Source organism: Tenrec ecaudatus, chromosome 2, assembly GCF_050624435.1.
Source record: "Tenrec ecaudatus isolate mTenEca1 chromosome 2, mTenEca1.hap1, whole genome shotgun sequence".
NCBI lineage: Eukaryota > Metazoa > Chordata > Mammalia > Afrosoricida > Tenrecidae > Tenrec > Tenrec ecaudatus.
The window spans coordinates 63,327,411-64,480,843 of NC_134531.1; the positions used below are offsets into that span (position 1 = coordinate 63,327,411).

General features: G+C 45.3%; 2 protein-coding genes, 3 non-coding genes and 1 pseudogene across 11 annotated transcripts; 3 read left to right on the forward strand and 3 right to left on the reverse strand.

Annotated features, from left to right (window-relative positions):
• Positions 1–17,531: 17,531 nt before the first annotated feature.
• LOC142440824 (phospholipid hydroperoxide glutathione peroxidase-like) lies at positions 17,532–19,176 on the forward strand (annotated as a pseudogene).
• A 203,433-nt stretch (positions 19,177–222,609) lies between these two features.
• On the forward strand, positions 222,610–962,940 carry MAST4 (microtubule associated serine/threonine kinase family member 4). 7 transcript variants are annotated; one of them, XM_075541112.1, is made up of 30 exons: positions 222,610–223,129; positions 428,497–428,650; positions 462,707–462,831; positions 629,469–629,500; positions 652,530–652,565; positions 842,808–842,896; positions 881,534–881,603; positions 886,063–886,141; positions 892,976–893,133; positions 895,246–895,321; positions 897,311–897,520; positions 904,311–904,412; positions 904,918–905,050; positions 908,855–908,922; positions 912,538–912,623; positions 919,226–919,434; positions 921,227–921,365; positions 923,324–923,456; positions 924,277–924,442; positions 926,281–926,382; positions 935,824–935,946; positions 936,143–936,255; positions 939,268–939,395; positions 939,730–939,965; positions 942,263–942,466; positions 945,178–945,407; positions 946,109–946,231; positions 953,604–953,740; positions 955,792–955,973; positions 956,513–962,940. In XM_075541112.1, the coding sequence occupies exons 1-30, from the start codon at positions 222,800–222,802 to the stop codon at positions 960,400–960,402; spliced, it is 7,863 nt and encodes a 2,620-aa protein (XP_075397227.1). In that variant the 5' UTR covers positions 222,610–222,799; the 3' UTR covers positions 960,403–962,940. The 7 variants fall into 7 exon arrangements, with proteins under 7 accessions (XP_075397227.1, XP_075397228.1, XP_075397229.1 ...); XM_075541113.1 differs by lacking the exon at positions 652,530–652,565; XM_075541114.1 differs by lacking the exon at positions 942,263–942,466 and having other exon boundaries at positions 222,611–223,129.
• LOC142442152 (small nucleolar RNA SNORA13) lies at positions 259,185–259,319 on the reverse strand. The gene has a single exon (XR_012783386.1). It is a non-coding gene; the product is annotated as a small nucleolar RNA SNORA13 (small nucleolar RNA).
• On the forward strand, positions 907,555–907,689 carry LOC142441666 (small Cajal body-specific RNA 14). The gene has a single exon (XR_012783023.1).
• A 24,430-nt stretch (positions 962,941–987,370) lies between the features above and the next one.
• On the reverse strand, positions 987,371–1,013,083 carry CD180 (CD180 molecule). Its single transcript, XM_075542657.1, has 4 exons — positions 1,012,952–1,013,083; positions 1,012,178–1,012,300; positions 996,114–996,280; positions 987,371–989,099 (listed from the first exon to the last, which is right to left on the reverse strand). Exons 1-4 carry the CDS (start codon positions 1,013,081–1,013,083, stop codon positions 987,371–987,373), a joined length of 2,151 nt encoding a protein of 716 aa, XP_075398772.1.
• A 28,102-nt stretch (positions 1,013,084–1,041,185) lies between these two features.
• LOC142441840 (U2 spliceosomal RNA) lies at positions 1,041,186–1,041,376 on the reverse strand. The gene has a single exon (XR_012783158.1). It is a non-coding gene; the product is annotated as a U2 spliceosomal RNA (small nuclear RNA).
• Positions 1,041,377–1,153,433: the final 112,057 nt, after the last annotated feature.

The window sequence follows — 1,153,433 nt, forward strand, 5'->3', positions numbered from 1 at the left end:
ACAGAATAAATCTAAATGCTGTTACAAAGTCAAAGAATTGAGTAAGATAACCAAACAAAGGTCATATGTGGAAATCAATAGCCTTCACATATGCAAATTATAATCAATCAGAAGACCCATGAGAGTAAGGTCAAGATATATGAAATTCTGTGGAATAAACTTAGCAAGACTTGTCATGTACAAGATCTATTAGGGGGGAAAAACCTTAAAATATGAATGTGACAATATAGATGGAGGCTTGGGCAAATACAATATAAGCTGGCTTATAAAATAGAAAACTAACATTACAAATATATTAATTTTTCCTGAGATAAAACTAAAAAAATTTAAATATCAATAAAAGGCAAACAAGACCGTTTGGGGAACTAGAAAAGGTAATTCTAAAATATCCATGGAAAAAGCAACAATCTAGGCAAGCTAGGAAAATTCTGAAAAGGAAAACATAATATTTAAAACAATGTGATACTGGTGCTTAAATAAATAAATAGACAAATGGAAAAAAAGATGTCTAGAAATAGACTCCCAAGCTTGGAGGAATTTGTCGTGTGATAAGCACGGCTTTTCAAATTAGTGGGTGGGCGGATTATTTGTTGGTTCTCAGCCACATTCCCAGTCTTCCATGTTTTCTTCTGTTACGAAGGTGCTGGCTGGAAGCCAAGGTGATACATGTCCAGATTCTCTCCTCAGCTGCCCTGGGTTCGGTCCAAGGAATGGGAGAGAGGGACTGGAGGTTGAGATGCAAGAGATCTGCTGGTACCTCTTTGGGCAGTAGTCGCAACATGAATGGCGGGCACTTTGAACTTTACCAGCATCCGAGTTTCTGCTCCACAGCCACAAGCACAACTTAGTGTCACTGAGTTGATTCTGATTCACAGCCACCCTCCAGGATGCCCTTACTGTTTTCCAGGACTGTAAATCTGTACAGAGGCAGAAAGCCCCATCTTCCTTCCAGGGAGCACCGGTGGGTTCAAACCACTGACCTTTACCACCAGTGTCCCTTCAGCAGCCACATGAGCTTCCAACAAGTAGTAATGACCCTGCTTCCAGTACCTCTGTTGTGGGGTGAACTGTTACGTTTCCAGGGAAACCAGTGACTTCCAACTCCTGAAATCCTATCCCTTCCTTTTACATAGCTACCCTTTCTTTGTGTCTTTGTAACTTATTCTTTGAATAATTCCTTGAACTATCTAGAGTGCTTTTCTGACAGTATAGCAATTGAAACGAGGGTGAACTAACAAGTATTCAATAAATTACATTGGTGAGACTAGCCAGTCAGCCTCTGGAAGAAAATGAGGTTAGATTCCCTACCTCACTCTTTATTGCAAGATATATTTCACAGGCATCAAAGATTTGAATGTGAAAGAAAACATAGAAGAAATATAGATGAGAGCATAGTCAATTTACAAGATGGATCTCAGAGTATAGAAATCTTTTCAGGATACCCTAAAATAGCACGAACATTTGAAAAATTAATGAAAATTTTAACTTTTTAACACATTGGCATGACTAAAAATAGCCAGCCACAAATGTATTTAACAAACTGGGAAAATAATGTGCAATGCAAATCCATATGCACCGTGGGCTCAGACGTCACCATCGCGAGGGTGGCGTAGGAGGGGCTTCAGAGGGTGGATGGGAGTCAGCGGCGACGATGGCACCGAGCACCAACAATCTCCATGTGCAGATTGGAACCCGAGCTCCAATAAAAATATCAACAAAAGCCAATGACACTTCGCAGAAAGGAAATAGATACCATTCTTTTTTTTAAGCTGCTCAGCCTCACTTATAATAAGGAAATATACATTAAACCCACAATAGATGCTAGTTTTCATTGATCAGATTTGCAAAGACAACAGTTTTATTACTCGGTGGGGTGGTTTTAAAAGACATCGTTTATTCTTTGATGAATGCTGGCATCGTGGGCTGACGCAGAGGAACCACTGCGAGGCTGGTGCCCGACTGGATGGTGCTTCTTCTTTTGTACACGGGGGGCCCTACGAGCGGAACGGACTCAATTGCACCTAGCAACAGCAGTTCTTTGATCTCCTTTCTTTTCAAGACGTGGAGATTGGAAGAAGCGCACTAGCCTGCATGATCACGAGATGTCGAGGTGTCGACAGGATCAGATATCAGGCATCAGAATACCCCAAACAATCATATCAATGTGAACTGGGGGGGGTTTGGAATGGAGACCCAAAGCCCATCTGTGGACCCCCTCATCCCACTATCATGACCCCAGTTCTACCTTACAAACCCAGCTAGACCAGAGCATGTACAGTGATACAGAGAGGAGCTCTCGACACATGGAATCCAGGACAGATAAACTCCCTCAGGAACAGTAATGGGTGTAGCAATACCATGAGGGTAGGAGGGAGGTGGGGGGAGAAAAGGGGAACTGATCACAATGATCGACATATAACCCCTTCCCTGGGGGATGGACAACAGAAAAGTGAGTGAAGGGAGACATCAGTCAGTGTAGGACATGAAAAAATAATAATGATTTATAAATTATCAAGGGTTCATGAGGGTGGGAGGGTGGGGTAGGGAGGGAGGGAGGGGAAAAAAGAGGAGCTGATACCAAGGGCTCAAGTAGAAAGAAAATATTTTGAAAAGGATGATGGAAACACATGTACAAATGTGCTTGATACAATTGATGTCTGGATTGTTATAATTGCTGTAAGAGCCCCAATAAGATGATTTATTTAAGAAAAAAAAGACTTGGACATTGATTTTCCTTCCTCTGAGTATAGGCTAGATTTAGTGACTCATTTCTAAATCAAATAAAACAGACGTGATGGTTTGTAACTTTTGAGAGTAGGTCTTTGAAAGGCATGGCTGTTTCCTGTTTGTTCTTTGGCTTAGATCGCTTGTTCTGTTTCATAAGGAAACTCCAGGGCTGCTACAGCGCAGTCCACCTGGCGAGGAACCAAGGTGTCCTGCCACTAAGCAGCCCGAGCTAAGGCTGGCCCGTGTTCAGGTGCGCGCGTCATTGCAGCCGCAGATCCCCGAACTCCAGTGAAGCCTACAGAGGCCCGCAGCCGGACTGCTCCGCCGAGTGCCTCTCAAATGCCGGATTCTCAGACACTGCAAAACAACCAATGCCGTTGTAAACTGCTAAGGGGTTTTTTTGGGTGGTAATTTATTACACAGCAATAGATAACTAATCTCTCTGGAGGGTGGTAATAGCCACCCTCATAAATTGATGTAGGAATATAAATTGGATCGACTATTCATGAGCTATTATACAATAGCTATTACAATTTAAAAAATCTAATTTCACATCTAGAAATAGATCCAGAGATAGATTTCGCATGGGTGTGGAGCATTAATTAAACAATGCTGTTAACTGCATCGTTATTGGTATGTAAAGGCAAAGGCGAGCAACAATCCGGACGTGCGCTCTTACTGGGAGTGTTCTGGTTAGGAGCCGCCGAGGTCATTCTCCCATGTATCAACCTTGGGGATGATAGACAGACCGAACAAACACCGCCTGGTCCTGCGCCACCTTTGTAAGCACGGCGTTGCTTGAGCCCATGGTGGCAGCCAGGGTGGCAGCCCATCGAGTTGAGAGGCCGTCTCTCTCACTGACCAATGCGTCCTTCTCCAGGAGCTGATTCCTCCAGGTAGCGTGGCCACAGCACGTGAGGTGATGCCTCACCGTCCTCCCTGCAAAGGGGCCTTCGGACTGGGCTTCTTGGAAGAAAGGTTTGTTTGTTCTTCCGGCAGCCCGTGGTATAGTCAATACTCTTTGCCAACATTGTCATTTAAAGATATCGCTTCTTCTCCAGTCTCCTTTATTCATTTGCTTATTAAAAACAAACAAACAAAATAAACCCAAACTCACTGTCACCGAGTCGATTCTGATGCATAACTGCACTTTGAGAGAGGGCAGGACTGGCCCCGTGGGTCTCTGAAACCGCCATTTTTTTCACAGGACTTGAAAGCCAGGTCTTTCTCCCGCTCACAGGCATATGTCTTGCATCAGGTGCACCTTAGGCCTCAAAGTGACAGTTTTGCTTTTTGACACTTCAAGATCATTTATGACAGATTTGCCCGATCTGATTTCTTTTTTAAAATAGTTTCATTGGCATGTAATTCACATATCAGACAACTCAGGAATTCAATCATAGCAAAAAGAGGTGTGCAGTCGTCACCTCACTAAAGTTCTGAACACGTCCTTCCTGCTTGTGCACACTGCAGTCGCCCCCTTACTTCCATTCGCCTCTGCCATGCCTCTCCGCAATGGTCACTCCAGTTAGTGTCTCTGTAGACTTACCTGTCTTTGGTTTCATAGACAGAAAATCAAACAAAAACAATCTCAAAAATAAAACTGAAGAGCAACTCAATTGAGAAGAAATCAGAAAATATTAAAAATTGGAACGAATTTGAAATGGTTCAAAAGGTGGATCCCACGATAGGGCATTACGTTTTAACTTAACTGCATCTGCCGTAGCCAACTTTGCCACGTTCTCTGTCTGACAGCAGCTGTGCATGTTGCTGGGTTGTGGTCAGCGGGAGGATGGTCACTAGCAGCTAAATCCATGTGTGGATCCTGCATATGGATCCTGTCACCCGAGCCGTCTGCTAAACAAAGGTTTAGAATTTAATCTCTGATACCATTCCCTCTCTTGGATTTGGATTTTATTCCTGACTGCTGTTTCCACGAGCACTGACCATGGATCCAAGCGAAGTGAAATCCTTGGCAGCTTCAGTCTGTTCTCCATTTCTTATGATGATGTTTATCAGTGAAGTTCTCAGGACTTTTGTCTGCTGGAAATAGTAAATGATGGTGCATACAATGGGATTCAATGCAGTCACTAAAATACTTGTTTACTAACAGGAAGTCAAATATGTGTGGTGTATTAATTAGCACTGAGGTACTGCGAAAAGATTGAATGTGTACACGTTGTCTTTAAAAGCATAAGAGACTGATAACAGCATGCATGAGGCTCAAGAGAATAAAGAAACTTTTTACTACAGATCCTTTTGTTTATTTTTGATACTTTTTTGATCCCCCTTTAAACCAGGAGCATGTATTATTTATTTTAAAACTAAATATTTAGGAAGCTAAAATAGATGAATGCGCACTCAAATTAAGTTAGTTTCTAAATATGCTGCCAATTCTAAATCGGAAAACTTCTCCTGCCCTCATGGTTGCTAGGAGAATATTTTCAGGCTAGAATGTACAAAAAGTTATCATCTAAGCCATTTCAGTTTCTGCTGTCTAGAGAAAGAATACATTTATAGAAGGTGGGTGGTCTGCTTAGCGTCTAGATGAAGGGAAATTAGATAGGAAGTACTTGTCAATGTATCACTTGGGACCACAGGGGCAAGGCAGTAGTTAGAAGACACACGTACTTTGGTACAAAGGAGGTATATACTTTTTATGACTCAAAAAAGTCAATCCCTATGTTTAGATTCTTCGCTTAACCAAACAAGCTTTTAGTTACTAATTAAACTTCCTTAGATTCTCATAACTAGGCAAGAGTCCCTGTACATTAGATACAAGTATTCTAGTCACTGTAAAAATTCAGTTTTCATTAGGAATTTTATTAATTCCTGGAGATTTGTTTGGACTGGATGCAAAAGCCTAACCATTGATGAGTGCTCCACTATGGTAGAGTTTCTTGACATAGAAAATCGAGGGAGTCGAATTCCTCAGGGGCCACTTCTCTATAGAGGCCAAGTGGAGTAGTCAGTCAAACTTTCTCTTGGATGGTTTATTCTCATCTTTTGAAAGGGGATAAAGGAAAAAGGAGAATCCCAAGTAGCAGTTCATATGGAAAGTCCTATGTGATCTGATGGTTCAACGCAACTAAAAGATAAGTAAACTCAGGTGCCACAATTATCCTGAGACCAGATACTGAGAGACAGCATCCCGTGATTCAGTTATTTGTTGGTCCAACTGGAAAATACTTCACCTTCATAACTGGAAAAGAAATGACCCGAGGCTCTTAGAAATCCCCAGATTTCTGGTATATTTTCAATATTGAAAGTACTATGAATGAAGAACACACAAACCTGTCTGGAAAGAAGTACAGACAGAATACTCCTTAGAAGCAAAGATGGCTAGATTTTGTCTCACCTACTTTGGCTGTATTATCAGGAGAGAGCAGTCCTAGGTAAAGAACCTCATGCTTAGTAAAGTTTAGAAATGAGGAACACTGTTAGGGAGTTGGATCGACACAATGACTCAAACAATGGACTCCAACATAACAGTTGTGAAGAGGTGCAGGATCAGCAGTGTTTTGTAGGCTTGCTACAACAACAACACAACAACACAGCCACTACTGTCAATGTGATTCTGACACATAGTCTTTAGGATGGAATAGAACTTCTCTGGAGGGTTTTCAAGGCTGCAATCTTGAACAGCTGCTAAATCTTCCATCTACAGGGTAGCTGGAGGGTTTGAACCACTGGCCCTTTGGGTTAGCTGCCAAGTGCTTTAACCTGAATTCCTTAGAATTTCTGGTGCAATTATAGAGTTTATATTTCAACATAAATTATATGCAAAATGCAAAGCCAAATTGAGATTTGGATATTTGAGGATCAACCAAGCTGACTTATTAGTTAAATGACTTAGCTGTCATAACAGCATGGTGGCATCAACTAAGTTGTTTGTTTTTCTCTTGCAGCCAAATGACAAATTATAAAATGACATGGGACTTGAGAATTACTCATGAATGACTGAAGCAATAAGTGTTAGCTTGGTGATTGTCAAAATTGTCAGATGTCCCAAGTCAACCCCGCATATCTCCTTTAAAGGAGATCAAGACTAGCTTGAGGAGGTGGGAAGGTTCACATCTCTGCTCATACTCCACTCCTCTCTCCACCAACTTATTCATTTCTATAACAGATATTTGTTGACTGTCTCTTAAAGTCAGAGGCTATGATATGTTCTTGAGTAATCTGCTATGAGAAACCATTTCAGATGTACTGCCAAGAAAGAGAGAAGATTTAAAAAATACATGACAGTTGTTTTAAAATATGTAAAGAGGGAGTAGGCTTATCTGTCTTTGTCCAGAGGGCAGGAGGATGGAAATTAGTAGATGATAGGGAGTGTCAAATTTGGCCATAAACTATTGAAGAGCCTTTTGACTTTGAAGCTGACCAACAATGGAATGCATTGCCTTGAAAAATCAGTGATTTTCCAGCTGGTTAAGGAAACTGACAGAGTACCGATAAGGGAGATGGGGTCCAGAAAGATTTATTGATCTGGACAAGGACAAGTTAGTGGAGGACTGGGGTTGGCATCCAGAATGGGAGCCTGTCCAGATCCGTCAATCCTTGGCATCTCATGATTTAACTTTTGCCTATTTAGCCCCAAAGCTCCATAATGTGTTATAATTTTTCATGTGGGTGAAGCACATGCTAATGTGTGGAAGTGAATCCCTGAGCTTTGAGTCCATACTAACATCTCAAACAGATTTGGAAATTCTGTACTTGTGGTATACAATCATCATTCTTGGGGTGCATTAGAATATTTTCTTATTTCATTATTGAAAGTAACTGATGTTTATGGAAATGACCCCCAAAAAAGAGCTGTCTAAGAAAATTGAAGTTATGGTGTAGAACATAAAATTTCCAGTAAATTAGAGTGATGTATGACTGTCAAAGATGACATAGATCTGTGATGTGAAATGTTTAGTGTTTAGCAATTTGCTGTAGAGGTGTTTGGGGGAATGTTCAAGACAAGAGTACTCATTCAACTCTGTCCTATAGTCTTCTTTGGTCTTTGTCCTAAATATTTTGAACAGCATTGGCTATGAGGAAGGAGGACGAATCCCTGGTCACATTTCAGTATTCAGGTAAAAAGGTGGGGCAGGGATTAAACAAAGGTGTCTCATGATGTATGACTTTGCTGCAGGCCTCAGCATCCAATGGGAGAGACTGACTCCATTTGACTTGTCAGATATTCCAGGTTGGTGGGATTCCAATTCTAAAACCATGGAGCAGGCCCTTAATCCATGTTGTTGTTGTTTTTAAAGCATCTGCTTTTTCCTGATGTCCTTAGGTCTAAGGACATTGCTTCAGAGTCAATAATGTTTTCAACTTTCTCCCCTGACTATCAGGGACAGTTTAGACTTAAATATTAAAGTCACACCAGGATTTTCTTTTCTTTTGTTAAAAAAAAACAAACAAACCATCTTATTAGGGCCTCATACAACTCTTATCACAATCCATCCATCCATCCATCCATCCATCCATCCATCCATCCATCCATCCATCCATCCATCCATCATGTCAAGCACATTTGTACTTTTGTTGCCATCATCATTCTTAAAACATTTGCTTTCTGCTTGAGCCCTTGGTATCAGCTCCTCATTTTCCCCCTCCCTCCCTACTCTGCCTCCCTCATGAACATTTAATAATTTAGAAATTATTTTTTTTCATGTCATACACTGTCTGATGTCTCCCTTTAATCACTTTTCTGCTGTCCATCCCCCAGGGAGGGGGTTATATGCAGATCCTTGTAATTGGTTCCCCCTTTCCACCCCACTTTCCCTCCACCCTCCCGGTATTGCCACTCTCACCACTGGTCCTCACACCAGGACTCTCATGGAACTTTCCCATTGCCTCAAGTCTCCTTCTCTTGTTGCTGGGTACTGAGCAGTCAGTGATGCTTCATAGTGACCATGCGACAGTGCAACTGTGCTAGTGTTATTGGATGGGATTTTACAGAAGCACATTGCCAAGTAGAACCACTAGGTGGATTTCCAACTAACCTTTCCTGGTTAGCAGCAGGGGTTTTCTGTTAACCCCCTAGTGAACTAGCAGCACCAGCATTTCTTGTGAGTTCTTGTTGTTGCTGGGTGCTTTTGACACGGTGGTTCCTACTCACGGTGATCCTTTGTACCACATTGTCCAGCCCCATGCCATCTTCACAATTGTTATGCCCAAGCCCATTGTTGCAGCCACCTTGTCAATCCATCTTGTCAGGGGTCTTTCTCTTTTTCACTGCCCTTTACTTAACCAGACACCAGGGACTGGTGTCCCCTAATAACATGTCCAAAGGATAGGACACACAGCTCACGCAGTCCTCTCTTCCAAGGAATATTCCGGCTGTACTTCTTCCGAGAGAGTTTTGTTTTCGTTCTTCTGGAAATGCATGGCACTGTCAGTATTCTCCATCAACACCGTAATTAAAATGCAGCAAGCCTTCCTCTTCACTCACCCTCAGTCAAGGCCCAACTTTCACCCACATGTGAGGCCATTGAAAAGACCATGGCTTTGGGCAGGCCATGCTCTCAAGGTGACACCCCTCCTCTTCAACGCCGTAAAGAAGTCTTCTGCAGCAGAGGTGCTCAATGCAGTGCGCCATTTGATCTCTTGACTGCCGCTTCCATGAGCAGTGCTTGTGGATCCAAGCAAGATAAAATCCTTGACAACATCGATCTTGTCTCTGTTTGTCATCGCGTTGCATGTTGGTCCAGTTGTGAGGATTTTCATTTCTGTACATGGAATTGTGGCATTGGGAATGTCAGAGATGAAAAATGTCAGTCCTCCACCCCTTTATAGAAACACAAAATTGTGAACACCAAAAGTCCCAAGATGTTTCAAATAATTAAGTAGGTCACCTGCTAACTGAGAGGTTAGATGTTTGAGTACATCCAGAGGCACATTGGAAGAAAGGCCTGGTGATCAATTTCTGAAAGATCAGCTGTTGGAAGCTCTGTGGAGCTGAGTCAACTCTAGACACATGGGTGCAGTGAGCCAGAATCTACTCCACAAACACTGGCTGAAAGGGGATGGAAGTCAGCAATTCATGCTTTCAGAAGCCTGTCTAGTGATAGAGACGCAAGTGAGAGTCTGAGAACGACTGCTTGAACATATTCAGAAGCAGGAAGAGTGACTGGGCTCTAAGAGAAGGCTCAATATCCAGCCTCCACCTCCCAGGCTTTCTCCCCCGAAGAGGAGAGCACTAATGGAAGCCAGCAATGCCCAGACCATCTCCATCTGCACAGACATAGACCCAGCTGGTCGGGGCCTTTGTGGACCACAGAGAAGGAAGCTGAAAATGCTGTAGACGTTTCTGTTCGGGTCCCAGTGGCCCTGTCAAGGTTTACGAGGCACCCAGCTATTGCATAAATGGAAATGGAGATGTCAGCACACCCATGATGAACCATGAACAGTGGTTCAGTTCACAGGAACTGTGCTGAGACCCTCAAACCAGCTGCCTTTTGCATATTTCTCCCTGCAAAGCCGTCAACACGGCGCTTTGCCAGCTCCAATTTTACTTGAGAAAGCCAAAGCCCAACCGTTTATATGATTCATATTTTTTATTACTAGAACTTTACCAAGTTGAATGTTTAACAAGTGGAATAGCAAAATCTCTGTGTGTGTGCGTGTGTGTGTGTGTGCGCGCGCTTTTCACCTACTAAATATTTCAATCTCAGCCATCTCCCCCCTCCCTTTGTCACTAGTTTCTCTTCTATATGCCTGGCTGTGCTTACGTGACAGCTGTTTTACACTGATATAAACATGCACCCCACTTCAACTCAATAAATGGCAGGAGAACAGCAGGGAGCCTATTTCTTCCTGTTACATCCAATCCCGCTATCAATGTGTGTGTCCGTTAATGACAAGCAACATTTGCACAAGCAACATCTGCAGGGTCTACACCTGGCCACAAAGAGGCAGCCCACACTCCAAGGCAAGTCCAGGGGTAAGGGGGTGTCGGAACTTTTACCCCAGAGTGGACCTTCCAGGACTGCAATAGAGCCCGGTCCCTTACTGTGACCAGGGTGTTGATAGAAGCTCTTGAGAGGAGCCGGGCTGCTGAGGAATGGTGTGGGACAAGGGTATCAGGAAGCACTCAACTGGGGATTTTGGGGGCAGTCAATAATGCTGTGGACCTCACTTGTTCAAGAGCATATACTATCTTTCAGCTCTGGAAATCTTCCGTTTCCAGGTGGTGGTCTGGTAAACAGATGGTTTAATAAAGCCTGTTTCTCGTTTCCTTGATGGCTGCTAAATTTCAGACCCAAACCCTGGAAGTTCTGGCTCCTTTCCAATGGTGGGAAGGAAGGCCAGAGGCAAGGCAGCCGAAAGGACTGTGAATTCAAGATCATGCTCAGAAATGTGTACCAGGGCATCTGGAATACATGCTCTCATTGGAAAGTTAATTTGAGATTTGAGAAACTTGTGGTGTGAGTCCTTCTGGCTGGCTAGGGGCCAGGGAGACTCGCCTGCATTTGAAGCAGAGAGCCAGATAGGAAGTGGTCTACCCTCCATGACTTAATTGATGCCTGCTGAGAACCTGAATAAAGCTAAGTCTGGATTTATGGATCAAAGCAGGCCTTTTCCTGTAAACCTTTTCCCTGGTAGTTAAAGAAAGGGCAATCTTTTATGAATAGCCCAATCTGGATTGGCCTTTACCTGCTTGGCAGAATTCATTCTAGGAGCAAGCGTGTTTTTATACAAAACCTCTGCGTGCTAAATAAAGGTCAATGAAATAGCAGGCAGCCTACTTCATCCCATTATGCCTCTGTTTGTCACCAACCAGTTTCGCTCCAAAGCTTCCCGACAATACTAGTCTTTGACAGTGGCTCGGCCACAGAGCGCCGGGTGGCAGGGCTATCCCATGGTTTTATTTACAGATACTTTTCTGAGCAGCATCATGGCCTGGTGGGAACTGGTGTGGCTCAGAATATAGCTAAACCAAGGGACAATGGCTGAGTCCAGCTTTGGAGGCTCTTGCGCCCCCACAGTGATCTTTGGGGTGGAAGCTTTGCACAAACAAATTTGGGGGTTGGGAGGTTGGCAGGGGGTTGGTTGACTGGAAAGATCCACAGCAAGGGGTGGGGTATGAAAGAAAGCCCCCTCCCACCCTGAGGAAGTGGGGCCTCAGAGCAAATCAGAGTGCTAGCCTCCAGATACTTTACACTACAATCCATTCGAATGGGCGGCAAGGGGGGATCCGAAAGTAAGGTTCCTGAGCACTTGCTGCATTGGTCTTAATACCCATGTTGGGTGGATTATTTCCCTTTGTCATTAGTAACATGCCTGTGGTTACACAGGGGAGGGGGGGTTACGTCGAGAACCAATGATCTCATGTAGTTGGTTCTAGCAATCCAACTGCTGCCCTGAATTGAATCTGAAACGTTCATAGGCATACAAATCACATGGACATTTTGTTAATAGCAGAGACACTTCTGTAGGTCTGGGAGGGCCCTGGGAGTGTGCTTCTACCAGGTTCGTGGTTGATGTTTGTGGTGCTGGACCGTGGCCTATGCTTTCAGGAGAAAGACCCTGCACTCTAAGCAGGTTAGAGGCCATTCTAGCTCCCTCGCTGCCTCCAGGCAGGAAGTACATGATTAGCTTCATGGGCATGAGCTGGGTCCCCTGTCTCCAGCTGTGAGCGTCTATCTGCACCACCAAACCTTCTTAAGACAGTCGGACCTGTGTACGTTTGCCCTGGTTGCCCTTCCCCAGCGAACCCCAGAAAGAAAGGAAGATATTTCAGGATTTCCACTGCAACATCCACTCCCAGGTTGCAGCTAATGTCTCTCAGAATTTCCAGACATCTCTCAGTGACCTGCGGCCCATCCCCTTCCTGCCTTCAGAACTCTAGGGCCCAGGAGACACAGTGGCAGTGTGACCCAGGGCATTATTTGAGGTGGCTCCTCTAGCCACGGTCTTTGTAACTCCAATCCAATGACCCAGAGAAAACATATAAATAGGGCAGAACTCTAATAAGGGCTTGGTCAATTTAATCATTCTCCTGAGCATCAAAACGAGCCCTCTCAGAAGCAGAGGCGGAGGTAGCACTACCATCCAGAAAGAAGAGCTAGATGGGGGGCATCTTCTGGGCCCCGAGATCCTTGCGTGCTGAACCTCCTTGATCCAGGAGACAGAGCTGCGATGCCACAGGAGTGGTTGGTGAAGCGGTGGCGGCAGAGCAGCGGCAGCAGACACCAAGAGCGGGAGACAAGGGGCAACTTAGAGCCTGCAGAGCAAGTCAAGGTGAGTGCCTTCAGGCAGGAGGCTCCTCAAGGGTAGGATGCTTCCTGGCACTTAATGGGGGCAGACAGGCTTGCTGGTCCACAGGATTAGACCAGAGGGACAACAGAAAAGAGGCACCCCTGACTGATACATTTAACAGTTTACCATTTGATCTCCTTTTTGCTCAATTTTGAATTTGTTCTGGTTTATAAAATGTCCTTCTTTCTTTTTGATTGATGCTTTACTTTGCTTTTGTTTCCTTCGTAATGTCTGCCTGCATCTGACATCCAGGATGGGGAAATCTATAGCGTCGGTAACTGGCTCCGTGGTTCCTTGTGGGTATGGCAGGGGATGGAGAGCTAACAACAGTAACTGCACAAACCAAGACGATGTTCTAAAATGTATGATGGTGATGCCTGTGCTTCTCTTCTTGATGCAAGTGGACTATTGAGTTGAATGACATGTGAATTATATGCCAATAAAAAATTTTAATTTTTTAATGCTAAAAAAAGAAAAGAAATGTTTCCTTAAGCATTTCTTACTGAATTGAAGCCTATTAACTCCTCTCACACTGCAGTCGTAGTACAGCTTCTGGGTTCTGGGTGGCCATTGCAATGAATGACTGCGCCCAACAGTAAAGTTGAGAATCTCGTGGGTTGGGGGTGGTGTGGGTGATGGTTGGTATCAAAACTGGCAAAAGGAAGAAAGAGAGTGGGGGCAGAGAGAGTCCTACCTCTGCCTTGTAGGAATTGGCTTCGGGTTGATGCTGATGTCGATTCTCCACCCCGCTGGTGAGGTCTAAGAAGGTCAGATGCTGCTCCCAGGCCATTCTTCCAAACAGGAGCACCAAGGCCTTGCTGCTCAAAGTTGGTGATGTCACACCCACACTCTTCACCTTCCTCATCTTTTAGATGACATTTTATAGCCACCAGGAGACTTCGGGGTTTCTTTGGTACATCTTGGTGAAAAATGAGGGACCTGGGTTCACTCCTTCAATTGCTCATTCATCAGAAGCTGGGAGTGTCACCTTGCTAGCCCTTCATTTTCTCTCTAAAAAGAGCCCCTAAGGATACTCCCAAGATTAAGGAATTTGCACTTCTAAAACAATGTGAGTTTCCCTTGGAAATAAGTCCCAATAATAGAAATGTGTGATAATCATATGAGGACGGCTGAAGCCTGTGAGTGCGCTCGGGCCATTCAGCAGCTCCTCGGGCTTAATGACCAGCCCTGCCCTTTGGTTTCCAAAACCTCTCCTCAGTAGTATAGCCTTTCACTGAAGTCATCAAAGTCAATGACCTGCTTAAAATGCCGTCAATTTCACTGCCAGTCAAACCCCACTTATGTGCCAAGACCCCGCTGTTTGCACTTCCACAGAGAGAATTCCACATCACTGACCCAGCCAGTAGCCATGTGTGCCTGGGTTTCTGGACAGAAAGTAAAAAACAGCCACTCTGCCCGATACACTAGACCCAGGCTGACTGTAGTCGAAACCGAAATGGCATTTTTGATGACCTAATAACAGGACTGCTTTGGTGAATTCCAGCAGGTTCATATCCCCACTGCCAGTTTGGGGAGTGGGGAGCTGGAGCAGTTGGAACACCAAGAAAGAATTCTCCCAGGGGGAGTCCTGAGCCCAGGAAAGGTGGCAGGCTGGGGCAACTTCGAACAGACACTTCCAATTCCTTATCCAAAGTGCCACTTCTCACTGCCTCTGCAATATACAGGGAAATTGTTCTTGTCTGAGGATGAGATTGGTTTATTCAGAAGAGGAGAGGCTCACCTGGCTGCATTGTCTGTCAGGGAATCAGGCAATCATGTTGTTGAGACGATGATTTATCTTGTACCTGGGATGTCGTAACAATCTTTCAATCACTTCATTACAAGGTTATGTTTCTGCTTCCCCTGTCTCTTGACACACAGCATGGAGTTCTCCTGCCTTTTCCCATTTGATTTTCATTTGTTCCCTTGCTGCATGCATTACATTGTTACGGGTTCACATCACCGGTGACACGGCTGTGGACTCAGAAGTCATTTATAAGCAACTAGCGCAAGGCTACACAAATCCAAATGCACCAAGAGGAGCTTGCTGCTTGTTTCCTGCTTATCTTGCATTTCTGCATAAAGGATGAAACGTCAGGCAGAGTTTGCAGTTCTCCAAAGGCCCTTATGCAATGATTTGCCCCTCACGTAGACCACATATGCATGTTTCTTGGGTCTCATTTATAGTTGGCGTTATACACTCATTCATTAGGTCTCTGATTTTACCCCCTTTCTCCACTTTTTCCTGGGGTCTCTTCTTCCAATGTCTTATGATCACATTTCCTTCAAACAGTCGAGGGAATGGGCAACTTGAGACGCACATCCTATTGCAGCATCAGGGAGAAATCAAGGGGTGTGGAACCCAAACTGCAAAACAGACCAGAACAATTTCGCCTTCCTGCCACTTTCTCTCTTTTTCTTCCAAGTCTCTATTTTATATCTGGGACAATAAATATCCCACTTTCCTTTCTACCTTACTTAACATTTTGATTTCCAAAGTTGTTTTGCTCCAGTTAACCTGACTAAATAAATCTAGATGTAATTCACCATGTGAACTCACTGTAACCACCTCAATTTCCCTCTTCCCATCAGTTTTCAAGTGCTGTTTGTGGTGCCATCAAGTTGATGCCCATTCATAGTGACCTCACTTGCAATAGAATGAAACACTGCCAGGTTCTGAGCCAACCTCCCAATCATTCTGCGTCAGTCCATCTCATTGCTCTTTTTGTGATGGCTTTCCATTCTACCAAAGCATGATGCACGGTCCGTCCTGATGACACACCCCAAATTCCCGAGACAAAGTCTTATATCCTCACTTCTGAGGAGGATTCTGATGGTACTTCTTCCAAGAATGAATATTTGTTCTTCTGGCAGTTCGCGGCGTATTTAATAGTCTTTGCCAACCGCATAGCTAAAAAGCACCAGTTCTCCTGTTCTTCCTATCCACTGTCCAGCTTTTGATATGCATATAAGGTGATAGAAAATACCATGATTTGGCACAGGGAAAAAGCTACTGTATACAAACACCCCAGGGTGAGGTCCAGGTAGTATGGCAGGGGCCAGACAAAATCCAGGGGTACATATGGTAGCTAACTAGAAAGGGGGTAGAGGGAGGAAAGGGGAAAGAAAAAAAAAGATGTGTGATGGGGGAATAGGGCACTGACCCACCCAAGGGGAGGGTATTGTTTGTGTCTCCACAGGGAAAGAAGGTCCGGCTATAAAGCCAGTGCCAGACGAATGCATTGTGCCGGCAAGGAGTAGGGAGCCAGTGGAGGGGCCTGAGGGCTCGGCCCCCATACCAGCTACATGGACAACTGCCCCTCAACCCAGAAGAATTTACCTGAGAGGACAGCAGTGAAGCTGCAGCTAGGGGAGAGGGGCATGTCTGATCAGAGCAAAGGGGAGCAAATGAAGGGGGAAGAAGAGAGAGTGAAGCACATCCTGTCCCACCAAGCCTAGAGGACAATATCCCTGCTCTGAACAGTCAATGGACAGATTGGACAATATGGCTGATCCCACTATGAGACACGCCGTCCCTTGATGGCCCAGGACCCTAAGGGGGGCAACACTAGAAACTTAGTGTCGGGACTTGACCAGACTGACCCTGTGATACCAAGGCAAACCACTAAAAGCGTGCAGCAGAACAACCATGGGAGCAGAGCAGGGAGCCCCTGAGGGAGTACAAAGGACAGACTCTGCGGCCAAAGCATGGTACCCCATTGGACCTGACTGAAGGACATGCCTAGAGATCAAAAAACAGACCTCGATCTATTTACAGGTTTTTCTTTCTTTTTAATTTTTTTCTTTTAATTAATTTATTCTTCTATGGGTAATTAGTTTCCTTTTTTGTTGTCATCTCTGTGTTCTCACCCATCACCTATCTTGCTATGGCTTGATTTTTGGTGCATATTATTATCGCTACAGATCTATCTAGATAAGATAGATGATGAATAGTCTGGAGGAGAAAACAACGGGACTAATGGTTCCAGGGGGACATGGGAGATGGGGAGGGGGTTAAAGAGGGCGTGCTGACCAACCCAGGGACAGGGGAGCAACTAGTGATCCAAAATCAGTGGCAAGGACGGTGTGAGTGGTCTGGTAGGGATTCAGCAAGGGCAATGTAACCAAGAGAAATTACTGAAACCCAAATGAAGGCTGAGCATGAGTGGGACAAGCGGAAAGTACAAAGAAATAGAGGAAAGAACTAGGCTACAAAGGGTATTTACAGAGGTCTAAGGACTGGAAAGTTCATATGTAAATATATTTATATAAGAGTGTGGGGAAACAGATGTATGTGCATATATTTATAGGTTTAGTATTAAGGCAGCAGATGGACATTGGCCCTCCATTAAGCACTTACTCAATGCAAGAACACGTTGTTCTATTAAATTGATATTCCAGGATGCACACCTTCCTGACAGGATAGCTGAAGAAAAATGTGTGCATAAGAAAATGCGGTATTAGGTGCTCCAGTGGCGCAATTGGTTAGCTTGCGGTACTTAGAAAATGCGGTGAAGAAAGCTGATGGTGCCCGGCTAGCAAAAGATATGCATCTGGGGTCTTAAAGGCTTGAAGATAAACAAGTGGCCATCTAGCTCAGAAGCAACAAAGCCCACATGGAAGAAGCACACCAGCCTGTGTGACCATGAGCGGTCGAAGGATCAGGTATCAAGCATCAGGGAACAAAAAATCGTATCATTGTAAATGTGGGTGAGTGCAGAGTGGAGACTCAAAGCTCATTGGTAGCCAACCGGACACCACCTCACTGAAGGGTTGTGGGGAGGAGATGAACCAGGCAGGGTGCAGGGTAGCAACGTTGAAATATATAACTTTCCTCTAATTCTTAAATACTTCCTCCCCCGCACTATCGTGATCTCAATTCTACTTTACAAATCTGGCTAGACCAGAGGATGTACATTGGTAAAGATAGCAACTGGAAACATAGGGAATCCAGGACAAATGACTCCTTCAGGACCAGTGGTGAGAGTAGTGATGCCTGGAGGTTGGAGGGAATGTGGGGTAGGAAGTTGGGAACTGATTACAAGAATCTACGTATAGCCTCCTCCCCAGGGGATGGACAGCAGAGAAGAGGGCAGTGGGTGATGTCAGACAGTGTAACATATAACAAAATAATAATAATTTATGAATGATGAAGGGTTCATGAGGTAGGGGGAGTGGGGAGGGAGGGGGAAAACAAGCAGTTGATATTAAGGGCTCAAGCATAAGGTAAATGTTTTGAGAATGATGATGGCAACAAATGTACATATGCGCTTGACACAATGGATGTATATATGGATAGTGATAAGAATTGTATGAACCCCCAATAAAATGATTTAAAAACAAACAAACAAAAAACCCCAAACAAAAAGAAAATACCATGGTTTGGGTCCAGTGCATCTTAGGTGTGTTAGTTTGGATACTTTAGAGAAACAAATCCACAGAAGCGTATGTATAAGAGAGAGTTTTATATAAAGGGTAAGTGCACATTAAGAAAACATCCCGAGTCGTCTTTGCCGCCTGCTCAAGCTGGCGGCTCTGTGCGGTACCGTGCTTGTGTCCGGCTTGGCCAGCACCATGTGTGCTTCCCGTGACGATTGGCGCTGCGCGCTCCATGCACGAGTTTTCTGCCAAGGACATCGATGGGCGCCTGGTGAACCTGGACAAGTACAGGGGTTTTGTGTGCATCGTAACCAACGTAGCCTCCCAATGAGGCAAAACGGACGTAACTACACTCAGCTCGTCAACCTGCACGCCCGCTATGCTGAGTGCGGTTTGCGGATCCTCGCTTTCCCCTGCAACCAGTTTGGGAGGCAGGAGCCAGGGAGTAACGCCGAGATTAAAGAGTTCGCTGCCGGCTATAATGTCAAATTCGATATGTACAGCAAGGTCTGCGTGAAGGGCGACGACGCTCACCCGCTGTGGAAGTGGATGAAAGTCCAACCCAAGGGGCGGGGCATCCTGGGGAACGCCATCAAGCGGAACTTCAAATTCCTCGTGGACAAGAACGGCTGTGTGGTGAAGCGGTACGGCCCCATGGAGGAGCCCTTGGTGATCGAGAAGGACCTGCCCTGCTACCTCTAGTCCCACAAGCTCTGCCTCAACCCACTGCCCTGCGTTACCTGGACCCTTCCCCCTGGCACCCATGACGGCCTGCCTGCAAACCAGCCCGCTGGTGGGGCAGCCGCGAGAACCCAGCGTGCACCTTTGGCGGAGGAAGTCCCCAGGCGGCGCCAGCCCCTCTGCTTTGTGGGAATAAAACATTCAAATCGGCCTAAAAAAAAAAAAAAGAAAGAAAACATCCCAACCCCGTGCTGCCCAAGCCCATAAATCCAACATTAACCCATTAACCCATATGTCCAAAACCAATCTACAAAATTCTCCTCCATCTCACAAAACACACACTATCATGCTGACAGCAGGAGGAAAGCCGAATCAGTGAATATTTAAGCATCTCAGCGCTGGCAGGGGTCTCCACATGGCTGCTCCAACACCCAGGCTGCATCGGGGTAGGTTCATGTGGCTTCTCCTTGGGGATGTCTTGCAGGAAGTCAGCCTTGCCAGCTGAAGCAGGGAACTTCTAAGACAGCTACACCCTGGTCCAACCATCACAAAACAAGAGATCTGAGAACTCGAAAGGTGAGCTCCGGAGCTATTTATCCCTCCACCCTTCAATTAAATCTACAGATGTTTATCAGCCAGGTTGGCACAACAAGCTAACTCATGTCTTCACAGTGACATCTTTCATTTTTAACACCCATACCTCCTCTTCAGAATCTGGGTTGGTTTTCTGGCACTTCCCTGTCATTGTATTATTGCAACTGTTTTTAAATGATTTTGAACAAAACCTTTACTTATCTATGATATTTATGATATTTTTCAATACTTTCCACATGTCGTATTCCTTTGCTTTGGAATGGGTAAACACAACAGAAGACAACACACCTTCATCACTGTATTCGTTTGTTGAAACATCCCGGTTGTTACACCATGGATTTCTGGATCCTTCTTTTTGGCGAGGGCCTTCAATGCTACTTGCACTTCTTCCATCATTATTATCTGTTCTTCATCTTTTGCTGTCTCTTGAAAAGTTGAACACCAAGATAGCTAACGTTTTTTGTGCCGATATGGTCAATGAACACATGTGAGGTTAATTGAAGGGCAGAGAGATAAATGGCTCGGTGAGCCTCGCCTTTCTGGTCTCTCACTCTTTAATCATCGGACCAGTGTGTGGCTGCCTTGTTTGTTCTGTGCCTCGATTTGCAAGCAACACTACCTGTGGGACACCTAACCCGTGGACTGTGTCGCTGTAATTTGAGGTTACTTCAAGACTTGCTTTGCCACACCATTGGAATTTACATCTCTTGAGCTAGGGACCATCAGACCCTGTCATCTGACTGTTGGTGACCTACCTGTTTGGCTGACTGTTGGTGACCTACCTGTTTGGCTGACTGTTGGTGACCTACCTGCCTTGCTGTTTGCTACCTGTGGCCAGATAGCCTGAATTGCTCTACAGAGGACCACCCAGTGGTTCTCAAAACTTGAAGGACTGCTCATGTCTCAAAGCTGTCTCACAAAAGTGAGTTACACTGAGGTATTTGTTCTGCTTTATAGATTAATTGTTTATTTCTTATGTTATCTGTCTGTATATAAACATATAAAATTATTAGCATCTGGTTTTGTTTCTCTTGAGAACTCTAACATAAACATAGTCCAATTCGTTTTGCTACATTGTCTTTGTGCATCCCTCCCATCTTCTTTTAGGCCTCCTGTGTTCAATACCCATCCTGTAGAATCCTTCGCTATTGGAACTCATGCCTTGAATTTCTTCTTCAGTTCTTTCAGCTTGAGAAATGTCCAGTACGTTCTTACCTTTGGTTTTCTAATGCCAAGTCTTTGTGTATTTCATTAAAATACTTTTCTTTGTGAGCTACCTTTTGAACTCTTTCTTTAGGGTTTTATTTATTTATTTTTAATCATTTTTAGGGGCTCATACAACTCTTATCACAACCCATACATACATCAATTGTGTAAAGCACATTTGTACATTCATTGCCCTCATCATTCTCAAAACATTTGCTCTCCACCTAAGCCCCTGGCATCAGGTCCTCATTTCCCTTCCTTCCCTTCTCCCCACTCCCTCATGAACCCTTGATAATTTATAAATTATTATTTTGTCATATCTTGCCTCTTCTGTTCAATTTTTATCCCACCATTTCTTTCATTGGCTTTCGCTCTACTCCAAGAGCATGTTTCAGAGTTTCTTGTGACATCCATTTGGGTCTTTTTATCTTTTTTATAGATGTTTTTCATGACCTTTTGCTTTCTTCATGCATAATGCCTTGCTTCATACCACAGCCAATCTGATCTTTGGGCATTAGTGGTCATTGCAGCAAATCTATTTTTAAGTCATTTTATTGGAGGCTCATACAACTCTTATCACAATCCATACATCCATCCATTGTGTCAAGCACATTTGTACATTTGTTGCCATGATCATTCTCAAAACATTTGATTTCTACTTGAGCCCTTGGTATCAGCTCATTTTTCCCCTCCCTCCCCACTCCCCCCTCCTTCATGAACCCTTCATAACTCATAATTATTATTTTTTTCCTGTCTTACACTGACCAACATCTCCTTTCACCCACTTTTCTGTTGTCTGTCCCTCAGGAAGGGTGTTATACATAGATCCTTGTAATCAGTTCCTTTCTACACCACTTTCCCTCCACCCTCCCAGTATTGCCACTCTCACCACTGGTCTTGAAGAGTTCATCTGTCCTGGATCCCCTGTGCTTCCATTTCCTATCTGTACCAGTGTATGTCCTCTGGTCTAGCCCGATTTGTAAGGTGGAATTGGGATCATGATAGTGGGGGAGGGCATTAAAGAACTAGAGGAAAGTTGTGTGTTTCATTATTGCTACACTGGACCCTGACTGGCTTGTCTCCTCCCCACAATCCTTCTTTAAGTATATGTCCGGTTGTCTACAGATGGGCTTTGCGTCCCCACTCCATACTGCACATCATTCTCAATGATATAATTTTTGTTCTTTGATGCCTGATTCCTCACTCCATCAACACCTCATGATCACACAGGCTGGTGTACGTCTTCCATGTGGGCTTTGTTGCTTCTGAGCTTGATTGCTGCTTGTTTATTTTCAAGCCTTTAAGATAGATGGGCCCCATCAGGTTTCTTCACCACATTTGCTTATGCAATTGCTTTGTCTTCAGCTATCGTGTCAGGAAGGTGAGCATCGTGGAAGCAGCAAATCTATTTTTTATGATGATCTCTGAACTCAAGGTCATACTTTGGCTCAATTTATTTCAGCTCCAACTTGAACATAAATATGAGCAGCTGATGATCTGTTTCACAGTTGGTGCCTGGCTTTGTTCTGATTTATAATAGTCTCTTTCTATTAATTTAATTACTTATATTCCTGTGTAGTCCATCTCGTGAGGTCCCTGAGCACCATTTCTATTGTTAAAAAAAGTATTTGCAATAAATAAGTCATTGGTCTTGTAAAATTCTATTGTAGTCTCCAACATCATCTCCATCTCCAAGGCTTTATTTTACAGCTGCTGACTCTTCTTCTGTTTACAACTTTCCCACCCCAATGATCAGTACTTATCAATACATTTTGATTGCATATTTGTTCAATTTCAGATTACAGAAGTTGGTAAAAATCTTCAGTTGTCTCACCTTTACCTTTAGTGGTTGTGTATAAATTGAATACTAGTCATTAACTGGACTTTCTTGTATGTGGAAGGTTCTTATCCTATCACTGACAATGTTTTATTTCAGGATGAATCTCGAAATGTTCTTTTAAACAATGATTGAAGCATCATTCCTCTTCAATTTGTCATACCTGTCTGTAGATGTATGACTGTCTGATTAAAAATATTCATCCATTTCAGCTCGATAATGACTAGGAAATCTATCTTTCTTGTGTTCCATTTCATTTTTGATGACTTCTGATTTTATTTTATATCTTATAAGAAATGTTTCTTTCTTTTAAAAAATAATTTTATTGGGGGATCTTACTGCTCTTATAACATTCTATACATCACTTGTATCAAGCATATTTGTACATATGTTGCAATCATCATTTCCAAAACATTTTCTACTTGAGCCTGTAGAAGCTCCTCTTTTTCCCCTCCCTCCCCGACCCTCCTACCCTTGTGAATTCTCGATCAATTATATGTTGTTATTATTATTTCATATCTTACACCATCCATTGTCTCCCTTCACCCACATTCCTGTTATTCATTCCCTTGGGGGTGCTATATATCCAATCCTGTGAAGGGTTCCCCCTTCCTCACCTGATTTTTCTAGATTCATACTTCTTAACATTTCACCTTATTGGAAGTCTTCCTATTGGAAGTTCTCGGCTGTTTCTTCTCAGTTTAAGTCACGCTGCATCAGCAAAAGAACACCTTGGAAGCTCTAGGAAATTCACATCATTAAGGTTGACTCTACTTGAGGAGGAAGCTCTTCCCGTCATATCCTGAGTACCTTCCACGTCGAGGGTCTCATCTTCTGACAGTGTATCTGTCCACGTCGAGGGTCTCATCTTCTGACAGTGTATCTGTCCACGTCGAGGGTCTCATCTTCTGACAGTGTATCTGTCCACGTCGAGGGTCTCATCTTCTGACAGTGTATCTGTCCACGTCGAGGGTCTCATCTTCTGACAGTGTATCTGTCCACGTCGAGGGTCTCATCTTCTGACAGTGTATCTGTCCACGTCGAGGGTCTCATCTTCTGACAGTGTATCTGTCCACGTCAAGGGTCTCATCTTCTGACAGTGTATCTGTCCACGTCGAGGGTCTCATCTTCTGACAGTGTATCTGTCCACGTCGAGGGTCTCATCTTCTGACAGTGTATCTGTCCACCTCGAGGGTCTCATCTTCTGACAGTGTATCTGTCCACGTCGAGGGTCTCATCTTCTGACAGTGTATCTGTCCACGTCGAGGGTCTCATCTTCTGACAGTGTATCTGGCAATGTTCTGGGACTATTCATTAAGTTTTCAATTTAGGGATTAGTGACTGAAAACCTGGTGAATAACCCGATAGAATTTTGTAAGACCAGAACCTTACTCATTGCAAATAGGTTTTCACTCCCAACAATATAAATATTGACTCTACATAGAGAAGGAAGCGTGGTGTAGTGGTTACACGTTGGGCTGCGATCTGTATGGTTGGCAGTTTGAAACCAGCCGCAGCTCTGTGGGAGAAAGACTGGGCTTTCTACTCTCGTGAACAGTTAGTCTCAGAAACCCCCAGCGGTTGCTATGAGTTAGCATTGACTCAAAGGCAGTGAGTAGACATAGGGGGCTCACCTTCCTTTTTTCTACTCTGTCTTAGTCTGGAAGCTCCACTGAAACTTGTCCACCATGTGTGGTGCTGCTGGCATTTGGAATACCAGTGGCGAAGCTTCCAGCCTTCCAGCAATACACAAACCACTCCAGCATGACAAGTGATGGTAGTTTCCAAATGAAAACTGTTTGGAGTTAGAGTTAACAATAATTTCTCTGGGTAGTTTTGAATCCACATAGCAGCTGCTGTCCAGTAGACTCTGATTCCTAACTCGCCCGCATGTTGTAGCGTCGAACCGGACTCCGAAGGGTTTTCAAAGTTGTTGTGTTTCAGAAGCAGATTTTTCCGGTCTTTCTTCTGAGGTACTTCTGAAGGAGTTTGTGCCACCAATCTTTTGATTAGTTGTGTAGCACTTAACCATTCGGGCCACCCAGGGACTCCAGAATCCACTATAATGCACCAAATATGAAAATATGACTTTAGATAATTTGGAAATTCAGCAAACACTTTACTGAGTGCCCAAGATTCACCTACACTCAGACAACATTCTGATTAAACTGGTCAAAATTGACCAATGATGTCCTCTACCCAGGCCTTTGAACCTGCTCTTCTGGTATGACCCCTAATGATAATTTGCACTTTCACTCCAGATATACAGAATCAGAACCTACAGTTGAAAAAGATCCCCTTGTGATTGTCATAAATTCCCCAGGGGATACTTAGATAAGTGTGCATACATAAGGTGATCCTATTGCGGTGCATATTCTGATTCAGCATACCTTGGGTAGAAATACAGATTACCAGCAGGGGGCTGAACTGGAATGGATGAGTCTGAAGCCCGGACTCCTGATCATATTCTCTTCGTGCCCTCTTCAGGGAACAAGGTACTTAAGGCACGACAGGATATTGGTTTACTCTGAAGTTAAGATACGAGGGGGTACCCCCCCAAAAAAACCCTGGATTTTTCAAAGTTATGTATTAATTTCTTTTTTACAAAACAGTATCACCTTCACAGTACTCTCCATTACACTCAATACATTTGTCAAATCTGTGATTCCATTCGAAGAAACATTTTTCAAACTCATCTATTGGGTTGGCTGACAGCACCTCCCTCATTTTTATCTTCACCTTTTCTACATTGTCAAATCACTGTCCTTTCATGTCCCTCTTTATATGTGGAAACAAAAAGAAGTTGTAGGGAGCAAGGTTAGGTGATTATGGTGTGTGGGGCAAGAGAAGTATACTGGTCTTTTTTGGGTCAAAAACTGGCACATTGAGATGGCTGTGTGAGCAGGTGCATTGTCATGGTGGCAAAAACATTACCCATCTGCCACTAATCAGGTCTTTTTTTTGCCACACACTGTTTTGCAATCTTTTTAGAACCTCTACATAGAAAGCTTGATTAACAGTCTGACCTGGTGGAACAAACTCCAAATGCACTACAAGTCAATGTTTCTGTACTCCCAGAAAGTTGACAGATGTCCACAATGAAGTTTGTTATCAATCACCATTTCACCTTTTTAAAAGCTAGACAACTACTGGTACACTTGAGTGTTTCCCATAATGCTATCCTTGTGAGCTGTGTTCAACATCACAACAGTCTCTGCAGCATTTTTCCTTAGCAAGAAACAAAATTTCACAGCTTCATACTGTTCTCTTAAACCAGCCATCACAAAACATGAGGTTTGAGCACAATTGCTTTTACGACAAAATTCACTGTGACCAGAAAGAACATTCTCAGGCAATGCCACTGGGTGCGCTAACCCAGAGCAAGATGCTTGATGCTCGCCTAGTGGGAAAAATGCGTTACTATGAAAGTGCCCCTCCACCCAGGACAATTCCATTTTCTTTTGGTACCCCCTTGTGGTCCGTCCTTTATATGAGACAAGAATCCGACTTTTCCATTCTTGGAAGAACAGCCAGACTGCTCCTTAGGTAAGGATAGGGATACTTTGTTTCACCTCTGTAAACATATTGTCGAGAGACCAGTCTCTGAAATAGGACCTCACGCTTGATAAAGTGAAAGGGCAGCAAAACAGAGGAAGAACTTTGACAAGATGGATTGACACAGTTACATCAAGCATGGCCTCAAGCCTAAGCACACTTGTGGGGCTGGCAGAGGACCGATCAGTGTTTTGTTCTGTTGGATGTACAGTCACTACGGTTGGAGAGCACTCAGTGGCACCCAACAACAATGACAGTCCTATCATTAGCCTTAAAAAAAACCCAAAACAATGACAGTGCATCTGTGTTAATCCTCTTTTCAGTGCACTCTGTCTGAGATTCTAGGCTGCTCACACTCTTGGTTAATGCTCGGACGGTTTCACTGGAAGCTTAATTCACATAGCAGCTCAGCACTTGGATTTGGGGCATTTACCGTCAACTATGGCCTTCTGTGAGCCAGGTGCTCAGAATTTAAGCTCTAATATGATTACCTGCTCTGATCTTGGATTTTACTATATAAAATGACTGTGACACACAGGACAGCATGCTTCTTTCATGTGGACTTAGCTGACACCTCACTTGGATGGCTGCTTGTGTTAAGACGAATCTTTTAGACCTCAGACACTCTTGGAACTGATGGTTGGGCACCATTTGACTTCTTCACTACACTTTGCTACAGTGTCCATGTCCTCAGCGATCTCTTCTTGAAAGCAAGTATTGATTAGGGCCACATCATAAGAACTAATTGTTTTTAGATTAGGGATTCTGATAAAGGACATGGTTATTCATATGTCTAGAGTTTATATATGTCCCTGGTCCCTTTAAAGATAGCATTATCACTTTATTGGAGAATATTATAAATAATTCTCATGGGGCACAAGGTATTTTATTAACAATATCATAAATTTAGTCAATGGTATAAAATTTAAAATTCTACTGAGAAAAGGAAAGTATGTATAAAATAGCTTTTTTAGACTAAACTATATGGATTGATGACTTGTTCAGGTTTCCGATTTGAATGACTGAACACTAAGCAAACAATGAAGTTGGAGATGGGGCAACTTTTTCAGTAATGCTCATTCATTAACAATGCCTGTTGACCTAAGGCATGACAAAAATCAAGGAGATTATGAATAGCATGTCACTTTATCAGAAGAGGCCCCTCCTCAACCAGGGTCTGTTTCTCATGGTGGGGCAGAGGGAGAACACCCATCAGCTCCTGCATATAGTATTGTTCCACACTCACAATAACTCTGAAGATCTCTCATGGGAGAATATGCCGTGTATTATGTTCCTAATCAGGCACTTTTGATTAGTTTATATCCAGCCCTTGGTGGCCCAGGCCATGTTATAGACAATCAGGACTTCAGACTGCCCCTTTGAGGTGCACAACATTCTTCGTAGGTCACACCAGAAGATTCATATTTGGAAACCCCAGACTTTACCTTAAACACACCTGTAATAGATTAAAGGAACTGAAATACTCCCTTGGACTTAAGGCTGAAGCACTCTAGTGTGAGAAGAAGCAGATGGCTACTATCCTAAGGTTGTGATTCAGTAGTCATTTGACTTTGGTTCAAATCTCCTGCTTTGACGGTGTCTAATAATTGGCAAATTAAGACCACCCTATATTTGCTGTTTGCAGTTCTACTCCTTAATGGCTGTTTCATCATCAGCTTCAGCATCTTCTGCTTTCAATATCTATAAAACAGGATAATATCCACCACTTAGGAATGTGGTCAGTGAAGCTAAAAATGAAATAATTTATATAAAATGTCTACCATAGAGCCTGATATGTCTTATAGAAATGGAAATGTCTTAATTCTCTCATCCATCAAATACTTATAAGATATGGAAGAACATTGAATGCATGACAAAACAATACTCCTGTCCACCCTTTCCCTCCCCTACGGCTCTTCATCTCTCTACAGTGAGCGATCTGGACTCAATTCACAAATTAATTCTTGCCACCAGCCCCTGCCTGCCACAACATTTACTTTTGGTCCTGAATGCTGCTATTTTTCAGCATACTCCACAGAACTGGCATTGATTCTATATAAGCTAATCCTTGAAAGGTAGGATTCCAAAAATAAAATTACACCTGTTAGGAACCATATCATCACCAATGTTTTGTGGCCTTGGGGAAGGTTTTTGCTTGCCTTCAGTGACCCTAGATGACAGAAGAGGACTGCTCCATGGGATTTCCATGGCTGTCATCCTTATGGAAGCAGATTGCCTCCATTCTCGCTTATGGCCTCTAACCCACCGACCTTTTGGGAAGCAAGGAAGGAGCGCTTAACTTGAAGGGATTTTTGGTTTGGAATATTCTGTTTTTACATTTATAATAACAGAGGGTTTATCTCAAGCAAATGACACATTTTCTTCACATTAAAAGACCGATTCTTACGTATCATTCTCAGTGCATTTGTTAGAGTGCATTTTGGAGAAAACCTTTTCCAACAATGGAGTCAGTTGCCAGGGTGTTTATATTTCTTCCTAATGAAAACACTCAGGACTTTGCCTTGGCTATTTCGCTCGTATTCTCCTGCCAGGACTATACTTTGGAGAGACCATTTTATTTTCATTTTAAGTGCTTTGTGTTTTAGGGAATTGAGTTTTATTTTGCTCTGATTTGCTTTAAGAGTGGATGCTGGTGGGTATATATTTTACTTTCTACTAACCAATCTGCCTTCTTTCCTCCCACTTCTATTTTTCCTTCCTTATCAATATCTTCTCCAAAGATTCATTTCTCAAATGAATGAATGATGCCAAGATGCTTTTCAAGCACTCAGTAAGAATCAGAACTTCCCAAACTCTAAGTATGTCTCCTGGTATTTAAAGATAGGGGGAAGTCAGGTAGTGGGATCTAGTGCCACAAGTCCTGGTCAAGCTCTCCAGCAGTTGATTGAATGGTCAATACATTGAGACATGCAAGTCAATTGTTTCATAACACCTAAGCCCTTGATTTACTTTGCAGGGGTCTAGATCAACCATTTTGCTTTAATACCTGAATTCTTCTGCAATGCATTGTTTTTCTATTACTAGCTATGACTGTAGATGCAAACAGTAAGAAGAAAAAATTATCTAATAGGTATAACTGTAAGATACTTTAAAATCTCTGTAAAAAGTAGAATCTGTAGTCTAGATGACTAGGCTCTTTGTATGAAAATCTTGGATTGCTCTTTTTTATTGCTTTGACTGATTTATTTGGTCAATTTCCTATCAATTTGATCAGGTGAGCAATTTCTCTCTCTCTCTTTGTATCTATCTATCTACCTATCTATCTACACATCATTGAATTTATCCAAAGGTTTGCTTAGAATGGTCACTATAGTGCTACATTTATTTATTTATTCATTCATCCAACACATGTTAATAGCCCATCCACTATTATAGGTGTTCTCAGAACTGGGGATACAACAGAGAATAGACCAGAACCTTGTCCCTGCCCTCAAGGGGTCACAGTCTAATGGAGAGACAATAAGTAAAAAAAGCAAACAATCTATATGAGGATTCCCAGCAAATAAAAGGACTCTAATGAATAAGAACACCAAAAGTATTGGGTGATGAAGGAGGGCCTGTCTATGGAGGCGCCATTGGAGGCGTGTGTGGCAAACCCCGTATGTTGGTGTCTGCTACCCTGTTTTGAGTGAAGGCCTTGAACTTTTTAAATGAACTTCTCTGCGTTGTGCCTGGCCCAAGCCATGTTATTTTCAATTGCCTCATATACATATGAAAGTTGGATGTAGAATAAAGAAGGCCAAAGAAGAATCGATTCATTTGAGTTGTGGGGCTGGAGAAGAATATTGAAAGTACCATGGACACACCAACGTGCCTTGGAATAAGGAAGGCCAGAGTGCACCTTAGAGGCAAGATGGCAAGACTTTATCTGACATTCTTTGGACATGTAGTCAGGAGAGACCGGTCTCTGGAGAACGACATCATGCTTGGTAAAGTAGAGGGGCGGCGGATCAAAGAAAGGCCCTTGACAAGATGGATTGACACGGTGACTGCAAAGATGAGCTCAAACACAAGCGCATTTGTGAAGGTGGGTCGGGGCTCGGCAGTGTTTCGTTCTGTTTTGTGTGAGGTCACTATGGGTTGGAGCCGACTTGATGGCACCTCTCAACAATCCGAAAGGACCACCTTTACGTTGGCATACTCCTGCTGCTTCTGATAGCTTTCACTTCCATGGGATTTTGACAAAATGAAGTAGCTGGTATAGAGGAAGAGATGCCCCGTGCCCCTAACACCACATAGGACATTTATGACTTCTTCTTTGTTTATTCTAACACGTCTTCTCCAATGTTCTCTGTTAGTGATTTAAGAGCTCGTTTTATTTCTCCACCCAATACTGGCCGTTGTAAACAGAATCTAAGCAAGTGCTCAGATCCCTTTCAGGATGTAGAGATGAAACAATCATATTACAAATAACGTATTTCTTCCTCTCAAATCCACTTCTCAAAAAACAGTTTTGTGAAATCACTGAAACATTGTTCCCCAAAAAGCAAATGTCTTTGAGATTCCTGGGGTTCCAGCCATGACATATGTCTGGGGCGTGTTTTTGGTTTCTTTTCAAAGGATTTTCCCCTCTAACTGAAACCATCTCAATGAAATAATTGAAACAGTTGGGACTTTTCCATGATTTGTTTAGTTGAACGGAAGATGCTAATTGAACTTAGGAGTTTTTCCACGAGAAGATCATGGTTGTATGAGTACATCATTGTCTATGTGTGCAAAGATTCAACATTCCTACAGGAGCAAGACACTGGTCAGAGTGTGTATACCAGAGCAACTTCCCTCCAAATCCCATGCTGTTCATCAGAAACACTAATATTCATTAGGGTTCTGCACGTGCCAAACATTGTTATAAAAAGTTTTCCTTCGTGGGTTGGAAAGGGGGAACTGATTACAAGGATCCACATGTGACCTCCTCCCTGGGAGAGGGACGGTAGAGAAGGGGGTGAAGGGAGACTCCGGAAAGGGCGAGATATGACAAAATAACAATGTATAAATTACCAAGGGCACATGAGGGAGGGGGTAGCGGGGAGGGAGGGGAAAAAAAAAGAGGACCTGATGCAAAGGGCTTAAGTGGAGAGCAAATGCCCTGAGAATGATTGGGGCAGGGAATGTATGGATGTGCTTTATACAATTGATGTATGTATATGTATGGATTGTGATAAGAGTTGTTGTATGAGCCCCTAATAAAATGTAAAAAAAGAAAAGAGGAGAAAAAAAAGAAAATGATTAGGGCAAAGAATGTACAGATGTGCTTTATACAATTGATGTATGTATATGTATGGACTGTGATAAGAGTTGTATGAGCCCCTAATAAAATGTTTTTTAAAATTTTCTTTCTTTTAACTTCCATTTTCTGTTCACAGCATCTCTGTGATTTGCCTTATTGAGAAACAGAGTCACAGAGAAGTTTACCATCTCAAGATGGTTACAGAGAAGCACACATCTCCAGATGACCCAGCTCCAAGGTGGAAGATCCAGTATTGAATCCCAGGCAGACTGGGTGTAGACCCCCCCCCCTCCCTCTTATGCTCTAACTTGTACTGCCCTTCCCTGGCAATCAAGGAGTATCAGCAAGGGGTGGCTTGCCTTCGCCAGCATGTCCAGGTGTGACATCACAGGAAGTTAATGGCCTAGCATCTCTGCTGATGGTTTTGGTGGCCCATTCTGATGGATGGGCACCCAAACTATGCATATTAATTTTTAAGTACGTTGTGTCTGTGGCAGCTTTAATGAATTCCTTTCATCTCCAAGTACTGGATGCAAGTCCTGTATCTCATGTATACTATTTAGCTGCAGCAGATTGTAACGTACAGCAAGCTGTGAGTGCTCTTTGTTTTCTTTAAAGATGAACTATTTCAACCAACTTATCTCCTCGATGAGGAAAACAGATCTCATATATATGAGAAGAGGTCTTCCGACTCGCTTAGCTGGAGCCTTGGTTTGGAACCCGACTTTCCTCTCCAAGAGGCCTCATTTCCGGCCCAATGTGCCCATTGTCTTCCTGTCAATTGCTTACATGGTCTATGGCAGGGGCCAGCCAACTTTCGAGACAGAAGACCAAATTCTCCCTGGCAACAATTAAAAAAATATTCTAGAGACATAAATGTCCTTTTACAAACAAATGAAATCACCTGTATAAGAATAATGTTCTTTAAAATGTCCAGTTTTATTTCAGAGTAACATATATGTACTGAAAGAGTTGCATATGGCTCCTGAGCCAGTTTGTCAACCCCTGGTCTATAGCATCAGGGAAGCCCAGAAGACAGACAAAAGGGGGAGAATTCTATGATATTGTATTTCATCCAAGCATCTTGAGATATTGCCCAAATCATTGATTTCTAGGAAGTTCTCCCTGATCCTAATGATCACCCTTACCCAGTCTCCTGTGAAAACAATATCCTCTTGTATGTGTGTATACATATGTGTACATATAATTGTTGTTGTTAGGTGCTGTTGGGTTGATCCCGATGCATAGTGACTTGATGTACAATCGAACGAAACACTACCCAGTCCTGTTTCAAACTCACAATCGTTAGGTTTGAGCTCACTGTTGCAGCTGCTGTCATCCATCTCGTTGAGGGTCTTCATGTCCAAATTAGATGAGACGAAATCTTGCCATCTTAGTTTCCAAGTAGCATCCTGGCTATACTTCCTCCAAAACAGAGATGTGTTTGCTCTTCCTGCAGCCTGAGGTTCTTTCAGGATTCTTCACCAGCACCGTCATTCAAGTGCATCACATTTTCGTCCATCTTCCTGATTCATTGTCTAACTTTCACATGCTTATGAGATAACTGAAGATGCCATGACTTGGGTCAGGAGCACCTTAATTCATAAAGTTCCATCTTTACTCTGTAACACTTTAAAGAGATCTTGGTAGCAAATTTGCCCAATGCAATACACTTCCTGTTTGTTGGAATACTGCTCCTATGAGCATTGATTGTGAATCCAAGTAAAATGAAATCCTTGCTAAGTTCAGTCTTTGCTCCATTTAGCATGAGAAGGTCTATTAGTCCATATGTAAGGATTTTTATTTTCTTTACATTGAGTTGTAATCTATACTAAAGGCTATGTTTTTAAAAATCTTCATCAGTATTTCAAGTTCGCCTGTATATCCCAAGTTGTTAATGACCTTCTTCCATTCCTGATGTCACATTCTTCTGTATATAGTTCAGCCTTTCAGATTTGCTAAGCATGCATATTGTGTAAGTGTGGTGAAAGGATATAGTTCTGACACACCTTTCTTGATTTGAAACCATACAGTAGCCCCTCGTTCTGTTTCAGTAATTGCCTTTTGAATAGATTCCACATGAGCACTGAGATAGTTAAGGTTTATTGTGCCAACCTGACCGATAAACACACGTGGGGTTAATTGAAGGGAGGAGAGATAAATGGCTCAATGAGCCTCACCTTTCTAGTTCTTGGGTCTCTTGTTCTGATGGTCAGACCAGTGTGCAGCTGCCTTAGCCAGTTCCCTGCTTCAGCTGGCAAGGCTTATTTCCTGTGAGACATCCTTGAGGAGAAGCCACATGGGCCTACCCTGATGTAGCTCTGGGTGCTAGAGCAGCCACGTGGAGACACCTGCCAGCGCTGAGATGCTTACATGCTCACTGATTTGGCTTTCCTCCTGCAGTTGGTGTCATTGCGTGTGTTTTGTGACATTGAGGATGACTTTGTAGATTGGTGTTGGACATATGGGCTAATGTTGGACTTATCGGCTTGGACAACACTGGATTGGGATGCTTTCTTAAAATACACTTACCCTTTATATAAAACTCTCTCGTATATACATGAGTTTTCTGGATTTGTTTCTCTTATGCACCCAGACTAACACAAGAACTATTAAGTATCCTGCAATCCCGATTCTTTGCAATCTTTTTTTAAAAAACATTTTATTAGGGGCTCATACAACTCTTATCACAATCCATACATATATATACATCAATTGTATAAAGCACATCTGTACATTCTTTGCCCTAATCATTTTCAAAGCATTTGCTCTCCACTTAAGTCCTTTGCATCAGGTCCTCTTTTTTCCCCTCCCTCCCCACTCCTCCCTCCCTCATGAGCCCTTGATAATTTATAAATTATTATTTTGTCATATCTTGCCTTATCCAGCATCACCCTTCACCCCCTTTTCTGTTGTCTGTCCCCCAGGGAGGAGGTCACATGTAGATCCTTGTAATAGGTTCCCCCTTTCCAACCCACTCACGCTCTACTCTCCCAGTATCGCCCCTCACATCCCTGGTCCTGAAGGTATCATCCGCCCTGGATTCCCTGTGCCTCCAGCTCCTGTATGCACCAGTGTACAACCTCTGTTCTATCCAGACTTGCAAGATAGAATTCGGATCATGGTAGTTGGGGGGGGGGGGAGATGAGGAAGCATTTAGGAACTGGGGGAAAGCTGTATTCTTCATCAGTGCTACATCACATCTCCTCTCCTAGACCCCTCTGTGAGGAGATCTCCAGTGGCCGACAAATGGGCTTTGGGTCTCCACTCTGCACTTCCCCCTTCATTCAATATGGTAAGATATTTTTTTTTTCTGATGATGCCTTATACCTGATCCCTTCGACACCTCGTGATCGCAGAGGCTGGTGTGCTTCTTCCATGTGGGCTTTGTTGCTTCTGAGGTAGATGGCCGCTTGTTCACCTTCAAGCCTTTAAGACCCCAGACACTATCTCTTTTGATAGCTGAGCACCATCAGCTTTCTTTGCCACATTTGCTTATGTACCCGTTTGTTCTTGGTGATCGTATCATGGAGGTGTGCAGCCAATGATAGGATTTTTGTACTTTGATGCCTGATAACTGATCCCTTCGGGACCACGTGATCACACAGGCTGATGTGTTCTTCCATGTGGGCTTTGTTGCTTCTGAACTAGATGGCCGCTTGTTATCTTCAAGCCTTTAAGACCCCAGACGCTATCTCTTTTGATAGCTGGTAGTTTTCTGTGATTCACATGATTGAATGCCTTAACACAATCAACAAAATACAAGTAAACTTTTGAGGAACACCATAAGATCTCCTATGCAACTTAATTTCTTTCTTCTTTATGTGATATGTTTGTGTTTATAAATATGTGTGTATATACTTACATAGTTATATACCCACATATATACACAGTACACATATTCTTATTTACTCTTGCATTTAAAGAGTCTCTGCTAATTTCTCAAAGAATACCTTCTCCTGGCTAACCTTCAACTAACATCACTTCATTTATTCCAGGGCATCAGTGATCTATATCTATTTAGCCCCGTCTGCTCTTTGAAGATACAAAACACCATTTCAAGCTACCTACGTAGGATCATTATGAGTTAGAATCAACTTGATGACAATAGATATTATATCAAAGGCTCAAGCTCAACATATCCTAAAAGAAAGCCCATTACCTTTCCCCCAAATAGCTACTCTACTGTCAACATCCCTCCTCCATAAGCGTTGTCTTGGTTAATATCATCATTATTAACCTGGCATCCCCAAGACTGATTCTTTTCTATCTGGCTCACATCCCATTAATCATTAAATTCTATTGATTTTACCTCTGACACTGATGAAATCTGATTCATCCATTCTGCCCTGACTTTGATGAAGATTTAGCTCTCTCTTGAATTTTAAAGACATATTTAATTAATCTATAATTAGTATATCATAAAGTGTACAAATCATATATATGCAACTGTACACATCATGTGATCAATTCAGATCAGGAAACACAATATGATTGAATGACATCAAAGTCTTGTCTCCTCCATGGCTGATGTTTGAAATTCCACTGCTGATGTTTATTGACTTTAAGGCTCTATTCCTTAGCATAATCCAAATATCCAAACTTGAGTAGTATCTTAAGCCATTGCCTTCTGTGTAGAATTGAACACGTATGAAGAATTTGAGAACACAGTTTGCCAAAGGTGAGATCAAAGAACACGGGCCATGGAACAACTGAGAGATGAAGATTTATTCAAGTGGTGGGGTGTTCAAGACAATAACCTCAACTACCAAAGACAAGCTACCTGTTTGTTTTGCTGAGGACACTCATTGTACTTAATTTGGGTCATGTCATTCCCTATTTGAATTCAATTATATATATACACAGCACAATGGAATATGACAGCTAATTAGTCCACAAAACAGTAGAGAGGGCTCAGTTCAACTCACTTCCATGGAACAGTGAATGTACTGGAAGTCCTTTAACTCATGAGGGCTGCTTGGTCCAAGGTCAAGGAAGCAGACAGCTGAGTCTTCCCTTGAGCAAGGGAGGCAGTCCAGCCACAGGCAGCAAATAGCAGAGCAGGTCACCATCACTCAGCATCTCAGGAGCTTATTGAAACAGTCGTGGATGGGATATGGAGCACAAGCAATCAAGACGACAGGATCTGACAGCTTCAAGCTCAAACGATGTATTCCAGCAGTGTAGTGAAGCAGGAAGGAACCTCAAGCTGTCCCACAGGTAGTGCACCTCACAGTTGAGGCAGAGAACTAGTTAAAGCAGCAACACTGGTCCGACCACCAGAGAGCAATAGAGCGAGGGGCAGGGCTTGCCGTGGCATTTATCTCTTTGCCCTCCAATCAAACTGCAACCTTATTAATCCCACATGTTCCTATTGGCCAGGTTGACACAATAAACCTACCTATCAACCTAACAAAGCAATCCATGAGGCTTTTGAAATTAGAGTCAGTGAGACAAAAGAATTGGAAATCCACTATGTAAATGTACTCTAATTCATATTAAATCAAACTCCTGTTCAGCCTCTTGGCATATCAGAGTAAAATCCTTTGTATTCAACTGCACTGAGAAGGAACCCTGAGAAACATATTTCATGCCCATGATTTGGTCCACAGGAAGCAGAGCATCACATCAAACATTCAATAAGTTCATTATTTCTCTTTGGGAGAAAATTTTCCATTGCAATTTGTATTCCCAGGCTGTATCTTGTTTCCAGGTACTATTGCTACCAGAAAAACCTGCTGCCATCAATCTGGTTCCAACTCATAGCAACCCTGTGTGTGTCAGAGTAGGATTGCCCTTCAGGGGGTTTTCAGAGGCTGTGATCTTTGAGAAGTTGGATGGCAGGACTATCTTCTGAGTGCCTCTGCATTGATTTGAATCAACAAGTCAAATTCGTTCAGTGGCTGAGTGCCTAACCATTCACATAGCCACACACAACTGCCATAAGCTCGCTTGTTTAAAACACTGTTTGTATAAGGAAATTCTCTCAGGAATTTCTTTATAGCCATAAGAAGAATCTTCCGATTTATTTTGATGCCTAAAAAACAGATTAACATTACCGATTTGAGGATTTTTAAAAGAGCCTCCTTCAGGGTGGCTTTTATGTGGAATAAAATTGGTACATGCCATTGAGTTGTGCCACAATAATTTTTAAGCCCAATTGAACAGTGAGAAGAAATTTTCAAATTCAATTGAGTTGGTTCCAACTCTGTCAGACACTATTCAATTGTCCCTGGAGATGTCAAGAAACAACTCAATTCCATCTGTTTTCTTCAGGAACAATTGGATTGCTCCTGAGTAACTCAGCTGACTCACCTTCTCATGCAAGGCTCAGTTATATGAAGAAAAAAAGGACATGTGTTTAAAGAAATATTCACTGGTTGTCAGCTGAAAATCCATCAGATGCCCTTTTTCTCTGCAAAAATTGCTCTGCTGGAGTAAGTAAAGGAGACTCCGAGGATGCAATTTCACTGCTACGGAGTCAATGTCGATGCAGGGCTACCTTATTCAGCTGCTCCTGGGAATTTTTGAGATGGTAACTCTTTAAAGGAGTGGAAAGCCCTGTCTTTCTGGTGGTTTTGAAATGCCCTTGCCAGTCGCAATGACCAATAATTCACCAGTGCCCCCAGGGTGCAGCAGTGGTCATAGACTTGTACCTTCCATGTGGGAAATGTGGGTTTGATCCCCAGCCAGTGGGATTCATGCACAACTACGACATTTGTCGGTGGAAGCTCACCTGTTGCTCTCATGCTGAACCGGTTTCATCAGAAACTCCTCTGGACTAAGACGGGTTTGGGAGAAGGGGCTGGTGACCTTCTGAAAGTGAGCCACTAGAAGCCCTGTGACCCCAGTGGTTTCATCCCATGGTAGTTGATGTCACTCCAAGTGGGAGCTGCCTTCATGGCAGCTAGACACCACAACCAGGTATCCCTCCAGCAAACCAGCGTCTAATTAATATAGCTAGAGTGGTCTCCGTTTTCTGCCACTGACTAATCATTAACACAATCCCCATGATCTCAAAGCATTACTTAAGAAAAGCCCTCGTTTTAAAAGTGGTGTGGGGGAAGCGTCTGACCTCCTCTGACTTCGTAAGGGGGCAAGAATGAAACTCAACCTCAGCAAATGCCTGATGCCTCGGACAGCGGTCACACATACCAGCGCCCTCCAACTTCTTACCAGTTCCGACACTAGCCATCCCGTTCCGGGCACTCTGCTTTCCTGCAGAGCTTGATCATTCATTGCAAAAACTATTCTGAACTCCCAGACCATGCTAACAAGTGTAGGGTTTATTGGGAAAGTTCACAGGGTACAATTCAGGATCAGAAGTGCTCAGGAGATAATTTAGCAATGCTTCTTCTTGGTTGTGCCTGCAGACTCATTTCTCTCTGGCGCCTCTCAGTCACATGGTCCTTTCTCCTCTGCCCGATCCAGGCAATATTGGGAAGCGTTTTTAGCACAGGTTATAAATTCCCAAAGAGTATCCACTCCTCCATGAGCCTCATCCCAAAGGCGCTCAGCTCTAACTCTGTAGCTTACCTGATTGCATCCCTGAAGACACCTCACTACCTGAAGGCATTCAGCATCACTTACTCTGTGAGCTGGAGGCCAACTGCTCTGTCTTGTGCTCTGGATCTTGATTCTGCTGTGTCACTCGCTGCCCTTCTCCTGGTATCCCAGTTCTGTGACTGCAGGATCAGGAAGTTTAGCATGCAGGGATCCCTGAGTTCAGAGGAGGATGTGCTCTGCTCCTAGCTCTTCTTTCTTGGCCATACTTCATACTTGGCCATCGCCTGCCCTGCTTATTTTGAGTCCAGCAGAATGGCAAAACTGGCCTATCCATAGGTTAGAACTCCATATGATCTTTTTGCATGTTTCTGCCCAAGCAGTTGGTGGGAGTTACAAATACAAAGGCTAGAAGGTGCATTTCGGATAATTCCCTATACCACACTATTTTTGAGCACTCTAAAAAGAGTCTCTCAAAAACTTGGTTCCTTCCTTCGAGGAGCCTACACTTTAAGACCCGTATGTTTCAAGGATGAAGAGTTAGGTTGAAATATTATGAACCAGAAAAGAGGTAGATGTCGGGTGGCAAGTTACTAAGCTTGATGTCCAAACAGAGGAGGGTGAGGAGAAATACTGGACACCAGGAAACATCTAGGAGAGGATTTTCATTTGGAAATGGAAAGAGGGAGACACGTTGATGGAATGTAGAAAAAGGAGAGTTAAGAGACAGAAAACAAAATAGTGGGAGAGATGTTCTTGAGTTGCTCATGAAATTCATTTCATTATTTTAGAGTAGCCTCATTTATGTTAGTATTATCTGTAAATGTTTAGATGAGTAATACATAAACCATACCATTATCATTTATTTGTTTATTTTTAGTGAAATATACATTTGTACATTAATGAGGTGTGTTATACTCGAGACGAAATGCTACATTAACATCTTGGGTTTAATTCCAAAGTAGAGCATTTTCACATATTTTCTAACATAAAATACGAATACCACTAACACTTGAAAAGTGACACCAATCTGTTGTCATTCTTTAACTTTGGAGTTTGCTGTGTATTTATTGGGGGGACCCTCTGCCCTTTGTTCCACATAACGTTCTGTGCTGAGTTCATTTTGTTTATGGGGTTTCTTGTCATTTTCTTCATTGCTGTGGCTTTAGTGTTTATTAAATCATTATACTTTTCCTCTTCTTGATTTCTTTCCAACTTTATGACACTGTTATAGATTGAAATTTACTTCACTTCTTTTCCTTTTAGAAGTTTGGTAACTATACCATTCTCTTTATTTACTGAATAATTGCTTTTATTAAAAATTGATACCTCTGTTTGCCTACTTCCAGTCTTTTACTGTGGTTTTACTTTGGATGCTGGTATATCTGGATTGCCTTCTAGGTCTTCGCATTGTGTATGTTGTCTCGGATTATTGTCTGTTGTTGTCTGTCTTAGTACTTCTTGTTAGGTTGGCCTTGCTTTCACAAATTCTTTTCATTTCTGTTTATCAGAAAATGTCCTAATTTCCCCTTCAAATTTGAGGAATAGTTTTGCTGAGTATGATTGTTGGTTGACTTTTTAAAATTTAGTATTCATACATGTCGTTTCATTGCCTTCTTGTCTATATGACATCTGCTGAGAAAGCAGGGCTTAGTCTTATTGGTTTCCATTGTAGATAATATATATATTTTTGGACTCTTACAACTCTTTTCACAATCCATCCATTGCTTGCATCAGGCAAATTTGTACATATGTTGCCTTCATTCTTTTTTAGAAATTTACTTTCTATTGAGCCCTTTGTATTAGCTCCCCCCCACTCTCATAACCCCTTGATAGATTGTACATTGTTATTTTTTTCATATCTCACACCAACTACTGTCTCCCTTCCCCCATGTTTTCTGTTGAGGTGTATGGCTATGTGTCGATCATTGTGATCTTTCTCCCTTCCTCTCTCCCTCTTACTCCTACCTTTCTGGCATCACTATTCCCACTCCTGTTCCCAGAATATGTATACTTATATTGCTGTTCTGCAATCTAGTCTAAATTGAGGAGCAGCACTGCGATCATTGTACTGGGGAGGTGAGGAAGCCTCAAGGAACCAGAGGATTATAGTGTGTTCCATCGATGCTTTACTGCACCCTGGTTGACTCATCCCTTCCCTGGGGCCCCTCTGTGGGGAGATTGCTCCATTGTCTACAGATAGGCTTTGGATCTCTGCTCCACCCACTCTCATTCTCAAAATATTTTTGTTTGTTTGTTATGTGTCTGCTAATGCCTACTACCCAGTCTCCATGACTCCTCATGATTGAACTGGTGGTGTGCTTCTTCCACGTGGACTTGTTGCTTCTCTGTTGAATGGCAGTTTGTGTAACTTCAAGCCTTTAAGACCCCAGATGCTATCTCTTTTAATAGCCGGGCACCATCTACCTTCTTCACCACACTTGCTTATGCACTCATTTGTCTTCAGCAATTGTGTTAGGAGGGTTGTAGATAATGTTTTGTTTCTCTTGAGAATTCTTTACTTTTCTTTGGTTTTGGAAAGTTTGGCCATTATATCATGATATTTTCTTTTAGAGACTATCCTGTTTGGGGTTCATTCAACTTCTTAAAGGCATATCGTTCCACCCTTCATTATGTTAGGGAAGTTTTATTTCAATAACTCTTCAACAATATTTTCCCATGATTTTTGCTATTTCTATTCTGCATTTCCAATCAAATGGATGTTATTATTCTTGATGGTATCTCTTAGGCTTTTGGGGGCTATTTTTGTTCTTGTTTCTGATTGTTCCTCTATGGGTTTAGTATTGGGAGCTTTGTCTTCAAGGTCACTAATTTCATCTTCCTATGATTCACTTCTACTCCGTTTGCTAGTAAATGGCATGGTGGTGGCCATATCTGACCTCCTCTGGCTTTCCTATTCCCACAATGCAGAGGTTACACAAGCACCATGGACCATCCTTCTTTACCTAACTCTTCGTCCCACACTGCTCTACGTCCATTCTGGATTCATGGATTCATTGCAATGGCCACATACAACTCATGGACAGTACTCAAAATTAAGGGGTTTTATTGCAGAAGTTAATAGGTTGCTACAAGGCAGGATCAGCATACAGTAAGGATACAGTCATTGGTCTCCTCAGCCGGCAGCCAAGTCTCTCTCTAGTTCTCAACCTCTCAGCCATGTGGTAGTCAAGTCTCTCTGTGTTTAGCCTCTATGCCACATGATCCCTTGGCCCTTGCCTCTATGGGAAACCAGTCTGCTGGTCACTCTGTCCCGCAGTTCCATAGTCTCAGGTTAGGTAAGGCAAAGAAACCATAGTCTCAGCACTGATTTTCCAGATTTCTGTGCCACAACCCGTGGGGCATCTGGTCTCATCTTCACGGCCTCTGACACTTCAGAGGGAAATCTTGAATGTGCTCTCCCAAGATCCTTGGGGGTTTTCTCTTCTGTACTATTGCTTCAAAGATGGCTCATCCTTACATCCATGGGGGTGAGCATGAAAACTGATGAATCCCTTCTATTTCAGTTTCACCCACTCTGTTTGCATAGTCCCACTTAATCATTTGGTGGGAATTACAGAGACTTGGATGGAAGAGCCGTATTAAGAAATTTCATTCTCATACACTTTGCCCTTTCAAGGTATTAGCTATGACTGAAATCTTAGTATTACTCTTCTGGATATCTACTGGGTATTTTTTATGATTCCTAAATTTTCATGCACTTTGTACATTTTTCTTGTAGTGTTTTCATGAACTCTTTGGAGGTTTTTTTGATTTTCCCCCTGTTTTCCTTACTTTGTCTGAACATTTATCAATCTTCTCTTAATCCATTTGAGGAATGTGGACACCATTATTTTGAATTCTTTATGAGAGAATTCTAATTCCATTTCTTCCTCAGAAAAGTCTTCTTGCTTTTCATGTTGGTTACTTGCCAGAGCTACTGTATCTTGTTTATCTTGTGAACTGAAATTGTTTGCTTTCTCTAAGATATTTTGGTCTTATATTTATATTTAATTGATGATTGTATGTTGATGTATTTTTAAGGCTCTTATTTGATTTCAACAAGCATACATTCATTTTCTCACAGTTTAGGAGACCAAATTTTAAGAAGTCAAGATGCTGGCTCTAGGGAAAGGCTTTGGAGGAAGGTCCTGATCCCTCCTGAGCTTCTGTTCCTGGGTTAGCCTCATGTGCTCTAGCACGTCCTCTTCCCCCTGTCTCTGCTGCTTGCCTCATCTGCTCCCGGATTAGTCATTGGGCTGCTAACTACAAGATCAGTGGTTCCGGCCCACCAGCTGCTCCAAGGGAAAAGATGAGATCATCTGTTCCTATAAAGATTTTTTTTTACATTCCTTCAATGGATTAAGAGTCCTAGAAACGCTAAGGAGCAGTTCTACTTTACCTTTGGGGTCAGTAAGAGTTGGGATCAACCTGATTACAATTGGTTGGGTTTGGTTCTCCCAACCCCCATTTTTGCTTTTCACCTAATCTGTTCCTTTTACCTATTGTAAGAGATTAGCCCAAGTCCCACCCGATACTGATCCTGCCTAGTAGCATATAGAAAACTCATTCACAAATTATATTTTAACCACAGAGATAGTGGTTAGGATATATATTTACCACGCATATTTTTGGAGGATACAATTCAATTCATACCAATTCAAATCAATTATAGAAAATAATCTGTTGGGAGGATTTACCAATGATTTCTTTAAAAGGGACTGTGAATTCAAGGATACATTGATTCTAAAATAATTAATTCCTAAGGGAACCTTTTTGAGGTGAAACAATGATGTTATTTGGTCATGAGAGCTTTCATAGTCAAGAGGGAAAGAGGAAGCACAATTCTTTTATTAAATTGACACTGCTTCAGGAAAAGAACTGAGAATGATTGATTACACATATAATGGGAAGGATAGAAGCATCTGGCTCAGGAAGAAGCAACCAAAGCTCCTCGGCATATGGCGCTACTTTCCTTTAAGCTTATGTAACCTCACCTTTGCACAGGGCGCAAGATGGGCTGCTCTGGGCCTCAGTGTGGAGCGGACAGCACAGGAGAGAACACGTGTCTTCCCTGGCCAGTTTCTGTAAGAACCGGGCACTCGGGATGAATGCAAGGATTGTGGCAGAAATGTCGCCAGACCCACAAACACAACTGTACACGAGAGAGAGAGATGGCTCTGAGCCAAGTGGTTTTCATTAAATGGGGTTTCACATGTCCAAGCAGAAGTAAATCAATGTTTAATTGAGACCTAAATTCTCCTTATTTCTAATGCCAAGCTGAAGAACCAGCTCAGACTATGCACAAAATGGTGGGGAACTTGTTTTCTTTTCTTTAGGTCTGAATCTCCATCCCAAAGAGATCAGCCTCTCTTTAGCTTAAGCAAAACTGTAGACAGTAAATAACCTCTTCAAGGCTCGTGACATCAAATGAAGGCTCTGTGACAGGGAGATGAGTTGCAGCAGTAATTTTCCTGGTCCTTCTTTACACCTTCTTACCCTGCACCCACACCTTCTCAGCTGCCACCTTACTGCTCCTTCTCCCCACTACTCATTTAAAGGGAAAGGCTTGGACCCTGACCTTCTGTGCCTAACAGCTCCCAGGAGCTAGGAAGAGAAGAAGAGGTGAAGAGAGGATATGGTTCATTTGGATTTAACGATCAGACAATGCCTCCTTCCTCTTTCAAGAAACATCACATCTAGAATGCTCTCAGGATTTTATGGTGCAAGGGTTCTAACTCAAAGCACTGTCCACAGTGCTTCATTTCCCACCTCAGTTTAACTCAAGGCAACTCAGTGACTCAGACCATGACTGGTTGCAGTCATGACCTTGTACACAATTTAGCTTCTGTCCTTGTTGATCTTTGAGAATAACAAATCTTGTTTTTACCAATTGCCATCTTGTCTTCTCCTGGGAGGAATTGCTCAACTCTTCATGACCCTTTCTCACAAATCTAATTTTTAAATAAAATTGTTTCCCTAAAACAAAACAAATCATTCTCTGAGCTGACCAGTTCCTGATCCCTTCTAGGCAGCCACTATTACTCCCTAAAGTCTAACATGAAGTCGCGAGTGTCCGGGATGAAATCCGATGCTTTACTGACTCTATACTAGGTCACGCGTAATACCGCATCTTACAAATGAGGATTCGCCTTCCATTGTTTAACTTCATCGCTGGTAACTCCGAATTTTCCTGACAATGACTCTAAATCTTAACTCTACTAGAACAGGATCTACTTCATGCTTTAATCAATAGAAATATAAACAACTGACTATAGATGTTTTCTACCTTACAGATGGCTTAAGAGAGTGCGTATTTTGAGACTGTGAAAACCCAAACATCAATCGCATTGCCATCAAGTCAGTCCTGATTCCTAGCAAGCCCATAGAGTTTCGAGACTCTTGAGCTGATGGGAGCAGAGAGCCTCATCTATCTCTCAGGGACTTGCTGGTGGGTTTGAATTGCCAACTTTGTGGTTTGCAGCCCACTGACTATCTCCCAGCAGCACTAGCACATGGCAGATAGCTCTTTTACTTTTTTCATACTTGAAAAACATTGTATTGATGTCTAATAAACTTATGATACTGACTTCAGTTCAGAGTTTCAAGCTATAAAGCTCACCTTATAGTCTAAATTTAAGGAACTCCAGTGGCATAGAAGATTACTGGGAGGTCAGCAGTTTGAACCCACCAGTGGCGCCTTGGGTGAAAGATGAGGCTGGAAAGATGTACAGTATTGTAATCCCAAAGGGATAGGTCCTATGAGTGAAATTGACTGGGTGGCAGTGGATTTTGGCTTTATATTATAAATCTGTGCTCCAAAGATTTATAGTTTCCATGAAAACTTGATTAGTGTATTCATTTAGTCAGCCCAATATAGGCAGTGCCTGGATTATGAACATCTGACTCTATGGGCAACACATAATTATGAGCCTATGATATTAAAAATTTGAACTATTTACAATGTTTCTTAATAATAGATACTAATTTGTGACACTACCAGATATTTTAGTGTTTCTTCAATGTTTTTTATGCATAGAACCATACACTATCTACTATATATTAAGACAAGCATTTGCCTAACTGATGCTAGATATGAATGTACATTAGAGTTCTGATTTTCAGACAACATGGGCTTTGTGATAGGTTGAGAAGTGGAACTTTTTTCTAATCCAGGACTGCCTGTAGTAGATACAAACTGAAGTTTGGGGTCCTCAGCAATTCCTACTGCAAAGAATGAAACCGTCAACGAAGCATTAGCAAGCAACATCCTTACGTCAAAGGAAGTTTCCCCCTGGAAATGTGCTGCTTGCGAAAACTCTTTCCTTTGTTCAGGGAGACTGTCCTTCTCCAAAACCTCACCCCAACAGACCGAGGCCAGGGGATAATTCAGAAGACATAAAGTGAATTAAGGAGTATCTGTGCCAGACTTTCTGGGACTGTTCCTATCCTAGAAAGGGAATGATATTTATCCAAATTACACGTGCTGATGGTTTGCACACATTCAGGCAAACTTTTGGCAATGCCAGACTACAGCAGTTAGGACGTCAGACTGCTGCAGGCTGAAAAATGCATGTGGTCAAATGTCCGAGTATTTGGTAAACATTGTGGTTACTTGTTTCCTCCACGGTGGCAAAGGCTCAGGGGAAAACGGCAGGGCTGAGGAGGATGCTCATGGTGCTAGGTGCTTTCCAGCACGGAGTTACGGTCTGTGTAGTTGTTTAGAAAGCCAAAAACAGCTGTCAACTTGAGCTGAGGGGAAGTACATGAACTCATGGGAGTCTGAATTTGTCTCATTACTTTCATCTTTCATGTGAGTGCTAACGTCTTTGCTTAAACGATGTGGAATTCTCTTAAAAAGCAGACCTCCATGTTTTGGCAATAATTGTAAAGGTTGCTAGTGCCAGTGATGGTTATTCATAGATGTATTTTGGGAAATTTTAGATGTTTACTAGGTGAACCAGTAGCAGTTCCTGTCAGGTTGATTCCAATTCATGACAAGCTTATAGCATGAAATTCAATATTTTAATCATTTGGAAGTGTGAGACTCAGTGTTTGGTTTTTTAATGTTTTTTCCCCCATTAGTACATTCATAGTGCTGTTCAACCATTGTCACTACCTGTTGCTATATTACAATAACTATGTGATTTTGTGCTTTATTAATGTTGATGTTGTTGTTAGTTGCCATTGTGTTGATTGGGACTCATAACAACCCTATACACAAAGCACAAAACGCGAAACACTGGCTAGCCTTGTGCCAGCCTCACTCTTGTTCCTGTGCTTGATCTCATTGGTGCAGCCATGGTATCAATCCATCTCATCAAGGGCCTTCTTCCGTGCCGCCCTTCCGCTTTACAGGCCTGCTGTCCTTCTCCAGGGACTGGACTCCCTAAGTGAGTGTCTGCTACATCAAACCAGCTTTGCAGTCACAGAGCACATTTCACTTGGTCCTGATGTGTCATTTTTTATTACGCTGCAGGATTTGGTTCCAGTGTTTTGCTAAAGGTTTTAGTAGCTCTATTCATAAGAGCTAGAAGATCCTTGGTGCCTGACTGGATTATATGGTTGTTTTGCTAACCTCAAGGTTGGCAGAGGGAGAAAAATGAGGCTTTTTATTGCTGTAAAGATTTACAGTCTTGGAAATCCATAGGGGCAGTTCTACAATATCCTGTAGAATCACTAGGAATTAGAACTGACTTGATGGCAGTTTGGTTTAGTTTTTTATTGGTTTTTAATTTTCTTTCTATTTTGTGATATCTTTGTCAGTCTTTGGTATCAGGGTAATAATATTAACCTAGTATGATTTAGCAAGTATTTCTTTTCCTTCTTTTTTAAAAAAAGAGTTTGAGAGGAATTAATTTCAATTCTTCGGATTTTGGTGGAGTTCATCAGTGAAGCTCTCTGCTTCTGAGTTTTCCTTTGGTAGATTTTGATTATTCAGATTTTCTACCTCTTCTTGTGTCAATATTGGTAGTCCATGTGTTTCTGGGAATTTTGCCATTTTGTCTAGTGACAGTAGGAGTTGGGCTGAGAACCCAAATTTGGTAGTTCGAATCCCATAAAGATTTATAGTGTCTGAAACCCACAGGGGCAGGTCTATAGAGTTGCTGTGAGTTGGAATGCATTCAGCGCCAGTGAGTTTTTTGGGTTGTGCATTTATTAAGTTGTTGACATTTAATTGTTAATAGCATTCTTTTATACTCTTTATTATCTCTGTAATATTAGTAGTGAGGCGCCCTGGTGGTGTAGTGATTACATGTTGGGCTTCAAACCATAAGGTGAGCAGTTCAAAACCACCTGTTGCTCAGAGGGAGAAAGATGGGACTTTCTACTCTTGAATCCTCACAGGGATAGTTCTACCCTGTCCTATAGGGTCATTGGGATGGGAATTGACTCAATGCTAGTGAGTTAGGTTAGCGTGCCAGCAGTAAAGTCCTCACTTACTGATTTTGGTAATCTGATTTCTTTTTGTCAGGTCAGCTAAAGATTTTTTCATTTTGTTGACCTTTTCACAGAACCAATTTTTGTATTTGTTAATTTTCTGTTAATTTCTATTTTCAGTTTTATCTCATTTTCTTCGTGTTATGAGGGATTTAGTTTGTCTTTCTTTTCCTGGTTTCCTGTGATGAGTGGTAAGTTGCTGGCTGGAGACTTATTTTACTGCAGATGTTTACAACTTTTACAACTGCAAATTTCTCTATCAGCACTGGTTTGTGTTATACCTTACAAGTTTTGGAGTGTTCTACTTCAGTTCATTATGCTTGAAGTATTTTCTATTTTCTGATTATTTATTTTGTATTCATAAATCATTTAGGGATATATTAATTTTCACTTATCTATTCACCATCCCAGTTTCCTTTTGTTGTTGATTCAAAATTTGATTCTATGTGGGTTATAGAGCATGTTTTATATTTTTGAGAAGTTTTCTCAGAAATATTAATTTCTAACAATGTGGTTAGAATTATCACCAATGTAATTTCAATAGTATACAAAACTTTGCTCCATTTTATAGTGTTATTGTCACAAATTACATCTTTAATGTGTTTCCACCAACATTAATTTGGAATTATTGGTTTATGCAGTGGTCTTGACAGTTAGGTCAAAAAAGCAGAGGAGTTTTTTAAAAAGAGTACATTAATACTTTCACAATTACCTTTGATTTCTTTTGTAGAAAGGTACAGTTGCCTTTGATTTCTTTTATAGATTTGAATTACTATTTAGTGTCCTTTCATCTTAACCTGATGGATTTAGTTTCTTATGGAGATGTGCTAGTGAGGAAGTCTCTCAGTTTTTGTTTACCTGGGCATGTCTTTATTTCTCCATCATTTTTGAAGGATAGTTTTTCCAGAAGTAGAATTCCTGTTTCACAAATGCCTCCCTCTCTCCAGCAATTCGGCTATGCCATCCCACTGTCTTTTAGCCTCTGTGGTTTCTGTTAAGAAATCAGCTGGTCATCGTACTGAGAAGTCCTTGTACCTGATGAGTCCCTTCTGGGTGCTTGCCAAACTTTTTCATTGTCTTGTGTTTTCAACAGTTTGATTATGATGTATCTATGGGTGGATTTCTCTAGTTTGCCTTATTTAGAGTCCATTACTTCTCATGGATGTGGAGATCAATGTGTTTCCTCGATTGTGAAAGTTTAAAAAAAATACATTATATCTTTAGATAATCTTTCTGTCCTTCTTCCCCCCCTCACCCCACCCAGTTCCTCTCCTTTGATTTTTTTTATGCATGCCTTGCTATGTTATCAAAGACATGTTATCAGGAGAGACCAGTCCCTGAGGAAGGACATCCTGGTTGGTGAAGTGGAGGGGCAGTGAAAGAGAGGAAGCCTGTTAACAGTTGGATTAGCGCAATGGCCACCACAGCGGGCTCAAACAGCAGTAATGGTGAGGATGGGGCAGCACCTGGCAACAGCTCATTCTCTTTGACCGTGAGCTGGCACTTACCAAAAAGTCACCATGAGCTGGACCCCACTCCATGGCCCCTGACAACCACAGGAACGTGCCTTGGTATGTCTGAGGACGTGTTAGGCTCTGTTCAATTCTTCCTTCTGTTCCTCAGACAGGAACTCTCAATGGTCTGTCTCCCCGCTTGCTGACTCCTCCTCCTGACTGGAATAAGCTCCTGTTGTAGCGGCTCTTTCACTTTAGTTCAACGTTTCAGCTCCAGAAATGCCATCGGGCTCCCTTTAACTTTTCCTTGGCATTCTCTCCTGGATGCGCTTCTTTAAGTCCTTCAGCAGTCTTGCCTTTGGCTCCTTTAACGCATTTAAAATAGCAACTTTAAAGTTTTTGTTTAGAAAGCTCTGTGTTTGGGCTTCCACAAGGACAGTGTTGCTGGATTTTTTCCTCCCTGTGGGTGTGGTCCATAGTTTCTTGTTTCTTTGTGTGCTTCATAATATTCCGTTGCAAATCAGACGTTTTGAATAATGTGACATGGCGACTTGGGAAGGCAGATTTTTCCGCCTGTACAGGGCTCACGGTTGTTATCATTTATTGTGGTACTTGTTGGTTTACTTGGTGACTTTTCTGAACCAATTCTGTCATGTTTTCTTCACCGTGGGTGACCTCTGAAGTCTCTGTAACTGTGGTTTAAAGTTCAGCTAATAATTGGACAGAAATTTCCTGAAATCAAGCTACCTCCCACCTTTGCCCAGGTGCTCTGCTCGTGTGCTAGGAGAATGCCTGCAGCCCGCTTTCAGGAGGTTGACAAACGTGTCTTGCTTTCTTTCTTGTTTCTTGCTGAGCGAGAGGTGAGAGGCTAGGACTTTAACGGCTCTTTTCTGATTATTCACATAGCCTGGACTATGTGCTGGTATTCACACATTCAATTAGATATGTATATAACCTGCAGACTCCCAGGAAATATCAGAGGCCTGTCAAAGCTCTACTCCCCCTGGGGGACGGACAACAGAAAAGTGGGTGAAGAGAGATGTCAGACAAGGCAAGATATGATGAAATAATAACTTATAAATCATCAAGGGTTCATGAGGAAGGGGGAGTGGGGAGGGAGGGGGAAAATGAGGACCTGATGCCAGGGGCTTAAGTGGAGAACAAATGTTTTGAGAATGATGAGGGCAATGAATGTACAGAGATGCTTTACACAATTGATGTATGTTTGGATTGTGATAAGAGTTGTATGAGCCCCTAATAAAATGCTTATAAAAAAACCCTCTACTCCCTAAATCATCACTCTCTCCAAATGATCCTATCAAGCTTTTGGCCCAAGTAGCACAAGGAATCCCCGCTCAGCTGCTAACTGAAAGGTTAATGGTTAGAACCCGCTCAGCTGCTAAGAGAAAGGTTAATGGTTAGAACCCGCTCAGCTGCTAACTGAAAGGTTAATGGCTAGAACCCACCGACTCATGCAGCTGGCAACACTCTTGTCGGGTAGTGTTTCGAGTTGGGCTGTGACATACGAAAGTTGCCTTCAACTCGAGGGCAGTAAACTGAGAGCTATAGGGTAGTTCTATTCTGGTGCATGGGGTTGCTATGTGTCAACATTGATGCCACGGCACCTAATGAACAATATTGTCCCAGCTGTTATCTAGTACCTCAGGTGGCAGATATTACAACATTTACTTATAAAGACCACTTGAGGATATAAGTTCCATTCGGGTGAGATAAAGTGATGGATGTTCTCCCCCCCCCCTTTTAATCGTTTTATTAGGGGCTCATACTACTCTTATCACAATCCATACATACATCAATTGTGTAAAGCACATTTGTACATTCATTGCCCTTATCATTCTCAAAACATTTGCTCTCCACTTAAGCCCCTGGCATCAGGTCCTCATTTTCCCCCTCCTTTCCCACTCCCCCCTCCCTCATGAACCCTTGATAATTTATAAATTATTGTTTTGTCATATCTTGCTCTGTCCGATGTCTCCCTTCACCCACTTTTCTGTTGTCCGTCCCCCAGGGAGGAGGTCACATGTAGATCCTTGTACTTGGTTCCCTCTTTCCAACCCACCCTCCCTCCATGTTCCCAGTATGGTCACTTACACCTCTGGTCCTGAAGGGATCATCTGCCCTGGATTCCCAGGGTTTCTAGTTCCTATCTGTACCAGTGTATATCCTCTGGTCTAGCCAGACTTGCAAGGTAGCATTCGGATCATGATTGGGTGGTGGTGGTTGGGGCGGCATTTAGGAACTAGAGGAAAGTTGTATTTTTCATCGTTGTTACATCGCACCCTGTCTGGCTCGTCTCCTCCCTGAGACCCCTCTGCAAGGGGATCTCCAGTGGCTGACAAATGGGCTTTGGGTCTCCACTCCACACTCCCCACCTCATTCAACTATGGTAACATTTTTTTGTTCTGATGATGCCTGATACTTGATTCCTTCAACACCTCGTGATCACACAGGCTGGTGTGCTTCTTCCATGTGGGCTTTGTTGCTTCTGAGCTAGATGGTCGCTTGTTTACCTTCAAGTTTTTAAGATCCCAGACACTGGATCTTTTGATAGCTGGGCACCATCAGCTTTCTTTACCACATTTGCTTATGCACCCATTTGTCCTCAGCGATCATATCATGGAAGTGTGCACCCAATGATATGATTTTTTGTTCTTTGATGCCTTTGGCACCTTGTGACCACACAGCTGGTGTGCTTCTTCCATGTGAGCTTTGTTGCTTCTGAGTTAGATGGCCACTTATTTACCCTCAAGTTTTTAAGACCCCAGATGCTATATCTTTTGATAGCCGGGCACCATCAGCTTTCTTCACCACATTTGCTTATTCACCCACTTTGTCTTCAGCGGTTGTGTTGGGAAGGTGAGCATCATAGAATGCCAATTTAATAGAAGAAAGGATTCTTGCATTGAGGGAGTACTTGAGTGGAGGCCCAATGTCCTTCTGCTACCTTAATACTAAACCTATAAATATAAGCACATAGATCTATTTCACCATCTTCATATATAAATATATTTGCATATGTACATGTCTTTAAGTAGACTTCTATAAATGCCCTTTTCCTCCTAGCTCTTTCCTCTATTTCCCTTGACTTTCCTCCTGTCCCACTATCATGCTCAGTCCCCACATGGGTTTCAGCAATTCCTATTGGTTACATCACCCTTGATCATGCCCTACCAGGCCTCCCATACCCACCTCACCACCGATTTGGATCACTTGTTGTTCCTTTGTTCCTGGGTTTGTTAACCACTTCCTTTCCCCCACCTCCCCCTCTCCCATGTCGCCCTGAACCGTCGGTCCCATTGTTTTCTCCTCCAGATTGTTCATCCAGCCTATCTTATTTAGACAGACCTGTGGAGATAATAACATGCACAAAAACAAGACAGAGCAAAACCAAGCAATAATATACAACAAAACAACAACAACCAACCAATGACAAAAACACAACCAGGAAAAAAAGCTTGTAGTTAATTACAGGATTATTTGTTGGCTTTTAGGAGTGTTTTCCAGACCAGTCTGTTGGGGCACCATGCCCTGGCCCCAAAGCCCACCTTCAGCATTCCCTGGGGACCTTGCCACTCCATTCCTTTGCTGTTCTGTTGCACCCCCTTAGTGTTTTGCCTCGGTGTGGTGGCATCAGATCAGGTGTAATTCCCACACTGTGTCTTCGGTGTTGTCCTCTGTAGAGCTATGGGTCAGTGAGGGACATCATGTCTCAGAGTGTCAATGTGGCAATGTGGCATAGTGGCAATGTGGTCCTCTCTGTGGACTGGCTGCTCTAATTGGGGTTATCGTCCTCAAGGCTTGGTGAGCAAAGCTGTGCTCCACTCTCTCCTCCTCCCCCTTCATCAGCCCCGTGTGCTCCGATCAGATATATCCCTCTCCCAGAGCTGCAGATTCAATGTCTTTTGAAAGATGCATGCCCTTTGAGCAGGTTTTCAAGCAAGCAACCAGACTGATCAACAAAGACAATATGGAAGTGAACTTGGTTCTGTTCCTTCCTTCACTACTATGGGAACGCTCACTTTTACTTTGAAGGCTATTGCTCGGAAATGAAACTCCAAACTCCAGCCCAATGCCATTGAGTTGGTGCCCGCTCATAGCGACCCTCTAGGACAGAGTAGAAATGCCCCTGTGTGTTTCTGAGATGGTGACTCTTGATGGGAGCAGAAAGTCTCACCTTTTCCCCATAGTTAGAGGCTGTGGTTTCTAACTGCAGACCTTGCGGCTTGTAGCACCAAACATAACTGCTACACCACCAGGGATCCCAAGAAATGGGAACTAGAGTATGTTAAAATGCTAAAAATCTCATTATGATCAAAATTCATCCTCCCCCCTCCTTGAACTGGTGATACCTGGACTGTTACAAACTTTTGATTCGTTTCCAGATTTTTTTAAGCATTGATTGACTGGTTTTGTCCATTTTTAAAAATTGTTTTCATGGAGGGATGAGTTTTTGGAGTTCCTTAGTCCTCCATTCTCTTTTTAAAAGCATGCATCGAATGAAAAATTAAGAACCGAAGCTCATGTCTCCAGAAATCAATAGTAAATGTGTAATGAGCACAAAATGCCTTTTAATTTTACAGTTTACCAAGGAAGCATTAGTGACATCCTTGACTACTTGAAACTAGGAGACACACTTTCCTGGCAAAGCATCACAATCTACCTTAAAATGAAGAAGTTAGTTTAGAAAGACAGAGGAGCATGGGCTGCTAGAGCAAGGGTGTTGACGCACCGTACAGTTCGACATGATGGTTTTTGCTGCAAATGATTATGGGTCTCCACTAGCGGCACTTCTTTTTAACTGAACTTTCCTTTCCATGTAAGAAAAAAATTAAGTGATAACTGTCAGGTGCTGATGCTGTTACGAGAGGAAGAATTCTGCAAACACATAAATGATGCTTGCTTTCATCTGTGGCAGATGCTTCAGATAGAAAATCAATTGAGATAGCACCAATTGTGGTTCATTTTCCCCCCATCAAATTCATGATGTCAAAGCAAAGATTTTAGAAGTCCATTGTGTTGAATTTGTGCTGAAACAGTGGCTATTCATTGTGAATTCTACTGTAAATACAGCTTAGAAGTTCAATATTGAAGATCAAATGCTTTGGTTTTGCAGTGGCAATACATATTTTGGTGGGCTGTAGCATCATAGCGCAGCTATGCTCTTACTAAATTAGGAATCTATGGAGCAGAGATGTATTTGCATATGTTCACAGATAATACAGAATTGTGTGTTCAATCTGGAATACCCTAACCAATCAAAACAGAAGTTTTAGCTGTTCAGATTTAGAAATATATATGTATATATAATATGTACACATATATTATACATATATACACACACAGAGAGAATAATGAAATTGCAAATACTTCTGTGAAAAAATGATGCTGTATACAAAAAGGTACTTGAGTTTGGTTGTGCATGTTGTCTCTCCTCATTATCCATCATCCACTGGGATTTAGGAAATTTGGGGACTTTGAAGAATTACTTCAAATCCACCAACTTGTCCTAGGATACTGCTATGTCTGTTTACAAATGTGTTCTTTAAGCTGTGGTTGCACTTTGTTCAACATACAGCATTTAATAATAAACACAACATATTTGATGACTTTTTCCCCATAAAAGTGCCCTGAAATAAATGAAAAGATTATTACTTTGAAAATATGTGGATGAAATATTTATGCATTTATTGGAAAGGGAGTATAATTGATAAAATCTTCAATTTAGCAAGATTGTTTGAACATTCCAAGTGTCTCAACCCTGGACAGAGTATATTTTCTTAATTTAAAATATTATCCACAAGGTAAATTAAGTTGAAGGTGTCAACAATTTAAAATTTAATAGCAATAAGGTGCAACTTTAGAGAATATTATAGGAAATTTTTTATAGGAAATTTTATGAGAAAATTAAAACCATGTACACTGAAAAATCTATAGTAACACTCTATTAGAAACATATGACTAAGAAGCTGATTAAAGTACACGGATATGCTCTAAGAATAACTCTGTGTTCTTTTAAAAATGCAGCTGTTCAACTTAAGGGATTTTTAAATCGAATATGTAATAGCGATAGAATAGGTATGCAAGTCTTTTCCTTCAAAGGAAGGATCTAGAACATTGCTCTGTCCAATAGAATTTTCTGTGAGGTTGGGAATGGTCAATGCTATTCAATATCTTAAGCACTATATTTCTACTGATTACATTAAATGTGGTTAGTGAGAATAAGGAATTAAATGTTTCATTTAATTTTTAATTAATTTCATCGGTGCTACATCACACCTTGACTGACTCATCTCCTCCCCTAGACCCCTCTGCAAGGGGATCTCGGAATACAGCTTTCCTCCAGTTCCTAAATGCTCCTCCCCCTCCCCCTCCCCACTATCATGATCCGAATTCTACCTTGCAAGTCTGGATAGACCAGAGGATGTACACTGGTGCAGATAGGAGCTGGAGGCACAGGGAATCCAGGGCGGATGATACCTTCAGGACCAGGGATGTGAGTGGCGATACTGGGAGGGTAGAGGGTGAGTGGGTTTGAAAGGGGGAACCGATTACAAGGATCTACATGTGACCTCCTCCCGGGGGGACGGACAACAGAAAAGGGGGTGAAGGGAGACGTGGGACAGGGCAAGATATGACAAAATAATAATTTATAAATTATCAAGGGCTCATGAGGGAGGGGGACGGGGAGGGAGGGGGATAAAAAGAGGACCTGATGCAAAGGGCTTAAGTGGAGAGCAAATGCTTTGAAAATGATTAGGGCAAAGAATGTACAGATGTGCTTTACACAATTGATATATGTATGGATTGTGATAAGAGTTGTATGTGTCCCTAATAAAATGTTTAAAATTTTTAAAAATTAATTTAAATTTACATTTAAATAATCACACCTGGCTAGTGGTTACCATGCTAGATAATGCAGTGAAGAAGCAGTTGAATTTTTGATTAAATAAGTTGTAGTTCAGGATTTCTTGTACCTGTAATTTTCTCCCCTTTAATAAAGTATGGTCAAAATCATTAAAAACATAAAGTAATAATACTTAAAAAAATAGTTAAAAGCCAAGTCCTTCCCTTAACCTGGCAGTAAGAGACCTTAACATGCATTGATACACCTTTGAACAGTTGAAACAAAACTTGAACTTTAAAGTCTAATTGATTCTTTTAGGGACAATGACAAGAAGGAGAAATAGATTTAGAAAATAAATTAGTATTTAATATTCTAAATAAACAATAAATAAGATTTAGCATTCAAGCAGGGAGTCTGTGGTAGCATCTAGAAATAAGAAAGGCAATTGTACTAACTTCTGTTGAAAGATGAAGAGATTATGAGACAGCAAGTCAGCTCAGAACACGAGCCAACGTGATGACTGAGCCTGGGGACTGTTGGAAGACGTTAGTTCTCGGTCTGCTGCCAGCAGATCATGCTCCAGCCAGCCTGCACTCCAGTCTTCTTATTCCTTCCTCAGAATTTTCCATTATTTTCTCACCTGAATATTTCTGTTTTGCTTTGTTTTCCAAATGAGTTGCTTGAATTCCAGATGGTGCAGAATTCTGGGCATCACAAAGACTGCAGAGCAGTTCTGGCAGGTTCTGGAATAGGTCACCTCACAGCTACGACAGAAATGGCTGAGTGAGAAGAACTAAACATTGTATGATTTTTCTTCTTTGTTACAAAAGTTTTTTCTTAAATGAACATCAGGCTCAAAGACAACACTTCATTCTAACTACAGGTGGCAACAAATGTTCTAGCAGGGAATGCAGATATTTACACAGGAACGGAATCTACGACCATCAATGGCTCGGTCATCAAGAACAGCTGGCTTTTTGCCAGATTTCTTCATTCCACCTGTGCCCAGGGGGCTCTTCTCTGGGGCCTTCACGTTTAGCTCCTCCAGTTTCTTTTGTTCTTCTTTCCTTTTCTGCCTGAAAATCTTCTCTGCCTCGTCCATTTCCATTTCCTTGTTCTGCTTCTAGGGTTGTTTCAGGGGGGTTTTTCTTGCCACCCTGTGCAGCCCGACATGGCCCCTCGGCCCTTCCCCCAGACCTGCCGCTGAAAAGGGCTCATTCAAACATCTCAGTGATCAATAAACCAATCCTACTGCCACTGAGTGCTTTCCTACTTAGAAGGACCTGCTATAGGGTTTCTGAGACTGTGAGTCTCTACAGGAGCAACCAATCTCATCTTTCTCCTATGGGGTAGCTGGTGGGTCTGAATCACCAACCTTGGGGTTAGCCACACAACACCTACTGCTCAGTGCTACCAGGGTCCCTTAACTTACCATGGGTAAATGAAAATGTGTTTCCACTTGGTTAGCCCAACCAAGGTTACCATTCCTTAAAAATTAAACACCAAAACATATACATCAGTGCACATACATGCACACACAGCCACCATTACCTTAAAACTTTTATGACATTTACCTACTCCTACCTTAATTTATCAACTGGAAAAACAACAAATATCTCAAGGAGTTTCCTGTCATTTCTCTAGAATGCATGATATCCTTCGTTTACCTTGGCAGTCAGAGACCCTAACCTGCGTTGATACACCTTCGAACCCTTTGGCCCAGAAAAAGAAATGTTCAGCTTAGTTTATCATAAATCTTTGACTAAATGAGTAGATGATTTGACTTTTCTGGGGCCTCGGTTTCTCTCACCGTAATATAACATTTCTTTGTTATAGATTTGGCTGACTGCCTTTTATCTTCAGAAAAATATCAGTATGCATTCTAAATTATCCCAATCTTTAAATACGGGGCCTGAAACAATACTCCCTTTAGAAAGTCAAAAAGTAGTAAAAAAATTACACAGTTCAAATTTTGACTCAACATTATTACCAAGGCTCATGACCTCGCAGAAACTGTTGCTAGATCGTAGGGAGCTGTGGCAAGAGTTGGTGAAAACTGTGGGTTGATGCAAAGCTGTGCACATAATGGTGCTTGTCTGTAACGACCACCAAATGGCTATCACAGCGCTCAGAGCATCATATTTTATATTTATTTCATATTTAGGACTTTAATTTGGGTTCTGAATCCCTTCTTTCAAAAATCAGAACCAGCTCTACAAGTCTTTATTCAAAAAGCTCAAGCGATTATCAGGCTAGCAAATTTCAGCAGATTAGGCAAAAAGCAAAACAAAACGCCATTCAGAGAAAAAGAAAAGTAGACATTTTGTAGAAAATGTTCTTCAGAGAGGCTTGAAATTTTTATCATCTTTTCTTCCTCGGCTCCTTCATTTCTTACCCCAGAAAATTACAAGGGCACAGCTACATTGCTAGGCACAGACGTTGGCAGGCAGTGATGTGTACGGGGCCTGCGGTGCAGAAATGGGAGCTGGCATGGTGGGGGAGATTCAAGAGAACTGCCAGCCCCAGCTCGGCCTCTCAGGAAACAGAACATGAAAAGCACACTCGCGGAATAATGTAGCCATTGCGTTTGAATTGAACAAAATCTCTCAGCACATAATTAGTGAGAGATCATTGAGAAGAGGAATTAAGAGAATTAGGTCAAATTAATCAAGGGAAGTTCTTCTGGAGTGCTTTTGAGAGACAGGTTTGAAAGGTGGGAGAGCGTTGAATTGGGTGGGCTGGGAGGTTACATCCTTCATCGCTTGCCCATCCTCACTAGGGGACGGGTGTGATTTGTACCTCATACCCCCAATGTTGCATTTCATCTTGGCGAACCGTATGAAGAGCTCATTTGAAGGCAGAAGAAGCATGTCATCTATTCTGAAACCAGAGCATCACAGACGCTGCAAAGAGTGAAGCAGATATTACTAACCAAAAGGTTAGCCATTGAAATCCACGCCCGGGATATCATAGGCACTATATTTCTACTGATTACATGGAATGTACTTTTAATTTAAATATTGACACCAATGAAAGGGGTTGAAGTGAAGACCCAAAGCCCATCTGTAGACAAGTGGACATTCCCTCACAGAAAGGCCACAAGGAAGGGCCGAGGGAGCCAGGCTGCAGCATAGCACTGACGAAACACAACATTTCTCCAGTACTTTAATGCCCCCTCACCTCTATCATGACCCCAGTTCTGCCTTACACATCAGGCTAGACTGGCTCATGTACACCACTACAGAAAAGAGCTCTTGTCACCTGGAATCCAGGACAGATACACCCTTTAGGAACAGTAATTGGCATAGTGGTGCCATGAGGGTAGGGGGAAGGCAGGGGGAGAAACGGGGAACTGACTACAATGATTGATGTGGAACCCCCACCTTCCCTCAGGGGGATGAACAACAGAAACATGGGTGAAGGTAGAGAACCGACAGTGTAAGATTTGAAAATAATAATAATTTATCATTTATCAAGGGTTCATGAGGGTGTGAGGATGGGGGAGGGAGGGGAAAAGAGGAGTTGATACCAAGGGCTCAAGCAGAAAAGAAAATGTTTTGAAAATGATGATGGCAACATATATACAAATGTGTTTGATACAATTGATGTATGGATTGCTATAAGCACTGTAAGAGTCCCAATAAGGTGATTTATTAATAATAAAAATGTTTTAAAATGTGTGGTGTAATGCCTCTTTCTTTGTTTTAAAAAGATGTGCTTTAGTCCATGTTAAAGGAATGCTGTTTCTTTTCCTGTTCAAATTTAACCAAAATCTTCAACCTACATTCCATAACCCATGAAGTGTTTGCTTGTTTGTTTAAACAGGGGTTTGGTGAGGAGGTTGGGAGGGGAGAGTGTGTGGTTCTCCTTCTCTCCCCATGCCCTGCTCATGACTCCCCACTTTCCTTCCACTCATTTCCTCACTGGCCCAGGCCCAGGCCCGCATAGCCGGTGGCTTTTCCTCTGTATTGCTCAACCTGGTATGGGAGCTGGTTCCACTGCTGTAAAAATAACTGACTAAGAACACTTAAACACTTTTTTCATGTTGTTTGTTTGCATTTCAGTTTTATTTTTTAGAACAGTTTTTTTGGCATAAATTTTATGTACACTACAACTCAATGGTTTAAATATGTTTAAAAGCTTTGCAGTCATCACCACAATCAACTTGAGATCATTGTCCTCATTCTTGTTTCCACTGTTATTGCTCCCCTTGCCCCACAACCTCCTCCTTCATAACCCTAAGGGTCTATTAATCTAGTCACTGTCTCCATTGATTTACCCATACTGAGTTTCCTTTCAAGAAAATCACACCAAGAAAAACAAAAAAAACATCAGCAACAAAGAAAACACTGATAAACTTCAATCCCAAAGAAAATAGGAAATAATAAGAGAACAAGTTACAAATGAGTCAAAATGTAAAGCAGATGATAAAATGTTAAATTTTAAGCCAACATCTATCTTGGAAGATACATATGTAGCCAGAATGCTCCTTGAAGGCAAGGATAGGGAGACATTGCCCGTTCCATCCCTGGAATAGGACATCGATCTCGGGAAAGTAGAGGGGCAGCAAAAAAGAGGAAGACCTTTGACTAGACCAGTGGTTCTCAACCATCCTCATCCCGGGACCCTTCCATGCAGTTCTTCATGTGGTGGTAACCCTTCAACCACAAAATGATTTTCATTGCTACTTCATAACTGTCATTTTGCTACTGTTATGAATCGCTCGAACGGCCCCCAAAGGGGTCGCAACCCCCAGGTTGAGAACCGCTAGACTAGCTGCATTGACACTGTAGCCACAATGTGCTCAGCTATGTCAACAATTGTGAGGCTGGTGCAGCTCGGGAGGTGCTTATTTTGTTGCACGTGGGGTCTATGAGTCACAACAGACCCCAGAGCACCTAACGACTTCTCTGCAGCAATACATTCTCCAATGCACTCCTGGGACAAAACTATTCACCTATCTGCTCAGCAGTCGGAAGGAATTCAATGGAGTTGGGGCTTTTTCGTTTTTAGTTGTAAAAGGGAAAACCCAGTTCTTGTGTAAAAAAACATGACTGATCTTAATATGATAATGTAGCCGAAATGGGCAAAGAGCCCCACATGTGTGCTGCTTGAACCCTAGCCTGGTGCAAGCTAGCTCTGGGAAAAGCTGCAGGGGCCAGTCTATGGTACCCAAGGGGTGGGCCTACTAGGTCAAGAGACACTGTTTCTTCACACACTGTGTGTGAGGAATTTCTCACCAGGAAGGCTTCTCCGGCTGAGAGTCAGCCCTCTTAGCTTGGTGCAGTCCTTCTGAAAGATCAGCTGGAAATTGTAGACAAGGCTAAAGCCAGATTAGCCATTTGAAAGCCCAAGCCCAGTAGTCACCTGGTCTTCATCTGAGTGTGTGAGGCAGCAGCACCACCACAGAACCCATTCAACACAGTTTGAACCTTTTCAGACCAGGAACCCATAGGACTTGGCTTTGGACAGCACTGGTCTGGGGGCAAGGTCATGAATGCCCTTAGGCATTCATGGAACAATGACGTTCCTTCTCCTTTTAGAATCAACCTTTGAAGAAATCTGCCTCCACTTGAAACAAACTGAGTTGCATCCTTTCAGTGTGTTTTACATTGCCTTGATGAACTTTAAAAATTGACCTTAGAATCTTTAAAATTAATTGTGGCCCCCAAAATTTTATAGAACAATTCAATTCTGTACATACAGGGTTGCCACTAGATGGAATCAACTCAGTGCAACTAATAACATTAACATGATAGAAGGCCTTCCGGGGGTGTATGTTGACCTCTGGGTGGTATTGGAGTGAAAGGAGTTCAAATGGTCCTGACAAGATGGGTTTGGAAGAGTGTCATACACCTGCCATGGGAGGATAGATGGTTCTGTACAAAGAGTGGAGGTGGGGTGAGCATGGGGAGTGATGGTTATACTGATGAGCTCAGGCATATATGATATGTCAGACAGTGACATTTTGAGCCTGGAGGAGATTTTGACCCTGGGAAGATTTTGATGGATGCCACTTGACTTTTGAATTGGGCCTTGAAAACTTAGTAGTAGTTTTCTAGGTAGCAAACACAAGGAGGGAATTTCAGGAAGACCAAGCTGAAAAGAAATTATAGATTTATAAAACAGGTGATGTATCTAACACACCTGAAGAAAGGTCCCTGCCTTCTGGGCAGGAAAGAGAGAAGGAAGAGTGTCTTATTGCCATCAGACTTGTTGCTTTGTTATTAATTGGAATTGCATAGGCCCTGGCTTTTGGTGACCTTATACAATTAAGCATTGCCTGGTCCTGTACTGTGTTAGTCCTGGTTGAGTATAGAAACAAATCCAGACTCTCATATGTGTGTAACAGAAAGCTTTATATCAAAGAGTAATTGTATATCAAGAAAACATCCCAGCCCAGTCCAGATCAAGTCCATAAGTCTGATATTAACCCAGAAGTCCAATATTAGTCCATAAATTCCTCTTCAGATTCATGTTGCCAATCATAACGATGCTGAATGCAGGAAGATCACAGGCTGGTGGGCGAAAAGTCTTGTGGATCCCGTGGCAGTGGAAACATCACAGGGCTGTCTCCACAGGACTCTACCACATGGCTCACTCAGGTCTCAGCGTAACTACACATGGCTTGCCCACAGAAAGACTAAGGCAGGAAAAGAGAAAGAGGCCCACTTCTTCTGATGGTAGACTCAAGAGAGAGGACGTTCCCAGGATCCTCCTGAGAAGGCCACGCCCATAAGGAAGCAATCAGGCTGTGATGTAATTGATGTAACTGGCTAGCCTCCACCCCTTCACTCATAATATCCTTACATCGACACTAGATTATGTAACTACCTACATGCACCATCTTCATAATTGCTACTATGTTTGTGTCTATCATGGGTATTGTGTGAACCAAACTCAATAAGTTTTACTTGTCTCTGTAGACCTTTACATGCATACGTAAAAGTGATAGGACCTTGGACAAAGAGAAATGGAAGCGTCTTAGACAGGCTCAGGGATACCTTAGTTGCCAATTTATAAAAAATCCCAAGAGCAGAAGAATATGTCGGCCTGCATCCTGGGTGTGTCTTCAAAGAAATCAGATGAGGGCAAATATTGCCGCTCAAATATCTTATGTTCTTCAATAAATAAATATAAGGAAAAGAAAAGGCATGATGGGGTTATCTGTAGGTTAAAAGATACTTAGGTTTAAGACAAAACTCTCGTTCTTATTACTTGGGTGAAAGAAAGAAACCATAAAGAAACGCATGAGAGAGACTTCTGAAAAACAGTCACGGTAGTAATTGCTTTGTAGGAGAGGAGTTTCAACTGGGGACAGGTAGCTGCGGTTTCCAGTACAGTTCTGTTTCTTGATCTGATTGGTGGTTAGAAGGTTGTTTACCTTAATTGCTCATTAAGCTATACACTACCTTCATCAGGTCTTCTTTATTCTCCACAGAAAAAAATTAAAAAGAAATTAGCAAGGGAGGGTAAGTCGCTGGTGAGGAAGATGTTGTTTAGTACCAATGAGTCTGCTCCGACTCGTAGCCACCCCGTGCCCAACAGCGTGAACACCGCCCACAGCCACTGTCCTCACGACGGGAATGCTTGAGCCCATCACTGCGCCGCTGTGCCAGTCCATCTTGCCAAGGGGCTTCCTCTTCTTTGCTGCCCCTCTACTGCATTAAGCCTGATGTCCTTTTCCAGGGATTGGTCTCTCCCGACAACCTGTCCAGATTATGCGAGAAGAAGTCTCAAGAAGGCAGACAAGTACTAACTTGGATGACAGGAAAGGCAACATACAAAGAGTGGAACCTTGACCAGAAAATGAAAACAAAGATGGCGGTGTGGCAGACTCTGGGAAGAGTGAAAGGCGGCAGAGGCAGTGGTGTGTGTGTGCACACGCCTGCAGTAACAGAGAAGTGAGGGTAGAGAGGAAGGTGAAGCGGCATGGGAGGGAGAATGAGACTATGTTCATAAATGCGTGAGTTTGACAGAGGCCGTTTCTACATGCATATTTACCTAGGCTCTAACTATATCCATGAATGTGAGGAAGTAAAGTGAGGTCAAAGTTATGAAAACTTCTTAGACATAACCAAACACCTTAAGGGGATGAGTCACTGGGCCGAGGGGCTCAGGGCCATAGTCTCAGGAAAAATAGAGGTCAATTTGACAGGACATAGTCCATAAAGATAATGTTCCACATCCCACTTTGATGAGTAGCAAATAGAGGTCTGAAAAGCTTTAGAAAAACCATTGAGGTGCAGTGATTGGTCGCTCTCTGTCCACAGGAAAGAAGAATGATGAAAATGGAAGACAATAGAAACAATTAGTCCAATGGACCATGACGATATCGGTCTCACATCCCTAAGTCCAGAAGAACTGGATGGTGCCTGGGTACCACTACAAACTTCTCTGAAAGGAATCACATTAGAAGGTCCTGCATAGAGGGGGATGAGACTCAAAATCATGAAAGAGACCAAGTTGACTCGTTGGATAAAGACTGGGGGAGACCCCTGAGCTTCAATGTCTAAGTCAACCTTCAGATCTGGATTCACCCATGGCTCAATTTTCTCTGTAACAATAAACTCACTACCCTAGAGTCAGGGCGAACTCATAGCAACGCTACAGTGCAGGGCAGCACTGCCCTGTGAGTTTTGAAGACTGTAACTCCTTACTGGAGTAGAAAGGCCCGACTTTCTCCCAAGGAGTGGCAGGTGGCTTCCAACTGCTGACCCTTCAGAACACAGCCCAGTCATAACCCCTTTCCGATACCACCAGGGCTCCATCTCTAACAATAGGCAGGTCTACATAGAGAACAGTAACTCTAAGAAGGAATGAGCGCCTCGGACTGCTCAACCCGTTCAGATCAAAGGGCAACCGCATTCACCCAAGGACAAAGTACAGATGGACTAGAAAAGGAGGAATGGGACCTGGAAACGGGGAGGCAGTGGAACAAGTGATGAATGGTACATTGAGGGATTGCAATCAATGAGATGAAACAAAATATGTGGGACTGTTGAATGTAAAATTGATGGCCTGCTCTATAAACCTTCACCCAATTCACAATTAAAAGTTAAACAAGCAAATAAAATCAGAATACATAAATAAATTAACTAGTAAACCCTTCATGCAGACACAGTTGTTGGATATGGACAGAGAGCAGACTGGAGCCAAACCCAGCACCTTTGTCATGGAGCCAGAGTGACGCTGAGAGGAAGGGCGGAACACACTGACAATGGCAGCGATCATCTCCGAGCCCCAGGGCTGACGACACAGGGAAACCTGTCAAGTGAACTCAGTGTGCACCACTCATCTTTCCAAAAGGAGCAGCTGTTATCAAAACACAAAGGAATAAACCAATCTGACAGTACTCGTTTCCCCAGATTCTCCTTCTAGCAAGCCTGAGGCCTTCGCGTCCGAGTTGGGTTCGCTAACTTTTAATTCTAGGTGCTTTGGAGTTCTGATGGTATCCTGGCTCTACGTAGGACTGCTCACCACAAGGGGTGCAGTTTCATGCCCACCAGCCACTCTGCAAGAGATAGATAATGGTTTCTGCTTCCCCAAAGATTTACAGCCTTGGAAACCCACTGGGAGAAGTTCTACCCTGTCATTCCATAGTCACTAAGAGTTGAAACTGACTCACCGGCATTGAATATGCTGGTTCCTTATTGTTATTAGATGAGGTGGCTTCAAGAAATGGCCAGATGGAATTACAATATAATGGAATTTTCCCATGTGACCTTTTGAAGCCCCCTTGTATCTTCAGGAACTCTTCTGGGAAGTTTGCCTTTTAAGATGAGAGTCGGCGGAGTCCTGGGGGCTGGGGAAGGAAAGGAGCCATGTGTAAGGAGGTTTCTTTCACCAACAATCAATCTCTGCTCCACGCAGAGCAGGCCCTGGTTTTCAGATCACATCTTCCCCTTCCTGAGGCAGAGGCACCCGTTTGTTTCGTAGTACACACGTCAAATTGCAGATTCTAGCCGAGGGTAGTGCAGCCAGGCGTGTAGCAGGAAGAATGATAAAGCGAGAAGGAACAGGGTTCTGGTATTTGCAAGAAGCTAATATATTCCAAATTCCCCTTGCCGTCTTCACACGTCTCACATGGCTATCTCTGTCCTTATTAGCCAAGAGCTTTGTTTCCCAGAAGCAGCGTGGCTGCAAGTGTGGTCCCACAGAGACGGCTGTCAGAGTCTCTTAAATATAAACAAGGCCAAGGACCTAAGGCCTATTTTCTGTGTGTGTGCTTTTGACGTGGGTCCCAGTAGTCATTCTGGCCAGCTTGTTTTCATGAAGAAGGTTTGGACCATATGTACATTCACTCCTCACACAAAGGCAGGGAGGCTCGCGCGTGAATAACAATCAAAGATCTGATGTGTCAGGTCAACAGGGCATTCATACATGGGCATTGTTCAATGTTGTAGCCAAGGTCAATTGAAATTGTAAAACCACTTGGCAGTAGGAGAAGAGGCAGAGAAAGAGCCTTGAAAGGTCAGAGAGGATTAGCCAGCAAGAGTTAAGCAGCATGTGTTAGCTCTTCTTATAAAAGAAAGCTCACTTTGAACTGTTTTCATGCTGAACACTTGCATGGAATTTGTGAGAGAATTGAATCTCAGCTTTCTAGTGCTATTGAGTGGGCATTGAAGATAGCCAAGCATCCTAAATAACCATAAATTCATTTTAACTGCATTCCTAAGCCCCAGGTATTTTAAAAACCATGTTGGTGAAAAACTTTCTGGAAAATGTTTTACAAATCTGCCGAACAGCAAGAATGCAGACTTTGGAGGCCAAGAGCACGGAATGACCCACAGTTGGCGGAGTGTCTTTGGATGAGATAATTATCTTTACACAGCCTTGATTCCATTTCTTTTTCCTTATTTACAAATATTTTGCTTTTTACTTTTCACTGTGAATTGGGTGAAGGTTTACGGTGCAGACAGTAATGTCTTATATTGAATAGTTTCATCTCATTGACTACAATCACCTATTCAAAAGTGTGGATTCCTCACTGTTGTTACTGTTCCCCTGTAGAGGCCCATATATCGTTCGGCTGAAAGTTGAAGCACAGGGGTGGGGTGGGTTCAGTTCCAGGCCTGAAGGGTGACTAAGAACCAGTCTTGGGAGTTCCCCCAGGCTCTATCCAGCCAGCGAGGTTGGGCTCATTTAAAATTTTGAGTTTGGTCTCACATCTCCCCTCACCTCTCCAACCCAATTCTATGCAGGATCTTGTAATGTGTAAGTGGTAGGCAGGGACCATCCAGTTCTTCTGGACCCAGGGGTGTAGAGACTGATGTTTGCATGGTCCATCGGACTAATGGCTTCCGGTGTCTCCCATTTTCACCCTCTTCTTTCCTGTGCACAGACGGAGACTAATCCCTGCATCTTACTTCTCTTTCTCAAGCTTTTCAGAGCCCAGGTGCTACTCATGAGAGTGGGATGTAGCACATTATCTTTGTGGACTATGTCATGCCAAATGGACCCTGGTGTTCCCGGGCATGAGGATCTTGAGCCCCCGGGGTCCAGGGACTTGTTCTCTCAATGTGCTTGATGATGTCTAAGAAGTTTTCATAAATTTGGCCCTTTTGATTCCACCACATTCAGGGATATCTTTGCAGAATGGTAAATATGCCTGTAGAAATAGCGTCTGTGAAATTTATGTCAATCTGTGAGTGCAATCCCTCTCTTTCTCCCAGACCCATTCAGCCCAGCTGTCTATCTGTGCAGCCTCTCTCATTACATGAGTCCATGCACAGCCAACAGGACTCACCTGCTACCTTTTCCTCCTGCACCCCTTCCGGTGTCTTCCCTTCGCTCCATCATTTTTTGCCAACCTCCTTCTTAGTGCATGATACCTTTCCCTTTACCCAAGATAACACTTCTCTATTCTCTGGTCAGTGATTTACTTCTTCCTTCCCCTCCCACTCCTGGTAGAAGAGAGGTCCAGTTGAGAGTGGACAGCGCCTGGCCATTTTGAACATTTCCTTCCCTTGATTCTCTCCACCCCCACATAATATTTCTTGCCTCTGTATTCGCTGCCCAGTAGGGGGATTGCTGGGTCGTACAGTAGCTCAGTTTCCATCTGTTTTAGATACCACTACATCAATTTCCATAATGGCTGCTCATAACTACAGGTCCACCAGCAGTGGATGGGGGTTTCTATCGCCCCACAGCCCCTCCAACACTTGCTGCCTTCTGACTTTTTGAATTGGGCTATCTTTGAGGGTGTTAGGTGGTATCTTGTAGTTGTTTTAACTTGCATTTCTCTTATGGCTAATGATTGGGAACATTTTCTCATATGTTTATTGACCATTCAGATTTCTGCCCTTGTGAAACTTCTGTTCAGGTCCTTTGTCCACCTCCTCAGTGGGCAATTCATTTTTTCGTTTTGGAAGCTAGCAGAGTACTGTAGATTTTAGTAATAAGGCCTTTGTCTGATGTGTCATTGCTAAAGATGTTTTCCCAGTCCATGAGCTCTCTTATTACTCTCGGTGAATTCTTTTGATGTACACAAGTGTTTTATCTTCGTTACATCCCACTTGACCGTTTGTGCTTCATCTGTATTTCTGTCCTTCCCTATTTCTGATAGTCTTTGTATTCCCTGCACCAGAGTTCTTAGGTTTGTCCCAATTACCTCATTGATGTCCCTAATAGTTTGGGGTTTTACCTCAAGGTCTATGATCCACCTTGAGGTTATTCTTGTGTATGGAGTGAGGTAAGGGTCTTGCTTCATTTTTCTGCAGGTATATTTCCAGTTTTTCTAGCACCACTTGTTGAAGAGTGCATCCACTTCCCATTTGATATTTTTGGGGCCCTTATAAAAAATCAGTTGTCTGTATGCTGATTATTTTATTTCTAGGGTTTTAGTTCTTTTTCATTGTTCTGAGTATCTGTCAATATATCAATACCACACTGTTTTGAACACTATGGCTGTATAATAGGTGCTAACGTCAGGTAGAGCAAGCCCTTCCTCTCTGTCCTTCTTGAGGAGATCTCTGCCAATTCTAGGCTTCTTCCCTCTCCATATGAAGTTGGTAATCAGTTGTTCCAATTCTTTGAAGAAAGATGATGGTATTTGTATTAGGATAGCATTAAACTTATATAGTGCCTTGGACAAAACTGACATTTTTGCTATAGAGAGTCATCAAGTCCATGAGCATGGGATAGTCTTCTATTTGTGGAGGTCACTCTTGGTTTCTTGTAATAGTGTTCTGTAATTTTCCTCGTACAAATCTTTGGACTTTTTTTTCAGTCTGGTCTATCCCTAGATATTTCAATTTGTGCTTGGCTATTGTGAAGGGTACTGCCTTTTTGATCCCCTCTTCTGTGGTCTTGTCCGATAGACTTCTGTTTGTTGATCCTGTATCCTGCCACTCTGCCATATTCCTCTATGCTTCCATTACTCCCCCTTGTGGAGCTTTTCAGATTTTTCATATATAAAATCATATCATCTGTGAACAACGATAGCTTCACCTCTTCCTTCCTCAGGTGAATACCTTTGATGTCTTTTCATTGACATATGTTGCTAGCTAAGACCTCCATACGATGCTAAAGAAGAGTGGGGACAAGGGACATCCTTGTCTCAACCCCTTTTTCAGTCAGGTTGTTCTCTTTTCTCCATTGACTACCATGTTGGCTATTGGCTTTCATATATCGCTTGTATTATATTGAGGAATTTTCCTTCCATTCCTATATTCTTGAGTGTCTTAAACAGGAATTGGTGTTGGATGTTGTCAAATGCTTTTTCCGTATCTATCAATATTATCATGTGGTTCTTATAATTTTTTCATGTCAATGTGGCGAATAATACTAATGGTGTTTCTTATGTTGAACCATCCCTGCATCCCTGGTATGAATCCCACTTGGTCATGGTGAATTATTTGTTTTATATATTCTTGTATGCTATTGGCTAATATTTTGTTAAGGATTTTTGCATCAATGTTCATTAAAGATAGTGGTCTTTAGTTCTCGATTCTTGTGGGATCATTGCCCCATTTAGGTAGCATAAAAAGAGTTTTGTAGTTTTCTGTCTTTTTCTATGTTCTAGAAGAGTTTGTGTAGGATTGGTGTCAGTTCTTCCCTGAATGCTTGGTAGATGTTCCTGTGAAGCTATCTGACCCGGGGGATTTTTCTGTTAGTAATCCCTTGGTAACCTTGTTTATTTCTTCTATTGCTATGGGTCTGTTGAGATTCTTGACATTTATCTGGGATAGTCTAGGGAGGGATTGTTTTTCCAAGTATTTGTCCATGTCTTCCAAATTGTTGAAATCATTTGAGTACAGGCCCTCATAGTACTGTGTAATTATCCTTTTGATTCTATTAGGGTTCATTGTAATGTTCCGTTTCATCCTTCATCTATGCTATTGAAATTTGTTCCTCCTTTTCTTTGGTTAGCTTTGCCAGTGGTCTGTCTATTCTGTTAATTCTTTCAAGGAACCAACTTTAAGCTGCATTATTTTTTCCCAAAGTTTTCTTGTTTTCCTTCTCATGAATTTCAGCCCTGGTATTTATTATTACTTTTCACTTGCTATTAGTAGGATTTTCTTGTTGACTCTGCTCTAATTGCTGTAAAGTTTTGTATCACCATATCAATCATAGGTCTCTCTTACTTTTTCATGTGTGCATGCATTGCTATCAGACTTCCTCTGATAATTGTCTTTGCTGTGTCCCAAAGTTTTTGTATGCTGTATTCTCATTCTCATTGATTTCTAGAAACTTCCTAATTTCATGTCTGATCTGAGCCAGTACCCACTCCTTTTGAAATAGAGTTATTCATTGTCCAATTGTTTGCCCTTGTTTTCTTCATTGTCCTTTTTTTGATTTCCAGTCTTATGGCATAGTGGTTGGAGAGAGAAGTCTGTATGAACTCTACGTGCTTGAATTTATACAGGTTGTGTAAATTCCCAGCATGGGGTCTATTTTTGAGTATGTGCTATGTGGACTTGAAAAGATTGATTTTTTTGTTGTTGCATTCAGGTGGAGAGCTCTGAAAATATCTATTAGGTCAATTTGTCTAATCCTAAGGTGTAGATCTGTAGCCTCCTTGTTAAACTTATTTTCCTGTGATCTATCTTTCTTGGAGAGTGGTGCATTAAAGTCACTTACTGTAATTGTTGCGCCTGTAATTTCTTTTTTTATCTTTTGCAGTGTTTGATGAATTTTTCAGGTCTCTTGTTGAGTGTGTATATATTTATTATGCTCACTTATTCTTGGTCTACTTTTTGCTTGAGCATTACATAGTGCCCCTCCTTATCTCTTGTGGTTTGCACCCTGACATCACTTTTGTCCGAAATTAGGATTGCAACTCCTGCTTTTTTTTTAAATTGCCATTTGCTTGGTATATTTTTCCCTAGCCTTTAATTCTCAACATATTTTTGTCTGTAATCTTGGGATGTGTCTCCTCTGGGCAGCAGATTGACACGTCGTGTTTTCTAAGCCAGTCTGCTAGCCTCTGCCTTTTAATGCTTGAGTTCAGTTCATTGATATTCAGGGTTATTGCATCCATATGAGGACTCTGATGTCATCTTTTACCTTTTGTGTTGGGTGTTTTCCTACCTCCCTTTTTATTGAGTGTGTTGTGCATATGTATGTGTGTGTGGTTCATCCTTGCCTTTTTTCCACCTTGAGTCAATGCTATGTTGGGGGCTGTTTGATCTTTGTTGCCCACTGGGTGGGTTGTTCTATGTGGTGGTGTCTTATTTGTGCTTTGTGAGTGCTATTCTTCTGCCCATGCTGGATCGGCAAGGATCTTTTGTAGGGCTGGGTTTCTTTTTATGTATTTTCTGAGTTTTCCCTTGTCTGGGAACACTTTTCCATATATCTTGATAGATAATTTGACTGGATAGAGTATTCTTGGGTTTGCATTCTTTTTATTTAATTTTTGGAATATGTTACTCCACTCTCTCCTCTTCTTCACAGTGTCCACTGATAGTTCTGAGCATATTCTTATTTGGGTACCTTTATGGGTTTCTGCTTGTTTTTCCCAAGCCGTTCTCATGATGTTTTCCTTTTCCTCAAAGTTGGATAGTTTAACTATTATATGCTTTTGTGACTTCTTTGAATCAAGTCTAACTGGTGTTCTTTCAGCTTCCTGAATGGTTGCCTGGATTTCATTCATTAAGCTGGGGAAGTTCTCCTCTAAGAATTACCTTACTGTATTTGCTGTTAACTTATTCATTGTGTCTTGTTCCAGTAGACCAATTATCTAATGTTGTTCTTCTCATTAGCATTAGATTTTCTTCAGCTTCTCTGATTATCTTATTTGACTGCCTTTCCCATTTGTTGAAGTCTGCCTGGTTGTCGTCTTGGTTACTTGTGCAATTCTCTGATTTCTCAAGTCTGTTGGCAAAGTCTATTAATTTGCTACTGGGTTTTGTTATTTCATCCCTTAGGTCTTGCATTTCCCTTTGGTGCATGACCTTCATCTCCTCTATCATTTCATCTTTTTACTGTATTGTTTCCCTCATATCCTGTACGACTACAAGCAGCATTCTAAAGATTTCTTTCTGTGGCAGATCAATATCTGCTTCTTCTATGCACATTGTTAAGTTCAGGACTTCTTCTGACATTGCCTTTTGTTTCTCCTGTTTTTTTGTTGAGGGTGTTGGGGCTGATTGCTGTTTGCATTGTGTTATTTTAGTGGAGCCTGGTGACATTCTCTAGAGAGTTGTAGGGCCCTGGGATCTCTCTTTGGGAGACTCATAGGAGTGCTTCTTTGAACTGCCTGAAGCTAATTGCACTGTGCGGTTGGGCTACCACTTAATTCCCCTGCGTTTCCCTAGTCAACCAGTATTCTGTTACTTAGAGGGCAAGTTGTATGGTCCTTTTAGGGGATTAGCTGGGTGGTTGTAGACTCCTGAGGATGGTGCTACACTGGATGATCTCACAGGAAGCCAAGGTGGTGTGACCCATGGTGGCTTGGGGCACCTTAGAGGGCATTTTCGGGTGCCTGATGCAACTGGAGTGCTGTGGAGGGCGGGTGGATGTGCCTGCTTTGGTGTAGAGTACCACGGATGGTGACGGAATTGCGCTCATTGGCTAGATAGCTGCGTATGTCAGGCAGAGATTCCTGCAGCAGCGTGGGTCCCTGGACAGTGTTGTCAGAGTTGTCTTAGGCTGTGCGAGGCACAACAACAGGTGGGAAGAAGTTCCCCAGCCACGTGGGACCATGGAGGATGGGCAGGAGCTCCCCTAGGCATGTGGAGTGCTGTGGTAAGCAGGTAGAGGTTCCCTCAGCCAAGTGGAGCACCCCAAAGCACAGGCGGGACTTCTCCCAGCTGGTTACAGGTCCTCAGAGGGCAGGCATATGTTCCCCTGAGGCAGAAGGTGGGAAGGATTTCCCCAGCTGCGTACTCTACAGAGGACAGAGCTCCCCAGCTGGGTGGAGTGCAGGCGTATTTGCCCTAGGTGAAGGGGAGTGACCTGGAGGCCAGCAGTGGCATGTGAGAAGAAAGAGAGGCAAAAAGAAAGAAAAATGATGCTACTGAGACTGTGGGGGGAAAGAGAGAAGAATGAGAAACAAAAGTAATGAAATAGCTGAGCCCCGATCACCTGACTGTTGGTCTGGAGGAGTTTAAACCCTGCCCCAAGGTGGTGGCAAGCTGTGGCTGTGTTTACATAAAGCCCTTGGGCCAGCAGAAGGAGCCCAGCTGTAACAGGGCTATGGTTAAGCCTTAACTGGCCTCCACAGTGGTAGTCCAAAAATCCATGGCTTCTTATCTTTATGATGCTCCCCCTATGACCCAGCAGTGTGGAATTTCCCTCTCAGAGACTCTGCTGCTCTCATTTCTGCCGAATCCCTCTGGTGTGGGTCACTCAGATGCCATCTTGCTGTAAGTCTCTCCTTTTGCTTTTTATCTCTGCTTTCTCTACTCTGCTTTTTCAGTTTTCCCTCCCTTCTGGAGAAGTCCTACAGGACGAGTTTCCCAATTAAGCCTGTTAATTGATACCGTGGCTCCATCTCCTTATCCATCAGCAGCCATCAAATAATGCTTACTACGTAAGAAAATACTTCCTTGCTTTGTTACAATAGTGGTCCCATAACAGTATTTGTTCTTTTATGATCTACCTATTTCACTCAGCATGAGGGCCTCCAGGTTTATCCATGTCTCCGGGTGTTTCATGGATCCTTCACTGTTCTTTGACATTCATTTTGCTGTATGTTTGTGCTGCTGCTGTATTTGTGTTTCTTTGTTCCACATAATTTTCTGTGCTGAGTTAATTTTGTTTGAGGGTTTCCTTCCTTTTTAGGGCTTATTAAATCTCTATGATTTTCTTTATTCATTTTCCATGAGCTTATCCTGTAATGTATTCATGTCTTCCCAGGTTTAAAATTGCCTGTTCTATCTTGAAATCAATTTGACTTTGGCTCAGTTTATTAATTTGCACATTGGGCATAAATTCACCAATGATTATTGGTTCATTGTACTTCATGGTAGGTACAACCTAATGCTGGCTTTTCATAGGCCACCAAATTGACTCCAGTTTTTAATCCTAGCTAGATATGATCAGGGTAAAATCAAGAAGGAGGAACAGAGAGGGTGCAAGTATACACTTGAATCAAAGAAGACAAAAAACTGACTAAATTGGAAGGATCCATAGTTTGAGGGGACTAGGTGAGCTATTGTTGTAAATAATTATTGTATTGGTTAGTAACCAGAAATTTGGAAGTTCTAGTCTACCCTGGAAGCACAATGGAAGCACATGACAAGCTCTTTTTAAAGCCTTATGGAGTCCAGTCTACTCTGGCTCACATTGAGTTGTCATGAGTTGGAGCCAACCTGACATTAACTGGTATTTATAGAGGGACTAGGGGTGGCTTTGGGAAAGGCTATCATCTATGCGATATAGTTTGAGAAGAAATGAAAAGTCATATCACCAGCATAATGCTCCCTATGGCAACAGAAAGCAATTTTCTAGAAATTTCTTATTATACAGTATCCCGGAGGGTGTAGTATACTTAGAAAGACACCATTTAGATACTCCTTCAAGAGAGGACTCACTGCCCTGCTAGGAGAAGTGTGATTAACCTGCAGCTTCCAGCTGTTCCTTCAGGAGCTTTTTCTATTTTCCTGCCACAATTCCTTGGGCACCTCACAGTCAATACCTGATTAGGCAAGGGTATGGGAACCGAGGACACACTCTCTGCTGGGTGTTTACCAGCCAATGACTGAGTGGGATAGTGGTACAAGGGACTAGCCATTTTTGCCTAATTTTTGGAATCCTAGCATGGGAATCTTTTTATCTGCATCCACCTTTAGGGATGGCAAAGAGTTTCTCAGGTCTGCTTCACCATTTAAGACTTTCTCCTTCTCTTTCCTATTGTTTCCCTTTTCCCCTCACAGGTGCCAATTAACTTCTCTTACTCTTAACTCTGTCTCAGCAGCTCTCAGTAAGGAGGATGGCGCATTAGCACAGTGTACACTAGCAAGTCGATGACCAAGTATGGAGCAGAGAACTCTGCATCATTTAATGAGGTCGGTTGTAAGGGTTACATTAGGAAGAGAGTCCCAGGCAAATTGGGGACAGTTCCAAGAGTTAGGGTGGGGTAAAGGGGCAGGGCAGATGAGCAGTGTCTCATTCACCATGGGCTGAGAACCAGAGTTGAAGAAGACCCACTCAAGATCACAGTTATCAGACAGGAACAGACAGACAGGTGAGAAGAAGGGTAGTAGCTGAATAGTCCTTTACTTGCATGATCTCCAACCTCACAGCAATTCTGCAAATGAAATACAAAGGAGGAAAAATGAGACCCAAAGGGATTAGATGACTTGCCCAAGCTAGTAAGTGGTGAGAGTCTTAATATAGATATCTTGCATTGAGTAGTCTTTGGAAAAATGAGATGAATATTTATTCCTTCTTTTGGTCTGCTCAGCATCTTTTACCTTATGTCAATGGACTGTCAGTCACCTCTGCCTTTTCCATCATGGGAGCTGAGGTGAAGGGTGAGGGGTAGCCGGACTCAGAATGGCCAATCAAAATATTCAACATCCCTGGACTTAGTGCTTTGTCTAGGAAAAGTGTGTGACCCCAGAGGGTCATTCAAAATACTTTCCAAGGTTGATCTGGAGACTTGGAGAAAAAAGGTTCTCTTTCTTCTTACTCAGATTGGAAGCCAAGAGATGGGATAAACCTACAATGACTGGGGATATCTTTCCCACTATTTGGAGAAAGCCTATCTGATGATGAAGTTATTTTAATAGCATAATTTTAAAATATTTTAGAAAAATGGGAAAGGTTTTTCATTTTGGTTTCCCTGAGGTTTTTTGCCCCCTCCTTTTTAAATTTGGGTTCCTGGTATTTGAGATTGATGTATATTTTGACTACTACAATACTAATGGCCCAAATTTTTTGTGGTTCTGAAAGTTATATAGTCTCTGAAAAGTATTCAGGCATAAGGAAAAACAAAAATTATTATTTTTTTAAATAAAAGATAAATCTCTTTCTTACAAGTATGGTTCCAGGTTTCTTAGCAAGTACCCAATTCTTCTAATCATCTAGGTAAGAAGAAAACAAACAAACTTCTTTTACACAGTTTATGTGCCATAATAGCTTATTCTGACATAAGAGTGTTAGGGCATTATATCAGGGAAATATTTAACTTTTGGAGACTTATGGGAGAATATGGGAGAATTATGGGAAAATAATAGAAATAGCACAATAGGCCCCTGGGGAGTAACACTGAACTGTTTTCTCTGGGTTTGACAAAAGATGAAAATAAACTGTTTTAGGACCTAAGTCTCTAGTACTTGGTAATAAAAAAGTATATATCTCTTTTTGACAAGGTAAACAAAATGACACCCTTGGAATGCTCATTAAAACATCGGAGGAAGTCACACCAGGCGCTATAGCACCTAGGAAGTGATTTGTTAGTTGTTGTGAAGTGAAATTACGTGGTCTGGCTTTTTTACCTCTTGTCTTTGTAACCCCTGCCACATGATTGGGTGGAACCATGTGAATAGTGTGTCTGTAAAACTCCAATAGCGTGTAGGAAACTGAGGACCTGTAAGAGCATGTATGTGGCCAAATTCTATGTGCTCATAATCACGGGGTCTGGAAGGCCAACTCTGGTGGAGGACGGCTTTCACATTTGTGAGGTAGCGTTGACCCCAGTCGCAATCTTCCCCACAGTATCCCCCATGATAGTGCTCCTTTAACGGTGCCTCTTGCAAGCACATGGCTGCTCTCTCTGCGACCAAGGCTACCTGTTTCAGAGAACAAACAAGGCTTATTGTCCTCCCCACTCAAAGGCTCATTGACCACCATCTGATACTCTGCTTCCAGCACTGGTCCTGGAGCTCAGGAACATCTAAGGCTAAGAAACTTCCCTCCTTGCTACGTATGTGATTGATAGGGCTTGCATGCCCCAGGACTATAGAAACCCATCGGAAAATATATTCGCTCTCTTTCTCCTGTCCCCACCATCTGTCATCTTTTTCTTCCCTAATTGCACAGCCGCTCCTTGTGACCTGTTCAACTGTGGGGCTGAGCCCCACCATCGAACAGGTTGATTCGTTTTACCATTCCACTGGGTAGTCAATGAGCCAGCCGAGAGGCACTAACAGGCAAGTCCACAGCCAACAAGAAAGAAGCAGCAGGAAGGAAGTGCCTCCAAGGTCAGACACCTGCTGGAGAGGCAGCAGAGGAGCAATGCCAGGGCCACTGGATTCCCTGCCCACAGGTTCAGCAACACCCAGGGCCTTCCAGCCAAAGGTTGGCTTGCAGCGGTGTTCCCTGGGAACATCGATCAGTACTAGAGGAGCTTTGTAACACTTGCCCTGGCAAAGAGGAGGCAAAGAGAACTCGTGTCGGATAGGCCAAGGATCAAAGAGACATAGGCCAGCCTGCATGGCTGAGAAGAGGCACTATATCCTTACAGTTTGTTCTCTAATAAAACCTATTATGACCATTGTGTGTGAGTGCTGTGTAATCATTGCAGTGGAGAAGTAGAATGCTGGGAGATGGAGGGTTGGGGTCAACATAGGGTAAGGAAGGTCAAAGAGTGGAGCTATGTCTGATAGGAATCTGCCTGATACGCATCATCCTTGAGCTGGTGGGGTGCTACATTCTCATCCCCCCAGTGCAGCCAGAGGAGTGCAGAAGCGGCCTTGGTTCTATTTCCTTATGTGTATATTACTCCTAAGACTTGTGTGCTTCTAATATTCACAAAGAGGTTTTTTTTGGCTCTTTCCTTAAAAGGAAGATATTGACATGAGTATAAAGAAATGCATCTTCACTCTGTCCTCTTGGAAATCTGGAGGTATAATGAAGTCTTAATAATCCAAGTTGCACTACTTAAAAGTGTGGGTTGTTGAGTATCAATCCAGACCTGTCTTCACACACCTCTCCAGGCTTTCCTCCACAGACTCCACTAGCCACTGCTTGTTTTATCGGTTTTACAAAGCACTTTCTTTAGTTGATGACTACAGTTGGTTCAACCTCATGTCAACTATTCCTCCTTTCCCTCAGATTTTAAATTGAGATATCTGAAAGGGTCCTTCAAAGTGCCTATCAGAACCTCCTGTTTCAAAGCTACCACCCTTCCAACTCTACTACCAAATGCCTGATTAACTAGGAGATGCATTTGGTCCTCAGCTCATTTATGAAAAGATGGTTAGTTGTCTTGACCTGCGTGAGTGATTGAACTACATCTCCCTCCAATTGCTGACTTGCTCATTTCTACAAGCTCTCCCCTCTGCTCTGCTGTCAGCTGCTCTGTGGAGAGGTCTCCTGGCACGAAGTTGAGAGCAACCTCCAGCTCACAGCCAGCAAAGAACAGGGCCCTCAGTCCAACATCCACGAGGAACTGAATTCTGCCAACAGCCATGTGGCTTTGGGAGGAGACTCTTCTGGGTGTCACTTTGATTGCAGTCATGTGAGAGATGCAGTGTCCAGCTCAGCCATGCTCAAATTGCTGTCCCATAGAAACTGTGAGAGAAAAATTATGTGTTACTGTAAGGTGCTAATTTGGGATAATTTGTATGCAACGAATACAGACTTAATGTGTGTACGAGGCTTAAAACAGTGCTGGGTCTATGTAAATAAACAACAAATATGTGTTAAAGTAATTGAACTTGACTTTTTAAATCTCTCAGGTGGGGATGGCATGAAAGTAAGCACACCTGTGAAAACCCCAGGACTGCGATTGTCTTGCTTATGCTTTATTTGTTTGTCCATCCATTTCCAAATACCACTTTTTGAACTAAGAGAAAATTAAACTCCTAACAAACAGTTCCTACAAGAGAGTCTATAAAGATATCACCAGCTTGCAAGGTTTTTGTCAAATCGTTCATTCTTCCCACATCGGGGTCATTCTGTCTAATTTGGGGTTGTATATAGTTGGGCTGTGTTGCTAGATGCATAAGTTCAAAATTGGGAAGGAAAAGACAATACACAAAAACCTTTCATTTTCTTTTTAACAGTATATGCTTTTATGGCAAATATTATTGCCTTAAAGTTTATTTCATCTGAAAATGTTGTCACAAATCTTTCAGATTATTGTTTCTTTGTATATCATTTCCACTCTCTTACTTCCAAATCAGCTGTGTTGTTAAGTTTTAGGTGTGACCCAGTGGTATTATTAGGCTATGTCATCCATTATGGTAACTCATGATGTCCCCACCCTGACCTACTGACTCCTACACCCCACCTAGTGGCCCTCCTCCCTTTCTAGACCATAGAGAATCCTTATTATATAGCAAAGATGTGATAAATATAGTTGAAAATTGCTTAAATATAATACCTAAGATTATGTGAACACGAATGATAAAATTTAACGTAATCTTTCTACAATGAAATACGTTATACAGCATTATTAATAACTTACTGGAATCATTTTATTATTTTCTCCCTTTTCCTTTAATTATTCTTCATTCTCAAAAAAGTATTGATATAGGCTCAGAAATACCAATTACCACAATGTTGTAACTAAAACACAGAAATATGTGACAGAAATCAGAGACTGCAGAAACACTGGCTGCAATAAAAACACCGATGGGTGCTTGGAGTAGTGCTGTGGACACAACTGCAGGATTTGAAGCATTTTTGTAGTTGGGTGACAATGACAACTTTGGAGCTCATCCCTACCCACAGTTCTCTACTCTATTCTGACTCACAACTCTCTACCCAGAGTTTCTGATGCTGTAAATCTTTGCAGACATATATAGCCTCATCTTTCTCCTTCAGAGAGGCTGGTGGATTTGAACTGATGAACTTGGTGGTAATAGTCCAACTCTTACCTGACTGCACTACCAGGACCCATGACTGGATGGCATTGGAAGGTTCAAAAAAACTAAATTATCATAGAGTCCTAGCTTCATAAATATAGTGAGCCCCGGAGTTAAGACATCTGATTTACACGTACTAGAGAGCGGGCTGCCATAACGCCTATTAAAATGCTGAGTTGAATACAATGGATCGTAACGGGGAAGGCCAACATTACTCAGTGATGTTCATGAAAACAAACTTGGCTCCCAAGGTTCACCAGCAGGAGGGAGGAGAACGCTGCCCGCCTTTTAAATGGGATGGTGTTGCTGTTTAGCACTGTGTTGATTGTGTAACTGGATTTGGCTGACATTTTCCTTTTGTCTACCCTGTGATCTTGCTTTCAAAGCGTAAATCTGTGCAAGTGCTTGTGATGCACGAAACAAAATAAAATGGCAACGAGAGAGGGGAAAATGGAAACGAGAAAGCAAATGGAAAGAGGAAAAACACTCTCAGCCATTCGAACACGTAGCATTCAGCTACCGTCAGTCAATGATTGGAATGATTTAAAGGATCAAGTGAGAATAATGGGACATTTGAGAGGCCCTGCCTGGACAAGAGCTACAATTGTTACTACACAAGGCAGGGGGTTAATGATTGAAATGGAAAGGCTAGTGATAAATTGATGACACTATCAAAATCGATGTGATGTGTTTATTATCGCCCACTTAAGGAGCCCTGGTGGGTACTGTTTACACACTGGGCTGCTAGCAGTAAGGTTGGTTGCTTGAAACCACCAGGCGCTCTGAGGGAAAAAGGATACGTTCTACTCTTGTGAAGAGTTACAGTCACGGAAAGTCATAGGGACAGTTCTACCTGCGCTGTTGGGTCACTATGAGTTGGCATTGACTTGATGTTGCCATGGGTTGCGACACCCTCGCCCCAGTCCTGCCCCATCCTCACAATTGTTACTGAGCTTGAGCCCATGGTCGTAGCCACAGCGTCAAGCAAGCTGATGGAGGCCTTCTTTTTCACGCTCCCACTATTTTACCAGGATGGTGTCCTTCTCTGGGGACTGGTCTCTCCTGACAACATGTTCAAAGCATGTAAGACAAGGTCTTGCTATCCTTGCCTTTAAGCATCATTGTGGTTGTACTTCTTCCAAGACAGATCAGTTTGTCCTTTGGGCAGTCCATGGTACTTTCCACATGCTTCTCCAGTGCCACAATTCAAACACATCGATTCTTTGGGCTTCCTTACTCAATATCCAATATTCACAACAATTGAAAATACCATGGCTTGCGTCAGGTGTCCTTTAGTCCTCAAAGTAGCATGTTTGCTTTTCAATACTCTAAAGCACTCTTGGGCAGCAGATTTACCCACTGCAATCTACTAGACTCTGGCAGCGAGATGGTTTTTCGTTCAAGGAGCTCTACTGGCACAGCAAGCGCCATACTGAGCTGCAAACTGCATGGTCAGCGATTCAAACCCACCGGCTGGCCTTCAGAAGAAAGATGCGCTGTCTGCACCAGTAAAGATTTAAAGTCTAGGAACTCTAATGAGGTCGTTCTATTCTGTCCTCTATGGTTGCCGTGGGTTGGAATCAACTTGATAACCATGGATATGCTTGTTGGTTGTTTGGTTTTAGCACCTGAAAAGGCTCAATTTCTCTTCAATGATTTAAAAGATACAAGTGGAAACTGTTGTGATGAAGAGTTTGCTGAAGTAGGTGTGGGATCAATTGTTGCAATGTTAGAGTAAGTTTAGGTAATACAGGGGGTCTCGCCTGCTACAAGGCCTTTAATGGCAAGGAAAAGGAAAGTTCTGTACAAATCTCTCTTGAGAACTACTTTAAGAGGATTGACCCAAGTGGTACCCTGTCCTCCCCAGCAGCAGAACCAAGCCCTAACTTTCCAGCACCAGGTCCATCCTCTCCAACACCAGCCTCATCATCTTCGAGAGCAGCCATGTCTCCTTCATGTCCCGCATCATCCAGCTACTAATGTTGTCATAATGTTACTTCACAGATGCCCCTTCTGCTATACAAGACCTCAATAGAACATGAGGGATTTGTTATTACTGTATACTTTCATTTCTGATGCTTTAGTGAATTTGGAAATGTTTCTTGGGTATTTTATGTGTATAACCCATTGTCTTTGAGTCAACTCTGACTCATAGCCACCCTATTTCCTAGGTCGTGAATCTTTACTGGAACAGAAAGCCTCATCTCTGTCTTTCAGTGTGGCTGGTGGGTTTGAACGGCCCACCTTGAAATTGCCCAATGCTTATCTGACATCACCACTAGGGCTCCTTTTGATAGGCAGAGTAAAGTAAAACAGGTACACAGAGTTATTATTTAATGTCAGCTGGTCAAATGTGTGTCTTAGTATCTAGTATGTATATTTTACCTGCCACCACTTGTCTGTCAGTTTTCCATACTGTGGTGGCTCGTGTGTTGCTGTGAAGCTGGAAGCGATGTCACTGGTATCTCAAATGCCAGCAAGGTCACCCAAGTGAGCAGGTTTCAGTGGAGCTCCCAGGCTAAGACGAGACAATGAAAAAGGGCTTGGCTCCCTTTGAAGGAAGGAACCACTGAAAACCTTATCCATAGCTTCAAAACACTGTCAGATACCAAAGGCCCAATGAATAGAAACAGACCACTGTGGGAGACAGTGCTGGAGGATGGGCACCTCAGGTCTGCGGGCACTCCAAGTTTGACTGAGGAGGAGCTGACGTCACGGTGGAGACTCACGGCGACATGGGTGGGTGAAGCCTGTGGAAGTGGAGCCTTCAGGGTTTTCATTAGCGGATGAGGCTCGACTCAAGGCAAGGCAGCTGCAAAAATCTACTGATGATTGCAACTTGGGATGTGCACAGTATGAATCTAAGAAAATTGGAAGTGGTCAAAAACTAAATGGAACCCATAAAGATAGATATACTAGGCATTGGTGAGCTTAAATGGACCGGTAGTAGCCATTTCAAATCAGAAAAAAAATCTCATGATTTACTATGTCAGGAATAACATAACCAAGAGGGATGATGTGACATTCACTGTCAAAAAGGACACTGAAAAATCCATTAAGAAGTACAATGCTGTCTGTGCTAGGATTATATCTCTCTGGCTTCAATGAAATCCAGTCAATACAACTATTAGTCAAATTTATGCACCTACCACAAAGCTAGTGATGAAGAAATCAAAGAATTCTACCAAAACTTCCATTGGAAATTGATTAAACATGTAATCAAGATGTATTGATAGTCGTTGGTGATTGGAATGTAAAATTTGGAAACAGAGAAAGGAAGAGTGCTTGGAAAATATGGAGTTGGTGATAGAAACGAAGCTAGAGACCACATGCTAGGCTTTTGCAAAACCAATGGCTCGTTCATAGCATATACATTTTTAAAAAGAACAAAAGGCAACTGCGCACATGGACTTACCTATGTGGAATACACGGAAATCAAATCGACTACATCTGTGGGAAGACACAATGGAGAAGCTCAATATCAGCAGCTAAAACCAGGCCAGGGGGCCACTGTGGAACAGACCATCAATTGCTCATATGTAAGTTCAGGATAAAACTGAGGAAAATTAAAACAAGTCCACGAGAGCCAAAATAGGACTAATCTCACTGGAATTTCAAGGTCATTTCAAGGACAGATCACAACGAACACTTATGACAGAAGACCTGATGAGCTGTGAGAGGACATCAAAACCATCATTCTTGAAGAAAGCAAAAGCTCATTAAAGATGAGAGAAAAGACCAAAGTGGATACCGGAACAGACTCCAAAACTCGATCTTAATCAAATGTAACTAAAGCAAATGGAAGAAAGGATGAAGTCCAAGGGTTGAATAGAAAATTTCAAAGGGCAACTCGAGAAGACAAAGCCAGCTATACTAATGAAATTTGCAAAGCACTAAAATTAGAAAACCATTAGGGAAGAACACACTCAGTAGATCTGAAACTGAAAGAACTCAAGAAAACAATTCAAGTCTTGTGTTGCAATCTTAAAATAGTCTCTGGCTGAAATGTTGAATGATGCAGGAAGCACAAAGAGAAGATGGATAGACTACAGAGTCACTATGTCAAAGAGAACCAGTCAACATTCCACCATCTCAGCGGGTAGCAAATGAGCAAGAACTAATGGTGCTGAAGACATTAGTTAAAAACAAGCTTCCAGGAACTGATGGAACACCAATTGAGATGTTCAATAAGCCAATAAAACACTGGAAGCACTCACTTGTCTATGCCAGGAAATTGGGAAGACAGCTACTTGGCCAGATAACTGGAAGAGATCCCTATTTGTACCCATGACAAAGAAAGTTGACCCAACTGAATGTGCAAACTACAGAACAGTATCATTGATGTCATACACAAGTAAAATTTTGCTGAAAATCATCCAACAGTGATTTCAGCAATATATTGACAGGGAAATGAAAGAAATTCAGACTGGTTTCAGAAGAGGGATTCAAACAAGGGATATCATTGCTGATGTCAGATGGATCTTGGTTCAAAGCAGAGAACAGCAGACAGATGTTCGCTTGTGTTTCATTGACTATGTTAAACCATTAGACTGTATAGCCATAATAAACTGTGGATGACCTTGAGAAGAATGGGAATTACAGAACACTTCCTTGTGCTCAGGGGGAACTTGTACATGGATCAAGAAGCAGTGTGTAAGCAGAACAGGGGTCTGCTGCCTGGTTTAAAATCAGGAAAAGTGTGTGCCAGGATTGGGTCCTTTCACCATACTTATCACTCTGAATCCTGAGAAAATCCTGAGAGAAGCTGGTTTATATAAAGAAGAGTGTGACATCTGGATTGGAGGAAAACTTATTAGCAACCTGCAGTATGCAGATGACACAACCTTCCTAGTTGAACATGAGAAAGATTTAAAGTACTTGCTGATGAAGATCAAGGATTGCAACTCAAGGTAAGGTAAAGAAGATTAAAAATCTTCACAACTGGACCAATAGGTAATATGATAAATGGAGAAAGGGTTGCTGTTGTCAAGGAGTTTGTCTTACTTGGATCCACAATCAATGTTCATGGAAGCAGCTGTCGAAAGATCAAAGGAACTGTGCGTTAATGTAAATCTGCTGCTCGACACATCCTTGGAGTATTGAAAAACAAGGATGTTACTTTGAGGCAAGGTGCTCCTGACCCAAGCCATGGCATTTTCCATTGCCTCATCAGCATGTGAAAATTGGACATTGAATAAGGAAGACTGAGAAAAGGATTGATGCATTTGAATCATGGGGCCGGAGAAGAATACTGAAAGTACCATGGACTACTAAACGGACAAACCAATTTGTCTCTGAAGAAATAGGGCCAGAGTGCTCCTTAGAGGCAAGGGTGGCAAGTTTTCTAATCTTACATACTTTGGACATCCTGTCAGGAGAGACCAGTCCCTGGAGAGGGACTTCATGCTTGCTAAAGCGGAAGAAGGGTAGGGGGAAAATGGGAAGCCCCCAAGGAGATGGAGTGACACTGTGGCTGCAACAATGACTCAGGCATCGGAACAATCGCACACACGGCCATGCAGTGCTTCGCTCTGTTGTCATCGGGTTGCTATGGGCTCAAACTTGATGGGGCCTAACAATAACAACAGTGTGTACTTGCTCTGACTTACCTACAGACTGGATTGAAAGAAAGGTTCAGGAGAAGACCTTGTTTGTAATCCAGGCACTGCCTGTGTATTGATATACTTGAGTGCTCGCTGGGTTTACCATAAAATATTTTTGTTGATATATCTACCAGGATATATTTACTCAAAAATAATACATTTCTTTTCTAAAACATCACAAAAATATTATTGCTACTTCAAGTGGTCACTTGGTGTGACCCATACCTCCTGCATCCCCCTTTCAATGGCATTATGACTCCTGTAAATAGCTTATAACTAGATTTAGTAGTTTAATTAAATTACATAAAAATATAAAAGTACATAAAATATTATTTAAGAGCTGTTAGGTTTCTTGGGTGGAAATACCTGATCCTTAGCTTCACCCAAGAAAGAATTCACTCCAAAACCTGGTTTGTGATTCAAGTGAGTTTTAAAAAAGACAGAAAAAGTTTCAGATTTTACACCGGCACCTCAGGGCACTTCACCCCCACACACGGAGACCTGAGGCCAGAGAAGACCGCCCTGTCCCACGGCTAGGGAAGAGCAGCTCCCCCCAAAAAAGGAAAAGGGGCGGGGCTTCAGGTTCTGGCTTTTTCAGGCCCTCAACTGGGAGGCGTGGTTCACGGTACCGGTTGACCCCATTGTCTGAATTAAGCTCACCTGGCCAAGATTGGGGCCCATCCAGGTGGATTGCCCACCTAGGTGTACTACCCCTTACTGGCTGGGAGCCTGAATTTTGGAGCATGCCCAGTGGACACCCTGGTCCCTGGTCTGACTACCTAACAGAGAGAGCCTCTGTGTTTTTAAATGGAAGCCCAATATATCTGCATCAGGTACGATTTAAACTTTTATTTCTACCTTTTATGTTTTACTGTCCACATATTATTATTTTACTTCTTTCTTTCTTTTTCTAACTTCTAATGGTTTTAGTGATGTTTTAAAATTAACTTTTAATTTTTCACTGGTTTGGAAATTACAATAGAAGGGGTGAATCTCCTGTTATGACAGAAGCAGACAGAAGTCGCTGCTATTATGATAAAAGTTATGATAGAAGCAGAGTTAGTCTGCTGTTAATCAAATTCCTAGAAATATAACATAATTAAAGGTTTAGTGTGACAAACTAACAATCTGTGGATTATCAAAAGCTCATGAGGGAGAGGGGAGCGGGGAGGGAGGGGAAAAAAAAAGAGGACCTGATGCAGAGGGCTTAAGTGGAGAGCAAATGCTTTGAGAGTGATTAGGGCAAAGAATGTACGGATGTGCTTTATACAACTGATGTATGTGTATGTGTGGATTGTGATAAGAGTTGTATGAGCCCCTAATAAAATGTAAAAAAAGAAAATGATTAGGGCAAAGAATGTACAGATGTGCTTTATACAATTGATGTATGTACATGCATGGATTGTGATAAGAGTTGTATGAGCCCCTAATAATATGTTTAAAAAGAAAAGGTTTAGTGTGTTAGAAACTCAAAATGTAACAGGGCCCTCTCTTGTAGTAAAAATTCCCTTTAAGCTTAATTATTTGAGATTGTTCCAACTCAGGAAGGTGGTAGCAAGTCCATTAAGATAAACAATAGAGTCCGGAGTTCCAGAAGCAGCCTCCACTAGATAAGCAATAGAGTATAGGGCTTCGGGGGTTGGTGGGATGATAATATTAGGAGAAATGTAGGCATAGACAATTGTTTTCTGTGATCATTGCAAAACCTGCTTTTTATCACATAGTTTGTGTATTGCCAATGGTTACTTTTACACAACAATTGCAAAGTTGAGTACTTGTGGCAGATTGTATGGCTTGTAAAGCTAAAAACATTTACTCTGTTATTCTTCATACAATTAATCTCTGCTCTACACTCTCAATTAGAATATCCATTAAATGTAAGTGGACTGTTTATTCCATCCTTTTTTATCTATTGATTTATAGTTCTAATTTCCTATATATTTCTTTATGCTGCTTTCTTAATAAATTTTTTTTCAGGAGTAATTTTTCATTAGTAAATTCTTTCCATGAAGAGAAAATTTCTCTGTTCAGTGTTATGTAATATAGAATCCATTCATAGAATTTTAAATTTAATTTTTAAATAATAAAATTTTAAAATTTCAATTACAGTGTTTAAATTCCTGAAGGAATTTATTTTTAAATCTACTTTTTTCATTATAGCTTCTTGTCTCTATCTCATTAATCATTTCATAATTATCATCAACAAGTTTCATCACCTCAAGTTATTATGGGAACTCCCCTCTTATTTGTGAGTTTGCCTCATTTTGTTATGGGGCGTCATTTCCTTTAGTAATTTGTTCATTTCTTTGCGAGCTCATCTTCAGTTAAGACTGATTTTACTCCCTCTGTACGTGTCCTGGGTTCTGAAAATGCCACAGAAGGAAAGTTTTACGTTTGCTTTTTCCAGTTGCCTTAGCAGTGGTTCTCAGCTTTCCTAATGCCGCGACCCTTTAATATAGTTCCACATGTTGTAGTGAACCCCCAACCACAAAATTATTTTTGTTGCTACTTCATAACTGTAATTTTGCCACTGTTATGAATCAGATGACCCCTGCGAAAGGGTTGTTCGACCCCCAAAGGGGTCACGACCCACAGGTTGAGAACCACTGCCTTGAGGGATTCCCTGTATTGACCTCTTGTTTCAATGATTTCCTCATTGTGTTCTAGACGATCACATTCTTGTTTTCCTGACTCTTTAGTGATTGTGCTTTTTCTATGCCCTCTGCTAATCGTGACTGTTTGGACTGAACTGGCACATGGCATACGTTTGGGCTTTTGATTTGCTTTTCACGATCATTGCTGCGAAGTACCATCTGGTTGGTTCCAGCTTACGACAGCCGTGTGTACAACAGAAGGGAACCCTCCCTGGATGCGCCCCGCTCCACAGTGCTAGTTCTGTTTGAGCGCCCCGTGCATCGGTCTGTAAAACTATTACCAGAAGGACATGATGCAGTTCAATTATCTGAAGGTTGCTCATCGTTTCTTGTAGATGGAGATTCGTTTGCTTTTGTGTCCACCAATGTATCCGCACTGTTTTCTCATACTTTGTGTAGCACCGCCCTCACACTTCCATGTTGCCAGAATTAGAGATTTGCCTAACAGTTTTATGACACCATCCTACCCCAAGCCCCATGACAGTCAACAAGTCATCACATTGTTCCCCCCCGCCCCCACCACATGCACCCAGTCTTTCTTTCTGAAGAGTCCAGTTTTTCTTTCTGAAACTGTATATAAAAGCAAATACAGCGGATTGACTTGTTAAAGGGATCCGAAATAAATAGAACTACAAGGCTCATGAAAGACTTAGCGGTACTTGAAATCCAGGAGAGATTTGAATGAACCTTTTTGTAACGCCACTGAGCCATTATGTAGTTATGGAGATAACTGCATAATGGTTTCTCCTTATACTAGTCATTGTCTCAAAAGAAACACTAGTGGCCATATTTTAAGCTAAAGCACACACTGCTTTTAGCACCAAAAAAGCACAGCCATTTAAAGCAGCTAATTAGAAAGCAATTTAAGCAATTACAAAGTGTAACAAGATCATAAAATCATTAGCAAAGTAGAAGCTTGTCACTAAAGCTTCCATTTGATCTTAAAGACTAGAAGTTGACTGGTCAGGCTTCACAGACATCCGCTAAGTAAAGGAAGGAACCGCCATTAAGTCCTCAAATCTCAATGTTCCAGTTTCACGGTGTTTGTTTTGTGAGCGGCTCTAAAGCAAAAAGGGAGCAGCGGTACAAGAAATACACCATGACCTAAGATACAGATTGGTCTGAAATAGTGTTTCACATCTATATGAGTATATGGCAGCCAGGTCAAGTATCTGCTGAATATTTACATATGCGAGTACATCTCTGGGTTCTCTGGGAAAGGACAAAAAAAAGTATTAAATGCTATGAGATGCTTCAGCCTCCCCCAAAATAAAAGACTGAGATGTCTAACAGGAAAGCTCAAGACAGTGTGTGGCACAGTGCTACGTCATCGGCTACCTACACACTGTGTGGCCTTTATTGCCTCATGTCTCAGTCTTTGCGGTTACCCACTTCTACAATATCTACAAATGGCTAAAATCACAATTTTGTTGAGTCTTTACATAACTGTCACGGTCTCAGTATACAGCCTGTCCTGACCCTCTTTCCGATTGCATATGGCTCTTCCCCTACCTACTGCCTCATTCCCACCGCTCCCCATCACTTTTCTCTAGTCTCCGTACTTTATCTACTTACGTTGTATGCCTGCTGTTTATGGTTAGCCTTCCGTCCTCCATCCTTCACATATGACCAAGGTAAGCTTCGTCAGGACAGAAATAATTGCCTGTTCTGTCCCCCAGCACAATGCCTGGCATGTATTGGATTGCCGTCCATGATCAATTGTTGAATTCATGGGTGGTTAAATGCAGAGTAAACTCTTGAGAGAAGGAGAAGCCAGTTTGACAGCATGTATAAATCCAAACTCCCTGCCACAGACCCAATTCTTACTTATAACAGCCCTCCAGGGCAGGGTGGAACTGTCCCTGTGAGTATGGGAGTAGAAAGTACCATATTGTTCCTGTGGAGTGGCTTCTGGTTTCAAACTGCTGATCTTGCAGTTAGCAGCTCAACACACAACCACTGTGCCACTAGTGCGCCTGTAGCATGGACAGTGACCCATGAGCTTGGAGCTAGACAGAATGGGCTTGGGTGGTAAGTTAGTTTGGAATTTATCTCACAGTGAGGACTGGTATTTAATGTAAGGCTTTGGTATGGCAACAGTAAGCAGAGTGGACCAAAGGGAGGTGACACAGGCTTGTTCTTAGCTTCAGCGATACGGAGCAGTCATAGACTCATTTTGAAAATCTGACAATGTCTTCAGATCTTTCCCTCAGAAGAATATTCACATTCCGAGACTATAACATTTTGAATACAACTTCAGGAAGTTCAGAGAACCTGTAATCACCAGCTAATATTCTTGGAAGCAGACATTAGGACTAGTTAGGGGACAGGACGTGATACTAATGGCGATGAGAAAGGAAAAAGAGGAATAGAAAGGTGGGTGTGGCCACGGTGGAAAGATGAGATAGGAATTGGAGGTGGCTGGAAGAGTCTAAGCTCGGGTAGCCAGACTTCTTACTGTTCACTTTGTCAGAAAAATGGAAAAATGCAAGGGCGAGAGGAAAGATGGTGAGCTTTATCTTAGAGGCATTGGGAGGGAAAACGGCCACGTTAGATATGTAGGAACTAGAGAGCCAAGGGTCATAAAGACAAATAAAGCACAGCAGAAAGAGACATTAGGCCAAGAGATGAAAAATAAGCAGTTGTTGGGTGCCACAAGGCAGTTCGTTCCCACGCACAGGGATCCCATGGACAAGAGAACAAACAGTGTGTGGTCTTGCACTATCCTCATAGCTAACCATCCTCATAGCTAACCATCCTCATAGCTAACCATCCTCATAGCTAACCATGTGTGGGCCCAGCGTCAATCCGTCTATCGAGGCTCTTCCTCTTTCATGCTGCCCATCTTCCGGTACTTTACCAAGCAGGATGTCCTTTTCCAGAGACTGGTCTTTCCTGATAGCGTGTCCAAAGGGTGTGAGATGAGGGCTTGCCATCTTTGCTTTTAAGGAGCATTCTAACACAGTGGATGGGAAACAGAGAGTTTACCTAGCAGCTTCTAAGTTTTCAGTAATAAAAAGAGACATTATCTGGTTCCCCTTTGACAGGGGAATTACTGTTACTGTGTTCCCATGCCTCATGGTTTTCCTATTAACACATTGGTTGTGCGTGATCTGTATCCTTGGTGGGCTCTGCCTATCTTTTAAATGTGGCCATTCTTCAGGGTCCTGTCCTCAGCGAACTTCTCTCTTGACACTCATAAACTATTCCATCACCACAGAGGTTAGCTGGAGAAGAAAATGGATTTCTGAAAGGTATAATGTGATCTCTGGATGGTGCAGATCAGTGTTGCTCTTTGGAAAATCAGTGTTTTTCCCTTCTCCAAGCTGAATTCTCTCCCATAATAGCTTCTTTGAGACACTCAAAGTCTCTAAGGTGGTTTGTTGAAAGTCTCAAATTACTGTTGTTAGGTGCTGTCATGTTGGTTCCAGCTCATGGTGACCCTATGTACAGGGGAACAAAACACGTCCCAGGTCTGTGCCACCTTCATAATTGTGGTGATGTTTGAGCTTGATGTTGCAGTCACTGTAACAATATACTTTATGCAGGGTCTTCCTGCAAGGTAATCAAACCCCACTAGCTGCTGTGCAGGAGATAAACGAGGCTGTCTCCTCTGATAAAGATTTACCATCTCAGACACGTACATAAGGTTGCTATTGGTTAGGTCATCTATGCGTATCTTAGCTGCCAGTGGAGCATGCTGTTGTTGGTAGGTACCGTCAGGTAAGTTCAACCTACGCACAACAGAACAAAACACTGTCCTGGCCTGCAGCATCCTCAAATTGTTCCGATGCCTGAGCCCATTGTTGTAACCACTGTGTCAATCCATCTTGCTGAGACTCTTTTTCTCTTTCTCTGTTCTTCTATTTTACCAAGCATTATGTCCAGGGACTGGTTTCTCCTGACACCATGTCCAAAGTATATAAGCTGAAGTCTCACTGTCCTGACCTCTAAGGAGCACTCTGGATATACTTCTTCCAAGACACATTGGTTTATCCTTTTAGCAGTCCATGGTACTTTCAATATCCTTTGCCAGCACTGTAGCTCAAATGCAAGGCTTTTTCTTCACTCTTCCTTATACAATGGCCAACTTTCACATGCATATGAGGCAATTAAAAATAGCATGGCTTGGGTCAGGCACATCTTAGCCCTCAGTGTAGTATACTTACTTTTCAATACTCTAAAGAGATCTTATGCAGTAGTTACCCAATGCAACACATCCTTTGATCTCTTGATTGCTGCTTCCATGAGCATTGAGTGTGGATTCAAGTAAGACAAAATCCTTCACAACTTCAATCTTCTTTCCATTGATTGGTATGGTACCTATGGTCCTGTTGTGAAGATGTTGGTCCTGTTTGCATTGAACTGTAAGTGGTACTGAAGGCTCGATCTCATCAGGGAGTGCCTTAAGTCTTCCTCACTTATAGCAAGCAAGATTGCGTCATCTGCACATCACAAGTTGTTATAAGCCTTCCTCTAATTCTGATGCCAAATTCTTCTTCATCTAATCATATAATCACCTTCTCTGATAATTTTCTCATCATACCGATTGAATAAGTATGGTGCGATGATACAACCCTGATGCACATCTTTCCTGATTTTAAACCATGCAGTATTCCATTGTTCCATTTGTACAGCTACCTCTTGATCCATGTAGAAGTCCAATGAAGTACAACGAAGTGTTTCGGAGTTCCTGTTCTTCTAAAGGCTACCCAGAGTTTGTTACAGTCCATTCACAGAGCCAAATCCCTTAGCATACTGAATAAAGTACAAGTAAACATCTTTCTGGTATTCTCTGATTTGAGCCAAGATCCATCTGATGTCAGCAATGACATCCCTTGTCCCATGTCCTCTTCTGAATCTGGTAGCTCCCTGTTAAGGTACTGCTGCAACCATTGTTGGATGATCTTTAGGAAAATGTTACTTGGGTGTGATATCAATGATATTGTTCTATAATATGAGCTTTCTGCAGGGTCATCTTTCTTTCGAATGGAAATTGTGGTGGTTACATAATTTCACGTCGCCTTGATAAATAGAGTAAAGCGGTGGAGTTTAGCCTGTCATCAGTTTAGCCTGATGATGCCTCCTGCTGGGCGTGGCCTTCTTATAAAGATGCTGGGAACTTCCTCTCTTTCTACCTGGAGGTAGACCACACACTCTCCCGTCAAGAGCTCTCTCTCTCTCCTTCACCTTCTTGCTGGTAAAACATGCGGCGAGCTAGAGTTGCTACATGGAGACCCGCACCGGTGTTGCGATGCTTCCACCATCACTGGATCCACAAGACTTCTCACCCACAGCCTGTGATCTTTCTGCATTTTGCATCGTTGAATGTGGTGGCATGCCTGAGGCGAAATCTCGGACTTTTGAGCTAATATCAGATATGGACTTGATCTGGACTGGTCTGGGCTGCAATGTTCTCTCAGTATGCAAATGCTCTATGATATAAAGCTCCCGCTTACACATATATGAGTGTCTCTGGATTTGTTTCTCTAGTCAACCCGGACTAACACAGAAATAAAAATGGATCTCTTCTAGACAGTTGTTCAAGTAGCTGTCTTCCACATTTCCTCACCTAGGTGAGTCAGTGTTTCTGGTGCTTCGTCACCCTGCCTGCTGAAACCTTTTGATTGGTATTCCACCAGTTCCTGGAGCCTTGTTTTGGCTAATGCTTTCAGGGCAGCTTGAACTTCTTTCTTCAGCACCATTGGCTCTTGCTCATATGCTACCTCCAGAAATGGTGGAGTGTCGATTTTTCTTTTCTTTTGTACAGCGATTCCATGTATTCTATCCCCTTCTCTCGAAACCTCTTACCCCATTCAATATTTTCCCCATAAACCCTTTCAAGATTTCAACTTGAGGCCACTCCAAGATGAAGATCAAGTTTCAGGGTCTCTCCTGCTATTCACTTTGGTCCTTTCTCCCCTCCTGTCTTTTTAATGACATTTTGCTTTCTTCATGAATGATGCTCTTGATGCCCTCACACAGCTCATCAGGTCCCTGACATTAGTGTCAATGCAGCAACGTTGAGATGTTCTTGAAATTCAGGTGGAATATAGTCAAGGCCACATTTGGGCCTCGTTTTAATTTTTTTTCAGCTTCAACCTGAACTTACTTATGAGCAATGGCTGGTCTCTTCTACAGTCAGCTCCTGTCCTGGTTTTGGCTGCTGGTATGGAGCTTCTCCATCATCGCTTCTCACAGTCTTCTTCTCATTTTGACTTCTGTGTGTTCCCATCTGGGGCAGTCACTGTTTGTGTTCTTGAGAGAAAACATTTGCTATGAACAAGTGACAAAGGGAACTAGGAAAGCAAACAGATGACCTTTAAATATTTTAAAAGTTTTATTGGAATATGATTCATGTATCATATAACTTAATAGTTCTTTCATATTAAGGAGAGTTGTGTATTCATTACTCTAATCAATTCCAGAACATTTTCTTTTGTCTCACACTGTTGTTGGATTCCCCTTCCCCACCATCCCCCCTGTTTCTAGGTAATTATTAATACAGTTACTGTCTGTATAGATTTACCTATCCTGGATGTCGTATGTTAGACAGGGTTCTCTAGAGAGAAAAATCCAGGACACTAATAATTATATATATTTATATAGATCGATAAGATAAAAATAAACAGTTAATTAATCTATCAAGCAGTACAAATGGCTCACTGCAACTCAATCCCATGAGACAGTTGTGAGACACTGGCAGTCCTTCAAATCTTGAGGGCCGCCAGGTAGTCCTTTGTAGAGCAATTCAGGCTATCTGGCCACAGGCAGCAAACAGCAAGGCAGGTCACCAACAGTCAGCCAGATGACAGAGTCCCACAGTCCCCAGCTCAAGAGATATATATTACAATAGTGTGGCGAAAATGGGTCTGGAAGAGGACCATCTTGGAGTAAATGTCATGAAGTTGAATCATTACAATCTCATATGACCACCTCTGCCTTTCCTCACACTGTGATTGTGAATGCTAAGGAGTCAGCACTTCCCTGTAAAACTGGCTCTTAGAGAAGGGTAAGCTGAAATTAAATAAAAGAGTACCTCAATGCCTTTATCGGATCGCGCTGACTTCTTGGTAGTTTGAACATGGCATCGTGTTTATTTTCATAGATGAGTTAAGTGTATGTTATCTAGTCTCCTAAGGTGGCCCATAGTGGCTCCCATATGTGTGTATGTATATACATACATACATACATACAATAACACACAGATGTGTGTGCTGTGCCACACTGAACCTGGACTGGCCCTGAGACTCCCTCTAACCACTAGAATTTGGCAGTAATAGCCCTGTGCTGGATTTAGGACTAATCCCTGAGAAGAGATTAGATGTTTCCTCGTCTTTTGTGCGTTGGGGAATCTGAAATCCCATATAAAAGTGTAGCTATGCTGCTAGAAAGACCACATGGACAGGCATGATAGAGATGCCACATGGAAAGAGAGAGGCTTTGAGCTCACATGGGAGAGAGAGACAGAGATACTCAACCACTCCAGGGACCCAGCAATATCCAAATTTTCCAGCAGTCTCTACCAAAGACATATCACTGAGCCAATTTGAGTGTTCTAGTCTAACCAAGTCTTCAAATGAATGCAACTCCAAATGAAATTTCATAGAAAGAAGAGCTGTCTAGGTGTGCCCATTCAATCCACTGAATCAGAATAATGAAATGGTTGTTGTTTAAAGCCACTAAATCACGAAGATTTTTTTATAACAATTTATTAGGGGCTCATACAACTCTTATCACAATCCATACATATACATACATCAATTATATAAAGCACATCTGTACATTCTTTGCCCAAATCATTTTTTTCTCCTCTTTTCTTTTTTTACATTAAATCACGATGTTTTGAAGTGGTTTGTTGCACAGTAATAGATCACCGAAATAGGCATTATTGATTGTATGTGTCTGTGGTCTTGCTTAGTTATTCATTTAGCTGAGTTCCACTTCCAGGCATGTGGTGTGTGTGTGTGTGTGTGTATTTTTCTACTTTATATTCAATCCGGGACTTTGATTTTTTTTTTTTAAAGAGTGAACTCATTAGCTGGCTCTTGTCAATATTTGAACTCCAGGAAAAGCATCATCTAACAAAACCACAAGCTCCGGGCTATGACTCCAATTAGATTCCTCCTGCTCTTTTCTCTGAAAGACTTATCATAGTACAATTACCTTGACCTATGGAAACAGTTGTTTAGGGCCCTGAAATAGATTGATTAGACCCTTTCTTGGTTAGAAATAGATCCATGTGCTGACATTTACAGGTTTAGTATCAAGGTAGTAGATGAACATTGGGCATCTATCTACTCAAGGACTCCCTCAATGCAAGAACACTTTGTTCTATTAAACTGGCATTCCTTGATGCTCACCTTCCCGACACAATTGCTGAAAACAAAGTGGGTGCATAAGCAAATGTAGTGAAGAAAGCTGATGGTGCCTGGCTATCAAAATATATAGCATCTGGGCTCTCAAAGATTTGAAGATAAACAAGTGGCCACCCAGCTGAGAAGCAACACAGCCTACCTGGGAGAAACACACCAGCCTGTGTGAACATGAGGTGTCAGTAGGATAAGGTATCAGGCATCAAAGACCCAGAACAAAAAAATCATATCATTGTGAATGAGGGGGAGTGTGGAGTGGAGACCCAAAGTCCATCTGTAGACAACTGGACATCCATCCCCTTACAGAAGAGTCTCAGGGAGGAAACAAGCCAGTCAGGGGGCAGTATAGCACCAATGAAACACACAACTTTCCTCTAGTTCTTTAATGCTTCCTCCCCCCACAATCATGATCCCAGTTCTACCTTACAAATCTGGCTAGACCAGAGGATGTACACCGGTACAGATAAGAGCTGGAAACATGGGGAATCCAGGACAGATAAACCCCTCAGGACCAATAATGAGAATAGTGATACCAGGAGGGGAAGGGGAAGGTGTGGGGAGATAAGGGGAACTGATCACAACGATCTACATATAACCCCCTCTCATGGGATGGACAAGAGAAAAGTGGGTGAAGGGAGACATCGGTCAGTGTAAGACATGAAAAAATAAATAAATTATCAAGGGTTCATGAGGGAGGGAGTGGGGGGCATAAAAAATGAGAAAGTGATACCAAGAGCTCAAGTAGAAAAATGTTTTGAAAACGATGATGGCAACAGACATACAGATGTCCTTAACACAATGGATGTATGTATAGATGGTGATAAAGAGCTGTACCCCCAACAAAATGATTTTTTAAAAAAAGACTCTCTTGGCAAGAAATAAGGGGCCTACCTAGGTAGGAGAAGATGAGTGAGAGTCTGATTGGTTGAAATTTTATGATATGAAAAAGAAGACGACAAAATGAAATCATATTGAACACATATTTAAAGGTATTATCTTGTGGCTCACTGGCATCTGCATCACACTGACAGTGCATTGCCTTTTCTATGGAAGAGAGTTGCCATTGGGAAAGCAGCTGTCTGGGGGATGGGCGTTGCCAGCCCTCTCTGGTCCTCAGTCACTCTCATACTCATTTCTATGTGTGAGCCCACTGTCGCAACCACAGTGTCAATCCATCGCCTCGCGGGCCCTCCTCGATTTTGCAGCCCCTCCACTTTACCAGATTTGATGTCCTTCTCCAGGGCTTGGTCTCTCCTGACAATGTCCGAAGTATGTACGCCTATAAGAAGCACTCTGGCTCAGCCCCAAGCAGTGTTCCCTTCGTCCTATTGTGCACATGGTTGCTATGGGTCTGAGCCCACTTGACGGCACCTAACAGCAACAACAGTCATCTCAATAATCTTATGAAGGTAATATCTGTTAGCTCCCCGGTGTCGCAGGAGCCTGAAGCGTAGAGAGATTTAAGTGCTTGTCTCATATTACATATCTAGTCAGGAAAGAGGCAGGATTTAAACTTAGCCAGTTTGACTCCACAGACCACATGCTTGACTCCACAGACACATGCTTGACCACAGTTTGACTCCACAGACCACATGGTCTGCCTTGATTAGAACTATACAGAGCTCTCAATACAGAGCCTCACACATCATGAACATACATGTTATTTCCCCCACTTTGTGGAAAGAAGCAATAAATTTTAGTAGAATGCCATGCCTTTTCCCTAAGTACTTAAAGCACACACATATGAGTGAGTAACCCCCAAACAGGAATTATTATTATTTTTTAATCAAAGCTATATATTTAATTTTTTTTCAAAGCAACCTTATCTCCTTCAAAGTATTCTCCATTATACTTAATACATTTGTCAAATCTGTGATTCCATTCTTGGAAACATTTTTCAAACTCATCTGTTTGGATTGCTGACAGTGCATCTCTCATCTTGTTTCTTCACCTCTTCTACATCATCAGATTGCTGTCCTTTCATGCCCCTCATACCTCGCACAAACACAAAGAAGTTGCACAGAGTGAAGTCAAGTGAGTAAGGTACACGGGGCAAGAGAGGCATGCTGTTTTCACAAGCAGGTGCATTGTTGTGGTGGCAAAGTCAGTTCCCCATCTGGCACAAGTCAGTCCTTTTTATGTGTGCAAAATTACATTTATGAAGTTTTGACCAGAGAGAACCTTCCCAGGCGACGACACTGAGTGCGCTCAGAGCAAGTTGCTCGATGTTCACCTGAGCGTGGGGGGAATGTGTACTGTGAAAGTTCTGCCCAGTGGAGTTTATCCCCCATGTTTTGTGTGTTTATGTGTGTGTGTGTATACCTCTTCCTACACACACATTTTACATCATTTTCCTTTTATTCACATTCCTGCTCAGCTTACAATGCTTGAATTACCAGTGAAGCAGAATTTACTCCTGTCCACTCACCTCAACAGAGCATGGGGTTATTTTGTGCTCATAGCCCAGCTGTGGCCGCATGATCAAAGAAGCAGCAAGAACACTGAAGGAATGGAACTTAAAATGTCTAATGCATTTTAAAGTTGCTGTGAAACATTCATGTTTCATCAACCTGCTGGAGGGATATTGACAGAAAAACCTAGCTTCAGATAGACATTACTATAGGACGTACAGAAATGCTGGGCCCCCCAAAGCCCTCTCATTTCACATACCACATAGTTCTTGAAGCAATTAGTTTAAACACCCAGTTTGAGGCATATCTTAGAAATAGACTGACCTTTTATAGTTTTGGTCACATGGCATTTTATATACCTGAAGCACTTCTTTAAAAAATGACAAAACTATAATGGGCAATACTGGTGCTTTCTTTAACATCATATCAACTATTATTAGCTTGTCTATAGAACCAAGCTCAGAGTGCCTTTTCAAAGAAGGTGCAGCAATTTTCCCCATTCTAATTGCTATACCTGGAGTAATTTGTCTTCTGGGCTGCAGAGCTGCTGAACCACTTACTTCTTTTGCCTGAAGTTTCATCAAGGCAATATGCTTAATCAATGTTTGCTGATGTTTATGGTCTAATGCTTACTGGCAGCAGGTGCACACACAAAAAAAGTCAATCCCTGTTTGCGTAAAAATCTTCCTCCAATTCACCAGCATGCTGTTTTGCTGTAATTTTAGCAGACAGGTGATTTTTCATTGCACCTTCATGAGTTACTTGCCTCCCCATAGCTGGCTCCGTTTGCCTACCTGCTGTTCCTAGAAGCTGTGATCTTATTTACACCACTGCATGGTAGCTCCTTTCAGGCTATCTACTTGGCTCATTGATGAACTCTCTTTAGTGCTTGCTTTTGACATATTGGTCCAGGAAATGGAGTCTATCCCTGAGTAATTTAGAAGCTGTTACCGGTCCATCAGTTAAGCCAAGCCAAAGGTAGGCGATGGGATTGTTCCTTTTGGATAATAGCAATGGCCCTGAAATCACTTCGCTGACCCAAAGGATCTATTTCTCATACCAAACAATGGAAGGGAATTTGACTGTGGGAAGTCTATTAACCTTAATGATAGTCACTGTGCTAATTACCCATTAAGGCCTTAGAAAGGTGCCTCTCATTACAGATTCCTCATCATCATTATTTGTTTATTGAAGCAAAGGAGGTGGTCAGCCTTTCTGTTCCCCATTAAGGGGTAGTTTGTAAATGGAAGACAGTGGACCATGCTTCAGGCAGGTAGTTCTTCACTTTGGCTTCTTCATTTCAGCTGGCCTCAGATTCTTTTAGCCACAGGGAAGAATGTATTGTCCATTTCTGCTGAGGAGGGAGGAAGAGGTGAAAGCCTCCGGAAGGGACCCATATTGACTCTTCTGGGTTATCCGTGCTCTAAAGTAGATCTCAAATTTCAAGTCCTTTGCAAAGTCAAAGCCATAAGCATGCTTTCGCTCAGTAGAGGGCTACTGTCTTAAATGGAGGGCAGCACCGTGCATTGAAAGCAGACTTCTTCAGGATCCAGGTAGTTCTAATCAAGGTAGCAGCAGTAAGCCACATTAAATGACTCTTCAGTTTGCTCCGTCTTAAGATCTGGAAAATCCAGCATGGCCTCAAGTAGAAGCAACCGGAAGGCTCCTTGAGGAAATGCTGCACATTTTAAATTATGACTGGGCTGTGAATATATCATACCTTCTTTACCAGTGCAATTTATCCCTCCACTACACATTATTCCTAAATCACTACATGAAGATGTTGCTAAATTGGTTTTCAGAGACAGGAAAGGTGAGGTGGGGGGAGAAAAAGGAGAATGGAGCTGGAAATTCAGCCCCTCCGAGGGTTCAAAGGATAGACATAAAACGACAAGCATTAAACAAAGCCATGCGAGAGAAATCCCAAAGCAAGATGCATCAGAACCAATAGAAATTCAAGATCAATTGTGTCAGCAGATCAAAGGCAAGACCAAGCCCAGTGGAGAGTGCTAACTATCATCAGGGGAGGCACATCCTGCTCACTGAAGGAAATAGACGGTGCGCTTCTCCATGTTGACAGACTTGCTTTCCAGTAAAGATCCACCAAGCTGAGCAAAGTCATTACATTTACCCAGAATTCCAGGGTTAGGGATTACAGAAAAAGGAATTATCAAAGGTGATCTAGACAGCTTAGCTATTAGACACTTCAGAGATGAGAGTCCAGGTTCCCTGTGAAAGGAACTATTTCACCTAAACATATGCATCCCATTGGCAGGTACAGGCAGTTCCTAGTTTATGAGTGAGATCTGTCCCTAAGTGCGTCTCTAAGTCCAATTTGTAAGTTAAGCCAGAACAGGGCCAGAGAGGCCTTCGTTAACTTTACTTTAAGGCAAGAAAAGGCTTGATGTCATCCGATGATTTAAAAAGCCGCATGTGCAGCCAATGCGGGTGATTGTTCTGAATTTGTTATGAGTAGAGGTTGGTTCAATTATCGCAAAGTTAGGGCAAAATTACATAATATTAAAGGGTAAGGAAGAATTGTCTGTAAATCAGAGGTTTCTAATCAAGGACTTACTTTCTTCTGTAGGAAGATTTTCACTGACTGTGCTGCTTCTGTGAGTGACCCTTGCTGTTTATCTGGAGGATAGGCAAAAACCTGTTCCTCCATTTTAATTCAGCGGACTTAAATGTACTGTTGGCTAAGCATCAGGATCATGGAGTGATGGCAACGTTCGTGGTGGAAAGACTTGGCAGGAGCAACTGAACAGATTTGTCCAGACTCTCTTTAGAGACCTGCATGAGATGGAGAGTAATAGACTGCCCACCCGCTGCTGTTGGTTGATTCTGCCTCCTAGCTACACCACAGGGCAGAGTGGAATTGCTCCCAGAAGATTTTCAAGGCTGTAAATCTTTTGGGAAACAGATTGCCCATACCTTTCTTCTGTGGAGCCACTGGTGGCTTCGAACTGCTGGCTTTTCAAGCAGTTAGCCTACAAGCACTTTAACTACGGCACTACCAGGACTCATGGTTCTGGCGAGAGGAGCTGATACCTCCGGAATAGAAACACTTGGAAAAAAACAATCAAAATGAGTCACACTGCTAAAGCAATAAAAGTGACATGCATAGCTGAAACTATAAAGGTTGCGAAAACAATGGATAGAATGCAGTCCTGCTCCAAATACCGGCATTTTTTAATGAGATGGAGAAACTATTTGCCAACTTGATTGGGAGAGGAAAGCGCCTCCAGAGAAAGTAAAACACTCTGGAGGAAGAACAATCGAAAGGTTTCACACTTTCCAGTGGTGGTCCCTGAATGACTGCACAGCCATGGCAATCCAAGCAGCCTGCTGCTGGTACAGTGACAGTCACTGACCAATGGAACAGAACTGAGAACCAAGGAGTCAACACATCTACTATGAACAGCTGATTTTGACAAAAGGTTGAAGTCCATTAAATCGGGGAGAGTGAAGTGCTGGCAAAACTGGGTGTTGGCTTGCAGAAAAATAAAGCAGAATGCAAATCTCACACCACGCACAAACCCAAACTCAAAATAAATCACATTTGAAACCTAAAACTATGAAGCACATGGAAGAAGATATCGTGAACCTAGGGGCCTTAACTTCCAGCACAATCCAACTATAAAACATAACCCAAATGCCAAACCATATAAGCTACAATAACGGAAACCCCTAAATATCAAACACGTTGGTACTCAATTTGCAGTATACACACAGGAAGCTGCCATAAATACAAGTCGGAGTCAGAAGGGGTCATGAAACCAGAGCTATGATTGCTAGTGTCAGAAAATTATTGGCTGAAAGCAGAATACACCAGAAAAATGCTTACTTGGGTGTGTGTGGTTTTTTTTATTACTGTGCAAAGGCAATACACTGTGTGAATCATAACAAACTATAGATAGCCTTGAGAAGAAGTGGAATTCCAGAACACCTCACTGTGCTTATGCAGAACCTGTACATGGACCAAGGAAATTCTGCATGGCTTAGCATCAAGAAAAGTGTGCATACTTATTCAATTTACATGCTGAACAAACACTCAGAGAAGCTGCACTACATGAAGAAGGACCCGGCATCAGGGTCAGAGGGAGCCTTACTCACAACCTGCGACATGCAGGTGACAGAACCTTGTTTGCTAAAAGTGAAGAGGACTTGAACCTCTTGCTGACGAAGATAAAGGATTGCAGCAGCTATGATAGATTACAACTCAACGGAAAGAAAACGAAATTTTGTACAACTGGACCAATGGGTAACACAATAAATGGAGAAAAGATTGAAGTTGTTAAGGATTTGATTTTGCTTGGCCCCATAATAATGCTCACAAAGCAGCAGTCGAGAGATCCGATAACACATTGCATTGGGCAAGGCCACTGGGGAAGGCTTCTTCAAGGTGATGAAGAGCAAGGATGTCACTTTGGGGACTAAGATGCTCCTAACTCAAGCTGTGGTGTTTTCAATGGACACCGAATAAGGAAGACTGAAGAAGAATCAATGCATTTGAATGATGGTGCTGCTGAAGAGTGCTGAAAATAGCAGGGACCGCCAAAAGAAGAAATAAATTTGTCTTGGAAAAAGACCAGCCAGTGGGGAAGAAGAGAGTGTGAAGCACATCCTGACCCACTAAGTTTTGAGGACGATATCCCTGCTTAGAGCAGCCAATGCACAGAGAGGACCAAATGGCTGGCCCACCTACAAGACATGACATCCCTCACTGACCCATAGCCCTACAGGAGACAACACTGGAGACACAGTGTGGGAATTGTGCCCGATCTGACCCCACCACACCAAGGCAAAACACTAAGGGCGTGCAACAGAACAGCAAGGGGAGCAGAGCAAGGAAGTCCCGAGGGAGTACCAAAAATAGACATTGAGGCCAGGGCGTGACACCCCATCAGATTCAACCAGAAAACACCCCTAAAGGTCAACAAACAGACCTTGAACTATTTACAGACTTGTTTTCGTTGTTGTTTGTTTTCTTTTGTTGATTTGTTTTGCTCTGTCTTGTTTTTGTGCGTATTATGAATATAAGACAGGCTGGATAAGTAATCTGAAAGAGAAAACAGTGGGACTGACGGTTCCAGGGGGACATGGGAGGGGTGGGATGGGGTGAAGGAAATGGTGTTAACAAACAAAGGGACAAGGGAACAACCAGTGATCCAAAATCAGTGGTGAAGAGGGTGTAAGAGACCTGGTAGGGCTTGATCAAGGGCAATGTAACAGAGAGGAATTACTGACACCCAAGTGAAGGCTGAGCATGATTGTGGGATATGAGGAAAGTAAAAGGACATAGAGGAAAGAACTAGGAGGCAAAGGGTATTTATAGAGGTCGAAATACAGGCATGTATTTGAAAGCCTTCCTCTCCGACTGCAGGCTCATCTGTCACTCTTCGATGGTTCATTGACGTGCTTTCAGGTACTGCTGTCCACACTGTAAGATAAGGAGCCCTGGTGCTGAAGTGTTTAGGCACTTGGCTGTGAGCGAAAAGATCAGTGGATCAACCCCACCAGCCACTCTAAGGGAAAAAGATAACAATCTGCTTTTGTAAAGATTACACCCTGAAGCCCCAAAGGGGACTTCTCCTCTGCCCTGTAGACTTGTTATGAGTCAGAATTGGCGTGATGGCAACGGTTTAGGGGTTCTGGTGTATTTTAAGACTATGTTATTATACATAGACAACTTTAAAACAGGTTGTTGGTGTTTTCTCATTTAGGGTGACTTGAACATTTAATCCTTGTAAAATGTCTCTAGTGCCAATAATGCTTTTTGCCTCATATTTTATTTTGATATTAAAACAGTCACATGATTTTTTTCCTAAGCAGTCCTTGCACATCTTTTCCCATTGTTTTGCTTTCCATCTTTTCTATCCTTACTATTTTGGATATATTTATTATAGATTTATAGTTTCATTTGCTTTCTTTTGCATTTTAATTCAGGCTAATGATCTTTTGAGTTGTAACTGAAATATCTGGACCATTTAAAGTAATTGCTGGTATATTGGGGTTTAAATCTACCATGGTGCTATATGTTTTCTATTATTTCTGGCTTGCTTGGCATATTTTGAATTGACCAGGGTTATCTTTATTATTCCATTTCTTACTCTGTCCTCAATATTAACTTGGGTAGTTTGATTTTCTATTCTTGCATAACAAAATACTCTAAAACGTAGTGATTTATAACAACCACAGTTTTTTTCTCATGATTTTGTGAGTCAGGAATGCTGTAGGGAGTTTGGTGGGTTGCTCATTTCTGATCCGTGTGGCATGGCTGCAGGACCAGTTGATAAGACAGCTTCTCTATTCATAAATTTGGGGCCTTGATGAGCGTTGGTTTCTCTCTCCAGGAGGTGTCTCATCATGTAGAGCCTACACCCTTAACCTACCTTCCTCAATTCAAACGACTAGGGAAAGAGTCCATTTCTGGGAAAGGGCAGGCTGTGTTCTCTGAAAACATGTGGGAAGAGATTGTTGTGATCAACTTTGGAAAACAAAGCCTGCCATGGTAGTTATAAACTTATTTACTGCTTTTTTCTTTTAGAATTTCCTCAAAGATGAAAATACCATACTGACATCACGGTTTAATACATTTACCATATATACTCGAGTATAAGTCGACCTGAATATCAGCTGAGGCACCTAAAAACCATAAAACCTGCGTCAAAAATGTGCCGGAAAACTCAGCTTATACACAAGTATATGTGGTATTTCTTCTTGGCCAATGCAAACATCTTTTTTTAAAAAAAATCATTTTATTGGGGACTTGTACAACTCATCATAAATCAAATGTACATCCATTGTATCAAGCACATTTGTACATTTTTTGCCCTCGTCATCCTCAAAACATTTGCTTTCAACTGGAGCCCCTGGTATCAGCTTCTCATTTTTCCCCTCCCTCCTCCAAGCAAAGATCTTAAAATACTTTAATTTCATTCTTTATTCCATTCTCACATATAGTACTAAAATTATGGATTTGATTTGATATCTCATTTAAAATAACATCATACTTATTATTGTTTTTGCATTAATGTTTTGTTTATTTCTTTGTTTTACATATGTACCCTACTATTTAGCTTTCATTTCTTCTTGTATATTTACGTTTCCAACTGGGATAATTTACACTGTGTGTTTTTTTATGATTGGAATCTGTTAGTAGCAAATATTTTTTTCTTGTATTGTTCTTGTCAGGTGCTATCAAGCCAGTTGCAATTCACAGCATACCTATGTGCTATGAATCAAAACACTCCCCGGTCCTGCACCATCCTCACATCATTACTCTGTCTAGGCATTCCAACCACATGTCGATTAGACCTTGTTCACTGGACCCCACGCCTGGCATGCTTCCCTTATATTCCATCCTTTTGTCTTCTTGCATTTCATTTTAGACCTTTTCTTTTTCTAGTGCATTCAGCCTGTCTTCGATTGTTTTTATGCTGCGGTGTGCCGTCAAGGCAGTCCGGATTCCCACAGGCCTTGTGGGATGGAGTCGAGCTGCCCCGGAAGGTTTCTCAGGCTGTGTTCTTTACAGAAGCGTGCTGCCATGTCTTTCTCCGTGGACTCGGTGGGGGTTTCAAGTCACCAACTTCTCAGTTAGCGACCAAGAACTAAACCACTGTGATACCAGGCATCCTCTTTAGACTACTAAATATACATAGTTGAGTTCTTCATTTCAATTATTACGTTTTTTTCACTTTCTAGTCTGGTCTTTGGAAATATAATCCCCCATCCTAAGTGGCATATTAGTATAATGCCAGTTATTTCTCTTGGTTTTAAATTACATTTTCTTGTCTTTCTGTAGGCCTAAATGATTTTTTGTCATTTAATGGCCATTTACTATTAAAAACCTGTAGACATAATTTGAAGCACCAGGCATTTGATCTTTGTTTTGTTGGAGGCGGCGAAGGGCATGGCCAGCCCATTAATCTTCTTCTAAAGATTGAGACTGCTTGAAGTTAGTCTTAAACCCCAGTGAAGGCCAGAGTAGTTCCAAACTGTTTCTAAACCTAGTCAATTCCAACTCATCTTGACCTTATCGGAAAGAGAAGAGATGCTCCATTGGGTTTCCAGGACCATACTTTTCTTTACAGAAGCAGACGATCCCATTTCTCTCCCTCCGAGTGGCTGGTGGCTTCACGTAGTTGACCTTTCAATTAACAGCCGAGGACGTAACCACTGTCCAACGGGGCTACTTCAGTACACTCTTTTGCCCAGAGCATAATCCTTAGGAGTTTCTGCCCAAAGCATGGACTTTTATAAGGGCTTCTCTTCTGGAGGGTGCCTGGGCTCCATCACCTTCCCCTCCGCGGAGCTGACAAAAGTCTCTGTTCAACTTCTCAGCCTCTGGGCCGATTCTTTTTAAATTGTCAGATGTTCATGGGAGAAAAGCACATTTAAATGCTGAACTTACCCTTTTGATCTGCCCTTCTTCTCTTATAGCTTTCCTCATAATTATTTACTGCCCATATGTTTCCAATATTTCCCAAGAAGAGGATTGTTTCACATTATCCAGTCCGCTACTATTAGAAGCAGGAGTCCTACTCTCAAAGTATTTATTTTAATATTTATAAATTTATCTTTGGATCTTATCCTCACTAGAATGAAAATTTATTCATAAAATAATGCTAAAATTAGTGAAGCAGTCGCCAGTTTTAAATTGCTTTTTGAACATGATAGGATGAGTGAGTCATACTTTTAAAAATGTTTAAAATTTTTTTCTAACTATTCAAAGCGATCTGTGATCATCTCAAGAGATAAAGGGAAAAGATGAAAAGTATATCACCTGTTAATGATTGTCTTTTAAAAAACCTTTTTATTTATTTTGATTTAGGCAAAAGTTTACAGAACAAATCGATATTCCATTCATATATATATAATTTCATGACATTTCTGCCCTGTGTTTAACTTCTCTATTCATACTTCTTTCCTACCCTTTACAGCTTTCTGGGAAAATGCTATCCTTTTGATCTGGTTTGGTTGATTAGTCTAGGAGTGCTTGGTTCCTTGTTTGTTTGTTTTTTAAAAGCAGTTTATTGGCATATACTTCATGTGTGATACAATTTAATAATTTAAGTATATTTAAACTGCAATCTAAGTAGCACCCTTGCTTGTCAGCAGCCACTGTATCAGTTGCTCTCTTTGAGGGTCTTCTCTTTTTCCTTGCCCCTTGACTTTAGCAAGCACGATGTCCTCCAGGGACTGGTCCCTCCTGACAACATGGACAAAGCATATCAAAGGAAGTCTCGTAATTCTTGCCTCTAAGGAGCACTCGGGCCATACTTCCTCCAGTCCATGGCACTCTAAACATTCTTCTCCAGCACCGCAGTTGCAATGCACTGATTCCACTTCAATCTACCTCATTCAATGTCTAACTTGCCATTGGGGCAATGGAAAATATCATGGCTTGGGTCTGGCACACCTTAATCCTTAAAGCAACACCCATACTTTCCAATACTCTACCCAATGTACATGTCTTTTGATCTCTTGACCTCTGCTTCCATATGCATTGATTGTGGACCCAAGCAAGAAAAAATCCTTGACAGCTTCAACATTTTCTCCATTGATCACGAAGCTATCTATTGTTCCAGTTGTGAGGATTTTACTTTCTTTACCTTGAGTTGCAATTGACACTGAAGGCTACAATCTTTGTTCTTCATCAGCAAGTACTTCAAGTCCTTCTCACTGTCAGTAAGCAAGGTTGTGCCATCTGAATATTTCCATTTCTTAATAAGTCTTCCTCCAATCCTAATGTTGAATTCTGCTTCCTATAACCCAGCTTGTCTGATGATATGCTCAGCACGCAGCTTTATATTTAAATATATACCTACTATATAATCCAGTATTTCATTCTTATGTGTGTTATGAAGAGAAGTGACAAAAATATTATGTCTACCAAAAACTCAGAAGTAAATTTATCAAATTATGGCCAGCTGATCTCTGACTAGGGCCCCAAGCCCACTAAATGATTGAAGATATTGTTTTTAGCAAATGGTGCTGGCAAACCTGGATACAATGAAGCAACATGCTATCTCTGACCGTAGGTGGGGAAAAGTAACTCTAGATGGATCAAATATAAAACTGAAAAGTATAAAAATCATAAATGAAAAAAGGAGGGACACACTTAGGGGTCCCAAAACATAGCATAAATGAACTATCAAATGTAACTATGTTTGAAAAAAGTAGAAGACAACTAGGTGATTGAGACCTCCTAAAGTTAGAATTGACTTGTATCAGTGTATTAGACTGGGTTGACTAGAGAAACAAATTCATTGCCACTCATATATCTATAATAAAGAGCTTTATATCAAAGAATAAGTGTATGTTAAGAAAACATCTCAGCCCATTCTGGATCAGGTCCATAAGTCTGATGTTAGCCCACATGTCCGATACTAGTCTATAAATTCCTCTTCAGACTCATGCAACACATGCAATGATGCTGAATACAGGAAGATCACAGGCTGGTGGGTGGAAAGTCTTGTGGATCCAGTGGCGATGGGAGCATCCAAAGGCTCTGGCTGCCATCAGCATGGTTCCATTTGATTTGTCAACAGGAAGATGAAGCAGAGTGAGAGAGAGCAAGAGTGGCCTGCCTCTTTAATGGCAGAATCAAGACAGGAAGATCCCAGAATCCTCGTGAGAAGGCCACACCCACAAGGAGGAATCATCAGGCTGTGACCTGATTGACAGGCTAGACTCCACCCCTTCATTCTTTCATCAAGTTGACATGAAATTATGTAACTACCACAATCAATGAGAGTTTTGTTGTTGTTGTTTGAGGGATTGAGGAGGTGGGGGAAGTGTACCAAAAGATTTCACCAAAAGAGTGAAAAAGAGAAACTTCATAATGGGAAAAGAAATTGACAATGACATATCAGACAAGAGACTAATCTCCAAAAAATTTAGAGAATTGCAATACCTCAAGAAGAAAAAAGGCAGTAATATAATTTTAAAATGGGTAGAAGACATGAATAGACATGCAAACCAAGAGGACAGTCAATTGGAACAGTTATGAGAAGAGAGATAAAGGGGTGGGGGTGGGGAAGCAGCCCAGTACTGGCAGTAAGAGAGGGAGGCATTGACTGGCTGCAAGTTGAGTGGCAGTGGAGGACATGCCTCTAGTTACCTGGACTTTGTGCAAGGTAAGAGGGGAGGTCACATATCGCTGATTGCTAACCACTGATAGATGTACTGGTACAATTTTGGTTGAGTGGAATTTAGAGGAGCCCAGCTGGGCAAGTGGTTATGCATTGGGCTGCTAACCACAAGGTCAGTAGTTCAGGACCTCCAGTCCTTCTGCAGGAGAAAGACTAGGCTTTCTACTACCATAAAGAATTACAGTCTGAGAGCCTGCCATGGAGGCAAATGTGATTTCTATCTCTCTTCCTTGGGAGAGTCTTCATAAAATTTCTCTATGTGAACTCCCTCTCCCCTGCCCCCGCCACCTCAAATAAAAAAAAAGAGTTACAGTCTCAGAAGCCCACATGGGCAGTTCTATTCTGTCTATACTCTGTCCAGTAGGGTTGCCGATGGGTCAGATTCAACTTACGGTAGTGAGTAGTGAGTTATACTTGTTTACATAGAAACTCAAAGAAATTAAACTAAAAAAAACCAATAAGAGAATTCAACAAAGGTGTTGAAATTAGCCAAACCATTGGCATTATTCTAAAAGCAATAACAGGTCACTGCCATGAGTCGATTTCAAATCATAACCACCCTAGAGGGCAGATTAGAATTATCCTGGTATGTTTCCAAAGCTGTACATCTTTATGGGATCAGAAAGTTTCACCTTTATCTCTTGGAGCTGCCGGTGGGTTCAAACAGCCAACCTTACTGTGAACAATCCAATGCGTAACCTACTACATCACATCCTCTAGTAGTAATAACCAATTAAAAATACAAGATAAAATGTTCTTAAAAATACCAAAAAAGGAAGAAGAAGGAGTTAATCTAATAAAGAATGCATAAACCATTTTTCAGAGAACAATTTTATATTAAACAACCCAAAAGAAGACTTAGATAATTATATATATATATCATTTTCACAGTGGATAGTTAATAATGTAATATTTAACTTCAGCTAGATTTCAAGCACAATATGAGTAGGATTTTTGAGAGCACACAATGCTCTAATTGTAAACTATAGAGAGAGGTTTACAAATAGCTGAGACAATTTTGAAAGGGAAATGTGCTAGGTAGTTAGGGGGTTGCCTTCTCGGATATCAAGGTACATGTTACAAAGCTGAAGTACAATCCGACAAGACAAAGCATGGTACTTGTCATGAACAGGCAAATGACCCAATAAAACCAAAAGGAAAGTCCATTAGAAGGCTTGTGAATACTGCAAACTCAGTCTATAATTAGGTGACATCCAAATCAATGTAGAAAGAAAGGGATAGTTAATAAATCATGCTGGGACAAATGGCTTCCCATCTAGAAAGTAAAATTGGTCCTCTCTATCAATCAAATGGAGTAAGACCCTAACTGTGCAAGGGAAACCTGTAGTGCTAATGGAAGAGAAAGTTCTTATGACCTTGAATAAGAATTTCCTAAACAAGACTCAAAATAGTATAAAGTATAAATGGAGAAATTGATGGGTTTGAATGTATCAATATTAAAGATTTCTGAATAACAAAGGGAACCATAGATAAAGTTAGCAGATGAGAGACCTGCTAGAAAAATATATTTCCAGTTTCTAAATGAACAGAAGATTAGAACAATGAATAGAAGTCACTCCGCTTTCAGGTCTCTACTCAAATATCATCCATATGGAGTCAAGAAGACCGCAGAGAAGATTTCCCAGACTTTCAAACCCACTACCACTCCCTCTTTACTACCTCTCTTGTCAATTTATTTTTCATCGCACCTCTGGGAGCAATTATATTGAATAATTACTCGTTCATTGTCTTTGCTCACTAAATTATAAGCACTACAAGGGTAATAGTTGTAGTCTGTTTTGTTCATTTTATTGTCTGGCAAGTTCTATAAAAACGTGTTAAATGAATGGATGAATAAAGTCCTAAACAGGAGACATGAAAAATAGAGGAAATCCATGACTATGCAGACAAAGGATATGAATACCGTATACACTCATGTATAAGCCCAGTTCTTTGGCACATTTTTAATGCAGTTTTTGTGGTAAAATTAGGTGCTGATATTCAAGTTGGCTTATACTCAAGTATATACGGCAGGCAGTTTCCATTAGAGGGAACCCTAATGGCAAACAACAACCAGATGAAGAGATGGCTCACATACACTTAACCACGCAAATGAAAAATATCATTCTATGTCGTCATACTGGCAACTAAGTGAGCAGTTAGATCAGTCTCCACCATCATGAGACCAGCAGAAGAAGATGGTACTATGCTACCACTGCCAACTACCTGGAAAGGGATCATATTAGAAGATTCTAGAAAAAGAAAATTATTACACCAAATTCAAAATCTCAAAAATTACCAGGCTTCCTGGCTGGATAGATTTTGACAGAATCCCAGAAGCTATGGCCCTTGGACGTCTTTCAGGTCTGGAAATGAATTCGCCCTGTGGCTAAGCAATAGAGAGGTCTATAACAGAAGCAGCAGCCCTGAGAAGCATGCTCTCCTTAGAAGCATCAACCATTTGTAATCAGCAGGGCAGCGGGTACCCAAAGCCAAAGTTCAGAAGGGGAGGGAAGGAGGAGGATGGAAACAGGAAAACCCCAAGAGGGAGATAAATGACACAGCACTGGAGGGACTGCAATCAATGCCCTGAAACCATTTGTGTATGAATTACAAATTGGTGAATGGGAATCGAATCTGCTCTGCAATCCTTCGCCCAGTTCACAACAGAAATAAAAATAACAAAACAAGAACATCCTCAAGAGCTAGAAAATAAAAAAAGAAATGGAAACTTCCCAGCAGGGCTGGTGGGAGTGTGAATTGGTGTGGTCATTCTGAAGATCTATTGGAAAGTACGAAGGGGTTTCCAAAAAATGTATGAAAAAATGGAATTAAAAGATAGTAGAATGGTTCCACAAAACGTTTGAAGTCCCCCTGTACTCAACTAAATGAAGTGAAGAAGTACAGTGGTCCTGTCCCTGGGTGGGTATCTTGAATGATGTGCCCACAGATCTAAGACGATGCACACACACATATCCAGGGAAGGATTATTTGTGGTAACAAGAGTAGAACACCGAACTGCCCTTTTTACTAGAGAATTAGAGCACCGTATCATGCTGTATGCATACAGTGGAATACTATTAAGCAATCAGAAGAATGAACTAAATTTACTAATAGAAACAAGGAAAGAGCTTTTGATTCTCTTTTACTAGATAAATGAGTACATTTTAAATACAACTCATTGTCTCAGATCAAGTAGGCAAAATCAGTGGTGCTCTGCTGACCTGTCTGATTCCTCTGAGTGTGCAGCTGTTGGTAGGAAAAAGATCCCACGACTTACGAAAAAATGTTCTCTTTAGCAATTTGGGGATTCCAAGATACTTGACCTAATTAGTTTACTTAGATGTTCATTTTATTCTCAGAAGTCTCATCTTCATCATTAATCTACTGTCATTTTTGAAGATTGATTTTTTAAATCTACTTGGGGAATTAAAAGACAACCAGAGTTGTTCCTTGGTCATAGTTTGCATTGCAGCTTCAAAATTGGGTAAGATGTCCTACATCCGGGCTTCTAGCTAACATTTGAATCCAGTAGGAGTGGAAGCACCTCAGACGCTGCATTTTGTATAAGCTCCAAGGGGCGATCAATACTGCCGTCCCTCAGGTTGCATGGAGAAGCAAGGTTCAGACATAGCCCAGTGAGAAGCAGAAGCTGTTTCCCATTGTGAATCCGGTTCTTCAGAAGACCGCAGGCCATCTAATCAGAGTAAGCCTCTGGCAGATCCCTCTAGCCAAAGGCAAAGAACTCAAACAGCTTTACTGTCAAGTTGATTGTGATGCATCAAACCTGGTATCATACGATACTTGGTCAGTTGACCTCTCTCTTGACCCAATCTGAATTTGCTGTAGGCTCAAATATTGCTCACTTGATTCAGGACACATTTATTTTCTGGCTTTTAAAATATTGTGAGCACACAATATGATATTTTCTTCTTTGATACCTAAAACCTGATCCCTTAAACACCTTGTGATCACACAGGCTGGTGTGCTTCTGCCATGTGGGCTTGGTTGCTTCTCAGCTAGATGGCCACTTGTTTACCTTCAAGCCCTTAAATCCCCAGACGCTATATATTTTGATAGCCGGGCACCATCAGCTTTCTTCATCGCATTTGCTTATGCACACATTTGTCGTCAGTGATCGTGTAGGGAAGGTGAGCCTCATGGAATTCTCAAGGGTTCATGAGGGAGGGGGGAGGGGGGAGAATGGGGAGCTGATACCAAGGGCTCAAGTAGAAAACAAATGTTTTGAGAATGATGATGGCAACAAATGTACAAATGTGCTTGACACAATGGATGGATGTATGGATGGTGATAAGTGTTGACTGAACCCCCAATAAAATGATTTTGAAAAATGTTGATACTGGAAAAAATATTCTTGGTGGTCTTTTATTTCTCATTTTAAATTTTTATCTTTATATTATGATAATAATTATTATCATTATTATTATCTTCTTTCTGTTTTATTTTATTGTTTCTGTTAGGTTTCCCAGTGTATGAAGTACGGAAGGAGTGGCTGCATGGAGACAATAACTTGCAGGGGGTGATGGGAGTGGGGGGTGGGGTGAGGAGAATTGGAGAGCAAACAATGAAGGGAGAATTATAACTGATTGTGTTGATGTATATACAACTCTTTTACAAAGCGATTTAACTATGAAAGTGATATGTGAATATTATATAAAGAAAATTACAAGAGAAAAAAAGAAATTAAACTTGATATATGGTTAACATGGATGAAGGAGGAAGAATTTTTGCTAAGGGGGCATTGAGTTTATGTTAATGGTGGTGGAATAATCTGGAAAAGGATATCAATAATGGTTGTACAGCATGAAGAGTGGAATCAATGGCACTGAATTATACATGTTTAAGTTGATGAATTGGAAAATGCTTTGTTATGTATGTCTTTGCCACAATTAAAAAAATAATTACATGAATAACAATGAGCACAGGAAGAAGAAAAATGTTCTAAAATTGATTGTGGTAATTATACAACTCTTCTTGGTAGGCTTGAGTTATTGAATTGTATGATATATGGATGAAGTGCCAATACAACTATTAAACAAAAGAAGGAGACTGAGGTGGCAGCTAAGAGAAGGACACTATATGGTACGACAAGAGCTTTCTACCTCAGTGCCACTAGAGAGAGCTGAACATGTTCCTTCAAAGAACTCCAACACAGGAGAGGTCAGGAGCTGACTCACACCAGAGTCAACTGTTTGCATCTCTCTCCACCTCTGTGATCATTGATCATTGTCGGTAACCTGAAACAGCCATATATCCATGCCATGGAAATAAGCAAATGTTACACATCCGGGCTTCTCCTTAATCCCCAGAAAGTCAGCTGACCAGCAAACCACTTGGACACACTGCCTTGTTGTGACCGCAGAAGCAGAGGCTCCCCCATTATGTGACCACAGTAACAGAAAACTTTCAGTATGATTTCTGGTCAGGACAGGAATCCTATTTTAGAAGAGTCAAACCATAACAGGGTCTAGTAAATGGGTATGACAGAGAGAAGACAGGAACTGGGGTTTAAAAATCAGCTCATTTTCCCTCCATCTCTGTTGCTCACTTCAATCACATATAGCCCAACATTAAAAGACCATTATGCTTCCAGTGAGGGGTCTGTTGCAAGAACTGATGAACTCTTAAGAACAAATAGGTCATTTTAAGTATTTATAAAGATTCACATCTGGGGAAGGAAAACGAGAGAAAGCATAGAGGGCAGGAATTACTTTGCCTCAGGGTGGTATCCTCTCAACATAATTCTTCAATCTGTGTGCCGGGCACTTACTCAGAGAAGCTGGCTGACATGAAGAAGAACGTAGCGCTAGGGTTGGAGGCAAGCCTAACAACCTACGCTGTACAGATGACACAACCTTGCTGCTGGAAAGTGAGGAGGGCTTGAACCTGCTGGTAAAGAACAAGGTTTATAGCCTTCAATATCGATTGCAGCTCAATGTATAAAAAATCAAATTCTTCGCATCTGCACTATAATGATAAATAGAGAAAAGGTTGAAGTTATCAAGCATGTTGTCTTGCTTGGATCCTCAATCAATGCTCATGGAAGCAGTAGACAAAAAAACAAAAATCAAATGACACATGGCATTGCCACATGACCTCTTTAAAATGTTGAGGAACCAAGATGTCACTTTGAGGACTGAGCTGTGCTTGACCCACACCACGGCCTTCTCCAGCACCTCCTCCGCATGTGAAAGCTCCACACTGACTGAGGACACCCACAGAAGAATCAGTGCATTGGAACGATGGTGCTGGGGAAGATGAGTGAAAGTACCATGGGCTGCCAAAAGAACAAACAAATCCTAGAGTGCTCCTTCGAAGCGAGGATGATGGGACTTAGTCTCACATATGTTCGAACCTGGAGATGGAAGGACATCATGCTTGGTAAAGTAAAGACTTAGTAACAAAGAGGCAGACCCCCAAGGAGATGGATTTGCACAGGGGCTACAACAATCGACTCAAACATATCCACAATTGGGAGGATGGCGCAGGACCGGCAGGGTTTCGTTCTGTTGTGCCTCGGGTCCCTGTGAGTTGAAACCAACGCAATGGCACTTAACAACAATAAGATCAGAGAGCGATCAGTGCGACAACTTAGAGCAGCATTCCTATCTAAGTTCCCAATGAAGACTTTATTAGCTTTACCTGAAGGCTCTGGACACATTCTGTCCACGTGTAACATATTTTGCCATATTTCCTTCATTTGTAAATTGAATAAGAAAAACAAATTTTACCTGCCTCATTCACCACAAGTTTCATAGTATGTTGGGATAATAAATTTGTTGTAATAGAAGCTAATACAAGGGGCCCTCAGAAAGTTTCGCAGAAAAATGAAAATTTTAAATGAGCTTTTTTTCCCCCCACCTTGGAACTTTTTGAAGGTCTTCATAGTTTTGTGTGAATTACTTTGCTCAAAAAAGAAATGCCTGTGTAGGATATTGGTATCTGGGTGCAGAGATCTATGTCTTTTTTGTGTGTAGATTTAATTCCAAATAAAGCATGATATGAATGTTTTAAAAGTACATGCCATCGAAAACCTCCTTGAAGCAGCACAGGTGGAATGAGCTGAGGCTGAATGACTCCTGTCAGCCAACAACGGGCTCTCCTCACTGCGCCGCTCCACATTAGCTGGAAATACACCCATCCTCTACCTGCGTAATGTCTCTTCTGTGATCGAATCAGGCTTCCGCTGCTTCTCCTAGGCAATCGGTACAGTAACATTTGAAAACACATCGGAGGACATAGACTTCTGAGCTGCCTTTTCAAAGACCCGATCGCATTGCATCTATTCCGTTTCAAACTGATAAAAAAATAGCCAGTTCCATAGAAACATAACATGTAACCTTACATTTGCTAAAATATATGATGAGCATTTGTGCCTTCCAAATTATGGAAGGCTGTTTATCACATTATTTCTATGATTATCTCAGCGTCACCTGATGATGGGTGATACTAATTTTCTATTAGCTACGTTTTCTCTGCTTGCTGAATTTCTAACAATGAAGATTGATTATTCTCTGGGTGGGCATTTTTCCTTATTTAAACCTGCCACTTTCAACAACACATAGAACCTGCAGTTATACGGCTGCACGTTCAGAAAGAAGAGTTCAGGGTGGAATCGTCGTGTTCAGAGAATTTCCTATCTGAAATGTATTCTGAAGCATGTACTAGAAAGACTCCCTGCAGCCTGAGAAGCAGCTTTCCCTTAGATCACAAGTTGATGTTTTAGGATACGCTGCGGAGTCTGATGAAAGAGGAATTTTCCTGTCTTACTGTCCTCTACTCGCCATCTTCTGGCTCACACTGCTTCGTCCAGTCCTTAAAGCCCTGTAACTTGCACAGACACGGCCTGCCAGCTGGAACGGGAGCGATTGTAAATGAAGTATTGACATCATCGGGCCGAATGCTGAGCCGAGGAAATGAGCATGCCTGAGACATGTGCGTCCCGCTTTACTCTGGAATGCCACCCCACAGCTCACGAAAACGCAGTTGTACTCTTCCACGCTGCTTCCCGAAGCTCACGCGCTGCTGGCTGCAGGTGCGAGTGTTAGAACTACTGGGGTACACCTTGCACTGTCTGCTTAGGGAAAGATATGCATATGGTGTTGTGTTGACAATATCTTAGCTCCCAGATGTTCATCTTAAACCATGTGACTGCATGTGGTTATAATTTGGGGAGAGGTGGGAGAGGCATCTTAGGGAAGAGCAAGTAGAACTTAGACTTCTCTCTGGGGACTCTGACTCAGAAGGGGCTTTACCTTAGAAACACTAGGGTCACAGCATCCCTGCTTGTGATCCATATGGTGATCCATGTACCTTCTGATGGTAGTAGTTATATTCTCTCGTACATATTTCAACATGCATATTTGACTCTCCAGCAAATGTCCCAAAGAATGCATGAGAAAGCTTGAAAAGCTAATAGGAGGATTTATCGAAGTCGAAGGACACAGACCAATAAACCAAAATATGTTTGGTTTCTTACCAGTAATGAGAAATCTGAAATGGAATTCAGAGAAACAATTCTATGTGAAATAGCATCTAATAAACTACCTACCAATAATTCTATCCAAGAAGGAATTATACAATAAAATGACAAGACCCGGCTAAATAAAGAGATTAATCAGAGAGATTAAGTAAGACTTGAATAAATGGAAAGATGTTCTATGATCATGATTGGTGAAACAATATTTTCAAGATGTCAACAATAACCCAAATGATCTATAGATTCAACACAATCCTGATCAAAATCCCAAAAAAGTTCTTTACAAAACTAGAAAAACTAATCCTCAATTTTATATGTAAAGGCAAGAGGTCTCAAATAGCTAAAATGGTGCTGAAAGAAAAATTTTAAAGGTAGCAAAATGCACACTCCCTATTTTAAAAACATACTAAACAGCTACAATAATCAAAACAGCCTGGCACTTGTATAACAATGGATTAAGGAAATAGAATGGAAAGACCAGGAATAAAGCCCCACATCTAATTCAACTGATTTTGGATAAGGGTACTAAGTCCAACTGATGGAGAAAGAAGAGTCTCTTCTGTCAATTGTGCTGGAAAGATCAGATTTCCACACACAGAAAACGAAGCAGGATCTATGCCTCATACAATACACAAAAATAAATTCAAAACAGATTAAGGGCCTGAATGCGCTATATGGAAATAAAAAATTCTTAGAAGAAAAAGCAGGAGCAACACTGTCAAGCCTAGGTTTCAACAATGGATCATCTACTATAGCAACAGGACCCCAAAATGCAAAAGACAAAATAAAGGAGGCTACATAAAAAAATCAAAACTTTTGTGTATCGAAGTGCTTTACAAAAAAGGTGAAAAGGCAAGCAACTAAGTTGGAAAATACCTTTGGGCACTATATAGCCATTAAGAATTGATGCATTTGAATTATGGCACTGGTGAAAGTATTGCAAACACCAGAGACTACCAGAGGAACCAACACATTGGTCCTGCAAGATGTACTGCTAAAATGGCCCTTAGAGACAAGGATAGTGAGGCTTCACCTCAAAGACACCATGCTCGGTGAGGTATGGGAGCAGAGATCTAAAGGAAATTCTCAACAAGATGGATTGACACAATGGCTGAAGCAAAAGGCTCAGATATGAGAACAATTGTGAGGCTGGGGCAGGACTGGGTGGTGTTTTGTTCTGGTCACTGCGAGTTGGAACCGACTCCATGACACCTAACAACCGCCACCAAAAAGTTGTTCAGACAATGTACCAAGAAAAAAGACATACAATCCAATCACAGAATGGTCAAAGGACTTAAATAGAAGACACCACACCAAATTGGTCACCGAACACATGGAAAAATGCTCAATCTTGTTAGGCATCGGAGAGATGCAAATCAAGACAATGAGATAGCATTTCACTCTCAGATGACCAACATGAAAAAAAAAAACAACTAAGCAGAAAAGAACAAACATGAGAATGTGGGGAAACTAGAACTCTTATCATTGTAGAAAATGTGGTGGTGGTTTCTCAAACATCTACAAACTGAACTTCTGTATCAACTTAAATGTCCATCAGCAGATGAATGGATGAACAAATGGTAGCCCATTATATCCAGTGGAATATTACTCAACTGTTAGAATAAATGAAATTCATACAAGTGACAGGATGGACGGAGCTTAAAGACAGTATGCCGAGTGAAATAGGCCAATCCCAAAAGGATGAACATTGTGTGACCTCACTTACTGGCACATGAAAAGACCAGAAAGGGCGATGGTACAGTGGGCAAGGTTTATTAGTAGTTATGGGGGGCAGAGAAGAGATAGCGAAATAAATAAATGATCATAGAAAAATCACATTGATTAAGGGTAGATTTAACAGCTGATTATTCTAATTGCTGTGTGACAGATAGTCACAACAATGACAATGAAAACAAAGTAGTTGCGGAGACTTCTCATGTACAATCAAACACCGCATGAGAGCTGGTTCCTTGGTTTACAAGTGTAGGGTCATGGTTTTATTGGACATCCCAATACATTGACCTAGTTCACTGGGTAGAGTCTGAGATTTCAAAAGCTTGTAAATGGCCATCCAAGGCACAACTGATCTATATTCACCCGGAGCAACAGAGGAAGAAGAGCCCAAAATAGGAGGAAGAGATAGAATGTATGGCAAGTTGTCTCTATGAGCAACTACCTCCTTGCCATGAGACCAGAAGGACCAGATGGTGCCTGGCTACCATTTCTGAGCATTTGATCCAAGATTTCATAGAAGACCAGACTTACTTGTCGGACAGAGGCTAGAGATAGAGACGGAGACTATGGCCCTTCGGCACTCTTCCAAACTGGAACAGAGCCCGCTCTCAAGGATGAACAAAGCAATCGAGTGAGCAACCATCCCCATGAAGGGTATGCTCCCCAGAACAAGCACACAAATGAGACCAAAGGGCTGCACTGACTCAAAAGCGAAGATCAGAAGGCAGGAAGGGACAGGAAAGATGGGCAAATGAAAATAGGGGGCCCAGGGAGGATATTGAAGAGGGTTATATCTTGAAGGGGTTATGACTAATGTTTTGACAGTGGGATCCTGATTCGTTTGTGGAACTACACAGGAAATAAGTCTCCAGAGAACTCCCCCTGACTAAAATCGAGGGATGGGAGGAAAGGGGTCCCTACACAGAGCACTTGGGAGAGAGGAGGATAGAAGGTCAAAGGCACAAATCTGACCTGAACAGTTAAGATTTTGTCAGCAGATCCCCCCCTTCCCCCGCATGATGCCAGCTGGGCTGATCTGGTTTCCAAATTTTTCTGTATTTTTGGTTTGTACTTTTTTTCTTTTTGTTTGCTCATATTAGAGAGTATCTCAGAGGTGTTATGTCAGTGGAGACCACCCTCGTGAAGCTATGTTATATGTTTTTCCATTTTTAGGGATATGAAACCCAAGTTCGATGAACCTCTAGGGGCAGCAAGTACAATAAGGGGTTCTTGGGGAGGAACATGTAGTGGTGGGGGTGGGGTAGTAAAAGGGAGACAAGGTCAGGAGTCCTTGTAGAAAGGAATGTTTGGAAGCTAATTGTGGTCTCAATTGTACATTTCTGCTTGACATGATTGACATATGGAATGATTATATGTATTTAAATCACAACTAATTAAAATGAAAGAAACCTAATTTATTCTATAAACTTTCAATTAAAACACACTAAAATGTTTTTTTTTAAGATTTCATAGAAGTATACTGATCATAAGGGGATAAAAGCAGAAGAGAATTGTCCTTTACCCTGTCTAGACTTTCTAGAGCCCCGGAGGGTGGATGAATCCCTGAACCTATTACCCTGACATAATCTTTATACCTCGAACCAAAAATATCCGCCAAAGCCATCCTCAACTAGAATAGCAGTTTATGCTAAAAGGTAAAAAAAAAAACAACAAAGTCTGCCTTGAGCATTACGCTCTTTTAAGAATGATCTATATGAGATCAAATGGACAATAACTCAAAAAGATGAGACTTATTTGTGTTAATGTGGGAGGAACAGTGCAGAAGAATGTAATCAATGTCACTCTGTTATTCACGTAGAAATTCTTCAATTGCTGTAAATTTTGCTGTCTGTATTTTCACCAGCTACACCAACAACAAAATGAACAAGATTTAGGAAAAAGAAAAGTCTACTGGTGCCTCGTGCCTAGTTTGCTTCCATTTGTCCTCAGAACCAGAAGAGCGTGTTCGTCCTTCGCACAGTGATGGCTCACGTAGCAAGCAGAGCGCCACCTGTACAGCTTCAGGTGGTATCAGCTCAGTTCAGCTTGCACCTTGGTTTGGATAAGTGAGGCAAGCTTTACAGGAAGACAAAGGTGCCTAATTTTACAGAGCACCTGAGCATAAATCATCCTGTTCCAGGAGATCTTCAGAAATGCTGAGCGTCTGGGAGTGCACCGAGAATCACAATGGCAGGGATTTCAGGAGCCTCAGCTTGAGTGATGGCTACTTGGCTGACAGCTTGGTTGCCACCGGTGGACAAAGAGTAATTCAGAAAAATGGTGGGGGCTTTGAATTCAGGACAACCTCTGATCTCTAGGCGGAGTTCATGGAAACCCCTGTCCTCAGGAGGCGTGTCAGACTTCCTCTACCGTGAGGCCGTGCGCTTGGGAAGAACGTGAGGCCAGAGTGCATCTAAGGGGTCGGAAACCAATGGATGGCTCTCTTTCAACGATCTGAACCGAAGCAACATTCTTTATGGTTTCTGTATCATGAACATAGTACGAACTTCGATCACTGGGGTTCATTCAGGAATAGATTACCTAGGAACAGGCCTTTAAGGGAAACAGTAAGTAGTTCACAGTAAGGGATGGCCCCCTATGCTTTAGTCCTTGTGTCTCTTTTTTTGTGTACATTCAATCTTCGTTCCATCCTTTTCTCTTGAAATCCCTTTACTCTCTCTCCTTCCCCACTTCCTTCCTTCCTTCCCCCTTCTTTCCTTCCCTCGTTAGCTTCCTTTCTTCCAGCCTCTCTCTCTAATTTCCCAGCCTGGGCCATTGGTACATTGATTGGCTTACTTCTCTCACTAGCAGGAAACACTGGAGTGTCCCTCCACAGGCATGGTGCTTTTCCCGTCTTCCACGTGCTCATTTCTCTTCACTCCAATAGAGACTACTCAGGGTTCTTGGGTTAACAGTTTCCTATTGCCGCCATGATGGACTCAGTGGCTTGAAATAACACACATTATTTTAAAGTTCTGAAGATTAGCATTCTTTTTTAAAAACAGTTTTATTGGGACATAATCCAAATATGACATAATTCAATAGTTCAATCATATCAAAAAGGGTTGTATAATCAATTTTAAAACAATTTATTTTTTCGTTGTACTCCTTGTTATTAATCCCCCATTTCCCCCCAGCCTCCCCTGCCATGCCCCAAGGGACTGTTAATCCCGTTACAGCCTCTTTAGAATCCTTAAAAGCACACTGCTGGCAGGGCTGCTACCTCCAGGGGAATCTGTTCCCTTCCCTTTGGTCCTGGGTTCTGGCAGCAACTGGCATCCCTTTCTTTGCACCCACTTTCTTCTTTCTTTTTTTAAGTCTTATAATAATATAGATTTTTAAAATCAGGGCAATATTTCCAACTAATCAGTTAAAAGTATTTCAAAGAACAAAAGTCATTTACAAATTTTTATATCCCAGCTTATCCCTAGCATTATACATTGCCATAGAAACAGGGCCAGAAGAGGGTTTACAAAGAGATTTATCGCCATGCAGCATTGTCTTTCTCTCCAGTCCTTCTTTCTTTCTTTCACATTTTCTTGAAAATGACTCAGATAATTACTGATTGACCCTATGACATAAGTCCTAGTCTTGTCATTGTCATTTATGTTGTCAAACTGCATAGATAAATCTTTAAAAAAATCATTTTATTGGGGGCTCATACAACTCTTATCACAATCCATACATATATCCATTGTGTCAAGCACATTTGTACATTTGTTACCCTCATCATTCTCAAAACATTTGCTTTCTACTTGAGCCCTTGGTATCAGCAACTCAGTTTTTCCTCTCCCTGCCCCACCATGAACCTTTGATAATTTATAAATTATTATTTTGTCATATCTTACACTGTCTGATGTCTCCCTTCACCCACTTTTCTGTTGTCCGTCTCCCAGGGAGGGAGTTATATGTAGACCCTTGTAATCGGTTCCCCTTTAACTTTCTTCTTTTTCACAGCCGGAAGCATGACATCTTTGAGTTGCACTGTCTCGGAAATTTACTTCATCTGCACACGTCTCTAACCCTGAGCTGCCTGCTTCCCTCTTATAAGGCCCCTTGCGATTGCATTAGGCTAATCTATCAAATATAGGATGATCGCCCCATCTCCAAATCCTAAATTCATTCACATCTGAAGTCCTTTTGGCATTGCCACATGGACATCTTTGGGGGCCTATTATGTTTTCATAAGGCCGGTGACTGATCTTAGGAGCATGTTACTGGCTTGACCATCTTCACTCCTATGACATCCAAATTTCAGTTCCCTTCTGGGGATCAGTTCACTTTTCAACAACAACACAATAAATCCATGGGCAGAGGGGAGCGTCATGATAGGATTATAGCAGCTTCCGGGAAGATGTACGTCCAGCAATGACTTGGTTTGGTTATAGTAGCTCGACGTCAGGAAGCCCAGGTAGCAGCAGGGACAAGCAGAACTGCAGAAGAAACAGGACTCCAGGTTGACAGCCCAGCGCTGGCACTTGCTATGAGACCCGGGGCACTGATTTACAAGCAAACCCGTTGTTGAACTGTAAAACAGAGATTCTAATTCTTCCCTTCAAGTGTTGTAGGATTGAAGCAGCGTATGTGTATAGTGCGCCTCGTGTGAGAGTATGGTACCAGCATATACGGATGTGCTTTAGTTGTTATTTATTTTTCCTACTTCCTCAGTGACTAGTCTAAAGACCAAGAATGCAATTACAGGTCAGCCAAATGCAATTAGGGGGAGAGTAATCAAATGAATATTGAGCAACGACATCTTAAAATAAACTCAGAGGAGACACCCACACAATCCAATGGGAATTGGCAAACAATTTCTTTTCATCTGGCTGTAGTCTAATGACGTTTTAGCTTTACATTGAACAAGGCTGTGGAAGGAAAGACTTGACCTGCCTGATGCCTGAGAAATTGCAAAAATCAAACGGCAGTTCTTCCATTCACCCAAATCTAGAGAAAGACAGACAGATGCTTACAAGGAGCCTGGGTGGGTGATGCGCTGAGCTGCTCACCACCAACTGCTCTGGGGGAGAAAGAGGAGGCTTCCTGCTCTTGTAAAGACGCATCGTCTTCACCCTGGCAGCAGTTCCACACTGCGCCACAGGGCTCCCGTGGGTCAGAAGGGACTCAGCAGCAGTGAGTTTGGTTTTCGGATGGGTTCTTATGATGCCAAACCCCTCCCAACCAAAGCGCTCTTTTTACTTGGGCTTTGCTCGGACTCTTTCACAAGGAAAAACTCACTACATTTGAAGGAAGGAGTTCCTTGGGCTACTAGGCAGTCCGTTTAAGGCCATTTCTCCTTACATTTAGGGGGGAAAAGGTTTCCTAAAGCATTTCTCTTGAGACCCTAGTTCTGTCCACTACACTTACAAAATCACAATATGTTTTCATACAGCAATCTGACAGATCATCGCTCCCCGTCGCCTTCTCTATGGTAGAATTCTAGAGTTACCTCAATAATTTATCATTTCCTAGTCTTCCTTTTGTTTTCTACTCTTTCGTTATCTTCTGGTTCTTCCAGTTGGCTTTGCTTTCTTCCTGTACTCTCGTTCATGAATGCCCGTATACAATCGAGTCATCCAGAGTCTGAGAGAATGTTCCCAATGAGATTGGATCAGGGTACAGTGCACTGGGCCTGCTAACTGTGCTGGTTGTGGGCACTCTGTTTCCATTGATGAGTGTGATTGAGTTGCTCCCAGAATGCTATAATTAAGAACCCTTGGTGACACAATGGGTAAGTATTTGGTGTTAACTGAAAGGTTGTTAGTTTGAACTCACTTGACAGTTCCACGGATAAAAGACCTAATGATCTCCTTCTGTATGTTGTGTGTGCCAACACGTGGAATCTGCATTTAGAGGATGATCCCATAGGGTTTCCTGCACTATCATCTTCATGGGAGCAGACCTCCTGAGTTTGTTTTTCCCTGCACAGCTACTATCTGTGGGTTGGAACTCCAATTTTTTGGGTCTCCAATTTTTTGGTTAGTCACAGAATGGCTCCTTTTAATAAAGATTGCAGCCTAGAAAATTCTATAGGGTAGTTCTTATTTGTTAGTTGGAGTCACCATGAGCTGAAATCAACTCAATGGCACCTAATCAAAATCCTGTATTTTGACCTTCAAGTCAACCAAATCATAAGGGTCTTCATAAACAAGCATTTTTCTTAAAAAACAAAACAAAACAGTTTTATTGGCACTTTATCCACATATCATACAATTCAGTGTTCAATCATACCAAGATGTGTTGTACAATCTTTACTACAATCAATTTTAGAAGATTTTCTTCTTCCTTATACTCATTGTTATAAATGTAAATTGTTTTTCAATTTTGGCAAAAATATACACAACAAAACATTCTCCAATTTAACAACTTGTACATGTGTAATCCAGTGTCATTAATTATTCCCTTCATGTTGTGTAACCATTATTGATATCCTTTTTCAAATTATTCCACCAACATAAACATGAACTCAATGCCCACATTTTCTGCCTCATTATTAGCAGTCCAACTGATTTAATATAATATGTATTGCCAATACAGTACTGTGAAAAGAGATAGAAATTGCATACCTGGTAAGCGACCCAGAATCTTTTAAATCTGACATCAGCAATTTTTGGTTGTTCACATTCCTTTCTAGTCTTATATAGTTGTCTAAAATGTATGTAGTTTTTGTCATAACCTAGATAACCTTCCGTATCCTGACTATAAAGCTTAATATTTTCCCAATTTACTACATTATTTTTATAATTATCCTTTGTATTTATACAAGTATTCTTTTGAAGATCTACTTTATACAGGCCTGATTTAGAAAAGGACTTGAGACAAAGGATATCATTGCTGATGTCAGATGGACCTTGGCTCAAAGTAGAGACTGCCAGAAAGCTGTTTACTTGTGTTTCATTGACTCTGTATGCTAAGGCACCCAACTGTGTGGGCCATAATAACCTAGAGATAACCTTGAGACTTCCAGAACACTTCATTGTGCTCCTGTGGAACTTGTACATGGATCAAGAAGCAGTTGTGCAAACAGACCGAGGGAATATTGCATAATTTTAAAGCATGCGACAGGTTTATAACAGGGTTGTATTCTCTCATCATACTTACTCAATCTGAATGCTGATCAAATCATCAAAGAAGCTGGATTATATGAAGAAGAATATGGCATCAGGCTCAGAGAAGGCTTTTAAACAAGTTGTTGTCGGTAGATGACACAAATTTGCTTGCTGAAAATGAGATGGACTTGAAGTACTTGCTGATGAAGACGAGGATTATAGCTTTTAGCATGGCTGCACCTCAACGTGGAGGAGACCAGAATCCTCAGAACTACACCAAGAGGTCGCTTCGTGATCAACGAAGAGAAGCGTGGCGTTGGCAAGGGTTTGTCTTGCTTGGATCCACAACCAATGCTCAAGGAAGCGGCAGTGAAGAGATGAAAAGACATCACATTAGGTAAGTCTGCATAAAATGTTTTGCACAAGGCCTCTTTAGTGTATTGAAAAGCAAGGATGTTACTTTGAAGACTAAGGTGGGCCCAAGCCAAGGGCTTTTCCATTCCCGCATCTGCATGGGAGAGCTGGACAGGGAAAATGGAAAACCAGTGAAGAAGCGATGCTTTTGAATTGTGGTGTTGGAGAAGAATATTGAAAGTGCCATGGACTGCTAAAGGGACGAACCAATCTGTCTGGGAAGAACTAAGGCCAGAGTGCTCCTTAGAGGCCAGGATGCAAGACTTCATCGTAGGGAGGGCCTCAAGGAGATGGACTGACGTTGTGGCTGTAATAATAGGTTCAAGCATGGGGAATTTTGGAGGACCGAGCAGTGTTTCGTTCTGCTGTGCATCAAGTCACTATGGGTCGGGACTGACCCAATAGGTCAACTCACCTAACAGCAACAACAACTGTGCACTTTAGACAGATTATCAGGAGAGCTGAGTCCCCAGAGAAGGACACCCTGCTTTGTAAAGTGGCGAGGCATCCCGAAAGAGTGAGAACCCTGACAAGGTGATTGGCCCAGTGGCTGCAACCTGGGCTCAAACATGAGAACCCTTGTGAAGATGGCACAGCATTGCTATGAGTTGGAACTGACTCAGTGGCACCCACCAATGACATACTTTAAACATAACTGCTGTCGGTCAATAGTAAGGCATACCGGATTTGTCTTATTATTCCCATTCTCAGGGGGTGGGGTTGTTAAATTGTTTTTCATAAAATGTTTTTGTTTTCCTTTGGGGGATATTAATATGGCTCTTGAAATCAAATAAATGTTTTAATCCGAATTTAGATTTCACACTTCTCTACTTTAAATTTCTTCGTTTTCAGTTTTATTCCCAGGTCATAATGTTATGGAACCATTTCTAGGATACCCTAGCCATTTTGCTGTTAACATCGTCTCTCAAAGTAGTAATGAAACATAATACAGAATAAATCTTTGAGACTTTAAGCTTTAATATCCATATGGATCCCTACAGATAGTTTATAGCTACTCATCCAATTACAGCAACCTCTTTCAGTGCCAGCCTAAGAATTCCTATTTCAGGGACTGGTAGGTAGGCCAGCCTTACCCTGAATGCTTTTCTTTTGCTAATAGGTGCGTCAAAGAAGCCCTGGTGGTACAGTGCTTAAACATTCCCCTGTTAACTGGAAGGCCAATGGCTTGAATCCACTCAGTGACTCTGTGGGAGAAAGATCTGATGATCTGCTTCCATCAAAATTACAGCCTGGAAAACCTGATGGGACAGTTCTTCCCTGTCACATGGTGTCTCTATGAGTCAGAATTGATTCAACAGCAGCCAACAGGAGCTAATGCCTCACGAGTCAGTGGGTAACCCAAATGATTAAGTGTCAAACCCACCCAGAGTTGCCTCAGAAGATAGACTTTGTTGCTGGTAGGTGCCTTCCAGTTGATTCCAATTCATAGCAACCCTTTGTCCAATAGGACAAAACACTGCCCATCGGTCCTGCGCCATCCTCACAGTCGTTCCTGTTTGAGCCGTTGATGCAGCCACCTGTGCCAATCCATTTGATTGGAAACTGCCTTCTTTTTTTGGTGCCCCACTACTTTAACAAGCATGATGTCTTTCTCCAGGAACTGGTCTCTCTTGACAATATGTCCAAAGTACTTGAACAAAAGTCTCACCGAGACAGAGCTGTTTGATCTATTGGCAGTCCACGGCACTTTGAATATTCTTCACCAGCACCAGAATTTAAAGACACGGATCCCTCTTTGGTCCTTTGTCAATGTCCAGCTTTTACATGCATATGAGACTACTGAAAAATTCCATGGCTTCTCATAGACAGAGCTAACGATCTACTTTCAAACACAAACCAACACACAAAACACCCCAACTCACTTCCACCGAGTTGACGGTGACCCATGGGGAGTTCCCTGTGGGTTTCCAAGACTGTAACCCTTTGCAGGAGTAGAAAGCTTTGGCAGTCTCACAGATCACAGTTCTCCGCAGACACACGTGCAGTCGCACCAGTCAGCGTGAACTCAAGGCAGCTAACAGCAGTTGATGCCTGCCACTGATGCCAATTCCTTGGGGGTAGGCTCTCTGTCACCTTCGCTTACTATATTCCCAACTTAGTAGGTAGAAGGCTCTCCGTGAGCGTTTATTAGTAGACAGAATGAAGAGATATAATTAAGGACAGTACTTAACGATTTAAGTCAGCCCGGAGGAGATACTAGTCCATCCGCACACTAATAAGAAAATGGCTGGTATTGGATAGTTCCCTGAAAACAGGGTTGACTCTGAAGGAAAGGCAGTGAAAAGCATTCCACTCCCGTTTGACAGGACAGAGTGATGGCCTTGGGTTGCCCCAGATAGGTTTGCTGGGAACTGTAATTTTGTACAAGACCAGTGCTGTGTTTTACAAAACCAGGCTATTTGTGACAGCTGACCAGAGACAAGGCTCACAGCTTTTGTACTAAAATGCATGGGACACTTCTTGTGATCTTTGACTAAGAGAAACCCCGGTGGCATAGTAGGGAATACAAGGACAGCAAATGGAAACTACCAGGCAGTCTGTGGGAGAAAGGTTTTCTACTTCTGTAAAGATATACATCTGCAGAAATCCACAGGAGCAGATCTACTCTGTCCTATTGAGTTGCTGTGAGTTGAAATCAACTCGATGGCCCTGAGTTTGGTTTGCTTTTCTTTAACTTGAGTAGACGCTACCAAACAACAGAACTCGCCTTTGAAGTTACAAAACCGTCTAGGGGGAGGGAAGAGGAGGAAACCATCATAAATGATGAGGACTTGATGGAGGAGGAGGTGGAGAGCTAACCTTTGAGTCCATTTGAGTTATGGAGGCCCCATGTGTGCTAGAGTAGAGCTGCGCTCCATGTGGTTTCAATGACTGGGAAGGGCCCGGAGTGACACTGATGGTTTGCCCATGATCACTAACCTAAACGTTGGTGGTTCAAACCCATCCAGCAGCACTACAGAAGAAAGGCCTTGTTGATAGGTAAAAGATTACAGTAACAACAACAATAAAAAACAAAACAAAAACCAAGCCTATGTACACAGAAACAAAACCCTATTGAGAATAATCAACACATGGGTTGATTTTGAATTGGAATGGCTTTGAGGGCTAAGGATCTTTTTTTTGTTTTTGTTTCTCTTAGTTGTATGGAAGGAGATTGGTAGGCCTTTCTTCTGTGGGGCCACTGGGTGGATTTGAACCTCCAACCTTCTGGTTAGTGCTGTTGTTAGGTGCCATTGAGTCAGTTCTGACTCATAGCAACTCCATTTCCAACAGGGTGAGACACGGCCTGTTCCTGCAACATCCTCACAATCGTTTTATGTTTGAGACCACTGTTGCAGCCACTGTGTTGATCCATCCTGTTGAGTGTCTGCCTCTTCTTTGCAACCCTGAGAAATTGCCAAACACGATGTTCTTCTTAGACTGATCTCTCCTCACAACATGACCCGCGTTCTGGCTGTACTTCTTCCAAAACATTCTGATTCGTAGCTGAGCACAAACCATATGTGCCGCTGGGGACCTTAACAACTTTGCGATGCTGTTGTCAGTTATAGCAGCTGGATTCCCTTGGAGTCCAGCATCACTAGCTGTACGGGGTTGGGAGCTTGCAGTCTTACACCTTTACAGCTGCTCTTCCTCTCCTGGTTCACTGTCCACAGACCAGTGAATCCTTCTCTCGCTACGCAAGCTCTTTGTCATTTCCTCCCCTTCTCCCCTTTCCTTTCTAGTTACCTCAGGGGGAAAAAAAACTTCTTTAAAAACGCACCATATTATCCTCTTTCCCTTCCTGCATTCCAATGATGAGTAAATACCTTCATATGTGCACGGGTGCAGATGCAGGAGTGTATGCATTTGAGGGAAAATATGAAATGCAGAGCCTTCAATGACTAGAGTCCTTGAAAGCAGCCAGAAGGTTTCTTTCACACTCTTCACAGAAACTTCCTCTTGATCATCACGAACTTAACCTGCTTCTGCTCAAGCACTGCTTCTAACACAAAGAGGGAAACATCATTTCCTACTTGTCTCTCCTTGTTGCCTTCTCATCGCGGCTGGCAGGGTGGCAGCATCCTTCCTCGCTTTTCCCTGTGAAACACAGGCGTCTGCAGCGATATTGGGGGTTGAATAAGGTTTGGGGGCTAAACGAAAATGGACGCACCAGTTTGCTGGGATGGATTAGACACAGAGCGCAAGCAGGTGGTGAAGTGGTTTACAGAATGGGCTGGAGATTTGGGGTGACAAAAGACTGAGCGGCAAAGCACATCAGGCTGTTGCGGGTCGGCCTTTTATTTGGCAGGAGAGGGGCCTCCAGAGTCTTTGAGAGCCCCAAAGCCTAGCACGTGACTGAACACGGAGCAACATGTTCCAGCAAGTTCTGTTCTGGAGGGCTCTGGTCTGAGCGGATGAGCAAGAAGAAGTCTGAGTTGTGAGCAAGGGCAGTGTCTCGCTGGCTGTAGAGTGGGCTTGTCCTTCTCCCGGGACTTGCTTCTTTGGGGTCTTAACTGGGAAGGTGGGCAGTATGATGGTCAGTCAGCTGACATTTGGACTGCTGACTTGAATAACCCTGGTTTGCTGGATTCATATTTTAGACGGTCTCGTTCGTAAGCCACAGCAAATGTGCAACGCAGAGTTGTTATCGCTCCTGCCTCCAGGCTAAGTAATTTGCCCATGTTCCTGGTATATTGGGCTCTCTCTGTCTGTCTCTGTCTTTGTATGTCTGTCTCTCCTCTGAAGTCCTCCAATCTATTTTCATTCCCATTGTGTGGTTGGTTTTTCATTCTCATTGTTACCGACTCTTTCCCAGGACACAGCATTTCTTTGTTGTTCCCAAACTCACTGCCAGGGAGCCCATTAGCTGTCCTCAAGTGCGTCCCCGCGGAAGGACAGCGGACTTGGTAAGGTAGAGGGGTAGCGACAACGAGGAAAGCCCTCAACAAGACAGATTGACGCAGCGGCTGCAGCAATGGGCTCAGACCTACGAGTAGCTGTGACGAGCGGCATTTCATTCTGTCGTACACAGGATCACTAGGAGTCAGTGCTAACTTAACAGCGACAAGAAGAATGGATGCATTCGATGAGGGTGCTGGTGACCCTGTTGAAAGTACCACGGACTGCCAAAAGAGCAAATAAATCTGTCTTGGAAGAAGTATAGGCAGGATGCTCCGTACAAACAAGGACGATGAGACGGATGTCTCCTCTATCTCGGGCATGTCAGGAGAGACCGGTGCCGGAGATGACATGGTGCTTGGTAAAGTGCAAGGAAGTGAGAAAGAGGAAGACCTTCAACAAGCTGGATTGACACCGTGGCTGTCAATCCTCACGATTGTGAGGATGCCGCAGGACTGGGAGGCGTTTCCTTTCGTTATGCACAGGGCTGCTATGCGGCGGAGCCAACTCGACAATACCTGACAATGGCCACATGGTATTTCCTCAGCCTCCTTTTCTCACTCTTAGTTCCCCTCTTCCTGCAAGACAACCAAACTGTCACCTGGTCTAGTTCTTGGACATCCATGTCCACAGTCTACTTATTTCACCCCCCCCCGGCCCCCTCCCCCCCACACACACACACTGAGCAGTACATGCACGGTCTCTGCCAGTCCTGGTGCAATAATAGAGGCTGGCCCGCTGCAATCTGTCATTTTTCCTTCCTTTCTTTTTTTTAAAACATTTTATTAGGGACTCATATAACTCTTACCACAATCCATGCATGCATCAATTGTGTAAAGCACACCTGTACATTCTTTGTCCTCATCATGTTCAGAGCATTTGCTCTCCACTTAAGCCCTTGGCATCAGGACATCAGGTCCTCTTTTTTTGTCCCCTTCCTCCCCGCTTCCCCCTCCCTCATGAGCCCTTGATAATTTATAAATTATTATTTTGTCATATCTTGCCCTGTCTGACGTCTCCCTTCACCCCCTTTTCTGTTATCCGTCCCCGAGGGAGGAGGTCACATGCAGATCCTTGTAATCGGTTCCCTCTTTCTAACCCACTCACCCTCTACCCTCCCAGTATCGCCCCTCACACCCCTGGTCCTGAAGGTATCATCCGCCCTGGATTCCCTGTGCCTCCAGCTCCTATCTGCACCAGTGTACAACCTCTGCTCTATCCAGACGTGCAAGATAGAATTCGGATCATGGTAGTTGGGGGTGGGGGAGGAGGAAGCATTTAGGAACTGGAGGAAAGCTGTATTCTCCATCAGTGCTACATCGTACTTTGACTGACTCATCTTCTCCCCTAGACCCCTCTGCAAGGGGATCTCCAGTGGCCGACAAATGGGCTTTGGGTCTCCACTCTGCACTTCCCCCTTCATTCACTATGGTAAGATTTTTTTTTCTGATGATGCCTTATACCTGATCCCTTCGACACCTAGTGATCGCACAGGCTGGTGTGCTTCTTCCATGTGAGTTTTGTTGCTTCTGAGCTAGATGGCCATTTGTTTACCTTCAAGCCTTTAAGACCCCAGGCACTATCTCTTTTTATAGCTGGGCACCATCAGCTTTCTTCGCCACATTTGCTTATGCACCCGTTTGTCCTCAGTGATTGTATCATGGAGGTGTTCACCCAATGATATGTTTTTTGTTCTTTGATGCCTGATGACTGATCCCTTCGGAACCATGTGATCACACAGGTTGGTGTGTTCTTCCATGTGGGCTTTGCTGCTTCTGAGCTAGATGGCCACTTGTTTATCTTCAAGCCTTTAAGACCCCAGATGCTATATATTTTGATAGCCGGGCACCATCAACTTTCTTCGCCGCATTTGCTTGTTCACCCACTTTGGCTTCAGCAGTTGTGTTGGGAGGGTGAGCATCACAGAATGCCAATTTAATAGAAGAAAGTATTCATGCATGAAGGAGTGCTTGAGTAGAGGCCCAAGGTCCTTCCACCACCTTAATACTAAACCTATAATTATAGGCACATAGATCTATTTCCCCATCATCATATATGTATTTGCATTTGCATATGTACATTTCTTTGTCTAGATCTCTATAAATGCCCTTTGCCTCCTAGCTCTTTCCTCTATTTCCCTTGACTTTCCTCCTGCCCCACTATCATGCTCCGTCCCCACCTGGATTTCAGCTATACCTCTTTGTTACCTTACCATTGATCATTCCTTACCAGGCCCACCACACCCAACTCACCACCAATTTGGATCCCCTTTTCTTCCCTTCTCCCTGGGTTTGTTAACACCACTTCCTTACCCCCACCTCCCCCTCTCCCATGTCCCTCCGGAACTGTCGGTCCCGTTGTTCCTGGAACCTGTCATTTCTGTTTCATATTGTTCCTTCACTTTTTAGGGGCTATCAACTTTTCATGTGTTTCTACAGCTTTCATCTTTGCTCAGTTATGCAGGCAGCTTGGAGGCAAGAGGCATGTGTTCTACTACGTGGATGTAGCCAGTTAATATCCTCAAATTACACTTTTTATACTTCTGTTCCCCCACCCCATCCTCGTGACTCCTTCCACATCTGATAGAGGCAGTCACATCGCCTTAGGGACAAACATGGGAGCTGGAGAAAAGCCAGATACTGCTGCCCCAGTTGAATTAGTTTTGTTTGGTTCATCTCCAAAACAGGTGTTAGAGACCCTGATAGGAGGGGTCTTGAGGGCAGCCGACTTGGAGTTTATCCCACCACACTGGAACTGGAAGTGCGGCCCACTCAGCCAAAGGCTGCCTGGATCTGCACCGAGCTCACGCCTTTTGGTTTGAGCTCTGTGCCAATTGCTCCCTGTAGACTGAGGCAGAGTAGGAACGAGGTGGATTCTCCCACCCGCAGTGTTCAAGTTCAGATGACTTTGAGGAATTTCCCCAAGTCCTCCCGAGTGGGCTCAATTATACGCCACAACCACTTGACATTTTAACTTGTGGTATCTTACGATAGCCTGTGACATTTTCATTCGCCTTCTCCCCCTGTAAGAATAATATGTTTTTCTCCCCTGTAAGAAGATGATGTTGCAGTGCCACGCCCCTGCTCTGCAGCATGCCCTCATTGGACCAGCTTCAATTAGTCAGGAGCTGGAGCAGTAGAACTCAAGCGCCAAGAACACCTCTGCAGAGGGCTGGAACCTGGGGACTAGACTGTGCTGCCTGGTGCATGTGCACAATCTCATCCTAAGTGATGACATCCTACCCAGAATCCTTGACCTTGGACATCATCTTTGAACACGTGTCATTTTCACACTCAATTACTACAACCCAGACAAACCCACGTGGACCCAATTTCCATAATTCTCCACCTCTGTTCATGAATAAACACAGTGCCTTTCCCCTCTAAACTCCTTTAAAAAACTTCTTCTCCCTTGCTCAGAAAGACCGTGACCTACATTGTCTTAAGCCCCCTCCCCCACCGTGTCTCCCTTTGCAAGGTCAGACCAAAAACTGGTTCATGGCCCTTGAGTCAACTACAACTCAGAGGTTACCCTAGAAGACAGGGTAGAATTGCCTCTGTGGGTTTCCAATACTGTACTCTTTACGGGAGTAGAAAGCCTCATCTTTCCCCTACAGAGCAGTTGATTGTTTTTAACTGCTGACCTATCAGTTGGCAGGCCAACCCATAGCCCACCATGCTGCCAGGGTAGTTCTCTCTAAAAAGCTTTTTGATTATGAGAGAAGCTTGGGTCCCTCCTTGGTTTTTTGTTTGTTTGTTTATTACCCGAGCAAGAGAAAGAATCTCACTGCGGGATGCACCTGCAGTCAGAGAACAGCAGTTCTCACCAAGTTGTTTCTGACTCCTGGTGGCCCCATGTGCTAACAGTGCACAGCTGGGAGGCACGGGGTTTCTTGGTTGCCATCTTGGTGCCCCCTGTGTCACAGTGCACAGCTGGGAGGCACGGGGGTTCTTGGTTGCAACCTTGGAAGCTGGTCATCAGGCCTTTCTTCCATTGGGTGGGTTGGACCAGCCCATCTTCTGAGTAGTAGTCTAATGCAAACTGCTCGTGCTTCTCAGTGAATGTGCTCCCAACGTTACCTCGTGGGCCAGGACTCCTGTAACGATACCAACTACTACCGACAGTGAAAGCCATTGAGACCCAGAGGAGATGATGGGGGAGGGAATGCAAATAGCTCAACACTAACACCTTGACAGGACAAATGATAGGAAATTCGCCTTGGCTGATTAAATCTTTGCATTGGTGCTCTCCAAATTGATAGTCACTAGCTGCTTGTAAAAGAGCCCCAGAGGCATAGTGGGTTATGCCTTGGGGTGGTAACTGCAAGTTCAGCAGTTCAAAACCTCCAGCCACTCTGAGGGAGAAGGGCGAGGGTCACTATTCCCATTAAGATTTATAGCCTGAGAAACTCAAAGGGGCAAATCTACTCTGTCCTATAGGGTCGCTATGAGTCAAAGGTAACTCAATGGTAATGGGTGAGTAAAGCTACCTGGGATGTCTGAACACTTGAAACACAGCCAACCTGACCAATATGAGCACATCTGCTAACTGGAGAGAACTGCTCTAGAGGGCCTGCCTGATTCAATTGAGGCCTCCAATGACTAGCATGATTCTGGAGCATAGTAGGCATTCAATAAACATTCATGGGATGAATAATGATTTAAGCATCATAAAATAACTAAATATATGTTGACCACTGGCTCAAGATAGACCTTCTACTTCTCCGCATCAATGTTCTCTGATCTACTGCTCAGCTTTCTCCATTTAAAAAATCTTTATGGGAATTGATTTTTTTAAGGGCGCATGATTCCTAAACCATCAGTATCAATAGGTAGTTATCGAGTCTGACAATCACTGTACTGGGTTGAAACAGAACGCATAGACCAGACTTGCCAAATCTCTAAGCTCCTCACTCTGTAGCACCCTGAAGGAGAGTCAAGCAATGTGCTCTTTCACTTATCTGGATTTTGTTTCTAAGCTCAAACCAAACTCACTGCCCCAGAGTGGATTCCGATTCAATAGCAGCTCTAAGGACCCAGTAGAAGTGCCCGTGGCAGTGCCAAGGCTGTGGTCTTTGACAGAAGCAGACTGCCACCCCACTCCACCTTGAAGGCGTCGATGGATTCCACAGCTGACCTTTCAGTTCGCAGCAGAGATAAGTGAAATGCTTGACCACTGTGCCGCCAGGGCTGCCTCTCCTTTAACCCCGAGGTTGTCAAACGTTCGTGTGTCTCAGCATCTCCTGGAAGGTTTGTTAAAACAGACACTGGGGAGCCGAGCCGCAGAGAGACTAATTCAGAAGCTCTCGGGTGGAGCCCAGCCCTTTGCCTTCCCAGCAAGTTCCCAGCTGGTCTGGAAGCACAGTGGCAAACCACTCCCTTCTGGGTCCCTGGGTGACTCGCTTTTTGCGAAAACAGCTGATGGATGCGTGCTCCACCTTCACTTTCGTCAGCGTTTTCTCTGCCCTCAAGCATCAGTCAGTGGAGGCCTCTGCATGCCTGACTCCGAAAAGGCAACATGATTGTGTGTGTGTGTGCGTGTGCGTGTGTGTGCGTGTGTGTGTATTTAAGGAAGATCCAAGCTTGAAATAGGATGAAGATTCTCAATTCTTTCATTCTTCGTTCTGAAAAAGTATCAGTTTGTTTACGGTTTTGCTATACTCTTGGGCCACTTGGCTTATAGGTGGTAGAAAGCCGTGATTCATTGGGGATCCAAACTATTGAGTAATTGAGCTGTAAGCTCGCTGTAAAGGCCGGACTAATTAGGTGGAGCTGTCTGGTGTGCGTGCCCATAGGAATGGTTCCACTGGTGAGTGGAGATTGTTATTCTAATTATATAATACAAATTACCCCAGAACAAGGTAAGACAACATGACGCCTTTGTTTTTCATTATTTAGGTGGAATTTCCCAAACGCCACCAAACATTTACTCAGTTCAATTAATTCATTAAAAAACTTCAGTGATCCTACAGATGTCTTATCCGCAGGACTTTTCAGCCATCAGCAGGAAAACACGTTCACTCGCTCGCCAGATGTTTCGCTGTCAACAGCTTCACTGAAAACGTTTTAGGGACCTGGATTTTTCTCTGTGCTTATTCACCCTTCTGATCAATACATTCTACTTGCAGTGTAACCAAACCTCAGTCTTTCAATTTAAGTTCTTTTTTCCCCCTCTCCCTTTCTATCTGGTATAGAAGAAAGGAGCAATACTGTTAATTAACAGTTTGTAATTACTCTTAATTTATTTGAAGACAGCTAGTAACTCTTTATCTTTTCCTGTTTCATGCAAAATTAGCTCCAATCCCTTTAAAAGTTTCTCTCATAGATCCTAATTTCAGTCCTTTTAATTTATTTATAACTGTTCTGAGGCCCCTTTTCTTTCAAAGCCTGGACCGTGACCATGACCCATGGGTCCTGATGAATGTGCACACAGGAACTCTAGTCCTCAGCTTGGAGCAGGGAAGACTACTCCAGGCTCCCTGAGGAGCTCGCGTGGCTCCTGGACCCCCAGCAGGAGCCCGGTGACACACTGGGCTACAAGTTGTACTGCGAATCACCGGCCAGCTGTGGGAAACCGTCCGCTCCTCTGAGGGAGAAAGATGAGGCTGACTGATCCCATAAAGCCTCTGACAGCCTCAGCGCCCACAGTGGGCCGTTCTACTCAATGTACCCCAAGTCTACATCCTGTACAGTAGTGAAACAGCATATCTTCATCTCGGGATTCGTTTGCTATTGCAGGTTGTCTTTTAAATAATTCGTGGTTTAAAATAGACACATTTTTAAAAGCCATTCAATTTATACAAATGGATTCAGTTCCCAGTTAACCAAAAGCCAAACCCAGCCCGATGCTGTCCTGTCCATTTCAATCATATACCCAAAACCGAACTCATGGCCACCGAGTCGATTCTGGCTCACAGGGCCCCTGGAAGAGAGACTAGTACTGCCCCTGTAGGTTTCTGAGACAGCAGTGCTTGATGGGAGTGAAAAGCCTCATCTTTCTCCATTGGAACCATGGGTGGTTTCCAACTGCTGACCTTGTGGCTAGCAGCCCAACCACTATGCCACGGAGGTTCTTTCTCAAGGCCACAGTGACCTGCCAGACAGAGGAGAAAGGGCCCACACGGTCTGGCAGGCTGTCAGTCTTCACAGAAGCAGCTCCCACATCGTTCTCCAAGTCCAAGTGCATTCACCATGTCCATGGGGCAACCAACTGGGCTCAATGTTACACAATATGATCTTTCCGTTCATTCAATGAATGGGAAGCTGTTTGCTTCTTCTGGTTCACCTTGAGTTTTCTTTCAGGGGTGGATTGGAAATAAAAATGACGACAGCTCTCATAAAGATGTGAGAAACTAAGTACGTTTTTAAATGATGAGAAATCTGTTCCTCTGGACTTTAGGCTTGCTCTCTCATTCCCTCTCCCTCGCCTCACCTTTCCTCCCCTGCCCCAGCACCCCTTCCCCCCTTGCTATGGAACCAATTCTGACTCACAGCGACCCTATAGAGTAGAGCTGCCTCTGTGGCTTCTGAGGAGCCAAGCACCTCAGGCCACCCGAGGCTGGTGAAAAACATCCAGGCGTAGATAACAATGACAGCATCTGTCACTCTCATCCTTGCCCTCCTCCTTTACTGACCCTGGGCTCTTCCATCCTCCCTCTTGGCGGTAAGTTCTTTCTCGTCGCTCACCTTCCTCTACCACAGTCACTGTGGTCATCATTCTCCAACTGCGCATAGAACAGGCTGAGAAAGAGCTTTCTTCTCACTAATTACCCATGTTGCTGGTCGGTTCTGACTCATGGCGACACACCTGCCACAGAAGGGAACCCTGCCTCGCCGTGCATCATGCGCATACTCACCAGCACACTCAAGCCCATCTTTACAGCCACCAATTACGCTTGAGCCAGCTATGAGCAACTTCAGCAGTCATGTTGGTAATCTATTGCCACACCGCCTGACTTCAAAACTTAGTTGCTTTGAGGAAGCATTTTATTATCTCAGTGTTTTTTGGGCTAAGAATCCAGGCACGGTTTAGCTGGATCCCCTGCTCTGAGTCTCTCCTAAGGCTGGAGTGGGAAGGATCCATTTTCCAACTCCTTCACATCATTGTTGGCAGAATTCTGCTCCTAAAAGAGCTGTTGGTGTGAGGCCTCAGTTCCTCCAGCCTTCTTCAGGATCCCTTCAGTCCTTACCACACGGGCCTCTCCACAGAGCATCTCACATGCGGACAGCTTGCTTCCAGACTGAGCCAGGGAGAGAGAGAGCAGAAGACGTGTACCAGCCACATGCATAAGAGTTGCAACCCTTTATACAACAGAAAAGTGGGTGAAGGGAGACGTGGGGCAGAGCAAGATATGACAGGATAATAATTTATAGATTATTGGGGGTTCATGAGGGAGAAGGAGTGGGGAGGAAGGGGAAAATTGAGGAGCTGATGCCAGGGGCTTGGGTGGAGAGCAAATGTTTTGAGAATGGTGAGGGCAACGAATGTATAAATGTGCTTTACAGTTGATGTATGTATGGATTATGATAAGAGTTGTATGAGCCCCTAATAAAATGATTTTTAAAATTAAAAAACCAGCAGAAAAAAATCATCATTGAACTGATAGACCATGGAATTTGCTCTTTTTTATTGATGAGAAAGTTTTCACCCGGTCCAGTCCCCACTCCAGGACAGGGGATCCCCACGAGTGAAAACCCAGGCAGGATGCTTCGTCTCCTCAGATGTGCTGAATAGAATTGTGCTCCGAAAGGGTTTCCAGGGCGGTGCCTTTTTCAAAGCACGTTGCCAGGCCTGGTTTCTGAAGTGCCTCTTAGTGGATTCAAACCACCAGCCTTTCAGCTACTAGTCAAGTGCTTAACCATTTGTGTCACCAGGGACTCCTGGGGCGGTTACACTCTCCGTTTCAGGATTAGATTAATAGCTAGATCACAGTCTGCTACTACGCTTTCACATTGCCTCACCTGGGGAACTCTTAAAAACCCCAGTGCCCAGGGTTCTCACCAGAACATTCAAATTAATTTTATCACTTAATGAGGTGTAATTTACATACAATGAAAAAAAATGAACACAGTAGTTTAATTACCACCACAATCATGACCTAGATTATTTTCATCAACTCCAGAAGTTCCCAGGTGCCCTTTGGCAATCAATTCCCTTTTTCCGCTCCAATCTTTAGTAACCACTCTAGCTTTGCCTTTCTAGAAGGCGATATATAGAATCAATCCGTATAGAGGCTTATGTGTATTACTTAAAAATATTTTTGAAATTGTATTGTTCTACAGATCAATAGTTTGCTCCTTTTTAAATTACGGAACACTGCTTTTTTGTGTGAATATACCTCCAGTTATTTATTCATAAATCTGTTGATGGGCATTTGTATTATTTCTCGTTTGGGTCTATTATGAACATATACATACAAGTCTTTGTGTGAATAGATGTTTGTATTTCTCTTGGATGAAAACCTACAGGTGGGCTTACAGGGTCAAAAGCCAAGTGATTATTTGGCTTCCCATTAAAACTACCAAACAGTTTCTATTCTTACTAGCAAGATATGAATTATGGTTACTCCACAACTCTTGTCAGCACTTGGCAGGCTTTTTATATGCTAGCCATTCTGCTGGGTGTGTAATGATATGTCATTGTGGTATTAGCTTGCATTTCCCAGTGACAAATGATGTTGAGTCTCTTTTCCTGTAGGATTTTTTTTTCTTGTATTGTTTTTTTCCCTCCCGTAGTCATTTGGACCTCAACTTGGAGAAATGCATACCCCCAAATTTTATCTGTTCCTAAACATTGCCTATTATTTTGAATTGTAATAGTTCTTTTTTTTATCATTTTATTGGCAGCTCTTACAGCTCTTATCACAATCCATACATCCATCCATGTGTCAAGCCCATTTGTACATGTGTTGCCATCATTTTCTTTCTACTTAAGCCCTGGTATCAGCTCCTCATTTCCCTCCCCCTTCCTCCCCCATTCTCCCTCCCTCATGAACCCTTGATAATTTATAAATTATTAACAGTTCTTTATATATTCTACATGTAAGTACTTAAAAAAATATCATTTTATTGGGGGCTTGTACAGCTCTTATCACAATCCATATATCCATACATTGTGTCAAGCACATTTGTACATGTGTTGCCATCATTTTCTTTCTTGTGAGTTTTGGTATCAGCTCATTTTCCCCCCTCACCCACCCACCCTCTCTCCCTCATGAACCCTTGATAATTTATAAAAAAATGTTTTATGTCTTACACCATATCTCCTTTCACTCATTTTTCTGTTGCCCCCCCCCCCCTGAGAGGGATTTATGTGTAGGTCATTGTGATCAGTTCTCCCTTTCTCCCCTCACCTTCCCTTATCCTTCTGGTATCGCTACTCTCAATATTGGTCCTGAGGGGTTTATCTGTCTTGTATTCCATGTATTTCCAGCTCTTATCTGTAGCAGTGTACATGCTCTGGTCTAACCAGATTTTTAAGGTAGAATTGGATTGATGATAGTGGGGTGGGCGGGGGGGAAGCATTAAAGAACTAAAGGAAAGTTGTATGTTTCATTGGTGCTGTACTGCACCATGACTGACTCATCTCTTCCTTGTGACCCTGCTACAAAGGGATGTCCAATTGTCTACCGGTGGGCTTTGGGTCTCTACTCTACACTCCCCCTCATTCACATTGATAAGTGTTTTGTTCTGGGTCTTTGATGCTTGATACCTGATCCCATCGACACCTCATGATCACACAGGCTGGTGTGCTTCTTCCATGTGGGCTTTGTTGCTTCTCAGCTAGATGGCCGCTAGTTTATCTTAAGACCCCAGACACTATATATTTGATAGCTGAGCACCATTAGTTCTTTCACCACATTTGCTTATGCACCTGCTTTACCTTCAGCGATCATGTTGGGAAGGTGAGAATCACAGAATGCTGGGTTATTAGAAGAAAGTGTTCTTGCACTGAGGGAGTCCTTGAGTGGAGGACCAATGTCCATCTGCTATTTAATATTTAACATATAAATATATGTACATAGATCTATTTACCTATCATTATATATAAATATATTTACATATGTACATGCCTGGATTTATACCTCTTTACTGTCCTTTGCCTGCTCATTCTTTCTTGTATCTGTTTACTTTTCTCTTGTCGCACTATCTACATGTAAATACTTTAACAAACCTTTTTGCATACATTTCTGCAAGTCTTCAGCTTGCCTTTTCATTTACTTAACAATCCTGCGAAGAGCAGTCTTTATTTTAAGGAAGTTTCATTTATCAGGTTTTCGTTCTTTGGTTTTTGTTATGATTCATGCATTGTGTCCCAACAAAGAAATATTTGCCAACCTTAAAGTCATGAATATTTTCTCTTGTGCTTCCTTCTTGAAATTTTATAGCTCATGCTCTTACATTAAGATTTACGATCTGCTTTGATTAATACATGTTCTTATGTATGTATGTGGATAAGGGTCAAAGTTCATCTCTTTGCTTATGGATATCCAATTGATCCAGCACCATTGGTTGAAAAAAAGAAGAAAAGTAACCTTTGCTGAATTACCTTGGTACGTTATTGAAAGCCAGTTGACCATAATGAGTGAGCGCATTAATGGATTCTGGTCTGCTTTATTGATTTGAATGTGCATTTTCACATAACGTACTTTCTTTCTTCATTATTGTAGCATTATATTAAGGCTTGAAATCATGTAATGTAAGCCTTCCAACTTGGCTCTTCTTTTACAAAATGTTTTGACTGTAACAGGGCATTTGCATGTCCTTATACATTTTATAAAGAGCTTGTAAACTCCTACCAAAAAAAGACTACTGAAATATTGATTGGGACTATATCATATCCCTAGAACAATTTGGAGAGAGTTGACAAAAAAATTGTTCCAGTGCATGAACATGGTATTTCTTATATAGCTACTATATGCTAATCCCTTTGCTGTAGGAATGAGACACTCCCCTTGAAACCCGAAGCCATTCTTAATCTAGTGCAAAAACCAGATGTAAGGAAATACATTATCACACAGAGTGATGAGTGCAGAAACAGAAGAGCAGATGAACCACAAACTCTGTTCATGAGTTAGCAGAGACCAGTAGTCAAAAGCAGGAACCCTGGTGGCATATGGCTGCTTACTGCAAGGTCAGCAGTTTAAAACACCAGCCTGCTGTGCACGAGATGAGGCTTTCTACTCCCATAAAGGGTTACAGGCTCAGAAACCCATAGAGGCATTTTGATGTTGTCCTTATGGGGGTCACTGTGAATGGGAATTGATAGTTTGGCTTTGGGGTGCAGTCAGAAAGGCTTCTAGAAGAGGTGACCCGGTGGAGTTAAGTTTAGAGCTCTGTGTGAACTAGAGAGCAGTCTTGTTGAGGGAAAGAACACTGGAATTGACACCTCTGCTGCTTCTCACTGCTGGAGAGCCTTAGCCTCCAGGACTCAGGCCCCAGGCCCTGCTTAATGTGTGCTCTCATGCAAATTGGATTCCTGATGTTCTGCCCTCAACTCTCACAATCCTAAAATAGGTATGCAGATTAGGTCCCTACTGTACCCCTCACTGTCTATCCACTTTGTTTAAGGCAAACACATTTAAGGAATATCTTCTTTCATTTAAACTCAAGAAAAGCTTTAACTGTCGAAAATCGCCAACTTTCTTTTTCATCTCTGCTCAGTTCTCAGAGGGGAAAGGGAGCCGATGGATAATGGCTAGTTTCACAATGTTTAATATGTAGGAAGTTCCTGGTTTTCCCAATTGCAAGTTGTGAGAATTTTTTTTAACCAGCCTTCCAAATGATTTCGATGAACTAATGAACATAACAGATGAACTTAATTATGTAGAAACCGTAGCAGACGTTTCGAAGCTCCTTCTCTGGTGGGAGCATAGCTGAGAAGATTCCATAGAAAGAGCTGGTAGCACAGTATCCAACCGCAGCCAGACCTCACTGTCATCAAGGCAATACCGACTCCGAGTGACTCCATAGGGCAGAGCTTCCCCTGTGACTTTCTGAGGCTAATTCTTTACAGTAGAAAGCCCGACTTTCTCCCTCAGAGGATCTGGCAGTTTTGAACTCCTGACCTTGCAGTTAGCAGCCCACTGGGTAAACAGGTATCCACTACATCACCAGTGTAATTAGGCTTCTCAAAACTCACCGCCATTAAATCGATTCCAACTCTTAGCAACCCTATCAGAGAAGCTAGCGCAGCCCCTTGGGGTTCCTGAGGCTACCTCTATGGGAGCAGAAAGCCTCATCTTTCTCCTGAGGAACAGCTGGTATCTTTGAACTGCTGACCCTGTGGCTAGCAGCCCACCTCAGGACCCACTCCACCACCAGGGCTTCTGAGAATGTTAGTGTTGGGTCAGATACCTGTCGGGGGTCATTAGGAGCAGCCTGCCCTGCCCGCATGGCTAGTTTCAAGGGCTCTAGAACAGTGAGTCATCTCCTCCTCAGAGGCAGACCGATCAAGGCACCACCCACCTTGGAATTTCATGGCTGAAGATGGCGTAAGCCCCTGCAGTTGAAACTTCTACCCTCGACCCCCTCCCCTCACAGCCTCTTTGTTTACTCACCTGCAGCTTCTACCTCCTCCCTTTCTTGGTTACCCTCCAGACCAGCTTAAAAACTTGCTCTCCGCTGTGACTTTTCAGGGCCCCACGTGGGGCCTGTGGAGCTTGTCTGGGAGTTCAGGGCTTCTCTCTCTCTCTCTCTCTCTCTCTCTCTCTCTCTCTCTCTCTCTCTCTCACACACACACACACACACACACACTCACTCTCCTTCCGTCCCCTCTCTTCTCCTCCCCTCCCCAGCAAGTGCGACTTCACTGACTCATTTCTGGAGCCTGTGAATCTCGCCCAGGATTGCAGAATAAACTCCTTTTCCTTCTCTTTGTCCTGGCCTCAGTTTATCTTTCCAGAGAACCTAATAGGTTTCTGGGATGCATTTCCCCTGTTCTTGCTTCTCAGTGCTGAAAGAACGCACGTGGCAGAAGCACTTTTGTAAAGCCAAGTATCTTTCATGAGGAAAAGGAAGTTCCTGGTACCACGGTCTCAGATGGTGCACACGCTCCAGAAAGCGTGCAAGGCCTTGCATAAAAGTTCCCCACTGAAAAGCACACTTCAGGGGAGTGGCTTACCCTCCTCAAGTTTCAGCCAAGAATCCAATCAAGGAATTGCTGTTTGATATTCATGATCCCCTGATCCTGATGAAATGAGTAAATTCTGAAGTGTATCCATTGGCTTTTCCAATATAACAAATCACACCAAAATATAGTGGCCCGACACCATAAACATGTATCATTTCCACACAGTTCTGTGAATTTGAAGGGCCCTGCTGATCTAGGCAAGTTTAGTGTCTTGTGGGATGATTTAGGATGATGTCATTCGATCGCTGGGTGATTCCTAGACCATTCCCAAATGGCTGACCACTCTCCAGAGAGCACTCATTCTCTAGAAAGTTCGCCTGGGCTTGTTCACACGGTGGTGGAAGCGATTCCAGAGTTCAGTAAGAGATGGCAAACCCCAGTGTGTTAGTACTGTCCAAGCTTCCACTTGCACCACATTTGCTAATGTCCCATTGATCGAGCTCCAGGCTCATCCCCACCACTGCGGACTGCATCACCCAGGCTCAGTGATAGCGGGACACCAGTAGGGGCCACCTCTTGTTGGGGAGAGCCTCAACATCGAGATACAAAATGACTTCCACAGAAAGAACTACATTTCCTATGTCGATAGAATTAGCAGCCACGTTGGGTCTCTTTCTGTTTAATACTCAGTTTAAATGATAACATGTGCGTTTTTTCTGGTCTCGCTGACAAAGTGCAGGCTAGTTGCTAACGATCCTTTTCAGAGACGCTTTCTTTCCGCTTCCAACCACATACCCTGAGTTCTCAGTTCCATCTAAATTGTTCTTGTCAGCTACACCTTCTGTATGACCATTTCTTCACACTGAAAGGCCCTTCTGCAGTCTATTGGTCTAAAGAACTCCTACGCATACGCTAATCCCTACTGCTGCGGGCGCCTGTCATAACTGCCTCAGGGGAATCTAGATGAGCTCGCAGGCCTGTGCTCCCAGGCCACTGCATTTCTAATGCGTTACAATCCTCTATCAACCGCTCCCATCCGACTAGAAATCTCTAAGAGCATGCAAGTCATTATTTTTTTATTCATCCTTGTTTTCCTGGTGTGTAGCCCAGCATCTGGTTTACACACAGTAGATGTCCAGGAAGTGTTGATTGTAAGTGAATAAAATGAATATATGGATATTATACATAGATGAATAAGATATAAACAATGCTGTACTCAGGTAGCTTGTGATTCATTTGAAAGGCAATTCTTTTACATGTAAACCTTCTAGAGAACAAAATTAATGATTTGCTATAGAAATGAAGAAAAAGCAATGTTCTCATTGAGACCATAGTATCTTATTGACAACAGATTCCCCCCCTCACCTCCCCCCCACCTTGTCTATCATGTGCCTCCATCCAGATCCAAATCTTATTTATAATCTTTTTTTCAGGCCTCAGGAAACGGAACCTTTGGGATGTAGGCCACTTGCTGATCTAAGAGATCAGTTACTTAGCCTCTGAAAGTCTCCATTTCCTCATCTGTTTTCTGAGGAGTAAACACATCCAGCCATCTAAAAATCTCAACAGTGGTTGAGTCAGAGGAGTGCTCAGGACATGTTATTTCTTGTTGATGGGCATCTCACTTTTGTTATTACAGTTCCACCTCTGCCACAATGTTTGTTCCAGTTCTTGCTATTTCTCAACCATTACAATCATCTCCAACCCCATAGGAAAGCTGAAGAATGAGTGAAGACAAAAGAGGAAGTAAGGCCTTTGAATGACAGTATTGATAATAAATATAGAGTATACCATTCACTCTCAAAAGAATAAACATACCTTGGAAGAAACACAGCCAGAATGATTCTTAGAAGTAAAGATGACAAGACTTCATTCCACATACTTTGAACAATCTATCAGGAAGGACTAATCCTTGGAGGAAAACGTTGTGTTGGTAAAGTAGAGGGTCAGCAAAAAGATGGAGCCCCTTACTAAGAAGGATTGGCAGAGTGGCCGGAACAATGGGCTCAGCCATCTGTGAGTATGGTATAGGCCGAGGCAGCAGTTCTTTCTGTTGTACACAGACACGATTGCTGCGAGTGAGAGCCATCTCAGGGGCATCTCACAACACCTGCTGCAATTCTACCCTAGTGCATTTTTGGAAGGACAACCCTGACTACATCTTTCATCTACCTCAAACTCCCCCACCACTCCCTTTGACTTCTCGATGCCATCCAAGTCAAACTGCGTAGCATACCTCCATCAATACCACACAATTTGTATGAAAATGCCCTCCTATTTTAAACAATCTTGCTACGAAAAGAGGCAAAGTCAAGTCTGCCAAGAGGTGCATCTGAAGAAACAGTTGAGAATCTACTTCCAAACTAGCTGCCATCAAAAACCCTATGGGGCAGACAGTTCTACCCTGACACATATGGGCACGCTGTAAGTCAGAATTGAGTCAACAGGGACTGGTTGGTAGGATGTTTATATGTCAGGGTTCCTTGTTTTCCTGTGCACCTTCTAAGGCTTGGTGTGTTGGACGCAGCAGCTGGGAACTTGAGCCAAGGAGCATGATTGCAAGTTGGTGTAGTCATCCTGAAGCTGTAGGTGGGTCAGCTCTACCTGTACCTCTCCATCTGCCTAGACCTCCTGCCCCGATAACTTCATTGAGACCCTCTCATGGGCTCCTAAGAGCAGACCTGAACTAGAAGCCACCATGACACGGGCTCCAGGGCCACCTGACACCACTAGCGCTCAGAAGGGACCCATCCCCAGGGAATGGAGGCTCCTTGGGTGAGAAGCACTGTCAGAGCAGAATCTGCAGAGGAACTTTCTGGTGAGGCGAGACACACCCAATGACAAAGTGAAGAGCCAGGAAACACTTCCAAATTAATAACATTCATAACACAAAATAGATTCCTTTCACTCACGTCAGAGGAATGACTGAATTGTCTTTCCAGTCTCTCTTCAGACAATGCCATTATGAGAATCATTGTTATATGATAGGCAATCAAAGAAAAGGAGCGTAAAATATAGAAGAAGCCAATGCCATGGAGATGGTTCAGGCAGTGAATTCATTAGTAAGAATAGTAATAATGCTAACAATAAAATGTTACTTTTCTGGAAATTGGGATACTTGCATTGTTTATGGCTTTGAAATTTTATCATTTTTGCCTAACATTATCTACAATGTTGGATTCTTTTCTAATAAGTGACCACACCTGAATCCACCTCTGCCTTACACGTGTACTTTTGTAGGAAACAGGTTGTCTCTGAATACAAGATGCAAACATTGTTTCCTCCTGGGAAGCACCATTTATTGTTCCCACTAGTGGAAGGGGCCAGCATTTGGTGGAGACTATCTGCTGGTAGGAGGTGTTGCAGCTGACCACGACCTTCCTGGCTCCAGTCAAAGAGCACTGCCGAGTGCTCATTTGTCGTGTTTACCGTATCCCAAGAGTCCCTGCGTGGCATGAATTGTTGTGTTCCCCTACTAGCGGAAGGGTTGGCAGTTCACACCCACCCAGAGCCACCTTGGAAGATAAGATTGGATCTGGTAATCTTCCAAAAGGGTTCCAGTCTTGAAAAACCCTATGAAGCACTTCTTTCTACACACAGGGATATCATGAGTGGGAATTGAATGGGCATCGAGTTGGCAGCAATTAGCTACCAACAGCAGCCATATGCCAAGCACCAGGCTAAGCATTTTACTTGTACTCTGCCTTCGTTGATTCTTTCAAAGCCCTCTGATGCAAATACCACTGTTAATAATGAGAAATTATGAAACAATGAGAAATAATGGAAAGCTTAAGTAACTTGCCCAAGGTAGTTCCACTAGTGGGTAGTTAGGAAGAAATGCTGCTGACGTTGGAAACCCTTACACTTGATCAGCACGTCCTATTACATCTCTCTAGTAACCTAAAGCCACTTTTAATTCAACTTATGTTAAGACATCATTAAGGAGAGAATTGATTAAAAACACCTATGATAGTATTTACTACTTAAAAACATCATAGTTTCTAGCAAAGTGCAGGCAGCCATTGGTCACTCTTGCTACTACATTGTATGCCAAGATTTACTTCGTGTCATAAGCTAAGTTTCATTGTCTGCTGTACACATATCAGGGCACATCTTGTATTTGTACCCTTATCAAGCTGCATTTTGGCATTGGGTGAGGCGTTTCCTGAGTACACAGTTGCTTACCATTTAAATTTCAGGAACAGTGATAGGCTCAAGATCCTGAACCCAACATACAGTGAAGCTGCCATTGCGACCCAAGGAGATGATGAGGCTCTCATTGAACATGGACTTGTCTATAATTCACATTCTGTAGAACTGTTGGTGCCTGGCAGATCCTTGTCCCCAGAGATACCTGCGGTTAGTTCTGGGAATGCAGAGTGTGCAGACTTTGTTCAAAATGTGAGCATGTGCCAAACGGTGCTTGTTGTTCTTGTTAGATGCTGTCAGTTGGGTTCAACTCATGGTGACCGTATATGCAACAGAGTGAACCCCTGTCCGGTCCTCTGTTCTCATCACAATTGTTGCCTTCGAGCTCATTGTGGCAGCCACTGGGTCAATCCCTCTCATTGTGGGTCTCCTCTTTCCCACTGACCCTCGGCTTTACCAAGTCTCTCCTGAGAGCGTGTCCACAGTACGTGAGATAAAGCTTCAGCATTCTCACTTCCCAGCACCTGTGCTCTGGCTGTATTTCTTCCCAGGCAGATGGGTTTGCTCTTTTGGCATGTTGACCATGACGATTTTCTTGCGTGGCTTCATTTTTCCAAGTGTGTGCTCTCTGCCCTCACCAAACCCAGTAAACCGCATACACACACATCACCGTTTTCACAAAAATGTACATGGAACCCAGAGAGTCTCAATGTGCTTCTGGTCTTTGGGCTGATCTTTCCGATGTTCCATAAGAGATCAGAGCCAAGGGGTGGGGGCTTGTTCGGGGAGAAAAGGTCTGTTTTGTTGCTTGAAGTGAATCACTTGGAAATGACTAACAGGGGCCACTGGCAGAGAAGCGGGGTATCAGGTGAGTGAGTGTGTGTGTGTGACGTCATGTGGTTTTTCTAACCTGAAAATACTTGCTTTGCACGCACTTAGTGGGATTGTAATTATAAGGTGTTAAACCTTTGGAAGCGTCATGCCTACTCAGCACTCCACTTGATCATTTTTTAAATAATAGCATTATTGAGAGATGCTTCACATGCCTTAAAATCCACCCTTTCAATGTGTACAGCTCTCTGGCTTTTAGTCTATTCATGAAGTTGTGCAACCTGCACCACTACATGACTTCAGAGTATGTCTCACCCTGGGAGGAAACTCTATACAGAATTCCTGTATTTCCTCAACCATCCCCACCCCCCTTCTCCTCTAGCAGCCCCTGATCTATTTTTTTGTTTCTAGGGATTTACCTGTTTGAGACACGTCATGGGAATGGAGTCACGCAACATGGCGCCATTTGCAATGGGCTTCTTCACTTGGCACACATTTTTAAGGTGCATCCCCATTGGAACATGGATCAGTGAGCCATCCCTTGTTAATACTGAATAATGTTTCATTACATGGATTTTCTATATGTAAGGTAATGTCGTAGTGTTAGTCCGGGTAGACTAGAGAAACAAATCCATAGACACTCATAGGTGTATAAGAAAGAGCTTTATATATAAGAGCAGTTGGATATTGAGAAGACATCCCAGCCCAGTTCAGATCAAGTCCATAAGTCCGATATTAGCCCATATGTTTGATATCAATCTTTAAAGTCCTCTTCAGACTCACAAAACACATGCAATGATGCTGTGTGCAGGAAGATCACAGGCCAGTGGGTGGAAGGTGTTGTGGATCCAGTGTTGGCGTAGGCATCTCAGTGCTTGCAGGGGTCTTCACGTGGCTTCTCTGGCTCCAGAGGTCTGACTCCATCAGCCTCTCTCCATGTGTCCTCTCCACAGGGATGTCTCCCAGGGAGTGAGCATGTGTCCCTCCTCCAGTAAGCTATTTGTCTCCTTAGCGCTTCCAAATGCGGTCATCAAGCTACTACCTGATGGACAGGCTAGACTCCACCCCTTCACTCTGAATCCTCAAATTGACACCAGATTATGTAACTACCACAATTGGCTTTCAGTGAAGGTACATTTTCTTCCCCATATCTAGATATCTTCTAGTTATTTCCCTCGCTCAATTGCCCAGCTTGATCAGAATCTAAACACGAGTTAAGGAGAGCCAAGAGTATTTACAATTTCTTTTGTTAAAAGAAGGTGGGGGGGCAGGTTTGGAAATCAAGAAGAGTAAGAGCAAGGACATTTAGAACCCAGCATCTTGCCAAAAGGGAAGAATCTGCTTACTGTTGCTCTTGTTTCCTTAGTCCATGATTATGGGGAGCCCTGGTGGCATTGTCACTACGTCTGAATGACAAAACGATCAGCCAGCCCCGAGGGAGAAAGCTGTTCACAACTATCAGCCAACTCCGAGGGAGAAAGTTGTTCACAACTATCAGCCAACTCTGAGAGGGAAAGTTGTTCACAACTATCAGCCAACTCCGAGAGGGAAAGTTGTTCACAACTATCAGCCAACTCCGAGGGAGTTGTGCAAAATGATCAGCCAACTCCGAGGGAGAAAGTTGGGGCTTTCTACTCCTGTAAGCAGTTAGCCTCAGAAACTCACATTGCAGTTCTACCCTGTCCTATAGTGTCATCAGTGAGTTTGGTTTGGTGATTAAGTTACCTTTCTTTCTCATTCCTTTATTCAGGGGGAACTGTGTGCTCCAAGAAGGGTACTTCCATTTTTTTTTAACAAAGGAAATCTCAGAGTGTGCTGTTGCTAGGCGCCATCCAGTCGGTGCCAACTCATAGCAACCGTCCCTGCACAGAAACAACATAGGCCCGTCCAGTGCCACCCTCACAGTCGTGGTTCGGCTTGAGTCCTTGGTGGCAGCCCCTGTGCCACTCTGTCTCGTCAAAAGCCTTCCACTCTTTTGCTGCCCTTCTGCCTTCCCACACTTGATGGCCTTTCCCGGGCACTAGTCTCTTCTGATAACATGTCCAAAGTACGTGCATAGAGGAAGTCCTACCATCCTCGTGTCTAAGGAATAGTCTGACTGGACTCCGTCCAAGACAGATTTGGGTTCTTGTTGTTGTTGTTGCTCTTTGGGCAGTCCATGACGCTCTCTACATTATTTGAAAGCACCATATTCCAATGCAGGTGTTCCCTTTCAGTCTTCCTTATTCAATGTCTGACTTTCACGTGCATACGAGCCAATTGAACATATCCTGGCTTGGGTCAGGTGCACCTAGCCCTTGAAGTCCTAGGGAACCAGTATTCTAGGGCCTGAAATTCATCCTCCTGTCTTTCACGCTCCATCTCCTGTTTTATATTGTGCGATCATCCTGCATGCAAATCGCAGGAAGATGTGCATTTTAAATAGGAAGTCAACGGATGTTGCTTGTTTCCCACTGGTACACCTGGAGTGCCTTTCCTCAACTACAAGATTCATAGCTATCCATTTTTATTTTTGGTCTCCTCACCTAGGCTCGAGGGATCTGATCTCCTCCCCTCATCCCCCATCCCATGCCTGTGTTAACAAACAAGCTTCCCAACATTGGGGGCCATGAGCATCATCTGGTCTTTGCTGCTCATGTGTTATTCAGCCTCCTTATTACCTGGCCAATGTAGGGAATTTAAAATGTCAACATGAATCTCATTTTACTTTTCTCCCAATAAGGAGTGAAAAACTGGTCTAATTATAAGGGTGCTATAGACTGCACCGGGAGAATATTCAATTCTTGCTAATAATCCTGACAGGGCGGCAATTGTGTATTACTTTTGAAATTACTATAGCACACTTTGAGATGGCAGGGTGATTTTTCTGGAAAGCAGCAGAGAAATAATGGAAAGTGTGATATGCTGTAAGCACGGACTCCGGGTTCTGGTTCTTCTGCAAAGAGGGTGTGTTGCTACCTTCCCTTAGATAAGCGGCCAGAGAGCTCTGGACCTGACGCGAAGGGGGCGGGCTGAGGCGTCTCAGCGAGTTCTCATACATGGTGATCCCGTGAGTCAGACGCGCGTGTCTGCCCGCCATGTCGCCTCGCGGCAGGAAATGCAGCACGTTCCGCTGCGCCATCACACTTGTGAAGCCAGAGTGACAATTCCGTGTCAATCCTTGCCTTGCCTTGTCTTTCCCTGAAAAGACCCCGGAGGGGTAAGGAGTCCCTAGGACAAGACGTGGCAGCAGCGGGGCGTGTTCTAGATGAGGATTGGCTTTTCCAGAGTTTAAGCAGCAATATAAACGCTGTCCCTCAGGACTGCGAATACACAGCCCAGATTTTCCTTGACTATCCTCCTTCCCCATTGAATGAGCACCCTGGAGTAGGAGCCCGCAAATGTGACGCCCTATACCAGGTTGCCCAAGGCACTGCCTGTTTACACGTGTTATCCCACAATAGTCATGAACGCCATTCTTTCCCTCTCTCAAGTCTCCTGGTTTAGATAATAAACTACATGATCACCATAAGAGCACACTTATCCCTGGGTCCATTTACTTAAGTGTTTTTTGAGCAGTAAAATAATTTAAAATGTTCTTCAATTAAATCTCCTTGCCAGTTTCATTTTCTCGTCTTAATAAGCACATTCGCACCAGCTTGCATTTATTTGGTGTCCACTTGCAGCACACTCTGGGCAAAGGTTTTATTCCCGGCTCCTTGGTAAGATGAGTATGTTAGCCCCCTTGCCGGATGAAGAAACTGAGGCTCTCAGAAAGAAAATACAACTTCCGGAATTTGAATTCAGACTTACTGACATGAGGAGCTATTTGTCTCATGCCTCTTCATCCTTAAATACACACACACACACACACACACACACACACACACACACACCCATGCATAGGATGGAGTTTCCAAAAATTCATGGAAAAATGGAATGAAAAGTTAAGGGAACGTTTTCCACTTCTTGAAGCCTCCTTGTATGTACACGTATTTTCAAAACCTGGAGGAAAACTAGAATGGTCTCATTTGCATTTTAGACATGGGCTGATGAGACTGAAATGAATGAAGTACTTCAAATCTTGGCTCCAATACCCATCATGCATTACGTCTCTCTCTCAGTCTCCTCTTCAGGGGAACGGGGCATGACAGTTCCCACCCCACAGTTGTGTGAGGATTAAGAGCTAATATGTGCAAAGTGCTTAAAATAGCACATGCCACAAGGTTAGCACTCACAAAAGGGAAGCTACTGTCATCATCACCAAGGAGCTCTGGTGACGCTATCAGGTAAGCGTGGGACTGTTGTAGTTCAAACCCACCAGCTGCTCTGTGGGAGAAAGGTGAGGCTGTCTGTTCCCAGAAAGATTTTCAGCCTCAGAGACCCTGTGTCGGGCGCCATGAGTTGGAATCTGCGTGACGTCGGTGGTGGGCCATCATTGCCATCATCGGCACCACCATCGTTTATACGGGAATAAAATGCTCGACTGGGCCTGGCTTGCTGATCAAGTGCCTGCTCACTGATCTCTGCCACCATCCGCTCTCCCAGAGCCCCACCTTATGCTGCCTGGCAGCTTCCACTTACCTTGCCATCTGTCCCTGGCTCTGTCAATTGCTCATGAACATCATTTTGTTTTTGCTGTTGTGATTTTACTTAGTATCCAACAGGTAAGAAGTTTCTGTTTTCACTGTAGGAACATAAGTTTTCCCTCTCACAGCCGGCTGATTTATCTTACTTAGCAAACTAAGCAAGTTAAGATTCTGTGGTGACACTTGAAACGTTCTGACTTGAAAAGGCTGGAAGCTCTCAAAGGAATCCGTGACTATTTCCCATGTTTGCAGCGACTCAGTTTCATTCACCTCTCAGATTTTATAAGTCTAAAATAGCAATGTGATTATATGATATATGGCCTATTTGAGAATCTATGTAGTATAATAATGAATTGTAGGATATACATAGGAAAAGTGTAGTCTCCAGGTGGAGTTGGGAATTAGCTAATTAACTTGATTTAGGCAATAATACTTGTGGGAAAATGTTCAGAATCATGTAGAAACACATTTTCAAGTTAAAACTAAGTTTATTCTTATTAGTGCATGTGTGTGTGTGTATTCATTATATGTATATAGGAGATTTCAAAAAGTTCATGGGGAAATTCCATATCTTTCCAATTCCATTTCCTCATGAACTTTTTGAAACCCTGTGTTAGTCTGAGTGGACTAAAGAAACAAGTGCACAGATATATATTATATATATATATATATATATATATATATATATATATATGAGAATTTTATATCAAGAAGTAATTATGCATCGCTAAAACATCCCAGCCCAGTCCAGATCAAGTCCATAAGTTCAATATTAGCCCACAAGTCCAGTGTTACACCATGGATTCCTCTTCAGACTTAGTCAGCACATGCAATGATACTGAATACATGAAGGTCACAGACCAGTGGGTGCAAAGTCCTGTGGATCCAATGGCAGTGGACACATCTCCAGGGCTCTGGCTGCCATCAGCATGGCTCCATGTGACTTGTCAACAGGAATGCAAAGCAGAGACTGTGTCCCACCTCTGGGGAGGAAGACAGGAGTATTATTCAGCATCCTTAGGAGAAAGCCATGCCCACACAGAGGCCTCATTGGCTATGACCTGATTGACAGGCTAGACTTCACTCCTTTGCTCAAGTAGACAGGAGATTATGTTACTTCTACAAACCCCCTCAGATGGACATCCTCCACTCACCTGACAGCTTGTCAAACTGCAGTGACTTGTGTATTGCTTTGGTACTGGAAGCTATGCCGCCGGTATTTCAAACACCACGAGAGTCACCCATCATTTCACTGGAACTTCAAGATTGAGACAGAGCTGGGAGAAGGAAATGGTGAACGTCTTTTAAAAAACTGGCCAGTGAAAGCCTTATGTGTAGCAGCAGAACACTGTCTGATATGATGCCGAATGTGATGGATGGCAAGAAGCCGCCTCCAAGCAGGGTGATCATAGAGGCAGGGATGGAGGGCAGTGGCATTGGATGATGTGGCATGACTCCCAATTAGAAGCTGCACACATCCCTTAGTAATTGAAAGACAGAATGTCTGAAGTGTGAATGTAGACAAATTTGAAGTTGTCAGAAATGAAAGGGGGTGCATACAGAATGCAGAATACTAGGAATTAGTGAGCTGCAAGGAGTGCACTGACCATTCTGAAGTAGGCTATCATATTGTCTACTCTGCCAGGGATGAAAAATTGAAGAACAGTGGCATCATATTCATCATCAAAAAGCACATTTCAAGGTCTGTTCAGAATTACAATGTCACAGATAGGATAATATTCATAGCACTGCAAGGAAGACTAGTTAATCTGCCTTTTATTCAAATTTACACATAAATAACTAATGACAAAGATGGAGAAATTGAATATTTTGCCAACTACTTCAGTCTGAAGTTGATCAGGCATACAATTAAGATACATTGATGATTCCTGGTGATTGGAACACAACCTCTGAAAAAAAAGATATAGGGTTAATAGTTGGAAAATCAGTACTTGGCTTTGGTGATAAAAACACCTGAGATGACATCATTGAAGTTTGCAAGATCAAGAAATTATCCATGGCAAACACCTTCAAAAATTAAATAAACAGCAACTATACATGTGGGCCTCAGTAGATAAGATGCACAGCATGAAATTGACTGTGTCTGTAGGAAGAGTTGGTGGAGAGGTTCAATAGCATCAGTCAGAACAAGGTCAGGTGCTGACTATGGAACAGGCTCATAATCAAGGTCAAGTTGAAGCTAACAACAATTAAAACAAGTCCATGAGAGTCAAAATATGACCACAAGTACAGGCCACTTGAATTTAGAGACCATTTCGTGTATGCATTTGACATATTGAACACTAATGACCAGATGAGTGGTGGGATGACATCAAACTGATTATCACACATGAAGTAAACAGAAAGTCATTAAAAAGACAGGAAATGAAGAAAAGACCAACATGGGTGTCAGAAGAGACACTGAATCTTGGTCTTAAATGTAGAGTAGCAAACACAAGTGGAAGAAATGATGAAGTAAAAGGGCTGAAGAGGAGAATTCAAAGGACAGCGCAGAAGGCAAAGTAATGCGTTATAATAAAATGTACAAAGATCTGGAATTAGAAAATCACAAGGGAAGGGTACTTTTAGCATTTCTCAAGCTGAAAAAATACTAAAGGATAAAGCATACAGTTTGGATAAGTACACTTTCCTGAATTTTAAATCATGCAGTTTATTCCGTTTATACAAGTGCCGCTTGATCCATGTGCCAATTCTGTATGAGCACAATGAGGTGTTTAGGATTCTCGTTCTTCTCAAGGCCATCCATAGTTTGTTATCATCCACACAGTCAAATGCCTTTGTATTCTAACATAGCAAAAATTTTAGAAATTAAAGTTCCTAAGAGTCAAACTGGCACCTAGCAATGCTGGCACTTTAGCACAACACTGCTGCTAAACACAGACACCCCTGCCCTTATAATGTCGCTTCATAAGCAATGCAATGAGGACCACACATTTGGACCTATTAGTTTACTGGTATCACTTCAATGTATGGGAGCATGCTTGAAAAAGCCAAGTAGGAGATCATGGCTACCTAGACAGTTCATGGGAGAAAGATGGGTCTGTCTGCTCTCATAAAAAGTGAGTCTCAGAAACTCTGTGGAGCACTTCTGCTCTGCCTTATAGCACCGCCGTGACTGGGAGAGACATGATGTGTCAGTGAAGAGGGTGTCTTAAGCTGGTTTCTATAGGAAAGCTAAATGAATGAACGTTATATATGTATATATAAAAGAAAATGCTCCTTTGTCAACCACACAAGTTGGAGACCCAGAAATAGGAATGATAGTTAGCAAATCGATAAATGGTTTTAGTTATAAAAACAAGACGAGAAAGCATTAGTCCAGACTAAAGCTCCAGCAGTTGAGGGAAACCTCTTGAAATGTTCAGCAAACAGATGAAGCCCTGGAAGCACCCACTCATCTGTGCCAGGAAAGCTGGTGGGAAGCCGCTTGGCCTCTACCTCTGAAGCAACAAAGCCCTCATGGAAGAAGCACACCAGCCTGTATGATCATGAGGTGTGGATGGGATCAGGTATCAGGCATCAAAGACCCAGAACAAAAAAATCATATCATTGTGAATGAGGGGGAGTGCAGAGTGGAGACCCAAAGCCTATCTGTAGATAATAAGACACCCCCTTACAGAAGGGTCACAGGGAAGAGACGAGTCAGTCAGGGTGCAGTATAGCACCGATGAAACATGCAACTTTCCTCTAGTTTTTTAATGCTTCCTCTCACCACTATCATGGCCCCAATTTTACTGTACAAACACAGCTAGACCAGAGCATGTACACAGGTACAGATAAAAGGTGGAAACACAGGGAATCCAGGACAAATAAACCCCTTAGGACCAATAATGAGCGGTAAGGGGGCACAAGGGAATTGTGAGGGGAGAAAGGGGGAACTGATCACAATGATTTACATATGACCCCCTCTCAGGGGTATGGACAACAGAAAAGTGGGTGAAGGGAGACATTAGTCAGTGTAAGACATGAAAAAAATTATAAATTATCAAAGGCTCATGAAGGAGGGGAGGAGGATGGGGAGGGAGGGACAAAAGAGGAGCTGATACCAAGGGCTCAAGTAGAAAGAAAATGTTTGAAAATGATGATGGCAACATATGTACAAATATGCTCGACACAATGGATGTATGTGTGGATTGTGATGTGTGGATGTATCTGTGGAAGTACCCCCAATAAAATGATTTTAGAAAGGAATTACTTTAAAAAAGATATTAAACAGTATTTTGTATTTAAAAACAAAGCATACTGCCTCGCCAGCTTATTGGAAGAGATTCATATTTGTATCGATTCCAGAGAAAAGTGGCCCAACAGAATGTTCAGATTGTAGAACAATGTCATTGATATCACAAACAAGGAACATTCTGCTGACGATCATCCAACAATGGTTGCAGCAGGACATTGACAGGGAGCTGCCAGAGGATCAGGGTGGATTCAGAAGAGGGCACGGAACAAAGGATATCATTGCTGACATCTGATGGATCTTCATTGAAAGCAGAGAGTACCAGAAATATGTTTGCTGTGTTTTATTGTCTATGCTAAGGCATTCGACTGTGTGGACCATGCCAAACCCCGGATAAGCTTGAGAAGAATGGGAATTCCAGACCCACCTTGTGTTCATGTAGAACCTGTGCATGGATCAAGAGGCAGTTGTGCAGATAGAACAAGGACAAACTGCTTGGAAAAGTGGGTGAGGGGTGACGGAGGATGAAGAAAGATATGGAAAAAATAACCTATAATTTATCAAGGGTTCGTGAAAGAGGGCGGAGGGAAGGGGAAGAATGGGGAGCTGATATCAAGGGCTCAAGTGCAAAGAGAATGCTTTGAAAATGATGATGGCGGCATATATGCTAATGTGCTTAACACATTGGAGGAATGTATGGATTGTGACAGATGTAAGAGCCTCCAATAAAAGTATTTTTAAAATAAAATCAAGAAAATTGTGTCTGAGGATTATATTATCCCACTATACTTATTCAATCTGCACGCTAAGCAAACAGAGAAGCTGGATTACATAAAAAAGAACTTGGCATCAGGATTAGAAGAAGACTTAGTAACAGTGTGCAATATACAGATGACACAAACTTGCTCTCTGCAAGTGAGGAGGACTAGAAAGAAGTCCTTGCTATGAAGACCAAGGATTGCAACTCTCGGTACAGATTACAACTCAATGTAACGAAGAAATTCTTTACCAAATTCTCACAACTTGCCCAGTGGGAATACACCATGGTAACTGGAGAAAAGACAGAAGTTGTCAAAGGTTTCATCCTGCTTGGATCCACAATCAATGCTCATGGAAGCAACGGTCAAGAGAGCAAACGATGCATTGCATTGGGTAGGTCTGCTACACAAGATATCTTTAAAGAATTGAAAATCAAGATTTTTACTTTTAGGACTAAAGTGTTCTTGACTCAAGCCATGGCATTTTCAATCGTCTCATAAGCATCTGAAAGTTTGATATTGACTAAGGAGGACGGATGACGCATTAATGGATTTGAGTTTTTGTGCTGGTGAAGAAAAGTGAAAGTGCCATTGACTAACCAAAGAATTCACAAGGCTGTCTTGGAAGAAGTACAGCCAGAATACACCTTAGAGGCAAGGATGGTGAGACTTCATCTCGTGTACTTTGGACGTGTCAAGAAAGGCCAATCCCTGGAGAAGGAAATCCTGCTTGGTAAAGTAGTAGGACGGAGGAATAGAGGAAGAACTTCAACAAGATGTCTTTTTTTTTTTTAAACATTTTATTAGGGGCTCATACAACTCTTATCACAATCCATACATACATCAATTGTATAAAGCACATCTGTACATTCTTTGCCCTAATCATTTTCAAAGCATTTGCTCTCCACTTAAGCCCTTTGAATCAGGTCCTTTTTCCCCCTCCCTCCCCGCTGCCCCATCCCTCATGAGCCCTTGATAATTTATAAATTATTATTTTGTCATATCTTGCCCTGTCCGGCATCTCCCTTCACCCCCTTTTCTGTCGTCCATCCCCCAGGAAGGAGGTCACATGTAGATCCTTGTAATTGGTTCCCCCTTTCCAACTCACTCACCCTCTACTCTCCCAGTATCGCCCCTCACACCCCGGGTCCTGAAGGTATCATCCACCCTGGATTCCCTGTGTCTCCAGCTCCTGTATGCACCAGTGTACAACCTCTGCTCTATCCAGACTTGCTTCGGATCATGGTAGTTGGGGCGGGGGGGGGGGGGGAGGAAGCATTTAGGAACTGGGGGATATCTGTATTCTTCATTGATGCTACATCGCACCCTGACTGACTCACCTCCTCCCATAGACCCCTCTGTGAGGGGATCTCCAGTGGCCGACAAATGGGCCTTGGGTCTCCACTCTGTACTTCCCCCTTCATTCACTATGGTAATATTTTTTTTATGATGCCTTATACCTGATCCCTTTGACAGCTCGTGATCGCACAAGTTGGTGTGCTTCTTCTATGTGGGCTTTGTTGCTTCTGAGCTAGATGGCCGCTTGTTCACTTTCAAGCCTTTAAGACCCCAGACACTATCTCTTTTGATAGCCGGGCACCATCAGCTTTCTTCACCACATTTGCTTATGCACCAGTTTGTCCTCAGTGATTGTATCATGGAGGTGGGCAGCCAATGATATGATTTTTTTGTTCTTTGATGCCTGATAACTGATCCCTTTGGGACCACGCAATAAGATGTCTTGACACAGTGGCTGCAGCGATGGGATCACACACAAGAAACATCGGGAGGATAGTGCAGGACTCAGCATTGTTTCCTTCTGTTGTACACAGTGTTGCCGTGAGTAGGAAATGTTTCACTAACACCTAACAACAACAACAGTGTATGTAAAGAAATTTATATCAAGGAAATGATTCATGCAGTTGTAAAAGCAAGCAAGTCCAAGTCCAGGCAGGCTCTCAGCCCATGGGTCAGATTTAGGCTAGAGGCTTCTCCTGATTCATAGCTCTGGGAGCTGATGAACCCAAGACTGGCAGGAAGGAGACAGACTTGTGACTGCAGAGTTGAATGAATCCAAGGTTGCTAATCAGATGACACGCTGCTGAAGACTTCCAGCATTGGTAGGCCATCTGGCAGACACCATTGGCTCAAACCCCAAGAATCAGATATTGATCAGCCAGATGGCAAGATTCAGACCCCACAAAGGCAAACTAGCATTCACTAATATCGGGAGTAGTTCTTGTCCCAGAGCAATTCATGCCTCAGGGCTGGTACCCGAATAAGAGTGTTTCATTCCATCCGAATCTTGATTTATTTATTTATTTTAAAATGGTATACTGTCATTTATTAGTTTATTTTTAAGACATTTTATTGGGGCTCGTACAACTCTTATCACAATCCATACATCCCTCCATTGTATCAAGCACATTTATACATTTTTTGCCATCATCATTCTCAAAACATGTGCTTTCTACTTGAATCCTTGGTATTAGCTCCTAATTTTTCCCCGCCTTTTGCCCCCACCCTTCCTCTCTTATGAACCCTTGATAATTTATAAATTATTATCTTTTCATATTTTAAACAGTCTGATGTCTTACTACATCCACTTTTCTGTTGTCCACCACTGAGGGAGGAGGTTATATGTTGATCCTTATCATTGGTTCCTCCTTTCTCACCACCTTCCTCTACTCTCATTACTGATGCTGAGGGGTTTCTCTGTCCTGGGTTCCCTGTGTTTCCATATCTCATCTGTATCAGATACATGCTCTGGTCTAGCTGGATTTTTAAGGTAGAATTGGGATCATGATAGTGGGGGGTGGGGGTGGGAGAGAGGAAGCATTAAAGAACTAGAGGAAAGTTGTATGTTCCATCAGTGTTATACTGCACTCTGACTGGCTCATCCCTTCCTTGTGACCCTTCTGTAAGGGGATGTCCACTTACCTACAACTGAACTCCCCTTCATTCACAATGATATGATTTTTTTTGTTCTGATGATGCCTGATACCTGATCCTTTCGACGCCCCATGATCACACAGGCTGGTGTGCTTCTACCATGTGGGCTTTGTTGCTTCTCAGCTAGATGGCCTCTTGTTTATCTTCAAGCCTTTAAGACCCCAGATGCTATATCTTTTGATAGCTGAGCACCATCAGCTTTCCTCACCACATTTGCTTATGTACCCGCTTTGTCTTCAGCGATCATGTTGGGAAGGTGAGCATCATGGAATGCCAGTTTAATAGAACAAAGTGTTCTTGCATTGAGGGAGTACTTGAGTGGAGGTCCAATGTCCATCTGCTACCTTAATACTAAACCTGTAAATATATGCACATAGACCTGTTTCTCCATTGTCATATATAAATATATTTACATAGGTACATGCCTGTATTTAGACCTCTATAAATGCCCTTTTATAAAATTTCCTTTTACTTTCCTCTTGTCTCACTATCATGTTCAGCCTTCAATTTGGGTTTCTGTAATTCCTCTTGGTTACATTGCCCTTGATCAAGTCCTACCAGGCTGCCTACACCCTCCTTGCCATCGATTTTGGATCACTTGTTGTTCCCTTGTCCCTTGGGTTGTTAACACCCACTTCCTTTCGCCCGCCTCCCCCTCTCCCATATCCTCCTGGAACTGTTGGTCCTGTTATTTTCTCCTCCAGATTGTTTATCCCGCCGATCTTGTCTAGATAGACCTGCAGAGATAATAATATGCACGAAAAACAAAAACAAAGCAACAAAAGAAAACAACAACAAACCAATGACAAAAAGAGAGAGAAAAGCCTGTAAATAATGCTGATTGTTGACCTTTAGGAGTGCTTCCAGTAGAGTCTGACGGGGTGCCACACCCTGGCCCCCTAGTCTATTTTTGTTATTACCTGGAGACTTCGTTGTTCTGTTCCCCCTTGCTGGTCGGTTGCACAGTGTTAGTGTTTCGCCTCCGCATGATGGGGCCAGATCGGATGCAATTCCTGTACTGTGTCTCCAGCACTGTCCCCCATATGTTGTGAGTCAATGAAGGACTTGAGTCTTATAGTAGGGCTGGGCCTATGGTCCTCTCTGTGCTTTGGCGGCTCTGAGCAGAAATACCGTCCTCAGGGCTTGGTGGGCCAGGATGTACTCCATTCTCTTTCCTCCCCTTCATTTGCTCCTGTGTGCTCTGATCAGACATGTCCCTCTCTCTGAGCTGTAGCTTCAGTGATGTCCTCTGAAGTGAATTCTGCAGGGAGTGTGTGTGTGTGTCGGGGGGAGGGGGGACTGTCCACATAGTTGGGATTGGGGCTGCCCTCTCAGACCTCCCTCTTGGTTCCCTGCTTCATGCCTGTAGGTTGCATTCTCATCTTGGATCACTGGGTTGAAGTCTGGTCCCTCTTTCCCTGTGGAGATATAAGCAATACCCTCCCCTTGCCACCCTAATCATATGGAGGCTGACAGCTGATGGGCTATGATTGTATCGTGTATGGTCAGGTCACGAGAGATTAACTGCCAAGTCGCTGAGAATACTAGCTCACTGAATGGACACAAAGTCTTAACTATCACATTTGATTTGGTTTGGTTTACCGTAAGTGTGCTGCAAGTTTCTCTTGTATCAGTCTTCAAGTCCTGCCATGCCCAGGGCTATTTGTCAGATCACCAGCCTTCTGTCCCTGATTGCCAGGGTGTCAATGAAGTCAGGGTGAGGGAGGAACAAATGTGGGTGACACAGCACTACACTGTTACCTCCTTCAAGTGGTAAGATTGTCCTTACCCTTTTTGTTGTTGTTATTGCCTTCATCACCGAGCTCTTAAAGAAAAAAAAAAAAACAACTTCTTTCATTTACTCAAAAGGTTCTTGTGTTTTGTGCATTGGGTACTTTTGCAGTCAATGAGAGACCTATCTATAGAGAGGAACTAACCCGCAATAGGAAACCTGGGGTATATAGAGATGCTTTACTTTTTCAGTTGTTTCTTCTGTTTTAACAGGTCTCTGAGGGACCTGCAAAAGGAACTCTGGAGGTGTAGTATTTACACATTGGACTGCAATCTGTAAAGTTCAGAGTTTGAAACCACTGGTCCCTCTTAGGAAAACAGATAGGGTTTTCTACTCTTTAAACAGTTACCGTCTCAGGTGCTCATAGGGACAGCTCTACCCTTTTGGATAGAGTTGCTATAAATCAGTTCTGACTCAATGGCAGTGAGCTGGGTATTTTTGTAAGGGTCCCTAAGCTGGTAGTGTGCAGAAATTTGAAAGGTATTTTAAATCAAACTAAGTACATTCTTTTTACAGATACTTCTTCACATACAAGTCATCATTCCTCTTCATGTATGTCAGAAGTCATTAGAAACACCCATCTGCAGACCCAATGCTGTCCTTGGGCAAAATTGTACTAACTGCCTTTTTGAAAATCCATTCACACTTTTGATGAGCCTGACTCAGCCTACCCAAGGAGCTGCAACATTAACTGTACATTAGAGTCACTTAGGGGACCTTCAAAAGCAGGTGCCTGATCCTGGACCCAGAGATTCTGGTGGAATTGGTCTGGCTGGAAGTCTGGTACCTGGACCTGTTAATAGCATCCCACGGCATGTCCTTGTGCAGCAAAGGTCAGGAATCATGGCTAAAACCAGTACTTCACTGTTCTGTGTGTGTGTGTGTGTGTGTGTGTGTGTGTGTGTGTGTGTGTGTGTGTGTCTAAAAATCGGATTGAACATAAAATAGTCGCTCTATGGAAATTTGGACAAATAAAGAGCTGGTAAACTAGATATAACCAGAATTAGAACCTGGAGTGATTCCCCCCCACCCCCCTAGAGTTTTATATACCTATATACTCGAGTATGAGCCGAAGCACCTAATTTTACCACAAAAAACTGGGGGACCTTTTCAGCATAAAAATGTGCTGAAAACAACTTGACTTATACTTGAGTTATATACGATACATTGAATCATATACTGTGGCTCTTAAAAATACTGGAGTGGGTCTCTGTTTTTAAATGCCCAATTTATGCTCCTAAATATAAATCCACAATAGGGCAGGACCAGGCCTCCTTTTCATCAGTCACCTGACGGGTGATTGAGGATTGGAATGAGGACTTGGCAGGGTGGGAGGAGACTGTATGAAACTGAGATCATTTTAATGTAAGTAATGCCCTCTTAGAGCTTCATTTCTAAATGGCCAGAATGGTTAAGAGCAAACTTCTTCCGCTAAATCCTTGGCACTTCAAAAGGCCACATTTGTTCCTCTGGATCAAGCACTTAATTACTTAATTTGTCTGGGATCTCATTGTGGAACTCATTACCGAATCCATCAGGACCCAGAGTGGTGTCAGAATGATTTAGCAGTCTTATAAATTTCTCTATATTGTCTAGCAATTCTCATCACCCGTTAAATGCTTCAGAATGACGGGAAGATGTAACTTATCAAAACGGGGATGACTTTGAAAACAACTTTTTTTTTAAGGAGAAAAGAGCAGCTGTGGAAAGAGTGCTGAACTCTCCAAATGAATGTTTAACTAAGTTAGCACTCAACCTGTTCCCATTCAAGCCCTTGATTTCTTTACTAGAAGTAATTGCATATCGCAGTGTAAGGAGATTGGTGAAGACAGGTAACTCATTTTCAAGTCTCATTCCCATAAACTTTATAGGAAGTATTTTAAATGCATTTGTAACTTTTAAAAGTTTTGCAAATTCGGCAGGAGCCTGCAGAAAGGAGAGGTGTGCTCTTTTAACATCAGTACATTACTTCTATTAAAAACATCTTTCCTACTGACGTCAAATGGTCTTTCGGTGCCTAATGATCTTGACAAGGACAAATACAACCTTGTGGATTTGGAACCAGGCGAGAATAGGGCCATTTGTCTGTGGTGCGATGGGAGAGACATTTTCTTTTTCAATTTTGCGCCCCCGTCTTCTTATTACAATCACTGTTGGGGTTCATTATGACGGCTCTCGTCATTATGACTTTTGCAGCTCACAAGCTAGAGAAAGATTGATGGTAGAAGAAAATATAGTTTGGGGCATTAGCGCGACATCTTACTGTTAATATAAGAGAGCAGAGGACAAGAAATCTATTCCTAAGATTTATGCCTTGGTGGAGAAAGTGGTGCAAGGAATAAACATGTTAAGATGTAGCACCTGGAATTTTGGCAGGTGGCAGGTGAACTTTAATTACTCATTCAATCAACAAATCTTGAGCATCGAATACTGAGGTACATGTAAATCCTATTGCCTTAATTCTGAAAGGAGTGTAGAGTGGGGGAGTGAGGGCCTTTACCTGGTTTGGCACTTTCTGGAAGCTAGTATTTTTTCTTCTAAGGAGCTGATCCCAAAACAAACATACTCCTTGTCATTGAGTCAATCTTGACTCACGGTGAGCCTTTAAGACAAGGTAGAGTTGCATCTGTGAGTTTCCAAGCCTGTACCTGTTTCTGGGAGTAGAAAGCCCTGTGTTTCTCCCTCAGAGCGGCTGGTGGTGTCGAACCGCTGACCTTGCAGCTCAATGCATAACCACTACACCAGCAGGGATGCCCTGAATCTAGATGTGTCTAATAACAACAGTTTGAGGTTATTTAATGCAAAGCTTCATTGCGAAGAATACAATCTACAAATGAGAGTGGCCTAGTTGTCAATTCATTAGAAGATAGCTAATCAAAGTGCCGCAGTGATTCTGATACTTGGCTAATTTCTCTTCACCAAGGAATATTATTTATCAAGGTAAATATTCTTGATAGTAACAACAACAACAAAAGCATTCTGGTCCACACTGGGTATCATCTTCCAGTGTAGTTGTGTGCCCAGGATGTGTTTAGAGACGATGCTTCTTGCTGTAGATCTTTTCCTACAGCTTTAGAGAGAAATTAGACTACACTTCTCAACTTTGGAAATAACTTCTGTAGGCGTTGTTCTTCAGAGTTCTCAAAATGCTTTCTGGGGGATTTACCTTCTTAGCCTTAAGGCTTTGTGTGATGCCCTTCAAACGTGCTTTGGAGCAAAAGAGCCGTTTCATGCTCAGAGGTCTGATTATAAAGCCCTTTGTCTGGCTGAGAAACAAGGAGTCCACAACAATTGTGCGATGCTGTTTAACGCCCTCCCAGGTAAACGTACGTTAGCCATATCTCAGGGGTGCTGCTCAGTTTTTCTTTTACAAAAACTAGCAAGATAATTTAGAGACTGTTCTTTACCTTGTGGCATTACGCGTTTGCGTCACTCTGTTTTGTTTTTAAACTCCTCCTGGACAGCATGCCATGTGAATATATGGTGAGTGATTCCTCAATTTTGTACGATTGGGTTTTGTTTTGTTTTGATAGTACACGGTTCTCTATGGCATGAGTGTATCTTGGTTTATTAGACCGGTTTCCTGCTGTGGACAGTTACATTGTTTCCAGGCTTTTGCTATTACGAAAAACATTGCCACAAATAATCTTAGCTACTCGTCTTTCTGAATCTGCGCATGTCACTATAGGAAGGAAATCGATATCTAAGGGGAAAAGCATTTATAAATTTAATACACACCACGTTTTTTCTAAAAAGAAAATTTGTCACTCTAAAGCAGCTTGGAAACTTTCTCCAAAATACTCTTAAAATATACACTGATAATTTCTCATTGTGTTCGCTCTGGTAACATCCCATTATTGGCCAATGTTATTAACCTTTAAAGAGGGACGTGTGGTCTATCCCAGTAGTAAGCTGCTACCTGTAGAATGTTACCCAGAAGGCAACACCGTGACACAGAGCATCATACCGCCAGGGTAGATAGTAAGTAGTCACTGAGCTACTACTTTTCATCAATAAATAAGAAATGTGAGCCATCCTTTTGACATGTAAGTAACCATTTTGACATCATGATAAATAGAGAGGAGATAGAAGTGGTTAGAGATTTCATTTTGCTTGGATCCACAGTCAATGCCCATGGAAGCAGTAGTCACGAAATTAAGCAATGTATTTCATTGGACAAATATACTTCATGAAGACCTTTTTCAAGTGTTAAAGTGTGCCTGACCCAATCCATTGTATTTTCCATCGTCTCAGGTGCATGCGAAAGCTGGACAATGATTAAAAAAGGCTGAAGAATTGGAATTAGGAGGTTGTGAAGAACACTGAGAGTGCTACGGGCTGCCAGAAGAACAAATAAATCCGTCTCAGAGCAAGTCCAGTCCGAATCCTACTTAGAGTTGAATTGGCAAGAGAGGATGGCAAGGATTCTTCTTACATACTTTGGACTTGTTATCAAGAGACTGGCCCCAAAGTTCATCACTCTTGGTAAAATAGAGGCTCCTTTAAAAAGAGGAAAGCCCTCAACAAATGGCCCGAGATAGTGGCTACAACAACGGGATCAAATAAAACAAGTATGAGGATGACACAGTATCAGGCAAGGTGTCACTTGGTTGTACCCAGGCTCGCGATGAGCCGGAACCGACTGGATGACCCCTAACGACAGCAAGCAATCATTGTATGTTTTGCTCCTTCTCTTCCGTGAAATGGCCACCGTTCCAAGATGTCCTGGGTGCTAGCAGGCCATAGGCAGGCAAAATGAGACATGGGTAGTCAATGTAGATATGAGCAATATCTCAATTCTATTTTTTAGTATTCTTTAAATCATATGCTGATGAAATAAATGCAAAGGCAAACTAAAAAAATTTTAAATGCTGCTTTGGATGTGGAATGTTCTATAGTTAAAATGAGTATTAGATAAATGTACCTGATTGTGTAATTTTAAAAACTATTTAAAAATTTTATTGGGGCTCTTACAGCTTTTCTCACAATCCATACATAAACATTCATTGTGTCGAGCACATTTCTACTATGTTGCCATCATTTTCAAAACATTTTCTTTCTACTTGAGTCCTTAGTATCAGCTCATTCCACACACACACCCATGAACCCTTGAGAATTAATAAATTATTATTTTTTCATGTCTCACACCGACCGCTGTCTTTCTTCACCCACTTTTCTGTTGTCCGTCCCCCTGGGGTGTGTGTGTGTGTGTGTGTGTGTGTGTGTGTGTGTGTGTGTGTGTGTGTGTTATATGTTGAACATTGTAATAGGTTCCCCCATTCTCTCCCCAACTTCATATCACTACTTACCCTTGTAAGTAATCTCCCTTACCCTCATATCGCTACTCTCATGATTGGTCCTCAGGGGTTTATCGGTCCTGGATTCCCTGTTTCCAGCTCTTATCTGTACCAGTGTACATGCTCTGGTCTAGCCAGATTGCTAAGGTAGAATTGGGGTCATGATAGCGGGGTAGGGGGAGAGCATTAAAGAACTAGAGGAAAGTTGTGTGTTTCATCGGTGCTATAGATCGCATATTTTTTTGCCTGATAAGTTTTCTGTAGAACCAACACAAGGAGCCCTGATGTTCCTCTTGGGTAAACATTGGGTTGAGAATCTCAAGGTTGGCTGTTTAAGCCTCCCGCTGTTCCTTGGGAGAAAGATGAGGCTGTCTGCTCTTGTATAGATTTACAAAGCCTCTGAAACGCTTTATAGGGCTGCTATGAGTCGGAATCAATTCAATGGCAGTGCATCTGGTTTGGTTTTTAGAGCCAACGTATCATTTTTCCTTTAAATCTTTGCTGCATGAAATCTACTTCCAGCAAATGGCTTGTGACACAAGTCCCACGAGGTATGACTCCAGGGAAGCACAGCTTGTCTTTCACTGGGTGGGGGGTGGGAGCAGTTCTGCTGGTTCACTCGGAGTCAGAACCGACCCACTGACATCGGGTTTTCTTTGTACGTTCCCTTGCTGCCGCAGGTCTACCATCTTCTGACAGCAATTGGCTTTCAGGATGCCACAAATTGCCTCCCTGCCCCTTCCACCACCTGTTTGATCCTAGAATTTATTTTGCCTTTCACCATTGAGTTGTGTCTGCATCCTCTCTCCCCACAAATCTGCTGTTGCATTCGATCCATAATAATCCATAAACCGTGCTTCAGAATCATGGGTGAGTTCATTAAGTTCCTGGGCCACTTCTCCTGTGTTTCTCTCTCAGAAGATCTAGGTCATGGCCTCGGAGTCTACATCTTACCAAGCATGTGCTCCTGTTTCTGACTTGATTGTGACTGGAGCACCCGTCTGTCCAATTCTCTCATTACCAGGTGTAAGGTTTTGGATAAGTCACGTCAACTCTGTAACACATGAAGTCACCATGAGTTAGAACAAACTCAACTGCCATGGGTTTTAACCCACATAAAACCCAAACTCACTGCCATTGAATTGACGCTGACCGATGGAGACCTAGAGGACTGAGTAGGCCGGCTCTGTGGGTTCGAAGACTGTACCTCTCTATGAAAATAGAAAGCCTCCTCTTTCTCCCTTGGTGGTTTCAAACTGCTGACTTGGCACATCAGAGCCCAATGAGTAAACACTACACTACCAGAGCCCCTTTTGTCCACCCACATAGAGAATAGAATTCTGGGTCTATACTTGCCAACTTACCTAAGTTGAAACAGTACATTCCAACATAAGGTCATACTGTTCTTATCATTTTTATTTGGCTTTTTACCCCCACCAACTAATATTCTAGCCAGAGCATCTTCCTGTCATTGAATATTCTTCCAATCTATGATTTTATTAACTCCTTAGTAGTTCATCATCTCAATGAACCACCATTTATTTAACTATTTCTCTATTAATAATTTAGTATAGTTTTTCTATCACAGATAGTGCTGTCATAAACATCTGCGACACTGCCTGGAAATGGATTCCTAGAAAGGGGGTTACTGAGTTAAAGGAAGTGAATTTCTAAAAACACTGACAATTCCTGCCAAACTGTATTCCAGAAATTTCATTCCTATTAACACTGGGCCCCGGCCAGCATTGAATAGTATGTTTTGGAATCTTTCAAGGGGGTATTTCTGAATGATTTCTGATGTCAGCAGCCATTAGTGCTCTCAAAATGGCCGTGAGGTGAGCTGACTACAACATTCACTTTCCTCTGACTGGGACGGTGACACCATTGTCGTTTTAACTCCTAGTGTGTGCGCGTGCTTCAAAAGCTGCATGCGTGGCTTCTCTAGAGAAAAAGAACCTGAACTCTATATGCGGGTAAATGTCTTCTCCTTAGCAGCAAGAGAGGCGAGACTTCATCTTACATACTTTGGACCTATTGTCAGGAGAGGCCAGTTTCTGGAGAAGGACCTCATGTTTGGGAAAGTAGAGGAACAGTGAAGAAGAGGAAGGGCTTCAAGGAAGTGGATTGACAAAGTGGCTGCAGAAATTGGGCTCAAGCATCGGATCAATTGTGGCCAGGCAGTATTTCGGTCTGTTGTGCATAATGTTGCTTTGGGTCAGAACCGACTCAATGGCACCTAAGAACAACAAGAACATCTATGTCTGTTTGTGTCACACACACACACACACACACACACACACACATGTATTCCTCTTAGACACCATTAGGAGCTTGGTGGTACAGTGGTTAAAGGCGTGCTACTGTAGCATCAACTTTTGACTCATAGAGACCCTGTGTTAGATTGCATGCTCGACAGATGCAAAACCAGTCATGCTTATATGTGTCATGTACAGAAAGAGATGTATATCCTGAATAACTTGTACTCTTGGAAGTAGGGATATCTAGTCCAGTTCAAGTCAGGCTTCTCCTGACTCTTGGAAGCTGAAGAGCAAGAAGCAGGGTGACGAAGCAGTGACAGCAGAGGGCACAGGCTGGGGGTGCAGAGATAAGATGAATCTGAAGTTGGCAGAGTGAATCCACTGTTGGTCATCCACTGATGGCCCCTGGGATGGGCAGGCTATGCATCAGGAGGCTGAAGAATCAGACGGTAGAGTCAGCTCTGGCAGAAGGTGAAGGGTCAAAGAGAAATCGACTCGGGTCAGTCTTTCTCTCTTACACAAAGGGCCACATCCAAAGCTGTGTCATCAGGCGACAACCTGATTGGTAGATTGAGCTATGCCCCTCTCTTATGCAGGCCTGTCTGGTTAACATAATCCCTAACCATCCCAGACCTTGTGTGGTAATACAACTGCCCACAGGGGTTTGGAGGTGGCATACTCGACAGAAACACATTGCCAAATCATTCTCCTACGGAGCAGGTAGGTAGGTTTGAACTGCCAACCTTTTGTCTAACAGCCAAGAACTTAGTCAAAATTGAAAGAGAGAAAGAGATCTATTTCAAGAATCGGCTCATGTGATCATGGGAGTTACCAAGTCCAAAATCCATAGGTCAAGTGGCAGACTCCCGTTTGTGCCCCAAGATCCAACAGTCAGGAGGTGAAGAGTTCACAGTGATTTCTGCCAAAATATCCATTTGTAGCACGAAGACAGAACACATCTCAAAGAAGCTCCCTTTTCATGGATTGATCACATTACTGTATGAAACAGCAACTAGACTGGTGTTTGACCACACTACTGGGAACCATAGTCTAGCCAAGTTGACACATCCCACATTCTTGGTGAAAGGGAACAACTTGCTAAGTTATGAGAACCAGAACTTGTGAAGCAATAACATGAGAATTTGTATTATCTAAAATTTAAATATGCAAAAACATTAAAATGAATATGCCCTCAATAAACACTGTTACACAAGGAAAAGGACTACTCTGTTCCACGGCAGACACATTGAGCGGGAGCACGTGCCTCCCCGGTATCATTACCAAGTCCCTGACAGAGGCACACGTAGTATTTACTTTCCTGGAGTTTTCTGTCACGACTTAAGACATTTGGAAACATCTGTTTCATTCCAAAAACTCGATTCTGCACCCAATGGAGAATAGACATAATCTTTGGTTTATTGCTTAAGTGCTGAAGCACATTGCCTGGCTGATCCCCATTGCAAATATTTGAATTAATAAGACTGGCTTTATAGCATCCTGTTTTAAATAATCTTTTGATTCTCAGCTTTACTGCCACAGAGATAAAAGTCAAACTTGACTCGATTGTGTCATGTGTAACGCTGACGTGACCCAAAGAGAAAACCTCTCACATCAGAGAGTCTTGTGCAGGGAGTGATTAAACAGTCTTCACTTGATGTTTTCATAAATTTCTACTTCGGCTGAATTGTAATATAGTGGTTAGATGGATAAGAAGTAATTGGCACATTGAGAAGAGAAATTAATACTGACTTATGTATCTTCTCCTCAAACTACAGAATTTATTTTTATATCAATCTCAGAATGCTAATAAAACTATCTAGCTTTTATTTGTTAACATTGGAGATGACTGGAATTTTAAGTTTTAATTTTTGGATGCCTAATTTAGAGTTAACAAACTGTTAGGGCTTTAGGGAATGACCATATCAAACGAATCAACCAACAAAGGAACATCTGCATCCTCGTACAAAATCATCACTCAGACTGAGTGAGAAGGAACCAGGAAAGGACAATTAGTGATTCCCACTCACTCACTTTTACTGACATCGAGTTAACACCAACTGGCAGTGACCCTAAAGGACAGTGCAGAACTGGCTCTGGGAGTGTCTGAGACTAACTCTAAAAGGAGTAGAAAGCCCCATATCTCTTCCACGGAGCAGCTGGGGATTTTGAACCTTCAACCTTGAAGACTGCAGTTCAACACATAACTACTACATCACCGGGGCTCTTCGGTGACTCCCAGTGTAGTTCATACACCAGCAATATCAGCCTCACCTGGAAACTGGTCACCAAAGCAATTTTTGAAGGTCTATTTCAGACCAACTTGATCAAAACTGTGGCGCCTAGGACCCAACGTGAATGTGTCCATTCCAAAAATACATATTGAAATCCTGGCCACATAATGTTTATGATTGATTTGTGTGGTTTATCCAGTTAACCTTGGGGAGAGCAGATGACCTTCCAGATTGCTTAATTTAGTTAGTTGTCATCATGTTGGTCTGGCTTGTAGAGACCCTGCGGGCCAACCCTATGTGCAACAGGGGCAACCCTGAGCAGACTGGAGCCACGGTCACAACCGTTGCTATGTTTCAGCCCATTGTTGTAACCAGTGGGTCATTTCCCTCCCTTGAGCATCTTCTGTTCCCCTGCCCCTCTTCATGGCCTGATGCTTCCCAGTAACAGAGTCACAGAAGTGAAGACTAAGGTTCTCTCTCCTTGCTTTTAAGGAGTGTTCATTCAGCTGTGTCTCTGCTAAGAGAGGTTTGTTCATTCTTCGGGTAGTCCGGGATGTATCTAATATTCTCCATCAATGCCATGATTCAAAGGCATCAGTTCTTCTTTTGCTTTATTTATTCATCTGCTTTTGCATACAGGTGAGGTGGCTGAAAATACCTGGGCCTGGGTCATATATGTTTTAGTTCTCAAAGTGATATCTTTGCTTTTAACATTTTAAGGTGGACTCCCCTCTCCACTCCTTCCCACTCCTTCCCTCCTTGCTTTTTTCTTATTGTGAATTGGGTGGAGGTTTACAGAGAAAACCAGGTTTCTGTTCAATAATTCATACACTGTCATTGCATGTCATTGATTGTGGTACCCACAATTGAAAGAGGTCTTTTGCTGCAGATTTGCTCACAGTAATACATCATTTGATTTCCTGACTACTAGTTTCTTGGATGTTGGCTGTAGATTCAAGTAAAATGAAATCCTCTACAACTTCAATATTTTCTCCATTTATCCTGAGGCTTCTCATTGGTCTAGTTGTAAATATTCTAATTTTCTTTTATCTTCATCAATAAATACTTCAAGTACTCATTGGATTCAGCAAGGGAGGTTGTGAGTATTCCTCCAATTCTGATGTCTCTCATAACATAATGTAATACATTTGCATAATGCAATATAGTATGTCGTAATCTATCCGTTAAAGTCATGCCAATGTAGTCTGGTGTGTTATGCAGGGTTCTCTAGAGAAACAAAACCAAGATACTTATGATTATGTATACATATAAGAGGATAGGTTTGTACAGTGAGAAGGAGTGTAACAGTTAATTAGTCCACACAGCACTACAGAGGGCTCAGTTCAACTCACTTTTGTGGAACAGTGAAAATACTGGAAGTCCTTCAACGCATGAGGACTGTCAGGTCCAAGGTCAAGGAAGCAAACAGTGGAGTCCTCCCTCAGGAAAAGCAGGCAGAGTCTGCCTGCAGGCAGTAGACAGCAGGGTGGGTCAGCAACAGTCAGTAGCTCGGGAGCTTAGCAAAGCAGACTCTGATGGGATCTTGAACTCCAGCAAGGCACAGGATCCACCAGCCTCAAGCTCAAGCAATGTACACTCCAGCAGGTCTCAAAGAAGCCTCAAGCTCTAACAAAACCCATGGATTGGCTTGGCCCGCAAGTAGTGTAGCACACAGGTTGAGGCAGAGAAATAGCTAACGCAGCAGCACGTTGGTCTGACCACCAGAGAGCAATCGAGAGGTGGCAGGTCTTGTATAGACATTTATCTTGTTGCCCTCCAATCAAACTGTAACCTGATTAATCTCTACCCACATAGTCCTACTGGCCTAGTTGGCACAATAAACCTAACTACCCAGCTGGATTCTAAACCTAATCACTTTCAAAAAGAGCAGATTAGACAAAGAAGCAAGTGTACATTGGAGATTGTCTGTAAACTAAGGGACCAAAGAACACCCATGTTGTTGTTGTTATTGTTGTTGTTGTTAGGTGCTGTCCAGTCAGTTCTGACTCATAGAGACTCTATGTACAAACACCACCTGATCCTGCATCATTTTCAGCGTTGTTCTTAGGTGGGAGTCCATTATTGTAGCCACCGTCCAATCATCTTTCTAAGGGCCTTTCTCTTTTTCATAGCCCTTCCACTTTACCAATCATGATGTCCTGCTCCAGGGACTGGTCTCTCCTGAGAACGTGTTCACAGTATGTGCGATAAAGTCTCACCATCCTTGCCTCTAAGAAGTACTCTGGTTGTACTCCTTCCACAGATCTGTTTGTCCTTTTGGCAGTCTGTGGTGCTTTCCACATTCTCCACCAACACCATTGTTCAAATATATAAATTCCTTTCCGGTCTTTCTTATGCAATGTCCAACTTTCACATGTATATGAGGTGAATGACAATACCGTAGTTGAGGTCAGATGCACCTTAGTCCTTGATCTTCATCAAATGCCTCAAGTCCTCCTCACTTTCATCAAGCAAGGTTGTGTCATCTACATATCACAGGTTGTTAATAAGCCTTCCTCCAATCCTAATGCTGCATTTGTCTTCATCTCTTCCAGCTTCTCTCGTGATTGGCTCAGCATACGATTGAACACCCATGGCTACCAATAATGAAGGAAATGACATGGCAGAGACACTGATTTGGGAACTTTTAGTTTCCCAACTGTGAGAAAGTAAGCTACTTTTCTTCAAAGACTCCAATTTGTGGCACGTGCTACAGCAACACTAGGTGCCAAGCCTACTTCAGGCCACTGAATCCGAAACTCGGGAGTGGCATCCAGCAACCTGTGTTAACACGCCTTCTCGCAGTCTGTTCTTGTCAGTGCCTTCAAGTCAGTTCTGACCCATAGTGACCTATGCACAACAGAAAGAAACACTGCCCTGTCCTAAGCCAACCCAAGAATTGCTCTATTTCCATTCTTTAACCTTCAGTATCTGACAGTGCTTCAAAGCGATGCATCAGGTTTTCAGTGACTACTTCGTCCTAAGTGGAGAACCAAGTCCTTCTTCATGGTCTCTTCTTAGTCCGGAAGCTCTGCTGAAACCTGCTCACTTGGGTGACCCTGCTGGTATTTGAGATACCAGTGACATCGCTTGCAGCAGCACAGCAACGCACAAACCTCCACAGTGTGACACACTGACAGGTGAGCAGTAGTCTGAGGGGAGGATCCTGAGGGAGCTAAAATTCAAGTATTATTTATCTATAATGATAGTTCCCTTCTTTGTATTAGGAAACTGAAGCCCACAGATGTTACAAATACCATGCTTTAAACCACAGTATAAGTTAATTACACAGGATTGTAGCACTGGACCCGCTAGTGTCTAGATAAGTTCAATCATCTTTCTATAGCACCCAGATGCTCTGTGATATACAGTGAAGATGAAAACGTGTTTCGCATCCTTTGAAAATGCTGTCAGGCAGGTTCTGGGGGATATATTCCAGAATGGAAGATTTAGTGCTACAAGAAGAAATCTATACAGAGTTCAGTCACTGAGAATGTTCACCTGTGTGGAACATCCCAGCCATCAATGAGCTGGAAGAATGAACTACTATTAAACCTTTAGATTGTTGGTGTTGTAATCAAAAGCATGAGAGAAAGTTCTATGTTAAGAAGAATAAAGGTTTTTTAACAGTGTTCTGTATGAGACTCTGCCCATTACTGGTCATATAAAATATGTGTAGATCTGCCCAGTTGACGGAATTACCTGGTTCAAATGACCTTATCAGAGGCAAGAGAAAAGAGGGCAAATTTCTTTAGCTTCTTCCCCATAATTTATTTCCATGTTCTCTAACTAAAGTGATTATTTTTTCATTTCTGAAGGAAAATTCTTGCCAGGGTAGAAATTAGAAAAGAACATGATAAAACTGATTTTTGTGTTATATCAAGAACCTCATAGATCATAAGAAATAAAGGCATTTCTGACTCATATTATGACCTTATTAAATAATTAAGTTTCTCTTTATTTAATCAAGTTGTATTTCACCAGATGGAAGAAGAGTTTCATATACTTGAACTTTTTTTTCATAGTCATCAAGGACACTTTGTAAAATGTTACCCTTAACAGGAATATAATACTTCCATTTTAACAATAGTTTCCTGCTTTGGAAAGGATCAAGTGATCCATATGGTGGTATCTGTGTTTAAACGTAAGTCTAACAGCAAAAATAAACACATATAAAAATTCTTAAGATATTGGCAGTTTTCTTCTAAATTGTAGACATAATGTATGCATATTTCTTAAGAAAGTCATAGTAAATATTTGTACAATTATCATACAAATTCAAGTTCCTCTGTAAGGAGTTCTGAATACTCCACAGTGGCATGTCTGGAAAACCAGGCTGAGGGTATGAACAAAATCTAATGGTGTAGACCAGTGCTGTCCTGTAGAATGTGTGAGTCACACAATAGCATGTTCCATTACAAATAGTAGCTCCATTACAAAGAAACAAGTACAATGAATTTTTAAAAATAGTTTTAATTCCATGTATCTGACATATTATTTTAACATACAATGAACATAAACATGACTAATGAGAATTTAGGAGGCCTGGTGGTGTAGTGGTTACATGCTGAACTGCCACGTGCAAGGTTAGCAATTCTACACCACCAACTGCTCCACGGGGGGAAAAGATGAGACTTTCCACTCCATTGAGGGTTTGCAGTCTTAGAACCCCACAGGGCAGTTCTGCTTGCCCGGAGGGTCTCATGAGTTGGAGCTGACTCAATGGCAGTGAGTGAATGAATGAGGTGGTGAGTGAATGAATGAGAATTTGGCATTTTGGGGGTAGTAAGTCTTTGAAACCCAATGGGTTTTTCCTTCTCAAAGGCACATCTCAATTCTGATGAATCATATTTCAAGTGCTTAAATGACATATGTGGCTAATGACTGTGGACTATGGTACTGATCAGCACTGGTATATATGATGAAATGCATTTCTAAATGCTTTTGTTAGCTCATTTTCACCACAACTCTCATTTTCAATTTCTCAATCCTATACTTTGACTCTTAAGGCCTCCAGTATTTCAGTGTCCGGTCTGGTCCCTTTTTCTGCCTCTACATTCCTACCCTGTGTCCTAAGACCTTAAATATCATCCAAAGGATGATGACTTTCAAATTGATATCTTCACCCCAATCGCTCTGCTTAGTTACAGACCCTTATGTCCAACTGCACGTGTACTCAGCATCTCACTTTGGATGTCCGAATGACGTGTTATGTGACCAAAATAGGTAATGATGACCAACCCCAGTATCACCACTACATCTGCTCCTCCACATCATCCCCATCACCATAACAGTCACCACGATCCACTCACTTACACAACTCTCCTTCCCACACACCCTACACCCCACATCCCACATTTAATCCATCAGCCAATTCTCTTGGTTCTAGCTCCATAAAATAATTGCTATTGTAAACTCCTCCTTACCACTTCTAGGGTTATAAACCTAGTTCAACACACCATCACTTCTCACTGAATTATTTACAAAGGTTTTCAAACAAGTCCCTTACTTCCTAAACCATGAGAGAATAAATATCTGTTTGCGGAGCCATTCATTTGTGGTATTTCTGTGATGCCCCAGGAGATAACTAAGCCATCTATGTAGGGTGGCATATAGCTATAGGGTGACATGGTTCTCCCCTCTCCCCCTGCTAGGCTGTTCATTTTCCATTGCAGAAACATTGCTGCATTCTTTCCCGAGCCCAGACAATTAAGTGCTGACACCCAGGAGTTAATCGGTAGAGTTCACTGACGAATTTACGGAATGTTCAATGTTGTTGGACATTTGCTTAATGTGTAAAGCAGTAGATAATAATGGTGCTGGTCCTCCCCTCCTCACAGGTTGTTTGTGAGGTTTGAATGATGTGAAGCACTTGGTATACAAAGTTGTTTTTCTATTCATGAGAGAATTGTCTCATGATTCCTTTAGACCGGGGGTTCTGAAGCTTCCTCCTGCTGTGACCCTTTAATATAGTTCCTCATGTTGTATGACCCCCCCAACCATAGAATTATTTTCGTTTCTACTTCATAACTGTCATTTTGCTACTGTTATGAATTGGCGACCCCTGGGAAAGGGACGTTCGACCCTCAAAGGGGTCACGACCCATAGGTTGAGAGCCGCTGCTTTAGACCATCCTCCTACTCACATCTCGTCAGCTCCAGGAAAGCGCTGTGAATGAGCGACTGAGTTGTGCACTGTGTAGACACTGAGGTCGGGGGGCCACGTATGCAGGCGCCCTGGCTATGTGGGCCCATGCGGAAGCTAGTGCCACATTGCAGTGCAGGGCAAGCTATGCCCGCTCCTGACCCCTCGCTCCTGAGGGGCAAAGGGGACATGGCGGAGCATGTCACATCTTAGCTGACAGTGCAACACTGAAATTCCAAATCAAGTAGATTGTGCTGTAATACTGGTCACCTTCACACAAGTCACTAAGTGGACATTTGAGGGTGAGGATTTTATTTTTAAATCATTTTATTGGGAGCTCTTACAGATAGAATAGCAATACATAATTCAATTAGATCAAGCATAATTGTACAATTGTTGCCCCCATCCGTTTCAAAACATTTTCTTTTTTCTTGAGCTCTTTGATATCAGCTCCCCTTTATCACTTCCTCTCCCCCCTACCCCTGCAGGGACCATTATTATGCTGTTATATATTATTATTTTAATTTTTGGCTGTAGCTTACACAGTATATCCATTCACCTAGAATCCTGTTATCTGTTCCCTTCAAGTGGGGTGAGAGGGTGAGGCCTTTTGATATCACTTAACTGAGCTGCTAAATAAGGACTTGTCCTTCAGGTTTTTGTGATGCATAGATTCAGTGATTTTGCTGAGTGATTTCTTGAAAATTATGTCACAATTAATCAAAATATTTCTTTCTCTCAACTGAAATACAATTTTCCAATAATTCAATATTTTAAAAACTTTAATATCCTTGTGATGTCTTTCATGGAACAAAAAGGTCCTAGCACTTGAAAGTTCATATCCTTTTTACCCTCTGAAATCGAACGTCAGCTTTTCCAAGAATTAAATAGTGTGTTCGGCACCCTTCCCCTCAAAATCTTGAAGAGTTTCTTTAATGTACGCTAGCGTCCGGCATTGGGGATGAGAAGTCTGCTGCGAAATTGACTCTCATTCTTTGTAATTATTTTGTGTCTCCTCTGGAAACTTCCCCTTTCTCTTTGGAGCTCTGAAATTCCATCCAGTTGCAGCTCTTCTAACTTGCTGAGCATTCTAGAATCTTTCAGTCTGAAACTATCTGTCAGTAGTCAGCTATGGGGACACTTATTCTGTTATGTCTTGCAGTTTTTGACTCTGCGGTTTTTAATACTTTCCCATTCTGAAGTTCCCATGTTCACTCTGTTAGTAACATTTTCTTCTACACAATTTGGGATTTGGTTTTCTCTGTCAATATGATCATATCAACTTGTATCTTTCAGAATTTCTTCAAAACTTCAGGTTCGATGATGACCCAGTAACATGGCATTTCTTCTTTTCCTGGGGTGTCTTGCATGCGTGCTCGGGCGCATGTGTTGTTTCTTGGAATTGGAAGCTAGAGGTGAGTGACAAAGTGTGACTGCTCTGTCACACGGATCCGCGTTTTCAAGTGGCCATTTCTATAACTCTGGGCCCTCTTTGTTCCAAATGTGGAATTCCATGTTTGGAATGTCACAATAACTTTTTTTCAGGCAAACTTTGGGAAGAGGTATGATTTCTAAAGAGGTAGCACACAATGATTTTTTTCCCCTTCTTCCTCTAGTTCTCTGAAAGACAATGTTTTTCATTCTCAAAAATCCTTTTGTGGAGTTCTTATTCATCCTTATTGTAGATTAACTTAGCATTCTGTATTTTGCATGGAATGTGGGTGAAGCTAAATATAAATATACCGAATGGGAATAAAGATGATGCAGTTCCAGTTCTCATCCTACAATTCCGGAGGGTCTTGACAAAGTCGGCCCTCTCTTGTAGTTCAGGTTCGGATATGTGGCGTTGCAGGGCAGGATAAAGCAATGCTGCTTGGGCTCCTGAGAGTTAACTTTACGTCAGCAACACCTTTACAGGTTCTGTGGAAGAGACATCATTAAAGAGAGAAAGTGGTTATGCTCCACAGCCCCATCGTCCTGGGAGCCAGTCAAAGGAATAATAATGTTCCAGCCAGAGTAATCAGAGCAGATATGGCTAATAGGTTTCAACTTGAGTTGAAATAAATGATTGATAGGAGCTGCCTGGAGCACAGCTGTGTTGGAAAGAATTTTGAGGTCGCATCTGGGTTCACAGGACAAAGTGTGATTAATGATGCCTGCCATGCTTGTGAGGGGACGTAGGTGGGAGTAACCATGCCATGTATTTTTAATCCCTAAATAAGAATCTTCTGATGAATAGAACTATTCATCTGCGAGGTTGCCAGATTGCAGTCAGATTATGGGCCTATTCTGATAACATGGAGATCAAATGCTAATGCCATTTGAATTGATTTTAATTCAAAATGATTTTCTGACTGGCCAGAGTCAATAAGTTGGGGAGTAAAGTATGTCATATCTGTACTTCTATTGCCAGAGTCAACCCTCAACTCTGAGCCATGATACATCTCAGCACAGACACAAGCAGGCTGTTGCACAAAAAAATTAGATATTAGGCAGTTCAAAATTTTATCATAGTAAAATATACATATGTGCTGGAAGGCAGAGTGGATTAATTTTGATTTGCTTTACTTTATTGCTTATTTAATGTGTAAAGAAAAATACAAAGAAGAGAATGATCTTGATTATCCCCCTACCAGAAGTAATATTGCTGATATTTTAGTGTAGAAACTTCCAGGCTGTTTTGTGTGTATGTATTTAAATTTAATAGGATCATATAATGAATCTATCCTCTTCTTAACCTAAAACAGTAAATAAGATTTAGACTTCTTTCTAAGGTAATAAATATGAATCCACGTTTTAGTACTTAATGAATCAATACTATTTCACTATATCTATCTTTACTGGTTTGGGTTGCTGTGCTCACCGCTCATCTGTTGCTTTGTTGTACTGGAGTGACTGCCTGTTGTTGTGAGGCGGGAAGCAATGCCATTGAAACTTCAGCTACCAGCAAGGTCACCCATGGTGAACAACAGTGTTTCCAGAGCACGAACAGACTGGAAAGAAGGAATGGACTGTCCACTTTGAAAGGATTAAGTACTGAGGCCCTTAGAATGGAGTGAAGCATTATCGGATACAGTGCTGAAAGATGAGCCCCCCAGGTTGGAAGTCCCTCAAAAGAGGACTGAGGAAGAGTTGCCTCCACAGGTTGGCGTCAGCCTCAATGACCAGAATGGAGCCAAGCTTTGGGGAGCTCCGTGTGCTGATGTAGCCAGACTCAAAATGCCAACCAACAGCTGCAAATACCTATTAATAATTAGAGTGTGGGATGTACAGAGTCTGAATCTAGACAAATCAAAGCCCTGAAAATTAAGTGGAACACATAAATATCAATATCCTCAACATTAGTGCCACTACTCTGGAGTCCATTTGTCAGACTGTGGTGGCCTGGGTGTTGCTTTGCTGCTGCAGGCGCTGCCAGCAGGACCGCCCTGGTGCATAGACATCAGTGGAGCGTCCAGATCAAGAACAGACTTGGAAGAAGGGATGGGCTGACTTATTCAGAACAGCGTATGACTAGAGCCGAAACCTTGTCTGATGCCATGTCAGAAGATGAGTGTCAGGATGGGAGGCATTTAAAATATATGATGGGGGAGAGCTGCCTCCTCAAAGTAGAGCTGGGGATAGAGCAACGTTTGGGGACCTTCATTTGCTGATGGGCCAGGACTCAAATGAAAAGAAATATCTGGAAATGTCCATTGATAACCAGAATGTGGAAAGCATAACTTGTGAATGTAGGCAAAGTGGACGCTGTCAACAATGAAATGGAATGCATTACAATTGATAGCCTAGGCATTGCGGAGCTGAAATGGACTGATATCGGTGATTTTCATTTGGACAAGCATATGATTTACTGTGCCAGTGTGACAAATTCAAGGTAAATGTTTCCCATTCATCGTAAAAAAGAACATTTCCAGATTTACCTTCAAGTACAATGATATCTGTGATAGGGTAATACCTATATGTCCACAGGAAGATAGGATAATACAACTATTACTGAAATTTACTAACCACAAAAGCCAGTGCTGAAGATATTGAAAAACCTTACTAACTTCTTCAGTCTGAAATTGAACAAACATATAATCAAACGCAATAATAATTACTGATGATTAGAATGTGAAAGTTGGAAACCAAAGAGGAAGGGTCAGTACTTGGAAAGTAAAACCTTAGGTGTAAAAATGAAGCTAGAGACTGAATAACTGAATTTTGCAAGACCAAACATTTCTTCATTAGACATACCTTTTCTCAACATCATAGATGGCTGTATAATTTGTGGACCTAAGCAAATGGAATATACAGAAATCAAATTGACTATATCAGACAAGACAAAGTAACACATTATAATTAAATGTGCAACAATCTGGAATTAGAAAACAAAAAAAGGAAAACAAGCTGAGTATATCTCAAGCTTAAGGAACTGAAGACAAAATTCAAGTTTCAAGTTGTAATATTGAGGAGTTCTATGGGTAAAATCCTGAGTGACAGAGAAAAAAGCATCAGCAGAAGATGGGAGGAATACACTGCGTCACTGTACCCAAAATTGCGGCATAGAAATTGTCAAGGGCAACTTGAGAAGACAGAGTGTAGTATAGTAATGAAATGGGCAAAGACATGAGTTAGAAAACCAAAGAGAAAGACCACATTCAGTATATTTCAAGTTGAAGGAATTGAAGAAAAAAACTTAAGTCTTGAGTAGAGATATTGCAGTATTAAATGAGCAAACTATTGAATGACGAAGGAAGTTTCCAAAAACAAGGGAAGGAGTACACTCAAACACTGTGAAAACTGACAATCGGCCATCTCAAGAGGTACTGTATGATCAAGAACTGATGGCATTGAAGAAGGAAGTCCAATCTGCACTGAAGCATTAGTGAAAAACAAGATTTCGGCAATGAAAGAAAATCAATGGAAACGTTTCAACAAACTGATGTGGTCCTAGAAGCACTCACTTGTCTCTGTCCAGAAATTTGAAGACAGCTATCTGGACAACAGACTGAAGAGACCCATATTTGTGACCATGGATCTGGTCACCAAAGTGAAACAACAGAACATGCAAATTAATGAACAATATCAAATGCAAGTAAAATGTTGCTGAAAATAATTCAAAAGCACCTGCATCGGTACATTGACGGGGGCTGCCAGAAAGTCTCTCATCTTTAGAAGAGGGGGTAGCATAAAGAATGTCATTGGATGGAACTGATGTCAGATGGAACTTGGCCGAAAGGAGAGACGACCAGAAAGATGTTTATTTCTGTTTTATTGACTATGCGAAGGCATTTGGCCGTGTGGACCATACCAAACTATAGATAGTATTGTGAAGAATGGGAAATTGAGAACACTTAATTGTGCCCTTGTGGAACCTGTACAAGGACCAAGAGGCAGTGGTTGAAACAGAACACGAGGAGAATGTATGGTTAAAAAACCAGGAAAGCTGTGACACCCTCATGGATGCTACAGCAACGTGTAGTTAAAAAACCAGGCTGTGCCTCTCTAACAGAAAGAATAGTGTCTGCGTATTCAAACCATGTCTTCAGCAATAGCCTCTGGGTCTTCAAACCTTGCCTTAAGGAGCCATCTAAGTAAGGTATATCTTCATAGAAGAAGCACACCAGTGTGTGTGATCCAAGAATTGTAAAGAATAAAATCCAAGATCAGAGGAGGAAAATTGTATTAGAGCTTAAATTCTGAACACCTGGTTTGCAGAAGGGTATTGATGACACTGGAAGACCAAAATCCATCTGTAGAGTCCCCAAATGGGTTAAGGCTCCAGAGGCTTCTCTCTGACCTCTGACCTTTGACCAGGAATGTAATTAGCCCTGCCCTCAGACAAGAGTGCAGCAGAAAGTGAATTAAAACAGGTATGGTAGGTTAAGTTTTAACATCTTATCATTTGTTTTTCTTTCTGACCCAATTTAATTTGTTTCAGATTTTACTGTGTTCTGCTTTCTTTTGGATTGAGGTTTTTATGTTTTATTTTGTTATTGTTGCTGCAGGGATAAGGTCGGGGGGTCGGGGCCAGGGGTTGGTATACTGTCTTAAATTGCTTTCTCTGTTTTACCTCTCTGAGTTCTAATATCCATTCCAATGGCTACACAGAATTCACAAATAAAATTCATGATTAAAGGAGTTATTAAGAAAATTAACAAATAGTAATGTCAGTGAGAAATGTTCAGGGTTGCGTTACCAGGACATGTTCAAAGTTCTTCCAGGTCTGCTAATAGATGCTCAAAGGGCAGCCTGAAGGCATTCGGTTTAAACTCTGTGGGTTAGCAAATTCAGTTAAGCGGATTAAGTGCCTAGAGACTTCCCACCCCATAAGCCTTACCCCAAAGGCACTCAGCTCCACTTTTCTGGGCTAACAAGTCCAATTCCCCCATCAAGTGCCCAAAGGCACCCTACTTTGCAAGCTAGCATCCTGCACAAAGCACTCGGCTTTCCTTGTTCTGTAGCTGGGCAAGTCCATCACTCTGTTCCATGTTCTGCCTCCTGGTTCTGCTGCTGCTCCGCCGATGATATAGCTGCCCTCTGGATTCAGGAGGTTCACTGTGCAGGGACCTTGGGTCCAGAGAACACGCTCCACTCCTGGTTCTTCCTGGTAATGAGATCCCTCTCCCTGCTTCCCAGAGGACTCATTTTATCCCTAGCAGATGACACTCCAGAGAATCTTATTTGAAGTTACTTATGGTGAATTCTATCCATAGCTTTCCTCCACCTTCTTAGCAGACCCAAGCAGGGAAAGGTCATTTGGTAAGAGTTAGAGACATTGGCAAAAAAGCCACACTAATTCAGTGTCCCTAAAGTTGGTCTGGTTTTCTTTATATGAAATCCAAGATGGGTCAATCTGTAAAGAACATTCAGTTATAAACTTTTACTTTTAAGGCTTTTAATGTTGTTGATAGGGGGCCTCAAGTCAGTTCCAACTCTGGGTGTGGCAGAATAAAATCCTGCTGGTCCTGTGTGTGATCACAGCTGTTCCTTTGTTAAGGCTTTGGTATCGCATTTCAGAAAAGTATTACCAACATATAAATGACCAAACTTTAAGGAGGAGGTGACCTAGAGCTGCTACAACCAGCACTCGGAATGAAGAGCCTCCCCCACCCCACTCGCACAGTAGCACAGCCTCATCCCTACTTCATAATACTACAGCCCTCAGTAGAGAACCCATTACAATTCAAACTGCATCAGTCAATTCAGAAGCAGGTGTGTACACTTGGGCCTTATGGAGAGGAGCCAGATATGGCCATGAGAAGTGGCTTCATTCTCCACCATTTTACAAGCTAAACGGCTGCACAGTCACCCCAAGACTGCTGAGCTTTAGGAGGGACCAGGTATTGTGTCTCATATGACCTAGGCTGTGCTGGGCTCCAATGGGCCGATTACCCAGATCCCCCTATTCCATCTTAGTGATTTGTCTCTGAAATGACCTGCCTGCTGATGGCGGTTGGGAGTCCCAAGAAGGGAGGGTTGGAGCAACGCAGACAAAGGTTTGAACTGTCCGTGGCCCCAAACCAGTGGCGATCCAGTCACCTCAACTCTGAGTGACCCCATGTGTGGCAGAGTTGCTGCGTCCGAATGGCCTCCACAGCCACTAACGACGTCTCAAAGCAGGATGGTGGTCCACAGTTTTCATGGCTATGGCCTGTCAGAGCAGATACGAAGGCCTTTCTTTCAAGGCGCCCCTGGGCAGGTTTGGTTACTAGGTAAGGGGTTACCCTTTGCACCTCCCAGAGACTGTACCCAGGGCCTGGCGAGTGCTCTGTTATTGAAATGCCCCTTTGTTCCGCGTATCCTGAGACGTGCTTCTCTTCCTCCACTGGGCTGCTTTTTCTGAGGGCTTTTTGTTCCCTCCATCGTTTGTGGCAACAGAACGAGTGTTCAGAGTTGGGTGTAAATAGCAAAACAATAATACACCATAAAAATGCTGTATAAATTACAGTTAATAATGTTTATAAAAGTAGGAGAGTCAACGTTAAATTTCTAAACCTACACAGTTTGGGAGGAGAACATTGTCTTTGTTTCATTTTTCAGAGAATGCTGGTATGAACAATTATTGATTCCAGCTTCGAAGGTTTTATTCTCCCTATAACTTGTTATGTTGGTGCCTTTTTAAAACTGGTAACCAGAGCAACTAGGGTAACTACCTTTGCACGCTGCAATGAACGGGGAGCGAGAGGGGCTCCTGAAAGACCGTCATTCACCTGCTGCAGGGGCAAGCTTCCAAACACCCTCAGCTTGAGCCATGAGCAAGAACCATTATTTCCAGTGATAATTGGAAATCCTATGAAGTAACACACACACACACACACACACACACGACACACACATCTCCAAGGAGTCTGGGAAAACTCTTCAATTTAAAAAATTCCATTTGTGTTTTAAAAACACATTAGTGGTAGAATTTTTCTTTAGTACTAAAATTTTTTTGTAATGACTGGGAACTTTGAAAGGGATGGAAATTTATTTCTTACTGTGTTGACCTTCAGTTTTATACTGAGAATTTCTGGAATAGTTTCTCTGTTTACAAAAGTATGAAAGATCTTTACAAATAGATCAGTTTTCCATTTCTGAGGATGGAGGCAAAGTCGGGGCATAAAGCTCCAGGCCAGGTATGTTGATCTCTCCTGATTATCCTGGAGCCAAAAGTTGAGAAGGCCTCTCAATTAGGAGTGGTTATGAGGTCCAAGAAAGAAGGATAGTTAGAGTCTGTCATCGAGATATAAGGGACAAAACCTGAGGCTAGGACCAGCAGCCTGGCGCGGGAGCTGAGAAGATGGTTGGGAGAATTCTTCATCTACTATAGCTCCCAAGAGGTTTCTCACTTTGAAGCCTGTTCTGAGGGTCTAATTTGATTGGCTTTGTGTGATTTAGAAAAGTACTTAGAAATCACTGAGGTAGCTATAAACTTTTTTTGACTTAACCAAAACCAACTTTAATCCAGATATTTACCTCTGTTTCCACTGTATATCCTATAATTAAATATTTTAATTCTCTTTAATCAAACTCATGACAGCGAGTCTGATGACACTGTTGGGCAAGGATTGGCCTGTTAACCACCAGGTCAGAAGTTCAAAACCACCAGCAACTCCACTGGAGAAAGATGAGACTGTCTACTCCAGTAAAGAAGCAACTGGATGAGACTGGGCGTGATCAAACGCACAACGATTAAAGGGGCAGCTGCTAGCCCAAAGCTGCGCATTTTTAACCTGCCAGTCGCACCAAGGGAGAAAGGTGTGGTCGTCTGCTTCAGTAAAGGTTACAGCCTGGGTAACGCAACTGGGCAGTTCCCCTCTGACCTATAGAGTCAGGATTAGTAGGAATTAACACAGTGGTTTGGGGGTCTTTATTATACTAGACATATTTATTAAATATGCTTCAAAATGTGCTTTTAAATTATTATATTTCACTATCTAGGTATGTCACATTTGTTTAACCAGTTCCCAAGCTACCTACTTTTAAATATAATAAACATTTACATACAGAAATATCCATGTAAATTTCTGATTATTCTTTAGGATAAAAATTCGAATTAGATCAGCTTTTGAAGTTGTTATTCCAATTGTTTATATCTTATTTTTTAAAATAAGATAATTTTGTAAATATGGATTGCCACCTAGATTTTTCACTTAGCAAACTCTGTCTTATTTCTAGTCTTTAAATAGTCCTCAAAATACTTAAAAAAAATAAAACAGCTTTATTGGCACTCCATCCACATATTATACAATTCAATAGTTCAATCATATCAAGAAGCGTTATATAATCTTTACTGCAATCAATTTTAAAACATTTTCTTCCTCCTTGTACTCATTGTTATTCATGTAATTTTTTAAAATTGTGGCAAAAACAACAAAACATTCTCCAATTCAACAACTTCTACATGCATGTATAATTTAGTGTTGTACAACCATTACTGATATCCTTTTCCCAAATTGTTCCATCACCATTAACATAAACTCAATGCCCTCTAAGCAAATACCTCACCCATGGTACCCATAGGTCAAGTTTGGTCTCCCTCTCTCTCTTTTTTTTAAAGCAGTTTTCTTGATATAATATTCACATATCATACACTTCCATAATTAAATCTTTTAAAAAGAGTTGTGTATACATCATCACAGTCAATTCTAATGCTCCCTCCCCACTATCACATCTACTGATGACTCCCCAACCCCCTCGCCCTTCCCACCCCGACTCCTCACCCCATTCCCAATAAACCAGCTACTCCTGTGTTTCATAAACTAGGAAAACTACCAGAAACAGTAAGAACCAAAATGAAATGAAACCAAAAGAATAAAATGATGGTAATAATATTAAGATAAAAATAAATAGCAAGAAAGAAAAGACCGCCAACAATATCTAAAAAGCCAGAGGACAAATTTCTGTCATGGAACAAGCGAGAAATATTTGATCCTAGAACAAATTTAGGTTGGGTCAAGAGGGAGAGCAACTGTTCAAGTATCACATTTTACCTTGGTTTGATCCACCATAATCAAGTTCACAGTCATGTCTGTCTGATAGTAAGGCTGGTCAAGTGCCTCGCTCATAGCTAGAGGGGAAGATACTCTGTAGATGGATCTGAGAAGATACTCTGTAGATGGATTTTGGGCTCCCACTGTCCTCCATAGCCTTCTACAAATTGTGTGTTTCCAATTCAAGGTCGGATACTTTCTCCTCTATCACATTTGCATTCTGTTATCCTTTTTGCATCACACAGGCTAATGTGCTTCCTCTAGGTGGACTTAAGACCTGCCCGAGCCCTGGAGAGGAATCCACTGGCATTGAGTCTATAAGACTTTGAACCCACCAGTGTGTGACCTTCCTGCATTTTGCATCATTGCATGCAGTTGGGTGAGTCTGACGAAGGACTTATGGACTAGCATCACTCTTATGGACTGGGCTGTGACGTTTGCTTGATATATAATTATGTCTTGACCTAAAGCTCTTTCTCGTACATGTATGAGTGCCTCTGGATTTCTCTAGGCAACCCAGCCTAACACAGAGCCACATGACAGCGTTTACCTCTGTTGCCTTTAACTCTTGAGTTATTTTCAGTGTCTACCACTGGCTCCATCATTTCTTGCCAACCACCTTCTTATTGTATTGCTTTGCTTTCACCCAATTTAACTTTTGACTACCATCTAGCCAATTTCTTATCCACCTTTCCCTCCCAGCCCTAGTAACCACCAAAGGATTCTTTTTCTTTTTTTAATTAATAAATCATTTTATTGGGGGCTCTTATAACAATCCATACATCAATTGTATCAAAACACTTGTATATATGTTGCCATTATCATTTTCAAAACAGTTTCTGCTTGAGCCCTCTTCCCCTCACTCCCCTTCTCTCCCTCCCTCATAACACCCAGATAAATCACAAATTATTATTTTCATATCTTACACCCTCCACTGTCTCCCTTTGCCCAGGTTTCTGTTGATCATCCCCCTAGGTTGGAGGTGGTGGTGGTACACATCAATCATTGTAATCAGTTCCCCATTTCTCCCCCTTCTCCCCACACCTTCCCCTACCCTCACAGTATCGCTACTCCCATTACTGTTTCTGAGGGGTTTAGCTGTCCTGGATTCCATGTGTCCGGAGCTCTTACCTGCACCAGTATACATGTTCTGGTCTAGCCGGATTTGTAAGGTAATGATAGTGGGGTCAGGATAGTGGGGTGGGGTGGTGGGGGGAGGAAGCATTAAAGAACAGAAGGAATGCTGTGTGTTGATCGGTGCTATGCTGCACCCTGGCTGCCTCGTCCCTTCCTGGGACCCTTCTATGAGGGAATGTCCATTTGTCTACAGATGGACTTTGGGTCTCCTCTCTGACCCCCATAATTTGCATCAATATATTTGTTTTTTGGGGGTCTTCTGAGTATTAAGATATCAGATGGGCATTGTGTCTCCACTTAAGTACTTCCTCAACACAAGAATACTTTGTTCTAATAACTTGGCATCTGTGATGCTCACATTCCCGACCGGATCGCTGAAGTCAAAATGGGTCCATAACCAAATGTGAAGAAAGCTGATGGTGCTGGGCTATTTAAAAATATAGCTTCTGAGGTTTTAAAGGCTTGAAATTAAACAAGCGGCCATCTACCTGAGAAGCCACAAGCCCACGTGGAAGAAGCATACCAGCCGTGTAATCATGAGGTGTCCATGGGATCAGGCATCAGAAAACCCAAATCAAACAAATATATTGATGGAAGAAGGATTCTTTAAGTGTGAAAACTTTTTGCCTAATGCTTTATAATAATGGCCTCATATATTTGTCCTTTTGTGACTGACTCAGTAGAATGTCTTCCAGTTTCATCCATGTACTGAGGTGTTTTACTATTCGTTAACACTGAGTAGTATTGCATTGCAAACTGTGTATACATCAGTTTACTCACTGTGCATTTAGGTGGTTTCCTCCCCCCCCCTTTTTTTGTTGTTGCAATTTATAGTGCTGTGTTGAATATAGGTGTTCATGTGTACATTGCATTGTGACTCTTTTCTTCTCTGAGCTATATAACAAATCTAGGGGTTGCTGATGTTTGGAGCCTCGTTTTGTAGGAAGTGCTCTAACCGCTTTCCACAGTGGCGGTGCCATTGATAGCGCTGTCAGCCGTGGGTGGGTTTCTAGTCTCTTCATGCCCTCACTAGATTTTGTTATTTTCTGCTTTTTAAACATTTTGTTATTGAAACCAGGGTTAAGTCGTATTTCATTGTTTTGATTTATATCTTCTGTATTTCTGCAGAAGCTCGTTGGGCACTTGAATGTCTTCTTTGGTGAAATGTCTGTCCATTTGCTGAAGTTTTCTAAAATTTAGAGATAATTCTCTTGTTTGACATGTCATTGCCAAAAGTTATTTTCCAGTCTGTGGGTTCTCTTTTCACTCATTTGGTTAAAACTTTTGATGTATATGATGTCTATCTTTTCTCTTCTCGCTCTTAGAAATCATTTTATTGGAGGCTCATACAGCTCTTATCATAATCCATCCACCCATCCATTGTGTCGAGCACATTTGTACATTTGTTGCCATTATCATTTTAAAAACATGTTCTTTCTACTTGAGCCCTTGGTATCAGCCCTTGGTATCAGCTCCTCATTTTCCTCCCTTCATACCTTTCCCACCCTACCTCCCTCATGAACCCTTGATAATTTATCAATTATTATTTTTTCATGTCTTACACTGACCAATATCTCCCATCACCAACTTTTCTGTTGTCCATCCCCCAGGGAGGGGGTTATATGTCCATTGTTGTGATTGGTTCCCCCTTTCTCCACCCACCTTCTCTTGCCCTCCTGGTATCACTACTCTCATTATTGCTCGTGAGGAGTTTACCTGTCCTGGATTCCCTGTTTCCAGCTCATATCTGTACTAGTGTACATCTTCTGGTCTAGCCGGATTTACAAGGTAGAATTGGGATCATGATAGTGGGTGGGAGGAAGCATTAAAGAACTAGAGGAATGTTGTATGTTTCATCAGTGCTATACTGCACCCTGACTGGCTCGTGTCTTCCTTGTGACCCGTCTGCAAGGGGATGTCCAATTGTCTACAGATGGACTTTGGGTCTCCACTGTGCACTCCCCCCCGACCCTTCATATTGATATGATTTTTTGTTCTGTGTCTTTGATACCTGATACCTGATCCCATCGACACCTCATGATCACACAGGCTGGTGTGCTTCTCCCATGTGGACTTTGTTGCTTCTCAACTAGACAGCTGCTTGTTTATCTTCAGGCATTTAAGACCCCAGATGCTATTATCATTAGATAGCTGGGCACCATCAGTTTTCTTCATCACATTTGCTTATGTACCTGCTTTGTCTTCAGTGATTGTGTTGGGAAGGTGAGCATCATGGAAAGCCAGGTTATTAGAACAAAGTGTTCTTGTGTTGAGGGAGTACTTGAGTAGAGGCCCAATGTCTGTTTGCTACCTTGACACTTAATATATAAATATATGTATATGGTGTCTTTTTTAAGACAAGGAGGTTATCTAGTTTGTCTTCTACTTTCTGCATGTTTTCAGTTATGTTTGATATTGTATTTATGCCTTTAAATTTTGGCCCCTAAGTGTTTCTCTATTATTTCACTGATGTTTTTTTGTGCTTATAGGGTTTATATTTAGGTCTTTGAGGCACTTTGAAGTTTTAAAAATTATTTTATTTCACTGGGGCTCTTTTATCTCTTATTATAATCCATGCACATATCCATTGTGTCAAACACATCTGTACACATGTTGTCATCATCTTTTTGAAAGCATTTTCTTTCTACGTGAGTTCCTGGCATCAGCTCCTCATTTTCCCCTCCCTCCCCCATGTCCTCTTGATACTTTATACTCTTTTTTTTTCATGTCCAACACAGAACGCTGTCTCATTTCACCCACTTTTTTGCTGTCCGTCCCCCGTGAGGGGGTCATATGTCAATTATTATGATCAGTTCCACCTTATTTCCTCCCCCGCCCCCGTTACCCTCCTAGTACTGCTGCTCCCTTTATTGGTCCTGAAGGGTTTATCTACTCTGGGTTCCCTGTGTTGCGAGCTCTTATTTGCACCAGTGTACATGTTCGGGTCTAGCCAGACTTGTAAGATAGAATTGGGGTCATGGTAGTGGGGTTGGGGAGAAGAAGCATTAAAGAACTAGAACAAGAGGAAGATTGTGTGTTGCGTTGGTGCTATACTGCACCCTGACCGACTCTTCTCTTCCTTGTGACCCTTCTGACAGAGGGTGTCCAATTGGGTCTCCACTCTGCCCCCCTCCCTCATTCCCACTGATATTATTTTTGTTTGTTTGTTCTTGTTTTGAGTCTTTGATGCCTGATACATGATCCCATCAACACCTCATGACCACATGGGATGGTGTGTTTCTTCCATATGGACTTTGTTGCTTCTCGGCTAGATGGCTGCTTGTTTGATGTAAAGCCTTTAAGACCCCAGTCACTATCTCTTTTGATAGCGGGGTACCATCGCCACATTTCTGTATGTACCCATTTTGTCTTCAGCAATCCTGGCGGGAAGGTGAGCATCACGGAATTCCAGGTTATTAGAACAAAGTGTTCTTGTATTGAGGGAGTACTTGAATAGAGGCCCAATTTTATCTCTTTCCATAATACTTTATAAATAAATATATGTACATAGATCTATTCCCCTGTCATTGTATATAAATGTATTTACATATATACATGCCTGTATTTAGGCTTCTATAAATTTCCATTGCTTCCCATTTCTTTCCTCAATTTCCTTTTACTTTCCTCCTGCCACACTATCATTTGAGTTTTGGTAATTCTTCTTGGCTACATTGCCCTTGATGGAGCCCCCGCCCCGCCCCCCAAGCATCTTATGCCTTCCTCACCATTACTTTTAGATCACTTATTCTTGCCTTGTTCTGGGTTTGCTGGCACCCCCTTCCTTTCCCCCCATTTCCCCCTCTCCCATGTCCCCCCTGGAACTATTGGTCCTATTGTTCTCTCCTCCAGATTGTTCATCCCCCTATCTTGTCCAGATAGACATGCAGAGACAATAATACATGCAAAAACAAAGCAAAGCAAAACGTAACCAAAAAAAGAAGACAAAAATAAATCAACAACAACTAATACAACAAAACAAAAAAATAAAGAAAAACCAACAGAAAAAAACTGAAAAGCCCTCAAACAGTTCCAGGTCTGTCCATTGACCTTTATGAGTGTTTTCCAGCGGAGTCTGCTGGGTCCCATGCCCTGGCCCCACAGTCCACCTTTGGCATTCCTCAGGGACTGCCTTGCTTTGCTCCCCTTGCTGCTCCGCTGTGTTTCAACCTTAGTGTGTCAACCTGGTGCAGTGGGGTTGCTTCGGGCACATCTCCCACACCGTGTCCTCAGTGCTGTCCCCCTTAGCTCTAGGTGTCAGTGAGGGACATCATTGTTGTGTCTCGTGATGGGGTCGTCCCTGTGATCCTCTCTGTGGATTGGCTGCTCTGAGATGGAATCTTGTCCTCAGGGTTTGCTGGGCCAGGATGTGTTCTACTATCTCCTTCCCTCTTCGTTTGCTTCTGTTCAGAAATGCCCCACTTCCTGAGCTGCAATTTCAGTGTTTTCCTCTGAAGTGCATTCCTCTGGGGTGGGGCGTTGGGGGTACCCATGTAGTTGGGATTGGGGGCCACTCCGAAGATTTATTGGTTCTCTGCATCATGGGCCAGGTTGAAGTCTGGTCCTTCTCACCCTCCCCTTGGGTGGGTTAGTACCCTGTTCCCCAGCCACCCCTGTCTCTCCACCCCTCCTGCTTATCAGTGGACTGCCAGGTGTATCCCTGGGCAGGGTCTGGCACCTACCGTAGCACCTGAATCTCACCCAGGGAATGGAGGTATATAGTAGTTTTTCCCATAGGTCCCTTTTGGCATTTTTTTTTTGTGCTTACTTCAGTGGACTCATATTGTGCTTATCCTTTTGTGCCTGGCTTCCTTTGCTTAGCTTAATTTTTTATGGTGTGAGTTATGGATCTTGTTTCATTCTTCTGCAAATGGATATCCATTTTTGCCAAACCACCTGTTAAAGATATTGTTAATTCCCCATTTCATATATTTTGGTCTTTTGTCAAAGATCAGGCATCCATAGGTCGGTGGGTTTGTTTCTGGGATCTCAATTCTGTTCCATTTATATGTCCGTCGGTCATTGTACCAGTACTAAGCATTGGACCAATACTAGCTACTGTGGGTGTGTAGTGAGTTTTGAGATCTGAACGTTACAGGCCTCCTACACTTTTCTTTTTCTTTCGTAGTGCTTTGTTTATCTGGGGCTCTTTGCTTTCCAAATAAAGCTGAGGATTAATTTGTCATCTCTTAAATAATGATGCTACTGAGAAGCATCAAAGCCCACATGGAAGAAGCACACCAGACTGTGTGATCATGAGGTGTCGGTGGGATCAGGTATCAGGCAACAAAGACCCAGAACAAAATCATACCCAATGTGAATTGGCATGTGGAGGTGGGGGTGGGGGTAATGGAGAAGAGATTCAATGCCCAACTGTAGACAATTGGACATCCCCTCACAAAGGAGTCACAGGGAAGAGATTAGGCAGTCAGGGTGCAGTATAGCACCAATGAAGCACACAACTTTCCTCTAGTTCTTTGGTGCTTCCTTCACCCCACTATCATGACCTCAATTCTACCTTACAAGTCAGATTAAACCTGAACATGCACATTGCTACAGATAAAGAACCCACAACACAGGGAATCCAGGATAGATAAATCCCTCAGGGCCAACAAATGTGCTTGACACACTGGATGAATGTGTGGATTGTGATAAGACATGTAAGAGCCTCCAGTAAAAGTATTTAATAAAATACCAATAATGATGATGTTGAAATACGGATTGGGTTTGAATTTCATCCTTAGATTGGCTTTTTTTAAATTTTCATTTTTACAATGATAAATCCTATCCATGAACATGGTATATACTTTCATTTATGTAGGTCTCTTTTGATTTCTTGTAGTACTGTTTTATAATTTTCATTGTACATGAATTTTGTTCCAATGACTAGGTTTAGTCCTAAATAACCAAATGTCACTTTCTTGATCTCCATAATCCATAAAAAATAAAACATCAAAACAACTAGAAGGCATAGTTTATATTTAAATCACGCAAAATAATGTATTCTTTTGGCACTAAAAGCAGAAAGAAAAAACAAGTCGTGAGGAGACACGGTCTTCATTATTATCCCCCTCGAAATGCCAGAACAGAAGTTTTAAAGTGTGATGTGCCACCCACTCTGAGCCTGTGAGCCAGGCCTATAAGCACATCCTCACAACAGTTCAGTGCATCACGGATCAGGTCTAAGTCACTGGCATCCTCTTTGTGATCCGGCTGCATTATCTCTACATGAAGCTCTTCACATTGTCCTCAGCCACAGAGCTAACTTCTCGGCCAGCCCTCCTTTGCTAGCTTTTACTAGTCAGCAAACATTTCTTAATGACTCACGGGGGAACCAGAAAGTTATTATTAAACTTTTAATTCTTTTTGCTTACCATAAATATTACAACCAAATTATTTTCCCCAATCATAACTGTTTTTGAAAAGTATCCATGTGCTTCACTTTTCTTCCCTTGTGGAATTTAAATTACTTCAGCCTCTCTCAGAACAATCAGAAAAATAAATTCTTTTCAGATACTTTATTTTTTCTTACTTAAAAAATATCTTTTAAAAATTAAAAAAAATCATTTTATTGAGGGTTTTTACAGCTCTTATAACATTCCAGATAAATGTATCCAGCATATTTGTACATATGTTGCCATCATCATTTCCAAAACATTTTCTACTTGAGCCCTTAGTAGAAGCTCCTTTATTCCCGTCTCTGCCCCTACCTTCCCACCTTCGTGGATCCCTGGTCAGTTATATATTGTTATTGTTTCATCTTACTTTTTATAAATTCATTTTTCCCACCATTATTTTATCTTACTTTCAACTCTGTCATCTCCTCAATTTGGCTGTATTTTCAGACTGCAATCTAAGAAATTATAGGCACTTGCCTTCTTATCAACTTCACTACCTCATTTCCCATGCTAAAAAAACAAAGCCCAAAGCAAAACATTGTCAAGGCCATGTGTCCACACATGGAATGATTGCCCTGCTTTTCTGCTAGCGAGCAGTTAATCCAACTGTGACATTATTTTACATCTCTTTGCCAAAAACAATGCACTTCTGGTAAGTTTTGCTTTGTATCCCAGACTGTTTTGAAAGCCGTTTGGGATATAAAATGATGGTTCCGGATGAAGTGGTAGAGGATGGGCATCCAGAGTCCTCAAAAGAGAAGGAGGTTGTGAGACAGTCAGTTGGAGAGTTTGTTTCCATTGGGGGGACATTTTCTCAGGGCACTCATGTTAGCCTTGCAGAGGCACGTAAGATTGCAAGAACTTGTGGAGAATTGCTTTTTGGGTCCTTGTTAGACCACTGACTTAGTTCTGATTCATGGTAACTCCATCACGGCATAAAGAAGGATTGCCAGCACCATCTTCAAGATCACCGATATGCTGAAATGCAAACATCTAGCTTTCTAAGAAGTAATCATCATCCAAAAGTAACATCCTACATATATGAGTTGAGAGCTTACGTGCTTAACTAAATATAATTGAACAATATTTTTGAAATCCTGTCTCATATATTATTTTTCCCTAGAAAATTCAAGACCTATTTTCTCCCCATTGTACCAAGGACATTTATTGATCAGGAAACAGGTGAAAACCATCTAGATTAATGCACTTTTCATTCACTTTCAAGAAAACCCTTACCAGGAAGAATATTTTTAAAGCCAAACTTCTGGTTTGTTTGTTTTTTAATTTTCAAGTACCAGGCCCTTAGGAGAGAATACGTTTTATTTTTACTATTATTTTTTGGGGAGTAGCATTGTATTCTATTATGTACATTTTAATATATAAAAACTTGACTTTGTATATAAAATTCTGAGCTCTGGTTTGGTATAAATTTCTAGGATCTCCCCAAGCAATCCTGTGGTGGTAGAGAAACAATGACTGAAGGAGATAGACAGGGTGCCCAAGTCCTGTTCTCCACGGTGGAGGATATGGTGAGGAACTCAAAGAAGGAAGAGAAAGGAGTGACCGGGAGACTTTCAAAAGCACCGGGTTGATGCAGATTGTCTGGCCTTGATGGGGCCTCACACCTCAGGAATGGATTCAGTGCAGATGGAGATTGATATCCAAGCCTTGGAAAGTCAAAACAGAGTCCAGCAAGAAGAGTAGGTGCTGTGAGAGAGAAACCCCAGGTGTATACATCAGTACTCCTAGAACCTGGATCACCTTCAAAGCAGGGAAGACAAAGGGGAATAAGGAAACCCCTGTATATGAGCTTATATTTGGGAGAAACTAGGGGAGAAATAAGAATGTGTGTAAAAATAGACAGAAATGTGATGCTGGGGCTGTAATCATCTCTCTACTGGGCTGATCTTCCAAGGTGGTTCCCTCCTTGACTCGCAGCTGCAGTTTAGTTGATCTGTCAACCAGGTGTCTGCATGTGAGCTCTCCAGCATGGTGGTCTCAGGGTAGTCGGGTCTCTTACATGGTGCCTGACTTCCACCAGAGCAGCCTCCTCCAGAAAAACAGGTAGAATCTATGTAGCCTTTTCTGGTGTAACCTTGGAAGTTATGGGATTTCCCCCCTCCTTTTTTAATTAAATGCTTTTATTGGGGGCTCTTACATCTCTTATCACAATCCAGACATTCATCCATTGTGTCAAGCACATTTGCACATTTGCCGCCATCATCATTTTCAAAGTATTCTCTTCCCACGTGAGTCCCTGATATCAGCTCCCCATTTCTTCCTCCTCCCTCCCCTGCTTCCCTCCCTTATGAACCCTTGATAAGTTATAGATTATTTTCATATCTTACATCACACCCCATTGCCCCTCACCCACTTTTCCATTCTTCATCCCCATGGGTGGGGGTTATGTGTTGATCGCGGTGATCACCCCTTTCTCTCCCCCCTCCCCCCGTATCCTCCTGGTATCTCTACTCCCATTGTTGGCCCTGAGGGGTTTATTATCTATCTTGGATTCCCTGTGTTGTGGGCGCTTTATCTGTAGCTGTGTGCATGTTTAGGTTTAACCCGACTTGTAAGGTAGAATTGAGGTCATGATAGTGGGGTGAAGGAAGTACCAAAGAACTAGGAAAGTTGTGTGTTTCATCGGTGCTATATTGTCCCCTGACTGGCTCATCTCTTCCCTGTGACTCCTCTGTGAGGAGATCTACAATTGTCTATAGATGGGCATTGGGTCTCCACCCCAGGCCCCCCTCTGCCAGTTCACATTGGGTATGATTTTGGTCTGGGTCTTAGATGCCTGATACCAGATCCCATCGACACCTCATGATCACAGAGTCAGGTGTGCTTCCTCCATGTGGGCTTTGTTGCTTCTGAGTTAAATGGCCGCTTGTTAATCTTCAAGCCTTTAAGACCCCAGATGCTATATCTTTTGATAGCCTGGCACCATCAGCTTTCTTCACAACATTTGATTATGCACCCGCTTTGTCTTCAGCAACCGTGTCGGGAAGGTGAGGATCACAGAATATCGGATTATAAGAATAAAGTGTTCTTGTGTTGAGGGAGTCAACTTAATTCTTAACATATAGATATGAGTACATAGTTCTATTCCCCTCTCATTATATATAAATATATTCACATATGTACATGCCTATATTTAAACATCTATAAATGTCCTTTGCCTCCTGGTTCTTTCCTCTATTTCCTTTTATTTTCCTCTTATCCCACCATCATGTTTGGCCTCCATTCAGGTTTAGTAATTCCTTGCTGCTACATTGCCCTTGATTAAGCTCCAGTAGGCATCCTGCACCCTTCTCTCCATTGATTTTAGTTCACTTGTTCCCTTGCCCCTGGGTTGGCTCCCCCCTCCTTCCTTTCTGCCCCCTCCCCTTCTGCTGCATCCCCAATGGAACCATTGGGCCTTTTCTTTTCATCTCTGAATTCCTTATCCCACCTATCTTATCTAGATAGACATGCAGAGACATTGATAAGCACAAAAACCAAGCAAAGCCAAACAAGACAACAAATATAGTCAAGACCAACAAAACAATAACAACAACAAACAAAACAAAACAACAAAAAAAAGAAAGCCACTGACAAAAATGGATAAGCCTATAAATAGTTCTAGGTCTGTTTGTTGGCCTTTAGGAGTGTTTTCCAATTGAATCTGATGGGGTGCCACACTCCAAATTCTCCAAACGTCTCTTTTTGGTATTCCCCGGAGATTTCATCACTTTGCTCCCCTTGCTGCTCTGTTGCATGCCCTTAGTGTTTTGCCCCAGCGTGATGGGGTCAGATTGTGTACAAATCCTGCACTGTGTCTCCAGTGTTGTCCCCCACAGCACTATAGCTTAGTGAGGGATGTCATGTCTCGTGGGGGTGCAGGGCCTATGGTCCTCTTTGTGCATTGTCTGCTCTGAGCAGGAATATCGTCCTCGGGGCTTGGTGGGCCAGGATGTCCTCCCCTCCCTCTCCATCCCTTTTCATTTCTCCCATGTGCACTAATCAGACATGCCCCTCTCCCCAAGCTGTAGCCCCAGTGCTGTTCTCTGAAGTACATTCTTCTGGTGGGGAGGGGTGTTGTCTACATAGTTGGTATAGGGCCAGCCTCGCAGACCTCTCTATTGGTTCCCTGGTACATGCCGGTATGTTGTATTCACATCTTAGCACATCTGGTTGAAGCCTGGTCCCTTTCTCCTTCTCCTGTGGAGATATAAATCATAACCAACTGTCTGGTAGGTTAGTGCCATGCTCCCCCCAACCCGTGTCTTTTCCCCCCCTTTCTTTCCCCCTCTTATTTAGTTGGCTGCCATATGTATCCCTTGATTGGGTTTGGCCCCTCCATAGTAGCTGGCCCTCACCTCAGGAATGTATGTATACAGTAGCTTTTTTTCCCCTAGGCCCCATTTTTTTTTTAAAGATTGCCTCAGTGGACTCATGTTGTACTTATCTTTTTGTGCTTGGCTTACTTCACTTAGCATGATTCCCTCCAGTTCTTCCCATGTGGCAACATGCTTCACGCATCCATCGCTGCTTTTTAGGGATGCGTAGTACTCCATCGTATGTATGTACCACAGTGTTTTGATCCATTCGTCTATTGATGGAAATTTGGGTTGTTCCCAACTCCTTGCAATTGTGAACTGTGCTGCAATGAACATTGGAGCACAGATGTCTGGCCTTGGTTTGTTTCTTGTCTCTTGTATATGCCAGGTTGGGAGATTGCTGGGTCGTATGGTAACTCTATTTCCATCTGTTTGAGAAATCGCCAAATCGATTTCCATAGTGACTGTACATACCTACAGGTCCACCAGCTGTGGAAGAGAGTTCCTATCTCTCCACAGCCCCTCCAACACTTGTTGCTTTCTGATTTTTTGAATTGGGTTATCTTTGAGGGTGTTAGGTGGTATCTCATTGTTGTTTTAATTTGCATTTCTCTTATGGCTAATGATTGGGAAATTTTCTCGTATGTTTATTGGCCATTCCATTTTCTGCCCCTGTGAAACTTCTATTCGGGTTCTTTGCCCACCTCCTCAGTGGGCAGTTGTTTTATTTTTTCTTATTGTAAGCTGGCAGAGTATTGTAGATTTTAGTAATAAGGCCTTTGTCTGATGTGTCATTGCTAAAGCTGTTTTCCCAGTCTGTGGACTCTCTTATTACTCTCTTGGTGAATTCTTAAGATGTTTCATCTTCAGTGGATCCTACTTGTCTACTTGTGACTCCTTTGTATTTGTGTCTTTCCCTATTTCTTCCTGAGAGCCTATGTATTCTCAGGTTTGTGCCAATTCCTACATTAATGGCCCTAATAATGTGGGGTTTTACCTCAAGGTCTGTGATCCACCTTGACTATATTCTTGTGCATGGAGTGAGGTAAGGATCTTGCTTCATTTTTCTGCAGGTAGATATTGATTTTTTTCCAGCACCACTTTTTGTGGCATCTGCTTCCCATTCGATTTTTTTCGGGGGGGAGCCCTTATCAAAAATCAGTTGTCTGTGTGCTGATGTTTTTATTTCTGGGTTTTCAGATCTTTTTCAATGGGCTGAACATCTGTTGTTATACCAGTACCACACTGTTTTGACCACCGTGGCTCTACAATATGTGCTAAAGCCAGGTAGAGCAAGTCCTCCCACTTCACAATTCTGGGTTTCTTCCCCCTCCCTATGAAGTTGGTAATCAGTTTTTCCAGTTCTTTGAAGAAGGATGATGGTGTTCCTATTGGGATGGCATTGAATTTACATAGTGCCTTGGGGAGAGCTGATATCTTTTCTATACTGGTGTCTTCCTTTTGTTTTGTTTTATTAGATGAATGTAAATCCATAAATCCAACCCATATGTAAGGAGAGTGGATCGAGGGCTGTCAAAGAACTAAAGGGTAAAGCTGCCACTGGGGGGACAGGATACATGTGAATTATGGTGTTGGTGAAGAATATTGGAAGTACCGGGCACTGCCAAAGGAACCAGCAAATTTATTTTGCAAGAAATACAGCTAAGGTGCTCCTTAGAAGAAAAGATGGCAAGACTTTATCCCATGTGTTTTGGACATTTTATCAGGATGGAACAGGCCCTGGAAGAGGATACCTTACTTCATAAAGCAGAGGGGCAGTGAAAAGGAGGCCAGCCCTCAGCAAGATGGATTGACCCAGTGGCTGCAGCAATGGGCTCAAACAGAAGAACAATTGTGAGCATGGTGCAGGCCCCAGCAGTGGTTCCTTCTGGTGTGCACACGGTCCATTTGCATCAGAATCAACTCCATGGCACCTCATAACAGCAGGGGGACTGGATTTTAGTTGAGTTTTGACAAACACATAGGATTTGAGTAGCTATCACATTTGAATGGGTGGAGAGGAGGGCAAGACAGGTTTCTAGGGACACAGAAATGTTTGCACGAAAGGGGTGGAATGCAACCTGAGTTAAAATGAAAAGTGTAGTTCAGCAGGTGTGTATGGTTTGTAGGGTGGTCTGGGTATCAGACGTGGGTAGTGGCACCTTGAATGCTAGTGTGAGAATTTTTACCTGTATCTTGTGGGCAGCAGGTAGCATTTTGAAAGCCAGAGAGTGGCAAGATCAAAGCAGGATTTCTGGTAGATTAATCTGCCACAGGGTTCCAAGATCGATAAGGAGGGCTGGCCTGTGAGCAAGGAAATCAGGCGGAGGGCTGTGGCAGTAGTCTTCGAGGTAGTGAAGGTCAGAGCTAGAAAATGGAACTTCCCTTGGAAAAGAAGGGATGAAAGTGAGAGGTATGTCAAGGAAAAGCAAGGCTGACACCTAATTGAAGAAATCCTGCGAGCTGGAGAATTATCTCCCTTCACAAAGTGGCCTGTAGAAGCAAAAAAAAATGTAGTTCGGATCTCCTGGGTTGGCGGCAATCTGAAGAATTCTTCAACCCCTGGGAAAGTAGTGCCCGCTCTTATGTTAGGCATCTAATGGAATAAACACAGTTGATCTTTTTCTAGACCATCTCACCTGTAAGAGTGTGGTTTGAAATAAAGAAGTTTAATAGTTGGGAGACCTTAAGAGAAACCTGCTTTCAAAATTCCTCCTTTTGTCTCCCATCCTTCCAGCACTCAAACGTACTGCCACAGAGTTGATGCTGACTCATGGCAGCCTATAAGACAGTGCGCCTATATTTATGGCGTGGATCACTGCTTCTGCGCATACGCCAGGTGGACGCTCCTCGGCTTCTTTACATGTCTGCTTCACAACAATCCTGACGCTGTTTCTAGGGTGAAACATTTGTGTTCTGTAAAAGAGCATGCAACATTGACAGCAGGAACATGAGCTATCGAAGCAACCCCCCAGCTAGCTAGCACGGGTTGTATACTGGGATTTTAGAAAAACACAGCAAATGAAAAATAAGGAAGAAACTGTTCCCTAGGGATGGACAACTTAGACATACATGAACCTATTGCAAAATATACCCCCACGTAGTCCTGCACAATGTGAGCAAAATCTTTTTGGAGGTGCCTTTTGCTTCCCCCGAAGGAATCATGACAGAAAGACAGACAGATACACGTGCACACACACAAATGGGACTTCTCTAAGTTCGTGGGAAAATTATATTATTTTTTAAATTTCAATTTTCTGTGAATTACTTGAAGCCTCCCTTGTGTGGTGGTGGTGGTATGTGTGTATATATAATCTTTTTTTGGGCCGGGGGTAGATGGGGGTGAAAGTACTTTCAAGCCAATTTCCCAACATTGTGATGGAGGAACTGATGGCAGGTTTTAAATTACCCCATCATGCAGGTGATGGAAACTCTGATGAATGAAGCCAGTGGCAAAGTCACAAACAGATGCCAGGCCTTCTGATGAAAAATATACTTCTGGCTTGCTTAGCCCTTTGTCATCTTGCAGAGAGAACCTTTCTCATGTGTTAACCCTCACGGATTCCTACCTGAACAGGTATTCTCTCTCCAGGAGAGAGGACTCTTGGCTTTGGGTCTGAATTTGAATCGTATATCGCAAAATAATATTATAAACATAAATGCTAAGATGGTAACATCAAAATATTTTCTTGGGTGTACCCTCCCAACAGGAGCTTTATAATCTAAAACCTGTCTATGCTTCTTTATGACCATAAAACATTGGCTCATTATTATTTGGGGGTCACAGACCTCTTTGGAATCCTGAAAAAGGTTGTAGATGATCTCCCCAGAAAGGTGCTGTGGTAGTTACATCATCTGTTGTCAAGTTGAGTATGAAGAGAGAAGGGGTGGAGCTTAGCCTGTCAATCAGGTCCCAACTTGATGACCTCATTTGGAGACGCTAAGGACATAAAAACTCGCTGGAGGCCGGACATAGGGTCAGACCCTCCAAGATATTCTTGTTGACAAGACACATGGAGACAGGCTGATGGCAGCCAGAGCCTTGCAGCTGGAGGAGCCACGTGGAGACCCCTGCCAGCATTGAGATACTTACAACACCACTGGATCCACAAGACTTCCCACCCACTGGCCTGTGATCCTTCTGCATTCGGCATCATTGCATGTGTTTTGGACTTTATGGATTGGTATCAGACATATGGGCTAATATAGGATTTATAGACTTGATCTGCACTGGCCTGGGATGTTTTCTCAATATTCAAGTACTCTTGTATATAAGGCTTTTTCTTATACACATATGAGTGCCTATGAATTTGTTTCTTTAGTCAACCAGGACTAACACAGATGCATACCCCAAACTACATGGGCTTCTGAAACGAGCATTTCCATTAGTGGTTCTAGAAATCCTAAGTTATGAACTCAGCATAGTAGGAAGAGCATGAGCTGGGGAGATAGGCATTGGCTGGAATGCTAACCACATATGAAGAGACGACTTTGAGAAACAACGTTCTTGTCTTGTCATCCTCTAGCTTGCTTTGGTGGCGGGGGTGGTCCCACACAAGTAGCAGCACCAGTGTGACTCCACTCAGAAGTAACCTGAGTGTCGTGGGAACACGTAGTTGGAGCATAAACATCGTGGAACTGATCTTTAAGAATCTGGCTTGTTTTCATTCTGCCTTCTTTCTGTAACAGTATCCCCATTCCCAATAGGCTCCCCCAATGGGCTGCTGACTGCATTGTGGGCAGTTCAAACCCACCAACAACTCCCTCCATGGGAGAAAAAGTTGAGGCTGTCTGCTCCTGTAAAGAGTCACAGTCTCAGAAACACTGCATACGGCCACGGTGAGTCAGAATGAACTCAGTGACAGTGGGTTTGGTTTGGATATCCTTGGACTGAGTCATTCAAGGACAGCAGTGTCTGGGAAGACCCAGTGAACTCCTGTTACCTAGCACGACAGCTGCTATGACCCCTGCACTTTGTAGTTCCAAGTCTTATGCTCCAGATTCCCTTTGAACGTGTGAACTATCAATGAGACATCTTTCTGTTTGAGTTAGTTAAAGTCTGCTGTTGTTTTCCACCAAGGAAGTCTGAGTAATATAGGTGTGCTGACCCGAATCTATTGATCACACAGTCAAGGTCAGAATAAGACGGTAGAAAGCCATCTGAATGCTTTTATTGATGAGAGAGAGAGAGAGAGAGAGAGAGAGAGAAAGAGAGAGAGAGAGAGAGAGAGAGAGAGAGAGAGAGAGAGATTGAGAGAGAGAGAATATTGATGGAAGTAAGAATATTTCTAATGTGGTGGAAAAAGTACCCCTGCATTACAATTTCCTACTAAATTGTGACCAATCTTGAGGGCAAGAGCAAATTGTTTCTTATAAAGCCATAACCTTATTTATGCTAACATTTGGCTGACATATAGTAGTTTATAATAAATCCTTATTAAATGGAGGATTGAGACTATTGTCACCATGCTGTTGAAGCCAGGTATTTTAAAACTCTACATTTATTTAGGGAGGAAAATAAAAAGGTTGCTCAATCTAAAGACCTGTAAATGCTCAAAATAATGGAAAATGTTTCCGGAGAGAAATAAGCCGTTTTCTACAGTAAGGTGGCTTCGTTTCTTCAGTGTCTCCTTAAGAAGACACTTAAATTCTATTTTAATTTATAAAAAGAATCACATACACACTTCTGTTCAAACCACTCTTACTATGTCACGTTCACAGATGTTTCTTCCTAACTATTTCTTTGTTTTATGAAAACAGTCAAATTTGTGAGAACTGCCTGGAATCAGCAAGATGGAAGTGAAGTTGTTTGTTTGCCCCGCGGCCCCACGTTTGATGTGACTAGGGTGAGGATCATTCGAGGAGTTTGGTGCAGTTGGCAATCATTTAGCCCTCGTGTGAGGTGGGCTACCTTTAAGGCGAGGAGTTTGAACTACCAGCTGTTCAGGGAAGAAAGATGAAGATTTCTGCTCTCAAAAAGACTTACAGACCTGGACACCCACAAGGGCAATTCTACTGTGTCCATAGGGTCACGATGGGCAGAGTCCACTCAATGGCAGCAACCTTAATTGCTAATGAAAAGTTGGCGGTTCAAATTCACCTAGCAGCCCTGCCGGTGGAAGTCTTCACTGTCTGTTTCCACAAAGAAAGCCCGACGGAGCCGTGCCCTTCTGTAACCCGTGGGCTCAATGGGAGATGGCCTGGACTCAGTAGCACCATTAGGTTTGGCCTATGGACTTTTACGTGTTGTTTCATTTGAGACTACTGGTTCAGCTTTCTTTGCAAGGCTACGAAGTCCATTGTCAAGTTCAAGAACTTCCCAGCAGTGCTACTTAGGACCTTCGTCAGATAGCAGAGTCAGTGTCCTCCTATAAAGCTCCATTCTTGGGTAAGCTAGGATCTTTACTATTCTTCGGAGCCCCTGGGCAGCAAAGTAGAAGACTGGAGGCCGGCCTGCATCCTCCTGCCAGGGGCACTGTGGAAGAAAGGCCTGAGGATCTATTGCTGAAAGGCTAACTCTTGAAAACCCCGTGGAGCCCAGTTCTCCTCTGACACCACGAGGTCATCATGCAATGACCTCGACACTGTGGCAACTGGGATGGCACTTAGTTGGGCTGCAAAGTTCAAGCACGGCAATTGTTGCAGCCGTGGAGCAGGGATGAAGACTTGTCCACGTGAGGTGTTCCAGCAGGGTACCAGTCAGGGCTCTGAGCTGCCAACCACACAGTCTGCTCTAGCTGGATGAAGGGCTTCATTAAATGATATTTACGGTGCCCGTCGCCTCTGGGGAAAGACGGAAGAAACCGACTCTGGATGAAGCTTGCAGAAACAGTCCCCAGACCTTCAAAGCAGAACCGGCCAGGAAAGAAACTGCGGCTCTTGATGATTCCACAATCACATTCCCTCGCGCACCATCTGTGCCTGCATCCCCACCCAGCCCCTGCTTCCTCACATAAATCACTTCCAGATCTACAGCTCTAATGGGTGCATCTGATTACAAGAACTCGAGTCATGTGACCTGACCCTGGAGGAAAAAGGAAGCTGAGAAATGTTGGGAGCTTTGCAGTGGATCTTGGGAAGATGGGCTTCCCGCCATGGGAGACCATCAGTGTAGAGAAGGTGTCAGACGATGGGGCTATCAATGTGCACCGGGATGATTTCGGTTTTAGAAGGCTTCAGCTCTTGAAGAATAGTGCTAATCTGTCCCTCACATGATGTTTTCAGCCCTCCACTGGATGTGGGTTTGGGCCTCGGCTTCAGGAAGCCTGCTCCAAACCCTAGTCAATTCTCAGTGGCCCAGCTCATAAGGAAAAAGAATGAGCGTGTATGCTCTGTCCGTCAGACCAATGTGCTCTACGCCTGCGTGCATTTCACTCCCCCACTAACAGCAAGGGGATAATTCCCGTTTGAGCACAAATGATGTTACACATCCTATCCAGAATTCAATATATTGCTATGTATTCAAACTAATGATATTTATCTCGATCACTTGGTGAAGATGGCGTCTGTAGGCTGCCCCACCGGCAGGCTACATTCACGTTATCTTGATCAGTGCTCTGAGGAAGTACTCTGAGAATATTCAAATCCCGTTTTCCTCCTTAAACTTTCCCTCAGCAGCGGGACAGACAACAGAAAAGTGGGTGAAGGGAGACATTGGACAGTGTAAGACATAAAAAAAATCTTAATAATTTATAAATTATCAAGGGTTCAGGAGGGAGGGAGAATGGGGGAGAGGGGAAAATGAGGGCTCAAGCAGAAAGAAAATGTTTTGAGAATGATGAGGGCAACAGATGTGCAAATGTGCTCGACACAATGGATGGATGGATGGATTATGATAAGAGTTGTATGAGCCCCCAATAAAATGATTTATTAAAAAAATAACAAACAAGCAAGCAAAAAGCGTTCCCTCAGTACGTTTGGCACATACTGTAGGATCTAGTTCGCAGCAATCGTTACTCCGCCATTTGTCTAATGAAAACTCTCTATTTCTCTCATTCTTCCTACAGTAACCAACTGGACTTGTTTTTGAGGAAGAGGGGATTTTTGTTTCCATTTCCCCTTTTAAATAGACTTGGTTATTTATACCCGTGGGGGCGTCTGAACATTATTGATTGATTGACTGATTTTCTGTGAGCGAAGGTCCAACGCTATTGTTGAGTATGTGGTTCCCGCTTTCGCCTGGGGAGATCCCTTCACGTGGCAGCTCTGTTCGTTTGACAATCCTCTATCGTTTATGGAGCATCTCCTTGCTTTATAGGATTCTACGTTGTTGCTAACTCACCTTGTCTGCCCTCTAGCTCAGCGCTAAAGGCAAACGCGTCTCACCTAGGAATTAAAAAAATCCTCATGTTCAGGACCCACTCTAAATAGATTAAATCAGAAGAGCCTAGGTTGGGACCCAGGTGTCTGTATTTTTTAAAAAGCAACAGCAGGTATTGTGGGGCCATGTTTGAGAACCAATGGGGCTTTTCTAACTTTAATGTGTCTCTGACAAAAACAAACCCACTGTCGCCAGTTGGATTAGATTCGGACTCACAGTGACACTGCAGGACGGAGTCGAACAGCCTTGGAAACCTTTGCAGAGGCAGACTGCCTCATCCCCGTTTCTCGATGGATTTAAACCACCTGTCTTCTCAGTTAGGCGCTGAGCCTACAAACACGGCACCACTAGGGCTCCCGTGACTCTCTGAGCCCCATTGGGGATCTTGCTAAGATTTTGACTGAGCAGATCTGGGACAAGAATGAGATTGCACACTTATAGCAAGCTCCCAGTTTATTAACTGGCAGACCACGCTACAATTTCCTCACATTTAAAAAGCCTTAGGAATTACCCGGCGTCTTGAAACCTGGCCTATGGCTGTGGAACAAGCCCCTCCTATTTGCTAGGTAGCTACTTAGCCTCATTTTTCTTTCTAACTTTGGGGACATTGATAGCAGAAGGAATTATTTACCATGCAGTGTGGGCAGAGTCTAAGGAGATTGCTCTAAGAACCCCAAACGGAAAATGGAATCTTTTGACTCTGAAAGTAAGCCCCTATAATGAATAAAAATGAGTAAATGTGTTTACTTGTCATCTATTTCCTAAATAGACAAAGAGTGCTGAATCAATCTTTTTGAAAAATGAGGAGTGATAATAAAGAAGCATTTCACGCTGAAAGCATAACCAAAAAGAAAAAAAATATTCCAGATGTGAATATCCGTCTTGGAAAGACAAATGCAAACGATGGGAGTCCTCCGTGGAAAAGAGGCCGAGGCAAATCACAGGTATGACAAGTACAGTCTATGCCCTGGGCGTCACTGGAAGGGAGGCGCCAGTGAGATTTTATTGGCCTTCACAGTGTCTCTCTTTAGCTGTGAGTGATCAATCAGCAATCGAAAACTAAACACCATAGGCAACCATCTTCTGTAGATACACCTCTGAAAATATGTTGCTATTTTGAATTTTTGTTGAAACAAAATCTGGCAGGAAATATTTCCCTCAGTCCTCTCAATGTTCTCAGCTCAGTTTCCCAGCATGCACAGTCCTGGCCAACTGCTGAGCTGCCTTGGTGTCCCCAAGAAGCCTGAGAACCCAAAAGAGAGCTGTCAGCATCTGCCCCGTAGGGTGGTTCTTTGATATCCAAGTGAGAATCATTTTCATAATTCTCAAGTTCAACATACTTGGTACTTGCTTCTTGTCATTGTTGGGTGCCCTTTAAGTTGAAAAACTTGATTGCAACTCAGGGTGAATCTACGGGCAACAGAATGAAACATTTCCTACTCCCGGGACCGCCTCGCAAGCTCCCTTCAAGCCCGTTGTGCCGACCCATCTCGTTGCTGAGGTTCGCTCTCATTTTTGCTGACCCTCTTACTTATTGAGAATAATTTGTTTCTTGAGGACATCGTGTCCTTCAACTGACCCTTCCTGATAAGATGTCCAAAGTACATGAGATAAAGTTTCAGCATCCTCACTTTTAAGGAGTGTTCTGGCTGAATTTCTTCCAAGACAGATTTGCTCATTGTCCTGGCAGTCCATGTATTCAGCATTCTTCACCAACACCGCAATTCAAAAGGATCAGTTAGTTACTCTCTGAGTTTTCTTATTCATTGTCTAGCGTTGGTATGCGTATGAAATGATTTAAAATACAATGGCTTGGGTCAGGTGCACCTTAGTCCTGGTGGTATCTTTGTTCTTTAACACTCTAAGTAGGTCATGCCCAGCAAAATTGCCCAATGCAATATATCCTTTGGTTTCTCAACTGCTGATTCCATGAGCACTGATTGTGGATCTAATTTAAATGAAATCCTTTACTACTTCCATTTTTTCTAGGTTCACCATGATGTTTCTATTAGTCAAGTTGTGAGGACTTTTTAAAAAAAAAAAAACATTGAGTTGTACTCCAGACTGAAGGCTGAGGAGTCTTTGATCTTCTCAGCAAGTGCTTCAAGTACTCTCCACTTTGAGCCAGCAAGGTTGTGCCATCTGCATATCACAGGCTGGTAATGAATTTTCCTCCAATCCAGATTCAATTTTCTTCATACAGTCCAGGTTCTCAGAGTACTTGTTCAGCATACAGATTGAATAAAACGATACGACCATGATGCACGCATTTCCTGACTAAGCTTTTTTCTGTTTCTACCTTCTTGGTCTAGGACCAGGTTCTGCAGGAGCACCATGAACTGTTCTGGAATTCCCATTCTTCACACTGTAATATTTTTTATGATCCACACAATCAAATACCATTGTATGATCAGTTTTACTGATCGCTTATTGCATTCACTTTAACTATGTTCACGAGCAAGTTTCCAGTTCTCTTCTGATATCTGTTTTGGTCTTTTCTATCTTTTACACGACCTTTTGGTTTCTTCCTGTATGATGTCATTCCACATCTTGTCTGGTCTTCACTCAGTGTGGCAAATCTGTGCTTGAGATGGTCTTTAAATTCGGGTTTGATAGACTCAAGGTCATACTTTGTCTCTTGTGGACTTGTTTTAATTTTCTTCTGCTTCCACTTGAATTTGCATATGAGCAATTGGTACTCTATTTAGCAGCCAGCCCTGGCCCTGTTCTGCCGGATATTGAGCTTCTCCATCCCCTCTTCCCACAGGTGTAGTTGATTTGATTCCTGTGTAGTCTGTCTGGTGAGGTGTACGTGTACTGTCACGGCTTATATTATTGAAATAAGTATTTGCGATGAATAAGTCATCATCCAGGCCATATTTTCTAGCTACTGATATTTCTTTATTTCCTTTTTTTAAAAAAACTACTTTCTGCATTCTGATCTACCAATGCATCTTGAATGCATGTTTGATCAATTTCAGATTGCAGAAGGTGGTAGAATTCTTCCATTTCCTCATCACTGGCTTTAAGTTTGCACATGTATTTCAATATTATCTGTTTTGACTTGTAGGTATAAAAATATTAGCCCACCATTGCAGAATTGTACTTCAAAATGCCCAATGTCAACTTAGGAGCTCAATCTTGATGCATTCTGCTTCATTTTTGACAACTTCTAATTGTCATAGTTTCATACTCCATACATTCCATGTTTGAATTATTGAAGGATCCTTGCAACTGTGTCTTCTCCTTTTGAGTTGTGCCATGTCAGTAAATGAAGGTTGTGTAAGCTCTATTCCACCCAAGTTATAAAAGCCAACTCTACCTTAAGGAGTCGCGGTGGCGTTATGGGCTAGGTGTTGGTGTTAACCACAAGATTGGCAACTCAAGACTGCTCCATCCATGGGAGGAAGATAAGGCTTTCAGCTCCTGTGAAGATTTACAGTTGTGGGACTACCACATGGGCGTGTTATGACTTGCAATGGACCAAATGGCAGTGGGTTTGAATGTGAGGAGGCAACTCTTTCCCCTGTCATATTTTGCATACCAAGTGCAGGGGCTTATCTTCTGACAGTACTATATCAGATATTCATAAGGCATTTACCAGTGTTTTTTTTTCCCCCCAGAAGTAAATCATCAGGACCTCCTTACTGGTCTTACTTAGCCTAGGAGCTCGGCTGAAACTTGTCCACCATAGGAGATCCTGCTGATACCTGAAATACTCATGGCTTCGCTGCCAGCATGCCTTGTAGCAACAGGGAAATCACCCCACTAACACGCCCTGACCGACAGGGGTGGATACTTGCTTGAACTGGTCCTTCGAAGTGTCGGTTTGTCTCCCTTTGGGGGGGCCAGGGATTTAGCATCCCCTGATCTGATGCCAAGTACTCCACATGCTACACTTGAGACCACTGATTTCTAAACCATCAGAGCGGCCTCCTCCTTTCCTTGTTGCCTTTGTGAACAAAACTTTCTTTAACATTCTCCTTGACTTCTCCATCAGAGACGACAATTCACTCTATTGTCTTTGCTCCATTGTCCTTTGGACTCTTCTTTAAACATTCTTTTGCTTAGTTTCTAGAAACTTGCACTCTACACCTCTATTTCCCAAAGCCTCCAACACAAATGAAAGTTTGAGAGTGTATAAGGGGTTTCCTCCTGGTGGGATGGTCAGAAACAACCATGGTCTGTCTGTGTGATATTACCTGATAGAACCCACTACCTGATAGAACCCACCTGATATCGATTGTCTAGGCCACCTCAACACTCACCTTTTAACAAATCTATTGGATTGTTTCAAAATTGCACTTATTGGTCACTGGGGAAGAGGCAAATAAATCATTAAAAATAAGCTATCAGTGAAGAATATCACTGTCTAAAAATAATCTGATATTTTGAATTCCTTAGCATAACAGGAACATATGTAAATATAATTTTGTGAAAAGATATTCATTGGATGATTGCCCTCCAATTGAATAGTCCTTTAAACTCTACTCTAAATTCTGTCACTATCCATACATATGGCAGCCAAAACTAAGACTGGTAACTTGAGGGCACTTGGTTGTAATAAAATGAAAGTGAAAAAAATGTTCATAATATTCTAATTCCATGTACATAAAATGCAATTGTTGTTAATGTTCTTAAATCCTAAACCTTGTCCTGGTGAGAAAGTTCATGAAAATGACTACGGATGGGAGGGCGTTCACACCTGGCCTCACCTGCTCTCAGAAGCGGAGGGAGCACAGACACTCCCCCAGGCAATGTGCCTCAACGGCAGCTGAGGAGAACTGGCCCCCAAAGAAGGCAAATGCTCCGTTACAAAGCACAATGAATGCCTACTGAGTTCCCGTGGGGGCTGGTGTCTGGATTAGACACTTTGGAGCATGTCCAGGGGAACAAAGGAACAGACTTGGCTTACCATGGAGGAGACTGACCTTGCCCCTCATGGGCCGTCGACTAATCTAGCTCTGTCCTCGGAAGCTGCATCTGGGATTCCACTGTGGGTCAGGTCAAGGCCCCAGGTACTGGGTTCTATGACTGTTATTTTTATTTTTCTCGCTCTTGGTGTTATGATACAGAAGAGAAAAAAGTTGAACCTTCAAATCGATTTCCATTCATGAGCAATTCTCTTGGAAAGGGCTTTTTTCTTTCTTTCTGGACACCAAGAGATATGCTTGTGGTTTAATTAAGAAAGTAGGATTTTAAGATGTCAATAAATCAGAAGTGATTTTAGTCCAGTGGTTTAACTCGATTTGACTGGATGCTGTTGAGTCAATGCTGACTCATAGCACAGCTTATGGGTTTCTGAGACTGTAACTGTTTACAGGAGTAGAAAACCCGGTCTTTCTACCTCAGAAATGCTGGTGGTTTCAAACTGCTGACCATGAGGACTGCAGCCTAATGTGTAATCATGACACTACCAAGGCTTGACTATATCCCCAAATTTGTCCATGGATCTAATTGGGAAATTTGGGGGTGAGGTTGGGATCGGGGGTGGGGGTGGTCCTATCCTGACCTGCTGATCATCTTCTGTTTCAGAGTCCTCCTTGGTGTTTGCTCATTTTTGGTCTGGAAATCCTCAGTCTGAGCCACAAGCACATTTCCTTCATGGGCTGGGTGTGGGGATAATCAAACGTATTGGTTTCAACTGCAGGTTTGAAAATGGATTATTAAATCTATTCCGTAGATCACAAGTCATATCTTTATTTTCAAGAAATGTAAAAATTCTCGACTGCGTTGCTGATGGGAAGGGTGGGTATTTTATGAAACTTTATTTCTATGTGTGTAGATCTGTCATGAGTTGCAATATAAAATGCATTTCTTATTTAGGGGCGAGGTTTTAAAACTGCATGAAACATTGATCTAGCACTTTGATCTGTGGGAGGTCAAAACGTCGTCACTAGGGCAACCCTGCCTGAGTGTGAATACTGATTTCATCACTAGCAGGCTGTGTCGTCTTGGGCAAGTTAGTTAACTTTTCTGTGCCACCATTTCCCCTCATTTCACAGACGTAATATGAGGATTATAATGGTTTCAGCTATCTCACAGAGTTGATGTTTGATCAAATCAGTGCATAAAACTGTGCACTTAGTAAATGTCTTCTAAGCATTTTTGGAAAGAAAACCCAAACCAAAATTTTTCCTCAAGTATATCCTTGTACACGTTGAAGCAAAACAACAAAACCCCTTCCCTCTGGATGTTTCTAATCGAGTCTATACAGCGGGAGCCCTGGTGGTGTGGTGGCTAGACATGGGACTTTGATCTCCAAGGTGGGCAGTTTGCACACACCTGCAGTTGGGTGGGAGGAAGAGCAGCTTTCAACTCCCGTGAAGAGCCACGGTCTTGGAAAACCACAGGACAGTTCTCCCGTGTCCTAGAGGGTTACTGTGAGGCAGCATGGACTGGTGGCACCACAGGCCACAGGGATTTCATTTGTCAGCAGCCGACCACCCCAAAGGCCCGCAGTGGAAGCCCGCCACCTGCTCTGTGGGAGAGGGATATGACAACGTATTCCACCAAGATTTTCAGCCTTGAGAACCCTACACCAGTGGTGGGAATGAGCTCGACAGCAATGGGCGAGGTTTGGCTTCCTAGTTAACCACTTGTCTGTTTGGAGACACTCTATTAGACCGCGTAAGAAAGAAGGTCCTGCAACCAGACTTCCTTCAGACTGCAGCTCCCCACCCACTTACTGGGTGACTTTGGCATGTTATTGGAGCGTTTGGCATGTTATTACCCTCAGTTTCTTATCTGTAAAATGGGGCAGGTTAAAAAAAATCGGGTTCATGATGCTTGGGGCGAACCCAACCCATTGTGTTCCAACTGTTGGTCCTTCAGCCCATGCTGTGGCTTCCAGGACGCAGGACAAAAAACCCCTCCTTCTCCTTCACCAAATGGAATGGCTTGCTCAAGTCCCCATTTCACTGCCACTGTGGGGAATCAGCCACAGAAGGGCCACATAAAGACCAAGGTTCCTGACTAGGAGGTCATTGCGGGAGTCGAACCGCCCCCTTGTGCTCTCGCTGCCCTGCACTTCCCAGCTTAGCTCAGGCACCAGAATTTCCTTTCCTCAGTGGGCGCCCCACATCCCGGGATCTTTCTGAAGTACCACAATGACACCCAGGGTACAGTCTGCTCTGGCTTTGGGATAGCACCATTTTTTCTCTCCGCTTCACCTCGGGGGTGTGGGGGGAGGGGGGAGCGGTGGAGAATCTGATCAGGACAAAGCTTGCTGTCTCATAGGAAGCACTTTGTACGATGCATCCTTTGTACACAGAGTGAGAGCTTAAAAGGCTTCATTAACTGAAGGGGTTCTCACCCAAGCTCCTCAGCTCTTAAGGACCCTTGGCAAAGCTGAACTGACAAGGAGAAATCTAAAATGCTTGGGGACTCCTCAGGTGGAGGGCCTGCTACTCTGATTCTGCACCTCGCTCTTTCCTCTCAGGGCACGTCGTTTCTCGTAGCTCTCGCCACCGCTTTCAAGCATTAATAATGGAGCTACATTATGCAGTATCAATTTCTCAATTGACCATAAGCTCCTCAAGGGCAGGGGGCCTGTCTTATTCATCTTTGTATCAGCCCCTGCAAGCACCTGGCACACATCTCAATCAACATCTGCGGGATTGAATCTGGGTGAATTTATGTCCTAGGCCACCATCACCGAGTGCAGAATGGGGCTGGAGCTGAAGGCAAGTGAATCATTTATTTCCCACTGCCAGCCAAGTGCAGGCTTCCCAGGAAATTCAAGTCACCTCATCACCCAGGACGCTGCTGCCTCCTCCAGTCTACCGGGTAGGGGGCCTTAAGGTGGTTCCGTTTGGATGGCGTTCTTTACTCCAGTTCTGAAAGCTTAGGAAAATGTCGCACTTGCTCCTGCAGCTTGCTGGTTTACAGTTCCCGGCTGGGAGAAAGCAAGCACACAGAAAGGCGAACTGTCTTGATGCTCTGCTTAGAGAGAAAGCTTTGTGCGCTCAGCACCTGGCAATAGTCCTGGGCACAATCTGTGTCCCAGTTAAACACAGGACAATAATTTGTTAATCCAAGTTCCTACCCCATCAACAGTCTCTGACCGAACATTTTAGATCATAAATAGAAATCAAGGCAGAAAATAGTTGTGGAAACTCTTCATATAACCCAGCTAGGCGCTCAAGGGAAGTTTTTGTAGTAGGTTACACATAGGGCTGCTAACCTCAAGGTTGGCCGCTCTGTGGGAGAACTGTGAGGCTTTCTATGCCCATAAAAGGTTATAGTCTGGAAACTCATAGGGGCAGTTCCACTCTGTCCTATTGGGTCACCATGAGTTGGAATCGACGGATGGCAGTAGGTTTGGTTTTTCGTACCCAGGCAAGGTAGGCATTCATTTCTCTGTATACAGTGGAAGAAAACACGATCCAGGGGGTTTATATGGAAAATCAGGGATTTGTAACTGAGCTCCGTTAGGTCCAAGGCACTACGAAGCTTCCCCCTTTCTGCTCCAGCACACTGGTGGCTGCGTGTATTTTTGTCGTCTCCTCACCTCACCCCCAATAAAGTCCAGCCGGTCTCTTTCTGGTCCTTTTGGCTCAGTTTCCTCAATTTCACTTATTTTCCTAGACAAAGTCCAGTTCTTTTCCAAGCTCTCTTGACCCCTCGGGCGCCTCCTCCAGGTCCCCAAGCACAGCCAGCCACTCCCCAGGTAAGTTCGGACTGCAGACCCGAGGCTCTGATCTGGGGTTCCATTCCCACCCCGGAGGGCCGCGTCCCGCCCGCGTCTCCCTGAGGCCCGCGGGACCCAGGCGTGCCTGCCGCGCCCCGCCTCGGCCCCGCCCGCCTACCTGACGCCCGCGCGGCTGGGGAGCCGCAGCCTCCGCCCACCGGCGCTGCCATTGGCTCCCCGGGCTGCCTGTCTTCTCCGCCGGCCCCGCTCCGGCCCGGAGGCAGGTTTTGCGGGAGAAGCCGCAGTCCCGGCGGCTCGGGCGCAGCGCGGAGCGACCGGGGAGCGCTGGGCGCGGACCCAAGCCGGCATGACCCCGCGCACGGGAGTCCCCGCCGCCCGCCGGGACCCCTTGAACTTGGCGGCGCGCGCGTGCGGTCCCGTTGCGGCCATGTAGCCGCCGGCCGGGCTCCCCGCAGCCCGGGAACGAGAGCCAGAGCCCTCCGGAGCAGAGCCGCGCAGCGCTCGGGGCCCGGGAAGGAGATGGGGGAGAAAGTTTCCGAGGCTCCGGAACCGGTGCCCCGCCGCCGCAGCAGCCTCGGCGCGGACACTCCGGCCTCTGCGGCCGCCGCTTCCTCGGCGGAGTCTTCCTCGGGCTCCGAAACTCTGTCGGAGGAAGGAGAGCCCCGCGGCTTCGCCCGCCAGCAGTCGCCACCGCCGCCGGGCGGCGCCCTGGGCTCCCGGCCGCCGGCCGTGTGGGCTCGGGCGCGCGGAGCCCCGGAGCGCGGAGCTGCTGTGCCGCCGCCGCCTCCCGGAACCGCGTCCTCGGCGCTCCGGGGCAGCAGCGCGTCCCAGGAGGAGCAGGGCGAGGAGGTGGGTCCCCTCTCCCCTAACTTTGTGCCCGCAGGTGCCGGCTGCCAGCTCTCCAGCCTGCGCGCTAGCGGTGGGCCAGGGACAGCGACAGGGACAGTTAAGAGCCTCCTCGGGGTCGCAGACTTCTCCACGGCTGTTACCTGTGCGTGTGTAGGCTCTCTTTAAAGTGTCAGAACCCCAAACTCCTCAGGGCTGCCCCGCCTCTCTCGGTCTGTGCATGCATATGGTCTGTCCCCACAACGAAGACCTTATTCTTCTCCGAAGTGGACGCTGCTTCCCACCCAAGCGTGTGGGCCGGGCTGGGGGCAGTGTGTGTTGGAGACGGAGAGCTATCTGCGAAGTTGTGCGGTGGGGCTTCATTCCGTGGCCTGGACCCTGGGATTGCTCCTGGGCTAGGCTCGGCGCGTCCTGGTGGCGTTCACCCCTTTCACTCCCCAGAGGTGGACGCCGCGCCCCCCAGCACTTCTGTGCACAGGCAGCTTCCATTCAGATTTTTTATCCCGGGGTGTTTGGCACCCTTGTCTCCGCCTGGTGTCCTGGAAGGATATTTGATGCAAAAGTATGGGTCCCTCCCGGAGACACTGAACATAAAGCTTTGGTATCTTACCGGTTGCTTTGTGTGGCTCTGCCGCCCCCTCCCCCCCCTGCCCCTGTTCGTGCGCCCTCACCCCTAATCCCAGGACCGTAAGGAAGCTTAAGGTTCTTCATATCTCCAAGACTGTTTACTTTGAACGTTTTATTTGTTTATTTTTATAGGAAGGTCATCTTGATCAGGCAGAGTCATAAATAAACCATCATCCTAACATAATATTGTGAAATTAATTGCTCAGCCCACAATGGGCTACTACTCATCTCTGATGAGGTTAGCCTCAGTAAGTAATTGGCATTGTCCCCCAGCAGAAGCAAGCTGAGACCAGTGACTGGCAGTAGCCGCTGGGACTCCTCCTTGGAGGCCAAGGCTGGATCTGGCGCCAGGTCAGAAGAGGCAAGTCCTAGCCTGGCAGTGCTAGAACAGACCTTAACTGGTGGTGGCCAGGCTTCTGTGCCCAGGCCCCCAGTGCCTTGGAAGTGACAATGCTGGATAGGTGTCTGGACACCTGCTTTCTAGAGTCACCGCTGTTCTTGAGTATGGGTTCTCTCCAAAATTCACTTTGATTAATCTGTAAAATAAGGAGTTTGAACGAATTAACCTCATGGTCAAGTTTTGGTCTGCGTGCCATCTGAGGTTTAGGAGGGAGACAGAGTCCTAGATTGATCCTGGAACTGCCAGCCCAGTGGTGGGGGGCTACGGAGCTGGCAACCCTTCCATCAAACGGTCAAGTGGCCGAGAGAGATGTTTCAGTGTTCCTGGCTGGTTACAGCTCCCTGTGAAGATGTCAGAGGTGTGTAATGTCCTCCTCCACTTCCAGAGTGGAACACACCTTTGTAGGAGCTAGGGGTTTACCCTAACTTTATGGCGACAGCAATTAGGTAGGTCCTAGTTAGTGTTGTCATCAGCAGAGTGCATGGCAGTGTGTTTTTGGCTTAGCTAAAGGGTGCTTGTGGTTGGTGATGTGATGCGGTCTTGCAGTTCCTAGGTGGGAGAAATTGGCATCATCTCACTTTTGGTCCTAGTTCAGTAGCAGATTTTATTGCTCAGTCTTAGGGCAACAACGGCGCTACTTTCTTGAGGGCAGATGTAATAATGAGGGCATTTTTCTCCAGCCAGGTGGTTGGGACTGGTTGATTGAAACACACTTTGGAGAGTGGAGTGACTAAATTATGCAGGTCAGCATTTGTGAAGCTCAGAATTGGCTACCCACTGCTACAGTATTGCAATTTATTGTGTAACTGAACTTGTGACAGGGAGCCTTGGAAATCTGCTGGGACTGAAAATCTTGACTTGCTCAGAGAACCTTAAGGGCACACTAGAAACAAGGAGTTTCCTCCCTCCCTGCTAAGAGGAGAGAAGTGATCATTTGGTGACAGGGGCCTGGAGTGCAGGGCCATTGTCTTTTCTTGCACAGGTGGTGGGATGGCCCAGTGGTTCGTAACCTCCCGGGACACTCTGGATCTCTCTGAGAATCTGATGAAAGCTATAAATCCTCTCCTTAGAAAATACACCCAATTATAAATAGCATTCCAGAAGGTATAGGAACACTTGGTGTGAACTCCTTTTGGTGGAAAGCCCGAGTTTGATTCCTCACTCTGTCACCTACACTCTGTTTGGTGTTGTCGGTCACTCAACTCCCCTAACACTCTGTTTTTTCACCTCTTCGGTGGGAATTATAGCAATAGTATGATTAGGCGTTTTAGGCATACTCTCTAATTCTAACACATATAGCCTTGAGTGCCAAGTAAACATTCATTTGTAGAATAAATATTAATTTGTGAAGTTCAGTGTGATAAAGTTTTGTGGAATGGGGCTACATGGTAGGTTTGGCTTGTTCCTTCATTTATGCAGCATTTATATGCTGCCCTTGTTTCCAGAACCTGAGGTGGGGTCTGGTCCACTTCGACCCACAGTGTTAGAATCAGCTGTTGTGAGGGGTGGTTGAGTTGGCGCTGCCTCCTGAGCAACCACAGAAAACACTGCCTGTGTGGCACAGCCCCCAGGGGTGGTTGATCTGTTTTGGCCCCTCGTCTTACAGCCATGGTGTAGACCCTTCTCACCCTCCTCTTCGCCAGGCACGCGATCTTTCTCCAGCAATGGGTCCCTCCTGAGGACTAAAGTGCGCCAGATAAAGTCTCCTCATCCTCAGTGGTGGGACATTCAGGTTGTACTTCATGCAAGACAGAGTGCTCATCCTTCTGTGGGCCCCGGTATATTCAGGATGCTTCCCCAGCGCTGTAATTCCAAAGAATCCGTTCCTCTCCAGCCTCTCTTCTTCGATGTCTGGCTTTCTCTAGCAGATGAGGTTGTGGAAAATATTATGGCCTGGGTCAGGCACACCTCAGTCCGCATTGTGACATCTTTGCTGGGAGTATCCGCCGGGAGACAGTTTGCATTTGAATCCTGTTGTATTATGACAATGCGCTGTCAGGTTAGTGGCTGCTAGTGTAGTGCTTTTTATCCTCTGGAACAAGACACAGAGTAGAAAGCGTTACAAGCCTTTAGTGCGTCCCATAAAAGGGAAAGAGGTTCATTTAGATTTTAAAACCGTTAGTTCTATCTTGGGAGAGCCCCGCTTTCCAAAGGTCTCCACAGTAACTTACTGACATAATTGTGAAACATAGCACATTTCTGGTTTCTCTGGGCCAGCGGTGTGTTAATGTGAAGATCTTGGTAGCTCAATGCATACGTGCTCAACTATTAGCCCAAAGGTGGGCTTGATCCCATCCACTTGTGCTGTGAGAGTAAGACCTGTGGACCTGCCCCTGGAAATTACCGCCGCAAACTCAGTGGGACCGTTCCCCTCTGTTGCCTGGAGTTTCTGTAAGTCAACACCGACGTGACTTGACCACACCTATATCAGCCAGCACTACCTCCTCCGATGTCTTGAGAACAGTGGTCTAATTTGGCAGTCAATCTAGCTTTTAATGTACTTCATGTCCAACACAACAGAGTTAGAGATGGCTTGTGGCTGTTTAAATAGATCCTAAGTTCCCAAACTGACTTGGCTTACTCCCTGCTTTTTTTTAAAATTAAAACATTTTTTACTCCCTCCTTTTCAAGGTGGGGGTTTGGGGGGAAGGAAATTAGTGCTCCGCTGACAACTAACAACTTTTGTACTATAGCGCATCATCCAGGGCAACTTGTAGCTATCTGCTTTTGCAATACTCCTGGGCTGTTCTAGCGCCGCCCCAGCTCCAGGGAGTGGTATTGCCTACTTTGGGAATCCTTGAGATAGACTTTATCGAACATCTGCCCCGTGTTCCCCAAGCCTGTGGAGTTGAGGTCTAGGCATATTCAAATGCAACAGGCTGCATTGCTAATAGACAGGACGATCCAGGCCAGAGGACTGGCCCTCAGACATTTCTGAGACATGCCTTTAGGTCTTCTGCCATAGTCCCTTCTTGACGCACCTTGCGATGCTCCAGTAAAGCACGCGTGTAACTGTGGTCAGAGTACACGGAATTTGGGGTCCTTTTGCATCTCTCAGTCCCTCAAGTCGATTCATAAGCCTCAGTAAAGATGTTGAACAGATGGGGACAAGTATTGTTTCTGAAAATAACTGTATATTGGATTGTACAGTTCTGTGTGTGTGGATTTATTTTGTCGGGCTGCAATCCACAAGGTCTGAAGTTCGAAACCACCAGCTGCTTCGGGAGAGAAAGCCAGGGCTTTCTACTCTCTTAGAGAGAGTTACAGCCCTGGAAGCTCACAGGGCAGTTCTGCCTTGTCCTATTGGTTCTCTGAATGGGCCCTGACTAGATGGCAGTGAGTTTGTTTACTGTGATTTATCACGCTCGCATCGCTTTCAGCAGCAGGGACACCCTTCTGGTCCATGGTGGAAAATGTTACAGGCAGTCTTTTTATGTAAAATTCGAATGAAATGAAATCATTGAGGAAGCGCTCAGATACATTTGGGAGGGACACGCACATTAGCTGTGCTTTTTCACCTGTGCGCTAGAGCTTGGCACTTGCAAGGCTTCTTACAAGAGTGGCAGGAAGACTCTTACGTCATCCAAAGGATTTTCAACTTGAAATTTTGTCTTGAAGCATGGTGTAGCATGGGTAACAATCTTCATGCTGGGTACTCATAGGTGCGCGTATCAGCACGTGGGCGGACCCGCCTGGAGACAGAGGAGCAGGGTCATGGTTCCTAAGACCAGTGGAAATAGGTATTTTCCAATGGTCTTAGATGTCCCCTGTGAAAGGGTCGTTTGACCCCCAAAGGGGTTGTCACCCACAGGTTAAGAACCACTGGTCTAGTCAGAGGAGCCCTTGTGGTCTTTTCAGGTAAGTATTGGACTGCTAGCCACAAGGTTGGTGGTTCAAACCTACCAGACACACTCATAGCTGTGGGTAAACTCTTCTATTGCATGGTCCCTGAGTCTGAGGACTGCTTTCACTATCATTTCGGGTGGGAGAGGACCCCCCCCCCATGATCGTAGTGCAATACACCCTTTTCTAGTCTCAGCAGGAAGAGAATAAATAGCAAACACCAACCATACATTTAACACAGCTTTTCACTCAATTTATATTTTATATATCACAATAGTTTCATAATTTGAAAAACGGTAGTGAGTGCATAAAGCTCAGCATATATATTATTTAGTCTTCTTTTAGACTCGCTACTTCAATCAATTCTTGAGGAAATACTGCTAGAATGCTCCATAGTATGGAGGCTGGAGAGAGAGCGCTCAGCTTCCTGGCTTCGGGTACATCTTCAGGAAAGATCAATTGCTAGAAAAGGGCATCGTGCTTAGTGGAGGGTCAAGGGCAATGGGGAAAAGAGGAGCCAAGCCAACTGAACCGCAAACAGTAAGATGGATTGATGCACTAGCTGGTTGAAGCTGTGCACACAGACTTACCCACTCTTAGGAAGACGGCACAGGACAGGCAAAGTCTCATCCTGTCACTCACAGGCCACTCTGAGCATAAGCCACCCTGATGGGTTCCAACAACAACACTTCAGTATCATCAAGGAGACCAGGACTGCAGCCACTCAACCAGCATGCCTGTACACTGGGCTTGATTCTGTGCGAGACGTTGACTGGACAATATGAAGGGGGACGAAGCGGAGGTCATTTAACTTTAATGGCACTGATAGTCTAGTCCAGTGGTTCTCAACCTTCCTCATGCCATGACCCTTTCGTACAGTTCCTCATGTTGTGGTGAACCCCAGCCATAAAATTATTTTCATCACTGTGATTTTGCTACTGTTATGAATCATAATGTAAATATCTGATATGCAGGATATATTTTCAGTTACAAATTGAACATAATTAAAGCATAGTGATGAATCACAAAAACAATGTGTTATTATATATTGTGAAATATTTATTTGTAATGACAAATAAATGAAATTTTGTCTTGAAGCATGGTGTAGCATGGGTAACAGTCTTCATGCTGGGTACTCATAGGTGTATGTATCTACAGGTGGGCGGACCCGCCTGGAGAGATAGAGGAGCAAAAATTTTCCAATGGTCTTAGCCCCTGTGAAAGGGTCGTTTGACCCCCAAAGGGGTTGTGACCCACAGGTTAAGAACCACTGGTCTAGTTGGAGGAGCCCTTGTGGTCTTTTCAGGTAAGTGTTGGACTGCTAGCCATAAGGTTGGTGGTTCAAACCTATCAGCTGCTCCGTAGGAGAAAGATGAGGCTTTCTGCCCTGTTAGAGAGTGAGTGAATGAGAGAGGGGGAGAGAGAGGGAGACCGATCCCTGGAAAAGGACATCATGCCTGGTAAACTGGGGTGGAGGGGGGTTCAGCGAAAAGGGGGAAGACCTTTGACCAAGATGGCTTGACACGTTGACTGCAACAATGAGCTGTAACATAACAACAGTTGTAAGGATGGCACAGGACAGTGTGTGTGTGTGTGTGTGTGTGTGTGTGTGTATCTAGATTTCGTCTCATGCACTTTGGCCAGGTGATCTGGAGAGACTGTTCACTGAGGACGTCATGCTTGGTGAAAGAGGTCCGTCAAAAAGAGGAGAGTGTCAACTAGCTAGACTGACCCAGTGGCTGCCACGGCGGGCCCACACGTGTCCGTGGTGGCAATGACGTACCGAACGGTCAGCGTTTCCTTCAGAAGTGAGACGATGGCAAATAGGAACAAGAACAACACCACACCGCACGAAACTTGTGCAGCGTCAAGTGCAGCCTCTTAATAAAATGTCTGTAGGAATCAGCATGGGTGGCGGGGCATTTCTAGAAGTTCAGATACTGCATACTGCAGGTAAATACGTAGGTATGAAGCACAGTAGGGAATGAATGAATGATATCTTGGCATGAATGAAGACTGCATGTTTCACGGTGACATCGTCTTAAGTCTCATTTTCTTGAATGTGCAATATAATGTGAACCTTTATAACGTGAACCCAGTTTGAGAAGAGGGCTCGTGGGTATGCCTTTCTGCACGAACTGCAGGCACATTCTAGAGGGGACTCTGAGGGGAGCCGTCCTGAGGTTGTGCTTCTGCACTTATAGGCAGTGTGGCCTCCGTTTGCCAAAACACAGATGGAAAGTGCCCCTCGTGTGCTTGGGCTTTCTTAGAGAATGAAGGGTCAGGATTAAAACGAAGGCTCTACCCTTTCCACTTCTAGTCAGTGGTTAGTCCACACGTCGCCAAATATTTGTGCTTGACCGATGTGACAAAGGGTACATATTCTCTCAGAATGTAGTGCCTCCATTGCATCTGTCCAGTTTCCTTTCAATTTGTCACATGTAGAACACTTCTGAAAATGCAGAGGGTCCAGTAAGGAGGTGTCCTGGTCTCAGGGAAAGCTGGGTGGGGTGTGTGCATCTATGTGGGTATGTTCGTCTTAGAGTGGGTGATGGTATTTGTAAGACAAAGGATGTGTGTGTCATTTATAAACATCTTATGTTCCACAGTGCGTGCCGGCAAGGACACGGGCCCTTTCTCTTTCACAGCGCCGACTGCTTCCCCACTCCAGCGTCACGTCTTTAGTGCCCACGGGTGCAGACGTCTGCTCCTGGTTCATTTATAGATTGTGGGACTTGGGACAGGTCATTAATGTTGAGCCTGTGTCCCCAAGTATAAAGTACCTGATTTCCCCAGGTTGTCATGAGATGTTGTGAGCGTTTCTGCAGGGTCCCCACCATGATGCTTGTCGCGTAGTAAGCAGCTCGCAGTGGCGTGCGCTACGGACACGGCATTTGAACCCGGTGAAGCGCATCAGTGCTACGTACGGCAGGCACCAATCCAAGTCTTCAGGTCCCTTCCCTGGTGGCCTCTGCCAGCAGCACATTTTACTGCTCCGGGAAGGCCCTTTCATTCATGAGTAGATACATGTGTAACATAGTTATCGCTTTTAATTTCATGGACAGAGCATTTCTTATGCTGTATCAACAGCAGTGCTTTATGGTATGTGGTTCATTAACCTTTCTATTAATATATCACCTCTCTTCTGCTCGTGGATCCTGTTCTTAGCAAACTTATTAAATAATATTCTGAAGGGCTTTCTGAACATGTTTGGAATGACTAGCAGTGTGAAGAGTCTGGTGAGGTGACCACATGGTTCCTTCAAGCTTCTCAGGGGGTGAATTCAGGAGGCCTGGTTGGGCAGTGGGTATGCATCGGGCAGCCTCCCGCAAGCTCAGCAGTTTGAAACCACCAGCTGCTCCACCAGAGAAAGACGGGGCATTCTACTCCCATGAAGAATTACAGTCTCAGAAACCCGCAGGGGCAGTTCTGCCCTGTCTTACAGGCTCACTGTGTTGGACTCGACCAGATGGCAGGGAGTTTGGGTTGGTTGGTGTAGTGCTTAAGTGCTCGGCTTAGCAGCACTGAAAGATGGCAGTTTTTTAAAGTGATGCTGGGAGATATGATAACAGTGGAAAGAGAAAACCAAGTGATTTTCTGCATGCCAACTTGTGATTTAGAGATTTAGGGAAGTGGCCAGGGGCTATCTTGACTTCTCAAAGGGAATGTATTCTCATGGTTTGAAACAGGATGGAACTTTCTAGAAATGTAAGAAGTCATGCAAGTGAGTGATCCAACCAACATTCCGTTTTGAACAGTAGATCCCGTTCGGTGTTTGAGATACAGACACCAGTGACCTGGAAGCACATCTGGGCTACTTCAGTGGTTGCGATAGCAACTGCAATACACCTGCCTTCCACCTCACTGGCGATCTGCCCTCCGCGCCTGTTCGGGTTGACATTTACACACTCTGCATCATCTGGTTCAAAGATTGGTGCTTTTAACGTGGCCCACGCTTGGTCTGTGGTTTCTGGTAATGTTGATTTATGCTGACCCGTGACCTAAAGTCTGACTAAGCAGGTGTTTCTTCAGCAGACACCGGGTTCTTACTGCTTCCTTCCCTCTTTTTGCTCCCCTTTCTTTCCTGGGGTTTCTCATCCAGTTCGGAATTCCTGGGAAGATTGGTGAGGAGTCACCCACGCTTTGAGGATTAGGGGGAAAATCAAGCTCCAGTTGTGAAATAGGATTCCTGGTGGCACAGGTTAAGTTCCCGCTGGGCTGTGACCTGAAAGGTTGGTGTTTGGTTCCCCCCTTCCCTCCCCCCCCCGCTCTGTGGGTGACAGATGAAGCCATCCACCTCTGTACAGAGCTACAGCGTTGGACACCCTGTGGGGCAGCTTTGTTCTGTCTTGTACGGTGACTTTCAGTCAGAATCAGCTTGATGACTATGAGTTTGGTTTTTTGGTGGGGGGGAGGGAAGGAGAGCAGGGGTGTGATCTAACATGTGACATCTAACATGTTCAGCACCGTGGTCAGCGGTTCACATACATTGAAGCCATATTTCAGTATACAGGATGCCCATGAAATTTCTGATGGAGACCCTCCAACTTCTCCCACTGAGGAAGAGTCTCCACTCAATGAATGATTTGAAGCCATAACCAGACCCACGTGTTTCTGTGAGCCAGCTGGGAAGGCTTTGTAATCAGAGCCCGTGCTCTCTTGCTAGTCCATCAATTCCTCTCTCAGACACAGTCGATGTAATTTTCATTATGATACTTAGTTCCACTGAACCTTCCAGCCTAAATGCTCTGTCCTGATACAGGGTGTGTGTGCTGGGGAGGCAGGTAGGAGGGAGAATGGATAGAGGTACTGACAAATTGGTCCTCTTTTTAAAACTAATTTTATAGGCTACCATGTGGAAAATAAAAATTTGATTTTAATGTTCTTGACTCGCCATCTAGATGTGTTTTCAGTGGAAGGCAAGCTCACACATCCACCCACTGTAGTGTGGGTAGATAAGGGGAGAGCCACAAACTAATATCAGGTATGGGCCTTTGTGCCTTTGTTTTAGTCTTTATGAATAAATTGGCACCGTAAAAATACAAGGAGGCTTCAAAAAGTCCATGGGAAAAAATCATCTTTAAAATTCAGTTTTTCCCACAGGCTTTTAGAAACCCCCCACCCCCAACCCAGGATTCCCAACTCCTCCACAGAGATGCACAAGCACCCAACCTCTGCTTGGTTGCTCAAATGTAGCTAGAGTGGCTTCATTGGAATGACTTGAATTTTGACCCAAGGCAACCTTGAGGCAGGGCTTCCAGTGGATTCATTTCATTTTGACCACCTGCCGAGAAACTGTGTGCCCAGCACATGTGCACTGATTCAGACTGCGCAGAGCATCGGAACCAGCCGAAGACCTTGTTACTATGATCAGTGCTGAGTCAGTATATCTAGATCAGCCGTTCTCAACCTGTGGGTCCTGACCCCTTTGGGGGTCAAATGACCCTTTCACAGGGGTCACCTGATTCATAACAGTAGCAAAATGACAGTTATGAAGTAACAACAAAAATAATTTTATGGTAGGGGGGTCACCACCACATGAGGAACTGTATGAAAGGGTCACGGCATTAGGAAGGTGGAGAACCACTGATCTAGATGGAATGGCAGCTTCTCTGCAGGGGGCAGAACCAGAATCAAACCCGTTGGGATCCATATCCTGAGCTTACTGGCTTAGAAAAAGCCAGAGAAGTAGAGTGGAGGGAAAGGGGGTCTCACTTCAGAGAATCGCAGCCACAGATGTTGGATTTGGGAAGAGGAACCATTACAAGGAGCTTCTACATTAGAAGAATCTCAGCCTTCTCCCAATGAGTTGAACCCAAATCAGGAAAACCCAAGAGAACGCTGACCACCTCCTTCTTGGGGCTCTCATAGTAGTAAGCAGAAGCTTCCAGTTAAGCCAGTGTGACATGGGTTTACAAGCTGAATGTGGGGTAAGGTGAGAGATCGGAAGGGGAATGAGAATTGGAGGAAATTACTTGTCAAGCAAGGAAAGATGATCCTTTCTTTGCCTCCCGCACCCCCTGCCCCCAATTTTGGTACTTCAACCACCGATCTATTGCTTAGAATATTACTTTTGTAAACTTTATTTCACGTACCACTGTATTTCCAGGTTATTTGTTCTCGAGGGATTGCAAGGTGCCAGAATAAACGAATGTAGCGTGCGGCTGGGTGAAGAAAGGATTTCATGCAGAAAGTGCCTGTGATGCCTTGTAGGACGCCAGTGCAGGCAGAGCCTGTAAGGTGGTTTAGATATTAACTGTCGGTGATGGGTGGATCTTCGCCAGGATACGCATCCTTATACTAAAGGTCAGAGAACAAGAGAGAAAAGTGGAATCACAACTTGACACCCTGGGATTTTCTTCATAAGACTGCCACAGACGAATTTAGGCTACGATTTAACACTGTACCATTGGATACCCCTTATGATCCAATTAAATTTGTTCTGGTTCTTAAAAATTATCTTCTGCTTTCTTTTGCATTGAGGTTTTTTTAAATCTGTTTTACTCTGTTATTCTTGTGAGATTTTTAAAATGGTTTTTCTGTATACAAACTGCAGGATAGGCAAATCTGTAGCTTCATGGTTGCTTGTGGGTGTGGCAGGGGAGGTGGGGAGCTCATAACGATGAGGACAAGTATGAAGAAAATGCTCTAAAACTGTGATGTGATCGAATCAGTGACTGGGATGATATGCGAACTATGAATGACATACCAGTAAAACTGGTGGGGAACAAGAAAAAGCAGTCAGAAGATAAAATAAAAGTGTCAATATTGCTTTTGTTTTCAAAATGTCCACATTTGAAGGGAAACATTCTACCTGGACAGAACTCGGGTCACCTCTGTGAGCTGCCGGAGAGCAACCGTTTTAAAATGTGTGGACTAACATCAGGTGAGAAGAGTTTCTGGGGTAAATCCACCTGGATTTTGTGACCTTCTGAAACCATCCTGTTCTCACTGCCTTTCGAATTCTTTCTGAATCCATACTTTTTGCATAGTAGGTTACGTGGCATGCCTTTTCTAATTCTTTCTCTTTTTTTCCTCTCCTTATCTGCAGTACGGACATCGGAGTCTTAAAAAGAAGATGGTAGATAAAGCCTTTGTTGAACAGAATGATTGGGGGAGAACAGCCTTTTTTGTTCCCCTGAATGTTAGGGCTCACTACAGATTCATTTGAGACCCCCCATTACTTATCTTCCTGAATGTTAGGTCTCACTGCAGATTCATTTGAGACCCCCCATTACTTATCTTCCTGAATGTTAGGGCTCACTAGATTCATTTGAGACCCCTACCCCCCATTACTTATCTTCTTCCCCCTTTTAATGCCACAGCACATTTTTCTGCGCTGAACAAGCTAGATTATTTGGTTTGTGTGTTTAATGATTAGGCCCCTTGTAGTGCTCTCGGGCTCTCACTGTGGGCATCAGTCATCTTTGAACACCACTGAAGATGTAAACGTGTGAGGGGTCGATTGTCAGGGTCAAACTGTGGGCACGCAATGAATGAAAGTAGTTACCTTGGCTGGGTTTGTTTTGTTTTGTGTTCGCCTTCGAGCTTTATCATGGAAGATCAGAAAACCAGTTCTGTTTGTGCCAGGTGCACTGCGCTTCCGCTCACAGTACTGCCCAGCAAAATACCTTGAGGGTTTGGGATGACTAATGGGAGATGGTCCGGGGTGAAAGCCACCCACAAATCCGCCAAATATATTATATATTGGACTTACGACACCCGAAGTACCAGGTGGCTAAAATCAGTTCTCACAAGAATAGATACATAATCTGCACTGGGTATTTGATATTTTTGTGAAAGATGCAATTATCAAAAACACCATTAAGGGTATTGTTTTATTTGTTTTTAAGGGTATTCATATTTGTAGAAGACGAAATGGTTTACACAGCCCTTTCTCCTAGACTTTCTGCTGGTTTCTCCTGCCCATTTTGCACCTCTGCCTTTTTGTCCTGTACTTTCTTCCTTGCTAGATTGTGTGCTCTCGATAAGGATGTGTCAGCTCCACATCTCTGCTCCCTGGAGAGCCTATGGAAACCGCCACTGTCATTGAGTTGATCCTGACCATGGTGAGACCACAAGACAGAGTAGATTTATTCCTCAGGGTTTCTGAGATTGCAATTCTTAAAAACATTTTTAATAACTTTTTGTTGTTAATAAATCATTTTATTGGGGGCTCTCACAACTCTTGTAACAATCCATACATCCATTGCATCAAACGCGTTTGTACATACGTTTTCAAAACATTTTCTTTATGCCTGAGCCCTTGGTATCGGCTCTTCTTTTTCCCCCCACCCTTGTGGACCCCTGATCAATGATCATTATTTTCATACCTTACTCCATCCTCTGTCTCCCTCCATCCATTTTTCTGTTGTTTGTCCCTGGGGAAGGGGGTTATACGTCTATCATCATAGTCGGTTCCCTGATTGCAATTCTTCATGGAAGCAGTTTCTCATGATGAAGCGACTGGTGGTTTTGAACAGCCGATCTCACCATTAGCGACCCTAGTTGCTTAACCCATGGCAACACTAGGGCTCTTTCTTTCACTCTGCAGTGATAGAACATTGTAGAAGTCGAGGCGCATTGGCTGTTAAGAAGCCATCTGAGTGACAGGTACGTGCGCACTCAATGTAAAAGTCCATTTGAAACGCACTTGGTAATTGGTCCACAGGCCTGTCCTGCAAGGGAGGGGGAGGAGGGGCCCGAGGAAGAGGAGGAGGAGACCAGCAGGTAGACTATAGAGACCATTGTGCTGTGCCCTGTATTCAGCTTCCACCATCTTTCCTCCTCCTCCTCCTCCTCCTCCTCCTCCTCCATTAGACGACAGCCTTGTGCTCATGCCTGTAACCTGGAGACACAAGAAACAGGCACTGAGTGCTTTTGAAGGAACTGAAGGAATGAATGACTGAATACTGAAGGAATGAATGATTGTTGAAAGAATGAACTGCTCAGTTAGTGAAAGGATCCCTATGTCTTTGGCCTGGATGTCAAGATGGAGTGTCCTGTCTGCGTAACTTTAGTTAAGGTGAGTGGTCTGACCTGAAGCTGTGGTTCTAGATTTAGGTCATCAGTTAACGGAATGAGTGGGTTTTCACCAGTGAAAGGATTTGACTATAAACCTGTTGGCTTTGGAAAACTGCTACCAGGATAATTTCTGATTATCCATTACAATCACTTCTGTCCCTCTCCCTTGTAAAAAAAAATCTCATGTTTAAGGGAATTTTTTAACAATTGTGATGACATATTGACGTGTGGTCTTAAGATACAGCGATCCTGGGTAGAACTCTTTAGTTCTTCAGATCTAAAGCTGAGAGTAGAAATGTGCTGCGGACATCTGGCAGTTCTGGGTGTCCTGGGAGAGTGCTGGTGGGAGATGGAAGGACTGGACCGGGCTCCGTGAAAGATGCGTCATTAACCTCCCGCCCTCCTCTTGATGAAGTAAGAGATCCTTTAGAGTGTGACTTTAACAAAGTAAAGTTCTCATCATTGCGTAATTCCTTATGGGACTGCCCTTGGCCCTTTTCTCGGGCCAACTTGGTAATCGATCGTTGTGTTTGGATCCATGGCTAGGCTCATGGTCGCTGCATTCAGATTATGCTGAGTAAAGCATACAGAAAAAAATAGGGTTTCCTACACGATCCACTTGAACTTATCTTTTTAAATTATGATGCGTTTTATTGTCATATACATAGAAGAATAGTATACTTTCTAGCCCCACCCCCTCAAAAAGAAGACCCTCAGCAAGGTGGATTGGCACCAGGGCTGCAATAATTCGCTCAGACATCACAGTGGTGAGGCCAGTGCAGGACTAGACAGTGCTTCATTCCGTCGTACGTGGGTAGCTAAGCGATTTTGAAATGCGTAGTTTCTTTACATAGTGACTTTGAACCAAGTCTTCTAAGAAAAGGCTGGTTTGGTTAGCAGGAGAACTAGGGTGTGAACTCTGGCCCTCTTTATATGGTACCCCCACTCCCAAATCCAAATCAAACCAAGCTTATTGCCATCTAATGAATTCCCACTCATAGTAGCCCTTGAAGACACGCTGCAGCTTCCCCCTCTCCCCCCACCCGGGTTTCCAAAACTGTAAATCTAAACAGGAATGGAAAGTCAGGTCTTTGTGCCATGGTGCAGCTGGGGGATTTGAACTGCTGACCTTTCCATGAGCCGTGCACTGTGCCATCAGGTCTCCCGGTATATGGTACGTTTCCTTGTGTTTCTGACCTATTAGAGTAGGTCAAGTACAGCACATGTTTTAGATAGAAGAGCCAATTCCTGTCCCTCATAACAATTCAAAAATTATTCAAGAGCCATAAATATATTTCGACAGATCAGTCGCCATTATCTGAATAATAGCCTTTACAAATCTTTCAATTTTACTTCAAAGCCACATGTACATACCAAACGAGCGGCATATGGCTCCAGAGCCAGTTACTGACTCTTGGTCTAGTCAGTCCGAGTAGAACCAGGCTCTGCTATTGGGTAGAAATAGACCTCTAGGCCTTTGCCCAGGTGGACTGGCCCTTCACCAATTAGGCTGGGGCTCTGTAGCACCCAGGGAGCTCAGGGTAACATTGGGCCTTGGCTTTGTACTCGAAGGATGCTCTTTGGAAATGGTATGGTACAATGACCCAGTGAGTATTCTTTCAAACAAAGCAGTACGTTCTCACACGAGAAGCGACTCTGCGGTATGGGTTTGGGAAAGAGGCCTCTTGTGTGCTTGTGTGTGCCCAGAGACTCAAGTGCAGACTGGCATCTTTCACTTAGAGGCAGATTGTGAGTCCGTAGACCAGTGGGTGGATCTGCTTTTTAACCCTAAGCCCCCAAACAGAATGGTGTCAGGTTTGGAATGAACTTGCAGCTCCAAATTACTCTCTTTGGGACAGACACGGAGCAAGTCTGCCATAGATCTTAGACTAATAACTTCTGAATCAAATAAAAGCAAAGTAAAGCAAAACAAAACACGCATGCATATATACCAAACATCTCTTTATTTCAAAGATTGGTGTGCTTGCCTCCACCCCCTTCCCCATCCCTCAGTAGCCAAAGCTCTCTCTTAATGGCCTGTATCGTAGACACCCTGCCCTTGAAGTGGACTGAAGTCTGTTGGCAAAGTTAAAACTATACTCTATCAGTAGAATTCCCCCAACCCCAACCCCCTCCTCACCAGTGTGCTCTCAACAGGCAGGAGTCTTTGACTGGTACATGTGGTCCAGGTGTGTGTCTGTTACAACTTCACTGACAGACAAAGGCTCCCCAGCATTAAATTCCTCATGCGCCCTCTTTTAGCTTAACTCAGAAGATAGGCTTGAAGGCTCCCGTCAGTGCGGCCAGAAGGAGGGTGCGCCAACGGTGGATATGTTGTCAGCAGAGACGTGTTCCTGGAAAAGGACCTCGCACGCGGTGAAGCAGAAGGTCCGCGAAAGAGGGGCAGACCCCAGATGGGCAGGTGACGGTGACTGCAGGATGGCGCGGACCGGGCGGTGTTTCCTGCTGGTGCACACGGGTTGCTATGAGTCGGGAACAACTCGATGGCACCTGGGACGAATGACCATATGTCCTTTTTCCTGTCCTATGTGGCGTTAGGAGCATCCTTCTCGTGTGAACCCAACCCAGAGCTTGACGGAAGCTGGTTGTCATCACTACAGTGGTCTTCCCCGCACCGCCCCCCAGCTCTCTGCCTTCTGCTCAGGCAAGGGTTAAAGCTGAGTGGTGGGATTCGTGCAGTTTGCTCTTTTAAAGAGACAGCTTATAGCCCAGTGCTGCCGATGAGGCTGAGTTCACCCCAGCCTCTCCTGATGCCCCTTCAGCGAACGCCTGTGGTAATTAAAAGGAAAGTGAGAGGCGGATTTTAAAAATGATAGGTACAGGTCTACCAAGTGATTTCCTGATGAAGGTGTGAGCCCCGCTGAGAGACCACAGGGGTGCTCACATGGTGCTCCCCCAGAACCTGTAATCAGCTGGGCACCGCCTTCATTTGTGAAGACACTGTTACCCACTGTGTTTAGAGAGTTAATTTGACACTTAAGGACATCGAAGAATGGGAATTTAATTATCGCTGCTGCTTTCTTCATTGGCATAGATGACAAGTGGCAGATTATAGACCCAAACTGCTGCAGATTTTGTTTTTCCTGGTTGGGGTGGGGAAAGCCCAGTTTCACGGTTGTTCACCATTTTGGTTCAAAGCCTGGAGTACAGGTGAGTCAATTTTAATGCTCTGCACCGCGGGCTCAGCATCCCCTCAGTCATGGGACATTCGAAAACGTAGCATCAGTGGGCTGCGTGGTGGCAGCAGCTGCTTTCCAAAGGTAGCCTAGGCAACTAGGGATCCGGTACAGTTCTGGTCTGCGCCTCACTCTAACCCAAACCTGCTAGCAGGAAGTGTGTGTACCATTATTAAAACGCAGGCGTAGGGCCAGCTGGACCAAGCGGCTTTGTTTGGACTTCAATCTGCAGTGCAGACTTCCGGAGGACAGAAAAAGGAGGCAGGGCTGGAGGGTAAGATGATCCCGTCGGTGTCCGGGGTGGTGCACATGGGGAAGCATCCGCTGTCCTGTGTAAAAGGTTGGCGATTTGTGGTCGTTCGGGGTCGCGTCGGAAGAAAGGCCTGGTGATTTACTTCAGCACTTCAGCTCACGGTCCCTGAGTTGATTCCCAGTCCTAGCGGTCCTAGAGAACTGCCTCTGGTGGGGACGGGGGTGGGGGCATGGCAGATGGTATCTCTTCATGGCAGTAGAAAGCCCACTCTCTCTCCTGAAGACTGCCTGGGGTGGTTTTGAGCTGCTCACCTTGAACTTAGCAGCCCAACGAACAACCATGATGTCAGCCAGCTCTTGGGAACCCGATAACGCACACAAGAGTCAGAGTGAAGTTAGTGCCACTGGGTGGCAACCTGTTGTGTGCCAGGAAAGAGCTGTGCACCATGGGGTTTGCATTAGCCAGGCTTTACCAAGAGATTGATGACCTGATCTTTTTTCCCGGGTGCTTCTCAAAAACCAGACAAACTCACTGTCCTTGAGTCAATGCAGACTCATAGAGACCCTGCAGGATAGGGAAGAACGGCCCCTGTGAGTGTCTGAGGCTATCACTCTTTAGTAGGAAGCCCAGTCTTGGAACAGGTGGCAGTTTTGAACTGCTGACCATCGCATGAGCTATCTAGCACATAACCCCTCTGCCACCAGGAGCCCTATAAACTCACTGCCATGGGATCGATGCTGACTCACAGTGACACTATAGGACAGAGTAGAACTGCCCCTGTGGGTTTCTCAGACTGGAAATCTTGCTGAGAGTAAAAAGCCCCCTCTTCTTTGCCTGGGGCAGCTGGGGGTTTTGAAATACTGACCTTGCAGTTAGCAGCCTAATGCATAACCCTTATGCCACCAGGGCACCAGGGCCAGGTGCCTCCAGATGGACTCCAATTTCCACCCTTTTAGTTTGTGCCACCCAGCGACTCCAGAGCGTGACTGTAGGGATCCGAAGACTAAGGTGTGATCTTAGCACCTTGTGTGTCACATCATGGGTGCTCCTGAAGACATCTGCATTGGAGGCGAGGTGTGGGACTGGCTCCTGGTCGCCAGAGCTGTTGCTAAACCTTCCTGTTGTGGGGGCAGAGCTGGTGAGAAAGTGCCTGCTGTTCTTTGTGAAGTCGAGTTATTTATTGAACTTTGCTGCGTGTAAACACCTTACGAGTTAGCAAGTAAGAAGAACAGGGTGAGGTTGAAAAGAACACAACTAGAACACAGGTCTGGTCAATGCCCAAAGCAACAGAGTTGGGTTCGGAGGCCCAGTGTACACAGAGTGCCTTGACCTGACTGAGCACCGGGCACCAGGAACAAGTGGAACCCGTGGTTCAGGGAGAACGCGTTTATGGGAAAGGAGCCCAGGAAAGAACAGCCAACCTGATTGGATTTGCCTGAGAGCAGAGTTTCTGTTGTGCTTGGAAGATTTAAGAATGGAAAGAAGAGGGGGATATACCAGGTCATATTTTATATCATGGGAACCTGTGGGGGGCAAAGTGAACATGAGCTGGGCTGCTAACTTCAAGGTGGGCAGTTTGAAACCACCAGCTGCTGTGCAGAAGAAAGACAGGGCTTTCTACTCCCTTAAAGAATCACAGTCTCAGAAACTCACGGGCAGGTCTACCCTGGCCCACAGGGTTGCTCTGAGTCGGCATCACCTTGATAGCAGTGGCTTTTGGTTTTTGCTATCTGGTGAGATTTAAACATTATAATATTGAGAAGGGACCATAACCAACAGCTTAGTTTTTTCTTATGTTTATAGTTCACTCTGTACTTTAAGATTGTCGGCACCAACTGTTACTGCGGATATAGTACTTTCCTTAATACTAGTTTACTTATGGCTTCATAACTCTCTTATCAAGAGTCTCTCTCTCTTTAAGATGTATATGTCCTGGAGGTGATTAAGCAGTGTTAACACCTGCTACTCTTTTTTGAGTCATTATCTTAAGGAGCTTTTTTTTTTTTTTTTTTTTTTTTTTGGCCCTAGAGATGAGATCCCAGCTCAGAGAGCAAATATGTTGGGTAGGAATTTACCAAGTGATAACCAATTTGCTGTGTAAGGTTTCACGCAAATCACCAAAAGTTGAAAGAAAAAAGGTGACCAGGTGAGCCATGTTTTAGTAATATCTTCCCTTGCTTTCATGCCATCTTCTGGCTGCTCGGTACTGAAAGATTTCCAGATTGGGGGCAATGAGTGTTTTGGGCCCAGTGAGAGCAGCACACACCCTTGAGGTCTCCTTTACCCCCTCCTCAAATTATACTTGAAAAAAATTTGGGTGAAACTCTTATGCCCTGGTTCTGTGGCAGGAATTCCAGCCCATCACAATGGAGCCCCCTGTACCCCCGAGGAGATGCTGCACCTGTAGCCACAGCACCTGCTAACCCTTGGGGCTTTCTGAGACCACCTGAGATCTCTAGGCCATGCACCCTTGCTTGCTGTTCTTAGTGGTTTTATGATTCAGGACTTGCATTTTGTAAGTTCCCAAACTTACAGCCGCCTGGCTACTTTTAGTGTTTTCAATGGGGGAAGAGAAGTTTGCCTATTGAGGATAAATCTAATCTCTAAAAATCTCTTAGACTTTCTCTGTCCCCTTTAAGAGGGGGTAGGGGGACATTCCCCATTCCAGAGTCAGAGGATGCCAGCCATGGGCTGGAGGCAGTGCAACTCTGTCATCCAGGGATCCCGTGAGTCAGGATAGACTTGTAGCAGTGTGTTGGTTGGTCATTATGGTTTACTGGGTTGGGAGCCTGTTTGATGTGATGACTGCTTCTTGAAGTCACAGAAAACCCCAAGACGAGGCCATCAGGGAAACGCGTCTCATCTTTTACCATTTTCTCAGGGACAATAACTAAGCAACCAGTCGGACAGTTTCATGACTTCATAGTTTTTCTGCCTAGCTATTTTTATTATAACTGCAGTGTGGACTTTGGACTTTCTGAAATTGGTAGTTGTCATTGACTTGGCTCCAACCTTGTATAGCCGAAGGAACCGTCATCTGGTTGGGGGCCATCTTCGTGATATTTGGAGTCCATTGTGTGGCTACTGGGTGTGTCCATCTCACGGAGAGTTTACCTGACCTGGGCCGACCCTCTCCTTGGTCACTCACAGTGTCCTTCCCTAGACATTGGTCTTCAGGCACGTGAAACCAAATAATTATTTGGCCTTTACTGAAATGATATTTCAGATCTCTAGAAGTCCTTGACTCTTAATGAAGGCATTGAGTCTAATTTTAGATGAAGCTTGGAACAAACTCTTGCTGGAGGTTTTCACTGCTGCAGAACAGAAGACATTCAGGGCACCCTACCTTTCCACTCTTTGAGCAGTAAGTTCCCTCCTGCCCTTTGCGTATGTCTATGGAGCCCCAAAGACATGGTCCTCCCCCAGCTTCCATCGTGAAGTGGATACGAGGACAGTGGTTCGCTGAGAGGAGGGACCTTGTGGTCTATGCAGAGAGAAAGGTCGTAGGACTCCCCTCATATTCGGAGGTGGCAATTGCCCTTCTTCTGGAGATAGGTTTATTTACAACTAAAGAGACAGATAAAAATCTTCAGAAGTAGGCCAATAAGCAATTTGATGATGAATGGAGATATATTGAAGTTGTCAAGGACTTCCTTTTACTCGGCTCTCCAACCAGGGATCATAGAAGAAGTAGTCATGAACCCAAACCATGTATTGTATTGAGTGGATCGGCCACAAAAGACCTTAAGTGTTAAGAGCAAGGGTAGCACTTTGGAGACTAGGATGTGCCTGACTTAAGTCCTGGTCTTTTCACGCACTTCATAGATTTGGGAATGCTGTACAAAAATCTGATAACGGAGATGTAAATAAAAAGAAATTTAAAATCCAGATAAAATTAAAAAAAAAAAACCCACCAAAGAAGGGCTGATGCATTTGACTTAAGGTTTTGGGCAAAAAAGAAAAAACAAGTAATGTACTGTGTACTTGCGGAAGAAGGGATAAATCTATGGTGAATGAAGTACAGCCAGAATGCTCCTTAGGCGCGAGAATGGCGATGGTTGGTCTCACGCACGCTGATCCTGTAATCAGTCCCTGGAGAAGTATCTTGTTCTTAGAAGAGGGTCAGCCAAAGAGAGGAAGACCCGCAACCATGTGGATTGACCTAGTGGCTTGGGGTGGACACAGCAGCATTAGGTTCAAGGCGCAGGACCGGGCAGTATTTTGTTCCTTGTACATATCATTGTTATAAGTTGGCATCAATTAGCATTTAACAACAACAAGAAGAAAAGGGCATTCTTTCCATAAGAAACAGGTGCTCTTTCTGATATCGGCAGCTGCTCTGTGGGAGAAAGCGAGGGCTTTGTCCTCCTGCAGAGATTTAGTCTTGGAAACCCACAAGTGTCGTTCTGCCTTGTCCTAGAGGGTGGCTGTGAATTGGAATCAGCTTGATGGCAGTGAGTTTGGTTTGGATGAGTTCTGGCGTTTTATTTTGCATGGCACATGTAGCAGAATTTTTTAAAAAGGAAAACATTTAAAATGTATTTGCTAGTGTCTTGCTTTTTATTTCTCTGATATTTTAGGCAGGAACTAGGACCTTTGTGATTCCTTGCCTTGGGGATGCGTGCCGGGCAGAAACCTGAAGCGACATGAAGTGGAGGTTCTTTTTATCTCTTTGTAAAAAGCCTGGAAGAGCGAGCGAGCGTTGGGTGTACTGTGGTTGGGGGCCATTTTCCTTTGAGAGCAGAGCCCCATAGTGACCGAGAGATCAAGGCTGGTGGGTCCTGAGGTATGAGGGCTGGGACATGGAGAACCTTTCTGTGGCCGCAGGAGGCCAGGGAGTGGGAGCGTGCTCCTTGCTGGGCCTGGGTTTTCTGCTTTGGCAAAGATTCCGGTGCCCATGGTGGGACAGAAGCACGGAAGGGATGGACCTAGGAGGCCATATTAGTTGAATCTATGGATTCATTAGTGAGCATAATTGGTGGACGGCCCTTCCTTTTTGCAGGGCGTCCCAGGAATGATTTCCCCACCATGAGCCCCTGGGTGTTAGAATTCCTGTGAGAAGAGTGGGAGCCGTGGGGGCCCAGCGGTAGAAATTCTCCTCCTCCAGGAGCCCTGGTGTGGTAGTGGTTATGCATTGGACTGCTAACTACAAGGTCAACAGTTCAAAACCTAGCCACTCCAAGTGAGAAATACAAAGCTTTCTACTCCCACAAAGAGTTACTGTCTTGAAAACCCACAGGGGCGGTTCTACCCTGTCCTAGAGGGGCATTCTAAGTCAGACTTAACTCATTGGCTGTGGGTTCTTTGTTTTGTAAGCAGGAGACCTGTGTTTGAGTCCAAGCCTGTGCGGCTGTGAGCATAACGGTTGGGGGAGGCTTTTGTGTTGCTAAACAGAGTTCGGTGGAGCTTCTAGAGAAGACAGATGCAGAAGAAAGGCCTGGCCGTCTAATTCTGGACTGTCAGCCAAGGAAAGCCCTGTAGAGCACAGTGGTCTAATCTGCACCGAGTGGTGAGGGATCGGGCAGGGCTTCGTTCCATTGTGCACAGGGCCCCCAGGAGGTGGAGGTGCCCTCATGACAGCCGTTGGCATTATCCGCAGCCGTGATTGTGAGTGGAGGGGTGTAAACCTGCCGTATTCAGGATCAAAACGTAAACCGAAACCAAACTCACTGTCGTGGACCCAGTTGCGACTCACTGTGACCCGGTGGGACAGGAGAGCACTGCCCCTGTGGGTTTTCCGAGGCTGTGACTCTTTAGGGGGCCAGAAACTCTTTAGGGCTGAATTGAAATGCTCAATTATCGTATCCTTCTCTGGTGGAATGGCTAGTGGTTTTGAACTTGTGAACTTGTGTTTAGTCACCCAACTCTTAACCCACTATGCCACGAGGGCTCTTTTGATGAACTCAGGTTCCCAGAAGGCCTAGAGAAGGTTCCATAACCTCATACTTAAAGCTGTGGCCCTGCCGGTAGTGTAATTTTACTGAAAATGAAAAAGGAAGTACCAGGATCCAGACAAATGGGCCTGGGGCATCATAAGCTCAGTTCATCTTGGCTGAAAGAAAGGAGAGGCTTTTTCCATCCTTTCCGTGTGTGGCCTCCCCCCTCCCCTTTCGCCCACCCCCTTGTTACGGACTACCTGCGTGGATTGTTTCCTAGAAGTGCAGCCCTGCGCTTACCTGGTCTGGTTGTGATACCCTCTCTCGCCAGATTGCAAGCCACACAAGGGCAGAGACCTTGTCTTTTCCATCTTTGTGTGCACAGCAGCCGCCGCCCAGGGTGCAATAAATCTTTGCTGAATAAATAAATGCAGAGAGGAAACTTGATTCTGTGGCTTAAGGGATGTGGAAGCCTTGAGATGAATGCTCGCCCCTGAAAGACTGATACAAGAACTGCAGGAGAGAGTCCCTTCCCTTTTCCAGGGGGATCAGGGGCTGCTGCTGGCCATGAATCTTTCACGTTCATTCTCTGTGCCCCTGGCAGGCCGAGCGCACCAGTGCTGGATTTAAAGAAAAGGTGACGATGAATACTTTTTCATATTAAGAGACATATGTTGGAGTTCTATGTAATCATACATTTCTTGGGGTCTGGTGGAGCCCTGGTGGCACACTGGGTTACACATTGAGTTGGTAACCACAAAGTTGGCAGGTTAAAACCACTCGCTGCTCCATGAAAGAAAGACGAGGCTTTCCACTCCCATAAAAGTTAAATAGCCACACCAGACTGCAGGGTTGTGAGTCAGAATCTTCTCAAGGGCAGTGAGTCTGGATTGGAGTCCTGGAGAAGTCTGGGGGAGTTCCTGGGTAGCACACAGATGCTTGGCTGCTGATGGGAAGGTTGGTAGTTCAAATCCCCCCAGAGACACTACAGAAGAAAGATCTGGCTATCGACTTCTGAGAACCCAGCCACCACCTGTGGGGCACGGTCTACCCCGGAGGTTAGAGGTCTGGCTCTGCCGGCTGACCAGTTGCCACCTGATAGGCAGCTCTAGGTGCTTGGGCTTCTTGATCAGATCTCTCTTGGCTCCTGCTTCTTAGCCCCTCACCCTGCCCGAGGGCCCGCTGAGGGTGCTGGTCCAGGAGAGGACGATGAGAATGGCCCCCTGGAATGACGGTCCCGATGACGCTGTGGGTGGTAACCAGGGCTTGTTTCCAAGGCCGAACTGCTGCAGAGGCCTCTGGGAGTGGCCAGCTCAGGACCAGGTGTGGGTGCCCCGTACTCTGCCGCTGAACAAGCAACCATTTATAAATGTTCGCAAAAGCTCATTCTGGATAAGAAGATGATGATTTTTTTGTGCAAACTTGGGAAGGACTGCTCTCCTTCCCCCACTTTTTCCCCCCCTTTTACTAATTAATTTCCCTGACAGTATTGCTGACGGCTTGTCTCCACAGTTGGTTGCTTGCTGAATGGAAACGCTCAATTCTCCGTGTAATAACACACGACAGCATGGTGTTGATGTTGGGTGCTGCTGGGTCGGGTCGCACTCGTGGCCCCCCTGTGCGCAGCAGCAGCCTCCGCTGCTCGCCCGGCTCCAGCCGCACAGTCCTCGCTGGTTTGACTGAGGCCGTTAGCGCAGCCGCACTGCAAATCCCTTTTCGTGAGGGCTTTCCTGTTTTTCTCTGCCCCCTTTGCTTACTAAGCGGGCTGCCCTTCTCCTGAGCGTGGGTTCTCCTGACAGCCCGTCCACGGTAGGTGAGCCGAAGTCTTACCCATGCTCACACTGAGAGCCTTCTGAGTGGACGTGCACGGCAGTTGGGTTTGTTCTCCTGGCAGGGCTTGACGTGTTGAATATTCTTCCTGACACCGTAATTCAAACAGAGCCGTTCCGGGGAGAACTTCCATCCTCACGGTCCAGCTTTGACGTCATAAGTGCTCAGTGACAGTGCTTGGGGTTGGGTCAGGAGCACCTCAGTTCTCACGGTGATATATTTGCTTTTTAACCCTTTGAAGGGGTCTTTGCAGCAGGGGTGCTTAATGCAGTACGTCCTTTAAGTTCAGAGCTGCTGCTTCTGTGGCCATTGGTGATGGATCCAAGAAAAACGAAATCAGTGACAACTTCGGTCTTTGTTGATGATGCACACAGTTGGGCGAGGGTTAGGTTTTGTGTCAACTTGACTGAGCCAGGATTGCCAGGGGGTTGATAATGAAAGCCTTCTGATTCTCCATGACGTTCCTATCACACTGTAATCAACTCCGTGGTGGGATCTGCTGTGAGCTGCCAATCAATTGGCCAATCACAGCCCTGATATAACCAAAAAGAAGTTTGCTCGAAGGTGGGACCTAGTCCCTGTTTGAGCAGACAAGGTAGAGAAGCTACCTTGCTTTTTGCTGGGTCTGAATCTTGCACGTGGCTTATCTACCTCCAGTTCTTTGGATTTGTGCCAATGGCCTGCCATATTGCCTGATGACTCTGGAAACCATCTGATGACCTGTCATTTGATCTGCCGACCTTGGAATCATTGAACTGTGCACCCATCAGCCTCATTCGCTGACCTTAGATTCAACCACCTCTGCATTCACCAACCTGTAATCTTCTGGCTTTCTGGTTGGTCAGCCCTCCACAGCTGTGTGAGTTAGGAGAAGCTTTGAAGCTTTCAGCTATACATCTGACCCATTAACTTGAACTGGACCGGATTTACTCATTCTATAATTATGGGAGCCATTTTATGTAAATTTCTATCTATAGAAACTCATGAGAGAGAGAAACATCACTAGATTTGCTACTCTTGAGAACCCAGCCTCACAAGTTGTGAGCATTTTTGTTTATTTATGCAAAAGAGCAATCCACAGGCTATAGTCTGAGCTTCCTCAGTAAGTGTTTTAAGTCCTCCTTGCTTTCAGCAAGTAAGATTGTGTCTTCTTCATATTGCAGTTCATTGATCCGTCTTCTCTCAATCCTGATGTCATGTTTTTATTTATTTGGTCAGCGTATAGATTGAATAGCGGTGGGGAAAAGATATAACCTTGATGCACATTTGCTCATTGAAACCACCCGGTATCACTTGGTTCTCTTTGAATGACTGCTTCTAAGTGAAATGTTCAATCTTTGCAATATTATTCATAATTTTTTATGATCACAGTTGACTAGCTCTGTATATCAGTAAAATACAGGTAAACCACATCTTTCTGATGTTCTCTGCTTTCAGTCAAGATCCATCTGCCATCAGCAGTGGTACCCCTTTTTCAACATGCTCTTCTGAATCCAATTTGAGTTTCCGACCGTCCTCTGTTGATGTACTATGGAAATTGTTTTTAATTATCATCATCATAATTTTATTGCATATGATATTGGTGATTGATAACTTCTGCCTTCTGTTGGATCATCTTTCTTTGCCGTGGGCTCATATAGGAATTTCTTCCAACCAGTTGGCTAGGTAACTGTCTTCAAGATTTTTTGGCACAGGCTTCCAGTTTTACATCTACATTTTGAAACGTCTCAAGCAGCATTCCTTTGATTCCCAAAGCCTGGTTTTGGCTTATACCTTCACTGCAGCTTGAATTCTGCCTTCAGTACCACCAGTTCTTGATCATCAGCTACCTGTTGAAATAATCGAATGTCAACCAGTTTTTCATCTTTTTGTGTGTGTGTATTTTCCCTCTACCTTCTTATGATGCTTCCTGTACTACTTAATATTTCCCCATAAAATCTGTAACTCTTTTGATTTGAGGCTTGGATTTTTCTTTTGTCTATCCTGAGTGTGTTCTTCCCTTTTCGTTTTCTAACCCCAAGACTTCCCATTCCATTCTGTTTTACTGTTTCTTCTCAACCCACCTTTTGAAATTTTTTTCAGTTATTCATAATTTTCCTTTTTGCTTTAGGTAGCCTACATTCAAGAGTAAGTTTCAGAGCCTCGTCTCATATTCATTTTGGTTTTTTCTTTCTTGTCTGTGTAATGACCTTCTGCTTCCTTTATGTATGATACCCTTGCTGTCAGCATACAACCTGTCTGTTCTTTGATCATTAGTGTTCAATGTGCCAAATCTGTTTTGAGGTACTCTCTCAATTCAGGTGGGCTATATTCAAGGCCATAGTTTGGCTCTGATGGAGTTGTTTTTAATAGTTTCAGTTTCAACTTGAGCTTGACAATGGACAATTGATTGGTTTTACAGATGCTATTGGAATTCTCCATTGTATCTTTCCACAGATGTAGCTGATTTGGTTCTTGTGTATCCTATCCAACAAAGTCCACTGTTGAACCACTGCTTATGCTGTTAAAAAGATATGTACTCTGTTTGTATATATGTACAGTGTACTCTGCAATGAGTACATTGTTTGTCTTGCAGAATTCTATCATGTCATCTTCAGCACTGCTTGACACCTATGCCTACTTCCCAACCGCCAGCCTTCTTTTTTGTTGCCATTTTTCACATTCCTACCACTGCACTTTGATTGTATGTGTGATCAATTTTGGAGTGCAGAAATGGATAAAAGCTTTCATTTCTTTACTTTAATACTAGAGATTTGGTGCCTAAGTTTGAATAGTAGTCATGTACCTGGTCTTCTTTGTGGGTGGATAGCATTTTGTCCAGGGCCCATATTCCAGCATCAGAGGAACATGCAAGCCACATTAGTATGACACATTGACACAGGAGTGATTGCTAAAACCATTCTTTCCTGGCTTTATTTATTTATTTTTAACTAATGCAACCGAGTCTTGAAAATAGATAATTTGCACTTTCACATCTGGTGTGAAAGTGCACCTGAAATGTATTATTGATGAGTTTGCTGATTGGATTTCTTCCCTAAAAGGTACAGGAAAGCAGTAAAATTGAGACACTTGATTTACCTTCAAAAACTACCTGAAGCGGTACGCCATTAAAGTTTTTTGTGTTATTGATACTGTTAATTGCCAGTGATTCTTTTTTTTTTAATTATTTTTTTTCCTGACCCTGACCCTGACCCTGACCCTGACCCTGACCCTAACCCTAACCCTAATTTGCCAGTGATTCTATGTGGCAATTTTACCGTAATTCTCTGTAGCAATTTTACCGTGGAAAGGTTGATAATGCATTTCAACATAGTAAGCAAACAGGAAAAAATTTTTAAAAGCACCCCATGTCCATCGAGTTGATTCTGACTCCTAGCGACCCTCTAGCGGGCTTCCCAGGCTATAAATCGGTATGGCCTCAGGCAGCCTCATCTCCCTTCTTGGGGGTGGTCGGTAGGCTTCCCTCACCAGCCTTGCAGGAAGGAGTTGAGCGCTTCTCTGACTGCCCCATACTACCTACTGTGTATTGAAGGCCTATTGTTTGCCGGTTGCTGTGCTGTTTTTTCTGGGCACATTGCCTTCTTTACTTCTAGTTGCCATCTTGTAAGCAAGGTGGGGACTATCCCATTTCACAGTTAAGACAACCAAAGCTCACAGATGAAATCCCTTGCTCAGGGTTTGTCAGATTTGTAAACCAATGCTTTCCATGGGTGGGGCGGTAAACTTAGTAAGTGACAATTTTTTATGATTATTATTTTAAAAATCATTTTATTGGGGCTCATGCAACTCATCTCAAACCATACATACATCAATTGAGTAAAGCACCCTTATACATTCGTTGCCCTCATCATTCTCAAAATTCGCTTTCTGCTTAGGTTCCTGGAATCAGTTCCTCATTTTTATTCCTCCCCCCCTTCCCCGCTCCCCCTCCCTCATGAATTCTTAATAATTTATAAATTATTATTTTACCTTATCTTACACTGCCCAGCGACTCCCTTCACCCACTTTCCTGTTGCCCATCCCCCAGAGAGGAGGTTATATGGAGATCCCCGAGATCGGTTCCCCCTTTCTACCCTCCTTCCCTCCTGGTATTGCTACGCTCACCGTTGGTCCTGAGGGGTTCATATGTCCTAGATTCCCTGTGTTTCTAGATCCCAACTGTACCGCTATGCATCCTCTGGTCTAACCAGGTTTGCAAGGTAGAATTAGGATCATGATAGTTGGTGGGGAGGAAGCGTTTAAGAACTAGAGGAAGATTGTGAGTTTCATTATTGCTACACTGAACCTTGAGTGACTTATCTCCTCCCCACTCCCCCTCTGCAAGGGATGTCTAGTTGTCTACAGATGGGCATTGGGTCCCCATCACGCACTCCCCTCATTCATAATACGGACCCCATCATGACATGCCAAACCAGGAGGGCAACATAAAGCGCAGAGGAATACACACACAAAAAAACTGGACACAACACCGGCCCCAACTAGAATTAGCTCAACCCCCACCATCGAAGGGAGTACCACAGAAAATGAAAATAGATCACCCGGTGTGGGAAAGGAACTGACCTACCACACCACACCCAGAAGGAAGCTGAAGCAAAGGAAGGAGGAAGAATGGAGTGGAGCACACCTGGGCCCACCAAGCTCAGAGGGTGATAGCCCAACTCGGAGGGCCCAATGTACAGAGAGGACCATATAGCCGCCCCTACAGTGAGATGCGACATCTTGCACTGATCCATGGCCCTACATGGGACAGCACCTGAGACACAGTGGGGGATATGTGACTGAGCTGACCCCCCACACTGAGGCAAAACACTGGGGGTGTGCAATGGAGCGGCGGGGGAAGCAGAGCAAAGAGGTCCCGAGGGAGTGTAAGGATGGGCTCTGGGGCCACGACGTGGCACCCCATCAGACTCGTCTGGAAAACACTCCTAAAGGTCAACAAACAGACCTTGAATTACTAACAGGGTTGTTTTCTTTTGCTGTCTTTTTGTTTTGTTTTTTCTTTTTTTCTCTTCTTTTAAATTTTGTATGTCAGTGGCTTTTTTGTTTGTTAGCATGTCAGTGTAGCTGCTGTCGACACCATGTTCTTATGTGCCACTTTGGTGCTGTAAAAGCCATCCATAATTTTACGCACATATTATTATCTCTGCAGGTCCACCTAGATAAGATAGGCTGGACAAACAATGTGAGAAGAAAATAACGGGACCAAAGGTCCCGGAGGGACATGAGAGTGTGGGAGGTAGGGGAAGGGAAGAGGTTTTGGCCAACCCGGGACAAGGGAACAACTAGTGGTTCAAAACCAGAGGAAGGAGGGGATGGGAGGACTGGTAGGGAGTGACCAAGGGCAAGGTAACTGAGAGGAATTACTGAAACCAGAATGAAGGCTGAACATGGTAGTGGGACAGGAGGAAAGTGTAAGGAAATAGAGGAAAGGAGTAGGAAGCAAAGGGCAAACATAGAAGCCTAAATACAGACATGTACATATGTAAATACATTTATGATTATGGGGGAAATAGACCTATGTGCATATATTTGTAGGTTCAGTAGTAGGGTAGCAGGTGGACATAGGGCTTCCTCGTGCACACTCCCTCAATACAATAGCACCTTGCTCAGCTAAACGGTCATTCCATGATACCCACCTTCCTGACATGATCGCTGAAGACAGACGTGTGCAAAAGCAAACATGGTGAAGAAAGCTGATGGTGCCCGGCTATCAAAAAGATACAGCGTCTGGGGTCTTAAAGGCTTGAAGGCAAACAAGCGACCATTTAGCTCGGAAGAAACAAAGCCCACCGAGAAGAAGCACACAGCCTAAGTGAACATGAGGTGTTGCAGGGATCAGGTAGCAGACACCAAAGAACAAAAACCATCATTGTGTGATTGATCACCTTCCCCACATAAATGCTGAAGACGAATGTGTGCATAAGTAAGTGTGGTGAAGAAGGCTGATGGTGCCTGGCTATTGAAAGATAAAGCGTCTGGGGACTTAAAGGCTTGAAAGTAAACAAGTAGCCATCTAGCTCAGAAACAACAAAGCCCACATGGAAGCAGCACACCAATATGCGTGATCATGAAGGGCCGAAGGGACCACGTTTCAAGCAACAAAGGCAGGGAAAAAGAATTATTATTATTATTAATGTTGCTCATTATTAGATTCATTAGTTTATTGTGACCGGCACTTAAAAAAAATTGTCCAGGAGAAGAACTGCTGTGGTTGTGAGGTGTCATCAAGGCAGTACTGATTCACAGCGACCCTGTGACAGCCGAAGGAAACACCACCCGGTCCTGTGCAGCTGCGGGGCCAATCTGTCGTGTCAGGGCTGTCTTCCATTTCACTGCCCTTCTGTTTCTACCAAGCATGGTGCCTTTCTCCAGGGACTGGTCTTCTGATAACATGTCCAAAGTAGGAGAGACAAAGTCTTGCCGTCCTTCCATTGGCTGTTCTTTCAGCGGTCGATGGTGCTTTGAAGATCCTTCATCAGCACCGTCATTCAAACACATCAGTTCTCTGTGTGCGTCTTCCTTACTCAGGTTTCAATTTTCACATGCATATGAGGCAATGGAAAATCCCGTGGTTGGGTCGGGTACACCGCGATTCTCAATATACCTCCGTGCTTTTCAACACTCTAGGAGGGGTCTTGTGCAGCAGGCTTACCCACGGCAATGACCTTTTTAAATCTCTCGACTGCTGCTTCCATGAGCATTGAATGTGGACCCAAGTAAGACGAAATCCTTGACGTCAACGTGTTCTTCACGATTTTACTTATTGGTCCAGTTGTGAGGATTTTTTGTCTTTGCGTTGATCTCCATCAGCAATTGCGTCATTCTCCCTCACTTTCAGTGAGCAAGGTTGCTAAATTCCTGACACAGACAACTGTGGTGTGTAATAAAATGGTTGTTTTCTGACACTGAGTTTTGGGATGCATTTGGAAACACAGTAGATAACATGGTTCTTTCGGGAGTGTGGAATGCTACTGCTCTCACTGAGTGCTACGTTGACAGAGCAAGCCAGGAGGTCCAGATACAGAAAGGCCAATTGTCGTTCACGACACAGAACGCCAAAGACAAAATAGTAAAGGACAGCCAGAAAGACAATCAGCCAGACGATGGCGCCTGCATGTCTGGCAGCTGGCGTTGCACTGGGGAATGGGTGCTACTCAACCTTGACTACATCCGAGCCACTTCTGGGCCATTGCCCGTGTGTGCACATCAGAGTTTGAGAAATTCTGAATCTCTGAGTGCGTATGACTCTGTGAGTGGCCAGGGTTGTAGATGCCTTGGCCTTACCCCCTTTGGCTCACAGAGAAAGGGATGCTTTCTGCCCAGTGCCATTTACTCAGGGCCTTCTGTGGACGGGAGCTCTGATCAGGGTGTTGTATGCCTTATCCCATGTCATCCTTCTGGAAGTCTGTGGGGTGGATGACCATGAAAAACCCACTGCCATCAAGTCAGGTCTGCGTCATGGGGTCCTCAAAGGACAGAGGAGAGCTACCCCTTTGGATTTCCTTGGCTGTACATCTTTATAGGAGCTACTGGCCTCCTCGCTCCCCCTGTGGAGCAGTCGGTACGTTCTGACTGCTGAACTTGAGGTAAGCAGCCTGATGCCTAACCCACCATGTCACCGGGCTCCTTTGTGTGTGTGTGACAGGGCTTCTAGTTAGCGACAGGGATACGATGATGTAACGTCTTCGGTTTAAATCTCTGGTCTCTGAGTTGCTTCCACTCAGATTTTCCTGGCCTTGATTTTTGACTTGAGGGTTTCAGGGAAAGGGCGCCAACCGGAGTGTTTGGATCAACCTAGGGTTTGGCTTTGCTTTTTGCCCAGTTGGGGAATCTTTGGTAACTTGTAGAAGAGTGTGTGTGTGTGTGTGTGTGTGTGTGTGTGTGTGTTTGAAAGCATTCTTCCACACAATTACGCGTCCTCACCACAAGCTCGCTTTTGGACCTGCATGTCCGTCCCATACAGAGCTGAGCACTTTCCCTCAATGCCCAGGAGCGGCACACACTCTGGATTTTAAAAGGCCTCAGAGTAACTTGGTGCCACTGGCGATGTTTACCCTGCTCGATTTTGAGTGTGTCCTCAAATAGCAAGGCGGCTGTTAGGAACAGCCATCCCCATTAGGAGCCTGGTGCTCGCCGTCTCCTTTTAGTAGTCTCGGAATTGCTTTGACACAGTTTACACAAACAAGGAGGATTGTCTGCTCCCTCCATTTAATTTTGCGGAACGGATGGCGAGGACAGATCGCCGTGTGAGGAGGGGGGAAGCAGAAGGAGAGGTCTCTCTCTCTCTCTCTGTCTTTCTCGCTCTTGGGCCCGGGAGTTGGTGCCTTTCTAGGACCTTTAAGCCAGCAAGAGAATGCTTTCCGACGACAGGACCATTGACAAATGCCACCTGTTCGGCATGCTGGCCTGTGACCCCAGAGTAGGGGGATTCTCCTCGGGAGGGTGATATGGAAGGGAAATCAGTGGCATGCTTTCACAGGTGAAGAGGAGTGTCAGCGGTAACCACCCAAACGGCAGTAGCAGTTTGACACCACCAGCAGCTTCACAAGATGAGATGAGGCTTTCTACTCCTGTACAGTTACCGTCTGAGGAGCCCCGGGGGCGATTCTGCTCCATCCCGCAGGGTCCGTATGAGTTGGGGATTAACTTGAGAGCAGTGCGTTGGATTTCAGGAGTCTTGGGGTGGGGTGCAGTGCTGAAGGTCTCAGCTGCTAGAACATTGGCAGATTGAACCCACCTTAGTTAGCTGCTCCGTGGGAGAAAGATGTGGCAGTCGGCTTCCTTAGAAATGACAGCAGCTCTCCTTTCTGCCCTGTAGGGTCACTAAGAGCTAGAAATGACTCAGTGGCAGTGGGTTTTTAAAATACATTTTGACACTATTTGCCACTGAATTGGTCCTCCAGTCAAAGAATGGCCACACGCGAGAGCGATTTTTACAGGATTCACTCTAGGGGCTGGGTGTACTTTGGGAACCTCGTGGGGCCCTGTTCCCGAGCCATGATGCCCTAAGTGCAGTGGGTCTCACTGGGGGCTGAATTATAGCCGTGCCGCCTGCCACCCAGGACCCGGGAAGCCGGAGCCCCAAGGTATGTGCATTTCGCTTACTCGGAGCTGTCAGGTATTATCAACCTTACGTTAGGAATATTTTTTCTCTCTGCAAACTCATAAAAATTCATGTTGTAATATCAGTGCCTGCAGGATCCTGTAGAATTTTGTTGAGCTGCTTATACCCTTTTCTCCTAATAGAGATATCATTCTCCTCATATACATGGGTACAAATGCGTGCATGGGAGTCTATATTGAGGCTCATGTATAAGCAAAAGTAGGTTTGCGGAGGGAAATGAAATAAGCTAATTTCTCTCCCCACTGGTCCAATGTGACTAAGAGATTTCCGCCCGTGTGCACTTAGAAGACTCCATCACGGGGAGTGTTTCAATTTTCATTAACCTTGTATATATTTTACCAGATGCCTTTTCAGCATTATCTATCTATTTTATTACCACAACAACACTTTGATTACTTCCAGAAAGAAATAAAAGTAATTAGTGGGTTTAATAATTGCATATAGCATGTTTTCAATGAAATAGTTTTAGCCTCATCACCTTCGCTTAGAAATAGCAGATTTGTAAATTCTCACCAGTTCCTTGCTGTTGAGTCAGCTGTGACTCATGGCGACCTTCGGTGTAATTATCTGGCAGTTTGTTGTGTGGTGGTGGCTCGTGGGCTGTCATGAGACTGGCAGCTGTACCACCAACATCTCACATAGCATCAGCGTCATTGATGGTGGATAGCTTTCAGCACAGCTTCCACGATGAGACAGACTAGGAAGAAAGGCCTGACATTCTCAAAAATCCAACAAACAAAAAAGCTAGACATCGGTAACCTATGGTCCCACACAACATTGTCTGACATTCATATATATATGTGATATTTTAAATAAAGCTCTTAAAGTAGGAAACAAAGTGAAGGATTTACTTCCTTGGTGTTTTCCTTTCGTAGAGTGAGGAGAGGGACAATACATCTTTTAAAGCATACCTGTTATCCAATAGAAAGAGCCTTGGTGGCTTAGTGCTTATATATCGGGCTGCTACCCACAAGGTCAGCAGTTTGAAACCACCAGCTGCTCCACAGGAGAAAGACAGAGACTTTCCATTGTTGTAAAGGGTTCAGCCGTAGACACTCACAGGGCAGTTCTGTTCTGTCCTATAGGGTTGCTGTGAGTTGGAATCAACTTGATGGCAGTGAGCTTGGTTTTGGTTTGGTTATCTTTTGTTTTGTCATTTTATTGGGGGCTCATACAGCTCTTACCACAATCCATCCAACCCATCCATCCATCCATCCATCCATCCATCCATCCATCCATCCATCCATCCATCCATCCATCCATTGTGTCAAGCACATTTGTACATTGTTGCCATCATTGATTTGGTTATCTAATACAACACAGGGGGACCCTTACCAAGATGCTCTACTGAGCAAATCCTGTTCATTAAACTTAACTATGTCAGATGGAATCTGAGGATAGTACAAGGGGAGGGGCTTGTGATTTCCTCTAGGGCTTTTTAAATAAAGCGCTCACAGTTTTGTCAGGCGTGTGTTCGTGAATGGGGGACTGTGCAACAATGCCATACTGCTTAAGTCTTTCCTCTCTGCCTTCAGACCCTATGGAAGTATAGGGTTATGCCTGTATGTTTTACAGACTTTTGACGATAGGTATGTAATACTTAACTTTTTTATTATAAACAAAGAGGTTGCCATCGTGTGAAATTAATCTGTGCCAGTCATCCTTATTACTTACTTTCTTGGCACTAAACCCTGATGGCCTTTGAAAATCAAACAAGATCACCGCCGAACAGTATACAGCCACAGTAAAACAAACCAAGATGAAGCATTTCTGCATGTTAAGAAGAATTTGTCTCTGTGAGCAATCGTTTATGGATTTCCATAAAACTGGACGGGACTCTCAATATCTGTAAACAGTGACTTAACATGTCTATGATTTTTTTTTAACTGTTCCTTATGCAGCTCCGATGCCAAAGAAACCGAACTCAGAGGCAGACCGTGGCTGCCAGTGGGTTTAATTTGCGCCTGTTTTGACACCACGTTCACTAGTTTCCGAAAGCGAACGGGCAACACAAAGACTGGGTCTATGATCTTATACGACAATATTTCCCAATATTTGCTGCTTACATCCCCGCGCTGCCGCCCCTCTCTCTGGGGGTGGGTCTGTTTGTACAAGCCCTCGGCTTTCTGCGGCCTCCCAGGGAGTGATAGCTCATTTTGTTAGGATGGCCGTGATCTCCGAAGTGGAGGATGATGACTTCACCTGGAGCTTAATCAGCCGGAGCAGGTGCATTCTAAGTAAGAGAGCCTCTGTTTCAAGGCAAGTGTCCCCCTCATTCAGAGGAGGGCAGACATGGATAGGAAATGACACCGCAGTTAAGTCCAAATTGTGTCTAAATAGATTGTTTTTTCAGAATTCTCAGGGCACCAGCAGCAGCATCTTGTTAATCTATGGGAGAGAGATACATACAAAGAGGAGTTGAGGGTGACTGTCTTAATTTTTTGCTCAGAGGGACCCGTGATGCTTAAGAAAAGCGGAGTCAGAGTCCTACATCCATCCATGGCACCTCAGTAGTCTGCTGTTCACTTTAGAGTGGAATTTGATTCTGAGGACCTCCAGTCGGAGGGGATGGTTATTAAAATGCCCAAGGCTCTGATTGTAAGGCAATGTAATTTCAATGGCACTTGTCTCCACAGGCTGGCTTTCTTGCGAGGCTCTAGAATTTTTCCTGTTCTTGCTTTGTCTGGCAGTGTGCTGATGCATGGGGAGAGGTGAGAACGTGGCCTGGGGTGTGCCCCGGGCACAAGGGGAAAACAGAGCTTTGCTATGGGGGAATCGCATCTTGGCTCTAGGTCTAATTCTTTGCTTTTCGCTAATTTTGGATTTTATAGAAACGCAATATTTTGACTGAAGTTATTCTCTTTCTTGACAGGGTGGTGGTTCTATGAGTGTTTAGAATTATTCCTCACACTGTACTCTGATGTTTCGGGAGGGTTTTAAAAAAATCTGTGTATTTCACAACAAAAGTTGTTAAAAAGTAGAAATGTCACTAATATGCCCTAGATCTTCCAGTCCAACCATACCAGTTTGCTATTTATTCTTCCATTCTTCCATTCAATCAACACATATTTATTGAGCAATAACCATTTGCCAGGCCTTGTATATTATTGAGCAATAACCATGTGCCAGGCCTTGTCTAGGAGCCCTGTGGTATAGTGGGCTACAAGTAGAGCTGTTAATTGCAAGGCCAGCAGTTCAACACCACAAGTTGCTGCCTGTGGGAAAAATGAGGCTTTCTTTTCCTCCAAAAAGTTACAGCTTCAGAAACCCCCTCGGAAACGTACAGGGTCACTAAGAGGTGGCATCGGCTTGTTGGCTCTAGCAATGCAATAGTGAACCCGAGAGGCATACGCTACTGATCTCATGAGGCTTACATGTTCTGGACGGCAAACAGACACTATGGAACAGCAGGAGCCAGGAAGTGTTTTCTGCAAAGAACTGGGTGATGAATGCTTTAGGCTCTGTGAGCCACGTGTCTCTGACTCAGCTCCTCTACTCTACTGTGACAGTGTGAGGAAACTCAGAGACAGCATGCCCATGAAGCTGTGCGACTCTGCTCCAGCCAGACTTTAGTTTCAAAAACAGGTGTCCTGCAGCTCAGTTTGGGCAGCCTCCTGTGGGAGAGAAGGCAAGGAGGGTGGCCGGCACTACTGAGGTAGGGAGGAGGATGGCATAGTTCTTGGTAGGCAGAGAAGGCCTTGCTGGGAAAGGTGCTGTCTGGCAGGACTTGAACAAGCTGATGGGCATGACACATACAGTGGGGACCTAGGATGGATGTGCCCAGGGAATCCAAGGAATGGCTAGGCTGTTGGGCACAGTGAGTGAGGAGGAGAATGGTGGGAGGAGGAGCAGAAGCAAAGGCTGGGCATGGGGTTAAGGTCAGACCACCTTGTCTTTCAAGTCCTTTAACTCTGACCTAAGTCAGATGAGCAGTCACTGGAGCACCCGAGTGGAAGAGTGACATGGTCTAATTTTTAACAGGACCGTGGCTTCTGGGTGGGTACTTGACAGTAATACAACAGCTGGGAGAACTAGTGAGGAGGTTATTCTGTTGATTGAGTGCGAACAAATGGGTCTTGGGCCAGTCTGGTAGTGGAGGTGGACGTGGTGAGAGGTGATCAGGCTCTGGGTGTGTACGGAATGGAGACTCGACAACGTTAGCCTTCAGAGTGAAGTGCTTTATGAGGGTCAGAGAATCAAAGATGATTCCAAGCGTTTGGCCAGATCGACTGGAGAGGAGGTGGTGGAGCTATTGGGTGGGGAGTACATTGGGAATGACTATCTGGTGCTCTGTGCTGACATGTTAAGATAGGGAGTCCTGGTCTTTAGGGATGATGAGCTTAAAAGGACTTCAGCATATGCTGCTGGCAGGCCAGCCTGCCACTGAACTACTGAGTCCCCTGCCCTGCTCTGCTCACTAAATCAGTCTGACTGACACTAACAGAGCATGGCCACATCATCTCCTGGACTGTGGGTGCCCTGATTGGCCGTAGTGTCTGTTTCCTAACACTAGTATTCTGGCAAACCTGAGCATGTTGGAGTTCTTTCCCAACTGCTGTCTGATGTGGAGCCGGGACCCACCTTGTGCTACTCTGGGTCCCTGAGAGTCTGGAGCTGGTGAAGATTCTATGGAAAGGTTCTTTAAATCAGTCCTGTTTGATTCAGTCCATAGAGTTCTCAACCTGTGGGGTGTGACCCCTTTGGGGGCGTTGAATAACCCTTTCACAGGATTTGCCTGATTCAGAACAGTAGCGCGGGGGATTCGACCAGCTCTCCCGCATCAAGCTGCATCTGAAATGAGGTGTGCGGATGGAAGGAAAAGAGACATGTACAAAGCATGGGATTGGGAGGACAGCAGTCCGATGGACTGAAGTATATTCAAAGCTTGGTTTTTATACTCTTCTTACAAGGGAATGGTTACAAAGTAAACATTAAAGCACTTATTTTAAAAAAAACATTCTGAACTTCTTATCTATGTAAACATTGCTTAACTAGTGACACTGTCTAAACACTTGACTAATAACAGCACTATATTCTAGGAGAAGCACAATGATGTGCAGGGTTCCAGAGAATCTTAAAGGGGTCATAAACAACTGAGTTATCTCGCAGTGCTTTTAGCTGCAAGGTAAACAGAGGCACAGGGGACTAATTAGTCAACCAACAATTAACACCATGACCAGCCAACCTCCTACACAGTAGCAAAAGTACAGTTATGAAATAGCAATGAAACTAACTTTACGGTTTGGGGGACACCAGAGCATGAGGAACTGTATTAACGGGTCACAGAATTAGGAAGGTTGAGAACCATTGCCATAGAGTTATCACAGGAGATCGTGATGCTCAGTGGGTCAACAGGTGAGGCCCCAAACACAGAAAGGTGTGTGGACTGACATCTGGTGGCTGTGGAGCCTGGTCCTTTGAAGAATCACAGATGCCATGCACTGTTGATGGGGCGAGCCTCACCGCTCTGCTCTTCCCGTGCCTGACGCAGACAATTCAGCTTCGGTCTCCTTACCTCTCCTTCAGGTCTTCTGTAAATTGTCTGCCAGAACACCAGCCGATGGTTTCACAAATGCTTTCCCAAATTTCAGGTAGCTCAAACACAATGATTTGAAGACTCTAAGTTTCTTGCCCCTAATAAGGAAAATCCTTTGATTTTAGCTTTATGCTGTTAATGGGTCACGTGTCAGTGCTTAAAATTCCATGCTGCATGGAATATGGAGTATTGTTTTTAGGTGCCATCAGGTCAGTTACAACTTATAGCAACCCTGTGAAAAAGAGAATAAAACACTGCCCGGTCCCCGTGTGCCGTCCTCACAATTGTCCTATGTGTGAGCCCATTGTTGCAGCCGCTGTGGCAGTCCTCATTGAGGACCTTCCTCATTGGTGATGCCCCTCTGCTTCACCAAGCATGATGGTCTTTCCCAGAGACTAGTTTCGCCTCATAACGTGCCCAAGGCACGTGGGACGGGGTTGCACCATCCTTGCGTCTAAGCAGCATTCTGGCTGTACTTCTTCCAAGACAGATTTGTTTGTTCTTTGGGCAGTTCTTGGTGCTTTCAGTATTCTTTGCCAGCACCATAATTTAAGAAGGAGTCCTGAGTTGCCTGCAGGGTTAGCAATTTAAAGCCCAGCTACTCCTGGAGAGAAAGATGGGGCATACTACTCCCGTAAGCAGTTATACTCCTGGAAACTCACGGGGACAGTCTGCCCTGCCCTAGAGGGGCACAGAGTAGGCATTGTCTCTGTGACACTGAGATTTTTAGTACCAGCAGTCATGCACCAATGCTGCTTCTGTCTTTTAAAATCAATATCCAACTTTCACATGCCTATGAGGCATTTGGAAATATCATGATTTGGGTCAGGTGCTCTTTAGCCCACACAGTAATATCCTTGCATTTCAACACTCTAAAGAGGTCTGTTTACTCAATACAGTGCTTCCTTTGACCTTTTGACTGCTGCTGCTTCTCTGAGCATGGATTGTGGATGCAAGCAAGATGAAATCCTTGACAACACCATCTGTTCTCCTTTTTCACGATGATATGCCTATTGGTCCAGTTGTGAGGATTAGGATTGCAATCCATATTTAAGAGTGCAGCCCTCGATCTTCACCCGCAAGCGCATTGAGCCCTCCTCACTTCACAAGGAAGCTCATGCAGTGTGCATTTCACATCACAGGTATGCCTTCCTCCAACCCTGATGCTCCATTCTGCTCCATGTAGTCCAGCTTCTCTGATGTGCTCGGCATACTGAGTGAGTACATGTGGTGAGAGGATACAGCCCTGCCGCACACCTTTCTTGATTCAGCTCAGGGATGAGTAGCAACTAGCAAAGGAGACTAGGGTTAATGGCCAAAGATAAAAGATTCAAGAGGAAAGCCAGATCATGTCTTGGAAGACAAGTCAAGATGGCATTTCAAGTAAGTCATTCAGTCAGCCACGTCCAATGCTGCTGAAGGGTCAAGGGAGCGGAGGCAGGGAATTGAGACTTTTTTTTTTTTTTTAGCAAAGTCTTTGATGGTGCTAGTTAGAGCAGTGTGAATAGAGAGATGTGTATAAAAGAGAAACTGTATAGATCAATGCCTGCAAGTAATTAAACTCAGCATATAAAATTTGAGCCGTTGCAACCTATTAATCACTGCCATCTTTTTTCTATTCTAGCCATTTATCATCATCATCTTTTTTATTTTAGTATTACTAACGAAAGAAAAAGTACTTTCCTACAGTAAAAGTTAGGGAGCTGGGTGCCCCAAGGAGGCAGTGATTGGCTGCAAATCGAGAGGTTGGTGGTGTGACCCCACCTAGGTGCTTTGCTGTGGAACGGACCTGGCCACCTGGCCCAGGAAACCCTGGGGAGCTGTTCTACTCTGTAACACCTGGGGTCACCGTGGGTCAACGGCAGTGACAGGAAAGTTCAGAGCTTTAAAAAGCTAAGCGAGCCAGACGCAAACTTCTTCCCTAGCTAGTTCCAGCCATCTGGCATGGGGGTCTTGCTGGTTGCTACCAGTCTCAGATTTCCCCGCTCATATGGAGCCGTGGCTTAAATACTTACATCCTTTAAAAACTTTTCAGAGTATAGCTTTCTTATGCTCACTCGTGTCCAGTGAGTCAGTTCTGACCCATCGCGACCCACAGGATAGGGTAGAAGTGCCCCTTTGAGTTCCCAAGGCCGGGGGTCTTTAGAGAAGCAGGAAATCTCATCCGTTCCCCTAGGGAGCAGCTGGTAGGTTTCAACTCTGACCTTGTGGTTCACAGCCCAACATGAGTAACCCTCTGGGCCACCGGGGCTCCTTAGATTTGGGCTATTAAAGGAGGAGGGTCTTTGTTAACAGCCGTTGTCCATCTGTTTCTCCAAAATGAGTCATACGGGGCTTATGTGTAATTATTTCACCTGACATAGCCAGGTTGACTGACTTCCTCTGAGTCACAGAGGGATGAGCTTAGTAGATCGGAAACTGAAGCAAAGGGAAAATGAAACGTCCAGAGGGGCGAAGGGGAGGACTGGAAAGGCCATGTTGAGTTTGGTGGTGGTAAGGATCATGCGAACAGGTCCTGTGTAGCTCTAGGCGGAGGCCAACACTTGATTCTGAAATTCATGCAGCTTTAACTTAGAAGGAAATATAATTATTATGGGATTCAGTGTTCTGAGGGCAACAAAATGAGCTAGTTATTGAAGAGAAATGGACTTTTAAAAAATATTGAGGTCTAAGAAATTTCTCCCAATATAGAAAATGTTGTATGATGATTACACAGTGGTCACACACATGTTTAATGTTTGGAAATTGCTCTCAGCTTGTCATTACAACAGCTAGTCCAGAGCCTCTTTTAACTGTCTTTAGCTTTGAGAGACTATGCTAAGGCCTGGTTATACTAGAGACCCCCACTAGGCATCTGTTTTTGGTGGGGGGAGGGAGAAGCCTGTCCTACATATACTTGGTGTTGTCAATTTAAGCCCATATTATCTGTGTGACAATTGAGTGAGTAGAGGGTAGATTGTGGACTATGGGGTTTTGGAAATTAAGAAGCCTACCCACCAGCTGTTCTTTGGGTGGAAGATGAGGCTGCGCCCCTATACAGATGCACTATCTCAGAGACACTACGGAAGGTTGCTGAGTCTCAATCAACTTGAAGGCAGTGGGTCTGGGGTTTTTTGTTTGTTTGTTTTGGTATTTAGGGGGGCGGGGTGAAGCCAGCAGTGGCTCAGTGGTTGAAGTTTTCACCTCTCATGCTGGAGAGCCAGGTTCCATCCCTGGACAGTGTAATTATACACATCTCCACCTGTCTGACTGTGGAAGGCTTGTGTGGCTGATGGTGAATGGACCAGGAAGGAAGACCTAGTTCTCTCCTTCTGTATACCAGCCAGGGAACAGCATAGGGCTCATGATGAGCCTCCACCCAATGATCAGTCCTGGGAATGGTGTCGGATGAAGACAGTGTCTTATTCTCAGGCTTAGACTTGCCGGGTGTCAGGGGCCGACTCAATGGCAGTGGGTTGTGTTTTTAAACAGACGACCACGTACCATCACGAGGGGACTTAAGGGAAGGCGGGCCTTCTTTCTGACTGGGATCCGTGTGGTTAAAGGAAAGTACACTCTCCCTGTCCCAGTATTCCCAAGGAAGCCCTGCTGTGTGTGCTGGTTTTGACGCTTGGAGGTGTTACTAAAGGGGAGGCACGGGAACTACGTTAGAAACCCATTTCCAGCTTGGCCCTGAATCCAGGGACTGCTTGGTGGGGCCTGGGGGAGTGCAGGCTCACCCACTGACCTGTGGATTGGCCTCTCCCTTTGTCTGCCCACCCCCAGCTGTCTCATTTTGCTCAAGTTTTCTAGCACATGGCTCAGGGCATTTCATATTTAATAGTATAAGCCATTTCCACCTGGGCCCTTCACTATCTCCATTTATCTCAGTGAAGGAATTTCAAATAGAGCCTCAATCCGTTTTACGGTTTCTGTAGCAGCTGCCGTCTGCCTGTCTCCCCTTCTTTTCCCTTTGGTGATACCCAGTAGAGCGTGGGGCACTTCGAGAATGCGTCCGACCGCAAGAAGTGGCCCTGCTTGCCCTGCCTGCCCGGGACTGGTGCAGGAAGGCCTGCACATGTGGGGACAGGCGTTAAAGGAACTTCTTAAAAAAAGCTTAGTGCTTAAACATTTTAATCAAGTGTAAAGCTTGGCTATGAGTCATTCATATTTAATTGTGAATGCTATTTTATTTTGTCACTTGCCACGTGTGAGTTAACTATTATGTGTGAAGGAAAGGGGCAGCTGGTGGGCTTTGTCAGCATGAGGTAGAGGGCCTAGCACACTCTTAGCTCCTCCAGTCTGATCGTTATTTCGAGAACGGTAGAGAACCACGGTTGTCACTCAGACCAGCAGAATGGAGTGTTGGTTCCCATGGGTTGGGGAGAGGTGAGCCTGTGACGTCTGATCACCTTTATTCCTCCACCATGATCGTCTAAAGGCTGCATCTTGCTTTCATTGTGATAAAGTATAGGATATGCCTAGGAAAATTAGAACCAACTGCACTGCCGTGTACTATTTGCACTGAGGTTTAGTTTGTAGACCGTCATTTGATAACATGATTTGATAAAATGAAACAGCCACGCTCAGACTTTCCAGGCTAGATTGGTAAAACCCTTGTAGACATTCATTACCGACTGGCTTGGTGGGTAATAGGTTCGGTGGGTTGCCTAAAAGGCCTGCAGTTTGAACCCACTAGCCTCTTGGAGGGAGAAAGAGGGGGCTGTCTACTTCTGTAAAGATTCACAGCACGGAAAACCCTATGGGGGCTGTTCTGTTCTGTCCTGTAGGGTCATGATGAATGGGGTGACGTGGGTCAATAAGAATAGACTATCAGTAAAGGGCTCAGCCTTTCTATTCCTAAACTACGGGTATGCAGTTGCAGTGAATGGACTTAACTGACTTTTTGGTTCGTTTCACCTCTGGCTCTTTAGCCGTGTTATAGACAGGGAAGCTTGGGGACGCATTTCCAGATCAAGTGTAAGGAGCTAATGTATAAATGAAGTGCATTGGGGTTGCCCGGTACCCACTCGTTGGTTCTGACTCCTAGTACCCTCGTATAGAACAGAGTGAAACACAGCCGAGCCCTGTGCCGTCCTCACAGCTGTTGCTAGGCTTAACCCCGTTGGTGCAGCCCGTGTGTCCGTCTATCTTGCGGAGGACCTTCCGTTTGTTTACTGACCTTCTGCTGTATCAAACATGACGACCTTTAGGGACGGGACCCTCCTGACAATGTGTCTAAAGTAGGTGCCAAGTCTCACCATCCTTGCTTCTCAGGAACATTCTGGCTGTCCTTCTTCCAGGACAGATTTATTCACAGTGGCTCTTAAATGAAAAGCATTCTGTAATTTAGAGTTTCTCATGCTTTATGTAAGCTTTTATATGTAAATGTGAATTCCTGAATTCCATGTCTCAATCTGTGATCTTGCTGAGGAGCAAGCATTCCTGTGGTTCTGACACATGTTGCTAAAGTGATGGTCTCCCAGGGCTCCACTGCTCTCCCCAGCACCGGTCACGCCCAGCTGTTTCCCCGCAGTCAAGGCAAGGAGTAAGGCAGTGCGAAACCTCGCTGATCACTTAAAATGTAAAATAAAGGGGATTATTTCAGTGCATATTTCTCTTACTGCAAGAACTTGGGACTTTTTTTCTTTCTGTGTGCTAACCAATAACTCCTATTAATATTCTTTGTAGCCTATTAGTGATTTATCTTTTAATAGCTTGATATTCATCTTGAAAAATGTGGGATTTAGAAGATCCACAGAATCACCTTCCTGAGGCAGTAATTCATCTTTTCTGCTCAGAAGATTTGTGTACTTTCTGCATGTCTTATATGAGGAATTGCGTGTGTGTGTGTGTGTGTGTGTGTGTGTGTGTATTCCGTTCCTGTAACCAGAGGGGTTGGAGCAGACAAGGCCAGTGGTATGCCACAAGTCAGGAACAAGAGTGGGAGGCAGGTGACAGCTGGCGGGAGACTGCCCCCCAGCCCCTTGGCCATCCCTTAGGAGTGGCTGGTGATTTTTAATCTTCCATTGGACACCCCCCATCCCACCAACTGACAAACAAACCCCAAGTCACTGCCATCTAGTCAACGCCGACTGACAGCAGCCCTAGAGCCCAAGGTAGGACTGTGTGGGCTTCCGAGACTGTAACTGTTCACGGGAGTAAAAAGCCCCATCTTCCTGGGAGCCTCTGGTCGTTTAGAACTGCTGACCTTGCAGATCTCAGCCTTCACATCATCACTACACCAGCGGTGGGGGCGTTTTCCCAGGGAACATCCTCTACAATTTTCCTCCCAGCCTCCAGCCCGGGGAACCAGCCTTGGGTACAGGCATTTTCCAGAGCAGCTCTGATCCGTCTGGGAGGGCTGAGAGGGACCCCTCAGTGTCTGTGTGGATGGGGCTCCTGGTTGCATTTCTGTGTTCCTTATGCAGGGCCCACACTGAATCTGAAAGGACAGCAGGCTCATTGTCACCTCCACCCCAGGGAGACCTACTGCCCTGTTCTCACACAATTAGAGTTCTGTTACTTTGCCATCTGGTATGTATGTCAGGTGCCATATTATTTATTTAAATTTTTTATTGGGGGCACTTACAGCTCTTAGCACAATCCATACATATATCTGTTGTGTCAAACACATCTGTACATATATTCTCATCATCTTTTTCTAAACATTTTCTTTCTATTTGAGCCCTTGATATCAGCTCATTTCCCCCCTCTCCTTCCCTCTCTGACTCTCCCTCCCCCATGTCCCCTTGACAATTTATAAATTATTATCATTTTTTTCATGTCATACACAGACCGCTGTCTCTCTTCATCCAATTTTTTTGCTGTCCGCCCCCCTGGGAGGGGGCCATGCATAGATTATTAGGATCGGTTCCTCCTTACTACCCTCCCTTTCCTTACCCTCCTAGTATCACTGCTCCCCTTATTGGTCCTGAGGGGTTTATCTGTCCTGGATTCCCTGTGTTGCGAGCTCTTCTCTGTACCAGTGTACATGTTCTGGTCTAGCCAGATTTGTAACGTAGAATAGGGGTCATGATAGTTGGGGGTGGGGTGGGTGGAGGACGCATTAAAGAAGTAGAGGAAGGTTGTGTGTTTCATTGGTGCTATACTGCACCCTGATTGGCTTATCTCTTCCTTGTGGCCCATCTGACAGGGGGTGTCCAATTGACTACTGATGGGCTTTGGGTCTCCACTCTGCCCTCCCTACCATTCCCACTGATAAGCTTTTTTGTTTGTTTGTTTGTTTTGTTCTGGGTCTTTGATTCCTGATACCTGATCCCATCGACACCTCATGATCACACAGGCTGGTGTGCTTCTTCCATGTGGACTTTGTTGCTTCTCAGCTAGATGGCTGCTTGTTTCTCTTCAAGCCTTTAAGACCCCAGATGCTCGCTCCTTCCTTCCTTCCTTCCTTCCTTCCTTCCTTCCTTCCTTCCTTCCTTCCTTCCTTCCTTCTTTCCGTCCTTCCTCTTTCCATGGTATATCTTTTGATAGCTGGGCCAGGTGCCTTATTTTTAAGTGTCGCTCATGAGCTTCTTGGACTCATGTGAAAGAGGAGGTAGGTTTGTGGCACAGCCAGGCGGCCATCAATGGCCTTACTCTTGGTGCTCTTCCAAGGAGGCTATTGGGGTCACAGAATCATGTGCTTGGTGCCGTGTGTTTATTCTGTTGTCAAGGAGGTCTGCTGTGATGGTAGACATGTGGAAGTGGTTCTTAAATACCAGTCCCAGTGCTGCCATTCATCTTCTTTGTACTAATGATGGGAACATTATTGGGGCCATGTGGTGGTTGAGCAAAGGCTCTGGAGCAGGCAGACCTGGGCTAAAATCCTCACCTGTGAGATGCGGATGGTAATGCCTGTCCCATGTGGTGACTGTGATTGCTTACTAGATGGAAGCTGTGAGCCATTGCACAACCCTCCATTTTTCCGGCTAATACTTAGCAGCCTTGTGCCCTTCGTTTGCAGCCTAAGGAACTAGTTTCCAAATAATTATCTATGTGGTTCATTAAAAAAAAAAGTTCTACTGCTTAGCTTGTTGTGGTAAAGTGATGTGTGTGTGTGTGAGAGAGAGAGAGAGATGAATGAGATAGGTACTTTACAATACAGAGTGTCGTATATTTTCCAGGCTGAAAATTACTCTGGCCTTGATCTGTGGAAGTGTTTCTTATATGATGGTACATTTTTAAGGAGCCTTCATGGTGATGTGGGTTAGGCATTGGACTGCTAACTGCAAGGTCTGTAGTTCAAACCCACCAGCTACTGCACACGAGAACACTAAGACCGTTTGTTCTTGAATAGATTTATAGTCTCTGCAATAGGGTTCCTATGAGTGGGGATAAACTCACTGGCAGTAGATATTTGGTACACACACACACGCAAACACACACACATGCACACACGCACACACATGGGGGTTACAACAAGTTCGTAGAAAGATAGCATGATCTTGTAGTTCTATTTTCCCATGAACTTGTGTGTGTGTGTTTTTGTGTGTATGTGCAAGAGATATTTTTTTATTTGTTCAATAATAGTTGATACTAATTTTCTGGTACTGTACTCAAGGGTCCGGAATCATATTTATATAAATGCTAATCTTTGGGGTTGGGGAACATAACACTAAGCAGATTTGCCTTTGTATGCGTCTGTTTTTATTTTAAGATGTACGTACATTTTATAGGCTATCATAGGCATTTACATTTTTTGTATTTACATTTTTAATGAGTTCTTACCATTGCCCAAGGGATGCTTTAGAGAGAGATGCCATGCATACCCTGTGCTCTGTACATATGAGGGTTAAGAAGTATTTGTCCCGAATTTTAGAAATCTTTATTAAACAAAGATAACAGCATGTGAAGCTATTGTTTCTCAACGTACCCTATCTGTAGGTCCATTTCTGAAGGCAGTACTTCCCTCTCTCCCCTGGAGAATTCTGCCTTCTGGTTTCCACCACGCCGAAAGGGCAGTTTATGCCTCTTTGAGGGATACAGAATCATGCTCCTTGAGTTTGGGGATCCGAAAGGTGAAGGGGCAAGAGCAGGCTGCGGGTGGATGTTGTAAGCATCCTCAGGGAAGGTCCTGCCGCACAGGCCGCCCTTGCCTCCCTCCAACGAGGACCAGGTGTGTTGTGATTGCGGAGATGGGACAGAAACATTCCTTGGGTCAATTCCTGACCTTTTCCTCACAAAAGCCATGTTCAGGTTTCTTAGACTTTCTTACTAATAATCTCCCACAATTGTCCCGTGTCCTTTGAGAAAATCTGTCAAGACCACCCCCGTGGAATAATACTCACCGTCATCTCCTGAGCTGTCTTGAATCGAGTAGTTCCAGGGAATCCTCCCAGAAGATTGGATCTTCTCTTTTATTTTCTAAGGTTCCCTAATGAAACCTGGAGAAGTATATTTCTGAGAAAATCAGCTCTTCCCTGCTTACAGAGACCTGTTGAAAACCTAGGCAGGAGTACCCAGTGCAGGCAGGGACTGACACCCAAGTAGCACCACTTTTTGACTTACCCTCCTGTAACGCCTCTGGAGAAGAATCCTTTGGGATACAAGTGCCTGCGTTGAGAGGCCTGATTCTGGGACCTGGTGGAAACCCATCTCCTTGCTCTACAAATCTGGTCATGCTTGGCAGTTTTCCTTCCTTGGTTCCTCTGCAAAGGTGAGACTACCTCCTGTCCAGGAATAGGGACTTCAGGGCGCAACTGAAGTGTTGGCGCTCAGCTAGGTCCTTCATGAAAGGGCCGTCAGGAATTTGGGCCACTTACTGATCTGACTCTAGATTCCGAGCATACTATTATGGAGAATTGCCTGAAGGATAGACAGCTAAGTCAGCTTTTAAAAATTAAATATATATATATTAGTTTGTTTTTTAGCAGTATGCCTTCTTTGCAAACCTTACATCCAATTTGTTACATCCCCACTTGTAGTTTGTTTTTTCCAATGTTCTTAGCAGCATTCTGTTGGAATCGTTGCTGAGAATGGTCATCTTTTGAGTTGTGAAAAAGCAGTAAATGGAGTTTCACAGAATTCAGGCACTTTCTTACAATGTTTATTGGGAGACAAGGTGATCCCTCCCCTTCCCTAACCATGTTGTCAGAGTTTGATATGTGTAGCATATGTATATTACTTAATTATTTTGGAGATTCTAAATCTCCTTGCTGCATTGGGTCAGCCCCGCCTCCCTACTGGCCAGAGGGCCACGTTCCTGAAAACCTTGTTTGAGACCTAGAACCGGTTCTTCCTTTGGATCGAGGTTGTCAGCTCACACAGGACACGTTCCTGAGAAAAATCCCCATGAAGTCCTTACATTTAAGGATCGTATTACTTCGGCACCTCCTTATGAGGCCACAGGGGAGACGTTCTCCTGGTCTCAGTACTGGGAGGGATTGTCCTTCTCCAGGGTGACTGCTTTTTCCTTAGGAGCATTGTTTTTCTGGTAACTGATCCCATTTCCGCCTTTGTGCTGCGTACTCAAACAGTTCAAAGCCAAATGTGCACACACACGCCTATCTGCAGCCAGGGTATGCAACCTCCAACCGTGCATCTGGATCATTAAACTCACTCTTGGCCTCATCTTTCAAAATTAAAAATATATGTATGTGTCTTTCTATTCCCACCCTCCCCCCTTAACTTTGATGTCTTTGCATTTGGAAGAAAAAACTGTATACCATTGAGTGGGCTGCTTTAAATGCTTCTGTGGAGCACAACAAGGAAACATACTCAGCATGGACTCTCGTCACGTGCTGAAGCCATTGAAATGTGGTCTTCCCAGCAGGGACTGAGGGACAGTGCTTCCCTTTGGATGCAGACCCCAGGAGCCAGACACATTAGAGCTGCTTCCAGGAAGGGCCTGAGTGATGATACCATGCCCTACGGGGTGTATTAGCCTGGATTCTCCAGAGGAGCAAAGCCAGAGCATGTGTGTAAATTTATATGTACATATACATATATGTGTGTGTGTGTATTTTCAAGTGGTTTACCCACACATAATGTAAGAGTGGTTTACACAATTGTAGAAGTGGGTAGGTTCAGTCTCTTTCAAGTACATGGGTCAGATGTTAAGCTGGGGGCTTTTCCTGACTTGTGTAGCTGTGAGGCTAATAAACTTGGAAATAGGAAAGTGTAGCAGGAAGACCACAACCTGGGAGATGCAGAGTTGAACTAATCCAAAGTCAGCAGGCTGCTGACAGCTCCTGAGACCATTGGCTCAAGTCCAAAGAACTAGAGATCAGTGAATCAGATTCAGGATCCCAACCCAGCAGAAGTGAGGTTGCTTCCCCACAGCATCATCTTATATAGGAGTAGGCCACACCCCTGATGAAACTTCCATTTGCATCAAGGCTGTGGCTTGATCGAGGGCACAGTCAACCCTAATCTTCTCACAGCTGCTTGCCTCCTCACAGCAGAGCTGATCACATTAGTATATCAGGTCACATACTGGGTGTGGGTGGGGGTGGGGTACCTCAACTGCCAAACTACTGAGGCTGGTGGCACAGCCAACTTGACCCACGACCGATCACAGCAGGTTTTCTCATTCATTCTGCCTTCCCGAAGCCTGTTGTGAGCTTCTGCTTACCTTTCTTTGGATAATATCCTTTAGTGTTTCCTGGCTGCACAACCCTAATGGTCCTGTCACATCTGTCCTGCACGTGTGACTAAAAGTGCCACACGTTCTTGGAATCATTCCACCTACTTGCCAGCTGTATATTTGGCAGAGCAGTTTTATGTTGAGACTCAAGAGTGAGGGCTGTCCTTACTTTATAGCTAATGTACACCAGATCCATTAGTTCATTCAGCTATGTGCAGCTCCAAACACAAACACCACCAAACCTTCCTGGCTTCAAACCGCATCACACTGCCTGTCCACCACAATGCCCTTGTGGCCACTTGGAAACCCAGACTCTGAAAAGCCACCATTTCTAACCTAGCTGGGAAGGGCTGCGGTGAAAAGAGTTTCAGGGTGTCCGTGCTGTGATTTCCATCAGGAGTGGAATGCACTGGTTTAGAAGTCACACACAGCCCTTCTCATAATCGATTGGCTCAAGCTTGTGATGTGGACTTTCATCCTGGTACGTGCCTGGGGAACCAGAAATAACCTGCTCAGGGACACGAATGACCGTTACACTAGATTGGGAATTGGCATTATGTGTTCATGCATGGTTTATACCCATCTTTCTACCTTTGCTCCAGAACATTTGGACTTCTAATGTATATATGAAGTTCTACCCCAAAAAAAACATTTAAAAATTGAGGGGGCGGTAGACATTAGGTCAGAGATATGAAATGAAAATAGATTTTCTAAGGGAGAAAAGAGATCCCACCTCTCAAATGTAACTTCTGGAGAAAATTAATTAGGTCTCAAACTAGACAGGAAGTTCATCAGGATGAGGAGGGGTATCTTTGGCATGAGGACATAATGACACCCAAGGGTTTACAGAGAAGTGGCCACTTAGGGTGTGAGTACAAAGGAAATTGTCACTGTCCCAAAAGTTGCAGGCTGGAGCGCAGTAGCAGGAGTGAGCCTGGTTGGGACAGGTTCATTAGGCTAGATAGAACACCTCATAAGATTGATTCATGGACTCCCTAGTCCGGGCAGCCAGGATATGACTCCTCGATCTATGAGACTCTCCCCAAATTCCAAATCCACTGTCATAAAGTCAATTCCGACTCACAGTGACACAGCTGGTGATTGCCAATTGCTGACCTTGTGGTTAGCAGTCCAGCGGATAACCCATTGATGCCACCAGGCCTTCTCATGCCCAGTACCCCGGTTTCTCTTCGGGGCATACTCAGGCACGTCTGCTTGGGCTAGCCGGCCCCTCCCTGCACTACCTAGGGGTGTGGTCGTCAAGTGCTTTCTCATGCTGTCTGCCTGAGGGCAAGGCTGTACACCCGGGAGTGATGGTAAGAAATCATTCAGTGGAGGCTGAATATATGTGAGACTCAAAAGTGGGAAAACATGTACTCATCCCTTCTTTTGCTTCTATCTACTGCAAAGACAGTACATTTCCTAAGTTCTCAGCAAAAAGCACTGTGACTTCCAAAAAACTTTTTACTACAATGTGCTACAGTTTCCTCTTTTAAAAAAAAAAGGATTTAGGGCTATCAAAGTTAATGTTTAGAATTTAAGCTTTCCTATAATATGCAAGGATAGCAAATTTCATACCCAGTAAATGGTGTGCTTGTTCAGGTGGGTATCCAGTTGGAAGCTAATTTTCTAGCAGTCCATGTGACACAGAAACTTGACCCACCTGCTGGGGCTGCTTACCCTTCAGTCTGTGTGTGCCTTCGAGAGCAGGGCTGTCTGAATCCTCCGAGGCTGGATGCAAAGGAAATGTGAGAGAAAGAGAAGAGTCCCAGCTTTTATTAGGGTTTGAGTTGCATCTGTCACCATACTACCCAGCAAAGCCGAAAAGTCACTGTCACCAGATAGTACACTCTTAGGTCCCAAGTGTCACCAGAAACTTTTGATGCCATCGATTTGTAAGTACTCCATATGATTTTACAATATTGATCCATTTTGTAAATTTTAATGATTTGAGGGGTGTCTAATTTTATTGTGGCTCGAAAGGTTTATTTTTCATAACCTTGAATATATATATCTTCTTGAGTTGTGATTTTCTTTTTTCCACAACAGTTTTATTGGCATATAATTCACATATCATATAAATCAATAGCTGAGTCACACCAAGAAGAGTTGCACAATCATCACCACATGAGTTTTAGAACATTTTTTTCATTCTTGTGCCCATTGTTGTTTATGCCCTCCTGTCCCCTCACCATGCCCCAAGGAACCATGAATCCAGTTACTGTCTCTATAGATTTACTAACTCGGAATTTCATGTTCAAAGTAAACACACACAAAAATTACAAATAAGCAAAGCCAAGTAAAGGTGATAAAAAGTTCACTCAAAAAGAAGGCAGGAAATATTAAAAACGAGAACAAATGTAAATGGATCGTTAAGGGAGATCAAACAATAGGGTGTTAAGTTTTAACTGCAACAATGCACTTTGTCGATTTACTTTTGTATTTTCTGAATTTAATTTCCTTGTGGAGCATTCACAGACAAACCTACTCCAGCTCACCAGTTGCTGCCTGCGTGGTTCAGCGGTGGTCTCTGACTTGTGCAGCACTCTGGTGCTTCCCCGTTGTTCCTCCCCCTGGACGTAGACTCACGCCTTCTAAGTTTCCTGCCTTACGTTTTGTGTTGCTGGCGTCACTTTAATCTGAAAACAGCGCAATAGTCCAGGAATACAGCTTGTACTAGTTTTACTAGTTCGTCTCAATTGCTGTTGGTTCGAAGAGGAGTTGAGAGGATAATTTGGGCACAGTATTTCAAATATTATCTCAGTGGTGTTAAGGAACTCAAGAAGAAATAGAATGTTTTGGAACTGATTATGAAAGCGATGGTACGATTTCAATTGATGAGATCGAACAATGCAATGACAAGATATTTGGATTAATTCCCAAGTAAGAATCAATTGAAAGACCAAACAAACAAGCACGCATAGATCCAGGAATGGTTTTGGGGATCACACTAAATCCCAGCTCCAAATTGATCATGGCCCTGCTTGATACTTGCCTCCAGGAAGGGAACACGGAGGAGACGGGTGCTCTAGCAAAATGTGCTGAAGAAATGAGATGGTGCCCGGCTATCAGATAAAATAGCATCTGGGGTCTGAACAAGCAGCCATCTAAGTGAGAGGGGAACTAAGTCCCCATGGAAGAAGCACCCCATCATGAGTCCCTGAACAATCATGAAGCATATGATCTGAAGTTGAAGGGAGAGATGAGTTCCAGTGCCTGAAGTCGAGAATCTGGTTTTGCAGAAGGCTGTGGATGACAGTGGAGCTCAAAGTTCATTGCTGGAACTAGACAGGAAATAAAACCCTGGTGAACTCCCTCTGTCCACACTTGAGGGAGAGGAGCAAAATGGTCACTGGACAGAGCGCATTGGTGAGTTGAGTAGAGAAGGTCAAAGGCAGAGGCCTGACTTGAACAGTTAAGACTTGTCAGCCGATTCCCCCTATGATGCATGCTGGACTTCATCTGGCTTCCAAAATCTTAGGTATTTTGGGTTGTATTGTTTGTTTGGTTTTTGATTGTACATATTGTGGGGTATCTCTGGAGTATTATGTCAATGTGGGTTTCCCTCTTGAAGTTGAGGTATAGGGTTTTTTTTTTTTCTGGGTATGAAAACCAGAGGGGGGACACGGAGTAGGTAAAGAGTGATGACATCCAGGGATCCATATAGAAAAAGAATGTTGGAGGCTACGGTAGCAAATGTACAGTTTTGTTGGACGTGACTAAATTATGGAATGATTGGATATATATATTAATCCCAATCAATCAATCAAAATAAAATATTCTCTCAGGGTAATTGTTTCATGGTTCATTAAAGTCTGGAGTCCAGGAGAGTTTTGAAATTGTGTTTAGCGTGCCCTCCCTTTGACCAGTATTCTTCAATAGAAGGTTTGATCAAAATGTTCAGTAGCTGGCCACCATCCAATTCTTATGGTTTCATGGCAAAAGAGGCAGTGGGGTAGTTCATAGATTCCTAGGTTGTATGGATTAAAGTTTGATGAATTTACCTTTAAAAAATGTCAGACTTTATAATCAGCTCTCTAAACATCCAGAGTCACTGTGGGTCAGAATGGCCTGGAAGGTGGTGAGAATGACTGTGGTAAGTCTTATACTAAGCAGACGTGCCTTCTCAAAGGTCCGTTGCATGAAACCACATGGCTGTGTGGAGAGGTCTGTGCCAGCAGTGTTCCGTAGAAGGAGGCGATGGGAGCAGTCCCCTCTGGGTGAAGGCAAAAGAGGTTGTATGGCCTGGAGAGATTTTAAAACCAGTACTCAAGTGGATGCTGTACATAAGCGTAAACCAAAAAGAGATTATATCCTGAAGTATCAAAAGCAAAATGAAATTTATGCACAGTTCTCTTTCGCAAGAGAGTAGCACGATCCTATTGAGCAGAGCCACTGTGTCACACTGACTCCCAGCACAGTGGCTTGCTTGGGTCCGTGTGACGCTGTTGAGACTGTTATGCAGCGTTGTCCTCCCCAGACAAGCTAAACCCATTGCCATCGAGTCAGTGAGAACCTGCCTGGAGCTCCTGAGGCTGTAAATCTTAATGGGAGCAGATTGCTTCATCTCTGTTCCGTGGAGCTGCTGGTAGCTTGGAATTGCAGCTAGGAGTCCAGTGCTTGATGGGTAAAGTAAGTGAGTCTCTTAATATCATTGAGAATTAGCATTTTAAGGTATGCTTGTGGAAGGAGATACAAATAGAAGCTTGGGAAAATTTAGGTAAAAGTCTTTTAGTATTAAATATGAATCAGAACTATAAATTTGAATTCTCTAAGTATTTTTCCCTTATACTAAAAAGGTAAGTTTTGATCTAATCCACAGGATTTTCAGTGGACAGCCAATTCCTTTTTAAAGTCTGTTCTTAGTCTGGAAACTGTGGAAACCTGTTCCCTTTGGGTGATCCTGCTGGTATTTGAAAGACCAATGACCTAGCTTCCAGCATCACAGCCACACACTAACCTCCACAGTGTGACAAACTAATAAATAGTGGCTTGTGTGTTGAACAGCAACCATATTACTTTGAGGACTAGTGGTGTTTTCACCCCTGCCTATAAAGTTTGGACTCAGAATCAGGAAGACTGTGCATTGGAACGGTGGTGCTGGTGAAGAAGACGGAAAGTACCATGGACCGGACCACCAAATGAACTCACCTGTCTGTGTTGGAGGACGTCACAGCCAGAATGCTCCTTAGAGGCAAGGATGCTGAGACTTCATATTTGGGCATGTCAGGAGAGACAAGGCCCTAGAGACGAGGATATCATGCTGGGTAAAGAGCAGGGGCAGTGAAAAAAATGAAGACCTCTGATAACATGGGTTTGGCACAAAAGCTGAAACAATAGGCTCTAAATATGAGATCAAATGTGAGGACTGCGCATGAGCCAGTGGGGAATCAGTCTCTTAGGCATAGAATCATTATGCGTTAGAACCAACTTGATGGCTTCCAAAAATACCAACACTAACAAGGTAGAGAAACAGTGACCAAGCCTGTGGCCATAGTGTTCAGGATTAGATTCCGGGGAGAAAGAGCTGATTCCAGGTGTGAAACAGGAAATGTATAAGACGATCTGAAACATCCTGTCACTCCAGAAAACAAGGAAGCCACCGAACACTCTGTGGGCTGGTAGCCCAAGGACTCAGGGACAAACATATTGATCCTCCCACTGGACACACTTGTGGTGGCCTGAAAAGTTTCATGGAGGAAACGTTTTTCCATATCCTGCCTTCCCGATCACAGCTGCACCAGGGGCTAACCGAATAATTCATGATGCGTTTCTCTTTATAAGAGCGTTTGAGCTAATAAATATACAGGAAACGGTAACTTAGAAACTCTAAGGACACTTCCTCATAAAATCGATCAAGCAAGCTAATGGCTGGCTGCTCAGACGGCACAAAAGGAGGCAGGTAGACCTTCTGTTCCTCCTGACGGCAGAAGTACCACTTAGGAAATGTTCTTATCAAAAATTTTTTTTGAATCTGCATCTTCTGAGTCTCTGGATTTGTCAGTTTGAGGGGAATATGGGGAAAAGAGGAACTTGTTAAATGACATAATGGGGATGCTGTCAGGAAGATCTGATCTGTGGGCAGCTGTATGTAGGACAACCCACTTAGTTTCTTCAACAAATAAATGGCGAGGAACATGGAAGTTGAACCCACAGATTAAAAGAGACTCAGAAATGTATCAATAGATTACAACTATACTCTTTATTTGCATATTGATTAAAATATACTAAAGAACCATTGAGACAGAGGAATGGAATAGCTGATATTTGGTCTTAACCCCCTTTTCTTGTCCAGGTGTGATAATGATAGTGCAGTTGTGTTTAAAATAGGACTATCATTTAGAGAAAGATGTAGAAGCTTTGATAGATCCCATGCAGTGATCTGGGAAGGTGGGGAAGCGGGCAGGGACAGACGCACCAGGAGTGAGCACATGTTGGTAACAGACTCGTCCGGATGATGGCTAGGTGGGGGTTGGGCCATTATACTCTTCTCTCTCTCTTTGTCTAAGTTTGAAACTTTCCATTTCTTTTTAAAAGGACTCTAATCCTTACCATCATCAGGAATCACCAGATATAATTATAGTGTTATTACCCATAATTATACATGCTGAGAATACAGTACTCCATTCTGAGAATATTCAAACAAAACCAAGGGCTGAGTAGTTTGTCAAACATTGGTTCGGAATGTATTCTCTCTCTGTTTTCCTTCTGGAGGCCTGGGATGGGGCTGGCATTAATGATACCTTAGCGGATCATTGACTGTAGCATCGTGTTGTTGTTGTTCGCGTCCCTGGAAAACTGCAAAAAGGAGTACCGTGCCCTTAACTTAAATTGAACCCTTAATTTGGGGGCATAAACTGTCATGCAAACGTGAATTTTAGGAGCAGTGCATTTGTTAATATACTGGATAATTATTTGTTTTCTTTTTAAAGACACTGGAGAGCGAATAAAAAAATCCGTCTGATCGGGTTTATGCTCAGATCTGTCTTCTAGGACAGAGTAATTTTGGGTTGGATCAGTTGACATCTGACATTATTGAATTACAATGAAAAGTGCTAGCAGGATAGATATGGAAAAATCCATTTGAGATGTTTTGTTTGTTTCCTATAAAATGCGAGGAGGTGAGAAGCTCACGTAAAGAAGCCTCCGTGAACTTGCCCCTCCTATGGAGGAAGGGAGTACAGGCACTGTTGATGTGCCTCTTTGTAAGTGGGTGTGTGGGTTCACTTAAAAACATTTCTTTGACTAGTAACTTGTCAGACAGCTGGGGGAAATAAAAGGAGTTGGGAACGTACAGTCAAGATGCAATAGCCGGACAGTTGCAGGGCTGTAATGTGTGATGGCCCCGGGTAGTTAGTATCTCCCGGAGACAATTGTTCTTGTCAGTTGTTGCCCAGCTCATCGCAAACTCAGGCACAGCAAGGGAAGCAAAACCTGATGGCCTCCAGCATCTCTCCTGCTGGGTGGTGGAGGAGCCTGCCTCAGTCTGGAAGCTCCTCTGAAACATGCTCCCCTGAAGGGTGGTAACAAACACCAATCCAAACTCGCTGCCATCTAGCCAACTTCTGATGAACCTATCGGACAGGGTAGAACTGCCCCATGGGTGTAACCGCATCTTTCCCATCGATAACACAAACTCCTCCAAAAATCCTCCCCCAAACCATTTGCTGTCAAGTCAATGGCAACTCCTAGCAACCCCAGGTGTGTCAGAGTAGAACTGAGCTCAATCAGGTTTTTTAATTTTGTTTTACTATGATTTTAGTTATCCAGAGAGTTTTAAAAATTATTTAATTGGGGGCTCATACAACTCTTATCACAATCCATACATCCACCCATTGTGTCAAGCACATTTGTACATTTGTTGCTCTCATCATTCTCAAAACATTTGCTTTCAAATAGAGCTCCTGGTATCAGCTCCTCATTTTCCCCTTCCCTCCCCCGCCCCCCAAAAATTTATATATAATTATTTTTTCATGTCTTACACTAACCGATGTCTCCCCTCACCCACTTTTCTGTTGTCCGCCCCCCAGGGATGAGGTTATATGTAGATCCTTGTAATCAGTTCCCCTTTGCCACCCCACCTTCCCTCCACCCGCCACTCACACCACTGGTCCTGAAGGGATCATCTGTCCTGGATTCCCTGTGTTTCCAGTTTCTATCTGTAGCAATGTACATCCTCTGGTCTAGACAGATTTGTAAGGTAGAATTGGGATCATGATAGTCGGTGGTGGGGAGGGGGAGGAAGCATTGAAGAACATTTCTATACTGGCTCATTTCCTCCCTGTGACCCTTCTGTAAAGGGATGTTCAGTTGCCTATAGATGGACTTTGGGTTTCCACCATGCACTTCCGTCATTCACAATGATATGATTTTTTGTTCTTTGATGCCTGATACTGTTAGATCTCTCTGGAACTAGATCTATACCTCAGTCCTTGGCTCCACACGAGAAAGAATTCATGCTGAAGCCTGGTTTGTGATCCAAGTGAGTTTTATGAGAGTTAGAAGTTTCAGGTTTACACGGTACCCATAGGACTCCTCCCAAACATGCAGCTTGGCTGGAAGCTGCTGGTGTCATGCAAAAAGTAGTAGTCTCTGGACTCTGGGCTCCTACCTTTTCAAGGATTCCACGGGGAGGCATGGTGGACGACCCCTAATCGATCCCATTGGCTGAATTGAATTCACCTGGCCTAGGTGGGCCAATCCAGGTTCAGGGTCCACCTGTGCCTACTGGCGGGAAACCTGAACCTCTGAGCATGTACAGTGTACCACTCCTTTGTTTCTGTAGCTTGGCCCTCTGGACATGCATTAATGGACATTCCCCAGCCCTATGCTAGCCTACCTAACAATACCTGAAACCATCAACACCTCGTGATCACACAGGCTGGTGTGCTTCTTCCATGTGGGCTTTGTTGCTTCTGAGCTAGATGGCCGCTTGTTTACCTTCAAGCTTTTAAGACCCCAGAAGCTATATCTTTTGATAGCCGGGCACCATCAGCTTTCTTCACATTTGCTTATGCACTCCTTTGTCTTCAGCGATCTTGTTGGGAAGGTGAGCATCATGGAATGCCAGTTTAATAGCACACAGTGTTTTGCATTGAGGAAGTACTTGAGTGGAGGCCCAATGTCCATCTGCTACCTTAATACTAAACCTATAAATACATGCATATAGATTTATTTCCCCATCATCCTATATAAATATTTTTACATAGGTACATGCCTGTATTTAGACCTCTATAAATGCCCTTTGCCTCCTAGTTCTTTCCTGTTTCCTTTTACTTTCCTCTTGTTCCACTATCATGCTCAGCCTTCATTTGGGTTTCAGTAATTCCTCTGGCTTACAGTGCCCTTGATCAAGCCCTACGAGGCCTCTTACACCCTCCTTGCCATTGATTTTGGATCACTGTTCCCTTGTCCCTGGGGTGGTTAACACTACTTCCTTTCCCCACCTCCCCCTCTCCCATATTCCCTGGAACAGTGGTCCGTTGTTTTCTCCTCCAGATTGTTTATCTAGCCTATCTTATCTAGCTAGGCCTGCAGAGATAATACTATGCACACAAGAACAAGAAAGAGCAAAACAAAGCAACACAAGAAAGCAAAACAAAAAAACCAATGACCAAAAAAAGGAAAAGCCTGTAAATAGTTCAAGGTCTGTTTGTTGACCTTTAGGAGTGTTTTCTGGTTGAATTTGATGGGGTGCCCCGCCCTGGCCCCAAAGTCTCATTGCTCTGCTCCCCTTGCTGTTCTGTTGCACGCCCTTAGTGTTTTGCCTCGGTGTGGTGGGGTCAGATCGGGTGCAATTCCCACACTATGTCTCCAGTGTTGTCCCCTGTAGGGCTGTGGGTCCGTGAGTATCCATGGAGTTTATGTTGACTGTTTTTTTCAGGGTAGATTGCCAAGCTTTCTCCCAAGGTACCTTCAGTGGACTTGAACCAGCAACCTTTTGTTCAGCTGCTGATTTGTTAACTGTTTGTATACCCAGTGAATGGCACGACTTGCTCCATGGCCCTCAGACTGGGCTTCAGGCTGTGTTTTCAAATTTCTCTTTGGCTTCAGCTGCTTTTTCTACTTATTTGTTTGAGTAGGTGAAATGAGGTTGTTCTCTCCTTTTTAAACAACCTATTCCTCTGTGTTCAGTCTTCTTCCAAAAACATTCAGCTGTGCTCCTTCTGTTCAAGCCATCCTCAAGAATAGAGGCAAATGCAAAACCTATTTCCTAAATTGTTGCTGCTTTTTTGGATTTGAAGGGATATATTGAGAAGGGGAGAAGAGGGTTTGGTTTTTATCATATTGCAGTGACCCAAATAACTTCCAGGAGTAAAATATGAATCTTCACAGTGTCGAAATACTCACTTTTTGTGTATATGTGGCTATGTTCTATCTTGTTGAGTTCTATGAATAAATAAAGTGTTCAGTTTTGATTTTTTTAAACTCAATGCCATTTGATTTTTGGTACCCACCAATTTTTGGTAGTTAATACATTGTTGGAGGAAATTTCAGTTGCTCTAGCAATTTATCTGTCTACCTTCTAGTTATAAAAGGAAGTATTAACTTTGGCTGTGATGGTGGTGTGGGTTACTTGTTGCTAAGCACAGTTCCAACCCGCAGCCTCTCTGGGGGAAGGTGAGGTTGTTTGCTCCAGTAAATGTTTTCAGCCTTGGAAACCTTATAGAAGGCCACTAAGCATTGGAATTGACTCAAAAGCCATGGGTATGGTTGGCCTTTTTATACTTACTCCCCCCACCTACCATTATGGAGTTTATTAATGCAGTTAACAAGTTACAAGTCAGAATCAGAAATATTAAGGATGCAGTTTTTTGGTTCACAACATCTCTTCTCAACCATGCTTATGTCTTGTCCTGGGCTTTTCAGCTATATTGCCCATTGGCCTCTACCCTGATTGTACAAGATTATATTTCCATTAATACGTATGAACAACATTGATTGCTTATCAACACTTAAATCTTTGGGATAGTTTTGAACAGCATTATGTAATCTTGGTCTACTGATTAGACCAAGGAAGGTTAGAATAGTTATTATAAAACATTATTATACCAACAAAGTGTAGGCATTCTCCCCATCATACAATCAATCCTTTGTTTCTTAATTTGAGAGGGAAAGATCATTGGCAGCTCATTTTTGGATTAGACTTCTTTGAGACAGGTACACCTGGTGTAGTTACCAGAGCTGCAGTGTTTATAGAGGCTAGAACCCAAACCAATACTCGGTAGTCCCCTAAGCAGGGTTGTGTAGGAGATGACCACCAGGACATGTCAGTTGTGATGCTCTTGTTGTTTATGAAAATTATATTTGAAGAAGTTAAATCTTACTTTAAATTAGATACCATGTTTTGTACAAGATTTAGCTTTTTGGAATAGGCTTGTTCATCGCCAAGTGAGTGTGGGAGGTAATTGATCAAGACATTTGGGGACACAGTCAGAGTATTGGTGTCGCTCTGAGGTGCAATTGAGTCAGTTAGGGCTCGTGGAAACCTAGGTGCAACAGAGGCAAACATCTCCCAGCCCTGCGCCCTTCTCAAAATTGTTCTTATCTTTACCCACTGTGTCAGTCGATTTTGTTGAGAGTCTTCCTCTTTTTGTTGCCCCTCTACTTTATCAAGCTTGATGTCTTTCTCTGAGGACTGGTCTCTCCTGCATCATGCCAGAGGATCCGGCAAATTGTTGAGAGGTTGTTCTCATGGCTGTGCTTCAGGGAGAAGGGGTCGTGGTCTGCCTCCCTCCTCATACTCAAAACCCAACAAAACCACCAAACCCACTGTCATTGAGTCAATTTGGTTGATAGGAACACTATCTATAGGGTTTCCAAGGTTTTGTAAATCTTTAAGGGAGCTGAAAGCCTCATTTTTCCTCAGCAGTGGCTGGTGGGTTTGAACTACCAACTTTGAGGTTAGCAGCCTGACATTTAGGCTCGTATAAAGCACTGACAGTGTCTCTTGTTGTTGTTTTGACAGGGATTGGTGGGTGTCGGGATGGGTGGTGGGAGAGCCTGAATGCTACAGGGCCTTCAAACCCTCATATCCAGGGAAGACTACAGCTGCGGCGAAGCCAGCTCTTTGATTGCATAGTGTCTGTGACTGAGGCCCAGAGGAACGAAGAGCTCAACGGTCAGTACATATTTTTCTCTGAGTCATCAGGAAAAAGTCTGGATTTGGTTTTCAGTGTTAGCCCTTGTCCACTGTTTTTATAAGTACATTGATTTTATAGGCCATTATCTAAAATGTTGCATCCAAAATCTACTTCTTTCAGACTGTGGAGTGGAAGGGAAAACATGTTATTCCAATTTATGCCTTAGAAGTACAAGCAAGGACTATGCCATGGCCATTGTTGTTTTAAAAATATGGTAAAATCTCAGCCTAGCACTGTGAGGACCTAGTGGCCATATGGGGGGGGGGGTGCACAGTTGCAAGGTATTTGTTTCAGTCTCCTTACCAACCAATAGAACGTGCCCGAGAAGCAGTTTGCGTGCTATAATTAACTTAGGAAGTGTTTGTACACAAAAGGAGACTTTAAAGTATTATTCCCTTCAAGATTCCTTACCCTTCGGAGCTAAATGTTGGTCTGAGTGGCTAACAAAGAAGGCAAAGCAGGACTCTCGTGGACTTGGGGTCTTCAGTGACATACAAGTCCATTTCAAACGTTAAACAACAAACCAAGCGTCTTGTTTTCTGCTTCCAACTAGCTTGTGTTAGACCAGGTTGCCTAGAGAAACAAATCCAGAGATACTCATACATGTATATAACAAAGGACTTTAGATCAGAGAGTAATTGTATATTAAGTAAGCTTCTCAGTCCAGATCAAGTTCATAAGTCTAACATTAGCCCATATGCTCAATACTAGTCCATAAATGGCTCTTCAGACTCATGCAGCACATGCAATGATGTTGCTGCAGGAAGATCACAGGCCTGTGGGTGAAAAGTCTTATGGATCCAGGCTTGGTGGAAGCATCTTAGTGTTGGTACAGGTTGCCACTTGGCTCTTCCAGCTCGCTGAGTGTGACTCCTCAACAGGAAGATGAAGAGAGAGAGAGAGAGAGTGGCCCACCTCCAGGGAGAAAGAGAGGAAGTTTCCAGAATCCTCATGAGAAGGCCACACCACAAGAAGGCATCATCAGGCTGTTACCTGATTGACAGGCTAGATTTCACCCCTGTACTTATTTATCAAGTTGAAATCAAATTATGAAGTCATAAATAGAAGAATATCACTCAGCTGGCAACAACAGCACAAACTGCATTTATACATATAAACTCGCTACATTGAGTCAATTCTGATGCATAAAAGGACGAGTCTAAAGGGAGAGCAGAACTCTCTATGGGAGTACAAAGTCTCAGTTTTCTCTGCTCTCTCTCTCTCTCTCTCTCTCTCTCTCTCTCTCTCTCTCTCTCTCTCTCACACACACACACACACACACACACACACACACACACACACACACTCACGTACCCCTGCATACATAAGTGTGTGTGTATTTAAGATATTCTGACAGGTTAAAATTCAAGCGCACCCCCCCACCTGGCTTTATAGTCGTTCTTTCTGCAGTGTACAGTGGGTAAATGCTATAAACCCTTCTTTTTGCCATGTAATCAGATATCTGGATGGGGGACTCTCTAGTCATTAATCATTGGTAAAGGGTATACTTTAAAATATGTTTTATGATAAATCATTTGAGTATTTTCAGAGCCCAGCATTTATAAGGGATGCCACTAGTTATAGATACATCAAAAATGGAGTTGTGACAGCACCATGTATTTTAAATCCCAATTATAGACTCTGATTTTAATCCTTTACTTCTTGCTGAAACCTTGAGCTTCTCCAAATGCTAAAAATTCCCTCCAATTGCTACCTTCAAAAGTATGACATTCTATTACTACTTAACCTGTCAGTTTAGCCTATGTAGAAATAACAAAACCACAGTGATAAAATATAAATCTGGTACCATTGTGTCCCCCCCCACCCGCCTCCAGCGTTCTAGTGGTATTATTTTAGGGAAGATGGTGGCCTATATTCACAGGAGCTAGTATTAATTTCTTTAGTAATCTGTTTTAACATCAAATCCTTGGAAATCATTGTACCCTTTATTTTTCATTTAACTCTAATTCATGTGTCACGTATTCCTGAGCTCCAGTGGATGATGTCAGATGTGTCACGGGCACTTTATGAAACCATTTATCATGGCTGTGATAACTGGCCAAATAACTCGGGAAGGCTATAGCCCCAAGCAGCCACCCTAGCTGACAGAATCAAATGTCAGCTTCAAGATTGGCTTCGCGGCCCTCGGTAATGCCCAGCCCTAAAGACTAGCTCTGAAAGGCTTATTGTCAGCCACTGTGATTGAAAAATTTAAATGACTTGTAAAATAACCTTTAAATAAGGTGCCCCACTTAGTGATTTATCTATGCCATTCCGGTTCATTTCAGACCTGGAGATGGGCCCTCTGGTTCCCAGTGTGGCACGGCAGGGTCCAGAGTTTCCAACCCTTGTCACGGGCACCCCAGGAAGGAGGCCCGAAAGAGGGACTGTCAGACTTCTTTGGTAAACACATTTCTAAATGACCTTCCTATGCAGAGTCCTTGGCCAAGTCAGCTGCCTGTTCATAACCTGTGTCCCCATTCTCTTTGGATGTTTCCCAAACATTTGGTTACAGGCTCACTGATTGGGACATCGTTGAAATACATGTATGCTTTGTTGGTCTCTCTCTAACGTGCCAGTCTGGTTTGAGTCAGGGTTTTCAGTTGGGTTTAAACTGGTTCAGTCATGAACAACCAAACGCAACTCAAGCAGACATGAGTTTGTAAAGTGTGAGTGGGCCTGAAAGCTAACCCAGAACAGGATTGAAGGCCGGAATAGGACACTTGGGAATGAGATGTGGTAAGCCTTTTCCGGATCCTGATCCATGGCATCCATTGACTGACAGAGCTGGGGCGGGTGGCACATAACCCCGTGTTGTTGGCCGCCACCGAGGCGGGCACCGCTGTCTTAGACTGTGCCAATCAAGAGGTTTTGTTGCCATATAACATACACACTGCCCTTGATTTCTGAGGGAGATCAATTTACTAGGAGAGCTTAGGCCTCTAATTTTTCCCACTCTGGTCAGCATTCAGCTCACCTACAGTTTAATGTTTTGGCTCCGGTTCAGGGGCCCTTTGTGGGCTGTGGCTGAACTCCTGGGGAACAGCTTGAAGCCCTGGCTTGACCGCTCTAGCTCTGCAAAGAACAATGAGTTGGGATGAGCATCTCCAAAAGCAGTTCATAAGATCTCTGATTCCCCCCCACCCCCCGCTCCCCAGTGACTGCCCAGGGCCCTTGAACATAGCTTTTAAACAGGTCTGCTGTTCATCTGAAAATACCTAAGGGGCTGTTTGCAAATGACGTGGGGTACTGAGTTAAATAAAAAAATCAATAGGAACAAACATTTTGGGTGATTTTTGTATATTGAAGGGAGAAAGTTATATAGGAAAACCACTCCTAAAAATATTACCTCGAATTATTTGCATATTTTAAATGCAGTTTCAAGGTTGTAAATAATCTACGCTACCTATGGCCTAACTGGTTTGTAGAGTTATTGAAGGCTTAGTGTCCATACGACCAAACACAATTGCTGTGACCTAGGAGTGGCATGGGTTATGGGTTCCCTGAATGAATGCACTACAGGAAGGAAAGGCCTAATAGCATCACACCATCCTTTGCCACTGGTGGGCCATCATTGCTTCTTGAGAATTACTGGAACATTCCATCTTCATGCCTCTACCTTTGCATCCTTAAACAAAGGTAAAAAGACTGAGTTTGAAGAGAACTTAAGCATGTAGGGATCAAGGTACCTAACCCTAATATCCTGTTCTTTACACACATTAATATATTACTGTTCTATACTGGAAGGCAATCCCTGCTTCATTAAAGTGGGGTGTGTGTGTGTGTGTTGCATGTTGTGTTTCCACATGGTTTCAGATTTTGTGGCAAGGTTGTCATTTTGGCCGTGGTGTAAAAACAGCAACATTGACAACAATAACATCATCATCATCAACAACAATGACAGTAGCAGCAGCAAGTCAGTCCCGAACCTGCTCTTTGCCTCAGACCCCCGTCATTTTAAGGACGCTTTACATGATTATTTCTGCAGGGGTTCACTGTGCTATGATTAGAACAAGAAGATTTGGGAAAGTTTAACTTGGCCTGGTAGACATGCAACTGAGCAGGGGAAAAAAAAATTTGGCAAAAAAGAACCCAATGTATGGGATGCTCATGAATAAGGCCCCACAGAAGGCAGAGCATGAAACAGGCTGTCTGTGTTATGTCTCCTCCACAGTTTAAATTTAGGTGTTTATACCAGAAATGCTTCCGTGTGTCCTTTAATGAACAGTAAGGATGTGGCGTTGCAACATGTTTTCTTCTTTCTTTGTTAAAGTATCCATCTCATCTCTGTGATACCCATTGAGGGTTGGGTTTTAACCCATGTCTCTGAAGAAAATGGCCTGATTCAGTTTAATATTTTATTATAGGCTCAGAAGAATAGATTGGTGCCCAATTGAACTGTATCCTGAGATGTTTCTAAATGAAAGCCTTGTCAAATATTTTCTTTCTGTGTTTCAATATTTGAATTGTCATCTGGTAGAATGGCTTTCGTATGCTTGATTTACTAGTGTGGCTAAAATGAATTTAGTTTTTACATCACTTGCAAGGCAGTGGTACACACAGAACACTCAGTGAACAAAACCCGTACGATGAAGTGTGTGTGTGTGTGTGTGTGTGTGTGTGTGTGTGATTATGGTCATCCACTAGGAATTGGGACTGACTAAATAAAACGGTTAATTTGAAAACTAATCATCTAAATTTCATTTGTGTGCTTACGTTGTTGGCTTCATCCGGATAGTTTGCACAGACCTTTACTGGTCAAAGTGTTGGGCTTATGTTGCGGACCTGCAGAATTCTATAAAGAACTTGACGCTCTCCTAATATCCGTGTCCTCTGTCTTGGCTGGGAGGACAGGGCCTTCCTGTTTGGGATGCAGTGTGTTCTTGGAACCCTGTGGAGGTCTTCCCCCTCAGACGCAGTACTCATGCAGGAGTGCTCTCATGCGATGCTGATGAAACTTGAGCTTTTGAGTTTTGTTTCTGGATCACATTCAGGGTTGTGGGGGAAAGTAAATGGATAAAGGAGCCCATGAAAGGTAAGAACAATTGTAGGAAAGATAGAGGAGCTTATGGCAATGGCTCCAGTAGAAAATGTTTTGGAAATGATGATGGCAACATATGTACAAATTTGCCTGATAACAACTGGTGTATGGAATGTTATAAGAGCTGTAAGGGCACCCAATAAAATGAGTTTTAAAAAATTTGTAGGCATCGGTGTCTGAGAACCTTCTTCACACCAGGCTGTGTGCTTCTTCCCCGGTGCACACCGATCAAGAGGAGTTCTTCCTGTGAGCGGCCCTCACCCAACCCAGAGCTGTGCCTGCACAGGTGCATAGCCCATTTGTTCTCCACACTTGTCAAATTCCCACCCATTTCTGCGACAGAAGTTCCGATTTCTCTTTTATTCTCACAGCCTTCTTCATTAGCCAGCCACTAATCAGCTCTCACTGAAAGACTGGAATAGTCGTAGCTCTGTGTGATGTCGGAGACAAAACTTCCTGGTGCTTCTGTGAGCATCCCACACTGTCCCTTGTCCCTGGGTTCCAGTCGGCCTGTGCTTCGCTGGTTCGCTCAGTGGTCTTTCTGCTCTCTCTTTTCCACGGTGGATTCTGTAGTGCCCGGTTTTGTGTCTGGCCCAGAGTAGGGTCCGATAAATCTTACTCCATTCCTTTCGCTGACCATCTTCTTTTAAAATTAGGGTTAATTCCACTTCTTGACACACTGAGCTATTTGGAGCATGGCATTCTCATTAGTCTCTCAGTGGCTCCCCGTCAACTTCATAGATCTACTCCAGTCCAGCTGTCTTTTATTAAGTTCCAGTCTCACTTCTTCAGTAGACGGAGGAAGCCCATCGTGGCAGCCGTTGTGGCAGTCTTTCTCATGGCGACCATACTGTTTTGTTTTTAGCTTTTCTGGTGTTTGTTCTTTTCTGACTATGTGTCCAGAGTCAGGAACTAGAGACTTGAACCATGATCTCTGAGACACCACCTGTTCGCATTTCTTCTAAGACTGCTTAGCTTATTCTGCTGGCGGCCCCTGGTGTATGTGGTGATCACAGCACCACAGTTTAAGTGCATCGTTCTTCGTTCTTCCTTTTCCATCACCAGCTTTCATCTGCCCGTGAGGACACCGCAAAGCCCGTGGCATGGGTGAGGTGCCTGGTAGACATCGAGGGGCCCCTCTGCTTTCAGGAACAAATGCTAGCAGCATATGCACAAGTGTGCTTGAAACAGTTGCTGTATGAATTGTTATAAGAGCTATTAGAGCCCCAATAAAATGATATTTTAATAATAGTGATAGTAATAATATAATAATAAAACTTTAAAGGGATCAATTGCAACAGATTTACCCAGTTATCTTTTGATTTTTTAATTGCTACTTCTGTGAATATTGAATATTTGATGCAAGTAGAATTAAATTATTGGCAACGTCAGTTTCTTCTGAAAAAAAATGAAAGTCTCTGAAAACCATATACAATCTTTTATGTGATATACTTTGATTTTACATTATTACATCAATGGCAATGCTATCTACCAGATCATTTCCCAAGTCTTACAGTTGAAACAGTAGACCGCGATTTTCCAATTTCTCAGCTGGTCAGTAATCTGCACGTTGGATGTGCTGGTAGCAAGATCTTTCAGTATGGAGGCAGTGGAGGGGTCGAGCTAGGTGTGCAGTTTCATCTGAAGGCCCCACTTGGGGAGCATTCCTTTTTAGCACATAGTTGCCAGCAAAATTCCTTTTAGTTGCTGGGTCTAAGGTCTAGGCTCTTCACTGGCTGTTGGCTGGAGGCCTCCCTTAATTCTTTGCCACATGGACCCCTCCACAGGGCAAGCAAAATACTAGCCCCTTCATGTTAGAAGTGACCTCTCTTAGCTATGCCATGTCCTGCTTATTAGAAATGAATCATTAGGTCTGATTATACAGGTGCATGAGTGCCAGGGGCACCCTGGCGGCATAGTGGTTATGCATTGGGCTGCTAACCACTGCTGCCCCTTGGGAGAAGACAAGGCTTTCTGTTCCTGACAAGAGTCAAGTCTCAGAAACCCACAGGGGACGTTTTGTCCTGTCCTGTAGGGTCACTATGAGCTGGAATCTACTCCATGGCAGTGAGTGTGTTTGGGAGCATTAATATCAGGAGGGTATGCAATATTGTGTGTATTTTAGAGGCTGCCTACCACAGCTATATTGTTACATACTGACTCCTCATAGATGCTGCCTACCAGAATTATATTGTTACATACCGACTCCTCATAGAAGCTGCCTACCACAGCTATATTGTTACATCCTTAGTCCTGTTTTACAGGCTAGCCTAGAGTTGTTATTCATTTTGTAGGATGAGGCATGTCTATGTGATACAATTGGCTCCTCAGTTTGGAGTCATCTTTGTCCCAGAAGGCCCTGTGATAAAATGCTGAGATCAAAGCAAACTCAAGGATGCAAGTTCCACGAAGGAGCTTTTCAGTGTGGCCATCGCCCTGCCCAGGGCCAGGCAGGCACAATAGATATTTCATAAAACAGGACAGTGTAACTTAACTGTTGCTATTTATCTCGTTGTCTTTCTATTTCTTTGATTACAGATATAATAAGTACATTTAAATAGTTTTCAAGCCTGAAATATATATATTTTGTGTCAGCTTGCATTATTTGTATTTCCCAACCTGCTTAAGACTGTTCATTCCACACTGACTGAGCAATGTAACAATTCTGTTGACAAGGAAGGTATAGTTAGAATTTTGTTTTAATTTCTGAATATGGCATAGAGAACATGACAAGTATCCATTTATTTTCCTAAATATCCACGTTGCCCAAGAAGTAGAATTCTATCTTTAAGCTGGGAGATAATAGCAAAAATTTCCTATTTTTGGATTGAGGATTTTTTGTTAGCAAGTCCTTAAGAATCCAGTTGCTTAAGTAATTTTCTTTTAATAATATGTTTGGTTGTGGGGATTGCAGGAGCCCTGCTGGCATACTGGTTACAAGTTGGGCTGCCAGCTGCAAGGTAAGCAGTTCAAAACCACCAGCCGCTCCATGGAGGAAAGACAAGTCTTCCTGCTCTCATAAAGACTTATGGTCTCAGAAATTCACCAGGGCAGTTCCACCCTGTTCTGTAACGTCCCTGTAAGTTGGCATAGACTTGATGGCAGTGAGTTTGTTTTTTGATGGGTGTGCACTGCAGTGGAATTTGGGAATAAACTAATTGTCTAATGCAATTTATGAGGAAACAGTTATATTTTTATGTGAATTCATTGCTTCCTTTAATTGGTCATGGCCTTGAGCATTTGAGGTGAAGGGATTGTGAGCTTTCCTTGCCACTGTAGATCCATGACCAGCCATATGGCTCTATTCTTGAGCAGTATTTTTCTAATTTGTATGCTTTGTTTCTCCTGAAAATGCTAAGTCTTGTAGAAGCAGACTACCTATCACTTCTTTTCTTATCGAGCCAAGGCAGTCCTGAGCCATGTAAGTGTACCAGATTTCATTGAGGTATTCAGCAGATACTTCTGGGATACTAGCTTTTTGATTTATGAGATGATGTACTAGATGCTTAGCCTCCATTGATGGATGAATCAGCTATAATTCCTGTCCTCGTGGGGTTTGCAGACTGGTGAAGGAGACAGAGGAAAATAAATGCATGCTGTGGGAAGTGTTACCAAGGATACATGGGCTGTGATAAAGAAGAACAGGGAACTTCAGATGGGATAGTCAGAGAAGATCATTCTAGGTGTTATTGAAAAACTATTGATATTCATGAAAGGTTTATGTCTGGGGGGAAAATAGAGCGTAATTTTCCACTCAAAACTCAAACTCACTGCCATCACATTGACTCTGACTCATAGTGACCCTATAGGACAGGGTAGAACTGCCCCTGTGGATTTCTGAGACTAACTCTTCACGGGAGTAGAAAGCCTCATCTTTCTCCCCTAGGCGTCCAGAAAGAGAGCGGTCCTCATCAGACCTCCCATGCCCTTACCCTCTCCCATAGGGCAACCAGACGCGTGCAGTCCTGAAGCATGGTGGTTGCTATGGAGTGGATCGAGCTCTCAGGAAGCTTTATGAAGGGCCTAGGCGCCCAGAAGAAAGGTGGACAGGGCAGATAGTGCCATTGAACTTCCTACCTTGGAATTCATAATGCATCGAAGAGATGAAGGGGTAGCGAAAAGTTTCAAGTGGACAGGGTAGCTAGGGGAAAATGGAAGATTTCATGGTTGCTCGTCCTTTTTTTTTTAAGTACAAATTAAGCAGGGTAGGTGCAAGAGGTTTAGACCAATGAATACTGTAAGCACTACATCCCAAACCCATTTTAATTGAGCCGTTGAACAGTTTTTCACTATTGGTGGGTCGTGTAGCACAGAATGATGTTCTGACTGCTTTTAAGCACGAGACAAACAAGCATCCAGGCAAAATTAAACGTGGGAATCCAGGCTGGCTGGAATGTGCTTTCTCTGATTGTAGGATTGATCAGTGGCCCAAAAGTTTATGCATCCTACTTTTTTCTGCTCAGGGAATTTCCAAACAGAGTTGACTTTCACCTTCACAGCCATTGAAAGTGTGGGTTTTGATGAAAGCCTACAGAACTTGTTCTGATTATGCTTGCTTCCACATTAATAAACTCACAGCAAAGCTGCTGATGGCCAGGTGATTGCAAAGTAAAACTACTCCTTAAGGTTTTCCAGAGGCAGATCCATGAGCCTTCCTTCCACAGCCCCGCTTAGCTGAGAAACTACAAACAAAGAAACAAAGCAAAATGCACAGCCGCCGAGTCAATTCCCACTCCTAGTGACCCTACAGGACAGAGTAGAACTGTCCCTTTGCATTTCTGAGACTAGATGTTCACAGGAGTAGAAAGCCTCATCTTTCTCTGATGGAGCAGGTTGGTGGTTTTGAACCGCTGACCTCAAGGTTAGCAGTCCATCATAGTACACTGTGCCAGGAGGGCTCCTGCTAGGTTGAGCAGTTGTGCTACCCAGGGACGACGGATACTTACTCAATGCTGTACCTACGGTAGGCCTTGTGGAGCCGTGCAGCGCCACCTGCGACTCCAAGCGAAAAAGTCGCGGCTTGTGCTCCCATGAAGATTTGCCATCTAGGAAACAGAGGGGCAGTTCTCCCCTGTCCTGTAGGTCTGCTATGTGACAGTCCACTCAGTCAGCGGCATACTAAATGCCAGGCACTGAACTAAATGAATTTTCCTCTAGATTTAATGCTCATCTGAAGGCCAATATTGTGAGGTGGGCCTGTCCTTAGCCCATTTAATCAGCCCAGATGTCGTAGAACTTTGGTGTTACATATTTTATGACAGTTTTCAGTATGATGGTATTGGTGCTTTCATGATCTAAGGTTGCTAGTCATTAAAAATAATAATTGGGTCAGAATCATAGCATTTCCATAGGAGAGTAGACTTCAGCGTTTTGTATCTGAAGGAATTAAAGCACAGAGAAGTAAAAGCCATTGACTCAAATACCTGGTGATTGGTGGCCAAAGTGGAACTGGATCCTGGATCCTGATTAACCACTTCCCACTCAACAGTAAAAAAGGAGACAGAGGCCCCCAATTTTAGAATCGGGAGTTACCAGGAAAAGCAGTGCTCACAATGTTGGGAGATTTCAGTTGAACAAATGAGTTTCCCAGAGACTGGTGATCTCGGTGCACGGGCCGGGCAGTCTTCGTTCTCAGGGTGGGTGCCGCCTGCAGGGCGCACACACGTACCCTAGTCAGCTCTGGGGAGACAACACAAAGTCCACATGGGCTTCTGCTCTCACACCATCTGCTGCAGCCTGGGAACCACGATCCATCACTTTGCCACGACTCTCGGCTCACTCCCACCTCATAGTATAATGCGAGGTGCTTGTGTGTCAACTTCCATGCCGTGGGGACTGACTCATTCATACACCGGCAAACCTAGTGACAGTGTGGGAGGGGGAGCTCTTCTGAACGCAGAGTGGCACCGGTCACAGGTTTTAAGGTGGCTTAAAAAAAATCTACCGACGGTTAGCAAGGTTTCCCATGCCTCCTTTCCCTGAGCGTTGGGAATATTGTGGAAAACACAAGCCCTGGGGAACTTGTTGTTGTTGTTAGGTGCGGTGGAGTGGTTCTGATTCGTGGGGGTACTGTGCACAAAGAGGAGCACGGCCCATCCTGTCCATCCTCACAGTTGTTCCCGTGAAGCCCCCGTGCTGACCCATCTCATTGAGGGCCTTCTGCCAAGCACAATGTCCTTCTCCAGGGACTGCTCCTTTGTGACAACATGGCCAATGTATCCGGTCATGGCTTATCTGCACAACTTAATCTCGGTGGATTCTGAAATGACTTGAAGGGTGGAATCTGGACACTGCTGGCTGGGTGGGTGGGGCATGCTCCCACTGCACACCAGCCCAGGGCGGATGCTGCAAGGCAGCCCTCAGCCATGCGTCCACTCTCCAGCCTTTGTTTACCATATTCTGACACCAACTCTCCCTCCCAGAGCACTCTGCTTTGCTGCTGCTGTGGCAATCCTTTGGAATATCCACACGGAACTCAGGTAAAACTAATGATATGGAGGTTTCTTATACTAATGCTGATGGAGGTGCATTAGGGAAGGTAACAGGTTACTGGAAGTCAATATCAGAACACATGGAACTATAGGCGTTTAGGCCATGCTGACAGGCATGGTCTTTGGTCTCTCGGCCACATGGTTCCTTGGCCTTCATCCTGCTTGGGCAAGTGTTATAACGCTCGTTTAGTGCAGATAAGTGTCCAAAGGACACCTCACTCAGCGAGCCAGCCTCCTGCTCAAAGGCACTCAGTTTGACGCAACCCCTGGACAGAGAAGACTACCACCCTGCTCCACAGTCTCGGCACTGCTCCTCTGCTCTGCCTCATGGAGCTGGGCTCCTCTGCTTTGGCCTCTGGTCCCTCTGCTGCCTTCTATATGAGGATGTAGCCCCCCCCCAAAAAAAAAACCCAGATTTTTTTCAAAGCTATATATTTAATTTTTTTTTTCAAAATATTTATCACCTTCAAAGTACTCTCCATTACACTTAATACATTTGTCAAAGCTGCAAATCCATTCTTGGGAACATTTTTCAAACTCATCTGTGTGGATGGCTGATAGCACCTCCCTCGTTTTATTCTTGTCCCCTTCTATGTTGTCAAATTGCTGTCCTTTCATGTCCCTCTCCATTCACAGAAACAAAAATAAGTCACACGGAGCGAGGTCAGGTGAGTAAAGTGCATGGGGCAAGAGAGGCATGCTGTTTTTTGACAAAAACTAGTGCACTGAGATGGCTGCATGAGCAGGTGCATTGGTGGTAAACCAGTCCCCCTTCTGCCACAAAACAGGTCTTTAAAAAATCATTTTATTATTTATTAGGGGCTCATACAACTCTTATCACAATCCATACATACATCAATTGTGTAAAGTGCATTTGTACATTCATTACCTTCATAATTCTCAAAACATTTGCTCTCCACTTAAGCCCCTGGCATAAAACAGATCTTTTTTTTGGTCACACATTATTACATATCTGTTCAGAACCTCTAAATAGAAAGCTTTTTTAACAGTCTGACCTGGTGGAATGAGCTCCAACTGCATTAGGAGTCGACCATTTTGTCTGTTAAAAGTTGTCGGACGTCCAGAACGAGGTTTGTCTTTAGTCAACATTTCACCTTTTTTGAAATGAGAAAACCACTCATACACTTGAATTTTCCCTCCAGTAGTGTCATTGTAAACTGTGATTAACATCACAACAGTTTCCATGGCATTTTTCCAGAGCAGGAAACAAAATGTCATAGCCGCATACTGTTCTGTTAAATCAGCCATCACAAAAAACAAGGTTTGAGTGAAACTGCTGTTATGAAAACATTCACTGTGACCACAGAGCACCTTCCGAGGTGATGCCACTGGGTGCACTAACTCAGAGGGAGTTGCTTGATGCTCTTCTAGTGGGAAAAATGGGTACCATGAAAGTTCTGCTTTGCCTAGCACAATTGTTTTTTTGGCGGGTGGTACCCCTTCGTGCTTCTGGCAGAGATCTCTCACGTGCTTGTGTGGCTTGTGACTCCACCTTCTCCATGCTCGTGGAAGTCTTCTCTTCCTGCTTCTGAGGTGGCTCAGTTCTAGGTTAGTGACAGAAGCAAGAAACAAAACAAACCTGACCAATCCCCAAGCTGGAATTCTCTCTCCTTATTTGCATGCTCCCATCCTGTCACTGGAGTTACTTTGTCGTGTATAGCTGGAAGAGCCATAGTGATTTCATGTCGCTGTAGGAAACATTGAGCCAGGATGGTCCTTATGGGCAAGGATGGCGACACTTGATCTTGATCACTTTGCACATGTCGTTAGGAAAGGGCAATCGGTAGAACAGGACATCATGTTAGGTAAGGTGGAGGGAGGGTCGGGAATGATAAGGAACTTTCCATGATGGCTGCCATGTGGGGCTCAAATAGACCAACATTTGTGAGGATGCAGCAGGGCTGGGCAAAGTTTGGTTGTGTTATGCCTAAGGTTGCCCTGGGCTGGGGTTGACTTGGTGGCAGCTAACAACAACAGGAACAGTTTAGAAAGGTTAGAAATCTAACTGGAAGGAGAGGTGCCGAGAACCTGGCACCACAGAAAGTGACAGCAGTCTTGACGGAGGCAGCAGCAGGTGAGGGGCCAATGGTACGGGGGCGAGGACATTGAAGCAGAGGCGCTCTGGGAGGATAAAGCCCTTTCAGGTCCTCTGCTTGGCATAGTCATGGATGCTGGATACCAGGTACCACTCTGTTTTGTTCTGAGCACATCCCTGAAATTCGAATGCTGCCTCTACCACGCCCCTCCTTGCACGACATTCGTCTTTCTTAGCATATTTTTTTCTCAGAAATTGCCAGTTTGCCTGCTGATGAGGTTGGGACCATGGTTAGATCCTGTTCCATTAAATTTACGTTTAACCCTTTCCCATTTATTCAGTAATTGAAATAGCTTCCCTTGCTCTGCTAACTCCATTTAACAGTGGAAAATCAGCTCCCCTGTATCTCCCACCAGTCACAGCGTTATCTGGCCTCTTGTAATTGGGGAAGAGGAAGCCTTGAGGAATATTGATGAGAAGACAATGTGGGTGGGACTCTAGATTCGATTAGAGAAACTCTGATAACCTCACCTGATTAGGTTCACTGGTTTTCCATATGATGGAGAGGGAGTTCTCAGGTAGGTTTGTGCTTTATTAGCTTGAAGAATGCTCATTTGCATTGCAAGTGCACCCGTCTTCCTTACGTGACTTGATTTTATGAAATCGGAATGCCGCCCACTTTTGCAGGGCTCTAAAGTATTAGGCTCACATATTTTATAAATTACTCACTGAAATGTTTTCTTTTTTCTGCTAGTGCCTTTGAAGGGGGAAAATGCTTTTGTTTATATCTCTGAGACATAATTCTTGGGCATGTAAGTTCAAATATTGGGAATATTGGCTTCATTTTTTCCAAGCAAAATTGTGTTTGGAGAACCTATATGTCTCACTTTGCTGAATAATAGGAAATCTTTCTGCTTATTTGTTTGTTTGAAGATATAGAATAAATATTCACCATAGGGTTTTGTTTTATTTTGTTATTTTAAGTTCGGTAAAGGGGACAAAGTGAAAAGGAAACAGAGGTTTTATAAATTCTACTTGAAGGATGGATTGTTGACCAGATGTAGAGTGTGTCTGTCATGACTTTCTATTAAGGATTGATTCTTCTCTCCATTTATTGTTGTGTGGGCATTTGGACGTCCAGCCTAAATCAATAGCCTGTCTGGTTTACAGGGGGCAACAAGCAGAGATAAAAATTATCATTGTTTCAACAGAGGACACAGCCTTATCACCAAGGAGAATATCTTCCTTCAGTGACTCTTAATAGCTTCACAATCTGCAAACCTATCACAGTTGGACAATGCCCAGAGTCCCCTTACTATTCTAATTGTAACTTCATAACACAAATATAATGCTGTCTTAATATTGCTTGGAGAAGAAATTACATATTCCTTATTAATGTGCTAATATTTCACTCCCGATCTTGCACCCCCTCAACCCAATACAGTAGCAATATTTTTTTATTTTAGCATTTTACAGCTGAAAGTGAAATCGGTATTTGTAGTATAATTCCCAGTATTCATTTCCAGTTAATCGAATTTTGCTTTTGTAAATGGACGGCCGGGGATGAAAGATGCATGTGTGAGTGCGTTCAGCAAGGGAAGTTTAATTTCCATTCTGCTTGAGCTCTGCTTATTTCTATATGCTCTTGTTTTTTCTTCTGTCATTTTCCTTGTTAACCATGAAGATGACTGGAAGATGTGCCCGGGTTACTGATGGGGATTCAGGTTCCCCCCTGTCCACACAGAGGCAAGTCACGTCAAACAGGTGCAGGAACAGCGGTGAACCGCCCTTCCCTGAAGCCTTCCCTTGTGCTCCTGTGTGTGGAGATCGCTTTGCTTGAAGCGAGACCAAGAGGGGCTGAACACAAGTGCACATCCGTGTGCCATGGATGGCCAGGGTCCATTTCCAGGATGAAGTGACGGTCAGTTTAGGCGCTTCAGAAGTGCGTGGGCACCTCTGATTGGCTGTGGTCATTTGTCATCGGATTGCTCAGTCCTGTACCCTCTTCTTTTTTTAAAAATCATTTTATCGGGGGCTCATACAACTCTTACCACAATCAATGCATACTTCCATGTCTCAAGCACATTTGTGCATTCATTGCCCTCATCATTCTCAAAACATTTGCTTTCTACTTGAACCCTTGGCATCAGCTCCTCATTATTTCCCCTCCCTCCACTCCCCCCGTCCCCCCGCCCTCATGAACCCTTACACTATCTGACGTCTCCCTTCACCCACTTTTCTGTTGTCCACCCTCCAGGGAGGAGGTTATATGTAGATCCTTGTAACCACTTTCCTCTTCAACCCAACCCTCCCTCTACCCTCCCATTATCGCCACTCTCACCACTGGTCCTGAGAGGTTCATCTGTCCTGGAATCCCTGTGTGTCCAGTTCTTATCTGTACCAGTGTACTTCCTCTTGTCTAGCTGGATTTGAAAGGTAGAATTGGGATCATGATAGTCCAGTGGAGAGGAAGTATTAAAGAACTAGAGGAAAGTTGTATGTCTTATTGTTGCTACACTGCACCCTACCTGACTCGTCTCCTTCCCTCAACCCTTCTGGAAGAGGATGTTCAGTTGCCTACAGATGGGCTTTGGGTCCCCACTCTGTACTCCCCTCATTCACAATGATATGATTTTTTTGTCTTTTGATGCCTGATACCAGATCCCTTCGACACCTTGTGGTCACACAGGCTGGTGTGAATCTTCCATGCGCACTTTGTTGCTTCTGAGCTAGTTGACCACTTCTTTACCCTCAAGTCTTTAAGACCCCAGATGCTATAGCTGGGCACCATCAGCTTTCTTCACCACATTTGCTTATGCACACGTTTGTCTTCGGTGATTGTGTCGGGAAGATGAGCATCATGGAATGCCAGTTTAATAGAACAAAATATTCTGGCATTGAGGGAGTACTTGAGTGGAGGCCAAATGTCCACCTGCTACCTTAATACTAAACCTATAAATATATGCACATAGATCTATTTCCCCATCATCACATATAAGTATATTTACATATGTACATGCCTGTATTTAGACCTCTATAAATGCCCTTTGCTTCCTAGTTCTTTCCTCTATTTCCTTTTACTTTCATCTTGTCCCACCAACATGCTCAGCCTTCATATGGACTTCAGTAATTCCCCTCGGTTACATTGCTCTTGATCAAGCCCTACCAGGCCTCTTGCACCCTCCTTGCCACTGATTTTGGACCACTTGGTCCCTTGTCCCTGGGTTTGTTAACAGCACCTCCTTTCCCTGCCTCCTCTCCCATGTCCCCCTGGAATAGTCGGTCCCATTGTTTTCTCCTCCAGATTGTTTATCCAGCCTGTCTTATCTAGACAGACCTGCAGAGATAAAATATGCACAAAAGAATAAGACACAGCAAAACAAAGCAACGAAACAATGACAAGAACAACAGAAAAATGACAAAAAAAGAGAAATAGTTCAAGGTCTGTTTATTGACCTTTAGGAGTATTTTCTGGTCGAATCTGATGGGGTGCCAAGATCTGGCCCCAAAGTCTACTTTGGTACTCTCTCAGAACTTCCTTGCTCTGCTCCCCATGCTCTTCTGTTGCACGCCCTTAGAGTTTTGCCTCGGGGTGGTGGGGTCAGATCGGGCACAATTCCCACACTGTGTCTCCAGTGTTGTCTCCTGTAGGGCTATGGGTCAGTGAGGGATGTCGTGTCTCACAGTGAGGCCGGCCATATGGTCCTCTTTGTGCTGTGGCTGCTCTGAGAGAGAATATCGTCCTCAAGGCTTGGTGGGCCAGGATATGCTCCACTCTCTCTTCCTCCCCCTTCATTTGCTCCCGAGTGCTCTGATCAGACATGTCCCTCATCCTGAAGCTGTAGCTTCAGTGCTATCTTCTGAAGTAAATTCATCTGGTGAGACGGGCAGTTGTCCATGTAGTTGGGGTTAGGGCTAGCCCGTCCGATATTTTTACTGGTTCCCTGCTTCATGTTGGTATGTTGTATTCACATCTTGGAGTACTGTGTTGAAGTCTGGTCCATCTTTCCCCATGGAGATATAAACAATACCCTCCCCTTGGGTGGCTTAGTGCCCTATTCCCCCACTACCCATTTCTCCCCCCTACTTTTTAGTGGTCTAACATATGTACCCCTAAATTTTGTCTGGCCCCTGCCATACTACCTGAACCTCACCCCAGGAATGTTTGTATACAGAAGCTTTTTCCATGTGCTCATTTTGCATTTTTTTAAGCTTACCTCAGCGGACTCATGTTGTACTTGTCCTTTTGTGCTTATCTTACTTCACTTAGCATGATTTCCTCCAGTTCTTCCCATGTGGCGATATGCTTCATGCGTTCATCACTGCTTTTGAGCTATGCGTAGTACTCCATTGTATGTATGTACCACAGTTTTTAATCCCTTCATCTGTTGATGGAAATTTGGGTTGTTTCCAATTCCTTGCAATTGTGAACTGTGCCGCGATGAACATTGGAGCACAGATGTCTGGCCTTGGTTTGTTTCTTGCCTCTTCTAGGTATACGCCCGGTAGGGGGATTGCTGGGTCATATGGTAGCTCGATTTCCATCTGTTTTAGATATCGCCAGATTGATTTCCATAGTGGCTGCTGTACCCTCTTCTTTTTGGTATGTTTGTCCTATTTTTCCTTCCATTCTTGGAAGAGAAAACACTAACTGGAATGTGTTCTGTGGGTAAAGAGAGCCAAGCAAGATGGCGGAATAAGTACAAGCTCTATTGTAGTTCGTTTGGTTTTTACCTCATGAAACTACATAGGTCAGAGAGTGGGTTTTCCTGAATTTGGGGGTACATGCCCTTTGCATTTCTGATAAACCATTTAGGCTGGCCTGTGTGGTATAGAGGCCCATTGTAGAGAAAGCAGATTGTGACTGGGATTGGTTTATTTCTCCCCAAGCTTCATGCAAGCATAACTTTTCATTGGGGTTAACTACAGAAGTGTAGACTTTGTTATGGGGACCCCGTCCTTTTCTGTTAAATCAATATCAAATTAAACCTAAGGCAGTAGAGTGGTCAAGGCTTAGTCTTTCATTGCAGTGAGAACAGAGCTAGTGTCCGTGAGTGTTAAATTGAACTTGGTGAAGAATACACAGCATTTGGCCCTGCAGTCGTGATGAGGCTGCAGGGTGGGGTGGGAGAGGCCTGGTCTTTGAGTCCTAGCGCTGGGGCTCCCCAGCGACTCATTCATTCAGGGCCTTTGGGTGCCTCCGAGGGCCAGGCCCTGTGCTCTGGCTCAGGGCTGGGGAGGAGATTGTATCCTCACACCAGGCTGCTAGAGAGGTGCTGAGGCCGTATCAATGCAATGGTGGCCCTGTGTGTCACGGAGCAGAACAGCTCCGTATGGAGGATCCTTGATGGCCTGCTGCTGAAAGGGTTTGACTGTTAGCTGGCAGGTTGGTGGAGAAAGACCTGACCATCTGCTTTGGTAAAGAGGTCACTCTGGGGCCGTTCTGCACCCTCACATGGGGTGGCTCGGAGTCAAAAATCCACTTGACGGCACCCTTACCACGTATCACCAGGCCTTTCTTCCATGGGGCTGCTGGGTGGGCCCAGGCCTTTAAGGTGATCAGTGAGGGCTCAAAAAGTTGACGACACTCAGGCACTTAGAGGTATGGATAAGAATAATCAATGTACTAAGGGGCAACCTTTACAAAGGGGGTGAGGTGCTGCTTCTGGAGTTTGTAGGACAGTGGTTCTCAGCCCTCCTAGTGCCGTGACCCTTTACCTATGGTTCCTCATGTGGTGGTGACCCCCAACCATAATATTATTTTTGTTGCTACTTCATAACTAATTTTGCTACTGTTATGAATCATAATGTAAATATCTGATATGAGGATATATTTTCATTGTTAGAATTGAGCATAATTAAACATAATTAAAGTATAGTGATTCATCACAAAACAATATATAATTATATACTGTGAAATATTTGTGTTTTCCGATGGTCTTAGGTGACCCCTGTGAATGGGCTGTTCGACACCCAAAGGGATCGCGACCCACAGGTTGAGAACCACTGTTGTAGCCTGTGCCAGTTTCCAGTCAGGACAGTGTTTGTGAAGACAGAGATGGTGCTGCACTGCGCATGGTACTCAGGGTTTGGGAATCAGTGACGCACGTGCGGTGCAACATGAGAAGGAACTGCTCTGTTTTTCAAAAGCAAAAACCTAAAGTCACTGCCATCAAGTTGACGACAACTCGTGGTGGTCCTGTATGACTGGTAGACCTGTCCCTGTGCGTTTCTGGAACTCTATGGTAATAGTAGTTAAAGGTATGTGGAGGGAGCCCTGGGAGCCTCCTGGGTTGCACATTGTGCTGTTGGCTGCAAGGTCAGCAGTTCAAAGTCATCAGTTGCATTGCTGGAGAAGATGAGGCTTTCTATTCCCATAAAGAGTTACAGTTGTGGAAACCCACAGACACTGTTCTACCCTGTCCTTTAGGGTCGTTCTGTGTTAGTATCAACTCGTTAGCAAAAAGATTGTTTGTTGGCTTGCCTGTTTGTTTTGAAAGATATATCGCTGAAAAACAAACTCACGACATTTGAATCAATTCTGACTCATAGTGACTCTATGTGATAGAGTTGAATTACCGCTTAGGTTCAAAGCGCAGACTAACATGCAGCCGTCTGCATTACTTGTAGAACTGTGAACGCCAAGTGTGTTAGTCTGGGTGCATTAGAGAAACAAATCCACAGGAATCCATGTATAAAACAGAGTGTTATAGAAAGGTTGAGTGCACATCAGGAAAACACCCCAACCCAGTGCTGCCCGAGCCCACAAGTCCAACATTGACCCATATGTCCGACACCAATCCACAAGGTCCTCCTCCATCTCACAAAGCACACACTATGATGCTGACCACAGGAGGAAAGCCCAATCAGTGAACATGTAAGCATCTCAGTGCTGGCAGGGGTCTCCACACAGGTGCTCCAGAACCCAGGGCTGTATCGGGGTAGGTCCATATGGCTTCTCCTCAGGGATGTCTTGCAAGAAGTGAGCCTTGCCAGCTGAAGCAGACAACTGGCTAAGGCAGCTGCACCCTAGTCCCACCATCACAAAGCAAGAGACCCGAGTGCTAGGAAGGTGAGGCTCATGGAGTCATTTATCACCCCGCCCTTCAATGAACCCCACGTGTGTTTATTGGCCAGGTTGGCACAATCAACTACTGCAGCCAAGCCTCGCATAATTTTCAACTTGACAAAGACCAGGGATTACGTAAGAAACACCTGTTACTAGTTAGTAAAACTTTACCATGTTGTCTGCCGGAACTTGAAATTTGTGACAAACACATAAAGGCTGGTGTGACATACCTGAGCAAGGAGGAGATGCTGCTTGCATTGGATATGTCCCTCCCAGCAACCACCTCCCACCCCCAAGTTTTGGGAAGGATTTTAATTTTGGAGCTGAAACTATTTTCCAATGTTGGAGAATACTCTAGAAACATTTATATACAGAAAATCATCTTGCTAATTGCTAAGATGAAAGTAATATAATTAAATTCTATAATTCAGACCTTTCTTTAATAGTGTTTGGATTTCTCTTCCCTTGAATGAATTCTTTTAGTTTAATTCTATTTAATAAAAGTGAATGTGGCTTCTTAAAAGCTTAATCTCTTTTAGTGCCAGATAACTAAAATCAGACTCTCAGCACTATTGCCTTGTAAAAATGTAGCTATCTGTTTATTAGCACGTGGTCTGTCTTTACTTTTATAAATAGGCTAAGTTAATGCATTTCACGAAAGCAGTTCTCAAAGCGATTCATTTCTCTGCCCACTCCTCCAGCCATCACCGATATCTGGATCCGTAAGGACTGCATTCAGCTGCAGGAAGCCCAGCCTGCCTACATGGGTAGGGACTGTGTGTTTCCCTGTGACTGAGCCATCTGGAACTAGGTGGTGCTTCCCCGGACACCCAGGCCCCTAACTCCTTACATTCTACCTTCCTTGGCATGAGCTTGTTGCCTCCTGGTTCTAGGATGACCACTCTATTTCTACTATGGCATCTGCCTTCCCCCTTGGGTGAAGGGGACAGGCAAAACACATGCTCCTATGGCTTGCCTGCCAACCTGCTACCTGGCGACTACTGGCCCAAACGATTGTGTGGCCATTCTTAAGTGCAACGGGACCCAACAACAGAGTTTTCTTTTGGTTGGTGTTTGTTTTGTTTTGTCTGTCACCTGAGCATACTGCTGTTCAACAATCCATCTGGGAGCTCTGGCCTGGGTACCAAAAAGCAAGTCACAGCACCTCCCCCCCCCCCCCCACCGCCCCATGTACCAAACTCCTGGCTTTCCAGCTGATTCCACCTCTTGGAGAGCTATGTAGCACTCCATTGAGTTTTCTGGTCTGTGATCTTTATGGAAGCTGGTTGCCCCGCCTCTCTTTCATGGTGCCACGGGATCATTCTGAACTATCCATCTTTAGGCTAGTAATCATGTGTAAGTAGATAGATAGATATATATAGAGAGAGAGATAGAGAGAGATAGATAGAGATAGATAGATAGAAATAAAAATTTTCAGGACTACCCTTAACGTAAGCTCACTCACTGCCATCAAGTCAATGCCAACTCTAGCGACTATAGGAGAGGGTAGAACTGCTCCCGTGAGTTTCCAAGACTGTAACACTTTATGGGAGCAGATGCCTCATCTTTCTTCCTCAGAGCAGCTGGTGATATCGAACTGCCGACCTTGCTGTTAACAGCCCCACACATACCCACTTCACCACCAGGGCTCCTGGGGTTGAAAATTTCCTAGACAGCCTTACAGGTAGAGGTAACCATGGAACCCAATACTGACCAATGAAAGGTTTGCAGAAAGTGGTAGGTAACTCTTCAGGGAAATTTCAACAAGAGGACACATTCAGCTGGCAGGATTCCTTTTGCTACTGGGCTTCTCCTGCCTTCCACTGGAATGTAGTTAGGATCCTGTGGGAGTGGCGCAGGATGAAGACATAGCCCAGCGAGGGGAAGTCGGCTGGCGAGAAAGAAGGAGCAGAGGGATGCTTGGTGGACAACTGTAGTGACCGGAAGTACCACGTGTAAAGGCCTTCACCTGTTTTTGTTTAGAACTTGGATTTTTTGTGAATTTGCTGCTTTGCCTCTTGGGGGTGGGATATTAGCAACGAGATGACTGAAAAGGAAATCTCAAACAATCGTGATGTAAGCTTCTGTATTTGCCCTTAACAAACTGGGGCAAATAGGCAACACAATAATTTCAAGGTACTTTTAACTGAAGGTAGCTATTGGAGACTAGTTCCTTCAATGAAAAGTACGGGTTACACACTGGGCTGTTAGACACAAGGTTAGCAGTTCGAAACTACCAGCTGTTCCAAAGGACAAAGATGAGGCTTCCTAGTCCCACAAAGAGCTACAGTCTTGGAAACCCAGAGGGACAGTTCTGCCCGGATCTGTAGGGTCATAAGGATCTATAGGAGTCAGTGACTCGATGGCAGTGAATTTGAGTGTGGGTCTCCAAGAGTGATGGTCAACTTTGCCCACTCACATTTTTATCATGAAAGAAAAAGCACGATGTATGGAAATTTAGTTAAAAACTTACTAGGTTTTTTTTCTTCTTTTCTCTCTTTCTTAAAATATGCTTTGGGGATGCTAACCAACCCAAAAGAAGCCATGTAATATAGGTGGTATTTCTTTTAGGTTCCTGGGATCTAGCAGCAAAGTAAACAGACCCACGTCACTTCCCTTCTAGAACTTAGCATCTAGCATGTTAAATGAATTCTTTCATAAAGTCTTCATAATCGAATAGTTGTGGTCTTTTAAAAATAAATTACTTTTTGATTCTTAGTATTGCCCTCCTAGTTTGCTCGCTGATCTTTGAAACTTTTGTTGCCTCCGTGTGAGGCATGCTGGTGAATGAAGCCTGTCGTCTTCCATTTCCGAACGGCTAGACACAGACAATCAAAAGTCATGAGTAGGAAGACTTCTCTTCAGAGCCTGTCAAATTATTTCATGTTAAGCTCTTCATTTCACATTTCCATGATGTAAAGTACCTTAATTACGGCGTCCTTTTCTTTTCCTAATTAAATATTGTAATGCAGTCAAGGATTGTAGTTCTTTAGGCACTTTCTAATGGATTCCAGAGCCCTTAATACCCTGAACTCTGGGCGTGTAAACAGCTTAAAGTGAAAGGGGCAGTGGTCTTTTCAAAGAGCGATCGCCTGGTAATTAGAACGCTGAGCATGCTGGATTCCCTTTATTGCTTCCATCTGTTTAAAGATAATGGAAAGAAGAAATTGGGGGTGGGGTGGGGGAGGCAGAATCCTCTAGGACACTGGAGATTGTTCACTGCCGAGCGTGCCTTTCTCAAAAAGAATGGTTTGGTGCTCTCGGAAACACATTAATTCAGTTATGGATTCTCTGATAACTTTGATCTGGCATTGCCGGGCCCCCAGTATTTTGTGTCTTGTACTCGAGGCCGCTTCGGGAGAAGGAGGTTGTATGTGGCTTCGTGTCTTACACATCAATTATAAATCTAACACATTTGATCAGGTAAGTTAGGCACAGCTGAATCAGTGAGGTCGGCCCTTCATCATCCCTCATGCCTTTCTTCCTTTGACAGTGGTTTGAGTGCCAACCATGTACCAAGGAGCCCCAGTGGTGTAGTGGCCCCGCGTTGGGCTGCCAGCTGCATGGTCAGCAGTTTGAAACCACCAGCCGCTCCAAAGCAGGAAGAGTTCCAGTCTTGGAAACCTACAGTGGCGGTTCTACCCGCTCCACGGGCTCACTGTGAGTCACCACGGACTGTAAGGTAGTGAGGTGGGTTTTTGGACCTAGTACCAGGAGCTGGTTTTTCAGCAGTCCACAGAAGAGACAAAACCCCAGTCCTCTCGGGGCTTGAGACCGAAGGGGGAGAGACAGTTAGGCACACATGATAAAGCAGCTAGCTGATGTCAAATGGTGCTATCTGCATTGGACACAAAGAAAGCAGATAGGAAGTGATGGAGGAGTTACATTGTTTTATTGGTCAGTGGGGGGACACCTCCTGGAGAAAGTCAGACATGAGTGAAGACGCCATGGAAGTGAGGGAGCCGGTCCCATGGCTGGGTGGGGAAAGGCAAGGGGAACGGAACACGCAAAGCGCTGAATGCAGCCTGCGTGCCGTTGTTCGGAGAGAAACCAGGAGGTCGGCAGCAAGTGGAGCCAGCAAAGGGACAAGAAAACAGCAGAGCTCTGTGAGAGGACAGGGGGCAGGGTCGGGAGGCCCCCTGGGTCACTAGAAAGACTTTACTTTGCTGTTGGGTAAGAAGCAAACTTCAAAGCACAGGAGCGAATGCTATTTTTTAGGTTGTGACAGCTTTTTTGGGGGTACACACTTTACATGCGCCTTGACAGTAAACTGAAAGGCTCGAGGCGGTGTTCTACCCAGAGGTTCATCAGAAGAATGGCCTGTCAGCCTGCTGTGGGAATGTCAGCCATAGAAATCCGGCAGCCCCCAGTTACTGCTCAGATGGACATGTGGTCACCGTGAATCAGAAGCAACGTCCATGGCAGCTGGTTTTGAGTTAATAAGATCTTTTTTTTTAAGCTTAAAAAGTATCATCAATCCTTTTTTTTAAAAACTAAACACAGCTCTACATTTGGAAGGAAGTGACATAATTTTCAATCAGAACTTCTAGCCCCAAAGTGCAATATGAACCTAGCATTGATTCAACACACAGCTTTCTACGAAAATAAAATATACCCCTTGGTGGGGGAATGAAATGCACAGGGCATTTATCAGCAGGAGCACTCTGGCTCCGCTGGGGGGATGAAGATTGCAGGCCAAGGCTGGGAGCAGGAGAGGACCCGCTGTGAAGATCCTGCCGTAACCCAAGCAAGGGCTGTGCTGGAGGACCAGGGGTGGGAGCAGAGGCGCTCAGCGTTTTCTGGGTACATTTTGAACCCAGAGCAAGCCCACTGCCGTTGAGTTGAGTCTGACTCACTGCAAAGCATAGGGCTGAGCAGAACGACTCCGTGTGGCTTCTAGGGACACCGACGCATACAGCTTCATCTTTCTCCTGCAGATGGACTGCAGGTGGGTTCAAACTGCTGACCTTTCCATTAGCGGCCTAACACTTAACCGGGTGCACACCAGAGCTTCTGTGTTTTGAAGATAGATAAACACAAACGTGCTGATGGACAGAAGCGACAACGGTGACTTCAAAGTGGTTGCCTGAGTATGGTGAACAATATGCAACATCTTCAAAAAGTTTCTGGAAAATGCATATTATGGGGGGGAAACCCCCATGATGCATGCATTTTAAAACAGGTTTTTCACCCAAATGCAATCATTAGACATCCTCTTACAGACCCCTGAGTGCTTTTGTGTGTGTGTGTGTATACATATATATATATATATCCACTAAATCCTTCCAGGGCATTTGTTTTCTTCAGTTAATAATATAAAGCACGTTGCATTGACATGGTTAAGTTCTCAGTCTTTGGGACAGATTCAATGGCTGGTGTTCCCACTTCGGGTCGCTACAAAGTGGCAATGACTCAATGGAACTAAAGTAGTTTTGTTTTTTCTTCTCTCACTTACAAAAGCATTGTAACCTTGAGGGAGCTAGTTGGGAACTGGTTTGCATTTTCCAAGCTTGTATTTTTCCCCAAGATAGGGAAGATTGTCGGAGGACAAGGTGATGGGAATCAGGAGTGTGATGTTTAGACAGGCCAAGTTGGATGATAGACTTTTGAAAGAGCCAAGCGTCTATTGTCTAGTAAGCCTGGAGTTGGGGGGCGAGGTCGTGGGTGGAACTCCTCACTGGGGCATCAGTAGTGGCTATGGTGGGTACAGCCAGGAGAATGGATGGGGTCACTACAGGCAGGCATGTCAGCGGGGGAGGAGGAGGAAGAACCAGGTGCTTCCGAGCTGGGTTGTCCGGGAGGTGATGAAGAATCAGCGGAGACTGAGGAGGACTGGCTGAGAGGTTGAAGGAAGAATGTGTTCGTTTTGAGGATGTGGGCACAGTCAGCTTGGTGAATTGGTGCTGAGTTCCAGGAAGATACAGACTGAGACTTGCTAGTGAATGTAGCATTCTGAGGCTCTCAATGACTTTAAGCAGTGGTTCCTTATTGCATGGTGGTCATGTGAGATGGACGAGGCAATGGTGGACGGTTCTGTTCCCTTCAGTTCAGCTATTGAGAGCCACTAGAAAGTAGGACAAATTCTTCAAAAGATGAATGCAGCAACGAGAGATAAATAATGGCGAGGAATTACCAGGCTGGGGATCTTAAAGAAGAGGAATCCCACAAAGGTGAGCTTGGAATCTGGGGCTGTCCTTGCCCTCTCTTTAGTGGTTCAGTGGGTTAAGCAGCAGCTGGCCAACCCCAAATCCGTGGTTCTAACCCACTCCCACTCCATGGGAGAAACGTGAGGTGTGTGATGGTGTTTCACTGCTGGTTCGGAAAGCAGCTCGGGACATGGCCCTCCAGCAGGCTCTCAGTCTGGTGTCGATGGTGGAGCTGGTGCGGGAGGACTAGGTGCTCTATGGAGCTCCACTGCTGGCACAGGACCTGAAACGACATCAGCCAGTGGTCCCTGAATGAGTTCTGGAGGCAGCTTAAGAAGACTATATAGCCCTCCAGCAGGCTATTCTGGTTCCAGTGGAGAATGCCCTCTGTAAGCAGCTCTAGTGCTGGTTAAAAGTGCTGCATAGACATCAGCTGCTGATCGATGAGCCAGTTCTTCAGGCGACCCCTTCGTCTGGTGGGGCAGATGGAGCTGCTGGTGAAGGGCCTGGTGACCTGTATACCTCCAGTGTCGTTCCAAGAGCAGGATTGATATTATTCCGTTTTCTGGGAGCTGATACAAGATACAGCTGATATAAGATAAGGCTCTGCCTTCTGAGAGTGTCTTCCTTTGCTTCAGGTGCTGGGGCTAGTGGGGGATCCTTGATGGCTCCCTCTACAATGTGTTGTTGGATCCCCAGGCCCAGGTGGCCCCAGATATGGTTCTGAACCGTGTACTCGATATTCACCTTTTCCACAACAGGTGCCAGGCCTGGGTTTTGGATCCCCAAGTTCTATATTGATGGTCTGCCCCATGAGAGGCTTATTTTTATCCTGCTTGTACCCACAGGAACACCAGAGGCTTCGCCAAGCCTTCCTGGCCCCTTCTGGGGAGGAGGGTGTGGGCGTGATTCTGCCTTCTCTGCTGGAGAATCTCCTACTGGGAACTCTGGATCCTTTCTTGGCAGATGGCCAGCATCGTTGGCAGTGGAAGTTGAGACCATGTCTCAGCCTTCCTAGAAGGATAGGTAGTCTCGATTTCTCAGCATCTGATACACAAGGGCCCAGGAAACAATGAGAAATCATGTCTCCATCTCGTGTCTCAAACCAAGTGAGCTGCTCGGCCTGGCTCTAGAAGGTGGGCACCTGTTTACCACCATTCCAAGTTTGACGTGTTCCCTCACCAAGGAAGTGAGATTATATCCTGGGTCCCCTGACCTATGCTCAAACCTCAGATAATACCTCCCTAAGAACCCCTCTGGGCTGCTTAATGCTTGTCCCATGACCTCTCCATAACTGTACATAGTGACACCAACACAGTTCCCCGCAGACCCGGGGAAGGCCTCAATGCAGAGAGGTGGTAGAGCCGACTTCAGAGGTAGCCCTTCTCTCTCTCCCAGTCCGGGAACCCTGAACAAGTCTTTGTGCTTTTCAGAGCCTCCCCAAACACTCCCACCCACACAGTGAGGATCATCCCAGTACTCGTGTCAGCAGGTGTATGAGAGAGAACCCCTGTGCACCCATGGGCTGGTGTCAAGCGAAGCTAGTGCAGAAACTCAGAAGATGGGAATTTCAAGCAGGAGTGGGAAGCAGCATGAAGCACGCCTCAACCGAGGGCTGTGTTTGGGGGTGTGACTTCCTCTCCTGGCCACCTTCCTGGTCTGGAATTAACATCACAGATGGACACCTTCTGGCCTCCAGCCCTGAATCATTTCCATTATGTGTAGACTCAGCTCTAAGGTCTCCTCTTGATGAGAGGAAAGGCAGCCAGCCAATGGCTCTATCAATCCCACATCCTGGTCTCTGTATCCTATGTGACCCCAACCTGTAAATGGGACTGGATTCAGGGCTGGGCTTCTTAAAAATGTTACTCTTGTTGTGAGATGATTTTGAGTCACAATGAGCCTTGGGGGACAGTGTGTCTTGGCTCTCTCTTATGTACATACTTCTTTCACCTTCCATAAGTCTCTGTAGATCGTCTCTCTTCTGTCCCTCCCAGGAAGCAGCCACGAGTAAGACTTACCCTATGGAGAGATCCACTGGCAAAAGCCCCAAAGGAGGGCCCAGGAGGAAACTTGAGATAAACACGTTGCGTTGCTGCTGTGGTCCTTAGGTGTCACCACATTGCGCCTAACTCACGGCGACCCTGCTACATACAACAACCGAACCCTGCTGGGCCTTGTGCCACTGAACAGCCCTTCCTGTGTTTGCACCTGTTGTTGCGGCCATGGTGTCCGCCTGTCTCCTGTCGCATCTTCTTTGTTGTTGAGCTGCTGCCTTCAAAAACATGAGACTCTTCTCCAGGGAGTGTCCCGCTTAATAATATGTCCCAAAGCAAGGAAGGTGACATCCTGAATTCTGGCTAGACATATTCCAAGTTAGACGTGTTAGCTCTGGAAGTCTGGTTCATATTTGCCGGCACCACAATCCATCAGGATCAGAAGAAGGCTTGTAAACAACCTTTGGTAGGCAAATGACACAAATTTGTTTGCCAAAAGTAAGGAGGACTTGAAGCCCTTACTCTTGAAGGTCAACAAGTACAGCCATCTCTATGGATTACAACTCAATATACCGTAGACCAATAGGTAACATCACGATAAATGGAGACAAAGGTAGAAGTTGTCAAGGGTTTTGTCTTGCTTGGATCTGCCATCACGACTCATGGAAGCAGTAGTCACGAGATCACTAGACGAGCTGCACTTGGTAACTTTGTGGCACAAGACCTCTTTAGAGTATTGGAAAGCAAGGGTACTCCTTTGAGGACGACGGGGCACCTGACCCAAGCTATGGTGTTTTCAGTTGCCCGTATACATATGAAATTTGGACATTGAATAAGGAAGAATGAAGAATTTATGCTTTTGAATTACGGTATGGAGAAGAATATTGGAAGTACCATGGAATGCTAAAAGGACAAACCGATCTGTCTTGGAAGAAGGGTGGCCAGAGTACTTCTTGGTGGCAAAGATAGAAAGGCTTTGTCTTACTTTGGACTTGTCGTTGGGGGAGGTCAATCCCTGGAGAAGGACATCATGCTTGGTCAAGTGAAGGGGGAGTGAAAAGAGGAAGGCCTTCAACCAGATGTCGATCCACAGTGGCTTTAACACTGGTCCCAGGCCTAAGAACAGTTGTGAGGATGGCGTAGGGCCACGCAAGGTTTCGTGCAGTTGGGCGTAGGGTTGCTATGGGTTTTAACCAACTTGATGGCACCTAACAACCACAACCACATAACCCCAAGACTTCGGTCTTCTTAGATCTTCCTATTTTTCTTGAGCATTTGGAAGCCTTTGAGGTTATTGGAAATACGTTGGGTCAAGTGCACCTTTGTCCCCAAGGTGACATTTTTGCACTTCAGCATATAGATTGAGTAGGTATGGTGAAAGGATAGCATCTTGGTGCATATCTTTCCTTATTGTACACCACTTGGTGTCAACTCATGATGTCTCTTGGTCTACGCACAGGCTGCACATGAACACAATGAAATATACTAGAATTCATATGCTTTGCAGTTGTATCCATAGTTTGTTATGATCCACACAGTCAAATGCCTTTGCACAGCCCATGAAACCACAGTAAAATCAGTCTGGTATTCTATCCTTTCAGCCAATATCCATCTGATATCATCAGTGACGTCTCTTGTTTCATGTATGGTTCACAATCCAACTAGAGTTTCGGGCAGTTCCCTAAGTACTGCTGCAACTATTTTGTAATTATCTTCAGCAAAATTTTACTTGTATGTGATATTAATTCTGTTGATTCATTTTCCTTTGGAATCTATTCCATTTGGTTGCCCAGGTAGCTTTTCCACATTTCTTGGCATAGATGAGTGAACACCTTTACCCCTGCATCAATTTGTTGAAATATTTCGATTGTTTCAATTGGTAGTTCATTAATTCCTGGAGTATATATATATGCCTTTAGGGCCAACCTGGGCTTTTTTCCCCGCAGTAACATCAATTCTTGATTAAAGTTTACCTCTTGAAATAGTTGATTATTAGCTGTTTTTTGGGAGAGTGTGCATATTCCTTCCTTCTTTTGATGCTTCCTACGTTGTTCAATATTCTGCCCATTGTCAATATACACCCATAAGCATCTTTCTTGTATTTTCTATTTTATTCATAATCCATTTGACATTAGCAATGATATTCCTTGTTCCATCTCCTCTGTTGAATCTTGCTTGAATTTCTGTCAGTTCTCCAGGTCTAGAATAAGTGGCCAGTGAAAACTTTATGAATAGAATAGTGCCTAGCCCTGGCAAAACAACACTAATGATGCTTCTTGTTTCTTACGGATTCCGAGAAGTCCTATGGAAAATAAGTTAGAGTCTTGTGGGCATTTAGAAAGTAGCTATTTCTGTACTCTACTCCTTAAGATTCTTATTCAATAAGTATAAGGCCAAATCAACAAGTCTGGGTGGCTCAGTGGTTAAGTGACCCTTTGTTAATCTGATGATGTCCCCTTTGAGTCCCCTAGTGACTGAGGGAGAAGAGAATGAGTGATCTACTCCAGTACAATTACAGCCTAGGAAATACTATGGGACAGTTCTAATCTGTCATGAGGGGATAAACTTAGTGGCATTCAACAAAACAACAACTGGGTCAAGTCCAGCCAATAGCATTTTATCGAAAACAAAAATGCCAGTACACTGGCCCCAAATCATGTAGTCATTCAGCATAATTCTGCCCTCATGAAGCCTAACGTTTTGGAGGCTCTGTTTACAAAGATATTCTATTGCCTCTGTGAAACTTGGGTCATCTTTTTATTCCAGGTGGCTTTGAAGTGTGTGTGATGGGTTTGATATTTCTCTCCACCAGCCCCTACACCAGCTGGGAAACAATGGCCATTCTTGTTTCCGGTGTACCTGGTCATCTAGATGCTCTTTTCTGGAACCTTGTAGTTTGGGAGCCGGTGCACAGATCATGCCAAATGAATTGTGCAGCATGCCAAAAATAAAATGGAATATTTTTCCCTGCACTTTGCTTTTTATATGCCTTAAAATGCACGGCCTTTGGGACAGTCGTTACCAGATTCACTCCATTATGGCCAGGAAAGCTAATTTAGGGGAGCAACTGGCTGGAGTGTCTCGTCTAATAGAAATAAACATGAAACCACTTTAGTGTCTCTCCTTGTCAAGGACTGCTGTTCCTTTCATGAAATTTACAAGCCTTCAGATTGATGCCTGAACCCCTGTAACTCAGGAGACTGTGACTTTATAATTTTGAACATTCTCCTGTAAATTAATAGTACTGAGAAACGCGAGGCCATTTTAAAATCATGGCATGCAAATGAAATTTAGGAGTAAACTTTCGGCATTACTGGTGAAGGGGACAGTTGAGTAAATAGACATGTCTAATGCAGTGCACCACGTGCTGGAGTAAGCCGAAGAATTTGGTGGACAGAAAGCATGCTTTAAGGTATCTCAGCCCGTCGCGCGGGCAGCTCGGGGAAGGAGGCGCTCGCTGCACTGGCAGCTGGAGGAAGAGTAGAGGTAGACAGATACAATTGGGGAGGCGAGGAGGAGGAAGCGAACACACAGCACAGGGCTTTGGGGTAAGGAGAGGGCATAGCTAGAGCATCAATCGGTATGTCCCATGGAAGTTGACCCTTACTCTCATTCTGTGTAATGCCCAGGGCCCCTTTTGGCTGTCCGAAGTATAGGCAGTACGTTACGTATCTGGGTCCCCTATCCATGATCAGTACTTGTTCAAAGGAATAATGTAAGACAGTGTGTAAGGGTTTGATTCATTAGGCATTCTCCTTCCAGAGAGCTTCTCATTCCCATCTAGCAGGTGCATGTTAGCCCACGTAGAAATAGCGGGTAGCATGGAAAACTCTCCTTCAGCATTACTGTGAGTGCTTCCCTTGGGAAACTTTCGTTTTGCTTTGTTTTCCATGAAATCCAGTTCTGTCTTAGGCGAGATGGTCATCTTTGTCTTTTCTGTTTCTATGGGCCTCGCTGGCGCTTGTCCTCGCCGTGTTCCTCTCATCTTCTCACATGGCCTGTTCTTGACCTTCAAAGGCTGCTGGTAGTGTTGGCCAACGCAGTAATTTCCTATATGAAAGCACAAATCCATGCTTTATCTCAAGTTCCCAGTTACTCTCTTTCCTTCATGGAAATTCCCACCACACTCATTACTCATCAGTGGCTTTTCCGTTTTTCTTCATTGGGTGGTTCACAGATAGAAAGAACTCTTTTCCTGGTATTTCAGTGTGTGGAATGAAGCTGCTGCTGCTGCTAGTCACAGCTCCACACAATGATCACTGAGCCTTTGCTCTCCAGTAAATACTGATGGAATTTAATGGTCTCCTTGTCAAATCGCAGTTCCTACTCACCTCACAAAAACCCAACTCACTGCCACGGAGTCACTTCTGACTCTGAGTGACTCTCACAAAACTCACTGCTTTTGAGTAGATGCCAACTCTGCGTGACCCCACAGGACAGGGTATTGCTGCCCCTGTGGGTTTCCGAGACTGGAAGCCTTTTTTTTTTTTTTAATCATTTTATTGGGGGCTTGTAAAAGTCTTAACACCATCCACCCACCCATCCATCCATCCATCCATCCATCCATCCATCCATCCATCCATCCATCCATCCATTGTATCAAACACATTTGTACATTTGGGGCCATCATCATTCTCAAAACATTTGCTTTCTACTTGAGCTTTGGTATCAGCTCCTTATCCCCCCCCCCAACGAACCCTTGATAATTTATAATTTTTTTTCATGTCTTACACTGTCAGATATTTCCTTTCACCCACTTTTCTGTTGTCCATCTCCTAGGAAGGGGGTTATATGTAGATTATTGTGACCCGCTCCCCCTTTTTACCCCACCTTCCCCTTACCCTACTGGTATCACTATTCTCATTATTGGTCCTGAGGGGTTTATCTGTCCTGGATTCCCTGTGTTTCCAGTTCTTATCTGTACCAGTGTACATCCTCTGGTCTAGCCAGATTTGTAAGGTAGAATTGGGATCATGGTAGTTGGGGGAAGGAAACATTAAAGAACTAGAAGAAAGTTGTATGTTTCATTGTTGCTATACTGCACCCTGACTGGCTCATCTCCTCCCTATGACCATTCCATAAGGGGATGTCCAGTTGCCTACAGATGGCTTTAGGATCTCCACTCCGCACTGCCCCTCATTCACAATAATATGATTTTTTGTTCTTTGATACCTGATCTTTTGGACACCTTGTGATCGCACAGGCTGGTATGCTTCTTCCATGTGGGCTTTGTTCCTTCTCAGTTAGATGGCCGCTTGTTTATCTTCAAGCCTTTAACACCCCCGATGCTATATTTTTTTATAGCCAGGCACTATCATCTTTCTTCCTTATTTGCTTATGCACCAATTTTGTCTTCAGTGATCGTGTCGGGAAGGTGAGCATCCTGGAATGCCAGTTTAATAGAACAAAGTGTTCTTGCATTGAAGAGTACTTGACTAAAGGCCCTTTGTCCATCTGCTACCTCAATACTAACCCTATAAATATATGTACATAGATCTATTTCCCCCTCATGATATATAAATATATCTCCATATACATATGTACATTCCTATATTTAGACCTCTATGAATGCCCTTTGCAAGACTAACTCTTTGCAGGATTAGAAAGCCTCTTTTTCCCATTGAGCTGCTGGTGGTTTTGAACTGCCAACTTTGAGGTTAGCTCCTCAACACATAACCACTACACCACCACTGCTCCCTAGTTACCTTAGTGCATTGTAAATGAAGAGTGTTAGGGGCTGCTCCATTATTTATGAACAATGAGTTTCCAAAGAACTGCATTTCGGTATTGCCTTCAACGGTAGATCACTTATTTTTTCTGCATGCATTGAACTTTGCATTACCCTAGTTTATCGAATCACTTCCTGTTTTGTGTACTTTAGGAACAAATTCCCATCGAACCACTTCCTGTTCACTATACTTTAGGAACAACTTCCCATATGAATTCTCCCAAGGAGGAAGCGAAGTCATGGAATCAGTGAGTTGGCCTTTGGCTTTTGCACCAAATGGTGGGTGAGTCAGTGCAAAGCTGTGCTAATTAGGAACAGTTTTATTTGATGTCACTCACAATGTGAAATGCAGAGAAAGAATCAGACCTGTAGTCTTTCTCTTTCACTTTACATTCTGTAATTAGACATCAATACTCAAAGTCGGGAAATGTAGTATAGTTACCTTTGTTTTGAGTGGATGTTATACAACGTGTGTGTGTGTGTGTGTGTGTGTGTTCAAACCTTAGAAAGTCTTCCTTTCCACCCTTCTGAGTGTTTGCATCTCCTCTGCTTAATTACTTGCTTGGACATTTTTGTTCCCTTGCTTGGTAGTAAGTATGGAACTCTGTCTCCAAGCTTTTCCTTCCCCATTTATAGGAGTTAGAGGCTTGGCTTTTCTGCTGAGGTTGGTGATTTTCACCAATTTAAGACAAGATTTGAGTGGAGGTGGGGGTGGGGAGATGCTGAGCCAGGGCATCTCTTGGGGAAACGAAGCAGCCTTCCCACTCCTACACATAGGTTCCCAAGAGGAAGAGCTTTTTTATTTTTAAAATGGGGGAGATAATAGGACCTACCCCTGCAGGTGGTTGTGAGGTCCAAATGTTAATTCAATAAAGGGCTTCAAACAGTGCCAGACTCATCTTGAGTGCTGACGTGCATGTTAACTCTTACCGGGCTCGGTATGTTTTTGCTAAAGACAATCCTCAGGACATCTGAATTATTGTCTCAGGAGGATGCTCCATGCTTGTAAAATGTGACTTGTTTAGTCATCAGAGGTCATCGAACAAAAAACCCGGGGATGGGAGGAAAGTTAGCTGAATCTGGTTGCCAGCTGTTGGTTGCACAAGGACAAGGAACGGTTGTTTAGCAGAACTGTGGTCCCTGGCTGGCACAAATGGCTAAAAGTTTGGCAGATTGAGTCCACCCAGCAACCCCTCAGAATAAAGGCCCGATGACCTGCTTCTGAGAGATCACAGCTATTGGAAGGTCCATGGAGCACAGGTGCACCATGATCTGAAGCACCTGGAGTCGCCCCGGGTTGGGATCGACTCCATGGTCACTGGCAGTAGTAGTTGTGGAGGAGAGTGGAGGAAGGCAAGGAAGAAATGCTAAACCATTCGAGATTTGCTGAGGAGAAAAAGAATTCAGGAGGCAGTAAGACTAGGGAGCTTTGTGCATCTAGAGTATGAACACGGCATTCATAGGTTCCTTTCCTAAGCCCTCTCACAGCAAAGAGTGCAAGAAAGAGGAAGATGCTCCAGCATTGACTGTGGTGATGGTTATGCACTCTTCTTAATATGACTGAAGTGTTGAACTGTATCATATGTGGATTAGCTGGCAATAAAACTATTTAAAAAAAAGACTTAATAAACGTTCTCCTGCCCAGCATGTAGGAGGCTATGGAGGGCATTGTGAGCCCCAAGCCATCTGCAGAGAATCTAGTCCAATTAAGCCTCAGGCAGATTCCTTCTGGCCATAGGAGAGGCACTCACGCAGTCTTACTATCGGACAGAGATTACTGTAAACTTGATTATGGTGGATCAAACCCCGGCATGGTACTTGGTCACTTGACCTCCCTCTTGACCCAAACTGAATTTTCTCTAGGCTTAAATATTTCTCCCTTGTTCCACAGCAGAAATTTATTCTTTGGCTTTTTAAATATCATTGATGGTCTTTTCTTTCTTCCTCCTTATTTTTGTATTATTATTATTTTCTTATTTTTGTTTCATTTTGGTTTTGTTTTTTATTGTTTATGAAGTAGGAGTGTATGTGTAGAACCAAAAACAGATGAATGGTTTGGGGACAGGGGATGGGTAGGGGGAGGGGAATTTGGGAGCAAACAATGAATGTGGGATTGGGAGGGAGCACTAGAACTGATTGGGATGATGTATCTATAAATCTTTTAAAAAGTGACTCAGCTATGGAAGTATATGACATATGATTTTTATATCAAGAAAACTAAAAATAAACCAAAGTTGACCAATGGTTGCTATGGATGAAGGAGGAGGAATTTTTGCTTAGGGGGCATTGAGTTTATGTTAATGATTGTGGAGTAGTTTGGAAAAGGATATCAATAATGTTTGAACAACATGAAGGTATAATCAATGGTCCTGAATTATGCATGCGGTTGTTGAATTGGAGAATGTTGTGTATATTTTTGCCCCAACTAAAACAATAATAATCACTCTAATAACTGAGTACAAGGAAGAAGAAAATGTTCTAAGATTGATTGTACAACTCTTTTTGTTATGGTTGGACTTCTGAATTGTGTATTGTCTGGAATAAGTGCCCCAAACTGTTAAATAAGAAGCTCTCCTTAAATTACAAGAAAAGAAAAAAACAATTCAGTTAGAAGAAAACTAAAACCACCAGGAGAGAATTATCCGCTCAGCCAGCATCTCCCACAGCTCTGGTGTCGCTTTCAGGATGGCTAATCCTAAAGGGCTGCGAAGGTGCTGCCCTCCAGCTGGATGTGCTCTGGGGCGGGCACACTGCCCAAATTCTCGCAATGACTTCATACGGTGTAGTGTCTGCAGGGAGTAGGCCATACCAATTCTTTATGGGATTACTTATATAAAATTATTTATGTAAGATGATAAGAAATCAGTGCAAGTGAAGTTTTTATGTTGCTCTTTTTGCTTTGTAAGACTATGGCGGAAGGGCCTCTGGGGCTCTTGGGCGTGAGGTTGGGGTTGAGACTGACCGCTGGAGGAGAGAGCTGGCCATTCAAAGGACTGTCACGTGTTGGGGAGGTTTGGAGATTCTCTCAGCTATGGTGGAGGTGGTCCAAGACCAGGAAGCATGTGACAGCCTCTGCTGGCGGCTCCTGGATTCGGTGGTCAGGAAAGTGAGGAAGCTTTAGTGAAGAACAAATGTTTTGAGAATGTTGAAGGCCACAAAAGTGCAAATGCGCTTTTACGCAATTGATGTATGTATGGACTGTGGTAAGAGTTGCATGAGCCCCAGTAAAATGATTTTTTAACAAAGAACCAACCACCCTGCCGTTTACTGACTGAAGAGGGTGTTTGAAGCGATTCTCCCCCATGTCCACACTGGAGAAAAGGCGAGGGTTGAGGGTCTGGAACGCTCTACAAAGGGCAAAGGGAACTCTCCAGTGAGAGTGCTTGGCGTGCTGGCCTCTGCTCAGCGGAAGGAGCTATGCTTTGGGCCTGGACCACAGCTCTGTAGCCTTTGCAAGGAGATGGCGTTTGAGTTGAGCCTTTCAGGAACAGAGGTCGACCTGGAGACAAACGCTTATCTCCAAAGTACCGACTTGAATGCCTGTCTAGCCTTTAGGGAGGAGGGAAAAGTTGCCCAAGAGACACCTGAGGACGGAGTTAATGATGGGATGTGCAGGGATTTGCCATGCCCCGCTGGAGATTTGCCAGTTGACTCTAGGATCACAGTGATTCCCAGTGAAGGCGTGGCCATTAAATTTATGCATGACTCGGGTATAATTTCCCTAAGGCTGTTTCAGAAAGTGACAGTCCGATGTGTGCTCATTTTATTCAAACAAGAATGTAAGAACAAATGCTTCACCATCAAATATAAATGGCTCTTAAGAGCTGCAGTTCTGTGGGATTAGTCATAGCTCTCTAGACCCTTCTCCAGTGGTAGAAACAATCGCAGCTTGGCTGTGTGGTGTTTCAGTTACGAACCAACCCACTCCAGCCCCAAACCAAACCACTCAACTCACTGAACACCCCCAGATCATTCACAGATTCCAGGTTTTGTTTTTTTTTTAAACACACTCAATCTAAGTTGTAATACTCCACCAACTCAGAACATTGGCATTTTCTCTTGTGCGGATCAGCTCTTTCTAAGACTCTGGAAACCCTTTGGAAATTATGCTACCTGATGAACGTGTCGTGAGTGGGTTATTAAATTTTGGGGGGTGGGGGCAGAGGAATGTGCTAGTTTCCCAGGAACCTTTGGCTGGAGAAACTTTCCGGACATTCTTAATTGGAATAGATAAAAGTATTAAACGGATTTTCTTTCCAGTGAAGATTCTGAGCAGTGTATTTTCCTAGAACTCTTTTGCACTGAATTCCTTTTAAGAGCTAGGATTGAGAGGTCTGAGAAGTAAGCATGCATCTTCCTCCCTCTTTTGTAATTGAAAAGGTGAGATAAAGATGTTAACTTGAACAGTTTTGAACACACTAAACACATTACTCACTGGTGGCAGCCTGCCTGGGACCGTCCCCATCCACACTTGTCTCAGCGTAATTATTAATAGCACCCCCTTCCCTCTCTGAAGGGTGCCGGTTTGAAAAGAGAAATTATTTTGTCACTTTACCCAGACACACAGCCCTCCCTCTCTAGCACAGATATTTTTACTTTGCGTGTTGCTCTCTAATCTGGGCCAGAAGCATCAGGTCTTGCTTTACATCGTTGCTATAATAGTGCCCATGTCATTGTGCAGTCCTTTCACTTCATATTTCTAATAAATACCTCTGCTGCTGCAGAGTTGTTTTGTTTTTAAAGTTGCCGCTGTATCAAATTAGGAGTGTAGTTGGCTAAAACCCTATCAACAGTGGCTTAAACAGGTTTATATATATATATATTTAAACAGAAACTCACCAGGTACACGGTCCGTCGTGTGACTGCTCCAGGCTGCCATCCAGAGTCTAGATCCTGCCTTTTCTCCTCCTGCCTCTCGGTGATGGTGGTTGTGGTGGTGGTGAGGGGGGGTGGGTTTCACCCCCCTGCTGCCCTTCCAAGCACCGCATCCACAACAGAACAGTGGAGGAAGGGCTAAGAGCAAAAATGCGTTCTGTCTCTCTGTAGAATGTGTTTTCCCTCTAAGACCCATCTAGCCACTTCTACAAATGTCTCGTTGGCCAGAGTTGGATCTCGTTGCAAGAGTATGGGTACAAGTCTCTGGGACATTTGAGCTGCTAACTCAGGACCCGGTGGGACCGTCACACACGTTCTCGAGAGAGACCAGTCTCTGGAGGAGGGCATGATGCTTGGTGAAGTAGAGGGTCGGTGAAAAAGTTACAAATTCCTGTTCTCTTGACACGAGGGTGCTAGGTCTGGGAGCTGCCAGGGTGGCTCCTCCTACAGCAGCAGCACCTCAGAGGGAAGTCGTGGGGGTCTTCCCAACAGCCACACCCTGAGAGCTCTGTGGATACAGTTCTACCCGGCATACCTGGATTCCTGTGTATGTCCGAATTGACTGGATGGCTGTGGGTTTGCCTGCGTTTTATGTTGCACTATCACAAGGAAAAGGTGCTGTGAGCGGCTTTGTAGTCGCCAATTCAGAGTCAGTCCTAGCTCTTAAGTGATCTTTCGTTTGATGTCAGAAATAATGGCTTAGGAACTTGAGGGGATGAATAAATTTCTCCGTGAGAGCGCACCGCTACCCCCATCACCACAAGACCTTATGCTGTCCATGACGGAGCAAGCGGTAGGAGCGCTTCCGGTGAGCAACGTCCAGTGAGGAGCAGTGGACCTTCCATAACTTCCACATTCCTTTTTGGACTCAGTGAGTTTTATGCCATAAAGCGACTGATACAGCAAGGTTTCAGGAGGGTGCATTTCATCTGTCTAGAAGAAGCACAGCCGACTCAACCAGGTAGTTTCATGTCATTAAAAGTTTGGGGGTCAGAGGTGGGCAATGCAGTGTAATTTTAAAGTCACGTTGTGATGCCGGCTACCTTACAGGGGCAAACGGCTTTATCGTCTCCCATTGGGCTGAAGTAGGGACACCAAAGGTGTGTCTGGATATTCTGGCTGTCCTCCCAAAGCTGTCAAGTGCTTTCCTCTTGTTCTCTTGGAAATGCAGTGCCTGTTTGTGCAGCTGTGAACGCCCATCGTGCGCAGTCAGCGTTGGCTGGTGGTGATGGACTGTAATTGACTTCTATGCATATGCATGCTTTGAGCCTGCTAGACCCACAGTCGTGTATGCATATGTGCCTAACCCTTCCATTCCTGTCTCCTGCTCCACACATCTTTTCATTTGAGTCAGCCATTGGAAGTGAAGTATCGGTCTATTTGAATAGGTTATATTTCACTAATAAATGCATTTGTATTATTTGCATTTTAAGATGCAAGATGGTGGCAGGAAGAAGAAAAAGAGAATAAGTGCATGATATTTACAAATGCACACAGCACCTGTCCTTCCTGCTCTTTTGTGCTCCATACCCGGGTTCTGGAATCCAGTGCAGTTTGCCTTGTGTATCTTTGGGCGCTGTGCCTCTCTTGCCTGGTGTGCAGCGACTGTGTTTCACTTACCCATAGTCTCATGCTGCACACTTCACTTGTCCCTAACTTCTGCTAGAGGTGTGCCACGTGTCGTATGCCCCTGGCTCTCATTGCTGCCTGCGACGGCCGTCCCAGGTATGTCCCCACTGTGCTTCAGGATGGTTGCTCCGTCCTCATTTGGGCCAGCACTTGCTATCTTCCAGCTTCCGACTAATTGCCAATCTGATTTGTGTACAGTGACAACTCCTCGTCTTCAGTGGCTTTCCTGTGACTGCCAATGTCTTTGATCCTGTCACTGATGCCTGGTGATGTTTGGGTGTATGTCTGTACTTTTCTCCTCCTTGGTTACCTGTGTCCACCCTTTACTCGTTTCGCGGTGGAAATAGTCATCTCTTCTCTCCATTTGTGGGAGGTGTCTTGTGGCTTTCTCCTCCCTCGAGCAGTGACAGCCTGGGAAACTCCCGGGGCATTTCAGTCTTGCCCTAGAGGGTCGCTATGAGACAGAATGGATCCATCGGCAGAGTTTGGTTCCTTCTCTGTGTTCTCCAGAAGGTTACCCTTTGCCAGCTTTGCATCTGGTAAAGACCTGATTATGTTTTCTCAGCTACGTTGTTTAGATTTTTATTATTGGTGTGGCATATTTACAAGCTGTTAACCTGACTTTTTGCCCCCTCTTTTTGGTGTTGGATTTTCTAAGAGTCTGTGTTCTTAATCTTAAAGGAACTTCAGCTGGCTTTTCTGAAACAGGCTTTTACCCGCTGGCATTGCAGCCATCTCCTTTGAGCAGCACCTGGAGGCAGTCATAGTATAACTGTTATTGTGGAGACTTTGTCGACTCCTGGGGGCCTCCTGTATGTCCCAGCAGGTCTGTGCTCTGCAGGGCTTTTAGTGGCTGGTTTTTTGGAATGAGATCAGCAGGGCTTTCTTTTGAGGCATCTCTGGGTGGACTTGAACTTTCACCTTTTTAGTTAGTAGCTAAGTGTCTTCACTGGGAGCACTGTCCCAGTTAGAGAAATAGAAGGGCCTGACCCTTTCATCATTGTTAACACAACAAAATAAACACCTGCTTAAAAATTGACCTTGTCTTTGTGCTCACTTAAATCTCTCTCTCTCTCTCTCTCTCTCTCTCTCTCTCTCTCTCTCTCTCTCTCTCAACCAAATAAACACCCCAAACAGCCCATTCAATATGAGATGGAAGAAAGCCTGGGTAGCCAGCTTTGTTTCCCCAGAAAAGACCATCACGCCTTGGCAACCCTGTGGCTAATTGTTGAGGCAGAGAAGCGGATGTTCCCTTCAGAAGCAGGCTGTGTGGGGAAGCTAAGAGGCTAGGCTTGGCAAGGCGCACTTGGGAAGTCAGTGTCTGCCTGACCTTGCTACATCCCAGTTTAATGGTGGTTGTGTTTGTGTTTTTTTTTTTAAGCTCAGGGGGAGGTAGTGGCTCTTCTTCTTCTACATGCTGATATCCAGAGGCCACCTGTCTGCTAAGTTTGCTCTGAGAGAATCCTAGCCTTTGTGGCAAAAGAGACCACGTTAATTATGCAGAGGAAAAAAAATAAAGAGCTACCAGATTATTTCTTGGAGTGTCTGGGTAGATTACCAAGAAGCAAAACTTGGACATTTCCGTTGTATGTTTGCTTCCTTGTTAAAGAGAATGATAAAGCGGCTGGATGGTGAGCGCAAACCCTCGTTTGAAGGATTAGAATGCAGGACAGGTGAAAAGCGAGAACGAAAGACGCCTTTTGATCAAAATGAGTTCAGGATCTCTTGAATGAACTACATCCCAGCATCCAGAGATAAAGGAGCTTGCTGCCTGACCAAAAGGTGAGGAGCAAGTCCCCCAGGGGTTTCTTGGGAGAAAGATGTGTCAGTGTGCTTTCATGAAGGTTGATAACCTGGGAGACGGTGCGGGGTACTTCTACCCTGTCTTCTGGGGCCGCTGTGAGTCAGAACCGACTCGGTGGCAGGTGGTTTGGTTTGATTTGGCCTCAAGGAAACGTGGACGGGAACGGTTGAGCTTTGGGTTGACTTCTCTCTCTGAACTCATGGGTGCAAGGACAGTGCCAGGACGGAGAGGGTTGTGACTGGCTTTCAAAGGAGATGAGAGGTGGGTCCCATCAATATGGGCTCTAAACAGAATCTTAGAGTGATTAATCAACAGGATGGGAGGCCGTGGACAAAAGAAACCAACCCTAAAAAACTTAAAGGCAAGAAGGATCTTTGGAAGACTACACTCAAGTCTCAGAAAATGGCAGGCACCAGGAGGGGGCGGACGACCAAGAGCACAGCCAGGAAGTACTGAGGGAGGGGACTGTCAAGCCGCCTCGGGGCCGTGCCGTTAATGGATATCCGTGTCATGACTGTGCCATTCTCTGCTTTCAGAGCTGACCAGCTTTTGAATTCCCTTTGCTCAGGCATGAAGTCCTAGCAGCTACAGCTGTTCTGGGAGAGCGAAGTGCGTGGCTGTTAACCAGAAGTTCTGGAAGCTTCAGTCTACCCAGAGCCCCTTGGAAGAAAGGCCTGAGCCCTCCTCCTGAAAAGCCAGCTCTTGGCAGCGGTACAGAGCACGGTTCTGCGTGGACGCCCACGCGGTCGCTGTGGGTCGGAGGCAATGGGCTCTGGACACAGCTTCCTTCCTAGAAGGTGAAGTTTCCCTGGCACACACCCTCTCGGGCTCCCTCATTGGCACTCTCCAACACAGGAAGGGGGCTCAGACATTGGGAAAGATGGGTGCACTCAAGCAGCCCGAGGAGGGGAAAGGAAAGCAGTTTCTCAATGGGGCTTTCCTATCAGATTAGACGCCTCATTTTTTGATGGACCTCCTCGATTGGAAGAGTTCAGGAGCGCTTTCTCTGAGGCTTAGAGAGAGGTCTTTGCTAAGCGCCTCACCCCTCCCGCGCCCTCCCCTCTCCCCCACCAAAGTACAATCTGGCGTCCTAACCGAACCCAAAGAGTGTTGGGTAATGTGATTGGCGCCTTCAGGCTTCTCCAGGGCGATGTGCCCACGCTCCTTAATGACTTGGTCCAGACCATGGAGGGTGGGGGTGGGGGGGTGTCATACAGGAAGGGCGCTCATCAATTGGCTTTTGAAGTTACACTTGAAGGGAGAGGGAGTGCGCTGATGAACAGAATTAAGATCCTAAAATATCCCTGGGAGCTGGACTCTCAGGATGAAATTTAATAGGGAATAAATACTACCTCTTGTTCCAATGTTCACAAAACCAGCTGCATGCATGTAATGAATGTAGAAGTTGCTTGTGTATAGCCTCACATGGAAAATGCTTTTCACGGGCAGCTCCACGGGAAGACAGTGTGAGTCACTTGGGGGATGTCCTTAAAACCCAACCTAAACCTCCCAAACCCCAAAACTTCTAAGGTGGTAGCACTTACTGTGTGCTGGCAGACATGCAGTGCCCACCACAAGGAAGAGGTGTGCCTGTCCTGTCCTGAGTGGATCAAATCATAGATGAGGTATGGACGAGTTCCGGACACAACTCCACCTGCAAGGGGATGTAAAGTCCTTGTGGTCCAGGGCGGCTCCTGATTCAGCCCTGACACTTGGTGACCCATGTACAATGGAAAGAAATCCCGCACTGTCTCCAGAGCATTGTGACCCAGGAAGCTTATATTGACTGATGGCAGAAGTAGATCACCAGGCCTTTCTTTCTAGTGTTGGTCTAGAAGCTCTGCCGAAATCTGTTCAGCATCACAGCAACACATAAGCCTCCCCTGACAGCTAGGAGCCCTGGTAGTGTAATGGGTTATGTGTTGGACTGCTAATTGCAACTTTAGCAGTTCGAAACCAAGAGTTGCTCCGTGGAAGAAAGACGAGGTTTTCTACTTCCCTAAAGATTTACAGTCTCAGAAACCCACAGAGACACCCCATCTTATAGGATCCGTGTGAGCCAGAATCGACTCCAGGGTAGGGAGGTCTTTTGGTGACAGGCGGATGGTTGCTTCTCTGAAGTCCCTTGGCTCGGAATCAAACCGGTATCCATATGAAATGTGACAATTCTACCAAAGATCTCACTTGTAGGTAGCCCTCTCTAAATAGCGTCAGATTTCTGGACGCACAATTCACAGGTGACTATAGGGCTAGACGCAATGGATTTCCTGTATGAAGAGGCAGCTGTCCAAACACAAGAGCTGCCTCTACCTCATGATGGCTGTTCGTTGTAACAAACAGAGCAGTTGGAGAGGAGATCAAACACGTTTCAAGTGTTTCTGACCACCTTGTGGGAAAAGGCCGAGGCTTTCTACTCCCGGAAAGACTGGGAAACCCACAAGGGGCATTCTGCTCTGTCCTGCGGGGGTCCCTAGGAGTCAGCATCAACTCCAGGGCAGTGAGTTTGATAGGGGGGTGGGGGGGGGGAGATGAAGCTCTGGCCATTTATTTCATATGGGCCTGAGAGTTTCCTAATTGCTGAAGTTCCCCAACACCCTGTTCCTCACCAGGCCGTTGAAGATTTAATATCTGCAAGAGACTCGTGAGAGACTCGGAATCGCTTGCAGACCTGGGAATATTAATTCGTCATAAAGCTGGAAGGGAAGGCCTTCATAAAGAGCAACATGAGACGATAAATATTTGATTTGCAAAGATGGGATCATAAAACCAATCAGCAGAGCACTTGCTGAGAAGGAAGTTTTTTCCCTAATTGGCACTGGGCTGCCATTGCACAAGCAGCCTCTGTGTTGCCTGGCTTTGTAGTTTTGCATTAAGGGGATTTCGTTTTTCACGAATTTCCCTCCTTCAGCTAGCAGCGTGTTAGCATTGCCTGGCAGATCATACTTCCAGTAATGGTGGTGGGAGTTTAACCTAGAGAGATCGTTTTCATACTTTAAAAATATATATATAAACAAAGTTGCAAAATAATGGTTCTGTCATGAAAATTCTATATTGATCCATCATCTGGTATAAGGGGAGTCGGGCTAAACTTTGTGCATGCAACGGCTCCTTGTTTTGAAGGTCATCTGGAGGAGGGGCGGCTTGGAGGGAGTTGTATACTTTTAGGGCCTTGGAGCCCATCATCCATCACCACCGTCCTCCATAGGCATTTCTCGGGGGTGACAGGGGAGGGAAGTTCTGATAGGAATACCTAGATGGAAGTGACGAGTGTTAAAAAGTGGCGATCTCAGGGTGTTTCGTGTTTATGTTACAAAGTCCGGGTGTCTCCCCTAGCCGTGATATTTGCCGAGCGAGATTAGCATGAAAGTGGTTAGCCTGCAGCTTGATTGGAAAACGACTGCCTGGAATAGGATTCCCAGCGCTCGGGCTGGCGGCTGCATGGTAAAGTCTGTGCTGGTCCCCGCCCGCCCTCCACTCCTTGGGCAGTTTTCCTCCCTCCCTCCCACAGCCGCCTCTTGTAGTTTATTGTTCTGAGATAATGAAACAGCCATTTATTTTGAATTTATCCAAAGTTTATGTGAAAGGGCAGGTGTCTACATGTTTGTGCGGGGAGAAAAGCAACGAAGAGATAAGGGAAGTTTTCCACGGACATTTTAAAGCCCCCTCATATTTGTTTACTTACTCGACCAGCAGCTCTGATGGAGTGCCTGCTCTGTGCCAATCGAGCTCTGGTGCCATGGTGGGTTTCGGGTGGGGCTGCCTGGTGCAAGGTCAGCAGGTCAAATCCACCACCAACTTCCAGGGAGGAAGACGAGGCTCTCTACTCCCTACTCTATTCCCATAAAAAGACGAGGCTCTCTACTCCCAGAAACCCACACAGGCAGGTTTACTCTGTCCTGTTGGGCATCTGTGGGTTGGCATTGATGCAGTGGGAGTGGGTTTGGAGCTTCCCAGGGGCTGAGGACACCCTGATGGTGCATTTGGTTCAACACTCGACCAGAGACGGAAAGAGGGGAAGCTTGGCACTGCGGAAGAGAAGCCGAGTGGCTAGCTCTGGAAAGCTCAGAGGCAGGAGAGCCTCTGGAGCAGCTTTCATCTGTCCGCACGGAGACGGCCTTGCCAGGCGGCGATCAGTGGCTGCCTCTTGTGAACCAGGGTGAGTGTTCTGTTCTGTCCCACTGAGGGTCACTGGGGGTCAGAGCTGACTCGATGGCACCCGACACCAACAGCAATATCGGCCACGCAAGGAGACGCTGGGGGGAAGGCGGTGTCTCTCAAGGGATGCTCCTGGGGTCTGGGAAGGTGCCGAGGGAAGGATGGTGAGGATGGAGGAATTAGAATAGCATCCTCAGAGAGTATTGAGGAGAGAGGGCAGCCTGGGGATGCTGCCGGCAAGGCTGGGGTTAAGACTGTCAGATAGGATTCCTTGTGATGGGGTCCTGTTAGAATCATCTGGCAGGGCGATGTGTTAAGATGCAGATTCCTGGGCACAAGTCAGCCCAGGAGCCCATTGCGAGTCCTTGGGTGGCACTGACAGGTAAGCCCTTGATCACTAGCTGGGAGATTGAGGCTTTGCCCCTGCTCGGCGGCACCACTGAAGACAGCTCTTCTCCCAGAAAGTGCCACCGAAGAGCTCCCTGTGGAGCACCATTTCTTGCACACGTGGGGCTGCCAGTGATTGGGCGACACCTCGCAACAACAACAAATAACAACAGCAGCCACCCAGCCCCCTTCCAGCTCTGAAAGTTGAGTGCAAATGGTGTATGCTCCCGATGAAGTTACCTTTGATAGGACCAACACGTACAGATACTTTATGACATAAAGAGAACAGCTCTGCTGGCAGTGGGTTTGGTTTGATTTGGGGTGTAATTCAGTTCCTCACTTCTTTGGCTAAAGAGACAGTATGTTGTCCTGGAGGAAGGACGGAGACTATTATGTGTTCACAGAGGATGTAGCTTTGCTGATTTGGATTGAGTCCCTGGAGGCCGCGGCGGCAGTGGTTGTGGTAGGTCCCAGAGAGTTGGTTTGAACCCATAGCAGCCCTATGTACCACAGAACAGACCATCACCGGCCTGTGCTATCCACACGGTTGCTTTCTTTGAGCCCGTGGTTGCAGCCACGGGGTCAGTCTCTCTGGTGGAGGGCCACCCTACTTACCGACCACGATGTCCTTCTTCAGGGACTGGTCTCTCCCGATCCCATGTCCAGACTACATGAGATGAAGTGTGGCCATCGCCATTTCTCAGGAGCACTCTGACGGGGCTGCTGCCAAGATGGATTTGTCTGTCCCTCTGGCACTCCCTGGTGCTTTCAGGACTCTTCTCCAGCACCATCATTCAAACACATTGATTCTTCTTCAGTCTTCCTTATTCAGTGCCCAACTCTCACCTGCACATGAGGGGACTGAAAATAAGATGGCCTGGCTCAGGATGCACCATAGTGCTCCAGGTTCTGGTAGCAATCTGAAGTGCTTCCACTGAATTGGAGGGCAAGCAGGGGAGAGGCGGGAGACACATGCTCTGTGCCAACCCTGGGCCCCTCGCCATGTCACCTCAGACTGGAAAGGAGCACTGAATCGAGGCAGGGCTCCATTGACTTTTTCCTTGATAAGATTCACTGCTCCGTAATCTAATTTATTTAGTTGTCTTAGAAGAGCCGAGCCACAGCCGCTGCACCTGTGTCTGGGCTGTCACTCACCATCCCGCTCTGACTCCTTTGTCCTCCGGGGTACCTCCTAGCCTCATTGACAGTCCCCTCCGCGCCTGCCTCCGGCGTCCCTCCCTCAATAATTAAAGAGGGAATGAGAGCGCAAGTGGACTTCTCGCTGAGAGTGGGTGTGAGCCACAGATCTTATTTTAGGGCAGGGCTTTCCCCCTTTTGCTTCTTTAAATCCCCTATTAATTCAGGTGCTTTATTTACTGAACCCGTAGGCTGCGATTTCACAGGGCACAGAGCTCAAGTGCGATGCTTCTGGGAAATAGAGTTCTTTGTGCTGCGACGTGCACGCTAACGCTCGAGAAAGGTGTTCCTTCCTTAGGGGTGTCGTGCGCCCAGGCAAACCTGCTTCCCACTGGGAAGACCCTCTGGAAGCTTCTCCAGAGGAAGAGTCCCTGTGACTGGAAGCCAGTGCTTCTAAAAGTGAGGAGACCCAGGACACGGGCCACTTTGCCACCTGAGCCACGTTCCGCCCTCCTGTGTCTCTCTGGCCACCCAAGTACTGTGGCATGTTCGATTGACCACGGAAGACTAGTGAAGGGTGTGTTTTTGAGTCCTCGAAGTATCACCAAAGTGATGATAATGCTAGTATCACTTGTGGTCTTGTCAGCCAGCCCTTGGCCCATGGTGGCAGCCACGCACCGGGGCATCAGATTATTGTGAACTTAATAGGGTTTTGAGTGGCTGCTTTGGGGGGAAGTAGATGGGCCTTCTGCCAACATGGTCCACCAGGTGCTGGCTGGCTGATTTTGACTCACAGCGACACCGTGTGCTTCATCGTGGAACTGTGCCCCGTGGTGTGTTCGGGGGCTGGCTTTTTGGAATGAAATTGGCAGAACTTTCTTGTGTCATCCCTACTGGTGGACTTGGACCGCCAACCTTTTGGGGACAGCAGAGCAGCTTAACTGTTTACACCACCCAGGGACTCCCCACCATGTGGTGAGGTTGCTGCTGTTAGGGGATGGTGACCTGGTCCTGACTCCTACTGACCCCTGTCCCACAGACTGCAACCCTGCCCAGGCCTGTCCCGTCTCTACTCGGACTGTTCGTGGGTTGGAGCCGACTGTTGCCACCACCGGGGTCAGTCCTTCTTGTCGCGGGCCTTCTCTTCTGCTGCCCTCTCCTTTACCAGGCCAGAGGCCCTTTTGCAGAGGCTGGTTCCTCCTGACAGCACACCCCAAGTTCGAGGGCAGAAGAAACATATCCAGCTTCATTCTACTTCCCATACCTGGATCCATGAGCATGTGTGCCACAGGTGCTAGTTTTGAAAATTCATTAAGCAAAAATGCAGTAGCCCGGGAAGTTCATTATCAAGAGCACACTTTACAGGGATGATGTTTGAGAGCTAGAAGGGACTCCGATTTAAAAACAAACAAACAAAAGAAGGGACTCCTCAAGGTCACGTCCAGTGTCTCTGCTTAGCAGAAAAAGGAACCGACCCAAAGTGTTTAAACAATTTCCCGGGACCTGCTGGACCTGTTGACCAACAGAATCAGAATTTGAACCCAGGTCTCCCAAACTCCAAATCAAGACTTGTTCCTCCAGCTGCCAGGCAGGCATGATTTAAGTCGCCGTCATTTGGCCCAGTGCTGGCCGATCCGCCGGCCTCCAAATGCTCTCTCACCTCGAGCCTGTTGGGAATGCATCTCCCTGGGCCCCCCTGCGGGATTTCTCAATGGGCGTGCAGAGGACTGTGCAGCCCGGAGCTGCACTTGAAACAATCTTCCACGTGACTCTCAACCGACAGCCTGTGTGGTTTAAACACTGCCAACAGAACTCAGCATTTAATTTTGGCACTGCGTGCCTTCAACCACCAGCTTCATCCCGAACGAGCTGCCTTGATGCGCGCACACACACACACACACACACACACACACACATACACACACACTTTGTATCTGTGCTGCTCCTGACAAAGGCCCGGAGCGGCAGATCAGTGGGAATTCCTGGGATATCCTGGGCTCCTCAGCGCTGCCATCTCCTCTGTTGTCTCACACTGTCTCTTCAGGAAACCACAGCCCAAAGGACCCGGTTTCCAATGGGTGCTGTTCCCCCAGACATTTCTGTTCACACTCCCCTTGCCCTGAATACCTACCTGCTTCAGTACCACCATACCAACTTTCCAATTCAAGGTCCTCTCGGGCAGGTGCAGATGGCTGGAGCATTAGTTCAGATGACTGGTTCCTCCGGTTCAGTCAGGACTGGCCAATCTGTGTGTGTGATGTGTATGTGTTTCAGTGCCTCCATGTTTAGACAGGTGTCCAGGCTTGATTTCAGGTCACAAACTTCCTTGTTCTCTGACCTGTGTGAGGGCGGGTTGGATGGGCAAACTGCCACCCACGGTGACGAAACTTCCTCACGGACACCACTTACAAGGCTGCCCCTTAAGTCGAGGTCTAGAGCTTTTCTGGGAGGATTCCGTCCCAGAGAAGGGTTAGAATGTGTCAGCACATGCCTGGCCTTCAGGGCTTGCTGTCCATTGGTGGGGACACCAAGGTTAAGTTCATCGGCAACTTCATTAATCCCACTTACAGCTTCTGAGGCTTTCTTATCCTTGTGAGTTCCTGGGGGTGAGTGTGAGGAAGCACCTTGACTTTAAATGTTTCACACATGAACGATGTATGTTGGGGGAGTGGCAGTGTGCGGGGTCGCACAGTAAGCTAGGGAGGAAGGGAGGGCAGCGCCTCCTGAGGCCTTGGAGGCAGACCTGGTTCGACTGTTGTACCTGCCATTCGGCTAGACTAAGAACTGGGGCAGCAGGACAATTGCAGGCTCTGTCTCTTAGAACTGTTCCATTGGAGCACGAAAGCATTTAGGACCGTGCCTGGCAGAGTGACCAGGGAAGTGACGTTATGTTTTCTTGTTATGCCCAAGAGGGAGTGCCGTTGGGAGCACCATAGTCATCTGAAGAGGTGGTGGGTCCAGGCTGCTAAGTGAAGAAAATCATCTGGCTTATATTCCACCCAGGTGGACCTTTGGAAAGGTGCTTTGCTATCGTTCGGGAGGGTTTTGGGTCTGGAAGGAATGGTATCAGTGGAAATGGCTGCGGGGACAGTAAAGCAAGCGAGGTCCCTTAGAGGACTCCCGGCAATCCAGAAACGAGTTCCTGGGTCAGAGTGAGGGGCGCTCTCTTCTCTGGCTAGTGAGCGGTGACATCATTGTCCCTAGCCGTAATCCCTTCTTGCTCCAAGGCCTGCCAGCATCCTATTGGCTGTTCTTTAAACCACGAAGCCATGTTAAACTCCTTTCTTTACCTTCATGAGGACATTGGTAGTTCAGTGATGAACTTCTCCCCTTCGGTGAAATTCGGTGAAATTCTCCCCTTCTATCGTTCCCAGCCAAGGGAACCACAGGGAGTGCTGGCAGCCGAGAGGATATGACGGGGGCTGTGAGCTGTAAAGTCCGTAGTTCCAAATGACCAGCTCATCGGAGGGAGAAAGATAGGGTTTCTACTTCTGTCAAGAGCTAGGGCCTCAGAAATTCACTGGGGGCAGTTCTTTCCTGTCCTGCGGGGTCAGGGGGCATCATCAGCTCGATCACTGGCAGCGAGTTTGAGGTTTGGGGTGATGGTTCCTGCCTAGGGTACCCGTGTGCAGCGAAGACTGTTACAAGGCAGACCTTCCAGACAAAGGTAAGCTGGCAAGAAAGGCCTGGTGATCTGCTTCTGAACCTCAGGTGGTGGAAACCCTGTAGATTAGTGGCCAGAGCCACCCCCATTTAGAGGATGGCACAGGACGGGCCAACCCTTATCCTGTCGGTCTTGGCCAGCCTGAGTCAGCAACCGCCTCAATGGCAGCTAGCAACAGCAACCCGTGCCTAATTCTAGACACGTAAGTTAGCAGTCTGGCACCATGTAGGTTGTGTGTTCCCATGTGGCCGTCTGGGAGTGTGTGGGGGGCGGTGGAGGGGGGGGAACTGCACCCCTGAGACACTCCTTCTTGAGTCCCTTCCTAGCTCTGAGGCAAGCAGTGGGACAGGGTGGCCTGACTCCACTTCCCATGGTGCTGTGCAGCCGGCTGACATCATTGTCAAAACCGGTGTTCCCATCCACCCTGTGCAATCGTGCTGTTGCCAAGAGGCAAACACCCTGGAGCGGAGGGCCTGGTTTGCAGTGGGAAGGCCAGTGGTTTCCAAGTGCTGACCTTGCGGTTAGCAGCTCCACGCGCATCGGAGCCTGAGACCTATTTATTCCCCCCCCCCCACCACAATCTCTTTGATTTGCTCCTTGGAGGACTAGGGTGGCAGCCAGTTTTAAAACGTTAAAGGTCACCGGCTTTCATTCTGGTGGAAGCAGAGGCAGGGCCTGCTCTGCAGAGTGGTTTCCACATCTTCCCCTGTCCAACTAGAGGGACGCCCAAGTGGCACCTGCCTGCCTGGCCGCCAGCCAGACCTGCCAGCAGGACCTGAAGGCTAGCAGACCCCGGAGGCGGGGAGGGAGTCGAGGGTGTCCGCTGCACAACCACAGGGGCGTAGCAGCTAAGTTCTTATCTTTCAGCTAGACCAGGAGCTTCTCTTGCTGTCTTTGTCAATGTTCTGATCTCCAAGAGCACCAGTTAATAATTCACATGCGGTTACCAATTAAGGAGAGATTTCATTTGAAGCGACAATTAAATGTGTTTGTAAATCAGGTGCATGAATTGCTGGGGGAAGCAATTTGAATATTTATATCTGTGCGCGTGAACAGGGGGTGGAGGTGCCGGTCTCGGTTTGAGACGCCTGCGTTTGGCTAAAAGTCAGGGTTGAAAATGTGCCCAAAGGGCTAGGTGCCAGTGGCAGGTCTAATTAGTCACGCATATGAAATGCGACAATTGCTTTGTTGGTTCTAAGCAGAAGGGACTGTCAGCTCATCCCTGTGCAGCGGGCTGGTGATCTGTGGGGGGTTCAGGTAGAAGAGTGGGAGCAAATATTAGGAAGCAGGGTCATTTCCTCGACGATTTGACATGCTGCCGGGCGCCAGCAGCCCACGGCAGTCTGCACCTGCTGCTCGAAGGCCATCCCGGGCACCTGTGGGTCCTGACTCCTAGCCAAGAGAGAAGGTTTCCGAGGCTGTCAATCTCTTCTGGAAGAGACAGCCTCATCTTTCTCCCACAGACCAGCAGGTGGGTTTGAACTGCTCACTTTGCAGTTAGCTGTCAAATGCTTACCAGGCATTGCTACCCGGACTCCCTGTGGGAGGTACCGAAACCCAAACTCACTGCCATCAGAGCATCTGCTGGATTTGAACCACAGACCTTGTGGTTAGCAGCCCGATGTGTAACGCCCTGCCCCCAAGGGCTCCTGTGGGAATAAGAAGGACATAATCTCACGTGTCTTGGGTGGTACAGAGGCTTAATGTGCTTGGCTGATATGAGGTTCTCGTTCAACCGGAGGCCTCTCTGAAGCCCTGACTGGTGGTTTGTGTCTGGGTCCTCCAGCCCCTGCGAACTCCTTGAAGCTGCCTGCTATCTTGCCGCGTGCCACAGGCCACTCAAGGGCAGCTGTTGAGTTCTTGTTCTGTAACACGGAAGGCATTTATGTGGAATGAAAATGTACACAGATAGCCGTCGTGTCTTAGCCTTAGGTAGGTCCACTTCCTCCTCTATTTCGAAGAAGTTTGACCCGGGAGGGGGGGGGGGGTTGTAAGGCTGAAAGCCAAGCTGTCAAAGAGTGCTTTTTCTAACTAACAAAATTGGTTTTGCTAGTTGTTCGTGGGCGAGTAGGCAGTGGCCTGCTGGGTGGGTTGCACATTGCTCGTTTCTAGGAACTCCTCTTTGGGAAAGGATGGTGCTGACTTTTCGGGAGACACCCCTTCAGTTCTTGCGCGTGCTCCCTGCCCTGCTGGAAGATGATACAGCAGTTTGCCAGATGTGCCCGGGTGTGGCGCAGAGCGTTGGCTCATGAGCGCACCACCTGAGTGTGGCTGGACGGTCTCTCCGTATCCCTGAGAACCGTCACATTTTCTCTGGTGGGCAAACCTTTGCTTGGCTTGGTGGATGAGATGGCGTGACCCATTCCATAGACGGTCACTCTGGCTTTTAGATTTGTTATGTAGTGCCCTTTCCTCTAGCTCCAGGGCCTCGGTCCACCATCCGTCAGTCCGTGAGTGCCATGTAGACCAAAGTGGATGACCTATTTTCCAACCCTGCTCGACTCCTTTGGCTAGATCAGCACCGAGGCAAAGGTGCCTGCAGTTCTGACACGCCGGCTCAAAGGCTGAGAAGTCTCCTTAGTAATGTTCTGGCACACATGCCTCCTGAAGTGCTACCTGGACCCGACTCTCTATGTGGTTTCTGGCTAGGTTTGGGTGAGCTGAGCCTTGCTGGCTGGCTCCCACCAATGTCGTTCTGGTGGGCTGGATTCCCAGCAGGGATGGCGGCCCGTGCACTGTAAGGAGAGGGTAAGTGTGTAGGAAGGCGTGGCTGTGCCTTTGTACCTCTTGCTCATGTTTCCTCAGACAAGGAAAGTACCCACCTTTCCAAAGAAGTCTTTAGAAGCTGGTGAGTGTTTTTTCTCGGCCTTCCGGAAGGAGACTGCTATCGCAGTGTAACTGTGGGCCTGCACAGCGGTTATTTATATATAGTGGAGTCATTTCCGGTCTAGTTGAGTGATCTCTAGGTCTGAGAATTTAGACTGATCCTGGGCTCCCACCCAGCTCTGGGAGAGGTGAGAAAGGACCTCCCTTTGACCCCAGCTGGTCCCCAAGGCCAGCAACACTGATCCAGTGGGGCTCTTTCCTGACAGGCCTTGCAGTTTATGGGGATGAGGGATGCAGCTAATGGCACAAAAATATTTTTAAAAAGTTTGTCTCACGGTCCCTGCATTTAAAGTTATGTCCCTAAACTATCCCTCCCCAGCAGAACAGAACCACAAAAGGGCCTCTTTCAGGCATCTCAATGTTTATCCTGCCTGTCTGGTGGGGCGGGAGGAGGGATCTGAGGGTGTCTTAATAACAGCGTCTCTACAAGTCAGTAACTGTTCTGCTTAAGCCATTTCTCTTATTGCAATTAAACTGTAGTGAAAACGAAGGCAGCTGGTTACTTTGATCTTTGTAAAAACCCTTCATATTTGTGAAGACATTAATTGAGACACAGGATTCTTTCCCTGAGGCTGTGGGATCACATGCTGCTTTATCATTTATCTTTGGTCCTCCCCTGAAATTATCCTAGGTTTCAGGAGCTTTCAGAAGTGTGGCCGGGCCCCATCTGCACGGCACTCTATTAGGACTTCGCCAGTCCCTGGAAGAAAAGAAGGGGGCCTGGTGTCATCGTGGTGCAAGGGCTTAGTTGCTAACTGAAAAGTCAGCAGTTCGAACTCACCAACTACCCCGTGGGGCAAAGGTGGGAGAGAGCGCTTCCATCAAAATGTACATCCTGAGCACCTTCTTGATCCAGCGTATCGTCTCTGATTTTAGTTTTTACCCAATGTAGAGTTGCTACAAGTGTTAATGTTTCCTGTTGAGGTTTTTCCTCTGTTTAATTGTGTTGTTGTTGTTGTCTTTTGCCTTGACTTTGTTTATTTCCATCTATGAAACCCAGATTAGGCAAAGTTAAAGAGTCAACAACTGGGCTAATTGATTCAAAGGGTCAGGGCAGTGGAGGCTGGTGGGAAATGGGGAGCCGACAAGAAGGAGCCGCAGGGAAGAAGAAATGGCTTGGAATTGAATGTGATCGAACTTTGCAATGCATACCATGTGACTGTGTGTTGGTGAATACTGTTAAAGATGAAGCGATTTAAAAAATAGTCAGCTTTGGAAACCCCATGGGGCCAGTGCTCCAGGGTCACCATGAATCGGGATGCACGCGACAGCAAAGGGTTGTCAGGGAGAGAAGCTCCTGGTCCCGGGAGCCCTCCCTTCAGCGGGACCTGGGGAAGGCTGTCTTGGTCTGCTCTTGTCTCTCTTCTCTCCGGCCTCGGCGCAGTCTTTTCAGTTGGGCTGTTCTCTTAGCACATGCTGCCCTTTCTCCGGCTTCCATGTTGCACGTTCCTTCCTGAACCCACCGCGGTGCCGCCTTCTGTTAAACTTCAGCCCGGGCCGTACTGCTGACCTGACCTGCCTTGATCTTAAACAGCCAGTGGCTTCAAGGTCGCTGGGCTTCTGAGCCTGCGCTGGCCCAGCGTGTTGTGTTGGTTTCCTTCCCGTGTTTGTCCCTGAAGTTGATGAGTAACATCTCCGGTGACTGTAACCTTACCTCCATGTTTGTGACTAAACAATTCTCTGGTCATCCCGATAACCATTAAAAAATGCGCATGGCCTGGGATCCACGGTTGTGGAAAGTTCGACCACTGCGCGATGGTTGTGAATCTGAAGGAAAGTCTGTTTTCTAGACCCTTCTGTCGTCATGTTGCTCTCTCAGGCATTTTCTGTAGTTGAGTATGTCCACCATGGGCCTCCTCTCCCGGAACACTTTCAGTGTGTTATAGACATGTGATGTGGAAACTTGGGGGAATAATTAGATGTCTTGTGACTACATTAATCATAAGTAATAATTAATCTGTGTGGGGTGATGGAAAAGGCTCTGAGGACTTAGGAAAATTCTGTTTCTGCTTCACCACCCGGCGGGCATATGACTTTGGTCGTAGGTTCTTGGGTGTCTTCGTTTGTAAAATAGGGACCACAGCACCTGCCTGGTCTGTTTTACCAGGTGATAAAGCTGAAGATGAGGCATTGAGCATGAAAGCAGTGGGAGGACGTGGGCATATTTGCTGCCATCAGATATTTAGTGCCACTATAAGGTATTATTTTACAGGGAATTTGAAATCGGCAGAGGAGCTTCATTTTTCTCTTAGGATTTTTCTTTTGATCGCCTCATCCTTGAGCATCCATAAAAATCTGTGTTCACTTTTGTGGTCCGGAATGACAAAGTATTGAATGCATGTTCCTGCCAGTTATTGCTTCTCTACCTGCAGCTGAAGGTTCATAGACCAGACGACCCACTCTCGAATTTCAGAGGCGTTCCAGCCTCAGTGGTCAGGTGCCGTCGCCATTGGTTCCATCGCCGCAATCTGTGCACAGCAGAAGGAAACACCACCCGATCCTGCACCAGCCTCCCAGTGGTGCTGATGTTTGAGCCTGCAGTGCCAGCCAGTGTCGACCCCAATAGTCAAGGGTCTTCCTCTTTTTCTCTTGCCCTTCACTTCACGGAGCATGATACCCTTCTCCAGGAACTGGACTCTGGTGATGACATTTCCATAGTATGCGAGATGAAGTCTGGCCATCCTGCTTCCAGGGAGCATTCCAACTCTATTTCAAATATTATAGTATTTCAATTGCCTCCTCCTTTACCTTGGTTATTGAGTGAGTCTGGGTAGATAAGAGAGACAAAAGTCATAGACAATCATATTTTATAAGAGGGAGTTTTTATAAAGGGTAAGCGTACATTAAGAAAGCATCCCAACCCAGTGCTGTCCAAGCCCATAAGTTTGACCTTAGTCCCTATGTCCAACACCCATCTACAAAGTCCTCCCCCATCTAACAAAACACACACAATGGCGTTGAATGCAAGGAGAAAGCCAAATGAGTGAGCGTGTCAGCATCTCAGTGCTGGCAGGGGTCTCCACAGGGCTGCTCCAGCACCGAGAGCTGCATCAGGGTAGGTCCATGTGGCTTCACCTCAGGGATGTCTCGCAGGAAGTGAGCCTTGCCAGCTGAGGCAGAGAACTAGCTAAGGCAGCCGCACACTGATCCACCATCAGAGAACAAGAGACAAGAAAGGCAAGGCTCGCCAAGTCATTTTTATCTCCACGCCTTTCGATGAATCCCACATGTGTTCATCAGCGAGGCTGGCACAATAAACATTAACTGTCACCACTCTGATCACACCACCCAGGCAGGGGGCCTTGTGCTTGCTGGGGTTCTGAAAGAAGGACAAGTCATAACATCATTTCCTGACTACTTGTTACTTGGAGAACTTCTGACGTAGGCCCATTGAAAGTGTGAGGAGGTGTCTGAAAGAGCCAGAGCAGGGTGACTTTGGGTGAGGCTCTCTCTCCTTTCTTCATCTTACTGCAATTCCAGAACAATGATTGTGTCCACTGGTGGGGTTGCGGCTGATGTTCGTATTCAGGAAGCTGCTCTTGCTCTGGCAATGGGAGGTCTCCCCGGCATCAAAGACAGATTCATAGCTGCTCTCATGTTAAATAAGAACTGGGTATTTCAAGTCTCAGGCCAAACCAAATTAATAGACATACCTTCAATAGTGTTCCTTGATTATCAATGGAGATTCCTGATCAGAGGAAGGGGGAAATATGTCTGTCTCTGAAGATGATTTTACTTCTGTAGGTGGGTAAACCAAGCAGGCAGCCTGCCATTGAGAAAGATGCGTATTATTATAGTGAGTCTTGGTGGGAGAGTGCAGTCACTATTAGGTTGCTAATCGTGCATTTTTGACAAGTTTCTGTTCCACCCTGGGTGAGCCAGGCCTCATGCTATAGGCGACCTGGACTTTAGGCTTTGACTTTCTGAAGTGTACAGCACTCTTCCCAGGCCTTCGTACCCACGATGAAATTCACTGCGACTGAGTCCATTCTGACTCAGCAACTCCACCGGACAGGGTAGAACTGCCCCTGTGGGTTTCGGAGACTGTAACTTTACGGGAGTACATAAAGTATTCCCCATCACCCTCCCATATTGCTGCTGTGGCTTTGAACTGCTGACCTTGATCCACTATGCTTCCAGAGCTCCTACATCAGAAGGATCCCATTTGGAAACCCCATTAGTATGATATGAACGGGACTATATCCAAAACACACTTGTTGCAGATTAAAGAAGCATTTCTGAAATATTCTGCGGACGTCATGCTGAAACATCCTAGGGCAGATTCTCAACCTGTGGGTCCCTACCCCTTTGGGGATCAAACGACCCTTTTACAGAGGTTGCCCGATTCACACCAGTAACAAAATAACAGTTACGAAGTAGCAATGAATATAATTTTATGGTTAGGGGGTCACCACCACATGAGGAACTGTAGGAAAGGGTCGGGGCACGAGGAAGGTTGAGAACCACTGCCCTGGGGTGAGAAGAAGCGGATGGCTGCCATCCCAAAGTTGTGGGTTTGCAAGTCAGTGGATTCTGGTTCCCAATCTTTTGCTTTTGAGCCTTGCCCCATACTTGGCAATTTAAGATTACCATATATTTTCTGTTTTCATACTTCTTTGCATTTGGCGTGAGAAGTCTTAATCCCGTGGTCATAGTTTTGCTTTGTGTCTTGCCCTCGTTTTCTTAAATAGTGCTCAGTCACTTAGGTTTTTGATCTGTATAAGTGAGCCTTCCACTGTTTTCATCCAAAGAAAAATGGAAAATGTGAGCATTTTAATTCAGATGCTCTGTGACATAATCGTGTGCGCTGTGCGCAGTGACTTACAGAACATAACCTCGTTGAACTTGATTCTGTCCTCTCAAATAATTCATTTACAAGGAAAGCACTTCAGAAAGTCACTTAGGTTAGCAACCAGCCTCCGGATACAAAGCCAGGTAAACGACGGAGCCACGATGACCGCGGCTGTTTGTTGTTAAGCACTATTTTTGGATCAATTTCCTCTTATCACACATTCTGTGTAAGAAATTTTGAAGAAATAAGGTTTATTGGGAAAGCAGGGACTTTTGGGTCCCTTGCTGGAGATGGTTTATTAAGGATTCAGTACCTTCTTGTGCCATTATTTATGATGACTTAATTTAAAATATTGCATTTTCAAGTGTGGCCAAGTCCCAAGGGTTCTTGCTAACTCCAAAGAAATATTTCAATGCTATATCAAGGCCATTTTTAATGTGCAAAGATTAAATTGAGTAGAAAAAGGTGTTTAGAATCGGTGGGTTATAGTAAATACAATCAAAAGGCCACAGAGAAAATTAACTTGGTAACAGCCAGCTTTGTTGTTTTTGGTAGTGGTTGTGAGTTTCAAAGACTGTAGGCATCTTAATAATATATCATAAATGGCAGCCACTCTTATTTGAACTCACATCCCAAGAGGACTTTGTGTGTGTGTGTAATGATAAATTATAAGAACCCAAGTGTGTTCTCTGGAGAGACAAAACCAGATTGCTAGTAATTATATATATATTTATAAATATAGGTAAATATATAACACAAGAAATGAACTGTTATATACAGATAGATATATAATACAAGAAATGAGCAGTTAAATTATAAAGCAGTTGGCTCAGTGCAACTCACTCCCATGAAACAGTTGTGAGACACTGGCAGTCCTTCAAGTCTTGAGGGCCGTCAGGTAGTCCTCTGTAGAGAGAGCTAGGCTATCCCAGCACAGGCAGCAAACAGCAAGGCAGGTCACCAATTGTCAGCCAGGTCACCCACCATCAGTCCCCAGCTCCAGAGATGTACATTCCAATCGTGTGGTCTTAAAGGGACCTCAAATTACAGTGACACAGTCCACGGGTTAGGTGTTCAACAGGTAGTGTAGCCTGTAAATTGAGGCACAGAACAATCAAGGCAGCCGCACACTGGTCCGATGATCAAAGAGCGAGAGACAAGAAAGGTGAGGCTCACCGAGCCATTTATTTCGCCACCCTATAATTAATCCCACTTTTGTTTATTGGTCAGGCTGGCACACTATATCTATAGAATATGCCTTGTAAAAATATCGTTTCATTTTTATTTAGCCTTGTAGATACGGAACGTGATGATCCACCCTTGTTGTCAGGCGCGGGCAAGCTGGTTCTGACTCATAACAACCCTATGAAAGACAGAAGGAAACACCACCCTCTCCTGCACCGTCCCGTCCTCACTGCTATTGTTGTGGTTGAGCCCATTGTCACAGCCACTGTGTCGGTTCTTACCTTGGGCCTTCCTCTTTTTCCCTGCCTTTACTAAGCACGATGCCCTTTCCCAGCGACTGACCTCTTCTGATAACATGTGATCTGAAGTCTGGCTTCTAAGGAACATTCTGACTATACTTCTTCCAAGATAGATTTGTTTGTTCTTTTGGCAGGCCATGGGCCTTTCTGTATTCTTCACCTGCACTGTGGTTCAAATGCACCAATTCTTCTTCAGTCTTACTTACTCACTGTCCAATTTTCACAGCCTAGGGGGCCATTGAAAATACCCTGGCTTTGGTCCGGCACTTCTCCTGTATGTGCAAAAAGTCTCTCTAACTCTATTTCTCTCTGTCTCTGTCTCTCTGCTAAGAACTTTCTCACGAGAGAGAAATTTCCTAAAGCCTTACAAGAAAATTTAACCTTAATTCTAACTTAACTGTAACTTGGACCCGAAACGTAGAACACACTTCTCTTTGCTTTCCATATGCTCTATCTTCCTACAGAAACTCTTCTGTATTTATAGTCAGCTTTTAATGGGCCCCCTTTTTTGGTTCTGATTTGAGTGCTTCAATAAGCTAGGACTCCTGGTGGCTTAGTGGTTATGAGTTGATCTGTGATCTGCATGGTTGGCCGTTTGAAACCACCAGCCACTCCTTAGGAGAAAGAATGGGCTTTCTAGTCCTGAAAATACTTACAGTCTTGGAAACTCACAGGGACAGCTGTGCCCTGGCCTAGAGGGCTGCTGTGAGTCGGCATCGACTCGATGGCAGTGAGTTTGGTCTTGGTTTTAGGCCCGACTGGCAGACTAGCACCCATTCACGTCCCACCACCAGTGTTCCTATTTGTACTAGAGGCCGCTGCTATTCCATCAGAACACTGCAGCAGGCCTTTTATAGACTCTGTCTAGGTAGTGGACCACACAGAACCTTTTCCTAGGGGTTTTAATATGGGGGGCGGGGGACATCAGAAAATTCATGAAAAAGTGGAGTGAAAAGATAATGGATTTTTCCATGAACTTTTTGAGGCCAACTCTGCATATAAAGCTCCTTTGAATTTCATCCATCGCCTTTGGATTCCATTACTATTTCACAGTGTGCTTGGGAGCAGGCCTGTGGGAGCTGCCAGCTAATAAAGACAAAAAAGAAGGGGTGTGATCAGAATCTCTTGCCTCTAAACTGTATGCTGGAAAGTAACCTAACATTTGAAGGCTTTTCTGGCATGTCAGTTTTTAGGAGCTCTCGATAGCCAACAGTTTCCAAGTGACCGATATGCATATGATGTTATAAAACCATACATGGATGCCGGATCTGTTCTCACTGGTAGACTTTAATGTTACAGAGTACAGAAAGCTAATTGATATCATTGTAAATTTCTTTTTGAAAGTAACCTTTAAGAACTTTGCACTTGTTGAGTTTTAATGTAATCTAAAAGAATTCACCATTACCTGAAAGCAACAAACTCCCCAACGCCCAACAAACCAAACAACAAAAACAATAGCAAAACCCCACTGCTATTGAGTCACTTCAGATTCTCGGTGACCATTATAGAACATGCTAGAACTGTTCTATAAGGTTTCTGAAACTGTAGTAGATCTTTGTAGGTGCAGACAGTTGGATCTTTTGCCCATAGAGTGAGTGGGCAGTTTGAATCACCCATCTTGTGGTTCGCAGGCCATTGCTTAACCCAGTATACCACATCTGTAGGAGTGAGGTCAAATTTCCTTTACATGCATAGCTTAAAGCTATATATTGTAATGTAGAAGGAAAGATGAAAATGTGCAGTTGTCTTCTTTGATACCAGCGGTAAAGAGAGATGCGAAAGTTTAAAACAATGCCACTCTTTTCACCATTATATTTTATTTATATTAACATGCGGTGGATTGATTACTGCTATTTTTAAGAGGATTAGCTAGTAAGCAGTTTCAGATGTCTGCTTCACATCCAGCACGATACATGTCAACAGATCTATCCATACATATTTCTATTACATAGAATCCTCAATAATTTTTGTTTTAAGACTGAAATACCCAAGAATTGCAATAAAGACCAGGTCAACACCATAACAGTAGCACCTTCAGAATCTCAATTTTAAATGTCTCGGCCTATGACCCCCACTTCCCACCTCCCATCCTTCACTCATGCACATGCACATTCTCCCAGAGACCCTTCCACAGGCCACTCGCTCTCGGTCTATTTTAACCACCCACCGCCCTCTCAGAGCCTGGGTTCTCTCTTGCAGGGCATGTTTGAGCCCCAGCCATTCCCTTGCTTCTCTTCCTGTCCCAACAGACTGGTGTGAACATGGCTCCCGTGGAGTCCATCCAAGCACCCATGATCTCAACACTTGTAACTGAATGTTCTTTTGGCATTCATACAACCTAGCTTCCTTGTCTCATTGTTCACCTCCAACTGGCAGCTGGCTCTACTAGGCCGTCCCTGCCAGTTCTCTTCCTTGAGATAACGTGACCTCACCTCTCCTCTAGTTAAACCTTTCACCTTCTACCTTCCTGTCCACTCTTTCCCTGTCATTTGTTTCCTTCAGCTACTGTGGAGAGAAAGACAAGGCTCTCTACTACTATAAAAATGTAGCCTTGGTGTGGTAGTTATATCACTGTCTGTCAGGTTGAGAGGATTAAGAGTGAAGGAGTGGAAGCTAGCCTGTCAATCAAGTCACAGCCAATGAGACCTCTGTGAGGGCATGGCCTTCTCCTGAGGATTCTGGGAACGCCTGTATTCTTCCTTGGAGGTGGGAGACACTCTCTCTCTCTCTGCTCAGTCCCTGGGAGACATCGCAGCTGACAAGACACATGGAACTAGCCAGAGCCTCGGAGCTGGCGTAGCCAAGTGGAGACCCCTGCCAGTGGTAAGAAGCTTATAACGCCACTGGACCCACAACACATCTCACCCACCGGCTTGTATTCGGCATCATTGCATGTACTTTACGAGTCTGAAGAGGACTTTATAGATTGGTATCGGACATATGGGCTAATATCAGACTTATGGACTTGATCTGGACTGGGCTGGCATATTTTCTCAATATTCAATTGCTCTTGTATATAAACCTATTTCTTATCCACAGCAGTGCTTTTGAATTTGTTTCTCTAGTCTACCCAGACTAACACACTTGGAAACCCACCGGAGCTGTTCTACTCTCTGCTATAGGGTCCTTGTGAGCCAGCATCGACTTGATGGCAGTGAGTTGCTGTGAGTTGGCATTGACTCCATGTCTGAGGTTTGTTTATTTGGCTACTGTGACCCTACCCACTCATCATTTTCCTCCTCACTAGCTGCTCTGTCTGTCTCTTTTATTTTCTTCTATTTGCTCTTTAGGAGCCTGGTGGTACAGTGATAACCACAAGGTTGGCAGTTCAGAATCTACCAGCTGTTCTGTAAGGGAACGATGGAGATTTTTACTCCTGTGTAATTACCATCTTGGAAACTCCCAAGGGGAAGTGCTACCCCATTCTGTATGGTCACCATGAGTCAGCCTTGACTTGATGGCAGTGAGAGTGAAACTCCATCTTTAATTCTTCATGTCGTGTTAGGGTTTTGTCCTTGTTTCCTTTGTTCATCTCCACATTTGCTTTAAGAAACCCAGCTGATCCATCAGTGCAACACCACTTTACAGTAGGCACTTTCTGATCACGAATTCTAGGCTGATCTCTCCTTTGAGCTGCCTGTTCCTAGTTGATCCTCTGCCTGGCATCTGCACACAGATAATTATGGCCCATCTCATAAATGGAACCACCATGCATCCTCGGGACCCCAGTAAAGAGAATCCATCTGGATTCCCCTTGTTTCCTTTACAGACCCATCCATACTATGTACATCCTATAGTGTCTGCCTTCAAGTGGTCCTCTTGGCCCCACCTCCAGGATGCTGTCTTTCTCACCTGGACTCTGGCACCAGCCACCTTTGTTGGTGTGCGAGCTTTCCCCTCCCTCTAGGCTGTTCTCGATTCATTAGCTGTGTCTTGTGTAAAGGCTGTATTAGGTTATGTCACTCCCCGGCTTTCCAAAGCCATTGAAATGCAACCGCAATTCTTTTCACCACCCCAGGCCCTGCTTCATCTGAGTGCCTTCTTCCACTCTGTTCATACCCCAGACGGGTTTCCCCCAGCCACACAAACAATCATTTCCCCTTGTGGTAATCCGTTTTCATCTCAGAAATTGCTGTCCTGTCTTCCTAAACACCTCTGCCTTAGATCCAGTGGTTGTACCTTATCATAGCTAAGGTTTTGTGACAACTTGACTGGGCCAGGATTTGAAATAGGTTGGCAGTTAAATGTGTCTTCTCTAACATTCTGAGTAGTAGAGGGTGGGAATTATTTAAGACTATAATGATCAATTATGTGTTTGATCTTTTCTGTGGCCTAGTACTGCTGTTTATATTTATTTTTAATAGGCTAAAGAATACTTTCCATCTTAATCATTAATAAAATGATTACTGTAGTCAAGAAATACTAAAATAATCATTGATTTTTATTTTAGGTTGGGTTTTCTAGAGAAGCAAAACCAGTGAAGGTTATACATGTACAGATATAAAGAGAAATTTATATTAAGAAAACCACGCACACAGTTGTAGAAAGGAGCAATTTCAAGTGCAGGCAAGTCCCCAGTGCATGGGTCAGATGTTAGGTTGGAGGCTTCTCCTTAAGGAGCCATGGGGGCTGGGGAACCTGGGTTGGCAGCATCTGCTGAGGGCACTTCCTTTCAGTGCACTGCATTAGAGTTGTGGTCATCTCACCCTCGTCTTCTGACAACAGATGGGCTGCTCATTGTTATTGCTGTCCGTAGGTACCATCAGTTGGTTCTGACTCATAGCAACCTTCTATCCAACAGAAGGAAATGCCGCCTGGTCATGAGCTATTCCACCATTGTTCTTATGTTTGAGCCATTGTGAAAGCCAGGTGTCATTCCATTGTGTCACATGCCTTCCTCTCCTCACTGCCCCTCTACTTCACCAAGCATGATGTCCTTCTCCAGGTACTGGCCTCTCCTGACAACATGTCCAAAGTACATGAGACAAAGTCTCACCATCCTTGCCTCTGAGGAGCATTCTGAGTCTACTTCTTCCAAAACCAGATTTGTTTATTCTTTTGGCAGTCTGTTATAAGGTTGATTACATTGTTCTAGGGCACATCATGAGGAATTACTCAATTTAACTTAAGAATTTTGGCCTTGTCAAGTTGAACAAATCCTAACCGTCACAGTTATAATGAATAATGGTTGATGTTATTTTCCCGCAAATCATTTTATTAGGATATAATCCAGGCAGCATATCATTTAGTAGTTCAATCATATCAAGCAGTGTTGTGTAATTGATACCACAATCATTTTCACAACACTTTCTTCCTTCTTGTACTCCTTGATACCGGCTCCCCATCGCCAACCCCTCCCCTGCCATATCCTTATTCTAGTTACTGTGTCTACAGATTCTCCAAACCTGGGTTTCATATGGCTGAAAAACAGAAAGATATATAACAGAGAGTCAAGAATGCTACCACCAACAACAAAATGCAGCAGGAATAAGCCCCAATTTGCCAAAACAACATAAAAAACCCAAAATATTAAAAACCAGATCAACCTCAAAAATGTATCCAAAGGGAAATCAAATGACAAGGTTTTAACCATTCAAGTCACATTTATTTGACTCTATTGTAATCATCTTTCCGATTCTCTCTTTCTTATAACCAGATTGTTATTGTCTCTCGCTTTTATGGTCAGAGAGGAATCGCCAGAGGCTGCTCCCTGTGCAGATCCTGCGAATGTATCATGGGCTCTCACTGTCCTCCACAGCCGTCTGCACACCAGGTTTTCACAACTAAATCTCTGATACCATTCCTTCCTTTGGATTTAGATTATATCTCGTACACTCCTTGAATCACAGATGTTGATGTGCTACTTTCATGTGAGCCGACACTTAGATGGTTGGTTGGTGGAGAAAAAAATCCCATAAGACCCTAGTTGCTATTCATTCTGATAGCCAGGCAGTAACCAAATTTTTCACCAACCTTTGCTAGAGCACCTATCTATTTCTTCTATGTTTCCTTCATGAAGGTGCATATCTAGCAGGGCTGTCATAAGAAATAATTGTTCTTAAGATTGGAACTAGGATTAAGTGAAAGCCCAAAATCCATTCATAAATCTATATTTTCTATCTGCCTCGGGTTCACCTATGAGACATCTTTGTTAGTTTGTGGTAGAGGATCGAATTAATCCCTTCCCTGGAACATAAGGCCCTTCTGTTGATATTGTCATTGATTTAACCCATGGTAATGAATCTAAAACATAATTGAGAAAGGGAGATTAAATGAGTGTAGGCTAGACTACAAATCACAATTCATGGATTATTAACTTGCACAATTAAGTCCTGATGTGACCGGACACTATTTACACAAATTATGGGAGTTGGTGACCAAGCAAAGCTTATAGTAATCTCCACTGACCATGTCAGACACAGGTCTGCCAGAATACTACATACCTTAATAAATCATGAAGGACATTGAAGTAGTAAGTAAATGTTAGTCTGCCTGCCACCAGAGCTATACTTTTGGATAGCTACCTTCTTCTTTACCCTCTTTGTAATTTCAGCCATATGTTCTCAGATCACATGTGTGTTTGAGATTGAGCCCAGTTTACCTAATTGGGTTTCCACATCACCTCCCTGTGGTTTGGATTTTGGAGTATATTGTGTACCTTGAAGATCCAAGGCTCAGGGTCCCAGTTTTCTGTGGCTTCTGGCCTGGTTCCCCAGGAGGTGTACAGAGACTCAGGCCAATGTGTCCTATTAGGAGCCTGGTACCAGGCATAATTTCCCCTTGGGAGATATTATAGTAGATTTTGTTATATTAAAGTTACTGCTAATGCATAATGTGAATGTATTTGCTTCAACCAGTAATGCTGAATGAAGCCTTGGATTTCAGTACCTTAAGCAAAACTAGCTGCTTGAGGTTGGGTTGTATGTGTGTATAATGAATCTTAATAACTTTGCCAGGAGTCATAAAAGCTGTTTTCTATTAACGTACCTTGAAAGTGTCCGTAAGAGCTATGACACTGATGTGTGACGACTTGTACTACTTGGCTCTGCTTTCCATGGTTACTCTGACTCTTACCTCCTGCCATTCATCAATTGCATCGCAGATCTCTCCTTGCCAAGTTCTGAAGCTTGTGTATCTACTGTGTGATTTTTCTGTAACTGAGGCTAGAGAAGAAAACATGTAGGTCTGGTTTTCTAACCTAGTGCCTTTAATTTTATAAGGTCTCAAGGCCATTGCTATTTGCAGTGAGATATTTGGCCCTAATTTCAAAGAAGGTCTATTTATTTATTTCATTCTCTCTTTCTCATAGGACGTAGTTTTCCACAACACAGCATCAATAATGGAAAACTACTGCATCTGAAATAGAAAGTATAAGGTCAAGCCCAGATGCTGGAATTCGTGACCTGTTGCAGGTCCTTTAATTTTTCGAAGCCTTTGCTTGTGCTCTCACTAGGCCATAGGTTCCCAAACTCATTTGGCCTACTGCCCTGTTTAAAAAAATAGAATAGAATAAAATCACTCACTCTTCCTGACAATTAAAAATGTGTGTATTATAGCTCATCATCCAGGATAAAGTGTAGCTACCTGGTTTTGTAGCCCTCCTGCGTCGCCAGCCACTTTGGGGAATGTGGCTTTCAGTGATCACACCTATTTCATAGAATTGTTCTTAAAAAAAAAAAAGACAAGGAAAAACCTTCTTAGATTATGTGTTTATCATACACTTTGAATATGCTAGCTGAAAGGATACAACCCCGACACCATTCCTTAGTTAAAAGCACACCAGATCTCTTATCCTTTTCTGTTCAAATGGCTGCCTCCTGGTCGATGTAAAGGTTCTGCATGAGCATGATTAAGTGTTGTGGAATTCCCATTCTTCGTAATGGTATTCATAATTTGTTAGAATTTCCCCAGTTGGCAGCCTTTGAATCGTGTTAGAGCGCAGATGGTCATCTTTCTGACACTTTCTGCATTCAACCAACATTCTGTCGCCATCAGCTATGACAGCCTCCTTCCAACACCTCTTCTGACCCTGGGTTGGCTGACTGGCAGTCTCCTGTTGACGTGCTGCTGTAGATGTTTTTGAATTAACTTGCTTGTGATATTAATGATATTGTTTTGTAATGTCTGTATCACCTTTCTTTACAGGGGCATAAATAAGGATCTCTTTCAATTGGCTACCAGGGGTAGCTAGTCTCTAAAGTCTTTGATGTAGGTGAATGAGCACTGTCGCTTTTGCATCTGTTTGCTGAAATATCTAACTGGCATCCGGTCATTTCCTGGAGCCTTGTCTGTCTGTTTGAACCAGTACCTTGAGTGTATTTGAACTTCATTTAATACCATCAGTTCTTGATCATCTCCTACCCCTTGAAATGGTTGAATGTTAGCAGTTCTTTCCGATGCTGGGACTGGGTTTTCCTCTCCTCTTCTTGCGGTGCGTCCTGCATCATTCGCTGCTTTGCCCACAGTGCCCTTCAGTGTTTCAACTTACGGATTGATTGTGTTCCTTCAGTACTTTCAAGTTGAGCTAGGCCGAATGGGTTCTGCTGGTTTCTTTTTCTAACAAATCGTTGCATAATTTATTATATTACTTTACGTTGTCTTCTTCATAAGTGTTTTGAAACTTCCTGTTCAGCTATTTCATTATTTTTTTCCCTTTTGCTTGAGCTATTTCATGTTCAAAAGCAAGAAAGAAAAAAAAAGCTGCATGTGCCGCTCCTGGGAAGATCGAAGCGCAGAGACCTTAGGGTTAGGGGGCTGAATGGATGCCAGGAGCAGACTTTGAACTTTTAGGATTGAAAATAAATTGGCTCCCGCTGATTTTCACCTTGGCCTTTTTTTGCTTTCTCCCATAAGGAGGTGGGGCGCGCATGTTCCTGCTCTTGTGCAATAGGTAGCATTCTTGCCCGAATGTTCTCTCATCTTTCTAGCTTTGGTTTCACACTTTATTTTTAGCCATTCAGCACCAGCAAGTGTTTATGAAGAACTTTCTCGGGGCCAAGCCCCAGCCCAGGCCCTAGGGGTAGTCTTCCACATACAGTACACTGATACTGTATGCCAGGGTGCAGGGTAGCAAGCGACCTCGAAAAACAAAGCCAGGCAGGAGAAGTGGAAAGAGGCCGCGTGTGAGTGCCTGTGGGGTGATTGTTTGGAGAAGTGGGTTAGGAAAGGCCTTTCCTGGAGATGGCCTGTGAATGGAGACCAGGATGAAGGGAGGGGTCCTTTAGCACGACCAGGCCGCTGTCCAGGCAGAGGAACAGCAAGTGCCAAAAGCTCAAGATAGGATTCTGCTTGATGTGCTTGAGGAAAATGCTTCATGTGGGTGGAACGAGTGAGCATAGAAGGAGGGAGAAGACGGTAGGGGAGGAGAGGACTGTCAGGGATCAAAGGAGATAGGACTCCAAGGGCTTTCTCAGGACCTGTGCTTTTGAATTGGCTGGGTGGGCTGGGCAGCCACGGGAGGGTCTGGGCTGTGCAGCCACGGGCGGGTCTGGGCTGTGCAGCCACGGGAGGGTCTGAGCTGTGCAGCCACGGGAGGGTCTGAGCTGGACAGCCATGGGAGGGTCTGAGCTGAGGAATGGCATGAGTTGGTTTAGGGATGAGGATTATCACTCTAGCTGGTTTGTGGAAAATTTGTTGTGGCTGTGAGATTGTCTCAAGCTGGTTCTGACTCATAGTCGCCCTCTGTGCAATAGGACAAAACACTGCCAGCCTCACAGTTGTTCCCTGCATGTTGGCCCATTTATACAGCCCCTGTGGCAACCTGTGTCCTTGACGACCTTCTCCTTTTCACCTGACTCTCTGCTTTACCAAGGAGTATCTCCGGGAACTGGTCTCTCCTGATAACAGAAGAGATGAAGTCTTGCTCTCTTTGCTCTTAAGGGTAGTGTTCTGGCAGTCCGCGGTGTACCAATCATCTTCATCAACACCATAATTAAGGAATCAATGATTCTTCGGACTTTCATATTCACTGCCTAGCTTTTGCATGCCTACAGGCCATTGGAAATGCTATAGCACGGGTCAGGTGCACCTTATTCTTGAACATAGTTTCGTGTTGAAAATAGACTTCAGAAAAGATTGGTGGAAGCAGGGAGGGCCGTAGAAGCTGGTGCAACATTTCACAAGGGTGACGGACCGTGGCTTCAGTCACAAGCAGAGAGTTGTGTTCAGACTGTGGGTTTTTCTTGAGGGCAGATCTGCCAGATGCTGTGGACCAGATGCGTGCTCTTGTAGCTCCCCACTCCATGACCACTGCCAGGGCTCCTGATGGTTAGGAAGTGGGGTTGGTTCTCAGTTTATCTGAAATTCTGTTGGTGCTTTGAGGAAGGCTCGATTCCCAGCAACCCTTTGGCAGGCTAGGATGCTGGTAGCATGACAAAGCCCCTCATTTTTAACATTACTTTGGCCAGAATTTATGGCATAAGCAACCTTAAGAAAGCCCATCTTACCCGCCAGATCTGCACACACAGGACCTCTTTCGAGTATTAAAAAACAAATGTCTTTATTTGAGTAAGCAGGGTGCCCTTGACCTGAGCCATGGTATGTTCAGTTGCCTCAGCTGCGTGTGAAAGTTGGCCCCTGAGTCAGGAAGAATGGACGCACAGGAACGGTGCTGCTGGTTCCGACTGCTGAGAGCACCAAGGACTGATAGAGGATAGATAAACCAGTCTTGGAAGAAGTACAGCCACGGGGCTCCCTAAGAGGCGAGGAAGACCAAACTTTGTCTCACACACTCTGGCCATGTTGTCAGGAGAGACTAGTCCCTGGAGAAGGACGTCGTACCTGGTAAGGTAGCGGGGCAGCAAAAGGGAGGAAGTCCCCAAGGAGCTGGAGTGCCACAGTGGCTGCAGCGATGGGCTCGGTCAATGGAACCATTGGGAGGATGGCGCCCACACGTGCAGTGACTTGTTCTGTTGGGCACAGGGTCCCCAGGGGTCAGAACCGACTCAGTGGCATCTAAGAACAATAATCTTCCCCCAAAAAAAGATTATAAAACTTTGTGATCATATCGAAAAGTTGTACGTGATATCTGAAAGGATGATCTTTCTCAGGAAATTCCTTTATAGGTTGAGTGAAAGGTACATTCATTGGTTGGAGAAAGATATGACAAAATAACGATGTATAAATTAGCAAGGGCACATGAGGGAGGGGAGAGAGGGGAGGGAGGGGGAAAAAAAAAGAGGACCTGATGCGAGGGGCTTAAGTGGAGATCAAATGCTTTGAGAATGATTGGGGCAGAGAATGTATGGATGTGCTTTATACAATTGATGTATGTATATGTATGAACTGTGATAAGAGTTGTATGAGTCCCTAATAAAATGTAAAAAAAGAAAAGAGGAGAAAAAAATGATCAGGGCAAAGACTGTACAGATATCCTTTATACAATTGATGTATGCATATGTATGAACTGTGATAAGAATTGTATGAGCCCCAATAAATTGTTAAAAAAAATTAAATTAAAAAAAAAGATATAAAGAAATCAAAATACAAAGATCAGGACTTTTTTCCCCCTCTAGCAACAATGTTGCTTCCTCGGGGTGAAATTTATAGCTGTTCAGCAGTGGAGTCCCCTCCCACCCCTCCATTTTCAACAGCTTTATTGAGGAGTAATTTATGTCTCATAAAATTCGCCCCCTTTAAAATGTACATTTCCATTATTTTTACTAAATACAATCCCCCCACAATGTGATTTATAAATTTTTCATCACCTAAAACGATACTTTATGGTCATCTGCCATCACTCCCTAGTTTCTGGAGTTATTATTAGGAATGCCCAGAGTTCAGAAGTTGCCATTCAATTTACATCCAAAAGACCAAATCATAAAAGAAAGAAAACAGTGTGTTTATCCACATGGTACTTTGAACTTGCTAGGTGGTTGGAAAATAGAAATGGTTCTGAAAACACAAAGATCATAATATTTTGATTCATAAACTTTTACAGGAGTTTGAAGCATGAACACATGCCAGCACCTTCCGTGTGGTCATAATTCATAGAGACGTTCAGGAATCTCACAGACCGATGAGACGAATGGGCGTGTTTTTCATGAGCTCTGGAGTAGCTGGGAACCGCACGTGCTCAAAACCAGTAACTTCTTCCACAATATAATTTGCTTCTTGGGCTAATGTAGCCCAGCATCTTAAAATTCAGACACGGCCTTCTGGATTACCTAATTTTACTTTCTATTCGGATCTTTGTTGTTTCTTATGCGTATTTGCTTGGAATAAGGCCATTCTCCTAAAGCTTTAGTTGACTTCTTTTTCAATCAGAGAAACAGAAAGAGCAATGTGGATGGAGTTCTCACTACATGCTCCCGCTTGACTCGAGTTTTCTCATCTATGGAATTTCCTAATGCACACCTCTTGGGTTGATAGAAAAACTATATCAGATAATGAACAGGAAGCACTTCATAGAACTTCAATAAGGAAATAACTATTCAGTAATATATGCCAGCTATTTATCATTTATAGTCCCAGGATGGGCCAGATAGATACTGTGCCTGCCAGCTAACAGAAAGGTAGGTGACTCAAGCCCAGTGAAAGGCATCTGGGCCCAAAGCCCTGACCATATACCATAGACAAAGCAGCCATCAGAGACCCCGGGCAGCATGTGTGCTCATTATGAGTTGCTTCATTTCTGTATAGTTTTGGGTCCAAGGTTTGAGCTATGGATCAGACCTGATGATCCCGGAGTTGCTATTCCCGCCGTCATCTCTGTTGAAAGTGTCTTTTCTCCATCTCACCTGATGTTTACTGTTCTACTTTTAAATGCCAGTTGGAGTTTGCTGAAGGGGTGGCCCCTGCCCCTTTACTTGTCTTCTTTGTCTTTTGTAACCTTTCTTCTATACACAAGAATCCCAAGCCCATCGTCTCCCAGGCAGCAGTCAGATGTTTGAAAAATGAGGACATGCCCTGGTCCACTGGTCCTGGATGCTGGGGAGGAGGGGTCACCACTCAGCACCAGGGTTCCAGTGCTTCCTTGTCTGGGCTCACCCTAAGAATGCCCAGTGCCCACCAAGCACAGAGATTTCTGCTCTGTAGTCACCTATGGTTCTTCCAGGATCTTAGTCTTAGAAGGGACCCATTCCAGAAGCCAGATCCCTGAGAGCAGAGATTCAGGGTGAAGTTTCCCTGCTTTTCATTTCCGCGCCATGATTTGGAATTCTGCTTGCACAAATTCATTTGAGATCATCTCAAGATTAAACGTGCTGTGTGCTGTCTGCATGTCCCTGCAGTTTCCTTTTCTCTGTTTTTAATAGGTTTAGCATGAGCATGCTCAGAATGCTAATGCCAGAAACCTCCCCATAATTAAATACATGTGCTGCTTCACGTCTGCCAAAATCCCAGGTGGGTTTCTAATCTCTGCTTGACTAGTACAGAGGGATTTTTTTAAAAGGATAAAAACAAAAGACATAAATGATAAAAACAAAAAAAATGGAGCCAAATACCAAGTTATAGTGACAAACGCAGTGGTGTTACAGCGGACAGCAAAGTCAGATGATGTTTTACAGGAACGATTGGAGGCTCCCCCTCAACGGCTCTGACATGCTGTTTAAGATGCCGGGAAAGGACCAGTTGAGGATCGAGCTGCATCTGCAGCATGCGCTCTGGGTGCCGTACGCCTGGTGATTGCCGTCAGGTATTACTGAAACTTGGAGCCCTCGAGGCTTCCTGAGGTTTAATCAGACGACACGTTTTCATGGTTCCTTAGAATGGATTCCTTTTTGCTAGGATGAAGAGTGACCCATAGCAGGTCCCCGTGGGTCAGCGTGGACTTGATGGCAGTCAGTTTGCTTGAGTTTTATAATGAAGAACTAATCCGTCACTCAACCCAAATTAACCACTACATGTGATAGTTGCTGTGTGTTGGGCAGTGTGTGGGACGAAGGCTTGGTGTACATTATTTTGTGTCATCCCCCCAATCCCTTCTGGGGGTGCAGGGACTATTCTCTAACGTGTCCAGGAAGTAGGGACTGGAGGGGCTTTGCCAGGTGAAGTAACTTTCGCACACGCTCCAAATGTTAGCATCCGAGTCCAAAGCACGAGCCCAAGACGGCGCTGGGCCTCTTAGCTGTGCTCACTATGAGAGGGCTTCAGGGAGTTGGTGAAAGAATGGAATGAAAAGCGAGGGAATCTCTCCATAAACTCCGGGAAGGTGCCTTCAGCATAATCGAGGGACTTTGATTAACATGAAGACCCTTGAGCCCCACCTTGAAATCAGATGGCTAAAGCTAGGACCGCTACAGGAATCTGTATTTGTAACCCCATTCCCACCCCCATCCCGCCCCACTCCACCCCACCCCAGCTGGTTCTAGTTAAATTCATCCAGGACTTATCTGCGAGAAATACTGTCCTAGTGCACGCAGGGGCTCTTTCATCCTCAACAGCACAAAGGGCTTTAGGGAAAACAGTCCTGGGATGGTCTAATTCATGTCTGTGATGATGACTGATCCCCGCCTGGGGCATGAGGGCTCAGTAGCCCTGACAAGGTGAGTTGGAGGACAGAGCCACGTCCAAGCCCGCCCCTTCCCCATAGCCATGTGAAATGGAGGAGGGGCTTGATGACTTGAAATTTAATTTAAATTCATGGGAAATGAGAATACCACTTGAGTCTACCAGGGTAGGTTATGCTATATTGTTTTGTGAGGAATGTATATTCATGGATATAATGAATGTACTTCATAATTTCCTGTAGCCCAATGCTACTCCACAAAAATGTATATAATTTTTCCTGGAAAATTTGTGCTCCATCTGATAAATGGTGGGAGAGAGCCATAGTAATTTTCCTCGCTCGTTAGAATGATCAGATAAACCCTCAAAGTAGCGATTCATAAACATTCTCCATCCTCAGTTAGTCCGTTTCATTCTTCAGTCTTGGCATTTTTGAATAATTGCCATTATGGAAAAAGGGATTTAGCGCTCCGGTGACAGTCGAGCCAGGGTTTGACTTAGATTTATAAATAGTCATAGCTGAATTACTCATTGCCTGACTATTAGATGTTTTGACTGTAAGAATCTTTGCTTTTGGGCCTCACCAGAGTGTATAATAATTGTAAATATGTATTAGCTATAGATATACATTCATATAGACATCGTACTAGCTTTTCAGAATTTCGATCATTGTGACTAGTAATTTTTTTCCACAGTAACTCTGAAAACTTTGTGGTGCTCACGGACATACAGATAGTGAGTTCTATTTTCTGCACCATTAACTTGCTTCCCAGTCGGGAGGCCCTTCGAGTGAAGAGAGCCCTGTCTGTGTTAATAAGATGCCAGGAAGAGACTGGTTTTCCTGCCCTGGACTCCAGACTCTCCTGTGGACTCCCATGGACTAGCCACTAGCCATAGGGCTGTTATGAGTTGGCACTGACTCGATGGCAGTGAGTTTTGGTTTCAGTAGGGAGCCCTGGTGTCATAGTGGGTTGAATTGGGCTGATAGATACAAGGCGAATAGTTTGAAACCACCAGCAGCTCCATGGGAGAAAGGTCAGGCTATCCAATCCTGTAAAGAGTGACAGCCACTGAAACCCACAGGGGCAGTTCCATGCTCCAGGTGACTAGGGACCAATGACTGTGCCCAGGATGTCTGCCTGGACACACTTTGAAGGCCAACCCCAGGCCCTACATAGCCAACTTTGGAGTACAACAAAAGCACTAGACACCTGCTTAGGCCAAGTAATTGAAATGTCCCGTGAAATCATGATCCAACCCCTAAATCAAGAAAGCAAATCCAGTTAGGTATATTTGCTTGCACACAAGCAGTCCCCCCTACACACACACACATACACACACACACAATATATCTATCATACAAGTTTTGCCAATTCAACATTTTTTACAAGCCTTAGAGTAAACACATGTGATACGTGTGCTAGGATGGGAGGATTTACTTGCCATTTCAAGCTCTGGACTTCCGCAGCGAGCACTCCAGCTCCGGGAACGCTGGCCACACTGGCCTGGCCTCGAACCCGCACAAGCGCGAAGCTGCCCTGCTGGAGCTGCTCCTCCAAGAGGCTGCTGGCGTTTGCATTCTTTTTCCCTTTCGTTGTATTTTTTTTCTGAATTTTACTCGATCGCTTTTTATTTCATCTCTTTTCTCCTTCGAGAGTCGGTGTAGCCCCCTTTTCATGGCCCAAGTGCAGTGCATAGTGGGGTTCATACCCTTGGTGGTCCCGAGTATGAGCACGAAGCCGTGCTTCAGGGGCTTGGTCCGGACCAGCTCACTGTTGGATGCCTTGTAGACAACACCGGCGATTCTTGTTTTTGGAGCACAACACTGGGAGCCCGGGAGAAACCCCCTGCATCCAGCCTTCAGGCCCTGTGCTTCCTGTTGCCTCCTTTTATACAAACGCTGTGGATGTGGCAGGGCCAACCTTAGACTTGGCAGCTGGGCATCCCAGGTCAGGCTCCCACTTTTGTGGTAGGGATTTCTCTTGTCCGCTGTCTTGCGGAGCTTATGTCAAATGTCCTGGGAGATGCCCCTCGCTGTCTGGAAAGAGAACACAGAAGGCTCACAGTCCAGTTTGTAAAGTGAAGCCCACCTCCTTCCAGGTCAACTGTTTTTAGGTGTGCAACTTACAGCAGTCAGTTGTGCAGCCTTTCCCTTAACAGCACGGTTACCTGTCACCACCTGTCCCCCTCTTCCCCTTTCAGCCGCGAATCCACTCTGGTCTCTCTACATTGGCTTTTTCTATGTGTGCTTATATTGTATTTGTCTTGTTTTACTCAGCATAACAACTTCCAGCTCATCTCTGTTGTTTCATGTCATAAGACTGCATGTCCCCCACCAGCTGAGTCATACCCCACTGTACGTGTGCACCACATTTTGTCCATTCAGCTGCTCTGGGCATTGAGGTAGCATCCACCTTTTGGCGATTGTGAATAGTGCTCTAAAGAATGCTGGTTTTCAAGTCTCTACTTTGAAGTCCTTTGTGTGAGTAACTAGGGCTGACATTGCTGCCTCATATGGTAGTTCTGGTTTCAGTTTTTGTTTTTTTCAAGAACCACCCCCCCACTTTTTTTACACAATACCTGTACCATTTTGTATACAAGTATTTTTAAGTCAATGGTCTTTTATTGGTAAAAAGTGTGTGTGTGTGTGTGTGTGTTTATATGAGACAGACAGAGAGAGAGAGAGAGAGAGAGAGAGAGAGAGAGAGAGAGAGAGAGAGAGAGAGAGAGAGAGAGAGACTAGGATTTCTAAATTAGAATGGACGTCAATGGTAATTTCTTGAACAGAAATGTGAATGGTTGTGCTGGCATTCACGGCAGAGCCTACTCTGTCGGCTCCAAGTCACAGTTCAGAGGGGGTTCCCTTTTATCTGCTTGACAGCAGCACATCCCCCCAAACCCCAAAGAACTCAATGCCACCCAGTTGATTCTGACTCAGAGAGACCCTTAGGACAGAGTAGAACTGCCCTTGTGAGTTTCCAAGACGGTAACTTTCTGGGAGTAGAAAGCCTCATCTTTTTCTTGTGGAGCTACTGGTGGTTTCAAACTGCTGACCTGGAAATTAGCAGCCCAATGTGTAACGGAGGGTTCCAATTTCCAGACAGCCTCACCACCATTTGTTGTTGTTGTTGTTGTGTGTTTTAGTCATCCTAGAGGGAATGAAGTTATGTCTTCATGTGGTTTGGATGCTCATTTCTGACTGCTAAGATAAGGAGTCCTAGTGGTGATTCGGGTAAGCCTTGGACTGCTAACCATAGGTTGGTGGTTCAAACCCACTCGCTATTCTTTGGGAGTAAGATGAGACTGTTCCAATCGAGAGTTACGATCTCAGAACCCCATCTAGGGTCTGTATGCATTGGAAGGACTTGATAGCAGTCGGTTTTCTTTGGTTGGATGGCTAATGGTACGGAACACCCTTTCATGTGTATGGTGGCCACTTGCCAGTTTGCTTTGGTGAAAGATATTCATCCTTTTGTAGAAATATTTGAATGACCAGGACAGGGCAGACTCCAGATAGCCAATTATTTGTGAACATTTGACTCATAACCCACTTTTCTGGCACCAGGACGCGGAAGAAACGCCTGGTGACTTACTTCTTTGCGATGACAGCCAAGAAAACCCTAAGAAGCAGTTTTTTCTGCAGCGCATGGGCTTGCCATGCGTTAGAATCGGCTCCCTGGGAGAGGGGTTCCGCTTTTTGGATTTACCATCGGAGTACTCCTTTGCACAGTGGCTCTGGTCCTTATAGGAAGTGGTTGTGATGATAGGTCTATTTTACAGATGGGAAAACGAAAATGCAAAGAAATGAAATACCAAGTAAGATTCAAACCCAGCTCTGTGCAGTCAGCCCAGTTTTATAACCCCATGTGCCCTGGATAGTGTGCTTGCTTTTACTGTTTGTGGACATTTTAGGGCTTGAGGTTTCATGTCTTGGCGTTGCCACTATGGTTTGAATTGTTGCTTGCCTTGGAGTCAGTTCTGACACACAACCCCCACCACCCCCGTTTGTGCAGAGGAAGACTGCTTCATAGGGTTTCAAACCTGTCTGTAGAAGCTCCAGTCCTTGGATCGGTTCTGTGGTGTTGGTGGCAATATGTCTAGCACCAGATAGAGGCTGGAAGGATTAAATAGACATGTAAATGCTGTCGTGGTTAGTTGCCATCAGGTTGGTGTAGTTGTTAGGGGCCATCAGGTTCCACCCACGCTGCCCTCTATACCTCACAGGGAAACAGTTTGGTCCTCCACCATCCTCACAACTGTTGCAACTACCGTATGAATCCATCTCATTGAATGTACTCTTTTCACTGACCTTATTCCTTATCAAGCATGCGGTCCTTTTCTAGGGACTGGGCTCTCTTAATTACAAGTCCGAAGCCCACCAGACAGGTCTTGCCACTCGCCTTTCTAAGGAGCACTCTGGCTGGACTTCTTCCGAGACAGATTTGTTGGTTCTTCTGGTAGCCCCGGGGTCTCTCAGAGTCTCAGCAAACACTCAACCACGTTGAGTTTGATCATGGTGACAGAATCATGCTATTATGCAGACAACCTGCACCTTGCACCTAGCAGATTTTGGATGAGCCCCTTTACCCGTGAGGCTTTACTTGGATTTTCTAAAAGGGAAAGCAGCGGGGGGGGGGGGGGGCGCTGGCATGAAATAGCCAGTGTCAACAGTTCTGACCTCCTTATCAGGACTGTTTGCTCTTGGCTGTCTGCTTGGTCTAAACTTGGCTTTCTATTTTCTGTTATTATGGATGTGAACCATTCATTTTCCCCTGGTGATAGTGAGCTGTACATTTGGCCGTTCTTAGGCTTTCAGATAGACAGTCTGTTGCAAACCCATTTGTTGGCCATTAATCATATAAAACAACAACATAATAGCCAAAAAAATTGAGTTAGGCTTTCCCATGCATTTCTATTGACCATAAGCTAATTTATTTCCTGAGGTGGTGGCTGTGTTTCAGAAAGCAAAAATCATCAGGGACAAGACACAGCTATTAGAACAGTGAAATTCCACAGTAATTAGAACACAGGATATTAATAAAAATGTACAGTGTGGGCTAATTCGGGCTGTGGAGTGCCAACATCGTATACATGTATGTATAGCTCATTTTATTGTGCGTTGCTTTACTGCACTTCACAGATACTATTGTGTGGTTTGTTTGGTTTTTTTTGCAAGAAGGCTCGAAGCAACTCTGTATCCAGCAAGTTAGTCAGCGCCATTTTCCCCAAAGCATGTGCTCTCGCTTCATGTCTCTGTGTCACACTGTGCTAATTTTCACAGTACTCCCAACTTGGTCTCAGTGCTATTGTCACTCAATGGGCGACAGTAGAATGTAAGCATAACCTTTATATGCACTGGGAAACCAGAATAATTGTGTGACTTGCTTTATTGTGATGCTGGCTTGACTGTGGCGCTCTGGAACCGAACATGCACTATCTCTGAGGTCCGCCTGCATCATTCCTGTTACTGAGACGTCACTTGTTTGTCCAACATAGGTTCCTCCTTCTATGTCCGTCGCTTCATTACCCAAAGGCTCCCCGAACAGTCAGACAGGTGGCAGCTGCACGGAACTTTTCTGTCCTGTTCTTTACATCGTCTTCCTTCTCTTGGGAGTAGGAAACACTCCGTGTTTCCAGAGTGGCGCTCGGACACTGCCTAGATTTAGCGATTGTTGACATTGTGCTTTGCTTGCATGTCCCCCCCCCTTAGTTCCTAGTTTGTGGTGGTTGCTTTAGTTTTCCTTATTTTTGAGCTCCAAACGCCTTCACCGTTCTACCCTACAGATAGCAGGGCATAGTTGAGAGTGAGTCACAAAGTACTGCTACTGGGCTTCCAGTTCAGCAGACATGGCTTTATTCCAAACAGAATGCCTTAGTCTAAGACTCACAAAACGTGTCTTACTCTCATTAGGATGTTTTAGCAAAAGCAGATCCAAGCCAAGCAGTGCCCTCCAAGGGGGTGGGCTGGTCCAGTTATGTTCCAGGCAGGAGGATGTGGTGCCTGCTATTTCGGATCCCTAAAGGGTCATCTTGAAGGACACGAGAAATCCGGAGGGTGTTTTAGGAAGATGTTTTAAGGAGAGGAAAGACTGCGCTGAGGAGCAAGAGAACAGGGAGGCTGCAGTGAGGGGCGGTTTCACAGCGCCACCCTGTACCTGGCTCCTCCGGACAGCAGCATGGACAGAGAACCTTACTCCACCCGCCACCGGCCCTGGTTTTGCCCCTTCAGACTTCTTTTTGTTCCTAAACTGAAAAAAAAAAAAAAACCCACCAAAATCCAACTTTAAAAAGACCCGCGGTTTGCATCCTACTGTGCTGTTTTAATGTGGCGGGTAAGCCAGAGAGCGTCGCATTCTGGAGGGAAGATGGGCATGCGGATAGAACAGACCTAGATGGAGGCTTTTGTGAGCAACAGCAGCTTCCCATGCTTATATTTTTGTTTAATGGAGACTTTTGTGATTTTGTGAAGGAGTCCTGGGGCGTCATGGACTTTGCCCAGGGCTGCTCCCCACAAGGTCAGCAGTTGAAACCACCAGCCACTCCTTGGGAGAGAGGTGAGATGCTCTACCGCGGTAAAGAGTTAGTCTCAGTACCCCATGGGGCAGGCGCCCTTTCCCTGCAGGTTGTGATGAGTTGGATTGACTCACTGGTAGTGATTGAGAGGATTTTTATGGCAATACTTTTTGGGTCAGCTTTGTATATCTTGGGCTTAACTGAATTTTTAATGCCAGAAAAGACTCTTGGCCTAGCTATCTTTCTACTTCTTTTTATTATTATAATAAAATTTTACATTCGCTCACTTTTGTGCATTCAATGAATCCTAATTTTCAAAAGTTTATTTTATGTCTGACGGTGCTGTCTGACTGCAATATGAAGTCCAGGCTGAGATTTACATATTCACCTTGGTGCTGTGTCACCAGAGGCCACGCGTAGAAGAAAGAATCACAGATAGTTTCCATCCCTATGTTAGGACTTAGCTTTGCGATCGATTTCTAACCTCTCTGCCGCCTTGGGCACCTGTGGGATTTTAAGGTTGCAGGAAAAGGGGGGCACCCAAACCAGGTGCCAAGCTAGCAGGTGGGCTGTGAATGCTTCCACCCCTGCGACTGTTTCCTTTTCACCTTGGCTTTTCCTGTTGACCACCAATAGCTTGAGCCCTTTGGGTGGTTTCATGAAAGGGACGGCGAATGCTCCTCTGGCCGTCTCCCTCCGGCCTCGCCACGCGTGGCGCGTTCCACTCTGCTTTGGTCCTGCTGGCAGTGCTTCATGCTGAGGGAGAGACTCCTTTTTCCCCTGGAGTGACTCATTTTTTCAATGATAGAATGGCAGAAACTTCTGATTTTCTTGGTCGGGAGCTATTGGTTTATGTACCTAGGTTTCTTTTAAACTCTGCCCATGTCAAATCTGGCATTAGGTGCTATGACGCATGCCAGGTAAAGATCAAAGCACCTGTGCGCTGTCTGCAGGAGAAAGCCAACGTGGCTGCAGCCGCATCTTGCCAGTGTTCTCCCGGGTCATTGTCCTTCCCTGTATCTCCCTCCTTCCGTGTGGAGGTGCAGGCGCCAGGGGTCCATCCGCAGAGCCATACAATCCCTGTGCTGCCTCTACCAAGTTCTGACTCTCTTCATGTTAGGATGAAGTTCTAAGTTGAGGGTGATTTTTAAAAATGAAAAACCAGTGATAGGTTATGGATGATTGGTTATGGATTTTTTGGGGGGGTGGGGGTACACGCATCTGTGAGAAGCATCATGTAGTTTTGCTTGTCAGGGATCAAATCCTTCTGCTTTCCTTATCGACAGCTGCCTGGTCCACCCTGTGGCTTGTCACTCTTTCTTTCCCCTCCGTGTGTCAGGACAGCCAGGGCCGGGGGCTGCTCCCTGGCATTGCTTCCCCTAGAGGGATTCACTGTATGATTCATTCGAGTTTGATGATAACACAAAGAACTCTACAATGTCATTTTAAAAATAAGATAAAGCCTCTTATTGATGCCTAGTCCAGATGGAGACAAAGGCAGGCATGATGCATATACAATTGGATGGACTTGCTGGCCGTGGCTGTGTGCACGTTCCGTGACTTGTAGTCAGAAAGAGAAGGGCATTCTGGGATTCCCTTCACTCCGTCGAAGACGTTCCTGTTCCCAGAGGTGACCCTCCACTGCCCCTCCCTCTAGCCCTGTGCATTTCTGAACTTTATATACATGTCAGCCTAGGGTAGCATGATGGCACTTTGCCTCATTTACTAAGCACTGAGTCTGCGCGACCCGTCCTCTGAATTTGCCCTTTCTCGTTTCTGTGGAGTCTCGTCACGTAAGGTGTCTCTTGGTGCTACAACCAATTACCATGTACCCACTGCCTTAAAAGTATGCTTGTGAATTCGGTCACAGTTCTGGGCCTCAGCAGACCAACCACACTGTCACTAGGTCAAAGTTAGGGCACTGGTAAGCTGCTTCCTCCCGAAGGGTTGAAAGTATGACAGCCTTCATGTTACTTGCATTCCATCCCAGCAGACTAAGCAACTTCCCACAGACCATAATTTAACCGGGTCTCCTGTCTGGTTTCCCTCAGCTGGATCACAATGAAAAGTATAGCCTTGCTGGTTTTGTCTTAAGACACTTAACCTGGGGCAAGTAACTGGTATGTACCATCTATCCATTCATATATATAGACCCATCAAATATACATATATATCTATATATATTGACATTGTAGATGGTGAGGATAGTTCATTCGAACCTGTGTAGTTCTTGGTTATGAATAGCTCACGTTCTGGGCAGGGATGAGGGAGCAGGAGTGGTAGTAGGGAAATAGCCATTAGAAGATAAAGTGAAATACAATGAAGTAAGTGCTATTGGAAGTCCGGTGGGATTGGTTTTGACTTCGTGACCCTGCGTGCAACTGAACAGACACCCTCCGGTCTGCGCCCTGCTTGGGACTATTGTTATATTTCAGTCCACTGTTGAGGCCACTGTGTCCGTCCATCCTGTCGAGAGCCACCTTCTTTGTCACAGCTCCTCTACTGTACCAAGCATGCTGTCCCTCTCCAGGGACTGGTTTCTCCTGACAGCACGTTCCTGGGATGCAGGACGGAGTCTCAGCATCCTTGCCTCTAAGAAGCACTCTGGTCGTACGTCTTCCAAGGCAGATGGGTTTGTTCTCTGGGAAGGTCTTGGTCCTGTCACGATTCTTTGCTAGCAGCATCACTCAACTGTATCAATTCTTCTTCTGTAGAGATGTGCTTATGAAGGAAACCCGTGAGGGGGGCAATGTAGCGTAGTCTGTTGAAGATCAGGCGTCGTCATGTAGAATAGACAAGGAGACATTTAAATGAAAGGCATCGAGGGAGTTTTATGGAAACAATGGTAGACATGTCTGAAGCATCTGCTGTGCACCAAGTTTGTTTTAATTTCCATAGTCTTCACCAGACCCCCCTGTGCGGGTGGGACCCCACATCATCCGTATCTTTCTGATAATAAATCCAGCTTTGGGTTTTTACCCAAATTGTCTGGCTCAGACCAATGCACTTAATCTGCAGTTTATCCTGGTTTGCTATGGATATAGCATTTGTTGTGATGTATAGAAAATAAAATTTTCATCTCCGAAATCTGTAACTTTGGGGACGGGGGAGGGGATCTTCCTCAGAGATAGAGCATAGTTTGGGTAATGACACTTCCTGATGGCTTCCATGTGAGGTTCTTTGTATACAATCCAGCCCTTTCCCAAGTGTGTTTATGTGAAGAGTTGAGAGAGAGACTATTGGACCGGAAACCTCTCATCAAATGAACTACGGCTCCTGCTTAGAGAGTCACTTGCAGATAATGATGGGAAAGGTTTGGGATCTGCTTAGCTTTGGCTTTGTTTGACAAGCGTGTCCCATGTGGATTTATCTCTGACTTTTCTCATCACACTGTGGATGGACGTCTGTATTGTTTTCAGTTCGGAGCTGCTATGAGTCAGGATGGCACAAGCATTCTGGTGTCTATCTTTTCGTGTCTGGTGGACACACCATATGCACAGATTTCCATTGGATGCCCACTTAGAACTTCTGCCTTCTGGACATCTCATGGAAGGAGCCCTGGTGGTCTGAGTGCTTGAGGACTTTGGGTGCGAACCATCAGTAGTTTGAACCTGCCAATCCCTCTGTTAGGGAAAGGTGTGGAGTCTGCTTCCAGAACCTTAAAAAGCCCAGGGGCCAATTTTACTCTCTTACCTGTCAGGTCACTGTGAGAATCAATGGAACAGCACGTGAAAGTGACAGAGTCCCATGGAATGGACTGGACAGTCTGGAACTAAGGGTAATTTTTATGTTGGGAAGGTAAGGGAAAGTCATTACTTTGAGTTCCATATGGTTTGTTACTCTTTACTTTAGGACTGTGTCTCTGAATATCCTCTCCATAATGAAAAAGCCTGTCCATAGAGGTGAAAAACAGAAAAATGGGCTGGATTTGCCTTCTTTAAGCCTTCCTTTCAATGAGGCCTATTTTTTAAATATATGTTGCCACTTGATCGATTGCCATTCATAGTGACCCTGTTGGACAGCCTTTAGGTTTCTGAGACAAACTCTTTAAAGGATAGGCAGCCTCATCTTTCTCCCAAGGAGCAGGTGGTAGTTTTGAACTGTTGACGCGTGTTGAGCAGCCCAGTGTGTAACCACTGTGCCCTCCAGGGCTCCTCCGTGATGCTGATACTTTTGGGGAAATCGGTGTGCATTACTGGCGATCTTACAACTGCCCCTAAGAAGCTGGGTCAGAAAAGCAATTTCTACTCCCTGGAAACCGTACTGACGGGGTTCGTCCAAAAGCCTGTGCCCTACTGAACCTGTTCCTTCATCCAAGGTTTCTTAACACACTCCCCTGCCCTCGGTTTTGGCTCTCCACACCAGCCTGGAAAAGAGGGTACTTTCTATTTCCTCTTTGCTCTTGCTCTGTTTTTCCCCATCTTGTGTTGTTTGTATCACCAGATGACACCATCCCTAAGACTGGACTCCTGCTCTGGGCACATGAACCAGCCAGAAGCGTCCAGCACAGCTCTTCTGCCTCAAGCAGCCATTGCCCTTTCCTGACGTGAATCTGCTGGTGCAGGCTTGATGGGAAGCGGGGGAGTTGTCCGTGCTGGGAATGGTGGGGGCCAGGGAATATGAGTAGGAGAAGCCCCCACAGAGGCTCAGGTTTGACTTGGAAGTGGAAATAAACAGCGTGGAACCCTGGAGTGCTCGCTCCCTGATTCCTTCCTTCCCCTGCCTGGGGAGATACCTAGTATCAAAATAGACATCATTTGGAATATATTATGCCAATAATTTTCTATTAAATTTGGAGTTCATTGCTTACCATTTCCCCCTTTCTTTGCATTTCTTTTTCAGTTGGATCGAGATCCTTAAAAGAATATTGTTTGTTGTAGCCTTTGCTTTACTAGTAATACACTTTCATGTTCCTCGGCTATATGGCCGTCGTGGAGATATGCTCTGATACTTCTTATAGAGAATTGTTGTCTGTTAGGTGCCATTGCTATAAAATAAAGAAAAAACTAAAGTAAACTCAGCCAACTTCCATTCTCATCAACCTAGTTACATCAAAGAAGGTTTTTAGCTTACATTTTATTTTTTAATATAATAGTTTTGTTGACATGTCTTACACAACCCAATATATATATATATTCACAGACGGTTCTCAGTTCTGTTGTTCAGTCCCCTCGAGAGGAGTTATACAATCATTAATGCTATCAGCTCCCTATAGCCCCCCCTTCCTCACCCTCTTTCTTGTACCCTCAGGGAGCCGTTACTCCTGTTACTTTTTCTGAAGGGTTATCTATCTTAATTTTCCTATACCAAACAATCTTACATATCCAAATAAGATTAATGAGATAAAACAAATAAATACCTTAATAGTAAGGGGAGGAATACTGAGTAACTAGAGGATCTTTGTATACTTCTCATTGGGGCCCTACTGCACCCTGGATTATCATGTTCCATGGGGCCCTGCTGAGCGGGACCTTCCAATTACTTTGTAGATGAGCTTTGGGTCTGTATTGCTTCCATGCCCCTTCACATTGAGTTGCTTGCGTGTTTTTCAACGTCAGAAACCTCTTCCTGTTGACATGTCACGATCACATTTTAATGCAAAAAAAGTGGAGTAGAATTACTATTTAAGCATTTTTTATCTGTCAATAAAAATATTCATCCTTGCGCACGTGGTGCACTCAGAAAAAAAATACACCTTCCTAATCCATCACATTGAAATATGCACGTCTAATTAAAACAGTTATTCATAAGTTATTGTGTCTCTAATTGTTATAAAATGAGAGGTTTGATTTGTTCGGTTGTTATGAGTAGTCATTATGATAATTGGGGCGAAGTACCAAGGACTGTCAGAGAACAAACAGCTCGGTCTTGGAGGAAGTGCCGATGGTGAGGCTTCATCTCCTGTACTTTGGAAATGTCATTAGGAGAGGTCAGTCCCTGGAGAAGGACATCGTGCTTGGTCAAGTCAAGGGGTGTGACGAAGAGGAAGACCCTGACTGAGATGGACTGCCATGGGGACTGCCACAGTGGACTCGAGCTTACGAACAAGTGTGAGGCTGGCGCAGGACTGGGCGGGGTCTCATTCTGTAGTACAGAGTTTGAGGGCATCTAACAATAACAACAACAGCAACAATGATAACTGAATCCAGATTACGTTTTTCAACAATTAGCACCATTTGGTCAGAGGAAACAGCAACAAAAACATTTATAACTTTTTGTTATGGAGCAATATGATAAATGATAGCTATAAATACAAATATTACATTGGGATGGAATTCTGTGAGCAAAATGGATTCAGGGTATCAGCATAAAAGGGACTACAAATATGAAAATATGAGTAGGCAAAAGCAAAGGTCCATGTATTTTTTAATATGGATTTTGGATATCAAATCACTGACATAGAGATTACGGTGGGTACATTTAGAACCTTGAATAAAAGCAATTTCATTTTGATTTATTTCAATTTATGATTACTTGGGAGTTAATTAATATATCATATCATTCCATAGTTCAATCACATCAAGCAGCATTGTCCAACTGCTACCACAATCAGTTTCCATTCATTTTCTTCGTGGACTCCTTGACATCAGCTCCCTTGTACCCACTCCACCACCCATTTTCACCCCCCCCCCAAAAAAAACCTTATTCTATTTGCTGTCCCAATAGGTAAAATTTCATTTTAAAGTGCCAATATTGACAATATGCCAGACACCATTTATTGTAACTATTTAAACACATGTTGAACAACTTTAGAGGTCAACTTTAAAATATGTTCGGGACATGTATTTATTTGTTCAGAATTCTTCTCAGGCATTTGGAAGCAAAAATATCTTTTGGCCCCATTTCCAAGGAATTTGACCTTGGTAGTTTAGGTTGATACTACTCCTTAATCATACGAATCAATATAGTGGGGGCCATGACCAGATGACACTTTGATGGGTAGAAGTTTTGCTTTTTTGGGGGATAACTCAATGCCCATTCAGTCAGCATTCATTCACCAAACATGTCTCCGAGTGTTTTCAGCATCATCTCCCAGGGGGATGGGTGGATTTCATCCGCAGGGAGCTCAGTCAGTTGGAGAAGACAAGGCATTCCGGTGGCAGGTGACAAGCACTAAGGAAGAGGGAAACTAACGTTTCCATGACAGCCTTGCCTGCTGAAGGAGGCGGGCTTCCTGGAGGAGGTTGGCTTGTGCCTGAGTTGAGGCCTAGGGCTGAGGCCCAAGGTGGCTGTCAGGTGAGGTCAGAGGCTTCTCTGTGTGGTATGGTTTGGGGAAGAAAGAAGGATGTGCTGGTGGGCTCTTAAGATAGGGAGGCCGTCACTCGTTTCCTCCTCCCTCCCCCTAAGAAAGCCAAACACCCATTAGATAGCTCTTTCGATGGTCCTTAAGTAATTTTCTGATATAGGCATAGTGCAGAATAGATGGTTTTACTATTTTAAAGTTGGAGCTTAGGTTCCTACCCATAAGAAAATGACAGAGAAAAACAAAAAAACCCTCCTTTAGGACTTCTAGTTTTGACTCTTTTCTTGCAAATTGTGGGTGAGTAGCATATCCGATGTATTCATTCTGACATGCGGTTACACCCAGCGCAGCCTCAGCCAAGCAGTCTCTTGGGATTACAAAGGCATAGAGTTAAATTTCCCAAGTTGGAAGAGAGGCTTTCAGAAATGAATTTCTTTCTCCACTCTGAGTGACTCTGCTACTATTTCCCTGGGGAGATCGCTAGGCATTTAACAGATCTCCATGTTAGGAAAATTCTTTCTAACATTTCTGCGAAAGGTGTTCCCCCACCCTCCCTTGGCCTCAGTTTTGTGCTGGAAAGGGTGCTCCGAACCGCCTCTGGGTTCCTGTTTGTCAAATGTGACCAGAGGACGTGATGCTTATTGGAATGGAGTCCACGGGGGCCAGGCCCATGGTCTCTGGATGGTCCTCCTGCGTTAGATGTCCTGGTCACCCCCAGGGAGGCAGAGCCTTGTGAACCACTGGGAGACAGTGGCAGCTGCATGACCTCTGGGTTTGGGTCCGGTTCCCACCAACGCGGCACAGCTGCTGACCTTCCTCCGTCCCAGAGCTCTAGCATCAGGGACTTCATTTCTGCTGCGGACAAGGTTTTGTTGCTGTTGGCCACTGACAGAAGCTCACATCCTGTGTGCTTCTACTAGCAGCCTGCTTTCAAGCCTCTTCCGTGTCCGCAGGGACACATTTGTTTTCGATTTTATATATACTCTCTTTTCTAAGCTTTCCTAAGGGAATACAATATAAGCCAATGAAAAGGCCATATTTGAAGATAGAATTTTTAACACGTTTGTTAAAAACCTTTTTCTAGCCACTTCTTAGCACTAAGTCAGACGGGAGGCCTCTTCTGTTCATTTCGTAGGGGATTTTGTGGATGTGCATACCTTCATGACTGAGGACGCAGATGACTGCAAACTGAATGTGGATTTCATCCCCCTGTCCCACCTCTCAAAGAACCCTGGTGTGTAGAGGTCACAGGTCTGGCTGCTGGCTGCAGGGGTGGCAGTTTGAACCCCCCAGCCGGGAATTCTGTGGAAGAAAGGCAGGGCTTTCTGCTCCCGTAAAGCCTCAGGAACTCACAGAGGCACTTGCACCCTGCCTGTGTAGCTACAGCGTGTGGGCATCGACTCCCGGGCAGTTTGGTTCTCTGGGAGTATTCCTATGTCTCTCTGCTTGGCTGTTCACCCCCGAGCCAGCACTTGTGGCCGCACGGTGCTCTGTGGCCGAAAGATGAGGCCCTGCTGCCTCAGAAACCCCCACGCTACGTTTCTACCCCGCCCTTGAGGCTCATTTGAAGTTGGGATCGACTCAGTGGCAGGGAGTGTGGTTTGCGGTCCTGCTTGTCAATCATTTCGGAGGCCCATTGCCTGTGTGGCACATGCTTCCTGATCCTCGCCACCAGAACTAGTTCAAAAGGACATGGCCAGCTGCAATTTTGAGAGGCCACGTGACTCTTCCCCTTTGGATTGGATAATTCCCCGAAACCACTCACAGAGGAGACATGGAGCATGATATGTAGGAATCAGAGATTCGCTGTTAAAATAGGTTGTAAGTCAGCGTTGTCATAAGGACAGGGAGAGTGGAGAAAGGTCTGGAAGGGTCCCCATGGTGGAACTGGCATATCCCGAGGAGAAACACGCTACTCTCTTCCCTGCACCGAGGGCTTTCACCAATGAGGAAGCTCTCAGAGCCTCCACGTCCAAGGCTAGTCTCAGCCCGACACAGTTGAGTGCCCGCTGTGTGTTCATGATGGTCTAGACCGGGCCTCCAGAGGTTAGGATGCCCGCCCACCTGCCCGTGTGCTTTCTCTGGCATCAGGACAGTGGCTAGAACACGGTGGGCAACCTTACCAGTAGCTACTGTGGAGCTTTTTGCTGATTGTGAACACAATACAATTTAACTCTTTCAATAAATGCCAACCTTTGAATTTTTCACCAATTCACAACCTCAGCAAGTTTAACTGGATTATGCCAGGTTGCTGTAATGTTTCCTGAACCGGATTCAATCTTTCAACACATTTGTATCCTGCAGTTCAGGTCCTTTTCCCTCTAAACTAATATATTTACTAGTCAGCTTTTCTCTGCCCCCTTTACTTTGCCTTCCAGGCAGGCTCTTCAATGCATTTTTGCATGTTTATTAAGGACCTGCGCTCCTTCTTTATCATTGTCTTACATATTCACTCGTTTACCAGCCTAGATCCTGAAACACTCGCCCACCCACCTTGTGTTTCTTCTTGGTCTTTAATATCATGTTGATACTCTAGAATTTACCACGAAACAGCGGAGGTTCTGAATTCTCTGGACGAGAGGTAGGAGATCTGAAAGGTAGAATGAGTCGAAGGGCCCAAGGACAGTCATCGACATCCCACTTTGGTGAGTGGTGTCTGGAGTCTTCAATGCAGGTGAGAGGTGATCTAAGACACCAGGGCTGACCACTGCCATAAAAACCCTACCTTGAAAACCAAAACCTATCCCAGACGATTCCCAAGGCTGCAGTCTCTAGGGAGGCAGACAGCTGCGTCTTTCTTCCTACAGAGTGGCTGGTGGGTCTCAGGTGCCAACCTTGGGGCTAGCAGCTGAGCACTCCAACCGCTTTGCCGTGAGGGCGCCTACAGATTTCATGCTGAAAATAAAACATCATCTAGCATCGATAGATGTTGCTCAGTAAAACAAAAACAAACAAAAGCACTGCCTTGGATACATCCCTTAGATTGGGGATTTTATAAGCTTTCTGAAACCAAAGGAGTTGCAAGGAAAGGTATAATAAGTTGTTTTGTTTTTTGTCTTACAGAGCTTTATCTTATAATTAAGTTTCTTTTAAAAAAACATTTTATTAGGGACTCATACAACTCTTATCACAATCAATTGTGTAAAGCACATCTGTACATTCTTTGCCCTCATCATTTTCAAAGCATTTTTTCTGCACTTATCCTCTTTTTCCCCTCCCTCACTGCTCCCCCCTCCCTCATGAGCCCTTGATAATTTATAAATTATTATTTTGTCATATCTTGCCCTGTCCGGCGTCTCCCTTCACCCACTTTTCTGTTGTCTGTCCCCCAGGGAGGAGGTCACATGTAAATCCTTGTAATCGGTTCCCTCTTTCCAACCCCCTCTCCCTCTACGCTCCCAGTATCGCCCCTCACACCCCTGGTCCTGAAGGGATCATCCGCCCTGGGTTCCTCCATCTGCCATCTGCACCAGTGTACATCCTCTGCTCGATTCAGACTTGCAAGGTAGAATTCGGATCATGATAGTGGAGGGGGGAGGGGAAAGGAAGCATATAGGAACTGAAGGAAAGCTGTATTCTCAGGTATAATAAGTTCTTGTTGGAGGAAATAGACACCTGTTAATTTGACTCCTAATGGGCCTTCTTCACAATAGGAAATGACCGTGAAATCAGGAGCAAGAGAGTTTTTCAAGTTCCTATTACTTTTAAGCTGAAGGATTTCCTATGCTGTAAACATCAGTTGAGCAAACGTTAAGACCAAATGTTGAATGGGCCGTACATTATCCAAAATGAGATGAAATGAAATCTTCTAGCCTCGCTGCTTGGTGCTTTGCTAATTGGCTTTCCTTGACTCATTGAAATTTGGGCAAACACCAAGATCCACTAGAATATGACAATTCAGGTGTGCCCCCTACCCCATCCCTCCCACACACACGTTGAATATTTGTATTACATTTCAGAAATGTTGGAGGTCAGCATTTCTGAATTTATGCCCAGGTATTTTCAAATATTGACTCAAAACATTGGACCGTAGAACCAGGAAGAGGTACCTTTACAGAGATGCTGGACGCCAGTAGGTGAGGCAGACTCCTTGTTTCAATGTCATAGAGCTGTAGCGGCGGAGCAGCTAACCTTGACTGAGTTTGTGTCTTGTGTTTCCACTATTCACTGTGATCCAGGATCTCAGAGTTTGGTCAGGAAGAGATATTGTGAATGTGTACTTACTAAAATTTCTATCAGGCATGCCTTTTGGTGTATATTTTTCAAATTCAGTTTGGGCATCCAACAGGATAAGCACCTTGTAGGTGGTTTTGGTTGGGTAATATGTTTAGAGTTTTTTGCATCAATATTTATTAATGAGATGGATTTCTCTTTCTTGTGCTATCTTTTGAAATTTTGATATCAAGGTTATTTATACTCTAAAATTAAGTAGCATGCTTTCTTTTACTTTATAGGCAATGTAATACTTTTTAAAAACCTTTAAAGTTTTGATAGTGCTCCCCTGTAAGTTCATTGTTTCTCAGTTTCCATGTCGTTATGAATTGTTCAGAGAGCCGACTTCTTGAGTCAGTTTTCCTCATTTGTATCTGCCTAGGAACCATCTCTTTCATCTGCTGCTTCAGAGTTTTCAGCATGAAATTGTGCATCTCCCCTGGCACTTGCAGGACATTTCCTTTGTCTCCTTAACTGTACCCATTGTCTTATTTCCGATGTTGTGTAATTGTATTTTCACTCTTTCTTGATGAGCTTTGTGAGAGGCTTATATATTTTATTGATCTTTTCAAAGAACCAGCTGTTCTACTGTTTATATTCTAATCCTTTAATATCTACTTTTATCTTTTTAATGATTTTTTTGCTTTTGCTTCCCTTAGGTTTATTTGGTGTGTTTTTTTAGCTTGTTGAGTTGAATAATCTAATATTCTATTTTCTTGTTTAAAAATGAAAGCTCTTGTTTTGGATTACTTTGTTTCTCACCTTCACCTCTGCCCTTAAACTTGAAACATTCCTCCCTCCTTCCTTGCTCCTAGCTGATTTCCTTGATTCCTATCTTAGTGAGAATATGAAAATAAACAGAAGAGAGCTTCCAGAGACTCCCCCCAGCTCATCTCTCCATTGTCAGCATCTCTCCTTGTATCCCTCCCCCACAGCCTGCTTGTTGCCATCGGTAACTATTTGTGCTCCAAGCCAAAGCCAGCCCTACGCATGTGCCTCGAGCCTCTCTCCTCTCACCTAGTCAGAAGAAACCAGTGCTTCCGCCTCTCTTAATACATTAGTTTTTTTTCCTCTGAGTTCATTCCTTCGCAGGAAAAACAATGCTGTTATGGCTCCATCTTCTATAACCCTTCTCTTGCCTCCAGGCCTTCACTAGAAGTTTTCTTTCAACCCTCTGCTCTGTAGTTAAATTCCTCGAAAGAGTTATTTCTCCTCAGTCTCAAAATCACTTCCCTGAAGTCGCTCTTGAATCAAGTTTATAAGACTTCCATCCCCTTATGCCGACGAGGCGACATTCGTGCAGGCCACGAGTTACATCCTTGGGTCTTGGAGCCCCCGAGTGGCCGAGTCTTGTGCGATGTGCTTAGTTCTTTCTGCACAGATGGGCTTTCCTTGGCGTCAGGAACCTCAAACTCGTGGCTGTTTTTCCATTTCACCGGGGTTTCCTCCTCACTCTCGTTCGCTGGGTCCTCCTGGCCTACCTGATCTCTTCGTTTTTGTTCATTTTTGTTGTTTCCTTCCCTTTTGGGATCTTACTACCATAGCTTTCCATGTCATGAATGTTCTCATAGCACCCACATTGGGGTCTCTAGCTCAGATTCCACCCCCCCCCCCATCGCGCTCTCCCAATCTAGACTAGTCTCTCCGATTCAGGGTTGCCACGATTGCTTGTCTGACAGGCATTCCGACATCAGCCGCAATTCTCATCTGTGTGCCAGCAGTCCCCCCTCATCTAGTGACTGGCTGCTTCATCCCTCCAGCGTTGTAATCATTGGACAATTCTCTTGGCTCTTCCTTCAAACACTACCTAAAATCAGGGCACTTCTCACCTTCTTCAGTGGAAGGACCAGGTCTGAATCACCACCATCCAGAATGAAGTACCATTGGTCTTCTGAGTTGCCTCCGTCACTGGGCACCTCTTTGAAGTGACTCAAATGATGGAGGAGCTGGAGGCTGACTTCCACAGTGAGAAATACTGGCTGCGGCTTATTAATTTTATACGTCACATTCTTAATTGTCCTCAGTGTTTGGCCGATTCTTGAGGTTTGTGATCTCTTCTGTATGAAGAGAAGAAAGACCAGACTTTCTACTCTTGTAAAAGAGTCAGTCTGCAAAACCCACAGGGATAATTGTTCTGTGTCTCGTAAGGCCGCCATGAGTTGGAATCGACTTCTTGACAGTGAACTTGGTGTGGGAGTTTTCTGCGTGAAGAGTGATGCCATTTTAGGGAGTAGTCGGTTGTGGCTATACAAGGACCGGGGCTGGGGGGGGACTCGATATCCCAGATCAGTGTCTGAGGTGGGAAATGAGACTCTTGCTAAGGCAGGAAAGGTAATGGAAGAATTGTGAAGCCATTTTCCCACTTCGTAAAATAAAATCTATTAATGAAGTGAAGTGAGAGTCTGCTATCAGCAGTAGCTTTGGTGTATTTCCACTGTATGAGTTCATTCTTTCTGGAATCTGGCATAAGTTAATGTTTTGGGCAGACATGGGTTTTTTTGGTGGTGGTAATTTGAATATTCACTCCTTTCTACATCTTCAGGAATATTTTAGTGAAAAGTTGAGAGACTCAGCACCAGGAATTTCTAGGTGGATGCCATTTTAAATCAGAAATCTGCTGTTTTCAGATGTGAGTTTTTAGAAGCCATATTTGTCTCCCACACTGGTTAAAATATTTTGGAGTTCTAAAAGTTTTTCTGTTGTTTATTGAATTGATTCTCCTTAGATAGGGTAATATGTATTTTAGAATTCTCTCCTCTGTCTTGCCTCTGAATGCTGACTTAGTGAGTGGCTTGAGAAATAGCCCAGAACCTGGTTTGTCCCAAGGCTGTAGAAATGACGGTGCCTCCCACTGGAATGGCCAAAAGGAGGATTGGCTGTGCTGCTGCTGCCTTAACTTTCCATGGAATTGACTCCTAGACTTTTAAAAATGTAATGATAGAGAACTTTAATCATAGAAAAAAATATTGTTCATGTTTGGTGTTGCAAAGAGATATAAAGAATTAAGAGAAATGGAGGAAACGTGGTTGCCCCCTCTGAACAAGGTGCACTCTCTGGCTTTGTGAATCCAACACCGTGGAAATCTCTGAATGTGATACTTGGATGCTTTTGCAAGAATGGTCGTAAATTGCATCCTTTTTATTTTAATCAGTGAGTATTACCTAATACTTTCCTCACTTAACCAGTCATTAAAGGAAAAAGACTAAATTAGTTGAAAGCAAATCGCATTTTTATGAAAACATTATGCCTTGTGAAGCTGACTTAGTTTGTCTTATCTTTTTTTAAAGCAAAACAATACTTCTGAAAGAATAGTGAGTCGCAGTCAGATTTGCCACAGGACCGTTCTCCTTAAGGATCACTGGAATAACTCATCTTGTTCACTTTCCCAAATTCCTGGCCAGAATATTTCTGGGAATGCTGGGCTGCAGGGAAGGAGAGAAGATAGTTCAAAGCTTTGATTCAAGGATATAAAATAGAAAAGTGTCACTTTGAAGAAAGAAATGATAATTGTTTTAGTGGAACACTATGCACCATTTAAGGAATAACAACCGACCTGCAAAACACCTCCTCCCATGGATGACCCTGAGGGACATAATGCTGAGCGAAATCAGCATTAAGCTGTATGTGACCGTTACTACAAAGAGCCAAGGAAAAGTTTACACACAGGGATTTCAAGTTCTTTGCAGGTTACGAGAGTGGGGAGGCAAATCACTAAAGGGTGATTCACTGAAATACTGGAGTCGAATCAATTCTAACTCTAGCGACCCTACAGAACTGCCCCTGTGGGTTTCCCAGACGGTGACTCTTTACCGGAGTAGGAAGCCCTGTCTTTCTCCCGAGGAACTGGCTGGTGGCTTCGAGTTGCTGATCTTGCAGCATAACCATCGCATAACCAGGGCACCTCCCACGTTAACTTCGGTGAAGGGCAGTGTGCAGTAGGAAGGTCAGAACAAAATGATCTAGGCACGCAGAGACACTCGGAGGAAGACGGTAGTTAAAGGCGATCACGGTACATATTGTTACATACACAATCTTATGATAGCAGTACTAGGAATTCGTGTGACTGGATGTATCGATATTCAGGCCAAACAGGTGTGGGACGGTGAGTGGGACTTCCCTGCATCCTCCGATCTCCGTTTGGCAGAGGCTGTCTGTATTGGTAAGCGCTGTCAATCCATGAATGAATATAGAAATGCCTACAGAGGGCAGAGCTATGTCTATTTCTGAGCCATAACCACCCTAGAGGGAATGAGTCTCTGGACCTGGGGGCTCAGGCGTATACCCTCACGGAACTTCAAGGTCAACTGGCATAACCTAGCCCCCAAAGACAGTGTTCTACACCCTGCCATTGTGAATAGTGGCTGGGGTGTTGCACACACGAAAGTGGCCTTTTCAGGTTGTGCTGTTGGTTTCTCCCAGGGGGGGAGGAGAAAAGGATAGTGGAGAAAATCAAAGCTGCCAGGGGAGACTTTGTCCACCGGACCCATGGACCGTGCGAACCGCAGCTTCCTCAGGCCGGAGACCAGAAGGAATGCGCGATGCCACTGCTGGCTGCTCTAAACGGGGTCACAGAAGGAAGTCCTCGGTCGGACAGGAGGGAACTGTGGGACAAAACTTCAAATCATAAAAAAGATTAGGCTGGCTGGTCTGATAGAGACTGGTGGTACCCCAACCCCATGGCCATTGTCATTGGGAAATAAATTAAAAAGCCCCCACCCCGCCCCCAACCCTCAACCCATGGCTCAACTTTCAGTCGAACAATAGGACTGTAAGGAGAACCCGGGAGAGATGGACCCGTTAGAACAGCCAACCATAGACCATCAAAAGGCAGCATGCCGAGGGGAACAAGGCAGACGACAGGAACGAGAAACGCTAAGCACAGGTCAGTGGGAAGTGTGCTCCGTTGTGGAAAGTTTAAGTACTGTTACATAATGCAGTCCTGCTGTTACCAGAATTAGGTTTTCGTCTTTAGCAAGAGGAACATTTTACTCTGGTTAAAGACAGAGGCAAAGCTGGAGAATTTTGTTTGAGGCTCCCAGGAGGAGAGAAGCCAGTCCCATGCTTTCCATTGGCTTCCTCGCCTGTGCATGTTTGCTGCAGGTTCCCACAGGCAAAATTCCTGGAACTTCAGTCTAGACATCTTCTGTTCCCACGAGGTGATGTCAGGTAGTAAGGGATCCTGGAGAACACCAGAAGGCTAGGTGTAGTCCACAATATAGTTCCCATTCTATTTAGAATACATTGAAAGTTTTGTTCTGAGAGAGGGTCTGGCTCTTCTGGAATTTCTCTAAGCTCTCGTTTCATCAATTATACAAGGGAACCATTCTTGCCTGTCTCTGGTCCAGGTCTCCACTTTTGTTCCCCTTTCCAATCTTGTTACAATAACAGTTACAGTAATAAGCTTTGAGTGGACCTGCAGATCTGCAGGCTGAATGGGGTGGGAAGGCAATTGCTATATAGCAAAACCTGTACGAGCCATTGAAACGCACTGTGTAAACTTTAGCTCCTCACAATGAACAGGAGTTTTCTTTTTGGTTTTTTAAAGGATCCCTTTAGTGGAATTGTTTGAATTCACTTCCAAATAGTGCGTAGATTCCATGTTGTTGGTCTGTTTTACTCAGCAAAGTATTAATTTTCATCCCATCAGTCGTTAAGATATCCATTCTGGTTCACTCCTTCATCTTCCCCTTATAGCACTTAATCCTCTTTGATTTTTGGCAATTTGGTGTTGGACTTTAAAGCACACTTATAGGATGGGAGCTTAGAGAAATTCAGGGCAGGGTGTCATGGTTAGATCAAGCTGTAGACGGAAACAGGAAGTCAGATGGTGGGATTCTAGCTGTGGGTAAGTAGTTATGAATTTGGGACATTGTTTCCCTGACCTCGCTATTGGACAGTGTATTATAAAGTGTGAACACATTATAATGTGAAGTTATTTATAAGGGTGAGTCTTCAGAAGTTTGCGATAGAATTTTGCTTGTTCATATCTTCAAATCGTAGCTGCCCTCTTTAGACGTTCAGCATCATCTGCGCCTCCTTAACCGTTCTTCGCCCTCCCCACCCACCCCCATCGCTTTTATGAGAACAATGCAAAAAGCTGTGTTCTTATTTTCCAACTAAGTCTGTCTGGCTCTGAATGAAATATGGACTCTTTTTAAAAAAATAAGTATGTCCATTTTTCTCATTGTATGACTTTTCTTTATGAGTTTCTCCTCATTTTGTTTAATTTATATCTTCACGACAAGACAGCATCTTTCTGCTTAGAACAACTTTATTAATCATTTATTTGATCAGAAGGAACATTTAAAAATGGCCTCACATTCTCTTCCAGTTTCAAGAACTGTTCATGAATTTGTTTTAATAGAAATTGCTAAAGTACATGTGTGAGGTTTAGTCTTAAGCTTCAAGAACATATGTATATTTTATCATGCTCCTTACACTCCAAATCTGATTTGTAAAATGATTATAAATATTAGATGTGTCCATGACTTATTACCAAGTATCAGCCTCTTTCTTCCACAAGAATTAGATGCCTGGTGGTTCATTTGCCTCAACAGTCCCAGAGCTTTAACGGTTTTATTATCAACAAACACGAATGCCCAAAATGTGGAAATGAAGAGCTTTTCACCTGTGTATTTTCATGTCAAGAGAGGTGATCTTTGTTTCTAGCAATGAATTCCGAAAGGCTCCAGATGCCTAAGCATTTCCTAGAAGTTCTGCCTGACCCTGAGCTGCAGTGATCTCCCATATTTCTCCATCCTCATGGGCCAGAACTGGCCTGCCCGCCCTCATGCTTCTCTCTGTTTTGGGTTCCTGTGTTAACAGAAAGGACAGCAGTACGGGGCAAACACTAAGCTATGTTTTAGGTGACTGCCTGTTTCCAAAACACAATAGTTGCTTGCATTCCAACTCTGCGGCCAATGATCTAACACCTGCTGGAGAATCACAGTTAAATGAGTTGCAGTCTCTGATCTCAGTGGTATTCACGCATTCATTCATTGAGCAGATGTTTATTGAATGCTTCTTATGGGCCAATTGCCGTAAAGGCAGACAACAAATAAGATAAACTGTAAAATATATTGACCTCTGTAACTGAACACTTTATGAATATGTGCACATACATATGTTAGATTGTTCAATATAAAGGAAAATAAATAGGCAGAAGGTCCTGAGAAGGTAGACAGTGACCCCAGTGGAAATTTTAGATAGGGCGGCCAGGGGAAGGCAGGAAAATCCCACTGAAAAGGTGACACCAGATGGAAACCTGGAGGAAAGAAGTAAAAACGATGCCATGCAGGAGGTGGGCACACAGATGGAGTCCACTCCGGGACGAAGTGTGGCGTTGGTTCCAGATCTGCACCAGAGAGCAACCAGCATTTTAAAGTTGGTCACACAATTGTGTTGGGGTTTGTTTCCCTGTGCGTCTTAAAGTGTACGTGTACATCGTATACTGTATGTCTACTGAAAAGCATTGCGTTTGGCTTGGGTTTGGTGGTTTATTAAATGTGCTATAACATAAGAAAAAGTTTGAAATATAGTGAGAATTACCAGAAGACATGTCACACAGAGACATGCAATGAGCGCTCACTATTGGAACAATGGTGCCTGTAGACTTGCTCCATGCAGGGTGGCCACACAGATTCCACTTGTCAAATGAAGCCGCATTGGTGAGGTGGTATAGTGGCTTACTGCAAGGTCGGCAGTTCTAGACCAACAGCCGCTCCTAGAAGAAAGATGGAGCTTGCAGCACCCATAAAGAGTGACAGTCTTGGAACCCACAGGGCAGTGCTGCCCTGTCATAGAGGGTCTCTATGCCCAGCATTGACTTGGTGGCAGTAAGGTTTTGGTGGTTGGTTTTTAATCTTTGTAGTATAGTTTGCCGGGGGACAGACTCACTTAGCTCCATTCAGAGTTCCGGGGAACCTTTCTGTAGCAAAGGGGTCCCGTGTGGGATCTCCAAGGAAGAGCAGGAGGAGCCGGGCAGCAGAGGGGTGGAGGTGAGAAGCAGGTTCCTCTGCGACTGTGCAGCACACGGTGACCTCCGGGTTGGCAAGTAGAGATGAGCTGGTGTGGTGGGAGATGAACTTGGAAGGGATTTGGGCTTCGTTGGTGGAGGGCCTATCGTCCCTGCCAAGGGAGACACTAAAGTGTCATAAATTGGGGATAGACAGGCTCAGATGTGCATTTTGAATAGGTCATGCTGGCAGAGAGGTGAGCGTTGATTTAAGGGGGTCAGGACACTCTAGCAGAACTGTGTGGAGACTGTTTTAATGCCCCCACGAGAGCTGCTGACCTGAAGTAGGGAAGGGGTGAGCGCAGGTGTCAGAATCTGCATGGGAAGTACTGAATTCAGCAGCATTGTGTTTGTGTGCTACAGCTGAAGATATGGAAGGGAAGTAACTTTTTAAACTTGCAGTAAAAAAATACATTGGGGATCACTGCAAAAAGACATCTGATAGCACTGTACCCAAATTCCACACACTCATATAACTGATTATAGGATGTTACTGAAATCGGTTGCCTAAACACATAGCTTACTGTGTGTAAGGCGAGGGTGGTGAGGCTTCATCTCACATGTTTGGAGAGATCACTCCCTGGAGAAGGACCCCTGCTTGGTGTCAAGTAGCCAGGCAGCAGAAGAGAAGGGAGACCTTGGACAAGCTGGGTCACCCCTGTGGCTTCAACGATGCGCTCAAACAGAACAAGCCTGGGATGGCGCAGGACCAGACGGTGTTTGGTTGTATTGTTCATGGGCTTGCTATGAGTCTGAACTGACAACAACAATGTGTGATACCCTGACCGTTTTCTAGTCCATATTTCATGGGCCACTCTTAAATTCTTAGTACTCAAGTAGATAGGGGGTCAGGACTGCTCATCGAGTCGCCTCTGGGAAGATCCCCGATAGCCTGCGGTGATCGGCTGTGTGATTCTGAGGGGGGCCTCTGTGGGAAACCAGTGTTGGTTTTCTCTGACCAGATACCGCAGGTTTTTCAGATATAAAACAGGAATGAGATCCCCAACCTGGTGCAGTTGTTCTGTGACGATTAAATGAGACGTGTTGAAAGTACAGTATGTGACACCCTAAGTGTAGGAAACATTTCAATAAAGGACCACGGGCGGTTTCTTTATGCAAGTAGACGGTTACTGAAGTCAGACTTGCTCATTTGAATGATAACTCCGAGGAGGGCGGAGTCTTCCTGAGTCTCTTATATAGAATGCATCAAAAAGAAATTTCTTCTCTTGGTGTGTGCTCTAAATTTTAACAGGATCTAGAAGGTTCTATTCAAAAGATCCATGTGAATTTTGGAAGGCAGAATGTTGAGATTCCTCCAAGTTAAGTTGCTTTACTGGGTGATTTCTGAAAGACCATTCCTTGGACAAGCATGCTCAGCATTTGTTTAGGATGAACAAAGTTGTTAGTCAATGTAAGCTCGATGTATACGTCCAATGTTAAGTATTTGGATTTCCTTTGCGATGGCGCTTTGCAAAGGGCCTCAGAGGCCTAGCCCGCGGCAGCTTGGGCAGCCACCTGAAAGGTCAGCCCCAGGTGCTCCTTGGGAGAAAGCTAAGGCATTCAGCTGCTGTGAAGATGACAGCTTCCGAAACCACGGGCCTCAGTTCTACCCTGTCTGGGGGCAGCTGTGAGTTGGCATTGACTTCAATGGCTGTGGGCTTGGGCAGTGATTTTGCTTGGATGGTTATTACATGCTCCCTGTGAGTCAGAATTGACCTGTGGCTGTTGTTGGGTGCCATTGGGTTGGTTCTGGCTCACAGGGACCCTGTGTACAACAGCAGGAAACGCTGCTTGCTCTGACACCACACTTACCATTGTTCTTCGATTTTAGCCTCGTTTTGTAGCCTCTGTGTTGATCCATCTTGTCTGGGGCCTTCCTCATTTTCACCGCCCCTCTACTTTACTGAACTTGGTGCCCTGCTCCATGGGCTGGTCTCTCCTGACCACATGTCCAAAGTACCCTAGATGAAGTCTCCCCATTTTTGTCACTAAGGGTCATTCTGGTTGTACAGATCTGTTTGTTCTTTTGACAATCCATGGTACCTTCAATATTCTTTGCCAGCACCGTAATTCAATCTCATCGATTCTGCTTCAGCCGTTCTTATCCAACGGCCAATGTTTCATGTGCATTGGAGGCAATGGAAAATACCATGGCTTGGGTCAGGCACAACTTAGTCCTCAAAGTAACACCCTTGATTTTCAATCCTCTAAAGAAGTCTTGTGCAGCAGATTTACCTCGTGCAATCCGTCTTTTGACCTTATGGCTGCTGCTTCCGTCAGCACTGTTGTGGATCCAAGGAAGATGAAGTCTTTGACAACTTCACTCTTTTCTCCATTTATCATGATGTTGTTACCTTTTGGTCCAATTGTGAGGATTTTGGTCGCCTTGACATTGAGTTGCAATCCCTACTGAAGTCTGTAGCCCTTGATCTTCATCAGCAAGTGTTTCAAGTCCTCCTCACTTTCAGCAAGCAAGGCTGCATCAACTGTATATCACAGGTTGTTAATAAGCCTTCTTTCCACTCTGCTGCCACATTGTTCTTAATATAATCCAGCTTGTGTAATTATTGAATCAATGGTAGAGAGTCTAAAATTTATATGATAGATTTCTAGTGCATTTTAGATGGTTGAGCATAATTATTTTCAACTATGAGATATTTTATAATGCTGAGAATTCGTGGCTATAAGTGATTAATTTCTGTTGAACAGTGAAGGTTATATTTTAGCTCAAAAAAGATATCCATACAAAACTCCAATTCACTGCCATTAAGTCCTTTCAGACTCACCGTGACTGTATAGTCCAGGAGAATGAATAACAAGCAAAAGATGCTTTCATAAGAAGAATTTTTATGGAGGGCAAATTTCATATAATGCTTAGCAAAAGGAGACTTGGGTAATGCACATGGCTACTGGTCTGCTAACGGAGGAAAGATGACCTCTTCAAGTCCATCCAGAAGCACCTAAGAAGAAAGGACTGGCGGCCTGCTCTAAAAATCAAACCAGCCATTGAACACCCCAGGGAGCACGGTTCGCCTTGGACACACTCAGTGTTGCCTGTGTGAGTGGCGCTGTCTGCTGCCAGGATTGCCTTGGCAGCAGCTATGTTTTGATGAAGAGGACTGTGGGAAACAGGATGAAGGCTCCTCATTCTCATTCAAAAGAGGGTGCTGCAGCCTTCCTTCAGAAAGGTAATGCGGTTTCCTTCACCCCTCGGGTGCAGGTCCTCAGTCTAACCCTGAGAGTAGCCCAGGAGCCCAGTGAGTGAGAGGCCCAGTGGTGAAGCCCTTGGCGCCGTCCCCACACCGATGGTTCCAACATGTCGAGCTTTCAGCCTGGAAAGCCCTGGGGGTGGGTGGACTCTCCATCGTGTAGAGTGGACGCGACTTCCGACATCCACCAACTACAGACAAGCAGTAGCTGGAGAGCAATCTTTTGTTCGTGCAGTGTTTGCTTCTGATGAGTTGGCTGACTTGGCCTTGCTGGGCACTGCTCCCAGCTTTTTGGTAGTTTCCTCAAACATGATGTGGTATTTTCCTTAAAGTTAATTGAAGCATAACCAAGTAATATTAACCGAGAAGATGATCTTTTGGGTTAAGGGAAGGGGAATAGAGCAGCACAAGATCAATGTGTGTTCTTAGTCCGCTGAGTACAATGATCATACAATTAGAGACACTTAGTTTTGGGTTTTGTGCTGTAGTCTGAGCGGAGTAATACAGTTTTCTTGATATCGGGCTTTGGAGGTGGGGGTGGGGCTGTCTGTTAAGTAACAGGGCCCATTAGAAATTTGATGTGCATGTGTACTTTAACGAGGACATTTTAATTGCACACACACGTAAGTCTCTGAAGGAGCTTTGTTTGAGTGGAATGAAATAGATGGTGCCGATTAGCTCTGTTCCGTGGAATTCCGTACATGCAAACCGCGTGCTAGTTTCCCTTCTGTTCTACTTGTGCACACATGCATTTGGTTGACGACAGCATTCTTTTCTCGTAATGAAATGTATATTAACTATGCAGGCCTTTCATAGAGCAGTGTTTTAATCATTCGCTATTGATTTATGCATCACTCTGATGCCGCATATTGAGGCTCTCTCATTCTAAGTCTGCTGTACTGCGGGATTCTCCTTTCTACCTGACTTGCATAATGTTCTGAGACTCTCTTTAAAGAAACGAAAAGCGGGTGAGGGTGGGGGTGTCATGGGGTGGGGAGAACACCCCTCTGGGACGCAGTCATGATTAGCAAGCCACCAAAGGTCAGCTGTGATGCTGTTTCTCCCAGCTTTCTGGGGTGCAGAGAACAAACAATGGGCCTGCAGAAATAGTGTCATTGTCCATAACGGATAATGGGTATCAGAACTTATTTAAAATTAATCAATGCTGGGTTTGGAGCTTTGGCACGAGCCTGAATGATTTATTGCAAGCTGACGATGCCAAGAGAATGTTTTGCATTTAGCGAAGGGGTGGCGTAATGAAGAGAGGGCCCTGTCCGTCAGAGCAGGGTTTCCAGTGGAGCACTCGAAGGGGGAGCGCTAGGTGCAGTGGTTGTTCTCTGGCCCTCAGGTCGTTGCGACGAGCCGGCTGATACAAATGGGGGTATTCTGTCATTCTTTCTTCCTCCTTTTGTCCTAGTGTTAATTGAGTGAGAGGCAGTGTGGGTCTGGCTCCCGCGGATGAAGCACACGCGCTGGAATAAATAAATGGAGCCCCTGACCTCCACCTGCAACGCAGAATCTCATTTGGAGCGAAAGGCTAGATGCTGGGTTTTACATATGAAGCAAACTCTGCTCGCTTCATTACCATGCCTGGTGAAATCCCCAAATCTCCTCCCGGAAGAGATGTATTCTTCCCAGCAAATTAAAACATCCTTTGTTTTTAGAGGCCAAATGATGATGGTGTCACCTATTGATGAAGATGAATAGGTAATTCTTCTCTCGATTTATACATCCCTAACCGACCCCCTACTGCTCGGGATGGAGTTTGCTCATTTTGAGCCAAGAGCCAATATTTCCCTTCCTCTCCTCTCTGTAGGTTGTACATGTTGTGTAAATCTCCTGGTTAGGTCATGGAGGAAAATGTATGAAAATGTGATAGCTCATTATAAGGGCATTTGACATAAGCATATTTGCCGATGACGGATTGCCGATCGGTGGTAATTTAAAGGGATTTGGAGCAGTAGTCACGGCAGTCCATTTTCCTCTCATTAATCAGTTAAGGTCAGACTAGCCCACATTGCAACTCACTTCTTCCAAAGTCTGGAAGTCAAATGGTAGACTGGAGAAGCTGGTCAGCATGGGCGTGTGCTTGCCCTGCAGGCTTCTCTCCTGCGGTGCTACCCCTCTGTGTTGGACTCATCATTGGTCAACAGTGTGCCCACCTCCTCAAACAAAGGGGGCACGGATCCTTTTAAAAAGTAACCACGAGGCATCGAAGAACAAAACATCATATCATTGTGAATGAGGGGAGTGCGGAGTGGAGACCCGAAGCCCATCTGTAGGCCACTGGATATCCCCTTACTGAAGGGTCGAGGGGAGGAGACGAGCCAGTCAGGGTTCAGGGTAGCAATGATGAAGCATAATACTTTCCTCTAGTTCTTTAATGCTTCCTTCTCTCACCCCCACTCTCATGATCCCAATTCTACCTTACAAATCGTGCTAGACCAGAGGATACACACTGGTACAGCTAGGAACTGGAAACACAGGGAATCCAGGACAGATGAACCCTTCAGGACCAGTGGTAAGAGTGGCAATACCTGAAGGGTGGAGGGAAGGTGGGGTGGAAAGGGGGAACTGATTACAAGGATCTACATATAACCTCCTCCCTGGGGGATGGACAACAGAAAAGTAGGTGAAGGGAGACATCGGACAGTGTTAGATATGAGATATGAGAAAATAATAATAATTTATAAATTATCAAGGGTTCATGAGGGAAGAGGGAACAGAGAGGGAGGGGGGAAATGAGGAGCTGATATTAAGGGCTCAAGTAGAAAGCAAATGTTTTGATAATGATAATGGCAACAAATGTGCAAATGTGCTTGACACATGGATATATGTATGGATTGTGTAAGAATTGTATGATCCAATAAAATTATTTTTAAAAAATAGACTTTAATAAAAAGGAAAACTGGGAATAGAGCAGGATGTGGATTTTCAAAATTTCCTTGATACTGGCGATAAAAAAATGACTATCTAAGAGGTAGGCAAACTTTTACTTAAGTGTATCCTGAGCACTGTTCAAAGGAGGCCTGGTGGCACAGAGGTTCAGGCTCGACGGCTAATCGAAACAAAATGTGTTGTTGTTAAGGTGCCTTCAGGTCAGTGCTAGCAAAAGGCAACACTGCCCGGTCCTGCGCCATCCCCACAGGTGTTCCTGTGCGTCAGCCCGCTGTTGCCACCACAGCATGTCAGTCCACTTCCTGGAGGGCAGTCGGAATCTACCTGCTGCTCCATGGAAGAAAGATGTGACACACTGCTTCCTGAGAGTTTCCAGCCTTGAAACCCCCGCAGGGCAGCTCTGCCTTATCCGAGAGTCTCTCTCTGTCCGAATCCATGGTGTAGCAGCAGGTTTGGCTCAGAACACACGAACTAGTGAAGACAAGCATTAGCTCAGCTCTGAAACTGATCGGAGCGGTTATGTTTTCATAATGGAACCACATCGTGGATAATCCACAGGTGAGTCATTATTGTTTAGAGGGATTTTGGAGCTCCCAAACACACCCACAGTTGCATAATCACACCACCGTGTCATCGAGACATGCTTTCTGCCAAGGCGGCGTTGGGTGCAGCTTAGCAATGTCCCAGATCGGAGCAGCTGCTGTCGCAGAGGCACAGGGTCTAGCTGCCAGGCGTTTGTGTACGGAGCAAGGTGCTTCCATTACCGTATCATGATAGTTTACTTACGTCATGATTCTTGGGAGTTTGCTGGAATTCTGGTTTAGGAACATCCATTGAGACGAGTTTACCCTTTTTTTTTCTTTGAACAGCCTTCATTTCTGTTATCGTTTGCTTATATTTATTCATTTCTGAGACTGGCATACACTTAGCTTCCTTGTAGCAGTTAACTTTATTCTTGAAAAGCAATCTATCCCCATTTCTCTCCCAACTTCTTAATAAAAGGCAGTCTTTTGCTCTGGTTTTCAGTCTTCTAGAAAGCTTCCCTCCTCTTCTAGCCTGGTAGCCTCTTAGAGCTTATACTCTGATTGTATTTGTTATTTCTGCATTCCTGAATCTACTCAGAGGGACTCTGGGGGCGCTAAGTATAAGATGGCTGAGGCAGTCTGTTTCTATCAACATTTATAACCTTATAACCCAGCAGGGAAGCCTTCCTCTGTCCTATAGGGGTTGACAGGAGTCAGAATCAACTCGCTGATAGATGATTTCATTTTGAGGTGAGTCTTTAACTGATTGCTTGTTCCTGCTTTATCTCTTACAACTGAGCTTTCACCTCCTATTTTGACATCGTCACCGGGGTGTTCCAGAGATATCTGAACTCCTTTTGTTTATGGGAAATTTTTTAATCCCCACACCTGCCCTACAAAGCCACACTGCTTTTAAACTATTGACAAATCTACGTCTCTCCCTTTCTGATGCCACGACCTGCATGCAGGCCCTTATTTCTCAGCAAACTTCTTACCTCTCCTGCTATTCTGGCATCTCTGCTGTCCAGTCTGCCTCCCACACTACTGCTGATGTTGTCTTTCTGAGCGCCGTGACTGTTGTTGTTAGATACCATGTGAATATCCCGTGCACATCACAGGGAACTGTTTCCCAGCTCTGTGCCATATTTCAAACGATCATTGCCTTTATGTTCATGGGCTCATCTTTCATTACGATGCCTAAAAGAACAAAACAAAACAAAACCCAAGACCTCACTGCCATCAAGTCGATGCCAACTCATAATGACCCTTTAGGACGAAGTAGACTTGCCCTGTGAAATGTCTAGATTGTAACCTTTGCAGGATTAGAAAGCCGCATTGTGATGCCCAGGAGCTTTTAAGTTATTAATTTAAAAAAACTTGTTATAATAATGACCTCATAGTATATTTATCTTTTTGTGACTGACATTTCACTCAGCCCCATGTCCTCTAGGTTCATCTGTGTTACGAGGCCTCTCACAGCTCCATTGTTACTCTGTGGTGCTGTGTAGTATTCCATGTAGGTTGTTTTCATCATTTTGCTATAGGAATAGGGTTTTGATGAATAATATTAGCATGTGTCTCAAGTTTCTTCCTAGTGGGAGAATTGCTGGACCATATATAAGTTTCAATTTGATTTTTTTCTCTCCTTTGTTAGTGCTTTGCATATCCATGGTCTCCTTCCTTTCCATAAAAAGTTGGTGTTTAGTTTAACATCTTTTTAAAGACTGGTGCCGAAATCTCAATTGGGATTTCACTATATCTACAGCTTGCTTTAGGTAGTAATGACATTCTCTCAATATTAAGTCTTCCTATCCATGATCATGGTATATTTTTCCATGTACGTATATCTCTTTTGATTTCTTATAGTAGTGTTTTGTCGTTTTCTTTGTATAGTCTTTCATTTCTCTTGTTATATTTATTCCAAAATATTTTCTCTCTAGGTGGTTCTTGTAAATGGTATTGATTTCCTGATTTCTTTTCCAGAGTTCTCTTTGTTAGGGTGAAAGAATCACTAAGCTAAATTTTGTGTGTTGATCGTGTACCCTGCCACTGTGCTTTATCTTTCAATTAGATCGAGGAATTTTCTTGCCCAGCCTTCGGGAGTTTTCGATGTAGTTTTCCTTTCTTGTGTGATAGCTTTGACTAAGTCTTCTAGCACAATATAGAAAAGGATTGGTGATAAAGAACATTTTAAATGATCTGTAGGTTTGTTACTGGATCATTTTGGGAAGTAATTGACTAGTTTTCACCTGACCGTTCTTTCTAGTCTGTAAGCTTCCTTGTACCCTGTTCATTATGAGTGACTGTTAGTTTGGGGAATACTGGGAGCATATCTTATAACGCCATGGTAATATACAAACCACCACTGTTAAAAAAAACTGCCAGAGAAGTGGTAGAAAGTATCTAATTTATGCTGTTTCTCTGCTTAAAAATATCTGGTTTCCAAGTATCTTCAAAGCTTGGCCTTGTAAGCAGTGCCTGAAGACTCCTCCCAAATTGATCCCAGTCTTTTCCAGCAGGATCTTCCCTCCATTGCTTTCTCCACCTTCTGCATGTTTTCTCTCACACCCATTCTCCGGCTTCACCACATTCCTCTTGCACGTTCAGCTTACCTCTTTTGCTTACTCTTTTGCCTCCGATAGAAAAGCCTTTTCTGTCTTGCATCTTCCTCCTTGAAGGATTTGCTGACCTGACAGAACCAATCACTGTGTCTTTTGTTTTCTATAGCACCTAGGCCACATCTCTATTCCAAGCCTTACTACTCTGTGCTGTGGTTATTTGTTTAGGAAGTGGATTTTAGACTGTAGTTTCCTGCAGTCTAAAGTAACAGGGATTTGTTTGAGGAACATTGAGCACCTGATGCCCACCTCATGGCAGGTAGTCAATGTGGGCATCATTGAGTCAGTGAATGTAAAACTGGATGTCTACATTCTTAATCTCATTTTCAGTGGCTTGATGTGTTTGGACAGTTGGGAAGGGACTGTCCCTTTCTCATTTAGATGGCTGGCCACAGTCCATTCTAGCTCCTTCGGAAAGGAAGTGGATCAGATGGCCAGAGCAGTGTCATTTGTGAAGTGGTTGATTCGCTTTCATTTGTCTCCTCCCTAGCTCTATCTTTTATTTTCTCCCTTTAGTATTTACAGCATTTGGGATTCTAAAGCTCTTCTTGTGTTTGAACTTTAAATGATACTTTCAATTTCTTTGAATTATTGAGACATATCATTTTTGTTTTCTTGGTTTTAGTGCTTATCATTTCAGAAGTTGTGAGAATCTTTTTTCTTTTTTCCCCCGTTTTCACTGGGAAGGCCTCCCCAACTCGGTTGCCCTCCATTTTCTCACACTGTCACAATTCTAGTTTTCACTTCTTTTTGGGGTGTGTGTGTGTGTGGTGGGGGGGTTTCCACTTCATTATGCTCATTGTTGTTTATCTTTTAAGAAATATGACCATTGTGGGGATTACAGCCATTTTTATGAAACAAAGTGTGTATGAATTATTGAATGGAAAACCGATGTATTCTATATTCTACCCAATTCACATAAAAAAATTTTTTTAAAGAACAATGGGGAAAAAAAGGAATCAGTTCTTCACATACACACAAAAGGAACATGACCAGTCTTCCAGGACTTATTGGCAATGCTGCCAGTCTGCATGTGTGCAAACTCACGTGCAAACACATCACAGCTATACCTTCCTCCATCCCCCTCTGTCTCTTCTACCCTCCCTCTCGCTCTTCTTTCCTCATCTGCTGACTTCCTAGGGGTGAAATCAAATCTTACTGTGTCAGACCTCGTTCTCTACAAACTAGTCTCTATAGTTAGGGACTCAGTAACTGTTGTGATGACTGGCAGGGAGGGAATCTTGAACCACTTGCATGTCAAATGGTGTTCAAGGTGTCAGGGGCGAGTCTCTGTCACGTGGGGCTGGTTCTCCATTGCACTCAGCTTTTTTCGTCTCAACTGTCTTCCCCCTCTTTTTAGAATTAAATTGTGACCCCTTATAAATAGAAGCCTTTATTGTAAGGGGTTTGCCTCTGAAATCTGCATACTTTTTGTTTAGGTGTAAGTCGATTTGCAGTGCTTTGTGGGTCCAGGCTTTGTGGAGCAGTAATATTAACAGAGCTCTATGAGACGATGAAAGTGCTTTCTTCTGCATTGTGTAGTGTGTAGCCAGTGACCACAGGTGGCTATTGAGCTCTAAAATGAAGAACTGGATTTTTAATTAAATTAGCTTTGAATGGCCACATGTGGCTACTGGCAACTGTATTGAACAGCACAGTCTTAGAAACATGAAAACACATCACGTTTTTGTCTCTTATCATTCCTTCCTCTAGGATCCCCTGTGGCATAATGTTATATGAGTTGGGCTATGATCCAGAAGGTCAGCAGTTTGAAACCACCAGCCACTCCCCAGGTGAAAGACAGAGCTGTCTATTGTCATTAACAGTTACAGTTTGGAAACTCACAGGGGCAGTTCTACCTTGTCCTATAGGGTCCCTATGAATTGGCATCAACTTGATGGCAGTGAGTTAGGTTTTTCAATCATTCCTTCTAGTAGCTGTGTCCCAACTCCCCGCCCTCTTACTGTATTATTCTTTCTCTCTCTCCTAGTTAGTCCCAATTCTTCCCATTGGTATCAATTTCATGCCCATCCTTAGGAATATCCTATGTACTATAGCTTAGAGCCTGTCTCTGGAAGGCACTGTAGCAATTATGGGAGAGGATTTTTAAAAAATCCCTAGCTTTCTATTCACTTTCCAGTCATATCTTCTTTTTGATAGCATAAATACAGTTTACATAGAGAATGTGAGCTTTTTTAAAAACTGATAAACTTCAACTAACTAAATTTTATACTGATATTATAACCCAAAATTATTTAAACAATTTACATTAATGAGAAGTGCTCAGCAGGTTATCTTGGAACCTCAAAAAATGTTTTATATTCAGAATTAATCATAGCAGAAAACCCACTACATGCTTGATGGAAAGATGAAACTTAAAAATGAAGCTCCTACATGTTTAAGCTCTGGGTGACTTTCACTTAAGTCCATTTAAGATTCCCTGCAAAAGGAGATATTCAGAAATATTGGAGATATTCAGAAATTACTTATGTGTGTGTATTCTGTCCTATGTAAGATATATGGTATTAGATAAGATTGATGGTGGTTGTTTCAGCTTCGGGTACTGGAGGCCGAGCCACTATCTTGCGTTACATATTATCTATTACTAGGTTGTGCCATTAAATTAATTCTGACTCAAGTGACCCTCTAGGACAGAGACGAACTCCCCTGTGGGACTTCCGAGATAGCAGTCCTCCTAGGAGGAGCTCGCTAGGGCTTTTGCTCGCCCAGAGTGGTGATTGCTGGTTTCTTTATCACTGAGCCATTTGAGCACCTGTATCCTGTATGTCTTTTATTTTTAAAAATCTGCATATAATTTTCTCCTACGAAGCATATATATTATGGATCTTGAGACTCTACCAATAGCCTGAGATATTTGCAAAGTTCTGTGCTTATCTCGACGTGTATTTTTCTGGGAAAGATCTCTACTTTTTTTAATGATTCACAAAAGGATCTGAGACCCTCAAAATCTCATAGTCACCTATTGGACTGTGTCCTTCCTGATCCCAGAGACCGCGTGCGTCTTTCTAGCCCCCATTCCTAATACTGTGCCTGAACACAGAGTTAGCACTGAGTGAAGGTGTTTGAAATTGAGTTGGTAACACACTGCCTTTCTTTTTATCTAGGCAAAATAAAACACGGCCTTTTTTTTTCTTTTCCGTGCTTCTGATGTTTGCTCTCCGTCATCGCTCCGCGGTGTAGAGGGAATGGCCCTGGGGTTCAGCAGACCGCAAAGAGTTGGTTGCCTTTGTCCTCTCCACTCCTTGGTTTCCAATGTTCTGCTCTCTGCTCCACTGTAAACCACATCACCTTCTTGATTTTAAGCCTACATGGCTCTCAGACGCCTTTCTTTTCCTTTCGTGTCTTTATTCAGGACACATTGTTAGCCATCAACGTTCTGGCGACGGAAGTTCGACTTCCAACTGTTCTGCCATCATCTTCCTGTTCTCACTCTTACCCCGGCCGGAAGAGAACCTCTCCATCCTCGAGATATGTCCAGGTCTAGAGGGCCTAATACTGTGGCAACCCTGTGGAACGGCTCTGTTCTTTCTGTGTGTGTGCTTTTCCGCCTGCTGGATTTGGGGGAGTGTTTCTTTCGTTGCTTGATACAATCCTACGCTGTCAGTCATTGTGTTTTTATTGTTTCACACGGCCATTGAATTGGCTCCAACTCCCACAAACCTCAGGTGCAACAGAACAGAACGTTGCCCGGCCTCAATGGGGGATATGATCGGCTTGTTGCTGCTATTGTGTCCGTCCATCTCCTGGAGGGTCTCCTTTGTTGTTGCCTTATTGTTGACCAAGATAGTAAAGGAACCCAGAGAATCAGAGATAAAATTTGAGGAGGGTAGCTGCCGACCATAGGAATGAGTCAGGGTCAAAGGACAGTGATTCCTTCCAGGGTTCATCTAATTGGGTCTGTAACTAGATAGCGATAGAAGTCTTCATCCACGACCTTGCGTTCTAACCCTGTCAGCAGTGGCTGCTCCTGGGTTTGCTGCTTGGCCTTCTGCGTTGCACCGAAGGGAAAGACTTATAAGATGTGATGTGATGTAAAGAAATGAAATTGATTTTCACTTATAATACACAGGAGGCTGTTCCCCAAAGATCAAGGCAGCCGTGAAAGGGACTACTACTCTACACATAAGTAGGACAGACGAATTCCAGGAGGCTGTCTAAGAGAATGCAGTCTTTGGTCAAGCATGGTTGTGTCCTCTGAGTTCTCTCTGGGACACCAGAAAAACATTTTCTAGAGTCACTGAACCCATCCCTTGTATGACACATGCATCACTAGAGGAATATGCAAGTAAGCTCCCAAAGTATTGCTTCTAGAGTTCAAGTCATACATAAGCAGCTTTATTCAAAATGCACCGTGTTTAGACATGTCTTTGTGACCAGTACATGGCTGTAGACACGTTTTCTCAGCAACATCCTTGTCATAGTCTCACTAACCCAAGAGTGCAAACTGACTGCCATTGATCGACTCTGACTCAGCCACCTTGTAGGAAGGGGTCGAACTACTCTCTATGGGAATAAAAAGCCTCATGTTTCTCCTGTGAAGTGGCTGGCGGTTTTGAGCTGCTGACCTTGTAGTTAGCAGCCCAATGCATAACTACAAAGCCACCTAGGTGCCTTTAAAGACTTTCCATCAAAACATTGACTTCTGAGGGGCTTGCGGAATAGTTCCATTCAAGGCATAGCAGCCCACTCTGAAGGTTTTGGTGACTGGGTTGGGGATTCCAAAGAGGTAATCTTGATAGATTTTCTTGAAATACACAAGGTGATCACAGGGCTTATTATGAAGAAATTTTAAGCAAATTGAAAACTGTCTTGGTGAGTTGAAGGTCAGGAAAGTTGTTTGGGGGATATTTTAACCCCATGATGGCAATGCAGCTGTTCTTCCTGTCAGGGTAGCAAGGGCTATGCAAGGAGAATTTTGTTGGGAAACATTATCCGTCCATACTACGCCTTGTCCCCAGCCATGCCCCTTCAGATTTCTTTTTGTTCTCCAAACTCAAAGACCATTTAATGGACATGGCTTGAGGCCCTGGAAAATACCAAAACTACCATTTTGAGGTGAGCGAGTGCAGAAACACCACCTTTAGAAGAATCTGTACCTAGGGAGGGAAAGATTTCAAGAAATAATAGCTTTGTATTTTGATATTTTTGTTTACTTAAAGGTTCCTATGATTTAAAGCCATGCGTTTGACATATCCTCATATTAATGATCTTTCGCTGCATAAGAAATGATATGTATAGCAGTATATAGCAGCTTTAAACAAATTAATTTAAATAAAATATTGAATTCCCTCATGTTTTCGGAATCAAGAATTCAGGCACAGCTTAGCTAGCTGGCTCAGGTCTAGAGTTTTTCATGTGAATGCAGCTGGGATTACGGTCTTCTGAACACGTGGCCAGGACTGGGGGAGCCAGGTCCAAAATTGCTTATTCACAGGGCTGATGTGTGGGTGCTGGTGGCTGATAAAATGCCCAGTTTTCCCTTTCCCTGGGAATACTTGAGTCTTTGTGACATGGCAGCTGGCTTCTGCCAGGTGGGGTTACCTCAGGGAGAAGCTGCAGTCTGCCTATGCCCCAACCTTTAAAAAAGTTTTAAGGACAAATATTAGCATTTATGCACCACCATTTTTCTGTGTTCTCCTTAAAAGTAAATCTTTTAAGTAAAGCACAAACTCCACATACCCACCAAATCTGAGCCATAGCGACCTTCCAGGGCAGAGTAGCGTTTCTGAGGCTAGAAATCTTTACAGAAGGAGCTGCCCAATCTTTCTTGCACAGATGGCTGAGTGTTCACACCACTGACTTTTCAGTTAATGCTCCAGTGCTTAACCCACTGTGCCACCAGGGCTCGTTTGCCCACCCTTAGGGCACACGGAAGGGCTGGAGGAATAAGTTCTGCCTTTTTCAGAGAAGAATGACGGTTCTGCATCAGTAAGAGAAACATGCCTGATGGGGTCGTCTGTTACCCATGGGGCTACCAGCCTACGACATCAGTTCAAACCCACCAGCAGCTGCGCGATAGAAAGATGGGACTTGCTGCCCTTGAAGAGACTGACAGCCTTGGACACCCACAGAAGGCAGCGCTCTATAGGTCAGAATTGACTTGGTAGTGGGATTTTGGGGGAAAGGTTTGGCTCTGTAACAGAGGAACCATGGTGGGGTAGTGGCACCTTGGGCCACTAACAGCAAGGTCCTAGGTTCGAAACCACCAGCAGCTCCAAAGGAGAAAGAAAGGGTGTCTGCTCCTGTTGGATTACCATCTTGGAAACCCACCCGAACAGTTTCACCTGCCCTACAAGGGTCGCTATGAATCCGCATCGACTCGATGGCAGTGGGTTTGGTTTTCTGTCACTGAGAAGTGTAAGAGTATCAAACATAAAATGACCACACAGAGGCCTGGGCATCTGTATGCCTCTCTTCATCTGTTTTTTACTCCTCCTTCCTGATCCCTTAGATCAGCAGTTCTCAACCTGTGGGTCACGACCCTTTTGGGGGGCAAACGACCCTTTCACAGGGTCGCCCAATTTATAACAGTAGCAAAATGACAGGTATGATGTAGCAACGGAAATAAATTGATGGTTGGAGCTCACCACAACCTGAGGACCACTGCCTTAGATCTTGTTCTTCTGTGCCCTCCCTCCTCCAGGGGCGGTTTTATTCTTGAGGCCCTGCGCTCTGTTTGAAGAGCCGTTCTTCGGCTTCCAGAAGCTTCCGAGTAGAGCACATTTAAAACACTGTTCTCTTGCTCCATTTTCCCTGCTCTCGGTGCCTCACGCTTCATCTGGGTTAAAGAACTCTTTCCAGCATTGCTGGAGGCTGGCGAGCAAAGAAGGGGAGGAGGCTGCTAGAAACCTGTCCTCCCGGGCAGACAGAGCACAGGCTTTGCCGTAATGCGAGACAAGCCCTGTGAATTGGTGCGAAGTAGAGTGAGTTGGGTAAATGGACAGTCCTCAGAAACCATCAGATTGTGTGAGCGCTGTGAGAGGACTGGGCTTGCTCAACCACAGATCCCTACTGAGTCCCTACTCTGTCAGTTAGGGAGCCTTGGGGTTAACAATGTTTGAGTGTTCCCTTGCTGGCGGAAAGGTTGGCCCTGGGCACCCCCACTAGCACAGCAGGAGAAGACCTGGTGGGGGGCTTCTGGGAAGACGGCAGCCTAAGAACCCCCAGACGGTCAGTTCTGCTCCGAAATATTGGATGACGGTGAGTCCGAGTCAACATGAAGGCCTCAGCAACATGAAGTCTCTTTATGGCAAGGGGAGACACTTGTTGACACCTGTCCAACCTCCAAAGCTTAAAAGCCAACTTTTCATTACTTGGTCTCCATCGGGCCTAGGCTAGGGATGTGGCTAGGCTTCATCTTCCCTCTGGGACAGACTGAGAAAGCAAGTGACCTGGGGCTCTGGGGTGCAGTACTTTTGCGTGGATGTGACCCACCCCAGTTTGCCTTAGAATGTGTGCCTTGGAGCTATTGGACCACAGCGGAGCCAGAAATGCCTGGCAGGTGGAGGACCCCCCAGGGCTCTTAAACCCAAACCCACCTACTGCTGGCGAGGAGATCGCAACTCACAGAAACCATCCTAGACAGACTAGAAATGCTCTGTAGGGATTCGGAGACAGTCAATGTTCACAGAGGCAGACGGTCTCATCCTTCTTCATTGAAGCTCCTGGTGGGTTTCCACTAATGACCTTGCTGTCAGCAGCCAAGTCTTAATCTAGTTACTCCCCCTAAACCGAAATCTCAAACCTACTGCCATTCAGTCCATGCCGGCTCCTCGTGGATTTGGATCACCAACCTTGTATTCAGCCCAATGCTTGGGTGACAGTGCCACAAGGGCTCCTTAAATACACTTTAGACTGCTCATAAACATGTATATTGTAATGAATTTTCTTAATCTGGCTCCTCTCTCCTTGTCTCTATACTCCCACCAAAAGATTGAGTGGGTCTATGCAAATGAAGTGTAGAGGACTCTGACTTGAGGATTGGTCCGTTCACCACTCCTCTGTGTATAAGAGCCATCCCAGAAGCTGAGAGAATCCCAGAAGAAGAGAGGACCCTAGGACCATCAGGGAAGCGCTACCACCAGGAGAGGCCCCCTGTCTAAAGTGGCAGAGGCCACCAGCGTTGCAGTGCTGAAACCGACAACCTTGAGACTGTGTCAGAGTAGCAGGCAAGGTTCCCCACCCATGGGACCAGGCAGAGGCCAATGGACCTTGGAGCCGAGAGGCTGAGGACCAGAGAGATACTTGACTGAGGAGAGGTGATACCATAGATCAGTGACTTTATCCTTAATGTTTTCTGATCTTGTCTTAGGGTAACACGTTAAGTTCCCTAATAACCCCCCATAATTGTGAGTATTATCTGTGAGTTCCGTGTGACCACTGCAGTGGATCATGGAACCTCAAAAGAGAAGTTGAGTGTTGTGGGGGAGGAATGGTTGGTGCCAGAATGCAGTGAAGGAGGATGGAGGGTGGGGGCCTGTCTTCCCTCTGCCTCGTGGCCGGAGGCCTGGGGATGGCATGGAGGGGTATGCTCCTTCTCCCCGATGAAACCGGAGGGGGCCATTTTCTCATCCATAAAGGCGTGGGGTTAATTTCCCAGGTCTTTTCTTTCTACCTTGATTACGCCCCAGTGTGGCTGATGATGGCCTTGGTTATAAGGTATTGGGGCTGCCTGAGGTTGTCAAGGGAACGCTTTCTACATGCAGTCATTGATCATGAATTACTGATATTTTAATCGTCCTTCTCGTGTAGAATGTTTCTTTTGCTTTAATTAGCCACCATGGCAAAGGTGCCTTATTATCGAGGAGGAGGGAACATGGGCAGCCACTCAATGAAGCTTGCTGCTCTGCTCAAGTCATGGCTGAGTTTTCCAAAATAATTCTCCCGCTTGACTTTCCTGCGTTTTCCTTTATTCCGAGTCCGTCCTAAACCGGGAAATGGAATATAGTTCCTGTGTAAGTGGAGTACCTTTCCTGTACCATCAAAGCTAAATCATTTTACCCTGCCAAGTAATCTCACTGTGGCCCTCCCGTCTCCCCACAGACAGTATCCAGAGATTTAGTACCATGTTTATTTTCTTTGACCTTTGTACTTCCTGCAGCGGGACTCCTTGGGAGAGAAAGAGATGGGTAAAACTGGCCCACCTCAGTTAATCGTACAGGAAATATGAACGTGGGATAACTGTGCCTCCTCTCTACCCCGGCCCCAAGAAATTATTATTTTTAGTAGCTAATCCATCTCTCGTTTTACTTCTGTAAACACTTTCCACTATGCTAGTCTCTCTTCACTCCGCCAGAGATGCTTCTCTCCATTCTTTGGGGGTCACCCTCCAGTGCCATCCTCGAGTGTGAGTCGTCTTTGAATGGCACAGTGCATGATGCCAGCCTCTCTTGTGGGCCCTAAAGAATGAGGTGATCGTCTTGCTCTGAGGAGATTAGGATTCAGCTGGGGCCATGGACATACTAACCGAGAACCAGGGAATTATGATTTCCCATGGCAAAGGCAAAAATAGAGCAACGAGCAAAGCATTTTTAGAGTTTTAGTTTCCACTGAGCAAAGTTCTTTTCTATCACTTTTTCCATTCCCTTTTTCTTTTTTCCCTTGAGCTAACATTTACTGAGGTCTACTCCATGCTCTCCAGTGCCTATTCAAAATTTTTTTTATTAGTTGAGATTTAATACATACATCATTCTATATTTCAATTACGTCAAATAGAATCTCCCAATTGCTACCACGATCGGTTTCCAAGCCTTCTTTTTCTACATGGACTCCTTGACATCGTCTTTCTTTTAGCCCCTCCACCACTGTACCTTCCCCCACAAAGCCCTTCGTCTACGTGCTGTGCCCACAGGTTCATCAGTCCTGGGTTTCCTCTACCGAAAAGCCCATAACACAGCTTCAAGAGGGTGACCTCTGCTGACATAGCACCTCTGAGAGACAGTGCCTCTTGGTGTAGACCTTGGTTGTGAACGATAGTCAAGTTTCTTAGCATTGCTATGGAAAGCAAGGGCTACAGAACCAAAGCCGACCCCAAGCGTGTAAAGTCAGTCTGACTCATGATCAGCCCAGGTCAGATAGAGTAGAACTGTTCCCCAGGGGGCATGGTGCTGGTGGTTGTCCAAGTTGCATGTTATAGGTTCCGTTCATTGTATTACTTCATCTTAGGAAGGCCTTACCTATTAAATAATATACTTTAGCATGCATGAAATAGTTTGTAAAATTAAAGAGCTAATGTATTCAAGAGTGACTTGAATTTGCGTTGTACATGGATTTTCACAATATTAGCACAACTTAAAATACTGTTTTAGGCATTCTTTACCCTTCAAATATCCCCAAATAAATGATCATAGCATCCTAGCAGATGATATCTACATGAAGTTGAAGAGTAAACTCTGTGGGATTCTGCAATCTTTACAGAAGCAATTTGTCAGCCGGGCCTTTCTTCCCTTGTTTGAATGAGTAGGTGTGAATTACGAGTCTTTGGGGTAGCAGCCAATGGCAAACCTAATCCATACCCCTGCCTTGAGACCTGCCAGAGTGTGGTGAGCCACCAGGACTCATACTTACCTGATTGCTTCTCAGGCCCCAAACCCAAACCCGTTGCTGTGAGTAAATTCTGACCCGTTTGATCCTATAGGACAGAGTAGAATTGCTCTGCCGAGTTTCCCCAGCAGAAGCAGACTGCCAGCTCTTCCTCTTGTGGAGTGGTTGGTGGGTTTGAACCAGTGCCCTTTCAGTTAGTGACAGCATGCTTAGCTTACTGTGCCACCTGGGTGTCTCCTCCAACTAAGCCAGAAATCACTGCCATACAGACCATTTTAAGTTACAACGGCCCCACAGGACAAGGTAGAACTGCCCCAGTGGGGTTCCATGACTGTAAGTCTTTGCGGGAGTAGAAAGCCTTGTCTTTTCCCCACTGAGCAGCTAGTGGTTTTGAACTGCTGATCATGTGATTAGCAGCCCACCACCCACCATACCACCAGGGCTCCTGGGGGGGGGGTGGGGGGTCTCCTAGGGCTATGAATGAACGAGTGTGTATGTGAGCATGTGGCTGGTTGAGAACTAGTCAGTCATCACGGGACACCCTGTCCACGTGAGCAGGGCCTTCGAGGCTGCTCTCCGGGGCAGGGGCAGAGGGTACCGAGCACGGTCCGAGGGAGGAAGGAGTAAAGAGGGTGCTATGTCCTAACTGCAGCGCAGCCCTCTGCCAGCACGCTCTGCATCGGGAAGTGCAGAAATCGAAATGTCACAATTTTTGGCTTTGATCTTCTCAGGACGCAACACCTTCTAGAAATATAGTGTGGAGGGCGCTTGGCACACGGGAGCCTTCTGGAAATGCTCATTTCCGTCTCCGTGCCTGTGTCTGTGTACCTGTGAGTGGCGGAGGCGGTTTCCTGAGGCTCACACACGCGTCGGGGCTGGAGGCAGTAGAGGCGTGCGGGGAGAGCAGCATCTCAGCACAGCGCGTGGAAAAGGCGGTGAAGCAGATGCCCGCTCCACCCGCCCAGCTGAGATGCCCTCTCCATCCACCCAGCGGGCCCAAGGCAGTGTGGACCAGGGACCTCAGCAGTGTCCGCTGTTTTCTGTAGCGGGGACAGACAGTGCGAAGCTGCCAACAGGAAGATGAAACGGGCACCCTGTGGGCAAGAGCGTGGTCTGAGGACAGTGAGCCGTGGGTCTCAGCCATTACCTCCGCTAGCTCAGGCACCTTGGCACTCCCTTAAGGTCCCTTCGCCTCAACTTCTTTATTTGGCCAATGGAGCTGACGTTACCACTTCAAAGGGCTGCTGAAAGACTAAATGAGATCATGTGCTTAGAGCCCTTGGGAAGGTGTTTGGTGCCCCCGCAGAGGGGAAAAGGGTTGGGAGACTGCTGCTGGGCTCAGGGGGGCACTGCCCGGCCCCCTGGCTTTGTCTCAAGCACATAGAGCCCACTTTTGCGCAGGGCCTGGCACAGGGTCCTTCCCTGTGCTAGAATGGACACAACCTCGCCTGTGTTAGAATGGACACACTTGCCTGTGTTAGAATGGACACAACCTCATCTGTGTTAGAATGGACACACTTGCCTGTGCTAGAATGGACACACTTGCCTATGTTAGAATGGACACACTTGCCTGTGTTAGAATGGACACACTTGCCTGTGTTAGAATGGACACACTTCCCTGTGTTAGAATGGACACACTTCCCTGTGTTAGAATGGACACACTTCCCTTTGTTAGAATGGACACACTTGCCTGTGTTAGAATGGACACACTTGCCTGTGCTAGAATGGACACACTTGCCTGTGCTAGAATGGCCATGAGCAGAACTGAGTTCTGCTAATCTTTAATTCATATGTACCTGGTGGAAGAGACTCTGTTTAGGGGAAGAAATCTGACTGGTCTGCCTGTGGTTCAAGCTTTGATGGACTTCAGCCCTCAGTTGCTTCCTAGGAGGGCCTTCTGTACCCAGAGGGTGGAGGCTCTATCCTCAGGAGAGTCCCCGTGAAGAATCGACATTTTCCCTCTCACTGTGTCACTGAATGCCAGCCGTCCTCTCCGGTGCTTGCAGCCTAGCCCTTTCCCCAGGGTGGGAAAAGGAAGGCCCGGGGCGTGGGAGACGGGGCTGGGCCACACGCAGGCTCTGACGATGCTCTCACGTCCTTCGGCCGAAGTCCATGTTCAGCTGCCATCTGCTGTCAGTGGACTCGCTCTTTCTGGCACTGGCCGTGTTGTCTTGCGAAGTTCCTGTGGATGAGTTAGGTGTCTGTGTTTGCTTCTAGGGGGCAAAGGAACCAATGACTGACTCGCATTAGCTAGTCTGAGTGCAATGTGAAGAAGTGTCTTACATGGTTGTCTACAGACACGCTGCAGAAGGAACATGATAACACTCTTAGGCCTCTTCTCTCTTCACCGCTTGCTGCGGTGCTTTGACGGACGCAGCTCTACGTCAGTCCCGGGGAGTGCCCTTCTGCTTCACAGCCCTGTGGTCTCCAGGGCCCTGGGGTGTGGTGGGCTAGCGGGCTGCTAACCACAAGATCAGTCGTTCAAACCCACCAGTGGCTCGAAGGGAGGAAGATGAGGCTTTCTGCTCCCGTCAAGATTTACAGCCTCAGAAACCCACAGCGAGGGTTCCACCCTGGCCTGTCAGGTGGCTATGCGTCAGGCTCGACCTGGCGGCCGTGAGTTTGGCTGGAATCGGTGATTTCTGGGGAGCACTTCTTTGAGTTTGGAGTTATGACCCGGACTCTAAGTCTTCTGCCTCAAGGACTCATTTGGTTGCAGGGGACATCTTGGTTGGTCCTTTGCTGTGTGGACCTGGAGAATTACTGTCTTCCTGCACGGAGACGAGGTATCCAACTTGCGTGGCGCCAGGTCATTTTCTGAGGAAAACCCGGGGAAAGCGAGGCATCACGGGAGGCAGCTAACGGCTTCAGAGGACCTTAGTGTCGCCAAGATGCAGGTTCATAACGCACGTGAATAGCGGGGAATGCCGGGGAAATTTCGGTGGATTCATTTTCTGTAGAATCTACCAAACTGTTTAATTGCTTTCATTGTCTCCAGCCTTCCTCTTTGCAAGACACACCTACCCCCTCGACACCCATTTCTTTTGCTAATACAGGCGGGCTCCCTAATATTTGTGGGAAAATTCCATTCTTTGTTCACACCATCTCCATGAACCTTTTTGAAGCCCCTTTTTATGTCTTTCTGCCATTTTCTCCTTCCCTGGTTTCTCATCTCTTCATATTCCGTGGGAGGAACTGGCAGGGACCGGCAGCTCCACCAGGGTAGTACAGGGCTGCTTGGGATTCATCCCAGGGATTGTGTGAACTCAAAAAAATAGAAAAGAAACTCAATGCTGTTCCTCAGCGTCCGAAAACCAAACAACCAAGCGTAACTGCTATGGAGTCAGTTGTGACTCATAGCAACCCTATCTTCGCTCCAGGACAGGACTGAACTGCCCCTGTGGGTTTCCAACATGGCAAATCTGTACTGTCTGGTTGCCACCTGCTGATGTTGTCCTTAGCTGGCCGCCACATGGCCCGCCACTCCACCAAGGCTCCTCAGTTCCAAAGCAACTAGACCCTGCCTTCCCACAGTTTCCCTCTGTTGCAGTGTGGACAGGCAGGTGGCATAGAAGCCCAGCAGCCATGCCAGGGTCTGGGTCGGATCCCCAGGAGACTAAGTTTCAGAGACTGGAGACCAGTTGGTGCAAAACCCTGGAATACAGGCTTTGAGATCTGGGACAATGGGGCAAAGAGACTGACTGAGGTAGTGTATTGTGCCACTCTGGCCAGTAAACACATGTGGGGTTAATTGAAAGGCAGAGGGATAAATGGCTCAGTGAGCCTCGCTTTTCTAGTTCTCAGATCTCTTGCTTTCTGATGGTCGGACCAGAGCGAAGCTGCCTTAGCCAGTTCCCTGCTTCAGCTGGCAAGGCTCACTTCCTGCATGATATCCCCGAGAGAAACCTCATGGACCTACCCCCATGCAGCCCTGGGTGCTGGAGCACCATGTGGAGACCCCTGCCAGGGCTGAGATGCTTACACGTTCACTGATTCTGCTTTCCTCCTGCAGGCAGCTTCATAGTGTGTGTTTTGTGAGATGGAGGAGGACTTTGTGGATTGTTGTTGCACATATGGGTTAATAAAGTTGGACTTGTGGGCTTGGGCAGCACTGGGTTGGCATGTGTTTTTGTTGTGCACTTAACCTTTATATAAAACTCTCTCTTATACATTAATTTCTGTGAATTTGTTTCTCTAAAGTGCCCTGACTAACACATTGACAAACAGGGCCCATTCCAAGGGAGCAGGGTGGCCAAGTGGACAGGACCCTGGCTGGGCAGTGCCAAGAACAGGGGGAAATCAGGAATATGATGGATTTGGTACTAACCCATGGAGCTATGGAGTTAAAGTCTTGGAATGTATTGATTTATTTATTATCATGGGGCTTATTTTAAAGTAATTATTTATAAAGGTCTCTTAATATCTTAACTGGAGTCCCTGGGTGCTACAAGGAGCCATGGTAGCATATTGAGTTATGGGTTGGACTGCTAATCTCAAGTTCAGTGGTTCAAAACCAGCAACCACTCTGTTGAAGAAAGTTTACTTTTTACTCCTGTAAAGAGTTACAGTCTCAGAAACCCACAGGAGCAGTTTTATTCTGTCCTATAGGATTGCTGTAGAGTTGGAATCTATTCAGTAACATGGAGTTTTGTTTTGGTTCTGGGGTTTCAAGGGGTTAATGTACTTGACTGCTAATCCAAAGGTTGTCAGTTCAGGTCCACCCAGAGACAGCTCCCGAAGACAAACCCTGTAGAACACTCAACACACACAGTTATCAGCTCAATGACAAGTATTTGTTTTTATTTTTGCCTTTAGTGGCTATTGTGCATATTTGTTATTCTTATGAGGGGAGGTTGGTCTTCAGTTCTGTGGTGGGGCGCAGCCTGCAGTGGAGGGATGCAGTGCTTTGGGTGTTGAGCAGGACATTTTATTTTCTGATTATCTCCTACTCCATTCCTTTCCCTGTGATTCATGGGTATTCTTTCTCTTTAATAAGAGCTAAAACTGATGAAAAATATTATGCATGGCCCTGCTTCACCCTTCCCACCCCCCAAATCCATTTCACCCCTCCTTTCCAGCTCTTTCTGGGTGTTGTCAACTCTATTCCAACTCCTAGCCACCCCCAGGGACAGAGTAGGGCTGCCCCGAATCTACAGGAACAGATTGTCTGGGTAATGAATGAATATGGAAGACTGGAGAAGAATTGGTGCATTTGAATATTGTGTCTCAGAAGTAAGAGCATGGTCTCCAAGGACTTCTCTGCATATTTCTCTGAGAGCAGAAGGAAGAATGTATCTCCGGGCTCGCTCTTCACTTTGGAAGGCTGAGCGTTTCTGAGTCCACTTGTCTGTTGGTAAAATGGGGATACTTGTACTGAACTAGGGGGGACTCTGTTTGCTAAGCGGGGATGGTCACATAATGCCACATATTGTGCTGTCGCGGACAGATTTTCCTGTCGGACTTTCAAAGACAGAAAGATGACTGGCAGGAGTATTGATACTTCCTGCTGGTTAACCATGGTTAGAATCCTTTAGGTAGATAGCTGGTGGGACGTGATGGTGTCAGGGGAATTTAATGACTTCAGATAAGTCACCAACTCCAGGCATAGATTAGAGCCCGAAATAAAGGTCAGCGAACATCTAGGATATTCAAGTGACAGGAAAGCAGGTGACACATATGCAAAGTCAAATTGCTAATCCCCGATGGCTTTCTCCAGCGCCATGATTCCTTAAACTGCTCTTGGAGGAGGGGGTCGCAGTCTGATAACTATATACACACATGCTTGTTTTTAAAAAATTGTAATACAAGATTGGGGTTTTTCTCTTTCTTTTTTCAGACATCTTAAGGCTGTTGGATTCACTGTGTGGTATCCACAGCACTGTCAGTTTCCACTGACTGTCAGCTTCGTAGTACTTTGCCTTTGGTCCTGTGAGGATATGGAGTGGCTGGTGGTGGCAGCACACATGCGTGGCCTGTGTGTGCGCACATGTGTGGTGGAGATACTCATAAACTAGGGAGTTGACTTTCTTGAAGTTGACAGACAAAAGTGAGAGAGTGATATCAAAGTCCTGATTTACATGTTTCTCTCAGAAGGGAAGAAAGAACATCAATTTCCCTAAGGGATGAAACCCGGGGTGAGCTCGGTTTGGTTGAGTACCATTATAGTTGGATCAAATCATGTATTGTAGGATATTTCTGAAGCACTTTCTACTCCTAACTGGAGTTTTTAGTGCAAGCAGTCAGTTAGTAAACCAAGCAGAGAAAGTGATACATTGATATCTACCCCAGCTTCCAGCTTATGGGATTTTTGTTTTTAATTTGGCTGTTCTCTGAGAACTTGAATTGCATTCAGCAGCTTAACCGTTTGAGTAAGTGAATGTTGCCTGGAAATGCACTTGCTTACCCAGTCGTGTTGACAGAAACTGTTCTGCTAACAGACTGTCTATGCTTGCCCTCCTTGTTCTCAAATGATATGAAGGTGACCTATGATAATATGCATAACACAGCAAGCTACATAACTTGGAGATTGTTGAAGAAGGACAAAAGGAAGGGAGCAGAGAGGGGGGTCCTCCCCAGTGGCATTGTGGATGTTGTGGACCAGCTGAGACTTCGCTGCCGTGTATTATAGGGTGTTCAGTAGCATCTTCCTGGATCACATCAGCAGCACTGTTACACTCCCCTCACCCCCCTCAAGTTGTAACAGCCAATAGTGTCTCTAAACCCAAACCAATTGCTGTCAAGTCCATTCTGGCTTCTCGCAACTGTGGAAGGACCAAGTAAAACCGCCTCGTGGGGTTTCCGGGGCTGTAAATCCTTGGAAAGATGACTACATCATTCTCCTGAGGGGCAACTGGCAGGTCCCAACTACTGACCACAGGTGCTTTACGCTCAGCACCCCTGGGCTCTCAAACATATGTCTGCTCCCTGGGAGCAAAGTCACCCGCGCTGAGAAGCACCCATGGGAAGGATCAGTGGACCTCCACTCCATTGTGACTCCTGGCGACCTCGTGATAGCCTCTGAGTACCACGGTGCTGCTTGGGACTTGGAAGTTCTCTTTCTTCGGCAGCCCACTGCCACACCTGCCGCTGGGTGCTGCTGGTGTACTGGGACTGCCAAGTGTCCCGTTAGCATCTGAGCACATTAAGTACTGGTGGACACAGGTATCCCGCTAAGAGAGAGGGTCAGGGGAAATGGAGTTAGTTCACCAGGCGCATCCAGGGACTCACAATGGAGACTTGACCACCGTTGTTGGTGATGGAGCAAGACGTTGTACTGTGGCTTCAAGGGGCGGAGAGAGAGAAACTCAAGTTAGTTAGTTAGTTAGATGACTCCCAAGGTTTCCGGGAGAACAACCCTCAGCCCAACACAGCACAGCTCGCTTTCTAGTGTGGAGGATTGAGAGGATTTCCTCCAGGTGCATCCTTCCTCTGGAGCAAAGTTCCCAAACCCCAGGGATGGCTGTGTGTGTGTGGTTTTGTGGGTTTTTTTCCATGGTTATTTCATCCACTGCTGGCCCTGAGCACTACCTGGCACCCCCTAGTAGCTGCTCAATACATATCTTCCAAGCAGGATGGATCTTGACAAACTGAACATGGTATTCTGCAAGCCCTTTGGCACATTTAGAGAACAGCCGTTTCCTACTGTGTCGTTAGATGTAGGCATGTGCTCTAGGTGGCAAACTCCATGAAGTGGCCACCTGTCCAGATGTGGTCCCAGACTGAAACTCTCTCAGTGGTCTGACTCAAGTCATGGTTTGATGTGAGGATGCTGGCGAGGGAGCCGCCTATTCTTTGGGCAGTGCTGAGCATATTCAAGGTTTTCTCTTTCCCATGTTCTTTGACTAGTGGTGAATTAAGAGTTAAAACAGAGTCACATGTCTTGCCATCAAAAAAGCGAAGGGAAAGGGCCGCCTGGAGTTGACTGTAGGGTAAGTGTGGTAAGTCACTGCCAATGTCATTCTTGAGTCAGTGCTTCTACACGCTGAGCACCACGTGCGTGCGCACAGCCCTCCTCCTGCATCGGTGCCTCTGCCCGCCCGCCCGCCCGCCTACAGCCTCTGAAGCCCGTCCTTGAGGGAATTTAGCAGGTTCCCTGAGACATGGAGCTGGATCTCTGTCCCTGATCCTTTGGGTCTAGAACCTGGGTTCATGCCCCCCCCCCCCCCCACAACTGTTCTACTTCATGTACCCTGACAACACTCAACATGTAGGCGCTCAGTCTCAAGAGTTCCCTGTTTCAGGACAAGGGTGGGGAGCATCCAGCCCACGGGCCACGTAAGGCTCACAAAATTATCACTACCAGTTAATGTCCCGCACCTCCCCAAATTGGGTAAAGCAGGTCCAGCCGTCACATTTAAAACCACAGCAACTCACTGCCATCGAGTTGATAATGACCTTCTAGGACAGGGTAGAGCGGCCCTGATGGATTTCTAAGACTGCAACTTTTGATGGGAGTCAAAAGTCTCATCTTTCGCTGGTGGTTTGAGACTAGGGACTTTTGGTTAGCAGAGCAGTGCTTGACTGCTCCCCATAGTTAATGAAATGTTTGGCCAGTGTGGCCTGCAGATGGTGTTCTAAATACCCAGATGACCTTTGGCAGAAACAAAGATCCCCCACCCCAGTTCTAGAGTTCTAATTATCATCTGAAATATATTTTCAAGCACTTTTTAGAAAACTCTCACTTTAGCTGTAAAATCAAATTAAAAAACAAAACAAAACCAAAGTGGCACAATGGTAACCAGTTTCATTTCCTTGGAAACCTGAGGTAGATTTAGAGAATGTTTGCTTAGATCACAAAGGAGCCAACCTCCTCTTGAGGGATATTGTAATAGCCGTACACCCCGTTGCCCTCCAAATGGTTCTGAGTGGGGCGGCGCTATGGGTAAGCTCAGGGCTGCTAGGCCAGCAGCGATTATGGCCTGATCCCACCTGGAGGTCCATCAGGCAAGAAGGCCCACTGCGCTGCTTCTGCTTCTGCTTCTGCAGGGTCACAGGCTGGAAACCCATACTAGCTGAGCTCTGCACGGTGGCCCAGAGGAGATTCAGGAGGACTAGTCACAGCCAGCTCACGCCCATCGTGCGCGTACAGGATTATTTCCAGTCCCTCCTCCTGAGATGTCTTCAGGTCTTTACATGAATGAGTCCGTTGAATCTACACAACAGCCTCACATGCAGACACTATTGCAACTAAGAAAACTAAGACCCAGACATACTGTATATACTCGAGTATAAGCCGAGTTTTTTAAAGTACTTTTTAATTAGAAAAAATTTTTAAAATCATTTTCATGGGGACTCATACAACTCTTATCATAATCCATACATACATCCATTGTACATTTGTTGCCGTCATCATTCTCAAAACATTTGCTTTCTACTTGAGTCCTTGGTAGCAGCTCTTCAGTTTTCCCCCTCCTGCTCCCTCTCCCTCGTGAATCCTTAATAATTTATAAATTATTATTTTGTTATGTCTTGCCCTGTCCAACATCTCCCTTCACCCACTTTACTGTTGTCCATCCCCCCGGGAAGGAGGTTATATGTAGATCCTTGTAATCGATCCTGCCTTTCTACCCCACATTCCCTCCACCTTCCTGGTATCGTCACTCACGACCTCTGGTCCTGATTAGTTCACCTGTCCTGGATTCCCTGTGTTTCCTGTTCCTATCTGTACCAGTGTCTACCCTCTGGTCTAGCCGGATTTGTAAGGTAGAATAGGGATCATGATAGTGGGTGGGGGGAGAAATCATGCAAGAAATAGAGGAAAGTTTTATATTTCATCATTGCTACACTGTACCCTGATTGGCTCGTCTCCTCCCCAAGACCATTCAGTAAGGGGATGTCCAATTGCCTATAGATAAGCTTTGGGTCCCCACTCCATACTCCCCCCTCATTCACAATGATATAATTTTTTGTTCTTTGATGCCTGATACCTGATCCTTCGAAAACCTCATAATCACACAGGCTAGTGTACTTCTTCCATGTGGGCTTTGTTGCTTCTGAGCTAAATGGCTGCTTGTTTATCTTCAAGCCTGAAGACCCCAGATGCTCTTTCTTTTGATAGCCAGGCTCCATTAGCTTTCTTCATCACATTTTCTTGTGCACCTGCTTTGTCTTCAGTGATCAAGTCGGGAAGGTGAGCATCATGGAATGCCAGTTTATTAGAACAAAGTGTTCTTGCATTGAGGGAGTGCTTGAGTGGAGCCCCAATGTCCACCTGCAACCTTAATACTAAAGCTGTAAGTATATGCACACAGATCTACTTCCTCATCATCATATAGAAATATATTTACATATGTACATGCCTGTATTTCGACCTCTATAAATGCCCTTTGTCTCCTAGTTCCTTTCTCTGTTTCCTTTTACTTTCATTTTGTCCCACTATCATGTTCAGCCTTCACTTGGGTTTCAGTCATTCCTCTAGGTTACATTGCCCTTGATCAAGCCCTATCAGGCCTCTTATACCCTCCTCATCACTAATTTTGGATCACTTGTTCCTTTGTCCCTGGGTTTGTTAACACCACTTCCTTTACCCCACTTCCCCCTCTCCCATGTCTCCCTGAAACCATCTTTGTTTTCTCATCCAGATTGTTTATCCAGTCTATCTTATCTAAATAGATCTACAGAGATAATTATATGCATAAAACCAAGGCAGAGCAAAACAAAGCAACAAAAAAAATGAAAAAAAATAGAAAATCCTGTAAATAGTCCAAGGTCTGTTTGTTGACCTTTAGGGGTGTTTTCTGGTCGAGTCTGATAGGGTGCCATGCCCTGACCCCAAAGTGTGTTTTTGGTACTCCCTCAGGACTTCCTTACTCTGCTCCCCTTATTGTTCTGTAGCACACTCCCATCGCTTTGCCTCGGTGTGTGGGGTCAGAGCGGGCACAATTCCCACACTGTGTCTCCAGTTCTGTTCCCTGCAGGGCCATGGATCAGTGAAGGGTGTTGTGTCTCACAGTGGGTTTGACCATATGGTCTTCTCTGGATTGGCTGCTCTGAGAGGCAATATCGTCCTCCAGGCTTGGTGGGCCAGGCTGTGCTCCACTCTCTCTTCCTCCCCCTTCATTTGCTCCTGTGTGCTCTGATCAGACATGTCCCTCTCCCTGAGCTGTAGCTTCAGTGCTGTCCTCTGAAGTAAATTCTTCTGGGGGGAGGGGAAGCTGCCCATGTATCTGGCACCAGTAAAGAGACCTCTTTACTGGTCCCCTGCTTCGTGCTGGTATGTCAGCACATTTTTTATGCTGTAAAAGCCCCTCCAGATTTTTTGTGGTAGAACTAGGTGCCCTGGCTTATACTCGAGGATATACGGTAGTTAAATTTCGTAATCAGCGTGACAGAGATGGTAAGGACTAGAGCTTGTCGGAGCTCTTAACAGTCCAGAGTTCGTGTACACCCAGTGGCCTTGAGAGGGTTCTGGGATGGTCTTCCCCGGGGCTTGCTTCTCAACGCTGAAAGAATTCACACTTTGCTAAATCCAAGTAACTGTTATGAGGGAAAAGGAAGTTTCGAGTCATGCAGCCTCAGTACAAGCCATCAAGGCTGCGTGGCAGGGGCCATGGGAAAGTTCACAACTGAAAATGGCCACTATGGGGGAGCCCATGAACCACGTGGCACGCGCAGAATTGTAAGAGGAGTCCGAAGCCAAAAAAAAGAAGAGAGAATGGAAGTCCTGAGAGGGCAAGTGTGCCTGGGCTGCATGCAAGCTAGAGACCCCCCTCTGCCCTCCTCCGCCCACTTGTGGGGCGAGGGGCTTGGTTGAGGGTAGTGGTTTATCTTAGTGCAGTGGTTCTCAATGTTCCTAATGCCAAGACCCTTTCATATATACAGGTCCTCATGTTGTGGTGACTCCCCAACCATAACATTATTTTCGCTGCTACTTCATAACTGTTATTTTGTTACTGTTATGAATCAGGTGAAAGGGTCGTTTGACCCCCAAAGGGGTCACTATCCACAGGTTGAGAACCACTGTCTTAGTGGCTGATTTTACGCACATTTGTGACCCAGTGTTGCTGGTGCCTTGGTGTGCATGCCTTGGTTGACCTTCACCTGTGCCTGCGTGACCTTGGCCTGTGCCTACCCAGCTTTGGATTGTCCCCATGGGTGTGTAGTGTGTGCCAGACTTCTTTCATGACTCTCTTATTTTGGCTTGGCCAGCTAATGTTCATTTAGCAGAGGCATTAGGTAGCGATAACCCCCTTTAGCCCTAATCTTCCGACCTCCAGCTTAAATGTACGCCTCTCAAAACTCAGTTCTGTCACATTTTAAAATACTGAATGTAGGCTTTGTGGTAAAAGAAATAAAACCTAATATTGAGAGCCAATTACATCATTTAGGTTATCAATTTGATTCATTTGAGAGGGATAGAGCTGTTAATTTGGATTAAAAACCAAACCAAAGCTATTTTATAATTATTCATACACACTTGTCTCCTTACTTATCAACATGGTTGGCTTCCAAAGACCAGTTCATTGTGCTAAAATTGATATTATCTGAAAATAGAAGCTGACCATGTCAGACACAAAACGATGTAAATGGAGAACAGCATCCTTAATTGACTGCCAAACTACTGAGGCTCAGGGTCTGGCCAGCTCGATGCAAACTTTACCCTTTCTGAATATGAAACATTGGAAATGAGATCGCTGTAAGTGAGGAATAAGAGTAATTTTATGTGTCCAGTTTCATAGAATGTTTACTGCTTACCGGCAGATCAACAGAACACTGCTTTCACAACCTATTCTGCTAGTCTCTTTTGTTAGAGTGGGAAAGCTCCTATTATGTATGCAGGCGACATTGGTGATCCCTTTGAACTGATGAACTTTGGCCCTAGGGCACATGCATTCTGCATGTGTGTTTAAAATGCACGCACCACCTTTGGGGAATGCATGAGGAATTACAGAAATAAGAAGTGGAAATGGGGAAGCCGTGGATTGATGGAAGGCAAGTGAATATGCCAGTTTGGATCGAAATAAATTATCATTTAGGAATCACCTTTAGAGGTAGCTCCATGCAAATATTGGCATGTTCACTTGGCATGTTGAAAAGATCCTTGGAAAAGGTGCTGTCGGCTACAATGTAAGGATCTTTTTCATACCGAAATTTATGAAGTCTGCCCAAATGCTAGAGACTTCTGTTAGTATTTAGACATTTGAATGAACATTTAATATACTTTTATTTTAATAATAAAATTCCATCATTGTTTGTTTTCTAAAAATTTTTGTGATGTTATATTTTTTATTAAAATTTAACCAAAAACACCACCACCACCCCCAAAACCTTTTGTTGCCATCAAATTGACTCCAACTCATAGCAATCCTGTAGGACAGAATTGAACCAATGATACATAGTGTTTCCAAGACTGCAAATTTTAAGGATGCTGACTGCCACATCTTTTCCCGATGGACCAGCTGGTGAATTAGAACCACCAACCTTCTGATTAACAGCTGAGCATGTAACATCTGTGCCCCCAGGGCTCCTGAATGAAATACTAGAAGTTTACAATTAATTTATTCTTTCACTATATATTTACTGGGGTCCTTATATGTGGTAGCTACTGTGCTAGAGTTGGAGCTGTGAGAAAAAAAATAGATTACTAGAAAATGTTATAAAATTTAGATTTTATGCTTGTGTTAGGCTAGGTTCTCTAGTGAAGCAAAGCCAGTGAGGCTTAGGTGCGTATGTATGTTGAGAGATATTTTTATTTTAAAATGCCTTTCGCAGCTGTAGTAATGAGTACATCCAGTCCAGGTCAAGTGTGTAGACCAGATGGTGAGCTGGAGGCCTCTCCCAGTCCATGTAGGTACAGGGGCCGACAAACCAGGAAGCGAGAAGATAAAATAGGAAGACAGATGATAGTGAATGCAAAGCTGAATGAATCTAAGGTCGACAGTCTGTTGAAGGCTACTGGGATTGGAAGGTGAAGTGACAGGAGGTTGATGAACCAGATGCGGGGTCTAGAGCCAGCAGAATAAGTGAGGTGGGATCTGCACAGTCTGTCTATACTAAGAGTAGGTCACACCTCAAATGACCCCTACCTCAAATGTCTGAAAACTGTGATCCGATGAACTGCTTGACTGCTTCACAGAAGATCCCATCACAGAGTTGACCACATTTTGTTAGATCATATGGAGGAGAATCCTGGCCCATGCAAGTTGACATAGAGCTTGACTATCACAGTCTACCCCTTATCAACTTGGCATGTGCACACATCTTCTTAACTCATACAGTCTCTAAATAAAAAAGTAATAAAGTTTTATGTGTGCCTAACATGATACAGCTAATATACATACAACCAAAAAATATCCTCCAAAACTCTCATTGCCACCAAGTTGATGCCAACTCATATCAATCCTATAAGAGGACAGGGTGGAACTGCTTCTTAAGTTTCTCAGACTGTAATTGTTTACAGGAATAGAAAGCCCCATCTTTCTCCCTTGGAGCAGCTGGTGGTTTCAAACTGTTGACCTTTCAGATCACAGCCCAGTGAGTGCATAACCACTCCATCACCAGGGCTGCTGAAACCATCGAACTTCATTTATGTTTTATGTTTTATAAGTGAACAAAACAGGTGATGCATACATACAAAGAGGAAGCCTAACAAATGCAGTCCTCGTTTCTGCAGTTGTCGTGCGGCTGGAGCTGGTGTTTACCTTCCATTCATTCCGTGTTCCCTTTGCCCTCAGCACGGACCTAGGCTGGTCACGGCGCTTTGCACGGTGGGGGACCCAAACCTTCATTCTGGAGAATGTGGGCCATTGATTGTCATGTCAGAATTGAATTGCTATAGTTCACGATTGACTTTAGTCACAGGAATGGGTATACTAAGACCACCTTAGGAACCTCCTGAGTTCCAGACATAATCTTCTTTACCTCCGTTGTTGCTAGGAACCATACCTACCCTATATTCACAACAGAACGAAACAGTGCACGGTCCTGCACCGTCCTCACAATTGGTACTATGCCTGAGCCCATTGCTATAGCTACAGTGTCTATCTCATTGCGGGCCTTCCTCTTTTGCACTATCCTTCTACTTTACCAAGCGTGTAGTTCTTCTCCAGGGGCTGGTCTCTCCAGACATTGTGTCCAAAGTATGTAAGACAAAGTCTTGCCATCCCTTCCACTAAGGGCAACTCTGGCCTTACTTCTTCCAGGACAGATCCGTTTGTCCTTTGAACAGTCCATGGCACTTTCAATAGTCTTCTTCACCACCACATTTCAAAGGCAACAGTTCTTCTGTCTTCCTTATTCAGTGTCCAATTGCACATGCATAGGAGGCAATGGAGAATGCCAGGGCTTGGGTCAGGCACAACTTAGTCCTTGGAGAGGACTAAGCAATTGATGGTCTGTTCCACAATCAGCTCCTCATCTGGTTTAACTGCTGATATGTCTTTCCACACATAGTCAATTTGATTTCTCTGTGTTCCATCTGGGAAAGTCCATGTGCATGTCGCCTTTTTTGTCACTGTTGAAAAGTGACAACGCTGGCATGTGAAATACCAGTGATGTAACTTCCAGTGTCAGAGCAATGCGCAAGTCACCACGGTATGACAGACTGACCGACAAGTGGCAGGACATAAACCTAGTTATCACAAAATGTCCTTCATAATCCACAAAAGGTCCCTCATACTCGTCTTGATGATCTGCTTTGGGCAGGTCAGAGCCGTTCGAGTCCGCAGCCATCATGCATTGGAATCGGCTTGGCAGCAACTCGCATCAACAATGACTGCAGGAACGCAGACATCAGGTGCATGTCTTCAAGCCCTCTCCCCACCGTGCTGCTTTTCTAGGGCTCTTAACAGTCAGGAGGGTGTAGAAACTAGTACATTAACATCATGTGTTTTGAGCCCCTCTGATTCAACATAGATCAGCATTTGCTGTTGGTAAATGTCTTGAGCCGTGGTTTGGAGAAGGCCTTCAGGTAGGATCCTTCTTGGCTAGCAGAGTGCCACAAAGGGCAGGCGTGGCAAGGGCATCGGGTCTGGGTCTCTCGGCAGCCACTCCTGTTAGAAGCCATATGTACTGAGCACAGGCTTCGAGGCCCTGAAACATCAGTGACAGTCTAAAAATAATCTGCGTCTCTTGAACTCCTTGTAGGATGAAGACGTTGGGAATTTAAAAACTTGAAAACCATTAAATGGGAATCATTCACAAGGCAACGTCCAAAGTGGCAGGTTTGATGTCGGTGATAGGCTCTGGGGTGTGATGGAATGCTTTTAAAGGTTCCGAGGGTGTCTGAATTTGGACAACAAATGAAAACTAAATCTCCCCACTGCAGTGAACCATTTTGAGACCCTGTGACTAATTGCAGAAAGACTCTTCGAGCCACTGACAACATGGCAAATTTGGAAAAATGATCTCTTTAGAGGGAGCCCTGTTGGGAGCTGACTTGATGGGAAGAAGGAAATAGGATCCAGGAACATGGCACTCGGCTCATAGGCTTTTTCACTTCCATTATGTCTGCAACATTCGCAGCCTCAGTTTTCCCAGTTTTCAAATCCCACTTCCCTCATGGGGCTGCGATTCTGATTAAACACTGGAGCTCATGAATTAATAGCTGTGGCTAGAGATAGGTGATGGGATAGAGTCGTCCCCCCCCACACACACACACAATGCGTGCATACACACACGCACACGCATGCTTTCCCCCTTGATTTTCATCTTTTACTTCCCTGTTTGTCTCATATCCTTTATGACTTTGTTGGGCATCTGCAGGAAATCACATAATTTCTATTTAGGAGTTATCTTCTATCCTCTGCTAAATTATCCACCCTCTGTTAATTTGTAATATTAACAATCTTCCCCACAGTAATTCCTTGTAAATCCACCCACCGAAACATTGAACTTGGGGTGATGAGGAAGTACCAGTAACTGATGAACCTTAACCAGTAAATATTTGTGCTCTATGCAGCTGCCACTAGTAATTAAGAGAAAGGAGCTGTAAGTAGGATGGGCCTCTCTTGCTTGCAGCGCTGAGGGAGGTCACCCATCCTTGGTGCCCTTACAAAGATGCCTAGCTTTGAAGGAGGGTTTTGTTCAATGTCTGTGCCACATCGCCACCTTGTGGCTGCAGCTTTTTCTTTGCATGCTGAAGCGCTCGTGTTAATACTAACTCTACACCATGCAATTAGTCAGATTTCTTCTAATATTTATACTTGACCTTACTTGCGGAGGATTTGAGTCATTTTATAAGGTTATATAGAAAATAATGAGGATTTCAGAGAATTCCCTTGCTCTTTTCAGAGAATTCCCTGAGCTCTTTTGTGCTAAGGTATTTAAGGATGAAGATATATAACATCTGCAAATAACTTTCACTCGTGTGTGTGCGTGCGTGCGTGCGTGTGTGCGTGCGTGTGAGAGAGAGAGAGAGAGAGAGAGAGAGAGAGAGAGAAGTGGGGAGAGCAGAGAGACAGCAAAAGCATTGTAGCAAAAGATAAGTCAATTGGTAAAAGGAATCTGCGTATTTATTTGACTGTTCTATTGTGGGACTTTCCTGGAGCCCTGGTGATGTGTAGTGAGTTTCGCATTGGGCTACTGACCACAAGGTCAGCAGTTCAAAACCACTGGCTCCCTCCAAGGGAGAAATAGGAGGTTTACTCCTCCTGTGAAGAGTTACCATCTTGGAAACCCACAGGGAGAGACAGTTCTGTAACCTAAAGGGTTGCTATGAGTTGGAATCAACTCACTGACAGTGAGTTTGTTGTTCCTTCTAAAATTTATATATATATCCCGATTGGACTGCTGATTTGATTCCTCATTTTCTGGTAGCTGATGTGTAACTGCCCAGATATCCCTTGTTACAATGTATTGTCCATAGATTGAAGGACAAGCTCTCTAAGACTAGAAAGAGATTGCTCTGGAGATGCTCCACAGTAGGACACTGATGTAATCAACAGGAGGCCATCAGGTAATTTGACAATAAGTACGACTCCTTGTTCGAAGAAGCGGTTTCTTTAAGTAGCACAACCTGGGATCCCTTGTTCCTGCTTATCTGGCGTGATCCAGGATGGAGGGACTGCTAGTTCTTCCAGGACCTCGCCCGGAATGAAGAGAATAATACTGCTACGGAATCACAGAAAGCTTTATTCCATACAAAAGTGCTGAAGCTGTGACATCTCAACGTATCTTCCAGCTGCTACAGACATCGGAAGGTGGCCATGTTCCCATCCAGCTAACTTTTCCCCAAGTAATTTGGGGGTCTTCAATTTACATCATGCCAGAACGTCAGTGTTGGCATTCTTGAGCAACTCAGATCCTGTTCCTTGTCAATGCTTTGTGAGTCTGGGGAGTGAAAAGAAGCCTGGCAGGTCAAGATAAGGATTAGGGTGGATGGAGTTAAGGTGTCTGAGGGAATTCTAATAGGGCAGTCCTTGCTACCCTTGAAGATAGAGAAAAACAACCACACTATTGTGATAGAGAAAAACAACCACAATAAAATATTGTGATTATTGTGATAGAGAAAAACACTACTGTGATAGAGAAAAACAACCACAATAAAATAAAATCCTTTTCATTGGCACAACGTACGTATCTTTCTTCTCACCAGTGCAGTTTTCCAATTTTTCAAATGTCTTCCTCATAAAACCTCATGGCTTTCCTTTGAGAAAATCTATTGAGTATGCCTTTGCAACCGCACACAAAATATGACCCTCGGACTAGACTTCTCTGCTTTGGATTTAACTGGCTCCGCAGATCCAGTTAAATTTTATTTATGTTTTATTTGGACCTTACTCACTGGATAAATTTGTTCTTGGTTCTGATTCATTCCATAAAACCATCTTCAATACAGCCAATTTTCCTTACGAGACTGATGGAAGATCAGCCCTTGGGCTAGCTAATCTCTAGGCAGTGATTTTTTTTTTTTGGTAAGGCACCCTTATGAGACTAAGACAGGTGTGTCTCCAAGACAGCTTGTCTTCAGCCAGCCACTGATCTCAGAGCTGTGTTGATACGTTGGGAATAAACCTGCGCACGTCTGAACTGGTGCTCAAGTGGCAATATGGATGGACCGTTGCTCAGATAATAGATGCTACCTGGCAACGGATTTGGGATGGTCCTTCTTGACAAGGGCTTGAATGACAGCTGGATGGCTTTAGCAATGCCTACAGTTGAGCTTAGTGGGTGATTGACATCCTCAGGAAGCTAAGCCTGGGATGCCAGCTCTAGTCACCGGGGGAAGCTATCAAGAGGTAGGGTCAAATGTCATTTGGGGCCACTGGTTTTGAATATGTCCCAGTATGTAAACAGATAGATCAATAGTCTAACATTCTACATTTCTTCTTTTATAGTCACATTCTTTAAGAAGATGTATATATATATATATATATATATATATATAGCTTAAGCTAAGTGAGTTCTTCTCTACCACAAAAGCAACACAAAGAAAAAACTCAATTCATCTTCCTTAAAAGATGTCTGCCTTTGGGCAGTGTTATCCAAGTCTTTTAACATGACTACAAAGTGGGCCATCCTTCCTGGCATTTGGACTTTTCTGGAATGTTTGAAGATGTCTCTGGTTCCTTTGGGTCCGGAATATGTCTCCGGGGAAACGTGCAGTGGATGCGTGTGTACATTTTGCCCTGAACAACTCTGCAGCCGTGAGAGCTGCCGGCAGTCTTGGTTTGGGGGCGAGCGTTTGAGAAAAACTGGCCCTATTCTAGTGGCAAAGGGCTTCTTCTGAAGGAAGGGCAGATCTCGAAATAAGTGTTGAGACGCCAGGGATTCTCTTTGTAGAATTCTGTCTCTTCAAGTGGCATTGGTCTCTCTGATGCTTGCGACAGGCTTTTTTAAAAGCCGTGCTGTGATGTAGCAATGTATTGATCCCCAGGAAGGTCTGTGGAGCTTAGAAATTTCCCACCCTGACGCACACATGTGTGAGCGCAGAAGGCTGGCGGGTTTTCCTTTGTGGACAACTGAAGAAGATGTAACCACTTGCTTCTCTGTGGAGTCGGGTCTTTACAATTGGGGGATTGTGGCCCTAGAAAGATTCATGTGTTGTTCTTGGGCTACATGCACATCCATGTATAAACTGAATAGAAATATTCATCAAACACGACTGGCCCTTCACTGGGCACTGAAAATGGTTACCGTGTTGTGTTCAAGATTCCTGGACGCCATCTCCTATGGGGTGATTTCAGGACTCACGGACGGGTGACTACCGGCTGCTTGACACACTGGCTGTTGAGATTTTGCCACAAGCCAGATGGAAGACACACGTGGCAATCCGAGACCCACTGCCCACTCTTCTACCCTAAAGACAGGGCTATAGAGAAGGGAGAGCCAAGAAGGGAGAGTGACTGACTGGGGTTGGTTGGTTCATTCGTTCTGGGTCGTGTTGAGGAAGAGACCTTAACAAGTGATGTCCCTCTCCTTCTCTCTGCAGCTTGATCACATTTTATCCCCTCCACCCATGCCCTTTCGGAAATGCAGCAACCCGGAGGTGGCTTCGGGCCTCAGCAAGTCACTGAAGTTTAAAAGACCGCTCACTGAGGATGGACGACAGCTGCGGCGAGGGAGCCTGGGAGGAGCACTCACTGGTGAGTCCAGAAAGGCTTTCTGCCAGGGAAGGAGTCTGGAACTTTCAGAGGCTTAGAGATGGCTGGGACTTGGAGGGTTTAGGGGGCCCATTTGCAGGCTGGGCGAGTGGTGGGAGTCACCGCGTCACTGCTGCCAACTCCGAATGACCCCACGGTGTGCCCAGGAGAACTGCCCACGAAGTTGCCAGGGCTATCTATATGCTTTTGGAGCAAGATCACCACGTCTGTCTTCCCAGGAGCTTTGGGGTAGGTTTGAATTGCCAGGCTTTCCACCACACTTGGGACCTTAACAATTTGTAGTCCCAGGGCCTCCACCTGCAGAAGGGTTGGCTCAGTCTCTTGCTCAAGGCAGGGAGGGCTCCTTGGTTTGTTTTGGTTTGTTTGGGGGAGGGGCGATCTTTACTCACTCCCATGCAGTTGACACACAGTCACATACATTTTAAACATGGCCATTGATGGGTTCTGGTACCGTCACCTGCCAGGGCCCCCACTGAAAAGCACGCTCACTGCGTTGGGCTTGTATAGCCTCAGAGAGAACCTGTAGGGCCGAGTAGAACGGCCTGTGTGACTGTCTAAAACTGGAACTCTTTATCAGAGTAGAAAGCCGCATCTTGTTCTCGAAGAGTGGCTCTTGGCCTCGAACTGCTGACCTTAAGGTTCGCAGCCCAATGCACATAACTCACTATGCCAGTACAGACACTGCTTGTTTTTCTAATAAGAGAGGTAAAGATTATTTAGTGTATCACTTATAAGTGGGAAAATTAATATTTAAAAGTTAAAATCTCACCCCGTTGCTTTCTAATTTTACTTAGGAAATGTACTTGCTCTGATAAAACTGTTTTTTGACTGGGGGGTGGGCTGGGGGACAGTGCTGGTTCTCACCATTTCTGTAAAAGTGATTTAAAATGTTAAAGCATTAAATTCCCAAACTTACTTGGTTTACTGCGCCCTATTCAGAAAGAAAAAAAGTACTCAACACCCCCTGGCAATGAGCACTTTTATACTATGGCCCATAATCCAAGATCAAGTGTAGGTCCCTGCTTTTGCAGAGACCCCTTCCCCTCACCCCGCCCCCCACTGGAGCCCAGGATCACCCACTTGGGAGCATGCTGCAATGTGAACCTCTGGTTCTTGCTGCAAGCAAGTGACTTGAAACGTGACATTTAGCCATTGGCAAAAAGAAAAAATAATTGATACCCATTTCTTTATCTTAACAGCTCCAGCAATTTGATCCTTGTGCAATTAGCTTGCTGAACAATTATTTGAAGTGATTAAAATCCTCAGTCAGATAATTTTTTAATGGTTTAATAGTTTGTAGAAGATCTTTACACATCTCGTGAATTAACAGCCTGTTTTTAAAAATAGTTTCTTGAATTTTTCATTGGAGAATGAAGAAAACATTCTAAATTGGTCCTTTGAATAATGTTGCTGAGGATTAAATGAAATAATGTATGTAAAATAACTTAGCCCCATAATGGGTGGCTGCTGGCATTATAAATTCATTGCCGTTGAGTCAATTCAGCCCTGGTGGTGTCTTGGGTTACACATTGGGCTGCAAATGTAAAGGTCAGTAGTTCTAAACACCAGGTGCCCCATTGGGAAAAAGATGAGGCTTCTACTCCTGTCATAAGTTACAGTCTTGGAAGCCCACAGGGGCAGTTCTAATCTGTCTAATAGGGTTGATAAGAGTGAGAATGAACTTGATGGCAGTGAGTTTAGACATTTTATCCACCGTGATTATAGGATTCCTGGTGGTGCTGGCTGGGAACTCACAGTTCAAACCCATCAGCTGCTCTGAGGGAGAAAGATGAGGCTGTGGGATCCCATAAAAATCTACAAATCCCTGGAAACCCTGAGACGGACACGATGAGCTGTAATTGACTGAGTAGCAGTGGGTTGGTTTGTTAGGATTGTGCCATAAACTGACTCCATTTTGGGGATTTGGAGTAGGCGGCAGGCTTGGGATTGCCGGATTGAGTTTGGTCCCCTTGCCTGTGGAGGTCCTTCTGTGCATTAGGCACCAGTGGGCAGCTATACCCTCCAAATACCCATGACCACAGTGCTCTCACTTTGGGGAAGGCCTGCTGTTGTCATTCACTGCCATTAAGTTGGCTTCCCACTTAAGACAGCCCCAGTCACCATGGAACAAACGGCTTCCCAAGTCCTGGACCAGCCGGTTGTCATCCATTGGTTTTCACTGGCTGCTTGGCAGGAGGACAGTGTCTGACCGACCGTTCTTCCTAGCCTGCCACAGTCTGGAAGGAAGCTCCGCAGAAACCTGTTTAGCATCGCAGCCACATGCAGAGCACCACAGACGGATGCTGGTGGCTGCATGTGAAGGGCACCGCCTGGGGATCCAACATGGGGCTCCCGCATGGAAGACCAGCATCCGGCATGGAACCACACCCTGTCTCTAACCCTACCAAGCTGGCTGTGCCCTCAGTGGTCTGTGCCTGGTAGACGTCCGTTACTGAAAAGAGCAGCCGTCTTGCCACTGCCTGTACGTTAGCCTGAGGGTCTGTTCGTCTGCTCTCCATGAGACTGAGAATCTCTGAAGACCTACTTTATCATTTGGAAATGTTGCCACCCACTCATCTTGAACTATTTTCACTAACCTCCAGGTTCCGGGGCGGGGTATGTATCATCTCACCATGTAGGGCATGTTAAGAGCAGTCAACCGTCAGCGCATACTGTGGTGGGCACTCTTTATAGGGAATTGTGTTCTTTGACATACTTAATCCTGTGTGCCTGGCTAGGAGGCATTCTCATCCCCATTTGACAGATGAGGACCCCGAGACCCAGGCGGGGTGAGGAATGTGCTCCAAATGGGAGTGGTAGGAAGTGGTCGAGTCACGTATTAAACGCAAGCAGTGTGGCAGCAGAAGCCATCCGTGTGACTCCCAGGCTGGCCCTTGCCCTCACCCCCAAGCAGAAGTCAGAGAAGCTCCACGTCCCACAAGGATTAATGGGGGTGAATTCGAGGTGGGGGGAATAATCTTTGCTCAGTTGAAATTTCTAGAGCTGACTCAATCTGTGAGGTTGTTAGTCCCTTAATTACCAGAGTAAATTAGAACGTGGCAATTAATGCATATTTAAAACCTTAACATCTATACATTGGTTAACCCGGCATTTCTATTTCTCAAAATTCATCACAAGAAACTAATCATGAATATGTACAGAGAATTAGCTCTAGTTATATTTAGAGCAGCACATTTATAAGAGTTAAAATTGCCTATCATCTAAATATCTGGCAGAAGAATATTTATTCAACATATCACAGTATACACATAAAAAGAAAAAAATGACAGAAACATTAAACATCATGTTATGAAATCATATGTTTTAATGGAAAGGAGCTCACAGTGTACTCTTAATGTGATGTCCTGATGATGGTAGCCTGTCGATTTTCGTGATGTCCTGATGATGGTAGCCTGTCGATTTTCGTGATGTCCTGATGATGGTAGCCTGTCGATTTTCACAGGACTTAATATGTTCATAGTTGAATAATAGCACATCTAGCTGCCAAGGGCTTTTGTCAGACGGGGATGAAGGCTGACTGGAGTTACATGAATGGGATACGAGGGAAGCCTTGCACTTTTGATACACCCTGCAATTCAATCTTTAAGATATTTTTTACCTCGTGTCTTCTGTGACATTTGGCGGTATAGCTATCAGTGACACTAGTGCTGCATAGTCACAAAGTCTAACCCATGGACCATTATCGGTGTTTCCTGCTCACATGGCTGCAGGTCAGCTGGGGTGTGCAGGCCCCGGTGTGCATGGTGCTGGGCATCCTACCAGTGAGCAGCGTGAGTCCAGGTAAACTCCATGTGTCCGTGCTATGCTTTGGACCAGTTGCTATGGAAGGTTTCATCTCCCAGTAAAAGATAAAAGCTATTTACAGAGGTAAAGCTATAACCATGAATATATGTAGATATATTAATTTGTAATGAAAGTGATAGAGGCCAATCTACATATGTTTATGTGGTAGGTATTACGATAGCAGATGGACTTTGAACCTATACTCAAGGCCTCCCTAGCACAGAACACTTTGTTCTAATAACCTGGCACTCTTTGATACTCACCTTCCTGACACGATTGCTGAAGACAAAATGGGTGCATAAGCAAATGTGGTGAAGAGAGCAGATGGTGCTCGACTAACAAAAGATACAGCATCTGGGGTCTTAAGGGCTTGAAGTTAAACAAACAGCCATTCAACAGGGAAGTAAATAAGCCCACATGGAAAAAGGACACCAGCCTGTGTGATCATGCGTTGTCGATGGGATCAGGTATCAGGTATCAAAAGATCCAAAACAGATAACTATATTGATGTGAACAAGGGGGTTTGGAGCAGAGACCCAAAGCCCATGTGTAGACAATTGGATATGCTCCTACAGAAGGGTTATCAGGAAGTGATGATTCGACCAAGGTAGCACCGTTGAAACACGCATCATTACTCCAGTTCCTGAATGCTTCCATCCCCTCCCACCCCCCCTACCATGACCAAGTTCTACCATAGACTAGACTGGAGAATTCACATTGGTACAGATAAGAGCTCTCAGCACATGGAAGTCAGGACAGATACACCCCTCAGGAATCAGTAGTGGGAGTATCAATATCATGAGCATAGGTGGATGGCTAGGAAGGGGGAAGAAGGGGAAACCATCCCAAGGTTGGATGTAGCCCACTCCCCAGAAGGGAATGAATGACAGAAATGTGAGTGAAGGGAGACAATGGACAGTGTAAGACACAAAATACAACAATATATAATTGATCAAGGATTCACAAGAGTGAAAGGGTCGGGGAGGGAGGGGAAAAAAGAGGAGCGTATTCCAAGGTCTCCAAGGGCTCATGTTTTGGAAATGATGTTGGCAACATACGTACAAATACGCTTGATACAATTGATGTATGGAATGTTATAAGAGGTGCAAGAGCCCGCAATAAATTGATTAAAAAAAAGACAAGCTCATGAGAGGGAAAGTCTGCACAGGCGCAGTCTAAACCTCTGCTAGTGGCAGGCCTGCTGGCTCTCTACTGGTCAAAGCAAGTCACTGGTCAAGCCAAGTGTCCGGTGAGAGGTGCGTTCCATCCCACATGGCACCTGGTCAGGGGTGTCGGTTTATAACACTACTACCGCAGGAGGATGGAGCTAGTGGGATCAACAAGTCAGTCTCTTAGAGTAGCTTCCCCCTCTCTCTTCCTCCCTGGCTCTTTATTTTTATTCTTTTGCACCAAAAGATTTACATTTACCTTTTTTAAAAAACTACAGAAGTAAGTAAAAATTATGTGTTCAGTGTAGACAATTTGGAGGCTATGGAGAACTAGAAAGAAAACAGAGACCCAAAGCCCATCATTCCACCACTCCTAAATGCCTCGTGTTGATATTTTGATATTTTCTTCCCAACACACCCTTGAAATCACAAAAGGTATTGTATTAAATGAGCCCTGGTGGCATAGTGGTTGTGCATGGGGGCTGCAATCTGCAAGGTCAGCGGTTCAAAACCACCAGTTGCTCTGAGGGAGGAAGAGAAGACTTTTTCTCCTCTAGTCAACCGTCACCGTCTTGGAAATCTACAGGGGTCGTTCTACCCTGCCCTACAGGGAGGGTTCCTGTGGGTTGGAATTGAAGCCATGGCCATGTGTTCAGTGGGGTTTGTAGGGTTTACATGGGTACACACTTAACTATAGACAAAGTTGGGCAGTGCCCCCAGCCTGCCAATCTGCTTCTGAAAGGTGCCCCCTGCTTGGAACACCATGAGCAGCAGGTCCACTCCGCAGCCAGGAGGCAGGGTCACCCGATGCAATAATGACAACAATGACAACAGCAGTTAGATAAAAGGAATCCGGTACGTCTATTTTCATTCCTTTTTTTTCTGAGGGGCTGCCAGGAGCTGCCAGACCTGGAGCTTTTAATGCCCCCAATGGAGTGCATTTTTGTTTGTTTTTGTTTGGGATGCTGAGGTGTCTCCAGCCTCTGTGGCCCGAAGCTTGCTAAATGGGCACCTGCAAGCATTGGGTAAACATGGACTGAGCTAGAGAGCCCCCTCGCAGGAAGATGCATGGTTATTCTAATCATGATACAGACCCTTAAATTAGGCCTGGAGATGTGGTCATGTGCCTGACAGCTCACAGCGAGGGGCTGCAGAATGAGCTGAGAACCTCCAGTCCTGAATCCTGGCTTCTTGAGATGTAAATGAATGCCCCCAGTCCATGTCCAGCATCCACAGCTGGGATGCGTGCTGCATGCAGCCTGACCTTCAGAAAGGGAAGGCTGCTTTTCCTCAGGAAGAGGGTTGTGCACTTTAAAGGGTGTATGGACTGTAGTGTAAAAAAAAAAAGAAAGAAAGGTGGGGTCCATGTAACTGTAAGTGGGTGAAATAATGGGAAGGACGCTTGTAGACAATATAAACGAGGATCTTGGGAACTCAGAATCCTGCGAGTCTGATGTATATTGAAGCCAGTGAGAGGACGTCCTCTTTTGGACTGGAGACCAATTGGAATAACGTCTGGCGATGGCATTTCTGAGTGAGTTTTACGGAACGGAAAAACAAACAAAACGAGCATGGGAAATATTCTTGCTTTTGAAATTAGCAGGGAGGCCAACATTTGAGTGTGTTTGCGCATGTGCGCTCACATTTGAAATAGAGTCTCCTTCTGAGGACTCCTCAGTTTTGTGGGCCAGTCTAAAGAAATTCAGCGTCAAGCACATTTAAATCAGCCATGGCCATTTGCTACAGGTAGCCCTGGCATTTAGCAACTATCGTACCTCGGCACCATCCTCGCTGCCTTTGTTTCCTCAGTATTGCATCTATCCAAAGAAGGCCTATGTGAAAGCGTTGTTAGGGTAAGACTCGATGCTATGATATTCAAACCCAACAAAATATGAATGACTTCATTCGGCAGTGGTTTATTTTTTCCATGTGGAACAGTCCAAAGCGGGTGTTTGGGTTTAAAGCTCAGCTCTCGCTCATACTGATCCAGGGGCGCGCGTTCCTTATTCCATCTGCTGGCTGTGCTGTGTGTTGGGTCTCCAGGCACTCCGCTTCCAGCTGCAAGAAGTGGAAAGAGAGAGGGGGAGTCTTCCTCCTTAAAGGTCCCAGCCTAGCAAAGACACACTTCATTTGCATTCATACATTGTTTGTGGGTGTTGAGATCCTGTCATGTGGTCACAGCTGAGTGCCAACTTAGTGATGGTGTGGAAAGCACTAGCAAATACAGTCCCAAGCCGGGCTTTTGCTTCCAAGTGACAAGCCCACAAGATGGCAGGGGGAGAAGTGTGGCACTACCTTGGCTGGGGGACACTGGGAGAGAAAGAAGACTTCTGATAGCGGCCTAGGATCTGATGAATGTCCTTCTGAATGAGTCAAGGTTGAAGTGCTCACCAGCCATGCTAACTAGAGAGGTCAGGTACGACGGGTGGGCATGGAATCATAGAAATGGAGAGAGCCGTATTTTGAGAGAGAATGGCCCATGAGTAATAGGAGAAGAGACAAGTGCCATCAGATCCAGTAAGCTGGTCTCTGGTCACCTTCTGAGAGAGCTTGAGGTTGGTCCTGAGATGGAGTAGAGGGGGTGGAGGGCCAGTGGTGATGGAAGGAATCAGAGGCAGCTTGTGCTGATAGCTCTTTGGGGAAAATGGGCCCCAGCTGGAAGAGTTGGAGAGGTCCGGGGAGAGCCAGCAGGCGCATGGCCTGCAGGAGAGTCTGCTTGTCCGGGTTGAGGGTGGTGCCTAGGAGGGAGCTGGTAACCCAAACCATGAAGTGCTTGGGAGGAAGGGAGCAACATATCCCAGCAGGGTCCTTGGAAAGGAGTTGGCCTTTTGTAGAAGGAAGGGAGGGGTGTTCCTTTCGCTGGACCAGAGGAGAGGAGGAGACAGATGCAGAGGCAGATCGTTTAACAGAGATGGCGGCTCTATTTTTCTCAATGGACTATGAAGTACCGGGGGGGATGCGGGGGGAGGGGGTTGGGGAAGGTTTGATGAGCGTCGAGGAGAAAAGAATTCATGAAATAATTTTAGTGAATTGGATTTCTTACAAGTGCCTGCAGCCCATTTAAGGTGTGAGATTCTGAATGGAGAGTGAAACCTTCCTTCCCCTTTGGGGAGAAGTTGCAGTAATGAGGACATGCGTGTAATGGGATCGTTGGTTCTACAGAACAAAGCAAAGAAGCTCTCTCCCTGGTGAGCCAAGAGAGGTCTCTGTGTGAGTGTGTTTTGTGGAGGTGACGGGTAGGGCTGTGCTGTTTAGGAATTAGAGGAAGGTTTGGAGCCTAAGGTGGGCATATTAGGGATAGAGTCAAAGCCAGAGGCTGCATGATCAGTGGATCAGAAGCAGGAAAATGAGTGTGTGGTAGGTTGGGGAGTAGTGAGTGAGCAATGCAGGGTCTGTGTGATTTACCAGCTCCTGAATACTGACTGAAAAATCAATTTAAAAAAAAGATTTATTGACATGTAATTTACTTATCATATAATTCAATAGGTCAATCATTATCACACAATTCAATAGTTCAATCATATTAACGAGTTGCACCATCATCACCACAATCAATTTTGGAACATTTTCTCCTTTCTTGTACTCAGTGTTATTAGCTCCCCATTCCCCCCCACCCTAACTTCTCCTGCCACGCCCCCAAGAAACCATGAATCCAGTTACTGTCTCTATAGATTTACCTTATACCGATAAAAGCCTTCTTATATCGAACATCTTACACAACAAAGGAGAAACTAGGAAAAATAGCAAAGTGAACAGAGAAAAACCTCAATTGAAAAGGGACCAGATAATATTAAAAACTAGACATTTTAAAGGAGACAAAGGGAGATGCAGTGATAAGGTGTTGATCCTCACCTACCTACACCTGCACGGAGCCAGCCTCCATCGCGCTGTGCCTTACAGCAAGGCCGCGCACATCCTTCATCTACGGGCAGAAGGGCTTCGCCGGGGGCTGTATTTCTCTTCACATAGAAAATCCAAAACAAAAAACTGAAACAGCTTTAAAATTTGTCCAGAGGGAGATCTAATGATAAGCTATTACATGTTATCCTACCACACTCTGCCATACTCCATTGTGCAATACTAGCTGTCTGATAACAAGGTTATTCCTGTCCCTGAGCTTATGGTCAGAGGGGATTCACCGGAGGCTTAGTTCATGTGTGGACCCTGCAAATGGGTTTGGGGGCTTACACTGTCATCCAGAGCCTTCTGCGTTCCAGGTAGTTCCTAATTTAAGCTCTGATACCATTCCGTCCTTCAGATTTGAACTTTCTTTATACTGGGATCACATGGGCCGGTGTACTCTCTCCATGTGGACTCCGTTGACACCTCACTTAGATGGCCGCTTGTTTGAAGACAAGCCTTTAAGGCTCTCGACACTATTCTTTCTGTGAGCTGGGCACCATCTAGTTCTTCACCACACCCACATACTCATACTCTTCATGAGGGTGAGCAGCATATCATATGAACGAACTGTTCTTAGGTCTAGGGCTAGAATTGAGTACAAACGCCAATTTTCAAAGCCACGAAAGTGCTGACATCTTTGCCGTTCTTTTCAATGGTGCTGCTCTCTTGGGTTCTTGCCTCTTGGACAGTACAGTAGGAAGCAAACAAAACCTCAGATACTTCATCATAAGGTTTTACCAACGTAACAATCCAGCTTCTGTTTGTTTTACAAGTTCTCAAACAGGAGCCCTAATGGTGCCCTTGGGTAATCATTGGACTCCTAACCAGAAGGTCAGTGGTTCCAGTACAGCAGCAGTCTTTGGGAGAAAAGATGCGGCTATCGCTGCAACCCTAATGGCTTGTAAGGGTCATTATGTGTCAGAATCAATGTGTGGGTTTGGGGGGGTTGAATAAAAGTTTTACACTGAAGGCACCTAATTAGGGTGGGAATTCTTTTAAATTAGTTTAGTGTTCTGTTGTAAAGCTTGTAAAGTAGTGTCATTCATTTAAAAAATGGGTTCTGTCTCCACCTCTTTCTCTGAGTCATCTGATCATGAAGCGGCCATGCCCTTCGCATCTTCTTCCCAGTGAGGGCATGTGATTTTGAGATGCCAGTTAAAACCATCTATTGTACTTCCAGCTCTTTCGCCAGTTTATGCATGGACATTTTGAGTGCTATCGAGATGTCCTAATTAGAAGATGAATATTTTGATGTATTTTAGTGAGTGTCTGCACTTTTTCCTTGTCTCCATAGAAGGCTCTCAGGAGACCAAGCCTTAATAGGACGGGCAGCTGTTAGCTGCCTCCTTTGGCAGATGCTGCCTCCCAGCGGCTTTCCATCGGGGAGCCTTCTGCTGTAGCTCATCTCCCTTGCAGATGGTCCACGAGTGAGTCATTCTTCCTCTTACGGACTCATATGGGGGCGTCCAGGCTGCGTAGGAACTGCCAAGGGGCCACTCTGTCCCGGCCCAAGTTGTAGTACACTCTCTGAACCCCGGATCACTCCTTCAGGCACGTGCACCAGGGAAGCTACCCCAAGATGCAGTGGTGTCAGGTGTGATGAAGAGTTAACCGAGGAGAGAGGCTGGATGTGGATGTGAAGCACTACATGGTTTTCCCTGACCCAGGGAGGGAGATGAGAGACTGAGCGGCTGCCTTTGATGTGGGCACGGGCTCCCTAGAGCAGTAGGAGCCTTGCTGGATCAGCAAATCGAAGTCTTCAGTCCTCTGTTTGACAATTCTGCACCAGTAAGGGCTTGGGGAATTTAAACAGTAGTCCCCACATGTTAATTCGGAGAAGGCTTCTTTGGTAGGAGAACTCGTTTCTTGAAGTGCCATCTGCAGAGCAAAAAGTAACATGGCCTGTACCTAACTTCAGATGAAAAAGTGCAAGGTCTAGGAATGGAAAGCCGGTCGCCTAGCCAGACAGCACCTAAATACCACGGAGCCTCTTTCGCATGAGTTGGCCTGCTTGACATTGGATGTGGGAGGTGGCACGCCAAATCCAGGACCTAAAATTCTTCCCAGGAGACCCTGAGAGAGAGGCTGGAGGCCAGTGAACATCTCCATTGACGTTACTTAAAAAGTGGTCTGTGTCTCATTATATAAGGGGGTGTGTGTATCTCTGTGTTCAGTTCCATTAATTGTAAGTCACTGGACAAGAATAAAAACCAGCAGGATCCAGGCAAAACCAAATTCACAGAGACCCTAGAGAGCAACAAAGAACCGGCCCTGTGGGTATCCTCTTGTCTTTTCCCTTAGTTTACACTGTAGGCCTCCAGTTTTCCTGCCTTGCGCTCTCTCTCTCTCTCTCTCTCTCTCTCTCTCTCTCTCTCACCTTCATTCCCCCACATCATCGTGGCCTGACATGGGGTTTTAGAGACGGCAAACCTTCACTGGAGCACTGGAAGGGCTTCCTCTTCCTGCTGCCGAGCACCTCTCAGTTAGCAGTGTAACACGGAGCCCACCCTGCCCTGCACCCCCCGCTCCCCCTCCTCTGCCATCTCCCCGTCTTTCTTGCCCCCCTGCCTATTTCTTCCCCTTTTGTGTGCTTCTGTAATAGACCTCAGTGCCCACTGAGAGAAAATGAAGGTTTGAATCCACATATAAAAAATTCAAGCCGTTTGTCCTGAAAATTCTCTTTAGAATGGGAACCTGGACAGAGATCTAAAAGAAGTTGCCTGGCCTTTTGATTTCATCTTTGGATTTTGATTTTTTTTTTAGCATTTTATCAAGGAGTTGAATTAAAAAATATTTTTTTCTGTGAAGGGGGCATAATCATATTCCGTTTTGTTTTCTCTCTGATGGTGATTTTTGTAAGAATCTCCCTGAAAACCTGTGTCATTGTGATGGGGCACATGGAGGTCTGGGCCCGACTGGGGCGGCTTCCTTATACTTTGGGCATGGCCCACTGGCAGGGTGGTCCGAGCAGGCAGCCGTCTTTCCAGCCCCACCTGTGTGTAGCCTACATGCGACGCAGTCATTTTCACTCCCCGTGGGTCTTTAATATATCGGAGACAGCCACAACGTAGAATTGATGATATTAAAATGAAGAGCATGAAGCATGAATTGAGTAACAGAGCATCGGTGGATTGCCTGTTGACTCCCTGCTACACTCATGGAGTTGTTGAGGAGGAGGCAGGTGTAATTGGGAGAGGAAGATGTGGGGAATGCCATTTTATGCTTTCCCGAAACCTGGGTGCACAGGTGGACGTGAGAACACTGAATCACCAGGTGCCACTTTTCCCCTGATGTCCTGGCTTCACATATAAGGAGCAAACTGTTCACACGCTGGAATTGGTCTATCTGATCGCATGGGCCCGTCCTCCAGACAACAGCAGCAGGAGGTAGGGACGATGCAGTCCCGGTGGGAGGGGTGGGGGGGTGAGCAGTAGAGGGAGACGAGAACCCCTGAGTTAAACGGAATGGAGTGTAAAGGTGAGATCCGGAAACCTGAGTGGGTGGCGATGGCATGGCGAGGCCTCCAGCCCCACTATTTCGGTGTGTAATGGGGAGAACAAGAACTGAAACTAGAGGCTCCATTCGAGCCTCAAGCCAACTTCTGATGATCCTGCCTTCAGATCCAACCGGGAGTTCAGGTTCCTCATCTGCAAAATGGGTGGACTGAACTGAGCTTGAGCAATAAGTTCTTTTAGCTACAAGTTCAAGGAAGCACTGGGCAGGTCAAAAAATGGTTAATGCCCTCAGCTGCTCCCTGAAAGGTGGAGGTTCAAATCCACCTAGAGTTACTCTGGAAGAGAGGTCCAGAGATATACTTCAAAACAAACAAACTGACCCTAAAAACAACCATTGCAAAGCCTCTGGTGGAAAGTTCTCTCCTAGCATACACTGGCTCACCAGGAGCCAGGGTCAACATGGAGATGGGGGTCATCATTTCTTTCAGAAGAATTAATTGTGCACTAGTCCCATGGAGTTGGAGATTGAAGAGGTCCCAAATGTCCACATTTCCCGAGATGTTATTCCATCCCATTTCCCCCCTTCTCCTCTCTTAGCACGTTCCCTCATGCGCCTGGGTTCTGGAGTTCACTGCAGCATCCAACAGAAACTCAAAAACCTTGAAGGAAGTGTCTCACATGGTGGTGCGTGCAGTTCAGTCCCATATCTGAAGGTCAGGCAGAGACAAGGCAAACGCAAGATCCAGAGCCAACAGCCAAAGAAAGGAGTCCCAACTTTAAAGTACGCCTTCCTGCTTTTACCAATGAAGCAAACAAACTCGCTGCTCTCTAATCAGTGGTGACTCACAGCGACCCCTGTGGGTTCCAGAGACTGGAACTGTTGACAGGAGTAGAAAACCCAGCCTTTCTCCCGAGGAGGTGCTGGTGGTTTCGAACTGCTGACCATGAGAAATGTGGCCCAATGTGTAACCACTAAGCCACCGGGACTCCCTACCAAGGTGGTTTTTCTCTTTCAGCTGACCATACTCCAGGGAAAGCAAAGGATTGTGACTTAAGTCACACCCGCTAGTAAAACAAAACAAAACAAAAAAACCCTCTAAACTCATTGCCACTGAGTTGATTCCGATTCACGGCGACACCATAGGACAGGGTAGAACTGTCCCTGTGGGTTTCCGAAACTGTCACTCTTAATGGGAGTAGAAATTCTCGTCTTTCTCCCTCAGAGCAGCTGGTGGTTTTGAACTGCAGACCTGGTGGTCATTAGCCTGAAGAGTGACCATGATGGTACCTGGACTCCTTCCCTCCAGTAAAGTAGGGTCCAAAGATATAGATTCCACTTTCATCCTCTAACAGTTGACCCCCCCTCCCTCCCCCCCCACACACCCTATGGGACTATAATCGTATGCAACAGAAGCGAGAGTTTGCAGCACATCACAGACGGGATGATTGCAAATGAGATTGCCATCCAAACCAAACTCACAGCCGTGGACTCGATTCTGACGCACAGTGACCCTTAGGGCAGGTCCAAGATGGTAACTCTTTACAGGAGGAGAAAGCGTGGGGTTCCTCCCACAGGTGGGTGACAGGCCGGTGGGTTCCAACTGCTCCCCTTCATAACCTGCTACCGCACCAGGACTCCAGAGTTGATGGCTAGAAGGGCCTTACTAAGTCATTGACAACATCTCAGAAGATGACTGAGGTGACATCCAGGTGAGAAGGCTTTCCTCGTTCAAATTTTAAAATACTTTAATCCCTGCCTGCCCCAGCACACACATATACTCTCTGCATTGTTACATGAGGAAGCCCCCCTCCCCCTGACTTCCTAGAGGAGCTGGCGCCTGGGGATCATGTCAGCCTCCTCTGAAGCCCAGCCCGCCAGGCCATCCATCTCTGGCATGAAGCTCATTTTCAGTGGCTAATCAGCGATCGGGAAAGTGCAAGTTTTTTTAACTTCCTGGATGGAAACTGCAAATGAAGCTGACTGGATGCCAGCGCCACAGGAGGGAAGGGGGGAAAAAACGTGCACAGAAATGCAAATGCCACCAACCGGGAAGTTTAAAGATTTATAAAAATTAGTGTTTCTGATATATTAATGACTCTGGTGGTGGTAGCCTGCATTTGTCATTGTCATGTTCCATTGTCATTCAAGCACTTAATCAACGCATATTGTCAGGGCGAAATTTATTTTCCCGTGTCTGCCGAGCCAGAGACTCTCTGTTGGTTGACAGGAGCGTGGTGGTTTGCAGGCCTGCAGGGCCTGCAGGGACGCTCCGGAGATGTCCTCTTCCTGGGCTTTAACTCCTTGCTGGCGCACGTCCTGGGAGCAGATTGTAAAAGAGAGTGGAGGGTCTTAGTGAAAGGTCTGTTTTCCTCTTTCTGCTGAGAGCGGTGGGATGGCAGTCCCTGTACCCTGATACACAGCCCTATGGAGGGACTCTGCATAAAGTGGCAAAGCTCCCCACTGCTCCCCAGTCGCTGTGCAGGGGAAGGGCAGCACATGTGCGTGCGCACGGGGCGATCGCGGGCCTTCTTTACCTGCGTACGGGAGCGCGCACGCCGTGCGGCGCCCTTGGTTGTTGGACATTAACTTTTGAGTAAAACCTCCCAGGGAGAACTCCCTGAGCTCAAAAAACGGGAAAAGGAAGCTGGCTGGATTGATTCAGTAGTCAAAACCAGAACAAAACTCTTGCCCTCGAGCGCGTTCTGACTCCGAGTGGCCCAGTGGACAGAGAATACGTGCCCCTGTGTTCTCCAAGGCTGAGAATCGTTATGGGCTCAAAAAGCCTTCGCTTTCTCCCTTGTAGGGAATGGGGGGGGGGGGGGGAATTGAACGGCTTACCCTGTGGTTGGCAGCTTAAGGAGTCGCCCACCAGGCCACCTCTGATGCAGTAGTAGTCATTCTTGTCTTTCTATTTTGTCCTTGGTCGCCAGAAATCTCAGTGTAAAGGGTTTCCTTGTCTTCATTTCAGTAGTTTTGGGCTGCTATGTTATCCATAAATAACCTTTTATCAAAAACTTGGGGGAAAAATAAGTCATGTACCTACACACCCCTCTGGTGGTGAGACACCCCTCTCCCTCCCCCGCCCCAGTCTCAGGTGTAGAGAACAGAGCATAAAGTCTTTGTTCAAAGGCCCTTCCTTGGGTTCAAAGCCAGTTTGAACACCTCAAGTTCCTCTTGCCGGTTCTCCCACATCCAGGCTTCCCTCGTTCCTTGTGAATGCCATCTGCTTTTCTCTTATAGATCATGTCTACTCCCTATTATTTGCATACCCATCACCCTGTTTGCTAGCTCATGAATCCTTTGAAGATTTACCCTCAAAACAAAGCTTCACATATTGCATCGTTTGCCACATAGAAAACAAAGATTGCCATTAAGTTTGGCTTCCAGAAAAGCACCCTTGTGCATGCGTGAGTGTATTCCATGCAACACTTGGCATATACTCAGACTTATCTGAGTATCAAGTGCATGTGGGCACCCTGTATTGTATTTGCTACCCCTGTCAGCCCTGTCAGGCAGGATCGGGATGGCCTGTAGCTAGGGGTTATGTCCAGATCTGCCTCAGGTTTTCCCATGGCATGAGAACACTAGGTGAGAGCCTTCCACAGAGACCTGAAAACATTCACCTTTTAAGACAGTTCATTTCCCCCCCTCTCGCTGTGGGTTCACGTTGGATGTAGGACCATCTCTGTGGCTAACCCCAGACAGGTCTGAAACTGACATGTGAGAACCTGTGTGTGCCTCAGTGCCATGCGGTTTCTTCTGTAACCACAGTGCTCCCTGTGGATTAAAGCCATGCAGGAACCACTCAGGGTGCAGTACAGCACCGATGAAACAGACAGCTTTCCCCTAGTGTCATGGCTCTCAACCTTCCTAACGCCGCCACCCTTTCATACAGTTCCTCATGTTGAAGTGACCCCCAACCATGAAATTATTTTCGTTACTACTTCTTAGCTGTAATTTTGCTACTGTTATGAATCATAATGTAAATATCTGATATACAGGATGTATTAGGTGACCCCTGTGAAAGGGTTCTTTGACCTTACAGAGGAGTTGAGACCCACAGCTTGAGAGTCGCTGCTCTAGTTCTTTAATGCTTCCCCCCCCACCCCCAACTATCATGATCCCAATTCTACCTTACAAATCTGGCTAGACCAGAGGATGTACACGCGTACAGATAAGAGCTGGAAACACAGGGAATCCAGGACAGATAAATAGCCCCTCAGGACCAATAAGGAGAGTAGCAATGCCAGGAGGGGAAGGGGAAGGTGGGGGAAAAAGAGGGAACCAATCACAATGATCTACATATAGCCCCTCCCTGGGGGATGGACAACAGAAAAGTGAGTGAAGGGAGAGATCAGACAGTGTAAGACATGAACAAATAATAAAACTTTATAGATTATCAAGGGTTCATGGGGGCGGGGGATGAGCTGATACCAAGGGCTCAAGTAGAAAGCAAATGTTTTGAGAATGATGATGGCAACAAACGTACAAATGTGCTTGGCACAATGGATGGATGTATCGATTGTGTAAGAGTTGCAAAAGCCCACAATAAAATGATTTAAGCAAAAAGTCATGTGGAAAGGAATGGATTTCATGGAATTTCTAGAAGAAAATGAGTAGGCCTTCAGTCTTGATGGATGGTTGCTTGGAAGGCAATTGGAATAACCAAATAGCACCCCAAATTCCCCATCAGCTTGTTTTGGTTTCCTAGAGAGGAGTGTCAAGTCTCCTGGAAAAACAGTTCCTTCAGACATGAGCCCCTGACCCTGAGCTCCACCACTCGTGTTGGCTGGACTTTGAGCAGTCAGCAGCTGAAACTGTCCGCCAGAAAGAGCCTGACTGCCCCTCACTGGCCACCAAGCTCCAGGCAGTGCTGTGATCACCGTGATGCTAATCTTGGTTTTGATTTTTCTCTTAAAAACAAGGGTAATGTTACAGGATTTCTCCCTCTTAAGCATTTATCCATTTGTTAAGGGTTTAATTCAGGGCAGAGGGTTGCAATCTATCTAACAGTGAGTCAGTGATCCTGTGGCTTTTAGGGGGCCAGATCTTTGGTACGGGAGAGGAAGAACAACTGATGTTGGCCTTGACTGAGATCTCGCAATGCAGAGACAGCGGCCTTGGACACCTTGCCATTTGAAGGTGCTGAGGAGATGACTGGTATTTTTGATGAATTATTTTATGGTTATATTCTAGATGTCTTCTTTATTAATCAACATCAACAAACATTTCTTAAAGCAAAAAATATTGGATTCTTTAGGGAGCATCCATAGACATGGTTATTGAGGAGGAAAAATTTGAAATTCATTTGGAATAAAAGTAAAACTCAACATGGGACTAGAAATTATTCATGTGCTTACATGTGTAAATATACTATTATGTAGATTAGGTCATAAATATTATAAAACTAGAGAATTTTAAAAAGAAATTTGAATTTTTCGGAAAAATTTCTACGTATATTTGCATAAGGAGCTAGTGAGTACACATTTAGCTGCTAACCACAAGGTCAGCAGTTTGAAACCACCAAAAAATCTTTAGGAGAAAGATGAGACTTTCTCTTCCTGTGACAAGTTACAGTCTCGGAAACCTACAGGGGCAGTTCTACCCTGTCCTCCAGGGTCGCTGTGAGTCAGAGTCAACTCAGTGACAGTGAGTGAGTATGGTTGCTATAGGAACCCTGGTGGCACAGAGATTAAAGTGCTCAGCTGCTAAGTAAGAGGTGAGGTCTTTGGTTGGAACAGACCAGTCCTTCCTCAGGAGCAAAGGCTGGCTCCCTGCTTCTTTGAAGACTCACAGCCTTGGAAAATGTAGGGGACAGATCTACTCTACCTTACTGCGTTGCTATGAGTTGGAATCGATTCAAGGCAGTGCTTTTCTGTTTTTTTAATGGCTAGTCTAGGAACGCTGGTGGTGCTGTCAGGAAGCATTAGACTGTTAGCCTCAAGGTAAGTAGTTCAAAGCTACCATCCACTCCGACAGAGAAAGAGGAAGCTAATTGCTCCCATAAAGATTTGCAGGCTCGATGATTTACAGACCTGATATGGGGTTGCTCTGAGTCAGATTAGACTCAGTGACAGTGGCTTTATTTGGGGATTTGTGCCCTCCCCTCCCCCCATGGCACAGATGGATAAAAATGCTGGGCTGTGGATTCAAAGGGTTTCAGTTCGAAGCCACTCAGAGGCTCCTTAGCAGAAAGCCCTGGTGATCTCTGGGTGAACGGAGGGTGAACCCTCAGTTCTACTCCAGTCTGTGTGGGCCTGCCCTGGGGCGTAATCCACTGGGTGGCAACTCCAGTCGAATTTTTCTTGCTTTCTTTGTTTCTTTAGTTATATGGCTGGTGGGGTAAACGGTTAAATGTTCAGTTACTAGCCTCAAGCATTGAGGTTCAACTCCATCTGGAGGCACCATAAGAAAAGAGGCCTGTAGAGCCACTTCCAAGGTCCACGGCCATTGAAACAGAGCAAGGGCAGTGCTCCTCTGACAGGCCGAGGAGGGTCCTGCATTGGAATCCATTGGATGGTAACTTGTTTGGTTTTGAAGAGCTCTGGTGACATAGTGGTTACGTGTTGGGGTGCTACCCACAGGTTAAGTAGTTCGAAACCACCAGCCCAATTACTCTGAGGGAGAAAGATAAGGATTTCTATTTTCATCAAGAATTAAAATATTGGAGACACACAGGGACAGTTCTACCCTGCCCTATAGGGTGGCTATGTGGGGGCACTGACTCAATGGCAGTGAGTTTTGGTTTTGTTGGTTTTGGGGTTCATTTCTGATCTGGGTTTCTGAATGCCCCCTACTTTTTAAATTTAATAAATATTTTATTGGGGCTCATACAACTCTTATCACAATCCATACATACATCAATTGAGCAAAGCACCCTTATACATTCATTGCACTTGTCATTCTCAAAATTCGCTTTCCACTTGGGTTCCTGGAATCAGCTTGGTTTCTTTTTTCCCCCTCCCCCTCCCTCCCCTCTTCCCCCTTCCCCCTGCTCCCTTAATAGTTTATAAATAATTATTTTATCTTATCTTACACTGCCCGGCATCTCCCCTCACCCACCTTCCCATTGCCCATCTCCCAGAGAGGAGGTTACACATAGATCTCCAAGATCGTTCTCCCTTTCTACACCCCCTTCCCTCCCGGTGTCGCCACTCCCACCGCTGGTCCTGGGGGGTTCATCCATCCTAGATTCCCCATGTTTCAGATCCCTACTGCACCGCTGTGCATCCTCTGGTCTAACCAGGTCCGCAAGGTAGAATTGGGATCATGATAATTGGAAGGGGAGGAAGCGTTCAAGAACTAGAGGCAGGTTTTGAGTTTCATTGTTGCTACACTGAACCCTGAGTGACTCATCTCCTCCCCACTACCCCTCTGCAAGGGATGTCCAGCTGTCTACAGATGGGCATTGGGTCCCCATCATGCACTCCCCCCATTCACGGTGATGTGGCAAACGCTCCCTACTTTTCACCCAACCCCCAACCCCCAAAATACTCCTCACCTGACCTCTGTCAGAAAGGTGTAGCATCTCAGGGCTGCCAGAGACACTTGGATGCTTTGATCAAGTGTGAGCCCATGCTATTGGTAGGGATCTTAGTCCACCCTCCCACTCCCGTAAGGGCAATGCCAAGTATACATTGTCCAGTGGTGTAGTTTCTCTTTCTCTCACTCTCTCTGTCACACACACACACACACACACACACACACACACACACACAGCTGATGCCGACTCACAGCGACCCTATAGGTCAGAGTAGAACTGCTCCTGCCCTTCGGAGACTGAAACCCCGTAAGGGAGCAGAAAGCCCAGCCTTCTCCCTCAGAGCAGCTGCGGTTTTGAGCTGTTGTTAGTTATGCTATCTCCGGGTTTGAATTTGGGACTTGAGCCTCCTGAATGGGGTCCACGAGCAATGACGTTCAATGCTAGAGCTGAGATGTCATGAAAACTCATGAAGTGGAGGTGATGTCTCAGATCTAGAGAGGATGGAGTGAACTTTGGGGTTGGTTAATTGGTTTGCGTAGAGGCTGAATAGACTGTGGCAGAGGGAGCAGGAGGAGGAGGAAGAGATAACAGCCCTTATTTATTTGATTATTATTTTAAAGAGGGCAGAAAGCTGGTCCTTGGGGAGGTCTGGAAGTGTAGGCAGGCGAGGCAGCTGGGAAGAGGAAAGAGAAGACAGAATGGGGAGCTGACAAGTCGTTTAACAGCTTTTCCACACATCCTCAAACTGACTCTGAGAAAAAATGGTTCTATTTATTTGCCGTTTCCTTCCATATATCTTGCCAGCAGCATTCATCAATATCTGTCATTTCCCAGGGGGTTTAGACATGTCTAGCAATTCATTCTCCTGAATTATATTTCAATCCAGGGGAGCAGGGAGGCCAGATTGCAGATGTTGACTCTGACCTGTGGCCCAGCGGCATTTAGACGCCTGCTCCAGCGCGCTCCTTCGTGCCCTCACGCCAACAGCACACCAAGCAATGCCGCTTGGCGTCAGAGCCTCATTGCCAGGTGGGACTTAGAGTCGGTTCCCTGTAATACTCCTTTCCAATCACTTTTAAGTAGTCACATTAGCCTTTGGCCTATGCAGCAAGGGCTTAGGGCCCGACCAGCGATTGTTTTTTTTGTTTGTTTTGTTTCTTTTTGAGAAGGATGGGAAACCCTGGTAACACCTCCTTCAGGGATAGGGCTTTGGTGGTCTTGTTGCCTGAGGTGGTCAAGGTGGTCTTACTGCCCAGAAGGGGGGTAATAACCATGGTTCATTGAAACCAGAGATATGAGTCTTTGCAACAATAGGAACCCACATCCACCTGTCACTCTGCTATACCATGGTGGCTGTGCTTTGCTGTGATGCTGGAAGGTATGCCACCTGAGGTTCCAATACTAGCAGAGCCATCCATGGTGGTCAGGTTGCAACGGAGCTTCTAGATGACTATAGACTAGGAAGAAAGGCCTGGCGATCTACTTCTAAAAGTTAACTAATAAAAATTCTCTTGGTCACAGTAGAATTTGGTGTGCTATCATACTAGAGAAAGGGTCCCTGGTGGGGTAGTGGATTCCGTGTTGGGCTCCTAACCGCCAGGTCAGCAGTTTGAAACCACCAGGTGCTCCATCGGCGAAAGATGAGACTTCCTACTTTCTTAAAGATGTACAGTCTTGGAAACCCATGGGGGGTGTGTCGAGGGGTTAGCTCTACTGTGTTCTTTGGGTTGCTGTGAGCTGGAATATGCCCAGTGGTCATGAGTGAGTTGAGTACAATGGTGGCCCTGAGTCCCCGGGGTAGAGAAGCTTTCAAAGGTGAGAAATGACAGCAGAGACAGACTTCCGAATACCGGGGGCCATCCAGACAGCATTTGTTCTTTTGAATATGGGGTTGCCCTGAGTTGAAACAAGCTGGAGAACAGCTTACGACTCAAATGTAACAGCAGAGCTTCCCACAGTCTGGCTCGGCCTCCTTTATTCTTTCTTTCAGTCCTAGTGCCTGCTTCATGAATATTCGACTGGGAACGATAATCCTGAGAGATGAGAAGTCAGACTGATTCGAGAACACGTAAAGGGAAAGCAGAAGAAAGGAAAGGCCAGTGCACGCGTCTGTGTCTGTGACTCTGAGGGGTTCCCATGCTTAGGCAGTCTCTGTGCTGGCTCTGCTGTTTTAGCATACAGTGGCCAGAGCAGTCTTCAGTGCTTGAACAGAGTCATCTCGCCTTACCAGACACACCAAAACTTAGTTGATCTAAAACTGCAGCTATTGCTTAGGGTGTCATAGACAGCTTCAAATTCTACTCCAACTCCAACCCGAAAAATGAAAACAAAAACCAACCAAACTCATTGCTATTGCATCAACTCTGACCTTATAGGACGGGGCATAACTGCCCATTTGGGTTTCCGAGACTGTAACTCTTTAGAGGAGTAGAAAGCCCTACCTTCCTCCCTTAGGATTAGCTGTTGGGTTTGAACTGCTAAGCTTACGGTTAGCAGCCCAGTGCATAACCGCAATGCCAGCACCTATTTTTCCAAAGGCTGTGATTTTGGTGATAGAGACATGCGGATTCTCCTGGTATTTTTTTGATGGTGCATTACTCACCCACAGAATGGACTTATGACTCTGACAATACCCTGGCATGCCCAGGTGGGTGGAGTTGCCCTGAGGGAGCCGTTGCCTTCTGATGCGCGGCCCCCATGTCACAAGTTTCCCTTTGAAGGCATTCCCCTAACTGCCCAGCGCCTAGCCTTGGTAGTTAGCCATCGGCTCTCTCCAATGTTCAGTGCTGGTGCTAAGGCTCCAAGAAAGGGCCTTTGTGCATCTCCAGAAAATCTGAGTCTTGAAATAAAAAGTAGTTTAGAATCAGCTGTGTTGGGGTGTTTGATTCAAGGCCTTAGTGCCTCCTGGAGTGTCCAGCCTCTGACTACTGTTCTCCCAAAGAAAGTGTGCACCCTGATTCAGCTCCCAGCTGCTTGGCCAACTGCCTTCACTGACTAGTAGGCAGGACGTGAGCCTGTGCTTTGGACTTGTCTTCTGTGAGCGAGCAAGACTGCTTTTGCTCTGATGTTGGAAGGCTGGGCCTGCGCTCGGTAGAGTCGTCCGTGACCTCCAGCACTTTCTGGTCACAGGCCTCTTGGTTCTCCACATTATATTTATTTACGCCATTAGGAGGGATGACTGGGCAGTGTGGTTGGCTGTTGGGGTTCAGTCAGCCTTTTGCGGTGGGGACAAGACGTTGGAAGTCACTCACCCATGCGAGAGGGAAGACGAAAGGACGGGGCCTCCACGCTCCCTCACGGCTGAGCACGAAGGAAGGGAGGCTGTGCTCGCCTGGGAGCACGGGCGTGCGTCCGTGTGGAGGGTTGCTCAGTAGGCCCCAGGAGAAGACTGTCTTGGGGCTGGAGTGCGTTACAGGGTAGATGCTGCTGCTGACTTGTGCACTCAGCCTCCTCGGTTCAGCCAGTGATGTGCCCGGCTTCTCGCCTCCCATTCACTCCCGATGTCTGATGCGTTCTTGTTCAATGCAGTTGGATTTCCCCAGCTGAACAACCCTGAGCATAATTCACAACGAGTTGCTTTCATGTGACTCCCTCCTTTGGGGCAAGAAAATGACAAGCAAACAAGTTCGTCCATAAAGGCCTCCAAAACACTTGCCATCAAGCTGATTCTGAGTCCCGGGGTGTCAGAGAACTGGGCTCCATTGGGTTTTCCATGGCAGGTTTTTGGAGGTCGATCAAACAAGCTTTTCGTCTGAGTGGACTTGAATCTCCAGCCTTTCAGTTATCAACCAAGCACGTCGACTGTTTGTGCCACCCAGGGACGCCGGGCAGCAACAAACACAAACCAGAGCGCCTCCCGCCGTGTCCATTCTAACTCCGTGTGGGGCTGCAGGACAGAGTCGAGCTGCCCCTGTGGGTTCCTGAGGCTGCGACTCTAGGGAGTCAGGGCCCTCCTCTCTCCCTTGTGGTCAGCAGCTGAACTAGTAACCCACCCCTGCCTCCTCCCGGGCTCCAAGCCAACAGAGAAGGAAGGCCCCTGTCATTGTCCCTCTCGATGGCAGGGCAAGTTGGACGGAGACAGAGAGCCTTTGGTGGTGCCAGTGGGGGAGTGAAGAGATGCCCCTCTTCTCACTAGAGAGGTGGGGGAGCTCCAGCCAATGCTGGGGTGGGGGTGGGGTGGGGGGTGGGCAGCAGGCTAGGAGCCAAACTGGGACTGACACTGGATGAAACAACAAAGGCTTCCCACTGAGTTGTGCTCCCTGTCTGGGCATGGTGCTTGCTCAGGGTCAGCTTCGGTGCGCTGCTACCCCCACTCTGCCTTTGAAGGGAGCCCCTCATGCTGCGCCCCACTCCGTGGAAACCCTGTGAGCAATGGCTGGCTGCTGCAGCCCCCCTGTGGCCCGGTTAGTACCTTTCGGGGGGGGGGGGGGGTAGCTCTGTGAGTTGTTCTTGTTGTTGATGGGCGTCCTTGAGTTGACCACATGTGGCAGAGTACATCTGTCCCCTGTCCCCTAGATCTTTCTAGGCTGTCATCTTGATGGAAGGAAGCATCTCACCAGGTCTTTCTTCCTGGGGTGCCATGGGGTGGGCTCGACCCAACAACTTCTTGGTGAGCAGCTGAGCTCCAAACACACAGTTCACCATCAGAACACTAGAGCTCCAGCCTGAATCCTGTGTCTAGCCAAGCATGACTGGTTACATAGTTACAATTACAGAGCTGTCATTTTTCCTTTGATGCCTTGTTTGTGGTCTGAGAGAAAGAACCTGAAAGGTCAGGCGGTGGGCGTGCAGGGAAACTATGTTTCACTTCAGGTAATAGGGGCTTCCGTGCTGGAAGCTTTTAAATCTCCTTCAGCACCTTTCTTCCCCGAGGACAGAGTGGGTCTCCACAGGCGATCTTTCATGTTTTATATAGCCATTTGGTGAAAATGACTGCCGACCGGCATTTCCCTACTCCAGAGGAGACCACAAGCTTTGGAGTTCCTTGAAAATACACTTCTCCTTGGCCGGAAGGCAGAAAGGGCCGGAAGGAAAATGAGCCAAGACAGGGGACCCTGGAGAGGAAGCGGAAAGGGCCGCTGTGACACTGAGAGCATCGCAACCCATGCGGTGAAGCTAAACGTGCGTCGACTGCTGAGTGCAAATAGAATGGTGGCACAGCGGTAAATAGATATGTAAACAAACAAGTAAATAAATGAAATGAAGACAAAAAGTAACTCATGTGACACATGAATTTATTAAATTCTTGCCTCTGGAATCTTGGCATTCAGGAGACAAACAGAGGGCGGCGTTAGGGAGCCCAGGAAAGACACCTTTCATAGCCCGAGAGCCCCGGGCACAGATCTGGGTCTAGGCTCCTTAATGAACCCTATTCTACAGCTCACACCAAATTTACTGGCACCGAGTCAGTTCTGACCCATGGTGACCCTATAGGACAGGGAAGAACTGCCCCTGGAGGTTTCCGAGGCTGCAAATCGTTACTGGAACAGAAAGCTTCATCTTTCTCTCAAGGAGGGGCTGGTGGGTTGGAAATACTGCCCTTGTGCTTAGCAGCCCAGTGTGTAACCCCTGACACCAGCAGGGCTCCTCTTGTACACGTTCTTAAAAGGCTGCGGATCATCTCTGCCCCTCTGTTATGGAGAGACGCTGTGGCCCAAACAGTGACAGTCACCAGTGAAAACACGCAAACCTAAAAGAACAACCCAGTCAAGCAACCCATGCCTATGGGGTGGAAGCCCCTCAGGTCCTCAGCCATCCGGCCAACAGACCCTTCATTATGGCTTCTAACGTTCTCGTTGTGTCAGGAGCAAACAGACTAATCCAGGTGTTCAGAAAGCACATTCGAGGCTTACAAATAAGTGTCCAAGGAGCACAGCGCCGATCAAAGTTCCAGTGGTAACAAGAGCAATTGAGTAGAACAATCTAACAGCCAGATTGCTAGGCCAGCTCACCTCTCATACAATGAATTAAGAGTGGTATTATCCATTAATTTCCACCCCGTGCAGCTGAATAATGCAGTTGACAGATGCTAATTTTCTTAAATCGTAGGCAGCAAATGATGCATAAATACAACAGCAACACACTTTTTAGAGGCTCTTGGTAGTCATCAGAAAGGAAATTTATATAAAGTTTGATGTAATCACTCCCAACTCTGGTGGTACCACGTTAGTGCTTGCTAATGACGGCCTTAAATCCATCTGCTGTCCTCGCTCCCCTATTAGCACTAATGGGGACTTTGCCAGGAATGAAATAGCGCATGTGCTGTGTTAACAGACCCTACAATTTGTAACATTCATACTGTTCCTCGGATAACACTGATGTAAAAATATTGAAATCAAAAATCCTGTCAAAGGTTTATAAACATTGCATGGTATATGTGTATAAGTATTTCCTGATTTATTATTTTCGAGGAGCTCGGCACAATTTTGTTTCTTGAGTACTTTAGGGGTGTCTGGTGATAGCCTTTCATAGTTTTTCTTCTTCTTCTTCTTTAAACATGTTTGTATTGATTGAGAGTTCATTTTATATTTCCTGTTTTACATTTTGTCATCATCCACTGCACCTGCCTCTGTATTACAACAGAAATTCAGAGACTACATGATGGAACCCATTTCGAATCAGCCAAGTGCTTCTAAAGTGAACCACAACTAAAGCAGTTGAGCTTCACCTTGACTCGGGGCAAGGGAGAAAGACATTGGCAAAGAGAGACCGTCCATGAGATAGACTGACTGCCACCGTTGGCTCGGACACCCAACCATCATGAGAAGGGTGCAGTGCTGGGCAGTGCTTGGTTCTGTTGTACACGGGGGCAGTGGGGGGCAGACCTCACTGGCAGACGCCTGACAACAGCAGAGCATCCCTGGTGGCATGCCGTCGGGTACCGGTGAGGTGGTTCTGACCCACAGTGATCGTATGCACGGTAGAAGGCCACACTGCACAGTCCTGCAGCAGCCTCACAATTGCTCCTAAGGGCTGCTAGCTGAAAGGTCAGCTAGACACCCCCAGCCGCTCCGGGAGACAAAGATGAGGGCGTCTACTCCCATAGAGAGTTACAGCCTTGGAAATGCACCGGGCAGTTCTATTCTGAAGTTTACCATTACTGTGAATTGCAATGGACTCGATGGCAGTGTGTTTGGTTTTGACTGGACAAGAACCGTTTAGCGTATTGGGTTTGAAGAGAGTCTAGCATGCATCTGTGGGCTCAGGCCAAACCAGCTATTGAGTATCAGCTTGCCTGCCTTCTTCTGTTGTAGTCCTTAGTAATGAACAGAAGGCACACTTTTGGTCTGGTTTCCAAGATTGGGTTTACACATGGGGCAGCCTAAATATATGTTGGAACTGCCAGTCAGGTGACTCCAACTCACAGCAGCCCTCCGGGCTTGCCAAGGCCAGAAGGCATCTTTACAGGAACAGCCAGCCTCAGCTTTCTGCTTGGAGTGGCTGATGGGTTTTAAACCCATGACCTTGCTGTGAGGGCTGTATAAAAGAATGCCAAATCTAAGGAAGCTCAATGCCATTGAGTCAATGCTGATTCATAGTGACCCTGAAAGACAGGGTAGAGCTGGCCCCCTGTGAATTTCCAAGATCATAACTCTTTATGGGAGTACAAAACTCCATCTTCTTTTCCAATAGTTTTACTGATTTAGAATTTCATATATTAAAAGTAACACCCATAGGTAAGTTACTTTTTAAAAGAGTTGTATACACATCATCAAAATAAGTGTTGGTGTACCCTCCTGCCTCCTGTATTCATTATTTGGTCCTCAATTCCCTTTTAACCACACCCCCATCCCATCCCCGATAATCTATTGCATCAGTCATTGTCTCTACGCCAGTGCTCTTTCTGTGTTCATAAGCTGGGAAACTGAACAGAAACAATACAAAACAAAAGGGAAAAAAGTGTGGGAGGTAGATGGGGGCAGACGTAGAGGCCATCAGCAATACTGAAATAAACCAGAAGGAAACTTTCTCTCTTGGAATAAGTGAGAAATGTTTAAACCTAGAGCAAATTCAGGATGAGTCAAGAGGAAGGTCACTTGACCAGGTATCATATTATACCATAGCTCTATCTACCACAATCAAGTTTACAAACATCTTTGTCTGATATTAAAGCTGTTCTCTTCCCTCACCTGAGGCCAGAGGGGATCCAAATAGATACATTTGGATCAAGACAGATTTGAGCTCCCACTGCCCTCCGTAGCCTTCTACAAGTTGGGTGTTCATATTTTAATCTCTGATGCCTTTCTCTTGATCATATTTTCATTTTGTTATTATCATCATTGGATCACACAAGCTGGTGTGCTTCTTCCATGTGGACTTAGTTGATGCCTCACTTACGTGATTTGTTAGGATGCAAGCCTTGTAGTCCCCAAGCTCAATTCCACTTGATAGCCAGGCACCACCTGCTTTCCTTACCACACTTTGCTGTAACATCCAGGTCTTCAGTGATCACCTCATGAAGGCAAGTATCAGGCAGGCATTGAGCAGGGACGGGTCATAAGAACTACTGGTAACTGTTCTTGGATTGGGGCTGGAATTAAGTGGGAATCCAGAGTCCATCTGCTTGCCCTTGGATTACGCATGACACAGGGAAAACTCCAGTTTTCTCCCGAGGAAGGGCAGGTCGTTTTGAGCTGCTGACCTTGTGGCTAGCAGCACAACTACTAGGTTATCAAGGGTCCTCAGAACAGGTATGTAGTGGTATTACACTGAGTGCTTTCAGAGAAGGACAGCACGGTGCCCATGTCCTGCTAGCAGTGATGTCTGCTGGCTTTGAAGTACCCTGGGGAACCTAGTCAAACTGGAGGCACCCAAAGGTGGTCAGAATACTCAAGAGAAGGGCCATGACTCCTGTCTCTTTGCTTCCTCAGCCCTGCTTCTCAGTTTGGTTGAAAATCTAACTTTCGTTGAATCCATACTCCATCTCTTTGACACTGAGCGTTTATCCTGAACTGAGCGTTTATCCTGAACTGAGCGTTTATCCAGGTTCTGTGGGGGAGTGGTTTGCTACCTGGGTTGAACTGCAAGGTCTCTGCGGGAGAAAGGTGATACTTTCTGTTCCTGTGTATAGCTGTTAAGTCTCAGAAGCCCCCAGGGCCAGTTCTGCGCTGTCCTACAGGGTCACCGCGAGTTGGAGTGGACTCGATGGCAGTCATTTTGTTTGGACCCATGCCGCTACCCCGCCCACCCCGTGTCAGAAAGGGAGGTTTATACAGGTGCAGCTGCTGTGTGATGTGACCGTAAGACTCTGGTGATGTTGCCATGCTTCCCCTTTGCTCTTGTTCCCATTGAGCCCCTCCCCAGCCCCTTGTCCCCCACCATCACCCTGACCCCTCCCTGACACACTGCTGTTTGGAGGGATGGGAGGAATGAACTTCTGCTTAGTTTGCCATGTTAGAATATGAAATATATTTTCTGTAGGATCATTGAAAGCCACATCATAAAATGATCATTTGTAGGAATTGATAGAGGATAATTTAATGCAGCCAGTTCTATAACTGATTACAAGGATCTACATATAGCCTCCTCCCTGGGGGATGGACAACAGAAAAGTGGGTGAAGGGAGATGTCGGACAGTGTAAGATATGACAAAATAATAATAATTTATGAATTATCAAGGATTCATGAGGGAGGAGAGAGCAGAGGTTGAGGGGGGAATGAGGAGCTGATACCAGGAGCTTAAGTGGAGAGCAAATGTTTTGAAAATGATGAGGGCAACGAATGTGCAAATGTGCTTGACACAATGGACTTATGTATGGATTGTGATAAGAGTTGTATGAGCCCCCAATAAAATGATTTTTAAAAGCTTAATATTTGCACTGTTTGCAGCTACTAGAAGAGTTTTAACACGAACTCTATTAAAGCCACAAATCAAGGCTGGAATTCTTTATTTACACTTCTTAAGTTCGGCGAACAGACCCTCATTATTCTCTGCAAATATTTTTGACAATTAAAAAACATAGATCTGAGTGTCCCTCCTGGACTCCGTGTCCCCAGCCTCTGCCCGGAGAGTGCGACAGTGCCCAGTGTGCTGTTTCGTCAGCTCCACGGAGAACAGCCATTCTCTCTTTCCGGACTTCTCAGTGTTCTACCGTGTTTCCTTCGTGCTCTGGCTGAGAAACCTAACTGCCATGTTTTATTTTGTGGCTGTGGTGGTGGGGCTTGTGTCCAAGGAGTTAGAGAGTTCGTGGGAAAATCTTAAGAGCGGTAATATATTGTCCTGCTTGCAGTGTCTCAAGAGGGACTTGGTGCATCGTCTCATTTGACCCTGTCTGTGTGCTCACAGCAGCCTTCTAGGCCTGAGCAGAACTGCCCCTTTCAGTTGCTGAGGCTGCAAATCTCTGTGGGTGTAGAAAGCTTCGTCTTGCTCCTGAGAAGCAGCTGGTAGTTTTGAACAGCTGACCTTGGGATTAGCAGTTCAACTCGTAATCCATGGCTGTTAAGAGTCAGAATCGATTCAAAGGCAGGAAGTTATTTTTTGTTTTGTGCCACTCTGCAAGGGCTTTTCCCATTTTGGAGATGAACTTTTGAGGCTCGGAGGTTACATACAGTCTCCGTTACTACAGATGGCAGTAAGAACCCAGTTCCACACCAGTGCTCATTTGATTCCTCTCGTTCCAGACTATTTTCTCTGCGGGAAACATACAGCCTATAGAGAGATGTGGCGAGAGAGAGAATGATCTTAGCTTAATACTTATTTTTCCCCTAAGCGTGTGGGAGAAATAAATATTTTCCTTTGGTACAGTTGGAGCCCACGTCCTTCTTTTGTCTAACCTGTTAGCTGATGCCCTGGCCGAGTTACGGAACCACCCGATGGTGAGGTGGTGATTCTAATTCCTGCCCCTTAAGAGTTTGCAGGGCCCAATGCATAAAGCTCGATATATTTTAGGTACTCCGCTATGCCCACACATCAAATGCAAGAAATTATCTCATTCGCTTGTATCCTTTTGACTTAGAATGAATATTGTTCAAATTGTATGGTTTAACTTCATTTTATTCAACAAATATTTATTGAGTAATTACTCAGTGCTAGTTGTTGCCAGGTTCTGTGCTATAGAATTGAATAGACCCGTCTACTCTTCATCTCAGGAGGATCGCAAAGGTTGTAAATTAAGAAAAGCAAAAAGGAAGGAGAGAGACCTGTAGTCACCCGAACTGTTAGGCCTTCACCTTCCTCTATGTCCTTAATATTCAGGAGTCCTAGAGGCACAGTGGGTTTTGCATTGCTCAAACCCAGCAGGCCCTCTGTGCTTGGAAAATGAGGCTCACCTCTCCTGTAAAGAGCCTTGGGAACCCAGGGACATCGTTTCTACTCTGTACTGGAGGATCCCTAAGAGTCAGAATCAACTTGATAACAGTGAACGCGCCCATTAAATTTCCTAAGTGTTTTTGTATCTACTTGTAGTTTTCTGTAAAACAAAGCATCAGAGGCAGGAAGGCCAGAGTGTGGGGTCTTTCGATCTTATCAACACCTGACAGCATGCAGCTTTTCCACCTCCCATCATGCCTCTCTTCTAAGATGTGAAGAAAGAAAAATGTGGAATATAAGATATGGGGAAAGACACAGGAGTAGTAAAACAAAATCCATGGGTTCAGAATTCTAGCAGTTAGCAGATTTTCAGTAAGTGGAATCCTTCTGAAGAAATCATTTATTTATGTGATTAACGCTGACTTCCCTAAGTGTAGTCTATCTTTTCCTGTCCTTCCTTGTTTATGTTTTGCCTTTGGGAGATCTGGAGGAGCGATAGTTAAAGGCTCTACAGCTCACTAAAGGGTTGGAGGTTCAACCCCACCAGCTGCTCCTGGGAAGATAGAGTTGGCAGTTGGTTTCCTTAAAGACTTATGGCCTTGGAGCCCCTGAGCAGTTTGGGGTCAACTCCAAGGTGGGTTGGGTTTTGAAGATGTTCCAAAGGCCTAAAGGGCCAGATTTCCCAAAGTCCCTCTTAATCCAGCTTGTAGTTCATGCGTCAAAATAAAGCATGAGTGGAAAAAACAGAAGCCAGGACTTTCAGTGTAACATGCTCTGCACAAACATATGGTTGAGTGTTTGTGAGGTGGTGACAGGCCCAAATGGGTAATTATATATGAATTTTTAGTCATTGTGTTTATGCTTCAATTGATTGACATTTAATAGATTTATTTGCTTGGAAAGGGTAATAATCTAGAATATGTGGTGATGGTGGGGAGCAAGTGACAAAAGTCAGTCCATTTTCATAGGAAACCTAAGTTATAGTAACAATTCTGGAGAAAAAAACCACTGCAGTATTGATAGTGGTTATCTCTGGTGTAATTACTGTGTGATTAAAATTTTTTTTCTATGTATAAGAGGGGACTCTACAAAGTCCTTGGAAAAAATGGAATTTTTATAGGAACATTTTGAAGTCCCTTTCTATGCTTGGGTTTTAAACCTCAGGAAACTGCTCCCCACCCCCACCCACACACAAGATAATTTTAATTTTTCTCATTCACATTTATTGAATGCTACTGTATTGTAGCACCTCTACTGAATGCTCCCCTTATAAAATCCTTTAATCTCCTCAGTAGCGGAATATGGTAGATCCTCCTGTCTCCATTTTAGAAGTGGAAAAAACTAAAGCCCAGGGGGATTAATTTCTTCCTTCCCAAAGGCCATTCAGTTATAGGTCAGGCTATCAAAAAGATCTCAAGCTCAGATCTAGTTTTTCTCCAGAGCCTGAAAGAGCAATTTTGGCAAAATAAGCAAAATAAGAAGCCATTCATCCTCTGCCACAAAACTATAGATTTTTGAAAGCACTTGGATTATAGTGTTTGACCCCTTATCGTGGAAAATGGATGGGGAGGGAATGGCGAAGTCCCCATTCTTTGATGGTTGGGGTAGTTCACACATGCGGAAATGGAGGACACCACAGATCCTTGCTAGTGAGCAGCTGGTGTGGTGTGGTTGTGAGGGAAAGCAGGGAGCACCTTCTCCACAGACTGACCTGCGGGGGAAACCAACTGGAGCCCAGGTGTTCCCTCTTCTACATCGGCAGGTATGCTGCAAGTTCAGGGGCTTCTCGAAGGGTATGAAGCTGGAGGCCCCATGTGTGGCCCTCCACTGAGGGCCTCTGGTTTGCCTGACATCTGTGTGCTTTCACTCTGTGTTTTCTGAGATGGAAATGTCACTCATCCTTTCATTCACTCGGTAATTATTATGCGCCCACTGTGGTCATTCACTGGCGCCCCAGTGGTGGTATTGTGGGTAGGGATGAGCTGCTAACTGCAGGCTCAGCAGTTGGAACCCCCCAGCTGTTCTATGAGAGAACAATAAGCCTTTCTGCTCCTGTGAAGATGGTCAGGGGCAGTTCTGCTCTGTCCTCTGGGGTCACTGTGAGTCAGGATCCACTCAGGGCGCTGGGCTTGGTTTTGAGTTTATGGGTAGTTGCAGTGCTAGTATTGAGGGAAGCAGTTAAGCATAAAGGCCCCTGCTTCCCATGAGCTTCGTTGTTATGCGAATCTCCAAGTCCATCTGAACTCTTCGGAAGCCCCAAAGCCTGATGTCTTTTGTGGTAATGCATGTACTTACTCAGGAAAGAGGATAATGTGAATTGGTTTGGCTGTTTGACTTTTAAAACATCCGCATTTATTTTAGAGTTCAAGGTTGATGGCAATTGCTCTTGAACCTCGACTGACATTGATGTCCTGATTTATGCAAATGAAAACCGTTATGTTTCCCTCAGACATAGTTGGCTAGCCACCTGTGGTGGGAGACAAAGAAACCAGCCCCTTTGACCTTGAAAGCATCCCACCTCATTGTGTCGTTGGTCACCCCCGCCACTGTGCAGGTCCCGTGTTCCTTGATTCCGAGATTGCCCTCCGTAGTAGGTATGCGGTAGGTTTGGAAAAGTATGTTTATGCCTATGAGCACTTGGCCTGTGAGGCTGAGGATGTTTGGGTATTTTAATACACATCTGTCTAGATCTTTACTTGTATTCTTCCTGGCCCAAAGCTAGAAAGGAGGGAGTTGGGTTTTTATGGGAGCCAGGGTCAGAACCCATGACTAGATCTTTTGACTTAATTAAAACAGTTTGCTTTTTCTGGCGGGTGGGGCGAGGAGATGGAGAAGGTGGTGTATTGCTTAGAATAAATATTAGTACCAAGTATGGCAGCGGTCATTTAGAAGAATGGCCAGGGAGAGATCCGCCCTTGCCACAGACTACTGCTGTCTGCCTGCCACTTACGCTGTCTTCTCTTTAACCCCAACAGGGAGGTACCTGCTTGCAAACCCCGTGGCCGGGCAGGCCTGGCCACCCTCGACGGAGACATCCAACCTCGTGCGCATGCGCAGTCAGGCCCAGGGCCAGTCTGCGCCCTCGCTCACAGCCAGCCTGGTGAGTGACTGTGGGCAAGCACCAGGGGTGCACCCGCAAGAGGGTTGGGTTGACCCCCATCTGGGCATCTCCCTTGCAACCAATTTACATTCACTGGGTTGACCTCGAGGTAAACACGTGAATTTAGCAATGAGAACATCCTGATGTCCAGATGCTAATTCCACCCCCCCTACAGGTTTCCACCCCCGCCCCACCCGCCCCCACCCCTCCCGACTTGGGAGTGTTTGTGCGAACTAGGCTCTGGGCGGTTCATTTCACATGTTTTCTCCTTTACATGGGCCTCCGTCCTTGCCCCTACAGATAAGGTAATGCCTTGAGGCTTCTATTTTATTTTCTCGACTTGCCTTGGAAGATCATTGGGAAGCCACAGGAAAAGTACATGAATAAGAAAAGTGCCCAGAGTTACTGAATATTTCTCGCTTTCGCTCTCACTGGGAGTGTGTGTATGTGTAATTTTACAAACTTTTCAGAGTAAAACTGCTGTTTGTGTGTGTGTGTGTGTTTTTTTTTAATGGAGTTGCTTTTTCAACCTTGCACTTTGACTCTTCGGGTGTAAATACTACTCCTGTGTGTCTGTTCCCGCCAGTACCCTTCCACTAACGACAGCACTGTTACCAAGAGTTGGATGGCATTGACTAAGACTCTTACATACTCAGACATAGAAATGATGAGTTTATTGACCGAATGAATGCCCACCTGGTGACAAAAATGCATTTGGGAACACCAAACACGGAATCCAGAACCATCAAGCAGATTCTTGACTCAGGAAATTTGCTTAGGGTTTCTGGGGCTGAACAACTTAACGGGAGCAGATAGCCTCCTTTTGCCCCTGTGGAGCAGTTGGTGGGTTCACACTGCTGGCCTTAGGATTAGTGACCCACTATATCATCAGGCATTTGGAAACAGGATTAAAAAAATTTAAAAACACCACAAAGCAAAACCAGGAGAAGTAACAATAGAAAATATGAGAAGCATGCTTTGCAAGATGTGTCAGATGTCATGCTTTCTAAAGGGTCACTTACATGATGAGCTTAATGACCAGAACATTTTTATGCTTGTGCACTTTGATATCAGTGAACTGGATACAATTCTGAAATGCCACGTAGAGCAAACTTGGAACAGTACCTACCACCTATGCTAGCTCAGTAAATGTTAACAATGTGACCACTACTGTTCAGATTCACAGGACTTAAACCGTTACAGTCTTGGAAAACCACAGGGGTCACTGTGAGTCAGCATTGCCTTGAAGGCAGTGGGTTTGGTTTGGTTTGGTTGTTATGATCATCATACCCTGGGTAAGCTTAGATACAACCTCTGGGTCGTACAGAGAGTTAACGTGCTGGCTGCTGACCGAAAGGTTAGAAGTTTGAGCCCACCTACATGCACCTCACAATCAAGGCCTGGCAACCTGCTTCTGAAAACCAGCCATTGGAAACCCTATGGAGCATCTTTCTATCTGACCCATATGGGGTTGCTATGAGTCAGATTCGGCTTCATGGCAACTGGTTACGGATTAAGCATGAGTATGAAAGTCAGAATGTGCATAACTGTTCACCGCAGAGAAGGCCAGTGTGACCCTCATCATCTCTGTCCCTCCAGAGGTTCCCTATATTGTGTAGTCTAAGGAAAACCCATGCCTTCTGCTGTTTGACGTGCAGAAGCACTCGGAGGGGGCTCCGGGAACACTGCTTCCATTCCTGTTTTGTTCTGCCTCTGCTGAGATTTCTAAGCCCTGGCATTCATTCCAGTCTATCGCACAAAACTCAAACTGTCGTCAAGTTGATTCTGCCTCATAGCGACCCTACAGGCTAGGGAGAAACCCCACCCCCACCCCCCACCCCCGTGGGTTTCTGAGACTCTAACCCTTGACAGGAGTAGAACCCCTTGTCTTTCTCCCTCTGAGTGGGTGGCGGTTTCCAACTGCAGACCAGTGTGCCACCAGTGCACCCAACGGATCACCAGTGTGGGTCCTAGACGTCACTCAAGGGCCTGCTAAGGGCACCTCTGGCTTTGGGTGCCCATGGCAGAAACACACAGCTCCAGGGACATCACCTTTTGTCCATGTGACCATCTTACCTTGGGATTGGAAAGATCCAAGTTAGCCTTCCTGATTACAGCTCCACGGTGTACAAGAACTAGCAGAGTTGACAGACCCACTGCCATTGAGTCTATGCCGACTCGTAGCGACCCTGTAGAACAGGGCAGAACTGCCACGCGAGCTTCCAAGACTGCAACTGTTCCCGGGAGTAGAAAGCCCAGTGTGTCTCACTAGGAGCTGCCGGTGGTTTACAACTGCCGACCTTGCGGATTGCAGCCTCACCCGCCACTCCTATAGCACTGGGGCTCACGGTAGACAGCGGTGCTGAAAGGGTGGAAATCGACCCTATAAGAAGTTTCTTCTTTCCATTTTTTTTCTTTTTGCTTTTCTTTGTCTTCCAAACAAGTGGGTACTTCTGGGAGTGCTTGGTACCCGAGAACATGCCTCATTTTGACCTCTTCTTACCCCCTGCTCCCTGCGCCCACCTGCCATCACTCCTGGCCTCAGAGCTGTAAATCGGTCTCGTCCTGACTGCCGAGCACTTGCACATGCACTCTGGCATTCTTGTTTAGGGTCTGTGCCCAGGACTTCTCTGCTAGACAGCAAGCACCTCTCGGGCAGAACACCTGTTTGCCTTGACCGCCTGGTCCTCATCGCTCCCATCCCAGCGCCTTGCATATTCAAGAAATAAGTTGAAGGAATGAATCATCATTCATGTCAAAACTGACATATTTCTTTAGATGCAAGGCAAGAGTGATGGGATAATTCTGTATTCTGTACTGAGTGGCCTATTAAGATCATCCATCCATCTACAGCCTCTCTGGCTTGGCCTTTCAGGGAATATCTTACCATTGTGAAGATCCATGTACTAGGCTGACTCCTGTTTATGTCCACGTCAGCAGTTCAAACATGTGACAGATGGGGACGAGGTGATCAAGATCCACATTGAAGGGTATTTCGTGCATCTGCTTTTGCACAGATAAGACAGTGTTGTCAGCTCATGAAGAACTGGGCTGTAGCGATAGGGGAGGGTGGGCTGCGGTCTGGAAGAACTGAAAACTGAGGACTAGGAGAGACTTAGGCCCACATCCCAGCACTGTGCTTGAGCTAACAGACCTTCCTGCCCAGTGCCGATGCTGTGTGCATTCCAGAGAAGTCGAGACCCTCAACTGAGAGGTAGTAATATGCTGGGGATTCATAGGAGCTGGAAATGGAGGCCTCACTCTGGTGGGTGTGGGTTTCAGTAAATGAATCTCCTATAGTGATTTCACCGCCACCGGCAGGCTGGAAGGTAACACTAGCCACCTTCTCAAGGAGGAGATTAATTCCTAGCCCGGAGTCTCTGGTTTTCCGTGGCAATGCTAAATGTAGCTGTGTTCCCTCTCTCAGACATGTTGGGCATTTCAGATAAATGGCGTGTTGCCAATTCATCCTAAGTAGCCTGGTAGCTGGCAGAATACAGGCTCAGGCCGGGTCTGCCTGCTGGGACACCAGCCGGGAGTGCTGATGAAGTGTCAGATGTATACTTCATATACATTAATCTGAAGAGGGGAAAACTCATTTTCCCATTTGCTTCCTCCGTCTTTCTGTCCCTCCCCACACACATGGGTAGTTTATCAAAGGCGTCATAGTCGTCAAAAGCAGGGGGATTTATACGGATACTGCTTTCTGGTAAGAAAGATGGAGATTTCAGGAGGCAAAGGCACGACTCAGGGTGACTTGTTTTTTGTAGGAAAATAAGGCCGCGAGGCTTGATGACTAAAGTTTAGACCTGGGCTCTGGGACCCTCATAAGATACATTCATTGTGGGTTGTTTTTTGGTTTGGGTCTTTGGTTTTTACGTCGTAGTGATAGATGGGTGGCAGAAATCCAGTGGAAATTAGTTTCCAGTGTTTCCCTCCTTCTCGTTTGTGGGTTTGCAGTTGCCATTCACAGTCTTCTCTAACCTTCCGTTCACTGATATTCCCCACCTTGCCTCCCTGCCTCGATTCATGTGTCACCGTAACTTTATCACTTCCAATGCACCATGCAATGCAATTGTTTTGTATCTGTTAGATATCGCATTACTTTCTTACGGTTGTTTTGAGAACAGAAATTCCACCCCCACTTCCATCCCCCAACTAACGCCTCAGCACCTAGTGTGGTAGCATGCGCTGTGTACTGTGGCTATTCTACCCAAGTCTGTCACTCCCCCGCTCTCCCAGGGATTGGTGGCACTCTGCAAACAGGGCATGTGTTGTAACACTGAGAGGGGGTGACTCCATTTCTGTTACCACTGAGTCTTGGCTGTGAGGGGGCTGAGCCACCTTGGACGGGCCAGCTTTGAAGCAGCAGTGGAGAAGAGAGAAATCCGACGGCCTTGAAAGAGCATGCTCAAAATCTCTGCAGTGGTGGGCGCTCCTGAGACCAGCCGCGTCACTGTGGCACAGAGACCCCGAGGAGCAGCACCGAGACTGGGCTGCTTTCTCCTTTCCCGACCTTCAGCTACGGGACAGGGACAGAGTGACAGGCAGGCTGGCTTCCTGGCCTGTGGGGGCAAAGGCCAAGGAACCACATGGCTGAGAGACTAATACAGGAGAGAGACTTGGCTACCATGTGGTTGAGAGCCTGTGAACTAAAAAGAGACTTAGCGGCTTGCTGAAGAGACTAATGGCTATATCAGTACTGTTTGCTAATCCCGACTTATGATAAACTATTAACTTCCCTAATAAACCCCCTTTGTTTAAGTGTTGTCCGTGAGTTTTGTGTGCCCAGTGCAGTGAATTATAAAACCCAGCATAGATGTAGAGTGACGTGGAAGGAGTGGTTGGTGTCATAATAGGAGGGAGCGTGGAGGGGTGCCTGACCTTTGCCTTGTGGCAATAGAGAAGCCAGAAAAGATCAGTGAGGGCCCCCCCATTGTCATTGATTCCACCTGGAGGAGCAAGCACAGAGAACCCAACTCACCTGCCGTCAACTCAATCCCAATTCTCGGCAACAGAATGGGATTCGAAGAACAGTCTAGAACTGCCCCTGTGGGCTTCTGAGGCTCAGTCTGCAGGAGTGGAAGCTCTCACCTTTCTGCCTCAGAGAAGCTGGTGGTTTCGAACAGCTGATCTGCCAGTGAGCAGCCCAGTGCTTAATTCACTGTGCCACTAGGGCTCCTAGCACACAGTAGGCATTCAATAAATGGGTAGATTTCCTTTCTTCCTATTTTACTACCATTGAACTGATTCTTGCTTATTTTTTGCTAGGTTTTAATCTGCGATTATTTTTTTTAGCTCTGTGTGATTTAACCCAATTAAGAAGCTACTCATCAATGCAGAGATAAGTGAATGATGGAAACTGTTTGGGAATTACACTACAATTGTTGAGTTGGAAAATGGGAATGCAGGGGCAAAACTGAGTGGTTGAAAGCTTGGGCTTCCTGAGGTCAAACCAGTTTCTACCTGATTGTGAGATGGGACTAACCTGATGTGGTGACATGTCTTCTATAAGAAATGATACCAAAGTAGTCGCAAGAAGTTGGAGATTGAAAAAGTCCCCAAAGTTCAACTCTTGCAAGATCCTAGTCTGCTTCATCTCCAGTCCCCTGCTTTTAGGTAGCCCCTCCTGTCTTTGGGTTCTGCGAGTCACAACAGTGTCCCACGGAACTGATTCTAGGAAAGGTCTCACGTGATGTTGAGGGCAGTTTAGTCCAAAGCCCTACGGTCAGGCAGGGGTACGCCAGACACAGCACTCCTGGCTCTTGCTGGTAATGAGATCACAACTCCTGCTTCGAAGTGGACTCATTTGACAAGCAGCAGGATGGTAAAGCAGGGAATCCTGTTCATAATTATTCACCGGTGAATCCTATGACCCTCTCCCCCCACCCTCTTACCAGACCATGCAGGGAAAGGTCATTTGGTGGGAGTCACATGCTAAAATCACGTTTCACCCAAATGTCATACTTTCTTCTCTCCTCCTGAATTGATTCTTATTTAGCATTTATGACCTGGGACCCATGGCCAGATATTTCCAGTAGCATCGGCCTCCTACTAATCTTAACCAGCCAGAGCCTTTCCCAGGCCACTCCAGAAACAGCTTCCTTGCTCCTCTCCGTGGTAATATATGCTTCCTTGCGTCCATCGTAAGCCATAATAACTAGGATAACCACTAACAAAGAATGCGTCTGATTCACACCATCGGCGAAGGTCAGAATTCAGTGGTAGCAGACAACGCTCTCCAAAACGGAGCCGCAGCCACAGGCATCTAAAGTGCAGAATTACTTATGTATCACATAAGGGAGTCTGGGCAGAGGGCCATCGTGACTGAGGATCACTCACCTGATAAGGTTATCGTGGGAAGTATCACCGGAGGAGGTGATCCCACAGGGCTTGCCTCTCAAGAAGTGCTGGCATAGTGTGTTGGGGGTACAAGGAAGGGTGTGCCATGGTGATGGTCACGGGGAGCCAGGCTGATGTTATCAGAAGGGAGGGAAAGAACCATTTTCTCCTGTGATCATTTGATGGTGTTTTTCATCATGATCCTTCCGTCACATGACGGTGGGGCAACTTGTTCATCCTTCCTCATTTTCACTCAACATTGGCCAACCAGATAAACAGGAAGCTGGTTGACATCTTTGTACCACCTCACACTCTGGGGGCGGTATTGCTGGTGTCAGGTGCCCTCCAGCTGGCTCTGGCTCACAGGGATCCTGTGTTCCACAGAAGGAAAGAAACACTGCCCGATTCCTCCCTCTCCTCCACTTGGTGTTGCAGCCACCGTGTCAGTCCATCTGCTTGAAAGGCTCCCTCTTTTTCACGGACCCTCTACTTTACCAATTGCGATATCCTCCCCCCAAGTCTGGTGCATCCTGCTAATAGGCGTGAAGAACACGAGACCACGTCTGCCATTCTCACGTCTAAGGCACATCCTGGCTGCATTTGGGCGCTGCTGTGTTTCTGCTTCTGCATGCCCGTGGTAGATTGAATATCCACCAACATCATCACTCAGAAGCACTCATTCTCCCTCGGGCTTTGTTATGTGTTGTCCAGCTTTGCAGGAGAACAGAGTGATGGAAAAGTAACTGGGCTTGAGCCAAGCAAACCTTGGTCTTCAAAGTGACATCTTTGCTTTTAACACTGTAAATATAACGTTTGTAGCAGATTTGGAGAAATCCTTTCAAGTATTGTTTTCTGATGTCTAATGTTAGGTTAAGTGGCATAATTTTATGTTTCTAGGGTGATACTCATTTGACATTGTATCCATTTCTTTTAATGGAAAAATTATATTTCATGATGCTCTATAAATATTAAAACAAAACTATTTAAACAGTAATATATTCAAAGGGACTCAATGAATATTCATCTTTCCATTTGCAAAAAATGTATCATGAGGAACTAGGGAAAATTCAATAAATGTATGCAAAAGTGCATTTTTCCTTTTTAATTCATTCAGAATGTACCAACATAATACCATCATTTATTTAGGGCATAGATTTTATTTGAAGTTGTTTAACATTTATGACAATATTTCATTAGTGGTATAGTTGAAAGACAAAAACTTGATCGGAAGTCCACTTAGTGAACTCTAAAAGAGTATCTGCTAGATACTGATGGGTGAACAACTTGACTGCCCTTGAATACATTGCTGAACAATGTTGTAGAAGAGGGCTGTGAATGAGCACTTCTTCACAATGGCTAAGGCACATTTTAAAGACTGTGTAATATTCCAATATATGGATTTCTTATAATCTCTTGCAGCCTTGGTGGTAAGTGGGTTGGTTGCACATTGGGCTACTGAGCGAGCGGTCAGCAGTTCAAACTAGCAGTTATTCCGCAGAAGAAAGATGAGAATTTCTATCTGTAGCAAGAATCACAGACTTATAAACCTACAAGAGCAATTCTACTCTGCCCTCCAAGGGTCATTGCCATACCTGGGGATCAGTGTCATGGCAGTGACTGCCTGGATTTTCCTTTACAGTTTGTTGCTGTTGGGTGCCACGGAGTCAGTTCCAGCTCACGGTGACCCCGTGGACAACAGAACGAAATACCACCAGGGCCGTCCACACAATTGCTCTTAGGCTTGAGCACATTCATCTCACATACTTTGGACATGTTACCAGCAGAGACCAGGCCCTGGAAAAGGACATCATGCTTGATACAGTAGAAGGACAGGGAAAAAGAAGAAGGCCCTCGGCCAGATGGATTGACCCAGTGGCTTCAACAGTGGGCCCCCTTATAGGTTAATGCTAAGTTTGCCCTGTTACTTGTGAAGCTATAAGGCACATGCTTGGAATAAACCCTTGCTGGCTCCTAATTATTTCTTCAGGGGGGATTCTTAGAGTGGAGTTCCTGCGGCAAAGGATATGCGCATGATTGAGGTTCTCAGTGTTCTCAGTGTCAAAGTGTTTCCAGGCATGCCACGGAATTTTATACTTTCATCAGAAAGAGTCCTGATAGTGTAGTGGTTATGCGTTGGGCTGCTAGCAAAACACCAGTCACGCCATGGAACAAAGGGCCACTCCTATAAGAGTTCCAGTCTCTGCAACTCACAGGGGCAGTGCGACCCTGCTCTTGATGGCAGTGAGTTTGGTTTGTTGAATTGTTCCATTTCGAGAAAAGACTATTGTCTCGTTTCATGGTGGAAAATGAGCCCCTTAGGTTGAAAGAGACTACAGCATGAAGCATACCAGTGATCCTGAAGCCGGCTTACAACATCTTGTTCTGTTCTCCATGAGGCTGTATGAGTCGGAACCCAGTTGGTGCTGGCTGACAAACAAGCATCCCAGGACACCCTGTCTAGTGCTCAGTAGTCTCCGAAACCAACCAACCCACATTAACTAAAACCAACAACAACAACACACCCCTGGTACCATGCCAAATTGTGAAAACAGCTGTTTTACATTTATATTTGAATATCTGTGAAGGTGTGTGGTTATTGGGCACTTGGAGATCACAGGCAAAAGCATCCATGTGAAATTTGTGTTATTCACCCAAGGACTTTCTCCCGAACCCTCTCCCTCCCTGGCCCTCAAATCAGCTTGCCATACCAACCCTTGGTAACCTGTATTGCTCTTGGGATACAAGGCTGCTGAGTGTGATTACAATGTATGTAGCTGACGGCATTCTTCCACAGTTGAGACTTTTTTCATCTGGAAAGTCGTCCTCTCAATTGAGAAACAGTGCCGTCAGCTGTGGACATTATAATCAGAGTCTCAGGAGTGCCTGCATTCCAGGAGCCGTACATTGCAGAGTTATTACCCTCTGAGCTGGGTTCTGTTTAGAGTGGAGGGGTGGATTTTCATAACTCAGTGCTGAAATAGCAGTAGGGAGCCCTGAGCAGATTATTATAGGTCAGGCTTAATCCACGAAGATAAATCTCATTACAGGCTCACCTGGGCCCATCCACAGAGTAGCTGGCATAACGCGAGTTCGTAAATCAAAGAACAGCTTAAAAACAAACTGTAAAAGCCTTGCTCTAATCCGACTACTGCCTCAGTGAGGAGATACGGCAAACGCAGGTCCCGCCAGGAAACACTCTTGGGTGCCCTGAGGATAATGAGCCGGCCCCGTGTGAGTGGCACTGAACTTCATCCCGTGACTGAATGGATGGAGAGCCATATACTTGGGGAGAAACGGATTTCTTTCTTTCTTTCTTCATAATTTTATTAGGGGCTCATACACCTCCTATCACAATCCACACATACATCAATTGTGTAAAGCACATTTGTACATTCATTGCCCTCATCATTCTCAACACATTTGCTCTCCACCCAAGCCCCTGGCATCAGCTCCTCATTTTTTCCCCTCCGTCCCCATTCCCCCCTCCCTCATGAACCCTTGATCATTTATAAATTATTATTTTTGTCATAGCTTGCACTGAGAGATGGGTTTCTTTCTATTTTTTTCTCTAAAATGAAATTTCACTGGAAGTCGTCACTGAAAACTCCTCCTGCCTTGTTTTCTCTTCCTTACATTGTACAAAGCTTTAAGCATGTTCCTTACCATAAGTATGCACTGCTGTCCTTCCTGGTCAAGGACGTGCCACCTGCGGGAGCAGTGCTCCGCGTGGGTGTGCCTGGATGGTCAGTCAAGTGAGGACTTAGAGTGATTAAAGGTGTTTGAGATCTGAAGATAGAGGTGCACGCCCTCCTTTAATTGCTTCCCATCCCCAAAGGGAGCCAAGCAGATTGATAGCAGCAAATATGTTATTGGATTGACCCAGAGGCTTCCTCGAGAGGGTCACACATAGCAGTGAGGTGAGGGTGACCAAGGACCAGGCGCGGTCTGTTTAGGGGTACACAGGGTTGACCTGAGTCAGTGCTGCCTCGACACCACCTAAGGACAGTAGACGCACGTATGTCCACACAAGTATGTTAGCGCGTCCACCTCACCTGTTACCCACTTGCTCCATTGGAATGTTTATGAACTGGCCAACTTGATCAGCAGACATACAAGGTGACCCTTTGGGGAAGGGGGGGTCATACGTGTGCAAGTGAAGGTTGCTCAGTTGTTTTACCTTTCCCTGGATCTGTAGCACCCAGGACAGTGCCTGGTTTATCTGTGGGGGCTTCCCAACGATGGTGGGAAATGGAATTTAAAAATAATGTACCCTTTCCATGAACTTTCTAAAGCTCTTCATGCGTACCTCACTACATGGCGTCGGCGCTGACCCATGGTGACCCTGAACGTGTCAATGGAGAACAGGGCTCCGCGGCATTTGCAGTGGCTGAGTTTGGGGAATTCAAATGCCCGATTGCCAGCCCTTTCTTCCAAAGCACTCTAGATGGGCTTTCTATTAGCGTCCGTGTGTGTGTGTGTGTGTGTGTGTACTATTCCCGCTCCCCCACCCCCCGGGTGGGCCTCTGGTAGGTGTGTGCTATTTAGTAACTGACCATTTATTAAGGATTGGTGGGGAAGTCTGAAGTCTGACGTTTCAGTGGTTTGCGAAGGCTTCTTTCTGCTGCCAGTCCTTGGTGCTCGGTGCATGACTGGGCTCCAAGAGCTCTTCTTGGCTTCTTTATCTGAGGAGGTGAGGAAGATACAGTTGACAAAACCACCGCAGGTGCCACCGTCCATGTGGTAGCTGGCTCCTGTGGAAGCGTGTATCTCCGGTGGATACTGGTGGAGTGCGATTCGGTGTTGTGGCTCCGCTGTCCTCATGGTAAAATGATGGCGAGGCAGATGCCTGGTTATCGTCTGATGGTCAATAGAATTCGCAGGAGAAAGGAGAAAAGCCACAGTCATCAGACAGTGGGCTGGGGAGGGCAGGGAGCGGGATTTAGCATGTTATGAAAAATGAAAAAATTACCATGGAGATTCAGAGGCTTTCTAAGAAACTTGTCATGCTTCAAGAGCTTTCCTGCCTATCTCTAGCCACGCTGTGGTGGTTAGGATAATGAGGAGCGTGGTAAGTGTGCTCATCCCTGGCTCTACGGCACCAGAAATGCCCTGAAGCAGTGAATTCCCCTATCTGCTCATTTAATGATGAACGAGGCCCTTGATACCAAGCCCCCAACCCATTTCCTTCTAATCCACTCCACCTTGCAGGGATCTGCAGGACAAGGCAGAGCTGTCCCGTAAGACCTTTATGGCTGCAGATCTTTAGCCAAGCCGACTGCCACACCATTTTCCCATGGAGCAGATGGTGAGTCTGAACCACCCACCTTTCTGTTAACAGCTGAATGCTGATCCACCGGCTCCTTCCTTTTTATACAGCGCAGAGAGGCACCTGAATGGGAAAGCTGTGACAGTCGGTCTTGCATCCAACGAGCTTACAAGCGAGTGGAAATAGGTGACGGCTCCAAAGCCAGAGCCAGCCTGGAAGCCGGTCACATGCTGAAGAGTTTGCAGCTGAGCAGATTCAGAGTAGCAGACGAATGACATGAACTGCGGCTTTCTGGAAAAGCGTTGTGGCGGAGAGTTGGAGAGGTTGCATGCGTTTGGTCAGCCAGCTTCCCACGCCCTTCTCAACAGCACACATCCTGGGAGGGGGTCGTGGTAGAAACATGAACAGGAAGGCAGGCAGTGATGCTCTTTCCTGACATGATGTTTCTAGAAGAGTCAGGGAGGCCAAGGGCCACATGGGAGCCTGGAGTCTCATGACGACCAAGCACAGAATGATTTCTCACTTGAAAAGACCCGTAGAAGACTACCACCACCCACTTATCTCCAACGTCCTTTAGAAAGAGAGCTGCCTGCACGAGGTGGCTAGGAAACCCGACAGCCACTCAGCAACTGCTTTCTCTGTTCCTCAGGGCAACTCGAAGGTCAGGGGGCGGAAAGCTTGGGTGCGAAGAATAGTCCCTTCAGCCATCTTAACCAGAAGGAAATAAGTTTATTTTCTACAGACGTCGTGACTAGATGTCAGTGACCCCCTTGGGTTTTTATATCATCTGTCTTTGAAATCTGTCGCCATGTTTCATTTGTTTTCCGGTGGGAGATGGAGCCCTGTGCCAACATCAGACGTGGCTACGTGTGACATAGAATTAGGTGCCAGGCAGTCTGTGTTAACTCAAAGAAACTCTGTGCACCACCAGGCGAAACACTGCTCGGTCCTGTGCATCCTCAAGGTTGTTCCTAGGCCTGGGCCCATTGGTGCAGCCACTGTGTCAGTCTGTCTCTCTGAGGGCCTTTGTCTCTTTGCTGTCCCTTACGACACGTCCACTGAGCTGTTTGTTTATTCTTCAGGTAGCAGCAGGTGTTAAGCTAAAGGGGAAACCGCGGACTACTAGCATGCACAGACAAAGCCATTCAAGTGTGGGTCATTCTGGCCAAATGCCGGGCCTGGTCATCTTTCTGAGCCTGGGCATTTCTGCACCTTTGTTCTCTCATAGCCCGGACTTCGGTCTGCCATCCCCCTCACCTTTATCACTTCATTTTTTTTCAAATATGATCTAGCATTAAGCTCTTATTTGTACTCCAGATGCTGTTCAGTTGGCTTTTGAATACTGTAAGGTCTAGGGTCACTGACCCCTCACAACACAGCCAGAAATCCTCTGTAGCATCTGATTCGCCCTCGTGTTGGATTACTAGCAATAGCATAAACACTCGATTAACACATATGTTGCTTGTTCCGGTATTTATATTATTTACTGCCCCCATACAAAAGCCACTTTTTCAGTATGAGGTTAGAAAGGTAGCTTGTAAAAAGTCCCAGGTTTGGGGACTTCTAAATGTGAGGTCTGCCGTTTGAAACCACCAGCCACTCCTTGGGAGAAAGATGAGGCTTTGTGTTCCCATAAGGCATTACAGTCTCTGAAATTCTTGGGGTGGCGGGGGGTGGTCTACCTGTCCCACAGGGTCGCTATGCATCAGATGACTGGATGGCAGTGAGTCTAACTGTGGGAATCTGCCGCAGCTGTAGCAATGGTTTCGGGCATTTCTGTTTTGTCTTCTCACAATGTTTTTTTTTTAATGTTGGGTTCCTTTATCTGAAAACAGCAGCCATCAGTAACAGCTACAGACCTCCAGCTATGGGGCATCCCAAGCAATGCAACTCTTTCTTTTACTGTATCGGCTTTTCTCTGCTTCTTGGGAGCCCGTTCAGCACCACCAGTGACACCTCCTATCAGTCCCATAGCATTAGGCAGGCTATACAGTACTGCACTGGATACAAGGACAAGAGATCACGGCTTATGGGGCTGCACAATTTATGGAGAAAAAGCCAGCTCAGGTGCAGACAGACTCTGGAGAGAGAAGGCGGGGCAATCTTGTTCAGAAAATTAGCCAATGGAAACCTAGTGGGCCACAACACGGGTGACTTTCTTGTTTGAGACAAGTCGCCAGGATCATTCCCTGTGGGGGGACATCACGCTGGGTGGAGTAGCAGGCCTGCGAGGGCATGGCTGGACGCCTGAATTGATGGTCTTGTACGTGCAGGTGGTTGGGAGTTCTTGTAGAACCAGGCAGCATTTCCTCCTGTTGTTTCTATGGTTCCTGTGAGTTGAAGTCAACTTGAGGGCAGCTAATAAACTGGTAGATTTATATAGACCCAAGAAAACACGATATATTTAGAACTACCCCCACCCCCACTGTACCACCATGCCAGAATCCCTAATTGTGAAACATGTGTTCATTACATTAAACACGTTTGATTTTTCCTTCGTTGTAGATGCCTACGTGCTCAGCTTTCTTTCCTCGTTGGTTTATGTAAGTGCCACTTAGTTACATGTGTGTGTAGTTGACCTGAGATACCTGTGACAGTGTTGTTTTACCCTGATACATGAGATGGATCAGGAATGTAATTTTGCCCCCATTTTATATATCTCTGATTAAAAGACATTAATAAAACTTCAAAGACTATCATTTTGCCCCACTTTCTGGAAGACAAAGGAGCCCCAGTGACATAGTGGGTTAGACGTTTGGCTGCTAGCCGCTATGTGAGTGGTTCAAAACCACCGGCAGTTCCTCGGGAGAACGATGAGGCTCTCTGTTCCCGTACAGAGTCACAGCCTCTGAAACCCACAGGGCCCGTTCTCCTCTGTCCTGCAGGGTCTCTATGAGTAGGACTTGCCTTGATGGCAGCAAGTTTGGTTTTTGACTTTTCTGGACAACATCCTTTCACAGATCCAACGAATGGAGGGTCCAAGTTTGTCGTTTTTTAGTGTTTGGGAAGTTTAAGTTCCTTTGGTCATAGGAAGCTCTCTGCTACTCCAGGGCATCAAACTCCTCTTCCCGTGCCTTCCTTTCTTCTGGAAGCAAACTCTTCATAACCAACTCCTCTCACCTACCCATCCTCAGTTTGTTTTTTTGGGACTGATGACATTTGGACTTTAACATTGAGTTCATGCACTGCTTCTTCTGAAGCTTGACGCCAAGTCCCGTCCTCTTTGTTGTTGAAAGAATTGGGTCCTCCAAATTAGGTGTTGGACCCCTGGCGCCTAGCCAGTGGGCTCAGGCATGGGGACAATTGTGAGAGCGACACAGGACTATGCAGTGTTTCCCTCTGCTCTGCATACCATCCATACCAGGTCAAAGCCGACCCTAACACCACCACCACCCAGAAGATGTAAGTCTAAGCTGGAATCAGGGCTTCTTTGTTATGCTCATAAGGGATAGCAGGGTAAGGTGTGTCCACCACTTTGGGGATGTCAAAGAGCAGATTGAGCACAAAAGTAAGGATGTACAAATGAATTGGGAGATACCAGCCATGTAGCGACCATCCAGAAACCAAAGACCAGAAGCTGAAAAGAGACAAGACCATCCCCCAGAGCCAACCCACAGACATGGGCCTTTCTCTGAGCCAGTGTCCTGAATTCAGCCTCTGAAACTGTGAGGAAATAAAATAGCCATTCCGTCAGATGCGACTCATCGTGACCCTACCAGACAGGGTAGATGTGCCCCTGTGATTTTCTGAGACTGTAACTCCACATGGAGTCTGCCCCCCAACCCCCAGGAGCCACCGGCGATTTCAAACTGCTGACCTTGTGGTTAGCTGCCCAACTGATCACCAATATGCCAACAGGGAGCCCTTGAGACATAAACCCCCCCCCCCCCCACATACCTGTGCAGCTTCTCTGTGGAAGCTGGGACAAACTAAGAGCCTGGTACCAGAAGCACCTCTGATGGGAGGCATTTAGCCAATCCCACTGTAAGGATCTCTCTCCTTGTGGCCTTCTCCCCCTCTCCTTAAGACCAAAAGAGTGAGTCCCGAAGGAGCCCAGTAGGCATATGGGCTGGAGTTGATGGAGATAGATAGGCGTCTACACTGCTTCCTTGACAAGACTATCAGAAATTACCCTAGGTGAAGTTGTTTTAGATTTAAATTAGGTTACACCCCTAGCATATCTGTCCACATTTAAAATGACAGGTGAGTCTTGCTTTGTGGAACACGGATCCTGGTGCCGGAGAACTTTATGGTTGGAACTGATCTTGAATTCCGAATCTCCTTCTGCCCAAAGATCATGTTCTGCACTGATCCTTATCTAACTGTTGATTGTTTTTACGAGCCCTTGATTTAGAGTTTAATTACCGCAGGTAGTTTAATGTTTTAAGAGTGTGACTGAAGATATTTTACTTAATGTGGTCTTACAAAATCCTCCTTACTAAATGCAGTTAACCTCAGGTACTTCCCCTAATGCAGTCTCTATGGAAATTTTGTAAGTTGCTCCAAGACAAACAGGCTGGATGTCACCTAGAGGGGCCAGATACCTCTGAGATTCTTACTTATCTGCTGCTGATTCCCAGCTGGGCTGCTTGCACATCTATTTTTAGTATGCTTAAACCATGGGGTTGTATGGTACATTAAGTATATGTCAATAAAATTGTGAGATGTACATAGGTAAGTAGGTAGGTAAGTAGTTAAGTAGGTAGATGAACGTGAGGCCCTGCTACCTAGTCGGTTAATAAAGACCTCCTGAAAGTGGTGCAGGACTTAAAGGACCTTATGGCTCTGCTTACTCATGGTCAGCAGTTGTGTCCTATGGTTACTGTGAAACCTACATGACTAGAACACATCTATATGTGACTCCCAAAGTGTCAATGCCCAAGTAAAAGGTCCATGCTTTCTATGTGTTCTGATTTCAAGTGGGACACCGCACAGGTCTGCTCTGCTGTCACCTCCTCACTGGCGTACCCCTCCCAATAAAGACGGCCACTTCCCCCCTCTCTTGGAGTGGACACATTGGCTGTGCTGCTCCAGGGTGAAACACTTGCATTTCAGGCAACAAGAACATAGACTTTTGTGTCAGCTTGGGATACTGACTGTACCACTTACAAAGTCTGTGACCTTGGCCGAGGAAGGTGACAGTCCTGTGGTTTGTCACAGTAGGCCTATTCATAGTTCCTGTCTCACAGGGTTGTTACTGGTGCCCCGTCGAACATGTAAGGTGCTTGGAACACATAGGAAGAGAGCAATACATATTGTCTATTATATCAAAGAGAAGGGAACTTAGGTGCCAATTTATTAAATAAGACAAGGAATTTAATTTTTAGTAAGGGAATTTCTGAAGTTTTCAGTTTAGCATTTTACACAACCAAGCTGATTTTGTATCCTTAAACTGGCCATAGATTATTCCCAGAAGACTACAGGTTCACTGCGTTGCCTGAGTCATTTAAAAGGAATGCGTGAAGCAGGTTAGAAAGGAGAGGTGATCAAGGAAAAGACAGTGGGACATTTTCGATATGAAATAAATTGTAAGGGATGATGTCAGGGCCAGCTGCAATGTGCACTGTGTTGACTCCTCCCTAGAAGAATGTACTAGAGAGCACAGCACTGAAGAGATGGGCGGGGGGGTGGGGGTGGGGCCCAATTTGTCCTGAGCACACGGGAGCAAACTGAGAGGGAAGGGGAGAGAGAACATGAACATCCTCCTGGTGCACTAAGCCTCAAGGACAGCATTCCTGCTCGGAGAAGCCAATGCACAGAGAGGGCCATAGGACCAGCCCCATTAGGAGGCATGCTGTTCCCTCACCAGCCAACAGTGCTATGGCTCAAACACTGGAGACACAGGGCAGGAAGTGTGTCTGATCTGGACACATACCCACCCCAACCCCCTCAGTGGGTGTAACCACAAAGGGAACACAACAGAGCAGCAAGGGGAGCAAAGTCCCGACGTCCCTGAGGAATCCCCAAAATAGGTTTCTGACTCAGTACCTGGCACCTCATCAGATCTACTTAGAAGAAATTCATAAACGTCAGCTGATAGGACTGGAATTATTTATAGGCTTTAAATTTTTTCCCTTATTACTTGTTAATTTTTTACTTCAGTTTTTCAAAATTAATTTTTGTATGCCTATATAAAATAGGCAGGATAAATAATCCCAAAGAGAAAGCAATGGGACCTTCAGGGGTGGGGGCACATGGGAGAAGAGGAGAAGGGGACAGAGGGAGCAGAGGATCAACAAACTCGGGACAAGGGAACAACAAGGATCTAAAATCGACAGCTAAGTGGGTATAGAATGCCTGGTGGGGTTTGATCAATTGTAATGGAACCAAGAGGAATTACTGAAAGCTGAATAAAGGGTGACCATGATAGTGGGGCAGGAGGAAAGTAAAAGGAAACAGAGGAAAGAACTTGGAGGCCAAAGCTATGTAGAAAGGTATAAATGTAAGCATGTACGTAAGTAACTATATTAATATATAAGGATAGGGGTATTCTATGTACATTTATTTATATGTTAAAGTATTAAGGTAGGAGATGGATATTGGGCCTCTACTTAAGTCGTCCCTCAACACAAGAACACTTTGTTTTAATAACCTGGCACCGTGGGATACTCACCTTCCTGATATGATCACTGAAGACAAAATAGGTACATAAGCACATGTGGTAAAGAAAGCTAATGGTGCCTGGCTATTAAAAATATAGTGCCTGGGGTCTTAAAGGCTTGAAGTTTAAATAAACAGCCATCTAGCAGGGAAACAATAAAGCCCACATGGAAAAAGCACACCAGCCCGTGTGATCATGAGGTATTGATGGGATCAGATATCAGAAGACCATAAACAAACAATTATATTGATGTAAAGGAGAGGGTCAGAGTGGAGACCCAAAGCCCACCTGTGGACAAACGGACATCCCCTCACAGAAGGGTCACATGGAAGGGATGATTCGCCCAGTGTGCAGTCTAGCACCCAGGAAACACACATCCCCTGGTTCTTTAATGCTTCCTCCTCCCAACTATCATGATCTCAGTTCTACCTCACAAATCCTGCTAGTTGGAGTAAGTACATTGGTCCAGATAAGAGCTTTTGACACACAGAAGTCAGGACAGACAAACCTCCCAGAAACAGTAATGGGAACAGCAATACCACGAGGGGAAGCGGGGAGAGATAGGAGAGTAAGGAGGAACCAATAGCATTGATGGATGTATCGCCCCACCCCCTGGCCCTGAGGGGGACAAACCACAGAAACGTGGGTGAAGGGAGACAGCATACAGTGTGAGATATGATAATAATAATTTATAGTTTATCAAGGGTTCACAGGGTTGGAGGGTAAAAAGAGGAGCTGATACGAAGGGCTCAAGTATAAAGATGATGCTTTGAAATGACGATGGCAACATAGGTACAAGTTTGCTCGATCTAATTGATTTATGGATTGCCATAATAGCTGTAAGAGCCCCAATAAAATGTCTTAAATAAAAAAGGAAAAGATGACCTGAAGAAAGTCCTTTATCTTCTCGCTCATCGGATTAAAGCAAACATGATATTGGTCTTTCTTCATGTGTCTTCTTTTGTGTCATAAACAGATAGCTCTCCCAGAAGTCCTGCTTTCTGTGGAGTGGACGTTTTGCGAATTGCTTACTTACTGTAGTTCGTGCGTAGGTGGGCTTTTGGAATATTAAGCGCTTTTCACTGGGCATGTCATTAACATTGCCATCCGTTTGTCCATGCCGGGTTTTCTGTGGTAGTCCAGGTGTCAGGAAGCTAGCTGATGATGTCATCGGACTGGTGTTTTTGTTGGCCTACCCTATGAGTACAACATTTCGGAATCTGTAGCCCTTCTAGATGAATTGATTTTAAGCAATTTGCATGTATTCAGGGGTGCTATTCAAAATACCTCTAGTAAGAAACCCTTACTCCTCACGCTTTTGCTACCTGGTGTTAACCATGTAGTTGCCACATCATGAGAGTTTGGGGGGTTGGATGGGAGGGGGTTGAGAGAAAACGGGCTGTACTCGGAGCAATCTGACTGTTCACTCTTTCAATATCCTTGCCCCCAGGACCAGTGCCTATCAGCTATCATAGGTACAAAAACAGAGCAGATTTAAAGATGAAAGCTGAAGTTTGAATTTTTGTGTGTGCTAAACCCCAATTGATTATGTTGTCCCCCTTGGCTATCCCTCTTCCGATTGTGGGCCTCTAGACCACAGGGTCTGACTTCCAAACCCCAGAGTGGAACTGTATTGATTCAAAAGACTTTTGAATATTCAGCGAGGCTGCCTGTCAGCCATTCTTCTCGGGAAGGTTTATGGTTTCGTTTAAGAAAGTCGAAGGAATAGCTGATCCTCACTACCCATGTCATTCACCGTCAGCCACTACATGGACACAAATGTTGACAGTTACTGTGAGAGAGGTTTCAAAGCTAATTATGTTAATTAGGATGTAACATACCAGTAATTGCATGTATCCAAACACCATACCATCACTTCTTGTGTTTTCTTCTCAGATGTAAGACATTCATTTGTTGCTTGAAGAGCTGCCGAATTATAGCTAAGATAACAAATAATTGCCAGCAAATAAAATTGCTTCTTTAGAAATACACTCTTAATTGGTTAGCCCTGTGAAAGGCAGAAACAAATGCTAGCATGGTAAGCATATAAATTAGGAGCGTTGCTTATGAAATCCTTAGTTTGGGGCTTTTCATTTAAATAAGGCTTCTTATTGCAATTAATAATATCATTTGGTTTATGACCCTTAAAAATATATTCCCTTTCAGCATTTCTTGGAGTTCTAATTTAACTTTCTTACACATATTAGATGATTTGCAATTTAGATTTTCATTTGATTTCCATTCTTTAAAATGGCACATTTTCTTGTATTTCATTTTTATTTAAAGCATGATTCTCTCTGTATTCATGGAAGCGAGGCATAAACAAACTGGTAGAAAAATCAAGCTATTAAGTGAGCTGAGAACATAAAACACTTTAATAGGAATCTCACATAACTAAACTAAGTATTTGAGAGCCTACCCAGCGAATTATAGCTCTTTGGATACAAACTTTATGGGACGCGGTGTTCCTAATTTACCCTCTGTTACAGTTCTTTAAAAAAAAATAGCATATCTGTGGCAGACTGTAAATCATCCAATGCCCTTGTTGCATATGTGCTGTGTTAAATATGCCTTTGCCTGGTGGTTTGGGAGGTCTGTCTTTGGGGATGAAAGTTTGGCCTACATAGTTCTTAGAGGTGACTGTCCTTCCCCTTATGGGCAGTTGGGACGTTCCATTCCTCTAGTTTTACTGCTCTCTCCGCCTCAGTGCACTGTGACTCAGAAGACTTTGGGAGCAGGGACCGTAGTTCTCTAAGACTTGGGAATACCTTTATCTCTTTAAGAAGTTTACCGTTACTTGTCTCATTGTAAATAGGTGGGAGCTTATTGCTCTTCTCCCTCTGTGGGAGTCCGTCTCACCCAAGTCAACGCCCATCAGCTATCTAGCCCATGGCTGTCCCTGCCTGCCCTGGTGCCCTCCCAATGTTTGCCCACTAAGATTTGTATGCCGTGGCCATGGTGCTCTTGTCAGCCCGAGCTGTGTTAGGCTGGATCCTCTGGAGACGCCACACTAGTGAGTCTTGTATGGGTGTGTGTAGAGAAAGAGATTTACATATCCAGAAAAAACTCACAGAACCATAGAAGCAGCATTGGGTCAGATGTAAGCCGAAGGAAGAGGAAGCAGGAAGACCACAGGTTTGTGGATGCAAAGCTGAATGAGTCTGAGGTCGGCACTCTGCTGATACCTGCTGGGAGTGGCAGCCGATATAACAGGAGGTCCAAGAACCAGACGCAGGGTCCAGATCCAGCAGTCGAAATAAGCCAGCTTCTGCACACTGTCAGTTTACACTCAGTCGGCCACACCCTGAATGAACCTCTCTCAATTCTATCAAGACTGTGACCAGATTAACTACCTACTTGGCTGCTTCACAAAGGATCCCATCATGGAGTTGACTACACGATATTAGATTGTCTCCTGGGAGAATCCGAGCGCACCAGCGTTGGCTTAAAGCCTAACTATCAAATTAGTACTTTATCTATTAACTGTTTTTTCAAAACTTGGCAGATGATGGGGAAAAAACCTGGTATATCTGGGCTTAGATAATATAGGACCAAATTGACGTTTCATGGTTCTTAATTTGGGCCAATTACCATTCAACCTCCTGGAACTTTATTATTAAGGTGAGAATGATGAATCCTGACAATGTTCCTAGAGGCATGATGCGTGTCCTTTGTGTATGCCGCCATATATGTAAGTCCATTTGGGCATTAACCTGTAATTAGTGGGACCCCTGGTGGCTTGGTGGTTAAAGTGCTCAGCTGGCAGCCACAAGGTAGTCAGTGGGAACCTACCAAAGTCCTCCATGGAAGAAAGATGTAGCAGTTGGATTTCAGAAAGATTACTGCCTGGGCTATCCAATGGGGCAATTCTACTCTATCCTGCGTGGCTTCCGTGAGTCGGAATTGAGTGGACAACAGCAGATTTGGATTGGTTGTCTTGCAGTTGGTCAGTTTGTCTATCGTTGTACTACTGCCACACAGTCTTACTTGCTCTAACTTTATAGCAAATTTGAATGTCTGGTCAAGAAGAGTTCCATCTGTAACTGACCTTCAGGAGTACTGGCCGTTTTTGACACTTTGATCTGCCATATAAATGGGCTTGTGAAGTTCCCCAAGCTGATTACGGCTTTTGATTAGAATTACATTAAATCTGTAGATCAATGTGGCAGTTTTAGGATGTTGAGTTTCACTGTCCTAGAACATTGTCTCTTGCTCCACTCTTTAGGACTTCCTGAATGTTTTCCAATAAGGTGGTTTGATTTTCTGCGGAAAGGTCGTACCCATCTTTCACTAGGCTTATTCTTAGGAACTGTGGGTGGCAGCCTTTAAAAATTAACCTTTTAACCATTTGCTGCTGGTTAAAAATTCAACTGGCTTTTATATATTAATTTTTCAATGATCCAATCTTGTTAGCTATTACTTGTGAGTAGGTTTGGAGGAGAGGGGTTCTTTGTAGACAAAGATGATCTGTGAATAATAACGGCTTTGTTTCTTCCTTCTCGATCTGTATGCTTTTTATTTCTTTTTAATGTTCTTACTTCACTGATAGCATTATGTTAAATGAAAGTAGTGATATCCTAAATTCTTGTCTTGTTCTTTATCATAAAGGATGTGGTTTCAACATTTCACTACTAAGTATGATAAATGCTATGTGGGTTTGTTTGTTTTTCTTTTTCTTCCTCAGGTGAAGAAATATCCCTTGTTTACTTAGATCCTTTTTTAAAAAGCAAACGCTTTTTCCACATCTGTTGTTGATCATGAGTCTTACATGATTTTTTAAAAAAAGAACAAACCTTAAAACCTATTTCTGTATTCAATGTGCTGGTATTTGGTTTATAATGTTGCCACCCTGCTTACATGTGTATTTGTGTCTTTCCTTTCTTGTATCATCTTAGTCTGGTGCAGTATCACAGTGAGGTTAGCTGAGCAGCAGGGACAGGAGTAATCTGTCAGCTGCTGTACAGATGATCCTGAGTAATAAGCCACTCTTTCTCAATGGCAAACAACAGTAAACATTTCCTTCTTTAAAAAAAATATTAATTGGGAGTTGATACCTGTATCATTCCATAGTTCAATCACGTCAAGCAGGATTGTACAATTGCTTCCACAGTCAGTTTTCAAATATGCTTTTTCTTTCTGGACTCCTTGACATCATCTCCCTTTTACTCTCCCCCCCCCCCCCACACCACCAGCACTGTACTCCCCACCCTGAATTCCTTATTCCACTGTTCTCCTTATAGTTTCATCAAGCCTGGGCTTCCTTTACTGAAAAACGTGTAGCACAACTTCAAGAGGTGACCTCAAAGACATGATACCTCTGAGAGACACCCTAATATGAGCACATAGTTCTTCGTTGTTGGGGGGGGGTTGTCCGAGGTGGTTTTGCTGTGGCCTGTGCTTCTGGGGGCTGCTTGGCCTGCATCTAGACTACAGATCAGCTCTGTGTCTGTGCTGCACGCCTTCCTCCAGTACACACATTGACATGGAAGGAAAAACACTTATTTGTGGTTGACTGGAAGTTGGAAATTCCTGAAGGGCTAAGCAGAAGCCATTTTAAGGTCTAGGCTTAGAAATACACCTTACTTATTCTGCCCATTAGCTAAAGTAAGTCATATTGTTAAGTGTGAAATCGGTGAGATAGGAAATATACGCCACCACCTCCACTACCCCCCGCCCTCCCCCCACTACCACCACCCCGTGCAGGTGGCGAATGAGAGGGAGTGATGGGCATAACCACAGCGTAGTAAAGAAAGCCAGGCTCCTGACTGGGGCAGTAAGGAACAACATCATAAAGAGAGAAGATATGAAAGTGGTCGAGGATCTCATTTTATTTGGCTCCACAGTAATGCTTATGGAACCAACAGTCAAGGAACCAAATGGTACATTTCATTGGGGAAATCTCTTACAGTATTTTTGCTTTGTTTAAAAAGATGTCACCTTGACCACTCAGGTGCCCCTGACATAGCCATGGTCTGTTCAGCTGCCTCGTGTGCACACGGAAGCCGCACGATGAATAAGAGACACGCAGAGAATTTGATGGCTTTGCACGATGCAGTTGGTGAAGAATATTAAAAATAGTACGGACTGTCAGGAGGAAGAATACGTCTTTCTGGGGAAAAGTACAGTCAGATTGCTCCTTAGAAGCGAGACTGTGAGACCTGTTATCGGGGGAGCACCCGGACCTGGAGAAGACATCGCATTTGGTGAAATGGAAGGTCAGTGGGGAAAACAAGCCCGCAAGGAGCTGGGCGGACATCGCCGCTGCAGCCATGGCCAGCCTGGTGCGGGACCGGGCAGCGCGAGCCGGACTCTGGAGCAGCATGGAGCTCTGTTGTGCATGGGGTGAGAAGGTCACAATGTCAGAATCACTCTCTGACTTCCAACAGCAATATCTTAGGGGGTTTAGGACTATGTGGGGCTTTGTTTCATGAAGCAGGGTTTTTATGGATAGTTTTGTGTGATTCCTTAAGTGGAGTTAAAGTTTGGATACTTTGTTTAAAACTGCGCACAGTCTTCTTGGAGTCCTTTAGTTGTGTCTTCTCTCTTTTTTCCTTTTTCTTGATAAGAAGGGGCTTTAGATTTTGTTACTTTTAAGTAGCATATGTTTCATGTCATGCTTAGGAAAGTGTTTTTCACCCCCACCTCAGATTCTAACAACATTGTCTTATTTTTCCTGCATATCTTATATGTTTAAATCTTTAAGAGGGACCTGAATTTTGTATAAAGAATAAAAGAGCAACCAGCTTATTATCTTTCCTCAAGTATCTAGCCAGCTAAGCTCTCTCTTTGTCCCCCAAACGAAGCTCACTGCTACCCAGTCGATGCTAACTCATAGTGGCCCCAGGTAGGGTTTCCGAGACTGTATATCTTTATCAGAACAGACAGCCTCATCTATCTTCTGGGCAGCTAATGGTGAGTTTGAACTGCTGACCATGCAGTTAACAGGCCAGCACCCCTCTTTTTCCTATACTGACTCATGTATAATACTATCGTTAAGTATATAATAAATTATAAATATATTATGGGTCTATTTTCTGCTGCTCTTCTGTTCTTTAATTTTATTATCATCTTGCATTTATGTCATGTTCTGATTACTAATGTTTTATAGTGTGTTTAACATTTACTAGCCGGGAAACCTCTAACTCTTATAGTGAAATATTTATTTTCAGTTATGCTGAAAACACTTTTTCATTTAAACAATTGTCTATCTCTGACCATCATCTCTTTATTGTCCCTAAGAATGACCAAAGAAATATTTTCTAAAGTAGTTATACGTCACAAACCCATCATCATTGAGTGGAATCTGACCCATCACAACCTTACAGGACAGAATAGAGCTGCTCCTTTAGGAGTCCAGGCTGTGAATCTTTACAGCTCATCTTTCTGCCTCAGAGTTGCTGGTGCCCTTGAACTGCTGTCCTTGCTACTCGCAGCCCAGTGTGCCCTGATTCCAACAGTACCTGTCCCCGGTTGCCAGGTGTGTTCTACAGATGTTCTCTGTAAGAGAAGCTTTCTTTTGCCAGCAAAGTCACAAAGCCAACAAAAGAAGTGAAAAGCCAAGAACCACATCGCTTTGCGAAGCACTGGCGTTTTCCCAAAGCGTCTTTCCTGGGATGCTTGTGCTGGTGGGGAGGATGCGCTGACAGGGGATGGGAGCTGACAGCACACAAGGCGTAATTCCCCTCATCCATCAAGCCTGACACCCCCTCAGATCCCTCCGAGAGGCTGGAGCTGGACTGAATGTGCCCGACTTGTCTAGCATGTTAAACAAAGCTGATATTTTTGGTAAGAAATTAACTCACTCCAGCTGAACTTGCTGGTGCTAACAGTTCTCCCTAAATCACGAGCCTCTAGATTGGCCCCCAGGCAGAAGAACCTCCCAAACTGGCCTCTGAATTGTAATATGGGTCCAAGCCCCATCCATGCTGATTGATCTCCAGGGAAGGATGCAGGTCCAGTGTCCGGGCAAACATGACTACTTCTTGGACCAGGGGAGAATTTTATTTCAGGAATCTTGCGTCCACTCGATCGGTTGGGAAATTCAGGATTAGGTCATTTGGAGTGGGGTCCAAATCACATTTAAAAAGGTAAAATCATCTCTTGCTGTGAAGATGATAAATCTGCATTAGAGGATTGTGTGTGTGTGTGTGTGTGTGTGTGTGTGTGTGTGTGTGTGTGTGTACGGGTCAGAATAAGAACCAGGCATAACAATTCAGTCATTCTTAACATCGTTCTCTTGAAGAGAGACTTTCTTTGCCTCTTCTTGCATCCTACTACCGTGTGATCCCAAGTTCCACCTGCTCAGTGTTACACAACTTTGGGTTTCCCCGAGATGTCAGTCTTGCCCAAGCGGAGCTTCCTGCTGTCATCTCCGGTTTTTTCTCTGATTCTGCTTTCTCCCGTCCTCTAACTCTAAGCGTGTCCTGAAGCTCATCCCTCGGGAGGGACTCAGCACTTGCGAGCCCTTTGGGCATCCAAGCTGCTGTAATCATAACTGCCTGCCTGTACTCTCGTCTTGTTTTATTATTTTTTTAAAATATCTTTGTTTCTAAAAGAATTTGTCAATTCCTCCTGCTCATTCCTCTCTTGCCTCCTGCCCACACCCCCTCGCACAGTTCAGCTGCCCCTGCTCCCAGGGTCTAGGGAACTGGCAGCCCTCTGGCTCCGGCTGGCTGGCTATGGATTTCCTCCTTGCACACCCCTCCGCTCCAACAGGCCAGACACCAGAATCTTGAAAGAATGTGTCCCCCTGCAGCTGCTTCCGGACAGCCTTACAGTTTCTCACTTCCACCCATCCCAGGCCTTTTGTGCAGGCCGCATTCCTATCAAAGCCCATATCCCCAGACAGCTCTAGATGGCAGCAGCCGCCTCTCTCTGCCTCCAGGCGACAGAACAGAACAGTTGCCAGCCGCCCCAAGGAAGATGTTTAGTGTGGCGCTCTCTTCTTTAGGATGGTGCCTCCTCTATCCGGCTAGACCAGAGGATGGACGCTGGTACAGATAGGAACTGGAAACACAGGGAATCCAGCATGGATGATCCCTCCAGACCAGGGGTGAGAGTGAAAATACTGGGAGGGTGTAGGGAGGGTGGAGTAGAGAGGGGGAACTGGTTATAAGGATCTACATATAACCTCCTCGGTGGACGGACAATAGAAAAGTGGGTGAAGGGAGATGTCAGACAGTATAAGATATGACAAAATGATAATTCATAATTATCAAGACCTCATAAGCGGGGATGGATGGGGAGAAATGAGTTACTGATGCCAGGGGCTTACGTGGAGAGCAAATGTTTTGAGAATGATGAGGGTAACGAATGTACGAGTGTGCTTTATACAATTGATGTATGTATGGACTATGATAAGAGTTGTATGAGGCCCCAATAAAATGATTTTTAAAAAATCAACAAGTTTCACACAAAAACTTAGAGAAGCTTAAAAAAAAAGTTGGAAGAAAAAAAAGCATGGGCCTCCTCTTCTCTCCTCTCCTTCCCAGAATGTTTTCAGCTTTGCAGAGTCACGCGGTGAGAGTGGCCAAGACCACCCTTGGGTGGGCTCCTTGTCACAGTGGTCGCCTTGCCAAGGGCCCGGTTTAAACCTAGTCATGTTCGCTCCAGCGGGAATTTGTGCAGACACTTCATTGCCTTGAAAGGCAGCCTGGGGATTGCCCGACTCTTTAATGTATTTAAGCCATTGAATGCTACAGTTTGTGAATTACATGCCAATAAAACTGCTTAAAAACACAGCGTAGCCTGAGGCCTGTGGTTGGTGGTTCTTTCGTTATCCTGGTCCTTTTTTAAGGGCTGTTCCCACGAGCACATGGCAATGCTGGGGGCCCCACTTAGGAATGGACGTTCTGACCCGTAGCCCTTGGTCTCCTAGTTATGGTGGTCCCCTGTTAGTGACTCTCTGTTTTATGTGTTGTGCAAATCGTTTGACTGCTGATAACAAATTAAAAACCCCCAATCAAAGTCACTGTATTGATTTTTGAGTCAAAACACTGTGTAGGGGAAAAGGATAGAGTTGAAAACATATGCAGAAGAGTGTTCAGCCTCAAATATACATTTGCTATAATAGGAACTCTGGTGGCATCTGATTATGCATTGGGCTGCTAACCACAAGGTATATAGTTCGAAACCACCAGCAGCTTCTTGGGAGAACAACGGGGCTTCCTACTTCCATGAAGTTAGTCTCAGACACTCACGGGGGCAGTGCTACCCCGTCCTATGGGGTCATTATGAGTCCGCACGGCTGTGATGGCAGTGAGTTTGGTTTCGGTTGGTTTGGTATACTATGGAAGAAAGGTATATAATCTATCCGTGCGGACTTATATAAGTATATAGTTATCTATGGCCTAATACAGTGGCTGCACCAACGGCCTTGAACGTCAGCACAATTAAGAGACTAACGCAGGTCCGGAAAGTGTTTCCTTCTATGGTGCATGGTGTCGCCCGGAGTCAGCACCGAACAATCACACGATTCCATGTATATAACAAACTCGCTGCTGTCAAGCCCATGCCAACTCACTGTGACCCAGTGGGACAGGGTAGAACTGCCCCTGCGGATGTCTGGGATTGTAACGCTTTATAGAACAAGAAAGCTCCGTCTTTCTTCCCTGTAGCAGCTGGTGGTTTTGAACTGCTGATATGAGATGGCAGATCACAGCCCAAAGTATAACCACTACCCACTGCGCCACCAAGCCCACCCTAACCAAACCCACTGCCATCAAGTCCATGGTGACTCATAGTGACCCTTTAGGACGGGGTAGACCTGCCCCTGTGAGCTTCCGAGACTAACTCCTTAAGGGAGCTGAAAGCCTCGTTCCGCATCCCCTCGCCCAGAGCGGTGGTTTGGAACTGCTGACTTTGCAGTTAGCTGCCTAACACATACCCAAGACACCACTAGGGCTCCTTCTTTGGGCACAGGGGTACTGAACTCTATGTAGCTATTGAGGGCTTCAGGCGGCCAGAAATTCTATTAGCTTGTGAGTTCCAAGGCCACCCTGGGCATCCACACCCTGCCGTGGCACAGAGAGGCGGGGAGGAATGCAGCGTCACTTGCCGCTGGGTCTGGTCCCAAGAACTCTACTGGCTCACATCTGACCCACAGCCGGGCTGGCCCGCTAACAGCCCTGGTGACGCATTGGACTCCTCACCACAAGGTCAACAGTTTGAAACCACCAGGCGCTCCATGGGAGAAACGGGGGGCTTTCAACTCCTGGAAAGAGTGGTGGGCTCGGAAACTCACAGAGACAGTTCTGTCCTGCCCTACAGGGTCACTGTGAGTCGGAATCGGCTCGATGGCCGTGAGTCTGTATCCTCAGAAGCCAAGGTGAGTGGGTTTGGTGGCCAAAAGCGTAGCCAGCCTTTGCCAGAGACCTGAACGAGAGCACCACCAGCAGATCCGTCATTGGGGTGGGAGCGCCGGCTGCAGAGATGCTCCTGGTGCTGCTCCTGGTGCTGCGTCCACTGCCATGCCCCTTGCCTACAGGTCTTCCTGCCTTTCCACGCAAACCCTGCCCTACAGTCTTTAATGACCATCATAGGGCCTTGGCTACGTGCAAGGAGTTTAAGGCAGATGTGTGGCTGAACGTGAGTCGAAGGGTCAACGTCGGGTGGGACGGTGTCTGCCGAGTCCCCCCAGGCATTTGCTCGCAGAAGCCCAGCCTGTGGGAATGCTGCACTTCCTTTTCAGACCAGTCCCTATCCCTTCCCTCTAAGGCTGTAGCAATTTTCAGGCAAAACCCACTGGGGATTCTCCAGGTACTGACTGAATGTACCTGGGAGGTGGGCCATAATGGAGAGGCTGGAGGTGGGTGCTGGCAGAGGCCCGGGGAATCTGTTGGGCAGATGCGGCAAGCTCTGGCCTCTCCTGCTGCCACCTGGGCTCCCTCCCAAATGGTCCCTGGGCGCTGGAAAGAGATAGCAGCCACGCTCTGCTGCCCCTTGGCTCTGCTGCTGGGGCCTCAGGCCCAGCTGTGGCAAAGACTAGACCGTCCAGGGCCACGTGCAGCCCAGGCCTCAGAGAGCTAGTGGTGCTAACAGCCTGCCCGCTGTCAGTGCTCTTTGCCTTCCTCCTTCAAACGGCAGCGGTTCAGGACGGACGCGAAGAATCAAACGCAGCTGCGATTTTGGTGTGTGGCTACGTCTTTAGTGTGAGAAACACACTCTTCAAGACAGACACATCTGAACATACTGTAACGTTCACTGATCACTGAATCTGGGAAACACGTGAACCTTGTTCCTGAACAATCCGCCTCCCTTCATGTGACTCTTCCCCTCCTCGCCCCCCCTTAGTGTTTATTCCAATAAGTTGGCTGCATATGAGAAGCTGGGCAAGCCCCTGAGTAGTTCTGATGTCTTGATAGAACATGCACTACCTCGAGGGTGGTCAGCGTCTGTGACGTGAAGCAGTTGCCTCGTCCGTCGTGTCGAGCACGTGTGACTGGAGACATGGCGCGGCAGTTTGGAGAGGAGGCAAATGGCCGCGTGTCGAATCCAACGGCCTGTTGGGCTGCTCCCGGTGTCTGCTCTCTAAGTAATGGGACCTGTCAGCAGTTTGGACATTTTTCTCAGAAAGGAGAAAAGATATTAAAGAGATAGCTGCGAATGCAACAAGGACTGACGGAGACTTGGTGACTCCAGCAATCAATACAGTAATTGTATACTCGGGCTATAATTCACCGGGGCAGCGCCAGGGACAGACAGCCCCTGGGGTCTAACCATGTAAACATCCGGCTTAGAGCCGGCCTGTACTTGCCCTTTAAGGTTATGGAAATTTGCCCTCATGCGAAATGATTGCACGAACCTGTGCACACGCGCGTGCGCACACACACATGCAATGAACTTCATCACAGCCATCTCCACTTGCTGCCGGCACAGCTGTGAAATCACTGAAAAGGCTACGAGCGACTTGCCCCACTAGCTCACTGCCACGCAGTCCCAGAACCACCCCTGTGGGCTTCCGAGCCTGTAGATTTGTATGGAATCAGAGCGCCTCATCTTTCTCCCTTAGCCTGACTGGGAGGATCAAACTGCTGATGTGGCAGTTGGCAGTCTGTTGCATAGGCTGCCTTGCCAGCGGGGCTCTTTCCTGCACTAACTCACTTCCCTGCGCTCGCTCGCTCACTCACTCACTCACTCACTCACTCACTCACTCACTCACTCACTCACTCACTCACTCACTCACTAAAGTTCGTGGAGACCCTCCTGACTCACAGCAACCACAGGACAGAATGGAGCTGCCCCTGTGGCTTCCCGAGACTGCAGCTCTTTATCGGCGTAGTTTCAAACTGCTGTCCCTTTGGCTAGTTCAACACAAAACCCACCACAACCCCAGGGCTACTTTCTGCCACTAAAAACAGAAAAACAGACTCACTCCTGTGTTACACCCGGTTGGCTAGAGAAACTAATCCAGGGACACTCACATTGTATAAAAAAGAGCTTTATCTTAAAGGGTAATTATGTATCAAGAAAACATCCCAGCCCAGCCTTGATCAAGTCCATAAATCTGGTATTAGCCCATAGGTCTGATACTAGTCCACAGATGTCTCTTCAGACGCATGCAGCACGTGCAAGAATGCAGAGTGCAGGACGATCACAGGCCAGTGGGTGCAGGATTGTGTGGATCTAATGGCGGTGGAAGCATCACAGAGCCGGCACAGGTCTCCACGTGCCTTATCAACCGGAAGGTGAAACAGCGAGAGAGGAAGTACCCAGAATGCTCCTCATGAGAAGTCGCGCTCACAAGGAGGCAGCATCAAGCTGTGAACTGATTGACAGGCTAAACCCCAGCCCTTCCTTCCCTCCATGCCTTAAAGTTGATGCGAGATTATGTAACTACCACACTGCCATTAAGCCACTACCAACTTTGAGCGCCCCTCTAGGTCAGGGAACAGCTAACTACCCCTGTGAGTTTCTGAGATTGTTCATTCTTTTTTACAATAGTTGATTAAGTAATCACCCTTTTAAAAAAAGCCATTTGATTGGCATATGATTGACATGTCATGCAGTGCATTCAGTCGTATCAAGAGGAGTTGTCCAGTCATCCCCACATCAGTTTTAGAACATTTTAAAATTCTTCTACTCATTATTATTGCCTCCCCATTTCCCCCTCACCACCACCCCGCCGCCCCAAGGAGCCATTTATCCAGTTTCTGGTTCCATAGGTTTTCTTGACTTTCAAATACAGAAAAACAGAGACTGCTAACTGGTTACGGGAGTAGAAAGCCCCGTCTTTCTCCCATGGAGCAGCTGGTGGTTTCTGAAGGCTGACCTTGCCATACACAGTAAGGCTACATGAGGACTGCCCTACCTACAAATCCAACTTCACGACTCCCTTGGGAACGGATCTCCATGCCACCTCAGACTGCTTTATTTGCCAGAGGGGGTCCCAAGGGCTCTGGTTTGACAAAGGACACAATGGATGGCGGCCTTTTTAGGGCTTCTCACCACATTCTTTCTCTCGGTGAGCAACAAGACAGAAGGCTGGAGCAGGCTGGTTGGCTGCCCTGCATTAGAACACTGCCCATAAGTATCATTACAGAAAAGCAAGTGGGTGCAGAGCTGATTGCTAAGACACACACCCCAACTCAGGAAGTCTGCCAACGGAGCAATCAATAAGAGATGTATTACTGAAAATTAATATGCTGCCACGAAAATTATTTTTATCGATTCCAGGATTCTGAAAGCGGCCTTAGACAATCTCTATGAACAAAAGTGTTTGTATTCCTTGAGCCAGAGACCAGGCTAACAGAGGAAATCCCATCTCTAATACAAACCTTGAAACGGGGCTGTGGAAACCAAAGACGCGTCTGCTGATTGCTCCGGAGGCGTCCTGGCTGTGTTTGCGTAGTGAGTGATTCTCTGGCAAAGCCCCATGCTGGGCAGCTGCGTTCATGGGGTCAGCTCTTGGCTCAGATAGAGCCTGTGTTAAATAATAATACAGAAGAAGCACTCGTAGAATCATCCACAAAGAGGAAAACTGGGAATGCTGGCCCTGGGGGGACTTGAGGCTGCGGAGAGGAAAGGGGTGTTCTGAGCACAGAGGATCCCGGCTTCCTGTGAAGGGCAGTGCTCCCATCCTGTCCTTGGAGCTCAGCAATGCCAGGTCACGGCAGGCAATGTCAGTGGGTCTGGGGAGCTGCTGCCATTGGCCATGCTTGGCTACCTCCTCATCCTCCCTTCCGTCCCCACCTTCCGTGTTCTTTCCAAGTCCCATCGCTATCATGCTGCATAAGTACAATATTTATGGCAGACAAGAAAGGGACACATCTTGCATGAGCCTCATTTATAAGGAAACAAGTCCTCAGAGACCAATGTTTATTGGGGGCTATCAAAAAGAGTCAGGAGGGGGCTGACACTTTATACTGTAGAGACAAATTATATTTGGTAACAGGAAAAGTGACACTGATTATAGCGGTGTTGTCAGCAAGGTCAGCAGTTCGAAACCGCTAGCTGCTCCTCCGGAGAAAGATGAGACGTGGTCGGCTCCCAGAGAGAGTTACAGTCCTTGCCGTCTTGTGTTGCTCTGAGTTGGAATCCACTTGATGGCAGGGAGGTTCTCTAATTCCAAGACACTCTTCCTAGGGAACCTTGTCCACTCTATGTTCAGGGCCCGTGCCCAACCTTCTGGTGGGGGCTCTGCATCTTAGGCCATTTTTAATGTTGAAAAAATGTGTGTGTGTGCCATGGTATTTTCACAAGTACTTATTACAACAGTAAAGAGTGTGGCGAAGTGTTGGCAGTTGGGGAATGTAGGGCGAAGGGCGTAAGGATCGTTATTACTCTGTTCCGCCAGCGTTCTGTAGGTTTGGGGATTTTTCACAATTGTGGAGTGAATGCATCCTGGAGGAAGCAGAGGCTCCTCAGGGCTTGTGATAGTAAATGGTGGGGGACAGGGGATGGGGTGTGGGGTGGTGGTGAGCCCTCCATGGCAAGGTGAAACTGCAAGCTTGATCTCCACCCTGCAGAGGTAGCCATTTCTCCAGGTATTGCTTCCAAGCCTAAGGCCTCTAAGCCAATCACATTCCTGCTAATACACTAAGTGGGAAAGGTGGGCATTGGTAGCTAGCCACCTGTCAGTCAGTTGCACACCAGTTGCCATTGGAATGGCAAGAGGAGACGGTTCATCCACGATGACTACATGGACGGCTCTGCTTCTGAAGGTAGACTTTCGTTTTACCTTTCTGTAAGACCAGAAAAGGACTCATGGGAAGCAGCATTTGGTAGTGAAAGAAGGCCGTGGGCTCTACATGTGAGCCTCTGCGGGGAAGACCGCGTTAGACATGCTGGCCTGGCTCTCGGCATTGAGGGCTTGTTGAGAAGGGCATCTCAAGACAGTGGGTTGAGTTGGAGAAGGGCTTCCTGGCCCCCTGTGTAATGAACCCAGTGCAGTGGGAACCTCTCTGCCCACCACGTGATCCTGGTGAAGAGGGAAGGTGGGTCCCTGGGAGCGTATCACCTGCACAGACAGAGGTGTCTGCTGGGAACCTTTCCCACTCGCTTCTCTCTCCTTCAGGAACTTGAGGGAAGGTGGGAACTCCAATAGGTTTGCAGAGGTTGGCGATGTTACTTGGTCTGGTAAAGGAAATATGAAGTCAGTATGCCTGTGTGCATCTCGGCTGTGATCCTGCAGCAGTGATGTTTGTGAACAACCGGATGCTGTCACCGTCCCGAGGCAGCGAGCTCTCTGTGGACAAGCAGCTTGGAAGAAGGACGGTCCCTTATGTCCTGGCCACAAGCAGCAGTGCACTGATGGGGGTCTTATGGGAATGACTATCCTTGCTTCAAACGAGCCGCACGCTCATCGAGGTCATGCAGAGCATCACATTCTGGAGGACCTGGACAGGATGGACTGTGTCTGATAGATTAGCTTCCTACAAAAAATTTAGTTTGACGCAGATAATCAAGAATGGGAAAGGCTGGGCGCAGGGAGAGTGAACTCCAACACAGTGGTATTTTGTCCACTAGGTGGCGCCTTGGCAAATCTAAAACACCGCCTTCTTCATTGATGGAGGACTCCTATGCAGGCAGTACATTGAGGGGTTTATTAAGAAGGTGCACACAGGGAGCCGGAGGGAGCATTAGAACAGGTTGTGATGAACTGTATAAAGCTCTTTTAAGAGTGATTGAACTATGAAAGTGTATGATACGTGAATAGTATATCAAGAAAACTACTTAAAAACCAAAAAAAAAAAAAAGAGAAACCAAATTTGGGTGAAGGAGGAAGCGTTTTCGTTTAGGGGACCTTGAGTTTATGTGAATGGCGGTGGAATATTTTGGAAATGGATATCAATAATAGTTGTACAACACTAAGAAAATAATAAGTGACACTGAATGACACATGTAGAGGTCGTTGAATCTGGGAATGTTTTGTTGTGTGTATTTTGGCCACAATTAAAAGAAATAATAATGGCATGGGGGAAAAAAACTGGTTGCCAACCTCTGTTTGTAAGAAAAAGGTATATGGGGTGTGCAAGGTGACTCCTTAAGTCAGCTGGGGAAAGAGCCGTTAGACCAGTTAGAGTAACTCTCTCCTTATAAGCAAGCTGCCAGGAGGGATGTTTTAAAGGCTAGTGGGAGGTGCCTCAGTCGACTTTCAGCACACAGTGACCCTAGGTGAAAGGACAGTCCTGCCCCGATACGGTTTTCAAGGCTGCCTGTTGGAAGAAGATCTGCAGGCCTTTCTTCCGCGGAGCTGATGGGGGGGCTGGGGGGGTGGCGGGCAACCTCCGGCCTTACCTTTAGCAGCTGAGTACTTAGCCGAAGATCCCCCGGGTGTCTTTGAAAAAGAGAATGGTCATGATGTTCGGTGTCATCGAGTTAGTGCTGACCCCTGCTGACCTCCACACAGCAGAACCAAACACCACCCCGTCCCTCGGCCGTGGAGACTTGGGGGCATTGGTGTAACCATGGTGTCAGTGCATCTGCTACAGGGCCTTCCTTCTTTCCGCTGCCCCTCGCCTTTCCCAAGCACGATGGCCTTCTCTAAGAACTGGTGTGGTTGAAAGAGAAATGCTTTATGCTGCCACATGGAAAAATTTCTTTCGAACACTCTTGGGCTGTAGATAAGAGGGTGCGGTTCAACATGCGGGCACTGGGGAACACTGGAGCAGAGCCGTCGTAGATTCTACATGCATGTATTAGAGTCATGTTCAGAAAGGGCTGAATTCTTGAGCTGGAGAAATTCCTTCAAATAACCTTAAAAAAAGAGAAACATATTAGCTATGACTTCTTCTTGAAGGAGGAAGCATTGCAACCCTGGTCTGCCTTATCAGTGAATCTTATTGCACGGACAATCCAATATCACATCTAAAGGCCCAGCTCCATGCTGCCAGTGTATTTGTTATGGTTTTTATCATCAACGATGAGAAAGAAGCAGGTGAAGGGACCACCCCCTGCCCCCATCATACTTTTGTGTAAGTTACCCCACTGAAAACGGACCAGAAAAATGGGGCCAAATCCTTGCAAGTATGCACTTCAGAAAGTGAACAAGGATTGAAAACAGAGAAGGCACTCACTTCTGTGAAATACACATGGTTTCTGTTTGTTTCTGAAAGAAATCTATAGTTTTGCTGATGGTTTTTAGAGTATGGAATCTCTTCTTACAGTTTTACCAAAGGGAAGCAAATCCAATCTATTACGTTTGTCTATGGACTGAATGATAAATCAACACACATTCTATTGCACCTCGTTTTCTGTAGAGGTCCATGGAATTCAATGATCAGCCTCCTTGCCAGTGTCCCTTCCACTGTCTGTGACTGAAGTGGTGACAGGCATTCAAGGTTGCTAAGACAAAAACCAAACCCGTGGCTGTCAAGTGGAATTCCCACTCCTATTGAGCCTATAGGACAGTAGAATTGCTGTACAGAATTCCCAAGGCTGTGAATCTTTATGGCAGCCGACTGCCATGTCTTTCTCCTCCTGAGCACTTGGTGGATTTGAACTGCAGACCTTGAGTGTTGTGGCTAAGCGTTTAACCACTGCTCCACCAGACCTGCTCAGGGTCATCAGATAAGGGAGAAATCGTAACCAGAGCGCTGGTCCCGTGGCAGAAACTGCAAGAAAGAAAAGACAAGAATCCCATGGGAGCCTTGTAAGCTGTTTGGTAGGAACTTTTTAGTACACATAATTTCTGTTTTAGAGGACGCCAGTATAAAAAGTGCCCTTTCCATGAGAACGCTTTATCTTTATGAAAAGAGATTGAAGTGAAATGATTTTATAGACATCCTCTTCCGTTCTAGTCCCGTTCCTTTTTCGTTGTCCCTGTTTACAATCACTGCTTGGGAAGGTTGTTGGTGCGTCGCAGTACAAGATGCTCGAATATAAATCTTCTGGTTACTTGCATTGACAGCAAGGAGGAGCTGAAGGAAGCTCTTCCTGATGAAGATCAAAGGCTACTGACTTCCTGATGGGTTACAGCTCAGCATAAAGACCACAGAGATGCCCACAACAGAGATGCCTTCAACAGCATCAGGCCACATGGAGAAAAGGGTGGAGTAGCCAAAGGTTCCACAAACCAATGCCCATGGAAGCAGCAGTGAAGCTATGGAGCAGCGTATCGTGTTGGGTCAGTCTTCTGCCACAGACCTCTGAAAGTGTTCAAAAACCAAAGACGGCCCTTTGGGCCTGAGAAGTGGTTGCCCCACGCCTTGTTTATCTCAGTCACCTCACAGTGCGTGCAAATGCCGGGCAATGAATAAAGAAGACAGGAGAATGAGTGACCTGCAATGAGGGCATTGGTGAAGAATGTTGCATCTACCATGGACGGCCAGACCAATCCGTCTGTCATGGAAGATACCTGCTCAGAATGTTCCTTAGAGTGAGGATGGCTAAATTTGGTCTCACAAACGATGGCCATGCCTTGTTGAGAGACCAGTCTTTGGAGAAGGGCATCATGCTTGGTAAAGTGGAGGGAGGCACTAAGAACGAGCAGCATGGTGTCTGCAACAATGGGCTCAGGCACCGGAATGATGGGAGGACCTTGCAGGACCAGGCAGTGTTGTCTTCTGCTGTACATGAGGTCGCTGTGAGTCACGACCAACTCGGTGGCACCTACAATCAACAATGTATAAGACTGGTAGATGCATGTTGCCCTCTGAGAATTTGGGAAGAGGTCAGGCGACAGAATTGTGGGGCTGGATAAGCCCTGGTGGTGGCATGAGTGACACGTTGCCTTTTCAGTGCCAGGTCAGCAGTTCAAAGCATCTCCGAGGGGGACAGATGAAGCCTTCTGCAGCCTCGGAGACCCACAGAGGCAGTTCTACATCGTGAGTCGGATTCGACGTGATCGTGTTACAGATCAGTGTGGGTGTGGAAGTCCAAGATGATGAGACCCTCAAGACGGCGACTGCTTTTAGGAGCCAAACACACTGCCCTGGATGCCGCCGCACCACACCATTGTCATGTTCCTCTGTCCAGTCACACTCTGTTCTACTTAGAATTCCTACTCCTTCTAGTCCAAGCCCTGTGGCCATCAAGTCAGCTCCTACTCACAGTGACTCCAGTGTTTGAGGGTAGAACTGCACCCCCTAGGATGTTCAATGGGTGTGATCTTTGGGAATTCGATTTCCAGGCTTTTCACCTGAGATACCTCTGGGTAGGTTTGAACTGCCATGCTTTGGGTTAGCAGACAAAGGAAGAATCATTGGTGGCACCCCGGCGAGCTCTCCTGTAGACCGGTGGCTCCCAGACATCTCTGCTTATTGGAATCACCGGTCATGTTAGGCGCCTCGAAGTTGGCTTTGACTCAGAGTGATTGTATGTCCACAGAGAGGAATGCTGCCTGACCCTGGGCTGTCCTCCCTTGTCACGTGTGAGCCCATTGACACAGCCTCGGTGTCAGTCCATCTCCTTGAGGGCCTCTCTCTCTGTAGCTGCCCCTCTGCTTCACCCAGCATGCTGGCCTTCTGCAGCTACCATCTCTCCTGATAAATGTCCGAAGTGCATGAGACAGAGCGTCACCAACCTCTCTGCGAAGCAGGGTCAGAAGTATGGGTGTTCGCTGTCTGGGTCTCACGTCCAGGGAGTGTGTTTTCAATGGCCTGGGTGTGGCCTGCACCATGTCCTGTGATTATAGCATGCATATTAACTTGGGACAGATCTCTTTATCCCTTAAGGAAACCCTTCCTTATTCTCCACCCACTCCTCCAACTTAATCTTCCCTCCCAGCTTCTGGTTTGTACCCAGTTTGCTTTGTTTTGTCTATTTATTCCTGGGTTCTAGGACGACCCTGGGCCATGCATGGCGGAGTAAACGGCTTCCTCTCCCTCTCTTCCACGTCCATCCCCATTCCTACTAACTGCTCAGTGCTGACACGGAAAATGCATCTCCGGTACTGCAGTGCTTCAGAGCAGACGCTCTGCGCGTCCGACGCGGGCCATTCTCGTGGCCCCGTAGCTGTCGCTGTTCTTCCTTTAGTTGGAGAATATAGATTTGGTAATCTCCTGTCTTTCCTTAGAGCGACGATAAGTATATAAAATTAAAGAGGAGTACGTCTTCTTGTATGGTATTAGCTGGAGTCACCAAAGCCAGCTTTAGATAAGGGCGCAAAGGAGGCTCAGCCTGCCTTCAGTGAAGCTCGGGCAAGTGAGTGGAAGTGGTGTCGATCGCCAACAACAGCATTCCCCAGCGCCACACTTAAGGAATATTAACTTATCTAATTGGCAATAATGTGGTCAATTTATTGTAGCATTAAGAATGCAAAGTAGTTACCATACCAACATGTTCACCAACGTGCTTGAGCTTTTTAAACTTTTATTTTATTTTATTACGTGATAATGGCAGGCATAATTGTTAATGTTTGATTCTGAAAAAATACAATTAGTTTCTGCGAAACACATTGTCCATTAATGATATCATTAAGATTAATGAATATTAATGAATGAGCTGGGGATTTTAAACAACATAGTGAGTTTATATCAGTCAGTAAAACTTGAGATAGATTTCCTTGATTTTTTTTCCTTTTAAGAATAATATAAAGGGGCCCCTGCTGAATTCCGATATAGACTAAAAGAAAAAGTGCATATAAGAAATTAAATCAGCAATCAGACGGATCTGGAGGAGCCTTGTGGCGTAGTGGGTTACACATTGGACTGCTAACTGCAAGATCAGTAGTTCAAAACCACCCTGATGGAGAAAGATGAGGTTTTCTACTTCCATAAAGTGTAATCATCTCAGAAACCCACAGGGACAGCTTACCTTGTCCTATAGGGGCTCTCTGAGTCGAAAGTGCCCAACAGCAGTGAGTTTGGTTCAAAGGATCAGGTGGAGCCAGTTTCTCACGCTGGTGGCATCGTGAGCTGCACTCTGAGCCTGAGCACAGGGTTGGCGCTGCTAGCTCACCAGCTGCTCCAAAAGAGAAAAGATGATGCTCTCTACTCCCCGAAAGATTTGCCGTCTCCAAAACCCGCAGGGGCAGATCTGTCCTGCCCTCCACGGTCACTATGAGTCGAAATCAACTCGATGGCAGTGAGGTAGTTGTTGTTTGAGTCATTTGCCAGGGAAGATTGTTCTGTATTGATTTCAGTTTAATAAGAACCACCTATTAGTTTTACTTTCAGCGCTAAAGACGACTTCTAGAAATCGCCACGTGTCTGGCACCTTGGTTATACCTTGGGCAGTCTTCAGCAAGCGGGTTGAAACTGCCAGCTGCTCTGCAGGGGCAGATGGGGCTTTCTAGTCCTGTGAAGAGTCAGTCTCAGAAACCCACAGGAGCAATTATATCCTGTCCTGCAGGGTCACGATGCGTTGGCAATGAATTTAGTTTTTTGGCTTTCGGTTTTAGTATGTGCAAAATTGCGCGAGCATGTGTGTGTGTGTGTGTGTGTGTGTGTGTGTGTGTGTGTGTGTGTGTGTGTGTTTAGGGGATACATCATTGCTCATGAAATCTAAATATGACATTACAGTGTTCTCGTAGATTCCAGTTGTTTGGCAGTAGACAACGATTTGCTTAGAATTAGAAAATGTTATTACAAAAACTAGACAAGTGATTATTGGTCTTGAACTCAGAGGTGGTGTGTGTGTGTGTGTGTGTGTGTGTGTGTGTGTGTGTGTGTGTGTAAAAGAGCCTACTCATCGAAGTCTTAGGGAAGATTCATGGGTGAAATGGAAAGTGCCATCCCCGGCATCGTGTGGTATTTTGAATATTGGTGCAGATGTGTGTGTGCTTCATAGTGTAGAGAGAGAGACCTTGCCAACAATAAAAAAGGAAGAACCGAGACAGAGTTATCTGCGGTCTGTGATTTGAACACGGTGCCCCCTCCCCCTGCTCCACCAGACTGCTAACTAGCACTGTCTTCACGGGCCGTGCTTCGTGGGGTGTCTTCATCAGCATCTGTCCTTGGTCTGACTTTCATGTCACACTTCTCTCCATCCCTCTACACGCGGGGGCGTATGTGCACATGCCTTTGGGGTGTGTGTGTGTGTGTGTGTGTGTGTGTGTGTGTGTGTGTTCATGAAGTTAGAGAGACATGGGACCAGCAGCGTGTTGTAAAGCAGCCGTGGCCTGTGACTGACTCTGGTGTTGGTGGCGGGTGAGCTGTGGAAGTGTGTCGGGAAAGGGAAGCATTTGGAAGATGGCTGCTGTCTGGGCTGCAGGACCGGGGTCTGAGGAGCCTGCCTTGCAGCCAGCTCTGCCGGTTAACTGTTTTCATGACCTTGGACTCTTCCGTTCACCTCCGCGCCTCACTTTCCTCTTGGGAAAATTGGACCAGTCTCTTGCTTTGCTACTTCCCAACAGCCTGATGAGGATTAATGAGATCTTATCAGGAGCACATGTTGTGTTGCTCTGGAGTCCCTGGAGGGAGCTGGAAGGCAGAGTGACTATCCAGGCGGCGTGGGGCCCACAGTGCGGCCGAGCTCCGTGGGGCTCTGGGCAGCAGTCCCCAATCTGTTCCCTTTTGAGCGGGATGACATTATGGGAGAGAACGCCAGCGCGCACACAGGATGCTGCAAACCAAACAGAATGCAGGCAACCCCCCAACTTGTTTCAGTCATCTTGCTTGGAAAAAAAGCTGGTGACGGAACATTTCACTCGGTGATTTTGGTGCTCCGTTTGTTTGCGGAGGGGTGGGGGGTGGGGGGGGAAGATGGGGCTTTCGTGTAAGGAGTTGCACTCTCAGGCGCCCACAGGAGCGGCTCTGCCCCGTCCAGTAGGCTTGCTCTGAATTGGCATGGGCTCCGTGACAGGGCGTGGGTTTTGGGGGGCTTGGGGCTGCAGGAGTGGGCCTGAGGAGGAAAGGACCAGGCCAAGGCGTAAAGCTCAGAGCTCAGCATGAAGTCCCCCCAGCGTCTCCAGTAGACTCAAGCTTAAGGGACGGTCTTAGACTGGGGGTTCAGAGCGTCAGCTTGCAAAGGCTACTTTGGTCTCTGTTGTCAGGTGGATGTCAGCGATCCTAAGAAAGACCGTTTGATTAATTCATGTACGAATCACAAGCTAATTTCCTTTGCAGGCTGTCTCTGGTCTCGGGCTGATCGATTGGGTTTTCCATTCCAAGGTGACTGGTTTTGTTTTTCTGTTTAAGAGATTTTCCAGGCCCCTCTCTAGCCCCATGGTAATTTTTCTTGATCAGGTTAGCTAGAGAACCAGTCCCTTTCACTAGAACTGAGCTTCACCTCCCTGTAAGGGGTGGCGGGGATTCATAGGTGTAGGCGACAACAGGCTGATCTGAAACCCATCATGGTGATGCGGAGAATGAGGCAGCATTCCGTGGTAGTCCAGAGTCGTCGGCCATAGCAGCAAGAGCACAACAGCCTGAGTATACTCCTGTTTGTGGGTCCATAGCTAGCCTTGGAATAGAGGACCGAGTTAAAAAACATTTCTTAATAATATGGTTCTTGAATTTTTGGAGTCCTGCTGATGTAGTGGGCTAAGCATTGGGCTGTTCGCCACAACGTCATGGCCTCAAACCCACCAGCCACTCTAGAGAAGGAAAAGGAGGCTAACTGTCTGCTCCAAGAAAGGTTTACAGCCTTAGAAACCCTAGGGCGGGCGTCCAGAAACTGCGGCCCGCGGGCCACATGCAGCCCGCCGAGGACATCTATCCGGCCCGCCGGGGTTTTTTTGCCCCATTTTGTTTTTTACTTCAAAATAAGATATGTACATTGTTCTTAGGAATTTGTTCATAGTTTCTTTTTTAACTATAGTCCGGCCCTCCACCGGGTCTGAGGGACAGTGAACTGGCCCCTGTTTAACAAGTTTGAGGACCCCTGCCCTAGGGAGAATTCCACACTGTCTTGTCAGGCTGTGGCGAGTCGGAATTGACTCGATGGCAGTGAGTTTCTTTTTCGCTTCTTGCATCTTTATCTTCCAGGCATATCTAGTCACTTTCGGGAGTACTTCAGGAATAGCTCTTTCAGAAGCTTATAAAGTGCGAAGTTGATGCTAGTAATATTTTCACCATGCTCATTCTGAAGTATGTGGATTGACAGCCTGTAGCAGCAATGCCGCGTGCATCACACCGCTCATCTGCGCTTGTCTTAATCTATATATTGATGGGAAATACCATTTTGCTAAATATTCATTTATGGGGCCAGTGTGCGCTGTGTGCCGTCTGGAGACGAAGGGATATGATTGATAAAAGAATGCTAGCGCTATTTCCAATTGCCAGAGCTTCATAAATGCTGTCGCATGAAGAAAAAAGTTAAGTTGTATTATCCAGTTTTATTACAAATGCTAGGTTTTGTTGGATCCTTTGGTAGCCTAGTAGAGACTCCCCCCCACCCCCCGACCCTTGTGATGGATGTTGGGGCATTTATGAGGATAGACTGCATATTTCATATGTATATGAGGGTGTCATTGTTAAAATGTTCAAAAGAAAATTATGTCTGTGATTTATATTTTATTATTTCTTCCTGGGATGTAATTTTTTCAGTACCATGATTCCTGTCATATTGTCAGTAGTGATTTGATGGCTAATATGCCAGAAATAATTAGATCAAGAAGGTGATGCAAGCGCAGGGACAACATAGCTTTCTTGCGGAAAAACCCTCCGTGAAGCCAGGCATGATGTGTGGTCAACATCGCCGACTGTGCAGGCTTGAAAGCCCGGGACTGCGGGCAGGATGGGAAACGGAGCTAAGCTAAGGTGGTATGGAATGCAGTGTGCTTTGCAGACTGTTTGTGCCTGACCCCGCCTGCCATTGTCGCTAACTGAACCGTGTTTTAGAAAATTCGCCTCTTTGGATCCATTCAGGCCATGGCGGATTGTGGGGAGGGGTGAGAGCCTCTTTTCCTATGAAGGGGGAAATGTCCCTGCCTCCGGGAAGGCAAGGGGGCCTTTGCTTCAGTCTCTCCCTGGCTGGCAGGGTTTCAATTCCCCTCCCCTCCCTCTGGGGAGGAAGAGGCCCTGTTGACTTCTGTGTCTTTCCCCTGGCTAATCCTCCAGGTGAGAACTTTATTTGACACATTCCAATGCTTCCCTGAAGAAAACAGGAAAGGGGAATTGGTGGCTTCAGAGCTTGTTCCTGGAGGTCCCATCTCCTGGTGTGTTGAATGGCATGGAGCCTATTTCCAGGTGTTCTTTTACTTTGGAACTTTGGTGACAATGGCTCACAGGTGAGTTACTTTCATTACTCACTCACTCGCTCGCTCACTCACTCTCTCACTCACTCACTCACTCACTCACTCACTCACTCACTCTGCCATCAATTCGATTCCACCTCACAGTGACCCCATAGGACAGACTAGACCTGCCCCTGTGATTTACAGTGGCCGTAACTCTTGATGGGGGTAGAGAGTCTCATCTTGGTCCTGAGGAGTGGCTGGTGGTTTCGAACTGCTGACCTTGAGGTTAGCAGCACAATGTGTTTTCCACTACACCACGAAGGCTCCTTTACTTCAGCAAACAGGAAACATGTATGGTGCGAGCCTGTGAGAACAATAGGCAGTACTAGTCTGATGAGCTATGGTGTTCTATTAGACAGTACTAAGTATCAGGCAGTAGCATCCTTGCCGATGGGGGCCGCCCATGCTCAGAGTCAGTGTCAAGGCAGGGGCTCTGAGTCTTTCCACACAGTACCCATGCTTCAGTGCGGCCAGTTTCAGGACTCTGCCCTCTGACTTAGGAGCGTGGGGATCAGGAGGGGCTGATGGGGAACTCCGCTCCATCGTCATCTTCTGGGCATCTTCCTGGGCAGGACAAAAGGTGCCTGGGAGCCAGGCTGGTAACTGAGTGGCTGTGGGAAGCAGAGGCACTGGGAAATGATAGCAACTGCCTGGAAGGAGGAAGGAGAGTTTGCAGCCGGTTATGGGGCCACCTGGGAAAGCCAAGGGTTTGGGCTGCTCTTACCTTGAGGACACTGGGACCCATTTCCTACTTTCTGATCAGGCCTTTGCCTACTTCCTTCTTCAGCTTCTGGTTCATCATCTCGCAATAGAATTGTCATTTCACAGAGGAGAAATTGGAGTGCCCGGGAGTTACCTGCTGTGCCAGTTCCCCAGGTGTCTTATTGGAAAAGCCGGATGAGTTTTTTTCCTGTATGTGCCCAGGAATCCTGCCTCGTGGTCCATGCGGGGAAGTGTTCAGGCTGGGGTTTCCCCGTCCTCTCTCCTCCCAGGACTACTGGGAACCAGCTGAGCAGCCAGGCTGGCTCAAGGCCATCCAGGGTCAAAGTGGCAGCAGGCAGGCCCTGTGTCATGTCACCCGAAAGGAAACGTGAGATAAGGAGAGGACAGCAGTGATAAGCTCCAGAAGGGTTCAGACGATCAGGCTAAACGATGAAGTGCTGCCCACAGCCCCCCAGCTCAGTGGGTATGACTGCTGAAAGGGTGTCTTTGATGGTTGTGGGGTTCACAGGATTGTAGTGAACATCTTAGCTCACCACGTGGTTTGTGGTTTAGTGTCGTTTCCATAGCCAAGGTTTCAGTTACCCACGGCCAACCCAAGTCTGGAACTCTTACACTGGGGGCTCTTCTGAGTGGCTTGACGTAATCTCACCTATCACCCCCTGCTGCGGGCCTTTTTCTCCTCCACTGGCGTGAGCCCGGGAACCACAGTCCCAAGATGAGTACTCTGGGTGCTTATCAGATATATGCCTAGGGGAAAACATTGTGCATACATGCTCTCAGAATTTCAACCCCAGTGCCATCGAGTCAATGCTGACTCATAACAATGTGGGACAAGGCAGAGCTGCCCTTGTGGGTGTCCGAGACTGTAACTCTTTACACGATGGACAGCCTCATTGTTCTCCCGTGGAGTGGCTGGTGGTTTTGAAGTGCTGACCTTGTGGTTAGCAGCCCAACTCAGATTCTCTGTGGTTCCCAGCATTATTCACTGGGAGTCTTGGAACCTGCTCTCGGTGGGTTCGGGACAGCTGTATGTGTCCCATTTAGAGCAGAGTGGAGCCCTGGAGGCTCAGAGACCTGCAGGAGAGACTCGAGGCCACCCCTCTACGTGCCCAGCGTGCTTCCTCCTGAGGGCCCGGATGACTCCCTTCGGAAGCAGCTGAAAGCCCGCTCCTTTGCTCCTTTGGAGGTGCATGGTCACATGGAATCTGGATTCCCGATGCCCTGCCTCTGAGACCTTAGAATCAGATGGTGTTCACATGCTGTTTCACTTTGAAATCCTAGGCTACCTCCTTTTTTCATCTCTAAGGAGCCCTGGTGGTACTGTTGGGGAAGCAAGGTCACCAGTTCAAACCCACTAGCCACTCCTTGTGAGAAAGTAGGCCACGCAATCCGGTAAAGAGGTGTAGCCTTGAAAACCCTATGTGTGGGGTCATTGTGCATCTGAACCGACTTGATGACAGTAAGACCCGTTTTTGCGTTTCTTTTTCTTAAGGGATTGTATGAACCCAGACTCCGGGGTCGGGCTGGCAGTGTTGGCCTCCCGGCTCTGCCTTTCTTTGGTGGCGTAGTCATAGGAAGTTATTACCTTCTCTGGGTCTTGGTTTCCTCCTGTGCAGAGCAGAGATGACTATAGTACCTGCTTTGTAGGGCAATTGTAAGGCTTAAATGAGATGCTTCCTGTCAAGTATGCAGAACAGTGATTGGCTTATGTATGTGATCCGTAAATGTTGGCCAGCTGTGATATTTAACCCCTAGTGAGAAAAACAGGGCTTTCTAGTCTCATAAAAAGTCAGTCTTAGAAAATCACAGTTCTACCCTGTCCTGTAGGGTCGCTGTGAGTCTGCATCAACTCGGTGTGCTGAACTTCCTTTTGTTTTGGGTGGCATAATGGGTTACTCTGCTAAATTGATCACAAGTCACCAAGTCGAATCCACCAGCCGCTCCTTGGAAGAAAGATGAGGCTCTCTGCCCCTGCAAAGATTTTCAGCCTCAGGAACACAAAGGGCCAGTTCTACTCTGTCCAGTGAGGTTTGTTTGTTTTGCATGATTGATATTAAAAGTCAGGCAGGAAAGAAAATAGAGTGTAACAAGAGAAAATTTAAATGTGGAAATATAAGCACTGAAAAGTATATTTGAAAAATCTCAGCTTCACACTAGTTCCCGGGGTTCAAGGTTCTCTTTACCGTTTATACTGACACGAAAGCAGCAACAGTGTTACCATCATCATGGATACTTGTATGTATTCTCATGAGCAGGTTGTGTCTCCTTTGCAGCTTTTTGACCTTTGTGTTACTCCCTGTCTATCCCCCCTCACCTGCCAATTACATAGTCATTGCCCACCAAGATCAGAAAAGTGATGAATGACCGAACGAAGGGCTTGTCTCGGTGACTATATGCACTAACTGTGCCTGAGCATACATGAGACATGGGGTCCTCAGCCCGGTGCCTGAAAACAGCTGATGTGACAGTAAATGGCACATCGACTACAGGTTGTGGGGCTGGTGTTAGCGATCCATTTCCAGCATGAGAGGCGGACCTGACTGAGAGGCAGAGGTACCATGGAGACATAAGGATGCAGTTGTGCAGCGCCTCAGCCTTTCCAAGCTCTGGCATGGGTCGGTGGTCGAGGGAGAAGGGACCCTTCAGTTGCCCTCACACTTCAGCTCCTGTGGCTGCTGGATGGGCAGGTAAGAGCTGAAGGCTGAGAGCTGCTGGACCGGGGTGGGGTTAAGCCCAGCCGGCTGGTCTACCAGGCAAAGGTGGGCCAGGGGACTCCCTACTTCTGGTTTGTTTTGTTTTAAACTGTGCGATATTGCTCACAGTCTATCCCCATTGCACTTTTAGTTACTGATGAGTGAGTAACATCATAAGACAAACTTACTTTTGGGTTAACAACATAGAACTAGTGAAGAGAGGTAGTAACTTGTTTCTAAATTTGTTAAGAAATGGGTGGCAAGCCTGTATTTCCTTCTGCCAAGAGACATTTTCATGGACAGCACTTGCGAGCATTTCTTCTATGATCGAACCTTTTATGGGAACCCTGGTGGGGTCTTGGTGATGAGTTGGGCTGCCATCGATACTCATGGTTGGCAGTTTGAAACCACCAGCAGCTCTCAGGGGGGAAGACTGGACTTTATCTCTAATAATTGCAGTCTGGGAAACCCACAGCGGGTCCCGATGAATCGACATTGACTCTAAGGCAGTGAGTGAGTGAAGCGATCGTGTGAGATTGTGTGCACCTGACTTCCCTCCTCCAGATCTATGCCCTACTCTCACCCCCAAATTTTCTTAGTTAGGACTTAGAAATTAAAATGTTTTTTTTTCTGTGAGCCATTATTGTAATAATTATTATTAAAATTCAAATTTGACTCAAATGAGAGCTGCATGGATTTTGAGTGTGCCATGCAAGAATTATGCGTACTGTAGAAGAGGCATGTTGTATCTGTACAAATAATTAAAAATATCAAACCACCGCCACGAAGCCCCTGGCTTTAAATTACAATTAATGACAAAGCCGACTAGATTGTATTATTTGAATACACATGTAAACGCAATGTGTATGGAGGTTGGTACTTAGCAAATTAACTCACAATATTGTGAATAGATTCGGTATAGGTATAAAATTGCAGGAGAAAGATGAGTTTATTAATGGAAATTAAGCTAGATGCTAATTATTACCTGTGAATAGTGTCATCATTGGAAGTCTTTATTGCATTTTGACACATGGCTTCTCTTGATGAGAAAATATAGAGCAAAGGGTATATGTAGCAATTTTCCTTTTACTATTCCCTCTGCGGAGCCATTATTACTTGATGTTAGTTTTCTGCGGCCTTTCATTTTTTTGGTCCCAAATGTTTTCGCCTCTGGCTGATTTTATTTCTTAGGAATGTATGTGTATCACTTCTCAAAGTGATACATTTGGACAGGTAATCGATACTTTCTCATACTGGATTTGATGCTACGATCGCCTTCATCCTCATCTCAGACTTAGTTAAGGGGTGACTACCAGCCTAGATTTTTATCTCAAAATATCCTTTTGTTAAGAAACATACTTCCCATTCCCAGTCTGAATCCTTTTATCACCATCCTCCCCGCCCCCACGGGCCCCAAACAGCTCTACACCTGCAGAGGACCTGAGACCAGGGAGTTTACTAATCTGGGAGACACAGCACTTGACTTTGTGACAGGCTACCCTCAAAATACCTTCTGATAATGCTTCCAACTAGCCGCCTGGATTGGTCACAGAAAGGATACTTAGCTGGCCTTTCTCCTCCCCTCTATTGTCTTCACTGCAAGAGGACCTGCTCTCTCCCTGGGGAGACCTTGGGGACCCTTTCTAAGAGAAGCAGCGCAATCAAGACCTGTGTCCTCAACCAGCTGCCTGCAAGTCGATTTCCACTCATGGGGACCCTGGGTGTGTCAGAGTAAAGCCAGCTTCCCTACGATGTGCAGCTCTGTATTTGGGGGGAGTAGATTTCCAGGCTTTTCTTTCAAGTGCTTTTGGATGGACCAGGTTAGCAACCAAGGGCTCTGCTTACCCAACACCCCAGGGACTCTCCGCAGGCCTCAGAGCCATGGTGGAGAACAAGGATACCCTACTTGGCTTTGGTTTTAAGGAGCTGCTCCTCCGTGAGTGAATTTAAAATCAAGTAGCCCTTTCTCGAGCCTTGGAGGGAAAGTGACTTTAGGACTGCCCGTGAGGAAATGTATCCTGACCTGAGGCCAAGGTTCAGTCCAAGACAACACTTCACGTTCCCAGAACGTGTTCTTCTAGAACTCAGGTTCTCTGGGGAGCCTCTGGGCAGTCTGATGGTTAATGCACTCGGCTGTCCATTTCCAGGGGGGTAGTCCACTCAAGGGCAGCCAAAAGAACAGCCCGGCGATGGATGCGCTTCCCAGAACTCAGCCACTGACAGGCTGCTGGAGCATTGTTCTGTCCTGATCACTGGGTCACTCTGGGTGTGCTGGAGTCAACAGTGAAAGCCACTGGCTCCCATCAGAGCGTGGCCTGAGGGGGTTATTGGTGTCCACTATTAGTCTAGTGCGTGGCCAGTTGTGCCACCCGGGACTCTGACTGAGTGGGGGCAACCCTGGCCATTCTTGCCATTTTTACTGAAGAGTGAGGTGTGTCCTTCCAGGAACAGATGACAGCCCAGGTGGCCCTGGGTGAGGCGGGGTTCTTAGCAGTGCTGCTGCAGGAGGGCAGAGACAGTTAGAAAGCTGATTTCGCTCCCTCCCACCTCCTCCACTCCCCCAGCCCTAGCCCTTCGGTTCATATGTAATCTTTTTGAAACCTAGTTTTTCAAGATCTGGAGCTGGCATTTGTTAGTGCATTTGGTTCTGCTTGCTGACCAGTTTGGGGCATCGCTTTCCTTTTAAAGATGACCTTACCCCACTTAGGAGTGTGAGCTAAGAATTCTCTGGACCCGGTGGCATAGTGGTTACGTGGTGGGCTGCGACCTGCAAGGTCAGCAGTTTGAAACTACCAGCTGCTCCTTGGGGGAGAGATAGGGGTTTCCACTCCCTTAAATAGTCTCAGAATCTCCCAGCAGCAGTGCTTCCCTGTCCTTTAGTGTGGCTAGGAGTCAATATTGACTTTGATAGCATTTGATAGTTCGGGTTCTTTTTTTCCCTTGGTATCCAGTGACTACTTCAAGACAGAAACAACAACAACAAACCCCCTGTCACTCTTCTCTGCTGATGCCAGGGTGGCATTTCTTGACCAGGCCTGGAGGTGCATGCAAAAGACCATTTGGGAGCTTGGAACACAATCCATTTTCCTCAGGGGTTAGGTTTGTAAATCCCTGAGCTATTTTTAATGACACAATCTAATCAATTGATAGGCAGCCTAATAGTGTGTTGACAGCTAGCCAGAGACAGAAAACTGGCCAAACAATGGGTAGATGTTATAAGTGAAGGTTCTCACCCCACCCCCACAATTAGAAATCATTAAGTAAGATCCAGGCAGGGGTCCGTCCTGCTTCGGAATCTGATGTCTGCCTGCCTGCTACCTGCCTTTCTTGGAAGAGCCGCGCTTGGCTTGGTGCAGCATGACGGAGGAGCCACACACTGCAGGTCCTGTGTGGCTTTCCCTCAGGACAAAGTTAGCCTCTCCATTTCAGTGTGCATTTAAATGTCTGTAGACTAGAAACCAAGGGGGAATAATCCGTTAGAAATTGGTAGTATCTTATATTGTCACTCAGTGCCACGCCAGTAATGAAAACTTAATATTCATCTCTTGGTTGCTTTGAATTGAAATAAGATGAGGGTGAGCGAAGTAAACAAGCTGAAACAGACTGTGAAATTGCACATGATGGGAATCTTTTTTTCGTCGGCGTCTCCCTCTCTTTTTGGCTGCTTATGGACTGTAAGTAGGTTATTATTTCAACTAATGTTGGCTCGTAGATGTTCTCTCTCCCTTTCTCAAACCGGGCTGGTAAACCACGGAAGTAAGTTATTGTCAGGAGGGCAATTTAAATCTCAAATGCTTCTCTCTGGGTTGGGGATCTGCTAGCCAGGTGTTTATGCAAATGAATTGGCCTTCCAGCTGGGAGGTGTAGCTAGCTGTTCCCAGGGTTAAGGGTGGCTGCCTTAGCCTTCTCTTCCTGTTCGCCGAGCTGGCGGTTCTGCTCCCTTTCCTTGTCTTTGGTGCCATCCAAAGGGCGAGGGGCAGGCTTGGTGGTCCTGCTCCACCGGCCAGCTGTGCCCTGGTTCTTCCCGGTCTCTCTCAGTGGCTGCCGCTTCCAGAGGTGTCTCTCACCTGATTGACTTAGCCACTCTGACCTTCTACTTCCTTCAGATCCACTGAAGCAAGCCATTCGGAGCCTGCATTTTGTAGAGGGGGTGGGGTGGGGTGGAGGTGTGTGGAAGGGGGCGGGGAGGGTGGGCAACAAGAAACCCACACCCGGGTCCAAGGACTGCGCTGTGATAGCTTCCAGCCGATGAAGGCATTAGGAGGCTGGCTCCCACTTGCTGCTCGCTCCCTGCAAACTGCCAGCATCCCCAGCTCCGAAGTTGCTGGAGTGAATAACTAAGCGGGACCAGCTGACTCCGGGCTCCAATCAGCGCGCGCGTGATGTAAGTGTTTAGCAGCTGCCGGGCTCGGGGTGCGCGCCCCAGCCGGGCCAGTACGGCATGGGTAGGCTGTGGTGAGCGGCTCACGGAAAGCGGGGGGTAAGATGGATGAGTCCAGCATTCTGAGAAGAAGAGGGCTCCAGGTAGGCGATCGTTCCCTTCTTGAAACGTAGCCTGCTCAGGGGGCAGCCTCTGAGGATTTCAAAGTTGCCCCTGGTCCTCCTGCCTGGCCGGCCCAGGGGTCCCGGCGCCCAGTTTTCAGTTAGGGGGCTGGCAAAGGTGACCAGTACCAGGTACCCAGGGCGCCCCTGGAGGAGTTGCTCTTTGGTGGGAGACAATGGCTAGGACTTGGACTTGGGGAGTCTGGTGGGCGCTTAGTTCTTTTTCTGGCCGGTTATTCAAGAATAGTTAAACCATGGAAGTCAGTGACAGCTGATGAGCCGAGTGGGCGTGCGTCCAGGAGTCTGCAAGTCGGGTGACTGTGGCAACTCCATTCAGTGCGACCGCCCAGGACGGCGTTTGGTGTCAGGATGGAGCTCTGCTGGCTGCCCGGCAGCATCTTTCTGTCCTCGGGGCAGATGTGTGCAGATGCGGAGCGTTCTCCCCGCCACGAAAAGGAAAGTTTCTGTTGGCGGCTCCATCTAAGTTCCCTGCCATTGGTTTGCTTGGAGAAGAGGAAAGATCATGTAGCTCACTAGCTGCCTGGCTTTTGGTGCCCAAGTAGCACTAAGTAAATTACTCCGGGTCTCGTGCACACATGTATTCCAAGTTAAAAACTTGGCAAATCAGAACTTGAAAAAGAAAGGGTTGGGGGAGGCGGGGACAACAAGAACAGCCCAAAAGCATCTGCCTGGCAGTTTGTAAGTTTAAGGGAGCCAGAAACATCAGTATGTTCAACATGAGTGTGTTTTCCTCATCAAGAACTCTCCTACCCCCCCACCTCCCCCACCCCCAGTGTCTAGTGGGTATTTGTCTTTGTGAAGAAGATCGAATCATTAGCCAACTCATAGTCATTATTTTTTTTAATGAAAAAACCTTGTGTAAGGGCCCTGGGAGAATGGTCTCTGATCCTCAGTCTGTCAAGGTGGTCTGCCGCCTGCTTTTTCTGTTGTAAGTGTCCATTGCTAATTATACCCACCTCGCGGGCCCCCTTTCCTGGGAAAGGCCAGGGCGAGCTCATTTGCCAGTAAACCAAAAAGGGGGTCAATAAAAGGGGTTCAGTGTCATCCATTGTTCAAGCCTAAGTAAACCCACGGCCCCCTGGGCGGTGTTCGATGTGGTCATTGTGTTTGAATGTACAGCGAGGTTAGTCACTGCTGCGAGTTTCCTTTCCTTTGTCTGCACCACGTCTATAAAGTCCGGGTAATGCACAGCTGCTCTGTGCGTCCACGTCCTCTCTGGGGTCACTGGGCAAATATGGAAACGCTCTTGGTTAAAAAGGCGATATAAAACTCCAGGACACTCCGCCCAGTTCATACGGCTGGCAACTGGCCAGCAGGGCTGCAGAGAGCTTTCTCAATCACCGAATCCACTTTTAATTGTGCTGATAAGTGTTTTCTTGCTTGTTTTTAAAGAAGAAAGTCCCTCTTGTGGGTTGATACCCTTTTCTATGAACACATGTGTACAGTCCCAACTTGAGAAGAGATGGTTGGACCGTCGGGGGCTTACTGTGAGGGGATGGATTTCATGGCTCTTTTAATTTTAGAAAGAAAGGAATGGTCACTGTGGCTGCTTAACGATAACATTGCTATTTTCCAGCCAAAAGATTTCCCACAAAACAAAGGACGTATGACTTGCTAATACAGTACTCAGAGTGCTGGGTCTTTATTGTACTTAACGTATTCTTCCACACCTGCTAGATAATGGATAGAGAATGTCTGCTTTCTATTCTGAGTGAGATAAAAGTCTCCATGCTGTGAGAAATAGCAGTCGGAAAGTGCTTAAAGTTCCGTTACCCGTAGCTACAAAGTTACTTGGGCTTTAAAAAGCCTATTTTAAAAAAAAAAAAAACTCCATTATGTCTAACGTTTAGAGGAGAGGAGGGGGAAAAAGGCATCACGTGTACAGAGTAGCTGTGTTACTCCAGTATACTTCTATTGTAAGAAATTGAACATTTACAAACACCCAAGTTCAGTATTTATGTGTGTGGCCAGAGGCGTCACTGTTCAGTGCGTGAGAACACCACCACCTAGTGAGCTTCAGAATTGAGTTAATGCAGAGATAGACCCTGTGGAGAGCATTAGGAGGCACCCCTGCCCACGGGGCACACCTGTCTTCCAGAGGCTCGTGTGGAACCCACGGGTTTGAAGTGTCGGCTGTTGACCTTGTGTTGCCAGGTAATCCTGAGCATGCCGCATGCTCTCTGTTCCTGCCTATTTTTCTGGCAAAACAAGCCAGCAAGCAAACAAACAAACCCTATAGCATATGATTTTTGAGTCCATTGAATCAGGAAATAGATATAATTGAGTTTTGTCAAAGTCGAAGGCCACACAAGAAACACTAAGTGAGTTATATTTACTCAGTAATGTTTTTAACTTAGTAATTTATATGTGGCAAAGGCAGGGATGGTTTCTCTTCTTTATAATATTCCATACCCATCCTGACTAAATAGAGTATTTTTACTCTTTGAATTTACTTTTAAACTACAGCAATTGGCAGTGAAGATAGTGAACAGAATTGATTTACAAGGATCCTTATGATAGGTGACTGTGCAAGACTAATATTAAAAGAGAGTTTTCTCCCACTGAATAGATACATCAAACTGTTTCTTCAAATCATTTTAAACCTGGAGTCAAATATCTATTGTCCATCAACAGGCTTAATTCTAAAAAAAAAAAGATTTAATTTGATAATAATTTTATGTGTGTTTAGTATGAAATGAGTCTGCTTTTAATAACCTCATGCCTCTCCCTCTTAAAACATACATATACTCATGGTGCTTTTAGTTGTTTTTGCAACATTTCAGACTTTGAAGAGTTCTTTTTCATCAGAACATAAACTGTCTCACGGTGGCTACCTCGTACACTGGCAACACAACTGAATTGTTCATCTGAAGGGACTGCGCTTTTCCATCTTTCCTGTGGACTGTATTAATATTTCCGGTACTACAGATAGCACTTCAATCACTGCCTTTGAAATGAGAATGAGAGAAAGCAGCCCCATTGGTTTCTACTGGGAAAATGTGGAGAACTTTCTAGATTGCATCTCCAAACATGGAGAATTCTGACGGATGGATGGGCTTGGGCAGACCTTGGACTTGGGGCAATTTGAATTTCTAGACAGCTCTAATTTGTCAAAGGATAACTGGTTCCTTTCGGGCTTAATATCCCTTCCTACATGGATCATATTTTTTAACTGTCAGGGAAATTAATTGTTTCGGTGACTTCTGTTATATGCTTCCCATTTATTTGTTTTAATGACAATGTCCCTAACCCTAATATGATAGATTCCAAGGCTGGAGGAAAAAGAACAACAGGTATCATTAGTGCCAGAAGGAGTCACTCTGAGCAGAAGGCCTGTCCTGAGAGAGCTCCCAGAATCCTCTCTTCCCTGCCTCATGTGCGTGGCTGTGCCAGGCATCCACATCTCCTGCAGCTGCTTCTCCTTCTTCTTGAAATAATACCATCTCAGTCCACTTGCAGAGGGTTTTGTGTACCTGGCAATTGAGGAAATCTTTTTCCTAACTTAGCCCCTCATTTGACGCAGTTGCAAACACAAGCCAAACAAGACAAACGAGCACTCAGTTGCAGCAAGTGGACCTGTGCTTGTCCCCCATGGATGTCAGAGTTGAACTGTGCTAAGTCCTTGCCCTTTGACCTTGGAAATGTGGGCTGTGGTCTGGTTCGCTTCTCTCTCCCCTATCCTCGACATCATTTTATTTATAACAGGAAGCAGCAACAAACGAATTTTCTTCCTCTGGCAAACAATGTGAGGTTTCAACTGGCCTCCCTCCGCAATTCAGTGCTGTGCCCTTCTGTGCTGACCAGGCAGCGCCTCCGTCTTTTTCTCGGAGCTGGAATGCAGGTCCTTCAGCTCCTAGTGTCTCCGAGTGTCTTCTGGGTCAACAGAAAGGGGATTATGACGTAGGTACACTTTACCCACAGATGATAGCAGCAGCGTTATGTGGGAGTCTCTCTCTTCCCGAGTCCCTGAAGGCTGAGTCGCTATAAAAAAGAAGTCACGCTAGATGATTGTAACAGAAACACTTAGGGTGACATTGCTTGCTCTTTGGGATGAGAGTCTTCTGTTCTCCAAAAGTTATACAACAGCATAGAGATGATAGGATCGAAAGAATCGAAGTGGTATTTGGACTGTCTGTTCGTGTTGTTTCGTATCCATTAGAGAAGGTAGATTTCTGGGTCGGAGCTTTGCCTGTAGACATTGGCACTGTCACGCCACGTCTCCTGACGGACAGAGTAGAAGGGGCCACATCCCTAACAGTTCGCGCCTCGTTAAATTTCTAACACGTGTTCTCTGGAAATTTTTTTGGGAAAACTTTGTTAACAGAGCAAAATAAACTAATTTGAATGCTAAGCTTTTCCTTCGCGTGCCCTCATCCTCTGGTGTAGTTGTTAATAAAGCAGAAAATTAACATCTGTTCATTTCCGTCCATGAAATAATTCTCCCAAGTCCCCACCTATGGTTTCTCCATCTCTTGCTTGTTGTCACCATGCCTCTGATTCCACCGCCCAAATCGGAGAACTGTCTAGACCTGCTTTCTTTCACACCCGGGTTACCCACAGGTCTGTTGCTACCCTGTGTCCAGGCCTTCTGCCTCTGGTGGACATCCTGCTGGCCGGCTTAAATGCCCATATCACTCTCTCTATTACCAAACAGGGGCTAGAGTGGAAAGGCAGCTTATAGCTCAGAGGGCCCAGTATAACCCCAGTCTACCTTCCTCACATCATCTTCAACTCTCCGCCTTCTATAGCCGTGTCCTGCCACCGCCACACCCAGCATGCTGTGGGATTTCCAGCCGTCAGGCAGGCTCATCACCCAGATTCTGCCTTCTCATTAGCTACCCGTGGGTGTTCTAATTATTTCTGAAGCCTTCTCATAGTTCCAGCATTATTGATCTGACTTATTTGCCCACCTCATCCCATACGGCACAAAGCACTATTTTAAAAACTCTTTTGAGAATCTTACCCTGAAACGGCAAGCCTACTTTAGAGAGTGGTGGGAGATCAGCTAGATGATCAGAGGGTGAATATGTGTCCCTGACATGGACGCGGTGGCTGTAACCAGGGCTCAAACACAGCAACCACGTGAGGATGGTTGATTATTTGTTTTAATGGCAGTGTCCCTCACCCGAATGGGAAAACGAACAACAGGTGTCATTGGGGCCAGCAGAAGGCTCTGCGGAGGGTGCAGGACCAGGTGCTGTTTCCTCCTATGTACAGAGGGGAACCGACTGGGCGGCTCTGTCACCCCCACGGCCACCCCCATCACAGACAGTGCTGTGACTTCAGAACACGGGTGAGAGTCCGCCAGGAGCAACGTGGATAGAAAGGAAACCATCTAAGAGGCGTTTTAAGGATTGAGCCAAGGCCATTGTGGCTGACATGTGGTGGCAGTCCTATGCATGTCAGAGGACCGCTGTCTCCCAGTCCTTGAGTTTTTGGAAGCAGGTCACCAGGTCATTCTGAGTGGGGCACCTTTGGGTAGACTCATTCACCAACCTTCCTGGTAGCAGCTCAGCGCCTTGCTCTACTCCTTCAAAGCTCACGGGGACAAAACTTTCTTTGTGTTCTCTGACTGCGCTGCACACCACCTCCTCAGTGCATCTTACTCCTTTCCCATCCGAGTTGCCGGAGTTTCCCCAAGGACCACTTAAGATCGTGAACGATGGTATCTGGCAGAATCCAGTCCAGTACCATGTGTTGTTGTCATGGTTGTCCAAGTACCTTGGTGACCCACCCTTGGGAAGAAAACACTACCTGGCTCTGAGCCACCCCTCACCGTCACCTCTATGTTGAGTTCATGGTTGCAACCACGGGGACAATCCAGTTCCTAGAGGGTCACCCTCATGTTATTTAGCTGACAAAGCAAAATGGCCTTCTCCAGGACTCTCCCCTCTCGATGACATGTCTACAGTGACACGGCCAAGCCTTGCCATCTCCGTGTCTAGCAGCACTCTGGCCGTACTTCTCCCACAACAGCATTGCTACTGCCTCTGGCCGTGCCAGGTATACCCAGTGCCCTTCAGGAGCACCTCATTGAAAGGATCACTTTGTCTGTGGTCGTCCTTGTTCATGGGGTAGCTCTCACGTGCTTGAGGGGGTGGGGGGGATTGAAAGTCCCGTCACTTCGATCAGCCGCATCTTAGCCCTCAGAGGGACACCGCTGCTCGTGAACACATCCAAAGAGGTCTTTGGGAGCAGATCAGCCCGATGAAGCACATCCTTCAGATTTCTGGTCACCGGTGTTGGCGGCAGATGCAGGTCAAATGCAATCCACGGCAACGTCACACTGTTCTTTGTTCGTCACGAGGTTGCTTCTGGGTCGACTTAGTTTCTCTTTGTTGCGAGGGTGTCCTTCCCGCCGAAGGCCGTAGTCTTTCATTTGCGTTCCTCCCCCTTTACCTTCCTAACCAAAGCCCCAGCCAAACTCACCACCAGAGTCCTTTTTGACTCATAACCGCCCTGTAGGACAGGATGCCCCTGTGGGTTTCCAAGTCTGTAACTCTTCACAGGAGTAGAAAGCCATGACTGTCTCCCTCACAGCGGCCCGTGGTTTTGAACTGCTGACCTCACAGTTAACAGCCCAATTTGTAAGCACTATGCCATCAGGGCCCCTACTCCTATCTAAGCACATGGTTTTTCTCTGAATCCGTGAGGCGGGAAAACCCTACACTTCAGCCCCTGCAAGCAATCTCACTTTGGATCTGCTCTGCTCACCAACTCTGCCCCGAGAGGAGAGGTGAGTTGTGAGAGGAACAATCCACGGAGCATCCTACCATCCACCCCAGCGGTTCCCTGAGGCCCGCCCAGCTGTGGGCGCTCGCCCACCGGACCAGCTCTGTCTGACTCCTCTAGAATTCCTTTTCAGAATCCCAGCTCCACCGCAGGCCCTGGCTCTTTGAGAGGGCTGCTAAAAAAGTGGCCATAAGAGAACATGATGGGGCTTGTTGTCAGGTCCCATCTATTGTGTTTGCATGGTCTCGTGTCTTCAGCCCACATGATACATTCGCCTAGCATTCGTTCAGTGCTAAAAATGTTTCTCTGGCCCGACGTGAACCCTTTCACTTCTTTTAATCAGCTAGCGAGGGCTGTGTGACTTCGCCTATGTCTTTCCATTTTTGCCCGACCCGCTCAGAACGGACTCAGGTTCTCCTGTGGCAGTTCCTAGCTACTTAGCTGCCCGTCTCTGATTTCAAGACTTGTGAGTTTTCATGTACAATGTCTTTTTAAACAGAAAAAGAAAAGAAAGCTTAACTTATCCTAAAAGAGCCCCTAAGTAGAAGGGACCTAGTTAGAACTTCAATAATGTTGAATTAGAAACAGGGAAATTAGTTAAAAGGATGACAGAAGGAGACAAAAGGAGCCTAAAAGGCTAGCTAATCAATAAACCCAATAAACTATAAAAATGGAGAATTACATGAACTTACCAAGATCAATGTGCACACAGTCACCAATCATCTGATGTTTGGCACCAGAGTTAATGAAATCAAAGAAGGCGTGTGCATTTACTTGAAACTTCCATTTCACATAAATCCTGAGTGCAAACCAGAGCTTTCTGCATATGTCTGGGGAAGCACGGATTTTTCTTTGGCAGAAAACAAAGGTTTGGAGATTGGAATATAACGAACACATGCTAGAGGATAAAGGTATTATTAAAATTATATTTTTGTCAGTTATTTAAAGTCAAGGGAGAAAAGGACAGTTATTAAACTACCTACTGAATGCGGGAGCGTAGACCGGTGAGTGTATCTAGTTCTTTAAAAAGGCGGACCCGAGCCAGGTACATGCCCACACGTGCATGATGAGAGAGAGAGAGAGGGAGAGAGAGAGAGAGAGAGCGTTGGTTTGTCTGGTAAGGTGGAAGGAACAATGAATGCACAAACGCCGGAGTGTGACTCAAAGCCATGGCTGCCCCTTGCTCGCTGTGAGAAGTTGGCCAGGCCCCGCCATTCCTCACCAATAGAACACTAACACTTATTTGCAGGCTTGCAGAGGATGACTGAAAATGAGCTACGGAAAGCCTAGAAGCGCTCTGCCAGAGCTCACATTTATTGAGACCCTAGTTTCTTTTCATGTACCATCGCCATCTGCAGGGCCAGGGGAGAAAACAACGCATCTTGCTGGGGGGGTTAAAAGATTTTTTTTTCTTTTTCTCATTGACAGTAAGCATGGGTTACTTTTCTAATTAGTCAAAAGGTAGGTTTGGGGGTAGGGGCTTGAGATATGTGTGTGTGTATGTGTGTATGTATGTATGTATCTCTCTCGATATATATACATAAATATAAATATATATATATATTTATCGAGAGAGAGAGTTTCATGTTTTATTTCTAAATAATTTTATTAGGGGCTCATTAACTCTTATCACAATTCATATATACATCAGTTGTGTCAAGCACATTTGTACATTTGTTGCCCTCATCATTCTCAAAACATTTGCTTTCTACTTGAGCCCTTAGTATCAGCTCCTCATTTTCCCCTCCCTTCCCACTACCACCTCCCTCATGAACTCTTGATAATTTATAAATTATTATTATTTTATCATGTCTACCCTGTCCGACGTCTCCCTTCACCCACTTTTCTGTTGTCTGTCCCCCAGGGAGGAGGTTATATGTAGATCTTTATAATCAGTTCCCCCTTTCTACCCCAACCTTCTCTCCACCCTCCGATATTGCCACTCTCACCACTGGTCCTGAGGGATCTTTTGTCCTGGATTCCCATGTTTCCAGTTCCTATCTGTAAGAGTGTACACCCTCTGGTCTAGCTGGATTTGTAAGTTAGAATTAGGATCATGATGGGGGGAGTGGGGGGAAGTATTTAAGAACTAGAGGAAAGTTGTATGTTTCATCCTTGTTGCACTGCACCCTGACTGGCTTGTCTCCTCCTTGAGACCCTTCTGTAAGGGGTGGTCCTATTACCCACAGATGGGCTTTGGGTCCCCAATCTGTACTCCCCCTCACTTACAATGATGCCTGATACCTGATCCTTTGGACACCTCGTGATCACACAGGCTGGTGTGCTTCTTCCATGTGGGTTTTGTTGCTTCTGAACTAGATGGCCACTTGTTTCCATTCAAACCTTTAAGACCCCAGATGCTATATCTTTGCATAGCCGGACACCATCAGCTTTCTTTACCACATTTGTTTATGCACCCATTTGTCTTCAGCGATCGCATCAGGAAGGTGGGCACACAATGATATGATTTTTTGTTCTTTGATGCCTGATACCTGATTCCTTTGGCACCTCGTGGTCACACAGGCTGGTGTGCTTCTTCCATGTGGGCTTTGTTGCTTCTGAGCTAAGTTCTTAAAGATTGTCTTTCACTTTACATGGCGTTTTGGAGTGAGAAAGGGAAGACAAAGCTTATGTGATAGGTGTCTCCAGACTGCAGGGCAGCAATCCTGCTGAGGCTGCCCTCAGAGCGGATTATGAACCACACGACCTGGTATGCAGTGCAGACAAATAAATCAGCCTCGCTAGAGTAAGGGCACCTGCACTGATACTTTGCTGGACTGTCCAGATCATTTTAGTGTGCAGCCCAGGCTTAGACCTAATGCCCTTAAAGGGATTGAGTGCCCTCATAACCTCAGCATCATGAAGTGCACAGCTTCTAAATCACCAAATGTAAAGTTGGACAGCAACTTTTGAGAAGTAGGATTGAATTTGGCCTTTTTCCCCTGTGAGACCTGCAATGTTTTTCCCCTGAAGAGGGGCAGGTTTCTTTGTGTTCGTTGAGTTTCCAAGTAATGACAAAGGATAATTAATGTGGGAATTCAAACCATTACCCAACTGCCTCATTGGTGGTTGGGGAGTGTGTTAATCCGGGTAGACTAGAGAAACAAGTTCATAGAGATTCATGTGTATAAGAAAGAGCTTTTTATACAAGAGCAGTTGAGTATTGGGAAAATATCCCAGCCCAGTCCAGATCAAGTCCATATGTCCAATGTTAGCTCATATGTCTGATACCAACTACAAAGTCTTTTTCAGACTCACAAAACACATGCAATGACGCTGAATGCAGGAAGATCACAGGCCAGTGGGTGGGAAGCCTTGTGGCTCCGGTGGCATTGTAAGCATCTCAATGCTGGCAGGGGTCTCCCTATATGTGGCTTCTCCAGCTCCCAGGGCTACATCAGGGTAGGTCCATGTGGGTTCTCCTCAGGACTGTCTTGCAGGGAGTAAGGAGAGACATACAGAGAGAGAGTCTCCCACTTTCAAGAAGAAGAAATACAGGAGTTCCCAGAATCCTCACGAGAAGGCCATGCCCACACAGAGGCCTCATTGGCTATGACCCGATTGACAGAGTAGACTCCATCCCTTCACTTTTAATCCTCTCAAGTCCCAGATTGATACCAGATTATGTAGCTACCACAGGGAGCCTCTTGGGGGTGGTGGTGATGGTGACAGCAGGGGGCTAACGATAGCCGGACACAGTTCTCCTGAGCGGGTCCAGGGCAGTGGTGGCTCCCGCTACGTACACTATGAGGAAACCATCCCAAGGGTTTGGCCAGAGAGTTGCTTTGCCCTTTGAACCAAACCCAAACAAAGCAAAACAAAACAAAAAAACGCACTGCCATAGAATCTTTGCTGACTCACAGTGACCCTATAGGACAAGGTAGAGCTGCCCCTGTGAGTTTCCCACACTGTTGCTCTTTATGGGAGTAAAAAGGCCCTATTTTTCCTGCAGAGCAGCTGGGGCTTTTGAACTGCTGACCTGGTGGTTAGCAGGCTAATTCATAACCGCTACGTCACTGGGGCACCTTGGAAGCAGTCTCTTAATGCCCAAGTTATACATACTGAGATCTGGAAGCCTTATCGCAGATACTCTTCAATGTGTGCATGTGTGAGTTCTGCAGACATTCGTTATTTCTGCTTACGTGGTGAAGGCATGTCGTGAAGGACAGCGCCATCCTTGGCCTTGCCCTCACCCAAACCCAGCCCATTGCCACAGAGTCGATTCCAACTCTTAGTGACCCTGTTGGACAGGGTCGAAGTGCCCAGTGAGATTCCAAGGCTGGGATCTTTACAGAAACAGACGGCCAAGCTCTCTTCCATAGAGAAGGTGGTGGGGTCCAACTACACACCGTGCAGGGAGCAGCAGCCAGGAGCTAGCCACGGTGCCACTGGGGCTTCTTTGCCTTTTGAGAAATGCACGAAGGTAATAATAAAAATATTCGTGATAGCATACATGGAGTAGACTTATGCCTAAAGACTATACTTCGTATCTTAAAATTTTAAGAGTGCACTTTCTCCCCAGATGGTAGCAGCACAGCCATGAGTGAGTGGAGTACGGAACGGACCCACGAGGGGTCTGCAGCTGATGGGGGGTGACAGACAGCAATTTCTGCAAAAATATGTGTCACCACTGATGCCAGTCCCACTGCAGGGGATCTGGGACGTGCTCAGCCCTGCCGAAGGAGGTCAGGGATGGCTTTGTGGAGCGTTCCGCTGCGTTGTCAGGGATGGCCAGGAGGGGATGAAGGAAGACGGCACCCCAGGTAGGGAAAGCAGTGTGTGCAAAGGTGAGCTCTTTTCAAGGTGGTGCATGTGAGAGGCCGCAGGTAATGAGCAGAGTCCACGTGGAGAAATGTGGACGCTGTCGTCTTGGATGTAGAAAGCTATAAAGGATTGTAAGCAGAGCCAAGATAATTATTTTGGCAATCGACAATTAAAGAGAATAACTGGGAGGCCAAGAAAAAAAACAGGGTAAATGGCTGGAAGTTAGAAAGAAGAGGTCAGAGGTGATACTGATGTTCACGGTGTGTGTAAGTAAAGACAGCGGAAGGTGGCAGTGACAAGCCTAGGTTAGGTCCCTTGGTGGCACAAATTGTTGACACATGGCTACTAACCCAAAGGTTGGCAGTTTGAGTCTACCCAGCAGCCCTGTGGAAGAGGGGCCTGGCAATCTTCTCTAAAGAATGCAGCCATGGAAACCCTGGGGCTTGTGGTTCTATTCTGACATATAGGGAGAATTGAAGTCAACTGCTTGACAACAGGATTTTGGTGACCTATTGGTGGGCTATTTTGGTGAAAATCAAGGATTTTCAGCCTTCAGTATGAATTACAACTCACAACTAGACCAGTCGATAACATCATGATAAATGGAGAAAAAATTTAAAGTTGTCAAAGATTCCATCCTACTTGGATCCACAACCAATGCTCCTGGAAGCAGCAGTCAAGAGATCAAAAAGATAAGTTGCATTGGGTGAATCTGCTGCACAGACCTCTGTAGAGTGTTGAAGAACAAGGATGTTACCTTGAGAGCTGACAGATTCCTGAGCCAAGCCTTGATATCTTCTTTTGCCTCATCTGCATGTGAAAGTTGGACATTGACTAATGAAGACTGAAGAAGAATTAATGCATTTGCATTACAGTGCTGGCAAAGGAGATGAGAGCACCATGGACTGCCAAAAGGACAAGCTGTCTTGGGAGAAGTACGCCCATGGGGCTCCTTGGAGGCAAGGGTGATGGGACTTTGTCTTATATACTTAGTGCATGTTGTCACCGAGACTAGTCCCTGGAGAAGGACATCTCGCTTGGTAAAGTGGAGGGGCATCAAAAAAGAGGAAGGTCCTTGACAAGATGGATGTACATGGTGCCTGCAACAGTGTCCTCAAACCTAAGCATAATTGTCAGGATAGCTTAGGAGTAGACAGTGTTTGGTTCTCGTGTACACAGGCTTGCTCTGATTTGGAACCAACTCAGTGGCATCAACAACAACAGTATTGGTTATGATGGTTGCAAGTACCGTATATACTCATGTATAAGCCGAGTTTTTTAAAAAATGTGCTGAAAAACTGGGGTTCTGCTTATACACGGGTCAGTGGTACCCCAGCGAGGTGTAACATCTCGCGGGTGATTGCCATTCCTCCGCTGTTCATTCAAAGCCCTACTGACACTGCAGGGCTTTGGATGTTTGTTTACTCACATCTAACCAATCAGAGCCATCCTATGATGTGGACGACTCCAATTTGCAGAAGCACCCGTAGTGATTCACTTACTGGCAGCTGAACTGGTAAGGATGTGTCTGTGGCTGCACTCCATCTCTCCCCTCTGGTCTCTGTGTTAATTCACATCCTCCATTTCCCACCCTAGGCTTATACTCGAGTCAATCAGTTTTTCTGGTTTCCCAGGTAATAATTAGGTACCTCGGCTTATACTCAGGTCGGCTTATATTCAAGTATGTACGGTAGGCTTCTATGCCCCTAAAGAGTTAAAGTCTTAAAATCCCAGAGGTAGCCCCACTTTGCCCTATAAAGTTACTATGATTCAGAATCAACTCTATGCAGTGAAAATTGTACAAATGGCCTACTAACCAGAAGGCCAGCGATTTGAACCCATCAGATACTCTGAGGGAGACGCATGAGGCTTCTTGTTCCCATAAAGATGCACAGCCTCCGAATCCCCAATGGGCAATTCTATTCTGTCTTATGGAGTTGGTATGAGTCAGAATTGACTTCAGGACAGTGAGGGTTTTTTGAAGATTGGTGGTCAGAGGTTACGAGAAGAAAAATCTAAGGAGCTGGAAACAATTCTCAGTTCATAACTTTAGTGATTAGAAACAAATAAGAGCAGGAAGTGACTGATGGAGTAAAGATCATCCATCGGCGTGTGGGTCTTGGGTTTGAAGTGTCCATTGAAGCTGGCTAGGTGGAGGTGGCCCCTAAGCTTTTATATGGATGGATTTCAACCAGAGGGGTCAAGTCTGGGAAGAGATTCTGAAGTTGATCAGCTTTAAATAGTGGACTATGAATAAGCAAAAATGCAATTTCTCCCAGAGGGATAATTTCCATTACAATAGTTTTCCAAGAATCACCGTAGTGTGTATTTTAACACTTATTTTGTAGGGCTGGTTAAAATCATATGGAAAAAGTACTTGTATGGCTTAGTGTCAGGCCATGAAAATAATGTATCCAATTCCGAAAACCTGTATATGTATATATACTTTTTTTTCTTGCAAATTGCTTCCAACTTTGACAACTTGCCTACAAGTCTCATTCCAATGCAATTTGAAAAGGCCAAATGAAACATCTCAACCTAGGGTCTGTAATGAAAAAAGCAATTCATTCTCAAATGAAGATGATGAGGTTGGTACCATATTGTGTGAAACAGTGAGTGAATTTAAAACCCGAGTGAGATCATATCAAATTCAGGCAAGACTTTTGTCCCATTTGAATGGAAAATCTGTAATTGAAGATAAGGGATCCAACCAGAACAGCTCATGAAAAACACACACTTTTATCCATTTTCTGACAGTTTCCACTTTCTGTGTTTGGGGGTGTGTGTACACAAAGCCATTAAATCATAGTGATAATAAAATGAAATCACCGAGCCTATTTGTTTTTGTAGCTAATGAGAATCCATTCGTATCTTTCACTGTAAGACTTTTCTGCCTTCTTGCCTATCAGCTTCTTAAGAACATGAAATCCCCAGTAAAGAGATGGGCCAATAGGTAGAGTTTGCCACAGTGAGATTCAATTAATTGTGGAAAACAGAACATACATTTTTTTTAGACTTTGGTATTTTCATTGTATTTGAAATGAAATAAAGATAACATATTGGGATAGGCAATATGGAGGGTGTGTTAGGCTGGGTTCTCTGGAGAAGCACACTCAGTGCGCTGGCATGAATATGCAGGTGGCGAGAAACTGATGTCAAGAAATGGCTCACACAGTGGTGGTGGTAGTGGGGCTGTTGTTGAGTGCCTTTGGGTTGGTTTTGACCCATAGCGACCGCATGTACCACAGAAGGAAACACCACCCAGTCCTGAGCCATCCTTACAATTGTTCCTGTGCTTCTGGCCATTGTTGAAGCCATGGTGTCCACCCATCTCCTTGAAGGCCTTCCTCTTTTTGGCTTCCTCTCTACTTTACCAAACATGGTGTCCATCTCCGGGGACTGGTCTCTCCTGACAACATATCCACAGTATGGAAGAAAATGCCTTGCCATCCTGGCCTCCAAGGAGCACTCTGCCCTCACTTATTCCAAGACAGATCGGGTTGTCCTTTAAGCAGTCCATGGTACTTTTAATGATCTTCTCCAGCACCACAATTCAAATGCATCCATTCTTCTTTGGTCTTTATTCATTGTCCAACTTTCACATGCATATGAGGTAATGGAAAATACCATTGGCTTAGATACACCTTAGTTCTCAAAATAACATCCTTGCTCTTCAACACTCTACAGAAGTCTTGTGCAGCACATTTACCCAATGTGACACATATTTTGATGTTTTGTCTCTTGCTTCCATGAGATCCAAGCAAGTCAAAATCCTCGACAACTTCAACCTTTTCTCCATTTCTCATGATGTTATCTGGTGGCCGATTTATGAGTATTTTGGTCTTCTTTATGTTGACTTGTCATTCCTTTGAATGCTGCAGTCGTTGGTCTTCATTAGCAAGCAAGGTCATATCATCTGCATGTTGAAGGTTGTTAATAAACCTTCTTCCAATCTTGATGCTGTAGTCTTCTTATATAATCCAGCATCTCTGATAATCTGCTCCTCATACAGATTGAACAAATATGGTGAGATAATATAACTCTGATGCTCACCTTTCCTGATTTTAAACCACGCAGTATTCTCTTGTTCTGTTCACACAACTGCCTGTTGATCCACATGCAAGTTCCATATAAACACAATGAAATGTTCTGAAATTCCCATTCTTCTCAATCCTATCTATAATATGTTATCCACACAGTCAAATACTTTGGCATAGTCAATAAAACACAAGTAAACATCTTTCTGGTCTTCCCCTCTTTAAGCGAATATCCATCTGACATCAGTAATGCTATTCCTTGTTCTATGTCCTCTTCTGAATCCAGGCTGAACCTCTGGCAGCTCCCTGTCAATGGGCTATTGTAGAAGTGGGTAAATTCAGACTAATTCAAGCCCATGGGGCAGATTTAAGGTGAAGGCTTCCCCTGACTCCTGTAGCTGCAGTCTAGGGCCATCACTTGTTAACCTCATTGTCTTGGGAAAACTTCATTCTTTCCAGTCAGTGAAATGGGAATGCTTTTCAGCCCCCAGGAATGTTGCAAAGATAAATAAGAGGTATGCATCTTAAAAAAAAAAACTTTAGTTTTTTAAACAGTGAAATCCCACAGCTGCTAACCAAGTTAGAGGTTCAAGTCTAGGCAGAAATACCTCAGAAAAAGGCCTACTGGTCTGCTGTAGAAAAAGCAGCCTTGGGAAATCCTCTGGGGTACAGTTCTTCTGACAGTCATGGGGTCATCACAAATCGGGGTCACCACAAAGCGGGATCGCCTTGATGGCAGCTGGAGATGCTGGAGCAACAGGTAAAAGAACCCTGTCAGACATGGCGGCGTGGTGGCTGCTGATGTGAAGGTATCTGTAGGCTGTGGGGGTTATGAGTTGGGCTGATACCAGGTCAGAAGTTGGAAACCACCGGCTGCTCCCGGCAGAAAGCCAGGGCCTTCGGCTCCCTGTAGTTGTAGTCTTGGAAAGCCCCGGGGCAGTTCTATCCTGCCCCATGGGGTTGCTCTGAATCAGCTTCAACTCCACGACAGTGAGTTGTTGCTGAGTTCTCCTGCCTCTCTCCTGCTTCCTTTGTGCCACGTGGTTTTGCCATATCCTATGTAAGGCGACACTGGAGAAAGTTTAAAATGTACATATGTAAATATATTTATATATAACAATACAGAAATAGATCTATGTACATATATGTGTATATTAAATATTAAGGTAACAGATGGATATTGGGCCTCTACTCAAGTACTCCCTTAGTGCAAGAACACTTTGTTCTAATAACCCAGCATTCTGTGATGGTCACTTTCCCAACACAATCGCTGAAGACAAAGTGGGTGCATAAGCAAATGTGGTGAAGAAAACTGTAGGTGCCTGGCTATATCACAAGATATAGCATCTGGGGTTTTAAAGGCTTGAAGATAAACAAGTGGCCATCTAGCTGAGAAGCAACAAAGCCCACATGGAAGAAGCCCACCAGCCTGTGTGATCATGAGATGTTGATTGGATCAGGTATCAGGCATCAAAGACCCAGAACAAAAAATCATATCAATGTGAATAAGGGGGAGTGTGGAGTGGAGACCCAAAGCCCATCTGTAGGCAACTGGGCATCCCTTTACAGAAGGGTCACAAGGAAGAGATGAGCCAGTCAGGGTGCAGTGTAGCACTGATGAAACACACAACTTTTCTCTAGTTTTTTAATGCTTCCTCCCACCCCCAACAACCACTATCATGACCCCAATTCTACCTTACAAATCCATCTAGACCAGAGCATGTACACGGGTACAGATGAGAGCTAGAAACACAAGGAACCCAGGACAGATAAACCCCTCAGGACCAATATTGAGAATAACAGCTTGGGAAGGGGAAAGTGGATTGGAAAGGGGGAACTGATCACAATGATCTACATATATCCCCCTCCCAGGGGGACAGAAAACAGAAAAGTGGGTGAAGGGAAACATTGGTCAGGGTAAGAAAAATAATTTGTAAATTATCAAGGGGGGGCGGGGGAATAAGCCAATACCAAGGGCTCCAGTAGGAAGAAACTGTTCTGAAAATGATGGTAACAAATGCACAAATGTGTTGACACAATGGATGGATGGATGGATGGATGGATGGATGGATTGTGATAAGAGCTGTATGAGCTCCCAATAAAATGACTTTTAAAAGATGTTTCTGAGACTCAGTTTCCCCTTCTGAAACATGCGACTCCCTACCCTCAGCTGGCAGACTTACTGTAAGCACAACGCTAAAGGCAGGCACGCATCTCGCCCTGGTTGTAACTCACACTGCCACATCTTTCTCCTGCTGGTGGCTGGTAGGTGCACACGCCTCCTGGCCTTTCCGTTAGTCACGGAGCTGTGACTCACTGTGCCACCAGAAACCCGAACCAGACCCACCGCCATCAAGTGGATTCTGACTCATGGTGACTCTACACAGGGTTCCACAGACTATCACTCTTCATGGGAGCAGAAAGTCTCCACTTTCTTTGGTGAAGTAGTTGTGGGCTTGAACCACTGACCAGCGGTTAGCAGCCCTATGCCTAACCCACAGTGCCCCACAGCAGACAAATGTTTGCTCGTTTCTTCATGTGTTCATTTGTTTAAGCTCAGTTTCCCATTTCTAGTTTTTGAGTGTGTCCTGTGGAGCCAAGCCTAAAACCTTGTTCTTTGGGCTTACCTCGGGGGTTCTAGCAGAATCAATTTCCATTCCAGGAAGAGAAGAATGATGGGATAAGGCAGGAAATGACCAGATTGATAGACGAGGTACTAGTTTTTTCCTGAAGTGGGGCCAAACCACGCTCTGTAAGACCCCTGCCATTTTTTAAAAAAAATCACACTCAGGGCAAAAATGCCATGACTGACTGCAAAGATATGATAGATTGATCATTTCACTGTGTAATATTTGAATATGAACTATACTTTTTCCTCCCTGGGCATTGCAATAAAAAGTTGTAAATCCTTTTGCTATAAGAAGATTGATAGAGGGCAAGGAATACCTGATAGGGAGATAGGGAAGGCTTTTGATCTGGGGATTAGCAATTGGGATCTCAGGGGAGGGAATGGTGATCGCATGGGGGCAAGGTGGGGGAGTAAGGTCATAAGGACCCTGTATTTGTAGTATGTCCATATTAATCAATAGAGAAAGACTAGCCTCTTTAAAGTTCTTTGTTCTAAATAGATAAAAATTGTCACACTCATCTTTTTTACCTCCTGGAGAAAACAATGCAGTACGTTAATTTTCCATTTAGTGATTTTTATGTGTGTCCTCTTTGTACACACATTGGGCAACTGCCTTGTCTATTTCCATGTGTGTGATTGCTGACCACATTGGCTAATAGTCCCTGGGATTGAATACTTACTCTCTAGAATTCGTTCCATTAAGACACACACACACACACACACACACACACACACACACACAGCTGTGTCCTCAGCATCCTGGCTTTGAAATGATTTTGATCTGTATCAACTGGAATAGATTTTGAGACGCTGGATATTAACTTCTGCCTGCCACTCTCTCTGGAAGCTAATTGACTGATTTGGGGTGGAGGCGAGAGGAGAGTCTATACATTTGACCAATTTCACAGAGCTTACCTTGCAAGGCTATTGAAATGCAAATACAGCATACACATAGAGACTCCAAGAATTCACACAGTCGGTTCTTTGTTTTCTTCCGGAAAAATAAGCATTCAAAATTCATGCACATTCTATTATTCATGGGCTTTATATTTAGGTTCTGCTTGTGCGTCTCGATAAATCTTATCACCATTATTTAAATTTTCATGAATGAAACTTTGCATCTCTAATGTCACACTAGCCTAGACAACTCGAACTCATCAAAATAATTTGGAATGCCTCGCTTAAATGCATTCCTGTGGGTGTCTGTGCGCCTCTGTGCACATACCTGTGCGTGGCTTATAGCTACAGCTATTTTGTGTAAATCCACTCTTTGTTAAAGGGCTGTGGGTCAAAAGCCTCCTTACTTTGTTTTGTCGCAGAACAACCTGAATCTTTAGTTTGTGGCACGTGGAAGGTTTCCCCGAGCTGGAGCCGTGATGCCAAAGCACTTTCTCTGTGTGCCACAGTTGCCATTTCAGTGGGCCTACAGCAAGCCACCTCCTCCTTCAGTCTCCAGTGCCCTGTGGCTCCCAGGCTGTCATCCAGCCCTTTTCACTTGGCAGGTGCTTTCAAAGACTATTCTGTGTCATCAGGTTAGCCCCCTTTGACCTCCACTTCTTTAAGAGGAGCCCTGGTGGTGTATTGGTTAGTGGTGAGCATTGGGCTGCCACCCTCATGGTCCGCAGTTGGAAACCAACGGTGCTCTGCAGGGGAAAGCCTGGGCTGGGCTGTTGGAAACCCACAGGGGGTCGCTAGGAGTCACCATTGACTCGATGGCAGTGAGATTTCTCTGAGAGTCTTGTCTTGTTCTAAGCCTTGTTCACCGCCTCAGTAACATTTTCTTAGGCAGCTTCTGGCCCTCCATGTGCAATGAGGCTGACCCTGATATTCCCCTTCAGAAGAAGCGGAGAGTCCGAATGTCAGTGAGCTAGGAGGTTCTGTCCAGGCCTGTGGGAAAATGTGTGACTTGCTTCTCTGTGCCTGATTAGCACCGAGTGGAATTACACCCATGCTGTGATAGAACCTACCTTGCTAGTGTCACGAGCTCTCTTCGCTTGCAGACTTCTTAGCAGTCCTTCAGAAGGGCGAGCGTGGGTCTCCTGGGTGGACGGCGGCCCTGTAATTTCCTGCTTCCGCACTGAGCGGGGTGTCCTTCATTGTAACAGTCCTTCCTGTCATTGTCGGACGTTTTCCTCAAGTTGTTCTGAATTGGAAACTGGTGTGAAGGCTGGTGTGCATCTTTGAAACTGGTTCCAATCCTTGGGGAGCCAGGGGCGGGGGGAGACTTGTTGGCTATTGGGTTTCACTTTTCCCCAACCTCGCCACCCCACCTACCTTCTCAGCTTCTCTCAGCAGTGAATTTTTCTGACTTTTCTTTTTTAAGGTCATTGCATTGGGGGCTCTTATAACAATCCATATATCAATTATATTAAGCATATTTGTACATATATTGCCATCATTATTTTCTAAACATTTACTTTCTATTTGAGGCTTTGGTATCAGTTCCTCTTTTTTCCCTCCCTCTCTGTGTCATGACCCTTTGATAAATTAGAAATCATTATTATCTTCATATCTTACATCGGCCTCTGTCTCCCTTCATCCATGTTTCTGTTGGGTGTGTATATATATGTTATGTGTCGATCATAAAGCTCTGCTGGTTTTTGCAAGGCGAGGCTTTGAGAGGACCTCAGTTCTGGTTTCTTCTCCTTGAGAGGCACGGGGATGTTATCCAAGTTTCTGAGAAGCAGGCTGTCCTGTTGAATGGACTTGCTGCTTGTTTGTAGCTAATTCTCCAGCAATTCCTGTAAATTATTACCTGAGCGCTTACAGCAGAAGAGGGATACTAGGATATAGAAGTCCCAAAGCCTGGAGATGTCTCATAAGCCAGTTGGCACATGGAAACACATGCTAGTAAACAGAGGAACATGTGGATAAGGACCCAAGATGGAAGGCTCTTCAATTGACGTGGCTATTTAAGGCCATGTTCGTAAAAGGCACACCAAGGGGGCTTATGGAGACAACTGACAGTGTCCCCTAAGTTAATTTTGTGAGGAAAAATAACTGAGCTGAGCCTATAACTTAGCACCATCTAACTACTGACTAAAAAGAAGTAGTCCCCCAATGCTCAGTGCCTCCCAGGCCCCTGGCTTCTTAGCAGCATCTGATTTCCACTCGGGGAACCATGTGCCTTTTGAGCAGTTGACACAGTTAGGACAGCCTGGACTACACTGATTGCTGGGGTGGATAGGACGGGCTCGGAGCCCAGCCGAGGGAATGCCTTTCCCGCACTGCTAAGGCCAAGCCACTCTGCTTGCTGGACACTCACTAGGGGCTAAGGCTCCTCAAGAGCATCTGGAAGTGATCTTGGGTCTCTGGTGAGAGCACAGGAAGCCACTGTTAAAAGGAGGGCCACGGGTTGGAAGTAAACCTGATCTTGGAGGACGGTGTGAGAGTGCTGAAGCAAGCCAATGCCACACCTTTGTTTCACCAGTGGGTGACTCTTCTCTGTTGTGTAAGCCCCTGTCGGGTTTTGTTGCTGTTGTTACTTGGAGCAAACAGCTTCCTTGCTGTCTTGGGCTTTATTTAGCTACGACTTGAATAAGGCAGATGGTTTTCTTTTAAAAATGTAGAAATTTCTATTTTGCCTTTTGGGTGAATATAACTGGTTCTTCCCCTGCCATCTTTTTTCCCCCCTCTACAGGGTTTTATTGTACAATGGAAATATATTTTGCCACAAATGCTTCATTGATGAAGAGGTTGGAAAAACCAAAAGAGAAGAATGTGACTCTTGGGGAGTGTGCATTTATTTCAGTAACATTTGTCATAAAAGATCAGAAGAATCTCTTTCTGCTTTGAGGGACTGGGCTGTGTGTGTGTGTATGTGTGTGTGTGTGTGTGTGTGTGTGTGTGTGCATGTGCGCACTTCTGCTTATCTGTTCAAGGAAGGTGGACGTTCTTGTTCAGCCCCTTGTCTGTTTTGTAAGCATTGGTTTCACCAGTGATCAGTTAGCCTGGACTATTGTCATTTTCTTCCCAAGTGATTGGACAGTGATAAATAGCTGAGGTGACAAGTCAGTGTACGGCTTTATGTGGTCACTACCTTTCATGGCTTCTGTCTCCATAATGCTTCATCTCCGCCTCTGGTATGGTGCGGTTTCGTGAGACCGAGGGTGTGTGGACTAGGAAATTCTGGTTGAGTTTTTTGTTTGTTGGCTTCTCCTCCATTTCTTTTTCTTGTTTCCTTCCCAGCTCTCCTCTTGCACTCAGTTCTCTTCCACGATGGGATGGTCTCAGATTTGGGGTCTGTTGCGATCCTGGTTAGTGCCAGTTCCTCAGGCGCCATTGCCAAACCACAGGCACGAGCGTGTGTGTGGCGCCGCCCTGTTCATACGTGTGTACAGCTTGGGGGGCTGGTGTGGCCCTGTCAGAAAGCTGGAGGTGGAATGCCTGGCGGTGCTATTCTGCTGCCCCCTGCCCCCCCCCAGCTTCCTGCTCTCCTCACAGCGTCACCATCGGTAGCCAGTGGCTTTAGGGGAAAGTCAGAGCCTCTTCCCAACAGGCCACCTGTTGGATCCCATGAAGATAATGGAGGTGAATGGGGGAGTATCCATGTTTGGGGTTCCCTTGACCTTGGTGGGTATTTGTGAACTGTGATGCAGGTACCCCAAGCCATATTGCCGTCGGATCGCTAGAGGCTGTGCCGTGAGCCTTTCTGCATAGTTAGTGGAGATTTGAAGTTTCTGCCCAACCACGGCCGTTGGGGCCATTCTGGCTCATAGCGCCCCTTGCAGGGTGTGTTTGCAGCTGTGTGTTTATTTCCTTACAGGAACAGAGAGCCTCCTCCATTGGGGCAGCTTGTGGGGGTGAACCACTGACCTTGTGGATAGCGGACACTTATCCGACAGCTCCACCCAGTTTGTCTCGCTTGGCTGCGTCTCTTGGTGCCCCGTGGGAGCGGGAGGGAGCATCAGCAATCAGAATCTGTGCGGAGCCTCAGCCTGGAGGGCCTGTGCGCCCCTGGCTGGCCAGTTCGGTGGCCCCCTTTCTCCTGCTTCCCCCTGCCTGCTCGCTCGCGCCGCCTCCTCCCTTCCCTCTGTCCTCTCTCCTGCCCTCTCTTCCTCTCCTTCTCCTTCTCCCCTCCTCTTTCATCTGCTCTGCCTCCTCTTTCCAGCATTTATTTCGGATTTTTTTACATTCAGAGGCATTCTTTACGCAGCGGTTTTCCACTCTACTCCTCCAGCGCGGGCGAGGCGGGCCTTCGTCTGGTCCCCACCAGCCACCCCAGCTCCTCCTGCTTGTGCCCTTGTTGTTCTCGCTCATTAATCTCGTCGCTTCTCGACACCCCCAGCAGCGCCCTGTGACCTCTCATATCCAGCCTTCAAAAAGCCAACGGCATGAGGTAAACGCTGAGCAAACGCGCTGCTGATTGTAATTCTCTTTGGGTGTCTTAGGGCTGTTCTGTCATGAATGTGTATTTTATATACCGAACAAGACATTTCAAGAGAAACGTAATTGGACCAAAGCTACGTGCGAACTAAAGGAGAAACTCTCGAATTAATGGGGTCTTTGGCAAAAAGCGTATTACCTCACAGGCTTGAGGCAATTATTTATAGTGGTTACATCAGCCTGCATACGGATGATGGATGCAAGATTCCTGTCCCTGCACATCCCGTGACTCACCGTAGGCTTCCAGGTGAAGCACTTGTCTCTCCGGCTCTGCTACCGCCGTCACTCCGCCGGCGTCCAGGCTTAGAGGTTGCAGATAGGAAGATGTCCTTTTTTTTTTTTCTATAACCAGTAAACTCTGAGGTGCTTAGAATCAGAGACTCATGGGATTTTAAATCTAGTAGAAAAACCTTAGGTTTGATAGCCCTCCATCCCTTCATTTTTAAGCTACACAACCCTTGGTGTCAGAAAATAAAGTTATTCAACCAACATTACCTGGAGGGTGACATCAGATCAAGGCTCTGTCACGCCGGGCTGCCGGACTCCGGCTGCTCGGCAGATGCTTCTAGTCTGTTGTCCACGGTGAACTTTATTTGAAAATCATTTTATTAGGGGCTCTGACAGCTCTTATAACATTCTAGACATCAATTGCATCAAGCGTATTAGTACATTTTCTAAACAGTTACTTTCTATTTGACCCTTGGTCTCAGCTCTTCTTCTCCCTCTCCCTTTGCCCTCCCACCCTCGTGACCCCTCGATAAATTATAAATTATGATTGTTTTCATCTCTTCCACCGGTCGCTGTCTCCCTTCATCCACATTTCTGTTGTTCATCCTCTGAAGGGGGCTGGGGTAATTGTGCACTTGGTCCTTGTGATCTGTTCCTTTTTGTTGTTAAGAGAGACTAGTCCTTGCCCAGCAGACATGCACTGTGTCCCGAGAGGCTGAGACAGCCCTCAGGGGGGGCTTCGGGTGCGCTTGGTGAATCGCAAGAGCCGGTCCCCCTGCACAGCCGTTTTCTAGAACGTGGGGGTCCCTGGATTGTGGAGCAGTTCAGTGTTTTGTGTTTCAGGAGATTGTGTTACTGTGAGGTGGGCACACTGCCCGCTCCCGTGCCGGCCTCCCAGTGGCAGTGTGGACACAGTGGCGGTGTGGACGCAGTGGCGGTTTGGACCTAGTGGCAGTGTGTTCACAGTGACGGTGTTGTGGACGCAGTGGCGGCGTGGACGCAGTGGCGGTGTGGACACAGTGGCGGTGTTGTGGACGCAGTGGTGGTGTGTTCACAGTGGCGGTGTTGTGGACGCAGTGGCGGTGTGTTCACAGTGGCGGTGTTGTGGACGCAGTGGCGGCGTGGACGCAGTGGCGGCGTGTTCACAGTGGCAGTGTGTTCACAGTGGCGGTGTTGTGTTCACAGTGGTGGTGTGGACACAGTGGCGGTGTGGACACAGTGGCGGTGTGGGCACAGTGGCGGTGTGGGCACAGTGGCGGTGTTGTGTTCACAGTGGCGGTGTTGTGTTCACAGTGGCGGTGTGGACACAGTGGCGGCGTGGACGCAGTGGCAGTGTTGTGTTCACAGTGGCGGTGTTGTGGACACAGTGGCAGTGTGGACACAGTGGCGGTGTTGTGTTCACAGTGGTGGTGTTGTGGACACAGTGGCGGTGTGGACACAGTGGCGGTGTTGTGTTCACAGTGGCGGTGTTGTGGACACAGTGGCGGTGTGGACGCAGTGGCGGTGTGGACGCAGTGGCGGTGTGGACACAGTGGCGGTGTTGTGGGCACAGTGGCGGTGTTGTGGACACAGTGGCGGTGTGGGCACAGTGGCGGTGTTGTGTTCACAGTGGCGGTGTGGACACAGTGGCGGTGTTGTGTTCACAGTGGTGGTGTGGACGCAGTGGCGGCGTGTTCACAGTGGCGGTGTGGATGCAGTGGTGGTGTTTGAGCCCATGGTCGCCGGCACTGTGGCAGGTGTAGCTCGTGGAGGGTCTTGCTCTTTTGACTGACCCTCTGCTGGATCCAGCTCGATGACCTTTGCCAGGCACTGGTGCCTTCTGATCGGGGCACGCAGGCGAACTAAGATGTCCTCCGGGGCTGCATGGCTACAGCCCGTGTCTGAGACCCGCCTGGTGGGCAGTAAGAGGCTGGGGGACTCAAGCAGCTTGTGTTTCACTGATAACTGAAGGTTGGCCAGTGAAACCCACCTGCTTGCGCTGCCCATGAACATCTCCGAGACCGGTGTCCAGACAGGTGACGACGTCCCGGTGATCCTGCGGAGCAGTTCCGTCCTCGCGGGGCTTGCCGTGCAGGAGGGGGACTTCCCTTGGAAACCCTCCGCTCCACCCTCCACGTAGCCGGAGGCTAGAACTACCCTGCCCACTTGAGTTGTCATTCTCATCAAATCTAGGCCCTCGTGTATGTGTGTGCTGGAGCACCGGCGGGGCAGTGATTACTCACCGAGCTGCTAGCCACAAGGTCAGCAGTTCAAAACCACCGCAAGCCGGAATCGACTTAATGGCAGTGAGGTTTTGTGGGGGTGGAGAGGGCTTGACTGGGCAACGAGGCCAACAATGGGACATTCACAAAAGAACCTGGTTCCACTTTTTTTAAAGAAAAGGAATTGCAGCCAAGGGTGAAGACTCTCTGCCTGGTCTGGTGAGAGGGTTTCTCCTGCCAGGAGAGACGGCTGTTAGACAGTGCCTGCCCGGATGGTGCCATGCTTAGAGCGTTCACCTGCAAACCCAGCAGATGCACCCTCGGGCCCACCAGCACCCCCGGCTGCTCTGTGGGAGAAAGAGTGACCCTCTCTTTGCACCATGTTCACAGCCTTGGAAACACTGCGGTGGCTGTCGCCAGGCTTGACTGTCTGCCAGGGCTGGTGGTAGATTTCATTTGAGGTTTTGCTTGTATATGCTGAACCACGCTTCCACACGGATGGGCCTCTCGGTCTATGATCAAGTAGTGAATTTAGACTTGTGTGAAATCTTTCCAAAAACAAATCGCGTACCACTCAGCCAATGCTATCAGGTAGATTGTGGCCCACTGAGACCCTCCCTGCACTGGGTTTCCCAGATTGTCAGTCTCGCTGGGAGCAGCTAGCCTTTCTCACATGGGGAGTCTGGTGGGCTTAAGGGGCTCGGGGGCAGAGTGGGCTATGCGTTGGGCTGCTAACCCCAGGGTGGGCAGTTTGAAACCGTTACCTGCTCTTTGGGAGAAAGAGGAGGCTTCCTGGTTACAGCCTGAGGAACCCAAAGGGGCAGCTCCACTCTCTCCTACAGGGTTACTGCGATTCAGAATCTATTCTGTGTCCATGCGTTGGTTTGCTTTTGTTGGCGATGATATAAGGTAAGCATTGGACTGCTCACCGCAGCGTTGGAGGTTCAGACCCACCAGCAGCTCAGGGGAGGAAGATGAGGCTGTCGGCTTTCCTACAGATTGACAGCATGAACCCTATCTAGGGCCTTGTGATGCCACAGCAATGGTTTAATGTAAGATAAAGGACCCCCCCCCATGGTGTTGTTGGGTTAACTCTGCTAAGTGAGCGTTCAGTGGCTCAGACTTATCCCAGAGGAGGCAGAGGCTATGTGTTCCTGTAAACAGCCCCAAAGCCTTGGTAGCTCCATATAGGGCCACTGAATCAGAACTGACGGGATGAGTGTGGAAAAACAAATTAGGTTAGAGCAAAGCCTCATTCCATTATTGGCCTTGTTTGTGTGTGTGCGCGTATAAGAAATACACCCATATTTATCTGGGCAGCTCTCGTGTGCGCAAAGAGTCCATAGAAGACTTGGTGACGGGAAACAGAATCCTTTAAAGCAGCCACTTAACTAGAGTTTAGTAGAAGAGTGGGCGCAGGCAGCAGCTTCATGGATTAGGCTGCCAGGCAGTCGGAGCCAACCCTTTAGTTACAAATTTGTGGTACGCAAAATTTAACAGCCCTGGCAGGAACCATGGGGAGGGCGCAAGTGGCCCGGGCTGCATTCCTTTGGCACTGGCCGTTGCTCTTACTGGACAGTTTAATTCGTGTGAGATACTGGCCCAGCTGGCTGTCTCTCCCATTCCTTGGGAAATGACTCTTTCGAGTCACCATTTTCTTAATGTGTTAAAAACCTGTGCTACACATCTAAAACCCCTCTTATTTTATTGGTGCCACACATCACCGTGTTATTACTGTGTGTGTGTGTGTGTGTGTGTGCGTGTGCGCCCCTGAGCACACACTTTTTCTCTCTGCCGAATTTCCCTTATTATCAGCATCGACTCAGAGCAAATTTCCTGCTGACGGTGAGTAGGAACTAACTGTGGGTTATGTTCTGTTTTCCAAAGAACAGTGTTCTCCAAACTCCTTTGGTTGCTTTCAGACTTGGGAAATGGTATCTTACATTATCTTGGAGAGCCCTGATGGATTACTGGATTATTTGTTCGTGGGGCTGCTAACCGTACAGTCAGCCGTTCAAACCTACTAGTTGCTGTGGGAGAAAAAAATGAGGCGATCTCTTACAAAAATCCACAGCCACAGAAACCCTAGGGCAGTGTTCTACCCTGGCCGATCAGGTTGCTCTGAGTCACAGTGGGTGTCATGGCGTTTGGGTCTGGTCGCCCCAGGACTAGCAGTAGCACTGGCACTGGCAGGAGTTGTGGGGACCTTAGAACTAGAGGGGTTCTGAAGGGTCATCTGATTGTCAGTAAGGTTATCCAACACTAGCCAAACTCCCATTGCTTCAAAGAAATGCTACTTTCCATGAACAGGTCTAGAACTGGGATCCCCCTGTTAACATCTTTCAGGAATACATCATAATAACCACCCATACTCTCACGGAAGGAGGCCGGTGCCTCGCTATCAAGTGCTCGGCAGCTAACTGTATTACTGATGGTTCACCAGGCCAAGCGCAGCTGTGTTGAACGTAATACAGAGGACAGCACTGAGATATAGCCCTCAGGGAGAAGTGGGTCTGTCCAGGTCACACAGGTGCGACCTTAGAGGGAGGGAGAGAGGGAAGGAGGGAGAAAGAGAACCTCACCAAGGCCCACCAAGCCCCGGGGACAACATCCCTGCTCGAAGCAGCCAATGCACAGAGAGAGGACCCTAGGACTGGCCCCACCATGTGACACGACAGTCCCTCACTGACCCATAACACTACAGGGGACAGCACTGGAGATAATGTACAGAAAGTGTGCCCGGTCTGCCCAGGCACAGTGGGGTGAAACTCAAAGGGAGTGCAACAGGGCAGCAAGGGGAACAAAGTAACCAAGTCTCAAGGAATCCAGAAAATAGACTTCTGACTCAGGGGACAGGGCTTGGCACCTCATCAGACATGATTGGAAAACACTCCTAAAGGTCAGCAGACAGACCTAAACCTATCTATTGTTTGTTTCCTTTTTTTCCTTTCATGCTATGTCTGTCTATATAAGATAGGCAGGACAAACAAGGAGCAAACAACGGTACCAGCCATCACTGGGGGACATGGGAGAGGACAAAGTGGGGAGGGGGAGCGGGAAGCCAACAAACTCAGGGATAAAGGAACAACAACACGAGATCTAAAATTGATGGTGAGGAGGGAATATAGTGCCTGGTGGGGTTTGATCAAGTGCAATGCATCCAAGAGGAATTACCAAGAGCCAAATGGAGGGTGAGCATGATAGTGGGACAGGAGGAAGGTGAAAGGACAGGGGAAAGAAGTAGGAAGCAAAAGCTATTTATAGAGGTATAGCTATAGGCTTGTGTATATGTAAATATATTAATTTATAATGTTAAGTATTAAGATAGCATACGGACTTTGGCCCTCTACTCAAGACCTCCCTAAACACAAGAACACTTTGTTCTAATAACCTGGCACTCTTTGATACTCACCTTCTCGATGTGGTCACTGAAGACAAAATGGGTGCATAAGCAATTGTAGTAAAGAAAATGGATGATGCCTGGCTATCAAGTGATATAGCATCTGGGGTCTTAAAGGCTTGAAGTTAAATAAGCAGGGAAGCAAAGAAGCCCTCATGGAAGAAGCACACCAGCCTGTGTGGTCATGAAGTGTCAACAGAATCAGATATCAAAAGATCCAAGACAAACAATTATATCAATGTGAATGAGGGGAGGTTGGAGTGGAGGCCCAAAGCCCATCTGTAGACAATTGGACATTCTCCCCCTCCCCGCACTTAAGGGTTGCAAGGAAGGGACAATTCAGCCAGGGTGCACTATAGCATCGATGAAACACCCTATCATTCCTGTAGTTCCTGAATGCACCCTCTCCGCCCCACCCCATTACCATGACCCAGTTCTACCTTAAAAATTCAGCTAGACCATAGTACACACATTGGTTCAGATAAGAGCTCTCAACACATGGAATTCAGGACAGATAAAATCCTCAAGAACAGCAGTGACAGTAGGATATCATGAGGGTAGGGGGCTGAGGAGGGGCAGAGGAGGAACCCATCACAAGGTTGAATATAGGGCCCATCCTCCAGAGGACGAATAATAGAAATGTGGGTGAAAGGAGCCAACAGACAGTATAAGGCCTGAAATAACAATAATATATAATGGATCAAGGATTCACAAAGGCGGGAGGGTCTGGGAGGGAGGAGAGGGTGGGAAGGAAGGAGAGGGCGGGGAGGGAGGGGAAAAAAGAGAAGCTGATACCCAGGACTCAAGTAGAAAGAAAATGTTGATGACAACATATATACAATTGTGCTTCATACAATTGAATGATGGATTGTCATAAGATTTGTAACAGCCCCCAGTAAAATGATTAATAATACCAATAAAAAAAAGACTGATGATCTTCTCCTATAAGGATCACAGCCAAGAAAATGTCATGGGACAGTTCTCCTCTTGTCACCTGGGCTGCTCTGAGTCAGAGTCACCTGGACTGGACAGCAGCCAGCAACAGTGTAGTTTAGCAAAGACCTGCTGAATGCTAGCTCCCGTGCTGGAGACTTGGCACCTATTAGAGCTCAATCTTCTGAGTTGCTGGTTAGGTATTATTAGCCCCGATTTACAGATGAGGAGACTGAAGTTCAGAAATGGTCAATATATTGCCTGGACTTTGTGACTTGGGCTTATCCACCATGCCATGGTCCGGCCAGTTCTGATTTCCAGGGAGGACTTGGGCTGATTGCATTGATAGTGTCACTTGGGTTGCAGCTCCCCCTACAAATCAGAAGCACAGGTAAAGAATTCATATAAATGCTGTCATTGCTGGGCAAGTTTGCAAGTTCATTTGTATACAATGGGTTGACATAAGTTGCTGGTGTGTGTGTGTGTGTGTGTGTGTGTGTGTGTGTGTGTAATCTTCAAGAATCTCAACAACAACAGAAAAAACAAACCAACAAACCCGATACCCTTGAGTCAACTCCAATGCATGGGACAGAGCAGGGCTGCCGCAGAAGGTGGCCCAGGCTGGAACCTTGGCGGAAGCGGGTGGCCACACCTCTCTCCAGTGGAGCAGCTGATTGTCACTTGGTTTCTAACCAAGTTTTAACAGTGCTTCCAAGACATTTCTGCCTTAAAAAGACACCTGAATAAAAGCTAAATTATCATCCCTGCCAACATAGAATTTCTGTGGTACCCATTTTAATGAGCGAGGAGAGGGGGTTGCAGAAACTATGAGGAGATGAATAGGAAGTATGCAGGATCAGCCCACCTGAAATTAGGAAACAGCCGTGAATGCCGCACTATTCTATACGGTGTGTATACGGTACACGCGGGGGCATCCTCTGGCTGAAAAGAGGGTGTAAAAGAGGGTGGGTGAGCAATCTCAGATACTTTTGAGATTTGTTTTTAAGTCCGCTTTTGGTATTCCTTAGCTCACGGCCAGGAATGGGGGCGAGTGAAGGAACTGCTTCTCATAGGTGCTAAATAACATGGTTAGAGCGGAGTATACTCAAGGCAGGTTAACCCATGTTTGAGTCCCACTGGCTCTCCCACCTAAGTGGCGATGTAGCTCAGTTTGTAGTAGAGCTAAATAAGTTCCATTATTCTAGGAGTAGGAACATGTATGCTGAGGTGAAGTGCACCTCCCATCAAATGGCTGGATGGGAGCATGCAAGTAGGTGGAGAGGACCCCAACCCTGGAACCAGTCAGTCTTGCCATTCCATTGGGTGCAAGCGTGCGCCAGCTCAGAAGCAGGAGCAGGCATCTGTGACCCTCCAGAAAGAAGAGTTGTCAGTAGAGCATGTGCGGCGAGATCACTGCCTGAAGGGGCAGAGGCGCAGCCCCAAGACCATGAGATGGCATAGAGGAACTGTGCCAAGACCGTGACACACACGGGTGGGCTCCCTGGTCCACCGAAAGAGGCAGAGGCCAAGGGGTCTCTTGGCTGTGAGCCTGAGGACCAGAAAGAGATGTGGCTGCTGGCGTGGCTGAGGACAGTGCTACTGTGAAAAACGGACTCACTGCTGTTGGTTTCTGAGACCGAAACTGTTTATGGGAGTTGAAGAAGCCCAGGTTTTCTCCTGAGGAGCAGCTGGTAGTTTCGAACTGCCAACCACGAGGATTGCAGCCCAACGTGTAGCCACTGCCCCACTGACAAACAGAATCTTTATAATGCTGTCCGATCCTAACTTGTGGGAACCTGTTAGTTTCCCTAATAACCCCCCATAATTCTGAATACAGTCCATGTTCTATGGGCCACTGCAATGAATTATTGAACCCAGCAAATCAGTAGCGTGCCTTGTAGGGAGAGGAGCCCTGATGGCTTAGTGCAGTGGTTCTCAACCTGTGGGTCACGACCCCTTTGGGGGCTCAAATGACCCTTTCACGGGGGTCGCCCAATTCATAGCAGTAGCAAAATACAGTTATGAAGTAGCAACGAAAATAATGTTATGGTTGGGGGTCACCACCACATGAGGAAGGGTGGCGGCATTAGGAAGGTGGAGAACTACTGCTTTAGCGCTTACTGGTTGGGCTGCGATCTGCAAGGTCAGCAGTTCGAAACCACCAGCTGCTCCATGGGAGAAAGGCAGGGCTTTCTATTCCCGGAAGGAGTTGCAGCCTCAGAAACCCACAGGGGCAGTTCTGTCCCATCCGATCAGGCCGCTGTGAGTCGGCATGGACCCAATGGCAGTGAGTGTTTGTGTGTTTGAAATTCCGGAGAGTTTGTGGATAACAATAGGATAAGGAAGTTGGTCGGTGGGAGCTTGTCTGCCCTCAGCCTCTCGGGAATCATCCTTGGGCACATGTGGAGTTCGAGCACCTTTGTCCCTTGTGTAGCCAGAGGAGCGCAGAGTGGCCTTCATTCATGGCATTTCCTCAGGGTGGTGTGTGTGTGTGTGTGTGTGTGTGTGTGTGTGTGTGTGTTTGCATTCTTTACTGAAAAATGATTTCCTCTGATCTTCCTTTTTCTTTTTTCACAAGTGGTCATATTTGTTTAAGTAAGGGTCCTCAAACTTTTAAAAAATGGGGGCCAGTTCACTGTCCCTCAGACCCGTTGGAGGGCCGGACTATATTTTAAAAAAACTATGAACAAATTCCTATGCACACTGCATATATCTGATTTTGAAGTAAAAAACAAATGGGGCAAAAACACCCAGCGGGCTGGATAAATGTCCTCGGTGGGCTGCATGTGGCCCGCGGGCCATAGTTTGAGGACGCCTGGTTTAAGTAATCACCGAATTGTTCGTGATGTTGTGGGAACACAGATGCCATTTTATCATCTATGAGGTAAAAGAAAGAGTTTACAAATCAGTAACAATTCTCCTTATCAGCTGTCCTTCCTAGTTAGCATCCTGTGATCGGAAAAAGTGCCCTCACACAGAGCCAAGTCCCACTTAAGTAACATTGTTTATGTTTAAAAGTTTATCCTGAGTTTGTACAGTGGTGACCCAGTCTCATCTGAGAATATAGACATGCAAGTCGTTGGAAACATTACAGACTCTTTGGACATAAAGTTTTCCAACTCACCACTTCGTGGTTTTCTGCCTGTGGGAATAGTATATATATTTAATGAATGAATGGAAGGAAAAGGGCTAATTCCTGTAAGAATTTTTGCAGAGTGGAAAATTATATTCTTGTCTAAAAATATAACTTATGTCTTGAGCAGATGGAATAAGCCTTTAGGTATCTTGCATCGAACATAAAGTGCATTAATATAGCAAAGACGCTTTAATTACATCTTTAATAAATTACTTGTAGCGTCAGCAGAATTTAAGCATTTATTACACACCATGGTTTAAAATAGACTAGTCAAGTTGTATAAGTATGTTTGCCACAAATTTTGATAGCTTGCATTTGTTCAAGGAAAAAGGCGCTGGGTCTTTGGGAAGCGTTTCGTGTTCACACCGCCTAGCTGGCGGTGGTAGTTGGCCTCCAGGCGGCTCTGACTCATGGTGACCTGGTGTATAGCAATCAAAGTTATAGCTCTTGTTGAATGCTATCAAGTGGGTACACCGAGGAACAAGACTTCAGCATCAGACATTCTGTGGATGGTGAATTTGATTCTTGGCTAGTCCATGTATCTATTTATCTATGGGTGCATAACAAATTTTCCCCAAACACTGTAGTTACAAACTCTCAACAGTTTCTGTGGGTCAAGAATTGGGGTGCTGCTTAGCTGGGTTTTTCATAGGACGCAGTCAAGGTGTTGGAGGAAGCTGCAGTTACCGCAAGCTTGGCCTGGGAGGAACTGCTGCCAAATTCAGTCAAATGACTGTTGCCTGCTTATGGCTGGTCGGCCCAAAGCACTCAGCTTTTTGCTGGCCATTGTCTGGAGCCTGCCTTGCTTCCGTGTCAGCTCGGCTTCGGAATCGGGAAGCTCACACACAACGGGGCAACTGGCTTCCCTCGACGCCAACAGTGGGTGCAAGGAAGGAAGGGCAGTAAGACATACCTAAGTCACAGATGTAGCCCAGTCTCAGAAGTGACACCTTATCACGTCTTGTGCGGAGCAAGTCACGAATCCCAGTATCAATTCAACAACAACAGCACAGAAGAAATCCCATGGCCATTGAGTGGATCGTATCTCACTGCGACCCTAGAGGCCAGAGAAGGACGTCCCCAGAGCATTTCCTAGGTTTCTTTTTGTGATGGAAGCAGATGGCTGCTTCTTTCTCCATTGGAGCAGCTGGTGGGTCTGAAGACTGACCTTTTCATTAGCAGCCAAAGACGCTTTCGTATATGCTCAAGTCCTGGATGCTGACGAGGAATATCGAAAGTGCCACTGACTGCCGAAAGGACAAACAAATCTGCCTTGGAAGAAGTAAGGCCAGAGTGCTCCTGAGCGGTAAGGATGGCAAGACTTCACTCTCCATACTTTGGACATGTAGTCGGGAAAGAGGAGCCCCTGGAGTAGGACAGCATGCGTGGTAAAGTCGAGGGACAGTGAACGAGAAGAAGGATTTCAACGAGACAGATGGATGGATCGGTGCACTGGCTTCAGCAACGGGCCCAAGCATAGCAGCAGTGGTGAGGGTGGCGCTGGACCTGGCAGTGTTTCCTTGTGTAGGAGTAAGTCAGTTTGGAACCGGCTCAATGGCATTTAACAACAAGGAGAGGGAGTTACACAAGCGTGTATGGACCCCAGGGGCTGAGGGTCACTGGGTGCCGTTATGGGTGCTGCTTACCAAGTTAGCAAAGGGAGCGGATTGTGATCTGGGCACACCTCCACATATGGATGACCGCCCTCCACTTCATGACAACTATGAACTTCTCGATGACAGGGGCTTGTCCCATTTACATTGGTGCTTGCAGTACACGTAGCCCTCAGATATTCAATCGATGGCAGAATCCGTGGGCCCTGGTGGCATGGTCGGCGATGCACCAGACTGCTAACAAGGTCAGAAGCATGCACTCCTTGGGAGGCAGCGAGGGCTGTCTAATTCCATGGAGATTTACAGCCTTGGAAACCATAGAGAACAGTTCTACTCTGCCCTGTGGGTCGCAGAGCCAGAATTGACTCAATGGCAGTGCATTACAGGTGGACTAGACGGTGTTGGTCTTTTAACCTAAATTCTTCTGAAAGCAGAGCTGGAGAAGAGGATTTGAGGGTAAGTAGCTTGGGAAGCGATCTTAGGAATCAGAAAGGGGGGCGCAGGAAGGAAAGGGAGTCTGAGATTGCTCTACAGAGACCATGAGCATGGCCTTGGGGGCATAATTCTACCAGGCCCCCCTGAGACACACACAGAAAGAAACCCTCCCAGAACCTTCCATTTGAAGAACTCCCTCCCACTGGAAGGCTTGGAGCCCTGGTGTTGCTGTTGTAAGCATTAGATGGCTAGCCACAACACCAGCAGTTCAAACCCACCATACTCTCCCTGGGAGAGAGATGAGACTGTCTACTCCTGGGAAGAAATCCTGCTCAGGGTCTCTATGACCCTAAATCAACTCTTAGGCAGAGGTTTGGGTTTATGGGAAACTTGAACTTTTATTCACCGCTAGTTCTCAAAAGTTTTATCTGGTGAATTAATTTCTGGGTCTAGGAGGCTCCCATGGTCTTGGAGAAGGTCCAAGAACAGAAGCAGAAACATGTATGTTGTGTGTGTTTCATGCAGGACACTATTAGTACTCAGTGAGTCTGAGCTTGCATGGACTGCCCCCCCACAGATGAGGCTAGTGCCTGAGGGAGGAGCTGGAGAGGGCTGCTATGAGGGCCTGCCTGTGGTGTCTCGACATTTGCAGGGGGCTGGGGACAGTTTCCCAAATGGGGCCTTAGACCTTGATGCCCAGGATGAGCGAGAGAGAGAGAGGATCAAAGACTTGTTTAGGCCTCATGTATGTATTGCTCAAGTTGATCCATCCTTTTGCATATTAATTACTAAACATTCTAGGCTATCTTACTCTATTTTTACTATTTCCACTTGCACAAAAGGAAAAGGAAGATATGGATCTTGGTTTGGAAGAATTATTAATTGTCCTCAGTGCCAGTCAATGTCATTGCTATCTAAGGGAGAAGATTAGAAACTCCTTCGTGTTGCCTTTATCAGGAAGACACGTACAGACTGATTGCCCTCCTGATTTTAACTCTATTTTATTTATATCTGATTTTGACTCAAACACACTGTGCGTTTTGTACAAAGATAACCCTTTTGTGTGTCTTCAGTAGGGTGATCTTTTGATTGTGATTTTTATGAATTTGGAATGTCCTTATTTTAAATAGTGACCTTTATAAGAGTTATGGTTGCATTGTTACATACCAGCTGTTAAATATGGTCTATTAAATAAACTGGCGATTTGAACTACAGACGTAACAAAGACTCCTGCGGCGGCTCAAACTTGGGGCACAGCCCACGACACCACCAGGCCCAGCCTTTCTACCCGAATCAGACTCTGCCTTCAAGTTGATGGGACACATTGCTGCTCTGCATGAGGTTTCCAAGACTGCAAATCTTCACAGGAGCAGAAAACCTCGTGTTTCTCTCCTGGAGTGGTTGGTGGGTTTGAACATTTGACTTTGCAGCTAGCTAGCAGTCTAATATAGACTCCAGTTTGTCACTTACAGGAATGATTTCTTTTTTTTTAAATCTTTTTATTGGGGCTCATAAGGCTCTTATCACAATCTGTGCATACATCAAATGAGCAAAGCACCCTTATACATTCGTTGCACTCGTCACTCTCATAATTCACCTTCCACTTGGGTTCCTGGAATCAGCTCGGTTTCCCTTTATTCCCCCCCCATCCCCCTCCCTCCCCGATCCCACCCCTGGTCCCTTGATAGTTTATAAATAATTATTATATCTTATCTTACACTCCCCGGCGTCTCCCCTCACCCGCCTCCCCCTTGACAATCTCCCAGAGAGGAGGTTACACATAGATCTCCGAGATCGGTTCTCCCTGTCTACATGCCCTTCCCTCCTGGTGTCGCCTCTCCCAACGCTGGTGTTGAAGGGTTCGTCTGTCCTAGATTCCCTGTGCCTCCAGATCCCCACTGCACCGCTGTACATCCTCTGGTACAACCAAGGAATTATTTCTTAGGGTGGTTCAAGCATTGTTTTCTGTGGCCAGCAGATTTCTGCTTTCTCTCATGGTCACCGATAACCTTGTAATTTGAGACTGGAAACAGAAATTGCTCCTGTTGGCTGTGAGATGACCGTTTAGTTGTAAAATGGTTATCTTGGTCCTATTTTACTGTTATACTAATACGTTGTGTATCTTTTCATGTGTCTACTGACAATTTGGTTTTCATCTTCTCTAATTTATTTGATTTTATCTCCTGCCTGTTTTTGTTGTTCATACATCCTGTCCCCCTCTCTAGTATCTATCCTGCAGATCTATTGATGCCTTATTTCAGTTTGGCCCATTCTGTGGACCTTACAGACGAGGCTCTGGGCGGCTTACATTTGCCCTTTATAGGAAGACAGATGCACCAGTCCATTTTCCTGAGTTGTGCTTTTGGAACCTGTTTAAGAAAACGTTTTCTATTCATTGTTCATGAAAACCACGAATCGTTTCTATTTCTTGTTAGAAGTCTTAAAGTTGATCCGAGAGGGTTTTTGACGCCCCTCTGTGTTTCTTTGTTGTTGTTTAAGAACGGTGCCTGCTGGGAATCAAGGTTATTTCTTTTTCCAGGTGGAAAGTTGACATTTCGTGATATAATGTACCCAACTAGGGGCTTTCATTTTTTTCCTCCTTTGTAATGTCATCTCTGCTTTTTTGGGCATTTCCACCTGTGTAGCGGTCTGTTTTGGATTTCTGTAATTGCTCCAATTTATTTGTGTGATTCCTGAATGAACACAGCATAATTTAATTACCGTCCGTCTCCCTGGCTTGTGAACGAGACCCATTTCTAGCGGTGTCTTTCAGAATCTGTCGGCCGGTTGGTAGGAACAGGTGCATCTAGTTCTTTCTTCAGCTTAACTTTAGTGCAAGACACAAAGCCTTTTCAACGACGCACACGTTGTACGTGTAGCCAGGGGAAGTGGGCTGTGAAGAATACATTCTGAGTAAGGGGCTGGTTCCCTTGTTTCTCAGCAAGGAGGGCCCACACACGCAGCCAACGCACGCAGCGTGGAAGCAGGGTTTGGACCCGGTGGACGGGGTCAGTGAGGGCCTGCTGCTCCGTGTACCAGGCGGCTGTGCAGCGCTGCGTGTGTGGCTCCCGGCAGCCCGTGCATCTGTCCGTCTACTCTCGTGCGTCAGGCTCCCGAAAGGGCATGCGCTGCCTTTTCCAGTCTCCCAGTCCACAGTCAAAGGGGCTGTGTCTCCTCACTGTTCCTGGCCCAGTTACCCTGAGGAATCTCACAAATTGTGAAAAATTCTGGTCTGTTTGTGTTTCACTTCCTTGCCCTTCAAAGACTTACTCAGAGCCCTGCCGAAAGGGCAAGTCGAGGTGTTCTCTGTACATTGCCTGTAACTCAGAGCCTGCCTGGACGGTGGCTTTATCAGTGATTTTGGTTTATGTAGCCCCAGCCTCACGTGCTTGCTCTAATACTCAGAATTGAGTGTGGGTGTGTTTAGTCATTTAGGTTTTGAAATTTTAGATATTTACAAAATGCTCATTTCCCCCCAGCCCCCCTTATTTTCGATTTTGGTTGGAAGGACAGTGTTCTTCAAATGAAAATGGAGGCTGTGTCTCCATTAATTATGGGTTTCTTTTATGCCCGTTAAAATGTTTCACCAGTTTTACTATGTGATTCTTAGTTATTCTTTAATAGATGTATACTAGATGGCTTAAAAATTTTTTTAAATTGTTGTTGGTAATTTGAACGATCTCTTTTCACCTGTTGCATTTTCTAATTCATTGTTGCTAATATTGTGGGGCACAGGAATTGCATATGACTTCTTTCCAATATTTTCTTTTCCCCTGTCATCCCTGTTAGACATTTAAATTCTCATTCTGACTTTGATATTGGCAATTACTGTTTTACTTCTGACTCAGAACAACCCTATATCCTGTGCCATAAGTTTAAGTGCACCCCCAAAAAATGCATAGAAGTCCTAGTATTAGGTTCCTATACATGTGATCTTGCTTGGAAATGAGGTCTTTAAAGATGCTCTTTAAGTTAAATAATGAGGTAGGCCCTGATGCAGTTCGAATGGTGTCATTTTAAAAGAGAAGAGTCAGGAAGGACAGGTGGCGGCCAGTTGGTTCTCTGACTCACAGGGACCCCGCTGTACAACAGAACAACACTGCCCGTCCTCACAATTGTCCTTATGTTTGAGCCCCTGTTGCACCCACCATGTCAGCCCATCTTGCCAAGGGCCTTCCTCTTATTCGCTGCTCTTCTGCTTTACCAAGCACGATGTCCTCTCCCAGAGACAGGCCTCTCCGGACAAGAGGGCAGCCATATGAAGATGCATTTTACAAGCTAAGGACGCACTGAGTTTCCAGAAGGGATCTTTTCCTAACAACTCTGGAAGGAGCATGGCCTAGCTGGCTCATTGCTCTGTATATCTGGCCTCCAGAATTACAAGACCATAAAGAAATATCTGTTCTTACAAGCTACTTAATTTGTGGTATCTTGTTATAGCAACTGTCGAGGACAAATACAGTATACATCAGTTCCTCGCTTAATGACTGTTTCATTATCCAATATTTTACATTTACAACTGTCCTGAAGAATCTACTGCCTGGCTCTTATGCACATTAGCAACGTGCATCTGGCAGTGACAAATACCGAGGTGTGAGATGAGAGTCATGACGACTGTGTTGCTTAAGACCACCTGTCAGCTTGGCAGGACCATGAGTCTCAGGTGTCTAGTAATTATACAATTGGCAATTATGTAACAGCATAAGTTAGCACTTATGCAATGATGAAATTTGGAAGTGATGCTGTGATATAATCTGGAAATTACAAAATGATATAGTCATCCTCTGTTGTGTGACATGAAATGGTTATCCTCTATTTTTTGTGTAGTGTCAATTTTAAAATAAAGACTTGGTTCCTGGAAACTTAGCCTGTGGATGAGTAAGGAGTGGGTTTGATACCTTTGACACATAGGATAGTGACTTTATTAATCCTGAATTTTCTCTCTAAGCTCAAACCCCTTGCCTTTCCCTGCTTCCTCATTTTCCCAGTGTAATACCCTTCCCACAAACCTTCCCACTTCACTTTATCATTTAGCTCCAGGTCGCTCTGGTAATACCCTGCCAAGTAGAGCCTTCTGAATCTGGCACTTTTCTCTGCTGGGGAAAGAGAGGAGCTGAAACCTAGGTCAATGCTAACCCTACTGGTTTGTGGGGAGAAGAAATGACCATTTCTGCTGCTTGAAGTTAAACGCAGGAGTCAGTGACATAGTGCGTTATTGTTGGGCTGCTTACCATAAGGTCAGTGGTTCAAAACCATCATCTGTTCTAAGGGATAAACATGAGACTTTCTACTCCTATCAAGACTTATAATCTCAGAAGTTCACAGGAGTAGTTCTACCCTGTCCTGTAGGGTCATTATGAGTTGGAATTGACTCAATGGCAGTGAGTGTGGGTTTTGGGCTTTGACTCCTGCTGCTACTCAGTTTTGGTTTGTGAAATTGAAGGCCAGCGTCAAGGAGGTCCCTGGAGTGGTGAGCCTGTCCAGGAAGCTGGACGGTGCATAGTGGTACTGCTGCCGCCTAGACCAACCCCAGTAAGGAGGGCACTTCCGATGGAGGCCGGAGGCAGGAGATAGTGAAGTCAAACAGAGCCTTTAGTCATTTACCCTAGGATACTGATGGTGTATGGCTGTGAAGATTAATTTTTTTGGTTAAATCAGTATTTAATACAAAATTTCTGATACTGAGAAGGAAAGAGGGGCTATTACCACCAGTGCCAAAGGGCAATAAAATAGTGATATGAAAACAGCAATGTTCACGTACATTTGATCATTTTGTTGAAATGCTTAGTCCTCAGAAATCACAACTTGGCAAAGTTGATGAGCAATGAAATAGAACAACTGCATAGCCCTATATTGTTTTAAAAATGAGTATATAGCTAAACATTTCTCATAATGAATCTTTGGAATCTCAGAGTTTCACAGGTGATTTATGCTAACCATGTAAGGAAGAAATAGCACCTATTCAAAGTATTTTAGAAACTCAATGGAATTCTCAAATTATATATGAGGCTAAGTTAACCCTGATACCAAAACTAGAAACATTACAAAATCCCTCTGCCATAGAGTCAATTCGAACTCACAGTTGAGCCTACATAGGGTTTCCAAGACTGTACATCTTTATGGGAACAGACAGCATAATCTTTCCCCCATGGAGTGAGTGTGTGGTAGATTTGAACTGCCTACCTTGCAGTACCAAAAGAACTAGTCGACATTCCACAGTGCCAAAAAGAATTAGTTGACATTCTACCATTTTAGGAAGTAGCGTATGAGCAAGAATCAATGATGCTGAAGGAATAAGTTAAAGTTGCAGTGAATGCAGTCAGCAAAAACAAGGCTCCAGGAATTGATAAAATAGCAACTGAAATGTTTCAACAAGCTGATGAAGCCCTGGAAGCACTCGCTCAGCTATTCCAGGAAACATGGAAGACAGTTCCTTGGCCAGCTGTCCAAAAGAGATCCATATTTGTGCCTTTTCCAAATAAAGGTGAGCCAGCAGAATTCTCCACCTATAGAACAATATCACTACTATCTCATGCAAGTGAAATTTTGCTGAGGATCATCCAAAAATGGTTGCAGTAGCACGTTGATAAGGAACTGCCAGAGATGCCGGCTGGATTCAGAAGAGGACATGGAGCAAGGGATATCATTGCTAATCTCAGGTGGACATTGGCTCAAAGCAATGTCAGATGGACATTGGATCATTGCTAATGTCAGATGGACAATGGCTCAACACACCAGAAAGGTGTTTGCTTATGTTTTATTGGTTATACCATGACATTTGACTGTGTACCATGCATAACAAAATGTGGGTAATCTTGAGAAGAATGAGAATTTCAGAATACTTGATTGTTCTCCTGCAGAATGTATACGTAGACCTAGAGGCAGTTTTATAAATGGAAGTAGGGAATATTGCATGGTTTAAACTCTGGAAAGGTGTGCATTAGGGTTATACCTCTCACCATACCTGCTCAATCTCTGTGCTGAGAAAATCCTGAAGACCAAAATCCTCACAACTGGACCAATAGGGGACAGCATGATAAATGGAAGAAAGTTTGCAGTTGTCCAGTATTTTGCCTTGCTTGGATCCACAATCAATGCTCATGAAAGCAGCAATCAAGAGATCAAAAGACACATTGCATTGGGGAAATCTTCTGCACAAGACCTCTTTAGAGTATTGAAAAGTCACTTTGATACTCCCTGAATGCAAGAAGACTTTATTATTTTAAATTGGCATTCCACGATGCTCACTTCCCGACACAATCACAGAAGACAAATCAGGTGCATAAACAAATATGATGAAGAAAGCTGATGGTGCCTGGCTATCAAAAAAGATAGCATCTGGGGACTTAACAGCTTGAAGATAACCAAGCAGCCATCTAGCTGAGAAGCAACAAAGCCCACATGGAAGAAGCACACCAGTCTGTGTGATCACAAGGTATCGATGGGATCAGATATCAGGCATCAAAGAACAAAAAAAATCTTATTGTTGTGAATTAGGTGGATTGCCGAGTAGGGACTCAAAGCCCATCTGTAGTCAGCAGGACATCCCCTTATGGAAGGGTTGGGGGGGTGGGGGGGCAGCGGCGGGGGAGATGAGCAGGCAGGGTGCAGTGTAGCAACAATGAAACATACAAGTTTCCTCTAGTTCCTAAATGCTTCCTCCCTCTGCCCCAATCTGTCATGATCCCAATTCCACCTTACAAATTCGGCTAGACCAGAGGATATACACTGGTACTGATAGGAACTGGAAACACAGGGACTCCAGGGCAGATGAACCTCTCAGGACCAGTGATGAGAGTAGCAGTACTGGAAGGGTGGAAGGAAGATGGGGTAGAAAGGGGGAACCAATTACAATAATCTCCATACCCCCTCTCTGGGGGATGGACAACAGAAAAGGGGGTGAAGGGGGGGGGATGTTGGACAGTGTAAAACATGACAAAAGAATAATAATTTGTAAATTATCAAGGGCTCATGAGGGAGGGGGGAGCAGGGAAGGAGAGGAAAAATGAGGAACTGAACTGAAACCAAGGGCTCAAGTAGAAAGCAAATGTTTTGAGAATGATGATGGCAACAAACGTACAAATGTGCTTGACACAATGGATGTATGGATTGTGATGAGTTGTATGAGCCCCCAATAAAATGATTCAGAAAAAAAGAAAGAGAGAAAAAGAACAAAAGAAACTAAAAGGGGAAAAAAAAGAATAAATAAAACTAAAAGGGGAAAAAAGTCACTCTGAGGGCTAAAGTGTGACTACCCCAGGGCACGGTGCTCCCTGTTGCATCTCCTGCATGTGAGTGTTGGACAATGCGCAGGAGGACTGGAGAAGAATCGGTGCATTCGAACGGTGGCGCTGTCCAAGAATACTGACAGTGCCATGGGCTACACAAAGCACACACAAATCTGTCTTGGAAGAAGTGCTGTCACTGCGCCCCTTCAGGGCGAAGATGGCAAGACTTTGGACATGCTTTGGACATGTTGTCAGGAGAGACCAGTCTCTGGAGAAGGACATCGTGACTGGTAAAGTGGAAGGGCGGCGGCGAAGAGGAAGGCCCTCAATGATGGAATGACATGTGGCTGTACGGTGGTCGCGGGCATAGGCACACGGTGAGGCTGGTGCCGCACCAGGCAGTGATTGTGCAGAGGGCCATGAGGGGTCATAAGTGACTCGATGGCTCCCAACAACTAAAGCACCGTGCGGTTAGCAGCCCACGCTTAGCCAAAGAAACATTTCAAGGAAAGAATGGTCTTTTTAGATCATGGATGAAAAACAAACTTTACTGGCATGTTATCAAATTGAATGTAGTAGTGTCGAATAAAAGATACAATATTCTAAACAGTGTTTAGTTTGGGATGGAAAAAGATGGCTTGGCATTTACAAACCAACCAGTGTGATCCTTTATAGAGACAGGACAAGCGGGGAGTAGCATCCTGATCATGCCATCATTGCAGATCAAGCAGCTGGCAGTCCAGCAACTGTGGAGGATAAGCACCTCCGCCATACTACACAACAGGGCCATTCTTCAGCCTGAGCAGCGGCATCTACAAACAAACCGACAGTTCACATTATACTCGACAGTGGAAGGCTTAATGCTTTCCCTCCAGGTTTGGGCATCTCCTCCAAGTACTGTCAAAACATTTCTCTAAGGTTTTGCCTATGAAATGAGCAAATACTGACAACCCCACGCACCCAAACTCATGCTACAAAGTGGAGGCCGACTCATGGTAACACTCTAGGACATGGTAGAACTGTCCTGTGGGTTTCCAGTACTGCAACTCTTCATGAAAGGAGAAGCTCCCTCTTCAGGGTGGCTCATGGTTTTGAACTTCTGATCTTGCAGGTAGCAGTCCTTTTCATAAACACGACATTACCTGAGCTTCTAGGATACTGGTAACCACGGTGGATTAATCTCCAAAGATATAATATTGTGCAAAAGAAGCAGTTCACCAAAGATGTTGTATAGTCAAGCATAGAAGCAAAATAATCTGAAGTAAAAACTGACAGAGAAGTGGTTGTCTCTTGGATAAGACACACAGAGAGATCAATGGAAAGGTTCTGGTGTTTGGGAAATGGTCTACATTGCAATAAAGTCTGTGTTGTTGTGATTAAAGGAAGAAGCCCTGGGGCACGATGGGTTAGGGGTTAGAGCGCTAACCACACATGGTTGGGAGTTCACTCCCACCAGCCCCACCACAAGAGATAGATGAGGCTGCACCCACAAACATATGGGATCACTTTGAACCAGTTAGGATGGACTTGAAATCAATTTGCTGTCACCTTAGTTTGGTGTTGGTTTGCTCTTGTGCCCCGTCTGCCATGTTGATCAGCATTCTCCAATCAACTCTCTTTCTCTGCCTGTATTGCCTCTGAGATCCCCTAAGTAACCGGTCAGGATGCTTTCTTCGTGATCGTGTCTTCTGGCCCTCAGTGTATTCTCCTAACTAGAGCAATATTAGACAGAGACCTCTCTGGCATATATCCACTCACAACTTGAATTCGGGGCTTGTAGATCTCTTCTGTGGAAGAGCCCTCTTTTCTCGCTGCTCTGCAAAATGTATTCACTTACCAGACCCTAAATCAGCTCTCTATAGTCCTGAAACTGAGCGAGAAGCTGAGGGATCCCATTTACATTCTTGAGGACTTTCAGAAAACCACCTCTGACATCGATGGGCAAAGTGCCGACCTTGGAACCAAACTCCCAGACCTTGTTTATGACGTGGCTGTAATGTATGCTTCGTAAGGAGAAAATACATGCCTACCTCTGAAGTCATATAAGATGCTGGGTTTTGTTTTTCTGTTGTTAAATATTTGTTTTAATGATTCTATTGGGAGGCATTGTCAGAATTGGTAACCCAGGTCTTTTTGAATCCTTGGTCCCGGTAGACTCAGTGTGAGGACAGGCAGCCATACTTGCCCACTCTGTGATGGAGTTGGCTCAGTATTCAGCAGCATTCACTAGATCTGGGGGTAGTAAGTTGACCAGACGTCCCACTTTGGGCAGGACAGTCCCAATTTTTAGAAAGAATGCATGACCAGCTAGGGTATATGATTTCGGCTGCCATGTGGCTATTTCGCCAGGATATGAGTTTTATCAATGGTGTCCCGCTTTACCAATGGTAAAATCTGGTCACCTTACTTAATGGTCACATCAACTTTCTGGTGCTGTGCACCCTCAGTTTGAACGTAAGAACAGAATTGTGGTCAGATAATGAATGTCCACAGAAAAAGATTCGTCATAGCCTCTTGTCTATGTTCCCTCCACATGGCTTAGGTCCTCCTTTCTGTTGGCTACTTAGGTGCATCTTAGCTCTGTAATCGATCATCAGTTCCTTGCAGATGAAGCCACTCATGTGTCCAGCTCATGTGTAAGTGTAGCAGTGAGGAAGGTGAATCAGCATGAACCCTGCTCTTGGTGACTCCCAGTATAAAACAGAGAGCCAGAGATAAGAAGGACCTGTCATCGAATATAGTTCATGCCTCACTGTGAGTTTGCACACGGTGCCCTGGGAGGATGGGCTCACTGCTTCGATGGGGAGGGAATCTGGGAAAGAGGAATTGATTGAGTTGCACCTAGAAGAGTGGGTATTAGTTAATCAGGCAGAGGAAGAAGATGCCAAGTCAGGTAGACATGGAAGAAGTCGGGGGGCGGGGGAGGCGGCATGGTAGACAGTGTGATGCACATGAAGGTGGCACTTGTCTATGATGGCAAACCCAACCCCACCCACTGCTGTGTAATCTGTTTCAATGAGCACGAACCCCACATAGTGTTTCTGAGACAGTGCATCATCACAGGGGCAGACGATCTCACCTCTCCCACAGAGGGACTGGCTATTTCGAACCCTTGACCTTGCAGTCAGCAGCCCAGCCGAGTGGACAAAGTACAGGAAAAATGACGAGAAATGAGATTTTGCATTTCATCCTCTGCAGTACAGACTATTCTCTGTGGCCCGTGTCAAAGGAAAAGGAGTGATGCAGCCGGCCAGCCCTGGTATTTTAGGAAGTCGGTGTGGTGGTGGCAGCAGGGAAGGTGGGTTTAAAGGCAAGACCGGCTGGGCAGGAAATCCTGTTTTGGAAGTGAGTGTATCAGTCCTGGTGAGAAACAGGGAAGCCTCAAGCGTGTCCTGTGGTGTGGTCATTGGGAGCAGAGCGAGCCCGGGGAAGTCTTGGAAAAGGCTGCTTCATTCTCGATGGCCGACAGTGGCACACAGGATCCATGGCTGCTGCCCTGTGTGAAGGGCACCAGCAGCGCCGCCAGCACAGGGTGCGAGAGGAGAGGCCAGCCCGAGGGGGAGAGAGGTGCCCAGAAAACACAGAGGTCAATATCCAGAAGCCATTGGAAAATGTGGATTTGGAATGAGGGAGGGAGGGGGGGAGAACACAAAGAGAGAGAGGGAGAGAGAGAGAGAGAGAGATTGATTCTGGGAAAGGGACTATTTACCATTGCTCCGCGGAACTCACCCTTAACTTGATGGCAGTGAGTTTTAGGGGGTTTATTTTCAGTTCTGCCAGGCTTTAAAAAATTTCCTTCCTTCCTTCCTTCCTTCCTTCCTTCCTTCCTTCCTTCCTTCCTTCCTTCCTTCTTCCCTCCCTCCCTCCCTCCCTCCCTCCCTCCCTCCCTCTCTCTCTCTCTCTCTCTCTCTCTCTCTCTCTCTCTCTCTCTCCTTGTCTCTTTGAGATATAATTATATGGCCTGTTCTTAAGTTCTTTTCTTCCAGGACCCATGATAACACCTGGCTGTGAGAACTTTCTCTTGGTTAGCTCTTGAATTCGTTGACCTACTTTAGACTATGTCAGTTTTCCAAGGGGGCAGCTTTACCTTGTCACCCAGTTGAATCAAATTCAAGCATAATTGGAAAGCAATGGTATTGAGGAAGAAATTAACATGTGGCATTGGTTTTGAAGAAGCGGGGTGACGGCTTGTCACTGAGTGTAATGTCACATTAAGTGAGTGATTAGAGGACAGGGAGAATAATTGGATGGGGACAGCAGGTCCTTGAGCAGCTCACCTCCCTTAGCAGGAGAGCGAGGGAGGGGCGACGGGAGCATGCCCAGCTATGAGAGGCTCTCTCTCCTGGGAGCGAGCATGCTTTACTGCTCTCGGAGAAGTGATCTTGGGCTCAGTGAACAATACAGTTTGGGGTTCACAGTTACATGGGCATTCTTTATAAAGCATGCTCATGAGGGCGGAGTGGTTCTGCATTGGGCTGCTGGCCACAAGGTCAGTAGTTTGAAAGCAGCCACTCTAAGGGAGAAAGACAGCTTTCTACTTCTGTTCCGAGTTAGTCTTGGAAACTCACAGGGGCAGTTCTACCTTGTCCTAAAGGGTCCAGATGATCCTCATCAACTCAGTGGCAGTGAGGTGGTTTTATTTTTTAATATAAGTAAGATCACTGAACTTAAATAAAAAACCAAACAATGATTGATACTTTGTTGTCATTAGCTGCCACCAAGTCGACCCTCGGTTGGTGAGGACTCTACGTGACAGAACATAGAACTTCTCTGTAGGGGTTAGAGAAGCTGGTTGCCAGACCTTTCTTCTGTGTAGCTGCAGAGTGAGTTTGAACCACCAGCCTTTGTGGTAGCTGCCAGATGCGAGCCACTGGTGCCACGTGGGCTTTTAAATGGGTACGTTTGTGGCTCTTGAAGCACTTCGTTCAGTGTTTCTTCTACAACAGCAAATCATTTCCCCACCACCATGATTCTGACTCAGAGGGACCACATAGGCCAGAATTGACCTGCCCCGGAGGGTTTCCAAGACTGTAAATCTTTACAGGAAGAGACAACTTCATCTTTTTCCTGCAGAGAGGCTGGTGGTTTTGAACTGCTGACCTCGCCGTTCAGTAGCCACCAGAGCTCTTCAGTACTTTATAGTATTCATTACTTATGACTGTTGGGTGACTGCCTGTTTGATGGTTAATTGCAGTCTCTGAGGCCACTCAGCCTGGACTGGAGTCTCAGCTCTGCTCCCCACCAGCCAGGTGTCCAACCCCTTCTCTCTCTCTTTTCTCATCCACCTCATAGCATTGTTCTAAGGATTCAATTAGCCAATACATGTGAGAGGTGACAGAATCCAGCAGGTAACAACGTTTGTGTATGAGTTACAAAGTAATATAAAATATAATTCCATAAATAATATAAAATATTAAAAGTCTTTCTAAGACACTGGCATTATGCAAGGCACAAGGAGACAGAACGGGAGCACCAAACAGGTGACTAGGCCAATTAACAGGAAAACTGGGAGGTGTCATGAAAACAGAACAGGAAACCCCCTAAAACAGAGAGCCACATCCCACGAGGTTGCACCGTGCCTGAGGTCTTAAGACCGTATCAGTGGCATCCAAGGCCCAGCAGTCGGTCTCTCTTCACCTGCAGCACCAGAGGAAGGAGGAGAACAGGTGTAGGATCAGGATGTACACTGTGCGGCTAACTGCATCCAGAAACAACTACAGAAGAATTGGACAGTCCCGTCCCCTGCTCCCACCATTGCTGAATATTTTAAAAACATATTACGTAGAGGAACTCTGATCAAAAGAGGATGGGGTAATACGGAACCAAATCGCCAAGTCTTTGTTTTTCTAATCATTTTATTGGGGGCTCGTACAATTCGTATCACAATCCATATATCCATCCATTGTGCCAAGCACATTTGTACACTTGTTGCCATCATCATTCTCAAAACATTTACTTTCTAGTTGAGCCCTGGGTATCAGCGCCTCATTTTTCTCCTCCCTCCCCACCCCACCTCCCTCATGAGCCCTTGATAATTTATAAATTATTACTTTGTCATGTCTTACACTGTCCAATATCTCCCTTCATCCATTTTTATATTGTTCATTCCCCAGGGAGGGGGTTATATGGAGATCCTTGAGATCGGTTCCCCTTTTCTACCCCACGTCCCCTCCACCTTCCCAATATTGCCACTCTGAGAACTGGTCTTGAAGAGTTCATCTGTCCTGGATTCCCTGTTTCCAGTTCCTATCTGTACCAGTGTACATTCTCCGGTTTAGCCGGATTTGTAAGGTAGAATTGGGATCATGATAGTGGGGGAGGGGAGCATTAAAGAACTAGAGGGAAGTTATATGTTTCATTGTTGCTATACCGCACCCTGACTGGCTCATCCCCTCCCTGTGACCTTTCTGTAAGGGGATGTCCTGCTGCCTACAGATGGGCTTTGAGTCCCCACTCTGCACCCTCCCTTATTCACAATGATATAATTTTTTGTTCTTTGATGCCTGATCCAATTGATACCTTGTGATCACTCAGGCTGGTGTGCTTCTTCTATGTGGGCTTTGTTGCTTCTCAGCTAGATGGCTGCTTGTTTATGTTGAAGCCCTTAAGACCCCAGATTCTATCTCTCTCTTTTTTTAAAAAAATCATTTCATTGGGGGCTCTTACAACTCTTTTTTTATTAAATCATTTCATTGGGGGCTCACACAACTCCCATCACAATCTATTCATACATAAATTAATGCTATCTCTTTTGATAGCCAGGCTCCCTCAGCTTTCTTCACCACATTTGCTTTTGCACCTGTTTTTGTCTTCATGTGTAGGGAAGGTGAGCATCATGTAATGCTAGGTTAATAGAACAAAGTGTTCTTGCATTGAGGGAGTACTTGAGTAAAGGCCCAATGTCCATCTGCTACCTTAATACTAACCCTATAAATATATGCACATACATCTATTTCCCCATCATCATATATAAATATATTTACATATATACATGCCTGTATTTAGGCCTCTATAAATGCCCTTTGCCTCCTAGCTCTTTCCTCTATTTCCTTTTACTTTCCTCTTGTCCCACTATCATGCTCAGCCTTCATTTGGGTTTCAGTAATTCCCATGGGTTACATTGCCCTTGGTAAAACCTTACCAGGCTTCCTACACCCTCCTCACCATCGATTTTAGATCAGTTGTTGCTCCCTTGTCCTTGGGTTTGTTAACACCCACTTCCTTTTCCCCCATCTCCCCCTCTCCCATGTCCTCCTGGACCGTGGGTTCCATTATTTTCTCCTCCAGATTGTTTATCCCACCTATCTTATCTAGATAGACCTGTAGAGATAATAATATGCAAAATAACAAGACAGAGCAAAAAAAAAGCAACAAAATAAAACAACAACAACAAACCAATAACAAAAATAAAACAAGAAAGAAAGAAAAGCCTGTAAATAGTTCAAGGTCTGTTTGTTGACCTATAGGAGTGCTTTCCAGTTGAGTCTTATGGAGTGCCATGCCCTGGCCCCAAAGTCTACTTTTAATATTCACTCGGGACTTCCTTGCTCTGCTCCCCTTGCTGTTCTGTTGCATGCCCTTCATGTTTTGCCTCCGTGTGGTGGGGTCAGCAAATGCCCAATTCTTATGGATTCCAGACTTTCTGGAGCCATGGAGGGTGGATGGACACCTGAGATTATTGCCTGGTAATACTCTTTAAACTTTACATGTGCCTAAATTATTTTTTAAGAAAACAAACAGTAGTTTAGGCAGCAATCAAAAATGTCTGTTTGGAGTACTGTGTGTGCTGTTTTAATATATGTTCTCTATGTTACCTGTCTGGGTTCTATGAACTGCTGTCATGGCAATACAGAACTCACAGACAACAACATGATTGAGGGGTTTCTTAGAGAAGTTAACAGCTTGTAAGGCCGATAAAGAATGCTCGGGGGTTGCTGTTCATCAGGACATGTTACAAAGTTCTATGGTGTCTGCTCTTAAATGCCCAAAGATTCATACAGCTCAATCCTAAGGCATTCACCTCAAGCCCACAGGTCAGCAAATCCAACTCCCTGAAGTAAGTGTCCAGAGGCACTTTGCTCCAAGAGTCCTCTGCTCGAAGGCACTCAGCTCCACTTTCATGGGTCAGCAAGCCCATCTTCCCCAATTAAGTGCCAGGGGCGCCTCACTCCACTAGCCAGCCTCCCGCAAAGAAACACTCAGCTAGACTTGCTCCTTGGGTCGGAAACTCCATCACCCTTCTGTGCTCTGGCTCCTGGTTCTGCTGCTGCTCCTCTGATGGGACTGCTGTCGCCTGGATCCAGGAAGTTCACTGCACAAGGCCCTCAAGTCAGAGGACGCGCTGCCCTCCTGGCTCTTGCTGGTCATGAGCTTCCCTGTGTCTCCTTCTCCGGGGGCTCATTTTATACACAGCAGGGTGGGACTCCAGGGAATCCTGTCCACAATTACTCACTGATGAGTCCTATCAGTATCTCCCGCACCTTCTCACCAGACTCCTGCAGGAGAAGTTCATTTGGTGGGAGTTAGAGACGTTGGCTAGAAGAGGCACATTAAACCATCCATTCCCCATGCATTGTGCTCCTGGACCATAAACTATCTGTGACTAAGATGACAGCGGCACCTGTCAAGGTTAGAGAGGCGCCTCAGGGCCAGTGAGCAGCAACTCACAAGGGGAAGGTGAGTGTAGTTACACAACGTGAAGGTGCAGCCAGTGTCACGGCTAAAAGCTGCCATCTGGGTATATGTGTTGCTGTGTATATTCTCAGAAGCAACCCAATAAAATTTAGGAGAAAGAAGTATTAAAAACCCAATATCCACTAGACATGTTGGTGTTCTTTAGGCTCCTACAACTAGAGCAGTGGTTCCCAACCTTCCTCATCCTGCGACACTTTAATACACTTCCTCATGTTGTGGTGACTCCCCCAACCATAAAATTATTTTCATTGCTACTTTAAAACTATAATTTTGCCACTGTTATGAATCAACATGTAAAAATCTGATAGGCAGGATGTATTTTCATTGTTACAAATTGAACAGAATTAAAGCATAGTGATGAACCACAAAAACAATATGTAATTATATATTGTGAAATATTTATTTCTAATCACAAATAAATGAAATTTTGTCTTGAAGCATGGGGTAGCATGGGTAACTGTCTTAATATAACAACAGTGAACTACATTGCTACATTTTGTGACAGTATGCATATATGGGACCTGGAGACACAGGGAATCCAGGGTGGACGATACCTTCAGGACCAGGGGTGTGAGGGGCGATGCTGGGAGAGTGGAGGGTGAGTGGGTTGGAAACGGGGAACTGATTAAAAGGATGCACATGTGACCTCCTCCCTGGGAGATGGACGGCAGAGAAGTGGGGGAAGGGAGACTCCGGATAGGGCAAGATATGACAAAATAACAATGTATAAATTACCAAGGGCACATGAGGGAGGGGGGAGTGGGGAAGGAGGGGGAAAAAAAGAGGACCCAATGCAAAGGGCTTATGCTTTGAGAATGAGCAAATGCTTTGAGAATGATTGGGGCAAAGAATGTATGGATGTGCTTTATACAATTGATGTATGTATATGTGTGGATTGTGATAAGAGTTGTATGAGCCCCTAATAAAATGTTTAAAAAAAAAAAAAAAGCAGACCCGCCTGGAGACGGATAGAGGAGTTGTGTCTGGGTTCCTAAGACCACTGAAAATCTGTTTTCTGATGGTCTTAGGGCAGCGACCCCTGTGAAATGGTCATTCACTCCCCAAATGGGTCTCGACCCACAAGTTGAGAACCGCTGAGCTAGATGGAGACATTCCCATGCTCTGCTAGCTTTGACCATTGAGAAAGGCGTTTGCCTTGAGATCACTGTTGCCCTTTTCTATTAGGCTCAGGACACCCCTGTTCCTTCAGGACTCATTCTTTGAGGGTCAAGGACTAAGGAGTTACAAACTAAAAGTATTATAATGTTTCCTTAAATATTTGTTCCCATTCTATAGAAGATCAGCACTTTCTTTTTCTTTCTTGGCAAAGAGCACTTTTTCCTTTCTTAAGAAAATTTGCTTTTTTTTTTTTGTCAGCAACCTTTATTGTTTTTCTTCCTCGACATCCCCCTTGCTCTCACGCCATTCTGCAGGCTTCAGCATTTCCGACCCACCACTTGCCAAACATTTAACTTTTTAAATTAAACTTTGCTCTGGATTGTTTAGCATGCTTCCTTCCTGTTGACATTGCACTGGGCATCTGGGACAATCAGTGTGGAAGTGCCCCACTGCCTGGGAAAGGCACGAGGAGGGCGGCATTTCTGAGTACATGTCAAAGCCGAGCGGGGGCCTGGCGCTCTGCAGGCAGGTGAAGCAGCCATCTGCTTCGGGCCCGGAGGCACTGCCCACAGGCTTCCAAAGAGGTTAGCCCAGAATTTGCCCTTTTCATTGGCTGACTGATTAGAATATTTAAAGTGCCCTTCTGCTCCAGGGGATTTATTGTTGCTAAGTCTTAACATGGGGGACCTGAGCCGTCATTGTCCCCACCTGTCTCCCCAAAGCTCCTGGGAAGGCTCAACTGCCGCTGCTACAGAAACCTGGAAATCCCTCATAAATCCCATCTGCTGCCCGATTCGACGGCCCGGCCCTATGGAAGCAGCTGCTAGTATCCCTCTGTACAGGTTAGGGCAGGAGCTTGGGTGGCCCAGTGATCACGCGGCTGACTGCCGATGGCGTGGCACGCCTTTGAAAGCCACCAGCTACTCCACTGGAGAGAGGAAGCTTTCTACTCCCGCAAAGAATGACAGCCTCAGAAGCCCACACGGCAGTTTTACGCTGTCCTGTAGGGTCGCTAGGAGTCAGAATTGGCTCGACGGCAGTGAGTCTGCTTTGGGAGTCACAGGTAGTCTCTGGTAGGCCAGCCGGCCGCAGTGCCCAAACTCAATCATCTACAGTGTTTCCGGAATGCTCTCTGCCCTGGGGGGTGTGCCCCACAGGACCCGCGCAGCAGCTGAGCCCCGTGGAGAAGCAGCGATGCTGTTTGCTTTCATAGTCACCAGGTGAAAGTAGGTTGGGTTAAGGAGTGGGGGGTGATATTAGAACCATCTCACCCAGAAACTAGAAAGATTTCATTTGTACTTGTTTCAACTATGGAAAGTTTATGTCTTTGGGACATCCGGCTTTGTCTTAGGGAAAGAATGACAAGCGGGCTTTTGTTTGTTTTAAATCTCCGAGCTTCAGGGGAGCTTTCTGTATTACAGCAGAGAGCGCTGGTCAGCAGTGGGCTGCAAACCACCAAGTCCACAGTTCAAACCCACCAGCTGCTCTGTTGGAGGAAGGTAAGACTGCTCCGGTCAAGATGGGCAGCCTATAGAAATCCCATGCAGGGATTCTGGGAGTTGGAACCCACTGTGGCAGTAGGGTTGGTTTTGAGGGTGTTTTAATGTAAAACAGCACAAAGGGTTGCCCAATCCTGCTGTGTCACCTCCGTCACTTATTTTTATATTAGTTGGGATGGAATACATATGACCTACCATTCCATAGTTCAATCACATCCAGTAGAATGGTCCGATTGCTAGCACCATCAGTGTGTGTGAGCCCATTGTTGAGAGATCCAGTTAGTTCATCTCACTGACAGTGTTCCTAGTTTCCTGTAACCCTCTGCTTGTACTAAACATGTGTCCTTTTAAAGGATCGAGTATTTCATGATGAGGGAATAAGTGTTTCATGATGACAAGCGTTACAACACTAGTTCAGAAGTTCACTGCTGTAACCAGGATTCAAGAGTGTGGGGCCCTTAAGCTGTAGCAGAAAAGAGTCTGTGTGAGAAGAAATCGCAAGATTGGGGAAGAGCAGGGCTTACCCAACATCCTACCCCCATGGGCAAAGCCAGGCTACTTCTCCTTCCCCAGCACCCTGGCCATTCTGGGCGTGCCTGGCGGCATAGGTGCGGTAAGCTAGCTGGGCTCTGAGGAGGCCGGTATATCCCCTGCGGTGTTGAAACCCCAGCCGAGCCCACTTCCATCCAAACCATATCCTTTGCTGACAGCTTTTCTTTGGGTGCAACTCCAAAATATGTTGAAAATTTTATTTTACCTTCAGAAAATCAGTTTACCTTTTCTTTTACGTTTCCTCGTGAGGAAGTGGTTTTCTTAATTTTCTTATCTTGCCATTTTTATCATTTAAAAAAAAGTGTGGCATGTGATAAATAACATTAGATGTTTCCCCCCCTAAATTGAAGTGGCTTAAGTGGGTTGTCATATGTGCTGTAGTATAATTGTACTGTGTGTGTGTGGTTTTTTTTTTAGCTCCAGTCAGTAATTATATGCATAAACCTACTGTCTATGGTAAAATATGTTAACTGGTCTTGGGCCAAAAAATTCATTACTTGGAATCAATATATAATGTTCTGAAATGCTCTAACAAAGGATCCTTGATGGATGGGTATAATATAGTCTCAGACCATTTCTCTGCGAGCAGCAGGAAACTTAAACATGTTCTAAATAGCATTTCTGTCGTCTGCTGCTCCACACACACACGTGTATGAAGCTGAAAGAAATGGGAATTATGACCTGAGCCCACCCCCTGAATCGACTCAGTTAAAAAAATGGGCTTTCCTGGATTTGCCGGGTCTGGGTCTTGGCATCCATCTCAGGGCATCAGATCCAGCATACCGAGTGATGGATGTGCATGCTGAGCTCAGAAAGGCTGAGGGTCTTGGGCAAGCTCCCACCACCAGTTGGTGGCAGGGATGAGCCCAGTACAGCCCAGAGAGGGCCAGGTCTGTCTGCTGCGGCATGGAGCCCCAGTGGGCTCTGTGCAGACTGGCCTCTCTACTTTCCAAATGTCGCACCACTTTGCAAGGCAAATTGAAGCTGCTTGGGAAGAACATTTGAATTCGAAGTAAGAACCTCCTTAGGAATCCAGTCCCAGAATTTTCTTTTCACTGGAGATCGCCAACCTACCAAGATTACCTTCGTGTGGAACCTTGACCAAAGGGAAGCCTCTGGGATTAGCTACCTGGCCCTTCACAGCTAACATCTGGTTCCCCTTCAGGTCTTGGGAGTGAGAGACAGAGAAGAAGAGCACTGCGTGGTTGCCACGTTCAGATTGTTAGCCTCCCCTTCCAGCAAGCCCACCGCCTATCTGCAGGGCCGGTTTGTTTGGAAACAAAATTATGCAGGCCAACAACAACCCTTTTGAAGTTGGAAATGGCATGAAGCCTTAAGAAATTGGAACATACTGAGGATGGAGACGGCAGCCACACTTTGGGTGATGGTGACTTCTGCTGGATGATGGCAGTGTCTTCTATCTTCTCTGTGAACTCCACGTCCACTGTGTCTCTCCCGCCTCTCCCCTCTGCCCTCTCCGCCCCCCCCCCACAACCCCGACTTCCCGCCACCCCTCATCCCTGCTGACCTGGGTCAAAAGCCTTTGACGTGTGTCAAAGGGTTGTGTATGAACCAGTAGCTGGGCAGGAGTGTGACCTAGAGATAGGCAGGGAGACAAAAGGAGAGAGATGATGGCCAGGGCCTATGTCCCTGGCTCCTGCTCTGTGACATAAGGCTGGACTGGCTGTGAAACTCTACCAAAGAGCAGAGAACCTGTCAGGAGACGCTGCCTACCTCACTCTCTGTTTTAGGCTCTGGAAGCAGCTCTCTTGGCCTCCCCAGGTGTAGGGAGGCTCAAGAAGCCTTGTGCCTTTATCAAATTTGTCTCACCCATCCAGTGGGGGAGAGGGGTGACTTCCGTTTCCTGAAGGAGCCCTCATGGGACCCTGGGTTATGGCTGAGCTGGTCCTGTGTAACTACCCATCACGTGCATTTTCTAATGCATTTTCGGGAGCACTACTGGGCGCCAGGGAAAGGAGAGATGGGTCCAAGTTGCTGGCTTTGCGGAGCCCACAGAAAGCAGACTACTCCTGCAGTTAGAAGAGCGTGCCGGATGGGAGTCGCTGTGATGAACTGAAGGAGGGAGAGGGCTGCGGTGGGTTCTTCTTGGAGAGGTGGTATTTGATCATTCCTGAATGAGGGGTTGAGATGCGCTTTACGGAAACATTCGCAAGGTGAGTTTTCCCGCAAAGGAGAGCACAGGGACCCTGTGGCGAGGAGGCGCCTACAGAGCTCTGGGGAACACAGGCCAGAGCTGGGGATTGGACTGCGTGGAACATGTGAGAGGGCGTCCGGAGTCTGTGGGAAAGTCCCGGTACCGTCCATTTCAGTTTTCCATAAGCTCTCTTTGACGCCCCCACGCGTGTTACCTGATGTTGCCACCGTGCAAGTAGCTGATGCTATCCCTGTTTCATTGTTATCGCGAGCCCTCCGACCGCTGCCGGGCCCATCTTCCCAGTTGTTGTTATGTTTGAGCCCACTGTTGCTGCCGGTACGCCAGTCCATCTTGTTGAGGTTCTGCCTCTTTTATGCTGACCAGCCTCTTAGTCAAACAAGATGTCTTTTTCCAGGGACTGGGCCCTCTTGACCCGATCACTTGTTTGAGGTAGGTGAGATACGCCAGGCAGTCTATCGTAGTTTTATTTTGGATCCGTAACCAATGCTCCATGGAAGCAGCAGGCAAAGATCTCACTGTGAGGACTCGTGTAGGCCTGACCCAAGCCTTGGGCTTTTCCATCACCTCGTACGCATGTGAAAGCTGGCCAGTGAATGAGGAGGACGGGGAGGAATCCATGCCTTTGAATGATGTTGTTGGTGACAGGGAAACGAGGGAGGTGCATGGGAAGTAAATCTACTAATGACTTGGCGGAAAGTGACATGATTTGATGCGTGTCTCATTAGGATGGCCTTAACAGCTGTTAGGAAAATACAGGCTGCAAACGAAGGAGCGGGAGAAAAGGAGGCTGTTTCCAGAAGCCAAAAGAGATGACTTAGTGCTTGAATGAGACTGATAACAGTAAAACATAGTGGGCTATACTATGTTATGTTGTTATATATATGATATGATTATGATATGCTATACATATTATTATGTTATGTTATATATTATATTATTAGTGAGAGCCCAGAGGATTGACTAGATAGAAGCCAGGAGGCACCTAGAGCCTGGGTGGTGCCTGTGGCATACAATTGGTTCTAGTTTAAAGATTGGACTAGCAAGCTGATAGATCAAGTTCGCTTAACAGCTGCATAGATGAAAGGTTTAGGAAGCTCCCCTGCTCTCCTGTAGAGTAGCCATTTGACTTTGTAACACATCAAGTCACCACGGGTTGGGATTGACTTGACAGCAATGGCTTTTTATGTTTGGGTTTTCAGGAGGGTGGTCGGTGAATGGGGCGGTGGGGAGGGCACAGGTCAAAAGGACTGAGATCAAGAATCAGGGTTGGCTCTAAAGTCAGTGTCCAATAACTGGGTGAATGGCGACAGTCTTCTCCAGATGGGGAGCACTGGGGGAGGGCAGATCTTGAGGCACAAAAATCAACGCTTGACTTTTGTAAAGTATGCAGTCCCTATTGGACATCGCCAAGCAAGCACTAGGAGGCAAGGGCTGGCCAGCGCCAGAAATGCACATCCCCACCCGACTCTAGGGCCTGCTGGGTGGCTTACCTTTTTTAACGGTGACACCTGAGAATAGGTTTCACCCAAGGGCCATGGGAGCCCCCAGTTGCACACATGACTTTGGGTAGCACACACATCTTTATTTTCACATGCAATGCATTTACCTTCATGGGCATTGCTAAAGGAATTAGCCTAGCAAAACCACAAGTGAAGGTATATTGCTTGAGGCACCGCTGCCAAAAGAACCAAGAAGAGGTACATCCAGAATGCTCCTTAGAAGCAAGGACGCTTAAGAATTGGACATATTTCATCAGGAAAGCGCAATTCCTAGAGAAAGACTTCCTCATAAAGCGGCAGGGTCAGCAAGCTCGAGGGGAGCTCTGAAGGAGATGCATTCAGGCCCCCGGGAGCGAGATGAGAAGATGGCCCAGGCCCCTGGAAATGGTTAGCTCGGTTGTACGTCAGAGCCTTCTGGGTAGCCACGGAAAACAGCAGGACGTTAGAGACCCACGAAAGATGGCCACCTATGTAAATACAACTTATGAAGAAGACAACAGCCCACAGAGTGGATGGATGTGGGGGGTCAGACAACAGAAATGAATGAGTGATTGAAGTGTAGACTCGCCAGTTCCCTGGGTGATTCCTGTCTCGCCGCTATTCGAGACACGGTGCCATAAAGTGGTATTTTATCGGCGGGTCCAGCCATCAGTGCCCTAGTTAGGGACTGGCATCCCTAAAATGAAGTAGATGACAGCAGGATATGGAGCGCATTGGCGGGGTGTCTGTAATGTGTGGTGATGTAAAGGACACTTGTCCCCAATGTCACCGTGAACAGGCTTGCAATGCTCTGCTGGGCTTTGGTTTTCTCCTCCTTGCCCCATTTTGGTGACTGGAGTTGGGTTGTAAAACCCAGCTCAGAAAAACAGTGAGGGAACGCATGTACTACTTCCATCGCCATGAGACTCTGAGTCCGGGAGGTTGTCATAGAGGTGAGTGATTCCTGGCAAGGGTTTCGAAGCCTGTGACGTCATAAGTGACCCTGGGACTGCTCTGCCTTCCAAACCACTCGTGTCTCCCATCTGTGTTCCTTTGAGTCTCTGATCGCTCCTTAGTTGTCAGCTTATTTGTTACATCTCCCCAGTGAGCGAGTTCTAGTCATTGGTTTATAGTCCTGGGATTTTTACTTGGCCTGGTCCAAGACTGCACTACCTGGCCCCGGGACCCTCGAGCAGTGCTTGTTTGCAATAGTTTTGTGTAAGTGTCCTGTTGCCTGAGAGCATTGGTTCACAAAGGGATAGCTCAGATTTGCATAGAAACCTGGAAAGGCCGGTGATTATTTTCAGAATTTAAAGTGTTTTAAATGGACTTCTGTGACACCTGGGTGCCCTTGAAACATTTACTGAAGGTGTCAAGTGGGTGTTTGTTGTTTTCCAAACTATGATTTTGCTAGATCCCTAGACTCTAACCCTAGCCCATTGTGATGGAGCCAATCCCATTGGAGGAGCTGCTGCTGCCGCCATAAACCTGCATGAAAACAGCCCCAGGCTCCTCCTCCTGCTGCAAAGCCCCCGGTGGTTTAGAAACCCTGACTGACCTTGTGGTTAACAGCCCAGCGTTTACCTGACAGCACCCCCAGGCTCTCTTGACTATAAATGTTTAATTAAAGATTAAAAAAGAAGAAGAAGAATGGGACTAATATAAAAATTATAGATGCACTTAGTGTAAAACTTTCCTTGTGGCTCTAATTTTGAAGAAGAGTAACCTATTCTTGATTTAAGGAATCGGGCCGCTAAATTATCTGATGTCAGCCACTAAATTCACTGGACCCCTATTATTTCATGCTGGCTCTGTTGCTTTCCACAGAGCCTTCTTGCAAATATGTTTATGTGATGCAAATCAGACTAACGGACTAAGCTGTAATGTTTAGGGAACAAACATTTCTTTAAAAACTATGATCAGCAGTGTTCAGGAATGTTTATAATTTCTGAAATGAGTTATTTAACAGGAGAAGGCTGGCAGCAAACATTTAGCCTGGAGATGAAATATGCCTCATTAAGTTTCCGGATTATGCGCGTGGCAACACTTCTTTTGTCATCCTCTAATGGTTTATTTACATAACTGAGCACCGCGGCCTTTATTAGCACGGTGTCGCTCTCTGCTCTCTGCAGAATGATTTGGGCTGCATCTACCTGTGCGGTATATTGTTCCCAACACTGCCACCGCTCCCAGCTCCCCCTTGGCTTTGAGTGTCCCTGATGTGAGAGTTTACGTATGTAAATGAGCCATTAGATGGGGAGTCCTGTGGAGTTTGCCCAGGCCCAATCTGTTCTTTGCCTGATGTTGATGGACTGGAGCCAGGAGGTAAATGGCAGGAGGAAATGGATGTCTCAGTCTGCAATGACAGATCCCACAGTCTGAAGGCTGTCATCTACAGACCGAAAGGCTTCCCGAGGCCTGGAATTTCAGAGGTCAAAGTGCAGTCACAAATGCTGCTTGGAATAGTGGTCTGAGCGGTAGAACCTAACGTTCTTTGTAACCCAGGGAAACTGTGTCCGCACCTTTGTTGTCGTGGGAATGCAGTTTCCTGCGATCCCACCTGGAAGAGCTCCGTTTCTGTTTTTGAAGGTTTTCAATGTTACGTAATTTGGAGCTCCAGGGTGGTGTACATTGGAGCCCTGGTGGCACAGTGGTGACGAGTTAGGCTGAAATCTGCAAGGTCAGCGGTTCGAAACCCCTAGCCGCTCTGAGAGAGAAAGAAGGCTAATTTTTACTCCAGTAAAGAGTTACAGTCTCGGAAATGCAGGGAAACCATTCTCTCCCATCCTTCTAGGGCCGCTAAGAGTGGCCAGTGACTTGATGGCCGTGAGTTTGGTTTGGTTTGGGTGGCATAGAAATTGCTAACGTGCTCAGTTGGTAATCTCAAGGGAGGGTGCTTTGAGTCCACCCAGAGGTGCCCCCAAAGGAAGACCTGGATGTCTCTTTCCAGGGGCAAAGATCAATCACTGGGAACCTCACGGAGCACTGTCCCACCTGGCAGAGGTGGGTTGGGTGTGAGTTGAACTCCCCTCCACAGCTAGGTCTCTCACTGCCTCATTTGATCGATTACAACTGTACTTAGGGAACAAACTCCAAAATGTATTGCTGGCACTGTCCCTGAATGTCCCAGGAACACAACTGAAAAGAAGCACTTCCCCGAGGGTCTCCCTGACCAAAGCAGCTTCTAATGAACTAAGTCCCACCTCTAGGATTTGGCCAGCTCACCTTCCCACAACCCCTAGACTATGTGAGCCGCTAGCCACCTTTCCTTTTTCCCTTTTTTTGATGAGTAGCATACTGGGTGAGCTTTATGGAAAATTAAGACGAGTTTACAAATTGAGTCAGACGGAGAAAAACTTGCTGTGAGCTCATCACGTTTCCTTCATTTCCGCTCCATGCGCAATTCATGAAAATGACACGAATCCTCCTCCGGCGGCGCGGCTCCTCAGTTTCCATTAGGATGTGCGACTGGGATCTCTGTGTAAACACATCGATTATTTCAGAGGCCCATTTGTTAATCACAAGCAGGCCATTGTTCTGGAGTCATTGCACTTGAGACTAAGAGCAGAGGCCCGCTCTCAGGAACCTCTCTCCCTGCCAGGCCTGAAGGATGGGGCTGCTGAGAGCAGGCTTCCACCAACTGGGAGCTTAAGATGGTGAGTCTAGGTTTAATATCAACAGCTGCCCCCTGCTGTGTGCGTGGTGCAATTAGCTAATTAAAACAAAATAACATTTTCACCTTGGAGTCACACGAAGAGCAATAAACCACAGGCCCAGGATTTAGTTAATTTGCACACGGACTGTAATTGTGTATTTAAAGCTGAGATGGATTTCTCGCCCCTCCCACCCCCATCAAATGGGAGTGGGTCCTGTGAGATGGAATTCCTACATGGCTTGTGATCACCCCACAGGGAGGTGAATGGGGCAGCTAGACCTCCACAGGGGGGACTAATGAGGCTGATGACTGAGCTACCTGCAGGAACCTTGTTTATTGTTGGCTGTTTTTAGTGAGGGAAAATCATTGGAGCACCAGCTTTTGGTACAGCAGGAGAAAGACACCGTTTTCTACACCCTTAGAGTTACAGTCTCGGAACCCCACAGGGGCAGGTCTGCCCTGCCCTTGGAGGCTCACTGAGCCAGAATGGACGAGCTGGCGGGAGGCTTGGCTATGTTTGGGTTCTGATAGGTCGTGAAGTTGAAGAGAGGATTTTCCGACCAGACTAAACACATCACCTGGGCAGCATGGTCATTATTGATGACGCTGCTGTCCCTTTGCAAACGTGCCATGAGTCCATGGAAATGAATGCCATGAGCTGTTTGTGTTCTGTGCGGTTTGGGCCAAATGGTCGGTGAAGGCCCGGATATTGGCTCCGCGTGTTAGTCAAGCTTGGGCACGTTTTCTAGGTCAGCTACTAAGAGTTCCAAGGCGCTCTCCTTGCACCTTCAGAACAGGGCGGGGAGAGCGTGCATTGGCAGGGCATCAGCCTGACTTGCCTGCGACCTGCTGCTTGTAGTATTTCCTTTGTCAGCGCTATCTTGTGGACGCCAGGGTGGTGATTGGTGATTGACGTGTGTCTGAAAAGTCAGACCTGTTATCCCTCAAAGTATAATAAGAATTCCTCAGTGTCTGCGATGACACCTTTGCATTTTTACCCCACTAGAAGGCCTTCCTTTCCACCTACCCACCTGTGTCTGCAGCGCGGGGCAGGTGCTCGGACACTCCCGCGGCCTCGGCAGTCCGGGTAGCCACTAGCCCTTTGAGGGGACCCTCAGCACAGGTTGTACTGGGCCGCCAGGTACTCCCAGGTCCTTGTCCCCAGAGCCAGGGCTCATAGCCAAGAATGACTTGCTCCCTGGCTCTCAAAGATGGAGTCCTACAACCCTGCCACTTATGGGGGTCTCTACTCCAAGCCTGCAACCCCTGGGGAGTGCAGACTGGTGTTACAGGTCAGAAGCTGCTACCCAAAAGGTGGGAGGTTGGAGTCCGCCTTGGGGAGCTTCAAAACAAAGCCCCGATGATTTATTTGTGAAGCATCAGCAATGGAAAACCCCGTGGACCACTGTTCCTCCCTGACCCCCAGAGGGTCCTCAAGTATCAGAGTCAACACTCCAGTGATCCTACTCCAGATAAAGGCTCCTTTCAAACGCAGTGGGCGTGCATGTGTGTGTGCACATCTGTCACGAAATAAGTAATGAGGGAGGGTCCTTCTGTGTGTTCCATATGTATTAGGCACCACACACACACGTGTATACACAGCGAGAGCCATGAACAGGTCTAAGCAAAGATTCCCCTTCCATGTCAGAGTAAGTTTTAAATCTAATCTTTACCTCCGTCCAAGTAACAACATGTTGTTGTGTTTCCAGGCGAGCTGTTTTGTTTTGTTTTTTAAGTGGGAGCAGAGGCCAGAAGCTGGGGAGGGGGGCACCTACGTAGGAGGATTTGTGCGTGGTTTGGGGAAAACTGGTTTCATAACAAACTGTAAGCACGCCTAGAATTGCCCGCTATTCTAGGGAACTTGACTTCATCTTTGGGGACCTGGTGTTAGAACCTGCCTGTGTCCCTGGGCACATCAGTGGAAACGCTGCCAGGTAATAGAAAAGTGAAGACTTCATGAAAAATGTCTGAACCCTGAACTGCGCCCGGGACTGCATCACACACGTGCGCAGATGAGACCACCGCCTAGCAAAAGAACCGGCTGTGCTTTTTGTGGGGACAGTGGGTGGGGTGCTTGGGTGTCAATGTTAGCGAAGGCAACGTGCAGTACCCTTAAACGCTGTCCCTTTCCCTTTTCTGACCACTTGCCATCATCCCACCTCACACCGCCCTCCTCCCTGCTTCTCGTTCATTCCCCATCGTCCATTCACTGTCAGGAAGGGCAGCCTCCGAAGAGCCATTTCAACTCAGCCCGGCATCGCCAGAGACTAGTGGACCCCGCGGCTTCAAAAGTGAGTGTGTCCTGCTGCCCTGGGCGGCGGGTGTGCATGGCCCTGCCCTTCTGTGCTCAGCGCGGTTGTGGGGTTCTCATTGACGCTTGCGGATGTGAAAGCATCAGAATATGGACACAGTGAGTTTGCGAGGTCTTCCCAAGGGATATAAAACCCTGCACAGAGGGGGTGGGGTGGCGGGTACCAGCCAGCTCTGAAATCAAGAACACTCCTGATTTATAGTGTCCGCTAGCCTCTGAACCCAGAACTGGGGGAGACGCCCAGTAGCTCATGCTGAGCTGAAGGAGCAGCAAGCAGATACAATGACTAGTCCCCAAGACTGTGCAGATGACACATCAGGGGGCTTCAAAAAGTTGAGGGGAAAAGGTCACCCTCTTTCCCTTCTATCTCTCCCCGAACTTTCTGAAGCCAGCTCGCTGACAGCGTAAGTGGGAAGTGAACTAGTTTTGAATATCTATGGCCTTTGTTTGGAATGTAATCTATTTGATTATCAGTCTGTATTTGTTTTCTTAATTTGAAACAACAGTGGTGTTAACAATTGACTTGGAGACTCCTGAGAATTTAACCAGCCCTGGTGGCTTATTGGGTTACATGTTGGTCTGCTAACCATAAGGCCAGCAGTTTAAAACCACCAGCTGCTCCTTAGGAGAAAGACAAGGTTTTCTAGTCCGGAGAAGAGTTACAGTCTCAGAACCCCTTAGTGGCAGTTCTACCTCCCCCTTCTAAGGTCACCGTGACTCTGAATCAATTTGATGGCAGTGAGTTCCGTTTTTTGGTTTGGGGTCTGCACTTTGAGCTGCTAGCCACAAGGTCAGCTGTTGGAACCCCGCAGCTGCTCAGTCGGAGAAAGATGAGACTGTCGACTCCTGAAATGATTTCTCGTTGCTATCAGTCATAATAGATATGATGGCAGTGAGTTTGGGGTTGAGATGGTATGGGCCGGCTCAAACCACATGGCTTGCTTGAGAGGGTTCCACCAACGTTCAGGGTGAAACTCCTCTTTTTAAGTCTACTTGTTTCCCAACCATTTGAAGCCCGCTGTATAGGTGTTGATAAGTGGCTGGAGCCAGGTTGGTCATGCCCAGTTCTGCTGTTCTTTCTGACACAGAGCAAGTGGCCGAGTCCTTGGGAAGGGCAGTGGGTTGATAATCCTACATAGAACTAGTCTGTATCAGGTCAGTAATTCAAAACCTACACACTTAGATTAAACCAACATTTTTTTTTTAAGCAAGCAAGCACAAAGCAGTTAATACATCCTGCCAGAGCAGCCCAATGAAATCCCAATGCTCTCGCTTTGAAGTGCCCCAGCCAGAGCTTTTTGGAAAATTTCATTCACGGTTAACCTGGCAACTCCCCGGAGGTCCAATTCTCTTCCCTTTCACGTGAGCATCAAGCAACGGGGAGCTTCTGACCCAGTTGCTGGACGTGAGACCAATTAGCACTCCAACCTGAGTTGCTAATCCTAAGACCATCTTAAGATCACCATGGCGGAGGAATCTTACATTCATGCCAATCCCCTGGTCTTCAATACCGCAGGTCTCCCCAATGGCAGGAGCCCTGGTGGGGCCAGGGGTTCAAGTCCTCCCAGAGGTGTCTTGGAAGAACAATGTGAAGATCTACTTCTCATCCACTGGATGTAGACAGGCTTACAAAACACACTTCTACTCTGCCAAGCAAGGGGCCCACAATGAAAGCCCATTTTTATTCATTCATTTTGTTAACAAGTTACATATTTTTAGTTCACCAGGGAAAATCTATCTCCTTATGCTCATGAACACAATCCCTGGTGTTCATTTGTTAGGGACTCCACCGAGTTCATGTATCACAGAGCAGAATGCCTCTCTAGTTAATGACCTGGAATGTGAAGCCTACTGGTTATGTATCGGACACAGTTTGAAACTACAGGTAAAGGAGTTCTAGTGGCACAACTGTTCAGCACGTGGCTGCTAACCAAGAGGTTAGTGGTTCAAATCCATAGGCCATTCAATGGGAGAAGCACATGGCAGTCTGTGTAGATTGACAGTCTTGGCAGCCCTGTGTGGGGCAGTTCTACCCAGTGCTACTGAGTCGTGAGTAGTCAGCAGCAGTTTGACCGCGGGCTTGGGTCTGGGTACCTACTGATGTGTTTGAAAGTGAACCAGGGACATCGTAGCCGACGGTACCATTCATTGAGTGACTTGGGTGCCTCTTTCCCTGAAGTCCCGGACAACTCACTTTGGCATAAAAGCTTTGAAGAAAAGATATTAAACCCCCCCCGCATAATAATGAAGCAGATTTAAAATGCGCAATATGGTGTACATTAGATCATGTTAATTTACAGTGTTCAATTTCCTGATTGTGAACACAGTACCGTGGTTATGTAAGACGGTGCTTTAACTCTTTAATATATGCACTGCATACCAAAGGAGCAGGGTGGCATAATGGGTGAGTCTTATCTCAACTATAGTCCCAGGGGAAAGCTTGAAAGAGACACAAGATGTTTCCAAGGTCAGTGTGGTGAAATCTAGGCAAATGAGGCTCCCTAACACTAGCAGATAAGGCAACAGACTGAGAAAAACTACCTCCCTGCCATTGAGTTGATTGTGACTCATAGTAACACTAGAGGACAGGGTAGAAATATCCCCATGGGTTTCCAAGACCATAACGCTTTAGAGGAGTAGAAAGCCTCATCTTTCTCCCTTGGAGCGGCTGGAGGACTTGAACTGCTGATGTTAAGGTTAACAGCCTAACATAGGGCCCACTATACCACGAAGGCTCTTGCCTGGATAAGGCATAGTTAGTTGTATTAAACTTTCTGCATTCAAGGGGAACTGTTCCTCCTGGAAGAGAGAAAAACTCTTTAGGAATGTGGTGGAGGTAGGGATGATAAACTCAAGCTTTGAATGAATATGATGGTATGATCTTATTTGATGTGAAGTTTGCTAGGTTAGTGAGAAACCAGGTCAGAGTAAAGCAGATGCTCATTGGATGCCCCCCCTAGTAGTTCTATGTTATGGGGCCTGACAGTATCATGTCAACAGAGGCCTGATAGTCCTGTCTGGTAACCATTGGTCTGCTAAGTACAGCATTGTTGGTTCAAATCTACCAGCTGCTCTATGGGAGAAGTAAGAGGCTGTCTCTGCTGGTAATGATTTACAAAGCCTCAAACCCTATGTAGGGTTGCTATGAGTTGGAATTGCCTTAAAGCCTGTGAGTCTGATTGATTTTTCATCGCTATACTCAGCATGTCCCTCTTGGTCTATGGAGTGCTAAGGATTCCGCTTTCTCTTGCGTACCCTTACTTCTTTTTTACCTTGTTATCCATTTCATTCCACCTGTGCAGAAATAATGTCTGTTCTGCTGTTCAATGCTATGTAATGGAATACATAGTTATGACACTATAAAGTCGCTATTTTTCCCTCTTGGTGGTTGAGCATGTCTTTTGTTGTTCTATTTTGGTTTAAGAGAGAATCATGGCTCCTTTTTCCAGATAAACTTTGAGAGGAATTCATTAAAGGGCTATAAAGACGGCAGCAGTGCCTTAATGTGCTGCGTGAATAGATTTTGAAAATATTACCAAATAGGTTTAAAGGTCAGCTCCTTTCCTCCCTAAAATACGGTGGGAGTAGAAATTTGAGAAGGGTCTAAAAATCTCCAACATTAAGAGCCTGGTAGGGGAAGCCATTGTTTGGTGTGGGGATGTTACAAGCACAATAAATACCAAATAGAGGTGTGCATCTCTGTAGCTAGTGACCTTTCGTTATAAGCACACATGGCTTAGAATTCGCACTGTATCATTTTCCACCCAGTAACCTGCATTGTGGCAAAGGAGTCCTGCAAGTCACAGATACCCGTGTTCTGGTGGTCAGTGACAATTGATGGTAAGCCAGGTGCCCAATCTTTTTAAAAACATTGATTTTGTTTCCAGTCTGCATTGTGTAATCTGGGAAGAAGTGTGGCCAGGTGGAAACTTTTAGTTTCCCGGTAGCAGGGTGGTGTGGTGGAAAGAATATATGGGACGCTGTCTATTGTCAGCCAGCTTGGTGGCCTGAATCCTATTGCACTAGAAGACATGAAATGTTCTCTTAACAATTTGTAACTTTGTTTTCTGACCTGTAAAGCTTCTGTATAACTGAAGAGCCCTAACGGCACTGTGGAGTAGGCATTTGACTGCTAACCCTAAGGTTGACAGTTCAAACTCCAACCAGCCCCTCTGCAGGAGAAGGCGAGGCTGTCTGCACCTGTAAAGATTCACGGTGTCAGACACCCTGTATAGGGCTGCTATGGGTTGGAATTGATTGATGGTGGAGTTTGAGTTTGGCAGACTTCTAAATAGATGCTTTACCGTGTAGTCTGAGCTTTGGCATGGCCTTGTTCAATCCTCAAATCCCATTATGAATGATATCATTTCTCATTTGCTAGAGGACTTTCTTAGACTTCCATCTGTGTCTTCGGTGGAAGCTAATTTTTAAAGCAAAATTACTTTAAAGCAATGGAGAAAACCAGGGCCGGGAGAAAGCGAGAGAGAGAGAGAGAGAGAGAGAGAGAGAGAGAGAGAGAGAGACCTCTGCACAAGGAATTGGTTTTATTTTTAGCCTGAATTTTTTCTCAGTATTACGCTTTTTTGCGCTTTGGGTATAAGAAAACAAGCTTTAAAATCATTTTATTTGAATAAGAAGAAAGGGTTAGGCAGAAATCAAAGGTAAGTAATGTATGTCTAGCCAAGAAATCAAACGGCGTGTTGCATTGGGCAATTTTTGCTGCCGAGGACGACCGCCTTTAAAGTGTTCAACAGCCAAGACATCACCTAGTGGACTAAGATGTACCTGACCCAGGTCATGACCTTTTAAAATCACCTCATATGCATCTGAAAGCTGGCCAATGAATAAGGAAGACCAAAGAAGCATTGATGACTTTGAGATAGGGTGTGGGTAAAAATATGGTGAGTACATGATGGCCTGCCAGAAGAATAGGTACTGTGGTGGTGCAGTAGCTGTGCATGTGCGTTGGGCTTCTAGCCACAAGGTCAGTAGTTTGAAACCACCAGCCACTCAGAGAGGCAGGAGTAAGACAAGGCTTTCGAATCCTGGAGGGAGTTACAGTCTTGGAAACCCACAGGGGGCAGTTCCACCATGCCCTACATGGTTGCTAGGTTGCAGAATCCACTCGATGTCAGTGAGGTTTGCAGTTTTTGAACCAAACGAGTGAATACCTTTGCCCTGGAAAAAGTAAAGCCATAATGTTTCTGAAAAGACGCAGTGAGACTGTCTCCCGTGCTTTGAATGTGTTATCCGGAAGGACCGACCAGTCCTTGCAGAAAGACTCATGCTTGGTGGAGGAGAGCAGGGGTCCTCACACTTGTTAAACAGGGAGCCAGCCAGTTCACTGTCCCTCAGAGTCGTTGGAGGGCCGGACTATAGTTTTGAAAAAAACTATGAATAAATTCCTATGCACACTGCACATATCTTATTTTGAAGTAAAAGAACAAATGGGGCAAAAAGTCCCGGCAGACTGGATAAATGTCCTCGGCGGGCCGCGTGTGGCCCGCAGGCCATAGTTTGAGGACCCCTGAGTGGAGGGTTAGTACAAAAGAGGAAGGCTGTTGACAAGATCAAGGGACACAGCAGCTGCGAACAATGGACTCAGACATAATATGCATCGTGATAATGGCACAGGCGAGGAGGTGCTTTGTTCCATCGCATGTGGGGTCATTTATGAGTCAGAATCGACTTGACAGCACCAACAACAACGTGTGTCAGATTTGGCTTGGGCTGTGCACTGGGGTTCTCTAAAGTGTCTTTCACGTCAATAATACACTCACCTGCCTCTCCTGCTGCTCTGAACGCTTTAACACAGTGAACGAACAAGGAATGCAGCAAAACCAGCAATAGAAAGAATGGTTCAAAGACCACAGAGCACTTACTTGTGGAGTTGATAAAGGCCTCTATTAAATGAAAACCCATTCGGTGTGGGAATATTGGGGGCACGATCAGGAGAGACCGGGGGTGGTTGGGGAAGACCATGAGAATGCTCAGGGGATTCGTTTTCAAATCTCCTGGCATTTCCGCACAAGGCGTGATGGAGATTCATCCAAGATGAGCTGTCATTTTACATTGGAAGCTTTCTTGATCCTGGTTAAATAGGTTCATAGAGATTGGATTGTAATTTTGAGTGTGCGAGGGTAGATAGCAGGAGGCATAGCATCTTGCACAGTTCAAGACCAGAAATTGTCACAACATTCTGTCTCCCTCCCTGTAAAAAAACTAACAAAGGAGTGGAGCTCCCTGAATACGTGGATAATCTGAATACTTAAAGCCTGTATTTGTAATTTGAAAGTACTTGGCTCCAATCTAATTTGGTGCTGGAAAATCCTTTAGATGAATTCTCAGCAATACCACTATTTCACACACACACTCCTTAACGAATAGAAGGCTGATAAAAAACAGGGCTCCCTTGCTGGGAAAGTGGGCCCAGAGCTGTCTGAAAGCAGGTGGTCTTCTTTTCTCACATCACCTACTGTAAGCCTTTTAGAATTGATCCTTGTTTGCGGTTTTTTACCTGTCTGGAGAATAAATGTCACTGAGAACTTAGAATCCCATCGTTCAGGGGAGACAGGCAACTGCATTGACAGAGGTCATGGTTGCCTCCGTGACCTAAAATGACAACAGTGGAAACGATAGTGTTTGCTTTTGTCTGTAATATTGGAAGAAAACAAGTGTGATTTTAAGCACTAATGGGAGAGACTTTAATATGTCTTCACTCTTGAGCTTTCTTAGACATTGCAAATCCTGGTGGTAATTAACACCTCCCTCCTTTCAGGACTTTCAAGTGTTAAAGAGTAAGTAAGTCTTTTTTGGTAGGGTGCAATACTTGCTACTCTATTTATGGAAGTAGAAAGAGAGTGGAGGGATAGAGAAGATGGGTACCATAAATATATTGGAAGTATTTTGGTCACAAAAAATATTGTTTGATGTAAACTTTTTAAAGAAACTTTTAAGGGCGATACATTTTTGATCATATATTTTGAGGCAGCTTATTGTTTTGGATTGTTTGTTTTTACCTTAAATCCCAGTATTCCCATTGCCACTGAGTTGATTCCAACTCAAAGATACCCTGGAGAACAACTTAGAGCTGCCTCTAGGTCTCCAAGGCTGGGTCTCCGTGGAAGCAAACTTCTAAACCCTTCCCCCACCGAGCGTCTGGTGGGGACAAAACACCGACTTTTTGCTAACTAGCTAAGAGCATCATGGCATCAGCAAGGCTTCTTGTGTTCAGTAAGTTTCAGAAATGAGCTTCATGTCCATTTTTGTTAGAGTGAAATGCATTTGTAGATGGTTAATGTTAAAAAGGAAAAAATAGACCGTGTACACAGAGCCACTGTACTAAAAAGAACTGGTTGATAGGCGACGATTTCAGAAAGTAGCGTGCAAGGGGGTGGGGTTTACAAAGTCAGTGGAGATACTCCATTATCTTTTGATTCCAGTTTTTCCACAAGCGTTTTGAACCTTACTCGTGTAATCTAAATCCATTGGTATTACAATAAGAAGTCCAAGCTGAAACTGAAGTACTGGTGTTAAACAAGGCCCCAGGAATGTATAGAATACCAATTTAAATGTTTCAACAAACGAATGCAGCGTTTACTCATTTGTGTCAAGAAATTTGAAGGAAGTGATCCGCTGTGTAAGCTTTGCAGTGATAATAGAAACTAGAGACACGAAATAGAGAACACTAATTAAGACAACTCAGAATCGTTGACTTCCAAGAGAGGAACCTGGTTCACTTCCCCGCCAGTGTATACGATGCCAACCTGCCACCTGCCTGACCTGGAGGCTTTCCTGTTACTCAGAGGCCAAACAAGTGTGAGTGGAGTTTCCACACTTACGATAGGCGATGATGAAGGGGCGCCGCAGTCCAGTACTGAACATCAGCCCATGCAAACCCTGCTTGTCACAAAGGTGTGAGTCTGATCGTGCAGATGGCCCGCTATGGGCAATATTTTGTGCCTTGGTGCATGTGGGACGCACGGAAGACTGAAGCTAACAATATGGCCCGATAATCGCAACACTCAGGAGCTAGTGTCTGGATTAGCACATGTACACTTGGTGGGTCAGTGTTCAAGAAGAGAGGTGAACCCAAGAAATTGGCTGAGCAATGAAGGTGGATGCATTCATTGAGGTGCACGAGAGCAATGCAGAGAGTGTCTAGAGCATCCGAGTGAGTGAAACATTTTGAAAAAATTAGTTCTGTAGTAGCCTTTACATGTCCATTAAAAATAGATGCACACTGTCTGGTGAATGCTTTACAAGAGCACTCACCCAAACTTGAACACACGTACTTCGCACACAGTAAACAGGTTGCTTGAATAGCGGGGCAGAAGACTGGGAAGAGGGAATCAAAGTAAATCATCTGGGAGATTGTGCAAATATGCCTCGATCTAAGCAGGGCAGATAACCCTACCTTGGCCTTCAAATCCCTTTAAGCAAAACTAAACAGAAACAAAACTGAGTAAGATGTCAAGGCAACGAGTGGGTCAGCCTGACACTTACTATTTCAGACATCGAAGCCGCTGGCCTTAGTGCCGGTGCTTCTGCTGCTCCGGGGACAGGACAGCCATCGCCCAGGGAGCGCAGACCAGTGCCCCGCATGGTCCCCGGCACTTTACCCACGCACCCACAGCCTCTCTCATCACCGCCTGAGCAGGCAGCTCCTGGTGCCCAAGACGTTTTTCAGGTGAGGAAACTAAAGCACGGTGACATTAACTGCTTCCACAAGGCCGGGTGGCAGAGGAAAGAGAAGTTGAACTTCCCTGCTCTGTGACTCCCTGGACTCCCTGGGCTTACCCAGCATGCCTGGTTGCCTTCTGGTGGACAAAACTCAAAAGAAGTGGTGATGGGAGGGTCACACACCGTCCACAGATGACTGGTGCATTCCTTACAGGCACAACGCCCTGCTCTGTGTGGAGACTGAGAAGTGTGTGTGTGCGTGTGTGCATGTGCATGCGCTCATGCACGCGCACATGCATACCCTTTTATGGAAGTACAATAGATACTCAGAATCATGCAGCTTGATGACTTATCCCACCCTGGCCCATCTGGTGCTGACCCAGACTGAGACCCAGAACACTGTGAGACAGAGGAAAGCAAAAACGTCTGCCTCACCCAGGGGGCACTCCGTGACAATGCTGGGAGGTTTCCATGTGAAAAATCTAACGCCAGAAACAGTAGAAATGCAAGGCATCCTGAAAGTTCCCCAGACATCAGGATATCCTACAGCACGGGCTGCCTCTGCCTCTCTCCATTGCTTTTGCCACAGGTGGGTGCTTCTGTGCTGGCTAGCCGGCGGGCACAGGCAACCAGTTAGGGAAAGCGACAGAGTCCCTGAGGTTTAAAGACAATACCCTGTTATCAAAGGAGAAAACCAGCTGAGCGGCAAGCATTAGTTAGACATAAATAGATAAAAAAAAGATAAATAAACCCTTGCTGTGGTTTGAATTGTAAGGAAGCCCTTGTGGGGGCTGGATAAATGTTATTTTCTCTTTTCTGGTCATTCTTGGAACTCTGCTGGGCAACTCTCTTTGATGTTCGTTCTCTGCACCGTGGGCCACATTGACCAGTTTTCAGGGGAAGCGATGTCATCAGCATGCATCTGCTGAAAGGATCATTGCATCCCACATTCTGCAGGATGGCATGCCCAGGAAGAGTCAGGTGCTGCAGGCGGGGCTCTTGGTATAGTCGTGCAGCCACCTGGCAGACCCACTTGCAGTTTGCTGTTTCGGGGCACCCAGTAGGAGAATGACACTAGCTCATTTACACACGACACCAAACAAAAAACTAAACTCAACTGCTGCTGAATTGATGCCAACTCTTAGTGACCCTGTAGGACAGGGTAGAACAGCCCCTGTGAGTTCTGAGACTGTCCATCTTTATGGGAGCAGAAAGCCCCTCTTCTCTCCCAAGGAGTGGCTGATAGTTTCGAACTGTGGGTATTCAGGATTGCAGCCCAATGTGCAACCAGTACACCACCAGGACTCCTGTATACAGGGGCACAGACATGTAAAAGGTAAAGCTGCGGTTTAGACTCAGTCCCTGACCATGCGACATTCTTTGCTGCCACCACCTTGGAGGAGTGAGGTGTCTTCCCTGATAAGATGAAACCCCAGACAGAACAGTTCTTAGGGTTTCAAAATAAAGTTGCCCCCTAAACTCAAGGAATAGTTGCTTTTATATCAGATGCCAGGGAAGTCTCTTGGCCTAGGTACCACCCTCATCCAATGAGCCCTGGTGGTGTAGTGGTTATGCATTGGACTGCAAGGTCAGGAGTTCAAAGCAACCAGCCGCTCTGTCAGAGTTGGAGAAAGAATAGGCTTTCTACTCCCATAAAATGTTACAATCAGGAAAACCATAGAGGCAGATTTACCTTGTCCTATAAAGTTGCTATAAGTAAAAATCTATGTCAATGAGGTTTTTTTTTTTCACATTGATGTTCCTCTTTATTTTTTTTAATTAAAAAATTTTTACTAGGGGCTCATACAACTCTTATCATACTCCATACATATACATAAATCAATTGTATAAAGCACATCCGTACATTCTTTGTCCTAATCATTTTCAAAGCATTTGCTCTCCACTTAAGCCCTCTGCATCAGGTCCTCTCTTTTTCCCCCCTCCCTCCCCGCTCCCCGCTCCCACATGAGCCCTTGATAATTTATAGGTGGTTATTTTGTCATATCTTGTCCTATCCTGAGTCTCCCTTCCCCCCCTTCTCTGCCGTCCATCTCCCAGGGAGGAGGTCACATGTGGATCCTTGTAATCAGTTCCCCCTTTCCAACCCACTCACCCTCCACTCTCCCAGCATCGCCCCTCATACCCCTGGTCCTGAAGGTATCGTTCACCCTGGATTCCTTGTGCCTCCAGCTCCCGTATGCACCAGTGTACAACCTCTGCCCTATCCAGCCCTGCAAGGTAGAATTCGGATCATGGTACTTGGGGGGAGGAAGCATCCAGGATCTGGGGGAAAGCTGTATTCTTCATCGGTACTACCTCGCACCCTGACTGACCCATCTCCTCTCCTAAACCCCTCTATGAGGGGATCTCCAGTGGTCGACACTTGGGCCTCGGGTCTCCACTCTGCACTTCCCCCTTCATTCACTATCGTACACACACACACACACACACCTATATACATATATATTCTTTTTTTTTTTTTTTGCATGATGCCTTATACCTGGTCCCTTTGGCACCTCGTGATTGCACCGGCTGGTGTGCTTCTTCCATGTGAGCTTTATTGCTTCTGAGCTAGATGGTCACTTGTTCACCTTCAAGCCTTTAAGACCCCAGACACTATCTCTTTTGATAGCCGGGTACCATCAGCTTTCTTCGCCACATTTGCTTATGCACCCGTTTGTCTTCGGCGATCGTATCATGGAGGTGTGCAGCCAGTGATATGATTTTTTGTTCTTTGATGCCTCATAACTGATCCCTTTGGGACCACATGATCACACAGGTTGGTGTGTTCTTCCATGTGGGCTTTGTTGCTTCTGAGCTAGATGGCCGCTTGTTTATCTTCAAGCCTTTAAGACCCCAGTCACTATCTCTTTTGATAGCCGGGCACCATCAGCTTTCTTCACCACATTTACTTGTTCACCCGCTTTGGCTTCAGCAGTTGTGTCGGGACAGTGAGCATCATAGAGTGCAAATTTTAAAAAGAAAGTATTCATGCATTGAGGTCGTGCTTGAGTAGAGGCCCAAGGTCCTTCCGCCATCTTACTACTAAACCTATAAATATAGACACATAGATCTATTTCCCCATCCTCATATATATATTTGCTTGTACATGTCTTTGTCTAGACCTCCATAAATGCCCCTTGACTCCTAGCTCTTTCCTCCATCTCCCTTGACTTTCCTCCTGCCCTACTACCATGCTCGGTCCCCACCTGGGCTACAGCTATACCTCTCCTCAACGCAACCTTACCCTTGATCATTCCCCACCAGGCCTGCCACTCCCCCCTCACTACCATTTTGGGTCCCATGTTGTTCCCTTGTCCCTGTGTTTGTTAACACCACTTCCTTACCCCACTACCCACCCCCACCCCAAGTTCCCCCAGAACTGTCGGTCCCATTGTTTTTCCTCCAGATAGTTCATCCAGCCTGTCCTATTCAGACAGACCTGTGGAGACACTAACATGCACGAAAACAAGACAGAGGAAAACAAAGCAACAGTATACAACCAGACAACAAAACAACAAAAACTAACCACTGACAAAGAACAAAACAAAACACTTCACATAAGAAAAGCTTGTAGTTAGTTGAAGGATGTTTGTTGGCCCTTAGGAGTGTTTTCCAGTCCAGTCTGTTGGGGCATCACTCCCTGGCCCCAAAGTCCACTTTCAGCATTCCCTGGGACCTTGCCACTCCATTCCCTTGCTGTTCCACTGCACTCCCCCAGTGCTTTACCTCGGTGTGGTGGGATCAGGTCAGGTGCAATTCCCACACTGTGTCTCCGGTGCTGTCCCCTGTATCACCCTTGGTCACTGAGGGGCATCATGTCTCATAGTTGGGCCAGCCATGTTGTTCTCTCTGTGGACTGGCTGCTCTACTCAGGGACATCATCCTCACGGCCTGGTGGGCCAGGCTGTGTTCCACTCTCTCCTCCTGCCCCTTCATCTGCTCCCGTGTGCTCTGATCAGATATGTCCATCTCCCGGAGCTGCAGAATCAATGTCGTCCTTTGAAACAAATTCTTTTCGGGGGAGCGGCAGGAAACCACTTAATTTTTGGTGCTGGGGCCAGCCTCCCAGACCTCTCCACTGGTTCCCTACTCCATGCTGGGATATTGCATTCACACCTTGCAGCACTGGGTTGAAGTCTGGTCCTACTTTCCCTGGGGAGATATAAACAATACCCTCCCCTTGGGTGGATTAGTGCCCCATGCCCCCACTCCCCTTTTCTTCTTTATATTCATCCTTTCACTTTTCTTTCCCCATCTCCTCCATCATTGTCTACCATGTGCATCCTGGTTTTGGTCTGGTCTCTGCCATACTACACAGTCTTCACCCCAAAAATGTTTGTATACAGTAGCTTTTTCCCCTATGCCACTTTTGCTTTTTTTTTTTTTTATATTTACCTCAGGGGGCTCATGTTGTACTTGTCCTTTTGTGCCTGACTTCCTTCACTTAGCATGATTTCCTCAAGACATACAAATCCACACTACTGGGGACCGCTGTGGGTTCTAAGTTGGGTTACTAACTTCAGGATCAGCTGTTCGAAATTGCCAACCACTGGGAGAAAGATGAGGCTTTGGCTTCTGGGTTGGGTTGCTGCTGAAAGTTCAGCAGTTTGAAACCACCACTCAGAGGAGAAATGATGAGGCTGGCTCCTCCCATAAAGAGACAGCCTCTGCCCACAGGGCTGGTTCCTGTTGTCCTGCACGGTGACTGTCAATCAGAATGCCTCGTTGGCAATAGGGTGTGGGGTAGGCAAAAACAGTGATGCGAAGGGGGCTGAGACACCACGTCTTCTCGGTACAGTTTCCGCATGTATCTTGCCCAGGTAACAGCTTTCTCCCCGTGTTGGCTTCAACAAAACTGTCAGACCCACACGATTCCAATGAAACAACAGGAGAAGAGGCACAGTTTACAGACAAACATAAATGGCTTCAAAGCCTAGGTAGGACACGCTGCCTGCTGGCCCTCAGAAGAGAAAGCCCACGCCATAAACTGTACTGAGAGATTTTTTCCTTAAGATTCCAAGTTAAGGGAAAAAACATCCTTAGGTCAATGATACTTGGTGGGGAAATTGCTTCCTTCCTTCTGTTGCTGGGGACAAGTGGGAGTTAAGACAGCCCCTGCACAGGGTACACTGGCAGTATTTATCCAAAGTACATACCCATGGCCTTTTGACTCTGCAGCTTCTTCCTTGGGATTCTCACTGGCAGATGAGTCAGCCACATGCAAAATGAGTCACGGAACGGTCACTCATTGAAACCTCATTTTCCAGAGCAAAGGTTTAGAAACAAGCCAAACATCTGGTCATTGTTAACTAGAGAAATAAATTGTGCTACATCCACGCTGTGGAATACTAAGCAGGGGTACAAAAGAATGTGGTGTCATCGTCAAGTAGGTACATTTCAAATAAATACCTCTTTATGCTTTACGGGCTTTGAGCTAGGTTAGTCTGATATCTTTTCACAAATTACTATGTGTATGTATTTACATATATATATATCTGTATCCAAATCATCCTCATGACCATAGAGTCAAATTCGTACTCATAGAAGCGATATAGGACAGAATCAAACTGCCCCTGTGGGTTGCCCAGGGTGTAAATCTTTACAGAGCAGAAAACCTCATCTTTTTCCTGAGGAGCTGCTGGTGGGTTTGAACCACCAACTTTGTAGTTAGCAGCCCCAACACGTAATCCACGAAGGTGTGTGTGTGTGTGTGTGTGTGTGTGTGTTGATTCCAACTCATGGCAGCCCTCTAGGACAGGGTGTGTGTGTTGATTCCCACTCATGGCAGCCCTCTAGGGCAAGGGGTGTGTGTGTGTGTGTGTGTGTGTGTGTGTGTGTGTGTGTGTGTGTGTGTGTTGATTCCCACTCATGGCAGCCCTCTAGGACAGGGCAGAACTGCCCCTGTGGGTTTCCAAGACTGCACACCTTTACAGAGCAGAAAGCCTCGGGTTTCCCTGCAGAGCAGCTAACGGTTTTAAAACGCTGATCTTGTGATTAGTTGCCCAGCTCCTCACCCACTAACTGCTAGGACTCTCTTTCCCTTTAGACAAATGCAGGCGATTCTGAGAGCAGTGGGCACTGCTTACTGGTTTTCTACGATGGTATCTCAGCATGGTATTGGAACACTCAAACTCACAGGGTTCAAAAGTATCCTTGGAATCCTGCGCTGACACTCAGCCACTCCGGGGCCAGGCGCTGCGCACGGTGCTGGGGATACAGGGCTTAGGCTGGAAGGGAGCGTCTCCCCAAGGGCTGAATGAAGACGCCCACCTTCATCTGTTACTGTTCTTCTCGCCATCATCCAAGGGTGACATGTACAGAAAAGTGTAGCTGTCTCCAAGTTCAGTGTTGTCCTTCTCATCTTTGACGCCCCTTTCTTTGTGTGTGCACGTGCGACATGGTCAAAGAACAGTGCATTTGTACAAAGCGACTTCACTTTGTAGGCAGCATCATGCGAGAAACAGCATCCTTCCAGAGCAGAGCTTTACTGGCAGACTCTGGAAAACTCTTAAGTTTCCCTTGCAGCGATTGTGCAAACGTTTCCCGTTTCTGTTGGTTTGGCTCTCAAAGCCTTTGGTATGTTTGTCACGATATTGTGTTCCAGTGCCCCAATCCAGCATCCAGCGCGGTGACGCTTGTTTTGTTTTCTCTTGTTTTTAAGAGTAAGACCAGATTGGGCATTAAAATGAAGGTTAAGGTCAAGAACGTGTTTGCAGATCACATACTGGAATGTCTGTTTAAATTTCACGTCCACATCGTGACCGAGACCAGCGAGGAGACAAAGCGAACTCGGATTAGCTTGTTTCTCTCAGCTGAGCAGGATGGTTTAGAGCAGTTGCTCCTCCCCTGACCCCTGACCCCCGACCCCCGACCCCTCGCCCCTGACCTGGCAAACTGTGCATAGGGGATTATTGCAGCCCAACCACTCTCGCCCAGGGGCATTTTTCCAAGGCCTTTAAGAAGCAGGTGAATTACATTTGTTGACTTTTCTCAGAGTCATCAGTGGTGTGCATGCCAACGATGTGTGTAGTGGGAAACTTGCCCAGATAGGATTAGCTATTTATTTGGAGAAAGGAGATAGGAAATCTTATTAATTTAGAGGGAAAAGATCAGAAGATGGGTTAAGTACAGGTCACCTAGCTGGCCGCATAGATTTATGCAGAATGGCTGAAATGAGTTCTTTGTCTTCAAGGCCTTCTGCATCCCATCACCGCTGTGCTTCTCTCTCCCCAGGGAAAAAGAGCGAAAGAAAAACCACAATGGAGCACTAAGTCCAAAAAGTAACTTAGACCTTTGACCATGACCGGGCCGCTGTGGACCCGGAGCTGGTTTCGGCTGCAGTTTGGTTCCTTGTAGGCTCTTGAGAAGGACCACTTGGCCAGAGCAGACCTGCATGTTGGCTGCTACCCAGAGACCCCGGGATCTCTCTTGTCCTGACTTGTTTTAGTGCCTTGATCGTGACCTTGCTTGTTGTAACGTTTTCCCTCTTATGTTTTGTTTTATTTTGATATTTGCTCTCCCTCACCTTACGTGTGTCTGCTTAGGTGCATGCCGGAAAGGAGATGTGACTGGCATGTGCTCAGGAGTGGTTTTCTTTTTCACTCACTCTGCTCGGGTCCCCTGAGCCTCTTGGGCACGTAGGTGGATGTTTCCCAGCTTTGGGCCCTTGTCTGTCCAGATGTATCTTCTACCCTATTTTCTCCCCCCTCTCACAGTTACACACCTGTGTGGGCAGCTCAGTGTTTACTCCACAGGTTTGAGACCCTCTCTTTGGTTCATGTTGTGATTCCTTTTGGAGAATATCATCCGTCATTTTGACTCAAAACAAAATGTACTGTCTCCTTGCTCTGTTCACTCACCTGATAAGTATATTTCATTGTAATACATATTTTTTTCATTTCTGGATTTTCCCATATCTTTATTCTTGTTGTTGACTTTATCCTTTATCATAATTAGCCCTTGTCTGATAATTCCAAGATCTTGTGTATCTCTGTTTGTTTGCATTGCCTTTTCCCGTTCTTGACCGTGGGTCACAATATTTGCTTCTTTGTATGTGAATGGACACACACATATACAATTTTTTAAATTAGATGTCAAGCATCTTGAAACTGACTGAAGTAATGTTTTGCTGCAGAGAAAAGTACACCTCCTCTGTCACTTGAGTGTGGGTGCAGGCCATTCTGTTCAGCAGCGAGCTGGGTCAGGTTGTTGTTGTTGAAGTTTTGGGTTGAATCCGTTCTTCAGTGTGTGCAGGTGGGATCAGGGCTGTCTTCCAAGCAGAGCTTTGGATCTGCGCTCTGGTAACACTGTGGAGATTTCCTTGTGCTTATCGCAGAATTCCACGTCTTCAAAGTGTGTGAGAACTGTCCCCACCTGCCACTCTGCCCTGACGAGTCTTGGAAGGTATTTCTTCCAACTTTCCTGCCTGCCCATCAGGTCTTCATAGCTGAATACCCAAGTGCCTGGACAAGGTTGATTCCATTCTTCCAGTGCCTGGCTGTGGAGCAAAGTTATTGGATTTGAGTAAGGGGACACATGCCCGCTCCAAGCTTGCAGGGAACCACCCGTTCGCTTGTTGAAGAACTGGATTTTGCACAATCCCTTGCAACATTAATTCAGAATTTGAATTTGTCATACCAGTTCACTTCCAAGCTGTTTATTCCTTTTCCGATCAATATCTGGTAGAAAGACAGGGATTTCTACTCCTGTGAAGAGTTACAATCTTGGAAACTCACAGGGGCAGTTCTACACTGTCCTACACTGGGTATGAATCTGCATCAATTTGATGGCAGTGAGTTCTCACAGGGACAGATCTTCAGAGAGCATGTTACAGCTTGTCTGGAGGTAGAGATTGCTAATGGGCATAAAACAAGCATTTCAGAGGGAGTGTAATATTGAACAGGGTGTGGTTGTGATTTATTTTGCTTTGTGGGTTTCGAGGATCGCATGTATATCAGAACATATTAAATTAGACACTTAAAAAAGAAAGACCACGAGTAAACCTCCTTAAAGAACAGAAATGTGTTTGATCAGTTCAGGAGGCTAGAAGTCTAAATTCATGGGCACTTGCTTTAAGGCTTGGTAGTAGAGGGCAGTGAAAGAGAGACAGCCTTTGAGGAGATGGATTGACACAGCGGCTGCAACTATGGGCTCAAGCATAAGAACAGTTGTGAGGCTGAGGCAGGACTGGGCAGTGTATCACTCCCTTGTGCGTAGGGCTGCTATGCGTCAGAACCAACTTGGTGGACCCAACAACAACAGCCACAGCTGTAAGAGGAGGCTCCGTCATTTTTCAGGGAGCTCTTTGGGTTTCTGTAGCCCTGGCTGTCCTCACTTCCTTGGTGATCCTTAGTTGGCCTACCCCCTACCCCGTCTCTAGCCCTCAACGCTTCCCGATCCGTGTTTGCTTGTTTCGGGGTCCTCAAACTCTACGTCACTGCCATGCAGTCAGTTCTGATTCGTATGGAGCCTGTAGAACAGAGAAGAACTACCCCGGCGGATCCCAGACACTGTAGCTATTTATGGGGGCAGAAAGACTCACCTTTCTCCTGAGAATCGACTGGTGATTCCAAACTGCTGACCTTGGGGGTTAGCAGCCTTTGAAACATCTAGGCAGCCACCAGACCTCCTTTTATAATTCAACAGTGATTGGGTTTAGGACCCACCCTACAATGCATTGGCCTTGTCATCAACTTAGCGAACAAAACTCTATTCCTAAAGGAGATTAAGTCCTGAGGTTTAAAGGTTAAAATTCGAATACATATTTTTGGCCAGAACATAATTGGATCTGTGACTCCACGTGACTCTTTAAGCTTCTCTTTTCAAACAGCATCATTAGCAATCCCCAGAACACACTTGGGAAGTGTGAAGTGGGTCTTGCTGTTCTTTCTTTCCAGGAGCCTGAAAAATTCCTGGTGGCTGTCACGTTGTATACCTGGAGAGCTTCTTCCCTGCTGCTTGCTGACCCAAGGACCCCAGGGGATGGCATTTGGGGAAGAAGGAAAGCTGCCTGGTTACAGGCCTCTGGCTCACCTCCTTAGAGCACGGTTCATGGTATAATGGTGTGCTACGGTAGGGCTAGGGTGGTTAGTCTAGTAGTGTTAGAGTGCCTAACCTGTCCAAGGGCTGTCTTGGTTTGCTAGTCCAAGAAAATCAGCCAGGTCAGCTATATCCCCCCGAATGAAAAAAGACAGCTAATGACCTCAGCTGCGATTGGAAGGAAAGGTCAATCAATGCACGCTGTCTTTCCCTGTGTTCCTTGCCCGCCGGCTGAGTTATGCTCTCTTCCTAGTGGCCGCAATCTCTTTTGCTAAATTTTATTTTAACCTTGCAAATAGGTTAGAGGAAGGGCACTGTTAATAACCGCTTCTCAGATACACCTATGAGCATATTATTTGGCCTGAATCTTGTGGACCCTCCCCCATCCCCACCGCCTCCCACCGCCCACCGATTCCCAGCTCTGCCCCTCAGCCCTGCTTAGGCGGAAAGTTAATGCAGCTTGCTGGTCTCCTTCATTGGGGGGTTGGGGGGGAGGGTTCCTCCTGGAGCCCTGGAACACTCCTGCACAGGCAGAATGCAGGCCTTTTTGGCGATTTTTGACAGTCGCTGGGATGTGGGTGGAATAGGGCTTTCTGAAAACGGTTCTCGTCGATATGTGTACTCTACTCCACCAGCCATGCAGTGTGGTACGAGGCATCACCAATACTTGAAATAGGCTGCATCAGGAGGTCAGAATGGAGCATAGATTTTTCTAACGCAGCATGCTAGATGAAATGATTTTGTGTACTTTGAAGTGGAAAATTCAATCAGAATTTTCCACACTCTTTAGTTAAAGCAACACTGTTATTTATTGATGAAAGGCAGACGAGAAAAACCCAGAATGCAAACCGAGTAGAAAGCAGAGCCAGCATATCAGATGTCTGGTTCCTGGTCGGGTCACTTCACGCCTCTCAGTGAAAGCCACACTCCCGAGCAGGGTCTGGCTGAAACGGTCCAGCTGTAGAGTGCTTGGCACATGTGTCAATATGCTTAGCGGGCATGTGGACAAAAATGGGAGCTGGCTTTTTAAGGAGTGTGGTTTTCATTAAGAGATGGACTTCATGCTTGATTCACGGCAATTACACCTGCCCAGGTAATCCACCTTGGCTTAGTTTTAAAGCGGCAGAGCTCATTTAGGTAACCCTTGAGAGTTTCCATCATCAATTCCAGAAGGCTAGGTTCTGGAAACGTTCGTTGAAGGTAGGCTCAGAGCATCTTCTCATGTATGGCTACTTTGCATCTGCCAGCCAGTACACTGAAGCTGCGTCAGCATAACTACCGATTATCAAGATGAATCTTTCAGACTTTCAGATTACAAAACCTTACGGGCGTGGTGTCAGGTCTGTGCATGAATGTTTAAGATGCCAGTAGTAACCACCAGGGCTTACAGTAGTTGGGGTGGACCCCTTAGTTTTCTAGGAACTCCACCCACATTCACTCCTTCAGTCTTGATGACAACGGTGGTTTCCATTGAGGCTGGAAATCCAGAAAAGGGCATGGCACTTTTCAAAAGCCATGTGGCAATGGAGGGTTGGTTGATCCAGGGAAGGTGTGTGGATCCTGAGCCTGTCCTCGGAGCTACTCTACTTCCCCCTTCCCCCTTCTCCCACCCATCCCCCTCGCCCCCCGCAGTATCTAGTACTTCAGCATATTCATTCTGGTGGTCCTAAGGAGCCCTGGGGACAGAGTGGGTTATGGACTCTGTTATCTACAAAGTCAGCACGAGCTGCCCCACAGGAGAGAGATGAAGGCTTTTCATCCCTGTAAAAAAATCAACGTTTTGGAAACTCACAGGGCCGTTCTATCTTGTCCTGTAGGGTCATAATAAGTTTAAATCAACTCGATATCAGTGAGTTGTCTGTTGTTTTCTTTAAAAGCACATGGGTGAGCAAAGTATGAACATGGGGTTTTAAAAACATTTTCTTTTAGATTTGTTCTCTATGCTGTTATTCACAGGTGCCACTGAGTCCATTCCAACTCCTAGTGACCCTGTGCACAGCAGAACGGACCACTGCCTGGTCCAGCACCTTCTCACAATTGCTCCCCTGAGTCAGCTCCTTATTGCAGCCACTATATCGCCCATCTTGTTGAGGGCCTTCCAGTTCGATGCTGCCGCTCTGCTTTACCAAGCAGGATGTCTTTCTCCAAGGGCAGGTCTTTCTTGACAGTGTAACCAAAGTATGTTAAGACCAAGTCTCGCCATCCTTGCCGCTCAGGCTGTACATCTTCCAAGACGGTTTGGCTTGTCCTTGAGCAGGCCATGGTACTTTCAGTATTCTTCTCCAGAACCACAATTCAAAAGCATCAATTCAATTTCTTCTTTATTTGGTGCCCAACTTTTACCTGTATATAAGGCAATAGGAAAAATATCCTGATTGGGTCAGGTATACCTTAGTCCTCCTCAGAGCAGTGCCCTTGCTTGTCAACAATCTAACAACGTTTAAAAAAAATCATTGCTCATTGTGGTTCCGGTCATCATGGAAGAAGGTGAGTCCTTGATGGTTTATCTTGTCTGATGTCTCTTTACCCCTCAGTTGCAAAACTGCCCCTTGGACCAATGGGGTTGTGAGAAGGCTGGTCCCCCACAGTAGAGCATCTTAAAATTTGAGGATGAAGTCAGCATTTTAAGAGGCAGCTTGGGTCTTCAATGACTTCTTTCTTTTAAAACATTTTTTTAAATTGTAAATTAAGTGGGGTTGGGTGGGTGGGTTACATTTCTGATCGTCATCATTCTGTAGTCCAAACCATGAATCCAACCCTCCAGTTGTCCCAACCCCTTCTTTCCCATGGCCTGGGCCATTTCACCCAAGCCCTGGCCCATGGACAGTCCAGCCTGCTGTCCTCCTGCCCCCCCCCTCACTCCCTTTGGCAACTTTCACAGTCTGTTAACTTTGGTATAAGAGCTTTGATCTTATTTTGTTGTTTTTTTTATAATAGTCACACAATAAATGAAATACTTATGAATAAATCTAACCAGAGAAACAGAAGTATAAAAGAAAACCAGAGTACTACTACAAGGAACCATGAGGTAGCCATGTAATTAAAGAATATTCCATGTTTATGGATTAAACCAAACCAAACTCACAGCTATTGAATCTGTTCTGTACTATAGCGACCTTATAGGACAGGGCAGAGCTGTCCCCATGGCTTTCCAAGACTGAATCTCTTTATGGGAGTAGAAAGCCTTGTCTTTCTCCTGTGGAGTGGCTGGTGGTTTTGAACTGCTGGCCTTGATGTTAGTAGCCCAATGATGACCACTATGCCATGGATTGGTTTCGAACATATGAGCAAATATTTGGCTTATGGACTTGATCTGGACTGGGCTGGGATGTTTTCTTAATATACAATTACTCTTTGATATAAAGTTCTCTATTACACACACACACACACACAAGCATTTTATTGAGGGGCTCTTCCAAATCTTATAGCAACCCATCATTTAGTAGTATTAAGCACACTTGTACATATGTTGCCATGAGCATTTCCAGAACAATTTCTACTTGAGCCCTGGGTATCAGCTCGAATCTAGAGAGGTTTTGTGCCACTCCTCTGTGGATTTCTGGCCTGTTTTGTCCCTGAGCATTGGCCTTGGATACAAGCCAGACAAAATGCTGGACAATTTCCACCTTATCCTGATGTTCCCTATTGGTCCAGTTGTGGGGATTTGGGGGTCTTTGCACTGAGGTGTGGTCCAGACTGAAGGCTGCAACCCTTGCTCTTCATCAACAAGTGCTTCTCAAATCCTCCTCACTTTGGGCAAGCAAGGTGGTGTCCCCTGGATATCTCAAGTTGTCAGCTAGCCTTCCTCCGATCTCGATGCCACCTTTCTCTCATGTAACCCAGCTGCTCCGATGGCTTGCTCAGCACACAGATTGAATAGGTACGGTGAGAGGTAGAACCCTGTCAGACACCTTTCCTGATTTTAAGCCCGGAAGTATTTTTTGTTGTTGTTCTGTTTACACAACTGCCTCCTGATCCATGTACAAGTTCCAAAGGACCTCAATGAAGTGTTCTGGAATTCCCATTCTTCTCAATGTTATCCATCGTTTGTTGTAGCTGACAATATCTTAAAGCAATTTGTAAGGTTTTCAGTGGCTCCTCCCTTCAAAATGGGGAGTGGCGTCCTTCTTCATTGTCTGTTCTTAGTCTGGGAGCTCCACTGAACCCTGTTCCCTCTGCGTGACCCTGCTGGCACTCGAAACACCAGTGACATCGCTCCCAGCATCACAGAAACACGCAAGCCACCACAGTGTGACAAAGTGACAGCCAAGTGGTTATCATTCTTTGTAAGAGGCATATGATTCTTTGAGTCTTTTTTCTAGCCATTGTTTCTTCTTTTTCTTTTTGATGATCAATTTAATTCAGTGTATGTCACTGTAAACTTTCTTTTTCTGTTCTGAGCTAGCATTTAAAGTGACCAAATCAAGAGCATTGCTTAGAGTCAGTTCTGACTCGTCGTGACCCTATGGGATAGGGTAGAACTGCCTCTGAGATTTTCTAAGCCGTAACTCTTCACAGGAATTTTGGAAAGCCTCCCTGGGCTGTCTCCTGTGGAATAGCTGGTAGTTTAGAACAGCCGACTTTAAGGTTAACAGCCCAACGCATAACCACTTTGCCATGACAGGACCAATTAAAAGCTTACATGCTAACTCTTCAGCTTGTCTAAACAGTTACTTTGAATGATAATTTAGGTCATCAGAATTCTCATTTTGTTCCAAGTTCCAGTTCTCTTGTTCGGAGGCTGGCCCCCTTACCTCCCCCTACCACCCCACCTCTGCCCATATTAAGTATCCGTCACTGTTAGCTTGTTCTATTTTTTAAAAGAACATTTGCTCTGTAGAATGTGAGTTCAGTCAATGATCTATTTCAGGTTCCCAGAGAATCTAGTTTAACTTGCACATAATTCAGTATGCATGTTGACACAATATGGTCTGGTGTGCTTTTTATGTTATAAAAGAAGAACCTAATTACTATAATAGAAAGTGCAGTGGGAACCATCTAAACTCACCCCTGAAGAGCAGATGGGGGGCACTCACGTGTGATAAGGGAAGGTCTCCCTGCTGGGAAAGCATTGACATTTTTTAGTCCACACAAGTAAGAGGGTGCTTCATGACACATTTCCTAGTGTAGTCCTGTGATCCACAAACCCCCTGGGATCGTTTGACTTGGAGGGAAGGATGTTGCCTTTGCAGTATGAACGGAGTCTGTCTTTGCGAAGAAGCAATTAATTAAAACCCCAAAGCCATTTATTGCATTTCATGCTTAAAAAAAACAGGCACAAACCTCACTGCACTGAAATATTTCCTGCTAATTAACTGTCACACACGTGATGCTATTAAACTCAGAGTCTCTTTGGTTGACTTCAAACTTATTAACATACACTCTATGCCCTCCCAAATATATTTTAGGGAAAGGCAGCCAATTGACAAATCTGTAATCAATGTCTCCAAAGCTCCACGTTTCTCATAGAATCCAATCCTCATTGAAGGAGCAATTGGTCATTTGGACAGGAGCCTTGATGGCAGGATGATGCTGGGCTACTGCAACATCTGCAGTTCCTAACACGCCGGGCTGCTAACTGCAGGGTCCAGAATTCACAACCACCAGCCATTCCTCAGGAAAAAGACAAGGCTTTATTCGCCCTTAAAAAGGTCCAGTCTTGGATACCCACAGGAGCAGTTCTGCTCTGTCCTATAGGGTCACTGTGAGTCAGCACCGACTCCATACCGGCAAGTTTGGTTTGTGTTGGGTTGGGTTGGTCATTTAGAGCATGTGGAACTTTTGCCTTGGGTGAGTTATACGTGGTGCTATGGCTGGCCGTCTGTCTGCTTTGTGTCCATTTGAGCGCACGGCTCCAAAGCTGACTTACACGGTTTACTGTTGACTGTTTCAGGGACGTTCCAGTTAGGGATGCATTAGGCTGAAAATAACAGAAAACACAACTCATGCAGCATAGATGGAGAATTCCCCTCTCCATACACACTGTAAAAATGTCTGAAGGGATAAACTGCCATGGAGCGGTGAGGTATTGAAACTTGGTCATGAAGGATCAATGTACTTTTTTGTCTTTGCTCTACATGAGGGCTCTGACCTGGGACAGGATCACCATGCAACTTATTTTTTTAAAGAAAAATGATCATTATTCAAAATATGTTTAGCAAAGCATATACCAATTCAACATTTTCTATATGTAAATCCAGCAACAATTCCATTTCGAAGTTGTGCAACCAGGTGTACTCTCCTTTGTCTTACGACTCCCCCATCCCTAGCTCACAATCCCCGTCCCCAGCTTCCACGACAGCTTTCGGTGGCTGATGTCAGTTGGATCCCCTAGAGACAATGCTTTACCATGCGACCTTTTCAAGATCCTAATACCTTGTCTGAGATCTTGGGGATGACCCTGCCGCTCAGTGTAGGGTGGTCCTGAGTCTTGTCTGGAGCAGTGTCTGCCTTCACCAGAGCAAGGAGCAACCACAGACCCCTGACAGCCACGGAAGCCCTAGTTTCCATGGTGGTGATGGAAAGAGAGGTGTAAAGGGGGATTAGGGAAGCCAACTTTAGGTTTTTGTTGTTGTCAGGTGCCATCAAATTGGTTCTGACTCATAGTGACTCTGTACAACAGAACACCCACCACCCAGCCCTGCACCACCCTCAGAATTACTTTTATGTTTTAACCATTGTGTCCCTTCATCTTGTTGGAGGTCTTCCATTTTGTCACTGCCTTGCTACTTTCCCAAGCATGATATCCTTTTCCAGGGACTGGCTTCTCCTGAAGAACCCTCGTGGCATAGTGTGCTTACTCATTAAGCTGCTGGACTCAAGGTCAGCAGTTCAAAACCACCAGCTGTCCCCCAGGAGGAAGATAGGACTTTGTACTCCTATAAAGAATTACAGTCTTGGAAACCCACAGGGTCAGTTCTCCCCTGTCCTGAATGGTGATGGTGAGTTGGCAGGGACTTGCTGACAGCAAGCTTGGCTTTCTATTTGGATACCAAGTCTGAAGTACATGAGACGCGTCTTGCGATCATTACATCGAAGAAGCATTCTGGCGGAACTTCTTCCAAGACAGGTTGGCTTTTCTTTTGACAGTCCACAGCACTTTCAGTATTCTTTGCCAGGGCTATAAATCACACGTATCCCTTCCTTCGTCTTCTGTATTCAGTGTCCAACTTTCGCATGCATGTGAGGTGATGGAGAGCACCATGGCTTGGGGTCAGGTGTCCCTTATTCCTCAAAGTCACTCCTTACTTTTCAGCACTCTAAAGGTGGTGGCAATGGGTAACTCACTGGGCTGGTCAAAGTCAACCCAGAGGCACTGACGGAGGAAGAACGGCCTGAGAATGAACTTCCAACCGTGGAATGAAAATCCAACCGTGGAAACCCCTTTGTGGCATAGTTCTGCACTTCCACCCAGGGTCGCCATGAGTGGATTTCACAGTCACTTGACAGCAGTTGGCTTCCCTTCACTCCTGGTTTAAGGCCCGTGGGCTCTCTGGGGAAAACCACTAAAAGGAAAAAAAGTATCAGCTGCTTTATCCTTGGTCAAATAGGATCTATTGCTCACCAAGTAAAATATATCCTCTGCAAGTCGATTGTTTATTTTATTCCTTGGCCTCCTTACCATAAATTCCAGTACTATTAGAGGCTTAAATTCCACATTATTGATTATTTGAATATATGTGTCATTAATCTCCCTTCGCCCTCAGACATTTTTTATGTACATTTTAAGTGTTGTCTTTTGCATTTAGATGGAGAGGAATGGCCAGAAGAAAGGAGGCTGGTGGGTATTAGCTTCATAGAGCACTTCGAGAACTCCCTGGCGCTGATTTGCCAGTAAATTTCTACACTCAAATAGGCTTTCCGTCTCGTGACGGCAAGATAAACTACAAGGTGTCCTTAGTAAATAAAAATGATTAATATCAGCAGCGGAAAGCTCACTATCACTGGCCAAATAGGCTCATCCAATTCTGCTTCCTCGTTCAAGAAGAGGCCTCCTTCTTTTTCTGTATTGGGACTTTTAAGGGGGCTTCTGAATTATGGTCTGATTTTGAAAACTCTGTCCATAAAACAGACATCGATTCTTGAAATCAGGGGCAATTGAAATGTTGTTTATGGGCAATCTGGTCTCCGTCAGTCAGTTCTGGAAACCGCTGTCAAGACAATGCGTCTTCGATCTGTGTTCAGTTATGCAGTACAGCTGGAGAAACCCCTGACTTGGAATGACCGAGTCTGACTGACTTGACGACTGGCTTGGAATGACCGAGTCTGACTGGGACCCGGAAGTTGGTGTAGAAATGCAGCAAAACCCAAAGGGAGAGAATCAAAGTCTGTGAGCAGAGTGCGTCCTAGTTGCTTAACTTTTTATTCCCTGCCGTTGATACTCATTTCTGTCTGGGAGCATTTTCTTGGGTAACAAGGAGACTGGAAAATCAAATAAGGCGTTGGAACGTTGCAGACTGGTTGCTGTGCTGTTGCAGCGCCTGGCAGATGTGCAGTGATTCCAAAAAGGTGTCTCCTATCCACTATACTAACTAGCTTTGGGGAAGCTTATGAACATTGTGGCTTTTATCGATTCTGGGGAATTGGACCCAACAATAAGCAATAAAAGTCGATGGGTACTTTCTCCCCACAGAAGGGTGTGCGGATCAATATTTTGAATTTACCGTAATTTGCTGGTAATGGATGGAAGCGCTGGAGAAATGGCAGGGCCTTGTGGGCACAGCTGTGCCGTGCTGCCTTTGTATCTGAGCGCACTGTAGGTCGCAGGCTTTGCCGAGTAACAAGAAACATAGTTAAGCGGCAGACTTGATACTCCCATTTATCAAGAGCCTTCATCACGCCTGTTGAAAGACAAGGCAGGGGGTGGGGTGGGAGGGTGGGGAAGATGGGTGGCATGAAAATCACAAAACTTGCCCACAGTGACCTTAATGCTTAGTGCCGGGTAACCTCTGAACTTGCACTGTCTTTAAAGAAGTTAAAATTCTGTCATCTTTCCTTTATCCCTGTGCTTACAGGAGTTTCCCTGGTAATTAATAAGGGGGGTGCTTTCTCTGAAGCCTGATTTTCTTGGAATCTTCAAGTTGATTAATCGAAACGGTGCCTGCTCCAGGGTTCACGGCTCGCTAACCCGGTCCTCACCCCATCGGGCCTATGGTGCCCTGGATGCATCAGCGGCTTTGAAGACGCTTGGGCTGTAGAGGCTGGCATCTAGAATGCTATTCGGGAGGGCTGCTAGCCCTGATACTTAGGCATTGGGCTTCAGGGCTGAGAGTTCAAGCCCACCAGATGATCCTTGGCAGAAAGATGAGGCTGTGTGCTCCTGTCAAGATCGACAGTCTTGGAGACCCTACCTAGGGCGGCTGTGAGTTGGCGTTGGCTCACTGACATGGGGTTTGGTTAGGGCTTTAGGGTGTTCTGAGGTTTGAGGATACTGCTAAGGGTTGGACATGTTAGTCTTCTTAACATTCAGAGATGTAGTTTATTGTTTTCAGTTTACAGTTGAGAAAGCTGAGTCTTACATTTCAAAGCATTTTAAAGGACAGAGCCTACTGTAGCTTGCTTCAGCATGTGGGTGTGTCTTATTCCAGATCTTGTTGACTTACTTACTTATTATGGCATCTACAGGGATACTGGTGGGCCAAGGGTAGAGTCCCCACCTTCTATACTGGAGACCCAGGTTTGAGGCCCAGCCAGAGCGCCTCATGCTTAGACACCACCCATCTGACACTAGTATGTTGCTATGGTGCTGAGCTTCCAGACTGAGACAGGCTATGAAGAAATGCCTGGAGATCTCCTTACAAAAACTAGCCCATGAAAACCCGATATATAGATCACAAGGATCAAGACAGATGTGTTAGACTGCGTGCTCTAGAGAAGTAAAACCAGTGACACTTCTCTGTGTATGTGTGTAGAATTCCTATAGGTACATCAAGGAATGGCTCACACAGTTATAGAAGTAGGTCAGTCCAGTCTGGTCAGATGTAAGCTGAAAGCCTCTTTGAACTCCTGGAGCTTCAGACGCTGATGAACCAGGAGCAGGAAGAGGAAGCAAGATGCCAAGCCAAAGGAATCCAAGGTTAGCAGTCTGGTGGGCCAAGAGGTCAACAAACCAGCTGCAAGAGCCCAGACCAGCAGAAGTGATCTTGCATCCACACTCTTATCACTTGACATACAGCGTAGGCGACACCCTGAACGGAACATCTTTCAATTACATCAAGGCTGTGATCAGATATGAGGTCTGTGTCCCCACAGAGGGGCACTGCAGCTGTAGTGGGTTATGTCCTGGCCTGCTAGCCCATCACCGTCACCAGCTGCTTTTTGGCATAAAGGTGATGGAAGTTGTCTACTCCTCCTGTGAGGATTTGCATTCAGGTGACACCCAGGGGCAGCTCGACTCTGTCCTGGAGGGTTGCTATGGGTTAGAATGGCCTGGAAGGCAGTGAGTTAGTTAATTACCCCCACAACCCCTTGACTACTCCAGAGAAGATCCCATCCTGGAGTGGACCACACTCTGGTAGATGGTCTCATGGGAGAGTCCTGGCCCGCCCAAACCTGACTTTCACAACGAGGCGGCAGTTCTTTCCCTGGGGGGGGGGGGGGGGGAGTCTCCATGAACGAAGACTGACTTTGTAGCGGCTAGCCACAATGATATCAAAATATGACTTAAACAAGAATTTTTTTAAGTTCTCTGATCTAATTCTTTTCCTTGTTGAAGCCCCTTTCTTGTGAGGGACTGTGGCTTTTCTGGTTTGCTCAGACTCGTTTCCTTCGTTTACAAAAACGACACAAACACCCAAGCCCTTAAATAAGACACGACCTTTGTTCTTGAAGAAGAAACGAGCATGTAAAATATGGACCGATTGTGGGTTGGAAGCTATTAACCTGATTTTAATTAAAGCACTTAGCTTACTGTAAACACTCAATAATCTGGAACTAGCATGAACTGCATACTAGTTGATGAGGGTCTCATTCAGCAGAACCCTGCTGCGAAGCGGGTGCTGCTGGCCCGAGTAGGCAGATTTTCATCGGGAGGATCCTGAATAGAGAGGTGTAGTTTGTACACACCTGATTCCCAGAATCCTGAATAGGGAGGTGTAGTTTGTACACACCTGATTCCCAGGCCGGGATTGGATTCCAGATGTGTTCAGACACATCAGAAACATTAGTCATTGACTGGAACGGAAGCTTGTTTCTTTGACTCATTTACTTGGGGGTAGCTGATTGTTTGACGTGCTCATGCTTTTTCGCCTTGGAAGGTCTGTGTGAAAAGTAGCATATTTGCAGGACTCCGCTTCAAATCAAATCAGACTCCATAAAATAATGTACGTATGAAATTTGTTTAAAAGGAGCGCCGGCCAAGAGAGGTTGCTGCAGCTTGCCTTTCTGAGAGTAGCTGTCACTGTATTAACAGCACAGGTGCAGTTTGCGAGCTTCCGTGAAAGGCCCAGATACAAAGGCTGCCTCTTGGACAAGTCAAGGAACGCAGCCTTTATGTGGACGAACCTCACGTTAAAACCCACAGCAACAATCCCTCTCACTGGACCAGCACGCAACTCCACGGTAGACCAAGAAAAGAATGAAGTCGCCAAAGCCTTCTGTGACTTGCGTTCACAATCAGCGCCCATGGCAGATGTTGTCAATGGCCTTCTTCCATTGGGCAGATCTTGAAATCAAGCAGGTCATTTTGAATAAGGAAGGCGGGACGCAAATTGATCCTTCAGAATCGGGACTAGAATGTGGACTGCCAGCGGATTGACCGAGCCTGTCTTAGAGGAAGTGTAGCCAGAATGCTCCTTAGCAGCAGGAATGGTAGATACGTTATCAGGATATGACCCCAAGGAAGGCCGTTGTGCTTGGTAAAGCAGCGGAGCATCAAAAGTGAGGGAGACCATCAACGAAATGGATAGACAGTGACTCCAACAATAGGCTCACATATACCAGTCACTGAGCGTGGCATGGGACCAGGCCGTGTGTTGTTCTATTTACGTAAGGACTCTAGGAGGTGGAGCTGACACTCACATCTTAACACAACACACTCGTGCTCACTTGTGATTTAAAAAAAGACTAATTGAAAGTTATAATTGAAACAGTTTATTTAATCCCAGCCCTTGACCAATCTGGTGACCTCTGGTAAATGATTGAATCTGCCTTTTCTGTTCTTTCATCTGTCAAATAGGAATAAGACTAGCATCCTATTGGTGGTGTGGTAGTTAACACATTGGGCTGCTAACTGCAAGGTCAGTAGTTCAAAACCACCAGCCGCTCTGAGAGATGAAGATGAGACTTTCTAATTCCGTCAAGAGTTACAGTCCCGGACGCACGCCCACAGGGGCAGTTCTAGTCTGTGCTCTACGGTTGCCATAAATCAGAATGGACTTGTTGGCCATGAGTTTGGTTGTGGTGTGGTGTTCATGCACACTGCTGAGGATGGAGGTCATGTTTGCCAGCTCCCAGTCGATGGTAGATGCTTCTAGAAGTTTATGGAGACAAGTGAGCACAGTGGAAGCAACAAATAGTTCCCATCACCTACATAAAACTTTGAAAGTGGAAAGGGGCTTGTGGTGATTGGCGTTTAATTTCCAAAGTCCTTGCAAGCACTACCTGGAATCCTACATCTTATTTCATAACCTTATCATATCTCCTCATGTGTTACAAATTCATCTTCCATTTCTGCCTATCATGGCCCCTGGACTGGCTAACGTGATTTTGCCCTTTCCACAACTGCTTTCCTGTTCTCCTTATTTTCCGAATGGTCCTAAGGATTTTGCAGTCCCTTCCCTGTGATCTCTCGACCCCCTGTCCTTACCGCTTCCCCAGCCCCTCTGAACCTTCCAGGGCTGAAACATCCTCCTCACCTGCTCTAGGTCCTGTCAACATTTGCTTTCTTGAGGTTGCTCCTCTTCTGCCTCCCATTGGTCCAGACATGAAGCCTTTGCTTGCATGGACCACTGGTACAACTTCCTGTCTCCTCTCCCAAGTTACGTTTCACCATAAACTGTCTGACATCTTGATGCTAGCTTGTGGTTTTCTGGTTCTTGATGGAGTTTTTTTGGTAGCAGATTGATGTGCACCCATGCATGGGCACTTAGCTCGTACCCAAAGCCTGGCCATGTTAATGCACTCAGAGAGACCTCAGAAGGCAAGCCTGATCACACATGTGGTCACCATGTGGCCGCATTGACTCCCTGAGGCCTAACAGTGAGAATAGTCTCCTGTTCAGCATGTTCCTAGAGCTCTCTGCCAGTTATCTTCAGAGCTGCCTCTTCCTCCATCCTCCTGTCCCCCTTTTTGGTTTGTTTGTTAGTTATTTCTAGTCTGAATGCCAGCCAGGCCCAGTTTACAGAGCTGAGAGTTTTGTATTGCTCTACTCTGCCTCCTGTCGTGTGTTTTTGCCACCTCCTGGAATGCCCCTTTCATCACTGCCCCCCACTCCCCCCAAAAAAGGCTCCAGGGCCAAATCCCAGATATTGCCAAGGGAAGACCAGTATCAAGTATTATGTCACTTAGGAATTTTTTAATTCCATGGGACAGAAAGCACAAGTTAGACTGGTCTGCACCAGGCATTTGTTTCTTAGGACTGCCCTGATACAGCACTAAAACTGGGTGACTTACGACACACCTTTGTTGTCTCAATTCTGGAGGCTGGAAGACTTGATTCCAGCTTTCCACATGGCCATGCTAAGGAGACTGTAGGATCGTGTTTCTCAAAAGGGGCAAGAGCGCCTCCTGGGGGCACTGGGGTGACCCAGGGGGGCCGCAGAAGCACGTGCCTGCATGTCATTTGCACCGGGAGCTGTAGTGCAGTGCAAAGGCTTTCCATTGCCAGGGAGACACTTAATAGCTTTTTGTTTTGTTTCTGAAAAGGAGGTAGTAGGGCAAATAAGCTTTGAGAATCTCTAGTCTGGAACAGGTGTTGGGCATACTTTTGAGATGGAAGAGCCACTCCTGTGCCTCACAACAATTTAAAATTGTTTGAGAGCCAGACATATATTTTTACAAACAAATGCAATCACTGGTATCTCAATAATATCCTGTGAGTTTACCCAGTTGTACCTCAGAGCGGCCTGTGCGCACGGTCCAGAAGAGCTTGGCCATTGCCTAGCTCCTGTGATGTTGGGCAGTCCCCAGCATTTCTGCTTCAAGATGCATCCCTCAGACCTCTGCATCTGTCTCCACGTGTCTGTCTGCCCTGTGCTGCTGCCTTTTCTGTGTTTCTAAGTCTCTACCTGTGTGGGTAGGGAGCTAACTGCAAGTTGGGTGGCTCACGAGTTAAGCGAGGCAGCCTGCACCCATCAAGATAGAAAGTTTTGGAAACCCTATCTAGATCACGCTGAGTTGGCATCAACTCCTCGTCAGTGGGTTTGGGTATTCCAGTACGACCTTATATTATCTTAATAACCTCTTAAGATATTTTATTGTTAAGGTCACAGTCATAGATACCAGGGGTTACAATTTCATCCTTGTTTTTTGAGTGGCATGATTCAACCCTAACAAACAAGCAAACAAACAATTTGGAGACATGAGTGGCTCATTCAACTGAGAAGTTCACAAGTAGGTCAGGCTGGGTCCAACAATTTAAAAGATACCATCCAAGACCTCATTTCTTTTTTTTTAAATTGGAATAAATCATTTCACTGGGGGCTCTTATACCAATCCATATATCCATTGTGTCAGGCTCATTTGTACATATAGTGCCCTTATCCTTTAAAAAACATTTACTTTCTACTTGAGCTCTTGGTATCAGCTCCTCATTCTTTTTCCTCCCCCCACCCTCATGAACTCTTGATAAATTATAAATTATTATTATTTGCATGTCTTACACCGACTGCTGTCTCCCTTCACCCATGTTTCTGTTGTTCATCACCCTGGGTGGGGTTGTGGGGGGGGGGATGTTTTACATCAGTCAATGTGATCAGTTCCTTAACATCTTTCTTCGCTGTCCATCCTTTGGATGGGGGAATGTTTTACAACGATCAATGTGATCAATTCCTTAACATCTTTCTTCGCTGTCCATCCTTTGGGTGGGGGAATGTTTTACATCGATCAATGTGATCAGTTCCTTAACATCTTTCTTCGCTGTCCATCCTTTGGGTGGGGGAATGTTTTACATCGATCAATGTGATCAGTTCCTTAACATCTTTCTTCGCTGTCCATCCTTTGGATGGGGGAATGTTTTACATCGATCAATGTGATCAATTCCTTAACATCTTTCTTCGCTGTCCATCCTTTGGGTGGGGGGGATGTTTTACATCAATCAATGTGATCAGTTCCTTAACATCTTTCTTCGCTGTCCATCCTTTGGTGTTTGGTCTGTATCTTTGGCGTCTGTTCTGTGGCTGCTGTCGCTTCCTTGAGTCATATGTTTCCTCTTTCCTGTTATTTCCCTTGTTCAAGGAAGGGAGTTCTTGCCCAGGAGCCTGAATAAGCATTGTTTTGTGTCTCATTTGACTGATTTGGGTCACATGCCATCTTTGAACTAATCACTTTGGCTAAAGCAAGGAGCACTGTCATTAGCTTAACTTAGAACTTCGGCAGGATCATGTCCCCTTCCAGGATCTGGTTATTATTAGTAATAGAGACAGCCCTGACTTCCCTCAGTGAAAACTCCTTCCTCCCTGTCATCGTCTCGGTGACTACGAAGAGACCTCTCTTCTGGGGCTTTTCACACCGTATTTCACAGCAAATGAGGTCCTTTCTCCTCAGTTCTGGGCATAGTCCCGGTCAGATAGGGTTTTACTACAAAGAGGTGTGCTTGAGTAAAGGTAACCCATTTTGCTTGCCTCGGTCACCAGAGGTGCACTGTCCCCTCTTCCTTGGCCTTCTGCATTACCCGGTTGCAGAACTCCAGGTGTGTGGCTTCAGACTTACTTGCCTCTACAAGGGGCTTCAAAAAATTGTGGGCAAACTAGAATTAAATGATTATAGGCTTTCCCCACAACTTTTCTGAATCCCCTTTACACTTGAAAAGTACTGGTTTATGCCCACATACTTTTTCACATGTAGAGGATTCGCTCCCCCCCCCATTGTCAATGCTAACCCTCCCCACTGGTCTGTTCATTCACATCACTTCTCACAGTCCCTCTCACCCCCGCTCGTTCTCTGGCATTGCCACAGTAGGTGATCAGGGTGGAAACTGGCACTGGGGGATCTAGGAGTAAAATGTTGATTCTGACATCTCAGGGCTTTATGACTTTTTTTCAGTTGCCGCTAAGTCCTCTCGCTGTTCTCCAGTTGGAGAGTTGAGCTCCTGCCCAGGCAGCTAGTTGATCTTATTATGAAACTCATAGACTGCTTAGGACGAGGTTTTACAAACCCAGAATAGTGTCGGTTATGTTTGCGTGCTATCGTGATGTCATGAACTATTTAATATGGCCCTTCTGGTCCTAGCATTTGTCGAACCTAGCAAGCAAATATCATTTTCCTGATGAGTTTGGGTAAGAAAGGGATCAGAAGATAGTGGTAGGACCCTAGGATTCCGCTGCGAGTGATTGCTAACAGGGTTCATTGTGGTTATACCCTCGGGCTGGGTATAAAATCAGCCATCTCAGAAGCGGAAGGGGTGGGGGTAGGGATGACACTTCCAGCAAAAGAGAGAGCCCGATGTGGAGCGTGTCTTTTGGATTCTGAGATCGGTGCACATTGAAACGCCATGGTGCAGTCAATGGCTGGGACACCAGAGGGGCGGCAGCCGCAGGGCTGGGAGCAAGAGTGTGCGAAGAGCAGTGGACTTCCCAGGCCCCGAGCAGGTGAAGCTGAGCATTCTGGGGCAGGAGACTGGGGGATACAGGAAGTGTCTGGGCCCATCACTGGGGGAGTTGAACTTGCTGACTCGTGGAGCTGGCGTTGCATGCCATCAGGTTGAGACTGCACAGCAGAGTGGCATGTCCTTGGGACATTTATTGGCAGCCCTAAAAGAGCTTTATAACATTGCCCAAGCAGGGCAGAGTCCAGGTGGCTGAGGGCCAGAAAGCTGCCTGCTTGAGGGCACAGCAGAGAAGGAAGTGTCCTGACTGACCAACTGTCGCCTGAGTGTGCTAGTCTGGGTACTTTAGAGAAACGAATCCCCAGAAACTCATGTATAAGAGAGACTTTTATAGAAAGGGTAAGTGCGTATCCAGAAAACATCCCAACCCAGTGCTGCCCAAGCCCACAAGTCCAACATTAACCCATATGTCCAACACCAATGCACAAAGTCCTCCTCCATCTCACAAAACAGATGCAACGATGCTGACTACAGGAGGAAAGCCAAGTCAGTGAATGTGTAAGCATCTCAGCGCTGGCAGGGGTCTCCACATGGCTGCTCCAGCACCCGGGGTTGCATTGGGGAAGGTCTATATGCCTTCTCCGCAGGGATGTCTTGCAGGAAGTGAGCCTTGCCAGCTAAAGCAGGAAACTGGCTAAGGCAGCTGCACCCTGGCCCGACCATCAGAAAGCAAGAGACCCAAGAACTAGAAAGGTGAGGCTCACCAAGCCATTGATCCCTCTGCCCTTCAATTAACCCCACCTGTGTTTATCGGCCAGGTTGGCACAATAAACTGCCTCACTGAGTATATCTTGCCTGACTACTATGCCGTTACCTTCCCTATTAAACCTGAGCACCCTCTGTGAGCTGTCTGTCGCCAGTGCACTGAATGATCGGATTCAGCCACTGAAGAATCGAGTGCCATGGATGAGACCGTTGGTGTTAGAATAGGGTCAAAATGGAGGAAGGGTGGGTGGGTGATGATTGCCTTGTGCCAATCAGCTTTGGGAGCCAAAAAAGGTCAGATGTGCCCAGCATCATTTCCACAGTGGTCAAATTAATTTGGACTCACAGTGATCCTATCAGACAGAGTAGAAGTGCCCCCATAGGGCATGAGGTTTATGGGGCTTTAATCTTACAAGAGGAGATGGTTAGGGGTTTCCCCCCTGCCATCCATGTGAGCCTCTGGTAGATTTGAAATGCCTATCAGCTACCTGAGCTCTTAACTGTGTGCTACCAGGGCCCCCTCAAGCCAATGCAGCCACCAGTGTTGTGACTCAGAAACTGTCTCCTGAGAGACCGATGGCCAAAAGTTTGGGGATGATAGCTACTCACTTGGTTTTACAGCTCGGGACATCCACTTGGGAAGAAAGCAGTTACTTTCTTTTCTACTTTCAAAGCAAGTGTATATGTGGTTCTGGAATGCAGTTTACACAAAGACTCGCCAGGGTTTCTGTGTGTACTTTTTATGGCTTATTTTGTTTAACTTTGTTATTATAATCAACATCAAGGTACACTGATATATATAGATAGATAGATAGATAGAGAGAGAGAGAGATAGATAGAGAGAGAGATATAGTGTGTGTGTGTGTGTGTGTGTGTGTGTAACGAAAAATACCTATAAGGACAGGAGACTAGAGAAGTCTCCACCCATCTCACCTCCCCCATTAGGGATTTTACTGGTATATTAGAGGCTGTGGGGATTGAATATTCAGGCATCTCTGTGGAGATCCATCTACCTGCTTCACAGGGTTTTATGGAGAAAACTGTGCCCTTTGTGGGAAGTTCTAACCCCCTAGCCTCTCTGCAGGAGGAAGAAGAGGCAGCCTGCCCCCTTAAAGACCTACAGTTTTGGAGACCCTATGGGGCCAGTTCTATGAAGTCTAAGTGAAGTCAGTGTAAGTTGACATCAATTAAATGGCAATCGGACTATGGGATATTAAGTTGAATTTTTTAAGGGTTGTATGAATATAAGCTATTTTCACCTTTTGCAAGATGACTCAGAACCGAGCCTTCATGCAAGATCTGATTCCCTGGTGTGAGTTGTTCTGCCTATAGATGGTGTCTTCACAAGTGATTCAGAATTGGATGCCAGACATCAGGACCATAAGCATTGCTCTAGGAGAATCTATCCTGGGATGAGTCTATACCCCTAACCTATTTTATACCCCTCAGGTAGGGAGTATTCCATTTCGAGTTCCCTTCATTGTGACTTATGTGTTAGGGCCACCAGGTCAGCAGTTCAAATCCACCAGCTGCCCCATGGGAGAAAGCTATAGCTTTCTACTCCCATAAAGAGTTCGTCTTGGAAGCCACAGGCACAGTACTGTCTTGTCCTATAGGGTCATGATGAGTTGGAATTGACTTGATGTCAGTGAATTTTGTTTGAGTGTTTCTTTGCTTTACAAGATGTCCTGGGAGGGCCGTGGTGGAGCCTCTCAGCTGCTACCCAAATAAAAGGTCAGCAGTTCAAACCCACCAGCCCCTTGGTGGTAAAATGTGTGGCAGTGTGCCTTTGTAAAGATTTGCACCTGAGGCAACCGTATGGGGCAGTTCTAGTCTGTCATTCGGAGTCAGGAACAACTTAGCAGCAATTTGAGTTTCCTTGACTTATTGACTTATACACTTCCCAATTTCAAAGGCAATGACTGAAAACACAAACCTTCTCTGCTGTAATGACAGACTAAACAATTAACCATAAAGAAACAAGGTAAAAGCACATTGTTTGTGGAAGCTAGTACTTCGTAAGGGGACTTGAAAGTGCCAACCTCTAATAAGCAGTTTATGCAAACAACGTGCTCTCTCCGTCTCTAGGGCTGGTCTGCAGGCAATGTTATTTTCACAAGCTCACCGGTGTCTGTCAAGGTGCAGGCTGGGCTCCCAACCACTGCTTGTGGTAAATTATCTCATCCTTTCATTTTCTGAGGAGCCCTGCTGGCATAGTGGATACTCGTGCTGCTAACGTCAGCAGTTCAAATCCACCAGCCACTCTGTAGGACAAAGATGAGACTTTGTACCCCCATAAAGAGTTTCAGTCTCAGACGCTCACAGGGGCAGTTTGCCCCGTCCTACAGGGTCTCTGTGAGTCAGCAGTGACTTTGTGTTGTCTCTTCTTCCTCCTTTCTCTGTCTCCTGTTTGGTGGACCCCTGGTAGCATTGTGGTTAAGTGCTGGGCCATTAACTGCAAGGTCAGCAGTTTGACTCCACCAGCTACTCCTTGGGAAAAAGATGAGACTTTCTACTCTCCTAAAGATTTACAGAAGAAGCACACCAGCCAGTGCGATCATGAGATGTCATCTGGACTGGGTAACAGGCACCAGAAGGTTAATGACAAACAAACAAACACAAGCAGGGTGTTGAGAACGAGCAGCATCGGAGCAGGGACCCAAAGCCTGTCTGTAGACAATGAAACATCCTCCCCCACAGAGGGGTCTCAGGGAAGAGCACCCATGAAAGACACAATATCCATCTGGTTCCTTGAGGCTGCCTCACCCCCAGCCCCCACCCCACTATCATGACCCCAGTGTGCCGTTTCTCCCTCTGGACTTGACTGGAACATGAACACAGGTATAGATAAGAGATAAACACTCACAACACACATGACCTAGGAACAGGAATGGGAATAGCAATCCTAAAAGGGTAGGGGCAAGGGGAGAGAGGAAGGGAGGAAGGGCGACCCAATCTCTATGATTGGCAATAACCACACCCTCCCCTCCAAGGGGAAGAACAACAGAAACCATGGAGGAAAGGAGACAGCAGTTATTGTGAGATATGAAAATAACAATAATTTATCATCAAGAGGCCACGATGAGGAGGGAGCTGATACTAAGGGCTCAATAGAGAGTAAATGTCTAGAAAAGAACATAGGCAACATATGATAAATATGCCTAATCCAACTGATGCATGGATTGTAATAAGAGTTGTGAGAGGCCTCAATAAAATGATCTTTTAATAAAAGAAAGAAAAATAAAGATTTAGACCATCACAAACTCTCAGGGGGAGTTCTACCTTGCCATATAGGGTCCTTTGAGTTTTTGAGTTGCTCTCCCGTTTGCATAGACACATTCAAGTTGCACTCCAGAATCTTGCACCTGGTGGTGGTGGAAGTGGTGGTGGTGGTGGTGGTGGTGGTGGTGGTGGTGGAGGAGGAGGAGGAGGTGGTGGTGGTGGTGGAGGTGGTGGTGGTGTGTGTTTTAGGAAGTGGGGAATAGGACAAGGAGGTATGTGTGCAACTGAGAGAAAGAGTGTGGCAGTGTCTGTGTTTCCCCGACAAAGTGTTGACTGTATTTCACATCTCACACTGGGGCTTCCTTGTGTGTCACGGACAGCGCTGCTCCACATCCAGGCTCTCCCAACATGCCCTTTGACCTCTCTCTATAACTGAACGGCCCGGCCCCTCTGTCAGTGCGGAGGGGTTGCAGCAACCTTAGTGATGGGGTGAGGCCACCAATGGCTAATTAAGGAAGGATGGAAACAGGGAAGTTGCACACTTTTTGAATCGACTGCTTTCGGGAAAGGGGTGAGGAAATGGTGTGGCATTGCCGTCTGTCTGTTGGTGTGGCTCTTCTGAGGGCAATGTGAGCAGGTGGCCTGGCTTCCAAGCCCTCTTCCTGTTTCAGCAGGGGAGTCCTGGGAGAGGCAGACGCCCTTCCTGCTGTTAGGTTAGGGAGGCCAGTATCGCCTTTTCCTGCCCCATTGGTAGCTGGGCCTGAGCCAGAGGTGTGATTAAGCAGACACTGACGGGAGTGGACCTTGGCTGCGAGGGAAGACAGAAGGTGTGGGGCCATTAGAGAACCTTCCTGGAAGTTCAGCTCCTGGAGTGTCCTAACAGGGCTGTTTCCCAGGTGTGATGGCCTTTTTCTCTGGCCTCTCATTCCCTAGGATCAATTTTCTGGTGTTGACTGCCCAAGCACCCTGCTGTCCCGAGTCTATCCTGTCCCCCTTTAATTCCACTTGTTAGCCTTATTCCGTGTCTAGAGTCGGTGTAGTGGTACAGGCTTTGTGAATGAACATGTGTACTGTGGTCTCCACGTGCAGAGCTTGAGTGCTGAAGTGGATTCTGGGACCCTTCTCATTTTCCTATCTATCCTCACCTCTTGTAGCCCATCCAGTCTCAGGGTTCATGTGCCATCTGCATGGGCCCTGGGTGCTTCCAATAGTTAACACACTCAACTGCTGACCCAGTTTTGGGAGGTTGAGTTCTGCTCAAAAGCAGCTTGTAAGAAAAACCTGGCTATCTACTTAAAAAAAAAAGTCAACCACTGCAAACCCTATGGAGCCCAGTTCTACTATAACACACATGGTCACCATAAGACAGAATCATGTCGATGACAGCTGCTGTCTACACAGATGACTCCAAAGTGTGTCTCCAGCTCAGAGCTCTTCTCCTAGACCAAGAGTCACGTGTCCAAATGCCGATTTGGGATTTGGATATTCTACTTGGATTCCAATAGACATCTTGGACATGTCTGAACAAAATGGTTCTTTCAGCATGTCTGCTTCTCTCGAAATGAATTCTCCGTGTACTCAGCCAAAAACATTTGAGTGTGTTCCCCTTCCCACTCCACATCCAGGTAGGTTTTCCATTCTGTAGAAAGAAACCTCAAATCCAGCTCATTGTCACCATCTCCACGATCGTTTCTTACCTATTTAGAAAAGAAAACAAAGCCTCGCTGTTGTACAGTCAATGCCAACTCAGGTTGACCCTGTGGGGCAGGGGAGAGCTGCCCCTAGGAGTTTTCAGAACGGCAACTGTCTTTTTGTTTGTTTGTTTTATTTTATTTTTTATTTAATCATTTTATTAGGGGCTCATACAACTCTTAGCACAATCCATACATACATCAATTGTGTAAAGCACATGTGTACATTCTTTGCCCTCATCATTCTCAAAACATTTGCTCTCCATTTAAGCCCCTGGCATCAGGTCCTCATTTTCCCCCTCCCTCTCCACTCCCCACTCCCTCATGAACCCTTGATAATTTATAAATTATTATTTTGTCATATCTTATGCGGTCTGACATCTCCTTTCACCCACTTTTATGTTCTCCATCTCCCAGGGAGGAGGTTATATGTAGATTATTGTAATCAGTTCCCTTTCTACCCCACCCCCACTCCACCCTCCACTCACACCACTGGCCCTGAAGGGATCATCCGCCCTGGATTACCTGTATTTACAGTTCCTATCTGTACCAGTGTACATCCTCTGGTCTAGCCAGATTTGTAAGGTAGAATTGAGATCATGATAGTGGGTGGGGAGGAAGCATTTAGAAAATAGAGGAAAGCTGTATGTTTCATTGTTGTTACACTGCACCCTGACTGGCTCATCTCCTCCCCGTGACCCTTCTATAAGGGTGTGTCCAGTTGCCTACAGATGGGCTTTGAGTCCCCACTCTGTACTCCCCCTCATTCTCAGTGATATGATTTTTTTTGTTCTTTGATGCCTGAAAACCTCATCCCATCCCTTTTATACCTCGTGATCACACAGGCTGGTTTGCTTCTTCCATGTGGACTTTGTTGCTTCTGAGCTAGATGGCTGCTTGTTTACCCTCATGCCTTTAAGACCCCAGATGCTATACTTTTTGATAGCTGGGCATCATCAACTTTTTTTGGTCACATTTGCTTATGCACTGCTTTATCTTCAGTGATCATATTAGGGAGGTGAGCTCACAATGATATGATTTTTTGTTCTTTGATGCCTGATAACTGATCCCTTTGGCACCTCATGATCACCCAGTCTGGTGTGCTTCTTCTATGTGAGCTTTGTTGTTTCTGAGCTAGATGGCCGCTTGTTTATCTTCAAGTCTTTAAGACCCTAGACACTATATCTTTGATAGCCGGGGTCCATCAGCTTTCTCCACCACATTTGTTTATTCACCCGCTTCTTCTTCAGTGATTGTGTCAGGAAGGAGAGCGTCATGGAATGCCAGTTTAATAGAACAAAATATTCTTGCATTCAGGGAGTACTTGAGTAGAGGCCCAATGTCTCTCTGCTTCCAGTAGCTTTTTATAAAATAAGATTAAATATTGCCTTATAGGATGTTTGGAACATGTAGGTTTTTATCCAGATCCTATCCAGTCTCCTGGCCTCTCCACTCAGCAGCCTTCCATCCCCCTCCCACTCTCAGTACTGAAAATTTGGAAGTGTTAAGATGGACAGAAATGTTGCAAGATCGTTTATAGACTCCCCATATGCTTTTCACCCTGTTTTCATAAGGTTAATAGCTTATATTTCCTTAGTACAGGAGCGACAAACTTTTGAGATGGAGGGGCCAATCCTGTCCCTCACAACCATTTAAAAAGTATTCAAGAGCCATACAGGTATTTTTATAAACAAACGAACTCATCATGATCTGAATAATACCTTTTACAATGGTCAGTTTTACTCGGGAGCCTATGTACACGCTGAAAGAGCCGTAGAGGGCTCCCGAGCTGTGGTTTGCAGCATGGCCCCTGCCTGAGTACACTGGTCGAGGCTGTGACATGGATGCATTCCCGTCAACTCACTCATGTGCTTGATTGGGCGGTCCCAGTTTTCCTGCTCTGTTCTTTTTCTGACCTGGGATCCAATCTAGGATCTCCCTGTGCATCTAGATGTCCTTTTGTCTTCATTCTCTTTGATCTGTGACAGTGTTTTCTTGATTTTCACAACCTTGATGGAAATTTGAGAGAGTCCAAGTCAGAGATTTTATTTTTTAAAATCCCCGCGAATTGGTGTTAGCTGGTCTTTGCATCAGAGCCCTGGTGGCATCGTGGTTACACATTGGGTTGTGATCCTCAAGGTCTGCAGTTCAAAGCCAACAGCCGCTCCGAGGGAGCTCCATGGGGTTTTCTGCTCCTGTAGAGTTCCCGTCTCGTGAACTCACAGGAGCAGTGAGTTTGTTTTTCTGGGCTTTGCACAATGAATCTGGAGTTAGGGGGTTAAGCATTTGACAACAGCCGTTTTATGTATGTTCTTGTTATTGAGAATACACGCAGCAGAATGTACACTGACGTACCATTCTCTCCGTGTACACGAGCATGACAACCCTGGTGAGGGTGGTGGAGGACCGGTAGTGTTCCAATGTGCTGAGCCCGCAGTCGCTTTCAGTCAGCACCACCTGGAAGACACCTGAGAACAACAAGAGTTCAGGGAGACTGTTTACATTCTTCAAGTTGTGCAAACAGCCTTCCCCTCATATTCTGAGTCATTCCTCCCTCCTGTGAACGTTAACGAACTGCTTCTTCCCCTTCCTCTCGGGTCTCTCAGATCGCTGCAGTCGACTTGGACCCCTATGGACAGTCCTTAAAGGAGGATGAGGCTCAAGGCAGACATCAAACCGACAGACAGACAGAAACGCTTGTTAAGTTCAACTGTTGCTTGGTGTTAAGAGAACTTCAGGGATTAGTTTGTATTCAAGACTTAAAGTTAACCAAAGGACAGTGGAGTCCGCTCAGCTTCCGTGACTCCCAAAAGGCAGGTGTCCATGAGAATAGGACATTTTTTTCTGCATTCCTGTGTTTGGTCAGGATCCCTCAATAGCAGCGGTTCTCAACATGTGGGTCGTGACCCCTATGGGGGTTGCATGCCCCTTTCTCAGGGGCTGCCCCATTCATAACAGCAGCAAAATTGCAGTTATGAAGTAGCAACAAAAATCATTTTATGGTTGGGGAGTCACCACAACATGAGGAACTTCAGTAAAGGGTGGCGGCATGAGGAAGGTTGAGAACCACTGCTCTGTAGAATCCTTCGTGCACATGCTCAGCCCCAGTTGCCAGAGTCCATCCAGGTCTTGCGGTCTTCTGGGGAAAAGATGAGCCAGGTGAAGTGTCCCAGCATCAGTTACATCAAGGGATCCGTGAGAGCTGCGTTAGTCATCACTGATGACGGGAACCATGATCACTCGGTGAAGGCAATGCCATTATAAAATTTCCCTTGCTCAAGCTCTGTTCTTCGAAGTGAGTCACCAAGTCCCAGCGATGCGTACACACACACACACACTGTTTGGAAATCTCCCGTAAATCCCCTTTGTCTTTTAAATCATAAACTCACTCCGCAGTTACCAAAAATGACTCCCAAACTATCAAATGCATGTGGCATGTAAAGCCCTGTGTTTTTGTGTGTGTCTGCATAGTTGTTACATACTTATAGAGCGCTGTATCTTTTTTTAATTGCCATTGTGGAAATTGCTTGTATGTATGCAACATTGTCATTTACTCTACATCATCGTCGTGATTGAAACACGTTCTCGTCTCCTTGTATGTCCAAGCAAGCTTGACCTAGAGGATTATGTCCCTCTTGTCCCCCCGTCCCTTCCATGAATTCTCTTCCTGGATTTGAGGAACTTTTGAGTATCCCCAGTCTAATCAAGGGATCTCAGGAAGAGTGTTTTCAAACGAAATTAGTATTTTTATTTCATATTGATTTTCAATGTAAACATTTGCTAGTTCGCCCTTTAAGAAAGAGGAAAGAACCTTAGAAATACGCAGCTAGTAATGAAAGACAACTCTAAAAGTAGATGAAGCTCCTGAATAAACGATATCAGTGAAAAATAGTTTTTTTTCCTGATTTTAATCTTCTCAGGTGTCTTCTTATGAATGTCTTTAATCGTTCAATGGCGACGAATTCATGCATTCTTTTGTTCAGGGGATGCTTCTGCCTTCTTTCCTCCTCTCTTCCCTGTCTCCAATTTGTATGTGGCAACTGTGTTTTTAACACGAGATGGTTCCGCCTAGCACTCCATCTATGAACTATGTAAGCATGTGTGTGCACGACCTTATCCTGACATTACGGAGATGACACGAACCAGCACGGGGGCTGGGGCAGGGAGATGCCCTGATGCTGGTCAGCAACGTGTGATGGGCGCCAATCGCGGGGTGGGGTGGGCCCCCACTCCCCACCCGAGGGCCGGGCTGCTCCTTGCTCAGTGGTCTCTGATTGCTTCCCCCCCTTGCTGCTGGCAGGCTTTTGCAGCCCCTGTTCACAAGGTCTTGCCCACCGCACATGCGTGTCTCTCACTTTATTACCATCGCATCTGATTCCAATTTGCGACCAAATTGAGTTTCCAGCCTGAGCCTGACATTCAAGCCGTCAGGTGGATTAGCCCGGCGCCTTGCTTAGCGTGCTGGCCTCAGGTCCGTTGACAGTGCCTGTTAAATGGCCTCCCCGCCTGATCCTGGGCATCTCCGCAGCCGGCCCGGGGAGCAGCGGGGCTGGGTAGCCCACTCTGACCTTTCTCCTTGTTTAAAACTCATAATTCTGGGCCCACTGTATAGGCTTTTGATTAAGCAACAGAGTGTTTATCCCTTATCTCGCTGGTTCAGCAGCTTTTCTCTGAGAGCAGAGCAGCCGGCTTACGGCCCGGGCAGCTAATGGAGTGTTCTCGAGGGGGCGATTTGGGGCCATTCTGTGGCCCTTTCTCTCGTCTCTTTTGAGCGATCTCTTTGCACGAAGAGGCGGTTTGTTCCTTCGTGGTGTTGTTGACACCGCCGCCGTCGTGCTTTCTCTGTCTGCTCGTGCTGAGTCCAAGTTTGGGGCAGAGCCGTTATTGGCCCACGTAGAGCGTGTCCCTTTTGCTAGACAGCAGCAGTCTCCCTGCGTTCTTTGTAAAAGAAACAATCTGATGAGCGCTTACATCTAAGGAGTTCTTCCCCTCCCCCTTCTTTTAACCTGAAGAGAAAGCTGATTTCGCCGTGCTTGTCACATCACCAGCGCTACACAGAGAGAAAATGGCTTGGCTCTCCATTTCCATTGTTGTTCCCAAGGAAAACTATTTGGGTCCGAGACCGCACCCTGGCCATTGGCGCGTTAGCACACGAAGGTGCATACTGATGCTGCAGAATCAGAGGGAAGTTTGGCAAACACTGTCATTTCTTCGGGAGCTTAGTCAAAGATTAAAGGGGGGAAAGCAGTTAGCCACTGAATCCCACAGATCCCGAAAAGGATGCTGTTAGTTATTGTCAGGAGAGGACAGAGGCTCCATCCCTACCGTGGCTGATTGTCCATCTTGCTGCTGTTACTGTTAGGAGCCGTGGAGTCGATTCCCACCCCTAGCGACCCTGTGCACGACAGAACAGAGCCCGCCCCGCCCTGGGCCATCCTCACAGCTGTCCGTTTACTGACCCTCCAGTCACGTTATCCATCCATCTCTTAGAGGGGCTTGCTCTTGCCACTGCCCTGCCACTCTACCACACACGGTGTCCTTCTCCAAGCGCTGCCTCTCCTGAGCACACGCCCAACGTACCTGAGATGAAGTCTCACCATCCTCGCCTCAAAGGAGCACGCTGCCTTCAACTTTTTCAAAGACAGCCCATCTTGCTAATCGGCGTCGTGATTTTTGTGACTCTGTATCAAAATTTGCTTGCAGCGAATAAGCCCCGAGTCTCAGGGCCAAAGTAGGTATATCTCCCAAAATGGGATTTGCACAAGGAGTCAGAAACCAGCACCAAGAGAAAAATGAACCGTATTGACTTTTATTGGGCCACACAGTTCTGTCCCCTGGAACTTTGTATTGGGAACTTGTCAGGTGCTGTGAAGTGGTTGGGGGGTGGGGGATGCCACGCATCCTGTGTTCAAGTGGGTAGCCCAACCCTTGCCTCCCCACTAGGATCATGCGCTCCAGGCTGCTTTCTGTAAGCCGGGCTGCAGTCAAGTGCACTGGTTCCAAGGAGACCAGAGACGACTGTTCCCAGCAATGGCCTAAGGAGCAAATACAACTGAGGGACAAGGGAGGTGACTGTGACCCTGAGGGGGCCACCCCTTTCGCAAGCTACAGCGTGACCTCCTGGAAGGTCAGGAAGGCATGAGGACAGGAGCTGAAGCACCAGCTTCACCGAATCTTTCTGAATTTGCGAGGTGCTCGTGTTTGAATGGGCGCAATGACTCACCGTGTCCCATTCTCGAATTATTGTTATTAAATAATCCTCCTGGGGACTCCAATCCTGGAAAACTCAGTGCGTGGCGGTATTTCTGAATTCGTTTTTGTGTATTTATATGGTTATCTTGTTTGCTTGGCTGGCTGAAGTTTTGTTTTTGTTTTTGCATGGCGTCTCTACTGTCAGGTGGATAATCATCTTAATTTGCCATAAGCAGGAGAGCTCTCTTCTAAAACGGTGATTGCCACTTGCTCTTCAATCAGATCAATCATGTGTCCAGCAGAGTGCGCCTGGCCTGGTCCTTCACCTCCCCTGCATCAGTCCATCTGGTGCCGGGGTCCTTTCTTTGCCCTAATCCTCCATGCTGCTAGAGCGCACTCCCGGTGCTGGTACTGAGGTCTCCGTGCCTTTATTGGGCCCATCATCCTACTTGTAAAGACCCTAAGTTAATAAATCACACTCTTGTGGAAAAACTGCACCACAATATTACCTTTGGTATTATCTCTTCCCAAATAATAAAAATACAGTTTTGGATATCCGTGGGGTTTGGCATTAATGTCGTTGTTGAGGGTCAAAGCACACTAACCACACCTACTACCGTCAAGTCCATTGGACCGTCTAGATCAGAGCATTTGCTGCACAGGGTTGTCCACGCCGTAAATCCTACTAGAAGCACACAGCCTCATCTCCCTTCCACAGAGTGGCTAGGATATTCAAACCATGGACCTTGATGTTCAAACCAGTTCCATGCTCAGACCACAGTGCCTGAGGGGTAAAGAGTGTGGCTAAATGACCCTTTCCATCACACCATTTATTTAATTGTATGTGTAAGCCTCCAAACACTCTCCTCCTTCTTACACACAGTTCCATTTTGGATACATCCTGTCCTTCCTCGGGTTCCTGTATCCTCAACTTGGGCCTTCAGTTTGCTTTGAGGGAGGACCGTGCAAAGTCAGCAGTTCGAATCCACCAGCCACTCTGCAGGAAACAGATCAGTCACCCACAGGGGCAGTTCTGCTCTGACCTACAGGGTTGCTATGAGTTGGCATCAGTTCTGCTCTGACCCGTGGGCTTGCGATCAGTAGGCATCAATTCCATGGCAGTGTAATTGGAGCTTGCGTGTGGGAGGGGTGGGTGGTGTTTCTGCTCTGGACTCCAGATACACAGTGTCCCTACCTTAAACACAATTGATAAAGGGAACCAGAAGACATCCAGTAGAAGAAGACAGTGGTGCAGCCTTCTCAGTACAGGGATTCCCAATTCCAGCGTCATGGAGGCTGCTTACCTCTAAGGCTATCCCTGTGGTGAACTAGAACACTGCAGTTGGTCTTGCATCTTATTTACTTATGTTTTTTTTTAATATTTTGCAGAAGGAGCTGAGTCTTCCCAGAAGAGGAAGTTTGTAAGTAACAGTGTTTTGTTTTCTTGTTTGTACAATCTGTAAAATTATTATTCTCTAACTTGTTAGGCTTTAGTGGCAAGAAGATTAATAATAAGCAACTGAACTTGGAAAATAAAATATGTGGATCTCATTTATAGAAGTCCTATTTTATTGATTTGAAAATAATTTTCAGGGTGTTTTCCTTATGAGTAATATAAACCAAAATTCACATTTATTCCTAGAATGTTTTATGGGTTATTTTAAAAACAAACTGTTTTGTATAGTGGGATAAAAATATTTCTTGGTCTGCAGCTAGTATAAATTGATCTGAATAAGGAAGTATTGTTTTTATATAGATTCTGTAAATTCATGATTGTTCTTCATATTACAGATGTTACACAGTATTAATTATCTACTCTAGCATTCGATTTGATGAAGTTGAATTGGTGTCAGCTGAACTTTCTGCTATTAGGTCCAGCTCTTAATTAAATGATTTGCGACTTGCTCTTAGATGATTACAATAGCGTATTTATGAGCCTTGACTCGATCAGATAGTGCATTTCAACCTTTTGTTGTTAAACACAGTACTAACAAAGAGGCTTCAAAAAGTTTGTGGACAAGTTTTATGAAAAGATAATGGAATTTTTCCCATGGACTTTTCGATGCCTCTTTGTATCTATTTCACATACTATAGCTTCATCCATTAATAAATTCTTTCCAGATTGAAATTAGCTGCCCCTGCTCTGCCTTTAAAGAGCCCCGATGGCATTGTCTGTTAGGAATTGTACTGATAATCTAAAGATTGGTCATTTCAACCCACCCAGCACTCCTGGAGGGAAAAACGAGCCTGTCTTCAACCCGTGGAAACCCAGTGTCGGGTTGCTAGGAGGCAGAAAGGACCTGCTTTGGGGTGAACCCTGTCCTTACGAATGAAGAGTAGATCCATCAGCAACTCTCACTGTGTTCCGGCGTCTTAGAAATATTTGGATTTGTGTCTGACGTATGTTAAAGCTAATGACTGGAACAATCTTCTTTTACTTAACAAGTATTGTACTTACAATCGGTTGAGGTACATTTCAAGTTGGAAGGGCAGAAATGTAGGCAGCAACAGTTGACAGATCGATTTCTCCTGTTGTCTAAATTTGGGGTAACTTCAGCCTTTGCATTTAGGAAGCAAAACTGCATTGTCTTGAATATTGCAAGACTGTCCATCTTGCCTTCTACTTCATTGTTCTAGAAAAATTGCCCTTAGCTGAAAGCTTCTATCTCTGAATGCGAAAGGTTAATGAATGGCCCAGTCGTTTGAAATAGGAAATATAATTTGGCCTGCAGGTAGTATAAAATAGATCTGAATCAGGAAGGAGTGTTTTTCCAGATATTCTGTAAATTCTATATACTGTAATCTCTATGCAGAGTAAGTGATAGACTTGTCCAAGTGAATGGGTATGAGAGGCCCTTAGAATTGGAATTTTCCCTACTTCTGAATCTTGATTGGGGCCGTCTTGCCTAGCCTTGGAAAAGTCTAAACTGCTTCATATTGCTCATCAGAATGACAAATAAGAAGAGCAAGCAAAGTTACACGAGATACTTTTAAAGAAGAACAAGCAAACACGTGACTGACTTCCTGTCTCTTTTTAAGGCTTAGAAACACGGCAGGCTTTTCTTCCATACTTTATTTGAAAACCTTACAATTGAAGGCATTTCTTTCTATCAGCTTTTATAACGAGTTGTACTGTTTTCTTTCTAGTTCTGAGTTATGGCGACCCTAGTACTCTTCTAGGAGCCATCAAGAGCCAGTACTTTTCTGGTGGCATCATGGTTATAAGTTGGGCGGCCATGCACAAGGTTCCCAGTTCAAGACCACCCATCACTCCATGGGAGGAAGACGGGCGCTCTACATCCATAAACAGGAACAGTCTCAGAAACTCACAGAGGCAGGTCTTCCCTGCCTTGGGCTGCTATGAGTTGGCACTGACTTAATTTTGATGACAGTGAGGGAGTGAGCGGGTGAGCTCTTCCTGCACATTATTGTTAGCTCAGGTTGATAAGCAGAAGTCCCCATTCCACTGCTGTGATAGATCACTTTTAGCTGTTCAAGGGCTGTTTCTCCTTATTCCTATGAGTAATTCTCACTCTTTTCCATGTTATCTGACAGCCACTAGTGGATGAGGGAAAATGTCTAATGAAGTTACCTGTACTTTTCTCCTTGAGAGAATGAAATCCTTGCTGAGAAAGGGTTGGTCTAAGTTGGTTGGGAACTCACACTTTGAATGCTCAGCCAGAGAAAAAGAATAATGAGGAAGCTATTGAAAAGCCCCTCCCTAGTGCTTGCTTCAGCAGCTCATATACTAAAAACTGGAAAAGCCCTCCTTAATAAAAATCTGTTGGCTCATCAGTCACATGATAGGAATAAAGTGTAGTGTACGTGTCACATAAATCTAACCCCCCCCCTTTTCAGTGACTTCTGAAGAAATTAATACCTTCCAGTGAAGCAAACTGGAAATAAACAGTATACTTTGTCTTAAATACAAATATCCCCCAAAGAATTAATGATGTCCGAGGTGGATATTCACTAACGACCGCACAGAAATCAGGTCAGTTAATTACTCTCCTCATGCAAGAGTTTTTTTAATGACTTTGAAAAAATATACACGTAGATATTTTTTTAATGCCAGAGTGATTTTAATAACAAGGCAATGAAGAGGGTCACAAGTGTGTCTGATTAGTTTTGGTTAGCAACATTATGGTACCTAACTATTAGAAGCTGTTACCGCTTCTTGGGGTTGTTTACTGCCCCAGTGCCTCATGTAGTGTAAGCTTTCAAATTGTCTTCTGTACCGGATGAGGGAGGATTTGGTCGCGCTGTTCTGTGGAGTGCTTATCCCCATGCGGTCAGTGAGCCAGGGCTAAAAGTGGGCTGCCTCCTTCACGGTCTTGGCTTCTACAGCCACGTGACGTGACTGAGCCGGCAGGGTCGGGAGGGGTACCTGCAGGAAGGCCTGGATTTTAGAAGAAGACACATAATTTTCTTACCTCTGCTGCTGCATAATGTGTGTGCCTTGAAGGATCATGTTCAGAAGATGCATGAACACCATTCTGAATCGTATGGATTTGGCAGGTGAAAAACCAGACAAGGAAGCAGACAAACTGGAGTGGTGTTCCAGATAAACTTCAAAGTGCCTTCAGATCTGGAGTCCTACATCAAAATTGCAAGAGCTAAGCAAGTTTGCCCAAACAAAAGAGCACAGCAAGCCTGCTCTTCTGGTTAACGAGTAATGAGAGGGAGGGAAAAGAAAACTCAATTCTAGCCCCCCCCCCAAAAAAAATAAGTTAGCTCCCACTAGTTGGTAAATCACACTAATTTGACAAGCTTGTTTGTGTTGCAAAAGGTTGCAGGGGCGGTATGAGCTAACACAGTCATCTTAATTTTTTTTTGATTGTGCAAAGGGCCACAGAGAGAGAAGCTGTGGAAAATGCTTTCCAGACAAGATGTTACTAAACCATCAAATGACCCCAGATCAATTTCTAGAGCTTTCCCAGCCTTTGGCTTTTTGCCATAGGCCTCGCTTCTCCACCGGGAGCCCAGCACACCTGCAGTTTCCCTGTTCTCTCCTTCTTCCCAGCAATTCTGTCTCCGATGGAAGAACATAGCTCCTCTTCCCAGGTCTTCTAGCATTTGCCCTTTCTCACATTCACAGCCACCTCTTACCACCTGTCCAGCCTTGAAATCAATGACGAGAGAGGGCCGCACGTGACCTGGCACTATGCGCACCAACAGGCAGCATCAGAAGAAGGCATACTGTTAAGCAAAAGCAATTTCCAGACCCCCCAAAATGTATAGATATTTTCAAAACACATTATATTAGTTGTTTCTATATACAAACTAAACTACAGCTAAAATATGCAAGCATACCTGAGGAGCAAGGTTAGGATCCAGGTTACTTATCCACAAAGAGTGTTCCAGAATTGAGGTAGGGGAGGATTCAGAGGGCATTTCACAGCTCTCGTTAATGCGAACGTGGGTATTTATGCATTCCCTGTGCGTTTCGTGGACTGTTCTATTTAAAATGTCAGGATGGTAGACGGGTAAAGTGCAAACGGCTTTGACCAAATTGTTTGGTGTACTTAAGAAGCTTAATGAGGGAAATTGAAAAATGCTCACCTACTTTGAATGAGAGACGACGCCACACCAATATTTTTCCTTGATACTGTGGCGAAGAGTCCTATGATTACCAGAGGATCTTCTGTGACAGGTTAAGAAACAGAAGGAAAACAGAACAAAACCTATCGCCACTGCATTGATTCTGACTCAGTGACCTTATCCGATAGGGTCGCAGTGCTCCGTAGGGCTTCCTAGTCTGCAGATCTTTATAGAAACAGACTCCCTTGGCTTTCTTCTGTAGAATCGCTGGTAGATTTGAAAGGCTGACCTTTTGGTAACCAGCTGAATGCTTAACCCTTGGTACTACCAGGACTCCTTGTGTGACGGGTCCCTACGGTATTTGTTAATTCAGAAGTGTCCTAGAGAATTTTCCGGACGTTCCCTTTGGTACTCTTGAAATTCTTCAGGATATAATGACGTAGGGCTGGGAGGCAAATGTGATGTTAGCATCGATGGGCGTAAGGAAAAAAGTGTCGGCGCAGAATTACAGAAACCTTCTTTAAACAAAAATAAGGCGAAGTCACTGTTTCTCCGTGTGTTTCCATCTGTGTCTGATGGTGATAGTTCCGTCTCGCTGCCTTCCCTGGAGAAGTCGGCACTCCGTGTTTTACACTGGGTCCAAATAGCTGCTTGGGCATCTTTGAGGGACTTTAATCCTGTTCCTTGTAAATGTTCTCCGAGTTTCAGAAACAAAAAGAAATCTGAAGAAGCAAGAGCATTGGGCTCTTGGATATAAAGTTTCCCAACAAAATGCTTATAGAACAGCCCCTGTTCCTCTCAAAGGCTGTGCAGGCATATTGTCAGGATGTGGTGAAAATATTGGGTACAACTTGGCCCTTTTATCACCCAGTCATCCTTCCATTTTCTTAAAACTTCTTCCTAATAAGCCCCCGTGTTCATTTGATGTCCTTCAAGAGACTGTATCAAGGCTACCCCTTTGGCATCCTCCAAAACATTTGCTATAACTTTCGAGCTGAACTCTGTGCCTTGAATTTATCTCTGATGTCTTTCTGACCTTCCCCAATGTTTGATCCACTCAGCAGCAAAGCCAGAACAGCAACCAGCTGTGGTACTATGTAGGGCTACATTCCTGTAAACGTGACAAAATGCTTTAGTGACTGGGATGATGTTCATTCCAGGTTTGTTTAAAATTTTCTATTACTATTATTATCCATGCATGTCTACCTAGATAAGATAGGCGGGATAAACAATCTGGAGGAGAAAACAACAGGACCAACGGTTCTGGGGGAGGATATGGGAGAGGGGGAGGCAGAGGAAAGGAAGTGGGTGTTAACAAACCGAAGGACAAGGGAAGAAAAAGTGATCTAAAATCTATGGTGAGGAGGATATAGGAGGCCTGGTAGCGTTTGATCAAGGGTACTGTAACCGAGAGGAATTAATGAAACCCACATGAAGGCTGAACATGATATTGGGACAAGAGGAAAGTAAAAAGAAATAGAGGAAAGAACTAGGAGGTAAAGATCATTTATAGAGGTCTAAATACAGGCATGTACATATGTAAATATATTTATATGATGATGGGGAAATATATCTGTGCACATATAATATAGGTTTAGTATTAAGGTAGCAGATGGACATTGGGCCACTACTTAAGTTCTCCCTCAACGCAAGAACACTTTGTTCTATTAACCTGGCATTCCAAGATGCTCACCTTCCCCATACGATCTCTGAAGACAAAGTGGGTACATAAGAAAATATGGTGAGGAAAGCTGATGGTGCAGCTCTCAAAAGATATAGCATCTGGGGTCTTAAAGGCTTGAAGATAAACAAGCGGCCATTTAGCTGAGAAGCAACAAATCCCACATGGAACCTGTGTGATCATGAGGTATCGATGGGATCAGGTATCAGTCATCAAAGACCCAGAACAAAAAAAAATCATATCACTGTTAATGAGGGGGAATGCAGAGTTGAAAGCCAAAGCTCATCTGTAGGCAATTGGCCATCCCCTTACAGAAGGGTCTCAGGGAGGAGACAAGCCAGTCAGGGTGCAGTATAGCACCGATGAAACATACAACTTTTCTCTAGTCCTTTAATGATTCCTCTCCCCCCTGGCTATCTTGGCCCCAATTCTACCTTACAAATCTAGCTAGACCAGAGCATGTACACGGGTACGGATAAGAACTGGAAACAGGGAATCCAGGACAGATAAATCCCTCAGGACCAATAATGAGAATAGCCACACCAGGAGGATAAGGGGAAGGTGGGGTCAAATAGGGGCAATCAATCACAATGATCTACATATAACTCCCTCCCAGGGACAACAGAAAAGTGGGTGAAGGGAGATATTGGACAGTGTAAGACATGAAATAAATAATAATAATTTATTAATTATCAAGGGTTCATGAGGGAGGAGAAAAAATAGGAAACTCACACTAAGGGCTCAAGTAGAGAGCAAATGTTTTGAGAATGATGATGACAACAAAAGTACAAATGTGTTTAACCCAATGGATGGATGTAGGGATTGTGATACGAGTTGTACAAGCCCCCAGTAAAATGATTTTTAATTGCTATTAGCCCTGACTTCTCATTTTCTCTGTGTGTGGTATAAAATGTGTCCATTCTTGTTTTATTCTTTAACCCTAGCAAGACTAAGAGAAATGTGTACCCGAGAAAACTTGTCAGAAGCCATCCATCCATTGGCATGTTTAAATATGCTACGCTTGGGATAAACCTGTGTGTGTATGCATTGGAACTCCAGTAGTGATACTTTTTACTTCATCCGCATGCCACTGAGTCTAAGCTGACTCTTAAGGACCCAATAGGACCGGGTAGAACTGCCCATGTGGGTTTCTGAGTCAGTAACTTTTGCAGCAGCACAAAACTCCAACTCTCTCCCACAGAGAAGTTGGTGGCTTTGACTGCTGACCTTGGCAGTCACAGCCCAGCACATGCCCACTACATAGCCAGGCTTCCTGCTTTTTGATTACCCGCATATAATGGGACCTCATGGTGGCTCAGTGATAGAATTCTTGCCTTCCATGCAGGAGACCTGGGTTTGATTCCCAGCCAGTGACCCTTAACCATTTCTGTGTTGCTATAATGCTGAACAGGTTTCAGCAGATTCTAGATTAAGGCAGACTGGGAAGAAAGGCCTGGCATTCTTCTGAGAAATCAGCCAGTGAAAACCCTGTGACTCCACAAAGACTGTGCTCTGTTACGATACAGTACTGATGCAAAAGCACCCAACAACAGAACAGCGACGGCATGGAAGAACTAGATTTGTTGTATTGGATTTATATATATATATATATATATGGCATTTGGGGTGAAAGTTTGCATAGCCAGTTGGTTCCCATTTAATGACTTTATACAAATGATTCCATGGTGATGGTTCACCTTGTTTGCAATATGTCAACATTCTCTTTGTTTCTATTCTCCGTTTGCATTAATCTAGTTTCCTGCCCCTCCTTAGCTTTTCATCTTTGTTGTAGGGTAGATATCGACCATGTGGTCTCCTAGGGTGATAGTCCAGGGGCGTCTCCTCTGGTCTGTATCAGTTCAGTTAAGTCTGCCCACCACCTTATATTTTTTAGAAATTTAAAATTTGTACCACATTTTCCCCTCCCCTTTTATCTGCGACTTTCTGCTTTGTCTGGTCTGAATGATCTTGATTAGATTTACAACCCTTTAAGAGAACTGACTTTTGATTCTTCTTTGTCTTCAGCAAGGTGTCCAGTACGATAACTTGCACAATAGATGTTTGTGGCCTGTCTGCGTGTTTGTCTGGTTCTGCAAGCAGGGTGACTGCATCCTGCGAAGGAAGGATGACTCACGTCAAAATCCTTCCTGCTAAACATTTAGTGTGGGACAAATGACATTTTGTTTCGCTTTATTGTTTTTCTTGGTCCCCTGAGAACACTCTGAGCTGTCTATATTGAGAGACGTGCCCGTGGTTTTGTGTGTCCCTTGCTTTGTGTTCAGAAGTCCTGGTGGCACTGGGGATTCGACGCTGCGTTGCTAACCTCAAGGTGGACAGTTCAAACACATGCCACTGGCGCCATGGGAGAAAGATGAGACTATATGCTATAGTCTCAGAAACCCAACAAGGCAGGTCTACTGTCTAGAGCAGCAGTTCTCAACCTGTGGGTTGCGACTCCTCTGCGAGTGGGATGACCCTTTCACAGGGGTCGCCCAATTCATAACAGTAGCAAATTACAGCGATGAAGTAGCAACAGCAGTTATGTCATGGCTGGGGATCACCACCATGCGAGGAAGTGTATGGGAGGGTCACAGCCTTAGGAAGGTGGAGAACCACTGGTCTAGTGTGTTGCTTTGGGTCAGCATTCACTCCACGGAGGGGGCTGGCCTCATCTTCACCTGGATTGAGAACAGAAATCCTGAAGTGACATGACTAAGTAAACTCCGGAAAACTCTGGACAGTGTAGATTTTCAGGCAAGAGAAGGAGGCAGGGGGAGGTAGAAGTTCAAGATGTGACCTTGGGTTTTTGAGCTGATGGCTGGGTAGGAACAGAGCGCAGGCAGGGCCCCTTTGTGCTTTGTTAATTGGGAGAATAAAGCGCCCTCCAGGACACAGAGCTCCTGTTCCCGGGGCTCCTCTGCATTGGCACAGCCGTGTTTATATCCTGGAGAGAGCAGTAGGAAGCCGGGGCGACATCCCTGCCATGTCCCTCTTGTTTTGACATCTGTCTGTGTAGAGAAAAAGGAAACAGCATTATCTATTGTTAACAGACAGCTACTGCTGGCCTTTCCTTTAACTCTTGTAATTGGGTCAGTGTCCTGTTTCATGAAACACTGCAGGCATGGAGTCCATGACAGTCTCTAAATTATCACTGAATTGTAGCAGAAAAGAGCCCGACACTCGGGCAGTTGCTTCGCTCTGTGTTCTTTGGCCACACAGCTTTCTAAATGTTTTCCAAATGGTCTCCAGCAGTAGGAAGGAAACCTCGGGCAGGAGCAGGGTCTGGCGCCAGCCCTGGAAACAGAACTCTGTATGTGGAAGGATCGTGTTCCTGTTAGCAGCGTCGGGTCCGCCCCTGACACGTGTCAACCTCGTGCACAGTGAAGGCCTTGCTGTGTGGTCCTGTGCCATCCCTGCCATCGGCTGGCTGGCTGACCCCGTGAAGGAAGGCATCGTGTTCGCAGTGGCTGGCGGTTGGAAGTTGATCAACAGGATTTCGTTAGTTTGTCCTAGTCTTAAGTCTAGAAGTGCCCCTGCCAAGGAGTCGATGCTGACTCAGAGAGCCTGCAAGACGGGCTAGAACTGCCCTGGGTTCAGCCTCCTGGCAGCATGCAAATCTTCGCCGACAGATAGCTGTGGCTGGGCAGGAAGCCATTTGCCATGAATCAAATTCACGTAACCGAAATCCACGGCTGTTTCGAATCCTAATTCATATCAGGTATCTAATCAGGTCAATTCTAATTCATAGTGATCCTATAGAGGATGTCCAGGACTGTAAATCTTTATGGGAACAGATGGTCTCACCCTTTTCCTGCAGAGCTGCTCGTGGGTGTGAACCTCTGCTCTGTGGTTACCAGTCCAGTACTACCAAAGGATGCCACCGGGGCACGAATCCCCAGCCACTGCCACGGAGTCCGTTCTGACTCAGGGTGAACCAGTGGGGTTCAGTGGAACTGCGCCTATGTGGGAACCGAAGGCTTCCTCTTACCCTGAGGAGAGGCTGGTGGGTGGGAACTGCTGACCTTAGAGCTAGCAGCCCAACCTACAAACCGAGATACCATCTGGGTTCTTTCTAATCTACCTGGAAGGTACAAATTATGCCTTGGAGCCAACCACTGTCCCCAAGGGATCGCTCTGAATATTGACAAGCCTGAGCCAAGCGGCGGGCAATGCAAGTACTGTGTGAGCTTATTTCAATACTGGTGTAGAGTCCCTGCGTCCTTCTCTGTGGTTTTTGTTTTGTTTTAATGTCCCCCCCCCCATTTATCCTGTTCTTGCATCATTTTTCCGAAAGTGGCTGGGACTTAGCACAGGTTGAGCGTCTCCGGGCCTGAGGTTGTGTCCAGTTTCCCAGGAAGCATGCTGCCCCATCCACCAAGAAGCTGTTTGTTTCCGTCACCCCTGCCATGGCGCTGGCCATCTCAGTATTAGAAGTTGCTTAGCTGGGTCTCAAAAGACACGCTTTCTTCTAGGCCTCCGTGAAACGACCAGGGAATTCCTGGGGTTCGTTTAGCCCTGCAGACACAGATTCACCCATGGACTTTCTCTGGGGGGCTGGCTGGGTAGGAGTGCAGGAATTGAGAATCATTACTATCATGATTTAAGCTGCATGCATAAGTGAATCTGCACAACACAACTTCAAACTCATGGCCATCGAGTCCGTTCCAACGCAGCCACCCTGTAGAACAGCGCAGAACGGCTCCCGGGAGTGTCACTGAGTGTGGACGTTGAAAGCCCAGTCTTTCCGTGTGGTCAGCGCAACGTGCATCCACTACGCAGCCACGACTCCTCAGTGCCCAGCAAGGGTGGGGGAAATGTGCTAAAATCGTTCCACCGCTTTCTGATGGGGCACCTCTTAGGTCTGAGCCAGAGCACTGGCGGCATTGTGGTTATGCAGTGAGATGTGATACAAGAGTTTAGCGGTTTGAAGCCCCTGGGACCCCTAAGGGAGAAAGACCGGGCTTTCTGCTCCTATAAAGAGTTACAGGCTCAGAAACTTGAAGGAGGAGCTCCATCCTGTCCTGTGGTGTCGCTGTAGGTTGGCATCGACTGGACAGCAATGAGTTTGGAGGTTTAATTTTGGGTAGGAACAGGGAAGGGTCCCCAAGTGTGGGCTAGAAGGTGAAAGTGGGCCAGCCACGGGGGAAAGATTGCCGAAGACTTCTAAGACTCTTAGAAGCCAGGAAGCTTCTGGGTGTGCCAGAGGCCCGCTAGGAGGCAGTGGAAAGGTGTCTTACTATAGATACAGCGAACTAAATACATCGCATTAGGGCATTTCTAAACTCAGACGCCCTCATTTTGAGATGAGCTAGACTGTGACCTTGGCGTAATGCAATCGGCTGGGTCCCTGTAATTGGTGTATGTAGTTCTGTGGTTTTGTTTTGCTTTGCGAGATGACGTCCATTCTGGCCGTATGTCCTACGCTGCCTTAACTGGCTGTTTTGAAAAGTAGTTTGAGTATAATTGAGGTGATTTCTAGAATAGCAGGAGAAAGAAGCACCTTTGTTTTACAACTGATCTGAATTAGATTCATGAGCGACTTCCCACCAGGTGGAGGTAACGTTTCCTAACAGAGGGAGGGGCTTGGCACAAGCAAGCTGAAAGCGCATGCAGGGCTTATTTGGGTCCGCTCCCTAATACATGTACTCCTTGTCTTAGTGCTTCGAGACACCCCCACCCCGCGAAGATTGAGACAAGAATTGGAAATAGCTCTGGGTGAAGCTAAAATGGAAGTCCAGTGTCATTTTGACTCTTAGAAAACAACAAAACAAAACCTTCACAAAAAAAAAAAAGAAGAAATTGAGTGTTGCATCTGAATTAGCATTTAAAGTGGCATGTTTATATAAAAAGAGACTGGTGTAATCTATCATGAGAGAAAAGAGAGGATTTCAGACTGTGAAGGAATGTCAATTGCATTTATATATTCATTGAATAGGCACTTTGGTATTTTGTATGTATTTGCAGTCGTCCTTATCCCCCTGCATTGGTCTTTTGTGAAGTGAGTAGGGGCGGAGGTCTGGGGGATGGAAGCCATGCTGGATTGATCTTGCCTGGGAGAATTATGGGAAGACCTCTATTTTCTCCCAGGAGAGACCATGAGTTCTCCTGCATGCATTCCCTAATATCCTCTAGTGCACATCAGAATCTGTGTGTGTGTGTGTGTGTGTGTGCGTGCATCGTGCATGTGCCCCTGTCCCCCGTGGGAGCCGGGGGTGGCTGATGCTGTGCGCTTGTCACTGATTCTCAAGGTGACCTTAAATGCCACCCTCGCTGTTGGAGCTGCTTCGGGATGTGTATGCAGTGCAAGAGTAGATTGTTGGACCCGTTCACGACAGACAGCTGGGTGAGGCGCTTGCTTCATGTCGCCCAGGATAAAAGTTTTCTACTTTGGAATCAAACAGAATTGGGGGTGGCTTCTCAGTGGCCCGTCTTTTCATGGAGACCCTTGGAGGCAGAGGGGGGCTGCGATTTCTCATGAAATCGATCACTCCAGGGAGCGTGTCAGAGCACAGGCTTGGGTTGAACCTGGAGAGTTGTGTCGTCTTCAGAAAGCCCCTTAAGCAAGTCCGTGTCTTCGCTTGCTGGTCAGTAAAGCGGGGCTGCTGGCCGCTGCGTGCTGACGTGGCTTTGAGGAGTCAATTAGCTGGCGTGTGTACAGCATCTACCCGTGCCCAGCACACAGGCGGCACCATTGAAGCGTTTTGTTGGAATGAACCTTAACAAAGATCTGACTTTATTAAATAAATGAAGGGCTTGCAACTCAGAGGGGCTGGAACTAGCTGGTGGTTATGGAGTTCACGGACTGAAAGCCATGCCAGCATCAATCCATCCTAACCTCCGGGGAGGGTACCCTGATGGTATGGTGGGTGAAGCATCAGACCGCTCAAGGTCTGGTTCACACCTATGAGGCATTCTGTGGAAGAAAGATGAGGTTTTCTGCTCCCAAAGAGATTTATGGTCTCAGAAACCCCAAAGATCAATTTCACTCTATACTAGAGGGCCACTGAGACTCACAATCCACTCAATGGCCTTGGATTTTTTTCTTTTTAAATAAACCTTTCAATCACCCAGCAGAAACTCTGCCAGTGGAGTGGTTAAATGCCCGACTGCTAACTGAAGGGTCAGCACTTCAAAGCCATCAGCTGCTGCACGCGAGAAGGCTGTGGCCAGTTTCTGGACGATGACGCAGTCCGGCTCTCTCCTTCAGGACTGCGCTCTGAATCAGAACCGACGTGCTGGCCGTGGGCTTGGTTGGTTCGGTGACCCCCAGGGGCTGGACTCAAACTGTCCTTTCCAAGCTCGGCATGCTAGAGTTGGACGCACAGATGTTAGCAAGGGCGCAGGCCCATTCCGTTCCGTTCTGCACAGACGTGATTCTCACTAGGGCTCCCACAGAGTGGATCTAACCAAGGCTGACCTTGTCGCGTCTATGCCTTTGTCACCGTGTCCTGGAAACTTTGGAAAGAAAGATCGCAAACTCTTCTCCTGTAAAAATTTAATTTTTCACTCGGTGAAAGTATAACCTGCTCCCATGCCACTACATCTCACAACCACATCTTTGAAACGTATACCTAAAACTCCCTCATAGGGGAAAACCCAACTCCAGTCTCACACCCAGCACTGCCAGGGTACTGAGTTTACCTCAGACCATTACAGAGACCAGTGACAGGGACAGTTTGGGCGTGGGGTGGGGCGGCGACTGCCCCAGCTGCAGGAACTGGCAATCCCCAAATATATCCATTGTCCAATTAGACATGTGAGCGGAGCGGCTGACTGGTGTATTGTTCTGTCGTTACCCACATTGTGCTGTAGCAGGATTGGTGCCCGTGTCCCTGCTCGGGAGCAGTAGAGAGGCGGGTGCAAACCAGGGCTTGACTGGTTTCCTTTGTTTCTCCTATTACCTGTGGTAGTCATCCAGTGTTGCTGAAACAGAACACCAAAAGTGGATGGCTTCAACAAGCAGAAGTTTATTCTTTCACAGTTTAGGAAGCTAGAAATGAGAAACCAGGGAGCCAGCTCTGGAGCAAAGTTTCCTCTGCGGGCTCTGGGGGAAGCTCCTGGTCTTCTTTCAAAGGAATGGGCATAGCGTTCTTTGAAGATGTCTGTGTATCGTGGCATCAATCTTTCCCAAGGTAGGAGGTTCTAGGTGCAGGGACACCAGGTCCAAAGGACATGCTTTACTCCTGGCTCATCTGTTTTGGTGGTATTCAGGATCTCCTTATCTTATTCCCTCCTTTTCTGTCTTATAAAAGGTGGTGTGACCTGCGCCCCAGGAATACTCTCCTGTATCAAGTCAGAGCTGTCACCTGAATAAAGGTGTCGCGTCCCACCGGACTCCCCTTACAACTGATTGGCTGCTCACAGTAACTCACCTCACGTGGCACCATCACATCATCGTTACGTAATTTCCGAGTCACTGCATCACAGAGCACCCAAGCTGACGCCCATCGGGAGTGGAGGCGGGGGCACACACAATTGAATCCACAGGGAGTGCCCGTGCTTCCTCCCCTGCCATCCTGCCTCCTGAGAGTTGAGCCCCCATCCTCTGCTCCTTCTGGCAGCAGATTTTCAACAGCTGGGGACACACCATGGCTCTTAGGGTCTCCCTCACTGGTGCTGTACTGTAGCAGCCTCTCACTACCCTCGTGTCCATGCCAACCCTTTAGAAGGGGCTAGCGCTTCCCATATGAGTTTCCAAGATGAACAGAGAGCTTTGTCTTTCTCCCTTGGAGCAGCTGATGGTTTTGAACTGTTGGCCCTGTGGTTAGCAGCCCCACACGTAATTACTATGCCTCCAGGGCGCCTTCTAGAGACCTCGCCCTCTGGGACTTGGAGGTGGATATTTCTTTCAACGGAATGAACGGTTTTGCTTTATTTTTAACAGACTGTTGAAGTTTTTATTTTTAATTTTGCAGACACCCGCACTCCCAGAGCGTTCCTTCTCCCTGTGTGTTTCTTGTACAAATTTCGCCTATTCACATTCTACATTTCTGTGAGAGTTCGCTGTAACTGATGGACCCATATGCACACATTTTATCCACGAAAGCACATAGTCTGCATTCAGGCTCACTTTTGTATCACATAGTTCTAGGGATTTGGACCAATACACAACATAATACGTGGGGGTACGCCCCCCAAAATGGAATGACGCTGGGCAGAGTAGAGCTTTCGGTGCTAAGTGCGCATCGATCAACTCCCTTTGAGTTAGTGCACCCAGTGATGTCTCCTGCAAAGGTTTTCTTGGTCATAGTTAATTTTATTTATAAAAGTAGTTTTGCTCGAATCTCGTTTTTTTGGATGGCCAATTTAAGAGACTACTATGCGGCTGTGAATTTTGTTTCCTGCTCAGGAAAAATGCTGCAGATACTTTTGTGATGTTGAACACAGTTTACAAGAGAGCACTGTGGGAAAACCTCAAGTGTATGAGTGATTTTCCTGTTTCAAAGAAGGTGAAGTGTTGATTGATGACAGACCTCATTCTGGACGTGCGTCAGCTTCCTGAATGGACTAAAATGTCGACAAAATTCATGCACTTGTGCGAAGGGCTCAGTTATCAGGCATCAAAGAACAAAAAATCATATCACCGTGTGCTCACTTTCCCGATAAGATCACTCAAGACAAATGGGTACATATTAGCAGACGTGGTGAAGAAAGCTGATGGTGCCTGGCTATCAAAACATATAGCGTCTGGGGTCCTAAAGACTTGAAGGTAAACAAGCAGCCATTTAGCTGAAGCAACAAAGCCCACATGGAAGAAGCACACCAGCCTGTGTGATCACAAGGTGTCCATGGGATCAGGTATCAGGCATCAAAGAATAAAAAATCAAATCATTGTGAATAAGGGGGAGAACAGATTGGGGACCCAAGACCCATCTGTAAACAACTGGACATTCCCTTACAGAAGGGTTACACGGAGTACATGAGCCAGTCAGGGTGCAGTGTAGCAATGATGAAACACAACTTTCCTGTAGTTCCTAAATGCTTCCTCCCTCCCACCTCTCTCCCCCCCGCACTATCATGATCCCAATTCTACCTTACAAATCTGGCTAGACCAGAGGATGTACACTGGTACAGATAGGAACTGGAAACACAGGGAATCCAGGACAGATGATCCCTTCAGGACCAGTGGTGAGAGTGGTGATACTGGAAGGGTAGAGGGAGGGTGGAGTGGAAAGGAGAAATCGATTACAAGGATCTACATGTGACCTCCTTCCTCCCTGGGGGAGAGATAACAGAAAATTGCATGACGGGAGACTTCAGACAGTGTAAGACAGTGGTCCTCAAACTTTTCAAGCAGTGAGCCAGTTCACTGTCCCTCAGACCCATTGGAGGGCTGGACTATATTTTTTAAAAAAACAAAACAAACTATGAACAAATTCCTATGCACACTGCACATATCTTCTTTTGAAGTAAAAAACATAATGGGGCAAAAACACCTGGAGGGCCAGATAAATGTCCTCGGTGGGCCGCATGTGGCCCGCAGGCGGTAGTTTGAGAACCCCTGGTGTAAGATATGACAAAATAATAATTTACAAATTATCAGTTTTTCCCGAGGGGAGGGGGAATAGAAAGGGAGGGGGCAAATGAGGAACTGATACCCAGGGCTCAAGTAGAAAGCAAATGTTTTGAGAATGGTGATGGCAAGAAATATACAAATGTGCTTAACACAATGGATGGATGGATGGATGGATGGATGGATGGATGGATGGATGGATGGATGGATGGATTGTGGTAAGAGTTGTATGAGCCCCCAATAAAATGATTTTTAAAAATTCATGCAATTGTGTACAAAGACCAAAGACAGACATTGGAGAGATGGGGAAGTTATCTGGACTATCTTGGCGTATCGGTTTAGCAAATTTTAATTGAATAATTGGGAATGAGAAGGGTCGCTGCGAAATTTTTGCCTCACATTCTGACCGGCCAACAAAAACAGCATCGACTGGAAACATGCCACACTTTGAAAGAACAGCTCCAAAGCAACCCAGACTTTTTGTCCAAGGTCATTACTGGTGACAAGACATGGCGCTATTCTGATGACCCCAAAACAAACATCAATCAAGCCAGTGGAAGATGCCACGGTCACCTCGTCAAGTGAAATCAAAGATCAAGATGATGCTCATTTGTTTTTTTTATGTGAGGGGGATTGTGTATTTGGAGTTCATTCCACCAGATCATACTGTTAATCAAGCTTTCTATTTAGAGCAGTGATTCTCAACCTTCCTAATGCTGTGACCCTTTAATTCAGTTGTGGTGACCCCCCAACCATAACATTATTTTCATTGCTACTTCATGACTGTAATTTTGCTACTGTTACGAATCAGGCGACTCCTGTGAAAAGGTTGTTCAGCCTCAAAGGGGTCGTGACCCACAGGCTGAGAACTGCTGACTTAGTGGTTCTGAAAAGATTATGTAACAGTGTGCAACAAAAAAGGCCTGATTGTGGCAGACGGGGCACTGATTTTGCCTCCATGACAATGTACCTGCTCACACAGCCATCTCTGTGCCAGTTGGGGACAAAAACAACATGCTTCTCTTGCCCCATGCACCTGATTCACCTGCCCTTGCTCTGTGAGACTTCTTTTTGTTTGCGAGAATGAAGAGGGACAGGAAAGGACAGCGATTGGAGGACTTAGAAGAGGGGAAGAAAAAAACGAGGGAGGAGCTGTCAGCCATCCAAACAGATGAGTTTGAAAAATGTTTCCAAGAAAGGAATCACAGATTTGACAAATGAATGAAGTGTAAAGGAGAGTCCTTTGAAGGTGATGGGGTTCTTTTGTAAAAAATAAATACACAGCTTTGGGGGGAGCTCTGTTTTTGGGGGAATACACCCTCATATATCTATCATTGCAGTGTCATAAAAAAAGTTCTTCTGCCCTCATCTGTGACATTTTCCTTTCACATTTAATTTTCATGAAGTGCCCTCTTCCAGAGATTGAGGATTCCTTGTGTTTTTTGCATTACAATTTAAAGCATGCCCAAGGAACAGGGATTCATTCCACACATCTCTTCCCAGCAGCCATGTGGCCTCTGCTTCACTTCGTACTTTAGCCAGACTACTTTTGACTGGTGCCTTGAAGGATTGTGTGCAGTATATTCAGGAAACACAACTGCATGCAAGAGAAGTTTCATTGCACATATCCTATGAATATGATTTGTGTAAAGAAGTGATAGTCATATATTTGACCCATCATGGAAGGATACATTGTTTTTATTATGATGATTGGAATGGATATCCTTAACAATAATTCAAATATGTATGTCATATTAAGGGATTTTTAAATGATGATATATTTTATAAGTGGAAGCTAATATTGAAGAGATGTTTGCACATTTGTAGATGCTTATATGAAGGTAGAAAACATTCAGTTGGCATGCGCATTGGCTTGTTACTGTTCACAGAGAAAAGGAGCACTGCATTGGGTTGGTCATGGAGGTCCAGGGCCCTCGCCTTGGTGGGGCTTTAGCACTTCATTCCTGACCACCAGGAACCCTGATTGTCCACTTCAGTTTTTCCCCATTGTTGTAATTGGTCAGCTTTGAGGCGAAGGCCACCTTTTGGATTTATTTTGGTAAGTGGCATTCACTTTCTGAAGTTGGCCCCACGCGGCATCCCATGTGTAGCTGCTGTGGGTTTACTCTAGGGGTGTGGGGACGCCCCACTGGGCCGGCAGCAGGAAAGCAGAGTTGTGCTCCGTGTCTCAGTTGCCTTGGCCTCTCTGCCCGGGGAATAGACACTCGTGTTCGCTCTTCATGGACACATGAGTGAATTCACGAGGGGTTTTGTATTTCCAAATATAACTCATGGTGTTTAGCACCTTAACAAATCAAGACTCAATTACCTGCAAGGATAAACAGAAGGTTGGGTGGTGGTGGTGGTAGTTATTTTAATGTCTAGCATAAATCGGTTTAAATGCTAACACCCCTCCTTGTAGATTAAAGAAGCAGAAGTGACAGAGTATATTTTAAAAATCACTTATCATATTCTGAGCGTTCACACTGGAACTTCAAATGAGGCTCTCCCTCACCACAGCACGCACCTAATATCTACCCTTTGACATCACCTACGTTGTGGTACCCAGTCAGCCCCTGAGGCTCCTTTCCTGCACTAACAAGTTTCTATTTCCTAAAATTTTATGTACCTGAGTCCATTCTGTGTATGTGTACACTGAGGCCAGACAGGGCTGATGAAAACTTTTCAGTCTGGTTTATTTCACCCAGCATAACCATATTGAGGGTCATCCTTAATTAATAGTTCATTATTTTTACCCTTTTGATGAAGTCTTTTAATGAATGTAAAGTGTCTTATTAGGTCCCAGTTAACTATTTTTTTAACTGCTAGATATTTCTTTCATTGTGTTTGATAGTGTGTCAATGTCCTGCAGTAGGATCCCTAATTCTGTCCCTGATTTCTTTGTCTTTATAAGAACACCAACAAAAAGTCAAAGTCACTGTCATCAAGTCAATGCCAAGCCATAGCGACCCTATAGGAAAAGAGGGATCAGCCTGTGGGTTCCGCCACTGTTTATACAACCGTAGAAAACCTGTCTTTCTCCTAAGGAGTGGCTGGTAGTTTTGAACTGCTATCCTTGTGGGTTGCAGCCCAGTGAGTAATCACTGTGCCACCAAGAATTACCTTTATAGCGCTGGGTATTTACAGTTAGATCGATGGTGCATTTGGAGCTAAGTTTGGCCTATGGGCTATGGCTTAGCTCACGGGTCTTTGTGTTTGCACATAGATAGTTCTCTGTGGTAGCACCATTTGTTCCACAGACCATCCTTCTCTACTGAATTGACTTTTCCAATTTGTCCAAAAGAAGTTGCCCATATAGATGTAGGCCGATATATGGACTTTCTTTTCTGTCTCATTGACGTGTTTGTCTATCTTTATATTAATACCACATTGTCTTGATTCTATTACAAGTACATTCTAAGTCTTGAGATCAGATCGTTGTCAGTCCTACAACTTTGTTCTTCCTGCTCAAGTTACTTGGCCACCTTGGAACTTGTGCACATTGGTATGAATTTTAGAGTTAGTCAGCTGCTACAGCAAGTCCTGTTGAAAAATTTTTTAATTGAATTGAACATTGGACCTCTATAGCGTAATCTGGGGAGCAGGTCAGAGTGGACTAGCTAATATAATGAACCTCTTAGAGACGGATTTGAGAGAATCTTGTGTGGGTGCATACAGTGTGGAGAGGCCAAGCTGAAATTGTCTTCCAAGATATACTGATGGGGGAGATGGGAAGACTGAGTTAAAGAATAAGTGACCCCAAATGAACAGAGACTCTTCTGAAAACCCCCTCCGGGAAGCCCACGGGAAATGGATGGTTGGGTAAAGCTGGGGTAGCCCAAGGGATAAGTTGAAGTCAGGGAGACATAGTTTCAGTTTTGCCAGCCCCCTCCTCTGCCCGGGCCCAGTAAAGGACTGCAGAGGAAGTTCAGTCCCAGTGTAAAGCAAGGAGAAAGAACGTGGCCAAAGAGATCTGCCAACGTGGACGAGAAGTAACTCAGGCAGCGTCTAGAGAGGTTTGCATCATGCTTTAGTGCTTGCTGGCATAAACAGAAGGTTTATTTGTACATTAAAGCTGATAGTTGATCTATATAATACAGGTTCCTAATCAGGGGTGATCTTGTGCCCATCACCCATTCCCACAAAGGAGACATTTAATAATGTGTAGGGCCAGGATGTTACTTTGAGGACCAAGGTACACCTGACCCAAGCCATGGTATTTCCACTTGCTTCTTTTGCATGTGAAAGTTGGACATTGAATGAGGAAGACATGAGAATAGATGAGTTTGAATTATGGTGCTGGAAAAGACCATTGAACGTACCATGGACAGCTAAAAGGACCAACTGCTCTGGCGTGGGAGAAATAGGGCCAGAATGCTCCTTAGAGGCAAGTCTGGCAAGAATTTGTCTCACAGACTTTGGGCATCTTGTCGGGAGAGACTAGTCCCTGGAGAGGAACATCATGCTTGGCAAAGTAGAGGGGCAACAGAAAAAGGGCAAGACCCTCCACAAGATGGATTCACTCCCAGACTCCAAAAATGGGCACAGGCATTGGAGCTCTGTGAGGACAGCTCGGGACCAGGCAGGGTTTTGTTCTGTTGTGCGTGGGGTCGCTATTAGTCAGAACCGACTCGATGGCCCCTCGGGCAACAGCAGAGAAATATTGGGTTTTCATAATAAGGAGCATGCTCTTAGAATAGAATAGATAGGCATGGAATGTGCTGCTAAGCATCTGACAGTGCTCAGGACAGCTGTCCTCCACAAAGAGTTGTATGGTCCCAAATGCCCAAAGTACCAGGATGTAGCAGCTGTCATCTCCAGAGATGACGAGAGAGGAGGATGGAATGAGAATGGCCCTTGATTGGTGGCTCTGCGACCCTAGGCATGCCTTGTCTTGTGGATGCATGTGGGAAGCGTGGTGACAGTGGAAAGGGATCCTGGGCGACCAGGAATCAGTCTATAGGTGTCTTTGGGTGATCTCCAGAGGATGCATTAAACAAATAAAGCTACTTTAAGACAAAGCATATCTTGACTGCAAATAAGTGGAAGCCATATTGAGCCTTTGTGCTAACTCGCTTGGGAACATGATTCTAATTGGACATGGCATAGTCTGGAGGTGAAGACATCACTCACGTTACGTTCTACTACAAATAATAGAGACTGTAGCCCAAGGGGACTGAAAAAGGAAACTTACCAGCTCATGTAACTCAAGTCATTCAAGGATTGATCCACAGGTTTACGGTAATCACCAAAGCTTCAGCTCCTACTTCAACCTGTATCAGGCTCCAGTCTGGGTTCTTAGATGGCTGCTAGCAGTTGCCAGTGGTCGTTCGTTTGTTGTCTTGTCACCCCTCAGCAAGAGGAACCTTTGGCCCCGCACACTATGAGCTTCTCTTTGTTTAAGCCAGCTTCACTGCGTGTCCACCGGGAACATGGTTACAGCATCGCTCTCCTGAGCTTCGACTCTGCTGTTCCGTGTGGTAACCACTAGCCATAGATGACTGCTGCACTATTGAAATGTGGCTGGTCCAGCTGACATTAAGAAGGAAAAAGCAATGTTGAATATCTCACTAATATTTTATATGAGTTATGAGATGCTGAAGAGGTGGTATGTTGGATACAGTTGGTTCAATAAAACATATTATTGAAATGACTTTCATGTTTATTTTTTAAATTGTTTTAAATATGGCCCCTCCTCCCCCCCAAAAAAACCAAACTCCCTGTCATCCAGTTGGTTCCAACTCATGGCGACCCTAGAAGAGCTGTTTGTTTAAATTACACAAGTGCTTTAGACAATTTGGATGTGCCTCGGGAAATAAGGGTACAGTCAATCTTACTCGAACTACGTGGCTGACACAAACATGGAGGCGAGATAACAACAGGTGCTGGGGAGGCACCCAGAAATGCATCCTGTGGTGAGACTATGTAAACAGGAATAAAGGTGTTTGTTCACCTGTTACCATGTGGCCAGATATGAATGCTGGAAAATGCAATAATCTTAATAACACTAAGAAACCTTGTGGTGTGTCAGGTCAGCTTTGGACTGCTACACTCGAGATGGGCAGTTCAAACCCACTGGGTGCTTCAAAGGAGAAGGATGAGACTACTTGTTCCTAGAAAGATTCAGAAACTCTATGTAAGATCACTATGAGCCGGAAACAGCTCAATCACAGTGGATTTGGGTTCTAATAACACTAATAAAATCTAGCACTTTTTCCTTAAATATAATTTCTGAAAATTATAAAATTAATATGGCTCTCAGAGTAACTAATAATGCAGCACAAAAATGTGTGATGAGAAAATAAATAATCCCTGTCCCCTCCACATCTCTGTCCCCTCTGACAACACCAGGTACCACTGCTAGACTGGTGCGTGCCTTACTTAATGCAGGTCCCAAGCGGTCTTATATACTGTTTTGCTAGAGTTTATTGCCACTGCCAATCTTAACAACAGCTGGACAATAACACCTACCACTTCGTTTCCCACCTAAACAAGCTTCGTGTTGAGTAGACATTTGAATACCTGATTGTTTTAAATAAATAAGCTATCCCATGCCTTTGCATAAGCCATGTTGCATTCCTCAAGGTTGTCCCCATTGGTGGACATTCATATTCTAGTGCCCAACCGTTCTGCCCTCCACCCCAGCTAGCAGTACTGCATTAACGCGTCTTTGTGCCTTGATCCTTACGTACTGGTCCTTTTTTTTCCCCTATAGGATAGATTCCCAGAAGTGGAATTGCTTGGTCAAACGGTATGTGCATTTTTAATTTTTATAGCTATGTTAAATAAATGTTGCTGGACTACTTGCCCCTGAGGCTAAGCAAATCACCTCTTCACCTCCGGTGTACGGAGGGTCCATCTGCTACATCCTCACCCGGGTCAGATGCCACTGTTCTTGTGACTTTCTGCCGACGTTTTTCTCTCTAGTCACTTGTTTCCATTTCCTCCATTACTCCTGATGTTGTGCATGTTTTCATGAGTTTGTTCTTCATGTGAATTTCTCCTGTCCTTCATCGTACGTTCATTTCCATGGCCCATTTACATATGCATACATTTAGTGGTATTTTGCTTCTTCGGCTTTTAGGAGCTTCTGCTTTGTAGAACTAACACTATTAATTCGGTGTTAGATGTAACGAAAATGTATGTTTACAACTGTTGTCTCTGTTGAGGGTGTCTTTTGCCTAAAGAAATTGTTAAATATTATGTGGCCAAATGTGTCAGTCTTTGTTGTTCTTGTTTAATTATTATTATTTTTTCCAAGTCAACTGTTCTGTCAGGCTGGTGTCTCCCCTCTCAAGGTCATGCAAGTATTCTCTTACCAATCTGGGGTTAACATTGAAATCTTAGTCTCTGTAAATTTTGTACCTGATATGAGGTAGGACCTCCTCTCTCTCTCTCTCTCTCTCTCTCTCTCTCTCTCTCTCTCTCTCTCTCTCTCTCTCTCTCTCTCTCTCTCTTTTTATTCCCTCTAGATGGATAACCAGTTACTTAAGTCCTAGTTATTATGAGAACATTTCTTTTCCATGGAGTTGAAAGGTTACCCTTGTCACGTTTAAAGATGCCCTAAATGTTTGGATCTTTTTCTGGACTTTTTATTCAGACACCTATCTATCTATTTCTGTACCTGCACCCTTCTTTCTAGTGAGTTGTAATGTCTGGTAAGTTGTTCCTCTCAAGCCTTCTTTCCATACTATTCATGTCTGTTTTTAGCTATTTATATTTTCCTATTCTGCTTCAATTAACTTAAAAAAATTAATAATTGGGATGGTTTTTTTTCAATAGTTTTAAAATGAAAGGTACTATGACATTACAGGATAAACAGAACAAAAGATTAATATTTCTCAGTGTGGGGTCTCTTTACCTTCTGCTGCAAATTGGAAAAACGCTTAATAATGCAGTAAGCATTCTCTCTTCCTCTAATGCTTTACATGTGATTTTATTTTATCCCTGGGATAAGTGTACAATTACTACCACGACGATGCTGGCCTGGCACTTTCTACTCTGTCTGAAAATTAGATGATTGAATTAAAGCTAAAGGTAGCTAAAGCTTCCAAGGATGGTCATCTTATAAATCCCGTGTGCTCATTCATGTTTGCTTTGCAGTGGTTAAAGCACCACCGATAGACCCTTGTTTCTAAGGCAGCCGGAGCTTGTGGAAGGAACGTGCGAGTCTCTGCTTCTGCAGAGGCGGCAGCATTGGGAGCCTCGGGGGCAGATTCACTCTGTCCTGCTAGGAGGTGATCAGTTGGAGCTGACTCCAAGGCAACCTCTAACGTCCACCCGCCCTTCCATGGATTGGCTGGGATGTTGGGAGATGTAGACATGTGGGAAACAACAACAAAAACAAACAATTGAAACCAAAAAGGATATTCTACAATCAATATGTTAGGTTGTTTCACAGTTTTTATAATGAATAGTATTGAGTATTAGTTGGACTAACAAATCGTCCTATTTGAAATTTTGAGTAACATCATCTAATATTTGATAGATTTCTGTTGATAGATTTCTCTTGATGCTTAATATTAATCTAGGGTTACTTTTTATGGCCAATGACATTCTCAATGTTTTTTAGGAGACTTCCACCAGCATATTATTACATTCATAAATATTTTAATTTTTTAAGGATGTTTGTAAGATTAAAGCACTAAAACGGTCAAGCCCATAAAGCCAATAAGCGTTGGACCTGTATCTTGTTTATGGAAATAAGACATTCCTATATAGATGCTACCTGCATTTACTTGATTAAGGAGGGGAATGATTAGTTTGTTTGACAACCAAAATTAAAGTGATGAAATAATGAAACTAATTGTGGTTACAATTGAATGGTATACTTGGAAAAAGGGTAACTGTGCTTTATCCATATAACTATTTGATCCAGTTTTTCTGTTCTGTCCTTGAGAAGGTAATAGGAAGAGGCTTCTTATTTCTCTTCCAGTGTGTTTATGAAACTGTGTATTAGATATCCCAGGTGAACTCATCCTGGTCTCCATGTTATTTTCCACCAAAAGGAGTCAGGATTTTATAAGGGTCAGTGCTCCGAGGAGGGACTGAGATAGGGAAAATTTTTGTTGGTCCTGATATATATATATATATATTTGCTCTATGGCCAGGTTGCTTTCAACAATACATGAGATTTGGGCTAAAAAGAAGCTCAACTCACAGGCCTTTTGATGGTCAGTGGTGAACATGTATGAAGCCAAGAGGAAATGGTTGTATTGGCATCAGTCAAGTGTGGGAAAGTCGAACTGTGAGATATGCAAGGTGACCAATGATTCAAACAGCTCGAAAAAGAAAAGGCGTGTCATGTTTCCCAAGTTTCCAAACAAGCTGTGTCCCAGTCATCCCCAATGGATGTTCTGTTCTTCAAGGATAATCATCGCCAAAATTGACAGAGCTGATAGACAGAAATATCAAAAGATAACGAGCATGTGTGTTTGATTCTGAAAATTAAACTTTTAATATATATGTTCCCTATCCCAGCAACAGAAAACCACAGTCAAAGTTCATTTAAAATAGTCAGATGTGTAAAATGAGGGGGGGGAAAGTGTCATGGAATGAACACCAATGTATATGTATGTTGAATATTGAATATTGAAGCCTTTGATTTACTCCAAGGCAGCCTAATTCCTAGGGAAGAGAGAATTGTGTAAAAGAGGATTGGGGACATCTCTGTTTTCACGACAAACAAACAAGTAAATATGCATCTGTGACCAGGACTTGGAGTGACTCTAGGGATCTGTGAATGAAGGTATAGCTGAGGGGGTGTATTGTTCTTGCAGCCAGAAAGGTCCTGGTTACTGCGGTGCATTGAGGTGTCCAAAGAGCCACTTATGAGCAGAGCAGAGCTTCCAGCTGGGCCGGCCAAATGCGGTCATGGCCACTGAAGCAGCTCTGGAACGGAACCTACTTTGTACAATATGGGCGAGCCTGAATGCTAATTGGAACGGGAAGAATGATGGGCTGAAGCCCTGAAAGCAAGGGAGTGTGTGCATCGCACAGCAACGGAACCTCTTGACCAGCTGAGTGGGAAAAGACTGTGCCCTGCTCAAAGATGGTGACCACGATACCTCTTCCCATGTGGGGCACTCTCTGCGGTCCTGGCAATAATCCAGTCTCCCATATCCGGCTCCTGAAAGACCTCTCGGCGCCTCTGCAGGGCCATGACCTGTGGCTTTTCCTGTTTCCGAGTAGCATTCTGGGTCATCTAAATTGTAAGGCATAGGGACTATTCCAATGCACGTAATCAGTTCGGACTGGGGCGAGTGTGGGCCCTTTCAAAGATCGGGATCAGAAGACTTGAAGCTGTCACTGGGACAGCAGAGCTGAAAGCCACTATAATGATACAGCTCCTGCTCACAGAACAGGGTATGGGTGCAAACTCCCCCAAATGTAAGGGTAGGTCAAAAGTATCAAACATTCAGGGAGTCGATGAATCTCACGTTAGGGCCTCGGCCGGCCTACTGCATCTGACACAAGATACCAAGCAAATAACATTCCTGGGTGGGCAAACGCAGTGACCCCTCCCCAGAAAACCTCGGGCTTCATGGTAAAGCTCCCCTCTTCCAGGGCAGGGAGATCATTCCTGTCCCAAATCAGAGGGCGTGCACTGCAGGACACCTCCCTCCATGGTTGTTGTTGACAGTTGCCCAATACGCCTGCGTGTCATGACGGACCTCAAGCACAATGGACTCCCTGGCCTTTTCTCCTCGTGTGTCTTAGTCTCTACAGATGAGAGCTGACTGCTGTTCCCGGGCCACATACTGCCGCCACCCCATCTGCCAGGCTTGTGGGGTGCAGTGGTGCTGAGCAGGTTTCAGGGAGCTCCTAGACCTTTGGCCAGAGATACCCCTAATCTAGTTTGAACTGAAATAAAGGCACCCTGTGTGGCATTGTACTGTGAAACCTTGGGGGGGGGGGATCATTGTACAAATCAGAGCAAACACAAACCAACCGTGTAAATATGTGGTGCCCATTAATCATTGATTGAAGACGTGGGTGAGGTCACTGAAAAATGGCGAGGTAACATTTCACTTCATTTAACAAAATGCTAATGAAATACTTTTAATTCACGTTAATTAATCAATACCACCTTCTTAACAAACTACCTGTGTTCAATATTATCTTTGCATGCTCGATGCCAAAATCCCATCAGCCTTCCGACTTTGTTTTATGTCCATCCCCCACAGAATGGGTTAAACCTCCAACAGGTCCGAGGTAGAGTGAAAGTTCTCCCTGTTGTGTCCATGTCTGTTAATACCACCGATCCAAGCCGTGTGAGGGTGAACAGCCATCCGTGGTGAGTGTGGCTGCCAGCAGAGAAGGTGTGGCCCTTGGAGAGCTAGAACCCACGCTGCCCTTGGGCACCTGGGAGAAATGGTAAATCAGCTATAATCTTGACCTGAGTGCCTGTCTTTTCTGCTGTCAGGTCTCCTGGCCACTCAGAAATGAATGGAGACTGCTCCACTTATTCCAGCAGCGCCACTGGATCAGTTCTCAGTGACCCTGATTCTCTGTGCCTTAATGAGGAATCACTCTATCTTTCTTTCAGGAAGCCAGCGGGGAGCCAATAATATGTCCCATCAGCTGCATATCACGTCCAGGTTAGGTTATGTCAAAGGACGACCTTTTAAAAACGACAGTTCACATCTGGCCTTCCTTAGTAATCACCCCGATATTTTCATACACGTCACTGTTTCACTAGCAGTCTCCTCGGGTCTTTCCCGCTGTCGTTTCTGCTAACATCCAACTTACAGGGAAAGAAATCACTGTCCGCCTTGGTCTTGTCTCCTCGCTCTGGGTTGGTGGCTTTCAGAACGAGAAGAGGATTATTGAAATGTATGATTAGAAAACTTCAAAAGTGAGCCTGTCAAAGCAAGTGAAACTAAAGACATTTTAAATATCATTGCAGTTGTATTCAAGGGTGGGAGGGGTGTGGAGTGAGGGGTATGGGATATTAAGCTTTCTGCTTAATGCCGCCCTGAGGTGTGAAACAAGAATGAAGAGAAGAGAATATTCGCGGGGAGGAAGGCCCTTCAGCCTTCTCCAATTTAGGCAGCATGTGTTCCCCCACCTCCCATTTATCTGACCAGGTCTCCCCTAGTTCTGTAAGGGTCCCTGTGTTTTCATCTTGTACGGCACCCAGCCGTGGAGCCGACGATCCCATTTGCAGGGATGCTGCGACAGAAGAAATCCATTCTTTCACATGACACTTTCAGAAGCATCCTTTTATCTCCTGGATGGCCAGGTTCCTTGGATTCCTGAACAATGAAGAATTGGAGTGAGCTATTTCTGCACCAGAACCCAGAGAGCTTAATCGACTTTGAAGTGGCTTGCTTCCCATTGTGGCGCTACAAGAAAGGGGGGGTGGAGTTCCATAGCCCTTGCTCTGATGTCCACAAAGCCAAATGGCTTTGTGAAATGAGCCCCCGAAATGGTATAACTGATTAAAAGCACGGTGAAGGCTTTCATGCGCGATGTGGGCCTGGCAGAAAGCATTGTTCTCTTGGGGGTACCTTCATGCTGGAGAATTTCACTATCACGCTCATGGGTCAACCAGAGATGACCAGCACAGGTGGAGAGAGCCGGAGCTGGCAAAAAGAAGGCTGAAATGTCTCTGAGCAGCCAGTGGGAGAACTAGCAAGGTAGTATCCTTTCTCCAGTGGTGGGTCGTGGGGTTCAGCTGCCCTCTCCCTGTGGCACTCTGCTCTGAGAGCTGCATTCTTAAGTTCCATTTCCTTACATGTAGATGGACCATCATATTGGCCGAAATAATGAACTAAACCATACTGATGATCGGGATGAGGTCAAGGCTGAATGGCACTTTGTTCTGTTTGAAGGCAGGTGACTGTGCGTCAGAACCAGCGGATAGCAGCAAGCAGAAACTACAGTGGTCACCCCTCTCTCCTGCATTTCTCTGTCCAGTAGAAATGAGTTCCCTGTGGACTGAGGGGCTCTTGCTTTTATGTTGCTGGAACAGAAATCATTCTGCCTTTGTCTGTAACCTTGAACATTGACCTCGGCCAGAGAGCACAGTCATAGATTTCTAGTTGTTTTGGAAGGCACTGATGAAACTTGGCCTTGTAAGTGGAGGGATTCATAGATGTGACAGCCTGCCCTCTGGCTTCATAAACTACCGTTAGCGTATTGGGAGATGAGGTGAGAAAAGGCTCTTCTTAAAGTGAGCTTCTGAAAGAGTTCGCTGGGCATTGAATCCTCATTGTTTTTCCGAAGTCAGGGACCCTTCCGTCCTGTCATGGGCAGCATATGACAGGGATTTAAAAGCTATTCCCGTTGTTCCCCTCTGCCATCTCCTCTCCTCACTTGTCAGGTTTGCTGCTGATTTGCCTGCAGAAAAAGAGGTGATGGCAGCCCAGTGACCTGTGTATCCCTTGAAATAGCTAATTTCAGAAGAGTTTGTACATTGCGACCTCTTTGAACTTCTATAGATCCTTTCTGAGGGGGAGGTAATTCAAACCTGGAGGCCTTTCCAAGAATTGTTTTGGAGAATAAACGGATATTGTACATTCTCATCATTGTTTCCCCCTTTTAAGTAGCAATATAGAATTTATGGGATTTTTCTAAGTTGGGGCTAATTGGTCTATTTAAATATCTATTTTAAAAAATCGTTTTATTGGGGGCTCGTACAACTCTTCTCACAATCAATATATCATTTGAATCAGGCATGTTTATACATATGTCGGCCTCATTCTCTTCCAGACATCTTTTTTTCTCCCCCCTCGTCGCCCCCTGATAGATTGCACATTGTGATTATTTTCATCTCTCACACTGGCCGCTGTCTCCCTCTCCCCATGGTTTCTGTTGTTCTTCCCCTGTAGAGGGTGTATGGCTATGTGTCCATCATTGCGATCAGTTCCCCCTTTCTCCCTTCCTCAGTCCTTCTTCCTCCTACCCTTCCAGCATCATCATTTAATTGGTCTTTGTAGGCAGTAATAAAGCAATACTTCTATATTAATCATACAGGTAACAATGAGCATGCCAGAAAGCTAGAAAGCACAGATAGGAAAAAGCATTCAAAATTATCCCCAGCTGTTCGTCTGAGGAAAAGGTGGTTGAAAAGGGGTGGGGGGATTTAACTTTCACTGGTATCTTTTGATGCATTAAATAATTGTTCCTTTTGGCATCTTCAGCACTAAAATTTCTCATCATTTAAGAAATGGGGTGGCATTTTATTTTGCTATAAGAATTCTTAGGTCATAAAGCATTCACCACTTTTAATTATTCCACAGTAGAAAAATATGAAAAATTTAAAATAAAACTCACCACCCATAATCTCACCGTGCACAAACGCCACCACTAGCATCTTAGTGCATTTCTTTCAAGACTTTCTTTTTCCTGAAAATTCTCATCATGTTATCATGATGCATTCCTGGAATACTGGGAAATTCCTTCCCAGCTCCTTTCTGGAGTTTTCACTACCATCAAGCGATTCCGATGGATCGCAGCCCCATCGGGCCAAGTAGAAAGGTTTTTTGAGTCTATAAATTAAAGGAGTAGAGAGCCTTATCTTTCTCCACCAGAGCTGCTGGTGGTCTCGAACTGCAGACATTGAGGTCAGCAGCCAAACATATAACCACTATGCCACGGCTCTTCTGGTGCTACCCAATCATGTGTAAGCTGAGTATGTCCCGCCTGCCCACACAGTTTGCTCCATCTTCAAGCGGAAACAGTGAGCAGAGTGTTGTATTGTTTCGTAATAGCTTCATACAGTTGTTTAGGCTACTGAGACAATTCTTTCTTTTCTGTCATTTATTTTATGCTTCCAAATGTTAACCTTTCTTCTTTTCGCTGGAGTTCCTGCTGATATCTGTTCAGATTCATGGAAGCATTTACTTTTTATGTGTAGGAAGTCATTCTGAACGACACATTTTAATAGGTTCCAGGCGTCAACAAAGAGATGCTAAATCTGCTGAGGGAACACAGCAGATTTTCTTTGTTTTGCTGTAACAATTGGGCTTTCGAAGATTTCCCCAGAAACCGGCACTGTGGCTGTTCTCAGCCAAGTTGTGATTTATCGATCATGGAGGCTTTCCCAGAATTCCTCAGCACATGTCGAATGGGTGGTGCTGTAGTGGAGGTTCCCTAGAGACAGTCTGTTTTGTCCCCGCCCCATCCCCCTACACACACACACACACACACACACCACCCCCCACCCCCCTCAGTGCTTCCAGCATGCCTGGCCTGAACAGGTGCTGCATAAAGAGTGGTAGAGTATGACTTTGTGTATTTTAAAGTCACCTGGCTTCCTCGTTGCTCAGTGCTGTCACAGACTAAATATATTACTAATTTGCAACCAATTATTGACTTCCTCCTGCATTAATCCTCACCTGTACTAAGAACTTGACACACTCCAATATCAGCATCCATGTCGGGTCCTCCCTTCAGGAGTTTGCAGTCTAGGGCAACTGTGTTAAAAGATATGGCTGTTCTTGTTGGGGGCCACCAAGTGGCTTCGGATGCCTGGCGACATCTTGTACAACAGAACACACCACTACCTAGCTCTGCTCCATTTGGGTCTGAGCATTGATGCAGCCACTGTGTCAGTCCATCTCCTTGCAAGCAGCCTCTTCTTCACTGCCCCTCCACTTTCCCAAGCTCCATATCCTTCTCCAGGGTCTGGTCTCTCCTGACAACCTGTCCAAAGTATGTCAGCCAAGGGCTTCCCCTCCCGCTGGTCCCCAAGACTGTGGCAGCCCAGACTGCTGTCAGTCGTCTCTTCCAATATCACAGTTCAAACGCATCGGTTCTTCTTGTTGAAGATGCCATCGTGTAAATTAGGTGTGGTTGATCTGGAGGAGGGTGGGTCCCGTCCCAATATGAGTGGTGCCCCTGTCAAAGGGGGGAAGGGGTGCACACAGCAACAGAGATGGGAGTTGAGCGGCAGCTGCGAACAAACAGCACCTGGGGCGACCAGAGTCGGAAGAGACGAGGAAAGATCTTCCCCCAGAGCCTTCCGAGAGAACACAGCGCTGCTAACACTCGGAGTTGGGCTTCTAGCTCAGAACTGTGAGTCATGTTTGTATTTTTCCGAGAGCCCCGGTTTGCGATGCTTTGTGAAGGCAGCCCCAGGGAAGTCACGCAGCTTCCCTTGGGGACGTGAACGCAGCGAGAAAGAGATGCCCCCATCTGAGCCGGAGGGTAAGTGGGGACGCTGCCTCCCGCAGGCGTCTGTCTCCCCTCAGAGCCAGGCTGGGCGGCTGATGTCACCTCCCAGTTGGCCTTGCCCAGTCCAAGCCTGGGGTGGTCCTGTTCCAAAGTTGGAGGGCCACACTTTCTCCCACTAGCTACCTCTCTTGGACTCCCTGGCCCATCTGATAAAGTGGGGGAAGACTCTGGGAGACTATTGGGATCCGTCCAGACAAGTTACACGTCAGGGAGAGAGCACGTTTTCAAGCGCACGGGACAGAGGCCAAAACCAGGACGAAGTCACGGCTGCTCGGTGCTGTTTTCCTATCCCTGCTATCCCAGCTCTTCGCCGCACCTCATTAGAGCAAGGATTAATCTATTGAAATCGGATCAATTCCACTTTAGATGATGGCAAATGAATGCTCTTTCTACTACATTACCTGTTAAATAAGGCTTTGTGGGTAAACCTAGAAGCCTCCCCCCTCTTTAGAACGTACTTACTTCTCTGCGAATGGAGTCTTGCGTCTTTAAAGTGGCGAATTCATCTTCAGGGCACAGCCCGGGACAATGGTTGAGATGAACTGGGAAAGGCTTTGGCCGGGACTGGGGGTTCTGGACAAGTAGACTGCTTCCACCTTAGGGTGGTTCGGGCATGACGCAGAGCGAGCACTGAGCCAGTGGTCACCTCTCCTTCAGGAGGCTCTTGCCTCCCCTGCGGTGGTGTCTGCTCAGGAACGAGGCTGACTCTTCAGCCACCTGAAGGAACCATTCCTCTCAGGCAGCCGACATAACGTGGAACCTTCAAAAACTTTATGGAAAAATTCCATTTATCTCTTCTTTGCAATTTCCCGTGGATTTTTTGAGGCACCCCTCATGTACTTTAAGGAAGGTTTCCATTCCTGGATTTTTAAAAGTGCAACATTTCTCGTTTTTCCTCAGACAGGGCTCATGGAGACACTTCCAATCGGCCCACATCCTTGAACTGTGTTCTTTGCATTTCCAGGTACACGTCCCCTGGCCTACGGGCAGTGAAAGTCTGGGTGAACAGAGATTGCACTCCTGTCCCCAAACCACCTAATTTCCCTGTGGCGGGAGTGGCTTCGGGTTTCGGAGAACGCCCTCTTTTCATCTGCACTAATAACTACTAGTGTATTCTGCTCTTGTTCTGTGTTTCCAACTCTTCTCTTCAGAGCAGGGGAAAACGCATGTAAATGCTCAAACCAATGTTTTATGGCTTCCGGAGTGGGGCGGCTGATGCTCGCTGGAGACAATGGCAGCCGTGAAAACCACCGATGCTCTTAGGACGCAGCGTTTCTGAGGAAATAAGGAAGCCATTAAAGAAGCCATGAGTCGTCGTCTTTTCTTCCATCCCGCCGCCAAGAGGCCTGTGGGAAAAGTCGCTCCGAACACCGGCCCTTCCGTAGGTTTGGGCTGGACGCCTCTCTTCTTTCTTCCCCTCGGACGTCTCCCTGCCCCATGTGCTCTAACCTCTCCCGGGCGTGGGCAGAGTCCCGGGGGAGAAAGCAAAGCGTCTTCTCAGGATTGCGTTCGCCTCGGTGTAATATAAAACCAAACCTGTGGCTTTTTCAGGGAAAGCTATTCCTCTCTGAGGCGCGAGAGAGTCAGAACCAGGCAGTCTGAGGCCGCAGCTCCTGCGTACAGCGCCATGGCCAGAGCGAATGGCGAGCTGCCGGGGAGCACACTCCAGCATAGTCTCATTCGTGCACCAAGTACGGCTAATGGGTGTACAACCGAAGGGCTCTTTCTGTCTCTCTCAGTCAGAACCCCACTGCCATCGCATCTGTGCCAACCCACAGCGACCCTATGGGCTAGGGACGAACTGCCCCTGAGCGTCTGTTCTCCCTGTGGGAAAGAAGAGGAAGCCTCGTCTTTCTCCCATGGAGGGGCTGATGGGATCCAACTTCCAACCTTGCGGATCACAGCCCAGCACGTAACCACTAGGCCACCAGTGTTCCCCTAGACAGACTGTAATTTGATTTGTGAAGAAGAAAAAAAAGAGAGAGAATTTGACCCAAAAACCTAAAACTGAGTTGGTTTGCTGGGCTCCGTGGCATCTTTTCCCTAAGGCATCTTGTCAGTGGGACGGAAGAACAGACCATGAATTGGTAGCTTCTCGAGCTGCTGCCTTATGTCCTGAAGGGAGAAAGACAAGGCTTTCTGCTCTGAAAACAGTTGCAGTCTCAGAAAGTCACGGGGCAGTTCTGTCCTGACCTCTACGGCAGGTAGCTATGAGGCGGCCTCAGCTCGATGGCAGTGAGTTTAGTTTTTGTTTGTTGGGTTCATTAGAGCTCTGTGTCCTGACTATTGATGTTTTCTGCCGGCTAAGATTTCGTAACAGCCACGCTACTGTCTTAGCCATAAAATACTGTTCAGAGTACGTCCCTGCACTATACCTCTGTTCTAAAAAGAGGGTGGGAAACACAAAGGAAAAACTCACTAATCCTCGTGATGAGAAAGTGGAGTTGCCTAAACTTAGTGCCACTGACCCCAGTAGGACATCGTTGGTTTGGGAAAGGACGACATACCTCTCTTCTCCCACACGTGAGCTGGTGTACTTAGGCTAGTGTCTGTGTAGCTACAAGTGAAGAGAGCCAAATTGAAGGATGTGGCAGATTAGAAGTGTCTCAATGAGGAGTGTATGAGGGAAATGAGAAATGCTGAACTTTTCGAAATCCAGGAATGAAAACCTCTTATACTACAAACAGGGGGCCTCAAAGGTCCCTGACAAACGGAATAAAAAGATCACGAAGTTTCCCCTGCGATGTTTGAAGGCTCCGTGTATTTGGCCCTTGCACGGGTGTTCAGGGATGTGTGAAGCAGGCAAAGAAAGCAGACTGTATTCAAGAAGGGTTCATTGTGTGTCGTGTGAGCAGTTGCACTATTCCCTGGTTAATGAGGTGAATTGGAAGAAGCCTAAGGATGAGTGAGTGACTTTGAGGTGCTGCAGTGGAGGCTCCTGTAGGGAAAGAGGGGCAAAGAGGTATAACATCGCCATGGCCAGGCTAAAGGTCCCCCCTCTGGATAGTGTGGTAACGTTTACCCCCTAGCTTTCTCTATCCGCCTTGAATTAGTCTGCTTTCTCTGCGTCTCTGCATCTGCAGCGAGCCCCCAGGGTGACCATTTCCCTGGAGGTCCTGGTCTGTAGGAAGCATAGATACTCAGATACTTATTTGGTCCGTAACCAGACAGCGGCAGTTTCCAAGTGCCTCGTTTGAAATCATAATCATGGCGGCGCCTAAAAATTACCAGGCACTTGAGAAGCATATGAAACTATTAATGATCCCCATTTTTGCTTAATGAGAGTTCAGGTAGCCCCAGCTTGCAACTGAGTTCTCTTCCAATCACTCCTCTAGAAGTCGGTTGTGATTTCAGTCTAATGGTACATTTCTTTTTCATTCTCCACATGATTGCTTTTTGTTACCATAATCGTTATGTTTTTGTCTTCAAGGGGTGGCAGGTGGGTGGTAAGAAGTGCAAATGACGCACTGCCACAATGTACAGACTGCTCGTGACTAACAGTAAGGTACACAAGAAGGGGAGGGTAGACGGTCACTGGAATAGCTCTTGTGGGGACACACTGTCCATTAAAAGTCATAGGGTGGAACCTCTGAAGCCGGAAGTCAATGGGGCGGCCTTGTTTCTCCGGGTCGTGTTAGTTTTCTCCCGCTGACAAGATCCTATCTGCTTTTCTTTTCTTTTTTTAAATCATTTTATTGGGTGCTCATACAACTCTTATCACAATCCATACATACATCAATTGTATAAAGCACATTTGTTCATTTGTTACCCTTATCATTCTCAAAATATTTGCTCTCCATGTAAGCCCTTGGCTTCAGCTCCTCATTTTCCCCCTCCCTCCCCACTCCCCCTCCCTCATGAACCCTTGATAATTTATAAAATTTTTTTTGTCATATCTTATACTGTCTAACGTCTCCCTTCACTCACTTTTCTGTTGTCAGTCCCCCAGGGAGGAGGTTATATGTAGATCCCTGTAGTTGGTTCCCCCTTTCTATCCCACCCTCCCTCCCTCCGCCCAATATCACCACTCTCCCCACTGGTCCTGAAGGGATCATCCACCCTGGATTCCCTGTGTTTCCAGTTCCTGTGGGAGGCCTGGTAGGTCGTGATCAAGGGCAATGTAACCAAGAGGAATTACTGAAACCCACATGAAGGCTGAGCATGATAGTGGGACAAGAGGAAAGTCAAAGGAAACAGAGAAAGGAACTAGCAGACAAAGGGCATTTATAGAGGTCTAAAAGGCATGTACATATTTAAACATATTTATATATGATGATGGGGAAATAGATTTATGTGCATATATTTATAGGTTTAGTATCAAGGTAGCAGATGGACATTGGGCCTCCACTCAAGTACTCCCTCAATGCAAGAAACCTTTCTTCTATTAAATTGGCATTCTTTGATGCTCACCAACACAACCACTGAAGACAAAGCGGGTGAGTAAGCAAATGTGGTGAAAAAAGCTGATGGTGCCCAGCTATCAAAAGGTATAGTGTCTGGGGTCTTAAAGACTTGAAGGTAAATAAGCGGCCATCTAGCTCAGAAGCAACAAAGCCCACATGGAAGAAACACACCAACCTGTGTGATCATGAGGTGCTGAAGGGATCAGGGATCAGGCATCAAAGAACAAAAAATCATACCATTGTGTGCTCACCTCCCTGATATGATCATCTCTGGGGACAAACGTGTGTATAAGCAAATGTGAAGAAAGCTGATGGTGACTGGCTATCAAAAGATATAGCGCCTGGCGTCTTAAAGGCTTGAACGTAAACAAGCGGCCATTTAGCTCAGAAGCAACAAAGCCCACATGGAAGAAGCACACCAGCATGTGCGATCACAGGGTGTTGAAGGGATCAGGTATAAGGCATCAGTAACAAAAAATCATAACATTGTGAACGAGGGGGAGTGCAGAATGGGGACCCAAAGCCCATCTGTAGGCTATTGGGCATCCCCTTACAGAAGGGTCGAGGGGAAGAGATGAGCCAGTCAGGGTAGCAACGATGAAACATACAACTTTCCTCGAGTTCCTAAATGCTTCCCCTTCCCAGCCCCTGCTATCATGATCCCGATTCTACCTTACAAATCTGGCTAGACCAGAGGATGGACACTGGTACATATCTGCTTTTCTATCAGTCATTTAAGTGGAAAATATTTGAGTTTTCCTTCTCTGACAGGCTTCTTCCTTATACAGATTCTAATTTTATCAAATTATAAATATATACAGAGAAATATAATTATTTCCTTTTAATCTTAGCCAATATTATCCTCTATTCTCCCCTAGGATACTGATAATTATCCTTTGTGAATTCACCCTCCTTGGTCCTGATCAGCAACCCAGTCCTTTGTGGTGGGGAGGATTTTGTGTATTGATTTTGGATAAATATCTTTATTTTAATCTCAGGGATGGTGGGTGGGTGAGGTGCTCATCTAACTCAGATTCAATGTTTTCTTAACCGATAGATGATGAAGTTATTATAGATATAATTTTAAGGTTAAACCAGATGTGGGCATGACATTACCTTAGATTTCATTCACTCATTTCTATTTGCTGTTCTGCAACTAATAAGGAAGCTTGAATATTATTTGGGTTGATTTATCCAACGTAATTTGGGGAGTAGGGTGAATAGGTAAAGAATTTCCTCAAATGAAAACCTTTTAGGAAACTGCTATTGAGTTGCCTCCACTTGGTGGTGACTGGTTTTTAAGAGTACAACTGTGGTTATCATAGAAGATAGGGTTCTTCCAAAGGGCCTCTCAGTGGACTTGAACCTTGAGCCGTCAAGGAATGAAATTATGCTTTGCATTGAGCACATCTACAGCACAAGACCTGTCTAACACACTGAACAAGGATGTCGCTTTGAGGACTAAGTTGCGTCTAACACAAGCCATGGTATTTCCATTCACTGTTACGTGCGTGTGAATGTTGGACATTGAGCAGGAAGACCACAGAGGGGAGCTAGCCACGCCACAGAGTTTGTAGTTCCAGAAACAACACAGTTTTCTTTCTTATGAAAATAAAAGGGGAAAGGGGAGTAAAAAAGAAATGTACTGGTGTTGAAATTGTGCTTGCACTTTGAATTAAATTCCCTGCATGGCTGGTTCTTATTTAAGACCAGAAATGATGCAACCTGGGTCTGAAAGCTGCAGTCTAAGCTGAGTAAGTGGAGAAGGTTCTCTCCATACGGGGCAGGTAATTAGCCACGCGTGGCTCAGGGGTTGACGATTAGCTCTGTTCCTCAGAGCATGTCCGCAATCTCTGATACCTACTTAAGCTATGTAAATAATTTGCACTGTTTTTATTATGATTTTTCCTATTAATCTTTGATAGAGTAAAGTCTGATATTTTCGCTGTGACAAACCATGAAATTTAGCAATTAAATCCTTTCACGTATTCCAAGTCTGCACTTCATTAAAATAAACCTCAACAAAATGTTGTGTTGGGCTTTCCAAATATGACTTAGTGGCTCTTTGGCTGCCAGCAGACATTATTTTTCATAATTATTTCTAGTCTCCTGATAGTTATGTCCTGTAAGTCTCATCTAAATAGAAATCACATTTCGATAGTGGGGCTTGAGGTATTTCATTGGCTTTTGCATGTCCAATATAACTGGCCCTTTGCATATCTTAAGTTTATTAGCACCTTTTAGTACATTGCAACACTCATTGATCTTGACCATATTCTTGTTAATTGGAGTAAATGAAGTACTCATATTTCTGATACCTTGTAGGCTCTTATGTAGAAACGTTTTTGATGATTTAAATCTTTTACGGATGATGAGATGCCTTATTCATGTAGAGCTTTGAAAACAAGATCATGAAATTTACAGTCGGGTGTGCACCCACGTACATTTTATCCTTGGCTGCTGTGCAGTTGATCTAACTCATGCCTGTGTCTCCTTGAAGTGACTTGCTGTGCAATTGATTCTGACTCGTGGCGACCCCATGAGCGCAGAGGAGGCCTCCTTCCTTCGAACTTCCAAAGCTGTGGCCTTTCAGAAGCTCATCGTCAGCCTTGTCTGCCAAGATTATCTGCTGATGTGAGGGTCCGAACCGGCCTTTCAGAGATCAGTCGAGTGAGTGACCATTTGCACTAGTCTGGGTCAGCGCGAGACTAACATTTGTTGCAAAGCATCTGAGACTGTTACTGAATAAGCACAAGTGAGCCCCCTTTCACCTTGTTTATAGGACCGCAGTGGCCAGTATCTGAAAGACTGGTGGCATAGCTCTCAGTATCACAGCAACATATATGCCACCACAGTAAGACAAACTGACAGATGGGTGTACTACTATTACAGTAGTACTGACAGATGGATGTACAACTATTATATACGCACAGTGGTGTACAGTATTAACGCAACCTTATAGGACAAGGTAGAACTGCCCCGTGAGTTTCCTAGACTGTAACTGTTGACGGGAGTAGAAAGTCTCATTCCCCCACCCCACCCCTACCACCTGAGCAGCAACTGGTAGATTTGAATTACTGACCTTTTGGATTCCAACCCAACTTGTAAGCCCTGCACCACAGGGCTCTTCGCCAATGGGTAGTGGACCCACAGCCATCAAGTCGATTCCGAATCACAGCGAACATATAGAGGACTCCAAAGCTGTCATTCTGTCTGGGAGCCTCATCTCTCACCCTCAAAGCCAGCAGTGAATTGGAATTGCTAACCTTTTGGTTGAAAGTCCTACACTTACTGGAGAGCCTGACCAGGCTGACCTATCATGAGGTGTAAACCCACAGCCATGAAATTTTTAGTCCATTGCTCTATTGATTGAATTTGTAATTATTTCATTGATCGAGCATGTTATTTTCAGATATTATTTCCCTGTATATTTCTTCTTTAATTACATGTCATCTCCTCATTTCTCCTTAACAATTAAATGTAATAACTCATCTCAGAAACCGTAATTATTCTCTCTTGAAACAGACCTTCTTCTCCTTGACTTTGATGGGCAGATTTCTGGTGCAGACTAAAAAACAAACCAAAACCTTTGCCATTGAGGCAGTTCCTACTACAGGGTTGAGTGGGGCTGATCCATAGTTTCCAAGGCTCCAAAGAAGTCTGGCCAGAGTGCTCCTTAGAGGTAAGGAGGGTGAGACTTGGTGGTACAGACTTTGGACATGTTGTCAGGAGAGACCAGGCCTTGAAGAAGGACATCACACTAGGTAAGGGGAGGGCCAGCAAAGGAGAGGAAGGTCCCTGGAGGAAATGGATTGACACCATGGCTGCAACAATGGGCTCAGGCATAGGAACAAATGTGCGACTGGTGCAGGACCGGGCAGTGTTTCCTTCTGCTGTGCATAAGGTTGGAACCAACTGGATAGCACTTAACAATGATTTTTTTCTGGAAGCAGAAAGCCTCATCTTCTCCCCTGGAGCAGTCGATAGGTTTGAACCACCAACTGTATGGCTAACAGCCAAATGCTTGACCACTATGCATTGCTTCTGCAGTTTGTGATTCCTTGAAATTGGGTGTAGACATACCTGTGTATGTCCTGTGGCTTGTACCGGAATCTCAAAGTTCCTTTTGACTGCCAGAAGTGGACAAGACAGCATTTTGTTTCTCTAGAACAGTGGCTCTCAACCTTAATGCCAAGACCCTTTAATACAATTCCTCGTGTTGTGGTGACTCCCCAACCATAAAATTATTTTCATTGCTACTTCATCACTGTGATTTTGCTACTGACATGAATTGGGCGACCTCTGTGGAAAGGTCGTTCAACTCCCAAAGGGGTCGTGACCCACAGTTTGAGAACTGCTGCTCTAGAAGTTCCTTTTTCTCTACCTAGATGCCTTCCCAGCATTCTGTGTTGTGGACATCCCCACGGAGGGCTGCAGCTGGAGCCTGCTGTGTGAGTTCAGGGTCACCCACACCAATGAAGGCTGAGACCTTACCGTTAGACATGTGCCCAACATTTAAATAGTGCAGAAACTTCGTTAAAGGGATAGGAATTTTATGCATACCCACTGAAATACTTTGTCCTCCTCAAGACTACCTATTTGTATACAAGGAAAAACTGCAGGCCCTCCTGGCATGGCTACTCTCATGATTGGTCCTGAGGGGTGTATCTGTCTTGGATTCCCTGTGTGTCCAGCTCTCATCTGTACCAGTGTACATGTTGTAGTCTAGCCAGATTTGTAAGGTAGAATTGGGTCATGATAGTGGGAGGGGGAGGAAGCATTCAAGAACTAGAGGAAAGTAGTATGTTTCATCAGTGCTCTACTGCACCCTGACTGGCTAGTCTGTGGGGGGATGTCCAATTGTCTGCAGGTGGGCTTTGGGTATCCACTCCCCCCTCCCGCTCATTCACATCGATATGATATTTTGTTCTGGGTCTTTCGTGCCTGATACTTGATCCCATTGATACCTCAAGATCTTATAGGCTGGTGTGCTTCTTCCATGTGGGCTTTGTTGCTTCTCAGCCAGACAGCTGCTTGCTTGTTTATCTTCAAGCCTTTAAGATCCCAGATACTATATCTTTTGATAGCCAGGCACCATCAGCTTTTTAGATGTTAATGATAATCTTCTGAAATTCAATCACCTTTTACTTACATATGCCATTGACAACAATGAATGAGACCCTCTTCTTGTGTGTTTTTGTGTTGTCCTGGTTTTCATATACAACCAAGAGCTCAATTATCCTCCGGCTTTTCTGGTAAGATGTCTTTGTGATGGCTGCTCAGTGCTCTGTGGTGTTAGCTGGCCCTCACTTCATGTGCACAGAAGGCCTCAGAACTTTGCATGTTAGCTCCAGGCACTTGGAAGTTGGAAAAGCTGGTCCATGTGATCATTAGCACAGATACAAACATGGCACCCAAAGGCTGTCATGGGACAGCATCAATTAAAAGGCCAACTTCACACAGTTCCTGTCGTTGAAGAGACTCAATGAAATGACAACAATTACATATATATATAATGTGTCTAGCCTTCAGAATTTCTTCTTAAATTCCCACTGTTCCCTTGGGTTTCTGAGGCTGCCGTCTTGACGTGAGTGGAAAGCATCATCGTTCTCCTGTGGAGCAGCTGGTGGATTTTAACTGCTGACCTTGTGGCTAGCAGCCCAACGCATGGCCCACTACTCCACCAGGGGACCTCTAGCCTATAAGTAAGGTGGGTTAGTACTTAGACAAAATAGGTGAGCTGTTGCTTAATACATTCTTAGCATCCATGATCTTTTCTGAACTAAACATGCCTAAGCTTTCTTTACTGTAGACACATCATTAGAAAAGTCAAGCATCCACCGCAGAGGAGTTACAAGGAAGGGATGAGTCAACCAGGGCGCAGTAAAGCACCAAGGAAACACACAATATTTCTCTGGTCCTTTGAGGCTTCCTCACTCCCACCACCATGACCCCAGTGATGCCTCTCACTTTGGACTAGACCAGAGCATGTCCACAGCCGTAGATAAGAGATAAGAGCTCACGACACACACAACCCAGGAGCAGGAATGGGAAGAGAGATGCCAGATGGGAAGGGTGAAGGGAGGGGAGGAACGGAAGAAGGGGCAACTGATGGACACACAACCACACACACCCCTCCAGGGGAAATAACAATGGAAAACATGGGGGAAGGGAGACAGTGGTCAGTGTGAGACATGGAAATAATTTATAATATATCAAGGGGTAACGAAGTGGAGTAGGAGAAGAGGGGCTGATACCAATGGCTCAAATAGAAAGCAAATGTTTTGGAAAGGATGATGACAACATATGTACAAATGTGCTTGACACAATGGATGGATGTATGGATTGTTATAAGAGCTTTTTTTAAAAAAAGAAGAAAGGTTCCGTCAATAGAAAAGAACACTGTTAGGGAGAGGATTGATGGAAAATAGGGAAACCCTGATGGAGGTAGCTTGATGAGAGCTGCAACGCTGGACTCAAACCGACCATTGGCCGTGAAGATGCTGCGGGAACCGGCAGCACTTATTTCTGTTATCGGGAACAGACAACAGTGCCGACCTAAGCTTTGTCATTCTTGATGTTTGGTTTGTTGGTGCCCAAACCCTGTCGTACTGTTAGCTCCCTCACCTACTTCAAATAGCACAGATGTGGCAGCCATGACGGAGTAGAGACTGCCAGTAAACAAAGGAGGCACTGGGTGAGTGGACCAGGGTCCTTTTACCCTAGGGATTGCATGCTGTCCTTACCATATTTCCCAGAGATGGCTGTGGCTGCAAGAATAATGTGTTATGATACTATGCTTTAAAAAAATAATAACAGTAAAGCCATCTTCCAATCTAGTTTTTCTACTTAATAGTTATGTGACTTTGCTGAAAAGGGAATGATGGAAATAGGCCCATTATGAAGATTCAGTAAGATGATGCATTTAAAGTGCTTTGAACAGTGCTTGGCATTTGCAAAACATCAATGTATATTGACATCTAAAAGTGCTATCAGAAAAATGTTCAAAGTAACTGTTTTTTTTAAACGTTTTATTAGGGGCTCATACAACTCTTATCACAATCCATACATATACATATGTCAATTGTATAAAGCACGTCAATACATTCTTTGCCTTCACAATTTTCAAAGCATTTGCTCTCCACTTAAGCCTTTTGCATCAGGTCATCTTTTTTTCCCCTCCCTCCCCGCTCTCCCAAGTAACTGGGTTTTAATTCATTTTATGCACAGAGGGGACGAGTTAATGTCTCAAATGAAGAATCCTCAGTTTTCAACTTGCCATTAATCACCTGATTTTGATACGATGTGGTATGATGTTCCAGCATAGAAAGGGATGGCTTGTCGTCTTCTCTTTCATAAGAGCAGTTGCTATCTTCCAAGGTGCCCGTGGAAGCCAATTACACTGGAACCACACAGCCTTCTTGTGACGACTGAATCTACCGCTTTGCCCTTTTCCAGCCTAGGTGTCCCTCAGTCCCTTTACATTTTCTGAACCACCGTCCAGCTCTCTCTTTTCTTCTCTTCCAGTCCCCTGGGACCCGGGTCCGCCATTGCTTGCACTCAGATGCTTTTTCACTTCAGTGCGTCTCTCACCGCCTTTGCTCAAGCTTTATGCTCCTCACCGCCAGGTGTGGTCCATGTGCATTTTTCTCTTCAATCTGTAACTCTGAGGTTAGGTAACCTTAGCTCAATTTAGCCAAAGTTCAGAAAAGTTTTTTTAGCTTGCCCTGATGGAATTGGGATGATTTGATAGACAGGTGCAAAGTATAGATTTAAAGCTGGGGTTTTTTGTTTTTAACATTCATTCACTCTCTTTATTCTTTTGCCTTTCTACTAGATTCTCTTTTTTATTAGAAGAAAGTGCTAGTTTGAGGAGTCATGTATTTGGGTTGTATTAAATCAGTGGGAAAACTTTTATGTCGACTTAAGTGTAAATTTTAAAAATCATTTTATTGGGGGCTCTTACCGCTCTCATAGCATTGCATACATCAATTGTATCAAGCATATTTATCCATATGTTGCCTTAACATTTTCTAAACATTTACCTTCGAATTGATCCCTTGGTATCAGTTCCTCATTTTTCCCTCCATCCCCCTTGGGTGTATGTCTTGACTTTGCCTCTTAAAATGCTCTACAACCCGGACACGTCACTCAGCATCTCGGTTCTTCCGTTTGCTCATCTGTACAAGGGCGACCGCACCTGTAGGGACTCCTTTACACAGGTGTGCGTTGCAGGCACTTGGCTTTACAGATATAAAGTTAAATCATGTAGGATAGTGATTACCTTTGTTCCTTGTTTCCAGTTTTTCTGTCATATCACATTGAGCTCCCGTCTCAGATCAGCATTTCACAGTGAAGGCGTCAGGCACTTTGTTCCTGGAAGGTTTCTAGGGCCTTCCTGAGATAAATGGAGACTATTCGTATGAACTAGACTCCCTACAGAAAAGATACTATAATTAAAAAGGACCACATAACTGAATTTTTAAAAAGTCACATAGTAATTTTGTCACATTGTGTCTTGTTCATATTTAATTAAGAGTTGTTTGCTATCCAGAAAGAGAAAATGGCTTCAAGATATGAATCTATTGTCTGAATTAAATAGACGCATCCTTTTAATCAAAAGAACATGGTCTTGGTTAGTTCTACAATGGAAATGCTAATTACTATGTTCTGGTCTTGGCTTTAGAGAATTGGGCCCATCTTGCTGCCAGCTGAAAGCTTAAAAGGGCCTAAATCATAGAAACAGGGACAAACAAGAGGCATGCTAAATTACACCAAAACTGTAGCCCATGCTTGAAGTGGCTGAGGCCACAATTGGATTACGGTGAGTCATTCTCAGCTGGGATGATCCCACTCTCAAGAGGGTGAAAAATAAGTTTTGAGGGTCAAAGTGTTTGTTAGTGGTTATATTGAGTTGTGCTTTTTAAAGGCCCATCCTGCAAACGCAGATGCATGCTTTATCTCTGTTGTTAAGTCTTATTGAGGAGAGGGGTTTGGTTAAGGAAAAGGCTTGAAAGGGATCTATGGAGACAATAATGGAGAGAAAAATAGTAAAACACTAACTGAGACCCTCTTCAATTTTTTTTAAGATACAATACATAATAATCCGGTGTGATAAGAATACTAAGAGACAGGACCATATGGCCAAAAGACAAAATTGAAAATAAAAAGCATCCCTTCTTTTGTTACAGTGATGAGGGCTGGTGGACAAGAACTTAAAATCCATAGTATCAGTATGTTAAAGGTGGTTTTAAAATGGTTGCCGTGATGTGTCAGCAGTGAATGTCCACCAGTTCTTGCAGCGTCAGAAAGCTGAAGAGTTTCATTGCTGATGTCAGATGGACAGAGCCTGAAAATACCAAACACATGCTTGCTTCTGTTTTGTAGACTGTGCACCAGCAATGGACTGTGCGGCTCATCCAAAAACCAAACCAAATAGAAACTATGGATCACAGTGCTAGGAATGGTAATTACAAAGCACTTCTTTGTGCTCCTGTGGACTCTGTCATTAGGCCAAGGGCATACTGTGTGATTTAAAACTGGGAAACGCGTGTGTGTGATGGTTGTATTGGGTACATAGATTTTGTATGGTTGTATGGTGTGTAAATATAATCATATTTATTAAATGTGTATGCTCAGCAAATAATCTGAGGACGTAGACTGTGTGAGAAAGACCAGTAGCAGGATGGAGAGACTCATTAACAACCTGCTATACACAGATGACACAAGCTTGCTTTCAAGAATGCTTGACACACTTCCTGGTGAAGATTAAAGACTACAGTCTCCAGGATGTATTGTTCTTCAAAGACTACAGCCTCCAGGATGTATTGTTCTTCAAAGACTACAGTCTCCAGGATGTATTGTTCTTCAAAGACTACAGTCTCCAGGATGTATTGTTCTTCAAAGACTACAGTCTCCAGGATGTATTGTTCTTCAGTAACCAATAGCAGATGGACAAATCCTCACAACTGGGCCAGTAAGCAATATCATGATAAACAGAGAAAGGATCAACATTGGCAGGAATTTCCTTTTTCATATCCCCAGTAACTCCCATGGAACCATAGTAATCAAGAAATAAAATGATGTATTACATTGGGAAAATATGCAAAATACCTCAACGTTTTCAAAATCAAAGATAGCACATTGAAGACTAAGGTGCACCTGACCCGAGCCATGGTCATTTCAGTCGCCTCGTATGCAGATGAAAGCTGGATGGAGACGCTTGTGTTTGAGTTGTGGTGTGGGTGAATAATATTAAATACATGCTGGACTGAAAGACGAACAGACAGGTCTATTTTGGGAGAAGAATAACCAAAATACTCCTTACACGCCACGATGGTGATTCTTTGTGTCACAGGCTGTGGGGATGAAAAGCCCTCAATGAGCTGTTTTTCCTGTAACAACACAGTCAGACACAGCAGTAGTCATGAGGGTGGTTCAAGGCTGGACAGGTTTTCATTCATGTGAACACAGGGCTTCTGTGAGCTGGAACTGACTCGATGGGACCTAAAAATTAGATCCACACTCTGTTAAAGCAAAATATGAGAAGAAGTAGAAAATGTCACCAGAAAATTGGACTCGTGAAGGAAAAATAAATAGAAAAGCTTACAACGAAAAATACATTATCTGATATTTAGAGATCTATGGTTTGGTTTGATAACTGATTCGATGCAAAAGAAGGCAGGATTTGTGAACAGGAAGGCAAATTAATAGACAATGGTTTAATGGGAATAGAAAAAGTAAGATTGTAAAATAATATTCTCATATACAAGGGGGCTTCAAAAGTTTATGGAGAAGAAGAATTAAGAGATAATGGAGTTTTCTCACTAGCTTTTTAAAGCCCCCTCTTCCCATGAGCTATCTGAAAAATACTACATTTCCCCCAAGCTCCTGTCAGCAATAGCTCTTACTACGCCAGCCTTTGCACCTCACTCAAACTTTATGTTGTCTTTTCCGAGTTTTTACTATTTACAGTTTCTCTTCTGAGCTATAGCTCTTAATATCTTTGCCATTACGTCTTTGGTTGTTTGTATTTTTGTTATTATATGTTATTATATATGAGATCATAATATTTAGTTGGATGCATTGCTAACATGTCATCCTGATATATAGTGTATTGATTAAGTGTCTAAGAGATGTCATGGGAAAGAGACAAGGCTGTATACGCCTGTAAAGTGTTACAATCTCAGAAGCCCACAAGGGACGATTCTAACTTGTACTGTGGGGTTGCTGTGAGTTGGGATCAACTCAGTAGCATTGAGTTTGTTTGTTGCTGGGGATGGTGTGTGTGTGTGTGTGTGTGTGTGTTTTGAATTTGGAGTCAGGGTCAAAGATTTAGGTGAAATTTTGAGGTCATTATTTTTTCAAGGCCAGTAAGAAGCCTTATCTAATATAGTCTAATAACCTAATATCATAACCAAGTCCTGAGATAAAAACGGCTTAGGGCTCATACATTAAACTACAAATACCTGTTTTAAAGCAGTTGGTATTTAAGAGCCTTTATCAGATTAGTGCTTATATATCAGTGCCCTGCACAAGTTATGTTGTTGTTGTTAATATATTTAAGAATCTTTTGTTTGCACAGAAATCCTTTGTACCTACCAATCAGTAAAACTGTGGTCGTCTATGTAAATACTATTTGTGACTAATATATTTGTGTTAGGCAGGATTCTCTAGAGAAACAAAACCAGGACACTTAAGATATTATATATATATAAGTATGTTAATATAATATATGGTGATATTACTATAATATCAATGTTAATCTATAATATTAAACATACACATTTAATATAGTGAAATAGTGAAAAGTAATATAACAGCTAATTAGTCCACACAGCAGGTACAGAGGCCTCAGTTTAACTCATTTTGTGGAACAGTTAATATACTGAAGGTCCTTCAACTTACGCAGCTGCTTGTCCAAGGTCAAGGAAGCAGAAGAGGGAATCTGCCCTCAGGTAAAGTGAGTAGAGTCAGCCGCAGGGTGAGACAGCAATAGCCAGTAGCCCTGGAGTGTAGAGAAGCAGGCCCCAATGGAGTCTCAAGCTTTAGTGATGTCACAGGATGCACCAGCAGCATGGCGAAGCCGGACTGGAAGCTCTAGTGATGTATGGCAAGGGAACACAGTCAAGGGTTGGCTCGGCCCATGGGTAGTGTAGCACACAGTTGAAGGGCTAGCTCTACCAGCAGCAAGCTGATCACCAGGGGGAAAGAGAGACGAGGAAAGCATTTATCTCGCTCTCCAATCAGGCTGCAACCTGATTAAACTCTTCCCACGTGTTCCTATGGAAGCTTAGTGGACACACTAAACCAATTACAGTATTGTTTATTTTGCAGTCAAGAAATCTAGCTCTAATTGCACACTGCACATTACACAGGAAATCTTCATAAGATGATAAGAGAGTAACTTTGATAACATGACTCAACTGTCCACAGGACTGTAATCATTCATTTCTATAATCCAGCTGCTGTACACACATGGGTATGCATGTAGCTTATATTTTTCTTTGGTAATTTAGCTTATATGGCAAACACTGTGAGCTGCTGCTTTAAGATTTCAATTAAGTTTCTTAATGCTCTTCCTCTTTGTGCTGCATTAATTATATCAGATTATTTTGTGGTTGTTACTGTTGTTTTGTCTAATTTGCCAATTAGACCTGTTGTTTAGGTACATGAAGTAATTCATGACTGAGTTAGTTAGTTGATTGTGCCAACCTGACCGATAAACACAAGTGGGGTTAATTGGAGGGTGGAGGGATCAATGGCTCAGAGAGCCTCACTTTTCTAGTTCTCGGATCTCTTGCTTTGTGATGGTCGGACCAGGGTGCAGCTGTCTTAGCAGTTCCCTGCTTTATCTGACAAGGCTGACTTCCTGCAAATGACCCCCAAGGAGAAGCCACATGGACCTACCCCGATGCAGTCCTGGGTGCTGGAGCAGCCGTGTGGAGACCCCTGCCAGCGCTGAGATGCTTACATATCCACTGACTCTACTTTCCTTCTGCAGTTGGCATCATTGCCTCTGTTTTGTGAGATGGAGGAGGACTTTGTAGATTGGTGTCAGACATAAGGTTTAATGTTGGACTTGTGGGCTTGGGTAACACTGGGTTGGGGTGTTTTCTTGCTGTGCACTTATCCTTTCTCTAAAACTCTCTCTTATACATGAGTTTCTGTGGATTTGTTTCTCTAAAGTACCCAGACTAATACAATGTATTTGACGGTATCACTCTATCATGAGTAGTATGAGTGTGTGCATGCATACACTCTCCCTTGCTGATATAAAAGAGTTTGATTATGAGATTTACACATATCTATGAAAATTTTCCGAGGATTTCAACCCATCATGGTAAAGAAGCTGTGATCGATTTGTGTCTAGTGTTTCATTAAAGTTATTTTTGTTAGGAACTATAGTGATGGTTGCATTGGCGTGGGTATGAGGGGGCATCTAGTGTCTTTCCCCTAACTTCAACGCTCTGTACAACGGAAGGAAACACCGCCCAATCCGGCGCCATCCTCATAATCATTGCTGGGTTGGAGCCTGTTGCTGCAGCTGTTGTGTCAGGCCGTCTCCATCAATCAAGAAATCTTGTAGGACTTACGTTAATATGTTTAACTTAGTTTAATTCTACCACTTACCACCGGTTAACCTTTGACAAGTTAAGAAATGTATTTAGGTCTTCATCTCATTACTAGGGACATGAAGTCACAATGGGATCCATCTCAAGGATTAAATAAGTTCTTATCCACAGAATGCTAGTCCAGAGCCAGCACCCCTAAATGTAAGCCTTAGTACAGATTTTTATCTATTCACATTGTGGTTAACATACATAATTCTGTGTGTGTGTATATGTGTGTGTGTGTGTGTGTGTGTGTGTGTATTCCATAGACCAGATTCTAAGAGTAAAAAAACAAAAACAAAAACCCAAACTCACTGTTAGGGTGTCAATTTCAACTCATGGCAAACATCCTTTAGGACAGTGGGTAGAACTGCCCCGGTAGGTTTCTGAGATTGTTATTCCTTACAGAAGTACAAAGCCTCTTCCTTCTCTTGCAGAGTGGCTGGTGGTTTTGAACTGCCAGCCTTGCAGTTGGCAGCCCAATGCGTAACTACTGTGCGCAGAGCTCCTTCCTTACCCTCCCAGTAAGAGATCTGCCTTGTTTCTCTAAAGCTGTGGATGCTTTAAGTGGTGACTGCGGGGAAGATTCATCCCCTAAATAAAGGTGGAATGGGAACAAAAACAGACAGGTGGCTGTCTTTACAGATTTCCTGGCACGGATAAGTGAGTGCTTCCTGTGTTTCCTCAACTTTTAGCAAAGTTCAGTTGGGATCCCATGGATTCTGGGTGCTTTGCTTTGGGGCGCTGCCTTCAGCAGCTCAAACTTTCTCCCTCGGTACCATTGGGTCTCGATCATGTGCTACTTGAAGTGGGTGAATATTGACCCCTTCTTTTTGGTACGGTGGTGAGTACATGTTCTTTCTATCTTCTCTTGATGATCCCTGTATCATTCAATATTTTGTCCATAGAATATTTCAATATTTCAACTTGAGGCCTGTGATTTTTTTTTTAACTTCTTTCAGTTTAAGATCAGGCTGAGAGCCAGAAAACCTTTTTGGTGTTTCTAACTCTAGGATAATATTTTAATTTATGTTCTGGATCTGTCCTTTGAAATTTCCTGTTCAGCTATTTTACTTTGTCATGGTGGGGGTGGGGGAGGAAAGAAACTTGAGTTTTTCTGAAAACCGTAATCAATTTACCAAAGACTAGTGAAGGCAAGGAATATGTTTGCAACTTTAGAAATATTTTGAAATGAGGAAGGGTAGATATTTTGAAATAATTCTCAAGTTGCAGAGGCAGCCTTTGAATTCACTTATCTTTGCTAATTAATGCCTATATTCAGAAAAACTCGTTTGTTTGCATTGTTAACGCTATATGTGGTCAAGAGCGCAAGACATTTGAAAATCCAAGTCTCCTTGTCGCCACCTTCAGATATAGTGACTTGTAAGAGTTGCCGTTTTAAACGTTGGGAAGGTATTTTCTGAATGTGGAGGCTGCCCCTCACCTTTTCCCCCCAAGTAATCATAATTCACATATTCTTCTGAATGCGTTTGGTGCATCTGACGGTAATTCCTTGCTGCTTCGCCATATGGCTTATGTGGCATCCGTCGCTGAAAGACAGTGTTTCTCTGCCCACCATGAGAGAAAAATTGGTCCTGAAAGGCCTGTATGTCTAACAAATGACTCGGTGTAAGATTTTCAAACTCATAGTCATCTCCCCTTCAGAGGCTTTTCTGCGTGTTATTAAAATACAACCGTTCAAATCCATCTTCTACTAGTCTATTTTGCTGGTTAAAAAAAGTTTTTGTTTTTCTCTTACCATCAAGTTAAGTCTTTTGTGAAGTTAGTGGTCATGTGACTTTAAATTGAAACTCTGTATTACAGTAGTACAATAAGCTGGACCTTTTCCTCAATAGCCATTGCTTTGCAAGATGTCACACGGTTACAGCACCTACCAGAGCTGCTGGCCTAATAAAGGCTCAGGTCTCCCTTCTGCTTCCTTTCTGTCTCACAGTATACATATATATATATGTATAGATATATATAGTGTTCTTTCGGATGCCTCTTTTTCTCAATCGTTATGGAAACATAGACGTATGGTTATCTTCGGTATCAGTTTTCTATTGTTGGTGACAGATTGCCATAAACTCAATGGAATAAAGCAACATTTATTATGTCACGCTTCTGTGGAGCAGAAGTCTGGACAAGGCTAAGCTGGGATGTCTTCCAACTTCCCACTGTTGTTGGCAGAATTCAGTTCTTTGTAACTAGTGCCCCCCTGGCAGCTTCCGTCTTCCCTGAGGCTAGCGGGAAATGCATCTTCCTGACATTGCTTCACCTTCTGTTAAAGGGCTCACTGATTAGGTCAGGCCCACCTAGAACAAGCTCTTGATTAACTTGCAGTCCGCTGATAGGTAGCCTAATCATGGGAGGTGTGGTGTTAATGGTGGTTACAGGTTCCTTGATGCTCACCGGGAAGAGTTTGGTTAAGTAAGCGTTCTCCTTAGCATCTGCCTACTGCATCTGCTGCTTTTGTAACTGGCCCCTGTGCAAAGCCATTGAAGGAAGTAAATAACTATACACCTTCTGGATGCTTCCAGTTGGTGATGCACTGCCCCCAGGCCCATGTCTCATTAGCGTATTCTCACAATTGCCTTCTGATCGAGGTGCTGTCACCAGCATGACACTAGTAAGTCAAACTGACTCGCTCCAGATCTCACGGACTGAAAGGAGAAAAGAAAATCTTGAAGGCTACATCTCCACTGGAGTGATAGCCTCTTGTTTAGCGGTTTGTCTGGAAAGAATCCCGTGTTCGAATGGCCTCTGTTTTAACAGTTGGTACAAAGGGGGTTGGTTTCAAAACCACGAACCATTTTCCCAGAGAAACTGTTGGATAAACAGTGCCACGGAACACAGTTCAGCAGGGAAATTGCCCTCAGGGCCCCTCAGAACCTCTGACCCTGACCCTGCACCCCACAGAGGCAGTCAGGGTCCCCAGGGATGAGAGGCACTGGGGCCCAGGACACACACAGAGAGGGGGGGACAGGTGCTGCCCCTGAGGCTGCTGGGAGATGGAGTCAGGCACTGTTTAGACAGCCTCTCGTTGGGTCGGGAAAGCATCCAACTTTGGGCATTGGGATCCTATTTAGATTTTCAATTGGATATTATTTTTTCTCGATACAAACTTGGGATCTTTTTTCTGTAGAATCAGTTAGATAGTTACTTAGTGATGTCAGGTTTGTAAATGGTGCCCATTAAACTAGTCTAGTTCAACCATTTTTAATCTTTCAGCTAGTTGCCTTTAACCATGTTCTTTTAAAGAGGTGTAAAGAGATGGCGGATAAGGCTTCCATCAAACTAATACCCAGGCCCATTATAGGCACTCCCGGGGTTATGCATGTCAGACTTACATACAACCCTTGATTATGAGCCAATACCCGGAAGGCGTCCATTGGCAATTCCTGGCTCAGGAAATGGACTAGTACCAAAGTTCGTTTAAGAACAAGATAGATCCCCACATCTGTCAGTTTCTACCTCCTCATTCAAATTCTTTCCCCTCAAGCGGCACTCCCTTGTGAAAGCGAGAAGACGAGGGGATGGAAAGTGGCATATTCCCTGAGCAGCAGCCCTGCAGACACAGCACAAAGGAAGACAAGGAGCCGGGGAGGCAGCGAGGCAGTCAGAGGCAGAACGAATTCCAGCCTAGCCCCACGCTGCAAGCCAGCCTTGTTCCAGAGTGTCTGGGAGCAAGTCCCTATAGAAGGTCTTCCTGTCGTGGCCCGTGGGCAGCCCTGCCCTGCTGTACATCTGGTCTTGCTGCAGACCATCGGGGAATGCCCCAGTGTATCACAGGTCCCCTGGCCTCAGGCCACACCGCTCGCCATCCTCACCCATCTTGTCCGGCTCCCAGAGGCACCCACATCCTACCAGCCCAAGATACTTAAAGGCTTCTAGTAACAGAGCACATCAAAGCATTATCTTTACCGTATTTGTAAGTTAAAGTTGTTTTCTGTATCTGGAAGCATGCCTTTAATTTGTTTTGTTTTCAATGCAAGGAAGACAAACATTTGACTGACTGACAAGAGTCCTGGTGGCAAGCAGCGTGCATTTGGAGGTGGGTTGCTAACCTCAAAGCCCAGCCGTTCAAAACCAGCAGCCACTCCATAGGAGAAAAATGAGACTTTCCATTTCCGTAAAGAGTTCTCTCCTCGGAAGCCCACAGGGGCAGTTCTACTCTGTCTTACAGGGTCGGAGGAATCAGCTCGATGGCAGTGAGTTATTACTCTGATATATAGAAATGTGACTGACAGGTAGGTTAAGGAGCTGAACTCATTTGTAATCCAGGGCCTGCCTGTCATCGGAATAATTTCAAAACAATGCACAGGCTATTTTTTTGGCTCCCTATGCCATCTCGAGTTCCATCACTTTCTTCCCGTTTTAAAAAGTGCTCCAGTGAACAGAGGGGCCCGGGACTGGAAAGCAGGAAACGTGTGTGAGGGAAGGTCAGCTGGCGGGGGGAGAAGCTCCAGGAAGGGGTCCCTGCTTGCTGCTTGATTTCTCTTTAACTCTTTTTTTGGGGGTGGGAGTGGTGGGGGGAGGAACCACACAATTTCACACCTAAGAGTTAAGCATTGGTACTTGCATTGAAATAACTGAACTTCTTTATGGACCTTAGCAAAAAGGTGCCAATCTGATGTCTGGTTCCATGTAAATACCACCTCACCACTGCAGCCACCACCACCACTGCCACCCCTTTTTCTCCTCTCTGAAATCTTACTTTCTTTGTATTCAGTGCCTCAGGTGAAATAAATTAATAAATGAATTCAATTCCTTTTTGATGTTCATTTCAGCTTATTCAAAATGAGTGGCTGGCAGACTTCAAACGGTCCCTGCCAGCATCGGATGTTTTATTCACTGCACTGCTGCTCTGCCCTTGTGAGGAGCCGTTCAGGTTGACACGGGAGCGCCTGAAAGGTTGTCATGGGTTTTCCCAACAGGAAATGACAAGTGATCCTATAGATCAGGCGGAAGTTCTTGGTGCGTCCCCAACGACTACTGCAGCCTCTGTTTCACGGACATTGGTTTGTTTCCCACAAACTGCGACAGGTTCCGTACAAATTCTTTGGCCAGGTAGAAGAATCAGGTTCTTTGGGCACATGTACTGTGTGGAGTCAAAATAATTTAGAATGCAATTTCAAGTGGGCGACTCATAAAAGCAGAGAGTAACTTTTAAAACAGATTGTTTTTAATAATTCTGTGCCTTTGGGACAAACGTGGTACACTTTTCAATGGCCTCCCCTTTAAGAGGTCCACTTCCTTCTTCACTGGCTGCGGGGGAAATCGCTCGCAGATCATTACCTTAGTGCCCCCTAATGAAATGTAAATAAAAGGAATGATCACAGCTTGATTACGGGCCCAGTATTTATGGGACCCCGGGTAACTTGCTGCATAAATTTGAGTATGTGAGTAAATTCTCTTAGGGACAGTCACTGGGAAAGTATTTTATTTTTCTTTGCTGTTTTTTATGATGCACTAATTCTTCTCACCTCTGAATTCTTTATTGTTCTTTCTGCCCCAGAAGAAGTAGGACCCAGAAAATGGATATTTTTTTTTTCTGGGTGAGTTTTACGGTCCCCTGTAGGGTCTGGACCAGACCTGAGTTGTGGCCTTATCTTGACTTCTCAGGGGAATCGTGAGGAGGAGAGGGAAGGAATGGTGCTTTTCTCTTTGTAGACCAGGGATGGGGAAGCTCTCATTTTGACAAGGGCCATTTGGATCATCATGTGTGGACTATACTGGTAAGCATTTCATGACCTCACTGCTGATGGCTGCACCTGCTTTTCTTTGGTGAGGCCTGCGATGTTAGCAGGTAGGGATGAGTTTGTGGGCTTTATACAGCCAGCAAGGAGCCCTGGTGGTATAGTGGTTATGTGTTGGGCTGCAATCCACATGGTTGGCAGTTCAAAACCACCAACAGCGACTCGGGAGAAAGACTAAGCTTTACTATCTCGGATACTCACAGAGGGTCACTGTGAGTCAGCTTGGACTCAAGGGCCGGGAGTTGGGGTTATATGGCCATCAGACTGCAGTTCCCCACTCTTGTCCCAGACCAGGGGTCGTCAAACTGCAATTCATGAGCCATGTTCGGCTTTGTCAGTACACACATGTGCCTCTGCAGTAAAATGGAAACATGTTAAGGGGTATTAACCAGATAATGATGATTTCATTTGTTTACAGAAACCTATGTATGGCTCTTGAATAATTTTCAACTTCTTGTGAGGGACAGGTTTGGCTCTTCCATCTCAAAAGTTTACCAACCCCTGTTCTAGACCAAGCCCATTTCTCCACAAAGAAAGATGTACGGATGTTTCGCTCTTCTGCATGTTCTTATCAAGCTAGATAGATTTCAAGCCCACACTTGGAGGTAAATCACAAAGTAAGGGGTTAATGCTATTCTCTGATTACTTAAAGATTTCAAGTAAGAATTTTCACACCAAAAAAATAAAACATACATAAAATTTTAAAACGATTTTTTTTTCAGTTTCCTACTTTATTGTCTAGATAGTGGAAGCAAGCCTCCCACTCACTTTACGACTCAACACGATTTTCCCCTGTGGTCTCTTCTTTCTAGAGGGGTATTAGAGTGACATTTCCATCGCTACAAACTCTTTGCGAAGATCATCCTTGCCCAATCCTTGCAGACTCTTTTCTGTGGCAAGAGACAGAATAACCTATTAAAACCAAACCTGGCTGGGTAGTATGCCCTGAGCCATGCGAGGCAGGACTATTGAATTTGGGTTCAGATTTGAGACTGTGGGTACTTAGAGCTGGCTATGAAAAGGCAGCACAGGATTGAAACTGGTAAAGACACGTTGTTGTTGTTGTTGTTGTTGTTGTTGTTGTTGTGGTTGTTGTTAGGTGCCCTCAAGTCCGTTCCAACTCATCACGACCCTGCCTACCACAGAATGGACCACTGCCATTCTCACAATTGTTCCTATGTTTGAGCCCATCGATGCAGCCACTGTGCGAATCCATCTTGTCCTGTGTCTTCCTCTGTTCACTGGTTTGCTACTTTGCCAAGCGTGATGTCTCTAGGGACTGGTCTCTCCTGACAACATGTCCAACGAAAGTTAGATGAAATCTTGCCATCTTTGCCTCTAAGGAGCATTCTGGAAACACCACCGAATGACACCACAGAATGACAAATGGACAAATGGTGGAAAGATACATTTACATCTCTGTAATGATCTCTTGTGGCCTGTGGACATCTAAACAATAACAATTTGTCTTCCCTGAAAGATAGGAAGAGGAATGGAGTGTCTATATGGCCGGCTTCTCAGGTGGATTGACTGTCCCTCTTCTGCATAAGCCAGGTATCACAGCTTTCCTAGCGCGAGTGCTATGTTTGTACAGAAGGCTGTAGAGGAGGAGGAAGAAGCCTTTGTTTACTAGGCTCTAATATACTCAGATGACTCGGTTAATTGAGGAAATGGAGAAAGAAAGGGACGTGGGGGACCCATGATATGTTCTCAGTTGGCTTATCTGCTGTGGAACCACACACTGAATGTTTTTGGAGTATATGTGTGCCCTCTTAGTTCCGGTTTTAGATTACCTGGGAAGTGGGTCAAGTGTTACTGGTATTCACAACTGAACTCTGTCTTTGAGACTTAATGTGCTTGGCATGATTATAAAGCTGTCAGAATTTATATCGTGACACTTTTACTGTACCACGGAACGAAACAGCAATCTGGTCCTGCACCATCCTTCCAAGTGTTCTTGGTACTAATGTGTATTATTTAAAATTTATCCTAATTGGCATTGGTACTCCCAAGGACCATAATAGGGTGATGCAGGTGAGAATAATTGTAAGCTAATTTAGACAAGGAAATGAAGAGAGACATCTGAACAAGTAATAGTGAAGCTGGACACACGTTTTAATTAGGTAGAGTAGAAGAAAACCTCCCCCCACCCCCACGCGCAAGATAGAAATAGAAGAACTTCAAGCAGGTAAACCATAGATCCTCTTTATATGTTTCAATATTAGAGTTCTTGCCAACCAATCAAACTTACGCTTAAGCCCACTGGAATAAAATAAGATACAGACTGTTTATAAACAATCTGGGTTTGTTTTTTTTTTAGTGGTAGAAAAATGTCATTCGGACTGAGGTTTTTTTTTTTTTTTTAAACATTTTATTAGGGGCTCATACAACTCTTATCACAATCCATACATATACATACATCAATTGTGTAAAGCACATCTGTACATTCTTTGCCCTAATCATTTTCTTCTTTTTTTTTCTCCTCTTTTCTTTTTTTACATTTTATTAGGGACTCATACAACTCTTACCACAATCCATACATATACATACATCAATTGTATAAAGCACATCCATACATTCCCTGCCCCAATCATTCTCAAAGCATTTGCTCTCCACTTAAGCCCTTTGCATCAGGTCCTCTTTTTTTCCCCCTCCCTCCCCGCTCCCCCCAACAATCTGTTTTAAAGAGAAGGATGTCGGGGAAATCCACACGTATTGTCGTGACATGACTACCTATGAAAAGAGTGGGAGTTAGGAAGCGAGGCCAGAGTTGAGAGCAATAGACATTGAATAAGCGCAGCGTCACAGAGCTGGCACGGTTCTGTTTGTGGGCGTCAGGCTGACCCTGACTCCTAGAGAGGCCGGAGGGCAGAGTAGAGCTGCCCCGTAGAGTCTGCTCAGCTGAACATTGGTGGGAGTAGAGGGACAGGCCTCTTCCCTGAAGAGCCTCGAGTGGGTCAGAACCAATGGGCTTGTGCAAGTGTGCCACAGGCGCCCCTTAGAGACCGTATCAGGGGAGGAAGAAGGCCTGGCTTCAACCTGCTATGGGTCTACAGCTTAGCTCAGAAACACACGTGATGTCTTCCAACAATCTTAAAACCTTAAGATTCTAACCGAACAGAATCGTCGATCTCAGAGAGCTGCCAGCGTTCTCTTTTAAGAAACATTTGTTTGAGATGCTCCCCGCCCCACATCTCCCCCCGCCCCCCCACCCCCAGTTCAGGGGAGAAGGGAGGTAAGAGACAATGAACCATTTTGATCAGGATTGGGCCAAGTAGATAAAAATAAAGGCAAGGATTGGAACAGGATGAATATCATGTGCTACAAATGTAGCTCACACCCCATTTTCTAATATTAAAGCGTGCTCATCAGATTGATCTTCTATTAGGTTACAGAAAGCCATCGTCAATAAATTGCTCAAAACATACTGTCAAAGATCTGTTTTCTGTCTACTTTGACAGGTTAATTATTACCTCTCTGCCTCCCTTTCCTCCATTGTAAAATGGGGGTAATAGTAATGGATTGAACTATATAAAATGAAGTGTTAAATGTTAGATACTGTAGTACGGTGTTAGGCCTTAATAACGTTGAAAGTGTTTGTGAAACTTTTAGACATGTAATGTGTTTCTTGTGGTGTTATGGGCTAGGTGTTGGGTTTGTAACTATAATGCCAGCAGTTCAAACCCATCTGCTGATCTTCAGGGGAAAGCTGAGGCTGCCTGCTCCTGTAATAATCTTGGAAACAATCTTGGAAAGTTTACAATCTTGGAAACTCCTTGATGGCATAGTGGGGTATGTGTTGGGCTAACAACCACTACGTTTCTGATTCAAACTCACTAGCCACTCCACAGGAGAAAAATGAGGCTTTCTGCTCCCATAAAGACTGGCAGCTTGGAAACCCGTAGAGACAGTTAAAGTTATACTTTTGTTCTAAAGGGTCATGACCAGTCAGCATATTCAGTGGCAAGTCAGAACTGATTCAATGGCAATCGGTTTTTAAAATAATTTTTAAATTTTGGTAAAAGAAACCAAAACTCTAGTGATTCTTTTAAAGGGAATAGTAATGATCACCCCAAATATAGCAGATTTTAAAATTCAGTCCAGTCCTGCTCAAGCAAAAACACCCCGTGCCCTTATTTGCATCTCACAGCCATAGCTCCGTTCCAGCAGATTTCTGCCGAATCCCCTCTGCGTTTTCAGATACTCTCTCCTACCTCAGGGATCACTTGAGATTCTCAGTGTCATTAGCTGCTAATATAGCCTGCAAATTCCATTGGTGTCTACATTTTCTGTTTATTTCAGAAACTCCTAGAGTTCATAATAATAAAAAAGAAACTCCTAGCGTTCATGAAAAAATAGCTACTTTGCATTGAAAACTCATAACTAGTTAGTTCTTTAAAAAGAAAGGGAGAAGCAAAGCAAGTGGTTTTCGGATTACGCAAAACTCATGGTTGTGCTGGACAGCTTCTCTGGTTTTCCTCTGTGGGTTTGATGCCATTCAGCCCCATAGCTCTGTCCCAGGGGAGTCAGTCTTACAAATGGTAAGACACTGTCTTCAACTATAAGTGGAATGAGTCAGATGCTCCTTTTAAAAGCATTTTAAAATACATCACCATTGAGAAAGAGGTTGAGCATGTCGCATTGGCAACACATGTAATAATTCTCACATTCCTTGGCCCATCTAAATATTCAGGGCAAGGCCGCATCTTCTCTTTTGCCCTCATGAAATGCCCCAAGTCCAACTACATATGCCCTGAACTCCAGACAGCATTAAATTCATAGTCTTCTATTTTACTTTTATTTAAAAAAACTTTGAGAATATGATTTTTAAATGAGTGATTTGAATTGTCGCAGGATTAAAATCAATATCAAGATTATTGTGATGGCAAATAAAGTTTGGATTAACCCAACGTCTCCCTCTACTCCCCAGAAATATAAGTATGTCAGATGTCTTTTACATGACATTATTTGTAAGTCAAGAAAAGATTTTGTAACCAAAGTAGGAAATATTGATAAAAAAGACTGTAGTTTTTAGCATATGGTATACCAGAACCCACTACCATTGAGTCAAAACTCTATGTTAGGCTTCCTAGACTGTCTGTCTTTATGGGAGCAGCCAAGTTCATCCTTCTCCTACGGAGCATCTTCTGAACTATTGACCTTGTGACTCACCACCTGTCTGACTCACAGTACCACCAAGGCTCCTTACTCAGTGCCATCAAGTCGATGCCAACTCATAGTGACTCTGTAGGAGAAGGGAGAACTGCCCCTGTGAGTTTCTGAGACTGTAACTCTTTAAGGGAGTAGAAAGCCCTGTCTTTCTCCCGAAGAGCAGCTGGTGGCTCAGAACTACTGACCTTGCAGGGAGTTACCAACCCCTCTCTCAACCACTATACCACCAGGGCCCCTAGGCCATTTTACCATATAAAATATACTCAAGTGATTGTTGAAGGAAGGATCGTTAACAGACATGCATTATAAAGAAAGGATGCTTAATTTTTTCTTTCTTTTATTTTTGAGAAGGAATATTGAATGCTATTTATTTGGTGGGCTTTTGTTTTCCTCCTTCAGAGGCCATTGACTCTTTTCCAAGGCATACACAGGATTTATAGATATTTGGGGCTTATCTGAAGGAGCACGTGGAGGACTTAAAACACTATGGAATAATGGAACTGAAATACAATGGAATTTCCCACAATTTTTTCATAGTCCCCTCATATATTATGGCCTATCCTTTATGGCATCTTTTGTTTTGGAAGCATGGAAGCTAGTTATAAATATTCTTATGTGAATTTTCTTTTTTTTAAAAACATTTTATTAGGGGCTCATGCAACTCTTATCACAATCCATACATACATCAGTTGTATAAAGCACATCTGTACATTCTTTGCCCTCATCATTTTCAAAGCATTTGCTCTCCACTTAAGCCCTTTGCATCAAGTCCTCTTTTTTCCCCTCCCTCCCCGCTCTCTCCTCCCTCATGCACCCTCGATAATTTATAAATTATTATCTTGTCATATCTTGCCCTGTCTGGTGTCTCCCTTCACCCTATTCTGTGGTCCGTCCCCCAGGGAGGAGGTCACATGTAGATCCTTGTAATCGGTTCTTTCCAACCCACTCTCCCTCTACCCTCCCAGTATCGCCCCTCACACTCCTGGTACTGAAGGTATCATCCGCCCTGGATTCCCTGTGCCTCCAGCTCCTCTCTGGATGCTTAATTTTTCATTACTCTGCTAGTCTCCATGGTTTGGGTTACCCCAATCAGACAGATGTGATGTTTTTATTACCATGCCTTTCAAAGACAGAGACTCAATCACACATGGGTGGGCCATTTGTGGGGGCTTGTCCGATCATCATGGCATCCAACTAAAGAGTGTGCTGTGCTATCCTTGGAGGTAGCGAGCTGTGCTCAGCAGGAGGGATTTCAGACAGATGGGCATTGAAAAGCCTGCACAGAACCCCCTGGCGATGATGCCAGTGTGGCGGCCCTCCTTTACACCGGGCTGCTTCCGGGCTCTGCCGCGGGGTGACATCATTTCCCTCCTCGCGCTTAGCGAGGGCTTGGAACCGTGCCTCCGAGGTTCCTTGCTGACACCCACAAGGATATCTCCGTTCAAAGCTATCGGAGAATGACTGGCGCTGAAGAGGGTGCAGAGAGATGGGAGTCCTCGGTGATCACATCATTTGTTTCTTTATTCCGCCCGTTGTTTCATGTTGGCCCTCGCCCTCTTCAGTGAAAAGGAAAGCCTTTTCTGTTATTTCTAATCCTCACAGTGCCTCTTCTGGGTTTTTCTCATGCCAACTCATCTGACCTCTTTTTGGTTTTAAGATTAAGAAAGAAAAGAAATCTGTTACGTATAGTTCTGCACTCTGGATTAAAGAAGGCATCTTTTCCCCTTTGATTCAGAAATTAATTTCTTTCTTTTTTAAGGGAAAATAGGCATCTTTCTTCCCTAAACCCCTTCATCAGTGTCTCTTAAATTAGGGGGTTAGATCAAACCTTCTAATCAGAGAGAACGCTGGCCTGGCCCGTGGCCTCGTGGCTTCAATCTTCCTTTGGGGTCAGCTGTGCAGAACCCAATTGGGCCCAAGCGTGGAGGTTGGCTGTACCGACGTCAGCCTCCCTTCCAGAGTCAACCATAGCCTGGAACTGGGGAGAGTTTGCAGTTCTTACACAATTTCTACTCTTGAGCTATAGCTATGAAAGAAAATAATTTAGTTGTGTAATTAACAATGTCCAAATTAAAAACTTAAAACTCAGGTAGCAGTAGGATAGCCTGCTGAGATAGTCTTTCCTTCTCTCCATCCTTCCTCTCTCCCTCCCTCCTTCCATTCTGCCTGCCTGCATTTCCCTCTGGTAGTGTGAGCTGAGTCCCTGCAAGAAGATGGTGTGGGGTGTGATGGGTTGGCGCTCAGGGAACGAAGCATCGCTAGCAAACGGGAAATGCGAAGTGTCAGTTTGTGGGTTGTCAATGGCTGTAGGAACAGGATTAGTACCTGGGTGGTTACATTTTTATCCGTTGTAACCTCTGTTCCAGTGGTTCTCCACCTTCCTCATGCAGCGACCCTTTCATACAGTTCCTCAGGTTGTGGTGACCCCAACCATAACATTATTTCCATTGCTACTTCTTTACTGTAATTTTGCTACTGTTATGAAGCGTAATGTAACTATTTGATATGCTGGATGTATTTTCCATGTTACACATTGAACATAATTAGAGCATAGTGGTGAATCACAAAACAATATGTAATTAAATATTATAAAATATTTATTTCTAATGATAAAAATGAAATTTTGTCTTGAAGCATAGTGTAGCATGGCTAACAGTCTTAACATAACTACAGTCAACTATGTTGTTACATTTTCGACAGTAGACATAAAAAGCCAACGTCAGGGTGAAGGTTGAGAGAGCTTCTTACTCATCACATCAGCGTATCTGCATGTGGGCGGACCCACCTGGATATGGATAGAGCAGCGGTGTCTCAGTTCCTAAAACCATCAGAAATCTGTGTTTTCCAATGGTCTTAGGGGACCCCTGTGAAAGTGTCTTTGAGAACCGCTGCTCTGGAGCATTCTTTGTCTTTTGTGAAGCCTTCTCACCAGTCTGGTCTCATTTGATTTAATGTTTTTGGCGAGACCATTGTTTGCATTCAAAGTTCTCCAGCTTCCCTTTGGAGTCACATAACCGATAGATAACCAACTTTATGTAAAATAATTTAAAATGTTATTAGCAATCAATATTTTGGTGTGGATAGAATATGTTGAGTATATTACCTAGAAAAAAATCCACTGGGATTGTTTTGTTCAACAGCAATTTGTGCATATTTGATTATCTGAAGTGCTGTCACAGAAGAAATGGAATAGCAGCAGGACAATTGGATTTCTAACCCTAGTTGAATCATTTACAAACAATCTTCTTAATTGTATAGTTATAGATAATTAAGCAGCTAAGTAGTTATTTTTAGCCAGAGACAGTTCAATAAAATATGCCCCTTCAAGAATTTCCATGTATTTTCCCGTCTATTTGTATTTTCCTTGGTTCTGATTTCATTTACTTTCCCTTTTCAACTTGCCTTCATTCATTCATTCAACAAACAGTTACTGAATAGTTACTAATATCTTTATATTTTGTCTCCTGGATGGGATGGTGCAGAGTGTGAACAGTTCTTTTTAAATGAAGGAATATAATTGATAAATGTCCAATAAGCTGTATTTGTAATTGTTTGTGGAATTGTGTCAAATCCAACTCCTAGCAGCCCTGTACACAGAGGAATACCACCACCACCCTGCCCCCCACCTTTTGCGGTCCCTAGGCTGTGCTCTTGACTGGAGTAGATCACTTGGTCTTTTCTCCCGCAGAACTACTACTGTAAGACCCCTTTTAAGAAAACTCTGATTGTTTGAGAGATGCAGCTTAAGAAGTACCCAAACCAAACCAAACTCACTGCAATTGAGTTGATTCCTACTTGTGGTTGACCTACAGGCCAGGTAGAAGTGCCCCGTGGGTGTCCAAGACTGTCCCTCTGTACGGGAATAAGAAACTCTCATCTCTCTTCCATGGAGAGGCTGGTGGATCCAAACTGCTGACCTTGAAGATCACAGTCCAATGGGTAAACACTTTGCTACAAAGACACTCTAGGAATCTCAAAATTCACAAACTTGAGGAATTGGAGTACACTTTGGCATATCAATGTAATCAACCAACCTTTGGATCAAGAAATAGGACAGTTCAAACGCTAAAAGCCCCCTGCACCCATCCTGTCACTCTCATCTCCCCCTCATTGAACCACCGTCCCACCTTTGAATAGCATTGATTGGATTTCCTGATTGTAATCTTGTAAATTGTCAGCATACACACTTTCTTTCATTCAATACTCTATGAGACTCATCTACAAAACTTCAGGTAGTCAAAGGTTGTTCATCCTCATTGCTCCATGACGTTCCATTATTGAACGTGCTAGATTGCATCGATTCATTCTACTGCTGATAGACATCTGGATAAGGCTGAGTGTGAAGCTATTACACACAGTACGAGTATTGCACAGCAGCTTGAGATGAGGTCTTCAGATGCTGTAACTTTCATAGTTGGGGAGTTTATTTCATGGTATTAGAGGATGATGGTGAAGGTGTTCATTTAACCGCAATTCTATTAGGCATAGATATTGTTTGTCACTTATAGAATATTATGTTTAAATGATGATGGCACATATTGAATTGCATGCTTTTCTGTTCTATCCTGTTAGATACACATATGATTTTATTGCTCTGTAAAAAATTATACAAATTGACAAGGGATGATCTATGGTAGTTATATAATCTGGTGTCAACTTGTGAAGGGGTGAAGCCTAGCCTGTCAATCAGGTCTCAACTTGATGACCTCTTTTTGAAGTGCCATGGAGATAAATAGCTCACTGGAGGCCAGCTGCAGAGAGATTCACTGCTTCATCTTCCTACTGACAAGACACATGGAGCTATGCTAGAGCCCTAGAGCTGGAGAAGCCACCTGGAGACCCACACCAGCATTGAGATGCTTCCACTGCCACTGGATCCACAAGACTTTCCACCCACTGGCTTGTGATCTTCCTGCATTCAGTGTCATTGCATGAGTCTGTGGCGATATTTATAGATTGGTTTCAGACATAGGGGCTAATATCAGAATACGTACAATATATATTAATATAATACATATTAGCAAGGGTTTCTGGGGGTAAGGTGGGGGAGGGAGGGGCTAAAGGGGAGTTGATATCAAAGAGTTCAAGAAGAAAGAAAATATTTTGAAAATGATGGTGGCAGCAATTGTACAATTATGCTTGATCTAATGGAATTATGGATTGTTATAATATCTGTAAGGGCTCCCAGTAAAATGATTTTAAAAAACCAATCCACTGGTCACCTCCTTCCCGTCCTGCAAACGGGTGTCTGAGGACAGTCGATGAGAGAAGTGCAGAACATGAGACGATGTTTCAATGAAAGTGGATACAGTAAGTTTCAGCCATACATCAAACAATCACTGGCTGCTATTTTTTTCTTCTGAAAATTCACATTTATTTTAATTTTAAAAAGCATTCTATACCTATAGTCTAAGGAGGTGAATAGCACAATGACTTCCTAATGGTCCCTGGTGGCATAATATTTAAGCATTGAGCTGCTAACCGCAAGGGCAGCAGAGTTAAATAACCAGGCACTGCTCAGGAGAAAGCTAGGGTTTTCCACTCGCTTAGGAGGTACAGTCTCAGAAACTCACAGTTCTGCCCTCTGCCAGAGGGTTGTTTTGCATCAGCATCGGCATGATGGCAATGAGTTTGGGTTTGGGCCTTTGGTTGTGCAATGATTAGGGATGGCTCACTGCTACCCGTGGCTCCACAGGAGGATGGCCAGACAGTCAGCTTCTGTCATGATGATGTGGTCACTATGAACTGCAACCAGCTCTGTGGCATTTAACACACAATGCTTATTCAAAACGGTAGCATCGGCTTCACCCCATTCTACCTGTCAGTTCTGTTTCCCCAAGAGAATCACGTCAGTTCTCCAAGCTATTTCTATTTATGCATGTTCTCCATATCTCACAATAGTGCATAATGTTGCTTTTTCTATTAATTTGCACTTTATAGATTGACTTCCTATTATCCTATGAGAATGCAACTGTAATACTACCTCTTTTTCACATTTATCAATAATAATATTATAACACTGCACTCAAGTCAATTCTGACCAGAGAGAGTTTCCAAAGCTTTATGGGAGCAGCCAGTCAGCTGATGGATTTGAACTGCCCACCTTGTGGTTAGCAATCCCACGCTTACCCAACATCATCACCAAGGTCCCACAAATGGTTTATAAGTGCTGTGAAAATGATTCTTCCTTAAATCTATATTCTTTGTTCATTTTATTCCAAACAGGCATTTATTAATTTCTTGCTGCTCTAAAAACTTACTGCAAATTCAGTGGCTTCCAGCAACAGAATTTATTACCTAACAGTTCTGGAGGTCAGGAATATGTTTCATGGGTTCACATCAAAGACTGCTTTCCTCCCAGAGGCTCCAGGGAAGAAACTGTTGCTAGCCCTTCGTAGTTTCTAGATATTTCCTGCGTTCCTGGATCTGGGGCTGCCTTACTCCTCCCTTGGCATCTCTTTTCATGGCCCTTGTGAGGACAAGGCCCACCCAAATGGCCCAGACCAATCTTTCAATTGAATCATAGCAACAAAGTCCATTTTACTATGAACATGCGCACAGGCTCCAAGAATTCAAACATGCTTGTGGGGTGTATTTGTCTGTGTACAGCCCTATATCTTCTGACAGTTCATGGTGTATTCAATATTCTGTGTAAATAACATAATCCGCATGCACCCGGTCTTCCTTGGTCTTTCTGATTCCTTGTCCAGCGTCAGCATGCATATGAGACCATTGAAGTCACCATGCCTTCCTTGGTTGATGACGTCCTCAAAGTGACCTCGTTGCATTTTACCACTTTCAAGATGTCATGTGCAGCCTATCTGCCCAATGCAAAACCTTGTTGAGCATCTTGACAGCTGCTCCGTGGGCATTGATTGTGGATCCAGGTGAAATGGGAATCTTGATAGTTTCGGTGTATATTCTCTGCTTACCACAGTGCTGCTTACTGGTCCCACTGTGGAGATGTGTGTTTCCTCTGTATTGAAATGTAAGCCATGCTGAAGGTCTTTGCTCATCACCAGTAAGTGCTTCCAGTCCTCTGGCCTTCAGTCAGTAAGGTTGTGTCCCCTGCATATTGCACAGGTTCTTACTGTGAGTCTCCCTCCTGTGGTAATGCCATGGTCTACTTCATATAGATCATCTCCTTGGTTTTTTGCTCAGAGTACACTTTACATATGTGTCATGAAAGGATGTGGTGCTGATGCATGCCTTTCCCGATGTTAAGCCAAACAGGTCCCCCTTGTTCTATTCAAAAAATGACTCAGTCTATGTACACGTTCTACCAGAGCCTAACTACCATATATAATCATGTATGAGCCGAGTTTTTCAGCACATTTTTATGCAGTTTTTGTGGTAAAATTAGGTGACTTGGCTGGTATTTGGGTCGTCTTATACTCAAGTATATATGATGAGTGTTCTGGAATTCCTATTCCTTGCCATAGTTTATCCATAATTTGTTATGATCCACACAGTCAAATGGCTTTGCATAGTCAGCCTTTCTGGTATTCTTTGTTTTTTGCCAAGATATATGTGCTATCAGAAATTAAAATCTTGGTCCATATTCTCTTCTGAATCTGGTTTGAATTTCTGGCAATTCCTTATCAATATATTGCTGCAACTGCACTTGAATTCAGCAAACTTTGAGTCGCATGTAGTATTAATGGCATTTTGATAACTTCCACATTATGTCTGGAATTTCTTTGGAATGGTGCTTTCTATCAGTTGGCCTGGTAGCTATCTTCCAAAGCCCTGACAGAGCTCAGCAAGCACTACCACTACTGCATCTACTTGTTTTGAAACATTTTCGTGTGTATTCTGTCAATCCCTGCAGCCTTCTCTTCACCAATATCTCCAGTGCATCTTGGACTTCTTCCTTCAATTCCCTTAGTTCTTGAATATGCTACCTCCGGATTGCTATATTGACGGATTCTTTTTTGGTACCATAACTCTGTGTATTTCCTCTATCTTCTTTTGATGCTTCTGTATCAATTAATTTTGCCTGTAGAATCCTTCAGCATTGTAACTGGAGGCTTGTTTTTCTTCTTCAATTCTTTAGGTTGAGAAATCTTGAGTGGGATCTTTGCTCAACTTTCTAACTCGAGGTCTGCGTATTTCTATGTGATACTTTACCAGGTGTTCCAGAGCCATCCTTTGAGACCTCTGTTCAGCAATGGATTGTTTCTTCCATTTGTTTTGGCTAATCTACAATCAAATGTCAGTTTCCAAGTCCATTCTAATGTCCATTCTGACGTCCAGTTTGGTCTTTTCTGTCTTGACCTGTTATCCTGGATGTCTTCCTACAGGTAGGTTGGTCTTTGGCTCCATGCATCAAATCTGTTCTTGAGATGACCTCGCACGTTCAGGTGGGATATTTGGGCACTTGTAGTGATGACCTAGAACTGTTTCTCAAGAAGACAGCCTTGGAAGGACCTACAGAGCCTTTCACGCTGTCTCAGAAACTCACTGTGAGTGAGAGTTGACTGTGAGTGAGTGAGAACAGTGGATTTATCAGATTCATCTCCCAAACCCCCGTCATGTTCCGTCACCAAATACGCAAGAACATTCTCACGTTGCTTCATTCTATTTGCTTTTCCTTGGAGCCTCTTAAGGTCCTCCTCGTCTCGCTCGAAATGGGGGTGCTGTATTCTTCAGGTCTGCTGCATGGCTCTTTTCTTAGGATTCCTCTCATGAATGTATCATAAATGTTTTGTTTACTTCGTTGTTTTGTGGAAGCATTTCCACCAGTGTTACTTGAGAAAATGTGCAAAAGTGGTAACTTTCAAACTTTACCTATCTTAAAATATCTTTTATAAACGGTATAGAAACCAGTGATAAGCCATGTCTGACTTGAGAGAAAAGGCCTTCCAAGTGAAGCTATTTCTTTAGTCTCGTGTTGTCGGGAAACAAGAGGAGCAGAGGTTGTAGTGGAGGAGGGGATAAACAGTGCCTTGATGCTCCGTTATACCCCTGTAGGATAGGACGATCTCCTGGGACTTCTTCTTCTTCTTCTTTTTTTTTTTTTTTGCCTTAATGCCTTGCCCTCTAATAATACTTAATCTATGTTACTTGATGAATAAAAAATGCTACTTCATTCACCTTTTAACCTGCTATGAAATGATGGGCATTTACCTAGCTGTTTATAAAGGTCAACTTAAAAAGGATGACTCCAGTTACTAAAAGATGCTACCAAAGTCAAAAGCTGTCTTTTTATCACATTAGCGTATAGAACAGAAATCGGGTCCCTCGCTTGACTTTTATTCTGTTTCTCTTCTGCTTAGCCAAATGATACAATCCTTACTTAACCCACACCTGCGTTTTGGTTATCTCTGTGTCATTTGTAATAACATGCTTTATCTAAAAGCTTAGGAACTATATGTTGATTTCCTACCTGTCAGACCCTTGATCTTGATGATCCAACCTTGTCCCAGAAATATTGCGATTTCTGTTCCTTTTCCCTGAGACACTCTTTCTTTTCTTTTCATGACTCCAAAAACTCACTGCCATCTGGTCAATCCCAACCCATAGCGACCCTAGAGAACAGGGTGGAACTGCCCCTGCGGGTTTTCAAGCCACTGAGCCATTTGTACTGCTTTATAATTTAACTGTTTATTTCTTGTATTATATATCTATCTGTTTATAATTCAACAGTTCATTTCTTGTGTTATATATACCTATCTTTACAAATATACATATAAAATTATCAGCAATGTAGTTTTATCTCTCTAGAGAACCCTGTCTAATACATTTTGGTACCAGGAGTGCTTCTAGAGAAATAAAATCATTAATATGGGCTTCTTAAATTGGCTCTCCAGCCCTGATTAGTCTTAATACTAGTGATGCTACTTCAACATAGCAAAGCATGGAGAAGTCTGCTACTCTTCCTAATCCATGGTGTGAAATAGCAAAAATAATACCTAAAGGAAATAATCTAATTTTGGGGGGATTACTGTACACAGGCTTGTAACTGACACAAGTTCCAGGAGACCCAAATTGTTTCTAAGGCCCACCAGTCAGAGTGGGGGCTTATGGAGGTCAAGTTATCAATGGCGTTTTAGCTCATGTATGCCTCACTGTGGATCCAGTGGGCCACTGGACCCATCCTGTTGTTATTTCCCGAGTTACAGAATGCATCATTGGAATAGACATACTTAGTAACTGGCAGAACCCCCATATTGGATCCCCAAAATGTGGAATAAGGGCTATCATGGTAGGAAGGGCCAAGTGGACACTATTAGAACTGCCACTACCTAGGAAAATAGTAAACCAAAAGCAGTACTGCATTCCTGGAGGGATTGCAGATCAGTGCCACCATCAAAGACTTGAAAGATGCAGGGTTGGTGATTCCTACTACATCCCCGTTTAACTCACCTATTTGGCCTGTGAAGAAGACAGATGGATCCTGGAGAATGACACTGGATTATCAGGTGGTGACTCCAATTACAGCTGCCGTTCCAGATGTGATTTCATTGTTTGAGCAAATTAATACTTCTCCTAGTACTTGGTATGTAGCTATTGATCTGGCTAATGCCTTCTTCTCAATACCAATCTCCAAGGACCACCAGAAGCAGTTGGCCTTCACCTGACAGGGGCAACAATATACTTTCACAACTCTCCCCCAGGGGTATATCAACTCTTCTGCCCTGTGCCATAATTTAGTCCGAAGGGACCTTGACCACCTGTCTATTCCACAAAATGTCACACTGGTCCATTATATTGATGACATTATGCTGATTGGACTCACTAAGGAGGATGTATCAAAGACTCTAGATTCATTGGTACAATATCTGTGTACAAGGGGTTGGGAAATTAACCCAGCAAAGATTCAGGTACCCTCCACATCAGTAAAATTTCTAGGAGTCCAGTGGTGTGGAGCATGTCGAGATATTCCTACTAAAGTGAAGGATAAGCTATTACATTTAGCTCCCCCAATGACTAAAAAAGAGGCACAACGCCTAGTGGGCCTCTTCGGATTTTGGAGGCAACATATTCCTCACTTGGGTGTTCTACTTCGATCTATTTATCAAGTGACACGAAAAGCCTCCATTTTTGAGTGGGGCCCAGAACAAGAAAAGGCTCTTCAACAGGTTCAGGCTGTCGTGCAAGCTGCTTTGCCACTGGGACCATATGACCCAGCTGACCCGATGGTGATAGAGGTGTCAGTTATAGATAAAGATGCAGTGTGGAGTCTTTGGCAGACCCCTATTGGTGAATCACAGCGTAGACCATTGGGATTTTGGAGTAAAGTCTTGCCATCCTCTGCAGACAACTACCCCCCCTTTGAAAAACAGCTGTTGACCTGTTACTGGGCCTTGGTGGAGACTGAACACCTCACCATGGGCCACCAAGTCACCATGAGGCCTGAATTACCTATCATGAGCTGGGTATTGTCTGACGCACAGAATCATAAAGTTGGACGTGCGCAGCAACACTCCATTGTTAAATGGAAGTGGTATATACAAGATTGGGCCAAAGCAGGGCCTGAAGTAACAAGTAAGCTGCATGAAGAAGTGGCCCAAATGCCCACCGTCTCCACTCCTGTCACATTGCCTCCTTTCTCCCAGCCTGCACCTATGGCTTCCTGGGGAGTTCCTTACCATACTTTAACTGAAGACCAAAAAAGTCATGCTTGGTTTATGGATGGCTCTGCACGATATGCAGGTGCCACTCATAAGTGGACAGCAGCAGTGCTACAGCCCCTTTCTGGGATCTCCCTAAAGGAGATCTTCCCAATGGGCAGAACTTCAAGCAGTGCACCTGGCCCCAAAATTGCCGGATGTGATTGTATAATGATTCATGGGTTGTGGCTAATGGCTTGGCTGGATGGTCAGGGAATTGGAAGGACCATGATTGGAAAATTGGTGACAAGGAGGTGTGGGGAAGAAGTATGTGGATAGACCTCTCTGAATGGGCTAAGAAAGTAAAGGTAATTAATTGTATCTCACGTGAACGCTCACCAAAGTGTTACCTCTGAAGAGGAGGACTTTAATAATCAAGTGGATACAATAACACGCGCTGTGGAGACTGGTCCTCTTCTTTCCTCTGCCACTGCTGTTATCGCCCAATGGGCACATGAACAAAGTGGACATGGCGGCAGGGATGGAGGTTATGCATGGGCACAGCAACATGGACTTCCACTCACCAAGGCTGACTTGGTCACTGCCACTGCTGAGTGGCCCATTTGCCAGCAGCAGAAACCAACACTAAGTCCAAGATATGGGACCATTCCTCAGGGAGATCAACTTGGTGGCAGGTTGATTACATAGGACCACTTCCATCGTGGAGGGGACAGCGTTTTGTTCTTACTAGAATAGACACCAATCTGGATATGGATTTGCCTTCCCTGCATGCGATGCTTCTGCCAAAACTACTATTTGTGGACTTACAGAATGCCTCATCTATTGGCATGGTATTCCACATAGCATTGCTTCAGATCAAGGAACTCACTTCACAGCAAATGCAGTGCGGCAGTGGGCTCATTCCCATGGAATCCACTGGTTGCATCATGTTCCTCATCATCCTGAAGCTGCCGGCTTGATAGAACGATGGAATGGGCTCCTAAAGACACAATTACGGCGCCAAATAGGAGGCAACAACTTGCGGGGCCAGGGCAATGTTCTCCAGGAAGCTGTATACGCTCTAAACCAGCGGCCAATATATGGTGCTGTGTCTCCAATAGCCAGAATTCATGGGTCCAGGAACCAAGGGGTGGAAGCTGGAGTGGCACCACTCACTGTTACTCCCAGTGATCCACTTGCAGTATTTTTGCTTCCTGCCCCAGCAACCCTGTGTTCCTCAGGCCTGGAGGTCCTGGTTCCGAAGGAAGGAACTCTCCCTCCTGGAAACACAGCATGGATTCCACTGAACTGGCAGCTGAGAATGCCCCCTGGCCACTTTGGGCTTCTCATGCCTTTGGATCAACAGGTCAGGAAGGGTGTCACTGTACTAAGTGGTGTGATTGAGCCTGATTACCAAGGAGAAATTGGACTGGTGTTACATAATAGAGGTAAAAAAGATTTGTCTGGAATCCAGGAGATCCCATAGGCTGACTCTTAGTGCTACCATGCCCTGTGATTAAAGCAAATGGTAAATTACAGCAACCCAATCCTGACAGGACTTATAATGACCCAGACCCCTCAGGAATGAAGGTCTGGGTCACCCCACCAGGCAAAAAACCACAGCCAGCTGAGGTACTTGCTGAGGGCAAAGGTAATACAGAATGGGTAGCAGTAGAAGGTAGTTCTACCTATCAATTACGACCACGTGATCATTTGCAATAGCCAGGTTTGTAACTGTCAATGTATTTTCTTTTTATGTGCTTATTGCATATCTTTCCTTTGTTCAGGTATGATGTATCAGATACAATTGGACTCAGTGTGTTTTCATTTATATGTATGATAGATGATTGATGATAAGTATAAGTGTGAGTTCATCATTGTCCAGAAATTATATAAGTATATATGGCTAAAGAATTGTGTACAGGTGCCAGGTTGTCAAGATGGTGATTGAGATCGTTTATTGTGCCAGCCTGGCTGATAAACACAAGTGGGATTAATTGAAGGGCAGAGAGATAAATGGTTCGGTGAGCCTTGCCTTTCTTGTCTCTCGCTCTTTGATCATCGTACCAGTGTTTGGCTGCCTTGCTTGTTCTGTGCCTCAATTTACAGGCTCCACTACCTGTGGGATGTCCAGCCTGTGAACTGTGCCGCTGTAAGTTGAGGTCCCTTTAAGACCGCACGATTGAAATTTACATCTCTTGAGCTGGAGACTGACAGTTGGTGACCTGGCTGACAGTTGGTGACCTGGCTGACAGTTGGTGACTTGCCTTGCTGTTTGCTGCCTGTGCTGGGATAGCCTAGCTCTCTCTACAGAGGACTCCCTGGCGGCACTCAAGACTTGAAGGACTGCCAGTGTCTCACAAATCTCTCATGGGAATGAGTTGCACTGAGCCATGTGTACTGCTTTATAATTTAACTGTTCATTTCTTGTATTATATATCTATCTTTGTTTATAATTTAACAGTTCATTTCTTATGTTATATATATATCTTTATAAGTATATATATAAAATTATCAGCAATCTGGTTTTATCTCTCTAGAGAACCCTGTCTAACACACTTCATGACTCCAAAAACTCACTGCCATCTGGCCAATCCCAACCCATAATGACCCTAGAGAACAGGGTGGAATTGCCCCTGTGGGTTTCCAAGCCACTAGAGACTGGAACTGTTTATGGGAGTAGAAAGCTTCCACTGTGCAGCTACTGGTTTGGAACTGTTGACTTCAGAGTTAGGAGCCCAACATGTAACCACTAAATCACCAGGTTTCCGCTTCTTTTCATGAAGTGCTTCATTTTCTTCCCTCAAATACTGCTTGTAGCTCATCAGTGTTTTCCAGGACCAGGTAATCTAAGGGGTCTATCTATCCCCAGGCCACTCACCTCTGAGGACAGCTGCACAGTACCTGTAATTATTGCTTAGCTCCATGCCTTGCCTTATTTGCATTGTCTGATGATGATATGCGCTCCACGAGCTGTCGTCCATCGCGCTCTCTCCTACCTGTAGAGCAGTGACTGCTGAATAAGCCTCTCGCTACCATGCACCATGGTGAGAGTGAAAGTGTTCATGGGCCCGTAGTAAAGGAAACACACACACACACACATACTTTAAGGACATAGAGATAGTTAGCATTCAAAATAATAGTGTTCATTCTCACTCTTGCCTTAGGCTTCTATATATTTCTTGAAACTAGAAAAGAAGAAGAAGGGAGGAAATGTTGACTTGAGGAAATTATTTTCGTGAATTTTACATGAGAAGTAAAAACCCTTATGTTTCAAACCCAGCAGCCTGTGTACCCCAAGTCAACACACCCGGTTGTACTTTTGAGTCAGGACCCTTTCGACAGGGTCTCACATGGAATGGAACCTATTTCATAAGTGATCTTTCTATGCAGACTTTCCTGTTAGGATTGCTATCTCTGTATTTTATAGACATCCTATCCATTGGCTTTCTGTGACTTAGAGACAGTTTGTAGGCTCCTGATGTGTGTGTGTTTTTTAATCCCTCTGAAAACAGGATACTAGCTTATCCATCTAGATTAGTGATAGTGCTGAGTGGGGAAATATGAAATGAGAAATAAAAATGAGAATCTATCAGGATTGGTGTGGTTTTGCTTCAGCTTAGTAGAGTAGAATCAGAACCAAAATATTTCAAATGAGTTCATGACAGTGGTCCTGCAGGATCTGACCCTTGCATCTCGAGCAGGGTTTTTAAACATCAGCACCCTGGTTTGGCTACAGAGACTTCTTCACTGTGGGCTGTGCTGTACCATTTAAGGTGTCCACCAGCATCTCCACCCTCTACCTAATAGAGGCCAGTGAGACCTGCTGATACCAGGAAATGGCTACTGCCCTCACCCTTGGTTCTTGAGACCAGTGTCCACAACAATACCCTGGAGGACAGCTTTACACTATACCCCTGTTTTAATGTGAGACAAATTGCCGCCATCGGTGTGAGGGTGCTGTCCCTTTCCTATAAGAACGGAGGCTATGGGAATTCAGACTGACTATATCGGAGTCCCCTCAGTCAAACATTGTCATCTGCAAAAGAGCCTTCTCAACATCCCCAGTGCCCCAGAGAGTGAGTACATCCCTCGATCCCATGTATGCAGCTAATCCACAAGGAGTGCTTCCTCGCACAACCTGCGCTTCCTGGGTCTCCTCTGGTCTCTGGACACTATCCTGATTCTCCAGTTCCTGGGGGACCACTCTCTGAGATCATTGTTCTGACACTGCTTGGTTCTCTAACACCATGGAGAATTATCCTTGTTACCTGCGCCCAAACACCCAATTCCAACTCAGAGGGACCTTGTGGAGAACAGAATGAAACACTATCCGGTCCGGCACCATCCTCACAATTGTTCTTATGTTTGAGCCCTTCCTTGAAGCCATGTGTTGACCCATCTCGTGGAAAGTCTTCTTTCTTTGCTGCTGCTAGATTTTTACCAAGCATGATGCCCTTCTCCAGGGACTGGTCTCTCCTGACAAGTCCAAAGTATGTGAGACGAAGTCTCGCCATCTTTGCCCGTCGAGAGCCTTCTGGCTGTACTTCTTCCTAGAGAAATCTGATGGCTCTTTTGGCCATCCGCGGAACTTTCTATATTCTTCGCCAGCACCACCGTTCAAATGCATCCATTCTTCTTTGGTCTTTCTTATTCGATGTCTAACTTTCACATGCAAATGAAGTATTTGCTATGAACAAGTGATGTCGGTCTTACGTCATGTGATCTACAGCTTCATTTCTATCACCATGTTTTCCACCTACTCTTCTTCTTTGTCTCCCGCTTTGGCATTCTGATGGCCAATACTTAACCATGCATCTCGATTGCATTGTTGATCCGTTTCAGACTGAAGAGTTTGGTTGAATTCTCCAGTTTCTTCATCACTAGCTTTTGGTGTATGAATATGTATGACAGTTGTATCTCTTGGATTCCCTCGAAGGTGGCTAGATGTAATCCTATCATAGACAACATTGTGCTGTAAGAAAGATCGTGTAGTGTCCTTTTTGACGATGAATGCAGCAACATTCCTCTTGATCGTGTCGTTCCCAGTATAGTAAGCCGTGTGGTTTTCTCATTCAAAACGTCCAACACCAGTCCACTGCAGCTCACCGAGGCACAGGGTAGGGGTATTTATATGTTCCATTTCATTTTTAGCAGCTACAATTTTCATAGATGCGTACTTCATACATTCCAAGTTCTGAGGATTAGTTGATTTGTACGGCTGCTGCCTCTCCTTGGGGACTGTGCGCCATCAGCAACTGAAAGTCCCCAGCCTTGACTTCTGCAGATTTACTCCATTCCCCTCCGCTCCATCACTTCTCCGAAACGCTCTTCTCCGAACCCTCTGTCCCTGGAGTTGGCATGGGCTGGACGGCAGTGAGGGAATGAGGGAGGAAGGTTATAATAGCACTAGGACACATGCCTCCTCTCAAATTTGCAGGTATTACGCGGTGAGAGCCTTACTCTTTCTCTATGTAGTGTGACACCCATTATACCCATTCTAGATCAGGGTTTCCCGGAGAGAGGAGGACACGGCATGGGGTCGGTTGGCACGATCCATTGGACTATAAAAGCAGATACTTACACTTTATCATGGAATATGAGCTATAGTACAATTTTTAAAATTATGCATTGGGTGAAGGGGGTGTGAGTTACAATTCTGACCATCAGTTTGTCTTCGGCGGCTTCAGTTCTTCACCCTCCCAGTCCCCAATTTCCCATCCCAACCACCCCTCTTTTCATTTCTTTTCTCCAACTCGGGTATGACAAGCCCCATCACGGAGTTACTGCCTGTCAACCCTTCCGTCTATTGCCTCAGCTTCCTGCCTTGCCCCTCTGACTTGGTTATCTCCAAAATCGGTTCCCTATGGACTTAAAATCTCTGTCTTAGAATTTCTTCTTTATAACAGTGGTCTCATACACTATTTGCCATCTTGTGCCTGACTGACTCAGTCAGCATGATGGTCTGCAGGTCCGTCCATGCCACGAGATGCTTCACCAGGGTTCTTCCAGCAATGCACAGTATTCCTCTGTGTGTGCATACGGGTTTCTTGGTCCTGTCTTCTTAGGAGCCTTGCGGTTCTTTCCATCTTCTTGCTGCAGTGCTGCGATGAGCAAGGGTCTGCGTGTCTCTCTGTGCTCGGGCTTTTACTCTTTTAGGGCATGTACCCGGCAGAGGGACAGCTGGATTGTATGACATTACCCTTCCCAGTGGTTTGAGGGAGCGCCATCGTGCCTTCCACAGTGGTTCATGGTTACACTTCTCCCTCCAGTATGTGGGGCTGCCAGGCTCCGCCTCTCCAGCATGCATTGTTTGTGGGTGTGCGTTGGTGCTGGGTTTACTTGGCTCGCATTGTCGGTGTGAGGCAGTAGCTCACGTTGCTTTGATCTCATCTCCTAGTTGGCTAATGACCATGAACATTTTTTTCCCCATACGTGTGTTAAGACATTTGGATGTCTTCCTTGTTGAACTATCTGTTCGTGTCCTTTACCTATTTTTTTTTCTAATTGGGTTAGTCGTCTTTTTTCTTATTATTCCTGGATTTTAATTGCCAGGGTAATATTATTTATTTATTTTCAGGAAAAAAGTTCAGTCCATGGTAACCTATGTTGGCTCCATTACGGATGTCTCTCCTTTGCTCCCCGCACTCTGCCTCTGGTACCGTTTGCCCATTAGCCTATGACCTCACTATCATGCAAGTAAACGAAGTGCAAGCGCCCTGTTTGGCCATTCCTATGCAGATCCCCAACGTTGTGGCCACTGGTCGCTCAGGCTCAATGAATGTTTGCTTGAAATGATTTCAAGGTCAGTGAGGGACAAGCAGCACGTTTGAGCGGCCGATGGAAACTTCAGGGAGATCCTGGTTACATCCCTTCTCTAGCAGTCTGATCATTTTCGCTGAAAGCATTGTTATTCTCACTGTAGGACGATAGTGCTGGTGGGGAAGTTAGGAACATGCCAGCATACGCCTGATTGCTGCCCAAACATTTACAGTCTGCGCAACAAAGTTACAGAGCTCCGAGGTCCACCTACGAAAAGGCAAATTGAAGCGTGCATTTCATTACAAGGGGAGGGAGTGCCATGTTCACTGGCGAGAGAATGGTTAGTGAGACACTCACAGTACAGAATAGTCTGCAATCCTCAGGGAAGATGAGGTGGAAAGGGGGAACCAATTACAAGGGCCTACATATAACCTCCTCCCTGGGGGGCGAACAACAGAAAAGTGGGTGAAGGGAGACGTCGGACAGTGTAAGATATGACAAAATAATAATTTATAAATTATCAAGGGTTCATGAGGGAGTGAGGAGCTAGGAGGGAGGGGGAAAATGAGCGGCCGATGCCTGGGGCTTAAGTGGAGAGCAACTGTTTTGAGAATGATGAGGGCAATGAATGTACAAATGTGCTTTACACCATTGATGTATGTATGGATTGTGATGAGTTGTATGAGCCCCTAATAAAATGACTTTAAAAGAAACAAACAAACAAAATCAGACTAATTCATCATTTGCTGAAATGGTAGACTCACTAGGGCATTGTTCCACGAGGAAAGGTAAGTTATGCAGCAATATGTACAGTATAGCTTCTTTATTTCTGCCCCAAGACAAAACACTAATAGGCATACATGAAGCTCTACGTGGAGGAGGCTTCCTGAAAACATGAGAACTTATTGGCAAGTCTTGGAACCTGGATGGAACGTGATAAGGTGGGTGAGAGGAAATGAAGGTGAATCCTTGGTGTTAATTGGTGGTTTGAGCAGATATCTGTTTGGTGCTTGTGTGGGCATTCCTGGCACCCAGGCCACAAAGCTGTGAACAGCACACAGAGGCTTTCCATTTACATTTCACTTACATTAGTATTGGGGAAACGGACAAGAGCAAATACATGTAAAATATGCCTCAAGATGGTCAAGACCGAGGCAAGAAGTGCTTCTCGGTGAGGAGAAAGACACTAGGTGTGTGGATGGCCTCCGGGCTTCGGACTGGGTGATCAGGGAAGATGTAAAGGAAGCTCAGGGGCAAGACATTTTGGACGCCTTGCAAAAAGGGTTGTAGTCCCAGGAAACAGGAAGTAAGTACAGAGGCCTTGCCATACAAACATGCTTGGTGTCTATGAAGAAAGTATGTCTGCAGGGAAGAGAGGGTGAGAGGTTTGTGCAAGAGCGGCTGAGAAAAGCAGGAGCTTTTACATACATAATGTGGAGCTTTGTAGGAATAATAAGAAATAATTTATTTTTCTTTAGACAAGATTTCAAGCACACACTAGAAAGAATTGTATAATGAATTTCCACCTAACCAATGTCCAACTTTAATAAATAGCAATTCGTGCCCAGTATTATCTTTTTATATATCATCTCTTACCTTGCCTCTCCAGATCATTTTGAAGCAATTCCTATTAATAGTATTTGTGATAGTTAGATTTTTTTAAATCATTTTATTAGGGACTTATACAACTCTTATCACAATCCATACATACATCAGTTGTGTAAAGCACAATTGTATATTCATTGCCCTCATCATTCTCAAAACATTGACTCTCCATTTAAGCCCCAGGCATTGGCTCCTCATATTTTCCCCTCCCTCCTTGCTCCCTCATGAACCCTTGATAATTAATAAATTATTATTTTGTCATATCTTGCCCTGTCCAACATCTCCCTTCACCCACTTTTCTGTTGTTCATTCCCCAGGGAGGAGGTTATATGTAGATCCTTGTAATCGGTTCACCCTCTCTAACCCACCCTTCCTCCACCCTCGCAGTATCGCCACTCTCACCAGTGGTCCAGAAGGGATCATCCATCCTGAATTCCCTGTGTTTCCAGGTCCTATCTGTACCAATGTACATCCTCTGGTCTAACCAGATTTGTAAGGTAGAATGGGATCATGATAGTGGAGGGGGAGGAAGCATTTAGAAACTAGAGGAAAGTTGTATGTTTCATCATTGCTGTACTGCACCCAACTGGCTCATCTCTTCCCCACAACCCTTCAGTAAGGGGATGTCCAGTTGCCTACAGATGAGCTTTGGGTCTCCACTGCGCAATCCTCCTCATTCACAATGATATGATTTTTTGTTCTGATGATGCCTGATGCCTGATCCCTTTGACACCTCGTGATCGCACAGGTTGGTGTGCTTCTTCCATGTGGGCTTTGTTGCTTCTGAGCTAGATGGCTGCTTGTTTCCCTTCAAGCCTTTAAGACCCCAGATGCTATATCTTTTGAAAGCCAGGCAGCATCCGCTTTCTTCGTCACATTTGCTTATGCACCCATTTTTCTTCAACGATCATATCAGGGAAGTGAGCACACAATGATATGATTTTTTGTTCTCTGATGCCTGATAACTGATCCCTTCAGCACCTCGTGATCGCACAGGCTGGTGTGCTCCTTCCATGTGGGCTTAGTTGCTTCTGAGCTAGATGGCCGCTTGTTCACCTTCAAGCCTTTAAGATGACAGTTGCTATCTCTTTTGAAAGCCAGGCACCATTAGCTTTCTTCACCACATTTGCTCATGAAGCCGCTTTGTTTTCAGCGATTGTGTAAGGAAGATGAACATCATGGAATGCCAGTTTAATATAGCAAAGTACTCTTGCATTGAGGGAGTACTTGAGTGGAGGCCCAATGTCCATCTGCTACCTTAATACTAAATCTATACATATATGCACATAGATCTATTTCCACATCCTCATATATAAATAGATTTACTTATGCGTATGCCTGTATTTAGACCTCTATAAATGCCCTTACCTCCTCTTTCCTCTATTTCCTTTTACTTTCTTCTTGTCCCACTATCATGCTCAGCCTTCATTGTACCTGTGTGATGTCTCCTTTGAGAAGGGTGGCCTTTTGGTAAGAGAAACACTAAAGAGAACTGGCCTCTCTTTCCTGCGCCACCCCTTCCTGCTCGATTGGGTCCTGGCGCTCACATCTGGGGTCAGTGGCCCATGTGGCCCACAGACCCCAGGAGCTGCTGGTGCTTTGCCATGTTCTTAAGAACCTTGGATCCATACCACTCTGCACCCACAACTTATGATCTCCTGGCTGTCTGTTTTGTCTTCTTGTTCTTCCACCAGTAGTATTGTGCGTCTGGGAGGCTTACAACTAGCATGCGGCCGATGGACTTGACTTGAATGGGCTGGGACACTTTCTTGATGTACGATTTTTTCTAGATATAAATTCTTTTTATACGTAGATGCATGCCACCGGACAACTCAGCCTCAGACAGTATTTCTGAATCTTTAAGAGTCTCTGAAAGGATTTTAAGTGACTCTCATCCTAATTTTACACTTTAAAAAATTAAAACAAATGGGTTTCTCTTATTAGCTAGCTAGGCACTACACGTATGCCATATAAACATTGTTTTCTGAGCATTTGTTTCTTGTTTGGGTTTACAGTTGGTTTGATGTAAGGGCCCACCAATGGTTCATTCGCCACAATTAGTGGATGGTGTCTTGTAAGTTTCATTTAATCTGCGGGTTCCCCCTTCTACTTCTTCTTTCTCTGCTGAAAATTCTTGGTTAACACACCCAGCCATTTGTCATGGGGTCCACAGCCAGAGTTTGCTGATTGCCTCTCCATGATATCATTCAGTAGGGTCCCTTGCTCTTATTATTTCCGGTAAATTGGTATTTTGATGTGAAGGCTTGATTGGAGTCGTCGGGAATTTTTTAGCGTAAGACTCCTTCTCAGGTGGCGCATCAAGAGACACACCATAGCTGGCCCTCTTTCGCTGGTGCCAGCAGTCCTTGGTTGGTGCTGGTTCCTGAGCCACTGAGTCCTGAAAACTTTTAAAGAAGAATGCTATACGTATCCTGCTATTTCTCTGTCACTTTGAATACTGCTGTAAAGACAAAAAAAAAAAACTACCCGACCCCTGAGGAGCAGCTCTAGAGAAAGGAAGACACATGCTTACAGCATCTCCCAGCTTTCTCAACGCAGAAGCTGTTTGGTGTGGTTCCCGCAGGTGGCCCTGGCTGGGCGACCCCTCCCGCTCCGCCAGACCCTACCTCCCTCCTTCCATGTGTGCTTACAATTTTGGATGAAAACTGTGTCCTTATTTGAATAAAATGTTCTCATCCCTGTTGACGTTAATTTCCCTACCTTTGGCTAATTTGTTTAGGGTGTGGGCTTTTACTTTGAGAGGGAAGCCGTCGGAGGGTTTGGATAGAAAAGTCTGACATATTTCCAGGGAGGGGGGGGTGGCAGGGGAGATCATTGTGGAGATTATAGGGCCAAAAATATAGAGAGAGAAGAGAGAGAGAGAGATTCCAGTCATCCAGCCGAGTAACGATATAGATTGAATCGAGGTGGCTTGAGCGGGAAGAATGGTGGGATTTTAGATACTTGACTATGGAAGGGGGCTTTTTCGTGTTCATGGACCACAGGCGATGAATTTGTTGTAGTACAAGTTAAAATTAGGGATGTTAAACAGTCAATCTAGGGTTCTTTGGTTGTCCAATTGGTAAAGTACTCAATTTCTAACTGACCCTTGGCTCCTCCACAGGAGAAGAGACCTAATGACCCCCCTTCAATGACAACCTGGGAAACCCTATGGGGCAGGTCTACTCTCCCTCCCATATAGGGCCGGATGCATCGGAATTAACTTCAAGGCACACAGCAACAATAAAATAGTGAACTAGTGAAAATGTCTTGTAATTCTACTGGCAATAAAAGCTGTAATTTTTAAAAAGAGGGTCTATGTATAAAATCCTTCTGAATAAAATTTTAATGTGTTACCTAAGATGGAATCTACCTTAAAACATTAAAAGCTGTAGATCTAGAGAATTTTGTTGTTGTTTTGGTATAAAGGTAGTAATTAATTCTCTTGTCTTTGCTATAACCACCTACCTGTTTGAACCATCCCTGACATCCCTAAGCAAGGTTTCTCTGGCTGACTTTTTACTCCATTACATCTCTATGCTCTCCTCTTGCACGCTTTGTATATTATATTGCGTCTGTTGGTCGGCACGGTGGTGTGTCTCTGTGATCACTCACAATGATATATTCCCAGTGTGGGTTTAGCTCCAAACACCAGGCAGTTTGGTGACCAGGAACCCACACAGCAGGAGAAGGCGGTGCCTGGTGAACATAAACAAATGGCCCCCATCAAATTGGTTTTCAAGGACTTGGAGCATGGGAGCATCACGCGAACTGGTCCATGTGGCACGTTGGTCAAGTTGCAAACAGGTGACCCTCTAGATGAGTGGTTCTCAACCTTCCTAACGCCAAGACCCTTTAATACAGTTCCTCGTGTTGTGGTGACCCCCCCAACAATAAAATTATCTTCATTGCTACTTCGTCACTGTAATCTTGCTGCTCTTATGAATCGGGCGACCCCTGTGAAAGGGTCGTTCAACCCCCTAAAGGGGTCCCGACCCACAGGTTGAGAACCGCTGCTCTACATCAATGTAGACATGGGGTTGCCTTTGTGGCAATAAAGAAATGGGGTGGAAATCACCCATGGTGGGGGTGGAGGCATGGAGCATTTGAAACTAATTTCAAATGTTCGTCCCTCTCTGCCCAGCTCCCTTGTGTGGGGTACACCTTGACCAACTGTACGTGGCCTTCCTGCGTGGGAGGGGCCCCAGGGTAGCAGTGAGCACACCAAGATCTGATTCCGGCACTGCCACTACATGGCCTCACATGAAGATGCCATTGGACTGGATAGCCGTTTGAAGATCGTCGCCCAAAGCGGCCACCTTTTCCCCACAGTATGGCTGTGTGTATGTGTGGGTGGGTTTGTAATGGTTAAAAATTAGAATGGCGACTTAAGTGCTCACTTTATCGCTTCTTGTTCACAAACCATTGGTTGTCAACTCTTTAAAGTTTTAAAATACAGCAGAGGACATGAGTCACATGTATCCCTCCTGCATGACCATGGAAGTACCCTTGACCCTAAGTGATGAAGACTGGGAAAATGGAGATTTTTTTATTAAGTGCAGGATGATGTGCCCAGGCTGTCAGAATATATGCTCTCCCCTGCCTCCCCTCCCTCCTTCCTTCCTTAATCATATTACACTGATTGTGTACAGTGTGGATCACAAGCCCCCATCCCCCAGGTTCATTCCCAGCTGGTCCTTTCTCACCCAACAGTAGTGCCTGTGGGCACGGGTTTTTGCCTCAAAGCTGAGTTCAACTTCCCCCGAATTAATGCCGTTCGTTTAGTCCTTGTTCCAATGCGGGCCACGTGTAGATAGAGACGTATCTCGATATTTTCATGCAGCATCATTTCCGATTGCTGTCTTGTGACTTATGAATGAGTCTGCCAACTCCCCCAGGGGGAGAGGAAGGGTGACCTCCTCTGGGCGGTCCCATTCCATCTGAGAGCCTCCCCGGGGAGGTGGGAGGCATTGACGTTTGCTTGGGATAAACTCTTTGCTAAGTCTGATACTGTTGCTGTATGATTTTTTGCAGCCAGCGTGGGGAAAAGGATTTTACATTTCACCGAGGTGAAAAGTAGGTCTATGCGTGGAGCGACTTTCTTTAAAAAAAAAAAAAATCAGAAACCAATTACTTGATATGCAGAGCTGAAAGCCTCATTCCCTTAACGAAATCCATGCGGTGTGCACTGCCGTTAACCTGGGGCAGGCAGCTGACAGCTCTTGATGATACAGCGAGGTGGAAGGACCCAAACTTGCAGGATCCCCCTCCCCCTCGAGAGATTGTTAGTCCAGTCCTTTAGAGAGGTTCGTTTTGGCTCTCTGTCATCACCGGGACGCTGGCCGTGAATGTGTGTCATGGTTACAATAGACTAGAGTGTGGTAACATGACAACCATGAAAGCCCAGCGGGAAAGGCTGCAGATTCCGGGGCTGACCTTGGAGTAAGTATTGTCTGCCTTTAATATTTTAATGCTTTCTGCATGGCACTCGGCTTTCCTGCAACCAATAGCTATTTAGCATTTGTGTGTACTGACAGCCTCAGAGCACTGCAGTGAGCTGGAGGAACATGTCTTAGCTGCATGGCTAACCCTGCGTTCTGCATGTTTGCGTGGCAGGCGGAGGGAAAGCCTCGCCGCATATTTAAAGTTACTAAACCTCGGCGCTGGGAGCCTCTGAACAGCTCCTCGTGAAAGAATGGAGCAGCAGGCCGGAGTGGGTCTGTCTTTTTCTCCTTCTCCCGGACTGTTTGTTTACCGCCCACGCTGCCTTCTCTAAAGAAAGGCCCCTGTCTGCATTGAAAAATAGGAGACATCGAGGTGGATTAGGGTGTTGGAGAAGGGTTATTTGTGACATTCACTGGATGTGATCATGTTTCATCTGTGCAGCAGAATATTAATGAACGGTAGTGCATTTTGAATCCTCTCTGCAGAGGCTCCGGCCACTACATGCAGTATGTTTGTTTACCTAGTTCAGCTCCGGGTCTGCTTAGCACGGCCCCCTCCCCCCGCCCCCACCTTTTTAACCTATTAACTCATCTGACTGTCTTCTGACTTGATGTCATGACGTGGAAATGCCCATGGCTAATTTGTGGCGCAGAAGTTAAACCTCTGCGCTGCAGGAAAGTGTCAGCATATTTTTATTTTAAATCTGTTGGTCTGAGATGCAGAATCCATGAGTTTGGCTGGCTGCGGGCACACTGGAAATATAAACTGCATAAGGGGGAGAGATCAGATATCCCTTTCATGTCAACGCCATACAGCTATCCTATGGAGGTTGGAGTTGGAATGTTACAATCCCCATGTTCTTGTCCTGGACCCCCCATCCCCCGTGTTCTTGTCCTGGACCCCCCTACCCACCCTCCCACCCACCCACCCGTGTTCTTGTCTGGACCCTTTCTGGGAAGAGACAGCAGGAGGAGGTTGGCACCCACTTCTGAGTATTAATTATGCCTCTTGAGCTCTGTGGATAGGTCATACAAGAGAAATAATTCCCTTAATTAATGAATAGAAAACATGACTGTTCCGAAGTGATTTGAATACTTTTCCTAATCAGACTTTGCTCAAAAATGATATACTGATTTTATACTAATGAGCTCCTTATTTATAAAAAGTTAGAGGACTCTCAGAACCATCTCTGTAGATGTGACATTTTTTATTAGAGATCTAAAGAGTGTTTTTTTACCCATTGCTGGGGGTAGATGGTCCCCATCTCCGTCCTCGCCTTAACCTCCATGCTCAGCCTTCTGTTAGAAAGAGTTCAATGGCATGCCGTCCTTGTTCTCATGGCTGCCCTCTCTTCCTCCTGGAAATGGCTCGCTGGCTCAGAGGCTCATAGCTCAGGGCCCAAGGTCCCCAGCGCTTGCCCCCAGCTTGGCCTTTTCCTCTGTTTTCAGTTGTGTTTCTTCCTTGACCTTGTTCTTTAGACTTAAAATATATCATTTTACAGTAAGTTGTGTTTTCTTTCATTGTTAGCATCTTGTTTACATTAAAAGGAGACTCTTTTTGAAGTCACTTTTTAAAACATGCAGCCTCAGCTCTACTCAATGCTCTGTTTTATTATTTGAAATGCCACGCTGTCCCCTGAGTCGCATAGTGCGGTCAGTGATGGCACAGGATGTTGGGGTCCACTGAACCTTGGGGGTCCCTGGATTGTTTGGGTACCAGGCCACACCCCTCTAGTAGAGCCTCGGTCATGGTAAATGTCACCATTCCATTTTAAGTAGACAACACTTCTCATTGGGGAGTTTGAAACAGTACATTTGAGAACGGCTCTTAAATGTCAAGGTAGTGTTAGCATGGAATTGACTTTGGACATTTTATTGATCTTGAAATGTGAACTTATGCTCAGGTAGGCTTAGCTGGTTTTGCTCCCATGCTGCATTCTTTGAGATAATCCTGCTTATAAGCAGGCAGAGAAGTGCTATCATGGAAGGTCTTACACCAATTTTGGCAAAAAACGTTCAATAAAGATAATTAGGGGGGCTAAGGTAGATGACAATGGGGTCCGAACTCCAAGACCAAATGAATACATGAACAAGATGGTCTCTCTTGAGATATTGTCTCCCCGCCCGGCCCCCCAGAGAGTTGAGTCCAAAGGCATTACTCTGTGGGCGCAAACCACTTCCTATCAATAACCTGAAGTGGTTCCTGCTTCCTGTTTCAGAAATGGGTATTCTGAATACAAGGCACCAGATATATAACTAGTTCATGAATGAATGCTTATTAATTTATTCAGAATTGTTTCACACTGAGAGAGCCTGCATTTGCCTTTCCGGGTTCTGAGGACAAGGAATGGGTAGCTTGTTTGTTTCTATGACAAGTATAGAATTAGGTTCCGATTTACCTCCTCGTGCACATCCTGTGTTTCCACATGGTGACCGGGAGCAGCAGCCGTGCCTCTGCGTCCTTATTTTAGGACCAGGAATGCTAGATACGACTCTACTGAGGGCAGATGCAGGCTCTATCAGGGGGTGTTCCTGAGAGCTTTCCAATGAGCTGCTACAAGGGAGCGCAGTGTGCTTACGGGCCGATGGAGCGCAGTGTGCTTACGGGCCGCAGCTGTCCAGCACACTCTGTATGTCTCCTAAAGAACCCCAGAACCAAGCACTGACACCACACCAGAGCATGGTTTTACAAGACATAAAACTTTATCCTTCTTAAACCCTTTATCAAGTATTTTTTACATTTCAGTTTAAGACAAATACAGTCCATTTTCTCTGTTGCCCACTTATCGGGAGACAGGGTGGCATAAATACTCAGCAAACCATGATAAGCCTAAATCTAATTGGAGTCAACGTTACCAATTCTGTGTCAATGAAGGGCAAAGATAGATGGAAATGACTCAGATGCAGCGCTAATCCCAGACTTCATTCACTAAGGTAGCAAGACATGATATGAGGGATAGAACCCCAATTCAGTGGAGAGGCAAAAGAATGTGTTAAAGTCCACTGCTCAAGAGCAAGTTTCTACTGTCCCCTTACCCAAGTTTCTGCTGCTCCTTACAACTTGGTACAAGAATATCTACCTAATGCTTCATTTGGTTTTGCCATTGAAATATGTACATCCGTAGTTAGCACTGCATTCTCTGGTGGCGTCAATGGCAAAATCCTTACGGATGCAGGTTTCCCTTCTTCTTTAAAAGAGAAATGACATGAAACCAAAGGGAAAAAATAGTAAATAGCTTGAATATTACCTTCTGTATAATGAATGTTTGAGATTGGCTACTGAATGCTCTCAGCTGATTAGGTTGGTTGGTGGTGATGGTATTTATAATAGCCCCATTGACAGTTGAATTTGAGAAAACCTTTCTGGAAAGTAAAATAATGTATAGTTATTTTTTTAATTATAGTATTTATTATGACTATAGGCATATGAACTCTTTGTATCATTGTCCCCCACCCCCACCCCAAGGAGTAGAGAATTTGCTATGTCTTTGTTACAAGGAAGACTACCTTTTCACGGAGAAGTACCTATAAACTTATCTTCCTACATGGAAATGGTTGTGGGTTTATGTTAAAGGAAAAGAGTAAACTACAATCTTTAATCTGGACTTTCAGGATCACTATCTGCTAGCTACCTTTCTTTAGTTATGCTACAGAGTCATCGCCAGAGTCTTAATTGGGAATGGAATATATTCATTATAAAAGGGCACAAAGGAGTCTTCTTTGATACAAAATTCTCATGTTAACGATATTTGCCAGGTTGGTCTGTGGCAAAGAAAAGGCACAACTGAAACATGGCAGCGGTAGTTTTTTAAATTCCCTTTCAGCAGGAAGCATTTTGCCTGTTGGGTATTTCACAGCTGAAAAGGGCAAGTGACGGAGATGCTTGCTCAGGGGTATTGATAAGCATGCCACGCGTGGGTCTGCCCTGAAGGGAATGCGGCCCGTGAAGTGAGCTGGGCTATTGTGTCTGTACTCATTTCCCCCACTTGGAATGATGTTATTTTGACTTTCAGTCTCACTCCAAGAAGCCTGAGCCCAACCCCGTCGAGCCCGGGCAGTCCTTGTAGTCCACTCTTCGCTTTTCACTTTTGCAGGTAAGGGTTGCTTTGTGTTTTCCCACCATGAGCGTCACCAAGAAGATGCTCAGCTCGGCTCTGTGCAACAAGTGGGGTTTGGTCCTAAGTTGTTAGCCTAGTATTAAAATTGAGAGTGAGGAATCTGGTTGAATTGTTGACTTGATGACTTGCAGAATCACTGAGAAAATACATTATGCTTATTATCCATGCTTCACTTGCCAGCAGTTGATGAGGTGTTTGACATCTGTGTGCATATGACAATTTTTCATATTGCTTTCTTAGGAAATGATCTGCACTGAATTCCATAAAATTTTACCAATCTTTTATAATGATACAATCTGCTACAATTTCTAGTAAGCACTTCCTGATCCGCATTAGCGTTATCATCATATCTGCGGCCACAAATGATCTTATATCTGGTTATTATGTAAGAAAGATTCATACTCTTCTGTTTTAGAACGCCCAGTTATAGTCCCCCACTCCCCGCTCACAAGCTGATTTGAATTAATTTTCTCTGTTCCTTAGAGAAAAATCCCCAAGGAACGCATCTTGCAATTTAGCCTAGTTTGTTACAAGAAGACAAGATAGAAAACACTCGTGATATTATGTGGATAGTAGACATGCCCTAATAGACTTTTCATGGATTTAATATCTACCAGTACAGTGGGTCTCTTCTTGACCGATCAGAATATATATCCCTATAATCATAAATAAGCTAATAAAATAGAACTCTCATTTAATAGAAATTAAGAAAACAAAACACTGTCATTGAGTCCGTTCTGACTCAAACCCTAGATAGGATTTCAGCGGCTCCAATAAATCTGTGTTCAAGCAGGTAGCCTCAACTGTATCAGGTGCAACAGCTGGTAGGTTTGAACCCCTGACCTTGAGATGAGCAGTGAAATACCTGACAACATCATTAAGAGTCTTTAAATTACTGTTTACTCATAAGTATTTTATATGTGCCATTAACACACCTACAAAGGGTGGCTTGTGGCCAGTTCTTTAAAAATGCTGACTTGTAGATGAGACATTTAGTGAATTTGTGTCTGTCATACTTATAAAATAAGACTGAACGACAATCTCAGGAAGATGTGACTGGGGGAGAGGACTTGATGGCTTTGGACTTTGGTTCTAGTTTTATTCTAATGGAATTACATTTATTATCGCAAAAGCAACTTTGAATATAAAAGTTCCATGAAGAGCTCTATAAAGTATCCTCTGACTAATAGATCATAAAGCATTAAGATAATTTTCTGTCTTGTTTAGCTGGAGAATTTCTTTCCTCTTGTATATTGTAATTTGCCTATTGTTGGTACTAGAACCACAAGGAATCATACTATTTCTGAACTTTTTCTTTATTGTAATATGTCTTCATTAACGCTCAGAGCTCCTTCTATTTTCCTCTCTGAAGACAAGACTATTCAAAGGCAATGGGGCCATCACTTGCTCATTCACTCACTCACTCACTGAATCATTCACTCATTCACACACACACACACACACACACACACACACACTTGCTCACTCACTCACTCGCTCACTGACTTCCATTAAGTCAGTTCTGATTCTTCACAACCCGAGAGGACAGTAGTACTACCCCCAATCAATGGGTTTATGAGGCTATAAATCTTTATGGGAGCAGTAAGTTGCATCTTTCTCCCTTGGACAGGCTATTGGTTTTGAACTGCTGACCTCCAGGTTAGCAGCCCAATGCACAACCCACTTTGCCACCAAGATTCCTTGGTGTCATCACTAGTGAAGGAAAAGAAAAGGATCCCACTAGAACAGTACAGATAGGGTGAAGTTCAGAAGAGCATTTTGGAGAAAGGCTTCATGGGATTAGTCATATTTGAGCCAAACCTTGAGAAATCTCTGGGGAGGGATGGAGGTGAAGAACAATGCCAGAGAAAGAAGAAACCAAAGTGAGGAGATGGGAGGGGGTGGTGTGGTGTGTTAGGACGTAGGTCACTGGTTCACAGTGGGGAGAAAGGAAGGGAAACAATGAGTTGTGTAGAAGTTGATAATGGATTTTAAATTCTTGTGGGAGTCATGCTCTGAAGAGCCTTGAACACTGAGCTAAGAAGCTCATATTTCATTTGGTAAGCCATAGGGCGTTCTCAAAAATCACTGTGAATAAGCAAATAACCAACCCGAGCTCTGCCTGAAGAGATTGCTTCTTTGAGAAAGGATCTCTGGTGGCACAATGGTTACACGTTGGGCTGAGATCTGCATGGTCGGCAGTTTGAAACCACCAGCAGCTAAGCGGGAGAAAGACTGGGCTTTCTATTCCTGTAAACCGTTACAGTCTCAGAAACCCACAGTGGGTCATTATTAAACAGCATTGACTCAATGGCAGTGAACGGAGTGTTCAGAGTAAATGGGATTTTTGGCAGAAACGTCAATAAGATTGCTGGTACAATATTTTATGAGTAACAGGGCCCGGATTTGGACACTGACCACGAAATTAAATGAGCATTTGCAGAGGACGTTTTAGTTGGCCATGTGCTTCTACATGCATCATCTCATTCCATTTAATGCTCCTGACACCCCTGCGAGACAGGAAGGAGCATGGCCTCAATTAACAGAAGATGCTAACACCACGGAGCCTACGCAGTTTAACTAGCCTGGGACGTAAATTCAAGCCTTAACTCTTTCTACAGTGAGTAACTTAAGATGAACCGAGCACTGAGCTATCACATGGGTTGGATGCTAATGATCTGACTTAGGTGGATCTTGTGACCTCCAAGAGTCCGTTTGATTCCCCGTGCCTCCCTGGGTGCCTGAGAGAAATGCTAATGAGCGGAGGAATGAATGAATGACTTGGGAGTGGAGCATTAGTTAGGATGAAGAGCGTCTGTGGTGCAGGGGTTGCGTGCTGCTAACAGAAAGGTTGATGGTTCAACCCCACCAGCTTGGGTTTCTCTGAGGGAGAGAGGTGTGACCAGCTGCTTCCATAAAGATTGCGGCCTTGGGAGCTCCTGAGCAGGTGTGCCCGCTCCTCCAGGGACTGTCACTAAGAGCCCAAATCGACTCAGTAGCATTGGGTTTGTTTTGTTTGTTTAGCAAATACTATGCTTGAGCAAATGTGCAGTGACTTAAACACAGTAAAATTGTATTTCTCATTTTCTGACCAAGAGGCTGGATCATACGTTATCACCCAGAGATTCCAGGGGAGTCTTCACACAATGGCCTTCAAGGCGCCCTGTGGATCCACAGCCAGCAGGTGGAAAAGGAAAGACCAGGGTGGACGGCGAATGGCCAAGCCAGCCCGGAAGGCAGCCCACAGCACTTGCATTCACATCCCATGGTCTGGGATTTAGTACATCCATCATGTCACACTCCAGGGGAGGCTGGGAAATGCTCTAGCTGCTCAGTGCCCAGGTAAAGAGTGGGGGAGGGGTTTGTCACAGAGCATGATAAAAGGAGGATGTCCAAAGCAGATGCCCAGCAGGTACTTTTGAATAAAGGATTTCTTACATGGGAGATCTAAGTGGAACTCAAGAAGTGGTTGTATTTGGGGAGGGAGAAAATTGGAGCAGTGATGAACCTGATCTTGAACACATGGCTATCTAGTTAGCAGCTTGGAATCGATGTACTTCTAGCAGAGTGTCTAAAAATGATGGTCTAATATGATAAGTTGTGAAGATTCCAAATATGTTCATTCTGACACCAACAGAAACAAAAACTAAAAGTCTTCCAACACAGAAACCATGGGTTTACACACACACACACACACACACACACACACACACACAGTCACTGGTCAGCTTTCTTCTGTTTTCCGATTTACATGAATGAGGCTGGAAGGTTGGGGAGAGGGAGGGGTGGAGGCAAGCTTGGACAGTGGCTGTGCCCTTTTGAGGTGCTGACTCGCAGGGTTTCTAAATATGGCAGAGGCAGGCCCTATTCCTTTCCTGGTAAAGCCCCGGTGGCGACTGAGCTGAAATATGATTCAGCTCCCTGTCTCCTGTGGAACTCCACAGCCTGGGCTTCCTGAAGCCGCCTCAGAAATGAGAGAGCCGCAGCCTGCAGGGCGGCTGAGGGGGCTCATTGGCATTTTAAGTTTCACTGGCTGTGTCAGAGGGGGTGGAATTTTGAATTCCGGGATGGATGTTACAGTCCGACAGATTTTTGGCCTGCTATGAGGGCCGAACTTTTCTGAGCAGCAGGAAGTGATCTGCCTCATCGAGGCATGGGTTTCACGCCACTGTGAATCTCCCAGGACGCTGAGGTACCCACTTAACCGAAAGCGGTAGCATCTTCCTGCACCAAGCCAACGACTCCACCACACCATTTCCAAAGGCCCTTCATCCTGAAACTCTCGATGTGTTTCTCTTCTTAGCAAGCTGGAGAGAGCGGAAAAATAAGCCATTTGCCCCTGAGCTGGAAAGAGAAAGCAATATCCCCTTTACAGGTAGCGATGTGGAGACCCACCGATCGTCACTTTGTCGCGCACACGACGGTAGCTTGTGTGTTGCTGGAAGCTGTGTCACTGGTATTTCAAAGGCCACCCAAAGTGAACCGGCTTCACAAGCGGAGCTTCTAGACGGAAGCACACCCTACAGAGAAGGAATAGACTGTCCACTTCGGAGGAAACGGCCCTGGACACCTTAAGAACAGCAATGGAACGTTGTCAGAGACGGACGGCCTCGCAAGCAGCAGCGGAGTATCGTCAAGCATAGCAGCGATAGTGAGGTCGGTGCAGGAGCGGCCGAGATTCCCTCTGTCCTACGCGGGCGGGCGCCAATGGGTGGCTTAGACGGAACAGCACCGCGCACGCGCCGCAGTGTGAAGACCATCCTTAGGACTTCAGCAGGGACTCTCCGGCTCTTCCCTTCCCCTCTGATGATGCGACCAGAGCTGCCCAGCGCTTTCCATAGTCCCTACACCTTCATCGATCCACTAAGTAGTCTGTTCCCGTGATGACGACCTCCGTGTCTGACAGGTCACGTAGGTAGGAGCTCTGCTAGCTTGTGATGGGCACTGTGGATCGAGAAGTGGGCAAAGGAAGCCGCCTCGATATACATTCTGACTCTCTTGCGTGACACCTGCTGCATGTATTTCCCTTGATGTAGTAAAACAAACAAACAAATCCATTGTCCAATTCTGGGCAACCCTGTATGTGTCAGCAAGAAACAGTACTTACCCCGCAGGGCTTTCAGTGATTGATTTCACCATGGAAGTAGATCACCCAGTGACTCCATTTCCATTAGCATCAGTGAGTGATGCTCTGTCGTACAGAGTGAGTCTGGAAGTATTGCTAGTAGGCTTCCACTTCATTCCTGCGTGAGTTTCTTCCAAACAAACCATGTTTAAACATGTCTAAACAGTGAGTGACGGAAGATGAGTTCTCTAAGCAATATGCTTACCTTAAGTCTTGCTAGGGTGCCTCGAAAAATAGGAAGTCCAAGGCATCGGCTTCTAAGGGGATCCGCTGGGTCGGGTCAATATAAGGCAGAGAGGTCAATTTAGACGATGGTGGTGGCTGCTTTTTTGAGATTCCAGAGAGGTAATTTTGACGCATCTTCTTGACGGGCACAGGACATATAATAAGTTCAAGGGACAGCCCATGAGGAATTTTAAGAAAATTGAAAAGCACCCTGGTGAGGGAAATGCCAGAAAAGGGGCACTGAGGAATGCTTTTCCATCATGACAGTGCACCTGCTCATCTTCAAGGGCCGCAAGGGCTGTCCCATGTGTTCTCTTGGGAAGTCGTTTCCCATCTACCCTGCAGACCTGACCTTGCCCTTGCCCCGGTGGACTTCCTTTTGTTCTCCAAATCAGAGACTATTGGGCACAAAGGTGATTGGAGTCCCTGAAGGATGTCCAAACTGTTTAACCAGGGGAACGTTGATGAGCCCCGGATCTTTTGGAGGGAAGGTTAGAGAGGTGGAAACACCATCTTCAGAAGCTTAGAAATCTAAAATCAGAGGAGGGAATTGTATTCGAGCTTCATTGATGAGCACCTGGTTTGCAGAGGGCAATGGATGACCATGGAAGCTGAAATCCACTTACAGACTCTCCACATGTATGAAGCCGCCGTTGAATCCCCTCAGACTGTTGCCCAGGGGTGTCATTAGTCTTGTTCTCAGACAGGGGCATTGGACAGTGGATTACTGAAGATATTGCTAAGTTAAAATTTGACACATTATTATTTGTTTTCCCTTTTGATACATTTCTAATTTGTTCTAATTTGTTTTCTAGTGTTTTCTGCCTTCTCTTGGGCTGAAGTTTTTCTGTTTTATGATTCCTTTATATGAAATTCAGTATAGGTAAATCTAGAGAGACTTTAACTGGATCGATAGTTTCTTGGTATTATGGCAGGGGAGGGTGGGGACAACAGGGAGCTAATAATAGTGGATGCAGGAATGAAGAGCATGTCCTACAATTAGTTGTGGTGATGACTACACAATTATTTTAAATCAATTTAAACGAAGACCCAAAACAATCATATCAATGCAAATGAGGGGATGTGGACTGGAGACCCAAAGCCCATCTGTAGACAATAGGATATCCCCTCACAGAAGGGTCACAAGGAAGGGATGAGCCGGCCAGGGTTCAGTGTAGCACTGATGAAACATAACACTTTCTTCTAGTTCTTTAATGCTCCCCCCCACCCCACCCCCACCTATCATGACCCCAGTTCTACCTTACCAATCTGGCTAGACCAGCGCACGTACACAATACAGATAAGAGCTCTCGACACACAGAACCCAGGACAGATAAACCCCTCAGGACAAATAGTGAGAGTAGCAATCAATACCATGAGGGTAGGGGGAAGGTGAGGCGAGAAAAGTGGAACTGATCACAGTGATTGATGTACAGCCCCCACTCCCAGGGGGACAAACAACAGAAACATGGATAAAAGGAGATAGTGGATGATAAAGGGAGATGTGAAAATAATAATAATTTATAATTTATCAAGGGTTCATGAGGGTAGTAGGGGAGGGAAGAAAAAGAAAAGAGCTGATACCAAGGGCCCAAGTAGAAAGACAATGTTTTGGAAAGGAAGATGGTGACATATGCACAAATGTTCTTGATACAATGGATGTATAGATTGTCAGAGAGCTGCAAGAGCACCCAATAATAAAGTGATTTTATATATAAATATATATAATTTAAACAATTGAAGTGTGTGGTAATTGAAGCGTATGGCTATAAAACTGTTAAACAAAGAAGCTTCTAGACCCAGATGAGGGATATCGTGAGAGAGGGTAGTTTCACATCTTGAGATTTGTGTTCAGTAAGGGTTGTCTGTGGTTGTGTCACAATGCACCCTTTCTCCCGCACCCTCGTTTTCCGTTTCTCTGAGTGGGCGGCAAGGATGAGCACATCTGAGACGCTTCCTGGACTCCTCTTTGAGGCCTTCCCTCCTTTTCCTTGTCTTTCCTTTAGTTCCCAGAACGTGGAGGACCGTCAGATAGCGCCGAGGTGGAGGGGAAGTTCCTCCTTTTCTGCCCTCAAAGATCTTTCTCCCGCGTCAGCTTTGACGGAAGCAGATATGCCCGGTTGTGGCAGGCGATGGTGTTCATTTCAAAGAAGGTCCCAGCGACGCTATTACACGCCATGGAAACTCACTTGCGAGCTACTTTTTTTCCTCGCAGATGTATCTCCAAAACCTATAATAGTGCCTGGCGCACTTAGTGAGCGCCCCATAAATCTGCATTGATTGAATGAATAGCAGGCCCGCTACTTTCCGGGACTCAAGTCTGTTCTGATATTTTTACTCAGGCGACATACAGGTGGATAATCGTTGTTTTGTGAGAGTGGCGCTGGCACCTTGCGAGGAAAGGCATGCATTTTGAGTCTTCCATAAATATTAAATTCTAGCAATCACAATGTAGAAACTGACAGGCATCTTCTTGAAACGGCGTGAAGCTCAAGGGCGAGGTAGAAAGACACTGATAGAGAAAAGGCACTTCCTGAGTATTATAGATGATGCCTGGCGCTGGCGAGGGGCAAGAGAAAGTGTCCTAGAAGCCATGGCAGATGAGGCAGTGAAGGAGCAGTTCCTCTCAGGGAAAGGAGGGAGAATAGAAGTTCCATGGCTGGGGGGCTGCTGCACCCCCTCTGGACTGTACCCCCTTGCCCGTAACAGCCCTTGATGTAAAGCCAATCGGCATGGAACCCTTTCCCTGCCGTGGATTTCCAGGTAAGTCAGGAAACCAGGCACTGTAGCATAGGCTTTCCAATGGCTAGCCTTTGGAAGAAGATCACCCGCCCTTTCTTCAGTGGGATCACTCACTGGGCTTGGACCACTTAACCTTTGGCTTAGCAGTAGCGGGTTCATCTTCTGCACACTCAAGGCCCAACCTGGAAAACAGGAGGTGCAGAATATGAGGGCGGCAGGGACACACCTCTAAAGAAAAATTCACCACCAAGAATTGTAAGCTCATTGAAGAGCTGTCATCTTTCAAAAGTCAATTCAGTCTTCATCCTTCTAGAGTTACTCACCCCCCCCCCAAAAAAAAAAAACCAATTCTGCAAGAGGCTTCTCTGTGCTTCACCACTGACTCCGCCCAGCTTTCTGTTTAGTCACGTGACTTCACTGGGGCATTTGAGTCAGATACCACAACTTGGTAGGAGGCATTATGCCTGAGACTTGCTCCCTGTGCCCACTACCTACAAGCTTTGTGACCTTGGACAAGTCACCAACATCTGGAACTTGTATTGTCTTCCTCTCTGCGTCCCCTGCATCACTGACAACATATAAGTAACATATTAACTCAAGGGTATGTTGTGTGATCACAATGTATTAGCAAGAATGGAGCTTCAAAGGATAGTGGGCAGGAAGGTTAGACAATACCTTAGCAAGGGCAGGTGTCACCTAATTCACTTTTGCCCCCAGCTTGTCCATTGTCCTGCTGAGGCTGGAAAGGCTACTGGATATCCATGGCTGCCTTCATTCACATCACTTCTCATGTGGTTGCCATGGTGAGGGGCAGACATAGTAGGAATTTGCTGAATACAAGGCAATATGTTGTTATTTTGTGTCTCCTGTTCAAGGGGAACCTGGCCTGTTTGTGTCTGAAAGTCACCTGGCCTCTAAATCTCCTTCGTTTCGATGTTTTCTGGGGCAAGACGGTCATTTGTCTTCTCCATCCACACACACTCGGCTCCCGTTCTGTTCGTGGGGAATGTGGACAAAGTCTGAACAAGTGCTAGCAGATGGCATTTCTGTTTCAGACTACAGACACAAGTTCCCGTGCTTTTGTGAATGTGATGGTTTAATGAGTTGCCTTATGTGTCCCTGAGTTTTATTTCTGAATCGTTATGTTGGAACAAATCTGGGTTTTCTTGCCCCCTTCAAGGGACGGCTCTGATAAGCAGAGATGTACTTGAACCTGAGTCCTGGGCCAGCTCTGTGGGTGGGGGGCTTGGCAGAGTGGAGCCATGGTGGGCCAGGGTTGTGGCCCAGCCAGTTAGCACTTGTCTCAGCCCCACCCATTCCTCGGATTCTGAAGCTGTCACTGCTTGGATGCGTCTGTTGCATGTGAGTCCAGCGAAGGGAGAAGGAGGGGCTGTGGCGTCGACACGCAACAGGGTGAGGTTCATGGTAACATGGAAGGGTGAGTTTTGCACTGACGTATTTCTTTGCTGAACGTATTGTGAAGCTTACTGTGGCAAGAGCTAGGCTGATCACTGAAGCTGCAGCTGTTTCCTTTGGCTTTCCTGGAACGCACTCCTACTTAAACTGACATCCTAAGCTGGAGCGGTCATGAACATGGCAGAGCCTTCAGCATGATGCCTCGTGAGGTCAGAGGGTCAGCCGAGCTCCTGAGGCTCCTGGGGCCTCTGGAAACAGCAGTCTCTCCGAGCCTCTCCTTGTGTATGTGGACGTGCCTGTAGGCCATGCCTGTGAGTCATCCCAGGGCCCTCTCGGTCACGGTGAGTCTCATCACGTCTGTTAGTGTATCCATCCTTTGACCACAGCGTCTGCTTCAGCTCCTAATTTGGGTCAGTGGTCAAATCAGTAGCCTACATATTTGCACATGTGGTGACTCAGTTTTCTGCCAAGAGCTTGCTCTCTGCCATGTCTACCGTGTCAGCCCTCCAACAGCCAAGCACTTAGCCATCATACCACAAGAGCTTCCTCTCCCCCCTGGTAGCTTAAGGGTACTTACTCAGTACTGCCATGGTGGCCTTCAGTGGGGCATGTGATCACGGCTGGGCTCAGCTGCCTGTTTGAAAGGACTGCGTGGAACCCTGGCAGTGGTCTCTTATGCACGAGTTCTTCTTGGAGCAAGTGAAAAAGTGATTTTGCTCGAAGTGGTAGGGGGAAGGGGTGATACTGCATTGCTTTGTGACTAGAGAGAGGTATTACACATCCTTCTTTAAAAGACCTGTCTCCAGCATTTGAATTTTGGCTGCCATCATTAGCACCTCTCACCTGTTGATGAGAGGGATTAAGGTGTGAGAGATTCTTAGAGAGCATTCCATGATGATGATCCTGTGAAGCACAGAGGTGTCTCTGAGGAGTGAGACAAATGGGGAATTTAAAAAAAAAAAAGGAAAAAAAAAAACCCTCAAGTGTTTTCCACCAGTAACATGGGGATAATCGTGCCTCTCCGCATGGCTGTAAGAAATAATTAGGTAACATTCGTGGAATGCTTTATTTTATTACTACTAACTGTATCCTGTTCTTGGAGGGCAAGCTTTTCCAGTGACACTTAAGACCTTTTCCTTCATAGCAAGGCTGTTGGCTTTGCTTCTGGACTGTGTCCGTAACAGCAGCTGTGCTAATGGTTCTGAGGACAGAGGGGAGGAGCTAAATTATGTGAATTCTTATGTTTTTTCACACACCTCACCCCAGGACCATTTGCTCACCAGCATTTGTATTGGTTCCTTAATAATAAAATATTATGGAGAAGAATATCTATATCTATTTATCTCCTGTGGTATTGGAAATAGTTTTTCCCATTTCTTTGTGTAGAATAAGAATTTAGTTTGATGATAATCAACTTATGAGTCAAAAAGCATCTTTAGCCCTTGTCTCCTCCTCCTGTTCCCCCCTTTTTTCCTCCCTTCCATCATGTCTGTGCATCTCATCAGGAAACCCTATTAATTTAGTGTATTCCTGTCGACTCATATACATTCTTCAAAGAACAAGAACAAGCAAGCAAAAGCAGACGTATGTTGGTGTGCACTAATGCACAACCATCATTCCTCGTTGGTTGCTCAGGTTGGCCCAAAACTGGTCCATGAGAAACACTTCCAGTTGACTACTGCGTTCTTTTCCCATGAACCTCTTTGTCTCTGCATACTTCCTCTTTGGCACAAGACCCTCTCCTAACTGTCCAGGAACACGTCTCTTCCCAATACCTCAAAGTCTTGCCCTTCACTTCTCCAATACATGTTTCCAGATGCTACTGCAAGCGAGGCCCTTGCAGACCCTCGGGGACACCACCCTAACTCTTGGCCTGCTTCCTGGTGTTTCCTCAACCCCCACCTGCTATATGTCACCCCTGTGTCTGCTCCTGGCCCAAAATATTTGCCTGTTTTATTCCCCATTGGATCCCTAGTGTTTGGTGGATATTACAAGATTAAGAAGTGACTTGTTGAAGCCATGAATGGGTGAGCGTACTCCTCTCTTCAGCCCACGTCTGGCTCCTCCACATAAGCAGCGACAGGATCTGTTCTCCTTGTTATCACTGCTATGATTCAGACTGCAGGGGCTCCTAGTCATTCATGAGGAGTTCATTGCGATTTCCTCCTACTTGTTTCCCTGCCTTGGGATTCTGTTGGCTCTTGGAACTGTTACTAATAATGAATCTCTAATAACACTTGCTCTAGGGCGTCTGGCAATGATGTGGGAAGCGTTTGCGATGCTGCTCCACACGGAAGGGATGGCTGTGTAATAGATGACAAGTGAAACGCTTGACTGTGTTCAGCTTCCTTGCATGGACTCTGATACCAGGAACTAAGACAAAGAGTGGAATGAGGGTTTTGTTGTCTCAATGAACGAACAGTCATTTGTTCTGGGCATAATGCTTTAAGAGCCTTCATAGGATTTTTAGAGTATAAGGGCTAGAGCTTTTCCTGGAAAAAAAAAATTCTATTCTACCTGGGATGAAAGCATGAAGGAAAGATTCAGGGTAGGGATCGTATATGGCGTATGTATTCAAGGGTTGACTATTGACCCCAAAGAGCCTCACCTATGGCCATCAAGTCACTGTTGACTCATAGGGTCCCTATAGCACAGGGTCAAACTGCCCCTGTGGGTTTCTGAGGCTGTGACTGCACAGGAGTAGAACGCTTCATCTTGATCATGCTGAGCAGCTGGTAGTTTTGAACTTCTGACCTTGATATTTAACAGTCCAATACATTATCCACTATACCACTATGCTCCAAAGATAAAAAATCTTAATTCCTAGTTCCTATGAATGTGATCTCAGTTTAAAAAAATCCTTGCTGATGTAACAAAATCAAGGATTTTTAAATGAGATTATCCTGGATTATCTGAGCGAACCCTGAATCTAATCTTACATAGTCAAGCATTCTAAAGGGAATTAGACACAGAGAAACTGGCCAAATTAGTGGGCAGATTTTCCCTTAGAGTCTCCTGAGGGAGCTCAGCCCTGCCAGCACCATGCGTGGTTTTCCCAGGAGTATCTGGTTTGGGACTTCTGGACGGCACATACTAAGCTTCTTCTGATGGTCTCTCCACCTTGTCAGTGTTCTGTAGACATTGCTAGAGAAGCTAATTGATTTTTTTAAGGAAACCATAGTTTTAAAGCTCTGTTGGCCCTGTAGTGCACAACTCATTGATGTGTGCCTGTGAGCGTAAGGGTATACACAAAGGGGGCGTGAAAACTTTGTGAGAAAATCCCATGATTTTTCTCTTCCACTTTTCCACAAACATTCTGAAGCCCCAGTGCATACAGACAACTCAGAACTGTTTGCAGATCTTGACTGTCGACTATTTTTATATATCTGATCAAATAGTACAGAATAGTTCTGAATGTTGTCAACTTGAATTTGTCAAGTGAAAATCATTGTAATGCACCATTTATACTGGTAAAATGTTTGTGCGTCTCAGTGGCTTGAGGTGAAATAATGACTTTGTAACATCAAGCTATTTACTGAACACAATTCTATTCGAATGTGAGGAAATGCTTCATCTATTCTGAATGGCCAGGGTCAAATAGCTATCTCTTACAGCACTTCAAATTTCTGGCAGAGGTAAGTGCTTGTGGTAGTTCAGGTTTTGTGTCCACTTGGCTTGACCAAAATTCTCAGTGATTTGGCAATTAAGACCTAGAGATCTCCTTCAAAGTGACCTGCTTGCTTTGGGCCATGTCCGAATCCTGCTGCTGGCTCATCGCCTCTGGTTCTTTGGACTTGAGACAATGATCTACTAACAATACTGCCTGCCAATTCTAGGAGTCATCAGAAGTTTACCATTTCATTCCTCTCTGCAGCCACAAGCCTGACCTTATGACCTTGAACTAATCTGCCTCTGCTGCCAGAAGTGTGTTCATTTTCATGCCAGTTGTGTGCTCATCAACCCCTGCAGTTACATAAGTCAGGGGGAGTCTCCAGCCCAATACTTACCCACAGACTTGGAACTTGCCTGACTCCCTATCTGTGTGAGCCATTTCCTGGACACAAAACCTCATTCAGGACATATATGCACCTCACTGGCTTTGCTTCTTTACTAGAGAATCCAGTGCTCCAAGTGCCAAGGGGTACTTATGTGTATAATAAGCGGTAGCCACAACACCAGTACATGCTATAACCTCACACCTGTCCATTTATTCATAATTCACCCCAGTTTTCTTTGATAAGTGATTGTATGCGGTTCGCAGTACAAATACACTGTGGTATTCAAAGTAGATGAAATAAATATAAGTGAGAGTTCAAACTTTCCCAGTTTTAAACAATTCTGTTTTCCCTTGTTCTGTTCAGCCGGCAGACTGCCTCTTAGTTCAGTTATGGCAGGAGTACACACCTAATTATGATGTTATACAGAATTTGTTATGGAGTCAAGGAAAGTGAGGTCAACTTCTTTCCGTTACCCTTTGCTTTCACCCAAGATCCATGTGACATTAGCAACGATGACCCTCACTCCTTATGCTCTCCTGGATTTGGCTTAAATTTCTAGCTGTTTCCTACCCATTTACTGCTATAACCGTTTTATAATTATCTTCAGCAAAATTTTACTTGCATGTGGTAGTAATGTCATTATTGAATAATTTTCACATTCTGTTGGATTACCTTCCTTTTACATGGGCCAGAATATGCCTAGGTATCCCCTGCAGTCACTTGACCAGCTAGCTGGTTCCCAAATTTCTTGGCACAGATGAGTGAGTCCCCCAGTGTTGTTTCCATTCATGGAAACTCCTCTATGGTCATCCCATCAATTTCTGGAACATTTTTGGTGGCGTAGTGGCTATGCGTTGGGCTTCAAACTACAAGGTCAGCAGTTGAAAACTTCCAACCACTTTGAGGGAGAAAGGCAGAGCTTTCTACTCCCATAAAGAGTTAGTCTTTGCGGGGAGAAGGAGGTGGGTGAAGGGAACGCTGAGCAAATAATGTCAAAGACAGGGGAACAACTAGGGAATTAAAATCAAAAAGGAAGACATAGAGATCCCAGGGGGTGTTGGAGCAACAGCAATCTAGCTGAGAGGAATTACTAAGAGACAGAAGTAGGGAAGGGCAAGTGTGATGGTGGGTCAAGAGGGAGGTAAAAGGAAACTGGAATGATCTAGGAAGCATAGATGTGAACATACGTAAATACATTAGTTCATAAAAATAAAGGTATTGGCCTAGGTACATATATTTATATGGCAATACACTGAGGTAGTGGACAGACTTTGGACCTCTCCTCATGCCCACCCTCAATGAAGAGCACTCTGTTCTAACAACCAGTGATGCCCACTTTCCCAGCACTATTGCTAAAGACAAAAACGAGTACACAAGCAAATATGGTGAAGAAAGCAGATGGTGCCTGGCTATCGAAAGATTTGGCGTCTGGGGTCTTGAAAGCTTGAACTTGAAGTTAAACAAGTAGCCATCTAGCATAAAAGCAAAAATGCCACATGGAAGAAGCGCATCAGCTTGTGAGATCATGAGGTGTCACCAGGACCAGGTAACAGGCATCAGAAAACCCAAAACAAACAAACATATTGTTGAGAAAGAGGAGGGTTAGGACAGAGACCCAAAGCCCATCTGTCAACAATGGGACATCCCCTCACAGGGATGAGTCAATCTGGGTGCAATAAAGCACCAATGAAACAGACATTGTTCCTCTGGTTCCTTGAGGTTTCCCCACCCCCCACTATCATGACCCCAGTCCTACCTTTCACTGTGGGCCAGACCGGAGCATGTGCACAGGTACAGCTAAGAGATAAGAGCCCATGACACATGGAATCCAGGAACAGGAATGGGAGTAGCAATACCAGAAGGGTAGGGGGAAGGTGGGGAGCGGAAGGGTGGAAGGGAGAACTGATCACAATGATTGGCCCATAACTACACACACACACACATGCACACAGAAACCATGGGGTAAAGGACAGTGGTCAGTGTCAGATATGAAAATAATAATAATTTATCAAGGGGTTCTGAGGATGGGGGTGGGGAGGGAGGGAAAAAAGAGCTAATACCAAGGGCTCAATGGAAAGTAAGTTTCTTAGAAAATAATGATGGCAACACATACACAAATATGCTTGATACAATTGGTTTATGGATTATTATAAGAGCTGTAAGAGCTCCCAATAAAATGATTTTTTAATAATAAAAAAAGATAAATACAGGAAGAAATTGGTCACTTTAATTTTAATAAATAGACTAGATATTATCTTTATAATTTTTAAATGGGGAACTTTAGCTGTTCAATGATGGCAAAAGATGGCATGATGTTGAAAATGCATTAGAAATAAAAACGAGGAAAAGATTATGAAGCAAACAAAAAGAGTTAGTCTTGGGAATCCATAAGGATAGTTCTATACGATTACTGTGAGTCTGCATTGAGTCAATGGCAGTGACTTTGGTCTGGGTGAGGGTGAGGGTGTGTGTGTGTGTGTGTGTGTGTGTGTGTGTGTGTGTGTGTGTGTGTGTGTGTTTTTCCAGGGTGCCTTAAATGCTTTGCAACCTGGCTGTCTTTCTTCAATCCCAGCATTTCTTGATGGTTGTAATGGTTGACAAGCCTGATTTTGGACTGCCTCATTTCTCATCAACCCAAATCAACTTATTGGATCATGGAATCAATACTCTCTAGCAATAGCAAATTTAGGAATGCATTTCTATTTTTAGAAGCACCAGAAGCACCCATATTTGGGGGGAATGGGTAGAAGAGGTGGCGTTGCTCAGTGGTGCAATCTCAAACTGGGGGATTTGGGATTTGCCGAGCTTTAATAACTTGCTCCGTGTCTCAACTTTGACATCTGAAATGCCCATTTTCGTGTACCATCACCAACGACATCCCCACCGGAACCACGGGACCACTGTGTATCTATGTATGCAGGTGCACGTTCAACGCCTCCATGCTTGTCTTGGCTGAAGGAGACAAATTGTTTTCATAAGGGTTTGACAGAGATTCCCACTTACAGTGGAGAGCCGTGCAGAGATGTAGTAGAGTGATAGGAACATGTCCGGACATCGTTTTCCTACACGAATAGGGAAAAGTCATCACGAGAGAGTATTTAAGTATGACAGAGAATTTTTATTATTTGTCAACATGTGTATATCAGAAGACATCCTGACACACTGCTGGAATCTCCGGTTGATACTTGGGGAGTGCCATCAAGCTGTAAAAAGAAAACAAATTGACAGCAATAAAAACCACTTAAAGAGCTGACATTAGGCACAAAACTTGTGTTCCCCTTGAGGATGTCATATTGCGGCAAAAGCCCAGACCCAGTGCCGTCTTGGCTTCGTTAAAGCGTCTCGCTCTGACAGGCTCTCTCCTCCCCAGCCGACACTTTGGCGCGGTTCTCAGCCTGGTTAACACGCCTTCCCACTAGCAGGAACTGATCTGACTGAGGTGAGCTTATGCCTGCACCCTCCCTGATGTGGCTTTCTTTCTACGGTTTGTCCCGAGGAGGGCTCATTGTCAACGTAGATTTCATTTCCTGCATCACTGTAAAGGAGGTTCACTTGTGCATCTAGGGCCCAGTCTCCCATTTGTCAAGGAGTTCCAGCTTTTCCTGAGCATCTGGCATTTGTATTGCACGTTCATTGAGGGAATGTGGCTGAGCATCGCTCTGACCACTTAGCGGGCTTCACGCCTTAGGGCCAGATCTGCAACCGGAAGGGCTCTCCTCTTCACTTCCAGCGAAGTGTTGTTCTCTCTCTCTCTCTCTTTATCTATCTATCTATCTATATATATATATGTATGGGCTCATACAACTCTTATCACAATCCATACATACATCAATGTGTAAAGCACATTTGTACATTTGTTACCCTTATCATTCTCAAAACATTTGTGCTCCACATAAGCCCCTGGCATCAGCTCCTCATTTTCTCCTCCCTCCCCACTTCCTCTCCCTCATGAACCCTTGATCATTTATAAATTATTATTTTGTCATGTCTTATACTGTCCGACGTCTCCCTTCACCCTCTTTTCTGTTGTCGGTCCCCCTAGGGAAGAGGTCACAAGTAGGTCCCTGTAATCGGTTCCTTTGTGTGCTTTTTGACACTCCGTGAGGGTTTCTGATTTGGTGGATCTGAAACGGCAGTCGTGGTGACTGTCCACTGCACGGCTGCGTGCCTGGGTGAGATCTGAGGGCAAGCCCATGTGCAGAGCGAGTCTGTTTGAGGTCTTAGTGGGGTTCCTTATCTGTGTGTGGCTGTTTCTTCGTGATATCAGATGGTCCTACGCTAGCTTTGTTCCAGAAAGCCGAAGGCACGACTGATTCTGATTTCTTCCCTGATTGTGACAGGCTGGGCAGAGGGGAGGCTGGTTTAAAGTTCAGACAGCTAGCTATTTGAATCAATAGACCCAGGCTTCCCTCAGAGCATTTTCTGGAGAAAAGCAGGTCATTCACCAGGCCCACAGGACTCAATCACTTGCCTTCGGGAACTCTGGGCCCGTAATCAGAGCTGACTTCAAAATGTTGGTGGGAAATGTTTTACTATCTTTTCACCCAATTTTTAAACAAACTTTTTGAAGCCCTGTCACACCATTTTTCGTAACCCCAGGTTCCTTGTGAACTGAATGGGGAGCCTCCTCCTTCAGCAAGTACCAGGCACATACAAGAGACTTAGTGGATAATAGTGATCCAGTTGATGGCGTGGAGTTATTTCCTTATTTAAAGTGGAGACACATAGACAGTGCATCCCAGCGGCATGGCCTCAAGGTAGAAATCTGGAGAAATGCCAGGACAGATATCCCCTAATGTCTGTTACTGGATACCATTAGGTTGATTCCAACTCATAGCAGCCCACTGGGAACCAAATGAAGCACTGCCTAGTCTTACGGTGACCGTACAATCCGTGTTAAGTTTGAGCCCGTGGTCGCAGGAGCTGTGTCCATCCATCTCCTGGAAGGACTTCCTCTTTTCCCTGAGCCTCAGCGTTCTAGGCCTGAGGTCCTTCTTCAAGGGGTGCTCCCAGCTGAGACAACTCTCAAAGCAAAAGAAACAAAGTCTCAGCATTCTTGCCCCTAAGGATCATTCTGGCTGGCTGTCCTCCAAGACATGGAAGTGGCTGCTGAAGCAGACCATGAAACAGTCAGTATTCTTCACCACAGCCAGAGTTCGCGTCCAGGCACTCTGGGCTAGGAATAAGGGGGGACTTCCAAAAGTTTGTGGAAATTTTTTACTATTCATCCAGTTTTTAGACAAACTTTCTGAAGTTTGCTTCTTCTTCTTCTTCAGGCTTCTTTATTCATTATCCTGCGTTCACATGCATATGAGGCCATTGAAGAGTCATGGTTTAGGTCAGACACACCTTAGTCCTCCAGGTGACATACATTTTTTTGGGGGGGGTATCAAAATCCAGGATCGAACTAGATACATCTTTGATTCTTTAAACCATTTAAAGAGGTCGTGTGCAGCAGATTTGCCCCGTGTGATGCACCACTTGATGTCCTGACTGCTGCTTCCATGGGCATTGACTGTGGGTAAACTACAATGAAACCCTTGACAACTTCAGTCTCCTCTCTGACTCTGCTTATTGGTCTGCGTGTGAGGACTGTGTTTGCCTTAAGTTGAGGTGGATCCGTAAGGTGGGCTAGGATATCAAATAATGGAGTGGAGAGTGTGGAATACGTCAAATATCACGGAGGTGGAGGATACAGAGAACAGTCCTGAGCCTTGCATCTTAACTTCTTTTTGGAGGCTGGGGGAAGTGAGGTATTGGACCTGATGGAGCCCTTGTGGCGCTGTGGGTTAAGGTGACTTCAAGGTTAGCAGTTCAAACTCACCAAGAGGAGGCTGTCTGCTTCTGTAAAGATTTATAGTCAGAATTACCTTGGTGCTAGTATGTTATTTGTTGTTGTTTGGGTTTGGGGTTCGGTCACTTGTACATTTATTTCGTTTTTAGCACCTATGATAGATGCCAGAGTGTATTCTAGGCTCTGGAGATACAAGAAACTGGCTATATCCTAGTGAGTTGAAGAGATAGAGGGAGAGGATCAGGCAAAACAAACTAACCAAACAGAAGAGAACAAAAGCACTTGAACTTGGCCAGTGGTCTATAGAGAGATGATGCGTGGTGCTCAGGTGGAGGTTTTGTCTCTGAAAGCAAGAAATGCACGTTGCAGCTGAATGGCGAGCAGGGCAACAGCAGTGAAGAGGCTGCCAGGACCAAGTGATCTAAAGCTAGAGCAGTGGTGGGGGTGGGGTGGCAGGAGGCCAGGCTCTGGGAGATTGCTAGAATAGAATCATGGTGGCTTGAGGTCCAAGGGCAAATAGTGACTGCTGAGTGGACAGGGGTGGTGCTGATGGAAGCGCTTGGGGCTGCTGGTGGATGCGTTGGAGCGTGTCAAGGAGAAGACCCAAATCAAAGCTGGCTCCCAGCTGGGGGTCCTCCCCACCAAGGTCTGGATGATGTGTGCGGGAACAGGTTTTTGAAAGGAAATCCCAAATTTTGTTCATCCATGGGAAATGTAAGATGCTTAAAGCCACAAAGCCCCTGAGGAGCCCCCCACATAGACTTCAGGCTAGGAGGGGCAGTTCCCAGAAACCCCCAGGACTGGTGGGGAGATCGTCATCAAGGTCAGCGGACAGACCTGGGACGATGTATGCTTTTTCATTTGGGGGGGGGGGGGTGTTTCAGTCTTTTGTTTTCTTTTTTTTGTTTGGTCTTCTTTATTGTTTGTTTACCTACCTATATGATAGGTGTGTGAAGCAAGCCTGAGAAAACAACAGGACCGCCAGTTCCTGAGGGACTCGTGGGACGGAGGAGGTGGGGTAAAGGAGCAGCGAGCAAACAACTCCATAGACAGAGGAACAACTAGGGAATTGAAAGCAACAATGAGGATGTAGAGATCCCAGTGGTGTTGGAGCAACAGCAGTGTAGCTGAGAGGAATTACTAAAAGGCAGAAGAAGGGTGAGTGTGATGGTGGGGCAGAGAAAGGTAAAAGGAAATAGGAAAGATCTAGGAAGCAAAACTATGGATAGAGGTATAAACATAGATGTGAACTTATGTTAACATATTAATTCATAAAAATAGAGATATTGGCCTATGTATGTAAATTTATTTGGCAATACACTGAGCTAGTGGATGAACTTGGGGCCTCTGCTCAAGCCCTGCCTCAACACCGAACACTTTGTTCTAACAACCTGGCATTCTGTGATGCTCACCCCCCAGCACAATTGCCGAAGAAAAAATGGGTGCATAAGCAAATATGGTGAAGAAAGCTGATGGTGCCCAGCTATCAAAAGTGTCTGGAGTCTTAAAGGCTTGAAGTTAAACAAGCAGCCATCTATCATAGAAGTAACAAGCCTACATGGAAAAAGTACACCAGCCTGTGTGATCATGAATTGTCGACAGGGTCAGGTAACAGGCACCAGAAGACCCCAAACAAACAAATAAAAAAACATATCTTTGAGAGCAAGGGAGGCTGGAGCAGAGACCCAAACCCATGTGTAGAGAATGGGACATCCCCTCACAGAAGGGTCACAAGGAAGGGATGAGTCAGCCAGGATGCAGTATAGCACTGACAAAACACACACTATTCCTCTAGTTCCTTGAGGCTTCCTCAGACCCCACTATCATGACCCCAGTCCTGCCTTTCACTTTGGGCTAGACTGGAGCATATGCTCTGATACAGATAAGACCTTATGAGACACAGACTCCAGATCAGATAAACCCCTTAGGAACAGAAATGGGAGTGGCGATACCAGGAGGGTAGGGGCAAAGTAGAGAGAGGAGGGGAGGAAGGGGAACCCATTGCAATGATTGACACGTAACCAGACACCGCCTATGGCGAGGAACTACAGATTCCATGGGGGAAGGGAGACAGTGGTCAGTGTAATATATGAAAATAATAATAATTTATCAAAGGGTCCAAAAGAGGAACTGATACCAAGGGCTCAAATAGAAAGTAAATGTCTAGAAAATAATGATGGCAACATATGTACAAATATCCTTAATATTTGAGAATGGATGGAATCAACTGGTGAGAAATAGTCTCGACAGATCCCTGAGAATAAGCCACGTGATGCCTCTGAGACATTGCTGACTAAGATGCAGGCAAAGGAGCTGGGGGGAAACCAGGAGCTTGGTTTCACAGAAGGAAATGAAGGTGGACTTCCGAGCAGTGGACTAGTGTGCTCTCTAGAGATTCAAAGGTCAGCACTGGTCTGCGCATCAGGCATGCTGTGAAGGAAACTTTATGTTGAGGGCCAGGTAGATGCTTGATAGACAGAATTAATGCAGGTGCTGTAGGAAGTCCTTGGCAACAGACAAAGGTCACTCTGCTACCAACAACTAGAAGGACCCTTTTCCCTCCTGGGAAAATGGGGCCCCTTGGTCATTGCAATAGGGTCCCTGGTGGCATAGTGGTTGCTCATTTGGCTGCTAAGCCCAAGGTCAGTAGTTCGAAAGAGCCAGCCACTCTGTGGGAGAAAGATGAGGCTCTATAGTCCTGTAAAGAATTATGATCTCAGAAACCACATGAGGCAGTTTTACCCTGTCCTTGTAGGGCCATTATGAGTTGAAATCGGCTCAATGGCAGTGAGTTTGGTCTGGTTGATCATTGCAAGGATACCCATCAACGATCCTTTTGGATGCTTTCATCTTCCCCTATACCAAATCAGGCTTCTCTTTGGTTCCAGTTTCATGTGTGCAGTAGGCCTGGTGCGATTTTACACCATCCCCGCCCCTGTCCCTTCCTCCTCAACCTGGCTGTGTGAGCCGGTGCCTTTGCAAGAGGACTTTTGAAGTTGGAGAGATGGGGAGCCAGGCACAGAGGACAGAGGGGAACCAGGCAGGTGGAATCAGGGTGTGTGGGCTGTGGGAGGGGCTAGGAACCAGGCAGAGAGGGAGCGTTGGTTTTAGGTGTGTGGGTCATATGCTGTTGTATTGAGCCCGAGGTGGGAGAAACCCACAGTGCCTTTAACCTTGTAGTCAAGACTCTACTAGGCGGCGCAGCAACAATGGAAACCTCGGCTTCTCTTTATTCATTACTCGTATCCCACCTATTAAAAAAAAACAGATTTAAAGTTGCTTAGGTATAGACCAACATTATAAAGCCACTGTTCATCTGACAAACATGTATTGATTATCTATAATGACCCCAAAGGAGAAGTCAGGGTTCCACGATGAATGACCCGTGACCTTCCCTCAGGGAGGGCAGACAGGAAGGCAGGGAACTGTGAGACAGTGACGGACCAGGGGAGACGGCTCCTGTCTGATTCCCTCTCAATGAGGAGCCCCCGGGACATGCTCTTTGCCTGGAGGGGGAGGGAGGGAAAGACATCCATCAAGAGAAGAAGAACAGCTAGGAGAGAAGCGAGTGTGTGTTACACAAGCAGAAGTAGGACCGTGGGCTCTAAGAGCAGACCAGGGAGGGGCTTCACAAAGTTTATGGGAAAACTTTGGAGTCGGAAGGAAATGGAATTTTTCCATGAACTTTTTGAAGCCCCCTCCTATCTTGTGATTATGGAATCCCCAGTGAACCCAGGTGACCGGCTGCTTCAAGTCCACTCACAGGTGGGCTGGAAGACAGACTGGGTGTTCTCTTCCGAAACATCAGCCATGGAAGTATTAGTAGGGCATAGTTCAAGTTCAACATTCATGGGGCTCTGTAATGGGATTTATTCAACAGCTGGTCTGCGAATGTGTGAAAGGGGAGGGGAAAGTCTACAAACTTGAGGCTGGAGAGGGAGACTGAGAACAAGCTGGCTTCTTTTTTTTTTTTTTGTAATTTTAAAATAATTTTATTGGGGGCTCGTACAGCTCTTATCACAATCCATGCATGCATCCATTGTGCCAAGCACATTTGTACATTTGTTGCCATCATCATTCTCAAAACATTTTCTTTCTACTTGAACTTTTGGTATCTACTCATTTTTTCCCTCACTCCCCCACCCTCTATCCTTCATGAGTCCTTGGTAGTTTATAAAATTTTAGTATTATTTTGTCATGTCCTACATGGTCCAATGTCTCCCTTCACCCAGGAGGAAAATAAAAGGAAATAGAGGCAAGAACTAGGAGGCAAAGGGCATTTATAGAGGTCTAAATATAGGCATGTACACACATAAATATATTTATATATGATGATGGGGAAATAGATCTATGTACATATATTCATAGGTTTTGTATTAAGGTAGCAGATGGACACTGGGCCTCTACTCAAGTACTCCCTCAATGCAAGAACACTTTTTTCTATTAAACTGGCCTTCTGTAACGCTCACCTTCCCAACGCAATCCTGATACTGCTCTAGTTCTTTATTGCTCCCTCCCCAATATCATCCCGATTCTACCTTATAAATCCAGCTAGACCAGAGGATTTACACTGGTACAGATAGGAACTGGAAACACAGGGAATCCAGGACAGATAAACCCCTCAGGACCAATAACGAAAGTAGCAATACCAGGAGGGTAAGGGGAACGTGGGGAGTAAAGGGGGAACCAATCACAATGATCTACATCTAACCCCCTCCCTGGAGGATGGGCAATAGAAAAGTGGATTTTACTTTTATAACTCCTAGAGCAGGGGTTCTCAACCTTCCTAATCCTGTGGACCCTTTCATACAGTTGCTCATGGTGTGGTGACCCCCCAACCATAACATTATCTTCGTTGCTACTTCATCACTATAATTTTGCTACTGTTATGAATTCGGTGACCCTGTGAAAGGGTCTTTCGACCCCCACAGAGAAACAGGAGAAATGTAAGGGCAGCTCAAGACCAGGCGGTGTTCCCTTCTGCTGTGCAGAAGGTCACTCTGGGCCGGCGCGGACGCGATGCCCCTGACACCAGCCTCAGCAAAGCAGCAACAGAATGGTGAGCGTGGCATAGGTCTGGGCGCTGTGTCTGTGGAATGTGGGGCACTAGGAGTCAGCACTGGCGCAGCGACACCTGTCTGCCACAGCGCCCATGGGCTTGAAAAGGCAAGTGCATGATGGATCTGGATTATGAAGAGGGAATTGGCAGGGCGCACGGTCTCAGTCGGTCTTTCCCCTTAGGTCAAGCTGTGTGTCCACATGCTAGCCGAACATCACCCCGTAGGCGAATCGCCACCACATCAAATGAAGTGAACACTCATTTTCTTCCCTCCCCAACGCATCTCTGTCTTGTTTCGCACGCACCTCTCCGTGTCTTGAGTCTGAAACCATGTAGATTTATTCAATTCTTCACGGTACCTTATGTGCCAGAGCGGTTGCTTCTGGAGGCTGGTAGCTTCCCTAGCATGAACAAATAAACAGCACCCTCTCAGGGTCATATTTTTGATCGGAGGTTTTTGAAAGCCGAATGTGTATGCATGTGTGTATAACACATATAGGAAACGAGCAAGCGCACCCTGTGTTGGAAAGATTGCCTGTGTCCCGTCTGTGAGATTTTCAGCATTCTTAAGTGAATTTAAATTTAAATGAAAAACGAGTCACATTTTTACAGATTGGATGTCTCCTCCCCTTGTCAGTATAGGATACATAGTATATGCTGACGAGTCCAGCACGTGCTGTGGCCTTGGCACAGAGCTCTGGGTGGCTCGGTGCCTCGGGTATAAAATAATACTACCATCACTACCATTACTACTACTGTCATTACTGTGACAACTAATACTAATTATTAATTATTATTATTAATTTCAGCACTCTGAAAAGAAGCCAGTTCCTTCTATCCATAGCACATGACCTGTGGAATAAAACTGTAATGAAAAATGTGATATATGTCTATTTTTGACATCTCCCTCGCCTGCCTCTTCTCACCCCCCCCCCAGGAGTTCATGGTTTGAGGAAAGCACTGGGAGCCCCGGAATCATTTCACATATTTGGTTTGGTGGGATTAGTATTACAGTGCAGAGTGACAGTGGGGAGCATCGCCCGCGTTTAGGGGTGATTATGTCAACTAATGAGCCCCATCCATTGAAAAGCTTGGGGAGAGTAAAAGCTATTTGTCACTGACTATCCTTCGAGGACACTGGGGGCGGCCTGAGATAGTTCCAACAGGGCTTCCCTTAATTAAAGTGGCTCTTTCTGGGGTACAGTCAAGCCTGCAAAGCCAGAGCCTGTAGAAAGACCACGCCGCTTTCGTACCCAGTAACAGGAGCAGGGGACACGCAGGCAGACCCCCCCTCTGCCCCCCATCCAAGGTGGAAAGGTTGAGAGGCCCAGAGAAACGAGGGGCAGCCTTTCTGCTCTCACATGTTCTGCTGTGGGTAGGGGCTAAGAGAAGGATTCATAATTGCTTTCTTTAAAAACAAATACCTAAAACAAATTTAAAAATAAAAACAAACACCTAATGGTCTCTTCTTTGCTCTGCTCCCATTGGCCTACCATTTCACTGAAGTTTACCAACCTCTGAACTATTTCTGTGACAGTGGGCCTAGAGAATTACGTCACATCTGACAGGGACCCTGGGGACGCTGGGGTGAAAGCACTCAGCTGCTAACCAGGAGGTTTGAGACCCAACCCCACCACCCCTTCCACGGGCTAAAGAAGTGTGGGTCTGAGTCCTGAAAGATGGCCAGCTTACCAGCCTGATGAGGCAGTTCCAGGTTGTCCTGTAGAGCCTCTATGAATCAGCATCAACTCCACAGCCACAGGTCGGGGCTGAGGCTTGGCAGGGCGGGGCAGGGGAAGGCTGTCATTTCATATTCCAGCCGCTAGAGGGAAGTGGCCTGAGCGCTGTTCTTGGGGAAAGAGAAAGTCCCTTGGTCCCTTGAGAAGAATCCCTGGGAAGAAAAGGGTAGAGTCAAGGCTATTGGCTAAGGAGCTGGAGTGTAAGTCTGCCTGAAATGTGGGGCCCACTTCCTTCCTTCCAAAGAGCTCCCCATGATGACGAGCTTCTCTCCTTTCAGCAATCTGGTTTTATCTCTCTAGAGAACCCTGTCTAATACAAGTGGTGATATGACTAATACTTCTATAATAGCGCACAACCCTAACAACGGCCCTGCAAGGAAGGAGCTACCACCCATGTGACAGAACAGGAAATGATAGAGCATGGAGGTGATGTACTTACCCAAGGCCCCAGGACCAGTAAGCCCCTGGGCGCTGACTCCAGAGCCCTTGTTCGGTGTCCAACGCTGGGAAACCCTGCCTTTCCCTACACCCCCACATGTCCCCAGCAGGATGAGCATTGAGAAACCCTGGAAGTACTTGGCTCTGAAAAGGGCAGAGATATTCTGGCTGATAGACACAAGAGCAGGAAGCTGTAACAAACAGCAGATCCCCCTTAGCCTTGTTAAGGCTCCGAACAGCCCCAAGGGCAGGTTGTGGCTTACAGCCCTTTTTAAAGGGAACTCAGTCATTTGTCTGGAAACATACGGTGAGGTAAACTTCCTCTGAACATTTGCACCAATGCTCTATTGGAAAACAATTCCTGTTTTAGACATTTGCACTTCAGGAGCATTCCTAAGCATGCGTGCTGGCTGCTGAGAAAAGCCAAAATAGAAAAATGCTTAGAGGGACAGAGGGGGGCGCGCACACTGTGGGAGGTGGGTGTATTCTCATGTGTTTGATGGTACGTCAGATGGGGCTCCCAGAAGTAAGATTGTGGGGCCCTTGAAGTGTTCTCAATGGCCCTGTATCCTGGTGCTTCCCTGAAGTCTCAGAAGCGCCTTTGCCCTGTGTCTGTCTGTGTCTCCCCAGGCTGCTGTAACAAATGGCACATGTGGGTGACTTTCAATAAGGTATGGGTTCCCTCACCGTTCTGAAGACGAGAAAGGCCAAAAGCTAGGTGCTCGCAAGGCCAGGCTCCCTCTGTAGGCTCCGGGAACACTGTTCTGGCCTGTTTGCCTGTTCTCCTTGCGTTCCGTGACCGGGGCAGTGTACCCCAGTCTCTACATCCCTCTTCACGTGTGCATCTTCCCTCTGTGTGTACCTGTGTGTTTACATGTCCTCCTTCTTAGGAGGACACTAGTCATTGGATGAAATCCCCCATCCCTTACTCCAGTGCGACTCCTTTTTAACCAATTATATCTACAAAGGTCCCGTTTCCACGTCTTGACTTTCTAAAGTCGACACAACTCCTCTGGAGTATGCTGCTCACCTGTTCAAATTTGCCTTCCAAACTAAGAGTTCCTGCCCTGCTGCTCAGCAGAAGGCTGGTGGTTCGAACCCACGAGCCCTCCCATAGGAGAACAGGCTCAGAAACCTGCTCCCATGAAGATGATGGCCCAGGTTACCCTGTGGAGGAAGTTGCACCCTGCTCTGCAGGCTCACTGAGAGTCCAAGTGGACTTGGCAGTACGGGGCAACAGGGTCTTAAAGTTTATTAAACGACCCTACAGTTGGTCTCCCCTCTGAGACGCTCACAGGCATCGTTACATTGTAGCCTTCTCCTCAGTCCTAGTTCATCCTCTGAGGTTCACTCTTCAATTCTCCTCGAGGGTGTCGCTGATTCTCATGAAGGCTTCGGAATTAGTAACAGAGTTTGGCATCTGGGGAGAGTGATGTGTCTTCATTGGGTCTCGGTCCAGCCATTGAGTAGTTAGAGGCTCACAGTATTGATGGGCAGCCCAGAATTATTCAGGCCAGTCAGGCAGCCTGAGGCATTGGGATTGGAGGCAAGATAGTCATCCCGGTAGGTGGGTTTGGCCAAGACCTGTGCTAGTTAATAAGTTTGACCCTATGAAGATGCTGTGTTCTATGGCAATTCCTCCCCCCTACCCCAAGTGGCTTTTTGAAGCAGGCACGCGTAAGGAAAAATAAAATAAAATTTCAGTAAACTTTAAAGAAATGAGTTCCCAAGAGCCAGCGATCAAAAACCTCATGGCACTCAAAAGAAAACACAAAAACAAACCAACAAAATTCACTGTTTGTTTTCCAAGGAGAAAAGCATGTTGTCTTTTTAGTTATTTCTTCTTCAAATGCTTTGGATCCAAAGGAAAAAAAAGCGGGGGTGGGGGGAGGGTGGGCAAGTTTGAGAATGGCTTCAATGGAGGTGTCTCAGGACACTGAAATGCCGCACTTGGCATTGCTGTTCCACTCCCTGGGGCAGGAACGCCCTGCCCTCCCCGGAGGAGTGCTGTGGGGTGGGGCGAAGGGGTGTGGGAGGAAAAGGCCTGAGGTGGGATAATCTTCTCCTATTTTTGTGGAGTTATAAACAGGGCCTGCCTGGGCTGCTTTGTCTAATCTATTTATCTGCGCATTGTCTCCCACTTGCTCATTCATCGCTTGCCTGGGAGAACCGCCCATTAGAATAAATCCAGGAACACTGGCATGGCCCACATTTGCCACACAACCAGGGAGGATTCTTTCCTTCCCTCCCCAAATTGCGCTTGTTTGGCTATTCGCCTGTTCTTTCCTGGGCTCAGCCTGGCTCCGCGTGTTGGCCAGTGGCCTTTGATCCACACTGCGCTTCCACGACGTGGCTTATGTGTCTAAAGCCCGCGCTAAAATGTCCCTCACAGCCCGGGGAAACTGGGTCCAAGCTCTCCAGTTTGAAGGTGGCACACAGCCAGATTTGGGGTAGGTCATGAAAACCTATCCAAGCCCTTTTCTGGAATGGGATCATTGGATTCTGCAGTGATGATCCTAAAGCGTTGGTCCTTACAGGGGAGCAACACAAGGAATGGCTATTTTTCAAGGGAGAGAGGATTGTACAGGATCAGATACCACCGAAGATGAGAATGATGACCGTGTTTACCTGCTGGCTCTGAAGAATAGAGGCGGTCTCTCCCTGACACCCCACCAGAAAGCCCCCCTGCGCTCTCCCACTGTGTGTGTGTGTGTGTGTGTTGGCGATCAAGGAGTGTCATTTTAGTGCATCCAGAAGTTACTTTAGGCAAGATAAATGACAGCATAAAATATGTAATAAAAACTAATCATGGAAGAAACGCACAGCCTGTCTGACCATGAGGTGTAGAAGGGACCCGTTATCAGATATCAAAGAACTAAAAATTCATATCAGTGGGTGCCCACCTTCCAGATACGATCACTGAAGACAAACATGTGCATAAGCAAATGTGGTGAAAAGGCTAATGGTGCCCAGCTATCAAAAGATATAGCATCTGGGGTCTTAAAGACTTGAAGATAAACAAGTGGCCTTTTAGCTGAGAAGCAGCAAAACCCACATGGAAGAAGCACACCAGCACATCTGACTACGAGGTGTAGAAGGGACCAGTTATCAGACATCAAAGAACTAAAAATCATATCTGTGGGTGCCCACCTTCTTGAAACGATCAATGAAGACAAACGTGTCCATAAGCAAATGTGGTGAAGAAAGCTGATGTTTCCCGGCTTTCAAAAGATATAGCATCTGGGGTCTTGGAGTTCAGAAGCAACAAAACCTACGTGGAAGAAACACACCAGCCTGTGTGACCATGAGATGTTGAAGGGACTAGGTATCAAGCATCAAGGAACAAAAAATCATATTGTAAATGTGAGTGCAGAGTGGAGACTCAAAGCCCATCAGCAGCCAACCAGACACCCCCTTACTGAAGGGTTGTGGGGAGGAGATGAGCCAGTCAGGGTGCAGGGTAGCAACGATGAAACATATAACTTTCCTGTAGTTCTTAAATGCTTCCTACTACTCCCCCCCTCCACCGACTATCATAATCCCAATTCTACCTTACAAATCTGGCTAGACCAGAGGATGTACATTGATACAGACAGCAACTGGAAACACAGGGAATCCAGGGCAGATGACTCCTCCAGGACCAGTGGTGAGAGTGGCGATGTCTGGAGGGTGGAGGGAATGTGGGATAGAAAGGGGGAATCAATTACAAGAATCTACATATAGCCTTCTCCCTGGGGGATGGACAGCAGAGAAGAGGGTAGGGGGGATGTCGGACAGTGTAACATATGACAATATAATAACAATTTATGAATGATGAAGGGTTCGTGAGGTAGGGGGAGTGGGGAGGAAGGGGGAAAACCAGCAGCTGATATTAAGGGCTCAAGTGGAAGGCAAATGTTTTGAGAATGATGATGGCAACAAATGTACATATGTGCTTGACACAATGGATGTATATATGGAGAGTGATAAGAATTGTAAGAGCCCTCAATAAAATGATTTAAAAATAGAATACAGACTCTAAAGATATTTAGCTGGATCTGAATCAATTTCATTTCCTGGCTGTGAACTTGGGAAAGACATTTCACTTTTTGGTGTCTAACTTTCTTCCTACACAAAATAGCTTTAAGTAGTATATCTTTAAGTAGGGTGTTTGTGATATTTACATGAATAAAACATGTGCAAAATTTAAAAAAGAATTATACAGCATTGTTCAGTATATAACATATCACAGCCACAGTAGCAGAAATAGAGGAATGAAATCACTCAGAAGGAACTGCGTTCGGTTGTCTACTAATTGTTTTCTATACACACACATGACTTCATTTGATTATAAACATACAGGAGTCAGACATTATGCTTTGCTTTTTTAGGAGAGGGGATGTGTTACACCGTATTACTTTTTGATATAATCTTCATGTAGTCATGTTTGATGACTGCATAATTCATAGCTAAGCTATGTTCTTTTTAGGCCTAAGCTGAAAATTTAAAAGACAGTCGGGTTAACGTTGGAATGACAGTCCCATCCATGTAGCTTGTGCATTGCCCTGTCTCCCCACCACTCCCCCCAGGTGAGGATCTGGGAGGGTGGAGTCATGGGAAGGTGAAGTGAAGGCCATCACTGTTCGGGGAGCCAGTCTGCAGCTTCTGACTGGGAGCATCATTCACAAAATCTCAAGCTCTTGCGTTTGTAGGGTGGAGTTTTTTTCTTTTTAACAACTTTCCCCCAGTGCCCTTTCCCCTCTTCTCCACCTTGTAGAGTAGCATCTTCCCCTTCCCCGTAGTTACCACCTGCCTACCTCCCAGCCTATTGCTTCCTTTTCGCTCCCCTCCCCGCCCAGCCCTGATAACCACCGAGGTCTAGTTCTTCTGAGATGGAAGCCTTTGTCTCATTTCTTTATTCCTCGTAGCAATGGCCTCCTGCAGTATTTGTCCTTTAGTCTTGCCTGTCTTCACTCAGTATTCTGTCCTCCAAACCCATCTGTCCTGAGGTGTCTCAGGGAGCTGCCATTCCTCCTCAGCGAGGCACAGTGTTCCATTGCATGGACAGATTCTTTATGCCTCTGCCACGCATGGCATTGAGATGGTCTCCATCTTCTTGCAATTGGGAAAAGCACTTGCAGCGCATGCACACATAGCCGTGCCGCCGCGGGCCTTCTTTCTTTAGGGTGAAGGGACTGTTGGCTCATAGGTGATCCCTCGTGTGATGTGAGGTAGACTCTTGCCTGCACCGACGTTTCTCTAAAACTTTCACTTTCTTTCAAATGTAAGCCCAGCTTGGTGGTCAGAAGTTCAATATTATCAACAGACAGCGATCTCTCGTTTGAACCGTAGACAGGATTGGTCAGCTGGAAGAGAGCCAAGAACAAGCTATACTATACAAATTGCCCTTTGCTGAAGAGAAGGAGGAGCTAGGGGAAGAAATGGGGAGGCAGTGAGGAGGGTCAGAATGTTCTCCTAAGCCTCAGCAGCCCTCGAACTGTCCTGGGTAAGTTGTGTCAAAGCGCCTCACTTGCTCCCTAAACTACTGCCTGCATTTCTCCTGCTCTGCTTTTAGAGTCTCTTATTGTCGTCTTCTCATTCTTGCTGTAATCAAAGGTTGGGTGGCTGTGCGTTTGGCACATGGTAGAAAAGACCGGCCCTGTATCGGGCAGGGTTCTCCTTGTTCCTTAGTAGCAGTGCTCTGAGTGTTCTCTCTAGTCAAAACTTTCTTCGCAGCGGTGGCCCCATTGCTTAGATGCGCACAGAATATATGTAAAGCATTAGCAAGGAGGGGCATCCGGTTGCTTCTGAGGAGGGTGTGCTGAGAGTCACCAGTATCACCACTAGGAGGACCCTCAGGAGGTAGCATTTATCACTCATACTTCCTGTTCAGCTGTCATTCACAGCAATGATTTGTGGTGGCAAAAGCAAAGCAAAACCAGGGGAGTTCTGAGGAAATCAGGTAACTCACTGGAGGCACTTGAGCTTCCTGTCTCCAGCCTGCATTATGATGCAAGTGTGTAAAGTGGTGTCTACTGTGGAAGTTCACCTGAGCCTAGGAGTTTGAGGTTTTAGGCGCTGCCTACCACTTATTCCAATCCAGCCTCCAAGAAAGAAGGCAGAGGGCAGGCATAGAGCATGTTGGTTGTCAAGTGTCAGCCCAGTAAACTGTCCTTATCCGTTAGGGGATTTTAGACCACTCCCCAAATCCACATTCCCAGGCTCCAGCGAGAAACATGCCTTTCTAACGAGATCCATGGCAGGCCTGCCGTGCCAGCTCTTTTATGGCACTATGGGCAACTAGGACGCTGTGAACTAGAGCTGCAGTGGAGACTTCTTTATCTTGTACATATTGGGCTGGATTTTCCTGGAGGACCTGAACCAGTGACGTTCGGAAAAGTGGGTGAAGGGAGACAGCAGTCAGTGTAAGACATAGGGGAAAAATTAATAAATTATCAAGGGTTCATGAGGGAGGGAGGGAGGGAGGGTGGAGAGGGGGAAATGAGGAGCTGATATCTAGAGCTCAAGTAAAAAGAAAATATTTTGAAAAGGATGAGAGTGCTTGACACAATGGATGGATGGATGGATAGATGGATGGATGGATGGTGATAAGAGCTGTAAGAGCCCCCGATAAAAATTTTTAAGAGAATTTTATATCAAGGAAGAAATGTATATCAAAGAAGCAGCCCAGCCCAGCTCCAGTCCATGGGTCCGATGCTACCTGGAGACCCCTTCAGACTCACACAGCTGCCAGCCAGTGAAGCGAGAAGGCCAGGTGGGAAGCTGCAGTTTGCAGGTTAGTGGGTACAGAGCAGCCTTGATCCAGGGTTGGCAGGAACACGTAAGGGTATTGGCAGCGACCAGGGTCAACAGCCCCCAAAGCCAGATGCTGCATCCAAGGAAGCAGGAAGGGGAAGAAGGAGAGGGAGAGAAAGAGAGAGAGAGGCCAGTCCTCCAGGGTCTCTGATGAATAGGCCACTCCCCCAAGGAGACATGATTAGACTGTGTCCAGATTGAGAGGTTGGATGCCACCGGTACCTTGCACAGGAGCACCAAGATGCCACAAAGTCTAAGCATCACACTGTGCATAAACGGCGCCTATTCAAAAGTATATATTACATTGTGCTTAACTTCCGTCACAGGTTCATCATGGGCTGCCTACTCAACCAAGAATATGTTGTAGTACTTCTCAGGATGAGGCGTCAGCTCCTCGTCCATGGGGTCCAGAGACTTCCCCTGCATGTTGGAGGCTGATAATCAGCTATGTCTGTTCATTGTCTCAGCCCTGCTCAGTAGGGTGGAAGTCTCGGCTGTGAAGGTTCACTTTGCTGAGCCAGGCACCGCCCCTCAGAGACCACCAGGCACCCCGTCAGGTCGGTCTACTGCCCTGGAGGGAGTGTGCTCATTGTGTCTCCATCAGAATGGATTTTCCTGCCTTGGAAACAGGCTGTGTCATCTAAATCCTGGTGTTAGGTGTTTTTCCAGGGAGGCCAAGCGATACTTCAGCCCTCCTTGCTGTGAGGGCAAAAAAAAAGTTAATCGAGGTCTTTGGTTCACTAGCTAGTTCACATTTCAGATGTATCTGCTAGGAACTGAATCCTGTCCTCCCAAACTCTGTGTTATCCATCCTGACTTCCATGCCTGGGGTTCTCATCCCAGCAGAGAATGAGTTGGCTTGACTATGCGAATAAAACAGGATTAATACAGGTGTGTTTATCTTGGTCTCGTGTGCGATATGAAAGAGGTTCAACAAGCACTAGCAGGGGGAAGAGAGTCGCCAGGCCACAGGAAGACTGCCAGGGCAGCAGCGCAGACACACAGGACCTTCCTGCAGAGCTAAAAGGGAGAGCGAACTACTCCTCAGGATTCAGACTGCTGGCCTCTTCAACTGTGAGAATATAAATATATCTTTAACAAAACCACCCATTTGTGGTATCTCAGTTACAACTCACCTAGATAGCGAAGATCCTCCCCACACGCCCTTGGCTACATTTGTATTCCCTGTTTGACTCTTCAGCACAAAGCTTGTCAGGAATGACAAGAAAAATCATCCACCCAGTCGACCCCCAGACGCATGTTTTGGAAACATTTCCTTGAGCCTTGATTATGTTAGAGAAATGGGGTGGGGGCTGGGGGGCTTTTTTAAGCTGGTCTTAGGAAATGGTATGTACGTATTCCTTCATTCTACTGAATATCTACTATGTACTTGGAAGCATGTCCAGAGGATTGGAGGCTGTCATTGTACTTGGAGAGCTTAGAGCCTCCTGCAGAATTAGACTGGTAAACGTACAATTGTGCTACAATAGCATGGTCTGTTTAATAGAGGCATGTACATGCATAAAATTCCCTGGGGATCCAGGAGGAAAAAACAAATATGAAATCCACTTGTGTCTGCAAGAGAGATTTGGGCAGACTTGGCTACTGAAGTGACTTCACAGCTCACAATGTAGAAACAGCGGGAGTTTTCCAGGGAGAGGCGGTGGAAATCCTAGATCCAGGGACAGGATGTGCACAGGCAATGAGGTGTGGCAGAGCTTACTGTGTCCAGGATCTTAGAGTAATTCAATATTTCTCACAAGTACTTGTTGGATTGTTAGCTGAGCAGAAACCATAGGAAGACAGGTGTCAGTGGACTGGGTGGGAGAGAGATCACAGCGCAGCATCATCAAGTGGTCCATTGGAAGGGACTCTCAGATTGCACTATGGGTAAGACTTGGTTAGGGTAACTGCAGATGCTTGGGGTTCGTTGTCTGAAAGTCTGAAGCCATCATTGTAGAGAAGACTCCCCCAAATCTGCATCTCTAACAAGCACTCTAGAAGATCCACTGATGACAGGGCAGGTGCCATCCTTGGAGACATGCCGCTGTTGGAGAAAAGGGGGTGCTATGGAGTCATGTTTGTTGGGAAAACAATCTGATGGTATATACGTGTCTCCGGTAGAAGGACGGTTTGGAGGAGGGAGTATGCAGAAGCAGGAAAAGACTTGCCCCCACCCAGCTAAGAGACCTTGGAGGCCAAACACTAGGTGTGGGAAGAAGACTAGAGCATTCATTGTTGTCTGATCATTTTAGACGCAATGACATCATGTACCCAAACTACTTTGCTCCCACTTTTCCGTTTTCAAAACGAGAGCATTTCCTGACACTTCTAAAATGGGGTCTCATCACCGTGCCTTACTTTCCTGTTTGTGCCGTGTACCTGCTGCCTGGCCTGGGTTTCTCTTATCCTTGGATATCCATGTGTTCTTTGTGTGTTGTTTCCTAAGCACTGTGAGTAGAAATGGTGGTCATTGCACAGTGGGTGGTGGTCACGCACCTGTCCCTCCTGGATGACGTGACCCATGCTGTTTCTACTGCTCATGAACAGATGTAACTCCTTTCATTGGGGGCTCTTATAGGTCTTCTAACAATCTAGACATCCATTGTGTCACGCACATTTGTTGCTACCATCCTTTTCAAAACATTTTCTTTCTACTTGAGCCCTTGGTGTCAGCTCCTCATTGTTTTCCTCCCTCCCCACCCTGCCACCCTCGTGAACCCTTGATAAGTTATAAATTATTATTTTCATATCTTAGCGCTGTCCACTGTCTCCCATTACCTGTTTCTGTTGTTCGTCACCTTGGGGGTGGGGGGAGGGGTTGTTATACATGGATCGTTGCTATCGGTTCCCCCTCTCTCCCCCCACCTTCCCCTACCCTCATGGTATCACAACTTCCATTACTGTTCCTGAGGGGTGTGTCTCTCCTGGAGTCCCTGTGTCTAGACATCGTAAATGTAGCGGTGTGCATGCTCTGTTTAGCTGGATTTGTAAGGTAGAACTGGGATGAGCATAGTGGGGAGGGGGGACACATTAAAGAACTAGAGGAATGTTGTATGTTTCCTCAGTGCTATACTGCACCTGGCTGGCTCATCCCTTCCTTGTGACCCCTCTGTGAGGGGATGTCCAGTTGTCTACAGATGGGTTTGGGTCTCGACTTCACCACCACCATTACCTCCTTATTCACATCGATGTGATTGTTTGTTTGGGGTCTTCTGATGCCTGGAACCTGCTCCTGTTGACACCTCATGATCACACAGCCTGGTATGCTTCTTCCAGGTGGGCTTTGTTGCTTCCCAGCTAGATGGCTACTTGTTTAACTCCAAGCCTTAAATGACCCCAGACGCTATGTCTTTTGATATAGCCAGATACCACCAGCTTACTTCACCACATTTGTTTATGTATCCATTTTGCTTTCAGCAATCGTCAGGAATCACAGAATGCCAGGTTTTAGAACGTGTTCTTGTGTTGAGGAAATACATAAGTAGAGACTCAATGTCCTTCTGCAACCTTAATACTAAACATATATGTACATGGATAGATTTCCCTATCATTATTTATAAATATATTTACATATGTACGTACCTGTATTTAGACCTCTACAAATGTCCTTTGCCTCCTAGTTCTTTCCTCTAGTTCCCTTTACTTTTCTCTTGTCCCGTTATCATATTCAACCTTCATTTGGCTTTCAGTAAATCCTCTCGTTCACATTACACTTGATCAAGTCCCACCAGGCTTTCTACGCCCTTCTCGCCATCAATTTGAGATCACTATTTATCCCCTTGTCTCTGGGTTTGTTGGTTTCCCTTTCCCTTCCCCCAACTTCCCAGATGTAGTTATTTGATCACCATGAGCTTTTTAATATGGTTGTCATCTCTACCCTGCTTGCTAATACGTACGTCGTCGGTTCAAAGAATATGCCAGCTTTTGATATCAGGAAGTTAGTCTCTACCTTTCAGCCAAGACAGTAAAAGGTGACTTCTTTGGTCTAATGCCAAATTGTTGCTAATATAATCCTTTCAAATTAAGAGCATCATATTTTACTGTCTACAGATCTAATATTAATTGCGAGTTTACTTGGTAAGAATGTATGGTTTCTCTGAGCAATGAAAGAAGAAAGGTTTCATTGTCCAGCACAGTGGAGGGAAACAGGGTTGGAATTCAAAACTGCACTCATAAAATGCAGAGCCTGCTGATCTGCAAATAACGATGCACATATTCAACAGAAAGCAAGGTACTTCATGGATTTATAACCCAGCCGGCTCTGAAAATGCCCATTTTTTTTCCAGTTGCCATAGACAGTTAAGGATTTATGTCTAGGAAAAAGGTATTTTTCATTTTTATATTACGAAATTCCTGGGACTAGAAAAGACTTTTTTTAACACAGCAATTTTAGTATTTATTTCCAGAGCTTCTAGAACTTTTATGAATGCATGTTATTTCGTGTGTCAAAAAATATCAATCACGTTTTATGAAAATGTCAGAATAAAAGTATGTGTTCTTTCTTGTTTGTCATCTCTTCAAAGGACTCTTAAATTCTAAGAAACTTGAACATGATCAGGATCTCCAACATATGTGTGGTATCTGGAAGAAAAAAAAATTATAACTGCTGGTTTTGTGTATGCGTTTTTCCTAATTAAAACTAATATAGACGCATTGCTGGAATCCCCGTGTTTGAGCCTGTTGTCTCAGCCACTACCTCAGACCATCTCATTGAGGGCCTTCCTCTATTCGCTGACTCTCTTGTTTACCAAGTGTGACGTCGTCCTTCTCCAGGGTCTAGTCACTCTGCATAGTGTGTCCTGAGCATGTGAGCTGACGGCTCACCATTCTTGGTTCGAAGGTGCATTCCAATTCTACTGCCTCCAAGACAGAGATGTTCTTTTGACGGCCAATGGTACATTCCAGATCCTTCTCCAACGTGGTCGTTCAAAGACATGGCTTTTTCTTCAGTCATCCTTAAGCACTGTCCAGACATGTATATGAGGCCATCAAAATGCCCTGGACTGCGTAAGAAGCACTGTAGTCTTCAAAGGGGCAGCTGTGCTCCTTATCACTCTAAAGAGGCCAGTGCAGCAGATTTGCCCAATGGCCACACCTCCTTTTAATTTCTCGACTTCAGTTTCTCTGGGCGTTTTGATTGGGGATCTAAGCAAGAGGAAATCCTGGACAACCTTAGTCTTCTTTTTTTCATGATCTTGAGTTAAGAAGAGTAAGTGAAATCAACCCTAATCCCAGGCCCACAGATGTTCACTGAAATTAATTTATGTCATTTTTGATGTTTTTTTATCACATGCCTTCATATGAATTATACCTTAAATACAATTAAGACCATAGACTTATGCATTTGGTTTGGTTTGGTTTGGGTTTTATTTCTTTTTTTTTTTTAACCCACGTAACTTCAGGAGCATTTCTCATGTATGACATCGCCTTTGACAGCAAGCCTGTATTGATGCCCTATGACCACTGTAACACATTCAGCAAAACGTGGCAGCTTCAAACAGAAGTCTTTATTCTCTTCCTGCCATGGAAGCCACAGGTCCTCAATCAGTCTGACTGGGCTTCACTGAAGGTGTCTGGGCCAACTAAGCTCCTGGCCTTTTTCAGCCTCCTGGCTGCATTCCTCAAATGCCCATGCCCTTGACATCTTCCCCCACCTCTGAAGCCCAAAGCACAGCAGCTTGTGTCGGCGTCACATCCTCTCTGTAGTGAGACCTGCCTCTGCCTTCCTCTCATGAAGGTTCTGTGGGTCCTGTGGGAGGAGCCGACCCGATGGTAAGGAATAGTTTTCTCATCTCATGATCCCTAGCTCCATCACATCTGCAAAATCATTTTTGTTGGGTATGGGACAGAGTCACAGGTTGCAGGGGTTAAGATTTAGGTATCTCCGGAAGTTATTATTCAGCAAATTACAATGGTTCTCAATGATTTGGTACTATTCTACTTTATGGATGTTTCAGGATTTTTGAATTTGAGATTCGTGGTGTCCCTACGTATTTTGTGCCCATTAGGAATTTCCACCCCATATTAGATGACTATAAAGAGGGATTCTGAGATTCTTATACATGTTTTGGTTCACATATCATTTACTTGATGACATTCTTAGTGTAACTTCCAGGATATGGCAGTGTAGTTCAAACATATGTGTATTTATATGTCTGTGCAATCTATGCACATGTACATGCATGTGTGTGCATGTACACGTCTATACCCCTGCTAGTGCGTATGCATGAGCATATGCATGTACATATACTTGCACATGTGTTGTATTTTCATTCTCCAAATTGCTTTACAGAAAGTTGGTAGAGCTCTTACTTCCTGAGACTCCCACCAGCATATTCTCCCTGTGCAGTCTTTGTTCACTCTTTGCCACTTACATAGGAAAAAATGAGACTTGACTGATGGCTTAATTGCGTTTCTGTGATGAGTAGTCAAAATGAATACTACTTGCCAGACTTTTTATTTTTATTTTCCTATGAATTTATATTTCCTAAGGAATTTGGGTTATTACAAATATAATCCGCTGTATCTGTGGGAAAGCCAGAAGCTGACGATTACTTGAAAACAACCCCCACCCTCACCCCCACCCCTAAAGCCCCTCACATCCTCAGTGGTCTGTCCCCATGTGAACGTGGACTTGCTCTGCACTGGCATGAGCAGGGGAAAGCCGTCTGACTGCTGCAGAAACACAGGGGTCCCCCCTCGCTCCGCCTCCACCTTCAGTGGGGTGCTTTGACAGACATCCGTATCTCTCCCTTTAATGGCGTCATTTTCCATAGCCTTAGACATCTGACCTAGAAAAATATTCAAGCAAAGAGGACCTGATAAATAAACCTTAATCTTACGTTATAGAGTAGTCTTGATGTCAGCGATGGACGGGCTAAATATAACCACACTGACCCACTTACACCAAATTGACGCGTCTTATAATTACACTGTAATCCGTGCTCTGGAGTTATATGAGAAATGTCGTACTTTGGAACCAAGCTTCTAAAGCAAGATACACCATGTCCTTGACGGCTGCTCCCGATTGGGGCTGTAATGCAATGATTGTAAGCTGTGTCCTCTGCCGACATCCGAAAGCCTTTAGCATTGCGTTAGCTTCATGTGCATACGAGCACTTTCTTCAGCAAGTATGGGGGGAGAGCTCGTTATCTTTCAAGTCCATTTGTCCATGAACTTTTGGAAGTCCCCTTTTATGTATAGGGCCTCCAGAAAGTTTGTGCAAAAATGGCATTAAAAGTTAATGGAATCGTTTTCACTCCTTTTTGAAGCCCCTTGTCTACACGTGTGTAGATTTAGATATCTGTACATATGCATTTATATGTAAAAAAAAGTTTTGCTACAGAATCATAGACACCTTTACCAATCCTCCTGCCATCAATTAATTCTGATTCACAGGGATTCTGTACTTGAACTCTCAAGACTGCACAGCCCAATGGGACCAGACAGCTTCACCTTTACCCCTGGGAGCAGCCGCTGATGGTTTTGAATCACCAACCTTGCAGCGAGCTGTCCAACAGCTTCTCCAGAGAGCTTTATAAAAATGTACATTAAACAAGAATATAAAAACCTGAAGCTTCTGTTTCTTGACAGCTTGCAAAATACGTTCGGCTGGGCTACGAACTGCAAGATCAGCAGTCACTAGCTGTTTCATAGGAGAAAGATGAGATTGCCCTGTTCTTCTAAACGTTTTCAGAAACTCCAAGGGGCAATTCTGCCCTATTCTACAGAGTCAGAATCAACTTGACGGCAATGACCTTGGCCTGAGTTTGAGGTCTGTCCATGTTTGAAGGTGGTGCTTCCATCTCTCTGACCCGTCCCTGAAGAATTCTGTAGCTTTAGTTTGGATTGCAAAAGCACCAGTTTTTTGCAATCTTGAGGGACTCTGAAAATATTCCTTTGAAATGTTCTTTGAACTTTGAGAACAAAAGGAAATCTCAGGGAGTAAGACCAGGGCTTTGAGATAGATGTAATGTTTCCCAACGGAACTCAGAACTCGTGTAGGGCAGCCCTCGCTGCCCTCAAAGAGGGAGCAGGTGCATGTAGTATCTTCACCAGTCTCTTTCTCACCAATGCACTTTTCCATTGTCTTAAAACTTCCTTTTATACTAAGCCCTGATGATTGTACCCCGCCCTTTGAGAAATATCTATCAAGTACCCCCTTGGGACCCCCAAAGTAGTCCCCATGACACTCTTCTGATCCTACTTCTCTTCCTTGAATTTAACTGGCCCATTGGTCCCTGTGGAAGCCACTGTTTGGGTTGTACTTGGTGTCCAGGGTCCTACTGGTAAATCCAAGACTCCTCCCTGGTTATGATTTGTTCCCTAAAATCATCTTCCTTAGATTTGATCTTACTTAAACATGACTGATGGAAAGATCAGCTCTTTGAGCTAGCTCACCTGCATAGTGCTTTGGGCACCTAAGCACTGGAAGTTTGCTGAGGCCAAGATGGCAGTTTAAAGTGGAAAATGCTGGATCGATGAGGTCCCAACTTCAATAGCTGTAGCATCGATGGTAATTCTATGGTGGTCACCGCCTCCGCTACAGTTTCTTCATTTGTTGCGGTTGATAGTTTGCAATTGTTGGCTCATCTCTGAGGTCTTCGCCTTCTTTAAAATTTCTGAATTCATCTAAAATCTTGTTTTGATGTGGGCCAGAGTGCTCTTTAACTTGATACGAAGTTCCAGTGGTTTGGAAAGATGTCCAATTGTGCTTTTGTTGAAAATTGGCCCTGGAGATCTTGTCTGCAGCCGTCCTCTGATCGCACGGGCTTGTTTGGCATCAACCAGTGTCTATGTAAACTGGACCCTAGGAGTGGTACTTTTTAAGTTCATTCTCGCATGTGTTCTTGTGTACACACACATCAATCGGGTTCCTGCTCCAAATGTCCCATGTACAACAAATAAACAGCTTGCTCCTCAGTTGCAATGCTCGACCATTATGACAGCATCCTCTGTGTCACTCCAGCTTCTTAAGGACACATGTGTACTTATGCACATTTAAAAAATCATTTTATTACACAACTCTTACCATAATCCATACATACATCAATTGTGTAAAACACATTTGTACATTAGTTACCCTCATCGTTCTTAAAACATTTGCTCTCCACTTAAGCCCCTGACATCCACTCCTCATTTTTCCCTCTCCCTCCCTGCTCTCTCCTCCCTCATGAACCCTCGATAATTTAGAAATTATTATTTTGTCATTTCTTACATTGTCCAATGGCTCCCTTCACCCACTTTTCTGTTGTTCAACCCCAAGGGAAAAGGTTATATGTAGATCCTTGTAATCAGTTCCCCCTTTCCACCCCACACTCCCTCGATCCTCCTGGTATCACCACTCTCAGCCCTGGTCCTGAAGGAATCATCTATCCTGGATTCCCTGTGTTTCTAGTGTGCATCCTCTGGTCTAGCCGGATTTGTAAGGTAGAATTGGGATCATGATAGTGGGGGGGCAGGGGAGTGCAGAGGAAGCATTTAGGGAGTAGAGAAAATTTGTATGTTTCATCATTACTACACTGAACCCTTCTGTAAGGGGGTGTCCAGTTGCCTACAGATGGGTTTGGGGTCCCCACTCTGCACTCCCCCTCATTCATAATGATATGATTTTTGTTCTTGATTTCTGATACCTCATCCCTTTGATGTGATCACACAGACTGGTGTGCTTCTTCCATGTGGACTTTGTTGCTTCTCAGCTAGATGGCCACTTATTTACCTTCAACCCTTTAAGCATATGCACAGTTTGATACATGCACATGCAATCTTTTCTTAAAATTTATTTTTTAGAGACTGTACTAGACTGGTTAACTAGTGAAACAAGTCCAGTGACAATCACAAACATGCAAGAGAGAGTTTTCTATCAAAGATAAAGTCCATAAGTCTGATATTAGCCTATATGCCCAATACTAGTCCAAAGGTTCCTCTTCAGACTCATGCAGCACATGCAATGATGCCAAATGCAAGAAGATCACAGGCTGGTAGGTGACATCTTGTGGATCTAGTGGTGGTAGAAACATCTCAGGGCTGGCTTGGATCTCCATGTGGCTCCTACAGTTCTCTGAGTGTGTCCTCAACAGAAAGGCAAAGCAGAGAAAAGAAGTTCCCAGAATCCTCATGAGAAGTCCATGCCCACAAAGAGGCATCAGCCGATTGACAGATTAGACTCCACCCCTTCACTCTCAATAGCCTCAAGTTGACACAAGATTATTTAACTCCACAGAGACAATAGTGAGACTGCCTAATATGTGCAGAATGTAAACATAATGAAATGGACTTCTGAAATTCAAATAAACTACACATGCTTTTTCTTTAATAGATGGACAGTCAAGTCATTGCTCAAAAGCTCGAGTCTAGCCCTGTCTTTGCCATGTTGTTTCTGCTTCACTCTGAATAAATCCATCTTTTTTCCTTCCATCTCATCAACCCACCTTAAGTTCAGGCACCCCTTTCTCTCACTTGCTTCTCTCAACAGTCATGCAAAAGTGTTGTTGAGTGCTTCAAGATGAATGCAGTTTGGCTTCTGTTGCCCACTTTGGGAAGTAACTGCTCTTATCTCCATAATCAGGATTGCTAGCTCTTACGTTTGCTAAGGCCCTTCCAGAAGGCTGACGGAGTCCTTCTGGAGAGGCAGGCTCATCTGTATCTGGCCTGGGAGCCTCCTGCAGCCGTCTCCTTCTCCAGCTCTGTGTGGATGCCATGCCTTACTGACACCTGGCCAACCACTTCTCCTAGGGGGCTTACAAAAGACCTTCCTAATGTTTGAACACAGCCAGAGGCTGGGGTACTAGGATATTGTTCATTACTGAGTCTGAACTCTACCCAAGACTGGCTTGGAAATCGAAGAAAGGTATAATATTTCCTCAATGTGACTGTTTTCTCTTCTTAGAAAGATTTTGTGAAGTTCCTGGTTATTTGCTATCTTTTTTGATCCACTGTTTCTCCTAGATCTAGTCTTCAACTTCTTCCTTCCCCTCTGAGATCTCATCCTTCCTCCTTCTCTTGTGTGATGCATAGTCCTCTGATGAGTCTACCAACTTTCACTACCATCAAGTTGATGCCAGCTCAGAGAAACTCTTTAGGATTGGGTAAAACATCCCCTGTGAGCGTCCAAGACTGTAACTCTTCCAGAGAGTAGATAGCCCCGTCTTGCTCTCTTGGCACTGCTGGTGGCTTTGAACTGATGACCATGTACCTTACAGCCCAATGCATAAACTCTACACCATCTGGGCTCCAGAGGAGCAGAAAGCCCTTTCTTCCATGTTGCAGCTGGTGGTTTCAAACTGCTGGTCTTATGTGTGAGCATATGCCAAAGAGAAATTAGTTTTTTATTTTCCTTGTTTTACCCGTTCACTATAGACATATGAATCATTTTCAGTTGTGAAGTTATTTTGCGTTTAAGAAAAATGGTCCTGGAAGCTGTGTATTGGTTTGCCCCACTCAGATCTATCCCTACAAGTTAATGTCTATTCGTGCTTGTGTCCACCTCCATATCTTCACAGTCCTGGCATACATTTGTATACTTATACTAGATTGTGATGTTTGTTTGTTTGTTTTTAAATCAACCCCTTCCCCAGCCATACATTTGTTCACACTTGTACATTTGGCAATGAGTGGAAAATCAGCTCGATGGCACTTTCACACTGTAAGACTTTTTTCATGGGGTGTGTGCCATTGATGGCAAGAGTTGCTTGTTCACAATGGACAATTTGCTATTCATAATCCTTGCCTCGCCTGCTTAGGGTGGCATTTAGTGCTGTGATCTGCATGGGTGACCATAGACAACCTGGAAGGGTGGCCACCCTGGAAGAAACGAAGTGCACCGAGCAGCCTCTCCCGTCCAGCGGCCAGAGCGGCAATCACACAATTCCTACTTGCAGGGGCTCTCAAGGTCGAGTGGGGAGAGATGAAGTTTAGTTGATTGGAGAGTCCCCACATTAGTCCAGGGTCCTCTGGCATATTTGTGGGAGCCCAATACTGACCCCACTTTCCTTAGAGACTTCTCATAGGACGTGGCCTCACAGCCAGAGCGACCTATGCAAGGCACGTACAACTTATAGGGCTTCACACACGCTGAAAAACTAGCTCTCCTCCCAGTTCCTGGGACTTAAGCAAGGCTCAAGGTTTATTAGCTTATAACAAAGTTCGGTGTGGGATGGTGGATAATCCTACTGAATGGGCGTGGGGCAGAGAATGAGAAGCAGATATCAGAGTTTGGGTCAGTAAAATGTTCCAGGAAGCTGTTTATTTATTATTGGGATGTAGGAGGGTAAAGTTAATGAAGGATCTGACCTTTACTTACATACTCCCCTCTGCCTAAACTAGCCTTTCAGTAGCGTGACAAACATATTTCTTATCTTATTTGGCTTTCCCTTACAAGCAATGGTTGAAAATTGCTTTTATAAGAAAGGTAAATAAGATGAATCCTGATCAGATGAACAGGCATTCCGGATCCATGAGCTTGTCCAACGTTGGATAGGCTCAAAGGTTTTGCAATAAGTAGAAAATCTTGCAGAATATCGGTATTGATTTAGACTGGCAATAGTCTTGAGAATTTCGAATGATCTCTGTTCTCTTAGTTCAGCAGCAGGCGTTTTACTGCAAGTGAGCTAAACTATGTTGGAGTTTCTGCTTGTATAATTATTTCATCTGGAGGAAAATGTCAGTAGTTCTGACAGTGTTAATGCTTCTGTTTACTGACTGCATTGCCTTCTGAATCATAGGTTCCCAAATCAAGTCAAACAGGTTGGAAGACAAGTTACACTTCAGTGTCACACCTACCCTTATCTCACCCTACTGTGGGAATGTCTCTACCACTTTCACTCTGTTAATGAATTCATTCCTGCCTCCTGGTGCCCTTAGCCTTTTCATAGATTTCTTTGTTTCCAGTTGAGATGCAAGGCAGATTCCAACACCCCTTTTAAATGTAAAACTCCAATCAAAGTAGAAGTCGTTAAAAATACCCAGGCCTTTTTTTCTCTCTTCGAGATTTTACATTTCTCAAAATGCTCAGAGCTGAGCCAGGAATTGCATCTGCTGCCCACAGTCCATGCTTCAATCAAGAAAGGAGGATACATTTTATGTCACTAATTTATCCATTGTGGTTGAGTAATGTTCGACTGCCCCGGCTTGTCGAGAAGGCCCATGAAAAGTCTTGAAGGCAGGTGGTACCCAAGACAGGAAGTCTTGAACCCATTCAGAGCCTGTGTCCTGTCCTCGCCACCACCCACCAGTACTCGGGTAATTTCTGCTCAGACACCCCAACACAAATTTCTTTTCTTCTGCTTCTTTCATCTTTTGCTCCAAATTTGTGTACACAGAGTGGCTTTTCTGAATGTTAAGGACAGTCATCTTTTGTTCCTTAAATCTTCTCTACTCAATTAAAGAACAAAACAAAGCAAAGGGCAACCTGCCAGTGAGTCAACCCTCATCATGGAGATCCCACGTGTGTGGAAGCAGAACTGTGCCAATGGCTGATTTAGGGCAAAGTTGATTGCCGGCCCTTTCCTCTGAGGTGCTTCTAGGTGGACTTGGACTTCCAGCCTTTTAGTGAGCATCCAGGAATGTTAATCATCTGTAGCACCCGGGGTCCCCCACTCGACAGAGTTCCCTCAAGCCTACATTCCTGTATTGATTTCAACTTTTCTGCTCACCAGCTTGATTGCTCTTTTGCGGACGGTCTCTCATATGTCATTATCCCACTTCAACTTGGGTACCTCAAATTGAGCACAGATAATGAGTCCCTCGACTTAGGACAGGGCAAAGGAGCAAGACCCTCCGTGAGGTGGGTTACAGAGCGGCTGCAGCCCTGGGCTGAAACATGGCAACGCTTGTGAGTTGGAGACAGGGGCTGGCAGTGGTTCATTCTGTTGTTCACAGGGATGAGTCAGCATGGACTCCAGGGCTTTGAGTTTGGTTTTTGTTGTTGTTGTTAACAACAGGCACCATAACAGGTGTAGCATTGGGGGAGGTGATTCAAAGGGGGTTCCTTCTTTTTGTTTGATTGTGCTCTTTCCTAGAGCCCCGTGAAGACCTAAGGGGTGTTAGCACTAATCGTTTCCCAGTTACAGTAGCTAGATTAATATGACTCAATATAAGAAAGGCGTTTGGAATTTAAAAACAGCCTCATGGGCTGTTTAAGAATTCAGGATTCTGGGAGAAAAATCAATTGACCTGTCCATACTGATCATTTCGTGGCACCTTCAAAGAAATAATAGATGCTTGGGCAGCGAAGGTGTGTCCATTCAAAAAGCATTTATTAAATGCCTCTATAAACCAGGATCTGTCAGTTTCTGGAAATACAGAGATCAATAAAACATGACTTTACCCTTGAGGAACTTCCAGACGAATCGGGAAGACAGCAGTGCCCAGAGTCAATTATAGCACACTGTGACCAGCTTCTGGAGAGGGTTTTATTCCAGGCCCCAGGAGGGTAGGGGCCATGGGTGAGGAGCCCTCTGGTCCCATGTTAGCTTCCTCTGCCTGGTGTTCCTTTAGCTTCTGCCTATCACCAACATTTCTATACAGTGAGCTGAAGGAAGCACTTTATGTTTGTTATCTCCTGCAGTCCTTTAAGAGGTTTGTCCCACTGCGGATCCTATTGTGCAATTGGGAAAAACAGGGAGTTTTTCTAATGTCAAATTGAGAAAATGTTCTTCGTGTCTGCGGATTTCCAAGCTTTGAGAAAGCCCTGTGAGAGTATGAGGAGATGATAGGAAAGAAAGCCCTGGGCATGAATTATTACCCAAGTCCTTATTGTGAGACTCTATCTGTGAGCCCCAAGGATTCAGTTAAAGGGGACCCCAAAGCAGTCTCTTTGTCTGTTGTTTAGCCCTTCCCCCTTTGCCAACAGACCCCCACTTTTTGTGTGTATTTTAAAAGTTTCCTAGTATTTACTGGATGGACTAAGGCACATTTCAGAAATTATATTTGCTTAAGTTTTTTAAATTTTTTTTTTAGCGGTTGTAATTTAACATCTCTTGCCATATTCGGCCAGACCTTTTTTCCCCTCTCTTTTCTTTATACAATTTTACAAGGGCATTTTTGGATTTAGGAAGCTCTAGTCTTTCCTCAAAATCAGTGACAGGAACATTGATTCCTTCCGAAGAAAAACAACCCTTGCATGTGCAATAGGCAGTGGCAGACTATTTCCTAGATGCGCAGTTACCGTCCCTGAATCCAAACAGGTTGTACGGGAAGGAATTCAGTAAATGGACGTAAACTCATCCAAGTAGTTTCCCGTGGTCGTTGGGAGCGCGGCACCCCCAGGGCGCTTTTCCTGCCCCACAGGACACAGCATGATTACCGCCATCCCCCAGTGCCCCGACGCGATCCATTGCGAAACGGACCACCGGTCCGCCTTCAGGTGTGTGCTGCCTGCACACTCCTCACCGCGGTCCCGGGACTTATTTATTTATTTAGGTGGGAATGATCCATGTGCGGCTTTGGGACGGGGGGAGCGGAAGAGGCGGAAGATGCTTAGGTGAGCTGACTCCTCCCGGCTCCCACAGGTTGCTGCCCACTGGCTTTCCCACAAGTCCACGCTCCGGGGGGACATGGGGGGAGGGAGAGCACGTGGGTGGGGGGCGCTTGGAGGTATCCCCTGGTAGATTGTTGGGGCTGCTCTCCTTTCAGCTGGACACAAGGGGGGCATGGGGTGGGGGTGGGGGTTAGACAAAGGTGTCAGGTTCAAGTCCTGCCATAGGCTGATTTTCTCAAAGTGTTTCAAGTTTCCTTTTTTGGAGCGGGGAGGGGAGGAAAAGGGGATTTCTCTATGTAAATTCTTTTCATTGTGTCTAGATTTCCCTCCAAAAAAACCTCACTGGGCATGTTCGGATGTGAGTGGCTTTGTTGATAAAGCGCCAGCTTCCCGGAACCAAAGACTTAAAAATAGTAGTTTTTCCCCCACCCCCCCTCCCCGCTCAGGAGCTGCAAATGGTATCGGCCAAACAGATGACAAAGTACCTTGGACTGAATCACACACAGACAGCATTTTGAGCGGAGCACAGGGCGAACTCTTGTAATTACTGTTTATAGCTGGCCAGGCTGGTAGGAGAGGGCAAGCCCAAGAGGAAGTCAGGTTCCCGAGCCTCAGAGACATGGCTGTGTATTAATTAGAGGTTAGGACAGGACGGGTACCTCTCCGATCTGCTCCCAAGTTCTTCTTGCCAGCAGTTTACATTTGCTCTGGAGGGAGCGAGTAGATAATTGGGATTTTTTTGTCTTTGTCTTTTTTTTTTTACCCCACCCTATTCTCCTCTCATCCTGCCTCCCCCTCCAACCCCACCCGTTTTGGTCTTATGGCCTTGAATTGAAGAAATTGAGAGCTGAAGAAAGAAATGGATATGTCTGACCCCAATTTTTGGACTGTCCTCTCAAACTTTACTTTGCCTCACTTGAGGAGTGGGAACAGACTTCGCCGAACACAAAGGTAAAGGCGCGGGGCGGGGAGGGTACCTCCAGCTCTGGCTTTGAGGCGCCCGTGGGCCGGGGTGCCCACACCTTTTACTAACAGGGGGGTTGGTTTTGGTTATTGAGGGACAGTTTGAGAAGTTTCTACCTTGTTAGGGGGTATCCCGTTCCAGATAACCCATCAGCCTGGTGGGTTTCCTGGAGAATCCTCGCGAACACGCTTTGTAGAATTCTGGTTCTTTGGAAAGTTGGACCATGAGGTACGCTTCGATTGTGAGCGGTGGGGCGAGCAGTGGGGAGGCGGTGGACAGGCTCCTGTGTCCCACTCAGGCTGAGCGACCCCAGAGTGTTGACATCGCTGCCATGCACCCTGACATCTGGACTTCTGAGTCTCTTTGTAGAGCCCCTCAGCTGTCCCCCGCTCTTCAATGTGTGACCTTTATAAGATACCGATGGATGATACATAGGTAGTCTGACGTAGCCTGTTTCAGAGTATGGGAGGAAAGAGACAGGTCTGCCTCACTCTGCCGTTCTGTTTTTTACTAGTTGGCTGATATTTCTTGCTAATACTGGACTGGCCTTTTCATTTGGAAACTCCGATTTGACAGACTAGGTGGGTGGGGTGGTGGTGAGCGAGGGGGACTTTAAAGTCATTGATGAAGCTCTTGTCACCAGTGGAAGGGAGATCCAAATTCGTCAGGACAGTGAGGCCGAGAGAATGTGATTGTAAAGAAGCAAGCAGCCTCTCCTCTTGGCCCGTCTCATCCTGCACAGAAGGGTCAGACTCTGGAGATTTCAGAGGGGCACACCCTCCATGTGGTGCAGAGACCCTTTCTTTTCCTTCCTAACTTGCCGTGCATATACACGTGTTCATGCCCGAGAGCAACAGTGCGGCCACACAAACAGGATGCCGGCTATCAGATCTGGGACGTCACAGCCTCTCTGCTCCAGGAGTCACGGAACCCCAGGAAGGGGTTCTTTGTGTGACCTGCCTCTCACTTTTTGTAGCATGCATGCGGATCATGTAATATTCCAGAAAATGCAGTCGTTGGGGGTTTTGTTGCTGTCTTTTGAGATTTCCCATGACATTCCTATATTTCAAAAGCATCCTAGGCTATTCTCCCTTTCTCTCACACACTCCATGTGTGTATATGTGTGTTTGCATGCCTTGGGGGGGGTGGGTCATCAAAAAGTTCACCAAAAAGTTCCTTTATCTTTTGGTTATATTTTTCCATGGACTTCTTGAGGCCCCCTCATCTATACATGTATATATACATGCATCCATGTACTTGCATAAATGTACATGCATAGGTGATAAGACACATTTTTAGGCATGTGTGAACGTGGACATGTGAGAGACTTAAAGTTATCCTTGATCTTTTAATTTGGTGCCACTAAGCCACATTACATTATACATTTGTGCCCTTCAAAGAATGGGCCTCGGCATTTCCCCGTCTGCCCTTTAAGCTGTTCAGTGCAACTCTCTTAGTCCTGGTCATTTTTACTCATCCTGGGCCGGCTCGGAGAAACTTAGCCAGAAACACACATGTTCTGTACATGAACCAGGCCACCGGTCCTTCCAGTCCTAAGCCCTGTAACTCCATCCCTTCTCCACTTACACCGGAGCCCTTGTCGTCTCTCTCTGCGGTGCCCTCGCTTTTTCTGGGAGCCAGCTCTTAGAGGAAGGCGTCTGCTCCAGCATCACACCTGTGTAGCTGAACCTGAAAGGTAGCGGGAGTAATTTTTCCCCCATCTACCTGTTGACAGGATCATTTAGAGTCTGGTCATGAAGGATTCCCAGACTGCTCCGTCCTCGGTTGTAGGTACGTATCCATCCAATTGTGTTGTTAGATGCAGGGGAGTGGACTCCAGGAGTTGGCAGCCTTAGGAATAACAGGTAACAGTGCCCAGACCTATGACGTCATTACTGGTAGAGCTGAGGTCATTGAGCGTTTTCCTGGGACACTCCAATTCAGAAAGCTCTCCCTGGCAGAGAGCTTCTATGTTTGGGTTCTTCCCAACCAAATGGAAGAGTGTGGGAGGGCAGGACCACTCACACGCGGAGTCATGTGCTCGGATCCTCCACTTTGGCAAACACAAAAGGGGGTGAGGTGTCTTCTTTTCTGAGTGAGGAGCAGTGGCCTGTTCGGTACTGGGGATTTCCGGGGTCTGCAGAGTGTGGGAATACATGACCTGAATATCCGCTCTGCTTTTCAGGTAGTTGTTGTCTCTCTGAGGCCTGGCCCTGTTTTGTATTTATTATTATGTAAATGTAGGAAGAGAAAGGGCAGATGTCCTCGTCTGCCGGGCAGTAGCCATGACTGCTGCACTCCGTTATTAGACAGTGATCAGTTCTGACTTTGTGTCCTCCCACAAGGACGCCCGTGTGCTTACACTGTGACTCTTCCCTTTTCAGACCTAACCCCTTTCCGCTCTCAATTCTTCCCGCTTCTCTACCTCCCCACTCACGAGCCTTCCTCCTTACTTGGCTGACCAGTTCCCTGAATCTCTGTTTTGAAAGGACCTTCCTGCTCCTCTGCGGTCCTTTCCCATTGCCTCCTGTCCTTCGGTGAGGACATGTCACCCTCATCTTCAGCCCAGTCTGCCTACCAAACCAACTCTATTGCTATCCAGTCAATCCTGACTCATGGTGACGCAGCAGGCCAGAGTAGACCTGTCCCCGGAGGTTTTCCAGACTGGAACTCTTTAGGGGAATAGTAAACCAAGTCTTCCTCCCACAAATGGCTGCTGGTTTCAAACTGCTGACCTTTTGGTTCCCGGCCCAATGACTAACCACTACACCATCAGGGCTCCTTGAATATCTGTCCTGTGCAGACTTCACATCTCTTCTACATGCTCACAGGTTTTGTATTCAAGAGCGTCATTTTGTATATTCTCTCCCTGTTCCTCACTCCCTGTGATCCAGAGGGCTTCATCTTCACCTTATGTCTAATATCAGCTTCTTAGTCTATCAAGGAGTAAAATCCAGCGTTGAGCCTGTGAAGCCTTATGATACAACTTATAGGGGCTGGGGTTTGCACCACTTAAAAGAGAGCTTGATTGGTGACCGATTCACACTGTAAACCATTGTTGGTGGTGAGTGTAGAGTCCATTGTGACGTACAATGACCTCATGCATGCAGACTGGAGCTGACCCATGTAGTGTTCAAATCTATGCCTTTTGGAAGCAGATCCCCAACCCATCTGCTAAAATGATCCATGAGGAGTTTGAACTGCTAACCTCTTGGTTAGCATTCAAGTTGTTAATTGTTTGCCCCATGGAGTCCTCTTCAACCTTTTGATGGTAGACATAGGTGTGTTATATCACATCTGCTTTGCGTTGCAGCATGGCACCTGGTTTGTTGGTTTTTCTTCTTGTAGAAGAACTTTTGATTATGTATCACCTATTTCATTTGTTGGCGGTGGTGAGAATGTAGACAGCAGAACACACACCATTGCTACATGTTCAGTTCAGTGACATGGATTACATCTCTGAGTTGTGCAACTGTTCACATTCTTTTTAGGAGTTGTTCCCTAGTATGAGCCCTGGTGACAGAATGGTTATGAATTGGAGTGCTCTTTGCAAGGTCAGCAGTTCAAAACCACCAGCAACTCTGCAGGAAATGATGGGGCTTTCTCCTCCCATAAAGAGTTACTGTCCAATTGGGCCTCCACTCAGATACTCCCTCAATGCAAGAATACTTTCCTCTATTAAATTGGCATTCTATCACCTTCCCGACACAACTGCTGAAGACAAAGTGGATGAATAAGCAAATGTGGTAAAGAAAGCTGATGGTGCCCGGCTATCAAAAGATATAGCATCTGGGGTCTTAAAAGCTTGAAGGTAAACAAGCGGCCATCTAGCTCAGAAGCAACAAAGCCCACATGGAAGAAGCACACCAGCCTGTGTGATCACAAGGTGCTGAAGGGATCAGTTATCAAGCATCAAAGAACAAAAAAATCATATCGTTGTGTGCTCAGCTCCATGATACGATCATTGAAGACAAATGGGTGCATAAGCAAATGTGACAAAGAAAGCAGATGGTGCCTGGCTATCAAAAGATATAGCGTCTGGGGTCTTAAAGGCTTGAAGGTAAACAAGCGGCCATCTAGCTCAGAAGCAACAAAGCCCACATGGAAGAAGCACACCAGCCTGTGCTTTCACGAGGTATCAAAGGGATCAGGGATCAGGCATCATCAGAACAAAAAAATTTTGCCATAGTGAATGAGGTGGGGAGTACGGAGTGGAGATCCAAAGCCCATTTGTAGGCCACTGGAGATCCCGTGGCAGAGGGGTCTTAGTGAGGAGACAAGCCAGTCAGATGTGGCAACGATGAAAAATACAACTTTCCTCTAGTTCCTAAATGTTTCCCACCCTCCTCCACTCTCATGATCCGAATTCTACCTTTCAAGTCTGGATAGACTAGAGGATGTATCCTGGTACAGATAGGAACTGGAAACACAGGAAATCCAGGGCAGATGATCTTTTCAGGACCAGTGGTGTGAGGGCCAATACTGGCAGCATAGAGGGAGGGTGGGGTGGAAAGGGAGGACCGATTACAAGGATCTACATGCAACCTCCTCCCTGGGGGACTGACAGCTGATGGTTGGGTGGAGGGAAATTTCGGACAGGGCAAGATATGACAAAATAATAGTTTATAAATTATCAAGGGTTCATGAGGGAGGGGGGAAATGAGGAGCTGATACCAGGGGCTTACGTGGAGAACAAATGTTTTGAGAATGATGAGGGCAATGAATGTACAGATGCACTTTACACAATTGATGTGTGTATGGATTGTGATAAGAGTTGTATGAGCCCCTAATAAAACGATTAAAAAAAAAAGAGTTACTGTCCTGTAAACCCCGCCAGGGCAGTTCTACCATGTTCTATAGCAGTGGTTGTCATCCTGTGGGTCGTGACCTCTTTGGATGTCAAAGGACCTTTTCTCAGGGGTTGCCCCAGTCAGAACAGTAGCCAAATTGCAGTTGTGAACTAACAACGAAAATAATTTGAGGGTTGGGGGTCACCACGACATAAGGAACTGTATTATAGGGTCGCAGCATTAGGAAGGTTGAGAACCACTGTCCTGTGGGGTCACTGTGAGTCAGCATTGACTGAATGGCAGTGAGCTTGTTTTTGCTTTGTTTGTTACTCCTACGATCAGTGACAACAGCCATTCTGATTCCATATCCATAGATATGAAAGGACCATAATGCTCAAGGCAGGCATTCCTTAGTAGTTAAATTACATGATTATCTGCTTTTAAGAAGGCTTCAGGGGATAATATATTTTAAGGTTTAGAGATTATCTCTGAGCAATATTTTTGGGGTGTATTCATCCTCTGTAGATCTAGAAAGTCTGAATTTAGTGAAATTTTGAAATTCTCTTCTGCATTCTCATGTCCGCTGCCTGCTCCTCACCCCGGTTCTCCTCTCCTTCTATTGCTCCAAGCAAACAGAGACCAAAGGTTCGGTCACAGGCAGCCACATGCAAGCGGTTAAGACCCTAGCGAGTAGTTCTCAACCTGTGGGTCTCGACCCCTTTGGGAGTCGAACACAGGGGTCACCCGATTCAGAACAGTAGCAAAATGACAGTGATGAACGAAAATATTTTTTTTGGGTGGGGGGGAGGGTGACCGCAACATGAGGAACTGCATCAAAGGGTCGCAGCATTAGGATGGTTGAGAACCCCTGACCCAGAACGAAGGAAGAGGAAGAACAGACGCACTCAACACTGCCTTTGACCGTTTACCTGGGATGTCCCATGGAATCATGACTGGAAACCTCCCAACCCGGGAACAAACCCATGGGACATAAGCAGTCTTGGTGTCTTTGTCAGTATTAGCGCTCACTGTCTCTATCATGTGACGTTTGCCAAGTCAACTTTCTGTAGATAGACTTTTTCAGGTTTTCCCTACAACCCTGAGCCCTACCTGGGCTTTGTATTCCCCCAATTCTTGGGAAAGGCAGCTAACAGACTTACTCGCAGACCTAGACTCCTTAAGATTAGAGATACGGATGAACTGAAAACCTGTGTTGCTCGTCCTGTACAGCTCCCCTCCTGCCCCCTGCGAACGCGCTTACTGTTGCCTGCTGTCTTGCCGTTCAGCTCACAACTTAGGTTTGGAAATGGTTTCTCTTTCCTAAATGACTTTGCTCTTCTCTCCTCTTCCCTGTCTCCACTTGCCACGGGGAGGGACCGAAATCCAGGTCGAATGGACGGATTCTTCCGACCTCAAGGTGGTGGTGTTGTAAACTGAAGCAATACTGCATGTTTTCACAACTTCAGGTTTCCACAGCTCTGCGGGGGATTAGCATTCGCTGGAGGATCCCCTCGCAATGTAGACTGGAAGTCAGTTTGCTTTGCTTCGTGTTGCTACTTGTGTTTATAACTTCTTTTCCCATTGGATTCAAAGCCTTTCGGGGAAAGAAGTCTGATTTCTCTTTCATTTCAACCACCCCCACCCCCACCCCAGGCCCAGGTAAACCATGAAGGCCACTGCTGATATCCGCCTGCTGCCAGGGTTGGGGGTGGGGGGTGGCATTCCATTTTACTGAGCTACAGATGCTTGTTCTTTTTGACCTCTGTGTTTAGAAAATCTGTCATGTTTTTATTTGGCTGGCATGGTCACCTTCACTCCTAGGTGACAGCTCAGTGAGTAACCTTTCTCCATGCAGATGGACAGTTTGTGACTCGGTTAATCACTTCGAGCAAGTTTCTAACTAGGCTTTCCTGAGATCCAAGAAATAAGTCCAAGGACCCTTGGGATAAATGAAGGGTTTTGGGGTTTCAGTTTGTTTTGCTGAGTTCACATTACTCAGCAGTTGCTACAACAGCAGGTACGTTGACAGATCTTAAGCTAACTGCTGTGGTTGTCAGAATGTACGATATTTTTATGCACACTGCATCTTCCCCTCAGGAACATCTGTAGTGGTTGGTGAGTTTGTCTTTCTTTGTGTCTTGCTCATGAATATATGCCTTAAAAGAGTACAAGGCATTGTTCTCCTTCCCACCTGGGGATCTGGCTGTGAGTGATTCTCCCCTGGATTTCAGCCAACAATCACACTGATCGTGCACTTCCTGTGTGCTGTGCACTGTGACCCAGAGACTAAAACGCCATAGGCCTGCCTTCAGGGAGTTCGCAGTACAGAAAGAGTAAGACTTGCAAATGAGTTATTGCAAACAGGGAGGTGGAAAGTTTTGCCAAAGTATGTAGCAAGTCTTAGGATTGGTCAATAAATAGGGAGACTTTGGTATTAGGGAGCCAGGTGGGTACCCACATAGAGAGCAAACACCAGAGGCAGGTTTTGAAGGATAGGTTCTTTAGAAGGACAGGCACTTCCTAAGGGACAAAAGAAGCAGTGTGTACAAAGGCAGGGGAGTCTTGGCCACACAGAGTTCCATTTACTAGACATAGCTCACTCTTGATGGAGCAGAAAGTCCTGGACACATATATATATCATAGTATCAGCCGAGCAGAAAGTCCTAGAAACATATGTAACAGTATTGGCGGGGCAGAAAGTCTGAAGAGCGGGAGAGAGAGCAGGGGATCTCAAGGCTGGCCGTCTGCTTGAATGTTGACTCTGATATTGAGAAAGTTAGCTTCCTTGGACCTCAGTTGCCCTATCTGTAACATGCAGATAAATGAAGTGATTTAACACATCGGGTTGTTGTGAAGCTAGTTGTGTGTGTGAAATGCTGAGTGCAGTCACTGGCCCTTAGAAACGGTCAATGAAACCGAGCTATTGGTATTATTTTAATAAGAACATGAACGGACAATGCTGAGAAGAGGGCGGAGGAAAAAAGGCGCCCTTTGATATTTGAGGGAGAGCTTGACCTTGCGCCTACAGATGAGGGGCACTTAGTGTATGGCATCACAGGCAGGTTGGGGGTGTGGGTGACCAAGAAACCAATCCTTAAGTACTGCAGCTACCTATATGAAATTTTATGCAGGTCTGAATCCAAAATATGGCAACGCAATGCCTTTGAGAGATTTCAAATTCATAAAATGGACAGAAATCGATGACCTATTGGCTCTGAGAGGTGCAGGAACCATAAGAAAGGGAAGCCACCAGAATGTCAACACCTTCATCCCCAAAGCACAGATAAATCTACATTATTTGAGTACCTGTTGTGGGCTGCTACCCTGGGCTGTGCGATCCTTCAGGAAACTATGCTTCCTGGTGCTGTCTTAGGGGTGCCTCGGTGAACAAGACAAGCATGTGTGTTTGAACCTTACAAATAGGCACCCATCTACTTATGCTGATTTCCGGGTGATCGTCAGGGTCTGAGGGCTGTAAGGCAGAGCTGAGAAGAGACAGGAACAGTTCACCTGTGGTCTGGGGTGGCCATTTTGGAGTTAACCTTTCATGGGAGAAAGAGCTGTCCAAGGGCAGAGTTTGGTGGCAGGCACAGGGAACCACTAAGACTGAAGGAGGACAGAAGAGGGCTCTTGGACAGCCATGCACACCTCCAGGTCCAGGCCCTCGGGGAGAGTGGCCCAGAAACAATAAGCTTAGGGATCATCATGAAGAATAGCAGATCCACAGATTGAACTAACAAGGCCTCGCTGGGGAGTGGGCAGGACTACAGATGGGTACAGGGAAGGGGACTAGGAAGGAGAGCGGCCGCAGCAGAGTGTGGTCACAGGGAGCCCCTGAGGAGGAGGCTCCCTCCATTCAGTACCGCCATTCCATAGAGGGAAAGTGAAGGTGCCTATTGGCTCTGGCACCCAGGAAGTCATTGATGGCTTCATCAGGAAGTGTTGTAGCAGACTGATGGCTGTGGGGTGGGGGTGCGTGATAGGCCCGGAAATGGCAGCCAAGTGAAAAACAGGAGACTGGTGGCAACAGCTCTCCGTGGGAAGCTAAGTCAGCAGAAACACATCAGCAGGCCCAAGCACACACACTCATGGCTGGCCTGTGAGCCTCTTTCTGAATCATATCCCCTTACTCACTCTGGCTCATTTGGGCGGCCTGCTGCTTCAGGGCCCAATCCGCAGTGAGGGTTTCCTTGGCCCCTCCCCCTGCCAGCTCCAGTCTTCCCAGCAGCCTGCTGAGGATCTCCCCCCTAACAGTTTGATGGTTACCATCTCTCTCTTCAGCACTGGGGCTCTGCACACCTCTGGCTCCCATCCACTGCCCCTTGCTCTCCTCCAGAGCCCCTGCGTCCCTCCGCCCCACCCATGCCTTCTCGCCTCCTCCCAGCGCAGCCCCGAGGTGACTGAAGCTCCAGCAGCACTTGTTGCACCTCTTGCCCACGCCTGACCTGCAGGCTCTGCCCCTCCCTGAGTCTCTGCACCCATTGGCCTCCCACTCGGTGCTTGCCCAGGCCTGTTTCATAACTGCTTCCTTTCATCCTCCTCTTGCCTGCCTGCCCTCCAATGCATCTTCGGCAGCAGGGGCAGGCAGTGTGTCAATGCACCCGCAGTGTGCTCCCGCCACTGCTGATTCTCCAGGAGGCCACGCAGCACCAGGGTCCCTCCTGGAGCAGAGACAAAAGCTGAGCCCCTGAACCAGAGCCTTTCCAGCAGGCCTCCTGCAGTTGGTGGCCCAGGGTGCTCTATGCAGTGGCAGCCTGTTCCCATACTGTGTGCATCGTGTACCCGATGAAATTCTACCAGACACACAGGACAGGACCAGGATAGGCGGGGTTTGAAAATGTTGCCTTGAGCCGTTCCTGCGACGCTTACAATAGGAGATCGTAGTGTTCCTTTAATGTCGAAAGTTTAGCTCCTTGACTATGTAGGGCTTTTGTGGGGAGGGGAAGAGCGAAAAGGAGGGGAGGAATTGTGTGAGCGCCTAAAGTAGATTTTAAAAGATATACATGGAAAGGCGCCCTGTGGGTGTAGTGGTTATGCATTTGGCAGTGAGTTTTGAAAACAAACTATTTAAAAACAAACCATTAGAAACTGTAAAGTGGAGTCTATGTCCCATGGATGGGGTGGTGGGTGGGGCATGGCTACTCAGAACAGTAAGGGTGTGTGTGTGTGTGTGTGTGTGTGTGTGTGTGTGTGTGTGTGTGTGCTCCCAAAGCAATCCCAAAGCACACCAAGGACATTCTCCAATGTTATAGCCTAGCTTGTGTCTCTTTACACATATGTCCAGTTATTGGAAGCCTGAGAAATGGCTTTTAAAACTGGTGAATCACAAATAAGCTTTCATGTGGAGGTCACCTGCCCTCTGGACCAACCGCTCTAAGTGCTGAAGTCATTGGAGCTCAGGTGTGGGATGACCCATAGGCTTTGGAGAATGGGAGAGGCTGCCTTCGGTTGGTTGAAACGGGGAGAGTCTGGTTGCTCATAAGGCTACCAGTGGAGGTCCTCAACCCGACTTCCCTCTGCACCCCATCTTTTACTTGAGTGAGCATGTACAAAGCTATTTTGGCCTGAGCTGTCTTGACTACCTGGTCCCTAGTCATCTGAGAATAACGTCATAGTAACTGAGTCATCCCTTTGAAAGTTGAGTTCTGTTGCCAACAGCAAACTGCTTTTCCATTAATGGAGAATTCATGCCTTTCAAGCAGTTTCAATCAGACAAGATTTATAAATGTATGGTTTGGAGGAATCGCTTAAATTCTTTTTCCTCATCTTACTTTTCAAGACCGATTTTTTTTCCCCAACAAGTAATGTGTAGAACTGACTGTGTGGCCCCACTTTTGGAGTATAGTAGCGGGGTGAAGGATGAACTCTCTGATCTTATTGAAGCCAACACAGAACTTGCTGCTGTGTTTTCTCTTCAGTGATAAATAAAATACTTAACAGAATTTTTGGGGTTATTTTTAAAAGTGAAGTCATAGAGTCCAAACATTCAAATGGAGAGCTTTCTGGATGAGTGAGACACCGACACACAAACCAAACCCACTGCCCTTGAATTCTTTCCTGATTCATAATAAGCTACCTATTGGCCCTGAATTCATTCCTGATTCATAGTAAGCTTATAGGGCAGGGGTGGGAATGTTGGAAATCATCCATAACAGCCATCATCACCCAAAACAACAACCTCATCACCACCGAGTCGATTTTGACTCAGAGTGACCCTACAGAACAGGGTAGAACTGCCCCCTGTGGGTTTCTGAGACTAGCTGTTTATCAGAGTAGAAGACTGCCTTTCTCCCACGGAGTGACTGGTGGTTTGGAGTGGTAGAACTTGCAGATCACAGCCCGGATCTTAACCACTGTGCTGCCACGGCGCCACGCCGCGCCAAAGAGCAACAGGTCCAGCCGTCCCATTTGGAAGGAGCTAGTGAAATGTTTGAACGTATGAAATGACATGTATGGCCCACGAATGATGTCATAAATATACCAAGTGGTCCTTGACATAACAAAGATTCCCCACAACTGGTTTCTTAACTGCCTTGCCACCAGGGCTTCTAGGAAGGAGACCCAGGGTGGACATAAAACCACTTATTACAAGGGGTGCCCATCTCTATCAGCCGCATCTTGGCTCTGTAGTACCAATTTGGTTTGTGTGACTCCTGGAACACTTTGTAACTAGAGCGCTCTCTAAATAAAAGTCCACGTGGTTGTTACTACTGGCAATTCTGTGCTTCATTACTTCTTCCTCTGTCTGCCTGGTAATGAGGAAAGGTCTCTTGTGACTTTGGCTGTAAATTCTGAAATTTTTAACCTTAAACCTTAATAAGATAATGAGAGGGACTGGGGCGGGGGGAGGTTCAGGGGGCCTGGTGATACAGTGGTTAAGTGTTTGGTGGCTAATTCAAAGGTCAGTGGTTTGAAAACACCACCCACTCAGCGGAAGAAAGACCAGGCCATCTGTATCCATGACACGCTGTTGGGCAGTTCTAGTGTGCTCTGTAGCAGGGGTCCTCACACTTTTTAAACGGGGCCAGTTCACTGTCAGTTTAAAAAAAACCACTATAAACAAATTCCTATGCATGCTGCACATATCTTATTTTGAAGTGAAAACCCAAATAGGGCAAAAACACCCGGCGGGCCGGTTAAATGTCCTCCACGGCCGCATGTGGCCGGCAGGCCGTCGTTTGAGGACGTCTGCTCTATAGGGAAGCTAAGAATGGGATCCTCTCCCAAGTTTATGGGGCTGTGCCAATGACTATTTAACATGCGTATTAGAGAAGATAATTATGTAAGTATCTGATAACATTATGCCCTTTTGTTTGGAGGGGAAAGGACCCGAGCAGAAATTTTACACTTGAATCAGCAGCATTCGACGATGAAATAGAGCAGACAGAAGAATACCCACCAGTTGATATCCATCGGCATTGAATCAATTTCAACTCCTACACTTTGGCCTGTTAACCACAGGTCAATAGTTCAAAACCTCCAGCCCAAAGATGCGGCTTTCTACTCCCGTAAAGAGTTACAGTCATAGAAACTCACAGAGGCAGTTCTACCTTGTCCTGTAAGGTTGCTGTGAGTTTGGTTACTTTGTTTTTTTGAGGCTGTAAATCTTTATGGAAACAGACAGCCTCATCTTTCTCCCATGGAGTAGCTGATGGGTTTGAACCACCAACCTTGTACATAGCAGTCCAACACTTAGCTGACATCACTCCTAGAGCCCCATTTATTTATCATTTATCTTAAGCAGGTCATTGTTATTTTATTTTTATACAGCCTTGGGTCTTTTGACATTCTGCTGATTCTGTAGCCTTATAACTCACCAGTGACTGATTTCATAAGGGTCTAGGGCAGTGTTTCTCAACCTTCCTAATGCCACAACCCTTTAATACAGTTCCTCATGTTGTAGTGAACCCCCAACCATAAAATTGTTCTCATTGCTACTTCACAGCTGTAATTTTGCTACTGTTATGAATCGGGTGACCCCTATAAAAGTGTTGTTCGACCCCCGGGTTGAGATCCGCTGGTCTAGGGTCTCTTAGGCATCCTGGGGTCACGCAAGTGGTTAACATGTGCAGCTGGTATCAATAAAGATACGGGTTGGTGTTCACCCAGAGGCACTTGGAAGAAAAGCCTGTCGGTGTCTTTGATTAATAAAGGGAGCCATTGGAATCTTCTGGAGTACAGTTCTCCCTGGACACAGTCGACTCCAGCACTACAGGCACTGACTGGGTTTCTTGGAAGACGAACTCTAAGTCAAAGAAAGAGGCATAATTCTAGATCTCGATATATAGTAGGCTAGCCATTTTTGTCCCGGAATTCTGCTTAGGCTTTTAGGCCTGCAAAGGTAAGAGAAGCAGGAGCTTCTCTAAGCTGACATGGGTGGGGGCTCACAGGGCAGGTGTGGTTGGAGGTAATGTAGTAGGCTGTGAGTGAATCATCGGGGTGGAGAGTGTGAGGAAGCTGTCAGTCATGTGGAGCTTCGTAAAACTTGAAGAGGTCTTCCAGGGTCATGGAGAGGAAAGAACTGCGCTGGTTTCTCCAGGGCCATTTTGTCCTGAGTATGTGTTGGAGCTGCCTTTGCTATGCTTTATTCTGTCTAATTTTAAATATTACTGTGAGTCTTGATGTCTCGGGTCCCTGATTTTTACCTTAGACATGTCCTCCCTTACAAGCCACCATTAGAGTATTATCCAGCCCATTCCCTGATACCAAGGACTCAGCTTGCCTATAAATCACCAGTGCTATTTTTACATTCGTTTCTTTTCAAGATGGTGGGTATCTTTCTGTTTCATAATGTATTACTGTTTCGCAATTAAAGATATACGGACAAGAGGTTGTGGGTAGAAAGAAAAACCAGTGTTTGCCATGGGAAAAACACTAGCTGAGTAAAGCTCTCTAGGAAATACCATCAAAGAAGCCTTTGTTACCGTAAAACAATAGCCATGGAGTGACTATTATGTAATGTTATTTCTTTGGTCTGATTTGGATGACTTGTTGATTTTGGATCTTTGGAGCTATAATTCCTTTATAAATACTAATTTTGCTTGGCTAATCTCAAGACTTTTAAATCAAAAACAGACTTCAAACATGGATTACCTAAGTCAGCACTGCACATTGGGCTTATGAAGGCGTGCCCAGTCGATTTTTTTCCCACAGGGAATCAGTTTTATCCACTTGGTGTTCTTGATTCAAGGAGCACCCCTGATAAATAAAAATTATTTGCCAATCCAAAAAAAAAAAAAAACCCTGATTTTTAAAACCCTGCTTTAGTGTGGGCTTGCTCACCTATTCCAAAGGATAGACAGGTGGTAAATTGGCTGATAGCCAAGCTCTCTGGCTTTGGCACATTGAATGGACGGTTATGAATTTGCATTTCCCATAAATGACAGCACCCTAAGCAAAGGGCAGGGAGAGGGCAGATGTGGTGTGGGCAGTTCAGGCATCCTTTTGGGAGTGCTTCTGCCATCCCCTCAAACTCACTGCTCCCAAGCCCGCTCTGGCCCACGTGGCCCGATAGGACAGAACAGGACTTGCCCTGTGGGCTCCCAGGTGTGCACATCTTCACAGGAGTAGGGAAACCCCTCTCTCACCTGCAGGCAGCCGGTACCTTCACACTGCTGACTGAGCTTGTGGGAGCAGCGCTACCTGTAACTCGCATGACACCAAGACATCCATGCTTCTCCATGGGTTCTGCAGAAGAAGCTTCTGTTCCATGAATCCTAATTCCCGTCCATTTTAGGAATTGATGTCTGTAGATAAATGTTGGAAGCATGGAATTAGTAAGGAATACATGTAGCTGTGTTCTTACCGGGTGATCTGTAACACTCTTTCTCAGGAGTTATCCTCCTAACTATCAAGGGTCTTATTTGAACTTTATCATGCTGAACTATGAAACAAAAGCACTACTGTTTGAGCCATTTTTAAGTGTCCAGTTTCGTGACATGAATTATATCCACTGTACTGGACACTGTCTTTCACCACCGTCTATTTGCCCAAGTGTTTCATCATCTAAAACCAGAAACTCAGGACTCCTGAACAGAAACTGCTTATCGCCTAACCCCACTGAAGCTCCAGTGACCACTAAGAACCTTCGGAAATTAATGTTCTTTGAAGCTGCAAAGCCAGTAGAGGTTTTCCAGGCTCAAGATGCCCAAACCTGCCCTCTTCAGTCCAGTTCTGGGATCTTGGTGATTTGGGGGTCATTTTACCCAGATTGGCCTCTGGGTCGGGTAGAGAGCCTTCAGGTGCCCTCAACATTGTGATCAATTATGGTTGACTTCTTAAAGGAAACTCTTCTTTTTGTTACAGGGTGACGCACTGTCAGTCCTTTCAGCTTTGTACTATCCTCACCCCCCCCCCCCGTTCCCCTGAAATATTGAGTGCATTACGTAATTCCACCAAGTTTTCAAAGAGCTACAAACATTGTCAGACCAATTATTGTAAGTGCAAGTGAAGTGCTAGGGGTTTCTCAAAATTAACATAATACATATATGTATATATGTAATCATTTTATTGGGGGTTCTTACAGCTCTTCTAACAATCCATACATCCATTGTGTCCAGCACATTTGTGCATATGTTGCCATCTTTTTCAAAACATTTTCTTTCTACTTCAGTCGTTGGTATCAGCTCCTCATTTTTCCTTCCTCCCCCCACTCTCATAAACCCTTGATAAATTATTATTATTTTCATATCGTATACCTTTAAATAACTCTTTAAATAAGAGCACTTGTGATTTTTCTTCCCTTGTGAGGGGCAACCGTGAAATTGACCTTGCTTCTCACCCCAGACCTGCGGTGAGGGAGCCTTTTCCTTTTGACTTATTCAGTGGAACGGGTCCCAGGTGAGGAGAGGGGTACTAATTCTTGGCACCGAGAGATGCATTCAGCAATGCTGTATTCTTGCCAAATTAAATACATATGCCATTTCCACTTTCTTTCTGTTAGCCGAAGTCACTCCAGAATCCAGGCCCTCAGGAAGCTCGTCATGACCTATTGTTTTAGAAAGATTATAGCCCTCCTTTTAAGCCAGATCTTTGGTTCCCATGTAAGCGACATGCCCAGCCCGCGCTGCAGAAACAGCTGCCGCATTTGCAAAGCTTCCAGTCTTTAAGGTGTGTCCCGCAGGCTGTGGCTTGTAGCTGTTGGCTTAGCCTCTTACCAGATTTGATTTCAAATCTATTTCGTAGGGAAACTAACATGTATGGAGAGGATTCATGGCCCAACAGTTCCGGAGCTTGTTGGGAGGTGCCAGGTGTGTATATATCTTAAACTCTACGATTAGATTAAAATGGCTTGGGTGATGTTTTGCTTTATTTGTGTGTGGGGGGGTTTTTGTTTGTTTTTGCCTTCTGTTATAGATTGGATTTCTTATGAGGGCTTGGGCTGGTGGCCGGTAGCCCCGGTCCTGAAGGTTATTAAGCTCCTCTTTCAATTCCCTTCGTTGTTGCCTTAAAGACACTGCCTAGGGTCCAGCGGTTATAAAGTGGGCAAACAGAAACCACAAGCCAAGGCCTGGAGGCTTAACCACACGGGGGACAAAAATGGGAAGCTGATCGCATCTTAAAGTATTTGGGGATATTTATGAGTCAGGCATCATGGTGAACTCTTACAGAGTTGAGAGCTTGTGTGTCAGCCTGAATCACTTTCTGAAACCTGGTTACCTAGTCACCTAGTTTGACTAAATTCGATGTCTCTGGGCCTGGACTGGAAATTGATTGCACATCCTCATTTATCCAGTATGGCTTGCGTCATGCTGGCTCTGACTGGCATTCCGGGTGCCACTGGGATCTGTGGAGGGCATGGTGCTTTCCTTTAAGCCTCTTGATCTACTGCAGTTAGGTAGAGATGTAGACAAAGAACTCCTACCGCCTGGAATTGTTGGTAGCAGCCAAGGTGGAGAGAGGAGTGACTGCCTGTTGGGACCTCTTGGTCTCTGTTATCTCTCTCACCTCATTCTTGGAACAACTCTTCGAATGAAACAAACATGGTTCGTAGGAATTCCTAACCTAGCTGAAGTCTGAAATAAGTAATATTACATGATGAATCCGGTTAAAATCTCAACTAGCCTAGCCTGTCTCTATAGCAGAGATATAGACCCAACAATATTCTAATTAGTCAAGATAACATTTGTAAGGTAATATTTTAGTATCTTAGCTTTTACGGGAACAGCGGCCTTCTGGCAATCCAACAGATGTGTGTGGAGGGTGGAGCCCAAGTATTGGAGGCTGCCCGAGAGAACGCCCCCTGCCGTGTGAGGGGCAAGGGTGACAAATGGAAGCGGGTTTTACTTTGTTTAAAACTGCTGCCTGCTGACTCTCTTTCCCATGAATGGAAATTGTATATGTATTCACCTATAATTTTCCCCTTAAAGCGTGGTCGTTTGTAATGGTGTTGGAGTGCGCTGGTGCTCTGGAGAGGGAGACTGCCGTGAAACCCCGAGCAGCTGCTGTTTTACAGCCCTTGGGAGTGAATGGCACCCCACTGCTCCTGGATGGATTCCCCCCCTGAGGCTCCTTTCTCCGTAGTTTAAAATCTTGTGCCTCACATGAGGCTCTGCCTTACGGGTGTTACCCCACATCCTTGCAGCTCTGGTTGTGGCACAGGGTACGATAGTTCCCCCTATACCAAACATAAAATCCGCTATCCTGGAGTCAATCCTGACTCATAGCGATCCTACAAGACAGGGGAGAACTGCCTCTGTGGGTTTCTGAGACTGAAACTCTTGAATAGAGTAGAAAGCCGTGTCTTTCCTGCCTGGAGCAGCCCGTGGTTTCAAACCACCAACCTTGTGATTGGCAGCCCAGTGGGTAACGCCTTGGCTCCTCATCGTTCCCTCCAGCATGGGGCAAAAGTCGTTGTGTCTCTAAGCAAGACAATGTGAATGTCCGTGGGGTGGGGGTGGGGGCGGTGCGTGGGAACCAGTTGGCAGAGTTTTTGAGAGGAATTATTTACAGACGTATTTATTTATGTTTAACAGCCATCTTCATTGTTTAAACAAAGACTGTGTCTTCTCGAGGATGCCCATGTTCACGGCCTTTTTAAGAAGGAGATGATTTGGTGGCACTTGTTTTACCATGCCTTCTCCTTCGAAACATGGTCGTATTTAGGCCACACGGGGCTAACACGTTTGCTAGATAGTGAATGATTAGATCAGCATCCACTGCAGATAACCCATGATGTGGAACAGATATAGACATTGGGTCCTGAATTCTCTCAACTACACACATAGCCTCTCCAGGGAGCACCAGTTAGCACTTGGCCCAGGACCCAGTAGTACACACTATGAACTGCAGCTTTCCAGAATGGCCAACCCCTCCGACAGAGGAGGTAAAAGGAAAATTTCCCTCTGATTACTTTATATTTTTTAATCATTTTAATGGGGTTCTTCTAACAATCCATACATTCATAAAGTCAAGCACACTTGTACATTTGTTGCCATCATTCTTTTCAGAACATTTTCTTTCTACTTGAGCCCTTAGTATTAGCTCCTCATTTTCCTCCCTCCCCCACCTTTCCACCTGCATGAACCCTTGATAAATGCTAAATTATTATTTTCATATCTTACACCAACCGTTGCCTCCCTTCACCCATATTTCTGTTCTTTGTCACCCTTGCTGGTGATGGGGTTAATACCTCGATCACTGCCATCGATCGGTTCCCCTTTTCCACCCCCAACTTTCCCCCTACCCTCATTGCATCGCTACTCCCATTATTGTTCCTGAGGGATTGATCTGTCCTGGAATCTATGTGTTGAGAGCTGTTACCTATACACGCGTACATGCTCTGGTCTAGCCAGATTTGTAAGGTAGAACTGGGTTCATGATAGTGGGGGGGGAGGGCGGGGAGAAGGCTTTAAAGAACTAGAGGAATGATGAGTGTTTCATCCGTGCTATATTACACCCTGATTGCCTTGCCCCTTCCTTGTGACCTTTCTGTGAGGGGATGGCCCATTGTCTACAGATGAGCTTTGGGTCTCCACTCCAGCCCCTCTCGTTCATTCGCATTGATAGGATTGTTTGTTTTAGATCTTCAGATGACTGGTCCTGTGGACACCTCATGATCACACCGGCTGATGTGCTGCTTCCATGTGGGCTATGTTGCTCTCTCTGGTTACATTTTTAAACATGTTTTATATCCATTTTCTTGGCCACTAATCCAGGCTAAATACTGGTTCGGATGCCTAATGATATGCAGGGGTGGGGAACAGCCGGCCCTTGGTTTGAATAAGGCTGACAAATCATCCCTACTCGCTAACTACTCATGCCTCCCTAACGAAGCAGTTCCAGCCATCATGTTAGGGATGAGGGAATGAAATATTTTACCAGTTCAGCCTACGCATGATATCATAAATATCCAAACGGCTCTGGTCAAAATCAGAGCCTCTCCACCCCTGAATAGGGTTCGCCTCTGTAGAAAAAGACAGGCTTTTTAGATGGATAGCTGAGTTTTAGCAAACTGACTGGCTCATTATTGCCGCCACAATTAAGGTATAGCACACCTCCGTACACCTGAACTATAGATTTCATGTTTTTCAGTAGTTAATCAGGCTCATATAACATTCGCACCCCCACTCATCTGTCAGGCTGCCTTACGGGGATGGCCGCGCACTGCTGGGATGCAGGAAGCTCTGCCGCCACTATTTCAGAAAGCACGGGTCACCTACAGTGGACACGTCTCAGTGGAGCCTCTAGGTTAAGGACAGATGAGGAAGGAACAGAAGGTCGGCTTCTAAAACATCAGCCCCTGAAAGCCTAATGGATACCAGCAGAACCCTGCCCGAACCCGTGCCGGAAGCTGCGCTCCTGCGGGTGGCTGAGCTGCACGGGGCGAGGACAGTGTGGCGTGTCTGCGTGGCCCTCAGGGTGGCCGTGAGTCAGAACGGACTCAGCGGCACCCACAACCACAATACAATATTTTGTTTTGCTCTCTTCCCCCTTTTAAAACACTCCTCGCTCACTGTATTCCTGGTCAGCACGGGGATGATGTGAGCTGGGTACAGCTAACAACAAGAAAATGTTTTGTTTTGCTCAAAAACGCCTCTTTTAAAAATTCAACTCCTCGCTGTCTCATTTCAACTGAGGGTTGCCAGGAGCTGTGGATGGTTAACAACAGTTTTCCCTGATACCCTTTTTCTGTTCCAGGATCCCATCCAGGATGTCATGTTGTATTTAGTCATCCTTTTAAAAAGTATTTGTGTGTGTGTGTGAAGATCATTAAAACATAGTTTAATGACAAGGTTGAGAATATGATGTGAGGTACCAGCAAAACGCATTGGAATGAGATGCTTGAAAGAAAAGCATGCGCTAAATCAATTGTGTGGTTCGTTATTAATATGTAACGAGCCCTTTGATGCTGGGGAGGGTTGAAGAAGTTGTAAGAAACCAGATCAGGAAATGTGACTGGCAGGAAATGGTGCCAAATAATGTGGGGTGGTTTGTTGGAGAAGGAAGCAGGCCCATGTGGGGGAAGCTTGGAAAGGAACGTGGTCTAAGATCTAGATCTTGGTTATTAGAGAATAATTGTAGAGACCTACCTAGAACTGTGGAGTTTTCCTTTGAAAACAAGGACTAGAAAAATCAGACATTTTATAAATGATGAATTCAAGGCCCTTTGCTGGCTTTATTCCAAACATTTGTCAGATCCTTTCATTGTTTTTATTGCATTCGAATGCCCATGAAACCTGTATAGTTTCTAAAATAATAAACTTGAACGTGTATATGATCAAGAGAGAGAATTGAGAAAATAGAAACCAACAGGTTTTTGTTTTAAATCACTTCCAACCCTAGAACTCAAGGATAACCTTCGCATTTGTGGCTTTTCTTCCTAAGTGTCCCCCCCCCCCCACCCTGGTGTGCATGCATAGAACGAAACCCACATCTTACTCCATGTCTGGTTTTAGATTTTGTTTTCTTTTGCCTCTTGGGGTTAGTTTAAGTAGCCAGCGTATAATGACGAGCTTTCCAGAAAGGTTGACAAAGCCTCTGGTGCTTAGGAAGACCTGGATGGGATGAACTTGACTGAAAACCTCCCTGCCATCAAGCAGACTCCAATTCATGGAGACACTGTAGGACCTAGCAGGCCTGGCCTCCTGGGTGTCCGAGACCGCAGCTCTTTCTGAGTCGAATGCCTCCTTCTTCTCCCCAGGAGCAGACTAGTGGGTTTGGAACCCACTCTGCCGCCGCCAGGGCTCCAGCTTTGAAGCAGAGGGGCAGTGTTCAAAGCTGTACCCGCCGTGGCCGTGCCAGGGGGGGTCCTGCTTGGTGCAGAGGGAGGGCGGGGTGGGCTGTGTGGTGGCAACCGTGGCTTCATGTTTAGGCCCTGCTATTCTCTACCTGCATTCACGTCTCCGTAGGAACGCTGCCTTAAAATTGCAGTTGCTGATGCTGAAAGCTTCCAATATCACCTCCCCACAGGCTTCAATGTAAAACCTCAAGGTCTAAACTTTATCCCTTATGGATGTGAGCAGGCTTGCCAGATGGCAGGCCAATTAATAACTGTTTTGCAAGGTGTAGAAATGTTTTTCCTCCATAGGGGGACGATGTCTCCATCTGCTCCACATCTTCCTTGCCCCTTTCTCCTTTGGGGGAAACCCATCATTTAGTTTTCAGAAATAAATGGTGCAGTTCTCTGAAAGATGTTGTGCTTTCTGGGGGAAGGTGGGAGATAATTTTTAATCATGGAGACTAATTTTCTGTACTATACAGATGTACATCGCCTGACATCATAGACTAAAATATTTGGACAACTAAGTTTCCACTCGGGTCACTCTAATCGCTTCTGTAAGCATCAGAATCGTTTGCTTAAAAGAAAGCCATGGAAGGCTTAATGGGAAGTAAGAACCATCGTAAAGCACCTAGACTAAGTACCGGGAGAGTAAAGTCGCGGCCCCAAGGTTAGCGATTGGAACCCCGTCCACTGGTGCCACAGACGCAAAGAAATCCCGTGGAGTAATTCTCGGTGGACTCAACAGCAACATACTTGGTTTTGTTTGGTTTTGTTTTAGCAAAGCTTCAAGCCGGTGAGCCACAGAGATGGGCTTGTAAGCTGGTCTTCAGGTTCCCGATGGGCACTCACATCACCCACTGCCATCCAGTGGACAGAGTAGAACCTCTGCCCCACAGCCCTCCCAAGACTGCCAGTCTTGACAGAGGCAGGCTGTTTGCGGAGGAGCCCGTGTCCCACTGAGTGGCTGGTAGGTTTGAACTTCCGACCCTTCAACTAGCAGCTAACTCCTGCCCCACCAGAATACCTTTGAGGACCACCACAGCGAGAATAGAGCCTTTGATCTTTTAAGGAGAACAAAAGGAGTGAGTGGAGGGCTAGTTTAAGGTACAGCTAAGAGAAGTAGTACCCGCCTATGTATGGCCCACTCTCCTGCGCTTCCGGCACTGCGCCGCACACACCGCCCTCTGGTGTCTTGTCACACTCAGCATCTGGAACAGCAGTGCGGTCAGTGTGTATCACCTCCCGGGGGGCTGAAAGTTTCTGAAGGACACTTATCATAACCACACCCCCACACACACACACACATCGCCGTTTCCCTTCTTTTTTAGCACCTACATCGTGTCCTCTCTACACATGAATTGACTGGATCACTGAATGTACGAATAGCAATGAGGTTGTTGCATAGAATGCCTTCAGAGTGTCCCAGAATCCTGGGAGCCGAGGAGGAGGGGCTTGACCACACTGTAATTTAGCCATATTCTGGCTCACTGTGATGGAGAATTTGCTTAATGCTCCCTGGTGGCACCAAGGGATTTGGAACTGTTACAGAAGCTTCTGCAGATAGGAAGCTGCCCTCCTACCAACAGTGTTGCTATCTTTCTTATTTTGTGACCAGTGACTGTCTGTACAGATAATCTCAACCTCGAGTCTGGAAGAGAAGCAGCCGATCTGATTTGTGCCATAAACAAGATAAACCATGAAGCACTTAGGGAAGGGGTGGACAGACCGTGGCCTGCAGACCCAATCTACCCACACCTGTCCATGTATATACATATAAAGTTTTTTGAGAACAGCCACATGGATTCGTCTACTTAGATATTGTCCATGGCTGTGGGTAACACAAGGGCAGAACCTTATGGTTGCAACAGAGATCCACGAAGCCAAAAATATTTGCTGTCTACCCCTTTACAGAGGAGAGGGAGAATTTCGATCCCCTGGCATAAAGCTACCAAATATACTCACTCCTTAAATGTCTGTCTTATGTCCTTCCCAATGAGTATCCCAAGCTCAGTCTTTCTCTTGCCAGGATTCTTTCATGAAAGGTGGTTCAGGTGTGTCCTTCTTTAATAACCCTCTAAGGCACTCACACACCTGCCTCTGGACTCTGTCCTGAAGCCTGGTGCAGGGCCATCACACTGAAAGGGTCACCTGCACGGTGTCCACACCCTGATAGCATGTTCTGACTTGCAGTGGGTGGTGGACATGTTGCAGGAATAGCATTTTCTCTCATCCAAGTGTAAACAGGGGCATGCTGTTTGGATGGCAACACACATCACATCTGGTTCATGCTTTGTCTTCCTGTGTATCACTGCCTGCCCATCCGTGTTTCTGTACTGGCTTCCCAACTCACTGCACAGGGGCATTCTCAGTTGTGGGTCCACCCAACAATCACGAGAAATCATAAATTCCACATCCAGCAAAGAGCCTTCTGGAATCTTAAAGCAGGAGTTTCCAAGCCATGGAAAAAGGGCCACAGGAATGACCAGGAGCCCTTGATGTCCAGTAGCAAAGTAAGACCAGGGATAAACTCTGGTAGAATGCTCCAGGTCAGGACTTGGGCGACTTACTGCTGACCTGGGCTCTTCTGTGCAGTGGAGTCAGAGAGATGGAGGACTCCAAAGACCTTCTCAGTGCATGTATGCTGGGCTGTTCTTATTTAATGTACTGAAGAATTTCTTTTAGACTACAGTGATGTTTTTCAGTACTTAACTGCATCATGTATGTGTCTTTTAAACTATGTATTTATTGTGAAGAATATGTCAGAACATGACTTAAAACTTTGGAGGGAGGCGGCTGTAGCATGGATCTCCCTCACGGAGTTGTGATTCTGTGTTTACTCCTGTTACTTGCTGAGCAAGAACACCTTGAGACAGGGGCTCAAGCAGGCCTACCTAGCGCCTGGCACCTAAGAGACACGTAATAAAGGTTTATTGAACGAAAGCACTCCACTGTGTACATATTCATGAGCCCAGCTTGCTCTGACGTTAGGATTAATGTCCAGAATAGAGATTTCTAGGGCAAAGCAACATGAACATGTTTATGAATCTTGATACTTGGTGCCAAGTCATTTTTGGTTCTTTCCAAGTTTGTGACTCTCATATTGCATGGTACATAATTGCTACATTGTCAATCTGACATGCCGTGTCTCCTCTAGCTGGGGGGTTAGGAGCAGGTGTGGGGGGGTTGGTGGGGGGAGAGTCTCTTAAGCACCATTGCCAGATTTGAATCTGGAATGAGCAGTGCATGTACTTGCGCATGAAAAGCTTCTAAAAGTAAGAATTCCTTGTGTAGGACTTGGGCAATGAGACGAAAGACAGGCTGGATGATGCTGTGATTGGAGTCAGTCAGTCCTGTGAGGGGGTGCGGTTGGGGAGGGGGCACGGGTTACATTGCTACTCTGAACCTTGACTGTCCTGTCAGAAATATTTCAAGAACGCAATTGGACATTGCTTCTTTGCTGGTTCCCTTCAACGCCTTTTTTTTCAGTGTTCAAAGAGGAAACGATACTAAATGTAAATTGCTGTTAATGCATACTCCAAGGTCTGCTTTTATCAAGGTTTGAAACTGTATGTCTCGTGTATAATGCATTTCCATCTTCAATCGATCTGATTTGTCTGTGGGAAATAAGATTGAGCCTCCGTGCTGTGACCTTGGGCGACCGTGGCTTTTTTCTTCCCTTTTTCCTTTAGGTTTGATGGTTCCCCTTACCCGCCCCTAAAATATGACAGGCACATAAGTTAATGATGAATAACCGTACCAGTATATTAACAGTGATCAATAGCCGTACCAAACTTTTGGCACAAATATGGTATAGATGAACACACTCCAAAAAAAAACAAACAGACCTAACTGACTGTCATTGCGCTGGTGCCTACTCATGGCGACCCCCCAGACAGAGCCGCCTCCGGGCCACCTCATAGGTCTTATGGGAAGTCTAGTGGGGGCGGGGGCGTGCTCACATGAGCAAAGACAAATGCTTCCTTAGTGCTGCCCTGGGGGCATTGACGCTCTGGGGCACAGCAGCCACCATGGACGGCCTGGGAAGTAAAAGATGATACACTTTCTGATTGCGGGATATGGCTTTCAGAGACGATCCTTCATCGTTTCACCCAATGCGGAGCCAGTGGGTCCTGACAGTGTTAGACATTTCAGGAGAATCCTTCAGACCCTCAGAGCAACCCCCAAAAGTAAAATTCTCTGCCATCAAGTCCGTTCTGACTCATGGCGACCCTAAGCGACAGGGTAGAACGGCCCCTGTGAGTTTCGGAGCCTGTGACTCTTTGCTGGAGTGAAAGAGCCTCGCCTTTCTCCCGCGGAGCGGCTGGTGGTTTTGAACTTTGACTCTTTCAGTCAGCAGCCCAATTCACAGCCACTGTGGTTCTCCTCCCGGCTCCTAGTGACCGCGTAAGTCAAGGGAGAGCAACCGCAGGGGGTTTCTGAGACTGTAAATCTTTATGGCCATAAAAGCCTTGCCTGATTTTGAACTGTCGACCTTGTGGTTAACAGCCTACCACATGACCCACTTTGCCACCAGGGTTCGCTCAGGTGCTGCTGCCCGTAATTTTTGGTAGCACAGACCACACTTTGGTCATGTCTAAGTTACAGACGCTGAAAAGACTGTGCAGTAGGCCACTGTTTGGGGTTCCACTCACCTGAGACCTGAGGGACAGGTGTCCTGCTGAGAATCAGGGAGCAGGAAGGCTTCTCTGGATCCTGCCCCCCTTTGTTTAAATAGCCCAGATCCAAACGCAACCATGGTGTCGGTGAATTAGAATGAAGGTACAGGAACTAAGACCTCCTCATCTAAATATGTTTTTTTGAGATAAGAGTATTTTTATTTTGTGTTACTAACAAACGTATTGGGGTAGCAAGATGGTAGGGAATTATGATATTCTGAGGGTTTGAAAGACCATTACTATTAAGCAAATTATAATATACAGTGCCTCATTGGCTCTTACATTTTAAACGTTTTTTCCCCCCCTTTTGGGTTTAATGATTGATTGGTCTTTTGTAATCACGGCATTCCAACCTTTTATTTGCACTTTCATGCTTTATGTTCCGTTCCCCTTGGGGTCCAATTGGAAAGGTTTTTGAATCTCTTTTCAAGATAGGATGTGGAATCGTCATCCGAACTAATGTTTAAACACTGTTTGGAGCACCTGAAGATTCTCCTCTGTGGTGGTGAACATGTAGACTGTTTTCCTGTTTCTTTAATGGTTCACTTCCAGGGCACATTCAGCGGTATCTAAACTCGCTGTTTGAAGGAGCCCTGGGGGCGGAGTCGGGTACTTACTGGGCTGCTAACCTCGGGGTCAGCAGTTTGAACCCACCAGCTTGTCTGCAGGAGGAAGAGGAGGCTTTCTGCGGCTGTAAAGAGTTACACAGGTCAGAGATCCACGGGGGCAGTTCTGCTCTCTCCTGGAAGGTCGCTGTGAGTGGAAATCCACCTGGTGTCTGTGGGTTGGAGTTTGAAACTGGCTTTTGAAGACCATGAAAGACAAGAAACTTGTGACTCCGTAGACGCGGATGGTCACGAGTGAATGTAAGAAGGAAGGGACCGTGGAACTGAGAACCCAGAGGAATGTGTTTTCCGCCACGTGGCCTCTCGTTGGGAGAGCCTCTGCTGTTCGTGGCTAGAGTCAGCTGAAGGGAAGCAGTCGAATGACAGGAGGCCAAAGGGTGGTTCCGGAGAACTTCTTTCTAGTCCAGTCTCTGCCAGCAGCCCTTGTTAGAGTCCTGGAGATGATTCTGACTCTCAGGAAATAGTCACTTACTCGCACAGAGCCAAACTACACCACTGGGGTCCCTGGGCTCTGTGTAGTCTTTACAGGGCCGGATTGCCAGATCATTGATTCTCTGAAGCTTCTGGATGTGTTCAAACGGCCGGACTTTTGGTTCCACGTCAACTGCGTAACCCATGTGCCACCAGGACCCTTTGCTGGAAGCTAGTTTTGTTCTAATGACACTCCGCCGCATCTAGCTCACTCTCTCCCTCACTTCCTCCTGTCCTCCCTCCTCTAGGCAGTGAAGACTAGAGGGCTTCAGACTCATGTTTTAAAATATAAAATAAAATATGTGGGATTATAGAGGGGGGCCTGATGGTACAGTGGTGACAGTGCTCAGCTGCTCACCTAAAGGTCAGTGGTTTGAATCCACCAGCCGCCCTGCAGGAAAAGGCTGCAGCAGACTGCTTCCACACACATTGACAGGTCGCCTTGGAAACCCCTCGGTTTGTTCTGCTGTTTCATCTTGCGCCCTGAAGACAGCAGAGGGTTAGGATTCTACTGGAAACCAGTTATCTTGACGTGTACACATCAAAACAGTCAAACACACCACCTGTGCTCTTCTTTATTTACATATCAGTCTCAAGAGCTAGAGGTGAGTCTCTTAGCCACCACCATTTGGGTGTATAAGGTGCATGGATGATTGTGGGGGGGGGTATCTGCGACAACTGTACAGCTAGCACCTAACCCCACAGACACCAGGATAGGAAGACCAGGTAAGCTCAGAAAAGGGAGCCCGGCATCAAAGACCCAGAACAAAAAAATCATATGAATATGAATGAGGGGGAGGGCGAAGAAGAGACCCAAAGCCCATCTGTAGGCAATTATCAACATCCTCCCAAAGAAGGGTCACAAGGAAGAGACAAGCCAGCCAGGGTGAGGTATAGTCCTTGAATGCTTCCTGCCCCCACTGTCATGACCCAACTCTGCCTTACAAATTCGGCTAGACCAGAGCATGTACACTGGTACAGATAAGAGCTTACAACGCAGGGAATCTAGGACAGTTAACCCCCTCAGGACTAATAATGAGAGTAACAATACCAGGAGGATAAGGAGAAGGTGTGGGGAGAAAGGGTGTCCAATAGCAGTGATCGATATATAACACCCCCCCCAGGGTGATGAACAACAGAAAAGTGGGTGAAAGGAGATAGCGATCAGTGGTAAGACATGAAAAACCCCCAATAATTTCTAAGTTATCAAGGGTTCGTGAGGGAGGGAAGAAAAAAAAATGAGCTGATACAAAGGGCTCAAGTAGAAAGAAAATGTGTTGAGAATGATGATGGCAACAAATGCACAAATGTGCCTGACCCAATGGATGGATGGATGCGTTATGGTAAGAGCTGTAAAAGCCCCCAATAAAATGATTTAAAAAGGTGGGAGGGGTCTAATGACACAGTGCTTAAGTGCTTCGTTACTAACCCCGGGGCTAGTGGTTCAAACCTACCACTACCCCCCGCCCCCAAGGGAAAGCTGTGACAGGCTACTTCCATCAAAATGACAGCCTTGGACACCCTGGGGGTCACTTCTGCTCCATCCTATCGAGTCTCTGTGGATGCAGTCAACTAACTCCACAGCAATGGGGGTGGGATTTCTTGGAGGCCTTTTTATTTCTTATTTGTTGTCAGCTCAGATGCTGTGGCAGTCAGAGAGTGACGGGCACGGGTGACAGGTAGGATTTATGGTGACGTGTATTCTGGGGCCTGGTGTGATAAAGGGTGTTGTGCCTGAGGAATGACCTAGCGTCACCAGAGGGGAAATAGCTGTAGACACGTGGTCTCGGTAGTGACTTTCCCCTAGCACTTAACTGGGAAAGCCTGGGAGAAGGTACCATAGATACTCGTGTATAAGCCGGCTTTTCCAGCACATTTTTAATGCAGTTTTTGTGGTAAAATTAGGTGCCTCGGCTGATATTCGGGTTGGCTTATACTGGAGTATATACGGTATTTAGCACACGCAAAGCAAGGAAATGACAAATGCCTCCCGCCACAGGCAGTCTGGTTGCCGGTTTACCAGCAGCTACTCAGTTGATGCCAACCCAGGGCGGCACATGTGTGTCCCAACAGCCCTTCAGAAGCCGATCCCCGGGCTCCTCTTCTGAGGCAGCACCTCTGAGTGGGTCAGAACCACCGACCTCTAAGCCATGCACTTAACTGTCTGCACCTCAGGAACTCTCTTTGGCTTTGGAGGAGCTCAACGCCAGGGGAGCTGGGCCCCCGTGCTGGGAACCTGGCTGCGCTCCGTGTGTCTTGGAGTCACAAGCTGTGACCTTCCCTTTCATTAAAGGAAGCCGTGTGCGTTGGCCTCTCGCCATCAGGACTATCCCCCTTCCCCGTGCCGGGGCCACATGCTCCTCCTAATTAACTGGCCCAAATGCACAAAGGTGGTGCACCGCACCTGCCCATTCACCGGCCTTGAATCGTATTGGAATTGTGCTGCCCATCTGGGAAGCAGAGCCTTCGAAATACGAAAACGTGAAGGAGTGATAATGACCAGACTCTGTCCATCTGCTCGTGGGAAAGTAGAGTTCTTTCCTGGAGTTTCTACGTGTTGGGATGCGCGTGAGCTAAGTGCGCCTGGAGTAAGAGGAGCGTGAGGTGAAAATGATCCATCACCCTCTAGAAAGGGAGAGCCGTTTCTCCTGGTCCCCCCCCCCCCCTCCCATCCACCGTCAACTGTCTGTTTTGGAGGGAAAATTCATTGTCTTGTTTGTTTTTTAGATAGAACTATGGTTGATTTTAAATGCCATGCCACTTATTTATGACAGCAAATTACAAAGAAAAACCAAAAACCAAACTCATTGCCATCGAGTTGATGCTAACTCATAGCGACCCTGTAAGAGAGGTAGAACTGCTCCCGTGGATTTCCGATACAGTAACTCTGTACAGGAGTAGAAAGCCCCAATTTGTTCCCATGAAGCAGCTGGTGGTTTTGAACTGCTTACCGTGAGGCTCGCAGCCCAGCTCCTAACCCCCGCACCACCAGGGCTCCCGAAGGCCCTCGGGTTACAGGGAGTGTGTGGCAATGGCCTCCAGCAGACAGAGGGTAGCACCGGGCTGTGCAACATTCTGTGTAGACCATCTTCCCCAGGAGCTGGAGGTGACTTCAAACTCCCAGCCTTGCGGTTAGCAGCCCAATGCGTACACTACGAGGGCTCCCATCCTCTCATAGTATTCACCCAGTTGCGGGCAAGACATTTGTGAGTCCTGGCAACCCCACGCGTGTTTGAGACGCTCCGTCCTCCATAGGGTTTCCATTAAGCTCGATGCCTGAGTGCATTAACTGTTCGCAGCAACTCGCACATAATATGACTCATTTCTAATGGGAAGGGATGGTGCATTTTGGCTTTGCAGGTGCTTCTAAGTGCCTTTGGTGCTGTTGATCTGAGTACAGAGACTTAGATGGAGAGAGTGCAGAATGAAGCTAAGTATTGCCGTGTCATATGTCCACCTGCTTATGGAAAGTAATTCATGCAACCACAAGATCGGCTCAGAAACATGGAATTATGTTTAGCTCGGAAGAGCTTCAACCCAATTAGGTAGGAAGCTTCAAGCATGGGCGGGAGGCAGGTTTTCCTCCTCAGTGGGGACTGTGAATCAATAGCTTCTATTGACTCATAGGGCTTGCGTGCAATTTTCTATCATGATAGGTTATGCTTATCATTGGGAAACAAAGTAATTGTAAATCAAAGCGCCTAGACACATTTTCCCCCCTCCTGGAATACTTGAGAGCACGGAATCCTGTTCAAAAGGGATTCGAAAAATAACCCATAATTTTGGGGCGACTCCTGGAACTGACACAGATGGGGATGGCCAGGACAGCTCCCTCCTAATCTCCGTGCTTCACCTTAATGTTCAGTTCCAAAGGCACATGCAAAACCTGCTCAGAGAAGACATCAGGTGTAATTTAGCCCCTCACCTTTATTGAGGACAATCCAACTCTATCATGTTAAATATGGAAGGTGGAAGAACTATCCTTTATTCTATTTTAATGTTTTTTGCCTAACTTTATTAAAAAATCATCTTCATCAGGAGGGTCTGCAATGTAATTACTGTAAATTATGAGAGTTATTGCTAGAGGATGTGGGATATTTTTCATCTACATTTTTAATGATACCATTCAGATAATTAGTGGGAAGACAGCAGTGTTGTTTCTTGTTTGCTTTCACGTGGCACAGAGATCCATGGCCTGATCTGATCAGCGTTCATGTTTATTTGTAGGAAGGGGCTCCTTGAACCATGGTTATTACAAATAGAAAGTGAAATAGACCTGCCCTGACCAGTAGGAGCACATACAGATGCACTTTTCCTCTCACCACAGGCCCGGCTACAGCTTGGAAGCAGAGCCGGTTCTAACTGCGCTCACATCCCTGCCTCTGCCATGGATTAGTTCAAATATGCATGGTCCACAGGTGCTGCTACCCGATGCTCTAAATGCAGAGCCAAGTATCGTTGAGGGCTGGAGTTTTAGGCATGGAGTCCGGCTGCACAATTGCCTTAATCAGGAGACTTCATGAAAGATGGGGAAACACCCCTCTAGATTTCTTTCAATAATTCCAAATAAACACCAGTCAGGAAGAAAAGTAGAAGCCATACATTCTGTTGAGAATTATGAGCCCTTTCCCTGTAAGCTTTTTCAGTCTGAAAAATAAAAAAGCTTGTTGATGGCCAGTGACTAAGAACGTCGTTGAACGGCATGTCGGTTGTGAATGAATAAGAAAGTTGAATGGCATGTCAGGACTTGTAGGAAACAGCTTTGATTTTGGACACATCACCTTTAAGGCTGGGTCTGTGCGATGCCCAGCTCGCTGCTTAGGATGGCGTGCGAAGGGTCAGGTCTTTCCCATTGGCCTCTGGATGCCTGAACCCACACGGCTGCCTGCAGAGACATGCATAGCATCCTAAAGTTTGTCGCGTGTCATTTTTCTTTTGTTTTCTCCTCCCTCCGAAAATAAACTCCCCTTTGAGCAAGTTAAGTAAGATAGCCTCATCGGCCATTTATGTCTTATCTAATGTCCTCAGGATGAATTTTTTTTTGAGACAAATAATTTTTATTTTGATCTTTTTGTTTTGCTATGTTCTTATAATGTGGCAAAAGTAAACAGTATCTCATGGCTGTCAGGTAAGCAAAATTTGGAGGTTCAAACCCATCGGCTGTTCTGAATGAGAACGATGAGGCTACCTGCTACCATAAAGATGGACAGCCTTGGACTCCCTGTGTAGGGTCGCCATGAGTCAGGATCAACTTGACGACCATGGACTTGGGTTTAGGGGATAAATTTTTTTTAAAGTAGATGAAGATAAAACTGATGAACTATTCAAACTAACTAGGGAGATAATAGGTATATCCCTAAGGATAAAATTACAATCTAAATCGTGTATAATAAATCATATCTACTTATGACTAATTCTTTTTTTGCTTTCCATAAACTTTTTAAAAATACTTTTATTTGGGGCTCCTATATCTCTTATCACAATCCATACATTCCTCCAGTGTGCCGAGCACATTTGCACATATGCCGCCATCATCATTTTCAAAGTGTTCTCTTCCCACTTGAGTCCCTAATATCTGCTCCCCATTTATTCCCCCTCCCTCCCTCCCCCACCCATCCTTCCTCACAAACCCTTGATAAGTTATAGATTATTATTTTCATATCTTACATCATCCTCCTTCGCCCCTCATTCACTGTTCCATTAATCATCCCCCTGGGAGGGGGTTGTAGGTTGATCCTTGTGATCGAATCTCCCTTTCTCCCCCCACCCTCCCCTAATCCTCCTGGTATCTTTACTTTCCCTGTTGGCCCAGAGGGTTTTATCTATCCTGGATCACCTGTGTTGCAGGCTCTTACCTGTAGCAGTGTGCATGTTCTGGTCTAATCTGATTTATAAGTTAAAATTGAGGTCATGATCGTGGGGTGAAGGAAGCACCAAAGAACTCGAGGAAAGTTGTGTATTTCGTCGGTGCTATACAGCACCCTGACTGCCTCATTTCTTCCCTGTGACCCTTCTGTGATAGGATGTTTGATTGTCTGCAGATGGGCATGCCCTCACCCCCCATTCACCGTGGGCATGGTTTTTATTCTGGGTCTTAGATCCCATTGACACCTCATGATCACACAGGTTGGTGTGCTTCTTCCATGTGGGCTTTGTTGCTTCTGAGCTAGATGGCCGCTTGTTTATCTTCAAGCCTTAAAGACCCCAGACACTACAGCTTTTGATAGCCGGGCACCGTCAGCTTTCTTTACCACACTTGCTTCCGCATCCATTTTGTCTTTAGTGATCAGGTAGGGAAGGTGAGCATCACAGAATGCCGGATTCTTAGAACAAAGTGTTATTATGCTAAAGGAGTACTTGAGTAGAGGCCCAATGTCCATCTGCAACCTTAATTCTTAGCACATAGATATTCCCCTCTCGTTATATACATATTTACATATGTACATGCCTGTATTTACACCTCTGTAAATGTCTTGCCTTATGGTCCTTTCTGCTATTTCCTTTTTATTTCCCTCTTGTCCCACCATCATGTTCAGCCTTCATTCAGGTTTAGTAATTCCTCGCTGCTACATTATCCTTGATTGAGTCCCAGGAGGCATCCTATGACCTTCCTTCCATTGATTTTAGTTCACTTATTGTTACCTCAGAGTGAATTTCATGCAAAGGAAGACCAAGACAATGAGGTAGAGACACTGCCCTTAGAGATGAAGCCAAAAGGGCGGGGCTGGGTGCTGTGGGTTTTATTTGTTGGGATTCATAAAAGACTAGTTGGGCAGCCTCTGAGTCAGGTATTTGCGTGTGCACTGAGGAGACAGTGATGAAGGAGGGAGGTGGCCGACTGTGGTAGAAGTGTGTCTAAGACAAAGAAGCACAAAGGATTGAGAAGAATTGACAACATCAGATGTGACTGTGCAGCTGCACTTCCCCCTGGTAACCATGCAGTCGTGAGGGGAGTAGAGAGGGCTTTGAGAACATCCAAGGGACACTTACTGAGACACATGGGTTTCAAGGAAGCCAACCAAGGGATCAGTGAATAATGTAAGAATGTATTTCAGGCAAAGAAAACAAAGGTATTTACATAGAATGAGAGTTGAAGAGAGACTTGTAATTAAAGGTTAGAATTTACTCTTGAGGACAGGAAGAACTACTGCCCATTGGAAAGATTTCTGGCAATGGAGGGTGGGTGAGTTAGAGTTAGCCAAGGAGGCTAAGCTTCCAGTTGGAGCTGATGTCACGGGAACCCAGGCCAGAGAGGGGGACAGCGCTGTAGCTAGGTTGACACATGAATGTGAAGGGAGAAATCCAGAGTGGACTCTCAGGGCTGGATGAGTGATTGGATGATTGAGTGAGGAAGGTCAATGCCCAGTCTGCATCTGCATAGATTATTAAAGCCCTGATGTCAATCCCAGAAATTGGGGACACAGGAGCAGGAGAGGTGGAGGGGATTGGGTGGGTTTGGAGGATCTGGAAGAAATCTGGGTTGAGGACAAAGAGCCATCTATGTCAAGGGTAATTAAAGTACCAACGTTTATCAGTGGCAAATATTTCACTTTCAGGAATCTCCAGGACTGATGACCACGCAGATACCCTGCATGTGAGGGTTTCTAGTTCTCTCTGGTTCTCTGTTCCCAAATGAAGTGGAGTCAGAGGCTACACCCTGATTTGCTCATGGTTTATTAAATTGTGTTTTTTTTTACTTCTAGAGTCATAGACATGCATTTTTCATAGTCCTGTGTGTTATTGTTTTGATCTGGCGTCATGTTTGGGATTTAAGCATCTTTGATCGAAGCAGGATCAGGGAGCTGCTGAAGTTTTCTCACACGTCTCGCATTTTCTTTACACACCATGATGAGGTCCCCTGGTGTACTTCTCCAGGCGTCTTCAAACTACGGCCCGCGGGCCACATGCAGCCCGCCGAGGACATTTATCCGCCTGCCGGGTATTTTTGCCCCATTTTGTTTTTTAACCTCAAAATAAGATATGAGCAGTGTGCATAGGAATTTGTTCATAGTTTTTTGTTGTTTTTTTTTTTAAAACTATAGTCCGGCCCTCCAATGGGTCTGAGGGACAGTGAACTGGCCCCCTATTTAAAAAGTTTGAGGACCCCTGCTTTTAACTATAATGAAAATGCAAGAAGCGTGATAAACCTTAAGCAGTGATATGCTGCCAATCTGGGTAAATTTATGCTACCAAAGACCCACGGAAAATGTACAAGGGCCAAGCTTTCACCTTGAGGACTAATGTGTACCTTTCTTAAGCCATAATATTATCAGTTGTCCATATGCATGTGAAAGGTGGACAGTGAAAAAGGAAGCTAGATGAACTGATGACTTTGAATGATGGTATTCATGAAGACTACTGAAAGCAGCAAGGACTGTTGGAAGAACGAACAAATCCATATTTCTAAGGAGGACGGCCAGAAGGATCCTAAGAAACCAGAATGGCTTGGCTTCACCTCCCATACTGTGGCCATCTTACTAGGTGGGACCGGTACCTGGAGGAGGACATCACACTTGGTACAGGGAACTGTCCGCAGCTCATAGGAAGAGATGACACAGTGACTTCCACCATGGGTTCACCTGGGAGGATAGCACAGGCCCTGGCAGTATTTTTTTTCGGTTGCGTATAGGGACTCTGAGTCAGAACTGACTCACTGGCACCACCACCCTGTACATACATTCCATCTCTGAAGAAAAGCCAAGAGGATGGAGCAGAGGATTGGAATTAAATAGGAAATCTGACTTGCAAAAGTCGGTAGCAAGAATGGTATTGTTTGATTGATGGGTTGCGTACTGCTTTTCACTCTATATTCTTTGGGAGAACAAAAAGCCCTTTCCAGGAAGCGAATTCTCTGTTGGCGGTGTAATTTCTATGTCCTGGCAGAGTGAGGAAGAGGTAGACGCGATGGGAGAAATCTTCAAAGGAAAGCAGGTTTTCTTATTTTGGGCCAAGGTAAGAGGAGGACATGCACAGAAGACAGTCTGATTGCACTACCCATGCCTGCTGGCTGGACAAGGCTGTGCCAAGTTGATCCTCTCTCTTCCGAAACGAAGACTCAAATCTTTGCAGACCTTTTCAAGTTCTCAGAAGGATATATTGTAAAATGTCACCCAATGCTCCTGTTTCAGTTTCAGAAGGTGAACCTATTGAAAGTTAAAACTGTCCTTGATTTTACATGATTCCGTGACGTGTTATGTAGGTTGACAGGCAGTCAGGGGATTATAAATGCAAACTACAAATTAAATCCATTGTTTTATTTTCTAAATATTTTAGAGAGACGTGGATTTTAATAAATAGTGACATCAAGCAGTACATCTAGTATATTAATATAGAAATATCAGGTATGGGTTAGGAGCCCTGGTGGCATAGTGGTAGCGAGTCCGGCAGTTAACTGCAAGGTCAGCAGTTTGAAACCACCAGCTGCTCCCCAGGAGAAAGAAGACTCTTTCTACTCCCATAAAAAGCTGTCGTCTTCAAAACACCCAGGGCCAGTACTTCCCTGTCCTATAGGGCCACTATGAGTGAGCAGAGACTCAGTGGCAGTGAATTCGATTGGTTTATCAGGCTAGGGCACCTCTAGGCCACATCTTTGCTTTACAATTTGACCGGCAGGATTGAGTGGCCGATGCTGCTTTCCTTGGTCGTGTTGACTTGTCCCTATGGGTGAGCACTCAGCGAGAAAGCTGAGATGTCCATCTTCCGGTTGCTTGATAGCTCTTGTACAAGCGACAGTCACCAGTTCAGTTCTTGAGGGAGTAGCCCAGGCACTGGTGGCAGAAATAGATCACCTGGGGACATTTTAACTCCGAAGACAAATACCGTTCTGATTATGTAAACCATCACTTCCTCCCATTGCACGCATCCCCCCAGCCTCCCCTACACACATACATACCACACACACGTACACACACTCCCAGCACCCTTGCCCAGAGCAGGCAGAGGCAAATTGGTCAGCGTTCCAAGGATGCTATTTGGACTAAGACTAGTTTTGTATGTAGTAATGAGATTGTGGTTTCTAAGCCCCCTCCATTCTGTTTTGCGGGTTCAAGAGTCTTTAGTTTGAAACATTAAAGCTCTGTGCACCTTATATGTTGAGAACACGTAAGGTCTAACTGCTCCTCACCTCAGCACTTGGCTGCAGTGTGCATTTTTTTCCTTCGCCTACAGTGTCTCATTTTATAGAGCACGGGGTGTCTCGTGTGCTCTACTTTGTCATTTTTGTTTGGTATCTTATCCAGTTCTGGATTTGTGCTAAAGAGGCCAAGGTCACGGACTCACACTCCTGACCAGGCTGCTTGTGCTGCGGATTTTTTGTTTCCCCTGTAGCCTCAACGGATGCCTCAGGACGAGTTGATAGGATGGGGCTACTTTTGTTCACAATCTGGATGACCCTGCCAACCTCATTTACTGCTGGGGGGTGGTGGGGCGGGGGGGGATAAATAACACTGCTGTTGGATAGGAGAACTACTCAACGTGGCCGATTGTTCTTCCTGCGTGAAAGAAAGCCTTTCCCTTCCCTCACGGAGGATCGCCCCGCTCTGGTCAATGTTATGTATTTATTCCACAGCCTTATTTTAATGCACCTTCCCTCTGGGTCGAGATCGTGCTCCATAATAGTGCCCCATCCTGGTGTCCTCTGCAGGGACTGTCAGCCTGTCAGCTCCCGGGCTGCTCCTGCAGACAGCACGGGGCTTTCTCGAGAGGAGATGGCAAGGGAAGGGTCATCTCTTGTCTCCGCTTTAACTGGATTTATTCCCCTTGAATATTTCTATTTTTAAATAAGGACACGTTTTAAGAATGCTATGTGGGGTCTGAGGTCATTCTGACAGCGGACTTTGAATCAGTTAGAAGATTGAACTAGGCCTCGTTCTCATGATGGATGGTAATGATTCCGCATGTACAATGGTATGCTCCATTCGCACCCAAATAAATTACTCTATTTAAAAATAATTTACCAAGTTTTTCCCCCTACCAAGCCTAAAATAGAGGTTATTTGCATTCACAGTTAAACACAGAAGAACTGCATGCTGAATTAGCAAAGCTTTGTGAAATCTCTGTTAATCAGTACAACCACAGAGGGTACTGCCTCCCCCCAAGGACCTCAAACCAAAGTTATTAATGGTTCTAAATGCACCAGGAGTTTTTATCAAGAGTGTGTGTGTGTGTGTGTGTGTGTGTGTAATTATTTTATTGGGGGTTCTTACAGCTCTTTTAACAATCCATCCATCAATTATATCACACCCGTTTGTACATATGTTGCCATCATCATTTTCAAAGCATTTTTTATTTTTATTCAGGCCTGTTGACCTTACTTCCTTCTGGCTTATGTCAAAGTCGGGAGGGCGATTGGTTCTCCTTGTCGAAATCAGTCTTGTATCCTTTATTGAACTCATCTCGGCAGCTCGTCCAGGTGGTGAACGAAGTGGGCTGGTGCCCTTTGCTGCTCCAGGAACGTGTGCAAGTGAGTCAGTGGAAAATGCACTTACTCATCATGACCTACTTCTGTCACTTGCATGGAAGGGTTTGCTGCTTGGGCAAAAGCAAGCTGTCCCACTTCCAAAGACTACTCGGCCATGGCTGTTTTGAACTCACATCTTTGAACTGCTTCTCGGATCATCTGAAATATTTCCAGTGGCCTAAATCATTCTCTTAATTATCCTGTTGTCTCAAGTAATCAATTTTTATGTCCAGCTCCTGGGGGATAGGGGAAAAAAACCCCAAACAACCCAACTTTGCTTTACTCTCTGCACCGGACTGCTCTCTAATAAAGACGGTGGGATTGTACGTGTAACTGTTCAAGCCATTTGACTAATTTACGGGATGAGGATTCTTGGAAGGGGTGGGAGACAGGATTTATTATGATCAAATGATTACCCTCCCCCGCTTATAGCAACACTTTATTTGATGGTTTTTACATGGTTAATCTTTAACTGAGCAAGTTTTTCTTGCTTCTTTTTCTCTTTTGTCACTCACTGCAATACAATCCCCCAAAGAATAAGAGAAATGCTTGTCTCCCAGAAGCTCACCAGGTGCCTGGTGACATCCTGGTGACACACTGGGCTGCTGACCCCAAGGTCATCAGTTTAAAGCCGCCAGCGGCTCCTCGGGAGACGAGGCTTCCTATTGAAGTACAGAGTTCCACTGTGGGACACCCAGAGGGCCACTTCTGCCTTGCACTGTAGGGCCCCTGTGATCTGAATCAACGCCATGGCAGTGAGTTTGGTTTGTTTTTTTCTGAGGAGAAGCAGCTTACTGTGTCTAGTTGGAAAGCTACAAGGTGTCCATTGAGACCACTTTTAAACTCTGTTTGTCATGTGGGCATACGCAGAATATTCTATACCACAACCAAGTAAGGAAGGGGGCTGTGACCCACTTTATCTACTCCTTGCTCTGTTGACCAGTGTTGGCTTTCATGGAGTCCTAGGTGACAGGATGTGGCGTGTGGTTGTCGGGTACACTTTTATCTGAAGAGCAAGAGGATTTGTTAAGAACAACACATTTCTCAACTCGAGCAAGGAGCCCTGCTGGTACAGTGGGTGGCACGTTGGACCGGTCAGTGGCTCTTTTAGAAAAGTGAGACTTTTGACTCAGTAAACAATGACAGTGTGGCACACCCGCGGGGAGACTCGAGAGCAAGAATGATCAACGATGCGAGTTATAAAACCCACGCCAAACTCACTGCCATCGAGTCAATGCTGACACCTATTGTGGGGTTCTGAGACGGTAACTGTGTATGGGAGTAGAAAGCCCAGGCTCTCTCCTGGGGAGCTGCTGGTGGTTTCAAACTGCTGACCAGGCCAACTGCAGCCCAGTGAATAGTCGCTACACCATTAGGGCGCTCCGATGTGTACTGCACTATGTCCTGTCTTAAGTATAAATACACAAGGGAACACTGATAGTGTAACGGATGGTCAGCAGTTCGAACCACCTGCCACTCTGAAGGAGAAACATGAGGCTTTGTGTTGCCATGGAGTGTTATTACTGTCACAAAAACCTGCACAGGCCATTCTGATGTGTCCTTTCGGGGCCCTGTGAGTCGGAATCAACTGCATGACAGTGAGGTGGGGCTTTCCCTTCTTCTTTTGATAAATATACAAACACATATCTGTATAACACCTACAAGTAACACGTAGTAGCCCAGATTTGTTGATGTGTTTAGTTCCTGCTAAATGTCGTACAGCCGACAAAATATTAGGATCAATATATCCTGTTTACACCTACAATGAGATAATCTCAGAGCTTTGAGGTATATATATAAATATATATATTTCTACAGTTATTTGATGTTTTGGGGTAGTAACTACCTACTTTATTATCCCTTTGCCTGGGTCTGAGCCATATTTTATAAAAAACAAAAACCTTTGCGGTTAGGAGCGAAGAGTCTTAGGGAGAGCACGGGGATGGGGATGACGTGGGGAGCAGCATTTGTTGAGTAGATCCGAACGATGTTGGAAGCTCACCGCACTCTTGGTGATTGATGCATTCCCACGGCGAATGACTCCCCCTTCACAACAACAACAGCCTCTTGCTGACATGATTCCACTGGCCCCAGAGCCTCAGCTTTTCACGTGGACATAGCCGTACACCACAGGCGTGGTTCGCGGGTATACACTTGCAAATGGCCAGTGCTGTCTCAGACCGAGAAAGATAAGGTTGCTCAAAGCCCCACAGAGAAGCAGCCACTTCTAGTGGCCTGAGATCCAATATGCATTTATTAGTTAAGGGGCTGCATTGCTGAAGCAGCGCCACGTTGCCGATACGCTACGCGTGTTGTCACAGTGGAAGTGCCTCCGTTTTGCAATGGGATAAACAGATGAACTCTGACTCTGCTGTGGGCAGACCATCAGCCTGTGTTCGTTTCTCATTGAAGTTGTCGCCTTGGTCTTTGCTTCTGCAACTGCTTTCTCTAAGGAGCAAAGGACAGTTGAAGTTGCAGAGGGAAGGGCCCGCTGATTGTCAAATAACAGTGGCACCGTAAGTCTGCATCTGCCACAGCGTCTACCCCTATGGAGATGCATCCGCACGCTGAAATCCACAGCAGCGTTTTCAGCTGTTGCATTGTGCCGTGAGCGACGATGCCCTTCCATGCCAACCGACTTCGTCCTACTGGTAACGCCGCCGTGGACCGGAGCAGAGCTGCTGCGTAGGGTTGTCTTGACTGTATTCTCTAAGGAAAGCAGATCACCAGGTCTTTGGGGTTTTGGATTGCCAAAGTTTTTTGTTTTTTTTTAATATTTTATTGGAGTATGCTTCACACATCAGCCAATAGAATCGTTCGATTATATTGAGATTTGTGCAGTTAGCACCACATTCAGCTTAAGACATTTTCTTCTCACGCATCTTCGTGAGCGCCCATGTCCCGCCACCCTCCCCTGCCATGCTGCAAGGCCATTATCAATCCGTTTCTGTTTCCTTTTGTGGAACTCGTTTTATTGGGGGTGTCACCTCACCCACTGCCACCAAGTGGAAGAAACACAGCCAGAAAGTGTACTCTTTAGAAGCAAGGATGACGAGACTTCTTTCTTCTCCTGCACTTTGGTCATGTTATCAGGAGAGACCGGTCTCTGGACAAGGGCATCATGCTTGGTCAGAGAGGTAGGCCTTCCCCAAGATGGATGGGCACAGTGGCTGCAACGATGGGCTCTGACATAGGACCAATTGTGAAGATGGTGCAGGACTGGGCGGTGATTCTTTTTTTTTAAAATCATTTTTATTGGGGGCTTGCACAACTCTTATCACAATCCATACATACGTCCATTGTGCCAGGCCCGTTTGTGCATTTGTTTCCATCATCTTTTTCAAAACATTTTCTTTCTACTTGAGCCCTTAGTATCAGCTCCTCATTTTTCACCTCCCTCCCCCTCCTTACCTTCCTTATGAGCCCTTGATAATTTATAATTATTATTTTTACAAGTCTTGCACTGTCTGATGGCTCCCTTTACCCCCTTGTCTGTTGTTAATCCCTGGGAGGGGGTTTTATAGGTAGATCATTGTGATCAGTTTCCCCTATCCTCCTCCACCTTCCCCTTGCCCTCCTGGTATGGTTACTCTCAATATTGGTCCCGAGGAGTTTATCTGTCCTGTATTCCTTATGTTTCCAGCTCTTATCTGTACCCGTGTACATGCTCTGGTCTTGCCAGATTTGTACAGTAGAATTAGGGTCATGATAGTGGGGTGAGGAAGCATTAAATAACCAGAGGAAAGGTGTATGTGTCATTGGTGATATACTGCACCCTGACTAGCCTGTCTTCTCTCCGTGACCCTTCTGTAAGGGGATGTCCACAGATTGCCTACAGATTGGCTTTGGGCCTCCACTCTGGACTCCCCTCCTCCAATTCACATCGATGTGATTTTTTTGTTCTGGGTCTTTGATAACTGATCCCTTGACACCTTGTGATCGCACAGGCCGGTGTGCTTCTTCCATGTGGACTTTATTCCTTCTCAGCTAGATGGCTGCTTGTTTATCTTCAAGCCTTTAAGACCCCAGACGCTCTATCTTTTGATAGCTGGGTACCATACGCTTTCTTCATCACATTTGCTTATGCACCCATTTATCTTCAGTAATCGTGTTGGGAAGGTGAGCATCTCAGAATGCTAGATTAGTACAACAAAGTGTTCTTATGTTGAGGGAGTACTTGAATAGAGGCGCAATGTCCATCTGCTTCCTTAATACTAAACCTATAATTATATGTACATAGATCTGTCTTCCCATTGTCACGTATAAATATATTTACATATGTACATGCCGGTGTTTAGATCTCTATAAACGTCCTTTGCCTCCTAGTTCTTTCCTCTATTTCCTTTAACTCTGCTCTTATTCCACTATCATGTTCAGCCTTTATTTGAGTTTCAGTAATGGCCCTTGATCAAGCCCTACCAGACCTCCTACGCCCTTCTCACCATTGATTTTTAGTCACGTGTTGTTCCCTTGTCCCTTGGTTTGTTAACACCCACTTCCTTCCCACCCCCTCACCCTGCCCCTGTCCTTTCCCCTTCCCCCCAACTGTTGTCCTGTTGCTTTCTCCTCCTCAGACTTGTTTATCCCCTGTCCCTTCCCCTTCCTCCCCAACTGTTGTCCTGTTGTTTTCTCCTCCTCCGACTTGTTTATCCAGCCTGTCTTATCTAGATCGACATGCAGAGATAATAATATGTACAAACACAAGACAGAGCAAAACAACAATAGAAAATAAAACAATCCAACAGTAACAACAACAACAAGCTTGTAAATAGTTCAAGGTCTATTTGTTGACCTTTACAGTGATTCTTTCTATGGTATACATAGGGTCCCTCCCTGTGAGTCAGACAGGGCTGAGAGGGCACCTCACAATAACAGCAATGGCAATGGATCATTTTCTACTCCTCGTGGTAACCCTAAGCACGAGTCCCAGTAGACTGGATAGCCGTCAGTTTTGGAGGTGACAGGTCAGCGGTATTCATACTTGCCAGTGATTTAAGCATACTGGTATGTGGTCTTCTCTGACTCTGGGAGATCTCTTCATTTAAAGGGAAAAAAACAACTTACCTGAAGGGATTATATCTTTTTGTTTGGTTTCCTCACAAGCCACACCTAGAGAATTTAGAATGGTCTCTTAGAGCTTATTCAGATGTTTTCTACTAAGCTACCTTTGCATAAGATTTGAAAAGCAGTGTAAACTTCCTGGGCCCTGAAGCCCTAGCATGATTACTGAAATGCCCTGGCACCAGATGCCTAACTTACCTTATGGGTTATTCAGTCAGGTCAACTGTGTGGTCCAAGGGTGCTCCGTGGGCACAGCGGGTTAAGCACTGGACTGCTAACCACGTCCATAATTGAAACCCATCAGCCACTTTGCGGGAGAAAGACCAGGCTTGGCTCCGTAATTAGTCACGCTCTCAAAAACTCTTAGGACCAGTTTCACATGCCCTATAAGGTTGCTCTGAGCAAGAATTCCTGCGCGGCAGAGAGGCTGTTTCTAGAGTGTGCTCCAGGGGCAGTGATGAAAGCTGCAGCGCTGTCTGAGAGATGGTTCATTCCATAGTGCTGGCCCCAGGTGGGAGCTCCTTGCTTTCTTAGCACACAACAGTGTGATTGTGGTTAGAGTCGGTACACAACCTTCACGTCCACACATTCTCTGCAAATGGAATGTGAGCTAGGTTAAATTCCAAATGCAATTTGGCAATCACTTTCTAGTATAAATTTAGTCATTAAAGACCTAATATAGATTTGACAATAAATACTTGGAAAAGAATAGGTCTGTGGAGTTCTTTATTATTACATCATAACTGTTTATGCCACTCCAAACTCACTGCCATCGAGTCGATGCCAACTCATAGCGACTCTATAAGACAAAGAAGAACTGCCCCTGTGGGTTCCTGAGACTGTAACTCTTTACAGGAATAGAACGTGTGGACTTTGGGTTGCAGCCGAACACATAACCCCTAACCCCCAGGGCTTCCTTGTTTATAGTAATAATAAAACTACAATAATTGTGTGCTGTATGTAGATGCTCTAAGAGAATTGAGTCTTCATTTATCAGTGCACTCAAGTAACTCAGTGTATTAATTTAAAAACAAAACAACACAATTTTGAAGGATAACCAGTTTGGCATGAACTTTTGAAGTGGCCCAAGTGTACTTTCCAACTTCTGCAACTTCAGTTAGATGTGCACTTTTATTGCTGCTTTAAGTCAAGGATACCTTTTGCCTAAACTGTTTGCTGATTTGACCCAACCTTCGGAAGTCTGCCTGTGTCTCCCCAGCATCATTAATAATGATTAGAATTGGGCCTGGCCAGGCTCTGATTAGCAGCACTCCGACTACACAACCCGAAGTCATCGATCAACAATCAACAAGAACAATCGACCCCTTCCATTAGCAAACTGTATGGTCAACATCTTGTGCTGTGTTTCTTGTTTCTTGTGTAAGTCAACTTCTGAAGAGAGTTGGGCGTTTTCCCATGCAGTCCAGTGGTCAGGGGACCTGAGTAGGCATAGTGGGTTCTTTCTAGGTTGGGCTGCTAACCACAGGGTCCACAGTTTGAACTCACCATCTAGCTACTCTCAGGATGAAAAATGAAACTCTGTTCTCCTAAAAGACGTATAGCTTTGGAACCCCCAAAGGACAGTTCTGACTGCCCTGTAGGGTTGATAGGAATGCACACCGACTTAGTGGCAGTGAATTCGGTTTTGTCTATCTGTCTGGTGGTTTGTTTGCTTGTTGAGTCTAATAGTAGCATTCGCTTCTATGCTGGAGACTTAAATGTGGACCAGTGGTGCTCATACACAACCACCCATCTGTGAATGCTTTTGGAAGGTGAACAAGTTTCAGCAGAGCTTCCAGACTCAGACAGACTAGGAAGAAAGGCTTGACAATCTGCCTTCTTCCAAATCAGCCCAAGAAAAGCTTGTGGAGCACAATGATCCAACTTGAAATCAGTCATGGGGTCAAGACCAGGCCGTGCACGTTTCATTCTTTCCTGCAGGGAGTGGTCCTGAGCCAGGAGCCACTTTGATTACTGCTAAAGATCAAGGAGGCCATACTCTGGATACAAAGACCTCTTGGAAAGGGGGAAGGAAAACAGGTTTCCCATTCTTCTCCAGCAGTGTGAATACCACGAGTGAATACCTCAGTACATTATCCTGCCACAGGATCTGTTTGTTGCATCTTTTTACCTCCTCCTTGTCCCCATGGAAATTCTGTTGTTTGGGGGTCCTTGGAGCAGAATCCCATCACAGTGATCCTGTTGGACAGAGCAGGGCTGCCCGGTGGTGTTGCCGACCAGCTCCCCATGTCGAGGAGCCCATCTCCAGGTCTTTCCTCCTCTGCCACAGCAGGTGCTGGATCTGCCCACTGGCCTCTCCGTTTCCCCTCCCCACCCAGGGCTTCGCGAGCACGTTCCCAGCTCCCCTTCTTAGGAACCAGAGCTTGGACTCATCTTTTAAAACAAACACTGATGTCAGCTCTTCTCTCTGTAAAACCTGTGTTTTTCCAGATGAACAGATTACAATATTCATGGTTAATAATTCTTTAAAATCAAAGCACACACACACATTCACACACCCATCTCCCTCCCGCTGAGAAGTCATGACTCTTATTTATGTGCATTTCTTTCTAATGAGTTGCCTTTGAACCCTGTACCTTTGAAAGCATGTTGGATACCAGCCTTTTCCATGCTCCCCTTTTCATCTGTGTACTCAGAAGTATTTGGGGGAGATCAACCCATCTTATGTTTGTGGCTTAACTTATTTAACTACTTCATTAAAGGTCTGTAGGAGAAAGAGGCGGATCACTTGTTCTACCTACCTTATGTTTTCTGTCATCTTCGCTAAAGGTCGAAAGAATAGGGTTTCGGGGGTGGCGGCAGGGGTGGGGTGGAGGGGGTTGGAAAATGTGCTAGATTATAAACAGAAAGCTTCCACGAAGCGCAGGTGGAATGGTGCCCCGCTCTGTGAGACGAGGCAGCTGGGTGAAATGTGGTTTTCCATTGAGTACATTCAGATCACAGAAAGGAAGACAGTTTCCTCTGAGTCTCAGTCCTTATTAGTCGTGTGTGTGTGTGTAGTTTTAAAACACGGGTAGTCCCCAACTTACAAAGGCACTCCCCAAGTTACCCCAAGCAGCACTTAGTGCTCTCTGTGCCTAGTTAGGAGCTGTTCTCATTCTCAGAGAGATTGTTCCAATCTCCAAAGACAAATAAAGATCAGACTGATAAAGACACTGATAATAACATGCAAGAATAATGAGAACCTGGAAAAATAAGGTAGTCAAGGTATGTCCAACCTCACTTATGGCGGCATAGCCTTCTGAGAGAGAACCCCTCTGGGTTGTTTTGTTTTTGAGTACTTATAACTGGTTTTAGGAGGTTGATGTTTTTCTAAATCATTTTATTAGGGGCTCATACAACTCTTATCACAATCCATGCATACACTGTGTCAAGCACATTTGTACATTTGTTGCCCTCATCATTCTCAAAATATTTCCTTTCTACTTGAACTCTTAGTATCAGTGCCTTATTTCCCTCCTCCCTCCCTGCCCCCTTCCCATGAACCCTTGATAATTTATAAATTTTTATTATTTTGTCATGTCTTACACTGTCCTATGTGTCCCTTCACCCACTTTTCTGTTGTCCCCAGGGAGGTTATATATTGATCCTTGTAATCGGTTCCTCCTTTCTACCCTACCTTCCCTCCACCCTCCCCATATCGCTACTCTCAACAATGGTCCTGAGGGAACCCCTTGTTTTAAGTCGGGGACTGCCTGTCTGTATTCCATTTAGTAATAAAGCCTTTCATTTCACCCCAAAGACAGAATAGCCCCCAAACAAGCTACTCTGAGAAAGGAGTCATCCAAATTTCTAGTTCTGGGTTTTATCAACTTAAAATTTTTTTTTTCAAGATTAGAGAAGCAGTTTTCTTTATTTATAAACACATTGATTATTTCTTTTAGATGAGTTAGAGTGGAGAAATGATTACCTGATGAAGTCAGGCAGTGACACGGAGGGCCAGGAGGATTTGGGGGATAGACCTGTCATGTATAATTAATGAACCAGGAATTCTTCCCAACAGTGATGCCAGAACCCTTACCAGGATTAATAGTTTTAGAAACTAGACCATAAACTTTAATTATTGCTTCTATGAGTTTTGCTGTAGTATAGTTTTCTAAATATATATTTATTTATGCATATTTTAAGCAGAATTGTATGCTTTTGCTTAACATTGTATACTGACACCTTAAATGATCTCTTATGACCTCCACTCTCATATTTCCCTATTCTATCTCTCAATGATAAAATTAACACCAGCTTAAGTGTCTTTACTTTTTACAGTACCTACCTCAGAAAGTGCCTTAGGGACAGGGACACTTCACTTACCAGGACACGGAAACCTTACTCTTAGTTTCTAGCTTGGGGTGTTATGTATGTTGATGTGGGGGGTGAGGGGTTGGGGTTGGGGAGGGTCTTTCGTCTTATCTTTAAGCTTTGGTTTCAGTGCTTTGTTTCTATCAAATCTTGGGTAGGCTTTTTTGTAATCGTGTTCTCCCAGTTACACAATGTCACCATACTGAACAATGGAGCTATTTAAAAACTCAGGGAAATATCTCCCTCCCCAGATTTCCTGACTGCAAAACTGAAATGCACGGCCCTTGAACCCTTGGACCAGTCTTGCCTGTCCCTGAGACAGGCACCCTCTTCAAAGGACAGAGGGTGATTTGTTGTGAAGTAATAAAGTTATGCCTCAGGAAAACAAATTCGGGCATAAAACACGAACACCTACTGGAATTTGTATAGATGGTTCCCTCATTACCATCAAGTCAATTTTGAGTCATGGCAACCCTCTAGAACAGAGCAGAACTGTTCCTGTGGGTTTCTGAGACTGCAGTGCCTCATTTTTCTTCCTCAGAGTGGCTGGTGGTTTTGAACTGCTCACCTTTGGGTTAGCAGCCCAATGTGTTAATCCATTAAGCCACCAGGACTCCTCTGTGTAGATGGAGGTGGGTAGGAATTATTTTTGTCTAATGGACTTGTGGTTATGTGTTGGGCTGCTAACCCCAGGGTCACCCGTTCAAAACCATCAGCTGATCCTCAGGAAAAAGATGCCCTTTTCTGCTCCCACAAAGAATTCCGGTCTCAGAAACCCACAGGGGCAGTTAGTTCTACCCTGTCCTGCAGAGTTGCTATGAGTCAGAATTGACTTGATAGTGAGAATGGACCTGGCAGCGAGTGCTAGTCTCTCAGTTATGGAAATGTGGGATGGCTTATTGCTTACAACTCTTCTGCTTTCTTCCACGTCATTATAAAACAGTGAGCCTTGCAGACACAAAAATGGATAACTCTGGTACTTATGTGGTTGTGTGGTTTTTTATAAGGACATTTTTCTTGTCATTTCAAATACATGGCATCACATTTTTGGTGTACTATGCAAGAGACAAACTAGCTAACAGTACAAAGTCCCTTGGTTCTTCCTTGTACAGTTTCGTGAATCCGCAGCTATTGGTACATATCGTAATAAACCGAATAGGCCCTGGTGATGCAGCGGTTGAAGTGCTTAACTGTCAACCACAACAGCTGCAGTTGGAACCCAGCAGCCCTTCCAAGGGAGGAGGATGTGGCCGTTGGCTTCCAGAAAGATGTATAGCCTTACAAACCCTAGAGGACAACTCGGCTCACTCCTAGAGAATCCCTATGAGTTAGAATTGCCACCGTGCCCAGGGCTTGGAGCTGAGCAGCCAATGTAGCTAGTATCTGAAGACCCAGGCCTCAGAAGAAGAAAATCCCTAGTTTAATGATTTGGAAAACACAAAACCTATGTTATATAAGTGACCCCTTAGTTGATGACTATGTTTTGATCTTACATTACCACTGTCCCCAGTTTGTTGACTATCCTCTGAATGAAATGTTATATCATCTGAAGCCAAAGCAATGGCTCACAGGGTAGCTATTGATTTTTTAAAAAAACATTTTATGAGGGGCTCATATAACTCTTATCACAATGCATACATATACATACATCAATTGTATAAAGCACATCTGTACATTCTTTGCACTAATCATTTTCAAAGCAATTGATCTCCACTTCAGCCCTTTGCATCAGGTTCTCTTTTTTCCCCTCCCTCCCCGTTTCCCCCTCCCTCATGAGTCCTTGATAATTTATAAATTATTATTTTGTCATATCTTGCCCTATCCAGCGTCTCCCTTCACCCCCTTTTCTGTTGTCCGTCCCCCAGGGAGGAGGTCACATATAGATCCTTGTAATCGGTTCCCTCATAACTATTGATTTTTAAGATAATTTATCCCCATTGTTATTTTCATATGTATTTTGCTCGTAGAGTCAGATTTCAGGTTGATTCACAATCATAAGTAGAAGTCATACTAAAAGAGCCTGCATTTATTTCTTTCCTAGCCCTTCGGATTTGTTTCCAACAAGTGGAGGATCTTGATTCTAGGATTGAAATGCAGTTTCATTTCATGTGGGCGAGGATCCTTTCCAGCATGGAAAGTACACAGTAGGGAAATGCTAACCCTATACTGTTGAACTTCCACTGAAAAAGCAATGTGCCCGTGTGAAAGTCAGGGGTCCCACTGTGCTAATCAACAGGAATCCGCCACACAGGAACTCTTTGAGTCACTGCTGTGGATGTGGAGTGAGTGGAGTTGGGATGTCTGGGGACTGTGATAAGGAGGCGGACTGGCTGTGTTATCCTGGAACTTGAGTATTGACTAATAAGGGCAGGCTGAGGACGCATGAGGTCACCTCTCTAAACACCAGGCTAGACCTAGGCTGGAAGGGAGTAATCTTGTATCAGAGGTAAGTCAGAGAAAGGTGAGTGAAGCCATTGTAAGTTTCTCGTGAGCTGAAGCCTCCATGGCGAATTCCTGCCATAATTATAATCTAGTTCACATTGTTTAATGAGACCACTTTCTCCACACACATTCCCGTCTGTGTGCTCTTTGAGTCAGGAGGTGGGAATGATCTTTAGGAAATCAGGATAGCATTAGAGGAAGGCTGATTATGCGGATGACTTATGCATATGACTTAACATATGCAGATGACATAACCCTGCTGCGGACAACCAAGAGGACCTGAAACTTTAGCCGAAGGACGGACATCGAGGACTGCAGCCTTCGTCATGGATAACAAGGCAATGGAAAGAAGACTGAAATGCTCGCAAATGGACCAATAGATAACATCTTGATAAGCAGCGCTCCCAGTGAAGTTGTTTAGGATTTGATTTTACTTGAGTCCATAGTCGGTGCTCATGGGAGCAGCCTTCAAGAAATGGATGGCCTATTGCGTTAGGCAGATCTTATTTAACAGGTCTTGTTTAACAACAAGGATGTCACTTTGAAGATTAAAATGTGCCTGGCTGAGGCTGTGACATTTTCATTTGGCTCATATGCTTATGAAGTTGGACAACAAATAAGGAAAACCGAGGAAATATTGATGACCTTGAACTAAGGTGTTGGTGAAGACTATTGAAAATATCATGCATGGACTGCCAGAAGAACACATACATTGATCTGGGAACAAGTACAGCCAGAATGATCCTTAGAAGCTAGGCGAGCAAGATTTCACATATTTTGGACATGTTATCAGGAAAGACCAGACCCTGGAAAGGGACGTCATGCCTACTAAAATGGAGGGTCAGCAGGGAAGACCCTCAAGACGCTGGATGGGCACTATGGCTCCAGCAGTGGGCTCCCGCATACTGATTACAGATGCAGGACCTGACAGTATCTCCTTCTATTGTGGATAGAGTTGCTATGAGTCAGACTGAACCATCAGTTGCCAGTGTACAAGGATGGACATGTTTGCTTTTACATTATTCATCCTTTTGTCGTTTGGGGTGATGCTGGAGAAAACCTGCACCAGTAAAACATAAGCCAGTGCAGCAGTGTCCGCCTGGACCACTCAGTGCCAGTGATGCCATTCTGGGTGTGTGGTCACCCTCACATCTTGTGAATGGTTGTGCCACTCTAAATGCACACTAAGACCCTCCGAAGCTCCTGTCTCACCTTTCCAGTTAATGTTAACAGTCTGATCCTACACACCAAGCAAAAACCAAACCCACTGCCTTTGAGTACATTCTCACCCCAGGACAGAGGAGGAGCACTGCCCCAGTGGACTTTTGACACATTAAATCTTGAAGAACCGCCCCGTTGGGGTTTTGAAACTTTCAATGTGTATGGGAGCACGCAGCCTCGTCTTTTGCCCAAGGGGTGGCTGGTGAGTTCAATTGTGGCCCTTGGGGTGGGGACCTCAGCTCCTAATCCTCTAAGCCACCAGAGCTGCTTTTTAAACAAGCACACCACTCAAGGAAGACTTTCTGGACGTATTCAACTGAACGCATTTTTGCTTCAAAGGAGAATTCCAAAGTTGTTTGGGGATTATGGTTTAAAAGCATCTCAGGACAATCATTTCCATAGTTCATCCTTAGCTTTAATGGCGCCAGAAAGTAGGGATTCCATGAGAGTTTGAAATTCGTTCTGACATCTTGAAGGAACAAACATCACAGAAACAAGGAATGTCGCCTTTGAGGGGATTAGGACGCTCCATCTCTCTCCTGAGAAGTAGCTGGTGTTTCAAACTGCTGAACCCCACAGTGAGCCCAGAGTGTGCCCCTCCCCCCCCCCCCCCCCCCCCCCCCCCCCGTGCATGCCCCCAGGACTCCTGCAGTCCCCGGAGGTGTAAATCTATAGACTTGCCTCATTCCCTGATTTTATGTTGAGGACTATTACTTAGACCATTTCAGTGGAGGACAAAAAGATTGTCTCAACAAACCCGTTGTCCGGGACATGATTCTGACTCCTCCTCGTGGCTCTGGAGAACAGTGGTGAAGCACACGGCCACATCTTTCTCCCGAAGAGCAGCTGCTGAATCGAACCACCAGCCTTCCGATTTGCAGCAGAATGCCTAACCGTGGTGTCCCAGGACTTCTCTTTATCTCAGCAGACACTCAGCTCAGCTTTGGGTGGAATGACTCCCAGTCCGCCACTGGCCAATAGACTTCATGGACGCATAGCTCCACACGGGCAGTTACACCTTCCCTCCCAAGCCACTGTTTACCTAGATGCTTCACATCACACATCTGATTTCTTCCATCCTTTCGGTGCATAAAGAGCCAATTATCTAGAAACCGACATTAAAAATCATATTCAAGAAGCCCATGAACCAGAAATAGGGATTTGATTTTGAAATCCACAAAGAAGCCCTGAAACAAAGCAAAAAAAAAAAAAGTGACGCACACAGGCTTCAACACAATTCTTTGCCCATTGTGTCTATCTAGCCCAGCTGGTTTGCACGGGGACAAGCAGGAAGTGCCTGCCTGCTGTAGATAATCCATGTGTTGGGTCATCCGCCTGCGGCTCCTGGAGGATTTGCAACTCGTGATGTGTCCATTGTCTTTCTACCACGAACCAAATGAGACCTCGCCCGCGAGGTGATCGTGGGGTGCCTGTAGAAAGAGGTACTGCTGCCCCCCTTGGGGTTGCCAATGCTGTTATTTTCACAGAAACAGACTGCCACCCCTGTTCCCACGGAGTAGCCGGTGAGCTTGAGCTGCTGACCTTTTGGTTAGCAGCCAAGCACTCGGCCGCAAGGTGGCCAGGGCTCCTCCCTATGTAGCAGAGGCATGAAAATATATGTGCAAACTGTACCCTGGCAGCCCTTGGTGGCATTGGAGTTGTCTCTGGCCATCCGGGCCAAATGTGTTGCCTTCCAAACAACTTGAGAAAGTGATTGGACTCTTGATAAGTCGACCTACATCCTGCAACCGTTGTTCAAGTTGTAAGCTCAAAATTCGGCACATCCGGGATGCCAAGAGCACCTCCGTCTCAGGCAGGGCTTCACTGAGCTCATGGGATTTATGGAGGTTTTCAAAATGCTGATAGCTAATGTATAAGGATACTTATCATTGGCCTTGGGATTAAGCCCCTCATTTTGGAGACGTGCAGCAAAATGATCGGGGTACAGATAGGCTGGCTGGGTTTGGATCCCAATTCTTTCACCTATTAGCTTTGTGATCTTAGACAAGTAACTTAATGCTTCCATTCTCCCATATTAGATAAAAATGAATGTCAACTTTGTAGGATTGTCGCGAAGGTTACACTGCTTGGCATGCATTAAACACATCATCTTTAGCAGTTAAGGAGCACTGGTGGTTTACACGTTGGGCTGCGATCCACAAGGTCAGTAGTTCAAAGCCACCATCCACTCCAAGGGAGATTGACAAGGCTTTCTACTCCCATAAACAGTTACAGGGGCAGTTGTGTCCTGTCATATAGGGTCGCTATGAGTCGGCATGGACTTGGCGGCCATGAGAGTAGTGAGCATGTTAGCAGTTGTCATTGTTGACTTTGTGGTTCACATGTGAACGATCTTCCCCAGGAAGCTAGTCAGAAAGGTGGTTTGGGCAGTTTGCTAGAACACAGCAAGGTCGGTTCCATAATTTAAGTGATTGAAGGCAATTGGGCTAATGCTCACGGGCTGATGCTCACGGTCTTTCTGGGTTGTGTAAAACTCAAGTCTATTGGCCACAGTCATGTTCACCGTCTCCCAGCTTAAAATGCCACCAGTTTGAAAGTTTTCGCTGAAGTGTTTGGATGGATGCCTTGAACTTGTGGTTTCTGTGCTTCTAACACCAAGCAGCCACCCCTCATATTGATGGGCTCTTTCTATAGCTGTGTTAGCATGAACATTGAGATCCTATCCAGTCTCACACCTTAGAACCAACCCTAGAATCTTATGTAAGTCTTTGTATTGAGGTTAATTTTCTGCATAATCATAGGTTTCTTGTTCAGGGACCTTGAGGGAGGAGAGCATTCACATCATATCCCAAGTATGAAAACATACATACATGAGAATGTGCCTGAGCAAAAGAGTCCCGGTGTCTTATTTTCGCCACTTATTTGCATGAAGCGCTCACTGTGTGCCAGCCACTGTGATGATTTCTTTTTAAATACATTATCTCATTTAATCTCACCTTCACTCCTTTACCCCATTCCATTAAACCCAACCCATTGCCCTTGAGTTGACGACACATAGGACAGAGCAGAACTGCCCGAGAGAGTTTCCAAGACCCGGAAATCTTTACAGACCTGGATTGCCACACCTGTCTCGTAGAGCAGCTGGTGGATTCGAACAGCTGACCTTTTGGTTAGCAGCTAGCTGAGAGCTTAGTCACTGTGCTAAGCTCTATCCCCATTCTCCAAAAAGCAAATGTAAAAAGGTAATAGAGAGTTCCCATGCCAAGTAAGTAACAGAGCTGGAATTTGAAACCAGGTCTACCAAAGGGACAGAGTTACTGTGTGTCTTTACACGTTCTCTTTCAAGACAGAGAACTCTTGCCTTCCTGGAATAGAATTCTTACACACTCACATAAGGTGTGGTTAAATGTGTTTGCATACCGAATGCCGGTTTCTGACTAGGACTGTGCTTGGTGTGTGAGAGCCACATTCCCTGCCATACCTTGACAAGCCATTGCCTTCTCTTCCGGGACTAGCTTTCTGTTAGTGAGCACACTCAGGACAACAACAAGGAGGATTGTGTCCTACACAGAATCGTGGGTGACTTAAAAGGCACCTTGTCTTCTTATACTCCCCCCGCCCCCCCCCCCCACCACCAATCCTGTCGGCAGCAACAGACATGGTTCCTTGTGGCCAATTTCGCCTTTACTAAGTGAGAACCGGACTAAGAAAACATCAGGGGATGCAGATGAGAAGAAAAGGGATCTGTCAAGTTCCTGGAGGGAACGAATCCCTTTGACCTCTTGCTTTTCCATGTGGGCGATGCAGCCCTCCTCAGAGGGCAGCTGCCCTTTCCTGCTGGGAGCAAACAGTAGCAAGGCTGCATGTACGTGTGCTTGCTTCCATTTGACGGATCTCCTGTTGCTTCCCCCTGTAGGAAGCATTTTCTTCTGCGTCTGCCCATTGTCGCAGCGTTGGCACTCATGTCATTAACAGATTGTCACTTCTTTGCAAGGTACCGAATTAGCAACTGCTGGCAACACACACACACACACACACACAGAGCAGAGATAGTTCTCTCAGGAAAGAACAATGTGGCACTCTGGTGTCAGCTTCCGTGTTGTCATGTTTGTGTTCCAGTTGTGGCCATCATGATATTGGTGGCAGGTCACATGTGGCAAAGTGTGCCGCCCCGCTGCTGTGACAATGCAGAATGCCTTAGCCCTAGCAGGCTGCAAAGAAGTCATGCTGCTCCTCCTGGGCTTGAAGTGGAATTCTGGCGTGTCAAGGAAGTAGACGCCCTCCCTTCTGTGGGTCTGAAAAAGGAACCGTCTCAGGGTTCACTGCACCCTGAAGAAGGAATGCCTTATTTGGCTCCAACGGGGAGGCCTCAGCTATCCAACTGGATGATGCCAGTCGGTTAAAATATAGTCAGTCACCCCACTGAAATATATCTAGGGTTTACAAGTTAATGATTGTCCGGTGAGTCTGAAGTAGGTCAAACCATAGACCCACTCAGCAAAGATCTGGACCTAAGATCTCTGGGCTGGCTCTGTATAGCCTAGGTCTGTTTCTTCCCCGGAGTCACCGGCAGAGATGAAGTCTAGGGAAGAAATTAGCAGTACAATGCAATTTCAGTATTTCCCAAAAGGAAGATCAGAACATTAGATTTCAGCCATTGTGTTTATTCTGTGATTGTGTTGCTACCACTTAGTAAGGCCTTTTTCTTTTCTCTTTTTTAAAAGGTTTAATTCCATATCACTGACCAACTGAGAACAATTTAATGCCATTATATTAAATTGATTCAAGATAAGCTTTATAGTGGGACCTAGAGTTAGGTTTTTGGCTACTTAGGGGAAAAAAATTACCAAGTTGTAACTTGTTTTTTCCCTGTACTGTCTGTAAGACATGAGGGTTTTTTCTACATAAAAAATACTTATATATATAACTTATTAATATTCCACATCCCCCCCCACACACACACCACATTTGTAAAGTGGCAGTTTTAACAAAACACCATTTGATCGTTTACTTATTTCTTGTAAATTCCCCAAATTATCTTTAAACTTCTCTGTGGTCTCTGGCCGCGAGTGGCTTGAGGAAAGGCACAAGCTCAGGAGTCAGGCTCTCATGTATTTGAACCTGACCCTTGGCCGGGTCATAATCCTGGGCCCACCCTCCTTCATCCCCACCCCAGCTCTTATTGCCCTCTGCTAGCCCAGCCCGAGGCGGCAGTTCATTGAGCCCTGCAGAAAGAGATTAGATCATGGGCTTCTGCCACGTTTGGCCACCAGGAGCACGTGTAGCAGTTTCCCCAGAGACAGAACATGCCCTTCAACTCTTAGATCAGATTTAATCACCTCGCCTTCTCGGCACGCTCTTCCCTGAGTAGCAGCAGTCTTTATGACGCGCTCTGACCTGAGGTTTGAGCTATTGTGCTCTACGTGACAAATCATAAATCTAGCTGTAGTCTTCATGGCTACCTCTCCCTGCCCTCGGTACTGCTCATGCCAATAGCTAACCCACCCTGGATGGCTCCTGAGTGCCAGACAAAACAGCACTGGGGGGAAGATCACAGGTGTTCAGAGGCCACGCGCTTGAATTCCTTTTTGCTTCTAACATTTTTAGCACCTGAACTCACTCTGCTGCCATAAACCACTCACCGATCCTACCCTCTGCTTGCCTTGGGCCAGTGTGCGGTGGCCTCCGTTAATTCGCGCGCTTACCCCATTCGAAATGTACCCAGCACGCTCTCTGTGCAGGATCGCTCTGTCAGCTAGTTCTACTGACGTCAGCACAGTCATAAAGGAGCGTTAGTCCGAAAGCTGATGCTCTTGACATATCCATCTCGGTCTATTCACGTCTTTAAAATACGCTTTATTGTGAATTAGGTGGGTGTTTGTATGTCAGATCATCAGTTGTGGCTTCAACGAATTAAACTTTATTAAACCTCCCGATGCTTTGCCACGTACAAGCCCCTCTTTGTTGACCTTCTTGTAGAATATTATCTTCTTCATCTTAGCCAGCAGGCGTCAGGCCTCTAGCCTCTAGCTTCCCCTTCCCACATCCCTAGAAGCCATCGAAGTCTGTTTCTTTCGGTATGAACAGCCTTTCTCTTGATTTTTTTCTTTTTTAAACAATGGACCTGTATACACTATTTGACCTTTTGCGATTGACTGACTTCACTCAGCATAATGTCTTCCAGACCATCCACATCGTGAGTCACAGTTCCACCATCAATCTCTGTTGGTGCGTTGTGTTTCACTGTGTCTGCACTATCATCTGAGTAGCCATTCTTTCACAGAGGGCGATTTAGGTGGTTTGCATCTTGCTCTTGTGAATAGCACCACCAGGAACACGGGTGTGCATATACCTGTCCGTGCTAGGGCTCTCATTTCTTTCCCTTATTTTAGGTCTTCTCCTTCCCTGAAAGAATTCTGCTTTCTTTTATTTAGACTACATCAAAGTAGTAGGCAGAGACTTGAATCCCCACAAAACTATTGCCTATCCTCGTGTTCATTAAACTAGGAAGCGATGAATGGCATTCACAGGATACGTGTAGATTGTAGAAGCCCGGATTTTATTTAGGAAAATAGGTTTCAAAACTGGTTGAGAATTGATCTCACAATTTAGGTCACAAGAGATCTTTATGGATGCCTGCCTTCCAGGGTCTTTCTGCCTTAGGATGTAGCTCAATAGCTAGGGATCAGCCTTGATCTCCTTGTTCAACTTTTCAGAAGGTTTTCATTGTCCTCCTCCTTCCCACGGTGCGTTTTATTCAGAGGAATAGACACTCATTAACTGTTTGTTAGCATACTCTCTGTCACAGAATGGTGTGTTTGCCTGTCTGTAGTAATGCCTGTGTGTCGTGTCCCTCCTTCCCTCCTCTACTGCCCCCCTCTTTCCGCTGGCTTTCTTTGGTTAGCAGAGACAGGCTTTCATCACTTATGTCACCTGCGCTACGCAGAGCAAAGATAAGCATTCATCAGTACATACTGGTTCAAGTGACATTGTGGGCTGGTTTCATGACTGTAAGAGGCCACTATGCAAAGACCTGGAATGCACGAGGCTTGAAAATGTCCACAGCACCAACACTGAACCATTGCCCCGGCCTTTCACTCTACTGGGTCTTGCTCAGCAGCCATTCCTCGGTTGTTTCCAGGTCTCAAAGAGGGTGGGCTGGCGTGATGCTTGCAGTCCACGTTGAGGCCATCTGTCCATGGTCATTGGCTTTTCACAGTTTGGAAGACGAGTCACCAGAACCGTGCTGCCCATCCGCATCCCCTCGGAGTGGGTCTCGCTACGTCCCCCTTTGCAGATGTCAACGTAGCAGCCAGATTGGCCCTCACAGAACATGTGTCAGACATTGGCTTTAGAAGACTTGTCACACACACACACACAATGTAAAATATTTCCTTATATTGATCTTGTCAAAATGAGAGTGTCCACAGCTCTGTTTACATAAAGAGGTAGCAGAATGAATGGGAAACGAAAGCTAGATGTTGTCCCTCGGTTCCAAAGCTTCCAGCAATGCCCTTTTTCACCCAGACTGAAAACACACTTGCCCTTCCTCCTTTCCTGTGGCTATTACTTTGCTCCACTGCCCGCTCACAGAGGAGCCGTGCCACTCTCGTCCTCAGACTCTCCATGCCCCAGCCCTCCACCCACTCTACCGTTGACCACTCGCGATGGCCAACCCCCAAAGCGCAGGGATTTTCCGTGCGTGGGGAGCTTGTTTTTGATGGATTCTGACATGTGGCGGGGAGCCCTGGTGGTGCGGTGGGCATGTGCTGGCTGCGAACTGAAAGCCCAGCAGTCTGAAACCTCCGGTCTCTGCCAGGGAGAAAGAGGAAGCTGGTTACTCCCGTGAAGAATTACCATCTCGTGAACCCGCAGGGGCCCTTCCACCCTGCCCTGTAGGGTCGCCGTGAGTTGGCATAGACTCGGTGGCCATGAGTGTTTTCAAGTGTGACGCGTGACATCCCCACGCATGCCGAGTCAAACTGTGCTTGCTGGGGCCCTTAGGTGACAACCTTTAGGAAGGAGTGCGCCAGGCTCGTCTCCTCGGACGGATCCGAACAGCTCACCTTTCAGCTGGTAGCGGCGCTCTCGTGGTGTTTGTGCTGCCCAGGGGCTTCCTTGTCTAGAACAGTGGCTGACAGGTTCAAAGGGAGTTTGCCGAGCTGAATCCTGGATGTGCAGTGGGAGTCTGGGTTCCGAGGGCCGTTGAGAAGAAGCCGGCAGAACTTTCAAAGTGAAGCCTACCTTTGGACTGGGCTTTGCTCACCCCTGCCTTCTGAGGGGACACCGTGCTTGTCCTGTCAGCCCCAGGTCTGGGGGAAAGATAGAGAGCCGCAGGCTTGGGCTGCAGCCAGAGAAGGGCGGTGTGCTTCAGAAAGGCAGTTGTTCCTAGCCGTGGGCAGTGCACAGGGACGCAGGCGGGGCGGCTCGCTCAAAGGCTGGCGGCCCTATTCCACTCAGCGATGCTTCTTCAGAAAGGCTGACTGGTCCGTTTCCCATTGGGAACCCGATGGAGGACAAGTCTATGCTGACTGACACATGGGGTCACGCGGAGAGCCAAGTGATCACAAGAAAACTGGCTACAATATTCTTAAGATGAGAAATGGGGTATCAGAGTAAAAGAAAGAGTGGGGCTTCTGGGAGAGGCATTCCAAAGATGATCTTTTAAAAGGAAATAATTTGCTTTATGTTCAATGATCTAAGTTTTCTTTCACAGGCAGCCTCTTCAGTATGGACATTTCCAAGGCTTGTGTGATCAGATTTGCAAATGTACCAAGGCCGAGATTTTTAATGTTGCCAAGAGGAAAAATAAATGTCCGCCATATATAAATTTAGTGCATCTAAGAATGCTAAAATTTGCTTCCAATGAAAAATCTGAAAAAGGATTGAATTAGGACCATGGTTAAATTTCAGAAATATAATGTAGAGTGAAGAAAGGAAGTTGTAGGATATTTGTCATGTGTGTGGAAGTATAATTTTTCCCAACGGTAGGCACTTCATTGCTATATCAATGTAAAATGGACACATGTCCAAAATTTTACTTATCTCTTTGATTCACGAGGGTGCCAGTAGGAGGTGCAAAGTGATTTTGAAGAGTAGACATTTAAGTACATATATACGGGTGGGCATGTATCTGTGAATACATACAATTAGGAATGCAGAAATGAAATGGCTAACATATGAGAAACTAGTTCATACATTGCAGACCAGGATCTTCAATATTTGGGGTCTCCTTTGCCATGACTTAGCTGTCAATTTTATCTCTACCGGACAGTACCCATTTACATCATTACGGGCCAGAAATACTTGCATGACTATCTGGTTTCTGTAAGTTAGTGTCTTCCTCGATGAAGCTTGAGAATCACCTGGTCAATCAAAAGTCATGGAAAGATGCGCACCTTTATAATCGAAGCCGATAACCCCTAGGGGTGGTCATGGAAGGGAGGGCTTCACAACACAGCTTAGCAAGCCGCCGAAAGGAAACCCTTTGACCTCTTGTATACAACTCGAAGTCTTACACAGTTTTCCTCAGTATGTCATACCATTCATAAAAATGTCCACAAGCACCCACATATTATTCATAGGCACACCTATATTCCATCAGAGTGCCAACAACAGACAGACAGGCTACCATCGACAAAGCTACAGTGTTCTTCATGATTGTCTGGTGGGGGGGCGGTCATGGTCATCAGAAGAGACATTTAACTTCATCCCTAACATCTCTGTGTTTAATTGTGCATATGCACACATATCAACCTCCATGTGATGTGGTTACCCACACACACACACACAGGGAGACTTCAAAAAGAGCGTGGCATGCTTTCCACAAATGTTTGGACCTTAGCTTGCACTTACGTACAGAGCCCTGGTAATCCATAGACTGCTCACCAAGAGTCGGTGGTTCAAACCCACCGGGCAGCCGATCCGCTGGAGAAAGATGAGACCGTCTGCTCCCATAAAGAACAGCAAAGCCTGGGAGACCCTGTCTCCATGGGGTGCTGCGAGTCAGAATGGGCGTAACGGCAGTGAGTTTATGTGTTTTAAAATGAATTGCCACTGTTGTTACTTCAGGGGTGCACATTGTAGCATTATTACTTCTCTCTATTTTTTCTCTCTCAAAAATCTCTTGGGACTATAAGACATCGGAGTGTTCCTATTGTCTGACCCAACCTTTCTTTGTAAAGGTGTGTCTATAGAAGCTACTAATTGCGAACCTGGACTCCACAGTACCACATGAGCTCGGTGGCTTCTCTGTCCTGGCCAGGCCCAGTTTCCTCCCACTTTGGTCATCTCTTGTTGAAAGACATATCCAAACATTCCAGTTCTATTAAGGTCTTGGAAAACAGCAGGTCTCATGTATAGCAAGGCCCTGGCCTGATATTGGTCTCCTGGGCCAGTTTGTGAACTCTCTCATCAAGATGAATTCATAAAAGGTAGCTGAGTTTCCAGACTTGCTGGAGAAAATCTCACTTCCTGAGATTATCCCTGCCCCCCATGATGGTTAGTCATCTGTTGTACTGAGAGGTTGCCCTTTCGAGTCAGCTGTGAGGTGAACGTGAAAGGCTGGCCAGTGGGGGTGTTCCCACCCCACGTTGGCTTGCCGTATGATCAGACATGATCGGCATGCAAGTCTCAAAATGGACATAATTGAAAATTAAGCTGGTTTGCAGCCACTCAGAGCAATTGTAAAAGGCCACAGCCCAGTGGCCCTCGCAGCTCTGGTAGGGCATGATTAACAGGCGTTTCTGCCAGGCGTTGCTCATAGTAGATGCAGCTGTGAAATGTTTACAAGCTTTGCCAACCCTTTCAAATGGAGCCCTGAGCTGAAGGACAACTGAGGCAGAAATGAAATAAGGGTGCTTTGGGACAAAACTTCACACCCTTCCGACTCCCCTGCCCTGGCCACACACACTGCAAAGCAGCTCTCGTGTCCCTTGGTCATTCACAATGGAGTTCAAGCCGATGTCGATGGAGAAATTCAGGCTCCATCTCTTTATCCTCCGAACCAACAGAAGGTTCCGTTGGCAGCTGAGCGTCCGAGAAGTTCCTTGTGAAGTTGCTCGGGTGAATGGCGACAGGGGGCACACGAAGCAGATCCTGATGCCTTGTTCAATCCTCACTTCACTTGCTTGATCCAAGGACCAGGCAGACAAAGAAAACACTTCTGTCTGGTGGCCTCACCTCTTTCTATAGCATCTCCACCCAGTTGCCCTAACAGCTGTGATGGCCTTATCACCCAGAGTGCTCTGTTGCTGCCTGCCTCACCTTCCAGCCCTGGGCCGGCCAGTCCTGCTCATTCAGAAGTCCTGGCAACATTCTTCCAGCTCCAGGGCCACAGTGAGCAGTGTTTGTTGCGGTGCACTCACTCATGAAAAAACTAGTTTTCTCAGCCTCCTAGTTGCCCTTGGGGGGACTTTCCCAAGGGAGGAGCCAAATGAATGAAGTAAAAAGCATCCCTCACTTCGGAGCATCCTGTCCCAACCGCATCACCGGTCATCTTTGCCTTGCCTCACCGTTGCTGATGGCTTTCGGCTCAGATTGCGTTCAGATGCTGCAAGTGAACCATCGATGATGCCGGTGTGTTCATCAAGTGATGGCAGCCATTGGTCAGAACCAGACAAGAAACGGAGCGTGGGATATGCGGGAAAAGAGGCTGTTCCCCTGCGTTGATTTGACGAGGGAGCTGTGGAGGGGGCGCTGTCTTGTGGGTTGGGTATATTACTGGCTTTGGCTTTCTTATCTGAGCCTTTTGTTGCTGTTGCTTTTGCCTTTTGGATTTACTGTATTTTGAGTGAGCTTTTACAAGACCAGGTCCCATCTGACAGTGTCCTCACAAGCTAACATAGCGCTGTGGTTCAGGTGCCCCTTGAAGGAAAGGAGCAGAGAAGGCATGCGCTTTGGATGGGCATATCGGAAACTTGAGCTCAGCGCAGTCTTCAGTTCCGATTTGGCGACAATATGCTTGGGTGTTCAAGGTTGAAAGTGAGGTAAGTCTTTGTAAGTGCTTGGGCAAGGGTAAGCCATTAGCCAGAGTTTTCTGTTGCCATAGAAGTAATGTTCCTCCCTTACTTGGTAGTCCACTACCTGTTTTTTGTTTTTGTTTATTACCTGGGATAAAAGAGAGAGAGAGAGGAGAGAGAGAGAGAGAGAGAGAGAGAGAGAGAGAGAGAGAGAGAGAGAGAGAGAGAGAGAGAGCCAACCTAATCAATACTGGTAAAGGAAGGGGACTCCTAATTTTGCCTGCATAGTGGTGCTATGACTAGCTTGTCACTTTAAGGACAAGTATGGTATGGGGGCTGCCATCTTGAAGGCCTGCCTCATACTTGGGTGCTATGAGATTCTCCTTGTATGGTCATAAAAGCGTGTGATGCTGGCAGGAATGACTGTTAGAAGCATAGGTCAGGCCAGCATTTTCTGGCAACATCGTTATTGATGTGGGGAGTGTCAGGTGCTATCAAAAGCTAGCAAGTAAATGCTCACAGGTCCTGCTCACTGGGAGCGTTCTTAGTGGCCAGGTCATCGCAGGTATTCATTCATTTCTTGGGAATCAGGTACCTAGAATGGAAAGGCTGGTGGGTTGTGGAGATGTCAGAAGGTGGCAGTACTGAGATAGGGTGACCCTTCTCTACCTCCACCTTGCCTTGGAAAAGTATCTCTGGAGTATTTCACTAGGTTCCCGGGATTCTAAAAATAACAACTATACCATTATTATTGAGTAAGAAAATCCAGAGGAGAATTGATGCATTTGAATCATGGTGCTCACAAAAAATACCGAAATTATTAGAAGAACAGATAAATCTGTATCGGAAGAAATGCAGCGAGGATGCTCCGGAGTAGCAAGGCTGGCATGGCTTTTTCTCGTGTACTGTGGACATGTTATGGTGGTGGTCCCTGTCCCAGAGAAGGACACGAGGCTTGCTAATATAGAGACTGCAGAGAAGAGGAAGACGCACAGCAGTGTGGATGCACACAGGGACTGCAACAGTGAGTGAGCACAAGCAGGACAAGGACCGGGAGGGGGCGCAAGACAGGCAAAGTTTCCTTCCGTCATGCACGGGGTTGCTGTCAGCCCGAACTGACCCAGCAGCACCTCCCAACGACAAAAAGCAAGAGTGTACAATTCCAACAGTATGTGGAAATGCTCGAGTAATATCATTAATATTACATGTAAGTGAACTATTACAGAGGCTAATTCAAAAACCGCTGCAGGAGTAGATTGGCAGGAAATGGCTAGAAATTCAAGCTCAGTTCAGAAGAGGACATGAAATACGGGATGTCATTCTAGATCTTGGTTGAAAGCTGCAATTCTCAGGAAGATGTTTACCTGTGTTTTAGGGATTAGGCAAAGCCATTCTGCTCTTTGGATCATAACACACCATAGATCACATCGCAAAGAATGGGAATTTCCAAACTTCACCCACCTGAGGAACCTGTACACAAACCAAGGAACAATTGCTCACACAGAATCATCGGGTCCTGTGTGGTTTACAATCAGGACAGGGGCGTGTTCGCGTTGTCTCCTTTCAGCCTGGTTGCTGAACACAGAGACAAGATGAAGAGGAATGTGGCTTCCGGGCTGGAGGAAGACCGCCTGTGAGAGACACAACCTTGCTTGCTGAAAGTGGAGACTTAAGCCCCTCATTGGTGAAGATCAAAGACTGCAGGCTTCAGTGTGGATTACACCTCAATGAAAAGAAAATCTCAGGTAGATTAATAAGCAAAATTAACAGAAAGAAGATTGAAGTTGTCAAGGATTTCACTTTCCTTGGGTGCTCCATCAGTACCCATGGAAGTAGCAGTCAAGACATCAGACAGCATAGTGCATTTGGCACATCTGCTGCTCAAGAGCTTTCTGAAGTGTTCAAAACAATCGGGTCGTTTAGAGGACCCAGGTATGCTTAACTTAAGACCCGCTCTTTCTAAGTATCTCATATGTGTGCAAAAGCTGGACCGTGGATAAGGGAGATCAAAGAATTATTCTGTTGGTGAAAATATTGGATTTTCCATGGGCTACCAGAAGGAAAAAAAGTCTCTGCCTAGGAAGAAGTTCAGCCAGAATTCTCCTTAGAAGGGAGGATGACACACTCACATACTTTGGACACGCTATCAGGAGAGAAAAAGAAAACCCGCAATAAGATGGATTGACCCAATGGCTGAGGGTTCTACTAGACTAATGGGGCCCTTCCAGCCATACTCCTTTCGGTGACATATAATGTTGTGGCTTTCACACATCTGCGGCTGTGGTCCCATTTTGGAGAGCCCTATCTGCTAGCAAACAGGAGTGGGATGAGGCTGACTAATGAGCTCAGTAGGGGGTATGAGTCAGACCACGTCGATGAATGGCTAGTTTAGTTGCAGTTACTTACTATCCCACACTCACAGCCATCGTGTTGCCAACTCATGGTGACCCTATAGGACAGGGTAGACTTGTCCTGTGAGTTTCGAAGATTTGTAACTCTTCACAGGAGTAGACAGCCCCACCTCTCTCTCACAGGGTGGCTAGTGGTTTCAAACTACTGACCTTCAGATCCCAGCCCAACAGGTAACCACCATGTCACCAGGGCTCCTCGTGACTTACAATGGATGGTAGGAGTTCTATGCTACAGCTGGGAGGAGAAAGAAAACTATTTCTGGAGTGGACTGGGAGAAAGCTTGGCTGATTATAGGTGGCCAGTAGCAACTGGAAACATGGCCCGAGGCTGCAGTTCATCTGCACATGAATAAGATGCAGTCTGGGGGTGGAGGGGAGCATAGGGGATTGCATCTGTGTGAAATATGGCTGCACCATGTAACCAAATGCCCTTTCCCTGCGTGGGTCTGGGAAGAAGGTAGGGGAAGATATTGATAGGCTTCTCCTGTGAGTAATCGTGAACAGGATTCCCGCAGCGCCATCCTGCCGTGTATAAAATGAGTTCACTGAGAAGCATGGGGCATAATTTCATCACCAGCGAGAGCCAGGGGTGGATTGTGTCCTCTGGTCCCAGCATCTGACTCACCCTTGCCTGACCTTCGGACTTCAGACTGAACGGCACCCATTGCTGCATGAGACCTTGCCTGGAACTTGCATGAATGCTGCCGCAGTTCATGAGGGACTCTATTCAAGGTGGGGTGGAAGGGTGAGGGAATAAATTATTATCATGAAAGAGTTGGGTTTCTGGGAATTTTTCAATCTCCAAATCCTGGGTATTAATTCTTATAATTCAAGAAATGGTTACCACGCACTGCAACGATCAGCTCAATGATAGCAGCCATTGCCAGCGGGACCGGGCCATGTTTTCCTCTGTTTTACACAGGCTCACTGTGAGCAGAGCTGACTCGCTGCACCCAGCAAGTACAAGAGCCAACAGCCAGCTTCTCCGCAGGTTAAATGTAACACAGAATGCTCCTTTGCTTTCTTTTTTTAAATCATTTTATTGGGAGCTCATACAATGCTTATCACAATCCATGCATCCATCCATGTGTCAAGAACATATGTACATTTGTTGCCATCATCATTCTCAAAACATTTGCCTTCGACTTGAGCCCTTAATATCTGCTGCTCATTTTCCCCCTCCCTCCCCACTCCCCTCTACCTCGTGAACCCTTCATCACTCATATATTATTATTATTTTGTCATATGTTATACTATCTGACGTCTCCCCTGCCCTCTTCTCTGCTGTCCCTCCCCCAGGAAGGAGACGATACATAGATTCTTGTAATCAGTTCCCCTTTCTACCCCACATTCTCTGCACCCTCCAGGCATCGCCACTCTCATCACTGGTTCTGGAGGAGTCCTCTGTCCTGGATTCCCTGTGTTTCCAGTTGTTACCTGTACCAATGTACATAATCTGGTCTAGCCAGATTTTCAAGGTAGAATTGGGATCATGATAGTGGGGGGGGGGGGGAAGAACTAGAGGAAAGTTATATGTCTCATCATTGCTACCCTGCACCCTGACTGGTTCACCTCCTCCCCACAACCCCTCAGCAAGGGGTGTCCAGTTGGCTACCATTGGACTTTGAGTCTCCACTCTGCACTCACCCACATTTTCAATGATATGATTTTTTGTTCCTTGATGCTTGATACCTGATCCCTTCGACAGCTCGTGGTCACACAGGCTGGTGTGCTTCTTCCATGTGGGCTTTGTTGCTTCTGAGCTCGATGGCCGCTTGTCTATGTTAGAATGCTCCTGTTCCATGAGCAATGTTGAGCACCCACAGTTCATTTCTGAGCTCCACACTCTACTTCTTGAGCATCAAATTTATTTTCTGTGCACGCTGGGAAGTCAATCTCATTTCCACATTGTCCTGTAGTTGATAAAATCTGGTTTTGTCATATTGAGAAGCATACCCTAGTCAAAGTTCTCTGTTTTATTCTGTAAGAGATTAAATATAGTTTCCAGTCTCTTCTAAGTTGAAGCCATCTCTGGTTTAACGCTGGGAGAAAGACGGGTGTTCTATTCCTGTGAAGAGTGTCTCAAAAGCAGGGGCAGTTCTACCCTGTCTGACAGGGTTGCTATGAGTTGGCATCAACTTGATGATGGTGAATTTGGGTTTTTTGGTTTTGGTTTTTGGGGGAGTTTATTGCCGAAGATCTTTGTAGATGTAAGAGAAAATATTTTTAGCGATATGGTTTTCATTTTTCAAAGCGTATGTCCTAAGCTAGTTCTCTGGTAATTTAAGATTTTCTATATCATACTATCAGTCCCTTAAATATCGTAAACTGAGTTCAAATCATGAGGAAAATGCAATGTGTTTTTAACTCGACTTTTTTAAACTTGCTCATGTATTTATTCATTATTCACGTTAAGGTAGATTATATCTTTCATTTCACCCCGAATCCTACATGAGTCATCAGATCTTTAAAGAGAAGTCGGCAAATGCTGGCTGAATGTAATGTAAGCTTTGGGCCACATTGAACAAAGCAAGTATCTTTCATTTTTAGATCTTATATCATTTAGACACCTTCGTTATTGGTATGATTGAAGCTATCCTCTCCTTTTTAAAATGTTGTGTCCCGTTTTTAAAACTTTTTATTTTGAATGAGGTGAAAGTCTACAGAGCAGCTGCTCAGCTTCACAGATGGCGATGCGCATTCATTTTGTCTCCACTCAGTCCTACCTCCTCTGTGCTTCTGACGTCCACTCCTCTCCCCAAGCCGCTCAGCTTTGTCCTTGGATAAGTGCTTTCTCTTCCGTCTTGAAGAGTTGATGACACTAACCCAAGGAGGAGTTCTCTTTCAGAGCTGAAACGCCTGAGTGGATGTAGTTGGGGATCCGTCAGTCTCTCCCTGGCCGGCAAGCCAGGTCACGTTTGATGCTGAGCTTTGTGGCTCACGTTCTTCGCTCTGCCCGGGCCCTTGGGCCCTTTTCAGGGCAGTTGGCAGTGGTAGCGGGGCCCCAGGTGCTTCCTCTCAGGGTCTCACATGACCCCTTAGTCCATTGGGCCAGTCCATTGGCATACATCTTTCGATTCTTTACTGCTCTTCTTTCCTCTGGGTGGGGATAGACCTATAGTTGTACCCCCAAAACTGCTCACTAGTTCCTTAGCCTGGTTGCTACTCACCAAAGGAGGATGTAGAATATTGTCTTTGTTAACTGTGTTATGCCAGTTACCATGGTGCCCCCTTGGACTGTGGCACTGACCCTCCCAGGCCCAGAGCTGACTGACAGTTTTCAGAGGAGCAGTGTTGATGTATTTTTCTTTTAAAGCGTTAATACCATTGTGAGTGTGTATATTTCATTGGACTATAAATTGCTGGCTATTAATTTTGCATGTTGTGACAATATACTCGTTTCTTTGGAAATTCTATCTTTAAAAAACTTTAAGAAGTACAATTTTCTAAATTCTCAAGTAAGTTAGCATTATGTCACGGGAACCCTATTGAAAGTATTTATTAGATGGCTATTTCTGTTGATATTTATTATTCATATTGTTTACAAATGTGAATATTAATAATTAAGTCAAAATTAATTCTTTATGAATAATTTAGATTACATGCTAAATGGAGAAATTAATACAGATAGCCATTTTGTGAAAATTATCTGATGTTTCAGTTCATTTGTCAAATTGCCAAACATGCTGTGATTTTCAGGATATAAATCTTTAATTTATAATTTTTATTTTATTAATATTAACAAGAAAATTTCTTTAATATTCATATACTGAAATGAGAAGGGGACATTGATTTGAATTAACATTAAGGACATTATATGGGATCCTTTTTAAACAACCAGTGTATCTGATTTGATGACTATGAATTTAATAGGTCGAATTTAGTTCTTGATAGATGAGTTGATAATACCATTAGCTGCCTTCATAATTAAGTATCAAGGGTCTATTCTTATTCAACAGCTTCTTCAAGGCTGAGTAAACATGATCTTAATTAAACTCCAAGATAATGCTGGGTGTTGATTGCTCCAGTAAGGAAAATAAAATTATGCAGCCTGACCTTAAAAAATTATAAATATAAGATGTTGACAAATGATAATAAGCAACAAACATCTAATAGAAAAGGTTGGCTCCCAAGTCAATACTGCCGGGGAAGAAACTCAGGCTTGGTTTGGAAATGTTTTGTCGTTGTTGACAGGTGCTGTCGAGTCCTTACGACTGCTATCAACCATGTGTACAGCCGCCTGAAGCACTGCCTTGTCTGAGCAGCCTTCACATTTTCATCGTGTTTGAGCCCCTGCTGAAGCCATTGTGTCAGTCTGTCTCCCCTAGGGCCATCCTCTTTCCCGTGGCCCCTCTGCTTTCCCAGCGCAAAGTCCTTCTCCATGGATAGGTCTTTCCTGACAACATGTCCAAAGTACAAGAGATAAGAGTCTCACCACCCTTGCTTCTAAGGAGCACTCTGGCTGTACTTCTTCCAAGACAGATTTGTTTGTTAATATTCTTCTCCAGCAGAAAATCAAGTAATGAAATGTAGTCATGGAATATCTGGGAATGCCCTTTTCAAATATTCTGTAAACCTCAAACACAAAGGGGCTTCAACAAGTTCACGGATAATTGTTTTTAAAAGGTCATGAAATTTGTCCATGAATGTCTTAATGCTCCTTTCGGTGTCCACCCATTAGACCCTGTGTCGAACTGTGCAGTCAAATGAAAATCCCTGTTTCAGGAACGTAATGCCAGGAGACTTTCATACATTCCTGGAAAAAATCTTTTAAAGGCACCTTGTAAAGCAGAAATATGTTCTGAATTAACTATTACTGTGCTTGGTGAAGGATGAGGGGGTGCCCATAGTGTAAGAAAATGAAATCATCAGATTGCCCAGAAGCTTACGGTGGGTTCAGTGAGGTAATAGGCTGTAATGCCAGTCAATATTGAAGAAAACCAAACGAGATAATACATCTCTTCACTCTCAGACAGTTTCATATTTGTCTTAACTCTCTAGGATTTATGAAGCTGAGTTGGGAATTGAATGAACAACTTTAAGACTTTCTCTTTAGCATAATCAAGAAGAGTTGCTTGCCATGCACTTTTATGTAGCGATTTATTCCATTTAGTTCTGCTATAAAGGATACGTGAAAAAAAAAAAGTATCTCTAGTAAAGTTTTGGTCCATGTTTGGCCAGGCGTTTGCCGAACAAATCATGGTTGTGTTTGTCATCAGTAGATGGCTGCAGACAAGTTTTCTTAGTGAAACACGCGCCTTGGTGTCCTTTTGTGCCATGGACAACTTTGAGGTCACGGATAACGAATGGTTAACAAATCTCAAGTAGACACCTTCCCAAATCTTGGAAGTTGGGCAGCAAGTTTACAGGAATGCTGTCCCATATGGAACAACAGTTTCTAGATCAATCGAGTGTTTTCAGGAAGGCTGGGAAGACCTCAAAGATGAGTCTAGAGCGCAAAGCCCATCCATCTGGACTGTGGCTGAAGTCCAGAAACCGGTGGAAGAAGATTATAGACTTATCATCGATGCTATAGCTGCTGAAGTTGGGGTCTCACAACGCTTAGCATTTTCAGTTTTTCACAGACAGCTTGACCTCAGCGAGCCTTTGGTTTGCGTTATGGGTGCCAGAAGCGGTATGAGAAGATGAGCCAGCTCGAGCAGGACAGAAGCAGATCATTCCATAGAACCAGTCATAACCAGGCACTCCTCGTGGGTGTAATCAAAACAGTGGCTTCCAAGAGGATCTACTGGGTCAGTTCAGTTCATGGCACGAGAAGCCAGCTCAGAAAATTGTGGCAAGTGGGTGTTTTTTTGGGGGGGGGGTTGGAAGAGGGGGCAAGATCTGGATAGATTTTTCCAGGGGATTATTAGGACAATGTTTTAATCATCACCATGGCTTCTTAGGACGTGTTCGAACATGGGGAGCTGCGCTGGTGAGAAAGAGGCCAGGAAAATTGCCCTAAGGAGCTGTTGGGGTGCCGTCACCACTAGGCACCTGCTCAGCCTTGGAGGGAGCGGGCGTTGCAAGAAGTCCTTGGGAGACCTTGCTCCCTGGGCCCCACAGCCCTGAGCTTGCCTCCTGAGACGTCTTCCTGTGCTCAGACCTCAAAGACCCTCTCACAGGAACTCCCAATGAGCCCCTCACGGAGGCCCGGCCTGCTGTCTGGGGGTGGCGTAAAGCGTGGGGGAGGGATGGCAGAAATGGAAACGGAACATTCAGAAATGTCTAGTCCTAGAGGGAGGCTATAGCCAGAAAGAAGATTTCACATTTTGACGTTTTGGTCTAATGAAAGTTTTGTAGCAATACTGTTTTGACTTGTCTGGGTTTAAGAATGGACTCAAGGACAATTAACAACATGAATTTTAAAAATACAGAGTATTGCAATCAGGAGATTGAAGGCCTGTTACATTTATACCCACCGAAACCTGTTTTTATGATTGCAAAACATTTACCTGAACAGGGAATTGGAATGTAACACATTAGATGGAAAACAAATGAATAGCGAAACACATTTATCTTGGGCATCAGCTGTTCTGTTGACAAAAGACACAAGTATGAAATTTGTCTAAATAATTAGATTTTTAATTAGTGCATCGTTGTAAGATTAATGTCATTGCGCTCCATTGCATGTAATTTTGTATTAGAAATTTCATGTCAACAAAGATGCTACCAGTGGTTTACTGATTTGAATCCCTAATTTATTTCTTGGGCGTATGGCGCGTCACGTGTTTGCAGCCAAGGGCTGGAGGAAGGCGTGTGACTGGAGCGTCACGGGTGGTGAGGAACACTGCTGATGTTCTGCCATGTGAATACGTTGTATTTTCTCGTGTTCTGGAGGGTGGCCTTCCTTAGACCGAGTGAGCTCACATTCACTTGTGGGAACGTGCTGGACTGGAAGGCACAGCCTGTCCTTGCTGTAACCGTGCTACCATGTGACTGATGTGAGCTTTGTAAAGTGAAACTGTCTCTCCTTTCTTTGTGACAGTTGCCGCACAAGCAACCGGAAAAGTTTGATCGGCAATGGACAGTCACCGGCATTGCCTCGGCCGCACTCCCCTCTCTCTGCTCACGCAGGTAATTCGACTCGGCTGTTGCTCCACTTGTGTTTACTACATTCAAGCAAATGCACACACACAAGCAGGCACTTTGCTAGTTGAGCGAGGGTTTCCACCTTGGTATATCGTGGTTTTCCTCTTGTTTTACGCAACGTCGTGCTGTCTGATGGCTTAGTGCAGACCTAAGCCTCGGTTTCACGGCGGGGATTACAGATTATAGAATTTCCTTTTCTAGAGGGCCGTCCTTTTTCATGCCGGCCGTTTGCTATTTCTACATGTTGGGATAATGCAAGGCAGATGTCCATATGATAATTAGATTTTGGGAAAAAGAGACAGTCTGGCTCCCATGAAGAGGAGTAATGCTGGAACCCGCTTCATATTTTTCTCCCTCAGTTGCTTGTCTGTTATAATGTGACTGATCTATTGAGATTGGCCTAAAAGAGACTACGTTACTCCTTAGATGGTATCTCTGGCCTCATTAAACTCATGGCATTTTAAGGACAGTGGAGCCTTGTGACAGAAACTATGCAGTGACGACTGTCGTGTCTGCTGTAGGGTTGTCGATGTTCTGTCAAAGATGGGAAAGAGGGGAAGGCTTTGGCCGGGAGAGAAAGGGAATTCCCAGTGTGTCGTCTGTGTGGGTAAGATGACTGTATACAAGGAGAGTTAAACAAGGCCTATGGAGGTCAGAGATGGGAAGAAGTGTTTTCTTTGAGTGGATTTCAGGGGTTTTTGGCACCTCCAATTGGGACGATACCCTACATAATATGAAAGATCATGGATGGAAAGATGGGGAGGTGAAGCCCCATCTACATTGCACTCTCAAGAAAGCTCTTAATCTGCTGCTGCTGCTGGGTGCTCTCCAGGGTGTTGTTTTTGACTTGGGCTTGAGGGTGGGGCTGCCACTTTTCTCCTCAAGGCAGTCTTTGAGCCCAAGGGCCTCTTGCCCGAGGGTAGGCGTTAGCTGCGGCATGTTTGAGAAGAAGAAAGAGGTAGCTGCATATCTCTAATGACATTTTACTTTGCCTGCTATGAGCAGAAAAAGAAGTTTAAGCAACAAGTTAAATTGGGAAGTTCACAATACCCTAAGAACTCCACTGAAATCCAGAAATACCACTTGGAAGTGAAATTCTAGAGAAGCCCCTGCCCCCACACACAAGATGACAGGCTCCGCGCCATACACAACACATTGCTTACAAGAGCTAAATATGGGGCACAGCCTCAAGTTCAACTGGGAAATGCAGATGTAGTCATACGTGGAACACCGCAGCATAGAAAACAAGACTGCTCCTAGTGACACGGATGGAACGCAAACACAACGTTGTACGAAACAAACAGCAAACAGTTATTGTTTAAGTGGGATGGTCCCTGTGAGAATTAAAAATTCAATTAGCATGTGACCTGGCGGTCCCACTGCTGGGTGTAGATCAGATGCTGAAAGCAGAGACTCGGAGAGACCCTTTACACAAGCACGTATGCAGCGTTATTCACAGTAGTCAACGGTGGAGATCGCAAGTATGTCTCTGCAGACAAATGGGTCAGTAAAACGTGGTACAGCCATACAAACCACAGCAGAACCCACGGCCACTGAGTCCATCCAACTCTGAGCAGCTACTCTGTAAGGTCTGCCAGACGAGACATCGTCACCGCCTCATCTTTCTCAACATGGCTGCTGGCTTTGGACTGCAGGTCGCAGCCCTGGCATCTCGCCCAGAGTGCCACCTGAGTCCCTCATTGACATTACACAGAAAATTAGTCAAGAGAGAATGAAGTTCTGATCCGTGCTCATCATATAGATGACTACTTTAAGGTGAAGAACATACATCAGACACAAAAGGACAGCCACCGCGGGATCCTACTTACGCGAGTATCCGGAGTCACCGGGGGTTGAGAGTGGGCGGCACGCTGGAAGGGGAGAGCGATTTTGCGTCACGCACACTGTTTCCATGAAAGGTGATGAAAATGTGAAAGTTTTTTCAGTTTTTAGTATTTCTGCTTTCTTTTTGAATGAGGGTTTTCTGTATTTGGTCTAGCCATTGTTGCTGGTTTTCTCTCTCGTGTGTGTGTTTGCTTATCGTCTGTGTTGTGTGTGGTTTTCTATATATGAAATCCAGGCTCGGTAGATCTGTAGACAGCAACTAGACTGACAGTTGCTTAGGGGCATGGCCGGGGAGGAAGGTGGGGGCGCGGATGGGGAGTGCGATAAGAAACTGTTCTGGACTTGATTGTGGTGAGGATTGCACATATCTTTGTTAATGTGATTGAATGATTACATTGCGTGATATGTGAAGGCTATGCCGATAAATCTGTTTAAAGAAAAAGGCGATGGAAAGATTTGGAAGTGAATAAGGGTGATGGTCACGCGGAATGGAGAACGTGATAGATGGTTGAAATGGCAAATGTTTTCTTATATGAGGAAGCTTTTTAAAAGTTCATGGAAAGTTGCCATGGCCTTCCAATTCCATGTTTTTCACAAACACTTGGAAGCCTTTGAAATCGATTCCATCACAGAACAAAGTTTAAGAAGATGGATCCATATTTTAAAAATCATAAAGAGTGTCATTTAATTGACCCCTCTGAAGAGCACAGACATGGTTCACCCACAAGTTGGCGGTCCACACCCACCCAGCGATCCCGGGGGAGTCGAGGCCTCTGTCCGAATGCAGCCAAGGCAGCATGGGTTTACCATGAGTGGACCTGGCGCTAACAGCCACGGTGCCTCTGTTGTCAATTCCAGCTCAGAGTCACCCGCAGGGTGTTTAAGAGGAGACAGGGTGCTTGTAAAGACCCGTTTCGTGGAGCAGAGGTAAGGCTGTTCTCCCAAGGTCATCTGCGACCATAAAATGGGCCTTTAACGTCACAGTGCTCCTTCTTCTCGGCCCTAGGGTCCCTGCAGCTTGGTGATAAAGGGTTTCAAAGGGGCTCTCCGTAGACTCGCCTCGAAGGCAGGGTGCTAGTTGCCTCCAGTCCAGGCCCTCAGGGAAACCTGGTGGTGTAGTGGTTATGCGTTGAGCGGCTCTTCGAAACCACAGCAGAAAGAAGAGGTTTTTGACTCCCCGAAAGAGTGACAGTCTCAGAAGCCCACGGGGACAGTTCCGCCTTGTTCTATGAGGTCACTATGACTTGCTTTTTTTTTTATAATTACCTCTAAGAAGGGAGAAGGATAGAATTGGGGAACAGAGTGGATAGTTGGTAATGTTTTATTTTTAAGGCTGCGTGGCATAACTGTTTTTTATGCATTTGAGATCTATATTGGCATCCCTTTGAGTTCCTGGGGCTGGGATCCACACTGTTGCGGGAAAGTCAAGATCCTCAGAAAGTCACAGACGTGACTTTGTAGGGCTCCCAGCGCACATAAAAGTTGTGTTTTCACTGTACTATAGTCTGCTAACAGACCCTTGGTGATATAGTGATTATGTGTTGGATTGCTAACTGCAAGGTCAGCAGTTTGAAGCCACTATCCGCTCCAAGGGTGAAATCCGGGGCTTCCTGTTCCTGTAAAGAGTTAACTCTTGGGGAGGGCGGGAGTGGGGCAGTTCTACTCTGTCCTGTTAAGGTCACTGTGAGTTGGCATCGACTTGACGGCATGATTTTCTTTAGTTTTTTGGTTTTTTTTGAATTATCAGTGAGTTTATTTTTTTTTATTTTTATTTATTTTTTTAATTTTAACAATTTATTAGGGGCTCATACAATTCTTATCACAGTTCATACATATACATACATCAATTGTATAAATCACATCCATACATTCCCTGCCCCAATCATTCTCAAGGCATTTGCTCTCCACTTAAGCCCCTTGCATCAGGTCCTCTTTTTTTTTCCCCCTCCCTCCCCTTTCCCCCCTCCCTCATGTGCCCTTGGTAATTTATACATCGTTATTTTGTCATATCTTGCCTTATCCGGAGTCTCCCTTCCCCCCTTCTCTGCTGTCCCTCTCCCAGGGAAGAGGTCACATGTGGATCCTTGTAATCAGTTCCCCCTTTCCAACCCACTCACCCTCCACTCTCCCAGCATCGTCCCTCACACCCTTGGTCCTGAAGGTATCATCCACCCTGGATTCCCTGTACCTCCAGCCCTCATATGTACCAGTGTACAGCCTCTGTCCTATCCAGCCCTGCAAGGTCTACTAAGTGTACAAGAGCATGAAGAAGACTTTTGAAATATGGAAATTATCAAAGTGAGACACAGAAGCAGGACAGCAGGACATTAACCCAGGCTTTTGTCAAAGTGATTCAGATTGAGTTGCTCAGTGCAGGGTTGCCACCTCCTTCAATCTGAAACATGCCGTTTTCGGTGGAGAGCAATAAAGCGGAGCGCAGTAAACCGAGGTCTGATGTGCGACATGATCATGTCAGAGTCGACCAGAGTCAAGAAAGGCCATTGTGTTTACGCTCATGGCCACCGACGGGATTCTGATTCAGGGAGGCCCTACCGGACAGGATAGGTCGGCCCCTGTGGTTTTCTGAGACTGTAACTCTTTACTGGAGTAGAAAGCTACTTCCTTCTCCCACAGACATTTTTTGGCCTAATTTCAAGGTCAGTAGTTCAAAACCACCAGCCTCTCCTTGGTAGAAAGACAGGCTTTTTATATACAAGTTCTCGTATATGATTCAATAGTGACTTAGACATGTTGCGTCTCACTCCTTGTGGCAGTGCTCTGTAGTAATTGCATATCCCATTAGCTAGCCTCTTATTGCTGTGATTTCCTCCAGTTCTGATAGATATCCACAGTGAGGCAATGTTTGGTTGAAGCCTTAACGATCCTTTTAATTATTTTTACTTTCCCGACTTACTGTGAGCAAGCATTCTTCTCCTGTAGCTGTCATTCCAGTGTTTCCTGGGAGGGGTGGGCAGAGCGAAGCCACCCGGTCAGGTTCAGGCATAGTTGGCCCCGTGCGATGTAGCTGTAAGGGGGTTAGCTCCTCTCAGGCAGTGCAAGTCCGACAAACTTTGTGTCAGAAGTGCCGCTGATCCCAGTCTGCACGGTTCCTTCTCTGTATAAACCCTCCAGCGTGGGTAATGTGAAATGCCTCTTGCCCCTTTCTGTCGGTTGCTGCATTTTCTGCTTTGGCGTGCTTTACATATGACCAGGCAAAGGTGCCCCTGTGTCTCCTAGGGGGCAAAAAGCAAGAGGAAGAAGGATGGCCCTCTCTCGGCGTTTCTTTATTGGAGTCCTGGTGGCATGGGGGATTACGCACTGGGCTGCTAACAGCGAGGTCGTCAGTTCAAAACCACCAGCTGTTCCACTGGAGAAAGGGAAAGCATCTGTTCCTCTGATGGTCCCAGAAGCCCACAGGGGCCGGTCTACCCTCCCACAGTGTCACTAGGGGTCAGAATCGATTTGATGGCTGTGAGTTTTTTAATTCAGTATGTATTGACCCCCAGAGAGAAAGCTCCACTTCCTGGTTTTCATGGGTGCAGGTGATGTGTGAGGCAGGCCATCTTCACAAAGGCATGAGCCTTCCCCACAGGTAAATGGGCGGAGATGGAAGTTTCATTTGCACAGGTGCGTCACTCAGGCTATGAGGAAAGCACCAGATGCTAGCACAGCGTTCTGATGGCAACTTCACAAACACAATTTCCCTCGTGGAGCGCTGGATACCCCCGAAAATGGAAAGAAATTGAACAGTCGCTCTGTAAATAGAAAGGTTGGAAGTCACAGATACCTAGCTCCGGGGAGGGTTTTGTGAGCATGACATAGAATCCACAAGTCCCAAATGGCAAGATGGTATCATCTCTCTCAGAATGTGTGTGCCCATAAAATCAACAAAAGCAAAAGAACCCGCTTAGAAAAATAGATTTTTTAATCCATAACTGACAGCTTGAGAAACGGTGCATGTACCAATAGATAAGTGGACAGAGGGTGTAAATGTTCCTTCATAGCGAAAAATAGAAATAGTGAACATATGAAAGGAATCTGCATTTCAATCCTAGGAGAAATGTGACTAGAATGAGAAAGAATCCTTGGCAGAGCACGTTATTAATTTTTATTAAACTGATGAAGGCCAACACTGGCATGGATGTGAGGGAGCTGCCCCCCCTAATTGGTACAGTCGTTTGGGGTAGAGTTGGCAATCGTGTGATAAAATGCATAGGCTGAAGTCTTCAGTTCACCCCACTCTCGGAAACACTGCCACGTGCTTTGGGCGCAGGGCTTACTCACTGGGCTACTGCCTGCAAGCAAGGTCAGTAGTTTGAAACCACCGGCAGCTCCGAGGGAGAAAGACAGGCTTTCTACTCTTGTAAAGTGTTACAGTCTTGGAAACCCACAGGGTGGTTTTACCCAGACTCAGGAAAGGATCTTTTTCTGTATTTTCATCCATTGCCCTTTCTTATGCTTGATTTTTTTTTCTTACGGATTTGTGAGAACTGGGAAAGGGATAGTAAATCTTTCATAATTTAACCAATTCTTTTTCCAATATGCTTTTGTCTTTTCATTTTTTTACGGTGTTTTTTTTTTGTTTGTTTTTGTTTGGGGTGTTTTGGGGTTTTGTTTTGTTTTTACAAAAATGGTTCTTAGTATGTCTGGGGTCCTTGTTTTTAACGTTTTATGGCCCAGTCTGTCTGTCTTTGTCTGCTGCTGCTGTCTTCTGTTGTATAGCTGCTTCTGTTGACCAGACGGGTCTTGCCCTTGGGGTTGCCTGCTCTGATCCCTGCCTGTGCTCAGCGAAGTCAGCCAGAGGTGGCGGTGTGTGTCTGGGTCTCCGCATAGCCCCGAGACTGCCAGCACGTAAGCTCGTGGTTTTCCAAATCACCGAGCAAGTTCTTGAGCAGCAGCTGTTCTGATCTCTTCCTCGATTGAGAGGCCGGCCTCTGAAGGGAGGAAAGTTATAAGCCATTAAGGCAACGTCGTTTCTTTAAACTCTGGATTTCCAGGGGAGATCATACAGGTCCACAGTTCTGCCCAGATGTCTGTGGGACCGTCCGGTCGAGGAGAAGCTGTTCCTCTGTTATGATGATATTGGAGGCTTAGGTGGAGTCTCTTAGAACCTTTGTTTCATTTACTTTGTGACTTCCCTTAAAAACTTATAGCATGTTTTCCATGTTTGAAATGTGGCTTCATAGGCAGTGACCTGCTCTGGCTGTTAAAGATCCCTGAAACCGTGTGTAAGACAAGTTGACCGTTCTTTCGATAACATAGTTAAGGAATAAACTCACTGCCCTCAAGTCTGTGCCAACTCATAGCAACCCTGTAGGACAGGGTAGAACGGCCCCTGTGAGTTTCTGAAACTGGAACTCTTCGCAGGAGATAAAACCCTGTCTTTCTCATGGAGGGGCTGCTGGTTTTGAATTGTTGGTCTTGAAATTAGGAGCCCAATGCCTAACCACCATGTCACCAGGGCTTCTTCTTTAAGGAATAGATCAAACCAAAATACACGGTCATGAAATCATAACAAGTGGGTTGTCAGTGTTACTAGAAAATTATATCCCACTTTCTTTAAAAGACTAGATTTTTGTTTGTTTTTAACTCCAGAAGGATCGCGGACATGGTCCTTCTTTATCCCAAATAAAAAACTAAACTATTGCCCTCTAGTTCATTTCAATTCGTAGTAACCCTGTAGGACCAAATAGAACTCCCCCCGTAGAATTTCTGAGCTGTCAGTAAGTATTTACAGAACAGAAAGCCTCATCTTTCTCCTGTGGACTGGATGGTGGGTTTGAACTGCTGGCTTTGTGGCTAGCACCCTTTGTCATTCTTTTTCATTTATTAGCTGATCTCCACAAAGCAACATAAACTTGCCAAGAGTGGTGTCTGTGTAGAGCACCGGGAGGTCTTCCCCTTACGCTTCCTTATATGGTGGTTAAGTTTGTCCAATCACATGGCTGCCCTTTCGCTATTTGGTTTCTGTAGTCCACCTTGTGTGGAGCAACACCCAGGAGTCCTCTGATTTATTACACTGGCAGTGATCCCCCGATCCAAATGTGTAAGCCGAGCATGCGTGTCCAGACGCTGTCATTTCACAGTGCGTCAGTTCTGGGACCACAGAGGGCTGACCAGTTTCCCTGCACTGTGGAACCGACCATTTTACATGGCCTGTTTTCTTTTTGGCCTTCGACTTTGTGTAATTGCCAATTGCTGGGGTGACGCTAGTCTCTGTATTTTCCTCGTTTGGGCATTGCTCTGCATTGAATCACGAAGGGCATATTCCAAACTACCCCCCACCGCGGTCAAGTAGATTCCTTCTCATAGCCATTCCGTATAGAGATTCTGAGGCCAGAGGGCTCACGAGAGAGAAATAGCTAATAGCTCACATGACAGTTGTCATGTGAGTTATTCACTCATTCTTTCATGTGAGCCCATCAGTCCTGTGACCTAAGTTCAGCCTTATGGTCCTTTGAGAAAACAGCAATGTAGTGTATTCCTAACGGTTTAAATTAATAGTTGGTGTCTTTCATATTCCTGTAATCTCTCACTGTCAGAGAATTTAGTCTGGTCATTGATTTAAATTTTCATTCTTTCTTTCATTATAAATTGAATCGGTAGGAAATGACTCATAAATTTTTATTAACACCCCATGTGTTAACAGAGGGGTTCCCCGGTGGCGTAGCGGGCCACACATTGAGCTGCTAACTGCAAAAGCAGCAGTTTGAAACCACTAGGTGCTCCGCAGAAGAAAGATGAGGCTTTCCACTCCCATAAAGACTTATAGGCTCAGAGACCTGCAGGGGCAGTTCGACTCTGTCCTGTAGGGTCACGATGAATCAGAATCAACTCAATGGCAGTGAGGTTGGTTTTTGGTGTCAACAAAAGAAGCCTTGCTGATGTTGTTGGGCTGCTAACCACAAGGTCAGCAGTTCAAATTCGCCAGCTGCTCTGTGGAAAAAGATGAGGCTGTCTGCCCCAGAGCAGGTTAAACGTTAACAAAAGTTGTTTTTAGTACTGTTGAGTCAGTTCTTACTCATAATACTCACATGGGCAACAGAGCAAAACACTGCCCAGTCTGCACCATAACAGAACTGGTGCCAGCTTATTTTTTTTTTAGAGCATGGACTAACATGGCCTCCCACCAGGAAGATTTGACTCCCCATCCATTGCATAGGATTCTAATTGCTTTAGGTAAAACTTTCATACTTTTTGTGTAAGCTTCAGTTGTTGATTGGCTTTATTTGGTTATTGACATGCCAGATGACCTTTCCATGATATATTTTTCAAATTAGAATTGACAAGACTTCATGACAGAGTGTCTGTAGAGGAGAGAGCATTCATCAAAGATAGCTTCAAGGTGAGACCATGGATGGTCCCTCAGTGAGACTATGGATAGGTGGAAGGACCACTTATCAAGGCGGAGAAGACAAGAAATACAGTAGAGATTTGAGGTCATGCCTCAGTGTTCATGCTCCAGCATGCTGCCTGTAGATGCCTGGGAAACATTTAAGTTACATGCTGGGCTGATGGAGATGCATGGGCCTGTGACTCTGTGATTGGATCTGTGATGTTGATATAACTGTAGGGGCCACTAGTGCCGAGAGGAAACAAGATAAAGGGTACTTAAAGTCCAGAAGAGAGACACTGAGGCCAAACCTCGCAAGGCCACCATTGCAGACGGTAGAACAGCCAGACCTCAAGGGCCTAAGAAGCAATCACCTGAGAGGCTTATAAGATGGAGCTACAAGAAGATGGTCACAGAATTCAAGAGAAGAGTAGGCTCCCAGACAGTCTGAGTAGTGACATTTTATTAGCAATTTGGCAAGCCCTACCAGGCACTTGATAGATATTCATTGAATTAATGTTGGTTGGGATATACCCATAAATTCATTTGACTTTGATGATCCCCACATTGTATATGCCTTAATATAAGGCAAGGTTTTCTTCCCCTCAGGCACGAAGGAGGGAGGTCTTTCATGTTTAAGGATGTGGGAAGGCTGAAGTTTGATGGTACACTACCGTAATTATTTTATTTTGAAAGTAGCTCTAATAGGTATTGAGCACAGCTGAAAGTGTGAGGTGGGTGTCCTGCCTTCCACATAGTTCATGGTTTAATTGGTATGATGTTACACAACCTCCCAAGTCCAAAGGCAGTCCAAACCAGGGCAGCGCTTCACCGAAAGTAAGGCAACATCTGATTTCTGAAATCTTTTTGATAGAAAATAGATATTGGGAACCTGTGGAGTTTTGTTTGTTTTTAATTTCTGTGAGAAAAGTGATTCTAATGAAAGTTGGACAAAAAAGAATTCCTGAACAAACAGTTGCAAACAACCAATCCACCTGGTATTGAGACCGGAGTTTCCTAGGACAGAATCTTTTTCGTTTTAAATGTTGAAAAGTTGTAGAATGAGGAATTAGAATGTGGTTGTTGTTAGGTGCCATTGAGTTGTTTCCGGCTCGCAGGGAGCTTATGGAGAACAGAACAAATCACTGTCCGGCCCTGTGACGCCCCCATCATTGTTCCTATGTGCCATTGTTGCAGTCCTGGCGTCAGTCTGTCTCACTGAGGGCCTTCCCCTCTGTTTTCCAAACGGGATGCTCCTCTCCAGGGCCTGGTCTCTCCTGACAACATGTCCAAAGTATGTAAGATGGAAGGCTCACCATCCTTGCCTCTAAGGAGCACTTTGTCTGTATTTCTTCCGCGACAGACTGATTGGTCCTTTAGTGGTCCACGGTACTAGTAATGTTCTTCTCCAGCTCCACAATTCAAACGCTTTGATTCTTTTGGGCCATCCTTCGTCCCACTTTCACATGCATGTGAGACAGATACCAGGACTTGGGTCAGGCGCACCTCATCCTCAAAGAACCTTCTTCCATCCTTGCTTTTCAAGACTCTGCAGAGGTCTGTGCAGCAGTTACCTGATGCAGCTCAGGCTTTCCATCTCTTTCCGCTGCTTCCATGAGCACCGATGGTGGATCCGAGCAAGACCAAATCAGGTTGACAACTTCAGCCTGTTCTCCATGTATCATGATGTGTCACCTATTGGTCCAGTCGTGAGGAGTTTGATCTACTTTACATTGAGTTGTAATCTGCACTGAAGGCTGCAATCTTTGATCTTCCTTAGCACGTGCTTAAATTCCTTCCCACTTTCAGCAAGCATGGTTGTTTATCTACATGTCACAGGTTGTTAATTAGGATAGTTTGTTAAGTTTGTCCACTTTGGGGTTAGACATTTTTCCAATTTAAATTTCAAGCCAAACCAAACCCATTGCCATTAAGTTGTCGCAGACTCAGAGCGAGCCTACAGAGTAGGGTGGAACCAACCTACTGTGTGTCCAAGGCTCTGAATCCTTATGGAGATGAACGGCCTCATCTCTCTCCCACAGAGTGGCCGGTGGGTTAGAAGCACTGACCTTTCAGTTAGCAACAGAGTGCTGGGTGCCTTTAAATCTTACAGAATGATAATAGGTTTAGAACAGAGAACCAAAGCACTACCTTAATAGTATAAATAACATTTGCTTTGATGCCTACCTTTCTGAAAGTTTAAATGTTAAAACTGGCAAAGTGAAACAAACCCACTCTCTTGAGTCAACTACTTGAGGAAAACAGGAGACTGCCGTATGCCTAGCGTTGCTTTTCTTTGAGCACATGCCACGTGATTACCTGCAACATGAAAACAGACTTAAAACCTTGCTTCAGACCTCCCCCCTGGCTTGGGTGGGTCCACCCTTATCCAGTCACGGTGCGCGTCAGAATCAGCAGAGGACAGTGGGCGTGGAGTGCTTTTGATTCTGGTGGGTCCCGCTCATTTTTCATCCGCTAGCCTCAAGTTGTCTCAGAATTTCAGTTCTGAATCCTTCGCTGTGTGCAAGCACAGGTTGTCCTTCTCTGCCCACTGGTGGGCGTTCGTATCGCGGGTGGGTGGGTGGGGGAGGGGTGGCAAAGACCAGCCATCTGCGCACTGTGCCAAGTGCCTGGTGCCCTGGTTCGAAGATGAGATGCTCCGGGCAACCAAAATGCCCTGTACCTGCCAAGCAGCGGGTAAAGGAAGTTTGGAAGTCTGTGTATGAAATTCAAGCGCAGACGCCGCTGAACATGGTCCGTTTCTGGTGTGTTTAAATATCACACACAGCCATGCCATCTCTCTTTGAATGTGCTCACTTTGGCCTAATTATAATTTTAGCGTTAATGGTGCTATAATGCAGATTTTTGTTGTTACTGCTACAGTGTGTGAGTAGTTCTCTACAAAAGGCCTGTCAATTCTAGGCTTTTCAAGCCCCACAAGCATTTCTGTAACAGGGTATTTACAGAGCTGGTCAGGAAATGTGCGAGTACCCGAACATTGTGCTAACGAGCATTAACTGGAGGGGTGAGGGGCCCCTGAACTCTCTTGCACTGGAGCTGAGAGCAGCTTTGGGTTTCCCTAAGGAGTCCTGATGGCGCTGTTGGGTAAGGGAGGGCCGGCTCACTGCTAGGTCTGTGGTTCAAACCCATGAGCCGCTCCTCTGGAGCAAGACAAGGCAGTCTGCTCGCAGAGAGTTTCACAACCTCAGGAACCTTAGATAGACTTGCTTGCGGTGGGCTTGGGGGTTGGAAACCAGGGAGGAGGGAAGTAGGAAACACTGAGAAGACTCCAAGTGCAGGAAAAGTCACATAGCTTTAGGAAAAAGAGATGATTTTTGCCTTAAAATGAGAAGTACCTGTAGGTGTTATTTTTAAAGGTGTAATTTTTTAATGTATGGGTTTTTGGCCTCTTTTTCAAATGTTTTTAAAAATCTTACTTAGTAGAAAAATTGTATGTTTATGGTAGACAACTAGAACATGAAAGAAAAGCCATAAGGCCTATAAAATCCTTTTATATCCTTATCTACCACTCAACGACATTACACTTGAATACAATTGATAATGGGTATCTTATCATCTGTATCGATCATAGTACTTATATATGAATTTTCATCTAAAACGTAAACAAACACGTTTATAAGTTTGTCTGTGCATGTACAAATAGGGGCTCATAGATCTAGATTTTTGTCCTGATTTTGTTATAAAATGGTTTACAAATTAATTATTTGACTGTATACAAAAGACCATATTCCTCAAGTGTATCATAACCCTTCTTTATGAGCACGTTAACCGCTTTCAGTGTCTTGGTCTTACCAGTAGTGTGACCACCAGCATTCGCTAGCAATCTTTGAGATCAATTCTGCTTCCTTTCCTAGTTTCGTCTGAGGAGGGCTTGTTTTGAAGTGCTGGCCCTGTCCTGTTTTGCATGTCCGTGAGCCCCATTGTTGTCTGACGGGGGCGTGTGACACGCTGGGCGTCAGAGATTGTGCCCACAGAAAACGCTCTTTAACGCTTGCTGCAGATGACATTTAATAAGGATCAAGAACGTGTTGTGCCGGCAGCCAAATACGTGTGAATGCACCCCAGTACTCCTCTGGTGTGTTCTCTCAAAGCGAAGCAATAGTTGGTTAGAGTAGCCTCCTGACACTGTGTACCTGGTGGCATCGTCGGGACGGCCAGGTGATGTTAGTGTGGTAGATGAAGATGTACCTGATGCATGATGCTGCCTAGCCATTCACGTGGAGGCTCCTTTCCCCACATTGAGGCCTAGTGTCGGTGGGAACCTCCCAGGCACTGTGTCATTGAGTAACACACACTGCTACCCCAGCCCCTTGAATGTGCGGTCTCGAACTGCGGATGCTGAACTAAATGGTAGGCATCACGGGCATTAGGCCCAAGGGTAAAAAGAGTCAAGATTTCCCCTTCCCCCCCTGCTCTGCCATACATCAGTGGTGGTTCCTGAACCTGTTCAGATTCCTCTGCACCTCATCTTCCTAATCTATAAAATGGAAATGAATAAAGCCGACTTGCAAGCGTATGTGATTACTCGCCGTGAAAGTCACTGCATTATTTAAAAATGTTCTCGTATTGCAGTTTGAAATATTCATACATTACTAAAGTGTGATTCAGGGACTCTGGGGGTGTAGTGGTCTCAGCGTGGAGCTGCTAACCACAAGGTCAGGCATTGGAACCCACCCGCTGTTCATCTGGAGAAAGGGCTCTCTAGTCCGTGAAGAGTTACAGTCTGGGAACCCCCAGGGGCAGTGTTGCTCTGTCCTATAAGTTCCCTGTGGGTCAGAATTGACTCCGTGGCAGTGAGGGGTTGAGTTGAGAGAAAGTGTTATTGTACAATCTAAAGGGACAGCGTAGTTAGAAACAATAGGGACCATCGTGTCTACATACAGGGCAGACTGGAAGCCTCCAGGCTCACTGGCTTCTCGGGGTGGGTTTTGACAGTGGAATGCAGGGTCCATGTCCCAGGGTCTGCTAGGGCATGTTGGCCGCGGACGCTGGTGTTCTCAGTTTGCATACCACCTTTGGATGCCCCTCGTCTACTGTACTTACTCTATTCGCAGACAGTTTGAGAAATGACACCATCAAACTCCAGTGGATCCACTCACCTCCACTAGATCAGAATCAAAAGCTGTCCCAGGGGAGTGGCCCAATGTCTATGTGATAAGAGCAAGCAGAGGTGACTAGAGAGTGACAGTCACAAATCCCCATGCTACTTCCACCAGAAAAGCTCAGTCTTTGTCGTCTTTGGGCTCCGCAGTAATCTTTTACTTGCCCTTAAAGATATGGCTGTAAAAACCCTCAAACACACACGCAACACACATGCGTACACACATATGGCTTCACCCGCACATGGACACACACTTGAAATCCATTCTAGGCTATAGAGGCTCAGGATAGTGGAGAGATCTGGATCCCATGGTGTGCTGTGGAGCCAGACAACCATTACCGCCCTGTTTCCCAGATCAGTGCCTCTCAAATGTTTCTACTTCTGGGGGGAGCAAAGAGGGCCTTAGACATCTCTCTGAGCTTTGATTTACGCGCCTGACTATGTCTGGGTGCCTGCGTTTTCTCTGGGTCTCTAAATCCAAACCAAACTCACGGCCATCGAGTCAACTTGGACTCCCAACAACTCCCGAGCCCAGTGGCCGTCTGTAGCTGTTAATCTTCACTGGATTGGAAAGCCTCATCTTTCTCTCACGGAGCAGCTGGTGGGTTTGAACTACAGACCTGTGGCTACCAACCTTATGCATCCTTCTACCCTCTGTCAAAGAACATGGGTCTCCCCCTTTCAGTGGGGGTAGGGATGGGCAGAAGCTTACTTTTCCAGGAAAGAATACTTACGTTCACAGCCGTTCACATATAACAATTACTTAAAACAAGATAATGTGTTATAGTCACTATGTACAATCTGTTTTAAGATTAAAGGCCCAGTATTGTTTGGAAAATGAGCTACACTGCTGTAAGAGAGCAAGAGTAGCCACTAGTCAAGCGAGGGGATGGGCCAAGGATGATGGCAGTAAGTAGCACTACCTGGTAAACATACGGGTTGAGAGTGGGGGCACTTGTAAGTATTTTGATGAAAACTGGGCATCCCCTAACATGGCTGCTGCTGAATCCCATGCTTCCATGGTTCTCTAGGGCTCAACAGAAAATGGTGACGGCAACATGGTTACAAATGTGCCGGATACAGTTGATGTACGGATTGTTACAAGAGCGGTAAGCGTAAGCGCTCTCAAAATGTTTTTTAAAAGCCCTTTTCCCCAACACATGACTCCCCTCCAGGGTCCATCTATTAAGGTAACATATCAGCGAGCAAAGGGCTAGTACTGATTTACATGGACTAAAGATTAACCCTGTGTCCCCTTAGATAATACAGCAATTGGGTTTCAGGTTGACTTTGTAAACATTTTATGGTCGTCATCTAGCCGTCAAATATGACTGAACTCTTCGCTTAACATCCTCTTGTGCTACAGGAGGAGGCTGGGCTGCATTGTTTTCTTCCCTAACAGGATTTCAAAGCAGCCTTTCTAGAGTGGCTAAAACAGGGAGGAAAGAAGTTAAGGTGGAGCCGTGGGTTGCACTTCCCAGACGGATGCTGGGAAAGGGCGCTGGAATGCCAGACACTTTTTGTCTGGATGTGGTCTTTCCCCCACCCCGCATTTCACCTGCACCTCACGATCAGTGCTCCAATCAGAAGAGCTCTTTCGGTGGTAAACCAGCTGTCTTCTTGCTAAGGCTTCTCAGCCACATTCTCGAAACCATCCCTTTATTTTTCTGGAGTGGCAGTACATCCAAATTCACAGTAATTACATCTATAAGCCGGAACACTGGCTTGGCCACCAAACCCCTTTTGCACATGTGGGTGGGAATGTTCCGGAACTCTACAATAGAAGCCAGGGTGACCAGCCAAGCAGTGAAAGAATGAATCTCGTTTTGAATGTTTCGCTTGTGTGTGCATGTGTCTGTGAGTGAAATCCTCAGGCAAAGAACATGCCCTCCTTTGGTGTTTAGAGATGCTAATGGTCCTCAGTGAACCAAAAGCAGGGGGGAAATTAGTTTCCTAATTGGTCAAAGGCCCACTTCCTTTTGGGATCAGTAATTTGGTTTGGAATGGACACATTTGACTATTCTTGAAATTGAAAGGGGTAAAAATATGCACGGGCTAGTTCCTAGTTGCTACTTTTATGTCATTATTTTGGTAGGGAATGTGAATTTTCAGCTTGCCACTAGTATTCCATTTGACGGTTTTGATATTCGAGAGAGAAGTGCCAAGTGGCAAAGTCTTCTGCCTTCTCCAGAGACCCTGGCAGACTTACTTTAACCTCAAGAGGTGTGCATACTTTTCCTGACAAACAAATTCGCACACGCAGTAGTCATCTGCTTGGTCAGTGGCTCCGTGAAGAAGTGGTTCTGTGTTCCATTCCTCCTGTTCTACTGTCGACATGCAGGATGGGTGTTCCTTTGTCCTGAGGAGGAGAGGAGTCTTAACTGTTTCTGTCATGACGTGCATGTGCCTGTCTACCTGAATCCTACTTCCCATTTGGTTTTCTAAAATCCTCTATTACTGGTTGAGCTAAGTTACAATACTTGAACAGAAAGCACTAAGATTAACTTAGCTCCCAGGGAGGCTGTTAATTTAGGGATTGGGGGCTTGATTGCTAAACAATGTAAAATTCCAGGGATACTACAGAGGAAGAATATATCCCAGATTGGCCACATCTTTTACGAGGAACTCACCTGTGTACCTTAAGTAAACTAGGACAAAAGGTTGCCCGCTGTGTTTGAGTGTCTTGTCAGTCCATCTCCTTGAGGAGCATCCTCCTTTCCCCCTGACTGGTCCACTGAGCATGATGCCTTTTGATAGTGAGTGGTTTTTCTTTTCTTCCAACAGTTCCATTGGCATACAATTCACATATCATACAATTCAATTGTTCAGTCCTATTCAAAAGAGCTGTGTAATCATCATCACAATCAATTTTAGAATATTTTCTTATTTCTTAGCCTCATTATTTTTAGCTCCCCATTGCCCCTTAACATTCCCTGCCAGACCCCCCAAGAAACCTTGAATCCAGTTACTGCCTCTATAGATTTACCTAGCTTGGATTCATAGTCAGAAAAACCTACCCCCAAAATCAACATATAAACTTAACAACAATACAAAATAAAACTGAGAAAAACTTCAGTCGAAAAGAAAGCAGAAAATCTTAACAACTTGATGACATGCTCAAAGTAAATAGGGAAGGAGGGAAGAGGTGGATGTCACCCTTCTCTACAGCATACCATCTCACTGACTTCAGAGGCTTCATAGTTCTGTCAACAACTGAAGCATCCGGCCGGCCATGCGGCCGGCCGTCACCTCCCACCACAAGAATGCGCTTTTCAACTGACCAGTGTAGAGATAGTCATTGCCCACTCTACATCCTAATATCTTGTCTTTGTCAGTTAGAATTGAGAAACTATTCAACAGTATGAAATATCCCACTTCTGATAAATGGGGATTTATTCTTTCTAACAGTATGCTTTGGGGGAGCATGGGACTGGACAAATGAAACAAAAGCAATCAGTATCAGATGTTATTGAAAATTTCAAGCCTTTAAGACCCCAGACACTATATCTTTTGATAGCCAGGCACCATCAGCTTTCTCCACCACATTTGCGTATGCACCCATTTGTCTTCAGCAATCGTATCATAGAGGTGAGCACACAATGATAGGATTTTTTGTTCTTTGATGCCTGATAATTAATCCCTTCGGCACATCGTGATCACACAGGCTGGTGTGCTTCTTCCATGTGGGTTTTGTTGCTTCTGAGCTAGATGGCTGCTTATTTACCTTCAAGCCTTTTAAGACCCCAGACTATATACTTTTGATAGCTGGGCACTATCAGCTTTCTTCACCACATTTGCTTATTCACCCGCTTTATCTTCAGCGGTTAGGTCGGGAAAGTGAGCATCACAGAATGCCAATTTAATAGAAGAGAGTATTCTTGCATTGAGAGAGTACTTGAGTGGAGACCCAATGTCCTTCTGCTACCTTCATAGTAAACCTATAAATATATGCACGTAGATCTAGTTCCCCATCCTTATATATAAATAAATTTGCATATATACATGTCTTTATCTAGACCTCTATAAATGCCCTTTGCGTCCCAGCTTTTTCCTCTATTTTCCTTGACTTTCCTCCTGTCCCACTATCATGCTTAGGCCCCACCAGGGTTTCAGCCATTCCTCTTGGTTACATTACCCTTGATCATGCCCTAGGGTCTTAAAGGCTTGAAGGTAAACAAGCTGTGCCATCTAGCTCAGAGGCAACAAAACCCGCATGGAAGAAGCACACCAGCTGGTGCGATCAGGAGTTGTTGAAGGGATCAGGTATCAGGAATCATCAGAACAAAAAATCTTACCATAGTGAATGAGGCGCGGAGTGCAGAGTAGATTCCCAAAGTCCATTTGTAGGACACTGGAGATCCCCTTGCAGAGGAGTTTCAGGGAGGAGATGAGCCAGTCAGGGTGCAGTGTAGCAACGATGAAAAATACTACTTTCCTGTAGTTCCTAAATGCTCTCCTCTCCCACCCCCACATCATGATCCCAATTCTACCTTGCAAGTTGGGTAGACCAGAGGATATACACTGGTACAGATAGAACCAGAAACACAGGGAATCCAGGGCGGATGATACCTTCAGGACCAGTGGTGTGAGTGGCGATACCGGGAACGTAGAGGGAGGGTGAGTTGGAAAGGGGGAACCGATTACAAGGATCTACATGTGACCTCCCCCCTGGGGGATGGACACCAGAAAAGTGGGTAAAGGGAGACGTCAGACAGGGAAAGATATGACAAAATAATAATTTATAAATTATGAAGAGTTCATGAGGGTGTGGGGAGTGGGGAGGGAGGGGAAAAATGAGGACCTGATGACAGGGGCTTAGGTGGAGAGCAAATGTTTTGAGAATGATGAGAGCAATGAATGTATAGATGTGCTTTACACAACTGATGTATGTATGGATTGTGATAAGAATTGTATGAACCCCTAATAAAATGATTTAAAGAAAGAAAATTTCACCAAGTGAAACAGAGTGTAAATAATAAAACAAAATTAAAACTTTACCCATGGCATCTCCCTGTAATTTTGTTGTTGTTGTTATTAAAAAAGGAAAAAGATACTTATAAACATCAGACATTTTATGAGCAGAGGAGAAAACAAACAAAATCCTGATTCCGTATACAAAAGACAGTTCATGCTGGCCGTGGGCACTTCCCCCAGAAACTGCTGTGCAGCGATGCTCGGTCAAAGAATTCCTTCTGCTAAAGTGACAGGAGGGGCTTCAAACAGCTCTCGAGAACATGGAGTTGAACAGCAGTGGAGTTTCTCCACATGCTCTTTTGAGGTTTCCTTGGTTATATAAGTGTGCATTAACTGTCTCTGAAGACTCATAAAATATGCTTTTCCGTTTGCCTCTCTGGAGACGCTCAAGGGTATCTACTTCTGAAGAAGAGATGAATTCAATGAGCTAAATCATTGGGAAGATGTGTTACAAAAGTACTATGATGAGCATTGTTAGAAAATTGATCTTTCAAAAAGATTGTTCAAAATATAGCTATGTAAATAATGATTCATTAGCAGCAGTAGAGGGTCACAACTTTGGTTCTGTCACCAAGATTGGAGATCACCGTGTGGCAGGAGTACATACATGCTACGTTCCTGGCCTTGGGGAAAGAGGGAGCAAATAAATTCAAACCGTGTTCCTTTGAATTTGTAAAAATGCACACGAGTTGCATTTTTAAAACCCCGATGGGTAATATACTAGCATGAACACTACAGAAGGGGGAAAACAGAATGAGGAAACCAACAACCACTTCACTTGGAAATGTCAACGTTAAAATGTGGTAGAACATTGTAAGAGTATTAGTATTATTCCAAGAATGCTGAATTGATTATTAGTCTTATGAACACTATTCAATGATAGTAATAGGTCAAATGTTTATCTGAATAGAGTCTTGAAGTCGGACTTGAAAGTGGCATACCCCGTATTCCTGCCAAAACTTATTTAGGAAACTGAAGTGAGAATTCCATGCAGTATGCATGTAATCTGGCGGCGCCCCGGTGGTGTAATGGGATACACGCTGGGCTGCTCACCAGAAGGGCAACAGTTCAAAGGTCCCAGTTACTCTGGGAGAGAACGATGAAGCTTTCCGTTCCTATAGCAAGTCTCATCCTTGGAAGCCCACAGGGGCAGTTCTAGCCTCGTCTGAAGGGTCATTCCACGTGGGAGCTGACTTGCTGGTGGCGGGTTTGGGGAGCTTTGGAGCTGATCTAATTTACACAAGTGACTGCTGTCTTTCTCAACTAGTAAAATGGTAGCGCATTTTATTAAAACTTCCCTAATAAATATTTCACTTTATTCTAGCGGTACCTTACACTCAAGTAGCCAATAAAACGAAAGCAAAATCTATACTTTGTAGATGGTATCTATCATTAGTAAACGGGAAACCCCCAAGGGGGAAATAAGTGAATAATTCTTAAAATTAACAAGTGGTCATTAAGCGTATTTTGTACAAAAATTAGTAAATTAATGCCACTAGCCAAATATTACCCATCACCATTTAGAAACATTAACAGAAGGAAATCGATCAGGGATAGCATCGTACAGGCTTCCCTGACCCCCAGCCCTTCAAGAAGGACAGAGCTACCGCACTAGAAGTAACTTGCAGGAGCCCCGATAGTGACCGCTGTAAAGGAACAATAACACTTCCTTTGGTGAGCGGCGAAACATGCCACGTCCGTGGGAGGAGAGGACTAACTCTTCTCATTTTCCTCAAATGAAGTCATTACAGTTCTAACCCAGTCGTACTCAGGACCCCGGGGATTTTTGTTTTGTTTCCTAACCCTTGCTTCTTCATTGCGAATACCAAGTCCGTGGTCTAATGTAAGCTGGGGTGGCATTTTATTAAAGTAAACGAGGGGCTTCAGAAAGTTCGTGGGAAAATAGATTGAAAAGACCCTGGAATTCCTCCATGAACTTTTTGAAGCCGCCTCCTATTGAGCCATCCACAGGCTCCTCAGGAAGGCCAGAGAGCGAACATTGGAGCAAACCACGTCGGAAGACGGCCAATGATCTGAGGGCAAGTCCCAGGCTGCCACAGGCTGTCACTCTGCTGTTCCCAAGAGGGGTGCCTTTGCCAGCACATTGGCCATGAAAGTGGATTTGCGATTTGCCTCCTTACAGTGCCTTCCTTCAGCCAAACGGGCAGCACTGAGCTGTGCCTCCCTCCCGGGCTTGACAAGGCCCGGCTTGCCTGTCAGATGCAAAAGCTCTCTTCCCACTTACGAGGTGCTTCGAAGCTTCTCTGTGGTCTTGAGTGTGGCAAAGGCCCCCTGAAGCAACTTGGCTTCATGCCTCCAAAGAACAACCGGGACCTGTGAGTAGTTGTCAGTAGTCACAGAAACTCACCGAGTTGGACCTGACCAAGCTGAGATTTAAAACCTACCGCTCAAGGAATTGTTCGTACGTGGCAGGAATTACTGATGTGGTGGGGGAGAGATATCACAAACCACAGATAAAGGAATGGCTTCGTCCACACGTGGTATTGGGAAAATTGGCTTCGTACAAGAAAAACACTCAAGATTAGCTGCCATCATGCAACCCCTAGGCCTGCGGCAGCTGGAACCTAGATGAGGCAGAAGCCTGTCAGAGAAGAAAATTCAAATTTCTTTTTAATGAAAAGGAGAACTAGGAAAGCGGTAAGACGGCACCCTGGCCAAGTGGAGAAATGCCGAGGCCTGGTGTACAAAGCCCCCCTGTGGGGATCCAGCTCTCCCGGCTTCGCTGTGCGCGTCCGCGCTATTTCACACGGCTTTAAAACCACCTGTACAAAGTAAGCCCTGGAAAAGCACAATTAGTATTTAGTTGGACATTTGGTATATTTATGATGGGGAAATAATTCAGGAAAATAGATCATTGGATTATATTGAATTTAAAACTATAAATTAACAACAAACAAAACTCCGTAAACCAATTGAAAACTCTAACCACCCAGAAAACACCGGCAGCAAATATAATAGCCCTCAGGAGCTCTTTTCAATGAATGTAAGATAAAACTTTCTAAAAGTCAAACTCACTACCATCCAGTCAATGCTGACTCATCTCCACCAAATAGAGCAGAGTAGAATTGCCCCTGTGGGTTGGTTTCCTAGGCTGTAAATTGTTACAAGAGCAGAGAGCCTCATCTTTTTCCTGCTGAGCAGCTGGTAGTCCTGAACTGCTGACCTTGAAGATAGTAGCTCACCTCCTAATCCACTACTCCACCAGGGCTCTTTAAAAAAGAAAACCTTACAGCCTCGCTAAATGAATAGGCAAAGGACATGGACACTTCGCCAAGCAAAAGTAGAACTGACAAGTAAATGAAAACTTCAACCTCTAATTAAATAAATATAAATCAGAATAACGGGATACCAGTTTTCACCTGATCGCGAAACATTTCAAGCAATCACGAGAACAGTCAATTCTGTTGATAGTTTAGTGAACTGGTTCTCTCACATTCATGTTAATGACCCATCTTTTTTAAAAAGCCACTTGAGATTTTACATCAAGAACTTTAAAATAGTTCACATGACTTGAGCCATCATTGGCACTTCAAGACATGCCATATAAGTAAAGAATTACAAAGATGTGGAGAAGAATATATAGTTCAGGATTCTTATCACAACAGTATTTATAGCCGTATAAATGAGCAAGTCACCTGTGCAATGAATAGTAAGAAGAGTCATGGTTAAATTGTAGTCTTTCTGCAACGTGGAATAATTTATACCCATTAAAATCTGTCACATTTCTGAAAACTTTTGTGGCAGAGGAAAATCATAATTATACCCAAAATATAGAGATCAAGACAGAGAACTGATTATGGTTTTTACGCACACGTTCTCAGTAAACTAAAGCTATCACAATATTACATTGGCAGGATTATAATTTTTTAATATCGTTTACTGGGTTTTCCAAGTTCTTTGCAATGAGTATGTATTACCATGAGAATAATGTTTTAGGAGTTCTTTTACAAGTGAGCAGTTCCATTTCTGTGGATTTTAAACATTTCACCAGAAAAAATCCCATGCGCATATTTTCCACCCATACCATCTGCCTCTGGTTTAAAGCAGTTAAACAGTTTTCTGCTTATCACTTCCCAGTATCAGTAGGAGTGCTAAAGATACCCTTAGTTTGTTGTGAGTCAGCCCCTTGGTGGCAATGAGCAGATGCTAGTATATTCTACCTGGAGGACATCTACCTGGATGAAAATAATGACATATTTTATGAATGAAAATATCCTTTATGTGTGTGTGTGTGCTATTTTAGGTAAAATAATTTTCACGGAGGTTTTCATATCTTAAGTTCTTTAGCCTAGAGGGGAAACACTGAAATTTTGTCTTGCTAGTTTCCCTATATTATAAATGTAACGTTCAATACCTCACGTAGGCATTATCTCACCCACTTTCCACTCATTTTTAATACTAGGTTTTAAAATCATGCCCTGAAATCAATAGTTATTAGAACATATTTGAAATCTCTTGCTTTTAAAAAGTGTAGCTGGCATGAGTTATTAACCATAGATGGTGGCCATTCATTATCTTTGTGTCTTTATTAAAGAGAGCCGGTGATTCCGACTCCGTTCACCTTAGGACACTGATTTAGGTCTAACTATGGCCAAGAGTCATTGAGGAGGCCTCACGCTTGAAAGCCCTCTGGTCCCAGCCCTCCACTAAAACTAGGGTGTCCCATTCACTACATCCTATTATCTTTTATAAAGTACATTGCATGCATGATTCTGCTTGGATTTGCTGCCAGTTAACTGTTTCCTAAGGAGCCCTGGTGCTTAAGTGCTTGGCAGCTATCTGAAGGCTGGTGGTTGGCACCCACTCAGCATTCCCTAGAGGAGGTCCTGATGGCTGGCTGCAGTAAAGGGTATGACCAAAAAGACTCTGCAGTGGTACTTCAGCTCTGGGAGGTGGGGTCCTTGTGAGCCCCAAGTCACGTCTACACCACCTAGACACACCACCCAGAAACCTTCATTGATTCTTCTTGAACATTTCTCTGTTTGTGTTTCCTCTGATACTTTATTCAGTTTGCCATTCTTCCCCCCAACAGTTTTATTGTCATATAATTCATACATCATACTATTCAGTAGTTCAGTCCTATTAAGAACTTTGTAAGAGCCCCCCAAATAAAATGATTAATATAAAAAGCCCTATTAAGATGTGTACAATCATCACCTCAATCAGTATTAGAATATTTTTTTTCTTGTACTACTTGCTATTTGCTCCCCATTTCCCCCCAACCTCCCCTGACATACCCCCAATAAGCTCTTCATCCAGTTACTGTCTCGATTGATTTTCAATTTGTTCATTCTTGTGCACTCTGTTTTACTCCTCATGCATTTTAACGGTTGGGACCCATGGTTACCTTGTGTGTTACTCTGTAATCCCCTGGCCGAGTTCCTCTGCTCTGCATGCATGACCTGGCTTTTCTCAGAGCTTCACCTTGGCCATGGACATTTCTCTGGAAGACAGATGCCTGTTTCTCTTTACTGCAGAGCAGCCTCCATCTGACGAGGTCCTATGAGAACTTCAGTGGCACTGTTATCCAATATCAAATTCATTCTCCCCAATTCTCTTCTCTCAGTTATTAGCAGTCGCTTCTACTGAGTCACCAACCTGTGCTGCTCAGCAGCATCTTTCATTGCACTCTGCCTTAGCCCTCCCCCCCCCCCCCCCCGCCACTGGTTCTAGGCATTGGCAGGAGACTGAGAACTGGACTGTGATTAGTTCTCTCTGCAGCCCGCTCCTATCAAACCTCTCTGAGACACTGAAGCCCATGTATTCCTTTTTAAAAAGTGGACTTCTTGATCTATTTCAGCTAGAGAAACGTACCCCGTATTTTATCCAGACACACGTGATGGCAGAGGTCACAAAGTGCCATCCCAGATCAGCCCAGCAGCCTCCACAGGCTCCCCCTGAACATAGCAAATACATATCTACAGACTTAAGAAATCCTCTCAGGGATTCTCATGCTCTCTGCAGTTCTGTCGAGTCCGAAGCCTGGCTGTCCATGCGGATCACCTATGGAGCACAAAGGGACACCCAGGCCCAGACCAATTAAATCGGAAACTTCAAGTGTCAGACCTGGCAACAATATATATAATTTAAAAAGCCCCTTGGAAACGTTCGATACACAGGAAGGTTAGAGGCTGACTTAAACTAAAGTTCATTTTCTTTAGCAAAGTCTGGAATAGCGGCTCTCAAACTTGATCGCACACTGGAATCCTGTTTGACATTGTTTGGCGTCTCATAAGTGTGTTGTGTAAATCGTTAAGGAGCATGTCGATTAGTCAGTCCATACATACTCTTGAGTCAGCTGAGAAGTCATTTGGAAAAGAAGTAAACTGGAGGATATTTTACCCTAACTCCAAAGAATCCCTTTAGGAAAAACAAACAAACAACCGCACTACTATTGAATCGATTCCATCGAGGCGATGTCGTCGGCCTCTAGAGGGTCTCTAAGACTCAGTGTTTACCGGAGCCTTGGCGCAATCTTCTCCTATGGAGTAGCTAGTGCTTTTGAGGCACTGACGGTACACCTGGCAGCCCAATGCTTATTCTAGGGCTGTGTAAATATAGACAAAAGATAAGGAGAAGTCCCATATAGACAAACGATAAGAAGTTTTAAAAGAAACCACTGAAATACTCGGAGAGGATGAGGATGCATTTAAAATACTAACTGACTATCAAGTCAGTTCAATTCATAGCAACCTTATGTACAACAGGACAGGACACTTCTTAGTGTCCTGCCTCATGGCTGTGTTTGAACTCACTGTTTGTAGCCACTGCGTTAGCCCATCTGGGTAAGGGCCTTCCTCTTCTCACCAGCTCGCTGCTTTACTGGACACGATGTTCTTCTCCAGAGGATGGTCCCTCTTGATAACAGGTCCAAAGGACTCATGAGAGACCATCTTAGTATTCTGGCTGCTTCAGGGCAATCTGGCTAGATGTTTCCTATAGTCCTTCTTCTGGAAGTCCACAGTATATTGTTTCCTTCTCCAGTGCCATGATTAGAAGGCATCCATTCTAGAAGTCTGCGCAAGCAGCTGCCTAGGCCAATAGCAGAGCGTCTCCACTGTAGGATTAACTACTGTCTAAGTCACTGTCATTTTAATCACTAGTAGCTCAAGGATGATAGCCAGCTAAGGAGTGGATCCAGTCTCCACCCTGAGAGAAGTCCCACCAATGGAACAATCCCAGACTCTGAACTCTAGGAGTGAGGGAAATGGGGGAATAACTCTAACATGTGAATCACAGAAGTTTGTGTCCTCTTTCTAAAGGAACCATATGCAGACATGTTACTTTATTAATGTTGTACAGTCAGAGCAGACTTGAATCTCAAATCGCTCTTTGTTTGTTTGTTTGTCTAGTAAAGTTAAAAAAAATCGTTTATTCTTCTTTGGCCTTCCTTATTCTTTGCCCACCTTGCACATGCCTGTGAGCTGATGGAAACGCCACACCACTCGGGTCGCCTAAGTCCTCAAAGGGACATCTTTGCCTCCAACACTTTAAAGAGTCGTGTTGTTTTTTTCTGCAGATTAGACTGATACCAACGAACCAGGTAGTTTGTGCCAAACGGAATATGGAAGGACCCCTTAACATATTACAAGGTGCTCAACTCCGCTCATAGTACGAAGCACATACCTATGGAAATGGTGTCGTCTGTCAACTTGCCAGAATGCTGGGAGGACTGAAGTATTGGCAAGACTGAGAGGGGATGACAGTTCATCAGCCCCTGGTGGAAGGATAAAGTCAAGTGGAGTGTTTAGAGACTATGTTTATAAACACGATAGTACTTACCATATGAATCAAGGTTAAAAAGGTACCTACTGTTGGACCCAGCAGATCTGCATCTAGAAATTGTGCTCTTGGCTAAAAACGCGTGAATGTTCAGAAGATACTTACTGAACTGTCAAAAAACTGAAAGTGCAGTCATAGGAAAATAATTAGGTAAATCTGATACCTGATATCTGAAATGTTATTCATCTTCACAAATGATGATGAAGATTTAGATGGCCTCATATAGAATTTCTAGATAGATTACTAAGGGGGAAAATGTCCAGTAAATATAGAACATTCTATTTGCCATGGCATTATTTTGGGGGGGAAAGTTTATTTATATGCTAGGTACTCATACATGTGCATGTATTTCTGAGTAAATCCATACCCTATCAGGAGTGGTTACCTCTGAAGGGTTGAACTGGTCAGTGCAAAGCCTGGTGTAGTGTCAAGTGTACCGTAAGTTTGTAATCAATATGTTACTGAATCGTAGGAGTAAAAAGTTGAGAGAAATGTTTATTCTTCATTGTAGATCTTCTTGAAGTATGTTAATTATTTTACTAGGTACTTTTGACATTGTTGTCAGTGGCCAGTGAGTCATCCTCCAATGCATGGCGACCTCATCCCCAAGGGAATCAAACCAGTGTGATACATACACTGTTGTCACTGACTAAAAGTCGGAAGTAGGCCAGGTCATTATTTCTAGTCTGTCTCAGTCTGGAAGTTCCACTGAAACCTGTTGAGCATCACAGCAACATACAGACTCCACTGATGGAAGTTATTTGGCTGGGAATCCAACCCACACCTCTCCCATGAATGGCAAAATCCTACCACTGAACCACAACTTGCCTCACCATATCTGTACAATTACTTTTAAAATAAAAAAAAATCAGAGCCCGTAAAAATGCACTCTTCCCTTTTGGGCTTCTGTCTCTTTGTTCCTCAGTAAGCTTTCTTCCCTTACTGTTTCCATCTACTCCTTTCCCGTCAGCCCAGATCAAAAGGCTTCCCTTGCTCTCCCTTCCAAGGTCATGCCTTCTTCCCTGTATAAACACCTTCCTGGCAGCAGGGTCCCACCGTATTCTGCCGGGTCTGCCTTTGCTGCTGGTGACTGAGAGCCTTGTGGTCAGAGATGGCTCGATTCATCCTTCGTTCTTCAGAGACTACCAAGGGTCCATCAATTTGACAAAGGGAGGAAATGGTGCCCATTCTTCCTAGTGGAACTGCTTAGCACTGGCTTAATAAAAACTTTAAAAATATGCCACTCTTAACTCCTGGGTAGTACCCGATGTCCTGGCTGAACAGCATGTCCAGAACTGGCGCTGTTCCACATGCCAGCCAGTGTCATTTTCACCATCTCTTGAGGGAAACCTTAAGTATCATTCATCCTCGAATCTCTGTGACTGGCATACTGGCTCTTGATAAAAAGCTGTCAAATTGTTCACTCTCCCAAAGATGTATAATTTACCTACCTAAATTTTGGGATCACCACGCAAAGAGCTCTTGTTAGTTTGGGTTGACGCAGAATATTGTTCCTTGTCCTGTGATTCGAGGTCAGTGAGAGAAAGGACCAAGCCCAGAGGGTCAGGTGGATGATCTAGGTCTACTGACCAAGCCCAGTCCACAACGACAATGGTTTGCATCCTGCTTTGGTAACTAGTAGCTGGACCGCCCAAAGCTTGCCAGTGGCCAGGTGAGATACACCTGTTGGTTTCTACCGGTCTGGCCCAAAGCATGGAAAAAGTTAAAGATTTATGAGAACATTCATTCAAAGGGAAGTGTGGTGTAAATTGTTTAAAGGTGTCTAGCGGTGGAATTCCACAGGGGAAGTTCTCCTCAGCGCAGTCCTACAGTATTGCCGTGTCTTAAATGCACTCGACAGCAGGAGCTACATGAGGGGAGCTGAAAGACAGAGCTTTATCAGAGAAAATGCATTTAGATGCCATTTAGTGAGTTGTACGGATGTGCAGGATTTCATTTGAAAGTACCTCTTTAACTAGAAATTACTCAGCAATTGAGGCAAAAAGCCTGAGAAAAACCAATTTCCTAATAGATTCCACCCCTCTTCTAGGTAAAAAGAGAAATTCCTTGTATTTAATTATGTAAGCAATTGAAATTCCTCCATGTAAGCTAGAAAAAAATATGCACACATTAGATTAGTTTTTTACTTCAGAGTCTTTTATCCAGATAGAATCTAATTAATTACCTACAACTAATAGAATGCATCAGATATCACAAAATGGCATGAAATTTAGGAGTCTCCCTTACAGTGGTTCTGCCCTAACCTCCCTTTCCCTGATCCTATAAAAGCCACTCAGTAACTTTAAACAAAGGGTAAAAGCAATCTCGTCTCCATTGCTGGCATGATGAATTACTGTCGATGGGAGGAAAATGCACAACTAAGAATCAACTTTCTTCATCACTCTTGACATTCAACAGTCTGCACTCGGGATCACCTTGAGATGTGACATCAATTCAGAGTAATCAGGAAGGGTCAATGAAAAGCTAAAACATTCTGGCGAACCCATTATAACACATCTCCACGGGATTCCTGTCAGCGCCACAGTGCGTCGAATGCAGGACACAGATGCCAGGGCAACCGCCTCGTGAAATAGAGACAATAGGTCTCTCTGAGATCCTGTGACACCGAAATTGACCTCTTTGGGGGCCTCTCTTCTACTCCTTACATGTTTCCAGCCCTATCACCTCGTCAGTCACTCCTGAGAAAGCACTAAATGTACACTGAGTCTGATGTGAAATTCCCTACGTGATAGTGTCATCGAGTTTCCGCGTGTGTGTGTTTAGTAGGTAATGTTTTAGGCTTAAGGAAACTTCGTTGTCCTGTGTAAATAAGAGTTCAGAGTGGGCTCCTGGGAGCACCTGTGGAGTTGGTGATGTCTTGGTTCTGCTGTCACTCATAAGTATTTAGTTCTCTGTGTCTTGTTCCTCTGTTTAATCTAACAGGAAACCAACTTCTGTTTTGCTGGGTGGCAGGGACTAGGTTAGAATAAACAGATAAACAAACAAACAAACAGAAATACACTTTTTGTTTGTTTATCGGTGCATATAACCATTGTTCATCTCTCATCAGCATTTAGAGTATCAATGAGAGGAAAATCGAAATGGAATCTAGTTTATACATCATTATATTCAACTCTGTTTTACCTGGGGTGATAGGAGATAAAACATGGAAATTACTTTTGGCAGAATGTCAATATATTACCTATGGAATTTTCCTTCTCTAGAGACTCTTCATTAGCACTATTTTAAAATAATTTATTTTGCTATTGTTGAAAATATACACAGCAGAGCTAATGCCAATTGAACAGTTTAGGTCTCTACAATTCAGCACCATTGATCATAGGTAGGCAGCCATGCTCAACCTCTTTTTCCATATTATTTCTCCCCATTAACATAAGCTCTGCCCCCTTAGTTTCCTGTCTACTTTTTTGAGGTTTCTATCGCCAATGCCATCTCCTATAGATAATTCTTTAAAGAACTCAATGCTCTGGCCAGGTATTATTACTACTTAAACTAAGCATTTGTTTAGTTTTCAGAAGTCTTGGGGGGGGGGGGTATTTAAGACACAAAATTATTTCAGGCAGTCATCTAAGGGATTCATCCTGCCTCCCTGGCTCCAGAAAGTATAGATTCTATGAGAATTTGAAAATCTGTTTTGTGCATTTCCCCTTTTCATCAGCAGTTCTTTTTTTTAAGAAAATATTTTATTAGGGCCTCATACAACTCTTATCACAATCCATGCATATACATATACATACATCAATTGTATAAATCACATCTGTACATTCTTTGCCCTAATCATTTTCTCTTTTTTTTTCTTCTTTTTTTTTACATTTTATTAGGGGCTCATACAACTCTTATCACAATCCACACATATACATACATCAATTGTATAAAGCACATCCGTACATTCTTTGCCCTAATCACTCTTAGAGCATTTGCTCTCCACTTAAGCCCTCTGCATCAGGTCCTCTTTTTTTTCCCGTCCCTCCCCGCTCCCCCCTCCCTCATGAGCCCTTGATAATCCACAGATTGTTATTTTGTCATATCTTGACAAATATCCGGAGTCTCCCTTACCCCCCTTCTCTGCCGTCCATCTCCCAGGGAGGAGGTCACATGTGGATCCTTTTAATCAGTTCCCCCTTTCCAACCCACTTACCCTCCACTCTCCCAACCTCGCCCCTCACACCCCTGGTCCTGAAGGTATCGTCCACCCTGGATTCCCTGTGCCTCCAGCTCCCATATGCACCAGTGTACAATCTCTGCCCTATCCAGTCCTGCAAGGTAGAATTCGGATCATGGTAGTTGTTGGGGAGGAAGCATCCAGGATCTGGGGGAAAGCTGTGTTCTTCATCGGTACTACCTCGCACCCTGACTGACCCGTCTCCTCTCCTAAACCCCTCTATGAGGGGATCTCCAGTGGTCGACACTTGGGCCTCGGGTCTCCACTCTGCACTTCCCCCTTCATTCACTATGGTATATATATACACACACACACACATATATATATACATACACACACACACACACATATATATATATATTCTTTTTTTTTTGCATGATGCCTTATACCTGGTCCCTTTGGCACCTCGTGATCGCACAGGCTGGTGTGCTTCTTCCATGTGGGCTTTATTGCTTCTGAGCTAGATGGTCGCTTGTTTACCTTCAAGCCTTTAAGACCCCAGACACTATCTCTTTCGATAGCCGGGCACCATCAGCTTTCTTCGCCACATTTGCTTATGCACCCGTTTGTCTTCGGCAATCGTATCATGGAGGTGTGCAGCCAATGATATGATTTTTTTTGTTCTTTGATGCCTGATAACTGATCCCTTTGGGACCACGCGATCACACAGGTTTGTGTGTTCTTCCATGTGGGCTCTCTTGCTTCTGAACTAGATGGCCGCTTGTTTATCTTCAAGCCTTTAAGACCCCAGTCACTATCTCTTTTGATAGCCGGGCACCATCAGCTTTCTTCACCACATTTACTTGTTCACCCGCTTTGGCTTCAGCAGTTGTGTCGGGAGAGTGAGCATCATACAGTGAAAATTTAATAAAAGAAAGTATTCATGCATTGAGGGAGTGCTTGAGTAGAGGCCCAAGGTCCTTCCGCCACCTTACTACTAAACCTATAAATATAGACACATAGATCTATTTCCCCATTCTCATATATATATTTGAATGTACATGTCTTTGTCTAGACCTCCTTGAATGCCCCTTGACTCCCAGCTCCTTCCTCAATCTCCCTTGACTTTCCTCCTGCCCCACTACCATGCTCCGTCCCCACCTGGGCCACAGCTATCTTGATTAAAAAAAAAACCCATTGAATCCCATCCAGTTCTTCTCATAATTAGCCACATCTGTTTTCTCCTCCTATTGCTGACACAGCCTTCTTTGGTTGCTCCAGGTAAATAGAAACCAGTTGTGTCATCTTGGACGGCCACACACTAGCTTTTCACTGGTTTCAGCGTCTCATAGCACTCAGGGCCATTCGACCAGTGGTTGCTGGTAGTTGCCAGTTCCCATTCATGTCAACCACACGGGCTAAATCAGGATTTCACCATCGGGTTTAAGAGCTACGGCCTCCCAGAAACAATTCAGCATGCCTGTCTTTGAGGCACTTCTAGGTAGATTTGAACTACCAGTGGACTGGTAACCCATTTGGACCACCCATTGACTCCTTTATTAAACCCATTATTAGGCACTGATAATATGAGCTCCTGAAAGATAAATGAAATGCTATTTTCTCTGAAGGTACAGTAAGACAAACATACTAGCTTAATTATGCCAGACTTTAAAAAAAAACATTTTATTGTAAATAGTACATTTGAGAACCATGTCTCTATGTAATTTTATATATCATGATAATGATAGTAATGTCTTTATAGTGATTCAATAGGTTTGAAATCATTTACAGTAGAGCCACTGTAAATAAATATGGAAACACTACCTGAGTATTTACACTTTGCTCTGAATTCTGACTCTAGAACTGTACTTTTTTTCCCCCTTAGAAAGCCCTATTAGTTCTGCAAACACCCTGTCCAAACCATCCATCCCTCTGACCTTGTCTGTGCGGGTAGCTGCCTACCCGATATCCTGCTCCCGCCCTGCCCATCCTGCAGTCCATTGGTCAGAGACTAGCTAGAGGGCTCATTCTGAAAGTCTGCATCGTATCACATCTTCCCTCTCTGTAAACCAAACTCACTGCTGCCGAGTCGACGCTGACTCAGAGAGACCCGAAAGAGCAGAGTAGTACAGCCTCCAAGGCTGTTCTTTACTGGGGAAGAAAACCTCCTCTTGCTCCAGCAGAATACTAGGTGGTTTCAAACTGCTGGCCTTGTGACGAGTAGCCCAACTCATAGCCATTCCACCACCAGACCTCCTTTCTCCACGTAGGATGTAGCGTTCCATTCTGACTCATAGCCACCCTGTGAACAATAGAGCGAAGCAATCCCTCCTGTAGTGGAGGCCTCATCTATGTTTGATGAGCGAAGCAGCCCTTCAGACAGAGATGTCAGTGAGTGGTGGGACAGATTCTGGAAGGATCAAAACATCAGGAAGTGGAAAACCCAGAAGAGGTTCGGAGAGCCCAGATTCTAATAAAGGCTGGAGTCATTGTGTGAAACGTGCATTATCGTGAAAACGCCAGCATGGAAGGCTACTTCTGCTCAAGGCCTTCTCACAGCGCTTCACAGCTTGCCCAGGCTCCTTTCCACGAAAGGCCACCCAAGGATTTTTCTTGGCCACTTAGAGTCTAAACAGCTGCCCAGTTTAATTAATATTCTGCTGTTCAGCCTGGAGCGGGGCCAGCTTCCGAGACAGGTGTTTGAATGGAGGGCAGAGCTCTAACTTTCTGCATCACCTGCTTGCGGCCGGTGGGAGAAAGGCAAGCATCTGTGGTGACTTGTGCTATTTCTGCAATGCCTGCTTAGCCTGAGGTTCCTATTTGAGTGCCAGTCTATCCGCCGGCAGTCACCTTACGGGACGATTCTAGATTCGAGTCTGCAAAGTTCTGTCTTTAGGTTTTGATGCCATGCCTGTCTGTGCGTGGCCAAGAATCCCTCATTGATAAGGAGGCCAGCTCTCCTCGTTAGGGTGCCAACGTCACAACTCATTGAAGGGATCATCAAGTAATGACAACAAGGATGCAAGTGGGGGCTTCGATCCACCAGGAGTTTTGAGAGGCAATCATCATTCATTCTGATGTTCCTTCAGTCCTGCTAGAGAATCCGAGCCTCAGAAACCGTCACTTTGCAAGCAGACAGCTATTAAAAGCGCATTAAGAACCTGTAGTGGCCATAGCATATGCCTGTTTAAAAGATTTGCAGCTTGCTTCTCTGTGGCGAAGACACGGGACTTCTCCAACCTAATTACAAAGCAATCAGACAATTAATCTGGAAATCGCTTTCTTAACAACAGTCTCTAAAATGAGGCGCCCTGTGCAGCGCCGTTAGGTCAAGTAGCGTCTTGATACACAGCCTACACTCGAGCCCTGCCTGCTCTCCAGCGGACGGTGGTGTTAATTACCTACCCAAGGCCCGACCACCGCTCGGCTGTCCTTTTCCAGGTCAGAAACCGTCAGCCGAGAGACCAGCAGTCTATACAGTGTCCTAGCCTGCCAACAGACAGGCTCCAACCAAGCCCTGGGAGCAGCCAGATTTGAGTTAGAAGCGATGCTGCACATATGGGCAGAGAATTAACTGGCACCTGCTTTCATTTCAGGGCCTCTCAGGTATTGCTCTGCAGATGGGTGGATGAGTCAGAGTGAAGGTCATGGGCAAGATTCGGGTTTCCGTCTATCGCCCTTGTCCAACCTGGAGAAGCACTGTCTTTGTGATTCTCTCTTTCTCATTCGTACTACTGACCAGATGGCCCCAGTTCTTCATCTGGGTTAAGACTATGTAACGTCTGCTTTTGAACTTGGTCTGTTCTAAAATATGCGCTATTTGATCACCATATCACAAGGATGTACCAACAGCTCTTCAGAGACTGACTGATAATGTAGAGATTGATTTCTTTACTTCTTTCAAATGAGAACAAAGTGTTCCAGAGATTGACTACTACATCTCTTATCTGCTCATTTGTAATTGCTCCCTAAGGAGAACCAAGGAAGGGTCTGTCTATGGGAAGCAAACAGCCCCAAGAGCACTCACCCCACCCTTGCCCCTGCCCCCCATGGCTAGCAGCATGTGGCTGATTTTCTCTCAAAATCCCCAGTCATTCGGAAACTTCAGTCACTTTAGGTCTCCCCTTTGGGCCGCTAATTTCAAATCCATCATCAGCGGTGCTGGGTTGCTGTGCAAAAAAGCCCTGACTAAGCCTCCCGGAGCCTTGGGCTGCTAGCCTGGAACCCACCAGCCACTCCAAAGGGAGCGAGAGAGGCTTTCTACCCTTGTAAAGAGCAGTTCCAATCTGCCCTGTAGGATCGCTGAGTCGGAATCGACTTGATGGCAATAACTTTGGTTCTGCTTCCTTGATTTCACCATGCCTCAGTTCACCTAGCACACTCGTGCCACGCTGTGCCCTGCAGGGATAACTCCCATCCTTTGGTTGTTGTTAGTTCCCATTGGGTTGATTCTGCCTCCCTTGCTTAGAAACACCTCTTCTAAAAGGCTGCCTGCTGCCTCCTTCATCTGACTTGTGGCCAGTCCATCTGAGTGAGAATTGAACTGCGCTCCATAGGGCTTCTAGAGGCCGATTTTTCAGAAGTTGACTGCCAGGCCTTTCTTCCAACTGTGTCTGCTTGAACGCGGGCCTACATCTTCTCAGTGAGAAGCCAGGAATGTCAAGAGTGGCCCTGCCTTGGACCTTCCAAGTACAAAAAACTGTTCATTGCTGTGCCACCTGGGAGCCCGTCCACCCCCACTCCTTTGCACCAACAAACGTAATTCACGGGGCCCTGGCCTTATCAGCCCATATTCCCTGCTGCAAGAGAGCTTTGCCCCATGCCATTGACCTGCTGGGTTTGACTTCTCCCTCTTCCCTTTTTTGCCACCTTTTGGAGCTCCCATCCATTTCTCCCCTGTTGAACTGCCCTCCAGTCAAGCTCGGGTCTCTGTCCTCGAGTCTGTATGTAGCCCCTTAGAGAGCCTTCATGCAAATTCATTTGGGGACAACAGTCCAGTCTTTCTTGTTCTTCCTCTTCGTCTTATGATGATGATCTAGCTTTCGGTCTGACATGGAACAAGACAAAGACCTCAGTTAGTCAGATGGCTCCACAGCCTTGCCGGTAAAGGTACAGGGATTTGGCTTGATTTTACAGCCACAGAAGAAGAGAGGAGAAGAAAGCAAGGGACATTTTCGATGAAAAGCTGTCCAGATGAGAAGGCCAAATACAAAGATGAAAATGGTTAATGCTAGCCTTGAAAATACACACACATGTGCACATATATACACACATATACATATATATTTCTCAAGAGCTGCGTTAAATTCACCGTGTTTCTGTAACTATCTCTGCTCCACTCGTGCCCAACTCACGCTCCATTGTAAGATGCTGCAACCTGCTGCACCTGGGGACCACTCATGAAGCTCTCCAAAAATTGAAAGAGCTTAGCATTATTGAATTCGTTCCTTGTGCCTCCCCTTTTCAGATCAGAAAGAAAAATATGTAATACAGTCTTCCTAATTGTACAAGTTGACGTCATTATAATTCCAGATAATGTTCTCCATACAAAGAACACAGGGCGTAGAAGGTGGTGCCAAGTTTCCTTATTTTATTCCAAGTGAGTAGGGGAACAGGGATTTTTAGTTTTTCAAAACTCCATGACTAGGAGCAGCCAATTGCTTTGTTGCCCCTCATAGTTTACTGGCAGTTTACTCTATTGGCTGTGAGCTAAGTGAGGGCCACAACCACCTCTACCCCCCAAAAAATCAAAATCAAACTCTGTTTTAAGATTATGGCATTAGATTATTCCCTCTAGGGAACTACATATTTAGCCGTGTTGAAATTATCCAGAGCTTTGAAAGATAAAGAGTCATGCCCATGCTCCGGTGGAGGTGTGGGTGGAGATGGAGGCCGTTGAGAAAGGTTGAAAGAACTTCATTTAGCTGTGGAGATAAATGGGCAAAAAGAGCCGGGGATTACTGGACGGCAGAAGCTGAATTTGTTTCTCCAGGGGCCCAAAGGAACAGCAGATGCAAAGACATGATAAATTTCACTGCAGCAGGGGGAAAATGCTTCTTGATTCTCTTCCCATAAAGAATTGGGCTTCTTAGCGCTTCCCGGTTTGATGGCTGTGATTGTGCTGCCTGTCATAAAGTTAATAGCAGCCAGCCAAGACATCACTATAACATTTGCAACCTTAAGTTAATTGAAAGAATTTCAGTGCAGCATTGGCCATCATGGAAGTCCTCAAGGTAGCACTCAAGGGATCCTGCTTAGTGTGTCGGTCTATTCTTTTTGCACCGTGCTAATAAATTGTTTACCTTACATGCAGGTACTGGAGCCATGCCTCCCTCACACCTAATTACAATTGTCACTTTCATTAAGGGACCTGTAATGGGGCAGCTAGCTTGCTGTTCAGGCTTGGGCATACCTTCCAGATTGATTGTTCCCTTTTTTTCAAGAAGGCGCCAGATTCCTTTGCCTCCTTCCCAGCTCTCCTACTTGAAGTCATGTCCAGCCCCATCTGCCCTTCCCCCACCCCTACCACCAATTCAGCCAGCCTCATTAAGCATGCAGGGGGAAGCAAGGTGGTCTGGTGTGCCCTGAACTTGCCCCTCACCAGCTGCCTGCCCAGCTTTCTCAAGGATCAGTGGCAGGTTGAGTGGTCAAATTCCTGAAAGTAACAAGTCCCCCCAAGGAGCTGCCCTCTTTACAGGCAGTGTGTTGCAGCTCCCTGGGGCTGGGGAGGGAGACAGCATCCTGACTGGGGTGGAGGGAGGACGCGCTCCGCCAGCCTCTGTGTGGCTGTGGCTTCCCAGAGCTGCCTGGGCAGACTCAGTCCAGCTGTTGGGGAGAGGAGGGATTGTCAAGGACAAGATGGCAGGCGATGATTCTGCTGGGCCACTTGGCGCTGAGAGAGAGCTATGTCATTTTGAAAATAGGCCCCAAGTGCTTTGTTCTCAGCAGTATTTGACAACTAGTTCTGGCACATCCATCTTTAAAATGTGTACTTTGGAATAGGAGTGTTCTCTTTTGGACACCCCAGGCTTCTATTCAGGTGCCCTGAATTAAAACACACACACACGCTGCTGCCTTAAAATAGAAAACCTCACCTCCTGGCCCCTACCCTGACTATGGACGCATATGCTGACCCATCTGTTCTGCTGGTTGAAATGAAGGTTAACAGCCCCCCACCCCCTCTGTGCGCTTCTTATTCAGTAGGACTGAGCTCCCTGAGTCTGAAGTCGGTGGAGACGTGCTGGTGGGTGCAAGGAGGTCACCGGTCCCTGTGTACCGTGCGCTCAGACGGCTGGGCTAGAAGGACCCATAGCCTCAGTTCAGATCAAGCTGCCACGTCGGGGGAAGGCGTGTTATAGAAGTGGATGGTGCGGCAAAAACATAATCACGTGATCAATGTCTGTCCTGTCTCTCTTTCTGCAGGAAACAGCCCTCAAGATAGTCCACGAAATTTCTCCCCCAGTGCCTCCGCCCACTTCTCCTTTGCACGGAGGTAAGCACTTGGGAGAGGGAGGTGAAGTCTTGGGTGGAGAAGCCCCTCCCCCCTCACTGGCCTGATGCTCTTGTAGGTCTTAGGGTCTTTATGGACCCCCACTGTCATGGTGGTGGCCATGTTGTGACCCTGCGCACAGGGAGCCAGGTCAGGTCTGTACCAACTTTGCAGTGGCGATGCTTGAGCACGCGGCAGCCCCTGTGCCCGCCCATCGCCGGCCCCATCACAGGGAGGAGGACCTCCAAGGACTCACTGAGGCTCCCCCAATGCCGCTCTGATTCTTTTCGTTACTCAGTTTAAAGCGCTGTCAAAAAATAAATCAATCAAGGGAGCATTAACCTGGTCCCCCAGAGCCCATGTTCATTCAGTGAATATTAATTTCACAGTGATGCTGCTAATCCCAGGTGAAAGAAAATATTTATAAAAAGTGATAAACATGAGCCTGCTGTAGTCTCTGAAATGCATCTTTTTAGAAAAATGCATTAAATGGCTTGAAGTAATAAGAAAGAGGCCAACTCCCATTGCAGCTTGCCTTTGAAAACGACTCAAGTCAGAGTCTCTCGGTCCTGCCAGGAAGAAGAGACTCGCACAATGAAGTGAGCGATGGTGGGGTGGGGTGGGGGGGACAGATGACTGCTCTCTGTGCTGGGAAATACACAAAGCCCCGGGCACGTTAATTTTTTGACAAATAAACCATAAACCGTGACAGAAGAGGATCCCAGGAGCCCCCTAGTTCCTCCTGCCCGCGTTTCCAGCTGGAAACTCCCTGCACACTCTTCACAAAGTATTAACTTAGATTAGGACGCCATTGATGATCTTCCACACCTGTTTTGCCAGTGCTGAGAACCCTGCGCTAGTTTGGGAAACTCACGGCCAGGTTTTCGGTTAAGAGAGGGGTGGCTTTCCTTCTCTACAGTTGGTTTCCTGTCAGGAGCTGGGGTTCCCCCATCTCCTCTTATCTGGTGTGTGGATCTGGGCCATCTAAGAGCGCTTGCCATTTTGAGGCTTCTGCCTTCTGCTAGTTTGTGGATTTCGTTCCACGGTGCACTGGTACCAGCGACCTAGTGCTGGTTTTGAAAAAACTTCCAGGGCCCGGGGATGAAGGTCACATTTCTCCATCTTCTCTGGCCTTACACGATTTATATGTCAATGCCACCAACACAGCCCATGTCGTGTGATTGATTCTTCACAGATTGCAGTGTGAGCACATACCTTGGCTGTTGGTCTTCTCTCATCCACATTTTAGGCTAGACTGCAAAAGTTAAATTGTTACTATCCCATTACAGTAAAAGGATGGAAGTAAACATGACCGAATTCACTGCCATCGAGTCGAAGCCTCCTCATAGCGACCCTAGAGGAGCAGGTTAGAACTGCTCCCGGCGAGTTTCCTAGACTGGGACTCTACTGTTGTGGCAAGCCATTTCTCTCTTCTGAGAAGTGGCTGGTTTTGAACTTCCCACATTCCAGTGAGCAGCCCAACGCCTGGTGCTGATCACTATGCCACCAAGACTTCTTGTGAGCATCCTAGGCAATTAGAATTTTTTTTTCCCTAGTAAGGAAACATGTTCCCAATGCTAATCGTAACACTGACTTTACTACGCATCTGATGGTGGCATTGACATTCTGCTCCCCCCTTCTGCACCCCTTAGCTGAAACTCAAGAGAGCCAGCTTGATATTGGGACTCTTCCTTTATTTGGTGTCGACCCTATCATCTAAACCTTTGTGAATGCTCTAGGAATGACGTGTGCTTCCCTGCCCCGGTGTCCTCTGCTCCTGTGGGATTCCCATCCGCACCCCACCCCACCCCACCCCACCCCACTCTTTTCATTGGGGAAACATGGAGATTTGCATCTACAAGGAAAAGTATCTTTTCCAGCAGGCCTGGCTGCTTTGGCAAGAATGCAGTCTTTGCTTCAGATGGCTTATTATTGGCCGCTGCTGCAAAGATAAGAGAACATCGTTAGTAGGATCCAAATTGCACTTGTGAGATACCTACCTGGGAAAAAGGGCACGCTCTCTCCTCAGTGCTATATATATAGCACACACGGTCGCTTGTGGTGTGCAGTTGTCATGGTAATGAAAAGGCAATGGTCCTTGGTGCTCCATTTGAGTAAATAGACTTGGACAACTTAGGGAACTTTATGAGACATAAATTATTTCTGGTTCGTGCCTGCACAGAATACTGAGAACAGTCGTGTTTAAACACCTTTCTCGTTGTGTGTTTTCTGGAGTAAGCAAATGTAATTTATGCTTCAGAACTAGTAAGAACATGTCTCCTCTTGGAATTGTTCGCTCATCTGAAATATGTTCACTGATACCTGGGGGAAAGGCGAGTTAATGAATCACAGAGTAAAATCGTGTGGGGGGGGGAATTGTGCCCCTCACTCTTTCCAGAGACTAGTTTCTGATAATTGCTATTAAATGGACTGAGTAATTCTTTTGGAATCATATCCTTGTCGTACTTTTAAGAATTGGAGGTGTTTTAAATACAAAATACAAGAATGTTTTTAAATCTTTCATAAGTAACAAATGAAATAGGAACAACCTGGGGCCAATAAATTGTCACGATCTTTATAAGGATAAAATCATAATGATTTCTTCTTAAATATCTAACTAGTTTTTTTACTTGGTTAAAATCTTTGTAAAAGAACATATACCTTAATTCTCATAATTCTCTTTTTTACTGCTCTAGTTGCATACATTATATTTTGCTTTTTTTTAACATACTTGATTCAATTATACTTCAATCACGGCACAGAAATGACAGGTAAATTTTACTAAAATCTTAATGTTATAATTCTGTGATTGTCCACTTGAACTTCTCCATTTTGTCTTTGTGGGCCATTTGCATTAATTGGAACTAATGACCATGGTAGCTTAAATTTAGGCTAAAATGTTCGTATTTTTTTGTCTTTGCTTTCACATGAACGTCTGTGATGTTTTGCAAACTCCAGTTGAACACTGTTCACTGACTTCAGCTTATTGTGAATCTGTCGGTGGTAAATTTTGTCCACACTGTTTCTGACTGGGTCAATTCAAATAATTGTGACATGCAGAAGAAAAAAAATCTACTTTTTGCATCTAAGGATGTCCGCATAACTCATGACAGAGTTTTTATCATTTTGCCCCTTGATAAATTGGTATTTCACGATGTCACTTGATATTTAAGTATAGTCTTTATAGAAATTGCTAATAAAACATTCACTCTGGAATACCAACAAGCCAAATAGAGTCAATGCCAACTCATAGTGACCCTCTGAGTTGAGAGGCTAGAACTGCCCATGTGAGTTTCAGAGACTGTAACTCTTTATGGGAGTAGAAAGCCCCCCATCTTTTTCCCTTGGAAACATCAGAAAATTTGTCGCCCTGTCCCTTCTGTCAGCAGCAGTAGTATCTCTGTGCAGGAGTCCTGGTCGTGTTTGGGTGAGACCTTGAGTTGCTAACTGCAAGGTCAGTGTTTTAATCCTGCCAACTGCTCTGAAGGGCAAGGACGGGACCACCCACTTTGCTGGCCCACAGGGTCTCTGTGAGTCAGAATCCACACGATGACAGGGGATATGGTGCTTTTTGGATATACCCTCTCCTCATTCATTAACTCCTCTGAAACCCTGGCGAAGACCACAATTCATACGCAGTCAGTCCAATCAGCAGCTAATCATGAGTCCTCTCCAGACTTCAGATAGCGCCCTTCGAGATTGCGGGACTTGGTCTCTAAGATGGAGTAGACACTTTAACTCTTTGAGAGAGATTCTATCACTTGAGCGGAAATTTTCATTCAACCATGATGTTACTGGCTAGAGGTGAGCCAAGGGCGCCTTAGCTCTGCAAGAGTCATTCAGGATGCCTCAGTGATGCCTGGCCTTGGCCGAAAGCAGTCAACCCTCAGGGCTTCTGGGCATCAGGCCAGCCGCTTCACTTCTGTAATGCTACCGATCCTGCCACGTGAAGCTTGAGCTGGCTGGGAGCCCACCAATCCCGTCATCCCTAGGTGTGAGAGGTAGAGCGACTTCCTTGAAACTAATAAGCTGAAAGGGGAAGCATCGAAGCCCCCCCACCCCCCAATCCCGCAGACCCTTCCCGGGAGCCCCAGGTCCAGGTTCTCCATTTCCAGAAAAGCAGCCTTTCCTTCCTCCCTCTTGATTTTTATTCATTTGAATCTGCTGAGTCTGACAGTGGTAATTATCCCCGGTATTCATTTTGTCAAAGTGTATTAGTGAGAGATCAATAATATGGATCAGCCCATGCGCTCTCGACTTGTTTGGGTGTATTGATCCTGCTTAAATAAAAGTCAACCTGCTGTATAATGTTTGTTTACCCTGACCATCTCTGAGCATTTCCACACTGTCACAGAAGATGCCTGTGCCATTTGTCCGACGGACACTGTCCGCCGTGGTCCCCGGGGTTCCCGTGTAAGGCCACTCCCGCATTGGCCCAAGCTGAGCTCCCTTTTCTCCACAGGACGGATGGACGTCGCTGGTCACTGGCTTCTCTCCCCTCCTCTGGCTATGGGACAAACACACCCAGCTCCACGGTTTCTGTAAGTGCCTGAAGGACCCCCCATCCCCCACCCCGGGCCTCTGGAAGACAACCTTCTCTCTGGGTGTCTCCTGGTAGAGCAGAGCAGAGACGTTCTGCTTGTCTGCCGCTCCAAATAGGATCCACATCAGCTGATGGCTGACAAACTTAACAAGAAGGACACCCTTTCCCCCACAAGCTTATACACTGGGGCGCATAAATTGAGGAAGTCCCAGGATTGCAAATTTGGAGGGGCCTGGGAGCTTTTGTTCTAGTACCATTTGGTGTCGTTTTGAGGAGGGAAGGGGAGGGGCGATGGGGCTGCACAATCTGGTTGTACTGCTTTGGTTCCAGGCGCTGGATACTCCTGCTGAGGATATCACGGAACAGCCGTGGCCTGGGTCTTTGTACCTGGTGTGCTTTGATAGAGGGTGTGTGTGTGTGTGTGTATGTTGTGTGTGTGTGTGTGTTGTGTGTGTGTGTTTTCTTTCAAAGACAGATTTTAAACATGGTTAGCCTTAAACTGGCGTGTACCTTCTAGGTAAGAACTTTCTTGCAGGGGAAGATTAAAGGAAGGAAGTTAAATGAAGAGTCAAGATGAAAATAGGACATAGGAAGACAGCTACTCTTGCCTCAAACTGTAACATTTCAACCAGCGCCCCGCAGTTCATGGAAACAGCTGGGGGGGGGGGGAGAAGGATGTTCCCTGAGTTCAGTCTGGGATACAGTGGGTGGGGAAAGCTGCCTTAGCAGACAGAGCTCTCCCAATCTGGTGGTCATTTCAAAGGCCCCGATGTGTGGGTGTCCCACAGATAGTCAGCGAGGTGGTCTGGTGGCTTTCGAGCCGCCTCTGTTGTGTTCACAGCCTGTGGTGCCTGTCTCAGGCCGTCCTCAGGTAGTAGTTTCCGCCGCACACAACACTGGGCCATCCAAGTCCACCTGGCCACTTCAGAGTACTTGAGTTTTTCCAGACAGGAAACGACATTTCCACAGACGAGCCCCACCTGATGGGTTTCCACCAGTCTGGATGGAATATGAGAGAGCTTCAAAAAGTTTGTAGACAAGCAAAATGAGAAGATCATAAACTTTTTCCCACCCACTTTTGGAAGCCCCTTTCCATCCCCTTCCACTACAGCGTGTAGGTTTTCTGGCTCACCTTTCAATACTACCTTTTAAGACCCGCCATTGGGTTTATTTGCTTATTTTACCATTTCTTTTATAGTATCTTATTGAGGTGTGGTCCCTCGTACCCCATTTTTCTCGTGGGGTATGAATCTATTGTCTGATTACATCCTTATTAATTTTGGGGGGAACGTTTTTTCCACCTTGGGTAGCTTCAGGGTCACGGTGAACTCACGCCTGCAAGAGCGAGTGTACCAAGACCCAATTGCCCTCCATGGGGGGACATGTCACTAAATAATAGCAAAGCCTTCTTCAGTTATTGGGCAATTGCCACCACGGGTTCTTGGCCCAGCTTTTAAATGTTGAAAATATGGAACATCTGGAGTGAAAATAAGTATGGAAATTTTTTAACCCCTCACCAAAAAAAAGAAGCAGAAGCAGCGAGGAAATCATTTTCTAAGTTATAAATGATGTTCTTCTCCAGACCGGTTCCCACTCAAGGCAAGAATGCTTGGCTCCTTGTTGCAGGGCTTTCTTCTCATTGAATTATCCCCACACACAAACTTTGAGAACACAGCTCCTGGCCCTTTTTTCGTTCGCTTGATTACCATCACCTTGCATCTCTCTTCAGGCACACCTATTGCAGGCTTTGCCAGAGAGCTCTGCTCTGTGAGAAAAATAGGGTCAGTCAGGGATCTCTCTTCTGCCTCTCTCTGGTCAGACATGCGGGTTTTTAATAATAAATCTACAAAGAAGGGGTGATTTACAGAAAATCAAACCCCACTTAGTACAAAAAGTCATTTAAAATAGTTTTTTAATAAGCAACTTACTACATGCTAGGCATTCATCTAACTACTTGAAATAACCATTGACTCATTTAATCAAAACAATGTACTGACTCTGGGCTCATTCCACTATTTTCCTCAGTTTATACATCAGAAGCCTGAGGCTCTGAGGGTTGGCCGAGAGGTTGCTTCCCATAGCCCTTTTGCTGCCTTGATAGGAATACAGTGTGTAACCTTTCTCTTCTTTTGAGGAGTGTATTGCCTTTTAAAAAACAAACCTTGTAATTAAAAGACCAGGACTGCCTGCCGGCACAATGAATCACCGTCCACGTGTGCCGACAAGAACTTGCCGAGAGAGTTTGCTGTCAAGCACACGGCTGGTGTTTCTAGCGCTTTCTGACCAGGGACAAGGCAGTTTTTGCATTATGTGCTGATTTTATTGATGAAGAGAGACTGGCTAATCTCAATACTCCCCTGCTTTCTTCTTTCATAATGGAACTTTAGCCATTACATTGCCTTTTTTCCTTCTTCTTCGGTCGGAGACCTAAGGAATGGTTGACTTTGTGGAGTGAAGATGTTATTGCACAAAAGTTTAGTTGCTGAGTTTTTATGAAAGTGGTGAGCTGAAGCTAGAAAAGCTACTACCCAATTCTCTTCCGTGTCTGTTCCTTCTTGTCCTTTGAATCCTCGAGCTAAAGCTTGTGCACCTGGCCAGCTCTTGCCCTTTGTGAAATCTGACCCTGACCTCATTCCCTTGGATAGTCTTCTTTGACAAGGTAGGCTGTTAGTGGGGACCCCGGAACAAGCGGTGCTGAAATGGACACCTTGTTCGGTCTTTGTCCTTGGGATGGGATGGGAACTGCAGAATTGGCAGCGGTGAAGAATGCTCTCGCTGAAGTTGGATAGATTTGGCCGGAGAAAGTTAATCGGCCCTCTCAGAGACTGGTGAGTACGGTAACTTCTCTGAACTTTCACCATGTGCAGCTCAAATTAATGCACGGAACTGTTGCAAGGTAGGATTCAGAGCATCATCCTAGCTGTAAACGAAGTTCCCATGCAGCGGCAGCAGCAAGAGGACACCCCCGCCCCACCCCGCAGTATATTTCTCAACAGATAAGTGATTTTCTGCTGAGGGAAAGAATGGAAATAAAAATATAAATACCCATAAACATGAGGTATGATTATAAAATGATCATGCTTTTAATAAATAGTCCACAAACTTTTGCATGCCTATTACTCATCCTCTGCACAATGGTTATCTCACGCGACTAAGTGCTTGCTTGAGTGCTATCATTACTCAAAACGTTTTCTTTCTTCTTCTTTTTTTAACTGTTCTAATTGCCTTGGGAAATGGCAGCATAGTATTTTGTACAAATCTTCATTTTTTATTGTTTAGGTAGAATTTCAATTTGTAATCTTTAATTTAACTATGGTTTTATTGGCATATGCTTCACATATCCTACAATTTAATGGTTCAACCATATTCAGATAATGTGTGTAATCACCACCACAGTAATTTCAAAATTTTTCTTGCACTCACATGCCTGGCCAATGGTACCTCTGCCAATGAGCTGGGTGCTAAGACTTCCGGAAGGACACATTAGCAAGAGAGTTCAAGCCTCTCCTCCCCCCGTTTCTTTCACTCACCGAGAGAACCTCATCCCTGATGTCCCTTAATATCTGTGTTAGATTGGGTGGACTAGAGAATCAAATCCATAGGAACTCACATGTCTAAGAGAGAGTTTTATATAAAAGGTAATTGTACATTAAAAAAGCATCCAAATCCAGTCCAAGCCCATAAATCCAATAATAGCCTATATGTCCGATACCAGTATGTAAAGTCCTCTTCAGACACACAAAACACATGTAATGACACTGAATGCAGGACAATCACAGGCCAGTGGGTAGAAAGTCTTAGGATCCAGTGGCATTGTAAGCAAGCATCGAGCACTGACAGGGGTCTCCACGTGGCCTCTCCAACACCCAGGGCTGCATCAGGGTAGGTCCATGTGGCTTCTCCTTAGGCGCCTCGCAGGGAATCAGCTTTGTCAGTAGAGTATCCAAGAGTTGAGAGAGCGTGTGTCTTGCTCCTCGAAGGAGGAAATCCACGAGTTTTCCCAGAATTCTTAGGGGAAGGCCATGCCCACACAGAGGCCTCATTGACTATATCCTGATTGACAGCCTAGACTCCACCCCTATACCCTTAATCCTCAAATTGACATCAGATTATGCAATGGCCACAGTACCATTGCCATGTTTGTTACAAAGCCATACTCCTTCAATCCTCAAATTGACATCAGATTATGCAGCGACCACAGTACCCTTGCCGTACTTGTTACAAAGCCATACTCTTATCTGAAACATTTGAGCCCAATTGTGATTTGAAATTCATTTTCGGGTTTTTCGGTGGTAACAAGATCTGCTTACTGCACGTAACAGCCCAGTAGCAACTAGACTGTAGCTTAAAACAGAAGATCCTAATATTTCGACAGCAACCTTAATGAACATTTATACTGCCAGGTTGTTTGTAGGTGCCTTGAGGTTGGTTCAGATGCATTGGGATCCCTTGTGCAGGAGAACGGTCTTTGCCGTGTTCAAGCCCCTTGTTGCTGCACGGTGTCGATTCACCCTCTCGGGGCGTCTTCTTTTCCCTCACGCTTTCCTGTACCCAGCATGATGGCCTTCTCCAGGGACCGACAACATATCCAAAGCACCCTGCTAGCTTCCAAGAACCATTCACGCGGTTCTTCCAAGACGGAGTTCTGTGTTCTTCTGGCAGACCACGGTACTTTCAGTGTTCTTCACCAGCAACATCATTCACATGCATCGACTCTTCTTTGGTCTTCCTTACCTGATGTCCAACTTTCACATGCGCATGAGGCCATTGGGAATACCGTGGCTTGGAGCAGGCTCGCCTTCATCTTAAAGGGACACTCTTGCTCTCACCCACATTGAGGAAGCCTTCTGCAGCACGTGTGCCCAGTGCAGTACGTCCTCTGACTTTCTGACTGCTGCTTCCAACAATATTGATTATGGATCGAAGCAAGGTGGAATCCTTGACAACTTTAGTCTTTTCTCGGTTTATCATCATGTCACCTATTGGCCCGGTTGAGAGGAATTCTATATTCTTTGCATGGAGTTGCAATGCGTACATACTGAGGACGATAGTCCTCGATCACTGTACATGCCTGTAAATGCATGAGCAAACCTACAAATGTGTAGATCTGACTTTGGGAAGCTTTGCTAAGAGTTATGGACATTTATTGTCCTTTGAAGCATAAGGAGGATTCCAAAAGTTCATGGAATTAAAAGATGGGACATTTTTGAAATCTCCATATATGTGCAGCTTCATAAATCTGTTGTTGGTCTTTGTTAATTTCTTTATATCTGTCTTATCACTAAGACTATATATTTTTTCCACCGGTGAAGCACCCATATATTATGCAATGCTGGAAACCCAGGAAAATAATGTGTGGAAGAGGTTGCATAATTGGCAGAAACATACTCAATGTGCTGTCTATATAAAAGGTTAAAACTTCCTATATGCTGATCTTAATTGTCTCATTCTTCCCTTGATTTCTTGAGTTGACTTTATAGTTGGTCTCTTTTATTTTCTCCCTGCATCACGCACATACTAGAGACTGTGTTTGTGCTTTTGGAATAGAGCCTGAGTTGGATTGCATAAGTCTTTCCAGAAATGTGCTCATTTTTTTATGGCTTATAAGATAATCTCAGTACATGCAAAAAGTCCCCTCTTTGTCTCAGTCTGTACTTAGGATGGTGTTTTATCATTTCATGGTATGGGGATATTTTTAAGCTGTAGTTATTAATTTCTAACATTGCATTGCAACATTCATATAGTGCAACTTTTAGTGTTTATGAAGTGTGCTTTTCATGGACTGACCTTTTTCTAAATTAAGAAAAGCTTGCTAGACCTTACATTTCCAAATGCATGCTAGTTTTCAAAATACACATATCCTTACCATGCCCCAAGTACTCAAAAATTTCTTAATCTTTTTTAATAGATCTGTGAGCCTATGTCCCACAAAAATCAAAACAAAAAAAAAAGTTTGCTTGCTTGGTAGTTATGTATCCCAGATTCAGGAAAGCCAGTGCCGATTAAGCTGGCCCCATGTGCACCTCATCTTTATCAAGTGACAAGTAGATGTTTTCCAAAAGCAAATCTGGTGACATAGGGGCTGCAAATGGAGGTGCAAACTACAGGCCTAGCAGTTCGTACGCACGGGAGAAAGATGAGGCTGTCTGCTTGCATATTCAAGTCATCGAAACCCAAAGGGCAGTTCCTCTCTGCCCTCTGGGGTCCCTGAGGATCAGCATCAACTCCATGCCAGGTTTTGTGTTGTTTTTACATCCAAGAGATACAAACTCCCTCTATCCAAGCTGTTATTAAAAAAGGAGAAAAGCTGTCTGACCTGACAAAGGGGAAACAAGCCCCCAATTCTGGAAAGCATCTTCTTGAAGTCTTCCCCCTTGTACACTCAACCAGACGGATGATGATTCCATCACGGGGTATGGTATGCTCAGGCCTGTTCTTGTGACCTTAGGTAGGACCTCACACCCTAGGGTTTGTGTGTATGTGCTCCCACGAAGTGACACTGTGTGGCTGGGAGCAGCAGCGGAAGCATGTAATGCACCCGATTCCTGACCCCAGCACTCACTGGGATGTTCTCTGCCTGGACACTGGCCATTTTCTTGTCCTTGATTTCAAAAAAGAAGAGATGCTATCATTTGGGGGGAGAGGGGGTGACCATCTATCTAATATACAAGTGGAAATAAATGTGGAGGTCGTTTGGACCCCTCAGAGCAAGCACGGGGTTTACATGTAGGCACGTAAAGGGAAGCATCACCCAATTTGATGCTTCGATTTCATGGGCTTCTGAGAAACTCTCTTCGAGACGTTATGTAACCTCCACATTGGTCTCTTGTAGTCATCCTGTTCCTCCCAAGAGAAGTTGCACCAGTTACCATACCAACCAACGCCGGATGAATTACACTTCTTATCCAAGCACTTTTGTACCACCGAAAGCATCGCCACCGAGAACAGATGCAGGAACACGCCGATGCGCCCCCGCTCTCGGAGTCTGAGGTAGGTCCGCCTGGCCAGAAACCCGTCCCTAGCTGGCTGTCTGTTTTCACAGATGGGTGAGGGGAGAATTCGTGCCCCTGTCCTTCCAAAAAGTTCTTGGAAAATCCTTTGGTTTCTTAATTCCATTTTCCCACAAATCCTTGGAAGCCCTTTCATGAAGGGGGAGAAAGATGAAGCAGTCCGTTTTTGTAAAGATTACTCTTGGAAACCCAGTGAGGCAGGCAGGTCCCTTTTGTCCTTACCGGGTCACTGTGGAGCCAAATGGTCTCAAACACAACCAGTATTCCATGTATGTGCTCTCGGTTGCTTTGTGAACAGCTGTGAAGGATTTTATTTTTCACTTACATGTTGTGAACTCTAATATACAAGATCTCTTCTCTCTCTCTCTCTCTCTCTCTCCCCCTCCCCCCACAGTCTGCTAATTCCCACAGTTGTAGCATTTCTGCTGGTCTTAGGGGTCCACCTATGAAAGTTCCAGCCATTGCAAATTCCCAGGCAATCCAATTCCCGTGTCAGAGTCGTTAATATTCATGTTACGATGGAGCAGCTTGGTTTGGACAGAAAGGACAGAAACAACAGGAATTTTGAACCCCTCTATTCCACAGTCTAAAAAGCCATTCCGATCTTTTATTTTCTTTTAATCCCGAGGAGGTGCTTTCTCCAGACTGGCGAGCCCGTGTTTAGGAGTCTGTGCTCCCTGACTGCTGTGCCTGCCAGATGTGCCATCTGTTTGACCTTGAGAAGGGATACTTTTGCCGTGACCTTGTTTCTAATACTAATAATCTGTGTAAGACTCTTAGGTTAAGAGAGGTTAAGGTGCAGGGTGTTTATTAGGGGGCTCCTTTAGGGAGTAGGACACCCATGGAAGGAAGAAAGGAAGTGAGCCTGGGCAGAGAAAGTAGCTGAGCTGCATCAGAGACTCAACCGTCTTAGCTGAACCCATAGGGGTCCAGTCTCAGGAGCCTGGGACTCAGCAGAAATGTCTTTTCTGGACCGAAGTGGGCTGGCCTTGACATCCCTACCTCTGTCATGGTGCCTGTCACTGAGTGTGTGTGCACTCAGAAGGGCCTGACTCGACTGGTTTGCCCTGGAAGAGACTGAGGCTGAGAGCTAGGCTGCAGATTGTTCTTGAAGAGGGAGCGCATCTCCTTGTCCACAGTCTAGATCTTGACGCTGGAGAAAGGGGACGGTTGGCTACATGAAGGGTCCAGGTGTTAGGTGTTGAGTTGATTATCAGTTAGCAGAAGAAGGGTATTTTGGGTTTGTCCTAGCTTGTATCAGGCGCTGACACTAAACCCAGTCACACTGGATAATGGTGAGATGCCTTCGATTCTTTTGCGATACAGAATGAAAGGTCAGTGTGTCAACTTCGCCTTGAGGCACTCCATGTAGGGTAGGGCTTGTGAAGCGAGTTCCTGGCACACCTGCCAGCAGCCATATCCTCCCAAGGACATGGCTAGAACCTGCGCACTGAAGTTGCACGACCACATCGAGGCACAGGCACCACAAACCTACTGTTGAAATAAAGGAGGAAAAAAAGCCCCATAAAGGTTGCACGCTTGTTTCATGTTATCCATAATGCCTACCTCAGCATCCCAAAGAAATCGAGACTAGAAAATGGATTTCAATAATGACATGTCTGCCTTGGAAGATGCTTAAGGCACCTTCGTGGTAGGTGGCAGAGCGCAGGTGTATGAGGAAAGTGTGAAATTACACTGTTCAACGTGCCCAAGATGCTGCTGTCGGCATCACATTTGTAGCTACCTATTTTGTGCTGTGCTGGAATTCATTAATTGGTTTCCGGAGCTGCGCACATTCATGCCAAATGCAGAATAAAACCTCCGTTGACGAACATCTTCTGCACCCACGTTCTGTTGCATCTGTAATTACTTTATGGGACCCCACATCCTGAACTTATCTCTCTGGTGTCCCTGGGTTTGAGGGTAAGCATGTGTGCCTGCGAATAGCTGGTTGTGTCGTTTATTACCCAATCTGCTCTTTCTTAGGCAGGTCGCCTAGTATTATAGATGCAACCGATTGTTGATAAATAAAAAGCTTCTTTCCCTTCCATGCTGCGACAAGTTTAAAGGGGGAATTTGCTTTGCTCTGCAGCCCTGGACGGTCTCCCGCCTGTTGTGACCATGAAATCATCATGATGAACCATGTCTACAAAGAAAGGTTCCCAAAGGTAATGAATTGAATTTCAGATGCCTCCCGTCGGAAGGAATCGCAGCAGAGGGTTGGCGTGTGGGAGGTGGTTCCGTGATGGGAAGTAACGGTCCGGTGTACTCATAATGAGCATCAAACAGCCCTGAAGCTTGATTTGGAAGATGAAGTCAGGGCAGTTTTTAAGCTGAAACCTGCAGAGGACTGGCATTCTCAGTCCGCAGGGCCACCTCTCAGGTGAGCTCTGTGGTTGGAGGCCGCACTCAGGCTGGCCTCGGGGGGTCCTGTGTGCAGGATCTGTGTGAGAGACCCCTGGGCCATGCGTGTGCCCACCACCTTCTCTGAGCCTGCTGCTGCACCAAGCGGAGGCCTCTTTCTTCCCGAGAAGCCCGTGCTTGGTGTGTCATGACATAATCCCCCTCCCCGCCCCTTTTCGTCAACATCCCATCTCTTTAGCCATTAGGATTCTGACCTAGTGCTTCCTTACCCGTCCATCCAGTGAAGGTCTGGTTGCTATTTTCCCCAGTTAGATGGTTAAATGGACATTGAAAGGAGCCAGAGAGGAATTTATGAAAACGTTATTCCCCCCACCCACCGCTCCCAAGAAGCTGCTGCTAGTCAGTCCTCACTGCCTGCCACCCACCTGCTCACTCCTGGCAGTGTCTGCCCCATCAAAGGGTCTCCGCCCATTGGGGGGAAGGCATTCCCTCCATGCTGGCCTTAGAGCCCCACCCCCACCCCTCCCCTTTGTGCCCCAGGCAAGAGGACCAAAGGAATGCTTCGGTTTCATAAATCAGGAGTGGAGCACTTTTTAGTTTTAATGAAGCCAGCATTGATGTCATTGATTAAAGCTGTTTTAGCTATTTATCACATGTCCCTTGTTCACCAGGGACAAGGGTACCCAGTAGAGCTAGTGACTGCTAGTTAGGATCCAGGGGGGCGGGGGGGGGGGTGTCATTGAAGCCAGGAGGAATGATCAGGCAGCGCAGCATGACAAAGCAGGAACTGAAAGGAGAAAAGGAAGTGTCAGATTTATGTGACCGGAAAAGCTGCCTGACTTGCCCACATCATAGAGTTTCCTTCCTCCGCAAACCTCTCCTTTTTATCCATTCACCCATTGATAGGCAAGTGGATGGTGTTCAGTTTCTTACTATTATGAATAATGATACAGTGAAGAGTAGTGTGCACCCATCTGTTTAAGTCCCTGGTTTCAAGTTTCTTGGGTGCATAAACCTGTCTTGAAGCTCTTGGGTCGTATGATAATTCTGTGTTTAGCTTCTTGAGGACTACTTGTCCATCTGTTTTTCATAGCAACTCTACCCTTTTACATCCCCTCAAAACACGGACAGGAGTTTCAATTGCTGTACACCCTTGCTAAGACTCCCCCCCCCCCCTGCCCCCAAGCCATCCTGCTAGATGGGAAGTGATCAGGGTACAGTTCTGTTGTGGGGCTTATTTGGTTTTTTTGGACCGAAGAAAGAAAATGTAAGCTATTTACTTAAGACCTAACCAAGAAAATAAATCCTTGCTTTCCCTGTGTAACGCTAGACCAGCGGTTCTCAACTTTCCTAGTGCCGCGACCCTCTCATACAGCTCCTCATGTTGTGGTGACCCCCCCCAACCATAAAATTATTTTTGTTGCTACTTCATCACTGTCATTTTGCTACCGTTGTGAATTGGGCAACCCCTGTGAAAGGGTCGTTGGACCCCCAAAAGGGTCTTGAGCCACAGGCTGAGAACCGCTGCTCTAGACCGTCCTAATTTTTCAATGGGCAAAGAGAACTAATTGAGATTTTTAAAGATAGGTTTTCAAGGGGCTACGCTCTGAAATGAAAACATAACCAATTGACAGATGTCGAATTCTTCCAAGAAGAGTACTTGGGTCTCTATATGCAATAAAACAGAGGGGGCAAGAACGTGATCCGGGGACAGTCTGTTTCGTATATATGTGTAATTGTCCACACGTGTGTTTCATGGTCCCTCATGTGTGTGATGGCCCTTCTCTTCGTAGGCTACAGCTCAGATGGAAGAGCGTCTAAAGGAAATTCTCACCAGTTACTCCCCCGACAACGTCCTTCCTCTAGCCGATGGAGTGCTCAGTTTTACTCACCATCAGATTATTGAACTGGGTCGAGATTGCTTGGATAAATCCCACCAGGGTCTCATCACCTCTCGATACTTCCTCGAAGTACAGCACAAATTAGATAAATTGCTACAGGAGGTACGGACCATCCATCTTGTAATGTTCTATGATTTGTGTCTTTTTTTCTTTTTTTCCCCCATGAGAACATTTGCATAAAAATTCTTACCGTGAGATGGAGTTCAGATTCCAGGGAAGGGAAGCAAACCAAAAAAACCCCCAAAAACTCAACTCTGATTGCTGTGTGCTATAAACTGATTTTGGTCATTATTTAGAGTAATAGAAAGTTAATGCAATAACCTTTACAGGAACCTCGAGGCCCAACAATCTATGACTCTAGGATAAGTGGATTGTGAAGGATTTTGAAGCCCTGATTCCCCTCCCCCCCAGCTATAAATTGCCTGAATGTATGTGCATTACTTGATGATGCTATCTAGTTCTCGGATCGGGACAAGCTAAATGGGAAATTGCAGCCTTCTCCCAGGCCGTGTGTCCTATTAATTAACCTACAAGGTGTTGGGTAGCAAATGGCAACTTATATTTTCATTAGTGTCAAGCCTTCTTCTAACAAAATATCCAATTGGCAAAATGATGGATAAACCCTGCACACGTCTGAGCTTAACACTTGTATGCATGGCTCCTAATAACACAGGGACAGGAAGGGAGTATGTGTCAGGGAACGGCAGTGGGGGCAGTGGGGCCTGAAATGGATCAGCCACAGGCTACGAGCAAAACCTAGTTAGTTTACTCCCATTCAGATAGATTGTGTTTTTTAATCTCATAGAGCAGATATTGTATAAATATAGGAGGTTTTCTAGCTAAGCATGAGTATGTGGATAATTACACAGAACTGAAGGAAAATAGTAGCATTCCATTTTTCCAGAAATCCCTCTGTCCTTGCCCTTACCGAATTTGCTCTCCTGAGAGCCAATATTCTGCTTGCCTTTGTCAACCATACTTCCAACAAGAGATTTCTAGACAGTGTCCCTCCTAGGGTTTCCACTTCCCGCAGTCACCAAGTCTGTGCTTTTCAGAGCTGCCCCGGGAGTGAGCGCCTTGTTTTCCGGTCTTGTCGTTGCTAATGTTCAACCTGCCGTGGATCAAGTCTCTTATCAATGAAAATGAAAATCCGTTTCCAGACAAGTGAAGGGGCTCTCTGACATCACAGTGGTGGAAAATGGCCTTTCATGGTTGCTGCCCTCACGTCAACCCCCATCTCATAGCTGTCTGTGCCTAATGGCAATGGGCCACAGAGATCACTGGCTGACTTTTGGAAGCAGATTGTGTAGAGACTTCCTTGCTAGTCTGTGTGAGTCCGGAAGCTCTGTGTGAGCCCAGGCAGCATCCCATAGACAGGAAGTGCTGTGCTTCCAGTGCCTGAGTCGGTCCCTGATGTGATGCCAACTCATAGCGACTCTATCGGACAGGGTAGACCTGCCCCTGGGGTTTCCGTGCCTGTAAATCTTTCTGGGAGCAGAATGCCTTCTCTTCCTCCCGAGGTCTTTTGTGCAGAAGATAAAAATTCTACCAGTGAACCTTCACTGCCCTTGCAAAATTGCCACAGCAGTTTCTACGTGCTTGCTTTCACCATGTCTACTCAGCTCACAGCCGTCTCACGAGCCCTGGGGGCACTGCTGGGTGAGCTGGACTACTAAGTTCAAGGTCAGCGACTCAAACCCAGTTCCTCTGAAGAAGGAGGAAACTTTCTCCTCTCATCAAGATGCACAGACTCAGGACCTGATCTGAGGTCACTATGAATTGGAGCTCACTCAATAGCGATGGGTTTTCCTTTGGGTTCATCCCGGTTTAGGGTCTGGCACCAGCCTTGGGACCATGTGTTGTGCATGATGTGGCAGCGTATACATGGCGTTGTGTAGGTCTTCGTGTGGAATGGGGTGTCACACAGGGGCTTCGGGCGGTCCCGATCCCCCTCTCACCATCTTACAGTCACTTCCACTCTGCATTTCCCTGGGACAGGTCTGTTTCACATCGCTTTATCGTGCTCCACAGCCACCAAACCCCACACACACTTTTTACTTATTGTAAGTTAGTCCTTTATCCTTGGCACCCCAGTGAGCATCGTCTTTGCCCCTGCAAGCGCTCTCCCACTAACTGTTGTTTCCTGAACTGTTGTTTCTTGACCCGCCCCTCCTCCCAGTCTCCCTGGTGATTTTGTTGACTCTCTTGTTCTCTCATGGCTAGGACATTAGTGGATTCCGATCTGTGTATCACATCTGTATATCATCACATCTCTCCCAGTTTCATTTCCGTGTAGCCACCGACCTACTGAGTACCCGTCCATCTGGACAACCCACCAGCCACAGACCCAGTGTGTCCAAGACTGGACCCCACATTTTCTCAACGAAACCGTGCTTATCCCATAGTCTCTGCTGCCATCAGTGGTACCACCATGACCTACTTACCTGCTGGAATTTGGAGCCATGCTCTATCCTGACCCACCAACCTCCACCCCACCCCACCTCACACAAATCCTTCAGCCTCTAGATTTTCACAGTTTATTAGTACACATTTCTCCAACTCTGCCCACAACTTCTGTTCATCATCCACTTCCTAGCCCCAGCTCCTGTCCTGTCTGCTCGGTTTCTCTCAACTCCAAACTCCCGGGCAGTTGCCAGGGCTTACATCCAGCACTCCAGCGGCTCTGTCCTGCCTACATGTAAAACCCCGAAGTGCGCATGTGGCTCACAGCTGCACCCTCTCTCTCACTCTCTGGACTCAACTGCAATGCATTGCAGTGATCTGTTAGTGGATCTCACTTCATCAGCAGACAGTGAGCTCTTTGAGGGCCAGGGATCGCCCCCAGGGCCTGCTAGAGCACCTGGCTTGTATCAGGAACTAACTGAAAGTTAGATGGGAGAGGGAGGAGGGAAGGAGGATGTACACACACTTGCCAAAATATTTAATGTATTATGATTTGTCATCAAGTGATATAATATTCTACTGTCCCTCTTAAGTCAGCTTCTAGAAACTGCTGCAAGCCCTGGGTAGATTACTTTTTATGAGGATGCCTGGAGAGTTAAGAGTTTGGTGAACGGTATGCTCTGGATTCGAAGAGGCCAATCAGAGAGGAACTCTGCCATTTGTGTCTGTGGGACACTGCTTCCTGAATTCCAAACTCCTGTCCCAGGATACGACCCCAAACGATCGATCCTGCTTTTCTCATCCCTTCAGATGCAGTCAGAGAAAAGGGCTAGAATCACTATGCAAAGTGATTTATATTCACCTGCCCCCTCACTGAGTTGTCAGGTTTTTGTTTTGTTTTTTAATCCTAAGGAATCCAGGATCTTCTGAATTAGCCATTACACATGCATGAAGAAAGAGTGTTGATTTTCAGAAAAACCAAAGACCTTTGGAGTAGAGAAGCCTAGATGTCCAGCAGGAAGGCCCTCGTTGGGCAGGAGTCTCATGTGTCTCCCTGGACAAACATGTTCCTTCAGTCTTCAGTTAAAGCCATCTCCAGAGTCGTACTTTCCGCCTCCTTCAGGGGCATGGGCGTGCACAGTGGTGGGGAACTTGACCTTTCTAGACAGAGTCAAATTGTGAGGAGTTGCTCTGGTTCCCCAGGTTGCCACTGCTGCCAGGTTCCCAGCCGATTCCCCTTCCTCTGCCCCCACGTGGCGTCTGTCTTTTGTGGGGCGCAGGAAAGTATGGTGCCCTGTGGTCTGAGCAGCCTGATCTGACTGACGCCCTTTACAGTCCAGAGTCTGGGTCAATTCCAGATGAATGCTTTCCTGTCTCTTCCGTCCTCTTTTCATTTATGTGTATTTAGCCAAAGAAAAGAAAATGCCTGGGAAGCTATAACCTACTCTCTCAAATCTGGGTCAGAGTATCTGGGGTTTTTTCTTTTCTGTACGGTTACTAACACTTCAGATTTCAACCATAACCATCCAGATGATCCGCGGGTGCCTTCCTTTGGAGCATGCAACCAAGGCACCAGCTTCTCTCTGTCGCTTCCTGCTAATTGTGCAGTTTGGTTTCATCTTAACAAACGCCCTCCCACCCCCGAGCACGAGTAAATAATATATTATTTACGTGACTGCACTGGATTGGCTTTCGTGGTGGCTGAGAATCCTTAGAAGAAATAGAATGAGCTGGTGATTTTTGTCACCTCTGAGATTGAATTTGTACAATAACAACATTTTAACATATATTTTAATATATGTATTTCTTAGTTCACTTTGAGGAAACCATGAAAAGATGTTCAGACTTGAGAGTCCCCCCAATTCTCCCCCCTACCCCCCCCACACACACCAGTATTGTCAGGTAAAACTTAATTTCCAGCCCAAAGTGTCAACTGACAATTGAGAGATGTCCTTTTGCTTAATTTTTTTAAGGTTTTGCATAGGTCTTTGGGGATAAACTATAATAAAGACATAGCTTTTGCTCTGTTTTTAAAAGTTTTTTGCTTAGGTCTCCTTAAAGATAAACTATAACGAAGACATAAACAGTCTGTCTTGGCATTCATTGCATCTTGCAAAATCAATTTTTGGTGCCAGATGAAACTTGGAAAGAAAGTTTAAAGGAATTTAAATATTTGATTTTAAAATATTACATGTACACATATAATAAATACAACATATGCGGGGCTTCAAAAGGTTTATGGAAGCAAATGTAACAAAGAAAGCTGATGGTGTTGTCCAGCTATCAAAAGATATAACATCTGGGGTCTCAAAGACTTGATGTTAAACAAGTGACCATCTAGCAGGGAAGCCACAAGCTCACATGGAAGAAGCATACCAGCCTGTACAATCATGAGGTGTCAACAGGATCAGGTAACAGGCATCAGAAGACCCCAAACAAAAGCATATTATTGAGAATGGGGGGTGGTGTCAGAGCAGAGACCCAAAACCCATCTATCAATAATGGGACATCCCTTCACAGAAGCGTCACAAAGGAAGGGATGAGTCAGTCAGCGCAGTATAGCACTGATGAAACACGCGATACTGCTCTGGTTCCTTGAGACTTCCCTCACCCCCCACTATCATGACCCCAGTCGTGCCTTTCACTGCGGGCTAGACCAGAGCATGTACACAAGTACAGATAAGAGCTCAGGACACAGGGCTTCCAGGTCAGATAAACTCCTCAGGAACAGAAATGGGAGTAGTATATTCAGGAGGGTAGGGGAAAGGTGGGGAGAGGAGGGGAGGAAAGGAGAACCAACCAACAGCAATGATCGATACATAATCACACCCCACATCCGCAGAGGGACAAACAACAGAAACCACGGGGGAAGGGAGAGAGCAGCCGGTGTAAGATATGAAAATAAAAAGAATTTATAGTTTATCAAGGGGTCATGAGAATGGGAGGGAAAAAAAGAAGAGCTTATATCAAGGGCTCAAAAAGAAGTAAATGTTTAGAAAATAATGATGGCAATATATGTACAAATATGCTTGAGACAATTGATGTATGGATTGTTGACCGCCTAGGTATTTTGAAGGTGTGAAGTTGAACTATTGTTATATCTCCAATATAAATGTTCTATAGCTAAGTCTTATGAAATAAACACCACATGCTTCTTGCATGTTATGAAATGACTCATTTTAGGATGTAATCATATTGTCTACATACTCCCAGGGAGCTTAAAAACATTCATGGAAAGATAATAGAAAGTTTCCATGAAGTTTTTGAAGGCTGCTACCCTCTTCCCAGTAGAAGCTCTGGTAGGATAGTTGTTACGACTTGGACTGCTAACCACAAAGTCAGCAGTTTGAAACCACCAGTCGCTCTGCGGGAGAAAGGAGACTTTCTACTCAGAAAATCTCAGAAACCAACAAGAGCAGTTCTCCACTGCCCTGTGTGGTCATGTTAGTCAGAACTGACTCACTGACAGTGAGTTTTGAAAGAGTTTGAGTGTATTCCATGGCCGTGTTAAAGGCCCAGGGTAGCACAAAAAGTAGCATGCTGGTCCTTGTGTACACGGAAGGTGTGACATCTGGAAGGCCAGGGATCCCGCTCAGCTGCCCACTCAGCTAGTACCAGGTCCTGCATCTCGTCCGCTCCTTAAGGCCCTCCTTCATGTTTCACATTGTGCGCTCCACCGTTGGGTGTTGAAAGCAGACCCTCTGTCAGGGTGCAGTGTAGCAATGATAAAGCATACGATTTCCCTCTAGTTCTTAAATGCTCCCCCCCCCCCACTATCATGATCCCAATTCTATCTTACAAATCTGGCTGGAGTGGAGAATGTACACTGGCACAGATAGGAACTGGAAACACAGGGAATCCAGGACAGATGAACCCCTCAGGACTAGTGGTGAGAGTGGCGATACCGGGATGGTGGAGGGAAGGTGAGGGAGAAAGGGGGAACCGATTACTAGGATCTACATATAACCTCCTCTGCCCCGGAGAAGTGGGTGAGGGGAGACGTCCCGTCGGATGGCATAAGATATGACAAAATAATAATAATGTATAAATTATCAAGAGGTCATAGGGGAGGGGGGAGCAGGGAGGGAGGGTAAAAAATGAGCTGATACCAAGGGCTCAAGTAGAAAGCAAATGTTTTGAGAAGGATGATGGCAACATATGTACAAATGTGCTTGACACAATCGATGTATGTGTGGAGTGTGTTAAGAGTTGTATGAGCCCCTAATAAAATGATTTTTTAAAGAAATATTTCACAATATTAAAAAAAAGCTTGCCTTTCACGTTTAGCTGATAGAGTCCTTTGATAGGTACAGTCCTTTGATATTGTCCATTTATGTAGCGTTCAAGCTCGTTTTATCCCACAGAGACATTTTTAAAGTAGTCTCGAAATCACTTCGTTTTGGAATATCTGTAATTATCTAATTAGCACGCGTTCCTGGTTTCTCTTCCATTTAATGGGGCAGCTCGGGCACCACCCTTCTTCCCACAGGCTCACGATCGTTCAGAAAGCGGAGAGCTGGCGTTTATCAAGCAACTGGTCCGAAAGATCCTCATCGTCATTGCCCGCCCCGCTCGCTTGCTAGAGTGCCTGGTAAGTGCCTGGTGGCGCCGCGGTTTATGGTGGACCCTGGGGAGCCGGGACGGGCGCTGTCCTCAGCTTCCACTTGGCTTGGAGAACATGTATTCTGCCATGACTCCTTTGGTGCTCAGTTGGACAGGGAGAGAGGGAACCTTCTGGGTGCGATTCCAGATTTCCAAACAGTGCTTGAAAGGCAAACGAAAAACTCCGACCTGTTCTTTTCAGTGAGGTGGAGATCTGTCAGGAGACTGTCGTGCCTTCAAGTTAACGTACAGGGAAATGGCCAAGGCCATTGTCTCTGGCTAACCAAGCATTGTGTGGCCGTGTCCCCCCACCTCCACCAACTTAGAATACATAGTAAGGACCATGTACACTGCAAACCCATTAGCCTCCTCTTGCGCATAAATAACCCACAACCATGTGTATGGAACAATTTTACTGTGAATGAGATTTATATAATAAAATCTCAGGGAATTTTGGCTCGAAGACGTACCCATCTGTGTTTGTCTTCTGCTAGGAATTCGATCCTGAAGAATTTTACTACCTATTGGAAGCTGCAGAAGGCCATGCCAAGGAAGGGCAGGGCATTAAAACAGACATTCCCCGATACATCATCAGCCAGCTGGGGCTCAATAAGGATCCCCTGGAAGGTGAGTGCTGACCTTGGTGGGGCTGACCTTGCACTTGGCGTATGCATCATGGCCGCATGTGAAAACGTAGCAGCCAGCCTTTATTTCTCCCCCCTGTTTTGGCTTCCCTCATCCCTCTGTCTTCTGAAAGGTACACAGTCGGGGCAGATTATAATTTGAAAGGATTCTCCAGGAGAAGCCAATGGACTGGACATCTCATGTTTTCACCTAGGGCAGGGGTGAGAAGCCTTTTCTCTGCCAAAATCCATTTGGGTTGCTATAACTTCATTCACAGCCCTACTGGCCAAACGTTGAATTAACTCACCCCAAATACGATGGCTGGAACTGCTTGCCTTCTGTGAGGCGTGTGATGTTGACTGGTTTTGATGATTTCTCCGGTATTACTCATTCCCTTCCCCTGAGCTAGAGCCTGGGGACAGACCTGGGAATCCTAGCCGCCTGTCAACCTGGAGCCTCCACAGTCCCCAAAGGGTTTCACTTTCAGTCTCTCACAGTATTTGTTTTCTCTTACAATGCTCAGTTGGTCTCTCCTGGAGGGCAGTGAAAATGAGAAACTATTGCTCAGAGATATTTACTATGATTAATTTCAAAATGACATTTAAACACACAGTCCTTGTGGGGAGCCATGCCATCAATTATCGTTGACTTTAAACCAGGGATATTTTTGTTGCCTTGTTCCAAGTGTGAGAAGGAGGAATACATGAGGGAGCCGGGGAAAGAAGAAATGTTTCAGGGAGCGTATCACAGGTTTAGGGTGGGCACAAATGAAAACCCCCAAAACAGAAATCACCCTGTTGGTGAATTCTTTTACAAAAATGAACACTGGTCACCCACCTGCCCATGTCCTCTTTTTCCTTTTCATTCTGATCTTGGATTGGCACTGAAAACACCGACGTTATCGACTGCCCAACCAGATGTAGAAATAGCCTGAATTGGCCCTCCACTCAGAACGGTCTTCCTGCTTATTAAACAGACTCTGCAAACGGTGTTTCTCTGGCTCCGTAGTCCATCCTGGTGGCAAAGTGCTGGTACAGGGGCTTGTCCCCATCCAAAAGCCAGGGAGCCCGCTGCTCAGGGGCCCTGCTCTGCCCTCTGCCTTCTTTGTTTTCTCTTGTGCCCATCAAGCCTGTGCCTCAGAGAAATGATGCATGCAATCCTGGGAGATAATGTCGGATAAATTGATACTGTACTGAAAGCAATACCACAACAGATTCATCACTTACCAGAGACTGGTGGCTGCCTTCCTGAAAAGTTCCCTGGGGAGAGATTTTTTTTCCCCCCATGGCTTTTAAATTACCATCTTTACCTTTTTGAATCATGAGTCTTCAGAAATGGTTTAAATCAATGAAATAAAAAGGGCAGATGTTTAATGGTATTTAGATGAGTTTTAAAAATCTCTTCAGGCATTGCAAAATGATGCCTTAGCGTCCTGCCTCAAAAGCTGACTCTTGGTTCCATCCCATTACTACCCACTGCTTGCAAATAATATGTCTTTCCCAGATAATAGTTATTTAGCCGACATTCTATTTAAAACACAGCCATCTTTTAATTTGCTTTTTTATGAAAATAATTGCAGTGGGGGAGGCTGTCAAAGTCGGTCACAGTGGCTCTTCATGCCGGTCCACTTAAAGTTGTGTCAGCACCTGGGTTATAAGCAGCGAGTGAGCAGTCCCCGGCTTTCTTACCTGGCAGCACTATCCCTCCAGGCCGGAGGGAGTTAGTCAAATCATGTGAGGCCCATCTGTGTTCCTTTGCAGAGACTGAAAAATACATATGAAACAAAGGGTGATCTTTGACAAATCTGGATGTCAGTCACTGTACTCCGTTTCTAGTCGTACCTTGCCAAAATTACCGCAGACCCTCTGGCTTCTCCTGGCGGAAATAAGTCCTCTCACTGGGCAGGAGGGCCGCAGTCCAGGATCAAGGTCTGGTGGGGGGCAGGTGGGAGGGGGCTGTCCTACTGGAGGTGCTGAGGGCAGAGCGCTCACATGGCCTTTTCTAGCTCAGTCGTTTCCAGGGATTGCTCCTTAGCTCTCCATGAGACGTAGCGGTGGTGTCCTCCACGCTCTTGCGACTCATTTTTATGGACCGCCTGCGATGCTGCTCCCCTGCTAGAGGGTCTTTCTTCAGTCCCCACCAAGTCCGTCCACCAGGGGCCAGTCTCAGTGGGTGTTGCTGTCATTTGAACGACACTGTGAATGCATAAGCTTTCTACTGGCCTCGCCCCTGTAAGTCAATGTGGCTTCCCAGTTATTCCCCCTCTCGAGTCTCTGTTGTTTGGCTTTATATTTTCCACATGTAATCAATCTCTCTCTGTCTCTCAAAAAGAAAGAAAGATGCTATGTGAAAAACAAGAAATACTGTATATACTCGAGTATAAGCCAACCCGAATATCAACCGAAGCACCTAATTTTACCACAAAACTGCATTTTAAAGTGTGCTGAAAAACTCAGCTTATACACGAGTATATACTGTAACTTTAGAGTGTATAAAACTAGGCTACGGTGACTGATCCTGGTACTGATGGCTTTGTTCGTTGTACAGCACAACCGTGGAGAGTCACACACATCGAAACATGTGGTTCCTGCCCTCAGGATCTATATAGTGATCAGATTTTCTGTGTGATGGCTCCATATATATATATGAAAACTAGGCTATGAACTGGTAGCTTCTTTTTATACGTGTTCAATTTTGAAAACTTAGAAAATGCAGATTATTTGACGTGAGACTGCTGCTCAGAGATCACCCCTGTCAGAATTGTGGACGGAAGCCTGTTACACAGCTGTGAGTAGGTTGGAACCACCAACCCTGCAGTTAGCAGCCCAACACCGAGCCCCAGTACCATGCGAGCTCTTTTTCAGCTGCTCTCTATGATGTAATGAAGAGTCGTATCCAATAGCCGACGTTCATGAGCACTTAGTTCTCATTAGGTGGCCTTTGAAGGACTTCCGTATCATTGTCCCCATTGTGCAGGTGGGGAGCGTCAGCCTCACACTGATGGAAAGGCCATCAGGGCTGGCACAGGCAGAAACCCTGCTGTCCCATCCCTGCCCAAACCCACTGCTGTCGAGTTGAGTCGATTCTGCCCCAGCAACATGAAAGGACATGGTAGAGCTTCCCCATAGGGTCCCAGGGCTCTAAATCTTTGAGGAAGCTGACCGCCGCATTTTTTGGTAGGTTCACATGGCTGGCATTTGGGTAGCAGTTCAACCCTCACCCCACTGTTCCCCGTGGCTTTTCTGTACCTCTAAGCCCGTCTTACTCACCGTTATTATTTCAGGCTGAACACTTGCAAGTGCTTACTTCCTTGATAGGCTAGCTGACTGGGAATAAGATGGAACGGAGCAAGAGATACCCACGTCTGCACCTTGCGGCGCACTCCCCAGCCTGGTCATTGTGTCCCAGGTTTCTCCCGTGCCCTGGGAAGCTGTAACCTTCTTGGTGAGCCAGGTAGAAGCACAGCTGTTGGCCCTGCCCTTTCTAAGCCTCCATGATTGTGTAACCCAGTGAGCCCTGCTCGCTAGAGGCCCAGTCTCGAAAGACCCCGTGTCCAGCTGGTCATGAGAAGTGACACTCCTGGCGAGGGGGCAAATCAACAGTTTCAAAATTGTTATCAGTGAATTGCTGCTTCTTAACCTTTTGGATTTAAGGTTTTCCTGTAACATGTTGAAATATAGGATAGGTTTTTGGGGGAATATTAATTTTTCTTCAGTTTCAGCTTATCCTGTTCTTGTCTAATTAAAATTGTTCACCTGCTTCCCCTAAACTTTACTGTGCTTTTTGTTGCTGTTGTTTTTAACTCAGAAATGGCGCAGTTGGCAAACTACGATAGTGGAACCGCAGAAACGCCAGAAACGGACGAGTCCCTGAGTGTAAGTACATGTCGTGATACAGCGTTACGCTCTCCTACTTGTTCACTGGCGTCCTGAGATCTGGGCGTGGGAGTGACTTGCTTCTACAGATATTTATCATGTTTCTACTGCATGCCAGGCCCTAGGCCTGTTGGGCTCAGTGCCTCTCTCCAAAGAGAAAATAAAAAGAAGTCACCCCCAAATATAATGTAATAAACACGGGTAAGATATAGGAAGGAAAGTGACTAGACACTACAACAGCATCCCATAAAGAGGCACACAGGGGTGGGTTTATCACTCTGGTGTGGTGTAAAGTGAGTTGGTTCAGAAGCTCTGCCCATGCTGTTCCCTGGGCCTGATGCCTCGGAGCAGAAGACCTGTGCAGCCAGCAACAAGGGAGACCGTAGAGGCAGACAAGAACAGTTGGACATGCAGGTCCTTTTTCCGTAAGAACATTGTAAGTGGGTACTTTGTCTCTCAGTATTCTCTGCTTCTGTTGTCCTGTCTCCCACAGCACTCCCTACTTTGCATCTGGGCTCTATAATTCATTGCAAGGCCCACAGAGAACTCACAGGTAGAGGGCTTATTAGGGAAGGGTGCCGTTTATAATTCAGATGTAGACGCAGTTTATAATTCAGGATGCTTAGGATACAGTTGTTCCATCGAGGCAGTTTCTCAGCATGAGCTGACCCTCAGCCTCACAGCCTGACTTCTGCCCTGCTCAGGAAATGTTTCAAAGCTCTTTTAGCACTGCCAATAAGCACCCCAAGGGCATGCTACTGTGCCATAAGTCTCAGCCTGAAGACATTTGGTCCCAGCTTCATTTTTCAGCAAACCCCACTCTCCTAATTGAGTTTCTCGATGCATACTTCAGCACTTTGCTGCACTTGCCCTCTGGGCTAGACAGTCCATTGCTGTGTCTCATGCTCTTGTTCCTGATTCTGCTGTGCCTCCCCTGCCACTCCCAGCAATCTCCTGCATGAAGGAAGTTCAGTGCAGGCCACGCTCTCCCCCTGGATCTTGCTCTTTTGCTAGTAGTGAGAGCCCCACCTCCTGCTTCTGAGAAGGCTGGCTTCATACTCAAAAGGATGGCAATTCCAGTTAGCTCTGTTAATAAGCACTCTGAACTGAACCATAATCCAACCATCACCTCCCTCTGACCTTCTTACCCAGATCTACCAGGAAAGCAAAGGTTGTTTGTGAGAGTAAATCTGTGGGGAGAAGAGCCATATTAAATAATCCACTGAATTATGGTGTGTTTTTTCTTCCGGGTCTGAGGCACTATTGAGCTTTGAGGGATGTGTATGTGGTAAGAGAGGTGTGGGAAATAGTTGTAATCAGAGCGCCTAGCTTGGTGGCCCTGGTGCAGTCAGGGAAGGGACTCCAGAGGGCCACAGGTGAGAGGTGCTAGTGCTAGAGTCACTCCCTTAGTTATACATGCCAACGAGAGACCAGGATGGAGGGGTGGGAGCGGTCAGGGAAGCTGGTACTGTAAGTAGGCTCCTAGCTAAGAATCCATGTCTGGAGTGGGAGCGTGTAGATTTGAAACCCAATTCCACATCTTAGTACCTATTTCCGAAGCTGCAAAAGAGATGTCATCAAGATTACAGACAATCATGTGAGCTCGTCTGCATATTAGCATATTACCACCCCCTAGGAAATACAACAGAGAAGTAGACATTGTTATTTTTACTGCCTTGTCCCTCATTTTGGATGCACTGAGACGGAAGCTCCATTGAGACATCCAAAGGGAGCCGGGGAGCAGGCTGTTGTTTCTCACGTCTGCTACTTTCCCACTAACTGGATTAAAAGTGTTTGGCAGAGGCTGCCATCACGTGGACCTTACCCGTGGCCATGCAGGAGGTCACTCAGGCAGGGAGGCAGAAAGAGAAAGGAGCCTGGGGCAGAGACCATGGTTCCAAGCCAGGCAAGAGCAGCCAGACTGAAAGTCCTGGAACAAACAAAGACACCCAGTCTTGAGTGATGTCTTCTGAGATGGGGCATTTTCCAGTGGTCCATGTTCTGGGGTCAGGCAAAAGGAGAGGAGAGAGATGGTGCTTTGAATTGAGGGGGTCCAAGAATGTCGCGGCCTTCAGATGTGTGATCAGTGTAGACACTGAACTCACGCAGGACAGTGAGAGAACTCGGGCAGAGAGGAAGGTGGGAAGTTGGTGCCCGTGTCTTCCAGCAGTGAGTTGGAGAAGACAGCGCGTATCTCAGCATGGCGAGGTTTCTTATACAATGACGAGATGTGCAGATACTGTGGTGGGGTACAGAGAGGCTGTTCATGTTCTGTCAACTCTACCCTTTTAACTGAAGTTTTAAAGAAGCTGTCTTTTTGGAAACTGACACCTTAATCTAGGGAAACTGTGGAGTGGGGACAACGAGGCTTGCATTCCACAGTGGGAAATTCCAAGCTTATGACCTTTTTTAAGAAAGCATTTTCCCCCAGAATGACACAGCTGTACCTGTTCTGGTCAGGGACAGGAAGGGCACATGGTGGATGCCTCCAGTCCATTCTGTTCTGGCTGGCTGGAAGCACGTGAAAGATGTGGCCTTTGGATGGAACTTGACCTTTTTAAAGGTTAACACACTAGGGTGAGGCTCACTTGAACTGTTGACCCAGGGAAGTGAACATCTGGAATTTTCCGAAAGTGTGGTGGGCTTCTCTGTGAAGCAGGACTTTGTTCTCTGTGAAGCAGGACTTTGTTCACATCGGTGCTTCCCAGTGTGGGTAGACGGCCTACCTGGGGGTTACTGAAACAATCCACGGGGTGGGGTGCTGCCAGAGCAGAGTCCCCAAATGATAGCCTTGATTATGGGCTACATTATAAAAGTTTCCCATTGCCAGAGGGTGGGAGAATTGCTTTTCCCACCACAAATGGGGTGGTGGGCCAAGTACGTTTGGGAAGCTCTGGTTGACGTGAAGCCGAGACCGCGTGCTGAGGAGGAGACGTGCCTCAGCATGGCTGTGGAAGATTGGCCTGGAACGCGGTCTCACAGCTTCATTTAGCTCGAATACAAAACCCAAACCAAACTCACGGCCATCAAGTCGGTGCCGACGCATAGTGCCCCCGTAGGACAGAGCAGAACCGCCCTCTGGGTTTCTCTGTAGGAGTGACCGTCTCGTTAGTCTCTTGGCTGGAACACAGGGGAATTGGAATGATGGCGCTCCATTCTGCCATCTGACCGTAAGTCGCCTTTGCCGGTCAGAACTGGCAGAGAGCATCCTGTCTAAGATCAGCGGGCCAAACGTTTGCCTTAGTGTTCACTACCTTTCTGTGCTTAAAAAAGGAATCAACGAAACACTGGTGGCCATGCAAAAATATCTTTAACATAGTAGTACAGTAATATTATACTTAGATGCCTGCAGCCAGGTAGCCCCCGGTTGTTATGAGCCAATGTGTGCACCTTGACTCTGTGATGGAGCAGCCTTTTCGTGGCATTGGTCTCTATCAGCTGGTGCTGTGCAGGAGGCTGGCCTGCAGCACCTGGGCACCACCCCTACGCTCCTTCAGCAAAGCATGCTCCTTCAGCAAAGCACGGGACAGGGCCTGTCGACAGCCCAGGCGTTCTTTCACTTGCTGTGGACGCTGTGGCCCTGCACTCTTGTAACATGTGCCCTTTGTTTCCCAGAGCTCTAACGCCTCCCTGAAACTTCGTAGGAAACCTCGGGAAAGTGATTTCGAAACAATTAAATTGATCAGCAACGGAGCCTATGGGTGAGTAATTCAAGAAAAGTTTTCCTATTGGATTTCAACCCACCTGAGTAACATCCTTTTCACATGTGGATAATGCCAAATGGATACTTTGTGTGAGCTTGGCGCCTTCCGGGATGGGTGTGATGTGCGGCCCAGATGCCCCTCAGAGAGCAGCCCCCAGGGTCCTAGAGGGAGTAACTGTAGAGGTGGGTGGGGGGTGTTTTATTAAGTAAGAGAAGATAAGAAAGAAAAGAGACAATGTATACACTCATGCTTTGTAACTCCTTACCTCTGCCAGTTTTTCGTTGGGGCATCCCTGACATTTGATGGACCAGGAGTTAGTTTATTTTCCTGTGTGGAACGTATGTGTGTGCCAGGCCAGGGGGGTCCGTTGTATATTTCTTGTGTAGCATTCCTCCTTGAGAATCAGTCCTGCCTGTTGCACACGGCTGCCAACCTGGTAAGAGAGGTATTCCGGTACGAAGCTGGCTGAGATGCGTGAGTGCTCACTGCCTTTTGCTGTGTTTGTTACCCCGATCCTAGAAATCGAAGTCATTCATGAGCATCTTTCTCATGGCCTAGGGTAAATTGTGATCAGATCCTTCTGAGTTTACTAATAAATAGTTTGGAAGGATAATGAATAGGCAAACTACCTCCTGGTCCATTTTAGACAGCCCCAGCCCTGGAGTTTAATTAAATATTAATCCCGAGTCCATCTGTATAGGGAGAACAATAAACAATCCCACGGACATTTACTGCCATTTAGCACACATCTGAGCAGCTGAGATCAAAGCGACTGCTCTTGGGCCACCAGGCATGTTTCCCCTGACGATTTTTTTTTCCACCTCTAATATTTTCCACACCATTAGCGTAGGGAAGAACTTAAATATTTGGGAGTCCTTTCTACGCTCCACTGGTTTGTTTTCAGCATTTGTGTCAAATGACATATTTCCTGGTGGCAGCTTACAAATGTTTTCTGACACTATTTCCACCGCACGTTCAAGGAATTCCTTCAAACTTATCTACAGACAAAGCAAGTCTTGCTGGTCTGCGGTTGTTAGCGAGTTTGTTTTGTGATTGGTTCTTGAGTTCTGTTTGCCTTTGGGAGGCAGTCTAGGGCTCTCTTCTCCCTGGGGAGCAAAACCACACTTGGACTTCACGACTCTGGAGTTGAGGGCGCCTACATCTTGGGGGTGGGCAGAGGGACGCTCTGGGAGGCACCCTGTTTGTGAGATGTGGGCATCTATCTTTGCAGTGTTTGGAGTTGTAATTGGTTGAGTAAACTCATTTGTAGCGCAATTAAACAACTGTGTAGTAGATGAGGTAGATGGCACGTTGGGGAACGGTTGGGAATATACAAGAAGTTAAACAAGCTGTGGATCCGTAAACACCCAGGAAGCAGGCCAAGGCATTAATGGACTCACAAGCTGCCGAGGCGAGCCTCCACCGTTCAGCCAAAACTTTTTACACTCCCCCCCCCACCAGCACTTCTCAGATTTAATCGCTCATTACATTTCCAACAGATTTCCTCTACATTTTAATTATTTTAAATTTGAAATTCGAATGGAGCTACACCCCTTGGCATGCCCACTCAAGACGCTGATGGCAGGAGGATGTACACGGACTCCAAAAATGGGAGCCCTGGGGGGGCGGGGGCGTGAAAGCCAAACTGGGAGAGGTTTTCCTCGGCTTCGGTGTGGCAGGTAGACCTCTCCCCTCAGTGACTCCAGGTGACACCCTTTCAGTGGCTGCTTGAAAAGCCGTAGTGCAGCCAGCTCCCGGACTCTTGGCGGCCAGGGCTCTGTTCCCCGTGGCAAAGCACGCACCGTGGTTTTCTCAAGGCCATGTTCAGTGACATGTGTGTCCTAAGGTCATCAGGCTCATCTGTGCCACACCAGAGTCCCTTCCCTCTTCTCCAGGCTCTGGTCCCTGACTGCAAGGGCAGCATCCCTTACACCACTTCTAGTTTTTACGCATGTTTGGTTTTATTGGCATAGATTTCATGTGTTATACAAGCAAGGGTCCTCAAACTGGGGCCAGCGGGCCGCATGCGGCCCACCGAGGACATGTATCCGCCCCGCCAGGTGTTTTTGCCCCATTTTGTTTTTTACTTCAAAATAAGATATGTGCAGTGTGGATAGGAATTTGTTCATAGTATTTTTTTAAACTGTAGTCCGGCCCTCCAATGGGTCTGAGGGACAGTGAACCAACTGCCCCCTGTTTAAAAAGTTTGAGGGCCCGTCTTGTACCGTGTAATCATTCAGTCCTTTTCGCAAGGCTTGTGCAGTCATCACAATCAGTTTCTCATTTTCTTCTCCTCCTCATTGGTGTGGCTCCCTACTCCCTCCATCCCCCCCAGCCTTGCCCCTGGGCCTTGATCAATCCTGTTCACTGTGTCTTTGTAGACCAGCCTATTCTGTATCTCATATGCAGAAAACCAAAGCACAAACCTCACGCAAGCAAACAGCAATGACTAGACAAGCGGAAATCTCCATCAAAAAGAAAGCAGAAAAATATTAAAAGTGGAAACAACTTTAAAAGAGGGAGGCCTAGTTGTTAGCAACCATGGATTCAACACACAGCGACCTCGCACACTGTGGAACAACATGCTAATTGCTTCTGCGACATTGGTCATCCCTTGGGGAGTGAACCATTGTGGTCTGTAGAGTTTGTTGGTGGTTTATCCAAAGTAGATCGCCAAGTCTTTCTTCCTAGTCTGACTTAATGGAAAAGCTCGGCTGAGCCCTGTTCTCCATCATAGCCACACACAAGCCCCCACTGGCAGACAGTGGTGGCTGCACCCAGGTCCTGGGCCAGAAATTGACGGCGGTCTCACACAGAACAGGTGGGAACTAGCCGGAAACTCCACGCTCCCCGCCTTGCTAGCAGGCGGCTCTGTAGGAAGCTAGCATGCGCTTGGTCCAGGCACCGGGGTACAGGGAAACCTTTGGGAGCCTGAACTTGGAGGACGCGTCTGATTTTTCAGATTTTCTCAAGTTTCCTTCCTCCAACCGGGCGCAGTCCTACCACCTTGATGTCACTATCAGGGGGAGGTATTTACATGGTCCTTGTCTGACAGGTTTCCGCCTTACACAGCTTCCAGCTTTATTTTACAAATAAAAGGCTTCATTGGAAACACACAGTGTTTTCCCCTTCCTTGGCTTTTCTTTCCAACCATGATGCGCATTAGTCTCATTGACCCCTCCATGAGCCGCACCCCACCCTCCCCCCAGGCCCTCTCACACCTGCACCCTCACTCCCACATGCAGATTGACTCCACGCCAGCGGATGTGAGATTTTACTTGCATCAGACACTCCTGTTCCCAGTAGGCCTGACTCACTGTGTCAGCGGCTGCTTCCATCCATCGCTGCCCTCCCACCCCTTGGCCTGCTTGGCAGGGGGACAGCTCCTGCTTTGTCGCCACAGTCCCCTCCACCCTGCCCCGTCCTCGTCCCCAGGACAGCCAAGCCAATGGAGGAGCACAGGCAAAAAGCTTCTTCAAGCCAGCCACCCTTGGGGGCTGCATCTGGTTTCTGGCCCATTTTGATAGCGTTGAAGGGTTCCAGATGGGCTTAGCAGTGTGAGATGTCTGTCTGTCTGTCATTTCTCTCTCCCCCATCGCTGCTGACTTAAGTAGATAAAGAACATCTATTTACCGGAAAAGACAGACGATAGGAAGGAGACAACAGTGATTAGTAAAGAAACAATTAGCAAATTTTAAAAATTATAGTATTAAGAAGAGTGTTCCTAGATTCTGGACTCATACGAAATCCTAGCTCCAACTTAACAATTTGTTCTTACATCATGGCCCTGCACTCAGGAAGGGAACACCAAAGATCAGCATGCTATAGCAAAATATGGCGAAAAAATGAGACGGTGCTCAGCTATCAGATAAAATAGCCTTTGGGGCCTTAAAGCCTTGTCTCCAAACAAGCAGCCACTTAGGTAAGGTGTCAACTAAGTCCACATGGAAGAAGCATAGCATCATCAATCACCAAAGGATTATAAGTGATCTATTCCAAAGTAAAAGGAGAGATTAATATCAGAGCCTAAATTGTGAGATTCCAATTTGCAGATGGCTAAGGATGACAGGGGGAGTCCAAGATTCATTTGTGAGAACAACATTGGAAATAAGCCTCTGGTGAACCCACTCAGTGGTGGTGGGGTGGGTAAAAGGGAGATGATGTCAGGGAGTCCGGGAAGAAAGGGAATGTTTGGAAACTGATTGTGGTAGTAATTGTACAATGCGCCTTGACGTGATTGAACTTTGGAAAGATATATATGTATGAACTCCCAATTAATAATAATTTTTTAAAGGAGACTTCTCCCCAGAAAGCACAAAAAATGCAAGAAGCTAGGAATGTTAAAAAAAAAAAGAGGCATAAAACCAGCTTGAGCAATGTGAACACAGATGTCCTTGTGCAATTTGATGAGAATAACAAGGGACCGCCAGGATGAATTTCAGTGGGTTTAGGTGAATTTCATAAGGGAAGAACTGATTCGTGCTGTAAGTACGTCACGACAAGAGAAAGTCACGTCAGATTTTATGGACTGAGATCGAGTGTCACCCCGTCCACAGGGAGAGTCCCAGGAAAAACCACGGTTACTCGGGAGCCAGGGTGCTTTTCTGCTTTCTTGTCTCATGAAACCCTGTGCAGCTCTGTTCTTCCTGCTCCACTCCCTCGGGTAGAGATATGAAGGGGGGCAGGGGGAAGGCTGGGCTTGATTGGCAATCAAAATGACAACTTTCAGATCATCTAAATGTGTGGCAGTCGAAATATCCTGTGTCAAAGATTCTCATTTTTCTTGGATCCATAATCAAAACTCTTGGAAGCAGCAGGCAAGACATCAAATGGCGTATGGCACTGGGCCAGTCTACATACAAAAGACCTCTTTACAACACTCAAGAGCAAGGCTCTCACTTTGAAGAGTAAGGCGCGCCGGGCCCAGGCCATAGTTTTTTCAGTCACCTCATGTGCAGGCGGAAGCCGGACAAATACAAGCAGAGAAGAATTGTTGTATTTGAGCATGGCGCTGGTGAAGCCCGTGAAAGGTAGCCTGGACTGCCAGCAGAATGAACAAATCGGCCTGAGAGAGTACAGCCAGCATGCTCCTTCAGGATGGTGAGATTCGGCTGCTGTACTTTGGGGGTGTCATCGTGCTAGGCCTTGGGAAAGGATGTCTCGCTTTTGTAAAGTGCAGAGTCAGTGCAAAAAAGAGGACCTTACTGAGATCTTTTGATCCGGGGCCATGAGAGTGGCCGCACGCACACTCTTTGTGAGGACGGTGAGGGACCGGGCAGTGTTTTGTGCTGTTGTACAGAGGGAGGCTGTGAGCCCGACCTGACCCCCGGGCACTTAAGAATCCGTACCAGGAAATGTCCTATGAACTGTGGATAGCAGACGTGGGAGCAAGCTTCGCCGCAGTAACTTGCAGTACACAGATGATTGCATGAAAGTGTTACTGGTTTTTTGTTTCACTTGGTAAATGCTAATTTCCAGGGTTGTTGTTGTTGTTGTTTTTGTTAAATAGATTTTCTATTTCAAAAAATCCTTTTCATTGCATTATCTATCAGTGCAAAGCAAGGCCTTTCCTAAGCTCCATGCTTTCCAGCATCGGCTTAGGAGCAGCTTGTCTTCTGTGTCTATGGAATCTTGTGTTTATCTCATCCACAATTGGAGAAATATATGTGTGTGGTGGAAGCCTTGAGTCAGATTCAGAAAGGGGGAGTCGTTTCTTGGTTAATTAGAAAGTTGGTCAAACTGAGACATCATTTTGAAAACAATACATCCTCTGAGCATTGCCAGGTAAACCAAGTTTAAATAAATGTACTGAACTTCTGTGCTAAGACCAGACATCTAGGTGACAGCTCACAGAACCCCTATTGATAACCCACCATTTCTCTGCTTCGGTTTTAGCATCTCTAAAGGTGAGGCAAGAAAAGGAAGCAATCTAGAGATTGAAGCACTCTGGAATTACTCGTTTTTATGATTTTCCCAACTTTCCAACATGTCCGCACCCACAATAAATCAGTAGGAATCGCATTTAATAACTCCCTTTTATCGGGGCTTTTGAAGCATTGGGTTTAGTTTTGTTTGTTGTATAAAGAGTGCTTTATTTACCTTTTCACACTCGTGGTTCACCTGTGTAAGAATTTCTTCAAGTTACTTCATCGCCATGTTGAGCCCCACCAGCACAAACAGACTCCGTCGTCTCTCTCTACAGCAAAGAGTTTAAACTCTTGATGAAAAGGTTGGCAGTTCAAACCCACCCAGAGGCATCTCAGAAGACAGGCTTGACAGTCTTCTTTCAAGCTGTCACAGCCTTGGAAGCTCCCAGAACCTGTTCGATCCTGCATACCCATTGAAAAATATACCCGCATTCCCGGGGCCCCATCCCCCTGAGCACTTAAGGATTACTCTCCTGAAGTGCCCCAGTCAATTGTGTGTAAAAGCCTCTTGCCTGAAATGGGATGTCTGAGGCTGCTCGCAGACCTCCTGTGAGCTGAATTCCAGCCATCAGTGACCTTGAAGCCACTTTGCTCGCCTGGCTTTTGCGGTACACTGGCAGCATCCCCACCTCCTCTTTCCCCATGCACCCCAACCCTTGTGCTCTCTTTCAGGGCAGTCTATTTCGTTCGGCACAAGGAGTCCCGGCAGCGGTTTGCCATGAAGAAGATAAACAAACAGAACCTCATCCTCCGAAACCAGATCCAGCAGGCCTTCGTGGAGCGGGACATCCTGACGTTCGCGGAAAACCCCTTCGTCGTCAGCATGTACTGCTCTTTCGAAACACGCCGTCACTTGTGCATGGTCATGGAATACGTGGAAGGTAAGCCGGCTCTGGTTTCCGGGCGCTGGCCACCTGTACCCAGGAGGCCCGGGCTCATTGTGTGCTGTGGAAACCCACACCCAGGAGGAACTGAAGCCAGGCAATGAGATGGCTGTACTCCCAGTCATTCTCTTCTGATCATTGCCTATAAAGTGCCCGCTCTGGGACAACAAAGGGGAAATTAGTGCTGTTTGGGAAGAGGCTGTTTGTCTTTTTTTAATAGCTTTTAATCCTAACTACCTCCTCTCAAGTTGGTCGTTAAAGTTGGAATATAGGTGATGGGATTTTCCTACTCATTTTTATCACATACCATAAAAATGTTCATTACAATTGGTTTTCTTTAAGAACGCAGCCATAAAGCTATAGCCTCTCTTGTGAGTCTATAGCAATGATCCCTGGTGGCGCAGTGGTTAAAACTTGCAGCTGCCAACCCAAGCAAGGGTCAGGGGTTGAAACCCAGCAGCTGTCCTGAAGGAGGAAGGTGTGGCAGGCTGCTTGTGCCTTAGAAACCCTGCGGGCAGTGTCACCCTGCCTGATCGCTTTGCTATGAGTCGGGGTTGAGGGGACAGTGGGTTGGATTGGAGGGAAAACATGGTAATTGGTAGCTTGGAGCAACAGTGGCTTATGAGAAGGAGGTGCATGAAAGAAAATCTGGCAGCCAGGTTTGTTTGTTTGAGCATTATCATGCAAGTTTTTCGTCAGCTTTTTATATGCTTTAAGTAGTCTGTTGATTTTATGTTGAATTTCTGAGTGTTTATATTAACATAATCATGTTACTAAGGAATGAATAGATCAGCAAAGGCTGAAAGAATTTTTAAACTATCTAATTTATGCTCTTGCCCTTGGTCCAGGAGCCCGGATAGCATAGTGGCTTATGTGTTGGCTTGCTAACCGTAAGGTCAGCAATTCGAATCCACCAGTATAGAACTTAACGAAACAATGACTACACATTATTCCCACTTTTTCAAAGGAGTGAAATGAAGGCTAAGAGCAAACCCACTGAACACTGAGATGTAGGTTCCAGGCGGCCACAAGTCAGAATTGACTGGATGGCAGTGAGTCTGGGTTTTTGTTTTAAGAAAAAATGTAGTTTACCTGAATTCTACCCATTGTTCTTTGCACCACACCGATACAAAGAAGCTGCAAGAATCTGTGGAAGGTTCTATTATCTACTCAATCATTTTTTCACTGAGTTTTTGAAGCTGCCTCGTACTTTCTGTTATTAGTCCGTTGTTGTGGTCATTGAAACAACAACCGCAATAATACAAGTTTTTATTATGCTTAATATCACATGCTGAATTTATGTTGGATGATGCTTTAAATTGTTTCCATAGGGTATCTCCTTTAATTCTCACATTAATCCTCGAAGGGGTGACTGCGTCCCATCCTGATAAAAACCAAGGCAGGAACTAGGAGCCAGGGAGATATCCCAAGGTTCTTCCGAGATCTCTGAACCTGTAGGCAGAGGATCTGAATTTAAACGGAGTCCCCACATTCTATCCTGAGATCTCTTCCGTTGTCACCACATTCCTAACGTGGGGATGGGCATTCTTCAGTGTGTACTTCCATTTCAGAGCCAAATCTGCCCCTTTTTTGAGTACTCCTTATGCAAAAGTTTCTATTTTCTCCAAACCACGTGGAAGGTAGGAAGTGATTACTTGGAGCACACATGATGATGGCATGTTGTATCCATGGCTAGGGAGGATTCTGCTCTGAAATTCTCTATCCTAAACGGATGAGCTTTAATCCTAGTGGATAATGTGCTGCCCAAACCTTTTATTCTGCTTTATAGGGGGCGACTGTGCAACATTAATGAAAAACATGGGCCCTCTCCCAGTTGATATGGCCCGCATGTACTTTGCTGAGACGGTCCTGGCTTTGGAGTACCTGCACAATTACGGGATTGTGCACAGAGACCTGAAACCGGACAAGTATGTACACAGGCTTTTTCCACACAGTACGAAAAGTGTATTTTTTTCTTTTTTTGAGAGTGAGTTAGTGAGTCAGTGAGAGTGAGTGAGTGAGAGTGAGAGCATGAGTGAATGAGAGTGAGAGAGTGAGTGTGAGAGTGAGTTAGTGAGATCGTGAGTGAGTGAGTAAGTTAGTGAGTCAGTGATAGTGAGTCTCAAAAAGTGTTCTTATTAATATCTACAAAAATGATTTATTATAATGTTGCTGTGCTCTTTTAAAGTTCCCCAGTGGGTAATTTCGTGGTTTATAGAGAGTGCTTTTTATATAATCCTTTAGAGCAGTGGCTCTCAACCTTTGGGTTGCTACCACTTTGAGGGTCAAACCAGCCTTTCTCAGGGGTCGCCTAAGACCGTCGGAAAACATATTTCTATTGGTCTTAGTAACTGAGACACCCTCCTCTCTCCGTCTCCAGGCAGGTCCGCCCACATGCAGATACACCCCGTATGAGTATGAGTACGGGGCGTGAAGACTGCTTCAAGACAAAACGTCATTTATTTGTCCTTAGAAATAAATATTTCACAATATAGAATTACATATTGTTATTGTGATGAATCCTTATGCTTTAATTATGTTCCATTTGTAACAATGAAAATACATCCTGCATATCAGATATTTACATGACGATTCATAAGAGTAGCAAAATGACAGTTGTGAAGTAGCAATGAAAATAATGTTATGCTTGGGGGGGTCACCACCACATGAGGAGCTGTGTTAAAGGGTCGCAGCATGAGGAAGGTGGAGAACCACTGCTTTAGAGGTTATGATACAGGAAACAATAACAGGAGAAACTAGAGAAAAGGTAAACGTAAAGCCAGGGTTAAGTTTATTATAGAAATTTTGTACATTTCCGCCTGGAGTGCTGTCAGTTGTCCTCCTAGTCTGGGTATTTGCTGTCATAGGCCTCCCCGTGCCGCAGGAGGAAACCCTTGGTAACATTTCCCGTGTTGCTTACAGACCTATTTGCTATTCCTCTCTTCATCCATCGGGGTGCACTTTGGAGTCTGATAAGCTATTTCCCCCAAACGACGGGACATTTATTGTGATACTATTCATGAAATGTTTTCTGCCTTCTTCCCTAATTTGAGAGGCTGCTCACCCTTTATGTGCTAATATGTAAAGACTTTAAAGGTCTTGAAAATATGATAAGTTTGATTGATGGTGATTACAGACCATTTGGAAAGTGCAGGAAATCCTAAGGAAGGGGGAAAAACACTCACGGCACAATAAACTAACTGCCTCAGCGCATCTCCGCACAAAGACAACCACCATTGCAATGTTGGCAACCTTTCTCCCACGTGGCTTCTTTCTCCTCCAGTCCTTCATTTTTCAAAATGCACTATTTAAAATTGGATTTTCTTTTCATTTAAGTAAATACATTCAGAAAGCCATCAAATGTCATTTCTTCGTGTCTACAGGAAATGCCTTTGTTGTTGCTGCTGCTTTTTGTTTGGGTGTAACATGGAGAAATTGACATTTTAGCTGGCCAGGGACCTCTCGTTCAAGTTCTTTGTCTTGTGCCTCATTTAAATCCCAGATGGTGCAGCCAGCACAGTGCCTGGCGTGTGACACAGAATGATAGGTGGTGTTTCATGGGTTTATTTATTTTCTTGTGAAGGTGGAAAGGGGTCAGAGTGCCCTCCTTTAAGTTTTCAGAGCATCCAGAGTATTGTAAATGAGACAGTCCAAGGAGCTGGGCCCAGGGGCTGGCCCTCCCCGGCGAATTCAGCTCCACTGTTAGGTGCACGTCCTTGACGTTGGCCTGATCTGCCTTCTCTTTCCACACCGGCGTGTCTCACAAGGTTGATACCAGTGTATGAAATAGTCTTTCAAACTCGAGGACAGAGGGGCCAGGATGCTTCCATGAAAGAGCCAACCCCGCCACCTGACCTTATGTCATGTTTGTCCTTCTGATGCCTAGTTTGCTGGTCACCTCCATGGGGCACATCAAGCTGACAGATTTTGGATTATCCAAGGTGGGCCTAATGAGCATGACCACCAATCTGTACGAGGGCCACATTGAGAAAGATGCCCGCGAGTTCCTGGATAAGCAGGTAAGCCCGCATGCTGTTCCGCAGCGGAATACAAAGGACAGCGATTGCCTAAACCCACTTGCCCGGGCCGACTCGGCATTCGTTCTGGTGGTGGAGATGTCTGTATAAGCCTTACCTTTAATAACGCGCAAATTGCTCCCATTTTTCTCCCTGACCCTCTGTGACTGGTCCACTCCTTCCCCAGCCCTCCCCCTGCATTATGGTCTATTAGCAAGACAAACGATCTCATTGCGCACCAGTGAGAGTGAGCAAGACAAATGGGACGCTGTTTTTGTAAGAAATTCCGGAGCCTCCGCGGAGTCCTCTGGACCTCGTGATAAGGCTGCAATCCCGGTGGGCGCTCGAGGCCCAGCCACGGCCCATTTCCCTGAAGCATGCCTCATTACCGTGGGCCTGCAATCTGTTCATTGCAAAGTTACTTAAGGTAAACCCAGCGCCACTGTCAGGCGGCGATGGCACAACCAGAGCGTGGCTGCATTGGGGTCAGATGAAGCCGAAGAAGAGCACCGCGTGCCTTCTGGTGCGTTTAAAGGGTACGACTGGGCTTGATCCGGTCGCGGTGGGTAAAACCACAAATCGGTGGGTCAGAGGTCTAATTTGAGATGAAGACGGACACTCTTTCGGCTCTAGAGCAGACGCTGACACGTCCCTGCTTTGGCATTTAAGTATCGCCTCGCCCAGTTTTTAAGATCGTGTGTCCCTGTGGTTCCATGTGGTTGAGCAGGTGCACCCCGGGCAAACTAATTGGTGTTGTGGTGCCTTGCTTATTCTAATGCATACCTAATATCCCAATTATTCTGAGACTGCAATCCTCTTTCAGGTCTGTGGCACACCTGAATACATCGCACCAGAAGTGATTCTGAGGCAGGGCTACGGGAAGCCCGTGGACTGGTGGGCCATGGGGATTATCCTCTATGAGTTTCTCATTGGCTGCGTGCCATTCTTTGGGGACACTCCAGAAGAGCTATTTGGCCAAGTCATCAGCGGTAAATATCATGGGGAGTTATTTTTAAGCTGCTGTTGGGGAAGCAGCTATTTACCACAAATCGGCGGAGGGCCGCCGCTTTCACTATGAAAATGTTAACCTTTATCAAGCAGTTGAGCCAGCAAATTAAAAGAACTTGGTTCCCCACGGCCTCCACTGGCTCCCACAGCCTCCAGAGGGTCATCGAGTTGAAAATTGATCTGCAGAAGTTTTCCTAACACAGACTCTGGAACGGGACTAGCAATTCCACCACCTTTCATAGCGTGTGTTTTCTGCAGAAGTAATTGGTATGGGATTTACAAATGGTTCTGTAGCCTTCCAGCCTTCCTTCCGTAATAGCAAAGTTTCACCAGGGAAGAAAAGGTTAATGTGGGCAGCATTTACATAAATGGGTAAAATGGCTAACGGCACACTAAAGAAATTAGCAAAAATGTCATAAACCCGAACACAAATGTCTACCAAATAATAAATAATGAGAATGGGAAGGGAGCAAGTGTAACCCCCAGATTGTTAATGATTTCATTGGTAGTTGTTACAGTGTAGTGTTATTTCTGCAGCAGCTGTTCATCTTTCATTTAAAAGGCAATAACCTTTAGATCTTAACCTGCATGCTGACCCCAGCGATTGTTGTGCGGCTAAATGATAATTAAATAGGATCTATCGCTACCCTACCTGCTGTTATGATGAATCTCCCAGAAGCACAGCTCTAAGAGGCCTCTCATCCTAAGCATGGCAGTTGTCACTGACTGACATCTCCATCAACTCCCTCCGGTCTAGCCGGGACTGCGCCTTCAAGACCCAGCCATGAAAACAGATCTATTTGGCCTGCACGAGAGCCTTATTCTCTATCGCTGGTTTCACCAGCCAGGCGTGTTTGTAAACTTTAACGAAGTAGATTGGTGGGTTGCCTGCAGTGTGTAACCCTTGATACGATATCTGAACTGTTTATGGATTTATAACTAGGCTGTTTTCTGATATACCAGGGCCTGAATGGCAAAGGGAATCAACTGTTTAATTAACACAAGTAGCAAATGCTGCCTTTGTTCTTGATGCCTCACGGCTCCGATGCATATTCATGTTTTATTTTCCAAATCAGATTTAAACTGCAGCAGCGGAAGCTGGAGGCAGGCCCACTCAGAAATAACTCAGGTTTTTATTGCATTTCCATGCAGATAAACACGCACAACTATCTCTGGGCCAGCCCCTTTTATAATGTAGAACATAGCCTAATATTTATGAAATGGTTAAAAATACCTGCATTCGGATGTTTACTTTGAATGTGTTTCTTTCTTTTTTCTTCAGTCTTGGCATTTTGACCTTTTCTTGGTCTCTGGAAATAATTGTTTTTACACAGTCATTCTTGCTTTGTGGCATGAAGTACGCTCGCTCTGGGTAGATGCTCAGTGGAGCAGAGTAGACATATAAAATCAAACTCTCAGATCATCCCTGGAGGAGGGGCCACCTGAAACACAAGGGTTCAAACTTTCTGCCCTACTAAATCCTCCTAACAGCTAGAGGGGCAATTTGTGGAGATCCAATATTTTTTCTCTTTCGTAGTCTTCTCTCTCTCTCTCTCTCTCTCTCTCTCTCTCTCTCTCTCTCACACACACACACACACACACACACACACACACACATAGAATCAAAATGCAAATGAAATTGACATTCTTTACCTGGGCTTCATAGGGACCAATTGCTGACCTTGCAGGGTGGGACTTGAGATTGTGCTTTTTTTAGCAAGCTCCCAGATGATGGTGATGGAGATGGTGGTGCTATGGGGACATAGATCCCCCACCCCGCTTTGAATATTAAGTGGTAAGCTCTTTGTCTTCTTTCTAGATGAGATCAACTGGCCTGAAAAAGATGAAGCACCGCCGCCCAATGCCCAGGATCTGATCACTGTGCTGCTCAGGCAGAATCCCCTGGAGAGGTTGGGGACAGGTCAGAATGCGTGTTTCCTCACTGCTAGTAGGCTTCAATGTCCCCTGTGTGCAGCATGCTGAGGCTTACATATCTGTCCGAGTCTTACATATCTGTCCGTCGATGTAGCACATCAGAGAAGTAAACGTCCATTCTCTCTCCCCCCAAGTGCAGTGTGTACATTACTGGTGTTAGTTGCTGTTTGATTGTCTCTCTTTAGTGTTGTTGTTTTTATAAAGGAGATGTCATTCTTAATTGGGTTCGATATGTAAAAAAAACACTTCCATTGAAAAGGAAACCAATTCCTAAGAACACATGTAAATCTACCTGACTTGAAGCACATGCATCTGAAATCCTTTGTAACAGCAATTAGAGGCAGGGGAGTCTCTGCATAGATAGATACATAGTAGGGAGAGATAAAGATTGAGAAATAATATACAATATGATACTTAAAATAATCACACATGAGGGGCTTCCCAAAAATTCACTGGGAAAATTAGAATGGGAATCGGTTTTTCTCAAGATCATTTTGAAGCACTCTTGTGTGTGCGTGCGCACGCACATAGACCTTACAGCCCCGACCCAGCATATTACCACACCAAGCTATGACAAAGGTTCATCGGTACTCCAAAAAATTCCTGGTGAGGAGCGCCTAGGCTCGACGCCTGCTCTCCCACTGCCAGCACCATCGTCCAAGGAGAAGAACTGGAAAACCACCGCTTCCCACAGTCCGGCGATAGAGATGCTTCCTGGGCACACAGGGCTCTGGCGTGGCGATGGCAGCCCTGTATTTTAGCAGAGTATTTCCCTTCTCTTTCTACCCGATTTGGTTCTCCACTTGTCTGAAGTGACCAGCACACTTCATGTTCCCCGCCCGCGGAGGCCTGCCGTCAGATTCGTGTGACGTGTCAAGGATGAGTGTCGCGGTCCAGCATTTGTGTCGCGGCTGTGTATCGGCCAAGTTTTGAGGAGTGATTTCTTTTTACTGATTAGAATCGGTGGCATTTTATGATAGTCCTGAGTAATACACATGTCCGTGTATGTATTCTGTCCAACTATCCCAGAAAAACAAACAAACATGTGACTGGAAATATATTTGATTGGGTCCACCCCTTCTACACAGAAACCCCTTTCCTTCAGGCTTCTGGCATCGATTTTCCTAAGTGAGAGGGTTCTGTCCACATTGTGTGCTTTGGTTTGGGCCGGGTCCAAATACCACAGGCCGCATGACACGTCTCTGCACATTTTCTCCCTGACGGCAGTGTTTGGTCTTCTCAGGGGTTGACAGTGAGAGGAGCTAGTCCCTGAAGAGAAAGTCCAGAAGAGACGCGTGAAGGGCCTGCCTAAGCTCTTCGCATTGTCGAGAAGTGCTTGCCAAACAGGCAGGTCCAATGTGACAGGTCCCACTCGGGCCTGGAGAATGCGGCTGAGAATCCCGCAGGCCTGCTCTGCTGCTTCACTGACAGTATTTTATACTTAATGCATATTTAGCGGGGAAAATAATGCACCGTGAAAATGTGCGAATGCACATTTGCCCGAGAGACTAGAGAAGCTGAGAAAAGAAGTGTGAAGAACATAATGGATGTTTAAGAAAAATTCCATGAAAGGAGGGGAAATTTCAAGGGCGAGTGCCAGTGCCAGAGCATAACTTGCCATTGGGTACTTGTCCTTGAACTACCCTTTTGGACTTGCAGAGCCGCCTGGCACGTTGGATCCAGAGCTGCTCGGGAGTGACTGCCACGCGTGTGCCACTTCCCTATTGTCTGCCCACACAAAATGCCACCAAGCGGGGGCCTTTCAAAGACAGACATTCGTTTTCCCCATTTTGAGCTGGAGATCTGAAAGGACGTGGGCAAAGCCAGGCTCTCTCTCCATCTGCTCTAAGGGAAGCTCTTTCTGTATGTCTTCCAGCTTCCCGCACTCCTTCATTTATGGTTGTATCTGTGCATGGTTTTGCCCCTCTGTATCTGTTCTCCCCTTTTTATAAGACACTGCTCAGAAGAAATTAGGAATAGGCCCCACCCTAACCTGGTCATTGATATTCTCGCTAAAGAGACCGGTTCATAGGTAAAGGAATTAGGACTTGCACGTGCTTTAGGGTGGTGGAGACAGTTTGATCGCTTCCACCTACTCTGTTCATAAAAGCCTGTTGTGGATGTCTCCCGGGGCAGCTGTGGAGAATGAATGTAGAAGTGGGTGTGAAGACTCTGGAATGTTGGCTTGTTGCACACAAGGAGCTCAAGACATCCATTTTCTGTCCCTTCCCTCCTCTCTTACGACTACCCCCCCCCCTTCACTGTGATTGTAATACAGAGAGGACAGCTCATTTGCAGGACACAGTGCCGTCATTGTCATTTGTGTTTTACAAAGCTAAGTACCAGAAGGGGGTTCTTCCACACTGCCCTTTTCAGTCTTCCTTTCCACTTTCCCCAAGTACAGGGGCAAGAGGACCCGGTGGTAAGCAACCCTTTCTCAGGAGTGGGCAAAGGCCAGAGGATGAGGCCTGTGAATTGAGTCAACACTGGGAGCACCTATTTAGCATCACACACAGAGGGGAAGCAAAGACTTGTTCCCAGCTGGGTCCCAGAGGGTGGTGGTAAGCATGGGGGGTGATGGATGTTCTGACATAGTATGGCCTGGGAGTGCCACTTGAACCCTTAGCCCTAGGGCAGCTGAGCATTTCTTGGTAATGTTGAGCAACCCCAGGATGTCAGAGGTGTCGCTGGAGGTGATCCCATGAGCCTTAGTTGAAATATCGTCATTCTGGTCTAGTGGAATCTTCACTGGACTGGTGTTGACGCTTTCAACCCAATGTACTAATCACAGTGAAAGAGGCAGAGAGAGAAACATTTAAGCCCTTTTAACTGTGTTTTCTGCATCCCCGATGGAAAGGGCAGTAGACGAAACTGATAATGACGGCTGTGTTTGGGGACGTTGGTTGGGGCTGCATAGAAGCCAAGATGCATGGCTGGCTAGCTTCGGGTCTGTAGAGGTTCTGCGATCAGCAGGAATCAGGTGTTGCACTTAGCTCCTTCCTCAACATCAGCAAATTGTTGCCCGAGAGATGACAGATGACCCAGAGGGAACAGTGCCTCCCTTCCATATGGCAGGTGGTACGGTGCCATCACCACTCATCTGTCCGTTGTTCACACTACAGTGGCTTGATGGTTCCTGGAGTGCTAGAACTCTGCCACTGATACTTCAAATAGCAGCCAGGTCACCCCTGGTGAACAAGTTTCCATGGAGCTTCCAGACTGAGACAGACAAGGAAGAATGATGGAACACTCTATGCCTAATAACACTACATAGTGAAAAACTTATCATAAAAGTGTTAATGATGCTGAAAGATAGGCCCCCAAGATGGAAAGGCACTCAGGATAAGGACTAGGGAAGCGCTGTCTCCTGACCATATTGACATGGATGTAGTAAAGCTTTCAGGACCTGCATCTAAGCATGAGAAGTAAAGCTTTATGACCTTCATCTAAGTAAAGCTTTCAGGACCTTCATCTGTTGACGCGGCTCAGCATGAGAAGAAACAGGTGTCAATACCCATTCATAAGCAAATGTACAAAGAGCCAGTCTAGGGACATTGGATATCATCAAAAAAGAAATGCAATGCATAAAGATCAATATCCTGGGCTGAAATGGACTGGTGTTGGCCATTTGACTTAGGTAATCATATAGTCACAGACTACGGTGCTGAGGATGACAGATTCAAGAGGGATGATGGCTCATTCATCATCCACAAGAGCATTTCAAGATCTATCCTGAAGTACAGTACCGTCACTGATAGCATAACGTTCACATGGATACAAAGAAGACCAGTTAGTATGATTATTATTCACAAATAAACAAATTGAAGAATGTTACCAAGTTCTTCAGTTGGATATTGAACAAACGAACAATCAAGATGCAGCGATAATCACTGGTAGTTAGAATGTGAATGATGGAAAAGAGCTCATTAGCTAGAAAACGTGGTCCTTGCTGATAATAGCGACCCTGAAGTTTGCATGATAGGATAGCATAAGAGCAGCAACCAGCAACTTCCAATTCAACAACATAAGCACGAACTTCACCAGATGGAAGGGCATTCGCTGATGAAGATCAAGGATGGAGCCTCCAGTATGGGTTACAACTCCATGTGAAGAAGACCAGACTCCTCACAATGGGACCAAATGAAGAAGAGATTGAAATTGTCATGTATGTCATCATGCTTGGATCTATAATCAGTGCTTATGAAGCAACAGGGAGATGAAAAGATGTCTTGCACTGGGTAAATTTGCTGCACAGGGCCTCGAAGAGCAAGGCTGTTACTTTCAGGACAAAGGTGCACCCGACCCAAGCCACAGTATTAACCATCGCCTCCCATGCTTGTAAAAGTTGGGGCTTGAATAAAGAAGCCAGAAGAATTGATGCATTTAAATCGTTGTGCTGGAGAAGAATACTGAAAGTAACATGGACTGCCAAAAGGACAAACCAATGTGTGTTGGAAGAAGTGCAGGCAAAGTGCTCCTTGGAGGCCAGGATGGTGAGAAGTTGTGTCAGGTACTTTGGAGATGCTGCCCGGAGAGCCAGTCCCTGGAGAAGGACATCGTGTGTGGAACAGCTGGTGGACAGTGAGCAGGGGAAGATCCGCAATGAGTTGGGCTGGCACAGTGGCTGCAACAATAGGCTCCCGCACAGGAACAATGGCGAGGATGGGGCAGGGCCAAGCAGTGTTTTGTTCTGTTGTGCATGTAAGGTCACTGTGGCTCAGAACCAACTCGTTAGCAACTAATAACAATATGTACAAAATGAGAATGGGGAAGATTTTTAGTCACAGCAAAATGAGGGGCCAACTGTGAAATAGTCGTGAACTGCACATGTATAAATTCAAACTGAATCTGAAGAAAATTATGAGCCAACAAGGAATAAAAAGAAAATTATGAGCCAAAGTGTACCTTAAGTGTATCCAACCATAATTTAAAGACTTCCTCAAGAATAAATGTGATGTATTGACCAGTGTTGACCAAAGACGAGACAAATTGTAGGACGACATCATGGACATCATACATAAATAAAGAAAGGGTAACAAAAAGGAAAGGAAAGACCAAAATTAATGCCATCACATACTCTGAAACTTACTCATGAGTGTAGATGAGCTAAAGCAAATAGAAGAAATGATGCAGTAAAATATCAGAGTAGGAGATTTCAAAGAGCAGCTTGAGAAGAGATGAAGCATTATCGTGACATCGGCAAAGACCTGGTGTCAGAAAGCCAAAGGATAGTAGCACACGGGCATTCGTCGTGGTGAAAGAACTGAAGGAACAATTCAAGCCTCAAGTTACACTGTTGAGGAAGCGTCCAAAGAAATGGGAAGGAATGCGTAGAGTCGCTGCACCAAAAAATAACTGGTTAACACTCAACCATGTCAGGACAGGTGGTTAACGCTCGACCATGTCAGGACAGGTGGTTAACGCTCGACCATGTCAGGACAGGTGGTTAACACTCGACCATGTCAGGACAGGTGTCTAACACTCTACCATGTCAGGACAGGTGGTTAACGCTCAACCATGTCAGGACAGGTGGCTAACACTCGACCATGTCAGGACAGGTGGCTAACACTCGACCATGTCGGGACAGGTGGTTAACGCTCGACCATGTCAGGACAGGTGGCTAACACTCGACCATATCAGGACAGGTGGTTAACGCTCAACCATGTCAGGACAGGTGGCATGAGATAAAGAACCTATGGTATTGAAGGAATGTGTAAACGCTGCACTGGAAGAAATGGTAAAATACAAGGCTGGAGGAATTGATGGAATACCACTTTCAATGATCCCATACCCAGATGTAGCTCTAGAAGTACTTAGTCATGTGTGCCAAGAATTGGAAGCCAGCTACCTGGCCAACAGACTGGAACAGATCTATATGGATGTCTGTTCTAAAGAAAGGTGATCTAACAGAATGCAGAAATTATTGAACAATATCATTACTATCACACAAAAGTAGACACTTGTAGACAAGTCTATATTTAAAGTGGACTTTAAAACTGCTGCAGTTGTCCAACCACAGTAACTGGTATATATTCAAACTAGATTAAAAAGAGAGTATTGAACAAGATATATCATTGCTGATGTGAGTTGTATCTTGGTGAAAGGATGTTTACTTGTGTCTTATTGACTCTGCACAGGCATTCAACTGGGTAGATCACATACAATGAATAACATTGCAAAGAATGCAAATTTCAGGATACTTAATTATGCTCATGTCGAAATTTTCATCTCAGTTATTCAAACAAAACAAATAACATTCCATATAGTTTATAAACAGAAGGATGTGCTTGAGGGTTATATTTTTTATCCATAGTTAATCAACTTGTATGCTGGGCAAATCATCTTAGAAGCTGTACTGTATGAAGAAGAGCGCCATGCCAAGACTGCAGGAAGATTCATTGGCAATCTGCCATATGCCCAGGACACAGCCTTGCTTCCAGGAAGGGAAGAGGACTGGAAGCGCTTCCTAATGAAGATCAACGATTACAGCCTTCAGTGTGGATTGCACCTCAACATGAGGAAAACAGATCCCTCACACGATGACCAGTAATCAATGGCAAAATAACTGAAGCAAAGATTGAAATTGTCCAAGATTTCATTTCACTTGGCTCTTCAGCCAATGCCCCTGGAAGCAGCAGCCAAATAAAAAAATCAAGTGATCTATTTTATTGGGCAAATCTGCTACACAAGGCTTCTTTAAAGTGTTAAGGAACAAAGATGCCCTTTGAGGACTAACGTGCACGCACCCAAACCTTGGTATTTTCAATCCCCTGACATGCATGAGAACGGTGGACCAATGAGAAAGGAAGACCAAAGAACTGTTTACTTTGAATTATGGTATTGACAAAGGTACATACTGAGTGTGCCATGAACTTGTGCCAGGAGAACAAACAAATCTCTCTTGAAAAAAGTCCAGTCGAATGACCTGCAGAAGTTCGGATGTCGAGCCTTTGAGTCACCTGCTTTAGACATGTTATCAGGAGGGACTCATCCCTGAAGAAAAACCTCATTCTTAGTCAAGTACCGGCTCAGCACACACACACTGGGAAAACCGTCCAGGGGATGGATTGACACTGTGGTGGTAACAATGGCTCAAAGCAGGCAACCGTTGTGAGGATGGGGCAGGACCAGGGAGGGTTGAGTTACTTGGTGCAGAGGATCACCATGAGTTGGAACAAGTGGACCGCACTCATCCTAGCTCGGCCGCTGTGTTTGGGTGTTGTTAGACAGACCTAGGCACAGCCGCTCGCATACTTACTCTTGGGGTGGCTGGAGTCCAGAGTGCCCTTTTTCATATCCATGTTTTCCCCAGCTGGAAATGACATTGATATCATCTACTTTGTCAAGTCATTTGCAATGGTTTAATTAAAGGAAGCACAATACCCATGGCACCTAGGGCAATACTTGTTAAAATTTCTACCTCGAATCAAGCTGTCAATCCTACTGTGGCTGTGTTTAACGTATCAGCCAGCATGGTGTAACATTACACTATGCCCTGGTGACTTAGTGGCTTAGGCATTGAGCTGCTAACTGCCAAGTCGGCAGTTCGAAGCCACCAGTTGCTCCATGGACAAAGGCGGGGCTTTCTACTCCTGTTACAGTGACAGTCTCGAAAACTCACAGGGGAAGCTCTGCCGTGTCCGGTCTGGTCGCTGTGATTCGGCATCGAGTTACAGGCAGTACATTGGTTTTTAGTTTCATCATGCTGTAAACGTGGAAAAGGTCTGCATCGGATCCTGGATTAGGTACAGGTTCCAATCAAATGCTTTGTGAGTGAGATGCCTTCCATTCCTTTTTTGTTGTTGCCTTCAGAGCACCGAATCCCCCAGCTGGGTGTGGAGCCATCACAGAAGGGACACCTTGTACTAATTAGCGCAGCGGTTCTCAACCTTCCTTGTGCCGCGACCCTTTCATACAGTTCCTCATGTGGTGGTGACCCCCTGACCATAACATTATTTTCGTTGTTACTTCCTAACTGTAGTTTTGCTACTGTTATGGATCAGGCGACCCCTGTGAAAGGGTCGTATGACCCCCCCCCCCCAAAGGGGCCGTGACCCACAGGTTGAGAACCGCTGTGCTCTAGAGGGCCCAAAGGTCCAAGCTTTGACCTCTACGGACATTATTACCACCCCCACCCACCTTACTAGAAGCCACAGGCCATTGTTGGTTCAGCTGGCATTTCCCTTTGTAGTCACAGGGGACAGGATGAGGGGTGCGGTGACAACGGCAGGAGAGAGTCATGTATATGACGCCCAGAAGAGCGTCTAACCATTCTCTGGAGAGGAGCTGCTCCAGAGTCTCGTCCCAGCGTTTCTGCAGGATGGGTCTTGACTGTCTCCCCGTCAATGGCGTGTGGCTGGGGCAGCAGAGGGCCTGCCTCTCAGGCCATGATTTCACAGCACGTGTACTGTCTTCTCTTTACATGGAGTGTAACATGAGCATTTTTACTGTGACCGCAAAACAAAAAACACGCCCCTCGCTGCCATCAAGTCATTCCCGACTCACAGCGGCCCCATAGAACGGCAACGCTGCCCCCGTGGGTCTCCCAGGCTAACGCACAGAGGAACCCACGCTTATCTCTCTGCGTGTTTCAAACTGCTGACCTTGAGGTTAGCTGCCTAGTGCATAATCACTACCCCCCAAAAGCACCCTCTGAAATACTAACAAGAACAACAAACCTCCCCAAAAAACAGCCCAAACTAGCCAGTGATGAATTAATTCTGACTCAGGACGGCCTCAGATGCGTCAGAGTAGAGCTGCTCCTTGTAGCTTTCAAAGTAGGTGACCGGATACCCAGGCCTTTCTTCTGCGCTCTTCTGGAGGGAGATGGAACCAAAAGCATTGTTTCACAGAGCTGTGCTGTCATGCTGACTCCACAAAACTTAAGGATTGCCCTGAGTTTTCCTAAGATACATTATAAGTCTATTTGGGTCCTTTTTATTTAAGAATCTGTAACTCACAGACTCTCATGCCTACCTATGCTAATGAGCAATCCAATAAAATCGAGTAGTCACCATTACACAGTATTTCGGAAAAATCCATCATTATTAACCTGACCTCCAGAGGAAGTCGTGCTGGGAACACAGTCTGGGCCTTGCTAGGATTTCTCTGGGCTTATAATGAGAGTGGGTCTGTCTGGGGCCAAAGGGCGTCCCCGTCCCCGGGTGCAGCATAATGGGATTTTAAGTGGCCATATCATTAACCTTTGAAAAATGGAGAAAGTCGTGGAAAACTTAACTAAGAAAAACTGGGCCATCACAACTGCTATTAACAAAAAGTAGGGGTTGCGGGGGGTGGGGTTTGGGGGGTCTTGGTTGTAGAATGCAAATAGTGCGTTTGAGACGGGTGTTGTATCTCGCCAGGGATGCTACGCCGGCACTCTTGCAAACGGGATGTCCAGTTTACCGCTTGCCTCTCTGCTCAGCAGGTGGTGCCTATGAAGTGAAGCAGCATCGCTTCTTCCGATCCTTGGACTGGAACAGTTTGCTGAGACAGAAGGCAGAATTCATCCCTCAACTGGAATCTGAGGACGACACCAGTTACTTTGATAGTATGTGTGCAATCTCACATCCGCCTGCTCAGTGGTCCCTTGCTAGAAGGGACCCTTCCCTGCGAGAGCCAGGCACTCTATGCCCCCTGCATGCTTCTGCGTAGTGCCCATTAGCGAGAGAGACCGCCACTGGGATAGCACCGCTGCGGGGGGGTAAGGGGGGGCTGCTGACCTGACGGCACGCCTTTCTCCGCAGCTCGCTCTGAGAAGTATCACCACATGGAGACCGAGGAGGAAGACGATACGAATGACGAAGACTTCACCGTGGAAATACGGCAGTTTTCCTCGTGTTCACATCGCTTTTCAAAAGTAAGGGGAAAGTTGGCATAAACTGTGGAGTTTTCCACTGGCCGGTCATGCGATTGAGGCCTCCAAGCACCTGGATAGAATTGTACAAACCCCTTCCCCTGCTGGGGTGTTGGGTCCTTCTGTGCTTTTAAAATTCATTTCCATGTTAGGAAAGGGGACCCCCCCCTCCCCGAGTAGTCTCCATATTGCAACCCAAGTCCTCACACATGCAGGTCTCGGTTTCACTCACCACAAATTGGGGTCTTTTTTCCTGATGCATCGGGCCTATGCCTTGAGCTACTAACCGCAAGGTCAGCAGTTTGAAACCACCTGGCAGTCCATGGATGAATGATGGGGTTTCAAACCCCGTAAAGAGTTACAGTCTCTGAAACAGGGGCAGTTCTACCCTTTCCTATAGGGTCGCTGTGAGTCGGCTCCGACTTGATGGCAGCGAGTTTGGTTTGTTTGGTATTTTCTCGAAGGCATGGACCTGCCCCCATGGCCGCATCTTTGGACTATGTGACAGCCATTGACAGGACCCCGGATTGTGTGCAGAGTCCCAGCTAGGTACTGAGCCAAGGAGAAGGCTTCCCCCTTGACATAGCAAAGGTGCTTGCGGGCAGTTGACCTGGAATGGGAATGTCCTGTAACGAATACTAGAAGGTCTTTTTTGAAGGATCAAGAGGCGATCGGAAACCCAGGTAGAATGTTGCAAACCGTAGAAGAAAATGAAATTGTTGCTTGAGACAGAGGCCCCCTTCCCTAACCCTCCCCCGGGGAGAGAGGTAAGCTGAAAAATAAACAGCAGCAGCAACGGCTAAAGTCCTGAGACAGGGCAGCGCCCTAGAACTCTGGGAATCAGCTCAGAGAGCCCCTCTAGCTCCCTTGGCTATTTCCAGTAACTGCATATATTCTGTTGCCATGGTATTTTGCATGATTGTTTAGCTTCTCTCTCACGTTTAGTGAATCCAAAGTATGTGCTATAGCTTTCTCAAAGTGGCTGCCTGGAGTGTATCTGCAGAATTGACCAGCACTACATCCCTGTTAGCTAGGCATTGCCCTGAAGGGGTGGTGGCCGGGCTCTCCTGGAGCCAAGACAAGCTTTGAGGACACTAAGTGTGGGGCCTTGCCCAGCACCTGCCTCTGACCATCAAAGGCAATCTCCCCCAGAACTGCTCTGTGTTTTAGTGGTTTGAATAGTGTTTTATTTCCCCTTGCTCTTCTATAGCCGCCCTACTCAGAATCCAGTCCCCAGCCCAGGGCAGTTGCTTTATTACTGGGTGCCATCAAGTAGACTCCTACTCCTGGTGACCCGAGGTGCATCCCACAGAGCTTCTTTCCTTCCTGCCTGCCTTCCTGCCTGCCTTCCTGCCTGCCTTCCTGCCTGCCTTCCTGCCTGCCTTCCTGCCTGCCTTCCTGCCTTCCTGCCTGCCTTCCTTCCTGCCTGCCTGCCTGCCTTCCTGCCTTCCTGCCTTCCTGCCTTCCTGCCTGCCTTCCTGCCTTCCTTCCTGCCTTCCTGCCTGCCTGCCTGCCTGCCTGCCTTCCTGCCTTCCTTCCTGCCTGCCTTCCTGCCTTCCTGCCTGCCTTCTTCCTTTCCTCTTTCTTTCCTCCTTCCTTTCTTTCTTCCTTCCTTTCTTTTTCTTTCTTTTCCCCAACAGTTTTCTTGGCATATAATTCACATACCATACAATTCAATAGTTCAGCCACATCAAGAAGAGTTGTAGAATCATCAACACGGTCAGTTTTAGAACATTTTCTTCATTTTTGTTCTCCTTGTTATTGGCTCCCCTTTTCACCTTAACCTCTCCTGCCATAACCCCAAGCAACTATTCATCCAGCTACTCTGTTATCATCCCAGATTCCACATTCAGAAAAGTATCCCCAAACCTCCCCAAGAATAACAAAGTAAAACAGATAAATTTTAAAAAATCAAAAGGAAAGCAGAAAATAGTGAAAACTAGAACAAATTTAAATGGATCATAAGCAAGAACAAGTGGCAGGGTGATGCGTTTTATCCAAACTGCATCTGCAACAATCCTCTCTGATGCATTCTGCATGTTAGCAAGACTGTTCACACCACCCCACGGGGTTTTCCAGAAGTAGGTGGCCAAGTCTCGCTTGCGTCTCTGTGGCTTCAGATCTCCCAGCTAGTTGTGGAAGACCTAAAGCATCTTCCTGAGAGGCGGCCTCAAGGCCATTGCCAAGGAGCCCTGGTGGCCCAGAGGGTAGGTGCCCAGCTGCTAGCCAGAAGGTCTGCGGTTCATCCCCTCTTCTGTGCCATCGCCTCTCCAGGGATAGGAGTCCACCTGGCAGCAATGGGTCTTTGGGGTTACAGTGATTCCCTTGAGATTAGCAAATGGCTGAGGAGGAGGGTAGAGAGTGCTTCCTGCACGTCTCGACCCTGGCTTTCCTGGGGAACGACAGGAGTCCAGCGGTTGCCTGGCCGAGCACTGGTCCCCTTAGGATGCCCAGCCCCCGCAGAGCACACAGCCTGCTGGCTGGGTATGTGATTTGCAAGCCAAGCACCTGTCTCTGGCTTTGTATAGCCATGTGTGCTCCCGTTTCTCTCCTCAGTCTCCACACAGGTGATTTATCCTTCTCTTCACAGTCAATTCCACTTCAGTTTTTCTCCTCCCCACCCCTGACTGGAGGCCATTAAATCTTTTTCTCTGTGATTTTCTTTTCTGATTGACTTTATGGTTAAAAAGTAATCTGAGACATACATTGATCCCCAGGCCTAAACCCCCCAGTGCAGCTATAGATTTTGTTTGCAGGTACAAGGTCTGTGCTGTGATGTGGTGAGAGAGGATGATGAATTCATGGCTCCCATCCAGAGAGAAAAAAAAAAACGAAAGAATTACCCATTGACTCTTCATCTCTGGCCTTGAGTCAATGGCCGGGAATGCTCCCTCTATGGCCATGCCCAGTTCAAACTTGAGTTACCTTTTCAGGTTTTCCGTCAGTGATTTTTTTTTTTCTTCTGATGAGCCGTTTCAAGAATTTATTAACACACATCGACTCTTTGCCTTCCAGGTCTTCAGCAGCATCGATCGGATAACTCAGAATTCAGGAGAAGAGAAGGCGGACTCTGGAGATCAAGCCAAGAGCACAGCGTTGCCGGCCACGGAAACATCGAGCTGGAGCTCGGAATATTCGGAAATGTAGGTGGAATGTCTCCCGGGGAATGGCGAGGAGAGCAGTGGTTCCCAAACCCTGGCACCGTCCTATCCCCTGGAAGGCTGCTGGAAGCATCAATCGCTGCTCCAGGCCCAGCATAGAATATCTGACCCTGGTAGATCAGATGGGGGACCTGGGAACCCACATGTCTCACAGGTTCTGCATGACGCTCCTGCCACTGACTCAGGGCTCATGCTTTGAGAACCTCTGCTTTAGACCTATCTTGCTCAGGCATAGCCAAGTCCCCTTTCTACCTCGTTTCTCCCCCAGAGCCTTCTGTAACCTGTACATATGACTTTGTTTTTCTTTTTAATAAAGGCAACAGTTATCCACATCTAACTCTTCAGACACCGAAAGCAACAGACAGAAGCTCAGTTCTGGCCTGCTCCCCAAACTGGCTATTTCAGCAGAGGGAGAACAAGATGAAGCTGCTCCCTGCCCTAGAAACCCCCGTGAGGAGCCAGAAAAACCAGTCCTTCCTGCTGAAGAGTGTAATCAGGAGGAGGCTGAGGTCACCACCCCGGCCAGCACCATCAGCAGCTCCACCCTGTCAGGTAAGCTGCTCGGAGGGGACGCCTGCCATCTCCGTCATATCATCTGCCGTGCTGAGAAGTGTCCCCTTGTGGCCTGGGAAACAATGAAGAGCCAGTATCGTAGGTGTCTCTTCAGTGCCTAGGCATTTGACCTTAGAGTCAGCGTTCGCTTTCACGGTGGGTTCGCATGGTGACCATCAGCATGCTAAGAGAGCCTGCTTTCAGTTGTTGATGCCAGAACACGGTGTTTTATCTGACTCTTAAGGTCTGGGAGTCAGGGGGCAATACTGCATAATAAAACAACCATGCTCAGAACTATCTCTGGAAATCTCTCGAGTCACCCTTAGGAGGGAGTAGAATAAAGCCAGTTACTGACACAGGGGATTGCTTCTTTGAGACAGCTGGCTTCCATGGAGGGTCCAAGTTGTGTGAAATAACTTATCTTTCCACACTAGACTCACACTAACTCCATAAGAAGGTGCTGCTGTGAGATTCAGGGGGGCCTGCTGTGCATCTAGGGGCTGGATTTTCTGAATCGACCAGGTAGGGAGGGTTTCACAGGTGCCACCATGATATCAACTGGAGTGACTCTTCCAGTCTGTGTAAGCAGAGTGAGAGACTCCTGAGGACATCCTTGCCTCTTGAGAGGTAGCCTTGGCAAGGATCTTGAGCCTTGTCTTTGAAAGCAGTTTATTTTTAAATAACACCCTAACAATAGGACCCGTATATTCCCTATAGCTTACTCGGATCAGGGCTAGTTGGTGTCTGCCCCAGGGAGCCAGAGGGGCCTCTTCCTTCAGAGCAAGTCTTTCAGTGCATTTAAAATATATGTGGTGTATACAAATGTTATGCACAGCACATCCTCTTATGGAGCAAGACACAAATACTGCCATTTTCCAAAATGAAAACATAGATATGGCTTCAGGTTGCAACAACAAATGTTTTCATTAAACTATATTCATTGTGCTCTATTTATAATGGTGAATGATTCCAAGCTTTTCATAAGCAGTGTTTTAACTGATTGAATAATCCTGGTATAAACTTTTTTTGGAGGGGGCGGTCCATAATGATTTCAAGAAAACAAAAATGTCAAGTGGGATGTATTTCAGCCTCACTGAAGTGTTTCATTCTGTGTCGTTTTGTTTGTGCTTATAAATCTCACGGGGGGTGAGGGGGGGGTGTTGGATTTTCAGTCCTCTCTTCACCTCAGTTCTACCTCCAGGGTGGATGTCTTCCCTCCTCTGGGCCCCGTCTCAACAGAGAATGCAGCCCATTCGTCTAAGATTCGCTTAAATTATCTTGGTCCTCAAATCAAATGCATGACGTCCCGGAGTCTGCTGGTCGCTCCCTGTCTCTTGATTATTACTTCACTCTGAATAGGGTGTAGTTCCGTCCATTCACAGGTGTGCTTCATAAGGCAAATTGCTGACTGTCGTTTAGTCCCCTAAGCCTACTCACCTTCAGAAAGATAGGTGGGAAAGAGAAAGGGCCAGCGTCAAAAACATCTAATGGATTATTTTCATCATTAAAAAAAAGTCTGCCTCGGCCCTGCCACGCCTTTTGAGTAATAGAGTCAAAGGATCATTCCCTCTCTCCCCCATGCGCATGCTCACCGCAGCCAGAGACCTTGGGGTGAGATGAGGCCATCCCCTCCTAGCCCGGGGTAAACTAGGCCCCGCTATCGAGAAGAAGGACCCCTTGACAGTTAGAGGACAGGCAGGTGACATCACGCACCACTGGCCCAAAAGCAGCGCGCGTGCCTCCGCGGTGCTGCGCGACGGGATGGCTGAGACAGGAGGAGGGCGCGATGAAGGAGATCCATGCCCACCGTCCGCCATTCGGGGAGCGCAGCTTTCTACCTCCTCCTCTCGGTCTGCCTTGGTGCACTTCGCTTGAACCGCGACACGGGGACGCCGTGGAACCTCAGGCGTGGTGCTCACATGTAGCCATAGTTACCTGTCATGAGGAGGCTCGTGTTTTCACTTGCTACTCGCCAGTGGCCCCATCGATGCCAAGGAGAAAGGAGCAAGCGGGTGCCTGGGACCCCTACTTGCTGGGTGACGTGTCCCCCGAGGGCAGAGGAGGAGGAATTGCTGGGCCATTGGAACATAATCTGCCTAGACACCTTTCACTCCTGGCTCCTCCTCTTCCTCCGTGGCACCTTTCTCCAACCTCCCACGTGTTCTTACGGCTCACCTGCCTCTCCAGGGGCCCGGGAGCCACTGGGATGGCGCTGCCTGGCTTCTGCCTGCCCTCCCCTTACCCCAGCCCTCCCGCCCTTGGTTTTCCCGACGTGTTTATCCTTCTTCTTTGTACAGTCGGCAGTTTTTCAGAGCACTTGGATCAGATAAACGGACGCAGCAGCGAGTGTGTGGACAGTACAGACCAGTCCTCAAAGCCCTCCAGTGAACCTGCTTCCCACGTGGCCCGGCAGCGCTTAGAAAGCACAGAGAAAAAGAAAACCTCTGGGAAAGTCACAAAGTCCCTCTCTGCCAGTGCCCTGTCCCTCATGATCCCAGGAGGTAGAGAGACATCTCCTCGCATGGAATTGTGTGATTTGTGCACGTGGTCCTCTCCCCTACCTTCCCCCCACACCCGCCCCCCCAAGTTTGGAATGCTGACTGAGATGCAGAATTGCCTGAAGCAGCCATGGGGTGGGGGCGGCCCGGCCATGCTCGGGAACTCGCCCTGCGGAACCTGCAGCCTCCCCAAGAGCATGTGCACCCAGTTCATCGCACTTAGCCCTGCAAGCCTCCCTTTCCGCCAGGCTTCTGTCCTTTGTCTCCTTTCGCTTCCTCTCTTTTCCTTCCAAATGAAGTGAGAAATCACCCTCCTCTGACTTTTCTGCCCTAGACTGTGCATCACGTGTGTCGTGTGCAGAGCACTTTACAACATCTGGGTGCGAAAACCAAGTATGGTTGTTGGGGCTTTTGTTTTACTCTTCTAATTCATGAGGAAATAGACTCTGAGCATGCCAGCCTCTCAGTTCCGGGGCTGCACACAGTCAGAGACAGCCTGCAAACATGCTTCTCTCCCCCGGTGTGGGGCGTGAGCTTGGCCTCCGCCTACTGGTAGCCGCCCCATCTCCTGCCCTGGCCTGGGAAACCCGCCTGCGTGGCGGTTTTGCTGAATTGCAGTATTTTTCCACAACCTGGTTTTGCCTCTGCTGATCGCCGGGTGAAGCCATTCCACTGCCGGAGATGGAGTGCACGCCCTAGTGGCTGTGACGTGTCACTCAGGCGAGAGCAGGAGAGGGGATTACATTATATCACAGAGGCTGGGATCTGGGATGCAGACCAGGTAGACAAGAGACCGTTTACATGTTTTAATCTTTCACAGTTTTCCAGAAGGGAGTAGGATCTAAACGCATGCTCCCTGGTGGGTAGTGTTCACATTAATGCTTCCGGTTTGCAGGAAGGCAACCCATTGAGCACCCAACACCACCAATGTCCCAATAGGAACCGTCCTTCACAATGTGAAGGTGAGCACCCCCAGTGCGGCTGCTCAGGAGGTGGAGAGTCCAGTCCACTTTGGAAAGCTGATTGTTTATATATATATATATATTTTCTTCTTCCTCATTTTGCTAAAGTAGGCAAATTCCTGGAAGCCCCGGTGGTGTAGTGGTTATGAGTTCAGCTGTGATTCTCAAGGTGTGCAGTTCAAAACCACCAGGTGCTCCTCGGGAGAAAGATGGGGCTTTCTACTCCCATAAAGAGTTACAGTCTTGGAACCCCACAAGGGCAGTTCTACCCTGTTCAGTAGCGTTGCCATGAGTCGCCATCGACTCTGTGGCAGTGAGTTTGGTTATTTTGGAGGGAAATTCCTGAATGTGTGCAGAGGAGAGAAACCTTCACAATGCGGAGAAGTAGGCCGTGAGCCTCTCGCTTCCTGTGTGCCGACTCCCTGCTTCCAGAGTGCTGCTTCCCCGAGCAGACAGGCAGCAGACGAGACCCACGGCGCCCCATGCAATCCCAGAGCAAAGGCACATGCTGGTGCCAGACGCAGCTTGGTTCTGTTTTCAGACAGGCACCAGGCGGGGCCTGAGGGTGGTAGGACTACCTGCCGTCGACCGGGTTCTGATTCTGCGGCGGTATGAACAGAGGAGAAGCGCCCCGTTGGCTTCCAGGGCTGCCAGTCTCAGCAGGGACGGGATACTCTCTGTGTCTCCTGAAGAGCAGCTTGTGGGTAGAAGCTGCTGGCCTCAGGGGTTAGCAGCTCAACGCTTAACCCACTACACCACCAGGTCTCCGGGGCAGTCATGCTGCCTCTGACTGAGCTCATATTTAAACCGCAACAGCTTTTTAAATTATTCTTTACACACACACAATTTTAATAGCCAGTAAAAGGCTGTGTAGATTCATGTCCATTCAAAATTGTTACAAGCAATAAGTTAAAAATATGTTTGCTTATCAGACAAGGAAAACAGACTATAAATGGTGTTTTGACTATGAACTGAGTTTTTCCGATGATTATTATTTCCTTCACCAGCTTTATCTTCTCTAAAACCTTGTTATCAGGAGTGCACATGATACAGGAAGAGAACCACATAGTAAGGAGTTGTCATAGTAATAAGGAGTCACTCTGAAGAAGTGGCTATTTGTGTTCGGAAAGGGCTAGGTTCTAAGCAGTCAAGAACAAGCAAGATTTGGAGTCGGAATACCGTGTGATCATCCATACAGCCCTCTGTGTGTGAGGATACACTTGAAATAAATGTGCCTACGATCCATTTCTTTAATTCAAGTAAAATACACTAACTAAAGTTAACACAGGAGCCCCGGTGGCATGGTGAGTTGGGCTGCGAACCACAAGGTCGGCAGTTCAAAACCACCAGGAGAACGATGGGGCTTTCTGCTCCAGTCAAGAGTGACCGTGTCAGAAACCCACAGGGGCATTTCTGCCCTGGCCTATGGGTGGCTCTCAGTTGCAACCAAGGTGCTGGCAGTGAGTGAGAAAGATAACACAGCGAGGGAGTAGCCAGTCTGTGTGTGTTTTGATTCGTGTAGAGAACTTGGAAATCATGCCTTTAGAGTCTTCCCTGGAAAATTCATTCATGAGAAATGACTCCAAAGTTTCCTTGACCATCTTCTGTTGTGAAGTCCACGTCAAAGGAATGCCCCTGTGGTGTGACCCTGCTCCCAACCCTGGCAGGGCTGACGTGGGGGGGAGGGTCGGCTGCATGGCTGTTTCTGTGGGAGATTGGGGTCAGCTTTGATGACAGGCCACCTTGTTGCAGATATGTTTGCTGTTTCTCCCCTGGGAAGTCCGATGTCGCCCCATTCCCTGTCCTCGGACCCTTCTTCTTCCCGGGATTCGTCTCCCAGCCGAGATTCCTCAGCGGCGTCCGCCAGTCCGCATCAGCCCATTGTGATCCACAGCTCCGGGAAGAACTACGGCTTCGCCATCCGAGCCATCCGGGTGTATGTGGGAGATAGTGACATCTACACGGTGCACCACATCGTCTGGGTAAGACCAGCTGCCTCGCACACTGGTTGCTTTTCGTTTCTAGCCAGATCAGAGCACGGGCCTGCTAGGCCAAGCAGCGTTACTAGCAATTGTACTTCCTTTAGAGTTTAAAACTTAAACTGGTTTATGCTTTCTTCAGTGCGCTTTCCCTTTATCTGAATCGCCAGCTCCCAAATTTTGTCAGCCTACGGTTCCCTTTTCAGAAAAAAAAAAATTACTTGACACCACACTGAAAATTAACCCCTTTTGTACTGTAGTCCCTAAAGCAAGTTAAACTGTAGGCTTCTGTTTTACCACCTGGATCGTCCCCGTTCCCCCCAGGTGGCATCGCCCACTTTGGGAAACACTGATCTATAATGATGGAACTAAAGTGAGCAAAAACGAATCCCTTCTCCCGCTAGAGTCTACCCTTGTGTTCTAGGTGATAGGCACAGTGCTTCTGCTTTTCTTAGCTCGTTTTCTGCCCTGCGTTTTGTGAAGGGCCACCTTCTCCATCCCCTGGATCTTTTTCCTAATGGAATCATAGGACTTACCCAGTGTTACAGCGATGCTAGGATAGGAACAAGGACTGTGCCTTTACAATTTCCCAGCAATAGCTTACGATCATTTGCTGATCAACTCAGATACTCTGCCCGAGAAAGAGTAGGTGTCGGGAGCTCCGTCATTTCCTTACAATGATCCCTTGTCCCCTTGGACTTCAGAATGTAGAAGAAGGAAGTCCAGCATGCCAGGCTGGACTGAAGGCCGGGGATCTGATCACACATATCAATGGAGAACCAGTGCATGGACTTGTTCACACAGAAGTGATTGAGCTCCTGCTGAAGGTACTGTCTTTCTGTACGTCGTGACCATACGGGTGAGACAAGTTGCCAGAAGGAACTAGTCTTACCAAGAGATGGTTCCGCTTTGTTTTGTTTTGCCCATGGTGTATCCAGCATCCACATAAGTGGTTTCATTACTGTGAACATATTGGGTGCCCTGAAGGTTGGGCTGTTAACTGCAAGATCGACAGTTTGAAACCAGGAAGACAGGACTTTCTACTCCCATAAAGACCGACAGTCTTCCCAAGGGCAGTTCTGCCCTATCCTAGAGGGTCCCTATGAGTCAGACTCGATTTGATGGCACTGAGTTTGATTCGGATGGTTTACTATAAAGAGAAAGGTTGTATTTCTTCACTGTTGGGTCTACTAGGGAATGACTCAATAAAGTCTGCACTTGCTCGTCATTGACAAGGTTTTTCCTTATGAGTAAGAAGTATCTTTGTTTCATGTACATCACGTAGAAATGTGTCCTCAGCTTCTTCAGGAAGCGTTCAGAGGTAGGGCTTAAGTATGATAGAAGACAGAGTGGTGCTGAACTGTGCGGTCCAATCAGAAGGCTTCATCTGATCATTGGATTCCCTTTGAAACACAGAATTGTGACTATATATAGTCATGCTCTATGAAGTATAAAAGTAGTGGTATTGGAAGGTTAATTTCTATTTAAAGTGCGAGCTGAGTTAAGTCTGAGGGGTAAGCAGACCTTGGAGTGTGGGTAAGAGGGCAGGAGAGGGAGACGGAACATGCACTGGACTTCTTAGACTGTGTGGTTGAGTGATTGGCTTCTTCACCAGTTGGTTCCAGACCACCAAGGTTTAGCTCTAAATATGCACCTGGTTTAAAACAAAGATGAGTTTGATTTTAATTTTTTTTTCAGTAAAAGATAATTGTGATCAAAATGGTAATTGCTAATTATAAGGGTAAATTGGCACTGGGCTGCATGCGCTCAGCCATGAGAGCAATTGCGAGGATGCCCCGGACCGGGCAGTGTTTTCTTCTGTTGAACTCCAGCTTGAACCTAGAACCTTTTGAGGGAGACAAAGTCTCCCTAATATGTGTGCGTTTGCTTTGTGCCCGGGAGCCGATTGTGACTCATTGGAAACCTACCGGAAGGAGAAGAACTGTCCCCTGGGATTTCCGAGGGTGTCGTCTTTACGGAGGAGCCCTGGTGGCACAGTGGTTAAGCACCTGGCTGATAAATGAAAGGTCAGCCGTTCAAGCCCACCTTTCACTCCAGATGTGGCTTCTCTCAAGGTCAGATGTGGCTTCTCTCAAGGCCAAGGTCTTGGAAGGCCTCTGGTGAAGGTGTCTTCTGCCCTGTAGGGTATCAACAAACTGGTTGCTTGTTCGGGATTCTGTTTTAATCTTTGTGGAAGAAGATCGCACATATTTCTACTCCACCCACTCATGGCTTTTCAGTTAGCAGCCAGGGGGCCACCGGGGCTCCTAGACAAACGTACGCATCAGCTCACTGATGTTCTTTCTGCCCTTTCCTGGGGCACCGCTCTGAGTCAGATACTGTCTACCTGGCTGACTGGATAGTCCAAGCCAATTAAGAATTGCAAATTTGAAGAGACTCTGATTCTGTTCGAAGGGGCCTTGAGGTTGGGAGAAAGGCAGAGAAGATATGGAGACGTGGAATGTTTGGTGGAGTTTTGACAAAGGTGGACTACTGATGAAACAATCCACCACTAGGCACACTCCGTGTCGATTGGCACTGGTTATGTAGAGGTGATCCATGTCTCCTGGAAAAGCACAGGAGCTGTAGGTAAACAGGGAAACTACAACTTCATCAGTACCACAGGGCGGGAGAAAGAGGGGCTTTCTACTCTCATAAACAGTTACAGTCTTGGGATACTCTTATTGAGGCGGTTCTGTGGGGGTACTTCTACCCTGTCGTAGCCCTACTATACGTTGGCGTGGACTAGATGGCAGTGAGTTTAGCGGAGAGTCACTGAATGCTCGTGGAGACCAGAGATAAAGGACACCACGCAGAAGTGACATCGATGCGGAACTTAATTAGGCATTTGGAAGGCACTCTATGGCGATGGATAGGCCAACACTTTCAAAAGCAAGTGCGGCTCAATGCCTTCTCCCCTCCTTGTCATTCTACCAGCAATGCAAGTCTGTGTCCCAGAAGAGTTGGGGTCTGGCCTCGGTTCTGCTCCTGTAAACAATGTCTATCTCTAGAGGTGCCGTGTGAAGGAGTAGATCACAGGAGCATTCTTGCCATTGATTAAACCACAACATTAATGAGCTTGTGGTCTGGGGCTCAAGACCCACGGGGGATTGGGTATGTCTGCTGCTGCCATCCACACCAGTAGGATGTTTCCCGAATTCTAGCCAGCTTTCTCACTAATGTGTGTGGAAAGACGGGCCTGACTATTGAGAGAACGTCGCATATGCACAGGCAATGTTGGAAACAGTATTAGGGGCAGGTCAAATGCATAGACGATCTGATGGCACCCTTGTAGATGGGATGTGGAGTTAGTTTTTAAGCTTTCTGCACAACCCCTAATGCCCAGTAGATAGGTAGGCACTCAATAAATGCTTATTGAATTGTCATGAACCATGGGATTTTCCTTTGCTTGTTGTCCAATGTCACCATGAAAGAAGCCAAGAGCCACATGGCGACTTGTGTTGTGTCTTGACTCCAGTCTTCATGCATGTGCTATTTCAATGGGTAGCCGAAGCCTGGAGAGGGTTGGAGCCAGTCTGCAGATTCACTGTAGTGGCCACTCAATAGAAACACAGGGCACTTCTGGCGCCTAAGACGATAAGACCTGCGGTTTCAACTTCCACTTACTCTCCAGTGGTGATAATATTCTCTGTCCCAGTGTGTGTCCAATCAATGGGAGATGCATCAAGATGGCGCTTCCAGGGATCAGGATATCCTTGGAAATTCATGCAACATGACCTCAGCTCCTCTAAGACAAACATTCTAGAAAAATCCAAAGATTCCCAAATCTGACTAGTTTCATCTCTTGAGATCTGATCCTGGTAGTCCAGTGTTGGCTCTGTAGGAACATCTTTCGACACCCCCCCACACACACACACCTTGTCTCCAGTGTCAATTAGCTATATTACCTATATCTAACCATTCTATGTGATTACATTGTGATTGTGTATCCTCTAATCATTAAAGAGGGAGCGAGCATCATATAGAATGAGTACATTACGTGCACACACACTTGTTTCCAGATGGTGGAGCCTCCCAGATGGGCAGACAGCGGTGCATAACATGTCTACCGTGCTCCTTGAGCCCACATATAGGAATTAGCCAGGATCCTTTAGGTTAGAAACTCAGTTCATGTGTTGTGGGTGAGCTTCTCCTTGTGGTCATGATTCCTGCTGGGACGTTTCCCAAACCTGGGGCGTCAGCAACCAGAAGACCCGGGATTCAAACGGTACTTTATACGTACTGCTGTATAGCAGTGTTGAATTATATTATGCAAAGTAGTTTCTGCCACTGCATATCTTACTTGTATCTTGTGTCTGCTCATGAAGTCGGAATAAGAAATAAGCTTATATATATGCATCAGTTTATTTTGCTGAAGCACAATCGGGCACATGATTTATTTGACAAAGTGTTTTCATGTGATTCTGGATTTCAAACCAGAATCCCTTTTTCTATAAAACTGGAATGTTCCTTCTCCCTAAAGCTGGCAAGGCCTCTCACAGAATTGAATGTTCCCATTTAGAGCATTCTATCCTCCTCTGGTAAGAAAGCACCTCCCACAATTTAAACCCTGCATGCCCAGGTCAGGGCCTCCGCACTAGTCTGTGTCGCTGAATTGCCTGACCGTCCTTGAGCAGAAGGCTCAGTGGGCTCAGACACAGATCCACGCAGAGGCTGCTGCCTCTGGTTGGTAAGGGAAGCACTCCAGAGGAGGAACCAGTGTAATGAAACAAAGAGGGTACAAGGGATTTAATTATCTTCTCAGTGAGCTGTGTAATTGTGCAGCTCCCTTCCAAATCCAGCTAGCGATTCTGGAGCAGAGTGTAACCGTGACGAGACCCGGCGCTGGGCTCCTGCCTGCCATCCTGGGCTTGACATCAGTGAGCCAGCCTCGCTTTCCTGGCTGGCATTTGCGCTGTGGGTCTCACTGCAGAACACCTCACACCAGCTGCTCTCACCCTCAGAAGAAGGTGGAAATACATACCCCACGGGCCTGCCTGTCTAGGTAACTGCAGAGACAACAGCGCTCTTTTAGAGATGGAGTGGAGAGAGCCTTTTCCCTGCTTTCCGGTGCATCCGGGCTTCTCCTGCCCTCCCAAGTGAACCTGGTGTGGAAGAGGAATGTGTCCACACCGGGAAGCTTGTCCAAGGTTACGCCATTGATTCATCAAATCTCATGTTTCTTTAATTCGGCTCCCCATTGCAAGGGAAGCTCTTTAAAGGATCCCTTCGCCTTTGGGTCACGTCTCTCCTGCTATGAGAACGTCACCAGTTCTCTTCCACGTTTAGGTAGCATCATTTTTTCTAAAAGAACTCTTTCAATGGACTCGAATATACCTGTATTTTCCGGGGCATATAACCTTTCAGATCCCCTGCTTATCTGATAGCTCGCCAGACTTAACTTTGGTAATCCAAAACTTCCCTTTCAGCCAGCCTGCTTTCTGCATACATTATCATTGAGTGCCATCAAATCAGTTCTGGCTCATAGTGGCCCTTGGTTAAACAGAGTGAGATGGTGCCTGGCCCTGGCCCTGCCCCAGCCTCACAATTGTTGTTTGGTGTGAGCCCATTGTTGCAGCCCTGTGTTCCTTGAATCTTCTTGAGGGTGGGAATGAGTCAGATTCCACTTGCTGGTGGCGACAGATGATTCTGAAGCAAGCCTACAGGACAAGGTAGAACTGCCTCTGTGAGTTTCCTAGGCTGGAATTGTTTACAGGCGTAGATAGCTCATCTTTCACCTATGGAGCTGCTGGTGGTTTCCAACTGCTGGCCTTGTGGTCAACAGCCCAGTCAATGTACGCCACCAGGGCTCACCCAAGTTGCAATTATTGCCCTCTCACTGTGCACTAAGCTACAAATTGCTTAAAGTAAAAGTGAACGAGTTGAGCATCACCTGTAGCGTGGCCCTATTTTCCCATGTTGTTATCTTTAAAACAAGTGCAGCTGAGTTTCTCTAATAAGGCATCACTCATTTTTCAACAGAAGGTAACTGATGTTAAACAAGCCCAGTAAGCACCCTGTGCTGAGTCTAGGTTAACACCAGCTGTGCTGGAAGGATCCACTAGGTGGCAGGATCTACAATTCTCCCATGGTCTCATGTAGCATACAGTTCAATCGTTTCATCATATTAGGACATCTTCTTCTTTCTTGTGCTCACTATTATTAGCTCTCCATTTACCCCCAACCTCCCTGCCATAACCCCAAAAACCTGTAACTGCAGTTACTGTCGCTATAGATTTACCTATCCTGGATTTCATAGACAGGAAAACATACCACATAGATACACAAAATCCCAACAATAACAAAATAAAACGGGGGAAAATCCTCAATTACAAAGAAAGCATGTACTTTAAAAAACTAGAACAGAGTTTAAATGGTCAAAAAGAGATCAAATGGTCAGGTGTTAAATTATAGCCTAATTACATCTGCGTTACTCTACTTCCCAATGTACTCTCTCTGATAACGAGGCCATTCACATCCCTGACCAATGGTCAGAGGGATTTCATGAGAGACTTAATCCATGTGACTTAATTCTACCAATGGATGTTAGGCTTTCACTAGCCTCCAGGGCCTTCTGCATATCCAGTGTGCCAAATGTAAGCTGGAATACCGTTTCCTCCACCAGTCTTGGATTTTATTCTTTATAAGCTTTGGATCACACAGGCTGGTGTGCTTCTTCTATGCGGGCTTAGTTGATACCTCACTTACACAGCTTTCTTTCTGGTCCCTTGATGGTGGATTACATGCAGGGCTATTAACCTCAAGGTCAGCAGTTCGAAACCAGCAACCACTCCAGGGGAGAAAGACGAGGCTTTCTATTCCTGTAAAGGGCTACAGTTTCAGAAACCCATAGGGACCATTCTACTCTGTTCCATAGGGTCCTGGAGAATCGGAATCAACTCCAAGGCAATGAGTTTTGTCTTGTTCCATTTTGTTTTGTTTTGTTTGTGGGGCGGGGGGGGGGGGGGGGGTGGTGATCCTATGTTACCAGTTGGTACTTCGAGCTGAGTTGCTGGGTGGTTTTGTTTTTCCCAGACAGGCCTGTAAAAAGGCTCTTCTCATGCTTCCTGTATTTTCAAGGTAATCAGGGCCATCTCTGACTTTGAAAGGACACGTTTCTCCCCTGATTATTAAAGAAATTCAAGAAGAAGTCATTGATGCCAAGGTGACCGGAGCTTCAAGCCTTCCCTAGTCACCTGTCAACCTGGCTCTGCCTCCATTATCAAACCCATCCCCAGCTGCCTGCGCAGAGCCCCGCCGCTCCAGAATTCAGTGAAAAGGCCCAGATCAGGAACTCTCGCCTCTCGGGTCCCAGTTTCAGGGAAGCTGTTTCCTATTGGCTGGCATAAAAAACTCCAACTCTGCATGCTGACAGATTTTATGGACCTAAAGAAGAAACCCTTTAAAATAATTAAATATAAATGTCCCATTCAATTTTGCTACTCTATAATTTCTAGACCAAAGGAAAACATGAAAAGGAGGCAACGGAGAAAAATAAATCAACCAAGAGCAGACAACCCCTGGGCACGTTTATGTTCAATACATATGGATGAAGATAACTGCTATTTCTCGAGCCCTTTGCCTGTGTCATACTCGGGGCCGAAGGCTTTACCAGCTTGATCTAACCAAATCCTTGGGTGAGGCCGAGAGGATGGGGTTGGCTATATATTGTTAGATACTACTACTGTCTGGTGCCAGCAAGTCGACTCTCACCCTGTCTGGTGGAAGAGTAGATTACTTGTTGGACTGCTAACCACAAGGTCAGAAGTTAGAGCCTGCCAGATACTTCTCAGGAGAAAGATGAGGCTTTCTACTTCTATAAAGATTTATAGTTGCAGAAACCTACAGGTGCACATCTACTGTGCCTTAGAGGGTCACTATTGAGATAGTAAAGAAAATAGAGGAATAGGAGGTTCAACCACCTTTTAAGGGTCTCCAAGCTCCAATTTGAATCCAGCTTAGAAAACTACAGCGGTAAGCCTCTTAAGTATATCGCCCGTGTTACTGCCCACCCCTTATAAACCCTGTGGGCACTTCATTGTTTGTGGAACGGTATTTTGCAAAGCGAGGCCTTCCGTGTCTGCCCATGTTCCTGTGTGTTTTTATTTGTTTTTGAATCTCCTGTCTCTAGTCTGGTCTTGTTTCACCACAGCATTTCTCTCTAATAACACCCCTCCCCTTGTCTCTCTTTTTAAATAGAGTGGAAATAAGGTGTCAATCACTACCACCCCATTTGAAAACACATCAATCAAAACAGGACCAGCAAGGAGAAACAGCTATAAGAGCCGGATGGTGAGGCGGAGTAAGAAATCTAAGAAGAAAGAAAGTCTAGAAAGGTTAGTTCCATCAGTAATGTGAGCAAGTCTGGTGCACACTCATGCTGGGACAGAGTGCCTCCTTACTTTAACTCCTTCCCTTTGAGAAAGATCTGTTTCTCTGCCACAACTTCCATGCGATGTCACATATACATGAAAGTTCATATTCATGATTGTATTATTTGTGTAATAGAAGGATTTACATGTATACATTTTAGAAGGGTTTCGATGTCTTTTTATCATCAGAGGGCATCATGGGAAAGCCCTTTGCTGAGTTTCAAGCCTCTAGATTTCTTGTCCAGGTGAATTTGAGGGACTCAGTCTTCAGGCAGTTGTTAACACAAATCCACCTCTAAGAACGTCCTTTACCTTATCTTAAGAACAAACAGTTGCTATTTTTCAAATGGCAGGTATTTGAAAATAACTTTGTCTTAAAAGCTTCAAAATAAGCCTAGAAGAGATGGGCTTTATTTTATCGACTGCAACTCTTCCTCACGTTGTGTAGGTTCATGGTCTGAAAGTAATGAGAAGTCTCATGAGGTTAATGTGAATAGGCACTAGCAAGACTAGTGTAGCTGTGTGTACTTCTGCTAGGGATGTGTGTGCAAGGTGCAACTGTGTATAATAGCAACACATTTCCTCTTTTTCCATGTGGATCTGATGCACCGGACCGCACCACAGGCATTTTGTTGATAGCAATATAGAAGAATAGGTAGATGGGCAGGAAATGACACACAGACTCTAGGAATCACAAAATGGACTGGAGAGGGTATATAATTTATGCTTTTCAGGGCCCAGCTGTGAATTACTTTTATACTGTAAAATAAAGAAAATACCAGCCCTTTTTTTCAAACCCTAAAATGTGGCTTAAACGTCTTGAGAAAAACAGTAAGAAAAACCTGTGTATTTGACTGCATGGCAGAAGAGAATTATGATCATTCAATGCTCATCCTTTTTTTTTTAAGTAGGAAACCAACTTCATTTTTAAAACTTAAAAATGTAAATACCAGTCTAAAAATTTCTTTTATTTTATTAAATACTTTTATTGGGGGCTCTTACAACTCTTCTCACAATCCATACCTTCATCCGTTGTGTAACATTCTGCAGCAATATCAAAAGGAGAGAAGAAATCAGTCAGAGAAGAGAGTAGCTCGGAGGGGCAGCAGAACAGGAGAGCTGCCACGTTTTCACTGGTAGCTCATAGAACTATTGGACTTTTTTAATCCCAAGAACACTTGTTTCTTTAAATACAGCTTCTCTCTCACACACACACACACGTGTGTTCTGGGCCCCTCTTTTTATGGAGTGTTTTACATTTTATCTGTGCTGTCAGTCAGAGAGAGTAAATTGTCTCAGGGGTAGCAGTGTTGAACTGGCCATCTAAGTAGGACTTCTGAGGCTTCTGCGACAGGAACAGCACCCCCTGCGTAGCCAGACTCACTTAGAAGCTAGGCAAAGCTGAGCCTCTGCTGTAAGCTGAGCTCTCCCAGAGCTCTGAATGCACACCTGCTGGTGTCTGCTGCCCTGCCGATAGGATAAGCTGTAGCTTCACCTTTCGCGGGGTTCTTATTGAAATATGCAGCGGTTGACAGAAGTGTCTCCCTGGTGTATCCCAATTAAAGAATGCTGTATCCAAGCTAACGGGTTCTCTCCCAGGCGTTGACTTTGTATGACCTTGTACTTCAATTGTGGCAATGTAGTTGAGGGCTTGTACTCTGAAGCTTTCAGGCAAAGTACGTCTTCTTTCTCAAACCTGGCATGTCATTGACTATATTTTTAAAACATTTTAATGGTGTGTATGTGTGTGTGTGTGTGTGTGTGTGTGTGTGTATTCCCCCAACTCTTCTTAAAGGGGGTGGAAGTAAGAGAATCTCCAGTTTCTATAATCCAAGAATACATCAATGTAGGCTATAAAAAAATAGTGTTTGAGTATAAAAGTTTCCTGTTCTTTCAGTGCCTCTGGCACTGACAGGGTACATTGAATGTGGGAAGGTAAGTGTCATTCTGAAAATGGAATTTAGATGCAGCTATCAGGCTTGGCTTCTTATCAGTTTCCCTCTGTTTCCCTCTAGAAGGAGATCCCTTTTCAAAAAGCTCGCCAAGCAGCCCTCTCCTTTACTTCACACCAGCCGGAGTTTCTCCTGCTTGAACCGATCCCTCTCGTCCGGAGAGAGCCTGCCGGGTTCCCCGACCCATAGCTTGTCTCCCCGGTCGCCCACCCCGAGCTATCGCTCCACGCCTGACTTCCCGTCAGGTAAGTGAGCCGCCCAGCCGTGACAGCAGAGAGGAGGGCAGGAGGTGCACAGTCTGTCTGGAGGAGAGGCTGCAGATGCAGCACGAATGCCAGAGGAGGGGAGGGGAGAGGGGAGGAAAGGAGAGGGGAGGGTGTGCATGCTCACTGCACGGAACAGGATTGTCAGGAAGATCATAAGCAATGGTTACAGTCGCCCTTCAAATGAGATAAGAAACAGGGAGCAGCACCCCCCCCACACACACACACCCAGGAGGTCCTGCGTGTATGTTAATGGCCATGTGGACCATGTAGAGGTCATCAGGGTCACCGAGCTATGCAGGGAGAGGCTGATGAATGGGAAAATCAGTTGGTATGTGTGTTTTCACCACCTTTCGCTAAGTAACTGGGCAGGGATTCGCGGTGGGAGTAGCTTTGTCTGAAAAACATTTCTTTCCTTAGCTGTAGATAAGGAGGGGATTTTCGGAGCAGGGAGGCTGGAAGGCAGAGGAAGGGGACACTCACGGTGTTTTTGTTTGGGTTTCTCTCCCCCCCCCCTCCAGGCACTAATTCCTCCCAGAGCAGCTCTCCAAGTTCCAGTGCCCCCAACTCGCCCGCTGGGTCCGGGCACATCCGGCCCAGCACCCTGCATGGCCTGGCGCCCAAACTCGGCGGGCAGAGGTACCGCTCCGGAAGGCGCAAGTCCGCCGGCAGCATCCCGCTCTCCCCGCTGGCCCGGACACCCTCCCCAACGCCGCAGCCCACCTCCCCTCAGCGATCCCCATCGCCTTCATTGGGACACTCACTGGGCAATTCCAAGATGGCGCAAGCCTTCCCCGCCAAGATGCACTCCCCGCCCACCATCGTGCGACACGTCGTGAGGCCCAAGAGCGCTGAGCCCCCGCGGTCCCCCCTGCTCAAGCGGGTGCAGTCGGAAGAGAAGCTTTCTCCCTCCTATGGCAGCGACAAGAAGCACCTGTGCGCCCGCAAGCACAGCCTGGAGGTGACCCAGGAGGAGGTGCCGCCGCGGGAGCAGTCGCAGCAGAGGGAAACCCCCCTGCAGAGCCTGGAGGAGACCATGTGTGACGCGCCCTCGCTCAGCCGCGCGCGGCCCGTGGAGCAAGGCTGCCTGAAGCGGCCCGTGTCCAGGAAGCTGGGACGGCAGGAGACTGTGGACGACCTGGACCGTGAGAAACTCAAGGCCAAGGTGTTGGTAAAGAAGTCAGATGGCCTCCCAGAGAAGCCAGAGTCCCACCTGGGGTCCCACGGGGCCAGCGGCGGTGATGCAGAAGCCCTCCCTCCCTTCCGCCTGGAGGAAAGAGAGAGGAAAATCTTACCAAAGGCCTTAGAAAGATCTAGCCACTTGGAGACCAGGGCCTGCTTGTCCGAGGCCCCGGCGTCTTCTGCGGGCAGCCTGCTGAAGGAGGCGCCTCACAAGAAGGCGGGCACGCGGGCCAGCGAGGGAGCCACCCTGGACTCCGAGGGGCCCGCGGCGCCCTCCTGCCACGGCGATTTCAGACGCGTCTCCCCTCCTGGCGCCCACCAGGATGGCCTCCCCCACCTGGGTACCAGGCCGGCCCTGGGCAAGACCGAGGGCACCAAGAAGGCGACCCAGGCCAAGGACTGCCTGGGCTGTGAGAAGCTGGATGGCAAGCTTGCCAATATCGATTACCTCCGAAAGAAAATGTCGCTGGAAGACAAGGATGACAGCCTTGGGCCTGCTCTGAAGCCCAAGATGGCACCCAGTACCCATGACTGCCTGCCGGGGAACGTGGCCCGGCCCACGGGTGGCCCCCAAGAGGCCCCGTCATGCGTGGAGGGTCGAGCGTTTATCGGTGGTGCCCACGCAGCACAGATCAGTGCTGTCGCCTTTGTCCCCCTCAAGGCCTTGGCTGGCCGGGGGGACAGCGTAGCTGAAAAGTCTGGCTTGGTGGTACCCGAGTCCCCTGTGCGGAAGAGCCCCTCTGAGTACAAGCTGGAAGGTAGATCGGTTTCCTGCCTGAAGCCCATTGAGGGCACTTTGGACATTGCGCTCCTGTCTGGACCACAGGTCTCCAAGGCAGAGCTGCTGCCCCCAAATTCGGCCCAGACCCCTGGGCGGGGCAGTGACCTGGGGGCATCCGCACCATCGGCTCCCTCCTCCGGAAGCCCCGCCAAGGGCGAGACAGCCACTCCAAGGGAGCCCTCCTCCACCAGCTTGAAGATGCACAAGTCTTATCTGCTGGAGCCTCGCTTCCAGCCCCCTACCCGGGGCCTCCAGAACTCCTCCCTTCCAGCCCCCCAGCAGGACCCAGAGCTGAAGCGGGACAGGAAGGTCTCCCATGCCACCGCCAGAGGCCTGGTGACCGTCTTGGAACATGATCCTCAACCACGCAGAGAGGGCGGTGCCACCAGATACCAAGACCAAGCTCCCGATGGCAAGCTCCTCCCCTTCCCTGGACAGAACCTCCCCAGCATAGCTGGGAGCCCAGATGCAGCCTTACCCGGCAGTCCCCTGCACTCCGAAGGGACCCCCTCCAGGGAGAAGGCCAGCCTGAGAGAGACACCTGGCAGGGGCCCCCCCAAAACCAGAAGCGAGCGGTTTGCTCCGAAGGCTGAAGTCCATGGAGACCAGCCCCGGGAGCTGTACCTCCCAGAAACCGCTAAAACTAGTGACAGCTCCCAGACTGTCCCCTCCGCAGGAAAGACCCATTCTGACTTCCATCCCCAGACCCACGTCATGGAAAAAGCTGGGGGGGCTGGTGGGAAAACATACCACCAAGAAGGCCGGCATGAGACGAGGCCCCCAGCCAGAGAGGGCTCATCACTGCACTCCACCGGGGCCCTCTGTGAACGGGAGCTGAGCAAGGTCAGGATCGCCATGGAGCCCAAGGCCGAAGGCCCCCTGCCCAGGCGCTCTGTGCAGCCACCAGGAATGGACAGCGGCAAGAGTGAGAAGCTCCCAGCTCCGCAGACAGAAAGTCCCAAGGAACCTGAAAAGAAAGAGCAGCCCCTGCAGAAGCGCCTCAGCAGTAACCCTCAGCCCCCGGTAGCCACCAAAGAACTCCCCGGCCCGGCCACTTGGCACCATTGTAACCCAGCAAGCCATTCTGCAGGCAGAGAATCAGGGACCAAGGCGAGTGCCACTGAGCCCAGCCCTGGCCCCCGGGAGCCCCCCAGGCCTGCTACTGCCGGGCCCAGTGAAAGCAACAGCCACAAGCCCAGGCTGGGCCTGGATCCCGGCCCACCAAAGTCTAAGCACCCAGACCGGCCCCCCTCCCAGAGAGCAAGCATGGGCGGCACTGCCAAGGGCAAGGAGCCCCCCCAGCAGCCCCTGAGCAGCTCCAGCAGGGAGGCAAAGAGCGCCAGTAAGGATGCGTCCCCTGCCATCCCAGGCACCCAGAACAAAGCCGGCAGTGTGACCGGACAGGGAGAAAGAGGGCCTTCCCTCCCATTGCAGACTGAAGGGTGTCTCCTGGACCTTAAGCCCAAACCCGCTGGCAGTGGTTGTGCCCCAGAGATGTCGGAGAAGCCTCTACATTTGCCAAGGCAAGGGCACCCAGGTTTGGGCGAGTCAGCTGACCAGAAACTTCCCACTGTCTGTGAAAAGCAAACCCTGTCTCCAAAGCACCCCAAACCAATCACTGTGAAAGATCACCCAGCTCTGGACAGACAGACAGACAGGAGCCCAAGTCAACCAGCCGCCACCGCCACAGACAGGAAGTCTGATGGGAAAAAATGCACGGAAGCACTTTACAGCCCCGCCGAGAACTGGAAGCTAGAGGCCAGCCCTTCCCTGGCACCCAGCGAGACCAGGCTGAAAGGCGCAGAGAGGTCCGCGGGGGCCGCGGGGAAGGGTGTCCCGGAGGCCAAGGGCAAAGGGCACAGTCCCCAGAAGGCCCCACTAGAGGCCGGCAAGCCAGGCACCATGAAACGGTCACCGTCGGCCTCTGGGCAGAGTTCTTTGCGCTCTGGCACCCTCGTGGAGAAGTCCCTAAGTTCCTCCTCCAGCTTCCCAGAAGGCAGGCCAGGAGTCAGGGAGGCCAACACAGGCAGCGAGGCCTTTTCGGCCAAGGCCAATGGGGGCACTGCTGAGCCGGCAGCCCTGAGCAACAGGGACCAAAGGAAAGCCCCGCCTGGGGGCGATGGCAGAACCCAAATGACCAAGAGCGACTCTCTGCCATCCTTCTGGAGCTCTGCGGCCCCTCTCGAGCCGCACCACCTCGAGCCCAACCTGGGCCGGGGCACTGGCCACCGGGAGAGGGCCCTCTCAGTGACTGCCAACCCCGGAGACACCAGAGGGAAAGAGCCTCCCACAGCCAGGAAACACAACGTGGGCAGAGACGTGGCCAAGCCAGCCGCAACTCCAAACACTGAGCGCCCCATCACCCTCTCCTCGGAGAAGGACTTTGTGGTTCGGCAGAGGCGGGGCAAAGAGGGGGTGCGCACCAGCCCGCACAAAAAGCCCTCCTAACGGGGTGGGGCCCCGGGCAGGACCGCGGAGACCCGGCCTGAATGTGTAACTGTGTCTTGACTACCTTTCTTAACCAGCACTGTGTTGGGGGTGTCTGCCAGGCAGAGCAGGGGAGCCTCAGTCAGGAAGGGGAGAGAGAAAGACAGGGGGGAACCTTCTTCCAAATGCCTTCCCAATTGTAACCGGTAAAACTGTTACCATAGAGTGTTTGTACAAAGAGACAATATTACCTTTACAATTGAGATTGTTGAGGACAACATGAATTTCTCTGTAAATACCTAGCCGAGTGTTTGGTTTTGAATCTAGAGTCCATACCTTGCTGCTGATGGCGTTGTTTACTACAGCCTTGTGGGGTGTTGTTGGTTGGTTGTTGTTTTTTTAATGAGATTTTGGCTTTACCACTTAGTTACCATAACGTAGGAATGAAGCAACATGGTTAGAACTGGGTGTCTGCACCCATGCTCGTGCATCTTCACATCAGCGCACAGCCTGCTTTGGTCTGTGGCTTCAGAGAGAATTTCAAGGTGACCTTTTTCTCTTCGAACATTCAAAGACTGAAAGGTGAAAGGAAGGCCCAAGGACGGTAGCTTGCGGGTTTTTAATGTCTATTTTTAACCAGAGATTGTGATAGCACTCCATCTGGCTATACCTATCGTTCCAGATCCAAGATACAAGCTCCTCGTCATCACTGCATTTGGGGTCCTCCCCGGTTAGGCACAGAGCTCTCCATCTGCAGGTTGCCGGCCGCCCAATGGGTCGTTGATCCTGGGGCCAGCTGTCTGGAAGGTCCGTCCATGTCTGCAGGGGTGGGCTGGGTAATCCACGCTAGGTGGAGCAGACTAGAGGCACGTGTCAACGTCACTTCCTTCTTTCTTTCCCTCCTCCTCCCACTCTGATACTCAGGCCTTCATGCTGTGAGTCGCTAGTCCAAAAAGCTCATGCTTTGTAACTCTCCTGCGCAGGCCTGCTCGAGACTAAAAAGCAAATGATTGACCACACACAAGCCTGCTAGTGTTTAGGGTTGAGTCACGAGGATCCAGCTTTGGAAAAGGTTTGCAATTTGCTTTTGGGGAAGGAAGGAAGGGGGTTGGATTTGGGCATCATAGCATATAACGAAATAATCAGGACATCAGATGCATTTTAATACATAGCTGGGGCCTTATGTTGTAGCTGAAGCTTGCTGTTTTTAGCAAGTTCCTGGGTTTCACATTCATTTCTGGTGCATCGAGTAGCTCCATATGTTTCATAACTGGGTCTCTTTATTTGTATGCAAAAAAATAAAATCAATAACTATCAATAAAGAGCAGCATTTTTGTAACACACGGACTTGTTGGAGCTATTTGGTGTTTGAATGTGACTGTCCTTTTTACTTTTGCTAAGCCTTATTTAAATTTTGTATACTGTGGAATATGTAGAATTTATCAAATCCTATTAGAACTGAGGGTTTAGAATTGGTTGGTTTGTTGCAGTTTGTTTTGTTTTGTTTTGTTTTTTTCTGGTGGCTTGTTCTGTTTTGTAAGACAGCACTTGCTGCCATAAGTAGTGAGGCACTAAGCAAGAATGCACACAGATAAGTATTTATAAGATGCTTGGGATCTATAGCAGGATTTTGTTTTGTTTTTGTATATGTGGGCGGTAGTGGGGGGGGCCATTAGCCAATGAATAACTAATCCAGCACCCAATCTCCCTCGGGGATGTTCCAGTATCTTCAGGCTATAAAACTGTTCATCTGAGCACGGCATCATCAGAGGGCCCCGTGGATTGTAAATCAACTAGCAAGGCTGTGCACTCTGCTCCTAAAACAAAGACCTTGTTTAATCGACTCTTTCAGTTGTCCTTCCTTGTCAAAATGCGTTGGCCATGACAAGAGAAACAGCCTCCGCCTTGCACCCAAGTATGATGTTTGACCCCCTTGTGGCTAGTCAGCCCCTCTCCCATCTCTGCTTTCCCAAATTGTAGAAGTAAAGCAAATATTTTACAAGAACTGAGCTGGATTTTAAAAGCGGTCTCAACATCTATAATGCATATCTGTGTTTGGCGGTGGGCACAACCCAGTGCTGCACTCAGTCATCAAGACAGATGTATTGGGGAGGCAGTTCATGGGTTACAGCCTTTGCTTGTTAACTGTCCAGTTTCCTTTGAAGCACAGCTAGCTGCTTGTTTACAAATGATATTTTGATGTATATTTTGTATAGTGTATTATCATCTTTGCCAAATAAATTTGCGTTGGGTTTTGTTTTGTGTTTTATTTTTTTGCATTTGGATGAGTATAGAGTACTACCTGTCCGTCGTCGTCGTAACCCTCTCCAGTCAGCTGGTAGAAAAACCTGCCTGTGTTCTATTTGGTCAGTCGGTATGTGGTTGTAAGATGTGCTCCCAGCTGTAGATTTTACCAGCTCCAAAGTTTGTTAGGATCTGTGCAATAAAGTGTTTGCAGTCTTATTTTCTCTAAGAAAATTCCCTATGGATGTCATAATTGTTGTATATTGAACAAATATTTATACTTATGCAGTTGCATAACATTGAAATAAAAATTTAGCATGAAAAGAAAATGATTAAGATGAGTCTTTTTTTCCCTCCACATATGCCTGGATACATCCCATCTCCTAATTGTAACTGAGCAAATGAGCAACCACGGACACGGATACAGCACAAAGCATGGCTGTGAGTTCAATTCGCTACAGACGCAGTCCAAACAAAATGAAACAAAGTTTGTTTCAGTGTGGCTCTGCCGTCCCGGGGTGATGGTAACAGGTCCTCTCAGCAATGTCCTGGTCTCAGTCCCCCAGTCAGCTCCTGCCATCGAGTCCGCATTGACACAGAGCCAGCCCTGGGGGATTCTGAGATTGTAACTGTTTACAGGCTTAGAAAGCCCAGTCTTTCCCCTACAGAGCTGCACATCCACTAACAAGCTCATGGTGCCGTTTCAGGGTTTCCTTGTGTTATTTTACTCTTAACGAGGCCATCTTACTTTTCGATAAGAGACACTGAACACTCACAAGGGCTTAACTGGAAGACATTTTAAGAAAATAGCAAACTACATGGTGGGGGGAGGGGGGAAAGGCCTGGACTTTCACTGGGAAACTTTATCCCATCTGCTCTACAACCCTAATCTTGCCTCTTCAGACTTCTTTTTGTTCCCGTAACCCAAAGAGTACTTAAAAGGAAAACCATTTGATTCCCTTGTGATGTAAATGGGAGCATGCAGGATTCTTTGGGGAAGGCTGGCGAGATGGAAACACTGTCCAGAGTGTAGACACCTAGATGAAGGACATGCCCCAAACAGCAGCTTCCTTATCCTCAGCGTTTTCAACAAAGCCTTCTATGATTTGTGTAGCAATATTTTCTGACCTGTCCTAACAGTATCAGTGGAAAATGTAGATGTTTTTGCAAATTGGATTTTACTGAATGGCCTAATTTTCACTTAAAAAAAACAACACACAGTTATTCCTATTCCTCAAGACTAAGATTTCTGTGAAGACCTTAGTATATTTGTGTGGTTATTTTTTAGTCAGCCTCTTCCTTACCCATAAAACTTACCACTCCTATACCATGTTCACCGTCTCCCTTAAAGTTCCAAGAAAGGAGGTGGCCTTGCTGTATGATCTTGCCTCCCCCAGTTCTCCAAAGACCTCGTCCCCTCCATCAGCATTGTTACCCTCACCTGTCCCCTTTCGTCCCTGAGTTGTCTCCAACAAGACGATCTACTTTGTCATTTAAGATCTTCTGTTCGGTGTAATGGCTACACAGGACGCACAGACCATATCAAACACTAGGGAGGTTACTGAGGAAGTTAACAGGCCATAATGCAAGTGAGAAATGCTCAGGATAAGGTTTCTCAGCAGGATGTGTTATAAAGTTCTTTCAGGGCTGTAAATAAGTGCCCAAAGGTGCATACCCCTCCACTGGGAGCCTCAACTGGAAGGTCTTCAGCTCAAGTTTCATGGGCCAGTAAGTCCTCCTCCCCCAGTTAAATGCCCAGAGGCGTCCCTCTCCAATAAATGTTATCCTGGAGGCACTGCACTCCACCTCCATTGGGTCAGCAAGTCCAACTCCCCCATTTATGTGCCCAGGGGCACCTCACTCCACAAGCCAGCCTCCTTCCCCAAAGCACTCGGGCCCATGGCCTGGGAAGTCCACCATCTACTTCAGACTCTGGCTGCTGCTTCTGCTGCTCCTCCTCTGATGACCCAGCTGCCTTCTGCTCCAGGAGGCTCATTGCCTAGGGATCCTCAGTGGCAGAGGACCTGCTTTTCTCCTGCCTCTTCCTGGGAGTGAGATTCCCTTCTGCTGCTACGGTGAATCCTATCCATCTGGGCCTACCCCCACCTTCTTACCCGGACCCACGCAGTAAAAGACCATTGGATGGGAGTTAGAAAATGTGGTGAGAAGAGCCCGTTGAATAATGCGCTGCCCCCACGCTTCCCTACTGTTTCCTGCTGACAGGATACCCTCATATTGACTTTGCCTTTCCCCTCTGTCCCTTATCGGCTGAATTGCCAAAAGAATCACTTATCTTTGGTATTTTCAGCAATGCCCGTCACTCCTCACCCCTACTTCCATGTGGCTTCAGGCCACCATGCCATTGCCGTTTGCTCTGACAGTAGTCACCAATTATCCAGCTGAATCCAACGCCCACTTTTCAGGCCATGACAGAGTAGACTTGCTTCTCCTGAAATATTGGCCTTTGTACACCTCTCTTTTTCACGTCAACCTTCATTTATCTGTTTGTTTCTGTCTCTTGATAGTCCCCTCCCTGCTCCCTCAGAATACCAGTCCTCGTAACAATGCTGGTTCTTCCCAGAGGTCACTTGTAATCTGAGGGCATTTTTCTTTTAGGTGTTTCTTGCACTAAAGGACATTTCTCCTTACCTTCTCCTCTGGAATCTCAAATTGAAAGTGTCCCCAAATAAATTCATCATCTAACCTTGTGGTTAGCTCAGTGTGTAACCCCCTCTGCCACAGAACAGCTTACAGTGCTATTCAATCTTACTTAGGACATTTTGAATGTAAATTGTGACTGAATACGTGTTTGAGGAGAAAGCATTCCCCTTACAGTGTGAGGGATGCATTTTCTTCATTTTAAGGCCAGGGTGGGATTTTTAATGGATCCCTATAGCTGAACGTGAGCGCGCTAGTGGGCATCCTAGTACATAGCCCCTAGGCCCCTGGGGCTCCTGTGGACAGCCTGTGGGATTTACCGTTTGGGAATGGAGGTGGGGGTGGAGATGGCGAGCTAGGCATGTTGTGTGTGATATTCTTTCCAACATCTTTTCATGCTTCCTGCATGATTGAATAGTTTCCCCATGAAATCCCTCAGCATTAACACTTGAGGCTTGAATATTTTCTTCATTTCTTTCGGTTTGAAATATGCTGAACATGTTCTTTGTCGGTTTTCTAGCTCCAGGCGTGGGCACATTTCATCATAGCACTCTACCATGTCTTCTCAAGTCGCACTTGGAGGATTTTTATTCAGCTCTTTTATGTCACTATGTCTTCCATTTGCTTTAGCTAATATGTATGCTCAAGAGCAATTTTCAGAGTCTTTTTGACATTCACTTTGGTCTTTTCTTTCCTTTTTTAATGACCATGTTTGCTTTCTTTGTAGATGATATTCTTTTTTCAAGAAGTAATTATACTCATCTACCAAGAAGATATCTGAACTCAGTCCACCTCAAGTCCCTAAGTCTGATGCTAGCCCACCAATCTCTCTTCGGACTCATGTAGCTGTAGACCAAGGACACAGAAAGCAAGATCACAGGCCAGTGGGTGCCGAGCTGTGTGGATCCAAATTGGGTAGGAAAATGGCAGGGTGCCACAGCTCTCTGCGTCAGGTGACCCCATCAGATATCCTTGATGCCATCCCCCAGCTTATAAACATCTGCTGTCATCAGTGTTTAATACATCAAATCTTCCCTTGAGATGTTCTCTAAATGCTGGCAGGAGGATATATTCAAGGTTGTACGTTGGCTCTTACGGACTGGTTTTAATGTTCTGCAGCTTGCAGCTGAACTTGCACATGGGGCAGCGATGGTCTGTACCCAGTGAGCCTGGTCTCCTTTTGGCTGCTGATGTTGAGCTTCTCCACCCTCTCTTCCCACAGATTGTAGTCCATTGGATTCCTATGTGTTCCAGCTGATGAAGTCCATGTGTATAGTTGCCACTTAGATTGTTGAGGAAAAGATGCTTGCGGCGAAGAAGCCATTAGCCTCGCAAACTTCTGTGTGACCTCTAGCCTTGTTTCTCTCATTACGGCACATTCTCCAACTGCGAATGTTTGCTAACTGAGGGCATTCTGATAAAAATACAGACTTCCAGATCCTATCTCAAGTCCCTGGCTCAAAAATATTTCATTGGGAGCTTAAGAAATTGGGTTTGTATTACATTGCTTTCAGGGAAGTGTGGAGAATACCAATAGAAGCGAATATTAATTTATTATCTGTGACCAAAATTTGCCTATACCTGAAGTCTGCAATGATTGTTTCATCGACTCTAAGTCCTTAGCCATAGAAAACTCATGCTTAAAAAGTAATAAGCCGTAAGGAAAGATGGAAGAACACAATTAAACATCGTTGGATGCCTGCTATCAATACGCCTAACTTCGTGCAAGATGCCTTTCACGCACCATTTCATTTCATCCTGAAGACAAAGGTCAACCGAGGTGAGCGGCAGTGGTGGTGAGGAAGCCAAGGGTGGGAGAGGTCCCATAACGTGTTTAGCATACACCCTGCAAAGAAAACTTGGGTTAAAATTCTGATTTTTCTGGTTCTAAAACTCTTGATCTTTCAAGATCCAGTAACTTTGATGAATCATCTCAGCCATCTCACTTCCTCGTTTTGTGCAGAAAACCACATGGTGCCAAATTACAAATAGGATGATTGGTGGGAAATCCTGAGCCAAGGAAATGTTTTCCATCCAGAGCGCCTTTATTAGTCCTAATTAATCAGTAGGCAATTTCCCATCTAGCTCTTTTGGTTCGCAACACAAATGTAGCATGAAAAAAAAGTGAACCTAGCTACAGTCGCTACAGAAACATGCTTTCTTCCAGATTGCTGTTAAGTCCCAGCAAGTCAGTCCCCCCTCACCAAGACCCTGTGCACAAGAGAACCCAACACCGAGCCGCCTGCCTCATCCTCACAGTCAGAGTCATGCGGGAGCCCACGGTGCAGCCTCTGTGTCCATCCCTGTCATCAGAGGGCTTTCCCTTTCCCCTGCCTCTCTGCTTTTCTGAGCAGAATGTTCTCAAGGGACGAGTCCCTCCTGACAGCTTCCCTGAAGTAGGTAAGACAGTCTCCCCATCCTTCCACCTAAGAAGCATTGTGGCTGTACGGCTTCTGGAGCCCACTGGCCATCCCTGGGTGGCTCAGCGCTCTGTGCCAACACCCATAATTCAGAAGGCATCAGTTCTTCTCTGAACGCCCCATCCAACTTTCTCACGCACATGGACCCACGGAAACGGCCGGGCACATCTTCGTCGTCATGGTGAAACTGTGGCTCTTTCAGGAGCTCTTTGGCCACTGCTCCTCTGTTGGCTTGTTGTGCCGTGGTGGCACTCACAGTGCAGTGGGACTGGAAGCTAGAGTACAGGCATTTCAGAGAGCAGCCGTGTCCCACGTGACGGACACGCTTCAGTGGAGCTTCCAGACCAAGACAGATGACGATGCAGGACCTGCCAATCAACTTCTGAAAAAAAACCAAAAAACCCAGACAATGAAAATTTGCCGAAGAGCCCTGAACCCTGGTCAAGTAGAGTGGGAGAAGATGCGCCGCTCACGCGGACAGGCACTCACAGGGTGACAGAAGAGCTGTCTCCTCACCAAGGATGCCTGGCTGAGGTCAGCATGGACGACCACCGGGAGATTTCCTACTGGAGACCTGCAGGCAGCAAAGGTGGCTCTAGAGAAAACCTTCGGGGACATTTTGGAATGACTGAAGCTGAGGGAACAGCTCCACTGTCACAAATTGTCCTGGTTCCTACACAACCTCTCCCCAGAGACGCTTGTTCCTGACATGAAACCCACCTTCTACAGAGCCATCAAGAGCTTTGGCACCAACCTGTGCCTGGACGTGGGCCAGACAACCAGGGCGGGAAGCCCCTCATCTTGTATGTCTGCCACGGCCTCAACCACTGCTTTGAATACACAACCCAGAGCATCACGTGGCAAAGCAGCTGTGTCCACGTGCCAGTGCCGGCACTCTGGGCCTGAGTTGCTGTCACTTCTCTCCTTAAACCAACCAGCTCTTCAAAGCCAGGGAGCGGGAAATGACCCAGGACCAGCTCATCAGAAACGAGGGCTCCGGCCCCTGCCTGACACCCCAGAACATGCATGCAGTCATGGCCCCCTGCAGTCCCAGAGATCCCCACCAGCACTGGCTCTTCCTCTGGGGCCTGGAGAAGCCTGCACAGCCTCTCAGGAATCACATTGCCGAGGACTGGGGCCTGCTCATTGGCGTCCGTGTGGACCTTGAGGATGGACTTCGAGACCGCACATGTGCCAAGGCAAGACCTTTCTCCTCCTTGCAAGACCATCGGGTCATACTGGCGGAGGACACTCGATGGAAGAATGGGGTCTCTAGAACTTTCCCTGTGTCCTAGAAACAGAGGCTTCCAAAGCCCAGCAAGCAGTTAGGGCAGGGCCTTCGGACAACAGTGAAAACTCAAAAAAAAACTTCCCCCCCTGTCACCTTGTCCCCAACCCCTGCTCCCCTGCAATCTCATGAATCATGTGTCCTCACAGAGGGATGAGAGGTCTGAGACCACCTCCCTTGCTCTATCGCTCCAAGTTTGAAAAGCAATTCTAGTTTAGAGAAAGCAAAAAGAAAATTAAAAGGAGCTGTCTCCTCAAAGTTGAGTTGACCTTAACAAGGCCTTCATTTACTGCTACGCACCACTGCACCTGAGAAGAAACACCTGCAAACAGCTAATGAAAACAATGCTCTTTAGGATAGACAGAGGTCTTAACAAACCGCCTTCAGTCTAGATGCAGGCATTAGGGAAGTGGATGGGCAAGAAAACTTCTTTAAGTGGATTTCCTTCCCACCAGTTGCTTTGTGTTATTCCTCCCTCTACCTCCCCCTCTGGTGAGAATTCTTCATCTCACATGTCTTAGCAAGCTAGAAATGACTATAGCTCTGTTGAACCTGGGTATCATTACGTCTATGTATTGGAAGCCAATCAGGCGGCTCAGGGTCAAGTTGTGTGGCGGTGGAGTCATCCCAGATGCAGGACCCCTTTCATCATTAGAGAAACACACGGTGCAGCATCACTGGTCTCTGGACCATACATTCCAAGAGCCAAATCACCATCGTAGAAGGTCATCAGCGAGCGCAGGGCCGACAAGCTGCTACTGCCGGCAGACAAGCACCTGGAACAGGGAATCTGCTCCCAAGACTGGCGTTCTCTGTACACTTTTTGACAGGCCACCCAAGTCTACTCACGTTGTGTGTGTGTGTGTGTGTGTGTGTGTGTGTGTGTGTGTGTGTGTAGGGGGCAGGGGGGTAAAGATCTGTTACATTTGGTTACTAGTTATCACCCCAGGCAGCTTCTTAACAAGTCTATTAACATTGTAAAGCTGAAAGCCTCATACCAAATATTCATCCCCTCTCTCATTAAACACTGCTGGGAGATGGCTGTCAACAGCCAGGAGGGGAAGACTGAAGATGTTGGAAGGCCTGAAGCAAACGTGTTGCAGCTACAAAGTCTTCGTCATGTCAGGCTGGCTTTGCAATGTCCTGCAGCCTTAGCCCACCTCAGTGAGAATCTTTTCCCTGACAGATTCTGTCCCTTGTTAAGCAGGGACAGGCGGACTTGTGGCTACTCAGTGTGGGAGTGAAGGCACTTTCTGTGGAAGACCGTGGGCTTCCAGTGGGGCAGGGCTCCCCTGCTTCAAGCCCCAGCCCCTCCCAGCACCCCAACCCTCTAAGCACAAGCATGATCGCTCCCTCCATTCAGAAGTGTGTTAGGCAGGCTTGACTAGAGAAACAAATCCAGGGACACTCATGTATATATATTAAAGAGCTTTATACCAAAGAGTAATTATATATTAAGAAGGCATTCAACTCCATGAGTCCAATATTAACCCATATGTCTGATACCAGACCATAAATTCTTTAGACCCACACAGCACATGCAAAATGTAGGAAGACCCCAGGCCAGTGGGTGGAAAGCCTGTGGATCCAGTGGTGGTGGAAGCATCTCAGCACTGGTGTGGATCTCCATATGGCTCCTCCAGCTCCAGGGCTCTGGCTGCATCCGTGTGTCTCCATGTAGCTTGTCAACAGGAATGTCCATCAGAGAGAGAGTGTGTGTCTGGCCTCCAGGGAGGAAGAGAGGAAGTTCCCAGGATCCTCCTAGTGGGGGTGACTTTGTGACATCTATGGTTGGCTAGACTGGACCTCTACATTCTATTTATCAAGTTGACAGGAAATTATGGAGCTACCACAGGAAGGCAAAAAGCATGGCTACTTAGAACACAGGAGCCTAACAATTGGCATTTGAAAACACAAAACCTTAGGGAAAGACTTGTTAGAAGCCAGGCATGGACCCTGACTCTTAGTAACCCTGTGGCAGAGAACAAAACACTGTGCCATCCTCACAATGACTGCTGTTTGCGAGCGCTAGGTGAAGGCATCCCGTGGAGAGCCTTCTGTCGCAGGGACCCTCCACCAAACCCAGTGTCCTGTTTGAGAGACTGCTCCCGCCTGACAGCCTGCCCCAACTCCGAGAAGCCAGCTCCCCATATCCTGGCTTCTAAGGAGTGGTGGTAGTGAGGTCTGGTGTCAACTGGGGTGGGTTTGTTAGCATTCTGACCGGTGTGGGAGTTAAAGTCCAGTAATCCCCCACAATGCGGCCTAACACAGTATAATGGCCTCCAGGATGGAACCAGTTGTCGGAAGATTAGGATGGAAGGCAACAGCCTTTCTCAGGTCTCAAACCTGACGTCATTACAAGGACTTCCCCTCGGAGGCGTGGCCTAGTTCCTATATAAGCGGTTGCTGTGAGAAAGCGCCCCTGCTTTTCCGCCAACAGCTGCCATGTGACTTCCCATCCGAGAGGCCACCTTGGATTCATTCCCTTCTTGTTACATGCCCGAGCTGCCGGCATTGGGAACATCTGCCCCTGGAACATGTGGAGTTTCCGTCCTCCTGGCTCCATCAGCCCACACAGCTACACGGCTCAGGAGAAGCCTCTCTGGCTTAACATCTGACTCCCGGACTTGAAGCTACACTGAACGTAGCCGCTGCTACAACTGTGAGCCATTTCCTTGATAGCAATTTCTCAATCTCTCTCTGTCTCTCTATCAATAGATAGATAGAGATACCCATATCATCATATGTATATCATGTGTATTTGTATATATGTTTTAATCTGGATATATATTTACCACCAGTTTTGATGTGTTTTTTTTTTCAGAGGATCCAGCCTACTACAAGAACATTCTGGTTACACCTTCTAACCCTTACATTCTCAGCGGAGTCTTCGGGTGGCACACATGACTGAAATACTAGATTACTGGTGAGGTCGGCATTCAAAGCCACACAAGATGAGCGTGGGCAGATAGGCACGGGGATCTGCTTCCACCAAGTCACAGCCTGGAAAACCATGGAGGCGATTCTGCTCCTCACACATGGGGCCGCAGTGAACTGCAACGGACCCCTGGCTGCTGGAAACCCCCGGTGCTACAATGCTTGCCTAGTTGGGACGGTGATAGGGAGTCACGGTTTGGCCTGCACAGAGGCAGCCTTTGAAAACACACGTATACTCTGATACACAAGGGCTTGCCTGAGTCCCAGTCCACAGCCATGGTCACCTCTGTTTTTAATCTTCACCAGGAAAAAACTAGAATCTCCCATAAAAACAAAACAGAAAGCTCATTTTCTTTCCATCGCCGAATACACGGGAATGTTAGGAAATAGAAACAAATATTTCTAAATATTCAATACAAATAAAGGGAAAGAAAGAAGTTTAAATCACTGCAGTTCCACTTGCTACCCTACTGATCTACAATTGGTATCTTTTAATTTTCTAAAACGTGGAATGGTAGTGGGCTTGGTGTTTGGTCACCTGCTCTTTGTCTCAGATTAAATCACAAGTACATTTCAGGACCTGTGGATATACTTTCTTATAAGCTTTAATATGGCTTAGAATGCTCACATGGCATGAACCATATTTGTTATTCGTGGGTGTGTGAGACAAAGAGAGAGACTCTCAGACGGAGCCATGTTATCATTATCAACCCAGCCCAAACAGTCACTGTGGAATTAATTACAAGTCCTTGGGTCCTAAAGCACAAACAGCAGGACTGCCTCACCTGCATTGTAAGGCTGTCATCTTTCCACAAGCAGACTGACACAGCGTTCTCCTGCAGTCTGGCGGGCGCGTCGGGACCTCTGTCCTTCCAGTCCGCAGCTGGATGCTTCACCATGGCATCACCAGGCTTCTCTCCTGATTCTTTTTCCTCTTTTAAATCGCTGGCAGTTTTTTTCCTTTCATTAAAAAAAAATCATTTTATTGGGGGCTAATGCAACTCTTATCACAATCCATCTATCCATCCATTGTGTCAAGCACATTTGTACATTTGTTGCCATCATCATTTCAAAACATTTGCCTTCTACTTGAGCCCTTGCTATCAGCTTTAAATTTTCCCCTCCATCCCTCCCCCACCCATATTCCCTCACGAACCCTTGATAATATATAAATTTTTATTTTTTTAAGTTTTATTGACATATAATTCACCTCTCATACAACTTAATGGTTTAATCATATTAAAAAGAGTTGTACATTCATCACCACCAATTTTAGTACATTTTCTTCTTTCTTGAATGTATATTATTAGCTCTCCATTCTCCCTAACTACATAACCCTAAGAAATTATTAATCCAGATACAGTCTCTATAGCAGCAGTTCTCATCCTGTGGGTCGAGACCCCTTTGGGGATTGAACGACCCTTTCACAGGGGTCACCTAAGAACATATTTCCGATGGTCTTAGGAACCGGGACCCTGCTCCTCTATCTGTCTTCAGATGGGTCCACCCACATGCAGATACACCCACCTACAGGGTCACCAAACATGAGGAACTGTATTAAAGGGTCACAGCATTAGGAAGGTTGAGAACCATTGCTCTAGGGATGGACCTATCATGGATTTCACATACAGAAAAGCATACCCCAAAAGCCTCCAAAAAACAACTAAAAACATTAACAAAATTGAAAAAAACTCAATTGAACAGAAAGCAAAAATATCAAATCCTAGAACACATTTAAAATTAGTTAAAAGGGAGAGCAAATGATAAGGTGTTAAATTTTGACCTAGCCAGAGCTGCATTTCTCCATATTCCAATGTACTCTGATAGCAAAGCTAGTCTTCACATCCCTGGTCAATGGACAGAGGGGACTCACCAGAGGCTTAATCCACAGGAGGACCCTGCAAACGGATTTTGGGTTGTCACTGTCATCCATAGCTGCTTACACACTGGGTGCTCAGAATTTAAACTCTGATACCATTCCCTCCTCTGGTTCTGATTTTATTTACAATCCTTGGATCACATAGGCTGGTGTGCTTCTTCCTTGTGAATTTAGCTGACACTTCACCTTAGATAAGCTACTTGTTTTAAGACAAGCTTTTAAGACCCCAGATGCTCTTTGTTTCTGAGAGCTAGTCTGATTTTTTCACCACAGTTTGCTATAGCACTCATATGTTCAGTGATCTTTTCATGAGAGCAAGTATCAAGTAAGACAACATTGTAAGAACTAATTGTTTTTAGATTAGGGCTACAATTAAGTGCATAGAACTTTGACCCTTTATCTCCACACCTCCCTTAAACACTATTGATATGTCAGTAGTGTATTTTAAATCCCTGTTCTTGAAATGAGCCCTGGTGGTGTAATGGTTATGCTTTGGGCTGCAAGCCACAAGTCAACAGTTAGAAACCATCAGCTGCTCCTCTGGAGAAAGATGGGGCTTTCTACTCTCATAAAGACTTGTAGTCAAAAAAACTAACTTCCCACTGAGGAGGTGGGCAAAGGACCTGAACAGACGTTTCACAAGAGAAGAAATCTGAATGGCCAATAAACATATGATAAAATGTTTGCAATCATTAGCCATAAGAGAAATTTGAATTTAAACAACAATGAGATACCACCTAATGCCCTCAAAGACAGCCAAATTCAAAAAGTCAGAAAACAACAAGTGTTGGAGGGGCTGTGGTGAGACAGGAACTCTCATCCACTGCTGGTGGACCTGTAGGTATGTACAGCCACTATGGGAATCGATTTGGTGAAATCTAAAATGGATGGAAATTGAGCTACCATACAGCCCAGCAATCCCCCTACTGGGCATATACCCAGAAGAGGCAAGAAACAAACCAAGACCAGACATCTGTGCTCCAATGTTCATAGTGGCACAGTTCACAATTGCAAGGAGTTGGAACAACCCAAATTTCCATCAGCAGATGAATGGATTAAAAAACTCTGGTACATACATATAATGGAGTACTATGCATCACCAAAAAGCAGTGATGAACACATGAAGCACATCATCACATGGGAAGAACTGGAGGAAATTATGCTAAGCAAAGTAAGCCAAGCACAAAAGGACAAGTATAACATGAGTCTGCTGAGGTACGCTTAAAAAAATGCAAAAGGGGCATAGAGAAAAACTACTATATACAAATATTCCTGGGGTGAGGTCCAGGTAGTATGGCTGGGGTCAGACCAAATCGAGGGGAAAATATGGTAGGGATAAATATGATAAAAAGGAGGTGGGGCAAGAAAAAAAAAGAAGAAAGAAAGAAGTGGGTAGAGGGGAACAGGGCACTAACCCACCCAAATGGAGCATATTGTTTATATCTCCACAGGGAAGGAGGGACCAGACATCAACCCAGTGCTCCAAGATGTGAATGCAACATAATAGCATGAAGCAGGGAACCAGTAGAGAGGTCTGAGGGGCAACCCCAATCCAAACTACATGACCAGCCACCTCTCCCCCAAGAAGAATTCACTTCAGTGGACAGCACTGAAGCTACAGCTCAGGGAGAGGGACATATCTCATCAGAGCACACAGGAGGAAATGAAGGGGGAGGAAGAGAGAGTGGAGTACATCCTGGCCTGCCAAGCCTTGAGGACTATATCCCTGCTTAGAGCAGCCAATGTACAGAGAGGACCATATGGCCAGCCCCACGATGAGACACGACATCCCTCACTGACCCATAGCCCTACAGGAGACAACACTGGAGACACAGTGTGGGAATTGCACCTGATCTGACCCCACCACGCTGAGGCAAAACACTAAGGATATGCAATCAAATATCAAGCGGAGCAGTGCAAGGAAGTCCTGAGGGAATACCAAAAGTAGACTTTGGGGCCAGGGCGTGGCACCCCATCAGATTCCACCGAAAAACACTCCTAAAGGTCAACAAACAGACCTTGAACTATTTACAGGCTTTTCTTTTTTTGGTCATTGGTTTTTGTTGTTGTTGTATTCTGTCTTTTTATTTGTGCATATTATTATCTATGCAGGTCTATCTAGATTAGATAGGCAGGATAAACAATCTGGAGGAGAAAACAACGGGACCAACAGTTCTGGGGGACATAGGAAAGGGGGAGGTGTGGAAAAGGAAGTGGGTGTTAACAAACAAGGGAACAACAAGTGATCCAAATTTGGTGGCGAGGAGGGTGTAGGAGGCCTGATAGGGCTGGATAAAGGGCAATGTAACTGAGAGGAATTACTGAAACCAAAATGAAGGCTGAACATGATAGTGGGACAAGAGGAAAGTAAAAGAAATAGAGGAAAGAACTTGGAGGCAAAGGGTATTTATAGAGGTCTAAATATAGGCATGTCCTTATGGAAATATATTTATATATCATGATGGAGAAATATATTTATATGCATATATTTATCTGTTTAGTATTAAGGTAGCAGATGGACATTGGGCCTCTACTCAAGTACTCCCTCAATGCAAGAAGACTTTGTTCTATTAAACTGACAGTCCATAATGCTCACCTTCCTGATATGATTGCTGAAGACAAAGGGGGTGCATAAGCAACTGTGGTGAAGAAAGTTGATGATGTTCAACTATTAAAAGATATAGTGTCTGGGGTCTTAAAGGTCTGAAGATAAACAAGCAGCCATCTAGCTGAGAAGCAACAAAATCCACATGGAAGAAGTACACTAACCGGTGTAATCATGAGATGTCGATGGGATCAGGTATCTATTGGGCCTCAAAGAACAAAAAATCATATCATTGTGAATGAGGAGTGCAGAGTGGAGACTCAAAGCCCATCTGTAGGCAACTGGACATCCCCTTACAGAAGGGTTGCGGGGAGGAGTTGAGCCAGTCAGGGTGCAATGTAGCAACAATGAAATGTACAACTTTCTTCTAGTTCTTAAATGCTTCCTCCCCCCGACTATCATGATCCCAATTCTACCTTACAATTTTTGCTAGACCAGAGAATGTACACTGGTACAGATAGGAACTGGAAACACAGGGAACCTGGGACAGAAAAACCCCTCAGGACCAATAATGAGAGTAGCCATACCAGGAGGGGAAGGGGAAGATGGGGTAGAAAGGGGGAACCAATCACAAGGATCTACATATAACCTTCTCCCTGGAGAACAGACAACAGAAAAAAATGGCTGAAGAGAGATGTCGGACAGTGTAAGACATGAAAAAATAATAATTTATAAATTATCAAGGGTTTGTGAGGGAGGGAATGTGAGGAGGAAGGGGGAAAATGAGGAACTGATACCAAGGGCTCAAGTAGAAAGCAAATGTTTTGAGAATGATGATGGCAACAAATGTACAAATGTGCTTGACACAGTAGATGTATGTATGCATTGTGATAAGAGTTGTACAAGCCTCCAATAAAATGTTTTGTTTTTTTAAAAAAGACTTCTTGTCTCAGAAACTCAAAGAGGCTGTTCTACTCCATGCTATATGGTCACTATGAATTGGAATCAATTTATGGCGATGAGCTTATTCTTGAAAAATGTAAGTATTTTATGCATACATCTTCAATTACATCAATGGTGTGTTGGAACTATTGCTGTAAGGTGTTTCCTGGATGGTTTCCATCACTGTAGCCCCATGCTGACACATTTGAGGAACTGAACACATCTGTAACTGGTGCTCCATGGGGCAAACTTGCTCTTGAGACATTCTCTAAAAGCAGGTGGCGTACTCGAGGTGGCCGCTTTAACTCTTTGGGGCTTGTCTTAATGGTCTTTCTCTTAATGTATACTTTCCATTTTCATTAAATTCTGTGTTTCACATTTTCCCCATTTTCTCTAAAAACCCATTACTGTAGTGTCTATTCTGACTCATAGTGACACTATAGGGTAGAACTTCCCTGTAGGATTTCCCCAGATGTGAGCTGTCAGGAAAGTGGACTACTGTGGGCTCAAACATGGGAACGGCTGTCTTGGTGGTGACCATGTTTTGCCCTGGTGTCCCTTGGGTTTCTATGAGCAGGAACTCAACTGCATCTAACAACAATGTTGAAGAAAGCAAACTACCACATCGTTCTCCCTCAGAACAGGCTGATGGTTTTGAACCTCCCACCTTTCGGTAGCAGCCAAATGCTTATACACTGCAGCACCCAGACGCTGTTTGACTTTGCTATTGTCTATAATCTCTAAAGAGCTCTAGATGTGTAGCTCTAGGGTTCCGTGTCTGGCTGCTAACTACAATTTGAGGGCGAATGATAAGGCTCTCTGCTCTAGTAAAGCCTTACAGCTTTGTAAACCCACGGGGCAAGTTCTACCCTGTGTTGTAGAGTCATGATGAGTTAAAATGACTTTGGGTTGGTTTTGGAATGATTTTATGGAATCCTTGCTTCTAACTACATTGTGAGGAGTCCATCTTCCACATTTACCTCATCGCTCTGCTCACGCTGCTTTGAACTTCTCCCTCTGTTACTATGGCTGCAGTGAATGTCCCTGTGGACATGTGAAGATTCCTTATGATGTATTTCCAAAGTAGAATTTATGGGCCATGTATTTAATTTGCCTAATTATTGCCTGATGGTCCCAGAATGGCCATAGCAATCTATGTCCTATAAACAGTGCATGCAGTTTTTCTAACTCACCTTCCACCCACCTCAAGTACAACCATGCTGGGCTCTGAATACCATCAAGCTCGCTCTCTCTCTCTCTCTCTCTTACTCTCTCTCTCTCTCTCTCTAAACTAGTCTAACAGATACCATTCTCTCTCCTTCTAACTTGTCTCTCTCTGGACTAATAGAAAGGACATATTTATGGTATTTGACAATCCCATGCAGTTCAATGAGGCCCTTGAGTCGTGTCCCCATTTTAAGAATCATTGCTATTGTATTTAATCCTTCATCTATTCTTGGATAGTGAGCCTCTTTCCTTAAAAAGCAGGATGAGAAAGGGCAGCCCAAGCCATTGAGAAAGTTCATGAACCAACATGAAGGGAGGAGAAGGAGGACACCTGTCCTCAGCAGAACCTGTGCCCAGTCTCTTGTTGTCAGGAGCTCTTGAGTCAATTTTGATTCAATGCAATCTGACTCAAACCTGTGTATAAGAGAAAAACACTGCCCAGTTCTGTGAAAATCACACAGTTGGTGCTGCATTTGAGCCATCATTGCAACCACTGTGTCAGTCCATCTCATGGAGGGGCTCCTTGGGTGGAGAAACAAAATTCATAGACACTCATATTTTATAAGAGAGTTTTATATAAAGAGCAAATGTACATTAAGAAAGCATCCCAACCCAGTGCTGTTCAAGCCCGTATGTCCAACACCAATCTACAAAGTCCTCCTCCATCTCACAAAAAAGATGCAGTGACACTGACTGCAGGAGGAAAGCCGAATCAGTGAGCACGTAAGCATCTCAGCACTGGCAGGGGTCTCCACACTACTGCCCCAGCACCCAGGGCTGTATTGGGATAGGTCCATGCGGCTTCTCCTCAGGGATGTCTCGAGGGAAGTGAGACTTGCCAGCTGAGGCAGAGGACTGGCTAGGCAGCCACAACTGGTCCGACGATCAGAGAACAAGAGACAAGAAAGGCCAGGCTCACTGAGCTATTTATCTTTCCACCCTTCAATTAATCTCACATGTGTTCGTTGGCCAAGTTGGCACAATAAACCTTAACAATCACACCAAGAATGTTGTCATTTCCCAAGGACTGAGCTCTTCTGATAACGTGAACTAAGTACCCGAGACAGAGTGTCTCCCTTCTTGCTTCCCAGGAGTGTTCTGGGTGTACTTCTTTTTATTCCCAAAACCATTTTATTGGGACTTAATATAGATATATCATTCCAAAGTTCAGTCACACCAAGCAATATGTCACAATTGCTACCACAGTCAGTTTCAAAACATTCTCTTCCTTCCTGAACAACTTGACATCCGTTCCCTTTTATATGCACACCCCACTGTACTCACCCCCCCACCCCACCCCCGAAAACCTTATTCTACTTGCTGTCCCTATAGGTTCATCAATCCTGGGCTTCATATACAGAAAAACATATAACAAAACCCAATAAGGCTGTACTTCTTTCAAAGTAGATTTCTTTGTTCTTTTGGCAGACCACGATATTTTCAATATTCTTCACCAGCACCATAATTTAAAATCCATTTCTTCTTCTTCCATCTTTCTTATTCAGTGTCCTACTTTGATATGCTTATAGCTGGGAGCCGGCGTGCTGGGAAAAGTAGGCATGAGAGCAAAGGGCAGTTTAGGAGCAGAGTCTCAAGCTTGCCAGGACGGCAGAAGGAGCTAACAAACTGTCAGGCCAGAATCTTTCACCCTTGAGTTTGGGGATCTTTCACCCACACCCACTTTTTTAAGGTCTCTGGTGTCGCGGTGGTTAAATGTTTAAGGGCTGACTGAAAGGTCAGGCATTTAAATGGCCCCGGCCCTGTAGGAGAGCGATGGGCAGTCTCCTGCTGCCAAGATGACAGCCTCGGAAACCCCAGGCTGCCCGGCACAGCGGCATACAGGTGGAATCACCTGGATGAAAGTGGGCTTCACTTTGATGTTTGCTCACGTCCTTTTCTCCTGGTTGGTTACAAATATTCCTCTCATGGGCTATGCGCCAGTCTTCAGCTCATGTAGCCTCACATAGGCTTCTGCTATTGGTTGATCAAGTTAAGATTAGGAATGGATTTTATTGGAAATCAGGTGGTCAAGAAACCTGGGTCAAATCCAGTCCAACAGAATTCTAATATCTAAGAGTGAGACCGAGGACACAGAATCCATGGAGGACATCCTGGTAACCTTAGGAGCACACAGGGCTGGTCTGCAGTTGGCCGGCCTACAGGTGGCCTCCCCCCACGTTAGGACAATTACTGCTAGCTCAACCCTCGGACCTCCAGCCCCAACTTGCTGCGAGCTAACCACAACTCCTCAGGTTAATTTTCTCAGGGCAAATAGAAAGCAATAGCCTGCCTTTCTTCCCTCATATACTAATATTAGCGAAAACCAAGCCTACTGCCGGAGTCGATTCAAACGGTGACAGCCCTGAAATAGAGTAGAACTGCTCCTGTGGGTGTCAAAAGCTATCCGTCTTTCTCCAGAGAATCGGCTGGAGGGTTTGAACCATCGACCTTGTGGTTAGCAGGCCAACATATAATCCAATCCACCACCAGGCTTGGGAAAGAGATAGCATAAAAATGCCATTTATTCCATACTTTTGTACACTTCAAAATTGCAAATGATGCTCATTGGGGAGGTGGATGCATTGCAATAACATGAAAATGTCCTGTCTTGACATCTTACAGCGTGTCCAGTCAGAGCCTGTACCTTGTCCCGCCAGCAGTGAGGGGACTGGTGCTGGGAAAGGGCCACACTTGTTCCTAGACTGCAGGACCTGCAGCGCATGCAGGGCATCCTCCCCTGGGAGGGAGGCCAGTCAGCTTTTATGGCCTTCAATGCTCCGTGCTTCAGTACACTTTGAAATGCAGGGTCAGCTCACTGAGCCCCAACACGCAATAATAGCACATTTTTTATAGGAATAGCTTGTCAGAGCAGCAACAACATGCAATACATAAAACCAATAAACACACCATGCCTACTGATTCTGTCCCTGTAACCAGGATAAAGCAATAACATTGACAGCAGCCGTCAAAAGCTCCCTTTTTGATTGTGTGGGATGAATTTACAGTTGCTTAAAACAGAGGCACTGTCATGAGGCATCAGATCAGTAGAAAGCTCTGGAGCGGCAAGTTGCATAGAAGGTGTGCATGCCTGGTAAATGGAAGCAAAGGCGGCCCATCGACTCTCAATGAGGCCTGGGCCCCGGTAGTCTTCAGGGTAGCGCAATCTGTACCAGGGAATTTTAGCAGAATGATTTTGCATTTCCAAACGACACAGTCAGTCTTCCTGAGGGCAGCGTGAGCACCATCCATGCACCGAGTTGTCTTACGGTGGGGAGTGGGGGTGGGGGGGTGTCTTACACGTTGCTAAGGCTTTTGAGGCGATGCCACGAGTACTTAAAACAACACTGGCAGGGTAATTCATGCTGGAAACATTTCAGAGGAACTCCCTTCCAGACCAAGACACGCTAGAAAGAAAGGCCTGCGCCTCCACTTCTGACAACTAGACCATGAATATATATATAGATCACAACCGACTGCTCTTCGATAGAGGCCCCGAGAGGACAACAGGGGACCCCCCCTCCCCCCATCCTGGGGGTCTTGGGAATGGCAGGAGACACGGGCAGCATTTTCTTCTGTTGTTCGTAGGAGTCGACAGAACTAACAATAGCGCTAACGGAAGTGTGGCCATGAGGTGAAACATTATCAAATACTGTTAGGTAGCTTAGCGTAGGGACTGGAGCGCCCATTATGCATGCTCAGAGGTTCGAGCTTCTAGCCAGGAAGGGGTGGAACACCTAAGTGGGCATTATACCTGGATTGGCCCATCTAAGCCAGGCGAACTTGATTCAGCCAATGGGGTCTACCAGTATGGTTGACCATGCCTCCCTGCGGAGGAAGTGAAGAGGCCAGAGGGTTTGCTCTGGGCTCCTCTCTCTTTCCCAGTGGATGCTACACAATGTAGCACAGCTGGGCTGCGGTACAGAGCGGCCAGGCTGCTATCCAGCCATGTGCTGCAGAACCTGTCTGGCTTGTGTTCCATTTACTGTAGAACCTGAAACTGCTTCTGTTCTCTAGACACTCACTTGGATCACAAACCAGGCTTTGGCGTGAATTCTTTCTCTCATGAAGCCAAAGACGGAGGTCGATCTCTCCCAACTCACCTTCAATTCGGATAGTAGGACATCGCGTAAGGTTGCCAGAGTTCACAGAGAATTCAGTGGGTTGGTGTTGCCTAGAACTAGAGTTCTACAGAGAATGGATGAATAAAATGATCATCCAGAATAAGGAAAGATGTGAATGTAATACATGTGAAGTGCTCACTTCATAATGGCTAATTTTATGTTACATCGACTTCATCTCAGTTAAAAAAAAAATATATATATATATATATATAAGAAAAAACTTTACCTGGATTCATTTGGCTGAAAATCTTGAACCAACAGAATCCTAATACGAGGAGGGTAAGAAGCAGCTCCCATTTTTCTTAGAATTGCTTGTATTTGTTTGAGTGTAAATGGAGCCCTAGTGGCAGAGTACGTTACTCACTGGGCTGCTAACGATAAGGACAGCAGTTTGAACCCACTAGCTGCTGTACGGCAGAAAGGTGAGGCTGTCTCACTATGAGCCTGATTGACATGGTGGAACTTTGCTGAGTCTTTTAAAGGCCCTGATGGCTCAGTGGTTTTGTAGGCAACTGATAACCAGAAGGTTGACCGTTCAAACCCGCTAGCTAGGTTGAAGAAAGATATGCCGGTCTGATTCTGTAAAGATAGCAGCCTTGGAAACACTCGGGACACTGCAACTCTGTTATGATTGCTGAGTAGTAATCAATTGACAGCAAGGGATTTTTTTAAGGCTTCAGGGATCAGAATGTAGGATAAATAGTATGAATTTTAAACAAAAATGTACTGAGCCCTTACCATATCACAACCATGTCCAAGGAAACCATTGCGCATATAGTGGGAGATGGGAAGTGTGAGACTTCAGAACTCTGGCTGGGCCAGAATTCTCAGTGTTTGGGCAGCTGACATGTTATGTTTCCCTATGAACTGACATCCCACACTGTAATCACAGCCTGGCAACTGTAATTCTCTGTAATGAGATAAGATTAGGATGGCGGATTGTGATAAGAGTTGTATGAGCACCTAATAAAATGTTTTAAAAAAAAGATTAGGATGGCATTCACCATTATTCAGGTCACAGCCCTGATGCAGTTAATTGCCTTGGGTGTGTGCTCTGCTTAAGGGGCTATTGTGGAAATACTTTTGTCTTTTGTTTTGGTTTGGTCTTGCTGAGTCTCCTCTTGCGCCTGACCCATCAACCTCTAGTTCTTTGGAATGGAGCCAACAGGCTGCCATATTGCCTGCAGAAACTGGGAGTTGTCGGTGACCTCCCATTTGACCTGCCAATGTAGGATTCATTCGCTCTGCAGCCACCAGCTTAACCTGCTGACCTAGGGTTTACATAGCTCTGCAGAGGGCAGTCTGTTGCCTGCCTGAAATGTTTGGTTTCATCAGCCTCTGCCGCTACCAGAGCCAGGAGAAGCCTTCAGTGTTGCTCCTAGCCCATGGATCTGAAACCTGTCCGGACTCAGACTTGCTCATTTCTACAACTGTGTGAGCCATTTTTTAAAAAAAACAAACAAACAGAAATTTGGTTTTGTTTCTCTAGAAAACCCAATCTAAGACAGGAAGAGATAGCCAATAAGTGAATATAAATGAACCAGTGCTTTCCAAACACTGGCAAGTATGAAGTGAATAAATCGCTGTGAGATTGGTGGATTGGGTGTGGTCTAGGGGTTGGCTTGACTTAAAGGTGGTGAGGGAAGTCTCAGTCTCAGAGCAGAAAACAGTGCTGAGGCTTCAAGGGTATGAAGGAGCCTTCCAGAGATTGGTGATAGCATTGTCTAAGCCAGTGGTTCTCAACCTTCCTCATGCCATGACCCTTTAATATAGTTCCTCATGTGGTGGTCACCCCAACCATAAAATTATTTTTGTTGCTACTTCCTACCTGTAATTTTGCTACTGTTATGGATCATAATGTAAATATCTGATAGGCAGGATGTATTTTCATTGTTACAAATTGAACATAATTGAAGCATAGTGACTCATCACAAAAACAATATGCAATTGTATCTTGTGAAATAATTATTTCTAATTACAAATAAATGAAAATTTGTATTGAAGCATGGTGTAGCATGGGTAACACAGTCTTCACACCGGGTACTCGTATGTGGGCATATCTGCATGTGGGCGGACCCGCCTGGGAACGGACAGAGGAGCGGTGTTTCGGGTTCTAAGATCATCGGAAATATGTGTCTTCTGATGGTCTTAGGCGACCCCTGTGAAAGGGTCGTTCAACACCCCCCCCCAAAAAATAAGGGTCTCGACCCACAGGTTGAGAACCGCTGATCTAAGTACATGAAACAGCAAGTGCTAACACCCTGAACTCCCTCAGGTTGAAAGAATTTTACCTCACTGCTGAGTCCCCCCCTCCTGGTCTACTCTTCTTGAGTGTAAAGCAGTAAAGAGAAATTGCCCCCCAAATTTCCACTCTATTGTTCCACCCTCATGCCCCACCCTGAAAGTCTTATGAATTATAATAATGTATCAGAGTTAATCAATTTTTACTACAGTGTCCAAGGAACAGAATAAAGGGTGATATGAACAGAGTGCGTGTGTAGTGGAAAACCTACTTCCAACTGTGAGAAATTTGAAGAACTGGCTCACAAAGCACCACCTGAGCTCTGAGCCAGGAGTCTGGACAGGAAGTGCAGTGGGGAAAATTGGGGTGGGGTAGGATATAGGGAGCGAATCAATGTTTGAGAAAGATCACACTGCCTGTGCTGGGAGAACTAACCTTCGAGGCAGAGAGAGAACAAATGAGGAAAGATGGGGATGGGAGGAAGGCAGTGTGGCTGGGCTACCATGACTATTGATCGGGCAGACAGGGATGGTTTCTCATGACTCCGAGCAGGTACCTGCCCCATGCGAAAACATTTTTCTCATTGGCCTGGCCTTCTCCCACAACCCTGGCTTTGAAGGAAGGATGTCAACGAGCCCAGGGGTTGAGCATTAGTTGAAGATGTGGGAATCTTGAACACGTTCTGCTTCCATAATGATGGGGAAGGAGACACCATCTTTCCAGTCGAACTGGACCAGGCACCTGCTTATAGGCCCCTGATTAGCCATGCCCTAGGAATTTGACTCCATCCTCCTCACCTCCCACCAGTCCTCAAGGCCAGGATAGCATAAAGTGTATAAGGTGTTGGCTTCGGGTGATACAGTCAAAACTCAGAAGACTCAGTAAAGGAATTTATAAAAAATAAACTGCAAAATAGTATTAAACTATAAAATAATAGCAAATTTATTATAGCCAATAAATGATAAAGTAGCAGGACTGAATAATATACTTTAAAAATACAAATGAGTGCTAAATAGTCTATGATGTACAGAATAGAAGCTTTTTACATAAAGACAGAATCAATATTTCTGATGTTTCTCTTTTGCTTCAGGCACCAATATGATCTTTCGGAACACTACTTTTACTTAAAATGTGGAGATCTCAGTCACCATGGATTTTTGGGAATTCGCTTTTAGTTTTACAAATAATGGATTAAAGCATTATTTGCTTTAAATAAGCATGTTGAGTGTAAGATTTTAATTTCATGACTCAACAACTCATCAGAAAGGAATAGCAGCAATATCCTAAAATTGGTTCTAAGCCTCATAAGTGCAAGGTCTCCAAGTGTAACCGCTCTGAGCTCCCTCCTCCCACAGACGGGACTTCAAGAGCTGGATTCCTGTCTGCATGAGTGTGACCCTTTGGGTCTTGGGAAAACCAAAGGCCCAGCATCATCACTTCCGTGTGTCTGCACACATACTGGTACACCCTTTACTGATACTCCACCCTCAACAGAAACTATTTCTGCCTAAGCCAGTCTCATTGTTTTGCTGGCAGCTAGTGGAAAGGATGCTTCTCCCACTCGTTTGTCTTGTAAGTGTGCATCTCCAATGCTTTGCAAGGTAAATAGGTTTTTGAAAGGCAACCTGGAAAGTAAATCCCACTTATCTTCCTGATCAGGTGGGAAAGAGGCTTCTAAGGACCCGTGAGCCACAGGAGAAGAGCAATCTGGACCCTGGCCCACTTGGCTGGCAAGACCTGTAATAGAAGAGGACAAATACCCACCAGAAGTCGCCAGTGAATCTTGTGAAATAAGTACAGCATATGCGGCTGGAACCCTAAGCCTCTGGGCAAAAGCAGCATTTTATTTTTCTTTCTGTGGCTAGTTGTCCCCCAGGGGCGTTGTAGGGGACAGGAGATCACCTTGAGCTTGAATGGACTCCATGGGGACAACAACAAAGGATGAAAAGACTCATGGAGTCTGTTTGGTGGTCTGTTCTTTGAAATTCAGAGGCTTTGCTTTTTCCATGTAAGGTAAGCATTGAGACATTGTCTTCTAAGTTTCCCCATGGTCCTGTTACTGAGAAACCAGACCCAAGCACAATGCCTGGCTGTGGGTGAAGGCCAGTGGGTGAGTGGAGAGCTTCAGTGTGACCCAGTGGGAGGGCGGGCTGGCGGGTCCTCTCAGGGGCAGCATGGGAGGTGCTGGAAGGGATGTCCCCGAGTGGAAGGAAGAGGACCTTCTGCTGTGTCCCTTTTCTTGCCTTCTCCTGTCTCCGTCCAGAAGTGGAAATGAGTTGTGGCCCTCATAGCCACATCTGCCCGCAGTCAGTTTGCCTGCCTGTCAGGCTCCATTGGCAGACACACTCAAGGGAAAGATGCTTTTAAGGGGAAAAAAAAATGCCCAGTCTTATGAACCATTCTCCAAAGTCTCGGGTCAGTAACAGGTGACAGCTTCTTCACTTAACAGAATTTTGTGAGACACTTTTATTTGCAAACCGTCAGCACTAAATGTGTTGGTATTTCCATCGAAGAAAGAATTTAACCGAAATGATGAGCAGGATGAGGAACACGAACAAAAGTACGATGAGAAAGAAAATACTCACCGCTGTCATCCCGCAGGACAGCGTGACCGCGGACAGTTTAACTCCCCTTAAAGGTGGGGGCGTGGCGCACACGGTCTCCTCCCAGTCCTCAAGCTTGTGCAGGTTGTCTTGGAACCAGGCTAAGAAGTGGATGTTAGAACAAGTGCAGTCCAGGGGATTGTGACTTAAATTAATAGTGCTCTGCTGGGACAAAGTGGGCAGGTCCTGGAGGGCGATGAGGCTAATGCTGTTGGCAGCCAGATTGAGGTAGAGTCCTTTCAGATCTCCAAGAGCACGAATACTATTGCCTGTTAGGCTGTTGGAGCTTATGTCTACATGGTGCATCTTTTCAAGGCCGTGGAAGGCTTGCTGGTCTATGGAGAGGAGATGACAAGAGGTTAAAATCAGAATCTCCAGGCTGCCGACTGTCTGAAGCAAGTTGGTCTTTGGGACAGTATCATCTTTAAAGTGATTCCCCTGTAGGCTCAGATACCGGAGACCTGGCAGACCTGCCAGAAGGCGTGGATTGTTGGTATCAAGGTTACAATAGGATAGATTGAGAACCTGCAGGGAAGGGAGGTTTTGGAAGGGACTTTGTGGACCATTGACATGCAAAGGGGTAAATGCCAAGTCCAGGAGTTCAAGGCCAGGACATTCAGCAAAAGCTTGACTCTGGAGTCCAAGGGGCTTATTGTAGCTGAGGTTTAGCCACTGCAGGTGAGGCAAGTTTTGGAGCTGCAGATTGCAGCAGTCAGAAGCCTCTATGTCATCGTGACTTAAGTCAAGCATCTGCAGGTGTTGTAGTCTTTCCAAGCAGCGAGCACCAAAGTCAAGTGCCTTCAGGTTGCCCTTGATGTAGAGGTGTGTAAGAGAGGGGAAATTGGCAGCATTGATGTGACACAATTGGGCAAAATGGTTTGCATTGAGAACTAATTTCTTCAGTGAGTTCATCCCCTCAATCCCGGAGGGTAGCTCTTTCAAGTGAGTGGCCGTCAAATCCAATTCGTGCAGCTGGGTGAAGCACTGAAAAGTGGCAGGTGAGAAGACAGAGAAGTGGTGCTTTTGGAAGTTGATGCTCTCTACGGACATTTCACAAAGTCCTTGAAGCATGGCTAAACCAATATCTTCATCCTCCAGGTCCTCAAAGGTCCCAAGCCAGAGAGATTGAATAGTGGAGTTCTGCAGACCCTTCAATACAACAGACACGTCAAAAGTCCCTCCGAAGTTCAAAGTGTGGAAGAATTTTGAGTGGAAGGCTCCAGGCTCAATGCCCTTAATGTCATTGCCATTGAAGTTAAGGCTTAGGTTGGTGGCCTGCTTCAGGGAGTCCATATCTTTTCTAGTGAGGTAGTGGATAGCATTATTCTGAAAATCCAGAACTTTCAGATTCCGTGTTGGAAAGTCTGTGGGGAGCTTGATGGAGGCCAAGTGATTGCTTCCAACATACAAGCTTTCCAAATTTCCCAGATTGTGCACTGGAATAAATTCAAGATCGGATATTCCCGTTTGGATTAAGACGAGATTCTTCAGACATGTGGGCCCATTGAGTGATGTTTCTGCCATGAATATCAGAGGATTTCCAGTCAATACAATAGTGCTCAGCTGGTAATGGCTTTGAAAAGTGGCTTCATGTAACCAGTTAACCTGGCACCTTAAAAAGATAAGATGATTATAGTCAAGGATAATACATTGGAATAAAGAAAAACAAATGGCCACAAATGATGTCACTTGACAAAGCTACCCTTTGAGTGCAGTAAAGCAATAATGTTATTATTCAAAGTCAAACTTAACATTCTCTCTTCACTATCCACAGAAGGCCAACTAAATTATTAACAAATAGCTGTAGTTTGGAAAACGTTGATTTAGAAATTTTCAGATGTTTTCTTTCTTTAGAGTGAATTCTTAGAGATTTGTGTTTGTAATATAGGGAACAATGGATGATTTGATTGTAGGCAAAAACCAAAAGATTATTTACTATCTTAAATAATGGATGAAGCATCATATGAGATACATAATATATGATATAGAAGATCTATAATGTGAGTCTGTGGTATACTGGGCAAGTCATGACTACTCTACATGATCATTTTTTTCATGGATAATGTATAGAAACAATAACGTTTTTTAGGACTCCTTTGTATCACATAATACAATATATGTAAAATTGTTCAATAGAAATATGAAACACTAGAGGTTCAGATACACTCATCCTGGTATTGCACAAAAACACTGGTGATAATATGTATGACACTCAGCACCCCTGGATACCAGGTTAGGGAAATCCATAGAAATTAATTGTGGAAAGAAAAGTTGAATTCATAGGAGCACATTCACCCTGAAGCTAGCCTTGTCCTAGAAATATCTACCTCTCCTCCTTGAGCCCAGGTTTTAATGAGCCATATGAACCATGGGCAGGGGATTAAGCTTGGTCCCCTAAGCAGGAAAGAAAGTCCTGCCAACATCTTTGGAAGTGATCTATAACTTCAACATAATATGTATTGAATTCCTACATAAACAGAAAAAGCTACTTCTCAGGTTTATATGGACTGACAAGAGGCTCTCAAAGCCAAAGCAGTGTTGAGAGAAGAATAAAGTAGAAGGACACACGTTTCTTGATTTTAAAACATACTAGACAGTGATAGAAATCAAAATAGCCTGGCACATAGGCAATGGCCACATCGATCAAGGACTCGAACTGAAATATTTGACAAAAGTGTTAGGTCTGTTCTATGGGGAAAGAATAACCTCTTCACTAAATGGTCCTAGAAAAGTTAGATATCTGTATGCCTGTGAAAGCTAGACATTGAACAAGGAAGAGTGAAGAAGAATGGATGCATTTGAATGATGGTGCTGGTGAAGAAGATTGAAAGTACCATGGACTGCCCAAAGAAGAGACCAATGTGCCTGGAAAGAAGTACAGGCACAATGCTCCTTACAGGCATGGATGGTGAGACTTCATCTCATGTATTTTGAACATGTCAGAGCAGACTAGTCCCTGGAGCAGACATCATGCTTTGTAAAGTAGTGGGGCAGCGAACAAAGAGTAAGACCTTAGACAAGATGGCTTGACACGGTGGCTGCATCAATGGGCTCAAACATGAGAACAACTGTGAAGATGGCACAGGGCCGGGCAGTGTGTCCTTCTGTTGTGCATCGGGTTGACATGGTGGCACCCAACAGCAATAACACGCAGACGAATGAAACAGGAGCCATGCCTCACACCACACACACAAACACATTGAACTTGAATGGAGGATCGAAATGTGCACACTGAAATCATACAATTCTTAGAAGAAACGAAAGGACAACTGCCAGGCCTAGCTTTCAACAATGGATTATCTAAAGTAATAACACAATCGCAAACAGAAAAAGACAACATAAAAGAGTAGACTCATAAAAATGAACTCCCGTTCATCAAAAGATTATAAAAATAAAAGGAGCAAAGATAAATTACACCCAGGAGAATATTATTAGAAACTATTAGCCCAATAAGAATCTAATAACATACATAGCCAACCTGACAGCAACAGATAAATATATATGGATGGAGCTTGAAGACATATGAATAGTGAAATAAAGTCAATCACAAAAAAGACGAACATTGCGTGGCCTTACTTATATAAAAAGACCCCAAAATTAACAAGGGGAAATATATAGAGCTTAAAGTTTGCCAGTGGTTACCAGAGGATGTGGAAAAAGGAGACAGCATTTAATAGTGCTGGAAAAATCACCTTGATTCAGCTGGGATGCACGGTCAATTGTAATTGCTGCCAAATAAGTTGTACGTCTTTAAGAAGCTGAGTTGACAAAAGTGGCGTGGCTGATCTATTTACAATGACGGCCACAACAAAGAGCTGCCACGGCTGCCGCTGCACAATCAAATACCCCGTGGGATCGGGCTCCATGGCTTGGAGATCCAGGGTTATAGTTTCATGGGACACGCCGGGTAATTGGCCCAATCACAATGCAGTGCTTCCGTCCTGCCTCCTAGTTTGTCGCATGCTGCCTAGAATCTCAAAGACCTGCAAGTGGCCCTTCAAGGCACCATGCCTCGTCTCTGTTCCCTTGGAGCAGCAGAGTAAGAAGGGGAGTCAGAAATGGGACACAGACTATGGAATGTGGGGTTAATTGCCTTCACGGACAACTATATCCTTTTCTAGGAGGCCAGAAGAGGATGAGGTCCAGCTACCACTTACGAACATTTTAATCAAGTATCCCATAAAAAGAATCCTGATCAAAAGAGGGAAAATACAGAACAGAATTTCAAATTTTCATAGGCACTACACTTTCTAAAGTTGTGGAGGATAGATGAACCCTGAAACTATTGTCTTACGATTATAGGTAAGCCTTAATCCAGAAAGATCCTTGAAATCACCTTAAAACCAAACCATTGTTTAATTTTCTAGTAAGAATGTCTTCCTTGCGTGGTGCCCCAACAGACTGGACTGGAAAACGCTCCTAAGGGCCAGCAAACGATCCCTGAACTAACTACAAGCTTTTCTCTTGTGAACTGTTTTGTTCTGTTCTTTGTCAGTGGTTTGTTTTTGTTGTTTTGTTGTCTGGTTGTATACTGTTGCTTTGTTTTCCTCTGTCTTGTTTTCATGCATGTTAGTGACTCCACAGGTCTGTCTGAATAGGACAGGCTGGATGAACTATCTGGAGGAAAAACAACGGGACCAACAGTTCCTGGGGGACTTGGGGTGGGGGGTAGGGGGGGTAAGGAAGTGGTGTTAACAAACCCAGGGACAAGGGAAAAACATGGGACCCCAAATGGTAGAGAAGGGGGAGTGGCAGGCATGGTGGGAAATGATCAAGGGTAAGGTTGCTTAGAGAAGAGGTATACTCTAGCCCAGGTGGCGATGAAGCATGGTAGTAGGGCAGGAGGAAAGTCAAGGGAGATGGAGGAAAGAGCTAGGACTCAAAGGGCATTCATGGAGGTCTAGACAAAGACATGTACATGCAAATATATATAGGAGGATGGGGAAATAGATCTATGTGTCTATATTTATAGGTCAAGTATTAAGGTGGCAGAAGGACCTTGGGCCTCTACTCAAACACTCCCTCAATGCATGAATACCTTCTTTTATTAAATTGGAACTCTATGATGCTCACTCTCCCGACACAACGGCTGGAGCCAAAGTGGGTGAACAAGTAAATGTGGTGAAGAAAGCTGATGGTGCCCGGTTATCAAAAGAGATAGTGACTGGGGTCTTAAAGGCTTGAAGATAAACAAGCGGCCATCTAGCTCAGAAGCAACAAAGTCCACATGGAAGTGATCGAGTGGTCCCAGGGGGATCAGTTACCAGGCATCAAAGAACAAAAAATCATATCATTGACTGCACACCTCCATGATAGGATCGCTGAAGACAAATGGGTGCATAAGCAAATGTGGTGAAGAAAGCTGATGGTGCCCGGCTATCAAAAGAGATAGTGTCTGGGGTCTTAAAGGCTTGAAGGTGAACAAGCGGCCATCTAGCTCAGAAGCAAAAAAGCCCACATGGAAGAAGCCCACTGGCCAGTGCGATCACGAGGTGCCAAGGGACCAGGTATAAGGCATCATGCAAAAAAAACAACAACGATATAAGTGTGTGTATATATGTGTATATGTATATATATACCATATTAAATGAAGGGGGAAGTGCAGAGTGGAGACCTAAGGCCCAAGTGTCGGCCAATGGAGAGCCCCTCATAGAGGCGTTTAGGAGAGGAGATGGGTTAATTAGGGTGCGAGGTAGTACCGATGGGGAACACAGCTTTCCCCCAGATCCTGGATGCTTCCTCCCCCCAACTACCATGATCCAAATTCTACCTTGCAGGGCTGGATAGGACAGAGGCTGTACACTGGTGCATATGAGGGCTGGAGGCACAGGGAATCCAGGGTGGATGATACCTTCAGGACCAAGGGTGTGAGGGACGATGCTGGGAGAGTGGAGGGTGAGTGGGTTGGAAGGGGGGAACTGATTGCAAGGATCCACATGTGACCTCTTCCCTGGGAGAGGGACAGCAGAGAAGGGGGGAAGGGCGACTCCAGATAGGGCAAGATATGACAAAATAACGAGGTATAAATTACCAAGGGCACATGAGGGAGGGGGGAAAGGGGAGGGAAGGGGAAAAAAAAGAGGACCTGATGCAAAGGGCTTAAGTGGAGAGCAAATGCTTTGAGAATGATTGGGGCAGGGAATGTATGGATGTGCTATATACAATTGATGTATGTATATGTATGGATGGTGATAAGAGTTGTATGGGTCCCTAATAAAATGTAAAAAAAGAAAAGAGGAGAAAAAAATGATTAGGGCAGGGACTGTACAGATGTGCTTTATACAATTGATGTATGTATATGTATGAACTGTGATAAGAATTGTATGAGCCCCTAATAAATTGTTAAAATTTAAAAAAATAAAAATAAATCAACATGATCATAAAAAAAAAAGAATGTCTTCCTTGGAGCAGTGAATTTATGGGAAGGGAGGAATGAGTTAAAGAAGGAGTGGCTATGCTAACAATGTATATGCCGAAAATTTAAGGAGGGAAAAAGAAAACCAGCCTCTGGAAACTGTCCTGAAACTCAGAATGGTTCCTTGAATGGATGAAAATTTTTTTAAAAATAGAGAAGAAAAATAAAAATCTCAAACAGTGAGATTGCCCGGATATGTCTTGGTTTGGGCTCTGCCTGGAGTAAAGAAGAAGCCTCCTCTGGGCTTGGGTAACGATAACGTTCTACTCATGGTGGCTAGGGGCGAATTCATTAATGACGCCATAGACCTCCATGACGAAATTCAAGTCGAGATTTTAGTTTAAAGTGGCTCCAGGGTGGCACTGACTTCAGGTACCTTGTAGACGCAAAAACAAACCTTTTCTGGGAGAATTTAGTTCCACACTAGGAAAACTTCCACACCTTAACATAGAGATTCTAATAGAAAGACTTTCATGAACTCCATCACTGAGATAGATCACATATGGATATTTTTTCCCCTATCCGCTTCCCTTCTTCATCTGTTTCTGCCTCTTTCTCCTGAATTATTTTAAGTCAAATGCCAGACACGCTGGTATTTCAGGGTGCAGCCCCCAAAAGGAGGGGCTTGGTTTCCAGCGTCCCGCATGATAATATTAGTAATTCATTAGTTTCAAACACCAGATAGGATTTTAAACAACAACAACAATTCAGTTGTATTTCCAAAAAAGAAATGAGTTCCAAGTAAAAATTCCCTAAAAACCTAAGGAAAACCTAAGAGCTAAAGTCAGCCAGAGAACAAATCGACAAAGGCAGCCGGTGCCAGAATGATGAGCTATCGCTGATAGATATCACGAGAAGAGATGGAAAAGATGAGCCCATCCCATCCATAAGAGATTTGAAGGACAGATGGAATCAACAAGGTAACTCAGTTCAGAGACCCTGACGATCAAAGGCGAACGGGGCCAGAGACCTGGGAATATACTTCAGGGAGAAGAAAGTTTATTCCCGAGAGGAAGGTCTGAAAAACCAGGGTAGAAGAGTGAGCGAAGACTGTAGAGAGCTTCTTAGAAAGAATGAAGAAATAAGTACCATTTAGAATACTGTTTACAGTGTCTAGTTTGTGGCCAGATAAAAGATCAGAAGTGGAGTAGAGAGGACGGCGTGTGGAAAGCATGAGAGGCCATATTCCTGAAACAGTTCTTGAAAACAAGAGCAGCGATAACTCTGGAACTCCGAGTCTGGAAAAGCAAACCTGGCCCCGCTATGCACTCCTTAAAAATGGAGAAAGCTTATGTCACCTGAAACAAGAGGAAAAATAAATTTCCCGAGGGCAAAAAGTGTAGGAAACAGGACCATATCTGTCGTCTCTCTCAGTGGCTTGTTTCTCAGCACCTGTACACGGGATCCTGTTGGGGAGGTGGCCCAGGGTCACTGGTTTCCTCTGGACTCGGAATCAGGAACGTAGAGACCTTCCTCTCTTACTCTTCATGAAAGCGAGTTCAAGGAACATCCTGGAATCTCATCTAACCCTAAGGCAGGTGATAGAATTCACCAGGCTTAGGTGATAGAATTCACCAGTGGGAGTTGTAAAGGTGAAACAATAGACTCATTTACATATCCTCCCACGCTGAAGTGGCATCAGCTGAATAAAGAGTGGAGGAAGCAGAGTTACTCTAAGACCTCACCTGCAGGGAGGACCTTGCTCCTCTCTTCCACAGACACCCCACACTACACCTCCTTTTGTCTCCCTATTTCCTTGTAGTCCTCCAACATGGTTTCAGTGCTGATAGCTGCCACGAAAGGCAAACATTTAGGGGAAAAGAAAAGATGGTTTGTGTGTGTCCCTGATGAACTTTTCTTTACGTGTTCTCACTCAAAAATGGTCATCTATGCTCTAATGGCCCAACAAGGCATCTAGATTTAGTAGGACATTTAGTTAGTTAAAATTTTATTATTTTTCCTTAACATTTCTTGAATAGAATTGTTGCAACAAGTACATTGAGAACCATCTACGTTTCTCTCCTCTGCTTGCTGTTTCCTTAAACTATATTTTACCTCATAAAAATATTGCATGGGAAACATTAGCAAAGAGAATAAGCAGGTTTTATTGTACAACCCACCCCCACCCGTCAGGCCCTGGGAGCAATATGAATGCGGTGTGTCATTCCTTATGTAAAATGCCAGGCATGCACAGAAAGCTCAGACACGTACCTGGTTAAATCCAAATGGATAAGCTGAAGGAGTCTGCTGAAGGTTGTATTTTGGATTGCAGGCAAGAAATTAAAGCTGAAATCCAGAACTTCTGTTGTGTTTGGTAGAGTATCAGGAATTTCCCTAAGACCTAAATATGCACAGTTATATGTTTTGTTGACTTCTTTCTGATGAGAAAACAATGTAAATTAGTACTAGGCTTAATCATTGGCTTATCTAGCAATATTTCACATGTTTTATCCTTTGAACAGAAATACTTCTAAAAATATGTATCAAATAGACATTTGGAAAATGCAGAATAATATGTGCAAAAAATATTTGGCACAGAATATTTTGGTAATATTTTGGTAATAGCAAAAGGTTGGCAATACCCAGCACAATCATTAATATGGGGCTACTTGAACCAAACATGGTATGTCCACAAAATAGTACGGTCTTCAGCAGAAGAGAAATTGACGAGCTCCAGAAACAGATGCAGAGTGATATTCAGGATGTATTTTAAAGTACTGATCTAAGAAAGAAAGCTCCAGAATAGTGTCCACCACAAAACCTCACTGTTACTGTGTCAATTGCAACTCACTGTTACTGTGTCAATCGCAACTCTTGGGGTTTCCAAGAGTTTAACTGTGAACTGGATTATAAAGCCTCATCTTTCTCATGGCTGTTGGGCTCCAAGTACTTACCTTGAGGTTAGCAACCCAACTCCCAACCACTATCATGTGTAACACCAAGCCCCACCTGCTCCCCATGCCCCCCCAAAACAAAAACAAAACCAAATTCACTGCCATCAAGTTGATTCCCACTCCTGATAGCCTATAGGGTAGGGTAGAACTGCCTCTGTGGGGTTCTAAGACCATAACTCATCACAGGAGTAGAAAGCCTTGTCTTTCTCCCATAAAGTATATATTAGTGTTAGGCGGGACCGAGTCATTTCCAACCCATCGCAACCCTATGCTCAACAGAACGCAAACCTGCCGCATCCTGCGCCATCCTCATAATTGTTTCTATGTTTGGGCCCGTCCTAGCAGCCACTGTATCGATCCATTTCTTTAAGGGCCTTCCATTTTACTAAGCATAATGTCCTACTCCAGGGACCGCTCCCTCCTGCAGACATGTCCGAAATACGTAAGGCAATGTCTCACTCTCTTTGCCTCTAAGGAGCACTCTGGCAGAATGTCTTCTGAGCCAGATTCTGTTTGTCCTTTGAGCAGTCCAAAGTGCTTTCAATATTCTTCTCCAGCTCCGCAATTATTCAAATGCATCGACTCTTCTTCAACCATCCTTACTCAATGCCCAACTTCCAAATGAATATGAGTTAATGGAAAACGCCATGGCTTGGGTCAGGTGCACCTCAGTCCTCAAAGTAACATCCTGTTTTTCCATACTCTAAAGAGGGCTTGTGCAGCAAATTTACTTAATGCAATTTGTGTTTTGATTTCCTGAGTGCTGCTTCCATGAGCATTGACTATGGATCCAAGTAAACTAAAATTCTTCCCCCCCCTTTTTTTTTAAAGATCATTTTATTGGGAGCTCTTACAACTCTGGTTACAATCCATACATCAATTGTATCGGACATATTTGTATATATGTTGCCATCATTCTTTTCTAGACATTTACTTACTATTGAGCCCTTGGGATCAGCTCCCCCCGCTTGTGGCCCTTTGATAGATTATAGATTGTTATTATTTTCATATCTTACACTGACTGCTGTCTCCTTTCCCCTCTGGTTTCTATTGTTCTTCCCCCTGGAGGGGTGTGTGTGTGATTATGTGCCATTCATTGCAATCGCTAACTCCCTTCCTCCCCTCTTCTCCCCTCATTTCCCCTACCCATTTGGTATCGCTATTCCCATTCTTGTTCCTGGGTTCCATGTGTCACGAGCTTTATCTCTTGTCTATAACCATGTGCATGGTCCAGTCCAGAGTGGGAAGCAGTACTGGGGTCATGATAGTGGGGGATGTGTGAGGAAGCCTCAAGGAACCCGAGGTATATTGTGTGATCCATTGGTGATCTATTGCACCCTGATTGATCCCTTCCCTGAAACCCCTCTGTGGGGGATGTTCCATTGTTTACAAATGGGCTCTGGGTCTCCTCTCTGACCCCCCTCATTCTCACTAACATGTTTTTGATCATTTGCTTGTTGTTTGTTATGAATCTTCTGCTGCCCATTGCCCAGTCCTGATGACACCTCAGGATCACCCCAGCTGGTGCATTTCTTCCATGTGAGCTTGTTGTTTCACTGTTGGGTGGCCACTTGCTTAACTTCAAGTTTTTAAGACCCAAGATGCTATATTTTTTAATAGCTGGGCACCATCCACTACCTTCACCACATTTGCTTATACACCCGTTTTGTCTTCAGTGATCACTTGGGGGCCGAGGGGGAGAGCATCACAAAATGCCATTTTGTTAGCACCAAGTGTTCTTGTATTGAGGGAGGGTATGAGCTGAGACCCAAAGCCCACCCACAGCCTCAGTGTACTGCCTTATAAATATATGTACATAAACCAATACCTCTATTTTTATGGATCAATGTATTTACATAAGAACACACCTCTGGTAATACCTCTATCTATAGCATTGTGACCTAGAGCCCTCCTCTGTTTCCTTTTCCTCCTCTGCCCCACCATCACATCCCCCATTCTTCCCCATCTTAGTACTTCCTCTCAGCTAGATTGCTGTTGTTCTAATACCCACAGGATCTCTACAACCTCCTAGGTGTTGGTTTTAATTCCACAGTTATTCCCCTGTCTATGGTGTTGTTTGCTCACCACACCCTTCCCCTGCCACCTTCTCTCCTCAAGACCCTCTGGGGCTGTTGGTCCTGTTGCTTTCTCCCTGAATTTGCTTCCCATGTCTGTCTTATAAAGTAGGCAACCAGCAAACAATAAGAAAACAAAAGGTTGAAGGAGAGAAAAACCAAATAAACCATAAATAGTTCCAGGTCTGTCCACTGGCCTTTATGAATCCCTCCCCCTTGGTCCTGGGGGATTCCTGGGGCTACCCCCCTTTGGGCTGTCCTAAAGTTTATTTTGGGGACTCTCTAAGGGCTTTGTGGATGGACTTTGCTCCAATTGCTGATCTGCTATGCTCCCTTCTTGGTTTGTGCTACTGCGGGGGATTCAGGCCACCCTATATACATACCCTCCCTGTGTCCCATATTGTCCTCTGCCACCATATGCTCCAGTTAGGGGACAGCATGTCTTGAGTTGTTGGTGGTCCTACAATCCTTTCTGTGCCTTAGCAGCTCCGTGCTGGGGCATCATCCTCCGGGCTTGGTGTGACCATATGAAGTCTAGGCCGACTGCCCCTTTCTCATTTTCCTTCTTGGTTTGCTTCCATGTGGGCATGGTAAGTCAGCTCCTTTCTCCCACCTAAAGATTTAGTGTGGTTCTCTGTCGTACATACTTCTAGAGATGGGGATCGGATTGGCTTTGGTCGGGGCCAGCCCTATAGCACAATCTGTTCATGCAATCCTCCACGTGGTTACGTTGCCCTCCTGGTTTGGTGTGCTGTGGTGGGGTCTGTATGTACACTCCCAATTCTGGGTACCATCTTGACTCCTCCTGCAACATAAAAATTCTTGACAACGTCAACCTTTTCTCCATTTATCGTGCTGTTACCTATTGGTCCAGTTGAGAGGATTTTGGTCTTCGTTACATTGAGTTGTAATTCACATTGAAGGTGCCATCCTTGATCTTCATCAGCACGTGCTTCAATCCTCCTCACGTTGAGCAAGCACGGTGTGTCATCTGCATACCACAGGTGGTTAATCAGCTTTCCTTCACAATTCAGCTTTCCTGACACAATTCAGCTGCTCCGATGATTTGCTCAGCGTAGAGATTGCTCAGGGATGGTGAGTGAATACAACCCTGTCACACACCTTTCCCGATTTTAAACCATGAAGTATTTTTTTCTCTTTGCACAACTGCTTTGTGACGCATGGGCAAGTTTCTACACGAGCAGAATGAAGGGTCCTGGAATTCTTCTTCTCAAGATTATTTACAGTTTGTTATGATCCACACAGTCAATGATCTTCAGCAAAATTTTACTTGCATGTGATATCAATGATATTAGTCTATAAGTTGAGATTTTTTTCTTTGGAATGGGGACAAATATGGATACTTTCCAATCAGTTGGTCCAGTAGCTGTCTTCCAAATTCCTTGTCATGGACAAGTAAGTGCTCCGAGTGCTTCATCAGCTTGTCGACACATTTCAATCCCATCACTTGCAGCCCTGTCTTTAATTAATGCTTTCTGTGCCGTCTGAACGTCTTTCGGCACTTTTAATTCTTGTTCATATCCCATGCTCCATGAAATGGCTGAATGTTGACCAATTCTTTTTGGTATAGTGACTCTGTATTCTTTCCCATCTTCTTTGGATTCAGAGCATTATTCAATATTTTGCCCATAGAATCTTTTAATATTGCAACTTGAAGCTTGAGTTTTTCTTTCGTTCATGGTATGCTGAGCATGCTCTTCTGTTTTTCTAACTCTAGGACTTTGTATATTTCATTCTAATATTTGACTTTGTCTTTTTGAGGTGCCTTCTGAAATATTGTATTAATCTCTCTGACGCCATCGTTTCTCCCATGTGCCTTAACTACTCTACGGTTAGGAGCAAGCTTTAGAGTCTCTCCTGACATTTACTTCGGTCTTTCTGTTCTTTCCTGTCTTGGATGTCGTTGAAACCGCCAGTCGCTCCGTGGGAGACAGGGCTTTCGACTCCTGGAAGGAGTGGCAGTCTCGGAAATCCACAGAAGCAGTTCTAGGGTCACTGAGAGTCGGAACTGATGCAAGGGCACCTAGCAACAACCACGTGCAGCATATATCGCACACACACTGTGTCTGATTCCCAACCTGGGGGAGGAAATATCCACAAGGGTAAGTGAAAAACACGGCTATTTGACTCTAGGTCAGATGTACATGGACTTGTTCTAAACAAAGCATGTTGAGACATGTCTCCGCAGTCAGTGGACGGTTGACAAGCTTTCCCAGTAGTGCACTCGTCTTAACCCTGTTGCGTTCATTTTTAAAAGTCCTATTGAAAACGTGGCTTCTAAGGGCATCTGTGGTGCCCATTAAATGCAAGGCAGACAGGTCAATTCAGAAGGTGCAGGTGACTTTATTTTTTTTTAATATCCCAAAGAAGTCAACCTGGTAGGCTTTCTTGAAGGACATAGCAGGATCCTGGAGTTTATGATGAAGAAGTTGTAAGAAAATGGAAAATCACATTGGTGAGGAAAAGGCCAGGAGAGTTGGGCCTGGGGCTTTTCCCCGGTGGCACAATATACCTGCTCATTCTCCAAAGGTAGCAAGGGCTGTTATATGACCATGTCATTGGGAAAGCCTTGTGCCGTCCACCCACAGCCCTGATTTTTCCCCATTCGGATTTCTTCTTGTTCCCCGAACTCAAAGCGCGCTTAAAAGGTACACAACTTGGGTCATTTGAGGATGCTAAGAAATGCCATTTTGACGTGGTGTGGATTAAAAAGCCTAGTGTTCTTTGGGGAAGAGTTAGCAAGATGGAAACATCCCCATTCAGACATGCACAAGCCTTAAGGAGGATACATTGAGCAACTGGACGCAGGGACCCTCCAACTTTTGAAACGGGGCCAGTTCACTGTCCCTCAGACCCGATGGAGGGCTGGACGATGAACAAATTCCTATGTACACTGCACATATCTTATTTTGAAGTAAAAAACCAAACGGGGCAAAAACACCCGGGGCCGATAAATGTCCTCAGGGTGGGCCGCACGTGGCCCGCGGGCGGTAGTTTGAGGACACTTGAACTAGAGCTTCACATTTTGATGGTTTTGCTTAATAAAAGGTTTCAATGATCCTGTAGCGGCACTTTTTGACTTACGCTTGTAAAATCTGTTAGAATGATACACGGAGGAACAATGTTGTAATAGCAAAAGGGCCCAAAAAATCAGTGTGAGGCATTCCCTCAGGTCAAAGATAAGATGGTGTAAGTAGTAAGCACAACAATGAATGATTTTATAACCCTTTTTTGGCTCCGGGGACAGATGACACCCATCTACATTTTTCTCCTCTGGAATTTCGTGAACAGCTCCTATCTATCTCATTCTAGTGTTGCTGTCAGCTGTGGGGCCCATATAGCTGCATGAATCTGGAGAAACAGGCCTTATTCCACCATCCCCAGAACCAGGAGGCTGCTCATGATGTATATGTTCTACTAGTTGTATCAGAACAATATGACCTCAAAAAATGCCCCCCATTTAATTTAGAATGCCTTCTATTACTGAAAACACATGGCTTCATCAAAACATCCAAACTGAAAATATTTCAGTCTTGAAAATGTGAAAATACTTTGAACATAGAAAAATCCATTGTTCGTCACGATGCACAAAAACATGCACACAGGCAAGAGAAACACACGCAGAACTCATGGGACATCTTTAGAAGTTTCTAAGGTCTGATCATTATACTGAAAATGATGGTTGAAGGGGAAGAATTGAGTATTTGTCTTTGCCTTTTGGGTGAGAATTTTTTCCAAGGTAAACAAATAGTTGCAGAGAAAGAAGGAAAGTTCTTCTAAACAGAATATTTCTAGTGAATAAATACAGAAGAGAAATTAGAAGTAGTAGACCATCACGAAGTAGCGGATTCAGGCAGTCATCAACCATGGTTGATAAAACCGTGAGGCCCGACGTTCATAGACCTTAACGATGGAGGAATCCACTTTTTATTATCTGAGCATACAAGCGAACCCCCACTCATCAAAATGAAGCAAACTCAGGTAGATTTTCTCCTACATATACAGCACGTGTCCCAGGTGTTTCTTCACCGGCAGGTGGGCAGCATGACAATGCTCAACCAGGGCGTAACCCCCACTTCCTCTGTAAATGCTCGCTGCTTCTATACCCCCTTGACGATCAGTGCATGCAGATATGTTTGAAGAAATCACTGGTGATTTAAATTTGGGGCAAGGAGCTACTCAGGGAAAGATCCTATTAGGAAATTGTTCCCTGTGTTGAATAGTTTGCTTAGTTGGTGTAGTGTGTGGTATAGAGTATCAACTAGATTAAATAACACTAGTTTACAGCATTTGATTCAACTTTGCTTATTTTAAAACGCATATTCCCATGTGTGCTGCTGGGAGTTTTAAGCATTTTTGTGGCATAATTTCTTTAGTTTGACTTAACGATTTGGATGCATGGAGTGAAAATTGATCAAATGTCTCTCTCCCTTTGGTTTTCATCCCTTTTCCTGCACTCCCTTCCTTCCTCTCTGCTTCCCTTCCCTTTGCACAGTTATTTCCTCGTCTGCTGTTGAAGAGTCCTGAGTCGACTCAGGTGAGTTTATCCATCCTGTCCAGCCCTGTCCTTCCCTGACCACTCAGAGTGTCTCCAGTGGTCACACGGACGCTGCCAGGCTCTGAGAAAGCATCTGGCACCAAGCGAGGTCAGTCACTGCCCTGTGGGGCAAACAGACTTCGCTACAAACAGGAGACTGCACACATCCTCCTGTGCTCTGACGTGCTTTCTGATGTCCCAGTCTTCATGGCTTTTTCTCGACTCGTCCCAGTGTCTGCTTAGTGGGGTGCACCTGTGCTGGGGCATGTTCATCTGCAGGAAATCTCCCCTTTCCATCTATTTGTGGCAATACTATAACTGTCACTAATGGAAACACCATATTTATATTTCCCTGTAATTCATTCTTCATTTTATAGGCCCTGAGTCCTCCAGGCACTGCCACAAATCTACGTAATGTCCTTGAAAATACACTTTGCATTTAAAACTTAGATTTAGCTGACGGCTGGAAGGAAATAAAAAAAAACACGCAACAGAACAACACATGCTGCCCAGCACCTCCTTAGCGCCCATGAATATGGACGACCCACCCGGAATATGCATGCCCAGCTGTTGCTCCAGTCGCTGCTGAGGTGCCCAGTCACGTTGAAGAGACGTTTTTCTTTCCTCATCTCTGTTGGCATGGCAGAAGTCCCATCCACTTGGAGAAAAAGAGGGCCTTGGGCTCGCTCTGTGCTGACCCTGCAGCACAAGGCTGGCCTGGCGAGTCACCTCCTTTCTCCTGAATATAAGCCCCTGTGGGCCCCAAATGATCCTGTGCCTCAACCTTGGGTGAGCTTCACTCCACGGCGCCTCGCATCAAACGGCACAAATGTGACTGAGAAAGGTGAGGTGGGAGGGTAAGCATCCCGAGCCTGGGGCCAGAGAGAGCACCCCCAGAATATGGAAAGGCACACAGTGAAATTCCTCCAGTCCAATCCAGTGAAGTGAGGAGAACCGATGGACAACACTACTAAAGGGGTGGGGGGTGGGGGGGTTACTCTGAGTCAGCATGGACTCCATGGCAGTGAATTTGGTCCTTTTTTGAGTATGTGCTTCATGTTGGGTTTGTCAGTTTCTTCATGATCAGCTTCCATGCTTTCAGTGTTGGGAACAGTGCTGTATCACAGAGGTTGCAGCTTAACATGAGAAACTCCATTTTGTTTCAAATGCCCTTGAGCCCCTGCTAGCGCTTAGCCTCTCCCCCTTTTCTCTCCCCCCTCTCCTGGCTCTCCAAATAAGACCTTGACTTTCCTGAGACTTCTCCAAACCCTACCTGCCCAATCAGCAAGAAACGTACACTATGTTGTAAGACCTTGAATTAGTACCTGCAGCTGTGCTGATCCCCCAAACCTGTTACCCTGCCAACCTGATAAGAATGTAGCAGCTAGAATATCCCACCCTTCCAGCCTCCTGTTTTGAACTATATCAATTTTGGAATTTCTTTGTTCTGGATGGAGAGGTTTCTAGGAGCTAGCCTACTCTCGATCAGGCTGCTTAATAAAGGCTTTAATTATTACTGTAGTGGTGTGCTTGATCTCCCCCATGGCAATAGTTGCATTTTGGGTTTTTTTTTGCCATCACGGTTCGTACCAAAACTTTGTGGGAGCAAGTTTTGATAGCAGAGCACAGGGGTCTGGGGCAGCAGTGGCAGTGCGACAGGGAATGAGAGGCAGGATGCTAACACCGCCGGATACCGGGAGTGACAGGAGAGCCCAGCCCTCGCCATGGTGCCAGGTTCAAGGCCCGCTGCAAGACTGCAGGCTTCTGCTTTTCCAGGCAGACCCCACCCTAGCTATTCACGTGACCACTTCTATCAATGCATCCTCTGCTTTCTGGGGCCCACTATGAGGTCGTTTGCCAGTCTCGGTGTCAACCAGCTCCCAGCAAGCTGGGCCCTTCTTGGTGTGAACTCTCACAGCTGGCAGGCTTGTGGCAAGGCCGCATGGGATTTATGACAACAGTCCCATCTCTATTCCAAGTCGGGGGTGGAGGGTGTCTGTGCTGAGGACCCTATCTCCCCCTTCCTCCCCCTCCCAAACACACACATGGAGACCTGGGCAGACCAGTGTATCTCCCCTTCCCACTCAGAGCCGTGCTCTCCGGGCTACATCTGTACTGGCAATCCCATTCCCCTCCAGGTATTCATTTGCATTTTTTCAATCAGGATCTTATTTTTGCTGCGTTCTGCCGCATCTCCAACTCCACGCCATCCCACTGTATTTTCTCTCCTCGCGAGTGCTGAAATCATTTTCTAATTTAGACCTTTCGGGGTTTCACGCAAGTGCTGATTCCTACCTTTTCAGACGTCCCATCTGCATCTGGCACAGGCAGCCCCACTGGACCTGAGGGCGCTGGGACACGGAAACCCAAAGTTCTCTTTCTCAGAGACAGCAGGTGACTGAGCCGGAACCTCGGAGTAAGAATTGCCGTTGTCCTTCGGTGGGTTGGATGGACCTCATGCATAACCGAATCAAACATTGTCCAGTCCCGTGTCCTTCCCATGAGCCCTGGCCTCCACTGAAGAATGGTTCATGGATGCCTACATGGTACATTGGCTGAGACTCAGCCCAGCCTTCCCACACGAAGGAGTCTTGATGGTGCCGTGGTTTAGGCACTGAGCTGGTTCAAACCCACCAGCATCCTGAGGAAGAAAAATGAGGCTGTCTGGTCCCGTTCAGATCTGCAGTCCCAGAAAGCCTATTTGTTGTGGTGGCGAGGTGCTGTTGGGTCTCTCTGACTCGTCACGAACCATATACAACAGAATGAGGTACAGCCCCATTCTGGGCCAGCCTCACAGTTGTGGCTGTTTGAACCCATAGGTTTGTTCGCAGCCATGGTGCCAAAGCACTTCCGTGAGTCTCCCTCTTTTTCACTGCCCTCTACTTTACCCAGCAGCATGTCCTTTTCCAGACTAGTCCTCTTGATGACATGAGATGAAGTTTTGTCAGGCCGAGTTCTAAGGAGCACTGTGGCCCCGCTTCTTCCGAGACAGATTGGTTTACCCATTTGGCAGTCCTTCGTCCTAGAGCTCTTTGTGGCGCCATGCTTCCAATGTATGGACTCATCTTCAGTCTTCCTTAGTTAATAGCCAACTTTCCTACACATATGAAGTGATTGAAAATACCATGGCTTGGGCCAGGCTCACCTTAGTTCTTACAGTAACGTCCTGGGTTCTCAACCCTTTAAAAAGGTCTGGTGCAGCACATGGACCCGATGCAATGCATCAGTTGACCTCTCTCTCTTTTCTCTTTGATCTCTGGACTGCAGCCGCCTCTATGAACATTGACGGCACCCTATACAGGACCGCTATCCGCTGGAATCGATTCAATGGCAATGGGCTTCCTTTTGGTTTTTCCACACGGAAGGCAAGAATTCTACCACGGAACCACTGGTGTTCCTCACAGTTACAATTAATCTCTGGAAACAAAGCAGAACACTCACAAGCAGCCTCAGCCTAATAGTCTGGCTGTCCACCAGGCATGCTCCAGGGAAAGAGAATTTCAATTATATGCAGTGCATTTTCTGTTTGTCCTTAGTCAGTCTGCCTGGGTGACTTCAAATCCCCGCTCTCAACCACACCTACCTGTGTTCTCTGAGCTCCCCTCCCCCAACTATAAAGAGAGCATAGTAACACCTGCTGTGAGGGGTGATGAGATAACCGGTGTCAAGCACACACTCAACAATAGGAGCTGGTGTTTACCTGGGTCAGCCCACATCTTCCTCTAAAGTTCTTGGAAACTGTATCCACATGTCTAAGGCATAAGTTGGCTGACCCTATACTTGGAGTTACTTTCAAAAAAGACCTCGATGAGGTTCCCCACACCCTATTTGCTAGGACTGGAGGACGTTTCCCACCATGATTTTGAGTTTTGAAGGCGCAGAATGGGCAAGATGAGCTCAAAGTGAGCAACATGTCCGACTCTCAGTGCCATGAGAACCCGAGGTAGGACAGTGAATTGTGGCCACCAGAGGTCTTTCTGCAAAGGACTTTGTCATGTCAAAAGCTACGCTCATGAGTAGAATTTCATTATGAATGAGACACACACCATATGTATGCATGTGCGCACACACCTGCACACATGTCTGCAGACACAGAAAGAGTGAGTGAGAAAAGAAGGCAAAAGAGGACATTTAAAAAGGGAAGAATCTGTGTTGAATATTTATCTGCATTTATTTTAATATTCTTGAAATGTGTGTCTCTAGGCTTGAAATGGTTGAATTAAAAGTATTATTAAAATTCACCTTAAAAATTTCATCTTGATTCCTATACCTCACTTCCTTGGAAGAAAATTATTCCTGATCCTTAATTATTCCTGATCCTGATCCTTTGTAGACCTAAGCATAAAAATAAGTACAAAACATTAAAGTAACTAAAAGAAAACAAAGGATAGTATCTACATGATCTTGGGGTAGGAAAACATTTTTCAAATATGACAGAAATGCACTAACAATAAAAGAAAATGATAAATTGGGCAAAGTTAGAATTAAGAGCTTTTGTTCTCCACAAAGTGCCATTAGGAGAGTGAACAAACAAACCATAGATGGGAGAAAATATTTGAAATTTGACACAGTGTTATAGCCACAATACATACGGAATCCCTACATGTCAATTTAAAAATAATTCACGAGACAATGCACCGACTTGAGTAAACAGTGCACGCACACACATGCACACACGCACACACGCACACAGCAAATGGCCAACAAAACCTATAATGTAATTACTTATGAAAAGAAAAAAATTAACCCCTAGTAAAAGCCATGCCCCGCCCAGTGGAAGGCTCACACTGTAGGAACAAGCAATGACACATGCCAGTGAGCCCACAGGGTAGTCAGAACCTGAACACGACACTTACTTGTTTATTGCTGATAAGTGTAAATTGGTATCAATGCTTTGGAAAGCTACTGATTATATCTGCTAAGGTTAGATGTATGTATACCCCAAAACAAAATGAAAAACAGATCTATTCCTACCTACACAGGCAATAAAGATGTACACGTTTGTTCTCCAAAGACCTCAATAAGGGTCCCAAGTCCCATCATTCCTTCAAGCCCCAAACCACACTCTTTGACATCGGGTGGATTTCATCTCATAGCGACCCCATGAGGCAGAGTAGACCTGCCCTATTGATTTTCTAAGACTTTAAATCATCATGGGAGCATATAGCCTCATTTTTCTTCTACAGAGCAGCTGGTGGGTTTGAACCAATGACCTTGTGGTTAGGCAGCTCAGAGTGTAGCCTGCTACACCACCTGGGCTCCTTGCAGCATTTGTAACAGCCCCCAACTCAGAAATAATGCAAATATCTGTTTACAGTAGAATGGATACATAAACACAGCACAGTACCATTCCACTCCGCCCTAAAAATGAGCACATAATTGCTGCACAAAACTTCACAGAGAAATCTCACAAATTTAATGTTGATTGAAAGCAGCCAGACATAAAACACTATCCACCATGTGTTTCCATGAATATAAAGTCCAACAGCTGGCAAAGCCAATGGACGCTGATAGAGTAGGATTTGCCTTAGGGTGGAGGAGTTGAGGACATTTGATTTATGTGTTCTGGCTGGACAGATGTATCCATTTTGGTAAGAATGAATTGAATGGAACACTTAAGATTTGTGAATGCTTCTGCATATATGTCTTATTCCAATTTAAAAAAATCACGAGTTCAAATAAAGTGAAAGCAAAGCATGAAAACAACAACAGGTTGCTTTCAGGATAAGGGCTCCTAGGCTAATGTTGATCATGTGAACTCATGCTAAGCGTGCGGATAGTTATGTCTCACCCAGAGGGGAAGAAAGCAGAGGAAAGGAAAGCGAAAGTGCAGATGACAGGAGAAGAGAAAACGTTGGATGCATTGCGGAGCTGATGTGAATTGTATTGAAAAAGACCAAACACGTACAGGCACAAGGTTCCTTTCCACCCCTACTGTCTTCTCACTTGCTTGCAGCCCAGCAGCCCTGAGCTGCTAACCACAAGGTCATTGGTTTGAACCCATCAGCCGCTCCATGGGAGAAAGATGAGTCTATCTACCTCCTGGAAGCATTTAAAGTTTCACACGAGTCAGAATTGACTCTGCAGCTGTGGGTTGGGTTTGGAGAGGTTCCTTAGAATCCAGACCCAGTCTCATGCAATTTTACTCCCTCCCCACCGTTCACACCCTAAGGGCTCAATAAAACGCCATAAGATCTTTCTGCCAGGAATCCACACCTGATCTAAGAGGCAAAAATAACATGTAGATTCAATGCCAACTGTGAAGGCCATTTAAACTTGGAGCCCTTGATGCAGGTAGGAAGTTACATTGGAAGGTTTCACTCTCACCTGACTCATCTAATAAGGAAATATCTTGCAGCAGCAGAAGGTCCTGTGATCAGGTTACTCCTGGCACTGAAGGTCCCAGAGCAGGCAGCAAAACTAAACCAAACCAAAAAACCTGTGTTCCTTCCCTGCCTTTTCTCCCTTCATTTTTCCAAAGCCCACAAGTGTACAGAAAGAAACAGGCAACTTCAGGGCCTGGGCCAGGCCAAGACTGCCATGCGTGCACCAACAGCCCCCAGAGAGGCTGGCCCTTCCCGGCAACTCCCGTGGGGCTTGGGGCGGATTGCACAGGCTTTTTGCACTGCTGCAGAGATTTAGGAATTGAACTGGCTCCACAAGGAGATACTTAAAATAGTCTGTAAGAAGCTGAGCTGCAACTCGACGGTAATATGGTTACATCTGAAGACGTTGCCCTGAGATGCTTCGAGTATAAGTTACACTGAGGAGGAAGGGGATGCTCTCCCGCCTCCCCGCCCCTCATTACTCTGCCTGAGGGTCTGTGGGAAGTTAGCACACAACTTGACTGACAAGGAGACAGCCTTTCCAGCCTCATTTTCCCCGGCCTGGTGTCTTCCCTGTGTCTAAACACATCCCACTTCTGTCCCGATACTGCACGGAGGAGATGCATTGTTGCTTGTAGGCACGAGTCCAGCCCTGCCTTGGTTTCTTGCTCTCGTCTTTGGCAGGTCTTCATCTTGTTTTCTCCACTGACCTTCCTGACCGGGATGCTCAGGAGCTGCCTCAGTGTCCCGGGGCACTCGGCTGCCTCTGCAGAAAGGAGGTATTGCTGGTCCTGAGCCTTCTTTCAGCTGCGAGGCAGTCAAGCCGCCTGCCAAGCTGTCTAGACAGACGGTCCTTCCGGCCTACAGCCCTTTTCAGAGCCTGGCCCATGCGCGCTGACTCTTGCCTTGGTCAGACGCGATGGGAGGAAGACTGAAGTATTCAAGAAGATGGCACGAGATGCGGGAGGCCTTTTCCCATCTCGCTCTCACGACCTCCACTGAGCATCTCCCACAGGTTCATAAAGACTGTCTGGCCCAAAGCAGATGGGGCAAATTGGCGCCTTTCTCAGATGTGACTCCTATGGGCTAGCGAGACAGATGGAGGCTTGTCCAACTCAAGAAAGCCAGGCTCATTGAGAGTGACCTTTTAAATGGTCCTAAGCCTGGCGCAGGCCTTCCTTGACTAATCCCACCCCACCCCACCCCCCAGAGCCAGGAAACCAAAAGGCTATTTCCAGTTCGGGCCATGTGCAGAGATGCCGGGCATGGCCGCATGTGGGTTTGAGGCCACAGCCCTCTGTGTGGGGACTCTGCTGGCCTCACTGACCCACATGGAATTATTTGGAGGGGGGGCGGATGATGAAGAGAGGCACTGCTGGTGTACTGGCTATGAGTGGGGCTGCTCACAAGGTCAGCACTTTGTAAACCACCAGCAGCTCCTGGGGAGAAAGAGGAGGCTTTCTATTTCCACAAAGCAGTGGTTGGCAACCTTCCTCAGGCCGCGACCCCTTCATGCAGTTCCTCATGTTGTGGGGACACGCCAACCATAAAATTATTTTCATTGCTACTTCATCACTCTCATTTTGCTGCTGTTAGGAATTGGGCGAGATCTGTGAAAGGGTGGTTCGACCCCCAAAGGGGTCACGACCCACAGGTTGAGAACCACTGCTGTAAAGCGCTACACTCTCAGAATCCCACAGGGGCAGTTCTACCCTGAGTCAGAGTTGACTTAATGGCAGTGGGACTTTAACAAACCATATGCTATCTAACAAAACAAAACTGAGTCCATTCGGACTCACAGTGACCCTGCGAGACAGGGTCGAACTGCCCCTGTGGTTTCTGAGACTCACGCCGTAAGCGGCAGATCGTTAGTCTTTCTCCTGCCGTGGCTGGTGGTTTCAAACCACTGAGCTCGGAGTTAGGAGTCGAACAAGTAACCACAACACCTCTGGGGCTCCCTTTTTATATGCAATGGACTATGTACCATATACTTCATAGGAGCCCTGTGGTGCCGTGGTGACACACTGAGCTGCTGGCCGCATGGTGGGCAGTTGGAGACCACTGGCAGCTCCTCGGGAGAAAGTGTCCTTTCTATTCACGTAAACAGGGACAGTCTCAGAAATCCACTGCAGGTCCCATAGACTCCAAGGCAACGAGTTTATATACTACACGTAGAATCAACTCAATGGCAGCAAGTTTGAGTTTTTTGTTGAGGAAGAGAAAAACTCTCTTTCTTTCCAACCAGAATTCTAGCAGACCATCATCCTGGTCAAGTTCATTTCGTACAACAAATCCCTCTCCACATCCCATGTCCCCTTTAAAGAGACCGACTGTCCGGATGCCCAGACGCAGAGCAGACTGCGTGCTGCATGTCAACACTGGGCAGCTGCTTGCTCTGACTGAAGACCGAGTTTGGACTCACCTCAGTGCACGTCTGATCCAAGGAGGTGATGACTTTCCAGCCAGCAGAAAAGAGCGCAGCCCAGAGCAAGCAGGCTGCAGGGCGAGCCATCGGGGCCAGGCCACCCCCGCCGGGTGGCCTTGCCTAATGCCTTGAGCTGAGAAACAGAATATAACTAGGACGGTCCTGGCCACTTGGCTCGGAAAGATGATCTCAGACTGAGAACCGGTATCGATGGTCACACATTCAGTGGCTCCATGCTTCAGAAAAGGGGAAGTCTTTTTGCATACTGCCCATCTTGGCCAAAAATAGCGAAGGACCCAGCCCCAATAACCCACTCCATTTCCTGCCAAACAGGAATTGGTTGTCCAGCCCTCTTGAGCTGATCACATGGCCTCTTCGTGTGGTGGTTCCTATTGACTTTCCAGGTTCTGGTCAACTCCAGCAGCTTCCGGTCCCTTCCATGAGAGAGGCTGTGGAAGCAGGGAGTTGTGCCAAGCTTGGTGGTTGTCTCAGGTGACTTGTGGGAAGCTACAGGGGCAGCCGAAAGAGCAAAGCCCTCTATGACGACAGACAGAATCACGGAGCCCCATAGTAGCACCTAGTGGAGCTAGGAATCAGAGCAAGAGAGGACAGGGTTGGTCGTCCTTTAGAAGGGGAATGTGTGTCTTCTTGCTCCTCAGCCGCCTCATCTAACCTGGACTCTGGCCTTTCTCTCACCTGTTGCCATCCAGGCTGCTCCAGCCCACAATGACACAGAGCAGAACTGGATGACAGGGTCTCTAAGGCTGTCACCTCCAGGAGGTAGACATCTGCCTCATTCTCCCCTGGACACTGGTGGCTCTGAATCTCTGACCATTTGCTTAGCAGCCGGTTGATTCGTGACTGTGCCAACAGGGCGTCAGTCTCGAAGGAGTGGAATTCCATGTCTCATCAAGGGGATTCGGGTCTACCGGAGCCTGTTTTTTCTTTATCTGGTCCAGGGAAGTCAAGGACACTCTTAAAAGCGCAGCCTGGCTAACAGGCAGCAGAGCCGGAGTGCAGCCCGGGCTCTCTCTTTATTCTTAGACATTGTTTAAGGGAGAGGTCCAGCTACTATCTTTAGGAGGTGACACAGATTATGAAAGCCAATGACAAAGTCGGCCCAACCCTTAATGGATTGAATTTAGAGTAGAGTAGAGCAGACGCGCTCTACTCTTATCCCTCAGACCTACAAGAGATACTTGGAGGCTTGATTTCCCATTGCATTTCCAAGAACCCACTTCTTATTGTCAGAATTCACAATGGTGTGAGTCCCTTCTATGAAAGCCACTGTAAAACTACCACCAATAACGATGATCATAACTACTATCTTATGGTACAGTTTGTCCAATGTACAGATGTGGAAACAGATGCTTAGAAAACTGAAGGAAATCTATTTAAGGCCATGCGCCCAGACAGTGCTGGGTCAGGGCTTCAGATCCTGACAATTCCACTACACAGCCTGAGCCAGCTGTCTCCACGGCTCACCAAGTATTTTGCCTCCTGAAAGAGCAGAAGGTGAGTGGGATAAAGAATGCGCTCAATCAGGAGATTCAGAGCTGATGCTAAAAGGAAAACAGAGGGGTTTGGAGAAACCGTGTACTTGGCATTGTGCTGGGGCTGCCACAAACACGCAGCTTTTTTCATCTCCTGTCAAATGCCATCCTCATTAAGCAACACACCCTGAAAATGTTTTTGGGTAAACATGGTCTAAGCAAACACAGACGGACAGCCGACCATCTGCTTCGAAGAAGACACACGGCCATGGTGTGGTGGAAAGGCCCAGCCCAGGTAGGAGGGGATCTGTATGGTTCGGCCTTCGCTCCCTCCCTGCAAACAGCTGAGGGTCCTTGGGGACTCAGGGCACTTCTCTGAGTCTATCACGCCATCGGAAAGACAGGAACGGTAATTCCTGGCTGCCGACATCACAGGGTAATTATGGGGATCAAACAGGATCACATGCGTGAAAAAGCTTTTTTAACCTGAAAGCCCTACATAAATAAGTAGAATGTGAGGCAAGGACACCATCCCAGGAGCAAGCAATTCCCGTGCCATGTAAATATCGCTCTCAGGAAATTGTCTCCTGCCCCAGAGATGGAGGGAAAAAAGCATATTATTGTCCTTCCTAAAGAAAGGTTTGATGGCTCCGTTAAGGCCATAGATTTTTGTCATTTTCTGAGGCCTCGCAATTTGCATGTGATTTGCATGTGTTTGCATAATGAATTCCAAAAACTCGCTGCAAGTGTATAAGAGTAAAAGGAAATAAATGAATATGAGTGACCTCTGCCACAGCATTCAAATCAAATATTCAGGGCATAATACCCTGAAATATGAAATAGATTAAAACTTAAACTATTGCAAACCGATGGGAAGATAGGTTTTAGAGTTTGCAGGCAAGAGTGAAAGCTTAGTTGGTCTTAGGTGGTGAGACTCACACGCTCTTACAGGACACCCATCCCGATGATGATCCTGGCGGACTTCTCTCCACCACACCCCGTCCCAACCCCCCCTCTGCAGGCCAACACAGACACACTCCATTATCGTCCAGCCTGTTTTGAAATGACTCAGGTGACAGAAAATTTGTTAACCCTTCCCCCCATCATTTGGGCAAATAGAGACAAGTGAAACTACAAAATGTATACTTACTACATTGAAGTGCCAAAGCCTCCCTTCACTGCGCTGCAGGGGGCCTGCTTCCTGCGGAAACAGGAAGTTCAAGGCCCTTGTTCACCTGTCAGCTCATCCGGCATCTGGATGCTGTTAGGAAGTCTCCCCTTTCATGTTTAGGAAACCTTTCTTCTTCCAACAGAGTCATGAGTTCATGTGTTCCATGTTTTTTAACTGAACAGCTTCCAAATCTTTCCCAAAGAGTACTCAGCGAAAGTCTAATGCTGGAAGTTCTGGTGGCATAGTGGTTACATGTTGGGCTGCTAACCCCACGGGCAGCAATGGGAGAAAAATGAGACAGACTTTCCACCTGAAGAGTCGAGGTGCTTCTACCGTGTCCCATAGAGGGCGCTGTGAATCAGAATGCACTCAACGACAACAAGTTGGAGTCAAGTTTCACAATGGTCAGGGTGGTGCAGGGCCAAGCAGTGGCTCACTCTGTTGCGTTTTGGTGGCTGTGACTGAACTGACTTGATGGCAGTGACCAACAAGAACAGGTGTGACAAGAATGGGAATCCCAGAACACTTCATTGTGCTCTGCAGAACTTGGACATGGATCAAGAGGCAGTTGTGTGAACAGATCAAGGGAACACTGCAGGGTTTAGAAGGGGTGTATCAGAGTTGTGCCCTCTCACCATCCCCTGTATGCAAAGTAAGTCATCAGAGAAGCTGGATTACGAAGAAGACTGGCATCAGGACAGGAGGAAGGCTTATGAACAAGCTGATAGATGCAGATGACACACCTTGCTTGCTGAAGGTGAGAGGACCGGAAGCACTTGCTGCTGAAGATCATGGATCCCAGCCTTCAGGATGGGTTATGGCTCAATGTAAAGAAGATCCCAACCCTCACCACTGAATCAGCAGGTCTCGTCATTGTAAACAGAGAACAGACTGAAGTTGTCAGATTTCTTCTTGCTTAGATCCACAATCCATGCTCCGGGAAGCAGCAGTCGAGAGATCAACAGACACATTGCATTGGGTAGCTCTGCTGCGTAAGACTTCTCTGGAATGCTAAAAAGCAAGGCTGTTACTTTGAGGACGGACCCAAGCCATGATGTTTTCAATGGCCTCATATGCATGTAAAAGTTGGACATTGACAATGGGAGACTGAAGAAAAAGCACTGCATTTGAATCATGGCGCTGGAGAAGAATATAGAAACCACTGCAGGCGGCCAAGAGGACAAATTTGTCTTGGAAGAAGTACGGCCGGAGTGCTCTTGAGAGGCAAGGATGGAGAGACTTTGTCTGATATAATTTGGACGTGTTGTCAGGAGAGACTCGTCCCTGGAGAAAGACATCATGCTTTGTAAAGTAGAAGGCCAGAGGAAAGCGGAAGGCCTTCGAGGAGACAGAGTGACGTAGAGGCTGCAACCATGGGCTCAAGCGCAATGACGATTGTAAAGAGGGCGCACGACCAGGCAGTGTTTCGTTCTGTTGTGCACAGGGTCTCTAGAACAACACCACAGTTAAGTGTCAAAAATTATCTATTATACTCTTCAGAGAAAGTATTGGAGTTACCAAGAATTTCATTTTGAAATTTCACTTGCATCCACAATGAACACCCGTGGAAACAGCAGTCAAGACAGCAAGCAACATATCGCATTGACAAATATGACAAGACTCCTCTTTAGCGTGATCCCAGTTCTACCCTGAAATGCGGGGGGTCCTCACGAATCAGCAGGGGCTCCGTAGCAACGGGTGTGCCTTCTTGGTTTTGCTGTTTAGGGTACTGCCATCCTTACCAGCGGCAGCAACAACCCGAAGAAAGCATGGTGTCTCCCGGTGGCACAGGCAGCTCTCCCATCACAGAACACCCTTGAGACCCTTCTGCACCCTAGGACACAAGCCTGCGTGGCTTCCGCAGGAGGAATGAAGGGACGCTCTTTCCTGGCCTCATCCAAGAACACTTTGCATCTCCTGCCGCAGGACTCATCCTTTCCCAAGATGACTGAGGTTGGTAATGTCCATCCCCCAGGGGTCTCATTGGCACCATTTCAACACTATCTGAGAGTAGATCATTTCCCTAATCTGAGCTTCACCGCTACTGTGGCCATCCAGTTATAAGTGACCAGCCACTGCCATTGAGTCACTTCGGCCTCATAGGGTGTCAGAGTGTAAACCTTTACAGGAGAAGGCAGCCTCCTTTTCCCCCCTATGATCCGCGAGTGGGTTTAGACCTCAGACTTTGTGGTTAGCAGCCCAACACTGACTCACTGGGGCTCCTTAGTTATGTGTGCCAAACCCCACACCAAAATCACTACCGTCCCATCCAGGCTGAGTCCTAGCAGCCCTCTGTGTCAGGGTAGAACTGCCCCTGTGGGTCTTTGTGACTGCAACTCTTTATGGGGGGTGGAAAGTCCCCTCGTTTTCCCCCGGAGAGGCTGGTGCTTTTGAACTGCTGATCTTGGAGTTAATTAGCAATCCCACCCACGTGTAACCACGATGCCATCAGCCCTCCTAGGTCAATGAACATGGTTCTAGAAATGTGTGTAAAATACTGGAATGTTGGGCTTAGCTTTACCTTTCCATGTAACTTGTCAGACCAGTGCTAGTCCCTAACTTCGCTTTCATTTGCCGTGTGGGATAAAGGCAGAACTGCTTGTGGGCATCCTTGGGGTTTTCGCTCAAGCTTTAACTGAATATGATATTAACAGCACTGGGGTCCAGGGACGAGAGCACAGGACGGGGAATTGGGACTTGCAGATAAACGCTCAACTCTGGAAATAAAGTAATCTTAATAGCAGTGCACTAAAGTCGGAATTTTTTAAAGCAAAAAGGAAGCTTTGAAATGATCTAATCCCAGCCTGCCATCCCCCCCACCCCCGCCCCCTTAAAGAACGGAAAAGTCTAGCCATCCTGTGAGTGGCAGTGATGCCTCCTACAAGGAAGCCGTTTGCAGTTAGCCGTCCTGGGACACGTCTCTCACCCTGCCTCGGGTGGGGGCCTTTTCCTCTGAGCAGGGCGTCAGGCTCAATCCCTGGCCCTTTGCGGGTGGTGAGGCATTTGGGGGCGGGGGAGCCTGAACGAGAATTTCGGTCTGACAATATGAAAAGATGGACCGGCCGTCTCCAGTTGCAGGGGCCAGAGTGTGCAGAGCCTCAGAAATGTCTGTCAAGGGGCCTGGAGGGTGGGGTGGGAGGAGAGAGCACTGTTTCTTTCCTCTGCACCCTCCTCTGCCCGTGGGTAGCACCAGCTGCAGTCTCGGTCAACTCCGGGGCCGTTGCCACCTTGCCCACAGCTCAGCCTCAGCTTCTTTGGAGAAGCATTGCCCAGCCCGCTCATGCTCGTGGAGTACTGGGCAAGATGGGAAACGTCCACGGACAAGGGCGGCCCATGATCTTACCATCCAGCTGAGTCCAGGCTGCGTTTCCTCCCCTCGCTCCTCCAGGTCTGCCTCACAAGGCAAAGGAAAGCTAGAGACCAAAGCCCTGCTCCTAAAATGGATGTTGTTGTTGTTGTTGTTATTGTTGCTTGGAGGTGCTGCCCAGGCAGTTCTGACACCAGGCAACCCCTGTGCACAGCAGAAGGAAACACTGCCCGGTCCTTCAGCAGCCTCGCAATGATGACTCGTGAGCCCCTGGCTGCAGCCACTGGGTCAAGCCACTTGGTTAAGGGTCTTCCCAGGGAAGTGCTACCAGGTGGCAGGGGCTCCTGGAGCTGCTACAGGTGCACCATCTCACAGCATACTCAGGAGGCAGGGCCGTTATTCTGAATGTTTCGAGGAGTAAGCGAGGCCAGAAGTCCTTGGGTGGGGCAAAGGCTTAAGTGCTTTAGCATTGACTGAAAAGATATTGGTGAGGACCCATCCAGAGGCACCTTGAAAGAAAAGCCTGGCTGACTGCAGGTTGTCAGACTTGAAATGGGCAGTATCCATTGGGTTTTTTGGTTGTCTTTTTAAACCGAGGCCAAAGTGCCTCAGCCATGCGCCCAGGGCCCCAGGCCAGAGAGTGGAGTCTCTTTCAAGCAACTCTGTGGGAGCCCAGAGCCACACTCTTGCCCCAACCTTACTCTCAAATCATCGCCCTGTGGATTGGACCCAGAGTCCCAACCATATGGGCAAGAGCTCTGCCTGGCCTGGCTGTCCCAGGCACTCAGGTTCAAGTTGAAGCCGGCCCTCCCGGTTTGCAGTCCTCCACAGGGATTCCTCCTGGCACTTTTGTGACAAACACATTTTCATAGGAGGCAGTGAGTGTTGGAAGAGACATCAGCCTGAGAAATTTAATCAGCTGGGCCGAAAGCAATCAAGATGCCATCTGGACAGACTCTGACTTCCTGCCCAGAAGATAAAGACATCTGGACTTGGTAAATGCCAAGGACACGCTGACTGGGTCCCGGGCCCGGGCTGCTCCTCCTTCACACGGCCCATTTTCTTCATTGTGCAGCATCTACGGCTGTGCTGTGCGGCTGTGCTCCTCCCAGGCTATTGGGGACCAAGGTCTCCTGGCTCACCACCATGAGCCACTGCGAGTGGCAGCGCTTCTGCAGTTCTAAGGAGATGGATTGACGGCCAAGGCCACTGCAAACAGGCCTCTTTAATGACGGAGCGGGAGGTGGCTGCCTCAGGCCCCACTGAGAGTCGATACAGAGTCTTGGAACTAGGGCACCTCGTGACTGCTGATCCTTAAGTAGGACTGGGAGGAAATGTTTGTACATACAGAGAAGCTAATTAAGTGGCTCGCCAGCTTTGCAGTGGAAATCTGCGCTGCCTGCTGCCACTTCCTGCTGCGAGGAAGGCTTTCTATGTGTGCCGGCCAGGGAGTGGGGAGGGCGGGGGAGGGGGGGGAGGGGAAGATGCCGCGCAGAGGCCACCTATTGCTGCCCTTCCTGAACGTGACACCTCCTCTCGAAACATATCCCCCACCCCGGGTGCTATCCACTCTAAAGCAGAGTCTGCCACTTCCCAATGGGTGCCCAGAGCCTCCGAAGGTGGCAGGTCAGGACCCGTTTCTCCCCTGAGGGCCACCCTTGTCTGAGAAGGTTATTGTCGTTGGGTGCCGTGAAGTCCGCTCTGACTCCCTCTGTGACCCTCCGTGCGGCACAGCAGAGCACTGCCGAGTACGGCGCCATCCTCAAGGGTTGGTGGAGCCCATGGTGGCCCTAGAAGAGAGTCCTGAAATCCCAGTGCTTGAAATGTTATTGGGTGACATAGGGACCCCGGGTGTCAGAGTAGACCTAACTGCCCATAGGTTTTTTCAGACGTTACAGAATGAGTCCCAGTAGCACAGTGGTTAAGCACTTGGCTGGCAACCCAAAGGTCTGTGGTTCCAATCCACCAGCTGCTCCGAGGGAGATCGATGAGGAGGCAGTCCGCCATGCTGGCAGTCACTGATAAGAAGTGTATACTGTCTCAGGCCTGGGAGTTTCTAAGACCATAGTGCTTTGCAAGAGGAGAACACTGTGCCTGTCTCCTGCAGAGCACCTGGGTGCTTTTGAACTGCTGACCTTGCAGTTAGCAGTGTAACCACTAAGCCTCCAGATGACAGCCTTGGGAATCCTATGGGCAGTTCTACTCATGGCCCTGCCGCTGGATGGACTTGGCTGGATGAATAGAGCAGACTTCGGGCTCTTTGTCCTGGGCATCAGCTGAGTGGGTTTGAACCACCAACCTCGTGCCTGATGGTACCAGACCTCTTTGTACAGAGCTCTAATCAAATCTTTGCCACATCAGTCTCTTTCAGCACTTGCAAATCGTACAAAACAGACTGTAGGCTTTTTGTTACTCCCAAAGACTTGCTAATTTGGCACCAGCTAGATTTTTTTTTTTAAAGGAAAAAAAGGTTTGTGTGTGTAAGCATTCTACTACATTTTCAATTCTAGCCTGAGATCATGAACCAGCTATCGTTCTTGACTTAAAATGAAAGCAACCCCCAGGAACAGGGAAGGACCTGGAATTCGGTGGAGGGTGCAACAACCCCGTGCCACCCCCTGGCTCTGCGCTCTGGAAGCAGTGTCTCCTCTCTATTTCCCCTGCTTCTCTGTATCGCTCGCAGCTCTGCCGGGGTGCCCGTCTATTTCCATTCCTTTCTGTGCATCTCTCTGCTGTAGGGTCTGTTTTATTAGTGTTGGGTTCTTCCTTCAGTAGTGTCTGTCGCTTTAACTTCTCTCCCACCCCTCTAGACGTTTTAACTTATGTTTCTAGAGGACAGCTTTATGGAGTTCTACTCCACATCCCATGTAAAGTGTGCAATGCAGTGGTTTTTAGTTTATTCCAGGATCGGTGTAACCACTCCCACAGTCCATTTTTATGTTCCTTTTTAAACCTCACAGTCACCATGGCCTTTCAGAGTCCCACCACTCCGTCTGTCCCTCATTCTTCTGCTCCCCACATCTGTGAGCTCTGCATGGCCCAGCAGGGACCATTTATTTCTCTTCTCAGAACTCCCCCCCCCCCAAGCCCACTCCCGTGCCCCCGAGGCTCTGTGGGGTTCCCAGGTACCTGATCAGGCCTCGACAAAACCTGCTTCCGATCCCAGGCTGAGCTTCTCCTGGTCAGGACCCGGGGGCCAGCGGCCTGACAGTCCTGTCTGAGAGGATGTGCCTCCTTACAGAGCAGATAGTACTGATGTAAGCGCCTGGGCAGACCTCCTTACAGCCCTGACCATGGCCAACAAAGCAGGCTGCTCGCCTCTGGTGGCTCCGACCCAGCTAGTAACTTCTCTTGCCCCCTCTCAGGTGAAGCGCAGGTATCTGGAGCTTTTGGGGAAGAAACTAGGGAGCTAAGACCTGGCACACTTTGGGATTTTCAACAGGGCAGGGGAAATCCATTGTATGTGACTGTAAACATAAGCCACAACAAAACTCACCGCAGGTGGGCATGGGGGGTAGAGAAAACACCCTTATCTGGTGTGATCACCCTGCAGGCCTAACATAACATGGGCTTCTGCTTTGGGTCTTAATGAGTTCCCATTGCCATTTCTTATAAGCCAACCAAAAGAGAAGAAGAAGAAATAAACAAAATGAGGAAATTCTAAAACTTCCCTTTTATTTTCTAAATATAAACTCCAAACCAAACCAGCTTCCGTGGGGGCTATTCTGACTCACAGGGACCCTGCAGGGTGAATTCATTGTCAACCTCACCACCATCAACATTTACATTTGTTAAATGGATACAATGTAACACTCCATCTTACAGAAGAAGTAGCATTGAGAACCATGGAATCTCTTGAAAGGCCCTAATTGTTAAAAATGTAACTATACGCATATGCCTCTAAAGTGAGACTGACTTGTAACATCATTGAAGAAAACAGTTGGGTTGAGGTGAGTCAGCAGTGCTGATCACTCTTAGAGCTGACCTCGAGAGACCCCAGGCTGTGGTCTCTGGGTAGACCAGGTAGTCTGGAGGGGGCAGGGCACGCTCACGGTCTCTGCGAATGTCAGCATGGTGGAGTGAGGATGCTGAAGCCACCGTTACAATCAAGGCATTGTCAGTCTCGTCAGCTCCCAGGTTGGCCCAGTCTAGGATTTCCTTCCCGCAGAGGGTGCTTCTGGACAGGATGGGACCCATTCCCACACAATAGCCAGGACTTTCTTACAGCGCACCACACGTGCCTTCTGTTCATTTGTCCCTTTTGTTTGCCTTTCCTCTGTGAATTTGAGAGGGGAAGCTTATGTTTAAAAGTTTACTGATGATTTCGAATGCCTATCGTTAACTCTCTTCATAAGGAAGGCGGGGAAGAAGGGTGGACAAATTAGACACACATACATTTTTCTCGGGAAACGATGCTAATGATCTCTAACACCCGGTGAGGACTATCGCCGGCTACTGTTCTTATTCTACAAACATTAGTTCACACATGGGAAGCCTCTACTTTCTGTGACTGAAGTGGGCGGCTCCTGAGTCTGAATCCAGACGCACAACCCGAGAGGGATGGTGTCAGGGAACTCCATAAAAGTGGGGAGCCGTGAGGGCAGTCAGACATATTGAAGGTAGTATTTGCCAGTTCCTTTAAAGAACCTGCCAGCCCCAGTCCCTTCCTTCCCCTGCTCCTTCCTCCTTCCCACGCCCCACCTCCTGCCGGAACCCCTCCCCTCCCCTCTGCTTTCTTGAGCACAGGGTCTGCCCCGAGGCCAACCCTGAGAGTAGAGAGGGCGCCAGCTGTAGACGAGGGGTGGGGATGGTGGGTATGAGGAAGGCTCCGGGTGCAATTTGGGAGACCCATGCCCAGCCGCCTTCTCTCCCCCAGCACTTGGACCCCTCCCCCTTCTTTGGGTGTCACTTGAAACTGTTCACTTGGATAGGGTGGCTGGGTCAGAAGCACCGTCCACTGCCTGGGCCTCACCTCCGCGCCACCCCATGCCTTCTTCCTTCTGCTGAATTCTCTCAACACCACCTCTGTCCGGGGACGCTTGCATGTGGCTGAACTGCTTCCAGTGGAGCTTCTCGGCCAGTGGTTCTCAACCTTCCTAATGCCACGACCCTTTCTCATACAGTTCCTCATGTTGTGGTGACACCCCAGCCAGAAAATTATTTTCGTTGGTGCCTCATAACTGTCATTTTGCTACTGTTATGAATCGGGTGACCCCTGTGAAAGGGTCATTTGACCCCCTAAAAGGGTCACGACCCACAGATTGAGAACCATAGTTCTAGACTGAGACTAGGAAGAAATGCCCGATAATCCATTTCTTCTTCACAACTTCACAAGGGCTGTGACCTGTCACCTATCCTGGGGATGGTGCTGGGGAGGACAGTGCTTCCTTCCATCGGCATTAGCTGCCACCACCACCACCAGCCGTCACCCAGCCTTCAGTGGGTGACCTTACCCAGGAGTGCCATGGCCTACACAACACGTCCCTATACATTCCACACATGCTTCTGCCCTGTCCTGCCCAACAGAAATGAACTGCAGCCTGCCATGAAACCACAGCCCCAAAGACTCAGCTTAAAATACATTGAAATCAATAGGAAAGGGCATAAACAATTTTTGTGGGAAAATCATTTATCTTCTTTTAGGGATACATAATTATTTTATTTCCTTTTCACATTCACTTCTTATACTATTTATTTATTTATTTTATTTAAAAAACCCCACAATCTTTTGATTCATATTTTAATCTGTTAAATAAGCAATGAAAAACTATGACTGAGACAGTGTTCCTACTATTATAAGTTCTATTTGCCACTGATTGATTGGGGGGGGGGAGGGACGGCTAACTGGAGGTTGGTGGGTCAAAGCCACCAGGGGCTCTGGAAACCCTCTGTCTGACTCAGAGTCAGAATCAACTCGACGGCAGTGGGTTTTCTATTGATGATCTTCCGTCTTCGAAATCTGCGGCATATTTTACACTAGCTTGCCGTGCCAACGTTGACACTACACTTACCCTGGGAGGCTTGTTCCGTGCCTTTATTTCATAACACAGGTTGTTTCCACCTCACTTGTTCTAGAGCAGCGGTTCTCAACCTGTGGGTCTCGACCCCTTTGGGGAATCGAACAGCCCTTTCACAGGGGTCACCCAAGACCATCAGAAAACACATATTTCCCATGGTCTTAGAAACCGAGACACCGCTCTTCTATCCGTCTCCAGGCGGGTCTGCCCACATGAAGATATGCTAATCTGGTGAGAAAGAAGCTATCTCAACTTTCACCCTGACGTTGGCCATGTAGCTCACTGTTGTTATGTTAAGACTGCTACCCATGCTTCAAGACAAAATTTCATTTACTTGTCATTAGAAATAAATAGTTCACAATATAGAATTACATATTGTTTTTATGATTCATCACCATGCTTTAACTATGTTCAATTTGTAACAATGAAAATACATCCCGCATATCAGATATTTACATTACGATTCGTAACAGTAGCAAAATTACAGTTATGAAGTAGCAACGAAAATAATTTTATGGTTGGGGGTCACCACCACATGAGGAACTATATGAAAGGGTCCCAGCATGAGGAAGGTGGAGAACCACGGACCTAGAGGCTGGAGAGAAGTGAAACTGAGCAGCCATGGTGGGTGAGTCAGTTCTGACGGCAGCAGAGACCTGAAACCATTCTTTCTTTACCCCTGCTCTCTGCTCGCCAAGGGGGCACAGGAAACTGTAACCAGGTTGGGAAGTCTGAGGCGTTGGCGCCAGTGCTGTCAGATTGGTTCCTCTGACCATCCAGCGTCCTGTGACCGGCAGCTGTTTTACAAATGTTAACCCTGCCACCTAGTGACGACTTTCTGAATGACACATGGCGACTCTGCGTGGAAAATCCGGCGGTAACCTCCGTGTTGCAGTCAGAAACAGCTCAGAGCCTTTCCCTGCTCAGAGACAGGCGGCACAGCGCTACAGATGTGTCATTATTGTTACAGGGCCGCTCTGGCCCATCCCTGGGGAATAATAGTGGAGTTGTCATCGTTTCTATTGTTGGGCTATTTCCCAACAATGGTAAATGATGACGGGGGACCATCCTACCATGCACGCCCAGTGGGAGGAGCTGACTTCCATCCCCACACAGTAGGGGGTAGGGCGCCCATTATCTCTTGTGCTTAGTTAGCATCATTAAAGTACCTGTCATCCCTGTTTGTTTATACACCTGCCTCCTTCAATAACCTGAAAGCGGGGAGGCCAGGAACCATGGCCTCCTGACATTTCGTTCCTAAGCCTAGGTTCACGCCAACAGACCCAACGCATGCCTGTGGAATGAGAAGCTGGGCGGGGGCCACACCTCTCCATGCCCAGCCCTCCCAGCAGTCCTTCTGACAGGGCACCTCACTTCTCTCAGCAGGGTCAATGCTTCCTTTTCTTCAGGCTGCAGTCTGCCCCTCATTTCACTGCCTGATCAGCACATGACCTTGCTTTGAATTTTTGAAAAACAAAGATGAAATTGGGAATTCCCTAATTTGCACCCACGGAATGTCCCACCTACCTGCACCTGCACCTGGCCCTGGCCTGGCCTTCTGCCAGGTCTCCCAGATGTGCTCCAAATCCCCTTGACTGCTCCATGGGCTCACCCAGAACAAGTGGGGTCTTTATCTCTGATGGAGATTTGGCATCAGGACTAAATAAAAACCAAAACAGATCTTCCCCGGAGACCCTAAAGGACAGTTCGGATCAAAAACCTCTCCCATTCCAGGCTTCTCAGGCCCCAGCAGCTTGACCTTGCCCCTCCCCCCCACACCTGCATTTACAATCATTCCCAGGTGTAGAATTGTCCAAAGTGTACACGAGGTCCTAACCTCTCTCCTCTGAGAGACAGAGTGGCAAGCTTTGGTGCATCCAATAGCCACCACCACGGTCTCATCCTCTCTCTCCAAGCTTCCAAATGGCTGCTCTCTGCTTTCTCATCGGCCATCCATTCCTCTTTCTTGTCAACAGTGGTATTGACATATAATTCACACACCATACCGTTCAATACTTCAATCTTATTGAGCAGAGTGTGCAAGCATTACCACATTCAATGTTCTAGTATTTTCTTCTTTCTTGGACTCGTTTTTGATGGCTCCCCATTCCCACCAAGCTCCCCTGCCCTACCCCTAAGGAACTGTGAACTCGGTTATTGTCTTTATAGACTTACCTAGCCTGCATTTCATATACAGAAAACCACACAAAAACCCAAGCAACAACAAATACCAATACCAATAACAAAATAAAGCAGAGAAAAGCCTCAATTAAATAGAAAGTAAAAAACAGTGAAACCTAGAACAAATTTAGACGAGCCAAATGAGAGAACCAATGGTGAGGCACTACATTGTAACATAACAACGTCCCCAAGAACCTACTTTCCATTGCGCTCTGCACCGGGCAAGGCTGTTTCATCTCAGGTCCACGGTCAGCAGGGAGTCGCAGGAGGTCTAATCCACATGAATGTCCTGCAGATGGATTCTGGGCGTTCTCGGTTATCCCTAGCCTTCTGCAAACTGGATTCTTAAATCCACCTAGATGGCTTTCTTCATTCCAAAGTTCAAAGTCAGGTGCAATGACCCCAGCAAGGTGTTGCTTCCATGCAGAAGCTCTAAGGGACATTCTCTCCTTGCCTCTTCCACTTCTGATGTCTGTTGACATTCCTGAGCTGTGGCCATAGCCCTCCAGTCTTCAAGGCTACCATCTTCAAATCTCTCTCTATCCATCTTCACAGTGTCTTTTCAGCTGGATGTGTGGATGTGTGTGCCTTCTTGTCATCACCTTTTGCCCCCCTCTTCTAAGGAAATAAGTCATTGCACTTAGTAGCTACCCGATAATAGACTCAAACATATCAGTGACTCTGGGGATGGTGCAGGCCTGGGCGGCGTTTCTGCTGTTGCATGTAAGATCCTCACAAGTCTGAATCGACAACTAACAATGCAACAGCAGGACAATCCAAGGCAATCTTCCCATTTTAAGATGCATCGTCACACCTGCAACTTTTGAAAAGTAACAGTTACAGGTTTCAGGCAAATGAGGATGGTGTGATATATGTGTGTGTGTGTGTATTTGTGCTATATTTTGGAGGGAAGGGGAGTGGCTTTATTCAGGCTACTACGCTGATTCTTGCAAATGAAATTTCCACCCACCTCATTTCTTAAGCCCCAAATTTAAGGCTTATCTGTATCATATCATTCTCCCTAAACACCATCTAGTCCCTTAGCACTTCATGTATTTTCTGTATTCAAAGTAAATCTTGAATCTGCTCATTCCTTTCTAGCTCCTCTGCACCAACCTGGGCCACACCATAAAGTCTTTCCTGGACACGCAGTGGTTCCTCCATGCCCATTCCTGCCACTCCTCCAACTCCTCCTATCGATGATTGTCACGGCAGCCTCAAAACCCCAAACCTTACCATTTACCCCAGTGACCATTGGGGTAAAGGCAACCCTCTTCAATCCAACCTGAGACTCCTGCCCTGGCCTGCTGTACCTTGTCCTGGTTTTGCCCGACCTGTCACATCTTGTTTGTTTTCTCCTTTTTCCACAAAAGAGACATACTCTCTTCTACTCAGAACTTCACATCAGCTATTTCCTCCCGCCCTGAGCTTCCATCTCTACCCGTGACAGCGTCTTGCTGTCCCTTGGCCTTGATAAGCTTCCACCCAATAAACTCTTATGTTAGGCACCAGCTTAACTATTACTTCCTCCGGAAGTTTTCCTGACCCTAAGACTGAGCTAAATACCTCTGTTAGCTGTCCCATTAGCAGTCTGTACTTTTGCTTTATGACATTTATGCTAGCTATTTTCTCCTTACTAGAGAGGTCACTTGTTAAATATAATTTCTAGTCACCCAACTGAGTAGTCAATGAAGGCTTATTCTCCATCGTAGCCTAGAGCCTTATTATGCTGCCCTTGTTTTTAGGTGCCATCGAGTCAGCTCTGGCCCTCTACATAACAGAACAAAGAATTGAACGGTCCTGCACCATCCCCCCAATTGCCCCTCTGCCCCAGCCCCTTGCTGCAGCCACTGTGTCCGTCCATCTCACTGAGGGCCTTCCTCTTTTTCGACGCCCCTCCACTGGACCAAACATAATGTCCTTCTGCAGCGACTGGTCCCTCTTGACAAGATGTCGTCTAAAGTCTGTAAGGTGAAGTCTTGCTATCCTTGCCTCTAAGGAGCACTCTGACCTTATTTCTTCCAACACAGGTCCGTTTGTCCTGGAGCAGTCCATGGCACTTTCAATAGTCTTCTCTATCTCCACAACTCAAGGGCATTGATTGTTCAGTCTTCCTTATTTAATGTCGATCTTTCACAGTCATGGAGACACTTTTTGTAGTGCTTGGTCAATATGTAAATAATATTTGTGCTCAGTAAAGAGGAATATCATGTCTGATTGGATAGATAGGTGGGTGAATAGATGAATGGCATTTTCTCTCCCGATTCCCTTCTAGTTGGGTGAAGAGACCCATCAGTGAGCTTTAATGCTAAGGGACTCATTTGTTCATATAAACTATTTAAATGGAGTGTCATCTATACAGCAGACATTATACTAAATTCAGATGATTCATCCATAAAAACACATTTAGATTCCTTGCTCTCATGAAGCTTTGCATTTTAGTGTGGGAGAAGACAAATAGAAAGCATAATAAACATAATAACTGGACAATTATATGTTTGATAGAATAAGAGGTCAGCAAACCTAAGGGCAATTCCCATTGAGCTGGACTGACACAGTTGCTGCAGCTATGGAGGCAAACAGACAAATGATCGTGAGGAGGGAACAGGACTGGGCAGGTTTCATTTTGTATGCACACGGTCATCATGAGTTGGAGGTTACACAATGGCAATGCACAATAACATATATCCATATATATAATGATAGACAGTAATGCTTACACATGGACCAAGAGGTAGTCATTTAAACCAATCAGCATAATGATGCCTGGCTTAACACTGGAAAGAGTGTACATCAGAAATAGATCCGCCCCTCCCTGCCCCTCCACCAGACTTATTTAATCTGTATCTTGAGCAAATAATGTGAAAAGTTGGATTCTATGAAGAGGAATGTAGTCTCAGGATTGGAGGAAGGCTTATTAACAATCTGTAACATACAGATACACAGCCGTGTTTGCTGAGAGTGAGGAGAAGTTGAACCACTTGCTGATGAAGGTCAAGGATTGCAGCCTTCGTTAGCGATTGCATCGCAATGTAAAGAAAACCCAAACCCCCTCCTCGAGGTCAATAGTCGACATCATGACAAATGGAGAAAAGGATGAAGAAGTCAAGGATTTCATCTTGCTTGAGTCAATCATGAACGCTCATCGAAGCAGCCATCAGGAGACCAAACAGCACGCGGTGGACAAATGTGCCGCGCAAGACCCTCTCTTTAAAGTGCCGAAAAGCAAGAGTGTCACTTGGAGGACTAAGGTTTTCCCAATACAAGCCATATGCATTTCAATCCCCTTAGATGCGTGTGAAAGTTGGACATTGAATCAGGAAGACAGCAGAAGAATCGATGCATTTGAATGATGATGCTGGAAGTACATATTGATAGGCCCATGGACGCCCAAAGAGCCAACATACTTGTCTTGGAAGATCATGCTCCTTAAAAGTGAAGCTGGCAAGGCTTGAACATGTTACTCGTGTACTTTGGACATGTGACTAGGAGAGACCAATCCCTAGGAAAGGACATGAAGCTTGGTCAAGCCGAAGGTCAACAAAACAGTGGAAAACCCTCTCCAAGCAGCTGAAACCTAACCAAAGAGCCTGGAGTGGGACCGGGCAGTGTTTCCTTCTGTCGTGGACGCAGGCCCACTCAAGGGCACAGAGCCACCAGCAAAGTGACAAAGGATCTGGATGAACGGTGAGTCGGTCAAGGGGTTTGTATATCCGCGCACTTCTGGAGGGGTGGAGCTGTGGAGACGTTGATAGTGGATAAAGGCCCGAATTAAGAACAGCTCTGGGGAAAGGGCTTCCCCAGGAAACTGCACTTGTGAGCACTTGCCCTGAGAAAGAAGTGTTCGGGTCAGTGTATGGAGGCTGAGGAAGCCCAGTGGCTGGAGTGGAGTAGACAACGCAGGGAGCAGTAGAAGTTGAGGGCCGAGCAGACACGGGGGTCAGCTGATGTAGGCTCCTCTAGGGCTGCGGAGGGACTTTAAGCCCAAAGCAAACTCAGTGCCCACAAGTCGCTTCTGACTTAGGGCGACCCTGTAGGACAGGGTAGAACTGCCCCTGTGGGTTTATGAGACTGTTACTCCACCGAGTAGAAAGCCTCCCTGGAACGGCTGGTGGTTTCGAATTGCTAACCTAGTGGTGAGCTGCCCAACACGTCAGCCTAACATGTAACCACCATGCCACCTGGGCTCCTGTGGAGGGGCTTTAGCTTCCTCTAACGTAGGGACCCGTAGAGCAGTGGCTCTCAGCCTCCTCATGCCGCGGCCCTTTCATGCAGGTCTTTATGTTGAGATGACCCCCCCACCCACATAATTATTATCATTGGTACTTCCTCACTGTAATATTGCTACTGTTATGAATCAGGGGACCTCTGTGAAAGGGTCGCTCGACCCCCAGATGAGAACTGCTGCTGTAGAGGAGTTAAGCAGAGATGAAATCCTGCCTGACTTACAATTTTTTGTTTTCTTTAGTTTTAGTTTTGTAAAAGTACTGATCTTGCAGCTTTTGCCCAGTGGATGTGTTACACGTGCAATTCAGCCGTGGCTCTGGCTGGCGCAAGTGAGGAGAGCCGGAGTCCCAGCTGACAGTTGGTGGGTGGAAGCCGCGCCGAGGACCAGGGGGCCAGGCGTGGGCATCTGCTGCTGGGAGGCCCCGCCTCGAAGGCATGATGCGGCGATTGGGCTCTGCACACGTGGGGTCACCGTGCGTCACAATGGATGTGACAGCAGCTAACCACCACTGCCGCCACATCATTCCGCGAGATCAACTATACCCACCATGCGTGCAGCCATCCCCAAAATCTGTGCCTAGGTTTGGACATGCGTCATCCAAACCTAGGTGTTTCTACGAAACGATCACATGCTCTTGCCCTCCTGTCCTGCTAGCCACGAGCAAACTTCAAAGATCACAGTTGATTCATTTTTGTGAGATCATGAAGTATATGTCCTCTCATGTCTGATTTATGTCACTGGGTACAATGCTCAATTGTTTTGAGGAGGGGGAGAGTGGGGGTTGGATTGATTGATTTTAAAAAATCATTTTATTGGGCATTCTTACAGATATTATAAACCATACATCAATGATATCAGGCAAACTTGTACATATGTTGCCATCGTCATTTTCAAAACAGCATCTTTCTACTTAAGCCCTATTTATCAGCTCCCCCCTCCCCTGCCCAGGTTCAATAATTTTTAAAGAACCCCTTGGGCTGCCGTGGGGATTGTAGCTGGAACAAGGGTGGTGGCAGGAACCAGGGGAGTCGATTTCCATCATGCAGGCGAGGTGGATGAAGGACCGTGGCATGATAGCACTGGTGGTGGTGAGAAGTGGTCAGCTTTGGCAGTCGGGTCACATGGGGTCACCTGACTGCTTCATGGGGGTGGGGATGTCAAGAATGACTCTCAGATTTCTTCCTGAGCAACTGGAAGCCAGACCAAATTCAAGGTTTTGTCTGGAACTCCTACCCCAAAACATTTTAATTTCTTAAAGTCACTGGAACGACCCAACAGACCCAGACTCACGAGACAGCTGCAGGGACTTGTCATCCATCCCTCCCTGGAGAGCGTCTCCTCCCTTCTCTAAGCGCCTGTCTCATTCCTCAGCCCCATCTGGGCCCGCAGGCCCTGGTCGGAGTCTGTGTTCAGCACCGTGCCAGGCCTCACCCACACTCCCTTACTATTCCTGAACAAACGTGGTCTCCGGCTAGCCTGAACCGTGGCACGTTGTTCGGGGTGCCCTGCTGGCTCCCCAGTGTTGTGCTCACACCTAGGGCTCTAGGCGGTTGGTTTGCTTATTATTCTGAACTCAGAAGTTCCTCTTAGCTCTGACCCGTGCCTGTGGCGATCCTTTAGCAGCTCCTGGTCTCTGTTGGCCCGGCTGGCCGGCCAAGTACGCTCACAGGTAGCCTTGGCCTATGTAAGGCAACTTCTTCTGTTACTTTTCATTTTCGCCTTGTCGGGGGCTTTGGGGGAGTCCATAGGACAGGCTCAGTGATGCAAGCCATTCCATTAAGAAGCCGCAGCTGTTCTGAAACCAGGCTCGGCTGCCCCGCTGTGTGAGCATCAGCGATGTGGTCTGAGGATCGCGGGACTCTGCGAGGGCTTTGGGAGAGGTGGTGGAAACAACAGTTGTGTGTGGCAGTTAGGCCCTCTTTGGGCCTCGTGCCACCCCGCCTCCCCCCAAGCACCTCAGGGAGGCACAGAAAAGGTCAAGCCTCTCGTGTTTCTTCCCCTGACGAGGGCCAACGGTGCTCCTGGGAAGGCATTGCTCCCAGTATGCACTTTGTGGGTGGACCTTCGCGGGCACAGATTCATGTGTATTTGAGAAGGAAAGTTCCCCCAAATTGACTCTCAACTCTTTGGGCGGCCCCAGTTCCCCTCCCAACGGCAATCACCAAATCCGCAACCCCAAGCCAAACCCACTGCCACTGAGTTGATACCGCTCCAACGCAATCCTGTAGGACTGGGGAGAACTCCCCTGTGAGATTCCGAGACAGCAATTCTTTCTGGGAGTAGAAAGCCCCATCTCTCTGCCGCAGAGAGGCTGGTGGATTCAAACTGTTGACCTTGCAGTTCGCAGCCGAAAGCATAACCACTCCACTACTAAGGTGCCTTACAAGTGGTACAGACAACCAAAAAAGGCAGTGGTCCAGGTTAGGCTTGGCTATGGTGCCAGGGCAGGTGCATTCTGGGTAAGGTGGCTACATGCCGCAAGTATGGGCCCCGGGGACCGTAAAAGGCAACATCAGGAATTCAAAGAGGCGGCAGGCCCTGCTGCAGGCCCGCCCAGTTAGGGAACTGAAAATAACCACATCTGAGATGAGCTTTCCCATCGCGTCCCTGTTCAAACTGGAAACTGCTAATGAAGAGGAACAGAAACCTCTCTGGTGTCCTCTCTCAACTTCTAGAACACACAGCCCTGCCCCCTCACCGAGTGACTTCTGGATGCACGCTTTCTGGGAGTTCTTCCACAGTAGAAGTCTCTGGCTGGAGCAGTTTGAGACAGGAGCCAAACGCTCTCCACGTGACCTTGTCGAAGTCCCCTTGGCCTAGTGCATAGCTGAGCCCAAACTCCTCAGGGTGCTGACTCAACATAGCTCATCATACCTGGGAAAGGTTGCCTGGTGTTACCTTGCAGTTCCACGAATGAGCAAGATAGCATTTCCCCGCCCTGTTTTCTGAAAGTGGTGGTGGCAAACCTGCTGTTAGGTCTATATTGTCCTGTGTATTGTTTGGAGGGCGCAGGAGCAGAGGGAGGGACCTGTGACTTCATGCAGGAGGACATGAGATCTGAGGGCACAGTTTTTCCCAAATGTCACACAAATCTGGGGCAGTTGCTAGCCTCGCCTGGAAGCATAACTCTGGGGATGTGATGGGAAGAGGTACCTCCGGGCCCTTGTCCAGCAGCAAGAACTTTTCCTTCTGTGTTCTTCGAGACTAATGTATATTAACTCAAGGCAACTGGGTGTCCCATGACATACGCTACGGGAAGTAGAGCGTGTTTAGCATTTACTTTGGCCAGACATGGCGCCATTGTGGTCAGTGGCTGTGCAAGCACTGGGCTGCTGGCTGGAAGGTTAGTAGTTTGAATTCACCAGTTGCTCTGCTCGAAAAAGATGTGGCTTTCTGCTTCTGTAGATATTTACACCCTCAAAACTTCTACAGGGAAGTTAGACTCTGTCCTGTAGGGTCACTAAGATTTAGTGAATTACTTAACATGGTCCTTCCAGCCATAGTTTTCCCTTTTTGATATATTGTAAATTCTAGTCTCTACACCCATGTGTATAAATCTCATTTTGGAGCAAATTACCAGTTATTCTAATAAGACAGGATCAAGCGGGGATATCTATTGAGTCCTCACCCTTCGAGAGGCAGCGACTTAGTCTCCAGCCTTTTCCTCCTTGAGTGTAAAGACATGCACTTCCTGACTTGGTCCTGCCTCTGCCTCAACTTTGATGCTTAGGGCTTGAGTGGCAGCCGACCACCTCACCTGATTTCTCTAGCTCCTGCAGCCTTGTGGAGCCTCTACACCAGCGGTCCTCAACTTGTGGGTCGTGACCCCTTTGGGGGTTGAATGACCCTTTCACAGGGGCCACCCAATTCATAACAGTAGCAACATGACAGTGATGAAGTACCAACAAAAATAATTTTATGGTTGGGGGTCACCACCACATGAGGAACTGTATGAAAGGGTGGTGGCATGAGGACAGTTGAGAACTGCTGCCCTAGACTGAATTTCAGAACTGAGACTGAATTTCAGAACTGGGACTTTGGGGCCCCAGCAACCTCATGAGCCATTTCCTGAAGCTCCACGAGTTCTGTGAGACACAGCAGTGAACTGCAGGACCCTGGGAAATGAGCGGGAAGTGATGGTTGATATCGAGCATAATGGATTGGTGTGACATTGGGAAACAGTTGGATTGGGGGGATATTTTAAATCTCCACCTCTTTGGGACTAGTCTTACATTTCATTTTCATAAAAGCATGACTTTTGCCTCACTATGAGTCTGAAATGACTCCCTGGCCATGGGTTTGACTTTTCATTTATGGGCCAGAGAATAGTCCCCAAGGGGCACAAGCTGTTTCTACTCAGCTATGATCAACATTGTCTATGATAAAACCATATCTATCTGCATACAAGGAACTAGTATTCAAATTTCTGTACCAACCACTAAAGAATGTGATGCAGAAATTGAAGAATTTTACCAATGCCTTTAGTCAGAAATTGATCAAACGTACCATCAAGATGCATTGATAACTATTGGGGATTAAAATACATAAGTTAGAAACTAAAGGAAGGAACGATGGTTGAAAATCTGATCCTGGCGATAGAAATGAAGCTAAGATTGAATGACAGAATCTTACAAGACCAATGACTTGTTCATTGTCAATCCCTTTTTATTTAACAACACAAAAGTTACTATACACATAGACTGCTCCAGTCAGAATACACAGAAATTGAATTGACTACATCCATGGGAAGAGACACTGGAGAAACTCAATATGAGCAGCTAAAACCAGGCCAGGGGCTGACTGTGGAGCAGATAATCAAAATTGCTCATATGTAAGTTTATAATAAAGGTGAGGAAAATTGAAACAGTCCATGAGAGCCAAAATGTCATTTGGATTCTGTCCCATTTGAATTTTGAAAACTTCTCAAGACCAGCTTTGCGGCACTGAACAGCCATCACCGTCGACTTGAGGACCTGTTGGATGACGTCACGAACATGATGCAGGAACAAAGCAAAAGGTCATCCAAAAGACAGGAAACAGAAAGGACCAGTGTGACTGTCAGAACAGACTCTGAAACTCCTTCTTAATCCTAGAGTAGCAAAGGTAAATGGGACAACATATGAAGTAAAAAACTGAATAGAAATTTTCAAATGGCAGTTTGAGAAGACAAAGTAAAATAGGATAATGGAATGTGCAAAGACTTAGAGTTAGAAAACCATAAAGAAAGAACACACTCCAAAAGAACTAGTCAACATTCTACCATTTCAAGAGGAGGCATAGGAACAAAATCCAATGGTACTGAAGGAAGTCCAAGCCGAACTGAATGCATTAGCCACAAACATGGCTCAAGGAATTAACAGAATACCAAATGAAATGTTCTAAGAAGCTGATGAAGCACTAGCAGCACATGCTCATCTATGCCAGGGAATCTGGAAGACAACTATTTGGTCAACTGATGGGAAGGGATCCATTCCAAAGAAGCCATACAGAATGCTCAAATTATAGAACAGTATCATTGATATCACATGCAAATAAGAGTCATGAAGCCAAATTTATAGGTGGTTGCTGAAGACCAATATTCCAGCGATTAGTGAGCTGAAACAGACTGGTATTGGCCAGTATGAATTAGAAAATCATATGATTTCCTATGTCAGAAATAACACAATCAAGACTAATGGTGTAGCATTCATTGTCAGAAAGAACCTTGCTAAATCCATCATGAATTACAATGCAATCTGTGACTGGATTATATCTCTCTGCCTTCAATGAAATCCAGCGAATACAACGATTATTCAAATTTATGCATCCACTACAGAAGCTTGTGATGAAGACACTGAAGAATTCTACCGACAACTTCAGTCGGAAATTGATGAAGCATGCCATCAAGATTCATTGATGATTGGAATGAAAAGTGGGAAACAAAGAGGAAGGAACAGTAGTTGGAAAATCTGGACTTGGGCATAGAAACAAAGCTGGAGATTGTGCTATAGAATTTTGCATAGCCAATGACTTGTTCATAGCAAATACCTTTTTTTTAAACACAAAAGATGACTATGTGCATGGACTTCCCCAGATTGAATACATGGAAATCAGATAGACTACATCTGTGAGAAGACATGATGGAGAAATTCAATATCAGCAGCTAAAACCAGACCAGGGGCAGACTGTGGGAGAGACCATCAATTGGCCATATGCAAAGTCAAGTTGAAGCTGAAGAAAATGAAAACAAGTTCACAAGAGCCAAAATATGACCTTGAGTCTATCCCACCTGAATTTTGAGAGCATCTCAAAAGCAGATTTGCTGCATTTAACACTAATGACAGACACCTGAGGAACTGTGGGAGGCGATCAGGACCGTCATACAAGAAGAGAGCAGAAGGTTCTTAAAAAAATAGAAAAGAAAGAAAAGATCAACGGGGGTGTCAGAAGAGACGCTGAAACTTTCTATTAATTGTAAAGTAGCTAAAGCAAATGGAAGAATGTTTAAAGTCAATGAGTTAAAGAGAAAAGTTCAAAGGGCAGCTCAAGAAGACAAAGCAAAATATTATAAGGAAATGTGCAAGGACTTAGAATTAGAAAATCGAAAGGGAATGACATGTTCAGCATATCTAAAACTCAAAGCACTCAAAAAATTGAAGCCTCCAATTGCAATTTTCAAAGATTCCACAAGCAAAGTATCGAATGCTGCAGGAAACATCAAGAGAGGATGGAAAGAATACGCAGTCATTATACTAGTCCACAGTGCATTTCAGGCGGTGGCATACGAGCAAGAATCAAAGGTGCTGAAGGAAGATGTTCAAGCTGCTCTGAATGCATTAACCAAACCAAGACTCCAGGAACTCACACAGAATACCCACTGACATGCGTCAGAAAGCTGAAGATACACTGGAAGCACTTGCTCCTCTTTGCCAGGAAATTTGAAAGACATCTGCCTAATTAATTGACTGGAAGAGAATCATATTTGTGCCCATTCTAAAAAAAAGGTGACCCAACCGAATGCAAAAACTATAGAACTATTCATTGATTCATTTACACAAGTAAAATTTTACTTAAGATCATTCAACAATGGTTACTGCAGCACGTTGACAAGGAACTGCCAGAAATTCAGGCAGGATTCAGAAGAGCACCTGGAACGAGGCATATTGTGGTAGTTACATAATCTCATGGCAACTTAATAAATAGAGCAAAGGGGTGGAGTGTAGCCTGTCAAACAAGACAGCATGATGATGCTTCCTTGTTGGTGTGGCCTTCTCATGAAGATTCTGGGAACTTCCTCTTTTCTTCCCTGGAGGTGTGATGCACTCTCTCTCTGTTTCACATTCCTGTTGAGAAGCCACATGGAGCCACCCTGATGGCAGTGAGATCCATGGACATGCAGCCCCCGTGATTGGATCCACAGACTTTGCACCCATTGACCTGTGATCTTCCTATATATTGCATCATTGCGGTGATTGAGTCTGAAGAGTGATTTATGGACTAGTACGGGACTAATGGGCTAATATGGACTGGCTGGGATGTTTTCCTAATATCCAATTACTCTTTGATATAAACTCTCTCTTATACACATATGAGTGCTCTTGGATTGGTTCCTCTAGTCAACCTGCTCTAGCGCACATATTATTGCTGAAGTCAGAGGGGTCTTGACTCAAGGCAGAGAATACTAGAAAGATGTTTTTGCGTGTTTCATTTCCTGTGCAAAGGCATTCAACTGTGTGGACCATAATGAACTGCGGAAAACTTAAAGAAGAACGGGAATTCCAGACACTTCATTGTGCTCATTCAGAATTTGTACACAGATCAAGAGCATATAATCTATATGCTACACAAATCATCAGAGAAGCTGGATTATATAAAAAATGCAGCATCAGGATTGGAGGAAGACTTAGGAGCAACCTGCCGTATGCAGATGACATAAGCATGGTTATTGAAAATGAGGAGGAATTGAAGCATTTGCTGATAACCATCAAGGATTGTAGCTTTCAGTATGTATTAGAACTCAATGTAAGGCAGACCCAAATCTTCACAACTGGATCAATAGTCAACATCTTGATGGATGGTGAAAAGGTTGAGGTTGTCAAGGATTTTATCTTGCTTGGATCCACAATGAATCTCCTGGAGAAGCAGTCAAGAAATCAAAAGACATATTGCATTAGGTAAATCTGCTGTATAAGACCTAATTAAATCACAAGACTGTTACTCTGAGGACTAAGGTGCACCTGGCCCAAGCCATGGTGTTCTCCATTGCGTCATACGCATGTGAAAGTTGGATATTAAACCAGAAAGACCATAGAAGAATGAACGATTTGAATTGTGGTGCTGGACAAGAATACTGGAAGTACCATTGACTGCTAAAAGGAAGAAGTAAGGCCAGAGTGCTCCTTAGAGGCAAGGGTGACAAGACTTTATCTTACATGCTTTGGACATATGGTTAAGTGAGACCAGTCCCTGGAGAAGGACATCATGTTTGAAAAGTGCAGGGACAGTGAAAAAGCAGAAGGCCCTTAACAAGCTGGAATGGCACAGTGGGTGTATCAGTGGCTCAGGCATAGGAGCAGTAGTGAGGCTGGTGGAAGACTGTGCAGCATTTCATTCTGTCGTGCATAGGTTCACAATGGATCGCAGCCTACTTGATGGTACCATGAATGAAAACAAAAGCTGAAGAAAAGTGAGCACTGGGGGGAAAAGGGCACCGCTCTGCTTTGCCAACAGGAAGAGGTTACACGAATGGCAAGGAGGAGGCAACCGAGATGGAGAGGAGGGAACTGAAGAGAAGTCCTTGACTTTTTAAGTAAAGCTCTATGTGATGGTTAATGTTCTATTTCTTGGCTGGACTATGATTCTTTAGAGTTTGGACCGATTGTTCTTCATTACTGTAATCCATTTTAAACATCCTCCATTTTGTGATTTGATATGAATCATTTGAAAAGTCGAACAGTTGAGAAACCAATCAACATCCTTGGGGAGATGGTCTACATCTAGTAGATATGGATGTTCATGCAAAGCTTGGCATACCTGCATCCTACATCTAACTTTTCATCCTCTGACACCTAGTGTTTTGGATGGGAGCCAGCAGTCTGCCAACTGATCTACAAATTTGGCGTGCCAGCCTCTGCAACCACGTGTAAGGAGAAACCTAAAACCTGACATTCTGATCCATGGATTTAGTATTTCTTAGTCTTTACAATTTCCTGCTCAGTGAATTATTTACTGTGCCTTATCTAGCCAAAGTATCTGTAATTCCCACCAAGCAACCTTTTCCTACATGAGTTTGGGTAAGAAGGAACAGGTAGACACTGAGAGACAATCTCACCACTAGCAAGAGCCAACAGTGAAACACGTCCTTTGGACCATGAGACCCGTGTGCAGGGATCTTCCCTGGTCCAGATGACAACTGTGACACCAACAGCCGCTTTAGAACCAGGAGCCACAGCATGAGACAGAGGTAGACTTGCTGGCTCCCGAGCAAGTAAAGCTGAGTGCTTTGGGACAGGAGGCTGGCTTGTGGAGTGGGGTGCTGCTGGCCACTTAATTCAGGGAGCTGAGTTCACTGTTAGATTGAGACTTGCAGTGAAGAGGCGTGGCCTTAGGGAATTTATTAACAGCTCCGAAAGCCCTTGTATAACTGGTCCTGCCTCAGTTTCTGTACCCTGAGCATTTCTCACCTGCATTGTAATCTGTAAGCTTGTTCGCTTCCTTAACAAGCCCCTTCATCATGAATATTGTCTAAGTTCCATGTGATCATTGCAACAAGTTCTCGACTCTAGATGACAAAGTAGAGAATGCTTTCTGAGGCAGACAGAAGGCTTCAGAACATTTATAGGAAAGTCTGATTATGAGACATGAAAATATTTCCAGGACATTTTTGAAGCCCTTTCATGTATGTGTCCCTTGCTTTGCTCCTCTAGAGAACACAGAGGAGGTTCTAAGACTAACACAGAAGAATGTGAGTTCTCTGTCAGAGAGCCTTGATGAGTCGGGGCTGGGATCAGGGCAGGATCAGTGTGCATGGATGGGATTTGGTCAGGCCAATAATCTGTCAGACTTCAAGTGAATTGTCTTCAAATATATACCCAATAACAATTCAGAATGAATGGCAAAGAAAAGCTGGCTGTTTTAAAAATTGCACATCTATGTTGATATTAAGATTTAGGATAAAGATGAGGTGTTCTACTCCTGTAAAGATTTACAGTCTTGGAAACCCACAGGGACAGTCCTACTGTATTCTGCAGGGTTTCAATGAGTCATAATTGATTCAATGGCAGTGAGTTAGTAAGCGTGTTTATATTTTAAAATTAGGACTTAGTATGTCCCACAAATGTAGAATAACCGCTAGACTTGGTTGAAGCCATCTTTCACTTTATAAATTGTCTGTGTGCATTTGGTACCCACATTTATTTACACGACAGAGACTACATGGGCGGTGGTACTAAAGCTTTCACATTTCTTAAAGTCATAAAGTTTCCAAATTATTTAAAATATTTCTTTCTCCCTGGTCTTTATGTTAGCCAAGCAAATTCTTTCATATGAGCATCCCTTTTATTTTTAAGGGACTTTAAAAAGAATTTTAAGTGGACTAACCAACTTCTTCTTTTTTTGGATTCCCCCAAAATGGGGTGCACCATTCCTAGAAGTACTGCAATACTAGGTCGATGTGTGGAATGGACAGAGCAAGCTCCTATTCCATCTCCCTGCTCCAAAAATCCATGTAATATATTGTCCTCGGATAGAGGACACATCAGATATTAAACTGATAAGAACAGATACCGCACTCGAACTTAGCCAAAAGGCCGAGAAGCGATTGGACTAACCAACTTCTTGGAGAGTTTTGACTTGAGATGTCCAAGCAACCACCTATTACTGGTAATAAGAATGCCCTTTGCCACTTGCAGTTTCTGCACTCTGTCTTCCATGCTGACCTCCAGGGTCCCATAAGCTTGTCTTGGGAATTGTGACTCAGTCTGTGGGCGAACCCATCAAGTCTCTGGAGTGGACCACAGAGAATAGTCAGGGCCAGGAAAGATGCTTCTGAAAAAACACGTTTAGGGGCAATCAGGAGTGAAATTTCATTTGGCCCATTATGCAAAGACCTTCGTGTGGAAAGCTGAGCTAACTGGCAACATCTTTTGGATTGACTCTGGTACCGGTTTTCAGTCCCTCCAGATAAACTGGCACCTGCAGCTGGTGCCTGGCTGGCCCATCCCTTCATCTGGATTTGGACTTCAACATGGAATCAGTTTGCATTATAAAGGGTGTTAAAAGACATCTAGACATCCATTCAAAGTAAACAAGAGTCTCACTAAGCCTTGATTGTTTGCAGATCTGTGGCCGAGAGCCAAAGGGTGGGGAGGGTGGGGGCAGAGTGGTATTCTCAAGAAGTTAGCAGGGGGAAAGGATGGGTTAGGTCGACTTGCATCAGAAATAGTCTTTGAATGACTTGTGAGGGGAGTGAGGGGCCAGAAATAAAGTGAATGAGGACAGAGGTATCACATACCCACACACTCACTGCCATTGAGCCGATTTCAACTCACAGCAAGCCCATGAGACAAGAAACTGCCCCTGTGAGTTTCCAAGATGGTAAGTGTTTATTGCAATCGTGAGCCTCATCTTCCTCTGGAGGAGGGGCTCGTGATTTCAAACTAAAGACCTTGCGATTGGGTAGCCTGTTGTAACCATGACCTCATCATGCATGGAGGTGTAGGGAGCTGTAATCAGGCTTCTTCAGTCTCCCTCTCATGATTTTAGTGAACCATTTCAGTTTCTTCTTAAACTAGAGTCCTGTTAGGGATCATCGAGTTGATTTCAACTAGAAATGTGAAACCATAGAACAACCCCATCCTTTTTTTTTCAGTCTGTCATCTTTTCTGGAGCACTAGCCAGTTCTTACTCCCATACAACTGCTAGCCAGGCTCAAACCAGCAACTTCTTGGTTAGCAGCCAGATGCTTAATCACTGCATTACTAGGGTTTCACAATTATACTCTGATGTGATTACATTTCTAAACACACTTCTTCATGTTGTGTGAATTGCTCAAGGGCCCTCATGATGCTATGTAAAAGCAAAACGACTTTGTTTCCAAAGGGTTTTGGCAAAGCATCCAAATCAGAGTGCGTTTGTGGAAGCCTTCAAAAACCACAGATGTCTCATGTAATTGAATATGCCACATCTCTCTAATGTTCACTTTAGTTTCTCCATCCATCATAACTGGCTGGCATCGGCCACTGGGTGACCACCTAGGCAGAGACAGTTAAGTCTTGTCAACTTTATTTCCTCAGCATTCGCGACGGGATACGCACCAGCATCATCGTGATCACGATCATCGTTTAACCTCTTGCTTCCTCTGTTTTAAAAGGTGGTGGATGCGCTGGATGGTCTCTAAATTGCCTTCATCTTTGAAATGCAGGAAAATGTGACCAAAAAGCTGGGATGATATTTAGGATTGAGTTTGAATGTCCGGAGAAGAAGGCGGTAGCTGTCTAGACTTCTCAGGCTGGGGCCTGCGTTTGTTTAGTTTCTCATAGGCGAGTTAGGCTATTCACATCATTTTCTCAAAACATTTTTTGGAAGGCCAAGAGGACAATTATTGTCAATTACATGTTTAAAGCTCCTTATAGCTAGAATATACATTTTCAGGAGAAACGCAGTAGAACTGTTTAGAGTCACGGCCGGCCTTGTGTAATCAGCGCATTCTATGTTTACTCCGCATTAGTGGGAGGCCTTAAGAGGATTTAAATGATTTCTACAAAGCGGCTGCCCATTTTAGCCTTCTTTGTTTTCTGCCACATTGGGGGATGCTGTCCAGGAACAATGATCCCATTCTGCAGGGCCGGCGGCAACAGGCACTTTCCCAAAGGAACTCTTGAGTCCGTTACGGGTCCCCATTCTCTCAGAGCTGTGTTTGGATTAGTTAGACTCTACGCACTGTGTCTCTTGCACCATCATGGGGAAGCCCTGTGATGAGAAAGAGAAAACCTTATTCACTCTACATGGAACCCCCCACCCCCATTCCAATGGTCAGAATCCCTCACTTTGCAAATCAGTGCTGATGTTGTCAACAGGACAGGTCTCAGTTGCTGCTAGTTCATCAGGTAGCTAGTTTAATTTCTTGGTCAAACGGTCTACAGTTTTAGTTTGCTATGAAATAACAACAAAGAGACTCACTTGCATCCAATTAATTCTGATTCGAGCCTCCTATAAGGCAGAGTAGACCTGACCCTGTGGGTTCCCGAGGCTGTAGATCTTTGTTGGGTAGAGAGCCCCATCTTTCTTCTGAGGAGCAGCTGGTAGTTTCAAACTGCTGACCCTGTGATTGGAAACCCAACATGTAAGACACCACTGCTTTCTCCCAGGAAACTCTGCATTGGGATATATCTCTGACGGCTGTGCTTACAGAAGCTCACAAGGAACTCTGGTTTCCTGATATTTTGCAACCAACCCCGCCATTTCACTGGGGACTCTAACAGCTCTGATAACAATGCGTGCATCAGTTGTATCCGTCATAGCTGTGCATATATTGCCACCATCATTTTCAAAGCATTTTCTTTCTGCTTGAGCCCTTAGTATCAGCTCCTCTTTTGTCCCTCCCTCCTACACCCCCTTACCATTGTGACCCCTTGATAAATTATACATAGTTAATTTCATTTCTTACACAATCTGGTGTCTCCTTTCATCCATGGATACATTGATGATCGATATGATCGATTCACCCTTTCTCTCCCTTCCACCCCCATCATCCCCCTACCCTCATAGTATCACTACTCCCATTACCAATGTACATGTTCTGGTACACCTAGATCTGTAAGGTAGAACTGGGTCATGATAGTGGTGGGGAGGAAGCATGAAAGAACTAGAGGAATGTTGTGTGTTTCATTGGTGCTTTATTGCAATCTGGCTGGCTTCTTCCTTCCTTGTGACCCTTCTATGAAGGGATGCAAAATTGTCTACAGATGGGCTTTGGGTCTCTAATCTGCCCCTCCTTGTTTACATCAATATGATTGTTTTGGATCTTCTGATGCCTAATACTTGATCCTGTTGACACCTTGTGATCACACAGGCTGGTGTGCTTCTTCCACATGGGCTTTGTTGCTTCCTTGCTAGAGGGCAGCTTGTTTAACTTCAAACCTTTAAGACCCCAGATGCTATATCTTTTGATAGCCGAGCACCATCAGCTTTCTTCACCACATTTACTTATCCACCCATTTTGTCTTCAGTGATCAAGTCAGGCAGGTGTGCATCACAGAATGCCAGGTGATCAGAAAAATGAGTTCTTGTGTTAAGAGCGGGCTTGATTAGAGGCCCAATGTCCAAGTACCTTAATACTTAACATACAAATAGATGTACATAGACCTATATCCCTATCATTATACCATAACATTTATACATTCCTATATTTATACCTCCATATCTTTTGCTTCCTAATTCTTTCCTTGATTTCCTTTTACTTTCCTCCTGTCACACTATGTCTGACCTTCATTTGGCTTTCCATAGGTCTTCTTGGTTACACTGCCCATGCTCAAACCCCATCAGGCATTCTATGCCCTCCTTCTCATAGATTTTAGATCTCTTGTTCCCTTGTCCCTGAGTTTGTTGGCTCCCCTCTTCCTTTCCCCTGCCTCCTCCTCAACCATGTCCCCCAGGGAACTGTCGGAATAATTATTTTCTTCTTAGAATTGTTTATCTTACCTATCTTATATATAGATACAAGTAGAGAAAAAAGAGAGGGGAAAAGAAAGAAAGAAAGAAAGACTTTACATAGTTCAAAGTCTATTTGCTGACCCTTATGCATGTTTTCTGATCAGATCTGATGAGGTGCTAAGCCCTGTCCCCCGAGTCAGAAGTCTATTTTTGGGATCCGTAGGGAACTTTGTTGCTTTGCTACCCTTGCCGCTTTCTCCTGCTTCCTTCATGCTTTGCCTGGTGTAGGGGTGTGTATGCGTCAGGCTCTGCATGATCCCTGAGCTGTGCCTCATGTACTCTCCCCTGTAGCACTGTGGGTCAGTGAGGGGATGTCTTGTCTCCTGACTGTACCACTCAAGCAGGAACTTCATCTTCAAGGATTGGTGGGCCACTATGAGGTTCTCTCTCTCTCTCTTTTCCATTTAGTTTGCTCCCGTGTGGTCTGGGAAGACCCACCCTTTTCCCCAGGCTGTATCTTCAGTGCTGTCCTTTGTAGTGCGTTCTCCTGGGTTGAAGTAGCTGGGATTGGATTTGGGGCTGGCCCTACAGAACTCTCTATTAGTTCACTGCTTCATGCAGGTGTGTGGCCTTCAAGGATTGGCACACCAGGTTAATGACTGGTCCCTCTCACGCTTTACTGTGGAGACATAAATTAATACTCTCCAGTGAGTGGGATAATGCCCTGATTCTCCTACTACCCACACCTTCTTTTTCTTTCCCCCTCCTTTTTAGTTGGCTGCCATATGTATCCCAGGCTTGGATCTGACCCTGCCAGAGTGCCTAGACCTTGCCTGGGAATTTATACATTTAATGGCTTTTCTGCTATGCCCTTTGTGCTTTTTAAGCTTAAATCAGTGGACTCAGGTTGTACTTGTCTTTTTGTGCTTGGCTTACTTCACTTAGCATCATTTCCTCCAGCTCTTCCCATGCAATGGTGTGCTCATATGCTCATCACTACTCTGTTGTATGTATGTACTAGAGTTTTTTATTCCATTTGTCTGTTGATGGAAATTTATGTTGTTTCCAACACTTTGAAATTGTAAACTGATCCGTGATGAACATTGAGGTACAGATGTCTGGCCATATTCTGTTTCTTAATTTTGGATATGCCAAGTAGGAGGGTTATTTCGTCATATGGTAGCTTGATTTCTGTTTGTTTTAGGTATCGGCAAATCAATTTCCATAATGGCTGTACATACCTACAGGACCACCAGTAGTGGATGAGAGTTCCTATGCCATTCCCTCCAACACTTGTTGCTTTCTGATTTTTGAACTGGGCTATCTTTGAGGGTTTTAGGAGATATCTCATAGTTGTTTTAATTTGCATTTTCCTTATGGCTAATCATCAGGAACATTTTCTCATAAGTTTATTGATAATTCAGATTTCTGCCCTTGTAAAACTTCGGTTCACGTCTCTTGCCCACCTCCTCAATGATCTACTTTTTTTCTTCTTCTTATAAACTATCAGAGTATTGTCAATTTTAGTAATAAGGCCTTTGTCTGATGTGTCATGGTTAAAGATGTCTTCCCAGTCCATGGGCCCTCTCATTTCTCTCTTGGCAGAGTCTTTTGTTGCACGCAGGTGTTTATCTTCAGTGTATCCCACTTGTGAACTTGTGTCTCCTCCGTGTTTATGTCCTTCCCTATTTCTGATAGTCTATATGTTCCCTGAGCCAAAGTTCTTGGGCTTGTCCCAACTTTCTCATTAATGACCCTAATAGTTTGGGGTTTTACCTTGAAGTCTGTAATCCACCTGGAATTTATTCTTGTGTGTGGAGTGAAGTAAGTGTCTTGCTTCATTTTTTTGCAGATAGATATCGATGTTTTCCAGCACCACTTGTTGAAGAGGGCATCTGTTTCCCATTTAAAATTTTTGGGGTTCTCCTTGGAAATCAGTTGTCTGTATGCTGTTGACTTTTTTTCTTGGGATTTCAGTTATTTTCTATTGGTTTGTGTCTCTGTCATTATACCAGTGCCATGCTGTTTTGACCACTTTGGCTATAGAATAGGTGCTAAATTCAGGTAAGGCAAGTCTTCTGACTTTGTCCTTCTTCTAAAGGAGTTCTCTGCTAATTCTGGGATTCTTCCCTCTCCATATGAAGCTGGTAGTCAGTTCTTCCAGTTCTTTGAAGAAGGGTGTTCGTGTTTGTATTAGGATAGCGTTAAACTTATGCAGTGCCTTGGGTAGGACTGACATCTTTACTATATTAAATCTTCTTTTCCATGAGCATGGGATATTCTTCCATTTATGGAGGTCACTTTTGGTTCCTTGTATTCTGTAGTGTTGTTTTGGTTAGGTATATTGAAATATCTACAGATATTTCTTTTTATGGCTTGAACCTTGAGCTCTATTTTGTCAGAATTTAGGATTGGCTGCATTCTTTGCTTTTTTTTTAATTGCCATTTTCTTTGTATATTTTTCGCCAGACTTTGATTCTCCGCTTATTTTTGTCTGTAAGCTTGAAATGTGTCTCTTGTATGCAGCACATCAATGGATTGTGTTTTCTAAGCCAGTCCGCTAGTATCTGTGTTTTAATGATCAAGTTCACTCCATTGATATTCAGAGCTATTACATCCATCTGTGGACTCTGTGATGTCATCTCATACCTTTTGTGTTAGGTGTTTTCCTACCTTCCTTCTTATCAGTGTGTTGTGTATATGTGTGCGTGTGTGTGTGGTGGGGAGTTAATTCTTGCCTTCTTTCACCATTAAGCCAATGTTGTCTTGGGGGCATTTTTCAATGTGTTCACCTCTCAGTGAAGTTGCTCTGTGTGGTGGTCTCCTTTTTGTGCTCTGTGGGTGTTGTTCTTCTGACCACACTGAATTGGCAATAATTTCTTGTAGAACTGATTGTCTTTTAACCTATTCTTTGAGTTTTTCTTTGTCTGGGTAGACTCTTACTTCTCTGTTTTGATAGATAATTTGCCTGGGTGGAGGATTCTTGGATTTGCATGGTTTTCCTTCAACTTTTGGAAGTTGTTATTCCACTTTTGCCTCTTCTTCATGGTGTCTGTTAATAGGTTTGAGTATATTCTTATTTGGGTATTGTTATAGGTGATTGCCTTATCCCCTTAGCTGCTCTTCTGATTTTATCCTTTTCCTCAATGTTGGATACTGAACTATTATATGCCTTGGCAAATTCTTCCTGGGATTCAGTCTAGCTTGAGTCCTCTTGGCTTCCCAAATGATTTCCTGATTCTCATTCATTAAGCTGGGGAAGATTTCCTCCAGGAATTCCCTTGCTATTTTGGCCATGACTTCTTTTTTGTGTCTTGTTCTGGTAATATGATTATTCTAATGTAGTTCCTCTTCATAACATCATACATTGTTTTCAGGGTTTCTTCATCTTCTCTAATTATCTTGTTTGACTGTCTTTCCCATTTGTTGAAGTCTGCCTGATTATCCTGGAGGTCACTGGTATGCTTCTCTGCTTCTTCTAGTCTGTTGGTGAAGTCTGTTAACTTATTTGCCTTTGTCACCTCATACCTCATCCCTTAACTCCTGTATTTCCTTTTGCTGCGTGGTCTTTATCTCCTCTATCATTTCATCCTTTTTCTGAAATGCACCCCTCATGTCCTGTATGACTTCAAGCAGCATTCTGAATATTTCTTTCTGTGGTAGACCTCCTTCTGCCCCTTCTATACACATTGCTAGGCTCAGGACTTTCTCTGACATTACGTTTTGTTTCTCCTGTTTTTTTCCCCACTGAGGTTGTTGTGGCTGGTTGCTGTCTGAATGTCATTTTGGAGGAGCTTGGTGACATTTTCCAGGGAGTCAAGGAGCCTTGGGCTCTCTCTTTGGAAGATTGGTAGGAATGCCTCTATGGGCTGCCTGTGTTTGGGGGTCGGGCTACTGCTTTGTCATACTGGGGTTTCCCTCTCACCCTAACCTATTGGGATTCTGTTTTTTGGAGGGCAGGTTGGGTGGCCCTCTCAGGCATCAGGTGTCATGGTCAGACTCTGCAGAGCAATCTGGCCGGAGCATAAAATATTGCATCTGAATTGTGCTTGGGCTTCCATGGGAGTCCATTTGAAGCTATGGAAGCTGTGTAAGGACGGCCAACAATCTCTGACTACAGTGGTACAGGCTGTGGTTCGAAGGTGAGTGTGGGTATGGGCACAGGTGTGAGAGATGCAAAGTGGGGGTGTCCATCTCGTGTAAGAGACACCACAAGTGGGAAGTGGGGAGGCCTAAGCCATGACTGTCAACTATGCACATGGATGGTGGGAGAGTGTTGGGCACAGAGGAAAGCCATGCACTTGCATTGGGAGTGCTCTGGACACAGAGAGGGGAGGCTGTACTCAGAAGGTGGGAGAATGCCGGGCATGGTAGAAGCAGCTGCTAGTGGGTGGAGAGAAAATCCTGGTTGGAGCAGGGAGAGCCACATGTGAACAGTGGAAGTTTTGGGGGTCAATTTGCAGCTGTAAGAACCTCCACTGAGTAGCTGGCGAGCTTGGAGTGTGGCCACCAGAGACCAGGTGGACGACTGGGGGCCGGTAGCCACTGTGGGATCCACAACAGCACAGGCAGTACAGGCTGGGGCAGCCCGTGCCCCGGGCCAGGGGTCATGGGAATTCTGCAGCGGGTATAGGAGAGGGGGAGAATGTCCGTTCCAATTTTGGGGACTTGCTCTGGGCTGTCGAGGAGATTTACCGACAACCTCAGATCCCCCACTCAGTCTCCTGATCTCCCTACTCACCAATGTCCACAGAGCACTCAGAGCAGGCTGCCTCCCTGTTTGCTATCTTACCGAAAGTCAATTTTTGGTCCTTAAATCAGTTGGATTTCTTTTTGGGTATGGTGTGAGGCATGGCTCCTGTTTCATGTTCCTCAATGTGGAGATTCAAATTTCTTACCATTACTTATTGAAGAGAATCTTTTCTCCATGGGACAGATTTAAAACGCTTGTTAAAAAAATCAGTTGACTATGGATTTGTGTATTTATTTCTGGACTCTCAAATCTATTCAATTATTCTGTATATGTATTATTATATCAGTGTCACATTATTTTGATTACTGTAGCTACATAGTAGTTTTTACAATCAAAAAGTATAAATCCTCCTTCTTTGTTTTTCTCTTTTAACATCGTTTATCTATTTAGGACCTCTTCCTATTTCATATAAAGCTGATTATTAGTTTTTCCATATTTGTACAGAAGACTTGGAATTTTGTTTGGGATTTTCATTGCACTTACTTAATAACAAAGGATATTCCTTTGGGTAGTATTGACATCCTAACAACAATCAACCTCCCAATCTCTGAACATGGAATATCTTTCTACTTATATAAAGTCTTCTTTAATCTTGTTTATCAGTGTCCTATAATTTTCAGTGTGTGAGTCTCCACATCCTGGTTAGAATTATTGCTAGTTTTTTTAATGTTCTTAGATGTTAATATAAATGGAATTCTTTCTCTAATTTCCTTTTCAGATTTCTCACAGCTTGTGTATAGAAACACAAATGATTGGGTGCTACCACAATGTTTGGTGATGCAAGTTCATCCAGAGGTGCCCAGAAAGGAAGTCTTAGTGATCTACAGCTGAAAAGTCAGCCACTGAAACACTTTAAACACAGTTCTCCTCTGACACAGGGGGTTGCCATGAATTGGAATAGACTTGATAGCAATTGGAAAACTGAAAATAAGAAGATATTTCTTAAACTCCTCCATGGACTGTGCACTGTGTCATGCACTTGACACAAGCCATCTCTAGAGTTCTGTGCTAGGTACTTGTTATGATATTGATTTTGCCATGGAAACTCAGAAAGGTTATGAGTCTTACTTACCAAGAGCCACACAGCAACAAGTGGCTGATCAAAAATGTGATTAAATCTTGATCTTTTCACAGCACCACATTTTCTTCCTGTAGAAGCCCAAGGGGGGTACATTTTAGTTGATGGTTTGTTTTCTTTGTCTCCAGCTTTTTTTTCCCCTCTCACTCCAATCGATACTTTGTAGTCATATAGAATAGAATGCCCTCCCCATTTCTTTCTGTCAGAATGTATTATGCCTAACTTAAGCCTCCATTAAAAATTCAACTTCTCTTCAAGGATCATGCAGGCAGTCTCCTAGTTACATGCATCTGACTTAGGGAGAGCCCTTATTTGACCTTTATTCCTCTACTCACAACAAAGCCATCACAGTTACTGTCCCTTGTTGCACATGCAGGCTGTCAATCATTGAAAGGCTTGAATGTATGCAGTGAAACAAACCTGGACAAGAACCATATCCACCTGCTCTGACTTACCTACAAATTCACAGTCAGGGATGTGTCTCATCGACAACTGGGATACTGCCTTTACCGCCCAATCCTTACCTGACCTCACAAAACCCTGAGATAAGGATTGTTATTCTCTTCCAAATCCTCATAAACAGGTTCAACTTAAGCTTCCTTGTCTCAAGTGCTTCATTTTTTTCTACCAATCCACCCCCACCTGCATCTACCATTTATACCAAGGAGCAAAGAAGGCAATTATAAATAAAACATATCAATTACAAGGTAGCTATGCTATTTTGGGAGAAGGACAGGGCTTTCTACTCCTGTAAACAGCTACAACCTGGGAAATCAACAGTGTCAGTTTCCCTGTTTTATCAGGTCTCTTTGCAGCAGAATTGACTCAATGAGAGTGAATTTGTTTAGTTTTATACTATAATAATGTCTGGAGATAAGGATTAAGATTTTTCTGAGTTTCTTGGTTAAAAAAAAATAACAAAAAAAGAGAAAGCATGAGAAAGAGAACAGAAAAGCCTATAAATTTAAAATGATAAATTTTATAAAGAATTTTTATTCAATTAACAAGTCAATATTTGATATCTCTGTTATTCAATTTCAAAATGTGATTCAATTTCAAAATGCTTTAAAAGTAGATTAAAACCCTGAATTAAATCCCCACCCATTCTTGCCTGCATAAGAGACAAGTCCTAAATGCCAATCTCAGGTTCATCTTACCCATTTGAAAAAAAGAAAAAGGTAGACTAAAAGACTCCTAACAATGGAGCCAGGTGGAGTGGGGGTGATTTTAAAGAGTTAAAATCAACAGCATTAAATACTTTTATATGAACAATCCTGCAATAACTATGATCAATGTCAAGACACATTGGTAGACACACAGACTAAAGAGATGTGGGAGAGAGTGGGAGTATACCCATGGATATCTATAGCTCCGACAGGGGGTATTTGTATAGGTACGTATACCTTTGCTGCAAATATAGTCAAGAATGTGGTGAGGCGCATGGGGGGGGGGGAGTGATGAAAACTTCTTAGACAGAACCAAATATCTTTAGGGGAGATGTGGGTGGGTCTGGGGACTCAGGATCACAGTCATTAGGCAATCCCAAGATCAATCGGCATAACATAATTCACCAAGATATTATTCTGCATCCTACTCTGGTTAGTAGTGACTGGAGACTTAAAAGCTCAGGAGCAGCCATTGAAGGTACAACTATGAATCTCTCCCCACCATCAAAACACACTTGGAAACAATTAGCCCAATAGACTAATGGATTATACAAACATCAGTCTCTTTGATCCAGAGACCTGATGAACTAGATGATGCCTGACTACCACCACCAATTCCCCTAGCAGGTGATCATATTAGAAAGTCTCCAATAGAGTGGGAGAAAATTGGAACAAAACTCAAAAGTATAAGAGAGCAGGTTAGCTGATCAGATCCCTCAAGACTATGGTTCTTCATCTGGACTTGAACTCATACTCATTACTCAACTTTCAGCCAAACAATAAATAGACCTATAAGGGGAACTAGTGAGGTACACATGCTTTAGAATAAATCAACCATTTTAGATAAAAAGAAAAGATTTACTGAAGGACAGAATTTAGAAGGATTAGGAGAGAGGGAGGAATGAAAACAGGAAGCACATGGAGGAAGTGGGAAAAGTGACGGTGCGTTGCAGGCGTGGAAACAATGAGATGACACAAAATGCAGATGAAGTGGTGAACGTAAAACTGTCGATCTACTTTGCAAGTTATCACCCAATTCACAAGGGGAAAAAGTTTTAAAAAAAATAACGTGGGTACAACATCTCTATTCTACTTTTATTGTCACATGTCTGTGTCCACCTCTGGATCATAGACTCCTTGGATGTGGCAACCTTGTGAGAACCTAGTTCTCTCACATTGTTCCCAGGGTATTTATCAAGGTCAAGCCCATTGGATGTTTACGAAGCAATGGCAGACACTCAGAAGTGCCTTGAGGTCATGAGAGGAGAAGCCCAGGAGTAAATAGGGAAAGATCAAAGACAACATAGATGGCTGGCAGGAGAGACAGGTGATTAAGCAAGAGGGAAACAGGCTTAGCAGCCTCACCGTCTGCATACTGGCTTTGTTTTTGCTTCAGTGATCTCACATGTGGAGATTAAGAGCACTTCATGTTGTTACCCCTTCCCACCATCGTAGTCAGGGACCCTTGATAGGTGATAACGTGTCAGAATTCTGCCACGACTCCAGGTTGGGGCAGATATTCAGGCAGATATTTGTTTTCTGAACAACCAGACAGATTGTCTCCTGAGATCTGACCAAAACTGGGACTTGGAGGCGATTCAACTGGCTTTGGTTCAAACCAGAGAGACTAAAACAATGCTAACAGCCAAGGGAGGGGACCTCAAGACCTGGAGAAATGCTTACTCACTTTCAGCCTCAAAGTAACTTTCCTCTGTCAGCTCTTAGTACAAGTTCATGCACAATCTGAGAATGCTCTGGACTCCGTCACTACCGAGCCCTGTGAACACGGGGTTTCTCCAGAAGAATGATGGCTGAACGCGAACAGCAATAACATGAAGGGCTATTGTGCTCTGCGACCTGGTAGAAATCACAGCAGCATAGTCACAGGTGGAAGAGGCTCAGGCTGTAGACAATGAGGCCTCACCACTTAGAGCAGTCCCAACGATGCCATTGGCTTTCAGCGGTGATCAGAGTGGAAGGCATGTGCAGTGGGCTGGATCTCTGAGTGAAAACGTTGGTGTCCATGTTTGCCAGTGCTTTGGAAGCAGGTGACCTACTAAGACTAGGTGCAACCCATTATGACCCGGTAGGTTCAGAGCCTCTGTTTGGATTGGGCATTAAGAGTTGGCTGGAAGCACAGCGGCCAGTCCGATTCTATGGTTCTCTCTCTCTCTCCCCCCATCTCTTTCCCATATGCGTGCACACACAGACACATTAATAAGAGGGAGGGCAGGATGGAACAGAGAATGTGGTCGAACCTTCAGAGCCCTCAATAAGAGTCTCTTTGTTAATGAAAAGCAAACAAAACAAAGAGGACACTGGCTCGGAATGTTCTAGAACACAGAGTTGGTTGTCACTGGTCAAACAGCCGCCTGCTGCTGGGTTTACATCATGTCTTGACCCACTGCAGCAGTGAGGATATATACCTTCACCTTCAGGTCTGCTCTGCAAAGTCCGAATGGAGAAGCCTGAGTCCCGCACTCAGTCCCTCAAGGTCTGTCACAGCCAGCTCTACCCAAGGCAGAACAGTCACTTTGATCTAGTCACCCAAACTTTAAAAATACTTAGTGTTTTTCCAAAGACCCAGTGGATTTGAAGAAGAACAGACGCAAGCCTCTTCAGCGGACATGCTGTTCCGGACAATGTCAAGCTGTAGCTGGGCAAGAGAGGAGCACATCATAGTGATGGCTGTTGGAGTGACTGGTAGTTTAGATGGAAAGTCGGGTGTGAACAGAAGATCCGAGAGTGCTGTACGTTCAACTAAAGCAACAAAAAGAGGTCTAGAGAAGGTAGAATTTGAGTAAGGTGTATGTGGGCCACCAGGAGGTGATGGTGGGTTTGGAATGGGGTGCATTCCAGACACGAGGAAGAGGGAGTGCAATGTGTGAATAGCACGGATATTTCAGACACTACTAAAAACATTTCAGCATTGTCCAGCTTGGGTGGACAGTATCTTGAAATGAGGGCCGGGAGAGGTGTCACAACGCGAACAAGCCAGTCGTTTTCCGTGAGTCCAACTCGTGGAAAGCCATGCGTTATGAAGTTGAAGTGGCCCAGAAGTTGTCTTAGCTGTGTGCTTTTCGAGAGCAGGCCACCAGGCCGTCCTCCACGGTGCTGCGGGTAGTTTGGCACCACCAGTCTTTAGGTTTCTAGCCAAGAGAAAACGGTCTGGGCCAGCCAGGGACCTCTCCGAATCAGAGAGGGCTTTGCCTCATCTGAGCCGAGATGTTCAAATCTTACTTTTTGGAGCAAAGATGACAGAGAAATGTTTTGTCCACAGTCATACTTCCTTGGTAGAATGGTCAATAATAGAATGGTGTCTAGGGGGTTAGGCAGGAGGTACTGAGCTAGATCTGTTAGGGAGGATGAGACATCTTGATGGGGGAGACCTGGAGAATTGTTAGACCCTGGTGAATTGTCCGAGAAGACCCCCCCCACCCTCCCAACCCGCCGTACACACACGCAAAGGTAGCTGTGTGGTCAACTCTAAATCCCAAACTCACTGCAATTGAGTCAATTGTGACCCATAATGACATTTGGGTGGAGTAGAACTATCCCATTTGTACTTCTGAGCCTGTCAATCTTTAGAGGAGCACAAAAATCTCATCTTTCTCTTGTGGAGTGGCTGGTGGATTTGAATGGTTGACCTGGTGCTTAGTAGTCCTGTACATAATCCACGAAACGACCAGAGCTCTGTGCAAATATCTCAAATACAGTTTTGGGCGTTCCCAGGGCTTCATCACTGGCTACAGAGGGCCAGTGTCAGTGCTTAATGAGGTGGCTGGCTGGTTAGCCAGGTGTCAGGCTTCGAGGGGTGTGCCAGATGTCCTGATATTTGGGGAAGTTCCAGTTGCACTGGTCTGGAAGTGGCAGGCATCCTGGGAAGGCAATCTGGGAAGCAACCCTGCTTATAGGCCCAGTAAGACTAGCATTGGGTAAATCTGATCCACAAGATCTAAGACAGCGGTTCTCAACCTGTGGGGCGCAACCCCTTTGGGGTCATATGCCCCTTTCACAGCGGTCATCTGATTCATAGCAGTAGCAATATTACAGTGATGAAGTAGCAACGAAAATAATTTTATGGTTGGGGGTTCACTATAGCATAAGGAACTGTATGGAAGGGTTGTGGCAGTAGGAAGGTTGAGAACCACTGCTCTAAAGTGTTGAAAAGCAAGGATATTGCTTTTAGGGTTAAGATAACCAAAGCATTAACCTGACCCAAACCATACTATTTTCAATTGCCTCATATGCATGTGACAGTTGGATCAAGTCCATAAGTCCAATATTAGCCCATATGTCCAATGCAAATCTATAAATTCCTCTTCAGATTCATGAAACACATGCAATGATGCCGAATGCAGGATGATCACAGGCCAGTGGGTGGAAAGTCTTGTGGATCCAGTGGCAGTGTAAGCATCTCAGCGCTGGCAGGGGGCTCCAACAGGTTATGGGGACAACAGATTATGTAACCACCACTGTCCTTGATGAGACGGATTGACACCATGGCTGTCTGGAGGGGCTCAAGCATAAGAACAATTGTGAGGATGGTGTAGGGTGGGGGGGCAATGTTTGTTTCTGTTGTATACAGGGTCATTATGAGTTATGCTACTGACTCAGTAACACCCGACAGGAATAGCAACAACAGAAACTAGCTTAGATGCAATTTTGAGTGGAAATCCTAGCGAAATCAGGAAGATTTAGGTTACATTTAGGACGTTCTGCTACTAAGTTCCGGTACAATTAGGAAGTTCCGGCTCACTACTACTTTGCCATCCTCACTCAGAGTCCCTCTGCTCACATTGGATGTCTCACCACAGTATGCTCTTGCCAGATTTCCCTATGGCCAGCTATTTCCCTGTGCCTCAGAGCCTCCATCCATGATTTTCTTCCTACTTAGCATACTTAAAAATGATTGCTATTCAGTCACGTTTTACTCTTGGAAATCTCATGTGTGTCAGAGTAGAACTGTACGCCAAAGGGTTTCTGGTGGCTGATTTTTGGAAGTAAATCACCAGGCATTTCTTCCAAAGTGCTTCTAGGTTGGCTCAAACCTCCAACCTTTTGTCTCAGAGTTGAGTAATTTTAGCCATTTGTACCAGAGAATTCTTATGAAGGGTTCTTATAAAGAACATATATAGGTGTGCATACATGAGGAGCCCTGTTGGCATGGTGATTATGTGTTGGGCTGCTAACCTCAAGGTCAGAGGTTTGAAACCACCGGTCACTTCAAGGGAGAAAGATGGGGCTTTCTACTCCTGTAAAGTGTTACAGTCGTGGAAACCAACAGGGGCAACTTATAGGGTCGCTATGAGTTGAAATGGACTCAGTGGCAAGGAACTGGGTTTGGTTTGAGTGCATATACATATGGTACACACGGTTTGTGCACTTTGCTGTTAGCTAAAGGTTGGAGATTTGAGTCCATCCAGAGATGCCTTAAAAGAAAGTCATGACAATCCACTACCCCCAAATCAACCACTGAAGACCCTCTGGACCCTGGCTCTACTGAGACACACATAGAGTTTCTGTGAACCAGAATATTTTCTGTGGCATAGTTTTTATTTTAAAAGAGGTAGAACAGTTAAGCCCAACATTATGCTATTAGATTATCATTTAAAGGAAAACAGCTATAAGAAACACTCTTGGAAAAACAAGGGAAATTGGAATGTAGATTAACCTTAGACAATATTGCATAATAACTCTTCATTATCTTAGTTGCAGGAATAATATTAAGCTTATGTGGAAGAATGGCCTTATCCTGAGAAAGGCAAGCCGACATATGTAAGGGCAAAGGTCATGATGTCTGTAACTTATTTCAAGCCCGACACACAGATGCACATACAGTAAGTATAAAACTTACTTAGAGAAAATACTTCAAGAAAGTAGATAAGTAGACAGATAAAGCCAGTCAGACAAAATAGGAACAATTGTGTCTCAGTGGTGGGTAGAGAGATGGTTATTGTCCTAGTCTTGGAACTTTCATTTGAGACAGTTTTCATATTAACAAACTGAAACAAAACATTTAGGCTATGTTCTCTTTCTTTTGTCTCAGTTTTGGTTGCTCTAATTCCTTCTCATGGGATTCCACCCAGCCTGATAGGCACTCTATTTCCCCTGGATCAGAAATGTTTGGCTCTGGAGACTGAAAAACAAAAACAAAATAGCTCAAAATCCCTTGTCAAGTGACTCATAGGAACCCTGCAGGCAGGGTAGAACTGCCCCTGTGGGTCTCTGAAAGCCTCGTCTTTCTCCCTTGGAGCACCTGGAAGTTTTGAACTGCTGACCTTGGGCTTAGCAGCCCAATACTTAATCTCTATGCCACCACATTGTCTATCAGTTTGTCATGCTTCAGTAGCTTGTGTATTGCTGTGGTGCCCGAAGCTCTGCCATTGGTATTTCTTCTTCTTCTTTTTTCATCATTGTACTGGGGCCTACTACAACTCTTATCACCATTCATCCATCCCTCCTCGCTCCCCCCTCCATCACGAACCCTTGATAATTTATAAATTATTATTATTTTATGTCTTACACTGTCTGATGTCTCCCTTCACACACTATTTGGTTGTCTGTACCCCAGGAGGGGGTTATATGTAGATCATTGTGATCAGTTTGCTCTGTATCCTCCACCTTCCCTTTACCCTCCTGGTATCACTACTCTCATTATTGGTCCTGAAGGGTTTATCTGTCCTGGATTTCCTATGTTTCCAGCTCTTATCTGTACCAGTGTACAACCTCTGGTCTAGCCCTATTTGTAAGGTAGAATTGGAATCATGATAGTGGGTGGGAGGAACTAGAGGAAAGTTGTAGGTTTCATCAGTGCTTTACTGCACCCTGACTGACTCATCTCCTCCCCACGACCCTTCTGGAAGGGGAATGTCCAGTTGCCTACAGATGGGCTTTGGGTCTCCACTCTGCACTCCCACTCATTCACAATTATATGATATTTTGTTCTTTGATGCCTGATACCTGATCCTATTGACATATCATGATCACACAGACTAGTGTGCTTCTTTCATGTTGGCTTTGTTGCTTCTCAGCTAGATGGCCACTTGTTTGCCTTCAAGCCTTTAAGACCCCAGATGATATAACTTTTGGTAGCAGGGAACCATCAGCTTTCTTCACTATATTTGCTTATGTACCTGCTTTGTCTTTAGCGATCGTGTCGGAAAGGTGAGCATCATGGCATGCCAGTTTAATAGAACAAGGTGTTCTTGGATTGAGGGAGTACTTGAGTGGAGGCCCAATGTCAATCTGCTACCTTAATATTAAACTTATAATTATATGAATATAGAGCTATTTCCCCCATGTCATATATATATATTTACATATGTACTTGGCTGTATTTAGACCTCTATAAATGCCTTATGCCTCCTAGTTCTTTCCTCTATTTCCTTTTAATTTCTTCTTATCCCACTATCATGTTCAGCCTTCATTTGGGTTTCAATAATTTCTCTCAATTACACTGCCCTTGATCAATCCCTACCAGGTCTCCTATACCCTCCTCACCACGATTTTGGAACACTTGTTGTTCCCTTGTTATTGGGTTTGTTAACACCCACTTCCTTTCTCCTGACTCCCCCTCTCCCATGTCCACTCTCTGCCCTGAACCTTTGGTCCCATTGTTTTCTCCTACCGATTGTTTATCCCACCTGTCTTATGTAGATAGATCTGCAGAGATAATAATATGCATAAAAAACAAAACAGAGCAAAGCAACAAAAGAAAACAAAACAACAGCAACAAAAACCAGCAAGGGGGGGGGGGGGGAAAGAAAAAGAAGGAAAGTCTGTAAATAGTTCAAGGTCTGTTTGTTGACATTTGGGAGTGTTTTCTGGCCAAGTCTGATGGGGTGCCAGACCCTGGTTTCAAAGTCTATTTTTGGTATTCCTTGGGGACTTCGTTGCTCTGCCCCCCCTTGCTATTCTGTTGCACTCCCTTGGTGCCATTGGTATTTCAAATGCCAGCAAGGTAGCCCAGTGTGAATAATTTTCAACAGAGCTTCCAGACTAAGACCAGACTATGAAGAAGGAATCAACTGTCCACTTCAGAGTAGTTGATTACTGAAAATCTTATGGACAGAATCAAAACATTGTTAGATACTGAAAATCTCATGAAAAGAAGCAGGACATAGGCAGAGATGTGCTAGAAGGTGACCCCCTTATTGTCAGAAGGCTTTCAAAATATGACTAAGAAGAGCTGCCTCCTCAAAGTAGAGTCAACCACAGTGATGAACCTGGAGGAAAGCCTGTGAGAGTATGGCCATCAGGACCTCCATTTGCTGATGGGCATGACCCAAAATGAGAAGAAACCACTGAAAATATTAATGACTGGAACTTGTCACAGTATGAATCTGGGGAAAATAGAAGCTGCAAAAATGAAATGGAACCTATAAAAATGGACACTCTAGGCATCAGTGAGATGAAATGGATGGATATTGGCCATTTGGAATCAGAAAATCATGTGGTTTTCTGTGCTGGGAATGAAATAATCAAGAGGAATGGAGCTACACTCCACGTCAAAAAGGGCAACTCAAGGTCTGTCTTTAAGTACAATGCTGTCTGTGATAGCAGTGGATCTATCCCCATTCAAGATATCCAATCAATGCAATCATTATTCAAACTTATGCAAAAGCTTGTGATAAAATAGTTGAAGAAGTCTACTGGTCAAATGTGCAATCAAGATGCAGTGATAACTATTGGCGATTGGAATGCAAAAGCTGAAAAAGAGAGGAAGGAATGGTCATTAGGAAATATAGCCTTGGTGATGGAAATGAAGCTGGAGATCACTTGAGAGAATATCACAAGACCAATGACTTCTTTATCACCAATACCTTTTCTCCAACAATACAAAAGGGGACTATTTATGCACGTGGTCTTCATCAGCTGGAAAATATAGAAATCAAATTTACAACATCTGTAGGGATAGATGATGGAGAAGTTCAATATCAATAGAGAACTCAATATCAGCAGATAAAATCAGTCCAGGGGCTGACAGTGGATAGACCATCAATTGCTCATATGTAAATTCAGGATAAAGCTGAAATAAAAAACTAAAACAAGTCCACAAGAACCAAAATATGGCCGTGAGTCTATTCCCCTTGAATTTTGAGAATATCTCAAGAATTGATTTGACAGCTGGGACACTAATGACAGGAGACCGGATGACCTATGTGATGTCATCATGAACATGAGAAAAGCAAAAGTTATTGAGAAGACAGGAAAGAAAGAAAAGATCTCAGTGGATGTAAGAAGAGACTCTGAAATGTGTGCTTAATTGTAGAATATGTAAGGCAAATGGAAGAAATGATGAAGACAAATAACTTAACAGAAAATTTCAAGGGTAGCTCTTAGATACTTTATTATATATTATAATTAAATATGAAATATCATAACTAAATATGCAAAGACCTAGAGTAAGAAATCCAAAGATGAAGAACACACTCAGCATATCTTTTTTTTTTAAAATTTTTTTTCTTTTCTTTTTTTTTTTTTTTAATCAGCATATCTTAAACTACAGGAACTGGTGAAAAATCCAAGCCTCAAGTTGCAGAATTGAAAGATTCTAAGGTTAAAATAATGAATGATTCAGGAAGCGCCCAAAGCAGATGGAAAGAATATGCCGAGTCACTGCACCAGAAATAACTAGTTGCCTTTCCTCTGTTTCTGGAGGTAGCATATGAGCAAAAACCATTGGCATGCAGGAAGAAGTTTAAGCAACACTTACAGCATCAGCTCAAAATACGGCTCCACAAATTGATGGAATTCCAATCGAAATGTTTCAACAAGCTGATGGAGAACTGGATGCACATGCTCATCTATGCCAGAGGGTCTGGAAGACAGCAACTTGGCCAACTGACTGGAGGAGATCCATATTTGTACACATTTCAGAGAAAAGTGACTGAACAGAATGCTCAAATTATACAACAATATCATTAATGTCACATGCAAGGAAAATGTTGCTGAAGATCATCCAACAGCAGTTGCAGTAGCACATTGACAAGGACCTGCTTGAGTAGTGGTTCTCAACCTTCCTAATGTCATGACCCTTTCAGACAGTTCCTCATGGTGTGGTGACCTCCCAACCATAAAGTTATTTTCCTTGCTACTTCATCACTGTAATTTTGCTACTGCTATGAATTGGGCGACCCCTGTGAAAGGGTCATTTGACCCCCAAAGGCATTGCAACCCACAGCTGTGCTCGAGGTTCAGGCTGGATTCAGAAGAGACCTCATTGCTGATGTCAGATGGATCTTGGCTGAAAGAAGAGAAAACCAGAAAGATTCTCACTTGTGTTTTATTGACTATGCTAAGGCATTTTACATATTGAATAAGGATGACTGCAGAAGAATCAATGCATTTGACTTATGGGATTGGAAAAGAATATTGAAAGTGCCAAGAATGCTGAAAGGACAAACCTATCTGTCTTGAAAGGATGCCAGTAGTTTGTCCTACGTACTTTGGACATGTTGTCAGGAGAGACCAGTCCCTGGAGAAGGATGTCATGCTTGGTAAAGTGGAGGGGCACTGAAAAAAGAAGGTCCTTAATGCGATGGGTTGACATCTGACTGCAATGATGGGATCAGGCATAGGATGTCACAGGACTATACACTATTTCCTTCTGATGTGCATAGGGTTGCTATGGGTCATAGCTGACTCAATGCACCTAACACCACCACCACCACCAACAAGGTATTTGACAGTGTGACTCACATGTACAGGACCTGTACATGGCTCAAGGGGCAATGGTGGGAATGGAACAAAGCGTTCTGCATGGTTTAAAATCAGGAAAGGTGTGTGCCAGGGTTGCACAATCTCACCATATTATCCAATCTGCATGCTGAGCAAATCATCAGATAAACTGAATTACTGTATATACTCGTGTATAAGCCAAATTTTCAGCACATTTTTATGAAGTTTTTATGGTAAAACTAGGTGCCTCGGCTGATAGTTGGGTTGGCTTATACTCGAGTATATATGGTATATGAAAAGAATGCAGCATAAGGATTGAAGGAAGTCTTATTAACAACCTGTGATACACAGATGACAAAACCTTGCTTGATTAGCAGGAGGAGGATTTGAAGCACGAGCCGATGCAGATCAAGGATTGCATGTATTACAATTCAGTATGAAGACTAAAATCCTCACATGTGGGCCAGTTGTCAATACAGAAAAGAGTGAAGTTGTCAAGGATTTTGTCTTGTTCGTCTCGTGGAAGCAACAATTGAAAAGCAAAGATGTTCCTTTGAAGCCAAAGGTGTGCCTGATCCAAGCCATGATATTCCATGACCTCATATGCATGTGGAAGTTGAATATTGAATAAGGAAGACCGCAAGAGAGTCCAAGCCCTTGAAGTGTGGTGCTGGGGAAGAACAGTGAGAGTGCCGTGGTAAATGCTTTGGAAATGTTGATGGCAACATATGTACAAACGTGCTTACTACAATTGAATGATGGATTGTCAGAAGATTTGTAAGAGCCCCCGGAGAAAATGATTAATTATAAAGAAAAGAAAAGAAAGTACCATGGACTGACCAAAGGACAAATGAATAGATCTTGGAAAAAGTGCAGCCACAATGCTCCTTATAGGTCAGGACAGTGGGACTTGTCCCATACTTTGGGCATATTGTCAGGAGAGACCAGTCCCTGAAGAAGGACCTCATGCTTGGGAACCTAGCAGGACTTTGAAAAAGAGGAGGCCCTTCAGCAAGATGAATTGGCACAGTGTCTGCGTCGATGGGCTCAAACATAAAGCCAATTGGGCAAATAGCTGAGGGCGGGCAGTGTTTCGTTCTGCTGTAGGTAGGGTTGCTATGAGTCTGAGCTGACTGGGCAGTACCCAACACCACCAACACCACCCGAGCTCCTGGAGATTGAAAGCAGACATTGAATGTGGGGATTTGGGCAAGAATGCCTTATAAGACAGGGCCATCAGAACAGTGAACGGGAGTAGGCATCTCATACACTTTTAAGAGGCACTTCCAGGACAAGGGGGCGGGAGCAAGGAAGAGTGCTATATTGAGGAGATTAATGCTGGTAGTCCAGTAATCAGGCTCTACGTGATCCCTCAGTGTATCTGCTGCTGGAATGGACAAAAGGGGAGTGAGACCGAGGAGCTCAAGGACCATCCAGGAGGCCTGTTTGCAGCTGGTGGGTCCCAGGCTGCGCCAGGGGATTTGATCCAGGGGCCGGCATGTCTGTGAATAGGGGAGAGCTCAACTGCCCTTCTGAGGGGTCACATATGCTTTGCATAGGATTTCCATATGGGCAGCAGCCAAAGTGCACTCAACGTGCCAGGCCTTGAGATCTCCTGAAGAACTTGCAGCCTGTGGTTAGCATGTGAACATTCATACACACACTCAATCTCTGCCATTCAGAGAAGTCAGAAGAAGGGGGAAAAATCCAGGAAAATAACTGTGATACCAGCAAAAAGAAAAAGGTATTTAGTAATAGAAATACACAGGATTCCCTGAAGATAAAGTTGTTTACTGCTCTCATTTGGTTAAAAAAGCTTTTTGCTTTGCTCCAGAATAATATACCCATGAAAGTCATTTGAAACTAAGGAAGGCATTAGAAAAATGGTCTTTATTTGTAGGTCTGGCAGTGCAGAAAAGGAAGACCCTTGAAGAGATGGATTGAGACAATGGCTGCAACCATGCGCTGAGGCAGAACCAACTATGAGGGTGGCCAGAGGCATCCAGTGTTTCCTTCTGTTGTGCATTGGGTCACGATGAGTGGCAGTAGACTCAACAATGTCTGTCTTAGGTTAGGGATTATGAGGGGTGTGTGAGTCTGGGCACTTTAGAGAAGCAAATCCATAGAAACTCATGTATAAGAGAGAGTTTTATGTAAAGGTTAAGGGCCAGTGCTGCCCAAGCCCACAAGTCCAACACTAACCCATTAACCCATATGTCCAACACCAGTCCACAGTCTTTCTCCATCTAACAATACAGACATAATGGTGCTGACTGCAGGAGGAAGCCGAGTCAGTGAATGTGTAAGCATCTCGGTGCTGGCAGGGGTCTCCACACAGCTGCTCCAGCACCCAGGGCTGCATCAGGGTAGGTCCATGTGGCTTTTCCTTGGGGATGTCTTGCAGGAAGTCAGCCTTGCAAGCTGAAGCAGGGAACTGCTAAGGCAGCTGAACCCTGGTGCGACCATCACAAAGCAAGAGACCCGAGAACTAGAAAGGTGAGCCTTACCGAGCCATTTATCCCTCCATCCTAGAATTAATCCCACATGTGTTTACTGGCCAGGTTGGCACAATAAACTAACTCAAGGGGGTACCCCCTCCAAAAAACAGAAAAAGCCCCGCTGGGCAGAGCTTTCATGGTACACATTTCTCCTGCTAGGTGAGCATCAAGCATTTCCCTCTGAGTTAGTGCACCCAGTGGGGTCGCCTGGGAAGGTTCTCTCTGGTCACAGTGAATTTTTCGGTGAAAGCGGTTTCCCTCAACCTTTTTTTTTGTAATAGCTGATTTAAGAGAATGGTTTGCCACTGTGAAATTTTGTTTCCTGCTTGGGAAGAGTGTTGCAGAAACTGTTGCGGTGTTGAACAGAGCTTACAAAGACAGTGCTATGGGAGAAACTCAAGTGTATGAGTGGTTTTCTCATTTTAAAAAAGAAGAAATGTCAACTGATGACAAATCTCTTTCTGGATGTCTGTCAACTTCCCGAATGGATGAAAATGTCGACACAATTAGGGCACTTGGGCTTGAAGACTGATGATGGGCCATTGAAGAGATGGGGAAGTTATCTGGACTGTCTTGGAGCTCAGTTCAGTGACCTTTAACACAAGATTTGGGAACGAGAAGGGTTTCTGTGAAATTTGTGCCGCAGGTTCTGACTGACCAGGAAAAAGAGCGTTGAGAGGAGACAGGCCGTGCTTTGAAAGAATGGCTACAGAGCGACCCAGACTCCCCCCTCCCCCCAAGGTCATTACTGGTGAGGAGACGTGGTGCTATTCTTATGACCCTGAAAGCAAACACCAATCAAGCCAGTGGAAGACACCATCATCACCTTGCCCCGCCCCCCCCCCCCCCCCGCCAAAGTTCATCAAGTAAAATCAAAGATCAAGACAATGCTGATTTTTTTTTTTAATGTGAGGGAGCTAGTACATTTGGAGTTCGTTCCATCAGGTCATACTGTTAACCAAGCTTCCCATGTAAAGGCTCTGAAAAGATTGCATAACAGTGTGCAACAGAAAAGGCCTGATTTGCGGCAGACAGAGAACTGGTTTTGCCACCACAACAATGCACTTGCTCACCATCTCAGTGTGCCAGTTTTTGGCAAAACACAGCGTGCCTCTCTTGCCCCACACACCTTACTTCCCTGACTTCACACGGTGTGACTTCTTTTTGTTTCTGGAAATGCAGAGCGACATGAAAGGACAGCAATTTGATGATGTAGAGGTGAAGAAAAAAACAAGGGAGGTGCTGTCAGCCATCCAAACAGAGACTGAAAAATGTCCCCAAGAATGGCATCACGTGGAAGAAGCACCTCAGCCGGTGCGATCGTGAGGTGTCATCGAGACTGGGCAATGGGCATCAGAAGATTCACAACAAACAGTAAACAAACAAACAAAAATACATTGGTGGGAATGGAGGGGGTTTGGAGCAGAGACCCAAAGCCCATCTATGGACAATGGAACATCCCCCCACAGAGGGGTCGCAGGGAGGGGGTGAGTCAATCAGGGTGTAGTAGAACACTCATGGGTCACGCAATATACCTCTGTTCTCCCCCTCCACCTCGCTATCACGACCTCAGTGCCACTTCCCAATCTAGACTAGACGGGAGCATGTACATAGGTAGAGGCAAGAGATAAAGCTCACAATACACGGAACCCAGGAACAGGAATGGGAACAGAGATACCAAAAGCGTAGGGGGAAGTGAGGGAAGAGGTGGGGAGGAAAGGGGTTACCAATTGCAATGAATGGCACATAACTATATCCCCAGCCAGAGAGAAGAACAACAGAAACCAGAGGGGAAGGGAGACAGCGATTAGAGTGAGATTTGAAAATAATTAACAATCTACAATCCATCAGGGGGCCACAAGGGTTGGGGGAGTGGGAGGAAGGAGGAGAAAAAAGGAGGAGCTGATCCCAAGGGCTCAATGGAAAGTAAATGTCTGAAAAAGAACGATGGAATATATGTATGAATATGTCAGATATAATTGATGTATGGATTGTAGCAAGAGTCATAAAAGCCCCCGTTGAAATGATTAAGCAAACAAACAAACAAACAAAACACTTAACTCTAAACCTAACCCTAACACAAACACTAATCCTCACCCTACCCCCAACACAAAACCTACCCCCTACCCTAATGTAAATGGTAACCATAAGTCTAACCCTTAAAAAAAAAAGAAAAAACGGAATCACAGATTTGACAAATGTACGCAGTGTAATGGAGAAAACTTTGAAGGTGATAAGGTTGTTTTGCAAAACAATTTAAATACATAGCTTTGAAAAAGATTCCGTTTTTATAGGTACCCCCTCCTATGTTTCTGGCATTATCTGCTGTCAGTTAAGATTCATCTTTCATTAACAATGACACTCCTGGTTCTACATCCTGTTCTGAATTTGGCTTGAATTTCTGGAAGTCTCCTGCTTTTATATACTGCTGTCACTGTTTTGAATTATCCTTAGCAAAATGTTACTTTTTTTTAGCAACATTACCAGTGACCATACACATCAACCTCCCCAGACAAAATATGAAGACATCGAGTGCCCTGCGGAAAGTGCTCTGGGGAGAAACTCAACATCATCAGTTAGGACAGGGCCAGGGGCCTGCAGGGAGCAGACGATCTGTGGTCCATACGCAAGCTTGAAGCAGAGCGAAATGAAACTACGTCCCTGAGAGCCGAAGTGTGACCTTACGTATATCCCACTTGAACTTAGAGACCATCTCAAGAACCCATTTGATGCTTTGAGCACCAAAGATCAGACAAGCTGTGGTATGACATCAAAGGCATCACACAGAAGAAAGCAAAAGGTCATCCGAAGCTGCAAAAGACCACAATGGGTGTTGGAAGAGGCTCAACAATTGCTCTTTCATGATGCACAATAAAACAAAGATGTAAAGCAGGACTGACTCTCTCCCCACACAAAGGGGGCTTAAAAAAGTTCACGGAAAATGGAATAAAAGATAAAGCAATGTGTTCATCAACTTGTTGAAGTATGTGCGTACATGCTGTATAAACATATGTGTAGTAAGTGTTTCACAAAACAATGCCCATTCTTACTAAGTATTAAACATTTGGTTATGTTTCATTTTATTATATTTTAATTTTAAAAACTCAACAAATTTTATATCCGGTGAATGGTTCATGACTCAAAGTGGGGAAATCACACAGCTTTCAGTTTCTTCCAGTTTTCACTGGAATCTTACGACCCAAAAAACAAGACAAAATTCCTTGCCTTTGGGTGAATTCTGACTCATGGCGACCCTGCAGGGCAGAGCGGAAGTGCCCCTGTGGGTTTCTGAAGCTGTCAGTCTGCAGGGTCAGCAAGGCTCATGCCCCTCCTGCAGAATGGCAGTTCTACTTCGTCTGTAAGGTCGCTATGAGTCTAGGAAGTGACTCGATGGCAGTGAGTCTATTTGCCATTGCTTTGGGATGACAACATGGAGACGAGTGCCGCGTGGTTCTTGAAGTCCATCTTTGGCCTGTCTTTTGCAGCATTTCAAATCGTTGTCCACTCTTCCTGCTCTCCTATGTCTGCCTTTTGTATGAGTATTTGGCACACAGATCCAGGAAAGAAATCTTTTTGTTTTTCCACCTCTTTTAAAAATGTTTATTTATTTATTTTTGGTCTAGCATTTTTTATTAAAAAATTATTCAAAATAAAAATTAAAACTTTATTCAAAATACTAAAATGTGAGAACTGGAATGCACTTTAGGGATCATGTAATCGAGTATCTTATATTTCTTTTTTTAAAAACATTTTATTAGGAACTCATACAACTATTATCACAATCCATATATACATCAATTGTGTAAAGCACATCTGTACATTCTTTGCCCTCATCATTTTCAAAGCATTTGCTCTCCACTTAAGCCCTTTGCATCAGGTCCTCTATTTTTTCCCCTTCCTCCCTGTTCTCCCCTCCCCCATGAGCCCTTGGTAATTTATCAATTATTATTTTGTCATATCTTGCCCTGTCCGACGTCTCCCTTCACCCCCTTTTCTGTTGTCCGTCCCCCAGGGAGGAGGTCACATGTAGATCCTTGTAATCGGTTCCCTCTTTCCAACCTACTCAGCCTCTACCCTCCCAGTATCTGCCCATGGTCCTGATGGTATCATCGCCCTGGCTTCCCTGTCAGGCAATAAATCTTATAGTTACTTTGTGCTACTGAATTTGGAAAGATAACTTTTTGCTTATTGTTCATGGATTCAACGAGAAACATCAATGCCTGTTTGTCTGCTTAAACAAGGTGGGGAAAACTTCTATTTTTGGATGGGGCCATCAAATCCCTTTTCATTCCAATTCAACCCAAATTAGGGTTCAAAGGCTATACATCTTTATGGGCATAGCTGGCCCTGTTTCTCTGCTGTGGAGTAGCTAGTGGGTTTGAACTGCCACCTTTCCAGTTAGCAGTCCAATGCTTACCCGAGCCCCTGCATTAGTCTTCCTGAATTATTGTCTTGGCTTGTAGAAGTCACACACTGCCGTCGATCTGACCCTGACTCACAGCGATGCTATAGAACAGACTAGCAGTGCCCCTTTGCAGTTCCCAAGTTTGTACGTCTTTACAGGAGCAGAAAGCCTCGTCTTTCTCCTGCAGAGAACCTGGTGGGTTTGAACTGTTGACCCTGTGGTTAGCAGCCCAACGGGAACCCAAAACACCACCGTCACTCAATGGTCTTCTTTATCATCGATCCACCATGAGCTGGTGGTCAACTTAACAGAAACGACCAACAACAACACTGCTTGTTCTCCTTTCTCACATCCTCTTACCCCACCTTTGATCCCAGCATTGCTGGGGCAACTGCAGGAGCGCACTGGTGACTTGTCAGCTCCTTGTCTAGGCTGGTCCATGTACAGTCTTGTTTCTGACTGGGGCATTCTCTTTGGGGGCTACTGACCTAGCTTTTCTGCCCGCACACAGCCTGGAATTGGGTGTGAACTAACCCCTCTGGTGATCATTGGCACGTCAACGCTTCCCTCTGCCTCTCTCAGGGCTCCTACTCAGCAACTCTGGTGATGCAAGGTCCCTGGAGTCGGGCGGAACAGCACCAGGCTCACTGAAGGACCCTGGACTTGCCCTCCTCTCCTTCCTGGGTGATAGCTACCTCACCCTGCACTACGTGGAGTCCCTCTCCTTCCAGTCACTTCCCTCAATGAACTACCTTGTCACATAGACCGCTTTCTGGGGAAATCCAGCGAACACAGAGCTCTAGTTTCAAGCCCCTTTCACTCCATTAAACTTCCCTCAGATAGCGAGATGTTTGGAACTGGTTTACAAGCCGTAGAAAGGAGACACTAAATAAAGATGGAATGGGATATGACTAGATAGGAGCGCACCGCCAATACAAGGGGTCTTGAGAAAGTTGGTGGGAAACATCCAGATCGTTTACTCCATTTGTCTCTGACTCTTTCGAAGCGCCCTCCCTCCTCCCTCATAGGAGAGATGAAGATGCCGTCAATATGAGAGCTTCGGAGAATCAGACATTGTCCTTTCTTCCACCAGGAGACAGGCTCAGACAATTGCCCAGCTTCGCACAAACCCGTCCTGGTCGGGCTGCAGCAGCTGTGTCCTAGAGGGGAGTGAAACGGGAATGCTTCGGCTGCAGCCTTGCAGATGGCGAGGCCCGAGACACGACAGCTTTCTCTGAACAAGTGTGGAGACTTGAGAAGGCAAGCATGTTCCTCGCAGAAAGTCCCGGCACAGAGCTTGGGTGTGAAATCGTACGCCGAGGCCAGGGGCTGCCTGGCTTGTTGGGGTGTGTGTCCATGTGTGTGTCTTTCTCTGTAAGCCTGAGATGTGAATTCCAATGTGCAATGTGCTGAACGGGTTTATCCTGGAGATCAGCCTCCTTGGATTACACGGAGAAACAGGACGTCCAGTTTTAAAAGCAAAGTAGCGGAGAGTACATTGGCCTCAGAAGCACTCCTGATAGCCAGAGTTCAGAGTCACAGAATGGGGCCATCGCTAGGTCACTCCGAAGTGGTGGCCATGCTGGTTCCTCCCAAAGAAAAGACTAGAACCCAGGCCATGAGCATTCTCTTCTCTTGTCCTTCCATCGCTCCACACGGCCTTCCTTCCCTTGGTGGCCCTCCTTAGAAACTAGGGGCAGGGAAGTCATTGGCAGGCTATACTGGCCAGATGGCCTGTGTCCAAACTCTTCAATGCTCTGCTGTGGCTTTTGGAGAGAAGTCACTGTCGCTGACGTTGCCGTTGAGTCTACCCAACCCGTGGTGACTCCATGCACAAAGGAAGCTGCTGTCGTGTCCCGTGCCATGCCCGCCATGAATTGTTGGCTGGCTATTGTCACCAATAGGGTTTTGCTGGCTTAGAACTCCATGGCCGAGCCTTTCTTTCTAGTCTGTCTTAGTTTGGAAACTTCTGAAATTCCCATGCATCAAGGCAACAGCGAACCCGTGACCTGACAGATGGGTGGTGGCTGGCACAGGAGCTGCACTTGCTGGGAACCAGACCTGGGTCTCCTGGATCCAAACCCAAACCAGCCATTCATGCTGACTCCGAGAGACCTGAGAGAGGGTTTGCGAGATTATCATCTTTATGGACAACATCATGATAAATGAGGAGATTGTCGCTGACATGGATTCTATTTTGCTTGGCTCCTCAATTGATGCTTGTGGAAGCAGTAGTCAAGAAATCAAATGATAGACTGTATTGCATAAATCCACTAGAAGAGGCCTCTTTAAAGTGTTAAAGAGCAAGAACCCAACCCCAGCCATAATATTGCAGTTGCCTCAGCAGCATTGAAAGTTGGACAAAGAACAAGGAAAACTGAAGTATCATGCATGTATTTGAATGATGGTGTTGTCTAGTCATATTGAAGGTACAGTGGATTGCCAGAGGAACCACTCGATCTGGAAGAAGTATAGCCTGAATGCCCCTGAGAAGTGAAGATGGTGAGACTTCGTCTCATGCACTTTGTCTCGGTTATCAGCAGAGAACAGTCCCTGAAAAAGGACATAAAGTTTGGTGTAGTCAAAGATGAGTGAGTCAGAGGACAACCACTGAGCAGGTGGTTTGACCCATTGGCTGCACTATTAAGCTCACACATAGCCATGCCTGTGAGACTGGCCCAGGACTTCCTAGTATTTTGTTGCTCTGAGTCCATCCCTTTCACAGCACCCCCAGGGCTGCATGGAAGGTAACAATTCTATCACTGTTCTTACCAACCCTCCCTGAAAGCAGCTATAGACAATAACTAGTTCAGTGAATACCTGTAACTGTTCCAATGACATTTTATTTACAAAACCAGGCAGCAGACCTGATTTGGTCTCCACGCTGAAGTTTTCACAAACCCCCTCCCCGCACCCTTGGACACACTGAAGCAATGGTGGTTTCTGCATGGTGCAGCAAAACCAACTATGAGGTATTCAAGAGTTGGAGCTGCCATCCAGCCTGGGCATCATGGCCCACACTGACTGGGCTTCCTTCCAGCCCTGGGCACGCTCAGATAGAAGTGAGCCAGCAGTCAGGGCTGTGAGCCCGGCACCCATAGCACCCTGTTTTCCAGAAGAAACCACAAAACCCTCTTCCCCTGCAGATAAGGGAATAATGGTACCATGGGAAGACTTGCTGGAAAGCAATGCAATGTCACCAGGAAGGAAGGGAATTCGGCTGTAGGTCACAGTCTTCCCTGTCTGATGGGCAAGACCTGCGAAGATCAGCTGGAATGTGCATCGACTTTGGCAGGTCTCTGGGGCCCTGCACACATGGAATGCTCTACTGGGCTTTGATGATTTCTACCGCTTAGTCAAGGCTTCTCCAGCCATCTCACCTCCTTCCTAGCCAGTATACGGTTCTCCCCACTATTTTACCTTCCATAGCCACAGTGCAATGAAATTCTATGGTCCTTGTAACCAAAATTGCTCTCCATTACATCTTCCACAACACTTGACAACATGACTTCAGAAGACCCCAACCCTTGTCCTCAATTCTTGGACCTGGGCCCAGGTCTGACGTCCTCGAAGACAAAGATCTTTTCCATGAATGGTCAGTTCAAGAAGCTTGGGCATGAAGGTGTCTACTTATGCCACCTGGATGAGTTTTGTGGAGCACGTGACCTTTCCATTAGGAAATGGTCCCTCCTAGTTTAAAGGGGCAGCTCGTTGAGTCATCTGGGGGTCTTTTTAGGCTCTGAGTGGATGTTCTCCGGCCACATCATTCTCAAAATGTCTTCTCTCTACTCCTGCCCTGTGAGTTCCCTCCATGGTGTGTTTAAGCTTCTAAAAATAGGTCAGGCCTTTCAAACACTAGATGGGATTTTTGTTGGATTTAGAACATCACCTGTGAGGATGAACAATGGGCTAGACATGCTACTGGGGAGAGGTATCTAATGCATGTCTAAGCACTTGGAGTTCAAATGGCTTAGGAAAAAACCCCATAAGTTATTATTATTTTCCCAAGTAGCTCTCTAGTCTCTGGGGAGATCAGGTGGTTGTGTGAGAAGCTTCAGAAATGAGGAGGAAGGAAGGAATATTTGATTATTTCTTCATAAGCTTGGCACCTGGATATGGCTTCTGTACTCCGAGGAGAATACCAATGACTTGCATATTCCACTGTTTGTAGGTGGGAAGTGTTTGCTGGCTGTTTTGACTGGTCAGACTTATCAACAGGGCAAAACACGGGCAACCTGGAGGGGGAACCTTAGACAAGACGCCTTTCCTTAAGCTAGCTTTCCCTTTAGAGCCCACCTTGAAGTCCCTGCCGTACTCATTCTGACTCTTCTTAACAAACCTGTTTCATTTTTAACTACTTTTTTTTGGCCTGAGAAGGGTGACTTATTCTTAAGTGTAAGTATATACATTCTATTGTTCCCCACACATTCATGCTTCCTTGTTAGTTTTTAAAAATGGCCTTTTCGTGCTTTGGTAACATCCTTATCTTCCTCAGTGATACTAATGCCAAGAAAGGATTCATGAAGACAAACCAACAGGTCAAAAACAGGGCCTTGCAAGGTAGGAGGAAAGTTACCTTGGGTTGATGGAGTTGAAACTCCCAGTTGCCACAAGGTGGCGGTATTAAAACGCCTCATTTTTACAATCCCGAACAAATGGTTTTAAGTAGAGAAAGCACAGAATCCGAGGGTCTTTCACCCAGAAAATGCTTTGTATCAAAAGACTGGAGTGTGCATGGTGTGTGCACGCCTATGTGTCGAAGATGCAATCACTTTTGGAAGAAATCGACGCTATCAGGGGAGGGAAGGCTTTCTCGGTGTATGATTTCCTAATCCAACTATTTAAACATTTTACATTCTAGTGTTAAATAGACCTGACCCTATCCAGGTAATACCTTCCCCACCACCCCGGCCCTAGAATCTTTCATCTGGAGTGTGACATTCTAGGCAACAGAATCAGGTTCCTTTAAAAATTTTCTCAATCCCTTTTCCTTCACGCAGAGACTTTGCAGGCTTGGGCCTCTTACTTGAAAACAATTAGTGCCTCATTAAGGGGAATGGGCAGCTTGCAGAGTCTCCGATGTTCTCAGGGTGCTTTGGGAGCTTGGGTTTGTGGGAAGTTGGTAAATTAATGCTCTGTGGGAAAGAATGCTTTCCTTTAAAACATTTGACTCCTTCGAAGTGGGCGCCCTTGTCATTCAAAGGGAACATTTTCACATATGCACAGAGGGTGTCCATTAACTGAGAGGCAACAAGTCGGTATTTTGCAAGTTTGCCCAGGGAAGATGGGGTTCCTCAAGAGTAAGATAATTACAGGGACAAACACCCCAATGCCTCACTCTGTGGCACAATCGGGGTTGAGCCAAGAAAAGGGGGGGGGAGCTAGGCTAGCTTTCAGTTTGTAGGGAGATAAAACCTGGTAAAATGAGCAATGAGGACCAGAGAGAGAGCAAGAACTGCTCTGTTCCAACCCCTCCTCTGGGGCCAGCCCAACCCGATGCGGCTCGTTGCTGGGGGCCCCGAGTCTACCTGGACACAGTGAGACAGAGGAGAAATGCTCTCTTAAGGTTTCATCTTTGCAGGAGTAAATCATCAGGTTCTTTCTCCCATAGGTCACCGAGTGGCTTTGAACTGCTAGATTTTTAGTACCTGTTGAGCTTAGTCATCGTTTTACCAGGGCTCCAGCTGAGGTCTCTCTGTGTAAACCAAACCAAAGTCACTGCCATTGAGGCAATTTAGACTCAGGGTGGTGACCCTATAAGACAGAGTAGAACTGCCCCTTTGAGTTTCCACGGTTGCGAATCCTTAGGAGGACAGAAAGTGTATATGTAACACACACACACAACACACACACACACACTTCCCTTTCCAGTCTCTTGATATAATTTTTGCCAATTTGGGTCTCAGCATCATTTTAACAGTTCCTCCATCCACAAGGGGGAAGCCTGGGGCACTACTGGCTTGTCCATACCTGGGAAATGAACTGCAGGCTGTTCATGAAAATAGTTACTGTGCTCTCACTCACATAACCATTTTAAAGATAGATGTGTTTAGCCTGGGAGCCTTAGTGGCATAGTTGTTACACGTTGGGCTCTGATCCACAAGGCTAGCAGTTTGAAACCATTAGCAGCTCCGTGGGGGAAAGATGAGGCTTTCTACTCCGGTAAAGAGTTACAGTCTTGGAAACCCACAGGGACAGTTCTACCCTGTCCAATAGGTAGAGTGCCTTCGCTTACAGGTATTCTTTAGCTTTGATGCTAAGCCTAGTAGAGATTTATGATTAATTTATTCCAATTTTTCACATAGGAATAGTTAGCATGCTCAGACTTTGTGATGATTTTTAAAGCCTAGTAAAGATCCACTGTATCTTAATGGCTATCACAAAGAAAAGTGACCTGCATGGGAAGAAAAGCCACCGTGTACTGTCAGAGAGAGGGAGCACCTTTCCAATTCGTCAAGAAGTACAAAGAATCTGATTGTCTGATAACAGAACAGTTTCCAGCGGAACCACATAGAAATGAGAGCAAGGGGTTATTTTGACGTGATCTGAGGATGTGGGGTTTAAGTGACTATTTCGGACTGTGTCCTCTTGTGGCTCCAATACGTGGGCGGCAGAGCCACGTATTTGTTTGCTGCCCCACTTAGTCACTCCTGCAGCTGAAGAAGGGGACTTCGGTGTCTCCTGGAGAGAAGTGAGCCTGAAGACTTGGATCAGCTGCCAGCTGCAAGACGTCTTTGCTTATGTTTAGCAGCATGTTGTTTAGTTGTTTATATTCCAGTCTGTTAGATGTGTTTTCAAGGTGTCATCTTGGGTATATATTTTAAAAAAATGCCACCTACTTGTTGTTCCAGTCCAATGTTACCATTTGCCTTTTTTTTTTTTTCCCCTTCTGCTGCGGCGTTGAGGCGTGGTGTGACTTGGTCTCGTTCCCAGCTCCTGGAGACCACGAGGAACATGGGCAGGTACCTGCTTGCTCCTCCAGCGGCAGACATTCCTAGGCCACGCTGGCCAGTACACCCTGTTCTGCCCGCATCATGCCCACATGTCGCTGTCAGGCTCGCGGCCTCGCAGGCTGGGGGATGTTGGGGAGGTTTTTGTTGACTTGGGCTTCAGGTCAAGCCATGTGTGTTCCTGAATGCGTAGGAGACTGAGTTTAAAGAACATTGAAAGTCCTTAAGGAAAGAAGTTTAGAGAGTTGGCTCTAAACTCTTGGTTTGTTAATGAGACTGAAGGGTCATACCGTATCTTGGGATTAATCAGTTAATAAATTAATTTGATTCAGTATTTCCTCCTTCCTTAAAAAAAAAAAAGCACAAAGCTGCTCCCTAACAGTAACCGGTTGCCAAGAATATAACAGAGGCCTTGGTGATCTCCTGTGGAATCCACATTTTGAATTTCTTTTTTATGACCCTTTCCAGCCACGTAGAGGCAAATAGTGGAGGGGGGTGGAGTGGGAGGAAAAGGTAGGAGAAGTCAGGAAATACAGGGGGAGGCATGAAGCCAAGACTTTTCGACTCCAAGTGTAGTGCCCTCTTCAGTCATCACAAGGAGCAGAAAGAATTACGACACTTGGCCGCTGTCTAGTTTCCATGGCCTATCGTGTTTCACGGCGAGTTAGTAAGAACTTGACTGTGGGGCTCCATTTAGGAGCTACACCTCCACCAGCGGAAGGACCCCGGGGCTCGCCTCAGGGTGTGCCGTGGTCTGCCAAAGCCACCTATACCATGAAGCGATGTGCGTTATGAACTCGAGGAGCTGGAAGATGGCGATGGGGTAAAATGCATGTTTCACAGGAGTCCGGGGACGGCGCTTAGGGCCCAGGCAGCCACCCCAGGGCAGCCTGGCACTTGGCAGCACGCCAAAGGGAATCCAAGCATCAAGACCGAACGGAAGGGGGCACGGAAGTCTTCCCTAAGGAAAACGTCATGTGGTTTGGATTCTCATCATCCTGTGATCACGCATGTCACGGTTCGTGGGGTGACTTTCTCTCGAGTTCAAATCACTATTTGTGGTTGGAGAATGGGACGTGGAACCTTGAAGTTTCCTTGGCAGAAGGAAGTCAGGTGGGGAGAGTGGTACCGGGTGACCTGCACTTGAGAGCCAGCTGGGAATCTCAGGGGCCCTTGGAAACTTGGGGGGCAGGCGGGGAGTAGAGGCCTTCTGGTGCTGAGGCTCTGAATCCCTGCCAGAGGTGTTGCTGTGTGCCCCCTCTGCATTGATGACTACTGCCCAGGGGCCCGCCTGAGGGAGTGGAACTGTCTGTCCCCCCAGAGGGCTTTCTAGGCTGTGACCCTTAGGGACTGCAACTGCCAGGCCTTTCTCCCATAAAGCATTTCACCCACGGACTTTTCCGATAGCAGCGGGGGTTGGCCTGTTTCCCAGCCAGCATTCCTTTGGTTCTAGAGTGTAGAATGCGAACTTCTTAAAGGTCGCAACAAATGTGAAATCTCTTTGTAGAGAAATACGTACGTCTATAATTAAAAAAGAAAGGGAAGCGATCAGGTATCAGGCATCAAAGAACAAAACATCATATCATTGTAAAAGAGGGTGAGTGCAGAGTGGAGACTCAAAGCCCATCCGTAGGCAACTGGACATCCCCTTACTGAAGGGTTGTGGGGAGGAGATGAGCCAGTCAGGGTGCAGGGTAGCAACGATGAAACATACAAATTTCATCTAGTTCTGAAATGCTTCCCCACCCCCCATTCCCACTATCATGATCCCAATTCTACTTTACAAATCTGGCTTGACCAGAGGATGTACATTGGTACAGATAGCAACTGGAAACACAGTGGATGTATGTATGGATTGTGATAAGAATTGTACGAGCCCCAAATAAAATGATTTTTTTAAAAGGGGAAGGTAAATGGAAAGGATACCTTCTTAGAAGACGTATCTGAATATTTTATTCAATGCTGACAGCAGGCTCACTCTAATACAGACCAAGCTAAGTCCAGTCAAGTCAGCATGAGCATTATTTCACAATCTTTCACACAGTTTCCTGTGTCGCTTTATGATGCCAGCACCGTTGTCTGCAAATGGCCTTAGGTGGCCCATTCTGGGTTGCCCTGACAATGATTCAGCAGCGGTTTCCCTCTTCCAGTGGAAAATGCTACACTCATGCTCAGCTCACAGGATTGGCACCTTTTCTCCTTAGTTGAGTCACATGCAAACCCACCCCCACCCACTATCCCTACCCCAAGTTGCTTAAGATCTCTAGATGCTGCCCAGCTGGTACTTGTCGACAATTCCAGGAAGTACCTGGAAAACAGGAGGAGGCAAGTGGCCCTGCCATGACAAGACGACATTCCCAGTTGTGCTCCAGAAAAGGCCCGAGGTCAGGAGCTGGGGCTCTTACACTGAGATGTGGCCCACAGTGCTGGTCCAGCAGTGTCCTGCCCTCGAATCCTTCTCCATGAGGACCATGGGTGACTCGATTCCCTCTCCCTTGCAATCCCTAGTTCTCCACTCTCCCAAATGAAGCTCATCACTGCTGCGTGTTGTGGAGTTCCCTCGGGGATTTGTGACCAGCAGGTTGCAATCCATGAAACCCCTTTGAACAATTCTTCTTCTTCTTTTTTAAATAATTAAATCATTTTATTGGGGGCATGTACAACTCTTATCACAATCCATCCATCCATCCATCCATCCATCCATCCATCCATCCATCCATCCATCCATCCATTGTGTTAAGCATTTTTGTACATTTGTTTCCCTCATCATTCTCAAAAGATTTGCTTTCTACTTGAGCCCTTGGTATTAGCTCCTCGTTTTTCCTCTCCCTCCCCGCTACCTCCTCTCCCATGAACCCTTGATAATTTATAAATTATTATTATTTTGTCATATCTTATACCGTCTGATGTCTCCCTTCACCCACTTCTCTGTTGTCCATCTCCCAGGAAGGAGGTTATATGTAGATCTTTGTAATAGGTTCCCCCTTTCTCCCTCACCTTCCCTCTACCTCCTGGTATCGCCACTCTCAGCACTAGTCCTGAGGGATTCATCTGTCCTGGATTCCCTGTGTTTCCAGTTCCTTTCTGTACCAGTGTACATCCTCTGGTCCAGTCGGATTTGTAAGGTAGAACTGGGATCATGATAGTGGTGGGGAGGAAGCATTCAAGAACTAGAGGAACGGTGTATGTTTAATCATTGTTACACTGCACCCTGACTGGCTTGTCTTCTCCCTGCGATCCTTCTGCAAGAGGCTGTCTAATTGCCCATGGATGGGCCCTGGGTCCCTACTTTGCACTGCCCCTCATTCACAGTGTTATGATTTTTTTTTGGTCTCTGATGACTGATACCCTATCCCTTCAATGCCCCGTGATCTCACAGGCTGGCGTGCTTCTTTCATGTGGGCATTGTTGAGATTTTTCCTTGTGTGCTCCTTCCATGTGGGCACGAGGTTCATTAGAATTTTCATCAGCAGATGGGCTGCTCTGATGACTACATGCAATGTGATTCCAGCTTTAGATCAGAGTCCATGGCGCCCGTGGCCAAAGATGAGACGTGTAACAAGGCGAGGCACGATGAAAGCCGACACTCACAAGATGTTTGAAACTTGTTTTCCATGCTAGGGCTTTATCATCTCAGGGGCATAAAATGATGCCATCTTCTGAGAATTACAGCAAGATTAAAAAACAACAAAACAGAAAACAACAAATGAAAGATTGGAACCTTCGCACACTGTGGCTTGGACTGTAGCTATGTACAACCACGACGGAAAGCAATATGGCGAATGTCAAATAAAGGGGAATAGAAATGCCCTGCAGCCCAGCCTTCCTTTTGCTGAGAATGTGCCATAAAGAAGCCTGAGTGAAGCAGGAATAGACATATGTAAGCACCCTTGTTCACTGCAACACTGTTCACAATTACAAGAAGATGGAAACAACCAAATGCCCATTAACAGAAGAATGGATACAGAAACTTTGATATACACACATCCAGTGGAATACTATGCACCGCCCAAAAACGTTGAAACCATGAAGCATGTCATGGCAGTAGACCTGGAGAACGTTATGCTGAGTGAAATCATTCACAAAAGGACACAATGTAAAAGACTACCGTTCTAAAGGAAAAAGCAAACAAATGAGACACTTTCGTACCAAATGGTATGAATTTGGAGATTGATTACCCAGGCGAGAGGGAGGGCAAGGAGGGGAAGGTGAGAGGGTTGGTAGGTATTCACTTGGGTGAAGGGGAAGATAGTTTTTCAGAAGCGAGCAAAGCGAAAGCAAAGGAGGCAGGGTGGGGTGAGCTAATGGAGGGTTTGATAAGTAGTTGAAAGTGTTGAATGCAACATGTATGATCTGAAATGCAACCCCACATCTCACTCACAATAGCATTTGTTTAAAAGATAGAGCGGTGCTGTCTTCATTTATTTCTTCCAAGGGGATTTTGATCATGGTACACGTTGAGATCTGTGCCTGAAGAAGAGATTACGATTTGCAGTGGCACCTGTGGAAAGTCGGACGGAGGCCCGGAAACCATCGAGCCAGGATTAATTTCTACCTTCTCCTTTAACAAGGGTTGAAGTGGATTTTTCATCCACTTCACTCAACTCTGGTTTTTGTGTGTTTGTTTGTTTTTCTTTCCTATATGAGAGTGGGTGGATGACTTGCGTTGTACTTTGTGGGACAAACTGCAGAGACTCCCTATCTATCAGCCCACCAAAGGCAGTTTGTCCACGCCCTTCCCACTTAGGACATGTTCATGGGACACAAACACTAAGAAGATCCTTGAAGTGATAATTTAATTACATAAAGGCATTGTTGAGATGTCTACAGATCCTAACTCACGGGATCCTATTGCTACCCTTGGAGGTTGGTTCTCTCACCAACACTCCCATCTTCCTGACAAGAAAACAGATACAGAAGATTAAGCATCTTGCTCAAAGTCACCCAACTAAAAAGATATGGGTTAGGGAACCAGGCCAAGTGTTCTTTGCTGGAGTTCATGCTCTCATCCCCTGCCTTGGCTGATATGCCAGCCTGGTGCTTGCTGGTTCCTTTCTGGTTCTTCTGGAAAAACACGTGTCATGTTCTTTTGGGTTTGTTTTGTTTCAAAGCAGGCTCATAACCTTTTCACAACAGGGTTGGCCTGTGGTTTTGAACCCAGGACTTTTCCAAGTAGAATGAGGCCTGGCCCTAAATAGGGCTGCCCGATTCAGAGGGTGCCATTCCCTGGGATTGGTGTCCTCTTTGCTGACCTGGTTATTCTCAGATTCAGAAAAATTGTTTCCATGGGCTTTAGCCCAAGAAATATAAATAGAAAGAAAAGAAATGAGCCAGGCTCCCTATCTGATTCTCCAGAGGAGAGCGTAGAGAAACCAAGGGTGATGTTTTGGTAGTTGAGGTCAAAGAATTTATTTCCTTCTTTAGAATGAACCACTTTTACTGTGTCAGATTTGATAGCCCGATACAATGGAGGGACCCGCCCCCTGATGTTGGGGGCTCCTGGAAACCCAGTGAAATTGCTGTAGGAAACCAGAACCATCGATTTATTGGAATTTGGGATGCTCCTCTGGGGTTGTTTTCATGCTCCCCTTTACCATTCCAATACGCAACACGACGTCTGAGCAATGCAGCATTAAGATTAGAGACTCAGCTGATGTTGATTGAATAGACAAGTGACAGTGACTTGTTGACTTGTTCCACGGTCCTTGCATGGGACTCAGTGTTCCGGTTTATTGTTGTTGGTCGTTGCCATGGAGGCTCTTCTGATTCATGGTGTCTCCCGGTGTGCAGAGCAGAACTGCCCCACAGCGTTTCAAGCTGATGGACTTTGGAAAGCACAGGCACATGCCTGTCTTCCGACGTTCCTCTGGGTGGGTTCAAACTGCCAACCAGTGAACTAGTAGTTAAATAGTTAACTGTTTGCACCACGCAGGGCTCCCATGTTCTAACTTTGGTTAGGGAATAATTAGCCAGATTATTCCCTCTGAATTTCAGGAAGCAAATTATAACTAAAACTAATCCTAGATGGTAACAGTTCCTGTTTTGTACCTAATTTGCAAGTCTCACTTCTTCTAAACTTGGAATCCTGGGCACTAAATTGGGTAGCTTCCAGGTGTAAAAGTCAGCATAGATGTAAGTGTTCATTGGTGGGGAAAATAGCCAGCAAGGGGAAAATGCTAACGTAGCTCAGTACTTACAGTAAGCCAGGAATTATGTTAGTGCTGTACACATAGTTTTTCCTATAATTCTCAAAGCAACTCTAGGAGCAGTTGCAAATCAGCACATTATATGGGTAAAGAAAGCAATATTTTATGAAAATAAAAAAGCAACCAGTCAATCAAACAAACAAAACACCACTGTGGCAATTCTAACTTCGTGGACAGCCTCCCCCCCTCCCCACAGAAGAATTCACTTCATAGGTCAGTACTGAAGCTATAACTCAGGGAGAGGGACATGTCTGATCAGAGCAGACAGGAGCAAATGAATGGGAGGAAGAGAGAGTAGAACACATCCTGGCCCACCAAACCCTGAGGACAATATTCCTGCTCAAGCAACCAATGCACAGAGAGGACCATAGGGTCAGCCCGACTATGAGACATGATATACCTCACTGACCCATAGTAATACAGGGGAAAACACTGGAGACACAGTGTGGGAATTGTGCCTGATCTGACTCTAGCACACTGAGGTGAAACACTGAGGGTGTGCAACAGAACAGTAAGGGGAGCAGAACAACCAAGTCCCCAGGGAATACCAACAATAGACATTTGGACCAGGGCATGGCATCCCATCAGACTCCATCAGAAAACACTCCTCAAGGTCAGCAAACAGACCTTGAACTATGTGTAAGTTTTTCTTTTCTTTTTTTGTCATTTGCTTTCTTGTTGTTGTTTTATTTTGTTCTGTCTTGCTTTTTGTGTATATTATTATCTCTGTAGGTCTGTTTAGATAAGGTAGGTAGGATAAACAATCTGGAGGAGAAAACAATGGGACCAATGATTCCTGGGGGACATGGGAGAGAGGTAGATGGGGGGCGGGGAAGAAGTGGGTGTTAACACACCCAGGAACAAGGGAACAACAAGTGATCTAAAATCAATGGTGAGGAGGGTTTGGAGGCCTGGTAGGGCTTGATCAAGGAATTGTACTAAGGTCTTTTGGCTCCTAGTGAGCGCTATTTAGTAAAAACAACATGTATTGTATGGCCATGAATTATTGTGCTTGACTCTCAATCCCAGGGCTTATGTTAAGAAACATATCCATCTTAAAATACTTAAGGAAATCTACCAGTGATGGACACTAACCTCAAACCCACCATCTGCTTCGTGGAGAAAGATGAGATTATCTGCCGCTTTAAAGGTTTAGAGTCTCAGAAACCCTATATTCTGTTGTAAGTCAGAATCAACTTGATGGCAGTGGTGTGTTTTGTTTTTTTAAATCATTTTATTGGGGGCTCATACAACTCTTAGCACAATCCATGCATCCATCCATTGTGTCAAGCACATTTGTACATTTGTTGCCATCATCATTCTCAAAACATTTGCTTTCTACTTGAGCCTTTGGTATCAACTTCTCATTTCTTCCCTCCCTCTCCCACCCTCTCTCCCTTCCTCATGAACCCTTGATAATTTATAAATTATTGTTATTTTATCATGTCTTATACTGACCGATGTCTCCCTTCACCCAGTTTAAGTCCACGGGTCAGAGATCAGCTGAAGGCTTCTCTGACTTGTGTAACTTTGGAAACAGAATGAAGAAGTAGGAGAAGAAGTAGCATCCACAGCCTCGTGGGTGCAGAGATAAATGAATCCAAGGTCGGTTAAATAAATCCAAGACTGGCTAAATAAATCCATGTTTGGCAGTCAGCTGACAGTTCCTGGGATCAGCAGTGACACAAGAGGAGATTGACAAACCAGACACAGGACCAGCAGAAGGCAAAGGACCAGAGAGACTTGGATCTGCTCAGGGTTTCTTTTACATCAAAGGCCACATCCCCAAGGAGAGGGGCTGAGACCTGTTTAATAGGTAAGGTTTCATTCACTCCTACCTTCACCCAAGTCTCTCTCTCTCTCTCTCTCTCTCTCTCTCTCTCTCTCTCTCTCTCTCTGCCCTTCTCTCCCTCTCTCCCACTGCCATCGAGTTAATGCTGATTCATAGCAACCCCCTGTGGGTTTCTAAGGCTATAAGTCTTTATGGGAGTAGAAAGACGTGTCTCTTCTCCGGTAGAGCTGCTGGTGGTTTTGAACTGCTGATGGCAGCCCAGAATGTAACCCAAACGCCACCAAGACGCCTAGTTGAAATAAACTCTCACCATCACAGTGGCTCCTGTAAAAATAGGAACTATGTGAAGTCCATCGTATAAGTCTAAGTTCCACAATAATAATTTCTGTACTATCACAGGAAAGAAGAGTATATTCCCACAAGAAGACAAATGATAAAAACATATATAAATAAAATGAATGTATTATTGAATGGGGAAAACTTGAATAAATAGACATGCCTTGCTGACTCCTAGGGGAATGGCTTATTCAAACTGTAAGACTATTAATTCTTTTCAAATTAGTTGAATGGCGTAACTCAATTGCAACTATATTATTATTTGGGGGGAAGTAAGGGCAAAATTATAGAACAATCCTGAAATGCACTGGATAGTTAAATATTTGGTAATAATGAAGGGGAAATGATCTTTGGAGACAGTAATATGAGTCCTAAAACTATAATAAATAAAATGTTTTTGACACAGTAACCAAGAGGAAAAAGTCTATGAATTAGTATGGTAGTTCTAAAAACAAATATGGCTATATCTAAAATTGTGGTAAAAATTAAAGGTGCCATTTAAAATGAATTAGAATTGACACATAATGCTAGGAATGGTGTTGGCATATCTGGCATAATAAATTGTAAGAATTAACATGCAACTTACACAAAGGAAGGCTCACAAATTAAATATTTTGTATGCCAAACATTCTGAGAATTTTATTGGTGAATATTTTAAAACTCTGAGGTAAGGAGATAAGTTTTTTTTTTAACAGGATGACATTAATAACAGAAAGCACAAAAGAAAAAATATCAGGCCCTCTGTAATTGAATGTTAAAAAAATTAAAGACAAAATTTGGAGACATATATTTGACACATTATTTTAACAAATGATTACTCTATGACAAACCCTAAAAGAAAATCATTAGTATGAATCATTAACATGAGAAACAGAAAACCCCATGGCCATTGGGCCTCTTCTGACTCACAGCAACTGTGGCTATGGCTCCTTTCCCAGGCTGTGGTCCTTTCAGGAGCAGACAGCCTCACCTTTCTTCTGAGCAGTGGCTGGTGGGTTTGAACCATTGACTTTGGGGTGAGCAGTCCAGAATTAAAACAAATGCCAAAAGGAGAGACAGAAACCCACACAGAGAAATGTTCTACCACAATAAAAATTAAAGGACAAACTAAACTATGAAAGATATCTTGTTTCTTTTCCCAGTGGACAATAAGATAAGTAATAAAATGCCTATCACATGGTAATCCCCAGTATTGGTAATGGCGTATGGGAAAGATCCCTTTAACATATTGCTTGTGCGAATGGAAACTCATACATCCTTCCTCGAAAGCAATTTTTGTCAGTATTTTAAAAATGAGTATCTTGTTTCTAGGAATTTACTCTAGAGAAATAAATATATGTAAGAGAATTCAGCAATTAGGATTTATTTATCATGGCCCTGTCTGTAAGACCTATCATGTTTCCTTTAAGGGATTGATTATGTATGTTGTGGTATATCTCCCCTACAGAAAAACCAAATTAAGCATTAAAGATGACATGGTAGAATTGTGTTTATTGATACAGACAGGCCTCCACCAAGTACTTCAAATGAAAATGTGTAAGGGATGCTACAGTTCGTGAAGCAGGACCTTGACCTCCACCTGTCGTAGACTGAGGGTGCATGAGTCTAGGATTAGAAGAGGTTCTGTAAAGTCTTCTCTGAGGGATTACAGGCCGACTTGCTTTTGCCCTCTCTTTTCACTTACCTAATGAAAAATTAAAAATAAATTCCAGACTGAGAATGTTTTATAGGCTTGCAGTTAAGAACGCAAATAACGTGCATTCATCTAATAGATGATGGTTTGAACCCACCCCATAGCACCGTGGAAGAGATCCAGAATGATTACAGAAACCCCCGATGCAGTCTACTTTATAACCTGTGAGGTCACTATGAGTCAGCATTCTGGAGTTCAATGGAGGTGCGCGTATCCTGACTGAATTAAGATTGCTTGACTTTGTACAAAGTAACCAAGCTTTGGCTTTTCACCCATAGAATGTATATCGCCCTATCTATCTAATAGATAGTTCTGTGAAGGTGGTGCTAGAAAGTACATAACCTACTTTTGTCACAGTTCTTATTGTTGTTGATCTTTTTTTTTATCAATAACCAAATGACTGTTTTAAAGTAGAATGAATTGAACATAATGAGGCATAGCAAAAAAAAAAAATGAGGCGTGGTTTGGAAACACAACCATCAGTTTCTCTTCTGGAGGGTCCCAAACAATAGATGCTGCTTCTCAGAGATCACCCATCACAGACGTGACTTTGGGATTTCACAATGTGAGCAGCCTCCTTTCAGGACAAGGCATTGACCACTCCTGGACATCACTATTAATCCTTCCCAATGTGACTACTTCTGGGGCTAATTCTGAGAGTCCTACATGCCTTACCTTGTCAGTTGGTCAGCCGTGACTCTGATGGGGAAACAGGCTAAGATTAGCACACAAAAACACCTTAAAATAGTCCCAGTGTGGTTTACCCTCAGTCTGAACAATGAATAATCAAGTCACGGCCTGAGAAAGCAATGGGGGTGGGGGAGGGTGTCTGGGTTTGGGTCAAAGGGTTTGTGGTACGAACACAGCGTGTATGGCTTCTTCTGAAATATGACTGTTGGTGGGCGATTCTTCACCAAAGATGTCTTGCTTCAACCTATGATCATACCCTGCATGTCCCAGGAATGATACTTCTCAAAATGGTGTGATGTAAACTCATTAATCACACATATGGTTGGCAAGTCCCCCGGGGGTTAAAGTGAGGAGGGAGGATTCGTTGTATTGTAGAAGTTGTTGTTGACTTGCCCCTTGTTCATATGGACCCTATGGACAATAGAAGGAAACCCTGCCGGGTGCTGCGCCACCCTCGTAGTTGTTGTGTTCGAGCCACCGGTTCAACCACCGTGCCAACCCATCTTGCTGAGGACCGTCCTACTTTTCGCTGCCCTGCTACTTTACCAAGCATGATATCCTTCTCCAGAGATAGGCCTCTCTTGACAACATGTCGGAAGTATGTGAGACAAAGTCTTGCTACCCTTGTTTCTAAGGAGCATTCCGGCCATACTTCTTCTGAGACAGACTTCTTCATCCTTTTGGCAGTCCACGGTACTTTCGACACTCTTCCCCAGCAGCGCAACTCAAATGCATCGATGCTGCTTCAGTTGTTCTTATGCAATGTCCTACTTTCACATGCACATGAGGCAATTAAAAGTACCATGGCTTGGGTCAGGCACATCTTAGCCCTCAAAGTAACATCCTTATATTTCAATGCTCTAAAGGGGCCTTGTGTGGCAGATTTCCCTAATGCCACTCATATTTTGATCTCTCGACTGTTGCTTCCATTAGGATTGATTATGGATCCAAGCAAGACGAAATCCTTGACGACTTCAATATTTTGTCTGCTTATCACAGTCTAGTTGTGAGGATTTTGGTCTTCTTTACATTGAGTTGTCATCCATACTGAAAGCTGTGATCTTTGATGCTCATCAGTCAGAGTTTCCAGTCCTCCTTATTTTCTGTGTATCTCGAGTTGTTAATAAGCTTTGCTTTAATCCTGATGCCCTGTTCTTCTTCACATAATTCTGCTTCTTGGATGCTTTGCTCAATATCTTAGAAGAGGACCCCATGATTGTGGGTTAAACTCTTGACTCTTCACCTCCATTCTTCCTCCTCCTCATCCGTGAAACAAGTTCACCCACTGTTCTCCAGTTTCTCATCTGGGAATGGGTACACTGAACAACAGCTGAAGAGGGCTTTTCCAGCTTTGTTACGTATTTCTGATCCTTTTCAACACCTTCTTCCAGGGAAAGGCTGTGAGGCGTTGGATGGGAATGACTTCTGTACCTCTCTGACTAGCTAAGGGGTATCATAGAATTTTAAAAAGGGGCTTTCCAGTCAGTCCTCCATGCTATAAATTAAGTAAGCCGACAAATCCCTGCAACTGACATGAGGAATCTCACCCCCACCCCCAGGCATTCATTTGAGTCACAATAGAAAAGCTGGATTGAATAAGATCTTTGGAGGTTGCAAGTGGGATATCTAACTTAATATGGAAAAATATAAAATAATGGGAACTAGGTCAACAATGGCAAAAAGGATTAGGACTTAACTGGAGACAGACTTGCAGACAATGAAAGGAAGAGGATCGGCTAGTAATAGTATTTATAAACCCCAAGCCATCAGCGTCATGTCTGGCAGTAATTAGGAGGCCAAGGGAATACTGCAATGAATCAACTGAGGGCAAGGATGGAAGGGAGTGTTTGATTGGCTCTGGGGAACCGGCTGGTCTCAGACAGGAAGGGGAGGGTTTGCAGGAAGCAGTCCCTAAAGTCAGAAAGAGAGATGTGAAGCCTCCTGTTAGGCGGCCAGCTGATGGACACGCAGATGGAAGACTGAGCAGTAGAGTGAGAGAGTGAATGATGAGGAATGGTCACAGGCCCACCCATCCTGATGACCCATTGGTAGGGAAGGTCCCACCACCTTTCTTCAGGCATTCCAGTTGAACTCCCTGTGGGGCTTATGGTCTACCTGCTCCTGCTAAGTTACAGTCATCTTCTCCAATCTAGACTCTGAAGGCATCAGACATTCTGTTGTGTCCTTCTTAGGGAGAAGCCCTACATCTTCCGTAAGGGCCAACAATGGAGTCTTTTCCCTTCCAGCCTTTTGCTTCCTAGGCAAGCCAAGCCCGTGCAGACACACAGCCTTTTGGACTTCAGCACCCGGTTCTCCAAGGCTTGCCAGTCTGTCCCATTGTTGAACTAGGACACACACCAGCTGGGTTTAAAAGAAGTGCAGCTGGATGCTTTTCAAGGCTCATTTGAACTTCAGTTGTGTGTTGTGTGTGGGTGTGTGTGTACATGCACGCATTTTTCCAGTTCATGCTGGGAGGCTGAGCAGGGATCCTTTCTTTTCCATTTGTTTTGCAGAATATCAGGTGCAAAGAGGACCGTCAGCACTCTTAGGTAGTTAGGATTTCTATGGAAACATGGCAATGAACTGTAGAAAAAAGAACCACAGGATCACCTAGACCTGCTGAGCTGAGCTCTGGAATCTGAATTCAAATGCAGCTCTTCCTTGGCATTTGAAATAAACATAGTATCCCTGGAGGATGGGAAGAGCATAAATCACAGGGTGCCTTTGCTGAGCCAGGCCTCTGTGGGGTTGGGGTGAAGCCATGAGGTAGAGAGGAAGGATCATATTGAATAACCAAGGCCATTCTCAAAAAGAAAAACAAGCAACTCAAACTCGCCGCCACTGAGGCTAGCTGGACTCATGCTATCTTGTAAGACCCGGTAGAATTGCCCCCTAGGGTTTCTGCGGGTGGAAATCTTGACAGAAGCAGGGGATCTCATCTGTCTCTGGAGGATAAACTGGTGGGTTTGAACTGCTGCTGATCGTGTTAACAGCCCACCACGGAATCCACAATGCCACTGGAGTTCCTGAAGGTCAACTCCAAGGGCAGGAGAGTATGCTTATGGATCACTGAGAGGCTTATAGTATCCCCCAGTTGAAGGACATAGCTATTGGAGTGCACATTTCTTATGAGGAGAAGCCAAGAAACCATTACTATTGGTCTGGGGTTTCCTAATGGACATGCCTGGTCACTCACTGCCTAGTGATAGGACACTGGATGTCATGCTTCTGAGATGTCTTTCACACTTGTCTTTCAGCACACTTCCTAGAGGCTAAGATCATTGTTTGCGAGCTCAGGCATTTGTTTGAGGACTAAAGCGAAATAGGAACGGTTTAGGATATGGAGAGAGGTGGTCTCTATTCAAGGTCTTCCCTTCTGGCCCTCAAGGCGCATACATTCTCGTGGGTAGTCAGAAAAACGCACAATGAATAAAAGTAATATCGATGTAGCGTGGCGGATGGTGAGAAGTGCTGTGTGAATGGAAACCAGGGAAGGGGAAGCAGTATTGGACAGAGAGTGGCCAGTTGGCGGTCTTGAAAAACCCAGATATCTGGGCAACAAACAGGCAGAATTTGGACATCTGAGTGACTATTTTCAGTTATGTTGCAGCAGTTCTGGGTGTATTCATTTTGTGTAACATAATATTGTCTTGATTTGGATGACCAAATCAAACCAACCCAGTGCCATCCAGTCGATTCCAGCTGACTCTCAACTTCTATAGTGTTTCAGGAGGCTGTGTACCTTTTTGGGAGCAAACAGCCTCATCTTTTCTCTGTCATAGAAGCTAATGGGGCTTGAACCACCGAACTTGCAGCTAGCAGTCTAATGCTTGTTCCACAGGTCCTCAGGGGTTCCTTTGGATTTGTGTAGCACATAACAATTTTCAAAGCACTTACTAATGTGTTATTCAGACCCATGAGTTTAAATCGGCTCGATGGCAGTGAGTATGGTTTTCTGGTTTAGCAACTTCCCCCATCTCATGTAGGTAGACATTCTATTAAGGTATGGATCTGAGGGTTATGAAATTTAGGCTTCCAAATGCATTTAGGCTTCCGAATACAGAATGGTGGTAAACTAGTTTTTCCAGCTTATGAGTTATTTACAGAGAAATGACTCAATCATTCTCAAAAGCGAAGGGGCAAGATAGTTCCCCAATGACCTCTCAAGAGCTTTTGGAATGAGATAGAGTGTTGACAACCTCAGTTTAGTAATAATATATCATCATGCTAGTTAGTATCCAAGGTACCCTGCTGGACCATGGCTAAACATTCAGTGGCTAAAAAGAAGGTTGGCTTTTTGAACTCACCCAGCTGCTCTGTGGGAGAAAGACCTGGTGATTTCCTGTGAAGATTCAGAAATCCCTCAAGCCACTGCCATTGAACTGATCCTGACTCCTCATGCCCACGATCGAGTTTCCAAGACTGGAAGACCAAGAAGTACTGTAACAGACCACCTCCTCTCTCTCCAAAGGAGCAGCACATGGGTCTAAACAGTCCAGCACTGAGCCCACAGTGCCTTCAGGAGTCCTAGAAAACCCGATAAGGGCTGTTCTACCCTGTCCTATGGGATTACTATGACTCAAAAATTAAGTAGATGGCACCTAACGTATATGCTAATATTCCTTCCTTTTTGACACATATAGAAGATGTAAGTGGCAGAGAGCTCCTTGGTTTGGGACATTTGGCAACCAGGGTACCTCCCATCCCCTAACTTTGTTCTCCAGACTCTAGCAACCCATCTGCACCTCAGCTATACCTTTTTCCTTGGCTCATATCCAATTCAACTTGTTTATGTGAAGCTCATCCTTTTGCCTCTCCCAACAAGGGTTCTCCTCTTGAATCTTAAAGTTTGGATGATTCTGTAGATTCTGCCTACCTAGCCCACACCCACCCATTTAGAAATCTAGCCATTCTTCCTGTCTTGCCTTTAATTTGTCTGGAACCGTGAGAAACCCATGTCTGAACAATGTGATGACCTGCTGTCTTCTCAGCTTGACTTTGATGTCCTTCTTCATTTGGCTTCCCATCTTAGGTGGGCTTACACCCGGTGCTCGGACCCAGACAGTCAGACAATGCTTGCCTCTTTCCATTCTTTGTTCGCTTTCCTCATCACCCCTCCCACCCGCCGCCTCTCTCTTGGCTTTCTCTAAATCTGATTCATCCTTCAAACTCTTGTTGAAAAGCAGCCTGCTTAAAGATAGAACTTCCAGATAAGATAAAGGATGCCCGGCTCAAGTGGAATAGTAGATAAACAAATATTTATTTTGCATATCGCCAGGGACATATCTGAAATTCAAATGATCCGAGAGCTATGATTTTATTTGCAAAATCAGGCATGCCTCCTCCAGAAAATCGCCCGTGACTACTACTCTTTGCTGCCCAGATCTAGCTCAGGGGAAGGCCTGTAGCCTTTAGTTACTGTATAGTACTTATTCATGGCCTTGATATCCCCCACCTCCTATAAGGAGGTAGAATAAAACTGGGCTCACAGGGGGTTTAATGGCTAAATTCTTTGGCTGTAGACCACCAGGTCTTTTATTCTGAGGCCCCACTGGGTGAAGGCTCCAATCCTTTCGTTAGGAATTAACGGGGTTAACCATCTGTAGGCCCGGAACCCAGAGTGTAACTAGGAAGTGAAAGCCAGTACTATTTGTATTCTTTAATCCAGTGGTTACTGCAGACTGACCGCGGAGCAGGAAGGGTGTGGGGGTCGGTGAACGCGAAGATGCAAAGTGGCTGCTGCTTTGAAGGCGCACCCAGCACTGCAGCCCCCACCAGCACGGTCACAGTGTAATTGTACTCGTGAGGGGGGGAGGGAGAGAAGGGTGGAGATGGTGGGCCCATGCCAGAGATGTTAAGATCACGAAATCACTAGCATCCGGTGGCCACCGTGGGCATGCAGAATGACACCGACGGCCATCGCTATGGGCTTGATTTCCACTCATCGTGATGCGAAAGGACAGAGTAGATCCTCCCACCAAATGATTGGGCGGGGCTATGCAAATAAGGCACTGAGAGCCCTAAGAGAGGGGATTGGTCAATATCAGTTGCTGTGCTCCCTGACTATAAAGATGAGCGGTCTTGGCAGGCCAGAGAAAAATCTGAGAACGCTCGGAAGAAGAGCCTGTTCGAGATCTCAGTCTGACGAGGTGGAAGCCGGGACCAGAGGCAGCGAGCCTGTGACATGAAGACTGTGGGAGAGAGCCAAGGAGCCAGGCTGACAGCAGAGGCCAAGGCAAGGAGTCCAGGAGACAGAACTGGGGAGCCACACCGAGATGCTGAGACTCTGGGCTGGCTTCCTGGCCCACAGAAGGCGAGGCCAATGGACCACGTGGCTGAGAGGCAGGAGACTGGAGAGAGACTTGGCTGCTGGCTGAGGAGAGGTGTGGCTGCAGGCTTCCTTTCTGCTTGCTGATCCTGTTGGATGGTGACCTAGTAGCTCCCCCAATAAGCCCCCTCCATCATGAGCACTGTCTGAATTCCGGGCGGCCATTGCGACGGATGACTGAACCCAGCCTCGCAGAAGAGGGCCAGCCAGGGGAGGAAGAGCGGGGAAGGATGGGAGGCGGAGGAAGCAGGGCTCACCCCTGCCTCGTGGCAATAGGGCAAGCAGAGGAGGTCAGATACGGCCCTCTCACCGTGTTTTCTATTTCCAAGGTTGTAAATCTTGACAGAAACCAACGACCACTCCGTTCGCCCAGAGAGTGACTGAGGGTTTGAAACTTCTGACTTCTGGTTAGCAGGCGAGCATTTAACCTCTTCACCACCAGGGCTCCTGTGTGCAGGGTGACAGAGTGAGAGAAATCAACATTCAGGGATGGAAGGGACACTGGCCACGTTCGAGGGGGCAAGAGGACAAGCAGGTTTGGGGGGCTGGGGATTCTGAAGAGACACATCTGGCGGTGTTTGAGCTCACATTTGGCAGCCGTTAGGGTTTCCATATTCTGTTAGTTGCCTTCTTCTATGCGCCAGGCTCTCTCTCCATGCGCCTCTCATCTTTCTGAGGTCGGGGACCCCATTAACAGTCTGGGTCTGCCCCAGCACCCTCCAGTCGTTAACACTCCTTGCAAGTTCACCTCGCTCATTGTGGGTGCTCCCAGGTCCTGCTAAGCCTGCCATGGCGCCCCCTGCTCGGCTCAGCCCGGCAGGAGAGCTGAGCTGGGCCGCATATTTAACCGGAAGCGGCATTTCTCCTCTGGGAAGCGAAATACCCGAGGTGACCTTGCCCCCGCTCTGGGAGGGACGATCGTGCTGCACATTCAGCCTCAGGAGGCTGCAGGTCAAGGGGTGACGACGGACCCGCCGAACTCCATCGATCCTTCCACAGGGAGACCTTCCCTCCAATGCAGAGAGCGCCTTGTCTCTTTCTGCAGGAAAGGCAGGCCCACTGCCCAGCCATCTCTGAGACAAGAGAATGTGGTATGAGCATGCTCCCCGGGGTTACTGGGCCCCAGAAACCAGAGGCCGTTCTCTCCTCCTCCTCCTCCTCCTCCTTCTTCTTTTTTTTCTTTTTCCTTCTTTCCGTCCCCTGAATGGTGTTCTTTGCTCTCAAGTTAACTCAGCACTGGACTGGGTCCAAGTACATTCTGTTCCTTGATTTCCAGCCAGGCTTCACTCAGTTGTGGTGCATTCTCTCATTCACTTCTCTCCTCCTTCCCTGTCCCTGTCTCTCTTTTCGGTGTCCCTTCAGCTCCTCCATGTGACTGACCTGCTAGAGCGCCAACCTTACCCGCCATCGGTAGGTAGGTCTTCCCAGGCTCCAGGCCCTCACCCCGCAGAGGCCTGCTCCACAAAGTCGGTCTGCACCCCACTGCAGCAGCAGCGAGCGCTTGAACTCTGCACCCAGCCAAATGACTTCCAGATGTGTAAACTCTCGCCTCCCTCTGTACTCTGACTGTAGCCCTGCCAGCGTCCATCTGCAGACTTGCAGCGACAGGAAACATGGGAAACCTATCTGTGACAACATCTGCTGCCTCTTCCCAGCCCCAGCGCTCTGTCTTCCTGGACTTTGCCCTATATTTCATCTCCTCTCCTAAACAAATCCGTTCAAGAATCTGGCACAATGCTTGCTTTCTTGGGCCCCCAGTACGGCGTGCCTGGTGTCACAGCAGAGCCTGTTCGTAGCTCTCTGGGCAATGGACCACATGCACCCCTGGAATCATGAACGAGGCTTTATTGGACCAGCTGTAGGAGAAAAGACCCGGGTCTGGGTTGTCTCCTCTGGGCCAGTGTGCCAGCCTAAGGCTGCAGAGGGTGGAGCAGAAGCTAGCGATGCAAACTCGGGTCATCAGGAAGACTTCCTGGGGGGTGGAGGATGGACTGGGTTTCCTTTTGTAGGAAACCTCTTTCCCATGAGGTTCAGTTTATTGGTGCACACCAGGCAGGCCTCTATAGAATGAGGACTTGATTTGCATAGAGTGGGTTTCTTGCCTGCCTCCATTTCTCCTGAGTTGTGGCAACCATCAAACTGAGAGGTCAGAAGAGGACTTTAAACAATGTTACTCCAAGCGCGTGGGAAGAGTTGAAACCCCTTCCAGTATAGCCAAGTAGAAATATATGGCCTAGTCCCTCTTCCTCTGCTAGGAAAACAATTGCATTGCACTGTAAATGCTGGGCCAGACGCCAGGACTTCATTCTGCCCTTCATCCAGGCCGACCGACACACTCTCCAGTTCTGTGCCAAGGGCCCTGGAGTGGGGCCAAGTGACAGAAACTGTCAAAGGAAAAGGTAGGGGCCAATGGAAGAAAGTTGAGAACTGAAGTGTGGTGTAGGCTCGATGGCCTAAGAGAAGAGCAGGTCTAGGTGAGAGGTCCCTTCTGGACCAGGGGAAGGGCAGTACATAGGCCTACATTGGAGGCAGGGTAGATAATGGGGCTAAAAAGGATGGCTTCCCCTCAATCAATGTGCTCTGGGTCTTGGAAGTGACCTAGTCCAGGTACACAGATAAGGAGCCATGGTTTCTCCATTGCTGCTTCCAATTTCAATCCTCTGAGTTCCAGCCGCATTGATTTACTTGCATATTTTAGTTGCTCTTTGCAATTGTCCATTTACCTTGTCCCTTGGAAGACCATGCAAGAAAGCATTGTCAGGGTGCACCTGTGCCCAGCCCGGGACATTGTGCCGCAGCAGCAGCTGAATAAAAAGTAGGAGTCGCGAGGCTATGAAATGAACACAATATGTATCTGATACACTCATCTGTGACAGGAGTCAGATGGCCCCATTTGATGGTCACCTCCTGGTGTTCATGGCTTTGTATAATCCCCTCCCCTTGGATGACTCACTTCTAACCAGTGATGCACGGGAAGCTGGTCAGAGGGTCACATCTGTGATCAGGTTACAGACATTTGTGACTCTGTCTTGCTAGCAGCCCCTTTCCCGTGCGCTCTCATGGAGCATGCTGCCACATCAGGAAAAGAAGGGAAAGTGACCTCAGACCAGGAGCCAGCCAGAAATGGAGGCCTTCCGCCCCACAGTCTTTGAGGAAATGCACCTGGCCAACAACCAGAGGCTGGGATGTAGAAGCAGACCCTGCCAGTTGAACTTTCAGATGGGACCCAGCGCTGGCTAACACCTTGAATGCCACCTCAAGAGGCTGTAAAGCAGAGAATTCGCTAGGCTGTGCCTGAATTCCTGACCCACCGAAACGGTGAGATAAATAAACAAACACATGTGTAGGTACACACACACAGAATCGTGTGTTCCTTAATATCTGCAATATAGTCTGTTAAGTGAAAGAGTGTTACGTGATTTGAAGGTTGTGTAAATTCCATTTGGTAGTTAATCAGTCCTCAGATTATAAGTGAGTTCCATTGCTAAATACATCTTTAAGACAAAATTGTATGCCAGTTGATAGAGTTAAACATGGTGCATACCTACTGTCACTCAGATGTGGCGATTTGAGTTTATGTCAACTTGCACTTGTGTCCGGATGGAGTCCAACCTGTCAATCTGGTCACAGCCTGGTGATGCCTCCTTGGAGGAGAGGTCTTTGTATAAGAGAGACACTGGCATGCCCCCCATCTCTCATTGCCTCCTAGTCTTCCCTGACCCTGAGAGTTGTTGGTGCCTGCCATGCTTCCAGGACCTTGGTCCACACGAGTCAGCATCCAGGAGCCTGTGATCTCCTTGCATCCCTCTTCACCTCTCTGTGTCATCGGCCTTCTGAGGAAGCCTCTGAGGAACATCGGACCCATAGATTTAAGTTGGATTGGGCTGTGTTGCCTTCTTGAGATAAAATTGATTCTTAATATAGAGGTCTTTCTTACACATATATACATGTCATTTGTTTTGTTTCTCTAGACAACCCAGCCTAACACACCAAATGTTTCTCTTGGTGTGTCATGCATCCTACATCTTTCTATGTATAAAAATCATGAAAGAAGAAACACTTTCAGATACACTGGAATATCTTTAACGTAATACAGCAACAACAATATTTTGACATCTACTGCAAAGTACAACTGTTTAGTGTCATGATCCTTTTGTATGTACCTCCAAATTTTAATATAATAGGCTTTACTGAAATTGGGAAAACAGATACATGTATAAATAGTTGGATATTATAAAAATGGCTGTTATACAGTACATGACTGGATTAATATATATTTTGGCTTGAAACTGTGTTTATGTAATGTTCACATTTATATACATATGCATAGACATATGTTGTTGTTAGGTGCCTTTGAGTTTGTATGGACTCATAGTGATCCCATGCACAACAGAATGAAACACTGCCTGGTCCTGTGCCATCCTCATGATGGTTCTGCTTGAGTCCATGCATTGGGTTTTGCTTGAGTCCATGCACTGGGGCAGCCACTGGGTCACTCCCTCTCCTTGACGCTCTTCCTCGTTTTTGCTGACCTTTTATTTTACCAGCAGGACTGGTCTTTCCACCATTCTCCTTGCTCGGAGGAGTGTTCTGGTTGTACTTCTTTCCAAGACCATTTTGTTCTTTTTGCAGTCCATGGACTTTTGATTTTCTTGCCCACAGCAATAATTAAAAATGCATCAGTACTTCGGCAGTCTTCCTTATTCATTGTCCAAGTTTCAGGTGCATATGTAAGTATACACATCTACACCCTCATGCTGGTTTTAAGTCACTATATGTGATGACAATGAGCAAAGGCTCTGGTTTGCTGGTAAGCTATAGATGATTAATAGACTTGTGCATTTTGTGTCTTCAACATGGAGACCTCATCTGTACCAGAATAGCAGTGTGCTCCACAGGGTTGCCAATGGCTGAGTTTTCAGAAATAGATTGCCAGGTCTTTCTTCCAAGATGCCTCTGGGAAGGTTTGAACCTCCAATCTTTTGGTTATCAGCCCAGTGCATAAACTATTTGCACCATCCAGGGGCTATCATGACTTGGCATTGACTGCATGGCAACTAGATCATCAGGATAGACTTTTGGGGGGTTTAATTGACAAATTCATCTGAGCTGTTATTATATAATGGAAAGTCCCCCTTTATGGGGTCACATGATGTGGTATTTGAATTTGCAAACTATGAGAGTATCTCACTCTGAGTTCTCATTAAACAATTATGTAATAACAAAATGTTGTCAACTCAAAGCTGACTTCAGTTGTCTTGGAACAGAGGCATATGTTTAAACACTAACACTATAGTACTGAACTGCATACTGGGTACTTTGCTTACTCCCAGGAACTCGTTTCCCTGAATTCCCTGGGGGAAATAAGGACTTTAATGGAGTCTAATCAAGCTGTCATGGGTTGGTTGGTAGGGTGTGTGTGTGTGAGCGTGTATGCCCATTCTCAACGACCTCCCCACAACATGATTTCTTTAACTTGTTGACTGAACTTTTCACATTCATTCTATTGCTCTGTCATAAGTAAACTGGGTTCAAATAACATGTTTAAATTCAGTACTGGTGTAGTGTGGAACGTGTAATGAAATGGAGGGAAAGACAAACTGGTAGTTGGAATGATTTGTTGAATATTTGGAAAATTCAAATGAGTGAGCATGGCTGGGTTAGGAAGATGATGAGCTGGGTGGCATCCCCCCAGCTGAGCCATCCACATCAGCAGCCACATGGCTGTGGAGGAATGCAGGCCCTGTGCTACCATTGCAGTTTCTCAGAAGCTGACATTTGGAGTGGAAGGAAACCTTCCATGTTGGCTGTGCAATAACAAACAATATGCCAGTTGAACAAAAACATGTCTGTAGGTTGGTTCTGTTCTGTGAGACATCAGTTTGGAGGAACCTCATAGCAAGAATGTGGAAAAGAAGGGAAAATGAATTTTCTTTTACCGAGTGTCTATGACTCATGGCTTTTCACCCAATCCTGATATATCCGTAATGTCAACCTACATTTTCTGACATGTAAACTGAAAGCCAGGGGAGGGGGTGGCGTGAATTATGTAGCTGATCTAAGCCAAACAGAAAAAGAAAAAAAGGCAGAGTCGTGTCCAGGTCTTTAGATTCCTGTATCTCTGTTCTTTCTACTCCACCACCCCGAAGTCACTGCTTGAAATGATCAGGAAAATACTCTGAGAACCTCGTCCATAGAATGCCAGCAATCTGTGCCTTTCAACAGTGTTTGCTACTTCCCCTGGTAAAGATTTAAGCAACCTCTTCTTAGAGAAGAGAAAACAGAAAAGAGGGGCAAATTAGCGGAGAAGCCCAGAGCAGATGTGAACTGTTGTGCCGCATGCCCCACACCTGGTACTGCTTGTTTATCATGCCTGCTGTCGATAGCGCCTGCAGTCCCGGATTGCTCCCCTAGGACAGCCTGGGGCGTGGTGTTAAAGGATGATCTGCGAAGTGGTGTGAATGGAGCTCTTGAAAACAAAACCGAAGCCAAGAAGATGCGGACCCAGTGGCAGTGGGTGTCACTGGCCGCTGGCCCTGCTCCGCATTAGAATCTCAAGAAGGCGCTTCCTTTATGTAAGTACAGATGGTTTCTTCAAGCACTTCTTGCCTAAATCTGCTTGGGATCAATTGCTCCCAACGCTCTCCACTCATCTGAAGCTTCACCAAGATATATTTTGAAGGTTTGGGAGCTTGCATTTCTCTATACATGTTTTGAAGATTCCATTATATTGTCAATGATCAGGAGAAAATTATCTGGATCCTTTAGACTCTAAATAAGTCTGCCCGTGCAAAGTGAAAAATCACATACTTCAATAGGAGAGTGTTTGGATGATCTCTGTGTTCATTGAGTATTAATAGGAGGAGGTAGAGCATGTTAGTAATTTGGTTGCTAAGGTAACATTTTTCCCCCTGACTTGGAGCAAATCACTGAGCTGGGTGAAATTTTCATGAAGGTCTAGAGACATCAAGTTGGGTGACTTTTAACTTACCTATTAGTATTCACTTTCAGAAGAAGAAAAGGACAAAGATTGATGGATTAAATATGATATAATTGTTTTACGAGATCATCAGATTTGTTCTGTGAAAATGGAACCAGCAAAGAAATCGCACTATTAAGTTTTCTCCTGTTTAACATTCTTTCTAGGTTTCGCCATCATTTTCTAGATCTAATTAAATTCCTGAATCAGTTAGGAAATGCTTTTGTCTGCTGTGACTACAGACTCAAAGTAACAGTGATGTTCATATATGTGTTTTTCTTCCATGTACAACAGGGGCAGGCAGTCCAGGACCAGTGTGGCAGATTTAGGGACAGCAGGAACCCAGGGTCCTTCCATCTTGTTGCTCCTCCATGCTGAGTGCAGGCCTTCGATGTCAAGGTCATCTTATGGTCCAGATGATCACAAGTGCTTCATTTCTCACTTGTGCCTTGCAGACATCAGGAGAAAGAAGGGAGATGAAGAAAAGCAGTGCCTCTTTGGAATTAATTTGTTTTAAAGAACTTTTCTGGAAACATTTCTCAGTAGCTTCTTCTTATGTCTTATTTACCACCAGTGTCTGTCAGGGAGGTTTGCAAGTACGTTTTTTCAGCCGGCCACATTGAAGTGGCTAGCTGTGGAGTGTCTGCTGGAAAGGAAGATGGTAGAGCAGCGATTGAATGGGCAAGCAGCAGCCTCTGTGTACCTATTGCCACTCTGTTCTACTCACCGTTCCATCCCATTCTGACTCTTTGGGGTTTTCAGAAGGACAGAAAGGACAATCCTAGCGACAGGACACCTGGGTCATTGCAATCCTGGCATGTTTCACTCCGGACCTACCACTGTGTCAAATTAGGCATCGCTACATCCTTTTATGACTATAATACTCAAAAGATGTTTCCTTGTGTTTTCTTGACTGTACGAAGGTATTTGAGTGCGTGAGCTGTAAGAAATTCTGGATAACAGTGTAAAGAAAAAGGATTACAGAGCACTTCGTTGTACGCATGCAGAAACTGTGCACGGCCAAACACAAGTCTGTCAAGTGAACAGAGGAAGGGAACACTGCATCGTTTAAAATCAGAAAACACAACAGTGCACATCTGCCAAGCAAATAGTCAAAGGAGGAATCAGATTTAGGATCGAAGGAAGGTTCATTCACAGCCTGCAATGTTTCTCACTTTGCTTGATGAAAAGGAGAAGTAGTTAGTGATGATGAAGATGGAAGACTACAGCTTTCCAGTCAATTACACCTCAGCATGAAGTTAACCCAATTCCTCACATCTGGACCACTAAGCAGCCTCAGGATACAAGAGAAAAGAGGAAAGTGGTCGAGGATTCCGGTTCTAAATTTGACGTGTACCCACAATCACTGCTCGTGGATGCAGCAGTTAAGAGTCAAGAAATCAAAAGACGCACTTCATTGCCAAAGCTCCAAAAGACTGCTGCAAAGAAACGACGAGTGGCAGTGAGTTTGTTTGTTGGTTCCTTTGTTTTTCAGGGGTCAAAGGAAGGAGAGTACAGGATTTAGGAAACAGCGGGTGTGGGGTGGCTCAGCTGAGGGGTAGAACTGTTAAGAGAAGCTCCTAATTCACGTCTCTACTACCCAGTGCCTGATAAATCCATGCGGCTTGTTCAGCACAGATTCACACAGCACAGTCAATTTGGAGAAGACCCGCCTCTTTTACGCAACGCCCGCCTCTATTGGCTGCCCTCAGTAGTATTCCCTTACCCCCCACCTCCCGTCCCCGCCCCCCCCTTCACCGACCTAGAGCCAATCAGGGCACTGGTTTCTGTCTTGTTCTCTTTCTCTCCACCCTGGAAAATGTCCTACCATGCTGTCGGAAGAATACTTGGGCTGCTAACCTTATGATCCAGGGTTCAAAGTCACCAGCAGCTCTGCAGGGGGAAGACTGTTTCTGTGTAGATTTATAGTTTCAGAAAAACCACAGGGGGCAGTAGAATCTTTGCTTTTCAACACTTTAAAGAGGTCTTGTGTAGCAGATTTACCGGATTATTTATTGAGGATTCAAGCAAGATAAGATCCTTGACAGCCTCAATCTTTTCTCTCTTTAACATGATGTTACATGATATATCATGTTGAAAAGCAAAGATGTTACTTTGGGCACTAAGGTGTGCCAGACCCCTCGTTTTGTGGGGGGTACCTCCCCGTATGTATGTGAAAGCTATAAATGAACTAAGGCAAACCTAAGAAAAATTGATGCAGTTGACCTATAGTGCTGGCGAAGAATACCAAACGTACCACGGACTGTCAAAAGGACAAACAGATCTGTCTCAGAAGAAGTACAACCAGAATGCTCCTTAGTGTGCAAGGATGGCGAGACTTCTCACATAGTTTGGGCACGTTATCAGGAGTGACCCATCCCTGCGATAAAGATATCCTGCTTGATGAAGGGAAGGGGCATTGAAAAAGAAGGCTGTAGATGAGATGGATTGACGGAGTGGCTACAACAACGGATTCCAACAGAAGAACAACGGTGAAGGTGGTGCCTCCTCGTGGGGGTGCTTCCTTCTGTTGTACATAGGGCGCTATGAGTGGGAACTAGCTGGATGGCAGTCAAACAACAGCAACATGGTGAAAGATACGGCTTTCTACGCTGGTGAAGAGTTGTAAAATGTTGTAGTCTTGGAACCCCCCAGCAGCAATTCTACCCTATTCTATAGGGTCGCTATGAGTCAGAATCAATTCGACGGCAGTGATTGTGGTGTGTGTGTGTGTGTGTGAGTGTGTGTATGTGTGTGTGTGTGTAGTCATGGACTACCAATGAATAAACATTAGTCTTGGGAGAAGTACAGCCACAATGCTCCTTAGAGGCAACAATGGCAAGACTTCATCTCATGTACTTTGGACATGTCAGGAGACACCAGTCTTTGCAGAAGAACCATGAATGGTTAAGCAGAGGGGCAGTGCAAACAAGGAAGGCCGTCAACAGGCCAACACCATGGCTTCAACAAGGTTCTCAAGCAGAAGAAAAATTTTGAAGGTGGTGCAGGACTAGGCAGTGTTTTGTTCTGTTGTGCATGGGGTTGCTATGGGTCAAAACTGACTGGATTGCACCAAACAACAACATAACAACTACATATATATCATATAAAATACAAAAATTATGGAAATGAAAGTCACTAACAACAAACTACCCACCAAGAGTGAACTACCACTGATAAATATGTTACTGTATTTCATGGATTTTTAGCTTACTTTTCTTCTTCTTTTTAAATTGGGGGTTCATACAAGTCTTATCACAATCCATACATACATCCACCGTATCAAGCACATTTGTACATTTGTTGCCTTCATCATTCTCAAAACATTTGCTTTCTACTTGAGCCCTTAATATCAGCTCATTTCCCCCTCTTTCTCCTCTCCCCCTCCCTCATGAACCCTTCATAATTCATAAATTATTATTACTTTGTCATATCTTATCTATCTCAGCTACTTTTCTGTTGCCCATCTTCCAGAGAGGAGGCTATATGTAGATCCTTATAATTGGTTCCACCTTTCTACCCCACCTTCCCTCCGCCCTCCAGGTATTGCCATCTCATCACTGGTCCTGAAGGGGTCATCTCTCCTGGATTCCTTGTGCTTCCAGTTCCTATCTGTACCAATGTACATCCTCTGGTCAAGCCAGATTTGCAAGGTAGAATTGGGATCATGATAGTGGGGGTAGGAAGCATTTAAGAACTAGATGAAATTTGTATGTTTCATCGTTGCTACCCGGAACCCTGACTGGCTCATCTCCTCCCCGCAACCCTTCAGTAAGGGGGTGTCCTGTTGCCTACAGATGGGCTTTGGGTCTCCACTCTGCACTCACCCTCATTTACAATGATATGATTTTTTGTTCTTTGATGCCTGATACCTGATCCTTCAATACCGCGTGGTCACACAGGCTGGTGTGCTTCTTCCATGTGGGCTTTGTTGCTCTCAGCTAGATGTCCACTTGTTTATCTTCAAGTCTTTAAGACTCCTGATGCTATATCTTTTGAAAGCTGGACACGATCAGCTTTCTTCACCACATTTGCTTATGCACCCATTTGTCTTCTTTTAGCTTCCTTTTCAAGAAAATATTCTACTTTCAAAGTTTGCATCTTGCTTTTGTCACTTAATATTTCATCAAAGTGTGTTTCTGGGTCTTTCAATGTTATGAGAAGGTAAATTATTAAGGGCTACTATGTAGTTTATTGTGTGGATTCAAGGAAATCCATTTCACCAGTATCCCACAATTGGCCATTTAGATTACTCACAGGATATATTCCTAGGAAAGGGATTATTAGAAAAATCGGGCTATCTCAGAGGATTTCTGGTATTTATTTTTCAAATTCTCTCACAGAGAGGTTGTCCTAATATGTACTCATAAGTCATCCCCCATCTCCCCCAAAACCCTAAAATAAAACAAAACAAACGCATTGCCATCAAGTTGATTTTGACTGTAGGGCACCATAGGTTTGTCCTTCTGGGGTTCTGAGACTTAAGTTTTTTGTGGGAATAGGTAGACTCATTTTGCTCCAGCAGAGCAGCTAATGGGTTTCAACTGCTGGTCTTGAGGTCAGCAACCTAGTCCATAACCCATTACATCACCAGAGCTCCCAGTTACTCACAGAAAGGCACACAGACAAACAAACCCATGGACATCAAGTAAATTCCAAATAATAGTGACCTTATTTAGGATAGAGTCAAATTGACTATTATGGATTCTTTGACTGTAAATTTTTCAAGGAGCAGAATGCCTCATTTTCCTCCCTAAGAGCTGGAGGCATTGAACCTCTGACTTTGAGGCTAACAGTCTGAGACTTAGCCCATAGTGTCATCAGTGCTCCTTCATAGGAGGGGCATAAAAATTCACTGCCATCAAGTTGATTCCAAATCATAGCAACCCTACAGGACACAGTAGAACTGCTCTTGTTGGTTCCCCAGGTTGTAAACCCCTATGTCACCAGAAAGCCGGACCTTTCTACCTGGGTGGTTTTAAATAGCTGACCTTATAGCTAGTAATCCAACTCATAACCCCCCCGCCACCAGGGTCCATTCACCGTAGAGGCAGTACTGAGTTATTCACATCTAGCCACATCAGCGACTATTCAACTGGTTCTTGACAGCTCTATCTTTCATGAAGCATGATTCCTTGATTTAATCAGCGAGTGAGTAACTGTGAGTCTCAGGGCTGCCACTTGCTGTTGAATGACCTTTGGCGTATTGTCTCTTTTTCTGTCATAGTGAGTGACCTGGAGAATTATGTAGTACTCCTGTTAAAATGGGGAAAGTCACAATAGTGCTGTTTCTCTCAGAGTGCTTTTTTTTTAATAATTAAAGAAAACAAGAAGTATAAAAATACTTTTCAAAGAGGAAAGCGCTATCCAAGCATATTGAGCCCTGATGCGCCTCAGGATGGGGGGATGTAAGCAATAGATGGAACATAATTCTTACAACAGAAGAACTTAAGACACTGTTGCTCTTCCACATGTGGTAGCCTTACAGCAGCCATGTGTCCGGGGCTTCCTGGAACTCTTTCTCTCTCCCTCTCCCTCGGCAAATTCCATGTGTCATACACTGTGTCTCAGTTTTGGTCTTAGAAATATATTAATCCCAGACAGAATGCCTGCTTTATGGGATAGTTTATCAACCTTATTAGATGAATAAGCCTAGGAATGATGTCTGTAATGATCTTAAGTTTTCAGGGCTTGCAAGCTGGAAAAGGATAATGTGTGTGGATGTGGTATTTCCTCTGCTTTTGGTGGGCGTGTGCTACTGAGCCGATTCTGATGCAATGGGACACTGGAGGACAGGGTAGAAATGCCTTTGTGAGCTTCTAAGATGGTAACTCTTTATTTATTTATGTCTTGCAGATTTATTAGCATACAATTCACGTATCATACAATTCAATAGTTCATTGATAGTAAGAAAAGTTGTGCACTCATCACTACAGTTTTAAAACCATTCTTTTTTTTCTTGTCCTCATCGTTATGGACCCATTTCACCACATCTTCCCCTGTCAGACACCCAAGAAACCATCCAGCTTCTCTCCGTAGATTTACCTCATCTGGATGTCATATACAGAAAACATACACAAAAAACCCTAGTAACCACGTAAAACAGAATAAAACCTCAATCAAAAAGAAAGCAGAAAATATTAAAAGTAGAAAAAATTTAAATGGGTCAAAAGGGAAACAACTCTTTTCAGGAGTTGAAAGTATCAACTTTCTCCCACAGAGTGGCTGGCGGTTTTGAACTTCTGACTTTACAGTGAGCAGCTCAATGAGGAACCCATTCCTGTCACCTGGGCTCCTATGTGGTTGTGTATCTGGGTAAATGAGCATGCATATATGAACGTATTCTCTTTCCTTTAAGAACAATAGTATTCATGAGATGTTGGGGAAAGACCAGTCCCTCACAACTAATTGCGGGTTTGATAGTTGCAATTGTACAGTGAGATATGTAAATATAGTTTATAAAAAAGTCCTAGAGAGCATGAGCAATAGAAGAGATATTGAAAGAATGGAGTCAGACACATTTCAAGGTAGCATGCTCACCTCAGCCCCGCTGTGGTCCACGTGGAGATGGGAGACCAGAGGGCAGAAGAGAGGGGGAGGGAAAGGAGGACACGGGGAAATGGAACAGGGGAGCGAGGACCAGGGGAGAGGAAGTGAAGAGCTGAGGTCAGGGATAATCTTTATTGCTAACCAAGGCTTATATATCTTTTGGGGGGCATTAAAGCCTCCTAATTACAGGTAAAGACATACATCACAGGAAGGGGTTGCACTATAGGTTATACAGCAATGAGAGGGAGATAATCTAGGGATTCTACATGCAATAGAAAGGGGAGGAAGTGGGGACACACATGTGACAAGGAGGGTGAATCCTAGATTCAGGATGGCAGCCTAACTTTGGATGTCACTGAGCAGGTTTGACCTGTTCTCTGGATCTCCATGATCCATTATCAGTAGGGTGTAAACCCCATTTACAGGGACCAAACCTATGGTCACAAGCCTTTATGGAAAAGTAGTCCATTGTCCTTAACAGCAGGGAGCGGGCCCTACTTGTGGTGGGCCCAGACAGTAGTGTGACAACTGAATGACTTCAGGGAGGATGTCTCTGAGCATTTGACCTCCTACCATATGCTGGCAAAAAGCCTCTCATGTTTGTCATATCTTTGAGGGAGACAAAGCTGGGGGGAAATCTCTTTATAATCCTACTACGTGATCAATTTTGTTTTTCCCTAGTATGATATAAAATTGATGTTGGCTCAACTATGCACAAAGACCTGTCTTGTCTTATGTGACTGTTTTGAACTTTCCAGAAAAGGTATCCAGCCATGTAAGAATCTTCCATCTTAGCCAAAACATTGTTCTCAAACTAATAGGACTCTATAGTCTTGTCCTGAGCGCGTGCGCGCACACACACACATACACGCACACACATGCAAACAGGCACACACAGCACAGCAAGACAGTTTTCTGTGCAGGATAAAGGGTTTAGTCAAAGAGGCTTTTCATTAAGAAAATGAACCTTGTTTTACCATGTAGGCAATGAAGCAGAGTTGGGCTGCAAGCTTAGTACATGGCCCTGCACACATGTTGTTGGTGTTACCTGCTGCTGAATTGTCCCCTAACTCACAGTGAGCCCTGCACACCAGAATGAATGCTACCAGGCCTGCACCATCCCACTGACAGGTGTGGATCTGACTGCCGTGATTGAGCCACTGGGTTTTTACGGACCGATTGTTGGAAGAAGGTCCCCAGACCTGACTTCCTAGCCCATTGTAGTCTGTTGAGACCTGTCCTACATCAAGGCAACATGGCAGATACTGTGGTCTGCAGGCTTTCCCGCATGGAAATCTGGAAATCTTCCATGGAATCACCACACTCCCTTGTCTACTCACAGTGATGCTGAAAGAGGAACAGCCGTTGTTCTCGATGTTTATTACATTAGCTGTGCTTGTGTGGATTCATTGATGGAGAACCACAGGGATAAATGAGTTTTATCAGGAACATGTGCATGCCATCCTCTCATGCACAGGGCTTTCAATAGGGCATCATTAAAAACAGACGTCTTGTGTGAGTCAATGGCTTCCTGCGTCTTTGCGGAAGTAAACAACAAGCAGAAACCTCCTAAGTTGTGTTTTCACAGACCAGTAGATCTGACAATCTGAACACAACATAAACATACATGAAGTCCAACTCAGCAGTTTCTAGCCTGAGGTGCAACCACCTGGATCCTGGGCCTCCCTAGATGAGGGGGTTGAAAGAAATAGGACTCGTCCTCACTGGTGGCCAACTTTCTCCTTTTGTGCTCACTCCTCTCTTCCCACAGGCAGGCCCTCTGCATCCTTTCCAAGGGAGCCAGTGGCTTGCAGGGTGGGCTCGCAATGAAGGTTAGGTGCTCCGTGGCCCAACTAGTTATCAGCTTTGCTACCCGGCCACCCTACAACTGTGTCCACAGCTCTGGTGGCAGAGTGGAGACCCAGATAATCTGAATATAGAAAAAAATTGTTCTGATCAGATGTTTTAATGAGTAGATAACTCTAGAAGCATAAAGAAAACAACCCCTCCCCAAACAGCCAAAGGTTACCCACCTTAGGTCCTGCCCTTTGGTCCAAGGGCTAGAAGTGGGCAGGGCAGAGAAAAACTTGTACTGAATAAAGATTTGGTGTCTGTGACCTATCCAGCATCATCAAGTCTGGTGTTTTTCTACCTGGTTACTAGGAAAACATAATACCAAGGAATGCAGAGACCACAAGCTCCTACAAGCTCCAGGGAGGCCCTCCCGGTGGGATTCTCCTCAGAGGGTGGGAGGAAGACAATGCTCAAGGTTTTGTGAGCTGTCCATTACCACGGATTTTTCTGTAGCCCCTGCTCACATCCTCAGGGAAAACTGTGCCTCTAGTGAGCTATTCTTTGCCTAGAAAAGGGTCACATCTTAGGTGACTCAGAGTTGAGAACGAGTTTGCTGATGGACTTATGTGTGCCTTAGACCTGTGACCAAACGCTAGCTTGCATGACTAGAGTAAGGATCAATCAGATAAGGGTTCAACGAGAGAAACAGAACCAGAATGAGATCGATCGATAGATAGATAGATCGATAGATAGATAGATAGACAGACAGACAGACAGACAAATGATACACAGAGACTAATCACAAAGGAATTGGCTTACATAATGTTGTGAGCGGACTCAGGAAGACTGAAATCCAGAGGTGGTTGGTGAGGAAGGGAAGCCAACAGCAGCCTTGAAGACCGGGGATGGGGCTGAAGCTCTCTTGCATGCAGGTACTCGCGAAGGGAAAACTCAAGGAAGGGAGCGCATTGGAAATACGGATGGGTTTTTGGAGTATTGCTATGGGAATGCTTGTCTCCTTTAAGAGACGTTCCTGTTTCCGTCAGGCCCACCGAGACAATCCTAAAGTCAGCCATGTAGAGACTATACTGTGAGCCCTTCCCGCCTGCGCCTGGCCGAGTCTCGGCTTGAGTGGCTGTGCGGAGAGGCGTATGTGCTGCACACAGCTACTGCACTCCCTCCTGCCCTCAATGCGGCGACCAGCTCACAGGTCAACAACCGCAGCAATCATGGCAAAAATTACACACTCTCTCCCTTTTTTTTCCTTCCGACTTCTGTCCTTCCTTTTTTTCAGCTATTTGAAACTTTATTTCTTATTTTTTAAATACTTGGCATTCACTGGGAGAAAGATGAGGCTTTCTAGTCCCACGGAAAGGTATAGCCCTGAACAGGGAGCAGTTCTGCCCTGCCTTACGGGGTTGCTGTGAGTTGCCATTGACTCCCTAGCAGTCAGTTTGGTTTGGGTCTTGTCCTTCACTAATTGCCAATTCCTACATTGGTTTCTTGCTGGAAAAATCCATACCATGTACTAGAAATGGGTCAGCCTGTGCCCCCTGTGTCTGTGTACGCCCCTGGCCTTTTCTCTCTAGCTCAAGATCCCTGCTCACACTCAGACTCCATCTGACCACTCTAGGTGTGACCCACCATCCCCCACCCCCAAATCCCAAATCATTCTCAGATGGACTGCTGGAATGCGGAGCATGGCAGGCCAAGATTTATGTCACCAGAGACCCAACCACCAGGCTCTGCGGCACGACTTGAATATGGAAACCCCTCCCGTAGCCAATTCTATGCAGGTGGAACAACCCCAATCAACAGGGCTGTGAACACTGTCAATTGTGCCGACTTCACCGCGCAAGCAGACACAGCCCGCTCCAGCTCCAGCTCCGTCTTAACAAAGGGATGAATCAAGCTTGTTGTTGGCAAACAATGCCACCTTGTCTTCCCCTTGTCCCCGAGAACATTCTGTGCACTCTGGGGCACTGAGGGTTGAGGTGCAAAGCTCCAGTGGAGGGGCCGGCAGGCACAAGGAGATAAATGTCAACTTCTCTGGGGGTTCAGGTGCGACTCACCTCTGTTTCTTCTGAACCCTCTGTATTAGGCGTCGTCTACAAGACCAAGGCAGCAGGCAAGTCGCGACTGCAAATCCTGCTCCTCGTGGGGAGGTCCAGAGGGCTGCCCCGCAGGCTTGTGGCATATCTGACAGATTGCTTGGCCTGGAGTCACAAAGGGAGCCACCAGATGCTTCTATTTGCCTCCCCGGTGATATAATTACCCACTTGTGTAACTACAGCCTGTTATTTACCATGTGATAGTAGGGTGGCCTGAGTAGCCTGAGTGGGGAGCTGCAAACGCATAGATCATTGACTGCAATGACTGCACAGTGCTGGCAGTCACCACAGGGGTCAGAATTTCATGACAGAGAAGCTTCCCTCAGACCTCGGAATGCCAAAGCAGTGTGGCCTCCTGGCCTTTGCCTGGTATGAAGGCATCTTGGTTGGAGAGGACAGGCCTCTCCTCTCTGGTCTCTGAAAGGGGTACCCAGTATGCTCCTTGTTTTCAGCTCTTTCTCTCCTGTGATCTTGGGGGAGAGTTACAACCCTAGGCAAAGACCCCTATAATGAATATCTTGGGCTTTGTGGCCCATCGGGTCTTTGCCACAAATTCTCAAGTCTGCCACTGAAGCACAAATTCAGCCAAAGACTGTATGTCAATGAATGGGCATGATTGTGTCCCCCTAAACCTTAATTTATGGATGTGAACTGAGGTACTGGTGGGTCAGCAGCAGGATTCTTGTCTTCCTTGTGGGAGACTGGATTCACTTCCCAGTCTGTGCAGCTCATGTGCAGCCTTGGTTGTCTGTTGGTGGTGGTTTGTGTGTTGTTAGGCTACCTAGGCAGTTTCCATAGAGGGCCCAGACCAAGGCAAGTCAGGCAGAAGGACCTGGTGATGTATTTGTGAAAAACTGGCCAATGAAAAGCTGATGGTTCACAGCATCTGCAACCCATCATGAAGATGGCTCAGGATCAGAAATATTTGGTTCTACGGTGCATAGGGTGGCCAGAAGTAAGGAGGTGATAGGGCAGGGGGCATTGGCGGTGGGCTGGGCATCTGCAAAATGAACACTGAAATATTTGAATCTCAAGTAGTTTATGTGTGTGTGACAAAATATTTTTCTATTGATACATTTCAGTCATTTGAACATGTCAAAGACATTCTTAGCTTGCAGACTGTCCAAGAACAGGCAGTGGATGGGGTTTGGGCCCACAGGCTGCATTTTATTACCCCTTTGACTTAGAGCATAGAGGTCAGTTGGAATTTTGAAGGGAAGACTCCACTTTCAGGGCTCCTTCCAGCAATCAAAATATACTACTTGGTCCAAAGCCTATCATCACCTGGAGTAAGACATCTCATTCTGAATTTTCTCACCTGCTCTCTGGAACCACTCTTACTCCCTGAGCACCTCGATGTGGGCATGCTTCAATGACCGTAAAGTGCTTATGTTGTTGTTGTGTACTGTTGTCATTTCTGACTCATAGAGACCTTACAGCACTGGGAAAACTGCTCCACAGGGTTTTCCTGGTGTCTGTGGACTTTTTAGAGACAGATATACTTGTGGTTGGGCTGGTTGGTAGTGACCTTTACGGGACTGGTTCTTCCGAATCGCTTGGTGGGTTTGAATCCTCTGATATTTCCATTTGCAGCTGAATGCTTAACCATTGCACCATTAGGTTTCCTTTCAACGTCTATTGAGAACCTGAATTTGGGTTCAAGCATTCTTAAAAACTGTTTCCATTCACCCCTTCCCAGCCCCACCCCCCAGTCCCCTCACATATATTCATTGTCTTTAGAATATTTCATGGTCCATAGTAACCCGCTCCTCTGAGATTCTTGTTGGCTTTGAGAATTGCAATAGTTTTAAGGAGACAGTTGTCATTCAGATTTAATCCCCTCCCACATTTACTTATTTTGTTGAGAATATGCATAGTAGAACACACACTGATTCAACTGGTTAGACTGGTACAATTTAGTGATACTGATTTAGGTCTTATTGGGTGGCCATTCTCTTCTTCCTTTTTCTGATGGTTTCTCTCTGGTTAAAATAAACAACCCAGACTTCCCAGGAGATGGCAACTGAGTAACACCTACCAGAGGGATTCTGCAGAAATGAGCGCAGGGGAGTTACTGAGAGGGAAATTCCACACTGCTGGGTCACAGGAGGAGCATCATAAAGACAAGTAGGCACAGATCCACTAGCTTTTTGGGAGCTGGGGGCTTTTGGTTTACCACAGTGGAGCCCCGCTAGGGTCTAAGCTTAACCCTGCCACTGTCTCGGTTGTAACCAGGATCATTTGGAGCCCACACAGGAGCTTTATCTCAACATAGACACAGTTTTCTGCTGCCTCAGGGCAGGGATTAAACCCCACAGCCCCACCGTCAGAGCTAGTGGCTCTGTGCTCACCTATATTGTTACTTTTGTTTCTTTCTCTTCTATCTCTCCCACCCAGTCTCTGCTGCCTCTGGGCAGGGTGTAAACCCCTTCAGCCCCATGGGCAGGGATCTGGGCTCAGCTCTATTGTTACTAATGATTCCCTCTCTTCTCTCTGTCCCTCCACAGTCTCAGCAGGCTTAGTTTTTCTTTTTTTCTTCCCTTTTCCCTCATATGCCATTGCCAACCTCCAGATCACTCTCCTTAGCCTAAGGCATTTAGGCCTGCCTTCCACCCAGCTGGGAGAGCTCCACCCTCTGCAGTGGAACCCAAGGCTGGGGAAATCCCACTGATGCTCCACTAGTTGATATCCCACCCAACTTCCTCGCGGGGAAATTCCAAGCGCCCACCCTCCGCAATGCTTCACATGTGGCTGGGGAAATCCTGCCTACCTTCTTTGGGGGGAATTCCTGTCTGCTTCGCTGGGGAGCTCCAACTTGTCCTCTGTGGTCCCATGTGCCTGAGGGAACTTCCTCCTGCCTGCCATAGTGCCTCACACAGCTGAAGGCAGCTCAATCAACACTCGCCAATGTTCTATGCTGCTGCAGCAACCTCTGCCCAACCTCCACAGCAATCTACCTGACCAGGGCAATTCCACCCACCATTCTGAGTGCTCTACACCAAAGTAGGCAACCCACCAGCCTTCTGTGACACTCCTATTGCAGCAGGAACCCTTGCACATCCTCTTTGGTACCCCAAGCTATCGTGGGCCACACCATCTTGGCTTCTTTTGAGATCACCCAGTGCAGCACCATTCTCGTGGGTCCACAACAACCCAACCAGCATCCCCTGAAAAGACTTTCCAACTTTCCCTCCAAATAACAGAATACTGGTTGACTAGGGTAAGAGTGAAGCCCAGAAGGATAAAGCGGTAGGCCAATTACATAGTGAAATTGGCTGCAGGAAGTTTGAAGAAGCATTCCTATGAGTCTTCGAGAGACCGCCAGTGTGCTCTGATTCCCTGGAAAATGGCACCTGGCTACTCTAAAACAATGCAATGCAAACAGCAATCAGCCCCAAAGACCTCAAAAAACAAACAAACAAACCAGGAGAAACAAAAGGCAATGGCAGATGTCCTGAACATAATGACATGCATAGAAGAAGCAGACATTGATCTGCCACAGAAAGAAAATTTCAGAATGATGCTTGGAGGCTATGAGGGTAATAATACAGAAAAAGGATAAAATAATAGAGGAGATAAAGTCCATACACTAAAGGGAAATAAGAGTTTAGGGTCAAGATAACAAAAACCAGTAGCAGACACATGGACTTCTCCAATTGACTGCACGAGGCAGAGAACCACACCAGTGACATAGAGGACAGCTAAGCAGACTTTAACAAACGTGAACAAAAATCTAATAAGATAATCAGAGAAGCTGAAGAAAACCTAAGAGCTATGTCTGATGCTATGAAGAGGAACAACATCAGAATAATTGGATGATCGGAGGAAGACACAACAAAGAAGTCATCTGCAACAATATTGAGAGACTTCTTGGAGGAAAACTCTCCCAGCTTAATGAATGAAAACCAGGCAACCATTCAGAAGTTTCTAGAAAATCAATGAGAATGAGAATACGACGTACATAAACATTAGGGACACAGCAAAGGCAGTTATCAGCAAAAATGCACACATGAAAAAGGAAGAGAGTCATGATTGATATGCTGTCACAAAATTTATAGCAACTGGAGCAGAGTCATCAGGACAATCCTACTAATAGCAAAAGAAAAGAAATGATAGAAATCAGGGCTGAGATTCGGGAGAGGAAAAATAAGAAAACGATGGAAAAAATTAATGTTGCTAAAAGTTGGTTGGTTCTTTGAAAGGATAACCAGAATTGACAGACTGCTGGCAAACCTAACCAAAGAAAGGAGGGAACAAATTTCAATAGCAAGGATGAGGGATAAAAGAGGTGACATTACAACAGACCCTAATGAAATCAAAGGATAATTTCACAGTACTACGAAGGACTGTACTCCAATGAATTCAACAATTTGAAGAAATGGACAGATTCTTGGAAAAACAACCCCTCCCTAGACTATCCCCAATGGATGTCAAGAATCTCAACAGACCCATAGCAATAGAATGAATAGACAAAGTTATCAAGGAATTATCAACAAAAAAATCCCCTGGACTAGATGGCTTCACAGGAGAATTCTACCAAACATTCAAGGAAGAACTGACACCAATCCTATAGAAACACTTACAGAACATAGAAAAAGATGGCAAACTCCAAACTGAGCAAGGATTCCACAAGAATAAAGAACTACAGACGAATATCCTTAATGAACATTGATGCAAAAATCCTTAACAAAATACTGCCTAATAGAATACAAAAGTATGTAAAGCAAATAATTCACCATGACCAAGTGGGATTCACACAAGGGATGCAGGGATGGCTTGACATACAAAAGGCCACTAGTATTGTTCACCACATTGTCATGAAAAATTATAAGAACCATATGATAATATCAATAGATGCAGAAAAAGCATTCGACATCATACACCATCTATTCCTTTTTAAGACACTCAAGAAGATAGGAATCGAAGGAAAAATTCCTCAATATTATATAAACTATATGTGGAAAACTAACAGCCAACATGGTAGTCAATGGAGAAAATACAAAAACAATTCCACTGAAAAAGGGGACCAGACAAGGATTCCCCTTGACCCCACTCTTGTTTAACATTGTACTGGAGTATTTAGCTAACATCATAAGGCAAAGAAAAGACATCAAAGTTCACCTGGGGAAGGAAGAGGCAAAACTCTTTACTTGCAGATTATATGATTTTATTTATAGAAAACCCCAAAAACACCACAAGGGGAATACTGGAAGCAATAGAGGAGTATGACCGAGTGGCAGGATACAAGATCAACAAACAGAAGTCTATTGGACTTCTATACACATCAGATAAGACCACAGAAGAGGAGATCAATAAGGTGGTACCCTTCACAATAGCCAAACACAAATTGAAATACCTAGGGATATCCCTGACTAAAATTTGAACAAAAGATTTATATGAGGGAAAACTACAGAAAACTATTACAAGAAACCAAGAATGACCCCAACAAATGGAAGACTATTCCATGCTGGTGAATTGGAAGACTCAATATAGTAAAGATCTCAGTACTGCCCAAGGCAGTATTTAAGTTTAATGCAATCCTGATACATTGCTCTCATCTTTCTTCAAAGAAATGGAAAAACTGATTACCAACTCATATGGAGAGGGAAGAAGCCCCAAATTAGCAGAGAACTCCTCGAGAAGAAGGACACGGTGGGAGGGCTTGCTTTACCTGACTTTAGCATATATTATACAGCCACAGTTGTCAAAACCGCACAGTATTGGTATAATGACAGATACTCAGCCCAATGGAAAAGAACAGAAAACTCAGAAATAAAATCATCAGCATACAGACAACTGATTTTGGATAAGGGGTAAAAAGGTATCAAATGGGAGCCGATGTCCTCTTTAACAAGTGGAGCTGGAAAAAAGGAATATCTACCTGCAGAAAAATGAAACAAGACACTTATCTCACTCCATGCTCAAGAATAAACTCAAGGTGGATAACAGACCTTGAGGTAAAACCCCAAACTATTAGGGCCATTAATGAGGGAATTGGGACAAACCTGAGAACTTTGGCTCAGGGAACACATAGGCTATCAGAAATAGTGAAGCACACAAATACAGAGGAGTCACAAATTGACAAGTGGGATATACTGAAGACAAGACACCCATGTACATCAAAATAATTCACCAAGAGAGTCCACGGACTGGGAAAACATCTTTAGCAATGACACATTAGACAAAGACATTATTACTAAAATATACAATAATCTGCTAACTTCTAAAAATAAGAAAACTAATTGCCCACTGAGGAGGTGGGCAAAGGACCTGAACAGAAGTTTCACAAGGGCAGAGATCCAAACGGCCAATAAACATATGAGAAAATGTCCCCAATAATTAGCCATAAGAGAAATATACATATTAAAATAATTTTGAAATACCACCTAACACCCTCAAAGATAGCTCATTTCAAAAAATCAGAGGGCAACATGTGTTGGAGGGGCTGTGGTGAGATAGTAACTCTCATCCACTGCTGGTGAACCTGTAGGTACATAAAGACACTCTGGAAATCGATGTGGCAATATGTAGAACAGATGTAAATTGAACTACCATACAACACAGCAATCCCCCTACTGGGCATATACCCAGAAGAGACAAGAAACAAACCACAGCCAGACATCTGTGCTCCAATGTTCCTCACGGCACAGTTCATAATTGCAAGGATTTGGGGACAACCTAAATTTCCATTAACAGATGAATGCATCAAAAACTGTGGTGCAGCCATACAATGGAGTGCTACACATCGCTAAAAAGGAACCATGAGCACATGGGAAGAACTGGAAGTAGTTATGCTAGGCAAAGTAAGCCAAGCACAAAAGGACAAGTACAACATGAGTCCACTGAGGTAAGCTTAAAAAATGCAAAAGGAGTATAGGGATAAAGCTACTGTATACAGTCATTCCTGGGATGAGGTACAGGTAGTATGGCAGGTGTCAGACCAAATCCAGGATACATACATACTGTAGCCACCTAAAAAGGCGAGGAGAAAGGAAAAATAAGATATGTGTAGCAGGGGAAAATGACACTAACCCACCCAAGTGGAAGGTATTGCTTATATCTGCACAGGGAAAGAGGGACCAGACTGCAACCCGGTGCTCCAAGATGTGAATGCAACATACCTGCATGAAGCAGGGAACCGATAGAAAGGTCTGAGTGGACAGCCCCAATCCCAACTGCTTGGAGAGCCCCTCTCCCACCAGAAGAATTTGCACTGAAGCTACAGCTCAGGGAGAGGGACATGTCTGATCAGAGCACATGGGAACAAATGAAGGGAAAGGAAGAGAGAGTGGAGCACATCCTGGCCCACCAAGCCTTGAGGACGATATCCCTACTCAGAGCTGCCAATGCACAGAGAGGACCATATGGTCAGCCCCACTCCAAGACACGACATCCCTCACTGACCCATATCCCTATGGGTGACAACACTGGGACACAGTGTGGGAATTGCACCCATTCTGACCCCACCACACCGAGGCAAAACACTAAGGGGGTGCAACAGAACAGCAAGGGGAGCAGAGCAAGGAAGTCACCAGAGAATACTAAAAATAGACATTGGGGCCAGGGTGTGGCACCCCATCAGACTAGACCAGAAGAACAGTCCTAAAGGTCAACAAAAAGACCTTGAACTATTTACAGACTTTTGTTGGGTTATTTTTTGTTTTGTTGTTGTTGTCTTTTTGTTCTCTTTTGTTGCTTTGTTTTGCTCTGTCTTGCTTTTTGTGCATATTATTATATCTGCAGGTCTATCTTGATAATATAGTGGAGATAAACAATCTTGATGGGAGCGGGGAGGTGGGGGAACGGAATTGGTGTTAACAAACCCAGGACAAGGGAATGACAAGTGATCCAAAATCAATGGCAAGGAGGGTTTAGGAGGCCTGGTAAGGCTTGTTCAAGGGCAATGTAAATGAGGGAATTACTGAAACCCAAATGAAGACTTACCATGATAGTGAGACAAGAGGAAAGTAAAAGGAAATAGAGAAAGAAGTAGGAGGCATAGGGCATTTATAGAGATCTAAACACAAGCATGTAAATATATTAACATATGATGGGGAAATAGATTTATGTACATGAATTTATAAGTTTAGTATTAAGGTAGTAGATGGCCATTGGGCCTCCACTCAAGTACTCCCTCAATGCAAGAACACTTTGTTCTATTAACCTGGCATTCCATGAAGCTCACGTTCCTTACACGATCACTGAAGACAAAGCTGGTGCATAAGTAAATGTGGTGAAGGAAGCTGATGGTGCCTGGCTATCAAAAGATTTAGCATCTGGGTTCTTAAGCACTTGAAGATAAACAAGCAACCATCTAGTGGAGAAGCTACAAATCCCACATGGAAGAAGCACAGCAGTCTGTGTGATCGTGAGGTGTTGATGGGATCAGGCATCAGGCATCAAAGAACAACTTGTATCATTGTGAATGAGGGGAAGTGCAGAGTAGGGACCCAAATCCATCTATAGGCAACTGGACACCTCCTTACAGAAGGGTCGCAGGAAGAAGATGAGCCTGTCAGGGTGCAGTGTAGCAATAATGAAACATACAATTTTCCTCTAGTTCTTTAATGCTTCCTCCCTACCCACTATCATGATACCAATTGTACCTTACAAATCCAGCTAGACCAGAGGGTATACACTGGTACAGATAGGAACTGGAAACACAGGGAATCCAGGACAGATGAACCCCTCAGGACCAATGGTGAGAGTGATGATACCAGGAAGGTGGAGGAAAGGTGTAATTGATCACAAAGATCTACATACAATCCCCTCCCTGGGGGACAAACAACAGAAAAGTGGGTGAAGCGAGACGTTGGCCAGTGTAAGACGTGACAAAATAATAATAATTTATAAATTATCAAGGATTCATCAGGGGTAGTGGTGGGGCGTGGAAAAACGAGGAGCTGATACCAAGGATTCAAATAGAAACTGTTTTGAGAATGATGATGGCAACCAATGTACAAATGTGCTTAATACAATGGATGTACGTATGAATTGTGATAAGAGGTGTACGAGCCCCCAATAAAATGATTAAAAAAAGCAAACTAACAACAGCCCCCCTCGCCCCCCAACAGCCTAGCTGCTAAGATTTCTAGTTTATCTTTCCAGGTGCTTTTGTCCTTTTGATTTCCCAAAGAGAATTCTTAAAAGAGCATGATTCTTAAGGCAGGCATTTTTTAAAAACAAGTCAAGCTAAATTATTGATTTCTTTTAGGAAGATTTCAGAGATTATTTTTGGTTTAACATTTTTCTCTGGGCCCTGGTTTCAGGTTTCGTCTACACTCCATGGCTCCTGAATGTCTGACTCTCTGCCATGGAGCCAATGCCACTCACAGGGACCTATAGAACTGCCTCTGTGGGTTTCTACTCTTCACGCAAGTAGAAAGCCCTATCGTCTCCCTTGGAGGCAGTTGGTAGTCTTGAACTGCTGACCTCTCAGTTAGCAGCCCAGTATACAATCATTATGCCACCAGAAAGTTTAGAGTCATGAAAATTGAAATTCTGTTCTCTATCCCGTCCCCACCCCCTGACATACCTCTTAAACTGGAATAGTCCATGAAACGTTTGGTCAACCTGCTCACTAATAGTAGCTGGGCACTATCCATTCCTTCTGGTCTCCTGGTAAAAGCACAGTTGTTCGTGGAGGCAGTCCCTTCCTTTTTGAAGTTAAGCCATTGAATGGCAGCATGATGATGGGGCCTGTAAAAGTCAGCTGAGTTTTCTCCTTTCAGATGGGATTCATTTGAAACTTCATCTTAACCATTTCCCTGCACTGGTCTCTACAAAGAATGTAACCTTTTCTCAGCCACCTCTGGGTTTTCACTGTGACAAATTGCCTTTGGGAAGCAGTCAATGAAAGAACTACCTTTGACCCTCTAGATGTCAGGTATTGCTCTGAACTTCAAAATACAATAAACCCTTTGGATAAAATTCCTTGTAAGAATTTAATTACAAATTCCTCCGTACTTCTCTCTTCTTTAGGGCTAACTGACCTTTAACAGGCTTTTAATTTGGCTCCCTTTTGCTAGAGGACTCGAAGCCCTATGACCTCCCATCAACCAATCTATTCGAGGATAGCAGAAAGTGAGAGTGAGTCACAGAGTCCAAAGCCTTGCCTTTCTCCGCATTGATTCAGTCTTTACAGAGGAATTGAGAGACAGACCTGCAACACTCTGTCAATCCTTGGCGGACAAAGACGATGGCACCACCATTGGCCTCTCCCTGATTTTCTTTGGCACGGGAAGACAGAAGGCAACAGATTCTCCCCCCACTCCACCCCCACCCCCAACTTTAATGCACTGAGCGTTGAGAAGAATTTGGAAGTACAGTTTATAACGCAATGAAATGGAAAATCTGCATGTCCTGCACTCAAATGACACATGACCTCTGGAAAAACTCAATTGCTTTCAAGCCACATGCAAGGCTTTATAAGCCAGATCCCGATCCCTCAGCCTGCCATGCTCAGACACACATCAGGGAGTAGGGGCACAGTCTTCTGTGTAGAGGGAGCAATCAGGGCCTCCAAAGAAAGTCCAGGGGTGACTGAGCTGTGAATGGTGTTACCTGCTTCATGGCATTCTCAACAAAACATACGCAGCTTTTCTGTGCTCTAGCTTACTCACCGGTGGGCTGAGACAACCCTAAATATTGTGCGAGTCCATCACTAAGAACCTGCCTTTGCTTCAGTTCAATTTTCACCTGCAAACCTGACAGGATGCCTCCTGCCAACAAGGTCTGCCACAAAGTGATGTAATAGCACAAGGACTGCAGCTTGAGACCCACACACTGTGCTTTTCTGACCTTCTTTTGGCCCTACCTGTTCAAGGTTAGTGATTCCGTTTTTGTGTTGTTGTTGTTGGTAGGTGACATTGTGTAGGTTCCAACTCCTACTGACCGAATGCACAACCAAAGGAAACCCTGCCTGGTCCTACCCCATCCACACAACGAGTTCCTATGCTTGAGCCATTGTTGTAGCCAATATGGCAACCCCCCCTCAGTGAGAGCCTTGCTCATTTACACTGCCCTCTACTCTACACGAGGTCTTTCTTTAGGTCTCTCCTGATGACGTGCCCCAAGTACGTGAGATGAAGTCTCTCCACCCTTGCCTCCAAGGAGCACTCTGGCCATAGTTCTTCCAAAACAGATTGGTTTGTTTTTGTTTTAGTTCCCACATTATATACATATGTGTGCATGCACACATACATCTTCTTTTAATGTTTTTCTTTCCTTCCCCCCACCCCTTACTTTTATTGGGAGCTTTTACATCTCTTATCACAACCCACACATTCATCCAGTGTGTCAAGCACATTTGCACATATGCCGCCATCATCGTTTTCAAAGCATTCTCTTTCCACTTGAGTCCCTGATATCAGCTCCCCATTTCTTTCCCCTCCCTCATCCACCCTCCCTCCCTCACAAACTCTTGATAAGTTATAGATTGTTTTTTCCATATCTTATATCATGCTCCATCACCCCTCACCCACTTTTCCAAAATCTGTCCCCCCTGAGAGGGGGGTTCTAGATTGATCCTTATGGTCGATTCCCCTTTCTTCTCCCTACCATCCCCTAACCCTCTTGGTATCTCTACTCTCCTTGTTGGCCCTGAGGGGTTTAATCTATCCTGGATTGCCTGTTTTGTGGGCTCTTATCTGTAGCAGTGTCCATGTTTTTTGTGTCAATCTTATTTGTAAGGTAAAATTGAGGTCATGATAGTGGGGAGAAGGAAGCACTAAAGAACTAGAGGAAAGTTGTGTGTTTCATCAGTGCTATACTGCACCCTGATAGGCTCATTTCTCCCCTATGACCCCTCTGTTAGGGGATCTTCACTTGTCTAAAGATGGGCATTAGGTCTCCACATCATTTCCCCCTCCTCCAATTCACATTGGGCATGATTTTGTTCTGGATTTTAGATGCCTGATACCTGATCCCATCGACACCTCATGACCACACAGGCTGGGGTGCTTCTCCCATAAGGGTTTTGTTGCTTGTGAGCTAGATGGCCGCTTGTTTATCTTCAAGTCTTTAAGACCCCAGATGCTATATCTTTTCATAGCCAACCACCATCAGCTTTCTTCACCACATTTGCTTATGCGTCCATTTTGTCTTCAGCGAGTGTGTCCAGAAGATGAGCATCCCAGAATGCCGGATTGTTAGAACAAAGTGTTCTTTCATTGAGGGAGAACTTGAATCAAGGCCCAATGTCCATCTGCTACTTCAATTCTTAACATATAGATATGAGTACATAGCTCTATTCCCCACTGATTATACATATATTTACATATGTACATGTCTGTATTTAGACCTCTGTACATGTCCTTTGCCTCCTGGTTCTTTCCACTATTTCTTTTTAATTTTCTCTTGTTCCTCCATCATGTCCAGCCTTCATTCAGGTTTAGTAATTCCTTGCTGCTACATTGCCCTTGATTAAACCCCACTAAGCATCCTATGCTCTTTTCCCCATTGATTTTAGTTCGCATGTTGTTCTCTTGTCCTTGAGTTGGCTCCCTCACCTCTCCTTCCTTCTCCCATCTCCCCTTCTCCCATACGCCCCTGGAAACGTTGGTCCCATTCTTTTTATCTCTGAATTATTTATCCACCCTATCTTATATAGATAGACATGCAGATGTATTAATAAGTACAAAACCAGGCAAAACCAAATATAACAACAAAGGAAGTCAAAACCAACAAAACAATAACAACAACTACTACAAAACCCAAAATAACTGTAATAAAATAAAAGTCACTGACAAAAAATGGAAAAGCCTATAAATAGCTCAAGGTCTGTTTGTTGGCCTTTACGAGTGTTTTCCAGTGGAGTCTGATGGGGTGCCACTCTGACTTCCAAGTCATCAGTTTTTCCAATTCTTTGAAGAAGGATGATGGTATTCGTATCTGAATAGCATTAAATTTATATAGTACCTTGGGCAGAACTGACATCTTTACTATACTGAGTCTTCCAATCCACGATCATGGGGATATTCTTCCATTTGTTGAGGTCACTCTGATTTCTTGTAATAGTGTTCTGTAGTTTTCCTCACACACATTTTTTTTTTTAGTCAGGTATATCCATAGATACTTCTATTTGTGTTCGGCTATTGTAAAGGATACTAGTTTTTTAATTGCCTCTTCTGTGATCTTGTCCGATGTGTGTAGCAGTCTAATAGACTTCCGTTTGTTGATCTTGCATCCTGCCACTCTGCCATATTCCTCTATCACTTGCAAGACTCTACTTGTGGAGGTTTGGGGATTTTCTATATGTAAAATCATATCGTCTGTGAATAATGACAGTTTCACCTCTTCCTTCCCTAGATGATTACCTTTGGTATCTTTTCTTGTCTTATGTTGTTATCTAGGACCTCCAGTACATTGTTAAATAGGAGTGGGGACAAGTGGTATCCTTCTCTGGTTCCCCTTTTCAATGGAATTGTTTTCATCTTTTCTCCACTGATTACCACATTGACTGTTGGTTCTTCATATATAGCTTGTATAATATTGAGGAATTTTCTTTCCATTCCTATCTTCTTGAGTGACTTAAGCAGGAATGGATGTTGAATGTTGTCGAATGCTTTTTCCGCATCTATTGATATTATCATGTGGTTCTTATAATTTTTCATGTCAATCACACACGCATATTTTCTGTGCAACACCAAGTGCAAGCCATGATGGTCTACTATGAATTGTGCCAAGCGTGATGACATCTAAAGGTGACATGAAAGGTGACCTATACATCTAAGCAGAGAACATGAACTCTAGAAGTCATTAGCATAAGTTCATGCTCCTTTCATTCATTGTCCAAACTAATACTAACAAAAGCGGTTTCCAGTGGAGCAGAAAAGCCCAAAAGGGAAGGACACAGGCAGCATATATTAAACTTAAAGAATTGAAGAAATAATTCAAGGTTTGGCTTGAAATACTGAAGATTCTATGGACCAAGTGTTGAACAATGCAAGAAGCTTAAAAAGAAAATGGAAGGACTACCAAGAGTGATTTTACCAAAAAGAACTGGTTAACATCCCACCATTCCAAGAGGTAGTATATAATCAAGAATCAATAATACTGAAGGAAGAATTTCAAGCTGCACTGAAGGCATTATTGGAAAACAAGGCTCAAGTAATTTGATAGAATATCAACCTTAGTGACCCAACAAGCTGATGAAGCACTGGAAGCACTCACTGTTCTGTATGAAAATTGGATGACAAATACCTGACCGATCAACTGGAAGAGATCCATGTAGCTTTCCCAATTCAAAAGAAAGGTGGCCCAACAGAAATGGAAATTGTTGAACAATACCATCAATATCACATAACATTTTGCTCAAGATAATCTTACAATGGTGGTCACAGTACATTGACAGGGAGCTGCCAGAAACTCAATGAGGATTCAGAAGAGGTTGTGGCATAACTTCAGTTATATCTTGGCTGAAAACAGAGAACAACAGAGAGACATTTACTTGTGTTTTATTCACTATACAAAGTCATCTGACTGTGTGGATTATAACAAATGTGGATAATATTATGAAGAATGGGAATTCCAGAGCATTTAATTATGCTCATGGGAAAACTGTCCATAGGCCAAGAACAGAACAAGGAAAGGCTGTATGATCTGAAATCAGGCGGTGTCTGTCAGGTCAGGGCTGCATCCTTCCACCATAATTATTCAAGCTCTGTGTTGAGCAAGTAAGCGGCGAAGCTGGACTATGTGGATTGCAAGGTGTCTTGCTAACAACCTGTAATATGTAGATGGCACCATTTTGTTTGATGAATGTGAGGAGTACTGGAAGCACTTACTAATTAAAGTGGGAAAAACCAAACAAAACATAAAAGCTAAAATACAGCAGCCTTCAGAACGGATTACAACTTAATGTAAAGAAAACCCAAATCCTTACAATTGGACCAATAGACAACAGGATAAATGGAGAAAAGACTGAAGTTGTCAAAGATTTTACTTTTTTTGGGATTTACCATCAATCATTCTTCATGAAAGGAGTAGTAAAGAAATCAAACCAAATATTACATTGGGCAAATCTGCGTCACAGAACCTCTTTAAAGCGTTGAAAAGCAAGGCTTTCACTTTGAAGCCTAAGGTGTGCCTGACCCAAGCCATGGTATTTCTGATGGTCTCATATGTATATGTGGTCGTTGGACAATGAATAAAGAAGAGCAGACTATAATGGATGTCTTTGAATTATGGTTTTGGCAAATAACATTGAAAGTTCTGTGGTCTGTCTAAAGAACAAACAGATCTGTCTCGGAAGTATAGGCAGAAGGCTCCTTCGAAGTGAAGATGGGAAGACTTCATCTCACGAGCTTTGGACATGTCGGGAGAGGCCAGTCACGGAACAAAGGCAGTCTGCTTCGTAAAGTAACAGATCCGTGAAAAAGAGGAAGACTCCCAATGAAATGGACACAGAGACTACAACAATAGGCTGAAGCAACAATGATGGTGCAGGGCCAGGCAGTTTTACACTGGGAATTGGAATTGACCTGATGTTGCCTGTCAACAACAAGAGCAGCACCACCAACACATGCTAACCACTCAACTAGGAACAGAAGAAAGAAAGAAGAAAAAGGCACGCCATTGACTATGCCATTGATTAGCTGTGCGGCCTTGAGGAAGACATTAAACTCCCTCATATGTAAAAAAGCAGGTGAGCGAATTTTTAGTACGACCTCTTGCTCAGATATTATAAGGATTCAAATGAAATGAGGAGGTTGGAGGAGGTGCCAGTGGCAGCAAGTTTGTTCTACTCAGTGACACTATTCTTTAAGAACAGAAATAAGAAAACAGCAAATCAAACAGCAGAATTGATTCAATGGCAATAGGTTTGTCTTGGGGACATGAGCAGAAAGCAGCCCATTGTTACAGGAGTTAACTCCAAGTGGAGACCCCATCCCAAAAGGGCTCATTTGCTTCTTTCAAAACCAGGAGTTTGTCTCCCTATGTAGAACTCTTTGGGTGGTGCAAATGGTTGATATACTTGACTGCGAACTGAAAGGTCTGAGGTTCGAGGGCAGCAAGAGAGGCTTTGGAAGAAAGATGTGGTGACCTACTTCTGAAGCAGCAGCCCTGGGACGCCTTCAGGAGCAGAGTTCTGGTCTGGCAAACATCAGATCTTCATGGTTCAGAAGTGACAGGAGGCAACTGGTGTTCCTGTTGGTAGGTGGTCAACAGGACAAGGAAAGGTCAGGGATTTCTCTCCCCACTCTTGGCTTAGCTCTGCTTCAGTTTTCTGCCCCTTCCTTGAATTCACCAAGGGACCTAAATAACCTTCAAAGAGTGGTGCTTCTTGATTTCTGAGGATTTAGAATGGACAAGACAAAACAAAACTCACCAGGGCTCCTTTGAATGGTAAGAGAGGATACACCAAAACAATGATGGTCTAGATGCTGGACCCGGTAATGGCTGTATATATCCATTTTGTCAAGCACATTTGTACATTTGTTGCCATCATCAGTCTCAAAATATTTGCTTTCTACTTGAACCCTTGATATCAGCTCCTTATTTTCCCCCTCCCTTCCTGCTCCCCCTCCCTCATGAACCCTTGATAATTTATAAATTATTATTATTTTGTCATATCTTATACTGTCTGACTTCTCCCTTCACCCACTTTTCTGTTGTCCATCACCCAAGGAGGAGGTTATATGTAAATCCTTGTAATCAGTTCCCCCTTTCCAACCCACTCTCCCTCCACCCTCCCAGTATCACCACTCTCAGCACTGGTCCTGAGGGGTTTATCTGTCCTGAATCCCCTGTGTTTCCAGTTCCTCTCTGTACCAGTGTACATCCTCTGGTCTAGCCAGACTTATAAGGTAGAATTGGAATCATGATAGAGGGGGTAGGGGGACAGGAGGAAGCGTTTAGGAACTAGAGAAAAGTATGTTTCATCATTGCTACACTGCACCCTGACTGGTTCATCTCCTCCATGACCCAGTTGCCTACAGATGGGTCTTGGGTCCCCAATCTGTACTTCCCCTCATTCACAATGATTTGATTTTTTTTGTTCTTTGATGCCTGGAACCTCATCCCTTTGACGTCTCATGATCACACAAGCTGGTGTGCTTCTCCAATGTGGGCTTTGTTGCTTCTGAGACAGATGGCCGCTTGTTAACCTTCAAGCCTTTAAGACCCCAGGTGCTATATCTTTTTTTAAATTTTATGCCATGTGATTTTATCTTTTTTTTTCTTCTTCTTTTACATTTTATTAGGGACTCATACAACTCTTACCACAATCCATACATATACATACATCAATTGTATAAAGCACATCCATACATTCCCTGCCCCAATCATTCTCAAGGCATTTGCTCTCCACTTAAGCCCCTTGCATCAGGTCCTCTTTTTTCCCCCCCTCCCTCCCCATTCCCCCCTCCCTCATATGCCCTTGGTAATTTATACATCGTTATTTTGTCATATCTTGCCCTATCCGGAGTCTCCCTTCCCCCCTTCTCTGCTGTTCCTCTCCCAGGGAAGAGGTCACATGTGGATCCTTGTAATCAGTTCCCCCTTTCCAACCCACTCACCCTCCACTCTCCCAGCATCGTCCCTCACACCCTTGGTCCTGAAGGTATCATCCACCCTGGATTCCCTGTACCTCCAACCCTCATATGCACCAGTGTACAGCCTCTGTCCTATCCAGCCCTGCAAGGTAGAATTCGGATCATGGTAGTTGGGGGGAGGAAGCATCCAGGATCTGGGGGAAAGCTGTGTTCTTCATCGATACTACCTCACACCCTAATTAACCCATCTCCTCTCCTAAACCCCTCTATGAGGGGATCTCCATTGGTCGACACTTGGGCCTTGGGTCTCCACTCTGCACTTCCCCCTTCATTTAATATGATATATATATACATATATATACATACATATATACATATACACATATATACACATACATACACACACTTATATATATATTTTTTATTGCATGATGCCTTATACCTGGTCCCTTGGGCACCTCGTGATCGCACTGGCCGGTGTGCTTCTTCCATGTGGGCTTATTTGCTTCTGAGCTAGATGGCCGCTTGTTCACCTTCAAGCCTTTAAGACCCCAGACACTATCTCTTTTGATAGCCGGGCACCATCAGCTTTCTTCACCACATTTGCTTATGCACCCATTTGTCTTCAGCGATCCTATCATGGAGGTGTGCAGTCAATGATATGATTTTTTGTTCTTTGATGCCTGGTAACTGATCCCTTTGGGACCACTCGATCACACAGGCTGGTGTGTTCTTCCATGTGGACTTTGTTGCTTCTGAGCTAGATGGCCGCTTGTTTATCTTCAAGCCTTTAAGACCCCAGTCACTATCTCTTTTGATAGCCGGGCACCATCAGCTTTCTTCACCACATTTACTTGTTCACCCACTTTGGCTCCAGCCGTTGTGTCGGGAGAGTGAGCATCATAGAGTTCCAATTTAATAAAAGAAGGTATTCATGCATTGAGGGAGTCAAACAGCTCTATTCTATAGGGACTCTGAACCAGGACCCCCCTGATTGCACTGGATTTGAGTTGGTTTTCCTAGAGCAGCAGTTCTCAACCTTCCTAATGCCATGACCCTTAAGACAGTGCCTCATGTTGTGGTGACCCTCCAACCATAACATTATTTTAGTTGCTACTTCATAACTGTAACTTTGCTATAGTTAAGAGTCATAATATAAATATCTGATATGCAGGATATATTTTCATTATTGCAAATTGAACATAATGAAAGCATAGTGATGAATCACAAAAACCATATATAATTATATATTGTGAAATATTTATTTCTAATGACAAATAAATGAAATTTTGTCTTGAAGCATGGTGTAGCATGGGTAACAGTCTTCACGTCAGGTACTTGTATGTGGGCATATCTGCATGTGGGCAGACCCACCTGGAGACGGATAGAGGAGCAGTGTCTCGGTTACTAAGACCATTAGAAATATGTGGAAAGGGTTGTTTGACCCCCAAAGGGGTTGCAATCCATAGGTTGAGAACCACTGTTCCAGAATATACTGACGTCATACATCCTGGTACCCAAGACCATGACAGGATTTGCAAATAGGGTCTTTGAAGATGTTACCAGTTAAGTTGGCATGAGCTCATACCTGAATGTGGTGGTTCCTAGTCCAATCTGCATACCACCTTAGAAATGAAAAGAGACAGAGTAGCAGAGTAGCAGAGAGGGAAAATGGCCATGTGGAAATGTAGCACAGCCTCTGGGGAGACATGATGCAATTCACAAAATTTTGTGCAGACGGTGGATGATCAGGAAGGTGGCTGCTAATGGGCGCATGTTTTTGAAGCATCCAACCTTTTCTGAGAGGGATGTGAGGGATTCTGGAAGCACTGAGTCAGGGTTTTCTGAGAGGTTGGCTTTGTGGGCAAAGTAACTCGCCCAGCAGAAACAGTTGGTCCTTCCTCCTAGTTGTCTCTACCCCTTGAGAATGTACTTAAGAATGAAACAGCAATTTCTTTATTCCCCAGCCCAAGAGAATGATGAAGAATTCTTGTTGTACTGTGCATGGAAAGACCTCATTAGCAATGCAAATACTTCAGAAGGCACTGAGTGACTCATTCGAAGACCAGAAATAGCACTAAGCAAAATTGCTTTTATATAATTTCGCCTCAGAATGTCATGCTGTGAATACTCATCATCTCAGCAGAAACATGTGGGAAAGACAGCATCTCCCTAGGCCTGCAGGGCTTCGCTGTCTTCCAGAGGCATGTCGCCACCTCACAGGGCTCGGGGAGTCACCAGCCACTTGAGGACAGCTGTGAGGCACACCAGGGGAGCAAATAAGGGAAGGCAACTTCTGAGAAGCGACTCCAGTGCTCAATGCCAATCGTGTTCCTTTCATCATGGGGGTTCCAAGCAGTTGAAGTTCAGGAATTTATTTATTTTTGTCACTTTTGTTCTTTCTCCTTCAGATGGTGGTGGCCAGGTACCACTGAGTTGGTGCTGAATCACAGCCTTCCCTTGTACACCAGGAAGACACACTGTAGTTTCTATGAAAGACAACTTACATCAATTAGGCGTCCGTTCCAGCCACATTCACCTCTATGGGAGCCAGAGATCAAAATGCAAAATGCCTCAACATTTTAACACACACATTTTTGTTGGTTTTTAATACACGTATCACTTTGTTGTCATGGGCACATTACTTTTTGGATTTGGGGAATAGAACCTTTTGATGCGAGCTGCCCGGACACTTGTAAAGAGTGCATTCCATTGATCCCTTCTGCCTGCTCCTGGACGTGACCTTGTTCTAACCGGCAGTGCATACCCGAACGTGCTCCTCCTGCGTTGGCTGTACATCTTTTGGAAGCAATTTCATCTTATTCATTTCTCATTAGTGTTCAACTGAGAACTTTGTCCCCTACTTCCCCTTTCTCTTCAGAACATGAGCTGCTGCTCTTTCCAAATCAGAGCAAACCCTTTGAGCTGTAAAGGAGCCAAATCCATCTCCTCACCACCTCCCTCCACTGACTAATGAATCCCCTTGAAATGCAAGCCTGAAGTGTGAGTTGTTGCTTGAGAAGGGCCCCAGCTTGCATCTTTCGGCAATGAAGCAGGAACTTGGGTGGGTGCTCATTGGATTTCTGAGCATGTAATAGCTTTATCACTTGGCTAGTGGAACAAACCATAAGTTACTGTCCATTAATATTTTTGGATGCTACGTCCCCCTTAACTGCAAGAGCAAGGACTAGTCCTTAGAGAGACAAAGATTCTAGGAAAATGTAGAACACAAGTTACATAATTAAAAAAAATACAGCCAGTATGTAGAATGCGAATCTGTCCCAGACTGGTCATCATCTGTGGTGCTGTGGTCATTGCCCAATGGGAGAGGCAGCAGGAACAAGAATGCCGGTCCCTGGGGCCCTGCCCGGGCCCCTTCCAAGGAGGGGAGGTCCCGCTACTAGGTCAGACCATTCCGGGCCACCCAGTGTGGTCATGCTCAGCCTTTGCCCCAATTTCCAAAGTTGTACTTGTTCCATCTTCCTGCAAAGATATTTTTTCTTTTCTCCAGCGCAGTCACCTGTTAGGAGTCCTGTGTTAAATTCCAAATCTGATTTGGCTCCCAAGTCCAGTAAATTGCAGAAAGTAGGCTTATTCTTTACAATGAGCGGACAGCTTTAACCCAGGTTATTCTGAGATCATCTTGGTTTTTCCATGGAGGCTCAGAAGTCTTAGGGAAAGTGCAGGCATCAGGCTCTTAGATGATCACCAGCCAGGGAGCAGAGGCCTCACCTCAGGGCAGGGCCTCACCTCAGCAGCTGAGGAAGAACTGGCAGAGTCGTTCCCCCTGGATGCATGGGGGAGTTTGAATGACTCCACTTGAATGGCCTCCGTGCAGATTTCAGGGGCACCCTCTCAGCTGAATGCAACTTTACTAAGGAGGATTTCCAAGTTGAACCCTCAACTATCAAGACCTTTTGGAGTTTGGGTAGTAGTTGAGTGGTTTTGAGTAATAATTTTATCTACCAAGTTGCTTCCTGGAGTCGCAAATGGTTAACACATTCAACTGCTAACCCAAAAAGTGTAGGTTCAAGTCCACATGGAGGTGTCTCAGAAGACAAGCCCGGTCATCTGTTTCCAAAAATTCAGTCATGGTTTTGCCAAGACTTGGAGTTGACTCTGTAGCAATTGATCTAATGCGAAATTCTCCAATAACTCAAGTGCCCTTGGCATTAAGTATACTGTTCTCCCTTTCCCCCCCACCCTTGGTGACCCCTCCATCAATCTCATGACATTAAGATACTGGATCAACAATCTTTGGCCATCAACTTTTCAATCAACCGATATAATATAAATGGTTTACCTACTCCCCTCAGTACTAAAATGGGACATTAAGAAAAAGACTAGAAGTTTATTTTAATAATTCTCAAAGAAATAGAAAGAATTGTTTGAGGAACCAAGGGAATGGAACTGGCCTTGCTCTGCTGCAACATTGGCTGCTCAAATCTAGATCTGCTCTTTTGCTATCATATATTTTACTACCTATTATTATTGCTCCCTCCGTCCTCATTTTAAAATGGGTGGACCTATCCGCGATCTAAAGAGCGTCAGAGGTCTGCGGATCTTCAAAAATAGTCTGCAGCACATAGAAACATTGCAGATATGAGCTCCCCTCCCACACACCCCTGAGGAGAGGGCGCATTGCTTTTTATCTTCTTCCCCAAAGCAGTTCATAGTTCCCTAAATGTGAAGAATTCTTAGACCACTTCCCTAAACATCTCTTCTACCTCCACTTGTCTTTGTTAATGTTGTTGCACTCCTAAGCTTGTTCTAGTTTATTCCTAGAGTGGCCCAGAGAATGTTTCTCCTAAATGTGTGATGTGCTCCTTATCATGTGAGCATATTCATAGTTATGTTAACGCCACTGCATCAAGATACCTGGGAGGAAATAATAATGATGTAGAAATAGAGTCTGTACTGTTCATGTTCACTGCTGTCAAGTTGACTCCTCTCCTGGCAGTGACCCCACACACAGAAAAAGGAGTTATATCTGGACAGGTGTCATTTCCAAGATCAGTTGTGGATCAGGCTGTTTCCTCCCAGTCCCTAATGATACCTGTTCACCCCATGACTGACCTGCAGGGGGTTCGCATAGCCCCCCCCCCCCCCATTGTGAATCCTAAGCATACTTTGCTCCAGACTCCCCTGACCCTGTCCTGGCCCTACACTATCACCCAACTATTTCCATCCTAGATCTCCTTCAGATAAGCGACTTTAATGGGGGAATGAGCTTTGGGCAGGCAAACCACCCTCTCTGTATCTGGGAAATGGACATCTGCTGCTAAACTGAAAATGGCGAGATATCATGTGGTTTTTGGAGGAGACTTTTAAGGGTAGAGTTTGTACTGGAGGACTTTCTGGGCACATCCTGGAAGGTGGCACAGCTGACCACGTTGTCCACGGCATGTTCAAACACACGGTCACCCAGACGCAGAATTCGCTGTTTCAAAGCATGTTTGTGATTTTTGTTCTTCCAGGTTTCTTCTTCCAAAGGTTTTTGCCCTGTGTAGCAGTGTGATCAGCAAATATTCTGCGAACAGTTTCTCCTGCCCTGAGTGTGGCCTTCTCGGTGTGAGGCCAAACCCCAGGAAGGATCTCAGACAAAGCCTGGCCTTCTTAAAAGGAGCCACTGGTGTGTGTGTGTGTGTGTGTGTGTGTGTGTGTGTGTGCGTGTGTGTGTGTGTGAGAGAGAGAGAGAGAGAGAGAGAGAGAGAGAGAGAGAGAGTTCTGTTCACATTACTTCTCAGTATTCATTAAACAACTTCACCGACAACTTCATTTTCCTTGAATTGTGGGGAAATAATTTCGCAGAAACAGCACTGGGGATGGTGTGATAATTTCCACGATACGGGGTGAAGTGAGTGGACAATGAGTGTTTCTGTCAGCGGTTAGCGTGTCTCAGTTTTGGAAACGTTCTGGAACATGAGTTGGGGGTGCATCAGTGAGACCTTCCTGTGCTCCCTCAGATGCTGTCTGATACACAGCCCTCTGATGTCATCTGTTCTATAAAAATTCAGTGTAAGTCATTTGGAATTCTGGAAACCATGAATCTTTCTCTTTCCCTCTGTGCGTGTGTGTGTGCATTTAAACAAAGTCATGCTCCCTCCCGAGACATAGAAATCATGTGCCTTTAAAGAATTTTAATAAGAAATTCTCTTATGGATGCAACTTCACACTCTCCCTAATGTTTCAGTTGCTGATGGGCATGGCTGCCCGTGACCCTATTATTTGCTCTCCCTGTTTCTGCAGGGTTTCAATGACTTTCGCAAGCAGGGGGCAGTTAACCTTTCCCTGCTTCTCCATGGCTCTCTTTTTGCCAGCCTGAGTTATTTTCTCTGGAATAGTTTAAGGAAGGAAGTGTACAGAAGCATTTCTATTCCCATCACATGTCACCCAGGACCTCTTGTGGGATGAGGTTTAACTCCTTAACAGTGGCCCTTTGATAGCTGAAAATCTGATGGTCAGCAGCTATTGCGTTTGGAGAACTCGGAGTCCCCTTCCTTGCAGACTTCCAAACAATCGGCTCTTTTCTCAGGGACCCGATTCTCATCTCGCTTGGCTCCCTGCAGAGGCTTGAGACAGACCCTCTGTTTCTGCTGAAGCAGAGCAGCCGGCATTTATGGCCCAGCTGGGTAGAGAGAGGTGAATCGACTGATTGGGTTGTGTCAGGAGCTTTCATTTTCGTCCACTTTCTTTGTTTTTTTCCAGCTGAAAATGTGATATGGGGTTGTCATCTGTTTGATTCATCTTAGTTCAGCCTCCCCTAGAAAAGTCTTGGGGAGAGAAAGCAAGCAAAGCTTTCACCTGCGTATTGCATTTGGAATGTGAAACTTTGGGGAAAGAACCTTCTGTAAGCGCATGCTGCACCGGATCACACTCCGTGCTGACAGTGGCTGGAGCATTCCACTTTCTGTTGTTTCTTTTTTTAAATTTTCATTTCACACAATCAACCCATAGAAGTGCTTTTGAATGCAGAATTCCCCTGGCGTTTCTGGAGGCTGACATGTATTTTCATGGACTAAAAGCCCCAGGGGCCTGTGTAAAGCGAAACCAGATGTTTTCCCTTTGCAGATGGTGCACCTGACAGTCAGAGATGCAGCAGGCTTGCTGGCGGCCAGCTGTCTGCTCACACCCTAGGCACCAGCTTGCAGTTTACCTGTAGAGAGCACGTGTAAAAAGCTCCATCTTCCCAGCGCTTTAGGGCCAGGTCCTGGGCTTTCCATCCACTTTCTGATTGTCTGAGTGATCTATGACTGCTGTCACAAAAGTGGGTGCTTCCAACAAGAGAAATAAATTTTCTCACAGGTTGGAAGCCTGTACTCAGGGTGCCATTTCTAGGGAAGGCTCACTGTCTGCTCTGAATGAAGATCCTTTTGGCTTTCCAGTTTTGAATCCTAGGTTTCTTGGCAATCCCTTGGCATGAGTCTTACCCTCCCACTGCATTTGTGCTCTTGTGTATTTTGCTATTTTGTACCTCAAAAGAGATTGATTTAAGGCAGACCCTATAGGAATACTACTTCTTTAACATAACAAAGAAACAGATTCCTGTATAGGATTATAACCACGGGAATAAACTCACTGCCATCCAGGGGAGTCTACCTTACCGGGGTCCCTCAGCACAGAGTAAAACTGCCCCTGTGGGCTTTCTAGGCTGTAAATCCCTATCAGAGTGGAAAAGCTCCTCTTTCTCCCTGGGAGCAGCTGTGGCTCCAACTGCCTTTGGTCTGCAGCCCATTGTGTCACCCGCTGAGGCCACCACAGTGGTTAGGATTCACCACACATGTTTTGGGGGGAGGGGGGCTATAATTCAGTCTATAATACTGATTTATTACTTACATGATCCTTTAGATGGTTCTCCTTAGAAGATCATCTGTGTATTTAGAGAACGCCAAGAAGAGAAAAGAGCAATTTTCAAGGTTACTGGTCGAAGGTAAATGGTGTCCTCCCCCAAGGTATGTTGACATAGTGGTGACATAGGGATTCACATGGGGCGGCTAGCCTCAAGGTCAGCACCACCAGCCACCCCACAAGAAAAAGACAGGGCTTTCTACTCCCATGAAGAGTTGCAGTCTCAGAAGCTCATGGGGGCAGCTCTGCCCCGTCTGATCAGGTGGCCACGTTGAGTTGGCATCCACTTGATGGCAGTGAGCGAGTGACTAGAGAGTATACCGGAGTCCTAACCTCTGTCCCGGTGAATGTGGCCTTGTTCGGAAGTAGGGATTTTCTTTTGTTATCAGTGAGTTCAATGAGGTCATTCATATAGGATTGGCTCCAATCCCAATTCCTTTTGAATGATTTTATAAAAGGGAAGAAAATCAGAAAAATGGAGTCACACAAAGACAGATGAGATATGACAATCTGTTGGTAACAGATGGAGGCCAAAGATTACCAACCGCCAGGAACTAAAGAGAAGCATGGAGCCAATCCCCTGATTCAGAATTCTAGTCTCTCGTCTGGTCAGAAAGCAATGGCTGTTCTTTAACGCTGCCCATGGGTGTCTATTTCCTGACAGCAGCTATAGGAAACTAAAGCAGTCACGTACATAGAAGTTTGAAAGTAAATGTGTCATACCATCATCTACAAGAACATATCAAAATCTGTCTTGAAATGCAATGTTGAATGTTCTACATCAGGGGTTGGCAAACTTTTGAGATGGAAGAGCCAATCCTATCCCTCACAACAATTTAAAAATTATTCAAGAGCCATAAATATATTTCTACAAATAAATGAAAACACCATTGTCTAAAAAGTAAACTTTGAGTTTTATTTCATTTTCAATTTTACTTCAGAGTCACATGTACATACCCAAAGCTGCACATGTTGTCAGAGCTGCAATTTGCTGATGCCCTGTTCTAGAGTAACATCTATATGCCTACAAGAAAGATCAATCATTATAACTACTTCTCGAATTTATGACCAATCACTAAGGTCAATTATGGAGGGCCTGAATAATTCTACCAAGTCCTTCAGCCTGAAATTGATCAGACATGTGAACATCATGTATTGAAAGTCATTGGCAATTGTAATGGGAAAATTGGAAACAAAGAGAAAATACGAATCATTGGGAAACATGGCCTTGGATTTAGAAAAAATGTGGAGATTGCACGATAGCAATAAATTCTTCATTGCAAATACCTTTTCTTTTCAACAACAGAAATGGTATCTATCCACATATCATCTTCCCAGATGAAATGCACAGGAATCCAATTGACTACATCTGTAGGATAATGTAGATAATGGAAAAGCTCAGTATCACCAGTCACAACTAGGCTAGGAGATGGCTATGGAACAGACCATCAATTGCTCTTATGCAAGTTCAGGTCAAAGCTGAAGAAAAAAATTATAAAAATCACAAGAGCCCAAAATGATCTTGAGTATGTATCACCCATATTTAGAACCATCTTTAATAAGAGATTTGCTTCATTGGACTCTAATGACCACAGATCAGATGAGTTGAGGGATATCATCAAGAAAATCATACAGGAAGAAAGCAAGAGGCCATTGAAAGACAGGAACATATTTCAGAAGAGACTCTGAGTTATGTTCTGGATGGCTGAGTAGATGAAGTGACTGGGAAAATGATGAAGTGAAAGAGGTGAAGAGTTCAAAGAGGGTCTTGAGGAGAAAAAGCAAAGCATCACCATGACACTTGCAAAGACCTGGTGTTAGAAAATTAACAGGGAGACATGCTCAGCATATCTCCCATTGAAAGGACTGAAGAAAAGCATTCTCGTCTGAGTTGTAATATTAAAGGTTCTATGAGCAAATATTGAATGACACAGTAGTATCAAAAGAAAATAAAAAGAATACAGATAATCACTCTACCAAAGAGAATAGATCAACTGTGATAGTCAGGTCTTACGTCAACGTGGGTGGGCCAGGATACTCCCATGATATGGTCTAACATCGTGGGGTTAACTCCATGATGGGATCTTCTGTGGCAAGCAGGTAGCCTGGTTCTAATCCTGATGCACTCGAGTGAGGTTCCATTCCAAAGAGTGCCCTGTTCTTAGTATAGACTGACAGTGTGCAGAAGCCAGCTTACTTCTGCTAAATTTGGATCCAGCATCTTGTTTGTCAACCTCCTGTTATTTTGCCTGCTGATTTCAGGAACCACCAGCAGACTGCCAACCTTGGATTCATTCTGCTTGGTATCCACCAGTATGTGGTCTTTCTTCATGCTTCACCTTCCTGCTTCCTGTTCTCTAGGCCCTGCACCTATTGGACTCAGAAGAAGCCTCCAGCTTACGTTTGACCCATGGACATTAACTGGACTGAAATTTTCAACTTCAACAACTCTGTGAGCCATTATTTTATTATTAAATCATTTTAGTGGGGGCTCTTACAGCTCTTAGCACAATCCATACATACATCCACGGTGTCAACCACATTTGTACATATGTTGCCATCATCATTTTCAAAACATTTTCTTTTTACTTGAGCCCTTGATATCAGCTCCTCATTTTCCTCCCTCCCTAATCAGTCCACCCTCATGAACTCTTGATAAATTATAAATTATTATTATTTTCATGACTTACGTTGTCCGCTGTCTCCCTTCACCCACTTTTCTGTTATTTGTCCCCCCAGGGGAGTGTTATATGTCAATTATTGTCATCAGTTCCCCCTTTCTCACCCTGCCTTACCCTCACCCTCCTGGTACCTCTATTCTCATTATTGGTCCTGAGGGGTTTGTCTGTCCTGGATTCCCTGTGTTGTGGGCTCTTATCTATAGCAGTGTACATGTTCTGGTCTAGTCAGCTTTGTAAGGTAGAATCAAGGTCATGATAGTTGGGAGGAGGAAGCATTAAGGAACTAGAGGAAAGTTGTATGTTTCATCATTGCTACACTGTGCCCTAACTGGCTCTTCTCTTCCTTGTGACCCTTCTGTAAGGGGATGTCCAATTGTCTACAGATGGGCTTTGGGTCTCCACTTTGTACTTCCCCTCATTCACAGTGATATGATTTTTTTGTTGTTGTTTGGGGTCTTTGATGCTTGATAACTGATCCCATCAGCACCTCATGATCACACAGGCTGGTGTGCTTCATCCATGTGGGTTTTGTTGCTTCTCACATAGATGGCTGCTTGTTTATCTTCAAGACCTCAGACGCTAGATCTTTTGATAGCCGGGCACCATCAACTTTCTTCACCACATTTGCTTATGCACCCATTTTGTTTTCAGCGATTGTCTTGTGTCAGGAAGGTGAGCATTACAGATGCCATATGATTAGAACAACATGTTCTTGAGTTCAGGGAGTACTTGAGTAGAGGCCCAATGTCCATCTGCTACCTTAACACTTAACATATAAATATAAGTACATAGACCCATTTCCCTATTGTTATATATAAATATATTTAGTTATGTGCATGCTTGTATTTAGATCTCTATAAATGTCCTTTGCCTCCTACTATTTCGTTTTATTTTCCTCTTATCTCACTATCACATTCAGCCTTCATTTGGGTTTCAGTAATCCCTCTTGGTTACATTGCCCTTGATTAAGCCCCACTAAGCATCCTATGCCCTTCTCTCCACTGATTTCAGTTCACTTGCTCCCTTGTCCCTGGATTGATTGACACTCTCTTCCTTTCTACCCCCTCTCCCCTCTCCTGGGTTCTGTAGTTTTCTCTTATGAATTGTTTATCCTGCCTATCTTATCTAGATAGACAGGCAGAGACAATAATAGGTGCAAAAACAAGTCAAAGCCAAACAAAACAATACAGGAAGACAAAAACAAACAAAATACTACAAAATAACAACAACAAAAAGTCAATGACAAAAAAGGAAAACCGAAGTAGTTCCACATCTGTTTTTTGACCGTTAGGAGTATTTTTCACTAGAGTCTGATGGGGTGCCACACTCTGTCCCCAAAGTCTATTTTTGGTGTTCCATGGGGACTTCATTGCTTTGCTCCTCTTGCTGCTCTGTTGCATGCCCTTAGTATTTCATCCAAGTGTGATGGGGTCAGATAGGGCAAAATTCCCACACTCTCTCCAGTGTTGTCCCACGTAGCGCTATGGTTCAGTGAGGGATGTCGTATCTCATGGAAGGACTGGCCCGATGGTCCTCTCTGTGCATTGCCTGCTCTGAGCATGAATATCGACCTCAGGGCTTGGTGGGCCAGGATGTGTTTCTTCCCTCTTTGTTTGCTCCTTTGTGCTCTGATCAGACGTGCCCCTCTCCCCAGATGTACCTTCAGTGCTGTCCTCTGAAGTTCATTCTTCTTGTGGGGATTGGGGGTCCACCCAGTTGGGAATGGGGCCAGCCCCACAGACATGTGAGCCATTTTTGATAAAAATCTTTTTCTATATACACATACATACAGGAGTCATTGATTTTGCTTCTCTAGAGAACCCAGCCTAAGATGTCAACATTCAACTCTTTCAAGAGGCAGCATATGATCAAGAATTGAAGCTATATCTCAGAAAGAAAACCAAGCTGAACGGGACAATGGTGAAAAACAAGGCTCTATGAATTGATGAAATATCAATTTAAATATTTCAACAAACTGATGCATCACTGGGAGCCCTCACTAATATATACCAGGAAATTACAAAGACAGTTACTTGGCAAACCAACTTGAAGAGACTCATATTCATGTCCATTCCAAAGAGAGGTGACCTAACAGAATGTGGAAATTATCAAACAATATCATCAACATCACATGCATGTAAAACTTGGTTGAAGATAATTAAAAAATAATGCTAGCAGTATAGACACAGAAAACGCCCAGAAATTCAAATCAATTGAGAACAAGTTATGGCTATCATTGTTGATATCAGATGAATCTTGACTGAAAGCAGATAATACCAGAAAGATGTTTAGCTGTGTTTTATTGACAATGGAAAGGCATTAGTCTGTGATGATCATTAAAAGCAACAACAACAAAACAAACAAACAAATAAAAAACCTTATGGATAATATTGAGAAGAATAGGAATTCCAGAGCACTTCATTGTGCTTATGTGGAACCTGCACGTGGACCAAAAGGCAGTACTTTAAGTAGAACAAAGAGATATTGCACGACTTAAAATTAGCAAGACGTGTGTCTGAGTAGGGTTGTATGCTTTCACCATACTTACTCAACCTGTGAACTGATCCAAGAGTCTGAAACCTGGCCTATCTAAAGAATTAGTTAGCAGTATGACTGGGGAAAGACTCTCTAACAAAAAGTGGCAAGCAGTTGATACAGCCTTGATTCCTGAGAATGGGGAGGGCTTGAGTTAGTTTCTGATGAAGATCAAAGAGATGCAACAGATTGTAAAGTAAACACAAATCCTCACAACTGGACCCATAGACAGCATCATGACAAATAGAGAAAAACTCGAAGTTGTCAAGGATTTTAGTTTATTTGGACACCTAATTATGGAAACAGCATTCATGAAATCAAAAGATGCATTGCGTTGGGCAAATCTGCTTCCTAAGATCTCTTTAAAGTGTTGAAGAGCGAGTACGTTATTTTGAGAACTAAGGTAAGACCGTAGATGAACTGGTGCATTTGAGTTGTGGTTTTTCTGAAGAAGATCGAAAGTACTGTGAACGGCCTGAAAAGCCAACAACTAGGTCTTAGAGGAAGTACAGCCCGAGGGCCTCTTAGAAGAGAAGACTGCAAGATTTTGTCTTCTGTACTTTGGACATGTTATTAGGAGAGACCAATCTATAGGAAAAAATACATCATGATTGGTAAAGTTGAAGGCCAATTAAAAATGTAGACTCTTAATGAGATGAATTGATACCATGGCTGAAAAATAGGATCAGACATAATAAAAACTAAGAGAATGGTGAAGAACTGGGCACTATTTAATTTGGTTGTATATATAGTGTCACTATGTGTCTTACCCAAATTTATGGCGTTTAACAGTAGCAACAAGGCTATATCTTTTATTGTAGTTAGTTCTAGGTTAAGAGATTGCTATAAAATCATAGAAACTATAAACAAATATATAAAAATATGAAGCAATTGTTTCTTGACACATCCTACATCTAGATCTATATACTTCTGAAAATGGACTTCCCATCTCTCTCACCCTTTAATTTACACCACATAAATTATAGCAGCAGTTTTAGGATTTTTGAGGGATTAAACCCGTGTTCCTTTCAAATGTTCTTTGAGTTTTGAGAACAAAAACATTTCAAAGGGGGCAAGATTCAGGCTGTAGGACCACTGGGGTAAGATCTTCCAGTGAAATTCTCATAGGATAACTCTTGCTATGCTGGAACAACGAGCAGGTGTATTGTTGGGATGGAAAAAAGATATCCTAGGTAGAACTTCCCTGGCCGATTTCTCAGCAATAGTTTTCAATTTTCTCGTCTCCTTCCTAAGAGGCCCCATGATTGTCCTGTGTCGTTCAAGAAAATGTCTCAATCACCCAAATAGCTATCACCATGCTTTGAATTACCTGTCTACCTTAAATTTAACTGGCCCAGCAGAAACCAGTTTTGACTGGACCTTGGAAGCAATCCTAATGATGCTTAGACAAGTGTATTGCCGAGAGAACCTATGTGCACTGACCGCAGAGACATATTTAAATGCATTTTATTTGAAATAAAACTGTGCCTGTTTGAGCTGGAACTCTAGTAGCGATACTTTCATCCTTAGCCTCATATATCACTTCTTGACCCAGAGGTCAGTAGCTTAGCCCCTCCTGACACTTCTGATATGGATAAACAAGATGGCTGCAAAAACCACACTTGAGGACAAAGTCCAATAATGTTTGGCGAGTTTGGAACCCTGCTATCTTTAACATCAGGGACTCTGGAGAACACTGTTTGACTCAGTGGGCTTCACCTTTCTCATCTACTACATCAAGCTTTCACTTCCTAGAGCTGCTGTGAAAATGGAATCAGTCCATCTAGGTCATGGACACAATGCCTTAGGCAGACTTTGCCCCATGGCAACATGATGAGGGCATCTTGTGTGCACATTAAGAATGTCACATTTGGATGGAGCTTTTGATTCTGTTAAATAAATTCGGTTTATGGGTTGTCTGATCATGGGTGCCTGTGTTAGACAGGACTCTCTAGAGAGACAAAACCAGATTGCTAATACTTATATATATTTATACAGATAGATATATAACACAAGAAATAAACAGTTAAATTATAAAGCAGTATAAATGGCTCAGTGCAACTCACTCCCGTGAGACAGTTGTGAGACACTGGCAGTCCTTCAAGTCTTGAGCGCCGCCAGGTAGTCCTCTGTAGAGCAAGTCAGGCCACCTGGGCACAGGCAACAAACAGCAAGGCAGGTCACCAACAGTCAGCCAGATGACAGGGTCTGACAGTCCATAGCTCAAGAGATGTAAATTCCAATAGTTTGGTGAAGCAGGTCTTGAAGGAACCTCACATTACAGTGACACAGTCCATGGGTTAGGTGTCCCACAGGTAGAGTAGCTTGCAAATCAAGGCACAGAACAAGCAAGGCAGCCGCACACTGGTACGATCATCACAGAAGGAGAGACAAGAAAGACTAGGCTCGCCGAGCCATTTATCTCTCCACCCTTCAATTAATCTCACATGTGTTTATCAGCCAGGTTGGCACAATAAACTAACTACCTCAGTACCTATTGTCCAATCCATATTAAACCCAATATAGAACTCAGATCTTTTGCCGAGGGTTTGAGGGAATCAGAGGGGAATTTACATTTTTACATCTCAGCAAAACTCATGACTTCAGCTGAATCTTCTCCTTCTTCCTGAACCTAAGAAAATTCCTTAAAATTAACTCTTGGTCCTTGAGTATTTTCAAATATGAACAAGAATGTTGTGTTAGCTACTGTCAATTCTGACGGATGGTGCCTACCCAGGTAGGCAGAGTAAAATTGCTCCATAGGCGTTCCAAGGCCACTAACTTCCGATAGTAGACCCTCAAGGCTCCTCTGGGAGGGCTAAAACTACCAAGCTTTTGGCTCATGGCCAAGTGCTGAATAATTTGCACCACTCAGGGACTCCATCCAGGAGACCATGTGTCTCGAGACGTTTCTGTTGCTGTTGTTCTTTCAAAGTGCTTTGGAATCATCAGATCATTCTTGCTTTTTATTCCAATTCTCTTTGGGAATGATCATATTTATCATATGTACTCCCAAGCTCAGTGGGGTTCTTAGGTGGTACAAATGGCTACTCTGCTCAGCCGCTAATTGAAGCACTAGAGATTCAAGTCTACCCCGAAGTGCTTTGGGAGAAAGACTTAGCGGTTTATTTCTAAAGTCTCAGACATGGAAAACCTTTTGGAAGCCAGTTCTACTCTGACACATAAGGATTCACCATTTAAGAATTAACTGCCTGCAATTGGTTATCTTTTACTTGTTTGTTTTGTTTTTGCTCTAAGACAGAGGATAGAATCACTGTAGAACCAGTGTCTAAGAATTGGGTGTTCTCCTTGAGAGGAGATGCCTCTGGGGCCTCTTACCCACTGTCTGTCTCCTGGTTTCCTGACTCTGAGACTCCTGAAGCAGGACCACTGGTGGGAATGAGGGTGCCAGCTCCTGTCTGTTTCTCTCCTCTTGAGATAACAGATTATTTCTCTTGGCTGAAAATCAGGGAAAAAGCAAAGATCTGAGGAGGGATGGGGGATAGCTGGAAAGTGCCGATAGAGAGAGGCAGAAAATCCAAACAAAGAGGAGAGAGGACCAGACTGGCCTACATAAGTGCAACAAAATCAAACCCATGGCAGTCTCTAAAGCTAGACTGGCCTACAGAAGTGTACAAAAATCTAACCCATGGCAATCAAGTTGGTTCTGACTGGTCCAAGGCAATCCTATAAGGCAGAGGAGAGCTGACCCACAGTGCTTCTGTGTTTCTGAGACTGTAACTCTTTATGGAAGCAGATGCTCCATCATTCTCCCTTGGAGCAGCTGGTGGGTTCAAACTACCAACCCTTTGGTTAGTAACTGTTTTAACCATTGCACCACCAGAGTTCCTGAGCGGGACCATGGCAACTATATATTGTATGTGCTCACGCATAATTACTTATATACTTTAAAAAATAATAAAATTAATGAAGTAGTCTGGAGTAAGACATTTGGGGGAAAAACTATAAGAGATTAAATAAAAATTTTTATAATTTCACCATCTCTACAAAATATTGTTATTTATTTTTGGTTATCTTTATATATATATGAATATATATATATCACATTTTAGGCCAGAAATGGTTATATACCTACACATTATTGGTAACTCAGTTAGGTAAAACAGGATCATCACGATTTTTATTCCTTTTTAGCCCTTTACAGTGTTCTGGAGCCTCTACTTCTCTCCTCTTTGTTTCATTTGCTCAGCTCGTCATGTCCCTCTCACATTGTGTTTCAGCTTATTGCAAGATGAGTTTGTGACTCTTTAGATAAATCTAAATACCTCCCCATTCTCTACACCTCCACTGGCCCCGTCGGCAGATTGCACACAAACATTCTGACACAATGACCACATTCCTCTAACCTTTTCCAAATTGGTTCATTTACATGAACCCCATGTCCCCCAATTGACATTCCTCCTTCCCCTCTCCTTCCTCCTCCTTGTTCTTTGTTGTAGTTCGGAGTCACCAAGCACCATCCAGTCAGCTACCACGCCTGGGGACCGGATGCACATCAGAATGAAACATTACCTGGACCTGGGCCACCTTGACAATCGTTGCTCTCTTTGAGCCCGTGGTTGCAGCCACTGTGTCAAACCATCTCACCAGGGGTCTTCCACTGTTTTCTTCCCCTCTACTTTGTTGTTGTTAGGGGCCATCTAGTTGGCCCTGACCCATAGTGATCGTATGCGCAATACAGCCAAACACTGCTTGGTCCTGCACCATCCTTACCATTGTTCCTATGCCTGAGCCTATTGATGCAGGCAATGTGTCAATCCATCTCATTGAGGGCCTTCCTCTTTTTTGTTGCCCTTCCACTTTATCAAACATGATGTCCTTCTCCAGGGTTGGTCTCTCCAGAAAACATGTCCAAAGTATGTGAGACAGTCTTGCCATCTTTCCCTCCAAGGAGCACTCTGGCCTTACTTCTTCCAGCACAGATTGATTTTTTTTTGGCAGTTCAAGGTACTTTCAATATTCTTTTCCAGCACCATAATTCAAATGCATTGATTCTTCTACAGTCTTCTTATTCAGTGTCCAACTCTCGCATGGATATGATGCAATGGAAAATTCCATGGCTTGGGTCAGGCACACCAAGTAACACCCTTTCTCTTCAATACTCTAAAGAGGTCTTGTGCAAAAGATTTAACTAATGTAATAAGCCTTTTGATCACTTGACTGCTGCTTCCATGAGAATTGATTATGGATCCAAACAAAATAAAGTCCTTGGCAAGTTCAACCTTTTCTCCATTTACCATGATGCTACCTGTTGGTCCAGTGGTGAGGATTTGGATTTCCTTTACACTGAGTTGTAATCCACACTGGAAGCTGCAATCCTGGATCTTCATCAGCAAGTGCTTCAAAGCCTCCTCACTTTCAACAAGCAAGGTTATGTCCTCTACACACCGCAGGCTGTTTATAGGTCTTCCTCCAATCCTGATGTCACAATCTTCTTTGTATACTACAGCTTCTCTGACAATTTGCTCAGCATACAGATTGAACAATTATGTTGATAGAATACAACGCTGACTATGCACACCTTTCCTGATGTTAAACCACATACTAGTTCCTTGTTCTGTTTGCACAACTGCCTCTTCATCCACATACATGTTCCTCATAAGCCCAATGACGTGTTCTGAGGTTGCCATTCTTCTGAAGGCGGGTCACAGTTTATGATGGTGCACACGGTCAAATTCCGTTGCCTAGTCAAAGAAACACAAGTAAATATCTTTCTGGTATTTTCTGCTTTGAGCCAAAATTGGTATAATAGAACAAAAGCACAGAAACAGATGAAATAAAGTGAAAAATAAAGCAGCCTTGTGGTGGGGGTTTCTGCTCCTTTGCTTATGTTGTCGTGTGTAAGGGTGTGCTGTGTGGGGAAGAGGTACTCTGGGGGTGGGGTAGCACACCTGGAAAAGAGGCAGAAAAGAAGGAAGAAGAGAAAATAACGGTGAAAGGTGTAGCATGAGTACTAAATGATGGTGCCAATCTGCCCACGTGGTCTGCTATTCAAGGAAATCCTCCAAAGGCCAGTGAGGTAAAGGTTGCTTCAGAGATGATGCCAGGGAGAAAGAAGCAGAGCTCACAGAAGCAGCTGATGCAGCTGGTCAGTTGCAAAGGGCAGACTGTCCACAGGTGCTGCCACCCCACCGCTGTAACAAACTTTGGCCCACTTAGCTTTTGAGTTGACAGTCTTGCTGCCAAGGAAGGCAGGCTCTCCCTCCTGGTGGACGCTCTCCGGGCGTTGCTGAGGTCATCTTCTCGCGCTTGCTCTTTGGCTGGCCATATTCAGATTTCTCAGGTGGATATACTCCTGAGGGTGGGGCTTCCATCTCTCAAACTCTTCCCTTCCCCTGAAGAATTCTGCACTCTTTGGTTTATACCACAGCCACGTGGCAGCCTGAGTATCCTTCGGGGACTCCAATCATGTCCCTTTCCAATGACTTTTGGGTTTGGGGAATTAAAAGAAGGCTAAGTTTCTCATTGGATAGCCCTTGCAACCCTCCAAGAATGAACAAGTACATTGTTGTGATGAAAACACAGTCCTTGGTTTAAACTTCCTGCCCTTTCCCTAACCACTGCAGTTTTTCCTTTTCTTAAAACTTCTTCCAATATCCTCACACGATTGTCTTGTGTCCCTCACCGAAAGTCTACCAAGAACACCACTGTGGGATCGAAAACAGTCACCACATTCTTCTGGGTTGACCTCTCAGCTTTGAATTTATCTGGCCCAGCAGATTCCTCTGGAAGCTACTGTTTGACTGAACCCTTGTTTGAAGATGCCTTAATGAGAGATCCAGACAAATGCATTATTGAGAGACTTTGTTACAGCCACCCAATGATCGCAGAGGCATGTTTTGTTGGAATAAGCCCACACATGTATCAATTAATAACACTCCTTTTTGATTTCCCTCTTGTGTAATATATTTTTTTCTGTGTCCCTTGCAAACATCTAGACCAACAGAGTGCATCTGAAGCAAGATTCTTTCAAGAGGGAGTTTGTGCACAAAATGAAGTGTGACAGTCATGTAGAATGTTGAGAATGCTATGATCTGACATAAAGCCAGACATGAGATGGCCCAAGTTAAACAGTTGATCCTTCCATAGTGACAGTTTATACAAAGAACATGGTTGGCTTTGAGCCAGAGCCCAAACCAGTGAAAGAGAAGCAAGGCAGGAACTAATGCCCTCATCAAAGCAAAATGCTGTTTCTGTCACCATTCCAGGCCCTATCCATGTCATCAAAGATTCCTGGGCATGCTCTGGGGTAAACATTGGCCTGCTGTTCACAAGGTCTGTAGTTCAAATCCACCAGTCATTCCCAGGGAGATCAATGAGGCTGTTTGCTCCCATAAAGATTTACAGTCTCAGAAACCCTAAGGAGCCGTTCTTCTCTGGTCACTGCAAGTCAGAACCAACTCCATGGTAATGGGCTGAGTTTATTGTGTACATATATATACATCACAGATTAAAAAATCATTTTATTGGGGGCTCGTACAATTCTTATCACAATCCATACATCCATCCATCATGTCAAGCACATATGTACATTTGTTGCCATCATCATTCATAAAACATTTGCCTTCTAATTGAGCCTTTAATATCAGCTGCTCATTTTCCCCCTCCCTCCCGACTCCCTCTCTCTCATGAACACTTAATAATTCATAAATTATTATTTTTTGTCATATGTTACACTGTCCGATGTCTCCCCCCATCCTCTTCTCTGCTGTCCATCCCCCAGGGAGGAGGCTTTACATAGATTCTTGTAATCGGTTACCCCTTTCCACCCCATATTCCCTTTAACCTCCAGGCATCATCACTGATCCTGAAGGAGTCATCTGTCCTGGATTCCCTGTGTTTCCAGTTGCTTTCTGTACCAATATATATCTTCTGGTTTAGCCAGTTTTGTAAGGTAGAATTGGGATCATGATAGTGGGACTTCACAGATTTTTACTGAGCTGTTTATCAAGAGATCAAATAGAGGCAAGAACTCTTGTCAATATACATGATAAAAAGAAAATCTTGAAGAGTCAAAATAATATTGTAGAGTTTCAACCCGAAATCTGATAACAGAGTGTTCTAACCACATTCCTTTCTTTCTCTAACTACTCTGTCAGCTGCCCCACCTCTGTGCCCTCTAGGATTCCATCCTTGACCTTCCTCTTTTTTTATATGCTGTCCCTATGCCATCAAATATTTGTACAGCCTAAATGCCTTTGGCTTAAACCTTTGTCACGGACTCCTTCCCAACAACAAACATCTTCATCTGATCACCTGGGAGACTCCTCAAACTCAGCAGATCCCACTACATTCATATCAGTGTCACCTCGACCCACCAAACACCATACTAAATAAGAACGGTTATTTGTTTCTGTTCCACAGTCTTTCGAGTTGGAGTGCCATCCAACCTGTAGTTCACAATGAATGCTGGGCTTCGTTAGATTCATGCACTCAGCTGCTATCTAATTAGTCCTCTGTTTCCACTTCTCCTATTCAGCCAAAGGAGCTGGAGTGCTAACCGCAAGATAAGAGTTCCAATTCACTAGCTACAATGAGGGAGGAAGATGAGGCTGCTTGCTCCTGAACAGGTCACAGTCTCGGAAGCCTATTTAGGGTCACTGTGAATCAGAATAAATGGGATGGCAGTGGGTTGGGGGTAATCCAGTCACTCTGTCATTTCAGCCCTGCTGATCCGGCCACATTTCAGGGTTTCACCGTTTTGGGTTTAGGTTCTTTCTGTCATCTTGGCTTTGTCCTTCCTCCTTTCTATCTCTCCTGTCAAAGCCACCATCCACTTTACCACTGAAGATCCATATATTTAAAATAGCATTTTGTTGGTTTACATTTAGCAATTTCTATGCAATTATTCAGTGACATTGACTATATTCTTTAGAAAGTGATTATATTTTCAGGATTTCTGCTCTCCTTGCACCATTTTCACTCATGTAGTCTCCCTGCTCTTTCCATGGGCACCAATGTTTCCAAGTAATTCTTTACCATTTAGCCTATATAGAAGAGTCTTCCAATGAGCCCAGCATCTCTTCCTGAATACTATTTATTTTGTGAACCAATCTATTATTTATCCAAAACGTGATTCCTGAGGCCTGTGCAAGCTTTAAAACAATAGTCTCAGGGTGACCTGTAGTCTCAACTGCATCAATAAATTTAACGTTTTACTTGTTAGAACTTCGAGGCTCTGTTTCACATTTTAATCTCATTCCATCAGGGTTTCTCGCTGGTGGCCCTGATTGAATGGTCGGATTTGGTAGCCCTGCACCATCTAGTTCTGATCTCGGTAGATGAGGCCATGGGAGACCAGCAATGCAGACCAACAGTCCACGAGCTTGTTGGGACTTTGATTTCCTTCTTTCCCCTTTGCTCAGGATAGGTGGAGACCAATAGTTGTATCTTAGACAGAAGAGATCTTTCTGAAACACAGACAAGATCATGTTACAGTATCAAGAAAACTCTTGAAGGATTCCTTATAGGAGAAAGGCTACCCTCCTTAGTTTATTATACAAGGCCATTCACAATCTTGCCTGCATCCATCTTCCCCTTTCCAATCTCCTTGAGACTCTATGCCTATCTGTCCAGACCAAGCACCCACACTCTCCCTTTTGAAAACCTCCAGAATTTTCCAGGTTAGTAATTCCCACTGCTGCCCTCCTCCAGCATTTGGTGCCTATGTTCACACCGTGCTTCTACATCATAATAGATCTTTGCTTTTTTCTAGGTTCTGCCTCCTCTCAGCTGACGATCATGTTCTTCCTTTTTTTAAAAACATTTTATTAGGGGCTCATACAACTCTTATCACAATCCATGCATATACATACTTATTTGTAACTTCCATGCAGGTAGTAGCATCTGGAAAATAGAGGACCCTCACCATGTGCTGTTGGGAAGGAAAACACTTCTTCCAGCAGTGTGTATCTGTGGTGAATGTCCACGACTAGAGACTAAAATGATCAATGTCTATGTTCTTTCATTCTTAACCTCCACACCATCCTGCCAGGCAATGCACTCCCTTCAGTAACAACGCTTAGGTTGTGTAGGGATTCTCACCCTTAGACAACAGGGTGGAGGGTGGTACATTTTTCTTTCTCTCCACTTCCATTCCTGTTTGTTTTTTTGTGTTTTGAGACCTACTGCTCTATTTTGCTATGATGTGCTAGATATCATGACAGTGACCATTTTCAAGTGCGCACTCTTATTTGCTGGGAGCTGTTCCTCATTTCCAGTCCCTCAGTGGTGGAAACAGCCAATCGGCTTAGCTGCTGACTGAAGAGTTGGGTTTTTGAATCTACTCAGAGGCCTCTCCAAGGAAAGGACTGATGACCTATGTAAAAAAAAAAAAATCCAACCCAGCCACTCAAAGCCCTAAGGAACACATATGGGCTGTCATAAGTCAGACTAAAATCCATAGCAACATTTGATGGGCAGGGGCAGGGCAGGGGAGAAGTATGGGATTCACATGATTGTACTTGGACTCAATTTAATTACTTCATCAATTTGATGATTTGAATACCACTGATTTTCCTAATTTTAGAATGAGGAAACTGAAAGCCCAGAAAGGCTAAGTAACTTGGCCAACATGATACCACCTAGGGAAGGGCAAAGCAGGTGCCTGGCTTCAGGCTCTCTAGTTACAGAGCCAATTACCTTGCCCACTAATGGACTCTATTATGAATTAGTGATGGTGGCTTCATTTTCATTTTATGGTCCTGGTTGATCATTTGTTTTGACAAAAGATGTCACACCTGAATTCACATCATTAGTAGTCAGGAGCAAATCTGAAAATGTTTGTTTCTCATTTGAGACCCAGTCCTAATAAACACAGCCCTCTGCTGATTCTTGTGATCGGGACATACCACCTAAAATGCACTTGAACAAATAAATGATGCCTCTCCAGGAAAGTGGGTAACTAGAGATCTGAGTCATTAACCGCTAATGTCAAGTTGGTTGTGACTCGTGGCAACCCAGTGGGATAGAGCAGAACTTTACGGTAGCATTTCCTAGACTGTATCAAGATTGGAGGAAGGCTTATTAACAACCTCATATACGCAGATGACAGAACCTTGCTTGCTGAAAGTGAGCATTTTCTTATGAAGATCAAGGATTGCAGCCCTCACTGTGGATTCTAACTCAATGTACAGAGACCCAATTCCTCACAGCTAACCAATACGTAACATCATGATAGACAGAGAAAACATTGCAGTTGTCAAGAATTCCATCTTGCTTGGTTCCACAGTCAATGCTCATGGAAAGAGTCGCCAGGAAATAGAATGGTGTATTATTGGATAAATCTGCTGCACAAAACGTGTTTAAAGTGTTGAAAAGCAAAGCTGTTACTTTGAAGACTAAGGTGCACCGGGCACAAGCCAGGGCGTTTTCAATGGCCTCATCTGCATGCGAACCTTGGCCATTCTTGGCAGAACCGAGGGGCAGTGAAAAAGAGGAAGGTCCTCAAGGAGATGTCAGTGTCAAACGACTCCAACAATGGGTTCAAACAGGAGAACAATGGTTAGGATGGTCCAGGACAGGGCAGGACAGTGATGGATTCTGTTTTATGTAGGGACCGGCTCAATGGCACCTAACAAGAACAGCACCATCTTTACTGGATCAGATCAGCATCTTTTTCCCGTGTACCCACCA

Bases quoted from the DNA above. Each gene is read 5' to 3' on its own strand.
- MAST4 (XM_075541112.1), top strand. From the start codon at position 222,800: ATGGGGGAGAAAGTTTCCGAGGCTCCGGAACCGGTGCCCCGCCGCCGC. The intron at 881,604-886,062 runs GTAAGCACTTGG...TTTTCTCCACAG, and splicing joins CACTTCTCCTTTGCACGGAG to GACGGATGGACGTCGCTGGT. The intron at 939,396-939,729 runs GTAGGTGGAATG...TTTTTAATAAAG, and splicing joins AGCTCGGAATATTCGGAAAT to GCAACAGTTATCCACATCTA.
- CD180 (XM_075542657.1), bottom strand. From the start codon at position 1,013,083: ATGGAATTCCACTCCTTCGAGACTGACGCCCTGTTGGCACAGTCACGA. The intron at 1,012,301-1,012,951 runs GTGACAGCCTTA...TCAAGGCATTAG, and splicing joins CAGATGTCTACCTCCTGGAG to GCAAGGCCACCCGGCGGGGG. The intron at 996,281-1,012,177 runs GTGAGTCCAAAC...TTTTCTCATCAG, and splicing joins TGGATCAGACGTGCACTGAG to AAAGAAGTCAACAAAACATA.